This window comes from Aedes albopictus, chromosome 2 (assembly GCF_035046485.1).
Source record: "Aedes albopictus strain Foshan chromosome 2, AalbF5, whole genome shotgun sequence".
Taxonomy (NCBI): domain Eukaryota; kingdom Metazoa; phylum Arthropoda; class Insecta; order Diptera; family Culicidae; genus Aedes; species Aedes albopictus.
This window is the reverse complement of record NC_085137.1, coordinates 248169259-249322691: the sequence shown is the minus strand read 5'-3', so window position 1 is coordinate 249322691 and position 1153433 is coordinate 248169259. Positions and strand designations below refer to the sequence as shown.

General features: G+C 41.4%; 35 protein-coding genes, 6 long non-coding RNA genes and 2 other non-coding genes across 74 annotated transcripts in view; 21 read left to right on the top strand and 22 right to left on the bottom strand.

Moving 5' to 3' along the window:
* LOC109424163 (E3 ubiquitin-protein ligase TRIM9) overlaps positions 1-397597 on the bottom strand; it is a 540509-nt gene extending 142912 nt beyond the window's left edge. For both annotated transcript variants that reach the window (XM_029859592.2, XM_029859600.2), the window contains exon 1: positions 395837-397597. In XM_029859592.2, the coding sequence (XP_029715452.2) occupies positions 395837-396631 (795 nt within the window). In that variant the 5' untranslated portion in view covers positions 396632-397597. The remainder of the gene's footprint in view (positions 1-395836) is intronic.
* Positions 94061-95876, bottom strand: LOC134287080 (uncharacterized). The gene is made up of 3 exons (XR_009997003.1): positions 95470-95876; positions 95335-95411; positions 94061-95257 (listed from the first exon to the last, which is right to left on the bottom strand). It is a non-coding gene; the product is annotated as an uncharacterized LOC134287080 (long non-coding RNA).
* On the top strand, positions 275193-287201 carry LOC109424185 (cytochrome P450 9e2). 2 transcript variants are annotated; one of them, XM_062851495.1, is made up of 3 exons: positions 275193-275303; positions 285261-285505; positions 285567-287201. In XM_062851495.1, exons 2-3 carry the CDS (start codon positions 285294-285296, stop codon positions 286948-286950), a joined length of 1596 nt encoding a protein of 531 aa, XP_062707479.1. In that variant the 5' UTR covers positions 275193-275303; positions 285261-285293; the 3' UTR covers positions 286951-287201. The 2 variants fall into 2 exon arrangements, with proteins under 2 accessions (XP_062707479.1, XP_062707480.1); XM_062851496.1 differs by lacking the exon at positions 275193-275303 and adding an exon at positions 275475-275612.
* LOC115258886 (cytochrome P450 9e2) lies at positions 275571-302551 on the top strand. Its single transcript, XM_062851497.1, has 3 exons — positions 275571-275684; positions 295633-295877; positions 295939-302551. Exons 2-3 carry the CDS (start codon positions 295666-295668, stop codon positions 297296-297298), a joined length of 1572 nt encoding a protein of 523 aa, XP_062707481.1. The 5' UTR covers positions 275571-275684; positions 295633-295665; the 3' UTR covers positions 297299-302551.
* Positions 302695-304599, top strand: LOC109433244 (cytochrome P450 9e2-like). The gene is made up of 2 exons (XM_019709655.3): positions 302695-303015; positions 303075-304599. The coding sequence occupies exons 1-2, from the start codon at positions 302804-302806 to the stop codon at positions 304456-304458; spliced, it is 1596 nt and encodes a 531-aa protein (XP_019565200.3). The 5' UTR covers positions 302695-302803; the 3' UTR covers positions 304459-304599.
* Positions 330170-338024, top strand: LOC134288004 (uncharacterized). 7 transcript variants are annotated; one of them, XR_009997682.1, is made up of 3 exons: positions 330170-337604; positions 337664-337746; positions 337807-338024. XR_009997682.1 is itself a non-coding variant. In XM_062851493.1 (3 exons), the coding sequence occupies exon 3, from the start codon at positions 330891-330893 to the stop codon at positions 337386-337388; it is 6498 nt and encodes a 2165-aa protein (XP_062707477.1). In that variant the 5' UTR covers positions 330170-330428; positions 330488-330570; positions 330631-330890; the 3' UTR covers positions 337389-338024. The 7 variants fall into 7 exon arrangements, 2 of the variants coding, with proteins under 2 accessions (XP_062707477.1, XP_062707478.1); XR_009997683.1 differs by having other exon boundaries at positions 337804-338024; XM_062851493.1 differs by having other exon boundaries at positions 330170-330428; positions 330488-330570; positions 330631-338024.
* Positions 397598-411485: 13888 nt separating the features above from the next.
* LOC109424552 (zonadhesin-like) lies at positions 411486-419713 on the top strand. The gene is made up of 3 exons (XM_029859308.2): positions 411486-411563; positions 414377-418361; positions 418425-419713. Exons 1-3 carry the CDS (start codon positions 411552-411554, stop codon positions 418601-418603), a joined length of 4176 nt encoding a protein of 1391 aa, XP_029715168.2. The 5' UTR covers positions 411486-411551; the 3' UTR covers positions 418604-419713.
* A 13295-nt stretch (positions 419714-433008) lies between these two features.
* Positions 433009-433787, top strand: LOC115258816 (barrier-to-autointegration factor). Its single transcript, XM_029859250.2, has 2 exons — positions 433009-433336; positions 433421-433787. Exons 1-2 carry the CDS (start codon positions 433211-433213, stop codon positions 433565-433567), a joined length of 273 nt encoding a protein of 90 aa, XP_029715110.1. The 5' UTR covers positions 433009-433210; the 3' UTR covers positions 433568-433787.
* Positions 433788-441435: 7648 nt separating this feature from the next.
* On the top strand, positions 441436-547631 carry LOC109433252 (striatin-3). Of its 4 annotated transcripts, none has more exons than XM_062851482.1 (7): positions 441436-441628; positions 460272-460808; positions 528843-529044; positions 529105-529332; positions 529450-529662; positions 529753-529809; positions 545824-547631. In XM_062851482.1, exons 2-7 carry the CDS (start codon positions 460452-460454, stop codon positions 546975-546977), a joined length of 2211 nt encoding a protein of 736 aa, XP_062707466.1. In that variant the 5' UTR covers positions 441436-441628; positions 460272-460451; the 3' UTR covers positions 546978-547631. The 4 variants fall into 4 exon arrangements, with proteins under 4 accessions (XP_062707466.1, XP_029714970.2, XP_062707465.1 ...); XM_029859110.2 differs by having other exon boundaries at positions 441438-441628; positions 529753-529866; XM_062851481.1 differs by having other exon boundaries at positions 441439-441628; positions 460246-460808; positions 529753-529866.
* Positions 476390-478251, top strand: LOC134287079 (uncharacterized). Its single transcript, XR_009997002.1, has 2 exons — positions 476390-477057; positions 477122-478251. It is a non-coding gene; the product is annotated as an uncharacterized LOC134287079 (long non-coding RNA).
* On the top strand, positions 486755-488430 carry LOC134288001 (uncharacterized). The gene is made up of 2 exons (XM_062851476.1): positions 486755-487317; positions 487550-488430. The coding sequence occupies exons 1-2, from the start codon at positions 486987-486989 to the stop codon at positions 487879-487881; spliced, it is 663 nt and encodes a 220-aa protein (XP_062707460.1). The 5' UTR covers positions 486755-486986; the 3' UTR covers positions 487882-488430.
* Positions 547632-564662: 17031 nt separating the features above from the next.
* Positions 564663-566132, top strand: LOC115258835 (uncharacterized). The gene is made up of 2 exons (XR_003893866.2): positions 564663-565286; positions 565372-566132. It is a non-coding gene; the product is annotated as an uncharacterized LOC115258835 (long non-coding RNA).
* Positions 566133-572875: 6743 nt separating this feature from the next.
* LOC109433261 (uncharacterized) lies at positions 572876-602010 on the top strand. Of its 3 annotated transcripts, none has more exons than XM_062851484.1 (8): positions 572880-573273; positions 573341-573447; positions 573512-573575; positions 587218-587655; positions 587714-587872; positions 587938-588118; positions 589027-589558; positions 589641-589775. In XM_062851484.1, exons 1-8 carry the CDS (start codon positions 573134-573136, stop codon positions 589664-589666), a joined length of 1647 nt encoding a protein of 548 aa, XP_062707468.1. In that variant the 5' UTR covers positions 572880-573133; the 3' UTR covers positions 589667-589775. The 3 variants fall into 3 exon arrangements, with proteins under 3 accessions (XP_062707470.1, XP_062707468.1, XP_062707467.1); XM_062851483.1 differs by lacking the exon at positions 589641-589775 and adding an exon at positions 601642-602010 and having other exon boundaries at positions 572882-573273; positions 589027-589597; XM_062851486.1 differs by lacking the exons at positions 573341-573447; positions 573512-573575; positions 589641-589775 and adding an exon at positions 601642-602010 and having other exon boundaries at positions 572876-573273; positions 589027-589597.
* On the bottom strand, positions 601803-602983 carry LOC109424261 (BOS complex subunit TMEM147). Its single transcript, XM_019699348.3, has 3 exons — positions 602804-602983; positions 602557-602698; positions 601803-602496 (listed from the first exon to the last, which is right to left on the bottom strand). The coding sequence occupies exons 1-3, from the start codon at positions 602878-602880 to the stop codon at positions 602026-602028; spliced, it is 690 nt and encodes a 229-aa protein (XP_019554893.1). The 5' UTR covers positions 602881-602983; the 3' UTR covers positions 601803-602025.
* Positions 602984-604218: 1235 nt separating this feature from the next.
* Positions 604219-608409, bottom strand: LOC134286455 (uncharacterized protein K02A2.6-like). Its single transcript, XM_062848067.1, has one exon. It carries the CDS (start codon positions 608407-608409, stop codon positions 604219-604221), a length of 4191 nt encoding a protein of 1396 aa, XP_062704051.1.
* A 1775-nt stretch (positions 608410-610184) lies between these two features.
* On the top strand, positions 610185-611375 carry LOC115258796 (protein SCO1 homolog, mitochondrial). Its single transcript, XM_029859219.2, has 2 exons — positions 610185-610645; positions 610705-611375. The coding sequence occupies exons 1-2, from the start codon at positions 610390-610392 to the stop codon at positions 611259-611261; spliced, it is 813 nt and encodes a 270-aa protein (XP_029715079.1). The 5' UTR covers positions 610185-610389; the 3' UTR covers positions 611262-611375.
* A 10013-nt stretch (positions 611376-621388) lies between these two features.
* LOC109433264 (syntaxin-5) lies at positions 621389-634388 on the bottom strand. Its single transcript, XM_019709691.3, has 3 exons — positions 633495-634388; positions 633150-633430; positions 621389-622248 (listed from the first exon to the last, which is right to left on the bottom strand). Exons 1-3 carry the CDS (start codon positions 634006-634008, stop codon positions 621769-621771), a joined length of 1275 nt encoding a protein of 424 aa, XP_019565236.2. The 5' UTR covers positions 634009-634388; the 3' UTR covers positions 621389-621768.
* A 7873-nt stretch (positions 634389-642261) lies between these two features.
* Positions 642262-668679, bottom strand: LOC115258731 (cullin-1). 2 transcript variants are annotated; one of them, XM_029859096.2, is made up of 13 exons: positions 668494-668679; positions 651229-651328; positions 650999-651084; positions 647988-648082; positions 647434-647923; positions 647017-647374; positions 646293-646556; positions 645817-646164; positions 645617-645748; positions 645477-645558; positions 645278-645404; positions 643206-643425; positions 642262-643131 (listed from the first exon to the last, which is right to left on the bottom strand). In XM_029859096.2, exons 2-13 carry the CDS (start codon positions 651283-651285, stop codon positions 643051-643053), a joined length of 2340 nt encoding a protein of 779 aa, XP_029714956.1. In that variant the 5' UTR covers positions 651286-651328; positions 668494-668679; the 3' UTR covers positions 642262-643050. The 2 variants fall into 2 exon arrangements, with proteins under 2 accessions (XP_029714956.1, XP_062707459.1); XM_062851475.1 differs by lacking the exon at positions 668494-668679 and having other exon boundaries at positions 651229-651431.
* Positions 659630-666942, bottom strand: LOC134286454 (uncharacterized). The gene is made up of 3 exons (XM_062848066.1): positions 666350-666942; positions 659742-666293; positions 659630-659685 (listed from the first exon to the last, which is right to left on the bottom strand). The coding sequence occupies exon 2, from the start codon at positions 666197-666199 to the stop codon at positions 660386-660388; it is 5814 nt and encodes a 1937-aa protein (XP_062704050.1). The 5' UTR covers positions 666200-666293; positions 666350-666942; the 3' UTR covers positions 659630-659685; positions 659742-660385.
* Positions 668680-672298: 3619 nt separating the features above from the next.
* On the top strand, positions 672299-689654 carry LOC109433257 (lens epithelium-derived growth factor). Its single transcript, XM_029859141.2, has 9 exons — positions 672299-672565; positions 672641-672696; positions 672915-673062; positions 684605-684676; positions 684781-685237; positions 685974-686111; positions 686178-686359; positions 688701-688827; positions 688897-689654. The coding sequence occupies exons 1-9, from the start codon at positions 672485-672487 to the stop codon at positions 689034-689036; spliced, it is 1401 nt and encodes a 466-aa protein (XP_029715001.2). The 5' UTR covers positions 672299-672484; the 3' UTR covers positions 689037-689654.
* A 2360-nt stretch (positions 689655-692014) lies between these two features.
* On the top strand, positions 692015-1058817 carry LOC134288002 (craniofacial development protein 2-like). The gene is made up of 2 exons (XM_062851488.1): positions 692015-692870; positions 1058408-1058817. The coding sequence occupies exons 1-2, from the start codon at positions 692464-692466 to the stop codon at positions 1058631-1058633; spliced, it is 633 nt and encodes a 210-aa protein (XP_062707472.1). The 5' UTR covers positions 692015-692463; the 3' UTR covers positions 1058634-1058817.
* LOC109424312 (uncharacterized) lies at positions 700269-747770 on the bottom strand. 2 transcript variants are annotated; one of them, XM_062851487.1, is made up of 4 exons: positions 747523-747770; positions 714921-715052; positions 714518-714848; positions 700269-700836 (listed from the first exon to the last, which is right to left on the bottom strand). In XM_062851487.1, exons 1-4 carry the CDS (start codon positions 747590-747592, stop codon positions 700536-700538), a joined length of 834 nt encoding a protein of 277 aa, XP_062707471.1. In that variant the 5' UTR covers positions 747593-747770; the 3' UTR covers positions 700269-700535. The 2 variants fall into 2 exon arrangements, with proteins under 2 accessions (XP_062707471.1, XP_029714951.2); XM_029859091.2 differs by lacking the exon at positions 747523-747770 and adding an exon at positions 726461-726601.
* Positions 726501-730009, bottom strand: LOC115253500 (transcription elongation factor SPT5). The gene has a single exon (XM_062851477.1). The coding sequence runs from the start codon at positions 729862-729864 to the stop codon at positions 726598-726600; it is 3267 nt and encodes a 1088-aa protein (XP_062707461.1). The 5' UTR covers positions 729865-730009; the 3' UTR covers positions 726501-726597.
* On the top strand, positions 738123-739109 carry LOC109397235 (uncharacterized). The gene is made up of 3 exons (XR_002127003.3): positions 738123-738449; positions 738514-738613; positions 738680-739109. It is a non-coding gene; the product is annotated as an uncharacterized LOC109397235 (long non-coding RNA).
* On the bottom strand, positions 762272-771567 carry LOC109424329 (uncharacterized). The gene is made up of 5 exons (XR_003893811.2): positions 771401-771567; positions 770957-771328; positions 770536-770894; positions 763891-764176; positions 762272-762743 (listed from the first exon to the last, which is right to left on the bottom strand). It is a non-coding gene; the product is annotated as an uncharacterized LOC109424329 (transcript).
* LOC134287999 (uncharacterized protein K02A2.6-like) lies at positions 765252-769461 on the bottom strand. 2 transcript variants are annotated; one of them, XM_062851473.1, is made up of 3 exons: positions 768338-769461; positions 767192-768249; positions 765252-767095 (listed from the first exon to the last, which is right to left on the bottom strand). In XM_062851473.1, the coding sequence occupies exons 1-3, from the start codon at positions 768975-768977 to the stop codon at positions 766445-766447; spliced, it is 2349 nt and encodes a 782-aa protein (XP_062707457.1). In that variant the 5' UTR covers positions 768978-769461; the 3' UTR covers positions 765252-766444. The 2 variants fall into 2 exon arrangements, with proteins under 2 accessions (XP_062707457.1, XP_062707458.1); XM_062851474.1 differs by lacking the exon at positions 765252-767095 and having other exon boundaries at positions 767132-768249.
* On the bottom strand, positions 779904-819517 carry LOC109433249 (WD repeat-containing protein 7). The gene is made up of 16 exons (XM_062851490.1): positions 819156-819517; positions 818672-818872; positions 808955-809931; positions 808641-808886; positions 808201-808421; positions 807914-808133; positions 807743-807857; positions 807509-807669; positions 807202-807296; positions 807072-807138; positions 806769-806837; positions 789519-789617; positions 784783-784937; positions 783326-784720; positions 782209-782335; positions 779904-782146 (listed from the first exon to the last, which is right to left on the bottom strand). Exons 2-16 carry the CDS (start codon positions 818806-818808, stop codon positions 781803-781805), a joined length of 4428 nt encoding a protein of 1475 aa, XP_062707474.1. The 5' UTR covers positions 818809-818872; positions 819156-819517; the 3' UTR covers positions 779904-781802.
* On the top strand, positions 785967-789512 carry LOC115258774 (uncharacterized). The gene is made up of 8 exons (XM_062851491.1): positions 785967-786365; positions 786429-786473; positions 786536-786555; positions 787112-787142; positions 787209-787250; positions 787312-787368; positions 788762-789138; positions 789198-789512. Exons 1-8 carry the CDS (start codon positions 786245-786247, stop codon positions 789384-789386), a joined length of 882 nt encoding a protein of 293 aa, XP_062707475.1. The 5' UTR covers positions 785967-786244; the 3' UTR covers positions 789387-789512.
* LOC109433241 (ubiquitin-ribosomal protein eS31 fusion protein) lies at positions 837620-848974 on the bottom strand. Of its 2 annotated transcripts, none has more exons than XM_019709649.3 (3): positions 848840-848974; positions 838013-838342; positions 837620-837934 (listed from the first exon to the last, which is right to left on the bottom strand). In XM_019709649.3, exons 2-3 carry the CDS (start codon positions 838331-838333, stop codon positions 837785-837787), a joined length of 471 nt encoding a protein of 156 aa, XP_019565194.1. In that variant the 5' UTR covers positions 838334-838342; positions 848840-848974; the 3' UTR covers positions 837620-837784. The 2 variants fall into 2 exon arrangements, with proteins under 2 accessions (XP_019565194.1, XP_062707473.1); XM_062851489.1 differs by lacking the exon at positions 848840-848974 and adding an exon at positions 840679-840799.
* Positions 840736-848864, bottom strand: LOC109424394 (ribosome biogenesis protein NSA2 homolog). Of its 3 annotated transcripts, none has more exons than XM_029859057.2 (2): positions 848840-848864; positions 840736-841690 (listed from the first exon to the last, which is right to left on the bottom strand). In XM_029859057.2, exon 2 carries the CDS (start codon positions 841649-841651, stop codon positions 840872-840874), a length of 780 nt encoding a protein of 259 aa, XP_029714917.1. In that variant the 5' UTR covers positions 841652-841690; positions 848840-848864; the 3' UTR covers positions 840736-840871. The 3 variants fall into 3 exon arrangements, with proteins under 3 accessions (XP_029714917.1, XP_029714907.1, XP_029714913.1); XM_029859047.2 differs by having other exon boundaries at positions 848727-848857; XM_029859053.2 differs by lacking the exon at positions 848840-848864 and adding an exon at positions 848404-848658.
* Positions 841818-841961, bottom strand: LOC115259510 (small nucleolar RNA SNORA16B/SNORA16A family). Its single transcript, XR_003894112.1, has one exon. It is a non-coding gene; the product is annotated as a small nucleolar RNA SNORA16B/SNORA16A family (small nucleolar RNA).
* LOC109422255 (uncharacterized) lies at positions 858262-858974 on the top strand. The gene is made up of 2 exons (XR_003892414.2): positions 858262-858697; positions 858760-858974. It is a non-coding gene; the product is annotated as an uncharacterized LOC109422255 (long non-coding RNA).
* Positions 860599-862088, top strand: LOC109424428 (cyclin-K). Its single transcript, XM_019699537.3, has 2 exons — positions 860599-861567; positions 861696-862088. The coding sequence occupies exons 1-2, from the start codon at positions 860707-860709 to the stop codon at positions 861990-861992; spliced, it is 1158 nt and encodes a 385-aa protein (XP_019555082.2). The 5' UTR covers positions 860599-860706; the 3' UTR covers positions 861993-862088.
* Positions 895772-941540, top strand: LOC109424435 (cytoplasmic protein NCK1). The gene is made up of 6 exons (XM_029859040.2): positions 895772-896311; positions 928766-929358; positions 929694-930017; positions 930418-930754; positions 930815-931142; positions 941213-941540. Exons 2-6 carry the CDS (start codon positions 929337-929339, stop codon positions 941420-941422), a joined length of 1221 nt encoding a protein of 406 aa, XP_029714900.1. The 5' UTR covers positions 895772-896311; positions 928766-929336; the 3' UTR covers positions 941423-941540.
* LOC134287078 (uncharacterized) lies at positions 901923-905023 on the bottom strand. The gene is made up of 2 exons (XM_062848783.1): positions 904989-905023; positions 901923-902647 (listed from the first exon to the last, which is right to left on the bottom strand). Exon 2 carries the CDS (start codon positions 902609-902611, stop codon positions 901940-901942), a length of 672 nt encoding a protein of 223 aa, XP_062704767.1. The 5' UTR covers positions 902612-902647; positions 904989-905023; the 3' UTR covers positions 901923-901939.
* On the bottom strand, positions 956499-970553 carry LOC109424444 (arrestin homolog). The gene is made up of 4 exons (XM_019699563.3): positions 970212-970553; positions 957287-958097; positions 957077-957206; positions 956499-956963 (listed from the first exon to the last, which is right to left on the bottom strand). Exons 1-4 carry the CDS (start codon positions 970318-970320, stop codon positions 956862-956864), a joined length of 1152 nt encoding a protein of 383 aa, XP_019555108.1. The 5' UTR covers positions 970321-970553; the 3' UTR covers positions 956499-956861.
* On the bottom strand, positions 976116-992443 carry LOC109424450 (protein croquemort). Of its 5 annotated transcripts, none has more exons than XM_019699583.3 (6): positions 992215-992443; positions 982600-982963; positions 982226-982531; positions 977142-977941; positions 976994-977084; positions 976116-976934 (listed from the first exon to the last, which is right to left on the bottom strand). In XM_019699583.3, exons 2-6 carry the CDS (start codon positions 982723-982725, stop codon positions 976794-976796), a joined length of 1464 nt encoding a protein of 487 aa, XP_019555128.3. In that variant the 5' UTR covers positions 982726-982963; positions 992215-992443; the 3' UTR covers positions 976116-976793. The 5 variants fall into 5 exon arrangements, with proteins under 5 accessions (XP_019555128.3, XP_019555119.3, XP_019555137.3 ...); XM_019699574.3 differs by having other exon boundaries at positions 992269-992443; XM_019699592.3 differs by lacking the exon at positions 992215-992443 and adding an exon at positions 991622-992146.
* On the bottom strand, positions 1008933-1029645 carry LOC115258682 (protein croquemort). The gene is made up of 7 exons (XM_029859011.2): positions 1029622-1029645; positions 1029363-1029549; positions 1023978-1024254; positions 1023608-1023913; positions 1022702-1023549; positions 1022537-1022627; positions 1008933-1009186 (listed from the first exon to the last, which is right to left on the bottom strand). Exons 3-7 carry the CDS (start codon positions 1024107-1024109, stop codon positions 1009073-1009075), a joined length of 1491 nt encoding a protein of 496 aa, XP_029714871.1. The 5' UTR covers positions 1024110-1024254; positions 1029363-1029549; positions 1029622-1029645; the 3' UTR covers positions 1008933-1009072.
* LOC109424474 (protein croquemort) lies at positions 1035201-1046781 on the bottom strand. Of its 2 annotated transcripts, none has more exons than XM_062851469.1 (5): positions 1046658-1046781; positions 1043494-1044035; positions 1035657-1036486; positions 1035435-1035525; positions 1035201-1035350 (listed from the first exon to the last, which is right to left on the bottom strand). In XM_062851469.1, the coding sequence occupies exons 2-5, from the start codon at positions 1043926-1043928 to the stop codon at positions 1035240-1035242; spliced, it is 1467 nt and encodes a 488-aa protein (XP_062707453.1). In that variant the 5' UTR covers positions 1043929-1044035; positions 1046658-1046781; the 3' UTR covers positions 1035201-1035239. The 2 variants fall into 2 exon arrangements, with proteins under 2 accessions (XP_062707453.1, XP_062707454.1); XM_062851470.1 differs by lacking the exon at positions 1046658-1046781 and adding an exon at positions 1046434-1046632.
* On the bottom strand, positions 1055521-1114630 carry LOC109424484 (ralBP1-associated Eps domain-containing protein 1). Of its 8 annotated transcripts, none has more exons than XM_029858978.2 (7): positions 1114255-1114630; positions 1105544-1105911; positions 1068473-1069302; positions 1062319-1062976; positions 1062068-1062236; positions 1061350-1062008; positions 1055521-1057801 (listed from the first exon to the last, which is right to left on the bottom strand). In XM_029858978.2, the coding sequence occupies exons 2-7, from the start codon at positions 1105691-1105693 to the stop codon at positions 1057217-1057219; spliced, it is 3051 nt and encodes a 1016-aa protein (XP_029714838.1). In that variant the 5' UTR covers positions 1105694-1105911; positions 1114255-1114630; the 3' UTR covers positions 1055521-1057216. The 8 variants fall into 8 exon arrangements, with proteins under 8 accessions (XP_029714838.1, XP_029714849.1, XP_029714855.1 ...); XM_029858989.2 differs by having other exon boundaries at positions 1105544-1105898; XM_029858995.2 differs by having other exon boundaries at positions 1105544-1105895.
* Positions 1114631-1123941: 9311 nt separating this feature from the next.
* LOC109429004 (uncharacterized) lies at positions 1123942-1125147 on the top strand. The gene is made up of 2 exons (XR_002134631.3): positions 1123942-1124615; positions 1124678-1125147. It is a non-coding gene; the product is annotated as an uncharacterized LOC109429004 (long non-coding RNA).
* A 9022-nt stretch (positions 1125148-1134169) lies between these two features.
* LOC109433258 (serine/threonine-protein kinase RIO3) lies at positions 1134170-1136522 on the top strand. The gene is made up of 3 exons (XM_019709682.3): positions 1134170-1134659; positions 1134719-1135937; positions 1136037-1136522. The coding sequence occupies exons 1-3, from the start codon at positions 1134400-1134402 to the stop codon at positions 1136391-1136393; spliced, it is 1836 nt and encodes a 611-aa protein (XP_019565227.3). The 5' UTR covers positions 1134170-1134399; the 3' UTR covers positions 1136394-1136522.
* Positions 1136523-1139288: 2766 nt separating this feature from the next.
* Positions 1139289-1140843, bottom strand: LOC109424528 (nuclear pore complex protein Nup98-Nup96-like). Its single transcript, XM_019699705.3, has 2 exons — positions 1140701-1140843; positions 1139289-1140635 (listed from the first exon to the last, which is right to left on the bottom strand). Exons 1-2 carry the CDS (start codon positions 1140775-1140777, stop codon positions 1139381-1139383), a joined length of 1332 nt encoding a protein of 443 aa, XP_019555250.3. The 5' UTR covers positions 1140778-1140843; the 3' UTR covers positions 1139289-1139380.
* Positions 1140844-1153433: the final 12590 nt, after the last annotated feature.

Sequence of the window (1153433 nt, the reverse complement as noted above, 5' to 3'; positions counted from 1 at the left end):
TGGCTTAATGAATTCCGAAACGATCCCCTGAAACTAAGGCGTTACCATTGACACACTCAGTCCTTATCACTTGCCGTACCTAACCTATTCAGCACACTTCTATAGAAAAACGTAGCACATGGTTGAACTCTTGATTAGCTTCGATTTTTAGTTGGGCGCCATTTGTTAATTCTAATGCCCCTAACTTCTGGTCACGGCCTCGGAAGTCGTGTGGGGTGGGCTACATCCGCCTCTTTATCACAGGGTCGGCTATTCTCGAGAGGCTAATCAAGGGCTCAATGAAAGTCTACACGCGCTAATTACTCTTAACCAGGTTTTATTTTAGAATTACTCACTAAGTTGTGTGTGTGGGTGTGGTGTGCGCTGTACGGTGGGCCGGCCGGCGGTTACTGATGCTGCTGGGGAACTGCGGGTCGCTCCTCGATGGTGGTGTTACCAGCTGGAGCTGACAAGGCCTGGCTTGGCCTCGGTAAAGCGGGATTGGCGTCACTTTCGAAGGTCGGCGGGGGTTCTCAAGGGCAGATTTCACGTCGGGGATTGCCTTCGTCCGACGATTGGGTCGATACACCTCTGGCCTCGATTCAAGGCGTACTCGAGGTCGGAATACCTTGACCGTAGGGCCACGGTCGGCTATCGTTCAATCGGACTCAGCTTCCGGGCTTCTTGGCGGGACTTGGTCCGCTATGGCGAAACTTGGCTTGGATGTAAAACGTGCGAGCCAAGCGCTACTGGGTCCTGATTCGTTGTATAGATCGGGTACGCACTGTACTCAAAACTCTTTCCTTGATCCGGTATAATTGTGGGCACCGTAAAGGTTTGCTCAAACTTTGCTTGGCGACTTTCAGCTAATAATCACGTCCACTAACTTTGGCGTTTTCTATCGGAAAGAGCCCGAGTCTGATTCTCATTGTACCCAGTAGCCTACCCTTTTCATGCGATTTTCCCTTTTTAGCTCCTTTTCTGCCGTCCTTTTTCCAACTCGCGACAATCTTTCGAACAGGTTCCCCTGCAGCAGTTTTTATAGTGTTCTGTGTTGTGTTCGAAATGTGTTTTACAAATTTTGTTCCAGGTTTTATCTAACAATCGGTTTTTAATTAATTTATATATTTATTTAAGTGTGCATGCTTCATATATTTTTTTAAACTAGGTAACTTTCTAATTTTAGGGCAATATTGGTGTATAATATACATAACATGAATTTAAAAACAGACAACAAATATCTTTAACTGTCAATTTAAATATTCTTTCGAACATATATCTAGCCACGGCAGTTTAGATAAGTACATTTATGCCCAACGGTAACAAACTCCTTCAGAATTCATCCAGAAAATCCTCCAGATATTGTTCAAAGATTCCCTTAGGAATTTCTCTTGGGATTACTTCTGGGATTCCTCCTGGTGATTTTCCGGAATTTATCCGAGGATTCCTTCAGGAATTGCTACAAGGATTCCCCCCGGAAAGAGTTCACCCACGAACTCTGGATTTCTTCAAGATTTTTCGAGAATTCCTTTTGCGATTTCTTCAGGAACTCCTCTTGGGATTTCTTCATGAATTCCTCCGATTTTTTTCAGGAATTCTCCAGGAGCTCCTCCAGACCTGGTAACTCCTCTCGAGATACCTCCTGGAGCTTCTCCTTCGTAAGCAATGACGACCTGTGAAACTACGCCAAATGTTAGATGTCCTCCTGGTATTCCTCCAGGGATTTCTCCAGGTTTTCCTTCAGAAATTCCTCTAAGAATTCCTTTCCCAAGTAACAATTCCATCGCTGATTGGTTTTGTTTGATTTTTATTAATGTTTTATTACAGCAATAATTAAAACTCACAGTTTTATGACTGCTTTTATGAAAACCATTAATAAAATGTTTTATAGTATACTTGTAGATATCCATAAAGACAGATTTTTAAGAGTAAACAAAACTTTCCGATGTGTAAACCTTCTGGCAATCATTATTACCGCAATAAAACTGTTAAAACTCTCAACAGATGGCGATCCGTTCGATTAGTAACGACATCTGATGATGGAAAAGCAGAAACTACGATACTGCTAGGTTTATTGCGGTCATCATAAAAGTAAACTTGCTTTCGTTTTATTTTCGCTGATTATGGTCCTCGCCATATTGAAGAATTAGCTTACGTGAATGAAAAATAGTTAATTTTGCTTAAATTTGCAATGAATTGACAGTTTGCAACCATTTTCATAACATGCTCACATAAATAAACTCTCTCTGCTGAGTTTTCTTGTGATTCGGGATAGTTTTACTAAATTCACAAATTGATTTATTTCATTCCAAGATGATAATATTCACTATTTTCGAAGCGCAATAATTTTATGATTCTGCAACCCCAATATTCACGGTAAATTCGAATGCGCATAAGCCGACCAGCACAATAACTACTAAAATACCACTTTGAAATAATCGCTTTCTACTTACGAATGATGTTTCCTCCTGATTTACGTGCCATCGAAGAAGCTTCTCTGCATCTTGAGCTGTCATAGTTTTTGTTAAAAAAAAACAACAACAATCGAGAATGGGAAATATTTCAACTAGGTTTTAAAACGGGTGTATTGCTACTCTTAATGCGGTTTGCAAAACCTCTCCGAGAGTGGTCCACTTAGCCGGAAAATACTCTTAAAGAGGTTATCAAGAGGTTTTGATGTATGATTCAGTTTTATTGCAAGTTTTATAAAATTCGTCATGAAGATCTCTTGTAGAGCCGAACAAAACTCAAAATGTTACTTGGGTTAAGCATTCCACTTGAGACTCCTTTATTGGTTCCTCCTGGAATTCATCCAGGCATTCAAAGAGGTATTCGACCAGGAATTCTTCTAGGAGTTTCTCAAGAGATTTCTCCAGGGAGGTCTACAGGGATTCCCCCAGAAATTTCCAGGAATGTCTCGATTCCTCCAGGAATTCATCTGGGCATTCCAACTGGGTTGCATCCAGGAATTGATCCAGGGTTTCCTTCAGGAACTCCGCTAAAAATTCCTCCAGGAATTACTCTAGGAATACCTCCAGGAATTACTCTAGGAATTCCTCCAAGAATTCATCCAGAAAATCCTCCAGAAGTTTTTCCAGGAAATCCCCCAGGGATTCCTTCAGAAATTCCTCCAGAAATATTCTAGGAATTCCTGTGGGAATTCCGCAGGGGATTTCTTCAGAAATTTCTCCAGGGATTCTTCCCAAAATTCCTCACCAAATTATTCCACGAATTTATCCAGAGATTCTTCCAAAAATCATCCAGAAATTTCTCCAAGAGTTTCTTCTCGAATCCCATCATGGATTTCTTCACGAATTCCTCCTAGAATTTCTCTAGCCCAAGTAACATTTTAGGTTTTGTTCGGCTCTACAAGAGATCTTCATGACCAATTTTATAAAACTCGCAATAAAACTGATTTTTACATCAAAACCTCTTGATAACCTCTTTAAGAGCATCTTCCGGCTAAGTGGACCACTCTTGGAAAGGTTTTGCAAACCGCATTAAGAATAGCAATAAAACCGATTCAAAACCTAGTAAAAAAATCCTATTCTCGATTGTTGTTGTTTTTTTTTTCAACAAAAACTATGACAGCTTAAGATGCAGAGAAGCTTCTTCGATGGTTCGTAAAGATCGGGACGATACATCATTCGTAAGTAGAAGCGGTAATTTCAAAGTAATATTTTAGTTGTTATTGTGTTGGTAGGCTTATGCGCATTCAATTTTACCGTGAATATTGGGGTGGCAGAATCATAAAATTAATGCGCTTCAAAAATAGTGAACATTATCATCTTGGAATGAAATAAATCAATTTGTTTATTTAGTAAAACTATCTCGAATCAAAAGAAAACTCAGCAGAGAGAGTTTATTTATGTGAGCATGTTATGGAAATAGTGGCAAACTATCAATTCATTGCAAATTTGACCAAAATTAACTATTTTCCATTCACGTCAACTCCCAAGTAACAATTCCATCGCTGATTGGTTTTGTTTGATTTTTATTAATGTTTTATTACAGCAATAATTAAAACTCACAGTTTTATGACTGCTTTTATGAAAACCATTAATAAAATGTTTTATAGTATACTTGTAGATATCCATAAAGACGGATTTTTAAGAGTAAACAAAACTTTCCGATGTGTAAACCTTCTGGCAATCATTATTACCGCAATAAAACTGTTAAAACTCTCAACAGATGGCGATCCGTTCGATTAGTAACGACATCTGATGATGGAAAAGCAGAAACTACGATACTGCTAGGTTTATTGCGGTCATCATAAAAGTAAACTTGCTTTCGTTTTATTTTCGCTGATTATGGTCCTCGCCATATTGAAGAATTAGCTTACGTGAATGAAAAATAGTTAATTTTGCTTAAATTTGCAATGAATTGACAGTTTGCAACCATTTTCATAACATGCTCACATAAATAAACTCTCTCTGCTGAGTTTTCTTGTGATTCGGGATAGTTTTACTAAATTCACAAATTGATTTATTTCATTCCAAGATGATAATATTCACTATTTTCGAAGCGCAATAATTTTATGATTCTGCAACCCCAATATTCACGGTAAATTCGAATGCGCATAAGCCGACCAGCACAATAACTACTAAAATACCACTTTGAAATAATCGCTTTCTACTTACGAATGATGTTTCCTCCTGATTTACGTGCCATCGAAGAAGCTTCTCTGCATCTTGAGCTGTCATAGTTTTTGTTAAAAAAAAAAACAACAACAATCGAGAATGGGAAATATTTCAACTAGGTTTTAAAACGGGTGTATTGCTACTCTTAATGCGGTTTGCAAAACCTCTCCGAGAGTGGTCCACTTAGCCGGAAAATACTCTTAAAGAGGTTATCAAGAGGTTTTGATGTATGATTCAGTTTTATTGCAAGTTTTATAAAATTCGTCATGAAGATCTCTTGTAGAGCCGAACAAAACTCAAAATGTTACTTGGGCTAATTCTTCAACATGGCGACAACCATAATCAGCGAAAATAAAACGAAAGCAAGTTTACTTTTATGATGACCGCAATAAACCTAGAAATGTCGTAGTTCTGCTTTTCCACCAACAGATGTCGTTACTAATCGAACGGATCGCCATCTGTTGAGAGTTTTAACAGTTTTATTGTGGTAATCATGATTGCCAAAAGGTTTACAAATCGAAAAGTTTTGTTTACTCTTAAAATCTGTCTTTATGGATATCTTCAAGTATACTATAAAACATTTTATCAATGGTTTTCATAAAAGCAGTCATAAAACTGCGAGTTTTCATTATTGCTGTAATAAACCCCTAATAAAAATCTAGCAAAACCAATCAGCAATGAAATTGTTACTTGGGAGGGATTCCTGCAGGAATTCCTCTAGGAAATCCTTCAAGGATTCCTCATAGTTTCTTCCACGAGTACTACAGGAATTCATCCACAAATTCCTTCAGAAACCTAGGGTTTTCTATAGGAATACTTCAAGGCATTTCTCCAGGAAATTATCCAGGCATTCCTGCAGACATTCCCCCAAAATTTTTCCAGGGCTTCCTCTAGGCAGTCATCCAAGATTTCTTTCAGGAGTTCCTGCAGGGATTCCTCCAGAGATTTCTTCAGATATTTTCCCGGGGATTCCTCTTGGAATTCCAGCACGGATTTCTTCAGGGATTCATTCTAGAAATCGTCTAAGAATTCTTCAAAGAATTTTATTCAGGAATTTGTCCAAGGATCTTTCCAAGAATTCCTTCAGGAATTACCCAAGGAATTCCTCCAATAATTTCTCCAGGAATTCCTCCAGATTTTTTTTCCCAAGAGACCCTCCAGGGCTATTTTCAGCAATTCTCCTAGGCATTCCTGAAGGAATTCTTCCAGGCATTATTCTAGAAGCATCTCCCGACATTCATCCAGGAATTATTCCAAGAGTTCTTCTAGCAGTTCCTGTGGGAATTCTTCCAGAGATTTCTCCAGGAGTTTCTCAAGGGAAATATCCAGGAATTCCTCTAGATTTTTATTCAAGAATTTTCTCAGGAAGTCCTCCTGATTTTTTTTCAGGATTTTTCTCAGGAATTCCTCTAGGAATTCATACAGGTATATCTCCAGAAATTCCTTCAGAAATTCATCTAAAAGTTCTACCAGAAATTCCTCAAATAATTCCTCCAGGGTATCCTCCATGGACTCACCAAGGATTTTTTCATGTATTTCTCCAGGCATTCTTGCAAGTATTCCTCCAGAAAATCTTGCAGGTATTCCTCCTGAAATTCCTGCAAGTATTCCCCCAGGAATTCCCCAAGAGGCTTCTTCAGATTTTTATTCAGAAATTCCTCCAAGAAACCAGGGATTCTTTTATAAATACCTCCAGGTATTCCCTCAGGACTTCATCCAGGCATTCCTCCAGGTATTGCTCGAGACGTTTCTCCAGGAAATTCTCCAGGCATTCCTCTAAAAGTTCATCCAAGAGTTCCTCCAGGGATTTTTTCAGCTATTCCCCCAGGTATTCTTTCCAAAATATCTCTAGGGATTTCTGCAAGAGTACATCCTGGGATTTCTCTAGGAATTCTTCCAGAGATTCCTCCAGGGATTCCTCTTGGAATTCTTCCACGGATTTCTTCAGAAATTATTCCAGGAATTGATCCAGAAATTCCTCATGGAATCCAGAAATTCGTCAAGGAGTTCCTCCAGGAATGCTGACATGAGCTCATTCAAGAATTTTTGCAGGAATTCCCGTAGAAATTTCTCCTGGATTTCTTCCAGAGATTCCTCAAATAATTCTTCCAGAGACTCCTCCAAGAATTCCTTCAGGAATTTCGCCAGTCATTCATGCAAGTATTCCTCCAGGAATTCCTTAAGAGATTTCTACAGATTTTTTTTTTTCAAATATAGCCTCCAGAATTCCTCTAAAGATTTCTCCGGTAATTTGCCTAGAGATTCCTCCAGGAACTCTTTCATGAATTCCTCTAGAGAATCCTCTTGGAACTCTACCACGGATTCCTTCAAAAATTCCTCCAGGATTCCGCCAAGAATTTCAGGGATTCCTCTGGGCATTTCAGGCCAAATTCAGTTTTTCTAGGAAATCCTCCAGGGATTACTCCAGGAATTCCGCTTATGATTCCTTCCGAAATTATTCTCGGGATATCATCAAAAAATATCCAGGGTTTTCCTCAGATTCAGATATTGCAAAAATGCTTCCATCATCTTTTACAGGGATGCACCCATACATTTCTTCAGGGATGTCTCAAGGAATTCATGTATTTTTTTTTTTTGATTGCTTCAAGGATTGCTAGATTTGTATTGGAATTCTCTAAGATAACGCATACTGAAGGCTGGAAATTCTCTCAAAAAGTAATCCAGAAAATTTTCCAAAATATTTTAGAAGTTCATCCACGGATTTAGTCAGAAATCCATCCATGAATTCCTTCAAAAATACTCCTGCAGCTCTTACAAAGTAATTAATTCAAAAATTCGCCATGTGATTATATAATATCCTGAGGATCTCCATTTTCACCAAGAAATCCTTCTAGAAATGATTCATTGATTCCTTCAGGATGTACTCAAGAGTTTCCTCTAGGAGTTATTTTTAGGAATGCGTTGATGGTGTCCTTTGAAAAAATCCTTCAGGGATTCTTTAAAAAAAATGTCAAGGGATTTCTTCAGAAATTGCGCAAAAACTATGACGGTAGACTACAAAGTTGCTAAATATTGTTGTAACAATATTTGAACATTCCCGAAAAATCTTCTAAAAAGTTGAACAGTAAATTTGAAATTGTTACACAATTTGTTTTGAGGAATTTAGTTCCTCAAAAATCGATATTCAGTAGGAGAACGTCTGCACCCATCATAAACCCTGAGAGACCTTTCCAGAAATTTCCTTCTCCCATCCTCGCAAAAATGGCCATTTTCGTCCTCACTCGCCATCAAGTAACGAAATAATATGAATTAGTCAAACTTTTTATGGCTAAATGTCACGCAGTAAGGTTACAAAGTCATTCATAGTCAAACATGAAGGAACATCGTCACCCGGCCTGGTCTGACCTGCCCATTTGGGCGTAGGGAATAAACAGGAGCAGAAGCAACTTTCTCCCCAAACTCCTCGAGGGACAACTTTTGTTTGGGTGGGTTTCGGGGCCTTCCAGAACAGAAACAGGGAGCGAATGCCCCGGGGGCCTTCATTTAATAACTCAAACATTGCATTCATTCGTGGTGGCCATTGTGCAGAAGTTTGTCTCAAGTGGAGCCTCGATCCAAAGTTGAGGTTGCTCGGAGCAACGTGTTGTTCTGAGGAATGGAAAACATGTTTTCCTGAATTTTAACCAGGGTTGTGCGTGGGAGGAAATTCTGGCTGCTGCTGTTTTGCTGCTTGAATCTGTGCGAAACAATATGCGAAGAGAAAGGTTCATCAAATCAATCATCAGCCATTCGAATTGTGCTATGAATGAAAAGAAAAGTAATGCTGTAACATCATACACCAACTTACATTTACAAGCATACACTAATTACAGAGCGCAAAAACAGGGGTCCTCAAATATCTTTTACTGTCATGGGTAATTAGAAAAGGCCCTTACTGCAGAAGCAGTAAACGCACTGGTAACCAGCAAAATCATGCTGGAAATTCGATTACTGGAATTTTTCATAATAGATTCTCAACAGCATCCTATGAGGATTCTGAGGGGAACCAAGTTACGATTCTAAAGTCAATTCTGTAAGGATTCCGAAGAGAATCCTGTTTGGATTCTAAAGAGTGCCTGTAAGGATTCTGAAGGGAATTCAGAAAGGATTCCTGAAAATTCTGGTAGAAATACTGCAAAAATTCCAAAGGAAATCCTACAAGAATTCCGTAGGGAATCCTACAAGGATTCCGAAGAGAATCCTGCAAGGATTCCGAAGAGAATCCTGCAAGGATTCCGAAGAGAATCCTGCAAGGATTCCGAAGAGAATCCTGCAAGGATTCCGAAGAGAATCCTGCAAGGTGTAACTAGTGGGCGATCCCTGCCCAGCACTGGTGAGACCCCCCTCCTTCAACTGCCTCAGGGTCGGCGTACGCGCTTGACTATCGCGGCCAAGGAAACACTTAAACCACTTTACGTTCAACACAAACCCACTTTATTTTAACTTTTACACTACAGGTACCTTTATTGACTTTCTTCCCACTTTCTTACTGTCTATCTCCTACCTCTTTCTTGCTACTTCTTCACTCTATGCGGGGCCCCTTTCTTCTTGCTCCGCTACTACACCTTCTCCTTCGTCCTTCCTTCGGTGTCCTTCGCTGTCGCCTTCCGTTGGGTTGGACGGCCGTTCGATGCAGTCCGAGTCGCGACTTTTGGCGTGGCGCGTGAACTCTAGGACACTTTCAAAATGGCTGCGCCTGGATATACGGGGTGTAGGCAACGGCGGTCTATTCGGTCAACGGAGCGGCGCTTTGAACGTCTGGGCCAACTCCGGACCACGGTCGGTTCTCACAGGGTTAAGGCGTACTTCCGGCAATCCTCCGGCCAAACTTGGAAGAATACGCGGGTAAGTAGGCACAGCGCTATTCACAGGTAAGCACTGGCTTTTACACTTTAGCACAGGGGTCCTATTGAGCAGGTTTGTGGCGGTTAATGATGGGGTTGGTCGGAATTATGGTAGGTTCTGGATTACCTGGATGCTGTTTCTCAATCGCTCCTTCCACTTCGCACTTTCTTTCGACTTATGTGACAAAGTCACTTTCTCAAACTTGTCCAAGAACGATTTCAACTTTTATATTCTACTTAGCTAGCTGACGTCTTGCTCGATCGATAATTGTAACGAAATTGCTGATTGAGCGATGGCGGTTCATGCTCCAAGCCTTCGACCGTGTTGTAACCCGCCCATCGTACTTCGCCCCATCATGGCCCCCTTTACACCACCCATCATGGCCGCCCAACATGTCCTTCTGCGACGCCTGGTGGTGAGTAGCGGAACTATTGGCTGCGTTACCTCACAGTGGGTGTTGGGTAGTGTCCAGTTTAGACATTTAAGGACTTCCTTGGATTTACATAACAAAACAACGAAACACAAAATCACGAAAATCTCACAAATCTTGGACACTTCAACACACCACTGGTTACAAAGGATTCCGAAGAGAATCCTGCAACGATTCCGAAGAGAATCCTGCAACGATTCCGAAGAGAATCCTGCAACGATTCCGAAGAGAATCCTGCAACGATTCCGAAGAGAATCCTGCAACGATTCCGAAGAGAATCCTGCAAGAATTCCGAAGAGAATTCTGCAAGAATTCCGAAGAGAATCCTGCAAGGATTCCGAAGAGAATCCTGCAAGGATTCCGAAGAGAATCCTGCAAGGATTCCGAAGAGAATCCTGCAAGGATTCCGAAGAGAATCCTGCAAGGATTCCGAAGAGAATCCTGCAAGGATTCCGAAGAGAATCCTGCAAGGATTCCGAAGAGAATCCTGCAAGGATTCCGAAGAGAATCCTGCAAGGATTCCGAAGAGAATCCTGCAAGGATTCCGAAGAGAATCCTGCAAGGATTCCGAAGAGAATCCTGCAAGGATTCCGAAGAGAATCCTGCAAGGATTCCGAAGAGAATCCTGCAAGGATTCCGAAGAGAATCCTGCAAGGATTCCGAAGAGAATCCTGCAAGGCTTCCGAAGAGAATCCTGCAAGGATTCCGAAGAGAATCCTGCAAGGATTCCGAAGAGAATCCTGCAAGGATTCCGAAGAGAATCCTGCAAGGATTCCGAAGAGAATCCTGCAAGGCTTCCGAAGAGAATCCTGCAAGGATTCCGAAGAGAATCCTGCAAGGATTCCGAAGAGAATCCTGCAAGGATTCCGAAGAGAATCCTGCAAGGATTCCGAAGAGAATCCTGCAAGGATTCCGAAGAGAATCCTGCAAGGATTCCGAAGAGAATCCTGCAAGGATTCCGAAGAGAATCCTGCAAGGATTCCGAAGAGAATCCTGCAAGGATTCCGAAGAGAATCCTGCAAGGATTCCGAAGAGAATCCTGCAAGGATTCCGAAGAGAATCCTGCAAGGATTCCGAAGAGAATCCTGCAAGGATTCCGAAGAGAATCCTGCAAGGATTCCGAAGAGAATCCTGCAAGGATTCCGAAGAGAATCCTGCAAGGATTCCGAAGAGAATCCTGCAAGGATTCCGAAGAGAATCCTGCAAGGATTCCGAAGAGAATCCTGCAAGGATTCCGAAGAGAATCCTGCAAGGATTCCGAAGAGAATCCTGCAAGGATTCCGAAGAGAATCCTGCAAGGATTCCGAAGAGAATCCTGCAAGGATTCCGAAGAGAATCCTGCAAGGATTCCGAAGAGAATCCTGCAAGGATTCCGAAGGGAATCCTGGAAGGATTCCGAAGAGAATCCTGCAAGGATTCCGAAGAGAATCCTGCAAGGATTCCGAAGAGAATCCTGCAAGGATTCCGAAGAGAATCCTGCAAGGATTCCGAAGAGAATCCTGCAAGGATTCCGAAGAGAATCCTGCAAGGATTCCGAAGAGAATCCTGCAAGGATTCCGAAGAGAATCCTGCAAGGATTCCGAAGAGAATCCTGCAAGGATTCCGAAGAGAATCCTGCAAGGTGTAACTAGTGGGCGATCCCTGCCCAGCACTGGTGAGACCCCCCTCCTTCAACTGCCTCAGGGTCGGCGTACGCGCTTGACTATCGCGGCCAAGGAAACACTTAAACCACTTTACGTTCAACACAAACCCACTTTATTTTAACTTTTACACTACAGGTACCTTTATTGACTTTCTTCCCACTTTCTTACTGTCTATCTCCTACCTCTTTCTTGCTACTTCTTCACTCTATGCGGGGCCCCTTTCTTCTTGCTCCGCTACTACACCTTCTCCTTCGTCCTTCCTTCGGTGTCCTTCGCTGTCGCCTTCCGTTGGGTTGGACGGCCGTTCGATGCAGTCCGAGTCGCGACTTTTGGCGTGGCGCGTGAACTCTAGGACACTTTCAAAATGGCTGCGCCTGGATATACGGGGTGTAGGCAACGGCGGTCTATTCGGTCAACGGAGCGGCGCTTTGAACGTCTGGGCCAACTCCGGACCACGGTCGGTTCTCACAGGGTTAAGGCGTACTTCCGGCAATCCTCCGGCCAAACTTGGAAGAATACGCGGGTAAGTAGGCACAGCGCTATTCACAGGTAAGCACTGGCTTTTACACTTTAGCACAGGGGTCCTATTGAGCAGGTTTGTGGCGGTTAATGATGGGGTTGGTCGGAATTATGGTAGGTTCTGGATTACCTGGATGCTGTTTCTCAATCGCTCCTTCCACTTCGCACTTTCTTTCGACTTATGTGACAAAGTCACTTTCTCAAACTTGTCCAAGAACGATTTCAACTTTTATATTCTACTTAGCTAGCTGACGTCTTGCTCGATCGATAATTGTAACGAAATTGCTGATTGAGCGATGGCGGTTCATGCTCCAAGCCTTCGACCGTGTTGTAACCCGCCCATCGTACTTCGCCCCATCATGGCCCCCTTTACACCACCCATCATGGCCGCCCAACATGTCCTTCTGCGACGCCTGGTGGTGAGTAGCGGAACTATTGGCTGCGTTACCTCACAGTGGGTGTTGGGTAGTGTCCAGTTTAGACATTTAAGGACTTCCTTGGATTTACATAACAAAACAACGAAACACAAAATCACGAAAATCTCACAAATCTTGGACACTTCAACACACCACTGGTTACAAAGGATTCCGAAGAGAATCCTGCAACGATTCCGAAGAGAATCCTGCAACGATTCCGAAGAGAATCCTGCAACGATTCCGAAGAGAATCCTGCAACGATTCCGAAGAGAATCCTGCAACGATTCCGAAGAGAATCCTGCAACGATTCCGAAGAGAATCCTGCAAGAATTCCGAAGAGAATTCTGCAAGAATTCCGAAGAGAATCCTGCAAGGATTCCGAAGAGAATCCTGCAAGGATTCCGAAGAGAATCCTGCAAGGATTCCGAAGAGAATCCTGCAAGGATTCCGAAGAGAATCCTGCAAGGATTCCGAAGAGAATCCTGCAAGGATTCCGAAGAGAATCCTGCAAGGATTCCGAAGAGAATCCTGCAAGGATTCCGAAGAGAATCCTGCAAGGATTCCGAAGAGAATCCTGCAAGGATTCCGAAGAGAATCCTGCAAGGATTCCGAAGAGAATCCTGCAAGGATTCCGAAGAGAATCCTGCAAGGATTCCGAAGAGAATCCTGCAAGGATTCCGAAGAGAATCCTGCAAGGATTCCGAAGAGAATCCTGCAAGGATTCCGAAGAGAATCCTGCAAGGCTTCCGAAGAGAATCCTGCAAGGATTCCGAAGAGAATCCTGCAAGGATTCCGAAGAGAATCCTGCAAGGATTCCGAAGAGAATCCTGCAAGGATTCCGAAGAGAATCCTGCAAGGCTTCCGAAGAGAATCCTGCAAGGATTCCGAAGAGAATCCTGCAAGGATTCCGAAGAGAATCCTGCAAGGATTCCGAAGAGAATCCTGCAAGGATTCCGAAGAGAATCCTGCAAGGATTCCGAAGAGAATCCTGCAAGGATTCCGAAGAGAATCCTGCAAGGATTCCGAAGAGAATCCTGCAAGGATTCCGAAGAGAATCCTGCAAGGATTCCGAAGAGAATCCTGCAAGGATTCCGAAGAGAATCCTGCAAGGATTCCGAAGAGAATCCTGCAAGGATTCCGAAGAGAATCCTGCAAGGATTCCGAAGAGAATCCTGCAAGGATTCCGAAGAGAATCCTGCAAGGATTCCGAAGAGAATCCTGCAAGGATTCCGAAGAGAATCCTGCAAGGATTCCGAAGAGAATCCTGCAAGGATTCCGAAGAGAATCCTGCAAGGATTCCGAAGAGAATCCTGCAAGGATTCCGAAGAGAATCCTGCAAGGATTCCGAAGAGAATCCTGCAAGGATTCCGAAGAGAATCCTGCAAGGATTCCGAAGGGAATCCTGGAAGGATTCCGAAGAGAATCCTGCAAGGATTCCGAAGAGAATCCTGCAAGGATTCCGAAGAGAATCCTGCAAGGATTCCGAAGAGAATCCTGCAAGGATTCCGAAGAGAATCCTGCAAGGATTCCGAAGAGAATCCTGCAAGGATTCCGAAGAGAATCCTGCAAGGATTCCGAAGAGAATCCTGCAAGGATTCCGAAGAGAATCCTGCAAGGATTCCGAAGAGAATCCTGCAAGGATTCCGAAGAGAATCCTGCAAGGATTCCGAAGAGAATCCTGCAAGGATTCCGAAGAGAATCCTGCAAGGATTCCGAAGAGAATCCTGCAAGGATTCCGAAGAGAATCCTGCAAGGATTCCGAAGAGAATCCTGCAAGGATTCCGAAGAGAATCCTGCAAGGATTCCGAAGAGAATCCTGCAAGGATTCCGAAGAGAATCCTGCAAGGATTCCGAAGAGAATCCTGCAAGGATTCCGAAGAGAATCCTGCAAGGATTCCGAAGAGAATCCTGCAAGGATTCCGAAGAGAATCCTGCAAGGATTCCGAAGAGAATCCTGCAAGGATTCCGAAGAGAATCCTGCAAGGATTCCGAAGAGAATCCTGCAAGGATTCCGAAGAGAATCCTGCAAGGATTCCGAAGAGAATCCTGCAAGGATTCCGAAGAGAATCCTGCAAGGATTCCGAAGAGAATCCTGCAAGGATTCCGAAGAGAATCCTGCAAGGATTCCGAAGAGAATCCTGCAAGGATTCCGAAGAGAATCCTGCAAGGATTCCGAAGAGAATCCTGCAAGGATTCCGAAGAGAATCCTGCAAGGATTCCGAAGAGAATCCTGCAAGGATTCCGAAGAGAATCCTGCAAGGATTCCGAAGAGAATCCTGCAAGGATTCCGAAGAGAATCCTGCAAGGATTCCGAAGAGAATCCTGCAAGGATTCCGAAGAGAATCCTGCAAGGATTCCGAAGAGAATCCTGCAAGGATTCCGAAGAGAATCCTGCAAGGATTCCGAAGAGAATCCTGCAAGGATTCCGAAGAGAATCCTGCAAGGATTCCGAAGAGAATCCTGCAAGGATTCCGAAGAGAATCCTGCAAGGATTCCGAAGAGAATCCTGCAAGGATTCCGAAGAGAATCCTGCAAGGATTCCGAAGAGAATCCTGCAAGGATTCCGAAGAGAATCCTGCAAGGATTCCGAAGAGAATCCTGCAAGGATTCCGAAGAGAATCCTGCAAGGATTCCGAAGAGAATCCTGCAAGGATTCCGAAGAGAATCTTGCAAGGATTCCGAAGAGAATCCTGCAAGGATTCCGAAGAGAATCCTGCAAGGATTCCGAAGAGAATCTTGCAAGGATTCCGAAGAGAATCCTGCAAGGATTCCGAAGAGAATCCTGCAAGGATTCCGAAGAGAATCCTGCAAGGATTCCGAAGAGAATCCTGCAAGGATTCCGAAGAGAATCCTGCAAGGATTCCGAAGAGAATCCTGCAAGGATTCCGAAGAGAATCCTGCAAGGATTCCGAAGAGAATCCTGCAAGGATTCCGAAGAGAATCCTGCAAGGATTCCGAAGAGAATCCTGCAAGGATTCCGAAGAGAATCCTGCAAGGATTCCGAAGAGAATCCTGCAAGGATTCCGAAGAGAATCCTGCAAGGATTCCGAAGAGAATCCTGCAAGGATTCCGAAGAGAATCCTGCAAGGATTCCGAAGAGAATCCTGCAAGGATTCCAAAGAGAATCCTGCAAGGATTCCGAAGAGAATCCTGCAAGGATTCCGAAGAGAATCCTGCAAGGATTCCGAAGAGAATCCTGCAAGGATTCCGAAGAGAATCCTGCAAGGATTCCGAAGAGAATCCTGCAAGGATTCCGAAGAGAATCCTGCAAGGATTCCGAAGAGAATCCTGCAAGGATTCCGAAGAGAATCCTGAAAGGATTCCGAAGAGAATCCTGCAAGGATTCCGAAGAGAATCCTGCAAGGATTCCGAAGAGAATTCAGCAAACGTTTTGGAAACAATGTCAAGGAAATAATGGAGGGAATGCCTCAAACATTATGAAGAGTAGGATTCTGCATTTCTGAAACATTCGGTAGAGTATCTCTCAATGATTCAATAGAGGACTCTAAAAAAATATCGTAAGGATGTTGAAGCAAATCTCCCAAGCATTTCGGGAGAAAAAAAATCTATAAATACATTGATCGGTTTGTTAATAGAATCAACAAATATGCAAAAATATTTAGAACAATAACTATGAAACGAACTCACCAATACAAGTAGCCATCGATGCTATTATTTTAATATCCAACCGTGGGCTGTGACCCAATGTTTGGACACTCGAAGGCCCTAATGAAATTATTACTAGCACAATCGCAACGCAAACTTCCCCTGAAAGCCACAAAGCAAGGAAACGGAGAAGAAGAAGGATTGGGGGGGGGGGGGGAAACTCGCCAGTGGCCTACTTTTCGTCGGAAATTCATCAGAGTCTATTGTTTCACGGTGATTAGGCCCGGGGAGAGGAAATTGGATTCTTGGCGTAGCATCCACTACTGCCTGTACTCCCCCTTCCCAGCTCCGTCAAAGATTTATCGACCCTGCTGTGTTGAGGTACTGTCGAAGATATTTTCGGATAAGACACCATCTCCGCTTATACGTATCGTGCACTAGGTGGGATGTGAGTAGTAGTTTGGGGGGTAACACTATACCGATTTTATTGGTCGGTTCGTTTGAAATTCCATGCATTCTCTTAGGTTCACGTCGACGTCACGGTCCCCTCTGCAACTGTAAGCAGTGTTCATTCTAGTTTAACGAGTGCTGCTACTCTTTGCTGCAGGGAATTAGTTTTATTTTCAATCAATAGCCTCACTTTTCAAACGCCGAAATGAAGGGAGAACGCATGGCGTGTCTGTTTTATGAGTTTTTGATTGATACTTGAGTTTCTGTTAAATTTTTTAACGCTCTCTAAATTTAATTTACGGTTCAAGTGGTAAAATGAAGTATGTACAATCAACTTGGAGCTGGATCACACGTTGAGGTTTTCTAGTTGGAAGGAAAGTTAATTGAATATGAATCTAAGTCGACATTGAAACTGCAAACGAACAAAAAGACATATACCTTTCGTGACGAACCAGCACAATTGTGTTGTTGAGCATATTTTTTCACCTGTTTAGTCTTTGTTTTATGTGATGTAAACTGTTTCAATATTTTAGCTATTACTAATAATTGTATGTGTGCCAACAAACTTTTGTTTACGTTGCATGTGAGATTTACCACAATAAGTTAAACAAAAAGATTTCCTTGGCGTTATGAATAGTCAAGTTCTATTATGCTGTATTTGTAAAGAGTTTAATCTTGCCTAATTTGGGTAGTGGCTACGGTTAGGATAGCTCAGATCAATCTCCATCATAAAAAAACAGCAACGATCAATCTTTGCAGTCTTACACACTTAAAAAATATTCGCGGGCTCGGCTTTCCGTGCACAGCCGACTACTCAGCAAACTCAAAAGCTGATATCTCAGTCAAAACTGCATTTGTTAGCTGATTCTCAGCAAAGCAGTTGCCGAACCTCAGTAATGAACTGTCAAAGTTGCTAAGATCTCGGTTATGTTGTTGTTTGCCGAACGCTCGGCTGTGCGGATCTCGGCAAAAATTTGAGAAAATGCTGAGATCCCGGCATTTCAAATTAAGTGTGTATGCAAAATGGTACAGCCCAAGTGGCGTTAGTCCAAGAACCTTACTTTCGTAAGGGGAATTTCTATCTTGGAAACCTTATGAATCCGGTGTTTGCTACTTTCAGTAAAAATGAAATGGCAAACTCGCATGTCATGCCGCGAGCATGTGTGCTTGTCACCTACGGATGCTTTCAAACAAGTCATCGCATAGTGCACTTCAAAAGGCCTTCCGCTAATTGTTGGCAGTGATGCTAATGCTCACCATATCATCTGGGACAGCTCAGACATTAACTTGAGAGGCTCCAGTTTGATGGAATACTTAAGTAGTACAGATCTTGGGTTACTTAACATAGACAACCGCCCAACCTTCATGGTATCTGCTAGAGAGGAATACATAACGCTTTGCTTTAGTAGAATAAGTCACGACCAATTGGTATGTGTCAGATGGTGAACCATTATCCATCGATCATCGCTACATCTTTTTTGAACATTTAAATGTTACTTCACAAACTTTGCGTTTCAGGAATCCCCGGTCAACCAACTGGTATCTCTTCACTGATTTGCTGGCAGCCAAATTTCATGGATACTCACTATCCATTGACACTCCAAGGTATTTAGATGATGCCGTTGATACTACAACGGCCTTCATCATGAGAGCTTTCTAAAAAGCTTACCCTCTGCGGTTTGTGAGGACCACAAGCGGAACCCCTTCGTAGAACTCTGATCTCAGATCTGGCGTAGCTTAGGAAACAATGTACGAAGAGTTGAAACATACGACGTTCGGCTGGATCGGAGACTTTCAGGTAGGCTCGCAAGGCCTACAGGAAAGCTCTCCGGTCCGCTCAACGATTTGGTTGGAAAAACCTTTGTACAAATGTTTCCAGTCTGAGTGAAGTCAGTCGGTTAAACAAAATCCTTGTCGGGGTCCGTGGCGCAGTGGTCCACACGTTCGCTTCATAAGCGGATGGTCATGGGTTCGAACCCAGCCCCGGCACTTGCAATTTTTCGTCAGCTGCTCTTCCCCCCGAGAGCAGCTGGCACCTGACCCTCTTCGGAGCATATAGCTCTAACGGACCCGGAATTTGGATATCGGCGAACCGCAACTCATAATGGATCCCCAATCGGACTGAAAAAGGAACAGCAGCCACACATCAGCATCATCGTGCTCATCATTCTACCATGGACAGGGTAGAAGAATGAAAGAACCACAAAGGCAACCAGTTCAATACAGTAGAATAGAATAGAATACATTTAGGCGCTGTACAAAGTGGAAGTGCAGCGTCCAATTGGAATCGCTCACGTAGTACCCTAGTGGACAAAAGAGCTGTAATTTAGGTTAAGTGATTAGGAATAAAAAAAAAACAAAATCCTTACGAACTCTATAGATTTTCGAGTGAGCGAGCTTCGTTTGGCGATTTCACTCTGATAAGGAAGTTCTGGAATGTTTTTCAGTACACACTTCCCCGGATGTGTTGATATTACATCTTCGGATGAACCTTGTAACGATAAAATCGATTGAGTGGGCACTAGAAGCTTTGCTCCTTTCAAATCTCCTGGGGCAGATGAGATTTATCCTATTTTGCCTCAGAAAGGATTTGATTATTTCAAACACATTAAAAAAAAAAACTGCTTGTTTGCAGTTTTGCTACAGGGTATATTCCCAAATCTTGGCGGGATACTACTGTGAAGTTTATTCCGAAAGTGGGTCGTGCGTCGTATGAAGAAGCAAAGAGTTTCGTACCTATTAGTTTGACCTCTTTTCTTCTGAAATGCTTAGAACGCATTGTGGATCATCACATCCGTAATGTTCATCTGGCCAACGAACGTGCCTCTTCATGTGAACCAACATGCCTACCAATCAGCCCTCTGTGTCTCTTTTACACAAGGTTGTTTATCATATCGAGAAGGTATTCGCTCAAAAGCAATCTTGTTTGGGTGTTTCTTGGATATCGAGGGTGCCTTTGACAACGTGCCTTTCGATACCATATAGGAAGCCGCACGTAGTAATGGTAATTCTAATTCTATTCTATTCTAATTCTATTCTAATGGTCCAATGATTTCCAATTGGATTCAATAAATGCTCAAAAACCGGTATCTCTTCTCGACATTGCGTCTAGCAGCGATTAGGATATTGAGTGTTTGTGGATGCTTCCAAGGGGGAGCGTTAACACCTCTTTTGTGGAATCTCGTAGCAGATACTTTATTGAGGCAACTCAATACTAGCGGCTTCCCTACTTATGGTTTTGCCGACGACCACCTAACATTGTTAGTTAGTATGTGCATCAGCACCCTTTTCGACCTGATACAATGTGCTCTTCAAATTATTGAGTGTTGGTGTCGCCAATATGGCTTTTCGGTTAATCCGAGTAAATAATTTATTGTTCTTTTCTCGGAAAGGCGAAACCATAATGATTTTTGTGCGATGTGGATTACCCATAGGTGCGGCGACAGGAATCTAGTTGATTCTTCCATTCCTACGGCGATCTTATGGGAGGGACGTCATATTTACAAATTTCAAACATGACGTCACTACCATAAGAACGCCGTTGGAATGAAAGAGCGAACAAGAATCCTATCGCCGCACCTATGGGTAATCCACATTGACCTTTGCGTGGTAAAGTACGTTGGAGTTTTTTTTTATTCCAAGCTTTCATGGACACCTCACATTGAGCTCACAATAAAGAAAGCGTGTATGCCATACACTATATGGCCTTCGGGCAATGCTGGCAAACCTTTGGTACAACTTGGGGTTTAAAACCCAAGCACATATATCAAATGGGTTAACACAAATGTTGTTTGACCAATATTGGCCCATGGATGTCTTGTTTGGTGGCAGAAGGTCGAAGTGAGAATAATCCAATCAAAATTAAGCCATCTCCAAAGGATGCGCTTAATGGCGAGGTCTGGGACCGTTCTCTTTAACTCCGACGGAAGCGCTTGAAGTTCACGTTGACGTTGCCCCACTACACTCTTGGTCGATCGCTTGTCAACGCTGAGCCAGCTATTCCGGTATCGAAGTGTTGGGTAAAGCTTCAGATTGACATTGACACTCAACACAAACAATATTGGAATAGTTTGGAGTCATGTCGTCAAACAAAACAGTATTGTACTGGGTCATCTCTATATATCTAACTAATCTGTCTACGCAGAATTGCAACATGCTGATCAAAGCATTGACTGGCCACTGCCGACTCAAATATCACATAGCGAATATTCAGCAAGCTGATTCATTTGTATGTGATAGCTGTGAATCCGATTATGAAACTTCGTATCATTTGATATGTATCTGTCCAGTTTTTGCACAACTGCGTTTCCGAGTACACGTTAAACACTTAGTAAGTGAAACTGACTTCTGAAAGCTGAATCTCCAGATTGTTCTGTTGTGGTAAGGAGATGTCGGCTCTCTCTACGCTTTATGCGTTATTACAGTGCTCTTTTCAGGATGCTGTTATTTTTCTAATAGTCCTTCAGATATTCTTAAATATCTTCGAAGACATCATTTAAATACAATTTTCCGCCAGTTAAGAAACAGAGGTTTCATCGCTCTACCGTTTCGCAGCACACTCTACAGGCGGAACAATCCTTTCAGCCGCTGCTGCCAACACTTCAATGAAGTTTTCGACGTGTATGACTTTGGGATGTCTAGGAATATATTTAAAATAGCTTAGGGACCTGTGAAAGTTTTTAAGAATCAGTCTGTTTGCTTCAAGAGGATCTTCATTCTAGTGAAAATCCGTTTTTGTGATAAATGGATCGGAGCGACCGCCTACGACCGCCTGTTCCGGTGGTGAGAGTCCACTAAACAGGTGATCCCGGTGTGATGCGGCTATATGCTTTCTGTGCCTAGGATTGAATGGCTAGGGGGGGGGGGGGCGGGATTCCAATAAAAACCTAACCGCTAACCAAGCCGCTAATAGAGTTATAATTTGTTGAAGCAAAAATAAGTTTTTTTTTAATACGCCCTTAATTTGAATCACGCATTGACGTGAAAATCTGCACTTTTCGGTATGGTTTTTGAAGGTACATTAAATATTAGTACTATACATAACGTCAACTCAAAAATGATGAACAGTTAAATAGGACTGTTATGTGGGTGAAAGACGTCTACAGTCAGGTTTTTTTTACGCGGTTTTCATTCACGCGACCGCGTAAATGAAAACTTCATACAAAAAAAAAGTTCATCGTCTTATTTTTGCATGATTCGTCGAGAAATGCTGAGACTTTTTTTACGCGGTTTTTCGAAATTTGAACTGAGTTTTTTTTACGCGGTACGTATCCTCCGCGTAAAAAAAACCTGACTGTATGTATGCGAGAGAAATGTAAAGATTCTCATCGCTATACAAAAGTTCAGATTTAGCTGTTAATTGTATCATAATTTGCACAGTTATCGGATGTAAGTACCAAAAACCCCTAATTAATCCACCTAGCGGTGATGGTGCCTTTCTCGTGCTTCAAAATATCCTTTCAACAAAACTCGAGAGGCATGTTGATGACATTGACATAAATACAAAATGAAAACTGCTTGCTAAATCTACTCAATATGGATACATTTTATATTAGCATAACATCCAATTCTCAGAAAATATAAGACAACGATCCAAAACTCAAACCAAAGTGTCATGAAGCCGCAAAATTTTGAAACGTCATTTTAGAGTCATCATTTTATGACTCCGGATATCTACCCCAACTAAACTAACCGTCATCTTGAACATTGAAACACCATCTTGGATATTCTGGTATTCATTTTTGGACTCTGCACCTAAAATTACATAAAATAGTCGCCGTATTGAATTTTGGCATGTCGTTTATGATTTTCTGGTTACTAGTTTTGGACGAAGACCGGCATTATTCCCCATTCAAACTATAGTCATATTGCAGACCTTGTGAAACAGCGCACAGCTTGGGTTTTCTGATTACAAATTTTGAATTCTGGACATATTTTCATACAAAATATGCCCATAACGCAAGAATTAAAAATCCTATAAAAAAAGGCACTAACTTGAATACTGGGTCATTATCTTGGACTTTGGACCGCTATCTTGGATACTCTGGTGGACTCTGAACATATTTCCCATACCAAATACACTTATTTTACATAGTTTTAGAGCGCAAAATTCCTTAAAACAGCCACCATCTTCTGTTGACGCGATCAAATTCTTATTTTTCCATTCAACGTTGACCAATCCTGCTATAAATTTACACCTTAGGAATCTGAAATGGTACGATTTGATGAGATCGCTTTAGTTTTGTCTATATTTTGTTCTCATATATAAGAACTTAGACCTATTCGTCACTGTTGTTCATACCTAATGTTTATCAGGTCATTAAACAAAGCCACGATTTAATTTTTCACATGAACGTTTGTTCTGCTACACAACAGCTAGTCTCTAATGTGATCTAAGGCTATTTTCTTGCTAACCGTTCATTAGATTATCAAAAAATCTGCGATCTGATGTGTCGTATGTATGGGTTTGGCTCATTTTTATATTTGGTAATTTCCGGTGGGATAGCCGGATCTGATTCCATGAGTCATGGACCATGACACTACCGGTTGTCCCAATTATGGTCTGAGAATATTTCATTGCTATTTATTCACCTTTACCTAATCACCGCGATTTGATATATCGCATGAATGGGTTTGCTTCACTTTTACTTCTAACCACATTCGAAGCCACAGCTGAACCCGCAACACTACCGGGAATCTAATGTGGTCTGACCCTATTTTTCCATCAGGTTGTCGATAAGTCGTGATCAGTCTTGTTAGAGATCACAGTCATTTGAACCTTTTCGTCGATATTCGGCCTCCTTTGTCTCCGACATTCGCAACACAAGCAATCAAACTACTGTACGAAACAAAAATGTCAAACGAATGCACTTCACCACGATAGCGGCTTCGGGAGACGGTTCGGCTTTTGTTATTCCTGTCTTCTTCCATAATAAGAGCTATGTTGCCCATCTGTGTGTCGTATTCAATGCAACATGCACTAATAAACTTATATTAACATTCATAATCGGAATTGGCTGAAAATCTATGCGTAAAGCTTGAATTAGACACATGTCATCGTGTCAGATGACATTGATTTGACCCTTTCTTATGTTTATTGATCTTCGTTCTACTGCTCGTGTTGTGTGTAGGTAAGAGGTAACGATAGCGCACGAATGTAACAAAGCCGACTGAGACCTGACTGCGGCAACGAAATGAAGGTAGTAAAAAGTGTCGAATGTTTACAAGACTGGTCGTGATTTGATGTACCGCATCCATGGGTTTGGTTAAATTTTACATTTTTCTACCCGGATCTGATTCCGGGTAACTACCGGCTGAACCAAATATGGTCTAACATTATTGTCTTGTTAACTGCTCATCGGTTAACCAAAAACGCTGCAAATTGAAAGTGTCACATGCAGGGTTTGACAATTTCGACGGGACTCTCGGAACTAATTCCGGAACACTACCAGTTGTCTTTAGTGTGACGTAAGGCTATTTTCTAGCTAACTGTTCATCAGTTTATCGCAAAAGCCACGATTTGATGTCTCACATGCCTCGATTTGGTTTACTTTAACATTTGGCCTCTTCCGGCCACTCAAAACCGATTCCGAAACACTTGCTGGCCGTTCATTAGGTAATCTAAAAAGCCGCTATTTGATCTGACGCATGTACGGATTTGTTTCTCTTTCAGATTTAACCACTTCGGCGGGAACCCTGGAACGGGTTCCGGAACACTACTGGTTCAGATATGGTCTGAGATGGTTCTCCTGCTCATTGTCCATCAGTTCATCGAAAATGCCGTGGTTTGATGTGTCGCATGTATGGATTTGGTTCAATTGTATATTTGGTCACTTCCAGCGGGACGCCTAGAACCGGTTTCGGAACACTACCTGTTCAGATATGATCTGTCACTATTTTCCTGCTTACCGCTCATCAGGTTATCGAAAATGCCGTGGTTTGATGTGTCGCATGCATGGGTTTGGTTCACTTGTATATATGGCCACTTCCAGCGGGAGGACTAGAACCGGTTCCGGAACACTATCGGTTCAGATATGGTCTGAGATGATTTTCCTGCTCATTATCCATCAAATCATCGAAAATGCCGTTGTTTGATGTTTCGCATGCATGGGTTTGGTTCACTTGTATATTTGGCCACTTCCAGCGGGAGTACTAGAACCGGTTCCGGAACACTACCGGTTCAGATATGGTCTGAGATGATTTTCCTGCTCATTATCCATCAGGTCATCGAAAATGCCGTGGTTTGATGTGCCGCATGCATGATTCTGGTTCAATTGTATATTTGGCCACTTCCAGCGGGACGCCTAGAACCGGTTCCGGAACACTACCGGTTCAGATATGGTCTGAGACTATTTTCCTGTTTACCGCTCATCAGGTTATCGAAAATGCCGTGGTTTGATGTGTCTCATACATGGGTTTGGTTCACTTTGATATTTGCCACTTCCGGCGGGACACCCGGAACCGGTTCCGGAACACTACCGGTTCAGATATGGTCTTAGACTATTTTTCTGCTTACCGCTCATCAGGTTATCGAAAATTCCGTGGTTTGATGTGTCGCATGCATAGGTTTCATGCATTTTCATATCTGGTCCCTTCCTGGGGTACCGTTCCGGAACACCTAAATGGCCATATCTCCGGAACGGCTGAACCGATCCGAACCATTTTCAATAGGAAACAATGGGACCAGATTCCGCGTCGAATGAACCGTCGGTCATTGAAATCGGATGAGGTTTACTGCCAAAAAGTGATGTTAGTTTTTTTGTACACACACATACAGACACACACACACACGCACACACATACACACACACATACACACACACAGACATCACCACAATTCGTCGAGCTGAGTCGATTGGTATATGTGATTTGACCCTCCGGGCCTTCTATCAAAAAGTCATTTTTGGAGTGAACATATAGCCTTTCCAGTACACTTAGTGTACGAGAAAGGCAAAAAGAGAGAACAATGAACCGCAAACCAAAACAAAAGAAATTCTTAGAACTACTCAAGATTAAACAAAGTGCCCCACCGAGTATCTGACCTAAACACAGACCACGATTAATTGTTCTCGGAGCTTGGATGGCACTCTTTGCCACGGGGGAGACACGGTGCAATCTAGCGAAATGGTCATAACTCATTATAACTACCTTTGTTAACGCGGTCAAGCTCAACCTCTCTGGCGGCAACGAATGGTTAGCGGCCACGCGGCGGCGTCTCAACTGTCACATCTATCAAGGCCAAAACGACATCTGACCCGTTGCGTTGTTGCGTTGCGTTGCGGCGTCCTCCAAAGTCAAGAAGATTGTGTGTTGATCTTACCTGCGGAAACAACGGAACGAAAAGAGAAGCAAAATAAAGACAGCAGTTAGTATAAATAAGTCATAACGGCGCTCTACTGCATTAAATTCATTTATTCATTTCATCCAGTATGAATATTCAATGGCACATTTTGCGACCGTCCGTCGGCGGCTGGCCGCGGCCAGTCGAAATGCTTGTCGTTAGATCTCCGATATTGTAGCAGGCAGTTCATAGCGTGGTGGTGTGGCATAGATTCGGACATTTGTCGATTGCTGCGGAGTTCCTCCCTCCCTCAAGGGAGCTGCAGAGCTGGAGGCTTTCTTTATTGCCACTGATATAAATTTCCATGGTGCAAGAACTGGAACCATTTGTGTCCATTTTTGCAATAAGCTTTTGTGTGACTACACAGAGTGTCTTATTAAGAATTTCTCAGCACAGAATTAGTTGGTTCCAAAACTGTAAATCCCAGAATCGAAAATTAAGCTTACTACTTAAAATTGATTGTTTAAGATATTTTACCAACTAAGTTACATACATTTTTTATTAGCACACCTTCACAATAAGAATAACACATAATCAACAATAGTACGCCAAGGAGATGAACCAGCCGAGGGCTGAAAATCTCGATAATAAAGAAAAAAATAATAATTATAATAATAATAGTACGCCACAATATACTCGGCCGCCCATTATGCTCTCTGCGCTTCTCGCCTTCTTATACCATCCGAATCATTAGCGAACAGAAATTTTACTGATTTTTTGTCAGGCATTCATGCTAAATGCCCTGTCTTCCGGCTTTGGTCACTTTCTGGATGCTGGGTTCGTCGCAGCGTGCAGCATGCTCGTGATGCTCCTTCTCCGCCACATACCATTATTCTACACGCCGCCGAAGAACGTCCTAGGCACGCATCGCTCGAAAACTCGAGTACTGCAGGTTCTCGTCGATCCTTTAAAGACCTTAAGCTTTTTGTACATGGTGCATTTTGAGCGGAATTGAATCTTTTTAGACCGCAGCTTCTTCTAGAGCTCTTAGAAGGCCCGACTCAACAGATGATGCGCCTTCGTATATCACGGCTCACATTGTTGTCCGCCGTCAGTAAGGGATCGAGGTAGACGAATTTCTCTACCTTCGAGGTGGAATCGCCATGATATTATTACCTAGACGGATCCGCCTACCAGCATGTACTTTGCTTTTAACGCATTCATCAACATCACGCATCTTTGCTATTTCGCGTATTAGGCGGGTGAACAGCTCTGCCATGGTTCCAAAAATGGAGATAAGGTTCGTGTCGTCCGAAAAGCACACAAATTGACCGGATGTTGTGAAAATCGTACCCCGGGTCGTCTCATTACACCTTCCAGAGCGATGTTGATAGATAATAGGCATGAGAGTCCATCACCATGTCGAAGTACCGAGCGAGATCCAAATAAAGTGAATAGTTCACCCGAAACCCTCTCGCTGTTGAGCTTACCGACTAAGTCAAACTAATCGTTGCTTTGATTAGGTTGGTCAGTTTCGCAGACAAAGCGTTTTCGTCCATGTTTTTTCATAGCTTTGAGCGGCTTATATTGTCGTTTGCATCCTTGAAGTGGATGATCATGTGATATGTATTATATTCACGGCATTTTTGAAGGATTTGCCCTACGGTGAAGATCTGGTATGTTGCCTACTGGCCATTGATAAAGCCGGCTTGATAACTACTTACCCACGAACTCATTCGTTTCAGATGACAAACGACGTGGTGGAAGATGATCTGGGAAACAAGGGCAGGGTTTTAGGGGTTAAACCTCTCCCATTGCCAATGTTCCATACACCAGGCGTCCTTCTGCTCTTTGTCAAAGTTAGGAAAAACCCCTTCCTTGTCGCCTTTTTTGTGCACGTGCCGGGCCCTCACCATGCGACTTGGATCATCTCTATCCCTTTGCAGCACTACGTAGTCGTTTCCTCCGTTGCCATGATCTCCCGTGCCTGCATTCTCCACGCTGACGTTCATCGAAGTGCTGCATTCACTTCAGACTTCACAATCTTCTCAGGAGGCTTCCATCTCTATCCCAGCAAATATCGGCTCGCGGCACGGTGCCGTTACATTTCCTAGCACTCCGCTTCTTCTAGGCAGCATTTTTGCTCCCAGAAAAGAGGCGGGTCTACTGCTACTGCTTCTGTTTTATCGTTCCACGTTCTGCCGTGATCCGTGCTGTAGCATGGTTGTATGACATTTGCCAGAAAGCCACTTGCCAGAATGCCACTTGCCAGAATCCGTTTGCCAGAATGGACCGTTTCCCAGAAAACCATTTGCCAGAATGCACCATTCGCCAGAAAACCATTCCCCAGAAAGGACATTCCCCAGAAAAAGTTGTATTAATCAGAATTAATGTTAATTTTATGTTTGGCTAGATTCTAGGCCAGATTAATAGCCTTGGCATTGGATCAAAAAAATTCTGTTTGAACAATATATGATGCTCATTGATTCCAGGAATAGTTATAGCAATGACTAAAAATTAGAATCATATTCTAGATTACAATCAGTAGCGACCTCACTTTATTACGTATTGGCAAAAGTGTATTTTTTCCATTTATTTAATCTGTGTAAAAGTTACAAAAGTAAACAAAACACCTTAGTTAAGGTACATAGTTCAATGAAGATTTGTTTAAAATACTGTTGAGATTGAACTGTTTAAAAAATAATCAAGACATCTTATTTTAAGCGGGGGGTGTTTTTGCTAAGCGTAAGGACCAGTTACAGTGTCGGACAAAACAATAAGACCACCGGTCCCATTTCATACAAAATGGCCAAGTTTAACGATATGGTACTTGGTTTCCAGTAAACCGGTTTGGCTGAAATTTTGACTGCTGACATGAAATTACGGGAATTTCCATTTGTCTTAAATTGATTGAGTTCTGCTCACTACTTCCAAAGTTCCAAAGCCATAAAGTCTCAGGTCTTTTAGACGAAGCATTCCGTGGCATAACGTCCAAACATTCAAATGCGTCACGTAGTCCTAGCAAAAGGTACAAATTTCGGAACTATATTTCGTATTAAAATGTGTCATAAGGACCGGGGCAGTATGGTCCCGGGTATTATGAATAGCTCCTGTGGTGAACTTACAGCTAACTCCATAGTTTGTTCTACTTTTTATAATAGGCCAACTAATTTTTTATTCTTCTGAACTTTTTTCTTTTTCATAAAACTGGCAAATTTTTCTGAGCCTATTATCCGGTCGGTCTAACAGGGTCCATCTATTCAGCCTAATTATAATTAGGCCTAATTTTCTTCTTCTTAATGACCCAGCATAAATATAATTATATCGAAGTGGATATGATATAGGAACTTAGTTACAACATTTCCATCACAATTTTACTTTCTTTTGAAATTTAGGCGTTCTTCATATTTAATTCAATCAGAAACTTTTCCTTTTTCAAGTTAAAGATTTTATTTTTACAATGCCTACATATCAATTGGCATAATAATTCGTAACTATTTCATCAAATATTTTCATTTATATAAAATTAGTACCGTTCTTTTGAAAATGTTAAAAAATTAGGTATTTTCCTTCATTTCCTTCAAAATACCTGTAGGATCACATAATGAGAAAATAATTTTATTTATTTCATTTTACTTCCCTTTTATTTTTTGATATTATTCTTAAACATAAAACATTCAACGGAAATAATTCATATAGTTTCTGTCGTTGGTTTGGTAGAACAATAGCCGAGAAATAAAAGAAAATATTTAATTCTGGGGAATGGTCTATTCTGGCAAATGGGTTTCTGGCAAAAATCATTCTGGCAAATTGATTCTGGCAAATGGTTTTCTGGCAATTGTCATACAATCCTGTAGCATTACTGCTCTCGTTGCGTTCATGTTCTCCAAAATCGCTCTGCAATCTTCGTAGAACCATTCGCTCCGTCGACTCCGTTCCACGTACCCTTGTAGTACTGTTAAGGTTGTACCGTGGCGGGCGCCGCTTTTGTGCATAATTTATTACGATACTGGGCGCACTTTCACCACAACTATTCCTGACGTCGATAGTGTCGGAGAAGCGTCGTTCATCAATCAGAACGCGGTGAATTTCCGGTTCCTTCTGCTGTTGGAATAACGTGCAACGTATGACCATGTTTTTGAAGGCGGTGAAATAGATAAGTCGTAGACCATGTCCGTCCGTCATCTAGTGGGCACTGATCGTTCCAATCGTCGGACTGAATTCCTCCTCCTGATTTATAACACAGGTATACCTGTGCGATTAAGGCATTAAGGTCTCCTACAATGATCCTGACGTCTTGGCCTCTGTATATCGCCTATCACAATTAAAGTTGTTCCAAGTTTGCGTGTATTGCTCTAATAGATGGAATTACTTCCTCTCAAAATTCGTACCATGGATCCGGACCAATACACCTCCTGCTGCAGCGCAACGATGCCGAACTTGCGGTCCTTCAGTAGATGCGAGTACTCCGACTGAAGTTGAGTGTTCAGAAGTTCCACGTACCGTCTACCCCCGTTGGTTTGGACGACACCTTATGCAAACCAACGGGGTTCATTTTTAATTTGAACCCTGTGGGCAACAAACAAAAAATAATGGTAACCCTTTTTGCTGTTTTGTTTTGATTCTGCGTTTCGTTTCACCCCGTTGCATGAGCAGTATGACGTTTGAATCATTTTTAGTTTGAACGATGTGCAGATTAGCGGGGGCCAAATTAAAAATGTTCAGGTTAGATGCGGTCAAACCAACGGGGGTAGTCGGTATCGAGTTTCCAATAGCAAGTCCTGTTTCGAAACTGGGGTCGTTGTCGTTGGTCTCGGTTCGTATTATTATGTTGATGATTTTCCGTTGCAATTATTTTTTATGGCTCGCGGGGTCGGCCACCTATCCCTTACTCCGGAGGACCATGCCCAGCTAACACGAATTCTTCGATGTTTATTTGTTTATTTGTTGTGTATGCATCAACAGGCAGCAACATGCCCAAAGGATGTTGAATAGGATGCTAAAGTGTAGTTCATATGCGTACATGCTTTGTTTCAACCGCGTGTTAAGTATACGCATATCGCCTCCACTTCCCTATGCAACATCATGTATGCGATCGTATGTTGACTGTGTAGTGCACAGTCGAGCTTAGAGTTCTTCCCTGGTACTCGGACGTTGATCAGCTGCCCCTAACATGGTAAACGCAGTTTTTCTAGGAACTCTTCCCGGTAATCTTCCGGGATCCATTCCCAAATAGTATTAACTCGGTTCGAATCGCAGTGAAATGCATTTAATATTGCGAAAAATAGAAGGATTGTTAATGAAAGCGAAGAAGTTAAAGACAAATTTGCCAGTGAAAATATTCTGCATTTTCTCTTATCTTCTGAGGCGGCGTCAATATCAAAGTGGAGGAGCATTGGGATTCGGCAGGGACGATTCTTGAAGATGCATCGTCGTCGCTAACACATCGCAGCTGTTGAATTACCAGAAAGAAAACATACAACTGGGTGAGATAATACCAATTTGATACTTACATGTTATGTGAACTTGGGTTTTGCGTTCTACAAGCAATTAAGTGCATAAGAGGCAGCAAGGATAAAATTTCGGTGCGATGGTGTGCTGCCTTTAGTAAATCAGATAAATACTACTTGTGGGGAGACGAAGAGGGTTTATGTTTATGGGATATACGACGTCGCTGCTTGGGCGACGTATGGCAATGACGGTCGGGTTTTGCGGGTGGACCTATCCAAATGGAAAAGTGGAATCTCTCGATTCAGGAATTTTGACGCTGCCGAATCATCCAATTCTGATTGGCTTGCCCCTGCTACAGTGTTAAGGTTTTTGGACCGGGTGGGAGTGGGTTCGGTTTATCATTGGATAAGTCCTTTAAAGGTTTTTTACGGTCCCACTGAATATCATTTCGTTTTTGAATTTACGGGCCATCCAATAAGTACATCACGATTGATTGGTTTATTTGTCTTTCTCAGTATTTATGGGAGGAGAGTTATTGGTTTCCTTAATGCTAATATACATTTGAAATTATGGTTATATTAGTAGATTATAATCATATTTATGTGTCTTAACTACATGTACTGTTAAAATCATACTGAATTCCTGACCATTCCTGTACCAAAATCCTATTTGCTTTCTATTTTATCGAGAGCGTCGGTGAATCGCTGGCATCTCGATAAATAGTTATCCCTTCCCTACTATCCTTTCCCATCCACATAACGTGTTTCTTATCGTTTCAGAGACCGATCAATGGCGGTTAAGCCTAGGCTTGTTAGCCAGGATACAGTGTTAATGCTTGTGCCCCATCCCGGAATCATAAAGGCCCACGGAGTGACAACATTTCTTAGCTATGTCACTCCCAACGTTGGTGTTTAAATATATTTACTAAAACACTTTCACTCACTCAACACATCTACATGATTTACTCAAATACACTTACACAATCTGAATCTTGTCGCATCCCTCGCTTATAGTGATTCCCAAATCACCTCATTCCAAATATCCAACTCCTTGACACCTATGGGAGTGTCGGTGAGTCGTTGACCTCTTGTAAAGTAGGTGTCATATCATCACATCCTTTCCTATCCTCGTAACGGAGAAGATTGGCGTGGCCGGCAATGGAAGTTGTCATGTCTTTTTTACTTCACCCTATAGTTGGATAGCTGTTCCTTCCCAAATAGTATTCCATAATCAATTAGAATAGGAGTATTAAAGTTTTAACATGACAACTTTCAGTATGCAATCTACGAATTACTCCGTTACCACGCAACGCAACGCAACGCAACTCTTCCCGGTAATCTTCCGGGATTTTCTGGTGCACATATCTGACCAGTTGATCAAGCGATTTGATAGAAATCATGTATTTAATATCTGTGAACCAGTCATGGGAACACTCACTTGCAAAGAGTTACACTCTTTTGCTGTTTTCTCAGCTCAGAAACGTGCTATCAAAGTACGGTGTATGGACGACTTTTGCCTTATTTATGGTTGGCAGAATAAAGTAGGGGTCGCAGACGCATATGTACCGATGTCGTGAGGGAGCTGTGAAGGCGACTCTCATCGAAAATTACACTTATCTTGTGGAGAGTCACTTTCATAGCTTTGTCACGACTTTGGCATGCGTCATCACAAGGTACAAGTCGTCCATACACCGTTACTTGATAGCACGCTGCTGGACTGAGAAAACAGTAAATGAGTGTTCCCATCCCAGCCGTGAACGTCTACTAGAGTGGGTCATCGTTTATATGGAAAAATGAAAAATTCAATGGTATCCCATCAGATCAAAGCTTTTTTGATCCCATTTCAGGACCCAAATATGTGTCCAAAATTAAGGCACGATCGGTTATGTCTACGTTTTGCGCATAGCGTTCGAAGTTTGTATGGGGTTTTACATGGGAAAACACACTTTTTTGCATTTATCTTATAACAAGCTCAAAGTTTTCTAAAACAATGTAACCGATACAGAGAAAACGTAGCCTAGGGTGTCCTGAAAAACTTTGTCAAGGACCGCGTAGTGATCTGATGCTTATGAAAAAAGTTATAACGTTGGCATTGCTTGGCGAAACAACATGATTTTGTTGTTCTTGTTATTCCTTCACATGTTAAAACATAAACACATGCATGCGGTTCGTGGGTTATAACTATTTTCACAAGCATCGGATCGCTTTGCGGTCTTCAACAAAGTTTTTCGAAACATTCTAGGCTATCATTTAATAGTATCGGTTAAAAAGTTTCAGATAAACTTTTTCAACTTATGACAAAACTGCAAAAAAGTATGTTTTCCCATACAAAATCCCATACAAATTTCAATTGAAATGCGCAAAGTGCTCAAATTTTGCACAGATACTCAGGACCCGAAACGGAATCAAAAAAGCTTTGATCTGAGAAAACGGTTCGACGTCCACACGCCTGAGCTCGCTATGAGGATTGTGTTTAAAGCTTCAAAGTCTAGATTTTGACCACCTTTAAAAATAGCTGAATTGCGCTGTGAAGAAGGAGCGGGCGCTTTTCGTTACTGATATAAATTCCCATAGCTAGAACTGGAACCATTTGTGTCTATTACTATTACTACTACAAGACGTACAATACGAACAGCTTCTTGGTTTCCCATTCTTTTCAACCATGTATCACGGGCTAATGGGCATCTATTCTATACCCCTCAGAATGGCACAAAGCGAAAAGCGGCCCTCTCGAGCAGAAATATGAATCTGCATCCAATAAACTTAATTATTTATACGAAATGAATTATAATGTGAAAGCTCCAAGCGTCCAATTGCTGCGGCTTGGTTGACGATGAAGTCGAACTCGAGGACGGACTCGTCGGGCTTGATCGAACGACGACGGCGGCTCGGTACGACGGCGATGGTGGATGTCCATTAGCTTAATTAAATTTCATGTAAATACACTGTTCCGACATTTTTCGCTCCTTTTACGTTCGACTACTTCTAGTGTGTTGTAATATTTCAACCCCAGCAGCAGCGCACAAAGGAGCCATAATTCACCACCACTTGGGGCATGAAGCATATGGAGCCCCCCCCCCCCCCTCGTTCTGGCCCAAGAGAAGGGGGGTTTTGCTGTAACTTCAAGGCAGCAGCGAGTGAGCTTCAATAAAACGGGAATGCGACTTTGATTAATACATTAAAGAACACGTACATCAGCTGGAAGTATATTTCTAGGCAGTGAGCGAGCAGGCAAGAGAGTGGAAAAACAGCCAATTCATTACAACTCCATTAGCGACATTTATCAGCTGGTTTGGCGAACTGAGGTAACGAACTTACAAACGAGAAAGGACATTTCATCGACATTCAGCACTGAAATAGCTCTGATGAATGGCGACGTCGTCCGAGAATGGGAAATTCATAGCCAAAGGCGGGCAGCATAACCAACGGTAATTGGAGAATTGGAATTGATGTGCAAAGTACCACAACAAACGGCACACGGTGTAACTCGTCATACTGACTGAGCTGAAACAGAACCCGTAAATTGGGATTTTACTCACTCGTAAATCCTTCTGAATTAGGGCAAAGTGAGACCAACGCTCATTCGAATCGCTCATGCTTGTCTCATTACTATTTCAGTACCAAACCGCGATCACATGGTTACCGATTTGAATGATGCCATTTGGGAGGAATAGCCGCCCCATTGAGTTTCACGCTAATCCCGTCGGTGCGCGTTCTAAGCTGATTTAACTGTTGAAAACCGTTTTTAAAATATAGCTCCGCGCTGGAAGATACATCTGAGTGTACGTTTTACCGCTCGCAGTAACAAGTTTGCCGTATTTCGTAAGGATTGAACGAAATAGTGATAGTTTATTACTTTCAACTCGAACACAAGCCATTGTGATTTCGGTTTTTAATATGAATACGGAATGCAAGAAGTGCGCCACAGACATCGATGTAATGACCGGTCTTTACACCATTTGTGAAGGGAGATGTGCTAGCAGGTTTCACGCATCATGTGCTGGTGTTAGTGCGGCTGACCTGTGTGCGCTGTCCCAAAACATGATTTGGATTTGTGACGAATGCATGGTTGAGTTTTGCAAAGCCCGTGATGCTACTCCAAATCCACCTCAAATCCAATCAACGTCATCAATTGCAGTCGAGCTGGACATGTTGAAAACCGCCGTGGCGAGGATTAACGACGCGATTGCCAGAATCAGCGACATCATTGGTACATCGGCTCCTGTGCAGCGACATCCTACTCCAGTTTCCAGTACTATTGACATTCAACACATCGATAATCCGCCTGTATCTTCTACGCCGAAATCGTCAAACAATACAAATGTTCAAATGTGCAATCAAAGCTGCGACGAATCATTTTCGCTTGTATTGTCGAATATTGATTGCAACGTAACTGAAGATGATATCGTTCGTTTGGTGTCTAATAGTCTTAGTGCTCCTGGACCCGAGTGCATTGATGTAACAAAGCTTGTACCGGGATGGAAACGATGTGAAAAATTAGATTATATATCTTTCAAAGTTGTTTTGAATATGCGATGGAAACAGATGGCAATGAATAAGACGACTTGGCCGACTAATGTTAAAATTCGCGAATTTGTTAATAGATTCAATGATACCTGGAAACCGATTCACACAGAATTCTACTAATATTGTAACTAAAAGTAAATGTATGATCTAGTGTATGATTAATGTAATTATTTGTTTCTTTTTTTTTGTATATGTTTATGCTTTGTTAAACTATGAAAATTTGTTTCTATATGTATAGTTGTTGATTATGTATGTACCTGGAATTGATGATTGTAATGTTGTGAATTAGATTAAGTAATTCAATAAGACCAAAAATGGTCAGTTGGAGTATCAATAAAAATAAATAAATAAATAAATAAATATGAAATGGCACTGCCGGCCACCATTCGGGCACTGGTCAATAATTGATTGGCATCAATAGGTGTTGCGTTTTGTGTCATTTGCAAGCGACGACTGTTTAATTGATGAGGGGATTAGACGAATCGATTATCCAACCGGAATACCTGGTCATTAGAATTTTGAAAATATTAAAAATCGAATAAACGTTTGAAACGGTGGAAGAAAATAGTGTATCATGGCATGAAAACTGCATACAATGTGGGACTTGAATCACTGTTTTGCATCACGTTGGCAGCAGCTCGCTGACGTAATGTAAGGTTTGGGTAAAAAATGACCCGGATGCCAAAGGAGGGTTAAATTAATGATGATATCCCTCATACTTGAGCACTCTTATAAACAAACACAGAAATCAGGTTGATATACTTGTTTAAATTTATACTTTCCAAACTCAAAAATATATAACATGCTGTGCTTCAAAATCTTGCGCCATGTTGCATCAGTGATCCACTCTTTGCATTTGAAGCGCCCTGTACCGTCCAGGGGCTGCATTAAACACTACACGGAATGTGATATCTTTCATTTCATTACAGTCCGACAAAATCTTTTAATTAACTATATTGAAGTATCACAAAACATCACTTATCTTATATTACAACGATTCACTTTTTTCTTATATCACCTTAACATTTTCTGTATTTCTTCACCGAACTACTTAAGCTTAACAATCTAGACACTTCTAGCTTCTTCTTGACCACTACTAAGTCCTACCTACAGCCTTAGGACAGTATCTAGAGGTGTCCCACATGGAAGCTCAAGACTTATCCGATGTGCTGCCTGCGTTAACGTTGTCACCGAACTCCCCGACTACTGACTGTTCTCTACGAACTGTCTTCACTGACTGCCAAAGCCTCCGTATTTATAGCCTAAATTTCCTAGCAATACCCGAACCAGCTTGGGCGTGTCTAAAATTCCTACGATCATTCTCGTCTTGCCGAAGATGTCATGATAATTTCTAACAATGCCCGAACCAACTTGGGCGTATCCAAAACCCTACCAAATGAAAATACTAATAAGTCCAAAACCTAGACCTCAACCTATCCTACTTGTCCTCATCGTGATTAAAATCCTTCTCTTCTTGAAAACATCACGACTCTTCTATCTTGGGCGTATCCCAAGCCCTACCAAGAATATTAATGCCAACGAAAAACTTAAATCTCCTAACCACGCCTGACTTGGGCGTGTTCGCACAAAACCTACTGAGAATCTTTACACCAAGGCCTACATCTTCTAGCCCCGTCTCACTTGAGCGTATACAAGGCTTGGGTGTGTGAAAGAATTGAACCCCACCATCGACGTCATTATTAGGGTTACCAGACGTACTCTTTTTAGAGTACATGTACTCCTTTCCAGCAAAATATTGGGCGTACTATTCTTTTTGGTGAAATGGGCTTAATTGTACTCTTATTTGCAAAATTACATTTTTCTGATAAAATATACATATCAATAAAAATAACCTTCTAAGTAGTAGAAAAATCAGTACGCTACAAATTAGAATCACTTAGCGATAAGTCTTATCAGCTGAAGAAAGGCCATCTTTATTTTCCCTTCTTCCATTGAAATCACAATACACCCGATTCTTTTTCTGCACGGGTCTGGTTTTTGCTATAACTTAGTTAATTTTCAACCGATTCTCATGAAATTTTGTACCCATGTAGGCACGATTAGTACTATCAGTGTACAAAATTTCGTTATAATCGGCTAAAATTGACTGAGTTATAGCAAAAACCAGACCCGTGCAAAAAAAAAAGAATCGGGTGTAATTCATTCAGATTATGATTTGCTCCTTGCTGGAAAATGCTGTTTAAACCGTCGTTTAATAATTTGTTTTGCAAAAATGGCTTCACTATGAAGTGCAATAATCGGAAGCATAGGAATTTTGAGTTATTCTCCAAAGACTGAACGCCATACCTCCCAACATTATAATTATAATGAAAGTACTTCGTTTCTGTAATATGTTAGCTTTTGAAAGCATGTTCAATTTTTTAAACTGTCTTGAACGAAGCAGTGAGTTACATTTTCCATTGAGTTCTTAGAAGAAGTTTGTAATCTGTATTAACGAGATTTTAGTCCTTCCGAAAAAACCTCACATTTTGCGAGTTCGTCGGGATTGGGATTCGATCCTAGGACCTCGGCGTAAGCGTCACGTGTTTTAACCATCACACTAGGTTCGCTTCACAGAAAAAATAAAAAAAGTTTTACGAAACCTATTGCATGAAATCCATCTACTAGAGAACAAAAAAAAAACACAATTTTCGTCAATTCTCAACGAAAGAAATTTAAAAACCAATCACTAACACACAAGTATTTGAATTGGTCAATAGTTGGCATGAATACTGAAAAAATGTGAGATGAGAAACTGCTGTAATAACTATCCAGTGATGTATTAAGTAGACACAACTTAAGTTTTTCACTTCGTTAGAAAATTTACCTACATTTGATGTCAAGTATGGTTTACAGAATTTAAATATCAAAAACTTCAAGAGTATCAAACAGTACCGTGATTTCGGGTGAAATTGATCACTTTTCAAAGTTCTTGGCGTCTTATTATTGAGTAGTTATCCGTTAAACTCAATGCTTTAAAACAAGTACGACCACGGTTTTCATCACTCAACGAGGTTGAAACTTTGACTGCAAATCAATTTATTGCAATAAATATCATTTAAAATAAAAAATCAGAAAGTTTAGTTTCGGGGTGAAATTGATCAGTCAGCGAAATGTTGTTGTAAAAGCTGAAAATATTTGTTTCACCTGAATTATCCATCCTGAAACGCGAAAAGCTATGTAAACTTTTACAAGTTTACTAAATTTTTAATTATTTTATCTTAAAGTTTAATAAATCCTAAGAAAACGCCTAAAAGTATGCAATTTCCATACTTATTATGTATAACTTCCGAAAAAAAAATACAATTTAATGCATACATTTTAATATTTATAGAACTTTTGATGACAAAATCGGGTTTAGGGAATACTTGGCAGCTAGAAACATTCATTCGAATATTCATAACATGTGCGATACAGCTACGGTAACAATAGTTTGAATGTGTTTTTGAAGTTCACCTAACACACAGTTTCGGAAAATATTGAATTTTTTTACAGAAATATGTGACTAATTGGCTGTAAAATATGTAAACTCATTATTCAATAACACTTAAGCCAGATGATGGACATTTTTTACAAATAGTTTCAATTTTAAAGCGTTATTTTTGACAAATAAAACTGACCCTCACGTCGATCAATTTCACCCCACTGATCGATTTCACCCGAAATCACGGTATTTAATTAAAAAAAAACAATATTTATTCGACTACTGTACTCTTTTGTACTCTTTTATCAGAATTCTTAAATGTACTCTTTTCATGTGTGAACAATATGGTAACCCTAGTCATTATCATTCTCCCCATCATCATCATCGTCACCATCATCATCCTCATCGTCTTTGGAATTTGGCACCAAATTCTCCAAAACAAAGCACCCGCTTTGTTATTGAAGTGTACCTTACTTGGGCACAGTGAACCCTAGCCGGACCCCGGCCGCGGATGTTGGTTGAAATTATACCCCCACATTCTTTTCTTTCAGTTTACTCGAAGTCAAAACAAATCGAGTGCAAAACAAGTCCGGCGTTCTATGCCGCCAATCGAAACAAAAATAAACAATCTTTGTTCCAGCGCGATCGATAGGATGTCGCGGTTCCATATCATTCTTTCGGGTTCATTACCCATCGTTGTCTCAAGCGTAATTGAAATTGCATCACACCGACCGGACCTAACGCGGTGCAACACGATCGCACCCGGCCACCACCGGACGATGATGGGTTATAAAAACTAGGTCAGTAACGAATGGTGCGATTTTCGTTGCTTCCAATATGCCGCGCGTGAGGTAGGTAGACCCTACGATGAAAATTGAATCTAAAATCCCCCGGGCAGCTGTTGGGAATGTGGGGTGAAAATGCATTGTTGTTTCAGTTGAATTGACTTTGAATATCGGAAGGCGTGGGAATATTTAGGTCTTTGCACATTCATACCTTAGACCCTTATTCCTCTTAAAATCCATTAACCCTTTGGGATCGAAGGGGTCATCGACCCCAAATGAAAAAAGGCTGTATAAAATCACCTACTCTTCTATTAGGGGAACATTTGAGTAATTAAGTTTAATACTTCATCGATACCCTAGAACATCCTGAGCACCAAAAAGTTTGAAAAAAAAAGTATTTCCTGCGCTTAGTTTCATACGGGCGTAACTACAATGATCGATTTCTCTTCGTCGATTTTCTTTTTGATTAATAACTCGAGCGGTAAATCATTTTTAGTTATTTTTATGGTTACAGAATCGAGATGCTACTCCTAGTCGTCTTGCATCGAAAAACAATGAGAGATCATCAGAACACTGATCGTATTTACCGGAACAACCCAAGCAGCACACAAGTGTTAAAGGAGTGTCGACAGCACAGGTTTTTGGGTGTAAAGGGTATCCACGATGAAATTGGCACACAGAAAATATTGTATAACCTTTGATTGCGTTCGCCAAAATAGCTAATTTTTTGACCATGAATAGTATATTATGTGTAGCTAAAACCATATAATTTTCATTGAAATCTGTTGAGTATTGGCGGAGATATTGTTGAAATAAGGGAATTGCCACTTGAGAATCTTGTACAAACAAACATTATGGAAAATATCACTTTTTTGCCGTTTCAACTCTGGCGCCAAAAATACTGAACCGATTTCAATGAAAATTTGTATGTATGTAAAGTATGTATGTAGAAGTGATTTGTCATAATTTCATTCAATTTGATCATACCGTTAAAAAGTTATAGCCATATATGTCGCACTATGTCACAAAAAGCAGATGTGGTTTTTGGAATAGTGAAATTCAAACTGCTCTTGCTTTGAAAGTACTCAACAAAAATGGATGAAATTTTCACTGTAAACAGTTTAATACAACAATTTTACACTGTCAAATTTTTATAAAAGTCGTGACAGTGTTACCAGTTCTACAATCAAAATAGAACGCGGAACTAAAAATGGTCAAAAAGTACCTAAAATTTACCTTGAAGCGATTTGAGCTTTGGGTATTTACTAGAAAAAGTACTGAACCGATTTCGATCACGTTTTTACCACTTAATTGATACTATGTTAAGAATATCGAATGAAATTTTCAAACGTTTTGATATGGTAACAAAAAAGTAATGGCCTAAGCATTTTTTTTTTTTTGAAATGGGTGCCCAAATTTTCTAAAATCTCATTTTGTTATATCGACAATATCTGCGCCAATACTCATACGATTTTAATGAAAATTGTATGGTATTAGCTACACATAATATACTATTCATTCATTCATTCATTTGTTTATTATCAGGCAGTGTAAGGAAAACCCTTTTTAAATACTACAGTCGAGTCTCTTACTAAACGAATTCCTATTAAACGGACTCCTATTAAACGAACTCCTACTAGACAGGGGTGAGCGTTATAGGAGACTAAGAGCTTATGGGATTTTGGCATTTTGGGGGTGTGGTCTATTATCTCGGGTGTGTTAAGAGTTAACGCAATACTTTCTTCGGCAAAGTTTTAGGGCTTGATAAGATCTACCATTTAGAACTTTGGTTCATATGATTAGTTGGCAATTTGACCACTAGAGGGACCATCAACAATTTGATGCTAAATTGCACTACGGGAGCCATATCAGGTTGTCAAGCAACCGTTACGATATGCGACAGCTCAAGACCCTGATAATTTGGAAGGATAGTGTCTTCGGGAAAGTTGTTGGGTACGCCAATAACTTACTGACGATGAGTTGCGAAGTTCGAAATTCCTCCACTGGGCGGCGCTAGTGAGCAAGTAAAATTTCAAAACCTTATATCTCAGAATCCCGATAACTTAGGAAGATGGTGTCTTCGGCAAAGTTGACCAGTGTGACATGAACTTACATAAAAATAAACACTTGTTTCGCAATTCTGTCACTAGGCGGCGCTAGTGAACATGCAAATTCTAGAAATCTCATAGCTCAGAATCCTGATAACTTAGAAAGTTGGTGTCTTCGGCAAAGTTGATCAGTATAACATAAACTTACATAAAAATAAACACTTGTTTCGCAATTCTGCCACTAAGCGGCGTTTACCGGGTTTTTTCGTCTTCTTGCGATATTTTTGGCTGTTTTTCGGCTTGGCAAAACTAGTGTCGCTCCCCCCGATAACTTAGAAAGTTGATGTCTTCGGAAAAGTTGATCAGAATGACAAGAACTTACATAAAAATAAACACTTGGTTCAAAATTCTGCCACTAGGAGGCGCTAGTAAACTTTCATATTTTAGAAATCTCATAGCTCAGAATCCTGATAATTTAGGAAGTTGGTGTTTTCGGCAAAGTTGGTCAGTATGACATAAACTTACATAAAAATAAACATTTGTTTCGCAATTCTGCCACTAGGCGGAGTTTACCGGGTTTTTTCGTCTTTTTTCGATTTTTTGGCGGTTTTTCGGCTCAGCAAAACTAGTGTCGCTCCCCCCGATAACTTAGAAAGATGGTGTCTTTGGCAAAGTTGATCAGAATGACATAAACTTACATAAAAATAAACAATTGTTTCGCAATTCTGCCACTAGGCGGCGCTAGTGAACATACAAATTTTAGAAATCTCATAGCTCAGAATTCTGATAACTTAGAAAGTTGGTGTCTTCGGCAAAGTTGGTCAGAATGACGTAAACTTACATAAAAATAAACACTTGTTTCGCAATTCTGCCACTAGGTGTTTATTTTTATGTAAGTTTATGTCATTCTGATCAACTTTGCCGAAGACACCAACTTTCTAAGTTATCAGGATTCTGAGCTATGAGATTTCTAAAATTTGCATGTTCATTAGCGCCGCCTAGTGGCAGAATTGCGAAACAAGTGTTTATTTTTTTGTAAGTTCATGTCATACTGATCAACTTTGCCGAAGACACCATCTTCCTGAGTTATCGGGATTCTGAGATATGAGGTTTTGAAATTTTACTTGCTCACTAGCGCCGCCCAGTGGAGGAATTTCGAACTTCACAACTCATCGTCAGTAAGTTATTGGCGTACCCAACAACTTTCCCGAAGACACTATCCTTCCAAATTATCAGGGTCTTGAGCTGTCGCATATCGTAACGTTTGCTTGACAACCTGATATGGCTCCCGTAGTGCAATTTAGCATCAAATTGTTGATGGTCCCTCTAGTGGTCAAATTGCCAACTAATCATATGAACCAAAGTTCTAAATGGTAGATCTTATCAAGCCCTAAAACTTTGCCGAAGAAAGTATTGCGTTAACTCTTAACACACCCGAGATAATAGGCCACACCCCCAAAATACCGAAATCCCATAAGCTCTTAGTCTCCTATTAAGCGGATTCCTATTGCGCCCCCCGACCAGTGATCTTATAAGAGTCTCGACTGTACCTCCGAATCGTAAAAAGTGTTTTACATGATCATGTGACTTAATTCTATACTATTATTAACTATTACTAACATAACTTACATTTTATCTAGACTTCCAAAACTCGAGGCAGCCCCTCTTAAAATTTGCTTCCAATGTAGAACGTTTGACAACAGCTGGCAGAGTATTCCAATACACCACACCTCTGACGAACATTGAACTTGCGTAGCAGGTCGTGTTGTTTGGTGGAATTAAGAAGTTCTGCGAACGCTGGCGTTGAGACAATGTCAGTTTTTCAAAGAGTACTGGTGGAGCATGTGTTTTAACTAGTTTCCACAAAAAGACACAAGACCGATATGGGTATAAATACTGCAATGAACATCCAATCAGATTCATCTGTAGATGACTTACACTTGCGTAGCGGTTGAGCCCATACACGTATCGGACGCAACTGTTTACAGCAACACGTAGCCTGTCCATAGAGTTGGCGCTGGGATTGACATGCAAAAGATCTCCGAACAAGAAGTGAGGCAGTATCAGAGACTTGAACAGTTTCAGACGAACATCCATCGGTGCGGAAGAAGTAGTTCTGTAAAGCGTGCGAAGGCTAGCGTAGATTTTACCCCATTGTTGGTTAATTAGGCCATCCCATTGCAAGTCGGATTGAAACATAAAACCAAGGTTTACTGCTCGTTCTGTCCATTCGATAGGTTGTCCCTTGATCGTGATAGTTGGCAGCGAATCAGTGCGAAGACAGTTTCGACGGCGACCCTTGATGAACATTGCTTTACTTTTCGCGTGATTCACGTGAAGCTCATTATGATCCGACCAATCAGCTACTCTAACCAAATCATCGTTAATCATCCTCACAAGCTCTAAAGCACAGGGACCCAACCGTCTAATGTATAGTTGAACGTCGTCAGCATAAATTTGTATCGAGCACCACTTCAGTACCGTAGGTAGATCATTGATGTAACAGCAAAACAGCAAAGGACCTATCACTGATCCTTGTGGTACTCCAGAAGTTACCTCACCGATCTCTGAACAACGATCACCACAAAAAACGGTTTGAGTTCTTCGCTCTAAATACGACTCAACTAGGCTTACAGCACTTGGCGAAAAATTGAACTGCCTCTCAAGTTTATCACATAGCTTACGGTGAGGAATGGTATCAAATGCCTTAGAGAAATCCAGCAGTAGTAGTATGGCGGACCCCTTCCTGTCGATTGTGGCCGCCAGATCATCGTACACACGTAACGTTGCAGTTTTTATGCTATGACCTTCGCGAAATCCAGCTTGGCAGTTCGATAAAAGACGGTTCTCGGAGAGGAAGGATGATATTTGTCGTTTCATAAGTTTTTCAAAAACCTTTGATACTGCGCTCAAGATGCTAATTGGCCTGAGATTGGTAATTGCGTTCAAATGAGGTTTTTTCCGAAGTGGTAGCACTTTTGCTCGCTTCCAACACGCAGGATAGGCTGACGACTCGATGATTCTGTTAAAAATAAACGTGATTTGCTGCAGAATCAGTGGAAGAACGATTTTTATAAATTTGATTGGCAAACCATCCAGTCCCGTTGCGTTCGACTTGATGTCCCAGACTGCGTTCACTACCTCCCAATCATGTACTGGACGAAAAGAAAAACTGTGGGGGTTAGGCCGTGATGAAAAATTTGACCTACCAACGGGCGCACTGTTGCTGTAACTGGTCAAAAACATGCGATTGACGTCATCCGGGTCGAACTCACAATCTGCTGCAACGTTTTCCTTTCCAACACCAATGGATTTGACTCTCTTCCAAAGCGTTTTGGCTGGTACTCTGATGTCTAAAAAGTGACTTAGGTGGCGTGATTTTTTTAGTTTAATCAAAGAATTGGTTTGATTCCTAAGTCTTTTATAACGGTCCTTCGCTTGATTCTTCAAATCCAACGGTGCATTTAACCAGTCTCTGTAGGCTAAATCACGTTCGAGAATCGACTTACTGATATCATAATCAAACCATGAGTTGCTTTGCCTACGACCGCTGCTGGTTCGAAGTGGGATGAACTGATCATGAATTCGTTTCAGATGACTGTTGAAAAAACTCAGTAGGTCGTCAGAATCTTCAATGGAGTACAAATTGTCCCAGGGAACGGAGTGAATGGCATTTTCTAGAGCAGGTGCGCTGAAATTCACGTAATCACGATAGGTGTGAGTTCTCGGCACAAGCGTAGCGTCAAAATCTAATGAACCAAAAATGAGATCATGTTGTGAAAGCGCAGGAAAGCTAACTTGGTTAAAACGTAACACTTTCTGATTACAACTTGTAATAAACAAATCCAATTGCGAGCATCCATTATTGTGGAAAAATGTTGGCTCTTCACCAACTGACGTCAATGCAAAACTCTGAAGTAGTGCTTCAAAATTTACTCGTTTATTACTTCTGGCTATCAAGTCTGTGTTGAAATCTCCAACCAGCAAAACATTTTCATAGCGTGCCAAAAAATGATCTAGTTTGTCAGCAAGGAAACGTAAGCAGTCGTTTTCTGGAGGATTATATATGGCCACAAGCAGCAGTTTCTCTGACCCAAAACTGAATTCTAACGCCAGGCATTCCGTTTTGTCCTCGGATGTTGGCTGTAATTCTGTAGCATAGACTGCTTTACAGCGTAAATGTTCCTTGTAATAGATCACAATCCCACCTCCACGCATATAAAGTCGGTCGTTACGTGCGACTTTGAAGCCAGGAATAGAAACACTTCGGGTGGAAACCTTTGGGGACAACCAAGACTCGGTGAAACATGCTACGCTGACTTTCGAATTTAGAAGCAGATTTCTCACTTCATCCAGTTTGGTTGATTTCCTAGCACATATACTTTGAGCATTACCATGGCATACATTAAGTTTCCCAGGAAGAAGTACTGCATTCATCACGGCACCAGGGATGTTCGTCAGGGTGTGGTTACTTAACGAGGGCATTGAGAAAAACGTAGGAAGCAATTTTTAGGGGGCTGCAAGAAAACACAGATACAATTTTTGTTATTCAACATAGTACAATCTTCACAAATATAAAACATTAAACAAACTCTGATAGTGGTTAACTACATAGACAACATGATTATACAAATTGATTCAGTTGTTCTTCGGAGCGAATAGCGATGGGCTGAGCAGTTGCAGTGGGCCTCACGATGACAGTTCCATTCTTAGTGTATACAGAGGCAAGTCTGCCCGCTTTCTTCAAACGCACAGCTGCAATCTTCAACTTTCGCGCCTCCACCGTAAGATTTTCGTTCACATATACACGCTGCGCAGAATTGATCCCTAGATGACTCAACTGCAGATCTCGTTTCCGGAGGTATGCACTGTAGAAGTCATCGCGAAGGTTTCTTAACCAAGGAACGAAGGACTAAACTATTGTCACCATCATTCATGACACCGGATTTGAGACGTCTAATATCAACCGATGGCACCGAACGCTCATCCATTCCGAGCTGCATACATATAGCTTTGAAGTGCTCTATGAGGTCCTCACCTCTTAGATACGGGATCCCACTTAAGATAAGCTCGTTTCTGTTCCCCAAGTTGTCCATTGTTGAGGAAATATCGTCCACCCTAATGTTCAATACGTTGATCATGTCGCTGTTCGTCTGGAATTTAGTGGCACATTCTGTTTTGAGAGAGTTGATATCGTTCGAGACCGCGGTCAGTTTGCCCTCAAGTTCGGATTTAACGGCGTCAATTTTGTGATTTAATTCGGTACGCATTTCGTCGATTAATGATTTTGTCTCGGTGAACTGTGTCATCAGCATACACACAGCAGAATCCAGAGTCAATGGAACCCCTTCGCCATCACCATCTGTTATTCTTGGGCGCTTCATTACGTTGTTGGTATTTTGAGGTGGAGTGCGTTTAGTCGCCATCGCTTCTGAGTATGTGTGCGTCACGGAGAAAATAAGATGGGATCACTATTGTTGACCGTAGACGTAATCGGCGATTTCGATCGAAAATTTAATTCAATTATCCTGCACCAGCGAAGATACACTTATGCGGGAAAACACGTAAGGACGATCAGCAGTCACTCCGGAAAACAACGGTACTAAACTCGGAAAAAACGCGGGCGATTGAATACCACTTTCAGGGTTGTTTATTTCGCGCTCGATTAGCTACACATCATAGCTGGCCTGTCTATTGTGGTGGATCAAAAAATTAGCTATTTTGGCGAACGCAATCAAAAGTTATAGAATATTTTCTGTGTGTCAATTTCATCGTGGACACCCTTTATGTGCAGAAGCTATATTCATGTAATTCTTACTCAAAGGCAGAATACTTGAAAATCACTCGTGTACAACCAAAAACTTGCGCTGTCGACACATTTTTGTGACATGTGTGCAGCATGACACGTGAATTCATGTACAAGTTAGCGTTAAAAGCGTGGATATGGTTTACATGTACAGGGGATACTCAAAATAACTGGGGCAGGTAAAATTTTCACTCGCTGTAACTTTTCGAAAAGGGCATCAAATATTCTCAAATTTTTACTGTAAGTTCATCAACTAGTGTGTATTAGTGGTTCAAATTTGGAAAAGATCGGTCCATTCTACACGAAGTTAAAAAGATTCTAGAAAAAGGTATAATTATTTGATAGTCTACTTTGAGCTGTTATATCTCCGGTTTCAAGGAACCAAATGCAATGAAATTTTGATCATTTTGACTTATATAATGAACTTTAAAAAACAGTTGACTTAATTTAAAATTATTAATAAGAAATGCAGATGCATACCATTACTTTTTCAATTTAATGCCGGCTGTTTGGTTGCATTCCTTTGAAACATAAAACATATTCAATTCAATTAGAGGGAATTTAGATGAACTATATTATTATCTCGAATTTTGAAACGATGATGAAGTTTTGGATAAATTGGTGTTATATTAGAAAAATAATCTAATCGTTACAATTTTCTTTCGTGTAAAGAATTTTAAGTTAAGTCAAAAGTTTTTAGAAGTTGATTATATAAGTCATAAATGATCAAAATTTCATTGCATTCAGTTCATTGAATCCGGAGATATAACAGCTCAAAGTTGGCTAGCAAATAATTATACCTTTTTCTAGAACCTTCATAACTTCGTGTAGAATAGCCCGTTTTTTTCTAATTTTTGACCACTGATACACAACTAGTTGATGAACTTACAGTAAGAATTTGAGAATATTTGATGCCTTTTCCGAAAAGTTACAGCGAGTTGAACATGTTTTGAAAAGTGAAAATTTTACCTGTGTCAGTTATTTTGAGTATCCCCTGTATATGCATAGTATTCTTAATGAATGTGGAACAGTTTCTCACATCTTGAAATGTTCTAGGTGTTGTTCTGAAATTTAGACCTTTTTATTGGTCTTTTAATTTTCCACCATGACTAATTTAAATGCAGAAAAATTCCAAGATCAAAATTTGTTTTACTTTTTTTTTGTATTCCGTTTTTACTGCTAATACACTATTTGTTTCAGGAGGATCCAGGTAATTTTTATGCCTAACAAATTTATTTTCAAAAGTATATAACTGTTGAGAGCGTATCACCATTCAATGCTATTTTTTATTTCAGATGTACAAACAAGTAATACTGCGAAATATCATTCTTTTTTTGTTTTTAAATGGGCAAAAATATATAAATAAATAGGTCTAGGACTGTACCACCTACGAATTTGTGCGACTCGCTTAATGCTAATGCTAATGCTTTGATAATGCTAATTTGTACAAACAGTCATTCGGATTTTTTTTACAATTTCTTTATAAATTCCCACAGATTTTTTTTTAAATCCTTCGAATCCTCGATCTGTTTGGAAATTTCACAGGCAAGGATATTAGGCATTTCTTCCACTATTCTTTCAGCATAAACTTTCGGCATTTTAATTTAATTGTGAATTCCTTCCGAAATATCTTTGGAAATTTTGAGTAAACTCCTTTGGAAATTCAGTAGGGTATCGCGCCACTTGGGCGGTGGCTTCTATATTCGTCTGTTTTCTTGAACCAATTGACTTGAAATGTTGTGCACGGGTAGATACTATACCTATCTCACCACATTCCACAAGTTGTGTCAATTGGTTCAAATTTGACTGAGTTATAGTGGAAAACAGACGAATATAGAAGCCACCGCCCAAGTGGTGCGATTCCCTAATTACAAGTAAATTTCTGAAATATTCTCTACTGAATGACACGAGGAATTCAAAAAGGAATTGCGATTTCTGAACGAATAGCCAAATCAATTTAAAAAACAAGTTCTTATAAGTACTGCCACATAAAAAATACGAAGAAATTTTCGAAAATCGCCTGATTTTTTATTATAATTATCTTTAGCCCAGGACTGGTTCATCTCGGAACTGCCTGATACATTTTCAATGGAATTGTCGTGGGAATTTCCATAGAAGTGGCCAAAGAAATTCAAAGAAATTGCTGAATACCTATGAGATATGCCTTAGGAATTCCTGAAGGAATTTCCGAAATGATTCCTACGAAGTTGACAAAGAAATATCTATAGAATTTTCTTGAAGAATTTACGATGAAGTTTATGAAGGACCTCTCAAAGGAATTTTGAAAGAACTGCTAGAGCAGGTTAAAAGTAATTACCGAACGGTTATTCAAGGACAATGTCACAAAAATTCTAAAGGAATTGCTGAAGCAATTACTGAAGGTAGGCAGAGGAATTCCTAAAACTATTTTCAAAAGAATTGCCACAGTAATTCTGAAAGAATTGCCCAAGAATTTTTCTTGGAATTTTTCAAACATATTCCCGAAAAACCACCTCATAGATATTTGCCTGAAAAATTTTCAAATGAATTGTCGATGATATTCATAAAGAAAGTTTCGTAGCATGTTCCAAATGAATTCTCGAAAACATTCTCAAAAAAAAAAAGACTCCGACAAAATTTGCAAAAGTATTGCTAAAGCATTCACAATTGCACAAGAAGTTCACAAAATAGTTTTGTAAATTTCTTTTGCTTGGAATTTTTGAAAGGATTGCCGAAAAAATCACCAGGAAACTACCTACGGAATTCCTAATGGCATGGATGAATAAATTCTCTAAGCATTTGTAGAAAACATTGCCAAAGAACTTTCCAAAAAAAAACACAAGAAATGCCTGAGGAAGACATTTGCCCTACAATATGCCACTTTTTTCAAAAAAAAAATATTCTTGGAAATCCAATGGACTTGCCAAAGAAAGTCATTGGCAGTTGGCACTCAAATTTCCAAAGCTGAGCAGAGATTTCCCGGTTAAATTGCTTAACAAACTGCAAACAAATATCCGAAAAAATGCCCATGACATTTCCAAACAATATTCTACGAAAATTCCATTTCTGATTATGATGTTGCATGATTGCTTTCAGTGATTGATAGTTTTTACAATAAATACTGAGGTCGATTTGAAAAAGCAAATTCTCTGTTTTGGAAATTTCTAAGAGTTGGAAAAGGATTTAAAGTTGTGATATAAACGTTCAACATCATGCAGGTCATCTCTTTAATAATTGTGAATTTCAATTGTGAAATTTATTTCACGCAATAAAACTGGAAGAATATTATCATTGTTCTTAAGTAGGAATCGGATAATAAAATGTTTTGTGATACAACCAATTTAGTTAAAATTTGTTTTCTCTTAAAAATGCCGCTTCTTTAAAGTTACTCTTAAAACTCATCCGGTTGCAGGTACCGGATTGATTGCAGTTAAATGAAAATTTTCTTCTCTATTAAAGCCTGTATCCGCAATAATCGGGACACAGAAGTACGGCAGTAACTCTGTACTGAATCAATCAAAATTGACCAAAAGTTAACTGAGAACTCTTTGATGTATGTTTATTATTTGTGCAAAATTTCATAAAAATCGATGCATTACTTTTAACTGTGAATGAGAAACAAACATACGTGGTTTTTAAGATTTTGTACAATTATCACCAATTTTCATTCGCATACTAGATGGTTCTTTTCCGCTACAATTCAAAGTTCTGTGAGGATAATTATGAAACTTCGTGAGCAGTTATGATACTTATAGAGACGCTTTTTTGCAAAATTTCTTCAACTTTTATCAATTGGATTGAAAGTTACTGGTGTTGATAGAGGATAGTGTTAGTGAAAATGTTTCATGTTTTTTATGTGTGATGTTTGCCTATTCATAACTTTTGAATGTCTCGACCAATTTTCATGAAATTTTCACAGAAGCTAGTTGATTATGTGTATATTATGCCTGCAATATTTGCTGATTATTGGTGCAGTACTTTCAACAATACAATCGAAGCAATAAGGGGTGCTCACTAATTGTTGTCTGAAGGGCTAAAATCACGGTGAGCCCCAATATATGTTTCGAGCATAAAATTGTTGGTAGTGCATCGATTTTTTTGAAATTTTGCCTATGCAAGTACAGTAGGTTGAGAGGTTTGTGTTCAAAATTTCAGCCATTTCGTTTATCAAATTCAAAAGTTACAGCGCTGACAAGCTAAACCAGGGGCTGTACAAAATTTAATTGCTCGCGTTCTACTGTTTCATTGCTTCAACAAAAGGTACTTGACCGATTCACATGAAATTTTGCAGGTGAAATGAACACTACTTAAGATATTATCAGGCAGCATTTAAGCAATTTTAATGTATCTATTGCAGAGTTTCAGCCATGTTTCTGTGTCCCGATTATTGCGGATACAGGCTTTACCAGGTGGATTACCTTTTTTTTTAAAGCTAATAACCAAGGGCTCTGTTTCTACGCACAAAATATTCTAGTTTGGGACCTTGTATCGCAGCTTCCATTGGTCCAATTTAGCTAAAATTTGACCATGATCAAATATTGTGAATTTCAGGTTGCCGAATTTCATTGCGTTTTAGCTTGCAGCCCAAAATTTCCAGAGCGTTGTTCAGTGACAAAAGTAAGTAACCGAGAGAATTTTCAATGTTATTCCATACCAAATGATTGTGGCTGATCTAATTGTTCGACGACGTTTTTTTGAGAGGAAGAATTTCATCATTGACGAATATTTTATTGTTTTAAGCATTGATACTTCTGACAATTGACCAGGAAACTTATTCTCATGTAAAAATGCTCTCAAAAAAAAAATGCTTATGCTCACTTGATTGTTTCCAGGCAAAAAAAAAGGAGTTTCGTTGTAGTGATGGATGTTAAGATTGAACACCAAACATACAAATTGCCTGTATTATACGCAATTTTATGATGATTTCATAGTTTCCAAGAGTCGTAGCTCTCACTATTGCCCTGAAAAAGAATTCTCATGTAAATATAACAGTTTTCAAGCCATAAAACATAGGGGTGCCAATCACAGTAAAATATTGTGTTTGTTGAGGTTTTTGGGATCCCTAAAATACAACTTTCGTCCAATCCAATGATCCTATGAACCTCAAACTGAAAAATTCATAGGTTCCAAAATTGGAAACGACTGAGATAGGGTGACGCTGGGTATTATCGGCAGGCTTATTCTCTTCGTCATGGGGGGTTTTTGTGGGTCAAATTGCCTGAAATTTGGGCATATAACCCAGCTTGGTTGGGAAGGATCTGAGGCCGACTCTGAGACCAACAGGTTTCAAAAAAAAACCCATGACGAAGAGAACAAAACTGCCGAGAATACGTAAGTTCCCCTATAAGAGCTTGAATAATACCGTTCCCGCTGATTTGAGGAAGGGCAGTTGGAGTAAGTGACTTTTAGCATGGCAGTGTGTGTGCTAAGCTCTCCAAATGCCCTCTTTTAACCCAGCATGCCTCAGATATTCCTGCAATCCTCTGCGAAAAGGAAACTGCTTTTTAACGAGGGAATCCACCGGCAAAGCCACACGCAACCAACCAGGCAGACAAAGTCGCTGATGCAACCATGGGGAATAAATGCTGTTTCATTAGCATCATTTTGAAAGCTTTTCGGTGCTGCTGCTGCATTTCCCAGTGTTGCCAGACAGGAACCTGTTGTGGCACGTTATCATCTATAAACACACCGTACGTCAACTGTCACCACTGACTGCTTTCAGCACGTTCAAACTAGGTACCCCAAAATGCAATGGTGAAGTCAGAGCCTCCGGAATCCACCAGGGACACATAAACAGTTATGAATGAAAGCTGGCCCCATAAGAGGCGTCCGCCTGATGCCATTAAATCGCCAAAGATTATACTCGTCCAACCATTACCTACCGGCCGGTCATTACGACGACGGCAAAAATTGATCATTGAGGGACATGAGCGAGCACTAGCACAGGATCCCACTCTCTTTCTCGCCAGCGCAGTTAGGCCATGCGTAAACAGCAACGGCCGGGACCGGGGAAGCAAATTTCGTGCCATGTCCGTCGTTCATGCACTGACTGTTAGCTGTTTTGGGGATTGGTCGAAGATAAGAAGCCATCCCCCGTCCCCCGAAAGGGCCTGTCCATAAACTACGTAGACTCTTAGGGGGGGACGGGGGGGTCTGGCCAAAGTCTACGCTCCATACAAATTTCGAAAATTTTGTATGAACAAAAGTCTACGAGGGGGGAGGGGGGGGGGTTCTGAGATGGCCGAAAAAAGTCTACGTAGTTAATGGACAGCGCCAAAGCGGCTAGGCAGCCAGCCAGCGTGCTCGTGCACATAAACATTGCACGGGCCAGTGAAGTTCAGGTTCAAAATGAAGCCCAATTTGTGTGTGCACGAAAATTAAATAATAAATATTGGATCAAGGGATAATCGGATGAAATGCAGTAATGATGATGGTGTATTCTGCTTCTAATGGCTTTTGGCTTTTGAAATTATGCTGTTTTAGGGGACTACGATTGGGGAGTAGCGTTACGGGCGTGATATATGGGCTTTGGAGAATTCCAAATAAAACATAAAATCACTTGCAATCGTCTCACTCTGTGGTTCGTTTCAGAATATCTTACCTACGGCTTCACAATTTAATTGTTTGTAACAAGAAATGTTTGATGCATATTCACGTAACCTTACAATTATAACAACATCTTCAAAAAGACAAATCTGCGTCAACAATTTCAATCCATAAAACTCGGTGCGTAGCTGTTTACTCCCATGCTTGTTTTGGATACGTCCAACCCCAAGTAACAATTTCAATTCCTTTTGGATTTGATTATTTTTATGGAAGCTTTATCACAGCATGACCAATTCATGGAACATTTATAGTTGTTTTTATCAAGAGAAAACAATCTTCGTTCGTTTGCGGTTTTAAAGTTGTCTTCAAGTTAGTTTTGAAATTCGCGCATAAAACAACTGAATTTACAAGAGCATTAAATCTTATAATAAGTTTTAATGCGTATTTTAAGTTGTTTTCAACACATAACATCAACATATCTTATTAAAAGTTTATGCTTCGTTTATTCAAGTGCATTTCATCTGGCTAATCCTTCTTTAAAAACTTCTTGAAGCCTACTATTCTTGAGCTAGAGCCATTACTCTGGAACAAGAACTATGCGAAATAATGATAAGACAACGAACTATTTTTCAATCCAAATAATGAATGTAACAAATTGGTTGAAAAACCGCGTTCTCATGCAAATATAAACACATAAACATGTTTGCTCACTGATAATTTAGCCATTCTTGTGCTAAAAAGTAATCATGTCAACGAAATAATGATTTTACGGCCAATCAAAAATGCGAGTAGCTGGCTGCTGTCGTCCTGCCTTCAACCAGTTTCTCACACAGGCCATAGCTATGCGAATCGAAAATGAAATGGGTACTTACTGTGACTCTGCTCAAGCTCATGCCAAATAGTGTAATTGCAGTAAGTTGCACTTCATTATTAATAGCAAAAATACAGGGAAACAAAATTGAATTGGCACACCTTGACGCGAAACACCGCGAAATGTACAGAGACAACTTTCTAGCAACGAAAACGTAAACAAACAATTGTTAAAGGCTGTTACTCTTGTATAAAACGAATAAGTTTCATTTAAGACGAACAAATCTGCCTTAAGATCATAACTAGTAAAAACAATCTTCAATAAAGGCTGTAGCGTTCATGCAAGGTGACTTGGTTCCATCATTGTTTTGAGGGGGTTTGGATAAAGGTAATAACAATTGATGGCGGCTGCATGAGTTTTGTTCGCTTGGAACGGCAGCCATGCTTAGAAAGAATTGAAAAAGTGGCGTAGCCTTCTGTTTTTAAAGGAAATTTATGTCTTCGTATATTAATGATTGATATTATTTTTGAGGCGCTTTGTAATTTTCGTATGTTTTGGGTGGCATATCAACGAAAAAGTGGGTATGGCACGGAAAATTTCGATTCCCTGTCATCAATGATCTGTCAGGCAAATGTTTTAGCCATTTCAATTTGATGAAAATTAATTCGCAGTTCAATTAATATTTCATCCATGAAACAAAACTTGTTTGCATCTGCATAATGCTTAGGTAAAAGATTTCATTTATTATGCACTGTTGACACTTTTGAGAAAAACAGCTAAAAGATCAACACGCCTCAAGATATTCTTGATAAAGTTTCATGAAGTTCTTATAATCAATCATCAGCGCATGTACATAAATACAACTAGTTTCAAAGCAGTCTTCAAAAGCAGCTTTGAAGATCTCCTGAAGAGTGGGCCAGATTAATCTTATGGATGTTTTATACCTATTTTATCTCAGATTTGCAGAACAAAGAGCTTTATTGCTAAGTTTTATGATTCTATCTTAAAAATTACTTCAGGATTGCCACAAAAGTATAATTGTTACTTGGGACGCTCGCCCAATCACTCTCGACTTTATCCACCTAGTATGTATTCTAGTTAGAGTATCTTTCCAAATAAGGAAACCTTTTGGATGCTGGGTTCGCCATAGAACGTTGCACTACAGGCTCGTCGTTCTTTTACTCCCACGTGCCACCCGCACACTCCAGATGCTTGCAAGCGGTCTTCGAGCATGTAGCATAAATAGCATAACAGCATAAGTTAGCACCAGATTAGAATGAGTAGCTTATTCGTATCACATCAGGGTCTGCGACATGGTGATGGATATTCCTGCTCACTATTCAACTGGACTCAACAGCCGGGATACGATCTACACGAGATCATTTGAAACGGTGGCAGAGCTGTTTAGTTAGTAGTATGTACACCCACCTGACTGAAGACTGAACAGTCGAAGTACTCGGCCGGACGTCTTGAAGGCGATGCGAAGCGTCGCCAAGCTCGTGGATCTGGGAGCCGAGGTGCGCGATATCAGATGTACTCGTACGGGCGAGATGATCCTGGAGCGCGTTAAGGAGCGCAAGGGCGCTGCCTACACAAGTTTGCCGGAAGAGGTCCTTAGCAGAAGAGGTCCTTCTATTCAGCTAACAGTGGCGGACGTCAAAAAGTCGTTGAAGTAGGGAGGATAAAGGTAGGCTGGTCGTATGTCATCTGACCTTCCACGCCACCGGAGATTTTCTTCAGGTGTCTGTAACAAGGACACAAGTCATGGGACTGCAAAAGGCCCTGATCGAAACAAACTGTGTAGGTAACGCGGCGCCAAAGGTCGTAAGGCCCGAGGCAGTACGAGTCCACCCATTTGTCTGATCTGAACCGGGAAATCCGTGAACTACATCCAACGCAACGGGTCGTCCAAGGTGCCCGGCCTTCAAGAAAGCCGTAGTGAACAGATCACAGTGCAGGTAACGCTGCTGAACATGAATCACTGTGTCGCGGCTCAGCAACTGCTTTGTCAGGCGGTTCCGGAGCGGGGGACGGATATCTTTTTTTTATCTGTATTAACGAGATTTTTAGCCCTAGGCTAGTTCATCTCGGGACCCACGTTTTACTTCCCTTCCGAAGGAAAAACTCACATTTTGTGTGTTTGTCGGGAGTGGGATTCGATCCCAGGTCCTCGGCGTGATAGTCAAGTTCTAACCATCACACCAGGTCCGCTCTACTATCGGGACGGATATCATCATCATAGCGGATTCACACCGAGTACCCGCCGGCCATGACTATTGGGCCGCGAATGGGTCCAGAAAAATGGCAGCGCTATGGACGATGGGTAAATACCCTGTTCAGGAGTTGGTGTCTATAGACCCTGGATATAGCTAGTATACTAGCTAGGAGGGCTTCGTGGTCGCCAAAGTAAACGGGGTCTTCTTCTGTAGTTGTTTTACGCCTCCGCGGTGGTCGATCGAGCAGTTCACGCAGATGCTGGACCACATGACGACCGTGCTAACCTGGGCCGAGGAATGGGGAAGCCGTTTCACGAACCAGCGGGGTCAGAGACACTGGCCATACTAGATGTCGACTTGGCTAATGCCTGTACCAAGAGGCTTCTGTGGGCTTCGTGGCCGTGCGGTTAGCGGCGTCAGTCGTCTAGGCGTTTCGTGAGCCTCGGAGTGCGGGTTCGATTCCCGCTCCAGCGGGGAAAACTTTTCGTCAAACGGAAAATTCTCCATTGGGCCACTGGGTGTTATGTGTGCTGTCCGTTGTCTCGTGTATGTAATGTTCAGTCTGTGCAGCCTCTGGCTGAAGACGGTGAAGTGTCTTCAAGAGTAACTTTAGTCGGAACGGCGTGGAGTCGATTATTGACGTTACTTTTTGGAGTCCTGGCCTAACAATTAGTTCGAACTGGAAAGTAGACGATAGCTACACTCATAGTGATCACCTGGCGGTTCGCTACAGTATCGACTACAACAACAGCAGGCAGCGGGTAGAGGGAGAGACGGTTAGGCCAAGGTCAAATCCTCGATGGTGGAAGCAGTGTTGGTAAAATCACGCTCAAAGCACACTCATGAACCGCTCCTGCGTGAGCAAACTCGCACGCGATTCTGAATCATTTTCTTACGCGCGAGATTTTCATACAAAATATCGCTCTCACGAGTCAAGCGCCGAAACCTCGTTCGCTTGTAAAACGAATCTAAATCAATTTAAACGGCATTCAATGTTATTGTTAGTTAGATTTGCTTTTGTATCATATAAAAATCGATGTAAATAATAATAACACCAAGAAATAAAGCAATGAGTGAAATCACGAGTCAACTCATGCATTATTTTTTCGGCGGTGAGTTTTGCGAGTCAAGAATCGCGCGTGAAATAACTCGACCATGAAATTTGAGAATTTGAGTTTTTACTGGGTGGAAGACATCATACTTCGATGAAGGGGTATTTAGGAAGGCGCTTCGCCGTGAGCGAAACTTACTTGGTTTAGACGGCGACGAGCTGGTGGCGGTGCTCACGCGAGCGTGCGATGCGACCACGCCTAGGCGAGTCCACCCTAGAAATGTTCCGAACCTGGCCTTAAAAGTAGCTATTGCAGAGGATCCCGAGATGTTTAGGAACATCTCGGGGGCCTCTGCAATAGCTACATTTAAGGCCAGGTTCGGAGCTCCGTCCGGACCTGGGGCCTTACCTACGCTAATGGACTTTGCTATCCCCGCAAGTTCCACATCGGTGACCCTCTCCTCATCGCCAGCCCCAGTCCCCGGCTGTCCTACGAAAGGAGGCCAAGGACTAGGATCATGACGCGGAAAAGCCCCTCGATGATCCCCTCCAACATCTCTGGAAATTGCTCTGTAGGAGCCATTACACCTCTCGTCTTGGCCATAACGATCCTTTAGGCATCACCCCCACGGGTTCGCATTGGCACTGTGACAGAGACACTCAAAGCAGGCCTTTTTGCTTGCTCTTATCTCGGTCTTCAGCGCGGCTTTTGCAACGACGAACACCACACGCCGTTCGTTTAGCTTTTTCTCTGATCGTGCTCGTTGCATCCGCTGCCTAGCCTGTAGGCAGCCGCGGCGCAGGTCCGCAATCGGGTCGGTCCACCAGTAAGCCGGTGGCCTCCCATTTCTAGGGTGAGAGTACCTCTACCAGCTCGTCGCCGTCTAAACCAAGTAAGTTTCGCACACGGCGGAGCGCCTCGAGTATACGAGAAGGGGGATTCGCTACTATGCAGTAGTGACTCTGGGCGTAAGGAACGCGTTCAATAACGCCAGTTGGCCGGCTATTGCCGATGCGGATATCCGGGTACCTGTACAAGCAGTGCCGGATTTAGGGGGGGGGGGGGGGGGGCAGGGGGGCCAGGGCCCCGGGCCCCCACATTTTAGGGGCCCCCACAAAATGTCACTTTACGAAAAAAAAATGTCAGTAAGAAGAAAAAACTTTTCTTGGTTTGATTTTTGTATGAAAACTTCAAAATATGTTTTGTTATTAAATACATGCTAACCAGCATATCAAACGATAAAATTTGAATAGAAGATTCGTTTTACGCTTTCTAATTGGGAATCGGACCTTTTAACTTCGAAAAAATCAAGAAATACAGCGTAACGGGACACCATCACAAAGAAATGGCGAATTTTGACTAAACGCCAAGAAATTTCCTGCTTGTTAGAAGAAGTTTTCAAAGTTTCAGGTACTATTAGAAGAATATAAGTAATTATCTTCATTTTGGTACAAAAAGAATCATACTCGACTGGAAATATTGTTCAACAAAGTTCGAAAACCGTGATGAAGAAGTGCGTGAAATGTGTCATTACTATTTTTTGTGCAATTGTTCAAGAAAAATCACCGCATATCCTGAAGAATATCTTCGACTGAATTCTAGAGGAACTGCAAAACATTTAAATTTCAGAGTCAAAAAGTTCTTGCTAAATTTGTTTGTTTCTTTCTGTCTAAAGTTCTTGAAAACATTTTGAAGAATTTGTAGAGTTCTTGAATTAATCAAAGAAATTTAGAAGTATTTTTGGAACTTTTGAGTTTGATTTTATTTAGACAGCTCATGATTTACTCAAATCAGAGAACGCCAAAACTGTTCAAACATTTTTTAGAGGAAATCTAAAAAGTGGTTGAGTTGAAAGATTTGCTTACTGAAATAACGATGAATCCATGGCGAACTCCTGACACAATTAATTAAGAAAATGTCAGTAAAAATTTGTGCAGAACTTACTGGGCTTCGTTTAGATGTTTAAAATTTATTAGGATACTTTATTGGAAATTAAGTCAGAAATTCCATCAGGAACTTATAATTGATTTCTTCGAAAATTTCTTCACATTTTTTATTACAATTATGTACTTCTTTGATATCATAGTTTTGGAGACATATTTTTTGGTGAGTCACAAGAATCTCCCCTAGCACTCGCGTTAGAACAAGTTTTTTTTATTAGTGTTTATTATTCATGGTGATCGATCAGCAACTTCCTCAGAAATTGCAGCAGGGATCCACTAGAAATTATTTTTGGGTTTCACAAAAACACCAGATTGCGCTACAAATTTTGCTAGGAATTTCTTGAAAATTTCAACTATACATTCTTCGTGCATATTCTTAATAGTCTTAAACTCTGGCACGAATTTGCTAAATCTGGGATCTAATGCCGCAAATATACACATGAAAACCATTTTTTACTTTACATACAATTTATTTTATCATTGTTTTAGAATATCAAATCTGTTATGAGAAACTTTAGTGGATATCAACATTTTTCCTAGCTTTGCTTATTGTTCTCGCTTCAAATTCTTCTACAACGACATTAATATTTTCATGAACACATTTTTAAAAATGATTTATATTTTTTAGATGTTTTCCATGTAATATAGGCAAAATATATCCTCCCCCCTTATATAATGTTGGGCCCCCTTATATAATTTTCATATAAAATTTATTATATGTGGAGTGGACCTGGTGTGATGGTTCTTGACTATCACGCCGAGGACCTGGGATCGAATCCCACTCCCGACAAACTCGCCAAATGTGAGTTCTTCCTTCGGAAGGGAAGTAAAGCGTGGGTCCCGAGATGAACTAGCCCAGGGCTAAAAATCTCGTTAATACAGATAAAAAAATATATATAAAGGGCCCCCACAACACTGTGGCCCCGGGCCCCCACATTTGTAAATCCGGCCCTGTGTACAAGATTCTCCGAAGTTACTTCCAGAATCGAGTACTAGTTTACGACACAGAGGTGGGTCGGAAGTGCTTTCACATAACCTCAGGAGTCCCGCAAGGTTCCATTTTGGTTTCGATGTTATGGAATGCCTGTACGACGAGGTGTTGAGGTTAGAGTTCCCGGTGGGAGTGAAGATTGTCGGCTTTGCTGACGACATTACACTCGAAGTCTACTGAGGTGATGGTTGTGAACAACCGGAAGTAGGAGCAGCAAGTGGTGATTAGTGTAGGAGATTGCACTATCATGTCGAAGCGCTCTGTTAAACACTTGGGCGTGATGAACGACGATAAGCTCACCATCGGTAGCCACGTTTATTACGCCTGTAAAAGAGCCTCCACTCCACAGCTACTGCGGCACTATCCCGGATGATGTCCAATAGCTCTGCGGTGCACGCCAGTAAGCGCAAACTTCTGGCTTGTGTCGCTACGTCCATACTAAGGTATGGTGGCCCGAAAGCTACCATGGCAAGCTGGAAAGTACTTAAATGCTGATGTGCCTGATGGTTGCGAGCGCATATCGTACCGTGTCACACGACGCGCTCTGCGTCATCACTGGTATGGTGTCTATCGGCATCCTTATCAGGGAGGATATGGAGTGCTTCGAAATGCGCGGCACAAGAGGCACACACAGCCAGAATGGCCAGAATGGCCTCCATGGTCAAATGACAAAAACATCTTCAGAAGACCTTCAAATATTCGTTTAACGAGTTCTTTAAATTGTTTTCCAGCTCCCCAGTAAAAAATTCATCCGAAAATACACTTGGGAGAATTGAGTAATTCCTAAAGGATTCCTCCTGAGTGCCAGATGAAAATGTCTTTCCGAAATTCCTATGTGGACTTCTTATATACCAATAATTTCTCTAGAAACTCCTCCAAAATTTTCTCCAGAGATTTGCAGTCAATGGTAATATTCCTCAAGGAATTTCTCATCATTCCGGTTTTTATGATATGTGTAATGTCTAGCTAGTAAACTTCTTTATATCAAAGTTTGATGTTTTTTTGGTATTATTTTCAAAGTAGTTACCCCTTAATATTCAGAAATCCAATAAAGGCAAGACGCGGTAAATGAGACCTGTATATTTACAGCAAAAGTGTTGACCGCAAACTGTCAGCAAAAATGAGCGTCATCAAACCTTACCTGGAAATAGAAAAGAAAAAGATAAACGTTAGTACTATTAAAACAGCAGAAGTAAGTTAAGATAAAGTGTATTACAGTTGATATAAAAGCTGATTAGCTATTAACTAATCAAGGGAGGGGGGATGATCAATGATAAATGTATTTTGTAAAAAAAAACCTCAAAGAATTGGGCAAAATTGTTAAACTCACCATCATTAAATGGAACAGGTTATAAATTAGTTTCGAAGCTTAATTTTTTTCTGCAAATAACTTCAAGTAAAACACCGTGCTTCCAATTGGTTTTTAAAGATGTGCAGTCAGTCAGTCAGTCAGTCATCTACACTCATTGCACAATTATGGGTCACACACAATTATTAGTCACTTTCCGCTTTAATAGATAAATACTAATTAATTGCAAGCTTTTGTTAGCCATTATCATTTTTCGTCCATAAGTTGATTTATTTTGTGTCCTTATACGTATTGCACACAGGCTTATACGTCAAAACATACATATTTTCGATATTTTTTGTTCGGCGTGGAACCATCTGTCAAAGTAACGCTTTGATTGTGAACATCGGAAAGTACGTGCACTGCTTTCGTAAGCTCTGTAAAAACGAGTTTTGGTGATTTTCGAGTGCGAAATGGTATCCTCACCAGAACAAAGGTATAATTTACGATCTAAATGTAGAAATTCATATGACTGCATCTAATTAAAGCTTATTTCAGGCAAAATTTAAGTGACTCATTATTGTGCCAAAGAACTCCGAAAATCACACAATTATGGGTCACTTTTTGTGCAGCATAATATTGAGCGTTCTGCATACATGGACATTGCATATTTTTAGGCGTTAATCGGTAGTTGTGTTGGAGATTTTGTCCCAATTTTGAAAAATTGATTCCAAATCGTGAAAACACGCTTCGTTAAGAGGTTTGAGACCAGTTTTAGATTCTACTATAGCTGATCTATCGAAAATAAGTGATCATTCCTTGAAAAAATAGACAAAACGTTATTGTTCAGCCGATTCCTCTTGAGTGACCCATAATAGGCAACATATTGACCCATAAATGTTACACAGCCAATTTTGACCCATTATTGTGGTTTTCATTATTCACCAACATTTTGGTAATTTTCACCGTCTAAATTGAATTTTACAAGCAGATTATTATATAAAACAATAAAAATGAGTTTCATTGAAGAGAATATAAAATAAAAATAATGAAAGTGTTATTTTTGTATGAAATACGATTCATATTATGAAATGATTGTTCCTTGAGTGACCCGTAATTGTGCAATGAGTGTACATTCTGCTCAACGGAGCCTTAATGAAACAGATCTTGCTCCTCCTAGAAGGACTAGGATTCCATTTCCCTTAGTCACCACTACTACTTACATTCGTACATTCTCCAGCTATGACGTACTGCCACTCCAAAGGAGGGTCAATATGGAAGTAATAAAATAAAATGCAAATAGACATTAATTCCTGGCGCCATCATCCCTGCCGGTGAAGTAATCTCTTCGTAACCGACGACCGACCGTACCAACTACTCATTGCTCTCGTCCTCAAACGATGACGATAGTAGGCAAATGTGACACCATCCATCGAGTGGAATCGTTTTATGAACTCGTACGCACCAAGGAATCCTCATCGCACATTACGTTCAACCTATGTACATTAGGATCAGCTTTGATGATGTGATAATTTGCTAACTTATCGGCTGGATGCTCTTAAAAAGCACTTAAACTTGGGCGGACAAATAGACGGGATCAGACAATCGCTGCTATTCGTTGGTTAATGAGGCGCTTGTAACTGGGGAATCCTCCACACAGTTGAAGACACGAGTTCGCAGTCGACTAGGAAATTTGTAGGTCGTGCGGTTGACTGATGGGGGATGTTTGCCTCCTTTTGCGGAACGAGTTTATTGGTTTGCAGCCACTTCCGTTCGCGCTTGGTTGGCAAAAGTTTGTCTCTTGTTCGCTTATAGGTACCAGCTGACATGGTTGTGTTCCACTGGCAAAGAGCAAATTTCGGATAAAACAAATAAAACACACATCTTATGGAAAGTGCTAAGGAATAAGCTCCGGCCGCATAACTCATAAATGTAGTGGTTAGGAGTATAAAACCACTGCAACCTATCACTGGGTTTTCCGTCAAACACAACTACATACCAGGATATCGTCGGTTACATACGATGAGTAACAGTAGCGACTTTCATTGTCGTTATCTGTAACAATTTTCGGGTTTCGGATACAGTAGGTTGTTGGCTAAAGGTCGAAGCGATGGAAGAGCAGTACCGCACTAAGGACACTCGAAAGTTCTACAAAAAGCTGAACCGCTCGCGCAGAGGCTTTGTGCCACAAGCCGACATGTGCCGAGATAATCATGGGAATCTTCTCACGAGCGAGCGTGAGGTGGTCGAGAGGTGGCGGCAGCATTACGATGAGCACTACAATAGCGTCAATGCAAACACCGAAGGTGGCGTGGTAACAGATCTAGGAGTACGTGCGCAGGATGAAGAATTCTAGCCCCTACTTTTCTAAGCCCCTAATTTCTAGCTCAACCTCCACGAGATTGAAGAGGAGGTTGGCCGGTTGAAAAATAACCAATCCGCTGGAGCAGATCAACTACCAAGCGAGCTTCTAAAGCGAGCACTACACTGGTCATGACCAAGATTTGGGAGGAGGAGGTATTATCGTGTATCCCATCTACAAAGAGGGCAACACGTTGAATTGCGGCAATTATCGCGCGATCACACTACTGAGCCCTGCCTACAAGATACTCTCAAATTTTATGCCGCCGTCTATCACTGATTGCAAGAGAGTTCATGGGGTAAAATCATGCTGGATTCATGGTTGAACGCACTACAATGGATCAGATGTTCGCCATCCGCTAGATGTTTCAGAAATGCCGCAAGTACAATGTGTCCACACATCACTTGTTCTAAGTTTCAAATCGGCGTATGATACAATCGATCGAGAACAGCTATGGCAGATTATGCAAGAATACGGATTCCCGGATAAACTGATATGATTGATCAAGGCGACGATGAATCGAATAATGTGCGTAGTTCCAGTGAGTGTTGGCGTAGGCCCAATAAACCACCCGTAAAAATCCCCATTGCGAATAACACAGGAGAAAACACGACTCGATACAATCGGCAAAGACCCACGCGACGAAAAAAGGACTACGATTGGAAACTTGGAACATGGAATTGCAAGTCACTAGGTTTCGCAGGATATGACAGGATAATCTACGACGAACTACATTCCCGCAACTTCGACATCGTGGCGTTGCAGGAACTTTGTTGGACTGGACAGAAAGTGTAGAAAAGCGGGCATCGAGCGGCTACCTTCTACCAAAGCTGTGACACCACCAATGAACTGGGAACAGGATTTATAGTGTTGGGCAAGATGCGACAACGTGTGATTGGTTGGCAGCCGATCAACGCAAGGATGTGCATGTTGAGAGTGAAGGGCCGTTTCTTCAACTACAGCATCATTAACGTCCACTGCCCACACGAAGCGAGACCTGATGACGAGAAAGAAGCGTTCTACGCGCAGTTAGAGCAAACGTACGATGGTTGCTCGCCGCGTGACGTGAAAATCGTTGTCGGAGACATGAACGCGCAGGTAGGAAAGTAGGAAATGTACAGACTGGTAATCGGGCGAAACAGCCTGCACGCCGTATCGAATGATAACGGCCAGAGATGCGTAAACTTTGCAGCCTCCCGTGGTATGGTAAATCAAATCGACCACGTTTCAATCGACGGTAAATTTTTCTCGAATACCCGAGCAGGAGAAAATAGCTGCAGAATATCAAACTCAGGTATGGAAAAGCCAATACCTACAACCTAAATGAGGTATTAATGAGCCCTGCATAAGAGGTAAAATACCTAAAATAATAACTGATGTATATTCTACGAATACCACGTGAATAATGACATTAGGTATTGCAATACCTCAATAATAACCGACGATTTTCTAATACAAATGGTGATTTTTCCATAATTGCATAATACCTCACACAGTCCTTCCCGGGTAGAGGTGAAATACTGACGAACAAAACGTGATATTGGTTTGATTGATATAAGAGATAGAATATCTGAAAATAAAATCTGAAAAATGTTCCTGGAAAATCTGGAACAAGATCAAACTTTGATATTTCAAGATCAAACGAATGGCTCGTTGCTATTGGTTAGATCTTACAAAATCTAAATATGATATGATGATGATGTTCCAGCAGTAAATTTTTGATTTTATTTTTTAGATCTTTTATCTCTTATGTCAATTGAACCCATATCACTTTTTGATCTTAATATCGAAATATGCTATTATTGAGCTCTTTTCCTCTACTCGGGTTAATACCAAACCAATAACTCGTCGAGGTATTTTTTGACGACGACTTAATACCTACACAATACCAAAACAAGCTATTTTCAACACCGGGATACCCGAGCAAAGCTTGACAGCAAATTGAAAACTAATTTTGATGTAGTGATATTGCAAATTATGATAACTCATGTTGTTGTCATTTTGGTTGTTTTGACGGTTAAAACAATAAAAATGAGAGCAGAAAAATGTTCCCGTAACAGCAAGCTGAAAACAATTTCTGCCATCAGTGATATCAAATTGATAACTGTTTTTGCTATCAGTGCGAAAAAACGGAAAAATTGGTAATTGCAGAGTTTTTCGAATTATATGCAAACATAAATGCAACATGTTATTTGCACTGATGGTATATCATTAGTAGTATTATACAAGGTCGCCTAGAAGTATTGAAATTACTTAAAAGCTTTAATATTTATAATAATTTGAAGTGACAGCAACACGAAATCAAAATTTGAAATCAAATTGAATCAAGACAATCTGATTTCAAAATGTGATATCAATTTGCTGCTGATTACAAATTGTGTTTTCGATTTGTTATCATTTTGTTGTTAGACTTTGCTCGGGTAACCGACCAATACCTTGTCTTGGTATGATACCTGACTTTGGTATGCTGCAGTTATGTGCCAGTTATTCGTTCCTGCTCGATTATAACCCATGTCCGCACATGCCGCAGTGGGAATATAGATTCGGATCACTACTTAGTCGCTGTATGCATGCGCTCAAAACTTTTGACAGTTATCACCACGCGTCGAAGTCGAACGCCGCGGCTCAACATCGAGCAGCTGCGTAACGTAGAAGTGGCTCAAGACTACGCGCAGCAGTTAGCAGTGGCCCTACCAACGGAAGAGCAGCTTGGCGCAGCTACACTTGAAGATGGCTGGAGGGACATCCGATCCGCCATAGGTAGTACCTCGGCTATAGCACTAGGCTTCGCGACTCCGAATCACAGAAACAACTGGTACGCCGGCGAATATGAACAGTTGAAAAACGAGAAGAATGCAGCATGAGCGAGAATGCTGCAACACCGTACGAGAGCGAATGAGGCACGTTACAAACAGGTGTGGAACAGGCAGAACTCAGTCTTCCGGATGAAGAAGCGCCAGCAGGAAGAGCGAGATCGCGAAGCGATGGAAGAGCTGTACCGCGCTAAGGACACACGAAAGCTCTACGAGAAGCTGAACCGCTCGCGCAGAGGCTTTGTGTCACAAACCGACATGTGCCGAGATAATCACGGGAATATTCTCACGAGCGAGCGTGAGGTGGTCGAGAGGTGGCGGCAGCATTACGATGAGCACCTCAATGGCGACGTTGCAAGTACCGAAGGTGGCGGTTAACAGATCTAGGAGTATGTGCACAGGACGAAAGACTTCCGGCCCCTGACCTCCAAGAGATTGAGGAAGAGGTTGGCCGGTTGAAAAACAACAAAGCCGCTGGAGCAGATCAACTACCAAGCGAGCTTCTAAAATACGGTGGAGAAGCACTGGTGAGAGCACTACACTGACTCGGTCATTACCAAGATTTGGGAGGAGGAAGTATTACCGGAGGAATGGATGGAAGGTATCGTGTGTCCCATCTACAAAAAGGGCGACAAGTTGGATTGCGGGAACCGAGGCGGGAACTACCGCGCGATCACACTACTGAGCGCTACCTACAAGATACTCTCTCAAACTTTATGCCGCCGACTATCACCGATTGCAAGAGAGTTCGTGGGACAATATCAGGCTGGATTTATGGGTGATCGCACTACAACGGACCAGATGTTCGCCATCCGCCAGGTGTTGCAGAAATGCCGCGAATACAACGTGCCCACACATCATTTCTTCATCGATTTCAAATCGGCGTATGATACAGTGACCCCACACCGATGAATCACCTTAATTTTGTACACTATTTATGAATCACCATGTTGATCAAATGGAGTGATCCATAAACTGTGGTCATTTTTGCCGATTCATAAATTGTGGGGTCACTGTACAATCGATCGAGAACAGCTATGGCAGATTATGCACGAATACGGATTCCCGGATAAACTGATACGGTTGATCAAGGCGACGATGGATCGAGTGATGTGCGTAGTTCGAGTATCAGGGACACTCTCGAGTCCCTTCGAATCTCGCAGAGGGTTACGGCAAGGTGATGGTCTTTCGTGCTTACTGTTCAACATTGCTTTAGAGTGTGTAATAAGAAGAGCGGGGATAAACACGAGTGGGACGATTTTCACGAAGTCCGTTCAGCTGCTTGGTTTCGCCGATGATATTGATATTATTGCTCGTAAATTTGAGACGATGGCGGAAACGTACATCCGACTGAAGAGTGAAGCCAGGCGAATCGGATTAGTCATTAATGTGTCGAAAACAAAGTACATGATGGCAAAGGGCTCCAGGGAGGAATCACCGCGCCCGCCACCCCGAATTCATATCGACGGTGATGAAATCGAGGCGGTTGAAGAATTCGTGTACTTGGGCTCACTGGTGACCGACGACAACGACACCAGCAGAGAAATTCAGAGGCGCATTGTGGCAGGAAATCGTGCCTACTTTGGACTCCGCAGAACTCTACGATCGAATAAAGTTCGCCGTAACACGAAGTTAACCATCTACAAAACGTTGATTAGACCGGTCGTCCTCTATGGGCACGAAACATGGACCCTCCGTGCAGAGGACCAACGCGCCCTTGGAGTTTTCGAACGGAAGGTGTTGCGTACCATCTACGACGGAGTGCAGATGGAAGACGGGACTTGGAGAAGGCGAATGAACCACGAGCTGCATCAGCTGCTGGGAGAACCAACCATCGTCCATACCGCGAAAATCGGGAGGCTACGGTGGGCGGGTCACGTCATCAGGATGTCGGATAGCAACCCGACTAAAATGGTTCTCGAGAGTCATCCGACCGGTACAAGAAGACGTGGAGCGCAGCGAGCTAGGTGGGTCGACCAAGTGGAGGACGATCTGCGGACCCTACGCAGAGTGTGGTACTGGAGACAAACAGCCATGGACCGAGTGGAATGGAGGCGGCTACTATGTACAGCAGAGGCCACCCCGGCCTTAGCCTGACCGGTTAGGTAAGTAAGCGTTCTTGACAGCTGAGAAAATGCAGATAGTATGCAGCTACTCCATATATTTATACTCAAGTTGTTCGCATTTTCGTCTTCTAGAAACCTCTTTTTCAAATTTATGGGATATTTTTTTAACGGCACACATAACGACGATACTATTGGAGCTCCTCGTACAAAAAAAAAATATTCTAGTTTTACCCAAAATAACACAATTGTTGACCAAAATATAGAGAACAACACTAAAATGGGCTTGCAGCGGTTCTCAGGATCGTTCAAAAAAGGTTATCGATATTAGGACCACTTTTTTCTTCCCAAATAATCACAATTGTTCGCGAAAAAATCATTTAGTATAGATCTATTGTCGAATTATTTTTAAAACGTCTTTTATGATTACGATATGATTTAGTGCAAACATATCGCACGCACCCTGTACGATCGAACAGAGTTCACCGTCACACGAAGTTCGATATCTTTAAAACGCTGATTAGCCCGGTAGGTCTCTATAGGCACGAAGCATGGATTCTACGTTCAGAGGACCAACGCACCCTTGGAGTTTTCGAACGGAAGGTGTTGCGTACCATCACCATCTACGGCGGAGTGTAGATGGAAGACGGAACTTTGAGAAGGCAAATGAACCACAAGCTACATCAGCTGCTGAGAGAACCAACCATCGTCCATACCGCGAAAATCGGGAGGCAACGGTGGGCGAGTCACGTCATCAGGATTTCGGATAGCAACCCGACTAAAATGATTCTCGAGAGTCATCCGACCGATACAAGAAGACGTGTTGCGCAGCGAGCTAGGTGGGTCGATCAAGTGGAGAATGATCTCTTAGCATGCGGCCTTTGTCATCGACTGACCCGTAGAATGACTTGTGAGGACCAGAGCTATGTTGAACTCTCCTTCCAGATTGTCGACTCACCATTTTACGTTCTCCAGACTTCGTTTGTCAAACCGACACCCGATTTTATTTTCTTGTCGAGTGCTTTAAGCAAAGCACAGACGGATTTCGCCGATTGGAAAATGATGCTCGGACTTTTGTTCCGGATATCAAAAACGCCCTGTCTCCATTTCCAACAGATGCAAATGTATTCGATTTAATTTTCCGTGAAACCATCCTAGCCACATTGTGCACTGGTGGAAGAAAGAGCGATCCTCCGATCGCCGTGCTCATAGCCTGAGTTGTTAAATTTAACCTGCGCGTTGAAGTCGTCCTTAACTCCCCTCCTCTGAAATACCTCCACAAACACTCATGAAGTAATAAAACTTCAATTTCTGAACTTCCCTTCAAAGTAAAGCAGCCAATATAGCAACGATGGGTGGTTCGGGATAAGTAGTACGTAACTGCCGCCATTGCATAATAGCGAAAACGGTGAAAACAACGGGAAAATCTAAAAGCTTCTACTCCTTAGGGAGAGAGAACTCGGTTCAATCCCTCCACCCCACCCAGAACCACCTCCACCTCCACACCTGTCGCGGTGCGCGACATGGCAGACAAATAAAATAACAAACGGGAACGGTGATGAAAACGGTGACGTTGATTGTGATGCTAATGCCTGTTAAAGTTGGAACATTGTTTCCGGCCCTAGGTGGGTGGCATCTGCGTTCATGGCTGCGTGTATTATTGGGGAAAACCGGAAACCACCCCCGTCGCGAAAAAGGTCTCCAATCGATAGGGCACGTGAAATAGGGTGCGACAGCTAGCAATCTGAAAAGGGAATTTGACTTCCTTGGGCTCATGCAAAACGGTCATTGGCAGAGTATGGTCTCACTGCCCATATTCGCATAGTTGACGTAAGCGCCCATTGTAGTTTTCAACACACTTTTGAAGTTTAAACAATGAATAATGAAAAGTTTAAGATTTTTTACCCGTTGACATTTAGCTAGTGATAGGATTTTGTGCTCTATTGAATACAACTGATCACAATTATGCACATGCGATAGATATTAGCTTGGGAATGCTGACATTGCCAATGGTGGTTACGTCAACTATGCGATCATGGGCAGCTCAGTTAACAACTGTGAAGTGCTCATAGAGCACGCGAGCTTTGTCCCAGTGGGGACGCTACGCCAGGAAGATGAAGCTCGCAATCGAAAAAACCCACCCTAATGCGGAAGCTGCCCAACGCTACAATGGTGTAACGCCATTTTTAGGCTCTGCTCTGATCTTCTGTGGTGGCGTACCAAGAGCGTTCTTTTCTTCTTTTCAGGGGGAGATATTGGATGTTCAATTGGATAAATTTAGGCATCATTGACGTGAGCCAATAAAGAATTGCGCCAAAACTGTGCCCGGCAGACGTGACGTGACAGAAAGCAAATTTGCTTATGGTCTTATGGTTTGCTTGGTTGATGGCGTGAAGGTTTTGTTTACGATACGCTTTTGAAAAGTGGATCTGTAGAGCAGATTGATTGTCTTTATATGATGACATCATCGGTATCTATGTTATAGAGATTTTTGTTCCATTTACACGCAGAAAAATTACGCTTGTTTGAAACATTTATCAAACAATGGAACAGTTCAGCTTAAACTACAAATCAGTTTGTCGCTATATAAATTGAAAAATCGGTTGATTTGAACTAGAATTTAATTGTATTTACTATTAATTTATCTGCGTGTACACTATCGCCGATCAGAATCTATTTGTTATATCCTGAAGCCCAAACAACAGAAAATAAATGCATTTTGATCTGACAAATACTGTTCTTAGCACACTTTTTTAATCATATATGTTATAAAAACTCCACAGTAGATCAAACTTGTCATGCACGCAAAGAAATAAACAAGCGTAATTTTTCTGCGTGTGAAGAAAGATGTGCGAATAATCAAATGATGGAATAGTGAAATAACACTATTGAAATCACTGAGGTTTTAGAAAGTAGTGCAATAAATCCAATCAGGTTAAATTTTCCGTTCAAAATTAAGTATACCAAAAGGTGCGAGTACACTATTTGCCTTAAGGTGAAACATCAAGGAATCCCATTGCAATTTTGCATACAAACTTTAGAGGCACAAAACTTTGGGCACAAAGATTTATTCTGACGAACGAAGCATCGAATCAAGCCGCACTTGTTTATCCTGGTTTTGCTCACTTGCAAAAAGAGGCAGCTTTTCTAAATCGAGCGCATTTCAAGCCTAACTTTACCAAACACCGTATCTAACAAATCTACGATCGGGGAAAATCGAAGGGGAAGTTCTCTGTTCCCATAGCAACTCATACATTAAGCCAAGGTTGCGACCATTCATTTGCAAAGATTTACATTCATTTGCTATTATCTCAGTTCAGAAGCATGCTATCGAAAAACAATGTATGGATGAATTTAACCTTGTAGTTTTACCTGAAAGTTTGCCGAATATCATTGGGGTCGCAAACGTATACCAAAGTCGTGAGCGACCTGTGAAGGCAACTCTCCACGCGGTGAATATAAATTTCATTCACGCTGTGGAAAGTTGCCTTCACAGCTCGCTCACGACTTTGGAATGCGTGTGCGACCCCAATGTTATTCGGCAAACTTTCAGATAAAACTAAAAGGTTAAATTCATCCATACATTGTTTTTTGATAGCATGCTTCTGAACTGAGATAATAGCAAATGAATGTAAATTTTTGCAAATGAATGGTTGCAACCTTGCATTAGGCATTTCAGAAACTTGAAAAATGTGGGTATATTTTTACAAATTATCCCCAAAGGTGAATGATACAAGTAGTCTTTACATACGGTGTTTGGTAAAGTTAGGCTTGATTTGTTCATATTTTTTAAGATTGGTGCTCTTGAAAACGTGAGTAGGGATTCAAGTCGGCCATTGTGGCAGCCATTTTTGTATCCTCTGATGCTTCCCCATAACGACCATTATTTAACTATACTAGTTCTAATAGATACATTTTGGCTTTTTGTTCGGCTCTGTTCAGCTTAAGCAATGAGTGCATATTGTGCTCAACAAACACTCGAACGGGAACCCAGGCAGTGGGATTTGGACCGCCTCCAAGAGACAACGAAGAAGGTAGGACAACACCCTCGAAATACTAAACCATTTCCATTGCCGCCAAACCTCACATCTCTCCAGGACCACCAAGAAGCAAATGCTTCGAAAAGGGGCTAGCGCACATCCCGAGCAGAGGAAAATAACAAGTGAATAACATGTCAAGGTATTTATCTTAAATACTACCATACCTTGAATGAAGGGTATCATTAGGTGGTAATAAGAGTCAAAATAACAAAAACGAATACCAAAATTTTGTATAAATAACACCTACAAAATAACAAGTCTTGTTATTTCAATAATGAATGCATACCTAAAGTTTCAAGTGCTGTATTTGGTATCCCAAAGTTATTGAATAACAAGTTAATAACATTTCTTGTTATTAAATGTTTCATTTGTTCGATGACTTCATGATGTAATAGCACATCTTGTTCTTCGCTAATTTTCATTGCTAAACCAACAAATACTACATCAATACCAAACTCTGCTCAAATACCGTAATCCGGGGTCAAATTGATCACTTTAAAACAACTTTTGCGGATAACATCAGTGCCTGTTCAAATATTGCCAAAAGAATTTCTGTAAAACCAGTACCCAGTGGATCTCCATGGAACCATGTGGCAGAACTTTGTTCAATATATTTAAACTTCAAGTTAAATAACTTCAAATATCAAAATATTGGAAATGCCACTTTGGGGCGAAATTGATCAGTATACAGTTAAGCATCGGTTGCACAGTGGTACCGCCATAGGCCAAAAATCGAAAAATTGATTGTCTAATTTATGAGTTTGTATAATTTTTATAAATCAATAATGTTTCCAAGAATGCAGAAAATCCATTTTTTTGTAAGTTTCTGTTGCATATTTTGCATGAGAGCGTGGGTACTGTTATGGAATTTTACATTCTTTAAATTTGTCGAAAAATCACATGACTTTTGAGTTGTACTCCGCGTCTTCGTATAACAAAAGCAAGTAGATTTTCAATTGGTTTTCAACGCAGAGAATCAGAATAGATGTTTATCTTCCAATTCGAAGCGCTAAAAACCGGATCTGGATGTTTTTGGACCAATGGGGATGTGAGTTATAGGCACATAATTTTACCAATAGAATATATACATAATAAAAATTCATGTAACATTTCAAACATGTTCTTAACCACATTTAATCAATCGTCCGCCAGCAAATGATCAGATTTGAGTAGGAGAATCAATCTGTGAAGGTTGTAGCTGCAAATATCTGCATACAAGCTTGCAGGATGTATTGGAAGTTACCCGTTATTTTTATAAAAAATATGTATTAAAGTAATTACAAAATTATATATATACTAGATTTTCTGGAATTGTCTTAAATGCGTACCAAAATAACTGAAATTTTTACAGGAGATATTTCAAAGCTTTTTACAATAATTGAGGGTTATTTTATTTTAAAACAATTTTTGGAAGTGTTTTTTTTTTATTATGAACAAAAAATACACTTCTGGAGGTATTGAGGTATTCATACCTCAATAGTTGCATAACAACCATTCGTATTTGGCCTCGTCAAAACTTACCTCTGTAATTGTGGAATTTGATAAGAAGTTTTGCATTTGCTGCCAACATTTAAAAAAATTCCTCAAAATCCATTCAGTACCTAATATTGTAGTGCTGGAAGAAGAATTAGTAAATACACTCTTTTAGTAATATTTACTAAAAGAGCGTAATTACTCCTCATATTCCCTTCCCAAATCGGAATATTTGATAAATTCATTAACGTTAAATCTTAGTGTACAAATTGGTTTCTTTTAAAATAGCAGGCGCTGAATAAATTGCCATGACGAGGGGTATTTGTATATATTTCTTTTATTGGGTTAGAGCTATACATGATTAAAAATCCATGTACTATATTACTGGATAGCAGTTGCAATGCAATTGTAAGAAACAAACACGACTGGACAGATACTTGAATCTTTTTCATTGTGCAAAATGCAGGCCCATGAATTATATGGCATATAACTGTGTAAAGCAATATTTGTATGGTTGAAAAATTTCCTTTTACGTACGTTTTGTGAATTAATCCTGAATATTTGTTTAAAATAATTTCCAGAAGTAATTGACTCTGTAATTGCACTATTGTTACTATTGTTTCAGAATTATCGCTTTTGGGCATTAGGTACTGTAGTTATACATACTAATTCGATATGTGATGATTTTTTCTGTGTTCCGACAATGCAAACTACCTTATTTCTGAAAAAATATTCAGTTTTATATATTTATTTTATTGCAGTAGAAATAGAACTTACTAATAAAATCACAATTATAATGCTTATACTGATTCTATTCACAAGAATTTATTATGATACAGTCGTGCTATACATGTTTTAACGTGCAATACTTAGCAGAAATTCCTCAAAATTCGACCCAATCTTCACAATAATTAAAAATATTTGATTACTGATTTCTGTGCAAAATAAAGGTTTTTTAAATGATGTTTTCATTTATCATAAAAAAAGGCCAAAGTTCATTTTTTTTTTCAAGTGATGATCATGAAAATGAACTGGAATATCCTTTTTTAGTCATAACAAGCTATTTCTGGTCACTTATAATGATTCTGCCCTTCAAAAAACGAAGAAAATGATTTATGACCGCTTCCCTGAACAAATGGAACCACTGTGGGTTGGAAAGGAAAATTTCCTTCACCGCTTAATTTTGCTCTTCTAATACCGAATAACGCGTCTAAAATTTTACAACTAGTGAATTTAATACTTTGAATGCAAAATTAAATCTCGAAATTTCCCCTTGAACGCCTAAAAGTAGGCGTTATTTCAATTTCATTTGAAATAAGTAATTTATTTTACAATAAATGACTATTTCTTCATAAAATGAACTTTTTATAACAATTTCATGTTCTGATTAGCTGCATAATATCCCAACCAAGGCTCCACAAAAATGTTAAAACATAGAATTCACGGGAAGTCCTATTAGAAATTGATTGTTTAGCAGCAATGATTTCAGCTAAATGAGAAATACATTGCAAATTCCTTGAAAAAATAAGGCAAAACTAACTTTTTTCTAAAAAATTTAATGTCTACACTCATCTCTAGATATCTACGTATCAGATGACGTAAAAAGTTTAAGATCATTACGACGCATAAGAGTTCCTAGTATGGAATTACAATGTAGTACCCGAGTGATCAATTTCACCCCGCTGATCAATTTGACCCCGGTTTACGGTACCTCCAACTGTTATTGTGATGTTCTCATAACATTTCGTAGAATAACGTAGCAATAACAATTTAAGGTATTAGAGCACAGGTTGCTCTTCGCATGGTATTTGAAAGGTATGCCCTTCTGCTCGGGATCGCACCCTCGAGGTTACAGCTTTGCAGTAACGAACATTATGACAGGTTCTTTTAGGAGGACACCAGTGCACTGCCAGTTTCCCGGGTGGCCTTATCACGCAACACGCCTGTTTCAAACTGTACAGCAATGATCAACAACTGATATCGCTTCCCCGCGATTACTTTCCCGAAAGTAAGACCTTATCAGCAGGACTTGAAAAAGGGGGCCGCAAGCTACCCCGGACCTTGTCGAGGACCTCTGTGTACAGACGGCGACGCAATCAGATATTCTCTGTGCGGCCACTTGCTCAATTGAAGGATCGAGTTCGACCGCAGGCCACCGGTATGCTGACTCCGAACCCTTAGATCACCTCTTGATAAGCACCTGGACTAGCCACTCCTTGAGTCCACGCGCCATCTCCTTTGTGGGAAGCTCCGAAATGAATTGAGCGATAGCCGAAGAAACGGCATTCCAGCCAAGCTCGTCTTTACACATCCTCTGGACATAAGGACCTTTAGACTTTCAGCGTAATATCGTTAGCAAAGCCGACGATGACCACGCCTACTGGGAACATAAACATCAAAACGTCGTAGTACATGACATTTCATAACATCGAACACGAAATGGAATTTTGCGAAACTCCAGAAGTTAGCCTAGCATCGCCTAGGTCGTAGACAGGAATGGAACAGGTTCGCAATAGTTTGAGTCCCCCAGTACGCGCTGATCTTCCATTCCTAGATTGGACTTACCTAGGCATTATGGCATCGCTTGCAGGTGAACGCCTCTCGAAAAACCTCGTCGATGAAGTATGTTGTCTTCCGTCTACGAGGGCTTGGCCTTAGTCAACAAAAGACTACAAAATATAACATCGATACCGACTCCGCTTCGTTCATTAGTACCGTTTTAGTACCAGATCGACATCAAACATGGCCAGTGCTTCTAGCATCTGCTTTCACGCTGGTTCGTGATACGACTTCTCCATTCTACGGCCCAAGCTTTAAAGTCACCCACTATTACTGCCGGTCTATGCTCTGTCAACACCCAGCATCTGCGTGAACTGTTTGTTCGGCCATAGCAACTACAGAAAAAGACCCCATTGACTTTAGCGACCACGTAGCCCTGGTAGGATGTAGACGTTAAATCCTGGATGCCCATATCTACGACCCAGTTGCCATTACCGGTGTGTACTCGGTATGGATCCGATATGATGACGATACAGTAAGGACCAGATTTTGTCAGCCCCATTTCGCGACAAACTTTTTGCTCTCATTATCTTCCCAGTTAACATTTTGTGCTGTACAATTCAGGTTATATACATCACCATATAAGAGCCAATTCTCTCGTATAAGATGCACTAATCTGCTATATGCGTACCAAAGTGGAGGCCATATATGTACTTCTGTCAGCTCTTTAGAAGATTAGCGAGTATGCGAATGCTCTCGTTGAAGATGAGAGATCTGCAATTTCAAGTCACCGACCTTCCGAACGCCAATCCCTTTTCTTACGCTGGGTTCGTCACCTTTGGTTTCACTTCACTGATTCTTGTTGACTTTCCATCGCCATTATTGTTCTTTTTAAGGCTAGCTCTCCAGGGCCATAGTTTTTTTTTTTGTCTGTATTAACGTATCATCTCGGGACCCACGCTTTACTTCCCTTCCGAAGGAAGAACTCACATTTGGTGAGTGTGTCGGGAGTGGGATTCGATCCCAGGTCCTCAGCGTGATAGTCAAGTGTTCTAACCGTCACACCAGGTCCGCTCCAGGGCCATAGTGAAGACCAAACTAAGCACCTTATCCGAGGAGCAACACGCGATGCCCCTTGAATTTCTAAACCACTGTGCCTCCAGAAGCATTCGTCCGAATATTGCGCCGTTTGATGTTAACAAATCTCTCGGGGCGAAATTCCCTACATGTCTCCCACGTGCAGAATCGAGACAACACACGGAACGCGGGCGTATCGGGAGTCAGCCCTCCCAAAAATGAGATATGGAGCACATTTAAACCCTATCCGATGCGTTCGCTGCACAGTCAGTGATTATCCCTTCCATCACCCGGAACGACTCGGACCCGGACGAGATGGGAAGAGTTTATGTCATTTGACATGGAAGTAACAAAATAACAAGCTCATTTATCCGCGGGTCGGGGGATCTATGTTCGGAGCTGCTGCAAGGCCATTAGCTTAATGGAGTTCGAATGGACTCTTCACGTTCTCGTTGTGCTGGATACGGTGTGCACTTGTTTTGAGTTTGCCGCGTTAAGTGCCCATAAGCTTCAGTTAGTCCGAATGGCTTTTATGATGCGAATCGCATAATGATACATTATGTCATGATAGCAATAATCACTCCATTATAAAAGTTATGACGATTTGGAATCGATGATGAATCGCAAATTTTACTGTGGTTAGTACGTTGATGTCAGCTGAGAGGTAAGCCGAAATTCATGGGTTCGAGTCCCGGTCGATCAAAGAACTGTTCGTCGAGTAGAGCTAGAGATTACCTTCGTGCTTGCCATGCAACGTACAAATGCAAAAATAGTAGATTGACTAAGAAAGCTCTCCGTTAATAACTGTAGAAAGGTTCATAGAACAATCATGTAAAAAGCAGGCATTGTCCTTGTAGGTACAATAAGAAGGAGATAGTTTCCTCTTTTTTCTCACATTATTGGCCCCAAAGGACGTTCATTTGACCCCGCAGAGTCCAATTCGACATCAACAATGAACGATGCCAGAAGCGCATAAAATATCCTAATCATCCAATAATTACGCTGGCATTCAGTGATGACCTGTCCGTCAATGGCGCTGTTAATATTGTATGAATAATCACATTTTCCATGGCAACTAGCCATCGGCATTTGCAGAGATGTTCAATTTGATGCCCACGTGCGGTGCCGGCATTGGCGGCAGTGGTGGCAACGATGGAAACTCGTCCTGGTTTCGGTTAATTAGATTTCCATGGAACTGTTTATTATGTATTAAACGTAATTTGCATATAATTACCCAAAGTAGGTCCCGTTTTCGGAAGGGGTGGAGGAGCGATTAAACTAATGCAAATGGATTCGTCGGGCAGCAGAGCGTGTTTATGGTTGGCGGAATGCATTGTGAGATGGAACTGAATGCATCAATCAAGAATACCAAAAATATTCTTAATTAATCCAAAACCCTATTTAAAATCAATAACTTCACAAACAACACATTTATGACAGCCTAGGAAAGATTGTTGGGAAATATCATGTATTTTTTGGGTTACTAGAGGCACATGATTTAAATGTCAGCCTTGTTTCCTTCTCTATGGACAAGTGTAATAAAAATACAAAGTGAATCCATCAGCATAGCGTTAGAATTGGTATTTATCATTGAAATATGATCAAAAAGTTTCATAAACATTCAATTTACTTTGATTTTTTTTAAGAAAAACTCTGGTGGGACTGTAATGCCGATAAATCTAGCAATTTTCGGGATTTTCTTGGCACAAGCTGCCCCATGTCATGTGAGATGTTCAGCATAAGCTGTCCTATGTCGAGTTTTTGCAGCATAAGCTGTCCCATGTTGAATTTTACATAATCATATCAGGATTCCCTCCGAGCATCGGATAACTCGACACTGATTTTTCATTTGGGCCTAACTGACATTTTCGAGTTCTCTTCATCGATCCTCTCTTTGTATTGAGTTTTCCAAAGATTTTTTGGTTGAAATGCGAAGAAGACGACTACATGTTGCTATAGAAACAAAAAGAATAATGATTTTGTTTGTTTTGATCAAATTATTAGCGAAAGAGAGAGTCGACGAAGAGAAATCGATCAAGTCAGTTAGGCCCTTATGAAAAATCATTGTCGAACTTATCATGCGTATAAATTTATCATGGGATAGCTTTTGAGGAAATATAAATGAACATGGCACAGCTTATTGTAGCCACTGCTGGACGATCCAGCATAAAACACGTGGCTTATGCGCCACTCCTCGAAAGGAGACCACGAGCCCAATTTTAAATTGCCCGGATGAGACTCCCAAAGGGCGAGTCCATTTAATTTCCTGGAAAGGATTTATGGATCGATCCAGCTGGCTACGATCTAAAACGGCCAAACGGGAAATCCCTATTACCACAACATAACAGCACAATCACGACGACACTCAGAGACGACAGTGAGAGATCTCATCTGAACCCCTACGATCCCACTAAAGAGAAGTTCTCATCACTGGCAGAACTCTCTCTTCTCACCACCAGATCCCTCACTGAGCTGGAAGACACTCATAAGACAACCCAATCAAACTCGACATGTGGAGGACGGGAAACGAAGCTACAACAAACCGCGCAGTGATGTTGAACTAAAATTAAACAATCAAATTTCTAAGAAGGAAACTCACATATTTATTTGGGCTTTAACGAAACGAACCGATTTATATGGGCTTAATTACTAGGGTAACATACAAGTTTATTATAATCTTTACTCATAGTGTGCGTGTTTGTGTTCGTTCTCTATTTCCATCTTCTTAGCTTGTGTGCGATTTTAGCCACTCCCTATCTCCTAACCTGTGCTCAGTGCTCTACTCTCTACGTGACGTCACTTGTTGGAAGCTCAGCTTCGTATTTGTCTGCGCTCCTGTGACAAACTTTTCTGCTGTGGTGGCGAAGACGGCTCACGCACGCATATTCACGGAACCGGGGGCTCCAAGACGATGTCGGAAAGATTTCCGCATACCGAAACGACGTTGGTTGGCTCAACAGGCGCTTCATTTCTCAGTCTTCGACTGGCAAAAAAGGTCCTCCGCGGCGCCCTCAGCGGACGCTGCACTTCTCGAAAAAAAAGGAAAGGTTGACTCACCGATCTGTTCTGCTTACTTAACCTCAGCAGTCGATGACCTATATGCCGGGTCGTTGATCTCTCCGGCTTGGTTGATTGATGGCGGCGTTCGTTGATCGGTTCGTCAGCTCGGTGACCACAATGGCGGTTGCCGATTCGCAGTGGCGCTTTTTCGGCTGTTGACAGCGCCCTACTGGTCAATTGGCATACCAGCGCGTGGACTTCGTCCACCTGAAGGTCCACGGGCCTTTTCGGACCGATGTGGTTACGGATCCGTCCGCTTCCGGCTCTCTGGCGGTTGCCGGGTATTCTCCGTCCGTTGGGGAAGGAAGCTATTGCGCTTGGGTGCGCAGATCTGCGGGATTGAGATTGGAGCCAAACTGGTGGGACAAAAAGCATAAGCACTGGCACAACGAGCACATTAAGAGCACAATTTCTCACCTTGATCTTGAGATCTATACCACCTCACAATCGCACACAGTTCTTTACGCACACTTTGGCCTACTATGGAACGAAACACAAAATTAAACTATTTAACTATACCTAACATCACTTAGAACACCTACTTCAGGCACACGAAGAACTAACGAGCAAACGCGGACACTTCCAACTCTTTGAGCTATCACGGACGAACTGATCGAGTCTTTGTAGCCTCAGATAAGGGAAAGTGAATGATCTCGGACGTACCCGGAAGTACGTCATTTCCCGAAACCCTTCGTGTTCAATCGTGACTACACCGCTATGTGGATAACTTGACCGATAGTCGTGCTGCTTTCCCTTTCCCACCTTATCCAGAAAACAAATGGCCTCGATCTCGGGAAGCGTTTGTTAATGAATGCTTTTCGTTTGCCTAAGCTAAGGGATATTTACAAATTTGAATTATCTGAGACAGATTGTATTCTCTTACAATCTATCTTATTTTAAATATTTACAGACTTATTTACAAAATTTATATAAAATCTCCTGACCGCTACATTATGCTGCAAAATGGACATGGGACAACTTATGATGACAAAACTGAATATGGGACAAATGGACTTGATGTTGTTTTCATGGAGTTTCGAGTTTCTGAAGAAAGTATACTAACCGAGAGTAGATTCTGAAAGTATACGCAAAAATAGACCTTTTGATAATAAAAAGTTGAAATCGTCAATCCAAGTGAAATATCCGTTGCGGGCCATACGAATACTATTTCGCAACGCCCGAATTTCGTAAATCCATCACGGTTTGTTGCAGTTATGGTTCGTACGACGATTCCAACAGAGAGTATTCTTGTTCATTGGACCTTAGCATAAAAGACCATAACAATGTTGTGCACATGTTTTTCTTTCAGTACAAAATGGCAAAAGGTTGATGTGACCACAGCAAATTGCAAATGCTCCATAGAAAACCAAAAAGCATCCATACAGAGTGAACATGTGTTCCATAAAAATGTGCATTGTTACCCATAAATAATTGAAAACGTTTGAAACTTTATAGAAAATGTACCGTACCGGTAAAACATAAAATTTTCTCATTGAAAATAAAATTTTGTATCAATAAATAATACTGGAATGCTCCATGATAAAAAAAAAAAAGCAAATGATCCAGAATACCCAAGAATACCCAAGTAACTATTCCGCACTATTATTCGTCTTGCATGCTAATACAGGTATATCTTGATTTAGTGGACACTTCAATTTTCAAAATGTCTATAAAATCTTATTTTATATAAAATTGAAGCAAATTTTTTTTGCCATTGCGTTATGAAAACGTCAACTTTTCAATTAGCAAAACAACGATGGAACGGTCTATATGAGTACGAAGCCGTTTATGTTGTACAAAATAAAACGCAAATTAAAGAAAAATGTTCATTTGTCTGATTTTATAAGATTTGTTGTGTTAAAGAAGCATGGTTGCATATTATCTTGTTAATTCACACTATTCTCACTTCTTTCGTGCTTGTATTCCTATTGTGGTAAATTTTGTTCAAAATTCACGTTTTATGATTGTTCGCGCCCATCGGACGCTCCGGTGGAAAATGTGCCCCACTTTCCCCTACGAGATTGAACGGCGTCACTCGCGCTCCCACAAACGTAAACTCGGCGACAGCGCGGGACCACTCACCACCGACGATGATGATTGATGATGACAGCTGCGAGCGAGCGCGCGTCAACGTGGTGCGCATGCTGCGAGTGAGTGACCGTGAGTGACTTCCATCTGGCAGTGCAGCCAGATCGACGGAAGGTTCTGGAATGTTTTATTTGGGAATGTTGTGGAAAATTCTAGATGCACTCTTGGGTGCTATATAAGGAGAGCACCAATCCCGACAGTCGAAACAGTCGGCGAAGTAGAAGTGTATAAGCGTTTGCGTGGCTTCAACAACGCAAAGTTTAGTGCAATAAAGTAAAGTGATTAAGTTTAAACCCGTGTGTTCTTTCTTGCGAGAAAGAAATTCCCCGTTTGAGGCACTGCGGCGTCTCAACATTTGGTCCTTCGTGCCGGATCAACGGAGGATCCCTGTGTTCCGTGGCATCCCGAGGTCTTGTGAGACATTTTCCCGCCCGGAATACCGAAGGAATCCAACGCTACCCGCTTGAGGCATTGCGGCGCCTCAACATTTTGGTCCTTGGAGCCGGATTAACGGAGGATTTCTGGTACCCCAGGTCTTGCGAGACTCCATCCCGCCAGAAATCCAAGAGCTTCCCGTTTGAGGCACTGCGGCGCCTCAACATTTGGTCCGTCCGAACCGGATTCAGTGCCCGTGGAGTGGAACCGGCCTACAGTCCCCGGTTCTATATCGAAGCGAGGAACCCCTGCCGGTCAGCGAGCCGACCGGAGCCAACGACACCTTGCCGCCGGCAAGGATACCAACCCGTCGAGGCCTTCTGCTGATTTGAGGAGCAATCAGTGGAAGCAGGACCCTATCCCTGGAGACCGCCGGTCAACAAGGGATCGGCACAAGTGAGTAGTTCCTCTGGTCAACAAGGAGACCAGCCGAGGATCCCTGTCGGTCTGTGAACGATCGGCACAAACGGTGACTTCTTTGCCGCCGGCAAAGACACCATCCCATCGGAGAATTTCTACCGATCGACGAGTCGGTCGGTCCCAACGAAGATATCTGCTGGTCGAGGAAAGATCAGTGGAACCGAGATCCTTTCCCCTGGAGGATTTTACGCTGGTCAGCGAGGAGATCGGCACCAGCGAGTTGTTCCCCTGGTCAACGAGGCGACCAGTCGAGGAATCCCTGCCGGTCTGTGGACGATCGGCACCAACGGTGACTGCTTTGCCGCCGGCAAAGACACCATCGAAAGGTTCATACCGATCGACGAGTCGCTCGGTCTCAGCGAAGCTTTCTGCTGGTCGAGGAGCGATTAGTGGAAACGAGACCCTTTCCCCTGAAGGATTTCCGCCGGTAAGCGAGGAGATCGGCACTAGTAAGTTACTCCCCTGGTCATCGAGGCGACCAGTTGAGGAAACCCTGCCGATCTGTGGACGATTGGCACCAACGGTGACTTCTTTGCCGCCGGCAAAGACACCATCCCATTGGAAGAATTCTACCGATCGACGAGTCGGTCGGTCACACCGAAGATTTCTGCTGATCGAGGAAAGATCAGTGGAACCGAGATTCTTTCCCCTGGAGGATTTTCCGCCGGTCAGCCAGGAGATCGGCACCAGTGAGTTGTTCCCCTGGTCAACGAGGCGACTAGTCGAGGAATCCCTGCCGGTCTGTGGACGATCGGCATCAACGGTCGGTGACATCCTTACCGCCGGTGAGGACACCAGTGTATCGAAGAGTCTGTCGGCCGCAGCGAAGCATCCTGCTGGTCATCGAGGCGACCAGCCGAGGAATTCTGCTGGTCAGTATACGACGAGCATCAAGAGTGACATCTTTGCCGCCGGCAAAGACATCAACGAGAAGATTTCCTGCCGATCATCGAGGTCATCGGCCCCAGAAGAAGTGTTTCCCTGGTCAACGGGCGAGAGGATCTACCGCCGGTCAGTGAACGATCGGCACTGGTTGTGTCATTCTTGCCGCCGGCAAGACCACCAAGAAGACAAAGTTATACCGGTCAGCGAGCCTTGCGATCGGTGCCGTAAAAGCCTTCTGCTGATTGAGGAGGTATCAGTAGAAGCGGAACCGCCCCTACAAATCATCGAGACACCAAGGAGAAGATCTCCCGCCGATCAGTGAGGCGTTCGTCCCTAACAAATCGTTCTCCTGGTCAACAAGGTGACCAGTCGAGGATCTCCGCCGGTCAAAGTAGATCGGCACCGTCGGTGAATTCCTGCGTGGTCACCTAAGAGAGGACTTGTCAACCAACCACCAATCGTCGAAGTGAAGTGTACCCGAACCAAGTGAAGCATTCGAGATGAGACACCGCACACCGGAATTTGAGGACCCCGTCATGCATGAGACACAGCTGCTCATGCATCTCCGTGAACAGGTCACGCGGAAGATCCGATACGTCATCGGAAACCTGGTGGAGGCGAACCACGACCCGTCGAAGATAAGATCATCGCTCCTGCGGGTGTACGAGAAGAAGCTAGGCACGTGCTACCAGGAGTACGCTAAGCTTCACCAGGAGATCTTGGACCGGATCCCTGCATCGGAGTTCAAGGAACAGGAAGAGCTGCAAATGGACTTCGACCGGCTACACATCGAAGCGCTGCTAAGGATAGAGAAGCTATCCGCGAGCTTGGCTGGTGAGTACCAACTCAGCGAGAGTGAGTGTCGTGTTTTGGAAAGCTTCCAAAGCAGGCAGCGGTCAGAGCTCGCTCAGGAAAAGCTCTCTGACCAGTCCAACGTGGTACCGTCGGATCACGTTGCGACGAACGTCAACAACGTGGAATTCGCTCAGGGAGAGCGTTCGAATCGGTCCAGTGTGACGCCAACAAATCACACTGTGACACCTACCCAGCCACCAGCCAAGTCGCAATCGATAGAGTGCCGACTTTTTGGTAGCCTCTATAACCGGCATCAGGTGAAGTCCACCTCAGTAGAACTCTTCGGCTCATCCAGTCTAGAGCCGCCGGCAATCTCTGAGACGTCCAAAGACGAACCGAATAACGTTTACAGGGAACACGATAGGTCGTCCTGTACGAAGGAACCGCGTCACACAACGAGATGTGGCGTACCATGCAGTAAAGATCGACAAGGCGTGGATTGGAAGCGGACTTCCCTCCGGACAGAGTTGACACCGACGAAGCAATCCAGCCATTCATGTATGCCGTTATCGAGTGGCACTGCGATACCCATTCAGGAAATCCAACCAGTCAGCGAGGATTGGAGACCTTCTGGAAGAACGCCACAGATTCACGACCAATCGCAGTGTGGTCGCGAGGAGCTCTCCGACGCGTCCAGGGTAGTGCCATCGACTCAGAGAGTGCGATCAGACCACCAACCGAAGAATGCTCAGAAGGAGCACTGCAAACCGGTAAGTGCCCGGAACCATCGCCAGTCGGAGTCCGCTCGGGTGGAGCACTTCGGTTCACCAAGTCACACTGCTGAATCTGATGGGTCATCAGCCCGAGACCTACTGCATGACGTGGATCATCAGCATCACTTGGAGTGTGTTAAGGAGGAGCACTCCCGACAACCAAGTATGGGACCACATCCAAACATCCATTCTGCGACATCCGTCGAGCATCCGGAATCCGCTCGGAAGGAGCATTCCAAGCTGACCAGTTTCAAGCAGCTACGTCGAGTGGAGACTAGCACTGAGACTGTGACAGTGGCAGTCGTGAAGTACCCAGAGCTTGCTCAGGAGAAGCTCTCTGGTCCGTCCAGTGTGGAACAGCCCGTTCACACTGCGACATTCTACGTAGGATCCGACTTCCCCCAGAGAATGCAGACTAGATCGTCCGGAATGGAGCTGACGAACCACGCCTCATGTACCATAGAGTCCATGGCAAGCACGAGAGAGTCAGAGTCCGCTCAGGAGGAGCTCTCTGATTTGTTCTGCGTAGAATACCCTCTGCGCACTGCGACATCCGCCGTGGAACCAGAGTCCGCTTACACGGAGCATTGCAAGCTGTGTAGTGATGACCTGCCAGATTCCACTGCAGAAAAGTCGAGACACATGGAGACCGCTCAGGATGAGCGTTTCAAGCTGTCGCACGTAAAGCCATTGTGTGGTGCAACAGCTGCAATCCAATGGGAGATCGATCTTGACAAACCAAGGCTGCTGTTGGACGAAAAACCATCGTTCGCGACAGTCATCCACCAAGTGGAGTCTGCTCTAGGGGAGCCCTCCAAGCCATCAACATGTGTGATACCTCTAGTTATCCCAGCGATGTTTTCCAAGGGGTCCGAGATGAAGACCATGGAGTGTGGATCTGTTACAGCAGACAGCGTGAAGGTGGCTCCAAACACTGCTGTACGTGTCACGGTTTTTGGCAGTAACAGCGAGAAGGGAAAGTTCCGCGACCTTCAAAGACTGAAGGTCACGAAGAAGTGGCACACCAAGCAATCGAAACCACCACCAAGGACTTCTGCGAATGTTTCGAGGACAGCTCTGGTGGGCGAGCACATCAGTGCGGAAGCTTGCTCTGAGATGACCGTTGAGCAACTCAGCCCATCCAAGGAAGGACACGCTGGATTATCCAAACTGATGGAGATATCTTGTGTCAAAGTGCCCACCAAGTGTCACCCTCAACCACCACGACGAGGACGGAGCTTAGGAAAGATTCCGATGAGTAGACTACTGCTTCAAATGCATTGCAGAGAAGACAACCGTCACGCGATGCCGTTGCTTCGACAGGAATGCTTCCAGCCCGGGGGCAGTATGTTCGCGCCCATCGGACGCTCCGGTGGAAAATGTGCCCCACTTTCCCCTACGAGATTGAACGGCGTCACTCGCGCTCCCACAAACGTAAACTCGGCGACAGCGCGGGACCACTCACCACCGACGATGATGATTGATGATGACAGCTGCGAGCGAGCGCGCGTCAACGTGGTGCGCATGCTGCGAGTGAGTGACCGTGAGTGACTTCCATCTGGCAGTGCAGCCAGATCGACGGAAGGTTCTGGAATGTTTTATTTGGGAATGTTGTGGAAAATTCTAGATGCACTCTTGGGTGCTATATAAGGAGAGCACCAATCCCGACAGTCGAAACAGTATCATTTGACCCGGCAAACGGTCAAGAAGTAGTGAAGTGTACAAGCGTTCGCGTGGCTTCGACAACGCGAAGTAGAAGTGTATAAGCGTTTGCGTGGCTTCAACAACGCAAAGTTTAGTGCAATAAAGTAAAGTGATTAAGTTTAAACCCGTGTGTTCGTTCTTGCGAGAAAGAAATTCCCCGTTTGAGGCACTGCGGCGTCTCAACAATGATGTTTATCTTAACTATAACGGTTATTTTCAAACAAATCAACCCAAGTTCAGCTTACTTGCAAATTTCTTACCATATCATCATTAAAATTGTATTGTTTCAGTCTTAGTATATCCATTTGGTACACACTCAATTTGAAATGCCGGGATCTCAGCATTTTCTCAAACTTTCGCCGAGATCCGCACAGCCGAGCGCTCGGCAAACAATAACATAACCGAGATCTCAGCAACTTTGACAGTTCATAACTAAGGTTCGGCAACTGCTTTGCTGAGAATCAGCTAACAAATGCAGTTTTAACTAAGATATCAGTTTTTGAGTTTGCTGACTAGTCGGCTGTGCGCGGAAAGCCGAGCCCGCGAATATTTTTAAGTGTGTACAATACTTGGGATAAAAACTCAAAATTTAACGTTTTGAACTGTATTTAGCTACCATAGAATGCGAACCACTTCGAATTTTTTTCTTGCGTGCCGGATTTCAGAAAACAGAAGTGTTCTGCTAGGCTTTTGAAAACAAATAGAAAGAAACGTTATTCTAAACCATATGCTTTATTCAATCAGTATTATGTGACCCTTCAATTCATGCATTTATTTTGAAAATATGAATTACAGATGTGAAAAAAATGTGTTTTCTAAATTTGTATTTTGTATGAGTACTTATTGGACACTAGGGTGGCTCAAGATTGTATGGCAAAACCACATGTCAAAAAGTTAGATGGGCCCCATTTTCATTTCGTTTTATATGACGCCACGATGCTCTGGTCAAATTTTCAGCTAAATCCGTTAACATTTGGGCGGTGCTATACTCGTTTGAAGTTTGTATGGGCGTTTATATAGGAAAACATCGTGTTTTACAGTTTTCTTCTGAGGGGTTCAAATTTCCCTTAAAACACGTAATCGATCCTATAGAAATATAGCCTGGGATATGCCGAAAAACTTTGTCGAAGACCGCAACGTGATCAGACTCTTGCGAAAAAAGCTATAGCCTAGACAGTACGGGCCCATTTGATGAGATTTTATTGCTATTGTTATTCCTTTACATGTTAAATGTTAAGCACCACCAGATATCTTTTCTTACAAGCTTCGGATGACTTTGCGGTCTTCGACAAAGTTTTTCAGCACATGTGAAACTATAGTTCTATATAATCGGTTATGTGTTTTAAGTAAAAATAATGCCCCTCATGAGAAAAATGCTAAAAACGATGTTTTTCCATATAAACTCCCATACAAACTTCAAATGAGTTTAGCACCGCCCTAATGTTAACGGATTTAGCTGAAAATTTGACCAGAGCATCGTGGCGTCATATAGAATGAAATGAGAAGGGGGCCCATCGAACTTTTTGACATGTGGTATTTTGAGCCATGCTATTGTACACGGTGTACTTTTATTCAAAACAAAAGTGCCGGTAAGTACTACTTTTCGATAATTGTGTGCTGCTTTTCAGCACTTTTCAACACTATTGCCAACATACATTTTTAGTGCATTTTCGAGTGTATTAAGAATAGCAGGATGAATTACATGTTAAACATAGTTGATCAGGCAAGTCTCATTGGATAAATGTACGACTCGTGCTGAAAAAAAATCATCATTTTGCAACTTGTTGCATAAATGGCTATTTTAATGAAATTCTACACCAAAATGTACCAAAACATATAAAAACTGCATGCAAACTGAGTTTTTGAAAAAGGCTCAGAGTTCTTGGCATACATTTTTTATTTTCGCAAAATTAAACAAAAAAACAACAATCTCGCTAGCTGGTTACGAGCTATTTTTTTTTGTCTCCAAAAATATGTATGGTTGTTCGAATGAGTGTAATCAGTTTCGTACCTTTTAATTCCGCCCTATGTTGCTTATCCTTTGACAGATACGCGTATTTCGACTACCACTTGTAATCTTCCTCAGTGTCAGTTATCCACTGATAACTGGATAACTGACACTGAGGAAGATTACAAGTGGTAGTCGAAATACGCGTATCTGTCAAAGGATAAGCAACATAGGGCGGAATTAAAAGGTACGAAACTGATTACACTCATTCGAAGAGGGTATTCTGCTTAGAGGGTTCGAAAAGTCGGTACAAGATGTATGGTTGATTCAAAAGTCAATACTTTGAGCAATGGACATACACAATAACGTTATTTGCATTAATGTCCTAAAAAAATCAAAAGGTTCAAAAATTTTCTCATAAAATGTTTCCGAGAATTTACCCTGAAATACCTATATGAATTGATTCTCCTGGAATCCCTTCTGAAATGCTCAAGTGGAATTAAGAGATTCGTGACAAGCACTTGATAGAGCGTGGTTAATGGTTGTGCTGTATTTGCCGAATGATCTTTCTGTACAAATAGTGCAGGTTTGTGCCGCTATCTACAGTGGTTTTTCGATTTTACCACGGTCAAAAAAAAAACAATTCCCGTGAATTCTGCGAAACCGTGATTTTAGCGAAATGAAAAAAAAAGTGAATTTTATTCAAAAAATCGGAAAACTACAACACTTTTAAATCGTTATTCACACGCTTGAGCACAGTCCGTAAACTACGTAGACTCATTTTGGGTAATCTGAGACGCCCTCCCCCCTCGTAGACTTTCGTTCATACAAAATTTAAAACAATGTATGGACTGCAAGCTTTGGACAGATGTCCATTTTTTTCCTGAAATGGGAAATGCACAATGACTGAACATCACTATAATTGTATTTTATCATTTATGATTTTTTTACACATACAGTACATAAAAGCTAGTGAGGACTTGAGATATAAATACATTAGTTTAAATTCACTTTGAGGCATTAAAACTAACGAACGGATGAATCGATCAGCATAATTTTTGCACGGTACGATCTGTCTTTAGAGTGGCAATGTTTATAGGAAAAGTTATGAAAATCATCTGAAAAAGCCTTAAAAATGTAAAAATACTGATTTATATTAGCCAAAAAGAAATTCAACATGATCAAGAGTGAAGTGCTGCAATAAGCTCAACAGTTGTCCAACCACCACAGCTTGGCAAAACAGTTTGCCGGGACAGCTAGTATTCAAAAAAATATACAGTTGACCAAGAATAAAATTAATTTTGCTTCTTTTTTTGGTAGTTGTATTTTTAATTGTTTTTATTGTGGAACAGGGAAAAGCCCCTGGGAGTGAAATTCTTTCTATCGGAATCTCTTCTCCCAAAGGCATAAAACCTCCTCTTCTTTTCATATATCATTTACAATTCATGGCACACTTCCAGTGAGAAAGTTTCTCTTTGAAGGAAGTGTTTTAACTTATGCTTAACTTACAATAATTACAAAATTCAAAATATAAATAAAAACAAACTGTATAAATAAATATAAACAAACAATTCAATTGGAATTCGGGGTTCCTCCGGATGATGGACTCTAGATGATCAGTAGTTGTCTGCCGTAGTCCAGAAGAGCATCTCACATGTGGGGAAGCAGCATGAATACAGCGCGGAGCAGATGGTACGCATTCAATTCTGGAAACAGTCATCGACTTTATTAGGCGCGCAGTATCAAAAAGCTTCGACCTGACATATACTAATTCGATACCTAACAAAACAGCAGCCATACGAGCTGTATGGCTGATAAGCCAGAAAGTCGTTGAAACGGAAGCTCAGTCGTGTGGCTTTCCTTATCCAGTGGAATAGTAGCTTACTTTAGGCCGATGAACCGGACGATCAACTGAAGGACGCAGCCTATGGAATCGTAGTTTGCTTTCGGCCGATGAACCGGACGAACAACCGAAGAACGTAGAGCGGCAGACGTGCGTTGTAGATTTCCACTATTCGGCGTGCCACCGTACGCGGATAACAAGAGAGCGTGGAGTGGCGCAGCGTAGCAGGGTGAAGTTGCAGACGGCACAAGATATGCACAGTTCTGGAACCAGTCATTGACTTGATTAGGCGCGTAGTATCGAAGGCTTCGGCCGGATATATACCAGTTCGTTACCTGACAGAACAGTAGCTTTCATCCGACTGACCAGCCTGTGGAATCGTAGTTTGCATTCGGTCGATGAACCAGACGATGAACTGAAGAACATTGAGCGGCAGACGTGCGTTGTAGCTTTCCTCTATTCGGCGTTCTTCCGTAAGCGGATAACAAAGGAGCGTGGAGTGGCGCAGTGTAGCAGGGTGAAGTTGCAGACATCACAAGATAATGCAGTTCTGGAACCAGTCGTTGGCTTGATTAGGTGCGTAGTATCGAAGGCTTCGGCCAGACATATACCAGTTCGTTACATGACAGAACAGTAGCTTTCATTCGACTGACCAGCCTGTGGAATCGTAATTTGCATTCGGCCGATGAACCGGATGAATTTGCTATGAAATTAAGAATCCTCTTACACCCTCTCCATTCAAAGAAAGCTATTCTTGTTTCAATCTCATTGTCAATACTAATCCAGACTGTAGATAGCCTTAAAAAGCAGTTACGCAATATCATGTTTATGTTCTGTGCTTTATGTTAATTTCACAATGTTTTAGGAAAAGCGTGATAAAAACGAAACGAAAACCGTGATAAAATCGAGCGTGAATTTGGCGAGCAGTGATTAAAATGACTAGTGATAAAACCGAAACGCCACTGTACTCGATCGCTTTTTGTTGCAATTCTGCGGTGTTTAATAAAAGTAATCGAACCCACAATTTTCAACTTTATAACGACGGTCTCCGAAGAAAACTTCCCAAATCAAATCATCATGTTACAGATTATTTCAGAAAATCTGTTACCCGCTTGCTCACCGAGGCTAGGAAAAGGTGACAATTACAGGGTCGTTTACCTTAGATCTCAACACTACACGCTCGCAGAGGTACTCACCTGTAGTAGGAGCTACACATGCACGTGTGTTGCGCGACACGTGCCCACCAATGTGACAAGGTGGAATGAATTGCCAAACAGTGCCGTACCTAGGGGGGGGGGGGCTCAAAAGCTGGCGGAAGAAAAGATGTTTTGCCGAAACACAGTAGGCGAGGCCTGATGACTCCCTTTTGAGTCCGATATGGCGAAACAAAGGGAAAAAGTGGTGGAGAAATCTAATGGACAGTTGAATCTTGAACGGAATGTGCTACCTACAAATCAATTTAGTTTACATGCTATTTATTGGCCAATTATGGCATTTTGAGTGACGTCACAACGTATGAATGGGGTACTTGCCGGTTCTGGAATGGCGGTGAATGGCGGAGGTAGCGGTGGTGGTGGGTTTCTGGTGGTCGCTGGCGTGTCCACCGACAGCGGGGCGTAGATGGAAGCTCTTGGTGGCCGCCGTTGGTGCGGGATGAAAGTCGAGGCTGCAGATCACTTCTGGAAACCGCCGCTTGGGGGGGCGAGCTCCTGGTGGCCGCCGTCGGGCGGATGACGGTGACTGACAGTTGGCTGGTGTTTCTTTGTAGGCTGAATTCGCGAGTTCCAGCGTGAATCCAATGGTCCCAATCGGATCACAGGATATTCGTAGGAGAACTGCTTGGTAGGTGTGGTTTCTCGATCGACCGGACAATGGTCGATGATAATGGCGGGGCGTAGTTGGCGGGGAGCGAGGCAACTTGGCAGGATATGCGAATGGTCGACAAGATGGTGGTGATTCGGCTCTCCACAGTGGCCGAACAATGGAATACACGGCCGGCGAACCACGTGTCGGGCGCTTTTCCCAATTCTGTCCTAAAACTGGCGTGTCGGGTCACTTTTCGGTGCGCTCTTTCGGGAAAATGGCCGAGGGGATCCTGTCGAAGAAAACGGCGCTCTTGCTCCGCCAAGAAGTAATAGAAAAGAAAAAGGCCCACCAGAAGGACCTACCCCATCATTAGTCTCTAGTGACGTCACTTTCACGTTTTTACCAAAAGGCTCAATGTAACCGCTTAATTAACTTTTTCTTCACAATTTTCTTCGCACGAAATCTGCTTCTCACAAATTAACAAAAAGTTTAACAATACCTATTCAAATACAATAGAAACAATATCCCATTTTATAATTCTTCTTCACACCTCATTTCCATCTTCTTCTCACTAACCTTATACAATAATTTTGCACCACTAACTTCTTCTAACCTTGCATGCTGTATTTTTGTACTTAACTATGCATGCGATTCTGAAAAGATTGAACTAAAATTAGAAATCTTCACCACTAACAATTTTTCACAACTCACAAAAAAATTAACTATTACTTTTCCGACGCGCACTGCTATTCCGACTAGTGTTTCGGACAGAATAATCTCTTCGCGCCGATAGCTGAGGTTTTTAATAATCTAAATGGTCCGACCGAGCACGAAAAAAACCGAACATAGTAATGCTCTTCCAGTTTGGCAACACTTCCACCATGATTCATCCATGGGCACATGATGAACGTCTGGCGAGCTTTTATTTTTTTGCTCGCGCTCACACTACTGCAAATAAAGTGCGACTCTGTAGCGTATTGGTGTTGAGACCCAATCGGTACTCACTCTTTATGCCGACAAGAGGAAAACACCCGCTCGCATAGGTGAGTGGTAGACACGGTGGGCTTGCGGGAGGAGGAAAATACCTTGCGGTGGAGCTGCAAGTAGCAATTGGAACCGCCGGTTACAAATCTTCCCTCTGTTCCTCCAAAAGTGTCACAAAGAAACGTGCGCTACGTCAGCGGGGTGAGCGTCAGCTAATGCACGAAGAAGGTTACGAAATCTGGCATGAATTGCTTAACCAGTTCATCAATGATTTTTTATAAATCATTTCAGAGATTGTTTGAGATCGCCCAGGGATTACTTCAGAAACTCATCTGGATATTTATTCAAACATTTCTCTAGGCATTCGTTTGGAAAATGTTTTGGAGATTCCTTCAAAAAATCTACCAGAAAGTTCTTCAGACATCCTTCTTCTAAAAAAATCCAAAAACCAAAAATTCTATCAAAGCATCTGCATGATTTACTTCCTCATGATTAAATTTCTCCGTTTTTAGAAATTTCACCAGGGATTCTTTCAAAAAAACATTCAGAGTTTTCTTCAGAATTTTCTTTAATCGTTATTCAATTTTTTTGCAGAGATTCCGATAATAAAACTTTCAGCGATGCCTTCAGAAACTATTCCTGAACTTTTCAGAAAATGTTTCAAAAATTCCTCCAAAAAATTGTATTGGGGTTACTTTGGAAATTCTTCCAAGGATTCCACCAGTAATTCCCACAGCAAATACCAATTTCTTCAGAAATTCTACTAGGGATTCCTCCAGAAGTTTCACAACTTTCTGTCAGAAAAACTTATTGAGGTTTCTTTAAAAAAGATGTGAGATTTTTCGAGGGATTATTTCAGAAAATATCCCATGGCCTTTATAATAAATTCGACTAATAATTTATTCAGAAATATCTCCAGATTTCCTCTAGCGATTTCTTTACAAATTTCTCCAAGGGTTACTTTGAAAAAAAAAAACTTCCACTGATTTTTCGATAACTCTTTAATGGACCTTTACTGAAATCCATCCTAGGATTCATTTAAAAAATCTTTCAGGGACTCATCCAGGAAATACAAAATCCTTAAGAAATTCAGTAAGAAAATCTTTCCCAAAAACTTCTTGAGATTCCTCAAGACTTTAAAATGTCCTCCTCGTAAAGCTCGTAAAGAAAGTCTTGCACTGATATCTTCCAAAAATGCTGCATGGATTCCCTTAGAAAAAACTGCAAGAGTTCCATTCAAAAAAAAAAAAATTGCATAGGTTGTTCCAAAAATTAATCTACGAATTTCTTCAGATTTTTTTCCATGGAGTAATCACAAATAGGAAATATTCCATGAACTTTCTCAAAAATACTCCATGTTTTTTTTTAGAAAACGGTTCACGGATACATTAGGGATCAGAAATTCGAGACTCCTTTAAAACTTTCTTAGAAGGATTACTTTAGAAATTCTGCAAATGATTATTGAGAAAAATCCCAAGGCTTTTTCACATTTCTCTAGATATTTCTTTAAATCATTGCTCTTCCAGAAATTGCTCCAAGGATTTCATATAAAAGTCTTAGAAAATTCTCCAAGGATTCATCAGATTTTTTCCTATAGAGTCTTCCAGAGATTTTTTATAAGGATTCTCACGGAAAAGCTGGAAAACATTCTTGCAGAGATTCCAGCAGATATTCGCAAGAAGATATCATCAGAAATTCCATTGGATATTCTTCTAAAAAATTTCTCAGAAATATCCTCCAAGCGTACCTCTAGGAATTTCTCAATGGATTGCTCCAGGATTTCATTTAAAAAAAGTTGTTTAGGATATTTATTAGAGGATTTCTCCAGATTTTTTTTTTCAAAAATATGTCAATATTACATATTGTTGGCATATATTGGCATGTGGAAAGCATGTGGTTTGTAGGCTAAAGGAGCAGAGTTAGGTCTGATGGCGCACAGCTATTTGCTCAAGACCAACTCCACGTCATAGCGGGACTGTTTTGTACCGATGTTTCTTCTTGACAGCTATGAAGGCCAATAGACGAGTGCACCCATGAACGTTCAGTTCACTGAGGCTGAAAATAGTTGATAACACAGCGGATTGCTAAGTTATGCTAAGTATTCAGGGATTTTTCGAAAAATTCACGTGGGAATTCTTTCTAAAAATCTTACAATAATTTCCCTAGCAAATTTCTCTCAGGAAACATAAATGCTGGGAAAATTCTTCAGCTTTGTTGTAGTTTTGTGAAAACTTTGTGATCGAATCGAATCGATTTTAAGAATCTCTGAAAAAAAACCTGAGGGTTTTGGAGGAATTCCTAAAGGGTTTCTAGGAGAAATTCATATAGATCAGTTCATACACAACTCCTCATACACGCTGGAAAAACTCCTAGAAATTATTGGAAAAAAATCCTACGAGAATTTCTGAAAGAACTCTTGGTAAGATAGCTCAAGAAAGTCTTGCGGAAATTTCGGGAGGAACACAAGCCAAAATTCCTGGTGATATTGATGGAAAATTTTCAGAAGCTATTGAGAAACAATCTGGGAAACCCCTAAAAGAATTCATGAAAAAGTCCTGAAAATGCTAAAAAATGTCCACCAATTATGTAGCCAGGTTATTTCATTACGTATCTCTTTTTATTAAATTTTAAGAGTCGCTGTCGCCTGGAAACGCAACAAGCGTCCACCCAGCATCCCTCTTTACGAGGAAACGCTAAAAAGTAAAAAAAAATCCTGCACCGTCATGGATTCATTCTTGATAATAAATGAAATTTGCCCTCCGGGAAGCTGATGGAATGCAAATCCCAATTCCGTTTCTTCTTCCTCTTTTACTTCTGCATCGATTCCTTACTACTGCCACTGTCAGTCAGTCAACTCACAAGAGGAGCACCACTGCATGTTGTCTCAGTTCCGTCGTCGATTCCTTGAAAAGTTTTCCGGCACGTTCCCGGTCTTCACCGGTGCCGTCGTCTGCCACCATCGCCTCCACCAACGGAACGCATCGCAACTTTTACGGAATAATCTTTCTTCTGATTACATGAATCAATTTGTCTGATTTAATAAAACTCGTCTACTTGATTTACGTCACGGTCGCCGCGCCGGTTGGACGGTTCTCCCGATGGCAGATTTTTCAATCACGAAGACAAATATCGTTTATGCAAAGTGCAGTTTGTGCACTTCCAGTTCCTGGAATTAGTATTTTGACGGGGAGCAGATTTGGATTACTTTGTGTTACGTTAAAGTTTGGCCATTATGAAGTTTTGAAGGTGAAACACTCTTAATTTTTCTTGAATAAAAGTATCCATCGAGAATCGGAAACCGGAACTCTTCGACAGACTGTAATTGATCCGGGAAATAATGTACCGTATATTGAGACATCACTTCCACCATGTTGTCTCTAATTAGTTGTTATTATCCCTTGTCGCAACCGACTCGATGATGATACCTTTACCTTGAGCTGAGTAATGGGCCCAGGAGCAGCTCGTACGCACGTGCCTTAACCCGAGGTGTATGGCATTCCTGTCCACCTTTGCAGTCCTTGCATCATTTATCTTCCATCGACACGTTCCTGACGGTACTTCCACTTGGCTGCCATGCCAGGCAGGTCAGCATGGATGTAACACATTGCAGTTTCCCGATGCGTGTGTATGTGCAGATTCCATCTAGGGTCTTGTGCTTACAGAAAGCCGTCGTATCTTATCTAGATATACGTCCATTATTGGCCATGTTGGAAGTTTTTCACTTTGACTGGCAGTCAATACAGTTAACTTGGTAGATGGAGTCACGAGGGTGTTTATAAAGGCTTATGGATTATGCTAGTTTTCACCTGAGATGAACATGATGCCAGAGAAACGTATGAATGGTTTTTGATTTGCAAGTTGATCCAAGATCAAGGGATAGATACTTGTAATTAAGTTTCGAAACCGAAAACTTACATTACATATTGGTGAAATTCAACGATTTAACAAAACAAAAACTGTTTAGTAAGGTGGCCCACACTTATATGAAAAACAAAAATTTCGAAAAATGCCAAGTCTTACCTCCTAAATCAGTTTTTTTTTTGATTCCCAGAAGCTACGTTCAAAATTTGAGCAAAATCTATTAAGCCTAAGGGGGCGCTCAAAATGCTTGAAGTTTGTATGGGAAAACTTGGCCAAATGTTTGCAGAAATTTTGAGTATTCGAATTTTGCCGCTAGGTGGCGCTGTAAGCGTTCAATAACACAGCGTAACAAAAATTAACGTTTGGTCTGTCTCAAGAGCAAACTTAGGTGTCTCTGACAGATTTTGAGCCGCTGAATCCGAATCCGGGCTTAGATTTGCTCCAGCACGTCACAATTTTGAGCTATACCCCAATTTATAGGACAAAACATGCGATTTTGAGCTTCTTTGACTGCCAGCCATTAAGCATGGAAATATTTTTTCTAAGCAATCAAAAAGTAAATTAGTCAATTAACCTCAATTAACGACTCATGCAAAACATTTTGTTTTACCAAATCAAATTAGATAGATTTACGCATTTTATGTTAGTAAGTAAACTTGCATGCAACTTTTGGAGGGTGGCTTATATGGGAAATATCGTACCTATCGTACATATCGCATGTATGTACCTATGTAGGTACATACATATGTACCTATCGTACATAAATCGCTTAAAACTATCAAATTTGATTTGGTAAAATGAAAAATTTTGCATGAGTTGTTAATTTAGATGTTGATTGACCAATTTACCTTTTGATTGCTTAAAAAATATTTCCATGCTTAATGGCTGGCAGTCAAAAAAGCCCAAAATCGCATATTTTGCCCTATAAATTGAGGTACAGCTCAAAATTGTGACGTGCTGGAGCAAATCTGAGCCCGGATTCGGATTCAGCGGCCAAAAATCTGTCAGAGACACATAAGTTTGCTCTTGAGACAAAAAAATGTTGCGCTATGTAATCAAACCCTTCATTATTGTAGGTGACTATATTCCAAACAACTTTGTCGAAGGCCGTAAAGTGATCCAACGTCTGTGAAAAAGTTATACCCTAGGTAAAGTGAGGATAAACTTTATTGTTGTTTTTCCAATACCGTAGACCGGGGTGAAATTGATCATTCGGGCACTACATTGTTATTCCATACTAGGAACTCTTAAGCGTCGTAATGATCTCAAACTTTTTATGTCATCTGGTTCGTAGATGTCCACAGATCAGTATAGACTTTTTTTTTAGAAAAAAAAAGTTAGTTTTGCCTTATTTTTTTAGGAATTTGCAATGTACTTCTCATTTAGCTTAAATCATTGCTACTAAACAATCGATTGCCAATAGGACTTCCCGTGAATTCTCTGTTTTAACATTTTAGTGCAGCCTTGGTTGGGAAGTTATGTAGCTATTCAGAACATGAAATAGTAATAAAAATCATTTTATGATGAAATAGTCCTTTATTGTGATAGAAATCACTTATTTCAAATGAAATTGCCTACCTTTAGGCGTTTAAGGGAAAATTTCAAAATTTATTCTTGCATTTAAAGTATTAAATTCACTAGTTGTAAGATTTTAAACGCGTTATTCGGTTTTAGAAGAGCAAAATTAAGCGGAGAAGGAAATGTTCCTTCTCAACCGATGCTAAATTGTATACTGATCAATTTCGCCCCAAAATGGCATTTCCATTTTTTTGATGTTTGAAGTTATTCAACTTAAAATTTAAATTTGTTGAACAAAATTCTATAACACGATTCCATGGAGATCCACTGGGTATTGGTTTTACAGAAATTCTTTTGGCAATATTTGAATCGGCACTGATGTTATCCGCAAAAGTTGTTTTAAAGTGATAAATTTGACCCCGGATTACAGTACATGTAAAGGAATAACATCAATAATGAAATCTCAATACTTTGCCTCACTTTGCCTAGGGTATAACTTTTTTCACAGCCGTCGGATCACTTCGCGGTCTTGGACAAAGTTCTTTGGCATATAGTCACCTACAATAAGACAAAAGGGTTTATTCACTGAACGCTTACAGCGCCACCTAGCGGCAAAATTCGAAAACATAAAATTTCTGCATACCAAGTTTTTTCCATACAAACTCAAAGCGTTTTGAGCGCCCCCTTAGGCTCAACCGATTATGCTCAAATTTTGAATGTAGCTTCTGCTCCTATTGTCTCGCACACCATCAGCTTTACTTCATCTTCTGTGACGTCGTTCGCAATATTGGAAATAAACAATTGTAAATTCGGGTTGCTCGAAGCACCAGCGGATTGATCGTCGAGTTTCGTTGAAGTGAATGGGGATGAAACTATAGGTGGAGAATATGTAGTGTGTCCAATGATGTATCGGTTAGTCATGGATGCATTTGATATTTCGGTACATGTAGAATTCGGTGCCAATTTAAACAGAGCTTTGCTGATACGTTGAACCTCCGGCTTTAAATCATGAACTTCATCTTTTGTTGCCAAAGCGTTTACTTCCACCTCAGTTGAAGGCTTTCTGAAACGGCCGTTTTCAATTGATTTTTCACATGAATCCCACATCCAGAAGATGTTGCTATGCAGACATGCACAACCCTCATCATACGTCAATCCGACGAATCTTGAGTGAAGGCAGTGTCGATTTTTGCAGAAACCTGCGCGGTATGGAAAATCCTATCTGCTTCATTCGTTTCGTTATCGGGCGGCAGCAACACGCGAAGGTACGATGAATGACACGAAAACACAATAATTGCAGATGACGATCACTGAACAGGTAGGTAATTTGTTGATGAGATTTAAGCAAATGCAGAAATGGTTCAAAATAGAACTTCAGAGAAACTGTATAGTTTAACTGTATATATCATGTGAATCAACGTCACAGCACTTAACAGAAATTAAGCAACACGGTGCAAAATGAGCTTAACAAACATCGAATTTTATCGGAAAACAAGCAGCGTACTAAGAAACGCAGCGCAAAGTACGAGCACAACATTAACACTAACACAACTAACACTAACACTCTGAAGAATAACAAACTCAGGAATGAAATATCTACAACCTGAATGAGGTATTAACCCTAAAAGGGATATCTGGGGTCCATTGGACCCCAGGCGCCTTTCAGAGCTCGTCTTTGATGGAACACACTCAGCGAGGTGACGAAACTGAGGCCATGAAGGTATCCCTCTTAGGGTTAAGAAGCCCTGCATAAGAGGTAAAATACCTAAAATAATAACTGGTGTATATTCTGTGCATAACACATGAACAGGTACAACAAGTATGGCATCATTTTGGTACCTAAAATCGATTTCGAAGAGATTTTTAAAAATCACCTTTTGACAGCTGCCCAACTGCTTGACAGCTCCGCCCAGTACAAAATGCAACGAGGGGTGATTCGACATCGCTCCCATACAAACTTCAAACAGATTTCTAAATACACTTCCGTTCAAAAGTTTGGGGTCACCCCCTCAAAAACATGTCATTTTTTTAGGCCCATATCTCCGCCAATTTGCGTCCGATTTCAAAACCCTAGGTTTCATTCAAAAGATAATAAGTCAAAAAAACTTTGAACATGATTCAAAAGAAACTTTTTCAAAAAAAAATTGTATGTAAACTTAACCCAAAGTTGCCAAATTTTCTAAAAAATGAATAAAAACTTACGGCAGTGTCGCTGGAAGTTGGGTCGACCAAATTTTAAGATGAGAACGTTAATATGACCCATTTTCTATTAGCTTTCAACTGCTTTTTACACAACTTAGCTAAAAAATCTAGAAAAAAAAGTTATTAAGTAAATTAATCCTTGATGTCATCGACCAAAAGTTTGGGGTCACCCCTCAAAATGATGTATCGGCCAAAAGTTTGGGGTCACTATCGTAAAACATGGAAAAGTGATTTGTTGATATCTTTGTCATCTTTCATTCAATTTTAATTCTTCTTGGCTTATTTGAAACAAAATTAATCATACTTACTGCATAGACATTGAACCACACATATTTGTTGAAATTTACATACTAAAAATTAACGTAAAGTTGCCTCATTTTTTTAAGCGTGGTAAAATGTGCTAACTTTACATAACATTTTTATATACAAAAATCGTTAAATACGTTAAGTTAAAGACATCAAACATAAATTTAGTTAATTATCTTTGAAATGAGCCAAAAATAATTAAAATTGAACTAAAGATGACGAAGATATCACCAAATCACTCTCTATGTTTTACGAAAGTGACCCCAAACTTTTGGCCGATGACATCAAGGATTAATTTACTTAATAACTTTTTTTTTCTAGATTTTTTTGCTAAGTTCTGTAAAAAGCAGTTGAAAGCTAATAGAAAATGGGTCATATTACCGCTCTCATCTTAAAATTTGGTCGACCCAACTTCCAGCGACACTGCCGTAAGTTTATATTAATTTTTTAGAAAATTTGGCAACTTTGGGTTAAGTTTACATACAAAATCTTTTGAAAAAGTTTCTTTTAAATCATGTTCAAAGTTTCTTTGACTTATTATCTTTTGAATGAAACCTAGGATTTTGAAATCGGACGTAAATTGGCAGAGATATGGGCCTAAAAAAATGACATGTTTTTGAGGGGGTGGCCCCAAACTTTTGAACGGGAGTGTAGGTTCCCAGGCACCAAAATTCATGAAAATTTGGATTTCGGCTCAGTTTTGCATGCAGATTCTGAATATGGAATTATCTCAACACCGCTAAAGAAGCCAATTGAATAATACCTCAAGCAGTCCTCAACACCTCAACACAATACCTAGAAAATAGCAAAACTAAGTTATTTTCAATACCTGCCCGAGCAGCAACAAATAACTGACATATAACTGCAGCATAACAAAGTCAGATATCATACCAACACGAGGTATCACGCAAAAACGGCTACGCTCAAAAATGTGTTTGGCCTGCACATTTTTAGTAAACATCCATGCCATGGACTGTGTTGGAAACACACATTTTTTTTAAATTGCTCGTACGCTCACATGAGCATGTATTTTGCAATAATTTCGACATGGCAACCTCACTGGGTTTATAAACCACCTTCAAATACCGAAAAATATTGATATTTTGCAAAAATGTGAGCGTACGAGCAATTTTAAAAAATGTGTGTTTCCAACACAGTCCCTGTGCGGCATGGGTGTCACTCAAAAATGAGAATTTTTATTTTAGAGAGATTAGTCGATTACCCAGGTATTGAAAATAACTTATTTTCGTATTTTCTAGGTATTGATCAAATACCTCGACGAGTTATTGGTTTGGTGTTGAGGACTGCTTGGCGTACTATTCAGTTACGGAAAAATCGCTATTTGTATGGGAAAATCACCGATTATTATTTAGGTATTGGTTGTAGGTATTGGGTTTTGCATATCTGAGTTTGGTATTCTGCAGCTATTCTCTCCTGCTCGGGAATATCTCATTTAGGTAGTGGGTATTCCCGAGCAGGAGAAAATAGCTGAAGAATACCTAACTCAGGTATGGAAATCCGAATACCTACAACCTGATTGAGGTATTAAGTAGCCCTGCAAAAGAGGTAAAATACCTAAAATAATAACTGATGTGTATTCTGTGCATAACACGTGAATAATGACATCAGGTATGGCAATACCTAAATAACAATCGGCGATTTTTCTTAACAAAAAGGGATTTTTTCATAATTCAATAATACCTCAAGCAGTCCTCAACACCAAACCAATAACTCGTTGAAGAATTTTATCAATACCTACAAAATACCAAAATGAGTTATTTCCAATACCTGGGTAACCGACCAATACCTCGTCTTGGTATGATACCTGGCTTTGGTATGCTACAGTTATGTGTCAGTTATTCGTTCCTGCTCGTGCATGCTTCCACGGATGAAGCGATGATAAAGATCGCTAGCTAAGAGTTGTGTGTTTAGCTGGTAGTGCAGCCTGAACACTGTTGTCCTTCTGCCTTCAGCTAGATTGAAAAGGTAGGACCCGAGCGACTCACAGTGGTTCCATTTGTTCAGGGAAGCGGTCATAAATCACTTTCTTCGTTTTTTGAAGGGCAGAATCATTATAAGTGACCAGAAATAGCTTGTTATGACTAAAAAAGGATATTCCAGTTCATTTTCATGATCATCACTTGAAAAAAAAAATGAACTTTGGCCTTTTTTTATGATAAATGAAAACATCATTTAAAAAACCTTTATTTTGCACAGAAATCAGTAATCAAATATTTTTAATTATTGTGAAGATTGGGTCGAATTTTGAGGAATTTCTGCTAAGTATTGCACGTTAAAACATGTATAGCACGACTGTATCATAATAAATTCTTGTGAATAGAATCAGTATAAGCATTATAATTGTGATTTTATTAGTAAGTTCTATTTCTACTGCAATAAAATAAATATATAAAACTGAATATTTTTTCAGAAATAAGGTAGTTTGCATTGTCGGAACACAGAAAAAATCATCACATATCGAATTAGTATGTATAACTACAGTACCTAATGCCCAAAAGCGATAATTCTGAAACAATAGTAACAATAGTGCAATTACAGAGTCAATTACTTCTGGAAATTATTTTAAACAAATATTCAGGATTAATTCACAAAACGTACGTAAAAGGAAATTTTTCAACCATACAAATATTGCTTTACACAGTTATATGCCATATAATTCATGGGCCTGCATTTTGCACAATGAAAAAGATTCAAGTATCTGTCCAGTCGTGTTTGTTTCTTACAATTGCATTGCAACTGCTATCCAGTAATATAGTACATGGATTTTTAATCATGTATAGCTCTAACCCAATAAAAGAAATATATACAAATACCCCTCGTCATGGCAATTTATTCAGCGCCTGCTATTTTAAAAGAAACCAATTTGTACACTAAGATTTAACGTTAATGAATTTATCAAATATTCCGATTTGGGAAGGGAATATGAGGAGTAATTACGCTCTTTTAGTAAATATTACTAAAAGAGTGTATTTACTAATTCTTCTTCCAGCACTACAATATTAGGTACTGAATGGATTTTGAGGAATTTTTTTAAATGTTGGCAGCAAATGCAAAACTTCTTATCAAATTCCACAATTACAGAGGTAAGTTTTGACGAGGCCAAATACGAATGGTTGTTATGCAACTATTGAGGTATGAATACCTCAATACCTCCAGAAGTGTATTTTTTGTTCATAATAAAAAAAAAACACTTCCAAAAATTGTTTTAAAATAAAATAACCCTCAATTATTGTAAAAAGCTTTGAAATATCTCCTGTAAAAATTTCAGTTATTTTGGTACGCATTTAAGACAATTCCAGAAAATCTAGTATATATATAATTTTGTAATTACTTTAATACATATTTTTTATAAAAATAACGGGTAACTTCCAATACATCCTGCAAGCTTGTATGCAGATATTTGCAGCTACAACCTTCACAGATTGATTCTCCTACTCAAATCTGATCATTTGCTGGCGGACGATTGATTAAATGTGGTTAAGAACATGTTTGAAATGTTACATGAATTTTTATTATGTATATATTCTATTGGTAAAATTATGTGCCTATAACTCACATCCCCATTGGTCCAAAAACATCCAGATCCGGTTTTTAGCGCTTCGAATTGGAAGATAAACATCTATTCTGATTCTCTGCGTTGAAAACCAATTGAAAATCTACTTGCTTTTGTTATACGAAGACGCGGAGTACAACTCAAAAGTCATGTGATTTTTCGACAAATTTAAAGAATGTAAAATTCCATAACAGTACCCACGCTCTCATGCAAAATATGCAACAGAAACTTACAAAAAAATGGATTTTCTGCATTCTTGGAAACATTATTGATTTATAAAAATTATACAAACTCATAAATTAGACAATCAATTTTTCGATTTTTGGCCTATGGCGGTACCACTGTGCGACTGTACACCAAGGGGATTCGGTTCAAACAACGTTTGTCCTGGCATCCAGCGGCTGAGTAAGAAATGCTGCATCACGCCCAGCTAGATCCTAGGTGGTAGCCCCATTAGCGGTCGCTCCAGTGTTGGTTGGGACACTCAACAGAACTGGCACGATGGCCCTTCGGCGAGACAGTAATGTAGGTATAGGCCCAGTAAACCACTCGTAAAAATCCTCACAAGCCGACATGTGCCGAGACAATCACGGGAATATTCTCACGAGCGAGCGTGAGGTGGTTGAGAGGTGACGGCAGCATTACGATGAGTTCCTCAATGGCGACGTTGCAAGCATCGGTGGTAACAGATCTAGGACTACGTGCGCAGGACGAAAGATTTTCAGCCCCTAACATCCTAGCGATTGAGGAGGAGGTTGGCCGGTTGAAAAGCAAAAAAAAACCGCTGGTGCAGATCAACTACCAAGCGAGTTTCTAAAATACGGTGGAGAAGCACTGGTGAGAGCATTACACTTGATCATTACCAAGATTTGGGAGTAGGAAGTTTTATCGGAGGAATGGATGAAAGGTATCGTGTGTCCAGCAGAGATGTCCATATCCTCAGTGTAGGAAAGAGAAATAGAATATACACCACTCACGCTGTGTATCTCAACAGGAGTCCGTCTCTTATGTGTGGATCCACCACTGCGAATCGGATGCGCGCAAGCTTGGTGGGTAGAAATAAATCTCTTAGCTCCCTGAGCACTAGGCCACACAACAGTGCGGCGAGAGCGATTTTAAATTCTCTCCGGTGAAAGTGTAAAAAATCACACGGGCGCGCGCTCCAGTGAGGTTTTTGCGCCAGAGTGCGCGCTGCGGTGAAACACCGGAGAGTTCTCGCCCCGGTGACACCATGGTGATGATTCGGTGACTGCTGGGTGAAAACACGGGAGAGCGCCGGAGAGCGATGCGCGCGAAAGAGTGAGCCACACTTGATCCAAGGCAAACGAGCAAGAGTACGCACTAGCGCTTGGTCTACCCACCACCCAAAACAAGAGAAACTGGCTTCTTGGTGTGGTGAAAAATGTTCCTATCCCCAGTGTGGTCGATAAACTGACGCCGCAGTGAATCGCTACGGTGAAATGCCATCTCTGGTGTCCAGTCCTATCTACAAAAAGGGCGATAAGTTGGATTGCGGGAACTATTGCGTGATCACTCTACTAAGCGTTGCCTGCAAGATACTTTCTCCAATTTTATGCCACCCTCTATCACCACGTGCAAGACAGTTCATGGGACAATATCAGGCTGGATTCATAGGTGAACGTGCTACAATGGACCAGATGTTCGCCATCCGCCAGGTGTTGCAGAAATGCCGCGAATACAACGTTCCTACACATCACTTGTTAATCGATTTCAAATCGGCGTATGATACAATCTATCGAGAACAGCTATAGCAGATTATGCATGAATACGGATAAACTGATACAATTAATCAAAGCGACGATGGATCGAGTGGTGTGTGTAGTTCGTGTATCAAGGACACTCTCGAGTCCCTTCGTATCTCGCAGAGGGTTGCGGCAAGGTGATGGTGTTTCGTGCTTGCTGTTTAACATTGCTTTAGAGGGTGTAATACTGTAATAAGGAGAGCGGGGTGATGAACACGGGTCGAGCGATTTTACGATGTCCGTTCAGATGCTTGGTTTAGCTGATTATATTAATATTATAGCTGTGGAGCGGACCTGGTGTCATGGTTAGAACACTTGACTATAACGCCGAGGACCTGGGATCGAATCCCACTCCCGACAAACTCACATAATGTGGGTTCTTCCTTCGGATGGGAAGTAAAGTGTGGGTCCCGAGATGAACTAGCCTATAGGGCTAAAAGTCTCGTTAATACAGATATAGGGTGTCCCAGAAAGTATGGGCACAACTTTGCAGCTCTGCCATTTGGGAATGGATGCATAAACAAACTTTATTTTCACACATATCCTGCCTTAATATGTCAACATCAAATGCCAATCATTAAAATTTGCATTTCACACTTCGTTTGAATGCGGTAGAACATTTCCTGAAAGACCTTTTAAAGCTTCTGCACAAATTGCTATATTTTTCAATAACATCGCTTAACAAATTGTTTTCCACGCATGAAATTAAGCTCGATAAAAATTTCAAAAAATACATCCGTGTATTTCTACATGCGTATCTATTATACAACCCTAAGTTCGAATTGAAAACATATACTTTTGAACCTGAAAATGAATTGAAACACCAAAATTGATATCTTTGAAAACCTAGTATTTCTAATAGTTGAAAACAAGCTTCTGAATATATATCACAACATGCAGAAAATCACATTTTTATTTCACTATAACTTCAATAAATGCTCCAGCTTCATAAAGTGTAGATTGAATTGTTTTTATTCTCGTCAAAACATGTTTTAAAACTCGAATGTCTGTGGGCATGTCTAATCCAGAAATAGAAAAGTCGAATTTTTCAGTTTCCCAAAATTATGATTTGCCCGTACGCACAATCATAACATATTTTTATAAAAAATTTCAATCAACCATCTGAGGAAACATGTTTTCGAATGTATCAAATGAAAAAAATTTGAAAAAAATGTTTCGAATTTGGATATTTGGCAAAACCGTAAAAAAGTAGTTTGTGCAGAAGTTTTAAAAGATGTTTTTCCATTTTAATCATTCTGCATATAGAAACCATTTTTAATGTATAAACTCTTTACAGGTATCAATTAAAATACTCTGAATTAAAATACAAAAATATAAAAATTGTTGTTTGTTAAGAAAATGATTGTATTTTCGCTATACAAAGTTGTGCCCATACTTTCTGGGACACCCTATAAAACAAAATATTATAGCTCGAAAACTTGAGACGATTGCGGAATCGTACATCCGGCTGAAGAATGAAGCCAGGCGAATCGCATTAGTCATCGAAGACAAAGAACGTAATGGCAAAGGGCTCCAGGAAAGAATCACTGCGCCTGATTCTGGAAATAACTTCTTCTTCTTCTTCTTCTCCTTCTTCCCCTTCCTCTCCTTCTTCTTCTTCATCTTCTTCTTCTATTTCTACTTCTTCTTCTCCCTATTATTCTACTTCTGTATGGCTCTACGTTCTCACTAAAACTTGGCCTGTCTGTCTTCAATTTAGTGGTCTTTCCACAGTTATTAATTGAAGAGCTTTCTCTGCCCGCCATTACATGAATTTGTATATTTTGAGGCAAACACTACGCCCAGGGAGTCGAGATTTTTTTTTCCGACTGGAACGGGAATCGGACTCGCCGTCTTCGGATTGGCGATTCATAGCCTTAATCACTAGGCTAACTGGAGACCCATGACCCCATGACTGGAAGTATCTTCCTGAAGTCTTGTACAGGTAGCCGGATATCTCCAGACGCAGGAGTGCATCGGCAGTAGCAGCCCAACTGGCACTGTTGAACCTGTTCCTAAACGCAATTAATCTGGATTCCAAGATATTGAATATATTCGATCTACAATTGTTAAGTTGGGGGGGTTGTCCATGTACATGCTGATATCCAACGATTTGGTCTTGTTGACGTTGATTATTAGAACTCTTTGCATCTGAGAGCGCCCTACAAATGTTTTAGTGTAGGCGATCGATTGCTTTTTCGTAGTACAGAGGGGCTCTTGAAATTCTTTGATCTAATCTGGCATGATACGGAGTGTAAAAAGGGCCTGTCCATAAACTACGTAGACTCTAAGGGGGTAGCGGGGATCTGACCAAAGTCTACGGTCCATACAAAAATAGAAAATTTTGTTTGGATAAATGTCTACGAAGTGTTAGGAGGAGGTCTGAGATAGCCAAAAATGAGTCGACGTAGTTAATAAAGAGCGCTCAATACGGTCTACAAGTGTTACACAATTTTGGTGTGGTGTGGAGATTATGCACTTATATGGTGTTCTTACACACTTTAGTACTCAGTGGTTTTAGCGTGATGAAATTTCTCATAGATCACTGCGAGGCATGCTCTATCTCAGTGGGGTCGTTATGCCAAGCTTAAGAACGCTATCCTTCCTCGCCATTTTTTTTCCGAACCATTGAGCGACGTATCAATAACGGCCGACGGAGGCCTCTAACCGGTTTGTTTGACTTCACTCCAAAGCGCTGCACCTTTATTAAAGATTCCACCTGCGTCCATCCGAAATGTATAAACAATGCAGAGTAGGAGCAGAAGCAGCTATGACGCGAGTGAATTCCCAAATACAAGCGGCATGCCTGCTCCAAGCGAAACACCGGAAAATTTTAATAATTCCAAATGAAATGATAAATTACAGTAAACATCAGAGCGCTGTGCCGGCCGGCGTCCGCCATCATAGCCATCGTCGTTGTTGAACGGACGAGACGGACAGGAAAAACGGAACCGAAAGCGAACAGATTGCACGTGTTCAGCAGAACTGCAGCTTCTGTGTGTACATCATCATCGTCGTCGTCATCGCCGCCCCCGCCGCCGCCCCATCACATCCACGTCCGACGCCTACTTCCGACTTGTTCTACCGGCGAAGCCTTCAGCGGAGCAATTTTCACTCGGATTTTACAAGCATAGCGCACAAGCAGGTCTGTCGGATGCGGAAGTTGTTCGCAGGATGGGCAGAAGGCTACTCGCCAACTGGGCTGGCTTTACAGAATAAATCCAGATGACGTTGTGTTAATGCCCAAGAGCAACCCGAATGCTTAGTTACCTTAAAATCCACATATCTACCATCCTTCATTCGCCAGTACCTAGGACATACACGTTTGAGCACAGTAAAACTGGCGAGGGACAATCGTATGCTAGTGGGTATTTCTGGTTCTGTTTGTATGTACCTAGTTATGAATTCCATTTGCATGGAAGCAACAATTGAGACGTTTTTGCTCCAGTTATTCCATGCTTCACTAAATTTGCATTTTACCTAATCAGAAAATATGATGACAATTGTACACATTCTTTAAAATTAAGACACATAAGCATCATGCTGAGAGTATCACGATTTAATTTCTGGTACGTTCTGGGATCTTTCTATAGTAAATAGTTCGTTGTCAAATGAACTCAAATGTACACATTTTTAACATTTTGTCCCGATTTCTGTAGGTAATAGTCACTTAATGGTAGTTTGCAGTTCTTTAACCCACCATCAGTCGCTTGCGTGTACTGAGTACACGCGTCTCAGAAAAATGCAAAAAAATAATCGAAATTCGCACCAAATTGAACCGGGTGTTGGTCCTATTCCAAGATCCACTCTTCTTCTTGTTAGTAAGGCAGAAAAAAAAATTAAAAAATGCACGGAAAGTACTCGAAAAATACGTAATTCTAACCTCACATTTTAAATGTGTACTCAGTACACCGGCGCGACCGCTGGTGTAACTTTTTTGTGAACCTGACCGTTACACGAGCGGTCGCGTCGTGTACTCAGTACACGGCAAACGCTTTCAATTATGGTTTATAGGCTTTACTAGGTACAATGTTGGTGTCTTCGGCAAAAATGTCCAACTGGATAATGCGCGTCTGATTGTGGACATGTAGAACCGGTCAACACGATCTGGTCCTGTCCCGCGTGTCGGAATGGCCCTCGCGGGAACCTGTTTCGTGGACATTTGAATTATGGCACCAAAACTAGGCATGCGATGGCTCTATCTTCATGATTTTTCATGTACATCATCTTAGTAACCATGAAAACGACCAGTGACCTCCCTGGCTAACCCGTGGCCACCGGAATGTGCCCTGGAGGAACCTGTTAAGAGGACATTTTGAACATGACACCAAAACTAGGCATGTGACGGCTCTATCTTCATGATTTTTCATATCCATCATCTTAGTAACCATGAAAACGACCAGTGACCTCCCTGGCTAACCCGTGGCCACCGGAATGTGCCCTGGAGGAACCTGTTTCGAGGACATTTTGACCATGACACCAAAACTAGGCATGCGACGGCTCTATCTTCATGATTTTTCATATCCATCATCTTAATAACCATGAAAACGACCAGTGACCTCCCTGGCTAACCCGTGGCCACCGGAATGTGCCCTGGAGGAACCTGTTTCGAGGACATTTTAACCATGACACCAAAACATGGCATGCGACGGCTCTATCTTCATGATTTTTCATATCCATCATCTTAATAACAATGAAAATGACCAGTGACCTCCCTGGCTAACCCGTGGCCACCGGAATGTGCCCTGGAGGAACCTGTTTCGAGGACATTTTAATCATGACACCAAAACATGGCATGCGACGGCTCTATCTTCATGATTTTTCATATCCATCATCTTAGTAACCATGAAAATGACCAGTGACCTCCCTGGCTAACCCGTGGCCACCGGAATGTGCCCTGGAGGAACCTGTTTCGAGGACATTTTGACCATGACACCAAAACTAGGCATGCGACGGCTCTATCTTCATGATTTTTCATATCCATCATCTTAGTAACCATGAAAATGACCAGTGACCTCCCTGGCTAACCCGTGGCCACCGGAATGTGCCCTGGAGGAACCTGTTTCGAGGACATTTTAACCATGACACCAAAACATGGCATGCGACGGCTCTATCTTCATGATTTTTCATATCCATCATCTTAGTAATCATGAAAATGACCAGTGACCTCCCTGGCTAACCCGTGGCCACCGGAATGTGCCCCGGAGGAACCTGTTACGAGGACATTTTGACCATGACACCAAAACTAGACATGCGACGGCTCTATCTTCATGATTTTTCATATCCATCATCTTAGTAACCATGAAAATGACCAGTGACCTCCCTGGCTAACCCGTGGCCACCGGAATGTGCCCCGGAGGAACCTGTTTCGAGGACATTTTGACCATGACACGAAAACTAGACATGCGACGGCTCTATCTTCATGATTTTTCATATCCATCATCTTAGTAACCATGAAAATGACCAGTGACCTCCCTGGCTAACCCGTGGCCACCGGAATGTGCCCTGGAGGAACCTGTTTCGAGGACATTTTGACCATGACACCAAAACTAGGCATGCGACGGCTCTATCTTCATGATTTTTCATATCCATCATCTTAGTAACCATGAAAATGACCAGTGACCTCCCTGGCTAACCCGTGGTCACCGGAATGTGCCCTGGAGGAACCTGTTTCGAGGACATTTTGACCACGACACCAAAACGAGACATGCGACGGCTCTATCTTCATGATTTTTCATATCCATCATCTTAGTAACCATGAAAATGACCAGTGACCATCCTGGCCAACCCGTGGCCACCTGAATGTGCCCTGGAGGAACCTGTTTCGAGGACATTTTGTCCATGACATCCAGACGCGCCAACTTGGTCAAATTATTGGGGGGGCAAAGTCTGGTTTTTCTGATATTTTGTATGGGAAAATCTAAAAATCGTCAAATATTGGGGGGGGGGGGGGCAAAACCATGCTTGCCCCCCTAAGTTGGCGCCTATGATGACATCAAAACTAGGCTAGCAACGGCTCTATTTTCATGATTTTCCATATCCATCATCTTTGTAACCGAAAAAACTGCGTTACCAAAATAGGACCAGTTACCTTCAGGTCACACTCGTGGCCACGGGGGGTAGCGGTTACCAAGACAATGAATATACAAAGTATGAAGATAGAGCCGGCAAGGAATAATCGTACCCTCGCTTTTTGCACCATTTCATTGCAGAAACGGAGAATTGAACTTCTCACCATACAAAAGTTCAGCTCATTACTACAAATCTAGTACTTCACCGATCTGTCCTATTACTCCAAAAGTTCTCGATATGATTCCTCCAGAAATTTCCCCTGTAGCTTCTCTAGGATTCCCCATGGGATTCCAGAGATTTTTGTAAGGATTCATCCTGCCATTCCCTTTAAAATTTCTACTGGGATTCTCCCAGTCATACCTGCAATGCTCTAATACTTCAACTATTCCTGCTCAATAAGTATTTGCTGAGTAATTCCTGCTGCAACTTATTCTGCACATTTTGTACTTTCTTCTAATTTTTTTCCAGGAGTTTCACCGGTAATTTCGGCAAAAACCACCAGGAATTTCTTCAGAGATTCAATCAAAGATGGCTGGTTCCAGGAAACCCTGTTGAATTACTCCAGAGATGCCTCATTTTCTTTCAAAGCATTTCTTTTAATGATTCCTCCATGAATTTCCCCTTTTCCATAGATTCTCGCTGTGACTCCTCTAGAAGTTTGCTTTGAATCCCTCCAGAAATTCCCGCTGGTACTTCACGTGGCATTTCTACATAAATTCTTCATGTGATTATTCCATGAATTCCTTTAGGAACTATACCTTTGCATATTTCGGTGGAAATTCATCCGGGGGATATGTCACGAAATTTCGACAGAGATTTGTCAAGAAATTTCTCTAGGGATTTATCAAAGAATTTCTTAAGCAATTTTCTGCAGAGTTCTTCTAGAACTAGGTGGGCTTGCCCCGGCGTTATATCTCGCAGTATCGCATGAAACTGAATTTGCTTCCACTGCTGTCTACTGTCATATCTTTTGGAGTTTGAAGGCTATGTTTCAGTAGGAATAATATGTCAAGAATAAGTACAGTAGACGTTCGGTCGGTGCAAACGGTTTAACTGCAATGATTTTTACTATAGACACTATACCCAGACAACCAGTAATCGTATAAGATGTTGAATAAGATGATAAAGTAATGGCCATATGCAAGCATGCCTCTATTTAGGCGCATGCAAAATGTACGCATATCGCCTCCACTTTAACATCTTATGCAACATCTTATACGGTCACTGGTTGACTGGGTAGATTCCATAGACTCGCAGAGGCGAAGACAATTGTAGCCAAACGAACTGTCAGTTCGTGTAGCCAAACGAGCATGACGTCACAATTTCAATAGTGATAATGGATTACGTGACGTCATATTTGCTCGGTACACTCTAAATTCACGGTAAAACACACTGAAATCGTATTTCTCAACCATGTCTCCGCGAGTCTATGGAATCTATAGTGTCTATACTTTTTACCTGTAAGTCCGGTAAGTTCAACAAATTTGGAGTTATCGCACCGCCAAACGTCAAAATGAATGAATGTGGATGAATATAACGAAGAGAAAAAGCAGGATCTTCATATAATAAAATGCAGAAGTAACTGATGCTTCACCCTCATTCACGCTAGGTGAATAAGTTCCTCTGGCCTATGAACAATCGCATGAAGTTCACGTTCATTTTACGTCAATTGATGGCTTGATGACATCTGTCAGGCGTTGCAGTTACTCAATTTCATTCGTTAAGTGAAACGTAAACATGTTGCAGTGAGCAGCTAAACAAAATTTCTGACTTCGAAAACTATCATATAACTGCGAAAGTGTTTGTATAACGCTAAACTGGTTAGCAGACTTGGTTCCAGGAGGAGCGTGATATCATAAAGACTATTCCGTGAATCACGCTTATTATTCAAATAGCAAAACATTGAAACCATAAAAAAGTTACGTTATATCAAGGTAAAAGTTACGTTATATTGAGTTACGTAATATCGAGGCTACGTTATACCGAGGTATGACTGTTTACAAATCAGTTGGTAACCAAAACCACAAAACAAAAAAATATGGCTCCGTGAAGCAAAAAAAACTGTTTTTTATTTCTTTCTATTCGAAAATTGCAAAACTAGATTGAACATACTTTATACGATACAAAAAAAACGCTTTTGGGAGGCTAATATGTATCAAATTAACGGATTCACCATGCTATAAGCGAAAATTATATGCATGATCGCCTTCAGATAGAGTAGGAACCGTGAGCGCTGGTCTTTTTCACGGTTACTTAGGGTAAATTGCCAATTATTGCACACTTTGAAAACTCGCTAACTGTTGCACACTCCATGCTTTTCTGATGGCGAGTTTTTAAGGTGTGTAACAATTGGCGATTTACCCTAGATGATGGATATGTATATAACATCAAAAAGATGGAGCAGTTGCGTGCCTAGTTTTGGCGCCTTGGTCAAAATTGTTCTCAAAACAGGTTCCTTCAAGGCAAAGTCCAGTGGCCACGGGATGGCCAGAGAGGTCACTGGTCATTTTCATGGTTACTAAGATTATGGATATGAAAAATCATGAAGATAGAGCCGTCGCATGCCTAGTTTTGGTGTCATGGTCAAAATGTCCTCGAAACAGGTTCCTCCAGGGCACATTCCGGTGGCCACGGGTTAGCCAGGGAGGTCACTGGTCATTTTCATTGTTATTAAGATGATGGATATGAAAAATCATGAAGATAGAGCCGTCGCATGTCTAGTTTTGGTGTCATGGTCAAAATGTCCTCGTAACAGGTTCCTCCAGGGCACATTCCGGTGGCCACGGGTTAGTCAGGGAGGTCACTGGTCATTTTTATGGTTACTAAGATGATGGATATGAAAAATAATGGAGATAGAGCCGTCGCATGCCATGTTTTGGTGTCATGGTCAAAATGTCCTCGAAACAGGTTCCTCCAGGGTACATTCCGGTGGCGACGTGTTAGTCAGGGAGGTCACTGATCATTTTCATGGTTACTGAGATGATGGATATGAAAAATCATGAAGAAAGAGCCGTCGCATGTCTAGTTTTGGTGTCATGTTCAAAATGTCCTCGAAACAGGTTCCTCCAGGGCACATTCCGGTGGCCACGGGTTAGCCAGGGAGGTCACTGGTCATTTTCATGGTTACTAAGATGATGGATATGAAAAATCATGAAGATAGAGCCGTCGCATGCCATGTTTTGGTGTCATGGTCAAAATGTCCTCGAAACAGGTTCCTCCAGGGCACATTCCGGTGGCCACTGGTTAGCCAGGGAGGTCACTGGTCATTTTCATTGTTATTAAGATGATGGATATGAAAAATCATGAAGATAGAGCCGTCGCATGTCTAGTTTTGGTGTCATGGTCAAAATGTCCTCGTAACAGGTTCCTCCAGGGCACATTCCGGTGGCCACGGGTTAGTCAGGGAGGTCACTGGTCATTTTCATGGTTACTAAGATGATGGATATGAAAAATCATGGAGATAGAGCCGTCGCATGCCATGTTTTGGTGTCATGGTCAAAATGTCCTCGAAACAGGTTCCTCCAGGGTACATTCCGGTGGCGACGTGTTAGTCAGGGAGGTCACTGATCATTTTCATGGTTACTGAGATGATGGATATGAAAAATCATGAAGAAAGAGCCGTCGCATGTCTAGTTTTGGTGTCATGGTCAAAATGTCCTCGAAACAGGTTCCTCCAGGGCACATTCCGGTGGCCACGGGTTAGCCAGGGAGGTCACTGGTCATTTTCATGGTTACTAAGATGATGGATATGAAAAATCATGAAGATAGAGCCGTCGCATGCCATGTTTTGGTGTCATGGTCAAAATGTCCTCGAAACAGGTTCCTCCGGGGTACATTCCGGTGGCCACGGGTTAGCCAGGGAGGTCACTGGTCATTTTCATTGTTATTAAGATGATGGATATGAAAAATCATGAAGAAAGAGCCGTCGCATGTCTAGTTTTGGTGTCATGGTCAAAATGTCCTCGTAACAGGTTCCTCCAGGGCACATTCCGGTGGCCACGGGTTAGCCAGGGAGGTCACTGGTCATTTTCATGGTTACTAAGATGATGGATATGAAAAATCATGAAGATAGAGCCGTCGCATGCCATGTTTTGGTGTCATGGTCAAAATGTCCTCGAAACAGTTTCCTTCAGGACCCACTCCGGTGGCCACGTGTTAGTCAGGGAGGTCACTAGTCATTTTCATGGTTACTTAGATGATGGATATGAAAAATCATGAAGATAGAGCCGTCGCATGCCTAGTTTTGGTGTCATGTTCAAAATGTCCTCGAAACAGGTTCCTCCAGGGCACATTCCGGTGGCCACGGGTTAGCCAGGGAGGTCACTGGTCATTTTCATGGTTACTTAGATGATGTACATGAAAAATCATGAAGATAGAGCCATCGCATGCCTAGTTTTGGTGCCATAATTCAAATGTCCACGAAACAGGTTCCCGCGAGGGCCATTCCGACACGCGGGACAGGACCAGATCGTGTTGACCGGTTCCACATGTCCACTATCAGACGCGCATTATCCAGTTGGACATTTTTGCTGAAGACACCAACATTGTATCTAGCAAAGCATATAAACCATAATTGAAAGCGTTTGCCGTGTACTGAGTACACGACGCGACCGCTCGTGTAACTTTTTTTGATGCGACTGATGGAGGGTTAAGGAAGTTTTCGGCCTATCTTGAAGCATGGGAAATGCCTTACCTGAGTCGCTCAAGAAACCGTTTTTCTTCGATCGCAGTAAATTCAGGCAAGGAATCGCTCAAGAAATGAGCAAGAATTTGATTTCTTGTCCCCACTACGGAGCTGAGACGAAAAGTCAAATTAAAAGGGAGCTTGCTGTGTTAAATTTTTTAACCATTCCAATCAAGAAAAAATTGAAAAATTGTATAATTTGATAAAAAAAATACAAGTAAGTGATATTTCCGTGAACCATGCACATCGCTAAAACTAAAAATGGTTCAAACGTCATTCCAAAACAAAACAGAAAAAATGTTACCTTCAGTTTGTTTTCGACGTCTATAGGGTTACTAGAAGTTCAAATTTAAAATGAACCCCGTTGGTTTGCATGAGAAGTCGTTCAAACTAACGAAGATAGACGGTATATTTGATCACTTTTAGTGGGTAACCCGGAGCCGATTCCGGAACGGTTTTGATATGGTCTGAAACTATTTTCCTGCTAACTGTTCATCAGGTTATCCAGAAAGCCGCTATTTGGTGTGTTGTCGGCATAATTTTGGTTCACTTTCATATTTGATCACTTCCGGTGGGACACCCGGAACCGATTCCTGGGGCAGCAGGGACGGATGTCCTGGGGCCTGACGCACCCCCCCCCCCCCCCCCCCCCGCTTGCGAGTCAGCCGCGTAGTTGCCGGCTAAGAATAGGACTACTAACCCCAATTCAAGGTGTCAAGCGACCCGTGCCGAGGAATGAGTGATCGAGGGGGTGAAAAAGATGCTCGATCTTTAACGGAGCCTGTGGGGCACCTGGGCACCCCCCACAGTAAGCTGTCCCTTACCGCGTTAATGCAGAGCTCTGGCGTGGTGGACATTCTTTCTCGTGCGACTCGTGGGAATAAAATATGAGTAACAAACAAATTCAAAAAACAGGTGTAGCAGGTAGTAGTGGTGCGATCAACCCCTTCGAAAGAAGCGGGTTGATGAGGTCTCCAACAAGGAGAAGCGAGGAGTCAGGTGCTGGAAGCTGCTTACGCAGCTCAAGCGTGGGAGCTCCTGTCCACTCCACAGCAAGCCAGCCGACGGAGGTTATGGACGGAGCATGGTTGCTGAGGGCCATCAGCCAAGTAGCAGGAAAAGGATGGCCCGCATTAGAGGTAGCTGAGCAGCAGCTTGGCAAAATTATCGACTTTGCGACAACTAAGTCGAATATAAGCAAGGACCTGAAAACGGCCTTGCTTCGGCTTAGAGCGTCTGTCGATGAGGCCAAGCAGGAGCACGCGGTCGCGTTGCTGGCTGCAGCAGCGGCGGAACCCGCAAAGGAGAAAGCGTCTAAGTTTACACAAACGGAGGCCTTCTCCTTCGCGGGTAGTCCGAAGAGTGTGGAAGCGAATGCTCGTGACAAACGTGATAAGCATTCGCAGAAGCGGGCGAGGCAGCCGTCAGGTGAGGAGCTGTCTGGCGGCGCCCGCAAGGTCAGGCGTATAATAACCCCGAAAGCCGGTGGTAATGCCGGAAAGTCGGACCCCAGCCAGGGTTCCCGGAAAGCTGGGAAGGGTGGGCCTGAAAAGGCCGGCCCGTCCCGGAATGATGGGAACAAGGGGTTGCGACCAATGGTGGGCCCTCAGCAGCCACAGAGCAGGGCGATCCAAGGAGAGGACCCTCCTTGGACAAAGGTAGAGCGGAAGAGGAAGAAGAAGGTGAATCCGCAGGCAGAAGTGCAGGACGCCAAGCCAAGGCGTAGGAAGGCAGGTGCCAGGCGCGAGAAAGGCGACGCTATCGTCATCAAGACCGAACAGTCTAAGTACTCGGACGTCTTGAAGACGATGCGAAGCGACGCCAAGCTTGAGGGTCTTGGAGCCGACGTACGCAGTATTAGACGTACTCGTACGGGTGAGATGATCCTGGAGCTGAAGCGCCAGAAGGAACACAAGGGCGCCGCCTACAAGAGGCTGGCAGAAGAGGTCCTTGGTGAGGGTGTGCAGGTGAAGGCTCTGGCACATGAGGCGACTCTGAAGGTTAAAGACATTGACGAGATCACCGAAGTGGAAGAGCTCGTCACGGCACTGCGGCAACAGTGCGATGTGCAGGTGGCCGCCGCAGCCATTAAGCTACGGAGCTGGTGTGTATGTCACCTGACATTCCACGAGCCACCAGAGGTTTGCTTCAGGTGTCTGGAACCAGGACACAAGTCGTGGGACTGCAAAGGCCCCGACAGGCGCAAACTGTGTAGGCGATGCGGCGCTGAAGGTCATAAGGCCCAAAGCTGCACGAGTCCGCCTATCTGCATGATCTGAACCGGGAAACCCTCGAAAAACAGACATACGATGGGTGGTCCAGGGTGCCCGGCCTTTAAGAAAGCCGCAGTGAACAACAAATCACAGTGCAGGTAACGCAGCTGAACCTGAACCACTGTGATGCGGCTCAGCAACTGCTTTGTCAGGCGGTTTCTGAGTGAGAGACGGATATCGCCATCATTTCGGACCCATACCGAGTACCCGCCGGCAACGGCAACTGGGCCTCGGATGGGACCAGGAAAATGGCGGTGATATGGAAGACGGGTAAATACCCCGTGCAGGAGTTGGTGTCTACTACCTATGAGGGCTTCGTGGTCGCCAAAGTAAACGGGGTCTTCTTCTGTAGCTGTTATGCGCCTCCGCGGTGGCCGATCAAGCGGTTCACGCAAATGCTGGACCGCTTAACGACCGTGCTAACAGGGCGAAGGCCGGTGGTAATAGCGTGTGACTTTAATGCCTGGGCCGTGGAATGGGGAAGCCGTTTCACGAACCAGCGGGGTCAGATCCTGCTAGAAACACTGGCCATCTTAGATGTCCACTTGGTTAACGTCGGTACCAAGAGTACCTATAGTCGAAACGGAACGGAGTCAATTATTGACGTGACCTTTTGTAGTCCTGGCTTAACAAGTAGTTCGAACTGGAGAGTAGATGATGACTACACTCACAGCGACCACCTGGCGGTTCGCTACAGTATCGACTACAACAACAGCAGACAGCGAATAGAAGAAGAGGCGGCTAGGCCAAGGCCAAGCCCTCGTGGAAGACATCATACTTCGACGAAGAGGTATTTAGGGAAGCGCTCCGCCGTGAGCGAAACTTAATCGGTTTAGACGGCGACGAGCTGGTAGCGGTGCTCTCACGTGCGTGTGATGCGACCATGCCTAGGCGAGTCCACCCTAGAAATGGGAGGCCACCGGCTTACTGGTGGACCGACGCGATTGCGGACCTGCGCCGCGCCTGCCTACGGGCTAGGCGGCGAATGCAGCGAGCACGATCAGAGGAAGAGCGAAACGAACGGCGGGTGGTGTTCGCCGCTGCAAAAGCCGCGCTCAAGACCGAGATAAGAGCAAGCAAAAAGGCCTGCTTTGAGGGTCTCTGTCAGAGTGCCAATACGAACCCGTGGGGTGACGCCTACAGGATCGTTATGGCCAAGACGAGAGGTGTGATGGCTCCTACAGAGCAATCTCCAGAGATGTTGGAGGGGATCATTGGAGGACTTTTTCCGCGTCATGATCCTAGTCCTTGGCCTCCTTTCGTAGGACAGCCGGGGACTGGGGCTGGCGATGAGGAAAGGGTCACCGATGTGGAACTTGCGGGGATAGCTAAGTCCCTTAGCGTAGGTAAGGCCCCAGGTCCGGACGGAGTTCCGAACCTGGCCTTAAAAGTAGCTATTGCAGAAGCTCCCGAGATGTTCAGGTCTGCTATGCAGAAATGCCTGGACGAGGGAGTTTTCCCAGAAGCTTGGAAGAGGCAGAGCCTGGTACTATTGCCAAAGGCGGGGAAACCACCCGGAGACACGTCGGCATATAGACCAATATGCTTGATTGACACGGCGGGAAAGGTGCTCGAAAAGATCATCCTCAATAGAATGTTGAGGATGTAGACGCTATCTTGTCGGTTACAAAAACCGCCGAGAAAGCACTCGAGCCTAAGAGGAGGGGAATTCGCTTCTGCGGGGTAGTGACTCTGGATGTAAGGAATGCATTTAATAGCGCCAGTTGGGCTGCTATTGCCGATGCGCTCTTGCGTCTGGGAATACAGGAGTACTTGTACAAGATTCTCGGAAGCTACTTCCAGAATCGCGTACTAGTTTACGACACGGAGGTGGGTCGGAAGTGCTTTCACATAACCTCAGGAGTCCCGCAAGGTTCCATCCTGGGTCCGGTGTTATGGAATGTCATGTACGAGAGGTACCCAGTGGGAGTGGAAATTGTCGGATTTGCCGACGACATTACGCTCGAAATCTACGGTGAAACGATCGTGGAGGTGAAGTTGACTACCGACCACTCGATCAAGGTTGTGGAGGCGTGGATGCGGTCCAGGAAACTGGAGCTGGCTCACCACAAGACTGAGGTGACGGTTGTTAACAACCGGAAGTCAGAGCAGCAAGCGGAAATCAGTGTTGGTGAGTGCACTATCCTGTCAAAGCGCCCCGTCAAACACTTGGGCGTGATGATCGACGATAAGCTTACCTTCGGTAGCCACGTCGATTATGCCTGTAAAAGAACCTCCACAGCTATTGCGGCACTGTCCCGGATGATGTCCAATAGCTCAGCGGTGTACGCCAGTAAGCGCAAGCTTCTGGCTAGTGTTGCTACGTCCCTACTTAGGTATGGCGGCCCGGCGTGGGGTACCGCGCTAAGTACTGAATGCTACCGACGGAAGCTGGAAAGTATTTACAGGATTATGTGTCTGAGGATTGCAAGCGCGTACCGTACCGTGTCACACGACGCTCTCTGTGTCATTACTGGTATGGTGCCTATCAGCATTCTTTTCAATGAGGACATGGAGTGCTTCGAAATGCGCGGCACAAGAGGCATACGCAAGACTGTCAGGATGTCCTCTATGGTCAAATGGCAGCATGCGTGGGACAGTTCCACCAAAGGAAGGTGGACTCATAGGTTGATACCGAGGGTAGATAGTTGGATTATTAGGCGCCATGGGGAAGTTACATTCCACCTGACACAGGTCCTTACAGGTCATGGTTGCTTCCGACAGTATCTACACCGTTTCGGGCATGCGGATTCTCCCGAATGCCCAGTGTGCAATGGTTTAGAGGAAACGGCGGAACACGTTTTATTCGTGTGCCCGCATTTTCGCACAGTGCGTGACCGCATGCTTGCCACATGCGGGGAGGACACAACTCCGGACAACTTGGTCCAGAGAATGTGTAGGGATGAGATTAGCTGGAATGCCGTTTCAACGGCTATCACCCATATCGTCTGGGAGCTACAGAGGAGATGGCGCGTGGACTCGGAGAATGGCTAGTCCAGATGCAGTACAAGAGGTGGTCCAGGGGTTCGAAGTCGGCTTCGTAGGTCATACCGGTGCCCTGCGGTCGAGATCGACCCTTACAGCGATTAAGTGGCCGCGGAGAGGAAGTCCCGGTAGCGGTGCTGTCGTGGCGTCAGTCTACTGGGTTGGATACAAGCCCGCGGTTGGAAAGGGGTCCCCGGCAAGGGTCGGGGTAGGTGAGACCCTGCTGTCTGCAACCTACGGATGCATCTGATAGGGCCTGAAGGGTAGTGATACCCTTCCTCACGGGCAGGTCAGATCGGGTTGCATGTGGGCATCAGTTCTTGATGTCCGCTCAGCAGTAGGGCGCGGGCGGGGTTGACCCTGCCCGCCTTCCGAGGACAAAGGGAGTGGCGAGGACCACTCGGGAAACTGGCTAAGCGCCAGCATGCTATCGTGATGGACTCTCCAGAGCGAGTCATCGATGTTCGTTGCTGCTAGGCTTCGGCAGCTAACCTTGAGGGTTGCGATATGCACTAGCCCCTCTCTGAAGCAATACCTTCTTGGTGGTTCCGGAGAGACGTGGGGTTTGGCGACCATAGGAATGTGTTTTAGTGGGTCGAGGAGAGAGTAGTCCTGGCTTCTACTGGCGTTGTAGAAGACGGCCTTAACCCCACACTACCCTAACCTTCCTGTTAGGGTGTCTGATGAGCAGATTTATCCCCCTATGGTTTAGAAGGAAAAAAAACCGGAACCGATTCCTGGACACTACCGGTTCAGATATGGTCTGAGACTATTTTCCTGCTTACCGTTCATCAGGTTATCGGAAAAGCCGCTATTTGATGTACCGCATGCATGGGTTTCGTTCACTTTTACATTTGGTGCCTTTCAGCGGTACACCCGAAACCGGTTCCAGAACGGTATGGTCTCAGACTAATTTTCTGCTTGCCGTTCATCAGGTTATCAGAAAAGCCGCCATTTGATGTGTCGCATTCATAGGTTTGGTTCACTTTTACATTTGGCCACTACCGGTGGGACACCCGGATCTGGTTCCGGAATACTATCGGCTCAGATATGGTCTGCGACTATTTTCCTGCTTACCGTTCTTCAGGTTATTGGAAAAGCCGCTATTTGATGTACCGCATGCATGGGTTTCGTTCACTTTTACATTTGGCGCCTTTCAGCGGGATATCCGAAACCAGTTCCGAAACACCACCAGTTCAGATATGGTCTGAGAGTATTTTCCTGTTTGCCGTTTATCCGGTTATCGAAAACGCCACGGATTGATGTGTCGCATGTACACGATTTGTGGCATTTTCATATCTGGCCCCTTCCTGAGGTACCGGTCCGGAACACCTAAATGGAGATAACTCCAGAATGTCTGAACCGATCCGAAACATTTTCAGCAGGAAACAATGGGACCAGATAAACTGGCACTGAACAAAGCTATTAAGACAAGTGAGCAGGCGTGCATCAAAAATCTCTGCCAGGCAGTCAACACCACCCCTTGGGATGGTGCCAACATAGTAGTACTATGGGCCCCTCGACCCCTATGGCCAAACCGGCCACAGCGAGGTCGCCCCTGTAACAAACGACGAGCTCAGTCGTTTAAGTTGATCAAGGCTCCGGGTCCGGAAGGTATCGAGCCTAGCCCTGATATGTTCAGAATAGCTATGCAGATATGCCTAGACAGAGGCGAATTTCCGGAGAGGTGGAAAAGGCAAAGATTGGTTCTACTGCCCATACCCGGGAAGCCACCTGGCGACCCGCCGGCAAACAGACCTATCTACCTCCCTGGACACCATCGGGAAACTGGTGGAACGGATCATTCTGTCGAGGTTGATGGTCTACAAACACGATGACTCTGGCCTCTCGAATAACCAGTTCGGCTTCCGGATGGGTCGATCGACGGTGGATGCTATTAGGGCTGTAACCAAAACGGCCAAGATAGCGCTCCAAAAGAAGCGAACAGAAATCCACTATTGCGCGGTCGTCACGCTGGACGTAAAGAGTACGTTCAACAGCGTCAGCTGGGCCGCCATCGGAGTTCCGGTTCGGCTATGCCGGATACTTTAAAACTACTTCCAGAATAGGGTACTAATCTATGACACCGATGAAGGTAAAATAAGCTACAACATCACCGTGGGGGTACGTGCTGGGCCCTGTACTATGGAACGCGGGGTGTGATGACGTATTGAGGCTCAAACTTCCACCGGGCGTAGAGCTGGTCGGCTTTGCCAATGATATTACCCTCGTCGTATACGGCGAGTCGATAGAGGAAGTGGAACTGACAGCAACGCACGCAATTGGCATAGTGGAGGACTGGATGAGGTCGAGGCAGTGATGATGGTAAACAATCGCTTGTCTGAATAACAGATCAAAGGCGGGTGCACGATCAACTCCAAGCCCTTACTATGACTGCAAAGGGCAAGCATAGCGATGATGGCATTGTCAAAGATAATTTCAAATAGCTCGGCAATAAGTCTCGAGTAAGCGTAAGCTGTTCGCGACAGTAGCGGTCTCCATACTACGGTATGACGCAGCTGCATGGTCGAACGCGCTAGTGGTCATTCGAAATGTGAAGCGACTCGAGAGTACCCACAGGTCGACGTGCCTACTGCGCATACCGCACGGTCTGAAAGAACGCGGTATGTCGGTATGTATGCCCATAGCACTAGTGGTGGCAGAGGACGAAGATTGCTTTAAGTGACGCGGCATAAGATGTACAAGACGTATCGCCACAACATCGTCTATGTTGAAGTGGCAGAGGGAATGGGATTCCTCCAGCAAGGGTAGTTGGACACACAGACTCATACCGCGCGTGTCTAAATCGACGAGAAGGCCCCATGGCGAGATGAACTTTCACTTGACACAATTTCTGTCAGGTCATGGGTGCTTTAGATGGTATACCCGAGCAGAGGGGAATATCAAATTAATAACTACGAAATTACAAAACCTGTTTTTATATCTCGTTTTGTTATTATTGTATTATCAAGGCATTACGTTTCCATAACATGTTTTGTTGAACAATCTTATTTTGTTATGACCAAGCTATTGGTATACAGCCATTAAATAACATTTCAATATTACATATTTTTGTAGAACAAGTTTGATCATTATTGTATTATTGAGAGTGTACAAATATTTTATGCTATTCCAAGGAACAGAAGTAACTGAACAACAGTTTCTAAAGCTAAAGTTTGCTTAAGAATGGTTGATTCCATTCTTATACAGCAAAAATGTATTTAAAATGTATATATTAAAAATGTATATTTTTAATGGCACAAATGTCCCAAATGGAGGATAACGTGCCTCTGGAGCCGTCCTTGTGATACGTCATTCAACAACGTTATTTACAGTATTTCGCGAGTTATGCTTCAGAAATATTTTATTTATTTATTTATTTATTATTAACTATAGATTTGGGAAGAGGGAAAACCACTTTGAGTGATTTCGAAAACTATGCGTGAAATCGTTCTCAAAAAGGCACAAAACCTCTTTATCTTTTCGAAAAACATTATAAACAATATTTAAAACTAAATAAAGGCTCTTCCGGAAATAATCCATAGCTGAGCCGTAATCTTGAAAAGAATTCGTCAAACGATGATAATGATTCGAGGAACTCTGTATGGGAACTGAAATTCGAATGCTGAAAATATAAGAGAAATATTTTATATTTTCACATGTTTTCCTTGTCGTTCCAGAGGATGAAGTCGGATCTACCTAGGGTATCGCGCCACTTAGGCGGTGGCTTCTATATTCGTCTGTTTCCCACTATAACTCAGTCAATTTTGAACCAATTGACTTGAAATATTGTACACGTGTAGATACTATACCTATGTCACCGCATTCCAAAAATTGTGTCAATTGGTTCAAATTTGACTGAGTTATAGCGGAAAACAGACGAAAATAGAAGCCCAAGTGGCGCGATTCCCTATATGTGGTAAAAGATTACATGAATAGTTAAAAATACGACTATGAGGGAAGAGAGAAACTGAAGTTCGCAATGATTGTTCCGCCATTCTCACATGCTAGTCTAAATATGTGTAGCAATCTCAGCCAACACGAAGTCATATATGATGTAGAAAAGGATGCTAATGTGGAGGCCATATGCGTACATGATTTCATTTAACCACGGGTAAAGTGTACGCATATCGCCTCCACTTTAGCATCCTATCCAACAGCATGTGCGATTCTTTGATATCATAACTAATTTTGCTTTCGGGATGTTATCAATAACTCTTTAATATCAAAACTTGTTCTTGATATATTTTCCAAATTCACTGTTATTAAGGTGTTATTGACACTAACGAAACATGTTATTAAATTGATTTTCCAGGAACAAATTTTTGTTATGTGACTTGTTATTTTGCCGCTTATGACAGACAAGTTTATAACTCAATATGTTATGTTAATAACATAAAAATAACTAATTCCATTATGCAGTTATTTTGCCAAAATAACGCATTTTGTTATGCTGTTGTTATTCTCTTCTGCTCGGGTATGCACAGATTCGGACATGCAGGCTTTCCCGCTTGTCCGGAATGCGCAGACTGCGACGAGACCGCGGAACTTTTGCTGTTTGGAGCGATGGTCGAGTATGCAGGCAAGAGATATGCGGAAGAGATATCACTCCGGACAACATTGTTGAAAGGATGTGTAAGGGAGTGGAAAAGTGGGATTCCCTTAATTCCACGATTTCTCCAATTGTACTTGAACTATATATAAAATGGTAGATCGACCAACAGCAAGTTGAGTTGCCACATCCGGAAGCCTAAGTCAAACGGGTATGCTATAGCACTAATCAGAATCCAAGTTCCAGAGGAGAGAGGACAACTTAAGGTAGTAGCTGGTGGAACGCTAATCTATACAGAGTACGCCCCCCTTCTCGAAGTCATCCCTAACGAGCGTACCGCAAAACCCATAACACAAAGTATTTTATGACGTTGAATAGGATGCTAAAGTAGAAGCCATTTAATCGCGTGTAAAGTGTGCACTGCATATATCGCCTCCACTTTTGCATCCTATTCAACATCATATGCGATCGTGTGTTGACTGGGAAGTCTCATTAAAAAAAAAGATATGAAATTGTCGACTTGAAAGTTCCGGTATGTTTTAGACCCTACCACTCTCTAAAGCAAGTTAACTGGATAAACATAAGAAAATCAGTCTATTTTGTGGACTTTAAATGTTTCGTCAATAGTAATTAAATTGCAATACGTGTACAAGTATTTCTAACTTACTCGGAAAAATTTTACAACATCAATATAAACCTACGTTCTTCTTCTGAGATGAATATGGAAGACGATGAATTACCTGAAATGAAGAATAAAAAACATTATTAAAAGTTGTTTTTTTCATTTAAAATATATAATCAAATTTAGAAATGTTTTTTTTTTAATTTCATAGGAAAAAGTATCTCCCTCTGAGCCGCTATGTTTTTTTAGATTTTTAGAACTTAATTGTTATACCCAAAATCAATTTCAAAGAGATTTTAATATTTATGTTGTAAATTCCATACAAGATTTTGGTTAGGCTGATACAAATTTTATTTTCACTTTTTGTCTCCCCTCCTTCAAAAATTTTTGGCTGGATTTTGCATTTTGAGGGGGCAGATAAAAAAATATTTATCAAAATATCGGGTCTTGGCAAAAATTCTTTAACAAATCCGAGGAGTTTTTAATATTTTTCAAAATAAATACTTTATTATTTTTATCCCCCCCCCCTCGACCAACCAAAGAGTGGTAGGACAAAAAGTGAAATAAATATTTGTAACGGCCTTAATAGGCTTCAAAAAGCCTTTTCTTTGAAAAATCATAACTTAAGAACGAAGCATCGTAGAAACAAAGATTTTTTATAAAAAAAAATGAAGTGGAAAAAGTTTTCCTTTTAATTTTCTACCGTTGAGAAAATTTATAAAGAAAAGCCGGAAAAACTATGCCCGAACTCGTGGAAAATTTTCAAAAAAATATTTTTGGGAAAGTAATTTTATAAGCTTAGATCGCTGAAATTTTTAGAATGCATTTTTTTTTTTCGTTACTGAGTTATGGCCAATTTTGTGAAAATGATCATGTAAGCCTGTATTATATGGTCATTTTTCACAAAATTTGCCACAACTCAGGAACGAAAATTAAGTGCATTCCAAAAATTTCTGCGATCAAAGCTTATAAAATTACCTTCTCAAAAATATTTTTAGAAATTTTTCCACGAGTTCGGACATAGTTTTTCCGGCTTTCCATTATGAATTTTCTCAATGGTAGAAAATTTAAAGGAAAGCTTTTTCCACTTCATTTTTGCCTTTCTCGTACACCAAGGTGTACCGAAAGGCTATATGTTCACTCCAAAAATGAAATTTTGATAGAGCCCCCGGAGGGACAAGTTTCATATACCAATCGACTCAGCTCGACGAGTTGAGATGATGTCTGTGTGTGTGTATGTGTGTGTGTGTGTGTGTATGTATGTGTGTGTGTATGTGTACAAAAAAAGGTCACCTCACTTTTAGATAGTAAATATCAACCGATTTTAACGATCGACGGCTCATTCGACGCGGAATCTGATTCCATTGTTTCCTATTGAAAATGGTTCGGATCGGTCCAGCCGTTCCGGAGTTATGGCCATTTAGGTGTTCCGGAACCGGTACCCCTGGAAGGGGCTAGACATGGAATTGCACAAAACCCATGCATGCGAACCATCAAACCTCGGCATTTACGATTATCTGATGAACGGTTATCAGGGAAATAGTCTCAGACCCTATCTGAACCGGTAATGTTCCGGAACCGGTTCTGGGTGTCCCGCCGGAAGTGGCCAAATATCAAATTGAACAGAACTCATGTATGCGACACATCAAACAGTGGCATTTTCGATGAGCGGTAAGCAGGAAAACAGTATCAGACCACATCTGAACCGGTAGTGTTTCGGAACCGGTTCCGGATGTCCCACCGGAAGTGGCCAAATATAAAAGAGTACCCATGCATGTGACACATCAAACAGCGGCATTTTCGATAACCTGATGAACGGTTAGCAGGAAAACAATATCAGACCATATCTGAGCCAGTAGTGTTCCGGAACTGGTTCCGGGGGTCCCGACAGATGTGGCCAAATATAAAAGAGTACCAAACCCATACATTTTTTTTTTTTAGTTTTTTTGATTTTGTGAATTTTAACTTAATGCTAATTCTTCACACCAAACCAATACATGCGATACTACAAATAACGGCTTTTCTGATAACCTGATGACTGCTTATCAAAAAATAGGTTAGGACCACATTAGAGACAGCCGGTTGTATTCCGGAACCAGTTCCGGGTGTCCTGCCGGAAATGGCCGAATATAAAAGTGAACCAAACCCATGTATGCGACACATCAAACAGCGGAATTTTCGATAACCTGATGAACGGTAAGCAGGAAAACAGTATCAGACCATATCTGAACCGGTAGTGTTCCGGAACCGGTACCGGATGTTCCACCGGAATGGTTAGAAGGAAAAAAGTATTAGACCATACCTGAACCGGTAGTTGCCCGGGGGTCCCGACAGATGTGGCCAAATATAAAAGAGTACCAAACCCATGCATGCGATACAACAAATAACAGCTTTTCTGATAACCTGATGACTGGTTATCAAAGCAATAGGTTAGTACCACATTAGGGACAGCCGGTAGTGTCGTAACCAGTTCCGGGTGTCCCTCCGAAAGCGGCTAAACATAAAATTGAACTGAACCTATGTATGCGACACAAAAAAGCTAGGATTTTTTGATAACCTTATGAACGTTAGCAATCAAACAGGTTCAGACCGGTGAAAAAAAAATGTTTCACGCATATGGTCAAATCTCAACCGTTAAGTAGTAATTGAACTTTACATGTTTTTGACTTTGTTTGTCTCAAACTGGCTATAGCTTGAAAATGGTCAAGCTTGTCGCATTTGAAAGATTTAATATGCTACCAAAAAGATCTTGGAATCTTTTGATTTAGTTAGATAACTAAAGCAAAAAATCTCGAAGGTAGTGTACTAAACACACTTAGTGTACTAAAAAACTATATGTTCACTCAAAAAACGATTTTTCGAAAAAAAGCTCATTTTTAAGGACTTCCCATTGGCCGATTTTTCGAATGATTGCTTGAATCGAACCGGAATTGTTTGCTATCAAAAATGGTCCAGATTGGACAAGGCGTTCCGGAGTTATGGCCATTTCAGTGATCCGGACCAGCACCGGTAGAACTGGTCGTATATAAAACTGAACTAGCCCCATTATGCGATACATCAAACTGCGGCGATTTTTGTAACCTTTAGCATGGTTGACGAGTTTTGTGCGGAAATCAACACTGGAGACCAGAAGCTCCACGATGTCGGCCCAAAATTCAAGATGGCAGCCAAATGTTCAAGGTGGCGGCTCAAAATTCAAGATGGCGGCTGTTTAATAGAGATTTAGGCTCTTAAAGCATGCTATATGGGAATATTTGATATGGGGAAGAAGTCTTGCCTCCTAAAATGGTGACTATGATATCCAAGTTGGCGGTCTGAAATCCAAGATGGTGGCTTCAAATTCAAGATGCCGCCTGTTTAAAGATGTGTAAGGCTCTAAAACCATGCAATATGGGTATATTTGGTATGGCGAAGATGTCCGGAGTAAAAAAAATGGCGACCAGAATGTACAAGATGGCGATCTAAAATCCAAGATGGCGGCTTCAGTTTCAAGATGGCGACTGATTAATGGAGATTTAGACTCTAACGGCTGTTTAATGAAGTTTTAGGCTTTAACGCAACCATGCAATATTGGTATATTTGGTATGGGGAAGACTTCCAGAGTCCAAAATGGCGATCAGGATATCCAAGATGGTGATCTTATTTAAGATGGCGGCTCCGAATTCAATATCGCGGCTGTTTAATGGAGTTTTAGGGTCTGAAACAATGCATTATTGGTATATTTGGTTTGGGGATGATGTCTGGATTCCAAAAATGGCGACTAGAATATCCAAGGTGGTGGTCCAAAATCCAAGATGGCGGCTCCAAATTCAAGATGGCGACTGTTTAATGGAGTATATTTTTGTAGAGAAGATGCCTGGACGCCAAAAATGGTGACCAGAACATCCAAGATGGCAATCTTTAATCCTAAATGGCGGCTTCAAATTCAAGATAGCGTCTTTTTTTAGGAGTTTTAGGCTCAAACATTAAAAGCCAGATAAACGATATGATTTCTGGTATTATGAAATGGATTTCTGTTAATTGAGTTTTATTGAAATGGGGTTTCGAAGGCACGAGAAAGGCGCCATCACCGCTAGGTGGATTAATTGGGGTTTTTTATAAAAAAACTTTGTTTCTACGATGCTTCGTTCTTAAGTTATGATTTTTCAAAGAACAGGCTTTTATGACACATTTGGGCATTTTTTACTAAAATTGGCCATAACTCGAAAACGAAAAAAGTGCATTCTAAAAATTTCAGCGATTAAAGCTTTAACAAAATTTGTGAAAATGACCATGTAAGCCTATATTATGGTTATTTTTCACAACTTTTGCCACAACTCAAATACCAAAAAAAGTGCATTCCAAAAATTTCAGCGATTGATGCTTATAAAATGACCTTCTCAAAAAATGTTTTTCGAAAATTTTCCACAAGTTCGGGCATAGATTTTTTTCCGGCTTTTCTTTACGAATGTTCTCAACTGTGGAAAATTTTGTGGAAAACTTTGTCCTGTTCATATTTTTTTATTCCTGAGAAAATTTGCTTTCATTTTCTAAAAAAACATTGTTTCTACGATGCTTCGTTCTTGAGTTTTGATTTTTCAAAGATAGTAGTGTCAGGGGAAAATAAAAAAAATTCCACCTGAGTTTTTCGGGAAAATAGGCGACCCTGAATTTTTCTCATTTTTTTGGTCATCCATGAGCCCTGCCTGTGGAAAAAAACTTCATGAAAATCTGAGACCCTTCGGCCCAAACCCGTACGGAAATGATTTTCGAAAGTTACTATCAGAATCGAGTACTAGTTTACGACACGGAGGTGGGTCGGAAGTGCTTTCAGGATTCCCGCAAGGGTCCATCCTGGGTCCGGTGTTATGGAATGTCATGTACGAGAGGTACCCAGTGGGAGTGGAAATTGTCGGATTTGCCGACGACATTACGCTCGAAATCTACGGTGAAACGATCGTGGAGGTGAAGTTGACTACCGACCACTCGATCAAGGTTGTGGAGGCGTGGATGCGGTCCAGGAAACTGGAGCTGGCTCACCACAAGACTGAGGTGACGGTTGTTAACAACCGGAAGTCAGAGCAGCAAGCGGAGATCAGTGTTGGTGAGTGCACTATCCTGTCAAAGCGCCCCGTCAAACACTTGGGCGTGATGATCGATGATAAGTTTACCTTCGGTAGCTACGTTGATTATGCATTTAAAAGAGCCTCCACAGCTATTGCGGCACTGTCCCGGATTATGTCCAATAGCTCTGCGGTGTACGCCAGTAAGCGCAAGCTTCTGGCTAGTGTTACTGCGTCCATACTTAGGTATCGCGGCCCGACGTGGGGCACTGCGCTAAGTACTAAATGCTACCGACGGAAGCTGGAAAGTACTTACAGGCTTATGTGCCTGAGGGTTGCGAGCGCGTACCATACCGTGTCACACGACGCTCTCTGCGTCATTACTGGTATGGTGCCTATCGGTATCCTTATCAGAGAGGACATGGAGTGCTACGAAATGCGCGGCACAAGAGGCATACGCAGGACTGCCAGGATGGCCTCTATGGTCAAATGGCAGCGTGCGTGGGACAGTTCGACCAAAGGAAGGTGGACCCATAGATTGATACCGAGGGTAGATAGTGGGATTAATAGGCGCCATGGGGAAGTTACATTCCACCTGACACAGGTATTTTCAGGTCATCCCGCGTTTTCGCACAATGCCTGACCGCATGCTTGTCACATGCGGAGAGGACACAACTCCGGACAATTTGGTCCAGAGGATGTGTAGGGATGAGTTTGGCTGGAACACCGTTTCAACGGCTATCACCCATATCGTCTGGGAGCTATAGAGGAAGTGACGCGTGGACTCGGAGAGTGGCTAGTTCAGATGCAGTACAAGAGGTGGTCCAGGGGTTCGGAGTCGGCTTCGTAGGTCATACCGGTGCCCTGCGGTCGAGACCGACCCTTACAGCGATTAAGTGGCCGCGGAGAGAAAGTCTCGGTAGTGGTGCTGTCGTGGCGTCGGTCTACTGCGTTGGATCCGAGCCCGCGGTTGGAAAGGGGTCCCTGGCAAGGATCAGGGCAGGTGAAGACCCTGCTATCAGCAACCTTCTGGTGCAGCTGATAGGGCCTGGAGGGTAGTGATACCCTTGCCTTTAGCAGGTGAGATCGGGTTGCACGTGGGCATCAGGTCTTGATGTCTGCGAAGCAGTTGGGCGCGGGCGGGGTTGACCCTGCCCGCCTTCCGAGGACAAAGGGAGTGGTGAGGACCACTCGGGAAACTGGCTAAGTGCCGGCATGCTACCGTGATGGACTCTCTAAAGCGAGCCATCGATGTTCGTTGCTGCAGGCTAAGCAGCTAACCTTGAGGGTGCGATGTGCACTAGCCCCTCTCTGAAGCAATACATTGTGGTTCCGGAAAGACGAAGGGTTTGGCGACCATAGGAATGTGTTTTAGTGGGTCGAGAAGAAAGTTGTCCTGACTTTTACTACTGTTGTAGAAGACGGCCTTAACACCACACTACCCTAACCTTCCTGTTAGGGTGTTTGTTGAGCAGATTTTTCCCCCTATGGTTTAGAAGGAAAAGAAAAAACCCTGCCACACGATATACAAATGCAATATCACTAGAAGCTATCAGTGCACATAGATCACTAAGCTGAGAAGCAGGATTTTTTCCCAGTGACGACGTTTCGCCAAGAAAAAAGAGAATGAAACAGCTTCAACACTGTGTCTAATTTACATATTATAATGTCTGTTAAAGTAATGAATGTTATGATCTCACTTAACATTAGAGCTTGATGAAAGCTTCATTTATTCACTGTTGCATTTGGGCTTAAGATTGTCCATCAAACTCTTTGAAATAGATTTTCTGCAAATGCTTCTCTGGGAATTTGCTTCCATGCTTCTTCCAAACAAAATAGTAACTTCCTTTTTCCGAAAGACAGTAACTTTATTCACTTATCATCCTTTTTTCTTCTACTGTATAGATACTGCATTTTTGCCCCGGTCGGTCAAAAGAAGACGAGCAATAAATTACTCGACGCTTCCATACAATCGCTAATCGCCAGGGGAAAAGCTGGAAACTTACGCCATTTCTCATTGAATTTACATTAACTGTCAATGCGATTCGTGCCCCTCCTCCGCGTCTTCGCTAGCTCGAGGATTATCTCGAAAAAGCATGGTATCACGTAACGGGGAAGACATTCACAGTTGTGTAAAGAACAGAGTGGAGAAAAATGATTTTTCTTTCTACACTCTGAGTGGGCAAACGATTAGGGCTTATCTGTGCTTAAGCCGCATGTCAAGCACTCTCGCCGTCGTCGCGTAGGACCGTGCGTCTCCATTGTTGGGTCCAAACCATTCCATTCGGTGCCGTCGTGCGTCCGTGTCTCAAAGGTCCTCTGGTCCTAACTTATCGCCCGGCTACTTCAGCTTGTTGTTATTTTCGCTCCGTCTCACCGAGCTCTTTATTGATTTAATAAACCGGAAAAAGATGCCAACTTTCACAAACTCCCCCGGCCCCACGTGCCCTACATTTGTACGTAACGTATATGACAAACAGAGGAAAAAGCGACCGACTGCGGCCTGTGGCACGTTTTTATGTAGAGAAGGTCGACCTTTGTGTGCACTCTCCGTGTATGTGTGCGAGTGGTTGCGAATGTGTGCCTTCAACCACTTTCCAAGAAAGTTTTTTTTTTCGTGAACCATTTCCCTTGAAATTGGATACGTGTCGTTTGTGGGGAAAATTCCCTTAAGAAAATGGTCTTATCTTCTTGTCTTCCCGTTTTCCGCACACTCACGGTTGCTGTCAACGTTGTCAACAGTGTGCTTCGCTGTATCGGACGGATAAACCTAGTTGGCGCCCAGTGAGACTGTCGTTAGGCGCTAGTAGAAGTGTGTGACACATGAGACTTAGGCGAACGAAATCGGACACAAGAGCGGATTTCGAAAGAAGCATCTTTATGCAAACACGCCAGGCTCGTGCACAGCAAAGGTGACAAGGGAGGGGTTTGGAGTAATTTAGCAAAAGACAGAGGGGTGCCAATTATATTAATATAAAGATCATCGACTAGTGGAGACTTGCCGTGTAGCTGCCAGCTTAAAATCAAAATACAGAGAACCTATTCCGGTGGTAAAAGTTCACTAAACCGCGTAACCCTCATTCAAGGTGTCAAACACCCCTTGCCGAAGAATGAATGATCAAGGGGGTGAAAAAGATGCTCGATCGTTAACGGAGCTGTGGAGCATCTGGGCAGCCCACATAGTAATTCGTCAGGGGTCTGACATAAAACATGAGCTTTACAATCAAAAACAGTTAATAGCGGTGGTAGCGGTAGTGGTGAGGTTAACCCCTTCGCAAGAAGTGAGACAGATAGTTCTTAAAAAAAGAGCAGACACTAGAGGAGGCAACTGCGCACGTAGTGCCAAAGTAGGGAGCCCCATTTCTTCCCGGCTACCTTTCCCCCAACTCATGGTAACTGCAGGCGCAACAGATCCCGAGATGCTTTAGAAGTCGCAGTCAACCCAGACGGAGGTCTTCGCATTTGGGGTAGCCCTAAAAGTATGCCGGATGCGATTGCTTACAACACAGGGCGTGTAGGGCGTGTAAGGCAACAGTCTGGTGAAGAGCTAACAGGCGGTAAGGCTAGGAGGTTGTTTGTTAACCCGAAAGCAATGTCAGTAAGTCGGACCTAGCCAGGCGTGCCGGAAAGCTGGAAAGGGTGAGCCTGAACCGGCCCGCCCCGGACCTTAGGAAACGTGAGGTTGCGATCACTGATAGGTCCTCAGCCAATACAGCCCGGGTAGAGGCGAAATACTGACGATCAAAACGTGATATTGGTTTGATTGATATAAGAGATAAAAGATCTGAAAATAATATCTGAAAAATGTTCCTAGAATATCTGAACAACATCAAAATTTGATATTTCAAGATCAAACAAATAGTTTGCTGCTATTGGTTAGATCTTACAAGATCTAATTATGATCTGATGATGATGTTTCAGAAGTAAACCCAAGTAACAATCAGCATGCCTTGAAGGTTTATTCATGTTTTATCCTGCTTTTATACGAGCATGTCAAAAAGCTAGTTTTTCTAAATTAGTTTCATGTGGTAGTTTTTTACTTTGAACATTTGGCGTTCCATAAAACTATCATATAACTTCTGCTATAAACATCTTCATTTAAAGACTTGCAAGTAGACATGAATTGGTTTCATCACTTATTATATACCATTTCAATAAAACTTGCATTTGCGGTTGTCGTCGGAGATTTTTTTTTGTAAACAAATACACAAAACTGTGAGGCAATGCATAAAACCAACAAAAGATTTCGTGGCCGTAACATAAACCAAAAAAAATGCTGTGATAAAACCGGTAGTTCTATCATGAGCTCAGTTATGACTACCTCAGGAGGGTTAGCCCTATTGGAGGAATCATCAGGAACACAGAGTTTTATCAGGAAAATATGTCGCCTAGCCGGGATAATTCATGTAAATACAGAAAAATTATTACTCAATTTTATGATTTCACGTACAGCATAAGATCAAATTAAACCATACAACACGTTTCCGTCATTTTATTTTGTCACAAAAATTACATAATGTCTTTTAAACTCCGCTGTGTTGAAAAAACCTTTTTTGCACCCAATTTCACCGAGTAAATTAAATGCATTTAACTTCCAAATTATGCATAGTTTGTGTGGCGCACTTAGTTTTTGTCATTATCACAGTCACATTCACCACAAATTTTCCGTGGCATGTCTCCTGACACGTATTAAATAGGAAAACAAATCTGAATTCCATATCTGCATCTTTCCAATTGATGGCTGGATAAACAACCGAGCATTATTTATTCTGACGATCGAACATTGAGAGTGAAAAATAATCAAAACAATTATTTGACAAGTCAGAAGATGATTTTATTTAGAAGATTGATAAAACTATGATACAACCCGAAATCTTAAGCCGGTTTGCATATGATGTCCTGTAGACCCTAATAAGACTGGGCCAACTAGCCAGAACGTGGGCTTATTGAGGCATACAAGAAGTCGAGAGCATTTTCAAGTCGGCATCAATAGTTTTATGTTTAAGATTTTTGAATCGCTAAAAAACTTTGATAAAATTAAAATTGTTACTTGGGAATTCTAGATATTATTTTCAGATCTTTTATAGATAAACAGATCTCTTATATCTATCAAACCAATATCACATTTTGATCTCAATATCAAAATATGCTATTATTGAGGTTTTTTCCTCTACCCGGGAGGTTAGGGCAGGTCAAGAGGATGACGCCCAGTCGGTATGCCAACTGACCATGCACGAGCCACCGAAGGCTTGCTTCAGATGTCTGGAACCAGGACACAAGTTATATGAATGCAACGGCCCTGACAGGAGCAATTTGTGTAGGCGATGTGGAGGTGGCAGTCATTAGGCATAAGACTGCACGAACCCTCCCAAGTGTTTGATTTGAGAAGAGTAAACAAGTAATAGACAAGTAAGAGACAAGTAAAGGTGTAGGTATTGCAGCTGAACCTGGACTACATATTGTGACGCCGCCTAGCAATTGCTGTATCCGGCAGTCGCTGAGTAAGGGACGGATATCGCCATCAATGCGGAACCATACCGAGTACTTGCCAGTATCGGTAAATTGAGTCATGGGAAGGTTCGTATTAATGGCGCAATATGGGCGACGGACGGGTAAATACCCCGTCCAAGAGTTAGTGTCTACTCCTGAGTCCTGACGAAGGCTTCGTGATTCACGCATATGCTGGGCTGCATGACGACCGTGCTAACAAGGCGAAGGCCGGTGGTAACAGCGAGTGGCTGGGCCGTGGAATAGGGAAGCCGTCGATCGACCCTTCCGGAAGCCAAACTGCTTATCCGAGAGACCAGAGTCATCGGGTTTCTCGGTAAGACCATCAGCCTCGACAGAATGATCCGTTCCAACAGTTTCCGGGCAATGTCCAGAAAGCAGACAGGGCTGTATGCCGACGGGTCGCCAGGTGGCTTCTTGGACTAAGGTAGTAGAACCATGAGTAGAACTAATCTTTGCCTTTTCCACCTCTCCGAAAATTCGTCTTTGACTAAGCACATTTGCATAATCATTCGGAACATGTCAGGGCTAGCCTCAATGGCCGCCTTGATGGCTACTGTCAGGATACCATCCGGACCCGGAGCCTTGCTCAACTTAAGCGACTTCGCTATCCAGATATGTTCATTGTTCGTCATCGGAGCAACCTCGCTTTGGCCATAGGGAAAGGAAGCACATGGTCTTGGACCGGAAAATGACAGGTTGTACAGATCGCCGCTAGCTTGGCCTTATCCGCTACCCAGTTCCCGATATCGAGAGGAATGCGGTATGGGTCCGATAGTAGAGCGATGTCTGTACTTGACTCCGAGACTGACTGCTACAGCAACTGTTACGCGGCTTCACAGTGGTTCCGATTTAGCTGTGTAACCTGCATTATCGTCGTCGGTAAGTTCGACCTCCTCGCGTGTCTGGACATTTAGGCCCGCGCCCGTCGTACGACCCTTGTTCGCCATGCAAATCAGACATTTTGGTGCCGAGTTGCACTCCCTGGCGATGTGGCCTTCCACTCCGCACTTCCTGCAGAGTTTGCTCGCAGGCATACTGGTGGACCCATGCGATTGCCAACCTGTGCCACGCCTGCCTCGAGATGCAGCGAGCACGTACTGATGAGGAGCGAAATGAACGACGATGGCGTTAGCTGCTGCCAAGTTCGCGCTAAAAACCGAGATAAAGGCAAGCAGCAAGGCCTACCTTGAGGATCTCTGTCAGAGTGCCAATACAAATCCGTAGAGTGATGGCTACATGATCATGACGGCCAAGACAAGAGGTGTCATGGCTCCTACAGAGCAGTCTCCAGAGGGGATAGTCGAGGGGCTCTTTCCGCTCATAATCATAGTCCTTGGACTCCTGTCGCAGGACCGCTGGGAACTAGGGCTGGCGTTTAGGAGAAAGTCGCGGATAATAAAAAACTTGCGGGAGTTGCGAAATTCCTAAGCACAGGTAAGGTTCCAGACCCGGATGGAGTTCCAAACCTGATCTTAGAAGTAGCTATTGCAGAAGCTTCCGAGATGTTGAGGTCTGCTATGCAGACCTGCCTGGACGAGGGAGTCACAGACAAACAGACGTAACACTCTGATAATTCCCATCGTTCACCGATTTAACGATCTTCTTCAAAATTTGATAGTTGGCCAACTGCCCAACCGTGGCGCTCGCATAGTTTTTGTTCGAGTTTGACGTTTGCTCACTACCGCCACCTAGTTGGTGGTCGGCCAAACATAGTCCTTTTAGCATTGGGCGAATATGTTTCCGTGACTCTGATTTGAATCGAAAAATGTTCGAAGTGTTACGTCTGTTTGTCTGTGAGGGAGTTTTCCCGAAGGTTTGGAAGCTGCAGAGCCTGGTGGAACTACAAAAGAGGCGGTTGCGCGTGGATTCGAGGAGTGCCTCGGACAGTCGCAACTAAAAGGTGGTCCCAGGGTTGAGAAGTCGGCTACCAGTACTCTCGATTGAACTCCTTCTCGAACCGCACATTTGGTGGTGCGACAGACTCTCTGGTATGTTGCAGTCATGGCGGCAGCCTGATAGATTGGATCCAAGCTCGCGGCATTGAATGAGATCCCCGTGAAGCCTGTGCCATACCTTGATGTTCTCCTAAATGAGCCAGTTATGATGTGCGCAGCTGCATGAAAGGACAGCTTGCCTTGAGGGTGTGAACTGCACTAGACCTTCTCCGAAGCAATACTTTCTGGTTGTACGGGATGGCAGTGGACTGTACTGCGCTGGCTACGTTGTGGTGCTCGCGTTCCGCTCAGGAACCGAGCCGGGTGGGAGCAGGAACCCTCGCGTTCCTTCCCAGGATGATGGCCGGGCTTCGCCTCATGAAGCCACGGTGGTTGAGCTGGACTAGCTTCCGTTAGCAGCAACCTGATAACTCTTTGAGCCTTGATAAAGGCTGTTGGGTGTGGAGGAAAACAATTTCCGAACAACTCCGTTGCTCCGAATAACTCTAGGAAAATTATTTCTGAACAACTCTTTTGATGGAATCGGGGATGTTTCAGAAGCGCGATGACTAGATACAAACACAGGAGATTTTACCTAAACTGCTATATTCATCTTCTCTTCACTTAGCTTTGATGTACACTCTTCGGTGGTTTGCAGAAAACTGATGCTGCTGCCACGATGCGCACTATATTTATAGCCCGCACGAGGGTGGGGCCACGCGCCGATCACGCTATTGGCGCACCGTCGCGTCGGTCGGGTCTGCTCGTTGTCTCATGCGGTCTTCACGTGCTATAGCTTCCTTCGCTTCGGCTTCGCTGCTGTGTGGTAGTCTCGACGACGGATGAAATAATACTGACGCTGGTCGCTGTTCGGCCGTCAATTTTATTATCGCCTCTTTGCTGTTCAGCACTCGGCACTCGCTTCGTCGTCGTCGTTCGTTCGTCGTTGGTTGGATGGGCGGAGCTCTCGTGGTGCAAACTGTCGCCGCCACTGCTAGACGCTTCTTCAGTTTGGCTGCTGTCGAACTGAACACTGGTGATCCAGAAAAGACGACGGACTTTATAGCAATGGGAACGAGTTAGCGTTAAATCGGGGAAGTATCCCCTTATCCTTCGTTATTGTTAGAAGAGGTCCCTGTTCCCTACTACCTGGGCTTTCTCTCAGGAGGCAGCTTAGCAGATCCCCCTCCTTGCCCTCCCCCTTTGCATAAGAAAAAAAAAATATGATGTGCCGATATGCAGTGCGGAGCTACAGCGATGATGCCGCGTGAAATTGCGTTTTCAATCGAGGAGTGTCTAGTACAATCGCAACTGAAAAGTAGTCTAAGAATTCAGCGCCATTCAGCGCCGAAAAAACACAAAATCAGTAACTTTAGAAACGGGAAAGATGGCTCTATTATTGCTGAGTGTGCAACAGGCTACAATGTTAATGTTGTGAAAGATGGCATTCAAAGCGATTTGGGTAAAAACTACAATGCTGTTGTTCCCTCATCGGTGCCAAGACTTAAAGTGAAGGGCATGAGCGAGAAGTTTTCCTCCGATGACTTCATTATGATTTTAAAAGATCAAAATGAAGACATCGCCATTAATGAAGTAAAAGTAATAAGAATGTATGAAAATCCACAGCTTAAGTACAATAAGTACAATGCGGTAATTGAGGTCGATAAAGAGACCCATAGTTGTTTGTTGACCGCCGGAAAAGTATTTATAAAGTTTGATAGATGTCGTGTTGTTCCTGAAATTCATGTTTTGAGATGTTTCAAATGTGGAGAATTCGGGCATATGAGTATGAATTGCAAAAACTGTGAAGCATGCTCTAGATGCAGTGGAAGTCACAAGACATCCGAATGTACGGCAACCGTTTTGAAATGTATAAACTGTAAAAAGGTTAATGTAGAGCGTAACATGAACTTGGACGATAACCACGGTGCATTCAGTCATGAATGTGAAGTTTTTAAGAGGTTGTATAATAGGAAAAAGAGCAGCCTACATTTCAATGAATAGCAACCAAGTTCCAGAAGTAATGTGAATCAGTTTGATATTTTATATTTGAATATAGCCGGGTTAACTACAAACTACGTAGAATTACGTCAGATTGTAGAAGAAAAACGTCCATATCTAGTATTTTTGTCTGAAACGCATATTGTTGATGTAAATGCTTTTGATCAGTATAGTATTCCGGGATATAATGTGGCTGCCTGTGTATCACATTCGAGACATACTGGCGGAGTTGCTATTTATGTCAAAGAATCAGTTCAATACAAGCTTCAATTGAACGAGGTTTGTGAAGGAAATTGGTTCTTAGGCATAGCGGTTGTACGTGGCATGAGGATGGGTAATTATGGTGTTTTATATCACTCTCCCAGTGCAAATGACCAGCGTTTTATTGAAATTTTAGAGAACTGGCTTGAAGTGTTTTTAGATTTTAGTAAATTAAATATACTTGCTGGAGATTTTAATATCAATTGGTGTTACAATCCGAATTTGAATCATTTGAAGCGTTTAGCTGACTTCTTTAATTTGAAACAGACAGTAAATGTTTATACGCGTATTTCCCAACACAGTAAAACTTTGATTGACCATGTATATTCAAATTTTGATTCTGTTTGTGTTGTTGCAAATTCTGATTTAAAACTTACTGACCATGAAACTTTAGTTATTAATATTAACGAATCTAGTAGCGAGGATAATGATCTTGTGAAGTTCAAGTGTTGGAGGAAATATTCGAAACAAGCAGTTTCGAGTCTCGTCGAAAGACAAGTGGATTTTCATGCAAGTGGCGGTTCTTTAGATCAAAAATCAGCTGTTCTAACTGACGTCTTAAAAACCTGTACAAATCAATTAGTAGAACAAAAATTAGTTTCAATTAAAAACTCGAACAGCTGGTACAATTTGGATCTTTTGCGCCTTAAACGCATTAGAGACAAACTGTACAAAAAATGGCGTAGAAGAGAAAATTATAACAACTGGAAAAGGTACAAGGTCGCGCGTAATAAATACTCGCAGCTGGTTAAACAAACAAGATGCGAGTATATTCAGAGGAAAATTGATCAGCATCAAAACAACAGCAAAGAGTTATGGAAAATTTTGAAATCTTTGTTAAAGCCTAGTAATTGTAAACCGCGGTTCATAACCTTCAACGGCACATTAGAAGAGTCCGAACAAGTTATCGCGTGTAGATTTAATGAATATTTCGTCGATAGTGTTTCATCTATTAATCAATCAATTGAATTAGTAGATGAGCCTGACGAATTAAAACAGCCAATTAGTATTAGATAGATTTGAATCTTTTCACCCAATAACTTTGGAAGAATTGAAAAATATTTGCTTTTCTATGGGAAAAACGGCTGGCGTAGATGATGTAAATGCTAGAGTTATACAGGATTGCTTTGATGTCATTGGACACAACCTGCTGGACCTGATTAATGAATCATTACAAACTGGGCACGTGCCGCACGTTTGGAAGGAATCTTTAGTGATTCCTATTCAAAAAGTTGCTGGAACGATTAAAGCCGAAGAGTTTCGTCCCATCAACATGTTGCACACATTAGAGAAAATTTTGGAACTTGTTGTTAAAGGCCAGCTGTTAGCTTATCTAAATAGTTTTAATTTGCTAATACCGGAGCAATTGGGTTATCGGGAAGGTCATTCCTGTGAAACCGCATTGAATCTGGTGCTAGCGAAGTGGAAAGAGAAACTAGAGCGTAAAGATACGATTGTTGCTGTTTTTTTGGATCTCAAACGCGCTTTTGAAACAATTTCTCGGCCCTTGCTGTTGAAAACAATAAAGCGCTTTGGATTTGCGGGTTCTGCATATAGATGGTTCGAAAGCTATTTGTGTGACAGAACCCAACGGACTGCTTTCAATGATTCAATTTCGAGCCCCGTGGTGAACAGCCTTGGCGTACCACAGGGGAGTGTATTAGGGCCCGTTTTATTCATTATGTATATAAATGACATGCGGCGAGTCTTACGATTTTGCGATATTAATCTTTTTGCTGATGATACCGTTATATTCATTGCAGCCAAAGATCTGAGGGAAGCCGTTTCACAGATGAATGCAGATTTACGTTCTCTGAGTAAATGGTTGAAGTACAAACAGTTGAAATTGAATATAAGTAAAACTAAATTCATGGTCATTTCGCGGAATCGAGTAAACTATGATGTCTCTGTAGAAATTGATAGTGAGACAATTGATCGCGTGCGTGAAATTAAATATCTTGGCGTGATTATTGATGACAGACTAAAGTTTGACGCTCACATCGACAATGTCATCAAGAAAATAGCCAAAAAGTATGGTATTCTATGTCGATTAAAAAACGATTTGACTATTGCTAGTAAAATACAGTTGTACAAATCAATCATTTCTCCACACATTGAGTTTTGCCCATCCATTTTGTTTTTAGCTAATGAAACACAAATATCAAGGCTACAGCGTTTGCAAAATAAAATAATGCGGTTGATTTTAAGATGTAACAGATTCACTTCCTCAACATTTTTGTTGGACGCCCTTCAGTGGTTGTCAGTGAAGCAAAGAATTGTCTATTTAACGTTGGTGTTCATTTTTAAATTAAAGAATGGTATGCTGCCTAGATATTTGTGTGATCGAATTGAAAGAGGAAGTGACATTCATAGTTACAACACTAGAAACGCGGATCAAATAAGAACACCCTACTTTTTGCATGGTGCTTCACAAAATTCCTTGTATTATAAAGGTATAAATGTTTTCAATTCGATGCCTGACCACATCACGAATGCAGTTTCGCTATCACAGTTTAAGAGACTATGTATTTCACACGTAAAAGCTGCTTTTTGAACAGCTACTCTGTTGACTTTTTATTCTTGACTAGATTTTGTATCTTGACGAAGTTTACCAACGGATATTTTGCGTGGACAATTTATATTTTTGTAATAGGAGGCATGAACAAACTATAATGGTCGCCCCGATGATGATGATGGATTTTATATTTGTTGACGTAGTATTATTAACTGAACTTATTTTGTGTAGTCTACAAAAGTTTGAGTCTCGCGCGCGGTGACAGGTATAAATGACATTTTTGTATTTATTTATCATATGGAATATTTGTACTGCTGAAGGATTCTGTAGATTAGTAGTGAGTTGTCTAGTTGAATGTCGGGAATTTCTTGAGAATGAGAATATTGCCGACTGTTTTGACATCGCGCGAACGTTATCAATCCTCGCAATATTTTTGATTTTCTGATCTTTCATGATCACTAGTAACGCTTGCAAACATCTGTAGTTGAGAGCAGCAGTATTTTGAAATTTATGTTTTTGCTGTATACTATGACAAATTATAATGTTGTCTATATCTGTAAAAATAATCAGACCGTATTTAGTTTGCAAATCTGATTTCATTGATCATAATTAATAATTATCTTAAAGATATATCGTCTAGCTCGAACCTTTGTAGGGGTATGTGGCGGGACCATCATCATCATATTTGGCCCTTCTGTGACAGTTCACTATCTCCAAACATTCACACCCTATGATACCAGGGCATTTGCCATTAGAAAACAATTGTTAAATGAACAGGCTTCCTATCAATCCTCCTCCCTGCATATCATTCTCAGCTGGTGCCTTCAAGTAGATTATCCCTTTTACCCTCTATCAGACTGAACAATAATACCACAAAAACCACCCGTGTAATACTTTTACAAAGTCAATTGACTTCTACATTCCACTTTGTTTACCCAAAATCAAACAGGTTGTAAATAATCCCTGGAAGAAAGGGAAAATTAAATAAGCCGATACAATCGACCTGGAGTATTAGATAATCGCATTCAATAAACCTACCCAACCCAGCTGAGCTCAGGTGCACTGCACACCGCTTCGCTTCAGCAGAGAGTGAGTGCCTTGGAGGTATACCCCCATATCTACAATGTAAGCCTTTGGTGGTGGTCGCACTTTTTCCTAAACCTAACATGATCCATACGATACGACGACGACGTACACCTCACCCTTCTATTTTGGGTGCCTTACATGGTCAAAGCGACCGACTGCGCTGCGGCAAAAGCTCCGGCCAACAAGCAACCCTGGTGGTGGATGGCTCATGGGGCCTGCCTAGCTCAGGTCTGCTGTTTGCTCGCTGTTTGTCGCTTTGGCTCCAAGCTAAATAATCTGAGTGATATTATATTGACACCGAATAAACAGGTATTTATGCAAATATTAATAACGTTGTGAAGAGATTTTGTACCAAAGAGAGGGGGGTTTCGATTTCGTTCGAAGAATATAGCGAGTAATGATGATTGATGGGGTCGCGCGCAGATAGAGACGCCACTTGAAATTGAGGCGAAACCGACCGGGGTGTGCCTGGCCTGTTACCCCGATACATTGTACGCCTAATAGAGAGATGTTGGGAGACCCACATCAACGGGCGTTTGATAAGAGTTTGGCTTGCATGGTTGAAAATTCCATTCGGGTCAGCAAGTTGTGGGTGTAATGGCTATTGGTTGTCATTTGAATAGTTTCTGGCGACTGGCGATAATACGATGAAAGTTCAAAGATTATCATTTATTAGGAGAGGCCGGCCATCAAGATGTTTGATTCTCTTTCGGCAGTAAAAGATGTATGGGTTAAAAGCGCTTAGCGAAAAAAAATGTTTATTGATTTTAAAAACGATGTTTGTCCAGGGATGGCATTTCATTATCACTCCCCAGTCATACTCGATAAAGATGACGACGACGACGAGAGGCGATTCATTTTCGATTATCTTTCTGTTTGGTGCTGATAGTCGCCGTATTTTACTCGAAACGTCACCACACCGCACCACCATTGAAACTCCAAGGGAATTGTAAAAGTTTTTGGCCATCGCTGCGAAGACAAAGGGTGAAAAAGTTGAAAGAAATATATTTCTGGCACGTGATTCCATCCTCCGTGGATCACTGTCACATTTATACGTGTGTTTCCGAACTATGTTTGGGACATCTCACGTGTGGCTTGTTGGACTTTATTTCGTCAAAGGGGAGTAAAGAGTAAATACTATTTAGAGTTGACTCGCAACGGTCACGTTCCATTTATTTGACAGAGAAATTCAACTGATGGAAGTGGTCCTTCCTATTATTGTAAACAATCTAGTGGAAAGAGAGGTTTTTACAATTACAATATCCGTGGAAAAGCAATTGAAAACATCACTTCTCTCACCCCCATCCTCATTGACCTGCAATATGACGTAGCATGCGCCATTTTTGCCTAAAATAGAAGATCGCCAATTCTAACAGTAACATGTGAGTTACAGTTTGTCGATTTTCATCACTGCGTGTACTTTGAATAATTTGTATGTAGTCCTTTATTAAGACTCAGAGTAATGTTTTCGTCTTGATTGGGCAACACGCAACCCCACTCACTGTCGTAATGTAAAATTTGAATTTATTGTTTGTTCACTCCAGAAACGATTTTTTGCAATTCTCTACCATAATAGGCTGGTTTACATCATGAAGCAGTGTGTCATAACGGCATGCTTTTCATTATGCAACATAAAAGTGTTGCATAATGACGCACATTATTGTCCTCTTGGAATGCGCATAAATAACAAAATAATTTCAAACTTCTTATATTTTTAATTGTAAATTTTATTAAATGTTACTCTAGTCTAGTCTAGTCTAGTCTACACACTTAGAAATTCTGAAATTTGCACGAAACGGAATCACCAAAGAACGTGAATGTTTTCAAGACTGAATCACAAATTGGACTCAATTTTACACGCATCATGCAAGTGCTGGTTGATTGCGTTGACATTTCGTTTCAGCAGAAACGTAGAATCAGTATCACGATCATCATTCACCTTCTAACTCGGCGAAATAGCGGAGTGGTAAGAGATGTGGCTCACGATCAGCAGATCCTATGTTCGAATCCATGCATGGCATAATTTTACTTTTCTATGTTTTATCTGTCAAATCGGTTCTAGCGATTGCTAGACACTAAGAAAAAATAAGTTTTATTTTGGGGTGTCTTGAAAGACGTAAATTTACATGTTTGAACCTCTAAATTTGTGTTTTTGAAGATGCTCGTATATGTCAGATTCAGTACACTTAAAACAACATGATATTTTCTAGGTGTGTAGTTTAGTCTACACATACACAGCCATCACTTGGAAGAATCCTGGAAAATGATAGAATCGACTATTTCTATCATTTTTCATGTCATTATCAATACTTGCAGTGATGCATTACAAGTATTGAAGCGGCCAGGTCTACTGTGCAACGTCATTGAATATGAAATTCAAACCATTGAACGGGGACATATCGTACCAACCGCTCCGTGTAGTATGTGGTATAGAAGTCAAGCATAAACGTTGAGAGTGACTTTGCTAAGAAGGTTAATGTCACTCCGTCTAGGCTTCTCCTCCTGGGATGGGACATAGGAATTTCCCCTCATGCCCTGGCCCGAAAGCCTACACAGATAAAAATAATGACATTTACACGTCATGTAAACTTAATTTTGGTAATGTAAACTTAGTGTTATGATGGTTTACATGATATATCATGTAAATTTACGTTATATGTCATGTAAAAACTCAGAGTCATGCTGAATTACATGACATATAATGGAAGTTTACATGATATTTCATGAACTTTACATGATATGTCATGTAAACTTCTGTGATATCCCACGCTCCAATTATGTGCATCATATGTCACAGAATTTTACACTCTTTTTTCGATCTGTGTAGGCTTAAGCGCCATTGTTAGCTCTCTGAAGCGAAATAAAAAATATTGTGATCCCTTCCCCGGTTCTACTAAAACAATAAAATTTTAAGCAAATAAACTGTGAAATATTAATGGGCTCACACTTCCAACAGCAAGGAATCTTAAAGAAATAAGAAAGATCTCACCAAATAATCAAACTTCCAGTATCCTTTTTCCTTACAGCAGCGGGTCTTGATAGAGTTGAAAAAAAACATAATCCTAAGATAAAACATCACGCCATCGCCAGTTTCCGCTTTTTTTTGTTTTAGTAGCGCTCTGAAGAAAATCCCTATTACTAGGAGCACCATTTCACCCACTAGTTCACTACTTCACAAGCTTACAAATCTTCATCACTGTTTCAACAATTTCACAGAAAATTCAGCAGTTTAGTAGAACTTTCATCGGCCAAACCGACGAAATGAGTCACTTTGAAGCGAGAAAATACGTTTCATAATTTTTGATTGTAGCTTCCGAGCTAATCGCTGTTTTCTTCTAGTAATACCAATCATAAATTTCCAAAACACAAGAACTTGGAAGTAGGAGTCCATTTAAAAGCAGGATGGCGTAGCACCGGCAACTATTCGGACGTCTGAATACGCGGAATCGATCATAAAAAAAAAGATTTTTTGATTGTTACTCGTTGCAAAGCTCGATTTTTTCAGCACTCTTCGTAATCCAACTCGGCAAGCCTCATTGGATAAATGTAGGACTCTTGCTGAAAAAACAACTTTTTGCAACTCGCTACATAAATAACTAGTATGTAACTTAAATCAGCGATGTAGTTACCTAGTTGTTACCATTACCCGCCGTGCTGACGTAGTAATTACTTCCGCTGCCTTGATCCTCCGTGCCCATGTTCCCTGAGACAGGCAGGTGTTCATCAATGTGCAGCTTCCACATTTCGATCACCTCACGTTGGTCCGTCAGTCCCACGCTGCGCTCTTCTTCTCTAAAATATGTTAACAATCCTCGTCAAACTGTTCGGCTCTATCGGAGCCATGTTTGAGCTAGTCAGTACTTGCACAATGATAATTTTAATCGGAGATTCCTTCATAGGGTATTGGTTCCCTTATTAACCTTCACGTACCCGACCCCCGACAACTCATTTTCAAAACGGCATTTCGTAAATTTTTATCTAATTTTTTTAAGTTGCCCTTAATCGATCATAAATTGGTGCAAGTTTATTTTACTGAAGTGGCTATGTAATATCCGGAACCATTCCGGGGATATACCGGATTGTACTGGGGTCAGGAGGTGGGGGAGGGGTCTGTTTTGCCAAATGGCTAAAAGTAATTTTTTCGTGTGGAATTGTGTTTGAGAGTCTTCCGCGGAACTTGTTTCAGGTGTTCCGGAGCGGCCACAGCAGTTGAACCATACTTCAGTCATTTTTTTTTGCAATATTCTCTCGAAATCATGAAGAATGATACGTCGCACGGCATGTTTTACTTGCAAACCAGAAATGTCCCCGATAACACCCCCGTGGAACCTGTGCTAGACGTTCTGGAGTGGCCATATTAGTTGATTCAGACTTCAATCTAACGTTCTGACTTAGTCATTCGAAATCATGAAGATTGATATGTCGCACGGCATGTTTAGGTTGAAAACCAGAAGTGTCCCCAATGAGACCCCGTGGAACCTGTTACGGTGATCCGGATGGGTCAACTTATTCAAATCTGGTTTTTTTTTTTTACTTATTCGTTTATTTGGAAGGCTCGGGCGCCACATGGGCATAACTGAGCCGAAATCTTTTGTTTTTTTTACAATGGTTATACATTTTACAATTTATTACTGCCTTAAAACTATGTTAGTTTGGGAAGCCGAAGTACTCGCGGCTGTTTCGAGGTTAAGGATTGAAGAAAAAAAAATGGGAAGGACGGATTTATGGGTTTAAAACTAAATTATTTGCTAACTTATACTAAAACTTTGATGGGACAAATTGTCCATATCTGTAACGGAACCAAAAAGAAAGGACTTTATCGGTAGAAAACGACAAGAAGAGGACAAACGGAAGGGGGTGACGACAGACAGGGGCGAACAACAAAACCAAAAGGCGGACAACGAAAACAAGGAACGTACTACATCAAACTCTGACATCAACACGTTTCAAAAACTGGTAAATCAGGTTCATGTATTCCAAATCAAGTCCTGCCAACACTTCTCTAACGGGTTTCTGTTGTTTTCCTCGGACCCGGAGAATTTCATGCAGCTCAGATCTGACCTCACGATACTCATTGCATCCCCACACGACATGTTCGATATCCTGGTAAGCCACGCCACAGACACAGAGATTGCTTTCTGAGAGCCCAACACGGAAGGTATGTGCGTTCAACAAATAGTGGTTGGACATCAACCGACACATTACACGAATGAAATCGCGGCTCAAATCCAACCCTTTGAACCATGGCTTCTTCGACACCTGTGGAATGATGGAGTGCAACCATCTACCCATCTCTCCATCTCTCCATTTGTGTTGCCAGCTGATCAAGGTCTCCTGACGGGCCAATGCAAAAAATTCGTCGAAGGCGATTTGACGCTCATAAATATCGCCTTCGCTAGCGCCCACCTTAGCCAGAGAGTCCGCTTTCTCATTGCCCGGAATTGAGCAATGTGAAGGGACCCAAGCTATGGTGATGATGTATGAGCGTTTGGACAAAGCACTCAAGACTTGGCGTATTCCTTTCAGGAAGTACGCTGAGTGCTTCATCGGTTTCATTGACCGAACAGCCTCCAGAGAGCTTAGACTGTCGGTAAAAATGAAGTAGTGCTCAGGTGGGAGAGTGCGAATGTACTCTAAGGTGTAGTATATAGCCGCTAGCTCAGCAATATATACCGAACATGGCTTTTGAAGCATAAAGGTGGCGCTATGAAATTCGTTGTAGACACCGAATCCAGTCGAATCATCGGTTTTGGAACCATCTGTGAAGAACTGTCTGGCCCCGCTAACATGCCCGAACTTACTTGCAAAAATTTGTGGAATACCTATGGAACGAAAAGATTCCGGTATACCGGTGATCTCATCCTTCATAGAGAGATCAAAATCCACAGAGGAGCTGTCGAAGTCTGAGAAGTTGTCACGATTGGTGTTAACCGGAGATGGGCTTACCTCCAGCGTCATGTACCAGTAGTACACACTCATAAAACGAGTTTGGGGATTCTGTTCGAGCAGCTTTTCGAAGTTTTCTATGACCAACGGATTCACAACCTCGCATCGGATGAGGAACCGGAACGACAACTCCGCAAAGCGGTCTGTCAGAGGCTGTACACCAGCAAGTACCTCTAAACTCATTGTGTGAGTCGAGTTCATGCAACCTAACGCGATCCGAAGGCAACGGTACTGAACCCGTTGAAGCTTCAGCAAGTGTGTTTTCGCCGCGGATTGAAAACAGAAGCTACCGTATTCTAAAACCGATAGAATGGTTGTTTGGTACAGCCTGATCAGATCTTCCGGGTGTGCTCCCCACCATGTTCCGGTAATAGTTCGCATAAAATTGATTCGCTTTTGGCATTTTTGTATCAGATACACAATGTGCTTCCCCCAGGTGCATTTAGAGTCGAACCAGACGCCGAGGTATTGTGAAGACATGCTATGAGTGATTGTCTTACCCATCAGAACGAGCGGAAACTTTGCCGGTTTGTGTTTTTTAGAAAAGACAACCATCTCAGTTTTCTCCGGAGAGAACTCGATACCCAGCTTGAGAGCCCAAGTAGACAAATTGTCCAAAGTATCCTGTAGTGGTCCTTGCAGATCGACTGCTATTGATCCCGTTACAGAGACAACACAGTCATCCGCAAGCTGCCTTAACGTGCAGTTTTCCATGAGACAATCATCTATGTCTCTAACATAAAAGTTGTAAAGAAGGGGGCTTAGACATGAACCCTGGGGGAGGCCCATGTAGCTAATTCGTGAAACTGTCAAGTCACCATGAGCGAAACTCATCTGCTTCTCAAACAGCAAATTATACAAAAAGTTGTTAAGAATTGGGGAAAGGCCACAGTCGTGTAGTTTGTCGGAAAGAACATCGACACAAACTGAATCAAAAGCTCCCTTAATATCCAAAAACACTGAGCCCATTTGCTGCTTTTGAGCAAAGGCAAGCTGAATTTCTGAAGAAAGCAACGCAAGACAGTCGTTCGTTCCTTTGCCTCTGCGGAAACCAAACTGTGTGTCTGACAACATGCCATTCGATTCAACCCATTTGTCCAGTCGAAAGAGAATCATCTTCTCCAACAGCTTCCGTAGACAAGACAACATCGCGATTGGACGGTACGAATTATGATCCGACGCGGGTTTCCCGGGTTTTTGAACAGCTATCACTTGTCTCCAATCATCCGGAACGATGTTGTTATCCAGGAACTGATTGAACAAGTTCAACAAGCGCCTCTTAGCGACGTCGGGGAGGTTTTTAAGCAAGTTGAACTTGATTCGATCCATTCCTGGAGCGGAATTGTTACATGAAAGAAGAGCAAGTGAGAATTCAATAATTGAAAACGGCCTATCCATGTCGTCCCTATCGTCGGAAACATCACGAATTATTCGCTCCACGGGCACGGAATCTGGACAAACTTTTTTTGCGAACTTGAGGATCCATCGAGGAGAGCTTTCTCGATCCTCGTTGACCGACGACGCGTTACGCATTCTTCTACCGACGTTCCAAAGAGTTCTCATCGAAGTCTCGCGCGACAAACCCTCGACGAACCGACGCCAGTAACCGCTTTTCTTCGCCTTGATCAAGTTCTTGAACTTGCTTTCAAGGGAAGCGAACCGCTTGAAGTTTTCGACCGAACCGCGTTTCCGAAACTCTTTGAACGCCGCGGATTTCTCGCGATATATTTCTGTACACTCACTATCCCACCACGGATTGGGGGGTTTCCTGCGAACCGACGGACCTGGCACTGGTCGACGTTGTGCCTGACGCGCACTACTGATGATCAGTTCTGATAGAAACTGATACTCTTCCCGCGGTGGAAGGACTTCTACCGATTGTTCACCGTCGATAATTGCTTCTGCGTACTTCTCCCAGTCAATGTGCTTGGTGAGATCGTAGGCGATGTCGATAGATGGAGGTTGATGTGACCCATTGGAAATAGAAACAACAATCGGCAGATGATCACTACCATGAGGATCCTGGATAACCTTCCATGTACACTCCAGCGATAGTGAGCTCGAACAGATTGAGAGGTCTAATCGGCAGTTTCTAGGGCTGCCATCTTGAGCTGGAGGTGCCACTCGTGTAACTTCTCCGGTGTTCAAAATTGTCATGTTGAAGTCGTCGCAGAGGTCATATATCAACGTTGAACGGCTGTCATCGTACAGTTCCCCCCAGCCTGTACCATGGGAGTTGAAATCTCCCATGAGCAGCCGAGGCTCGGGCATAACCGAGCAGATGTGGGCGAGATCCCTGCGAAATATTGCAGTTCTCGGTGGAAGATATATGGAGGCAACACTGAGGGTTTTACCTCGGATAGTCACCTCACATGCGACGGCTTCAATGCCTGTCATCGGATGAAAATCGACTCTGTAAAATGAGTGCTGCTTCTTGATCCCTAGAAGCACCCCTCCGTAAGAGTCGGATCGATCAAGGCGAATGATATTATAATCGGGAAAAGGTAAGGTTACATCAGGTGTCAGCCATGTTTCGGATAGTGCAAAAACATCGCATTGTAAATTGTAAACTAAAAATTTAAAAACGTCTAATTTCGGTGTAATACTACGACAGTTCCAGTGTAGAACCGAAATCGTATCTTCGACCTCGGTGGTTAAATTAGCCATCGAAAGATACGATTGTCGCAAGGAGGGGCATTTTAGAAGCCAACTGCTTCAAAAGAGGGGTCACGCAAGGAAGAAGTCCTTTTACAATGTTCTTCACGGAGTCTGAAGCATTGAAGAAGCTGAGGATGATGTCTACAATGCCAGAGAGCGTAAACAATGGCGCACCCTGAGGTTGCTCCTGGTGCTCCGAATTTTGTCTTTCCGGTTGAGAATTCGAAAAACGTGGGACATCTGGGATTTTAGATGTTCCCGGGAGTGATGGAAAGTCTCGTTCGTCCTGGATTTTGAATCCCGGAGGGGAACGTTTTGTGGCTTTCTTAGCACTCTTCAAATTTGTCATGGTGGGTTGGGGGTCGCTGCTAGGCAGATTCCGAGGTTTTTTGGTGGGTCTCTGGAGCCTCATCCGTTTCCTCGTTTCACCCTTGAAAACAAAGGGAACCCCGTCCCCGACCTCAGAGTCAGAGCCCTGATCATCGAGAGATAAAGACGAGTAGATGTTACGGGATTCAACGGTCGGGGCAGCTTTTTTCAGCATTTCGGCGTAGCTTCGCCGTGATCGCTGCTGCAGCGATCGTTTTTGATGTTTTTTTCTGCTGTATGTACCTTGGGCAATCAATCAGATCATGTGGACGGTCGCTGCCACAATAAACACACTTGGGCGGCGTTTTACACGCACCGTCCACATGTCTCTCCCCGCATGTTGCACAGCGAGGTTTATTGCTGCAGTACTGAGCGGTGTGGCCCAGCTGCTTGCAATTGATGCAATTCATTACCTTCGGTACATACAGCCTCACAGGTAGCCGAAGTTTGCCAATCACCAGCAGATCTGGTAATGCAGATCCGGAGAAGGTCACAGAAAATTCTTCAGATGGTGTGTAAACCTTCTTCTCGCCCTCCTGGGACACCGAATGCAGTTGCCGGCAATCCAGTATCTGGACAGGAGGGAGAGAAGGGTTATGGAAACGACCACAGCCTTGCATGATCGTTTCGCAGGTCAAAGATGCGTCGGCGACCTTCCCCGAAATCTCTATCGACGCGCTTGGTAGGTAAACGAAGTACTCAAGTGTAAACAACTCGCAGGCCACAATCTCATTAGCGTGTTTTCGGTCGCCTACTGTCACCCGAAGCTTAGCTGTACCGACCATGTCAATGGAGACAACGGAAGAATACCGCTTAGTCAGATCCTTGCTGATTTGAACGGTGTTCAAACGTTTGCCTTTGGGTCGGAAGAAAACAACATATGGCCCGCCAAAGTCGGGAGGGTAGGCCTTGAGGCGGGGGGACGTCGAAACAGATTTACTGTTGGTGTCCATTGCAGAAGCACCAGGGTGAAGGGAGACAAAGGGATTAGCATTTACATCGCCTTGTTGGCTCGAGCAGTCCGATGCCAATAACGAAGCTTCGTTGATGCGGTACGATGTTCCCCCGCCATCATCATCATCGCCCATTGTGGTAGCTAACTACCACCACGGGTCACTCAAAAATCTTTAACTACCACTATCACAGGGACGAGAAATAATCAAAAAACAAGGGACAAAATTAACGCTACAGGAAAAGTGAGAAAAAACTGCTTATGTACCAAATTAAATCTAATCAAAGAGTCAGTGGAGAGGGGGGAACAACGAGAGGTAACTTTATGTACTTATCTTTGTGCACTCTGTTTAGTCACAGGCTCGACGACGACAGCTCCAAGCGATCGGATGGCCCGCACAGGGAGGAACTCTCTACTGCTGAGCGCCCGACGCTGCGCTGGTGTGCGGCGGTTGAACGCTCTCTGCTCTTCTCTCGGTGGGCTGCTGCTGTCGACGACGATGAGCTTGGGTACTCACTGGAAGAAGCCGATCACGGCCGCGCGAGCGGCGCGGTGTGCGGGGGGTGCTGCACTGATGTGCTCGATAATCGGTCAATGCGCCACGTGATAAAATGAAAACGTGAACTTTACTCAAACTAAACGAACTTTTGCGGCAAAAATTGTGGCCTAGCCAACCGCACGCGTCCCACTAGGGATTTTCACTTCAACACTTGATCACTCGGAAAACTAGCACTGGAAAAAGCCACCGAACTGGATAGTATCGGGAGACAAACCGGACGAACGAAAAGTTGCGACTGTCTCGCACGAACGCTCGCCAAAGAGTGATTCAAATCTGGTTATCACAGTTGTGTTTCACTGCTCGCAACAAAAATTTAGCTGAAATCGATAGTTCATACACAATAACACATGAAATAATCGCTTTTAGCCATTTTGGCAACCACCCTGACCCCAGCACAATCCGGAATATCCCCGGAATGGTTCCGGATATCGCATGGTCACTTGTGTATATAATAAACTAGAACCAATTTATGATCCATCGACTTCAAAAAAAATCGGATGAGAATTGATGAAATGCCAGCATTTTGAAAATGAGTTGTCGGGGATCGGGTACGTGAATGTTAAGCATGTGGCTCCCATTTTCATCCTACGAAAAACAAAGGATTGAAGAGTTGTTTGTTTTGTTTTATATTTTTGAATTTTTTGTTAGAAGTGAGCACGCATGAAAACAAAAAAAAAGGAATCAATCGGTGCCGTAATCGCTTGTTTTTGAATAGGATGAATATGGGAACGTGAGATTACTGATGGCACACATACCCTAATACCTAACTTGGAATCTTGCATAAGGCGTCTGTGTTAGAAAACTAAAATTTACAATCAACACCAAATCGACAAAAATAGCAGCCAATTATTGATTAGGGAAATGCTAATGAAACACTAAGTTGTGTAGCATGATCTGTCTCAGATAAGGCACAAATAAGCAGACGAAGGAGATGAAATGAATAATATTGCACCTCTCCAAGATACAAATCTACAAAAGCCACAGAAGCATTCCCACCAAACTTCAAATATCGTTGAATGATTTGCCAATACATTTTACAATGCAACCTCTCAGGGTGGCAAATTAATACAGCATGAGGTCCTCCTGCTCTAAGTAAATAATCCTTTTTCCGAATCACTTATTATGCACCGAGAAGCTCCGGCATCTGTTTCATGCACCATGATATCTTTCCGAGCAACCGACTGAGAATGTGCTTGAACATGGCACAAGAATGCTCCTTGCTCCCTTCACCCTACAACCGGCGTAGAGTGCCACAATAATGGTACCTTGCGTTCGTACTGCACTGTGCCGACTGCTGACTCTTATTGCAAATTTGCCGCTCGGCTGAAACTCACTTTCACACAGCATCTGGTGGCGTATTTGTGCTGCTTCGAGTGCAATTTATGATCCGTAAACTTTCACAGAGTCATTCGATATTGCTGTCGGTCGGAATTAATATACGGGATTATGGTAGGGTCGCCTCCTGGTTGGTGAAGCCAGCATCCAGCAGCAGCAGGCATTCAGATCTCAACCAACAACGATGGCGATGATGATGATTGCAGTCGAGCAGTCGGTTTTATGGCATCAAGAGCGGAGACTCGTGTAGGCCGATAAACGGACTTTGAGTGGACGGAAGAGCATGCACCATGAATCAAGATTAAAAAGGCGAGCCACAGAGAGAAATGGAACATCGGGACAGATGGGACATTATAGTGCAAATGACCTACATTTGGATATTTTGTCGACAGTTTATATTGTTGATTAGATTTATACATTAATTTAAGACAAATTGATTAATTCATTCCAAGCGATCAGTATCTACTTATGTGATAAATTTCTTGTGATGTATACAATATTTTTGGATGTGCATTTTGTTTTAAGAATACGCTTTTTGCCTCTTACCTGGCAAGGCAGCTGAGAGCAGAATACTTTCACGTAAGTGAATCTTTTTAAGCCGCAGCTTATACTGCATCAGTAAGGATCCGAAGTACATAGATAAATTCTTCCACCACTTCGAAGGTATCCTCGTTACATTACTACAAAGACGGATCTGGTCGTGTTCCGTACCACCCAAGAATGTACTTTGTTGTTGATGCATTCACCATCAGTCCAATCTTTGCTGCTTCACGTTTCAGACGGGTGTATGACTCAGCCATCATTAGAAAATGTTTTGGCTATTATGTCCATTCCGTCCGCAAAGCACACAAATGGACCGGATTTTGTAAAAATCGTGCTATCGTACACGTACTAGGTATGACAGTTCATGACCTTGTGGCAGGCCCCGATGAGATTTGAATGAATGAACGCCTTGAAATCGATGAACAGGTAATGCGTTGGGACCTGAAATTTACGTTACACGATTTGGTTACACAGCCAAACGTGGGCTTCGTGGCCGAGCAATTGGTGGTATCAGTCATCTAAATGTCTTGTAAGTCTCGGAGTGTGAGTTAGATTCCCGCTCCAGTCTGGGAAAACTTTTCGTCAATCGGAGATTTATTCACTGGGTCACTGAGTGTAATATGTGCTGTCCGTTGTCCAATGTTAGTAATGTTCAGTCTGTAGAGGCCGCATGATCGAAGACGGTGTAATTGTCTTTTAAACCTGAACCACTGAGAAGCTACACAATAGTTGCTGTGACAGTCAGTCTATGTGTCAAGTACAGACATCGTCCTTCTATCGGACCCATAACGCATCCCTCCCGATAACGGAAACTGGGTAGTGGATAAAGCCAAGCTAGCGGCAATCTGTACATCCGGTCCAGGAAATAATTTCCACGTCTCACGAGATCAACGTTAGTACACCCAATGCAGTTAGTACACCCAGATGGCCGATAGATCAGTTCTCGTCTATGCTGGATTCTCTATCATGCGCACTAGTAGGGTTGAGCCCCGAGTCCCGATTGAGTGGGGTAGCCGCTTTACTAACGTGAGAGGCTGAGCTCTACTCGAAGCTATGGCTAGACTGAACGTGGATGTCGCGAACGTAGGCGACAGAAAAACCTACAGTAGGAACGGTGCAGAGTCCATCATTGATGTGACCTTCTGGGGCCCGGGCCTAAACCCTAGCTCGGACTGGAGGGTCGACGATGGATACACGCACAGTGAACATCTGGCAATTCGAAGAAGACAACCATGGAGGAAGACGGGAATGGCTGACCTCGCGATTCGATAATACTTATGCAGGGTAGAGCCGATGATATATCCAGCGATGATCTAGTCGGAACCCTAAGCCGTGCATGTGATGCCGCTATGCCAAGGCAATCCCTACCCAGAAATGGACGCAAACCGGTATACTGGTGGTGTCCAGAAATCGCAGAACTCTGCACATCCAACCTAAGAGCCAGAAGAAGGATGCAAAGAGCTCACACCTATGAGGGTAGAATGGAACGAAGTCAGACCTACAGGGTGGCAGAACTGGCACTGAACAAAAAGACTAAGGCGAGTTAGCGGGCGTGCTTCGAAAATATTTGCTAGGCAACCAACACGACCTCTTGGGGTGATGCCTACAGATAATCATGGCCAAAACGAAGAGTCAGCACCCTCAGAACGCTCTCCTAAGATAATGCAGAAGATCGTGGAAACGCTGTTCCCGCGCCACGATACATGAGCATGGGCCCCTGTCCCCTATGGCAAAACCAGCCATAGCGAGGTCGCCACGGTTACGAATGACGAATTCATCGCAATAGCGAAGTCACTTAAGTTCAACAAGGCTCCGGGTCCGGACGGTATCCCGACAGTAGCCATCAAGACGGACGTCGAGGCTAGACCTGACATGTCCAGAATAGCTATGCAGATTTGCCTAGACAGAGGCGAATTTTCGGAGAGGTGGAAAAGGCAAAGATTAGTTCTACTGCCCAACCCCGGAAAGCCACCTGGTGACCCGTCGGCATACAATCCTATCTGCCTTCTGGACACCGCCGGGAACTGGTAGAATGGATCATTTTGTTGAGGCTGATGGTCTATACCGAGAAACCCAATGACTCTGGCCTCTCCGGTAACCAGTTCGGTTTCCGGAAGGGTCGATCGACGGTGGACGCTATTAGGGCTGTAACCAAAACGGCCGAGATATCGCTCCAAAAGTAGCGAACCGGAATCTGCTATTGCGCAGTAGTCACACCGGACGTAAAGAATGCGTTCAACAGTTGGGCCGCCTTCGAGTGTGCTATACAGCGCCTAAGAGTCTCGGTTAGCATATGCCGGATACTGGAGAGCTACTGCCATAATGGTGTGCTAATCTATGACACCGAGGAAGGTGAGAGGAGCTACCGGAATGCGCAGACTGTGAAGAGACCGCGGAGCATGTGCTCTTTGAATGCCCATGGTTCGTGGAGTATGCAGAAGATATGCGGTAGTGATATCACTTCGGACAACATTATTGAAAGGATGTGTACGGGGGCGGACAAGTGGGGTTATGTTACTTTGACGGTCTTCAAAATCGCACTTGAACTGCAGCGAAAATGGAGTCCAACGGGTAGTCTATAGTACTAGCCAGGACCCAAGCCTTCAGGGGAGAGAGGACAACTTAAGGTGATAGCTGCTGGAGCGCTATCCAATAGAGAGTACTCATGTTACGCCTCCCTCGCGTTCTTGAAGTCATCCGTGACGGACGTATCGTGAAGGAAGGGAGAGAATGAGTTGTTAGTAGGTCGAAACCCACATAACCCGAGAAGCCACCATGACCAACAGTATCGCATTTATAAACAGATCAATGTACGATTCCATTGGCTGAAATTTGAAAAGACGGTACTAACCTGCAACACGAAGCAGCAAAAGTTGGACTTCTGGATTTCCAAGAAGAATCCCTGACATAATATTCAAAAGAATTTATGAAAGGACTTCTGAAACGTATGAAAAATCCTTTTATAGTAAGCTTAAAGTGCATTAAATACGAGAATATCCACCATCTACCATAGAAAGGTATAAGTCCAATGTCTGCGTCGATTCAAAGCACAAGATGCAAATGACACAGCACAGTGACACGGCGGCGGCGTCATGACAACACTCGGTACGAGGTTACACAAATCTAATCAATAATCTCTGCAAATGAAACAATAAACAACCATCCATCAACGGCCCCGGCATGGTCCGGATCGGGCTGCAACTGAACATTCACTGGGCCCTGGTGTCCAATGTCTGCCACCACCTCTCACCACCAGGCTTATATTCACACTAACGCATCGATAAATCACCGCCGTCGACAGAGCCATGATTGACTATAAAATTCATATCAAAATCTCATCATTAGCATCGTTGCCTCGCGGTCTCTTCTGGCTGACTGTTTTAGGATACTAGCTGTTGTCGGCAACAACGGCAAAGTACGGATACATACTGTAACTTCAGACAGAGTGCCATATCTGCGAAGTATGAACCAGATTGACGGTGGCTTAGGAGCAATGTTTCATTTTGCTCTGGTCCGGTCTCTCAGTTGATATCGGTAGATATAACCATGAATATGTTGTATTAGAGCTTGAACGATGGCACCAGAGCTATTGTTGAAGCAAGCGTGCAGTGTCAAGTCACGTGAGGAATATATGGAATCGAACGGTACAGCAAGACCTGACCGTGGCCTCACTCACTATACGAGAGTACCTAATGCATCGAGAGGCAAATGTCATACAAAGAGGACGCTTATCGATAATTGGGGATGCTCAAACAAGGAAGTTCAGATATTTGTTTTCTATTTTCAACAATGAATACAATCATATCATTATCAAAACCCAAATATTTGTTTGAATACAAAAATCACCATTGACACCCCTCGTTGATCTATGACGCTGCACTGAGCTATTCTTCGCATGGTGACACACAACAAGCTTACTCGTGAATGGACAGCAGCAGCCTTCGATCATCCGCCTGATGGTCCAGCAGCTGTAAAGAAATATTTTCCCCCATTGCCCTGATGGACCTCCTTTGTGCACTGGGCAAATCACGGCCGGACGACCCAAAGCCAGTCAGTACCTAACCTACCTAGTGGCAGCAAGCGCACTGATGGGCACTCTTCCCCGGTCAGCAGGCTCGCGTGAAGTGAAGCGAGTTGAATTTATGAAACCGATGAATATTGATTGATCAGCGATGATTTATTACAGCATCCATTGTCACGAGAGGCCATTATTAGTTCATCAAGCCAGTTGTTGGGATCCACTCCACTCTACTGCGCCCGGTCCGACGTCGATGGACGGGAGCCTGATGGTCCAGCGCCAACAGCATCGCAACGATGACGACGACGGTCGACCCTGATGGGGGCTGCAGCTTACTTGAAACATGTGTTAACTTTAGGACTCCCCCATTATTGCAGCTTCGCCCGGACTGTGTACGGATTGATTGATTGCAGATTAGTTGGTACAAATTCCGAGTCGATTGTGATACAAGGCGGTAGATACGGCGAACAATGTCGACAGTTTTGCGATTTTAAGTGTCGATCGATCGCTCAAGTGGTCCGTAAATGGCGGTTGGTTTGAAGCTTTGTGATACCTAATAAATCAGCTTTAACGCCTTGATGAGGACGATTAATACAAGCGGTTGGATGCAATCATAAGAGTGAAAGAGACTAGGCTAGTAAAGCTCGGTAATTTGATAGACTTAGTGGTCAGATGTATTTTATTAATCTTTTCCAGTACAATATGTACATACTTCAAAACGTTATAAGCTTCTATGCTATTGTCTATTTCATTTATGTAGTTGTGCTGCACATTATTTTGTACCATCCGCATTTCATGCGAACACAATCTTTGCAGGGTTCCTATCCGGCATTTTTTTACAACATGTCTTACCCACTGCATCCTTTCGACCTTTCGACTTTGGAAACCTTCTGTATGCTGGGTTCGCCGTACAGTGCACTGAGCTGGTGGATCATTTTTCACCACCAAACAAAGTTCATCTGTACTCCTTCTGCACCTTCTTCAACGGTTAAATTCAACCCTTGGTCCCAAACGCACCAAAACGTTGGGAATAATAAAAACCCAGATCAATCCACCTACTGGTGATGGTGCCTTTCTCGTCGAATATGTACTCATGATCTTTCCGTCGACGTTAGCCAAAATGTCCCTAAATCCTGAGAACACTTTATATAGAAAAGCAACAATTTTATCAAAACCATCATCAATTTGAGAAACTTATTGGTGGTACATATTCTGATGTTATATTCAACAGCAAAACAGAGATGAAAAATATCAGACCTCTCAGTTGACTGCATTGCCACCTTAACCCATATGGGGTCATTATAACCCCATTCCATGCACAACGGCAGCGGGGTGAGCGTCAGCTAATGCATGAAGAAGGTTAACTTTATTCACAATCACAGATCACTTTGTAATCTTCGACAAAGTTTTTATTCCGCACACTTTAGGCTATATTTTACTATCATTGGTAACACGATTCATGACCTCCATACGAGAAAAATGCAGAGGAAATTTTCCATTCAAATTTCAATCGTGATGAGAAGAACGAGGGCTCAACCAGCAGCCAAATTGTGAGCAGTAATTCCAGAAGCAAAAGGAGATTGAAGATTGAAAAAAAAAGTTCGGTGTTGATGCCATTTAATTGTAACTTTTCTATAAAACGTTGATCCATCCTTTCTACTATATATTTACACTGCAGAAATCTTAAATGGTGTGATTTGATGAGATCGCTTTGGTCACGATTTTGTTCTCTTGCATTATGAAGACTTTGACCATTTCTTCACTTATAATCTTAAAGCCACGAATTGATTTATCGCTTTGACATTTATTTTGTTCAAATTTATAATTCCGCTATTTGATGTGCAGATTGCATGGGTTTTGTTCAATTTTATGTTTGACCACTTCCGGCGAGACACCTGGAACCGATACCGGTTGTCTCAACTATGGTCTGAGACTATGTTCTTGTCAACTGTTCCCGGAACCGTGAGTGTTGCAGAACACTACCGGGAGTCTCTTAAATAGTCTGAGCCTTTTTGCTTGCTAATGTATATTAGGTTATTAAAAAAGAAGCGCTTTGCTGTGTCGCATGCATGGTTTTGATTGAATTTTATATTTAGCCGCTTTTGGAGGGAAACCCGGAACTAGTTACGACATTACTGGCAGCCCCTAATGTGGTCTTAGCCTACTTCCTTGATAATCGGTCATCAAGTTGTCGAAAAAGCCTTAATTTGATGTGCCGCATGCATAAGTTTTGTTCACTTTTATATACGGCCACTTCCGGTGGGACACCCGGAACCGATTTTGAAACACTACCGATTCAGTATTTTATGTCAACCTTTCATTATCAAAAAAGCTGCGCTTTGATATGTCGCATGCATGGATTTGGTTCATTTTAATATTTGGACACTTTCGGCGGGGCACCCGCAGCCGGTTCCGAAACACTACCGGTTCATATATGGTCTGAGACTGTTTTATAGCTAACTGTTCATCAGGTTATCGAAAATGCTGCAGTTTGATGTGTCGCATGCATGGGTTTGGATCACTTTATATTTGACCACTTCCAGCGGGACACTACCGGTTCAGATATGGTCTAAGGCTATTTTCATGCTAACTGTTCATCAGGTTATCGACAATGCCGCAGTTTGATGTGCCGCATGCATGGGGTTCGATCATTTTTATATTTGTGGGACATCCGGAACCGGTTCCGGAACACTACCGGTTCAGATATGGTCTGAGACTATTTCTTTGCTAACTGTTCATCAGGTGATCGAAAATGCCGCAGTTTTATGTGTCGCATGTATATGTTTGTTACATTTGGATGTATAGCCCCTTCCAAGGGCACTGGTCCGGAACACCTAAATAGCCATAACTCCGGAACGGCGGGACCGATCTGAACCATTTTCAATAGGAAACAATGGGAGCAGATTCCGCGTCGAATGAACTGTCGGTCATTAAAATCGTTTGAGGTTTACTGCCAAAAAGTGTTGTGAGTTTATTTGTACACATACACACACACACAGACATCACCTCAATTCGTCGAGCTGAGTTGATTGGTATATGTGACTTGGCCTTCCGGGCCTTCTATCAAAAAGTAGTTTTTGTAGTACACTTAGTGTACGAGAAAGGCAAAAACTAGTGTTTTCTATTCCTCTTAATCTTCCGTAACTCGTGCGGTTGGCCACCATCGTCAGCACCACGCTAATGCTGAATACAAGAAGCGAGATATTTTCTATGTACAAAATACAACAGCGCGATCGGTCGAGGGTTAAGACTACGAGGCCAAACCATAACAGTACACAACAATTCCACTAGAATTCCTTCAGGAGTTGTCGGAAACTTCCCCAAGAACTCCTGGGGAATTTCTCCAGAAGTTTCACGGGAACACCTTTAGGAATTCTTCTGAAATTCCTCGGAAAGATCTTCAGGACTTCCTCGGGAATCTCTCCAGGAGTTCCTCAGCAATGTTCCCTGGAGATCCCTGGCAATTTTTCCAGAAGTTCCTAGGAAATTGTTTCATAATTTTTTCCGGGATTCCTCTTCAAGATTTCCCTTGCAAGTTTTCTGGAAGTTCTCAAAAATTCTCAAGGAGTTCCTCGAATACCTCCAGGAGTTCTTCGGGCGTTCCTTTTGGAGTTCCCCTGGATTTCCTCTAGAAAATTCTAGGGAAGTTCACCACGAGTTGCTTGGGAAATCCTGCAGAAGTTCTACATGAATTCATTCAGAAGCTGCTCAGGAATATCTCCAGGAGTACCTGAAAAATCTTCCAGGAGATCTCTTGGAAGAATTTCTAAGGAATCTCCGAGGAACTTCAGGAGGAATTTCCGAGAGGTTCCTAGAGAAACTCCCAAGGAACTCCTGGAGGAATTTCCGCCGAACTTCTCGAAGAATTCCCGAAGAACTCCAGCAGAAATTCCCAGCGACTGCCTGGAGGAATTCTTGGAGAACTCCTGGAGGAATTTCCTGGGAACTCCTGTAGAAATTGCCGGGAAACTCCAGGAGGTATTCTTAGAGAATTTTTGGAGGAAATTCCGGGAACTCCTGGAAAAAATCCCGGGGAACTTCTGTCTTGATTATGAAGAAATTCTAAGGATTATTATGGAGGAGAAAACTCTTGGGAAACTGCGAGAGACAATTTTAGAAGCAATTCTCAGAAGTATCACAGAAGGAATTCTGGGAGAACTCTAGAAGGAAACCCAGAACGTGCTTCTGGAAAAATCTCAAAAGGAACTGCTGTAGAAACCTCTAAAGAAAAGACTTAAGGAGCTCCTGAAGAAACTGCTGGAATAATTTCAGAAGCATAACAAAAATTGGGGCATTTTAAAGGAATTTTACAAGGATGAATCCCACAAGGAACTGTCAATTTTATTATTCTTCACATTCTGCTGTACGATGCTGTACGTTTCGTTAAAATGGTGTCAGTTAGACAAGTGTCAAAATTACTTACGAAAAAGGAGGAATTTTACTTGAGCGCTCTATTTGGGAACAGAAAACTTACCGTTGCTGTTTAGTCAAAAATGCCCATTTTTTTCACAAGCTATGTAAATTTTCAGACTGCTTCAAAAAAATAAACGAAAGCAATTTTTTTATCTTTTTTTTTCTTCGACTTCTGTCCTGTGGTTTAGAATAAAAGTTTGCCGAATAGAGTTGGGGTGGCACACGCATACCGAAGTCGTCAGGGAGCTGCAAAGACAACTCTTCACAATGTGAATGTAAATTACGATTGCTCGCTTCTACGGCTCCCTCACGACTTTGGTATGCGTGTACCACCCCAACTCTATTCGGCAAACTTTTAGACTAAACCACAAGGCAGAAGTCGTCCATACATCGTTTCTGGATTGTACGCTTCTGAGCTGAGAAAAGATCAAGTGAGTGTAACTCTTTGCAAGTGAGAGTTCCCATCCCTGCTGCCAATAAGTCACAGTGCAGAGGTAATACAAAATGTTCGCAACTATCTTGAACATCCCTAGCCACGATGAATTATGGCTCTCGACGATCAAGCGCTTCAGTGCTCTTGTCAAGCATCCAAGAGGGTGTGGGTCTTATGCAAAGTTATCTAGATTGATTGGTACAATGCCGATTCGCTCGTTAAGTTGAGAGCTCGTTAGATGGGTTGTCTCGATGGTTGAATGTTCACTGGTTGGGGCAAAATTCAACAAAAACACTGTCAATGTCAAAATCGATGTCAAAAAGAGTTTGACGTCTAACCCCCGTCGCATCGCAACCCCTATATACAGAACGTTTGTGTTAGTATGCGAGTATTTCGTGACGTATTTCTCGTCAGTTGCGTTTGTCTTAAGCATTTGGATCAGTTGTCAGTTGCCCCAACGAACGAACACGATTCGCTAATCGGGGCGCACCCGGACGCAGTCGTGACCCAACCAGCGAATCCGGACTGTACTACACTTTTATGTCTAAGGTTTTGATCTAGATTTGCTAAAACTGATCTAGATAAGTTTTATATTTCAATACGACACTCTAGTGTTCTCAATATGCATCTTTGAGGGCTGGAATCTTCTGCAAAGTGCTTCGGGTTGGTTGGTACTACATTCGTACGACGTCGGAATTGATCTAGATCTACTTTAACTGAGCTGAATCAGTTGGATTTTTCGATATGATTCTCTAGTGTTTCGAATATGCAACCTGGAGGGTTGAAGTGCTTTAGATTTAGAGGTGGGCACATTTCTGTTACAACCCGTTAACCGTTGATTAACGGCATTAAATATGTCTTACCAATAATTAAACGTTTCATTTTTTTTTTTTTTTTTTTTGAAAATTCCATTAACATAACGACGTTGAATCTGGCGCTCGTTAAATCAACCGTTTTTTTTTTAAGACAATTCACACCGTCTTCAGCCAGAGGCTGCACAGACTGAACACATTACTTACACTCAGGCCCGGATTAAGGATTGTGGTAGCCCGGGGCCAGAGTGGATGTGGTGGCCCCTCGGAGGTACAAATGCCATGAGCAAATAAGCTTTTCTTTGTTTTTGTTAATGTTTAGCAAGCAAAAAGGTTTTTGTGGGGGTTCCTTAAATGTGGGGGCCCGGGGCTCTGGCCCTGCTTACAACACTAGACAACGGGCAACACAGAACACCCGGACCACTGGAGTGATGGATTTTTCGTTTGACGAAAAGTTTCCACCGACTGGAGCGGGAATCGAACCCTAACTCCGAGGCTTACGCCGAGGCTTACGCTGCCGCCGCTAACCGTACGGCCACGTAGCCAACAAATCAATCGTTTTTTTTTTTGAAGAGATCTTATTATTTGTAACTGTTTTGTTTTGATTCTGCGCCAGGACAAAACATTAATAAAATGAGTGACTACTTGCGACTACCTAAGACTACACCCTTGAAAATGCGTGGCTAACGTCAATAAAAAATATTCGAATTTCATATATTATTGTTAAGAAAATTTTATAAATAAACTTCAATGTACACATTCAAAAGAACATCAGTATTTTCATATCAGCACATTCATAGTAACACATTTAATTTATAAATTGAGTTAGGCAACTTTCATCAAATGAAATCTAACGTCAACGGTTAACGAGCGTTAAATTTCTATGAAATATTAACGATTTAACGTTAACTGGTTGAATATTAAATCTTTAACGTTAACGGTTAACGACGTGAACTTTTTGGTTAATGGTGCCTACCTCTTTTTTTTTATTTCTTAACCATAAGGAAATAATCTGCAAACAGACACCCTAATATCAACGATAGGGTAGTGTGGGGCTGAGGCCGTCTTCTACAACAATAGTAAAAGACAGGACTACTCTCTCCTCGTACCCACTAAACACATTCCTATGGTTGCCAAACCCTACGTCTCTACGGAACCACCAAGAAAATATTACTTAAGAAAGGGACTAGTGCAAATCGCACCGTCAAGGTTAGCTGCGTAGCCTAGCAGCAACGAACATCGATGACTCGCTCTGAAGAGTCCATCACGGTAACATGCTGGCGCTTAACCAGTTTCCCGAGTGGTCTTCGCCACTCCCTTTGTCTTTGGAAGGCGGGCAGGATCGACCCCGCCCGCGCCAAACTGCTTGACAGACATCAAGAACTGATGCCCACGTGCAACCCGATCTGACCTGCCCGTAAGGGAGGGTATAACTGCCCTTTAGGCCCTATCAGATGCACCCGAAGGTTGCAGACAGCAGGGTCTCACCTACCCCGACCTCGGGCTTCGATCCAACCCAGTAGACCGACGCCACGACAGAACCGCTACCGGGACTTCCTCTCCACAGCCATTTAATCGCTGTGAGGGTCGATCTCTACCGCAGGGCACCGGTATGACCTACGAAGCCGACTCCGAACTCCTGGACCACCTCTTGTACTGCATCTGGACTAGCCATTCTTCGAGTCCACGCGCCACCAGCTCTGTAGCTTCCAGACGATATATGTGATAGCCGTTGAAACGGCGCTCCAGCCAAACTCATCCCTACACATCCTCTGGACCAAGTTGTCCGGAGATGTGTCCTCCCCGCATGTGGCAAGCATGCGATCACGTATTGTGTGAAAACGCGGGTACACGAACAAAGCGTGTTCCGCCGTTTCCCTGTAAACCATTGCACACTGGGCATTCGGGAGAATCCGCATGCCCGAAACGGTGTAGATACTGTCAGAAGCAACCATGACCTGTAAGGACCTGTATCAGGTGGAATGTAACTTCCCCATGGCGCCTATTAATCCAACTATCTACCCTCGGTATCAACCTATGGGTCCACCTACCTTTGGTGGAACTGTCCCACGCGCGCTGCCATTTGACCATGAAGGCCATCCTGGCAGTCCTGCGTATGCCTCTTGTGCCGTGCATTTCGAAGCACTCCATGTCCTCACTGATAAGAATGCTGATAGGCACCATACCAGTAATGACGCAGTGAGCGTCGTGTGACACGGTACGGTGCGCGCTCGCAACCCTCAGGCACATAAGCCTGTAAGTACTTTCCAGCTTCCGTCGGTAGCATTTAGTACTTAGCGCGGTGTCCCACGCCGTGCCGCCATACCTAAGTACGAGCCTAAGTATGAACGTAGCAACACTAGCCAGAAGCTTGCGCTTACTGGCATACACCGCAGAGCTATTGGACATTATCCGGGACAGTGCCGCAATAGCTGTGGAGGCTCTTTTACAGGCATAATCGACGTGGCTACCGAAGGTAAGCTTATCGTCGATCATCACGCCCAAGTGCTTGACGGAGCGCTTTGACAGAATAGTACACTCTCCTACACTGATCTCCGTCTGCTGCTGCGACTCCCGGTTGTTAACAACCGTCACCTCTGTCTTGTGGTAAGCCAGCTCCAGTTTCCTGGATCGCATCCACGCCTCCACAACCTTAATCGAGTGGTCGGTAGTCAACTTCACCTCCTCGATCGTTTCACCGTAGACTTCGAGCATAATGTCGTCGGCAAATCCGACAATCTCCACTTCCACTGGGTACTCTAACCTCAACACCTCGTCGTACATGACATTCCATAACACCGGACCCAGGATGGAACCTTGCGGGACTCCTGAGGTTATGTGAAGCACTTCCGACCCACCTCCGTGTCGTAAACTAGTAAGCGATTCTGAAAGTAGCTGGTGCCTACCTCTGCTTAGATTGATGGGTACCACATGTGTAAGCCTTCGATTTTGAATAGTAATTCTAAAAGTGAAAAATTATATTTGCATTTTAACACTGGTCTTGCGAGACGTTAGGCCTTCAAAGCAAATACTCTCCTGTCCTTTACCCGTTTTGTCGGTTGTTAACAACAAACAGTCATAAAGCAATTCCACCGCCCAAATAAGATTTCGGTAACGCTTACAATTATCCAGTTCAACAGCCACCACAACGAACTGTTGATTGTAATCTGATCTCGTATAATCACTGCAGCATGTTTTGGGCCTGCTTCAGGATGATTGTCTGGTCCGTGTAAGCTCGTTCCAGCAAAAAATGTAATCAATAATACCCAAATCAGATCCACACCAAGCAGCATATCATCCCATCATCTTGAGTGCAGCCCCCCCTGGACCGCATTGTTCGGTGCTATATGTTGCTCGTTACGGCGGCGGTATCCCCCACCCGCATTCTGCCTCGGATGTGATCTCTTGCCGGAGCTGGGATTGGGATGGAATGGAGCGATAAGACCAGCATCGGGATCGGGATGTTGATGAGATTGTTGCTGCCTTGAAAGCTAGAGAGAAGATTTGTTGATCAAAACCGCCGGCCCGTAGAATAATGCGGGGGCGCAGGTACTATTTGCTGTGGCTCTAGTTTCCCAAATAGATGTGTGTGTACACAGAGCGCACAGGTCGTACGGTGTGCGGTGTGATGAATCGTGAAAATCACCGAATGATTGGAGCTACTAAAGGTTGTTTATAAATACGTTCCGGCCGGGGCTCGGTCGACCGATCCATCCACCTCTTCTGATTGGCATGTGATTTGTGTGCTCTCACGTGTGGGGATGTTTGTATTGGTGGGTGGATAGATGGATTCCAGGTCAGTGATGTTCCGGGCTATTTGTCTCACTTTCTTCTTTTCTAGCTGGAAGGAAGTTTTTTCCTCGCTTCCGCTTTCGCGCTCAAGTTTGATACGATAAAAGGTACTGTATCATATTACGGAATGGGATTAAGAGCTATTGATGTAACAAATGAAAGTTCAGAGAAGCACTTACAGACTAGATTGCTAAACGTGCTTGATTCAGTGCTTTATCACTTTGATTATGAACTTATTTTGGGTAACAAAGGACTTCGTAGTTAAAATTGACAATCTAGAGAACTAACCGAACCATATTCATTCTTCTATTATCCAGATTCTAGTTTAAAACATTAAAGCCAATATGGCCATCCACCTTCCCTCAAACACACCTAATTTCATGCTGGATTACGAGGCAGCAAATCGAGCCCATTCCGTTACAAATGACGCGATAACGTGCTAATATGTAGCACATAAATCCCATTACGGAGAAATTCAAGCGCGAGATTGCACGCATTAGAGACGAAATTTTCCGCTGCCGGAAAAGAAGTGAACCAAAAAAGAAATCACTTTCACTAACTCAGGACAGGGGGCGAGCTACAGCGAATGGCTTGTTCGAGTTCCTGCTACATCCTCGTCTCGCTTCGATTGGATGAAAATCGTTCTAAGGCAAGGTGAGTCTGCTTGGTACCGACCGACAACGTTCCGTCAGGGAGAACGATGAAATATGCTCGTCATTAACGCTATCGGAATCATTATCAGGAATGTCCAGTGAGAGGCTACGCAGAACTCGGAAATTCTTCTGAGGTGATGCCAGCTAGCAACGTTGATAGGCTTGACTTGGTGCGGGTGGTTTTGAGGTAGCTCTAGGATCTATATGAAAGTTTTTGAATATTGACTATTCCAAACTGCACCTTTATTTCATTTAATCAGTTTTCTACGAAGGCAAGACAACATAAATTAAGAACAAAAATGCAGTATACCAGAAAGAAAATGAGTAAAATTTGGTTAAACATGAAAAATTTACATGATGAAGCTACAAATGTTATAAACTTAAGCACATCAGAATATGTGCTTATTTAAACAAACCAAAATTTACATTACAAAAGGAAATACAACTCCTTTTTCGGCAGACGAGTGGTTCTCCTCTCCAAGCTACGGGGTAACTTGGGGTGAATTCATCGCCAATAGACGAACAGAACCCTATTATCACTAGAGCTCCGGCCACCCACATTTTAGCACAACCACTACTCTAAAAGTTGAATTAGCCGGTAAACGATATATATCAGGTCATCTACAGGTTATGTGTCAGTTATTGGAAGGTTTATAAAATTTGACAAACAAGTAGAACAAAACTTAAAATTTTACTTGTAATCTTTGTATAGATCCGGAAATCACTCTGCAGCAGCTTACCTGTAAAAGACAAGAAAAAAGAACAAATGTAATTGAAAATCAGAGGTGTTGAAATTAGTTGACTTGTTATACACAAAAAAGTACTGGAAAGTACACAAAGTTCCAACTGGACTGTCTTAATGGGGCTTTATAGCCTACGCATTGCTTGCCAACAACTAATAGTTGCAACTTTGAAAGACAAAAGGCCAAAAAACACAAATTAGGGGTGAAAACTATTGTGTAAAGCACGATTGAGCACCCATGGGGTACTAAGGTTCAGGTTCAGACGTGGGTATTCAGCATATTCATGCTGAGAGTGACGGATTCGATTCCCGGTCGGTTCAGAAAATTTCGTAAAGGAAATTCTCTTGACTTCCTTTTGACATAGTGTATCTTCACACCTACCACTCGATATACACATGCAAAATGTGTCATGCCTCGATCATGTGTGCTTGTCAACAACGCAATTGTCGCTACACTCGTCTCTGAGTCAACTACCAGTGATGTGTGCTGTTATAATTGACGTATCTGTAGGAAACTTCAACATGAAGTACGTTTATTATTCGGTTCAATTACCGCATGATGAGCTTCCCCCAACGGATGCTTTCAAACAATCACGCAATCACTCTTCAAAAGGCATTCTGCTAATGCTCATCATATTATTTGGCGCAGCTCAGATATTAACTTGAGAGGCTCCAATTTTCTTATTCTAAACAATAGGTGGAAAAATCTGCTCAACAGACACCCGAACAGGAAGGTCCGGGTAGTGTGGGGTTAAGGCCGTCTTCTACAACAATAGTAAAAGCCGGGACTACTCTCTCCTCGATCCACTAAAAACATTCCTATGGTTGCCAAGCCCTTCGTCTCTCTGGGACCACCAAGAGGCATTGCTTCAGAGAGGGGCTAGTACACATCGCACTCTAATGGTTATCAGCGTAGCCTGCAGCAACGAACATCGATGACTCGCTTTGTAGAGTCCATCACGATACCATTTTGTCACTTAGCCAGTTTCCCAAGCGGTCCTCACCACTCCCTTTGTCCTTGGAAGGCGAACAGGGTCAACCTCACGTCCGCGCCAAACTGCTTTGCAGACATCAAGAACTGATGCCTACGTGCAACCAGATCTGACCTGCTGAAGGCAAGGGTATCACTACCCTTCAGGTCCTATCAGCTGCACAAGAAGGTTGCTGACAGTAGGGTCTCCACTTACCCCGGCCATACAGTAGGTCCGCTCCAAAGGCACGTTCTCCTCCATGTGGAAAATTTGTGTGTTTGGGAAATCCGCGGGCTCGGATCCAACCCAGTAGACTGATGCCACGACAGCAACGTTACCAGGACGTTCTCTCCGAGGCCACTTAATCGCTTTAAGGGTCGATTTCGACCGCAGGGCACCGGCATGACCTACGAAGCCGACGCCGAACCCCCGGACCACCTCTTGTACCGCATCTCCCAAGTAACAATTTCTATGCTTTCTGCTCTTAGACATTATTTATTAAGGTTTTGTCATGGATTTGGTAAATCCATTTAGGTATAATGAAGCAGTCTATATTGTAAAGCAGCTTTAACGATGCAAGCAACTTTAAAACCTTTTGTAGATCCCTAGAAGTCCATCGAACAAAACTTATCTATTTGACTTTTTGTCAAGCAAAATTGTTGCTGTAAGCGAGCTGTTAAGTACGTATTAAATCTTGATCTTAGAATTTCTTTCAAAGCCGTATACATGTCATATCTCATCGGTCTTAAAACCTGACGGATTGCATAAAGTCGTGATAAAGTTATAATTAACCTTTTTGGAATTACCACTGGATGCATTAAAAACAGCATAAAATCCAAGGCCATGCTGCACCCGCCAATGTTGCTGTGGATGATCGATGTCAGTCTCTTACGTTAGCAGGTGGCCGACGGCAGCGGATCATGTGGACGAGGGAGATGAATATGTACGTTATTCGCTGCGACGGACATGTCCAGCAGATCACCCGACTAGAAAATTATATCAAGTTTGTAACGGTTCGTAGTACCCCCTCAGCAGGTTGGTGAGATTTTGTCGCGGTCTAGTGTAGTTTTCGTCTGCTTGTATATTTAAAATTCAGGAAAGTGTTTGTGTTGTTTGTTTCCACTCTTTGTGTTTGCTAGTCACCCGAAAAGGACGCAGCCATAGATAGCAGCTACCATCATCCTTCAACATTAGCCACCAGATGCCTCTGGCTTGCCTGAATCATGGACGTAGACGTTGGTAGCGAAAGGAGGCCATTAGGATCTTGGAGATCTTCAATTGACCTAAGAAACGGCCATTTGCACAAGTGATCGACACTCGTGAAGTCCGTTGTACTTGTAGTGTCTAATGTGTTCCTATTGTGTGTGTAAATGATGGATTCCAAGGACACAGGTAATCTAGAATCTAGATAATTCCATGAACCATATAATACCTGGAATTCACACCCCCCCCCCCCCCCTCACACAGAACCCCGAGGTTTTACTATAAACCGTAGTTAACCGTGGTGAACCCTAACCCCAAAATGGGTCACCCTCCGCCGTGAAGACATCCGGCGAAGACTTGGGCAGATGAAGATCCGGCCATTCGCTACTCCAGGCCGAGGACCAACCTGAGGCCCGTTCTCCAGCGGTCGCAGACACTCTGGTTCAATTGGGCGGCAAAAGTCGCAACGGACATGAGAGAAGAGGAAGGACGATGAAGAAGAGGATCGGTGGATGATGGCGGCAGCAGGAAAAAGGGGCCCCGAAGAAAGGTCAGATTAGAATAAGAAAGTGGGTAGAGTAGGGTGAAGGTAGATAGCTAGAAGATAGACAGAAAGTGCACAAACGTTAGCCAATAAACAGGAGTGTGAAAAGGCAATCCAAGTGTTTTCCTGAATCCGTGAAATAGAAAGGATAAGCGTGCCGACCTTGAGATGTGAGGTCCTAATACAGAGTCTCGTTAGCCGCTGGGAAGGGTCACCTTCTGTGACCCTCTCCTCAGTCAACGGTAGCTGTGGCAACCGCCATTTGTTACAAGTTTATATCATATTATGTTATGATGTTATAATATTCTAATCTAATCTAATCTAATCTAATCTAATACAAACGCAGCCAGTACGAGAAAGCATCCTGGAAAGTAATTAGGTAAGATTAGGCCCAATTACTTTTCTTGTCAATATTGAGGCTTGCAGCATATCAAAGATATGACACAAGCGTCAAAGCGGCCAGGCCTACTGCGTTGTATTTGCCGCAAAGATGATTCTTCGAAGTGCCTCGAGTTTGGAACGTTTGTTCTTTTGTCGAAACAGTTCTCGAATCTACAGGGGAGGAAGGATGCGTGGACATACCGTACCAAACGCTCCAGATGTTAGTATGTTATAAGATATATACGAATGTACATTGTATGCCAAATAATGAATATAGGAAAGGTCTCACCCATTTGCTTTTCCAATCCGATTTGGAGTCTTCAACTTTGAATGTCTCTTTGCTCCCCGCAAGAAGCCGTGGATAGTTTTCCTCTTCCTTTGTTAATTTCCGTACCGCCACAGTTATTCCTGGGAAAATCTTTGATAACGTTCATGTTTTCTTCTTATAACGCCATCCACGTTCTTGAAAATGCACAAGACATTTCGGTGTGACTGGCCCCCACCAAATCATTGATTCAAGAAACGGAACACTGACAAAAACAAATTTTCCTCTGCTCGCCAATTCTTCAGAACCGGCACGTAATTAATCAATTCCACCAAAATCCATCAGTGTGGAATCCTTCACACAACTATTTGAGTTAGCAGCTAAATATTTTACTTGATTATTCTCAATTGAAATAAATTTACGCACACTGATAACGGAACGATAACCAAATTATGTCAGCCAAGCAACACTGGCTAGAAGACCGAAAAACTGCAAAACACATGTGGGGATGGAAATAATCCTTCACACTGCTACGTGGAAAGAACTTCATGTAACATACGGCACTAAGAAAATACACCACAACTTTGCGAGAAATCAAATAATCCGGATGGTGTAGCACCGACCGAAATACCAGCGGATCGAAGAAAGATTGCTACTGATTGATGTCATAATATTTTTATATAACTTATTATGTTATAAACTAGGTGCAGAATGATGTTATATAACTAAAATTGTAACAAAAAGAACACTGGTCCAATTAAGATTATAACATATTGTGTTATAATGATATCAAAATTACAACAAAATGAGATATAAATGTTAGCCTCAGGATTACTAGTTTCTATCAAAATTTGATACTACTTTGTAACATTATTTTTCAAACATTGAAGACTCAAAACTATATCATAATACAATGAGTTATCATACAACATTAATATCACAATGTGATATAATTGAGTTATGGTATTTTGAAAACACTAAGGTTGCTGAACATAATTATATCACAATGAGTTATAAATATCATGGTTTGTTAGGATTATGTTATATTTTTGTTATAATTTTCTAGTCGGGCAGGCATGCTGGAAATGTTCAACGAGAGATTCCCTCGCTTTGCGAACCACTTGAACAAGCTGTACACACGGCAGCGAGCAATTATGTCTCAGAATATGCTCACAGCTGCAGAAGTGGAGTGCATCAAGATAAAAGTGCAGAGGGAATTGGGAGATGAGAGGACATACGTTGAGCGATACGTCGAGAAGGAGTTCTGTTGGGCTAGATGCATCAAACGCAAGTGAGCGTCGTAATTCGACTGCACCCACTGACTGCTCCATGGCCAACAGCGGATATACGATGACAACAACTTCGAGATGAGCTAGTGCTCCACATGGCCACAACAGTCAAATAGTTCCGTGGGACAGACAGGCTTGACAGAAACTCCCTCGCGAGAAAATGAGGAAGCGATTTCGGCGATTTTCTGAGGAGTGAAAATAAAACTCAGAAATCACAACGCAAATCCTCAACAGCACCGAGCGCGAGCTTGCCGCGCAGCGAAGAGTTGGTCCAACACTCATAATTGCTTGTTGTGTTTCTTACGTCCACTCACACTCAAAAAGCTCTCGCGAGTTCCATTCCCATGCAAAGAAAGACTTTCGAGGCGAAAATCGCACTTTTGCCTCGCGACGAGGCAAAAGTAAAACGCCGCTTTAAAGCATGTTGCAAAACTCTTTTGATTTCAAGGAGGATTATCAAGCCTGGGGACAGACCATAATGTCGCGGATACCAAAGCTGTGGAATTCCAATCGGTTAACAAGTGGAGTAAGCATCCTAAACCAGGATATTTTGCCACTTTACTTGGAGGCCGTACAGAACCTCGAGGATCGCAAACCCGCGTGGATGCGACGTTTGGAGAACCGGATCGCTACATTGCGGACCAAGATTGGTCGATTAACACAGAGCAAGCAGAGGAATCGACCATCGAGGCTAGTTCGTTATGTTGCTGAAATTGCGAAGCCCGCAGGACGCCGAGATCTCACAAAAGTCGACATTACGGAGATCCTCGACAACCTTGTACGCTGTACAGGTATCAGGTATCATAAGGCCGGCTCCAGGGGCACGTTATCCTCCATTTGGGACATTTGTGCCATCGCCATACATATAAGCCTATTTCATCATTTACATGAGGGAGCATGGGACAAGGGACGGGAATTTGGAAAGGGAAAGGTGATGAATTAGGAAGGAGTACCCTAGACGAGGGAATGAACGCATAAGCGCAGCGAGAGCTTATAGCCCATACCACAACGGGTTTAATCAGTGCCCTGCAAAGGACACTGTAAAACGCATAAGCGTAAAGAGAGCCTATAGCTCATTGGAGGTAGCTTGTGACGTTATGCGATTTTCAATGTGACATTGAAAGGCACGGCATCGAAAGCATCCTCAATATTCAAGAAATCACCCAAGCAAAAACTACGTTTGAGCGAGTACTTTCTTGAAAACGTACACAACTTTGTGTAAAAGAGTCACTGTGGACATCCCAAATTGGGAGGCATGTGAGTCCACATGAATAGCCATGTCAGCCAGACGAACATCACAGATGTGATAATCGACAATGCGTTTCAAGCATTTCAGAAAGAACGAGGTAACCAAGAACCACGCACCATTTCGGGATAAAACTATGGAGTAATTTAACGCCATGAAAATACCCCATAGAAAACTACAAGAGTTCAAAACATGTTTGAAATACTCAAATCCCTCTGGAGTAAAATAGGACAAAACACCATTTGCTCCTGGAGATTTGAAGTAAGCAGAGCGTTTTAGTGCCCACTAATTCACTATCATTCTCTGGCGGAAGCTAGAGATTCGTAACTATACAAAAGACTGGTTTATCCGAAGATATTTTGAACTTGAACAGATCAGAGTTCCATTCAGGAATACCTCTTGCGGTCCGCACAGACCGCAGAGGACAAGCTTCTTTCAAAGCAATAGTTATGGTATACCACAATGGACGGCGTTGTAGGTACAAAACCACTATCCCAGACAACCAGTAATTACTGGTAATCGTACAAGATATTGCATAAGATGATAAAGTGGAGGCCATATGCGTGCATGCCTCCATTTAGGCGCATGTAAAATGTACGCATATCGTCTCCATTTTATCATCTTATTCAACATCTTATACGATCACTGGTTGACTGGGATGAAACTCTCTTGGAGTAGCAATGGAAGCGAGTTATCTATAAAGTGAGGTCGCAACGAATTATTACAGGTTCCCTGGTTTGTACAGCAGGGACGCCTGAATACGCAAAGTTTGCGAAGGAACATTCGAAAGTGCAAAGAAGGTCAAATGGAGACTCCTCATCTGACACATGCCAATCAGTCAACTTATGGCAAAATCTGCTCATGCAGCGTTGGGTTAGGTGCAATTCTATGTTAAGTTATCCATGAACTGCACTGCCTAAGTATTCCGTCAAACTGAAGCATCTCACATTAATGTTTGAGCTACTATCGTAGCAATACTGCCAACTATCAGCGAAAAGATGCTGAAAACCAGAACTTGCTTAAAGGCATCCATAAGGACAGGTTGAAAGATACTGTTAACGTTTTTCTAATCTAAAATATAGCATGCTCGAGGCATGACACTTCATCTATGTATAATGAAAAAAGCAAAGCTGGTTTCACAAGGTAACCTATACAGAAGTTACGCTACGAAAATGAACTTTTTAAAGTAGAGCCACTTGGGCTACACACGCTTTTTACGCTGAAAATTGATCTGAGGTTTCCTAGCCGTAGCCACTACCCAAACTAGACAGGATTACACTCTTCACAATCACAGGACAAAAAGGAAACATCAACGACGAACAAAATCGGGGTCAATTGAAAAACGCCAATGACGAAAACGCATTAAACGAACCCATAGCTACTAATGTAAGCTAATTAACAACATTTGAATAACCCCTCCCTTATTTAGCCTCAAATTTGAGCAAATTTGAGACTTGAGAAGGCCAACTGATTATCTCGGAGAAATGCAAGGTCCACTCCACCATTGCTCCGGTTAGCGCAGTAAGGACGTAATACTGTGGAGGACACCCTAATTTTCCACAGGCTCCGTTTGTGGTTAGGTTTTTTATTAGACCCCTCTAACCATTCATTCCTTAGCACGGTAAGCATAAAGCCGCATAACACCATGAATTAGGGGTCACCTGTTTAGTGGACTCTTACCACTGGATCAGGCGGTCCGTAGTGTTATTCTTAGCCAATTGAGACAACCGCTACCGACACTACACAGCTAACTAGGCTGATCGGGAAAAGAAGTTAACATTGATACAGCCGCAAAGGTATTTCGTAGAAAGCTAGAACCGTCATGAAATGCACCGCACTGTAGGTGAAGCTGACCGCGGTTACAGCGCCTTGCATCTGGCGCAGAAGGATTACCAGCTGAACTGCGACATTAAGACCGTTGACGAAATGATCGTAGCGTGGCAGCAGAAAGAGTTGCATGGGACGCACTCCCATCAACTAGAGCTCGAGCACATCGATAAGGCGACCTCTGGTGCGGGTCGACCTCTTATCGGAAACAGAAGAAATCATGAAAGCCATCCAGGACCGAATAATTGCGACGGAGAACGATCGTCACAACGAAGTTGCCAAGATTGTGCACCAACAGCTTGTTTTTAAACACAACTTGATCGACAGATTTGTACCCTACTACAAGACCAGCCGGACCCGGTTCTGGAAAATAGTTGCATAAAGCTGTACTGGGATCGCAAGATCATTACGGACGTCCTCATTCGTGCTAACCGGCCTGACATTGTGGTTTATGACAAAAGGCTGAAGCGGATAACCCTCATCGTCATCGCTGTACCGTTAGACTATAATGTCCAGTCAACGTGCTCCGGCAAGATAACTAAGTATCACGACCTAGCGGAGGAGTTGAAGCAGAAATGGCACTTGGAGGACGTCCGTAGAGTTCCGGTTGTCCTCTCGGCAACCGGAATTGCCCCTAAATCTTTCCTAAGGTCCCTAGTCAAGCTGAAATTGAAGAAGGACCTGAACAGCACCCTGAAAGCGGTGGTTCTTGGAACCTGTAGTATAGTTAGCCGGTGCCTGCATCACCACAACTGACAGTACATCCGAAGCAGACTCTTTAGAATATAAGCAAACCGTCCACAGAGCCGAATCATCTTTGGCATTCCGATAGCCCGGGGTAGGTGAAAGTTTCCAGCAATTTTTGTTGAGAAGTGTCAAAACTCTATAATAATAACAAAATCAAGCATTCTTTCGTTAATCGAGAATAAATATTAAATGTTACACAAAATTTGAAATAATTAAGTTACAGTTCATAATGTTATAACTCAAAGAATAAAATTCTGTTTACTGTTTTCAGTAACACTTCAGTCCTTTTGCTACAACCATTTGTTCTTCAAAATTACTCCTATACAGCATCACTTGAATTGAAAGCTATACTGATCCCACTTTACCAAAAGTGTAATCGTTCGAATCTAATGGTACCAATTTGCACAACTGTTTCAGACACGTGCAATTACTCCTGGTGCGTATGATAAATGCAGAATCTAAACCTCGTTTTCGGTATCACCCGTATCCTCCAAGTAGTCGTTCATGCGCACTTGCCTTACAGAGCTTTTGCGTTCGTTCTAAATTCCTACGCACTTGCCCTCGGCATAGCTCCTAATCGTCACATAGCACCATCATCGGTTGTTTTGGGTGGTGGTAATGCCTCCCATTGGTATAATTTGGCAGTAATTTGTCGTAGCAGCAGCAGCGCACCACAACCAAAAATGAGAACTCGCCAATCAAGTTGACACATTTTCATGCGACAAAAGTGACCCATTTGCGCGCAAAATGGTGCCACACCCCCGCAAAATGCTAATTGGCCAGACCCGAAGGAGGTTATGCGCTTGGCCCGACTGGTTGAGAATAAAATAATTATAAGAAGCTGAATGATTTTGTAGCAATATCTACGGAAGAGAGTTTATTTCTTTTTCAGATAGGACTTTTTGTAATGTTTTGCAAGAATTGATAGAAATTATGTTGTTGAACTCAAGGCTAATAAATATTCAGATTGTTACGTTGCATTCCTGGAATCTGTTATTTGAAGTTTCTGTTTCAATAACTGTGTTATAATCTTGTTATACGATTCTCTTCGGGTGGTGCTCATTTGCTTGTTGTTTCCGTGCTAATTACACATCTGTCGGCTACGGTTGGATTACGTTTCACTTTGACCAGAAACAAAAACATTTTTTTTTTGTTTTCATTCGCCTCTCCCATCGCCAAGGAAAATTGTGCCACACGGGAAGGACGAACAGATAAAAATCGCCAAATGTGGCTCGTGTCTCTCCGGGAGCAACCGAAGTGGATAATTGAAAGCAGACGCCTCCTTTTTTTCGCTCGGTCTGCTGCTCCTACTGTGCTGATGTGGTACTGGTGTGGCTGTTTCAATCCTGTGGTTGGTGTCGGATCGGAGTTGTGTTGTGCATGCACAGAGCCACTAATCGGTTGGATTTCTTTTTGGGTCTGCCCGAACAAACAAGAATGGGCCTTTTCAAATGAATGCATCTGACCGTAAACATCTGCACAAATTTATCGCCTTTTGTTTCGAAACATTCGCAGTGCCGAAGAGGGTATAAGCTCATCTCGAGATGAGTCCTTTTCAATGGGATCGACAATGACGTAAACAGGTAGGTAGCCTCTGGTACACTAGAGCTTCTACAACCAGGGCAAGATAAAGGTTGGGCAACGTGTTTCTGAAAAAAAAAATATCCGTTGAGTGGTCCTTAACCTCTACCCAGTAAACTTCAATCCCTTCCTCCTTGGAGCATCGTCTGGACTATGAGCAATCTTAGGGAAGACCGGTTAACTAACCTTGGTGTTGGTCGTGGGAAATTTGTTCATTTGCTGTAAATTAGACCGTTTGTTTTCCAGGCCATGAGCGGCTCGCAACGGCGTCTGTTCCCCAGATATGAACTATGGGGCGGATCGACGTATCTATCAGAGAAGGACTCCCTTCAAGTCTTGTCAACTGTGCTCGAAATCCTCCGGTATCCGGCCCTTTGAGTTACTCGCAAGAAACAGTTGCAGTATGAACTCATGGCAACCTGCCTCAACATCGTAAAAAGAATAATGATTGAAAGCCCCACAAATTCACCGATCTAATGAAGGATCGCGAGTTCGGCATGTTAGCACTGCAGGAGATGTGTTGGAAAGGATCATCGCTCCCATCGTTTGGAGGGAATCATACCATCTGCATGCCAATACATGTGCTCGGTTGGTGGCCGAAAGCGGAAAAATTGTGCAATATGAGGATCAAGGGCTGATTCTTCTACTTTGGCGAAGTTATCCCTAGATGGGTTTTCGGTCGAGGTAACTTAAAGGCTGAATAACCACGTTTAGATTAGGACATTGTAACGGTTCTTCGTCACTGGGTCAGAAAGTCATAACAGCTGATTCCACTTATGCGCCAAGTAAGTAGGCAAAGTCCACTTACATGTGGATCAGCAAGGTTTACCCCGGTGAGACTCCTCAAGGCGAGTCATTAGCAGATCTTAGACAAATCCCGAACCAATCGCAAAGCAAATGCCGTTCAAAAAAAAATCACCCAACAACGAGGATCAACTTAGAGGGCAAAACGGTTTGAACTCACGAATCAATGAACGATCAAACTTTCTCATTCCTCTCATTATATTTAGGCCTATCCTGTAGTTAAAATTCACTTATCTTCTAAGCTCTAGAGCATGATTTTCAAAAAAAAAAAACAAAATATAGCTATACTCTCGCTTTGATGTTCTAGGGTAAGGTGATTGCGAATGTGTATATCTTAATCTATTAGATCTGACCTGGTTTTAGCAGCATGCTGGCGGTTCCTCAGTGGTTACTTTACAGTGGCACGGTGGGGGCGCCCATGTCCAGGTTCACACGACGACGATAGTGGAGCTCAGTCACCCACCATCAGTGGATCTTCGTTGACGGTGAGCGGTGAGGGACAACGTCTCAAGGGTGGCACTCACTCTCAGCAAATACACGAGCAAGCACTTGGGTGGCTGCTCAACCACGTAGCCGATCGATACAGCGGCACAGCAAGGTGAGATCAGTAGAAACAGTGCTGATTGTTGCGTCACTGTTCGGCGGCTGTCCGTTCGAAGCCGATTATACGCCCCGCCCACATGGAGGGGTTTCCTGGTAATTCCCTTCGAGGCCGAGGAGCTTGATGCGGAGTATTGGCGACCGACCAACTCCAAAAAGGCGTGGATGACCTTGGGCCCTAGGACACGCGAGGGTCGAATGCTGGCTCGACGACGAGGGCAGGCCTACAAGCCGCCGGGCTTCGGATTCGTCCCTAGGAATAACGATTGCGTTCCGTTATCCCCTGTGCCCTGCACAGACACCTTCACTTGAAGGATGAGGGTGTCCTTCAAATGGAAAAATACACATTCGCATTACAATTCGGATTACACATTCGCACATGGTTAACAACACTAGTATTCACTCAAATTACTTGGTCCTCGAGGGAATTCTGCGCCTGCAGTACACTAGTACGCAGTTTTTTCAGTTTTTGATACACTATTTGGCTACAATTGGATCGATTATTAGTTATAAGGTTTTTTTTTTCAATTCAGTAAGAGTTACTCACGAGCTCTATACAAAAACTTTTCCTAGGGCCTATCAATATGGCTGTGGTAGACAGCGCAAGCTGATAGTATGTCCCGCATCCGCGTGTATGTATCGATAGTGTATTGGTGGCACTTTGCTGTTACCGATGGTTTGACTAACCGCAGCGCGGACACATTCATTCATTCTATTACTTAGACGCGTGTGCTTCGGATCACGGTACCACAAGTTGGCGACGAGGGTAAAAAAAAAATATATCAAGTGAAACATGGTTTGGATGTGGAAACAAGTGACAAAAATAATATTGGAGATAATATTTGCGGTCAGATAATTGAAAAAATAATCAAAGTGAAATTAGGAAATAAACATCAGAGAAGAAAGTGAATCCGGCCACGCTTATGGTACGCCATATTGAAGAAAAGAAGCAAAGTGTTGGGAAAATTGTCGGCAACCTAGTGATCAAAAGTGAAAAAAAAATTGAAAATGAAAGAAAAGCAAGAGTGTGAGCCCTGTGAAATAAAAGAAAATAAAATAATGGTGATTGAAGCAGCATACTCGGTGAGGTGGGGTTATTAAATTTGTGATTAGATGCAGGAAGAATTATGGAGTGGCTGCTTCGGGCAATCCTTGCCTGTTGCATTGCGGGATGTTTCTGGTAAGCTGGTTCAGGCATATCGATTTTAAATGCCATGTGCGGTTTTAAGGTATGTACAACCCCATTATTTGATTAAGAACGAGGCTAAAAAGATAGCATCATTCATGCTGCACGAAAGAAGGCGTTCTTTTCTTCAATCGTCAACCCAGCCGCTTGACAATGATTGGAAATAGTGTAAGTGAACAGCAGCCGTGTACCTACTGCACGCTATGTCTGAACCAGCAGATTATAAAAATCGAATGTACATCGGGTTTCTTTCCTTAAAACATCAGTATTCAAGCTATATTTTTATTTGCAGAAGGTTTCAAAATATTCTATCGGTGAAAATTTTTCCATACATTTTGTATGGGAGGGAAATTGGTCAAAAATGAGAATTTCATGCAAATTTGTATGAAAAACAGCTAAAAATATGAAAAAATCAAAATTTCCCCGATGAAATATTTTAAAAGCTTCTGCATATGATAATATAGCATGAATTCTGATAGTGTATGGAAAGAAACCCGATGTACATTCAACTTTCATAATCTGCTAGTTCAGACATAGCGTGTACTGTTGAAATGCGATAAGCTCACATATTCACGAGTAGGCGTCCACACTGCCACGTGGGAATAGCAATGTGCGTTCGCCCCGCGCATCACCTGTGGTGCGTATATGTATGCAGCGCTAATCGTGCATTAGCAACAGTGGCAGCTGATACTGCTGCTCAGTGGATGGTTGTAATAGAAAGTGAGAGATTTTTTTTCGTGTGAGAGTTTGAATTCTCTGGACTGGACGTGTTGTTCAACTAGTTGGTTGGACGTTCGGGAAGCAAATTGAATAGAACGAAAGATGCTAGATGGAACGTGATTCAATTCACTATGAGAGAAGAGATGCGACTGGGTATGTAGGGCAATGCGCGTTGGCCTTGAATACGCAGTGGTTGACGGTAGGCAGTGCGTGTGTCTCTGTACGCGGCTTCTTGTATGGCTGATGTTGTGCCATTCTTCGCTCTATGAAAACTGCGCTGCGTTGCTTAGCTGAAGCTTTCTGCACATGCTCGCAAATGTGTATGGTGAGGTGTATTTTAGGTACTTGAGAATTGGTTTTCTGCCTTTGTTCTATATTTTTTATTACAGTTTGAATTATTCGTGCTGATGCCATTTTTAACATGGGAGATTATAAACAACATATTTACTTTTGATAATTGCAACATATTTGCCTTGAATATCGATAGTTACACGTTAAAAAAAAACCTAATTATCTTACAATTCATTTAACAGGTAATTTCGGTGTGGTCGTTTTCTTTTAAGCTAGATGGTGATTCAATAACTCTACACAGGTATTGTCGCGCTTATCTTGGATTCTCAACAAGCTGCGTTCGAAACGCGCAGCATCAGATCGCGCCCGTATGATTTACACACGGTGTGCACCTTGGTTAAAACTGTTTTAGCAGCCGCCGGGGCGCATTCTTTCCGCGATAAACGACGGCTGTTTGAGATCTTCAGCATCTGAGTGATTAAGCTGAGATGCACAATACACCGTTGGAAAAAAAAAAATCGGAAAAAAATGTCAGCAGACCAACGTATGATATCATTCCAAAACAAGGTTCTGGTTAGTTTTCCTGGTTTTGAAAACAATTATTTTGGTGCTATTCAAACGCTGAGTCTTCGAGAAGAAAAATGTTATGGATGTTATTGGATGTTATTAAGAGGAATGTACCTTGTATTCCCTAATTCGGGTTAGGCAGTCGATTGTTCTTTACTGAATGGTGTTGTACAGCTATTTTCTTCTGCTCGTGAATGGTCTACATATATTGGATGTCGGAGGTGTAGTGATTTAATTCACATGGCGTATGCAAAGAAATGTGATTGAATTCACTGATGCGTATGAGAAAAGAAATAAAGTGATTGAATTCACTGATGATTTGTGAAAGGTGATTTGATTCACTCAAACAGAGATAACAAACGAGTAGAAATAAATACGTAAGTGAGGAAACCGAAATGTGATTAAATTCACTGATTGATAGATGTTCTTCCATGGCGGTATCACATTTGCATGATATATCAGTTCGGGAAGGTGAGGCACGTTCTCCTTCATTTGTGAGATTTGTGCCATGTGTTTTCGTTTCTTAGGACGCTGGATGGTCAACAGATGGTCAGGTTGTTCAGCTGTATTTTGACCCAACAATCTGTCGCAGTTCAGATTTTCTCATTATTCCCTCTGAAATAGGAGTACCTTAGATTGGTTGATTTCTATGGATCGTTAGTAATTGATGACTGAAGCGTTAATAATTGAAGGTCGGAAAGCTCAAAAGCAACGAAAAAAGGATCGAAATGTTTATGAATGTTTGTTCCACGTATGAAGACGCAATGTAAAAGCTGTGGCGGCGAAATTGAATTCAAAGTCGAGAGAGGTGACGATACAAAGCGGTACAAGTAGATACGGTGTTCGACGCGGTTATTGGCACATCGAGGGATCTGGAATTATCTCAACGTTTGTCATTTAAAGGTGGGCAACAATCACTACTTGGATGAAAAACAGCTCAAAAAACTGAACATTTTACATGTTGATTTGCCAAGGCCTTTTGGGAAGAATGTCAACCATGTGGAACACCATTTCTAAGCTTTGTCGCAAGCGATGTCTAGTCGGTTGTAACTTCACTTTCGGAAAACAATAGTAGTATGCTTGCTAGCGGTTGAGGGATCTAGGAAATGATCTTTGATGCAGAGAATGTAGTTAATAGTCAGTGATTTGAATGCTGTTGATGTTGCTTGTTAATCATCCTGTTCTCGATCGTTTTGCTGCTCCACCTGTGTTCGAATACTGTTCTTGGCCGAGAATTGTACTCGAAACATCGGACTGCTTATAAACCCGAGCTCCCGAGTATCACCCCAAGTACTTACTGTGAAAGACGAGGCAATAAGATTGTGGATAAATAAGAGTGCTGCGAGTAAACTAAGCAAGTCAGTGGTTGAATCTTTCTTTGGTCATTATTAGGTTTCGATAGTGCGAAGTGGTTTGTCTCGTTGGATGGGGAATAGATGTTTCTTCAGGTGGAAGAGGAGGGTTTCGAAATTGAGGTCAGGATACCACCGGTTTCGTGACAGATTTGGATCTGTATCGCTGCACTTGCCTGCTGTTCGGTGTAGGCTGCGGTCTTTTGAGAAAACAGTGGAGAGATGCGATAAAAGAATGAGAGACATGGAAGTATAAAAGTGCGCTGATCGTCTTGAGTGGAATATGATAAAATTTTATCTGGCAATCACAGAGGGATAAGGTGGAACTTCGCAGTTTTCTTGGACTTTCTGGTATATTTCTGGTTTTATAATATACTTTGGCAACCAGGTTCCTCCTGTGCGTGGCCGATCACAGATTTCGAACTTCGTGGCTTCGTGGTCGTGCGGCTAGTGTCACCAAGTACTTGGGCGCATCGTGCTGAGGAGCGCGGGTACGATTCCCGCCGCAGCTGTCAGGAAAAGTTTTCGGTTGTGTCACTGGACGTTGCATGCTAGTCCGTTGTCTAGTGTCGTGCTTCCTTCAAAGAGCGAATAGCTCACTAGAAGCATGAAACGTGCGCGTGTTAAAAAAAAAAACTGTTTTCAATGTCTAGCGCAACACATTTTTGAGGAGGCTTGTGTTTTAAATCACAGACTTGCTGTGTCTTCGCAGGTAGGGCTCACTGCAGTTCTGGTGCAGATTAATTCAAACAATTCAACAATCTCATGCCAGGTAATCGTTTGGAGAATTGAGGTTGTTGTGTTACTGTTGACACACCGTTTTTGTTGAGAACAAATTATCGTCCAATGCAGGCATGCATTCACCTTTAATTGCTTATTGAGGTTTGTTGTCACGGAGATCAGCTGAACGGCTCAAGCCACAGACATTCAAATTTATGCTCGTTAAGGACAAACGTCTTGAAATCCCGCTTCAACAGTGCATCAGAACTTCCAACGCACAAATCTCAAGAAGCAAGCTTCACACAACAGTGCATTTCATTATTCTGTTCTTGCTCACTCGTAACAAACTTGAAATAAGATCAGGTGCGTTGGTTTTGTTTACGAAGAGATTTGTGCCCTCGAAATCGTAAGTAGGTGCCAAAGTCGGCCATTGTGGCGGCCATTTTGGGATTCCAACAAGTCTGTCCTTAATCATCGAAGATTTTCTTCTTGGCAGGAGGTTTCAGATATAGGTGTTTCTCCAGCGTTGGCTGCATTGTCGGGAATGAAGGAAATGGATAATGGAAGCTGCTGTGAATGACATCTCTAAAGTTATGGAAGTTGACTACTTCCTATAAGAATGACCGCGAGTGCACACTGTGAGAGACACAATGGAAACTGAGAGCCGTGGGTCGGTAAGAGGAAACCGAATTCTGCCCTACGTGTTGATCTTTCGTATGCGTACATGCGATCTAGTCCTCCGAGGTTCGAAATTGTTTGGTTCATCCATAGGCTTTAAGAAATGGAATGCTGGTGCTTACTGAAGCTAACACATTGATTGATCGATAGAGATTAAGGGGGTTGTAGTTGTAGATATGAGGGACAGCTGAATTGCGACCTGGCATATACAAGTATGCGCTATCAATGATTCTGTCTGAGGATTAATTGTGTTGTTGCACCGTGCTTAGTGCCATGGAGGAGTAAGGGGATCTACAACGGAGCTCCGCACACAGCCATTTATAGAGCGATGAATGAACTGATGCAAAGTCGCAGACCTCGTTGAGACGAGTTGGAGTCTTTCTACAATGGTTCCTTCTACCAATTTCGCTGACTATTGCTTCACCAAAGGAGTGACGAAAAGAAACGGAATGAGCGTACAAATCGGGGAAAGCTAAGCTATGTCGTGGTGGTGATGTTGTGCTTATACATAGTGTTCATCGTACAAGTAAACTCTTGGTAGACTCTCTCGAAGAAAAGTAGATGGTAGGAAAAAAAAGAAATTCTTAAAAAAAAAGTTGTCTATATAGAAAGGATATTTGAATCAGTAATTAGAACTGAACTGACCGAGCAGTTCCGAGAAGCCGAAGATGATAAGGCTCCCCAGCGTTTGAAAGGACTGTGAGGGTTGCATAGTAGAAAATAGCCGATTTGTGCTTGTATAGATTGTTGTAATTAAAACAATTGTCTTTTGTTTATAAAAGGGGGGATGTGGTAGACAGCGCAAGCTGATAGTATGTCCCGCATCCGCGTGTATGTATCGATAGTGTATTGGTGGCACTTTGCTGTTACCGATGGTTTGACTAACCGCAGCGCGGACACATTCATTCATTCTATTACTTAGACGCGTGTGCTTCGGATCACGGTACCACAATGGCTAACAGTTTTATCCACAGTATCTATATTTCAACTGAAAATATTTGTTTTTAATTAACTGAGTTTCAATAAAGTAGTTTAAAATCTCACTTTTGCTTTTATTTGTCATACACTTGGTTTTAGTTTTACTCTCGGTTTCACTTTAACTGATTTTCCAATTTTTGTTGGCGAACGTCCAACTATTTGAACGATCGAACTGAGAATACTTGATCGAACAAATCGCTATACAATTGTCACCCGACGCGAAGCCCCTAACCTATTGTATTTTCTGATAAACAGCTCATTAGTTGGGCATCTAACTGATGAGCCTGATGATCATCATTCTTAGGTGATGAAATGAACATAACATCTTACCAAGCAAAAGATTTAAATTATTGGTTGCATCTCCCACCACTAGGGGCGCATATTAAAATTTAGAAATTATCGTTTAACCCTTGCTGGCCCCATGTGCAAACTAAGTTTTTTTTAAATAGCGTAAAAAATGAAATCGTGTTATAAAGTTCTGAACAGGTGTTTCTTGTAACCACGTTACAACATGTTCAGGGAAGTTCGAGGTTTCCTAAAACTTCTTTGAAGAAGGCCCAAACGTAGGATCGATACGTCAGATGATGAAAAAAGCGTTATTCAATTTATTTATTAGGTCATGTAGCCCTGCTAATATCTTGCCTATAACCCCACTTTCTCAGGATCTATTATCATAGGCTTATTCAGCATGATAGTGGCCACCAGTGGACCATGGCTTCCTGGGAGATATCCTGTACGCCGCCCAAACAACGTCTTCCGTTCGTCTAATGACTCTCCCGGACAGAAGAACGTCCCGTGAACGCACGCAGCCCTTGGCATCCCCCCTGAGACTCCTGGACATTATCCACCACGCCGAATGTTATACCGCGCACCTTGTCATCCCGTCCAAGTCCCGTTGGTCCACCGAACGCCTAGGATACCCGCAGGAAAGCTCCCAACTTAAGGTTCTTGACCAACGGAATGTGCCGACCCTCAGAGTCTCGCTCGTTAGGCGTGGTCCTTCCGGCCCACCACGTAACACTAGGGTGTACTAATTAGAGACGGTTTACCCGGCGTTGTTCGGCGTATGTGATGTAGTCACGTGTCTTGTTCAACAAAGTCCTGCGACGGCGAATACCAGTCTGGTTTCATTCGGGCCGATCATCGATGGAACAAATTTTTAACCTACAGATGATCCTAGATAAAATTCGGAAACATAACTTACAGACTCACCGTCTATTTACTGATTTTAAACAGCATATGATTCAGTGGTCATGCTTTGTAATTGATAACAGAGATATGCTTAGGTAACTATGCATAAGTGAGCTAGTAGCGACGGCATTCAAACCTCTTAGTAAGATCGAGTGCTATAGACTTGAAATAGCGGAAGGGCTAATGACAGCGTTGGCTCCCGTCCCATAAAACCGTGGCGTGGCTTTGAAGTACTTTCCCGACCTGTGGCCAGCTAAGGCCACTAACCGGGGGGAAGTAGTTTCAGATGAACAATCCTGATTTGCGCCGATCTGGCTCTGAGCTCAGTCCCCATAAGGGCCTGGGCCAACCCTCGGGTGGCCTACCTGCTTGCATAGATAACCACCAGGCGACTAGGGTAATTTTCCAATTGTTGCACGGCTAAAAATTCGCCAATTATTGCACATCTCATAAGAATAACATGGAGTGTGCAACAATAGGCGAGTTTTTAGCTGTGCAACAATTGGAAAATTACCCTACTTCATTTGCAGTGAGGGATAGCTGCTCTAAGGGAGACCCAACAAAAATGACGAGTAGAGAGGCAGAGGGACCGGAGTTGAACCCGTTCGCGCGAGAAGGACTAGCAAGACCGCCACTACCAGGAACTGGTGTACTCACCAGAGAGCAGCCGGCAGGAGGTTCAACAGCAGAAGCACGAGGCGGCGCAGCACCAGCCGAGGAAATGCAAATGACCGGCGCGGAGTTCACGCGGGCGTTGAACCGCAATAGGAGCAAGCTACCAAAGATGTTGGTAGAACCCGAACAGCTGGACTAGTTGATTGGCTACACGAGCAGGCCTGCTGAAGCTCCGCAAATCTATGGCTCTGGTCAAGAAAGAGTATGTTCTCCTGGTCGAAGAGCGGAGTGCGGCTGATGTGAGCAAGAAGGAGCGGTCCATCCAAACGGATAGCTTCCTCTTTGCTGGCAACACGACGATGCAGCACGAAACCATGCAGCTCGCCGGAGCCGTAGCGCAGAGGTTTAACCGCCCTACGGCTCGAGCTGCATGGTCGAAACAAACCTGCAGAGGAAACGCGGTCCAAGAAGCATATGGCAGAGACGGACGAAAAGCCAAGAGAAAGAAAGGGACGGCCCGCGCCAGTAACCAGGCTACCAAGTCGGTTGCGACCAAGCTCCAAGAGGTTAAACCTAAGAGGAACGGTGACCAATCGGACCAAGGGTTAGAAAACCCTTGGATTACGGTAGGAAAGAAGGAGGTTGTGAGAAAAGTGAAGTCAGCCCGCAAACGCGAACGGGCCGACGCGCTGGTCTTCAAAACCGAACACAGAAGAGCTCGCAGCCGCATTTAAACAGCAAGTGCATCGATCCGCCTGTGAAAGGACCCGGCAGTCACAAAGATCGCCGTGATAAAGCTCTCCGTAGAGGAAGTGAACAAGGCGACTGCAGTCGGCAAGATCAAAGTAGGCTAGTCAGTGTGCCCGCTAAGCATATACAAGCCGCCAGTGGCGTGCTTCAAGTGCTTCGAACAAGGACATAAGTCGTGGGCGTGTAAAGGCCCCAACAGGAGCAAGCTCTTGTTACCAGTTGAAACCGTAACAAGCCAATCCAAGTGAAGGGTAGTACAGTTAACCACAAAAGGAGGATACTTTTTTGCAAGTGGATTCCATTTGTACCTTCTAACATCCCAAAACGGCTGACATCTCTACGATCACCCCGTTGGTTGGAGCGATTAGGCAACCCAATATCCGCTCCATATGACGAACGCAAACAGAGAGAGCGAAATGATCGGAGGAGAATCGTCGGTACGGGGGAAACAACGAAACTGATGTTCGGCAGTTGATGCCAGAACACGCTTGAAGTTAGACGTATCGGTCGCCGCCGTAATCATTCTTCAGCCAAAGCTGAGTGTTTCTGAAGCATCACTGGAGAAAATCCTCGAGACATCGAAACCCAAAGAAGCCTTCCGGGATCGATTCCGCGAGTGCAAGTGATGCGAGAGACCGACAATACAAGCACATACAAGCCGCCAGTGGCGTGCTTCAAGTGCTTCGAGCAAGGACAAAAGTCGTGGGCGTGTAAAGGCCCCGACAGGAGCAAGCTCTGCAGAAAGTACGGAGTGCAATACCATAGCGCCAGGGGGTACAATTTGGCTCCCTCCAGGTGGTCGACAGACCAGTTGTCGTCTATGCTGGATTCGCTATCAAGCGCACTAGTGGGATTAAGTCCCATGGTCATCGGTGGAGGCTTCAACGTCTGTGGATTGAGTGGGGTAGCCGATCGACTAACGCGAAAGGCTGGGCTCTACTCGACGCTATGGCTAGACTGAACGTCGATGTCGCGAACGTACGCGACAAAAAAAAACCTACAGTAGGAACGGTGCAGAGTCCATCGTTGACGTGACCTTCTGGAGCCCGAGTCTAAACCCTAGCTTGGACTGCAGGATCAACGATGGATACACGCACAATGACCATCTGGCGATTCGATATAGGGTAGAACACGGAGGAAGACGGCCACAGCCGAAGGTAATCGACCGTCATCGGGGATGGCTGATGTTCAGCGATGATCTAGTCTGAATCGTACAAGCCGTCCATGTGGCAGCGATCTCTATCCAGAAATGGACGCATACCGGTGTACTGGTGGTATCCAGAAATCGCAGAACTTCACGCATCCTGCATAAGAGCTAGAAGGATAATGCAAAGAACTCGCACCGACAAGGGTAGACTGGAGCAAAGTTAGGCATACAGGACAGCTAGACTGGCACTATACAAAGAGGTTAAGGTGCGTAAGTGGTCGTGCTTCGAAAATAACTGCCAGGCAGCCAACACGACCCCTTTGGGGTGATGCCTACAGAGTAGTCATGGACAAAACGAAGGGCGTGTCAGCACCTCCAGAACACTCCCCCGAAATGCTACAGAAGATCGTGGAAACATTGTTTCCACGCCACGATACAAGGCTAAGGGCACCCGTCCCCTACGACAAACGACGAGCTCATCGTAATAGCGAAGTCCCTTGAACAAGGCTCCGGCCCCAGGGCGGTATCTCGACAGTAGCCATCAATACGGCCATCGATGCTCGCTCTGACATGTTCAGAATGGCTAAATGTGCCTAAACAGAGGCAAATTTCCGGAAAGGTGGAAAAGGCTAAAGATTGGTCCGACTGCCCAAGCCGGAGAACTAAGGAAGAGAGACAAAAAGTTCTAGTGGGTCGTTCTCCACACCTCTTAGGTATCTGATCAGCAGATTTTCTCATTCTATAAAAAGTCTCAATTATTTTGCTACGCCTCTGCTTCAGTCTCTCATTATGTCCGAACAGACAATACCACTGGATTTTCGCTTGTCATAAAACTCGGATTGGATTATGGTTTCATTAAAGTGTTTCAACAGATTTCCGTCTCCTGCTTCCCGCGTTCTGTTTACCCAATTCGAATGTTCTGAATCTGTTGTTTGTTGTTTTTGCTATTATTGCAACTGTATTGTGGTCACTCACCGGTGGGATGGGGTGGCGCGAAACAATAAAGCATCCGTTTCTCGACCACCACCGCACCGGCGCACACCCCCCGCCAATTGGTCTTCCGGACAGTTTTGGGAAAATATGACACAAAACTGATCGAATCGATACGGAAGAGGCACACCTTCTGGGGAACAAAGTTTTGTCGTCGAACCAAATGGCACTGCACATCCAGAAATATAGCGAGGGTCACAGCTGGAAGACAAAAGTTGCTGATGCTGGCGCCCGCCATTGGCAACGACGAAACGAGAGTGCAGCTTTTTTTTGTCTCAATTATTCAATTGAGTTGTTTTGAAGTCTGGCCAACGAGGAAAATCTATTAGGTGCTTTAGATAGCACTTTGGACAGTTGGATGTTTGATGGCACTCAAAGTTTTTCAAATGGAATGGTCGACTTCAGAAGGGCGCGGCTCAATGAGAGTCTAATGAAGGTGTGGAAGAGACAATTCGTGTGCGTGAGATCCGTGTTTGGTGCAAAACATGTCACTACTACAAGCAAAGCGAGCTCCCATAAGAACGCGTGTCAAATAGTGACGTCACTATTTGTGTTTACATTTTTCTTTGCTTACTAATACATAGCCATCTCTTCTTCTTCCCCACCTGTAATATACTCTCATTGGGCGCGGCTGGCGCAGATTGGGCAGCAGCTGAACTCTATTTAAATTGCTAAACTTTGATTAGGTATTATCGTACCTGGGATAAGGTAGGACAGCCAAAACTTCTATTATTTTCAAAGGAAGTTTGATTATTTTGTTAATACTGTGTTCTTCATCATAAAATTAAGATTGAACTTGAGGTTCATTAACAGCCCATATTCCAGTATTGTCAGATCAGTTGCATACACAAACGGAATCATAAGGCAATCCATGACGACTTTTCGCGATGGGGGTGACAGCCAAAAATGTAAACACAGTGTGAGTACTACTTAACAAAGTTTCGTCAAGTGTCGTCGGTGCTTAACAAATTCCTTTGTGTTCAACTGTCACCCCGATCATCGGATGTCAAAAATACATCGCATCTGTCTCATGGATTGCCTTATTGAGATAGCTGTTTAGGACCACATGCATTTGGGACCATTCATAAACCATGTAGACTTTCTGGGGGAGGCGGGGTCTGGCCAAAGTCTACGTTCTATACAAATTTCAAATTCTTGTATGGATGAAAGTCCATGAGGGGGGAGGTTGGTTTCTGAGATGGCCAAAATTTGGTCTACGTGGTTTATGAACAACCCCTTTTCGATGTGCGTAAACTTCGTGCCAAATAGAGCTATAGGGCACAAATGGTGCCTGAATAGTGCTTAATATGTATGTAGTTTGGCATTGCAGTCTAAGACCACCAGAACGACCGTTTAAGATTCGTCCTTAGCAGGGTTGTTAATAGTCATCGGAGCGAAGCATAATCACTGGCGACAACGGGTAATATTGCTTTTTTCACTGAAAATTTTCCTTGCTTCGCTGAACAACATGACGTTTTCTTCGAGCGAAGGCTTACGCGATACAGGAAACCGCCGAATTTCACACTAACACTGCAGAAAATCCGTCAACAATATCTCAATACACATGCATTTTCAGCGAAAAGATCTATTTGCATGACAACAATCCACTCCCATGACTACCGGGCGGCCGCCGTCAAATATCAGGATTGCCAACTGTCCGGCGACTGCTGTCAGTTTTCTTTGTCGCCGAATCTGGCGCTGGGTCTTCGGCGCGGAAACCCAAAGGTGGGAATAAAATTTTGGGGTTTGCGCGCAATACAAAGTTTGCGTCATTGAGCATCTCTTGAATATTTTTCTTCAAGAACCGTCAGCCAGTTTGCTGGTCGCAACGAAAAAGTTTTTCCGTATCTCTTCATTGGCATTTTCGTTGAGTTGCTTGCACCGAACAGGGCAGATGATCCAATAATTAGCCTCACGGGAATGGCTGATAAAAAAATGCAAAAAAAACACGCCTTTTTTGATTCGGAATTGAACCAAAAAACTTCAGATTGGCAGCATAGCAAGTACATATACCAACAGAGCTAATTCAACAGCTCCGAAGAACCGAGGCTAAATTGTCAATAAAAGCTTAACCGGAGCTGTTCAGGCTCGTTTGGAAGTTGACCATCAATGTTAACTTCTTTTCCCGATCAGCCTAGTTAGCTGTGTAGTGTCGGTAGCGATTGTCTCAATTAGCTAAGAATAACACTACGGATCGCCTGATCCAGTGGTAAGAGTCCAATAAACAGGTGACCCCTAATTCATGGTGTTATGCGGCTTTATGCTTACCGTGCCAAGGAATGAATGGTTGGGGGGGTATAATAAAAACCTAACCACAAACGGAGCATTGGGGATTTTCTTGGCGTGAAATTACTCCATAGTTTTATCCCGAAAGGGCGCGTGCGTTGTATGAAGAAGGAATGAGTTCCAGATTTATCTGGTTACTTCGTCCTTTCTGAAATGCTTGAAACGCATTGTCGACTATCACATCGGTGATGTTCGTCTGGCTAACACGCCTATTCATGTGTACTCACATGCCTCCCAATTTGGGATGTCCACAGTGACTCTTTTACACAAAGTTGAATACGTTTTCAAGAAAGCACTCGCTCAAACGTAGTTTTTGCTTGGGTGATTTCTTGAATATTGAGGATGCTTTCGATGACGTCGAATGTCGAATGTCGTCACAAGCTACCTCCAATGAGCTATAGGCTCTCTTTACACTTATGCGTTTTACAGTGTTCTTTTCAGGGCACTGATCAAATCCGTTGTGATATGGGCTATGAGCCCTTGTTGCGTTTATGCGTTCATTCCCTCTCCTAGGGCATCCCTTCCTATTTCATCACCTTTCCCTTTCCAAATTCCCATCCCTTGTCCCATTCTCCTTCAGGTAAATGATGAAATAGGCTTATATGTATGGCTATGGCACAAATGTCCCAAATGGAGGATAACGTGCCTCTGGAGCCGGCATGCTGATACCTGATACAGCAAGCATACCAACAGAGCTAATTCAACAGCTCCGAAGAACCGAGGTTAAATTGTCAAAAAAAAAGCTTAACTGGTTCGCTTTTCATCTGCAAGCGGATGCCATGTGACGATTACATGTTCGTATTTATCTTTGCGAAAGGAGACAAAAGAGAATGACGAAAACTATAGCTCCCTATTTTACTTTCGATTCATCCTCGTCGTCGTTTCTTTGCCGCTCGCTGACGATGATGCAAGTGGCTGACGAACTTTTTTAGTTTTTCGTCGTTGATCGGTGACGAAACAGATGGTTACCAGCCCTGGTCCTTAGTTTTCGGCAATCGCTGGTACCTACTTCAGGGGAACTGGGAGGACATTTTAAATGTGGTTTTGTACAATATTTTAGAACCTATACTTAGTCAGTCAGCGATCAGGCTAACGCCGGGGTGGCCTCTGCTGAACATAGTAGCCGTCTCCATTCCACTCGGTCCATGACTGTTTGTCTCTAGTTCCGCACTCTGCGTAGGGTCCGCAGATCGTCCTCCACTTGGTCGACCCACCTAGCTCGCTGCGCTCCACGTCTTCTTGTACCGGTCGGATGACTCTCGAGAACCATTTTAGTCGGGTTGCTATCCGGCATCCTGATGACGTCTCTCGATTTTCGCGATGTGGACGATGGTTGGTTCTCTCAGCAGCTGATGCAGCTCGTGGTTCATTCGCCTTCTCCAAGTCCCGTCTTCCATCTGCACTCCGCCGTAGATGGTATACAACACCTTCCGTTCGAAAACTCCAAAGGCGCGTTGGTCCTCTGCAGGTAGGGTGAATGTTTTGTAACTGAGCAAGCACCGTGTTACTCCCAGCAAGGATGAAACCCCCGTCTTCAAGCCTTAGGGTCGGCAAGACGCTCGTGACACTCCGCGAAAGAAAACACCTTTAGGTTCGATTAAGAAAACTCCCTCTATTCTTGGTCTGGGGTACACTTTATTTTCACTTCCTGACGTCCTACTTTCCTACCGTCTCACTGCCTTCCTGGCGTCCGTCCTCAACACCGGACGACGCCTCCCACTTTCTTACTTCTCTAGTCCTACCTTATTCGCACTTCGTTCTCACTTCTTTGAGGCCCCGCGCACTGCAACGCCTTCGCTCCGCTCCTTTCGCCTGTCCACTGGCTTCACTCCTCCTTCCTTTTCTCCTTCTTTCCACTTTTCCGTGCTTTCAACTTTTTCTATTAACTTCTCCAACTAAACTTTCTTCCAACTTTACTTTTCTTCAACAAACTTTCCTTCTACCAATTTTTCAAACGACTGTTGTCTCTGAAGATCACCAGGCTAATGATCCTCCGTTTTGAAGATCGTTGACCCCGAACCATTGGCCATTGACCCGTCGTAAGTGCCGAAGTTCCTCCTCATCATGGCCACCCAGTTCGCCTCCCAAGGCCACCCATTTCGCCACCCCCATGGCCGCCCATTCGTGCAGTCCTGTGCAGCCTGGTGGTGGCTAGCAGAACTACCGTCGTCCTTGTATAGAGCAGTGTAGTGATGGCTGCTTTCGTGGGATTTTTGGGACGTTACACTTAATTTAACCACAAACGTTTTCTTTTTTTTAAACAATATTTAACGAATACTAAACGCGACAAATTTCATCAATACTGGACGTTACACTGACACTTGTTACAGTTTCGTGCCCATAAAGAACTACCGGTCTAAACAGCGTTTTGTAGATAGTTAACAAAATTAACTAGTTAGTTCAGCGGAGTCCAAAGTAAGCACGATTTCCTGCCACAATATGCCTCTGAATTTCTCTGCTGGTGTCGTTGTTGGCGGTCACCAGTGAGCCCAAGTACACGAATTCTTCAACCGCCTCGATTTCATCACCGTCAATATAAATTCGGGGTGGCGGGCGCACTGCTTCTCCCTGGAGCCTTTTGTCATCATGTACTTTGTCTTCGACACATCAATGACTAATCCGATTCGCCTGGCTTCACTCTTTAGTCGGATGTACGTTACCGCCATCGTCTAAAATTTACGAGCAATAATATCAATATCATCAGCGAAACCAAGCAGCTGAACGGACTTCGTGAAAATCGTTCCACTCGTGTTTATCCCCGCTCTCTTAATTACATCCTCAAAAGCAATGTTGAACAGCAAGCACGAAAGACCATCACCTTGCCGTAACCCTCTGTGAGGTTCGAAGGGATTCGAGAGTGTCCCTGATACTCGAACTACGCACATCACTCGATCCATCGTCGCCTTGATCAATCGCATCAGTTTATCCAGGAATCCGTATTCGTGCATAATCTGTCATAGCTGTTTTCGATCGATTGTATCATACGCCGATTTGAAATCGATGAACAAGTGATGTGTGGACACGTTGTATTCGCGGCATTTCTGCAACACCTGGTGGATGGCGTAGAATTTTAAGGGTGAGGGGGAGTTCCTGAAAATGATACAAGCCTTGTATTGGGTATATGCAAATAGGCTACGAGGGGGAGGGGGTGTTGAAAGGGGGTGTTTATGGACGACTCCAAAGCAAAGTCATTCCAAGCATATCTCACCCAAGCATTGAAATTTGTTTGATTATTGATTTCTCAAAACCAATCAATTCAACAGCGTTCTCATAGCATAGTGGTGAGAAACCAAATTGCGGTGGTTCGTCTAATCACGGCCTGGCCACAACACTCGGTCACTTTTATAAAAAAAATCAACAGAAGAGAAAAAACATAGGTTACCCACTTATTTCATCTTCCAGTCCAGATGCAGATTGTCGATCGACCGACAGAGCTTCGACTCACAGAAATCGATTGGCATTAAAATTGCATTTCTTTGGGATTCCTTCGGTGGCACTCGCAGAGGAACGAGGATTGTATCCAGCTTCAAACGAATAATGCACACAGCAGCAGTAGTGTCCAGATGGCAGAGAGGCAGACACATGCAGATCAATAATTTGCTTTTCGTTTCTTGTGCGTTTTGCATGCTTTCCTTCAGCGAGCTGGGAATGCCATCGTCAGTTTCGGCTGAGCTTTGTCATACTAAATTTAAAGCGACGACGCAGTGTCTGCTGATCTTATGCTGAATAAGCTTCTGTTGCTCGATGTTTATGAGGGGCTCCTTTCGTGGAATAAGATATTAAATTCTTCTTGTTCGAGATCAGTGAGTAAGATGGTAGTTAAAGAGGCGGACGACGACGACGACGATGGTCTGAAGTGCAGCTACTGTGTGGTCATCAGTGTGAAAATAAATAAAAGCAGTAGCAGGCTTGCAGTCGTATAGTGAGTGGTGAGCCTTTTCAAATGTTCTCATTGTACTGAAGAGATTTATCTTTTGGGCTCTTCTTGTCTCGTCGTCGTCGTGACCGTTGTCGAACAGCCTCGTTTTACGAGATCACACCATTTTTGGGATATGACAATATATCGCTACCGAAAGTGGACCGCTTCTTGAAAGCTTTCTTTTCTACCTTCAAGGTTTGAAGAGTAAACAAGTCATGCAGAAAAAAAAATCTCATGAGTGCCATATACCTCCATGCTCGTACTCGTATGATGTTGATCAAAAAATGGGAAATACAGCATAGGTCATAATTCAAAACAATAATCAGTATTGTGTTATCCTCCAGCTCGATATGGCAGTGCCGTGAAAGAGGTACCTTATGCTTGTATGGTTCTCCCCATGCAAAATTCAAACGAGCATTAGCAATGTAGCAATATCTTTCAGCTACTACCCGAGCAGGAACGAATAACTGACACATAACTGCAGCATACCAAAGTCAGGTATCATACCAAGATGAGGTATTGGTCGGTTATCCAGGTATTGGAAATAACTTATTTTGGTATTTTGTAGGTATTGATACAATACTTCAAGGAGTTATTGGTATGGTGTTGAGGACTGCTTGAGGTATTATTCAATTATGGAAAAATCGCTATTTGTATGGAAAAATCGTCGATTATTATTTAGGTATTGCCATACCTGATGTCATTATTCACGCGTTATGCACAGGAAACACATCAGTTATTATTTAAGGTATTTTACCTCTTATGCAGGGCTACTTAATACCTCATTCAGGTTATAGGTATTCGGTTTTCCATACCTGAGTTAGTTATTCTTCAGCTATTTTCTCCTGCTCGGGTAGCAATAACGATTGTATAATAAATTATGGTATCATACCTAAACAATGTATTGATTGGTAAAATATCTCATGTTGATATTGTGCATATATTGAACTGCCGAGAAAATACCTTAACGAGTTGAGGCTGAGGACTACTTGAGGTATAATTTAAAAAACGAGCTTAGTGGGCTACCGTTTCTGGTTCAACATGCAGTTGCTCTTGGATTCAATCCCTGGGTCGTCCCTTTCCTCCCAGTTTGTACTTTTCTGTATGAAAGCCGTTTCCTTCCTTCCAACTTTCACAGTATAGTGTACATATCATCGGTTTCCTGCAATAGGGCCACAACTGAAAATTTGTCATTTTTGAGATTTTGTTGGCAAATGATGAAAAACTATACCAACTTTCATCTCACAAAGACCCAAAATTCGTTGAGGTTGAGAAACGCGAGATTTTAGCATTTTCGCCAATTTTCCGCAATAAAGGCACAACTCAAAATCAGTCAACTTTTTCAATAGTCGATGAAAAATAGTAATCCAAAATTCATGAAACAGATAGTCCTTCAGTCCCTTTCCATGATACAACAATCAAATATCGTCGGTTTCCTGCAATAGGTGCACAACTCAAAAAATGTGAATTTTCAGAATAAGCGTTTAAAAATTGGCAGTCTTGAAGCACCTCCTGCAAATTCACTTATTTCTCTCATCATTTGACAAAGGTAAACAAATTTTGATGGTTGTATCATGGAAAGGGGCTGAAAGACTATCAGTTTCATGAATTTTTGATTACTATTTTTCAACGACTATTGAAAAAGCTGACTGATTTTTAATTGTGCCTTTATTGCGGATAATAGGTGAAAATGCCCAAATCTCGAGTCTCTCAACGAATTTCGAAAAGGGTCTTTGTAAGATGAAATTTTACATAGTTTTCCATCATTTGCCATCAAAATTTTTTGAAATGACAAATTTTGAGTTGTGCCCCTATTGCAGGAAACCGACGATATATGCCGGAACATAGGCATAACTCTGGAATGCGTCAAGAAATATCAATAAAATTTGGCATACACATTCCTTAGGATGTGGACGTGGAGGTAGTAGAGGTATTGGAATTCAAGATGGCGGTTCTGGTTCCCAGATGACAGTTGAAACTCCAGAATGTATACTATTTAACGGCAATGCTGCTTCGAATACTATGCAATATGGGTATCTATCGATCGGGCTTCATAAGTAGAACTCAAAAATGAATATCCGACGCCATTTTGAAATTCAAGATGGCGGACCATATCCAAGATGGTGGCCATGGGGTGATAGTTTGAGCTATGATATCATGCATATGGGTATCTATCGATCGGGCATCATGAGTAGAAGTCAAAAATCGATATTTGACTCTATTTCGAAATCCAATATGGTGAATCATATTCAAGATGGCGGCCATGGAATGGTAGTTTGAGCTAGGATACCATGCAATATGGTTATCTATCTATCGGACTTGATGTGTAGAAGTCAAAAATCGATATTTGACGCCATTTTGAAATCCAAGATGGCGGACCATATCCAAGATGGCGGCCATGGAATGGTAGTTTGAGCTAAGATACCATACAATATGGGATTCTATCGATCGGGCTTCATGTAGAACTCAAAAATGAATATCCCACGACATTTTGAAATCCAAGGTGACGGACCATATTCAAGATGGCGGCCACGGAATGGTAGTTTGAGCTATGATACCATGCAATATGGGTATCTTTCGATCGGACTTGATAAATGGAAGTTAAGAGTTTTGACGCCATTTTGGAATCCAAGATGGCGGATCATATCCAAGATTGCGGCCATGATACCATGCAATATGGGAAAAAGGTTAGAGTAGAGAGTAGGATAGACGATACAATTACGGACCGTAGGGTACGGCAGTGGTTATTAGAGATGGGCAAAACGGCTCACTTCAGTGATCGGAACCGAGTCGGATCAATCACACTAGTGAACCGGATCTTCTAAACGGATCTGCGGCTCACTCATGAAAGACCGAACCGCACTGAGCAATCATAACTTTACGACACGTGCTTTTTCCTCACGCCAAGCAAACACAGCTAAACTGCCAGCGGTGGCTCCGAACCCTCACCACTACAGTCGTAATACCAACCGCGTTCTGTTCGACGCGACGCGGGTTTCCCATACGATTTGACAGCCCCTTATTATTGATTGTTATTCCTTTGCATGCAAATTTCCGCGCCGCGTTGCGCGTCCACACTGGCTGGTACCGAAGAATTCACGCATGCGGTCCGCTAACAACGCACACGATGCTCAATCGGGAGAGAGCAGATCCGACTGTCCTGGGTGGTCTGACTCGAACGACCCAAACACGCCCAAAAACGCGAGAGTGAGTGTCGTGTGCTGTGTCTGAGAGAATGAGCTGCAAGCAATCCAGAGAGCGATGTAAAGAGTAGCGAACGGTTCTTTTCTCGGGTCTTTCGTACAGAGGCACCCGGACGGGTGATTCCGGTGATCCGGCTCTCTCTGGAAAAGAACCACGGTTCGCTCACTCACTGCACGGATCCGGATCTTTTCAACGGGTCCGGATCTGATTGCCCATCTCTAGTGGTTATGGTAGAGGGTAGGGCAGATGGTAAGGTTGAAGGTTATGGTAAAGCGTAGAATAGAGGGTTGGAATAGAGGGCAAAGAAGACAGTAAGGTATAGGCTAGAGAGAAGGGTGAAGAATAGACATGATATTAGATGAGCTGAGGTTTTTTCGAGATACCTTCAGGGATTCTTTCCAGGATTTCTTCGGGCATTCCTTTCGAGAATCTTCCCAGGTTTATTCCCGGGATTCCTTCAGATATTGCTTCCGAGATTGCTCCTGAGTTCTCTTCAGGGATTTTTGCAGGGGTTGCTGTGTAAAATCCTGAAAGAATTCCGTTAGTTAATCTTTTCTGCATTCCTTCAGGGATTTGTGCTGGAACTCCTTCAAAGATTCCTTCCAGGATTTTTGCTGTGATTCTTTAGGAGATTCCTCCTGAAAAATGTATGAAAAAATATAGATTACTTCCGAGATTCTTTTTAGACAATCCTAGATCATAGAGACATCTGATCAGCTTCTGGCCGGCATTCCTGTCATGATCTCTCTAAGGATTCCATCAGGTATTCTTTACGGGATTCCTTCAGGAATAATTTCAGGGATTTCTGCCAGAATTGCTTTAGAAAATCCTAAAAGGATTCTTTCAGAAATTATAACCACCATTCTTTCATGGATTTCTGATGGAATTACTTCACAGATTTATTTTAGTATACTTTCAAAGTGTTCTGTTGAAACATGTTCAGAGAATCCTAATGGAATTCTTTCTACGAGCCGGGATCCTCGCTCGGGATATATACAGCAATTCTTTCCGAGATTTCTTCTGTAATTGTTACAGGGATTCCTACCAAGCTTTCAACTGTGATTACGTCAGAATTTTACCAGATTTGCCTCTCAGAATTTCTTCAGTGAATCCTCCCGGGATTCCATCAGGGGTTTCTACCAGGAATGTTTTTCCCCCCAGCGTTATGGTTTTCAGACTTTTGTGCGTAATTCTAAATTAATTGGATGTGTTAATCACCGGTAACTGATATTTAAATGTTTTATTGATGTTTCTCGGTGAGCCAATGAAAACTACTGATTTAACCTTTGTACCAACTTTTCGAACCCTTTAAGCAGAATACCCTCTTCGAATGAGTGTAATCAGTTTTGTACATTTTAATTCCGCTCTATTTTGCTTATTCTTTGACAGATACACGTATTTCGACTACCACTTGTAAACTTCCTCAGTGGGTAACTGACACTGAGGAATATTACAAATGGTAGTCGAAATACGCGTATCTGTCAAAGGATAAGCAAAATAGGGCTGATTTTAAAGGTACAAAACTGATTACATTCATTCGAACATTTTACACCAGTAGTTCTTGGAGGTGTTCATGGTGGAATACCTCCTACAACTCATCATGTAATATTTTTTAGTGAATTCGCAGAAAAAAATCTTGTAAAATTTAACGAGAACTCATAAACATGAGGGGAAAGTTAGATTTAGAGCACATTTACATGAGATATCATGTCAAAGTTCGTTATGGTTATGTAAATTTCCGCCAAACATCGCGTAATCCACCATAGACTCTAACCGGTTGCGCGACTGTTAGCGGAAATTTACGCGATCATAATGTAATTTTACAAGATATTTGATGTAAATGTGCATCCGCCTTAGGTGCATGACTTCTCGCTCAATTTTACACGGATATGTTTTTCTCTGTTCATGTAGAAACTCTTGCGTGGATTTCTTCGGAAATTCTTTTAGCATTCTTTTTCCATGAATGCCTCCAGATGGATTCCTCTCAAGAGACTTTTCTTGAAATCTTCTATTCTGATATTGCTACTGGATGTCCGGGAGGCACAAATGGAAGTCAACAATTTCGTCTATAGAGTATTGTAATCCGTATAATTTTGTGAGTTTGTTCATGTATATCGTTTCGGTTCCTAAACGTTGACCAAACGTATCCTTTGACTTAACTCTTTCAGTAACAACATCCAAGTTCCCGTGATGCCCAGGTCTAGTAGAGCGTAGCGGTTTCTACATACATTTCTTGGGTGTCCCATCTTATCTAACTTTCCCATCTCTCAGTTGTCGCAAGGATGTAGCTAAGGGAACTTGCAAGCACTTTGAGTGTTTGAGTAACAAGTTCTAAAAGGACGATCTTATAGCTAACCCGGAGCCCTGGCTTAAGCTGGACGAATCAAATCTTATCAATCATGTTGTAAGTCTATTGTCATCGCAATTTTTTAGATCTGATTTGCATGCTACTCAATCTACTGCTACTGCTTTTAGAGATACAACGAATAATGCAATGCAGTTAGCTCCAGAACATCAAACGCAACAAAATCTCATCCAACTGATTAAAACGGTTTCATGTACATTTTATCGCAGATATCCGTTCATTCCTGCCAACCAACCGCGACCATTGAAATGAAATGACTCTCTAATGGAGATGTTGGTCGGTGAGGTCAACCCACACGGACTATGAAACGTGCAGTGGATCGTGAAATTACAAGTTGAACTATGTCGTCTGTGTTGCTCCCCTGGTCGGCAGTGATGTGATGCGCATCCAGTCATCATCCCAGACGAAAGGACATACCGATCCCCAATGATGATGCCAGAAGCTTTGATAAACGGGTCGTTCAGGTCACCAACTGCAACCCTAGTGGGCCTGGAAACGAATCATTCTCCCCCGCCCCCCGCTACGGGAAGGTGAATGTGACATTCTAGCGTCATTAATTATGCTCAAGAGGGCGCGGGACTACGATGAACCGAGCCGCCGCATACATCATTGTCGTCCATCGTCATGCAGAGAATCTGTTTGTCGGTTCGGGATGCCCGGACCGACAACCAATCATGCATGTGCGAATGTTTGCTGGCATTCTGTCGGTCGTTCGTTCGTGCCACAGCATCTGATTCCGGAGACATTCACTTGTTAACATTTTAATCACGTCGAAAGAAGTAACGATCTCTCAAGTTGGAGTAACCGTACGAATGGTACGAATCTAGCTAGTCGGCAGGGTTGTCAGCTTTTCGAAGGATTAATCGAAATCCTATTCAAACATTGGAAACAAGTATAACTACTTTAGTGCAATGTATCCAATTTCCATTAAAATAATCGGCAATGAACCAAAAACACCCTGGCAACACTGCTCCTATACTGCGACCGACAATCACGACATATCCGATAGAGGACCACGGAACACACAACAGAAAGTTTCCCGTCGAAAGTCCTTCGTTTAATCGGAAAAACATGCCGCTCCAGTTTTGGGTGTGTTTGCTCATTGGTAGTAGGTTGACATGTACAAGGTGCTCGCTCGCTCGTTCGTTCCCTCCTAGAGAGCCTACATATTGTAGATCCATCGGTTTTCGGAAGGTGCCACAAAACCAATGTTTCCCAACGGGTCAGCTTCTGCGTGAACTATTCTCATGCTGGATGGAGGCTTTGGAGACAGATAAGACAGCAAATGCAATGAAGTGGGCGTTTGTCGGGGAGGATCGGATGGAAGCGCGAATGTCGTGCACCACTTCTGCTGGTTTGGTTTTGGTTGACAGTCTTTCTCCAATTATTCTCTTCTGGTGCATGTTGGATTTACTCATTTGGTATGTGCATCATTGATGAGCTGTCCCGTTTGGGGAAACATTTGGAGCCCTGTAACCTGTGCGCTTTATTGCATTTGCATGATGCGAGGTGGGAAATTTTGTATTCGAGGGCTTAAGTGGAAAGACAAACATAGCTTCTTTGACAGTTTTGTAAATGTGGGAATCGTTTTTGCACCTAACTTCAGCTACAGTACAAGCAATTCGAAGTGTTTCGGAATTAGCTATACATTTAATAGGAAAACGGTTTGCAATGATATGAGGTTGAGTGGTTAAGTTGAGTAAGACTTTTGTAAAACCCTGGATCTAGGGTCTGAGTGCCATAAGTAATCTAACGCTCCCAAATTCATCCTATTCGAAAACAAGTGATAACAGCCAGGGATGGGAACACTCACTTGCAAAGAGTTACACTCACTTGCTATTTTCTCAGCTCAGAAGCATGCAATCAAGAAATGATGTATGGACGACTTTTACCTTGTGGTTTTGTCTAAAACTTTGCCGAATGGAGTAGGGGTCGTACACGAATCCCAACGCCGTGACAGAGCTGTGAGAGCAACTCTCCACGAGGTGAGTGTAATTTACATTCACTTCGTGGAGAGTTGCCTTCGAAGCTCCCTCACGACTTCAGTATGCGTGTGCGACCCCTACTCTATTCGGCAAAGTTTTAGACAAAACCACAAGGCAAAAGTAGTTTCTTGATTGCACGCTTCTGAGCTGAGAAAACTTCAAGTGAGTGTAACTCTTTGCAAGTGAGTGTTTTGAGCTGTCAGCCAACTAAAATGTACCTGGATGTCATAATTCAATGTCAAACTGAAAATGACAACCAATCTGTAATTCCGAGGGGCGAGCTTATGAGCTTTTTTGTTTCTTAAACTTTACTGATAATCGAAAAGAATTTCTATTTCATATTTCTTTAAAAAAAATAATATGTACAATTACTTCGAAACAAATGCAAAACATCGGCAATCTTTATTTTATAGATCATTGAAAGCGTTTTGTGATTGCACTTTGGTCCGGGTGGTTTCATAAACATCTATATTTTCACTTCACCGACTAAAAATGGGTGAAAATAATTATTTCTCGAATTGGCCATATATGTATCTTGCAAAACATATCAGTTTTGCTCTAAATGTAAAACAAATTGAAAAAAAAAATACTTTTTACTTCCAACCTAAACATGATTTGAAAAAAACAATGCGCACGCCCCTTGTGCTGCTGTCACTTCACCCAACTAGCGAATCGAATTCGTTGATCGAATTCGTTGGTTGGGTGGAGGTTGTGGCTCAACGAGCGGGTTCCGACTGTACAAGAAGAAAATTCTTCAGGATCCCTCACTTAAATTTCTTGAAAATCCTTCAAGAACTCCAAAAATTATTACTAGAAAAATCCCTAGAGGAATCCCGGATACAGGTATACCTCGATTTAATGGACCCTCGATTTTTTGTACATTTTACCTCGATTTTATGTATAATTTTCAATGGTAAACTTTTTAATATCCAATCAGTTTAAAACTTGCAGTTTGTATTATGATGACTTATAATGTAGAGATTTCCAGCCTTTTGACACGTGCAGCCCTTCAAATCGATAAATTGTTTTGTGGAGCACCTATAATAGGGCACTGCACACGACGGTTGCTTTCATATATTTTTCGTGACCTTGTTGTTTACGATTCGTTATTTCATCACAAATTTGTTCCAGGACTCCTCCAGGAATCTATTGTATGATTCCCAGGGAGTTCTTGATGAAGTTCGGGGGATTATTTAGGATTCCTTCAGAAGTTCACTCTGGGGTTCTTCCAGGAATTTCTTCTAAGATTTCTAAAGAGCTTTTGCCAGGATTCGTCCAGAGATTCTTTACTGGTTTCCCTAAGGAAAACTTTCTGAGATTGTTGCGGTTGTATGAGGTGGTGGCGAAAGTATTTCAAGACTTAGTTGTTTTTTTTTTTTAATTCCTTCCGAAATTTGTCTAGCAATGAATTCCGAGATCCCTCTAGGATTACTCTCTCCTCCAACATTATCCAAGCAATTTTTCCTGAGATTTTTTCAGGAAATCCTTCCGTGGTTTCCCCACATTTTTTCTAGGATACCTCTGGGATTTCCTTCTGTGATTCCTATTCCTGTGAGCTATATCTGAGATTCTTCTTGGGGTTCCTTCTGAAGTTACCTCTGGGGTTCTTCCAGGAATTTCTTGTGAGATTTCTAAAGACGTTTCTTTTGGTATTCATTCAAGAGCTTTTGCCAGGATTCCTCCAGGAAGTACTCCCGGGATTCGTCCAGAGATGCTTTCGTGGTTGCCCTAAGGAATACTTTTTGAGATTGTTGCGGTTGTTTGAGGTGCTGGCAAAAGTATTCGAGAAGTTAGTAGATTTAAAAAAATCCTTCCAAAATTTGTCTAGAAATGAATTCCGAGATCCCTCTAGGATTACTCCTTCCTCCAAGACTACCCAAGTAGTTTTTCCTGAGATTCTTTCAGGATATCCTTCTGTAATTCCTCAGGGAGCTATATCTGAGATTCTTTTTGGGGTTCCTTCTGAAGTTACCTCTGGGGTCCTTCCAGGAGTGTCTTCTGCGATTCCTAACAAATTCCATCTCAGGAACTCCTTCCAGGATTTCTTCTGAAATTCCTTCTAAAAACTTCAAAGGATTTCTCATGGGGTTTCGGGAATCCTTCAGGAATTCCATCCGGGATTTTTTTAATAGCTTCTGATGAAAACCAGAAGGAAATGGAACTGCTGGAATATTTCCTCAAGGAAATCCTATAGGAACTTCATGAGGAAGTCCATAAACAAAAACTGCAGGAGAAACTTCTCAAAATACTCCCTAATAAACTTCTGGAGGATTTCCATTGGAAACATCTGAAAGAATACCAGAATGAACTTCGAGTTTAATATCAGAAGGATCTGTAGGAATTCCAAACGAAGCTTGAAGGAATCCTGGAAGAGTTTCTGAATCAGTTTCTGAGAGAATTCCAGAAGAATTTCCTAGAATGAGTTCCAAGAGGAATCCCAGAGAGAGTTTCAAATGGAATCCCAAAAAAGTTCCTGAAGAAATTCCAGATGCAATTCCTGACAAAAGCCTAAAAATCCCCGAAGGAATCCCTGATGGAGCTCCCGATACCATCCTGGAAGTAGTTCCTTGTGGAATTTCGGAAGAGGTTCTTGGAGAAACTCCTGATGAATTTCCCGGTGTAATAATCGTAGAAATCCCTGAAAGAGATCTTAAAGCAATCCCCGAAGTAGCTCCTGAAAGAATCCCGGAAGGAGGTCCTGGAAAAATCCCGAGAAAGTTTTTTGATGAAGCACTCAGTCTTAAAAAAAAATAGACATTTCATGACTGAATGGCAAATTTGACTAAATTTTACATCCTTTACATTACATTACATTGAGTTGGTTGCACAAGATGTCAACAAACCTATCTGCCCAGATAAGTAGAAACAGTTTTACATTTATCGATTACCTCACAACTCGGTGATACAGCCGAAGGGTATAGTACGTGCCTCTCAATCAGCGGACCAGAGTTCGAATCTAGTTCATTATTTTACTTTCATATGTTGTGAGTCGAATGACTATAGGTTAAAGACTCACGAAAATAAATAAATAACAACAACAACAACAACTTTCATATGTTTTATCTCTCGCTTCGGCTCTAGCGATTGCTAGCTCGACTTTATTGATAATTCTTTATTACACCAACAAACCTAACCTCAAAATGACTGACAATTCTCGCGTCATTTTGACAGATGCAACATGAGCATGAAAAGGACAATAACAAGATCGATTAAGTAGAATATATGATCCGTCTTTTTCGTGCATGTGTGTGGTCTGTCAAAATGACCTAAGAATTGTCAAACATTTTCATGGTTTGCTTTGTTGGTGTAATGAAGAATAGAAGACGTAAATTTTTGTCAAACGGCCCGCTCCTTTTATGTGTATCCATGTGAACTTAAATTTACATGATTTTTTCTAAGAGTGCTGTTCTATAGGGCACTGCACTGTTTTGATCTTGTATGAGATTTTGACGTTTCTTCGTCTTGTTGTTTACAAAACTTATGTTAGAGTGAAAGAGACGGAGAGAATTTCATGCAGTATAAGCAAAAAAGCATACATCATGACATAATTTGTTTTATATATTTACCTTAATCGCATACTTCTCTTTCTGACTTCATTTTTTTATAAATATCTCTCGCTTTGACAATGATCAGGATGAGTGGATTATATAGGGTGATTCTCTAGCGATATTTTTTGCAGATTCTTAAGCAATGACAACATGTTTGGCAGATGCATGCAAACTGCTCATCTAACAAACATTTTATTATTTATTTATTTATTTATTTATTTATTGTGTTTGTTTTCATCGGACAACAGGGTCTAAATGAAATAGATTAATACTAGGTCTTAGGTGCTAGTTAAAAATATGGGTTCTGCTCAAGCGTTGACGGAAGGAGTCAATTGAAAAATTAAAATCAAAAACATTATAGGCTAGACGGAAATCACTACAAATCGAGTTTATCGGATCATTCGCTGCATAATTAGTATTCCTCGATGCTACCTGTATAGGTTGTCTTGTCCTTAATACACGCTCCGGAGCATACAGTTGAACGCGCTCAAGCAAAGCAGGACAATCAATCTCGTTCCGAATTATCTTCGCACCATACACAGCTCTAGTAATTCTGCGCCGGACATACAGCGGTTCGAGTCCCATTAAGGTACAACGTTGAACATAGGGTGGCAAGTTCAACGGATCACGCCAAGGCCGATTCCTCAGGGCGTATCGGACAAACCTTCGTTGTACTGCTTCTAACCTTGCAACCCAGACCGCCTCGTACGGTGACCAAACTATCGACGCAAATTCCAGGACTGATCTGACGAGAGAGCAATAAAGAGAACGGAGACACATGGGATCGTCGAATTCTTTTGACATTCTTAGGATGAAACCCAGTTGACGGTTGGCTTTGTCGATAACAGAAGAGTAGTGTAGCTTGAACGTCAATCGGGAATCAAGCAAAACACCTAGGTCTACAACTTTCTCAACGCGTTTGAGTTCCTGTCCATTTATGTTGTAGTCGTACACTATTGGAGATTTGCGGCGACAATACGAGATGACGCAGCACTTGGACACACTTATCGCTAAGAAATTTATGCGACACCAACAAGCAAAATGATCCAGAAGCTCTTGAAGTTCCTTGCAGTCTCTCAAGCTTCGTACAACCAGGAAAATTTTCAGATCATCGGCATAGATTAGCAAACCACCGTTGGCGAGCAGAATAGTCACATCATTGAAATATAACGAAAATAACAGAGGCCCAAGGTTGCTGCCCTGTGGTACACCAGAAGTAGGGGTAAAAGCTAACGATGCGGCTGATCCAATCTTAACACACAACCTTCTGTTTTTAAGGTACGACTGTAGCCAATTACACATACGCGCAGACACACCAAGACGAAGCAGTTTAGCCAAGAGAATGTCATGGTTTACAGTATCGAAAGCAGCCTTAATGTCAGTATAAACTGCGTCTGTTTGCGCCCCATCATCCATCGTACTGATGCAGGTAGAAGTGAAGTCAACTAAATTACTTTCTACTGAACGCCTTGGGTAGAATCCATGTTGAGATTCACTAATGTAACTGCTACACGAACTGAACATCACTTTATTGACAATAGTTTCCAAGCACTTCGCACCTGCTGAAAGGGAGGTTATCCCACGGTAATTGAGAACGTCAGTCTTGTCACCCTTCTTGAAAACAGGACGCATATAGGACATTTTCCAAGCACTAGGAAATTGCTGAGACTGAAGCGATTTGTTAAAAATAGCTACCAGTGGAGCCACCAGAGAAGTACCACACTTTTTGAAAATACAAGACGGAATGCCATCAGGTCCAGGGCAATATGACACTTTAAGCTTCCTCAGCGCGAGCTCAACCATTGATTCGCTTACATGGAATACATCAAAGTCTAATACGTCACATGGCACGATGCGATTGGCTACATCGGTTTCGGCAGCTGTTGGAATGCGGATATCGAATGCACTTGAAAAGGCTTCCACGTGGCTAGCGGCAAATCTTTGCCACGGTGGTGAACATCCTTGGGTTGATGATGCAGCGCTAGAAGCAATGAAGGGAACAGCGGACGAAGTGCTCAAAAAAGCAGGGTACTTGCCTGTAGTCGAGGTTCGGAAGACCCCGTATCCTAGCTCACACGCAGGACCGGGACGACTGCTGGTCGCTGGCTGGATGGGCTCGACTGCGGTGAGAGGAATAGGGGCTTCCTTGAGGCTAGCGGCAAATCTGCGTCCCGGTGACAAGAATGTTGATGAAGACGAACGTATTAGGATCGATGGTGCAGAGCTGGAAGCAACGGTGGGTACAGCGAACGAAGTGCTCAAAATAGCGGAGTACTTGCCTGTAGTCGGAATTCGGAAGACCCCATCTTCCAGCACACACGCAGGACCTGTGACATCCTCACTTAGAATTGTAATATATTTCTGATATTTTTGGTAGATGCTTTAAGGTGAATATATAACGAAGCCAACCCTTGAATTTTCAAAGGCACATATCTGAAGAACCAAATGTCGTTTTGAGCTGAAAAGTTGATCGATTGGCCAACACCAACGGATAACCAATCGATCAACTTTTCAGCTCGAACCGACATTCGGTTCTTTAGATTTGTGCTATTGAAAATAACAGGTTTGGCTTCGTCATATATTCACCTTATACTATTTTGGCGTTTTCTCGGCTGATTGAATTCCAAACTTTGTAGCAAATTCCATAAAAAGGTCAATGTGATGCTGCGGCAGATTACTACCAAGATGTGTGATAAATTATTTTCAGTTCTGTCGTGGTAAAATCAGAGCTAGTTAGTCATGCTTCCTCGATTTCGGCACCCCTTCACTGGTACATTCCCATGGATCAGACACGAATGCCACATAAGTGGTAAAGTGTCTTTAATAAATATTAATAATAATAATAATAATTCCCATGGATGAATTCCTGGAGGAATCTCTGAAGGAATCGCTGGAGCAATTTCTAAAGGAACTGCTGGAACAAATTCTGAAATAGTCCATGAAATAACTATTGAAGAAATTCCTGCTGAAATTTCTGAAAGTAATTCTAATAATATTGAAGAAGTCTCTGAAGATACTTTCGAAAGTATGGCTGAAGAAATCTAAAGAAAATTCTAAGGGCCTGTCCATAAACTACGTAGACTCTAAGGGGGGACGGGGGGGTCTGGCCAAAGTCTACGCTCCACACAAATTTCGAAAATTTTATATGAACAAAAGTCTACGAGGGGGGAGGGGGGGTCTGAGATGGTCGAAAAAAAGTCTACGTAGTTTATGGACAGCGCCTAAATGAATTCCTGAAAAAAAAATCTAAAAAACAGGAATATTTTAAGAATCTATTGATGGATTTTGTGAATAAACTCCAAAAGGAATACCTGAACAAACACTTGGAAACCACTATTGACCTAACAAAACCTCTTGAAATATTTTTTCAAAAAAAAAAAAATCCTGAAGAAATCCCCTTATGAGAAAAAATCATAAAGAAATTCCTTTAGATACGCTTGGAGGAAATCCTGGAGAAACTTCTAAGAAAATACATAGAGGAATATCCGGTGGAATTTCTGATGAAATCTTTGTGTGAATTTCTGCATGAATCTCTGTAAAAATGTTTTCCTGTCTTCCTTTAAGAATCTGAAAGAATCTATAGCAAACTTTTTAAAGGAATCCTTGAGGATTTTCAAAAACTTTCTTAAAAAATCCTTGGAGCAATTTCTGGAAGAGAAATGTTTTGAGGAAATATCTAGAGGAATCTCAAGAAATCTTGGCAAATCCCTTAATAATCTCTTGCAAAATTTCTAAAGCAATCCTTGGAGACAATTTTTGAGAAAGCTTCTGTGAAAATTTTGAAGGAGTTTTGAATATCTGATTCTCTATGTATTCGTGAATAATTTTCTAAAAGAAAAATCCATGGAGTATTTTTGAGATAGCTCATAGAAGGATCTCAAGATGAATGCTTTGAAAAAAAAAATCTGGAGGAATCACTATTTAAAAAACTGCAGAAATTCGTAGATGAATTTCTGAAACAAGCAAGATTTTTTAACCCTCGAGCAGTCGCGTCTTCGACTACCTGCAGCGGCGCAACGTTCACGACGTGTATCACAAGCGTGCATTTTTTCATGGTGCGTGTACTCAGTACATGACGCGACCGCTCCCGGGTTAAAGGAATTCTTGAAGTATTTTCTAAAAAAAAACATGCAACATTTTTGAAAGCAGTCTTGCATTGAGACTTCCTCAAGGAGTTCTTGGAGAAATTTCTGGAGGGCATTCTAAAGTCTAAAGGAATCCGTTGAAGATTCTGTGAAAGAATTTCTGACTGAATTTCTTTAGGATTTCCTTATGATTTTTCGAAGGAGGAGTTTCCAAAGGAGACCCTGAAAGAATTTATTTAAGAATTCCTGGGAATTTTTCTCAGGAACACGAGAAAGATTTTTTAAATAAATCCTAGGATAAATTTAAGCAAGGTTCCATGAAGGAATTTTCGAATAAACTGTAGAAGTTTTTTTTTCAAAGTGATCCTTGGAGAAATTTGTAAAGAAATCTCTGCAGAAGAGCATGGACATATTTCTGAAGAAATTATTAGTCGAATTTAAAATAAAAGCCATGGGAGAGTTTCTGAAAGAATCCCTTTAAAAATTTATGAAGGAACCCCCAATGCAGTTTCTATAGGAATACCTGCAGAAAATTCCTGAATGGATTTCACATTTTTTAAAGAGTCCCTGGGGGATTTTCAAAAGAAATCTTATGAAAATTTTCAAACTAAAATTCAGTTTTTCAAAACAAAAAACACCCTAGAGCAATTTCTAAAGCAAACCCCAGAGAAAGTTTAGGAATGAATCGTTGAAAAATCGTTTAAGAGAATATTTAAGGGAATTTCCGAAGGATTTTTCGGAAAACAATCTAGAAAAGTCCCGTAAAAAATAGGGTAAATTACTGAAGGTTTTAGAATCGAAACGGATCAGACGAAAGAACAAACGATTCGTTGCAAGCCATGCACGTTTAGCAACAAACACGCTTCACAACAAACGCTCATTATGCGATGAAGGCAATAAAATAAAGTTCGCTTGTCGTGCAGGTGTCGATATTCCGATACATCCAAGAATCAATTAAATGTGCAATACAATGCATACTTTAATGAATTTTAGACTAGATAGTATAAAAATATATTGCGTTCTAATTGAAAAAAAATATATCTCAAAAACTAAAAGAAAAATAAAGCAAGTGTGGACAGTTTTTAACCAACATGTTAAAACGATGGACTGTTATATTTTTTTTATTTTCCAGAACCTGTGGGCATAACCATTTGAATGCATGTGTGGGAGAGAGGTGATGAGAAATTTTCAATTTGTTTCGCATATTTTAACACATTTCATTACACCAGATAAAAGCGAAATAAAAATGCTTCCGTGTCCGATGCCGATAAGCCTGGCCACAGCCGCACAAGCATCCATCCGTATCCGCCGAGTATGCACCTACCCAGATATCATTTGGTGCGAATGGGTTGACAATTTCTGTGCATACATTCACTGCACACCATTTCACCCCTTCTTCTTGACATCACAACCGAATGATTGGATTTTATTGCCGGGCGCGGACTATTGGAAAAACAACGGCGTAGACATAACAATCGCTATTGGTGCAAATTTTATTCATCGTTTGCATATCTGAATATTTATCGTCCGGGATAATACATTTCTTGCTATCTTGCGCGCTGCCACGTGGCAGGCATCTGTTTAGCGTGTGCATCATGAATGATGTGGAGTTAATTCACCGATGATTATTCTCTACTCACGCTTGATTAGCGAAAATGAGAAACGGATGTTATTCTAGGGAAGCATTGTTATTGAAATTGATTACATTGGGTTTACTGGAATAGAAGAAGGTAGGCGTATGGGGTCTAAAGGGGGATTTATCTATGAATACCCCTTCTTAGCCCCCTTCTTCCGTTTGAGTCCACTTAAAATTCCTTACCATTCCTAAAACTCCCTTCAACCCACTTTTGAAACTCCTTATTATTACCACCTTTACTACTTTCTCAGATAAGGCGAACTTGGTTGTAATGAATATCGTTTCAAATTTGTATTCAGAAGGTCATGTAGTCAATCCCTGGCCTATCCCTGTGATCGGCAAAAGCCCACGTGACGAAAAAGGGACTACGATTGGAAACTTGGAACATGGAATTGCAAGTAACTGGGTTTCGCAGGATGTGACAGGATAATCTACGGCGAACTACATCCCCGCAACTAGGACATCGTGGCGTTGCAGGAACTTTGTTGGACTGGACAGAAATGGTGAAAAAGCGGGCATCAAGCGACACCACCAATGAACTGGGAACAGGATTTATAGTGTTGGACAAGATGCGACAACGTGTGATCGGGTGGCAGCCGATCAACGCAAGGATGTGCATGTTGAGAGTAAGGGCCATTTCTTCAACTAAAGCATCATTAACGTGCACTACCCACACGAAGCGAGACCTGATGACGAGAAAGAAGCGTTCTACGCGCAGTTAGAGCAAACATACGATGGTTGCTCGCCGCATGACGTGAAAATCGTTGTAGGCGACTGTTGGGCGGTAGATTCGTCGTAATATTGTGAATTTATTGATGGGAAAAGAAATTACAAAATTCCTGGAGAAAAAGCTATCATTAGAATTCATTCTTAACTTTAGATGATTAATGAAATTCTTACTGTAGTGTCTTCTACCGCGCAACTAGATGAATCAACTGATAGCTGTATCGCTTCGTATAAATATTGAACAGGCTATCTGTGGATAATCAAGAACTCGGTTTCCTTAATGTACATTATAAGGTTAGTTATGTTTCTCACCTTTCAATGAGTGTGGAGCAATGTACACGATAATTTTAAGAGTTTCAATTTACTTATTCGCTAGGTGTGATTAAACTGGCCGAAAATATAAATTCCATTAATTGACTGCAAATGAATGCTAATCTCTTTTCACGACCTTACCGTTATTAACCGTTTTGGCTACGAGTTCAATGCTATTAACGTTATCTAAATGGACTAATTTCAATTGTTTAGCTGCAATTGATGAATATTAGGTTGTAAAATTGTAGTTCACAAATAACAAACCAACCTCACCATTCATAAGGCACTAAATTCAAAGGATGTGCGTACTTAAGAAAAAATCATTCATCTGAAGGAAATGAGCGTGCTGCTGTAAACATTAAGCATAACATAGATGACGAATATAACATGTTCATAACATCACTGCCAGTACCTGCTAACACCTGAACACTTTTCACGCATTCAATTAATTATCCTAGATTTAATTCAGTGGTGTTATAAAGGTAACAAAATAGTTTTTTCAACATTCGTACTGATCAGCAGACAAATGGCACTTCATCACCTATTGTGTTTTCTCTTCTGATGGCTTCTGCCCATGGTTGCTATCTGACACACTTTGTTCACGGTCTGCTGCCGGTCCCCCTCGTAGATAACGGGTGTGGCATGAGATGACCTTCAGCTCTGGATACATTGGGGCATGCGGAGTACAGCGAGTGCTGATGTGGCGCTACCAACAGCGACATTAACGCGCAGGAAGGAAATTAGGAAATGTACAGACCGGTAATCGAGCGAAACAACCTGCATGCCGTATCGCATGATAACGACCAGCGTAGCCTCCCGTGGTATGGTAGCCCGAAGCACTTTCTTCCCGCAAAGATAAAGCCACCTGGAGATCATCCGATCATCAAACAGAAAACCAAATCGACCACGTTCTAATCGACGGTAGGCTCTTCTCGGATGTAATCAATGTCCGCACGTACCGCAGTACGAATTCAGATTCGGACTAGGATTCGGATCACTACCTAGTCGCTGTATGCATGCGCTCAAAATTTTCGATGGTTATTACCACGTGTCGAAGCCGAACGACGCAGCTCAACATCCAGTAGTGGCTACGTAACGTAGAAGTGGCTCAAGACTACACGCAGCAGTTAGCAGTAGCCCTCAGAAAGAGCAGCTTGGCGCAGCTGCACTTGAAGATGGTTGGTGGGACATCCGCCATAGGTAGTACCTCAGCTACAACACTAGGCTTCGCGACTCCGAATCACAGAAACGACTGATACGACGGCAAATGTGAACAATTAAAAAACGAGAAGAATGCAGCATGGGCGAGAATGTTGCAAACCGTACGAGAGCGAATGAGGCAAGTCATAGACAGGCGCGGAACAGTCAGAACTCAGTATTTCGGAGGAAGAAGCGCCAGCAGGAAGAACGAGATCGCGAAGCGATGGAAGAGCTGTACCGCACACACGAAAAGTTCTATGAGAAGCTGAACCGCTCGCGCAGAGGCTTTGTGCCACAAGCTGAAATGTGCCGAGATAATCACGGGAATCTTCTCACGAGCGACCGTGAGGTGGTCGAGAGATGTCTGCAGCATTACGTTGAGCACCTCAATGGCGACGTTGCAAGTACCGAAGGTGGCGTGGTAACAGATCTAGGAGTATGTGCGCAGGATGAAAATTTTTAGCCCCTAACCTCCAAGAGATTGAGGAAGGGGTTAGCCGGTTGAAAACAACAAAGCCACTGGATCAGATCAACTGCCAAGCGAGTTACTAAAATACGGTGGAGAAGCACTGGTGAGAGCACTAGACTGGGTCATTACCAAGATTTTGGAGAAGGAAGTATTACCGGAGGATTGGATGGAAGGTATCGTGTGTACCATCTACAAAGAGGGCGACAAAAGTTGGATTGCGGGAACTATCAAGCGATCATGCTACTGAGCGCTGCCTACAAGATGCTCTCTCAAATTTTATGCCGCCGTCTATCACCGATTGCAAAAGAGTTCGTGGGCAATATCAGGCTGGATTTATGGGTGAACGCGCTACAACGGACCAGATGCTCGCTATCCGCCAGGTGTTGCAGAAATGCCGCGAATACAACGTGCCCACACATCACTTGTTCATCGATTTCAAATCGGCGTATGATACAATCGATCGAGAACAGCTATGGCAGATTATGCACGAATACGGATTCCCGGATAAACTGATTGATCAAGGCGACGATGGATCGAGTGATGTGCATAGTTCGAGTATCAGGGACATTCTCGAGTCCCTTCGAATCTCGCAGAGGGTTACGGCAAGTTGATGATCTTTCGTGCTTGCTGTTTAACATTGCTTTAGAGGGTGTATTTAGGAGAGCGGGAATAAACACGAGTGGAACGATTTTCACGAACTCCGTTCAGCTACTTGGTTTCGCTGATGATATTGATATTATTGCTTGTAAATTTGAGACGATGGCGGAAACGTACATCCGACTAAAGAGTGAAGCCATGAATCGGATTAGTCATTAATGTGTCGAAGACAAAGTACATGATGGCAAAGGGCTCCAGGGAGGAATCAGCTCGCTCACCACCCCGAATTTATATCGACGGTGATGAAATCGAGGCGGTTGAAGAATTCGTGTACTTGGGCTCACTGGTGACCGCCGACAACGACACCAGCAGAGAAATTCAGAGGCGCATTGTGGCAGGAAATAGTGCTTACTTTGGACTCCGCTGAACTCTACGATCGAATAAAGTTCGCCGTAACACGAAGTTAACCATCTACAAAACGCTGATTAGACCGGTCGTCCTCTATGGGCACGAAACTTGGACCCTACGTGCAGAGGACCAACGCGCCCTTGGAGTTTTCGAACCATCTACGGCGGAGTGCAGATGGAAGACGGGACTTGGAGAAGGCGAATGAACCACGAGCTGCATCAGCTGCTGAGAGAACCAACCATCGTCCATACCGCGAAAATCGGGAGGCTACGGTGGGCGGGCCACGTCATCAGGATGTCGAATAGCAACCCGACTAAAATGGTTCTCGAGAGTTATCCGACCGGTACAAGAAGACGTGGAGCGCAGCGAGCTAGGTGGGTCGACCAAGTGGAGGACGATCTGCAGACCCTACGCAGAGTGCGGAACTGGAGACAAACAGCTATGGACCGAGTGGAATGGAGGCGGCTACTATGTACAGCAGAGGCCACCCCGGCCTTAGCCTGATCGGTAAGGTAAGTAAGGTTTATCATATAAGTCTATATAGAAATTATAATACTTATCTGTGAAACAATTGCAAATTCCTTGGTGCATTGACGACCAGTTTCACTCACCTGAAAAAGAGAAAATGCATGATTAAAATATTTATTTATATTATAGGTACGTATCAATAATATTATCGCTTTATCTTAAAAAAGAAAAACGTGCTTAAAAAAACAAAATCATAATCCACGTAACTAGAAAATATGTTTTTCAGTTTTCCATATCATTCCGATCACTGTCGAATCCAATAAATCAAGATATTCCCACTAACAACCCCTCCACCAGGACAATTATCACAGTACGGTACCAATCATCAAACGAGATCCTATTTATTGACAAAACGCTTCGTCGGAAGCAAGAAACCGATGCCCAAGGACACGTGGCAAAACAGAAAACTCCGAAATTTAATCCTCTGTCTACTGCCCGAAAGAGTGTATCGAATCGCATTCGAATGATGATGACGATGCATCTATACCTAGGTGGGTACATCTGCAGAGAGACATCATCATTCAAACAGATCAACGACGGACGAGAGGCACACACGAGCAGTACACGCGGCGGCGAGGAGCAGCTGCTGATTTGTGTTCTGCAGATTTCAATCAACGAATCGTATTTACCACCTCCTAGCCTTCTGGGCTGACTTTTGAGGAGATTCTCCATCTGGTCTGATTAGGGTTTGGAAAGGAAGAAGTAGGAGACAACTGGTGATGATTTGTAGTTGAGGTTTAGTATACTGAAATGTATCGTACCTTCATTATAGGATATTCGTTGCTCAGCAACTTGATAAAGAAGCCAATATCAAAGATGGAATGGAACATTCCATTTTGTGCAGAGGTTCAGCAAAACTGTAAATTAAAGCTAACTACGATCCTTTCAATTTCAATCCTGGTGTGATTGTCCCCATCCTTTTTTATCCCTAAATGGCACGTCAAACATCATTTTTATCGATGCAATGCAATCTAGAAAATGTCTATCACTAAATTCCATCATGCCCTGAAGGCACTACTGTCGCCGCACTAAAGGCCTGTTACTTCGAGCGACGCATGATTCGAATGTATAACACTCCATCCCGCGTGAAGCGTCCTCCAGGCACGGCAGACCTGGAGAGGAAATTAAACCGAATCAATAAAGAAAATTGCTTTTCTACAATTTCCTTCTCTGGGTGCCTCCGCTTTCGGATCCGCAGCCGCCGCAATGAGAATGAACCGGGTGAGTGCGCAGCACACAGGCGAGAATTCGTCGGGGATACACGCTTCAATCGTAACTCTTCTCACGGGTTTTTCTCGCCCTGGTAAATGGAGAAACCCATGAACCGTGGCATCCGCATTCGGAGTGTCCTCCCGGCACACCCGTTTCGTATCCCTATCAGCCGCGGTACAGTTGCGACCAAGAAAAACTCGAAATTTTCAATTGCATAGATGTATTGGCAAAAAAAACATGAAATGCACGATAATGCAAAATGAACAACATTTGGTTTGTAGTTGTCGCTCTCCATCTACGCGCACTCCCGATGCTCCCAGATCACTTGTCTTCACAGTAAAATGTGTCAAAAGGGACAGAGGGATGTTGACAGAAGGTCGCATAAAAACGAGGTAGTTTGTGCAAAAGTGGCAGCAGGGAGACTCTATTGACGAGGTTTGTCGAAAAGGGCGTCGAATACACCAAGTACAAACAGGTCCCAATCGAGCAGGTTCAGAGTACCGGCTTCAAGCTGATCATAACTTGGTGATGTTCTGGGGTTATATCGTTTAAGTCGGACGATTATGCTATCAAAGGACGCCAATTTAGCAGACCCTAAACTTCCCAAGTAACAAAATTAATTTTATAATGCTTTTGAAGTATTCTTCAACACCTGTTCTTTAAAACCATGCATAAACCAAATTGCTCTACAACACGACATCAACTCAACCATAAACCCGCCATAAGATCATAGAGGCCCATCCATGCTCTTGGAGAATTGTTTTTAAATTTCTCTTAAAACTTGTTGTACTTCCCAGGTTGTCCTCAAGGCGAATTGCTCACTCCTTGTAGAAATCTTCAAGTGCACGATAAAACGATTATAAATTTGTCAGTGTCGTTGCTGATGCAGCTTTGTTGACAGAAAAGTTTGGTGAATTAAATTGAAATTAAAAACACAATGAAAATGACACATTATTGTAATCGGGATTAATTTATTACACAAATTGGAAATATTTCCGTGGTGTAACAAGGATGACAAATGCCAAGCAAAATTCATCGTATATATGTTGCAAGATACTTCCAAAAATTGCAACGCGCTTCCATAACGCACTAATAAAATATTTAAAAATATTATTCCTGGTCATGCGAATATTGCTCATGAGTTTTCTCAACATGGCTTCCATTGAAATCTAGGCCGGTGGTCGGTCCATCATCGATGGTTTTAATCAACATCACCATAAGATCGCCTTAAATTTCTTTCAACTCATGCCAGAGCTAAAAGCATAACTCAAGAATACTAGGATTTATAAAGTTCTCAATGCAGCCTGGTTGGCCTCCATCAAGAACGTCTTAAATTTATTACATCTTATGCAAGGGTAAGAAGTATTACAAGAGAGTACTCAGGTTTATAACGTTCTTGATGTAGGTTTATGCAAACTCCGCCGAGAACGTCATAAATCATGTACGCCAAATTGTAAACAAACAACAAATTATCGCACCGCGGTGGATTTTGTGAGCTTCGTGCGATAAATTTAATCATCAGCCCGGTACCGTTGCCAACCAGGCAGACCGTTTTCGGGAACCGGCCTTGATGTGGTGCAGCGCCTTATTCCTCCGGTCAGCATTTCCAACAGGTAAGTGATTTTGCAGGTCGTTTATTTGACTCCCGATTACAAGGGAATCGACGTCCTGGATGACCAAACCAACCTCATTTCGGAAGTTGCAACCGGAGGAACTTGGCACTGCATCGCGTCGCGGTTGGGTTTGCGGGTAGGTGTTCTTGATTGGCAGCAATAATGGAACGATGAGAATCTAAATCTGATGCTTGAGTTTTTTCTTGTATTTTTCATGAACCAAACTGTTCTTATGCGAGAACAGTTGCTCTTGATCAAGAACGGATGATTGAAGATAACTACAAGAACCTTATAAAACTGAACATAAGTTCAACAGTTCTTGTTGTGTTTATGGTTTTATGAACTGAATCTCAAGTATTCTTGGAGATGTTTTTAAAACCACATTTTGATGAAGAATAGTTGTGCTCAGCTGAACCTCCGATAAGATGAAGTAGAATATGCAATGTTCCGATAAAACTATCATAAAAACAAATAAAACCAAATAGAATTAGGATTGTTACTTGGGTTAGAGCATGCTAATCCAATGCAGTGCATTTCAGGAAGTATTAAGCTGACTTCACACCGGCTTCCATGCGACGCTTTCCAAGGAATAATATGCCAGTTCATCTCAAAAAGTATTTTGAACTACTGAATAATTTCTATTTATTTGTCTAATCAACAGGCTATGTTCAAGCCCCAATAAATAATGTTAGATTCGAAATCAAGCAAGTCGACAGAAATTTGACCTGACCACAGATCAAGGCGATGGCTGGCAATCGCCCAGGTGCTCAAGACTGAAAGTAAGTAAGTAACTTTGGACCGAATTTTTGTTTCCGAAAGGGCATCCGATTTGGTTGAGATTGTGCGGGAGTAAGTTCACTAGAACAAATCGCGTGGAAGGATATTGAAATTTCAAACACAAATCTTGTCGTTCAACAGAAACTCGATCCATGCGATAGTTACAGGTTCTGCCGAACCACAGTGGACGAGAACACTGTAACTATTGGTAAAAATCATGATTTTCAAAAGTTTTTTAAAAGAAATTATGATATTTTAAATCAACAAACAAACACTTCCAGATTCTATGAAGAAGGGGGAGCGTAAGAGAAGGGGAATTCGCTTCTGCGCGGTAGTGACTCTGGATATAAGGAATGCGTTTAATAGCGCCAGCTGGTCTGCTATTGCCGATGCGCTCTTGTGTCTGGGGATACCGGAGTACCTGTACAAGATTCTCGAAAGTTACTTTCAGAATCGTGTACTAGTCTACGACACGGAGGTGGGTCGGAAGTGCTTTCACATAACCTCAGGAGTCCCGCAAGGTTCTATCCTGGGTCCGGTGTTATGGAATGTCATGTACGACGAGGTGTTGAGGTTAGAGTATCCAGTGGGAGTGGTGATTGTCGGATTTGCCGACGACATTACGCTCGAAGTCTACGGTGAAACGATCGAGGAGGTAAAGTTGACTACCAACCACTCGATCAAGGTTGTGGAGGCGTGGATGCGGTCCAGGAAACTGGAGCTGGCTCACCACAAGACAGAGGTGACGGTTGTTAACAACCTGAAGTCGGAGCAGCAGACGGAGATCAGTGTAGGAGACTGTACTATCCTGTCAAAGCGCTCCGTCAAACACTTGGGCGTGATGATCGACGATAAGCTTACCTTCGGTAGCCACGTCGATTATGCCTGTAAAAGAGCCTCCACAGCTATTGCGGCACTGTCCCGGATGATGTCCAATAGCTCTGCGGTGTATGCCAGTAAGCGCAAGCTTCTGGCTAGTGTTGCTACATCCATACTTAGGTATGGCGGCCCGGCGTGGGGCACCGCGCTAAGTACTAAATGCTACCGACGGAAGCTGGAAAGTACTTACAGGCTTATGTGCCTGAGGGTTGCGAGCGCGTACCGTACCGTGTCACACGACGCTCTCTGCGTCATTACTGGTATGGTGCCTATCAGCATTCTTATCAGTGAGGACATGGAGTGCTTCGAAATGCGCGGCACAAGAGGCATACGCAGGACTGTCAGGATGGCCTCTATGGTCAAATGGCAGCGCGCGTGGGACAGTTCCACCAAAGGAAGGTGGACCTATAGGTTGATACCGAGGGTAGATAGTTGGATTAATAGGCGCCATGGGGAAGTCACATTCCACCTGACACAGGTCCTTACAGGTCATGGTTGCTTCCGACAGTATCTACACCGTTTCGGGCATGCGGATTCTCCCGAATGCCCAGTGTGCAATGGTTTAGAGGAAACGGCGGAACACGTTTTGTTCGTGTGCCCGCGTTTTCGTACAATGCGTGACCGCATGCTTGCCACATGCGGGGAGGACACAACTCCGGACAACTTGGTCCAGAGGATGTGTAGGGATGAGTTTGGCTGGAACGCCGTTTCAACGGCTATTACCCACATCGTCTGGGAGCTACAGAGGAGGTGGCGCGTGGACTCGGAGAATGGCTAGTCCAGATGCAGTACAAGAGGTGGTCCAGGGGTTCGGAGTCGGCTTCGTAGGTCATACCGGTGCCCTGCGGTCGAGATCGACCCTTACAACGATTAAGTGGCCGCGGAGAGGAAGTCCCGGTAGTGGTGCTGTCGTGGCGTCGGTCTACTGGGTTGGATCCGAGCCCGCGGTTGGAAAGGGGTCCCCGGCAAGGGTCGGGGTAGGTGAGATCCTGCTGTCTGCAACCTACGGGTGCATCTGATAGGGCCTGAAGGGTAGTGATACCCTTCCTTACGGGCAGGTCAGATCGGGTTGCACGTGGGCATCAGTTCTTGATGTCCGCTCAGCAGTAGGGCGCGGGCGGGGTTGACCCTGCCCGCCTTCCGAGGACAAAGGGAGTGGCGAGGACCACTCGGGAAACTGGCTAAGCGCCAGCATGCTACCGTGATGGACTCTCCAAAGCGAGTCATCGATGTTCGTTGCTGCAGGCTACGCAGCTAACCTTGTGGGTGCGATGTGCACTAGCCCCTCTCTGAAGCAATACCTTCTTGGTGGTTCCGGAGAGACGTAGGGTTTGGCGACCATAGGAATGGTTTAGTGGGTACGAGGAGAGAGTAGTCCTGGATTTTACTTTTGTTGTAGAAGACGGCCTGTCAGACCTACACTACCCTAACCTTCTGTTAGGGTGTCTGTTGAGCAGATTATCCCCCTATCCCAAGCAGAAGAACATAACAAGTGAATAACATATCAAGGTATTTATCTTAAATACTACCACACCTTGATATGCCCTTCATTAGGTGGTAATAAGAGGCAAAATAACAAAAACGAATACCAAAATTTAGTAAAAATAACACCTAGAAAATAACAAGCCTTATTATTTCAATAATGAATGCATACCTGAAATTTCAAGTGCTGTATTTGTTATCCCAAAATTATTGAATAACAAACTAATAACATTTCTTGTTATTAAATGATGCATACGTTCGATGACTTCATGATGAATAGCAAATCTTGTTATTCGGTTATTTTCACTGCTTAACCACCAAATACCACATCAATACCAAACTCTGGTGAAATACCTCCAACAGTTATTATGATGTTCTCATAATATTTCGTAGAATAACGCAGCAATAACAATTTTAGGTATTAGATCACATATTGCTCTTCGCATGGTATTTGTAAGGTATGCACTTCTGCTCGGGATGGTTTAGAAGGAAAAAAAACATACACACACACACGCACATACAGACATTTGCTCAATTCGTCGAGCTGAGTTGATTGGTATATGTGACTCGGCCCTGCGGGCCTCGGATCGAAAGTCGGTTTTCCAAGCGGTATTTATACCCTTCTTATGGGTGTAAGAAGGGTAAAAAGGCATGTATCTGTTGGAAACCTCAAAAAGAAATACGTCTGTTATTCGGTATACCGCAATGAACCATCCCCTACGGATGCTTTCAAACAAGTCATCACATGACTTAGATGATTTAGATGATGCCGTTGATACTACAACGGCCTTCATCATGGAAGCTTTTGAAGAAGCTTGCCCTCCCGAGCAGGAATGAATAACTGCCGCATAACTTGTAACTGCCGATGGGACGCTCCACGCGTCCTGTGGCATCGGCGTCCGTACGCCCAGGCCAGCTCTCCTCTAAAGCACCTCAGGGTCGGCATTGACCGGGGAAGACTCAGACACCTTACACTTACCTGCCAACATTCGATCGGACTGAACAATGCGGAAGGCAAGTTAAAACGTTTGGAAACCTCTCTCACTTTTAGAAATTGAAAGTTTTGAGCTGAATCTAACTATTAACGTATAATGTAAGGTTGTGTAGGTTAGTATTTTACAGTTTCAATCATTGTTGGGACCCGTTGCTGCGTGATGGTGGTGGAGGAAGGGAGGAGATTGAACGTACCTGAACCACGTGCTCAGCGTCGCGTCGACATAGGGCTTGGGGACGCTGCAAAACCGACGTCTTGTGGACCGGGGCATCCCATGGGTTTGGCCAAGATGGTCGAATCTCTTCCTGGGACACGGAACGGCTGAAGAACTGCCTACGGAGATGTGCACCGTGTCGGAAAGGGCGAGCCACTGCAGTTGGTGATAGGGTGACGGGTTTTTCCATAGGCCTTTGATGATCGGTCCTTAAAATCCGGTTGTCACCGGGATGTATTCACTCGATTCCATGGAATCTCATTTCTCGAACTGTTAACGGGTTCGGATTTCAGGAAAATTTTCACATAAACACGATACTAGTCTTCCGCTTAACATCCACCTTTTTCACGCCACTTCAACAAGAGATGGACTCTCTGCTAGCTCTTCCTCCCGACTCCCTTCGTTCTCTCCTCGCATTCAGTCCTCAGCTCCCAGTTTTCCTTCCTTGATCTCCTCTTCTCTTCTAAAATCGTCCTCCCCTCCCCCTGTTTCCTCCGATGCTCCTCCCTTCCAATGCATTCCTTCTTTGTTTAGTGTGGCTGCATGCAAATTTGGTCCCTCTTTTGAGCATTTACAAACAAGGGGCATAGTAGAGTTTTATAGCAAAATTTTAAATTTTGATTTTGTCATTGCAGTGGTTCTCAATTTGTTTTTTTTTGTATATAACTAAAACTATTTCAATTTAGATGAACGCAATGGATGATTTTTACGCTTCCTAACACGCTAACCATATAAATGTATATATTTTATTTCATTTCTAATAACAAAGGAATAACAGATTTACAGACAATATAGTAGAACAATTAAAGATTTACAAACAATTTTTCACATTTATTTTTAAATAATGAATACAATGAAGACCAAACTTTTCTCCTGGCTTCCATTGTCGCCGATATTGTCGGTAACAAACTGGAGCATACCAAAATCAGGTAGCATACCAACACAAGGTATTGGTCGGTTATCCAGGTATTGAAAATAACTTATTTTGGTATTTTGTAGTTTTTGATACAATACCTCAACGAGTTATTAGTTTGATGTTGAGGACTGCTTGAGGTATTATTGAACTATGGAAAAATCGCTATTTGTATGGAAAAATCGCCAATTATTATGAAGGTATTGCCATACCTGATGCCATTATTCACGCGTTATGCACAGAATACACACCAGTTATTATTTTAGGTATTTTACCTCTTATGCAGGGCTACTTAATACCTCATTCAGGTTGTAAGTATTCGGTTTTCCATACCTGAGTTAGTTATTCTTCAGCTATTTTCTCCTGCTCGGGCTCTGCGGTCTGTGAAGACCACAAGAGGAACCCCTTGGTGGAACTCCGATCTGGCGAAGCTCAGGAAACAATGTAGAAAGTGTTGGAACAGACGACGTTCGGCTGGATCGGAGGCTTTCAGGTCGGCTCGCAAGGCCTACCAGAAAGCTCTTCGGTCTGCTGAACGATCCGGCTGGAAAAACCTTTGTACAAATGTTTTCAGTCTGAGTGAAGCCAGTCGATTGAACAAAATCCTTGCAAAATCTAAGGATTTTCAAGTGAACGAACTTCGTTTGCCAAATGGTGATTTCACTTCCTCTGATGAGGAAGTTTTGGAATGTTTATTCAGTACACACTTCCCCGGATGTGTGGATATTACATCTTCGGATGAAGCTGATGTCTTTTCTTGTAGTTATGATTCTTTAACTTCGGCTCGGAGTATCATAACTTTAGAATCGATTGAATGGGCACTTATAGTTTTGCTCTTTTCAAATCTCCTGGGGCAGATGGGATTTATCCTATTTTGCTTCAGAAGGGATTTGATCATTTCAAACATGTTTTGAAACAACTACTTGTTTGCAGTTTTGCTACAGGGTATATTCCCAAATCCTGGCGGGATATTACTGTGAAGTTTATTCCGAAAGTGGGTCGCGCGTCGTATGAAGAAGCAAAGAGCTTCAGACCTATCAGTTTGACCTCTTCTCTTCTCAAATGCTTAGAACGCATAGTCGATCATCACATCCGTGATGTTCATTTGGCTAATGTGCCTCTTCATGTGAACCAACATGCTTACCAATCTGGAAAGTCCACTGTGACTCTTTTACACAAAGTTGTTTACGAGAAGGCATCCTGCTTGGGTGTTTTCTTAGATATCGAGGGTGCCTTTGACAACGTGCCTTTTGATGCCATATTGGAAGCCGCACGGCGTCATGGTATATCTCCATTGATTTCCAATTGGATTCACCAAATGCTCAAAAACCGACATCTTTTCTCGACATTGCGTCAAGTCGCGATTAGGAAATTAAGTGTTTGTGGATGCCCCCAAGGGGGAGTCTTATTACCACTTTGGTGGAATCTCGTAGCAGATACGCTATTGAGGCAACTCAATAATAGTGGTTTTCCTACTTATGGTTTTGCCGACGACTACCTAACATTGTTAGTCGGTATGTACATCAGCACCCTTTTCGACCTGATGCAAAACGCTCTTCAGGTAGTTGAGGGTTGGTGTTGCCAATATGGCCTTCGGTAAATCCGAGTAAAACATCTATTGTTCTTTTCCCGGAAAAGCGAAACCGTAATGGTGTTCGACCTTTACATCTCTTTGATTCTGAAATCAATGTGGCTGAACAGGTAAAGTACGTTGGAGTCATTCTTGATTCCAAGCTTTCCTGGACACCTCATGTTGAGTTCAGAATCAAGAAAGCTTGTATGGCCTTCGGGCAATGCCGGCGTACTTTTGGTACAACTTGGGGTGTAAAATCCAAGTATATCAAATGGATTTACACAACTGTGATTCGGCCAATATTGGCTTATGGATGTCTTGTGTGGTGGCAAAAGAGTGAAGTGAGAACGGTCCAATCAAAATTCGGCCATCTCCAAAGGATGTGCTTAATGGCGATGTCTGGAGCGTTCTCTTCAACTCCTACGGCAGCGCTAGAAGTTCTCTTTGACGTTGCCCCACTACACATTCATCTCAAACAAGATGCACTTTCTTGCACTTACCGTCTACGGGTACTCGGTCTACTAGAGGAAACTCCTGTGAACCGCAGTTCAACACACACCTCGTTGTTTCCACTTTTGGTGAATTGGAACAAAATTGTCCTTGCTCCAAATGATCTTACAATTGCTTGTAATTTTCCATATAGGACATTTTCCACGAAATTCCCTTCCCGGGAAGAGTGGACATCTGGATATCTGGAGAGAAGAATTTCAGACGGCATCGTATGTTACACTGATGGCTCCCTTCTCGAAGGTCGAGCAGGTGCTGGTGTTTATTCTCGTGAGCTAAGGCTGTATCAGTCTTTTTCACTTGGTAGACACTGCACCGTTTTTCAGGCCGAAATCTTTGCTCTTATGTGCGGAGTGCAATCAGCACTTCAGCAGCACGTAATGGGCAAAGTAATATACTTCTGTTCAAATAGCCAGGCTGCTATTAAAGCACTTGCTTCGGCCAACTCCAGGTCGAAGATAGTTATCGCTTTTCGAACTCAAATCGAGCAGCTGAATTCAGCAAACGCTGTTCACCTTGTGTGGGTACATGGCCATTCTTTCATCGTTGGAAATGAATTGGCTGATGAGTTAGCTCGCACTGGAACATCACATGACTTCATTGGCCCTGAGCCAGCTATCCGGGGGTGAAGCTTCAGATTGACACCTGGGCTACCACTCAGCACAAACAATACTGGAATAGTTTGGAGTCATGTCGTCAAACAAAATTGTATTGTACTGAGCCATCTCTAGGGGTGGCAAAGTATCTAACAAATCTGTCAAAGCAGAATTGCAGCATGCTGGTCAAAGCATTGACTGGCCACTGCCGACTCAGTTATCATATGGCAAATATTCAGCAAGCTGATTCATTTGCCTGTGATAGCTGTGAATCCGATTATGGAACTTCGTATCATTTAATATGTAACTATCCAGTTTTTGCGCAATTGCGTTTCCGAATAATCGGGAAACACTTATTAAGTGAAACTGACTTTAGAAACCTGAATCTTCAGGACGTTCTGTTGTTCTTGACCCGCTGTGGTAAAGAGCTATAGACTCTCTTTACGCTTTATGCGGTATCACAGTGCCCTTCTCAGGGCGCTGTTTGAACCCATTGTGGTACGCTTTTGCGAGTATGACGATCCTATTCCCTTACCTGTCCTTTCCCATGTCCTATCCTTTTTCCTTCCCCTCTCCATCAGGTAAATGATGAATAGGCTCGTGTTCATGGCGATGGCACAAATTTTCCGAATGGAGGAGAACGTGCCTCTAGAGCCGACCTACTGATACCTGATACGATAGGGCCGTATCTCAGGCTTCTATGCCCGGTAGCCTGTATAGCGTGAAAAAATACAAACAGATGCAGAAGCAGTAGACCCATTTAGAATAGCTGTGTCGTGTTGAAGAAACATTTGAATTCTAACAGAAGATCTACGCATTCCACCAAGGCTTCGTGAAGCATGCCAAAACAAGCAGAAATGAGGACGCGAGTCTCTTGAGAATGGTTGTCAAAAGATTGGACAGTTATGTTGTAGTTTGTTGTTCAGAAAATGATTCGAGGTCCTGTGTTCGGATTGTGTCGGAAACTAAGATTGTGTGCTTGATTGCAAGTAGAGACTAATGCAGGCTTATTATTGTTGGAAACTATTGCTGAAATTAAAGTTTGTCAAGTCAGCAAATGAAATAATTTGTTGAAAATCTGACCATAAGACCATTCATCAAATTACTTACAATCGCTACTGTTCGCAAACGAAAACGCGAAACGATTTAAACGCAAAGTTTAATCCTTTGCCTTCGGGTCACACGGACTGTGGCACACTGACTGAGCTGCTACTGACTGCTGTTCGCTACCTACTAGAACCATTCCACACTTGAGTCGGACAAGATTGGGGGAGCCGTCCCTCTTCATCGTATCTGCATTGCCGCCACCGCCACCGGTTCGTTTCCCTTTCGCGCATTTTGTCTGCCCTGTGCTCTCTTCGCCCTGTTCGATCCTGTAACTGGCAGGCAGCTAAAAATCCACTCCCGCTGCTATCTGTAGACCAGTACAAGGTACAAGGTAACAAGAAAAGCAGCGCAAACCCGACGGAAGTTGCTCGGCGCTGATGATTGCTATTATACACTCCGCCGGTTCTACGGGTGCTTCCGAATTGTATTACCATCCGTTTGTTGGACTAGGAGGAAAACGGACCCAACAACGCAACGTGAAGGTTTCGGATCTTGTTCTCCCTTTTCACTGCGGGCGTTTGTATCTGCACCGGACCGAAGTCTAAAAGCTAAAATTGAATTCTTTTGTTTTTGCAACGTAATTTGCGCTTACTTCCATGGGTTGGTTGGAGAAGGGCGAACATTTCGAAGAATTTGTATTATTTTCGTGCTTAAATGTCCAATTTTAGAGGAAGCCAATTTATACTGTGACAACAATTACTATCACAACTTTTTGATTGGGTCTTTATAAGTGAATTTCTTGGAATTAGGATTGGGAAATGGTGATGTAGAATAAAAAAAACCAAACCAAAGCCTTCTAAATGATAAGATATGTTGTGCCAAGAAATATTTTTGTTAAGCGGAATTTTGATGAAATGAGTTTCTAAACACACGTGAAGGGCACCCTTAGCAAATTTTGGATGAATGATTTTCTACACTGGCTTAAGAAATCAGTATTATTCAAATCTTTTTTCCTAGGATTGCTAATGCTCATTGTTAGAGAAGACTTAGGGGAACACCATCCAACAGACAAAACACAATGACACGGCAAAAGGAATCAAAACAAATTTTCTGCTGACCGAACAAAGAAATCAGATTTAACCAATTTGGCTGCGGCTTTGCTGAGGAAAATGACCATTGTGACTGTTAAGCAGATTCCGGAAGATGTTCGTCCGGAGCAATGTTCCTGGCTAGGCTTTCCGATTACCACACTTTCCCAGCCTCCGAGCACGTTAACTGATCAAGAAAACACGTCCCAACAAAGATCTCAATCTTAATGACCGAAGGCCCATCCATCCACCCCGGGGGGGGGGGGGGTTCTTTCTCTCGTCCTCGTCTAAGCCCATTTTAGCCACACAGAGGAGAAGAAATCAGCATGACTTGCCACTTTTGCCTTTCGTCCGTCAGTCGCCGGCCAAGACGCCATCATCATCGTCGTCATATCAGTGCAGTGGTGACGGCAGTCCAACAACATGTGACGAACAGCAACAGCAGCACAACACATAAAGCACCGCCGCAACATGGACGGAGAAAAGGATCATTGACCCCATTACAGCACACTGCACACAACACGTAACATCATCAGCAGCAGGCTCGTTCTGTGTCCGTTTGGGCTAAGTACGACACACAACAAACTGCAACTTTATCCGGGCAATAAAATTTCGCCCTGCCCCATACCTATAGGGTCAAGTGGGGTAAAATGCCATTTTTCAAACTTTCATCGTTTTCAATGATAATTAGCCTCATTTGTTAGGCTTTCGAAGTTGTAACAGCAACTAGACAATATTTGCTCGATAGTTCAGCAAAACTTTTCACTAAACTATTGCATTTTCATCGATTTTAAGCGGTTTTAAAAACTGGTTCGTAAAACGGAAGTGGTGCAAAACGACCATCTGCCGTGGGGTAAGATGCCACTTCATGAAAACATTCAAAAATTACGTCCATCAGTTTTCTGGCATTTTCGACTCCTTTTCCTCCTCTGTTCCGCTTTTTTCGTATACTCAATAAATGGAGTGTTACACCCCTCCTCGTAAAATGATGATCGTAATATTTGAATGACGCCTAACATGGAAAGCGTAGACATCAACAACCATGCGTCTCCATATGCGCCTCAATCTCGTTGGAAACACTTGGCTGGTAATAAAATCACCAGAAAACCTTAATTGCAAGCACGAAAAACCGGAAGTTGCCAATTTTCATTGGGAAATCAAAAGATTTTTCGTGGGTTTCGTGGCCTAGCTTCTAGAAGAATGTTCGATGCAAACATATCTTGACACCACTCACCTATGGTAATGATCAAGTCCCATTCAGGAATGATTTTATCAGTTGGGCCATTTTACCCCATCTTGGCATTTTGGGCTTTGTTCCCCTATCTACCTACCTACCGATATATTGCGAGGAGAATAGGTTTGCTGCGGATGGTACAGGACAGGGGAATGGCAAGTAGCTATTGGGACGGTGTGTGTAGCTGAACTGAAATGAAGGGAAAAGTTTTTAAGGAAACGAACAGATTTTTCCCTTGCACTCGTTCCTAGCGGAGACTCGTGCCCATTGTATTTGTGTTTGGTCGTAAATAGGTAACACGGTTAGGGTGACTTACTTCAACAGAGAGAAATGTAAATCTGGTAACAGATGCCTAGAGATGTAGCTCAGAATGCAGCGATGCCTAATCACTACACTTTGTCCAAAATTAGCAACCTCTTTATTTCAAGCCCCTTTCCACTTCGATCGTCCAGGATCATGCACTTTCTGTTACTCCTGCCTAAGGTAATACCAACTACAACCGTCGACAAAGCTCGTCACACGTATTCTCTTGCATTCCGCTTCTTCCAGGCAGAGCTTGGTCTCTCAAAAGTGGGAGGTATGCTATTTCCGCTTGTGTTTGTAACGTTCCACGTTCTGCCGGGCTGCATGCTGCACCCTTAAACGAAAGTACACAGCGAATGAGTAACTTGCGAAAAGACAAAGGATTTTTCACTCAGATTTGCTTACGACTGAATCAGCACAAAAAATGTGCTGATCCGGTATTACACAAATTTGCGTAAAATTTCACACAAGTTTGCATGAAATCTTTTGTCTTTTCGATCGCTACGTGAAAGTTACTCCTTGCTCTGTGTACATCGATCTTTCCGTGTGCAGCATTACCACTCGCGCTGCACTCTTTTTCTCCTAAATCACGCAGCACTCCTCGTCGAACCATTCGTTACGTCGGCTGCATCGTTGGTAGCTGCTTTTACTATTCTCCAGCAGTCCTCTAGATAGGCCAAACCCAGCTCGCCTTCGTCTGGCAACGCTGCCTCGAGATTCTGCGTGAGTACAAAGGCAACATCGTATTGCTTCAGTCGCTCTGCATCGTACCGGGGCAGCCGCCGGTACCGCACATTGTTGATGGCGGAAAATTTTTGGTGCAGTTCGGCCATCACCATGTAGATAGTGATCGGAGTCGATGTTAGAGCTTAACGATAGGCTCTGACGTGCATAGATCACAGCGTGACAGATTTGCGATCCTATCTGCTGTTGTGATCTCCAGGTGTAACGATAAGGGAGGCTGTGTTGGCATAAGGTTATTTCGTATGTGACGAAATCGGTTTTTGATCGTCAGTTGGTGGTCGCTGAAATTTTCAATTGTCAATCTGAATTCCTTCTGAATGAAAATCGAAAAAAAATAGGAACGACCAAACGCTCGAAGTTTGAATGCAACGACACGAGAGGAATCGAGAAGTAGGGTATTGGTTCCCTTGTTGAGCATGTGGCTCCTATTTTCATCTTACAAAAAATAAAAGATTGAAGAGTTGTATGTTTTCTTTCTTATTTTTTGTATTTTTTGTTAGAAGTGAGCACGCATGAAAATAAAAAGAATATTATCAATCGGTGTCGTAATCGCTTGTTTTCGACTAGGATGAACATAGGAGCGTGGGATTACTGATGGCTCTCATACCCTATGTAGTTTTAAATGTGAATGATATTACTTTCAAGAAAATAGTCATTTTTTTGTTGATTAGCATCTAACCGAAACAGAGATGAATTTGGTAAAAATGAATGTTCATAGTGTAGGCTAAGAGTCAATTTGGCTTCTTATACCGCAGGATCGTTACCTGTTCTGTGGCTTAGTTGTTTAAAGCGCCGGTCTAACGAATACGAAGTCGTGGGTGCGAATCCCACCTGAACGCGAAATTTTCACAAATTAGACTTTTTATTCTTTTTAATTACCGTCGATGGGGGTGACAATGGGTCTGGGGGGTGAGATTGGGTCAAAACAGAGAAACATAAAATTTGAAATAGCTCAATAACTATCGATAATTTATATTGAAATCTTTATATTATTTCAAAGGGGAGATGTTTTTACACGTCATGATGCAGAATAAGATGTTTTGCAATAATCGTTTTTTGTTAAATTTCTGGCTAAACTTATATGATGAAACTACTAGTAAATCACTCTGAAAAAATTTCTCCTTCGTAATGTTTAATACAAGTACCTAACCATAAATTTTCTTATAAGTGGTTAGCTCACTGTAGGTATTACCTGGTTGATGTAATAAAAAAAGCGGGCTGTCATTGCTCTTTTTATTGAAAAACTTAATATTTTCGACCCTATGTCTAAATATTAAGAATGGGGGTGAGATTGGGTCAAGCAAGTTATCGAGTGCACATAACCTTAACTAAAAATTCAACTTGTTATCCAGTCCCCATTTGACGTTAGAGTGGTGCCATCCCGAGTAGAAGTAAAAATCAGAACAATAATATTATTTGATATTCCTAAGTGAAGTACTCAAGATCATAATTAGCTATTGGTTTGTTTGACATAAGAGATAAAAGATCAAAAATAAGATCAAAAATTAGTATGGGGAAGAACATAATAATATCTCATTTTGATGTTATAAGATCAGACCAATATCTGGGGAGATCTGGACTGTAGCACTTCTAACCAATATCATAAAATGATCTGACAGATGGATTAGAGTAAAAAAAAAGAAAAATGGCCGCGATCAGAATCGAACTTATGACCTTGTGATTTATGAGCAGTGACATTACCACTGCACTACAACTCATATCTGAATATAGGAGGTAACAAGAGCATCAAGTTCTACGTTTTCCAAGGTGTTTGCGAGTCATGTTAGTTGTGTTGGTTTGGTCCCGCCATCTTGTAGATGAGTGTGTGAAAGAACTAATTATGATCTTGAATAGTAGTTTTCAGATCTTACAATTTTCGGATGTTATAGATGAATGTGTGAAAGAACTGATTTTGATCTTGAGCAGTAATTTTCAGATCTTTCGATTTCTGGATGTTGCAGATGGAAATGTGAAGAGCTAATTTTGATCTTGAGCAGTATTTTTCAGATTTCTAAGTGATAAATGTTTTATTGCAGAATATTAATACAGTTTACACCCAAAATTTGCAAACTGACGTGATGGAATGGAAAATAAAAATGAATTAAGGCTCAATTGGGAATTCCATATTTTCCTAAACTAAGAGAGCATTTTCTCTAGATGATTTTACATTTTATGCTCTTTCTCTGAATTATTAACAAAGCTAGTGATCCAAACTTTAAAAATGATATGCGTAGAAACATGTTTGGTTTATTTTGCGCCTAAAACAGGACGAATTTCCACCAATAGGACGCAATCAGTGAAGTACTAGATTGTAGTAATGAGCTGAATTGTTGTATGGTGAGAAGGTAAATTCTCAATCTCTGCAACGAAATGACGCAAAGAAGCCTGGCTATTATGATTTCTTGCCTACCCTTATGGTGTTTGAGTAAAACTTCAGGTAACTGTGTTATTGTTTTCTCCATTTCTTGCAACAAAGTTTTCCAAAGTTTTATTCTAACAGCACCAAATAAGGCAAGGAATACCCACGCCTCCTGCAATTTCGTTGTAGAAACGGATAATTTACCTTCTAGCCATAAAATATCAGCTAAAAATTTAGTATGTACTTCACTGAACGTGCTCTATTGTGAACTGTCACCCAGAAAAACTTTGGAAACATTTAGAAGATCGTAGTCGATGCATCTGTTCGTATACCCGAGGCAGAATCGCTACGCAATTCGTTGGTTGACTCTCAAAAAGCTTTTCGTCTCCAGCGGTATGTTTTGTTGAATCTTGAATCAAACGGTCCGTTTTTCGAAATGGACGTATTTTGCTTAGCGGGCCGATAAAGTTCCCAAATTGTCGGTGATTCATTTATTATTGGATTCGTACCACAAATGCAAGCTCGACATCGAGGTCCAGCTCATGATGTCATCGGGCTCAATTGGAAAGCCTCTGCTGGTTTACTCACAGTGAAATAAAATAATTATAAATTGGGATTAAGAATTCTATCAGATAAAATCAGTATATATTTTAATGCCTTTTTTAAAGAAAAGCAAATATCGATTATATGCATTTTTTGTGCCGACTACTCTGTTTTCTTTTTTCAACTGCCGTATCCATAAACCCGCTTATTGAAAATGAAGGCCACTTTTACTTCCTTTTTGTCCCAGTATTCGTTTGTAAAATTTGTGGTGTACATAAGGGAACATCTATTTATTATGTAACGCTAAATTCGCCATTTTTTAAACTCGGTGGTTAGTTCATTAGAATCTGGCGGAATCCATAATGTGCTTTTGTATGATAACTCCAACTTTTTTGTATGGGTCGTAACGCTAGGCTATATTCCCTATTCCCCTGGAGCGTTACGGAATTTATTGAACCCCTATCTCCTGAAGCGTTACGTTATTTGGGGACGGTCCATAATGAAAGATGAAAACTTAAAATAATTTTTATGCGCAATGTTGGGAAATTTCGACATTTATACCGCGAGTTGCACTAGGCCTTCCAAAGATCAAATTAAGTACTAATTTTGAAATCATATCACGATGAGATATTGAGCAGATATTTGGCAACTTTTTGAATATCTCATCAATATCATATTAAGATATGACATCAAAATTTGATCGTTTTAAGATATGATTATGATATTCACGTTTACCCGGGATGTTAACCGTATTTTCACTAAAGCACGCTTTCTTTCAAAAATATGTCGAGAAGCGTCAAACGAGTGTGTTAATACGTTTAGTGCCTAAAATCATTTATAACAATACACCCATGCGTGTGGACAGCTCCTCTAATCATCAGCTAATCTTTAGTGTACTGCAATATCGGAAGCTCACAAAATAGACTTAACATAATATTTGAACGACCCTCTATCTTGAGATGGAGTGATTTGCTTTAGCAATATAGAGGCCAATGATCATTGTACATAAGAGTTTATAACGGAGGGTTTGGTTAGACATTTCTTATGCAGTATACAAAAACTAGCATGTTTTTTTATAATCAATCTTTCATTCTTTCTTCGCCCCTCCCTCATTGTAATTTCTCCTCCTCTCATGGAGGTTGAAACTCTTAATGAGGATGATTATGATAGCTAAAAATGATGATACAGTATACAAACGTTATTTTACCAAATTTCGACCATTTTTTTCATTGTATTAGCCCTTTTAGGTGGATTAATCATCTTTTAAAATTACCTAAGCTTTTATTTGTCATGATAACATTGTGTTTTAAGTAGGTTTACTATATATGATCAATAAAATTAATTTATATTCTTAGATAGGTGATTTCGAATACTTTGACACATTCTCACCCCCTCTAAGGGGTGAGAATGGGTCAATTTTCAATCATTTGTAGTTTACTAAGCAATTCATATAATGTGATACTTTCTTGCTAAACTACCATTACCACATAGGAGAGTATACATACCAAATAAAAAGTTATTCCGACTTCAATTGCAATAGTTATTTAACAAACAATCTTTGAGTATCGTTTTTTGACCCATTCTCACCCCAACGACGGTATTAACATAATGTGTCTTCTAAGTACAGAATTTTCTATATACATATTTCAAAAGAGATTGCTCGAAATTGGCTGCACGATGAGCTGCTGAAGACAGGTGGAGAATGGAAAATGAAGAACCATGCAGTTTTGGGCGTTGTTCGAGAGAACGTGCAACGAACAGGTTGGCGTATTGATAGCGGTAGTACGATACATTTGACTGGGGACACCCAACAACAGAAGAATGTGGAATATGACGTTTTCTTAACAGCTTGAGCTTGAGCTTAATTGACCGCCCGTAGATGCTACTACAGTATCGCCAGACCAGCTACACTCACACCGGGGACTAGCAGATATCTTCAGTGTGAGCCGGGGCCCGTGGCGTAGTTGGTCACACGTTCGCTTCATATGCGGATGGTCATGGGTTTGATTCCCAGCCCCGGCACTTGCAATTTTTCGTCAGTTGCTTTTCCCCCGAGAGCAACTGACACTGACCCTCTTCTGAGCCCCATGGCTTAAACGGACCCGGAAACCTGGACATCGGCGAACTGCTACTCATAATGAACCCCCAATCGAACTGGAAAGGAACAACGACCATCCATCACCATCCTTGTGCTCATCATTCTACTAGGTAAAAAGTAGAAAAAGTGAAAGCAGCAGAAAGGTAACCAGTTCGATGAAGTGGAATAGAATCTAGGCGCTGTACAAAATGTAAGTGCAGCTGTCAATTGAAATTGCTCACGTAGTGCCCCAGTGTAAAAAGCTGTAAATTAGGTTAAGTGATTAAGAATAAAAAAAATCTTCAGTGTGTGAGCATAGGATCTTCTATTTTTAGGCGACAATAACGCCTGGCACGTCAGATTAAAGGTCAATGTAGGGAAGGGTAAGGAGATGATGATTGCAATCGTTTGTATCCACATCTGACCGAATATACGTCTGCGTCAGCACAAATTCATGAGGATGTCGAAGTGTTGTTGGGACTTGTTTGGCAGAAGGTTCACACATTGGTGCGTGGATACCATGGTAAGGTGATAGAATTGTGTGTTTTATTGCATAACTTGTAGGCCTTATCTAATATGATTGAGACACTGTGCTGTGAAAGTTTGGAAGGACAGGGAACGGCTTTTTTAACCCGTTTCTGTTCTAGCGATGGCTATGAACATGTGATTATACATGAGTTGTACATGTAGAGAGGAGGGAGAAAGTATATAAAATGATACAAAATAGGATGTAAGGGACGAGCCAGGACCTTCTGTATATGCGGTAGCCACTATAGACCACCAAGCCCGTCTTGTTGGAAGAGTGACGTTTTATTAACAGATGGATGAAATGTATAGAAAAGGACTACCAGCTCCTGCGAATTTTCCGAATGTGGAACAAACAGCGAGCAAGGTGGCGTGATGATGAGAAATGCTGCATATGTACACATTTGCGGAAAATATTATTTCCTTGCATCCCATAGTTCAAAAGGGGTCAACTGTTACTTCAGGTGTTGAAGACTGTAAAATTTACGTGGATGACATGATTGTTCTGATGGGTGAACAGCGAGGAGCAATGTTCAATCTAATGCCGTTTTTCTTTTTGATCCAGTTCCAGCCTGGGTTCACAGATCACAGTTTCAACCCCAAACCGACTTCGGTTTCGCTTGTACTAAAGTTTGTTTGACGTTGTTTGTTTACAAATTTTCCGCCAATCCAGTTCCAACCCAGGTTCAAAAAGAAAAACGGCATAAGAGAGCCAGAAAACTAGGAGGAACTTTCAGTCAGGAGTAGTAGTATCACGGCGTGTCTAAAACCGTTATTAACAAAATAAAATACCCATCTAAGCGGTACCCACCATTCGAAAGATATAGTATCCAGGTATCATCTCTGAAATTTTGAAAATGTTTCATGGAGGGAATTGATAGCTTGAACGATTTAAAATTTTAGGGCGATTTTCAATGAAATTCTCTTTGAACTATGTATTAATATTCAATCGCGGTTGTATTACGATCGTGGCCATCAACCTGTCCCTCATAATTTTGGAATCCAATATTCGAAACTTATGGTATTCGAGTATTCTTACTGAAAATTTGAGAACATTTTATCCATGAAATCAAAAGTTATCGTGGATTGAATTTATAATCTAAATCCATAGGTTTTTACAGTATTTATAGCAATTAAACAGTTACTATTTACTACAAATAGCCAAAACCAATTCAAATGCCCGCTATTCTAGTCAATCACAGCATTCAACAGCTGGCTGACATAGGATTTAGATGTCTGGAACGTACGATATCTCTCCCATGTTTCTGAAAAATTGCTGGGAACGCTCTCAGTAGCTTGCTCTCCGAACCCACCAAGAGATTTCTCAGTGTATTCTCAGAACTGCTTAATGTGGAACCGCTGAATATGAAACTTTTAGGAAATTGATACAAACTTTACAATCAACGTGGTATATGAATGGTCAAAGGACGTCTAGCGGATCTGTAAAAGTTCTTACCAGAAATTGAGAAGGGAAATCAGCATTTTTTGTAATATGTAGGGAATCGCGCTACTTGGGCGGTGGCTTCTATATTCGTCTGTTTTCCACTATAACTCAGTCAATCTTGAACCAATTGACACAATTCTTGGAATGCGGTGAGATAGGTATAGTATCTACCCGTGTACAAAATTTCAAGTCAATCGGTTCAAAATTGACCGAGTTACAGTGGAAAACAGACGAAAATAACAGACGAAGAAAACCACCGCCCAAGTAGCGCGATACCCTAGAAGCGAGTCAGCAATTAAAGCAAATTGTTGGTAGATTGTTATTTGCCTCACGGCCTCACGGCATGGTGAAGTAACGTTGTCATCATTCTTGCACGCGAAAACATCTAAGTTTGTAAGTGAAACTCTATGTTTGTTGTGTAAATGACACCCCTAGTTAACGGTATGGATCAGCAGTTGATATTGACTGCTACTCCCCAACCTGCTTTGCACAAAACTCTTGGAACGCATTGTACGAAGCCGTCACAAAAGCAAGTCCTGAAAAGGTACACGGTTACAGAAGTTACACAGATTTGTGTACTACTAGATCAGCCTCACCGCTGTGTCAAATGTACACAGATACTTTTCCGGCTCCAGCGCTGGCATGAAAACAAAATTAACAATTATTTTTGCACTGATCGATTCCTGATAATGCATGTCATCGTTCAGAGAAAATTAGTTATGAACTTTGCTCCCATACCAGCGCTAGAGCCAGAAAAGTGACTGTGTACATTTGACACAGGGGTGGAGGCTGATCTAGTAGTACACAAATCTGTGTACATTGTACACAAGCCTGTGTACATTGTACACAAGCCTGTGTTGTTTCATTTTAGGGTGTACAACTGTGGTCCATGATGGCTGTTGTGAGACATCAGCAACGAACGTAGGTATGGCTTCACAGGAAAAGCATGTCACAATTTAATGGGCACTTCGATGGGTCTTCAAGGAGGTCCTAAGCTACACGATCTTTTAAACTTACTGTGGTGGTTTAATAATAATTATATTTCAGGCATTAAAAGTCTACAAAGACATCTACTGAGCGTGTTTGATAGACAAATTGGATCCAGACTATACCACGTTGAAGGCTAGGTTTGGAACGATATGGGAGACCCTTAATTTGTCGAATTTCTCAAAGTTTCATATTTTGCAGTTCCAGCTGATGATACATACATACGGTGAAATCTCTTGGTGTGTTCGGAGAGCAAGCTACTGAGAGCGTTCCCAGCAATTTTTCAGAAACATGGGAGAGATATCGTACGTTCCAGACATCTAAATCCTATTTCACCCTGCTGTTGAATGCTGTGATTGACTACAATAGCGGGTATTTGAATTGGTTTTGGTTATTTATAGTAAATAGTAACTGTTTAATTGCTATAAATACTGTAAAAACCTATGGATTTGAATTATAAATTCAATTCACGATAACTTTTGATTTCGTGGATAAAATATTCTCAAATTTTCAGTAACAATACTCAAATACTATACGTTTCGAATATTGGAATCCAAATTTATGAGGGACAGGTTGATGGCCACGATCGTGATACAACCGCGATTGAATATTAATAGTTCAAAGAGAATTTCATTGAAAATCGCCCTAAAATTTCAAATCGCTCAAACTATCAATTCCCTCCATGAAACATTTTCAAAATTTCAGAGATGATACCTGGATACTATATCTTTCGAATGGTGGGTACCGCTTAGATGGGTATTTTATTTTGTTAATAACGGTTTTGGACACACCGTGTATAGTTTATTAAGAATCATGAGCAGTGAGGGAGCTCAGATAGCAAGATGTTGACCTCGGGTATAAGGAAGTTTCCAACCCCTCGCGGTTTGGAGGATTATCATGAAGAAGTGTCCAACCCCTCAGAGATCAGTCCTCGCGTTATCTGTCAATGTTAGCGTGATAGGATTTGTTATTGTGATCAGAAAGGAATGAAGATCGGATTTTACCGATATTTACGTGTAATGAGTTTACGTTAAGCCTGAATAAAGTTATCATTATAGCGGTAACTTCTTTCTGGCTTGCAGTCTTAGGGGCTGTCCATATACCACGTGGACAGAAAATTCATGGTTTCTGACCCCCTCCCCGTGGACAAGCGTGGACTTTTCAATGACCCCTACCCCCCTCCTCCAATGTCCACGTGGACATCCGAAAAAATGTTTTTTTTTTAATATTTCTAAAATAAACGAAAAGTTATTTTAAAAAGTTTTTTTTTAATGTTACATTTTTGTTCGTAAACATTGCCGTAAATATCATCAATAACTTTATGAATAACAAATATTCTATAATAAACAAATTATTATTTATTATTTTTTACTTTCTTTTAAAGTCTTTCTCAAAGACGTACAAAATAGGTACTTACCTAACTACAACATTGTTTTTAATTGAGCTTAATGTTTGTGGGAGTGTACGTTCAAGAATTACAGCAACTTTTCAAAAATTCATAAAGTTGAAACTAAATTATATTGCTGAGATTTAGACTTCAATATTCTATAGAAACATCTTAAATTATAAAGGAAGCTCCAAAAAAGTATTTCAGATAACCCTGCATATCTTCACATGTATTTTGAAACTTCGAAGTAGTTTATAAAATTTTATATGAAGCTTCGAGAAATCCACACAGAATTTCAATGAAAACTTTCTGACTGAAACAGCAACATTTGTATGGTATGTTAAATCTCAGGATTATTCCTCGACGAAAAAAGGTAAGCAATCGAAAGTTGTGATAATTTAAAGCAAATTTGTCGATTAGTAGTTAAAATTTTTTTTTTCTTGAAGAAGTCACGTCCAACTAAAAAATAATAAAATAAAATGTAAACAACTGTAATTGAAGAAAATCTCATGAATAATGCGACATAATTTGTTTCGTTTGTAAATATTTGTTTCTTAAATCTTATGTCAATGTTGTCCACGTGGACATTTGACGAACCCCCACCCCCCTCTCCGTGGACAAGGGTGGACTTTTCTCGAACCCCCTCCCCCCTCCAAGTTGTCCACGTGGTATATGGACGGTCACTTATATGTTGGCTTACGAAACAATTACTTTTGCTCCAACGTTTCGATCCCGGTTTGGATGTTCATCAGGGGATCTGAAAAAGTATTTAAAAATGGGGAGGGTACATTGAACATAAAACAGAAGAAAAAAAATACAAATACTTTCACTTACCAAAAAAATATTCGTTAGGGGCGTTCCAGAGGATCTAAGGCATGACTCAGGGGATCTCAGTAGCGATTCATGGAGTCTCAGAGGGGGGCAGGTGTCTCAGGGGAGTTTCAGGGGGTCCCAGGGGGTTCTATGAAGGATTGTAGGGGTCTCAGGGCCGCTGTAGAGGGCTCCAAGGGGTTTCAGAAAGTCTCAGGGAGCACCAGGAAGTCTCGGAAGCGTCTTAAAGAGCCTTAGAGACGTTTCAGAGGTCCCACGGTGGTACTCGGGAGTTTCATGGGGGTTTCAGGGAGTTTCAGTACACACCAGGAGGACTCGGGGGCATTTGAGGGGATGTCGATCACGTTTCAGGCGTTTCTGCGGGTTTCAAGGAGGTTTTCAGGGGCCTCAGAGCGTTCTAAGGAGGTTTCAGGGGGTCTCAGGGGTGCTTCAGAGGTTTTCAGTGGATTTCACGTACGGCCCTGGAATTCCCTGAAATCCTCTAAAACACTCCTTAAACCTGTCGATAATAGTTCAACTTATTGGACGCAGTGGCTTAATTTCCCCGACAAGGAAAAAAAACTCTCGAAACGCATCTGAAAGGACTTTGTTTTTTTTTTTATATCTGTATTAACGAGATTTCTAGCCCTAGGCTAGTTCATCTCGGGGCCCACGCTTTACCACACCAGGTCCGCTCCGCTAAAGGGCTTTGTTTCCTTTAAAATCAACTTCAAACCTCCCCTGACACCCCCTAAAATTAACATTGAAGCGAACTGAAAACCCAGTCAACCAGTGATCGTATAAGATGTTGAATAAGATGTTAAAGTAAAGGCGATATGCGTACCTTTTACATGCGCCTAAATGGAGGCATGCACGCATATGGCCTCCAATTTATCATCTTAGGCAACATCTTATACGATTACTGGTTGACTGGGAACTCCTAGAAGCCGATTGTGGAAACGACAGACAAATTGGCAGAGTAATCCCTTTGTGGTTGATTTTTCGGTCAGGTTAAATTATATACGGAATAATACTATTTCATTCGACGTTTCGACCCTTGTCGGGTTTGTCGGGTTTGATCCCTATGCCAAGCATCCGGCGATACAAACGTAGCGGTATCCCTATAACCTCCCTCAAGAAGACCGGAGGTCGAAACGTCGGATGAAACAGTATAATTTAACCTGACCGTAGAAAGATAACTCTCCTTGAAACCATCAAAAGCCTTCGTAAATCCCCCTGAAGTCCCACTAAATATCCCTGAAACACCTTGGAACCGCCTTTTAGGTACCTTTGAAACCCAGCAGGAAACCTCCTTGGCTTTATCTCAAACCCCCAAGAGATAATCCTCGTCTCTGGGATTTAAGACATTCTTGAAGGTGTTAACTTAATTTTTACACAAAACTTCCGCATTGTATGCCCTGTTTTTTGTTATGCCCATTTTCAGTTTATGCACCCTTAGCAAACGACATAAAAGATGCTCTAGTGGAAAAAATACAAATAATATAAAAAATAGTTAAAATATAGAGTATATTAACCAACAGTGAACCCCTCAGTAGCTGAAAATTGCTTTGATCGTGAAAGCAGTATGATATAATAACTGAATTGTCTTTATCAATGATTGCACAACAGTTTCTATGTTTTTCTCATAAACTGCTCACAAAAACAGTACAAAAACACCTTATTTGTCTCATAAAATAATCCTCCTCTTCCTCTTCTTGGCGTAACGTCCTCACTGGGACAAAGCCTGCTTCTCAGCTTAGTGTTCTATGAGCACTTCCACAGTTTTTAACTGAGAGCTTCCTCTGCCAATGACCATTTTGCATGTGTATATCGTGTGGCAGGCACGAAGATACTCTATGCCCAAGGAAGTCAAGGAAATTTCCTTTACGAAAAGATCCTGGACCGACCGGGAATCGAACCCGTCACCCTCAGCATGGTCATGCTGAATACCCGTGCGTTTACCGCCTCGGCTATATGGGCCCCTAAAATAAAATAATCATCTCATACAAATACAAATTTGGCTTAAATTACTATATCCCTTAAATGCGCAATGTTGTTTTAAAACAACATACCTAAAAACGCTCCAAAATAATTGACCTTCACTTGCATTATTAATAATTAATTTATTTTTTAAATCAGTTTTTTATTGTCGTGCGCCTTTAAGGGATATAGATTGAATTCTCTTACCATGTTGAATCGGACCCCTTAGATTTAACCAATAGTGGTCCCCAATACTTATTTATATGATTGAATTTGTTTTAAAAAAATGAATTATTGCATCACATGGAACTACTGTATAGGAACATGAGATATCGTCACCCGGTAAAAGTTCACTGGTAGAAATAGATTTGAACAGCAAATTTGGGAAATATGTAAGGGGTCTATTGGTAAGAGTCCACTATTGGCTAAAATAACCTAAAGCACAAAATTTTTGTAACGTCTTCCCGCATCACGGTTCAACACTTCTGTTCTTCCTCATAAGATTTGGTCACTCTATCAATAAGCGCCAGATTGCCCTCCCTCACTCGTCATCACCGCATCAACAACAACGGACTCAACCACCATGCAGGGCCGGCACGGAGTGAGATTTACAACACCCATCAGGTCTACAACACCACCGACGCCGACGACGACGTCCAGGCCAACCTGTGTGCTGGGTTTTTACTAGACCTGGTCGAGACCGAGGGAAAGTGCTTCCATCATCATTGGCATCCGTGTGAAGAGTCTGGCCGGCCCAACCAACATACATAGACCCGGGGCATGGGTGGGACAGGAAGCAGCCACAATAACTAACTGCAAGGACCGTGCCCTTTCCGTTCCTGCTGTGTTCGACCGTTTTTCCTGCTTTTCCCCCGCACCGCCATACATAGCATCGACGGAGCAGAGAGCCTTTTCCATCATGCAAAATTGTAATTTTCCCTTTTATGCCACGACCCACTGGCAATCTCGGTCCTCCGCTACAACCAGGAGGCGGAGAACAACCGAAATGAAAGGACAGGCGGAAGGGCGGAAGCTATTTCAGGTTGATGGCCTTTCGTGTGCGCGGAATGGGACGAACAGGACCGAACATCAGCAGCACCGGCGGAGGAGGGACAAGTTTGAAAACTAAGGATCAGGCTTATTAATGGGATTTCGGATGTTTAGGTGAATTGGCAGTGGCAGTTGTGATAAAGCTTGACTGGCAGCCATGTGTCCCGTGGCATTGCGGCATTAAGGGCAGGAAGGATACGAATGGTAATGAAATGGATGCTAGGTTAATTCCTACTTGGTAGTAGGACAAATTTGTTGAATATTTTAATTATATGTACTCTAGCTGAATTGTGTGGCTTGTATTTACAACGAGATTGATTCTAAACAGCGTAACTTTTAAGCTTTATTACATTCCCAGGAACATAAAACATAATCGGTCTGTTGATGATGGGCAAGGTTTTAACGAAAATTTAATTATAGTGTTAAAGTTCTTTTCTGACCCTATTGATGTATGGAACATACTTCAGCTACGTTAAAAATTAGGTTATGGACTTTAATTGTCGAAACTGCTACAGTACGCTCGACTAGATGGGAAAAACAAAACTATTACATGTTGTGTTATTTTGTTACAATGATTTTTGTAACAACGATTGTTATAAAACGTGTACCGTTAGTAGTTAAAATAACAAAAAATTACAAAACTTGTTCCAATAAAAACATACTTACATATAACAAGTTGTGATTTGATCATAACAAGATTATATCAAATTGTGTTAGATTAAATTTGTGAAATGATAACAAAATCATAACAAGTTCTGTTATATATTTCAGAACAAATTAGTTACAAATTTTGTTATAAACGTCTTGACTCGAGTGACCAAAATAACAAAAATTGTCTGTCTTTTTCACAACAATACAAAAAATCTAATAAATTCTAGAATAATTTGGGGCAGAAAATATAACAAAGATAAGAGTCGTACATTTATCCAACGAAGATTTTCAACAATGTTTAATTGGCAATGACTCAAAAAATAGAATACGATCGTTTCCATTAGTATCGTCATGCTTCGCGGTAGTTGAATGAGACCACGAAGATACGAAATTTGATCAAGCAAGCCAGTCTATAACTGTCACAGGGAATTTCAGGGGTGCTTTAGGGTATTCAGGGTATTCAGGTTAATGGTGGCTTCAGGAGCTTTACATGGGTTTTAGGAATGTACCAGAGTGTTCCAGTTTCAGGGGGTTTTCAGTGCATTCTAGGAGTTTGCATAGGGTTTCAGGGACCTTCCAGGGGTGTTTCAGAAAGATTTCTGGGCCGTTCAATAGGATTTAGGGACCGTTTCAGGCTGTTCCAGCGGATTTCAGGAGCGTTCCAGAGGATTTCATGGACTTGCAGGGGTGTTCCAAGGAGTTTCAGGGGTACTCCAGTGGGATCAATTTCAATCACCCGAAATCTTGAAGCGCCTTAAAACCCCTCTGAAAATCCGTAAAATTTTCTTGAAAGCCCTCTAAATTCTCCTTGAATCCCGCAGAAACCCCTCCCCGTAATCCTCCTGAATACCCATAAAAGTCATTAAAACTTCTCTGAAACTGATATATTTTTAACAGATTGTTTAAAATTTCGACTTCCGGAGTAAACCGTAAGGCCGTTCACGAGAATCGGTCAACATTGCGATAAGCCAGAACCCGTGGCGCAATTTGCTTCATAAGCAGATGGTCATGGGTTCGATCCCAGCCCCGGCACTTTCGTCAGTTGCTCTTACCCTGATACTTGGACATCGGCGAACGGCAACCCATAATGGACCCCCAATCGGACTGGAAACAGGAACAACACATCAACATCCTCGTGCTCATCATTCTACCATGATAGGGTAGATAGTGAAAGCAGCGCAACGGCAACCAATTGGATATAGTAGAATTAGAATAGAATACATTTAGGCGCTGTACAAAGTGTACACTGAGAAAAATTTCTACTCAATGACTGAGTTGGCCTTACTCCGAAATCGAAAAATCCTTTGTTTTCTTACTCAGTTTCGGCTAAAAGTGGGACAACCCATTGGCAATGGGTTCGATTTCTGAGTAAGACCAACTCAGCCACTGAGTAGAATTTTTTCCCTGTGTAGGTGCAGCTTCCAATTGGAATCGTTCACGCAGTGGCCTAGTGGATAAAAGAGCTGTAAATTAGCTTAAGTGATTGAAGAATAAAATCGTCGAATATGTGCTCATGAACTTTTCGTCGACGTTAGTCAAAATGTTCCTGAATCCTGAAAACACTGCATATAGAAAAGCAACAATTTTAACAAAGCCATCATCGATTTTCGAAACTTATTGATGATACATATTCCGATTTTATGTTCGAAATATCAGACCTCTCAGTTGACTGCTTGACCACCTCAACCCTAGTCGTGTATAGGGGTCATTATGACCCCATTCCATCCACAACGGCAGCGGGGTGAGCGCCAGCTTAGAAGAAGGTTAACTTTATCCACAATCACAGATCACTTTGTGATCTTCGCCAATGTTTATTTCAGCACACTTTAGGCTATATTTTATTATCATTGGTAACAAGATTCATGTAAAATTTGACCTTCCTACGAGAAAAATGCAGAAAATGTAAAGTTTCCATGGAATTGCATTCAAATTTCAATCGCAATAAGAAAAGTGAGGGCTCAACCAGCCGCACTCAAATTGTGAGCAGTAATTTTAGAAGCATAAGGAGATTGAAGATTGAAAAACTGTATAAGGTGTTGATGCGATTAAATTATATTTTTTCCATAAAACGTTGATCCATCCTACTATACATTTACACCGCAGGTATCTGAAATGGTGTGATTTGAAGAGATCGCTTTGGTCACGATTTTGTTTTCTTGCATATATGAAGACTTTGACCATTTCTTCACTTATAATCTTAGCCAACGTTTACATGCTATTAAAAAAGCCACAATTTGATTTATCGCTTTGACATTTATTTTGTTCACCTTTATAATTCCGCTATTTGATGTGCATGGGTTGCATGGGTTTTGCTTAAATTTTGCGTTTGATCACTTCCGGCGGGACACCTAGAACCGATTCCGGTTGTCTCAAGTATGGTCTGAGACTATGTTTTTGTCAACTGTTCATCGGGTTACCTGAAAAGCCAAAATTTAATGTGATCTGAGGCTATTTTCTTGCTAACCGTTCGGCAAAGTTTTGGAAAAGCCGCGAATATATGTATCGCATGCGTGATTTTGGTTCACTTCTATTAAATCACTTCCGATGGAACACCCGCAACCGATTCCAAAATATTATTATAAGTTCTAGATGTGGCCTGAGACTATTTTCTTGTCGAGATGAGATGAACCAGCCTAGGGCTGAAAATCTCTATAATAAAGTAATAATAATAATAATTTCTTGTCGACCGTTCATCAGATTATCAAAAACGCCGCTATAGTTTAGTTTCCTTCTATATTTTACCACTTCTTACCACTCGTCTTGTCACCAGTTCTGGAACATTACCGGCTGTCGCAAATATGGTCTGAGATTATTTGTTGATTAACAGTTTATCTTGTTACTGAATAAGTCATTGATATGTCGCATGTATTGGTTCTCTTTTACATTTGACCATTTCTGGTGGGACACCCGTAATCGGTTCCGTAACACACTGATATGACTTGCGTCTATTATCTTGCAACTGTTCATCATGTTACCTAAAAAGCCGTGATTTGTGCTATCGCATGCATGGGTTTGGTGTCACTTCCGGCTCGGAACCGGTTGCGGAACACTATCGATAGTCTCTTAAATAGTCTGAGCTTAAGTTTATTAGGTTATCAAAAAAGACATGGGTTTGGTTCAATTTTATATCTAGCCGCTTTTTTGGAGGAAAACCCGGTACTAGTTTCGGCACTACTGACAGTCCATAATGTGGTCTTAGCCTACTTCTTCAATAACCGGTCATCAAGTTGTCGAAAAAGCCGTGATTTGATGTGCCGCATGCAAAAGATTTGACAACTTTTATATACGGCCACTTCCGGCGGAACACCCGGAACCGGTTCCAAAACACTACCGGTTCAAATATGGTCTGAGACTGTTTTCTTGCTAACTGCTCATCAGGTTAACGAAAATGCCGCAGTTTGATGTGTCGCATGCATGGATTTGGTTCACTTGTATATTTGGCCACTTCCGGCGGGACACCCGGAACCGGTTCCTGAACACTACCCGTTCAGATATGGTCTGAGACTGTTTTCTTGCCAACTGTTCATCAGGTTATCCAAAATGCCGCAGTTTGATGTGTCGCATGTATTATACGAATCAAAATAAAATCTACTTTCGCGACTACTTTTACCCGCAGTCAGAGATACGCGCGAGACAGTCGCCTAAGAAAACATACCTGTTTTCAAATTTTCCATCACAGCGCTCTTTGATAATTCTTAAAAAAAAGGTCGCCACATGGCCGGGTGATACGATGACTACTGCGACTGCACGTGGCATTTGTACGGCGATTGAATTTTGTCCATCATTGAAGGCCTTGGAAAGTAGTCGCCATAATTGTGTTTTTCTTGCAACGCACAATAAGTGTTTGTTACATTTTCATGTATGGCCCCTTCCAAGGCACAATGTTTTATTTTGCCGATTTCGTGCGCTTTTTTAATAACGTTTCAACCGATGATTTTTGCGATATAGTTTCTTCGGAGAAGTTTCTACATTAGACAAGGCGCATCTTTTAACATCCTCTCCTCTTCTTGGCGTAACGTCCTCACTGGGACAAAGCCTGCTTCTCAGCTTAGTGTTCAATGAGCACTTCCACAGTTTTTAACTGAGAGCTTCCTCTGCCAATGACCATTTTGCATGTGTATATCGTGTGACAGGCACGAAGATACTCTATGCCCAAGGAAGTCAAGGAAATTTCCTTTACGAAAAGATCCTGGACCGACCGGGAATCGAACCCGTCACCCTCAGCATGGTCATGCTGAATACCCGTGCGTTTACCGCCTCGGCTATATGGGCCCTATCTTTTAACATAAAGAGTTGAATGATCAATCCACCTGTGAGATGAAAAAAATATTTTTTCAAAAAATGCAGATAGACGTTTGATGTCTTCGGCAAAGTTGTGCAAAATGCAATTTTGAACAACTTTGTCAAAGATTACATAATGCTGAATCTCATACTTTACGAGATATATTTTGTTGTGTGTGCATGACCCCTAGAAATCATATATTTCATCATAACTTTTTAACGGTTTTTTTAGATTTTTTGCGTCTTCTACAAAGTTGTTTGGAATGTAAAAATACATGTTTTTGCTGAACATTGAAAAACGATAGCTTTTAAAATTACAAAGTTATTTACAAATAACTGATATTTATAGAGTAGCTTTGAACTCGTCTAACTGCTTTCGGCGCAAAATGGCGCAGAGAACCGTTTCCAATAATAAAACAACTATATTTCTACTATATCAAAATGGCTTAAACTCTTGTATACAAGTGTATTCTTTATGTGTCATGATAAATATACAAACAATTATCAAATATTGAAATTATTGAATAACTTCTTCATTTAACGAGATAGAATGTCGCAATGTACGGCAAAATTGTGTATTTGTATATGCTCAGCAACTTTGCAGAACTTGCAAATAATGTAAAAGTTATGGATTAAAAGTTATAATAAAAATCAATTTCTGAGTGATTTTTAAATATGTTTTTTTTTTATAATTCGTTAAAAAAATCATAGCTTTTTGCCAAGATTTTCTACAATTTTTTAATGTTCTACACACCAAATTTTTAGTGCTGGAAATCAGCAAAAAAAACGCTGATTTTTTTTTTGTGCTGTTAGTTCAGCAATCCAACCAGCAATAAAAGACATTGTTGAACGTCCAGCAATAGCGGTCGCCAGGAAACTGACAGTTCTTTTGCTGGTCATTCAGCAAGGTACAAAGTGATTTGATGATCAACCAGCAATTGGCTGGTAAACAATTTTTGCTTTTTTCTTGGATAGAAAATATTGAAATTATAGCAAAATTAATTATAAAAAGTGGCTATTATTTACAGGAAGTTTTTTTTTATTGGCAAACTATAATTTTTATTTCTTCTGACGAATCAGCATATATCTCCGTCGCCCATCGTTCACCACCATAAAACAATCGTCATTTTATTTCAGGCAGGACTGAAGGTATCTTGCTGCATTTATCTTCTCATCATGCCTGTTAACCAGAGATTTTGTTAGGATGTTTATTATTTTTTAAATTCAATGAGTACTTACAGAATATACACTGATAATCATCGTTTAGTACGTGCTTCTGACTAAACGTTTGAAATTAGATGAAGTGAAAAGAGATTTTTCATCTTGGTGTTTGACAGATCGAACGATTACTGGCTTTCAGTAACAATTTAATTGCCGATACGCCTTCAGTAATCGGTTTTGCTGATTTTCGGCGATTCTCAAAATTGACAGCTGGTTTCAACCGTTCTGTCAAACAGAATACTGATAGCCAGCAAAAAAAAAGTGCTGATCAGCAATAAGCAAGCCAAAATGCTGAATTACAGTAAAAGTGGCATTGATTGCTGCACAGCAGCAAATGAGTGTCTTGCTGAACCTGCTTCAGCAATTCAAATTGCTGGAACATTGAGAGAAAATTTGGTGTGTAGAAAGTTGTTGAGCATACAAAAATACACAATTTTGCTGAACATCGTAACATTATATCTCTTTAAATTAGGAAGTTATTAAATAATTTCAATATTTGATAATTGTTTGTATATTTATCATGACACATAAAGAATACACTTGTATACAAAAGTTTAAGCCATTTTCATATAGTTGAAATATAGTTGTTTCATTATTGGAAACTGCTCTCTGCGCCATTTTGCGGCGAAAAAAGTTAGACGAATTTAAAATTACCCTATAAAAATCAGTAATTTGTAAATAACTTTGTTATTTCAAAAGCTAGAGTTTTTTGATCTTCAGCAAAAACATGGATTTTTACATTCCAAACAACTTTGTAGAAGACGTAAAAAATCTAAAAAAATCCATTAAAAAGTTATGATGAAATATATGATTTCTAGGGGTTATGCACACACAACGCAATACATCTCGTAAAGTATAAGATTCAGCATTATGGCGTCTTTGACAAAGTTGTTCAAAATTGCATTTTGCATAAGACATCAAACGTCTATCTGCATTTTTTGAAAAAATTGTTATTTTTCATCTCACTTATAGGTGGATTGATCATTCAACTCTTTATGTCAAAAGATGCGCCTTGTCTAATGTAAAAACTTCTCCGAAGAAACTATATCGCAAAAACCATCGGTTGACACGTTATTAAAAAAGCGCACGAAATAGGCAAAAAAAAACACTACGCGACGCCAGCGACATTCGTCCTCTATAGTTTATTAACTCTATTGTTTCAACGCCAACTAATCCATGAATATCAAAACTAGAGAGGATAGCCTATGATTGAAAGAAGGAAATACTTCTGATGATCATATTGGCAGTAAGAATATCAGCTTCCTCTGAATTATTTTGATCATGATTTTGCCACATGGCGTTCAGCCCAACAACATTCGGCCAAACGGCATTCAGCCAAATGGCCGGACACCTGGGAAAAGATTGTAATTTGATATTTAGATAAAGGACCGTTCATAAACCACGTAGAGTTTTGGGAGAAAGGGGTGTGTCTTACTCAACACAAACTCATTCGTACTTTCCAAGACTCTATTGCTATCCTTCAAGTTTAGAAACAGCACTAAGCTCATGAAGTAGGTGCAGATCTTCCAGTAACCCCAGTTAGGATTCATCCACCCCAAAGCTACAGGATGCGTTGGTTAGTGGCGAACCCCAACGGTAGCTATGTAGGTAGAGTTGAGTAATTTATTTGTTTATATTTTTTTCGTGCGTATGTACCGTCCCACTATCCTTCACTTTATTCTAGTAGACTTGTTCCACGCAACGATGGGGGTGCGTGTGTGATACGTTTACCCACCCACCTCGACCCGTCATCGACCGCAGGACAGACCACCCACCGACGGAGTTCATGCTTAGCGGCGCCTAGAAACATAAATGATACCAAACCAAACTGAACTGAACTGAGGACAAACGACCCACACGGGGCATTAAAGGGGATGAATTGGAATGTTCATAAAAGTGTCGTTAGGCGATGCCGCCGTAAATTGAAACCCGTTGATGGATAGTCAGTCAATCTGCTGCTGCTGCTGCTGCCGCTATGTAGAAGCTGCTAGTTGATTCAGGTAATGGACGGTAATGGTCATAAAACCGGTAATTACTGGTGGTTATTGCGAGCAAATCCGATATTTATAACAGATCATTTACGGTGTCTATCTGGGGCAGAATGTTGATATTTTATGACTCTATAGATTATCATCATCAAACATTCAATATACCTGTTATTACTTTTTACCTCTGTATTTTGCATTTGTTAGTAAAGTATGCACCTTTGTTCAACGTTACTATTGTTTGACAGAGAAGTAAGCGAGGGGAACACAAACATTAAATACACAAAAAAACAGCAAAGTTTGAGTGCAAATTTAGAATAACCATGATTTAAATATCTACATATCACTAATTTGATGTTATCAGGCTGATTCCATAAAATTCATCGAAAATAGGTTTTAGTTAATAGTGGACCCCTTGGTAACTGAAATTTGCTCCGAACGTTAAAACAGTTTATTTCAATTGAATTGTCTTTTCCAAGAATTGCGAAACAAGTTTTACATATTTTATACAAAACTGTACTGAAATACCTGTTACAATTAAGGTCCTTCACCCTACGAGACAGGCTCTACTGGCTGATAAAGGAAGATTGAGCGCGCAGCCTCAATACAGCGGCACAGAAAAATCCAGCATACTGCTGTTCATTATAAACATATCGACAGTCATAATAAATGGGTCCAATAAGATTACATCTCGTTATTATTAGCATTATGGAAACATGTTCTCCCATTTAGATTCATTCAGATATATGTATGTTAAGGATAATTATAGCGATTCCGTAAGAACGTTTAAGGGTATAGATCTTTAATGGGTTGCTAAACGGTGAGTCGATAAGGGGCCGTCCTTAATACTTATGACACACATTTGATACAAGAATTGCGCTTGAAATGAGTGCCATACTGAAAATTCTCTCAGTTCAAATCAGTCTAGTTGGAATTTTCTTGACACTGCGTACCGTTGTACATGAATGACGCTCGTATCACATGTCTGTCCGGGGTATAAATGACGTAGCATTTTTTTTGCCAATTTTCAACATCCCCTCCCCCTTCGTAGCCTATTTTCCCTCTCCTAATACATGGCTCGTAGCAATTTTAGGGACTCCCCCCTCCCCACTAAAATGCTACTTCATGTATCGACGACCCGTAAGGAGAGCGTCTAACATAGCCCTGGTCCTCACAAATTGCTACCCCATGCTTCCACGGATCAAGCGATGACAAAGACCGTCAGCTAAGAGTTGTACGCTTAGCTTTTTTTTTGTTTTTATTTTTGTGTATTTTAACTAGTTGCTAATTCTACACTATGTACGCTTAGCTGTAGGTGCAGCCTGGACACTGTTGTCCTTCTCACTTCAGCTAGATTGACGAGGTACGACCCTACCATCTGCTCTTCAAAGAGGTGCGGCTCAAACAGCATCTGTTCTGGCATCCAGCGGCTGAGCAAGAAATGTTCCATCACGCTCAGCTTGATCCAAGGTGGTATGGTTAGTCCGAAGCACTCTTCCCCCGTAAAGATATCCACAAAACCACCTGGAGATCACCCGACCAACAAATAGAAAACCAAATCGACCACGTTCTAATAGACGGTAAATTCTTCTCAGATATAACCAATGTTCGCACAAACCGCAGTGCGAATATTGAATACATCGCTGTATGCATGCCCTCAAAACTTCCGACGATTACTACCACGCGTCGAAGTCGAACGCCGCGGTTCAACATCGAGCAGTTGCGTAACGTTGAAGTGGCTCAAGACTACGCGCAGCAAGAAGCAGTCACCCTACTAACGGAAGAGCAGCTTGGCGCAGCTACTCTTGAAGATGGCTAAAGGGACATCCGATTAGCCATAGGTAATACCTCGGCTGCAGAACTAGGCTTCGCGACTCTGAATCACAGAAACGACTAGCACGGCGGCATGAACAGTTGAAAAAACGAGAAGAATGCAGCATGAGCGAGAATGTTGCAACACCGTACGAGGGCGAATGAGTAAGGGTATGCGGTATACCGAAAATTTTCGCCAAATACACCTCGAAACGAAATTCCGCGGAATTCCACGAAATTCAACCAGGCGAAATTTATGATTTTGAATTTCGTTTCGTTTCGTCAAATTCTAAAAATTTCGCCTTCAAAAAATATATTTTGACGAAATTAAACGGAATTCCGCGGAATGTCTAATAAATTTCGAAAACAAGTTCATTGTGTAAATGCCTTTTTTAAAAGAGTTTAATTTTTAGTGGAACTCTTGAAAGGGATTTGCCATTACATCTGTATGACCAGTAGGCGAATTCCGGCGCACTTTTTCTTCGAAGAGAAGAAAATTTTCTTGCTGGTAGGCAATGGAAGAAAATTTATTCTCTTCGAAGAAAAAGTGCGCCGGAATTCGGCCACAGGGCTGGATGTACGGGTGGTATGGGGGTGGCCGGGGTTATTCGGGCTCCGGGCCCCCACATTTTAGGCCCCCCTACAAAGACCTTTTTTGATTATTACACATCAACTTTATGTTTCATATTGCTCAAATACTGTTTGAAAACAATGAAATTTTTGTTTGCTCATCACCAAGGGACCTTCGCATCCGCTCGGGCCTCGGGCAATCCTTGATCCGGGCCGGTGTATGACGAAACGCTATTCACGGTTAAGCTCTTATTCCTTCCGTTAATAAGAAATCCCGTAGAATTTTCTGTCCAAATTATACATGTACGATTCATAAAGCTATAACCCTAGGCTAGTCCCGAATCAAATGACCTGAAGGTAGAACACACTTTTTAATTTTTTTTTTGGGATTGGTTTTTTGATCCCAGATCCTCGGTGAGAAGGGCATGCACATCAACCGCTTAACATGTAGAATCTTGAGTCCAGTTTTATCTGGTAGAATTGTTGACGTAATATCTAGAGATGATTGTATTTATATTTTTAGAATCTGCAGATTGCGGATCGAGTTTGCGGATGCTTCAATGATTACCGCATATATTTCGTAAGCATTCTCTGTGAGTTTTACAGGGTATTTTCTGATGAATTCAATCATCTATCATTTCTTTGAAGGTTGTAGATTTCAAGCTTTTTTTAGCTTGAGATGTTTCCACATCATATGCTTCATGTTTCTGATAAACAATCGATATTAGAACATCTTACAGTAGAGGTGTGCGCCGATTTGAAATCTGTCGGCGGCGGCGTTTGGCGCTTTTTAATTCGGCGGCGGCGTAATCGACGTGACGCCGAGAGCACTTTCGGCGGCGTTGGCGTGAATCGGCGTGGCCATAATTTTGACTTCTTTATCAATTTCGCAAATCAATACTAGTTTTTTTTATTTTTTATTAACTTACCTCAATCGTTGAAGATTCAACAAAATTTTTATAATTAATGTTTAAATTTATTTAGATTTTCCTCTGTATTTTTAAACTTATCTTAACCCAATCCTTCCCACGACTTTGAACGGCTATTCCTATGCCAAGAAAGCGTTTCCGAAAAAAGTGTTTGAACAAAAGTTATAGCAAATTGGCCAAATTTTTCAAAATCAACGAAAAATAGTTGTAAATCAATAGTACTTGATTGTTTATCGGCAGTTACACTTTTGAAACAAGTAGTTAGGATTTGGCTTTACCTAATGATATTACAATCATATTCTAAAAAGGATTGCATCATATTTATCTAATTCCGCTTGTCTGGAGTTCGTCAAGAATCGATGGTGCTCTAGAGCAATTGTGGGAAGTAGAGAAGTAATAATCATCAGCTTTTTGCACGAGAAATGAATCCAAAAGTTTATTTTTTTTTTATTATTTTTTTTTGTATTTAAGATATTGTTAGAGTTTAGATACCCAAGATATCTTTCCAAGTATTTATCTCCAAACTCCATTAGAACTTTAACTTCAAATTCCCACTATATTCTACTTAGATTCCACTAGCAAGTTGCTCCAAATCTTGAATACTCATTGAAAAAGAAACATCTGTACAAATGACTTGATTTTTCTACGCAGTGAGATGTGCAAACAAGTAAATTGCTACAATATTGGCTGACTTACAGCTCAATGTGGTCAGAATCGGTCCAGGGCCCAAATGGTCCTCCACCTTTGTTAGGCAAAGTTGAGTACTTATCTGAAATGTTTAGACATATTATACGAATTAAAATAAAATCTACTTTCGCGACTACTCTTACCCGCAGTCAGAGATACGCGCGAGACAGTCGCCTAAGAAAACAGACCTGTTTTTAAATTTTCCATCATAGCGCTCTTTAATAACTCTTGAAAAAAGGTCGCCACATGGCTGGATGACTGCTGCAACTGTACGTGGCATTTGCACTGCGATTGAATTTTGTTCATCATTGAAGGCCTTGGAAAGCAGTCACCATAATTGTGTTTTGCTTGCAACGCACAATATCAAATTATATTTGAACACCCCTAGTCATTCATTCTGCTAAAAATGCATGCGAATAGGAATTCAATTATAAGCTTTGTGAGGAGGTGTTCCCGAGCAGAAGGGCATACCTTACAAATACCATGCGAAGAGTAAAATGTGCTCTAATACCTAAAATTGTTATTGCTCCGTTATTCTACAAAATGTTATGAGAAAATCATAATAACATTTGGAGGTATTTGAGCAGAGTTTGGTATTGATGTAGTATTTGTTGGTTTAGCAGTGAAAATAACCGAACAACAGGATTTGCTATTGCATCATGAAGTCATCGATCAAATGAAACATTTAATAACAAGAAATGTTATTAGTTTGCTATTCAATAACTTTACGATAACAAATACAGCACTTGAAATTTTAGGTATGCATTCATTATTGAAATAACAAGTAGGGGTATGCGGTATACCGAATTTTTCGCCAAATACACCTCGAAACGAAATTACGCGGAATTCCACGGAATTCACCTAGGCGAAATTTGTGATTTTGAATTTCGTTTCGTTTCGCCAAATTCTAAAAATTTCGTCTCCAAAAAACAGATTTTGACGAAATCAAACGGAATTCCGCGGAATGTCTAATAAATTTCGAAAACAAATATATAGTGTAAATACACATTATCTTCAGTTTAGATTCCCAACAGGAATTTTTAGCAAAGAAATGGAGAATATTAGGATGGGATGATATAGGGTGTGCGATACACTAGCAAAAGCTCTAAGAAAACATAGAAGCTCTCCCAAAACATCTTCTTCTTCTTCTTCTTGGCGTAACGTCCTCACTGGGACAAAGCCTGCTTCTCAGCTTAGTGTTCTATGAGCACTTCCACAGTTATTAACTGAGAGCTTCCTCTACCAATGACCATTTTGCATGTGTATATCGTGTGGCAGGCATGAAGATACTCTATGCCCAAGGAAGTCAAGGAAATTTCCTTTACGAAAAGATCCTGGACCGACCGGGAATCGAACCCGTCACCCTCAGCATGGTCATGCTGAATACCCGTGCGTTTACCGCCTCGGCTATATGGGCCCTTCTCCCAAAACATGTCTCTAGAAAAAATAATAAAAATCCCAGGAGAAATCGTATTAAAGACAAATTCTCTGGAAGGTTTGCTGCCTATGATCGCATATCAGTCCCATCTTTGCTGGGTTTCCTATTCATATGGGACAATTATACGATCATAGGCAGTTTGATACATGGAAAAGAAATCCTTCTCCAGGAAATTTCCAGTGGAACTCTTGAAAAAGTTATACCATAAAATCTGTATGACGAAGCGTTATACACGGTTGATCTCTTATTTCTTTTTCTGATAAAAAAAAAACCGTAAAATTTCGTGTTAGTCCTTTTGTTTTTCTTAGAGCTCTACTTACATGGGAAAGTTTGCACACTGAAAAAAGTACTTTGGCGATATTTTGATGAATTCAAGAACATACTGTAAAATAATATTAGGGGAATCCTCAATCATGTTTTTCTTAACTGTGAAATTTCTAATATGTTCAGATGGAATTCTTGAAGTATTTGTGGGAAGTTATGATCGTAGGGATTCATACCGATATTTTTTGGCGAATTTCTTCAAATACCTTCGAGTGAATTGAAAATGTCAAAAGGATAGATGAGCACGAAAAACTCTTACATCGCTGTGTGCGCAGCCAACTTTTTTACTAAATTTCGGTAAGGTTTGTTAGCTGGATTTCATCAGATTATTCACCAACGTACTCTGGTGATATTAGGTGAAATTGTTTCTTCATAAGTTTTTATTTATTTTTTATTCAACTGTTGTAAGAGTATGTTTAGCCCTAGGTTAGTTGATTTCGAGACTCACTGTCTCGAATTGAAAGTCCCGAAGGCAGCTCTCGCATTTTGCAAGTCTTTTGGTAGTATTCGACCCCAGGTCGTCGGCGAAAAGGGCAACACACAACACTTTAACTATCACAACAGGTTCACTATAGCCCAGATCTATCTGGTAGAATTTTTGGCCTAATAACCTAGAGATGATTGTGTTATCTTCTTCCAATTTCTTCAATTTTTTAAGTATTCTTTTCAATTTCTATATTAGTTTTACTGTTTTTTTTCTGATAAATCAATCAGAAAATCTATCATCTATCAAATTTAGGTATAAATTTTAGGCTTTCTCCAAAAGGTACGCTTTTTAACAGCGCTTGATTGGTAATTATCTGGCTGATGTATCCATATCACTGCTTCAGGTTTCTGATAAACAATCGGCATTAGAGCATCTTATAGCATAGTTGCGATGATATAACGCATTATTGGTGCCCTTTTATTATGCAATTCGCGCCACCGCAAACACGCAGTATCAATTCGCACAAAATTCATGTAACTGCAAAATTCCACGGAACTTTTCCGAAAATTTCGTTTCGTTTCGAAAAATACCGATTGATTTCAAATTTCGTATCGATCTCACGAAGCATTTTTTAACTTCGTTTCGTTTCGTACCGCATCGTATCAGAAATTTTATATTTCGTTTCGTTTCGTTTCGCCTTGAAAAAAAATCCATACCGCATACCCTTAATTTTTATTGCTCCCGCTCCCACTTGCTTCAGAAGCGTGTTAGCCAATGAAGGCATATTGCTACCGCTATGGGTTGAAAAGCGCCGGTCAAAGAAGAGCAAATTTTGATTCGTCTGAGATAAAACGCTTCAATTTTCAAGAGTCACTTTACTATTTGCGGAAGCGGACTTGGTCGTACAAAGATAAATCCATAGACAAACAGCCGTAACACTTGCGAATTTTCCATCGACCACGCTTTTTACGATAATTTTTTCATCATCTTCATAGTTGTGGTTTTTCTTTGCGTTTGATGTTTTACACTAGCGCCTTGACGATATTCAACCCACTGACAGGCATTGTTGTCAACATCTCTTTTGTTAAAACGGCCCCAAAATGTGCTGATCAAACGAAATTGGGCCCCTAATGTCACTACTGTCACTCCATGCTATAGATATACACCGTGTCCAATAAGTTCTCATACAAAATACAAATTTAGAACATATAATTTTATTTCTCATCTGTTATTAATATTTTCAAAATGAATGCATGTATTGAAGGGCCACATTATACTGATTCAATAAAGCATACGGTTTAGAATAACGATATTTTTTGTTTGTTTTTAGAAGCCTTCATTCAACGGTAGCTAAATAGAGTCCATAAGGTTAAATTTTGAATTTTTATTCCCAGTATTGTACCAAATGGATATACTAAGGTTAAATTTAAGCAATTTCAGTGATGATATGGTAAAAAATTTCCAAGTAAACTCAACTTGGGCTGATTTCCTTGAAAATGACCGTTATATTAAAGATAAACATCATAAAACGTAAATTTTGAACAAAATTTACCACAACAGGAACACAAGCATGTTTTAGAAGTGAGAATAATGTGAATCAACAAGATAATATGCAGCCATGCTTCTTTAACACAACAAATTTCATTAAAACAGGTAGATGGACATTTTTGTTTAATTTACGTTTTATTTTATACAACATAAAACGGCTTCGTACTTCACCAATACAGAATGTTATATTTCTTCTCTTCTGGTCATAGTTGCTACTAGCAATGGCGAGGACAGCAACCTAATTTGTTTCAACCTAAAACCTTTACCCGTTAAAATGAGACAAAATACAAATGAAATGACGTGCATGCCAGCTGAAATGGACTTACGACACTTAAGCGATCAACAGAGAAGGATAAAGGACAATTAATTCCAAAACATATGCTGTATTTGATCAATGTTAGTTGGCCTTTCGATAAATACACTTACTTTGAAAATCCTAATTACAGATGAGAAATGTATTCAATTTGATTTTGTATGAGAACTTATTGGACCCGGTGTTGGCGTGTCAATGGCGTGACGATATTGCACAACGCAGTGTTTCGTGAAGCATTTCCACCAAGTGATGGTATTGTGAACTGAGTGACAGATTTTCACGAAAATTGTTCTAGGTATTACGTCTGTTGTCTGAAATAAATCCATGCAATTGAGAAACGATCATTTTGAACTGAAGTCAATTAAATGTGATTGTCGTGCCTGCTCCAACAGAAAAAACCCTAATTAATCCACCTAGCGGTGATGGTGCCTTTCTCGTGCTTTAAAATATCCTTTCAACAAAACTCGAGCGACATGTTGATGACATTGACATAAATACAAAATGAAAACTGCTTGCTAAATCTATTCAATATGGATACATTTTATATTAGCATAACATCCAATATTCAGAAAATATAAGACAACGATCCAAAACTCAAACCAAACAAGTGTCATGAAGCCGCAAAATTTTGAAATGTCATTTTAGATTTTCCGGTCATCATTCTATGACTCCGGATATCTACCCCAACTAAACTAACCGCCATCTTGAACATTGAGACATCATCTTGGATGTTCTGGTATTCATTTTTGGACTCTGCACCTAAAATTACATAAAATAGTCGCCGTATTGAATTTTGGCATGTCGTTTATGATTTTCTGGTTACCAGTTTTGGACGAAGACCGGTATTCTTCCCCATTCAAACTATAGTCAAATTGCAGACCTTGTGAAACAGCGCACAGCTTGGGTTTTCTGATTACAAATTTTGAATTCTGGACATTTTTTCATACAAAATATGCCCATGATGCAAGAATTAAAAATCCTATAAAATAGGCACTAACTTGAATACTGGGCCATTGTATTGAACTTTGGACCGCTATCTTGGATACTCTGGTGGACTCCGAACATATTTCCCATACCAAATACACTTATTTTACATAGTTTTAGAGCTCAAAATTCCATAAAACAGCCACCATCTTCTGTTGACGCGATCAAATTCTTATTTTTCCATTTAACGTTGACCCATCATGCTATAAATTTACACCTTAGGAATCTGAAATGGTACGATTTGATGAGATCGCTTTAGTTTTGTCTATATTTTGTTCTCATATATGAGAACTTAGACCTATTCGTCACTGTTGTTCATACCTAATGTTTATCAGGCCATTAAACAAAGCCACGATTTAATTTTTCACATGAACGTTGGTTCTGCTACACAACAGCTAGTCTCTAATGTAATCTAAGGCTGTTTTCTGGCTAACCGTTCATTAGATTATCAAAAAATCTGTGATCTGATGTGTCGTATGTATGGGTTTGGTTCATTTTTATATTTGGTAATTTCCGATGGGATAGCCGGATCTGATTCCATGAGTCATGAACCATGACACTACCGGTTGTCCCAATTATGGTCTGAGAATATTTTATTGCTATTTATTCACATTTACCTAATCACCGCGATTTGATATATCGCATGAATGGGTTTGCCTCACTTTTACTTCTAACACCTTTCGAAGCCACAGCTGAACCCGCAACACTACCGGGAATATAATGTGGTCTGACCCTATTTTCCATCAGGTTGTCGATAAGTCGTGATCAGTCTTGTTAGAGATCACAGTCATTTGGACCTTTTCGTCGACATTCGGCCTCCTTTGTCTCCGACATTCGCAACACAAGCAATTAAACTACTGTTCGAAACAAAAATGTCAAACGAATGCACTTCACCACGATAGCGGCTTCGGGAGACGGTTCGGCTTTTGTTATTCCTGTCTTCTTCCATATTAAGAGCTATGTTGCCCATCTGCACAGTTAGAAAAAATCACCGACTTCGGTAATGTTTTACCGAAATCTCAACCGTTAAGTTTGTTTTACAGGAAAAATTCGGTAAAGGGTGCAACTTCTACCAAAGTTCGTTAGAGTTTGACAGATAAACGATAACATTTTACCGAAATTTGTTATTTTTTTACAGAATTTCGTTAAAAATCCATTACCGAACGCTCAGCGGTTGACATTTCGGAAAAATTACCGAACGCGATTAGCTGTGTGTGTGTCGTATTCAATGCAACATGCAATAATAAACTAATATTAACATTCATAATCGGAATTGGCTGAAAATCTATGCGTAAAGCTAGAATTAGACACATGCCATCGTGTCAAATGACATTGATTTGACCCTTTCTTATGTTTATTGATCTTCGTTCTACTGCTCGTGTTGTGTGTAGGTAAGAGGTAACGATAGCGCACGAATGTAACAAAGCCGACTGACACCCGACTGCGGCAATGAAATGAAGCTAGTAAAAAGTGTCGAATGTTTACAAGACTGGTCGTGATTTGATGTACCGCATCCATGGGTTTGGTTAAATTTTACATTTTACTACCCGGATCTGATTCCGGGTAACTACCGGCTGAACCAAATATGGTCTAACATTATTGTCTTGTTATCTGCTCATCGGTTAAGCAAAAACGCTGCAAATTGAAGGTGTCACATGCAGAGTTTGACAATTTCGACGGGACTCTCGGAACCAATTCCGGAACACTACCAGTTGTCTTTAGTGTGACGTAAGGCTATTTTATAGCTAACTGTTCATCAGGCTATCGCAAAAGACACGATTTGATGTGTCACATGCCTGGATTTGGTTTACTTTTACATTCGGCCTCTTCCGGCCACTCAAAACCGATTCCGAAACACTTGCTGGCCGTTCATTAGGTAATCTAAAAAGCCGCTATTTGATGTGACGCATGTACGGGTTTGTTTCCTTCAGATTTAATCACTTCGACGGGAACTCCGGAAGGGGTTCCGGAACACTACTGGTTCAGATATGGTCTGAGATGGTTTTCCTGCTCTTTGTCCATCAGGTCATCGAAAATGCCGTGGTTTGATGTGTCGCATGTATGGGTTTGGTTCAATTGTATATTTGGCCACTTCCAGCGGGACGCCTAGAACCGGTTCCGGAACACTACCGGTTCAGATATGGTCTGAGATGATTTTCCTGCTCATTATCCATCGGTCATCGAAACTGCCGTGGTTTGATGTGCCCCATGCATGGGTTTGGTTCAATTGTATATTTGATGTGTCGCATGTATGGGTTTGGTTCAATTGTATATTTGGCCACTTCCAGCGGGACGCCTAGAACCGGTTCCGGAACACTACCGGTTCAGATATGGTCTGAGATGATTTTCCTGCTCATTATCCATCAGGTCATCGAAAATGCCGTGGTTTGATGTGTCGCATGCTTGGGTTTGGTTCAATTGTATATTTGGCCACTTCCAGCGGGACGACTAAAACCGGTTCCGGAACACTACCGGTTCAGATATGGTCTGAGATGATTTTCCTGCTCATTGTCCATCAGGTCATCTAAAATGCCGTGGTTTGATGTGTCGCTTGCATGGGTTTGGTACAATTGTATATTTGGCCACTTCCAGCGGGACGCCCAGAACCGGTTCGGGAACACTACCGGTTAGATATCTTCTTAGACTATTTTTCTGCTTACCGCTCATCAGGTTATCGAAAATGCTGTGGTTTGATGTGTCTCATGCATGGGTTTGGTTCCCTTTGATATTTGCCACTTCCGGCGGGACACCCGGAACCGGTTCCGGAACACTACCGGTTCAGATATGGTCTTAGACTATTTTTCTGCTTACCGCTCATCAGGTTATCGAAAATGCCGTGGTTTGATGGGTCGCATGCATGGGTTTGTTGCATTTTCATATCTGGCCCCTTCCTGAGGTACCGATCCGGAACACCTAAATGGCCATAACTCCGGAACGGTTGGACCGATCCCAACCATTTTCAATAGGAAACAATGGGACCAGATTCCGCGTCGAATGAACCATCGGTCGTTAAAATCGGTTGATGTTTACTATCTAAAAATGAGGTGACCTTTTTTGTATACATACACACACACACACACATACATACACACACACACACATACATACACACAGACATCATCTCAACTCGTCGAGCTGAGTCGATTGGTATATAACACTTGACCCCTCCGGGGGCTCTATCAAATTTTCGTTTTCGGAGTGAACATATAGCCTTTCGGTACACCTTGGTGTACGAGAAAGGCAAAAACATGGAGTTTCCAGCTTAATGCAACCGTTTATTCAAATCAGCACTAAGCACAGCTCCAAATTTTTGGCTTCACTTCAGTTGTACAGGGGATACTCAAAATAACTGTGACAGGTAAAATTTTCACTTTTCAAAAAATGTTCAACTCGCTGTAACTTTTTGAAAATGATCAAAATTTCATTGCATTCGGTTTATTGAACCCGGAGATATAACAGCTCAAAGTTGGCTATCGGATAATTATACCTTATTCTAGAACCTTTATAACTTTGTGTAGAATGTCCCAAACTTTTCCAAATTTTGACCACTGATCAGCGATGCCAGATGATTTCCTGTATCACTCGCTCAAAAATCTGTATCCCATACAAAATTTGGGTGGAAAATCTGTATCCTATACAAATGTAAAATCTGTATTTCATATAAACGCCATCTGTATAGATGTTCAAAAATCTGTATAACACAGATAAATCTGTATATATGGCATCTCTGCCACTGATACACAACTAGCTTATGAACTTATAGTAAAAATTTGAGAATATTTGATGCACTTTTCGAAAAGTTACAGCGTGTTGAACATTTTTTGAAAAGTGAAAATTTTACCTGTCACAGTTATTTTGAGTATCCCCTGTATGTGGATAACAGCTATTCCAGGGGGTTGGGCCTAAGTCCATAGCGTAAATGTGTATTGGACGGTGCCATTATTTCAATTTTTATAGCGTTTCTCATCAGCTCACTTCGGTGTTCGTGTACTATACATAGGTATTCATAGAAATTTGACTTTTTTGATTTTTTGTTGTCTGTTCGTTTCTAACGGACAGCACCAATTGTGCTAATAAATTGACACCCATGAATTTGCTTTCAGTCAGAATCTTGCCGTTTGAGCTTGAGGGCCTTACACATCTTTCCCATAGAAGGTAAAGCAATATTCTAGTTAAAATGATAAACTTAATTGAATAAGAAAAACTGACGACTTCTACAGTTTCCTAAACTATTGTCATCAGATCAGGGTACATAGTCATCGATTTGCCAAAGCTGTCATTTCCCCTATCAGTCAAGACAGAGATAATAAATTCCAAAATAAGTTTCCCATTATCAGTTGAAATTGACGAATATCAATATACGACTGATCTGCGAAAACCGCCAGTGCATACCGAGAAAGTGCAATCGTCGCCAGTTGTGATTAGTGCTTTCCGTGTTACACAGTATCGTGCATAGTGCCAAAAGTGAGTACATATATGTGCGGAGCCTATAAAGAAAATCATGGACGAATGTTTGGACATCGTTTCTAAATAAATGTAATCTCGCTAATAGTAGATAGTTTATCATTGCTTTCTTGGGGCGAGCAACTTTTTTAATTTGGTTCACACAAACGGTTCAGATTGGAGAGAACGGTTTCTTTCCAGCCTGATTTTTTGTGATAATCATCACAAAATCATAATAAAATCCCCACAAATTGTAGTGTATGTGACTGAGTGTACAAAATAGTAGATTGCTCTTATCTCCATCTTAATCAAAACAAAAGACTAAAGTATTGTTTGTCTCGTTTCTTATTTTTGTATCATGTTAGGAGTGAGCACGTATGATAACAATAAACGTAATCAATCGGTGTCGTGGTTTACGTGTTCTTGAGCATCAGTGAATGATAACGAAATAATATCTTTATTTATAACAGACAGTGCCCTTAAGCACGCTTAAATGATAGGAAACATTCACAACAGTGAAGATGCAGTGGTTAGGGAAAGATTGATGACGAAGGATACATTAATTATACTAGCTTACAACATACAGATATACCTCAATTTAGTAGACATTTCAATTTTCGAAATGTCTATAAAATCAAATTTTACATAAAATCGAAGCATTTTTCTTTTTTGTTTTATTTTTATTCAAATATAAAAGTTGCATGAAAACTGAATTTTCGATGAAAGGGTCGGAGTTTTCGCCATATATTAGCAATTCTCGCTAAATAACGAATAAACCACTATCTCGCTAGCTTGTTACGATCCAAACCGTTTGTTTCCAAAAAATAAGAAATGGTTGATTTAAAAGACAATATTTTGAACAATGGACATACACAATAACGTTATTTGCATAAATGTCCCGAAAAATTCAGAAATTCATTCAGGGATTCCTTTGAAAATGTCTCTGAGAATTTATTTACCCTAGAATTCCTTTACGAATCGCTTCAAAAAATTTTCTTTATGAGTTGCTTCAGAAAATTCTCCAGGGATCTCTTCTGAAATACCTCAAGGGGTATCTTTGGAAACTTAGATATTCTTGACAAAGCACTTGATAGAGCGTGGTTACTGGTTGTGCTGTATTTGCCGAACGCTTCTTCTGTACGAGTAGTGTAGGCTTGGCATGTCGATTTCTGCTCTGTCGCCGTTTGTTGCAAATCTGCGGTGTTAAATAAAAGTAAGTGATCCCAGAATGGTCAACTTTATTACGACGGTCTCCGAAGAAAACTTCTTAAATCAATTCATCATACTACAGATTATTTCAAAAATTCTTCTATGTGTTCCTCCAGAAGTGTCACAAAGAATTCTTTCACGAAATCTGGCATGAATTGCTTCACCAATTTCTCTATGATTTTGCACAACTCATTGCAGATATTGTTTGAGAAATTCAGAATGTCTTCTGGATATTTATTCAGATATGTCTCTAGGGATTCGTTTGGAGAATCTATTGGAGATTCTTCTGATTTTTTAAAATCTTTCTTTAAAAATTCTTTTGGAAATTCGTCCGAGTATTCGGCCAAATATTTCCTAACGGATTCTTTCAAATAATCTTCCATGGGTTCATTCGAAAATTTTCTTCAGGAATGTGTTGGGAAATTCATCCCAATCTACAAATTCCACAAAGAATTCTTTCAAATAATCTTGCATGATTAACTTCTTAAATTCTTCTTTTTTTTTAATCCATTGCACTTCCTCCACGGATTCGTTCAAAAATTCGTTCAGAGATTCCTTCCGAATTTTCTTAAGACATTTATTCGGAAATTCTCCAGAAATTCCTTTAAGCAAAACTATTAGCCTCCAGAAACTATTCCAGAGTTGTTCGGAAAATGTTTCAAAAATACCTTTAAAATTTTTTACTGGTGTTACTTTGGGAATTCTTCCTAGGATTTCACCAGAAATTCGTTCAGCAACTTCCAATTTTCCAGAAATCCCACTAGGGATTCCTCCAGAAGTTTCACAAAGAGTTGTGTGAGAAAGTTGTGCATGAATTTCTGCAGAAATCCCTCCAGGTATTTCTTTCCAAAATTCTTCAGAGATAAACCCTAATTTTTCGGGACCTTTCCTAATTTTTTTTAATCCATCAGAAATTCCTTTAAACATTCTCTCAAATGATCTTCCAAGGATTTATTCCAAAATTTCCTCCAGGTTTGCTTTACAAAACCTGTCAGAAATCTTCCTGAGATTTCTTTAGACATTCGTTCTGGGACTGTTAAAAAAAAAAAGAAATATCCATTCGTGAATTTTCAATTTTCTTTACAATTTTTTCCAAGGATTTTTTTGACAAGCTTCTACAGATTTTTGATATTTTTTCAATGACTCTTTTTGATATCCATGCTTGAATTCATATAAAAAAAATTACACCTATTCCTGAAAAAAATCTCCCAGGGATTCATAATGAAATTCTTTCAGGAACTTCTTCGGAAACTTCTCGTAGCACGGTGTGTCTGGTAGAACAAAATTATTTAAAAAAAATCGGTATCGCTAAAACACCCACCAAGCGAAAGCTGAAGGTCCCCTCTTTCATTTGAGGCTAAAACAAGAAAGTTCTATCGGCGGTCCTAGAACAATTTTTTTTTTCAAAATTATTTTATATAAAGACACATTTCACGCACTTCTACACCGCGGTTTTTGAACTTCATTGAACAATATTTCCGAACTCCTGCTGTCGATTTTGATTCTTTTTTGCGCCAAAATGAAGATAATTGCCTATGTTTACCTAGTACCTAGTACCTAGTATCTGAAACTTTGAAAACTGCTTCTAGAAAGTAGCAAATTTCTTGGCGTTCGGACAAAATTTGTCATTTTTTGCGATGGTGTCCCGTTACGCTGAATTTTTTGTTTTCTTTCGAAGTACAAAGATCCAATTCCCAATTAGAAAGCATCAACTGAATCTTCTATCCAAATCTGATAGTTTGATATGCTGATTGGTATGTATATGACAACATATCAATTTTTGGAAGCAAAAGTTTGATTCTCGCACAAAACGTAACGCTTGGAATGTGTCTAAGACTTGCATTTTCTTCCTTTCAACCTTGAGTGTAACCTAATGGGCTCGTATGAGGTCGCTCATTAGTAACGTATCATATGAATAAAGTAAATGGGTAAAAACATATTCAAAATTTTCCATACAAAATGTTTTCCAGACAAGTGTAAACAAATATTTATGGGAGTTGTAATAGAATTTTACCAGTATTCAGGTATGTGCGTTAACCATCTTCTCCTTATTGACATGTAGAAGAAGTTATTTCGACTGCCATTCTCCTCGTTTTCATCGACAGTGCCAAATGTTCGAAAAGTTTTACAGTCGTAGTAGGCCATGACTTAGATGTCAATAAAAATATAACGATAAACAAAGTAGCTCGGATAAAATGACCGCGTTCCATTATAGGCCGGTATACGTCATTTTGTGCCCCTTTCTGGTACTTGTAAAAGCAATTAACATTTTTCGCTTGAAGGATTGCTGTGTGGTATAGCATTAGGTATTGAATCATAAAAAATAAAATAAATTAAATTTCAACATAACTTTGCTCCAAACTTTTAGAGAAACAACTACGACATGAAATCATAAAGTCACGATGAAAACCGTACCAAGGTATTCGTGCTGTGTTCCAAGAAGCTTTACTGCAACCATCAATATCATCGAAGGTAGTTGATATTCACAGATTTAGATATTTGTTTTATATGGCTGATACAAATAAAATAGAAAAGTCCAAGGAAAAGTCCCAATTTGTTTTTATTTGTATTTGCAGGTTATTCATTAAATTGAACAACATTTTCTGAAATATACCAGATACAGAAGTTGGTATTACCCTACAATAATATATCGCAATTACTCATTTAAAGTTTATTCGTTCAATGATGAGATCATACCCTTTAGAATTACTCTCTTTAAGTATAAATATAATTTGAGTCTTCTATCGGAGTATCGATATTTGCTTTAATTGTGAAATATGTAGTGCTTCAAGAGCTACAGTTTCTCCTTAATTTAAGAATAAACGCGGCAGACCTAGCACTACTACCGATGATGCAAAAAAAGTGCTCTTTGCAGATCTGCTAAAGATGCAAAAGGGAGATTTCATGTTTGCATTGAAAATGTAATCACTGTACTCCATTCTCCTGTAGCAATATAGTATATACATTTCTAATACCAAAATATCAGTATTGGACGAGAAAACAGCTTTAGATTTTTCAATGATGACGATTATGTTAATGACGGCCTTGAGAACAAAAAATCTCGGATTACAATTAGAAATTATGAAAAAGTACCGACTTCACAAAAAAACTAAATAAATCAACGCAATTTTTATTTTAGTTTTGCTTTATTATTTTAGGACCGCCTTTCTCAAATTATGTGTCGTGACCCACCTGCCCCATAAGAAATACACACGTTTTAAAGATTTGATTCCAGAAAATATCGAGTTGCGGTCAGCTTGGAATTCTGGAAAGTGTATGTCGTCTTGTAATTAATTGTAGTATCTTAGCATCTAACATCGTGGCCTTAAGGATGTTGTTCACTTAAACAACTCTGTCAAATTAATTGGCAATGTTTTGGGCCTAGAGATTTGTAGAACTTGTTTATAAAGTAAAAGTATCAATAATATGTTCAGTTTGCATTTTTAGCCAATTCATGGTATTTGGAACACACAGCCATTCCCTTATATCACAGTCAAGAAGTCGTAGCTCTTAGAGAAAATTCACCTATTGGTAGAACCGCGTGAGACACTGTCGGCCATGATGGGTTGCGATTTGACGTTTGCCTAACACGTACACTTTTATACATGTCTCCTAGAAGCTTCGTTTGTATCATTCAGCAACGTGTACACTTGCAAACATAAAAGCGATCGAACATTAGCACCTCTGGTGAAAAAATCCCAGAATTCAAACGAAATTTGAATTCATCGTTAAATGCATGTGCCAAGCCCTATCGAAGAGTGTTACGTCTGTTTGTCTGCAGGAATGTTTTCGATCTATTTGTCCATAACTCAGTTCAGAATCCTAATATTAAAATGTGGCGTTCGGCAAAGTCATAGATTAGAGTTTTTCCTACAATTATCGCCAAGGACGTCATATTCTACCTCTTATATATACAGCGCTAGAGCGCTAGTACACCTACTCATACTAAACGATCGAAAAATACGAATGGAGGAGAACGTGCCTCTAGAGCCGACCTACTGATGAGTAGGTGGTACTAACACTTTTACGACGTAAATATTAGAGTTTAACTTGGCGTCCTTGGTGATAAAGGTAGGAAAAACACTAATCTACAACTTTACCAAACACACCATTTCAATTTAAGGTTTCTGAATTGAACTATGGCCAAATGAGTCAAATGATTGCCAGGTGATCGAAAACATCCTTGTTTGTCTGTGGTAATATCGTGCATTGCTCAATAGAGAAAATAATAAAATTCTTTAAATAATTGCACGGTGATTTAATAATAATTACGAGTAATAGAGCATGACGCGGTACACATGTAAATTTAAATTTGAACTCATCATCTCCACCTGCTTGAAACTATTACAATTTTATTAGCATTACTGCCCATAACCACGAAACTTACTACTGTTTACTGGTTTTTTTTATTAACATGGAACTATTATGCTTTTGTGGGAAGTATAATTAACATCATATAAAAAATCTTCCGTCGGAAAGGCATGTTGACAATGGACAAACTGATTTTCGTTATTACTTAGTACTTCGAGAAAATACAAAAAATATCACACTATTTAAAAAAAAAATTGTTCTAGACCCGCCGATAGAACTTTCTCATTTAAGTCTCAAATGAAAGGTGGGACCCTTAGCTTTCGTTTGGTGGGTATTTTAGCGATACCGATTTTTTTAAAATAATGTTGTCCACCAGACACACCGTGGTAGATTTACTGTAAAAAATCATCCAGGAAACCCTAAACAAATTTTGTTCAAATTTCTTTCACAAAATCTTGTAGGGATTTTTTTAGACTTCAGAATGTCCTCCGGAAACTACTCTAAGAACTTCTTAAGAAAGTCTTGCACGATTAGCTTCTAAAAATATTACATGGATTTCTTTAGAAAATACTTCAAGAATACCTTTAGAAGAATCTTGCATAGATTGTCCCAGAAATTCTTCAAATTTTTTTTCGCGAAAATTCCTCCAGAAATTATTTAAAGCATTCACCTACAAAACCTTCCATGAACTTTATCAAAAGAAACTGCTTAGTTTTGTATTTAGAAATGATTCGCAGATACATTATAAATCAGAAATTCAGAACTCTTTCAAATATTCTCAGAAGTTTTCTAAAGACTTTTGTCCAACAATTACTTTAGAAATTCTTTAAGAGAATATAAACCCTCATATTTCTACACATTCCTTTAGATATTCCTTCAAAAGATTTATCGTCAAGAAATTGCTCTAAGGATTTCTGAAGAAAGTCTTAGAAAATCCTTCACGGGTTCCTACAGATTTTTTTTACTGATTTTTTCAGAGATTCTTATAACTATTCTTATGGAAAGGCTGGAAGACATTCTTGCAGAGATTCTTACAGAAATTCACGCGGAGATTTCATCAGAAATTCCACACGGTATTCCTCTATATATTTTCTTAGAAATTCCTGCAGGATTTCCTCCAAGCGTACCTCTAGGAATTTCTTTATGAATTCCTCCGGGAATTAAAAAATTGTTAGGGATTTTTACAGGATTTTGACAGGTGCTTTTCGGGTATTCCTCCTGGAACTCCTTTAGAAAGTCCATCTAAGGATTTTTAACATATTTCCGAGATAGCCGAGAAACTCCTGAAGAGATTCCCGAGGAAGTCCTGAAGATTTTTCCAAGGAATTTCAGAAAAATTCCTAAAAAAATAAATTAAGAGAAATTCCCGAGGAGCTCTTGGGGAAATTTCCGAGCAACTCCTCAAGAAATTCTCTTGGAACTTCTTGGGATATTCTCGAGGAACTCGTGGAGAAATTTCTGAGGAACAACTTGAAGAATTCACACGGAACTCCTTGATGAATTCCCGGGAAACTCCTGCAGAATTACCAATGGAAATCCTCAATAAATTTCCTGTGAAGTCATAAAAAAAATACCGGGATCTCCTAGGAAAATTGTCAAGCAACTCCTGAAGGAATTCTGAAAGTTATGAAGGAATTTCGCGGAAGAATTTCCGGGGAACCTCTAGTGGAACTGCTGGAAGAACTGACACTTATGAAGAAATTCCCAAAATACTTCTGCAGAAATTCGTGGGAAACTCCTGAAGAAATTTCCTGAGAACTCGTGGAGAAATTTTCGAGGAAGTCCCGGAGGAAATCCCAAGAGAAAAAAAAATGCCAAGGAACTCCTGGGAAAAAAATCCTGAAGTCTTCCTGGAGAAATTCGTTGAAGAATACCAATGGAGCTCCTGGAAACACCTGGAAGAATTCTATTGAAGAAGTCCTGGATAAATTCCCAAGGAATTATTGCAGAAATTCACGGGCAACTCCTGTAATCATTTCCTGAAAACTTCTGGACGGTTTCCCAAGGAACTCCTGGAATAAATGCCGCGAACCTACCGAGGAACTTCTGGAAGAAAACCCGTGGAAATTCTGGTTGTACTCCCGATGAACTCTAGTAGGAATTTCCGAGAAGCTCCTTGAGAATTTACCGTGAAGCTCTTTGAGAAATCCTAGGTATTCCTGCAGGAATTCTCGTTCAACTCCCAGAAAATATCCCCAAGAAACTCCTGCACGATTTTCCTTGGAGCTCCTGGAGGAATTTCCAGGGAAATAATGAAGGGATTATCGAGGAACTTCTGGAGAAATTCCCGATGAACTACTGGAGATATTCCCGGGGAAAGAATGGTTGAATTCCTCCTGGTGGAACTTCCGAGCATCTCCTGGTGGAATTTTCCTAGAAGTCCTGAGGCGTAAAGAAACTTTTGAAGAAACATTTGAAAAATTCTACCAATGAAAACTTTCTTACATATTCTTAAGGTCTCGAATTTTCAAGACCACAAATCTGAATAACCGAATGTCGTTTTGCGCTGAAAAGTTGATCGATTGGTCGCCCGCTGGTGATGCCAAATCCGTTTAACGGTTCTTTAAAACGGTGGTCTAGAAAGTTTTAGCTATGTGCCTCAAATATTATGCTTTTGGTAAAAATCCGAAGTGACCGAGGGTGCGAAAATTGATTTTTAACCTACTTAGAAATGTCGCAACTCAATTTGGAGTAGGCTTTTAATTAGCTTAATGATGCGCAACAGAAAAAATTGATTCAAATTTACTCCGCAGCTGCAACTTTGCATGTACTTCAAGCGACGACTTCGATTTGGTGGTGCGACGATAATACCACAGACAAACAGACGTAACACCTTGAACGATTTTCATGGAAATCCATCGCCAAGTTCACACTACCATCACCTGGTGGAAAAGTTGCACGAATCACTGTGTTGTGCAATATCGTCAACAGAAGGCGCTAGTGTGAAACGTCAAACGCATAGTAAAACGATGCGCGCGCCTCTGGTTGTGAAAGCCACAACTGTGAAAATTTAAAATGATCGTTAAAAGCGTGGTCGATGGAAATTTCACAAGTGATAATACTTTGCCTTAAATTTCCACTGTAGCACGCAGAAAAAATATGGTAGAATCAAACATATTTGAGGTGAAATAAAACATATTGTGAATTTGTTCGGGCCACATAAAAATAAAACTGTTTGAAAAAAATCAAACGTGAGATTTGAAGCAGATGCAATCCATGTTTGAAACAAACATGCCTCTTTCATTAATTTCTGACAGGTTATGCTGGAAATGAATGCGAAAACTTTTGTTTTGTGTGGTAGGTCGGCCCTGCGAAAATATTTATTTTTACAAATTCTTCTCTTTCACCGGGGAAACCCACCACCCCCGTGGTACTTCCACAATGCCAACATCACGTAGGTCACATTCGCTCCCGCAAACAATAGAAATACGTGAAAACTTTTCGGGAAACTTAACATTTTTTACAGGAGGAAATCTTCTTCGATCTTGCAGCTGCAGCTTTGTTTATGTTCTCGACGGTGGAACGAAGGGCTCCTCAATGGGTATAGAAGATGTTGGGTTCGGATTTTGTTTTGCCACGCTCAAACACCTATTAACAGCAGTTTTTGGTGTAGCAGCTTCAATGCTGTAAAACATAATTTATTATCAAATCATTAATACCATTCCTATAAACTTACATCTTAGTGTTGTTCGCGGCCTGCAAACGATCCTACTTCCAATCAATATCTGATTCCTTTTAACAAATTATCTTTTTTGCTTTTCCACTCAGTTTTGCTAGTTTCACAGAACTAAATCTACCACAACAGAAGAAATCAAAATGTAATACAAATATGTAAAAATTGAAATTTTATTTTCAGATATTTTACAAGTTTACCGAATAAACATGAATATGATTATGTCAATCCCATGTCGGTTCTAATGCGAATCATATTTTTGTCACTCACGTGGTCATTCGAAACAAATTTGACATCTTTCCCGCCTCATTTTACAGCTCAATATGCCACGAAAAGGTATGCATGAAGCGAATATTTTTTTAATAATTGGAGTAGGTAGGCGCATTGAAAAACAACATGGGACTGACATGTGAAGATTGGCAGTGCAGTAGTGTACCGATCTTTTCTGATTTAACAATTTTGTGAAATCTTTACAGCTCACTTTAGGGGAAGGAGCTCAAGACAGCGCAATGGAGATACCCCTCGAAATTGCCATTGGTATTCTATCGATTGTAATACTGTTATATCGTTGGGTCATCCGCAACAATGACTATTTTCACGGGAAACCAATTCCTTCGATGGCAGTTCAACCTCTTCTCGGAAGCACGGGACCACTTATCTTGAAAAAGTTCTCAACACCTGAATATATGTACAACCTCTACTGGAAATATCCGAACACGAAGTAAATTGGGAGAAAGTTCAATTTCCTAGAATCAATGATATCTGATTACCGTATCTTTCAGAGTTTTTGGGCTGTTTGACGCACTGACGCCGATCTTCGTCGTCAGGGATCCCGAGTTGATCAAGAAGATCACCGTCAAAGACTTTGATCACTTCGTTGACCATCGACCAATGTTCGGGAACAGTGAGAATAATAATCCTTACTCTATTTTTGGGAAAACTTTGTTCGCAATGACCGGGAAAAAGTGGAAGAATATGAGAGCAACGCTGAGCCCTGCCTTCACCGGTAGCAAAATGCGGAAGATGTTTGAATTGGTCATCGAGTGTAGTGACAGTGTAGCGCAATATTTCTTAAATCAGACAAAGGAAATACATGAGGTAGAACTGACCGATTTGTGCACTCGCTTCGGTGCCGACGTTATTGCAACGTGTGCTTTTGGCATAAAAATGGATTCCTTGAGAGATCCTAATAATGATTTCTACGATAATGGCAAGAAGATGAGCCGCTTTGAGCGATTGAGTGTGTCATTACGGATGATCGGATTTAAGTTTTGTCCAACGCTGATGGGAAAGCTGGGAATCGATGTCATCGATCGGAGTCAGGTACGATTCTTCAGTGCTATAATCAGGGACGCCGTGCAACAACGTCAAGCCAAAAACATCATTCGTCCAGATATGATCCACCTTCTCATGCAGGCTCGACAAGGCACACTGAAGCACCAAGATGAAAAGGAAACTGATGAAGCATTTGCTACGGCCAAAGAATCAAGCATTGGTAAAGCGAATGTCACGTTCAACATGACGGACCAAGAAATGATCGCTCAGGCTTTTGTATTCTTCTTGGCTGGATTTGAAACGGTGTCCACTACCTTATCATTCGTAATCCATGATCTTGTCATGAATCAAGACGCGCAACAACGTTTGTATGAAGAAGTAGTGGCTACAAATAATATGCTGCAGGGCAAGCATTTGAATTACGTAACCCTACAAAGCATGAAATACCTCGATATGGTCGTTACGGAAAGTATGCGCATGCGACCAGCATCACCCTTCATGGATCGATTGTGTGTTGAGGATTACGAGTTGGACGCTGGGCAAGGCTTGAAGTTCACCATCAACAAGGGAACTGCCGTTTGGATCCCTACCCAAGGACTACATATGGATCCCAAGTACTACCCGGAACCGGAGAAATTCAACCCGGAACGGTTCAATGAGGAAAACAAGGTCAACATTGACCCAATGACCTATCTACCGTTCGGAATCGGACCGAGGAATTGCATCGGATCACGGTTCGCTCTGATGGAAATCAAGGCCATTGTGTATTACCTACTGCTTCACTTTTCCTTCGAAGCCAACAGCAAAACTCCAGATCCGGTAATACTGCGTAAAGGTTTTACTCTCGTAGGTCCCGAAAGTGAAATGTGGATTGATATGAGAACCAGATAGAGCCAGGTATTGGTTAGAAGACTTGATTTGCACTATGGGGCGGCTCCATACAAACAGATGGTCAAAAATATGTTTGCGTCATTTTGATAATGTCTTGCTCCTTTTCGTAAGGTTTAAGCCTTAAATATATGAGAAACACGTCATGAATACTTCTAAGGTCTCCAAACTCCTAGGAATTCAGTCCTACTATATCTATAAAAGTTTTATCGTAAAGTTTTGCACGTAAAGTAAAAATGATATATTGATGTTTTTTTTTTTTTGTTTTTTGTTAAGGCTCATGTTTTGAAGATTCCCCCAACAGTTTAACTATTTTGAATTTCACGGATGTTTTAGGTTGGCCCAAAACTTCATGAAATGTAGATACAGAATCTACAAGCGCAACTAGTGTTCTACAAATGATAGCTCTATACGCCACAGATCAATGACCCTTTTAACAACTAAATGGAGTATAGTTTTGAACTGTATAGATAGTACAGATCTTCCAAGAACTTCCAAGCAGGCTTGTCCGCACTGAGAGCATGGAAATTCTGCTCTTTGGATATACACCATCAAAATCGTAATAATAATGTTTCTGACCCAATTTACAAAATAGATTCCAATTCGTAAAAAAAACGCTTCGCTAAAAGATCCATGACCAAATTTAGAACCAGGAGGCTCAAGTTCTTTAGCTCCAAGTTCAAGATGTTGTCTTCATGGAGCCTTCATATTTATGTATGTTTGAATGTAGGCTGTCAGTTCATCAGCTGTGATCTCCAACTCCCCCAAGAAGTCTTTGAGGGCCAGATGAAGAATGGAAGTATGTTCATTGACGACAACTTCATGCGAATTGACAATGTGTGTGAGAGCTAGTGAAGTACCAGCCTAGCTAAGCAGCCTTCTCAGGAGGGGTTGTCAAACGATTCACAGAGGTGGTGTTGTCCAGTGGACGCAACGATGGAATGGGTCGAGATTTAGGTTTTGAAATTTTGTCAACTTCCAGAGCGGCTTAGCACAGTCTGGGAGAGAGCAGATCTTATTTGTAACATCTTTGTTTCAAAGGTCCACCATTCTGGACTTAATAGGTTTGTTCATGCGATTTGCATCGCTTTTTAAAGCAGGCAGACCAGTAGTGCATTGGTACTGCCTGCGAGTGGTGTTACGCAAACAAATGACATCTGTGTTTAGTGTATCAACTGGTAGGGCGTTACTCACCGGGCAGGACTTCGGGACATGCTGCGGGCTAATGAGATGGCCGCCTCGATGCCACTCGGCTGGCGGTCGATGTCTTCGACCGTCTCAGGGATGGCCTCGTAGTTGATGTTTTGGTCGACGCTTAACTGGAAGAGATACCAGTCTACCGAGTGGTACGAGCTGAGCTCCAGGTGAACGATCGGCTGAGTAACGTTCCTGTGCATGATTGTGAGGAACACAGAGCCGCGGATCTGCTCAACAGGGTGGGAGCATCCGGACTCAGGATGGTGTAGTGTTCTTCTTCCAGGTCTTGCTGCAGGATGGTGCCGTTGCGGTTTCTTCGAGGATTGCCCCAGACTTCGTGTTTGACGTTGAGGTCACCAGCGACTATGAATTGCCCATGCCGCCGAGTCAGTTTGACGATGTCGTTTCGTAGGGCCGTTGCCGTCCCATAGGTGAAGTTGGCCAGTTTGGGGCAGTAGGCCGCAATGATGGTGATAGTGCCAGCAGGTGTTTCCACCTCGACACCTAGGGTTTCAATGATGTTTTGCCGAAAACTCGGCAGCAGGAGACAGTTGATGTTGAGGCGCAAGGCGATGGCGACTCCCCCTCCACGGTCCGATCAAGCCTCACAATTCAATATCCGGGGATGAAGACGCTTTTCTCAGGTTTGAAGTGCGTCTCCGTGATTACGGCAATGTCGATGTCTTTCTCGTTGAGGAATTCGGCGAGTTCGCGAGTTTTGTTCTGTATCGCACAAGCGTTCAAATTTTCCACGATGATGGTGTCTTCAAGCTCATATTTGGTCAGAAAGATCACTATGTTAGCGGCGTCGATTTTTTGCTTCTTAGAGCGGCAAGTTCTCAGCCGCTTGTACAGGTCTCGCATGAACTCGACGACGATCTCCTGCGAGTACAAAGAATCGATGCTGGGTCATTAGGCCGAAGGCCATTAGGCCGAATGGTCATTAGGCCGAATGGTCATTAGGCTGAATGGTCATCAGGATTAATTGACAGTTAGCCGTTGTTTTTACCTTTTTTAACAATTTTTGCCAAAAACTAGTTAAACAATGAAACTAGAAAGAATGGCCTATGTTTTAAAGAAGGAAAAATTTATGAATTGAATACCAGCAGTTTCAGCGCCAAAAACTATTTTAGCAATGATACTAGAAAGAACAGCCTATATTTAAAAGAAGGAAAAAATCATGGGTAAAATATCAGCAGATTCAGCATCAATAAAGTATCTTCGTGCCTGTCACACGATACACACATGCAAAATGGTCACTTGCAGAGGAAGCTCTCAGTTAAGAACTGTGGAAGTGTTCATAGAACACTAAGCTGAGAGCAGGCTTTGTCTCAGAGGGGACGTAACGGCAAGAAGAAGACCCAATGACTATTCGGCCTGATGACCAATCGGCCTAATGTCCATTCGGCCTAATGACCATTCGGCCTAATGACCATTCGGCCTAATGACCATTCGGCCTAATGACCATTCGGCCTAATGACCATTCGCAGGGATGGCATTCACCATTTGCAAAGAGTTACATTCACTTGCTACTATCTCAGTTCATAAGCATGCTATCAAAAGACAATGTATGGATGACTTTTACCTTGTAGTTTTATCTGAAAGTTTGCCGAATATCATAAGGGTCACACACGCATGCTTAACTCGTGAGCGAGCTGTGAAAGCAACTCTCCACGCCGTGAATCTAAATTACTTTCACGGCGTGGAGAGTTGCTTTCACAGCTCGCTCACGAGTTAAGCATGCGTGCGCGACCCTTATGATATTCGGCAAACTTTCAGATAAAACTACAAGGTAAAAGTCATCCATACATTGTTTTTTGATAGCATGCTTATGAACTGAGATAGTAGCAAGTGAATGTAACTCTTTGCAAATGGTGAGTGCCATCCCTGACCATTCGGCCTAATGACCATTCGGCCTAGTGACCATTCGGCCTAATGACCATTCGGCCTAATGACCATTTGGCCTAATGACCATTTGGCCTAATGACCATTCGGTCTAATGACCATTCGGCCTAATGACCATTCGGCCTAATGACCATTTGGCCTAATGACCATTTGGCCTAATGACCATTCGGCCTAATGACCATTCGGCCTAATGACCATTCGGCCTAATGACCATTCGGCCTAATGACCATTCGGCCTAATGACCATTCGGCCTAATGACCATTCGGCCTAATGACCATTCGGCCTAATGACCATTCGGCCTAATGACCATTCGGCCTAATGACCATTCGGCCTAATGACCATTCGGCCTAATGACCATTCGGCCTAATGACCATTCGGCCTAATGACCATTCGGCCTAATGACCATTCGGCCTAATGACCATTCGGCCTAATGACCATTCGGCCTAATGACCATTCGGCCTAATGACCATTCGGCCTAATGACCATTCGGCCTAATGACCATTCGGCCTAATGACCATTCGGCCTAATGACCATTCGGCCTAATGACCATTCGGCCTAATGACCATTCGGCCTAATGACCATTCGGCCTAATGACCATTCGGCCTAATGACCATTCGGTCTAATGACCATTCGGCCTAATGACCATTCGGCCTAATGACCATTCGGCCTAATGACCATTCGGCCTAATGACCATTCGGCTTAATGACCATTCGGCTTAATGACCATTCGGCCTAATGACCATTCGGCCTAATGACCATTCGGCCTAATGACCATTCGGCCTAATGACCATTCGGCCTAATGACCATTCGGCCTAATGACCATTCGGCCTAATGACCATTCGGCCTAATGACCATTCGGCCTAATGACCATTCGGCCTAATGACCATTCGGTCTAATGACCATTCGGCCTAATGACCATTCGGCCTAATGACCATTCGGCCTAATGACCATTCGGCCTAATGACCATTCGGCCTAATGACCATTCGGCCTAATGACCATTCGGCCTAATGACCATTCGGCCTAATGACCATTCGGCCTAATGACCATTCGGCCTAATGACCATTCGGCCTAATGACCATTCGGCCTAATGACCATTCGGCCTAATGACCATTCGGCCTAATGACCATTCGGCCTAATGACCATTCGGCCTAATGACCATTCGGCCTAATGACCATTCGGCCTAATGACCATTCGGCCTAATGACCATTCGGCCTAATGACCATTCGGCCTAATGACCATTCGGCCTAATGACCATTCGGCCTAATGACCATTCGGCCTAATGACCATTCGGCCTAATGACCATTCGGCCTAATGACCATTCGGCCTAATGACCATTCGGCCTAATGACCATTCGGCCTAATGACCATTCGGCCTAATGACCATTCGGCCTAATGACCATTCGGCCTAATGACCATTCGGCCTAATGACCATTCGGCCTAATGACCATTCGGCCTAATGACCATTCGGCCTAATGACCATTCGGCCTAATGACCATTCGGCCTAATGACCATTCGGCCTAATGACCATTCGGCCTAATGACCATTCGGCCTAATGACCATTCGGCCTAATGACCATTCGGCCTAATGACCATTCGGCCTAATGACCATTCGGCCTAATGACCATTCGGCCTAATGACCATTCGGCCTAATGACCATTCGGCCTAATGACCATTCGGCCTAATGACCATTCGGCCTAATGACCATTCGGCCTAATGACCATTCGGCCTAATGACCATTCGGCCTAATGACCATTCGGCCTAATGACCATTCGGCCTAATGACCATTCGGCCTAATGACCATTCGGCCTAATGACCATTCGGCCTAATGACCATTCGGCCTAATGACCATTCGGCCTAATGACCATTCGGCCTAATGACCATTCGGTCTAATGACCATTCGGCCTAATGACCATTCGGCCTAATGACCATTCGGCATAATGGCCTTCGGCATAATAGCCTTCGGCCGAGTGGCCTGAGACCGAAAGAATCCTCTTCGGAGGATTGGGGTGTCGGAACTCGGTGTTCGTAGTTGCCCCAGCCAGGCGGAGGAGAATGCTGGGTTGATTATGTAGCAGTGGTCGCCGCATAGGTTCGTTGGCCGAGAGTCGGCAGGCTGGTGCCGCTTCATCGGTTTGGATCGAGTGGGAGGAGATTAGACACTTGATGTGCCAGCCTGGGGAAATGCTCTTCGGTTGATGGGGGAGGCGCAGGCCGGTTTCAGCCGCCTTGCTTCCTGGTTGACGCCCTTCTGCGGGTTTCCAGGAATTCCGCTCGCTTCGGTCAGTTGCGGTTCCTACCCTCGTGCTTGGCACCACAGTTGGCGTACTTTGGTTCGGTGCCCTCTTCCGTCTGTCGGCTGGACACAGTAGGATGCGCTCCAGTGCACTTGCCACAGCGGGATTACATGTGGCATTTTCGCGTTCCGTGGCCAAACGCGAGGCAGTTGCCGCACTGGGTAACGTCACGCATCTTGGGCCGGTACCGTTGCCATTTCACGATGATGCTGAACAGCGCCTTGATTTTATGGAGATCCACCACGGTGGTAGAGTTCTTTTCCAGATGAACCAGGTACAGCTGGTTCCTTCCTGGATGCGTCGGATTGGGAAAACTTGGAGTGGCTTGATTTTCACGGCCTTCAATTCCTTCATGATAACCGCTGGAGTCTTGTCCGGAAGCCTGTGAATGAGCACCTTCATCGGTTTGCCTCCTGGCAAATCATGGGTGTAATGCTCGTGGTTTTTGGCTTCCAGGAAGAAAGAATCCACGTTGTAGTCCACCTGGGTGGAGCAGACGATTTTTGTGCCATGGCTACAGAGCTTAAACAGCGGGTGAATTTGCTGCTTGGCCAGCTCTGCCTGGAGCACAGCAACTTCTTTCGTGGCCGTGAACAACGGCAGTAGCTTCACCCTTTGAGGGACTTGTTGAACCGGAGGCGCGGCAAACTTGTTGTTGGCCAGCAGGCTGGCTTGGAGGTTGGCCGAGGGGTTTTCGACACGGGCTCGCTTGGAGCCGAGCGGTTGCTTGGCGACGGATTTCTCACCACTACCCACGGCTGTGGATGGACCTGCCTCCGGGTTGGTGTTATTGCAAACGCAATTGATCATGGTGGGTTTGCTGCCAGCTTCTCCAGCAACGATTGAAAGCTTGCCACCTGCAGTAGATGAGCAAGGGCCACGGATAAGTCGCGAATGAAACGCGAAATCCTGAACTCTCAAACATCTGAAAAAAACTCGGAAAAATCGCAAAACCGCTTCAGACACATCCGTACTGAGCGAACTCTCAGACTGGGATGAGGTCGAGATACAGTGACCCCACACCGATGAATCACCTTAATTTTGTACACTATTTATGAATCACCATGTTGATCAAATGAGTGATCCATAAACTGTGGTCATTTTTGCCGATTCATAAATTGTGGGGTCACTGTATGTGGTGTGCGCCACTTATATAACTTCGCCTCACAGAACGATGCTTGATTGTGATTGGTTGACTAAGACAGAGCGGCGTCCGTAGTGTAGTGGTAAGCATGGTTGCATCTCACCCCGCAGTCGGTCTAGTTTCAATCCTAGTCGACACCGTCGGTATTTCTGGGACAAAAATATCTGATCACGCCTTTCCTCGGGTAGGAAGTAAAGCCTTAGGTCCCCGTCCATGTGTTGATGGGTTTGATATGTAGGCAGGGACATGACAAGCTTAATAACTTTGCCGAAAACACAAACTCTTTAATAAAACTATTAAGTGTTTTTTCTGTATATTGACAAGCACGGTGAAAAGCACTCTCTCCGTAGAGCTAGTGCTGCGGTTTGTCTCTCGCACAGTAACGAAAGCTCTCACTCATACGTATCTATCTCTCGGCAAAAACGGAAGACCAGCACCTGAGAATGTGTGAAGTACAGGTTTTTTTTTTTGCACCGCACTGTGCACGCCGACAATCTCTGTATGTAGGTTCCCAGGTGTGGTGGATGCCTCCTTGGACGTCGGAATTTAAGGCTTAGCTCCTAGACCCAGCCGACGTAAATCGCAACTGACGCCAAACGGCGCTATTAGGCCAGATAAAAAAGAAGAACAAGAAGGAGGCAAAAGCAGACCTCGAGTCTTTATTAATTCTAAATAGTTGTTTGATTGAAATCAATAGTTCTTTCTAGAAATATCCCAATCATATGATGTAAAAATAAAGAAACTTACTTCATGAATGACGTGAATGACTAAGTAATGTGCGTTCAAAATCTCCCCTTAAGGACAAACTTGTAAAATCCCAAAATGGCCGCCACAATGGTCGACTTTGGCATCTACTCCCGATTTCGAGCGCACAAATTTCTTCGTAAACAAAACCAGCGCACCTGATCTTTTCATTTTAAGCTTATAACAAGTGAGCAAGTGAAAATCTATATATATATATATATATATATATATATATATATATATATATATATATATATATATATATATATATATATATATATATATATATATATATATATATATATATATATATATATATATATATATATATATATATATATATATATATATATATATATATATATATATATATATATATATATATATATATATATATATATATATATATATCTATATATATAAAAATGAGTTTGAAATCCCTTTGAGGCAACAAAACTCACAAACGGCTGAACCGATTAGGATGCCTCTTGCACGGTTCGATTCGTTTTCATGGTGGCTGTGTTTATATGTACAAAAAGTTACGAAAATCAACTAGAAAAGTAACAAAATTTAAAAAGAACTGATTTTCTATGAGCTGGGAAGGAAATCAACACGACCGAAATGAAATCAATCCAGAGTGCGGTCGTGCGGTGATATTTTGAGCTCAACAGTTGTCAAACCACCACAAGACGGCAAGACAAAGTTTGCCGGGACAGCTAGTAAATAGAATTATAAAATGCATTGTTGTTTGAAGCTTGCTTCTTGAAATTTGTGCGTCTGAAGTTCTGCTACACTGTTGAAGTGGGATGTTTGTCCTTGAAATGACATTCGGTATAGATATAACATAGTCCTACGTCAAACAAATCACGCAGTTTAAAATTGTTACATTTAGTTCTAACAAAATGACATCCAACGCTTTCAACACAGTTTTCCATCGGATTGCAAAATCACATGTTGTCTGCAGTATAGAGCTTGCCTACAATTTTGCGTACAAGATTTTTGTGTGGCAAATATCATACAAATCGTTTGAGTGTAGGTGGAGATACCATGAAAACAGAAGACTTATCATTTAAATATTAATTACAGGCAAACATAAATAATCTTTCTACCATTACAACCAGAATATACCAAACCAAATTTCAATTACAAAAAAAAATGGCTATGTGTAAAGTTTTCATGTCGAAATAAGGATTCCTGATGAGTTCCTATCTTGGTTACAAAAATATTTCGTGCAAATATCTTCGAAAGAAATTTTAGAGTATTCCTGAACGGGAAAAACTCTCAATGTATAATTATGAATGTGCTCAAAGAACTCTAAGCTGATAATCAGTGTTCAAAAATTTGTTTCAGCTGACTGCCCTGTGGCGATGCTTTCTGATTAAACCATTTGTATTATCTTTCCAGCTCACTTCATGAAAAGGAGTTCAAAACAGCGCAATGGAGATACCCCTCGGAATTGCCATAGTAATTCTATCGGTTGTGATACTGTTATACCATTGGATCACCCGCAACAATGACTATTTTCATGGGAAACCAATACCTTCGATGGCAGTTAAACCTCTGCTCGGAAGCACGGGACCACTAATCTTGAAAAAGTTCTCAACAACTGAATACATGCACGACATCTACTGGAAGTATCCGAACGTGAAGTAAGCTGAGAGGAAGTTCAATTTCATAGAATCAATGACATCTGATTACCGTATCTTTCAGAGTTTTTGGGCTGTTTGACGCACTGACACCGATCTTCGTCGTCAGGGATCCCGAGTTGATCAAGAAGATTACCGTCAAGGACTTTGATCACTTCGTCGACCATCGGCCAATGTTCGGGAACAGTGAGAATAATAATCCTTATTCGATGTTTGGGAAAACGTTATTCGGTATGACTGGGAAAAAGTGGAAAAACATGAGAGCTACGCTGAGCCCTGCCTTCACCGGTAGCAAAATGCGGAAGATGTTCGAATTGGTCATCGAGTGTAGTGACAGTGTAGCGCAATATTTCTTAAATCAGTCGAAGGAAATACATGAGGTAGAACTGATCGATTTGTGCACTCGCTTCGGTTCCGACGTAATTGCAACGTGTGCTTTTGGTATAAAAATGGATTCCATGAGAGATCCTAACAATGATTTCTACGATAATGGCAAGAAGATGAGTCGTTTCGAGCGATTAAGTGTGTCATTACGGATGCTCGGATTTAAGTTTTGCCCAACGCTGATGGGAAAGCTGGGAATCGATATTGTCGATCGGAGTCAGGTACGATACTTCAGTGCTATAATCAGGGACGCCGTACAACAACGTCAAGCCAAAAACATCATTCGTCCAGATATGATCCACCTTCTCATGCAGGCTCGACAAGGTACACTGAAGCATCAAGATGAAAAAGAAACTGATGAAGCATTTGCTACGGCCAAAGAATCAAGCATTGGTAAAGCGAATGTCACGTTCAACATGACGGACCAAGAAATGATCGCCCAGGCTTTTGTATTCTTCTTGGCTGGATTTGAAACGGTGTCCACTACCTTAGCATTCGTGATCCATGATCTTGTCATGAACCAAGATGTGCAACAACGTTTGTACGAAGAAATAGTGGCAACGAATGATGCGCTGGAGGGCAAGCATTTGAATTACGTAACCCTTCAAGGCATGAAATATCTGGATATGGTCGTGACGGAAAGCATGCGCATGCGACCAGCATCACCCTTCATGGATCGACTGTGTGTTGAGGATTACGAGTTCACAATCAACAAGGGAACTGCCGTCTGGATCCCTGCCCAAGGACTACATATGGATCCCAAGTATTACCCTGAACCGGAGAAATTCAACCCTGAACGGTTCAATGATGAAAACAAGGTTAACATTGACCCAATGACCTATCTGCCGTTCGGAATCGGACCGAGGAATTGCATCGGATCACGGTTTGCCCTGATGGAAATCAAAGCCATTGTGTACTACCTGTTACTGCACTTTTCCTTCGAAGCCAACAGCAAAACTCCAGATCCGGTAATACTGCGCAAAGGGTTTACTATCGTAGGCCCCGAAGGTGAAATATGGATCGATATGAGAACCAGATAGAGCCAGGTGTTGATTGGAGTGCTAGGTTTGGTGACATTGTTTGCAGTATGTCTGAATTAAATATTAGGGTATTTTTTATTCGTGTAGCTTAATTTTCAATTTGTTCAAACAGTAAGATAAAACTGTAATTTCTTAAATGTATGCATATAGTTGATGTGAATCTGTAGTTGATGCTAAGTGTATCTTTTTCGTACTAGCTATTTTTTTATTTCAATAGTGGAATTAACATTCTTAACGTTAACAGAACTTATGAGAGTTTATACCTCTATTTTTATGTTTGAAAGACCCTATGCTACGTAGTTTCATCTATAGAAGCATTTCTGTTATGCAACAGAAAAACTGGAAGGAACCTTCATTTAGGTCCACACATGTTTTAGCTCATGCTCGCTTTCTCGGGTCAATCTGATACATAGCAACGAACGTCTACAATCTACATACTAAATATTAGATGAATTGCTCGCCAACTAGTCGTCGGAGTTACCAGCACTTCATCATTTTGTTATATGGCATTATCAAGTTTTGGCTAAAAAGTGATGATGTACGATTATATCTTGCATTTTTTTTTGTTTTGAATATCTTAATGCCTGCTTCGAAAGAAATGTTCCTGACATCAAAACACACAACTTTTGTGAACGAGTTGAAAACAAATTTTCAATTAAGCATACTGTTTTATTTCAGGAAGCTCAAAAAAGATATTTTCAGTAGTCATGAACTTCTATTAACGGCCAAAGTTGTTGATGCATTGTTATGTTCTGATAACAAGATCGTGCTTGAATAAATTTTAAATAGAACAGTTTTTTAGTTTTTCCTGAAAATCGAGCTCTATAGTATTTAAAAATATAGAATTTACTAAAATATAAATATCTTGCGATGCGGTCAACAAATTTTGAATGTTTTTGCATAAATTGAAAACCGAATATAATATGCTTCGATCATCTGAACACAGTTTTTACATCAAATGAGTAAGATTCGAGATATTGGTGATGATTATATTGGCCATTTTTTTAATTTGAGCAAAATTTCCAAATATAACGAAGTCTTGTATTTTTTTCAGTAAGGAAAAATCAAATAAAAAATTTTCCCTAACGCACATTCGAACTATAAGCTAGTTACAGTAAAAATTACACCTCAATCGGAGCATTTGTTACAGAAAAAAGAAGTATGAAGAGAGCAACTTTGTCTAAAAATAGAACAAAAATTAATTTCAAATCGACAGCCTTGAATTGTTAATACCTTCTGAGACTTCTTCATTGATTTTCCTCGGAACTTCTTCATTTGTTTCTCCCGGGATTCTTTCAGAGGTATTTTTCAGCAATACATCAAGGATTTCTTCGGGGATTCCGGGATTTCTTTAGAAATGTCTCCCGGAACTCCTTCTGGCTTCTTTTATAGATTATTCCCGAGATTCCCTCAGGGATTCATCCATAGTTCTACCTGGGATTTTCTCGGATTTCCTTTAAGAATTTCTTTCAGTCTTCCGTTTGGAATTTCTCCCAGAATGCTTTCAGTAATACCTCACAGAGTTTCGTCGTTTAGTTTTACCGGATTTCTTCCAAGATTTGTTCCAGGATTCTTTCGGGATTCCTTTAAAGAATTCTGCCGAGATTTCTTCCAATACTTTTTCATTGATTTTTGTCAGAATTCAGAGATTTCTCCTTAGACGCATTCCGACATTCTTTCCGGTATTTCTCCCGAGATTCCTATAGAAATTCCTCCTGGATAATTTTGTACATTACTTAATAGATTTCTTTCGGCAATCTTTCATGAATTGCTCATATGATTTCTTTGGAGTTTATCCCAGGATTTCCTTAGAAATTTCTCCTGAGTTTCCGACAACACTCCGGGGATTCATCCCTGATTTTCTTCAGGATTTTCTTTATTAGTTTCTCCCGAAAATCTATTTTGGATTTATTTCGGTATTTTTCCCGGGATTTTCTTTAGCGATTTCTTCTAAGATTCCTTCAGAAATTTCTTAATGATTCTGACAAGGATTCCTCACATTTGCTTCCGAAATGTCTTCATTGTTTCCTCTCAGAATTCGTTAACGGATTATTCCCGAAACTGTATCAGGGATGATTGTATAACATTTCGTCGAAAACCATTTCGCGGAATTCCTTTTCTCGGTGTAACATTTCGCGCAAAATGACATTTGGCAGAATAAACCACTTCGCGGAATGTACCGTTTCGCGGAAAATCGTTAAAAAAAGAGAAACATTTAACTGAGCGAGATACAACATCATGAAAAGATTCAAAATTTTAATTTTGAAAGAACAGCCTATTAATAAAAGAAGGGGAATTCTCTTATAATATTAATTTAGCAGTTGTTATACAAAAAAAGTAATACATAACATTGCATGCCTATTCTATCAGTTGGTGGAACGAGAACAGAAATGTTCACTTCTTTTTCCAATTTTTTTTACGGACAACATGCATAACACCCAATGTTTCGTTTGACGAAAAGTTTCCCCCGACTGAAGCGGGAATCGAACCCGCACTCCGAGGCTTACGTAACGCCTAGTCGACTGTCGCCGCTAACCGCATGGCCACGAAGCCCACAAATTTGGTAGTTGTATCACGTAAACCGTGACCAACTTATGTTTAGTCTTGAAATTCAAGAAATCACTAGCATGTGCAGGTTTTTCATTTTGTCTCATTCATTCTTCTTGCTAAACGTGAGAAAAAGTAAGTTTTTTAAGAGAGTGAGTAAGATAAAAGAATAAGCTACGCACGCTAGTGCAAAAACACAATAGTACATATTCTTCACAATAGTTTTGAACTGCTAAAAATCTTGCTAAATCTGCTTTTCTATACTCACATCTGCCATATTTACAAAAAAAAATCCACACTTTCTTTCTGATCATATACAGGGTATTAGGTTCATGAGCAGGGATGCCATATATACAGATTTATCTGTATTATACCGATTTTTGAGCATCCATACAGATGTCGTTTTATATGAAATACAGATTTTTAAGCTTGAGGGACCATTTTATGTTTGTATGGGATACAGATTTTTCACCAAAATTTTGTATGGGATACAGATTTTTAAAAAGAGCGATACAGATTTTTCCAAAAATCATCTGGCATCTCTGTTCATTAGTGCAAACTTTTTAAAGGGTGATAGAGGACCATAAATGGTGAAAAAAATTGTTCTACGCATATGGTCAAATCTCAACCGTTACGTAGTTATTGAACATTCCATGTTTTTCTTTATTATTGCCCTAACTGGCTATAACTTTAAAATGGTCAAACTTATCGCAGTTTTTTGACCCTTATTCGAAAGATTATTGAATTTTCTATCAAATGGTATCTTTGAATTGATTGCTTTAGTTAAATAACTAAGTTTTCTAGAGCAAAGTAGCTAAAAATAGTGTGTTTTAATTTGTTTTTGTCAATTATCTTTGAAACATGCATAATAAATTACAATTCTTTCTTTGACAAACTTATGGCCATTGTTTCACTCCACAATTCGTTCTTTGGCATCAAACTTCTAGCTCTTACCGTTTTCTTGCAATTTTGATTTTAATGTGCGGCACAAAGCGCAAAAAAGTGCTTACCATGAAAATTGCAAATTTATGATCTGAAATGTGAAACCAATTTACTTGAAATTTCGTACACGGCAATATGTATCTCACTACGTGTCAATTGATTATAAATTAACTGAATTATAGCAGAAAAGTGTCCAAAATAGAAGGTCTGCCGAGATGATTTCAATTCCTTATTGAAGATTTTTATGGAACTAAATCACAGAATTTCATTTTTTTTTCCGTAAAATCGTATTTATTTAATTGGAACTTGACTATTGACAACAAGTTCATATGAAGATTCTTATTGTAAAATACCGTGGGCGTTATTAAAGCTATGCACGCTAGTATGAGAAACACAATTGTATTCTAAAAACAGGTACCGTAAGCCGGGATGAAATTAATCATTCGGGTACTACATTGTAATTTCATACTAGGAACTCTCAAGCGACGTAATGATCTTAAACTTGTTGTGTCATTTAGTTGATAGACGTCTAGAGATGAGTGTAGACTTTTAATTTTTAGAAAAAAAAGTTTTGCCTTATTCTTTAGGAATTTGCAATGTATTTCTCACTTAGCTGAAATCCTCCTCTCCTCTTCTCTTCTTGGCGTAACGTCCTCACTGGAACAAAGCCTGCTTCTCAGCTTAGTGTTCTATGAGCACTTCCACAGTTTTAAACTGAGAGCTTCCTCTGCCAATGACCATTTTGCATGTGTATATCGTGTGGCAGGCACGAAGATACTCTATGCCCAAGGAAGTCAAGGAAATTTTCTTTACGAAAAGATCCTGGACTGACCGGGAATCGAACCTGTCACCCTCAGCACGGTCATGCTGAATACCCGTGCGTTTACCGCCTCGCCTATATGGGCTGAAATCATTGTTACTGAACAATCGATTGCCAATAGGACTTCCCTTAAATTCTCTGTTTTAACATTTTTGTGGAGCCTTGGTTGGGAAGTTACGTAGCTATTCCAAACATAAGTTAGTTACAAACAAGTTCATTTTCTGATTAAATAGTCATTAATTGTGATAGAAATCACTCATTTCGAATTTAATTGCCTACCTTCAGACGTTAAGAGAAAATTACAAAATTTAATTTTGCATTTTAAGTGTCAAATTCACTAGTTGTGAAAATATAAACACCTTATTCGGATTTAGAAGAGCAAAATTAAGCGGAGAAGGCAATTGTCCTTCCTAACCGATGCTTAATTGTATGTTGATCAATTTCGTCTCAAAATGCCATTTTCAATTTTTTGATTTTCGGAGTTATTTAACTTAAAGTTTTTTTTTTTTTAAATTCTGGTACATGGTTCAATGGAGATCCACTGGGTATTGATTTTACAAAAAATCTTTTGGCAATATTTGAATTGCCAATAATGTTATCAGCAAAAGTTGTTCTAAGGTGATCCATATAACCCCGGATTACGGTACAAATCTTGCTAAACCTACTTTTCTATACCTACATCTTCAATATCTACATAAAAAAACTAATTCTTTCTTTCTGATCATAAACGATCCGATTTTTACGTACACATACCGGTTAAATACTAGAAACAACAACATAGTTACGACACTTCGTTCAAGATGCAAAAAATGCTGCATCACATTTGTATTGTTATAGTGTCTGATAACAGCCAGAGCCAATCATAACTGCGAAGGGTACACCTACTTTTATAGTACCAGGTGCTCAAATTTGCTCTGGCTTTTAGCAATTAAACGCGGCATATACCTTCTCCTTTGGCACGAGCACCAAAGTAGGAACTACAATCTCCATAGTTTCAATTGCCAATTTCTGTATAACCGTGGACACGCTACATATACATATGAAAAGTTCTCCCATTCAAGACAATTTAGTCAATTGCCGAGGCGGCGCTCTTGAAATTGACAAACGGAATCACGGTCGGCTATCAGTCGAAGGTGAACCGTTGATAACGCAACTACCCCTTGATAGCGAGAAGCACCATCCAATCGACCTACGTAATGGAAATTAACCTTGGGGCGTGCATTGCTGCACTTCTAATTGTGATACTGATCTACAGATGGATAACTCGCAGAAATGGCTATTTCCACGAGAAACCAATACCATCGATGGCAGTTGCGCCTCTCTTCGGCAGCACAGGTGCACTAATTTTCAAAAAGTTCTCGCTGCACGGATTCATAAAGCACATCTACCAGAAGTACTCGAATGCAAAGTAAGTTTTATGAGCTGATTTTTTTTTGTGCATCGCTTGTAATTGATCAAAACTTTCAGAGTTTTCGGGCTGTTTGACGCAATGACGCCGATCTTCGTCGTCCGAGATCCAGAATTGATCAAGAAGATCACCGTCAAAGATTTTGACCACTTCATCGACCATAGGCCAACGTTCGGGGACAGTGAGAACGATAATCCATACTCAATTTTTGGCAAAACGTTATTCGCTATGGCCGGACAGAAGTGGCGGGATATGCGGGCAACGTTGAGTCCCGCCTTTACCGGTAGCAAAATGCGGAAGATGTTTCAGTTGGTCCTCGAGTGCAGCGATAGTGTGACGCAGTATTACGTAAACCAGTCGAAGAAAACACTCGAAGTGGAACTGACTGATTTGTTTACTCGTTTCGGTTCCGACGTGATAGCGACGTGTGCCTTTGGTATCAAAATGGATTCTCTAAGGGACCATGACAATGACTTCTACGATAATGGCAAGAAGATGATGCGCTTTGAGCGATTGAGTGTGTTGTTACGGATGTTCGCGTTCAAGTTCTTCCCATCACTAATGGGACATCTGGGAATCGACATCATTGATCGAGATCAGGTACGATACTTCAGTGCTTTGATCACGGACGCCGTGAGGCAGCGTCAGAACAAGGGTATCATTCGTCCAGATATGATCCAGCTACTCATCCAGGCACGAAAGGGCACATTGAAACACCAAGATGAGAAGGAATCAGATGAAGGATTTGCTACGGCTATAGAATCAAGCATCGGAAAAGCGAATGTCTCGTTCAACATGACGGACAACGAAATGATCGCTCAAGCTTTTGTGTTCTTCTTGGCTGGATTTGAAACGGTGTCTACCACCTTAACATTCCTGATTCACGATCTTGTTACAAACCAAGAAGTACAACAACGATTATACGAAGAGATTGTTGCTACAAACGAATCGCTACAGGGTACGCAGTTGAGCTACGATACCCTTCAGAAGATGAAGTACCTGGATATGGTCGTGACGGAAAGTTTGCGAATTCGTCCAGCAGCAGCCTTTTTGGATCGTCTGTGTATTCATGACTACGAGTTGGACGATGAGCAAGGCCTGAAGTTTACCATCAACAAAGGAACTGCCGTATGGATCCCTACCCAAGGACTTCATATGGATCCACAGTACTATCCAAATCCGGAGAAGTTCGACCCGGAACGGTTCAATGACGAAAACAAAGCCAACGTTAATCCAATGACCTATCTGCCGTTCGGAATTGGTCCGCGGAACTGTATCGGATCGCGGTTTGCCCTGATGGAGATCAAGGCCATTGTTTACTATCTGTTGCTACATTTTTCCTTCGAAGCCAACAGCAAAACACCGATCCCACTGGAGCTGCGCAAAGGTTTTACCATTGTGGCCGCCGAAGGTGACGTGTGGATTGATTTGAAGGCCAGGTAGAAGTTTATAATTTAAAAGAGGGAACTCTTTATTGAAAATAAAGTTACATTCTTTTTATTTTTATGGGTAGAAGATCGTTTTCTATTAATAAGGAACATCGTGTTAGATCATAAGATAATTAAATAATGCACTATGAACAAATTGCCGGGTTTTTCTTTCTTTGCCCCGGGCAACTCTTTGCAATAAGGAACAAAGATGACTTCTTCTTCTTCCTTATGGCTCTACGTCCTCACTGGGACTTGGCCTACCTCGCTTGAACTTGGTGTTCATTGTGCATTTCCACAGTTATTAATTTAAGGGCTTTTTTTGTATCATACATACATCATACATTATGCCCAGGGAGTCGAGAAAATGTTCGGACCGAAACGGGAATGGAACTCGCCATCTCCGGATTGGCGATCCATAGCCTTTACCACTAGACTAACTGGAAACCTCGAAGACGAGCAAAGACGATGTTACAAAAATATCTATTAAGAAGACCATAGATTAGAAAAGTGTTCTATTGGTAGTGAAGTTTTTTTTGAGCTGAAGATCCACTTCGTAAGTTTTCCATTGTTTTAATAGTTAGAGGCTTCAAGTATGTACAAGGGATAGACAAAATCATCAGAACAGGCAAAAATTTCAATTTTACTGCTTACAAAATTATATCATTATTCTTCTTATGCTTTGGACTGTAGCGGAAATGAACCATATGGCATGCAAATGAAAATTGATCATGATTGTACAAAGTGCTTGAATGCACGTGTTTTTGTTTTTGATTTACATTTAAAAGTAAGGTATTCCATCCGGGATTCCTCCAAGAAATCCTTCGCGGTTTTTCCACAAATTTGTTCCAGGACTCCTCCGGAAGATTTATGTGGGATTCCCAGGGAGTTCTTGAAAATTTGCTGGGTTTCTTATAGGAGTTTATTCCGGGATTCCTAAAGAAAATCCGTCTGTAATTGCTGCAAGAGTTCTAGGCAGGATTCCTCCAAAAAGTACTCTTAGATTCTTCTGAAATTTCTTAAAGACTACCTTCTAAGATTACTTCAAAAAATCTTAGATTCCTTCATCCTCCAGAATTTCCTAAGATTCTAATAAAAGTAACTTTTGGGATGTCTTCAGAAGTTTTTTATGCTTCCAGAAGGTATTCCTGGCAATTCCAGAAATGTAACCCTGGATTTATTTCGGGATTCCTCCAGGAGTTCTACCGAGGATTGCATCAGGAATTCGTAACTAGATTCTTTCAGAAACTTCCAAACTTCCAAAATTCTGTCAGGGATTTCTTCCAGGATTTTTTTGCGAAATTCATTCCGGAGTTCCTTCTGGGATTTCTTCAGAAATTATTTATGGGATCCTTCCAGGAATCCTACAAAATCCCTTCTTCGGGATTTTTCCTGAAGCTCCTTCCGGGGTTCTTTCAGGAACTACTTCTGGGATTGTTTCAAGAATTCCTTCCGGAAATCCTGGATCAATTTCTGAACTCGGAAGAAGTGTCTGACGCAATCCCGGAAATAACCCCGCAAGCAATCCCGGGGTAAATTTCTGGAGTGATCCCAGGAGGCAGTATATTGGCGAATACTCAGAAGAAAATCCTGGTGGAATTTCAGAAGGAAGTATGGGAGAAGTCCGTTAAGGAATTCGTGATGGCATCCCAAATTTAACTCCTGAAGGAATCCGAGAAAGAACTTTTCAAAATTTCATTGAAGGAACTCCAGGGCGAATCACAAAAAAGAATACCGGAAGGGATTCCTGGAAGAATCTCGAAACAAATAGCTGAGTGAATCCCGAAAGAAATATCTGAAGGAAACGCGGAAGGAACTCCTGGATGAATCCCGGAAGGAACTTCTTGAGGAAACTCAGCGCAAATTAATGGTGGAATCTCCAATGAAATTCCGGTTAAAATTCATAGAGCGTTGCCCGAAGAAATTCCTGGTGAAATCTCAGAAGAAAACTCTGATGGAACACCTGAAGGAACCCTTGAGGTAACTCCTACAAAACCCTTAGAGGAAAATTCTGGAGGAATTTTAGAAGGAACATCTAGAGCAATCTTAGAAGGAACTCCTTAAGAAACACATAACGGAACTTATGGAGGAATGTTACAAAAAAAACCTGGTGGGTTTTCAGAAGGAACTCTTGTGAGAATCCCAGTATGAGGAATTCGATAAGGAATTCTTGGATAATTCCCAGAAGGATGTCCTTAGGATGATGTTCTAAGATAGCAGATTTATTAGTAAGCATTCTGTTTCTTCATAACTGATATGTTCGAAAAACTTTCTTGGTGCATATTGCATTTTTCTGTATGTATTACTAGCTGTCCCGGAAAACTTTGTCTTGCCAAGATTTGGTGATTTGACAACTGTAGTTGAGGTTATTGATGCACCGCACTCTGGATTGGTTTCATTTCAATCATGTTGATTTTCTTCCCAGTTCATATGAAATCAGAAGTTTATCAATTGTCTTACTTTTTAAATAGATTTTTATAGCTTTTTCTATTTATACAGCCATTCCATAGATAAACGATATAGTGCATCTCCGATTGTCGTGAAACTTTGTGGGCTTGTAGTTCTTCGGAAATAATTAGACCCGTATTTTTTATTTCGTCATGAGGGTGACCAATTTTCATATAGGGTAGTCCAAAAAATCAAAGTTTTTCAAAACTAAAAATTTTCAAAAAATCGTAACTTTTGAACCATTTGACCGATTTTAAACTTCTTTTTTTTGTTTGAAAGCTATTGAATTGTAGTTTTCAGAAAAAATACGTTAAAGGGGCTTGAATGTAATGAGTACTATAAAATATGCAAATATATTAGTTTTTTCACGTTTTCATGGTCTCGGGACCAAAGAGGTACCCTCGTTTTATATTTTTATCAGAAAATTTGGCGTAACATATCAAAGAATCAGAAATGTATGTTGTTTTGTTTTTGAGATATGATTTTTTGAATATAGAGAGTCACATATTTTAGTACTAGCTACTCTAAAATTGCTTGAAATTGCAAATTCTCATAGAACTATGCATAGTATTGCTTTTTAAAGTGATTCCTGGTGGTTTTAGTATCCATAATATTATAAGGAATCAAAATATAACCAAATTTAAAAAAGTGTCTTGTATGGGAAAATTTGACCTTTTATTTTCAAAAAATCGTATCTCAAAAACTAAAAAACATACCTCTTTGGTCCCGAGACCATGAAAACATGAAAAAACTAATATATTTGCATATTTAATAGTACTCTTTACATTTTAGCCCCTTTAACGTATTTTTCCTGAAAACTACAATTCAATAGCTTTCAAACAAAAAAAAAGAAGTTTAAAATTGGTCAACTGGTTCAAAAGTTACGATTTTTTGAAGATTTTTAGTTTTGAAAAACCTTAATTTTTTGGACCACCCTAGCACAGCCACCATGTATACAAATCGAACGGTGCAAGAGTCATGCTGATCGGTACATACGTTTGTGAGTTTTGTTACCTCAAAAGGACTTTAAACTCATTTTTATTTATATCCCTTTCAGGACGGAGCGCAAAAAAGTCAATTCTCCATATAAATGGCTCAATTTTGGCTCTCCAGAACTCTCAGATTTCCCATCAAAACAACAATTGTTGTTCCTCATTTGGAAGAACTACTCTTTATCTTTTGATTTCTAACTTCGACTGTCTAGATAATTCAGAAATAAAGCATATGCGACAGATAAAACTTTTTCACGTTTTACGATTTATGTTCACTCTTTGTTTATATTGTTGTGGTAAATCTCACAGGCAACTTAAACAATAATTTGTTTACACACATACATGTATAAGTAATGGTTCAATTATTAAAATAATTTACATCACATAAAACAAAGAATAAACAGGTGAAAAATATGCAAACCGGTTAAAGCTCAACAGCACAATAGTGCTGGTTCGTAACGAAAGGGATATAGATGAACACTAACTTCCTGTTCTTCGGCATCAACCAGAACGATGGGTGATTTACTAGGTCATAAAGAGTCAATAGCCTTATCTTGGTAGGCTCCTAGGCACCGCGGATAATCATCACTGGTTGTACTCTGGTTGGTGAAGCAAAATCGCTAGCTGTCCCGGCAAACGTCGTACTGCCTGGCTGACATGTAGGTCGGTGAAAAAAAAAACAAAAAAATTAAGTTTTATATTTCCCCGTTTCCATTGCTTTCCCAGTCGATTTTCATATATTTTTTTCATATATTTTTTGCGTATGAACACGTCGGAGCTCTGCACAAATGGGGATTGTTTCATTATCCTACACATTGGGCCGAAACTTTCCCACAGGCAGAAAAACTATGCCAGAACTCGTGAAAAATTTTCATTTTTTTTTTTTTTTTTTGAGAAGGTTATTTTATAAGGTTATTTTCAACAAAATTGATCATAACTCAGTAAAGAGAAATAAGTGCATTCCAAAAATTTCAGCGATCAAAGCTTATGAAATCACCATCCCAAAAATTTTTTTTGGAAATTTTCCGCGAGTTCGGGCATGGTTTTTTCGGTTTTCTTTCTGAGTTTTGTCAACGATGGAAAATTTTGTGGAAAACCTTTTCCACTTTATATATTTTTTTTTATTTCTGAGAAAATTTGCTTTTATTTTCATTAAAAAAAAACTTTGTTTCTAGGATGCTTCGTTCTTGAGTTATGATTTTTCAAAAAAAAGGCTTATATGGCATATTTGGACATATTTCCACAAAATTGGCCATAACCCAAAAACAAAAAAAAAGTACATTCCAAAAATTAGAGAGATTAAAGCTTATAAAATAATCTTCTCAAAAAATGTTATAGTATAGTTTTTATAGTATAGTATAGTTTCTCCGGCTTTTCTTTACGAACTTTCTCAACTGTGCAAAATTTTGTGGAAAATTTTGTCCAGTCCATATTTTTTTTGGATTTCTAGAAAACTTGCTTTCATTTTCTAAAAAAAAATTTTGATTCTACGATGCTTCGTTCTAGAGTTGCTTTTCAAAGTACCGTCGTGCGGGGTGTCATTGGGCCAAAGTGGGGTAACATTGGGCCACTATTCCGCACGTTTACGATACGATGGGAATGCATGATGTGTGCTAGACTACTAGAATACATAATTCTAAGATACTTTGCATCCACAGTCGGACTCTCTGACTAATATTGAATCCGTGGGATCGATGGACCAATGTTACCCTCTAGGCCCAATGTCACCCCGAACGACGGTACATAAGTAGTGTCAGGGAAAAACAATAAAAAAATCCACCTGAGTTTTCCGGGAAAATAGGCGACCCTGATTTTTTTTCCCCCAGCGGTGTCGGACGCACATTTACAAAACATGTTGTAACCTACGGTATCGGGCAATAAAAATGCACCAAAGACGTATTTTCATACAAACCAGTCAACTTAAGATTGCAATATCTCAGTTATTTCCTAACCCTTTTTTTATTTTTTCTGTGATGAACTACAAAACACTTCAATTTTTAAAATCTATTGAAAAAAAAATCGGGAACAACTATTAATACAAAATTTACAGATAGGTTGAATTTTGAAAATAAAAATGCACCAAGCCAAAAATATATATAGCAAAAAATGCTGAAGTCAAATCATGTTGGTCTCTTGAGCAAAATTATTCGTCATCACACAGGAAACATATTTGCCGAAGACATCATAATGATATGACGTAAAAAATTGTTGCTATATAATTTTTTGTCTTGGTGCATTTTTATTGTCAAAATTCAACCTATCTGTAACTTATGTATCAATAGTTGTTCCGGGACATTTACAAAAGTTTTTAAAATTTGAAGTGTTTTGAAGTTTATCACAGAAAAATGAAAACAATCGGTTGAGAAATGACTGGGATATGCCAATCTAAAGTTGACTAGTTTGTATGGGAAAACGGCTTTGGTGCATTTTTATTGTCCGATACTGTAGGTTGTAACTTAACATTGAAAAGACATTTGGCTTAACTTTGTTCAGCAAAGTTTACCTCATGGATGGTGGAACTCTGAAGGCATTTTATATTATTCACGATTAGTTCGTTCCTATTTATTTTATTGCCCTTTTTTGTAAATTTGTGAATCCTGTACTAATTTATTGTGTCCATGCATTTTAAACTTGAAGGGGGTAAGTGGTACTTTTCTTTTCGTTTCATAGAGCGAGTATAGACACTTAAGCCTTAGGCATTAGGGCCAGGGCACTCGATGTAAATATCACTGTCCCATCCCAGGAAATTGCGCTGATATGGAGTGTGCATTGACTTTCTTAGCCACGCCACTCCCACCGATTGAACGTACAAACCTCATTCCCCTAAAATGAAACGGTTGGTACGGCTGTCCCCGTTTTTTCAATTATCGAATTCGAAAACATGCGTGAATCATGTTATTCATAAGTGGATAACCTGATTGCCGTAAATTTTTGAATTGTCTTCAATCCCATTAGTCTGCACAGTGGGCCTGGCCGTTTTAATATTTGTGTCATCTCGCTGATGTGCTACAAATATTAATGCTGACAATAAAATATCGGAAGAAATTCCGGTATTTCCAGGTTGCTTTTCAACACTGGCTGTGCAAGCACTAGAATAGAATAGAAAATTGGCGACCCTGAATTTTTTTTCAATTTTTTTTGTTCGTATGTATATCCATGAGCCCCGACTGTGGAAAAAGTTTCATGAAAATCTGAGACCCTTCGGCCAGAACCAGTACGGTTATAAAAAAACAATGCAATAGCGAAAGCATTTTTTGAATCTGTTGGCCCGTTCCCGAACCTATTCGTGACATACAAACACCATTCCATTTTTATTCATACAGATTTCTTCACTAACTTATTCTCCTGGTTTGTAAAAGGAATTTTTATGTTAGGAGGTCCGGAGAAATCCGTCCGTGTAGCAACACAAAGTGTATTTGCAGCTGTCAAGTGTTCGCTCTCGTAGTGCCATGGCTATGCAGTGAAACATAGAGCTATAAATTAGGATAATCAGAAAAAAATTTAAGAAATATTTTCAGTATTTCTCCAACTACAATTTCCATACAAGTGGATAAAGCGAAGCAAAAAATTCCTTTGCAACTAGTCAAAGGTCACAAAACATTTGTTTTAAAAAAATATATATGTTTTTTTATGAAGTGGAATGAACGTTATTTCAGATTTCCTGTCAATCCAATCACACCATCCACTCTACCATTCTGCCGCAAATTCTATAAAAACTGAATAAACTCCCAGCATATCGCACATGCACGCGAACGAATACAAGAGCGCAGATTCAGTTCTGAGCAACATTCATTCCTACAATGCATAACATACATGGATTCAAATAACTCCTCCCGTAGGACAGATATCAATTCCCCGAAGAAATCACCCCCGATGACAATTACTCCACCTCCGAATGCCGAATCCAGCTTCAGCTAGCCAGGGAATGAAATTATCAGCAAATTGAGACGAAAAACGGCGTTTTTCGAGCAACCGATATTTTCTGTTTGTACTTTTCCTGTGAGAAATGTTTATCGGTCGTTGCTGTTTGTCCCCGATCAAAGATAGCCGAAAACTGGAAATCGCTCTTTTCATTTTCGCTATCCAACTTTATCGCCTGCAAAGTTATCGCGATAATTATCAGAAGGCAAATAACAAAAATTTGCCGCTAACGGGATTCGAACCTAGACCCTCCACAAAAATGTGTATGAGCGCGCACCATAACCACTCGACCACACAAGCTGCTCGAGAGAGGACAGAAATTTTATACATAAAAGCTACAGCCGGTGACGACGGGACTACGGAAAGGCGAACAAAGAGCAGAAAGCAAACCAGTCAACTTTTCATTGCTGATGATAATCGATTTTCGGCGCTGCGGAACGAGCAAAAACACATTCTCGGGAGAAACCCGGGTCTGAATTTATCGCACGTCTTTTTTCGCCGATAATGCGTGTGGGAGAGTTTTCTACTATCGCGATCGTGATTGATAATTTCATTCCCTGCAGCTAGCAAAATTATTCCAACCATCTCTCCGTGTATCTTCGCGAGGCATCTTTTTTTCTGCAAGCGAGGTGGTCTCATTCCTCCTCAGGATCTGCACTCTAGAAAATTTGTACACATAAGATGGTCAAAACAGCTTTAAACTGCTTCATGATTTCTAACAAAACTTTTGACGTAGATTTATGTATGGAAAAAAGTTATGCAAGAATTCTTAAAAAAATGTCGTTGACCTAGTGATGAAATTGCCAGTACAGTATGGCAATCTTTTCATAGGACGTGGATTTTTTGGTAAAATCAGAAGACAAATCCCCTAAGAAACCTTAAATACTTCCTAATAGCATATAGAAATATTCGCCACCCAATATCCCATAGTGCTCTGCCACTCGGTAGATCCAATCGACGACGACAGCAAGATGTGCAAAAAGATGAAAAATCCATACCAAAACCACCTACTACAGACAGCAAATGTAGTCATTCCTGCGACGACGACGACGACGACGAGAGGACTACGTGAAATAAGCACCTCTCCCAATTCGGAGTGCCCGCGGACAGGATCGACAGATAGAATTACACCTCTAGCTCGTTCGTTTGGTTCGCTCGCTGCTCGTACCTATATCAAGACCAACAATTGAAAAGGCCGCAACAACATTTTGAAAACAAACATGTTTCTATCGACATGAGGCCTTTTGAACTCCACCCACACACCTCACCACCACTAACAGAAAGCGCAAACATCAACCTTTCTGTTAATGATAATGAGATGCGTGGGTGGATCCCAGAAGGCCTCAAGTCGACAGAAACGTGTTTGTTTACGCAATGTTGATGCGGCCTTTTCAATTGTTGGTCTTGATATGCGACCGAGCATCGTCGTCCGTCGGCACCAGCTTCGATATGGCTGATGTTCATATTTTTATTGCAAACGGCAGTTACCCCTCGGCTCCTCGCTCGGCAGCAGCAGCTCTTATCTGGCGCTTCGTTTAATGCAGCCAGCGTGAGTCCTACTCTGGAGTAGGTAGATTGGTAGGTATGGCGTAATCGGGTCGAGAAGACTCGGCCGAGCAGGGAGGGAAAAGATATGAATGAATATATTTACGAGGACTACTTCGGTATCTCAAATGGGACTCAGTTTATGAAAACGCGATGAGAAATGCCATTTATTTATGTTCTACAGCATCGTGCGGTACGCGGAACGAACAATGTGGTAATATAAATTTCTGCAGTTGTCATCGGAAACCGAACGGAATACCGGCTACGTAATTCGCATTATTTATCGTCCTGACCTGGTGATATCACACCCGAAGGTGTTCCACGAGCTTAAAATTTCCGTTTATAGCGATAGAACACATATTTTGCTCTGCTATAGAGGATCTTCAACTGCATCTCAATACTAATACCCAATTCTAATCCACAGAAGCATTCGAATTACGATTATTATGATTTACGTTCCCCACCAGCTTGGCTTTCTCTACTTCACTTTTCAAACTGCCATCGTTCTAAATGTTCAGACATTAGAAACCATGTTATGGGCGAAGCAGAGAAATTAACCGGACTTCATGAAAAGCGTTGCCTGGTTATTTACCCCGACTCGTCGTTTTACCCTGTCCAGGCCCTTCCAGGGCAACGTTGCGTAACATACAGTTTCAAAAGCTGAATAATTTCCGAGGAGAGCTGTTTTCACCCAGTTCCATCCATTCTTTGAAATTCCACACGATATGACCCCCTCGGGTGATACCTAAAGGGTAGTCATGTCCAAAACAATGGACGCGTCAGTACCCCCAGAACGCTCCCCGAGGTGTTGCAGAAGATTGTGGATGCGTTGTTACCGCGCCACGACATAGGACCATGGGCTAGCTCCCCCTAGCGAAGTCGCTGAAGTGAACAAGGCTCCGGGTCCGGTTGGTGATCCGTCAGTAGCCACTAAGGCGGCCGCCATTGCGGCCACCATAGGCGAAACTACTGGGGGTGCCGGGGGTGCCAGGCACCCCCTACAATTTTATTGCATTGCTGTGAGATATGGGGCGGTGAATGATGAATGTATGAACTAATGAATTATTGTTTGTGGTGCACCCCCTGGCAAAAATCCATAGTTTCGCCCATGGCGGCCACCCCTGACATGTTCAGAATAGATAGGTCATGCAGATGTGCCTAGATAGAGGTGAATGTTCGGAGAGGTGGAAAAGGAAAATACTAATTCTATTGCCCAAACACGGAAAGCTGCATACAGACCTATCTGCCTATTGGACACCGTCGCGAAACTGTTGAAGCGGATCATTTTTTCGTGGTTGATGGTCCATACCGAGAAACCAGATTATTCTGGGTTCTCGGATAACCTACCGAGCGCTAGTAGGGCTGTACCCAAAACGGACAAGATAGCACTCTAAAAGAAGCGGAGGGAAGTCGACAATTGTGCGGTCGTCACGCTAAACGTGATGAATGCGTGAAGCGTGTTTGGCCGCCATCGAGAGTGTAGGATAACCTATGCTGGAGAGCTACTTCCAGAATAGGATGTTAGTCTACGACACCAGAAGTTCGTTTTGGAGATCTACTTGAAATTCCCCCACGTGCTACTCAGGAAATTACTTCCGGAGTTTCTCAAGGCATTTTATTTCAGGAGTTTTTTGAAAAATTTCTTCCCCCGTTCCTCTCGGAGTTACTTCGGGAAATCGTTCTTCTTAAAGTTTTTTCTGTAGTTTCTCCAAGAATCCTGGAAATTCTTTTCGAAGTTCCTTTAATATTTCTTTCTGGAGATTCTTCAGACATTATTTTTGGATTTTTTTTCGGCAGATTCTTGTAATAGTTGCTTAAGTTCGTAAAAGATAAGTTCAGGATATTAATGTAGGACTTTCTCCAAGGACCAAATTATTTTTATTGTTATGTTGCAACAGCTATTTCTAAACTTGAAGAGAAGTTTGTGAATATATTGTTCAAAGGAAATTTCCGCTACAAATTTTGGATAAAATTCTGATAATTTTAGAAAACCCTTAAGGTTTACAAAAGAGCTAATGGAGAAATTTTGGGGAAGATTTTACACGGATAAAGTAGCTAGAATCAAAAGTTATCTATTGGAGGACGCATGTTCGAATCCTGTGGAAGCGAAGCTGTTATATGTGGCCAGTTTTTTCGCATTTGCATTTAGGCAAATATTGGGAAATCTTGCAGCTGAACATCTTGGAGCAATACCAAAACTTCTGGATGACAGCCAGGGGAAGAACTCCTCAGGGAATCGCAGGGAAGGAGCTGCAAGAAGTATGCCAAGGGCATAAACTCCTGGAATAATTCAAAAGGAATCACAGGAAAAACCTTTTAGAAGAATTCTAACGAGAAAACTCCTGCGGAATCCTCAGAAGAGCAACTCCTAGAAAAATTCAAGGTAGGAATCCCCGGAAAAACTGCATGAGCAACTCTGGAGGAAATCTTTTAGGAACTTTTGAGAATTTCAATGCATTAAGGACCAGGATCGCAATCTAGCGTGACAAAATTAATTACTTCGAAACGAATCATTTTCGACTTATGGTGTATTCGACAAAGATTTTTGTAATGGGGCAAGAAATTAGTAGTTTGCAACTTTTATCCGCATAGGTGGCGCCACCATCCAACTTTTTAGTTTTACGTTCTAGAGACTTCGCGTCTTCGGCAAAGTTGTTCATTTTGACAGAATTAACAGCTCTTTCCTAGAAGTTAAAATTCCACAACCACAGCCTACTGTTTTTTTAAAATAAATTTCAATAGTAAATAACAGTTTTTAGCATATTTTTGGTGGTTTCACGAGAAACCATGTAAATTTAAAATATTTTCTGATGCAGGTGAGCTGAATAATAACTTTCGAAAAGAAGTCGGTGGAATATTAACATTAAAAATTGAAGGAAAAATAAAATAAAAACTAAAAAATGTGTATATATGAAATTTTAATATCTCACAAAGCCAAAAATTGCAACCTGAAATTTTCAGCAATTACACATCAATACTAGTTTATCGGGTTTCGACTGTTTTGATATAGAACTTTGGAAGATGGCTTAGCAGTCTTGGAGGAAATTGAAAACTAGTTGTTTAAATCTTTCCCGACGTTTCGATCCGTTTGGGATCTTTTTCAAGGGTTCGATTTGCTACTGTTTTTTCGTCAAGATTGGTTTTGTATAACGTGAAAATGTCATATGAAAAAATGGTTGGACCAAGTCGAAAAACACTTTACTTTCCGATAAAATAAAGATTTACAATCGCACAAACTGAAATTTCAGTTGAAAACAACTGAAAAATCACGAAATAAAAAAGGTATAACATATGTTGCTATGCATTTTGTTGCTAACAAATCGATCCAATGGGATTATAGGGGACTTCACAAGCTTTCAATTGAGTAACACGGGGATTTCAAAGCGGTTTTGGAGACGTTTTAAAGCGTTTCAGGGCGTTTCAAGAGGATTAATAAAAATTTACGGGGGCTTCAGCTTCATGGGCTCACAGGTGGGTTTCATGGGACTTTCCGGGGATTGCATAGGCGTTTCAATGCGTTTCTAGGGTTTCAAAGAAATTTAAGGGAACTTTAGAGGCTCTCAGATGAGTAACACGGGGATTTAAAAGGCGTTTCAATGCATGACAGGCTCTCAGGTGAGTTTCACGAGGATTTCAGAGGCGTTTCAGTGTTTCTGGAGGTTTAAGTGGGGCTTCATAGGCTTTCAGACTAGTTTTACGAGAGTTTCAGAGGCGGTTCAGGTCGATTCAAGAGAGTTCAGAGGCGCCATAGGCTCAGGTGGAGTTTTATGGGAGTCACATTTTCTAGGTGTTTCAAGGTGTTTCTATGTATTTCAAAGCATTTCATGGGGTTTCACATGCGTTTGACTCACACATGCGGTTATTGACTCTCAAATGGATTTCCCAACAAAAGCGTTTAACAGGCGCATGATAAGATTTCAAAGGGGCTTTAGGGGATTACGCAGGCTCTCCGGTAAGCTTTATAGGGACTGGAGATTTTAGATGCATATCAAAACGTTTCAGGGTGTTTCGGTGATTTCAGAATGACTTCAAGGTGATCCAGATTGATAGCGCTTGTGGAACCGATGACCTGTACTCTAGAAAGTACTTGGAGATTCTCAAACAAACGTTAATCTCACCTCTTGATAAAGTTTCATGAGGCTGTGCAAGGCATGAATTACATTCAAACACACAAATAATAATAGTTGACTTCCCAAGAAACAGAAATAGCTGAATAACAGTTTCTTAAGCTGAAACCACTCTTAAACGGCAACTCTTATATAGCAAAAATGTCTATTGGTTTGAAGCTCAAGAAAGATGTTAGGGAACGTTAAACCGAACATGATTCAAAACTCCAAACAAACTATTCAAAGAAGAATGATATAAATTTTATATATGTATCTGAAAAAAAAAATCCAATAATTATACCAATTCAATATGTTCAGAGTGTGTATGTCATTTTATGTTCAAATTATAGAATAATTGGCTTCATATCTACTAACTTGACACCATCAATATCCTTTTTAGACAGCAATTATTTTCTTATAAAGCCTGTATCCGCAATAATCGGGACACAGAAATACAGCTGTAACTCTGCAATAGATACATTAAAGTTGCTCAAATTCGGCCTAAAACATCTTAAGTTTGTTATGTTCATTTCCTATAATACCTACAGAATTTCATGTGGATCGGTGCAGTACTTTTTTCTGTAGCAATAAAAGAGTAGAATCTGCACCATTGAATTTTGTACAGCCCCTAGTTTTGCATGTCAGCGCTGTAACTTTTGAATTTGGCAAAGGAAATGGCTGAAATTTTGAACACAAACCTCTCAACCTACATTTGTTGCATGGGCAAAATTTCAAAAAAAAAATCAACACACTATCAACAATTTTATAGTCGAAACATGTTTTGAGACTGAACGTGATTTTAGCCCCTCAGACAGCAATTAGTCATCACCCTCTATTGTTTCGATTGTACTGTTGAAAGTACTATACCAATAATCATCCAATTTTGCAGGCATAATTAACACATGATCAACTACCATCTGTGAAAATTCCATGAAAATTGGCAAAGAAATTCAAAAGTTACGAATAGGCAAACATCGCACATTAATAACACGAAAAATATTTTACCAACGCTCACCACTATCAACAGCAGTAGCTTTCAAACCAATTGATCAAAGTTGATGAAATTTTGCAAGAAAGTGTATCTATAAGTATCATAACTGCTAACAAAATTGCATAATTATCATCACAGAATTTTGAGCTGAAGCGTAAAAGAACCATCTATTATGCAAATGAAAATTGGTCATGATTGTACAAAATGCTTAAAACCACCTTTTTTTTGTTTTTCATCCACAGTAGTTAAAAGTAATGCATCGATTTTTATGAAATTTGGCACAAATAATAAACATACACCAAAGAGTTCTGAGTCAATTATTTGGCCAATTTTACCGATTCATTACAGAGCCACAGCCGTACTTCTGTGTCCCGATTATTGCGTATACAGGCGTTATACGATGATTTCTGGCTGGTTCACCGTAACAACACAGGATTTTATATCAATATAGTGACTTACGTACTTCTTAAATGGGTATCGACCGAAGATGGAATGCTTACCTGCAATGAAAGAGTAAATATGATCAGTTATGCGTATTATAATTTTGAGTTTTTCATCTATTTGAACAAAAAAATTATTTATTAAAATTGATCAAAATTAGAATAGAAACACTCATAATATCACATTATTAAGTTTCATAGGGCGAATTTGTGAATTTTCGGCAGTTTAGATTCCTTCGCCCATATAGCCGAGGCGGTAAACGCACGGGTATTCAGCATGACCATGCTGAGGATGACGGGTTCGATTCCCGGTCGGTCCAGGATCTTTTCGTAAAGGAAATTTCCTTGACTTCCTTGCCTTGGGCCAGAGTATCTTCGTTCCTGCCATACGATACGGATTTCTATCGAATGAACAAAAGGTCGAATGTAATTCCACCTGAGCTGCACAAGTGTATTTTATTCGTCAGAAGTCCATCATTTCAACCATCGTCATCGTCATCGCCATCGCATCTAGTGTTGATGCAAAACATTTCACATTCGCCCTATAATAATTCTCCGTATCTGGATTCACCGATATCGTCGCGTCGCATCGTCTACCCATGTAAACAGGGAGGGATGCATGTGCGGTGGATAAATATTCGGAGGGTGAAAAATTGCGCTCTGTAACGAAAGCCATATCCTTGTGGCGTTTGACTGGCTGGCAGTTTATACCTACGAAGAGCGTTGAGCTTTCTCCGTTTGTGGCACAATCTCGCTACTGGCTGTGAATAGTGCTGCAGTAAAGGTACCCTGTACACGTGTCGAACCAGGGTTACCTAACAGTAGTAGAGGGATGCAAACAGGAACGAAGAACGAAGGAGCAAACCCGGAGACCATTCGACTACGAGGGCACCAACGACGACTCCGGGAACGTGAAAGAATATGCTACTACTGACTGCCGTATTCCGCCGAAGCGTTTCTGGTTATAAGGGGTGTGCGCTGACTGGCGCTTTCCGTGTCTTACTTTCATTCACGTGCTGCTGCTCGCTCCCAACATCGACAAATGGGAATGTCGAACGAGGCAAGATGTATTTGTCAACATATGTTCGTTTTATTATTGGGGAATTTCGTGTTTGCATGCACAAGTGCTTCATGAATTAAGATTCGCTTGGTGGTGCAAATTTCCCATCCTTCATCCGGTGAGGAGCGTCGGCGGTCGACATGGCCGCGTGGAAACATAATAACCAGCGATGGACGGGTGGATGGCATCTTCATCTACCGAATACGATTCATCATACAGTGCATCCAAATAGTTTATGATGATTTAAGAAGTTCCCTAGGGATCGTGGTAGATTTGAACAAGTATTTCTCAGAAATAGTAGATAAGAAAACAGTACTTGTATGAAACATTTCACTCCGATATGTCTTGGAAGAAAGAACGCGAAGTGTGAGGAAATAAAATTTTTGTGCCGTTCCCAAGAATCACGTGGGTTCTACCAGAAGCACAGCTCATCACGTGCCGTAAGCCTATATGTGCCGGGATAAGGATGCGTGCATCTTGACGAAACAACAGGAGGTGGCCGAAAGGTGGCAACAGTACTTCGTCAAACACCTGATTGGTGCAAAATACGCAGGCATTGAGGATCTAGGCAACGGTAGAAATGAAAAAATCGCCCAAGGAATCTTTGGACGATTTCCTACAGCAATTATTGGAGAAATTTCTGAAGAAATTTGGCCATTGTTACGATGATGTAAGGGGATCGACTGTGATTGGTATTATGCTAGCGGGGATTTTCGGCTTCCAGTCTCTATCGTGCCGACTAAAAGATCGCGTGTCTGGTCACCGATCGACGATCAACAAACTGGATGAACTACGAGCAGACGAGACGGATCATAAGATGACAAGACTGAGAGAGAAAACAGCGCTACTAGATCACTGTATCATCAACAATAACAATTTTCTATTAGTACCTTTTGTTGCTTGAGTATTAGACTCAAGCAACAAAAAACAGAATTTAGCCATATTAGAGTCATGCCACATCTTGAACACACTAAACACTGTTAACAAACGAACTGACACCGGAAACCTGAGCGGCACGTACGCAGGGGTATTACACACAGTCAAAACGACACAGCAAACAACACATAGAAGAACAGAGGAATAGGTGCACAATAGCGATCATCACTATAACGAGAAACAGACAGAATCGAAATCTGGCGCGAAAGTGACGCCGCCGGTAAGAGGTAGATCGTAGGAGGTAAAACAGATCGTAACTGATAGATTTTAAAAAGTGCGCCAACCAACTCAACCACGTGGGTGTTTAGATACCTTTTTCGGAAACTGGTACCCGAATAATTCTGTTTTCTCGTTATAGTAAAGTGAAGACGTGCGACTATGGTTAATACATACATTACCTCACGAGTAAACGGAGGGACTGTATCTGTAATATTATGTAGAATTATGCTTAAAACCTATGTTAAAACCTGTTCAATTTGCAGATCCTTTGAAAAAGGCACAATATATGTGACCGAAACGTCAGGTGTTGAACCAATATCCATTTATGATTACATAGAAACTGGAAGCCAAAAATCCCCGCTAGCATAATTTTTGAAGAAATCCTTGCAGGCATAACTGAAGGAATCCTTGAACAAATTCAGAAGAATTGCAAAAGAGCTATTGAAGAACCTTAAAAAAAAAATCTTGAAGAAATTCCTAAAGTATTCCTCTGGAAAATTTCTGAAGGAAACATGTGGGGTAGCGCCAAAAGAATCGTTTATGGAAATTTTTAAGAAATTCTTTATGTAGTTCTTGAGAAAACATAATACTGAAGAAATTCCTTCAGAAACCCTTTAAGGAGTTCCCGAAGCAATCGAAGGAAAGCTTGGATAAATTTGTGAAGAAGTCCTTGAAGTAATTGCAAGATTAATCGTAAAAGATATCCAAAACAAAGATCTTGGAGTTCTTCATTTGGATTAAATGCTTTTTTTTGCTTGATGAAATCGTTAGTAGTTATAGAAGTTTCGCGAAGAAAATCCGAACGATACTGTTGTTATCGTTAAAGAAATCTTTTGAGGGACTAATGGAAATGCTGAAAGAATATCTGACAGAATCATTGAAGAAATTCCAGTAGAATTTCTTGGAGGAATTTCTGTGAGAATTCTTGAAAGAATTTCTACATGTTTTGTTAGAAATTCTGAAGTATTTCTTCGGAACTTTCTTCTGGATCTTTATCAGTAATTATTTTGGAAATCCGTTTAGTAATTCGCTAAGAAATGTCTTTAAAAATTAATTTGCAAATCCCTTCGGCAATTACTCTGAAAATTTTCTTCGGAAATTCCTATGGAAATTCCTAATTTTTCTGAATTCATTCTGCATTATTCTTAGAAAATTTCTTTGGCAATTCTATTGGAAACTGTGTCAGCTATTGCGTCGAAATTTGAGTTCGCAATTCCTATGGTAAACATTTTCCAGATTTTTAGGAACTCCGTTCGAAGTCCCATAGAAAATTTCTGCGGCAGTTCTTTAGATACATTATAAGGCAGTTCCTTAAGTAAATTCTTTGATCAATTCTCGGAAATGCTACAGCAATGGCTTTGCGAACTTCTTTAGATTTTCATTTCTAAAGAAATTTAATTGAAACTTCCGTCTGCAAGATTTTGCCGTTTGTTTGACAATTCGTTGTCCTCTAGTAATTACTTTGGAAATAACTTCAACACTTTTCTGGGAACGTCTTTGTCAATTCCTACGTGAATTGATTGGGTAATTCATTTGGCATTAACTTTGGAAATGCATACGACGAATTTCCTGTGAGTTACCTGTAAAAAACTTTCAAACTCCGCCCAGGTAGTTTTTTCGGCAAATTATTTGGAAATCCTTTTAGCATTTATAATTGGATTTGATCCAAAAATACCTATAAGATTATTTTTGGGGATTTATTTTTTTTTTTTTTTTGAAAACCATTTCGGCAATTCCTTCGAAATTTGGTTCGGTAACTGTTTTGGAATTTTCTCGGCAATAATATTCTAAATTGATTTAGGTTATTATTTTCAAAAATATCTTCGACATTACTTTTTTTGTTGCCAATTGCCTTGGATATTTATCAGGCAACTCCTCCGGGATATCAACTTTATTTTTCGATAGTTTACCGGCAGTCTTTTTGCTAATAAACCTGTCCATTACTTTTGTAATTTTTCAATAGTTTCTTTCGAAATTCATTCTACAGGTATTTAAGGGTGCTTAAAATAAATTAATAGTAAAAAAAACAAGACAAGTACTAAAAAAAGTAAAAAGTAAAATTAATTAGTTAATTCGTGTATAAATATAAATGGCAGTTTTTGAACACTTCTCCGGTAATTCCTCAGAAATTCCTTTGGAAATTTCGTTTGATAATTCCTTTCGGAATTCCGTCTGTTAAAACTTTTGAAGTTTTATGAGATACACTATAGTGAATTAAAAAAAAAATCCAAGAATTTACAACGGAACGGCCGAAGTCAATTCAAGGAATTCCTGAATCCTTGTAAGGCTTATTGGAGGAATTTCTAAAGCATTTCCAGTAAAACCACTCAATGCATCATCTGGAGGAACTCCTTTAGAATTTCTTGGAGGTACAGGGGATAGACAAAACGATCGGGACAGGCAAAGTTTTCCACTTTTCAAAAAATGGTCAAATAGCTGTAACTTTTTGAAAAGTACATTTTAAAAAATCTAAAATTAGTTGATAAACTAGTTATGTATCAATGGTCCAAATTTGGGAAAGATCAGGCTATTCTACATAAAGTAAGAAAAATTCTAGAAAAAGTCATATTTATCCGATAGCCAACTTTGAACTGCTATATCTGTGAATTCAATGTACGAAATGCAATGAAATTTTGAGCATTCATGACTTATATGGTAAGCTTTGAAAAACGTTTGACATAACTTCAAATTGTTAACTCGGAAGAAAATTATACCGATTAGATTATTTTGCCGATAGAACACCAAATTATCAAAAAAATCAACATCGCTTCAAAATTCGAGGTGGTAATTAAAGTTTATTTAAATTTCCTCTGATTGACTTCAATATGAACATGGTTTGAAAGGAAGTAACAAAATTACCGGCAATAAATTGAAAAAGTAATGGGAAGCAAATTAAATCAGACCAATTTATTAAAAAATCATAAAATTAATGAAATCGCCATATTTTCTTCCGTGTTAATAATTTTAGGTTATGTTGAAAGTTTTCCAAAGCCAATCATAAAAGTCATAAATGCTCAAAATTTCATTGCATTCGGTTCATTGAATCCGGAGATATGCAAAGTTGGCTATCTGATAATTATTACTTTTTCTAGAATTTTTCTAACTTCATGTAGAATAGCCCGATCTTTCCCAAATTTGGACCATTGATACACAACTAGCTTATCAACTTACAGTAAAAAAAAAAAGATTTTTTGATGCACTTTTCAAAAGTTGCAGCTATTTGACCATTTTTTAAATAGTGAAAATTTTGCCTGTCCCGATCATTTTGTCTATCCCCTGTATTTGTGTAAGAATCTTCGAAAAAATCTTGCAGGAGTAATTACATATATAAATACATGAAGAAATCCTTGCATGAAAGAATACCTAGCAAAATCCATTTAAGAATGAATGAATGGAATCAATTGAAAAAAAAACCAAGAGAATACTTGGATAAATTCTGAATGAATCTTTGGAGCAATCGTAAGAGAATTTATTGGATGAACTCCTAAAGATATCTCTGGAAAACATCCAGAAAGAAGTTTGGGAGGAATTTCTAAAGGCTTCTTTGAATAAATTCCTTTAGAATTTTGAATCAAACCTTTTAGACTTCCCTGGAAAAATCTAAAAAGTAATTGTCGGTAAAACCCTTGGAGAAGATGTTGAATAAATTAAACATGAAAGCTTTAACCTTTGCAGGAGTTTCTAACATGATCCCTGAAGAAATTCTGAACGAATCTTTTCATAATTTCCAAGAGATTTTTTAAAAGAAACATTTTAAGATTCCTTGGAAAAATTCTCGTAGGAATTCTTGAAGCGATTCCTGAAGAATTCCCGATGGATGTCCTCTTTGAAATCTTAGCCTTGCATTAATTACTAGGATGCTTCTAGGCAATCTTTAAGAATTCCTGAAGAAAGTGGCAAACCAGTCATAAAGGAGGAACCCTTGAAGAAACTTCTGGAGAAATTAATTGTTTTGATAAGATGATAAATACGCATTTTAATTCTACTCAGAACAAAGGAATAAAGCGCTTTTTGTTTTGTTTCTTATGTTTGTGTATTTGTAAGAAGTGATCCCGAATGATGACGAAAATTACGTAATCAATCGGTGTCGTAATCGCTTTGTTATCGAATAGGATGAATTTGGGATTGTAAGATTACTAAGGGCATCCAAAGGAACACTATTGCTAAACAACGGCTAAATAAACCGCTATTTAGCTTGATTTTAAAAATTCTGGCTGAATAAGCTGTTATTCAACTATCATTGTTACTTGGAATGTTAACCCTACCAGGAATTCTCAAACAATTCTTTAAACGATTTTTAAAGCATTTATTGAAGGAATGATACATAAATCCTGGAGAAATTCTTGACAGAAACATAGAATGATTCAAAAGGTTTATCGAAAGAATTTTGAAGGAGTCTTATCAAAAATCGGAATAGAATTTTTTAGGAGAGTTCCCAGATGAAAGTTTGGGAAAACTCGAAAGAATTCCTACACAAGTTCCTCTAAGAATTTTCTTCTGTTGGAATCCTTGGAAAATTTTTTTCAATAATTTTTGAATGGGTCCTTTAGAAAACTCCTGGAGGAATTCAAGGATGAATCTCTCAGTAAAATCTTAGAGAAACTGCTTAAAGAATCCTTGCAGAAAATTTTCGGAAAAAACTTTGCTTTAATTTTTGGAGGAATCTTTGGAAAAATTTGAAATGCAGAAATCTTAAGAAATGTTAAACGAAGTGTAGAATTAGCTATAAGTTAAAATACACATTAATAAAAATAAAAAAAAAAGAAATGTTAAAAAAATCCAAGATGAGTGATTAATGCTTGAGGAAATGCCAAGATAAATTCTTGGGGAAATATCTGAAAGAGTTATGTGAGGGAATAATTGATAAATCCTTGAAGAATCTATGGAAAAATATTTGAATTCCGTGGAGAATCATCGAAGGAATATTTGGAGGATCTCCTGAAAGCAACGGAGAAATGTGTGAAGAAATCTGATGGAATCCCGATGTAAATTCTTGAAATAATGTCTGGCTCCGACAGAATCATTGATGATTTTTTTGTAGGTAGTGTTTTTCTGGAATTTTTCAAGAATTCTTTGGAGGATCTTCTAGATGAATCCTCAGAGATATTATTGATAGATTCCTGAACAAATATTCCGAGAAATACTCGATGAAGCCGTTGCAAGATTTTTTTAAGTACTCTAAAACAGCCTCGGAGACTACACTGTAAAAATTCCTGAAGGAGTTCTCAGAGAAATACTGGATGACATTCTTGCATTTACAGCTTAAAAGATTCTTGAAGAGAAATTATTCTTCAAGATAGATTTCTCAAAAAAAACGGGTAATGCTGGCGGGGAGTTTCGGCTTTCATTCTCTGTGCTATCATAAACGTACATTGGTTCAACACCTGACGTTTCGGTCACATATATTGTGCCTTTTTAAAGGATTGTATAGTTTTAACATAGTTCTTGTAACATAATTCTACAAAATCTTACAGATAGACCTCCGTTTACTCGCGAGGTTCAAGGTGTGTTCAACGTAATTTAATGAGCTTTGAAGAGTTGCAACATTACAACAACTGAAAACCGAACAGTTAAGCGAAATGTTGAGTAAAAAAATGTGAAAATAAACGGTAAAAGCCCAACTTGAAGTGACAGCACAAGAGTGACGAAAAATATAAGTGTTTTGTGGTGCTTACAAACAACTCCGTAAAACCATCAGACAGAAATTTCACGTTCCCGGTCGTTCATCACCGTATGAAACCATCTTTCGATCATGAATCATAAAGAGGTTGATTGCGCAATCATGCATAAATGTCAAACAAAACAAATTGAATTTCGGTTCGTTTACCGGTTCGAATTGGCATGAATGATTGGATTGCACAGAAGAGACAGACCGGGTTGTTTACTGCAACCAAACCGAGACCCACATTAAAGCGAAACCAACCGGCTCCAAAAGGGAAGACTGTGACGGTGCAGTTGTGTGAATGGTCCCAACCCGTCTCCCGAAGACCTTCGTTTATTAGCTCACTATTTGTAACGTTTGTGGTTCGCAGCATTGAAAAGCAAGACAACGCGCGAGCAAAAAAAAGCTTAACGATCTACGAAAAAGCGCCAATCATATATTTTTGCTTCGACTTTCTTCGCCGCGGTTGGTTACGGGTTGAAATTGTTCGCTTGCGGCCAGGGACTGGAAAAAGAATGTAAGAGCTTTCTTTCAGTTTCTTTCCATGATGGGTGGTGGTGGCGTTGAAGAAAAATATGAGCGACACTGCATTCGCAAAAGTGGCGAGATGACGTACCGTCTGAAATGAAGTACCTTATGTGAGTGCCATTCTCGTATATATTTCTGTTGGTCGTAAAACTGTTTTTGTGTGGTAACAATATTTTGGAATCGTTGGCGCCATCAGCAAAAATGTTGTTTTTGATCGAATGAGCGAAACAGTCGAAAGAAGGAGTAAAGGACACCTTTTGTAGGTTGGTACAGATTTAGGTCAACGCCATTGCGTTACCCACTTGCAGCCATAGCAGAAATAATGTAAATTGTCATAAGCGTTGGACATGGTGGCGCTGCAAAACGGTGAGACCAAGGGTGAAACGACAAGAATTGTCAAGCGATGACAAAGTTCGCCAGCTAAGAGTTGTGTGCTTAGCTGGTAGTGCAGCCTGAGCACTGTTGTCCTTCTGACATCAGCTAGATTAAAAAGGTACGTGCCGAGCGTCTGTTCACCAAAAAGGTGCGGCTCAAACAGCGTCTGTTCAGGCATCCAGCGGCTGTGTATGGAATGCTCTTCCACCGGAAATTATACCTATGGTGGCAGCCCCACCACGGTGGATAGGGGACCTTAGGCCAATAACCTACTGTTCTCGAAACCCAAAACCGTTACAGAAACCGAAAATGGAAGATTACGAACTGGTTCAACGGTAACGACTTCTAGAGCGAAACAACGGAAAAGAATTGGAATTTGGAATGCATTAACCCTATCCCAGCAGGGTAAACAGGCACAACTAGCCAATGAGGCATGCCGTATGAAGCTTGAGATCCTAGGACTGAGCGAAGCCCGTTGGCCGAACTTTGGAGAACACAGATTGGCGTCAGGTCAAATTCTGCTATTTTCTGGCCTACAAGTTGAACATGTTTCTCCTCGCCGTGAGTTGGTTTTCTGCTCAGCGCTCATACCCACGCTGCGCTCATGAAGTGGGAACCTTCTAATGAGGGGATAATTGTAGCCAGATTCAGAACACGGGTTCGAAACCTTGCCTTGATCCAATATTACGTGCCAACCGATGCTGCCGAATGGCAAGGCAAAGAGAACTTTTCCAGTCAACTGAATGCTGTCGTGGAAAAGTTTCTTAAAGGCGATATCATAATCCTCACGGGCGACTTCAACGCGAAGGCTCGTTTCGACAACTCGGACTATGAGCACGTCACGGGACGCCATGGTCTCGGAGAAATGAGTAAGAACGGAGATCTGTTTGCAGAGTTTTGTGGCAACAATGACCTGGTGATTGGAGGGAGATTCGCTCTTTCCATATCTACCAGTGCACAAAGTGACAAGGGCTTCCCGTGATGGCGTCACGGAAACTCAAATCGACCACATCTGCATCAGCCGAAAATGGAGACGGAGCCTTCTTGATGTGCGGAACAAACGTAGCGCCGGCATTGCGTCCGATCATAATCTCTTAATCAGCGGCGGGACCCGGAAGCGCATTGCCAGGATCCATCGACAGGAGAAGAAAATCGGGCGCCGGTTCAACACACGCCGGCTGGAAGACGCTGCGGTAAAAAGGATTTTCGTCGTGAAACTAGAGAACCGAGCTGCGGATATTTCGGAAGGTGAAAGCGTAGAAGTACAATTGAGCACCATCAAGTACGCCTTCATCCCCACCGGCGAGAATAATCTGGGTGAGCTACGCACCCGGAGAAAGTAGTCAATCGTACATGATACCAGGAGGAAGATAGAAGAGCGAAGAAACGCCAAAGCTGCAATAGAGCGAGCGAAAACAGAAGGTGCCAAAGCCGTAGCCCGTTAGCGCTATTCGGCTCTCGAGATGAAAGTATTTTTTTATCTGTATTAACGAGATTTTTAGCCCTAGGCTACTTCCCTTCCGAAGGAAGAACTCACATTTTGCGAGTTTGTCGGGAGTGGGATTCGATCCCAGGTCCTCGGCGTGATAGTCAAGTGTTCTAACCATCACTCCAGATCCGCTCCACGAGAAGAATGTAAAACGACGCTGTTTCACGTTACCTTATTAATACTACGATGCTCGTGAAAGACGCGTCTAGTCAGTTATTGACCGACCCAGCTGTCCAGTTGAAACGCTGGTTCGAGCACTTTGGAAACCCTTTTCAAGTGTCGGCCACACCATCATCATTTCAGCATGATCTACCAAAGGTTCGACGCATTACCCGTGTCAACAGCGAAGCTCCATCAGTGCAGTAGATAGAAACAGTCATCCGTAGCATGAAATCGAATAGGGCCCCAGTTGTCGATCGCATATCAGCGGAGATGCTCAAAGCCCGTATCTGCACAACTGCTGCATCAATTATTCTGCAACATATGGGAAACAGCGACTTTTCCGGTCGACTGGATGCAAGGCGTCTTAGTAAAGGTGCCCAAAAAGGGTGACCTGACTGTATGCGATACTTGGTGGGGCATCATGTTACTGTGTATCGTTCTCAAAGTCCTCTGCAAAGTGATCCTTAACCGGATACAGGAGAAGATTGACGCAACTCTCCGACGGCAGCAAGCTGGATTCCGTACTGGACGATCATGTGTGCAAATCAATGAATTCCAAGAGTCTCTCTACCTGGTGTTCATTGATTACGAAAAAGCTTTCGACCGTCTCAATCACGAAAACATCTGGGAAGCCCTCAGGCACAAGAGTGCTCCTGAGAAAATCATAGACCTCATTGAAGCACAGTACAGGGCATTTTCGTGCAGATTTTTTTTCCTTCTAAACCATAGCAGATGATCGCTCAACAGACACCCTAACAGAAGGTTAGGGTAGTATAGGTCTGAGGCCGTCTTCTACAACAAAAGTAAAAGCCAGGACTACTCCCTCATCGTACCCACTAAACACATTCTGTTACGACCCCTCGGTCGACGCGGCTCACCAGAACAATATATTTTGAGCGTTACCTAACGATGATATCTGCAACGCGCCTCGAACGAGAACGGATGACAGAATGCGAACGTCAAACGTGCATGCAGATTTGGTGAGATGGCAAAAACCCGAAAAGTTGAACTAAATAGTGTACATGCTGTCATGCTAATGTTAAAAATTCTAAATTTTTGCTTATAATTACACTTGAACTAAATTTCTTCACATCGATATTAATCCTAGCGAGGTAATTATGTCTTGAAATATAAATAATGTGAATTCTAAGGTGTTACTGTTTCTAGACAGACAATTACTGTAAATTCGCCTAGCTAACCTATAGCAGATCTAGTTGATCTGAAGATCGGAATTCTTCATTGATCCGAAGCAACGTAAGTGGAACATTTCAATGAATTCAAATAATAAGTTCTTACGTTCTAATGTTATAGTAGGAAATAGGTTGGAGCTAAAAGGAAGTCAAAGGAAGAAAATACCGTGAGCAAGTAGAAGTAGGAAGATTAGTGAACGAACTAAACGTAAGTGGTTGAATGAGGAGTTGTTAATTTGAACTAATAATTTTAATTTTAGGAATTTTTTAATGTTCGCCAATAAACATTAAGGAATCGGAATCCTCTGCTTTCTTCCTCTTCATTCCCGTTGACGGAGCGTCAACAAATTAAAAAATTCGTTTATCTCCCATACCGATTGGGCGATGCTTGGGCGAACGCCAATCAAGACGAGGAGCACTGCAGCAGCCCGTGATGGTCGGTCTGCAGCTGGGTCTACACGAGAAGACATCGTGCGTAATGATGGCTCTCAACACTGCAAAGCCTGCACCGACGATGACAACACTCGAATGGTCCAGTGCGATAAATGCGACGACTGGTACCATTTTGCGTGTGTAGAAGTGAGCCGAGGTGTCGCTGACCGCGATTGGCATTGCCCTATATGCCAGTCGGCCGCCAAAGGAGCCAAGAAGAAACATTCGTCTAAGGTAACCTCTACAGAACCGGCCGTGAGTACGTCAGCTCCCATAAACCCCGCTATAAGAGTTACATCAGTTCCATTGAATGTTGTTCCCCAAATTCCGATAAATTTACCCGCCTTGCCCCACGTAACAAGTTGTGATGTTAACGAGTCTGTGTTAACTCACGTTCCATCGAATATGATATTTCCGCCTGTTTCTGCCAATAAAGCTAGCAATACCTTGAATCCGCTAATTGCCTATACTGTAACTAGTACCCCCGTCCCTTCAAATATGCTAGCACCACCAGGCATATTCACCCTCGCCGGAAGTTCGGATTCGCCTAACCCACCTTACACGTTGATGTCATCGAATGCCGTAATACAGTCAACAGCATGTACTGTCACTAGTTTTCCGAGGATGACTGAGATCAGCCAGTGTCCCCCGATATCTTCTGGAGCCCAGCCGATACCAGCAGTCACAAACATCCCCCTGGCATCCAGCACCATCATCCCTACCTCTGGACCTCTAGCTGGAAAATCTTCGAAAGAGCCGCTGAAATCAACGTCGAACATACCTCGAAGTAACGCGAAGCAAGTCTTCGGGGAGACATCAAGTCAGCACTCTGGAGCTTCGAAGAGGTCCACCAAGCAGAAACAGTTAGAGTTGGAGTTGAAAATGCTCGACGAGGAGCGGAAATTGCAAGAAGAGGAGAACTTGAAAAAGCGAGAGTATCTTCAAAAGCGGTACGCCATCCTTTTGGAGATTGCCAGCGAGTCGTCGTCGGTTGCTGAAATCGAAGAAGACAAAGTCGAGGATCGAGTGGATGAATGGGTCAACAATCGTTTGAACGCAGGCCCAGCAGTGCCAGATCCAGAAGTGCTTCCGGAATTACTTGATGTGAACATAGCTAGACAACCACCTTACAACAACGCGTATCCGATCTGTAGTCAGCCAGAGATATCTAGAAGAATTCCTGCTCGGCTTGAAACCGTATCATTCCGTCAACCTAGAATGTTTCCAACTTCTGCAACGGACCGATATGCCAGTATGCCAGTGCGTCAACCAGAAGCTACCGCCCCCCAGCATCAAACCGTAAACTCTAGGATACATCGACCAAATGCCAACCATCAGCCGGACAGACAATCGAGAAACGTGAATTTGCTTGGACTCGGTCGATCTTCGCTGGGACGTGACCTGTTTGAAGATGATGAGGACAACAATCTAACTCGTAGTCAAGTTGTAGCTCGCCAGGCCGTGTCACGTGAACTTCCGACCTTCAGTGGGACTCCTGAAGAATGGCCACTGTTTTTCTCCTCGTTCACAACTACGACAAGCATGTGCGGATATACAGCGGAGGAGAATCTTGTTCGTTTGCAGAAATGCCTCACGGGAAAAGCCTTCGAAGCAGTCAAATGCATGCTAATGCACCCGATGAACGTGACTCAAATTATTTCAACCCTGAAAATGAGATTTGGAAATCCAGAGATTATAGTGCACAACTTAATGGCCAAAATCAGCTCAACTCCGGCTCCTAAAGCTGAAAAATTAGATACCATTATCGAATTTGCGCTTGCTGTGCAAAATTTGTGCGCCACAATCGAGGCGTGTCAGCTGGAAGAATATTCCTACAACGTGGCTCTTCTCCGTGAACTCGTGGATAAATTACCGTCCGCAATCAAACTGGATTGGGCCAGATATCGTCGTAATTTTGCTGCTGTGAATTTGTCAATCTTCTCTGGTTGGTTGTATGAGCTCGCGGAGGATATCTGTCCGCTTGCTGGGCCACCCAGTGATCCCAAGATCAATCGAGTAGGAAAGAATAATCCAGCGTTTCTGAATGCTCATGCTGAGGAAGTCGACGATCAACCGAGGAAGCTGCTCAAGGAAGGAACTTTGACGGATCAGTTCAAGAAAACAGATGCGGCGTGTTTAGTGTGCAAAAGCAACTGTCCCACCATAGACAAATGTCAACGGTTCTATGAAATGGGGTATAATTCACGATGGGCTGTTGTCAAAGAATTTGGACTGTGCAGAAAATGTCTCAATACTCACAAGGGACCATGCAAGATACAGAAACTATGCGGCAAAAACGGCTGTGAATTCAAACATCACGAGCTTCTGCATAATAATTTGCGAGACCAGAAAGCTGCTGTGAAGACCGGGGTAAAATCCGATGCGCCACGCGAGAACCTTGCAGCAGATACCACAAGATCATCCGAGAGTGAATGCAACATCCATCATCAGATCACCAACAAGACCTTGTTCCGAGTTGTTCCTGTAATTCTCTACGGACCAGATAAGCCCATAAGGACGTTCGCGTTCCTCGATGATGGATCTTCCTATACTTTAATGGATGCTGATCTAGCTATGGAACTGAAAGTAGAAGGGAATCATGAACCTCTCTGCCTCAAGTGGACGGGAAACATGTGTCGCTCAGAAAATGACTCAATCAAGGTGAACGTCCAGATTTCTGGAACCGGTCCAAATGCAAAAAGGTATTGGCTTCAGGGAGTTCACACGGTTTCCGCTTTAGATCTGTTCCGTCAGTCCGTTGATGCGCGCGAGATGGCGGATCATTACAAACATTTGCGAGGGATTCCGGTAGAGTCTTATCAGAACGCGCAACCACGGATACTAATTGGTATGAAAAACGCAAATCTCGGTTATCCTCTGAAAGGGCGAGAAGGAAAGCCTAATGAACCTATAGCAACAAAAACCAGGCTAGGATGGGTTCTTCACGGAGGTTGTGACGGAACTGATTTGTTGTTAGCTTATCACGGTGTACAATGCGGTTGCTCCGAAACATCTGACGATTTCCTTGAGCAAACGATACGAGAATATTTCTCTCTAGAAGGCCTTGGAGTCACTAAGCAAGATAAGCCACTATTTTCCAAGGAGGATCAACGAGCGCTGGAGATCTTGCATAAAATTGTCCAAACTGACAACGGACAATACGAAACGCGCCTTCTTTGGAAATATGACGAATTTCGATTGCCGAATAGTAAGCCTGCAGCACTGCGACGATTGCATTGCCTTGAATCCCGGATGAAGAGAGAACCAGAGCTAGCTGTCGCCCTTCGTGCAAAAATAGAGGACTACAAAGAAAAGGGCTACATTAGGAAGCTTGTAGAAGCAGAACTTCAAGAGTTGCAGCGTATCTGGTATATACCCATATTCCCAGTGTTCAACGCAAACAAACCAGGAAAACTGCGTATCGTTTGGGATTGCGCAGCTAAAACCGGAAACGTTTCTCTGAATTCTATGTTGGTTAAAGGTCCGGATCAATTGACTCCCCTGACCGATGTACTATACAGGTTCCGGGAAAATAAGATTGGAATCAGCGGCGACATAAGAGAAATGTTTCTTCAAGTGCGAATCGCTAAAGAAGATCAGGGTTGTCAACTATTTCTATGGAAGGATGACCCCGAAGACGAAGTGCCTAGTACCTATGTGTCCCAAGTGATGACATTCGGGGCATGTTGCTCACCAAGTTGTGCTCAATTTGTTAAAAATTTGAACGCGACAAAGTATGCTGGCAAATTCCCGAGGGCAGCTGAAGCTATCACGAAGCAGCACTATGTGGATGACATGCTGGACAGCGTCGAAAGCGAAGAAGAAGCCATCCAGTTAGCGGAAGATGTCAGATTCATCCATGCTGAGGCCGGGTTTGAAATGCGGAATTGGATTTCTAACTCCAGCGATGTTCTTCAAGCTCTGCATCAAGAGAAAACAGACAACAAAAGTCTTCATGTTGGATCTGAGTTGGGTACAGAAAAGGTCCTAGGAATGTGGTGGTGCACGAATACGGACAGTTTCACCTACAAACTCTCGCCGAAGCACGATGCTGAGCTCTTGACGGGAAATCGAATCCCCACTAAAAGGGAGGTACTGCGCACACTCATGTCCATTTTTGACCCACTAGGATTGCTATCCCATGTACTCGTCTGTATCAAAATCTTGTTCCAGGAGATTTGGCGATCTGCTATTGACTGGGATGACGCAATACCGGATAAACTCCATGAAAAATGGGATCAATGGTTACGGATTCTTCCAAAATTAAAAGACGTCAACATTCCGCGCTGCTACCGCTTGTTGACCACAGTGGGCCCGGACACGCTGATTCAACTACACACATTTGTTGACGCGAGTGAGCTGAGTTATGCGGCGGTGGTATACTTGCGATTTCAACAAGGCAATACGGTAGAATGCGCGATTGTGGGAGCCAAATCGCGTGTAGCGCCACTAAAATTCATCTCAATTCCCCGTCTTGAGCTACAAAGTGCGGTTCTTGGAGCAAGACTTGCTAATACAATTACTGAAGCCTTGTCCTTTAAGATCAACGAACGATTCTTTTGGACGGACGCCCGCGATGTGTTATGCTGGTTGCGTTCAGATCATCGTCAATATTCGCCATTCGTGGGTTGGCGAGTTAGCGAAATATTAGAAGAGACGAATATCAATAACTGGAAGTGGATCAGCTCGCAGGACAACGTAGCTGATGAAGCAACTAAATGTAAACGAACACCGGATCTTAGCAGTCAAAGTAGATGGTTCAGAGGACCTGAGTTTCTATGGAAATCAGCAGATACATGGCCATGTGAACCTTTCAGCTCAAACACTACCAAAGAGGAGCTTCGTGCCAATTTGCTTTTCCACAAAGTTGTGCCACTGCCGCTATTTCAAGTAGCAAAATTTTCGGTATGGAATCGTTTGCTTCGAGTTGCAGCTGCCACAATCAGATTTATCGCCAATGTCAGGTGCAAAACAGCGGGCGTTGATCGCAGCACGGGACCATTCTCCAAGGATGAGCTTTTGAGTGCTTCAAACCTTCTTTACCGCCAAGCTCAAAGTGAAGCCTTTGCAGAAGAGATAGCTATGTTGTCGAATACCGAGAAACCTATACCTAAGTCGAGTTCTATCTTCACGATGAATCCATTTTTAGACAAAAACCGAGTGCTCCGAATGCATGGTCGTATCAGTGCGTGTGAGTATGCCAGTACGGATGCCCGAAACCCAATAATACTTCCGAAAGATCACCACATATCGAAGCTCATCGTTCAGGATTATCATCAACGGTATCATCATCGCAATCACGAGACAGTACTGAACGAGTTGCGGCAAGTTTTTCGAATTCCGAAATTGCGAGGAATGTTTCGAAAGGTTAAATCTGACTGTCAAACTTGTAAAAACCAACGAGCCACACCTCTTCTTCCTCCGATGGCAGACCTTCCAAGTGCTAGATTGGCTGCTTACACCAGGCCTTTTTCGTACATCGGCATAGATTATTTCGGCCCCATGACTGTGGCAGTAGGAAGAAAGAATGAGAAGCGATGGGGAGTTCTTATAACCTGTTTAACAATCAGGGCGGTACATATAGAAGTTGCACATTCACTAAGTGCAGATTCTTGCATAATGGCATTGCGGAGTTTCATGGCAAGGCGGGGAGTTCCTATCCAAATATATAGCGATAGAGGAACAAATTTTATTGCTGCTAGCAAGGAACTAAATGAGGCATTAAGGGACATGGACCAACAGAAAGTCATCCAAGAGATATCCAGTCAACACACTGAATGGACCTTTATTCCACCCGCTTCCCCGCATATGGGAGGGGCCTGGGAGCGGCTCATCCAAACAGTAAAAGTGAACCTTCAAAAGATGTTACCAATGCGCCATCCGACAGATGAAGTACTCCGCAGTACTCTAGCTGAAATTGAAAACCTAATCAATTCCAGACCATTGACGCACGTTCCTGTAGACGACCCTGAGGCACCGGTGCTTACACCAAACCATTTTATACTGGGTTCGTCAAGCGGGCTCAAACCTGCGTCTCGATTAGACGATAGAGCCTTGATTCTGCGCAGATCTTGGCGACAGTCGCAAAGGGAAGCGGACTTATTCTGGCAGCGTTGGCTCCGCGACTACCTGCCAGTATTAACCAAGCGTACAAAGTGGTTCGCTAATGTCAAACCCATTGAACATAACGATATCGTCATGATAGTTGATCCAGATCTCCCCAGAAATTGTTGGCTTAGAGGTCGGGTCATTGCAGTGAACCAAGCGAAGGACGGGCACGTGAGATCAGTCGCAGTACAAACTACAAAAGGAATCTACGAGCGACCGGCTTCGAAGATAGCTGTATTAGATGTTCGCCGCGAGGAGCCAGTAGACCAGAACCCTGGCGTACTGGGGGGGGAGTGTTACGACCCCTCGGTCGACGCGGCTCACCAGAACAATATATTTTGAGCGTTACCTAACGATGATATCTGCAACGCGCCTCGAACGAGAACGGATGACAGAATGCGAACGTCAAACGTGCATGCAGATTTGGTGAGATGGCAAAAACCCGAAAAGTTGAACTAAATAGTGTACATGCTGTCATGCTAATGTTAAAAATTCTAAATTTTTGCTTATAATTACACTTGAACTAAATTTCTTCACATCGATATTAATCCTAGCGAGGTAATTATGTCTTGAAATATAAATAATGTGAATTCTAAGGTGTTACTGTTTCTAGACAGACAATTACTGTAAATTCGCCTAGCTAACCTATAGCAGATCTAGTTGATCTGAAGATCGGAATTCTTCATTGATCCGAAGCAACGTAAGTGGAACATTTCAATGAATTCAAATAATAAGTTCTTACGTTCTAATGTTATAGTAGGAAATAGGTTGGAGCTAAAAGGAAGTCAAAGGAAGAAAATACCGTGAGCAAGTAGAAGTAGGAAGATTAGTGAACGAACTAAACGTAAGTGGTTGAATGAGGAGTTGTTAATTTGAACTAATAATTTTAATTTTAGGAATTTTTTAATGTTCGCCAATAAACATTAAGGAATCGGAATCCTCTGCTTTCTTCCTCTTCATTCCCGTTGACGGAGCGTCAACACATTCCTATGGTCGCCAAACCCTACGTCTCTCCGGAACCACCAAGAAGGTATTGCTTCAGAGAGGGGCTAGTGCACATCGCACCCTCAAGGTTAGCTGCGTAGCCTAGCAGCAACGAACATCGATGACTCGCTCTGGAGAGTCCATCACGGTAACATGCTGACGCTTAGCCAGTTTCCCGAGTGGTCCTCGCCACTCCCTTTGTCCTCGGAAGGCGGGCAAGGTCAACCCCGCCCGCGCCCAACTGCTTTGCAGACATCAAGAACTGATGCCCACGTGCAACCCGATCTGACCTGCTGAAGGCAAGGGTATCCCTACCCTTCATGCCCTATCAACTGCACCCGAAGGTTGCTGACAGCAGGGTCTCCACCTGCCCCGACCCTTGCCGGGGACCCCTTTCCAATCGCGGGCTCGGTTCCAACCCAGTAGACCGACACCACGACAGCACCGCTAACGGGACTTCTTCTCCGCGGCCACTTAATCGCTGTAAGGGTCGATCTCGACCGCAGGGCACCGGTAAGACCTACGAAGCCGACTCCGAACCCCTGGACCACCTCTTGTACTGCATCTGAACTAGCCATTCTCCGAGTCCACGCGCCACCTCCTCTGTAGCTCCCAGACGATATGGGTGATAGCCGTTGAAACGGCGTTCTAGCCAAACTCATCCCTACACATCCTCTTTTTTTTTTTCTTTTCCTTCCATAGGGGGATAATCTGCTCAACAGACACCCTAACAGAAGGTTAGGGTAGTGTAGGTCTGACAGGCCGTCTTCTACAACAAAAGTAAAATCCAGGACTACTCTCTCCTCGTACCCACTAAACCATTCCTATGGTCGCCAAACCCTACGTCTCTCCGGAACCACCAAGAAGGTATTGCTTCAGAGAGGGGCTAGTGTTACACATCCTCTGGACCAAGTTGTCCGGGTTTGTGTCCTCCCCGCATGTGGCAAGCATGCGGTCACGCATTGTGCGAAAACGCGGGCACACGAACAAAACGTGTTCCGCCGTTTCCTCTAAACCATTGCACACTGGGTATTTGGGAGAATCCGCATGCCCGAAACGATGTAGATACTGTCGGAAGCAACCATGACCTGTAAAGACCTGTGTCAGGTGGAATGTAACTTCCCCATGGCGCCTATTAATCCAACTATCTACCCTCGGTATCAACCTATGGGTCCATCTTCCTTTGGTGGAACTGTCCCACGCGCGCTGCCATTTGACCATAGAGGCCATCCTGACAGTCTTGCGTATGCCTCTTGTGCCGCGCATTTCGAAGCACTCCATGTCCTCACTGATAAGAATGCTGATAGGCACCATACCAGTAATGACGCAGAGAGCGTCGTGTGACACGGTACGGTATGCGCTCGCAACCCTCAGGCACATAAGCCTGTAAGTACTTTCCAGCTTCCGTCGGTAGCATTTAGTACTTAGCGCGGTGCCCCACGCCGGGCCGCCATACCTAAGTATGGACGTAGCAACACTAGCCAGAAGCTTGCGCTTACTGGCGTACACCGCAGAGCTATTGGACATTATACGGGACAGTGCCGCAATAGCTGTGGAGGCTCTTTTACAGGCATAATCGACGTGGCTACCGAAGGTAAGCTTATCGTCGATCATGACGGAGCGCTTTGACAGGATAGTGCACTCTCCTACACTGATCTCCGTCTGCTGCTCCGACTTCAGGTTATTAACAACCGTCACCTCTGTCTTGTGGTGAGCCAGCTCCAGTTTCCTGGACCGCATCCACGCCTCCACAACCTTGATCGAGTGGTTGGTAGTCAACTTTACCTCCTCGATCGTTTTCACCGTAGACTTCGAGCGTAATGTCGTCGGCAAATCCGACAATCACCACTCCCACTGGGTACTCTAACCTCAACACCTCGTCGTACATGACAATCCATAACACCGGACCCAGAATGGAACCTTGCGGGACTCCTGAGGTTATGTGAAAGCACTTCCGACCCACCTCCGTATCGTAGACTAGTACACGATTCTGAAAGTAACTTCCGAGAATCTTGTACAGGTACTCCGGTATCCCCAGACGCAAGAGCGCATCGGCAATAGCAGACCAGCTGGCGCTATTGAATGTATTCCTTAGATCCAGAGTCACTACCGCGCAAAAGCGAATTCCCCTCCTCTTAGGCTCGAGTGCTTTCTCGGCGGTTTTTGTAACCGACAAGATAGCGTCTACGGTGGACCTCCCCTTCCGGAAGCCGTACTGGTTGCTCGAAAGACCATTTTCGCCCTCGATGAACCTCAACATTCTATTGAGGATTATCTTTTCGAGCACCTTCCCCGCCGTGTCAATCAAGCATATTGGTCTATATGCCGACGGGTCTCCGGGTGGTTTCCCCGCCTTTGGCAATAGTACCAGGCTCTGCCTCTTCCAAGCTTCTGGGAAAACTCCCTCGTCCAGGCATTTCTGCATAGCAGACCTGAACATCTCGGGAGTCTCTGCAATAGCTACTTTTAAGGCCAGGTTCGGAACTCCGTCCGGACCTGGGGCCACGCTAAGGGACTTAGCTATCCCCGCAAGTTCCACATCGGTGACCCTCTCCTCATCGCCAGCCCCAGTCCCCGGCTGTCCTACGAAAGGAGGCCAAGGACTAGGATCATGACGCGGAAAAAGTCCTCCAATGATCCCCTCCAACATCACTGGAGATTGCTCTGTAGGAGCCATCACACCTCTCGTCTTGGCCATAACGATCCTGTAGGCGTCACCCAACGGGTTCGTATTGGCACTCTGACAGAGACCCTCAAAGCATGCCTTTTTGCTGGCTCTTATCTCAGTCTTAAGCGCGGCTTTTGCAGCGGCGAACACCACCCGCCGTTCGTTTCGCTCTTCCTCTGATCGTGCTCGCTGCATCCGCCGCCTAGCTCGTAGGCAGGCGCTGCGCAGGTCCGCAATCGCGTCGGTCCACCAGTAAGCCAGTGGCCTTCCATTTCTAGGGTGGACTCGCCTAGGCATGGTCGCATCACACGCACGTGAGAGCACCGCTACCAGCTCGTCGCCGTCTAAATCGAATAAGTTTCGCTCACGGCGGAGCGCCTCCCTAAATACCCCTTCGTCGAAGTATGATGTGTTCCACCTGCGAGGGCTTGGCCTTGGCCTAGCCGCCTCTTCTTCTATCCGCTGTCTGCTGTTGTTGTAGTCGATACTGTAGCGAACCGCCAGGTGGTCGCTGTGAGTGTAGCCATCATCTACTCTCCAGTTCGAACTACTTGTTAGACCAGGACTTCAAAAGGTCACGTCAATAATTGACTTCGCTCCGTTTCGACTAAAGGTACTCTTGGTACCGACATTATCCAAGTCGACATCTAAGATGGCCAGTGTTTCTAGCAGGATCTGACCCCGCTGGTTCGTGAAACGGCTTCCCATTCCACGGCCCAGGCATTAAAGTCACCCGCTATTACCACCGGCCTTCATCCTGTTAGCACGGTCGTTAAGCGGTCCATCATTTGCGTGTACTGCTCGGCCACCGCGGAGGCGCATAACAGCTACAGAAGAAGACCCCGTTTACTTTGGCGACCGCAAAGCCCTAATAGGTAGTAGACACAAACTCCTGAAAGGGGTATTTACCCGTCGTCCATATCGCCGCCATTTTTCTGGTCCCATCCGCGACCCAGTTGCCGGCGGGTACTCGGTATGGGTCCGATATGATGGCGATATCCGTCTCCCCACTCAGAAACTGTCTGACAAAGCAGTTGCTGAGCCGCATCACAGTGGTTCAGGTTCAGCTGCGTTACCTGCACTGTGATTTGTTGTTCACTGCGGCTTTCTTGAAGGCCGGGCACCTTGGACCACCCATCGGATGTCTGTTGTTTGAGGATTTCCCGGTACAGATCATGCAGATGGGCGGACTCGTGCAGCTTTGGGCCTTATGACCTTCAGCGCCGCATCCCTTGCACAGTTTGCGCCTGTCGGGGCCTTTGCAGTCCCACGACTTGTGTCCTGGTTCCAGACACCTGAAGCAAACCTCTGGTGGCTCGTGGAATGTCAGGTGACATACACACCAACCCACCTTTATGCTCCCTACTTTAACGGACTTTTTGACGTCCGCCACAGGTAGCTGAACTAAAGCTATCTGTGTCCCTGCTAGCCCTTTCCGTAGCTTAACGGCTGCGACGGCCACCTGTACATTGCACTGTTGCCGCAGTGCCGTGACAAGCTCTTCCACTTCGGTGATCTCATCAATGTCCTTGACCTTCAGAGTCGCCTCATATGTCAGAGCCCTCACCTGCACACCCTCACCAAGGACTTCTTCTGCCAGCCTTTTATAGGCGGCGCCCTTGTGCTCCTTCTGGCGCTTCAGCTCCAGGATCATCTCGCCCGTACGAGTACGTCTATTACTGCGTACGTCGGCTCCAAGACCCTCAAGCTTGGCGTCGCTTCGCATCATCTTCAAGACGTCCGAGTACTTGGACTGTTCCGTCTTTATGACGATCGCGTCGCCTTTCTCGCGCTTGGCACCTGCCCTCCTACGCCTTAGCTTGGCGTCCTGCGCTACTACTTGCGGATTCGCCTTCATCTTCCTCTTCCGCTCTACCTTCGTCCATGGGGGGGTCCTCCCCTTGGATCGCCCTGCTCTGTGGCTGTTGAGGGCCCACCAGCGATCGCAACCCCTTGTTCCCATCGTTCCGGGACGGGCCAGCCTTTTCAGGCCCACCCTTCCCAGCTTTCCGGGAACCCTGGCTGGGGTCCGACCTTCCGGCATTATTACCGACTTTCGGGGTAATGATTCGCCTGGCCTTGCGGGCACCGCCAGACAGCTCCTAGCCTGACGGTTGCCTCGCCCGCTTCTGCGATTGCTTGCCCCGTTTGCGTACGCAGCTCCCAGCGCCTATCTCCTCACTTCTCCTAGTCGGAGACCTCATCAACCCGCTTCTTGCGAAGGGGTTGATCCCACCACTACTTCCACCTGAATTTTGATTATTTTTGTTCGATTTCATGTTTAAATCCCACGAGTCGCACGGGTAAGAATGTCCAGCACGCCAGAGCCTTGCATTAACGCGGTAAGGGACAGCTTACTGTGGGGGGTGCCCAGGTACCCCACAGGCTCCGTTAAAGATCGAGCATCTTTTTCACCCCCTCGATCACTCATTCCTCAGCACGGGTCGCTTGACACCTTGAATTGGGGTTAGTAGTCCTATTCTTAGCCGGGGACTACGCGGCTGACTCGCAAGCGGGGGGGGGGGGGGTGCGTCAGGCCCCGGGACTTTCGTCCCTGCTGCCCCCTCGTGCAGATTCTTGTCCGATCCCATCCAGGTTATTGCTGGAGTGAGGCAAAGATATAGGATACATCTGGTACTGTTCCTCATCGTAATCGATGAGATCCTGAGGTAGGTGCGATTGATCGTGAACCATACCGTGGGTTTCTGCGGCAGCCCATTACCATGGACAACAAAAGGACAATCTAAAGGACTTCGAATTGGCTGCTGACGTTGCTCTCCTAGCTCAACGCCGTTCTGATATGCAGAGCAATCTCGATGATCTTGCCGATCGCTCCTCGGGACAGCCTTACCATCAACGTCAACAAGACCAAATCGTTGGATGTAAACACGATCAATCCTTCCAACTTCACGGCAGCTGGGAGGCAATGGAGAATGTTGAAAGCTTCCAATTCAACAACATAGGTGCACGGATCAAGAAGGCGAGAGCTGCCTTTGCAAATTTGAGGAATGTAATGGAAAAAGGGCCCATATAGCCGAGGCGGTAAACGCACGGGTATTCAGCATGACCATGCTGAGGGTGACGGGTTCGATTCCCGGTCGGTCCAGGATCTTTTCGTAAAGGAAATTTCCTTGACTTCCTTGGGCATAGAGTATCTTCGTGCCTGCCACACGATATACGCATGCAAAATGGTCATTGGCAGAGGAAGCTCTCAGTTAATAACTGTGGAAGTGCTCATAGAACACTAAGCTGAGAAGCAGGCTTTGTCCCAATGAGGACGTTACGCCAAAAAGAAGAAGAAGATGGAAAAACAACCAGATTAGTTGACGCACCAAAATCTTAATTATCAACTTGAACGTGAAATCTGTGCTGCTTTACGCCAGTAAAATTTGGTGTGTATCAGTGGAGAACACTCAACGGCTGCAGGTCTTCATCAATAGATGCCTGCGGTATATATTGTCTATCCGGTTGGAATCAAGACAGACATTCAATCAGAAATTGCCATTGTCTTGGTCCACAAGTGTCGCAACTTTTTCGCATCTAGTGCGCTGTGTTGCTGACAACAACGGGAAGGATGCGCACTACTTTTGACATGATTAAAAAACGTCGCGAGTTGGGTCGCGTCGCGACTTGATTGTGCGAGGTCCGGTTTGGTGGCGGCCCGACAATAATTCGTACATGGTGGCCTCTCAATTGGGTCTCCAACGTGGAGCTCCATCGTCGATGTCATCAAAAGCCGATAGCGACAGAAATTCGGGAATGAAAGTGGAGGTGGGTCGGCCACACTCTACGGAGAGGCGGGACCGAAATCTGCAAACAAGCATTAGGTTGAAACCCAGCAGGACACCGCGACAGAGGCAGGCATACACAGCAAAAAAATATGAAAGTTAAACTGCACGTAAGTTGAAGATCAATCGAAATTTGCGGTAGAAAAATGTAAATCACCAACATTTAACGTCAGCCGAGCAGCCCGCTGCTGGTCAAACGGCTTGTTTACAGATTTTAAAGCATATTCGCTTTAAATTTACATGCATTTGCTATAAATCATGCCAGCCACTCTCCGTCGTCAGCTAAACGAACGGCTGCTCGCAGCTGTGGCGGTTTCCTCGTTGTCTCTTTCAGTACTCTTTGCAGCAGCCGGAGCATGTCGGGAATGCGTGCATTATGGTAGAAGCAGTTTAACTTTGACTGTGTGCTTTTCAACAAGCTAAGATAGCCCAGAGAGCTCGGGAGTGCTTCTCACACCCCAAGGATTTAAGTTCGATTCTCGCTCGGAGCTCTCAAATTTTCTATATATTTTCTAACAGATATCTGCAATGTAATTTTAAGATCGCACAAAAATTTCCATCATATATGACGGGGACCTCTTGTTACATTCGTTCCGTCATAAATTTACAGGTTTTTTTCGAACTGTGTAGAGGCTTAGCACAGGATTTACATTTATTAGATTGCGAGTTATTGTAGTAACAATATCATAATATCCATGAATGTTTGGACCATGATGGATTTTGATAGTCTCAAAAAATGAACAAACCCTTATACATACATTATCACATCTCCATCTTCAGTGATGACATTCTTCCATATATCGCTCATGAAAGCCCTCTTCCGTCCCAGTACAATTATTTTTGATGAACTACGAAAAAGGAGCTCTCTAATTAGAGAGCGAACAAAAAAAAACAATGAAAACAAACGATTTCATCAGTAAACAGAAGAAAACACCACAAAACGATGGAATCTCCTCTCCTCGGTACGGTGGTGAAGAAGTTATCGCGCCCTGCTAAAGAAAGGTTCGGTTCATAGCAGCAGCTTCAAGCACTTCTACGTTACATACACTTGAGCGTTGAGCTGCAAACACAATGCGCTGCCCCGCTCGCTGCTTACACACGAGCGAGGTGATGAGAGCCGAGCACAAAAACCGGAATTCGGAATGATTGAGTTTTTGCTTCGCTTGTTTTTATACTTTATTCGATTCTTTTCGTATACGAATCGATAGGAGGAACCCTTTCCCTTCGGTACCTTGCATGGTCGAGTAGAGGCGATTCCCACGGTGGAAAATGTGTAGTGGACAAAATTAGTATTATCTTTTTCGTAAACTTGTTACCACCAAAATTATATACCGGAACAAACATTGGAACAAACTTACCAAATTATAATAAATCCAGTACACATGAGACGAAATTTCTGTCTCCCATTTTAGTCTCCCAGTATCAAATCACCAAAAATCCAAGTCATACTTTTACATCAGCCGTGAATTATGCGGCTCAATACTACGTGATCCGCTAAATCGGAAGGTAAACGAAGTATGTTGAACACCGAAGATCAATTTGCAAGCACTTTACGAGGTAAAATTAGCGGAAGGCATAGCATCACCAGGTGTTTCTCAATTCGGCTGGCAATATTCAAAGCAACGCGATACAAATCAATTTTGAAAACGCGGCCGTTCTCGCGCACAGCCTGCTACAATCTCTGATTGTTACGAAATAGTTTTTGAAGAAATGCTCATAAAACAGAAAAAAAAATCATGACGATACTCTAAAAAATCTCACAAAGAATTTCTTGAAATAATGGTCTTAATTTTTTGCTAGGAGAAATTTAATATATCAAGAAAATCTCATTGGCATTTTGACATAACCCACAACTTCAGACGCAAAATGAATAAATCATCTCTAAAAATTTTCTTCGCAAAAAAATTTGAAATAGCTGTTGAAATTAAAAAAAAAATGATTAAGTGAAAACCTTAGTTTTACCAGAATTGCACTGAATTAAGAAAAAAATGCCGAAAAGTTCTAGAGAAGAATGTATTATAATTTTTTTCTAATAAGCTTCCCATGAAACAATTAAAAAAACAACTTTTGGAATTCCGTCCAAATGCCAATAAAATTTTTGAAAAAAAAAATACAAAAACATTATCAGATAGTCATCTTGAATCACATTTGATCATTAAGATTCTTAAAAAAGTGTCGACCTCTAACAGAAAAAGTGCATTTCATAAGCTCTGATTGGAAATATTCCAATGGATTATCTTAGTTTTAAGTGAATAACTGAAAAAAAATGTTAAGGATAATCCTAGAAAGTTTATCAAAACATACACTCCCGTTCAAAAGTTTGGGGTCACCCCCTCAAAAACATGTCATTTTTTTAGGCCCATATCTCCGCCAATTTGCGTCCGATTTCAAAACCCTAGGTTTCATTCAAAAGATAATAAGTCAAAGAAACTTTGAACATGATTTAAAAGAAACTTTTACAAAAAAATTTGTATGTAAACTTAACCCAAAGTTGCCAAATTTTCTAAAAAATAAATATAAAGTTACGGCACTGTCGCTGGAAATTGGGTCGACCAAATTTTAAGAAGGGAGCGGTAATATCACCCATTTTCTATTAGCTTTCAACTGCTTTTTACAGAACTTAGCTAAAAAATCTAGAAAAAAAGTTATTAAGTAAATTATTCCTTGATGTCATCGACCAAAAGTTTGGGGTCACCCCTCAAAATGCTGCATCGGCCAAAAGTTTGGGGTCACTATCGTAAAACATGGAAAAGTGATTTGTTGATATCTTTGTCATCTTTCATTCAATTTTAATTCTTCTTGGCTTATTTGAAACAAAATGAATGATACTTACTGCATAGACATTGAACCACACATATTTGTTGAAATTTACATACTAAAACTTAACGTAAAGTTGCCTCATTTTTTGAAGCGTGGTAAAATGTGCTAACTTTACATAACATTTTTATTTACAAAAATCGTTAAATACGTTAAGTTGAAGACATCAAACGTAAATTTAGTTAATTATCTTTGAAATGAGCCAAAAATAATTAAAATTGAACTATAGATGACGAAGATATCACCAAATCACTTTTCCATGTTTTACGAAAGTGACCCCAAACTTTTGGCCGATACATCATATTGAGGGGTGACCCCAAACTTTTGGTCGATGATATCAAGGATTAATTTACTTAATAACTTTTTTTCTAGATTTTTTAGCTAAGTTCTGTAAAAAGCAGTTGAAAGCTAATAGAAAATGGGTCATATTACCGCTCTCATCTTAAAATTTGGTCGACCCAACTTCCAGCGACACTGCCGTAAGTTTATATTCATTTTTAAGAAAATTTGGCAACTTTGGGTTAAGTTTACACACAACATTTTTTGAAAAAGTTTCTTTTAAATCATGTTCAAAGTTTCTTTGACTTATTATCTTTTGAATGAAACCTAGGGTTTTGAAATCGGACGCAAATTGGCGGAGATATGGGCATAAAAAAATGACATGTTTTTGAGGGGGTGACCCCAAACTTTTGAACGGGAGTGTATCCTACAATTTTCAATTAACAGTCCATGACCTATGTTAGATTTTGACCAGTTCATTCCCCCACCTGAAACCACCGTACCATTATTGGCTGTTGATGTTGATGCGCATTCCGATATTGCCTGTTTTGCCGCCGCGGTGATGGTTGCGTCGTCGTCGTCGTTTCCTTCTAAGGGAGCTTCTCCCGGGTGCACCGCAAGCAGATATATGGTCATGGGAACGAGAATCGGTCAATTAAGAACAGAAATCCCGCGGCGACGACGGTACACAAACTTCCATAAAAGTTGCAAAACTCAACACCGAATCGAACGGATGGATGGATCGATGGATAGATGGATGATGGCGTGGTGGTGGGTGGAATCATGCGACCAGACCGTATTCTTGGGTGCGGTACGATTGAGGCGGCAGTGCGGTGGCGGTCAAAATCAATAAGCCTTCTCCTATACTATGCGCAGAGAGGGTTTGTCTGGTCTGAACGAGGTACGAAGCACGCAACGCATGCATAGCAGAAGGTAACCGTCGTTTTCCAGGGAGAACATCCAAAGGGAAAGATAGAATGGCACAATCGAATTCATATAGCAATTATTAATTTGTTTGTTCCTGGCAAATGGATTTTGTGTGTTTTGCACGTCTGCAAAAATCACCATTTCCAACTAGCCGCAACAAAGTACGTCAGAGGCTGACTAAGTTTATCTGTAGCGTAGGGTGGGGCAAGATTGGTAATTAGATAATTTAATCGCTGGTTTTCGTTTTTCATTGATTCGTATTCTCATATTCAATGGCAACTGTTGCGACAAACCCTGTTAATTTTAAATTTATGCTGATTCCTAACTTTAAAACTAGCACGGTTCATTGGTAGATAATACTTAAACTTTGTTAAATCCTTCACAAATAATAACTAGCCATTCATACACGCAAAAAAAATCCGTTCCGATATACGTGCACTCCCAGTCACGGCAACGGGAACAAACGGGAGCTATGCATAGCAACGATAACAACAATGAGAAATGTACACCGTGAACTAGATGTCACGGTTTCTAGAACGCCCATATTGACAGCTGGAACTTTCCAGTTCACGGTGTATATTTGCTTGTTCTCATATTTGCGTTTGTTTGTTCACGTTTATCAGAACGGTTTTCTGAGCGTGTAGGACTCGTCAAGGTTCCCGTCAAGATCCGGTCTTTCGTACACTCAGGCAAATAAACCTAAGATTATCATAAGGTCTAACTTATGAAATGGCCTTTAAACAATTCATAATGGCTAGAACGATTTTCATAAGGTCGGTCTATGACGCAGAATCGATTCACAGTTTGGCTTTTATACACATTTAGCAACACGTTATTCTCAAGCGTCGATAGCCGCGTGGGTTGGGCACGAGCTCAGTGATCTCGACGTTCATGGATCGATTCCAGTCTGCATCATTTTGTGATTTTTCTGCTCTTTTCATAAGTTTATCTTATGTAATAAGGTCATAATAAGCATGTTCAATTTTCATAAGGTATTCTTATGGCATCCATACTTTACAGTTATGGCTAAATTTCATAAGGTATTTTGATGAATTTCGGTAGTTTACTTCGCTGAGTGTATATGAATCCCTTTTCAAACTATCATAAGCGTGTGAACTCCCTCCTTGAAGCAATACCTGATACAACTCAACTTATTGGTGACATGAAGCACAGAACAGATGTGTATCTTCGAACAAATTTGAAGTTTCGAGTTGGAAGTAGTGAAATTGTCACTGGGAGAACTAGATTGGAATGAATTTTCTTGGGAAAATAAAAAATCATCAAAGCGTGCTACGTCGTCTCCCTATGCTCGCTGTAGGAAAAAGCTTGACTTCCACCACCAGGTTCGCTAGTGTTGAGCTACCAAACGAGCAGTGCTATTCGTGACGAAGATTCGCCCCCGTGCATGAAGGTTCATCATCCCATCTGAGGTCGATGTCAAAAGTACCTTCCTCAGTTTCACTTAATAATTGTTTACCGAGTACTCGGAGACGCAGTTGCGCAAAAACTGGACAGTAACATATCAAATGATACGAAATTCGATAATCGGATTCACAGCTATTGCATACAAATGAATCAGCTTGATGAATATTCGCCATGTGATAGCTGAGTCGACAGTTGCCAGTTAACGCTTAGACCAGCATACTGCAATTCTACTTGGACAGATTTGTAAGAAACTTCGCCACCCCTGGAGATGACTAAATACAATGCAATTTTGTTTGGCGACATGACTCCAAACTATTCCAGTATTGTTTGTGTTGAGTGGCAGCCCAGGTGTGAATCTGAAGCTTTACCCAACACTTGGATACCGGAATAGCTGGCTCAGGGCAAGGGGGTGGACAGCTTTGCACAGAGCAAGCATTTGTTGATCGAGCAACTGTGAGTTGCTCCCGTTGCTCCCATTTGCTCAAACAGTTTTCACTGATCCAAGTAGTCAGACGTATGCCAAACACTCGATCCGTCAATCTTGATTGGATTAGAAGTCTCGTTTCAGGATAGAAACAGAGATTTTTATCCTGAACCATAAAGTAATCAATGATGGTGGTATGACCTTTCATGGAAGTGGTTCAATTTGCTCAAATAAATCTTACTATTTAGAAGATCACGGCAGTTGATCTACTTCAAACCTTCAAGAGATGCATATTCCAAAGGCAGCTTTTGCGAGGCCCGGTTTGTCGCAGGCAAGAAAATCCTAGCCAGTTACAGGCTGGGTGAGCATGAGCAGTAGCATGAGGATTGGTGATCGTACACTTCGTGGTTGCTATTCCGTGATTGACCTGAGCTAGCGAAATTGCGGAATTTGCCACCATCCTCAATGTATACGTTTCGAGAGCTCCCTGACCAGTTACAGGCTGGGTTCCGCAAAAGTATCGCCATTAGCATAAGCACACTGCAGACATTTTTTATCTCACATCAATGGACGAATTCTTAAAAAAGGGAAAATTTTCTTGTTGATAGTATAGGAAGAAATTCGCGCACCAGAATTCGCTCACAGTTTCACTGAATTATCTTTTATGACATTTTAACTAAAAAAATGCATAAAAAGCACGGATAGGGTATCCTGAAGGCGGAACATGAATATTTTTTTTGCGTGAACAAATCAATCAAATGGTTGCTATGTACGGCTAACACTATGCTGAGCAAAGCGAGTTGCTCCGAGCTGCTCAAATTTTACTCAAGATCAACACAGAGAGCAAAAGCTGTCTTCCCCCTTGCAGATACCCATACAGGGTGAAAAGTGTTTGCTAATTCAACTCTCAATTTGAGTTCGACAAGCGATAACTAACTTCGACCTAGAGTTGGCCAAAGCAAGTGCCTGGCAATCTGGCTACCTGAACGGAAGTATATTACGGTCTGCTGAAGTGCTAATTTCACTCCACACATAAGAGCAAAGATTACGGCCTTAGAAACGGTGCAGTGTCTACCAGATGAGTAAGACTGATGTAGTTTAGCTCACCAGAGTAGACACCAGCACCAGCCCAACCTTCGTGAAGGGAGTCATCTGTGTAACATACGAAGCCGTTTGAAATACTTCACTCCAGATATCCAGATGTCCTCTCTTCCCGAGAAAGGAAAATGTCCTATATGGAAAATTATAAATAATTGTAAGATCACATGGAACAAAGACAGTTTTATCCCAACTATCCAAAAGTGGAAACAACGAGGTGTGTGTTGATCTGCGGTTCACAGGAGTTTCCTCTAGACCGAGTACCTATTAACGGTAACTGCAAGAAGTGCTTCTTGTTTGAGATGAAAGTGTAGTGGAGCAACGTCAAAGAGAACTTCGAACTAGAGGTGTGCGCCGCCGCGCCGCGCCGCGCCGATGAGAAATCGGCGTGAATCGGCGTGCGGCTCCCCAAGCCAACAAGAATCAAAAATACTATATTTTTTAAACGGGGATAGGTAAAGGGGGGTTATACCCATGCAGTGGTGGAAAAAGTTTATGGCTATGTTGTTTGAAGCCGATCCAGGAAGCATCGGCGTGTCGGCGTGGCAAACGGCGGCGGCGGCGGCGTGAAAACCGCACGCCGATCGGCGTATCCCTTCTCAGAAAGGCTACCATCATCAAAACCAAAAAAATTCTGCAGCAGCACATAGCTAGATGTCCATTTGTTGCAATCCAATCATTAGACAGTAGTTTACTTTGTTCATAATTGTTTGAGAAGCCCCACGCCGATGCACGCCGATTTTACGCCGAATATTCGGCGCACACGTCTACTTCGAACGTTGCCGTGGGAGTTGAAGAGAACGCTCCAGGTCCAGACATCGCCATTAAGCACATCCTTTGGAGATGGCTGTTACCTTCAAAAAGGTCCCATTATTTTTGTAAATATCTATTTGTATATATTATTTCTTCAATTTTATTTTCCTAGTTAATTTCACTATTATTATTATTATTATTATTATTATTATTATTATTATTATTATTATTATTATTATTATTATTATTATTATTATTATTAAAATAATTAAATTGGCTTATTACTTAATCTTTAACAGAATTGGAGTTGCATTCACAAAAAAAAGTTTGAAATTAAAATGAAAAGAAAATTAATGAAATTTAAGAATGATCGAATTTTCCAAAACACCCTGCCCATCCCTAAACCCTTTTGCATAACGCACCACCACCACTATGTTCGGCGCCGATGAGTTGCCGACAACACCGACGCCGACCGCGAGACGATCGCCGAACGAGGCAACAAAACGGCTTTGCACCATGAAGCCGCGGCTAATAAGTGACCGACAATTGCCACCATAGGTTGTTCGCAGCTTTAATCGAGTGTTTTTTTCTCTTCTCTGCTTTTCATTAAAAACCTAGTGAACAAAAGTGCAATACGGGACAAACGCGACAGCCATCTTTTTTATCTGGTTAGAAGCCACCACATGGACTGCGTGGACAAGTGAAGTTTTCCAAGTAACGATTTTCGGAATCTACCGTAAGAGAAGATAATCCCACGCCGGTGTGCCTTTTCCGCCCTTTTGGCCCGGCCGACGGGACAAGTGTCCACAGTGTGCAGTGGTGTTAAGAAGCAAGCCATCGATTGTTGGCCAGTGATCGTATTCAGCCACGTCGCCGGAGCGCCATTCCCCCAACTTTTGGCCCGGCCGAGTGATCTTCGTCATCTGCCCCGCCGGTGTGCCATTTCTGCTGTTCTGACCCGGCCGAGTGAACTTCGTCAGGAGCTCCACTGGTGTGCCATTCCCGCTTCGTTGGCCCAGTAGGCGAACAGGACAACCGTATCATCCGATGCTCTTGGGGTGTCGTCGAAGGAGCCTCTAGGCCGACCGAAATGAAGACCGAACGACAAAGCCTCTGCTCCGACAGGGGTTCACAACGCACATTCGGCGGATCCGATCCTCATCACCCCGAGTGGTAAAGCAGCATGTAATCGGTATGTCCTTATATTTCTATTCCTTTCCATCTCAAAAATGAAAGTTTATAATACAGAACTGATCGTTGGGTATAAAGAATGTTAAATTGAACTATTTTTGTTTCTGCCCTTCATTTTCTAGAGCCAAGCCTTGCATTTCACTACCTCTTATTTGAATCTTCTCCTTGGACGTTTTTTTTTATTGGGAAGTCGTTCCACTCACCCCCAATTCCCTCTCGGAGCCATTGTAACGACCCTGAGGCCCAGGACATAAGCCTGGGTGGCCACAAAAGGGTGGCCCCACAATAGTAAAATCTAACATGGCCTAACTTTGATTGGACCGTTCTTATTTTGCCCTTTTGCCACCACACAAGACATCCATAAGCCAACATTGGTCGAACAACGGTTCTGTAAATCTATTTGATATACTTGGGATTTAGACCCCAAGTTGTACCAAAGGTTCGCCGGCATTGCCCGGAGGTCATACAAGGCTTCTTGATTCAGAACTCAATGTGAGGTGTCCAGAATCAAAGAGACGCAAAGTTCGAGTGCTCTGACGATTTCGCCTTTTCATGAAAAGAACAATAGATGTTTTGCTCGGATTTGCCGAAAGGCCATATTAGCGACACCACAACTCAACTACCTGATGGGCGCTTTGCATCAGGTCGAAAAAAGTGCTGATACACATACCGACTAACAATGTTGAGAAGTCGTCGGTAAAACCATAAGTAGGAAACCCGCAATTAATATTGAACTGCCACAATAGCGTATCTGCTACGAGATTCCACAAAAGTGGTGACAAGACTCCCCCTTGGGGGCATCCACAAACACTCAATTTCCTAATCGCCGCTTGACGCAATGTCGGGAAAAGATGTCAGTTTTTGAGCATTTTGGTATATTCAATTGGAAATCATCCCCCGTGCGGTTCCCAATGTGGCGTCGAAAGGCACGTTGTCAAAAGTACCCTCGATATCTAAGAAATCACACAAACAAGATTGTTTTTGAGTGAATGCCTAAACAACTTTGTGTAAAAGAGTCACAGTGGACTTTCCAGATTGCTACGCATGTGGATTCCCTTCGAGAGGCATGTTGGCCTGATGAACATCACGGATGTGATGATCGACAATGCGTTCTAAGCATTTCAGAAGAAAAGAGGTCGAACTAATAGATCTGAAACTCTTTGCTTCTTCATACAACGCCCAACCTTCTTTCGGAAAAAACTTTACTGTAATATTCCGCTAGGAATTCTGAATATACCCTGTAGCAAAACTGCAAACAAGTAGTTTCTTCAAAACATGTTTGAAATAGGATATATCCCAGGAAATTTGAAAGGAGCAAAGCTATTTAGTGCCCACTCAATCGTTGCTATAGTTATGATACTCCGAGCAGAAGCTAGAGAATCTTCACTACAAGAAAATACATCAAGTTCATCCGGAGATGTAATATCCACACATCCGGGGAAGTATGTACTAAAAAACATTTCAAAACTTCCTCATCAAAGGAAGTGAAATCGCCATTTCGCAAACGAAGCTCGTTCACTCGGAAATCCTTAGATTTCGCAAGGATTTTGTTCAACCGACTGACTTCACTCAAACTGGAAACATTTGTACAAAGGTTTTTCCATCCGGATCGTTCAGCAGGCCGGAGAGCTTTTTGGTAGGCCTTGTGAGCCGACTTGAAAATCTCCGATCTAGCTAGACCGTAGAGGGCAAGCTTCTTCAAAAGCTTCCATGATGAAGGCCATTGTAGTATTAATGGCATCATTCAAATCACTTGGAGTGTCAATGGAGGGTAAGTATTCATTTGGCCCAAAACCAAATCAGTGAAGAGATCCCAGTTGGTTGACCGGGGATTCCTGAAACGCAAAGTTTTCTCAGTAACATTTAAATATTCAAAAAAGATGTAGCAATGATTAGATAAAGATTTTCTATCTGACACATGTCGACTCTGACTAATTCTGTTAGAGCAAAGCGTTATATCTAACACTTCCTCTCTAGCAGATACCATAAGGTTGGGCGGTTGCCTATGTTAAGTAATGCAAAATCTGTACTACTCAAGTTTTCCATAAAACTGGAGCCTCTCATCTTAATGTCTGAGCTGCCCCAAATGATATGGAGAGCATTATCATCACTGCAAACATTTATCGGGAGGCTGTTTTAAGTGCAGTATGCGATGACTTGTTTGAAAGCATCAGTAGGGGACGATTCATTATGCGGTAAATACACCAAAAATATTTCCATATTTCCTACTGAGATTTCCAACAGAAGCATGAATTGTGATAGCACATACATCTCTGGTGGTTAGTTCAGAGATGAGTGTAGGAACGATTGCGTTGTTGACAAGCACAAAGGCTCGAGGCATGACACGCGACCGTGCCATTTCATTTTTACTGAAAGTAGCAAACACCGGGTACACAAGATTTCCTAGATAGAAATTCCCCTTACGAAAGGAAGGTTCTTGGAAGAAGGCCACTTGGGCTGTACCATTTTGCATAAGTCTGCAAAGATTGATCGTTGCTGTTCTTTTATGCTGAAGGTTGATCTGAGCTATCCTAACCGTGGCCACTACCCAAACTAGGCTAGATTGAACTCTTCGCAATCACAGGCCACAGCACAACAATAAAACCAGATCGGTATCGATTGGAATACACTGTGTAAACCGCATAATGCGAAACCATATAGGTGAAAATTAGAACAAATTAACAACATCTTCATAACCCGGCCTTAATTAGCCTCAAGTGAGACTAAAGAAGGGCAGCTGATTGTCTCGGAGAAACACAAGGTCCACTGCACCATTGCTCCGGTTAGCGCAGTAAGGGCAACATACTGTGGAGGGCGCCTGGTACTCCGCAGGCTCTGTTAACGGTTAGGTTTTTATTAGACCCCCCCTAGCCATTCATTCTTAGACACGGTAAGCATATAGCCGCATCACACCATGAATTAGGGTTTACCTGTTGGTGGACTCTTACCACCGGAACAGGCGGTCCGTAGTGTTATTATTAGCCAATTGAGACAACCGCTACCGACACTACACATCTATCTAGGCTGATCGAGAAAAGAATTTAATATCGATGATTAACTTCAACGGGCTCGAATAGCCGCTATGAACGAATCATGTTAAGCAGGCATCTATTGAGGAAGGGGAGGTCCACCGTAGACGCTATCTTGTCGGTTACAAAAACCGCTGAGAAAGCACTCGAGCCTAAGAGGAGGGGAATTCGTTTCTGTGCGGTAGTGACTCTGGATGTTAGGAATGCGTTTATTTGCGCCAGCTGGTCTGCTATTGCCGATGCGCTCTTGCGTCTGGGGATACCGGGGTACCTATACAAGATTCTCGAAAGTTACTTTCAGAATCGAGTACTAGTTTATGACACGGAGGTGGGTCGGAAGTGCTTTCACATAACCTCAGGAGCCCCGCAAGGTTCCATCCTGGGTCCAGTGTTATGGAATGTCATGTACGACGAAGTGTTGAGGTCAGAGTACCCAGTGGGAGTGGAGATTTTGCCGATGACATTACGCTCCAAGTCTACGGTGAAACGATCGAGGAGGTAAAGTTGACTACCGACCACTCGATCAAGGTTGTGGAGGCGTAGATGCGGTCCAGGAAACTGGAGCTGTCTCACCACAAGACTGAGGTGACGGTTGTTAACAACCGGAAGTCAGAGCAGCAAGCGGAGATCAGTGTTAGTGAGTGCACTATCCTGCAAAGCGCTCCGTCAAATACTTGGGCGTGATGAGCGACGATAAGCTTACCTTCGGTAACCATGTCGATTATGCCTGTAAAAGAGCCTCCACAGCTATTGCGGCACTGTCCCGGATGATGTCCAATAGCTCTGCGGTGTACGCCAGTAAGCGCAAGCTTCTGGCTAGTGTTGCTACGTCCATACTTAGGCATGGCGGCCCGGCATGGGGCACTGCGCTATGTACTGAATGCTACCGACGGAAGCTAGAAAGTACTTATGTGCTTGTGCGCCTAAGGGTTGCGAGCGCGTACCGTACCGTGTCACACGACGCTCTCTGTGTCATTACTGGTATGGTGCCTATCAGCATCCTTATCAGTGAGGACATGGAGTGCTTCGAAATGCGCGTCACAAGAGACATACGCAGGACTACCAGGATGGCCTCTATGGTCAAATGGCAGCGCGCATGGGACAGTTCCACCAAAGAAAGGTGGACCCATAAGTTGATACCGAGGGTAGATAGTTACATTCCACCTGACACAGGTCCTTACAGGTCATGGTTGCTTCCGACAGTATCTACATCGTTTCGGGCATGCGGATTCTCCCGAATGCCCAGTGTGCAATGATTTAGAGGAAACGGCGGAACACGTTTTGTTCGTGTGGCCGCGTTTTCGCACAATCCGTGACCGCATGCTTGCCACATGCGGGGAGGACACAACTCCGGATAATTTGGTCCAGAAGATGTGTAGGGATGAGCTTGACTGGAACGTCGTTTCAACGGCTATCACCCATATCGTCAGGGAGCTGCAGAGGAGGTGGCGCGTGGACTCGGAGAATTTCTAGTCCAGATGCAGTACAAGAGGTGGTCCAGGGGTTCGGAGTCGGCTTCGTAGGTCATACCGGTGCCCTGCGGTCGATATCGACACTTACAGCGATTAAGTGGCCGCGGTGCTGTCGTGGCTTCGGTCTACTGGCTTGGATCCGAGCCCGCGGTTGGAAAGGGGTCCCCGGCAAGGGTTGGGGCAGGTGCAGACCCTGCTGTCAGCAACCTTCTAGTGCAGCTGATAGGTCCTGGAGGGTAGTGATACCCTTGTCTTCAGCAGGTCAAATCGGGTTGCACGTGGGCATCAGTTCTTGATGTCTGCAAAGCAGTTGGGCGCGGGCGGGGTTGACTTTGCCCGCCTTCCGAGGACAAAGGGAGTGGCGAGGACCACTCGGGAAACTGGCTAAGCGCCAGCATGTTACCGTGATGGACTCTCCAGAGCGGGTCATCGATGTTCGTTGCTACTAGGCTACACAGCTAATCTTGAGGATGCGATAAGCACTAGCCCCTCTCTGAAGCAATACCTTCTTGGTTGTTCCGGAGAGACGTAGGGTTTGGCGACCATAGGAATGGGTTTAGTGAGTACGAGGAGAGAGTCGTCCTGGCATTCACTATTGTTGTAGAAGCAGTGTACGCAGAATATGGCACCGCAAGCAAAAAATAGGCAACAGAGAAGGCACGGCAACAACGCTTTGTTTTTTCGTTAGCAGATAATGACAAAATCGCTCCCGAGTTTGTTCACAACAAAAACGGTAGGAATATTTGTCTCGTTCTATTCACATCGTGTTTTTCGCATTGTTTTACAACTGAAACTCGACTCTGAGGATGGCAAGAGTCTTAATTCGTCCAAATGCTCATGAATTCGATGATGTGGGTCGAAAATTTCAGCAGATAAGCCGAAATATCAGCACACGCACGGCAAGCGATATTTGTTTTATTGCTCTCAACGCTTGACATGCGTTTGTTGCGGAGTGCCTTTGTTACCGACATGCACCCCTTAGGACAAAGCGTTTGTTTTTCGGCGTGATCCGTTTTTCTTACCCTGTGTAGAAGACAACCTCAGCCCCACACTACCCTTTCCTTGATGTTAGGGTGTCTGTTTGCAGATTATCCTCCTATGGTTTAGAAGGAAAAAAGGCACCGTTGTGCAGTACTCTGCGCTAAAACTCCGTGTACTGTGCTTCAATGAGGCCGACGATTTTATCAGGGACACCCTTGCGCCTGAGGGCTTGCCACATATTTTCGGGATTGAGACAGTTGAAAACTTTTTAATAATCAATGCAATTCAATGGCCTGGTATTCAGAGACTCTTGGAATTAATTGATTTGCTCAAAGAATTGACCAGACAAACATCACGGATATAAAAAGAAAATCGCGTTAAGTACTGTTCCTTTGAATTCCACTAAGAATTTGCATCCTTTGACAGATACGTATTTCGACCTCAACTGTAAGGTCGTCTTCAGTGTCTTGTACTTGACTCGACTACAAGACACTGAAGACGACCTTACAGTTGAGGTCGAAATACGTATCTGTCAAAGGATGCAAATTCTTAGTGGAATTCAAAGGAACAGTACAGATTATTTACAGATATTCCCCTAACAAGCCCAGGTTAATCATCATCATCACGGATATGATGATCGACAATGCGTTCTAAGCATTTCAGAAAAAAGAGGTCAAACTTATGAAACTGTTTGCTTCATCGCACGACGCACGAAACCCGCAGAAATTCAATTCTTCTGAGCGTTCAACCACCTTTAAGAGTTTTGCATTATTTGCGATAAAATCGATATAGCTCTCGGGCACAATAACCGAACATTACATTCATTTTACATCTCTCATTGCAATGCATTGACGGCCCAGCACGTGACTCAAACCGTGAATCGAAAGTTCTGTGATTCGTATAATTTTTGTGAATAAATAAATAAATTATCCCGCCTTACGGCTCTGTTCCAATCTGCGACGATAACGATGATGGTGGTGGCGGCGGTGCGGTGGCAGAGAGTTTTGTTTGGGAGCCTTTTCGCTTGCTCTCCCCGGTCGATCAACAACGCGTCAAGTACCTCCGCACCGCATCTAGGTTGTTGGTTGGTAGGTATCAAGTCAACCGCCACCAGCAGTTAAATTTTAAAAGGGAGTCTCGAATGGAGTCTGGGTGGAGGAGTCAACCAAAGTCGTCGTCGTTATTGGACTGGTCGGTTCTCCGGGTGGGAGTGAGGAAAACCTGAGGATTGCGGACTGAAATTTGACAGCAGCCAGGCTGCTGCCAAACCTCCAAAATGATCAGAGTGTGCCTGGATACAAGTTTGGTTTGCTTAGTCACGCTCAAAACAAGTGAAACATTTAATGACACACAAACTTTGCCGTCAGATACGAAAACGTTTAAAACGTTCTATATGTGAGAAAATTATGTGTGAAACTTGCCTAAAACTTGTAAATTATTCTTCCAAGCCCATAATGACAAAGTCAGCTGAATATACGTTTTATTGTAGCTTTTGCTGTAATCGATATGTTTGAGCCTTGGTTTAAACGTTGTGTGAAGTAGTTTATACGTGCACTTCGAAATTGATCTCCATAGAGATAAGAAACTTTACAACGAGGAGCACTGGAAGAAAGAGTACGTGCTCAAATTGAATGACCAAAAAAGTTGAGTCCGCATCCCTCAGAGGAAAACCTTTCGGTAAGACGACGTCGGGACCAGAACGTGGAAGGAATATGTATACACAAATATTTTCGGAATCGACCATATTCATACGGCGTGTACCGTGCCGTACGTTGGTATCTTACCGAGTACAGACCATGAAATTTTGGCTTCATAGGGAGGACCCGCAGGCGCTACTGTTTTCTTCGGATTATCGATTTTTAAAAGCATTGGAGCCCTGCCTATTCCGTCCGTACACGGAGTGGCTGGGTTGATGGTAGGAACGCACGGATGACGGCCGCCACCGCCGATGATTTCATGCCACTTTACACACCACCAGCCAGAGTGTTCGAATGCTTCCGCCGTCCGTCTGGAGGTTTTGTTTGGACGTGTCTCGTGCTGTACATTTATATTTATGCACACATTTCTGTTCCTTTCATACCACCGTCATCGTCGCCGTCGTCGTTTTTTTTTTGGTTTCCCAGTTCAAAAAGCCACCGCTTCTAGTTGGAGTGTTGATTCTTTCATTTATTTTGAATTTTAGATTTATGACGGAGTCATATAAATGTGGTGCAACTTGGTTTATACATTCATGTTTGTTTCCTCTTCAAGGTGGTTGTCATAAATCATACCAAAGTAAGCAGCAGTAGGTAGCATTAAAACTCAACCCGAAGGAAACGTCGATTTTTCGCTCTTGGCTGGTGAAGATGTTTGCATTCATTTTCCGGCTCTTTGATGCATTTTAACGTTTTGCCACATCAAACGATCGTTGGAGAGTAGCGGAGCTATCTTAATGCAGCCTTATTTATATTTATTCAACGGCAATCAGTCGGTTGTACTGTCAATTTGAATAATTTATTTTGGGTGATTAACGCTTCTCTTCATCAAATGTAATCCCTGAATGTTCTACAGAAGAATCGATAACACTACTTCCTAGCCTAAACTAGGTGAACATACCTATTAATGGTTGTTATTTCGTGATTGAACAAAAACAATCACTGGTGATTTCGTTTTGGAACGAAAGATGAACCTCTTAACTCTCAAGAGTCACTCCATGATAATTTTGTGATAGTTTAGGTCATCCAATATTTCATGGAGTACACAATTTTATATATGCACTTGCAATGCTACATTGAACAATGATACAGAATAATTCACATTTACTCATATTCTTCAAAGTAGTAGTAGGCCTAGGCATTGTTCTGTACCTCGGACATATTTAAGGTTGTACATACTTTTATGGAACTCATTTTTTGGAATCTGCATTCGTTGTGGTCATTGTTTGTGCAATTAAAAGTTGCGTTACCTGGTTACCCACCCAGATCCGTGAATTTCTGAAAAAAAAACTCAGAACCATTCCAAAATACCTTTGAGATATTTCAGGATTATTCAACTCCCATGCAACTAAGAACTTTCAGTTAACATTTGTTGACTGGTTGAAGGTCACAAGGCATTCTTAGATTTTTTTTTGGGTTTCTGGGTCATCTTAAGTTTTCTGGAACTCAGTTCTTAAAAATCTACAATAGGGTCCTAAAATTAAAGACAAAATCTTGCTTATAATACGATCAAGCATGGTATTCTAATCGGAATTGTACTTCACTCAAACTTGAAAAACAAAGGAATAATGAGAAAATTCGAAATAAGTAAAAAGGTAAATAGTCCTACTTTGACACTTGTGGTCAACCTTGTGTGACGGAGCTCGACATTTTTCGCACTGGGAATTCAAAAAGGTTCCTGACATACACGGTGAAAAAAAATCACACAAAGTATGTGTTGTAAGCTAGGGACGAGACAAAAGACTAAAAAAATAAAAATTATATATTTTCAACTACGGTTAATAAAAACGTCAAAAAATGAGTAAATATGTACTCTTGTACCATTTATTGTTGTTTAAAACAAGAATCCAGATAGGACTTTAGGAGCCTATTAACAGAAATCCATTTAATGATACCAGAAATCATATCGTTTATCTGGCTTTCAATGTTTGCGCCTCGAACTCTTAAGAAAAGACGCTATTTTGAATTTGAAGCCGTCATTTAGGATTTAAATTATCATCTTGGATGTTCTGCTCGCCATTTTTGGAATTCAGACATCATCTCCATACCAAATATACCAATAATGCATTGTTTCAGGCCCTAAAACTTCAATTAACAGCCGAGATTTTGAATTCGGAACCGCCATCTTAAATTTTAGATCGCCATCTTGGATATTCTGATCGCATTTATGGACTCTGGACGTCTTCCCCATACCAAATATACCAATATTGTATGGTTTTAGAGCCTAAAACTCCATTAAAAAGCCGCCATATTAAATTTGGAGTTGCCATCTTAAGTTTTTGATCTCCATCATGGATATTCTGGTCGGCCTTTTCGGGCTCCAGACATCTTCCTCATACCAAATATACTCATATTGCATGATTTTAGAGCCTAAAACTTCATTACACAGCCGTTAGAGCATAAACCTCCATCAAACAGCCGCCATTTTGAAACTGAAGCCGCCATTTTGTATATCCTGGTCGCCATTTTTTGACTCCGGACACCTTCCCCATACCAAATACAGTTGAACCTCCATGAGTCGATGTTCCTTGACTCGATATCGACTCATGGAGGTAATTTTTTTCCATACTGAAAAAAAAATCTGGGTTACTATGATGGTCCTCTAAAAAAGCTTCCCAAAGGATTTTTGTTCCACTACTTGATATTTCCTTGAGTCGATGGTCCCTTCAATGTCGATTCATGCAGGTTTTACTGTATACCCATATTGCATGGTTTTACAGCCTTAAACTTCTTTGAACAGACGCCATCTTGAATTTGAAGCCACCATCTTGGATTTTAGACCGCCATCTTGGATACTCTAGTCGCCATTTTAGGAGTACAGACATCTTCCCCATATCAAATATTCCCATATAGCATGCTTTAAGAGCCTAAATCTCCATTAAACAGCCGCCATCTTGAAGTTTGAGCCGCCACCTAGAATATTTGGCTGCCATCGTGAATTTTGGGCCGACATCGTGGAGCTTCTGGTCCCCAGTGTTGATTTCCACACAAAACTCGTCAACCATGCTAAAGGTTACAAAAATCGCCGCAGTTTTGATGTTTGATGATGGGGCTAGTTCAGTTTTATATACGGCCAGTTCTACCGGTGCTGGTCCGGATCACTGAAATGGCCATAACTCCGGAACGCCTTGCCAAACAATTCCGGGTCGATTCAAGCTATAATCCGAAAAATCGGCCAATGGGAAGTGCCTTAAAAGTGAGTGAACTTATTTTGCGCACATACCTACTACATACATAGACACATACATACACAATGTCAATTCATCGAACTGAGTTGATTGGTATATGCGACTTGATCCTCCGAGCCTTTTTTTCCAAAAATCCTTTTTTTTTTTGAGTGAGGGAACGTCCATAAATTATGTCACGCTTTAAGGGAGGAGGGTGGGTTCAGTAAAGTGTGACAACCCATACAAATATTTCAGAGGTCTCATACAAAAAGTGTGACATAGGGGGAGAGGGGGTTGAAAATTGACAGTTTTTGCGTGACGTTATTTATGGACACTTCCTGAACACATAATTTTTTAGTACACTAAGCGTACGAGAAAGGCCAAACACTACTTTCGAGCTTTTTTGCTTCACTTATCTAACTAAACCAATAGATTTCAAGATCTTTTTTGGTAGCAAAATTTAATAATCTTTCAAATGCGATAGGTCAAACTTATCGCATTTGAAATATTTTCAAGTTAAAGCCAGTTTGAGGCAAGAAAAGTCAAAAACATGTAAAGTTCAATTACAGTGACCCTACACCGATGAATCACCTTAATTTTGTACACTATTTATAAATCACCATGTTGATCAAATGAGTGATCCATAAACTGTGGTCATTTTTGCCGATTCATAAATTGTGGGGTTGATTTGATTGATTTATCTTTATTATAGAGACTTTCAGAATTGTGGGGTCACTGTACTACGTAACGGTTGAGATTTGACCATATGCGTTAAACATTTTTTTTACCAGTCTGAACCTGTTTGCTTGGTAACGTTCATAAGGTTATCAAAACATCCGAGCTTTGCTGTGTCGCATACATAGGTTCAGTTCATTTTTTTATTTGGCCGCTTTCGGAGGGACACCCGGAACTGGTTACAGCACTACCGGCTGTCCCTAATGTGGTCCTAACCTATTTCCTTGATAACCAGTCATCAGGTTATCAGTAAAGCCTTATTTGTTGTATCGCATGCATGGGTTTGGTATTCTTTTATATTTGGCCACATCCGTCGGGACTCACGGAACCGGTTCCGGACAACTACCGGTTCAGATATGGTCTGATACTGTTTTTCTGCTAATCGTTCATCAGGTTATCGAAAATGCCGCTGTTTGATGTGTCGCATGCATGGGTTATGTTCAATTTGATATTTGGCCACTTCCGGGGGGACACCCAGAACCGGTTCCGGATCACTAACGGTTCAGATATGGTCTGAGACTATTTTCATCAGATAATCGTAAATGCCGTGGTTTGATGGGTCGCATGCATGGGTTTGGTGCATTTTCATGTCTGGCCCCTTCCAGGGATACCGATCCGGAACACCTAAATGGCCATAACTCCAGAATGGCTCAACCGATCCGAACCATTTTCAATAGGAAACAATGGGACCAGATGCCGCGTAGAAAGAACCGTCGGTCATTAAAATCGGTTGAGGTTTACTGCCAAAAACTGATGTGAGTTTATTTATACACACACATACACACACACAGACATCACCTCAATTCGTCGAGCTGAGTCGATTGGTATATGTGACTCGACTCTCCGGGCCTTCTATCAAAAAGTCATTTTTGGAGTGAACATATAGCCTTTCCAGTACACTTAGTGTACGAGAAAGGCAAAAAATAATTGCACCTGGAATCAAACAACGAACCTCTAGATTGCCAATCCAGCACTCTTACCAACTGAGCTAGTGAGGTTGCACACCAACGTAAGCGCTGAAACGCCAATAAAAGCTATTCCCCGTTGGCGTTCGCTTGGCCCGTCGGCGCTCGTTTCCAAGGAACGAAGAGAACGACGAAAAAGTTGTGAAGCCCGCAGTCCGTAACGAAAAGGCTAGTCGTGACCGTTGTTCTTTCGGACGAAGATTGTTTTATTATTGTCTTCACGCTGTGGTGACGAGAAAGACGATTGACAACCCTGGGCAAATGTAAACCCCAAAAGGTTGACCCCTTGAAGCCGCAAACCGAGTCCTAATGGAGTGACGAGAATTCCATAAGTCGGTTAAACTAGGTATTCTCAAGGAAGGCTAATCGGTATGTCAGCTGGGCAAATATGAGCCACCAGAGGATTGCCTTAGGTGTCTTGAACCAGGACACAAGTCATGGAAATTGAAGGCCCTGACAGGAAACAGCGGTGTACTGTGTAGAAGGTGGCTGCACTAATCCTCCCAAGTATTTGATTAGTTCCGGGAAATCAGCAAGCACCCGACGAAATGCCCAAAGTGCCAGACAGTCATCAAGTGGGGGATGGATATCGCCATCATGGAGCATCCATACCGAATATCCAGCAGTAATGGCAACTTGGTCCAAATGGCGGCAACATGAATGATGGATAAATACCCAGTCCAGGAGTTGGTGTCTACATCTAACGAGGGCTTCGTGGACACCAAAATTAACAGAATTTGCTACTGTAGCTGATATGCGCCTCCACGGTGGTCGATAGAGTAGTTCACGCAGATTGGAATGTGTGACGGCAGAGCAAACAGTGCGAAGGCCAGTGGTAATAGCGGATGACTTCAATACCTCGACCATAGAATAGGGATACTGTTTCACCAACCAACTGCAGCGGGGGCAGATCCTCCTAGAGGTACTGGCCTTGCACGATGTCGATATGGCTAATGTAGGCACTGAAAGTACCTTTAATCGGATAAAGCGAAGTCGACAATGGACGTTACATTTTGTAACAGCATACTAGTGAAATACGGAACAGGCATGATGACCAGAATCATGGGCCTCCTTTCGAAGAACCGCTGGGAACTGGGAATAGCGATAAGGAACTTGCGGGGATTGCAAAATCCTGGAATTCCAAACTAAACATTAAATGTTTGCTTGACAGTGACACGGCGGGGAAGGTTTCCGAGAGAATTATCAGGCGTATTTCCAATAAAAAAAGTTTTGAGTTTAGTGTGATACTATTCATGAAATGTTTTATCGGTTTATGGAATCATATTAATGAGCTAGAAATGAGGGTAGTTTTTTTTAATCAGCACTAGGCTTTCGTGACAAGGTTTCATCATTGTAGTATGCTGTAATGTATAAATTTGAAAAAAAATATAAATTTCCTCTTTGTGCACTTACCTCTAATACCCCGTTACTTTCCAAATAAAAGTTGACCAAGCAACAACTAACATCCATTTCCGTAATAAAGATGTCATAACTGGGTGGTCACGTGACAGGTAATGTAGCAGGATTAGGAAATAATGGCCGATGGCTGACTATTTAATTCCATGGCAGCCAGCCAGCATTTCGAAAGTGAGAATAACCATTGCGTGTTTCCAGTGAATCACTTCGTCTAGCAAGCTGGAACGAGGAAATGAATGACCAAATTCCTCCCATCCCATCCCACCACCGCCCGTAGCCCTCCCCGACTGACTCGGAGAAAAGTGTTTAAATATTCTATTTCGAAGCCACGCCTTACCAGCATTACGGATGCGAGCACCACTTCAAATGGTATCGCCGCGCGAGAGTGCACGCGTCCTGGCACTAGACAAGCAGCGCGGTTAAAACACAGAACTAGGAAGCACCCTCCAAGCAAAGGACACCTCTGAGCTCTGAGCACTGGAAAAGTCGAGGGTAAATGTGTTGTGTCGAATTAAAAATTTATGGCCACTGTAAGCGCACTCGGAAGGTGACATGTGTGTGCGGTTTTGGACGATTACTACAGTAATTGAAGTCATCCATATTGAATGGACTGGAAGTGGAGTTTTTAAAGTTCACTGATTTTGGTAACTAAATTTGAAACTAAAGAAATGATGTTGAATTTTGTTTAATGCCACGGAAAATTACGAAATGAAAATAATAAATTTCATGGCATGAAATAAAACCGTTTTCGGCCAATTTTTGTGGGCAAAGAAAGAGAATTGCTAACCTGAATTTTGCTTCTACGCCATTTACTTTACCAGCTTTTATTTTCCAAAGGCCAGCTACCTAGAAATCCTTTTCATTCATAATTTACATAATGTTATTCTAGCCATAATTTCCCCTTTTACCGGTAGAACCATCCGGGGTAGGAAAATGCCAAACGCCAAAAAAAAAAAAATTGAGGCTCAAAGCTGCTGAAAGGAAGAAGCTCACTCGAGGGACGGATATTTCCCTCATGGAAAGTGGAAAAGTAGCCGAAAAAACCAAGGGGTATTCTCCAAATCGGTAAAGTAATAGGAAGCGTTGCAGAAACACAGGCTTGGAAATATGGAAGATGGTACATATATCTTACCAGGGGGTTTAAACTAGATTAAAGTTACGAGCTCTAGAAGAATATTTTTTTCAAATTTTCTTAGTCTATTTTTAAGATTTTATGAATATGCTGTTCAACGAAATAATAGGGGGGCCATTGGCGTAGCTAGAGGGGGGGGCACTATGTGTTACGTGTAGAATATCATAAACAACTAGCAGACCACACGAAATTTTATAAAAATATGTCATATAATATGGGTTATTTATTAAAACTTAAACTCAAAATAATCCACACATCAAGGCTACGTGGAAATTCATGTAGCGCTAAAAAAGAGTTCATTTTCTAAAAGTTACCTGCCGCCGGTAATAGTCACCGGAACAAAGGTAAACACTAAATTGGGCTTCTGTTACCTTCATCTAGTTACCCAGTACATGCTACGTGAAATTCAAGTAGCTGCTTACGTTCATTCAAACAGGTTCATTCTTTGTTTATTCAGTGGTGAACTTGCGTGTGTACAATCGCCAAGGATGGCGTCAGTGAAAATCAAATTCTGGGAGTCGTTACAGTTATATAAATTCGACATCAGTAAGTACCTTTTTATCCTTCATGCGTCAACAGGAGTGCCCGCATCCTTCAAAGAGCATGCTGCAGGAATCTAACTAGCGCCAAAGAAAAAAAAAATACAAAAAGTGCACCAGAAATAGTTTTTCAAGTAAAATAGTGCTTCAACTTTTCAAATAAATTAAACAATTCTTGAAGGATGCGAGAAAATGTGTCTTTGTCTTTTTACCACATTTTACTCCAATAGTTATTTACCTACATTATTTCCCAACTGTATACAAATCGAGTGAAGTTTAAAATTCATCAGTCGGAAGATAGTGTAATTATTTAAAATACCGTGACATCACCTGATTTCAATCACTTTTTTTTGTTCCTAATTCCGTTCACCCAATTCGTTTTTGACGGTGTTAACGGAATTAGGAACCGAAAAAAAGTGATTGGAATTAGGTGATGTCACAATACTTAACCAAAACAAAAGCAAAAGCCCAAGCTCAATTTTATCTGTAGATACCGTAATTGTGATATAAATTCCAAATACAATTTACTGAAGTGTCCAGTGAAAAGTACAGGAACACTCTGTAAAGGATACGAAAAGGTCACGTAACTGCTACGTGGAATGCCGGTGGATAAATAGTTCATGAGTGGCTCTAGAGTTCATTCCTTGCTATCTATGTTCCACGTAAGGGCTACGTGGAAAGTGCGATGGAAAAATACTACGTATGTTTTCACGTAGCTATGACGTTTGGATTTTTTGTAGTGTAGATCTAAACATTAAGGCGAAACTGGAAGCATTTCCTTATTTTTTTGGTTTTTGATTTTTATTATAATAACGAAGCAATATTTTCAAAATCGGTTTTCGTACACATGTAGAGTATGGATCAAGGTATCTCCTGAATTTTTCCCTGGTGGAAAAAGTTTTTCGTTTTTGCAGAAACCATTTTTTTGTGCAATTTTGTTTAAAAATGGTTTCTGCAAAAACGAAAAACTTTTTCCACCAGGGAAAAATTCAGGAGATACCTTGATCCATACTCTACATATGTACGAAAACCGATTTTGAAAATATTGCTTTGTTATTTTATTAAAAATCAAAAACCAAAAAGTGAGGAAATGGATCCAGTTTCACCTTAATGGAACGAATTGACCTCGGCTTTTTTTTTCTGCACCGGTGTTTCAGCGTGGTCAATATGGAGTGAAAACTGTAGACACCCACAGTGGTACTTCAACTTTGACGATTTCTGTGGCCCAAACCGCTGGATGAAAACATTTCAAATTTTGACCACAACATTTCCTATATTTACTGATGCTGCAGTGAAATTTTTAGTAAGCTACTTAAATTTTTCACTGAAATACGGATTTTTGAAAAAGGTATGCAAAAAAAAGGATTTTTTCATATAAGTTGTTATAACTCAAAATATATAGGGTAGAAGCTTCAGTTTTGGCCAGCCCGGAGTTTTGGCCATAGTACGGTATTCAGCCTGTAACGATCTAAATTGGCATAAACTTATTTTTTTACTAGTAGATTCTAATATAATAATACGAATGCATCTGTTAAAACCATGCATTTTGATTGAAAACTGGAAGAAAATAAATATTTTCCTTCAAAAATCAGCTCCCATATATCTATTTTGGCCAGGGTGCTTCTAATTTGGCCACTCCCATAAGAAATACACGTGATTGGCCAAAATAGAAACCAAAGCTGAGAATATGGCCAAAACTGCGGCAAGGCTTCTATTTTGGCCAGTGCCACTTTTAATACAAAAATCAAGTATTAGCTTGATTTCTGCATTTTTCTGATAGAGTATAGATCGAAACCTTTCATTTAAGACATTGGTAGTTTTTATCGGATTATATTTATAAAAATGATCTCCCTTAGACTGGCCAAAACCGGTGCTCGCACCCTAATTTATAACAATATGAAATTTTGACCATACATTATCAATATATTGATGATGAAGTGGTAAAATTTTCAGCCAAAAATATTGATAATTGCCAATGTTGCAGTAGATTGCACATGACGCATTTTAGGAGAAAAAATCAGCTCGGCTTTTTTTGCTACTGAGTGTAGCTGAAGCGTAAACGCGAGTGTATTCATTTCAACCATGCTGAAGGTGGTTTCTAGTCAGTAACTAAAAATTTCATTGACTTTCTTGGGCATCGAGTACCCAAGCAACACACATGTTATAATAGAGTTACGACAGCGCAAGTTTTGGTTGTATAGAAGTTTATTTTACGTAATTCTAACATTGTGTTGAAATAACGTAAAATAAACTTCTATACAACCAAAACTTGCGCTGTCGTAACTTTTATATAACACTAGCTGTCCCGGCAAACTTTGTCTTGCCGTCTTGTGGTGGTTTGACAACTGTTAGGCTCAAAAAGCACCGCACTCTAGATTGGTTTCATTTTTGATCGTGTTGATTTCCTTCCCAGCTCATACATAATCAGTACTTTATCAATTTTCTTACTTTTCTAGTTGATTTTCGTAACTTTTTGTACATATAAACACAGCCACCACGAATACGAACCGAACCGAGCAAGATTCATTCTGATCGGTTCAGCCGTTCGTGACTTTTGTTGCCTCAAAGGGAAGTCAAACTCATTTTTATATATATAGATAGATGTGTGTTACTTGGGTATTTGCGTGTCTATCAAACAATGCACAAATTCAAATGTTCATTGAAGAAGTTATAATATTTATCAACGTTTTCATTAAACTCTAAGCGATTCAGGTGTTATCCTAGTTTAGACGTAACGCCAAAAATAAGAGGTAGAGCGCTATATGGTCAAGGGAGGGGTGGTTTGAGCAGCCTCATCAAATTGATACCAAATACCTTTTATAACTAAACGTAACACGATGAAATTGAAAATAATAACATTATATTCTTGAAAAGCATTACTGCATTCTTCAGCATTCACGCTGTTGTATTTTGTACATTACGGTAAAAAAAACCTCACCTATTCTATATAAATCAGTGTGGTGCTGGTAGCGGTGATCAATTTCTGGTTTTTCCAGATGAACCTCTACTTCAGACGAGTTTAGCACCGCCCAAATGTGAATGAATTAAGCTTAAAATCAGAACGAACTGAAAAGGGTGTCCATCGAACTTTTTGAGATGTGTTTTCCCCATATAAGCTTGAGGTGTCCTAGTAAGAATCTCTGCAAGGAATCCATGGAGAAATTCTTGAAGAATTTCTTGGAAGTATTTCCGGAGAAAAATCCTGGAAATCCCCTCGAGGAATTCCTGGACAGTTCCTGGGAGAATTCCGAAATAATCTTCTTGGAGAAATATCCAAAGCACTTCTAGCATGTACTTAAAGGGTGATACGGTCAAAATTTGGTCACACAATTTTTTTCATAACTTTAGACTGCGTACACCAAAACAGCTGATTTTTGGACCAGTAATGCTACATTATATGTAGCTTATACCATAAAATTTTCATCAAAATCGATTAAGTATTGGTTGATATAAAGATAAAACCATCGACCTACCTTTTTAAAATTTTGTACAAAGGCGCTCCATAGTAAATTTTCGGAAATTTAAAGTCAGTGAAGCACAATTTTGATTATAGAACTACCAATACTGCTCCGATTTTTATCAAAATTTTACAGTATAATACTATTATGAAAATCTGTTCTTAGTAAAATTTTGAGCCATTTTGTATGAATACTTTCAAAGTTGTAGCAGTTTGAATATGAAAAAAACTGGCCAAGTGCCAGTTAAGCAAATATAACTTTGTAACGGCTGGATCAAATTGAATGAAATTTTTACACAACATTTTGATATGCATACTTCACATACAGAAAAATTTTCATTGAAATCGGTAAAGTATCTCTGGCTCTATAAATAAAACAGTAAAAATATGTGAATCCTCTTGGCACAAAATTTTAAAATTGCAGATCTCAGGGTTCAACAATATCTCCGTAAATACTTGACCGATTTTGATGAAAATTTTATGGTACAAGCTACATATAATGTACCATTACTGATCCAAAAATTAGCTGTTTTGGTGTACGCAATCTAAAGTTATGAAAAAAATTGTGTGATCAAAATTTGGCTTGACTTGACAAAATTTGACAAAATTTGACCACCTAAACAAATATAACTTTGTAATGGCTAGATCAAATTGAATGAAATTTTTACACAACATTTTGATATGTATACTTTACATACAGAAAAATTTTCATTGAAATTGGTTCAGTATTTCTGGCTCTATACATAAAAGAGTAAAAATGTGTTCTTATTTTTTAATCCTCTTTGTACAAAATTTTAAAATTGCGATTTTCAGAATTCACAATATCTCCGCAAATACTAAACCGAATTTTATGAAAATTTTATGGTATAAGCTACACATAATGTACCATTACTGGTCCATAAATCAGCTGTTTTGGTGTACGCAGTCTCAAGTTATGAAACAAATTGTGTGACCAAATTTTGACCGTATCACCCTTTATATATTTAAAGTTAGTTACAGTGACTGTGTAAGAATCACAGGATATATTTCCGAAAGTATCGCAGGACGGCTTTATGAGGAAACTACTGTGCAGGAACTGCAGGGAGTATTCTTGAAGAAATTCATGGATGGCTTCCTGAATAAATCTGTGGATGAACTCCTTAAAGATTTCTCGGAGATAAATTTGAAAGAATACCTGGAGGACTTCCTGAAGAATTTCCTTGCTACTGTATCCTTCTTAAATTATAATAAAAAAAATCAAATACAAACCCCTGCAGCAATTCCTCTAAAAATCCTTCAAGTAATTCAAAAACTCTTCAGGAAATCTTGAAAAAAAATCTTGAGTGATTCCCTGGAAAAGATGATTGACGGGTTACTGAAATTGTTGAACGAACCCCCGAATAAATTTTTGAAAAGATCCCGAGAGGAAGTTCTGAATGAATCACTACAGGAATTCCCGGAGTAATCCCTGAAGGAATTCTTGGAAAAATCCCTAGAGGAATTCCTGTAGATATGTCTGGAGTACATACTGTAGGAATCCCTTGAGGAATTTTTGAAAGTATGCCTCGAGGAATCCCTGGATGAATTCCTGGAGGAATCCTTAGAAACCGCATCAGGAATCCCTGTAAGAATTACTAGAAAAAATCCTGGATGGATCCTATGAGGAATTTGTGGACGAATTCCTGGAGGAATCCCAAGAGTAATTCTTTGGGAAATCACAGAAGGAACTCCTGGAGAAATCCCTGAAGCAATTCCTAGATGAATCTATGGAGGAAATCCTGGAGAATCTTCTGGACAAATCCCTGGTGGAACCCCTGGAGAAACTCCTGGATGAATTTCTGAAGGAATAATTGAAGGATTTCTTGGAGGCACCTTGGAGAAATTCCTGGACGAATGCCTTGGACAATCCCTGGATAAATTCCTAGATACATTCCTGATGAAACCTTTAGAGGAGTTATGGGAGGGACCTCTAGAAAAATTCCCGGAGCAATCCCTAGATGAATTCCTATAGTAATCCCTGGAGGAATTCCCAGATGAATATATATAAAAATCCCTGGAAGAATTCCTGAATTAATCCATGGAGGAATTCCCAAAGGAATTCCTGGATGAATTCATGCAGGAATATCTCGAAGAATCCCTAGAAGAATTCCTTGAGGACTTCCTGGATAATTTCCTGTATGAATTCCTGGAGCAAACCCTGGAAGATATCCTAAAGGAATCCCTGAATGAATTCCTGGATGATCCCCTAGAGGAATTCTAGGAGGACTCTATGAAGAAATTTCAGAAGAACACTTTTGGGAAATTCCAAAAGGAATCCTTAGAGATATTTCTACAGGTATTCTTGAAAGAATCCCTTTGGGAATTTTTGGAAAAAATCCCTGAAGAAGTTTTTTGGAGGAACCTCAGAAGAAATGCCTGACGGAACTTCTGGAAAAATTCCTGTCGGAAACCCAGGAAGAATTCCTGGATACATCCCTGTAAGAATTCTTGGGGAAATTCCTGGAAGAATTGCTGTGGGAATTTCTGAAGATTTTCTGGAGACATTTTTAAATGAATTCCTGGGCTAATTCTGAAAAAAAAAAAACTCTTGAGGAATTCCTGAAGGAAACCTTAGGGAAATTTAAAGAGAAACTCTTGAAAAAATCCCTGGAGGAATCCCTGCAGCAATTTCTAGAGAATCCTCAGGTGGAATGCCTGTAGGAACTTCTGGACAAATTCCTGTCAGCAAACCTAGGAAAAATTCCTGGAGAAATCTCTAAAGGAATCATTGGAGAAACATCTGTGTAATAATTTCTGGAGGAATCCCTTTGGGAGAAATTCTTGGATTAATTCCTGGAGGAAACCATGGAAGAATTTCCGGAGGAATCTCTGGAAAAATCCTGGAGGAATTCCTGCAGAAATTCCTGAAACAATTTCTGAAGGAATCCTTGGAAGATTTTCTGCATAAATTCCTGGATGAATTGCTGTAGGGATTTCTGAAAAAAAATCGCAGAGGAATTCTTGAACCAATTCCTGGAGAAATACCTGGGGTAATTCCAGAAGGAATTCTTTGTGGAATTTCTGGAGAAGTTCCTTGATAACTACCTGGAGAAATATCTGAAATAATTTCAGGATAAATTCCAGGAGAAATTTCTGAGGTAATTCATGAAGGAATCCCTGGAGAATTTTCTGGAGGATTCCTGAAGAAATCCTTGAAGAAATTCCTAGAGAAATCTCAGGAGTAGTTCATGCAAGAATACCTGCAGGAATTCTTGGAGTAATTCCTGGAATCCGGGAGGAATTTCAGAAGGAAATTGCGGTAGTAATTTCTGTAGAAATTCCAGGAGGAACTCCAGGATCAATGTCTGAAGGTATTTTTAAAGGAATTCCTGGGGTAATGCTGAAGAAACCTCTTGATGAGTTCCTGGAGGAATCTTTAGAGAAATTTCTAGAGAAATGCTTGAAGAATCCCTGTGGGAATTCTTGAAAAAAAAAACCCTGGAGGAATCCCTTAAGCATTTTTTGCAGAAACCTCAGGAGTAATGCCTGGGGCAACTTCTGGACAGACGTCTATCAGAAACCCAGGAGGAATTCCTGGAGGAACTTCTGGACCAAATCATGGCGGAATCTTAGGAGGAATTGAAAAAAATCCTGGCGGAATCTCTAGAGGAAATATTCCCGGTAAAATTTCCTGTTGAATCTCTGGAAAAATTCCGGAAGAAATTTCTGAATTTACCTGGGGTATTTCCTGGTGGAATTCCTGAAGGAGTTCACGGAGAAATGTTTGGATGAAATCCTAAAGGAATGCCTGGAGGAATACCTGGAAATCCCTGAAGTAGGCTTGTCCGCACTAAGCGCATGAAAATTCTGCTCTTTGGATTTACACCATCAAGCACATCATAAATTATGAATCTTTTCATCTCATCAGATAGAAGGATGTTGAAATATTGTAAATGTCATTTCGAACTGTCAAAAACTGCACCGCAGAGCCACACGGAGCGCGCAAAGAGATTTTCACCCGGGTGAAAACACTCTAGTGAATTTCACTTTGAACAGCCCGTGCGGCGCTGCGGTGCGGTTTTTTGACAGTTCGAAATGACATTTACAATATTTCAACATCTCTCTATCTGATAAGATGAAAAGATGTCTAATTTAAGAAGCGCTCGTCTGATGGTGTAAATCCAAAAAGCAGAATTTCCATGCGCATTTCAGGAGAAATTCATGCAGGAATCCCTGGAGGAATTCTTAGAGTAATTCCTGGACTAACTCTGTGAGAAATTTCTGGGGGAGTTTTTTAAGGAATCCCTGGAGGATTTCCTGGAGGAACTGCGATAATTACTTCTGAAGGAATTCCTGTAGGGATTCCTGGGATAATTCTGGAGGAATCCCTATAGAAATCCTTAGAGGAACTCCTGGGGGCATGCCTGGAGACATGCCTGTAGGAATATCTGGAGGAATCTCTAGAGAAATTCCTTAAGAAATTTCTAGAGGGGTTCCTGGGGGACTCCCTGCATAAATTCCATTAGCAATCCCTGGAGGAATTCTTGGAAAATTTCCTTAAAGACTCACTGGAACAATTGCAGGAGGAATCCCTGGTGGAATTCCTGGTAGAAGATGTTTCTTCAGAGATTCCTCCTAAATTTCTTCAGTGATTTCTACAAAAGTTCTTTCAAAAATCTCTCCAGGAGTTACTTTAGAGAATTTATAAGAGAATCGAGAATACCTCCAGGAGAATTGCTCCAGGAATTCTTTAGGGGATACCTCTTGCAAATCCTTCCTCTTCGCAGAACGATTGGCTTTGGGAGACTCCTCTGAACACCCTTTCGAGAATTCCATCTGATTCCTTTTAGAATTCCTTCGGGGATTCCTCATGGAATTCGGATAGCTTCTGAAAGTTCTAAGAAAACAAAACAAAAACTGAAGCAAAATCGATATTGTATATACTATTGTGTATAGTAAGGATACGGGTAATGTCACAATAGATCTAATCCATCGTTTCCCAACCTTGGCTCTCGCGACCTCCCGGTCTGTTGTCAATCTGCTTTTCGTAGAACAGTCGAAGAAGTCTGCAAGTAGCTGAGGGGTCGCAAAACGAAGGTTGGGAAACTATGGTCTAATCACTAGCCGTATTTACGAAGACAAAAATGATTGTGCTCAAGTTTTAGATACATAGTGTCTTTGGATAATATGTAGAAACTATATTTTTCGACAGTTTTTTTCAATATGCTGATCCAAACATTTGCTTTTTAATAGTTTTATGTACGTTTACAAAATGTTCTACAAAGTTGTAAAAGAACTTATTTGGAGCAAGTTTGCCGAAGAAACCATTACTCTATCTCTTATGGTTCCTAACCTATATTTTTTTAAATATTCGTGTTAGGGTGATCCATGATATTCAGTTTTCTTGCTATAACTTTTAATCCATTTGTTTTTCTTAAAAACTTTGTTTCGAGCACTTTTAGACCTCGAATAAAAAAATATGTTTTGAAGAAAAAAAAAGCAAATACTTTTAAGTAAACTATGAGAGATAGAACATTGAGCTCTATGGTAAAATACGCATCGTTGATAGTTCTAGAAGTGCTCGGAAAAAATTTTCACGAGAAACGAATGGATCAAAAGATATTGTAAGAAAACAGAATTTAGATGGGTTTAGGGTGACCCATCCAAATTCTGTTTTCTATGATTCGTTAAAAAATATAAGTTAGGAACCATAAGAGATAGAATAATGGTTTCTTCGACAAACTCGTTCCAAATAAGTTCTTCTACAACTTTGTAGAACATTCTGTAAACGTACATAAAACTATTTGAAAGCAGATGTTTGGATTAGCTAAACTAGAGGGATCACCCTAATATCACAATGATGAGGAAAAAGTTCGAAAATATGAAGAAACTTTCCCAAAGACATCTAAAACTTACTGTAAACTGGTCGCAGTTACGGACCTAAACAGAAAAAAAAGTATACATTCAAACGTAATAGTTTATGTCATCAATGGTCATGATCACACAGATCTAACGACTCATCGATTTTGCCACCTCGATGAACATGGCCATTGGCAGCACCTTCTTACAGTACAATAATGGAATTGCCACAGTAAACAGAATCATGAAACGACCACGTGCTGATTGATGCAAGGCGCCACGCTTGGAAAAAAATACCGACTTCGTTAGAGTATGACAGATAAACAATAATATATTACCAAAATTTGCGAAGTTGTTACAGAATTTCAGTAAAAAACAATTATTGAACTCACAGCTCACAGTTGAGATTTCGGTAAAAATTATTGAACGAGCTGTACACTTCTTAAACATTATCTACGTCAGGACTTATCGTAGCTCCAACATCGACTATTATCACTACCTGGTTTAAACTGCGCCCAATTTAATTAAAGGTCTCCGTCCGGCACGGTACACTAGGTACGCGTCTGATGTAACCGAAAGCGCAAAGACTCTTGAAGCAGAATTGCCAAACGAGGTCGACCTCGATTTTTAGAGGACTACTGGAGAACAGTAAAAGCAGTCATCAACGACGCAGCCGAAAGCATCAACGAGTACGTGGAAGGGACGAAACGAAGTGGTTCAACGAGAACGGCAGATCGATTTTGGGGATGAAGAACAAAAACTGCGAGAAAATGCAACTGCTATACCATTCTCAAGAAACACGAAAGTTCTACCAAAAGCTCAACGCATTCCGCAACGGCTTCGTATTACGAGCTAAAATCTGCAAGGAGAGATACGGGAGCCTTTCGGCAGACATTGTAGCAGAACTCGTCAAGATGGGCCAAAAAAAAGTTGGCCATCTGCCTGCATCGGTTGATATTCAGGATCTGGAAAACCGAATAGCTACCAGAGGAGTGGAAGGAAAGGGTAATCTGCCACATTCACAATAAAGACAGCCATTTGGAATGTGAAAAATTCAGAGAGATGACCGTTTTGAATGTTGCATATAGAGAGCTATCCCAGATCATCATCCATCGAATTAGTTCGTGGGAAATTATCGATCCGCCTTCATTGACGGCCGGTCGACAACGAACCAAGTCTTTACCGTACGGCGAATCCTCCAGAAATGCCGTGAATACCCAGGTCCAATTTTCGGGTGAACTTTCTGGACCGTTTGATTTGAATCTCTCCGGGGACTGCGAAAACTCACATGACTACTTTCAACATAGCCCTGAAAGTTGGCATGCGATGAACTGCGCTTCAAATCCGGGATCAGATGTTCACGAAATCCGGTCAACTTGTCTACTTTGCGGATGACATGGACATTATTGTCTGAACATTAAGAATAGCTGAAGCACTACTTGGTCGGGGTTGATTTTCAGCCCTGGCTCTTTCAATTGTCTGTTCAGTTGCTTTTACACAAAACCCTCACTTTCATGTTCCATTATTTGCCACATTTATATTTCTCCGCGTGGGCACTGAATTCGATAATGCTCGTTCATAGTTATCACAAGATATCCAAATTTGTTAACTGCCCTGGGTCTACAGCATGTAACATTTGACATCAATTGCCCACATGATTCATGCACTAACTGTTTACCGGCTCTAAATAATAAGTCGCTTGTGTGGACAGGTATTGCAGCAGAATTGCACTTGCACTTCTACCACGACCATGTCCGCTTGCCTTCCTTCGATGCAATTGCATTGATATGAAACAGCTGTCAATGTACCTGACATGAGCGCGCGTTACGACTTTGGTAGGTACGGACGCCTTGATCGGTCGGGATTCGATCGTCTCGTCATCGTCATCGCCGCCACACCTAAGCTGCTCCCTCGCGCTTCCCCTTCCTAGGTTGAGGGGGGAAATTTGCGGATGCGCTAAATGCATTTTTGTTTTTCTCACCCATGATGATGCATCACCGTCGTCGTTGCGTCGCGTCGTGGCGGCGATGCACAACCGCGTTCAACGAGAGGTGTCCGTCTTCCTCGCCACTAAACGGTGGTAGGAACCGGTTTACGCGGCGGCGCGGCGGGCGATTTTTCATCCAAACAACCGGTTTCCAAGCTGATCTTCTCCGCGCGCGCGTTCTTGTTTCAAGCAACTTCTGTGTTGTTTATGTGCCTTTCTCCTTTTGTTGTTCTCAGCTCGGGTGTGTTTATGGACCATCGGACTTCCTTCGCTGTGCGCGCACATACCTAAATGGCATCTTATGAGGCAGTTTGTATATGAAGTTGTGGCCTGTCAGAATCTTGTTACATATCAAACACTCAATGGGGTCAGAAGGTGGCCCCGGTATGGCGGGTTATTGAGCTCCAGTGGGAAGTGATGGAACATGATCAGGATTGCTTTATTACCATATGAATCTTGGGTAAGGTTTCCATGTAAATTAGAAGTGGAGGTAATCTAGCCAGTTAGCGGCGTAAGGTGTCCCACTACTTTGTCACATTTGCATTGTACAGCTGAAATAAAAGACTTGTACATTCCATTTGATTGATACTTAAAACAGTAATAACATTTTTATATTTCTTTACCGCATTCCATAAACAAGTGTTTGGTTAGTTCAAAATCACCTCCAGTGAACCATCAAGATGCCCTCCTCAGGTTGTTGATGAAATGAAATTAAAGAAGGAGATAAAACAGTTTTAGATGCATCAAGAAACTTTTTTGTAGGGTTTCAACTTACATTTTAGGCTGGATCGCAGGTCCCTGTTGTTGATTAATAGATTACATATTACATATTGGAGTTTTTGAAGCATAAACTATTTTTTAAACTACTACAAATGACCCAACAACTCCATCCTTTGCCGGAGATCATTTCATTTGCAAATAAAAACTTAAGGGATGTCAATCTACAACAGAGCGGATGAACCGAAGTTTTCGGGGTAGTTACAGGCTTCTACGGGTCAAGCGATGACAAAGACCGCCAGCAAAGAGTTGTGTGCTTAGCTGGTAGTGCACTGGGCACTGTTGTCCTTCTGACTTCAGCTAGATTGAGGAGGTACGACCCGAGCGTCTGTTCTGTTGGCAGAAACAGGAACACAGCGGACGGGGAATGCACCGGGGATTCGGGAGAAGCCAGCGGAATAATCAGAAAACACGCGGAATAACTTTAACGCTAGGTTTATTGAATGGCAAATTACAAAGTTTGTATGTACGCGACAGGCGATAGAATTGAAAACTGAAAAATAACGGGTTTCTCTCCTCGAGCACGAAAGGGTGCATGGTTGCCAGATAGCGGGAACATATATTCGTGCAGTTGTGAAGGGGTACGCCGATGCACTCTCCACACTCCTCCTCAGCGACTACCTTCTTCATCGTGGATCTTCTAGTCCAAGTTTCACGACGAACTCTTCATGTTTCTGTGGTCCCAAAGGCTTCGTCATTACATCCGCTAACATGATCTCCGTGGGACAGTATTCGAGCACAACTTCCCTCTTCTCGCACAGTTCTTGAACAAATCTTTCTCTGGTATTGATATGCTTGGATCGTTTGCTCGACCTTTCTGTGTTGACGAAGGCGATACACCCCTGGTTATCCTCTTTCATCGTGGTTGGTTGTATCTGAGGTTCACCGAAGTCTTGCAGAAGCTGCCTCAACCAGATGGTCTCTTGGCAAGCTTCGGATAGCGAGACATACTCTGCTTCCATAGAAGAGAGCGTTACGCATGTTTGGCGGCGGCTTGCCCACGAAACGGCACCACCAGCGAACAAAAATACAAATCCCGATGTTGATCGCCGGCTGACGGGGTCTCCTGCCCAATCGGCATCGCAGTAGCCAATTAGCGGATCTTCTGTAGCACCACCCAAACGGAGATAATAGTTACTGGTCGCCTTCAGGTAGCGTAGTAAACGTTTTGCTGCGGTCCAGTCGGCTTGAGTAGGCTCCGAAAACTTTCTTCCAAATATCGCTGTACTGGCTGCAATGTCTGGCCTTGCAACAAGCGACAAGTACAGCATGCCCCCGACCAAGCTACGGTACTGGGTCACGTCCTCAAACGGTTCGCTGTTCATCTTATCCTTCAGAAATCCGATGTCCATAGGCGATCTCGTAGTTTTCGCGTTCTCCATTCCGTTCTTGAAAATCAACTTATCGATGAACTGTTTCAATCTGATCTTGAAGGTGTTGTCCTCGCGCAGAACCTCCACACCCAGGAAATGTCGAATCTCGCCCAGACACGTTAGTTCGAATTCCCGGCTCAAGTTCTCGAATTCCTTCTTCACGTTTGCTTCATCTGCTGACGCCAGTAGAATGTCATCTACGTGGACTATCAACAAATCTCGTCCTGCTGTTCCATCCTTCGTATACAGACACTGGTCTGCTGCAGAGGGTTTGAATCCGTGTTTGGTGAGCACTTCGTTCAATTTCTTATGCCAGCAACGTGCTGACTGACGGAGCCCGTAAATGCTCCTCCTGAGGCGGCAGACGTACTCCTCCTTGCCGACGACTACGAAACCGGGAGGCTGCCGCATATATACCTCCTCCTCGAGCACACCGTTGAGGTATGCGGTCCTAATATCCAGGTGTTGAACGATGAGATTCTGCTTGGCGGCGACGGTCAGAAACAGACGAAGTGTGGCTTGACGGGTAACTGGTGCAAAAACTTGGTCGAAGTCTATGCCACTTTTCTGGCTGTAGCCCTGCGCTACAACTCTCGCCTTCAATTTCACCACTTGATCTTCTTGGTTACGCTTGACCTTAAAAACCCATTTGGATCCAACGGGTTTCCGCCCCGGCGGTAGGGGTACTAGCTCCCAAGTACCGTTCCGCTGATGCGAATCCATCTCGTCCTTCATCGCTGCACGCCAATCCGAACTTTCAAGAGCTTCCACATAATCGTCCGGTTCTTCAACGGCACATGCCGCAATCCCAACAGCGTACTCCAACAGATAGTCTTCAAGATGCTTCGGTATAGCTCGGTTCTGCCGTGCCGATCTACGCACGGGACCCGAGGTGCCAGCTGGTTCAGCGCGTGGGGTGCTGAACTGTTCCTCCGCTTCCTCTTCTTCGCCAAAATCCTCGGAATCAGTCTCCTCCTTAAACGCTGCCGGATTTATCTCTTCCTTCGCTTGCTCTTTGGTAGGCGCCGTCTCTGAAGCTGGAAACTCAACGAACGACGTTCCGTTCTCGATTTCCATGAAGCGGGCGTCCCTGCTGATAGTGATGCAGTCGGTCTCCGGGTCCACAAATCTATAGCCCTTGTGCTCCATTGAGTATCCCAGGAAAGTTAGACGCTTCGCTTTCGGTTCCATCTTGCTGCGTTTCACGTCGGGGACATGGACGTATGCTTGACTGCCAAAGACCCGCATGTGGGCAAGGTCCGGCTTCCGCCCCCACCACATCTCAAATGGAGTCTTGGGAACTGATCTAGACGGGACACGGTTCTGAATGTAAGTAGCGGTCAAAACGGCTTCGCCCCAGAAGCGCTTATCAAGCCCGGAGTCCAGAAGCATACAGGTCGCCATTTCAGTTATGGACCTGTTTTTCCGCTCCGCTACACCGTTAGATTGGGGAGTATAGGGAGTCGTAAACTGTGGCTTAATCCCGTTGGCACGATAAAAGTCTCGCAAGGTCTTGTTATCAAACTCCCCCCACCGTCTGATCGAATAACAGAGGGCTTCCTACCAAAAAGATTCTCGGTCCAATTCACGAAGTTGATAATATTTTGGGCCGCCTCAGACTTATGTTTCAGCAGATACGTGACTGTGAAACGGCTATAGTCGTCAATTAGGCGCATGACGTATCTATTCCCACTCGGCGTGGCGGTTTTCATGGGCCCGCAAAGATCAGTATGGACGATATCGAGAATCCTTGACGACTTCCTTTCGGCAACGCACGGGAACGGTGCTCTTGCCGCTTTGCCTTCAAGGCAGCACTCACAAACAAGTCTAAGACCACAATCACTCACCTTCATTCCCCTTGCAAGCTCCTCTTTGTTGATGCGTTCCGCCGCCGCCCAATCGCGGTGGCCGAGGCGACGGTGCCACAAGTGCTGGCAGTTTTCCTTGTGCTGCCCACCTGTAGCTTGTAGCGAAGACTCCGCCTGACGCAGGTGATATAGGCCGCCGCAGCGAGCACCTGTCGCTACAACGCTCCCCTCCGAATCGATGATACGGCAACCATCACGATCAAAACACACATCAAGCTTCTTCTGAGCTAGTTTCTCAACGGAAATTAGGTTCGTAGACTGTCCGGGGACGTATTTCACACCACTTATGTCGATCCGGATCACTTTATCGTCACCGTCTATGCCGTGAAGCACTCCGGCGCCCTCACCAAGGATCTGCGTTTTCTTACCGTCAGCGAGAGTAATGTACCCTCCACAAGATTCATCAAACGTGGTAAAAAACGATTTATCGCACGTCATGTGCGCACTGGCGCCGCTGTCAATAATCCAAGATCGACAATTTTCACCGTTCACTACGAAAGCGATTCCCCTCGAGTCACTGTGTACTGCTTTCGCTTTTACACTATCACTTTTCTTCGGCTTCGGGCCACTCGACGAGCTGCTGCTGTTTTCTTCTTTCTTCGCTTCCAGAAGCTTCCGGCAGTTCCGTTGCAGGTGGCCGGGCTTCTTGCAATAGAAGCACACACGCGTCTCACTCGTCTTCATCACGGCGGATTTCATCGCTTTTTCTTTCTTCACCGGATTACCGTCCCGTTCCAGCCGGCGCTGGAATTCGTCCATCAATTTGGACTTCACTACCTGGAGCGTAATGTCATCTTGTGACCGCGAATCGAGAGCCGTAACAAGGCCATCGAAAGAGGGTGGAAGACTCCTCCACAGCAAACAAATCTTCGTGTCGGCGTCGAGCGTCGTGCCCGCGGCGTCGAGACGATCAAATAAATCGTCTACTTCGAAGTTCGAACAGATGTTGTTCCAAATCGCCGCGCTCCGAAAGATTGATCGCACATAACTTTTTGAGTAACGACACACGAACCGAACGGGTACTCTTTTCATGGTACGCCTTCAACGCGCCGAACACATCATGAGCGAACGCACACTTTTTCACTATGGCGAGCTGGCTGTCTTCCAACAGCAACACCAGCGTCGCCTTCGCCTTGCGATTCGCGATTTCCCAGTCATCGTCACGATCAAATTCGTCGGGAACGTCTTCGACCACAACATTCCACAAATCGTCCCGGGCTAATAAATTTTCCACCCGGAGCTTCCAGGTCGCCCAATTCGTTCCGTTTAGTTTCGGGATCGAGAATTTCGCATCGGCCATCTTTTCACTCGCGCACTTTTTCACTCGGCCGGACCGACTCACTAACACACCCAAACGATGGGGCCTTCTCGGTGTTTCTTTTCCACTTCTCGCTTTCAATGCGGAACACTAGCAATGGCGGCTCTGCTCGGCCGGCCAAAACTTTTCACTTTCACCGATCCCGCGGGGCCTCTGCGCTGGGCCCATAGCCTGTTGGCAGAAACAGGAACACAGCGGACGGGGAATGCACCGGGGATTCGGGAGAAGCCAGCGGAATAATCAGAAAAACACGCGGAATTACTTTAACGCTAGGTTTATTGAATGGCAAATTACAAAGTTTGTATGTACGCGACGAGCGATAGAATTGAAAACTGAAAAATAACGGGTTTCTCTCCTCGAGCCTTAAAGGGTGCATGGTTGCCAGATAGCGGGAACATATATTCGTGCAGTTGTGAAGGGGTACGCCGATGCACTCTCCACATGTTCACCAAGGAGGTGCGGCTCAAACAGCGTCTGTTCTGGCATCCAGCGGCTGAGTAAGAAACCCTGCACCACGCCCAGTTAGATCCAAGGTGGTAGCGGTGGTGTCCGTGTGTTGGTTGGGACGTTAAACAGAACTGGCACGATGGCCCTACGGCGAGACAGGAGTGTTGGCATAGGCCTAATAAGCCACCCGTGAAAATCCCCATTGTGAATAACATAGGAGAAAATGCGACTCGATACAATCGGCAAAGACCCACGCGAGGAAAAACGGACTACGATTCTAATCTTGGAACATGGAATTGTAAGTCACTTGGTTTAGCAGGATGTGACGAATTATATCCCCGCAACTTCGACATCGTGGCATTACAGGAACTTTGTTGGACAAGAACAAGACAGAAACTGTAAAAAAGCGTGCATTGAGCGACTGATTTATAGTGTTGGGCAAGATCCCAAGTAACATTTTAAGTTTTGTTCGGCTCTACAAGAGATCTTCATGTCCAATTTTATAAAATTTGCAATAAAACTGAATCATACATCAAAACCGCTAGATAACCTCTTTAAGAGCATCTTCCGGCTAAGTGGCCCACTTTCGGAGAGGTTTGGCAAACTGCATTAAGGGTAGCAAAAAAACCGTTTTAAAATCTAGTTGAAATATTTCCCATTCTCGATTGTTGTTGTTTTTTTTTTCAACAAAAACTATGACAGCTTAAGATGTAGAGAAGCTTCTTCGATGGCACGTAAAGTTCAGGAGGATACATCATTCGTAAGTAGAAAGCGATTATTTCAAAGCAGTATTTTAGTAGTTATTGTGCTGGTAGGCTTGTGCGCATTCGAATTTACCGTGAATATTGGGGTTGCAGAATCATAAAATTAATGCGCTTCGAAAATAGTGAATATTATCATCTTGGAATGAAATAAATCAATTTGTGAATTTAGTAAAACTATCCCGAATCACAAGAAAACTCAGCAGAAAGAGTTAATTTATGTGAGCATGTTATGAAAATGGTTGCAAACTACCAATTCATTGCTAATTTAAGCAAAATTAACTATTTTTCATTCACGTAAGCTAATTCTTCAATATGGCGACGACCATAATCAGCGAAAATAAAACGAAAGCAAGTTTACTTTTATGATGACCGCAATAAACCTAGCAGTGTCGTAGTTTCTGCTTTTCCACCAACAGATGTCGATACTAATCGAACGGATCGCCATCTGTTGAGAGTTTTAACAGTTTTATTGCGGTAATAATGATTGCCAGAAGGTTTACATATCGGAAAGTTTTATTTACTATTAAAATCTGTCTTTATGGATATCTTCAAGTATACTATAAAACATTGTATTGATGGTTTTCATAAAAGCAGTCATAAAACTGTGAGTTTTAATTATTGCTGTAATAAAACATTAATAAAAATCAAACAAAACCAATCAGCGATGGAATTGTTACTTGGGATGCGACAACGTGTGATCGGGTGGCATGTTGAGAGTTAAGGGTCGTTTCTTCAACTACAGCATCATCAACGTGCACTGAACACGAAGGGAGACCTGATGACGAGAAAGAAGCGTTCTACGCATGGTTAGAGCAAACTTACGATGGTTGCCCGCCGCGTGACGTGAAAATCGTTGTCGGCGATATGAATGCGCAGGTTGGAAGGGAGGATATGTACAGACCGGTAATCGCACGGAAAGATCGATGTACACAGAGCAAGGAGTAACTTTCACGCAGCGATCGAAAAGACAAAAGATTTCATGCAAACTTGTGTGAAATTTCACGCAAATTTGTGTAACACCGGATCAGCACATTTTTTGTGCTGATCCAGTCGTACGCAAATATGAGTGGAAAATCCTTTGTCTTTTCGCAAGTTACTCATTCGCTGTGTACTTCCGTTTTAGGGTGCGAGCGAAACAGCCTGCACGCCGTATCGAATGATAACGGCCAGCGATGCGTAAACTTTGCGGCTGGCCGCGGCTCAATATTGAGCAGCTGCGTAACGTAAAAGTGGCTCAAGACTACGCGCAGCAGCTAGCAGTGGCTCTACCAAGAACAGCTTGGCGCACCAACACTTGAAGATGGCTGGAGGGACATCGGATCCGCCATAGGTAGTACCTCGGCTACAGCCCTAGGCTTCGCGACTCCGAATCACAGAAACGACTGGTACGACGACGAATGTGAAAGTTGAAAAACGAAAATAATGCATCATGGACGATAATGCAGCAACACCGTACGTGAGCGAATGAAGCACGTTACAGACAGGCGCGGAACAGGCAGAGCTCAGTCTTTCGGAGGAAGAAGCGTCAGCAGGAAGAACGAGATCGCGAAGTGAAGGAAGAGCTGTACCGCGCTAAGGACAGCTGAACCGCTCGCGCAGAGGCTTTGTGCCACAAGCCGACATGTGCCGAGATAATCACGGCAATATTCTTACGAGCGAGCGTTAGGTGGTCGAGAGATGGCGGCAGCATTACGATGAGCACCTCAATGACGACGTTCAAAACATCAAAGGAGGCGTGGTAATAGATCTAGGAGTACGTGCGCAGGGCGGAAGATTTCCAGCCCCTAGCCTCCAAGAGATTGAAGAGGAGGTTAGCCGGTTGAAAACAATAAAGCCGCTGGAGCAGATCAACTACCAAGCGAGTTACTAAAATACGGTGGAGAAGCACTGGTGAGAGCACTACACTGGGTTATTACTAAGATTTTGAAGGAGGAAGTATTACCGAAGGAATGGATGGAAGGTATCGTGTGACCCAACTACAAAAAGGGCGATAAGTTGGATTGCGAGAACTATCGCGCAATCATACAACTGAGCGCTGCCTACAAGATATTTATGCCGACGTCTATCACCGATTGCAAGAGAGTTCGTGGGACAATATCAGGCTGGATTCATGGATGAACGTGCTACAACGGACCAGATGTTCGCCATCCGCCAGGTGTTGCAGAAATGCCGTGAATACAACGTTCCCACACATCACTCGTTCATCGATTTCAAATCGGCGTATGATACAATCGATCGTGAACAGCTATGGCAGATTATGCACGAATACGAATCAAGGCGACGATTGGATCAAGTGATGTGGGTAGTTCGAGTATCAGGGGCACTCTCAAGTCCCTTCGAATCTCGCAGAGGGCTACGGCAACGTGATGGTCTTTCGTGCTTGCTGTTCAACATTGCGTTAGAGAGTGTAATAAAAAGAGCGGGGATGAATACGAGTGGGGCGATTTTCACTAAGTCCGTTCAGCTACTTGGTTTCGCTGATGATTTTGATATTATAGCTCGTAAATTTGAGACGTTGGCGGAAACGTACACCCTACTACAGAGTGAAGCCAACCGAATCGGACTAGTCATTAATGTGTCGAAGACAAAGTACACTACCCGCCAAAAATATGGAATCGCATCGCCTAGTATTGCAACACCCCAGTTGAATATTGCAGCACCCCCAGAAAGTTTGGCATCACCTGAAGACTTCATCACTTTCTGAACTGAATCTCAAAAACCGTATCACCTGCATAGTTTAGACCTTCAGCAAAGTTGATCAGAGGACCTATGGCTATCAAATGGTGGTAAGTTTAGTGCGTAATTCCGCCGCTAGGTGGCGCCAGTGTGCGTTTAAAACGAAGTACTTTGACTTGGGGTATCTCATGATTCTGACCACCTAGAAAGTTCGTGTCTTCGGCAAAGTTGATCAGACGGTCTATGGCTATCAAATGGTGGTAAGTTTAGTGCGTAATTCCGCCGCTAGGTGGCGCCAGTGTGCGTTTAAAACGAAGTACTTTGACATGGGTTATCTCATAATTCTGACCACCTAGAAAGTTCGTGTCTTCGGCAAAGTTGACCAGACGGTCTATGGCTATCAAATGGCGGTAAGTTTAGTGCGTAATTCCGCCGCTAGGTGGCGCCAGTATGCGTTTAAAACGAAGTACTTTGACATGGGTTATCTCATGATTCTGACCACCTAGAAAGTCGTGTCTTCGGCAAAGTTGATCAGCCGGTCTATGGCTATCAAATGGTAGTACGTATACTGCATAATTCCGCCGCTATGAGGCGCCAGTATGCATTAACAACGAAGTATTTTGACAAGGTTTATCTCATGATTTTGACCACCTAGAATGTTCGTGTCTTCGGCAATGTTGATCAGACGGTCTATGGCTATCAAATGGTGGTAATTTTAGTGCGTAATTCCGTCGCTATGTGGCGCTAGTGTGCGTTTAAAACGAAGTACTTTGACATGGCTTGTCTCATGATTCTGATCACCTAGGCCATACGCCGCAGTTTGTTACGCCGCCGGTTTTTATTTTTCGCGCCGGTGATCAGTGCACAAACAAAATTAATGTTGCATTCCTTCAAGGATTCCTCTTGAAATTCTTTCGGGGATTTCTCCTGATACGCTGTCGTGGATTTCTTTTAAAATTCCTTCGGGGTATCCTCCTGGAATTTCTTTTAGAATTCCCACGGAGATTCCTCCTTGATTTCCACCAGGGATTCCTCATAGAATTCCTCCAGGAGTCCTCCTGAAATTTATTCGGGGATTTCTCCTAGTGTTTCTTCGGAGATTTATTCTGAAATTCCTATGGGGTTTCCTCTTCCCCCTGAGATTTCTCCTGTTATTTCTTCGGAGATTTCTCTTGAAATTTCTTCAGGATGTCCTCCTGGAATTCCGTCGAAGTATTCATTCTGGACTTCCTTCAGGGATTCCTTCGGAGATTTCTCGTTGAATTCTTTCGGAGGTTTCTTTTGGAATTCGTTCGGGGTCTCCTCCTAGAGTTATTTTGGGGATTTCTCCTGGAATTATTTCGGGGATTCCTCCTGACATTCCGTCGGGGATTCCCCCTGGAATTTCTACGGGAACTCCTCCAGCAATTACTTCGGAGGTTTTTCCTGGATTTCCTTTGGAGTTTCCTCTTGGGATTTCTGTTGTGATTCCTCTTCGAATTTCTTCGGAGATTGCTCCAGAAATGTTCCATTGAATTCCTCCGGGGATTCCACCTAGAATTCCTTCGGGGTTTCCTACTGGAATTCCATGGGGAATTTCTTATAGAATTCATTCGGAGATTCCTCTTGGAATTCCTTCGGTGATTCCTCTAGAATTCCCTCAAGGATTTCTCCTGGAACTCTTTCAGAGGATATTTTTCGTTGATCCGTTATTGAAATCCTTTGGAGATTCTCACCCGAATTCCCTTGGAAGTTCCCACTGGAGTCCTGCTGGAATTCCTTTGGGAATCATGCAGGATTATTTTCGGAATTTGCTCTTGAAATTCCTGCGGGGATTCCTCCTGAAATGCCTTTGGGGATTCCCCCTAAAATTTCTTCGAAGATTCCTTTTCAATTTTGTCCACGGGTTCCTCATGAAATTTCTTCGAGGATTCCTCTAATTTTTTTTTCGATGGTTCCTCCTAGAAGTCTTTTGAGGATTCCTTCACGAATTACTTTGAAAAATTCTTTCTGGAATTTCTTTGGAGATTCCTCCAGGACTTCCTTCATGGATTTCTCCTGAAATTCTTTCGGGGATTCCTTTTGATATTCCGTCGTGGATTCCACCGGGAATTCCTTCGGGGTATCCTCTTAGAGTTCCTTCGGGGATTTGCCTTGGAATTTCTTCGTGGATTCCTGCTGGACTTCCTTCAAAGTTTCTTCTTGATATTTCTTCGGGTATTCCTCCTGATATTCCGTCGGGGATTCCTCCTAAAATTAACATGGATGCTCCTTCTGGAATAACTTTGAAGTTTCCTCTTGGAATTCCTGTGGCGATTCCTTTTTTATTTTTTTCGGTGATTCTTCCTGGAATTCCTTAAATTCTTCATGGAATTTCTTCAGGGTTTCCTTCTTGAATTTATTCGGTGATTTCTCCAAGAATTCCTTCGGAAATTCTTTTCAGAATTCGGGGATTCTTCTTAGAGTTCCTTCAAGGATTTCTTCGGGGATTCCTTCTGACTTCCTATGGAAATTTCTCTTGGGGGTTTCCTCTTAAAAAACCTTTGAGGATTCCGCTCGCAATTCCTTCGAAGATTTCTTCCGAAGTTCTTTCGGTGGCTCCTCCTGAGATTTCTGCATAAACTTCTCCTGCAATTTCTTGGGAGATTCCTTCGAAGATTCTTTCTGGAATCCTGCGGGGATTCCTCTTAGAATTCCTGCGGGGATTCCTACTGGAATTCTCTCAGGGATTTATCCTGGAGTTCCTCCAGAAATACCTCTTAGGTAATTTTCGTTGATCCCTCTTAGAATTCCTTTGGGGATTCTTTTTCGAATATTCTTCTAAGCTCCCACTTGAATTCTTTTGAGGTTTTCTGCTGGAAAATCGTTCGGAGTTTCTCCTGGATATTTTTCGTTGATTCCTCCTAGAAATCCTTGCTTAAAGGATTCCTTCTCGAATTCCCTTTGAAATTCCCGCTGGAATTCCTTCGAGAATTTCTGCTGTAAATCCCTTAGGATTTCTTCTTGAATTCAGTTATGGAATCCTCCTGGATTTCTTTCTGAAATTCCTCGAAAATTTCAATCATGGATTCCTTTAGAAGTTTCTGCAGGGATCTCTCTAAGACAGACTCTTGAACCACCAGAGATTTCTGCAGTCGTTCCTTCAGGATTTCATACAGCGGTTCTTGCAGAGATAAGCCCAGAATTTTCTTCATGGATTTCTCCAGTTTCTTTCAAGGTTCCTCCTGGAATTCCTTCTCAGATTCCTCCCTGAAGAAACGAGATTCCTTCCCTCTAAATAAATTAAACAAAAAATGTAGCAAAATCTCTATTGTATTGCCTTCAATTGCAATGCAGTTTTGCAACATGAACTACACTAAGGATGCTGGTAATGCCACAATAGGTCTATTCACTGGTCGCAGCGATGGATCTGAACAGGACTTACAAAAGGTATTCATTCAATCAATAGTTTATGTCATCGATGGTCATGAAATAGCCCAGACTACAAATTCTAGAGAGTAATGATAACTTGTTTGCTTTGTCAATGTAACATTATTGTCAAATTAAGGTCACGCCGATTCACGCCACCAAAAGCTGCCACCAGCGTGACGCCGCCGCCGCCGGCCAAAAATGGTCCTCACGCTGCCGCCGAGCAAAATATAGTCGGCGCACATGTAGGTCTAGTTGGTCAGAATCATGAGATAACCCATGTCAAAGTACTTCGTTGTAAATGCACACTAGCGCCACATAGCGGCGGAATTACGCACTAAAATTACCACCATTTGATAGCCATAGACCTTGTGATCAACATTGCTGAGAACACGAACATTCTAGGTGGTCAGAATCATGAGATAAACCATATTAAAGTACTTCGTTGTAAATGCACACTAGCGCCACGTAGCGGTGGAATTACGCACTAAACTAACCACCATTTGATAGCCATAACCCTTCTGATCATCATTGCTGAAGACACGAACATTCTAGGTGGTCAGAATCTTGAGATAAACCATGTCAAAATACTTCATTGTAAATGCACACTAGCGCCACATAGCGGCGGAAATACGCACTGAACCAACCACCATTTGATTGCCTTAGACCTTCTGATCAACATTGCTGAAGACACGAGTTTTCTAGGTGGTCAGAATCTTGAGATAAACCATGTCAAAGTACTTTATTGTAAATGCACACTAGCGCCACATAGCGGCGGAATTACGCACTAAAATTACAACCATTTGATAGCCATAACTCTTCTGATCATCATTGCTGAAGACACGAACATTCTAGGTGGTCAGAATCTTGAGATAAACCATGTCAAAGTACTACATTGTAAATGCACACTAGCGCCACATAGCGGCGGAATTACGCACTAAACTTACCACTATTTGATAGCCATAACCCTTCTGATCAACATTGCTGAAGACACGAACATTCTAGGTGGTCAGAATCTTGAGATAAACCATGTCAAAGTACTTCATTATAAATGCACACTAGCGCCACATAGCGGCGGAATTACGCACTAAACTAACCACCATTTGATAGCCATAACTCTTCTGATCAACATTGCTGAAGACACGAACATTCTAAGTGGTCAGAATCTTGAGATAAACCATGTCAAAGTACTTCATCGTAAATGCATACTAGCGCCACATAGTGGCGGAATTACGTACCAAACATTTCACCATTTGAAGGTCATAAACCTGCTGAACAACTTTGCCGAAGGTCTAAACTTTGCAGAGGATACGGTTTTTGAGACATAGTTTAGTAAAAAAATAAGGTTTTCAGGTGATGCCAAACTTTTTGGGGTGCTGCAATATTCAATTGGGGTGTTGCAATACTAGAAGATGCGATTCCATATTTATGGCGGGTAGTGTACATAATGGCAAAGGGCTCCAGGGAGGAATCACAGCACTATCGACGGTGATGAAATCGAGGCGATTGAAGAATTTGTGTACTTGGGCTCACTGGTGACCGCCGACAACGACACCAGCAGAGAAATTCAGAGACAGGAAATCGAGCTTACTTTGGACTCCACAAAACTCTACGATCGAACAAAGTTCGCCGTCACACGAAGTTAACTATCTACAAAACGCTGATTAGACCGGTAGTCCTCTTTGGGTAAGAAGCATGGACCCTACGTGCAAAAGACCAACGCGAACTTGGAGTTTTCGAACGGAAGGTGTTGCGTACCATCTACGGCGGAGTGCAGATGGAAGACGGGATTTGGAGATGATAAATGAATCAGCTGCTGAGAGAACCAACCATCGTCCACACCGTGAAAATCGGGAGGCTACGGTGGGCGGGTCACGTCATCAGGATGTCGGATAGCAACCCAACAAAAATAGTTCTCGAGAGTCATCCGACCGGTACAAGAAGACTTGGTGCGCAGCGAGCTAGGTGGGTCGACCTAGTGGAGGACGAATTGCGGACCCTTCGCAGAGTGCGGAACTGGAGACACACAGTCATGGACCGCATAGAATGGAGTCGACTCCTATGTATAGCAGTGGACACTCAGGCCTTAGTCTGACCGGTGGGGTAAGTAAGCCCATTTCTATTCTGTGTGAGTTCAAATCCGGGACAAAAACTACTGTTACTGATTACCCCACTTTTGTCGGCATAATTAACACAACACTTTGTAATGCATTTCACATTTCTTGGATTGCGCTAAATTCAAAATTTCGAAAAACCAAAAAATGACCACGATTGGCAAACGAAACAAAAACAACTTGTACCACGATAAAGTCATGCACAAAGATTGATCATCTTCCTTTGCTGTTAAGTGCTAGGGGCAAGACAAATCTAATGAGAGAAAATCTGTGTGCTAAGTGTTGTATAGAATTCCTCAGAGTTCCTCAAAGTTTTTTTTCACATTCATACCAAAGTGTGATCTAGCACCAATGTCAAACTGCAAAGTGCTGCATGTGCTGAATGAAAATTGCAGTTTTGGGAATGTCTTTCGATAAATTTCGCCGATCATCGATAAAAAGAGTAACTCCGAATTTTCCAGAGTTGCTATCGTTTTCACAGTGTCTTTCCCTTAGGCTAAGTGTTGGCAGTCGTTGGGAATAACACAAACAACGTTGTCGAATCGATATATGGAACTTCTGCTTATCTTTATATTCAGGATTTTTATATTAACTACTTTTTTGCGATAACACAACCTATCATAACCTAATTTTGTATGGTAGTTTTGGACAAAAATACCCTGTTCCCGTTTGATGTGTACACATTTTAATTTATACATACAACGTTGACCCACCCTGCTGGCCAAGTCTACTCTGAAACATGTTCTTAAGATGCCAGTACACAGGATAAAATATTTGACCAAAAAGAAATCAATGCTCAAACATCTTGTTTGACTCGATCGAATTTTCGTTTTACTCTTTAGTTCATTCGTTGTCAAATATTTAATCCTGTGTACTTATAACCTTAGGGTTGTTTACTACTACTAAACGAAATACGTTCTCCACTAAATGTCAAAAACAATTGGCTTCTTTAGCGGTGTTGAGATAATTCCATATTCTGAATCTGCATGCGAAACTGAGCCGAAATCCAAATTTTCATGAATTTTGGTGCCCGGGAACCTATTTAAAAACAAATTTGAAGTTTGTATGGGAGCGATTTGTCGAAACACCCCTCGTCGCATTTTGTACTGGGTGGAGCTGTCAAGCAGTTGCCCAGCTGTCAAAAGGTGATTTCAAAAAATCTCTTTGAAATTGATTTTAGGTACCAAAATAAAGTTCAAAAAATCTGAAAAAAATCATAGTGGCTCAGAAAAAGGTGCTCTTTCGTATAAAATCAAAAAATTGATACATTTTTCATAATTTAAAAACCCAATTGCTAAAATTCATACAAATCCAAACTTACCTTTTGAGCTTTGCACATCGCCATGATGGATTGCAAGTCGTGGGACTGATGACGGTTGTCGGCCATACACTGGGTGCAGATGGGCAGCTTGCAGCCCATGCAGTACATTGCAAGCGGCTCGTTATGTTCACCGCAGATCGACTCTCGAAGCTGAGAGGCGCCACGTGGCTTGGTAAGTGTGTGCTTAGCCAGTGGTCCACGTGCCGGATGACAAAGTTCACGACATCCATCGCAATAGCGTATTTCACACTGCTCGCAAACAACGGATGCTACCTTCGGCGGTTCGGTTTCACACATCTGACATCTCAAGGCTTCACGTTCGCAGAAGCGATCCACAATGGATTCCATCGCCCGATACAGTGGCAAATTTCTGGCGCCAAGCTCGTCAAAGAATACGATCTTACGGCAAACGGGGCAAGCAAGAGAGAATACCGATCCCGAGCCGGACGGCGGGAACAAAAGCCCTTGAAGATTCGGAGTGCCGGCGTACGAGCCTGGACGAGAAGTGCAGCAAATAACCCCGGAGTCTGCCTCGCTCAAAATGCTAACTTTGTCGGCCTGATCCTGATCTGATGAAACGCTCTCGGTCGCACTTGAGCTGCCAGTGCTAACTGATGAAGCTGACGACTGCGACGAGTGCTGTTGATGCAAATGAGCTGCCGGAGCGTGGTGGACTTGATTTGCTGTTGTCTGGATGTCCAGGGCACACGCTAAGCAAAGCGCATGATAGCACGGCAGCAGCACCGGACTAGAGAACAGTTGCTTGCAAACAGGGCAGCGTAGTTCCTCCTCCATGCTAGAATCCTTTTGAACAATCTCTCGCGTAAATTTTAATAAATTCACACATTCAACTATTTTTCGGTCACTAAACCATTTAACAACTTTTTCCGTTTCACTTTATCCTCGGATCCAATTTATATGCAAATCATCTCACACTTTAAACAAGTTGGCCTTCTTCCGTCCTTCCTTCCTTGTCGCATACGCCAGGTTTTTCTCCCCGGAATTAATCTCTACACCATATAACAGGAAACACCCTCATACGGCTGGGAGTCAGGAAACATTTTCATCTCTCGCTTAATTTTCCCAGCGCTGAAAATTTTATCGATTTCCTCTTCACGTAGCTTCCACGGTTCACCTTCCAACCAATCCCGACGACAAGAACACTGTGCTCTTCACGCCGTCGCTGCTCTCCGCTTGGTTCAACACTCCTTTATTTATTATTTATCGCTTCAAGCCTCTTCCACTGTGGGTTTTCAATAACCGAACCACATTAATCACTATTCAAACTGATTTCTGCTTCTTAATCAATTTATTACCGCATCCCCATTCACTGCGCTTGCCATTCCCCATTCATCAATTATAATCGATTTGTAATGCATCCAATTAATCTGATCTTCATTCATTCATAACTGCACTGATTTCAGCCGCCCTGCCCTCACTTCTTCAAGATCCAAGATGTTGTGCCCGTTGAAGAGCTATCTCTTACTATCCACTGATAAAATTCTCCGCCCAGAAGGATTCATTCACCTCACACTCCGACGTGAACATGGACGTGAAGCACAAAAACATCCCAAACTATCCACTTTCTTCTGCACAGGAACAGCCTCAAAGGACCTTTTTCCTAATTCAGGAGTTTACCACCCTCCCGTCGCCACCATAAGGCAAAAAAACGCAACCGACAAGAGCCGTAGGACCAGAACCGACCTGAACCACTCGCGACCAACGCTCTCACGAAACTGATTCGAAAGTGGCTGTCTGCTGCAGCAGGTCTTGCCGATTGCGTGATAATTTTCCGTGTTAAGAATATTTAGTTAAGTCAAAGGTTTTTCATAGCACATTATATAAGTCATTATTGGTCAAAATTTCATTACATTCGGTTAATTGAATCCGGAGATATAACAGCTCAAAGTTGGCTATCGGATAATTTTACCATTTTCAAAAATCTTTATAACTTCGTGAAGAATTGTCCGATCTTTTCCAAATTTTGTCCACTGATACACAACTAGTTGAAAAACTTACAGTAAAAATTTGAGAATATTTGATGCACTTTTCGAATAGTTACAGCTAATTAAACATTTTTTGAAAAGTGAAAATTTTGCCTGTCCCGATCATTTTGTCTATCCCCTGTAATTCCAAGAAATGTTTGGACTAAACTATTTATGAATCATGATCTGTTTCTGGCGAGACCCCGAGCGAAGCCATTGGTGGATAATATGTATGTTTTTTGGTAAATATTCTTCCAAAATTTCTTGAGAGGTTCGAAGAAAAAACATTTTATATAGTTGTCTGTTCTTAGAACTCTTTAACTTTTGAAATATCTCGAAAATCCTTTTCAATATTTCAAAAATACTAGCCATTATCATTTGTCAACATTTGTCGGCTTGCCGTAAGGTGTTTTGCTCTTATTTTCTTAAATGTTTCGTAAATTTAACCCTCTAATACCCAAATTTTTGATTTTGATCTAAGTATCATTTTTCGTCATCTAAAATCGATTTAAACATGTTTTGGAAGATGATTCTTTTTAATTCTTGATTTCGTGAATTTCAGTTTTTGATTTTTCTAATTTTTATTTTTGAACATCCCCACACTTTTATATTTTTCCTGGAAGCCAATTTGGGGAACGGATTTTTTGAGATGAAAACATTTTGAGATTTTATGATTATTGTTGAAATATTATTATTTTAAATTTTTTTCACAGAGAATTTTATTTTCCGTGTTATTTTAAGGAAAATAATTTTAGAGTGTATTCGATTCCCTTAAACTATTAAACAAGGATAGAATGATTTGGGAAAAATTTAAAATATGTTAATTGTAGCGAATCAATACAAAATAAACAATGACTTCTAAAAGGTGACTAAAACATGAATTTTTCAATGATTTTCAAAAAATGTAAATACGTTTTATAATACACCAAAAACCATTTTGAGATATACAAAACAGTCCTAAATATCAACCAAAAATATAACAATTTTGATTTTCCATGAAACAAAAATTACAAAAATGATCAAACCACAGACAAACAGGCGTAACACTTAGAACAAATTCCTTAAAAAATCATCGCCCAGTTACACTAGCACCAGCTGGTGACGAAATTGCGCGAAGCACTGAGCTTCGCCATATCGTCAACAGCAGGCGCTAGTGTGAAACGTCAAACGCGAACAAAAACGATGCGCGCGCCTCTGGTTGTGAAAGTAACAACTGCGGAGATTTAAAATGATCGTTAAAACCGTGGGCGATGGAAATTTTGTCAGTGTTACGTCTGTTTGTCTGTGATCAAACTATACCCCGTCTAAAGGCGGGATTGGGTATTAGAGGGTTAATATTTTGGATACATTCATGGCATGTTGTCGCGGTACATTTGACAAGGCTTCTTGGTGCACTCCGGTACTCGATCTGAAAACCCCTTTTTTTGGACGAAATTTTAGAGCCCTGGCGTAGTTTCAGACGGAATCCATGAAAATCTACCCAAATGTATTCTGTAAGAAATTTATAGTGAGAATCTAGAGCAAATATCTGAAGCAAATCCTGAAGAAGTTTCTAGAAACCCCTTAAAGAATTTCTGGAGAAACCGCCGGCGGAGTTTCTAAAAGAAACCTTGGTGGATTTTATAACAGAATTTCTGAAGGAATTCATAGAGTAGTTTTCGATGGAAGATTTTACGACTTATTTCAGAGTTCTCATACAGAAAGGGAAAGAGGGGGGGTTGAAAATGGCAAACATTTGCGTAACGTAATTTATGGACGTTTTCCAACACAAACTTGATATGCATCAATCTTATAGCATCAATATGGTGTATATGGAAAACAAACTTTCAAACTGAGGTACCTAGCTATATGTGTATTTGTTAGAAATTACTATTGTTGGGCCACCCTTTTGTGGCCACCCAGGCTTTTTCTTGGGCCTCAGGGTCGTTACAATGGCTCCGAGAGGGAATTGGGGGTGAGCGGATCGACTTCCCTTTTAAAAACTTGCTCCAGGCGGACTTAGTAACGAGAGAGAGAGAGAAATGCAAACAGGGCTACGTGTTCAAATTAATGGAAAATATCTGCGAAATTTCATAATTCAAGCTTACATGTTTAATTCAGGTTCAATCGTTCAGTTATACATGGGACATTTTAGGAAAGAATTAGATTTGGGATAATGATTGTACGTTACCACTGTGCTGGATCTTCGTGGACGGGCGTGGTTCCGTTGGCTACACTGGGAACCGGTGTCGAACTACCGGGGAATGCCGCCATGTCGATTCAAAAGGGGGGGGGGGCGGTTCGACGCCTACCCTATGATGGTCGTTCACCCTGAATCACACAATCCGTAGGGCTACCGGTAGTGCGATGGTGGCATGGATGTTCTTCCGTTTCCTAGGTCGCAGAATGTTCCGGAAACTCGGAGGCGTTCCTTTGCGGTCCACCTGTGGCACACCGGTTGGTGCTTTCGTCGTCAGCGGGATACAAAAACCAAATCGGCCTGACCAGGCGTGGCACACCGGGGAATCGCAAAATTTGCCGGAATCCACTAACGCGCCGGCATTCTTGCACACCGGGGTTATCAAACACGGGGGGCAGCAGGGACGGATGTCCTGGGGCCTGACGCACCCCCCCCCGCTTGCGAGTCAGCCGCGTAGTTGCCGGCTAAGAATAGGACTACTAACCCCAATTCAAGGTGTCAAGCGACCCGTGCCGAGGAATGAGTGATCGAGGGGGTGAAAAAGATGCTCGATCTTTAACGGAGCCTGTGGGGCACCTGGGCACCCCCCACAGTAAGCTGTCCCTTACCGCGTTAATGCAGAGCTCTGGCGTGGTGGACATTCTGTCTCGTGCGACTCGTGGGAATAAAATATGAGTAACAAACCAATACAGAAATCAAGTGTAGCAGGTAGTAGTGGTGGGATCAACCCCTTCGCAAGAAGCGGGTTGATGAGATCTCCGACAAGGAGAAGTGAGGAGATAGGCGCTGGGAGTTGCGTACGCAGCTCAAGCGTGGGTGCTCCAGTCCACTTCCCGGCAAGCCAGCCGGTGGAGGTTATGGACGGAGCGTGGTTGTTGAGGGCCGTCAACCGAAGATCCAAAGGACGGTCCGCAATAGAGGTGGCTGAGCAGCAGCTTGGCAAAATCATCGACTTTGCGTCCACTAAGTCAAATATAAGCAAGGACCTGAAAACGGCCTTGCTTCGACTTAGGGCGTCGATCGACAATGCCAAGCAGGAGCACGCGGCACTCGCGTTGCTGACTGCTGCAGCAGCGGAGCCTGCAAATGAGAAAGTGCCGAAGTTTACCCAAACGGAGGCCTTCTCCTTCGCAGGAAGTCCGAATAAGGCGGAAGCGACTGCTCGCGACAAACGGGGCAAGCAATCGCAGAAGCGGGCGAGGCAACCGTCAGGCGAGGAGCTGTCTGGCGGTGCCCGCAAGGCCAGGCGAATCATTACCCCGAAAGTCGGTAATAATGCCGGAAGGTCGGACCCCAGCCAGGGTTCCCGGAAAGCTGGGAAGGGTGGGCCTGAAAAGGCTGGCCCGTCCCGGAACGATGGGAACAAGGGGTTGCGACCGCTAGTGGGCCCTCAACAGCCACAGAGTAGGGCGATCCAAGGGGTGGACCCCCCTTGGACGAAGGTAGAGCGGAAGAGGAAGAAGAAGGCGAATCCGCAGGTAGTAGCGCAGGACGCCAAGCCAAGGCGTAGGAGGGCAGGTGCCAAGCGCGAAAAAGGCGACGCTATCGTCATCAAGACGGAACAGTCCAAGTACTCGGACGTCTTGAAGATGATGCGAAGCGACGCCAAGCTTGAGGGTCTTGGAGCCGACGTACGCAGTATTAGACGTACTCGTACGGGCGAGATGATCCTGGAGCTGAAGCGCCAGAAGGAGCACAAGGGCGCCGCCTATAAGAGGCTGGCAGAAGAGGTCCTTGGTGAGGGTGTGCAGGTGAGGGCTCTGACACATGAGGCGACTCTGAAGGTCAAAGACATCGATGAGATCACCGAAGTGGAAGAGCTCGTCACGGCACTGCGGCAACAGTGCGATGTGCAGGTGGCCGCCGCAGCCGTTAAGCTACGGAAAGGGCCAGCAGGGACACAGATAGCTTTGGTTCAGCTACCTGTGGCGGACGTCAAAAAGTCCGTTAAAGTAGGGAGCATAAAGGTGGGTTGGTGTGTATGTCACCTGACATTCCACGAGCCACCAGAGGTTTGCTTCAGGTGTCTGGAACCAGGACACAAGTCGTGGGACTGCAAAGGCCCCGACAGGCGCAAACTGTGCAGGCGATGCGGCGCTGAAGGTCATAAGGCCCAAAGCTGCACGAGTCCGCCCATCTGCATGATCTGTACCGGGAAATCCTCGAACAACAGACATCCGATGGGTGGTCCAAGGTGCCCGGCCTTCAAGAAAGCCGCAGTGAACAACAAATCACAGTGCAGGTAACGCAGCTGAACCTAAACCACTGTGATGCGGCTCAGCAACTGCTTTGTCAGGCAGTTTCTGAGTGGGAGACGGATATTGCCATCATATCGGACCCATACCGAGTACCCGCCGGCAACGGCAATTGGGTCGCGGATGGGACCAGAAAAATGGCGGCGATATGGACGACGGGTAAATACCCCGTTCAGGAGTTGGTGTCTACTACCTATGAGGGCTTCGTGGTCGCCAAAGTAAACGGGGTCTTCTTCTGTAGCTGTTATGCGCCTCCGCGGTGGCCGATCGAGCAGTTCACGCAAATGCTGGACCGCTTAACGACCGTGCTAACAGGGCGAAGGCCGGTGGTAATAGCGGGCGACTTTAATGCCTGGGCCGTGGAATGGGGAAGCCGTTTCACGAACCAGCGGGGTCAGATCCTGCTAGAAACACTGGCCATCTTAGATGTCGACTTGGCTAATGTCGGTACCAAGAGTACCTTTAGTCGAAACGGAGCGGAGTCAATTATTGACGTGACCTTTTGTAGTCCTGGCCTAACAAGTAGTTCGAACTGGAGAGTAGATGATGGCTACACTCACAGCGACCACCTGGCGGTTCGCTACAGTATCGACTACAATAACAGCAGACAGCGGATAGAAGAAGAGGCGGCTAGGCCAAGGCCAAGCCCTCGCAGGTGGAAGACATCATACTTCGACGAAGGGGTATTTAGGGAGGCGCTCCGCCGTGAGCGAAACTTAATCGGTTTAGACGGCGACGAGCTGGTAGCGGTGCTCTCACGTGCGTGTGATGCGACCATGCCTAGGCGAGTCCACCCTAGAAATGGGAGGCCACCGGCTTACTGGTGGACCGACGCGATTGCGGACCTGCGCCGCGCCTGCCTACGGGCTAGGCGGCGGATGCAGCGAGCACGATCAGAGGAAGAGCGAAACGAACGGCGGGTGGTGTTCGCCGCTGCAAAAGCCGCGCTTAAGACCGAGATAAGAGCAAGCAAAAAGGCCTGCTTTGAGGGTCTCTGTCAGAGTGCCAATACGAACCCGTGGGGTGACGCCTACAGGATCGTTATGGCCAAGACGAGAGGTGTGATGGCTCCTACAGAGCAATCTCCAGAGATGTTGGAGGGGATCATTGGAGGACTTTTTCCGCGTCATGATCCTAGTCCTTGGCCTCCTTTCGTAGGACAGCCGGGGACTGGGGCTGGCGATGAGGAGAGGGTCACCGATGTGGAACTTGCGGGGATAGCTAAGTCCCTTAGCGTAGGTAAGGCCCCAGGTCCGGACGGAGTTCCGAACCTGGCCTTAAAAGTAGCTATTGCAGAGGCTCCCGAGATGTTCAGGTCTGCTATGCAGAAATGCCTGGACGAGGGAGTTTTCCCAGAAGCTTGGAAGAGGCAGAGCCTGGTACTATTGCCAAAGGCGGGGAAACCACCCGGAGACCCGTCGGCATATAGACCAATATGCTTGATTGGCACGGCGGGGAAGGTGCTCGAAAAGATCATCCTCAATAGAATGTTGCGGTTCACCGAGGGCGAAAATGGTCTTTCGAGTAACCAGTACGGCTTCCGGAAGGGGAGGTCCACCGTAGACGCTATCTTGTCGGTTACAAAAACCGCCGAGAAAGCACTCGAGCCTAAGAGGAGGGGAATTCGCTTTTGCGCGGTAGTGACTCTGGATGTAAGGAATGCGTTTAATAGCGCCAGCTGGTCTGCTATTGCCGATGCGCTCTTGCGTCTGGGGATACCGGAGTACCTGTACAAGATTCTCGGAAGTTACTTTCAGAATCGTGTACTAGTCTACGACACGGAGGTGGGTCGGAAGTGCTTTCACATAACCTCAGGAGTCCCGCAAGGTTCCATCCTGGGTCCGGTGTTATGGAATGTCATGTACGACGAGGTGTTGAGGTTAGAGTATCCAGTGGGAGTGGTGATTGTCGGATTTGCCGACGACATTACGCTCGAAGTCTACGGTGAAACGATCGAGGAGGTAAAGTTGACTACCAACCACTCGATCAAAGTTGTGGAGGCGTGGATGCGGTCCAGGAAACTGGAGCTGGCTCACCACAAGACAGAGGTGACGGTTGTTAACAACCTGAAGTCGGAGCAGCAGACGGAGATCAGTGTAGGAGACTGTACTATCCTGTCAAAGCGCTCCGTCAAACACTTGGGCGTGATGATCGACGATAAGCTTACCTTCGGTAGCCACGTCGATTATGCCTGTAAAAGAGCCTCCACAGCTATTGCGGCACTGTCCCGGATGATGTCCAATAGCTCTGCGGTGTACGCCAGTAAGCGCAAGCTTCTGGCTAGTGTTGCTACATCCATACTTAGGTATGGCGGCCCGGCGTGGGGCACCGCGCTAAGTACTAAATGCTACCGACGGAAGCTGGAAAGTACTTACAGGCTTATGTGCCTGAGGGTTGCGAGCGCGTACCGTACCGTGTCACACGACGCTCTCTGCGTCATTACTGGTATGGTGCCTATCAGCATTCTTATCAGTGAGGACATGGAGTGCTTCGAAATGCGCGGCACAAGAGGCATACGCAGGATGGCCTCTATGGTTGCTTCCGACAGTATCTACACCGTTTCGGGCATGTGGATTCTCCCGAATGCCCAGTGTGCAATGGTTTAGAGGAAACGGCGGAACACGTTTTGTTCGTGTGCCCGCGTTTTCGCACAATGCGTGACCGCATGCTTGCCACATGCGGGGAGGACACAACTCCGGACAACTTGGTCCAGAGGATGTGTAGGGATGAGTTTGGCTGGAACGCCGTTTCAACGGCTATTACCCACATCGTCTGGGAGCTACAGAGGAGGTGGCGCGTGGACTCGGAGAATGGCTAGTCCAGATGCAGTACAAGAGGTGGTCCAGGGGTTCGGAGTCGGCTTCGTAGGTCATACCGGTGCCCTGCGGTCGAGATCGACCCTTACAACGATTAAGTGGCCGCGGAGAGGAAGTCCCGGTAGCGGTGCTGTCGTGGCGTCGGTCTACTGGGTTGGATCCGAGCCCGCGGTTGGAAAGGGGTCCCCGGCAAGGGTCGGGGTAGGTGAGATCCTGCTGTCTGCAACCTACGGGTGCATCTGATAGGGCCTGAAGGGTAGTGATACCCTTCCTTACGGGCAGGTCAGATCGGGTTGCACGTGGGCATCAGTTCTTGATGTCCGCTCAGCAGTAGGGCGCGGGCGGGGTTGACCCTGCCCGCCTTCCGAGGACAAAGGGAGTGGCGAGGACCACTCGGGAAACTGGCTAAGCGCCAGCATGCTACCGTGATGGACTCTCCAAAGCGAGTCATCGATGTTCGTTGCTGCAGGCTACGCAGCTAACCTTGTGGGTGCGATGTGCACTAGCCCCTCTCTGAAGCAATACCTTCTTGGTGGTTCCGGAGAGACGTAGGGTTTGGCGACCATAGGAATGGTTTAGTGGGTACGAGGAGAGAGTAGTCCTGGATTTTACTTTTGTTGTAGAAGACGGCCTGTCAGACCTACACTACCCTAACCTTCTGTTAGGGTGTCTGTTGAGCAGATTATCCCCCTATGGTTTAGAAGGAAAAAAAAAAACACGGGCCGTCCGGGCCAGACTTGGCACGCCGGGGGAATCGCACAATTTGAGGCACACACGGGCCGTCCGGGCCAGGTTTGACACGCCGGATTTCACCACAATCCACTAACACGCCGATCCGGCCATTCGGGGCACGCCGGGGCTGTCACGTAGTTCGAGGCACACGCGGGCCGTCCGGGCCAGACTTGGCACGCCGGGGATCGCACAATTCGAAGCACACACGGGCCGTCCGGGCCAGACTTGGCACGCCGGATTTCACCACCCGTTCACACTGCGATTCACAAAATGGAGGAAATAAAAAAATACTTTTACTTTCACTGCGGTGACATGCAATCGTGATCAAAGTTCACCTGATAGAGAGCTCGAACGGGCGTTGACAGCTCCTTTTAAAGGGTCCGTCCGTCGACAAAGTGATGACTCATCGAAGATGACAGTTTTTATCAACTGTGGTTGGTGTTGGTAGCCCGTAACGGCTGATGTAGTGGATGTGGAAATAGGGATGTGCATGGCAGGAAAGAGATTTCTTTTTCGATATCTATTTTGTTTCTTTTTAGTTCTCGATTATTTCAGTTTAGATTCTGTTTGATTTCGCAAATGTAAATAGTAATAAAGTTCTTCAGTCTATGAATAATTATGCAAGGAATATTTAAAGTAAGATAATATTGACTAAACGAAAAAAATATGAGAACAAATATTTACAAGCAAAAAAATATTATTTACAAAATGTAACCTTTTTGAAAGGTAACATATTACGTATCTATTGTCTTGTCTTGTATGTGATTAGTGGCCGTTGGGGTTAAGCCAATGTTTTTCTGTATATATATTTTTTTATTGTGGGATTGAACTCCTTTTTTCTAACATATCTATTACTTCAAGTATGGGCCATTATTAGAGCTGCAAGAAGAATTTGTATATTTTTTTTTCAAATTCTAAGTGGTTTTCTCTAGAAGCTGCAATGGCAAAATTACTTCGACTCGTCCTAGGATACAAAGAAAAAATCAGAATGATCTCACCCAGTTCCATCTTGTCGAAAGACCGCACCTACACGCTATGGCTCCTTCAATTGCCTGCGATGGTAGGCAGCCATTTTCTTCATTCTTCGATGCATTCATGATGAAATACCATTAGCTTCTCTTTCCCGCGTCAAATGATGCAACTGCGAATAAAACAATCCCCCGAGCGCAACACACACACACACACACACACATCCGTGTCTCTTCCATGTGTCCACTCCGACTGACACACTTCCTTACAAAACAATCCGCCGAAAGGATCCCCACGCGTCTCTGTCACTCGCTCGCTTCGATTTGAACGGATGACAACAGTAGAAAGAAGGAATAAACTACAAACTGCGAAACGAGAATCATTCCAAGGCGTTCCCATGAGCTCAGGGATTCAACATGGATATAAGTTTCAGCCCAGACAACCAGTCATCGTATAAGATGTTGCATAATATGATAAAGTGGAGGCCATATGCGTGCATGCCTCCATTTAGGCGCATGTAAAATGTACGCATATCGCCTCCACTTAAACATCTTATACAACATCTTGTACAATGACTGTTTGACTGGGAGGGTTTTCAAGTAGAGTTTCAGAGTCTTTTCAGGAGGTTTTAAGGAAGGGACTGGTTTCTAGGGGCGTCTCTGAATGTCCCCAGGAGTTTTTGGTGGTTTCCAAGATTGGGTACACAGCATGGGGTGTCACGGGAGCTCAAGGGTTGCAGGAGCGTTCAAGAGGACTCTGGATACATCAGGGGATTTTAAAGGTTGTGCCCGTGGAGTTCCAGGCGAACTCAGGGAATTTCTGAGACGTTCCAGGAAATGTTAGGGGCGTTCCAAGACATGTCAGGAGATTTCTAGTGGCGTTCCAGGGATTTTCAAGGAGTTGCAGCGGCGTTTCAAGGGTGTTTTGGGGCGTTCCAGGGGTGTTTTGGGGAGTTTTCTGGAGTGTCATGGGCGTTCCAAGGACTTCATAGCACGCTCCAAGTGGCTTAAAGGCATTTTAAGAGGTCTAAGGGCTTTCATAAAGTTTCAGGAGTGTTTCTGGGGTCTCCAGTTAGCCTAGTTGTTAAGGCTATGGATCGCCAATCCGGAGACGGTAGGTTCGATTCCCGTTCCAGTCGGGAAAATTTTCTGGGCTCCCTGGGCATAGTGAATCATTGTGCTTGCCTCACAATATACAAATTCATGCAATGGCCCGCAAAGAAAGCTCTTCAATAGGAGGCAATCAGTGAAGTACTAGATTGAAAGTAGTGAGCTGGATTTTTGTATGGTGAGATGTTCAATTCTCCATTTTTGCAATGAATTGGTGCAAACAGCGTGGGTTATATGATTTCTTGGCTAATTTGATGCTGTTTGAGCAAAAGTTTGGATAACTTTGTTGTTGTATTATTTATTTCATGCAACTTCAACAACACAGTTACCCAAACTTTTGCTCAAACAGCATCAAATTAGCCAAGAAATCATATAACCCACGCTGTTTGCACCAATTCATTGCAAAAATGGAGAATTGAACATCTCACCATACAAAAATCCAGCTCACTACTTTCAATCTAGTACTTCACTGATTGCCTCCTATTAATAACTGTGGAAGCGCTCAAAGAACACTAAGTTCAAGCGAGGCAGCCCAAGTCCCAGTGGGACGTAGAGCCACGAAGAAGAAGAAAAAGGAGAGGAAGAAGAAGAAGAAGGGTGTTTCCGGGGATTACAGGAGGTTTCAGGTGTTTTCCAGGGAACCTCTGCGGATTTCGGCACTCCTGTGATCACTCGGTTTTTTACAGGTTGGTTCTTATTGAGCCCTGATGAAGATTCCAAGCACAGGATCGAAACATAAGAAATAATTTAAAATAGTCAACACTATTCATTTTGGCACTACGCGAGCGAGGAACATTCTGATTGCTGCGTTATATTTATATAGAGTCTAGGATCACTTATTTACGATGCTGCTTCTCTTCTATTTCGTTGACTGTAGAACAAAAAGCACGTGATGTTGTTGCTGTTGTTTCCTATCAGTCCATCCGGAGTTCATTGGTATCGCCATTGGTATGGTATGTGCTCAGAGGAGGGCCGGTTGTCATTCGAAGACTTGTGTCGGCCTGTCGAAAAGATTGTTGGTGACACGACTGGGAATTGAACTCAGGACCATCAGCATACAAAACGGAAATGCGATTTTCGCGACCACTAGACAGTGCCATAAAAGCTGTAACCGTCGGTTCCATATTTTACTTGTAGCTCCACCACAAGATTAGTTTTCCCTCGAATTTTCCTTAAGTTCCTTTTTCCCGATTATTGTCCCAAAATATTCATGCCATAATAACACGCCCTTTTCAAATATTTCGCCCACTAACACTATGAGGGAGCAGTGGCTGCACTCAGCGGCTCGATGAGTGTAGAGCGTTTCTCCTCTCTCATGTTCCACACTGGTTGGGTGACAACCTACTCGTATAACAGTTTGAGCTGTCAGGCCAAAACATAACTGGGTCAATCGTTATTCACTCACAGATGGAGCCAGCAAAAATAGGGTGTTCGTTCATGTTTCCGGCATTAAAGGTGCATACAATGTAATTTTATGTTACTTGTATGAAGAATGTTAAATGTATGTTTGACTCGTCTATAAAAAGCTCAGAGCTTCCTCTCTGACTTTCTTTTCCGATCGTGATATTTGAACAGAGTAGTAGTGCGCGCGTGTGTAGATTGTAGAGTTTGTATGTTAATTGTTATTTTTTATAAATGGTGAAAGTTTTATTATTCAGTGTTGTTTCTTTTGTATTAGGTCAAAGCAATTGTTAGTAACGATTAGTGCAAATGTAAAACGGTCTAAAACATGCAAATATTAGTACGATTAGTGAGTAGAGAATTGGTAGAATCAACTTAAAAATAATATGTTATTTCCTACAGTTAATATTACGTTAAAGCTAAAAACGAACAAACCAAGCACAACAAAAAGTTAAAGTGTGTGAAGAAACCATAGAAAAAGGTAAATTCTTAAGTTTATTGTTATAGCACGGCAATTTATAGGGCTTTGCATAGTGACGTCATAAGGTGCTAATAAGTGTGGTTAGGTCCATCAATTGGGCCTTTTTCTCTGTGCTTTTGTTCTACTACCGACAGAAGATCCCCGGGAACCACTCTCCCGGGCGAACGTTCCCGTAATCGATCGGAAAAACGGTGTTTCGTGCCTCGAAACTGCGTCCCGGCGCGAGGTGATGACCCATTCCACCAACGACTATTTTGGTTCACCGGCCTGCCTGTAGGAGCCGCCATTGCCATTCATAGTTCCTTCTGGTATCTGCCGCCATCGCTATCTGCCTGCGCCCGCCACTTTCCGTGAATAACATCGGCTATGGCCGCCGATGAAGTCGAACAACCACCAAACATCCACCAATGAATATCCGGATCATGCAAGTAGCCCTATTATGTGACGTCACCATAGAATAAATTATTGTACTATGTAAATTGCCTCAATGTTAGCTAATTCATTCAGAACGCAGCCCTGGTAATGTCTTTTTCACCATTTTGTGTTTTCCGCCTTGTTCCGGACTCATAACGGAGTCTTCAAGCCTCGCTGTTCCCATGATCCGTCGGAAACCATTTGTATAGTCGAGTTGCCCCCCCCCCCCCCCTTTATTGTCTGTGTTTATATGACCGTTCATTCCTGTTTGATACTGTGCTCTATTTGTGAGAAGATTATTCTTTAGTTCCTGTTAGTGAAGTGTCCCCAAACGAGTGAGGAAACTGAGGGTTCAAGCCATCCTATAAAGCGACCCTGAGAACCCTAATCCCCTATTCCCTGAGCTAGAGAGTTACAAAGCGTTTCAGAGGTTTTAGAGGCTTATGGATCATTTTAGGAAGTCTCAGAAGCGTTTCAGAGGTGTTCCAGGGCACGAGATTTCATGAGTGTCTCAGGAGGTCTCGGGGAGCATCAGAGACGTTCCGGGACGGTTTCGGGCAAGGATGATTTCAATCAGTATTCAGTATCACTCGCACTATGCGATTCCATACTTATGGCGGGTAGTGTATTTCTATCAGATGATGGTATATGGTGTTCAAAATAATATGAAATGTTTCTACATTTTTTACATTCTTTAGATATTCGAAGCCGTTCATGAGTCCAAATGAGTCTGATCCATATAGAGATCGCTAAGCTTGCTGAAACCAACACCCTGAAGGTGGCAAAGCTAAGATCGACAGGTTATTCAAAACATGTTGTAAGAATAACCCCGTCAATTTTACGTTTTAGTACAATGAAGTAATAGCCCAGCATGGTGGGGTTCATTCTAATCAGGAACTTTACGATTCAATTACGCGTAATCAGCAACAATGCAACTTTGTTGCGTGCTATCGCTATCAGTTTTTCAAACGCATTCAAGTTCGTTTCGCATGCGTAGTTCAACTAATCCCTCTATCGCTCTCAATTTGCTTAATTGACTTTTTTGGGTACATATAGTTTAGTACATTTTATTGAAATTTCAATTCTTACTCACAGATTGACCAAATTCATGCAAATTGGATGATCTTGATTTCTAACAGAACTTGAAACTTTCAGTTGGATTCCTAACATAAACCACTGTTTTAACGTCAGGATGCATCGCATGCATCATCACTTATCAAGAAAGCAAATCAACATCCTTGTAATGGAATATGATCTTTTTCGAAAATATTAATACGGCGACTCGTTTGAGATCTGGTTAGTTTCCAATTGAAATCCGTCACGATCGGTTCTAGTTCTAGGAAAAGTGAAAAGCTGAAGAGTCTCGGAAGATAGATGGAACGGAAGGTACGAAGTGAAAGTTGCCATTTCTAATTGTGCTCCGTTTTAGACTTATTTCCACGGGACTGAAAATTGTGAAGTGTGTTATGTATAATGTATTGTTTGGTAGTTGGTATCAGAAATTAATTTTAACTTTAACTTGAAGAATACACAGAGAGTGTCTGTTGTAAATTCCATGTACGGTGAAGGATCTTTTCGCAGTGGAAATTACCTTAACTTCCCTATGCGTGAACTATAGTTGTACTTGCCACATGACATACGAATGTAAAAATGGCAAATGAAAAAATGGAATCTCTTACTGAGAATCTGGTTGTGTCACAGTTGTGACGTTACGCCATGAAGATGAGGAGCGTCTTTTGCAGTAATCTCCCGCCGTTCATCTCCCTAAGCGCTGCTTTAAAGGTGTTATGCAAAAACCAGCGAAGATGTGATTTTCGGCAGATTCGGACAATTTGTTTATTTCGCGAGCGACATCCGCATATAAATAAATGCGAGGATCAAATGGTAGAAGAACTGTACAACCGTCATGATCGTAAAGCAGGAAAAGATGATCAGCCGATGAGAACGTCTCCTTGTTTCAAACGCATGTAACAGAATGTTCAAGGTTCGCCTCTAAGTGCAGTGCAGTGGTGTGATAGACGATGTAGGAATAGTATCGAGGTAATAAGTGATCTTTGCTGACGGCTGATACACAATGCTAGTTGTGTTCCTCAAGGATCTATCATCAGTGAAAGTTTGGTGGATTTCTATGGACATGTGAATTGGACTGTTCTAGAATAGCCTAAAATGTCCGGAGTATTCAAGCGTTAAATGTTTAGAATTTCAATTTGCCGTCGCGCTTCAGAAAAGTGTAAGGACGTGAAGAATAAATCATATGCTCACCGAACTCGCTATCTATAAAAGGTGGCACAAGTTGGAGGGATACTGTGTGCCGGCATGTTGTAAAATTAACCAATTTCCCTCCACCAATAACAGTAACCGTTCTATTGCAATGTATTTAATAGTCATCTGATCCCAGTCCTGATTCTATTTCAATCAGGAACATGAGGATTCCGCTACGCGTAATTAGCAACAATGCAACTTTGTTGCATGCTATCGCTATCAGTCCTTTCAACGCATTCAAGTTCGTTTCGCATGCGTAGTTTTACTAATCCCTCTATCATTTATTAGACTGGCCCACTCAATCGAAGATGTTATTCTGCTTAAAGTGTTCGAGAAGTCGATATAAGCTTTTCCTCAATTGACCGCCTGGCAAACGAGTTGCGGGAGTAGATTATACCGTGCTGTGTTTCCCCTTGAATGTTGCAGGAAAATAAAACCGTACGCGACGCGCAACTAGAACTGAATGAAAATTCCCAGGGTTCGTAATTTTCGTTTCAGCGATATGAAATATGGCTATTCTCACGGCGCACAGTGTTCGAAATCGATGATTTTGCGATCAAAATTAAATAACATTTTTAGGTTGGTTCTAGAGGTTTGGCGTGTTCTACAAAGTTTTTCTGCATGTTAAAAGGCGTATTTTGATAAAATATAATAAATGATAAATCCCCCTAGAAGTGAGATAAAAATTTTATTTTTTCGAAATATTTTTTTAGAGGTTTGACGCCTTCGGCAAAGTTGTAGCATATAATAAGAGAAAAAAAAATCGTAGAACATGTCAAAGCTTCACCTCTTACGGTTTTCGAAATATGAAGCGTTTTGTGCGAAGTACTCCTAAAACTAGTTTTTTCAGTGTAGCTTCAACAGATAGAATCCTACAGTTTTGTGACCTTCTACAAACTGTTGTTGTTGTTGTTCAGGACGTCAAAATACACATTTCTTCCGAAGATGTCAAGTCATTACATCTTAAAACAAAAAAGTTATAGGCAAATTTATCATATTTTAAAGTGTACTTTCACCTTAAGTAACTATTTCCGGCGCAAAATGGCGCAGATGAGTCAGTCGGTAGTTGAAAGATTAGACTTTTTATGATCACTTGGGGGTGGAAACCCTCGTGGGCAGTAGTGGGAAAGGTGGTTTAAATAAATGACAAAAACTACAGTGGCCTACAGTGGTAGTGACGGCGGTGCAAAATCAACTGACATGACTGATATTTCGCAGCTCTGGGCATGACACGCGAGTTAGCCATTTCTTTTTTACCGAAAGTAGTAAGCACCGGGTTCACAAGGTTTCCTAGATAGATATTCCCCTTACGAACGTAAGGTTCTGGACCAAGGCCACATGGGCTGTACCATTTTATCCTAACCGTAACCACTACCTAAACTAGCCTCGCAGTCGTCGAACGTGGCCAACCACAATGTTCACTGGTGACGTCCAAGATCATGGTAGCTCCATTGAAATCGTTGTCGATTCCTTGGTAACGGTAATCGGTAGCCATCTAGCAAAGTCTTTCGCAGAAAACGCTCTTCCGGTGAGTCACAGATTCCTTTGGAGTAATTCCAAAACAGCTATGCAGTGGATCAACTATAGGATGCTCGCTAGTGTCACCAATACGCATCAGTACAATTCGGTGAAATTTTAGAGGAAACTCAACTCGAAGAATGGCGTCGAGTTTCCTCCGACCTCAACATCGGGACGAGGCCACACAATGGGGAAAAGGCCGGCTGCGGAATAAATGTTGCAGGCCGCATCATACCCACCCATACTTGTCTAGTTGGGACATCCTTGTCCAGCATTGGTGCAACCCATCTCGGCTCGCTTCATTCAACTGCTCAAAATAATTCCAAATAACGCTATTCTGAAATATGTGTTTGTTTTAATTGATTTTACTCCTATTTCACACGTTAGAACAATTATTCTTTCTCAATCTATTTTTACAGATGGAATCTTCCCTCCCTGTCGCGCTCTTGTTCTTGCTCATCCTGCAGCTATGCGTCCCCGGCACGCTATCATCACGGACCAACAAACAACTGAAGGACCATCAGCTGAAGAAACCGTTGAACATCAGGGCTCGTCGATACTGCACCGGTGCCGAGTGCATCAAGACCTGCCCCTTGGACTATGAGCTGGACAAGGACAAGCAGTCATGCCGTTACCAGAGATCCGTATGCCCAGCCAACTACGTTCAACGTCACGGAAGCTGCGTACTGTCGGAGATTCAATGCCCACCGGGAAGCGTCCGTCAGGGCAATCGGTGCGTCGTTAAGACCATGGAATGCCCCAGCGGGTACACTATGGAAGGAAACAACTGCATCAACACACGATACTGCCCGGAGGATTACCACTGGGAAAATGGGTTTTGCTATCGACAGCAACGGCAGCAAATTTGTCCCAATGGGTACGAGAACCGCAACGGAGTATGCATTCAGATTTGCGTCAACTGCGATGCGGCATGCTCGGAATGCGACGAAGAGAGTGTTCCGCTGAAGTGCCCTGCAGGGTACGACATGTACAGGGGCAGATGCTTGAAAATTGTCCAGGGTAGAGCGGATATCGAGTTGCGGAATGTTACTTATAGGGTACCGGTGGAATGTGAAAATGATGGCATCTACAACAACGGTTTGTGTATGCTTAGAAAGTTTGAAAGCCCTAGATGCGACAGTGGAAGCTTTTACTCGGGGACATGCGTAGAGGTGGCTAGATGTGCGCAAGGTGTATTTACCAATGACTGTGAATGTCGTTCGGAGAGCAGTACTTCTGCAGTGTGTCGACAAGGGCAGCCTAGCCCCGACGGCTGTGTGATCTCGAAAAGCCAGTGTCGCAAACCGGCTCAACTGGTGGGCGCATTGTGCTCAGGGAGATTGGATTCTCATCGGGCATCCTGCGCTTCAGGTTCACCCCATGATCATATATATTGTACGTCAAATGTACCGCGGTGTCCATCAGGATTTACACTAGAAGGTTCGTTCTGCGTGAGAAGCATGTCGTATCAGGTGGACTGTGGAAGACATCAGTGGCACAATGGGTGGTGCAGTAGTTTCGCCTCCTGTGAAGCGGGATATAAACTTCAAGAAAATGGCGACTGTGTGCGAGAAATGCGAGTGCACCAGGAGGTGTGTCCATCCGGAACATCATTTGATGGAGAGCATTGTGTTAGCAATACTCCACTCTGCGAACCAGATCACGAGTATGATGAACGCTTCGGAATTTGTGTGAAATGTACGGAGCAAGCGGCTGTTTGTGACGGAGCCTCAGGATACCAACTGAGTAATGGAACCTGTGTTAAATACACTCCGTTGTGTCAGTCTGGCTATGTTTGGAAAGATAATCATTGCTCTAGTAAGTCTCAGAGCTACGTACAATGTGAATCTGGATATGTTATCGATAACTATTGTGTTCACAGTCATCTGAACTGCCCTGACAACCAGGAGCTTATAGATGGCGTATGTGTCCATCAGGAACTTCCGAGCTGCCCAGAAGGATCTGTTTATCAAAATGGACTATGCGTAGCTGCTAAGCAGTGTCCTGATGGCTACACAGTTGGGCAGCAAAGTTGTATACAGGAAATTAAAACTCCTTTTAACAATTCCATAAAACCTGATTGTCGATATGGTTTCCATCATGAAAACGGAAACTGCGTCAAAACAATTCTCATAAATGCGGTAATTGACTCTCGACCATTACAATGTGCTATCGGATATACTCTGAGAAATGGAAAATGTATCAAAGAGTATCGTGGATTACTTGTTTGTCCACCGAAAACAATTCATATGAATCATGAAAACAAATGTTTCTGTAAAGTCGACCTCGTTTGCCCGAGTGGATACGAAAGAATGGGAGACGAATGCGTTTTCAGATCCCAGAGCTATTACTCTCCGTATCTCAACTTCCTTAACCCTTGCTACGGTGTGCAGTGCAGTTTACAGTACTGCCTCTCGCAATGTTTTAGTCCGCCTTGTCCAGTACAACCCTGTTCATATGGAGTCCAGCACATGGGTTCTATTCACAGTGGTAATAGCTATCAAAACACAGATATTTGCGGTATTGGGGAAAGTTGTGTAAACCAAGAAACCCTGGAAACTGTCGTCGGCCTGACCTGCCCTCCAGGGTACCAAAAAGAGAACAACACCTGCATAGCGTATTACAACCGCATCTGCCAAACTGGTTATAAGCTGATCGACGACACCTGCTTGAAAATTGAAGAATCGAACGTTGTGTGCCCTTTAGGATTCACTCTGTCCAACGGAACTTGCACACGTATGCGCTGTGACGCCGGCTACTCACGAGAAGGAACTGTATGTAAAAAAGTAGAATACCACTCTCCGCTGCCCTGTCAGAAGAACTACATCTTCGTTGAGGGCATCTGCTTGCATAGAAGTGATTGCAATGGCGGTTCCGTCGAAGGCGGCCAATGTGTCAGACGAAGGTACGAAGCCTTCAGATGTCCCCCGAAGTTCACACAACTGAACGATTCTTGTGTGTTGTTGGCAACGTGTTCGGGCGAAAACATGTTCTTCGCAGAAAATGCCTGCCGAAGTTCAGAGCAAATACAACTTAGATGTCCACCGGAAACGAAAAGAGTCAAGAACATGTGCGTCTACGATAAGGGAGCCATGTTTGAAAAGATCACGTTACATCCTCCGCAGTGTAACGGAATAGTGATGGAGCAGCTTCAGCAATGCGCATACATCGAAACACCATCTTGTGGTAAAGGGTACGTGTTAAAGAACGGACGATGCGTGACTTGTTCCTCCAAAACACCTCAGTGTCCAACAGACATGATAATCATCAAGAGTAAATGTATTAAATATCACAAATCCTGCAGAGATGGTTGGTACCTTGACAAGGATGGTCAGTGCGTGATGGTGAATATACGTTCTGCATCTTGTTCGCAGGGAAAACTGGCTTTCAATAGATGCATTCATGGATTTCCTTCATGCAAAGCTGGTTACACTATTGAGGGTAACAGATGCGTATTTAAGGAGATGAGTTTAGCTAGATGTAACGAAGGAATCCTACTTGGAGGCACTTGTGTCAGTCTGCAGTCATGCAACAGCCAGGACTTTGTGATGTCCAACGGATGGTGCATTCGAGACGAGTACTTTGAACCAACCTGCAATAGCCGAACTGCACGGAAACGGGATAAATGCATTAGTGGCCATCTCAAGTGCCCTGAAAATCACTACCAGTTCAATGGAGAATGTTTCTCGCACCAAATACGCTCGGCGGAATGCTCAAACAACGTCCAATGCCTTGAAAACTTTTGTCCAATCACCTATCCTAGTTGCAGTAATTCATTCAACTTCGATGGATCCGTATGTACCAAGGTTATCTCTCAGACTCCAAAATGCCCTGCCGGCACAGTTCCGGTCCGCAATGATCGTGACTACTGTCAGTATTCAACAGAACAGGCGGACTTCTATTGCCCTGAGGAATATAATTACAAAAATGGGATTTGTCAAAAGCGGCAATACGTCGAAGCTAGCTGTCCCAGTGGATTCCGTAGAAAAATGGATTCATGCGTACGCAAAACATGCAATAATGCTGCCTTGACAATCTACTGTGGAACCCAAGGTATACCTTCTCCTTCACTAGGGGCTCCTCTCCATGTTCCACAGTTCCCAATGTCACGACCAGTCAACACAACAACTACAACAACTGTATCGGCAAATGAAGTCTGTTGTTACGTCCACTCGCCAAGAATTTGCCAATTTCATGAAGGAACTGACGAATGGAACTGCTTCCACACGGAAAATCGACGATGTGGCACCTTCTGTTCGCATTCAAACCAGCGGCTCTACCTCCGCACCTCAGAGTCCTACTATCTCAATAACGTGCTGATCCTACTACCACCGGAACATATCACAGATACGAGATTCGAGGACCTCGATGAGAACGATGACTACGTATATGATACAACACCTAGTATGGATTTTTCGTTGAATTATACCGTAAGCCATATCTCTAACTCCATACTTTACTCATCAGGTTGTGATGGATGTACGGATCGCAGTTATGACTGTGACAACTACTGTTACACCTACGACTGCCAGAAGGCTGGAAATCATTGCGAATTCAGAGATCAACGAGAGTTTTGCACAGCCTATCCTGGACCTGGTTGCACTGCCAAAGACGGTTGCTACAGTCATGATTTCTGTACTAAGTAGGACTCAATTAGGTATAGTAGACAATATATTAGATTGGTGTATAAGAAAACACGGTGTTATATATTATGTAAAATATATCTTACGTAGAAAAAATCCCTGGAGAGACAAATTTCAGACGCTCTAACCATCAAGTCCCATAGAATACTTACGAAATCACCAAATGTCACATAAACATTTAAATTTAGGTATATACATATTGTATTCTTCCATATTTGGCACGATTATTTCTATATTTACTTAGATTCGTGTGGACGATGGTTGGATCTCTCAGCAGCTGATGCAGTTCATGGTTCATTCGCCTTCTCCAATTCCCGTCTTCCATATGCATTTCGCCGTAGATGGTACGCAGCGCCTTCCATTCGAAAACTCCAAAGGCGCGTTGGTCCTCTGCACGTAGGGTTCATGCTTCGTGCCCAAAGAGGACTACCGGTCTAATCAGCTTTTCGTAGATACCTAGAACTTCGTGTGACGGCGAACTTTGTTCGATCGTAGAGTTCTGCGGAGTCCTGTCCAAAGTAAGCTCGATTTCCAGCCACAATGCGCCTCTGAATTTCTCTGCTGGTGTCGTTGTCGGCGGTCACCAGTGAGCCCAAGTACATGAATTCTTCAACCGCCTCGATTTCATCACCGTTGATAGAAATTCGGAGTGCAGGGCGCGGTGATTCTTCCCTGCGGCCATTTGCCATCATGTACTTTGTCTTTGACACATTAATGACTAATCCGATTCGCCTGGCTTCATTCTTTAGTCAGATGTACGTTTCCGCCATAGTCTCAAATTTACGAGCAATAATATCAATATCACCAGCAAGACCAAGCAGCTGAATGGACTTCGTGAAAATCGTTCCACTCGTGTTTATTCCCGCTCTCCTAATTACACCCTCTAAAGCAATGTTGAACAGCAAGCACGAAAGACCATCACCTTGCCGTAACCCTCTACGTATGAGATTCGAAGGGACTCGAGAGTGTCCCTGATACTCGAACTACGCACATCACTCGATCCATCGTCGCCTTGATCAATCGTATCAGTTTATCCGGGAATCCGTTTTCGTGCATAATCTGCCATAGCTGTTCTCGATCGATTGTATCATACGCCGATTTTAAATCGATGAACAAGTGATGTGTGCGGGCACGTTGTATTCGCGGCATTTCTGCAACACCTTGGCGGATGGCGAACATCTGGTCCGTTGTAGCGCGTTCACCCATAAATCCAGCCTGATATTGCCCCACGAACTCTCTTATAATCGGTGATAGACGGCGGCATAAAATTTGAGAGAGTTTCTTGTAGGCAGCGCTCAGTAGTGTGATCGCGCGGTAGTTCCCGCAATCCATCTTGTCGCCCTTTCTGTAGATGGGACACACGATACCTTCCATCCACTCCTCCGGTAATACTTCCTCCTCCCAAATCTTGGTAATGACCCAGTGTACTCTCACCAGTGCTTCTCCATCGTATTTTAGAAGCTCGCTTGGTAGTAGATCTGCTCCAGCGGCTTTGTTGTTTTTCTACCGGCCAACATCCTCCTCAATCTCTTGGAGGTCAGGGGCCGGAAGTCTTTCGTCCTGTGCACATACTCCTAGATCTGTTACCACGCCACCTTCGGTACTTGCAACGTCGCCATTGAGGTGCTCATCGTAATGCTGCCGTCACCTGTCGACCACCTCACGCTCGCTCGTGAGAATATTCCCGTGATTGTATCGGCACATGTCGGCTTGTGTCACAAAGCCCCTACGCGAGCGATTCAGCACCTTGTAGAACTTCCGTGTGTCCTTAGCACGGTACAGCTTTCATCGCTTCTTGATCTCGTTCTTGCTGCTGACGCTTCTTCCTCCGGAAGACTGAGCACTGTCTGTTCCGCGCCTGTCTATAACGTGCCTCATTCGCCCTCGCACGATGTTGCAACATTCTCGCCCATGCTGTTCATACATTCTCGTTTTTCAACTGTTCATATTCGTCATCGTAGCAGTCATGTACGTAGTCTTGAGCCACTTGTACGTTACGCAGCGGCACGATGTTGAGCCGTGTCGTTCGACTTCGACGCGTGGTAATAACTGTCGAAAGTACTGAGAGCATGTTTGTACATTTTCTCCCTTCTTACCTGCGCGTTCATGTTACCGACAACGATTTTCACATCACGCGGCGAGCCAAGGGCGTAGCCAGCTTTTGGGTCAGGGGGGGGGGGTGTAAGCACCCTTAGCAAATTTATACCTAATATAGCTTTTATAACTAAACGCAATACGATGAAATTGAATATAATACAGCGCTAGTTGCAACGCTTTTTAGTTGCAAGTCCACTAATTGCAAAATTTGACAAGTTTTTGCAATTAAACAACAATTAAGTGTCAATATCGTGCTGTCAGTTATGTTGTCAGTGCTATTTGATGCACTTCAGTGTCAAAGTTGTTGGCAACCGACGAAGAAAGTAATCACAATCGCGAAATTACTTGGAACACAAACGTTTATTGAACGGATAGTAAAAATACAGTAGACGTTCGGTCGGTGCAAACGGTTTACGTTTAACTGCAATGCTTTTTAACTGCAAGTCCGGTAAGTGCAACAAATTTGCAGTTATCGCACCGCCAAACGTCAAAATGGTGCGCCATGTTAGCCCTAATGAACAGTCGAATGAATTTTTCGTTCATTTTACGTCAATTGACGGCTTGTTGACACTGTCAGGCGTTGCAGTTATCGAATTTTCGTTCGCTAAGTGAAACGTAAACATGTTGCAGTTATCGAACGTCTACTGTATTACATTCTAGAAAACGACAGATTTCGTTATTATTTGTAAAAACTTGTAAACAAAGTCGGTTAGTATTCGAGGTGTACTCACTGCTACTGCATGTTAGTGTATGTCAAGCGAAAAACTGCATAGGGTAAACACTGCTCACTTCTACAAAAGTGACGTTGCAATTAGCGAATGGCATTCGCTAGTTGCAATGTAAACATATTGCAACGAGCGAACGGCAGCTGTAACATTATATTCTAAATGCGTTATTTAACCCTTCAGCAGTCACGCTGTTGTGTTTTGTACAATACGTTAAAAAAGCTAGGCTGATCTACATCACGCAGAAAAATTGATTGTTCGTTCAGCAAAATGTTGGGTCAAACTTGACAAACCTGATTGTCATCTGAGGGCTAACAAACATTTTTGTTGAATTCAACCCAAAATGTTTGTTGCATCTACAATTATGATTGTAGCTGTCATTTTTGGACATGATTGTTATCTTTACAAACAAATTGTTCGATCGACAAATCTGTTTGTTAATATAACCATCTTCTGACAAACATGTTTGTTATTTTGACATTTGCAGCTTAGGTTTTTCTTTGCTTTTTTTGTTTATAAAAACGAATAAATCTATATTTTTTGCATTTATTTACCGAGCTTTTCATCATATGCATAACAAAATCTCCTGAGACACGTTTAACATTGATTAAGAATACGCATAAAAATTCGCCAGTTTCTTCCCCGTTGAATTACCGTCAACAGCTGCGTTGAAGGTGAATATATAACGAAGCCACACCTTGAATTTTCGAGAGCACAAATCTAAAGAACCGAATGTCGGTTTGAGCTGAAAACTTGATCGATTGGTTACCCGCTGATGGTGACCAATCGATCAACTTTTGAGCGCAATCCGACGTTCGGTTCTTCAGATTTGTGCTCTTGAAAATTCAAGTTGTGGCTTCGTCATATCGCAGACAGACGTTCTAGCTCGAACAAATTTATTCAAATTTTCTATGTAAATTTTCACTAGCGACACCTAGGCAACCGATTGCCACAGTGCAGTCGCGTGCAGTTGACAGTTTGAGAAACCACGTGCTTCCAGCCGCTTACTTACCACCCAATTCACCACCCACCGAAAAATAAAATCAAAACAAACACTGTCAAAATCATTCCTACATTTGCGTAACATTCACAAAGCTTTCCCAATGCGAGTGAAGTTCATCCAAATGCAGTTTTATTCAAGCAAATCTATGTAAAATAAAAGTAATAATGTGTAAAATATTTTACAAGAGTCCTGCGCTAATTTGTACAAAAGATTTTATTTATTAAATAAAAGTCATTTACCCTGCACAAATTATGTGGAAACATTATAAGCGTGCAACACGTGCGGTCTTTTCCCGCCATCCGGCTGGAGGACGACCGTGGTGACAGTTGTTGGTCGCAACGCACATGTGAGGCAGCGATTGAATATGAACGTCGCTAACGCCATCTGTTCGCTGATTGCCACTTGGCAATTTGTGGCGGCCATGTTTTTTACACAAGCTTCTGAGTCAAACTTGAACGTCTGTCTGCGGTCATATATTCACCTGAAGGCGGCATCCACACTAGGTTATGTTGGGAAGACTGGATGGAATATGAATTCCTGACAGGATTCGAAACTGAAAGCGGGAAATAGATAATATAGATATTATATTGAAATAACGTATTAGTTACTTTATCGGACAGTGGTATAACCTGCCCATCAAAAACGATATCAGTTTGTGGCAAAACTGTACCCGTTTTACAAAAAATGATTGCCTTGGTCTTGATGGGATTGGGATGCAGATAATTCGATTTTGCCCATTGTGTTACAGAGTCGAGATCGTCATTGATGCTGCCCACAAGCCGATCGATTTCTGCAATGGGGCCAGAGATATATATCTGGAGATCGTCCGCATACAGTTGGTAGTTACATTGCAGAGTGGTTGGTACACACTAAGAAATTCTCAATTTTAAAGTAGACGCAAACGAATAACCTGACGTAATAAGTGGTGACATAAGATAAAATGCTACTTATTTTTCTGCCACAAATGACGTAAAAGCGAATTAATTGAAAAATTCTGGGATTTCAGGCAAATTGACCAGGTTTTCATAAGCAAAAATTGAAATTAAAACACTTGATTCATTATTCAGTTCCAAACGGCATAACTTTACATGAACGGAGACATAAATTCGTTCTGCGCTGTGACGAAATGTCAAAGTTGTTTACAACTGCAGCGTAGCGCGTTGAGATCAGGGTACGATGGAAAATTATTCATTTTGTGACAAAAATGTGATTCCTGTGCATCCAGTACTAAGTACAGCTGCGAATCCAGCTTTAGGACTTCAACACGTCATCCCAGCTGTCGTGAACCGAGGGCCGATTAACGGAATATTCACCGGAACAATCTACGGAGTAGAAGTGCAACCGCGTATCTCAACCCACATCTCCTAGCATGGTTTCACTGCTTCTACAGAGTGCACTACGTGGATAAATTGTGATCGATACACAATTTGTATAGTGGTTGAGTGCGTTGTGAATAAATGAAATAAAACTTTGAACCAATCTTCATTTTATTACCGAAAGAAAAAAATGTGAAGGGATGCAGGCAAAATTTTGGATGATGCAATAATTGAGGTTATGTATGTAAATATTTGGCAGGCTGTAATTTTACGCGATTTGGCACTAAAAAGTATCATGTAAAAATAAAATCGTACATAAATTTGTGTCATTTTGCTCGCTGTCATATGTCGGCGTAGAATGACATAAAATTACGAGATTTTTTCGAAGTGTGTAGTATTGCTGTTGGGTCAATGTATTGCAGACAGGGTAAAAAATGCAGGGTTAAGTATTGCAGACTAGGGTAAAAAATATAATTTGGACATGTATGTAATTTGGACAGGCACGGTGATGTATGTCTTGTTCCAGTGAGCTACTAAAGGTAGATACTTCTTAATATTAATTATTCGATCAAACAGACACTATTCTGATGACTACCGTTGAAAATACGCTTAACAATTAAGAATTTACTTCAAAATTATCGAAAATGCACATTGTTTCACTAAAACCCCTCAAATGCACAGGTATGCAAGACGACATACACATTATCGTCACATACAATATTCACCTCAAAATCGTTGAAATAATAATTGTTAGAACTTTAAAAGCCTTATTGCAATGAAAAATGTTCAATAGAGAAGCATTAGGCAGCCAATCTCTTAACATTCATCTAGAACGCTTAAATACACACTTCGAAAAAATCTCGTAATTTTATGTCATTCTACGCCGACATATGACAGCGAGCAAAATGACACAAATTTATGTACGATTTTATTTTTACATGATACTTTTTAGTGCCAAATCGCGTAAAATTACAGCCTGCCAAATATTTACATACATAACCTCAATTATTGCATCATCCAAAATTTTGCCTGCATCCCTTCACATTTTTTTCTTTCGGTAATAAAATGAAGATTGGTTCAAAGTTTTATTTCATTTATTCACAACGCACTCAACCACTATACAAATTGTGTATCGATCACAATTTATCCACGTAGTGCACTCTGTAGAAGCAGTGAAACCATGCTAGGAGATGTGGGTTGAGATACGCGGTTGCACTTCTACTCCGTAGATTGTTCCGGTGAATATTCCGTTAATCGGCCCTCGGTTCACGACAGCTGGGATGACGTGTTGAAGTCCTAAAGCTGGATTCGCAGCTGTACTTAGTACTGGATGCACAGGAATCACATTTTTGTCACAAAATGAATAATTTTCCATCGTACCCTGATCTCAACGCGCTACACGGAGAAACTGAAAAACTCAAAATTAGGTACTTTTAAACTCAATTTTGAGTTCTTTTTCATCTCCCTTTTCATGCGCTCTTTCTATTGTTGTCAGAGAGTGAAGAGAGAAACACCCCAACTTTTGCAGTTCCGTGCGTCAAGCCAACATTGAGTTTCTAGCACAGTACTCAAATTTGAGTGAATACAACCTAGTCAAAATTTCGGTTAGGTGGAAAAAACTTGAAATTAGGTATTTTTTTTCACGTGGAAGCAAGCGGGAACAACCCAACAAAAACATCGATTCCATCAACTCAAAATTGGCTTGCCCGAATAAAAAATACAGTAGAAAAACCGAACGTTGTATTGTAACAGTACTATTTAAAACCATATTTTTACAATAGACACCACTGTAAAAATAAAAATACAAAAACAATAAAATGTTATGTAGAACCCAATACAGTATATTGTAAATAAGATTTTTACAATATACTATACGGGTGGTTAAGTATCGTAACAATATAAAAAAATATTTTTCTCCATATATATTTTTTTGCAAAACCATACATTATATTGTAAATGAATTGTTATAAATACTGATACGTGGGTTTTAATAAACCGTACATTGTATGGTACACATATGGTTTCAAACAATAAAATGTACCGTAAATATATTGTTTTCAATTGTAGTTTCACTACTGGTTATACATTTAATTAAATGGTTTTGGATTGGTTCTCTTTGGTTATCTTGTATTGGTTTACATTACATAAACCAATGTTATATTATCTTGTCATTTTCCTCCTGTTAATGGCATCTTAGGCTTACTAGCATTATGAGGATGCGCTTTGGGAATTCTCCAGAGCGTTTTGGATAACCCTTCATATTGGATCGTCCACGTCTAAGTCTGAGTCGAGGTCTGAGTAGTCTCTGATTGCATTAACAGTTGAAGCTTAGGCTCCCATGCCCCACCAGCCAGATAACTGGGTTTCGCAAACTAAGCATTATTTGTGGCAACACTTTGAGCGGCATGATGGTGTCGAGTCGCTCCGGATTACGTGCAGTTTCGGATGCTGCAGAAATTCCACATACCTCACTCAAGTGACGAACCGCGCTTTATTAGTCACTCCGCTTTCCGATGTGGTTACACTTCTACTGTTATTGTTTATTTTGAGCTTCTCAATAATGACATTTCCATAGACAAATAGACGACTAAAGCTTGAACCAAAGCGTCACAGACAATAGACATACAAATGACAAATATAATACAAATCTAATTACCGCAGGGTACATCAATAGTGTTTATATACTCTACATTCCTCACCTGGTCCGAGGATTGAAATATGCATAAAAACAAAGAATTTTATTGATACCGACAAAATAAAATTGACCCAATCATCCGTTATAACGCGTTGGCATTTTTGCGATTCTTCTGGAGCACTTGGGTGGTGGCGTTTCCTTAGAAATCGGGCTTCGAGTCATCTTATTCTCGGTAGCTGTTTTTTTGCATCTGCCGTAGCTGCACCTGTCACAGCGGGATCTGTCGTAGCTGGATCTGTAGGATCTGGATCGGACTTGACCATCCCCCTCAAGTGCGCTACAGGCCAACGATATCCAACTCCACTGCCAACAAGAACAACAACGTCACTTCCGCCTCTCTGAATCACCGAACACTTCGGTCGAAAGCTGGGCTCCAATTCTCCCGTCTCATAACCCTTGATCATGCCGGCGTCTCCAATTGCTACTTCTGGCCCTTCGGCGTGCTGTCGCTTATCGGCGCACAGCCTGCCCTGCAGTGAAGTGCTAATAAAGGCAGCAGGTCCCTTACAGGTCCTCCAGTAAGCAGCTCCATCGGAGACCCCCCGGCAACAGAATGCGGGGCGGTGCTGCAAGAATACACACAATCCTCAAGCGCCCTCCTCCAGTCCTCCCAGAATGACCTCGCAACGCTCGGAGCATCCCCTGGTTCCGTCGTTCGACCAACTCACTCATTTGGGGCCAGTAGGGGATGGCACCAAGGATGGCACGGACTAGTCGGATGCTTCCCGCTGGTACAGCAGCTCGAAAACTCCTCGCTGGCAAATGGAGGTCCATCATCCGTTCGAACCGCTTCAGGACAAGTGTGTTCCGCGAACACTCGCCTCCAGTGCCTCGACACTCTTGTGCGCACATGCTGTCCTCATCTCAATCACAGTCAAAAATCGGCTGCAGAAATCAACTATAACCAAATGTGTCACACACTCCTTTGCAGGAAAAAAATCCAATGCCAAATCCCGCCACGCACGATCAGGCATTTCTTTACGTAGCATCGGCTCAGGATTTCCTTATTGGCACTGATGCACACTCTGCACACTCTTGCACGCGATTTTCCACGGTCCATATACGGCCATATTCTGATTGAAATAACTCCAGGATGGCCCCTATGTGCGATATCCAACGCACCCTGCTGAAGCCCCGATGGAAAAATGACTCCGCCATTTCTCACCATGAGACCATCTATGACCCCCAGTTCCTTCGGAAAAACCTGATATGAAAACATCTGTGATGGCCACACTAGAGATTCAATAGCCTTCGCAACCTCTGTGAGTACGTCATCATTACTGGCTTTCTTTCTGATCTCATTCAACGTGACGGCCGACAAACATAGTGCTCCAAATAAGTCTCATCGAATGGTGGATCTGTCCGCTGCCACAGCCTCGAGAAGATGTCAGAGATATTGTCGGCTCCAGGCACAGACACAACTGCGTCAACACAGCACCAAGACCCACTGCTGACGCATCCACATACAGTTCGGTTGGGTCATTAGGGTCAAAGAATCCCAGACGATAAACAGTGCTGGCTAGCTCGCTGCGCAGGTCGTCAAATGCTGTCCTCTGCTCAGTACCAAACAAATCCACCTCACCCCTAATGAAACGACGCAAAGCTTCGAACCTCTCCCCTTGTCTCCGGCACCCTAAAGCTTCTGATTGCTGCCACTTTGTCGTCGGCAGGACTTCTACCATGGCCACTGATCTTGAAACCAAGTATCTCCAGCTCCTCCACCTCAAACAAGCATCCATCCTTGTTCAGCAAAACGTGATTCCTCTCAAGGACAGCCAACACCTTCTATAACCATTCATTGTGCTCGGTCAGTCGCTCCCCACACAACAACATCATCGATACAAACTATCATCCCATCAATGCCCGCCAACATCTCGCTCATTATTCGTTGAAAAATCTCTTTCGCGCAATTTATGCCAAACATTAGGCGCCTGAAACGCATCAGACCCCCGCTCGTCAAGAAGGTTGTTACCTCTCGCGATTCAAGGTGTAGTTCCATGTGGTAGTAGGCAGAGGAAACATCAAGCTTTGGGAAAACAACCGCTTCTTTGAGCTTATTAAGCAAAGTATCAAAAATTGGAAGTGGATAGTGCTTAAGTTGTATCGCTTGATTGGGATATCGCACATCAATACATAGCCGCATATCATCAGTCCCCTTGGGGACCACTACCATTGGAGAAATTCAGTCAGATGGCCCAATAACTGGTTCAATCATATCGGCATCGAGCACTTCCTGAAGCCCCTGATTGACCCTAGCCTCCATTGCCACAGGGACTCTGAGGTAAGCCAACTTCCTTGGAGGCATGGTGTAATCAATCGACAGCTCCACCTGGACGTTCGTAAATTTTTGAAACGCAACCCTCTTTTCAACACCTTGAGATCCTCAGTCGTCTCTTTGCTAAGCAGACATCGTTGTGCCCCTTCAATCATAAAAAAAAAAATCTGCATAATTCTTGGGCTTTGTATCATGAATCGCTATCCAAGCTTTGAAAATGGCCAAAACCCGCAAGGGTTCCTGAGAAGCATACGCTGTAAACTGTCAATCGCATTTAAACCCTCTATTCTTGGCGCTACGGTCTTCAACCGGTCTCGCATCTTTTCAATTTCGTTACACTCTCAGTGTGCGCTACGGTCTTCAGCCGGACTCGCATCTTTTCATTTCTTCTTCAGTTGTGCGCTACGGTCGCCAACCGGACTCGCATCTTTTTTTCACTTCATCCTCGGTGTGCGCTTCGGTCATCAACCGGACTCGCATCTTTTCTTTCTTCTTTTCTTCACTGCGATTTCACTTTTAAGCTTCCAACTTCTAGAGAATCGATTTTCATTTTAGAACTTGCGACATCCCTCACGATGCCATGGAATTTTTGAAATCGTCCCCGCAATCCATAATCATCGTAGACAATCCTCTCAAGCATACACACAATGATCACTGACCGAACATGTAGCATCAAGAACTCAAAACATCAATTTATTATCGTTCACCTTTCAAGTCCCCTCTCAAAAACCGGAACCGCTGTTAAAAGGAAACTTACCGTAGCAAACAAATCGTACCGGCTGCGCCAAATTGTCGAGTCGCTCCGGATTACGTGCAGTTTCGGATGCTGCAGAAATTCCACATACCTCACTCAAGTGACGAACCGCGCTTTATTAGTCACTCCGCTTTCCGATGTGGTTACACTTCTACTGTTATTGTTTATTTTGAGCTTCTCAATAATGACATTTCCATAGACAAATAGACGACTAAAGCTTGAACCAAAGCGTCACAGACAATAGACATACAAATGACAAATATAATACAAATCTAATTACCGCAGGGTACATCAATAGTGTTTATATACTCTACAGATGGAACTATGCCGAGCGCGCTAAGTATTATTAGACCACTAACGACTGACGAGGTACATAAGTATCATTACAGCGTGCTTAACCGTTTTTGCAATATTGAGGCTCCAGTTTGACCAAAGTTTGAAATACACGGGGAAATACATAACAACCCATGAGAAAACTGTCAAGTTCGATTCAAGAATAAGTTAGGTTAAAAAGCGAACCCACAGACGAACCTATATTAGAATTTCTTTCAGTATTCAGTCCAGTCCATATGTTAAAGATGGCTCTACGATAAAGTACGTCAATCGTATTCCTCTCATCGCACTCTACATACCTAGTCCACCATATCTCTTGGATCTGCAGTTCTTAAGAGATCTGGTTTACTACTTATTTAAACATTTTATTGACTTTAAATTAATGATGATGATTAACCTGGGCTTGTTAGGGGAATATCCGTAAGTAAAAAAAAATCGCGTTAAGTACTGTTCCTTTGAATCTTAGTGGAATTCAAAGGAACAGTACTTAAAGCGATTTTCTTTTTACTTTTAAATTGATGTTTCAACTTATTCACTTTTTTTCTTTCCTTTCCTTTGCATCAAAAAAATCACAAACATCAACAAAACAAAGCAGGAAAAAATCTAAAACTGAATAAATGATTAATAATGCACGGAAAAATAATGTTTCGGAAAAGTGAATGGTTCAAACGTAAGAAAAACAGTATAATATATTGTTACATAAAAATCGAATGTAAATGTATAGTAGCTACAATGTGCGAAGCTTTTAGTGAACCATTTCATTTCAATATACATTATTGTAGCTAGTACACTGTATGGTGCATGAATGGTTTTCACCAAACACCCTATGGTTAGTTTTTATCCGGGTGACGCACGCAACCCCGAAGTTGGGTGGAAAGAACTCACTTTTGGGTAGTTTCGTCTCTCCGTGTACGCTGCAGTTGTAAACAACTTTGACATTTCGTCACAGCGCAGAACGAATTTATGTCTCCGTTCATGTAAAATTATGCCGTTTGGAACTGAATAATGAATCAAATGTTTTAATTTCAATTTTTGCTTATGAAAACCTGGTCAATTTGCCTGAAATCCCAGAATTTTTCAATTAATTCGCTTTTACGTCATTTGTGGCAGAAAAATAAGTAGCATTTTATCTTATGTCACCACTTATTACGTCAGGTTATTCGTTTGCGTCTACTTTAAAATTGAGAATTTCTTAGTGTGTAGGTGGTGTCCAAATTACATTACAAGTTTTCTACTGTAAATATATTTTGGCCATCTGACTAACTACATGGGGACGGTGCGACCATAGACTAATTTCAAGACCTCGATGTACCAAAGAAAACGATCAAATTTTCGGTGACCAGTCCGGTACCCAATAAATATTCATAACCGTGTATTTTTTTCCGTGTAAATTGCCTTTTGTGTAAATTTTTTTTAGCGTGTTACACTGATCTGACAGCTCTGACAGTAAGGGACTAAACATAAATTACGTAAAGTGAGTACCGAGGATTGTTCACAATCTGCGAACTTGACTGCGGAAAAAATTGCGACCATGACGCCGCTGGTGCGACGGTTGAATATGACGTCATGCGCTCCATTGATGTTGTCCAAACCGTGACGTCATGCTCGTTTGGATACAGATTTTGACAGTTCGTTTGGATACAACGGATTCATCAACACGGATCTATGTTTACTCTACTATCTATAACTATTACTATTACTATTACTTAATCACCCTATTTCCCTGAAAAACCAAATTTGAATGACTACGGTTTTCCGTGTAGTCCTCGCTGAAACCCGTACACTGAACCAAAACATCCTCTTGTTATTGTCTATCCGGTTGGAATCACGACCGACATTCAATCAAAAATTGCCATTTTCTTGGTCCACAAGTGTCGCAACTGTTTCGCATCTAGTGCGCTGTGTTGCTGACAACAACGGGAAGGATGCGCACTACCTTTGACATGATTTAAAAACGTCGCGAGTTGGGTCGCGTCGCGACTTGATTGTGCGAAGTCCGGTTTGGTGGCGGCCCGACAATATCGTCTGATTTGTCATTCGCTCTGTTGTCAAAACGAATCCTTTCGTTTCTGAATGACAAAAACGAGCGAAAGACATATCCTCTTAAGTTTGTATGACTATCATCTTGGTGCCATATGGTTTTCTGCTTGAGTGTGTATGAGCTGTCATTCGATTTTCGTATTGCTTGGCAGCAACGGAAGATCATCTCGATAGTAGATTGAGTTCGATACGGAGGTGCCCCACAACAGTAATCATCCGCTCATGGAATGTTTTTCATCTGCAGCGACGACGTTTCTGTGGAAGTCAGGTAGAGTGACGCCATAATTGAAAATTTCTCAACAAGTAAAGACAAGCACGGATCTAAAATCAGACAGGTAAGTGAAATGTATGTTTTAATTGAATGAATTATAATGCTTTCGTTCGTTTTACCCACAGTAAAACATGAACGGATTTGTGTATACGAAATCGTGGGAAGACGGTGAGGCAGATATTTAGGTTGGGAGCAACGGCGGCAGAGCGCCAGTTCTGGAGTAAATCCCAACAGAACCGCTCAGCGCTCAGAGGTCATCATTCATTGTTGGCGGCGATCGTGATTCCAGATTTCACCGGAGCGGATAAACGCTGGACCATTGTTCCGCACCGAGGCTATCTACAAATATTTTTAAGAGTTTGTAAAGGAGCGCGACGACCTAAAATTGTATCAGCTTAATATGAAGTTAATAGAATATTTTATTAATAAACGTTTATCCAGAATGATTTTAAACGATTTTCGCATTTTACTAATAAGGCACATCTCACAGGTCATCTGACTTGTCTTCTAATTTGCGGATGATTTTTGAACACCATTGAAACCAAAATAATTCGTTTTCCAACAGAAAATCAAATCGATTACGAAAGATCATGTTTCGGTTACTGTATTTCTCTTTTTTCCATCTTAATATGAACATCATCCTATATTCGGATTATATCATACGGTTGCTCGTCATCCGATGGTGAACTCAACGATATGCCGATCATCCGATATTGAACTGACTTTTGTTAAAGGGCGAGAGCGTATCGCATTGCAGACGATTCAAGGAGGAAGTTTTAGTTCAGTGTAGCTGGCTAGTCTGGCATCCCTGCAGGCCTACCCACGTGTAGAGTTGTGGAGACTCACCGTGAAAGCGCGCACACACAAAAACACATTCAAAACACAACTGTCATTCATTCAAATCAAAACTCCGGGAAAACATCAGCCGACCACCGTACAAGTGCGAGTCAGAGTTTTCGCGAAAAAACAGGAAAAGCTTGATCAGCAAAATTGTTTATCCATCGACTGTGTGATTTAAAAGTGAAATCTTCGGTGAAATAGTGCCCCGAGGATTGATATTCGTGAACTCTAGCGCTTCGATTCCAGCAAACAATCATCAAAATGTCTAGCACATCCCAGAAGCATAGAAATTTCGTAGCGGAACCGATGGGTGACAAACCGGTGACGGATCTCGCCGGTGTGGGTGATGTCCTCGGGAAACGATTAGATGCTGCCGGATTTGACAAGGTAATTTGGTTTTAGTTTGTTTATTGCAATCATGATACACCGATTGGAATCTGTCCCATACCTAACCTTGAACTTGTATTTTAGGCTTACACCGTGCTTGGCCAGTATCTGCTGCTGAAAAAGGACGCCGAGCTGTTCAAGGATTGGATGAAGGATACCTGTGGCGCCAACTCGAAGCAAGCCGCCGACTGTTACCAGTGTCTAAACGATTGGTGCGAGGAGTTCTTGTAAAAACCCCGGCTCCAAATCTTGCGGGTGTTGTCATTTAATGTGTCCTTTGTCGGTTTTTGTGTTCCATTCGTGTCCCGATTTTAATTCCAAAACTTTCCAGAATTCTCTCTTTATGTTCTAATTTGACCAGATAATGCTAAGCGTATGACCATATTATATTAATTTACTGATACGTGTCCAAATATTTTTGTTGTTACAATATAATGACTAATAACGTAAATTTGTATTATTATGTAGGAATTTGTTTTGAAGACTTCCTTGAAGATTTCCCTAGAAAATAATGGGAGCTCCAAGCAGCGTGAACATTACAATAATATTATTTAAATATTGTCATATGCAAGTTTTAGTTAAAAACAGTTTTTTATTTGATGTCGATTGAAGTGAAAGGCGTTACAAAAGCTAATGGACAGAATATTCATTTTCGCCCGGGTTCATGTCTTGCATAAGCTGTATGCATACGTTGTAACGTTGTAACGCAAGTCCAACACGATAAGAAAAAATCAATCAGAATTGAGTGAAATATTTATACAAAATAGGGTTCGTTCAAATATTACGTAACGCAAAGTTTGACCATTTAGGCTGTGAACCGTTTCGCTTGTTTCGCTCATTTAACTTTTAGCAAAGACGGTTAATAACAAGACAGACAGCTCCCACCCCGTAGCAGGCGACATGGTTGAAACGCCCTCAACGATTCACAGGAACATTAAAACATGATTGTGTGCGTGTGCATGCTAATACGTGGAAATTGTAGCATCGCACGCACACTGATTCATGATATTGTTCCTTGAAGTCGTTCGCGGCGCTAGTGTGCTTGTAGCTCCCAAAGTATATGGAGCAAGAAGGTACACTGGGAAAAAAATCTTCATTCCTTCTATGTGTCCGGGACTTGGATTTTTGCAATGGGGGTAAACAAATGTTTTCCATTAGTGCGACTCATACTTTTGATGAGGCACCATACAGCAGCGACTCATACAATTTAGAGCACATACTATTCATGCACCAATTTGCCTGCGTAATCGGGTATTGGTTGCATATACTTTGGATGTGGTTTGGCACATGGATATTTGCCATTAAGTATGAGGCAATTTTCCTGAATGTAGATGTCTGTCTTGTTATTAGTCGTCTTCGCTTTTAGTTATTGTGCCTAGCAAGATATACCGCATTTAGTTCACTACTGGACTGCGAACTGCGACATTATAAGTGCGAAAACGTAAATAAAAGTGCACGATTGCATCAAATCAGGTTGATGTCTTCGGCGCACTATTTCTTCAATCTATAGAGAACAAGTGCTCTGAAGACACCGAGTTGATTTGATGCAATCGCGCACTTTTATTAGCGTTTTCGCACTCGTGAAAAGTAGTGCGATAGTCCAGTGGTGAACTAAATGCGCTATAAATCCGCAAAACGCGTTAGTCTTCTTCTTTTCCATCAAGTTGCAAAAATATGACCGCACCACTATGAGCGACCTGATGATTAGAAATTGGGTTTTTAAATTAAGAATAGTATATTGATTTTTTGATTTTATATAAGCCAGTATGATTTTTTTCAGATTTTTAGAACTTTATTTTGATACCTAAATTCAAATCAAGATTCAAATACAAAGAGATTTTTTAAAATCACCTTTTGACAGCTGGGCAACTGCTTGACAGCTCCGCCCAGTACAAAATGCGACGAGGAGTGATTCGACAAATCGCTACCATACAAACTTTAAATCGATTTTTCAATAGGTTCCCGGGCACCATAATTCATGAAAATTTGGATTTCGGCTCAGTTTGGCATGTTGATTCGGAATATGGAATGGGGCACGTTCGGTGTAGTACTAGATTTGTAGTAATGAGCTGAATTTTAGCAAGGGGAATGACATATCCTTTTCTAACCGGAATACCCGCATTTATCCGTTTCTAACCGTCGCTAAGCGTTGCTAAGCGAGCTGCTAAGTGAGCAGAAGTTAGACGCGGTTAACGACGGTTAGAAACGGATAAATGCGGATATTCCGGTTAGAAAAGGATATGTCATTCCCCTTGAATTTTAGCATGGTGAGAAGGTCAGTTCTCCGTTGCTGCAATGAAATGGTGCAAAAAGCGTGGGTATTGTAATTGTAATTTGTAATTTGTTGTTTATTGGGTACGATTATGGGTATTATGATTCCTTGCCTAATTTGATGCTGTTTGAGCAAAACTTTGGATAACTATGTTGTTTATGTAGCAAGAAATGAAGAAAACAACAACACTGTTGCCCAAAGTTTTGCTCAAACAGCATCAAATAAGGCAAGGAATCATAATACCCACGCTTTTTGCACCATTAGAAAGAAACGGAGAATAGGAGGCAATCAGTGAAGTACTAGATTGAAAGTAGTGAGCTGGATTTTTGTATGGTGAGATGTTCAATTCTCCATTTCTGCAATGAATTGGTGCAAACAGCGTGGGTTATATGATTTCTTGGCTAATAGGAGGCAATCAGTGAAGTACTAGATTGAAAGTAGTGAGCTGGATTTTTGTATGGCGAGATGATCAATTCTCCATTTCTGCAATGAAATGGTGCAAACAGCGTGGGTTATATGATTTATTGACTAATTTGATGTTGTTTGAGCAAAAGTTTGGATAACTGTGTTGTTGAAGTTGCAGGAAAAAAATAATACAACAACACAGTTATTCAAACTTTTGCTCAAATAGCATCAAATTGGCCAATAAATCATATAACCTACGCTGTTTGCACCATTTCATTGCAGAAATGAAGAATTGATCATCTCACCATACAAAAATCCAGCTCACTACTTTCAATCTAGTACTTCACTGATTGCCTCCTATTTGATGCTGTTTGAGCCAAAAGTTTGGATAACTTTGTTATTGTATTATTTATTTCTTGCAACTTCAACAACAAAGTTACCCAAACTTTTGCTCAAACAGCATCGAATTAGTCAAGAAATCATAATACCCACGCTGTTTGCACCATTTCATTGCAGAAATGGAGAATTGAACATCTCATCATACAAAAATCCAGCTCACTACTTTCAATCTAGTACTTCACTGATTGCCTCCTATTGACCTTCTCACCATACCAAAATTCAGCTCATTACTACAAATCTAGTACTTCATCGATCTGTCCTATTATCTCAACACCACTAAAGAAGCCAATTCTACATGCGGCGCTTATATCAAATCCCAAGGGGAATGACATATCCTTTTCTAACCGGAATACCCGCATTTATCCGTTTCTAACCGTCGCTAACCGTTGCTAAGCGAGCTGCTAAGTGAGCAGAAGTTAGACGCGGTTAACGACGGTTAGAAACGGATAAATGCGGATATTCCGGTTAGAAAAGGATATGTCATTCCCCTTGTCAAATCCACATGAGGCTGCGGCGATATGGCCGCGAGGAGATGCGCGCGATAGAGACGCAATGTGGAAATGAAAAAGATGAATCCGTATCCTCCTGCAGCATCATAAATAACATCCCGATTATTAAACACAAAGCCGACGAGGTGATGCGTATGCATATAAGTGAATCAATGTCGCGGTAAATATTATTACGATTTCTGGCCACCTGAGTTGCCATTGTGTTAGCTTTTGTTTTGACATGAACGGCCGGAAGGCTGCTGCGATGCTGCTGGGTGGGTGACAGTATCTGTTCGATTTTGACATTGCGTCTGTATCGCGGGAATCTCCTCGCGGGCATATCGCCGCCGCACAATGTGGATTTATTATGAGCGCCGCAATAAAATATGACACTTCGATAGTTATTTTGCGTCCAGTTAAAAATAACCTTGAAATAACCCTACTCCCGAGCAGGGTTAGTCTTGACATTTCGATAAGTTATTTTTTGTTCGCAATGATTTGGCTGCGTATTGTATTTTGTTCCAAATAACTACTCGTCTGTCAAATTTCAAATGAGCCGTCCTCGTAGTTATTTTTTAACCATCCGATACAAAATAACTACCGAAATGTCAAATTTTAACTAAAAGTTAAACGAATAAGCGAAATGGTTCACACCCTTAAAGATATATCACTGAAGATATTTTCCGTATAGCTATTATGTGTGAAACTATATAATTTTTTGCAATTTGACATTACCTTTAAAAAATATGTTCGGAAACATAAATTTCATAAAATTTCTCACAAATAAAAGTTATGTCTGTTGTTACACAAAATTTATTAGTGTGATAAATAAAATGTATGTGTGAGGTTTATAACATTTATGGAAAATAGGTATATAACATTTATGTCTCTGTTTCACATAAAAATTAAAATTCAATCCATATGGTCGAACAAAAACAAACAACTATCAAAATATTATTGTTTATTGAAACAAAACTCTGCACCACTACAGCTAACATATAGCCAAATATTTGCCCTTCTCCGCGCTGCTGGCAACCTGGCAACAACGATCATGTTGGAACTTCACATTCTGGCCTAGATTCCGGATGCTGGTGGAAAGGTCACAGGAGGAGGTGCCTTCGTTCCAATGCGTTGGAATGCTGCGAAAAGAATCCGGCGACGGTATGTATCTTATGCTGCGCATCGAGCAAGGTCCAGATGTGAAGCATTCCGGCGCAGCCTTGGGCGTAATAACCATTGGTTTGAAATTTGATCCTGCGTATTGCTCTAGTTTTGGAGGACATAAAAGGATGCTTAAAATTAAATACAAATATCATTCGAGGGAATGCCAATCAATAATCACCTTCAGTTTTTAAGGTGACTCGGCGGTTGGTCATATTCACCGGGAATTTTCCGAACTTCTGGTCCGAAACAGCCGGAACTCGCTTTCCCTCTTACCCTTTGAAATGGTACAGCTAGAATGAATAAAAATTAAAAGTTTTAACACAAATTTCACGGAGAAAAGTAGTTAAATTTATTAATATATACCTTCAAACGACTTAGCCGAACAATTTTTCAACGTTGCTTTTGGCGCGAAACCTGTTGTTTTGTTTCCGAACAGGAGTCCTGGTCAAATCGGTCAAACTTCGAAATTAAGTGTGGAGAAACATAATTTTTGACTATAGCAGGGCATTCATACTTTTTATGTTTGCGCTGTTATGAATAACATAAGGGGTGTGCATAAGTGTTATAGCTAATTGCATACACAGTAATAAAACGGTTATGATTTTCATGTTGGTGCATTTAAAACTAATCATTGGGGAGTCTTATAAATAGTAAATTAGTTGCTTAAATAAAATTTACGTTTGCAATTTTGTCAGTGATATATATATATATATATTAGGCCTGTCCACCTTTTCAAAAATGTTCTCTGATTCTCAAGTCCACCCCCATATTTTGATTGGCATCCTTAAAGAAGTAACTGGACAAAATTTCAGCCAAATCCATTGAAATTAAAAGGTGCATCAAATAAATTTTGTGTTTTTCGACTATTTTTGAACTTCAAAAAATCATAAGTACACTAAAACTTGTCAAAACTTAATTCTTTTGGCAGAAATTGAAAGCTATACATGTTTGCTACAACTTCTCCGAACAACGTGTGCCAATAAAATTGAAGTAAACATGTGTAATTATCACATTTGTGATGTGATCAGAAAAACCTTAAAAAGTTGATTTTTTGTTAGATTTGGTTCTGGAACACCCTAATATACGTAATAAGTTTGATATTTCAAAACGGCATCATATATGAATATATTCTCTCATGTTTTTTTGGTTATTTGCTACTTTGACACCAATGCTGTAGGAGTTCAGCAAAAAAATATTACTTAAAATTCGGGAAAGCCAAATGTGGCCTAAAAACTAGCTTTTTGGGGGCAATCACGCTGTGGCGCGAAATAGAGCTTGCTGACGTTTATTCGCCTCTCTCTTTCAAGCATGCAGGCGGGATAGGATTTGTTTTCATCGGGCAACCTTTCCTGATGACAACAAACCCTATTCCACCTGCATGTTTGAAAGAGAAAGGTGAATAAACGTCAGCAAGCTCTATTGTACTGAACGTAGGGAAGATTCAAATATTACGTCCATCATTTTTTGGGATTTGTATGTAAATGTTGGACGTAATTTTTGAATGTTCCCGTAGTAGCTTTGCTTCTTTATAGTTTGCCTTGGCTACCCCCTACCACGGGTGATAACAAACAAGCGTGATGACAGGTGTTGGCTATCATTTTTATTTAGTTGAAAATCGGAGTTTTCCACTAGCGAACTTGGATTTTTCTCCAAATCCGTGCGTCGGACCTAACTTCGGAAGTGGTACTAAACCTGGTCCGCTATGGTCCACTGCACGAATTTATTCTGGCCTGCTTGCTCTCACGCGAAATTTGACGTTTGAGCGGTGTCGGCACCTCTCAAACGTCAAACTTTCTGTGAGAGTAAGCAGGCCAGCGTAAGTTCGTGCAATAGGGCACTGCATTGTTTTGATTTTATATGGGATTTTGACGTTTCATGGCCTTGTTGTTTACAAACTTTCTGTAAGAGTGAAAGAAAAGAAGAGAATAGGGTCCTAAAATGAAAAATATTTCCCCGGTTTTGCTGCATAACACGAAAGAGCATGCTTTTCTGATCTCAATGGTAATTTTTCCGAACTTAAACAATAACAGAATAGTTAATAAACTTGAAAATAAAATAATGATGAGCAGGTCTTGTTTGACATTCGAGGTCAACCTTGACGTAACGAAAGTGAAACGGCGGGTTGCAAAAGACACCACATTGGCTCACTTTTGACAATAAATGTTCCTGTTTGACATACACGGTAAACAAAATTTACCCAAAATTTAGTGCTAAACAAGGAGTGTTGCAAAAATTATTAAAATTTTTGAAAATATATTTTATGGGCTTTACCTTATAGGAATACTTAAAAAATGAGTAAACATGTCGTTTTACTCAATGCTTGATCGAATTATGCAGAAATTGAGATAGGCCTTTAGGAGCCTATTTCATGCGGTGCCCTATGGACCATGGTCCACTGCACGAATTTATTCTGGCATGCTTACTCTCACACGATATTTGACGTTTGAGAGGTGTTGGCACTGCTCAAACGTCAAATATCGTGTGAGAGTAAGCAGGCCAGAATAAATTCGTGCAGTAATCCGTACAGCGCACTACTTCCGAAGTTAGGTCCGACGCACGGATTTGGAGAAAAATCCAACTTCGCTAGTCGAAAATTCCGGGATTCAACTGCACGGATAATATTTATAGGCTTGCATTACGTTTCGTGAGACATTTTTTGGACAACTCAAGCATAATTTTTCAAATCGACGTATCTAACTTTTTCACTGATCTGAGTAAATCCATGGTCAATGTTGACGACCATTTCACTAAAATAGTTTTTTATGAAAAGACTTTCCATAAGTTTTTTCGTGCTTAACATCACCAGGGATATAGCACGCACTAGGTAAGAAACAAAACCTACTCATTCCATATCATTTTCACAATGAATTTTGACAAAAATACACATACACCGGGTTGGTTAGAGATACGTCATGCCAGATACGTCGCTTTTGTATGGTGCCAGTTTGGTGTATCTGTTACTTTTAATTTTGGCTAGATACGTCGTTTGGTTTTCTCATATATCAAAACGGTGTATCTATCAGTACAGTTGTAAACATCAAAATAATTAGATACGTCGTTTCGAATAATAAGCTTAGTTAAACAAATTAAGCAATAAATCATCAAACAGTGATGTGGGTTCTTCAATTTGCTTTATGAATCATGCATGCAGCAGTTAACCCGGATTTGTTTACATTCTCGAGTTACGTCGGATTGAAAAGTTATGCTTGAACTAAATTAGAACAGAGAGAAAACTGGCACCACTGAAGCTCACTTCTGACAAGCGTTACCCCCATCGGCCATCTTTGAATTTCGTCGCCCATTTCGCCCGCGGATTCAGCGCAGTCCTCGGGCACTCGCGACACCCCCAATCTTCCACACCAACAAAACGTCGGTCGTCGGGCGAGAAAAAAAAAGAGGTTTCAGCAGCAGCCAGCCAGCCAGCCAGCAGAAGAAAGACGAACGAGAATTTCACTGTGCTGTGCGCTGAGACCGAGACAAACGCGAGATTCTGTGCTGTGTCGTGCTGCGCGATTTCGAGTCGGGAAAAAGTGTGAAAATCTTGCTGCAGCGCTGCGTTTTCGGGTAACTAGCGAGGGTGAAATCGATTCACTGGAAGCTGGAGAACGTCGGTGGCTATTTGGAACGGTGCTGAACGGTTCGGAAGTGGTGGATTTTTTGGATTGAAGATTTTTTTTCCTGTGTGGCTGGCTACTTCAAGTGAAGAACATAGAGAGGAAGGTGTCCCATCCTCGATCCGACGAACGACGGCTGGCTGGTTGGTTAGCCAGCAAGCAACGAATCGTAACCGTACACGGGAGTAGTGCGTGTGTTGGTGAGAGCCCATGCACAGTGGGCGGATTAGTGAATTTAGTGGACAGAACAGTTGACAGGGGTTTTGAGTGTTTATGGGGAATTTTATTCTTGAATCATATCGGTCGGTGATATTTTTTGAATTTTTGTGTTAGAATTCTTCTAAATTTTGGAAAATACAAGTAGAGCGAGCGTTAAACAGAGTCGCCAGAAGGTTGGAACAAAATAGCAACGTTGCGTCCTACTGTGCAAGAGTTGGGTGCTCGGCGATTTTGCTTTGGTGTGAGTTCCTCCTTGTTCGCGTCGGGTTCTCAGTGTGCGTGCGCGAGTGTGTCGTCGTCGTCACTCGTCCCAAGTAAAAGCCAAAAGAGTCCGCTCACTCACCAGAAGACTTCCGCGAGAAAGTTTTTTTGGCCGTGCAATTTCTGACAAAAGTGGAAACGAAGAAAAAAGGCACCAGACAGAGGGGTTCGATAGTGGAAAAAAGTGTCAAAATCGGGGCTGCCTATTGGCTATGTTCTGCTAATTGGAAAATCATTGTGTAACCAGCTGGAGGAACGGCCAGGAATCGAAGACGACGGCGAAGGAATGGAATAATCGATGCTCGTCGGGTGCGGAGGGTGCCGGAGTGACAGAGGTTCGATTTTTGGGCGGCCGCACCGACCCGCACCCCGCATATCATCGTTTTTCGGGTGTCGTGCCATTTCCCCTGGGGGGTGCCACTTAAGTGAATCGATGTGGACAGTGCAATTTCCCAGTGAAGAGCAAAGGGAAACAATGACAGCTTTTTTCACTGCCTTACTATGGGCCCCACATACAACACTACTACCAGCGTTCCGATGTTGCATTGTTGCTAGGGTTGGTCCGTATACTAACTAAACTAATCCGTCCGTCCGTCCGTGGTCCGTAACCGTATCGATTGTGTCATTTTTTTTCCATTTTTACACATACCTACGCTCAGTTGGGAAGGGAAACGGAGGAAATTTCCTTTAAAATTCGAGACTCGATCTACTCAGTAGACAAGTGGAAGCAGCTTTTGCTCCAGGACTGTGGAATGTGGAATCTGGTTTTGTCAGCTCTACAAGGGCGAGTGAATTTTGGGGAAGTCAGAATTGCCTAAATCTCCTATTGAAATGCTAATTAGCAGCTATCTCTGGACTATTTCAAGCAGTTTTTTAACGATCGTGTTTGTGTGTGTCTTGTTGAAAGAAGGAATTTATTCATCAAAGATAAGACTTTATCTTAGCAAATTTGATTGAGTGCAATCAGATAGGAGGCAAAAATCACGTTTTATCGATTACATGATAGCTTTAATGGCAGTGCGTAATTCGATTGTTGAATGTCTCAGTAACTGTTGGATGGAATTTGTCAAGGATTTCAAAAAGGTTTTTGAGTCGGGCAGCAGAAGCGAAACCGGTAAGCGCAGCTTGAATTGTAACTTCTAGTTTCATGAAAATGAACCAACATCTGATAGACAAGTATGTTATAACTTATACTCATGTTCTACTCATATTTTCCAAAGCAAAATCTGAACATTCCAAAAGTAATCGCTGGAGAAATCATTGAAGGAATCTCTGAGCAATTACCCGATGAATACGGGACGAAACCTTACAGGAATTCCTGAAGGAACCTCTCTACGGGAGTTTGGGATAAATCTCTTGAGTAATTTCTGAAAGAATCTTCATTGTAATATTCGAAAAAAAAAATCCCTGGAGTAATTCTCAAATGAATTATTGTGGAACTCCTACTGAAATCTCTGAAGAAATTCTTGTTAGGATTTCAGATGAAATTCCTGGAGAAATCCACAGAGGGCTTCCCAAAAAAAAAAGTTCTGGGGGAATATCTGGAACAACTCCAGGAGGAATCCCAGCACAAAATGGTTTGAGAACTTCTAACATGAATTCCAGAAAAAAAATCAGCAAGAGTTTCTAAAGGACTTCACCTGGCAATACCAAGAGATATACCTATAGGAATACCATGAAGAAATCCTGGAGAAATCCAAAGGAAATCTATTGAGGAGTTCTAGAGAAATTCCCAGCTTAGTTCCTGCATGAGTAATTGCTAAAGCAATAATTATTCATTGACCAATCGAAATTCCTGTGTGGTAGTGGTTTGAGTTCAGATTTCCCGTGTTAATCTATCTGTAAGAACTTTGTAAACATCTTTTGTTCTCACGTATATGGATAGGCTTGCTTTAGGTTTCGTGAGACATGTTTTAGGCAACTCAATAAGAAATCACTACATATAGGGATCCCTTAAGGAATCCTAAGAGGACTTCCTGAAAGAATTATTGCAGAAATCTCTGGATACATCCCTAGAAGGGTTTCTGTACAAATTACTGGAAAAAGTCCTGCAGGAATACCAGCAAGAACTTTCGGAGAAATCCCAGCAGGAATTCCCAAAGCTGTTGCTGGAGATACCACAGAAGGAAAGCAAGAAAAATTCTTAAGAAAATTACTGAAGAGATTCGTATAAAAATCTCCGGAAGAATTCCTGTTGCAATTTCCGGCGGCATTCCTGGAGGAATACCAGCAGAAATTTCTAAAGGAATCGCACCACGAATTCCTTAAGAATTTTCAATGGTGAAATCCCTGGAATAATCTCGGCAATAATTCCTGTAGCAATACTAGCAGCAAAACTACAGCATACATCTTATTATAAAACATTATTACAAGGTGTCTACTACTTGAAAAAATGGGGATTTCTCAGGGAATTTCGTTTAACAGGAAAAACCTGGAGTACTCAAGAGCACCGGAATAAATCACTGCACATTGGGCAAAATCAAGCCCAAAGGTGGAAAAAATTAATAACTTTCTTAATACAAGACACTAAGTGACCATCAATGGCTTATTCGGATGCAAATTTTCTCAAGAATTGGTTGGTGCATGATTCATGTACGGGCAACTTCTCTGAAGCGAGTTATAGAGCCCGTTTTACCCCAGTTCCCCCTAAAATTTGTGAATTTCTGTTATTTTACGGCACTTGTTATGATTTTAATGATTATTTCACTGGGATACCATCGCCCCACTCCTATTGAGTAACGTTACATACAAAAAGTTATTAAAATGTTGGAATTTTAGGGTGTTGTGGGGTCAATTAGGCAATGGTATATTTTCAAAGTAGAAATTCATTTTTTATTTTTATTTCTGATTTTTCACGTGACAATAACTAAATAAATGATCGAATACGCATGGTTTATTCCTAAAGAAACCATTTTTGGCGAGTTTGATCTCAAATTATTGGTTATATTTAAGTTTTCCCGCATACAAATATGAGTAGTTCCCATCCTTATACCACCGATTCCAAACATTTCCAAACGATGAGCCATTGCTTATATACTCCAAAAATATCCTAAATCGACACCAACATTTAAAAAGGGCGTAACTGCATTTGGAAGTAATACCTTCTTTCAAAGCTGTAGGTCGTACTGCCTCCCTTACACTCAAACCACCGTGTTTGTCGGAAAGAGGAGAGTTTTTCCCATCTGGTACTTGTTGTGAAAAACATAGAAATCATAACACATGATCCACAGCTTTAAAAGAAGGTGATGATTCCAAAAGCAGTTACGCCCTTTTGAAATGTTGGTGTCGAAATGTTGTTTGCGCATAGCCCCATAGACGGGAGGTTACGGCAGCATATATTTTTAGAGCTTAGTTTACCCAAACTCCCCTATAAACTTATTTTTTATTGTTTTTAAATTAAAACAACTTTAACTTGAGACTTCTATGCATGGTATGAGTTAATATTGATGAAGAGCTAACCAGTAATATCACTGCATCTTATGAAATTTGGAAATTTAGGGTCCAATGGGATTAAATGAGAAAAAAAAACATTCAAAAAGCTTGAATGACCATATAAGTTGACAAATAACTTGTTTGAAAGATAATATCCATACGAGTTCATTAATTACTGATTGATGCACAGGTAGAACACGTATAGCCGAAGCGCTAAACGCGCGAGTATTCAGCAAAACCACGCAGAGAGTGTTTATTATTGAAATTCCCTTGACTTGATTTTTCGTATACGGATAGTACTGACCGTCAATTTTAATGTGGATTGATTAAAAATTGATTATGTCAAAAAAGAAAGAATTGAGTGTATGTAATGTAGGGTGCAAACCTTTTTGGACAGGGTGTCCGATTTTGCACAGTACGTATAGCAAAGTATCTAGCCAAATACAAAAAATCAAGTCAATACCAACATCTTGAGGAATTTATATCTAACCTGAAGAGTTTTGTTTTCTGTGCAATTGAACTTGATTAATTACTAAACTTTTCTTTTGCATTGACCATATCCACCACTGATCTTCGTTAGCGAAAAAGCAGGAGAAAGACTGCATATACGACATAAGTTTGTTCGAGAACATCTGGCAAGGAAATCATCCCAGAGCAAAATTCGTCAAATATAATGGCAGTATGGTTGTCCCTTTATAAAAACGATGAAATTGTACTACCGCCTAAACGGGAAGATTCTGCTTCAATGAACGCAACTCCAGATGAAGGTGACTAGATGTGCAAAGAGATGTGCTTAGGAAATCTAGTATCTATTTCTAAAAGATATACACTAACCGTCATAAGTAGAGACTCACAAAAAGTATTTCAATAATATTGAATCACCCTAACTCACCTCGATATCTCTAAAACCAGAACTCCTACAAAAATGCCGCTTTCAGAAAAGTTGTTGCTTTTGGGCTTCTGAATAACATTGATGAAGACAACATCTTTGTGAGGTATTGGAGATATCAAGTTGAGTAAATGCTGTACAATATTGTTGCAATACATTTTTTGAGCATATACTTATGACGGGTAGTGTACTTAGCTAAGTGGAATAAGACTGTCATATTATTAGTGTATAGTAAAACAAAATAAATAAGGTACCCCGGGGCAAGTGGGACCTAAAAAAATGCTAATTTGGTTTTGTCATGCCAGAAGTTTCAGAACACAAATTCTTTATTAATTCCAATAGACCCAAAAGACGTTGTTGGTATATTTGTACTTATTAACGTGCATTAAAACTGTTTCAAAATTTTTACATTTCATATATTATGCATATAAAGAAAAGTGTAGCATATCTTCATTTACCGCGTTTCACGGGGTAAGTGGGACCTATTCTGAGTTTTTGTTCAAAGGGCTTAATTTAAGTTGCAACAAATAAGGTAACATAAATCATAAATCTCTTATATGAATGACTATGTTTAGAGATTAAAATAAGAAGAGGTTTATGGTACCATGCATAAATTACGCAACACATAACAAATCGCTGGAGGGAATTGAATCAACTCCAGCAGCTCATGCAAAATAAATTGATTTTTTTTTATACAAAAAGCGCCGTAAAGTGAAGAGACAAAAGATTTCGAAACTTGGTCTCTATATTATATAGTTGATGATTCTCACCACTAGTAAATCTGGGGTTTCGAGATTTTCAGTAATATCTTCTCCCTTACATAATCTTACGATCATTAAATAATGTTTTTTTAATCATGAATTTTAAAAAGGCCATTTTCCTATTTTATTTTTTTATGGACGATTCCCGAATGCTCAGAAGAATGCATTATGTAGCGTTGAGTGAAAAAAAATGGAAGATATTTAGAGAAAAACATAAAAAATACATACATTTGAATTTTTTTTGTTTTACCCAAGGTTTTACCATTTTTAGCAAGAATTTCATCATCTAAATAAAGGTATTAAAGAAAAATTCAACAATAGATTACTTAACGCGTCAATTTTTATTGACTTTCGTGCAAATTTCATCTTAGGCTGGACAAGGCGAGATGAATCCAAAAAAATGTGTTTGTTTATTCTCATAGGTCCCACTTGCCCCAGATAGCGAAATGCACTGGGGCAAGTAAGAGCAGTAAACTAAAGGTAATAAATAAAAATAAAATACAGCTTTTTCGCTTGAAATCATTTGCATGAACTCCAAATACTATCCTGAAACCAAAAAAGTATTTGTAGAATAACAAATCTATTTTTAAACGGCGAATATAGTAGAGCACGTCAATCTTACCTAGTGAATTGGAAATTACATATGAACAACAATAACGTATATGGTCTCTTTATTGTTGAAACAATAACATTTTTTGTATTCAAAGTATCCGTAAGTGTGATACCTATGTTTTCTATGAAGAATGTTAGTCTTAAAAATAAATAATAAAAAAAATGCTAGCTATAGGTCTCACTTGCCCCCGATTCTCACTTGCCCCGGGGTACCTTACCTTTTTGATGTTTAAGTTGCTATTTCGTTAACAAAAATATAACGAATGCATTTTGGAGACTTTTTACTACAATGTGTTACTACAACCCCCATAAAGTCTATCGGCAAGCAGCAGTTTGGATATTCTCAAATTCACGCTACAGCTCTTCATCATGAAATGCTTAGAACGGTGAATAATGGAAGTTCGCGACATGGATTTTAAATATTATTTCACGTATTGATTATAAATTTCTTCATCTTCAATACCAAAATTCCGAGAAATAAGCAGCAGCATATTTTGCCCCAATATCCCCCAAACGTCATATTTATAACATCTTTCATGTATACTCATTGGAATCAGAATGCTATAATATGAATGATATATTATATTAACTGCAATGGAACAATTTCATTATACTTTTAGAAAAATGGGGGTGAAACAAGCTTTACACTCGCTGAAGCAATGTCGTAAATACAAGAATCATTCGTATAGGAATTATCTGCCAAACAAGCTATTTGTCAACTTATATGGTCATTCAAGCTTTTTGAATGTTTTTTTTTTTTTCTCATTTAACCCCATTGTACCCTTAATTTCCAAATTTCATAGGATGCAGAGATATTACTGGTTAGCTCTTCATCAATACTAACTCATATCATGCATAGAAGTTTCAAGTTAAAGTTGTTTTAATTTAAAAACAATAAAAAATAAGTTTATAGGGGAGTTTGGGTAAACTAAGCTCTAAAAATATATGCTGCCGTCACCTCCCGTCTATGGGGCTATGCGCAAACAACATTTAGGATATTTTTGGAGTATATAAGCAATGGCTCATCGTTTGGAAATGTTTGGAATCGGTGGTATAAGGATGGGAACTACTCATATTTGTATACGGGAAAACTTAAATATAACCAATAATTTGAGATCAAACTCGCCAAAAATGGTTTCTTTAGGAATAAAATATGTGTGTTCGATTATTTATTTAGTTATTGTCACGTAAAAAATCAGAAATAAAAATAAAAAATGAATTTCTACCTTGAAAATATACCATTGCCTAATTGACCCCACAACACCCTAAAATTCCAACATTTTAATAACTTTTTGTATGTAACGTTACTCAATAGGAGTGGGGCGATGGTATCCCAGTGAAATAATCATTAAAATCATAACAAGTGCCGTAAAATAACAGAAATTCACAAATTTTAGGGGGAACTGGGGTAAAACGGGCTCTATAACTCGCTTCAGAGAAGTTGCCCGTACATGAATCATGCACCAACCAATTCTTGAGAAAATTTGCTTCCGAATAAGCCATTGGTGGTCACACAGTGTCTTGTATTAAGAAAGTTATTAATTTCTTCCACCTTTGGGCTTGGTTTTGCCCAATGTGCACTGGGTCGTAGCCAATATTGTTACTGTGTATCGTCCTCAAAGTCCTCTGCAAAGTGATCCTTAACCGGATACAGGAGAAGAATGACGCAACTTTCCGACGGCAGCAAGCGAGATTCCGTGCCGGGCGATCCTGTGTGGACCATATTGTCACGCTCCGTATCATTCTGGAGCAAATCAATGAATTCCTTCGAGTCTCTCTACCTGGTGTTCATTGATTACGAATAAGCTTTCGACCGTCTCAATCACGAAAACATGTGGTGTTATTCAATTATGAATAGCGCACCTCATCCTGTATGATCACCTTGGCTGATCAAATTCTACAGACCGTTTGTCATACACATGTAGGTATCGATCTGTCGAAAACGCGTAGGTATGAATAGACATCGACCTTCAATAGAAAAAGTGACAACAACAGCGAATTACAGCACGCTATAGTGAATTCCCTTGCATCGAAAATCTAGTTTTTTTGCCATTCGATTAGTTTTATAAAAGCCGTAGTTTGTTTAATATTGCGCTAGTAGATAACTTAGATACAACACTATTCAAGGCTGGTAAGCAAAAACTAATTTATATATGCAGAAAAATCAACTGAACTAGAATCTTCATCATTTAGGTTAGCTACAATCGGCACATATAAGAGCATACAGTTTTGCATCAAATGCGTTATTGATTGGTGAGAAAAATTGCAAATATACTTCACATTGCTTCTAAATGCCTCAAAATCAAATAATGAAATGTAGGTTCCACGACATCGGGCCGAGGTAAAGTTTGAGCTAAGAAAACGCTACCATCTGAGCTACATATATGGTGAGATGAACCGATATTATTATACTCTCGTAGAAATGCGCTAACTGATACTATCATAGGCACTCGCATAGACCCGTAACAACCTCGAAAACATCCACCGTACGAGAGACTGATTGCTACCTAAGAGGAACTAAACGTGAGTTAAAAACCATAGCCGCATAACAAAAATATGTTGTTTAGGGGTTCGCCTAACGAATCCCACGGATCACTTCTGAAAAACTCTATAGCTTAAAATATCGTGCCTTCTATTTCATAAGTTTTGTTTATATCTGTTCTCTATCAATATGTTGCCCGCAGGAAAATTATATTCTCCCAGAAACGAGCTGATTGTGTTTTTAATTCAGTGCCTGTTGGAGAATAACTTTTCGGAGATTGATTCCCGTTGAAACGACTTTCAACATGTGGGAAGCCCTCCGGTGCAAGGGTCTACCTGAGAAAATCGTCGGCATCATTGAAGCACAGTACAGGGCATTTTTTACAAGATCCCTTCCGTAGTTTTTCACGTCGTTTGCCTAAGTGTTTCTTTTTGAATTCCTTCCGGAGATTCTTGCGGATTCCCATCAGCATTTTTCCAAGACTGGAACATTTCTTTTCGGGATTTCAGTATTGTTCCCAGAGTTCCCGTGGGTTTCTACCAGCATTTATCCCGAGATCTCCACAAGAATTTCTGTTAGCGTTTTTATCGGGATTCCCTTTGAAAAAGTTTGTCCTAGGATTTCAACTAAAGCTCCTCCAAGGATTTATGCAGCTTTTTACTGAATTTCTGTAGGAATTCCTTCCGGGATTTCTTCCAAAGTTTTTCCTGTGATGTCTTCAAAAAAATTCCGATGACTTCCTTCTCGAATTTCTCCTTGGATTTCTACAAAAGTCAGCTGGTATATTTCCGAAAGGTTCTCGCGGGATCTATTTTGAGATTTTTTTCAGAGTTTCTCCCAAGACTTCTCCCAGAAGATTCCTTCCGATGTTGATCCTAAGATGTCTCTCAGAGTTTTTCAGATTTTATCCTAGACTTTCTCCTTAGATTTTTTGGAATGTTCTGAGATTTCTACAGAAACTACTATGTACTGGTATTTCTCATGGAGTTCATTCCATGATTTTTTGTCGGATATTTTTCATGGCTTTTCCTTATAGTTGATTATCCAATTTCTTGCAGTTAATATTATTGTCTTGCAGATTATCTCGGGATTATTGTGAATCTCTACCAGAAATTATCCCGAAATTTTTGAGACTCCTTTTTAGGATTTCTTAAAAAAAATGCTCCCGGAGTTCGCGCATGATTTTTTAAGTTTTTTCTCAAATTGTCTTCTGGGATAACTTACGAGGTTTTTCGTAAGAAATTCCTGAGGAAATATCTTAAGGAATCCCGGTCAAATTTTGCAAAAACTCCGCAAAGACTTATTGGAGAAATTTCAAGAGGAACTTCGAAAGAAATCCTACGAGAAACTGGAACATCTCGGAAAAAGGTTCTGGGAAATTTAGGGAGGAATTCTGAAAACCTTTAAAAGAATCCCGGGAGAAACTACGAGCGAAATTCCCTAAGAACAATCACGAGAAATATCGAGAAACTTTCTCTGGGAGAAATCCCTGGAAGAACTTCTGCAAAAATCCCTAGAGAAACTCTTGACAAACTATCCCAAAACCACTTAGAGAAATTCCTGAAAGAATTTTGGAAAAAAAAATAAAAAGATCACTGGGAGGAATCCAGCGAGAAATTCTGGAAGAAAGTTCGGGGGTACCTACTCTAGCAGAGACCCCGTGAAAAACCTCGAAAACCCTGAAAAATCTCGGAAGGAGCTATTTATGGAACCAAATATGTAAAAACCTCTGGATATTCTTGGGAAAACTGGAGAAAGCCAGAAAACAAACATCTTTGATTATTTCAAGCAAACACTCTGCGAGAAACTGAAAATAAAGATTTCTGGAAGGTTTTGAAGGAAGAATCATGATTAGAATTTTGAAATTTCACCATACTACGCCACCAGCACAGAGTACCGAAACAACGTCATTGGAAATTCTAAAAAGGAGGCTTCAAGTGAAACAAAAAGTAGATGACATTCAATCAATTAAAACGTCGGCAATTTTGCTCTAGAAAAAATCTGCCATTCTTTCATGAATTTGTTCAGATGTTCTTCCAGAAGTTACACCAGCAGATTTTAGTGAAATCAATTCAAGCATTTCTCTAGTAGTTCCATGTGAGACTCCTCCTTAATTTACTTCTCGAATACCTCCTAGAATTTCTTAAGCGAATTCTCCAGGATTTTCCTTAAGGGCGCACGGGACGATCGAGAAGATATCCGCCATTGCTTTGTTGCTACTAAGATGGTAACTTCAGATTTTACTTCATATTATGGAACAAAAACTTATCTTCGTTTTTCAGCCTTTTCTGTGCGATAGAAATCGAAATTACCATCTTCAAAATCGCGAGGCCAACTGTAAGAAAGAGAGAGAGAGAGAGAGAGAGAGAGAGAGAGAGAGAGAGAGAGAGAGAGAGAGAGAGAGAGAGAGAGAAGATAGGAAAAATAACACGGCGTTCCTTATCACCTTACGGGATTCTTTTGAAAGCTCCGTCAAGGGTTCCTCCTGGAATTTCTTTAGCGATTCCTCCAGGAATTTCATCAGGGATTCCTTCAGCAGTTTCTTCATGGTTTCGATCAGGAGACATATTTCCCCTGGATATTTTTCGAGGAATTTCTCTTGAAATTCCTTTGAGGATTTCTTCTTGAATTCCTTCGGGACTCTTCCAAAGATTTCTTCAGGAACTCTTCAGTGATTTCTGCAGGAATTTCTTGAGGATTTTTTCCTAGAATTGTTTGTGGTATTTTTCCCGGAATTCCTTAAGGAATTTATCCATAAACTCCATCATGCATTGCTTTAGAAATTTCTTCAGAGATATTCCTAAATCTTTGTGGAATTTTTCTTGGAATTACTGCGGAGTATTCTGCAGGTTCTCCTTCAGGAATGTCTTCTCAAATTCCTTCGAGGAATCCTGCAGGAACTCCTTTATGGATTTCTCCAGGAACTCCTTCTTTTCTTCAAAGTGTCCTCCAAGAAATCTTTTTGGAAAATTTCCTAGTATTTCTTCAGCGAACTTTTTCTGGGATTCTTCCAGAAACTCCTCCAGGGTCCTTCAACGAACTCCTTCAGGGATTTCTCAAGGAATTTATTCAATTTCTACTGCAAATTCCTTTCATAGCTCCGTCAGAGGTTTCTCATGCAGTTCATTTAGAAATTTCTTCAGAAAAATCTTTAAGAATAACATCAGGGATTCATTCAGGGGTTCATTCAGAAATTCCTTCAAACATTTCTCCACAAGTTCTGTCAAAGATTTCTCCTGGAGTTTATTCAACGATTCCTGTAGAACATAGAGATTCTTGCATTTTTTTAATTCCTCCAGGATTTGCTTGGTATTCTTCCAAAGAATTCATCTTGGATTTTCAAAGATTTTTTTAGAGATTCCTCCAGGAATTTCGGCAGGGATTTTTCCGAAATTTTTTTTTTTTGAATTCCTTTGGGAATTTCTTCATAGACTGCCGTGTGCAGCATAGTCGTCCCATGTTTTATGGGAATCTGTATTAACATGGAACAACTCGTTGGTCTTGAGTTGAAAAGGCCACATCAACATTGCGTAAACAAACACGTTTCTGTCGACTTAGGGCCTTCTAGGATCCACCCACGCATCTCACCACCATTAACAGAAAGCTTGATGTTTGCGCTTTCATTTAGTGGTGGTGAGGTGTGTGGGTGGAGTTCAAAGGGCATCAAGTCGATAGAAACATGTTTGTTTACAAAATGTTGTTGTGGCCTTTTCAATTGTTGGTCTTGAACTATGCTGCATACGAATGTAGATTTCCAGGGGTTCGTTTAATCCTAAAAGGGATACCTTCATGGCCTCAGTTTCGTCACCTCGCTGAGTGTGTTCCATCAAAGACGAGCTCTGAAAGTCGCCTGAGGTCCAATGGACCCCAGGTATCCCTTTTAGGGTTAAGAATTCCATCAGTGATTCCTCTTAGAATTTCATCTGGGATTCAGAGATTTCTTTAGTAATTCTTCCAGGAGTTCCTTCAGGGGTTCCTTATGAAGTTTATCCGAATTGCTGGATGTGATTTCTCCAGGAGCTGGTCCTCCTTCTGTAATTCCTCCATGAGTTCTGAAATTCCTTCAGTGATTCCTCCAGGAGTTTTCCAGTGAGTTTTTTATTTATTTATTTATTTATTTATTCATTTATTTATCTAATCAACAGGCTCTATATAAGCCCCAATGATTTTACTTAAATCTAAAGTCTAACATGACAAAGTAAGATATCGCAGTAAAAATAAAACTTAAACATAAGCATAAGAAAAACTGTTAACACAATCCAATTAATACCGTAAAACGGGGTATCATTGATCAGCGGGGTAACATTGATCGGCTTGACCGAGCTCATGAAATGTTCAAACAATCGTTTTACATCGAATCAATTGCTACTACCGAATGGTATGTCGTAATCTGCTATCCCTTAGCTATTAAATGACATGCAATTCATGAAAATTGAATTTCATAAACATTGAAATAAATCAATTTTTCTATAACTGTGTTTCGTAACGCAATGAGATACATTGTCAAACATTCATGCTTGGCGTGAATACTAGATACAATATGAAGTTCGAAATCACTGTATTACTTCAATATGATATCCTACTGTTGGATTTAATTAACGAAACTTTTTTGAAAATGCTCTTTTTAGATAAAATTCACGATTTATTAAAAGTAAACTAACAATTCCTTAAGCCATTGCCTACCTTTAGGCGTTATTCGCGGTTTTGAGGATTTTAATCCTAAAATAACTCAAAAAGTACATAACTTGTAAGAATTTGGACGACATATTCGAAATCAGCGACCCCGAATTTAGTAAGTAAGGGTATTTTCAACACTAACGAACATTGATCACTGACATGATCAATGTTACCCCCAAATCACCAAAATCAAAAATTAGATTGAAAAGCCTATTTAAACATGTTTTTAAGTTTTACAATACTTTTTCGAGTAGCTTAACACATACTCAGAGGGCCAGTACTTGTTTTAAAAATATAAAACATGTAACGTTTGCTTTAATAAGAGAATTATTCAAGAAAGATTGAAAATTCTGACCAATGTTACCCCGGATTACGGTAGTCAAAATTAACAAACAAAAAAAAACATACAAAACTAAAAACTAATTACACATTGAAAAAAAAAAACAAACTAAACCTCCGACGAAGTATTTGACGAGACACATTAAAATCGAATAATGAACAAACTCTATTGAAGTTACGCTGCAGGAGTTCTTCAGGAATTCCCCACCGAGTTTCTCAAGAAGCATTTTTCAGGGATACTTGCAGGGGGTCTTTCAGGGATTCTTTCAATGAATCTTCCCCGAGTACACTCAGGAATTCTTGTAGGAATCCCTTTGGGAACTCCTCCAAAAGTCCCTTCTGGAATTCCTTCAACTTCTTCGGGGTTTACTATAACAGTTACTTCGAAATTTATTTATGTAAACCTAACTTTCCTGTATCATTCGCATACGGAAACGTCTTTCAAACTACATAACAGACTGTTCTGCACAATATCGTCGTACAGTAGCACAGCTTCGTCTTCCGTAAATTTCATTGGCTCCGAATTTTCCATAGCATGTGTCAGTATCTGTCCACGAATGGCATTTTGTCGTCACTGGAATCAAACAATTCGAACAGAACACTTGAAGAACTTCTTTGGACGTAGAATGTTCGTGCCTGCCACACGATATACACATATACTGAATGGTTATTTGCAGAGGACGCTCTCAGTAAATAACTGCGAAAGTGCTCATAGAAGTAGCTGAGAAGCAGGCTTTGTCCCAATTGAGACGTTACGTCAAGAAAAAGAGCAAGTCTAGAGGAATTCATATTCAACGATTCAATATATAATTCTTGGTACATAATTTGACTCCATGTTTACGATATGGAGTTGTACTACTACCAGTACTACCAACCACCGATGGGTAGTATTTTACCAACGATGCTGTGAACGCGTGGTGCGTAAACGGGTGGGTAGTGTCTTGGACCATTTGGGCAGGGGGACTTGCTGCTGTAACTCAGTCAATTTTTAACCAATTAACTTCAATTTTAGTACATAGCTAGATACTGTAGGTATCTCACCGTGTCTCAAAAATCAACTTATTTGGTTAAAATTTGACTGAGTTATAGCAGCAAGTGTCCAAACTAGGTCCCCCTGCATAAATGGTCCCAGACCCTATCAGAAATAAAACCGTTTACATATTATCTTTACTACTCACCGACTTACTACGCACTGGTGGGGACAGTCTTACTAACCCAAAATGAAAACTGTTTGATGGTAGATCTTCAACAGCATTGCAGTCATTACCGACTCAAAGGTTACCCCTCGAAAATCGCAATGCAAGGCATAAAAATCGATAAACTTGTGGTGTGCGATCTTTATCCTATTTTGTTCAAGTTGGAACAAATCTATGCCACATTGGGTTGAATAGCATAGCATAGCCGACCGTACACATCCTGGGGTGGCTGTCGATAGAGACGTTTAATGCGCCAAAAAAGTTGCCTGGGATTTGACAAACCTTTCATTTAACAAACTCTCGACACCTGGCCGGGTCCTTACGATCAGCGGGGATGGGGAGGAAATGTTGATTAGATATCTACTCAGAATATGTCCAAGAACTTGGCCCACTTCATAGATATCTGGAGTTGGAAATTGGATAGGGTTTAATGGGGTGCTTTCCTTGGCGAAAAAGCGTACGAGAAATTGTCATGTTGACACATTTAAAACCAAAAAATTTTACTTACAAGTGTGTAATATAAATCAAAGCAAATCAGAAAGATCTCACCGGTTTGTCTGATGATTGTCAAAAAGATGCTGCAACGGCTGCACGTCAATCCTGATCCCCAACAATCCATCGTCAACTTCATGACGAGCCAGAGTTTCCGGAATCCACTTGATCTTCCACAATAAATCTTCAATCAATCCTGTAGTCAACTCGCGCACTGTAACTGTAAGCTTCTTGCGTTGTATCCCCAGCTCAACAAAATAGGAGTTCTAAACTCGATTTTAATTTCCTGATATATTTTACTTTAGAGTATCAGCCGAATTGAAGTTTCCTCGTACAAAAATAAAAATTCACGAGAACGAAAAACACGGTGACAGAAAAAATTGAATCATTTCCAATTGGATTCACCAAATGCCCAAAAAACCGACATCTCTTCGCGACATTGCGTCAAGCGGCGATTAGGAAATTGAGTGGTTGTGGATGCCCCCAAGGGGGAGTCTTGTCACAACTTTTGTGAAATCTCGTAGCAGATACGCTATTGAGGCAACTCAGTAATAGCGGTTTTCCTACTTATGATTTTGCCGACGACTACCTAACATTGTTAGTCGGTATGTGCATCAGCACTCTTTTCGACCTGATGCAAAACGCTCTTGAGGTAGTTGAGGCTTGGTGTCGCCAATCTGGTCTTTTGGTAAATCCGAGTAAAACATCTATTGTTCTTTTCACGGTAAACCAAAACCGTAATGATGTTCGACCTTTGCGTCTCTTTGATTCTGAAATCAATGTGACTGATCAGGTAAAATACGTTGTAGTCATTCTTGATTCCAAGCTTGCCTGGACACCTCATATTGAGTTTAGAATCGAGAAAGCTTGTATGACCTTCGGGAAATGCCGGCGAACCTTTGATACAACTTGGGGTCTAAAACTCAAGTATATCAAATGGATTTTCACAAACGTTGTTCATCTTGTGTGGTGACAAAAGCATGAAGTGAGACAATCCAATCAAAATTAGGCCATCTCCAAAGGATGTGCTTAATGGCGATGTCTGAAGCGTTCTCTTCAACTCCCACGGCAGCGCTCGAAGTTTTCTTTGACGTTGCCCCACTGCACATTCCACATTCACCTCAAGAAGCATTTTCTTGCACTTACCGGTTATAGGTACTCTGTTTACTAGAGTGAACTCCTGTGAACCGCAGTTCAACACACCTCGCTGTTTCCACTTTTGGTGAATTGGGACAAAGTTGTCCTTGCTGCAAGTGATCTTACAATTGCTTGTTATTTTCCGTATAGGACATTTTCCACGAAATTCTCTTCCCGGGAAGAGTGGACATCTGGATATCTGGAAAGAAGTATTTCCGACGGCATCGTATGTTACACTGATGGCTCCCTTCTCGAAGGTCGAGCAGGTGCTGGTGTTTATTCTCGCGAGCTAAGGCTGTATCAATCTTATTCACTTGGTAGACACTGGACCGTTATTCAGGCCGAAATCTTTGCTCTTATGTGCGGAGTGCAATTGGCACTTCAGCAGCACGTAAGGGTAAAGTAATATACTTCTGTGCAGATAGCCAGGCTGGCATTAAAGCAGTTGCTTCGGCCAACTCTAGGTCGAAGATAGTTATACCTTGTCGAACTCAAATCGAAGAGCGGAATTCAGCAAACGCTTTTCACCTTGTATGGGTACCAGGCCATTCTTCCATCGCTGAAAATGAATTGGCTGATGAGTTAGCTCGCACTGGAGCATCACATGACTTCATTGGCCCTGAGCCAGCTATTCCGGTATCCAAGAGTTAGGTGAAGCTTCAGATTGACTCCTGGGCTGCCACTCAGCACAAACAATACTAGAATATCTTGTACCGACTTGTCGAACCCTCTAAGCAGAATACCCTCTTTGAATGAGTGTAATCAGTTTCGTACCTTTTCTATGCCACATTGGGTGGAAGGTCACAAAAAATGCAGGTTGCGACATTGACATTATTGCTGCACAATGGCTGAAATTTGATCACTGAATCAATATGGATGTTATGTTAACATCAAGTAGAAGGTATAATAGTTTTGCTGTGTAGAGCTAAAAGATATTATTTATACAAGCTACAGGAAGCCCTGGAAAAATCCCTAGAATTTCTTTACGAATCACTGGGTAATCCTCGAAGAATTCCTCAAGTAATTCCAGTAGAATTCTTGATGAAATATCTCTCCTGGGATCCTTCATGAAGAATTCCTGGTAGAATCCTAGCAGTAATTTCTGGAGGAGTTGGAGGAATTCTTGAAGAAATCACAAAGGAATCACTAAAAAAATCCCTAGAAAATTTCTTTCACAATCCTTGTAGAAATCACGGAACAGAAAACAAAGAAATCCTATCAGAAATAACTGGAAGAATTTCTGGATGAATCATAGAGCAAAAGTATCTGGAGGAATACATCTAGAGATATATTTCTAGAAGTCCCATCAGGAGCTCCTGAAGTGCTTTCGTTGTCTTCCATTGCATGAATTTATGTATATGGTGTGTGTCAAGCAAGATGCTTACACTATGTTCAGGATGTCGAGACAATTTTCCAACCGGAACGGGAATCGCACTTTGTTGTACATCACTACTTATCTACAAATAGCTTGGTTCAGTTTTGCACAAAGGGGTTCAAATGCAGACGGTGCTGATTAGTTTCATAACGTTCACAAGTGGCAAAAACGACAGTTATCAGCCATAAATTCCCCTAGAAATCTCAGTCTAAGATAAAAGCCGCGGGTTCGCTTTTCTTGTAAAGCAGTAAAACGGGATTCCTAATATTTGACCTGATAAAAAACAAATTCACCCGAAATTTAAGTGCGTAAGTGTGTCGAATGTTGATATTTAAGATATTTGCGATTTCAAGCAAAGCTAAGTTTTGTGGAATCCTATTTCGTATTGTTGTGATTGGATATTTGATCCAATCGCCAATTCATTAGGAATCAATTGATTGAAATCATGCATTGATTGTTAGCTTATAGGTTAAACAGTGTCAACGTTATCTTTTGAGCTGTAGCAAATACGTATTTGAGGACGAAATACCTTTTGATTTGATAAAAACTCAAAACAAATGAAGAAAATACATTTTGTCTTGGTAAAAGTGTATCACTGCGGATTGAGAAATATTTGTTGTGGTCAACCCTATTACAATGCATCATCGAACAAGTTTGAATATAGAATAGTCAGTGTAGTAAATAACTCTTCCAAGGTTAATTTCCTTGTTTTCTTGTTTAGTGCTTAAGTGAATCCATCATCGGTACAAACCTCTTTAGAAGAAGAAGAATTTGAATCGTTACAAAATAAAGCAAAACAAAGCTAGAAAAACAGGATAATCTCGCGAACGTTTCAACCCGTGTGACCGCGTCAAGTCACCCCTCCATTTTGTGCCGGTTTGTGGTCAATGGTGGACATGTCATGAGAATTAACAGAATCGACGAAAGAATGGATGAAAATTCGGCACTGAACCACCAGAATGGTGGCAGTGGTCAGCTGGGCGGAATCGGCGTCGGGGGAGCCGGATCGGGAATGCAGGCAGGGGGCAGCGCCGGAGGCCTCGGCGGAATGGCCAACAACAACAATTCCATGGGCGGAATGAACAACAACAAGCCGGGCGGTATGGGGGGAACCGGCGGCAACGGCCAGGACGATCAGAACAACAAGGCCTCGCCGACGCAGTACTCGATTCCGGGCATTCTGCACTTCATCCAGCACGAGTGGGCTCGGTTCGAGCTGGAGCGGTCCCAGTGGGACGTTGATCGCGCCGAACTACAGGTGAGTGGTTTTTCGTTGACCTTACTTTATATTCTTTTCAAATATGTTGGGATTGCAAAATGCTCGATGTCGAAAAATCGTGAAAATTGCCTTACATAACAAATGTATCGTTTCCAGTTATCTCATTAGATTGCGAGTAGCTGATCTTGAGAGATGGGGTAGCATCTAACGGGCGGTCAATCAAATTCAAGTTCATTCAACGTTAACCATTACTTCCACTATTGATACTATTAATTGGCATTTCTGTCAGAATTGGCAATCTGTTTCCGAAAAAAGTGCTTGAACTAAAGTTATTGCAAATTGGCTAAATTTGTCGTGAAAATGTTGACATTCAGTTATTTTTTTTTTTCGTTATTTTACAAGAATGCGCAAAGTTTGGACCTGCGCAAAGTTAGGTGCGCAGACGGTAGTCGATGAGAAATTTTACTTGTAAATAAATAGGTTTTTGATTGTTCATCAATAGTTCCACTATTGAAAGAAGTAGTTAGTAGTTGGGTTAACCTTATGAGGTTAAGGTATCAGAAGACCGGTTCCATAGACACGCTATCCTCCATTTTGGAGGATACCGCGTTACCGCGTAAAAAAACCGCGTGAAAAAAAAACGCGTAAAAAAAACTTCAGTGTACTAGAAATGAGCATAGCATTAAAACCGATCCCTCGAAACAGTAATTCTGCGAAGTTTACTTCAATTCTATATTGGAATGTTTAGCAGTTCAAATATTTCTTTTAGCTTAAAGCCCAGTTTCGTGTTCAAAAGAAATCGCTCAAGAAAGTTCTCGCGCGATTCCTGGCATAAACTTTCTACAGAGACTGCTATTTGAATTGCCATTTCTTCGCAACTGCGTCCTGCGATCGAAGAAAATCGGCTTCTTGAGCGATTCAGGCATGGGTTTTCTCATGCATCAAGAAATGCCGAAAAAATCCTTCTGAACTGCAAACAGCCCTTAACCATTACTTATCTTACCGATTAGGCTAAGGCCGGGGTGGCCTCTGCTGTACACAGTAGCCGTCTCCATTCCACTCGGTCCATGGCTGTTTGTCTCCAGTTCCGCACTCTGCGTAGGGTCCGCAAATCGTCCTCCACTTGATCGACTCACCTAGCTCGCTGCGCTCCACGTCTTCTTGTACTCGGATGACTCTCGAGAACCATTTTAGTCGGGTTCCTATCCGACATCCAGGACCGTCCACCGTAGCCTCTCGATGTTTGCGATGTGGACGATGGTTGGTTCTCTCAGCAGCTGATGCAGCTCGTGGTTCATTCGCCTTCTCCAAGTCCCGTCTTCCATCTGCACTCCGCTGTAGATGGTACGCAACACCTTCCGTTCCTCACCGAAAACTCCAAGGTCGCGTTGGTCCTCTGCACGTTTGTTCCTCTGGGTCCATGTTTCGTGCCCATAGAGGACGACCGGTCTAATCAGCGTTTTGTAGATGGTTAACTTCGTGTTAAGGCGAACTTTATTCGATCGTAGAGTTCTGCGGAGTCCAAAGTGAGCACGATTTTCTGCCACAATGCGCATCTGAATATCTCTGGTGGTGTCGTTGTCGGCGGTCACCAGTGAGCCCAAGTACACGAATTTTTCAACCGCCTCGATTTCATCACCGTCGATATAAATTCGGGGTGGCGGGCGCGCTGATTTCTCCCTGGAGCCCTTTGCCATCATGTACTTTGTCTTCGACACATTAATGACTAATCCGATTCGTCTGGCTTCACTCTTTAGTCGGATGTACGTTTCCGCCATCGTCTCAAATTTACGAGCAATAATATCAATATCATCGGCGAAACCAAGCAGCTGAACGGACTTTGTGAAAATCGTTCCACTCGTGTTTATCCCCGCTCTCCTTATTACACCCTCTAAAGCAATGTTGAACAGAAAGCACGAAAGACCATCACCTTGCCGTAACCCTCTACGAGATTCGAAGGGACTCGAGAGTGTCCCTGATACTCGAACTACGCACATCACTCGATCCATCGTCGCCTTGATCAACCGTGTCGTGCATAATCTGCCATAGCTGTTCTCGATCGATTGTATCATACGCCGATTTGAAATCGATGAACAAGTGATGTGTGGGCACGTTGTATTCGCGGCATTTTTGCAACACCTGGCGGATGGTGAACATCTGGTCCGTTGTAGCGCGTTCACCCATAAATCCAGCCTGATATTGCCCCATGAACTCTCTTGCAATCGGTGATAGTCGGCGGTATAAAATTTGAGAGAGTATCAGCGCTCAGTAGTGTGCACGCGCGGTAGTTCCCGCAATCCAACTTGTCGCCCTTTTGTAGATGGAATACACGATACCTTCCATCCATTCCTCCGGTAATACTTATTCCTCCCAAATCTTTGTAATGACCCAGTGTAGTGTTGTTCTCACCAGCGCTTTTCCACCGCATTTTAGAAGCTCGCTTGGTTGTTGATCTGCTCCAGCGGCTTTGTTGTTTTTCAACCGGCCAACATCCTCCTCAATCTCTTGGGGGTCAGGGGCCGGAAGTCTTTCGTCCTGTGCACATACTCCTAGATCTGTTACCACGCCACCTTCGGTACTTGCAACGTCGCCATTGAGGTGCTCATCGTAATGCTGCCGCCACCTCTCGACCGCCTCACGCTCGCTCGTGAGAATATTCCCGTGATTATCTCGGCACATGTCGGCTTGTGGTACAAAGCCTCTGCGCGAGCGGTTCAGCTTTTCGTAGAACTTTCGTGTGTCCTCAGCGCGGTACAGCTCTTCCATCGCTTCGCGATCTCGTTCTTCGTGCTGGCGCTTCTTCATCTGGAAGACTGAGTTCTGCCTGTTCCGCGCCTGTTTGTAACGTGCCTCATTCGCTCTCGTACGGTGCTGCAGCATTCTCGCCCATGCTGCATTCTTCTCGTTTTCAACTGCTCACATTCGCCGTCGTACCAGTCGTTTCTGTGATTTGGAGTCGTGAAGCCTAGTGCTGTAGCCGAGGTACTACCTATGGCGGATCGGATGTCCCTCCAGCCATCTTCAAGTGTAGCTGCGCCAAGCTGCTCTTCCGTTGGTAGGGCCACTGCTAACTGCTGCGCGCAGTCTTGAGCCACTTCTACGTTACGCAGCTGCTCGATGTTGAGTCGTGGCGTTCGACTTCGACGCGTGGTGATAACTGTCGAAAGTTTTGAGCGCATGCATACAGCTACTAAGTAGTGATCCGGATATAACCAATGATTCGCACTGCGGTATGTGCGGACATTGGTTATATCCGAGAATTGACCGTCGATTAGAACGTGGTCGATTTGGTTTTCTGTTTGATGCTCGGGTGATCTCCAGGTGGCTTTGTGGATATCTTTGCGGGAGAAGAAGGTGCTTCGGACTACCTGAGATAACCAAATTTTGGTCTACGTGGTTTATGAACAGCCCCTTATGGGGCCTACGCCAACACTCCTGTCTCGCCGGAGGGCCATCGTGCCAGTTCCGTTTAACGTCCCAACCAACACTGGGATGACCACGCTGATGGGGCTACCATCTTCGATCTTACTCGGCCGTTTCTTACTCAGTCGCTGGATGCCAGAACAGATGCTGTTTGAGTCGCACCTCCTTGGTGAACAGACGCTCGAGTCGTACCTCCTCAATCTAGCTGAAGTCAGAAGGACAACAGTGCCCAGGCTGCACTATTAGCTAAGCACGCAACTCTTAGCTGGCGGTCTTTGTAATCGCTTGACCCGTGGAAGCATGAAGTAGGAATATGTTGGACGCTCTCCTTATCGACTCACCGTTTTGCAGCCCATTCCCTTAACCAAAGGAGCATCAAAGGGGCCCGGGTAACTTGTTAAAATTGCTGAAGATTAATTACAACTTTAAGCTAAACTAGGATAATCATCACATTGTTGGTATTGTTCCAAAATAATTTAATTTTGTGAAAAGCTTCTAATAAAGTTTCTGATAAAATCTGCACTGAATTGCTCATTCATGCAATGAAGAACCTATGTGCGTGACCTTGCACCATTCTTATGTGTGCACACTCCAAAGCCATCCATTCGAATCAAAATGCCGAACTGCAGTTCACGTTTTAAAAGCAAACTCTCGGCAAAAACACCATCAACCGTGTAATGAGTATAGGTACTTGATCCACCTTCGGTTCGGCTCAAGTTACCGCCAGAAGTGGAGCAGTATGATGGGCTAATAATATTTTGTTCGCAGAAGCTTTTCTCTCCCGTATAGGCATGAATGAAAGCACTCATAAAAATCGTACAAAACTGGTTACGATTTGGTTCATGTGGCATCGATAACACTGCCACTGTCAGTACTACTCCAATGAAAGGAGGAGTGGGAGTGGAACATAACAGGAGGGGCGGCTATGAAGTGAGATTCCGTTGGATTTGAGGGAGCCAAAGAGAGACACAGCCGTGAAAAACAGAGAACGAGGGATTGTAAAATGTGTGTAGATAACTAAACGTATCGTAAAACAGTATCTTCACACTTAGGTTGGTTCCCAACTGGTGCGTCGTAGTGGAGGTTGGTGGGTGTGTGATGCTCTCCGCCTGACCGACCAGCTGCCATTAAAATACGCTGACGCACTGAACCGATGCCGACGATGTTGGGATGCGAGGTTGGTTGGCGAGCGAACGAACCAACGCGTTTGCATCGATATACCGAGCATGTGGAGTGCAGAATCACTTGACTCAACTCGGCGAGCGAGAGAGAAAACAAGCAAAAATAACGCGCAAAGGCAAAACTACAATAGCAGCAGCTTCAGCCCAGCAGATGAAGAGGTAAAAGGCAACATACAAAACGGTACACCGGCCAGGCTAGGTTTGACAAGTCATTGACTCGAAAATTATGTGGCGCTGCTCCGGTGGATGACTTCGATGCTTGTGCTGCTGCGGCTGCCCGCTTGTACTAGTTCCACAGTAACACGCGACCTTGAACCAGCGAATGGAGCAATAAGACATTGATTTTCGGCATAGATTTGAATGATAGTTCGATTAGGAGCTGTAATTGGACGAACGTGTGGGGCGTAGGTTGCATTATTTTTTTTTTTCATGTCTTCTGATGTCACCTGAAGAATAATCTGTTTTCGATGTAATGTGTTACGAACATTTTTCATTTTTACAGAAAAGGGATTCACTTCTTCTTTTTCTTTGTGGGTTACTTTCCTATTGGAATTTGGCCTGCATATCTTCAACTTCTTTAAGCATTTCGACAGTTATTGATTAAAGGGCTTTCTTTGCCTGCCATTGCAATAATTCCAGGACAAGTATATTCAGCCTTTTTAGCAAATTTGAAATTACATTATTTGACAATACATAATAACTAGGTGCAACACGTAGAGATTGATTTCCAAAACGTGCACCGCGAGTTAAAAGGTCTGAAAACCCCTGGTCTAGTCCATCGTCACTGTTTCCGTACAAATGTGGAGCAGCATTTGAAAAGGGTATACAAGCATTGGCGAACAATCACTGTTCACGTCGCTACTGAGCCCCCCTCAACTTATACACACAAACTACACCCGATTATGTTTTTTCACGGATCTTGTTTTTGCTATAATTGAACCAATTCGATAAAAAAATTTGTACACAGGTAGACACGGTTAGTATTATCCTATGAATTAAGTTGATAGGATTAAAATTGACTCAGTTTGCTGTTAGGCTTTAGGGAGCATTTTCGTAACAAGGCACAAAGCCACTTGGGCCCTTTTCATATGTTGCTCTAGAAATATGTTTCTAAGGGCAAACTTCCATTCTTCCAGACAAGTCTGGCAGAACATGTGAAATAAGTATTTTGGCCTACGGGCAACTACGGGTTGATTTAGGCATATTTAAGTTAATCTAATATTGGGTAAAATGGCAAAGGGGCCGATCATTAATTACGTAAGAATTTATGGGAGGAGGGAGGACTTGAAAAATCTTACGCGTCATACAAAAATAGTTAGGTTCTCATACAAAAATCTTACAAGGGGGAGGGTGTGTCGAAAAATCAAGAAAATTGCTATACCTAATACATGGACATGTAAATTTGAGTATAGAACATTTGCTAAGAATAATCTAAAATATCGTTTTTGTAATACTTTTCGGCACTGTTATTGGAATAGCCATTTTTACACTAGTTTTGCACAATTTTCTATCGTCAACAAAGTTAATCTGCCTGAAGTCTATCAATGTCATATCTAGGGACGTGCCGCAGATCACTTTCGATATTTTTTATTCCTAAATACAGGTACTCTTCGATATAACGTACCCTCGATATAACGAATTCGATATAACGTACATTTTGCTTCGATATAACGTATAGCATTGAAAAATTTCATTTTTTTTCCAGTAATAACTCCCAGATAAACTGAATCACTTAATTCAATGTTTTGTTGCAGCCTTAGCCTTTTTACCCAGAATTAGCGCAAATTGGGGAAAATTATTGTGTACGTTATATCGAAGCAAAATGTACGTTATATCGAAGCATAAAAACGAAATGACTTTTTCGTGAAAACTCATGTTTTTCATTATTAGTTTTTTTTTATTTCACCGAAATCATTATTTGGGGTTGATTTCACGTCGAATCCATCAAGACTAGCATAAAAAATATGAAATTTTTCTCTGCTTCGATATAACGTACACTTCGATATAACGTACAAAGAGAAATTTTTTTTGTACGTTATATCGAAGAGTACCTGTATCTCCTTTTTGATGCAATGGTACCTTACGGCGCTGCCATAGTGCCGCTTCAAAGTGAGAGTGAAAGTGTGCGTCCAAAGGATCTTCGTGGATTTGCTGTTGTTGATATTCTTTTTTGCGGCTTCGCTCACGCGCACTCTCACTGTCACGCGTAATTATAACGGCACCCTTACTGCACCTGAAAAGTAATGTGGAAAAGGATAGGACAAGAAACGGTCAAGAAATGATTTCGTTGTCAAAATTTCTTGAGCGGTCCGCAGCTGAAAAGAAATGAAAATTGTGTAACGCTCGTAACGCCTGCCGGGCAAATCAAATGAAGCTCTCACTTTTCCTTGCGGAAAGATGTTCCGATCAAAACGATCAATTCTGACTATACATGTCAATGGTTGCTCCTCCGTGATTGATCTGAACTGGTACCAGTTGCACTGAGATCCAACTGAATAAGGGGCTGGGACATTCCACTTATTCTCAAAGTGCAATTTTAGCAGCTCATGCATATTTGATCAATAACGGCGCCGGCCAAGTCCTTATAGTCAGCTGGGAAGGGAAAGGAATGTTAGAGTGTACTGGTTGTTGCTACTAGAGACCGAGAGCACTCTGCGTCCCCACAATCAGCACGGACTGGGGTATTTGTTAGATGGAAAGGATGGGAGATCTGGGAGTCACCGTTGGGTCGGTGATGCGATCCATGGATTGGGGGTTATTTATAGTGTTCATGATAGATTGTGTGGTGAATAAGGTCAAGCGGCACAGCACGCTTTTGGTTGCATAACTTATAGGCGTTATATATACACTGTGCTGTGAGTAGAAGTTGGAAGGGAGGGAAACGACTTTTTTCAATTCGTTTCTGGTTCTAGCGATGGCTATGAACATATGAATATACATGAGTTGTATATGTAGAGAAGAGAGAGCGAGAGAAAGTGGATAGAAAGATACAAAGTAGGATGAAAAGGACGGGCCAGGGATTGAACCCATGACCTTCTGCATACGAATCAGAAGCGGTAGCCACTAGACCACCAAGCCCATCTTTTCCTTGCGGAAAGATGTTCCGTTAAATTATTCCCCAAGGAAAACTGACATTTCCTCCCATATTAATCAGTTGTCAAAATTCCTTTGGTAATTAGAGGGATTTTTTCTTGAGTGCTTTTCTTACCAGGTGCGTACATACTAGGCTTTACGGAATAATAGCGCGGACTATTTTTCCGCAAGGAAAAGTAACAGCTCCATGCGATTCGCACGGGAGGCGTTACGAGTGTTACACTTTTTTCCTTACTTAAGTCTAGTACGCACCTGGTAAGAAAAGCACTCCAGAAAAAAATCCCTCTAATTACCAAATGAATTTTGACATCTGATTAGTATGGGAAGAAATGTCACTTTTCCTTGAGGAATAATTGAACGGAATATTTTTCCGCAAGGAAAAGTGACAGCTCCACTTGATTTGCCCGGCAGGCGTTACGAGCGTTACACAATTTTCATTTCTTTCCAGCTGCGGACCGCTCAAGAAATTTTAACAGTGAAATCATTTCTTGACCGTTCCTTGGCCTATCTTTTTCCACAGTACTTATCAGGTGCGTACTACCCTTTACCATCTGCGAACCGCTCAAGTAATTTTGAAGCGGAATCATTACTTGACCATTACTTGTCCTATCTTTTTGCACAGTACGTACGAAGTGGAAACTAGTCATTATGCACGTGGACGCCCGCTTACATGTTTGCTCGGAATGCACGTGTGTAGCTCGAAAAGATTGTACTCGATAGATGTTTCCCGTATGTACATACAAAAAAATGTTGTACACTGAAGTTTTTTTTTACGACGGTAATGGTACCGCGTAAAAAAAACCGCGTTATTTCAAAAAACGCCGTAAAAAACCGCGTTATTTCAAAAAAAAACGTCGTAAAAAGTCATAAAAATCAAGTTACGTTGGATGTAGTCCTGACTATATTGCGCGTGTTTTTGAAAAAACTTGGTTTTTTTACGACAGGTTTTGAAATAACGCGGTTTTTTTAACGTTTTTTTAAATAACGCGGGTTTTTTTACGCGGTACCGCGTAAAAAAAACTTCAGTGTATTCAACTCGTTGCACGCCTCGTAGCCATTATAATAACCCACACTGTTCTGAACAATATTGCCATTCATCATTTCCTTATCAGATTTATGAAAAAAATATTAAAAATTGAAAAGTAGAAGCTATTTTGAATTTTTCGATATCGTTAGTTGACGCAACTGTTGGCAGATTGAAATATCAAAACATAGGTAGTAGCATTACTTTTTCTTTATGACTGCAATAATTGATCATTGATTCAAGTGACAGGTAGGTACTAGCATACATTGCTTCAGCAAAAGTGGCATGTAATGTATCACAGTAGAATGTGAGGGATGGCTCAGATAGTAAGGCTTTGGACTGGCGAACCTAAGGTTGGGAGTTTGCTTATATAAGACAAATGTCATTTTTTTTATTTTTTTTTTTTCCAGGATGTTTTTTAATACTGGCTGTGCAAACTCTAGAATAGAATAAAATAAGACAAACGTCATGTTTTTTTTTTGTGATGAAATTAATAATCACTAGAAGCGCAAAAAATAAGCGAATTAGTTAATTATCTTATTTTGTTATCCATCCATTCAATCGTTCTAAACTTGTCAAACAGGATAGCTAGAGTAGGGAAGCTCATGCATGCACGCATTACTTCGACAAAATGAGAACTTTCATTGTTGAAAATCGGGACATGCAAAACTAATTTGCTTCTTGATCGCAACTTCCGGCCTTACGTCGCTCTGGGTAGCGGATTACACCAGCTCATTAGGATCACATCTTATCATCAAATCAAATCAGGTTCAACGTATAGATTTGCAGGAAACCCGGCTTTCGCGTGTCGAAAAAATACATTAAAATGTCATAAATTCAAACTCCGAACCTTTGGTTTGTCAGTCCAAAGCTTTACCATCTGAGCCAGCGTTTCTCAAACTATGGGTCGCGACCCACTGGTGGGTCGCGGGCTGATTTTTGGTGGGTCGCGAAGGCTTGGGAAATATTGTAATTAATGTCTTAATTAACATATATAAAATAATATTACTAGTCATTTTCTAATTTACAAATACCTCTTTGGCGAATCGCCAGAGTTATTTCTGGAAATGCAGTTTCTTTTTAATTTTACTCAAAATTTTGTATCACAAATTTTATTCTGGAGTGCATTAGATATTGAAACTACTGTCTGCGTTCTGAAATCGATGGTGAAACTATGAGTTTCCCATCATAAGATTTAAGAATAACGTAAAATATTTGATTTTATTTGTATTCTGGAAAAAATGAGTATAAGTTGTAGCCTAAAGTTGCATTTTTAGTTAAATTTACACGTTTATCAGCAGTTAAAATAAAAATCAATTGAAAACACTAAAAATCAGCAAAAAAATACCAAGTTTCGACAAGAAACCATAGCTTCAACGAACTTTAGTAAAGCTAAATTTCGGTAAAATTCTGTTAAACTTCGATAGCTTGAACTTTAACGGAAATCAAAGCTACAGAAAAGTAATTTCAATAAAAATAGAAATAAAGTAAATGTTTGTGAAGGATATAATTTTAAATTTCAAGAGGATTCATCTGAACTTTCAGCGGTGCTATAATTCGCTGTAAATGCTTATAGCACAAACAAACAGACGTAACACTTCGAACATTTTTCGATTCACATTATGGTAGTGTCAACATGTTCGCCCAATGCTGAAAGGACTGAGTTTGGCCGACCATCGACTAGGTGGCGGTAGTGTGCAAACGTCAAACTCGAACAAAAACGACGCGAGCACCACGGGCGGCCAGTTGGCCAACTATTAATGTTTTAAATAGACTGTTAAATCGATGTACGATGGGCGTTAGCAGAGTGTTACGTCTGTTTGTCTGTGCTTATAGCATTTCTAACCCGATCTTTCATCTTAATGGATTTTAAAAAGTTCTGCAGAAGCATTAATTTGCTACTATATCTTCAAAAATTTTGTATAAATGGTTTATTTCTAAAACTTGTGAGATAAGCTTCAACTTGTTTTATAGTGTTGCATGGAGCGAGTTTGGTTAAACATATTAGAAACTTGGAAACTTATCTTAAATTCTTCAGACTAATAGTTCACTGAAGAACACTTCAAAACCTTATCCTTTTTTAGATTTCTCAAAAAAAAAACGAAAAGATCATAAATTTTAAGAAAAACCCGTTTTTTGGTTTGAGTGCTACGTAGCGTCAGTTTATCAAAACGGAAGTGATAAAATGTACTTATTTAAAAAATTAGCGAAATTGACGTATTTTATGAAAGTGCGAGCTGGTGGGTCGCCAAAATTTATAAAAATCAAAAGTGGGTCGCAAGCTGAAAAAGTTTGAGAATCCCTGATCTGAGCCATCCCTACCATTTTTCTGTGATACATTTCAACCCACTTTTGTTGAAGCAATGTATGTTTGTTTGTACCTACCTGTAACTTCAATCAATAATGATCAATCATTGCAGTCATCTAGAAAAAGCAAAGCTACTATGTTTGATTTTTCAATCTTCCAAAAATTGCGTCAAAATTCAAAATTTAGAATACCATCTACTTTTCGATTTTTAATACTTTTTTCATAAATCGGATAAGAAAGTGATATATGGTAATATTGTTCAGAATAGTGCGGATTATTATATAATGGTTTGGTACTTTTTCCACAAGCATCCAATCGTTTTGCGGTCTCCGAAGGAAAGTTTCATAAATGAGTTTTTTTACAAGAAGCGTTGATCGATTTGAATTAAGGAGACAAATGACAACCTCTGGGATTTTTCGTTTGAAAGTGTAACTTTTCCAATAGTAAATCCAATGCAAAATTTGAACCGCTTGCACTAAATTATAGTTTCACCGATTGCACTGAAATTGTGTACAGTTATATGAGACCCCCATTTAGGTCTAAAAAGTCGACTGGAGCTAGGATTTATTTTTTTCCATACAAGGCGTGTCCAATACTAGTGTCCGTTCGACAACCGTTGCTACTAGAGAGTAGTATAGCTTCGTGTTTACTTCTGAACTGTACTGCCCTCGGACGCATAAATGTCACATGTTCCAATGAAAAAACACGAGAAAAACACATTTGAAGATTCAAAATAAACTTTGGCTATTGTCGAATTTGATTGACTTCAACGTAATTCAAAACTATCGAAACATAAAAATTCATACGTTGACAAAATATTTCAAAATTACGTATCAAAATATGATGTTTGACATAAAAACCTCGAAAATGTCGAAATGTAACATGTGACATTTATGCATCCGACGGCAGTGTACGAATCTCGAGTTCTTTTATCAGAGCTAATGTTAAAAAAAACATAACTGACCTTACTTTCTCCCAAAGCAATATCCGGTGATAGGTATTTTTGCCTTACCGAAAGAGATAAATGAGCCGATAGAATTGATACAGCATATCTCCTTATTCCTAAATATAGAATGGAAAAGCCTTCGTTCAAATCCATCCAATTAGTCCAACTACCGTTGAGGGTGGTTGACGCAATCGAGTGGTAAACTCGCGATGTAAAAAAAACTACAAATCTCCCTGGTTTTAATTAATCAAACCGAGGGGACACATTGTTTTATTTACGATTTTTTCAAGGAACTATTATGCATCGCGCTAATTAATTCATGTTCAACAACAGTTCCATGATGACGGAGCGCTGTCCGTATGGCGTGCGAACGTATTATTTTTTCCGGCCGAGACTGATGAGCAAGCTCCACGGTACAGAACGGTACGTTGCTGCTGACAGACGGGGCGGTTGAGCCGATGGAGCTCACGCGGCCAATATGTACACCAACCGACCGGAGGAGCACATTAATTTACATAATAAATTCCACCTAACAAGCGGACGAAAGGCACACGAACAGAGCGTCTGCATAAGTGAAAGCATCCATCGGAATCAGCTGTGTAATACGCGAGTGCATACGGCCACACAATAATGCATCATCTAATATACTACTATATTGGAGAAGCTCTCTTGACTGGGGGTCTGGGCTAGACTTGGTGCGCTATGGGTTCGGTTCGGACGCCGCTTGGTGGTGGTGTTGTTGGTGTGCAACTTCATTGCATGTTCATCGTTTGTCGACATGATCCAAAGCGTGCACTTTCATGGGTTTTAAATAGCATTACCTACTACTGCACCTCCAGATATATCGTCTCATCTACGTCCCCACATCATCTAAGAGGGACTTAGATAAATACTACGGTACCCGTGGAAGACATGTCTGGACGGTTGAAACTCTGATTCGAGCACTTTGAAACCCCAAACTTTCAAGTTCGAGTCGACTTCTTTTTCTTCTTTGTAGCTCTAGGTTCCCACTGAAACTTGGCCTGTCTCTCTCCAACTTAGTGTTCTTTGAGCACTTCCACAGTTATTAATTGAAGAGCTTCTTTTGCCTGCCATTTCTTTAATTTGTATCTTGTGAGGCAAGTACATACAATGATACACTATGCCCAAGAAAGCCGAGAAAAGATCTCGACCAGAACGGGAATCGAATCCGCCGTCTCCGGATTGGCAATCCCTAGCCTTATCCACTAGGCTAACTGAAGACCCCACGTCGACATCATTAGTAAAAAGCAGAAAAAAAAACATCCGTAGCATGAAATCTTACAGAACCTTACGGACAGACTTGTTAGAATCCCAAAAAGGCCGCCACAATGGCCGACTTCGGTACCTACTCACGATTTTGAGGGCACAAATCTCTTCGTAAACAAAACCAGCGCACCTGATCTTCTTCCTCTCCTCTTCTTGGCGTAACGTCCTCCTGGGACAAAGCCTGCTTCTCAGCTTAGTGTTCTATGAGCACTTCCACAGTTATTAACTGAGAGCTTCCTCTGCCAATGACCATTTTGCATGTGTATATCGTGTGGCAGGCACGAAGATACTCTATGCCCAAGGAAGTCAAGGAAATTTCCTTTACGAAAAGATCCTGGACCGACCGGGAATCGAACCCGTCACCCTCAGCATGGTCATGCTGAATACCCGTGCGTTTACCGCCTCGGCTATATGGGCCCCTATCTTCTTATCCTGATCTTCTTATTTTAAGCTTAATACGAGTGAGCAAGAACAGAATAATAAAATGCACAGTTGTGTTGTGCTTCTTGAGATTTGTGCGTTTGAAGTTCTGATGCAGTTGAAGCGGAATTTCAAGACGTTTGTCCTTAACCCTTTAAAAGGCCGAGAGAACCAGGCACGTAATCCACTCGTTCTTCATTGGATTATAAAGTACATGTGGTGTAATGATCAAAAACGTTTTTATTTTTAAAAAAATCGATGGTCGAGTTGTATGAAAAAAATGGTCTAAATTTTAACTTTTTGTCAACAAAGTTTAAAATGTTATTTTGTGATGCGTTTATCAATCATGCTGATTTTTTGACAGGTTATTGCCCTAATATTCAGGAGTTTCATGTGTGGATTTGAAGTCGATTGGTCAATTATTTTGGATGATATGGCAATTTTAGTACATGCCCATTTATTATAGTACATTTTTTAAAAGGCTGAGTTTCTAAAAGTAATGAAGCAATCGAGTTGAAATGTTGTCCACAAGTAAAAGGAACATAGGCCTTTCATTCCTCATCATTCGATTTTCAATTCGCTCACCACAGCAGAAGTTCGAGCTTATAAACCTTTATGCACTCAAAAATGGCAGTTTTTTTGGAGACATTTTGTTCTAAAAAAGCCCATTCATATTTGTTATGGCTCAAAAAAATCATGAGTGTTCACAAAGGCCTAATGTGTCCATCAGTTAAAACAGAAGTTGTAAAAAAATTCTAAACGATCAGAAAAAAATATGTAAGGTGGCAATATAGTTGCCACTGCCTTATAAAGGGTTAAGAGGATGACCGCATATCAGCAGAGATGCTCAAAGCTGAACCCGTAGTATCTACAGGAGATACTCAAAATAACCGGGACAGGTAAAATTTTCACTTTACAAACAATGTTCAACTAGCTGTAACTTTTCGAAAAGGGCATCAAATATTCTTATTTGATTGATTTGATAATTTTTATTGTAAGTTCATTAACTAGTTGTGTATCAGTGGTTAAAATTTGGAAAAGATCGGGCTATTCTACACGAAGTTATAAAAATTTTAGAAAAAGGAATAATTATCCGATAGCCAACTTTGAGCTGTTATATCTCCGGATTCAATGAACCAAATGCAATGAAATTTTGATCATTTATGACTTATATAATGAGCTATTAAAAACATTCGACTAAATTTAAAATTCTTTATACGAAAGAAAATTATAACGATTTGATAATTTTTCTAATACAACACCAACTTATCCGAAACTTCATCATCGTTTCAAAATTTGAGATAGTAATTATAGTTCATTTAATTTCCCTCTAAATGACTTGAATATATTTATGTTCCAAAGGAGATGAACCAAATAGCCGGCATTAAATTGAAAAAGTAATGGGATGCATTTGAAAAATAGATAAATTTACTAAACAAAAAACATAGAACAAATGAAATTGCTATAACTTTTTTTCTTACTAATAATTTCAAACTGTTTTCTAAAGTTCATTATATTAGTCATAAATGATCAAAATTTCATTGCATTCGGTTCATTGAATCCGGAGATATAACAGCTCAAAAATGGCTATTTGATAATTTTACTCTTTTCTATAATCTTTATAACTTCGTGTATAATAGCCCGATCTTTTCCAAATTTGAACCAATGATACACAACTAGTTTTTTTTCCTCCCCTGTTGGGGAAATTAAGCCACTGCGTCCAATAGGCTGAACTTTTGTGACACAACTAGTTGATGAACTTACAATAAAAATTTGAGAACATTTGATGCCCTTTTCGAAAAGTTACAGCGAGTTGAACATTTTCTGAAAAGTGAAAATTTTGCCTGTCCCTGTTATTTTGAGTATCACCTGTATGTTTCCCTAGTAAAGAACATGAATGAAAATAATAAAAAACAAAATTATCTTCTTGGATTGTAACGTTTTACGTTTTTTTAGATAAAATTGAATAAAAAATTAATTAATGGACTAAAAGTTATTTAAATTTTTGTTTTGTATTTACGTTAACGATATTGAAATATTTCATTTGTTTGTAAAATCGGTCCATGCCTGTTACTTATGCTCATGTATGTCATAGTATATGTTAAAGCTTTCGTGTTAAGCGCTTTTATAGCATGATACGCATGGCGCTTACATACTTTTTGGCGGATTACAGTCGCGCTGCAATTTTGTCGCCATGCATGAAAATCGCCATGCCGAATTAGTTGGCGCGATTTGGAATAATAGTTAGCAATTTCAATAGTGGGACTTTTGAAAAGCGGCACAGTTTCGAGGCGCAAGTGATATTCTGACTCGGTCATTTCGCTACGAGTACGGCTGGAAAGCAGAAGTGCGCGAGTTAAGTCCAAGTTATTCGAAAGTTATATTGAGTTTGAGTTCAGTCTAAGATTGAGTTGAAGTTAATTGAAGTTTATTACGGTGCAAGTTATTTTTGCAAATTAAAGGTAAAAGTAGTGAGTGAGTTTCTTAATGTAAAAGTGATGTTAAACGTTTTTGGTGTCTTTCTTTCACGTTTAGTGGACCGAGGTCCGAGATTTCGCAGTTTCTGCTGAATTTTTATTGAGTTACGGAACTATCTACGAAAAAAGGTAATTAAATTCTAATTAAAGTTAAAGTGCTTAAATCTAATAGTAGTTCCTGTTGGACGTGTAGCGCCCAGCGCTTTTTTCGTACGGCTGGTTTTTGTGAATTTCGTTCGGCAACCGTCATCGCCGAATCGGGGAACTTCTGGTGGAGTGTACCGCCATTTCCGTCTGGATCTTCGCGACCCGTGTGCCCAGCAAAGGCCCGCCTCCAGTAGGCAGTCAAACGGAGGCGCGAGTGAAGTCGCTCTTTCATCTAGTAGCGAGGTTCTCCCGTCGGTCGCCAAAAGCCGAAGGTAAGGTCCCGTCCGTCAATCCCCGAGGACCAGAGTACGAGAGGCGATTCGCTGAAGCGTGTCGTCAATAGCACGCCGCGAATCCGATCCAATTCCGGAAAGTAGGAAACGTACTATTCCCCGCTCGGTCATAGCTGGAATCTAAGTACGCGAAGCCGGGTCGCTGGGCTCTTTAGTGCCTTCCTATTGACCGGAGGAGGATCCTCCCGGGTACAAGCGGCTTCCGCCGTTTCCCTCTCGAGTAGACAATCGGAAGCTTCCAACCAGCCGCCACTCCCTCCGCACCGGTAATTCGGCCATACCGCACACGGGTCCTTCGTCGTCGCTGCGCGCCAAATCGCAGCACGGTCACGCCGGCAAACACTATTATTGACCGCCATCACCGAACGTCGAAGTCGTCGCCATCTTCGAGCAACGTCCTCCGTCACCGAACATCGGATCACCGAAAAACCTGCGCAGGTACGTGAGAGCTTTTATACATGGCCATGTTTTGCTCTTTTCCATTCCGTATGAGAACCTTCCGTCCAACACGAATGAATTCCTAGAATAAATAGTAGAAAGTTTGAAATTTCGTTTAGTTCCGTTACGTTTCACATCGCTTAATTGAATAAACATACTCACTACCTTCCGTTACGTTTTAGTTCCGTTACTTCGCTCGGATGAGTAAGAATTCCTTCTAGTTTTCCCTAAGTATCTTTTAGCCTGTGAAAGAGTTGGATTTAAACTTGCGTTCGAAGAAATTCTGCCGTTTACCAAGAACCGTTCAAAACCGTCCCTGAGTGAAATAGTCTCTTGCAAAGTCGGGCAAATTTCAACACGACCGGTGGTCTCTCTTTGAGAGTGGCGCTTAAGCCACCGTGCTTTAACCAAATCCTCAAGAATAGTTTACGAACGGTTACATTGGCGCCCAACTGAAAAAGAATTTAAACGCTGCGTTCTTTCAAAATCAATCTTAATTTAAAAGTAAGTTTTAATTGCATTTTACGTGAATTTTTATTTAGAATACTTTGAATTTGAATTTCTTTACATTTCATTTTTTCTTGAATTTCTAGCTGTAAGTTTGAATTGAATTTTTGATTTTAGTTTGTAAGCTCCTGAATTGAATTTTTCATATGATTTTGAACTGAATTTTGAATATATTTTTTACTTGTATCTTTAATTTGAATTTTTTGATTTAGTTTTAAGAATTTACATTATTTTTCTAGTTTTTTAATTGAATTCGAGCCTAATTTTTAGTTTGATTTGAATTTCTATACCTTTCTGAACTGAACTGAACCTTTGTAGTTTATAAGTGCCTTATTTTTGTTTTTCTAGTAGATTTTCTCATAAAATTAATTGATTTTCCTTGAATTTACATTGAACTGAACTGAATTTCTTTATTTTCCTGGGATTTTCATATTCGATTTGTATTTCCTACTGAATAAAGCATTCGTTCATCGGTATCTGAGTTCTTCTATCGTTTTTAGAGCAAAAATTGAATCAGTCTAGTTGTTTTTCTCCTAAAGTTTTGGATTTTTCTGGCGAGGCTTCGCAGTTTGAGAATGGCTGGACCGTATATTCGACCAACGGTCGATCATTTGTTAGAGGAGGAGGTAGAATTTGAGCTTCGTCTACGAAAACAGACAGTGGATAGAAGGGAAAATTTAGAAGACAAGAAAAGGTTGTTGAGAAGGCTGTTTTTAGAAGATAGGAAGTACAAGATTGATTACAGGAGCGAAACAAAGTACTCCGATGAAATAAAGGAAATCACTAGAGTTGTAGAGCAGTTAGTCGAACATTTACATAAAAAGTTTGATAGAGTCTTAGTCTCTAGATTGAGGCACTATCTTATTCGAATATCCATTGCATCAGTTGAGAATGAAGAGGAAGCGAATGCTCGGAAAGAAGCTTGTGAGCAAATTGAGAGAGTTTTGATAGAGTTAGGACAGCATGTTCGAGAAGAGTTGAATGCGAGAGATGAGTCAGGTTCAGGCAAGAAAGATCTTAGCGGCGACTCTTGGAGAAATCCAGATCCAAATTCAGCAGTTAAGGCTAAGAAAGGAGAAGAGGAGTTGAAGATTAAAGAGCAAACAGATGAAGGACGAGATAGTAACACAAAATATCGTTTGATTGATCCTGGGGCGCTTTTAAAAACGCCAAGGAAGTCGATTCGAAGCTCTTTCGAGTCACTTAATTTTGATAAATTAGAATTGAAATGTTTAGGACACGATTGTCAATGCGGTGAGTGTGAAGGAAAGGGTGCTAGGAAGAAAGATTATTTGGATATGGAAGAGGTTAAGGGTCAAAGAAATGAAGTAGAAGATGATGTTGGTAGAAATGAGAATAGGTTCAAATTAGAAAGACCACTTGGGGAAAAATTTTCTAGGAAAAGGAGTACGAACAGGGATGATGAGAGAGTAGGAGCAGCTTTGCTGCAACAATTTGACGATGGCAAGCGTATAATCGGATATTTTAGTAGAAAACTGTCTAGTACTCAAAGAAAGTATGCGGCCACAGAAAAGGAGTGCTTAGCAGTACTTCTGGCAATTGAGAATTTCCGCCACTATATTGAAGGGACAACTTTCACAGTTGTCACCGATTGCAAAAGTATTACGTGGCTATTTTCCATAACTGCTGCCAATGCCAACTCCAGACTTCTTCGATGGGCACTTAAATTACAGTCCTATGATTTTACCTTACAATATCGTAAGGGGAAAGACAATGTTCTTGCCGATTGTCTTTCGCGTATTGACTCTATCCAAGTTACAGACGATGACCACACTTCGTTGCTTGAAAATATTAAGAAAAATTCTCATAAATACAAGAATTTTAAGGTAACGGGTGAGAGAATCTTTAAACTTGACGACGATTGTTCCAAGTTTCAAGATAAGCGATTCCAGTGGAAATATTATCCACCAGAATCAGAAAGATTGCCAATAATTGAATCCACCCACAATACTGCTCATTTGGGTTACGAAAAAACTCTAAATGCACTCAGAGAGAAGTATTTCTGGCCCAAAATGGCTTCTGATGTCAAAAAGTTTTGTAAAGATTGCGTGGCTTGTAAAACTTCAAAAGGGATTAATATAAATCCCACCCCTCGAATGGGTTCGCAGAAGAAATATTGCGACTATCCTTGGCAATTTCTAACGCTCGACTATGTTGGTCCATTTCCTCCCTCGGGAAAGGGAAGAAACACATGTCTGTTGGTAGTCACAGATGTGTTTACCAAATTTGTAATGGTACAGCCTTTTAGGCAAGCCACTGCTGCATCACTTGTACAATTCCTCGAGCAAGCCATATTTTTACTTTTCGGAGTGCCAGAAATGGTATTGACCGATAATGGGTCACAGTTTACCTCAAAAGAGTTTGCCGCACTTTTGAAGCGTTATGGGGTAAAACACTGGCTAACACCTTCCTACCATCCTCAGGTAAACAATACTGAGAGAGTAAATAAAGTTGTAACCACGGCAATAAGGGCTACGTTGAAGGGGAACCATAAACAATGGACCGAAAACCTTCAAGAAATCGCCTGTGCGATAAGGAATTCGGTGCACGATACTACCAAATACTCTCCTTACTTCTTAACGTTCGGTCGTTCCATGATTTCTAACGGTTCGGAATACGAAAGAATTAGGAAAGGAAGCGAAACGTCTAATGCACCCCTAAACGAAGAAGAGCGCGAAGAACTTTACAAGCAAGTTAGAAAAAACTTAGCAGAAGCTTATTTGAAACAGTCCAAATACTATAATTTGCGTTCTAATGCAAAAGCCCCTTCATATGAAGTAGGAGAACGAGTTTTAAAGAAAAATACGACCCTATCGGACAAATCGAAAGACTATTGTGCAAAATTAGCACCCAAATATACGGAAGCCTATGTAAAAAGAGCCTTAGGAGATAGTTACGAACTGGTAGATAAAGATAACAACAATTTAGGAATATTTCACGCGAATTTTTTGAAGAAATTTTAAGGAAAAGGAGTTTAAGCTATGACATGAGACTAGTAAGATCGAAATGTACAAGGAAAACAGAAAACACATCAGGAAAATACAGAGAAAGATGGTAAACAAGGATATAAAATGCGCTAATGTTAGTAAAAAAAAAGTAGAAAAATCGCGACCTAGCCATTGAATATAACTTAAAATCTGCATTAGAAACTTAGAAGCTAAACATACAGTTCATTGTTTCTCACCATACTAGACGGCACGCTTCGATTCGGTACGAGATTAGTAGCCGTGGGATGCAAGATGTCCGTTTTCTTAATAGAGCTTTTTTATAGCAAACGAATCGAATGCTAGGCTTAAAGATGCGTCTCGTTAAAGTCCGGTATCCTAAAAGAAAGTATAATTAGTTGCGAAACTTAGTAATGATAGTATTTGTTTACCTTTTGATTACCGGATGTTGTTTAGTTGTTCGAATCTGATTTTGTTGTTCGTCATTTCAGTGTTTTTGTTTCCTTCATCTTCAGTTCAAGTTTTTTTCTTTATGCAACCATCCTCATCCCAAAGCCATTCCAACTGATGAATTAATTCCAATAAGAAATTGTGTAGCCAGTCTCCAGTATCTAGTCCATTTGTTCCTCCATTTTGCTATCGTCCCCGTTGTCCAAAGCGTCATCGCGTTATTTGTTTTACCATGTTTTGTCACCTGAGAAGTAAAAAATGGAAAAACAAAGCAAATTACTCTTGAATATACTCACTTACTAAGAGCTCTAAAACATTTATACTCCCCCCGTTTAGATTTCGTCGTAGCTGGGAATTTGCGGGACACCGTTTTCACTGCTGCGATGCGGTCCACTTCGTTTTGTTTTGTCCACTCCGGATGACGTTTTGACGTTTGACGGGTTGGCACAGTCGCGAGTGACAGTGACAGTTCGCTAAGCTGTCAAAGTAGTTCGTGCGATGTTATAGGTCTGTTCGATATTCCCGTTACGGATTGGTTAGAATTTGGTTCGAATTCTATGTTTTTGGTCAAATTCAAATTTGATGGGTAGAATTCGTATTGTGGTCCCGTTAGAAGTTCGTTTAGGCAATTTTAAATGCACAGTGGGTCGAAATGGTTTTCGATGTGGCATTTAATTTGCAGTTCGTTGAGTGATCAAGTGAATGACGGAAAAATTTCCGTTGTTTGATCATGGTTTTCGTTACGTTTAGTTTAGTTTGGAGGTAAGGGATTATTGAATAGAATATTTGACGTCGATGAACGAATGACCTTAGTTTTTCTGTTATTGTTTGTTAAGTTCAGTTCAGTTTTTTAAGTTTTTTTAGATGCAACGTTTGAGTTTTTTTTTAGTTTTTTGTAAGTTATGAAAATTTGATCAAGTTCTTGATCAAATTTTCATAAAAATGGTTGGGGTGATGTAACGTTTTACGTTTTTTTAGATAAAATTGAATAAAAAATTAATTAATGGACTAAAAGTTATTTAAATTTTTGTTTTGTATTTACGTTAACGATATTGAAATATTTCATTTGTTTGTAAAATCGGTCCATGCCTGTTACTTATGCTCATGTATGTCATAGTATATGTTAAAGCTTTCGTGTTAAGCGCTTTTATAGCATGATACGCATGGCGCTTACATACTTTTTGGCGGATTACAGTCGCGCTGCAATTTTGTCGCCATGCATGAAAATCGCCATGCCGAATTAGTTGGCGCGATTTGGAATAATAGTTAGCAATTTCAATAGTGGGACTTTTGAAAAGCGGCACAGTTTCGAGGCGCAAGTGATATTCTGACTCGGTCATTTCGCTACGAGTACGGCTGGAAAGCAGAAGTGCGCGAGTTAAGTCCAAGTTATTCGAAAGTTATATTGAGTTTGAGTTCAGTCTAAGATTGAGTTGAAGTTAATTGAAGTTTATTACGGTGCAAGTTATTTTTGCAAATTAAAGGTAAAAGTAGTGAGTGAGTTTCTTAATGTAAAAGTGATGTTAAACGTTTTTGGTGTCTTTCTTTCACGTTTAGTGGACCGAGGTCCGAGATTTCGCAGTTTCTGCTGAATTTTTATTGAGTTACGGAACTATCTACGAAAAAAGGTAATTAAATTCTAATTAAAGTTAAAGTGCTTAAATCTAATAGTAGTTCCTGTTGGACGTGTAGCGCCCAGCGCTTTTTTCGTACGGCTGGTTTTTGTGAATTTCGTTCGGCAACCGTCATCGCCGAATCGGGGAACTTCTGGTGGAGTGTACCGCCATTTCCGTCTGGATCTTCGCGACCCGTGTGCCCAGCAAAGGCCCGCCTCCAGTAGGCAGTCAAACGGAGGCGCGAGTGAAGTCGCTCTTTCATCTAGTAGCGAGGTTCTCCCGTCGGTCGCCAAAAGCCGAAGGTAAGGTCCCGTCCGTCAATCCCCGAGGACCAGAGTACGAGAGGCGATTCGCTGAAGCGTGTCGTCAATAGCACGCCGCGAATCCGATCCAATTCCGGAAAGTAGGAAACGTACTATTCCCCGCTCGGTCATAGCTGGAATCTAAGTACGCGAAGCCGGGTCGCTGGGCTCTTTAGTGCCTTCCTATTGACCGGAGGAGGATCCTCCCGGGTACAAGCGGCTTCCGCCGTTTCCCTCTCGAGTAGACAATCGGAAGCTTCCAACCAGCCGCCACTCCCTCCGCACCGGTAATTCGGCCATACCGCACACGGGTCCTTCGTCGTCGCTGCGCGCCAAATCGCAGCACGGTCACGCCGGCAAACACTATTATTGACCGCCATCACCGAACGTCGAAGTCGTCGCCATCTTCGAGCAACGTCCTCCGTCACCGAACATCGGATCACCGAAAAACCTGCGCAGGTACGTGAGAGCTTTTATACATGGCCATGTTTTGCTCTTTTCCATTCCGTATGAGAACCTTCCGTCCAACACGAATGAATTCCTAGAATAAATAGTAGAAAGTTTGAAATTTCGTTTAGTTCCGTTACGTTTCACATCGCTTAATTGAATAAACATACTCACTACCTTCCGTTACGTTTTAGTTCCGTTACTTCGCTCGGATGAGTAAGAATTCCTTCTAGTTTTCCCTAAGTATCTTTTAGCCTGTGAAAGAGTTGGATTTAAACTTGCGTTCGAAGAAATTCTGCCGTTTACCAAGAACCGTTCAAAACCGTCCCTGAGTGAAATAGTCTCTTGCAAAGTCGGGCAAATTTCAACACGACCGGTGGTCTCTCTTTGAGAGTGGCGCTTAAGCCACCGTGCTTTAACCAAATCCTCAAGAATAGTTTACGAACGGTTACAGGATCTAAGATTCGATTCAGATTCTCAAATTCGAGCTCTGATACTCCTAATACAATCAGGTATAGTGAAGTAACTCAAAGTAATGAAAATTGAACAACACATGTGAAAGCTGTTGATATCGTTAAATTTGCTTTATGCATTGTCGTATTGCAATTATTGTCCGTATACAATTACACCCAAGTGGCCAGAACGTCTATCCAACGAGCGATACGCCCACACATCGTTCATATATGTATAGTTCCATAGTCAGTCAGTGCGGATGCACGAACAAAATCGATTAAACAGTGCACCTGCGTGACATTACCGGTGATTGACGTACGGGTCTTCCTTTGGATAGGAAGCGTGTGTCCCCATATTAAAAATAACCAGTAACAAGTGTCATGTAATACCTTTCTTATGCGATTGTGTCGTTGGCTTACTCTTCCCTTCTTTTGTTCCGTTACATCGAAAAGGCTAGTTCCTCTACTGGGGTGGGATATACGACGATGACAAAGACATCGCAACGTCATGACCATGATATTGAAATTTGGTTTCAGCATGAAAGGTGGTACACCGCAAACACCCATTGAGAAGATCAGTGCTCCACTACGAGCTGTCGGTATTCGAGAGTGAGAACGGGTAAAGATACCTATACAAATTTAGATGAGTGGCAAAAGTTTCGCCTCTGCCTCGTAAGATATGCGCTCGTTTGCACTCTGCCTTTTTTATTTTCTGTTGCTCCCTGACTTGAACGACTGACGGTAGTTAAAAATAACAGTTTCATTTAGGAAACGGCGTCCGTCCGGTTTGGCCGCAGTGTAGATTACGTGGGTGTGGGAAATGAAAAACAGAGGGAAATGTTCTGCCTAACCTGAGGCCATGAGATGGCGTTTTGGTGAAATTTTAGTACTGTTTTTCTTCCTTGTATTATGCAACAAATTGTAAATTATTATATTTATAAAGTGAGATGCTTAAAATAGTTAATTGTACCCAGGCGCGCACCATACTTGTTTGTGCTAGCGATTATTCTCAATGAACGTCTCACGCTGTGCAACGACTCATAGATGAAGATTGTTTTTGTGTATTCGACATTGGCAACCAAATTGATATATCCGTCACCAAGAATGATGACCAATTCCAACTGCTAGCACTGTCTTCCGTTTTGTTACACCTAGGACGAATTTCGCCCCAAATCGTATTCGGAGTTGGCAGCACCCTCTCAGATTACAATGAAACTTTCTGGGTATTTACACCAAGACTAGATAAGCCACTTTGTATACTTAGTTTCTTCAAAATTTATCTGGACTGACTTTTGAAAAGGGCTAAACTTTTTTTATGGATTTTTTAAAAATGTTTTTAATCAAAAAATGACTACTCCTACAAAAAAGTGTTGTATGGGTGATTATCACAAAATAAGTCAAATTTTAAGAAAAAAATACTGAAAAAAATCCAAAAGGAGCCCTACACTGAAAAAAAAATCATTTCTAAAAATTCAAAGTTGATTTAAAAAAAAAACACCATTTTTGATTTTGATGAAATTTTGTCTCAAGACAGGTAATTATGTTCCCTACCAACCGTCCATACATCACAAGATGGGCACTTTTAAGGAAAAAAAGTTTTTCTAACAAAATCTTTTTCATGTCCAAATTATTATTTTTTCAGTGTCTTTTTTTAAAAACAAACTAAACCAGTGAAGGTTATCTAGTAATCTCAAAATGCAATGAAACTTATTGTGTCATATGCGACAATGCAATGCACCCATATTCACGCAGCAGCACTCTAGAAGTACGAAACAATATATTGCGAATCTTTTCTGAAATCCGCATACTGGCTAACAACTTGTGCGCCAACAGCCCATGCGCCGGGTTACGCGCCATACAAAATGTAAATAAACAAGTGTCAAAATGGTTCGCGCCAAGAGCTCTATCTCTCTTAGGGTTCGGATCCATTTTTTGTCTGAAACATTGAACTTCCTTATGTCTGAAAATAATGTACAACAAAGATATTATTGACGATAACAACGCTTTCATTTCAATTAACCACTGATTAATAGTGATTTGGCTAGTAAAAAACTTGGCGCATAGGCAATCGGCGCGCAAATTGTGTGCTGGTGTGTGGATTTGAGTTAATCGTCGCAAAGTGCCCAACACACATTTTACCCTGGCGCGTAACCTAGAGGTCGAAGAGAATCTTGTCGAAATGCTAAAAATTCTCGAGAAGCTCAATACAATTAGAACACGCATTTCATACGTGCTGCTGTAATTTCTACCCAAACGTTTCTACCCCATGTTCTTACCTAATATTAGGTAAGGCTATTTATTAGATTCGAACTACCTAATCGAAAAAAAAAAAACAAATCAAGAGTTGTACCTAAAGCAAATATGAACAAAACAAAAAAATGAATCGGTATCATTCAACGTGTTACTTTTCTTTGGTTATTAAAGGCAGTTCTGAAAAGTAATGGATCAATCGTATAAATCAAAATTCAACAAATTCAAGTGCAGTGCAAAAATAAACAATCCAAAGTGCAACCGTCATAATCTATGGGGCATGTCATTAAGATTGATAGATAAAATTCATTCCATGGGATATACACATGAAATCGACGAATCGATGAGTATTTGTGAGTCATGTCGTGGATTGATAAGTCACAACAGAAGCCCGAATACGAAAAAACGCCGATCGGATGGAAACGACGAAACTATGCAACCATCATTTAGTGGGCAGCAACATCATGATGTTCCAGAACCAGAACCGTCAACGAGTGGTCAACAAATCGAACATGAGCTGGGTAAGTAAGCCTTCAACGTGTTAGCTTCTTTTATTTAACTCATTTTGCAGCTCGTTGCAAAACTACATTTTTCAGTATTCTTCGTATTTATCCAACCCGGCAAGCCTCGTTGGATAAATGTACTACTTGTGCGAAAAAAAAAATCATTTTTGCAACTCGTTGCATAAATAACTATCATTAACTTTCCACTGCATTCATTATTATATTGTTAACCTTAACTTTTATCTTACAGATATGGTACCATCTATTCCATCATTGGAGTCAATTCCGTCAACAGATCAACTACAGGGTCCCCATAATATTGAGAAGTTTAATACCATTGCTGAAACATTGAGTTTATCGCCAATCTCATCTAGAAACATGAGAAGTATGGAATATCGCATAAACAAATCATTGCAGATTACGAAAGCAGTTCGAAAAAATATCTTCGGAATAGATTCAACGGATGTTGGCAAAGTGGAGGCGTATGACGAGATAATTATGCAGTTAAAGGATAAGTTCAATCACCCTACAACTGACAGAAGCGAACAGATTAAAATACTATCTGTACTTCCTAAGTCTTAGTCGGTAAATAAAATCACAAGAGAGTTTAACGCACCAATGTATATGGCGAGGCAGGTGAAGGATCTTGTTTATGAACAGGGTATTCTTTGTACCACCGAAAAAAGAAGGTGGCATGGTATTGATGACGATACAAAACAAATAGTAAGAGAATTTTTTGATGATAATGATATCAGCAGGCCAATGCCAGGAACAAATGATTTTGTTTCTGAGGTTCGAAATGGAAAAAAAACAACAAGTTCAAAAACGACTTTTGATGATGTCGCTCAAAGAGGCTTATATGATTTTTGTAGATATGTACAAAACTGTGAATATTGGTTTCACAGTATTTACACAGTTGCGACCAAAGCATTGTATTTTACTTGATTCTACTGGTATACATAATGTATGCATATGTAGTATTCATGAAAATGTAAATTTAATGTTCAACAGTATAAGAATTGTGTCACAAGATGAAATAATACAAAAAATGCTTTGCGATATTTCCACCAGAACAGATAATTGCTTTTTCCGTGCTTGTGAAAAGTGTGCTTGTAATGAACACATTGAAGAGGAACTTACATTGATCTTAAATTTATTTTATGTCTGATGGGGCAGCATCACAATACAAAAATAAGAAGAACTTTGCTAGTCTATGTAGATTCCAGTCAAAGCATGCATTAAGAGCAGAATGGCATTTTTTGCAACGTCCCACGGTAAAGGTCCATGTGATGCTATTGGTGGCACTCTCAAGCGAATGGCAAAGAGAGCAAGTCTTGCTCGAGATTATGGAAATACCATAACAACTCCACGAGAGTTATATAACTGGGCAGTTGTACAGACAGATAAAAATATAACTAAATTAAATTTCTGTTACGTATCCACTGAACAGTAAATTAAAATGTCAGAAGATCTCGAAGAAATATATAATAACGCCAAAACAATACCAGGCACTCAGAAATTCCATAGTTTTTTGCCTATTCCTGGCGACAAAGTAAAGGCAAACAGGTATTCTAATTCAGAAGATGAACCAAAAATATTTAGTATGATCGGAAAAAAATAGAAAAGAACATGTTTGAAATTGGCTCTAAGACACATATATATATATTTGAAAAATTCATAATTATAAATAATTGTATATTTAAAAGTGCACTTCAATACATATTGCGATCAAACATTACATTTCCTAAGAAAATACATTTGTAATATTTTGAAGTTTTTTATGTATAGGAAAACACTTCCAAATGATTGAAGAAATAACACAAAATCTCCTAGAAAATTGAGTTTCATTGGATTCTGGGATTGTTATGGCCTTCACTGGTTTTATTGTTGATAACAAAATACACTGAAAAAAAATCATTCGAACAAGAAAAAGTTTTTGTTAGAAAAACTTTTTTTCCTTAAAAGTGCCCATCTTGTGATGTATGGACGGTTGGTAGGGAACATAATTACCTGTCTTGAGACAAAATTTCATCAAAATCAAAAATGGTGTTTTTTTTTAAATCAACTTTGAATTTTTAGAAATGATTTTTTTCAGTGTAGGGCTCATTTTGGATTTTTTCAGTATTTTTTTCTTAAAATTTGACTTATTTTGTGATAATCACCCATACAACACTTTTTTGTAGGAGTAGTCATTTTTTGATTAAAAACATTTTAGAAAATTCATAAAAAAAGTTTAGCCCTTTTCAAAAGTCAGTCGAGAAAAAAAAATTAGAAAAATGAGTATGCAAAGTGGCTTATCTGGGCAAGGTCTACACACCAAGAAAGTTTCGTTGTAATCTGAGAGGGTGCTGCCAACATGTGTTCGAGTTGGCGCGAAATCCGTCCTAGAGTTACAGCAAATTAAATCACAAAGCGACAACGTTTTCATAAATTAATGGTACTTCTTCGACTTGATAATTGACTCGGACAACTATTTAATCATGACAACACTGCTCTCAAAATTTCGTCGTCAACAATAATGTACAGTACTGGCGCCCGGCTCGGAATACTCTTGGGCATAGGTTCCCAAACTTTCAGGTGCGCGACCCCCTTTTGCCACAAGACGACCCACCATAGAAATGTTCTCATTTGTTGTCTGTTACAGTAAAATATTCTTCTGTCCCTCGCGACCCCCTGGATGAAGGCCGGCGACCCCGCTGGGGGGTCGCGACCCGCAGTTTGGGAAACCATGCTCTTAGGCAACTGAAGGGACTGCATCCTTTTGATGATGCATCATTAAGTGAAAATGTGTTTGACAGAATTGAATGTGTTGCCAAATCGATCATCAATGATGCAAGTAATATCACTGACCGGATACCGTACAAACGCAGATGATTTTTTTTTTCAATAATCAGTAAAACTAGGTGTAAGGGCTTTTCAATCCGTTTCTGGCTTTAGTGATGGCTGCACATATGAATATAAACGAAGATGGCTAATAATAAGACAGACAGCTACCACCCTGTTTCTGGCGACATGGTCGAAACGCCCTCAACGATTCAAAGGAACATGATTGTGTGCGTGTGCATGCAAATACGTACACGGAAACGGTAACATCGCATGCACACTAATTCATGATGTTGTTCCCTGAAGTCGTTCGTGGCGCTAGTGTGCTTGTAGCTCCCAAAGTATATGGAACAAGAGGGTAGATGTCTGTCTTGTTATTAGCCGTCTTCGATATAAATGAGCTGTATATGTGGAGATAACGGCCCATATGGCCGATGTGATAAGCGCACGGGCAGAGCTAGTTCTTAGTTAATAACTGTGTAGAAGTGCCAGAGGAACACCAAGCTGAGAAACAGGTTTTGTCTCAGTGGGGAAGTTTTCGTTAAGAAGAAGATGTACCTTCAAAGATACAAATTTGGAGGACACAGACTGGCCAGTGATTGAACCCAGGACCTTCCAGTGGCGTCTCGTAACCTCACTTTTTACCTGTTCAGCGACCCTGAAACTTGAAATTTCAGAGAGTTCAGGTTCTGCATCAAATTGAAAATGGATGGAAACGGCTATTCTCGTCATTCTCTACAAGTTACATGCTAATTTGTTGAGAAAATACAAGAATTTACATTTGTTGAACAGGTAGATTTGAGGTTAGGGAATCGCCACTGCCTTCTGCATACGAATCAGAAACAGTAGCCATAAGACCAACAAACCCATCATTGACAAAACAAACTTAAGCTTATGAAAAAGTGGAAAAAGCACTACGACGAACACCATATTGTCATCAGTTAAACGTGGTTTCATCTAGAACATGTTGAGTGTTACGGGTTCGATTCCCTGTCGAACCAGAAACTTCTCGTAATGGTAATTTCTTTGAGCTTAAGAATTGTGTGTCAAATGTGTCCAAAAGTTGAAACAGAAAATGTGGAAGATTTTCTAAGTGAGTATTAGGAAATATTGTTGTGATGTGGCAATATAATTGACACTGATTACAAAAGGATTATGGAATAATGAACCTATTTTTCAATAATAATTTATTGTCCTGTTCAGCCCAAACATGCACATGCATGCACATGCCTTTGAAAGATATAGCTTTATTGCGGTTTGATGAAGCAGATCACTTTACAGCGAACACAGTAGCATCCCAAATTGAAAACAAATGAATACGTATACATTGGGTGGCCCACACTTATATGAAAAACAAAAATTTCAAAAAAATGCCAAGTTTTACCTCCAAAATTAGTTGTTTTGGACTGGGAGAAGCTACGTTCAAAATTTGAGCAAAATCTGTTGAGCCTAAGGGGGCGCTCAAAACGCTTGAAGTTTGTATGGGAAAACTGGGCCAAATGTATGCAGAAATTTTAAGTTTTCGAATTTTGCCGCTAGGTGGCGCTGTAAGCGTTCAATAATCAAATCCTTTGGTATTATTGTAGGTCATTATGTGCCAAACAACTTTGTCAAACACCGCGAAGTGATCCGACGGCTGTGAAAAAAGTTATACCCTTGGAAAAGTGAGGCAAAGTATTGAGATTTCATTATTGATATTATTCCTTTACATGTATTGGAAAAACAACAATAAATTTTATCCTCACTTTACCTAGGGTATAAATTTTTTCACAGACGATCCAACTTTGCGGTCTTCGACAAAATAGTATGGCATATAGTCACCTACAATAATACCAAAGGGTTTATTTATTGAACGCTTACAGCGCCACCTAGCAGCAAAATTCGAAAATTTAAAATTTCTGCATACATTTAGCCAAGTTTTCCCATACAAACTTCAAGCGTTTTGAGCGCCCCCTTAGGCTCAACCGATTTTACTCAAATTTTGAACGTAGCTTCTGGGAGTCCAAAACAACTGATTTTGGAGGTAAGACTTGGCATTTTTCGATTTTTTTGTTTTTTTTTTTTTCATATAAGTGTGGGCCACCTAGTATACATGTATGCATCGGATCACCTTGATTATGACATAATCCATTCGCATCCATCATGCGCCCTGCCGCGACGGTGCTTCCGGAAGTCATCATCACACACTAGCGCATTGCTAGTTCTGAACTTGAATCTTTTGCTGCATGAGATGCCGACCGGCCCGGGATCAAAATGTGATTTTCTTCGCTCTTACGCTAGAGATGAGAAGGAAACTACACGCCCATCAAGAGGTAGAACCTCTTGCTTCTTGTTGCGTCTCAAACTGAACCGTGTGTAAGACAGTTTTAACCGTGCACAACCGCTGATCCAAGTCATTATTCATTTCACTCCCAGATTAATATGCCTACACATGGTCGGGACGATGGGACACGCAGCGTGCCAACAACAATCGGCCATCGCCTAGTAAGAAAACCACCATCCATCTTAGCCGACATTTCTTTTGCCGGTTCTGCGTCCCGGTTCTATTCATTTTATGCTGTCTTTCGAGGAAACGTTTGTAGTTGATCTTGATGAGATGCTTTAGTAGCTACGTTAAAAGTGTATATCATCGTATGCAAATGCTTGTGAGTGCTCATTTTTGCGAAAAACTACAACATATGCTTTGCAAGTAAAAATACAATAAGTATCTTTGAATGAGTGTAATTAGTTTCGTACCTTTTAATTCCGCCCTATGTTGCTTATCCTTTGACAGATACGCGTATTTCGACTACCACTTGTAATCTTCCTCAGTGTCAGTCACAAATTGCTAATCCGTGATTGGTCAGAACAATCGAAGTTGCACAGAGAACCAATGAATGTGAGGCTTGTGACCTGCTAACCATTCTCAATGTGCACACTTCGAGAGTTCAACATTTGAAGTCAATAACGGCGCCGACCACGTCCTTACGGTCATCGGGAATGGGAAGGAATGTTAGTTCGACAACCGCTGCAACTAGAAACGGTGGAATCCACAGTATCCCCACAGTTGTCACGGGAAGGAATATTTGTTAGTAGAGTAGGATAAAGTGTGGATCTAGGAACCACCTATGGTAGGTGATATAATCCACTAGTAATATCCCTTTCGTGACGAACCAGCACAATTGTGCTGTTGAGCAATAACAGTTTTGCATATTTTTTCATCTGTGCAATCGTTGTTTTATGTGAACAAGATTACGAGGAAAACAGGATGGATTGGGCAGACAACTTATTCGAAGTAGTCTAACAATGGTGTGCCTGAACGTTAACCAAGCGTATCCTTTGGAGTTTACCTTTCCACTAACAACACCCAAATTCCCGTGACACCTAGGCCTGAGAGATCGTAGAGTTGTCTACATTTTTCATAGGTGTCCAAAACTAATCATCCTTTCCCATTCCTCAGCAGTCGCAAGGACGTGGCCAGGACAGTGCTCGACCATTGGAGGATTGCGTCAGTCTTGTCTAAGAGTCAGAGATTAGTCCCAAATCTTTGTGCTTTGGTTCGGACGGGAAGGAGGCAACCCTCATAACAGCGGTCTAGGACTGTACCACCTACGAATTTGTGCGACTCGCTTAATGCTAATGCTAATGTGCAATCATTGTTTTATGTGATGTAAATTGTGTTAATAATTGAGCCATTACTTATACTTGTATGTGTGCAAACAAACTTTTGTTCATGCTGCATGTGAGATTTGCCACAACAATGTTGTTTTGTTAAAAATTCTAAGAGTTCTGCAGAGCCAATATTTAGCATTTTCTATGAATATTTCACTTTTTTGTGCTCCGTCCCGAAGGTCCACTTCAGTGTCTCGTACTTGGCACAACTTAAGAAAATCTTCAAAAAAAAATCAACATCGGCCTCCTGGATTTCTTCGAAATGTAGCTTTAGCAATTCCTCCAGTTATTCGAGAGATTTGTTCCAAATTCTTTTGCGGAGAAAGCGTACTTTAGATATTTTCAGGTATTTACTCAGCATTTCTTTAGGTATTTGTTTAGTGTTTACTGCAGGTAATGTAGATTTTTTGTCAGAACAAAGTGTTCTTTTGAGTATCACTTGACGTGGAGCCTCGTAGCCGTGCGGTTAGGGTCACCAAGCTTCTAATCGCACCATGCTGTAGGGTTGTAGCACAGACAAACAGACGTAACACCTTGAACGATTTTCATGGAAATCCACCGCCCAGCTCACATTACCATCACCTGGTGGAAAAGTTGCACGAATCACTGTGTTGTGCAATATCGTCAACAGAAGGCGCTAGTGTGAAACGTCAAACGCATAGAAAAACGATGCGCGCCCCTCTGGTTGTGAAAGCCACAACTATGGAAATTTAAAATGATCGTTAAAAGCGTGGTCGATGGAAATTTCACAAGTGTTACGTCTGTTTGTCTGTGGTTGTAGGTTATGGCACAAATGTCCCAAATGGAGGATAACGTGCCTCTGGAGCCGGCCTTCTGATACCTGATGCTGTAGGGTGAGGGTTCGATTCCCGCTCCGGGCGATGAAACTTTTCGTGAGAATAGTCTCTTCTCCGTATCCACTGGTGCATGCTCCGTGTGTCCCTTGTCTAGTGTTAAGTTTAATTCAGTCTGTGCAGCCTTTGGCTGAAAACGGTGTCCGCGTCTTTTAAAATTGCCTAAAGTAATTTTCTTTTAGTCACCAACAGATTAGGCATGAAAAATGAAAAAAATGTCTTCACAGACTTGCAAAACGATTAGAAAGCTCACATCCGTTCGTTATGGTGCTGCTTTATGATATTATGACACAGCGTCATGGTTCCATGACTCAGTGTCATGATGTTTGATAAATAAAAACATAAATACAGGGGATGGCCAAAATGTTTGGGATAGGCAACTTTTTTTCTCCCATAAAAAATTCAACATGCTGTAACTGTTCATAGAGTGCATCAAAAAATCTCAAATTTTGACTGTTTGTCAACCTATTATATGTGCACCATTGGTCTAAATTTGGGTTCGATTGATCAATTTTTCGCGAAGTTAGAACCGTTCGGGTGAAACACTATTTTTTAGACAACTAATTTTTGAATTGTCATATCTCGTAAACCAGTGAACCGAATTGAATAAATTTTTTAACGTTTATCAACAATATATTGATACTCAATACAACGTTATAAAATGTAATATTTTCACACGACGAATTAAGTTATACCGGGTTGAATTTTTTACCCATATAGAGGAAAATAAGTCAAATTTACAAAACCACACATAAATTATTAAATGTGTTCTTCCTTCAATCTAAATAGGCTCTAATATATCTGATTAGAGATAATTTGAGAACAGAAGTGAAAAATCTTTGGATATCCACACTAAAATTTATTGACATTGATCTAAAAAAAATACATTTTTTCGAGAAAAATCCAAAAAGTGTTAATCCATGATAACTTTTTTTAACGTTTAAAAAGTACCTATGTTTTAATAGTTTGTGAAGCATTTACATCGTGTTAGTGTACGTTGAAAATTTCATTCAATTCGGTTCACTGGTTTCCGAGATATGACAGCTCAAACTTAATTGTCTAAAAAATAGTGTTTTACCCGAACGGTTTTAACTTTGCAAAACATTAATCAATCGAGCCCAAATTTGTACCAATGATGCACATATAATAGGTTGACAAACAGTTCCAATTTTAAGATTTTTTGATGCACTCTATGAAAAGTTACAGCATGTTGAACTTTTTTGTGAGAGAAAAAAAAAGTTGCCTATCCCAAACATTTTGGCCATCCCCTGTAGGTTTGCAACCATGACTTATGAAAAGGGTCAAACAGATTTATGATAATCATCCTAAGTGTCGTGGTATTATGAAGAGGCATATTTCATAGTATCATGAATCATGATATGTTCGTCATGAATTCAAAAACAGGGCTTTCGCCAATTAGTCTAAAAAGCACTAAAAATTTAGAAATTTTAAAACTACAACAGCGGCTTGCTCCTTGCATTAGTTTCAAGTTTGCGAATAACAATAGATGTCTTGCAGAAATTTGAAGATTTTAGTCGTTGGCAAAAGTATAAAAGAATCTCATATTTTAGCAGGATTTTCAAAACTGTAACCAAATCTGTTGAAACTGAGACATTTGAACCTTTCCTCAGTTAGTGACTAAATTGTACAGATTCCACTTCTAAAACTCTATTATTCTTGTATGTTAAGTTGCATTATGTGTAAGTACTACATGTTCAGTTGTCTACTGTGACTCATTCACCGCAACACAGTGCAGTATGCATTTAGTAGGCACATGTTTCACGAGGGAAGCGACACAACTGTAATTTAATCCCTCAACAAGACACCCCCAACTTCATTAGCGAACGAAGATCTGGGGAAAATAGTGCTAATGTGTGAAACAGTCAGTTCACATCGCTCCACCAGAGGAGATAACAAATGAATACATAAATAGTAGTACCTTACCTATGCCCGAGCTGCAGCTGATTTCTTCTGCCGATGAGCTTTCCAACAATGCAATGTATATGAGGTAGGATATATGCAGGGCGGTCGGCGGGGCTTACAAATTGATACAAATTATGGTGCATTCATTTTTCTCTCACCTTCGTTGTTTTATTGAAAACCCGTCCGAATCATCCGCCAATTATGGACGCTTTTGTGTGGCAGACCGAACGAACACGGAGCAAAGCTAAAACCTCTGCAAGTCCTACCGATCAGCCATCCGTCTTTCCGCGTCCGGCTTCGCAGCCTTGGTCGACCTTGCCGGGCCAAAGTGGAACACTACGAACGAGGGTTTAGTTTCTTCTCCTCACTCCTCGTCGTCGCTGGATTTTTTGGGTCGAGGCATTCCTGTACACCTTGGGGTTGTGTAGTAGGTATGTACACTGTACAAATCCAAAGTCTTGTTTCCATTGCTACGTATGGATCACCGTTTATCGATTAAAGTAGGAGCAAATGTAATTACCTTTTTGCATTTCTTTTCTCCCCGAATGGAGAAGCTGTTAGCACTGTACAACGCAACGCTTACGGCATACACGCGTGTGGGCAGTAGTATTGGTTGGGTATCGACACATGAGAGCGCACTTTTTGCGAATCACTCATACGTAAATACTGTAGGGCAAGTTTTATTGTTCTCACATCTAAAGAAAGGTTCAGTTATCATTGATTAATATGGATTTAAATGTGAACAACCCACTCTACCGCGTAACATTTCAAAAGAACCGCCAATAACGAGAAATAAAAGTTTAATGAGAAACGTCTTCGAAGGGAATGTGAGTTTCTTCAAATGCATTGAAAAATATAACCCGTGCATGAAATCAAGGCGAATTAGTAAAAGCTTTTTCCCTTCAAACCAACTGTACACAGTCCTTGCTGGCGACCAATGAACAGAAGAACCTCTTCTTTATTGTCTGCCTGTCTTGTCCATCGTCTCCACGGAGGGGCATTCTTACTCAATAGTGTCATAACCACGAGCACGAACCAATCGATTTAGCAGCCGGGAGAATGCAACGCGACAACACTCAACTCAGTGGGACGGTGCGGTGGCGTGGATCATTGAGCGTTGGGCTGGTACATGATTACTGTTGTTGAAGCGAAGCTATTGCGGTGGAACAACGGTATTCGGATTAGGTGTCTACGCCACGCAGTATTCTTGTGCTGACTTTGTGTGTTTTTTTGTCTTTCTTTCGTTGGTTGCACTTGAGTTTCAATATAACTCTGGATCTTTGACCAGTAATGCTCACGTAGGGTTATCCATTTGACTTTTAAGCCAATTTTGGAAAGCATCGATTGTTGTAATGCTGGTGGAACAGCTTTGGAAATAGTTGCATAATTTGCAATTACAAAATTAGGAAAACATTGACGGTGCAAGAGCATAACGGTTTTGTTACGTGACGCATTATCTTTCTTTGGTAGCTTTTGTAATGGATAAATAATGATTCAACCATCTCTATAATGTAACAATACTTAATCTGTTAGTACACAGGGTCAAATATTTCCCAAAAAAAAACAAATCAATGCTCATACATCTGGTTTGACTCTTCGATCTAATTTTCATTATACAGATGTTTACTCTTTAGTTCATTCCTTGTCAAATATTTGAACTCGTGTACTCAAGACCCTAGTATCATTACATTCCCAGGACTACCATAAATAGCCTTCCCATTTTTCATTTATTTAGTTCAACATCAAATTCATGATAACACTGAACCAACAATACTCGATTTGAGAGCTGCAGCTCTCCAACGTCGGTCGCGCCCAACGCTCGCCAGATCATGCTCCACCTGGTCCGCCCATCGTGCTCTCTGCGCTCCACGCCTTCTGGTACCAACCGGATGGTTAGCAAACACCAACATTGCAGGGTTTTTGTCCGGCATTCTTGCAACATGCCCTGTCCACCGTATCCGTCCAGGTCCGTAGTAGGCACGACTTCCACTGATAATGCGTCTACGTATTTCACGGCTCATGTTATTGTAAGCCGTTAGCAAGGAACCGAGGTAGACCAATTATTCTACCACCTCGAAAGTATCCCCGTCTATCGTAACATTGCTGCTAAGGCTTATCCTGTCTCGCTCAGTCCCACCTACCAGCATGTACTTTGTCTTAGCCGTATTCACCATCAGTCCGACCTTTGCTGCTTCACGTGTCAGGTGGGTATACATTTTTGCCATTGTTCGAAATGTTCTAGTAATAATATTCATGTCATCCGCAAAACAGACAAATTGGCCGGATTTCGTGAAGATCGTACCCCGGCTGTTGAGCCGGGCTCGTCGCATAACACCTTCCAGGGAGATTTTTTTTATCTGTATTAACGAGATTTTTAGCCCTAGGCTAGTTCATCTCGGGACCCACGCTTCACTTCCCTTCCGAAGGAAGAACCCACATTTTGTGAGTTTGTCAGGAGTGGGATTCGATCCCAGGTCCTCGGCGTGATAGTCAAGTGTTCTAACCATCACACCAGGTCCGCTCCACTTCCAGGGCGATGTTGATTAGTAGGCAGGAAAGTCCATCACCTTGTCGTAGTCCCCGTCGAGATTCGAATGGACTGGCTAGTTCACTCGAAATCCTTACGCTGTTCTGCACACCGTCCACTTGTCTTGTAAGCTTCCCGGGAAAGCTGTTCTCGTCCATGATTTTCCATAGCTCTGTGCGGTCGATACTGTCGTATGCCGCTTTGAAGTCGATGAACAGGTGATGCGTTGGGACCTGGTATTCACGGCATTTCTGGAGGATTTGCCGTACGTTGAAGATCTGGTCCGTTGTCAACCGGCCGTCGATGAAACCGGCTTGATACCTTCCCACGAACTTATTTACTTTAGGTGAAAGACGACGGAAGATGATCTGGAATAGTACTTTGTAGGCGGCATTCAAAATAGTGATCGCTCGAAAGTTCACACACATTAACTTGTCGCCTTGTTTGTGGATGGGACAGATTATACCTTTTCAGGGCCCATCTTGCTAAGTTCTGCTGCGATACCGTCCTTACCAGCCGCTTTGTTATTTTTGAGCTGGTGGATGGCATCCTTAACTTCCCTTAGCGTGGGAGTTGGTTCGTTCCCGTCCTCTGCTGCACTAACATAGACATTTCTTCCGCTGCCTTGATCCCCCGTGCCTACATTCTCTTCGCCATTCAGGTGCTCGTCGAAGTGCTGCTTCCACCTTTCGATCACCTCACGTTTGTCCGTCAGGAGGCTCCCGTCCTTATCCCTGCAGATTTCGGCTTGCGGCACGAAGCCATTTCGGGATGCTTTGAGCTTCTGGTAGATCCATTCCATATCCTCGCACTCCACTTCTTCCAGGCCCGGAAGAGACAGTTCTGCTGCTTCCGCTTCTGTCTGTATCACTCAAAGCCTAGCTCGACCGATAAAATTATAAAATGTTTAGTCATTTCTTGAACATGAAGAGCATGTTAAAGCTCAATTGATAAACGCGTATTAATCAAATTAAAAGAAGCCTTTTTCTCCATATTGATCACATTCATATGATAATGGAAACCAGTGGACGTTGTTGTTTTCCTCGAATTGTTGATAATTCTGGAAGCAATTTTTCCAGTTTTGAAAGTACACCATTCTCCAGGTATCTCTGAGAAGTTTTGAAGATTTTCTGTACAATCACTTTCAATGAGATTTTTTGCCTTAGACTAGTTCAGCATTTCTCAAACTATGGGTCGCGACCCACTGGTGGATCGTGGGCTGGATTTTTGTGGGTCGCGAAATCTTAAGCGATATTGCAATAAATGTTTCATTTATTTATCTCAAATGATATTGTTGGTCATTTTTGAATTTTGCAAACACTCTCTTGGAAAACTGGTATAATTATTTTCCAAATTTAGGTTGCACTTTAAACCTATTCATTTATTTAGTTCGGAGTACATATTTTGAATGTTGAATATACTGTCTGCGATCTAAAATCAGTTCACACAGTATAATAGGATTTGTGACAGGTTTTGGAACCTTTTACAGCCAACAGACTTCAACATGTTGTTTGGGCTTTCTTTCCCACGTTTCTCGGTTGATTTTGATAAGTAATTTATTAATGTCATAGTCGCTTTTTCAAATTTTACAATCATACTTAGTCATATTTTCTTTCAATGAAGCTAGTAAAATCAACCGAAGAATTAATAGTGGGAAGGAAAGTTGCAGCACTAAATAGTGCTGATGGATTCGAAGCAAACGTGCGAACAATACTTAAACGCATTGTTGACGTCAATGCGTTCGACGCGACGTTTTGGACAAATCTGACTGCTTTTTATAAGCTGAGCAACGTTACTTGTATGACTAGGTTGACATTTCCAGGCTACGCTGAAGAAAATTACATGATTTATCTAGATAGGGCCGATAGGATAACTGAACTAATTTGAATATTTTTCAAAATTTTTGTATGGATGAATACATAATAACTGACCCGTGAGTTGCTGCGACTGCGACGCCGTGTATTGCTAGGGTCTTGGAGCAAAACGTGTTTGGTGCAAAAGTTCATTAGCTTTGAAACTAGTGTTGAGGTCAATGAGTCTGAACAATTTGAACAAAAATTACTGCTTACAAGCATATTGACCAGCAATTACTAACGAAATGAACATAACTTTGTGACATAACACTTTTATAGAGTAGAAACTACATCTTTCGTTTGACAAAGCACATCTCAAATCAGTAACACTACGTAAGTTTGGAATCTACGCAAATAACTGATATATTGATGAGAACCTAACTGACTACATAGACCTTACTACAAAAACACGTGCACGTCTGGTAAACTACTTCAGAAGGATTATGTTCTTTCGTATCCAAGGCCTAGTTTAGAAGTTTCAGCGCTATTCAGTGATCGGCTAGTAACCTTTAAAAAAAAAGAAGAAGATTTTAAGATAGCCTTCTTGAAGAAATTTCGGTAGAAATTCAAACTTTCGATTAAAAAACTAATTCTTTCTTGCAAGTATTTCCAGATATGTTTTTAAACAATTTCTGTTTCAACTTTAAAAAAATCATCAATTTTTTTTAAGAAAACATAGATGTGATAGAATTTGTTGCACAGTTTACTATGGTTTTAACCCTCCTTTTGCATTAGGGTCATTTTTGACCCAAACCGTACACTACGTCAGCGAGTTGCTGCCAACGTGATGCAAAAGGAAGGTTAAAGGAATTTCTATGTTTAGTGTATGCGCAAATGCATTAGAAAAAGGAATATATTTTACGCGCATTTGTTGCTTTCAGGTATATTTTATAAAATATGAATTAATTGTTATTTATAAAATTTCAAATCACACTACTGGAAAGAAAGAAACTGTCAAACTCAGATATTAACTGAGTATTGTCTTGTGGGGGCCCTGTGTTACACCAAGATGGCCAAAAATACCTTTGATAAACAAAACTCATACCTGCCAATTTAATTAGGGTATGGTTCCCTTATTAATCATGTGGCTCCCATTTTCATCCTACGAAAAACAAAGGATTGAAGCACTGTTTGTTTTGTTTCTTATTTTTGTATTTTTTGTTAGAAGTGAGCACCCATGAAAACACAAAGAATGGAATCAGTCGGTGCCGTAATCGCTTGTTTTCGAATAGGATGAATATGGGAGCGTGATTACTGATGGCACACATATCGTATATTTATTATCAATTGCAAAAAAAGAAAATTACGTTTCGCAAACCGGTAGTTTACGTGTGGGATTAATTTGGTATTCAATACGGCAAATCGAAAATAACCAAAGATTTCCTGGAAATCGAGAATTTGTGCTTACGCCCCTCCTTGCCTCCGCCCATTGAACCGTCTATTTTTAGCGTACGATTTCGTTTTACGATCTGATTTCTCGTATACACGACCTCAAGGCTTAAGCAAACGCCAAGCAAAATATCAAAGCATCTCGATTTCGTTTTCGGCCTCGACCCGTGTCGACCTCCTTCGCATTTTTTTTTCTGTTGTCGCGTGTATCAATATACAGTCGTCTCATCTCCCACACGTGCCACCAGCTGCTGGTCCATCCCTCTGCTCGTCTACAAAGGAAAGCACACGCTGCACTGTATCATTAGATTCCACACTTCTATATGTAATACGGCGCGAGTAAGTGTGTTAACGCGAGCGGAAAAATAATATGACGTTAAAGACTCGGTAAACTCGCTCGCAGGACCATCCAACCCGCTCGGTGCCGCGGATAATTGCCGCTGCCTGCCTGTCGATGTTTTCTTCTATTTTGCAACGTTTGCTTCAGAGCAGACCGCACCCGCGCGGTCTAAACGAAAAGTTCATTACTACCTAATGGTTAATAGCGAAATGAATAATGCCCGACCCGGCTGAATTGGTATGGTTATTACGTGTACGCAACACGCAAGAGATGTGCGACGATCAGCTGTGCGAGACAGGCTACCTACAATCACATCTACCACAAACTCGAAAAACTATTCGATACGAAAACAAAAGTAAACAATCGAAAGGATCGCGACGCAGTTGCCGCCACCGCGATCGAAAGTGTATCTGCTAGACTGAATCGATTGATAGCGACGAGTGATGATCAACAATGTCTTTTGATGGATCCATATATATCTATAGACGATGTGTTTTTAAACAGCAATGAATACAATGAATAAAAGTAAAATCTTGGCACTTTTCACTTATTCTCGAAATTTAACATCTTTCGTAGTCAGTTGATAGGTAACTACGACGGATTAGGTACTCCTTACACTTTTTGAAATTCATATTAAAGAACAGCTTACCGTGCCATGCCCTAATACCGTGACCTTAAGGATGCTCTTCACTTCAAAGAGCCCTGTAAAAATCAATAATCTATGTTTCTTGATTTTTTAAACGCTATATTATTGCTTATTGTGTGTTTTATGTATAATAAATATGATTATTGGAATTCCAAATGTTTAATCCATTGTTAAAATCAAAATTGTAAAACATAGCATTGTTCCTAATACCGTGTATGTGACCCGCATACATTGGTGGTTCTTTGAATCATCACTATATCAATCATACTAAGTTCATATTTAAAAGAACCTATGCGTCAAACGTTGCCTAGAGGTTTGTGCAATTGATTCATAAAGTAAAAAGTATCAATAATATTTTCAGTTTGCAAGTTTTAGCCAAAACACGGTATTTGGAACACTAAAGGAACCATGACCTAATACCGTGTATTGTTACTTTGCACTAACATTGTGTAAATATTTTTAATTGCTTGTTTTTGTAAATATGTGCCAAATTTATCACGCCTAACTTGAGAAGTTTCGATATGCAAATGATGTAACTAGTTACTCAGTTAAAAAAATAATACACTTAGTAAAATATTTGAGTTTTTTGTCAAATACACGGTATTAGGAGGCACACGGTATTAGGGCATGGCACGGTACACTCAATCTGAATAGAAAATAAATGTCGCTGACACCGAGGAAAAATCTGCATCTCCCCGTTTTCCGAGGAAGTTATGTCGTCATTGCTGAGTTAATGCATAAAGAACACGCTTACAATGTTTGCAGTAAGAAAAAAATATCTAAACACTTCATGATATATGGGGAATTATGTTTTTCGGCAGTTTTGTTCTCTTCGTCATGGGGGATTTTTTGAAACCTGTTGAACTCAGAGTTGTCCTCAAATCCTTCCCAACCAAGTTGAATTATATAACCAAGTTTCAAGCAATTTGGCCGACAAATTCACCATAAGTGAAGAGAATAAGTCACCCTACATGAAAAACCGTTATTCGCAGTTAAACAATAGCATAGAACGAGCTCGCCAATTAATTATCCCATCGTTGCCAATTGAAAAATCTAAATCATAGACAAATGCGCAGAGATTACGAAGTGCAAGTGTACACATTCACTATTATAATAAGGAATGTATTATTATTATCATAAAGAATTACATTTTCCTTATGGACGATACCGTGATTGGAAAATTAAAAAAAAAAAGACAATTACACCGTCTTTGACCTTGCGGCCTCTACAGACTGAACAGTACAAATATTCGACAACGGACAACAATACGTTGTTGAGAGGTGTCGAGCATTCCTTTCCAATCAAACGAATCAAATCTCTGCTCTGAGATGAATGCCCTCTAGGGTAAAATCTAAAAAAAAATCTGCTATGTTTCAAAGTAAAACCAATGTATAAAGTTCGTTAATATTAACCAACTATTTCTCTCTCTCTCTATTTCAGGTAATAAATCATCCAATGTCACATGCTTTAAAACCCGGCGTAAAGTAAGTGTATTCCATCGTTGAAAGGGTGCCTGTACCTGTTATGGCAGTCTATTATTTGAAATAACGAGAAGGCCTACACTTACACAAGGAACCAATGAGATAGCTGCTTGGAATTCTGAAGATTTCCTTTTTTATGGCGAGAATAACGCTTGCTACGTGATTGTAATCGCTTGTTGCCAACAGATCGTGGAGTTCACTGCATCTGCACAAGTTCATGCGGATGTCGGAATGTTATTGAGATATTACTTTTGACAGAGGGCTCCCACGGTGGTGCGTGGATGCCAAGCGTAGAGTGATAGATCGTGTGTTGATTACTCTGAAGATGGTGCGGCACATTTCGTTTGGTTGCATAACTTGTAAGCGTTATATGATGGATAGATTTTAAGGGCGAACGGAACGGTCGAGGAAATATCCGCCATTGCTCTGTTGCTACTAAGATGGTAATCTCAGATTCTACTTCATATAATGGAACTAAAATCTATCATTGTGTATGCTCACTTGCAGTGCATATGCTGATTGTATTTCAACCTCATCTGAGCGATAGAAATCGAGATTACCATTTTCAAAATCGCGAGGCAAATTGTTAGAAAGAGAGGCAAGATAGGAAAAATAACACAGCGTCCCGTTTCACCTTAATTGATTTGCACTATGCTGTGGACGTTGGAAGGAAGGAAAACGTCCTATTGAACCCGTTTCTGGTTTAAGTGATGGCTATCAATATACATGAATTGTATATGTAGTGCAGAGGGATAAAGTAGAAAGATACAAAGTTAAACGGAATCCGGAAGGTTCGACATGACTGACCTTCTTGGAAAGAATCCGTGCTGGTCAGTAAATTTGTACTACTTGCAATTGATAAATAACACATTATTGACAACAATTTCGAAAACTTTCGAGCAGGTGGATAAAGTGGTTATTCCACGATAGTTATTGACATCATATTGATCTCCTTGCTCATGTACTGGAAACAGATATGAAAACTTCCAGCTCTGCAGAAATAGCCTGTTTTGAAACGATAAGCTAAAGATTCTAGACAAAGGCTTCAGTAACGCGAGAGTACATCGTTTCAGCAATGCCAGCGGAGAAAGCGAGTTTGAAAAAAAAAAACATTTTGGGATTTTTCCAGGGGTTTCTGCACTGATTTCTTCAGCTATTTCTCCTCGGATTCCTTCAGGGAGTACTCCCGCATTCCTTCATTGATTCATATCTGGTTTCCTTTAGGGATTCTTCCAAAAATCTTCCTGGAATTCCTTCAGAGATTTCTCCCACAACTCCGTCTTTGACTTTTGCCGGATTTCCTCTCGGTATTCCTTGCTGGTATTCTGTAAAAAAAATAATCCAGGATTTTGTTAAGCACGCCTCTTAAGATTATTTCAGGAATTACCCCAGGGATAGTTCATGGATTGCTCTCGAGATTCCTTCAGGGATTTCTGCCACGATTGATTCGTAATGTATCCCTCTAGGAGTTCCTGCTAAGGTTCCTTCCGGGATTTATTCCGGAATTCTTTGAGGGATTCCTCCCACGATTCATGCCAATATTTCTCCTAGGATTCCTTCCGATACTTTTCCTGAGGTTGGATTTCTCAAGATAATTTTGCTGGAATTTCTGCATAGCGTAACGACCCATGTTTTCAGTATGGCAAAATATGTTAGAAGGGACTGGAGAATGCCATAAGAATGTTTATAATGTCGTTTTCGTTTTTGTGGCGGTGCTACACCACTTCGTGCTACACTTTTCACAGAAAAAACGAACATTTTCGGTGCAGTTGCGTTGGTGTGCGTGAATAAAAACCAAAATATTTACAACTTTGCAAACGCTGATTGGTGGACACGGTGCGCACCTGCTCTCCTCTTCTCTTCTTCTTGGCGTAACGTCCTCACTGGGACAAAGCCTGCTTCTCAGCTTAGTGTTCAATGAGCACTTCCACAGTTTTTAACTGAGAGCTTCCTCTGCCAATGACCATTTTGCATGTGTATATCGTGTGGCAGGCACGAAGATACTCTATGCCTAAGGAAGTCAAGGAAATTTCCTTTACGAAAAGATCCTGGACCGACCGGGAATCGAACCCGACACCCTCAGCATGGTCATGCTGAATACCCGTGCGTTTACCGCCTCGGCTATATGGGCCCTGCTACACTCTCGAATTTTTGAGTGCTGCACTATCTTGAACGGTGCAGAAAAAGTGCTACACCGGTGTAGCACGAAAACCAAAAACGAACATTTTCGGTGCAAAAGTGCTGCACCGGTGTAGCACCACCGAAAACGAAAACGACATAAGAAAATGCAATGATTGGAACACGAAAATGTGATCTACCCACGGGACGTTACGGGCTCCGTTAAAGATCGAGCATCTATTAAACCCCCTAAACCAATCCAGTTCCACACTTTGTGAAGGGTCCGCAAATCGTCCTCCACTTGATTGACCATTTCAAATCCAAGTTTTTACACAATTTCATAATTATATTATACTTCTATCCTCTCCTCCAAAGCCTGACGAAGAAAATTACAAAATCCAAACATTTGATAATGACCATTGGTTTATATCTCACTTTACTTCCCTTCCGAAATTCTTCCAAACTCATAATGTCGGGAGAGGGATTTGCTCTCAGGTCCTCGGCTTGATAGTCACGTGTTTTAACCATCACACCAGGTTCGCTCCTCAGTGGGTGATTTTTTTGGTTGACAGAGATTATCCGGATGATAGCTTAATAATGTCCGGATGCTCTGAACAACGCTTAGCTCTTAAATTTAGGCACATATTATAAACCACAATTTTGAAAAAAAAATGATTCGTACTGGCTCGCAAAAAATAAATATTTTTTTGGTAGAAAAACTTTCAGAATGATTTTAGCAGAAATGCAAAGAAATACATCTTTAAAGTTTTTCCACAATTTTTCACCAGAAATGTCAATGGTGGGGGCTGGCTCATCGAATCTTCCGGTCCGCTTTAGTGCTTTATGCATCATTGTGGCCAGGTGTTGTTCTAGTTTTTCCAGCTGTATTGTAAAGCATGAGCGGTGATCCTTGGCATCCTTGTGAAATTAGAGGACTCGGAGTGTTGATCGACCACCGATTACTGCTGGCAGATGCAGTGGAAAGTTTGTCTTAATACGTATCAATCGTCTCTGACAAACGAGAAAAACTGACTTCACTGATTACCTGTCTCTGAGCCAAATTTGGTATAGAGTCTTCAGTCTCCGATTAGTCGCTTCATGTTTGATGGAGGCTTTCAATCAAATGGGGTTACACAGTCGCTATCCGAATGAAGAGAACAATATTCCGCGTAATATATCACAAATCAAAAGAGGTGCGGTACATTACGTGGAATGGAGATGCTGAATTGGGTACCAGACCAAGTCCCTGCTGGGTGGCGCGAAATAGATGAGCCATAGACAATAGAATCGTCAATGTCGTAGGGCATAGTATGTGACTATTGTCGAAACAACTCTATTTTTGGTCATTGTCCAACCAAATCATAAGCGGCGTCCACTTACACTAAGCGCATAACTATGTTAGGGTCAAGATTAGGATGAAATTATTGGTAAAATATAATAACACTTTTTAGTTTGTTTAGTTAGTTGAACTAGAGTTAACTTTTATTGAGACATTTTCTGTAGGTTTATTCTGGATTACAATACATTAGCTGCCCTTTAACTGAATTATTTTATAACAGTAAACAACATTATTCCTTCTTGATAAAAGATGTATTAACAAAAGCATTTCAATGTGGACATAGAATTGCCACACTATATATCTGATCAGATATTTTTCCGGTATTAAATTTGGGGTGGAGAGTTAAACACTTACAGAAAATAGTTTTTCAATGTCAAACAAGCATCACATGAACACAGCTACCAATGAACCAAACCTTCTCTACTGTCTTCTCAATTTGCCGCTTCCTATCCTTAATTGAACTTATCTGACACTAGTTAGGACTGCCTGTGGAAGATCCGGGTTTCTAATTCTGTGTAGGACTTGTTAAAACAGGATGCCTGATATGTACTGCGGACAAATGGGCTGGAAGTACTGAGCAATCACAATTACTGTCGTACTAATCATATTAAATGCATGCTTTTCTACTTACATCCCGAACGTCGCCAACCGGCAAAGAGGACATGACGAAAAAAACGCAAGACGGCCCTAACAAAACCTAGGAAGGCGATGAAAATGGTCACCGATGCAACGATATGGAAACAAAATAGATGAGAAATTATCGACCAAATCATAATCTATGAACATATCGCTAATGTTCTTTATCATTCTTTCTTCTTCTCGTTTCAGCAACAAAATCGAAACCTCTCTACTATCTCTTTATTTTCTACTTCTTCCCATCCTATTCCCACATCTTCCTATATCCTTCTACCCCATCTATTTAATGTATCTGACACTTGTTGGGACTGGTAACGCCAGCGCCTGCCTGTGGAAGATCCCGGTGTGCTAATTCGGTGTAGGACATGTTAACGGGGGAGGCTTAGTAGGTTCACATCTGCCTACAAGCAGATGGGCTGACAGTTGTCGGCCTGGGTGTGGACTGAGCAATTACAATTACAATTACAATTTTCACCAGAAATGTCAATGAGAGGTGGCATACCAATGTGATATAGAGAAGGTGTGGAGGAACTCATCCTTTGATTGTGTTAGTAGGGACTGGGAAATAAACAACTTTTGAGGGGAGGGTTGGTGACGTCATACAAGCTCAACAATAAGCATGTTTGCCTTACCATCAATCTGCACCTTACCACCACAGTGATTCGTGCGTTCGAAAGCATAAAACAACTGGAACAAAACTAGGGTTAGGGTAATGCTCCTCATATACTTACTCCCTTTACGTCTACCCTATATATTTAAAATCTGCAGCGCTATTATTTTGGGGAATTTCATTTTTCCAGGTCCTATTGAACGGTGGAGTCAAAAAACTTTGTGCCGGATAACGAGGCATCAAACCATTGCCATCAGCCAATCAACTACCATTTTTTAGAATTCATATGTTCTGCGTGTTGCAAGTAATCGTTGAGTTCGAAACTTGATGCATTTTAACCTAAAATAGAACAAAAATGTTATAAAATCTAGCAAACTCTCCATTTTTTCGACCGCTGCTAAACTTGCCCTTGTTTGTGTTTGAAAAAATAACACGCAAATCACCCTTGGTAACAACACAATGTAGGGGTAGTGGGCAGTGGGCGGGCTCTGAATTTCACAACAACTGACCGTATGACGTCAAGCGTTGTCAAGATTCTACGGGTTGCTATGAAAAATAAAAGACCGCGCACTAACACAAGCAAAGTACTGTGTATTACACAAAATGATCTCTTCACCTTACTTACATCACATTGGTGGCATACCCCTCAGGGGTAAAACAAATTTGATGAACTTTGAAGAAGATTTTCGGACTAAAACCATGAAATTAGATTGTTTCCATGATAGCTTCCGCTGGTACAGTTTGTGAAATTTTGCCAACCTGGGCCATTTTTTTTACGTGTATTTTAACTTAACGTTGAACTTTTCGTCATTGAAATCATCGTCATCATCAAACATTTGAAAGCAGTTTTTTCGTTCAAAACAAGAGTTTTTGCTATGAAAATATATTCATTGTACTCCACATAAGGAATATAATGCAGTGAATATATTTTCATGATCCTTGTTTTGATTTGCAGCGAGAAAACTGTTTTTTATTTTCCGAAAAATGATGACGGATGCTTGAGCCTTAAATGCTAATTCTACACTCAACCTGGGCCATGTTTCAATGATACAAAAAAGTTTTTTTTTTAATATTCTTGAAACTCGTTGATGATGGATTTCCTTGTATTATTGCTTTGTAGGAATTCTTAATGGTATTTTTAGCGAAATTTCTTATTGAGTTCATAGAAAAGCTCCCTGCAATCACAGAAACCATCACTGTAAGAATTTTCGATAGCGACATTTTCAATTCTTTCAAAAAAAACACTAAAGGTATTAGAAATTCCGTCATTTCTGATGATTTTCTGGTGAATTTTTGTCGTGAAACTTGGTGGGTTTGGTGGGTTCATTGAAAATAATTAGACCCGTATTTTTTATTTCGTCATTAGGATGACCAATTTTCCCATAAAAGACACTTTTTTGAAGATTATTATATTTTGAATTCTCCTAAAACTATAGATATCGAGTTTTATGAGGATTTACAATTTTAGAGAACCAAGTATTAAAATATATGACATTCTATATTCAAAAAATCATATCTCGGATTTAAAAAATTAAAAACATACATCTCTGCTTTTTGATATGTTACGCCGAATTTCCTGAATTTTCTGATTTTATCAGGGTACCTCCCTGGTTTCGAGACCATTAGACGTAAAAAAAATCAATATGTATTCAATTTTTTGCACCTGTTTTGGCCCTTTCAGCGTATTTTTCCTGAAAACTACAATATCTTTCAAAAAAAAAAAAAGCGGACAACAGGTTCAAAAGTTATGATTTTTGCTTTGTTTTACAAAATCTTAATATTCTAGACCACCCCATCTAAAAACTGGTCACCCAAATTAACTTGAAAATATTGTCTTTGTAACTACTGATATAAAAATGGAAGCAAAATTACAAGTTAAAACCTAGAAGACTGGATTCTCTGGATTTTTTATGGAATTTTGCAAAGTATCTACCGCAAAATTTGAAGAAAAACTACTGAAGGATTTCCCAATGTTATTGAAATCTGAAAAGCTGTCTTAAGGACAGAAGTGTAAACATTGTAGAGGTTTTTTATACCTATTTCCTAATGCGAATCTCAGGAATTGCCTTATGTCTTTCTTGGAACTATTGATAGAAACAATTTTGTAGGATTTTCTGGCGAGAATTGTTACTGAAATCTAGAAAGTTAAAAGACGTTGCAAATGTTGGAAGAATTTTAAGCCCATTTCTTGAATGGAAAGTTAATCAAATGCTCTGAATAAAACTTAAAAATGGCTGTACAAGATTCATTTAAACTCATAGAGCAACTCGATAAAAAACTGTATACATTTTTGGATTTTGCGTTATAACTTTTTTGAAAAGCTGTATCCACTACTCATCAGTTTCCACTAAAAATTATTCATGAGTTTCCAAGAGAGTTCTTCAAAGAAATTAAGTCAAAATTTTGTTTTTCAGGGATTGAGGATTTCTCGACAAAATCAACTACAAATTGTTTATGAATAAAAATCCTCAGTTTTTTTTAATTTTTTTTTTTTTTTGAGGAAAATTACTTCAAGAATTGTCATAGTTATCCCCAGATTTTTCAAATAAATCATCAATTTACACAAAATAAGAATGGCCCTGGCCAAGTTCGCAGGGGTTGACGGTATTGAAGTGAAGGAGTTTCATTTTGATTATTGTAATGTAGTGTTCTTTAGTGAAACATATCACCTTTTTAACACTTTAATGCGCCTCCAACGGTTCATCACGAACCGGCTGCTGCAGATGGAGTATGGCTGATCATATGCATCAGACATGCTCGATAAACAGGAGGAACCGCCGGGGCTCAGTAGAGTCTATTCCCAAGCAAAAGTTCCAAGTCGGTTGGATTTGAGATGGTTTTGATGATCGTTACAAATCCTGATAAAAGTATTATAGGATTTGTGACAGGTTTTGGAACCTTTTACAGCCAGCTGACTTCAAAATGTTGTTTGGGCTCTATTTCCCACGTTTCTCGGTTGATTTTGATTAATAATTTATTAATGTCATAGTCGCTTTTTCGAATTTTTACAATGTTGGTTGGTCATATTTTCTTTAAATAAAGCAATTAAAATCAACCGAAAAATTAAGAGTGGGAAGGAGATTTGCAGCATTTAATTGTGCTGATAGATTCGAAGCTAACGTGCGAACACTTAAATGCATTGTTGACGTCAATGCGTTCGACGTGACATTTTGGACAAAAACTGACTGCTTTATATTAACTGAACAACGTTACTTGTGTATGACTAGGTTGACATTTCTAGGCTACGCTTGAGAAAATGACATGGTTATCTAGGTAGGAACGATAGGACAATTGAACGAATTTGAGTATTTTTAATAGTATTTGTAGCGGGATGAAAGTTGACATGAAATCTTTATTATTTTAAAATTTTATTGCAATCAACTGACCAACTTGGCGTATTTTTGATTATCTCTTAGATGTTCAGAAATTCAGTTACATGTTTCTGTGGATTTTGGAACGATGACAATTTAAGGACACAAGAGATGAACACAAGTAGAAAACGATTAGCGAAATCAAGAAAACAATTTGACACAGGATCGACTATATTTTAACATACAGGGTTCGATTGATTCGATGAAAAAAAAACAACATACGACAACTGACTTAACGAGGAGAAAAACATATTTAACCATACCACAAAATCAAACAAGGAGACAAACACAAACCGTGTGACCATAACACTACATAGGCAAATCCTGACTGACTGACCAATTGAAAACTTTCCAATCTTCTACCGTATCTTTCTGAGTCAGTTGCAACAGTGTCTTAATGGATATCATTTTCCGCGTACGGCTGGCAAACTGCTTCTGAAAGATTACGTACTCTTTTCTATCTTCGGGTCTAGTGTAGAGGTTTCAACTCTATTCAGAGTGCAGCTAGAAACCCAGCAAAAAAAAAAATTACACAAAATAAGAATGGGAACTACCTATAGGAATTATACCAAAATTACATCAAGAATTCCATCATTCACATCTTCAGAATTCCCGTGATAGCGTAAACAAATCTCTATAAATAATTCACCAGAGAGTACTCCAGTTATTTGTCCAGATTTGTAATTGGAACTTCATCGTCTATTTCTTTGCCTTTCTAAGATGTTAGGCTGAGCGCATCACAGTGGTGTAGATCACGTTCAGCTAGCCTGTCTGGGTCATATTCACCCCAACATCCTACTAGGGTCAAGGAGTGCACAAAAAATCTTTTGGGAATTCCGATACAAATAAAATCAAATATGGGTTTCGTTACAAGACCTGAGGAATAAAAAGCAAACTTCAAGCTTATGTAACATGTAGAATTGTTTTGGTATGTTTTAACGTCTTAGAAAAATTACGTAACTATCCCAATATGATAAAGACACTAAAAATACCCCAGTAAATTTTACAGATCCACTTAAAGGTTTGGATTTTGGAATGTTTTGTATGCTCCAAAAGCATATGGATAGTCAGGGCCCGTGGCGCAGTGGTCCACACGTTCGCTTCATAAGCGGATGGTCATGGGTTCGATCCCAGCCCCGGCACTTGCAATTTTTCGTCAGTTGCTCTTTCCCCCGAGAGCAACTGACACCTGACCCTCTTCGGAGCATAGAGCTCTAACGGACCCGGAATTTGGATATCGGCGAACCGCAACTCATAATGGACGACCCCTAATTAGACTGGAAAAGGAACAGCAGCCACACATCAGCATCGTCGTGCTCATTATTCTACCGTGGACAGGGTAGAAAAGTTGAAGCAGACAAGGCACCAGTTCGATATAGTTGAATTAGAATAGAATACATGTAGGCGCTTTACAAAGTGTAAGTGCAGCGTCCAATTGGAATCGCTCACGTAATGCCCTAGTGGACAAAAGAGCTGTAAATTAGGTAAAGTGATTAAGAATAAAAAAAGCATATGGAGAAAAGCCGGGAAATTTAAAATCAAAATGCGGGAAAAATGCGGGAATTTCATTTTTGTTTTTGTGTGGCCACCCTGAACTTCGTGTGACGGCGAGCTTTGTTCGATCATAGAGTACTACTACTGTGACGTCCAAAGTATGTAAGCTCAATTTCCTGCCTCAATACGCAAATGTTGCTCAAGTCGTTAACTCAGGTGCTAATCAAGATGGTTAACCAATGTGTGCAAGTTTAATGACTGTTTTTCAAAAAATAATATATTTTGTTTATATTTCAAAAACCACATATTTTTGTCATATAAAAATTAACTCATAACTCAATTCACCCTTTAGCTGGAACAAATCTGAGCCGGGATTTGGATTTAGTGGCCCAGAACCTGTTAGAAACACATAAATTTGCTAATCAGACAGACCAACTATTCATTTTTGTTACTTTATGAAATTTGCATTTTGAAATTGATTAAGCTTTGTAGAAGTTGACTTTTTGGAAAATGATTGTTGAAACAAACTAGTCCTGATAGGACAAACCGTAATGGTACTGCAATATTGCAGTAAATGTCACTGCAAACGCAAATTGTTTTATACATTCGTCGATTGATGAAACACCCCCTTTCCATTAGTTGTGCATGCATGAAAGCCGACAAAGCAGTGGAGAAGTGGAATTATTATTATTCAAAACTTTTTTTCTTCTCTTTGCTTTACGTCTCACTCTCCAACGCGTTCACCATTTTTCGCCCGGCAACATTTTCTTAGAGCCGTATTGTCTTTAGTCGAGCTTTGTTAGTGCTTTGCTCTACAGTATTTGACATTTCGCGCGGATCTCCGGTTAAAGTCGGTTTGGCAAGTTTTTTGTGCATTTTGTTGAAAAAAAGTTCGGCATTTGAGAACGATGTTGTTTTGCCTCTCCTAACTGTCGTCATCATTTTCACCACCCAACCTTGGACCTGCTATGAAGCATTAGCTTGGCATCTGATGTGATTCCGACCTTTCATCGAACCCAAATCCTTTTTTCCGAGGATGATAGATTTAGCTCTCTTGTGAATTCGGAGGAAGCCTCTACGTTGGTTGTGACGCATGTGATTTAATTATAGTGATAAACAACATAGTTAAACCCAGGCCGCCTAGAGGTCGTGCTCATCGTTCACCGTAGAGGAGAAGGTCTAATCCTACCAGCAAGCAGCATTGGCTGTTGTGTGTTTTAGGTGAAGAAGCTAAGTGCAGACTGTAGACAGGCCGCCCTAGGATACAATATACCGGACGAGTAAACACTCACAGCAGGATAAAATGGGTGTGTATATCGTGTCGTCGTTGTCGTTGGCTACAGCACAGCATTATTGTTTGGAAAGTCTTCTCTCTAGGATGGTGTGAGACTGTTTTTCCATTTCATTCAACGTCTTCGATTCACCAGAGCTGCCCAATAGCCCAGTATCTATAGTAGAAGATTGGTGCGACTGAAATGTGTTTTTATGTGATTATGGTGCGATAATAGCCGAAAATGGGACGCAAGTAGTAATTAGAGTCGAGCTAGATATCATGACATCTTATTATGTGCAAAGTAAGAGATAAAGGCGGAGATTTGAAAATAACAAAACTACGAGTGAAGTTGAATAACTTCTTTACCAATGGCAATGGGAATGATTGAAATTGAACCTGTGCTTTTCTAGTGTAGAAAACCTTTTTGAAGTCCGTTTTTGCGTGACTCAAACTAAAATGATATTTTATTTAGCAATACATTAAATGGAAATGATGAAACTTACAGTTAGTTTTCTTCTTCGAGGGATAATCTGTTTATGCTCTAGGGAAGCGACGCCGAATGAGGTTATGTGCACTGTCTCTCAATTGTAGCTGGAATTATTTAAAACTGATTGAAATTTACCGACTAAGTGAAAATCGTACTATCTTACTAGTTTACAGAAGATTGGACATTGTCATTGTTCGGCATACAGTTTTGAAATACATTAATCATTATTGCCTAGGAAACATAAACAATCAATTCATGGTGTTTAAAAATCATTGAAAAATACCGTTAACTCACAAGTACCACTGCTAGAGTGAAACATCTCAAAGCTAATGCCTATAATCTAACACTGTGTACTCTGTTAATGATTTATGCTTAACGTATTTAACTATTTTTTAGGAAATTGGGGATCTACTACAAATCTGTCGCACGAGGTAAACCAATCTTTTCTCTTCCTTGTTTACCAAAACAAACTCGTCGCTTCTGATGCTGACGTACTGCAGTTGTACAAAGGGCCTATTTCTCGTTTAACGTAACAGCCCCGCCCGTAATGCCTCTCCTTTAATCGGCTTTACCACTTTCCATTATATCCAGAAGCGCCACCTTGACAGCAGGCCGCTGCATCACTCCTGAGTTGGTCTGAACATCGACCTTGCGCACCTGGCCGTCAGGGCCCGGATAGATCTTGATCACCTTTCCTCTCAGCCATCCATTCCTTACTTGTTCATCCACAATTACGACTAGGTCATCGACTTGTAACGGACGAACTTCATCGAACCACTTCGTTCTTCTAGCGATCGTAGGTAGATAAGCTTGGATCCAACGTTTCCAGAACTGATTTAAGAGATGCTGCATCAACTTCCAGTTTGTTCGGAGTGACAATTCTTCATTCACCGGAACTCTCGACGACGTGTTTGATCCATCCGAGCTCATTAATAGAAAACTATTTGGTGTGATGACTTGGTGTTCAGGGGATTCCAAGGGCACAAACGTTAGTGGATGGGAATTAACGATCATCTCAACTTCAGTGAGAAGTGTCACCAGATTTTCGTCGTCCAAACGGTCTTTGTGAGAAAGTACCTTGAAAGCTTCTTTAACCGACCTCACTTTTCTTTCCCACACCCCTCCCATATGTGGGGCGGAGGGTGGATTGAAAACCCATTCAGTGTCAGCGTTAGTGAACGTGCCAGCTACGTCTCGATTGATTGCCTCTATCTCCTTGGCAAGATCTCGCGCAGCTCCCTTGAAATTAGTGCCATTATCACTAAAGATTTGCTGAGGAGCACCACGCCGGGCCACAAATCGTCGTACAGCCATTTTGCACGACTCACTTGTTAGGTGATGAACTACCTCTAAGTGGACAGCGCGTACCGATAAACATGTAAAAAGCGCGACCCAGCGCTTTACTTCGGATCTTCCTCTTTTTATTATGAGTGGCCCGAAGTAATCCAGTCCAGTAAATGTGAATGGTCGCACGTATGGATTCACTCTATGCTGAGGAAGTGGAGCCATCTTTGGTTCACGTGGTTTTGCTCGGTATACACGGCACCACGTGCACCTGCGTACCACCTTCCCAACGGCTGTTCGCATCTTTGGTACGTAGTATCTTCGTCGCATCTCATTTATCACGGTCTCGGTGTTTGCATGGCCGTAACGTTGATGGAAATGCAGAATCAATAAGGTCGTCACATGGTTTTCTTTAGGAATAATTATTGGATTGCGGAAGTCGTATGCATAGTATGCTGCATGTGCATCAATCCTACTTTCCATCCGCAGAATGCCGTCCTCATCGATGTACGGAGACAGTTTCACAAGTGGGCTTGATTTCGTAATCCGATTCTTCGATTCTTTCGAACAGTTGGCGCCTTTCTGCAGGCATGCCACTTCGTCCGGGAACTGTTGCAGTTGTACCATACGCAAAATACTCTTCTCGGCCTGGTCGTAATCCTGTCGGGACAAAATCACGTTCGGGGTTCTGTTCGTGTTATCATCAGTTCGTGTTTTTGACCTGCATTGATGGATGAAATGGTACAGATGGGCGACTCTCTTAACAAGGTCATTCCAGGTCGAAAAATTCGTGAAGTTGACCGGTGGGTTGCTGTTAGTGTTGAGATGTACGTGTACCGCTCTGAGTTCTTCGTTCACTTCTGATGAAATTGGCTCTGCTACATCCCATTCGATATCCGGCTCATGGAGAAATGCAGGGCCGTTGAACCAAACACTTTTGGGGTCGAAGCATGGCCCATTTCCCCATTTCGTTGCCATATCGGCGACGTTTACGTCCGATTTCACCTTTCGCCATTCACTGATGTCGCTATCGTTCAGAATTTCAACAACTCTCAGTGCCACATATTGGCGATAACGTCGAGGATCCGCTCGCAACCATGCCAATACAGTCGTAGAGTCAGTCCATATGAATCGTTTTGAGATGGGCAGCGTGTGGTTCTCCAAGATAGTCTTCATTAGACGCACACCAAGAACTCCCGCATTTAACTCATTGCGTGGTATGGATTGCGGTTTCAGCGGTGTCACCTTCGATTTAGCAGCAATAAGTGCACACCGTGGAACCCCTTGATCAACTATTCGAAAAAAAGCTACACTGCAGTAGGCCTGCTCACTCGCATCCACGAAGATGTGCAGTTGTAGATTTGTGTAACACTCGTCATTCGATCAATCCGGGAAATAGCATCTTGGTATACGCACCTCGTTTAAGTTCGGACATCGTACAATCCACCGCTGCCAGTTCAGGAAGTCTGACTCTGTAATGGGGTCGTCCCACTGAACTGCCGACCGCCAGATATCCTGGATTAGAATTCTTCCATGAACCGTATAGAACGAGATTAGCCCGAGAGGGTCGAAGAAACTCATCACCACACGGAGTACTTGACGTTTCGATGGTTTTACCTCGCCAGACAGCAGTGGTTCCAGGTCGTCCTTGAACTGTACGCTGATCGTGAGCACATCTTCGGACGGGATCCATGCAATACCCAACACGCGTTCTGTTGCAGTAGTTTAGTCGGCCGTAAAATTCTTCGTTGCTTCGTCGCTTTTGTCTCCCATTCGTTCCAAGACCTCAACCGAATTGGATTGCCAGTTACGTATCTCAAATCCTGCGTTTTTGTGGATGGTACGTACTTGGTTCGCTAACTTTACGAGTTCGTCTATCGTATCTCTGCTGTCGAGATAATCGTCTACATACGTATTTTTCACGATGGCTTCGGATGCTTCGGGGAACTCGGTTGCATGTTCCAAGGCGTTCAAGTTTTTTACGTGCTGTGCAGAACAAGGAGAGCATCTTGCTCCGAACGTGACGACATCCAACATATAAATATCCGGCTCAGCTATCCCTTCGCAGCTGTATAGGAACAACTGCGACTGACGATCAATCTCTCTCATCTTTATTTGTAAGAACATCTGCCGAATATCTCCTGCAATAGCGTACATTCTTTGACGAAAACGGAAGACGACTCCAAGAAGCGCGACTAACATATCCGGACCTTTCAACAGTTCCGAATTCAGGCAAACATCTCCAACTCGGGCAGCAGCATCCCAAACGATACGTATTTTGTTGGGTTTCGGGAATTCCGAACTATCCCGAGAGGTAAGAACCACGTGCGGCGCTGGTCTAATTGTCGGAACTCTTCTTCAGTAACTTTATGCGCATATCCTCTGGAGAGAAATTCGGCAAGTTGCTCTTCGAATTCAATTTTTAGATCTGGTGATTTCGTCAATTGTCTCTGGAGGCACTTATGTCGCTGCAGAGCCATCGGGTAACTATTAGGAAGTCTGATCTCGTCATTATTCCATAGTAGTCCTGTCTCATACCTGCCATCCTCGGTGCGTTTGGTGGTGTCTTTCAAGATTTTCCGAGCGCGTTGGTCTTCAGGTGCTTCCGGTAGGACGACAACACTATTGATTCCGACGGTTTCCATATTGAAATAGTCTTTGACCAACTCGTGCAGATCTTGAGACGTTTTGCGATGGCAACCGTGAACGTGGATGTGATTTGGCCCCGATTGATTGGCATGTCCACCACAAATCGTCCAACCAAGTCTTGTTTTGGTTGCAACTGGTTCTCCGTTTCTACCTTCACGCCTGCTAAGGGGAACGGTCAATTTGATGTTGTCCAGTCCAATAAGCATTTGAGGATACACCTCTGCATAACTTTCGACAGGAAGTCCGTCCAGATATGGATATTGTCTTGACAGGTTCTTATAGTCCAAAGTTTGCTTAGGTAGTCCTAGGCTTTCAACGGTTCGGACGTCCGACAGGGGATATTTTGTCTGATTGTTGTGGTTCGAAATATTTAGTTCCACGCGGCGCGACGTTTCTTCGTTCCTTGTGACGTTACAAGTCCATTGGAGACAGAGAGTACCGCTTTCGCCGTCAAGTCCGAGCTCGCTGGCAATGCTCGATTCCAGAAGGGTCAGCTTCGATCCATCATCCAAGAAAGCGAAAATGGTGATGGATTTCCCCTTGGCCTCTAGAGTTACTGGGAGGATTCTGAAAAGAGTTCCGCATGTCTCTTGACGATGTGTGCTGACTGTACCCGATTGTGGTTCCACTGGGTTTGGTGCAACATTGGCGGACTTTCCGGGATGGAGAAGCTTGTGGTGCATTTCCTTACAATTGTCGAATTCGCACGGTTGTTTGGTCCGGCATGGCCATTTTCCGTGACCTGCCAAACACCGTTGACAGAGGCTGTGTTCTTCTACAAACTTCCAACGCTCCCCAATCGGACATCCTTTGAACTTGATGCAGTCTCGAATTTTATGTCCGTCTAGTTGGCAGTAAATGCACGGCCGCAGTTCGGTTCTTGATTGAGTACGCGTTTCATCCTTTTGTTCGTCATCGGTGGAATGTGCATTGACAAATCCTGTCTTCTCCCTCTTGATAACTCGCTTCGATTGTTCCAATGGTACAGTATCGGATGCCAAAGACACTTGACACGCAGCCGTTTTAATCACCGAGACGAAGTTGCTAAAGGCCTTCAGTGTTGCTTCCTGGTTGCGTTGAAGGTGCAGTCCCCAATCCAGCCGTAGACTTGGGGGAAGCTTTCCAACTAACTCTGAAAGAAGCATTGGGTTAGCCAGATGATCTTGCAGCTTCGCGGCTTCGATATACGTGACGAGGTTCTTGACTTCTCGTCCAAATGTCACCAAAGTGTCTAACTTGTTCACATTGGGAGCGGGAGCATTTCGGACCTTTGCAAGCAAGCAATGGACAAGTTGATCCGGCCGGCCGCATTCTTCGCGCAGAGTAGCAATGATTTCCGGAATAGCTTCTGGCAGCGTCAGAATGCTCAATACTTTCTCTCGCGCGCTTCCCACGAGGCTTTTCTGCAATCTCGCTAGATTCTCGTCTGGTTGGATTCCGCACATCTCTGTCGTTGATTCGAATGCTTTCAAAAACATAGGCCACTCCAGAGGATCACCGGAGAATTTAGGGAGCTCTCGAGAAACAACTTGTCTAGCGGCGATTTGCTGGGGAGTAATCAGAACAGTTCCTGCGGCTCCAGGCCACTGTGTCGCAAACGGTGTTTGTTGGTCAAGTCGGGATTGCGGTGGAGCCACCGGTGTGGAAGACTTGAACGGCTGCTGTGGCTCGGAGTTCGAATTCCTCAACGACGGGAATGGCACCCGGCTTAATCCTGCAGCAATAGGTTCTGGGAAGAAGTCACATGTTCGCACTTGGTTTACAGCCTCATTAGACTTCGCGGAGCTGGACGGTCCTGTCTGCATAGGAAGTTGCTGTACGTTTTCCGCAAGTGTGTTTCGCACGTAGTCATCTTGAATATGTGCTGCTGGGGAAAATGTTCGTTGGGAAACGATGTTTCGACCACAATTCCATACTTGATTCATTGGTTCACTGGTTGAAGCTGCTGGGGTATTTGACTGTGGCTGAAGCGTCGGCCTGGCAACGATTTTCAGATCTGGAGCATTTAGTGTCTGTATATTATTTTGCTGCGCGACCCATGCACGGGTATTCTCATGTCGGCTACGATGAGATCCTGCGCTTCGCCCGCTAGCACGACTACTCTCGACCCTTTCTTCCGCTTCCAGTTCGGCCTCCAATTGGTGTTTTACGATCAAATACTCTCTTTCCTTTTCTGCTTGCTCACGACGCAATCGATCTTCTAACGCTTTTGCTTCTTCCAGCTGCATCAGCCGGAGGCGTGCGCTTATCCCAGCCGATTGGCCCGACCTGGACGATGGAATCGATCCTCGAATAGAACCGTATGAAGAAGGTTTATTGCAGCTGCCGCAGCGCCAAGATCGATTGCATACTGATGCTCCTACTCCTGCGCAGCTGTAATGCCACCATTGACTACAGCTGTCACAAGCTACCATGTCCTCTGCCTCATCCGGTCGAGTGCATCCACGGCAACAGTGGTTTCCCTGAGCGCTCATCCTCGTAACTTTTGAGCTTGTAGAAAACCTTTTTGAAGTCCGTTTTTGCGTGACTCAAACTAAAATGATATTTTATTTAGCAATACATTAAATGGAAATGATGAAACTTACAGTTAGTTTTCTTCTTCGAGGGATAATCTGTTTATGCTCTAGGGAAGCGACGCCGAATGAGGTTATGTGCATTGTCTCTCAATTGTAGCTGGAATTATTTAAAACTGATTGAAATTTACCGATTAAGTGAAAATCGTACTATCTTACTAGTTTACAGAAGATTGGACATTGTCATTGTTCGGCATACAGTTTTGAAATACATTAATCATTATTGCCTAGGAAACATAAACAATCAATTCATGGTGTTTAAAAATCATTGAAAAATACCGTTAACTCACAAGTACCACTGCTAGAGTGCAACATCTCAAAGCTAATGCCTATAATCTAACACTGTGTACCCAACTAACATTTATTGTGAATGTAAACGTCAACAAAGCGTCCTTAATACGGCTTGATGCTGAGTTACTGTGTTGTACATATGGATGGAAGCTTCTATGCAAGCCCTATACCAATGAATCTGGCGAACTTAATCAGCTTGTACATGCTGTGCGATCAGCTTCTATGCCACCTAGTCAAAGCTCTTTTCACGGCTCCTATGTACATAACCACTAACTGAATAACATCTTGAGAAGGCGCTTTTTCAGCCTTCTTGCAGTTGTTAAATAATAGTTTTACGGCATCCCCAAATTAAACGATTAAATATAATTAGGTTATGGATACCGTGACGCAATACATGTAGAACTGGAATTATCACTTTTAAAATTGAATAATTAAAGTACTTTCCGCTACTTGGAATCGAACTCCCGATCTCCGTATCCACTGGTCCCGATGATGTCTTCGCTGCCACACTGCTATATATAAATAACATAGAAAATAGCCCGTTTTGTTTTACTCCAGACAAGGCTTCATAATTGTGCCACAAGAAACCTTACCCAACTTCATCTTGCTGTAAAAGCTTGTGAAACGTCAAACGCAATATAATGTTTACATTGAACAAGCTGTGTGGTTGCGCCAACAGATTCTTCTTCACAGCTTCTAGCTGAAAGAGTGTTCTTTAAACGGCTAAGAAGCGCTGCTGTTTTGTGTTTTGGCAACATTACAAAACGTACTGTATAAAAGCAGCTGTTGTAGTGGCTGGGACTCTTACTCGATTTGCACATCTTCCGGCAAATCTTCCGGCATTGAATTAAAGTGCAATAAAAGCAATCCAAATAATTTCACAGCACATACATGGATAGCTGTAAAGAATTTGTGTAGTAGCTATATATCCCGCTTAAAGTTTGTTTTGACAATAATGTTTATATCCGACAAGCCGTGTTGGTAAACCAACAGTTTCTTTATTACAGCTTCTAGCCGTAATGAAATCGTATAACGGCCTTTAAAGCGCTGCTGGTTTGGGGATTTGTCAGTATAATGAATTGTACTGTATAGTAGCAGCTGTTTTGTTAGTGGGGACTCCTATTCGATGTGTTCAAGTTTTCACATCTTCCGGGAAATCTCCCGGAGTTGGAATAGGGTGGAGTAAAGGCAGCCCAAGTGACAAGCAATGGATTTCTGAAAACCGAGTTTGGTAGCTGTATGGTGCTTGTTTTGCAGTCGTGTATTAGCTTATGATTTATGTTTGACTAGCTTTCCTTTTATTCAGCGTTGACTGCTTTTACTCGATGGTTACACAACAGAAAGCAAATGACTGAAGCTTATAGCGCTGAAAATGTTAGTTGGGTACTCTGTTAATGATTTATGCTTTACGTATTTAACTATTTTTTAGGAAATTGGGGATCTACTACAAATCTGTCGCACGAGGTAAACCAATCTTTTCTCTTCCTTGTTTACCAAAACAAACTCGTCGCTTCTGATGCTGACGTACTGCAGTTGTACAAAGGGCCTATTTCTCGTTTAACGTAACATCTAGTGAAAAATCTTCTTATTTTTTTCCAACATCAAAATTTTGAAACTGGCTCCATGCTACAGGTAGCTTCAGCGCTACATAAAATAGTTATTTATGCAACGAGGTGTAAAATGAAGATTTTTACAGCACGAGCCGTACATTTATCCAACGAGGCTTGCCGAGTTGGGTTATTATGACGAGTGCTGTAAAAATCAAGTTTTGCAACGAGTTGCATACAACATTTTTTGCAATACGGCCCATACAAAAATGTGCAAAATGTCGATTTTGGCGTTACATAATAAATGGATGCTGCCAAAGACACTTTAATGGGATTTCTACCAGGGTTTATCCCGATATCTTCACAAAAATATCTCTTATATCACAGATAATGTCACGGAAATTCATCTGGAGTTTCCTTCAGAATTCCTCTTGAAGAGTTTCCTTGATTCCTTCCGGTGATTTCTACAGAAGCTTCACTTGGAATATTTCTTAAAGGTTCTCGCGAGATTTATTGGAAGTTTCACCCGAAATTGCTCGGAGTTTCTCCCGGAAGTTCTCTCATTTTTTTACTTGTCTATTATTCTCAGAACTTCTCCCGGAATTCCTACCAGGAGTTTCCTCGAGATTCTAGATTCTCCTTTTGGGATTTCTTTGAAAGTTGTACCCAGAGTTATTTTACGGATTTTTCAAGGAGTTTGTCTGGGAATGTCTCCTGATAAAATCTCGGAAGGTACTATTTATAGGAGTACATACAGTGACCCCTCACTGATGAATCACCTTAATTTTGTACACTATTTATGAATCACCATGTTATTCAAATGAGTGATCCATAAACTGTGGTCATTTTTGCCGATTCATAAATTGTGGGGTCACTGTACATTAAAAACCTTTGGATGGAAACTTGGAGAACTGAATCAAGCAAAAAAAAACTGAGAAACTTGTAGAGGAAAAACCTTTGGTATATTCAAGGAAGAACTCGCGGGAAGAATTCTGTCAGAAACTGCGAAAGAATTTCAAGTAGGTATTACTGTGGAAATCCAAGAAGGAGTCCGGGAAAGAATTCAAGGAAGAAGCATAAAGAGAATTTCGAGAGATCTCTTCAAAGGGACTCCCGAACGAAGTCGGGAGAGATTTGTAACTGTTTGTATGTCATTCATCTAATTTATTTAGCATTACACCAAATTCAAGAGAAAACTGAATCAACAATATTTCTCCATAATACACGGTTCGTGGCTGCCGTTCTCCATCCTCGGTCGCGCCCAATTCTCGCCAGTTCACGCTCCACCTGGTCCGCCCATTGTGCTCTCTGCGCTCCACACCTTCTTGTGCCAACCGGATCAGTAGCGAACACCAGATTTGCAGGGTTGTCATCCGGCATTCTTGAAACATGCCCTGCCCTTCTGAATGCTGAATTTGTCGTAAAGTGCAGCGAGCTCGTGGTTCATGCTTCTCCGCTACACACCGTTCTCCTGCACACCGCCGGAGAATGTCCTTAGCACACCGTCGCTCGAAAACTCCGAGTGCTTGCAGGTCTTCCTCGAGCATGGTCAATGCTTGTGTCCGTCGAGGATCAACGGTCTTATTAGCGTTTTGTACATGGTGTATTTGGTGCGTGGTGAATCTTTTTAGACCGCAGCTTCTTCTGGAGCCCGTAATAGGCCGACTTACGCTGATGATGCCCCTTTAAATTTCCCGATTCACATTGTTGTCAGCCGTCATATGGATCCTAGATAAACGAATTACTAAACATTACTACCCAGACGGATACGGTCGTGTTCAGTTCCGCCTACCAGCATGTACTTTGTTTTTGAGGCATTCAGCATCAGTCCGACCTTTGCTGCTACGCATTTCAGGCGGGTGTACAGCTCTGCCACCATTCCAAATGTTCTGGCGATAATGTCCATGTCGTCCGCAAAGCACACAAATTGACCGGATTTTGTGAAAAACGTTCCCCGTCTGTTGGCTCGTCGCATCACACCTTCCAGAGCGATGTTGGAGAGTAGGCATGAGAGTCCTTCACCTTGTCGCAGTCCCCGACCTGAGTAGTTCACCCGAAACCCTTACGCAGTTTTGCACACCGTCCACCGTTGCTTTAATCAGTCTAGTCAGCTTCCCAGGAAAGCCGTTTTCGTCAATGATTCTCGACAGCTATGTCGTATGCCGCTGTGAACTCGATGAACAGGTGATGCGTTGGGACCTGGTATTAACGGAATTTCTGGAGGATTTGCCGTACGGTGAAGATCTGGTCTGTTGTCGACCGGCCGTAGATGAAGTCGGCTTGATAACTTCCCACGAACTCATTCGTTTTAGGTGAATGACGACGGAAGATGATCTGGGATAGCACTTTGTAGGTAGCATTCAAAATAGTGATCGCCCTGAACTGCCCCTATTCGCATAACAGTCCCATGTTTGCTGGGTTTCCTATTCATATGGGATTGTTGTGCCAATGGGGGCAGTGAAGTTCTCACATTCCAAATGGTCGCCTTTCTTGTAAACGGGACAGACCACCACTTCCTTCCACTCCTTCGGTTGCTGTTCGGTTTCCCAAATCCTGACTATCAGCCGATGCAGACAGGTGGCCAACTTTTCTGGGCCCATCTTGATGAGTTCAGCTGCGATACCATCCTTACCAGCTGCTTTGTTGGGCTTGAGCTGGTGAATGGCATCCTTAACTTCCCTCAGCGTGGGAGTTGGTTCATTTCCGTCCTCCGCTCCGCCTATGATCGCATAACTGTTCCATATGAATAGGAAACCCAGCAAATATGGGACTGATATGCGATCACAGGGAGCGTTGTCGTTAACTCCGTTGCCGTGGTCTCCCGTTCCTACGTTCTCCACGCCATTCAGGTGCTGATCGAACATCACGTCCGTCCGTCAAGAGGCCTTCTTCCTTATCCCTGCATATTTCGACTCGCGGCACGAAGCCGCTGCGGGATGCGTTGAGCTTCTGGTAGAACTTCCGTGTTTCTTGGGAACGGCACAGCATTTCCATTTCTTCGCACTCCGCTTCTTCCAGGCAGCGCTTTTTTCTCGAAAAAGGCGGGTTTGTTGTTTCCGCGCTGCGTTCTTCTCCAGAACCATTCCATCCGTCGATTCCGTTCAACGAATCCGATAGTGCTCTCGATTGCGTCGATGATGGTTGCTTTCACTGTACTCCAGCAGTCCTCTAGATGAGCCTCATGAGCTCGCCCTTGTCTGGCAACGCGGCCTCTGCGCGTATCCGGTTGTTTTAGTCGCTCTAGGTTGTACCTTGGCGGTCGCCGGTACCGTACATTGTTGATGCAGATATATAGTAGGGGCGCCGTTTGACCATCACGGTCGGAGTCGATGTTGACGTCACGATAAGTCCTGACGTCGATAATGCCGTCCGTTAATCATAACGTGATCGATTTGCGATTCTGTCTGCTGTGGTGATCTACAGGTGTATTGGAAAAAGGTGCTACGTATGGCCATATTTTTGGAGGCGGCGAAATCAATGAGTCGTATGTCGTTTTCGTTCATCTGCTGGTGGGCGCTGAACTTTCCAATTGTCAATCTGAATTCCTCCTTCTGAGCGTTTAGATCTCTTATGTTGATCTTGACGTCGTGGGTTGGGCAGCAGTCGTACTCGCGTTCGAGCTGCGCGTAAAATGCGTCCTTGTCATCATCAGTGCTTCAGAAGTGAGGACTGTGCACCTTTATTATGCTGAAGTTGAAGAATCGGCCTTTGGTCCTCATCCTGTACATTGTTTCGTCGATCGGCCACCGACCGATCACGCGCCTCTGCATATCACCCATCCATCACGATGAGAGCTGTTTCCAGCTCGCGTGGGACTCGGACGTTAATCAGCCGCCCTAACATGGGGATCAGACGCTGTTGTGAGCCGCTCCTCCTGGAGAACAGACGCTCAGGTTTGCAGATCACTTAGCTGTGACATACGGACTTCAATTTTTTTTTATTTGTATTAACGAGATTTTCAGCCCTAGACTATATCGGGACCCACGCTTTACTTCCCTTCCGAAGGAAGAACTCACAGTGTGAGTGGGATTCGATCCCAGATCCGCGGCGTGATAGTACGGGCTTTAACCATCACACCAGGTCCACTCCACAGGACGATCATTTATTAGCTAAAACGATCATTTTCTAACAACGAACTTTTAACATTTCCATTTTTCCTAAATAAGGCACAGCCTACTGTTCCGTGTTTTGTATTAAATGGTGTTGTTAGAAACGATCATGTTATTAAATATTGATTAAATATTGATTGTTATAATTGATTGGTTGATTTGTCTTTATTAAAGAGACTTTCAGCCCTAGGCTGGTTCGTCTCTATCCTGATTGCTATAAAAATAGTCAAGCGATGTATTACTAAACGATTTGTATTCATTCTGTTTCATTACAGGCTAAAATTGCAGTACTATTAGGTGAACGAAAAGGTCAGGAATCTCTGAAATCTGACCTAATTAGGCGTATTAAAATGTTGGAATATGCGTTAAAACAAGAAAGAGCGAAATTCCATCGGTTAAAGTACGGTGTAGATCCTCCTATGAACGATATTAAACCCCCTTCGGATGATCCCGGAATAGGCACAGAAGTGGCTCCAGGTGAGTTTGAGGAGTACATCAATACGCATACCAATACCACATCTATTCAACTCTTTGCAGATCCCGAAGTTCCCTACAGTTCCGTGTCCAACATAACATGGAGGCAAGGCAGGCAGCTGCTGCGCCAGTATTTACAAGAAATCGGTTACACAGAAACAATCATTGACATCCGCTCGAATCGGGTTCGCTCGTTACTGGGGCTGAACAACAACAGCGAACAGGAGGAAAATGTGAACCCAAACATCAACGGTGGTAGCGAAACCAATAAGCGTGCTAGCGAGTCACAAGGTAAGGACATATAACATAGCCCTCCGGTATCATTTGTGAGAGACATTACTGAACAGATCCTGAAAGCGAATGGAAAACTAACTTTGATGTTGTGTTGTGTATTTTCATTCTGGTCAGGTCGTCGGACGCCGGCGAAAAAGTCACAACCCTCATCAATGACCGAAGCAATGATCCTGGACTCGGAAGCGGCCGTTATAGCGAACTTCGAATTCCTGACGCAAGCTGAAACAGAGATGTCCGATGACGATGACATGTCCGACGAGATCGGCGAGAATGAGGAAACGGACATGAAGACGACAAAGCGAAAAGCCAAAGCTACTCTGAACGATGGTAAGTACCGATGGCGTTCGCTTTGGACAGTTCAGAGGTTTTTACTAACGTTTTCCCAAAATTTGTACTTTCACGCCCTTTCTCCCACAGACGATGTTGACGCCGAAGCGGATGAAGTTATCAATGAGTTGAATCTGCTAACAGAAGGTGAGGACAGCAATTTGTCAGAGAACAGAAAAGCCGACGGAGGGGATTTATTTGTTGGTGAGTAGCTGCTTTGTTTCTGTACGCGCGGGAATTCTATGATTTCTGCATTATTTGTATTACTGTTTTGTTGCATTCCCCTCCGTCCGACGACGACAACGACGTCATTGGCGTCAAATAGCGGGTGAATTCATTCGCTTCGCACTTGCAAGTGTTTCCCGCATGCAGTTTAGCGTATTGTTATGATTTATTTATCCAGCTAGGTACTTGAATTAAATCTCGCGTTCAGTATCTGTTCCGTCGTGGAATTGGGATTTTCGGGGTGAACGTATTCGGGGTCGGTTGCTCGATTAGAGGGTGGACTGTAATAACCCTTGATTTCACTGGTAAAGAAAACACGCGTTGTTTGTTTACTAAAACTTAACTACTAGAATTGTATTTCGTATTCGGTTCAATTAATCGTGGTCGGGGTCGAATCTGAACTTCACTTGGCGGCGGTTGAATCTTGACTGTAGACTGTTGTGCGGTGGCGGCGTCGAGCGATGGAGATGAGATGGAAGGAAAAGGATGCATGACGGCGACGGTCTTGGTGATGGAGGAAAATTCCTTGAACATAAGAAGCTGATTGGTTCGGGCTTTGATGATGATGGTTAATGCTGGCACATAGATCACGAGGACGGTTAATGGTTTCGGGCATGATCAATCATGTCGTCGTTCAGCGGGAAGAGATGGTTAAATGGGCAGATGAACGACGTGGCGTGTGATAGGGAAACTAGGGGCAAAATATTCGCGTTGGCGCGAACATACTCCCCGGCCAGAATAGGTGGGAGAATGCTGGCCAGACTCTGGGTCGGCTCGTTGAGTGGACGCGTTCGGGGCACACGCTCCACGAAGACTTCACTGGGTCGGATTTGCTTCGGAGGCCCATCTGGTGGTTTCCTCGGCCGCGAGTTGGAATGGAGCTGTTCGAAAACACCAGTCCCGTTGACCGGTGGCGGATCCAGTGGTCGTTGACCGAACTTCAGGACCACCACGATCCACTGCTTCCTCGGATGGGTTCTCATGACCGGACGGATTCCGGTGGGCATTAGGGCACGTCGTGTCGCCGGGCGGAACTCTTTTAGTTGGATTGTGCTGCTCTGGACTCGCTTGCGTGCCGGACGAGTTCCGGCTATCGGTGGGGTTCGTTTCTTCATTCGATTTGTCTTGTTCATCTGCATTGTTGAGGCCGGCGGGAACACTGCAACAGTGCTGGATAACGTCGGGTTTGACTGGGTCACCGGCTGGAGACCGGTGTCCTTTGGGGATGGCTTGGCTACCGGATATAGACCGGCTGAATCGTCGAAGGGTTTGGCTTCCAGATTGACTTCGGTGAGTATCACGGTCGGCTTCACCACTAGACTCGTTCCAGTGGACTTTTGGCTTGGCGGGTTAACTTCGTTGGGCGTCAAGGTCGGTTTGTCTGCCCGAAAGGGACCGACAGGCATCGGGGCGGAATCGACCATCGGATGAGTACCGGCTGACGTCAGGATCTTGGCGTAATTGACCTTCGAACGGGTTTCGGTGGACTTCAGGACGTAGTTGCCCACTGAATCGTTTCCAGTGGACATCGGGATCAGCTCGACCACCGGACTAGCACCGGTGGACCTCTGGGCGGAATTGCCCACTGGACTGCCTCCAGCGGACATCGGTGTTGGCTTGACCATCGGACTGGAACTGACGGCCGTCGGGGCGGAACTACCCACTGGACTGGCTCCAGCGGACGGCGAGATCATCTTGGCCACCGGAGGGGAACCGGCGGACACGTGGGCGTAATTGATCACCAAACTGGCATCGGTGAACCTCAGGTCGGAGCTGCCCACTGGACTGGTTCCAGTGGACATCGGGATCGGCATGACCACCGGACTAGTACCGGCGGACCTCTGAGCGGAACTGCACGCTGGACTGGTTCCAACGGACATCGGGGTCGGCTTAACCATCGGATGGGAACCGACGGCCATCGGGGCGGAGTTGTCCACTGGACTGATTCCTGCGGACGGCGAGATCGTTTTGCCCACCGGAGGGGAACCGGCGGACATCATGGTCGGCTTGGTCGCCGAACGGGCGTCGAAAGAAGTAGTGGTTGACTTCTTCACTGGGTTGGCACCGATAGACATCAGGGCCGGCGTGGTCATCGGTGAAGTTTCGACTGTCGACAGGAACGGCTTCAGCACCGGAGGAATTCCGGCTACATCGGGTCGCTTCGGATTTGATTTGTCAGCACACGGGTACTGCTCTTGCACCGGACGCAATCCGGTCATCGGGGTTGAAAGCTTTGACGTTGGAAAGTATTCGGTCACATGCGGGATCTGGGGCACCGGACAAGATCCGGTCACGCATCGGGACTGCTTCCATGTCGGAAGAGTGTCGGACTTGGACTGGAGCGAATGAAATACCGGCAGGGAACCGGTCGTTGATGAGGGCGGCTGGGATACCGGTTGAGAACCGGTCGTACTCTGGAGCGGCTGTGGTACCGGAGAGGCACCGGTCGGGCACTCGGACACCGGAGGCATTCCGGTTGGCATCGGGTTCCGCTTAGGCGTCGGAGGGAATCCAGGAGGTGGGCGAAACGGCATCAGTACCGGACCGAGTCCGGTTGGCATCGGGATCGTCATCGTCTTCGAGTCTTCGATCTTGCTGTTGAAAAACTCGGTCGGCTCGTTACCGACATGTGAATCCTTCTGGCTCGTCGGAGGAGTCGTGTTCTTGGCGGAATCTTCATCGTGTGGCGGCTTCTTGATCTGGATTGGGTCTGTGAAAATCGTACTCACCTCGATTTTGTTCGGAAATAACGTGCGTGGCGTCTCGTTCACAGCGAGAATCGGAACGGGCTGTTCTGTTGTTGAATTCGATGTTCGGCTTCGGATCGGAGGGATACGCCAGCGTGACGTAGTCGTCGCAGTAAAGTAGCTGGATGATGGCGTTCTGTCGCTTTGATGCATGCTACCGGTAGACGGGCAGGAAAAGAACAACTTTTCCACCAGTACACATGCATCCGTATAAATGTCCTCAAAATGCGAGGCATCCTTGTCGAGCTCATCGTGCCTCTCGGGTGGAAGTGTGGACAAAAGCTCGAAGCACACTCGTCGATACTCCTTGTAGTGGCACTGGAGTTCACTTTCGAATAGTTTTCCTCGTGAAAAACTCGGCTGAAGAACACCTTCTTGACAGATCTTCTTCTTTAACTTTCTCACTTCGGCCTCAACGTGGCCAAGTCGGACGAACAGTCGTTCAATATTGCTCATTTTCGGAAAGGGAACCATTTCACACGCGTAATTCATTCGGGTTCGATTTTGTATCGGACACTCATATCACTTCACATTTCGGAAAAACAAACTTCGCCAATGCACGTTACGGAAAAGTCGGTTTGTCTGTGATTTCGGGTCAAGCTACTGGGGCGGGAACGACAGCATTACCTCTCGTTAGGAACACTGTTTACGATCGGCGACGGCAATCCGACGGCATTGTCCCATCCGCTGATGGATGACAACACAGCTGCGGTTGCAGCTTCTCACGGCACAGGATCGATCCGGCTCGTTTGGACCATATGTTCCGTCGTGGAATTGGGATTTTCGGGGTGAACGTATTCGGGGTCGGTTGCTCGATTAGAGGGTGGACTGTAATAACCCTTGATTTCACTGGTAAAGAAAACACGCGTTGTTTGTTTACTAAAACTTAACTACTAGAATTGTATTTCGTATTCGGTTCAATTAATCGTGGTCGGGGTCGAATCTGAACTTCACTTGGCGGCGGTTGAATCTTGACTGTAGACTGTTGTGCGGTGGCGGCGTCGAGCGATGGAGATGAGATGGAAGGAAAAGGATGCATGACGGCGACGGTCTTGGTGATGGAGGAAAATTCCTTGAACATAAGAAGCTGATTGGTTCGGGCTTTGATGATGATGGTTAATGCTGGCACATAGATCACGAGGACGGTTAATGGTTTCGGGCATGATCAATCATGTCGTCGTTCAGCGGGAAGAGATGGTTAAATGGGCAGATGAACGACGTGGCGTGTGATAGGGAAACTAGGGGCAAAATATTCGCGTTGGCGCGAACAGTATCATACAAGCGTATCTCTAAATGATTATTTTCTCTTCATCGATTTTTTCTTCGGATCATTCTGGGAAATACGACCAATATTCTGATGATCTCTCGGTGTATTTCGGTAAATGACGACTAGGATTAGCTTCTAAAACAGCAAAAACAATCGAAAATGTTTTACCGGCAGAGTTAATAATCAAGGAGAAAATCGATAAAGAGAAATCGATCATTGTAGATACGCCTGTATGATACTGAACGCGAGAAATGCAATCTACAGTTAGCAACAAATCTTTGCTGCCGTGAATCAATTCAGTCTCATCTGCATGTTAGGAAGAATTGAGTTAATGCGAAGACTACTTTATCGAGAAGACTTGCAGCACTGCTGATAATCGTGAGTCACTGTTTGCAGCGCTGCTCACGGATCAATGTGGAACTATTTATGATGGTGTGAGTAAATTTTCATACTAGTACCAATACACTTTTATACAAATGTGCCATCTTAACTCAACAGGCGGCGGTGCCGTCGATGTCGCTTGTATGGGAACGTAGCAGAGTCCCATGTCTTCTTGATAAAGTAGTCTTCGGTTAATGGCAGTTTTTGATCTTCTGCAGATGGTTTTCAGTGGTGGTCATAGAAATATAACACTTGTTTAGTAAAATCGAAAAACAACACCAAGTCAAATTGTCCCAATCAAAAGTACCGTGAGGTCGACATTCACCGCTCATGCTCCATTCACCGCTTGTTTCATACAATGTTTATTCAAATCGTATAAAACGAGCGGTGAATGGAGCATGAGCGGTAAATGGCGACCTCACGGTAATCGCAAGTCAGTCCATCACGAGCTTCTGTACCCTTCAATTACTTACCTTACCGATCAGGTTAAGGCCGAGGTGGCCTCTGCTGTACATAGTAGCCGTCTCCATTCCACTCGGTCCATGGCAGCTTGTCTCCAGTTCCGCACTCTGCGTAGGGTCCGCAGGTCGTCCTCCACTTGGTCGACCCACCTAGCTCGCTGCGCTCCACGTCTTCTTGTACCGGTCGGATGACTCTCGAGAACCATTTTAGTCGGGTTGCTATCCGACATCCTGATGACGTGACCCGCCCACCGTAGCCTCCCGATTTTCGCGGTATGGACGATGGTTGGTTCTCTCAGCAGCTGATGCAGCTCGTGGTTCATTCGCCTTCTCCAAGTTCCGTCTTCCATCTGCACTCCGCCGTAGATGGTACGTGACCTTCCGTTCGAAAACTCCAAGGGCGCGTTTGTCCTCTGGACGTAGGGTCCATGTTTCGTGCCCAAAGAGGACGACCGGTCTAATCAGCGTTTTGTAGATAGTTAACTTCGTGTTACGGCGAACTTTATTCGATCGTAGAGTTCTGCGGAGTCCAAAGTAGGCACGATTTCCTGCCACAATACGCCTCTGAATTTCTCTGCTGGTGTCCTTGTCGGCGGTCACCAGTGAGCCCAAGTACACGAATTCTTCAACCGCCTCGATTTCATCACCGTCAATATAAATTCGGGGTGACGGGCGCGCTGATTCCTCCCTGGAGCCCTTTGCCATCATGTACTTTGTCTTCGACACATTAATGACTAATCCGATTCGCCTGGCTTCATTCTTTAGTCGGATGTACGTTTCCTTTATCGTCTCAAATTTACGAGCAATAATATCAATATCATCAGCGAAACCAAGCAGCTGAACGGACTTAGTAAAAATCGTACCACTCGTGTTTATCCCCGCTCTCCTTATTACACCTTCTAACGCAATGTTGAACACAGGGTGTCGACTACCTGGAAAAACCTGGAAAGTCAGGGAATGTCAGGGAATTTATTTTTGGACCTGGAAAATCAGGGAAAGTCAGGGAATTTTGTTGATGGTCAGGGAAAATTTTTCACAATAATCATAAAACGATGTATTCGAGTTATACAACATGTTACGGAATTTGAAAAACTTACTAAATTGTTTCTTCAAACTGTAACGTCTATGATTCTGATTTACGATCAAATCAATGTATTAACATCATCCTGATGTTTGTAGCATTCAGTTAACGTAATGCTATTCTGAATTTTATCATGAAGCCTTATTTCATGACAAAATTATAAGTCCGGTTAAAAAGCTAAACATTAAAAGTACATGACACTATACTCAATGTAATGTTGGACGAATTTTTGGTTCATTCTTTGGTGATATTGTTCTGAGATGCCTCACTCCTGCATCTTGATGGGTTTCTGCTGAATTTATTGGTGGGTAAAGTCTTGCGATGCCTAGAAGTTTGTTGTTCAGACCACTAACTAGGCTAAGTGTACCAGTTATCGCCATAGTAGTTCCCTATTTGTCCATAGTGGTTATTTGAGATAGTTCAAAATTCTGCATCATTTTAAGAGTTTTGATGACAAGATACATTCAAATCTTGCTACTAAAACTCACATAATAGGTCAAAGCTTGAAAACTTTCTAAACTTCAACTATGGCCAAACAGGGAACCACTATGGCGATAACTGGTACACTTACCCTAGTGATTTTCATTATTTTCTGGAGATATTTTTGTTGAAACTTGAGCAATAATCCCAGGAAAATTTTCCCGAGATGATTGCGTGGTATTTCGCCTGATGCATTCTAGATCTACGCTCCCAGTAGAGCTTGGTCTGCCTCTTCAACTTAGTGTTCTTTAAGCACATCTAAAAGCAATTAAAACCTTATTAACTCATGGTGATATGTGATATCTTAACCCTAAAAAAATTAAATTATTTTACCCAGATCCTTGAAGTAGTCTTCTTTTACAAAACTCAAATACAATTTCCAGTGAATTTTCTAAAACTATTTAGCAAACTTTCCTTGACAAATCCTTACCAAACTTTTCGCATGTCTTTCACAAGTTTTATTTTGTATCCAAACGCCATCTTTAATGGTCTCCTGGCATAGTCCTCACAGGATTCAAATGATTTTTTTTTTCAGATTACTCGTGACATTATTTGGTGACATCGTGAAACTGCATTCTTTAGAGTTTTTTTTTTTAAAGATTCATAATAGTTTTCTACCGTGTTCTCGAACAGACCACTATTTAAATTTACGTAAATTTAAAAATTGGGCGAACTTTTGAAGTGTTTCTTGGTACGGCAAAATATCTGTGTTGATAACTCACGAATACATCCGATATTATCTATGATGCGTACCAGATTTTATGCAGGTTTAATTGTTTAATAAAAATACCTATGTGGGTCAAATTCTGAAAAAAAACTGAGTCTTGCCTTCTGCAAGAAGTCCTTCATAAATCTAAGTCTACAGCAAAGAAACCATTGAGATTTTTTATGAGAATATGGAAAGAATCAAGTGACTAGTTTACCAAACATCCCAATTAAATTACAAATTTAAAAAAGACATTCTCTTTTATATGTTATATTCCTAAAAAGCATTTGGAAAGTTTCAGCTATTTCAAGATGATAACTGTGATAACTATGTAATGAATACAGAATTAGGCCTTATCGATAAACTACGTAGACCCTTAGGAGGGGTCGGGGGGTCTGGCCAAAGTCTGGGCTTCATACACATTTCAAAAATTGTGTGTAAACAAAAGTCTTCGAAGGGGAAGGTGGGTTGGGGTTCTGATATGGCCGAAAAAAAGTCTACATAGTTTATGGACAGCGCCTTATCAATTTCCTAAAAGTCTTTTAATTGGAATTCGTGTTGCAATTCCTACAACATAAATGGGGTGCATTTCCGAGAAAAAAACACTATAGGAGTTCTAAGTGAGTTTGTCGGCATTGTGGCAGACCTCTTAGAGAATTTAGTTGGAAAGTTACACGATTCATGAAGGTGTTTTTGACAAATTAGGAAAGATTTTAAAGTGCATTTAGATATTCCCAATACATTTACTGTACTTTACATTAGTATCAGAAATAATATTGCAGAACTTTTGGATGAATTTCTTGCTGAAGGATTTTTGTAGAGTGCTCGACGGATTTTATTGAGGTTTTTTTTCATTATGAACATGTGAAATTTGCGACAAAATTGCAGCCACAAAATCTGAACATCTGAAGTAGTTTTAACTAATAAAACAAAATTAAGATGCCACCCTAATAATGTTCTAGGAGTAATTTCGAATATCCTAGTTGTAATTTTGGCGTTATTTAAAAAAAATGTTAGTTGGTCTTTTTAAAAAACTTTTATCTAAATTGGTGGACTTGTCAAAAGTTATTTCCAGCACAGCGTATCAGGTAGAATTCTGAAGAAATACTGTAAACTAGCTGTACCCGGCAAACTTTGTCTTGCCTACTGCGTTTTTTGACGTTTCAAGTTTCTAGCCAAGGCCAAGTCCCCGGTCAAAATGTGTGAAAGTTCAAATTTCAAAAACTCTTAATTTCTCCATGTTTTTTTGCCTCATAAACCTTCCTTGGGTGAAAACTAACAGAACAAAACTAAGACGACCAAAATCGGACCTTCCGTTCGCAAGTTATGCGCGGTCCCACGTATGCCACTGCATTTTTATATACTGTAAATTTACCCTAAATCTATTGGAAAAAATCTGGTGCAGTTTATTTCCCTAATAAAAATGTATTATACATTGGCGATTGAGTGAATAATTGTACCTTTCCGTGTATGATCAAGATGATAGCCCGAAAGGGTTGTTAAGCACGTTGTATCATATTTTTCTATAAGGGTTGTATTTTTTTTCTATTTTTCCACTCTTAGAAAAAAAAAGCAGGAAAATTCAGAAAATTGAATTTCATCTCATGAGCAGACACCTTTAAGCTTAGATTTACATGACCTGGAATTTTCAGTGAAAGTGACTGGAAAGTCAGGGAAAGTCAGGGAATTTGATTTTCAAAATTGAGTCGACACCCTGTGAACAGCAAGCACGAAAGACCATCACCTTGCCGTAACCCTCTGCGAGATTCGAAGGGACTCGAGAGTGTCCCTGATACTCGAACTACGCACATCACTCGATCCATCGTCGCCTTAATCAATCGTATCAGTTTATCCGGGAATCCGTATTCGTGCATAATCTGCCATAGCTATTCTCGATCGATTGTATCATACGCCGATTTGAAATCGATGAACAAGTGATGTGTGGGCACGTTGTATTCGCGGCATTTCTGCAACACCTGGCGGATGGCGAACATCTGGTCCGTTGTAGCGCGTTCACCCATAAATCCAGCCTGATATTGCCCCACGAACTCTCTTGCAATCGGTGATAGTCGGCGGCATAAAATTTGAGAGAGTATCTTGTAGGCAGCGCTCAGTAGTGTGATCGCGCGGTAGTTCCCGCAATCCAACTTGTCGTCCTTTTTGTAGATGGGACACACGATACCTTCCATCCATTTCTCTGGTAATACATCCTCCTCCCAAATCTTGGTAATGACCCAGTGTAGTGCTCTCACCAGTGTTTCTCCACCGTATTTTAGAAGCTCGCTTGGTAGTTGATCTGCTCCAGCGGCTTTGTTGTTTTTTCAACCGACCAACCTCCTCCTCAATCTCTTGGAGGCCAGGGGCCGGAAGTCTTTCGTCCTGTGCACATACCCCTAAATCTGTTACCACGCCACCTTCGGTACTTGCAACGTCGCCATTGAGGTGTTCATCGTAATGCTGCCGCCACCTCTCGACCACCTCACGTTCGCTCGTGAGAATATTCCCGTAATTATCTCGGCACATGTCGGCTTGTGGCACGAAGCCTCTGCGCGAGCGGTTCAGCTTCTCGTAGAACTTTCGTGTGTCCTTAAGCGCGGTACAGCTCTTCCATTGCTTCGCGATCTCGTTCTTGCTTCTGGCGCTTCTTCTGCCTGTTCCGCGCCTGTCTGTAACGTGCCTCATTCGCTCTCGTACGGTGTTGCATCATTCTCGCCCATGCTGCATTCTTCTCGTTTTTCAACTGTTCACATTCGCCGTCGTACCAGTCGTTTCTGTGATTCGGAGTCGCGAAGCCTAGTGCTGTAGCCGAGGTACTACCTATGGCGGATCGGATGTCGCTCCAGCCATCTTCAAGTGTAGCTGCGCCAAGCTGCTCTTCCGTTGGTAGGGCCACTGCTAACTGCTGCGCGTAGTCTTGAGCTACTTCTACGTTACGCAGCTGCTCGATGTTGAGCCGCGGCGTTCGACTTCGACGCGTGGTTATAACTGTCGAAAGCTTTGAGCGCATGCATACAGCGACTAAGTAGTAATCCGGATATAACCAATGATTCGCATTGCGGTATGTGCGGAAATTGGTTATATCCGAGAAGAATTGACCGTCGATTAGAACGTGGTCGATTTGGTTTTCTGTTTGATGGTCGGGTGATCTCCAGGTGGCTTTGCGGGGGAAGAAGGTGCTTCGGACTACCATACCACGGGAGGCTGCAAAGTTTACGCATCGCTGGCCGTTATCATTCGATACGGCGTGCAGGCTGTTTTGCCCGATTACCGGTCTGTACATTTCCTCCCTTTTTACCTGCGCGTTCATGTCGCCGACAACAATTTTCACGTCACGCGGCGAGCAAGCATCGTATGTTTGAAATACTCAAATCCCTCTGGAGAAAAATTAGACAAAACCTCGTTTGCTCCTGGAGATTTAAAGTAAGCAGAGCTTTTTAGTGCCTCTAAATCGATGCTGTAGCTACAATCCTCGGGACAGAAACTAGAGATTCGTAGCTATAGAAAAGACTGGTTTATCCGAAGATATTTTGAACTTGAACAGATCCGAGTTCCATTCAGGAATACCTCTTGCGGTCCGCACTGACCGCAGAGGACAAGCTTCTTTCAAAGCAATAGTTATGGTATACTACAATGCAACTCGCTTGGATTAGCAATGGAAGCGAGTTATCCATAAAATGTGGTCGCAACCAATTAGTGCAGGTTCCCTAGTTTGTTGAGCAGGGACGCCTGAATACGCATGGATTGCGAAGGAATACTAATTCGGTTGTGGGCTTCGTGGCCGAGTGGTTAGCGGTGTCAGTCGTTTAGGTGTCTCGGAGTGTGAATTCTGACTGGGCCACTGGGTGTTAGGGTGCGGGCACCGGTTTTGGCCAGTCTAAGGGACATCATTTTTATAAAAATAATCAATAATCCTATGAAAACAACCAATGCGTCAAAAGAAAGGTTTCAATCTATATTTTAAAGGAAAAATGCAGAAATCATGCCAATACTTGATTTTTGTATTAAAAGTGGCACTGGCCAAAATAGAAGCTCTGCCGCAGTTTTGGCCATATTCTTAAGTTTGGTTTCTATTTTGGCCAATCACGTGTATTTCTTATGGGAGTGGCCAAATTAGAATCACCCTGGCCAAAATAGATATATGGGAGCAGATTTTTTAAGGAAATATATTTTTTTCTTCCAGTTTTTAATCAAAATGTGTGGTTTTTAAAGCTGTAATCATCATATTGTATTAGGATCTACTAGTAAAAAATAAATTTACGCCGATTTATATCGCAACAGGCTCAATACCGCACTATGGCCAAAACTGAAGCTTCTACCCTATGTGTATTGTCCGTTGTCTAGTGTCAGTAATGTTCAGTCTGTGCGGCCTCTGGCCGAAGACGGTGTAGTTGTCTTTTAAAAATTGCAAAGAAGATCAACTGGAGACTCCTCATCGGACACATGCCAATTAATCAACTCATGACAAATTCTGCTCTTGCAGAGATGGGTTAGGTGCAATTCTATGTTAAGTTATCCATGAACTATATACTACCTAAGTATTCCATAAGATGCTGAGAACAAGAGCTTGCTTGAAGGATTCCGAAATGGCGTTCCTTCAGTATATCGGCGGGTGCGGATGTGCGAGTGCTCCCGATAAAGCTAAGCGATCTGCAGTTCCACGTATCGTGTTTCCCAATCGCAAGCCTTTTTTCTTCGCTGTGTTTGTCGCCATTGGTATCTTTTCTCATGTGGTTAACCTTCCGTTAATTGCGCTGTTGTACTTTGTACAACACATGAGAATTATCGACTATTACTTTGAAACCATTTTTTCTATCGATGTCAAACCCGAATGTATTCTACAGGAAACTTATTTGCAATATTATAAGACCTTTTTTGAAAACAGTATAACTCCTTATAATGCGGAAAATTGAAAATCGCATTATGAAGAACGTACTATATATGATAAGATAGACAGTTGAATGTGAATTAGTGTATTTCAAAATCTAAATGATCTAGAAATATGGTGTCTTCGGTAAAGTTACTTGTGATATCAAGAGCCTACGCGAGGTGACCTGAGTAGTTCAGATTTCAACCGATAGGCGGCGCTAGTGAGCATGTAATTTTTATATCCCATATAACTCAGGATCCTGAGTACTTAGGAAGATGATGTCTTCGGCAAAGTTGTTTGGTTGGTTAAACACTAACTGATGCAGAGCCGTATGGTTTGAAACTCCACATCTACTGCCGTGAATCGCATATTTGTCCCATTTGCATAGGAAATCCAGCAAAGATGGGACTGATATGCGATTCACGGTAGTCTAGGTGGCGCTAGTGGGCATTGAAATTTTATAACTCATACATCTCAGGACCCTGATTACTTAGAAAGATGATGTCTTCTGCAAAGTTGTTTAGTAGATCAAACACTAACTGATGAAGACAAGTATGATGTGGAATTCCACATCCAGGTGGCGCTAGTGAGTACTCAAATATTGTAACTTATATATCTCGAGATCCTGATTACTTAGAAAGATAATGTCTTCAGCTAAGTTGTTTAGTAGATCGAACACTAACTGATGGAGAGCCGTATGATTTGAAACTCCACATCTAGGTGGCGCTAGTGGGTATTCAAATTTTATAACTCATGTGTCTCAAGACCCTGATTACTTAGAAAGATGGTGTCTTCTGAAAAGTTGTTTAGTAGATCAAACACTAACTGATGAAGACAAATATGACGTGCAATTTCACATCCAGGTGGCACTAGTGAGCATACCCATTTTATACCTCATATCAGCCCAAACATGTCTAAAGGTCCTATCTGCAGAAGAGAGTCTCTCTTTAGTTTCCCTCTCTTTCGTTAATATCTCAGCTGTTTATTTGTATTATGATTATCTCCTTGCATTGAACAATCGTCTTTTGATTTTTACTGAAAAAATAGTTGAAAAGTGTACCATTACATTGCAATAATTGAAAGAGAAAGTGAACAAAGAGAGCCTCTAAAATGCAGATAGGACCTATTGAAATGTTTGGCCTGATATATCTCAAGATCCTGATTACTTAGAAAGATGATGTCTTCGACATTGTTGTTTGATGGATAAAGGATGGATGTACTTATCCCGTGACATTGACAACCTTAAGATAGAGTATACTGACATACGATGGTCAGATATTGAATATTTTACTAAGCGCTTTAACTACACCATGCTATCCACTGGTGCATGTAATGTATGTCGTGTCCATGGTCTAGTGTTAAGTTCTGTTCAGTCTGTACAGCCTCTGGCTGAAGACGGTGTCCCGCGCCTTTTTAATCGGGATCCTGAGCTACAAGAGATTAAAAATTCACATGCTCACTAGCGCAACTATCACTCATCTATAAGCCCTTGATATACCAAACATCTTTGTCGAAGACACTATCTTTCTAAGTAATCAGGGTCCAGAGATACATAATATATAATGTTTACGTGCTCACTAGCGCTGCCAAGTGATGAAATTTCAAATTAAACTGAGAATCATCCGTAAGTACTTGACCTACCAAACAACTTTGTCGAAGACACCATCTTTCTAAGTTATCGGGTTCCCGAGATACATAGGATACAAAGTTTATTTGCTCACTAGCGCCACCTAGTGGTGGAATTTCCAATAAAACGGCCAATATAGGGTGTCCCAGAAAGTATGGGCACAACTTTGCAGCTCTGCCATTTGGGAATGGATGCATATACAAACTTTATTTTCACACATATCCTGCCTTAATATGTTAACATCAAATGCCAATCACTAAAATTTGCATTTAACACTTTGTTTGAAAGCGGTAGAACATTCCCTAAAAGACCTTTTAAAGCTTCTGCACAAATTGCTATATTTTTCAATAACATCACTTAACAAATTGTTGCCTACGCATGAAATTAAGCTCGATAAAAATTTCAAAAAATATTTCCGTGTATTTCCATATGCGTATCTATTATACAACCCTTAGTTTGAATTGACGACATATACTTTTGAACCTGAAAAATTAATTTAAACACCAAAATCAATATTTTTGAAAACCCGTTTTTCTAATAAATGAAAACAAGCATCTGAATATATATCACAACATGCAGAAAATAACATTTTTATTTTACTATAAGTAAAATAAATGCCCCAGCTTTATGAAGTGCAGATTGAATTATTTTTATTCTCGTTAAAACATGTTTAAAAACTCGAATGTCTGTGGACATGTCTTATCCAGAAATAGAAAAGGCGAATTTTCCCGTTTTCTCGAAATTCTGAAATACCCCTGCGTACGGGCAAAACATATTTTTATAAAAAAAATTCAATCAACCATCTGAGGAAACATGTTTTTGAATATATTATGTGAAAAAATTCGAAAAAAATGTTTCGAATTCGGATATTTGGCAAAACCGTAAAAAGGTAGTTTGTGCAGAAGTTTTGAAAGATGTTTTTTTCATTTTAAACATTCTGCATACAAAAACCCTTTTTAATGTATAATCTCTTCACAGGTATCAATTAAAATACCTTGAATAAAAATAAAAAAATATAAAAATTGTTGTTTGTTAAGAAAATGATTGTATTTTCGCTATACAAAGTTGTGCCCATACTTTCTGGGACACCCTATAATCTGTAAGCCGTTTACCTACCAAACAACTTTGCCGAAGACACCATCTTTCTAAGACATCAGGATCCTGAGATATAAGATATAACATGAAATTGCTCATTAGCGCCGCCTAGTGATGAAATTTCAAATTAAACTGTGAATCATCCGTAAGTCCTTGACCTACCAAACAACTTTGTCAAAGACACCATCTTTCTAAGTAATCAGGATCCCGAGATACATAGAATATAAAGTTTATTTGCTCACTGGCGCCGCCTAGTGGTGGAATTTCCAATTAAACGGCCAATAATCTGTAAGCCGTTCACATACCAAACAACTTTGTCGAAGAAACCATCTTTCGAAGATATCAGGATCCTGAGATATAAGATATAACATGATATTGCTCACTAGCGCCGCCTAGTGGACGTATTACGAATCAACTTTGTCAGCATCAAGTAGCCCATGAAATTTACAACAACTTTGCCAAAGACAGTCCTCCTCTAAGCAATCAGGATCCTTAGATATTTCAGAATGTATGGGTGTTGTACAAAGTACAACGCGCGACTGCTCGCGTTACAAAAGTTGGCGCGAGTACTGAAAGGTTAACTTTTCATTGCTTATCGTTTTACGGCTGGTTCGCAGGGTCTGACATCAACCCACTAACCCTTGGAACTTGGCTTGGGCTTACATTTCCGAAAACTACGGGATCTGTTTTCCCTCCAATTATAGTGCTCAACTGCTGAATAACAAGGCTCAAGCGACAGTTTTTGCCGGGGGTGGTGTTTTTTAAAAGGTGCCAAGTACAATTACATGTGGGGCCCGGATCAATGGAAATAGTGCGCACACAATTCGCAGAAAAAGACGTACAATCGCTTAAGTGCTCCAGATAATTTCGAAAGAGTGTGTTATTGCATCAAATGCAGCAGATTACCGAAAATAAGAACTCTAACCCTACTTCCTTATCATCCCATTGGTTTTGCAACTTGCATGAGTTTCTACAACAGCAATTATATCACTCACTACCGTACCATAGCTCTTACGTGACAGATGTTGAAGCGCTATAATCTCTCGGCTCCTTATCTTAACCATGCAGATTTTGGCGTTTATTGCCTTTAATTGTGATAACATATAATATTCAATGTATAATAGAGAGCATTTCGGTAGATTAGGTCATAATCCTCTTTATGCATACCTTACCTACTTTCCCCAAATAATAAATAATCAAACCATATCTGTTATTCATTCGCAGGCTACAACAAACCCGCCATACCACGTCACCCTACGATACCGGGAATCACCAGTGACGAGGAGGTTGACTCCTCCCTCGGACTGGGTGAGCTAGCGCAACTAACAGTCAACAATGAGGCCGAATCGACGTACGAGGTGTCCAACGCGAAGGAACCCTACCGCAAAACCTGGAACGCCAAATATACGCTACGGTCGCACTTTGACGGTGTCCGAGCGCTGGCGTTCCACCCGCAGGAGTCCGTTCTTATAACTGCCTCCGAGGACCACACGCTAAAGCTGTGGAACCTGCAGAAAACCGTGCCAGCTAAAAAGTCCGCTAGTCTAGATGTGGAGCCTCTCTACACGTTCCGTTCGCATAACGGACCGGTGCTGTGTTTAGCAATGTCCGCCAACGGTGAACAGTGCTACTCGGGTGGTCTGGACGGAGCGATCAACTGTTGGAATCTGCCAAACTACAACATTGATCCGTACGATAGCTATGACCCGGAGGTGATGAAATGTACGCTGGACGGACACACCAACGCCGTATGGGGTCTAGCGGTGAACCACACGAAAAACAGCCTGGTGTCGTGTTCCGCTGATGGAACGGTCAAGTTGTGGACACCTTCCGGTAAGATTCCACAGCTGAACAACACATTCACGTCGGAAGCGGAGGGTATCCCGACGTCGGTGGATTTCGTCCGCGATCAAACCGACAGAATAGTGGTCGCCTACAGTAGTACGCATTGTTTAATCTACGATACGGAAACCGGAAGGCAGGTAGTGAAACTGGAGGCCAGTCAGGAGATGACCGGCAACGTAGGAAAACACATTAACAAAGTGATCAGCCATCCGACGCTACCGATAACGATCACGGCCCACGAGGATCGGCACATCCGGTTCTGGGACAACACCACCGGGTCGTTGATTCACTCGATGGTGGCCCATCTGGACGCGGTCACCAGTTTGGCCATCGACGCGCACGGGTTGTATCTGCTGTCCGGGTCGCACGATTGCTCCATCCGGCTGTGGCACATGGACAACAAGACGTGCGTGCAGGAGATCACGGCCCATCGTAAAAAGTTCGACGAAAGTATATTGGACGTTGCATTTCATCCTTCGAAGCCGTATATTGCTAGTGCAGGTGCTGATGCAATAGCTAAAGTGTTCGTTTAATATGTAAGTCACCACGCTGAAACTTTTTTATGCAAAAAATGTACAGAGTCAGCAGGCGTTGCGTGGGAGGGAATACTAGTAGGCGATGATCTGGTCGATCAGATAGTGGTGTGAAACGTGGCGATGTTCAAGTTCCACTGATCGAGGATGATCAACGGCCATACAGTCTCAATAGCCCCCAAAGTCCAAAATTGGTCATTGAAAACTCGTCAAAGTGACCTCGGCCTGTGGAACTGACACGCGGAAACATGGTTCGCACACGCTTGCTAAGTACGCCCATGTCGAAAGTTGATCCGGATTCAAACAAAAAATATGGAATAAAGGCATGTTCTTTATAAAACAAAAGTAGTATACACAAATCCGAGAGCGCAGTGCGGGAAAGAGAGAATTAAGCAAGAGATACGCGATACGCGCTTAGATGCAACAGGCAAACCGTAGTTGTTTTTAATTATCACGAACATTCTAGTTACAAACAAAAAATATTAAAAGCTGACGATTGAAAGCAGAGAAGTAAAATAACAGACTTAGTAATATTGCATGATAATTTTTACAGAGAAAGCAAAAACTCACATAAAAACATAACACACTCAAACACATAGCATACATTCTTACAACAAACACACACGAGCGACTTCTACCGGAAGAACTCTAGAACATAGGCGTTCGATATTCAGGTCGGTGTGCTGAATCCGAGGCAAACCGCAGCGGCGGAAATGATCCAAACGCCTACGATTATGACAACAGAAAACAGAAAGCGGCTGGCGATAGTATAGCCAGCCAGACAGACGATACACACACGTGAACTCACAAAATCATGACCTAGTTGGTTCGGATTTGGTTGCAAATGATGATGAATGCTCGGAACCTTGATATCGATATGAGCCTTTGTAGGAAATTTCGTCATTTTACGGCATTACCCCAAGGGAAAATTCGTTTTTTGGAAATCTTTAAGCAAGTTTTTCCTTGTCTCAGCAAATCACAAACTTAAAATGATAAATCATCCAGGGGGATTTTTGTCATTCCACGATATTGCCTCCAAGGGAAATTCCGTGTTGAAATTTCTTCCAACATGTTTTAAAGCACTGATTATGAGACACCTATATGTTTATTTACAAAGTATCAAAACCCTAAATCAAAGAGCGAATTATGTTAATTATCAACTGTCGTTTTCAACCCGAGAATAACGTTAGCCCCACGAGAAAACATTCCTCCTATAATTTCTCTCGGATTCCTTTTAGCATTTCTTCAAAGATTTCTTGCCGGGACTTTTTCAAATATTATTCTCCTGGTATCTCTCCCTGGCTTGTCTTAGGATTCTTCGTAGGGTTCTCCAGGGATTTCTACGGAGAATCTCACAATTATTTCTCCACTTATTCTACCAAAGTTCGTTCCGGGAGTCTTCCAGATATACCTCTCCAAGAATTCAATTCAAGGTAATAGTTCCGGTGAAGCAATTTAACCTTCCGTAACTCGCGCGGTTGACTACCTGCGTCAGCACCACACTGGTGCTGAGTACAAAAAGCGAGATTTTTTGAACGTGTTGTACAAAATACAACAGCGCGATCGCTCGAGGGTTAAACAATACAATATTCATATTGTAGCAACTTTTTCCAAAGCAACTATTGCCCTATTGCGAGCATTTATCATCATCTCAACCAAATGTCCAACTCTAATCCGCTGAAAAGTAATTCCTGTAATCGAATTTTATAGATAATTGAAAAATAACGAAAAAATCAAAGCGCCAGCTACAGAAGCCGTAGAGGAAAAGCTTATCCCGTTTTTAATGCTTCCAAAAGTGGTTTCGTTCAACCGACATATGTTGCAAATCTCTTCTTCTTCTTCTACTTCTGCTTATGCCCTGTCCGGTTACGACAGAACAACTCTAACGAAAGAATCTTCACTCCCCAGCCAGCAAGGACTATTCCCCAGGTTTGGGCGAATCCCTTTTCCATTTCCTTTCAAACTGCATTCAACAATAGTCTGTGTCTGTTCGTTTTAAATAGATTTTTTTATGTTTCTCTTGATAACCAGAAAAAAACGGGAAAACTATAATAAGCAGAAATAGTGTTGAAACAAGAAGAAAAAAGTAACAAAAGTATAGAGGACTCATTCATGGATTTCAACGTGAGTTTTAGATCTTAGTGTAGAAAGTGATAAGAAAAAAAGATATAAAATGCAAATTAATTGAGAAAAAATATGTATAACAGTGTAGAGACTTCTACATTTAAAAAAAAATCATAAACATACAAAACACGGGAGACCGAGAATAGGAGAATATGTAAAATGACGGAAAGAAACGGAGAGCCAGGTACGATACATCTCTGCCCCCAAACAAGATGGAATTCTTGTCGCAAAAAAAGTGTAGGGAAAACAAAATTGACTTCGTAATCGGGTGGCCCGCATCCAATGAAAACGCGAAGGCCGTTCACAGTAGGCAGGCAGATCAGGAGAGTATGAAGAAAATCAAGTGAAAACAAAGTAAAAATGTATTTATTTTACTCATATAATCGTAATACGTTGTTAATTAATGATTTGATTTATTATAAATAAAGTGTAGATTAATTACGGTTTCGTTCTTTCAGTTTAATTTCACTTCCTTTGTTCCCAGGGGTAGTATTCAGTCGAAATGTTTCGTTTTCTGGTTCAGTTCGTACAGTACCGACGCGGGTCGTTGGAAATGTTTTTACAACAACAATTATTTCGTGTACTTTTTGTTCTTTCTTTTATATTCCGTTTATGGACCCTAAGATATTCAAACGGTGCAGCTGAATTCCAGTTCGGATAGAACAAACAAACACACACACAATTAACCCCCAAAATGTGGTAGAATTGATATAGGAAATCATTAGAGAGACGTCGACGACAAGAGTAACGTTGTTTCATCATATTACCTGATAGCAATACACAAGCGCAAATTTATAGAAAAACACCCGACAACGGAAAAGAAAAGTACAGGCAAAAACACGAGGCGAATGTTTCGGATTCATTTATATGTTTTGAAAAGGCATTGTTCAAGCCGTGAAACGTTTTTTGCAGGTCTAGATACATTTTACCAGTTTTTTTAAATCCTATTTCAACTTACAAATATATTATTCAAGCCAAATAATCTTTCTCTATTCGTCCTTTTAGTCATCTTCTGTAATAACAACCAATCCATTTGATAGACATAGTCTGTTTACATATCTAGAATCTAGATGCAAAAATTTTGCAAACCATTCATCGTTTCAATGAATTAGCTGTGTAATATCATTACAACAGTTCAGCGCGTGGTTTTCCGGCGAAACAATTGCCCTTCTTCCTTGTTGAATGGGGGTGGAACTGAATCGGTAAGAACTATGACAAGATGGTGAACCATCACACGTGCCTGGAAGCATAGAATTATGAGGAAAATTTCATTACAATTCGAAATAATTTTCAGGGAATTCTGTTGAATCAGGGAATTTTCTATTTTATGGAACTTTATTGCAAAATGTGATTGGGATCAATGTCAATGTGTTTAGGGTTCCCCAAATAACATTTTCAGCGCTATAAGCTTTCAGTATTTTGCTTTCTGCTGCATAACAGCTGAATTCAAGCAGTGAACGCTGGAAAAAAACGCTAGTCAAAAATAAACCATAAGCTGCAATGTTAATACCTACCATACAACTCCGAAATCACAAAACAACAGCGCTTTGAAACTCTTTATGTGATATCAGCAGCGCTTTGAAGTCTTCTATAGATCATTCTTTCAGCTAGAAGCTGTGGCAGTGCAATCACACAGCTTGTTGAATGTAAACCTCGATGTGAGCATTATTCCGTTTGAAGTTTCACATGCTTTTTCAACTAGATGAAGTTGAGTAAGCATTCTTGCAGCATAACTGCAGCATAAGCCTTGTCTAGTGTAAAAGAAAACGGGCTATTTTCTTTGCTTTTTATATAGGTACACACTGAAAGACGGCTTGCAGTTGAAATTACTATTGTGAGGGTTAATTTAAATACCGTCAGTGTACCAGTAACCGCTCATGACCCAATAACCGCTCACTGTTGCAAAACTCAAGTTTTCACGCATAAATACCCCCTTTTCGTCGCTGATATTCTTGGACAATATGAAATCAATGAGAGCAAAGCCATTTTATGCAATATTTACCAAATAACATAAATTTTAAAAACAAAACAGTAGAATTTTTTGAGCGGCTATTGGACTCAAAAAAGCCGTTGGAAATTTTATGTGTTCCAATAACCGCTCACGCAAAAAAATACGCGAAAATTGTAAAAACTGTCGATATTAGTACACAGTGTATTCAATCACTATTATACACTCCCGCTGAGCAGGAAAAAAATAATTGTAAAAACATAGGAGTTCCAAAAATAATTCACTTTTCCGCAAAAGTCTATTTAAAAGATGGCATACATTTGTCCGTGAGCGGAATTAGGACCACTTTGGTCTCACACAAATTGTAATAAAATCATACTTTTATGAAAAGTTCTACATAAGTCTTGTTTTGTATCTGATTGTACTTAGATTAAACTAACTTAAAATGCAAAAACATTACAAATTGGCTTACCAGTCATTTAACAGATGATGTTTTTCTGCAAAACTGGCCTTAGATGAGCGGAATCTGGTACCCTGATGGTACCAACACCACTAAATTCGTGCAGACTGAGCTTCGTTTCAATTCAACAGATTAATGTTTTCAATTTTACCATGGACCCGATTTACAATTAAAAAAAAAATGTTGGCAACCAGATTCGAACCAAGAACCTTGAGTTCGCCAGGCTCAGACGCTACCACTCGGCTATCGAACCGGTTGATAATAGAGGACACAAAACGCACACAAGAAGCATTTGTGGGTCGATGATCACGATTTTCCATGGTAAATTTGAAAACATTTTCATGCTGATCATTACCGCAAGCCGTCTTTTAGTGCAACAGTTTAACAGCGACGACATCATCGGAACCAGTGGATACAGAGATAGGGAGTTCGATTCCAAGTAACGGCAGGTACTTTAATTGTTCTAATTTCAAAAGCGGTACTTCCAGTTACCGTAAATTATTTCAACCATTCGCAATCCGATGATTTGGGGTTGCCCCATAACATAACTATTATATAACAGCTGTTAGAAGGCTGAAAAAGCGCCTTTTAAGATTTTTTATACAGTTAGTGGTTACATAAGAGCCGCGAAAAGAACTATGACTTGGTGGCATAGAAGCTGTTCGCACAGCATGTACATGTTAATTAAGTTCGCCAGATTCATTGGTATAGGGCTTGGATAGTAGCTTCCGTCTCTATATATACAACACAGTAACTCAGTATCAAGCCGTACTGAGAATGATTTGTTGACGTTAACATTCACAACACATGTTAGTTGGGTCTCTACTTCTTAGCAACATTTTTATTGAGCAACTCCAAGACAAACGCAACGATTGAGTACTACCTATAAGTGTCCCTTATGAATAGGAAACCCAGCGATTATAGCCAGTATGAATCTCTTCAATTATATTCTTGAGAAGTGTATAAAGATATTCTTTAGAACTCTTGGAGTTATAAAATCCCCGGTGTCGTTTTAGTAGATATTTGAGTTTTTGACAGGAGCACAAATTTCCCAAATGAGTTCTACTTCTTCCTTGCAGCTGTACGTTCCCACTGGATCTTGGACGGCCTCTGGTCAACTTTGTGTTCTTTGAGCACTTCCACACCAATGTTACGCGCCAACCGATGCTGCCGAATTGCAAAACAAAGAGAACTTTTACAGTCGACAGAATTCTCTGGTGGATAAGATTGCAAAAGGTCCAAAAGGATATCAAGATCCTCATGGGCAACTTCAACGCGAAGGTTGGTTTCGACAACTCGGACTATGAGCACGTCATGGGACGCCATGACATGGTATTTGGGGGATCGCTCTTTCCCCATCGACCAGTGCACAAAGTGGCATGGGTTTCCCGTGATGGCGTCACGGAAAATCAAATCGACCACATCTGCATCAGCAGGAAATGGAGACGGAGCCTTCTTGATGTGCGAAACAAACGAAGCGCCGACATTGCGTCCGACTATCATTTCCTATCGGCGAAATCCGGCTGCGCATTGCGAGGATCCACCGACAGGAGGAAAAAATCGAGCGCCGGTTCAACACAAGCCGACTGGAAGACGCTACGGTGAAAAGGTCCTTCGTCGAGGAACTGGAGAACCGTGTTGCGGATATTCCGGAAGGTTGAAGCGTGGAAAACCAATGGAGCGCCATCAAGAACGCCATCATCGTCACCGGCGAGAATAATTTGAGTGAGTTACGCACCCAGAGAAAGCAGTGGATCACAGATGACACCTGTAAGAACATAGAGGAGCGAAAGAACGCCAAAGTGATATAGCGAGCGAAAACACGAGGAGCCAAAGTCGTAGCCCGTCAGCGGCATTCGGCACTCGAAAAGGAATTGAAGCGCTTATGTAGGCGGGACAAAAAATCTTGGGCGGACTCACTGGCCGAAGAAGGCGAGAAAGCCGCAAACACCGGCGACATCCGTCCCCTCTACGATGTCTCACGTCGGCAGAGTGGGACTAAGATGAATGCTACGATGCCCGTAAAAGATACATCTGGACAGTTATTTACCAGCCGGACCAGCTGAAATGCTGGTTCGAGCACTTTGGAAACCTTTTTCAAGTATCGGCCACGCCACCAACACCTCAGCATGATCCGCCAAGGTTTCGACGCATTACCCGTGTCAACACCGAAGCTCCATCATTGTCGGAGATAGAAACAGCCGTTCGTAGCATGAAATCGTACAGGGCCCCGGGGGTCGATGGCATATCAGCCGAGATGTTCAAAGCTGACCCCGTAATATATGCACAGCTGCTGCATCAAGTATTCTGCAACATATGGGAAAACGCACATTTCCGGTCGACTGGATGCAAGGCGTCTTAGTAAAGCTGCCCAAATAGGGTGACCTGACTGTATGCGATAATTGGCGGGATATCATCTTGCTGCGCATCATTCTCAAAGTCCTCTGCAAAGTAATCCTTAACCAAAGACAGGACAAGATTGACGCAACTCTCCGGCGGCATCGAGCAGGATTCCGTGCCGGATGATCCTGTGTGGACCATATTGTCACGCTCCGTACCATCTTGGAGCAAATCAATGAATTCCAAGAATCTCTCTACCTGGTGTTCATTGATTACGAAAAAGCCGTCCCAATCACGAAAACAACCCTTTAGGCGCAAGGGTGTCCCTGAGACAATCATCGTCCTCACAGTACGTGGCAATTCGTGTAGAGTACTGCACAACGGTGTCTTGTCCGATCCTATTCGGGTCGCTGCTGCAGTGAGGCAATGATATATCCTATCACCGCTACTGTTCCTCTTCGTCATCGACGAGATCCTGGTAGGTGCGATTGATCATGAACCAAATCGTGGGTTGCTGTTGCAGCCCATTACCATGGAGCATCTAAATAACTTCGAACTGGCTGATGACGTTGTTCACTTAGCTCAACGGCGCTCGATGATCATGTCGATCGCTCCTCGGTGGCAGATCTCACCAACAACGTCAACAAGACCAAATCGTTAGATGTAAACACGTCCAACCCTTCCAGCTTCACGGTAGCTGGGCAAGCAGTGGAGAATGCTGAAAGCTTCCAATATCTTGGTAGCCACATGGCGGCCGATGGTGGCACCAAGATCGACATAGGTGCACGGATCAAGAAGGCGAGGGCTGCCTTTGCGAGTTTAAGAAATGTATGGAAAAACAATCAGATTAGTCGACGCACCAAAATCCGAATTTTTAACTCGAAAGTGAAATCTGTGCTGCTGTACGCCAGTGAAGCTTGGTGTGTACCAGTGAAGAACACTCAACGGCTGCAGGCCTGCGGTATGTATATTATTTGCGCATGATGGCCTCACAATTGGATCTCCAACGTGGAGTTCCATCGTCGATGTCATCGAAAGCCGAATGCGACAAAAATTCGGGCGCAGGGGCGAGTACGAAATCTGCAAGTAAGCGTTAGATTGGAACCCAGCAGGACATCGCAGCAGAGGCTCATGACGGCGCAGCCTCAACAAGGAAACAAAGGAAGTCGACAGAAATTTGACCTGGTCACAGATCAAGGCGATGGCTGGCATTCGTCCAGAATGGAGATCTTTCAATTCGGCCCTCTGCACCACCGTGGGTGCCCAGGACTGAAAGTAAGTAAGTAATCTCGGATCATATCTTCGGTTCATGCGACTTGACTGATTTCGGTGTTTACAGCATTTACGTTGCTGAAGTGGCGGCTATACGTTACATGTTACGGTAAATTAGCAAACTTCCGCCTAAGTTCTTCTTTACCGACAGTCTATGCTCTCCGTAGGTTATTCAGTCCTCCTAATATCATCCTCATGGCTTGGTCTCATTGAAATTGTTCGATTCCGGACTCTGAATGAACAGGGTTCTCTCTTGGTAAAGGTTCGCATTGAGTTATCAAGAGATCTTGATCCGCTGGTATCACAAATGGAGGGATGGAGATATGTTAACTCTTAACAGTTGTATGAAACACTCCAAGTCCGAGGAAAACAGAAATCCGACATTTTAGTGCAGCTAAGTGTAAATGTCGGTAGATGAACTAGAATGTAGAAGGAAGGTACCGATCTGGTAGAAATATCTGGCAGTGGCTTGCGAAATGATGCAAAGAGATAATCAGGCTGGGTGTCAATAGTCGTTCAGGTACCGAGAGGCGAGGATTCCCGGAAACTGTGCCGAGATCTAGAGAGATCGAGACGACCGTAGGATCAGGATGGCAGCAGGTACTCGGCGGCGGAAGAATCCTGGTGACAGTAGGAGCTTATTAACGGAAATTGCTCGGTTGCAAGGGGCTAGTTGATAGGGGCTCGGTAAACAATAGTAGCTTGGGAGACAGAAGAAAAACGCTTAGCTGGTACTTAGCGATATATGTCAATAGGCCTGCAGAATGGAGGATACAAGTATGGAGAATATTGTTAGTGTTGGTAGTTGTCGTAGTTTGAGGGTCTTTCCAAGCAACACACATGGTTTCACAGCCTCCCGTATCGTTACACCTGGAGATCACCACAACAAACGGAATCGCAAATCGACCACGTTCTGATTGATGGACGGCACTTCTCCGACATTATCGACGTCAGGACCTATCGTGGCGCTAATATCGACTCTGGTCTCTACCTACCTGGTGATGGTTAAACTGCGCCCAAAACTCTCCGTTATTAACAATGTACAGTACCGGCGGCCGTCCCGGTACGATCTAGAGCGACTGAAGCAACCGGATGTCGCCACCATATACGCGCAGAATCTCGAGGCAGCGTTGCCGGATGAGGGTGTGCTCGATGTGGCCCCTCTAGAGGACTGCTGGAGTACAGTTAAAGCAGCCATCAACAACGCCGCCGAGAGCACTATCGGGTACGTAGAACGGAGTCGACGAAACGATTGGTTCAACGAGGAGTGCAGAGCGGTTCTGGAGGAGAAGGATGCAGCGCGGGGGGTAATGCTGCAGCATGGAACCCGACAGAATGTGGAGCGATACAGACAGGAGCGGAAGCAGCAGACCCGTCTCTTCCGGGAGAAAAAGCGCCGCCTGGAGGAAGCAGAGTGCGAGGAAATGGAACTGCTGTGCCGTTCACAAGAAAAACGTAAGTTTTGCCAGAAGCTCAACGCATCCCGCAAAGGCTACGGCAGGCAAGCCGAAATCTGCAGGAATAAGGACGGAAGCCTCCTGACGGACACGCGTGAGGTGATCGAAAGGTGGAAGCAGCACTTCGACGAACACCTGAATGGCGAAGAGAATGTAGGCACGGAGGACCAAGGCAGCGGAGGAAATGACTATGTTGGTGCAGTAGAGGACGGAAACGAACCAACTCCCACGCTGAGGGAAGTTAAGGATGCCATCCACCAGCTCAAAAACAACAAAGCGGCTGGTAAGGACGGTATCGCAGCAGAACTCATCAAGATGGGCTCGGAAAAGTTGGCCACCTGTCTGCACCCGTTAGTAGTCAAGATCTGGGAAACCGAACAGCTACCGGAGGAGTGGAAGGAAGGGATCTGTCTCATCCACAAGAAAGGCGACAAGTTAATGTGTGAGAACTTTCGAGCGATCACCATTTTGAATGCCGCCTACAAAGTGCTATCCCAGATCATCTTCCGTCGTCTTTCACCTAAAGTAAATGAGCTCGTGGGAAGGGACCAAGCCGGTTTCATCGACGGCCGGTCGACAACGGATCAGATCTTCACCGTACGGCAAATCCTCCAGAAATGCCGTGAATACCAGGTCCCAACGCACCACCTGTTCATCGACTTCAAAGCGGCATACGACAGTATAGACCGCACAGAGCTATGGAAAATCATGGACGAGAACAGCTTTCCCGGGAACCACCAGACTGATAAGAGCAACGCCCAACTAACATTTATTGTGAATGTAAACGTCAACAAAGCGTCCTTAATACGGCTTGATGCTGAGTTACTGTGTTGTACATATTGCTTTTTTCACTGAAAATTTTCCTTGCTTCGCTGAACAACATGACGTTTTCTTCCAGCGAAGGCTTACGCGATACAGAAAATCGCTGAATTTCACACTAACACTGCAGAAAATCTGTCAACAATAACTCAATACACATGCATTTTTAGCGAAAAGATCTATTTGCGTGACAACAATCCACTCCCATGACTACCGGGCGGCCGCCGTCAAATATCAGGATTGCCAACTGTCCGGCGACTGCTGTTAGTTTTCTTTGTCGCCGAATCTGGCGCTGGGTCTTCGGCGCGGAAACCCAAAGGTGGGAATAAAATTTTGGGGTTTGCGCGCAATATGGACGGAAGCTTCTATGCGAGCCCTATACCAATGAATCTGGCGAACTTAATCAGCTTGTACATGCTGTGCGATCAGCTTCTATGCCACCTAGTCATAGCTCTTTTCTCGGCTCCTATGTAACCACTAACTGAATAACATCTTGAGAAGGCGCTTTTTCAGCCTTTTCGCAATTGTTAAATAATAGTTTTACGGTATCCCTAAATTAAACGATTAAATATAATTAGGTTATGGATACCGTGATGCAATACATGTGGAACTGGAATTATCACTTTTAAAATTGAATAATTAAAGTACTTGCCGCTACTTGGAATCGAACTCCCGATCTCCGTATCCACTGGTCCCGATGATGTCCTCGCTGCCACACTGCTATCATAAATAACATAGAAAATAGCCCGTTTTGTTTTACTCCAGACAAGGCTTCATAATTGTGCCACAAGAAACCTTACCCAACTTCATCTTGCTGTAAAAGCTTGTGAAACGTCAAACGCAATAATGTTTACATTGAACAAGCTGTGTGGTTGCGCCAACAGATTCTTCTTCACAGCTTCTAGCTGAAAGAGTGTGCTTTAAACGGCTACGAAGCGCTGCTGTTTTGTGTTTTGGCAACATTACAAAACGTACTCAGGCTTATTCTGCGCGGCGTGTGAGGTGAGATGAGTCGAATGAGGTGACAAAAGTCGACTCGCCTCATTTGATTTGCATTAGTCGTCTCACGTCATGTGAGATGAAACCGTCCGTCTCACCTCACACGCCGCGCAGAATAAGCCTGACTGTATAAAAGCAGCTGTTGTAGTGGCTGGGACTCTTACTCGATTTGCACATCTTCCGGCAAATCTTCCGGCATTGAATGTAAGTGCAATAAAAGCAACCCGAATAATTTCACAGCACATAGATGGATAGCTGTAAAGAACTTGTGTAGTAGCTATATATCCCGCATAAACTTCGTTTTGACAATAATGTTTATATCCGACAAGCCGTGTTGGTAAATCAACAGTTTCTTTATTACAGCTTCTAGCCGTAATGAAATCGCATAACGGCCTTTAAAGCGCTGCTGGTTTGGGGATTTGTCGGTATAACGAATTGTACTGTATAGTAGCAGCTGTTTTGTTAGTGGGGACTCCTATTCGATGTGTTCATGTTTTCACATCTTCCGGGAAATCTCCCGGAGTTGGAATACGGTGGAGTAAATGCAGCCCCAGTGACAAGCAATGAATTTCTGAAAATCGAGTTTGGTAGCTGTATGATGCTTGTTTTGCAGTCGTGTATTAGCTTATGATTTATATTTGACTAGCTTTCCTTTTATTCAGCGTTGACTGCTTTTACTCGATGGTTACACAACAGAAAGCAAATGACTGAAGCTTATAGCGCTGAAAATGTTAGTTGGGCGATGGACGGTGTGCAGAACAGTGTAAGAATTTCAGGTAAACTATCCAGTTCATTCGAATCTCGACGGGGACTACGACAAGGTGATGGACTTTCCTGCCTACTATTCAACATCGCCCTAGAAGGTGTTATGCGACGAGCCGGGCTCAACAGCCGGGGTACGATCTTCACGAAATCCGGCCAATTTGTCTGTTTTGCGAATGACATGGATATTATTGCTAGAACATTTGGAACGGTGGCAGAACTGTACACCCGCCTGAAACGCGAAGCAGCAAAGGTCGGACTAGTGGTGAATGCGGCAAGACAAAGTACATGCTGCTAGAGGTGGGACTGAGCGAGACAGGACAAGCCTTGGCAACAATGTAACGATAGACGGGGATACTTTCGAAGTGGTAGAAGAATTCGTCTACCTCGGTTCCTTGCTAACGGCTGACAATAACGTGAGCCGTGAAATACGAAGGCGCATCAGTGGAAGTCGTGCCTACTATGGGCTCTAGAAGAAACTGCGGTCAAAAAAAATTCACCCCCGCACCAAATGTACCATGTACAAGACGTTAATAAGACCGGTGGGTCGCATGGACCTAATAAAAATAAAGATTTAAATATAAAAAAAAGACCGGTGGTTCTCTACGGACACGAGACATGGACGATGCTCGAGGAGGACCTGCAAGCACTCGGAGTTTTCGAGCGACGGGTGCTAAGTACGATCTTCGGCGGCGTGCAGGAGAACGGTGTGTGGCGGAGAAGGATGAACCACGAGCTCGCTGCACTTTACGGCGAACCCAGCATCCAGAAAGTGGCCAAAGCCGGAAGGATACGATGGGCAGCGCATGTTGCAAGAATGCCGGACAACAACCCTGCAAAGTTGGTGTTTGCTAACCATCCGGTTGGTACAAGAAGGCGTGGAGCGCAGAGAGCACGATGGGCGGACCAGGTGGAGAGTGATCTGGCGAGTGTTGGGCGTGACCGACGTTGGAGAGCTGCAGCTGCAAATCGAGTATTATGGCGGCAAATTGTTGATTCAGTATTATCATGAATTTGATGTTAACTAAATAAATGAAATAACATGGTTTCAAAACAGTCACGGCAGCGTATGTTGCAGAGAAGTCACTGTGACTTATTGCACAACCATTACCTGCGCTGCCGCATACTGATTTGTGACCATGTGTGTTGCTTGGGTTGTGCATTTTTTTGTGAAATATTCAAAGGAGCATTTTTGGGACTCTCCTTATATTTATTATTTACAAATATTTGGAATACTTTTGTGCGAAAACTTAGATAAAGAGGATTGTATTTATTTGATTCAGTATATACCCTGTTATGGCAACTATCCGTCTAAAAATGTAGGAAAACGGAAACCATCAAACGCATTTTAAGAGACACGTATTGAAACAAATTGAATATATCTAGACTTGCAAAAAGCCTTTCAGTTCACAAAATCCTGCTCGGGTTGACGAATAAATCACACAAAAAGTAAGACTATTCACACCTGACTTATCATCCAACGACGAATGTAAGCTAGCAAGATTGCCGAGAGGTCGCCGATGCACATTACTTGCCTTCTCACAGTCCAAAAATCATACATTGAGCAACGTGTTAACTAGACAAAATAATGAAAATTCATGCAAACATAGTAAAATATTCACGATAGACTTAAGGGCAGCGTATTCTTGTAAAAAGGCAAAATGTTAGGATATGTATAATGCAATTGATAAACGACACAATATAAGCCAATCCTCAGTCCTAACACTAATCCTGTACTCAACAGTAAAAAAAATATTAAGCTTCTGGAAACACAGCGATCATGCCTCCATTCAGCAAAACCTCTCGCCAGTTCTTTCCAGCTGCATTCGACAAACACACCCTACTATGAGCCATCCCTTGGAAAAAGGGAAAGTTATGATAATAATAGGTAATAATTTTCATATGAATAAAATTCATCATAAAGAATACTGTATATTTTGTGAACATATGATGATGAGTCAAGAATTTACTAACAAACAAGCAAAACAAGAATGTCAGTTAAGCTAGTTTTTAAAACAAATGAGCCATTCCTCCCTGTAAAAAAAAAACATGAATAATCATGAGATAAGGGTAAATGTTGATTAGCGAGATAACAAATTATTACCAAAAATACGAGGAGGGCTAGGATTCACCATCTAACAATGCTCGATGTCGTTAGAGAAAGAAAACTCTTCAACCAGCATGGACCATTGCAATATTCACAAACTGAAAGTTAAGAAACAATAGGTATATCCATCGGTGTAAAGCAAGAATCAGAACACACACAAAAACGATCAAACAAGCACAAAAACAGAACACCTAGTAAAAGCATAACCATTCCAAGAAGAACACAAGTAAAAACTATAGAAAATACATCATTTAGCAAAAGAAACAATGCATCGTATAGACTATCCTAATAGTTAAGCAAATGAATACAAAAAAAAATATGCATAAACCACTTCGGTTGGCTTCGTCCAACGGTTGTTATTCGAAAATAAAGTATTCCACGAAAGAGAATGTAAAAAAACGAATTCATCGCACTCACACTACTGAGATCGCTCAGCGAAACGTTTGCAAGGAATTACACACCCACACACACACACAACAACAACAAATAAAAAACACAAACCGAGGCGACATCAGTTATTGTGGTTATCTGTAATATATTGTATTAAAAGCACTATTTGAGTAAACAAACCGTATATTATTTAAAAAAAAAAGAAAAACAAAATTAACAAAAAAAAAAACAAACCGAAATAAAAGTAACAACTAATTAAACAATAATGAACATTAGATCGCCTATAACCTATGAATATTGAGAAGAAAAAATATCGAGTAACTACCCGGCAGAAGTTGTAGTATTGACAAAAGAAAGAACTCTACACAACCAACACAAAGGAAAATAACAACAACAAGAAAAAGAACAACAAAGCGCGAAATCTGAGCAGAACAAGAAATAAATTTATTGAAGTTTAAATAAATGGACTAAAATCAGTGCACGGTGTTCGTTTCCGTTACTTGTGAAAGATTCATCTTACTGGTTGTCTCTAGTAATCCTACATTACAGAGATCTGCGGAGGTGGCCATTGTGAGCCAATCGTGCAGAGAGAACTGTCAAAGTGTGAGCCAAATGAACATGCTTGTCGTTCGTAGGAAGGCGTCGTTTGAACGGTATTGCAATCGGAACTAAATAAATTAAAATTATTTATTTTTAATATCGAGAAATTGGCGGCATATGTATGTTTAGTAAAAAGATAAAAAATTATTAATTCTGCTTTCAAAAGCTCATGCTTATGACGACACTTTTGTTGCCGCACTTGTCGAAAAAACTTCCATTGCTGCTTCTTGCTTCACTTCTGCCGATTTGATTAGCGTAACACTTTTGCAATAAATTTCAAATTTCTGGTGTGTCTGGTAGAAGAAATTTATTACAAAAAATAAGCATCGCTAATTTTTACGTTACGTGAAAGTTGACGCTTCTAGCTTTCATTCAAGCCCAACATCGAAATATTCCATCGGGGGAACTTTTTCATACAAAAATTGGGTATGTTTGTTAAGTAGAAATAGGGATTAATTTGGAACCGTTCATTTTGTATGGGGAAAAACAGTATTCTGAAAAAGTTGTTCGAGATCCCTCGGTGGATTTTTTTGAGGGACCGTGCAAATGAAAGCTGAAAGCCTCTATTTTTGAATAGCGAAAAATTTGACGATGTCTATTTTTTTGTTATAAACCTTTCCCATACACACGCCGTGTCCGCTATTTCAACAAAATTTCGAAAAAAAATTCTACCATAATTTGAAAATGTAAACAAAACAACTTGAACCACAACGAAGTCACGCACAAAGTTTGAACATCTAGCTTTGTAGCAAGTGTTGGCAGCTGTTGTAAACAAAACAAACAGCGTTGCCGAATCGACGTATGTAACTTCCGCTCATCTCTAGGTAGAGGATTTCTAGTTGTCTCGTATCAGTCTATAAAAGTGCAGATAACTTTTGATTGGAGATAGAGACATCTCTGATTTTTTCATATGTTGTGTAAAAAGTTTTCGAATGGTGTTAGGACTAAGAAAATCGGTGGTTACACATTGTAAAAAATAGATTTTGTTGGCCACTGCCAACGAATTGATGACCAATTAGTCCTTTTGAGGGTTTGAGAACCGTCATAAAACCAAAACCTTTTATTTTGGTTTTAAGATGGATCCAAGAACCTCTTCTAGTCTATTTGACTATAAAATGTTACTTGGGATGGACGCTACAACTTTTTTATAAAGCCCGTATCCGTGATAATTTATAACCTTGCAAAGCATACAAAGCATCTGCGAGCATCTAAATATGTTTTTTTAGATTTTCAATAGCACAAATCTGAAGAATCGAATGTCAGTTTGCGCTGAAAAGTTGATCGATTGGTCACCAACAGCGACCAACTTTTCAGCCCAAACCGACTTTCGGTTCTTCAAATTTGTACTCTTGAAAATTCGAGGTGTGGCTAATCAGCAATTTTCATATTTTTCCTACAAACTACAATGAATGCGCTTGCTGCTAACAACACTTTTTTCTAAGTGATGCCGTTTTTTGATCTGCAGCCGGTTAGAAGTGTACCGATTCTGAATGACGCAGGCTTTATAACCGAAACGTGTTGCTATATGTACTATATTATGCAATACTTTTCGATTGCATAATGCAATGAGGAAAAGTAGGCCGTTAGTATGACACACTACCACGTGGGGTGAACTAGCCAATAAATTATGATTTTGTAATGCAAAAATGTATTTTGTATCATACCTATTTTAGGCTTTCAACGGTATAAATATTTTGCTGCATATTGACGAAGGAAATGATGATTGATTGATTTAACCTTCTTGTGGAATGAACTAAGAACTTTTTGGCACTTTGTGGCCTAAATGTCTCTTGTACTAAAAACTCATTTTTGTTAAAATTTACCTTGAACTTGTGCTCTAGCAGCCAATAAAGAACCATGTACAACTTAGCGACGAATCTTCAATGGTATCGCTCTAAATCAGAATATCGTCCAGATATCTTTGAACTGCCTTGATAGCACCCAAAATCTCATCCATAATTCTCTTGAAAATCGTCACTACACTATTTAGTAATACCAAAGACAATCTCGTATACGCTCAGAACCCCTTGTGCGTGTTGATAACCAACAACTTTTGTGACTTTTCGATAACTCTTACCTGTATGCAACTTAGCAACTTATTACAGATTACCTTGTCCACTGTCACTATGCCGGCAATCCTCACACTTACCTTACCTTACCGATGTAGTGTGATGAATCGGCAAAGTTAAATAAACGTCCACGCGGATGTTTATATCATAACAATCAAACAGGCTATGGGGCTGTCCATTTATTACGTAAGGGCATTTTTACGATTTTTCGACACCCCCACCCCCCCTTGTAAGATTTTTTGTATGAGAACCCAAATATTTTTGTATGGCGCGTAAGATTTCTCAAACCCCCCCTCCCCACATAAACCCTTACGTAATTAATGGACAGCCCCTATGCACTTTGTGTGGCCTGCTTAATCGTGCAACTAAGCACAACAGAATAAACCATACGCCACCGAGCGTTGGTCGGTTGCCACGAAAAGCAAATTGAATAAATCATTCTGGTTCCGAGCCCAACAGCTAACGGGTGTACACTTTACTCTGAAGAAAACTCCAAATTAGTACATGGCTACCTAAGACAGGTTTTGCCTTCTCCGCAGCAAAAGTGTGAAAGTGATACAGTTCGGTAAAGTGTATTCCAATCACATTTGAAAATGGGTTGGTTTTCAAGTGACGAGATCGTCACTACGAATCAAATGGGACCCAGTGAAGAACACCATCAAACACAAGCGGTTGCGCTTTGCATTTTAACAGTTATCGCGGGTGCGTACGTGCTAATAAAACTACTACTGAAGTTGCACAAATCACACACGGAACGGCTGGCAGAAAGAGCCGCTCGACGAGCCGCTGCCCATCCAATCTAACAGTTATAAGGAAGTGTCGAACTTTACTGTACTGTGTGGAGTAGTTGAAATAAATAATAACATTTTTATTGGAAACATTAAGTGCAAGTGACTAAGTAACTATACAATGACGGAACACAAGATAAACAGTTTAGTGTTCACATTGTGTTACACACAAATGTACGAGGTGAAAACCAAGCTCGAAGCTAGAGCGTACCGATGATTTTCAAAGGAAGAGCAACAAGCAACGCCCTATTCCAAGTAGCAGCAGCAGCAGCGATCTCCAACGGAATGCAAACGAACACCAGGAGTTCGATTGTGGAACTTCGAGATGACATAGTGGACATACTCATGTGGAAAATCGAACACTACTAGTGGCAGTGCAGACGAAGAAACAACATAACAAACGGGTCATCCGGCAACATGGAGCCGACCCCAACAAGGGCGCAACATGGAGCGACCCCAACGTAGCTTCGTCGTTGCTGCTGAGACTTGCAGATGATATACTAGCGTGAGTGATGATTTAATTTAATAGTTAAAAATAAATAAGTACCGAAACAATTTAGTTAAAATGGTGTATTCAAGTGGTGTTTGACATTGTAATATTCAAAAATGTGTGACTTACTGAAAGATCTTGTTTGAAAGTAAATTACCAAATCTCATAAATCCTGTACGAGAATTAATTATCCGGAAGCCTAACAGTGACCTCATCCGATTTTAAAAAGAAGAGAGTTAAATGGAAAAAAATGTTGTCAAAAATATAGAACAACTTGCACTTACTTTGAGAAATCTGAGGAAGGCACCAAACAGGAAATTTTTGAGGAAAACACTAGTAGACAAGTTAGTAAAGGCTCGTAATCTTTATGAAGCAAATTTATACCTCTTAGACGAATTCGAATGTTCTAATCAAAAAATCCTCTTAAGAAAATCCAGAGATATTTTTAGTGAAATTAAAATTTTTATCGACGTGCGACTTGATAAGGCCAAACATCTCATACGTTTTAAAACAATTGTAAAACTTATCATTATTGTCGAAAAATTATACCGCAATAACAAGATGACAACTCCGAAGGTGGACCTTAAACTTGGAACCGCAGTGGTCCAAGTTTATGATGGAAGCCAAGAAGGCCTGAGTCCATTTATTGACTCAGTTGGCTTATTCGTAGACACGGTCAAAGCGGAATTTGTAACGGCAACAGCAGCTCAAAAAACAGCCGCAGATGTTACCGTTAAAAATTCGTGATGACCAGACTAATTGGAAAAGCGAGATCGGCCGTAGGCGAGAACCCGGCAGATCTCGATGAAATATTAAACCACTTAAAAAATAGATGCGGTCTGGCAACGTCTTCAGACGTATATGTTTCGAAATTAGGAGCATTGAAACAATCTGGTGATGTCAACAAATTCACCACGGAGGTCGAAAATTTGACCTTCCTTTTAGAAAAGGCTTACATCACGGAGCAAATTCCGGTTGATGTGGCGAACAAAATAGCAATAAAGCAAGGAGTGAAGGCTCTTTGTACCGGCGTTCGTAAACCCGATACGAGGCTCATTCTAAAAGCCGGACAATTTGCAACATTGTCCGCAGCAATAGAGAAAACACTGAGCAACGAGGCTACAACAGCAACACCTAATACTAACGCGATAATGTTCGCTTCACGCCGCGGACATAACAATCGCGACAGAAATAATTTCAATATGAATCACTACGGACAACGCCACAACGATTATCGTGGAGGCAGAGGAGGATTCCATAGTGGTTGTGGAAGACGACCCTATGGATCTCCATCTCAGCGTGGAAGAGCATCTCACAAAGGCTTCCACCGCGGAAATATGCAACCACGCATATTTTACGCAGATGTTGGACACATGGTTCCACCTCAACAACAAAACTTGACAAACTCAGGACGCATATGTCCTAACCAACAGCAAATGCAACCACAGTACCAACCACCAACCACAGGTACAGCAACCGCAACAGCCGCAGCAACATTTTTTAGGCCAACTACACAACTTTTAACCATCAACGCGTCAGCATCGAATTTCATAAAGGCACATGTCGAAATGACAAATTCGGTGTGTACCTTTATGATAGATTCAGGAGCTGACGTATCGGTGTTCAAAGCTAACAAAATTCTTGGAAGTCACCAAATCGATGTAAATAGAAAATGCAGTATCTCCGGAATTTCCGGTGAAAAAATTGAAACACTGGCAACAACAGTTACGGCATTGACATTTTCAAATACCCTCACATTGCATCACGAATTCCATTTAGTAGGAGACGAATTCCCAATATTCACCGATGGAATATTGGGAAGAGACTTTCTATCCTTGTATAAATGCACAATAAACTACGAATATTGGATTTTAAGTTTTAATTTTAACAATGCAGAAGTAAATGTAATGATTGAAGACAATTTCAATGAAGGTATAATAGTTCCGGAAAGATGCGAAGTAATTCGCAGAATTCCGAATGTACAGGTAGCCGAGGATTCTGTAGTGTGTTCACAGGAAATCCAAAATGGAGTTTTCTGTGGGAACACTTTAGTATCACCTAATGCTACATACGTTAAATTTATTAACACAACGAGTAAACCTGTGTTAATCCATAATTTTAAACCAGTAATTAAACCCCTCAATCAGTTTATAATAGCCAGCATCCAAAAAGGGGAAAACGACACAAATAAACGTATTGATAAGATTAAAAATAAAATTAAAATATCTGAAATTCCTTCATTTGTCAGGTCCAAATTTGAAAAGGTCCTGGAGGAATTTAATGACATATTTGCACTAGATACAGACAACCTCACAACTAACAATTTCTACGAACAAAGCATCAACCTAACCGATAACGTGCCTGTGTATACTCCTAACTACAGAAGCATACACGCACAGAACGATGAAATTGAATCACAAGTTAAAAAACTTTTGGAAAACAATATAATCGAAAACTCTGTGTCGGCGTATAACTCACCAATATTATTGGTGCCGAAAAAGTCAAACACATCAGATAAGAAGTGGAGACTTGTAGTGGATTTCAGACAGTTAAACAAAAAGATTCTAGCTGACAGATTTCCATTACCCAGAATAGACACGATTCTAGACCAATTAGGCAGGGCCAAATATTTTAGTACATTGGATTTGATGGCAGGTTTCCATCAAATTCCTTTGAGCCCAGAGTCCCGCAAGTATACAGCGTTCTCTACACCTTCAGGGCACTATGCCTTCACCCGTTTACCATTTGGACTTAATGTGAGTCCAAATAGTTTTCAACGGATGATGACAATTGCTATGGCAGGTTTAACACCTGAGTGCGCGTTCGTGTACATAGACGATATTGTCGTAATAGGATGTTCAGCAGAGCATCACATCAAAAATTTGATAAATGTCTTTAAAAGATTGAGGCATTACAATCTAAAATTAAACCCCGAAAAATGTCAATTCTTCAAAACAGAAGTAACATATTTAGGACACAAAATTACAGATCAGGGAATTCTTCCTGACGACACAAAATTCGAAGTAATCAAAAACTACCCAATACCAACAAACGCGGATGAAACTCGCCGCTTCGTCGCGTTTTGTAACTATTACCGTAAGTTCGTACCGGATTTTGCTAGATTAGCCAAACCGTTAAATGACTTACTTAAAAAAAATTCAACTTTTGAATGGACAGATAACTGTCAATCAGCTTTCGAACAACTCCGTAATCACCTACTCTCACCACCTATATTAAGTTACCCTGACTTTTCGAAGAAATTCTATCTAACCACAGACGCCTCAAACGTAGGCTGTGGTGCAATACTATCACAAGTAATTGATGGACAAGACCTACCAATAGCTTACGCAAGTAAAGCTTTTAACTCGGCAGATTCCAAAAAACCTACGATTATGCAGGAAATGATCGCTATCCATTGGGCTATCGATTATTTCAAGCCATATTTGTATGGACGGAAGTTTATAGTACGAACGGATCACAGACCACTGGTGTTCCTTTTTGGTATGAAAGAGCCAACCAAAAAACTAACACAAATGCGTCTGGATCTCGAAGACTATGACTTTGAAATAGAACATATTAAAGGAACAAATAACGTAGGCGCCGATGCATTATCTAGATTAATGTCATCTGACGACCTAAAAAATAGAACAATACTCATGGTTAACACCAGATCCATGACTAAAAAGAAATCAGCTAAAGCCAAGGATGACGTTTCCACATACACGAAGCCTGATCAACTTCTAGTTAGCGAAGCTGTCATTTTAAAGGAAGCTCGAAATTCTTTTAAATTAACAACAAATCTCAGTAACAATATAATGGAATTCCAAATAAAAAGCGAGAATTATAAAAAGACGCATGCAGCAATACAATTCAATTACAAAAATGAAAGTCAGACACTCGAGTCTGCTCTTTCAAAATTGAATGAAGTTATGACAAATTTAAAGATAAAACAAATCGCCTTATCATTGAGCGATCCATTATTCTCGCAAATCACAGTAGAACAATTTAAATCAATTGCTACAAAAATTATAAATAGTTTTGAAATTTTACTCTTCAAACCTCCAAGACAAATAGAGTCAAAAATGGAAGTCGAAAAAATATTGCATGATTTTCATAATAGCTCAACTGGAGGCCACATAGGACAGCATAGATTGTACCTAAAACTACGAGATCTATTCCAATGGAGAGGAATGAAAGGTTCTATCGCAAAATTCATAAAGGCCTGTGAATTTTGCAGAAAGAACAAAGTCAGTAAAAGAACAAAAGAAGCATCTATTATCACATCTACACCTCAGAAACCATTCGATGTGATCTCTATCGATACGGTCGCACCGTTACCCAAAACAAGCAGGAATAATCGTTACTGTATCACTTTACAATGTGACTTATCGAAATTCGTTATAATAATCCCTATACAGAATAAAGAATCTACAGTAAAACCTCCATGAGTCGATATTGAAGGGACCATCGACTCAAGGAAATATCGAGTAGTGGAACAAAATTCCTATGGGAAGCTTTTTGGAGGGACCATCATAGTAATCCAGAAATTATTTTTCAGTATGGAAAAATTTACCTCCATGAGTCGATATCGAGTCAAGGAACATCGACTCATGGAGGTTCGACTGTAATACTATTGCTCGTGCATTAGTAGAAGATTTTATCCTTAAATATGGTAACTTCTTGGAGCTAAGATCTGATAGAGGAACCGAATATTGCAACGAAGTTCTTCAGCAGATCAGCAAAATTTTAAATTTCAAACAAACCTTTTCAGCCGCCTATCATCCAGAGACGATCGGTGCATTGGAGAGAAATCACAGATGCCTAAACGAGTATCTGCGATCATTCTCAAATGAACACCATGACGACTGGGATGATTGGGTTGGTTTCTACACTTTTGTATACAATACAACCCCGCATACAGATTCTAATCTTACACCGTTCGAATTAGTCTATGGAAGGAAACCAAATTTACCGCAAGATCTGATGAACAACAGAACTATAGAACCAGTTTATAATATTGAGCAATACATGAATGAATTGAAATTTAAATTACAAAAAAGTCAAACTATAGCAAGGGAACATATGATCAAAGAGAAAATTCAAAGAACTGCTGACCTAAATATCAACCTAAACCCAATCGACGTCTCATTAGGAGATTTAGTCTACATAACCAAGGAAAACAGGAAAAAATTAGACTCGTTTTATACAGGACCATATAAAGTTATAGAAACTAAAAATAGCAACTGCGTCATAGAAGATCTTGCAAAAACAAAAAAAATAGAAGTTCATAAAAATAGATTAATAAAGATGTAAAAAAAAAAAATGGGAAGGCAGCCAACTTATATTATAATTGTTTAAATAATTCCAGTACATCAAATATAAAATAACAGAACATTGTCAAACTATAAATTAATCATATTTTGTCAATTCAATTATAGTCATACGACGAAATTCATTGTAACCAATAATCTAAGCAAGCAACCGAACAACGCTCAAGGTCATGAAAATTCCAAATCCATTTTTTTCCAAATTAATACGAGTGTCTGAATCCTCACGCCACTCTTTTCCAAAAGGGGGAAGGTGTAGTGTGATGAATCGGCAAAGTTAAATAAACGTCCACGCGGATGTTTATATCATAACAATCAAACAGGCTATGCACTTTGTGTGGCCTGCTTAATCGTGCAACTAAGCACAACAGAATAAACCATACGCCACCGAGCGTTGGTCGGTTGCCACGAAAAGCAAATTGAATAAATCATTCTGGTTCCGAGCCCAACAGCTAACGGGTGTACACTTTACTCTGAAGAAAACTCCAAATATAGTACACCGATCAGACTAAGGCCTGAGTGTCCTCTGCTGTACGTAGGAGTCGTCTCCATTCTACTCGGTCCATGGACGGCCAAACTGGCACTGAACAAAGAGATAAAGGCACAAATGCGGATGTGCTTCGAAAATTTCTGCCAGGCAGCCAACACAGCAGCCTGCAGAGTAGTTAAGGCCAAAACGAAGGGCGCGTCAGCAACCCCAGAACGCTCCTCCGAGATGCTGCAGAAGATCGTGAGAGCGCTTTTCCCGTGCCACGATACAAGACCATGGGCCCCCGTCCCCTATGGTAAAACCGACCATAGCGAGATCGCCCTGGTGATGAACGACGAACTCATTGCAATAGAGGAGTCGCTTAAGTCGAACAAGGCCCCGGGTCTGGACGGTAACCCAACAGTAGCCATCAATAGTCAAGACGGCCATCGAGGCTAGCCCTGACATGTTTAGAATGGCTATGCAGACATACATATCATGTTAAAACGATGTGTACGGGGACGGCCAAGTGGGATTCCGTTACTTCCACGGTATCTCGAACCGTACTTGAACTACAGATAAAATGGCGAGCCGAACAACAGCTAGTTGAGTTGGCTCCCATTCGCCATCCAGTAGCTTGTGTCCAACGGGTAGTCTAAGTACTAACCAGGACCCGAGCCTCCAGGAGAAGGTTAACAACCTAAGGCGATAGCTGGTGGAATGTTTGTTAATTAGTTTTGCGTTAAGAGCTAGGTTAAGTATTGTTAAATCATTCCCAAAAACTTGCCCAATTTGCACACCGTCGTTGCATCTAAAGAAAATATTTTTTGGGCAAATCTTAAGCACACAAATGGTACAATCTCATAATTTAGGCATAATACATCTATCAAAAATACCTTTTGATAACATTTCAGTCGAGAAAGTGCTCAATTGCCATTACCGCAACATTAGATACTACCACAACGAAGGGAACAATTACCCTAGGTACAATGCCCAAATCCGAGGCAAATCATGATGCCATTCAACGATGGTTCATTATATCGTTCACTTCAAGTTCAGGATCACAATACCTACCACATTCCCAATTATCTGTGCTTCTAGAATCGGAAAACTATAATTAGTGCAAATGTAATGCGGTTTAAAAGGATCATTTTACCTTCGTCAAACACCCATTTTATTAGGACTTCAAATAATTTAATCCAGTATTTAACCAGTTTACCTCGGTTTATACTTACAGTTTTCCAATAAAATACATAGTCACGTACATAGATCAAAACAGATGAATTTACAATACATGTGATTGATGAATTTACGGGACATTCTGTTAGTCTGCATAGGTCTGCATCAGCTTGCCATCAGAGAGAGAGCGTGTATATATACCTACCAGAGAGACAATACAGAGCCTTTATCACAGATATATTGACCCACGCCACACGATCATTCTATCTACCTAGGTATATCAATCTCTGAGATCAATCTAATCGATCGCACTCCAGCATGCTGTGAAATCTCGCTCGTTACGCACGCAGACACGCGCGTCCTCGCGCATCACCAGAGTACGCGAGAAGATATAATAGGTACAGTAGGCCGACCGACCGACCGACCGCGTGGTAGAAATTCAAAAACAAGTAAACGTTTGACAGTTTGTTCGATACAGTTTTGCGCTGTGTTTGGAAGTTGTTGGTGCGATTTTCAGTGAATTTTATCGTTAATCCGTCGGATTGTGTGCCAGAAAATGTATGTGGAGTTGGATCTGTTTTCGGTGCGGAAGAACGGCCGACTGGCGGCGATGTGGTTGGCCGCCACGAACAAAACCCTTTTCCGGCGATACTTCAAGCGTGGTCAGTGTGAGCAAATCGACATCGACGAAATGTGGTAAGTGAAGAATAATTATGATTTTTTTCTGGGACGTTTTATGAGGTGTTCGTTCTTTGTAACACAGTAAATCCATCATCGATTGCGTCAATTCCAACAAACCGTTGATTATGGTGGCAAAGCTGGCGTATGGCGCAGTGTACATCTACCAGCAGCAAATTCAGTTCCTCTATGGTAATATTTCATTTTGCTCATACAATCATGTAATAAACATAGTTACAATAACATGTTAAAACAGATAAAGTCAGTACAACGGCATGTCTTCAGAGCGCTGCTTTCCAGGACTTCAAGAGGCAGTCTAGGTAAGTGCTCCTTTCTCTTTAATGTGGTCAATACATGCACTTAGATCGCATTACAGGTTTGGTCGCATTACAGGTCCATATCCTGCGGATATGGACATATCGACATATGGAAAGAAAATCTAGAACAAAAACGAACGAGATCGCATCGAGATAGGGAGATATCGAGAAAAAAAGATATCGACATTTAGAGGGGTAAAATGTATAGGGGTGGTGGGGGTAAAGTGGACAGGTGGGGTAAAATGGACAGGGTACAGTTTCATGGCTTTTATTGTTTTTCAAAATGTTTCAACGATTGAAGCTTATGCCTAAGCATGAATCATTATACTTTTGCTGATCTTGAACATTAAAATCAAAAAAACCTCTTCAAGATGACAAAAACTTTAAAAATCACGTGAAAAATCGAAAATGATGTAAAATCTGCTTATAATTGCTAAGGCTTTCTCGTAAGTTATTTTCAAATTATTACAAGTTTTACGCCCTAAACCAATTAAGTCCACGTAGAAGAATATATTTGACCGAAAAAAAAATTTAAGTTTTGTAAAAAAAAAAGTTTTGGAAATAATTTTAACAAAATCAGACCGTGGGGGTAAAATGGACAATCGGTTCAAATTTCACCAAAATTTCATATATTTTTAGACAAACTTCAGAATCATCAGCCGTCATACCTATCGTGAGATAGTTGAAGTAAAAAGTTATAAAAAAATATTTTATATCAACAAAATATAATTTTCATCCAAAACAGTGCTTGTTTTTACACTATTTTTACAATAATTATTTAAGTGTGTTTCAAAGTTTGTACTAAAAGTTTGAAAACGACAAAATAAAGGTATCGTATGAAATTTGATAGTTTGTATATAAAAACATAGAAACAATATGATGATATATAACTTTTAACGACTTGTTCATTTTACCCCATCGATTGTCCATTTTACCCCCACCAATTTTTTTCACGCTATTTTGATGCACGATTTGGTGAAGAAAATAATCAAAGAAAACAATATTTTTTAAACGCAACCTCTTACATGATTTCTAGAGTATATCATTACCTTCCATGTTAGCAGATGGATTTTGCTGCATTTCCGCGGGAAACGATCAAACTGCTTAGGTTGTCCACTTTACCCCCACCACCCCTACAGATTGAAGTGACCGATGAAACCATCGACCTAGGGAAAGATATCGAGATGTAGAACATCGACATGTGGAGAGTCGACTTTATTCCTTTTTATCTAACACTCGCTAAGGGTCTGGTACGTTTGGCATAAGGCCGTTTGGCATAAGGCCGTTTGGCATAATGCCATTTGGCATAAGGACGTTTGGCATAAGGACGTTTGGCATAAAGGACACTTGGCATAAAGGACATTTGGCATAATGGACATTTGGCATAAAGTACGTTTGGCATAAAATGATTTCAGTAAAAAGTGAACTACATACTTAAAAGTGAACTACATTACTTAAAGAAGAATAATTATACAAAAGAAGGATAATCCATTATAATGCAATAATTACCATTACCGGAATCAAAATTGCTTGTATCGATGAAGAACAGCCTATATACAAAAGAAGGAACATTCCCCTTCCGAAAAAAAATCGAATTCATGGAAGCAAAAGGTTATTTCGAAAATAAGAGATCCAATATAATGCAAAAACAAAAAGTTTGCCTTCTTTCCCTTGAAGGCTGTTTTTTAATTTTTCCAGAAGGAAAATACATTTCACATATTCTTTATGCCAAACGTCCTTTATGCCAAACGTCCCTTATGCCAAATGTCCTTTATGCCAAACGTCCTTATGCCAAATGTCCTTATGCCAAACGGCCTTATGCCAAACGTACCAGACCCCTCGCTAACGCTAGTTTACAGCATTTTTGAACTCGGTAAGCTGATGATCATTTTTGGTGTAGAATCATACCCTGAGTTCGCAAACGCGAAGGAAAAAAAATACAGTAGAGCGAATTTTTTTTCGACTTTCCACATAAGGTTGATGATTTGAAATCGATTTTCGTTTTATTTTTAAGTAAAGTCGCTCACTTCACACTTCACACATCTAATTCTTTGTAATCAAATCTCCGATTGCGCTGATTTTTTTACTGTAACTCGCCTGCACTGCCGTGAATCGCAAGTCAGTCCCATATGTAAAAAGTAGGCATTGAGAAAATGGCCTCTAAAGTTTTCAAATTCGTTTTCCATGCGAAACTCTAAAAAATCGCCATGGGTTGAAAACTTTTGCGATCATCATGAAACTTTCACATATTGTTTCAAACGTGAAAACGTAACAGTTAAAAATATAAAACTGGCTTAAATAGTGTTAGGTTTTGTACCGGAGGGTGCACAAGGTCGTAATGGGACTGACTTGCGATTACATTTCATTATGGGACAATCTGACTTGGTGTTGTTTTTCAATTTTACTGAACAAACTATATATTTTTTTGCACGCAGCTAAAAGATCATCCGAAGAAAGCTCGAAAACGGCCATTAACTCATTTTTGTCCAAAATGCAGATGGGACTGACTTGCGATTCACGGCAGTGCATATGTCAAATAAACGTTAAGAAATATTATTTTCTTATTGGAAAAAATACATTACAGAAATGTTCTTTTCTTATTGGAAAAAATACATTTCTTTATATATTTTTGGAAATTTTGCTAAAATTTAAGGAAATCGTCCCTAAAACTCGCCAATATCTTGAATTTCATCAATCTGGCGCAAAATCTGCATTCAGATGATCGAATGGTATTACATATATTATCGTCGTACCACCAAATCGAAGTCGTCGCTAGAAGCACATGCGAAGTTGCGGCTGCGAAGTAAATTTGAATCTATTTTTTTCTGTTGCGCATCATTAAGCTAATTAAGAGCAACAATATGCACTAATCCAAATTGAGTTGCGACATTTCTAAGTAGGTTAAAAATCAATTTTCGCACGTTCGGTCACTTCGTATTTCGACCAAAAGCATAATATTCAGCTTTTAATTTATGAAAAATGGTTTAAAATTGGTTGAACAAAACGCAAGATAGGGTCTGGGACCATTTGGGCAGGAGCACCCATTTTGGGTACTTGCTGTTATAACTCCGACAATATTGAACCGATTGACTTGATTTTTGGAACATAAACAGAAAAGCGCAGTATCTAGCTATGTTCAAAATTTCAAGTCAATCGGTTTGAAATTGACTGGGTTATAGCAGCAAGTGCCTAAAATGGGTGCTCCTGCCCATATGATCCCAGACCCTATTTGAATTTTAGTAAATTCTTTTTTTCCAATTGTAAAACTCAATATTGAGCTAAAACTCTAAAACTGTTCTACTTAATTTTTTTTGCACGGTTTCGAAATCAGCGCTAAACTGTGCTTCAAAAATTTTGGTCTTTGACAAAAGTTCACGACTTTCGTTTTATTTTGTAAACTAGTGTAATTATAGTAGTATATCTATTGTTTAGCTACTAAATAATATGAAATTCATGGAAATTAAGTTTCATAATCATATAAATAAATCCATTTTTTCTTTACTGTGTTTCGTAACGCAATGCACAAAGAGCCGCATTTACGAAGACAAAAATATTTGTGCCTAAACCTTATGTTTTAGATACAAGATGTCTTTGGGAAAGTTTCTTCATATTGTTCGACCTTTTTTCTCATCATTGTGTAATTAGGGTGGTCCCTCTAGTTTAACTGATTCAAACATCTGCTTTTTAATAGTTGCATGTACGCTTACAAAGTGTTCTACAAAGTTGTAAAAGAACTTATTTCGAGCAAGTTTGCCGAAGAAACCATTATTCTATCTCTTATGGTTCATAACTTATATTTATTTTTTTTTTAAGAATCATGATAGGATGATCCATGAAATTCAGTTTTCTAACTTTTAATCCATTCGTTTCTCGTAAAAACTTTGTTCCGAGCACTTTTAGAACTAACGCATATTTTTTTTCCAAAGAGCTCACTGTTCTATCTGTCATAGTTAAAAAGATATTCGCTTTTTTTCGGAGATATCTTTCGAAGAGTACTTTGAAGTAATAAGGGTTAGCTTTTTGAGAGATTTTTTACATTTAGCATGTTGATGAATATCTCAGCCGTCTGTCAACCGATTTGAGTTCTCTTGACAGCAAATGAAAGCTACAACATCCTAGTAGAACGCGAAATTTTATTTCGATTGGACATTTGGTTACTGAGATATCTTTCAAAGATTACTTAGGAGATATAGGGTCTTGTACCATTTGGGCAGGTGTACCTATTTTGGGCACTTGTGGCTATAACTAAGTCAATTTCAATCCGATTGATTTGAATTCTTGTATAGAGTTAGATACTGTACGTGCCTAAGCCTATACAAAATTTCAAGTCAATTATTTTGAAATTGGCTTAGTTATAGCGACAAGTGCCTAAAATAGGTACACCTACCCAATTGGTACAAGACCCTACAACTAAACTGTTTGAGATTTTTAACAAAGTGTATCATACTAAATATCTCAGCCGTGTGGCAATCGATTTGGGTCCTCTTGGCACCAAATGAAAGCTACAACATCCTAGTAGAACCCTATACATTTTTATTAGGATTGGACATTTGGTTATCGAGATATCTTTCAAAGAGTAGGGTAAGAAATCAAACTTTGAACTAGTCAAATTGTAATCTTAATTTGAACCATTTCAAAATTCATTAAAACGACGTACTTTTCAGGCAAATATTGTCACGAAAAAGATGTTAAACAGCTTTCCGTAATGTAACCTGATAACATGGACTTTAAAAACATCGAAAAAGGCGTTTTTGTTATGGAAAACAGGCAATTGAAAAATCACTGTGATTTCACCCATTTCCCCCAAGAGAAAGCACATTTTCGGTGCACTCGTACAGCTCATGCATTGTATCACACGCAATATGTGAACACGTCGAATGAAAGCTTATTTATCGTAGAATCGACCAACCGAATAATATTTAGCATTATGTGTCATAAAATTATCAAATTCAATTGATTCTTACTTAGAGAATGTTATCTTAAGTTGAACCATTTGTAATCTAAATTTGAACTAGTAAACGGGGGTGAGCTTCTAGTGTTGGCCTGTAGATTGCGCTAGTGGTTGCTTTGTTTACTCTTGGGGGATGAAAAAATCCCAATTTAGTTTCCAAATTCCTAAAGAATTTCGAACATTCTGAGTTGAGATTCCAATGCCTAATGAAAATTAGGTATGAGAATTAGCAGATTTATGTGATTTTTCATTGTTTAGCATGGAATTGGCTGTTTTGTGAGTTACTCGAGCTGCTGCCGCCAGTAGTTCAAATTAAGATTAAAATTGGTTCAAATTATGATTACGATGGTTCAAATTAAGATTAAAATCATTGTTGATGAAAAATCAAATATTTCAATGAAATTCGGTGCAAACACAAACTTTTTACCATTTACCAGAAAGCTTATACCCGTGGCTTTCATGTGCATACGATTTCGCCGTAGGAAATTATTTCCATGTGGGAGAAAAAATCACTTAAAATTTGCACTGCTTCAGAAAGCCGCAATTTGGTTCAAATTTTGATTACCTACCCTACTTGGGAGTAATACAGGTTAACCTTTTGAGAGATTTTTGACCAAGTGTATCATAATAAATATCTCAGCCGTCTGTCAACCAATTTGGGTTCTCTTAGGACCAAATGAAAGCTACAGTATCTTTGTAAAAAGCCCTGAAATTTTATTTCGATTGGACATTTGGTTACTGAGATATCTTTCGAAGAGTATTTCAATAAATTCCTTTTTTACTAGCAGGTTATTGTTTTCAATAAAATTATAAATAACAAATTACAAATTAACAGGAATTCTATGAAAACTAACAATATGTTAAATGAAAGGTTTTAATTTATATATTGTGGGAAAAATGCAAGAACTGGACAGCCAAAATAACTAGCTAATTCCAAAACTGATTAGCATAGTAGATATATCATTTTTGTCCTTTTTACACCATAACCATGAATACCAAGTACTTCGGAGCTAATTTATTCGACGGATTAAAAGATATTAGACAAAGTGTATCTCGCTGATTTTCTTACCCATTTGTTAATCGATTCAAGATCTTTTGGCAGTTAACAAAAGACACAATATTCCAGAATATGTAAGCTATTTAAAAAAAAAATCATACAAGATTCTAGAATGTGTCTGGCATTTCTGGTAGTTTAGCCCATGGTCCATGATGCTATTTTGGAAACCAATCTACTAGATGCAAAATCCACAATATTTTCTAGAACTATTGATCCATTACACAAAATAAATATGTTAAATACAAATAATACAACAATAGTTTTAATAAGTGTAAGAAGGGTTCTGTTCACCATAGGTGGATTAAATCGGGATTTTCTTCAAAAAATCACTTTTTTTTCAAAAAGGAGCAAATGAATTTCTAATCGCCGAATTGCATTGAAAAGATCGTACTCTGTTCTATTGATGGTGAAAAAATTGTGAGTACCTTTTTTGTTTGAAGCCTTTTATTGAATTTTAAAAATACATACGTTTTTTTTTTACATAGAAAATCAGTTGTTACTCTTGAAATCGATGAGATACAAACTTGGCGTCTTCGACAATATTATGAGTTTTTGGATGCTCTGAAAGTGCTCAGAACAAAGTATAGCGAAAAAATCAACGTATAAAATTATATTGAATAAAAACGGATTTTCAAATGGAAAACGAAACAATTCGAGCAAATTTAACAAAGGAGGAAAAAATAAAAAAAATTGCACAACATAGGGTCTGGAACTATTTGGGCAGGGGCATATATTTTGGGCATGGGCATTTCCTTCTATAACTCAGTCAGTTTCAAACCGATTGACTTGAATTTTTGAACATGGCTAGATAGTGTGCGTATCTGATCGTATCTCAAAAATTAAGTCAATCGATTCAAAATTGACTGAGTGATAGCAGCAAGTGCCCAAAATAAGTGCTCCTGCCCAAATGGTCCCAGATCCTATTCGAAATCAGGGAGCCCGAATTTAGTAAGTATGTAACGGTATTTTCAACACAAATGAACATTGATTACTGAGATGATTACCCCAAATCAATAAAATAAAAAAAAATATTAAAATGCCTTTTTAGACATGTTTTAATTATTATTATTATTTATCTTTATTATCGAGATTTTAAGAACATGTTTTATAGCGTTGCAATACTTTTTCAAGTTGCTTAACATATGCTTAGAGAACCAGTACTTGTTACCCCGAATTACGGTACACCCGATTGTTTTTTTTTTGCACGGGTCTGGTTTTTGCTATAACTCAGTCAATTTTAACCGATTCTCACGAAATTTTGTACACTGATAGTACTAATATGTGTACAAAATTTCATGAGAATTGGTTAAAAATTGACTGAAACTGAGAATAGCAAAAACCAGACCCGTGCAAAAAAAAGAATCGGGTGTACACTCATTGCACAATTATGGGTCACACACAATTATTAGTCACTTTTCACTTTAATAGATAAATACTAATTAATTACAAGTTAGCCATTATCATTTTTCGTTCATAAGTTGATTTGTTTTGTGTCATTATACGTATCGCACACGGGCTTATACATCAAAACATACATATTTTCAATATTTTTTTGGTCGGCGCAAAACCGTATGTCAAAGTAACGCTTCGATTGTGAATATCGTAAAGTGCGTGCGCTGCTTTCGTAAGCTCTGTAAAAGCGAGCTTCAGTGATTTTCAAGTGCAAAATGGTATCGTCACCAGATCCAAGGTATAATTAACGTTCTAAATGTAGAAATTCATGTGATTGCAGCTAATTAAAGCTTATTTCTGGCAAAATTTAAATGACTCATATATTGTGCCAAGGAACACCGAAAATCACACAATTATGGGTCACTTTTTGTGCAGCATAATATTGACAGTTCTGCGTACATGGGCATTGCATACTTTTAGGCGTTTATCGGTGGTTGTGTTGAAGATTTTGTCCCAATTTTGAAAAATTGATTCCAAATCGTGAAAACACACTTCGTTAAAAGGTTTGAGACCAGTTTTAAATTCTACTATAGTTGACCTATCGAGAATAAGTGATCATTCATTGAAAAAATAGACAAAACATTATTGTTGAGCCGATTCCTCTTGAGTGACCCATAATAGGCAACAAATTGACCCATAATTGTTACACAGCCAATTTTGATTCATTATTGTGGTTTTCATTATTCACCAACATTTTAGTAATTTTCACCGTCTGAAGTGAATTCTACAAGCAAATTGTTATATAAAACAATAAAAAAGAGTTTCAATGAAGAGAATATAAAATAAAAATAATGAAAGTGTTATTTTTGTATGTAAAACGATTCATATTATAAAATGATTGTTCCTTGAGTGACCCATAATTGTGCAATGAGTGTACTGTATTTTTTTATGTTATAAACTCGTATTCACAAACATTACACATGCCGACACCGAAGATGACAAATCATTCAAATTGTTTTGTCATGACATAAATGAAAACAAAATGTTTAATAACAAAAGGTGATTTGGAAGCTTGTACCGACACTTGACTTACGAACCATTTAACATTTGTTGGTTGAACACGCAAATGGTGAAGTTTTATAAGTCATCAAATAGTTGTTTTAATATGGAATGAACTCACCGATTCCATCTATGGCTCCAGTGATGATCTGCTGTTAATCATATGCGGATATAAGCGAAACTTGACAAATTAACAAGGACCTAATAGACCACTAGACTTACTATAAAACCAATTTCACATTTCTACTGTAATCTTCCGGGTCAGTTTGCAACCGTGTCTTCTTGGATGCCACCCCATCCGTGCACGTCTGGTAAACTGCTTCAGAAAGATTATGTCCTAGTTTCAGGTGCCGGCCAGAGTGGACGCGCCACGCGGCGCGATGCGGAAATTTGCACGCAAATAGGCTGACCAGATTTGTCCCGTTTAAATACGGGACACATTTTGCAAACTCAACAAAAAGGAAACCAACGTCCAAAAACAGAACTACATGTTGTTAATAATGCTATTTCAGCTGGAAAGAACGAAAAATTGAGTCAAAAACTTTAACTTTGCTCCAGTGATGAGTGTTTGAAAATTTTGTTGTCCCGTTAAATACGGGACGGATGGTCAGCCTACACGCAAAGGAATAACAATCAATAATAAGGAGCTGTCAAATCGTATGGGACGCGTCCACTCTGGCCGTACCCTCAGGTTTCAGCATTTTTCAGCGACCGGCTAGTAACCTTTCAAAAAGAAATCGTCCGGGAGTTCTTTCTGGGAATTCACCAAAAGTTACTGGAGACATTTTTATTTGACAATTAAATTTTTCGCAGACAATTGAGTTGTCCAAAAAAAGTCCCACGAAACCTACTGCAAGCCTATCCATATACGTGAGAACAAAAGATGTTTACAAAGTTCTTACAGATAGATTAAGGTGAAACGGGACGCCGTGTTATTTTACCTATCTTGCCTCTCTTTCTTACAATTTGCCTCGCGATTTTGAAGATGGTAATCTCGAGTTCTATCGCACTGAAGATACTGAAAAACGATCAGCATATGCACTGCAAGTGAGCATACACCGTGATAGATTTTTGTTGCAAAATATGAAGTAGAATCTGAGATTACCATCTTAGTAGCAACAGAGCAATGGCGGATATTTCCCCGACCGTCCCGTCCGCCCTTAACACGGGAAATCTGAACACAAACCACTACCACACAGGAATTTGGATTGGTCAATAGCCGTTTGGCGTTCCTGAGTTCCACACAATTTGTGCATTGCTCAGAATTTAAACGGAAAGGCCCCTAATTATTCTGGGAATAAATTTTGTTATCCACCAAAGTTTAGTTACCTGTAATCTAATGATCTTTCGCAGCACTGAGTCTATTGGTATATGTAGTTAAACAGTACATCAACTAAAAGATTCTTGTGTAGGGTGGAGCGGACCTGGTGTGATGGTTAGAACACTTGACTATCACGCCGAGGACCTGGGATCGAATCCCACTCCCGACAAACTCGCCAAAATGTGAGTTCTTCCTTCGGAAGGGAAGTAAAACGTGGGTCCCGAGATAAACTAGCCTAGGACTTAAAGTGATAGTTTTGCATTGTAAACAAACATTTCTCGCGTTTAGTATCATACAGGCGTATCTACAATGATCGATTTCTCTTCATCGATTTTCTCTTTACACTGAAAAACAAGAAAACCCAAATTTGAGTATTTTTAAACTCACTTTTGAGTTCTTTTTTGCATCCTCTTTCATTCGCTCTCTTTGTTGTTGTCAAAGAGTGAATAGCAAAACAACCCAACTTTGAGAGTTCGATGCGGGAAGCCAAAATTGAGTAAGTGACATAGAACCGAAAGTTGAGTAAATTTAACTGTCGGTTGAGTAAAAAAAACTTCGACTCTAGGTACTTTGGCCGAATACGCCTAAATGCAAACTACCTACCTCAACATCAACTCCATCAACTCAAAATTGGCTTCCCGCACGCAACCTCGAAGTTGGGTGGATTGAACTCACTTTTGGGTATTTTTGTTTCTCCGTGTAGATTATTCCGGGAAAAACGGCCAATAGTTGGATGATCTATCGATGTATTTCGGTGAAGGAAGACTAGGACTAGCATCTAAAACAACATGATTTGCCGGCCAAGTTATTAACCAAGGAGCAAAACGATGAAGAGAAATCGATCATTGTAGATACGCCCGTATGATACTGAGAGCGAAATTTATGAAGCACCTACGCTGAAAATGAGCCTAATCATTTATTTGCGTCGGAATCTATAGATCTTTACAACGGGCAACAAAAGATTCTTTTTTTTTTTTTTTTTTTTAATTTATTTATTTATTCAATTCTTGTAACTTAAGGCTCTGCCTTTTTCATTGTTACATTGTGGGTATAATAGATAATTCTTGAAAAATTCTTAATAACTACCGTTCTCTTTTACTGATATCAACAAAAAAATACTATTGTAAATATGATCTAAGCTCATCTCGAAATTGTGTGGTTACCTCAATTGATTTTATATTATTTGGAAGGCTATTAAAGCTCACAACACCTCTTACAAAGAATGACTGGCTATAATACGAAGAACTATGGTTAGGAATCCGGAAATTTCGCGTACGTGTACCTCTAAATGGTGTCAGTTTAGAAAAGAGGAAATCCGGAGTTTTTGTTTTAATGATTTTGAAAAGAGTCATACAGGACCTGAACTTGTAAAACTTGATAAAAGGACAACCTAAGAGGGAAGCCTGTAGATGAGAAACGTGGGAAAATCGGGAGAGATTGTAAACATATCTGACGCAAGCATTCAGAGCTACCCGTAATCTGTCTAGAGAACCAATTGTTGCATTCGTGTAAATAAAGTCTCCATACGTAAAATGAGGCATCAATAAGGTCTTGAAAAGGCGCTTCTTGGTTTCTATATCCAAGTGCCTCGTTGTAATGTTCAACCGCTTGAGAGAATAGTAAATCTTCGAACATTGAGAGTTGATATGTCCATCCCATTCTAGATTACTTTTGAAGACGACTCCCAAATTCACCATACGATCTACAAATTGAACCTGAACTCCATCAAATAGCAAAGCAGGAATATTTGGAGGACTTCTAAGTCTACTTAAAAGCATTGCCTTCGTTTTTTGTGGATTTACTGGGAGTGAATTTTTCCGAGACCACTGCGTGATTTTTTTCAAATCGTGGTTTATTTTGTTGGCCATACTGCGAATATCAATTTCTCCGTTTGAACAAAGATAAACTTGTACGTCATCCGCGAATAGATGAACCGAGCAGAAATCAAGGACAGCGGGGAGATCATTAATGAAAAGCGAAAAAAGAAGCGGGCCAAGAACAGATCCTTGGGGAACGCCGGACCTGATAGGCTGGAACGAGGACATTATACCGTTGGCAAAAACCGCCTGAGATCTATTACACAGATAATTCTTAATAAGGTTTGCAGCTGAACTACTGAATCGAAAGATCGAGCTAAGTTTGTTAACAAGTTTCCTGTGGACAACACTATCGAAGGCTTTAGCAAAGTCAATCAAAAGTAAAAGCGCAACTCCATTTCCATCCACAGTACGAGCAACATCATCGTGAACTCTCATAAGTGCAGAATCAGTACTATGACGCTTTCTGAACCCTGATTGGAAAGGGCTAAGAAAATTCATCCTGTCAATGAATTCGGATATCTGATCTCTTATCAAACTTTCAAAAACTTTAGATGTAGAACTGAGCAAACTTATAGGCCTTAGATTCGTAATAGCATCACTACCAGGCTTCTTTGGCAACGGAACGATTTTAGCACATTTCCAATCAGCAGGAAATTTTTCTGTGCTGATAATTCTGTTGAAAAAGTGTTCATAAAATGGAATAGCATATGGTATGATAATTTTGAGAAATCTTAATGGAATATTGTCTACACACTTATTTCTGAATTGCCTGTTCGGTACTTTTTTGACGAGATTATAACAGCAGTACGATCTCGGTAGTTTCGGTAATCGATTTTACTGAGGCTCAGTAAAACAACTGTCAAAATCGTATGGAAAAGGTAAACAATGCATTTTTGCTGAACGAGTTCGGTGCTCAGCAGTTTTAATCTCGTCAAAAAATTACCGAACTCGGTAATCAAAATTAAGTGTGTAAGCCAATGGCATTTGATTTAATTGAAAAAATGGCATTGATTATTTCGTAACCATGTACTGCTCTGAATTCGAAACCAGGTGAAACCCCACGAACGCACAGTCCATCATCTTCATCAAGCGAAAAATTTGAACAGAAATAATTGTTAATAGCTTCCGGCGAATGCACACTAATCTCAGACGCTGCTTGTTTATCAGACACACCCAAACTTCTTACGTTGTTCCATAGCTGCTTCGACGGTAGATTAAGGTTGATTTTATTCCTATCATATTCACATTTAGCTTTCGATACTAGAAAATTGACACGATTCCTCAAGCGATGGTATTGAGCTTTGTGCTGACTACATTTAGTTCGCTTCCAATTTCGATAAGCTAGGTCTCTTTCTATCATGGCCTTTTCAATATGTCCACTAAACCATGGATTTTTCCTAGATTTCCTAAACTTTAACGGGAAGAACCGGTCGTGAAGATCAACTAATCGGGAATTAAGTACATGTAGTAAAACATCGGGATCATTAATTTGTAAAAAATCGTCCCAGTCGGGTGATAGAAAATGAGTTCGAAGCATGTCGCTGTCAAAGTTGTAGTAGTCTCTGAACCAGTAACCATCCTCATGATATTCTCGGTCAAAATCCAGTGAGGCAAAAATAAGGTCATGATTCGAAATTCCTGGCATGGATACTTGATTGAAACGCAATACTAGAGTAGGAGAGTTTGAAATCAGGAGGTCTAATAATGAACAACCATTGTTAAAAAAGAACGTTGGCTCCGAATTTACGACTGCAAATGACATATTGCACAAGACATCATTAAAGGCCATTGCTCTACGTGTCGGTTTCCGAGGATCAGTGTTGAAATCACCAATGAAAAAAGACGAAGTATAGTTCAGCGAGTAGTCTGTGATGTGTTTTGCCAGAATATCGGCACAATTAGTCTCTGGTGGATTAATATGTACGGGTATGCATCTCATTGCAAACTTGAAGAAAATCCTTGTCCTTTCATTTAATCACGTATAAAGTCTACGCATATCGCCTCCACTTTAGCATCTTTATAAGGTTTACAATTTTGTCCCTTAGCTTGACTAGCAAAAGTGCATACAACAAAAAGGGAACGCGCACTTCATCCCTGGACGATCGCTACGAAGAATGTCTGCCAGATCCCGCACTCGCCCCTGAAGAAATCATAGCGCAACTACTCACCGACGATCAGAGTGCCAAGGTTGTCCATATTGGTGATATCACCATGCGGGAATCGTTACCAGAAGGATTATCGGTCATTGAATCTACCTTACAAGACCAAGACAATGGATTTGGAGAGATGAAACTTCAAGAGCTCGGCGAATTTCTCGGATCGTCTCCGAATGAATCAGCTTCGAAAGATACCCATAATGACTCGGGTATCGAGCAGGACACCACTGGATCGGGATTGGAAGATCTCCCACGAGTAATTGATCGAACCATTCGTGAAGCGACGATCGACGAATCCCACATGGGCAGTACTTCAATGGCCATGATGTAGGGAAAATAATGTTGCCTAATAATTTCCTAGCAATACTCAATGAAACTTTTTCAGAGATATGCCCATTGCAAGCACCAGCGCTGCACAATTACAGGAGGTTGACATGACTACGCTGACCAATTCGTTTACACACCCAGATACGGAACATCATGAGAAAACTTCGGAAATTTCAAGAATTTCAAATGATGTTCCAGAGCCAATCACACCGAAGAAGTAGGAAGTGTTATCATTTGTAGAAACAAATTTACCTATTTGTGCCTTTTTTCTTGAATATATAGATCAAACTCTCAACCATTTGCGATTATCGCCCCAGAAGATTCCGGAATTGCAACAACCCTGTCCTCGACAAAGAACAAGAAATCTCAGCGCCGACGCACAATTGTTGATCAGAAAACCAAATTGGATTCCGAGGGAATGAAACGTTCTATAGAAAATTCTTCCTCGACCCAGCGATGCAAGGTAAGTGTTGGATTGGAGAAGCTTGCCTACCTTTAAATAGGTATGTGTTTTCATTCTCTAAGGTGTTTCAGGTAGTTTCGACAGACAATTACGCGTATTTCCACAATTTTCCAAAATATGTGCGCGTAACTGCCTGCCAAAATTGAATTCCCATACCATGTTAAACTTGTGTGTCAACTCATTTACTAGAACGAAGTTTACTTATTTTTTGTTTTTGAAGTAGGTCTACTGCCGTGAATCGCAAGTCAGTCCCATATGCATTTTGGGCAAAAATGAGTTAATGGCGTTTTCGAGCTTTCTTCGGATGATCTTTCAGCTACGTGCAAAAAAATATATAGTTTGTTCAGTAAAATTGAAAAACAACACCAAGTCAGATTGTCCCATAATGAAATATAATCGCAAGTCAGTCCCATTACGAACTTGTGCACCCTCCAGTACAAAACTTAACACTATTTTAGCCAGTTTTATATTTTTCGCTGTTACGTTTCCACGTTTGAAACAATATGTGAAAGCTTCATGATGATCGCAGAAGTTTTCAATTTATGGCGATTTTTTAGAGTTTCGCATAGAAATCGAATTTGAAAACTTCAGAGGCCATTTTCTCAATGCCTACTTTTTACATATGGGACTGACTTGCGATTCACGGCAGTCTAGTAAGAGAAAATATTCAGGAATCCAGCACAAGTTTTGTAAGATACCCAACAGCTTCGAACCTATCAACTCTCTTAGCTTCCCAAATTTCAAAATACATCGTCCAGTTTCAATCTTTCTAAGATCACAAATCAGCTAAACACTCCGAACACTTGATTTCGGTCCATTTGTTTCAGTATAAGCCCTTATTAGTTTCACTGGAAAACCATGTTTCATCATGTAGAATTCATGATTGAAAACAATTACATTTTTTCCAGAACCCTCGATTCGATATCGTTCCTCTGGATCAGGTACGACATCCCTTCGACAATGCGGTTACGATTCTTCAACATCCCGTTCGAAGCATGCGATCTTCGGTGTTGCCAGCTTTGTTCACGCGTAACGCCCGAAAGCGAACCGCGGATGTTGAAGATCTACTACTTCAAGAATGGTCTGGAGATCTTGAACTGCCAGCGAAAAGAAAGAGATCTTTAAAAGAATCGACCAGAACACCAGCGACTCCACCAGCAACAGCAGCGCAATCGTCGCCGGTAGATGTGTCCATGAACTGCACCAACCTGACAGACCAAGAGCAGACCATCGAGATCCTTCCTTTGCCGTTGCAACAGGATATTGCTATCTTTGAGCAGGCAGATGCTAGAAACATCAACGTACAACTGATGGAAAATAGTGCTACAATAGGGCCAGAGCGAGAAATTGATGAAACGAATCTGATCACTCTGCTTGCGGACCTGTGGAATAAAGGTCGAGGTCCGATTACCATGAAATTGCTGGAAGGCGGATTTTCTAGTAAGTTAGAAGCTGCCACATGCTTTTCGACGATTTTGGGTGAGTTTATTTATTTTTTCTTCATATTTTCATAATTCGTCAGCAAAATACCGTGAATACCGTGGATAGAATGAGACTAGATACGTTGGGCACAGTGAGCATATTTGGCATAAAATCTCAATTTTTGGACTAAGTTACCAAGCGTATAACTTCTTTCACAAGCGTTGGATAACTTTGCGGTCTTCAGCAAAGTTTTTCAGCATATCCTAGACTTTATTTTACCGTTATTGGTTACATGGTTTTTAAACCAAAAAAATCCACTTATGAGGAAAATGCGAAAAAGTACGTTTATGCAATTCAGTATCATAATTTATATTTTATATGACTCATTTTGTTATTATAATGGCAGTTTTTTCCAAACTGGTTCATTATACAACTGAAATGAGTTGTATAATGAAAAAAAGTTGTATAATGTTCATAATGCAACTCATTTGAGTTGCATTATGAACATTATGCAACTCAAATGGGTTGCATTGGGTAATTCTCGCTGAGACCGGCCCACTATTTACACCTTGTCTTCAAAAATGTTTAAAGTGCCGATTTTCTGAAAGCCCTCGCCTAAAAAGTAAGAAAAATGCATTTGGTTACTCAAATTGATGGACCCCCCGTTAGTTAGAGCCACAGCATTTTTTGCAGACCCCTCGATTTTTGTCAAATGGTGGCTCATTTAAACCGTTATTACTCAAAAGTTTCTCCAACAACCACCTCAAAACGAATTGTTGTTGAAAAGAGGAAAGATAGAGCTACTATTTACAATAATAAAAAATTGGGTCGGCCATATTGATTTTGGCCGCCATCTTGGATTTTTATACCAAAACATTTTTTTCGCCATGAGGGCAACCACCGATTTTCAAAATTTTTGCATCAATTTTGTTGGAGAAATGTAGTGTCAGCCCCCTGGTTTAAGATGTTTGTATGTGTTGTAAAACAGCTGACGAAGCATAACTGCTAATGTGTGTTTACTTGACGATGTATATTATGTTTGTAAAAAATAATCAGTCCGTACTAATCTGTTGCCCCGAATAGATGTAAGTTGAAGAAGCTATACGTGTTGATCTTTCTTCGTCATATCACGAATCTCGCGACGGTCCGGAACCGTGTCTACTGCGCTGAGTATTCCATCAGGTCATGGGCTCAGATTTCGCGAAGAAAGTGCGTTGAAAAGTGTCTGATCGAAGAGACACTTTATGTGTATGTAATGCGTTTGTAAAACGATCCGAATTAAATGCATTGAATTCCGTTCCCCGGCGGGCGCAACAGTTCATTGTTCGTTGTTGGAAGAAAGTGCCGGGACGAGTATCGACTGCGGGAAAGAAGTACGGACAATTGAGACTCAAATGTGTGGCATGCAGAGACAACAGTGACGGCTATAGCGTGCAGTTAATAGTAGAGTGGAAGACTTTTTTTGTTTTTTTTTGTTGGTGACGTGATTGTGTGGGACTGTATGGACTGATAGTGCACGTCGAAGCGATAGCCATTGAATTGAACTGAAAATAGCACAGTGGTTCAAAAAGGTGTTTTTGTGCAACGGATTGAAAGCGATTGGAAAAATGAGTGAAGCAAAAATTAATTTTGATCGGTTGAACGACTTCAACTGGGCAACGTGGCGATTTAGGATGGAGCTGATGTTGATGAAAGAAGACTTGTGGTCGATAGTGAAGGAGTCCAAACCGGTGTCGGCGGATATCACATCAGCATGGACAAGAAAAGATGAAAAGGCTCGGGCAATGATAGGATTGGCACTTGAGGATGGACAGTTGAGTCACATTATGGATGCTGAGAGCGCTAAAGAGATGTGGGACAGGCTCAAAGCGTACCATGAGCGTGGATCTTTATCGAATAAAATCCATGTTTTGCGGAAACTTTGTTCCTTGCGGCTCGACGAAAGTGGGAGTATGTCCGGACATCTGGTGAAAGCTTCAGAGTTAGTTCATCGTATGGCAAGAATGGGAGAGCCGTTGAAAGAGCATTTGGTTGTAGCGATTTTATTGTCGAGTTTGCCAGAATCCTACAATCCACTCGTTACCGCTCTGGAAGGCCGCCCGGAAGAGGACCTGAAGTTAGAGTACGTAAAGGGGAAGCTGTTAGATGACTGGCGGAGAAAATGTGAAACTCGGAGTTGGGAAAATGTTTCTGAGAAAGTGTTGAAGTCCACCGTGCAGTTCAGGAACCAGAGTAGTAATGTTTGGACGTGCCATCACTGCGGATTGGAAGGCCATTTGTGGAGGAACTGTCCTGCTTCGCTGGAAGAAAAACATGCCGATGTGAAGAAGCGGAAAGATGATATGAAAGCAAAAACTGTTCCATTTTTGGATACCAGAAGTAGCGGTAGTAGTAGAGGAGTATGCTTTACGACAACTACCGGAAGTGACGAGGTGAATAAAGGAAAATGGATCATCGACACCGGATGTACTCAACATATGACTGGTTCATTACGAAACTTTACCGATAGAACACCATGGAGAGAGAAGATTTCGTTGACGGACGGAAGAACAGTAACGGCCAAAAGTACTGGGCAAGGAAGAATTGTTGGACGTGGATCAGAAGGCGAAACGGTGGAAATTAATCTCAAAGGGTTGATGTATGTGCCAGGTTTGGTCGGAAGTGTCCTCTCTGTTAGCCGAATTACGGACCAAGGATACTCTGTCGTGTTTGGCCCGAGAGATTGTCAGATCCTAAAGAGTGGTGCTGTTGTTGCTGTTGGAACGAAATCGGATGGTTTGTACTATCTGTCACAGTAGGAAAAGTGCATCCGTCCAGGAGGAGTTTTTGATCCAGGAGGAGTTTTGTTCCAGGAGGAGTTCGGTAAGGTTATGTGGGCTGCACTAAGGAGGAGTGTTGGAGAAATGTAGTGTCAGCCCCCTGGTTTAAGATGTTTGTATGTGTTGTAAAACAGCTGACGAAGCATAACTGCTAATGTGTGTTTACTTGACGATGTATATTATGTTTGTAAAAAATAATCAGTCCGTACTAATCTGTTGCCCCGAATAGATGTAAGTTGAAGAAGCTATACGTGTTGATCTTTCTTCGTCATATCACGAATCTCGCGACGGTCCGGAACCGTGTCTACTGCGCTGAGTATTCCATCAAATTTAAAGCTGGGACATGTATACATAACATATCAAAAAATTAGAGATGTCTTTTTCTTCTTTCGAAAGTTATCTGCCGTTTTGTAAATCATGCCACTTTTTCGCATCGGGCCCGGTGCCAGCCGTTGACATAAATGCAGCGTTATTTCGCAGTGTTTACAAACACGAATTTAAATTCTGAACCCACTAATGGAAAGCTGGAAGTTTAAGCTTTTCAAAACACTAAAAAAGTTATAAAAAACAATGCCCGCATCATTGAGAAACAGTCAAAAACGGAAACGAACCTCCGCTTTGGCCAAATTTTAAGGCACGCGCCTTTGTGTATACATGTAGGCGTAAACTCGGATGCTGTTGCATGTCGTTGCTGGTGCGCATGGAAATGTATGGAGAAAACGTGGCTTGATTTATAAAACTGCAGATAACTTTCGAAAGAAGAAAAAGACATCTCTAATTTTTTGATATGTTATGTATAAATGTCCCAGTTTTTAATTGGTGCAAAAATTTTGAAAATCGGTGGTTGCCCTCATGGTGAAAAAAATGTTTTGGTATAAAAATCCAAGATGGCGGCCAAAATCAATATGGCCGACCCAATTTTTTATTATTGTAAATAGTAGCTCTATCTTTCCTCTTTTCAACAACAATTCGTTTTGAGGTGGTTGTTGTAGAAACTTTCGAGTTATAACGGTTTAAGTGAGCCACCATTTGACCAAAATCGAGGGGTCTGCCAAAATTGTTGTGGCTCTAACTAACGGGGGGTCCATCAATTTGAGTAACCAAATGCATTTTTCTTACTTTTTAGGCGAGGGCTTTCAGAAAATCGGCACTTTAAACATTTTTGAAGACAAGGTGTAAATAGTGGGCCGGTCTCAGCGAGAATTACCCATTATGAAAAAATCATTGCATAAAATTTTGTATGGAACTCGTTGCAAAACTCGATTTTTTCAGCACTCTTCGTATTTATCCAACTCGGCAAGCCTCGTTGGATAAATGTACGACTCGTGCTGAAAAAATCCACTTTTTGCAACTCGTTACATAAATAACTATTTACCATACTAAATTACATACAAATTTCAATTGCAATGCGGAATACGCGAGCACAACCGATCGTTTTCAAATTTTTCACAGTTATTTTGGGCGCTAATATAGATTGAAAAAACTTTGTTCCGGGTTGATACGATCAAATTTTAATTTTCCCCATACAACGTTGACCCACTATACTGCCCATAACCGCATAACAGTAACATTCGACAAAAGTAGGCATTGGAGAAAATGGAACCCAAAGTTGCAACTTTAGATAGTATAGGAATAAATCGAAATTTTAAAAATCTCCCATTAATTTGTCATCAGTCGTATATCAATAAAAATTTCTACAGCACTTCCTGTATGCTGGGGGAATTGTCAAAAAATAAATCGGACCTCAGTATGATTGATGTCACGAGTCAAAGCCAGTCTATTTTCCTAGTGTGACTATTATGCGGTCACATTGGTCAATGAGACAAAATGACTTGATGTTTTTTTCATAAATCCTAGAACAAACTTAATTTTTTTATTCAGGTGGTCGAAAGCACTTGTGATTTGATGATGATTCCCAATATTAACTCAATACCAGCAAAATATGCAAATGTTACAAATATGCAGTTATGGGCAGTATAATAGAGTAAGGTGGGGCAAAAGTTCGACCTTAGTTGAAAATTCAATTTTTTTTTCAAGTAATCGAAGCAGATAAAAATAAATGAATACCGTGTGGTGATTCTACCATCCATAAGCTAAACTGAAATACACTTTAAAGTTCGATCTGGATTTTACCCAAATCAGGGTTAATTTTACTACACCAAAAATTAGTAGTTTTCCGCCAAATTCAGATGAAACAACATTTTTTCAACTTTGATCGAATTTTCTCACTAATTCCATAATTTTTAGAGATGATATATACATTTTGCAGAATTTTAAGTTTTCACCTTAAGTTGCTACATGACTCGAACTCTTGCTCCACAATTCGAACTTTTTCCCCGCTATGTGTAAAATATGATTTCCAAATCTTTTTTGCAAAAAGTTATACATGCTAAAGCATCTTCAAAATTTACTAAGTTACGCCCCAAAATAAAATATCGAATTCGATTCCATTACAATTCCGTTCCATGGGTTGGAAGGACCATCGCATATTACAATTTTTTGATCAAAAACCAACATTTTGTCATAACTTTTCGAAAAATTGATCAATTTTCATAATTTTTGGAGTGAGAGAATCTTTTTCAAAAAGGCTTCGAACAACCTTGACACCCGAAAGAAATAATTTGAATTGAGCTCAAAAGTTTTAGCACATAGTGTCTTTAGCTCGACATAACTAACAATAGTACGCCACAATACTCGTTTTGTGGCTGCCGTTCTCCATCCTCGGTCGCGCTCAATGCTTCACCTGATCCGCCCATCGTGCTCTCTGCTCATCACGTTTTCTTGTGCCAGCCGGATCAGTAGCAAATACCAGCTTTGCAGGGTTGTTATGCTGCATTCTTGCAACATGGCCTGCCCACCGTATCCTTCCGGCTTCGGTCACCTCCTGGATGCTGGGTTCGCCGTAAAGTGCAACGAGCTCGTGGTCCATCCTTCTCCGCCACACACCGTTCTCCTGCACACCGCCAAAGATCGTCCTTAGCACGCGTCGCTCGAAAACTCCGAGTGCTTGCAGGTCCTCCTCGAGCGTGGTCCATGTCTCGTGCCCGTAGAGGACCACCGACCTTATTCGCGTTTTGTACATGGTGTATTTTGTGCGTGGGTGATCTTTTTAGACGGCAGCTTCTTCTGGAGCCCGTAGTAGGGCCGATTTCCGCTGATGATGCGCCTTTGAATTTCACGACACACGTTGTTGTCAGCTGTCAGTAAGGATCCGAGGTAGACGAATTTCTTGTCCACCTCGAATGTATCCTCGTCTATCGTAACCCAGGCGGATCCGGTCGTGTTCGATTCCGCCTACCAGTATGTACTTTGTTTTTGAGGAATTCACAACCAGATTTTAGCTGTTTCGCGTTTCAGGCAGGTGTACAGCTCTGCCACCGTTCCAAATGTTCTGGCGATAACGTCCATGTCGTCCGCAAAGCACACAAATTAACCGGATTTTGTGAAAATCGTTCCTCGGCTCGTCGCATTACACCCTCCAGAGTGATGTTGAAGAGTAAGAATGAGAGTCCGTCGCCTTTTCGCAATCCACGGCGAGATTCGAATGAACTGGATAGTTCACCCGAAACCCATACGCAGTTTCGCACACCGTCCATCGTTGCTTTAATCAGTCTAGGGGCCTGTCCATAAACTACGTAGACTCGGAGGGGGACGGAGGGTGGAGGGGTTGGCCAAAGTCTACTGTCCATACAAGTTTCAATAATTTTGTATGGACGAAAGTCGAGGGGGGGGGACTGAGATTACCAAAATTGAGTCTACGTAGTTTATGGACAGCTGAGGTGTGCGGACTGAAGGTTTGACAGCAGCCTGGCTGCTTTCAAACTGCAACCAGCTGAAAAATCATCATAGTATGCCCGGTTTCGTAGAAACCACAAAATGGAGGGGAAATTTATGAATGATGATGAGAGATGATGTGAAACACGACTAGAGAGAGTATGTTTGCTAAGAGTCCTATTTGTTCTTCCGTTTGTTTTTACCCAGGTTTAACTTTATAACTAAGCCTAGTTTAATGGTTATCGTCGGCCCATACATGCTTAGGTGCACTTTAAAGCCCATAGACAAAACGCACTGGTAGGACCAGGTAGAACCATGTATAACTAAATACTTGTTAACTGGCTTCCTCCTTCGTGAATTTTTGTCTATACAAAATTGGTCAGAGTCTTTGGCTAGAACCCTTCTTCCACCTGAGAATCTATGTAGTTTATTGACAGGCCCTTTTTTACATGATACTCTACGTGGCTTCTCAAATGTTTGCAACCTCACATTTGCTATAATTTCCATGTGATAAATTCAAACATCCACATCTGAGAAAACAGTTATATTTTCCGATAAGAGGGAGCTAACCGAGACATCTGTATATTTCTAAATAAAACACAATTTTGATTCTTCATTCTTATAAAGTGTTGTATTAAGATCTTATTAATTTAAACAAGAATACATTCTATGCCACCATACTACGGCTGTCATGTCTTGTTTTCCTGGTCTTCCAAATCCTTTCAGCCTCCAACCTCTGTTGAACTACCAACATTGTTGCACTTCTTTTCAGCGCTGGACAGTGATCAGTAAAATTTGGCGATAATTTTAGTAGGCTTGCACGGTAGGTCACAGGTTCCGTTGATTCCGACCTGATCTGCGTAAAATTCTCGTCCAACTGAATGAAGTACATGAACAGCTTCTGGGTGGGAAAAATAGGAGAATCTTCAGATTTCTTCATCATTAATGTTGTATAACGTGCGATGTCTGGGTTGAATGGCGTTGAAGTTTTACATTTTTGAAGGCAGTCATCACAGATTTCCTTGTTTTTGGCTAACTTCGTAACCAGTTTTGTACAGCGGTGGAAGAGTACATTTAATTTAGCTCTATCTGCCGACCTCATGATTTGACTGGCTGAACTTAAAGTTTGACGCGAACTGCTTGATTGCTTACCATTCACTATAAGAAAAGAAGGAAATGATGAAATATACATAATTCAGATAGTTATGTCACAGACAAAGTTATGTAGTTATAGAAGGTGTAAATTACCCTGAGCTTCTGACATCGAATCTACTCGAACACGCTTTGGTAAAGTTGGTCCATCTGCTTCGACCGGCCTCGGTCGCTTTCTGATCAGATCCTCCAACGATAAAAGATACTCCCTCTCATCAATGTCGTACGAGCTATTGTTCGGGACATGCATGAATTGTGAAAGAGTAATAGATCTTAAATGTTGTTTCATTTGCAGTGCTGTTGGACGTTTTTGTTTGTATCTAATGACCGAGAATAAGTTCTCCAGGCAGTCTTGTACAAATCGTGATGTATACAGTACAGTATACTCCAGGGATTCAAAATAGTTATTTATGTAACGAGTTGCAAAAAGTTGATTTTTTCAGTACGAGTCGTACATTTATCCAACGAGGCCTGCCGAGTTGGATAAATACGAAGAGTGCTGAAAAAATCGAGTTTTGCAACGAGTTCCATACTAGTAGTTTACGCAACAAGGTGCAGAATGAAGATTTTTACAGCACGAGTTGTACACTTATCCAACGAGGCTTGCCGAGTTGGATAAGTACGACGAGTGCTGTAAAAATCGAGTTCTGCACCGAGATGCGTACATCGTTTTTTGCAATTTCATAAATTACCACTTGAGGATAGTTTTTAACAAAACTTATACATCAAACTGCACATTGATGTTCATAGCCATAAGAAAGTCTGATCATAGCAGGTTATACTGTGCAGTTGTCACAATTTTCCAAACCTGCGTCCAGAAAACATCAAGAAGTTGATCAAAACTGAAAACAGTGCTGTAATGGTTCATTACGCAACGCAAATCAGTGCTGTAATGAACCATTACAGCACTGATAATTTGGTGTGGGAAAGTAGGCCTTTTCCTGTCAGATTTGCGTGAGGTAAAACAGCCTATTACGATGAGAAATTGCAAAAAAAATTTTATGCAATGATTTTTTCATAATGCAACCCATTTGAGTTGCATAATGTTCATAATGCAACTCAAATGAGTTGCATTATGAACATTACACAACTATTTTTCATTATGTAACTCATTTCAGTTGCATAATGAACCAGTTTGGAAAAATTGGCCATTATGATACCAAAATGAGTTATATAAAATATAAATTATGAAACTAAATTGCATAAAAGTAGTTTTGGAGCCTGAGAATTGCATTCGAACTCATTACGGCCGCCGTTTGCCATGGCTTCCAATGGCCTTTTTCTCCCACTTTTATATCACTCATTAGCTTCGCAAAAAATTTATGTGGTCTATTGACGCTTGATAATTATTTTCGGCTGGTTTCAACGCTTCTGAATCGTCACGAGCAGTGTTGAAAATTTCATTTTGTCATATCTAAATTCAATCGCCTACAGCTAATTTTAGAAGCTGAACCTGAGAATATGGTATATGAAAAACTTGTGCGGCTAGACCAGTTCTGCTAGAAAGTCACGGAAAAACCGATATTTTTCGAATATTTAAGGTAAATGTCACGGACCACATTTGAAAAATGCTAAATGATATTCACCGTGAATATCATTTGGCATTTTTCAAAGGAAGCCCGTGACATTTACGTTAAATATTCGAAAAATAGCGGTTTTTTCGTGACTTTCTAGCAGAACTGGTCCAGCTAGGTTCGGGTCCTCAGGAAAGCGGTAGAAACTCACAGTATTATCCTTTCGGCTATTTTTATTACACTTCTTCACAGTACAATACATTATAAGACGACGAATGATGATTATTGTTATAATTTAGAGAGCTGCACTGAGTTTTGTATTTAATTCTAAATTAGAAGCGAAAAAAAGGTTATGGATTTCAGATTGAACCGAACCTAACCGAACTAGTTACGTTCTGTTACGTTAGATGACTTCGACAGCTTGTATACAACATCAGTTTTGTTTACTACGATCGTTGGTTTCCAGAGAAACGATCAACGGAGGGGAAGGGTGGCACTCAAAGAAAATTGAAAATCCAACCATGTCGATTTTGAAGATACAAACTGATTGAGTCCGCACTCCTCAGATGGACAGTAGCGTGGTTCAAAAAATCGTGTTTGCTCCACACCACTTATTTGATTCGAAACCAGATTCCATGCCTTCTCCCAAAATTTGTGCTTATTTGGTTGAAAATTGAGACTGCACAAGCCCTTCAAAGTTTGTATGGGAATTACTATGGGGAAACGATGTTTTTTATTCAATCGACCGTAGCATTTTCCCAAATGCACTAGAGGGTTAGTTGACCCTTGGTACTTCTAGGCTACTCTATCAGCTACAACTTTGCCGAAGACTTCATTCAAATCGCATGCTTCATTAAACTATTAAACTATTCGTTGGGCATCACTGCATTTTGCAGTGAAACATTAGCCATAATTTCAGTCTGTTATCTTTGGCACCATATGAAGCAATGTTGCCTACTAAGAAGCTGGAGGATCACTGTTATATTTCCTCCAGTTTGATACAAATCGATAACTAATTATTGAAGCGTCCAATTTGAATGCGGTCTTTAACAAAGTTGTAGCTAATAGAGTAGCCTAGAAGTACTAAGGGTCAACTAACCCTCTAGTGCATTTGGGAAAATGCTACGGTCGATTGAATCAAAAACACCGTTTGCCCATAGTAATTCCCATACAAACTTTGAAGGGCTTGTGCAGTCTCAATTTTCAACCAATTGAGCTCAAATTTTGGGAGAAGGCATACACTGTCGTGAATCGCAAGTCAGTATCATCTGCATTTTGGGCAAAAATGAGTTAATGCCCGTTTTCGATCTTTCTTCGGTTGATCTTTCAGCTGCGTGAAAAAAAAATATATATAGTTTGTTCAGTAAAATTGAAAAACAACATCAAGTCAGATAGTCCCATAATGAAATGTAATCGCAAGTCAGTCCCATTACGAACTTGTGCACCCTCCACTACAAAACCTAAGACTGTTTTAGCTACTTTAATATTTTTCAGTGTTACGTTTTCACGTTTGAAACAATGTGTGAAAGTTTCATGTTGATCGCAGAAGTTTTCAATTTGTGGCGATTTTTCGAAGTTTCACATAGAAATCGAATGTGAAAACTTCAGAGTCCATTTTCTCAATGCCTACTTTTTGCAGATGGGACTGACTTGCGATTCACGGCAGTGTAATGCTCAATAGATAGTGACGAAGAAACTAGTTTTGTGTAGAAAAAATGGAACTTTTCGCGAGTGGCTCAGCTGCTTCGTATCGCAAAATTCTTTGTGGTGATGCAGAATAGGGATCATTTCCGATTGTTTGTTTATAGTATTATTCGTTATATCGGTGTTACATCAGCCAGACAAGTACTTTGCATCGTAAATTTTATTTAATTCCGGTTGTGCGGGAACTTACGCTGCTGAATTCTTTCTGACCCTAAACCAGAAGAGTGCACATCGACGTGATAGGATGGGTGTGAATGTCATAGGATAGTTTATCCAATATTTCAAAGATAGTTAATAAATGTTGTGAAATCAACGGAGACTACGTAACGAGTTGTAGAAACCTGAGAGGACCATCTTCACCAACTTCGTGACAAAATTTGGTGAGCATGTTCCATGGTTTATATTTCATTGCATTTGCATTATTGCAACTATGTTAATATCATCCTGTAATGATTCTAATGATATCGCGGAGGCTACTGCAATGAGCATGTTGGTTTATTTCTTTTACCACATACCTATTGTTAATTTCGAACATGGGCGGCTACTTTCGCAGAAGCTTGTTTTTCGGCTATTCGATCAAATTTGATGAATCGGTATTGCTTCACTATTAATGAGGAAAAAGTTTACGTAATAATGTAGTCGCATAACTTAATCAAATCATACTGAATTTCAGACCACTTCCTTACATCCCATCTCCTTTCTATTTACGAGGGCGTCGGTGAGTCGCTGGCATCTCGATACATAGATATCATCTCTTCCCTGTAGGAGATGTGATGTGAATAATAAAGAATTTGAAAATTCATTGAAATGTGTTGAGATTGTATAAGATCGACACCGATCGCGCTCAAATTTTGCACAGATACTCAGGAACCGAAATGAAACCAAAAAAGCTTTGCTCTGAGAAACGGGTTCTGATGACCCACGCAAACAACGTAGGAAGAAAGGGACGGGCCAGGGATTGAACCCAGGACCTTCTGCATACGAATCAGAAGCAGTAGTCACTAGGCCACCAAGCCCGTCTTATGCATGTATAGATAAGATTACACTTACTAAACTAAGTAATCCAAACCTTTTTATACTCACGGTATTTTGTAATAACTTTTAGAATACTCATGAAAGTAATCTTTGTTCTTCACAGCTCTCATCGCAAAGCGGAAACTTAGAGTCAGCAAACACGAATCGAACGAAATTGCCGACATCCTGCCTTATTCTTAAATTATTCATGTTCATTGGATATGGACTGTCATCCGCCAGAATTGCTAAATTATTTCGTAGTTTAAGATTTAACCAAACTCACGATTGAGATTATTTATTACTATTTATTAGGTTTTGGTCTAAACTGCTCACAATGCAGCGCAATTGTGTGAAACAAATAAATTATGAGAACAGAATAAAACTCTCTTGTCGTGATTCTATGATAGAATGTTGTAAATTTAAATTCATTCCATGCTTTGCTTTTTTTCGATTTACGACCTTTTGACCCTAATCCCTTTTAGAGTAAATGTATTTAGTACTGTTACCTTTACAATCCGATGGACTGAGCCAGCCCGGAGTAGATATGCAACGTAACGAATCCGATGCAACCGGTGACGAGCGCCTTCAGGCCCAGGCCGAACCACGGTCCGGTTGCCAGCGCCTGAAGGGTTCCTTCAAGCCACACGCCACGGAAGGAAATCGCAACCAGCAGTACGATCACCAGCGGGACAAACTTCTTCTCGAGATCGTGTCGGGAAAACAACCACAACAGAGTAGCCGTGGCCAGATGCTGCACCAACAGAATGTTTGATTCCAAACAACGCTGGATGTAGATCCACGAGAACTCGGCGCCACGGGCACCGACCCAAAGCATCAGACCACGTGACAGAATCACCTCGGCAGTGGCCCATCCGAGCCCGGCAGTGATAAGTTTACTGTGTCCCTTTCCAGGAATTTTCGACAGGACAAATGCCAGACCCAGGAGGTCCACCAAGTCCACACTGCACCGGAGGAACTCCTATGCAGAAAAAAGGCGAAATATAGATAGATTTTCATAATTTACTACAGCAACACTCACCGCTATCAAGTTGAATTGGCCTTCCCCGGTGAAACTGTCCGTATCGGGGAAGAATGTCGCGAGGACCAGCATCTTACAAAGCTGGGTGAAAATATAGATTCCACCGGCTTGAATGCACTTCCAGAACGCTCCATATTCTGATCTGTTTTTAATAAATTAGGGAACATCGTTTTAATTAATTCGATTAAGAAGTAGCTCCTACCAAAACTCTGTATGGATAGCCCCCCATAACAACAACCTCACTTACAGGCCGGAATACTTGTAGGTCATGTAGTACGGTACGTAAACTAGTGCAACACAATTTCCAAAATGGTAAAGCGTCATTTTGAAATAGTTTTCACTGCAAATAAGTTGATAATAATTTACAAAATATTGAACACTTTCTGAAATTGCACGACGACCGATTAGCGAAAAGTGTGCAACAAATGACAACACGGACGACGACGGGACCGGGACGACTGACTGACAGTCGACTGCCCCTCAAGAACGCAGCCAAAAAACCAGTTTAACCGAATGAAAACTCGCCGAAATAGATGTGTTCAATATGCAAGCTCTTCCTGCAACACGCTCGTTGAAATCTACCAGGGGAATGACGAAGCGACGAAGGTTCAGAATCATCAACCCAGCATTCGGTTCAACATGGCGTCCAATGTTTTTGTTTTTACTTAATTCATGGAAAAAATACGCTGGAAACATCGACACTGCTCCGCTGCTACATATAACAGAAAAAAAAACTGTTGTGTAATATTACATCTGAACTGCTGCAACCCGGTGAATCCGTCGATTGCATGAATATTACATCGGACGATGTACACATAAAAACAAAAGATTTTACATCAAAAGGATGTAATCGTACGTAGGAATCGTGATTACATTGATTATTTAGTATGTACATCGGAATGAGTTACATCGGGCGAGTTGCATTTATTTTTTGCTGTAAATATCATGCAAAAGTGATAAAGAAAAAGGAACAATCATCAAAATCAACGATTAAATCTTAAGATCATTATATATCTTATTATATAGCGCATTTAGTTCACCACTGGACTATCGCACTAGTTTTTACGAGTGCGAAAACGCTAATAAAAGTGCGCGATAGCATCAAATCAACTCGGTGTCTTCAGAGCACTTCCCAAGGAACAGACCTAGCTGAATAACAGATTCTTAAGCTAAAGTTTGCTTAAGAGTTGTTTGTTCCACTCTTGTACAGCAAAAATGTTTGTTGGGTTGTTCACCATAGATTGAAGAAATAGTGCGCCGAAGACATCAACCTGATTTTATTCAATCACGCACTTTTATTTACGTTTTCGCACTTATGAAGTCGCAGTTCGCAGGCCAGTGGTGAACTAAATGCGGTATAATAAGTCTTATTCCTTATAATTGGAGGAATGAGTGCACCAAAGTGTTGTGACTGGCCGAATAATTAACACAACAGCTAATTGATTTAGCACTTAACTATTTATTTATTACTCAACGTTAACAATTTAGTTTGTAGGGAAAACTGAGCACATGCTCTCGCGCGCGGGGAAGCAAGAATGAAACGTCAAAACAGCGCGGAGCAAGGTGTATGTGTTTATAGGTATGGACAAGGTTGTAGTATGGTAGTAATAATAGCAAAGGTATAACAACTCTCCCTCTTTTTGAAAAAATGCATCGATAGAATTACAAATTTAACTTTTGGGGAGGTTTAATCACTCGATTTGAACGCCTGAGGGGCTGTGCGGATACTACATTACCAGATCGCGGCGTCCTTGTTGCCGAAGGTCCCGGCTCTGGTTCAGGAACAGCCTCAGTTGACGTAGTAGGTTGAGCGTGCACCACCGGTCGTTCACCAGTAGTCGCCTCTTCAGCCGGTTCAGTAGCGGTTGCCACCGAAGCAGGAACTGCAATCGTAGATGGTGTTCGTTCAGTGTATACCTCCTCCCTAGGGGGATTCACCAAACCTTCACGCATGTTCGCGCCAACTCCAGCAATATGGTCGATGTGGCGCTCCCAGACTCTTCCGTCGTCCAGGCGCACAGAATAGCGTAGCTTGCCGACCTTCTCGACGATCCTTCCGAATTTCCATTTGTCACGCGAGAGAAAGTCTCGCACTCGCACTCGATCTCCGTCCAGGAACACTCGTACAGTCAAGTTTTCAGAAGGTTTCGGTTCGTTTTTCGGCAGCATCAAATCCAGTCTTGAGCGGATCTGACGACCGAACATCAGCATTGACGGCGATTGGCCCGTTGACGGATGCAGCATCTTCCTGTAGGTCAGCAGTATGTTTGATAACTCCAGGTTGAACTCAGACTTCGGACACTTCAGAGCTTTCAGCTTTTGTTTAAAGGTTTGCACGTAGCGCTCTGCTTGCCCGTTCGTCGATGGGTGATACGGTGCTCCCATTTTGTGTACCACACCATTCATTCGCAGGAACTGTTGGAAAGTTTCCGACGTAAATTGAACACCATGGTCACTGACTAGAACCGATGGTATTCCGTAGGTGGCAAATATCTCCCGGCACATGTTCACCGTACTCTCCGCCGTGATTGATTTGCACACCTTTATCTCCGGCCACTTGCTGTACGCGTCGACCAGAATAAAGAAGTACGTGTCTTGAAACGGGCCCGCAAAATCTACGTGGACCCGCTGGAACGGCATTGTCGGCGTCTCCCAGCAGTGCAGTCTAGTTTTCGCAGGTTCCGGCCTGACCGATTGACACTCGGCGCAGTTGGAAACCATGTCCTCAATGTCGTGGTCCATTCCTACCCACCAGCAGTATCCTCGAGCTAATGACTTCGTCCGGGTTGTTCCGAAATGGGTAGAGTGCAGCTCGTCCAGCACTTTCCTCCTCAGTGCCGGCGGTACGTAGACGCGTATTCCTCTTAGAAGGCAACCTTTCTGGAGTGAAAACTCGGTTTGTTCCACCCCGAAGCGATCTTTGGGATCCACTGGCTGGCCGTGCTTAATTCCTTGGATGAGATTCCGCACCGACCGGTCCTCGGCCGTGGCCTGAGCCAGCTCCGCAGCAGTCAACGGCAACTTCTCGATCTGGTTAAGCTCGATGACGTCGACCTCTTCAATCACATTCTCCGGATCTGCTTGAGAAAGAGGGATCCGGGACATTGCATCCGCGTTAGCGTGGTCGGCAGACTTCCTAAAACGGATCTCGTAGTCGAACGACTGTAAGTAGGTTGCGTAATGTTGCATTCGAAGAGCTGACATCACCGGCAGTCCCTTGTGCTCTCCGAATATCTTGGATATCGCTTGGTTATCGGTGATCAGCATGAACTTCCGGCCGTACAGGAACTGGAAAAATTTCTTGACGCCGAAAATGATCGCGTATGCTTCCTTATCTACTTGCATGTAGTTTTGCTGAACTCGGTTGAGCGTCTGGGAAGCAAACTGTATCGGACGTTCCGTTCCGTCCGGCATCAGGTGACTCAGCACCGCACCTACGCCATAGGGTGACGCGTCTGTTGCAAGGATCAACGGCAAATCGGGCGAGTAGTGAGCAAGGCATTTCTCGGACTGCATCTGGTTCTTCACGCTTCTGAACGATTCCTCGCACTGCTTAGTCCACTTGAACGGCACGTCGTTCTTGAGGAGGTTGTTCAAAGGGTAGAGTACCGTACTGAGGTTTTCGAAGAACCTTCCATAATAGTTTATCAGTCCAACGAACGACCGGACTTCATCCTTGTTCTTGGGCTGAGGCATTTCCTGGATCGCAGCAACCTTTTTCTGTATCTTGTGGATACCATCTTTATCGATGAGATAGCCACAGTACTCAATTTGATCCACAAAAAACTCGCATTTGTCCTTATTCACCCGAATGCCGTGCTGGTCTAGTCGCCGCAGAACTTCTTCCAAACGTCGGAGGTGTGTTGCATCATCAGGGCCTGTGACTTTGATATCGTCCAGAAATACGCTGACTCCTTCGATTCCCTGAAGAATCACTTCCATCTGGCGTTGCCAGATCGCTGGCGCCGAAGCGACGCCGTACATCAGTCGATTTGGACGATACAAGCCACGGTGAGTACTCAGGGTGAGTATCTCTCTATCCTCCGGGGCGACTTCCAGTTGCAGATAGGCCTGAACGAGGTCGATTTTGGAGAACTTCTTCCCTCCAGCCAACGACGCAAAAAGTTCATCCACGGTTGGTAGCGGATGTCTGTCCACAACCAGGTTTGGGTTGACCGTTTGTTTATAGTCCCCGCAAATCCGCACACGGCCTTGGGACTTTTTCACCGGGACGATTGGAGTGGCCCAGTTGCTTTGGTTCACCTTCGTCAGCACTCCTTCCGCTTCGAGCTTGTCCAATTCGTCCTCCACCGTCTTCTGCAAGTTGAAGGGAATCTTCCTCGCCTTCAGAAACACCGGCCTGGCATTGTTCTTCAACGGAAGGCTGGCCTGGACACTGCAAATTTTCCCGATGGAGTCGTCGAACACTTTCGGGAATCTTCCCAAAACCTCCTTCAGCGCAGCAGCACGGGTTGAAGTAGCATTTGTAATCTCGTTGACCGCATCCGGATTCTGGAGTACACTGTTCCAATCGACCGGAATCGCATTTAGCCACTCGCGCCCGAGAAGTGGATGTTTGTCGGAGTCCACGACGTATAGCGGTAACGTAACTTTTCCACTTCCGTATTCGACACTCGCATCGATTATTCCCAGTACGTCGATACTGGTACCGCAATAGCTCACAAGATTTGTGGTGCAACCACGCATCCGCGATTCGGAAAAGTATCTGTCCCGGCACTTCGCACTCACGATACTAACCGGCGATCCAGTGTCCACTTCGAACCGAATGTTCTTTCCGTTCACTCGCATGTCCAACCAGAATCGCGCACTACCGAGTTTAGTGTCCACGGTACACACTTCCCGCACTTGTGTACTTTCGCAATCGTTACCGTCACCGGATTGGTGCAAATAGTTCGCTTGCGCCGCATTCGTTTTGTTCCCGGCACGGCTCGCGTCCGACCTCCCGGAGGCGGATCTCTTCATACACACTTTCGCAAGATGTCCTTTCAGTTTGCAGAACGAACACACGGTATCTTTGTGCCTGCACGTATTTGCAAAGTGCGTCTTTTCCCCACAGCGAAAACAAGAAGAATCGCTTGCACTTTGTCCCACTTTAGTAAAAGACTTTCCCCCAGCGTTTATTTTGTTATGCTTCTCTTTTTTACCTTTGAATCCAGTCGATCGGTGCACGGCGTTTACCTCCTGCTTGCCGAGGTTCCCCTCGATTTCCGCACCTCCTTTCCGGGAAAGCTCCATACTCACGGCTATGTCCCGGGCATCTTGGAGTGTCAGCTGCCTCCTCTCTAGCAGCCGGCTTCGGATGTCATTCCGTTTGATACCGAAGACCAACTGGTTCCGAAGGGCCGTCTCGAGGTATGCGCCAAAGTTACAGGTGACGGCGATGCGCCGCAATGCCACCAAATACTCGTCGACCGTCTCATCGGGCGAAGCCGCATTCGAATCGCCTTGCCGGCGGCACTTGAAACGGAAATTTTCACTAATTTCCAACGGCTGGGGGTTGAAGAATCCTTCCAGGGCATCGACGATCTCGGCATACGTCTTCTGTCGGGGAGTGTCTGGCGCAATCTTGTCGCAGGCGATGTCGTACGTTTCCGATCCCATATGATGCAGAAGCAGGTTTTTCTGCATCGCCGGGTCGACAACTCCATAGATAGCAAATGCATTTTCCAGCCGCTCCATCCACCGCATCCACTTCAACTTCTTCTTGTCGAAGGGATCAATGGCAAAGTTTGGTGGCGGAGCTCCAGCAGCAGCGACAGCCGCCGGCCCGATTGCACCGGCAATTCCTCCTCCTGCAGCAGCACTTCGACCAGGATTTTCTGCGTTCGCCATCCTCGTCGCCAGAACTGTTGTGACTGGCCGAATAATTAACACAACAGCTAATTGATTTAGCACTTAACTATTTATTTATTACTCAACGTTAACAATTTAGTTTGTAGGGAAAACTGAGCACATGCTCTCGCGCGCGGGGAAGCAAGAATGAAACGTCAAAACAGCGCGGAGCAAGGTGTATGTGTTTATAGGTATGGACAAGGTTGTAGTATGGTAGTAATAATAGCAAAGGTATAACACAAAGACGTCGAGACGATCCGAGGCAAATGTGCACTTTTATCAGACTTTTTAGGCGTACAAAAAAAATGTGTGATAGTCCATTTGTCATGAAGTCTGCAATAATTTGAATATTTTTCCATTTGATCTTGCCGTCGTGCGCCGCAAAATTGTCAAGTGCCCCATTAAACATAATTCTGATCAAGTCGGTCGATAAATCGGCCAATTGTTGCACCGACGCTTATGGGAGCTTTACACAGGGATTGACCTACGAATCACCTGATTAAAATTAACAACCTATGCAATCGGCTGATTAGTATGTTGTTGTAGGCCAATTTAGTTTGTCTAAATCTTATCAACCGACTAATCCGTTAACTTAACCGGTTTTCATCGGAACATCCTATTTAATCTGGTGAATTATCGATTGTTCCCTGTGTTAAGCTTCCATTGGGTTCTAGATTGAGTTTAAATAAGGGCGAAAGTAACATGAGAGAGTTCTCTTCATCTTCTTCAAATTAAAGTGACAAGATGCAAGTACACACTAAGATCAGCTCGGTATTTTCCCCATCTTTTTACTGAGTTTTCAACAGCAGATTTGACTCGGTACGCTCGGTTATCCCTTTTGCTGAATACTCTGTAAATAAGTTAACGAGTTCTGTAAATGAACTGTCAAAAATTACAGATGAACGGTAAATATCGTTACTGATGAACGGTAAATATTGATTACCGAGTGTACCGAGTTAAATCTGCTGTTGAAAACTCAGTAAAAAGATGAAAAAAAATACAGAACTCAGCGAAAATTTTACTGAGCTGGAAAATCAGAATCTTAGTGTGTATGGTTGAACTTTTTGGTCATAAATCGCTATGTTGCGATGCAATCTAGCGTATAAGTGTAAAAAAGTTCGATTGAATATGCATCTTGTCACTTTAATTTGCAGAAGAGAGAGTCGATGAAGAGAACTCTCTCATGTTACTTTCGCCCTTATTTAAACTCAATCTAGAGTTGTCCAAAAAATGTCTCACGAAACCTAATGCAAGCCTATCCATATACGTGAGAACGAAAGATGTTTACAAAGTTCTTAGTAAGAACTTCTTACAGATAGATTAACACGGGAAATCTGAACACAAACCACTACCACACAGGAATTTGGATTGGTCAATAAGCGTCGGTGCAACAATCAACCGATTTATCAACAGACTTCATCGGGAAAATGTTTAATGGGGTGTATAGATAGTAGAGTAAATATAGATCCGCGGACACCGCTAACTAAAATGTTTCAAGCGTGTAAGTAGTAATTTTCAAGAGTGAGACGGTTGAATATGACGTCATGCGCTCCATTGATGTTGTCCAAATCGTGACGGCATGCTCGTTTGGATACAGATTTTGACAGTTCGTTTGGATACAACGGATTCATCAACACGGATCTATGTTTACTCTACTATCTATAATGGGGTGTTGTATGGGAGTTAGAGGTCTTTATTTTTTCTTTGACCCTGTGTACTGGGATCTTGATGAACGCAGCCAAGGGCAATGTTTTTCTTTTCGTTCACTTCCCCTCATTTCTCGACTGTCATTTTCGTGTGCAAATTTTCCCAGTGATTCTGCCGGCAGCTGAATAAAAAAATGTGAATTTTGCTCATAAAATCACTCATTATTCATCGCAAATTTCATCAGTTCTCTTCAATTGAATAGTCTATAGTTACCAAAGTATTGTTGTAAACCAGAAAGTGCATTATATAGTACAAATAACACCAGCAGAAAACATGTCAAAACTGTTGGCTCGTGTTGTTTCGCAACAGAACAAAGTTTTTCTTCACCCGAAGAACCCAACGCGAAGCTGGCTGAACACGCCCACATTCCGGCGGGGGACCGCCACCAGCGGATCCAGTGGACCAGGAAGAACCAGCGACCCGATGAAAGGTAAAGGTCCTATAACGTGGAAAAGTTTCGCCCTAATTGCCACTGCCGGCCTGGGCAGTTTGGGCTTCATGTGGTACGTGAAGGACGAGAAGGAACAGGGTGAGTTCGAAAAAAAATTAAGGTGTTTTTGCTATTTATTAAAATTTTTAATTTTACAGCCCTTCTGAAGGAACGGAAACGTCAACTAGGTAAAGCCGCTATCGGTGGTTCCTGGGAGTTGGTCGACTCCGAAGGGCACGAGCGGAAATCGTCCGACTTCATCGGCCAGTGGCTGCTGATATATTTTGGGTTTACGCACTGCCCGGACATCTGTCCGGATGAGCTGGAAAAGATGGCCGCCGTGGTCGATGGGCTGGCCAAGATGGAAGAGGCGGAACCGGTTCAGCCGCTGTTCATCACGGTTGACCCGCAGCGGGACTCGAAGGAAGTGGTCGGAAAGTACGTCAAGGAGTTCCATCCAAAGTTACTGGGTTTGACGGGAACCGTGGAGCAGGTGGCCAAGGTGTGCAAAGCTTTTCGGGTATACTTTAGCGCTGGACCGAAGGATCAGGATGAAGACTACATTGTAGATCATACGATCATTATGTACCTTGTGGATCCTAACGGGCAGTTTGTGGATTACTACGGTCAGAATCGCAATAAGGAACAGGTCAAGAACTCCATTATCATCAATCAGGCCAAGTTCAAGCAGATGAATAAAAAATCCTGGTTCTAAGTGTATGTGCTGTAAGTGGTAAGTTTTGAATATAGGTTGTTTTCTTATGTACATAGATAAGACTGTACTGGTCTCCGTCGATTTGAGAATGAACAGTACTGCTAGGAACCGTAATGTTGTCAGTATTTAATGCAAGCCGAAATATTCCTTCGACCGCGTTCTCTGTTTGTATCCTAAAACCCCTGGTTTAGACACTGCAAGTTACTTGATTCAAGTCAATGGAAAATGCCCAATTGAATGCGAATTGAACGTGTAAACACCACCATTCATCTCACATGAGCAACTCACTTGACTTGAACGAAAGTTGAACATGTTGAACTTTTTCATTCAAGTCAAACGAAATCGTCTCACTTGCCCCGTCTAAACCCGCGATTCATGTGAGCTGAATTCAAGTCATCTGTCAGTGAGATTAATTCAATTCAGTTTGCTTACGCTCCGCACGAGTTGAACAATGTAAACACTTGCTTCAACTGAGATGCATTCAAGAGCATTCAAGTGAACACTCAAGTCATTTGCGCAGTCTAAACACATCTTTGAGAAGTTAGCAAGTGAAATGTTCGTTTGAGTTGAACAATGTAAACCAAAGGATTATTGAAAAACGACCTCCTACACAAAGAGTAAAAAATTCGAGGATTTAAAATCAAAATTTACATACATTTCTTTTCTTCATTCGTGTTTCGCCACATCCATTGTCAACTGAATGCTTTTCTTTTTTCATTCAATTTCCTGTCATTAATAGTTTCTTGGACATCGTAAAATTATCAATTTCTGTTGACAAACGCAAAATTCGACTTAATAAACAAATGAAACAGATGATTAACTCTGCTCCTACAATGGGTGGGTTGCCCTAGTCTCGTGCGGGTCCAAATTTCACTAACTGATAATATATAGAGATCATAAGAACTAAATGTGCATTAAGTGCACAAGTCTTGTCCAAATTTCACTAGAATATCTAAAGTGAAATTTTAACAATTTCACAAATAGGTTCTAATTATGATATCTGAATTAAGTGTGATGGCAAGTTTCATTCTGTTATGTTCTTCAATCGCAGGACAATCCCAGTAGAAAGTAGAATTCACTCGTTCGAGTTGGAAACTTTGGCTCCAACGGTTCAGACATTATCTTTTTAGTATTCCGTTTGAGATTGTTACGGATTGTGAGGCCCTGAAGTAGAGAAACGGGACACCTTTGCAAAATTGCTAGATGGGCGGACTTCATCGCCGAGCTCGATAAGTAGATATATCTATAGTATATAGATATAGACACTATAGTGCACAGGTCGGGAGAGTGCATGCGGCACAGCACGTTGATGCGCTATCAAGGATGTAAAATTCAGTACCTACCTACAGCTGTGTTCATAAAAATAGCAGTGAAAGCCGTTTTCCATATAAAATGACCAACTTTGGCATGCTGTAACTTTGTTCTCCTATGAGCGATTGAGCTGAAAATTTGACAGCGAACTACAAAATTTATTTTGTATTTAATGTATTTAATATGGTAAATATTGTAATAGCAAAATCTGAGAATTTTCAAAGCACGTTGGAAACAGTTAAACACTGTGAAATTGATCAAAATAATAGCAGTGTTTGTTTTGATATTTTTTACCCAGCAAACATTTTTAAAATTTTAAAATTTTAACATCTTGTAACCCAGGCGGAAACTGTTTGAATAGCGTACGAAAATATTTCTTGCTTCTTCAAGGTAAAGCTACATTTCAATTTATTTACACTGCTATTATTTTGAATGATTTCACATAGTATTTAACTTTTTTCACGTGCTTTGAAAATTCTCAGATTTTGCTATTATTGCTGTGTGCATTCGAAATGCAAATATTAAATGCGGGAGCACCAAATGCGGTAAGATTTTCTAACAAGTAACCCGATGTTAGTGGGAGCTTTTGAATCCTAGGTTGGCGGTGGTTTTGACTATGGTTGCTAAGTTGCCTTTGTTAACACTGTGTTACCGCGTTTGGAGCGCATTTGGGCATCGTTTGCATCTTGAACGCACACAGCAATACAATATTCACCATATTTGTAGTTCGCTGTCAAATTTTCAGCTCAATCGCTCATAGAACAAAGTTACAGCATGCCAAAGTTGGTCATTTTGTATGGAAAACGGCTTTCACTGCTATTTTTATGAACACAGCTGTATATGTTGCGCAGGGCAAACGTCTTGAAATCCCTGAACAGTGCATCAGAAATTCAGACACACAAATCTCAAGAAGCAAGCTTCAAACAACAGTGCATTTCATTATTCTGTTCTTGCTCATTGGTAATAAGCTTAAAATAAGAAGATCCGCCGTCTGTCATTAAGACACCACTAATAAAAAAAAAATGAGAAGATCAGGTGCGCTGGTTTTGTTTAAGAAGAGATATGTGCGCTCGAAATCGTCAGTATGTGCCAAAATCAGGCTTGACAGAAACTCCCTCGCGAGAAAATGAGGAAGCGATTTTGGCGATTTTCTGAGGAGTGAAAATAAAACTCAGAAATCACAACGCAAATCCTCAACAGCACCGAGCGCGAGCTTGCTGCGCAGCGAGGAGTTCGTCCAACACTCATAATTTCTTGTTGTGTTTCTCACTTCCACTCACACTCAAAAAGCTCTCGCGAGTTCCACTCCCATACAAAGAAAGACTCTCGAGGCGAAAATCGCACTCAAAAACCCGAAATAATCATCGACTCTTTTTTCGTTCCCCTCTTCCTCGCTCAGTTTTTATTGCCTCTCTGTTTGGGGTTCGTTCGCTCCCTCGCGACGAGGCAAAAGCAAAACACCGCTCTAGAGCATGTGGCAAAACTCTTTTGATTTCGAGGAGGATTATCAAGCCTGGCCAAAGTCTGCCATTTTGGGATTCTAACAAGCCTGTCTTTAAAGATGAAAAGTTGTGTCGTCTCAAATCATCGATCGAGGAAGGCAAGGTAATTGGTTATGAGGTTCGTGATAATGTGTTGTACAAATCGGGAAACGCTCGTCTCCTATTGTATGTCCATCAGGAATTAGAAGAATCGGTTATACATATTCCACGATTCACTTGGATTCCGTAGTGTTCCGGTTGTCGGTGAAAATGAAAAGTTGAAGCCACGGTTCTGAAGCCTCTATTAAGTCAAAAAGGTGTTGGATAGAAGTTATGTCATTGCCAATATTGATGGGTATCAGGTGTCGGGAAAGCACTTTGAAAGAATATTCGGCCCACAAAATATGCGTCTGTATAAACAAGATCCTTCGGGTGACTAAGTGATGATGATCATTAGCAAGGTTTTCCCAGGGATTCCTCCTAGAATTCCTCTATAGAATTCAGTCAGGGATTCCCTAGGAGTCCCTGGAGAAATTTCAGGAGCAGTGAATCAAAATTCAACCATTGCGCAACAATAAAGACAATTTCGCAACCTGAATTTGTTGCGATATTCTACGCAATGCGACATAGGTTTGTCCCAACTTAAAAAAAAATGGGATAAAGATCATGCAGCACGAGTTTAGAGATTTTTAGGCCTTGCAGGCTACAGTTGGACATTGTTAATTTGCAAAAAAATGTACTCAATCCTGTTTTTTTCCAAAGTTTCTTCAAAAAATAGTTTTTGATGTTTTGAAAAAAAAATCCCCTTGAGTGTTTTAAGTGTTCTTTATTCGTGTATTTCTTTAGGAACTTTTATGGAGTCATCCAAAAAAAAACACATTTTGTAATTGAAAAATTTCAATAAGACTATAGCACAATAGTTAATTATTATATTTGCATCACCAATTTGTTCAAAAACCTTTTTTTCTATAGATTCTATAGAAGACTTTCTGAAGCACACTTTGATCGAATTTCTAAAATAATCTAAAATAGATTTTCTAAAAACAAAATCCTAAAAATATTTCTGAGGGAATTTTCAGCGGCATTTATGAAGGAATCCCAGGAGGTATTTCTAGAGGAATCTTTGCAGGATTTCTGTAGGAAATGGCGGAATTACTGAGGAAACCTATTGCAGGATTTCTAAGGAATCTTTCAGAGAATTTCTTACGAAAACTCTAGAAATTCCGAAGAAATATCTGGTGATATTCATTAGGAAATTCCTGGAAAATTGAGGAAATAAAAAATCATAAAAACTTCTGCTAGAGTTTAAGGTCAGATAAGCATTTATTGAAAAAAAAAAACAATTGTATGAACTGAAAGAGCATCATCAGAATATTTTCCATTTATAATGCTTTTTTCAACACTGTAAAATTATTTGAATGAATGCGATGAGTCCTCGGATTTTTTAGAATGAAACTTTCATCACAATTTCTGTTACGCCCAAATCAAAACTAACTCCTAACTTTCATACAGTCCACCATGCATTCATTTGTAATCACACTCACACACATACAATCAGACTCTCATTCGAACCCCATTATTATAAGAACACTCTTTTATTAGAATAAAGTAGACTTTCACCCCGAACGGACGCAAGCTTTTTGATTCCAGGTCGTCTACCACCGAAATTGTCCCCTCGTGTGCTATTCGGAGGAACATTGGTCCATTCGACCGGATTTACGGAAGGACAATCTCGATGGTTTCCGACCGTTGTTAACGGGACGCGAAAGTAGCCGGAAAAAGTTAAAAATTCGACGCGAGTGCTGTGCACAAGCGATGCGAAACACGCATCGGCGTGTTATCCGTGGACGCCATCTTGGCGAATCGATTGTTCGCGAAACAAAACCGGAGCTGCAGATTGCAGCAAGTGCAAAGATCCAATTCGCCGGAATTGGAAGACAAATGCCGGAGAGTGTGGAACACTAAAAGTAAACTGCCCAAGATCGTCGGATCAGTGGAAGAGTTTGCCTCCACACAAACATCAATGAAAGTGACATGAAGCGTACACCGGTTAAAACGAGAAGTGCTTCGAAAAACCACAGTGAAGACACGGATTTGGAAAGTGGACATAATCAGAGCATAGGAAGTGAAGAACGAGATGCAAATCCGTTGTCAGTGAGTAATCAGAAGAAAAAACAAACACTTAAAGAAGAAAAGAAGAAAATGGAAGAGAAAATCCAAATGCTGGCGAAGAAACGTGAAACCGTGCGACGGAAGGTGCAGCGGATTTATGTGGCTACATCGGATCCGGACAATCCAAACAATTTGAGCAAGCACTACCTTCAAACGCAAATTGAAATGCTGACACGATGCTACAAGGAATACAACGAGTTCCAGAATGAAATCTACGATTTGATCACCAGCGACGAACGTCAAGCTCAAGAAGAGATGGTGTACATCGAATTCGAGCGGGTTTATGACATCTTACTAGCTCGCTTGGCCCAGCAGGTTGAAGATACGTCGAAGGTGAAGCTCCAGCAGGCCTCATCTGCACCTCAGGCGCTAAACCAGGCAGTGCAGCCGAATCTGCCACCATTGAAGGTACCGCTGCCAACTTTCGATGGCTCTTACGAAAATTGGTATGCCTTCCGCAGCATGTTCGAAAACATCATGAACAGGTACAACGCGGAATCGCCAGCCATAAAGCTGTACCACCTACGGAACGCTTTAGTAGGTAAAGCTGCTGGGATAATAGACCAGGACATAATCAACAACAATGATTATGCCGCAGCCTGGAACACCCTTCGCGACAGGTTTGAAGACAAACGGCTAATCGTCAACAAGCACATCGAAGCTATCTTGAGCCTGCCAAAGATGACCAAGGAGAGTGCGATCGATCTTCGTAAACTGATCGATATTTGCAGCAAGAATGTCGATGCCCTCACCAACCTGAACTTACCTGTCGTCGGATTGGGTGAGATGGTGATTTTGAACGTTATCTCATCAAAAATGGATTTCGAAACACGAAAGGCTTGGGAACTGGTTCAGAAACCGGGTCAGCTTCCCCAGTATTCTAACACGATGGATTTCTTGAAGGACAGGTGCAAGGCCTTGGAGAAAATTCAAGTCAGTGTGAAGGCAGCTGGTGAGTCTGTGAAGCAGAATCGACCGGCTGTGAAATCAGAAGTGAAAGCACATTCGCTCGTCACCACAGAAGCACAGTGCTTTCACTGCAGCGGATCGCACCCGATTTGGAAGTGCGACACATTCCAGAAAGCTGGATACAATGCGCAAAAAACCAGCCTCATCAAATCCGGAGCTTGTTTTAATTGCCTTCAGCGAGGGCACACAGCAAGCGACTGCAAATCGACCCACACCAGTAAAAAATGCAGACAGCGTCATCATACGTTGATTCACCGAGAAGAACAGCCTGCTACACCACCCAAGGACATGACAAACCAGCAAAAGATCGTTCCGAATTCCGATCCTGCACCAACGACTGCAAGCACCGCGACCACCCTATGTACCATGGTGGAGACTGGGAAGAGCCAGAACCTTATTGCGACGGCCGTGGTACTCGTCCGTGGCAAAGGTAACTCGAAATTCGCCTGCAGAGCAGTACTCGATTCAGCTTCCCACTCGCACTTCGTTACTGAACAATTCGCCACTCTGCTGGGCCTAAAACGGAAACCCGCATTCTGTGTCATTTCCGGGATCAACGGACAACAAGTGCACATCAAGTGCAAGCTACATACGCAAGTGGAATCAAGGATGAATGATTACGCAACGAAGCCATTGGAACTTCTCGTAGTTCCGAGAATCACTGGAGACCTACCCCTTGCAAAGTTCGATGCGAAGGCTCTTCAAATTCCAGATGCAATCGTATTAGCCGACCCAGCTTTCAATCTTCCAGACACCGTGGACTTGCTGATTGGTTCAGAACTTTTCTTCAGACTCCTAAGACCCGGTCAACACGATCTTGGGGTTAGTGCTCCTTTTCTCCAAGAAACGCAATTCGGCTGGATCGTGAGTGGCCTTGTTCCGGCGGCTCATATCACGGTAGGAAATAGTTTGACAAGTGTGGTAGAAGAAGACGACTTTAGTAGGATCCTTGCTAAATTCTACGAGGTCGAGACATGCGCCGAATCACCCAAGGAAGAAGAGGATGAAGAGTCGTGCCTGGCCCACTTCAGAACGACACACCGAAGAAACCCGGATGGGCGCTACATCGTAAGAATCCCATTCAACGATCTTAAATCCGAGCTAGGCGAGTCCCGACAGATGGCAGAAAAACGTTTTTTGTCACTCGAGCGGCGGTTGGACCGAGAACCGTTGCTAAAGGAACAGTATAAGGCGTTTATTTGTGAGTATGAACATTTGCAGCATTTGCGTGAGATTTCTCCCCCCATGAATGAAGAGCCGGGCGGTGCGTTCTACGTGCCCCACCACTGCGTACTTAAACCGTCAAGTACTACGACAAAGCTGCGTGTAGTATTTGATGGGTCGGTGGAGAGTTCTACAGGGATCTCAATCAACCAGGCACAGTACGTAGGCCCAACTGTCCAGAACGGCCTGGTTTCCATCTTGCTCAACTTCCGGTCGTATCGATATGCCGTTAGCGCAGACATCCCCAAAATGTACCGTCAGGTGACGGTACATCCTGACGATCAACCGTACCAACGAATACTTTGGAGAGAGAACAACAGCGAACCGTTGAAGGTACTACAGTTGACAACAGTGACGTACGGCATGAAGTCCTCTCCATTCTTGGCCACCATGTCGCTGCTACAACTTGTGGAGGATGAGGGACACTCGTTTCTGAAGGAAGATGATATTCCTGAAACGAAGCAAACATCTTTAGTGGCAACCGTGAAGACTTCTACCCGACTGGCACTCTTTGATCGTATCAGCAGATATTCGATAATTGAACGAGCAATGGCATACGTAGACAGGTTTACTGATTACATTCGAAGACATCGGAAGGAATTGACGAAGGGCCCGATCACTGTGGACGAGCTTAAGCGAGCTAACTTGTTGATAATCCGCCTAGTACAAGCCGAGGGTTTTCAGCATGAATTAGAACTTCTCAACCAGGACCAATCCTCTCGACACCCGCTACGCTGTCTTAGTCCTTTTATCGACATGAACGACGGACTTCTCCGGGTAGGCGGCCGCAGTAAGCATGCCATCATCCCTTATGATAGCAAGCACCAAATGTTGCTGCCTGAGAAACATCCGTTCACTGCTACCCTCATTCGACATCTCCACAAGAACAACCATCATCTGGGACAGCGAGGATTGTTAGCAGTAGTACGGCAACGCTTTTGGCCACTGCGAGCGAAAAGTGTCATCAGGAAGATAATACATCACTGCATCCCCTGCTTCAAAATGCGACCGTCGAAGGCAACGCAGTTGATGGGTAACCTGCCAGACTACAGGGTTCAACCGGCGCCTATTTTTTCTACAGCAGGCGTCGACTTCGCCGGACCCTTTACTTTCAAATCTTCCACCCAATCCAGAAAGCCAATGTACACCAAAGGCTACGTCTGCGTGTTCGTGTGCATGAGTACACGTTCTTTGCATCTGGAGCCAGTGTCGAACTTGACGAGTGAAGCCTTTCTAGCAGCGCTACAACGATTTGTGAGCCGTCGTGGTTTGCCCAACAAGCTGGTATCGGACAATGCCACTAATTTCGAGGGAGCCTGCAATGAATTAGGGCGTCTTGCTGTGCTTTTCAAGGACGAACAATTCCAAAAACGACTCGATCAGTTTTGCACCCAACGAAGCATTGAGTGGTCGTTTATTCCGCCTCGTAGTCCCCACTTTGGTGGGATTTGGGAGGCCGGGGTAAAATCGGTCAAATCACACCTCAAATTGATTCTGGCTGAGCACAAGTTGACCTATGAAGAGTTTGCTACCGTGCTTTCCCAAATTGAAGCTGTTTTGAATTCTCGGCCGCTAGTGCCATCATCCGACGATCCGAACGACATCACGGCAATCACTCCTGCTCATTTTATCATCGGCCGTGAATTCCAGGCGATACCTGAGCCTTCGTATGACCACATTCCAGTTGGACGACTGTCGCGATTGCAGTTTTTGCAAGACCTGAAACAAAAATTTTGGAAAATTTGGATGACTGATTATTTGCAAGAACTTCAGCGACGACAAAAGGACTACAAGATCACCGAGTTCAAGCCTGGTGCACTCGTACTGATCGTGGACGATAACCTTGCTCCTTTGCAATGGTCGTTGGCGCGGATTATCGACACGCACCCTGGTACCGATGGACACACACGTGTTGTAACCCTGAAGACGAAGAATGGAACAACTAAGCGAGCGGTCAAAAAGATATGTTTGCTACCTTTGGATAGCGAAGAGTGATGTTTAGAAATGAAGTCATTTCAAGGCCCCGGGAGGATGTTACGCCCAAATCAAAACTAACTCCTAACTTTCATACAGTCCACCATGCATTCATTTGTAATCACACTCACACACATACAATCAGACTCTCATTCGAACCCCATTATTATAAGAACACTCTTTTATTAGAATAAAGTAGACTTTCACCCCGAACGGACGCAAGCTTTTTGATTCCAGGTCGTCTACCACCGAAATTGTCCCCTCGTGTGCTATTCGGAGGAACAATTTCTAACAAATTGATTTTGTTTTGCTCATTAAGAAAACTAATGATTCATCAAAATAAGCGCTTTATCTACGCGCTATTCTCAGATAACATGATGGCGAATAATCAAAATAAAGCAGAAAAATCTGATTTTTTGAAAATACAGAAGCACGTATAAAAAACAAATCAATCAAATCAAAACAGATCAATCTTGGATACTGTAAATAGTAAAATTTTGATAACATTTAAGAGACCAATATGTAGCATTTTCCGGTTTCCTGCTAGCTCTAGGTCTAGGCCTTTTCGGTGCCCCTCTGAGGTTGGCGCCCTTGGCGAGGGTTTCCCTCGTGCCTCGTCATTCAAGTGCGCATCGAAGAGCTGCTTCCATCTTTCAATAACCTCACATCCGTTCACCAAGAGGCTCCTTGGACAGCCTTACCCTTGAAGATTTCGGCTCGCGTAACGAAGCCGTTGCGAGAGACGTTGAGCTTCTGATAGAACTTTCGTGTTTCTTGAGAACGACAAAACATCAATATTACGTATGCCAAGGTGACATGTGTATCGGAGTGATTGAAGTATCAAAATCTGAAGGCAAGATCCTTAGTTTATTCATTGCTCAATGTACATGAGTAAAATATTTCCAATTTTACGGTACTTCAAGGTACAGGAAAGTCAGGGAAGGAAAGCCTTCGGATGTAGGCGCCTAACCGCCGGAAGACGTATAGCAAACCAAATATTATTGGATAAAATATAATTTATTCGACCGCATTTTTTATTACTCACCTACCGCAGTACATATCATTTTTCTCTCTACGCCCGTACACAATCCGATCACAAATACCTAATTTAGCAGTAACAATCTGTTTTGTTTTCCGTATTTATATCTTCATCGGTATTTACATTGAGGGCTGCTTCCTGTTTAAGAGCAAAATGAGAGCCTATTTGAAATTATAACATGTGTATATAAGAAAATTACAACAAGGTACTTTTTTATAATCGCTTGTTGCTAGGTTCAACCTTAAGGAAATTTCGATTCACTAGACATAAAAGGATTACAATAAGCATATAATGATAAATCCTATCCAGACCTTGTAATTATCTGCGTTCGTCACGCTTATGCAAGGAAGATAACAAAGAATATGAAAAACAATATCAGAATACCGAAAATCTTTATCATCAGCCAGCGATTTTTCGTCACCGATTGGAAGTATTTCAAAATTTCGCCGTGGGCCGCTTCGACATTCATTTCCACGTCCTGCAGATTGGTGTCGATTCGTTCGACCATTTCCTCCTGCTCTTTGACCATGTGGGCCAGCTGTTGGAAAATACCACCAAGCTCCACGATCGTACTTTCAATGTTCTGCATCGTCTCTGCTCGCTCCTGTACGTAGCTATCCGATTCATCGTACAGGACCATCTGTTGTTGTTGCTGCTGAAGAAGTGGCACTCGCTCCGACGATGGCCCTCCCCCGGAGGCATTCATGTCGATACTGATCTGGTCCTGTTGCTGCTGTTCCTGCAGCAGAAGACTTCCCTGGGTTGACCCTCGCATCGTTGATGGGGGTAAACTGTTAGAGATAGGTCCTTGGCTGAACTGCAATAGATAGAGATGGAATTGATGAATCAATAGTTATTTATGCAACAAGTTGCAAAATGATGATTTTTTCAGCACGAGTTGTACGTTTATCCAACGAGGCTTGCCGAGTTGGATAAATACGACGAGTGCTGAAAAAATCGAGTTTTGCAACGCGTTGCATACAAAGTTTTTTGTAATTGCAAAAATACCCGTACAGAATAGTCTCTCTAGTAAAGTGACCAGACGTCCCGGATTGTGCGGGACAGTCCCGGATTCAAGCTAGTCGTCCCGCACTGCAAAGTGTCCCGGAAATGTCCCGGATTTCAACAATCGGTTAAAATGTCATTAAAACATGTTGAATTGTTGCTGTTCTTCTGAAAATCAATCTTTAGACAAATGTAAATAGCTATAACCAGCGCTGAAAAATTCATTTCGTCATATCTAAATTCAATCACCTACAGCTCATTTTAGAAGCTGAACCTGAGAATATGGTATATGGAAAATTTGTGCGGCTAGACCATTTCTGCAAGAAAGTCACGCAAAAACCGCCATTTTTCGAATATTTAAGGTAAATGTCACGGACCACCTTTGAAAAATGCCAATGATATTCACGGTGAATATCATTTGGCATTTTTCACATGTAATCCATGACATTTACCTTAATGGCCCGTTTACATATTTGCTAATTCTACGCGACAGTTCATTTTCGAGCACTATTGGCGCCAATTTAGCGCAATGTAAACACATTTTAGCTGACAATAAAATTAGCATGACAAATTCAGAAGCTTCTGAATTCGGTGCTAAAACTAGTGGACAATAATGAGGATGTTAGATTGTCCGATACAATTAGCATCATGTAAACGGTCTGATAGACGAATTGTCAGCTAATTATGCCATCACGCCAATTTTATTGGCAGATACGGAAGTGTTAACATTACGATAGTTTGATACCAACACAGTCGGACAATTTATTGTCCCAGATTTAGCAGCTAAATTTTTAGCGGCAATGTAAACGATACTAGGGTGGAATAAATTGTCCGACAGAATATTGTCACGCATTATTATCACATATGTAAACGGGCCATAAATATTCGAAAAATAGCGGTTTTTCCGTGACTTTCTTGCAGAACCGGCCTAGCCACACAAGTTTTCCATATACCATATTCTCAGCTTCAGCGTCTAAAATGAGCTGTAGGTGATTGAATTTAGATATGACGAAATGAATTTTTCAGCACTGGCTATAACAAAGTTTAACCAGGCTTACAATTGTTTTAGCATTTTGAGGATTTTAATCTGACATTGTATAAAGTTGTTGGGAGAAGGATGAAGGTAAAATTTGGTTTTCATAAGCACTTCACACTGACTGAAGTGGACTAATTGACAGCTGACTGAACATTTTTGAATCTCTGCAAGTGAATTTGAAAGTGTCACACCAGAACTTTTGTTCTTTTTTTTTTTCAAAAATTTCAAATGAATTTCCAGTCTTATAGAAATATCTGTTAGAACCCGTCAGATAAACTCCTAAGAGAAACATGCCAACATGGCTACTTGATTCGTGGAAGGTTACATCCAGGATTCCCCTTGTCAGATTTTTCCGGGGGTTTCGGGAATGATCGAAGGATTTCTATAGAAGTATATGGTGGATCACTCTGCAAACTCCACCGGTGGTAGATTTTTTTAGCTACAAATGGAAAGAATTCCAGGAAACAAATATCTTTTTAAGAAACGTATATTCTTATAAAGTTTGATAAACTTGATACACTTAATATTTGTGATGAAAATATTGGAGAATTGTTTCAGAATACTTTCCAAGAAATGTTTTGGAAAATGTTCTCCAGTAATCCACCAGTACTTTACATTTGAATGCAACTAAAAAATTCCCATAGTTTTGTCAAAAACTCATTCCTGAATTTTTCCAGCTATCTCTTCAATGTTTTGGCAGAAATTTTCCATGAAAAAAATTCAGACATTTAGAAAAAAAAAACAACTTAAGCTAGTTTTCCAAATTCCATAATTTCCTTGTTGAGATCTAATACTTCGCTGAGTGTCGTGAAAAAGTTCCCTGATCATCAACCAAATTCCCCGTGAAATTCCCTGACTTTCTCTGATTTTCCAAGCCCAGAAATAAATTCGCTAACAGCCCCTGACTTTCCAGGTAATCGACATCCTGGTTTAGTAAAACTGTGTCCCGCATCAGAGCAAAATATATTTGGTCACTTTACTCTCTAGCCACACAAACGTGTATCAGCAGCAACCACGTGTGAGCATCCATGCACGACAGGACGTAGTGCATAGTATTTTCTTCGATCAGGTAGGCTATGGTAGGCCACCTGTCACAAGTTTTCAAGCTCCCGTCGTCGTCATGCAGCATCATAAGCAAAGGCAAAAGTAGGTTCAGTTTCTGCTTCTACGCCTGATTAGCAGTTCAAATCAGAATCTGAATCGTCCTGATTCGGATTCGAACTGCTCAGTGCATGTAGAAGTAGCAACCAAGGTAAGTAAAAGGAAGGTAATCCAATATGATATATTATACAATCCGCCATATTGGAATCCGGAATGACAGCTGGCAAGTTTGTTTTGATTTGGAACTGTATACATGGCATACAAGCATGATCCAAAAGTGTCAGAACCTCGCAGCGATCACTTTTGTGCACTTTTTCTCCACGTTCCATCCGAAAGACTTTGGGGATACGTTCCGACGTACGTCCCCAAAGAAATTCGTGGTTGTATCGAGCAGTGTTTGCTGGACAAAGTATCGGAAATTCGTTCACCCCTCAGACAAATCACGGCTTTCCCACTTATTTCCCGACTGCATCTGACGCTCTTTGGTTGATGTCAACCGCTTTCCGCCGACTTAAGGATCCTCCTGCTAGTACCTGTCATACCTGGGTACTAACGGCTTGATGGGCACGGCTAGTCCTTGCCACCCATCTTCCCCATCACTACCTATCGCCCAAAAAGTTACAACTCCGGGTGAAATTCCCATTTAAAAAAACTTAGAAACTGCTGTGGCTCTGCCACTACGACAAAAATTTTCACTTGTGTGGGGATAAACAACTCCTAGCAACCCTAGCAACCCCAAAGAAACCGATAGAGTACAGCGTAAACAAACTCGCCAGCAGTCGCCCCCACCACCCCCGTCATAAGCCTCTCCCCGCATCTACTGACTGCGTATATGCCAGTACCTTCCATTAAATTTACCTTGGTAGCAACTGTATCTACGGAAGTAGCGAGCGATACTTAACAAAAAGTGTGTGCTGGCAAAAGTGCCGAAAAGTACTACTTTTCAGCACTCTAAAAAGTGCCGAAAAGTAGTACTTTTCGGCACCTTTGCTTCAGTGAAGAAAAGTAGGCCGTTTTAACATTGTTTCCGCGAGCAAAAAGTAGGGGAATTCGCAACGCAATTACAAAAATGTTTTTTTTTTGGGGACTAATACAATCGCTCAACTGCAATTTATAGAAACTAGGAACAAAAGGATTTTTATGAGAAATAGTGTCACGAAAGACGAATGTTTATCGTCGGCTCGTAAAGTTTACAAGAAAGTCGGTCTGCTGAACGATTCGGCTGAGCACTGGCGTAGTGGCGTAGCCACTTTTAGGGTTAAAACCACCCCCAGATCCAATGTTTGTGGAACAAATTTTTAGTATAATGCGCTTTGAGACGATTTTTTTTTCGGGTGCGCCGCTATTTTCAAACTACGAATAAATTATTCATTACTGTTTACCAAATGTAAGTGTCAAATCAAAAAAGGTATCATTGACCGTTGAAAACCCCTCCCAGAGATAATTTCTGGCTGCGCCACTGCGGCTGAGTATCATTGCATTCCAATTTGCGGATCTAAGGATTTTCGAGAAAACGAAGTTTTCCAAATGGGGTGATTTTGTTGAACATAGCAATCGAAGACAACGTTTGTGGATCACAGCAACCACTGGACTAAAGTGTCAAGTTAGGTGTAACGAAAATTCCTTTCATTACTGTTTGAACCTCTAATTAATAAACATATAGTTGAGAACCATTGCCTTTCAATAGGTTATTGGCCCTGCACCGTTAAGAGAAGAAAGCAAGGGAGAACTCAAGTAACCATGCTGTTGAAGCTGTACGTATTGCAAATATAAAGCGCCTTTATTGGCATGCATTGCCCTACATTAACCATTAAAGCTGAATTAAAGAGACAAGTGGCGCCACTATAGAAGAATTCAAATGACCCCCAATGAGCCCCAATTGGTCGGCGTTAAGTCAGACCGGATCATCTGTTTTCCAATAATTTCGAGAAAATGTCCTGCAACCACTTGAAATTTCAAAACTCTGGTATTTTCTTCAGAAATACTATTATTCTTTTATGTAATGACACATCTGCATCAAAATAACGTCGAAAAGTTCAGATTTAATGAATTCGTCAGCTTATCTTTACCTGCTAAAAAAATCGCGTAGTTCACTCTGACTGAACGCCGATCAATTGTAGGTAAGATAAGGAAAAAAAAAATCGTTTGTTACATAAATTTTTTTTGTCTTCAAAATTTACTCATATTTTGCACTGGTTGTTGGTATTTTCCATTGACATAGGCTACTAATATCATCATTCTCGATGCCCATGTCGACAGACATCGGATTGGTCAGCTGACAAAAAATCCGGATGATTACCCACCGAAGGCATAGCAAGAGCTACTCAAATTAATCACATAAATTGCCGGTAAGTACCTACTGGATCTTAGCGCTTCTGAAAGAGAATTAAATTTTCTTTCCAAAAAGTGCTCGTTCTCTACGATGCGGAATTCGATAAGAAAAAGTGAAAAAAGTGCACTTTGCCTATGCCTGCGCCATGGTAAATTTTGGCGGAGTCACTCTTTTCATAGGGTTCTCATTCCTGCCGCCAGAGTGATCTTTAGCTTCCGTCAAATTCACCCATTGCTGACTTACGATTATACTGGTATAATTGTAAACCAACAATAGTAGCGCCACTTCGCATTTTAATTCAACTTTAATGGTTTAGGGTATTGGTTCCCTTATTAAGCATGTGGCTCCCATTTTCATCTCACGAAAATCAAAGGATTGAAGCGCTGTTTGTTTTGTTTCTTATTTTCGTATTTTTTGTTAGAAGTGAGCACCCATGAAAACAAAAACAACGGAGTCAATCGGTGTCGTAATCGCTTGTTTTCGAATAGGATGAAAATGGGAGCATGAGATTACTGATGGCACACAAACCCTATAGAGAGTAATGCATGTTCATTATTTATGCAATACGTACAGCTTCAACAGGCACGGTAAAGGCTGGGTATGCTGCGCAATTCAGATCCCATTGTGATCCACTAGCCTCTGCCCAGCAACTCCTATCCCTACCTCCACGCGGTACCGGCCGGAAACTATGAGCAACCTTAGGGAAGATCGGGTAACCAACCCCGGTGGGACCTTTGGTCGTAGGCTGACAGGGAAGGGGGGGTTTGCTTCGGCAAACCTGAGCGTCTGTTCTCCAGGAGGAGCGGCTCACAACAGCGTCTGATCCCCATGTTAGGGGCGGCTGATCTACGTCCGAGTGCCAGGGAAGGACTCTAAGCTCAACTGTGCACTATGGTCCTCCGGAAAGTAGGGGGTTGGTGTCAGGCCTTGTGTCAGGCCCTACGAGCCAGCCGTAAAAACCCATTGTAACGGAAAATCAGCAACAGAATAATACGAACCGAGACCAACGGCAACGACCCCAGCGAACAAAAAGGACTTGTGATTGGAAAATCGGTACGTGGAACTGCCGATCTCTCAACTTCATTGGGAGCACCCGCATATTCGCCGATCTACTGAAGGACCGCGGGTTCGGCATCGTAGCGCTGCAGGAGGTGTGTTGGACAGGATCCATGGTGCGAACGTTTAGAGGTAATCATACCATCTACCAGAGCTGCGGCAACACACGCGAGCTGGGAACAGCTTTCATCGTGATGGGTGATATGCAGAGGCGCGTGATCGGTTGGTGGCCGATCGACGAAAGAATGTGCAGGTTGAGGATCAAGGGCCGATTCTTCAACTTCAGCATAATAAACGTGCACAGCCCACACTCCGGAAGTACTGATGATGACAAGGACGCATTTTACGCGCAGCTCGAACGCGAGTACGACCGCTGCCCAAGCCACGACGTCAAGATCATCATAGGAGATTTGAACGCTCAGGTAGGCCAGGAGGAGGAATTCAGACCGACGATTGGTAAGTTCAGCGCCCACCAGCAGACGAACGAAAACGGCCTACGACTCATTGATTTCGCCGCCTCCAAAAATATGGCCATACGTAGCACCTTTTTCCAACACAGCCTCCCTTATCGTTACACCTGGAGATCACCACAGCAGACGGAATCTCAAATCGACCACGTTCTGATTGACGGACGGCACTTCTCCGACATTATCGACGTCAGGACCTATCGTGGCGCCAACATCGACTCCGACCACTATCTGGTGATGGTCAAACTGCGCCCAAAACTCTCCGTCATCAACAATGTACGGTACCGGCGACCGCCACGGTATAACCTAGAGCGACTGAAGCAACCGGATGTCGCCTCAGCATACGCGCAGAATCTCGAGGCCGCGTTGCCAGACGAGGGCGAGCTCGATGAGGCCCCTCTAGAGGACTGCTGGAGTACAGTGAAAGCAGGCATCAACGACGCCGCCGAGAGCACCATCGGGTACGTGGAACGGAATCGACGGAACGAATGGTTCGACGAAGAGTGCAGAACGGTTTTGGAGGAGAAGAATGCAGCGAGGGCGGTAATGCTGCAGCAAGGGACTCGACAGAACGTGGAACGTTATAAGCAGAAGCGGAAACAGCAGACCCGCCTCTTTCGGGAGAAAAAGCGCCGCCTGGAAGAAGCGGAGTGTGAAGAAATGGAACTGCTGTGCCGTTCCCAAGAAACGCGGAAGTTCTATCAGAAGCTCAACGCATCCCGCAACGGCTTCGTGCCGCGAGCCGAAATATGCAGGGATAAAGACGGAGGCCTCTTGACGGACGGACGTGAGGTGATCGAAAGGTGGAAGCAGCACTTCGATCAGCACCTGAACGGCGTGGAGAACGTAGGCACGGGAGCCCATGGCAACGGAAGGAACGACGACGCCAGTGCAGCGGAGGACGGAAATGAACCAACTCCCACGCTGAGGGAAGTTAAGGATGCCATTCACCAGCTTAAAACCAACAAAGCAGCTGGTAAGGATGGTATCGCAGCTGAACTCATCAAGATGGGCCCAGAAAAGTTGGCCACCTGTCTGCATCGGCTGATAGTCAGGATCTGGGAAACCGAACAGCTACCGGAGGAGTGGAAGGAAGGGGTAATCTGCCCCATTCACAAGAAAGGCGACCATTTGGAATGTGAGAACTTCAGGGCGATCACTATTTTGAATGCTGCCTACAAAGTGCTATCCCAGATCATCTTCCGTCGTCTGTCACCTAAAACAAATGAGTTCGTGGGAAGTTATCAAGCCGGCTTCATCGACGGCCGGTCGACAACGGACCAGATCTTTACCGTACGGCAAATCCTCCAGAAATGCCGTGAATACCAGGTCCCAACGCACCACCTTTTCATCGACTTCAAAGCGGCATACGATAGTATCGATCGCGCAGAGCTATGGAGAATCATGGACGAAAACGGCTTTCCTGGGAAGCTGACTAGACTGATTAAAGCAACGATGGACGGTGTGCAAAACTGCGTAAGGGTTTCGGGTGAACTATCCATTCATTCGTATCTCGCCGGGGACTGCGACAAGGTGACGGACTCTCATGTCTACTCTTCAACATCGCGCTGGAAGGTGTGATGCGACGAGCCGGGCTCAACAGCCGGGGAACGATTTTCACAAAATCCGGTCAATTTGTGTGCTTTACGGACGACATGGACATTATCGCTAGAACATTTGGAACGGTGGCAGAACTGTACACCCGCCTGAAACGCGAAGCAGCAAAGGTCGGACTGGTGGTGAATGCCTCAAAAACAAAGTACATGCTGGTAGGCGGAACCGAACACGACCGGATCCGTCTGGGTAGTAATGTTACGATAGACGGGGATACTTTCGAGGTGGTGGAGGAATTCGTCTACCTCGGATCCTTACTGACGGCTGACAACAACGTGAGCCGTGAAATTCGGAGGCGCATCATCAGCGGAAGTCGGGCCTACTACGGGCTCCAGAAGAAACTGCGGTCGAAAAAGATTCACCCACGCACCAAATGCACCATGTACAAAACGTTAATAAGACCGGTAATCCTCTACGGGCACGAGACATGGACCATGCTCGAGGAGGACCTGCAAGCACTCGGAGTTTTCGAGCGACGCGTGCGAAGGACGATCTTCGGTGGTGTGCAGGAGAACGGTGTGTGGCGGAGAAGAATGAACCACGAGCTCGCTGTACTTTACGGCGAACCCAGCATCCAGAAAGTGGCCAAAGCCGGAAGGATACGGTGGGCAGGGCATGTTGCAAGAATGCCGGACAACAACCCTGCAAAGCTGGTGTTTGCAACGGATCCGGTTGGCACAAGAAGGCGTGGAGCGCAGAGAGCACGATAGGCGGACCAGGTGGAGCGTGACTTGGCGAGCTTTGGGCGTGACCGAGGATGGAGAGCGGCAGCCACAAACCGAGTATTGTGGCGTACTATTGTTGATTATGTCTTGTCTTAATGATGTGGAACAAATAAATGTATGTATAGCTTCAACAGCGTGGTTACTGGGAATTATGGAAGACGAAATGCTTTAAATCCTTGACGGTCACAATTACGACCAATGGGCTTATCACGTCACGGTACTTGTGGAGAAAAAAGGCCCTATGGAATACATCGAGCGGAACATCGAGGTATGTAGAAGAGTACTTCGCTGAAGCTGATGGAGATACTCCTGAAGTGAAAGCGCAAACTCGAGCAACGCGGAGATGGAATAGAAATTTATATGTCAAATCTGTATACGTCGGGTGTAATTTTCAGAAATTTTTGATGTGTGGATTCGGGAGTGTCCGACCATATGGTGAAGGATAGGAACTGTTTTGAAGAGTTTCATCCCCTGCCCCGCAAGATATCGATTGCTGTTGCCAAGAGTGATCAATCGTTAGTCGCGGAATATGCTTGAAAAATACGAATGTACACCAAAGTTGACGGAAGAAAGCTATCATCGGTCGTCGAGGATGTGCTGTATGTACCAGGACTTCACTGGAATTTGTTTTCGATTAGTCGCATAGAGGAAAAAGGAAAGTCCATCACTTTCGTCGAAGGAAAAGTTACCGTGAGTCTAGATTGGTGAACGGTGGCCACTTCAAGAAAATACGGAAGATTGTATAAGCTGCACGCGTGAAGCCGAGGCGTATGTTGCGAAAAGTGCTGTGTTCGATCTGTGGCACAGATGTTACGGACATCTCGGAGGGGTGAACTTGAAGGAGCTGTGGCGGGATGAAATGGGTCACTTGAAACTAGCATCTGTGAAGTATGTACCTATGGACGGCAACCGTTTGGAGAACCAACTGGAAGCCGTCCATTGGAGCTGGTACACACGGATGTTGGAGGACCTGACACACTTGCGACGTGGGATCGGAAACGTTTCTTTGTCACGTTAGTCTATCTGATGGAATCAAAACCGTACACTGAGGATACTGTTCGTATGTTTTTCATAGTTTACATCTTATGAATTAGTTATTTTTATTTTTTTCACCCTTAAATAGTTTTCGTATGGTTTTTATAGATTAAAAAGCAAAATCCATAAGATTTGTCATATGAAAAATCTCATAAGTGGCATCGTATGAAAATCATAAGATATGTTATGAAACTCTCTCTCTCTCTCTTCTTGGCGTAACGTCCTCATTGGGACAAAGCCTGCTTCTCAGCTTAGTGTTCTATGAGCACTTCCACAGTTATTAACTGAGAGCTTCCTCTGCCAATGACCATGTTGCATGCGTATATCGTGTGGCAGGCACGAAGATACTCTATGCCCAAGGAAGTCAAGGAAATTTCCTTTACGAAAAAAACCTGGACCGACCGGGAATCGAACCCGTCACCCTCAGCATGGTCATGCTGAATACCCGTGCGTTTACCGCCTCGGCTATATGTTATGAAACACCATTGCTAAAAAACAACAAAACCTTTTAATGGCTTCTAACCACTTCAACTTCCAAAGCGTCGATGAGCCTATGACAAAAGCAAGCATTATTCGCCAACCTTCGTTCCTGGTTCGATTCCATGTTGCCATTTACCAAGTCTTGGAGGGTTCTGTACTTCAGGAAGCTGTGGATGATCTTCAAAAGCATCATAGGGAAGCTTCCGAGGTGCATTTTGTAATAATTGCGTCGTGCCATGCCGAGTTGCACGCCTTTTCAACATCAAGGAGGACGAGAACCCGGCGTGATCTGGTGACTAGCAGAATGACCGTTTAGCAAGTCGAACTGTTCGTTCCTAAGTGTCTCTCGATGTGGGTCAATATAACGCGTTCGTAAAGTTTACTTAGAGCTGAAAATGGAATGTATTACTTGCGCAGCGCAACCCTTGCGCATCCAAAGTATCAGACGACAAATGAGAGAGAACCGGAGGACTCGAAAGCGAAACAAAATATATTAGACATCAGTCTATTCAGAAGCCTAGCTCAACACAGTCGTTTTACAGATACGCAATCCTTATCGAAAGAAGCACTTTATCCTTGGCCCATATTGATCCGCGTCCGTCGTAGTTGGTCCGCTTAATTTTGATTGATTTATCTTTATTTGAGAGACTTTCAGCCCTTGGCTGGTTCGTCTCTCGTGGTCCGCTAAGTCTTCCACTTTGGATTTGCTTACCGTACTTCAAAGAAATAAGGCTAATTTGCGTGATTTTGTTCAATTATCATGAATGTGGTGTACAAAAATGTATGTCGTATCACCTACGTATCAGGGTCTTCCAAAAATTGCAGATTAAGCTTCCTTACCCAGAAGAAAACAAGAAAAAAACTTACCTGATCACGTCGATTCTTTTGCTGTTTGAGATTTTCCGTTCGCACCTCCAGGACCTGCTTGAAGTCGGAGCTCATGTTGGCCAGTTTGGCTTGCAGTGCCACTACCATATTAGAGGAATGTGAAAGCAGGTGCTTCCCGGTCGTTGATTTACGCTGGGATTTGGATACCTCCTGTAGCCGAGCGATTTGCTGATTCAACGAGTTCAGGTCACCCTTGATGATGTACGTTAGCTCTTGAATCTCCGCCGGTCGGTCATCGAAAAGAGTTTTCCGTTTTGCCACTAGAACATACAATAAAATAGAAATAACAATCTGGCACTGTGAAATCTAACGAAAGACACTTACACAGCGTTAGCTTTTCCAACTTGGCATACGTGCTAGCTATGTTCTTCCCTATGTGTTTCGCAATCATCGTAAACTCGGAGTAGCTCTGCAACTGTTTGGCTTTGCGGGGATCCCGCACGTTAACTGCCCTCTGAATGTTTCTGCCCTGCAACGATCGAATCGCGTTGGCAAATTCCGTACTGCGGTCGCGTGAGGCCATGATGAATTCCGGTTCGTTTTCCTTGTCGTCCTCGTCGTCGAAATGTGGTGGATTTCTCTCTACCGGTGGCCGGATTAGATGGTCCAGTTGCTTCGGCTGGTTTCCGCTGAACGCACCACCAAAGTTGTTCACACTAGAGAGAAACTTCTGCGGTATCGAAGGTAGCCAGCTGCTCCCACTTGGCGGTGGATATTTAGGCTTTTCCACGTAATCTTCCCTCCGACTGTGATTGCCGGTCTCTTCCCCGATGGCAACTACTGAAAATGGTTCACTTGCTTCCTCTGGACCGAACCGACGTCTAGCTCTAGATTGCATCTCATAATCCCATCACTTGCAATCAAAACATTCAAGGCTCCGCAGGCTTTCACAAAGGTGCTACACTGCTTCGCGAAAGCAGTTTCAATTGGGTGGACAAAATCCAGGCAGCTTCGCTAGCAACGCGATAATGTTCACTACGCGGACATCGATCACAGGAATCACGGACTTTTACTTTACGGGAAATTGATCCAAAACCAAGGCAAAATAACGAAAAATGCAATTTTCAATCTTTTTGCAGGGAAAATGACGTGGAATTGAGAAATACAACTTTTTTTTCGTCGATGGATGACAGATCGTCGGCTGGACACTGTTTTGGATATCATCGATTTCGCCGTCAGTTTAACTCGCCGAATGGCTGCGTCTTGAAAGCAGAAAAAATATTTTTCCTGCACGCTAAATCTCAGTTACCCTCACGGAACTACAAATCAACCCAAACTAAAGTTATTTTGACGCAATCCCGGTCTTCAATCCGTGATATGAGCCATTTTACGAGACGTTTCGGATCAGCTGATCGCTCATTTCATGAATGAAAATTTGACAGGAGGTTGCGCCCAAGCCCGTGAGTGTTAATATCAATGTCAACACTCTCAGGTCAACACTGTTGTCGTTTCGTAAAATAGACTATTTACTACTTAAATTTGCGTCAGCGGCGTCGGTGGTGTAGTGGTAAGCGTGGTTGCCTCTCACCCCAGTCGGTCTAGGTTCAATCCTAGTCGACGCCGTCGGTATTTCTGAGACAAAAATATCTGATCACGCCTTCCCTCGGATAGGAAGTAAAGCCGTAGGTCCCGGCCCATGTGTTGATGGGTTCGATATGTAGGGTGTCAGGTGTGTGTGGATGTCTCCCTGCACGGAACTACAAATGAACCCAAATTTAAGTTGTTTTGACGCAGTCCCGGTCTTCCGTGGAATTACTCAAATTTGCGTCAAACAGCGATAGGGGCGAGTGAGTAGTTCTCGTTTGAGAGCGGCAAAAAAATTAACCCAGTGGTAAGTTATTTTCACCCAACGGAGGCCTCAATTGACGCAAATTTGGGTTAACTCAAGAAAACCCAAATTTGGCTTCTTCCACGGAAGAGCAGCGGATGCGTCGGTGCTTCTCTCTTTGTTTTCGAAAACATTGCGGTGGGGCGAGGGAGAAAACAACCCAACTTTGAGTTAAAACTTTAAGCAGTTTAGTCAAATTTGAGTTTTTAAAACTTATTCTTTGGGTTATAATATTTTTCCGTGTGACCGTCCGTGTTTAGGCTTAGTACCAGAAATAGGCGGACGTAGCTTGTAAAGTGCGCTATTTGCTAAAGATATTGTCTATCCGGTTGGAATCAAGACCGACATTCAATCAAAAATTGCCATTTTCTTGGTCCACAAGTGTCGCAACTGTTTCGCATCTAGTGCGCTGTGTTGCTGACAACAACGGGAACGATGCGCACTACCTTTGACATGATTTAAAAACGTCGCGAGTTGGGTCGCGTCGCGACTTGATTGTGCGAAGTCCGGTTTGGTGGCGGCCCGACAATATTGAGCTATGTGGGTGGAACCCAGAAATCCCCAATTCAACAGAAACGTGTTTGCTTACAAAATGTTGATGTGGACCTTTTAATTGCTGGTCTTGATTTGTGAGATTACCTGAATCGAGTCCTAAATGTAATACGGAACGGTCGTTTGTGCCAAGACGTAACAAATAGATTGTGTCAAAATATACGATAATGTTCCATAATTATGTATCTTGTTTTAGCTTATTCCAATAGCTGCATTATCCTTCTACTAATGAACGATAGCGCAGTTTATTGCGAAATTTGATTGAGTTTATTTTGAATTATTGTAAATAAAGCGGGTCCAGCTTAAAAAGCAGTGCAATTTACCTTAATACTGAGTAAATCACACCAAAGTACCATCTACATCCTACTAAAACTATTCGTGCAATGGACTGGAAGTATCACGTAGCTGCTACGTGAAACTCCGGTGGAACAGGAACAGTTCATAAGTTCATGCGTTCATTCTTTGTCACCTTCGATTCACGTAGGTGCTACGTGGAAAGTGCGATGGAAAAAATCTACGTATGTTTTCACGTAGCCTTGACGTGAAGAATTTTTGCAGTGTGGCGTACTGCCACACTTTTACTGTGCGCGCTGTTTTCAAATTTTCTGTGGGAGTGAGCAGGACAGGGCAAATTAGTGCAGAGGCTCATTATGATTCCTTGCCTAATTTAATGCTGTTTGAGCAAAACTTTGGGCAACAGTGTTGTTGTTTCAGGTCGTTTTCTCCATTTCTTGCAACATAAACAACATAGTTATCCAAAGTTTTGATCAAACAGCATCAAATTAGACAAGGAATCATAATACCCACGCTTTTTGCACCATTTCATTGCAGAAACGAAGAATTGACCTTCTCACCATACTAAAATATTATTAGATTTTATAGGTATTAGATTTTATGTGCAACCTTGCGTGGAGAACGTTTATGTGCGCGCATATAGATTGTAATAATGGAGTGAGATGGATTTTTGCCAATAAATATGTGCGGGTTTTTTTAAGTGTACAAATCTAGTACTTCACTGATATGTCCTATTGTAACACAAAGTTATAAGTATATTAATGGGGCACGTTCGGTGTAGTACTAGATTTGTAGTAATGAGCTGAATTCTAGTATGGTGAGAAGGTCAGTTCTCTGTTTCTGCAATGAAATGGTACAAAAAGCGTGGGTATTATGATTCCTTACCTAATTTGAAACTGTTTGAGCAAAACTTTGTATAAATATGTTGTTTATGTTGCAAGAAATGGAGAAAACAACAACACTGTTGCCCAAAGTTTTGCTCAAACAGCATCAAATTAGGCAAGGAATCATAATACCCACACACTAAGATTCAGATGTTCCAGCTCAGTAATTTTTTCACTGAGTTCAGTATTTTTTCCATCTTTTAACTGAGTTTTCAACAGCAGATTTATCTCGGTACCAAGGATGGAAATCTAGTGATCATGATAGGATCCCATATGTGTCGCGGTTGGAAGGCATCGCGCGATCATAGCAACAACGATAGAATTTTGTCGTCAAGCATTCATAACAAACCATGCTCCGCGAATAATGAATCGCTCGGCATGTGCGGCCGCGATGCGATCGTTATCATGAAGCCGAAATGATAAATTTCGATTATCAATCACTTTTTGTGCATTCTTATTGCTAAACCTTCAAGATATGTAGGGGAAGACGGGGTAAGAAGGCCCGCCGGGGTAAGACGGACCACCTACAGTTCACCATGAAAATGCCGTTTTCTATAAACTTTCACCTAGTACTCTGTTCAAGTAAGAAATATTTGTCATTTTGAGCCATTTTGCGCAATGTTTATATTGAGATTTTCAAAACAAATAAACAAAACAAAGATTTTGCTCCATGATGATGTATTTGATCTAATTTTGTCGCATATAACCTTAAGGATTTTGATTCGGAATAAAGTTTTCAAACCAAAAAAGTAACCCGTTCATAACTTACCAGGAATGTTAACAAAACATAAGAGGAACGGGATTGAGATTGAAAACAAAAATCCTTATAAACTAGCCTCATGAGTAAAATCTGCCCAAGCGGGGTAAAAGCGACCACCTCGAACGGGGTAAGACGGCCACCCCCCAGATCATAGAATTATATGGCTGCACCCAATTTATCGAAAATTGTTTGTTGAAAATATGCCATTTCACATAAATAAACTCATATTTGCGTTGTTTGCGCTGGACGTAACCAGAAACATCATTTTTGTGATGTAAATGGGTGTTTGAGTATCCATATTTACGATACCCCAATAAAAATAATAAATGGTAACCCCCGGGCAATTATGTTAACCAATTTTCCATGTGAGGGACTTGAAGGAGTCATATCTTATTTCAACGTATGGAATTCAAACATTTCTAATCACTATTATTTAAAAAAATAGTGATGGTCCTTCTTACCCCGCTGGTGGGCCGTCTTACCCCGTCGTCAAAAAATAAAGTGCTTTTTAATCAAATTTTCAAATAGCTCAAAATTATAAAAGTTTCAACAGAACAAATCGAAAAATAATTTTCTTGCATGCCCAACACTTCGAAAAATGATATGCTGTGTTGAAACTAGTGTAATTCATTGTCAGTGTTAGGTTATGATTTTTATGCCTTAGGGTGGCCGTCTTACCCCGTCTTCCCCTACATGAGTGTAATATTCCTGGTCATGAATTCGGGTTCCGGGTGCATAAGTGGCATTAATCGTGATGAAAAAAGTTTATCGCGACTTGTAACGTGATCTGATAACGATAGATCCCGCGATAAAGCGTGCATCAGATGCTTTGATCGCTCTATGATGCGGGCACAGTGCGAGGGTGTCGCATCATGTTACCGCATGAGCAACGGCTATCTTTGATTGTTCGTATCGTGTATCATTTATCGGTAGGAGTGATTTTCTTCCATCCTTGCTCGGTACACTCGGTTATCGTATTTACCGTTCACCAGTAATGATATTTCAGGCCAAACATGTCTAAAGGTCCAATCTGCAGAAGAGAGGCTCTCTTTGGTTTCTCTCTCTTTCGTTAATATCTCAGCTGTTTATTTGTATTTTGATTGCCTCCTTGCATTGAACGATGGTCAAAACAATCGTCTTTTGATTTGTACTGCAAAAATAGTTGAAAAGTGTACCATTACATTGCAATAATTGAAAGAGAAAGTAAACAAAGAGAGCCTCTCAGTTGCAGATAGGACCTATTGAAATGTTTGGCTTGATTTACCGTGTACCTATCAGTAAGTTTTGACAGTTCATTATCTGAGCTCGGTAACTTATTTAGTACCGAGTTAAATCTGCTGTTGAGAACTCAGTAAAAAGATGGGAAAAATACCGAGCTGATCTTAGTGTGCACGCTTTTTCACCATTTCACTGCAGAAACGGAGAATTGACCTTCTCACCATACTAAAATTCAGCGCAATACTACAAATCTAGTACTTCACAGATTTGTCCTATAGGACACAATCGATGAAGTACTAGACTTTTAGTAATGAGCTGAATGTTTGTATGTTGAGAAGGTCTATTCTCCATTTCTGCAATGTAATAGTGGAAAAAGCGTTGGTATTATGATTCTTTGCCTAATTTAATGCTGTTTGAGCAAAACTTTGGGTAACTGTGTTGTTTGAATTGCAAGAAATGGAGAAAACAACAACACGGTTACCCAAAATTTTGCTCAAACAGCATCAAATTAGGTGATACCCACGCTTTTTGAACCATTTCCTTGCAGAAACGGAGAATTGACCATACTAAAATCCAGCTCATTACTACAAATCTAGTACTACACCGAACGTGCGTGCCCCATTCGTCAGGATGCACGCTTTTGTAAAAAGTACAACACTACAAAAAAACCTCGCTCGTCGTATAGGGTAATAGGAGGCAATCAGTGAAGTACTAGATTGAAAGTAGTGAGCTGGATTTTTGTATGGTGAGATGATCAATTCTCCATTTCTGCAATGAAATGGTGCAAACAGCGCAGGTTATATGATTTCTTGCCTAATTTGATGCTGTTTGAGCAAAAGTTTGGGTTACTGTGTTGTTGAAGTTGCAAGAAATAAATAATACAACAACACAGTTACCTAAACTTTTGCTCAACCAGCATCAAATTAGGCAAGAAATCATATAACCCACGCTGTTTGCACCATTTCATTGCAGAAATGGAGAATTGATCATCTCACCATACAAAAATCCAGCTCACTACTTTCAATCTAGTACTTCACTGATTGCTTCCTATTGTTGAACACTACCCAAATGTTGAACAGTTTCTGAAAATTTCATTATAAATCTTACTTAAGTAATTTTTGCTTAACGTAAACGTATGATGCAGATGTATATACATGTGTGTCACGATATTACTCCAATTAAGTTTCAAAATTATACATATTTTTTGTCAAAATTATTGATTGAAAATTTTGTACCGCTGATGACACGAAAACTGCACAATTCTAAAGATTAATTTTAAGAAATTGCTGTTACGAAATAAGCTTTGCGGGCAAATCGTCCACGAATATCAAAGGCACACCATAGTTACAAGAAGTGGAAGGATGTCCTTAACAGTTTAACATTGTTTAAAATCACATTTTCATTGTAATTTAATTTGAAAAAAATATTTTTATTATCACACTATCATTATTCATCCATGATCCAATTGTTGAACACTGGCATAACCTACGATGTTAGCATGACTGCAAGATTTTTTTTCACTTTACCTAAAGACACTATATGCAAAGACACGAAATGTTCCAATTGGAATTCCAAATTTGCTGTCAATGTCATTCCAATCGAGCAGGAGACCTGTCAAACGCACTTTAAAAGCATTGCTCGACAGCATCATCGTCATCACGCGACAATCATCATCAATAGCAACAATCATCAGATTTCGTGTCTTTAGCATACAGTGTCTTTAACTTTACCTAACCGTACATTTCATGGGGTTTCAAGGGCGTTCCAGGGATGTTCCAGGGGTGTTCCAGCGGGCTTCAGGAAGGTTCCAGTGTTTTTCAATGGGTTTCAAGGGCGTTCCAGAGGTGTTCAAGAGGGATTCAGAGTGTAAAGGGGGTCCCAGGAGTATTTCGAGGCGTTCCAGGAGCAACCCACGGGTTTTTAAGGCATTTCAGGGTTGTTGCATGAGTGTTCTTGGGGGTTTAGTGGGTCCCATGGGTTTCCAGGAGTGTTTCAGGGGCTTTTAAAGGCGTATGTACTTTTCTTCTGTCGATTTTGCTTCTAATCATATCTTTTTAGCCATTTTTACATCTAGTCGTGATTAAAACGATTTCAGTGCACTAGAGCTCTCTCCAAATGAGCGATTCCTTGTCATTTAAGGTTGAAGGATTCGTCATTGATATAACCGTCATCATTGAAAAGTTAAAAGCAGTTTTCTCGCTAAAAACTGAAAATCTCGCTTTGAAAATGTATTCACTGTACTGCATTCTCCACCCACAATACAGTGAATACATTTTACTGCGAAATTTTCAGTTTTGAACGAGCAAACTGCTTTGGAATTTTCAATGATGACGATCATGTCAATGACGAATCTTTGAACCTTAAATGAATTGTCACTAGCTGGGACTAACTGGGCATAAAACTCGAAAAACCCGGAAAAAACTCCGCCAGAGTGAAAAAATATCGGATGTCGGGTCAAAGTCGGGTCAAATTTTATCAAATGTTGGACCACTGTTGGACCCACATCGGATAACTGTTGGGTTTGGTGCCCAAATTAAAAACAGGTGAATGATAGGTTGATGTCGGGTTATACGTCATCAATTACGAACAAAGCTTCAACCGTTCAACAATTAGCGAGAACCGTCCAACTTTAGGATGAGCTGGCTTAAGCAAGCGTTCATCATTTGGGTTACAGACTTCCCATACAAAAGTTCAATTTTCTCTTAGAAAATGGAATTTAAGGGAATACAAATTCAATGGTCAGTATAAGGAATAAGTAGATCTAGACGTTCACTGGATATTTTTCAACTAAAGTGCAATTATGCACGGAAAAACAAACGAAAACCAAAATGCCAATACTAACCGTTCAACAATTGGCGAATTACCCTACAGCACGAGTGCGGTGCAGTTTCAGCTACTTGATGGCGCGCGTCCTGAAATGTTCCCTTCTTTCAAACGTTGACTGTTCTTTCAAGTAAGTAAGACAATTTTTTAACTAAACCCTCACAAAGTTCGTTTTCATCATAATGGGGCACGTTCGGTGTAGTACTAGATTTGTAGTAATGAACTGAATTTTAGTATAGTGAGAAGGTCAATTCTCCGTTTCTGCAATGAAATGGTGTAAAAAGCGTGGGTATTATGATTCGTTGCCTTATTTGATGCTGTTTGAGCAAAACTTTGGATAACTATGTTATTTATATTGCAAAAATGGAGAAGACAACAACACTGTTGCTCAAAGTTTTGCTCAAACAGCATAAAATTAGGCAAGAAATCATAATACCCACGCTTTTTGCACCATTTCATTGCAGAAACGGAGAATTGACCTTCTCACCATTCTTAAATTCAGCTCATTACTACAAATCTAGTACTTCACCGATCTGTCCTATTCTCCATTTCTGACCTTTTTAACAACACAGTTACCCAAAGTTTTGTTCAATTACCATTAAATTAGAAAAGGAACCATAATACCCACGCTTTTTGCACAATAGGACCCAATCAGTGAGATAATAGATTGAAAGTAGTGAGCTGCAGCTAATCATGTGTATGTGATATTCTAAAACTTTGAAACAACCCGCGCTTATTTACACATGTTGGAATTTTATTTCATAAACATCTCTATTTGCAGTTTCACATTTCTTCTTGGCTGGACTGAATGGTTGTTTAATTTAAACGTATTCCTTTTAATGATTTCAAGTCAGGTATTTTTGCTGAATTCTAGACATATTTTTTCCAGTCGTTCAGTTTGCGTCAGTAATATTCTGCATTTCATGGTCGAAATGAACAGCTAGGCAGCGAATCAAATTGAATTCATGCTGCACTATGTACAAATCAAGCATGAAAATCTACGTCTAACAGTTCTAAAATTGATGGTTACATACAAGTGTTTGCGCTTCGTCCTATGATAGATTCGTGACGTTTTTTTTTGAAACATTTGCAACACTTGTATTAATTCGGTTGTCAGTAAAATAAAAAAAAGGTATAACAAAATTTCGCTAGATTCTCTTTTGTGTAAGATTTGAAATTGTCCGGCTAAATGTGAATCTATACATTTTGATTCTTAGTAGGAACGAAAAATCCTTTTTTTATGAGAAAGAGAGAGATTAACCCGTGCACTAAATACGTATAAATAATACAAAAACAAATCTAAGCTGCAAAACGCAAACACTATTTCTGTCGTTGAATTGGCATAGTTGTTTCAAGAAATTCTATCAACATGAATTCCCTGATAATTTAGCTATGAATCCACAGAACAGCAATGAAAATTTCACATTTTTGTGAGTGTATTTCAACAGATTTTTTTTTCTACATTCGATACTATACTTAAGAAGTTGTTTAGATAGCTACGAAGAGTATTCCGGAAAATGATCAAGCTAAATAGCTATACGTGTCTTTCTGTCCTTCCTGACGTTCGAGATATTCCTTCTCTATCAGAATATCAATGCATTTCTGTATGTGGCGAAAAGTAACATAGTGTTAAAACAGATCAATCTATATTAGCCGGGCGCGGTTGCATTACTTACCTTGATCACCTGGACCTTGGGCTTGAAACGTGTCGACAGCTGATTTAGCACTTCTCCAACAAGGTGGGTGTGGTTCAGAGCCTTGCGCATTTTCATGATCCGCACAATCGCTGCCTGTATCAGAATCTTGCGATCCTCTTCGATGTGTTTATGGGTCGCCTCCTGCTCTACCTTCAGTTCTGTCTTAAGTGGGAAGTTGATGTTGATGCGGAGTTTTTTGCTGAAAAAAAGCGAGTTTGTAAAATTGATCGTTAAATGATTATACTGCCGAGAATCGCATATCTGTCCCATTTGCATAGGAAATCCAGCAAAGATGGGACTGATATGCGATTCTCGGCAGTATATTAGCATGTCTTAAATTAACAGTGTGTGTGCCTCTCATGACAGCCCGTGACAGCTGACTTGATTAGCCGAAATCATTTGAAATAATGATCATTTGGTATAAAGGAGTTCCTGTGGTTGCCGAAGGAACATGAAAACGAGGAATATAGCTTTATTACTTATTATATAACGATATTCTCTTCTTTGTTTACAACAAGTGTTCTTAACCCTAAAAGGGATACCTTCATGGCCTCAGTTTCGTCACCTCGCTGAGTGTGTTCCATCAAAGACGAGCTCTGAAAGGCGCCTGGGGTCCAATGGACTCCAGGTATCCCTTTTAGGGTTAAATTGAAAGGGGGAAAGGGGGAAATCATGAGCGATTATGTTTGCTGTTGTTAGTTAGCTTGATTGACCGCCCGTGGATGTCACTCCAGTATCGCCACACCAGCTACACTCACACAAGGAACTAATGAGATATATGCCGGAGAATAGCAGGAATCTTCAGTGCGAATGTTGGTGATCTTCAATTTTTAGGTTTGTCTCCACATCAGACCGAATGAACCTCTGCGTCTTCACAAATGCATGCGGATGTCGGAGTGTTAGTGGTTGGCAAAGGGTTCACACATTGGTGCGTGAATGCCAGGCGTAAGGTGAAAAAATAGTGTGTGTTTGTTACTCTGAAGATACTGCGGCACAGTTGGCTTGATTGCAGGCGTTAATTAATGGATTGACACTGTACTGTGAAAGTTGGAAGGAAGAGAAACGGATTTTTCAAACCGTTTCTGTTCTAGCGATGGTTATGAACATGTGAATATACATTCATAAGGTCAGGGGAAGTATTGCATTTGTAAAGAGATTCCGTCTTGCGCGAACCGTTTGAACTAAAACATCTTTGAAGGATCACCATCGATTGATCCAGTGATCGTCGGAAGCGGCACATTAGCAAAGGATGCAAAGTTCGGCATATGTTCTAACAGGATCGATGCTTTTTACATTTTTTCCGCCATCAGACGACTGTAGCACAGTGGTGGAAAGGATTATGCGCTTAACGTGATTTTTTGTTCGCATCAAACACAAACTTTGTTCTAGTGCTCGCAAACCAAAAAAGCGAGAGCGGTTCACAATTTGCTGTAGCGAAGAACCAACACAATACAAATGTCGAACGAGCCAGATCGCAGTTGGTTCGCCAGAAGGATCACAATCTGCTCACACTTGGTTCGTTGCCTTTCTTTGCCCCTAAAAGTAATTGGTTCAGTTTTTTATGATTATACCATTTCAATAAATCATATCGACGAAAAAGTTTACCAAAATTTGATTTCATTACAGAAATATTTGCCGCGAACCTCCAAAACACAAAAGCATCGCGCCATCCAAAAATGCGATGCACACGTTGGGGCACGTGTCGAATGATCGTGAGCCACAGACGTATGAACACATCGCACCATAATGGTTTGCGATGCGTGCGTTGACATTTGTTTGGTTCGCGTAGGTACGCACACGTTCGTGATCAATTTCCACCACTGCTGTAGCATCATCGCCCAATTGGGCTTCCAAAATCATCAGCATGGCTCCCCTGTAGATCTCTGTTCGAACTGATCACTGATCTATTAACGGATCGTAGATATTGAAGGCAGCGAGGCATTCTCGGAGATCAAAAGTTTCTGGACTTATGAAACCAATAAATTCCACTACCATCCCATTCCAGTCAGAACTCCCTTTCGACACCCACAACAGTAATGCGAAAAACTTACTTTTTGAATCCCTGATTCAGTTCCACAGCAGAGGCAGGTTGGAGGTTGGCTTCATCGTCGTAAGACTGTAGAAGTTTTGTCTTGAGAAGAATCTGCAGCACCTGGATCAGATTTTCGTGATTGATACCTAGAAGGGGGAAATAATTGATAAATTACAAACTCGAACGTACAAACAAAGCTTGTTCCCCATGCGACCTACCGGTATTCTCACTCAACTGCTGAATAGTCCACGATTCTTGTTCGTTGAATTGTAGCAAAACGGCCATCTGGAACGTACTGGCCTGAAAAGAGCATTTGATTAATTCTTCATTGCTGACAGTTACGAAAAAAAATCCCTACCTGTAGAGTGTACCGCATTCGGAAGTAGTTTGTGATGAGCTCACCGCGACACATGTTGTACAACCAGTTGAGCTTTCGTCCGGAATGTTGTTTGGCGTAGAAGTTGTTAAACCGATGTACAGATTGTTCCAGCTGTAAATTCCACCAAAATACAAATGTTTAAGAGTTATGAATGAGTAATTCTCCCTACACGAACTAACCTCAAATGGAAGCGAAAATGTGAAACTCTGATTGAACGGCCAGGAGCCGCTGGAAAGCACCAGTATACTAAAATCGATTTCATTGCCAGTCTGTTGCCTGGTGGCGTCGCGCAGTCCCTTGACGTGCTGCTTGTACTGTTCGTTGAGATCCTTCGAAACGCCAATGTCCTGGAACATCCGTTGGAGCTTGCTGGTGTACTCGAACCCGCAGGCCTGCTTCAGTTTGGAAATCATCGAAGCTTCGGCATCGTCGCTAGCGGACATGTGATGGCAGAGACGCTTGGCCAGCATCTTGCTGTAGAACTTCTGGAATACATCCTTGTCTTCGATATACTTGAAGACCACCATCTGGAAATGGTTATCAGTAAATTTATCAATAACAGTCAGTGTACTGCATTTTGCTAGATGATTTCAAATTTTTAACTTGTTCACCACCCTGCTGCTAAAACAAAAGGAAAAAAGTCTGCATAACCCACCACTTGATTCAGTGTGTCCTCCAGTTCGGCTTCCTCGGGGTTTTTGCTGGACTTCTTCAGCAACAAATCACAATACTTGGCCAACAGCTCCGGGCTCTTGCTGGCACTCTTACTGGCCTCCGTAACGGCATTTGTGTTGATGAATTTACCGCATGCCTTATCCAGAGCTGCCACAAAACCACTGTCATTGTTGAACGCGGTAAGTACCAGTGCGTTGTACTTCTTGTGAACTTCCAGAATGGTTTGGACGTAAATTTTGGGATCCTGTTTTGGTATGATACAATTATGTGATAATAGGACAGATCGGTGAAGTACTAGATTTGTAGTAATGAGCTGAATTTTAGTATGGTGAGAAGGTCAATTCTCCGTTTCTGCAATGAAATGGTCCGAAAAGAGTGGGTATTATGTTTCCTTGCATAATTTGATGCTGTTTGAACAAAACTTTGGGCAACATTGTTGTTGTTTTCTCCATTTCTTGCAACATAAACAACATAGTTATCCGAAGTTTTGCTCAAACAGCATCAAATTAGGCAAGGAATCATAATACCCACGCTTTTTGCACCATTTCTTTGCAGAAACGGAGAATTGACCTTCTCACCATACTGAAATTCAGCTCATTACTACAAATCTAGTACTACACCGAACGTGCCCCATTAACCAATTTTACGAGTTATTGATCAGATTCGAAGATCAGAACTGAATATCAATCAAACAATCAACTCACATTTAATGCAGCCTCGCCACACTTGGCGATCGCGGCCAGGCCTTGATTGTGGATGTGGGTCTCCAGAATCGCCTTCAATTCCACCAGACCCTCCGTAATACGGGCCACCAACGAATACATGCGGCGCAGATCGGAATTCTTGTCCGAATCGAGCAAATTTTGGAACTCCGTCCGGAACTGTTCCAAGTGTTTCTGAATGAGAACTCGTTCACACGTCTTGGCCAATCGGTCCTGGGTGCTTTCGTGCAAGTACACCTGTACACGTTTTTGCTCCTCGTTCAGTCGTAACTCCACACGTTTCATGTACTCGGTTACTGGATTTTCCCGTAGGAATTCCGCGCTTTCGCGAGTATAGAACCTACGAAAAGATGAAAAATTAACAAAACACCATCTACCAAAGTGTTCAATCTTTCCTACATTTCAGTATCCTCCAGGAAAATGTTCTCGAAACTTTCCTTGTACACAGAAAGGTTTTGTCCCTTCGCATTAGGATCCTCCTCGTTCAGTCCCAACTCTACGTAACAGTTAATCACACCGGAAACCAAACGAGAGTTGATGGTTTCGCCGTTGCGCTCCCGTTCGATCAGCTTCAGGACCGCGTTGGTGACCTGCTTGTTCAGCTGCTTGAACAGGTTTCCACGCCACGTGACCAGTGCCAGCTGATATATTTCGTAAACGTCCTTACGACCCTCTTCGCACTCACGCTTTACCCAGTGGCGGTTCAGATAGGCACACACACCGTTCAACACTTTGCTCGAAAACTGGTACTCTTCCCATCGCTTCGTGTAGAAGCTCAGAACTTCCTCGTCCATCAGATCGATGCCATTTTCCTGCAGCTTGATCAGATAGCATTCGAGAAACTCCTTCAATCTCTTGTACAACTCCTGACCGACGAGCTGAGCTCCGCCTAAAAGGTGAACAAATTAGATTCAGAAACGTCAATTTGCTTAGGTATACTGTTAAATCCTTACCGGAAGGAATCGCCGTTCCCTTCTTGGAAATCTTCGATGCAGTCTGCCGGCTAGTCGGCTGCTGATGAACGCTAGTACAGTAGTTATAGACATGTCTATTTTAAAATAGAAAACAAATAACGTAAAAATAAAATTAGACACCAAACGCATTATTCAATATGGTTTAGTTATATGGCCAACTGCCAATTACTTCATTTTTTTGACGCTAGTTACGTAATAGTTGAATGAACCCTTTGCCGCAACTGGGTATAGGTACCTAAACTGCTTGATGACAAAAATTCAGCTTTCAGTCCACGAAACAAAATATGGCCTCAAGTACACAGGGTCCAATATTTGACAACGAATGAACTAAAGATCCAACATCTGTTTGACACTAATGAAAATTCGATCAAGCCAAACATGAGCATAGGTTTCTTTTTGGCCAAATATTTGACCCTGTGTACTGAGATCTTATGAAAAACTTTTTAGGTACCTTTAACAATTTCGTGGTATCACACGATCACGATGATCACACGAATCTCAAACATTGATGAAGTAACTCGCAACTGCGGCGACCACACAATATTTACTACGAAGTTGTATTTTTCGGAAATATCGCATTCCATAAAAAAGGGTTTAATGTAAATTATCAATTTAAATGATTTTTTTTAATTAATAAAACTTTTATCATAGCTATGAAATTCCTTGACATTTTTGCCATAAATGTTATTTATGAATTCCACAAGGATACCCAATAAAAATTTATAGTAATACCTAATAGGACTGTTTTTATAAGATAAACTTATGAAAAGAACAAAATAGTTCGCAATAAGATGCAGGCTGGAATCGATATATGAAGGTCGAGATCACTGAGCTCGTATTTAACCGAGAAAATCGCGTTATTAAAATTTAGTACATAGATACATATAGGTATATGACATATAATATATAGGATGAAAGCTACGATGCCTGTGAAAGACACGTCTGGACAGCTACTGACCGACTCAACTGACCAGTTGAAACGCTGGTTTGAGGCCACCAATATCTCAGCATGATTCGCCAAGAGTTCGACTTGTGTCAAAATCAAAGCTCCATCATTGCAGCTGATAGAAACAGCCGTAGCATCAAGTCGAACAGATCTCCGGGGGTCGATTGCATATCAGTCGAGATGCTCAAAACTGACCCCATAATATCTGTACAACTGCTGCATCAATTATTCTGCAACATATAGGAAACCGCGATATTACCGGCCGACTAATAAAGGTACCCACAACGAGTGATCTGACTGCATGTATACAATAATTAGCGAGACATCATGTTACTGTAGGTATATCGTTGTCAAAGTCCTTTTCAAAGTGATCCAGGATACAGGATACAGGAGAAGATTAACCCAAGCAGGATTCCGAGCTAGACGACTCTGTGTAGACCATATTATCACGATCCGTATCATCTTGAAACAAATCAATGAATTCCAAGAGTCTCTCTACTTGGTTTTCATTGATTACAAAAAATCTTTCGGTCGTCTCAACTACGAAAATATTGCGCATTTAGTTCACCCCTGGACTCAGTCTTCATAAGTGCGAAAACGTTAATAAAAGTGCGCGATTGCATCAAATCCAGTTGATGTCTTTGGCGCACTATTTCTTTGATTTATGCTGAACAAGTGATCTGAACACACCGAGATGATTAGTTGCAATTGCGCAGTTTTATTTACGTTTTCGCACACTTGAAAACTCGTGCGATAGTCCAGTGGTGAATTAAATGCGCATGTCCGATTATTTTTTGGCACGGGTTGTTTTTTGGCTATAACTCAGTCAATTTCGAACCGATTTGCATGAACATTTGCACATAGGAATACAGTAAAACAGCTCAATACTAAAATGTGTAAGACCTTCGCATGAATGCATAATTTCTATACCACTCATAAAATGTGTAAGAGTTACACATTCACAAAATCTGCTCCTGCGTCCACAAAATCGTTAAAGTTGCATTTTTTTTTATGGCAATCTAGCTAGGTTTACTAGTAGCCTTGGCGAACCAAAAAATATAGCCATTTCGCATCTAGAATAGTGTACGAACAGATTTTGTGAATGTGTAACTCTTACACATTTTATGAGTGGTATGAAAATTATGCATTTATGAGTTAGGTCTTACACTGAGCAGTTTTAGCGTGAAGACATGGTCAGTACTATCTGTGTACAAAGTCAATAGCTTTAAGGAAAAACATTAGAGAATACAAATATGGCTGTCCAATGGCCGACTCGGACACCTACTCACACGTTTTCAAAAGCACCAAGGCACCAATCTTAAAAAATTGTTAACAAATGCGCTCGATTTGGAAAAAGCTTCTTCTTTTTGCAAATGAGCAAAGCCAGCATAAACAAGTGTGATTAGGTTGGATGCTTCGGTTGTCAGATTTGTGCCTCTAAAGTTTGTATGGAAAATTGTAATTGGATTTCTTGATGTTTCACCTTAAAATTGACAGTTATACCTAGCAGAAAAACGACCCTTGCAAAAAAAGAATGTGCTGTATGTGGGGGTGGGGGAGCCCTTAGGCGCAAGGGTGAGAAATCCCTGAGAAAACTGAATAAACAGGTTTGTAATTTCAACCAGTTAACGCACACTAAAATCAAACAAAAATTTGGTAAAAACAAACTGTAAACGGCAGTTGACAACAACAAACAAAATGTTTGTTTCCTTGATTGTCAAAATGGAACAACCGACGCTTTTTTCGGCTTTTTTGGGATAATGCGGCTTGGCAAAACTAGAGTCGCCCAGCCATGGAATAACTCAATATGCAGAAAAATATTAGGCGTAATTTTAAACAGGTAAAGAAAATAAAACAGATACCTACAGATACAGGCACGTAGAATACAATCAATGTAAATATTAGCAAGTGCCTGCTCTCTGTCTCTTCGCTTTGTGAATCATCTTGTCTCTTAGGTCATGTTTACGCATGCATCTTCCTGATAGCAGCGCAGTTCCTGAATTAGCATAAGATGGCAAAACAATAGATTTTTCGCTTTACTTACGTGTAGAGCTGCATATAACGGGCGGGGCTCAGGCTTTGCTCCTGTTTGTACACCTGTTTTATGCCACCCTCCAGGTCGGCCCATATCTGCAAAAAAGAAACATCAAACAGAGAAAAGACCCCATTAAAGAGCGCAATACCCCATGAACCAAAGACAGAATCACAATTACGAAACATTTTTCGCTCGATTGCGAAAGATTCACCACCCAGCAGCAGTTTGCATTGACCTACCTCTTCCAGGTTGATGTTCCGTAGCCCCGTCGCCCCATGAGAGTTTAATCTAGACATTGGAAATCCAGATGAGCTGCTTCCTGATGTGTTTTTCGAATTCCTGCACAGAAAAAAAGAGTTCACAAACCACAAGAAAAACTAGTTAGCAAACGGGAGTGGAATCGAGCAGTGAATGATTTTTTTTCTTTCTCTCTTTTTGCCAACTCTCAGCCTTTCGTCCGTTTTGGATGCGATCAACAACATGGATGCATCAGAAACTGCATAGAAATGTCAAACGCACAAGAGCGAAAATGCATCAATGCAATGGCAGTGTTGCCATTAATTGGGCACTCCACAAAGTTCTTTCCTTCACTGGGAAAAAAATCTTCATTCCTTCTATGTGTCCCGGACATGGATTTTTGCAATGGGGGTAAACAAATGTTTTCCATTAGTGCGACTCATAGGGCACTGCACTGTTTTGATTTTGTATGGGATTTTGAAGTTTCGTGGCCTTGTTGTTTACAAAATTTCTGTAGGAGTGAAAAAGGAGGAGAGAATTTCATGCAGTGCCCTATACTTTTCATGAGGCACCATACAGCAGCGACTCATACAATTTAGAGCACATATATTCATGTGCACATACTATTCATGTGCTAATTTGCCTGCGTTATCGGGTATTGGTTGCATATACTTTGGATGTGGTTTGGCACATGGATATTTGCCATTAAGTATGAGGCAATTTTCCTGAGTGTTCTCTTTCACTCATAAAGAAATTTTGTAAACAACATGGCCAAGAAACGTCAAATTCCCATACAAAATCAAAACAATGCAGGGCCCTATAGGCTCCTAAAGTCCTGTCTAGATTATTGTTTTAAACCACACAAATACATGGCCTACGCGTAATATAAAAAATATAATTTGGACATGTATATAATTGGGGACTACGAAGGTGATGATATTGTTTGCGGTTTTCTGTGAGAAAGTGAAGGAGGGAATTTTTTTTCCTTTTTTTCACTCATACTCCCATAAGAAACCCCGTAGGAAGAAAGAGTGTTTCCCGGCTCATCAACCTTCGTAGTCGCGAATTTGGACATGCACGGCGATGCCTTGTTTCGAAGAGCAAATAAAAGTAGATACTTCTCAATATCGATTATGGTCCACTGCACGAATTTATGCTGGCCTGCTTACTCTCACGCGAAATTTGACGTTTGAGCGGTGCCGACACCACTCAAACGTCAAATTTCGTGTGAGAGTAAGCAGGCCAGCACAAATTCGTGCAGTAATCCATAAGCCAATCCATGACGTCTTTTCGCGATGGGGGTGACAGCCAAAAATGTAAACACAGTGTGAGTACAACTTAACAAAGTTTCGTCAAGTGCTGTCGGTGCTTAACAAATTCCTTTGTGTTCAACTGTCACCCCGATCATCGAATGGGCTTGTTCACAAATGTCATAACGCTGGAGGGGGTGGGTGGGTGTCCTTCATGGTGTTACAGCCCGAACAAATAAAATTTTTCCCCATATAATTAGTGTTACGAAGGGGTGGGTGGGTGTCGGCAAAGGCCAATTTTGGCGTTATGAAATTTGTGAATGAACCCAATGTCAAAAATACATGGTAAACAAAAAAAATCAGCTGATCGCATCTGTCTCATGGATTGCCTTATTGGATCAAATAGACCCTATTCTGATGACTTACGTTGAAAATACGCGTAACAATTAAGAATTTACTTCAAAATTATCGAAAATGTAAATTTTGGCGCTAAAACCCCTCAAATGCACAGGTATGCAAGACGACATACCTAGATTGAGTTTAAATAAGGAAGAAAGTAACATGAGAGAGTTCTCTTCATCGACTCTCTCTTCTGCAAATTAAAGTGACAAGATGCAAATTCAATCGAACTTTTTTACACTTGGACGCTAGATTGCATCGCAACCTAGCGATTTATGACCATAAAGTGCAATCATACTTGCATCTTGTCACTTTAATTTGAAGAGAGAGTCGATGAAGAGAACTCTCTCATGTTACTTTCGCCCTTATTTAAACTCAATCTAGATCAGGGTTGACAATCGTCCTTCTCGTCACCACTGCGTGAAGATAACAATAAAACAATCTTCGTCCGAAAGAACAACGGTGACGATTAGCCTTTTCGTCGCCGACTGCAGGCGTCACGACGAAGCTCAATCAATAATAGTCACGCACCAACTTTTTCGTCGTCCTCTATTTTCCCTGGAAACGAGCGACGACGAGCCAAGCGAACGCCAACTGAGAATAGCTTTTATTGGCGTTTCGGCACTTACGGTGGTGTGAAACCTCACTAGCTCAGTTAGTAAGAGTGCAGGATTGGCAATCTAGAGGTTCGTTGTTTGATTCCAGGTGCAATAATTTTTTAATTAAAATCTTTTTTTTTTGTGTGTTGCTAGTGGCAACATTGACTCCGTCGGCTAGACGCACTTGGACGAAGAGCGAAACTATTTATTTATTTATTTATTTATTTATTTATTTGCCGTCAATCAAATGTAGACCGTTTAAAATACATCGTCAACTTAACATATACATTGATATTTTTAGTGAAAATCCTTTTATAATAATATGTTATTGTTCATCCATCTATTCCTTTTTTATAATCATTTCACAAATAATGGTAACATATAGAAAAATTGCCCTATATTGCTTAACTTCTACCATTTCGAATGTTATGGAAATATTTCTTTAACTGCGTTCGAGACATATTCACGTCAATTGTTTCACAATGTCGATTATAAGTGGACATCATTTGATTTATCGGTCCATATTTAGCATAATCTGCATGATGACGTTCCACTGAGAACAAGTTCCTATCTCGCAAATGCCGGCTGGGAGCATAAAAATTCAATTTGGATAATAATTCAGGTGAATCAGCTCTCTGTGAAACAATATCCATAACAAATGAAACCATAGCATAGTCTCGTCGTTCTTTCAACGTCTGAATGTTGATCAACATACAACGAGCTTCGTATGAAGGAAGAGGAAAAACTGTCCATCCTAACTTACGCAGCGCATATAAAAGAAATTGCTTCTGTACCGACTCTATACGTTCTTCATATTTTTTCATGTAAGGAGACCAAACAACACTACAATATTCTAATATTGACCTAACGTAAGCAATGTACAATGTTTTTATAGTGTATGGATCTTGGAAGTGATAGCCAAAACGTTTTATAAATGCGAGCATATTGCTTGCTCTGTGAATAATTGTATTATAATGTTCGACAAACGTTAATTTCGAGTCTAAGATAATTCCTAAGTCTCTTACTTTATCACATTTTTCAACATTTTGGTTACCTAACTTTATTGAAACATCTGATACACCTCGTTTTCTGCTGTATGTTATATGATTGCATTTTTTAACATTTAATTTCAGCAAACTTTTAGAGCACCATATGTGGAAGATTTGTATTTCATTCATAAATGTATGGACATCATCTTTATTTCTAATTTCTAAGAACAGTTTCATGTCGTCAGCATATATGAGAATTTTCAGTTTATGTAGTATAAAAGAAATATCGTTAACGTATAAAATGAAAAGCAGGGGTCCCAAGTGTGAACCTTGGGGAACACCAGATGTGACCTTGATTGGTTTTGATTTTTTATCATTGAATCGAACTATCTGTTGACGATCAGTCAAATACGACTCAATCCAGCCGAGGAGCCTAGTCGAAATTCCCATTTTTGCGAGCTTGAAAATCAACAAAGGAATATCCAGTCTATCGAATGCTTTGCTAAAATCAGTGTAAAGTGTTTCAACACGATTACCATTATCCATTGCATTTAAAGAGTAATTAACAAATTCCAGCAGATTTGTAGCCGTTGAGCGACCTTTAAAGAAACCATGTTGGGCAATAGTTATTCTATTTTTGATCTGAGAGAAAATATTTTTGTTAATGATGCATTCGAAAAGTTTTGGAATGCATGAAATGATTGCAATTCCACGATAATTTCGAACATCGGATTTTTTACCAGACTTATAGATTGGTATCAAAAAAGATTTTTTCCATTCCAGCGGGAATTTTCCAGCTTCCAGCGACATGTTGAATAACCAAAATAATGGAGTTGTAAGTTCTATTGCTAATGGTTTTAAGAATGATGGTGGAATTCCATCTGGACCTGATCCTTTTGTGGTGTCTAGATCATTTAATTTATCTAAAATATCTCTAACGTTAATGTGACTAACACCTACATCATTTGGAAAATCAGGGAAATATGAAAAATATTCAAAGTCACGATCATTGTCAGTATGATTTGTGTAGGTTTCTTGAAAGAATGATGCAAATAGAGTGCAAATATCCTCTGAATTATTTCCATCTTTCTCGTCTAATGTCATTTTGAAGGGAAAGCTTGTTGACTTAAGTTTAGACTTTACATAATTGAAAAAGTTTTTTGGACAGGATTTGATTTCACTTTCGGTTTTTTCGTTATAATCTGAAACAGCGGAAGAAATTGCTGTATTTAGTTGATTGCAGATATTCAAATACTTCGCCAAATTATCTTGATTTTCGCATTTTCTGTAGGTTTTATGAGCCTTTTGCTTTCGATTCTTTAAATTTAGAATTTGTTTGGTAAACCAAACAGGATTTTTGGAGTTGTAATTGCGTCGCTTTTTCATGAGTGGAACTTCTTCTTTAATAATATCTGATAAAATTTTATAAAAAACATCCACAGCGCAATCAATATTTGTCTGACTCCTTAAAACGGATTGCCAGTTAGCCCTATTTAACTTAGCCTTAATGTTGTCAAAGTTTGCTTTATTAAAATCCAATACATTTTCGAATTCACAGTCAAAGGGGTTACAATTATTATGTACAAATACAGAGTACTCAATTGCCGTATGAAATATTTCATTCTTCCATAAAGGATCAAGAGATTCAGTCACACAGAAATCTTCATGTATATTTGTAAGTAAAAAATCCAAGAAACAGTTTTGTCCATTTTTTACGTGATTTATTTGATTAAGTCCCAAGTTGGCAATTTTCTCAAAAATAAATTGTAATGTTTCATTATCACCAACGACTGGCAGAAGAATACTCTCATTTTCTGCATCAGCAATAAAGTCTGCACCGCGCTGATTGAAGTCTCCGTATACATGTACTTTATATTCAGGAGGAAGCTGAGATACAATTTTATCAGCTGCTTCAAAGAACTTCTCATATGTTGATTTACATGCTAGATCAGGTGGAAAATATACTGAAGCGAAAATGTGAGTTTCCCCATTAATATGAGCTTTAACCCACACATGTTCGAACTCCTTAAATTTAGGCGAAATTATTTGTTCTGAATTATATTTGGTAGAAATTGCGACTACTACTCCTCCGCCAGATTGTCTTTTGGTTAAAACTAAATCACGGTCACATCTGAACACGTTAAAGTTGCTACCAAAAGCTTCTTCATTTTTAATACCATCGTTCCAACTAGTTTCAGTGCCCAGTATGACTGAAAAATTTGAACTTAATATATTATTATATATTGCATTAATTTTTGGTGCACTACTCATGCGATTAAAATTCTGACAATAGATCAGGATTTCAGTGGCAGATGAATTTGTAGTAACCGATGGTAGTTTGTCAATTTCATGATTAGTATCAATTATTAATAACGATTTATTACCAGCTGTGTCCGGCTCGTCTTGGTCTGCCTCTGATGAGTGCGTCAGATTGTGGGAAAACACGAACGTTCACAGGAACACGAGGTACAGTGCTGGGAGAAAGAATTCCTCAAGGCGGGTCCAAATGTCCAATTTGAAGTGGGTGTCGGGCTCGTTTGTGGAAACTGGTCATCAACCGGATATGGATTCAGCGTTTCACCCTTTTGAAACCTAATTCCATGTTGTTTTTTAACTGGTGGCTTGGAGAATGTAACTTTCGCAGCTGCGAGTAAATCCTTATCCGGAGGTAGAAACGTAGTAGCTGGTTGGCGAACGCTGTCGTTGTTGTAATTGTAGTAACTGCAGCTGGGAGTGTTTTCCCTTTTGTCTTTGCTCATTTTAGAATTTTTGCTAGTGCTCAAGTGATTGTAATCCTTTTTATCGCTAAAATTTGGGCGTGCATTACCGTTTGAATATACCGAACTGCTGTGCCGCTGTCTTCTAGCCTTTCTTCGTCTTCTGGCCTTATCTGATGAAGATGTTGTTTTCGTCACGACGCAAGCCCTTCACGACGATTCGCTGGCTTGAATGAGTCATCCGATGTGGAACGAGCAACGATGACGATCTAGTTTTCGTTCTCGTCGTCTACTTTTTTGGTCGTACGGCGACGATTTTCAGCCCTGATCTAGATACACTTCACAGTCACATACAATATTCACCTCAAAATCGTTGAAATAATAATTGTAAGAAATTTAAAAGCCTTATTGCATTGAAACATGTTCAATAATGGAGATGAACCAGCCTCGGGCTGAAAATCTCCCTAATAAAGCTAATACCGTATTACCCCGCTAATACGACACCGACTGTTGTCGAATAACCGGGGTAAACTTTTAATTCGACAAACTGGTCACCCTACACCACGTTGCTCATTGAAATTTGGCAACTCTATTTTTGTTTTTGTTTTGATTTCCGGATTTGTTATGAAACATGATTTCAACAGATATTGCGGTGGTGCGAATGAAAAGCTCGTTCTTTTTACGATTGTTGCCATCCTCAGTCGATTCCGGTTGATCTTCAGGCGGTTTGGGCGTCAAATAGCACCAAAACTGAACTTCCGGAATTAGCGTCTGCAAGAGGAGCTGCTGCGGGTGCGAGTATAAGCGCAATATTAAACTGTTTTGCATTTACAGTGTACATCGCTGTGACATTCCAACACTTTTTAATTCGACATGTGTCGAATAAGCGGGGTACGAATTAAAAAGTGTCGAATTAAAACGTGTCGAACGAGCGGGGTAAGACATAATAATGTTCAATAAAGAAGCATTAGGCAGCCATCTAGAACGCTTAAAATAGGTGGTGTCCAAAATACATTTAAAGTTTTCTACTGTTAATTTTCAGAAGCGACACTGTGGCGCGAAATTGTACCGAACGTAGTAGCTATGCTTCCTTGTAGTTTGCCTTGGCTACTCCTATCGCGTATGTCAACAAACAAGCGTGTTGGCCATCAATATCAGTGCTGACGCGATTCAACTTTCTGCGCGCCAAAGCCAGGGATTGGCGGCATGCACCGTGCGGTGCGAAAAAAGGGTGTGCTTCACACAATCGCAAGTGCTCGTCTCCCGTTTTGCCGAGAGACAAGAGACGTATGAGTGAGAGCTTTCGTAATTGTGCGAGAGACAATCGCAGCACTAGCTCTACGGCGCAGGGAGTAATGCACGGTGCTTGGGACTGCGCTTTTCTCCAAACAGAAAAAATCAATTAATAAATTAATTGAAGAGTTTGTGTTTTCGGCAAAGTTGTTAAGCTTGTCAAGGGTTGACAAGTGATGGGTCGTTTGATTCGAAATTTTTGCAATCATGCGTAGTATCAAGCCAAGAGCAAAACGGAGACAAGCACCGAGAGAGTGCGGCGTGAGAGACAGGAGAGCTCCAGCGCACGGCAAAGCAAGCGAGCAACACACAACCGATTGCGCGTACTCGTCTCCTTCTAGTTTGTTGTGCTGTCTCGTAGCAGAGTGTGCAGCACGCAAAGAGTTTTGAGTCGCACCCTATCCCTGGCCAAAGCGTGAATGCCACAGAAAAGCTAGTTTTGAGGACACACTCGGCTTTCACGAATTTTAATAATTTTTGCTTAACTCCTACGGCATTCACGTCAAAGAAGCAAATAATCACAAAATATTAGAGAATATGATGCCGTTTTAAAATATCCATACGTATATTGGGGTGTTCCAGGACAAAATCTATCAAAAAATCAACTTTTCAAGGTTTTTCTGATTACAAATGCGATAATTGGGTTTTTAAATTTTGAAAAATGTAATGATTTTTTGATTTTATACGAAAGAGGACCTTTTTCTGAGTCACTATATTTTTTTTCAGATTTTTAGAACTTTATTTTGATACCTAAAATCATTTTCAAAGAGATTTTTTTAAATCACCTTTTGACAACTGGGCAACTGCTTGACAGCTCCGCCCAGTACAAAATGCGACAAGGGGTGATTCGACAAATCGCTCCTATACAAACTTCAAATTGATTTTTAAATAGATTCCCGGGCACCGAAATTGATGAAAATTTGGATTTCGGCTCAGTTTGACATGCAGATTCAGAATATGGAATTGTCTCAACACCACTAAAGAAGCCAATTACATAAGTTTCCTTTAATTTTATTGGCAAACGATGTTTGGAGCACTTGTAGCAAACAAGTATATCTTTTAATTTGTGCTGGAAGAATTAATTTTTAACAAGTTTTAGTGTAGTAATAATTTTTGAAGTTCGAAAATAGCCGAAAAACACAATTGATTTGATGCACCTTGTTCGGATTAGAACCAATTTTTGCAGCAACGTTTATTTTGTGGTAGATCAAACTGTAAATATAGTTTTATTAATTATTCATCCACTTTTTCGTTCATCATTTACTCACAATATTTGGTTGCTTCCCTCGCACACTACAACCACTTCCGTAGAGCTAATCCTTCCTTCACTTTCTCTCAAGCTTTTCTTCGAAAATGTTCTCCCTGTGTGTTAAATTTACTGTTAATAATTTTCCTATTTTTGCAAATATTTACTTACAACTACTCCTCAGTGTATTTAATTCCGATTTCTCTACCTCTAGGATACCGTCGAGATGAACCGGCCACTGGATTCGCCAATTTGGGAACCTTCAAAACAGATCGAAACAGCTTAAATAAAGAATAACTATTTACCTTGAACAAATTTCTTTACAATTATCCGAAAGCTTGTCTCCTTTTCCTCATCAAATTCACTAAATTCGCCTCAAATTTCACTACTTTTTCACCTTCTAACTAACAAACCAACTTTGCCGATATTTACAAATGGCTGTTTATCTAACTTCTCACTGTCTTCTATTTGTTTTTGTTATTGTAATGCTATTTATCTACCCTTCCTTATCTGCCCAAGCATTGAAGCGCAATGACATAAATCGGCAACAACATTAGAGGTATGCCACCGCTCCGTCATGGTATTGGTGAGCGACAGTGGGCCGCGCGCGGTGTTAACACGCCCCAGCCCGTAACATCCTGTGATTCCTCAGAAATCCAGGTTTTACTATCTGATCTCCAACACCGCTAAATTCGCAACCGCTCGCCGGTACGATCCTTGGCCTGTGCGTACGATCACTTGCCTTACTCGTCCGTCAGGTCCTGGTATCACGTCTTCCACAATTCCTCGAATCCAATTCTTTCGGTGCTTCCCATCCACTAGAAAAACTAGATCATTCAGTTGTATCGGCTCCTTGTCTTCGAACCACTTGGTACGCCTGTTGATCAACGGCAAGTACTCTTTCAACCATCTCTCCCACATCTGGTTCGCTAGTTGTTGGGAACGCTTGTATGAATCACGTAAAGACGATGCCGTGTTCACTGTCTCGTCTACTATCGTGTCAGCGCTGGTAACCGACCCACGAAGGAAGTGGTTCGGTGTGATCGCTTCTCCATAAGTCGGTTCTTGTGGCATATATGTCAACGGTCGTGCATTGATCATATCTTCCGCTTCAACAATGGTGGTTATCAGTACTTCATCTGACAATGTCCGCCCATCATCCAATGCCTTCATCGCCTCCTTTACGGACCTCACCATCCGCTCCCAGATGCCGCCCATGTGCGGCGAAGCAGGCGGGTTGAAATGCCATGCTGTCGCAGCGGTCACGACTCTATCAGAACACTCTCCGTGGATTCTTCGCATTTCATTGTTGGCTCCTTTAAAACACGTTGCGTTGTCCGAATAGATTTCACTTGGAACACCTCGCCGACAGCTGAATCTACGGATGGCCATAAGGCAGGATTGCGTTGACAAGCTTGCGACAATTTCCAGGTGTACAGCGCGTATGGCCAGACATGTAAAAACTGCAACCCACCTTTTCTCCTTTCTGCGTCCAACCGTTACTTCAATTGGGCCCAGGTAGTCAACGCCCACCGAGTGGAAAGGTCGGACGTAGGCCGTCATTCGTGCAGCTGGAAGTGGAGCCATCAACGGGGGCTGTGGACGACACCTATACACCTTGCACCAGACGCATTCATTTACAACTTGGCGTACCGCAGTGCGAATATTTGGAATCCAAAATCTCTGGCGAAGCTCGTTCGTTACTGTCTCCCGATTTGCGTGTGCGAACTTCTCATGGTAGAACTGGATCACTTTTGCTGTCGTCGCATGTTTCCGAGGTAGGATGATCGGAAACTTTTTGTCGAAAGGCATTTCCTCAGACATTTCCATTCTGCCTCCCATTCGAAGAACTCCGTCATCATCTAGCACCGGCGACAATTTATAAAGACAACTCGTCTTCTTCACCGAATCCAAAATGCCACCGGATTTTTTGTTCAGATTTTTTGATAGAAGACTTATCTCATCTGGAAACCTATCGTGTTGTGCTTGCTTCCACAGTAGGACCTCTGCTTTTTGAAGCTCCTCCTTCTCCAATGAACGTTGGGTTGACGGCAACTGCGCAAGGATCATACGCTGTTGATTTTTCGAAGCTCGCACGGTGACCAATTGTTGGGAAGCTACTTTGCGTTTGCAGTTTTCGATAAATCTAATTACGTATGCTGTCACTCTCTGCAGTGTTGTCCAACGAGAGCATCGGTCGACATCGACTACACAGTGAAAGGACACAAACCCCTTAGCTTCTTCGCTCGTCTTCTCTATCGGTACATCGAGGGTTGGCCATTGGTCCTCTGGCTCGTAAAGGAACGGTGCACCTCTGAACCATTCGCTCTCACTATTCAATGTTCCATGTTGCCACTTTGTCAGCACGTCCGCCAGGTTCTGCTTGGTGGGAACCCATCGCCAGTCCGATGCTCGTGTCAACTCCAATATTTCTCCAATTCGGAATGCAACAAACTGTTTGTATTGATGTTGGTCAGCTCGGATCCAGCTCCACACCGTCCGTGAATCTGTCCACAGCACACACCGGCTTATTTTTAGCGAATGTGTATCTGTCATTGTCCTACTCATACGAGCTCCAAGAACCGCTGCCATTAGTTCCAAACGTGGAATAGACTGCTTCTTCAACGGTGCTACTTTTGATCGAGACATGGCCAGAGAACACCTAATAACTCCTCCGATGTTTACTCTAAGGAATGCGACACACCCATACGCATGTTCGCTGGCATCCGTGAAAATATGTACTTCAACCGATTCAGCTTCCGAGTACGAGTGGCGTCCAAGATAACATCTGGGTATACGGATGTTTTCTACCTCCGGCAGAAGACCAATCCAACGCTTCCACATTTCCCAACATTCGTCGTCGATAGCTTCGTCCCATTCGCATCCACTACGCCATAACTGCTGAACGATGATCCTTCCATGAATCGTAAATGGCGCCAACAGACCCAGCGGGTCAAAAAAACCCATGACGCAGCTAAGCACCGCACGTTTTGTCGGTCGCTTTTCACCGCTGAAGTATGGTAGATGTTGTTCTCGGGATTTTGTGGAGAAAGAAAACTCATCGCTTTGAGGGTTCCAAATCATTCCGAGCACTCGCTCCTGTATAGAGCCTTTATCTTCAGCGAAGTGGACTGTTGAAACCTGTTGCTGTTCACCTAGACTTTGGAGCACTTCCGGTGAGTTGGAAACCCAGTTTCTGATTTCAAATCCACCTTTTTGGTGGACAAACTTCACTTCTTTCGCACGACTGATTGCTTCCTCGATAGTGTCGACACTGTCGAAATAGTCGTCCACGTAATGACGCTTAACGATTGCCGCCGCTGCTTCCGGGAACTGTTCAGCGTATTCTTCCGCATTGCAGTTCTTTACATACTGCGCCGAACAAGGAGAACTTGTCGACCCAAATGTAGCGACGTCCATGATGTACACTCGAGGGGTTTCCTGTGGGTCGTCTCGAAAAAGGAATCGCTGAAACTGTTTATCCTCGTCAATAATCTTGATTTGATGATACATCTCCCGCAGATCGCCACCTATAGCCACTCGATGTTCACGGAATCCCACTATCACAGATACCAACGGAACTAACATATCTGGCCCTTTTAATAGCTGACTATTCAAAGACATACCTTGGACGGTAGCGGCAGCATCCCATACCAGACGTATCTTGTCGGGCTTCTTTGGGTTTAGCACAACGTTCAGTGGTAGATACCATACCTTATTGGGGTCCGCAACTGCAAGTTCGTTCGGGGTTGCTAGATGAGCGTAGCCTTTTCTCTGGTATTCCACAATCTGCGTGCGGACATTCTGCTGCAAACTCGAATTCTTCTCCAGCTTTTTCTCCAACTGCTTTAGTCGACGAAGGGCCATCGGGTAGCTGTCCGGAAACGATGGATCATCGGTCTTCCACAATAGACCGGTTTCAAAACGATCTCCGACACGCTTGGTAGTTCGTTCCAAAATTTCACGAGCTCTTTTTTCGTCGGCAGATTCAAGCTGAACAGTCACCACCGACTCTTCTACAGCGTAGTGGTTTTTCAGGAGGTCATGGAGGTCTTCGTTGGTGACGCCTTGATGAACATTCATGTATCCGTTGACTGCCGCTGCAGTCGATGATAGCTTCGGCCCGTACACCGTCCATCCGAGCTGACACCTTACTGCGATCGGTTCAGCGACTGTGCCGATCTTTGCTTCGCGTGGGGCAAAAGAGTGCAGGTTGTTTAACCCGATCAGCATTTCCGGACGTCCACTATAAGAGGAAATCGGCAACCCTCGAAGGTGACGGTACTGTTGACTCAACTCTTTCGCGTCTAGTGTCTGCGCTGGTAACATCAACTTGCTGACAGTATGGACTGCAGTTAGCAACATCTTGTCCTCACCTCCTATAGCCGACACCCATACATTTGTCCTCGTAGAGTTACGCTCTACACGCTCGATGTCGGCCGTCCACTGGATGGTTAATTTTTCATGGACACCGACTACTCCTAAACGATCTGCAAGCCTCCTCTCAACGAGCGTCACCGACGCGCCTTCATCCAAAAAGGCTAGCACCGTGATCGATTTGTTTCCGCAGTGCAGACGGACCGGTATCATCCTGAACATCATCACGCTCTTTGTCCGGATATGAGCGCTGGTACCGACAACACTGTCTATGGGATGCAGGAGGGAATTGTGTGCTTGTCGGCACTCTCCGACGTTGCAGCGTAGTTTGAACTTACATTGTGCCGCGCCATGTTCGTTCAAGCAAACCTGACACAGCTTCCACTGTTCTACTACTTTCAATCGATCCGGATATGCCAAATTCCTGAAATCCTGGCAATACCGTAAACGGTGGTCAGTACGATTGCAGACTCTGCACGGCTTCAAATGTTTCCGTTCTACACCACCGGTTGGCGGCTCGTACGTCTGGCTTTCTACTTCGCTGTGGTTGAACATCGCTCCTTTCGATCTACTGCTTCCGGCACTGGGTCGCCCTTCACCGATGGGCTTGTTCACTGGTTTGTACTCAAAGCTAACATTCGCTTCGCATGCCTCCGACACAATTTCCGACAGAAAGTCTGTAAGGGTCCGGAGCGTAACCTTCTTCTTACCTCGTTTGAAGCGTACCCACTCACGCTTGTCATTGTCCGGCAACTTATCCACTAGATCCTGAACTAGTAAGGGGTTCACCAAGTGTTGCTTTAGATCGGCCGCCTCCAGGTGTTCACACAACTGCTCTACCGCCGTGCCGAATGGTATGAAGCTGGCTAGCTTCCCTGCCTTCGGCGGTTCTAGTCGACGAACCTTTTCCAGGTGGCTTTGCAGTAGTTGTTCTGGTCGACCGTACAGCTGGCGTAACTTGACGATTACTTTCGGAACTGACTTCGGAAGCAGTAGCTGACCTTGGACCATCTCAAGTGCCGGTCCTTTCAAGCACTCCTGCAGTCGCACCAAGTTCTCCACGTCGGTGTAACCGCAGGCTTCATTGGACGCTTGATATGTCCCATAGAAGAGCGGCCATTCTTCGGGTTTCCCGGAAAAGGTGGGTAACTTCTTGCTTATCGCGCTTCTCGCCGCCAGTTGCACCTTGGTAGGCCCAAGTCGAGGCTGCCCCAGCCCGTGTTGGCTCAGATTGTCGATGTTGCGCCTGGCTTTGCCGCTTAACTCGATCCGACTTGCTTTTCCAACCGACGAAACTTTGGATTCTTTACCAGAGGCACTGTCTTCTTCGTCGGAGTCATCGGTATCACTTCCTTCATCGTCGTCATCGGTATCAGTTTCTTCTTCGGATCCTTCGATTCGGGTGTTCTTCAATTTTTCCACATTTTGCTCCGTCAGCTTTCCAACCTCCGGGTTGCGTAACGGTGTTCTATTTGCTCCAGATACTCCTTCACCAACATCGGCATCTTGCTTCAACTTCTGCTTCTCCGAAGAGCATTTCAGCTTGGCCATTTCGTCGTCCAGGCTCTTCATACTTGCTTCGAACGAACGCTGCCTGGCTCGCATACGCTCTAGTTGCATTCTTCGTTCCCGCAGAATCTCTTCCTGCAACTGCTTCTCCCGTTCTTCTTCCTCTTCGCGCATCTGTTTCTCCAGCAACATCCGTCTTCGCTCCAACGACTGCCTAATTTCGTTTTCTTTCCGCTTCAATATCATTTCCGCATCCATTTCCTGCTCCTGACGCTTTTGACCCTCCTCCATCGCCTTTAGCTTTTGCTCCAGAGTGAGTGCCGCGTCGGATTTGACGCTGGAACGGTCCGACTCGTCACCGTTTTTCTTGGCGCGACTCGTCTTTTTCTTCTTCTTGGCTTGTTGACATTTATCGTCTGCGCAGAACCACTTTTTCTCCAACTCTGCTTCGGACGTTATACCGACGCATCGAATATGGAACCACTGCTGACAGCCATCACAACCAATCATCCGCTCGTTTTCAGTGGACACATCATCACATGCTGCGCACGGAGTTTCGGTGAAGTCAAGATCCTTTGCGTTTGGATCGGCCATGGCGCTTCAAGGGTTAATCCGTGCTCAAATATTTTTGAGTTTGTTCGGATTAGAACCAATTTTTGCAGCAACGTTTATTTTGTGGTAGATCAAACTGTAAATATAGTTTTATTAATTATTCATCCACTTTTTCGTTCATCATTTACTCACAATATTTGGTTGCTTCCCTCGCACACTACAACCACTTCCGTAGAGCTAATCCTTCCTTCACTTTCTCTCAAGCTTTTCTTCGAAAATGTTCTCCCTGTGTGTTAAATTTACTGTTAATAATTTTCCTATTTTTGCAAATATTTACTTACAACTACTCCTCAGTGTATTTAATTCCGATTTCTCTACCTCTAGGATACCGTCGAGATGAACCGGCCACTGGATTCGCCAATTTGGGAACCTTCAAAACAGATCGAAACAGCTTAAATAAAGAATAACTATTTACCTTGAACAAATTTCTTTACAATTATCCGAAAGCTTGTCTCCTTTTCCTCATCAAATTCACTAAATTCGCCTCAAATTTCACTACTTTTTCACCTTCTAACTAACAAACCAACTTTGCCGATATTTACAAATGGCTGTTTATCTAACTTCTCACTGTCTTCTATTTGTTTTTGTTATTGTAATGCTATTTATCTACCCTTCCTTATCTGCCCAAGCATTGAAGCGCAATGACATAAATCGGCAACAACATTAGAGGTATGCCACCGCTCCGTCATGGTATTGGTGAGCGACAGTGGGCCGCGCGCGGTGTTAACACACCTCTACATTTCAATGGATTTGGCTAAATATTACGTCCACCAATTTTTGGGATTTCTAGACCCCCCTCCCCCCTCTATCACGCTATTTTCCTATACCTAAGGCACCCTACACACTACTCAAACGGTTTGACTAAAGACACTATATGCAAAGACACGAAATGTTCCAATTGGAATTCCAAATTTGCTGTCAATGTCATTCCAATCGAGCAGGAGACCTGTCAAACGCGCTTTAAAAGCATTGCTCGACAGCATCATCGTCATGACGCGACAATCATCATCAATAGCAACAATCATCAGATTTCGTGTCTTTAGCATACAGTGTCTTTAGGTTTGACCAACATTGACTCCGCCCCCAGGTAGGTGGTTGAGTTGGTGCTGTGTTTGACCGTGTGTGATGCTGCTTGACGAACCGATTTGGCAGTTCGTCGAACCGATTTGACGGTTGACGGTTTGGTCGGCAAAAATCAAACCAGTTTGATTTTACTCAAACCAACGGTGGGCGGAGCCAATGTTTGACGAACCGATCGTACCGTGTGTAGTGTTGTTGCACAAACATAGTGCGATTTCAAATGGGAGATGATGTTGGTGCAACCAAAGTGACATGTTGGTGCAACACGATTTGGCAGTTCGTCATACGGTTGCAGAAACATTCGCTGGTTCGACCAACCTGGGGGCGGTGGCAATGTTAGTCAAACGGTTTGAGTAGTGTGTAGGGTGCCTAATACACGTACTGTCACACTTTTCTAGACCCCCCCCCCCTAGCGCACTGCGTCCGACGTTAGGTTTCACGTATGAATTTTGAGAAAAATCGATTGTCGGGTTTAGGGAATCTTCGGGTTTCAACCGCGACGATAACCATAAATAAGTGGGAAATGCGCAATAAATATTGAGATTTTTGTTTATTTGTAAAACAAATGCATTTCTGGCAGCACGGACACCATTTGAACGAAATGCATCTTGTTTTGATTTTTATTTGCTTCGACGGAGTAGGTGCACGGTAGGCACTGTTTGTGGATTTTAGCTTGTTAGTTGTGCTGTCTTCCTCACTCCTTCGTAAAATTTGAAAACGGGGACCTCATTCAACGTCAAACTTCCCGAGAAAGCAAGACATAGCATAAAAAGGATGCACGGCTATTTTTGTCAGGGGTTTTCCGTGAGAAAGTGAAGGAGGCAAGATTTTTTTTTGGTATTTTACGCCAATGTAGGTAGATGCGAAACTCCGTAGGAAGAAATAGAACGTCCTGATGGCTAGTCAACTCGCGTCAAAGCGAATGGTCCAATGCACGAATTTATTCTGGCCTGCTTACTCTCTCACGAAATTTGACGTTTGAGAGGTGCCGACACCGCTCAAACGTCAAATTTCGTGTGAGAGTAAGCAGGCCAGAATAAATTCGTGCAGTGGACCATGACGATGCGAGGCAGATGACGATTGACGAGTGGCCAGTTGTAAGAAAGAGAAAGAAAGTCTACCACTTCTTTTGTTTCAATGCCCAATATCTCTTCCTGGCTGGCAGCGAAACGAAGGTGAAAATGCACCGAACCTACCTTTGTGATGTTCTGCGCCCAACGGATTTACGTAATAACGCTGGAAAACTGTCTCAGTAACATGAAAAACACAACACACGATAGTAAACACACAGATTCACGGGTCTAAAAGTGAAAAAACTTTCCCTAAATTGCTCTCCTTGCACCGTGTTTAGTGAAGGATAGTAGACAGAGGTAACTTTTCCTGGAGGAAAATTCTCTTGAAAGAGAAAGCGGGAAGGCGATATTAGAATGCGATGGAAGAAAAAGTATTGCCATATGCGCTTTATGATGCATGGGCCAGGGCCATGGGCGAAACACTCACACGGAAAAAATAATGCTTGTGTTTTAAAATTTGGAAACAAAACTGTTCGAATTTATACATTTGCAACGCCTGCTGATGGCATCTCCAGGAGCGTTTGTAAAATGTATGGGAGTTTTAAAATGCAACTGGAACTGCATCTTGACCATCTTCAGCAGGTATTTCAAATGTATAAATTCGAACAGTTTTGTTTCAAAATTTATAACTGGCATACGACCCCGTTCTATTTTTGCACAAATTTGAAACAAGACTTTGACGCGTTCTATTTATGTTGTTGCCATGGTTGCCATGGCAAATCATATGTATGCTCTCTGGGAACATCATTCTACCGAGTCCAACGGGGTTTATGATTTATGAGGTCGTCGACAAATAAATGTACCGATTTCCGTAAGAAGTGTGCAGGATTTAGAACTGCTGCTGAAGACGCCCATGTTTGAGTTCTATTTTTGACAGTTACAAACTTTGTAACCGTTTTAAAAATATAACTAGAACTGAAACGCTCCTGGAGATGAGATGGTCAAGATGCAGTTCCAGATAAATTTTAAAACTCCCATACATTAGATTGAGTTTAAATAAGGGCGAAAGTAACATGAGAGAGTTCTCTTCATCGACTCTCTCTTCTTCAAATTAATGTGACAAGATGCAAGTATTGTTGAATTTTTTGGTCATAAATCGCTAGGTTGCGATGCAATCTAGCGTCTAAGTGTAAAAAAGTTCGATTGAATTTGCATCTTGTCACTTTAATTTGCAGAAGAGAGAGTTGATGAAGAGAACTCTCTCATGTTACTTTCGCCCTTATTTAAACTCAATCTAGAATTTTATAACGCTCCTGGAGATGCCCTTATTATAAATACCCCGGACAGGCATGTGATACGAGTGTGATACACGTACAACGGTACGCAGTGTCAAGAAAATTCTAACAAGACTGACTTGAACGGAGAGAATGATCAGTATGGCACTCATTTCAAGCGCAAGTGTACAGTGATTCCCGTATCACATGTGTGTCAAAAGTATTAAACGACCTTCACAATGATGCTCTGTAAAATAATATATGAAACACACTTTGGAAAGTTTAATGGTTTAATGCTGAACTTTTAAACCAGAAATTCCCGAAATGTTTACAACGAAAACTATTTATCTCCACAAACTTTCTCGAAAATGCATTGGAGGTCCCCTCACTCAAATTAATTTACTGATAGAATCTAAGTGCAGAAAGCACATAGATTACGAACGAGAGAGAAAAAAATCATTGTAAGTGCAACAAATGAAAATTAAAACTTAAAGTATTATATTTAACAAGGCTATTATATATATGAATTCTTTCTATAATATATTTTGAGTGTAGCAACATAAAAAGCAACCCTATCAACATAAATTTCAAACACAAGCATAACAAACATGAAACGAGCATGGCGCGCGTGGACGACACATTTTGTTGTGAACCTTATTTTTCAAACGTGGTGCTCCGTGGACCGAGTAGCTTGCTGTTTTTGAAGGTAAGAAGTTATCCAAACTTCACAAACTTTTTCAATCTCCTTTCATCCCTTTTGTATTTTCTATAGAATTGCAATACAATAACGACCGCTTCTCCACCGTCACCAAGGACGGACTCTCGGACGGATTCGTGAACGATGCGGGAGCTGCCGGATGCCGATACGAGTATGGAGCTTGCAGTGACGACGTTCTATGGACCTAATGTAAAGACAGGTGTTATTATCGTCGCACCACCAAATCGAAATCGTCGCTAGAAGCACATGCGAAGTTGCAGCTGCGAAGTAAATTTGATACTATTTTTTCTGTTGCGCATCATTAAGCTAATTAAGAGCAACAATATGCACTAATCCAAATTGAGTTGCGACATTTCTAAGTAGGGTAAAAATCAATTTTCGCACGTTCGGTCACTTCGTATTTCGACCAAAAGCATAATATTTAATAATGTTAATTAATAAATCAGCTCGGTCGTAGAATATGTGAAATTTGGATTTATTTACTTTTTGAAGCCAGTCCCACGTGTAAACCATATTATTATTCGTCATAATGAAAACTATGCACTGAACGATTGAAAAACAATAGCGTCGCACATAAATTCTATCATGATTGAATCGGCAAAGATTCAATAGCACTGCACATAGTTTCCAAGTGTAAAAGCAACTGGTCACAATCTAAGTGCAGAACTATTGAATTGAATATGTTTTTTATTCTGAGTGCTGACAGTTCGTTTGGCTAAAGTTGTCTTAGCCTCCGCGAGTTTATGGTATCTATAGTGTGAAAATCAATATAGCGCATTTAGTTCACCACTGGACTATCGCACTAGTTTTCACGAGTGCGAAAACGCTAATAAAAGTGCGCGATTGCATCGAATCAACTCGGTGTCTTCAGAGCACTTGTTCACCATAGATTAAAGAAATAGCGCGCCCAAGACATCAACCTGATTTGATGCAATCGCGCACTTTTATTTACGTTTTCGCACTTATGAAGTCGCAGTTCGCAGTCCAGTGGTGAACTAAATGCGGTATATCATCATCAACATTGTTGTCGTTTCGTAAAATGGCTCATAGACCCCTTCCCTCTTTGTCTCGCTACCCTTGACTGGGCAAGCAAAAATAAAAATTTATAAAAAATGGGTTGTTTGGTGTATAAAATATTGCTAAGCCTAATCGAAAGAGCTCATTTTTCTGAGTATAACGTGATTTTATTGGATTCCAATACCTTTGTTTTGATGTTTAAATTACCAGAACAGTTTTAATATTCGTGGATAGAATGACAGCTCAATCGATAAAATGACAGTTCGACACGAACAAAAAAAATTTCCCATATATGGTATACAAACTTTAAATGCATATTAAAAATAGTTCCCAAAAATTATGAAATTTTGGATTTCGACTAATATTTTGGGCAGAACGAGGGACGGAGGATCTGATTATGAAATCTGGAGCTCGATTTGAATAGGTCGTATGTGCTTTTGTCGATTAAAAATTCGAGTTGGATTCGCTTATCATAGCGAAAACCGTTGAAATTGAGCAAAGTTTATACATACAGCAGTATCCTCACAAAACAGGCTTTCTGTTCCATCATTAAAAGTTTGCAAAATTGCCATATTGCTACAATGCCTAAAATAAACTGATCGAATTTTATATCGACAAAAGCACATACGACCTATTCAAATCGAGCTCCAGAAATATTCTGGATACCCCTAAAGAACCCAATTAATTATGGGTATAAAGAGTGTACGAACACTTTCAGTTCCGTGATTTTTGCTTAGGCAGCATCCATTTCCTCCCTTCCCACTCCATAACGCTTTTTTGTATGAAAATCCCTAGAATTTTGTATGGACCCGAACGCTCGGCTGTACTCCCCCTACCCCCTTGAGCGTTACGTAGTTTATGGACGGCATCTTGTTATCCCATGCAGCAAAATGCAGATGTCAGCGATGTGTCATATTTTTTCATAACGCACGAGGTAACGCCTTTTGCGTGACGCGACGGTGTGCGTTCAATCAGTGTTAGTGCGTCGTTAGTTCGATTTCAGTAGTCACACAGAGAAAAAAGTAGGAAACCGACGACGAGGCACCGTCAAAGCAGCGCATCAAAGAAGCTCCGATCCCGCTTTTTACGGTAATAGTTGCAGATTTTTTCGCCCGGCTCCGCAGTCCATAGCATCCGGAGGATTTGACCGATTTTGGATTGAACCATGGTCGCGTCGAAGAAAACATTCACCGTTGGTGATTTGGTCTTTGCCAAAGTGAAAGGTTATCCGCCTTGGCCAGCAAAGGTAAGCCCGCGGGCGGGTGGCAACATGACGGCTTCGGGAGATTATTTTTCCACTAATTTTGAAAACTCATTCTAGATTCTGAAATTTGAGAAAAAGAAGTACAATGTCTACTTTTACGGAACGGGAGAAACGTAAGTAAAAAGAGTGGTTGTCAAAATTCAGGCAAATTTCGACTTCGCTTGCTTTGGTGCGAGTTCGGGAGGAATGTTTGTTGCCGGGGGAAGCGTGCAGAGAAGAAAAAATTAAAGAAAATCTAAGATGGATTCCTTTGGCATAATTTCTTCTGTTTCGACCGAACCAGAACCGGGCAACGAACGCCTTTTACTAATTTTGGATGTTTTTTTCGTAGGGCAAATGTCAAAATGGAAGATGTTTTCGGTTACAGCGACACCAAGAGCAAATATGCCACCGAAAAGATAATGAAACGGAAAGGATTCAAGGAAGCTATCATACAAATTGAGTCGGCTTTGAGTGGCGAAGATCCCAGCCCTATTTTGGTAAGTGCATAGAGGAAGGGCGCAAATTTTCGATTTCAACTAGTTTTTAATCCTCTCAATTAATAATTTCGTACATAATTTGTTCATTTACTTGACGTCAATCAAGAGTAGGCCGATACTATGTTACAATGAATGTTAAAAGGGTATACCTATTTTCTTTCTGTAAACATAATAGTATTTCTGTCTGTAGGGCCCATCTGTATTCACCTACGCATATCAACACCCTTAACAGATAGCTTGCAGATTGCTTTCTGCAGCTTGCACATTTCTGCTTTCTGATGAGAAATGTGCGTGGAGGGTTGCAAATAGGCTGTACATATACTTAAACGTGTGATTTACGCAAAGCAGATATGCTATTTTCAAATGTTAGTCGAGATTTAGAAGTAGGTACAATATAGAAACAGGACAATAACTAGGTATATTATTTATGAGATTTTTTTTCGTTTACGGATAGTATTGAAAGGCTCTGACGAGGTAGTAATTTATTGATAATATACCTAGATATCAAAGCTAAGGATAAAATTATCATAGTCGACTCTCCATGTCTCGATGTTCTAAAACTCGATATCTCTCGCTATATCGATGATTTTATCGGTCCCTTCAATTTTTCGTTTTGACGTGTCGATATTTCCTTATCTCGATGCGATCTTCTCGTTCGTTTTTGTTCTAGACATTATCTCCGTATGTCGATATCTGTTTTAACCAATAAAGGCTTGGGAACAATGTATATAACGTCGATTTCTAACAAGAGCTAGTACAAGAATCAATGAAATAATTTTCACTTTGAAGTTTGGTCTACCAACTATACTTGATTGCAAAATTCTACACCTTGGTAGCATCTCCCTTTTTTTTTCTTTATGGTACTACGTCCTCACTGGGACTTGGCCTGCCTCGCTTCAACTTAGTGTTCTTTGAGCACTTCCACAGTTATTAATTGGGTTTATAAATTAAGAAAAATGTATTGATTTTTTTATTTTATACAAAAGAGCACCTTTTTCTGAACCACCATGATTTTTTTCAGATTTTTAGAACATCATTTTGGTACCTAAAATCGCTTTCGAAGAGATTTTTCGAAATCACCTTTTGACAGCTGGCCAACTGCTTGACAGCTCCGCCCAGTACAAAATGCGACGAGGGGTGATTCGACAAATCGCTCCCATACAAACTTCAAACTGATTTTTAAATAGGTTCCCGGGCACCAAAATTCATGAAAATTTGGATTTCGGTTCAGTTTTGCATGCAGATTCTGATATGGAATTATCTCAACACCGCTAAAGAAGCCAATTGAAGGGCTTTCTTTGCCTGCCATTGCATGCATTTGTATATCCCTTTCGTAACGAACCAGCACAGTTGTGCTGTTGAGCGGTAACAGTTTTGCATATTTTTTTCATCTGTTTAGACTTTGTTTCATGTGATGTAAACTGTTTCTATAATTCAGCCATTACTTATACTTGTTTGTGTGTAAACAAACTTTTGTTTACGTTGCCTGTGAGATTCACCACAACAAGGTAAACAAAAAGTGGACAAAAGTCGTAAAACATGAACAAGTTTCATCTGTCGCATATTTTTTATTTCAGATTTATCTAGGTAGTCAAAGCTAGAATTCGAAAGATAAAGAGTAGTTCTTTCAAATGAGGTAAAATAATTGTTGTTTTGTTGGAAAATCTTGAAATTCTGGAGAGCCACAGTTGAGCCATTTGTATGGAGATTTCACTTTTTTGCGCTCCGTCGTGAAAGGGATATTGTGAGGCAAGTACAACGATAGGGTGGGGCGGGGCAAGATGGGTCGCATAAGGATCGTAAATACAAATCGGATTGGTTTGCATTCGTCCGCTACTCTTTAATGCACTAGTTAGCTATGCTAAAAATCGATAAAAAGTTCATTAAATACAAAATATGATGTTAAACAAGCAGTTTTAAAAAGTGATCGATTTTGTGCCGTGAAAAAAGTGCGGGGCAAGATGGGTCACCTTTTAAGGCTGTGAGCCGTTTCGCTTGTTCGTTTAACTTTTAGTTAAAATTTGACACTTCGATAGTTATTTTGAAAATAACCCTACTCGCGAGCAGGGTTAGTCTTGACAGTTCGATAGTTATTTTTTGTTCGCAATGATTTGGCTGCGTACTGTATTTTGTTCCAAATAACTACTCCTCTGCAAATTTCAAATGGGCCACCGTCGTGGTTATTTTTTAACTTTTCGATGGCAAATAACTATCCAAGTGTCAAATTTTAACTAAAAGTTAAACGAACAAGCGAAATGGTTCACACCCTAGTAATTAACATTTTCTCAACGAAAAACGTCAAAATATAAGATTTGTTCCGCATTCAAATATGCTACATATCCATACTGAGTAAACAAGAGCTACTAGTAAACATTTTATAAATTTATTTGGAATATAAAAAACTTTACGATTTGAGTGGTCCTGAGGCGACTTGAAAATCGATGTTTTTACTAAAAAAATATCATATTTTTATGTTATAATTTTGAGCGTCCATTCCGCTTGATTGGAAGTCATTTATGAGATAGTCTTGTAATAAAAAATAAATAACTTTTGAATGCTCCAAAAATACGTTCAAAATTGAAGGTGACCCATCTTGCCCCGCGGCCGTTTATATGGAGAATATATGGAATGTATCGCATAAGAAAAATGACTAAAAACCATTTTATTTTTTATTTCCAATGAGAGTGAATAATTTTTCAATCAATGCCCCAAACTTTTGTATATTCATGCTGGTCATCTAACAAAATTATTAACATAATCAAAACATGAGTAATGCGCCCGAAAATGGCACTGACCCATCTTGCCCCGCGACCCATCTTGCCGCGCCCCACCCTACATTATGCCCAGGGAGTTGAGAAAATTTTACCGACCGGAACGGGAATCGAACACGCCGTCTCCGGATTGGCGATCCATAGCCTTAACCACTAGGCTAACTGGAGGCCCTCCAGCATCTCCCCTTTTAGGTTAATAACGGATCTACTGCTCAAACCCCCTAAGCACCAGTAAACTGGCATGCTACCGTGATGAACTCTTCAAAGCGAGTCATCGATGTTTGTCGCTGCAGGCTACGCAGCTAACCTTGAGGGTGCGATATGCACTAGCCCATCTCTGAAGCAATACCTTCTTGGTGGTTCCGGAGAGGCGAAGATTTTGGCGACCATAGGAATGTAGGGTATGTGTTCCATCAGTAATCTCATGCTCCCATTGTCATCCTATTCAAAAACAAGCGATTACGGCACCGATTGATTTCGTTCTTTTTGTTTTCATGGGTACTCACTTCTAACAAAAAACACAAAAATAAGAAACAAATTTGCTTAGAACATAAACCACCCTTAAAATTGAAGGTCCAGGATAATAATTTCTATTGCATCTACATGGACATCATTATTTTTTTTAACATGATCAATATTTTTGTAATCTAAAGATACTATATCGCAGATACTAGATGCAGAGTTCAAAACTTAATCATAAGATTTATTTTAGATTTTTCTTAAATTTTGATTTTAAATCTTGAACTTTTTTAATGGAACTGTTGTAGAGAATTACAATTGTTTTTGAAAATGCTAAGGTATAAATGGAAAACTTTAAATAATGTGTCTTGGGTAGGACATAGTCAGTGTGTTGTATCATTACAAAAAAAAAATATTGCCATATTAAAAAAATACCTTATTTTACCGCAGTGTCCCTTTACAATTACAAATGTGTATGATTTTAGAAATTCTGTTAAATCGATCGTCTTCAAGAATTTCATAACATTTTTTCCAGTATTCCATGTTGGACATGTTCTTTAGATAGTATACAATCGATTATTCCAGGTTGCCTAACATTTCTCTTGATGATAAACCAAGGTTTTCTTCGCAGATTTCTTGAAACGTCTTACAAGTAACTTTTCCAAAACAATTCAACCATATCAAGCAGTTTCACCAATAATTTCCTTTTTTTCAATTGATAAAATTGTAAATAATTTCGTAAGACGTTCTTAAAGATTTTACATGCTTTTCGTCAAATACTTTTGGAGTAATTTATTTGGGAATTCCAACTATATTTTACCTACTTGAATCCTCCCATGGATTTCTTCAGGAGTCCCTCTTTCATTAGTATACTGTCAACAGTGAACATTATCAAGGAATCCTTAAATAATTATTCCAGAGATTCCACAAACAGTTTTTACATTCCAGATTACACAAGTTTACAAAATAAAACGAAAGTCGTGAACTTCTGTCAACGACCAAAATTTTTGAAGCACAATTTAGTGCTGATTCCGTAACCGACCTTCAAAAAATTTTAAGTAGAGCAGTTTTTGAGTTTTAGCTCAATATCGAGTTTTGAAACTTTTCACAATATGTAATTTACTAAAATTCAAATAAATATATTACGTTTTGTTCAACCAATTTTAAATCTTTTTCTATAAATTAAAAGCTGAATATAATACCATTCGATCACCTGAGTACAGGTTTTGCGTCAGATTGATGAAATTCAAGATATTGGCGAGTTTCAGGGACGATCTTCTTAAATTTTAGCAAAATTCCCAAAAATTTTTGAAGAAATGTATTTTTTTTTCAATAAGAAAAACCCAACTTAAAAATTCTTTCTCGACGTTTATTTGACATATCATATGTAGGCAAGTTACAGTAAAAAATTAAGCTCAATCGGAGCATTGATTACGGAGAATGAGATGTTTGAAGTGAGCGACTTTGCTAAAAAATAGAACAAAAATCGATTTCAAATCATCAACCTTGTATGGAAAGTCGAAAAAAAATCCGCTCTACTGTAATTTTTTTCCTTCGCGTTTTCGAACTCAGGGCATGATTTTACACCAAAAATTATCATCAGCTTACCGAGTTCAAAAATGCTGTAAACTAGTGTTACCTTTACAAGTTTCTTCAAGAGATTTTTCGAATAAACTCCCAGGGATTGCTCCAGTAGATTCTCGAGAAATCGATTTGAGTTTTTTTTTCAAAAATTTCATTTGGCATTTCTATTAGAAATCTCTACCCTAACTTTGAATAGAGCATATCTAATATGTTTAAAATTCCGGAAATACTTTGTTGAGAAATATATTAAGTTTTTAAGACTAGAGAGGCTTCTTACTAAATGTGGTCTCTATTGGATTTTGTTTATCCACCAAAGATGCTCTAATAGCAGGGCTCATTCGCTTCTAATTGTTAGGCATGATTTAGTTTTCGCTTTGTTCGAGATTTTACTAACGTTTTCAGAATTTTGAATGTTGATAACTTGCACATAAACAAAGAACTTCTGGTACAAAAAATCGCATTCAAGTATTTTTATGTCATTTTGAGCGTTAAACAGTTCAAGCTCAAAGCATAAAATTGAACAGTTATGGTATTATGTTGTTGGGGAATTCAAAAAATGTATAAATGTAAATTTATTAAAGCCGCCATAAATTGTCAACCTCCTAGAACGCGATCAATTGAGCCAAAAGTCTACTTCACTTGGTCTGTTTATGATGAATGATATTTTTTGACATTGTTAGACCTTTGACAATAGTGCGCTTCCAGTAAGGTTAAACTGTTTACAAAATCAGAAAAGTGAGAAAATAGAAAATAGCAATAGGCAAATCTGACGGAAGCTAACGATGCCTCCGCATCTGGTGGCAGGAATGAGAACCCTATAAAAAACGTGACTCCGCCAAAAATTGCCATGGCGCAGCATAGGCAAAGTGCACTTTTTTCATTTTTTCGTATAGAATTTCGCATCGTAGAGAAACAAACGAGCACTTTTTGGAAAGAAAATTTAATTCTCTTTCATATGCGCTTAGATCCGGTAGGTACTTACGAACAATTTATGTGATTAATTTGAGGAGCTCTTGCTATGCCTCCGGCGAGCGATCTTCCGGATTTTTTGTTAGCTGGCCAATCCGGTATCTGTCGGCGTGGGCATCAAGAATGATGATAATGGAAGCCATTACAAATGGAAAATAGCAACTTCTAGAGCAAAAAATGAGTAAAATTTAACGACAAAAAAATCACCTTTTTATGTAAACAAACGATTTTCTTCTTATCTCACCAAGCGCCTCTACAATTGGGGGTAATCTGGATTAGCCTATATCAGTGTTCCGATTTAACCATATAAATCAATTTCTAGAAAACCGGGAAAAAAATTTTAGGTAGCGGGAAATAACCGGGAATTCATTTTACTGAGTTGAGTGGCCACCCTGAAACAGCCCTTCAATCCTTTGTTTTTCGTAGGGTGAAAATGGGAACCACATGCTTACCCTATTTAGTGGGTACGAGGAGAGAGTAGTCCTGGCTTTTACTATTGTATTAGAAGACGGCCTCAGCCCCACACTACCCTATCTTTGATATTAGGGTGTCTGATTATCCCCCTATGGTTTAGAAGGAAAAATAAAACTACGGTGACCGCACGGTTCGCAATGGGCGTTGACCTGACTAACTGCTGCTGCCTTTGTGTTGAACATGAAGATGACCTTTGCTGAAAAGGCTGAACTGCTGTACAGTTTCGGTTGATTGTTGAACAGAGACGGCACATGCAGGATTTCCACCAATTAACATACGATAATGTTGTTCTGGAACATGCATGAGAATACTCAACGGCATTGGTTCCTTTGAAACCACACCTGCATCGTTGGAACGAATCTTTAACTAGTCAATATGAGATCGGAGTACCTTTCGTCGGACGATTTCATGATCCAAGAGGATATTGTAATTCACGTTTTCGATTCTTTCGAGGACAACACACCTGGCATCCACTTGCAGAGATCCTTGCTTGAATACACTTTGGCTTACACAAACGATCCAGCTTCGAAATCACAGTTGAACTTCGGTTTCAGACCGACAGACTGAGAAGTAGGTCGTAGGAGATCCAGAGTAGTCCTCATAGAATGTCCGAGCATTCTTTCATCGGGTGATTCCCCGTTTATAACGGCAGATGGTGTTGATCTTTAGATGTGCAGGAACGTTTGAAGAGTAGTTGAAATCGACGTTTCTCCTCCCCCAATAATGTTCTTCATGGAGCGCTTGAGAGTATCTACAAACCGTTCCGTCTGCCCGTTAGATTGCGGATGATATAGTGCGGTGTGCAAAAGAACGGCTCCTAGTTCTTCGCAAAATGCCCTGAATTCAGCAGTTACGAATTGGCTTCCATTATCTGTTACAATCATCGTTGGTATTCCGAATCGAGCAAAACATTCACGAAGGAAGGAAATTGTTGTTGAGCTTGTTGGTGATCGCGTCTGCAGAATTTCTGGCCATTTGCTATAAGAGTCCACTTCAAACAGGTAATGATATCCTTCCAAGGGACCAGCAAAATCCAGATGAAGCCGTTCCCATGGACCATTTGCTCTCGGCCAGGGTTGAGGTTCCGCTTGAGGTGGGGACTTGGCAGCACTAGCACAGCTTGAACATCGGCGTACGTAGTCAGCAATGTCAATATCGATTCTTGGCCAGAAAACAATCCCTCGGGCAATCGCTTTTGATCTTCGACTGCCAATCGGTTGTATCTGTACAATCCACGATGGGTGTTGATTGTCAGGAGCTTCTTAGAATCATCATCAACCTCCACTTGTAGGTACTAGAGTCCCTATAATTAGAGTCTGGCGGACTGTCACTTTCGACCGGAGCCAATCGAGCATGACGTCATAGTGTTACTTCGTAGAGGAGGGGGGGACTGTGCTTTCGCACTCTCGCTCATCTGTCAGCCATCACACTCGGCATATCTCTAGGGGGCCAACTCGACTAACTGTTGGTCGGCCCGCCATTTCCTTTGGAGGTGGAGCACGATTGTGGATACCGTGTTCGACACGACATTCCACTCGTCCACCCCCGAACACATCCTCTCAATAATGTTATCGGGAGTAGTATCCCTGCCGCATACCTCTAACATGCTCGACCTCTGCTCCGCAAAACGCGGGCACTCGAAGAGTACATGTTCCGCCGTTTCCGCCCTGTTTGCACACTCCGGGCATGTGGGTGAGTTTGCATGCCCGAACCTGTGCAGGTACCACCTAAAGCACCCATGGCCCGACAGGAATTGTGTCAGGTGAAAGTTCACTTCGCCATGGGGTCTACACGTCCACCGGGACACGCTCGGTATGAGCCTGTGTGTCCACCTACCCTTTGTTGAAGAGTCCCAGACTCTTTGCCATTTCACCATAGACGAAGTTCTGGCGTTTCGTCGCGCACCTCTCGTACCACTTTCATCGTAGCACTCAACATCCTCGGCCAACACCAGTGCTATCGGCATCCTGCCCGCTAGCACGCATACCGCGTCTTTCGAGACAGTCCGGTATGCACTGGCCACCCTGAGGCACATCAGCCTATGTACACTCTCTAGTCGGTCAACATTCCTCTGCAGCTTGAGCGCGTTCGACCATGCGGCGGCGCCATACCGTAGTATGGACACCGCGACTGACGCGAGCAGCTTCCGCTTACTCGAGACAACTGCCGAACTGTTTGACATCATCCTACACAATGCCATAACCGCTACACTCGCCCTCTTACAAGCATACTCGACATGACTACTGAAGCTCAACTTGTCGTCGACCATGACTCCAAGGAGCTTCAGTGAGCGACAGGACTCGATCGAGCACCCGCCCGTGGTGACCACTGCCTGCTGTGCAGACTGGCGGTTGTTCACCACCACCACCTCTGTCTTGTGGTGTGCGAGTGTCAGTTGCCTCGACCTCATCCAGCCCTCCACTATGTCAATCGCATGCGCTGCCGTCAATTCCACCTCTTCGAGCGACTCACCGTATACCACCAGGGTAATGTCGTCGGCGAAGCCAACCAACTTTACTCCCGGTGGTAGTGCTAGCCTCTGTACTCCATCATATGCCGCGTTCCACAGTACCGGACCCAAGATGGATCCTTGCGGTACACCTGCAGTGACGTTGTACTGTTTTTGGCCTTCCTCGGTGTCGTAAATCAGCACCCTGTTCTGGAAGTAACTACCCAGAATACGCCTTAGGCCAGCCGGGACACCTAAGCGAGATATGGCGCTCTCAATGGCGGCCCAGCTTACACTATTGAAGGCGTTTCTAACGTCTAGCGTTACGATCGCGCAGTACCGTATGCCTCTCCTCTTTTTCTGCAGCGCAATTTCGGCCAATCCAGTCACCGACCTAATGGCATCCACTGTCGATCTACCTTTGCGAAACCCGTACTGGCTGTCTGATAGCCCCGCGTTGTCCGACCTCTCGGTATAGACCAATAACCTTGACAGAATGATCCGCTCTAGGAGTTTCCCGGCCGTGTCTAGGAGGCAGATTGGTCTATAAGCCGACGGGTCGCCTGGTGGCTTCCCGTGCTTGGGCAGTAGAACCAACTTTTGCCTTTTCCACCTCTCCGGAAACTCGCCTCTATCCAAGCATCTCTGCATAGCCGATCTGATCATGTCAGGGCTAGCCTCGATGGCCGCTTTGATAGCCACCGTCGGAATGCCATCCGGGCCCGGGGCCTTGTTCAGCTTAAGTGATTTCGCAATTGCGGCTAACTCCTCATTCGTCACTGGGGGAACCTCACTCGGACCAGGATGGTCTTGTGGTGTGGGTGCCCATGGTCTCACCTCGTGGTGCGGGAACAACGTTTCCACGATCCTCTGCAGCATCGCGGGAGAGCGTTCCGGTGGTGCAGATGTGCCTTTCGTTTTGCACATGACTACGCGGTACGCATCACCCCAGGGGGTTGTGTTGGCCGTCTGACAGAGATCGTTGAAGCACGCCCGCTTACGCGCCTTGATCTCTTTGTTCAGTGCCAACTTTGCCGCCCTGTATGCCACCTCTCGCTCCGCTCTCGACTCATCGGTCCGGGCTCTCTGCATCCTTCTCCTTGCCCTGTGGCAAGATGCACGGAGCTCCGCGATTTCTTGACACCACCAGTACACCGGTCTTCGTCCATTCCTGGGTATGGATCGCCTCGGCATTGCCGCATCACACGCTCGTCTCAAGGTACCAACTAGACCGTCGCTAGACAAGTAGTCTGTATTCTGCTCCATGAGCATCCGCTCCACAAATGCCGGCTTATCGAAACTCGAGGTTAGCCATCCTCGGTGAGTGTCGGTTATCCTCGACTGCTGCCGTCTACCGCCCTGTTCGATACTGTATCGAATCGCCAGGTGATCACTATGCGTGTACCCGTTATCAACTCTCCAGTCTGAGCTAGGGTTAAGCCCTGGGCTCCAGAAGGTCACATCAATGATGGACTCCGCACCGTTTCTGCTAAAAGTGCTTACACTGCCGACATTCGCGATCTCAACGTTCAATCCCGCCATAGCTTCGAGTAGAGCCCAACCTCTCTCGTTCGTAGAGCGACTGCCCCACTCGACCGTCCACGCGTTAAAGTCCCCACCGATGACCAAGGGGCTCAGTCCAGCTAAGACGTCATAGTGTCCTCACCGATAAATGCTACACCGTGACGTCCGCCAGACTCTAACTAGACTGACTCTAGTAGGTACGCGTCGGAAAGATCAATGATACTGAAAACACGCTTGGCTGCGAGTTTGGTGAAAATGTCTGACGTAGTTGGTAGAGGGTAGTGGTTTGATTCTAGTACCTCATAGAGTCCGGTGGAATAATCGGCGCATAGGGTCTTGTACCATTTGGGTAGGTGTACCTATTTTGGGCACTTGCCGCTATAACTAAGTCAATTTCAAACGGATTGATTTGAAATTTTGTAGAGTTAGGCACGTACAGTATCTAACTCTATACAAAAACTCAAATCAATCGGTTTGACTTAGTTACAGCGGCAAGTGCCCAAAATAGCTACATCTACAAGACCCTATATGGACCTTTTCGCCAGGCTTCTTTAGGACAACGATCGGGGCTGCCCAATCCGAACAATCGATGGGTGTTATGATGTTCAAGCATTGGAGTCTGTCCAGTTCCTCTTCGACTTTTTGAGTGGCATGGAATGGTACTGGTCGCTTTGGCCGGAAAATTGGCTGCACATTTGGTCTCAGGGTTAGACTGATTTTCGTTTTCGTGCAGTGATCCAATCCGTCCTGGAAAACATCCGGAAACCGCGTAACGAAGTGCTGATTGTCGCGGGGAAACTTCGTCAAATTCACCATTTTGCAATGGGCAGCGAGCGGTTTTGACGACCACAGATCAAATGCATCCATCGTCCATCCAATCTAAACCGATCACGTTGAGACCTTCGACCGAAGTGATGTAGCAATGCTGCTTCAGAGAAACATTGCTGATGCTGACAGTCGTTGCGAATTCTTCAAGATGTTGCAGAGGTTCTCCAGACGCTGTAGTCGCTCCCATTCGAGTGGATTTGGTAGCAGACTTGCCAATCTTCTCCCAGGTTTCTTGTAAAATCAACGTGATATCCGAGCCACAGTCAAGCTGCAACTTTGCTTCGATGCCGTTGAATGAATTGGCCTACGGCTAATTTCATAAATAAAAAAAAAACATTTTTTTTTGTGTTCAGATTATGAAATTTATTAATGAAGAGATCCTATCGTTAGATCTGCATTTTCTTTACATTATTCAATTATTAAGCAACTAGCAACAAAAAAAAAACTGATGTTTTCAAATTCGTATATTTTTGTTTTGTTTTAGTTGACACAAGAACCTTCGACATCTGCCGAGACGGACACTTCCAAGGTTGAAGAATCGATGAATACGACAGAGGCAAGTAAAGTGAAATGTGCCGTATTGCCAATAATCAACCGAACAAATTATAGTGTTGCATGAACGCAAAATCTAAACGAACTTTGGTCTACTATATATTACAGGCAAGTTTCAACGCATCCCGTATATCCGCCAATTCGACGGTCGTTGACACTACCGTAAAAACCGAAAAAGAAGACAGCATCAACGGAGATGAATCGACCAGTAAATCCCTTAAAGAAGATGTGAAAAAGCAAGTCAAGAAGGAAAGCATAGCAAACAGCAGCAGTACCGGCCCTTCTACGCCGGCGGTCGAACCCAAGAAAGCCCCGGCGGTGTCGTCCAGCTCTAGTGTTGTGGTCAAGGAGGAAAAGCCGCCCTCTAGCCCGGTCAAGGAACAAACCGAAGTGGTCAGCCGAAGTGGCCGCAAGATCAAGCCGAAGCGGTTCCTCGATAGCGAGGAAGAAGAGCCAACGCTAGCGTCTCCACCGGCCAAGAAAAGGGCTGTAGCACCGAAAGAGAAAGTTCCAGCTTCTCCAGTAGCGCCAGCTGCGACAACACCCAAGAAGGCGAATCCTTTCGGTAAGTACATAATCGGTGTTGATTGCGGGTCTGGTACGTTTGGCATAAGGCCGTTTGGCATAAGGACATTTGGCATAAAGACGTTTGGCATAAAGGACATTTGGCATAAAGGACGTTTGGCATAAAGGACATTTGGCATAAGGGACGTTTGGCATAAAGGACGTTTGGCATAAAGAATATGTGAAATACATTTTCCCTCTGGAAAAAAAATTAAAGAACAGCCTTCAAGGGAAAGAAGGCAAACTTGTTGTTGGGGCATTATATTGGATCTCTTATTTTCGAAATAACCTTTTGCTTCCATGAATTTGATTTTTTTTTCGGAAGGGGAATGTTCCTTCTTTTGTATATAGGCTGTTCTTCATCGACACAAGCAATTTAGATTCCGGTAATGGTTCTTTCCAGCAAATCATCCTTGTCTGCATATTATATTCATAAAAGTTAATGCATTATAATGTATTATCCTTCTTTTGTATACTTATCCTTCACTTATGTAGTTCACTTTTGATTGAAATCATTTTATGCCAAACGTACTTTATGCCAAATGTCCATTATGCCAAACGTCCTTTATGCCAAATGTCCTTTATGCCAAGTGTCCTTTATGCCAAACGTCCTTATGCCAAATGGCATTATGCCAAACGGCCTTATGCCAAACGTACCAGACCCGTTGATTGCACAGCGCACAGTGGGACGAATTCGATAATTGCGGCAAAATTATATCGTAACATTCCTTCCACAGATAAAATCGAAAGCGAACGCGTCTACTTTTTAAGATTGGAACGTGAACTTTGTGAGTTGAATTGGGAGATCAAGTCTTGCGTGGGGCTGGCCTGTGCGAATCCGGAGAAATGCGTAGAATTGATGGAACAATATCAAAGTAATGGATATAATGTGTAAGCTTTTTCGAGTGTCGTTCTTCATACACTTCCCTTCGTTATTTCAGAACTAAAGGTAACGCCAACGATGCTGAAAAAGAATCCCAACTGTGTGGAAACGATGAAGCGGTTACGGAAATACGTTGGCAACACTAAGGCATGGGACATGTCGGATGAGGAGCGAATTAAGTTCGATTTCTACGCCCAGCAGATCCGGACCAAGGCGGAGCAGATTTACAATCAATTCAAGGTAGGTGTTGCGAAGAAAGCACAGGTTCACACATTTGGTCAATTACCTATTTGGATCTCGGGGCGAAAACTTTTTTTTTTGTACTAAATGCTTGGTGACATTAGCCGCACGACCATGAAGCCACATCATTCTTACCAGTTGCTTTGGTGGCTTTGAGCTGGTGAATGGCATCCTCAACTTCTCTCAGCATGGGAGTTGGATCATTTTCATTCTCTGCTGTGCTGAGCTAGTCGTTCCTTCCGTTGCTTCGGTCTCTCATGCCTACATACTCCATGCCATTCAGGTGCTCATTGAAGTGTTGCTTCCACCTTTCAATCACTTCAAGTCCGTCCGTCAGGAGGCTCCAAATCTTTATCCCTGCAGATTTCGGCCTCGCATTTCCTCGCACTACATATCTTCCAGGCTACGTTGTTCTTTTTGCAGAAAGAGGCGGGTCTGCAGTTGTTGCTTTTGTTTGTAACGTTCCACGTTCTGCCGTATCCCCTGCTGCAGCATTACCGCATTCTTATGCTCCAAAATATCTCGTAGAACCTTACGCTCCGTCGACTCCGTTTAGCGTACCCGATAGTGCTCTCGGTTGTGTCGTTGATGGCTCCAGCAGTCCTCTAGAGGAGTCACATCGGATCTGGTTTGTATTCTTGTTTTGTTTTTGGTGTTTGTTGGTCAAAGCTGGCTCTTTCTCTTTGTTTCGAACCCGTCGTCTCCGGATTGGCGATCCTAGGCCTTATCCACAAGGTTAACTGGAGACCCCACAGCTGGCTCGCATGGTCTGGCTTACTTACCATACCGGTCAGACTAAGGCCTGAGTGTCCTGCCGTAGGAGTCGTCTCCAGTCTACTCGGTCCATAGCTGTGTGTCTCCAGTTCCGCACTCTGCAGAGGGTCCGCAAATCGTCCTCCACTTGATCGACCCACCTAGCTCGCTGCGCACCACGTCTTCTTGTACCGGTCGGATGACTCTCGAGAACCATTTTAGTGGGGTTGCTATCCGACATCCTGATGACGTGACCCACCCCCCGAACCCTCCCTATTTTCGCGAGGTAGACGATGATTGGTTCTCCCAGCAGCTGATGCTGGTTCATTCGTCTTCTCCTCTCCAAGTCCTGTCCTCTAACTGCACTCCATCGTAGATGGTACGCAACTCCTTCCGTTCGATAACTCCAAGGGCGCGTTAAGCATCTGCACGTAGGGTCCATGCTTCTTTCCCATAGAGGAATACCGGTCTAGTTAGCGTGTTGTAGATAGTTAACTTTGTTGGACGGCGAACTTTGTTCTGCGAAGTCCAAAGTAAGCTCGATTTCCTTTCACAATGTGTCTCTGAATTTCTCTGCTGATGTCGTTGTCGGTGGTCACCAATGAGCCCAACTAAACGAATTCTTCAACCGCCTCGATTTCATCACCGTCGAAAGAAATTCGGGGTGGCGGGCGCGGTGATTCTTTGCTGGAGCCCTTTGCCATCTTGTACTTTGCCTTCGACACATTAATAACTATTCCGATTCGGCTTTATTCTTTAGTCGGATGTACGTTTCCGCCATCGTCTCAAATTTCCGAGCTATAATATCAATATCATCAGCGAAACCAAGCAGCCGAACGGACTTCGTGAAAATCGTTCCACTCGTGTTTATCCCCGCTCCCCCTATTACACTTTCTAAAGCGACGTTAAACAGCAGGCACGAAAGACCATCACCTTGCCGTAAACCTCTGCGAGATTCGAAGGAACTTGAGAGTGTCCCTGATACTCGAACTACGCACATCACTCGATCCATCATCGCCTTGATTAATCGTATCAGAGTTTATCCGGGAATCCGTATTCGTGCATAATCTGCCATAGCGGTTCTCGATCGATTGTATCATACGCCGATATTTGAAACCAATGAACAAGTGATGTGTGGGCACGTTGTATTTGCGGCATTTCTGCAACACATGGCGGATAGCGCGTTCACCCATGAATCCATCCTTTTTGTAGACGGGACACACGATACCTTCGGAGGATCAGGGTGCACCGTTGTGTTTAGAGTCCTTCAGTAGCTGGCACTCGATCGGTGATCAACTGCCCCAAAACTTGGGAACAGACACTGCTGTGAACCACTTCTCATGCAGAACAGATCTTAAGACTTGTATAAGCTAAATCCCCCTCCCCTTTTTGTCAGTCTACGACTAAAGTTTAATCCGGAGGTGCTTACACGGTTTCCCCACAGGCTACTCGAGGCTAAATATTGAAGCAATTTCAACCTTATGTCATTGTAGCCTCTAAATCTTTCCTGAATCTCGAATTCTTCTGTATTTTCAGCTCTCCGTAGGTAACCCTTCCATACAGTAATTGTTTAATCTTTGTTTTTCAGACCATGTTCCCGGTGTCTGAGGGAGCCACTCCATTTTGGGAGATCTTCTGCGAAGAATTAAGCAAATTCGAGCAATCCACAAAGCATCTGAGCCAGGAAGAGCTTTTCCTGCTCGTGGACGAAACAGGTAGATATCTTATAATAACATTCTTGCAGTTGTTGTGTACAGTTTGACTCTAACTATCTTTTTACACAGACATAAAAAACAACACCGACACGTCAGGCGAAAAGAACGGAACCGAGGCGAAAGACGAAGAAATCAAGAATGAGTCAGAAAAGCCGAGCAAAGAGGAGACCACATCCGAAACGGGTAGTAACGAAGCCGTCGCGACATAATCCAAGCAAAAAAAGAAACAGCACTGGTAAGATTTACGAGAAAGTCGCTCAAAAGGGAAGCGATACCCCCCAATTGTAGTTCGGATAATTTGAGAATCATTTAAATATGACACTATTTGATGCGAAAAAACGTGGGATGTGTATGCAGGAATGTGTTAAAAATTATCAACATTTGCTAAATTGTATTACACATGATATGTTTAGTTTTACATACCAATTTTATTTTTGAAAAAATAAATTCGACCATCTATTATTTAAATTTAAATGATCATTTTATCATTAAAATCCTCGCACATTGGTAAAGCAATGTGTACTGAAATGGTTTGACAGTAGTCGCCCACGTTAAAGGCAATAGAAATCGAGGAAATTTAAATAAGTTATTTCTTTGTGTATAAGCTTAAAATAAAGAAAACACTATAGTAAAAAATACAATACTGTATTGGGACTTAACCTACCTATACCGAGAAAGAAATTTTTAATTTTGAACAGTCGACAGAACATTGGTGAATGCGATTAAAAGTAAGGTATCACCATTTGAGGCATCGCAGTTATCGACTTCAATAGTTTTGTAAATGATAATTGAAATTAAATAAAGCTAGTTATCAGTTTACAGATTAATATTAACGTATTTTTTCAGAAAGAAATCCTGACTTCTGTAAAATTTGACGAGTAGAAACAAAGCAATTTGAAGTAAAAACTATCCCAACTGGCTCTGGGTGGCTCCATCTACCCTTCAACTTAGCTAAAAATCTAGAAAAAAATAGTAAATTAGCTCTTGATGTCATCGACCACTCCTCAAAATGTCCAAAATAGACATGTTTTTGAGGGGGTGACCCCAAATTTTTGATCGGGAGTAGGTCTGTACGTCGACGGGTCGCAAGGTGGCCTCCCGAGCGTGGGCAGTAGAGAAACAATCTTTGCCTTTTCCACATCTCCGAAAATTCGCCTATGTCTAGGCACATCTGCATTGCATAGCCAATCTGAACATGCCAGAGCTAGCCTCAATGGCCGCCTTAACGGCTACTGTCGGGATACCATCCGGACCCGGACTTGACAGACTTGTTAGAGTTCCGAAATGGCCGCCACAATGGCCGACTTTGGCACCTATACTCACGATTTCGAAAACACAAATGTCTTCGTATACAAAATCAGCGCACCTGAGCTTCTTATTTTAAGCTTATTAGGGTAAATCGGGGTAATTTGGCCACCTTAAGGACAGACTTGTTAGAATCCCAACATGGCCGCCACAATGGCCGACTTTGGCACCTACTCACGATTTCGAGGGCACAAATCTCTTCGTAAACAAAACCAGCGCACCTGATCTTCTTATTTTAGACTTATTACAAGTGAGCAAGGGCAAGAGCAAGGGCCCATATAGCCGAGGCGGTAAACGCACGGGTATTCAGCATGACCATGCTGAGGGTGACGGGTTCGATTCCCGGTCAGTCCAGGATCTTTTCGTAATGGAAATTTCCTTGACTTCCTTGGGCATAGAGTATCTTCGTGCCTGCCGTGCGTTTGAAGTTTTGATGCACTGTTAAAGCGGGATGTTAAGAAGTTTGTCCTTAAGCAAAAGTCGACTGAAGATGCAGAAAACAACGATGAATCTCTCGCATATCGTATGGTCAGAATGTTTCTGATAATACTATACTGCCCCCACTTGCATAACTGTCCCATATGAATAGGAATCCCAGCAAAGATGGGACTGTTATGCGAGTGAGGGCAGTATACTAGTTGCATAAAAATATCATAGACTAACCGCCCTATTTTCATTGAAGAATTTATATTGCCTAATGCAATACAAACTTAATATGCTTCGCTTGATATTGAATCATATAGTATCAACTTGAAGTAGGGGTAGGCGGGGCATTATGGACACCCGGGGCAGAATGGACACCCTCAATATTTTGAAATATGCGAACTTTTTTGAACTTTTAATGAATGGAGGATATAGTCCATTTGTCTAAAACGTAGTTTCAGGAAAGAAACATTCGAAATTAAAATTATACTTGATTTTACACGAAAAAGTTGCGTCCTCCGTTTTTTGTGCATGGAAATTATAATTTCCACACCATCTAAAATAAGATTTAGTGATTAATTTATTGCAGGTCGATTAAAACCTGATATTTCTAGAACACATGCAATTAGTTTTGCTGTATCTACATGCTTAACATGTTTATATTTTCTTCTTTATTATATCAAAAATCAAGTTTGGAAATATCTTCTGCTGCCGGGGCAAAATGGACACTCACCTTTTTGAAAGAAGCGGCAAGGGAAAAATATAACCTAAATTACAAACTAACCAAATTCTTCGATTTCAGCATATTTTCGGTTAAATGTTCACTATAGTAGACATAGGGTGAAACAAATTGGTCAAAAAACGACAGCAGTGGAAAATAGTAGTTCTGGGTACAGCTGTACATGCCGACAAAAACGAAACTTTATCCAGAACAGCCTGAATTTAAATTAACTGAATAAAAATGATCTACTTCGGCGTATTATTCATCCATAATAGTTGTTTTATAATGAAATGACTTTATAGGTGTACATAATGTACGAAATTCGTAAAAGTCTCATGGTGTCCATATTGCCCCATGGGGGTGTCCATTCTGCCCCGTATGTTTGAAGACGATCATGAAAAACTAACATTTTTCATAACATTTTTTGAAGTGGTTAATTCATTTTTCTTCGTGAGCATTCTTATGCAATAGATGCTAAATAGACTTTAGAAGGATACATGTATCAAAAAACAAAACTTTTTTGACATCTTGCCAGGTAAAGTTGGCAAAAACCTTAGGGTGTCCATATTGCCCCGCCTACCCCTATACAGAAAAGAAACTAATTTGAAAGTTATCTAAGGTATTTTAACAAGAGTAGTCTTATGAGGTGTTTTTGTTCAGCCCTCGTCGGGGTAATTTGGCCATAGATTTTAAATTTTATTTTTCTTATTTACTATGAGACCAAATTACTTAGTTCTAATGTTTCAATCGCTTCAATATCAGGCCAGTATTAGAGCACCTAGATGGATTTTCAAAAATTACTAGATTTTAGGTGATTTTCCAGTGGTGCTCAAATTGCCCCATTGGCCAAATTACCCCGACTACCCCTACTAGTGAGCAACACGGTAAATGCTAGGTATGCTGCGCAATTCAGATCCCATTGTGATCCACTAGCCTCTGCCCAGCAACTCCTATCCCTACCTCCACGCGGTACCGGCCGGAAACTATGAGCAACCTTAGGGAAGATCGAGTAACCAACCCCGGTGGCAACTTAGGCCGTAGGCTGACAGGGAAGGGGGGTTTGCTTCGGTAAACCTGAGCGTCTGTTCTCCAGGAGGTGCGGCTCACAACAGGGTCTGATCCCCGTGTTAGGGGCGGCTGATCTACGCCCGAGTGTCAGGGAAGGACTCTAAGCTCAACTGTGCACTATGGTCCTCCGGAAAGTAGGGGGTTGGTGTCAGGTCCTACGAGCCAGCCGTAAAAAAACCATTGTAACGGAAAATCAGCAACAGAATAATACGAACCGAGACCAATGGCAACGACCCCAGCGAACAAAAAGGACTTGCGATTGGAAACTCGGTACGTGGAACTGCCGATCTCTCAACTTCATTGGGAGCATCCGCATGCTCGCCGATCTACTGAAGGACCGCGGGTTCGGCATCGTAGCGCTGCAGGAGGTGTGTTGGACAGGATCCATGGTACGAACGTTTAGAGGTAATCATACCATCTACCGGAGCTGCGGCAACACACGCGAGCTGGGAACAGCTTTCATCGTGATGGGTGATATGCAGAGGTGCGTGATCGGTTGGTGGCCGATCGACGAAAGAATGTGCAGGTTGAGGATCAAAGCATAATAAGCGTGCACAGCCCACACTCCGGAAGTACTGATGATGACAAGGACGCATGTTACGCGCAGCTCGAACACGAGTACGATCGCTGCCCAAGCCACGACGTCAAGATCATCATATGTGATTTGAACGCTCAGGTAGGCCAGGAGGAGGAATTCAGACCGACGATTGGTAAGTTCAGCGCCCACCAGCAGACGAACGAAAACGGCCTACGACTCATTGATTTCGCCGCCTCCAAAAATATGGCCATACGTAGCACCTTTTTCCAACACAGCCTCCCTTATCGTTACACCTGGAGATCACCACAGCAGACGGAATCTCAAATCGACCACGTTCTGATTGACGGACGGGGCAATTCTCCGACATTATCGACGTCAGGACCTATCGTGGCGCCAACATCAACTCAGACCACTATCTGGTGATGGTCAAACTGCGCCCAAAACTCTCCGTCATCAACAATGTACGATACCGGCGACCGCCACGGTACAACCTAGAGCGACTGAAGCAACCGGATGTCGCCTCAGCATACGCGCAGAATCTCGAGGCCGCGTTGCCAGACGAGGGCGAGCTCGATGAGGCCCCTCTAGAGGACTGCTGGAGTACAGTGAAAGCAGCCATCAACGACGCAGCCGAGAGCACCTTCGGGTACGTGGAACGGAATCAACGGAACGAATGGTTCGACGAAGAGTGCAGAACGGTTTTGGAGGAGAAGAATGCAGCGCGGGCGGTAATGCTGCAGCAAGGGACTCGACAGAACGTGGAACGTTATAAACAGAAGCGGAAACAGCAGACCCGCCTCTTTCGGGAGAAAAAGCGCCGCCTGGAAGAAGCGGAGTGTGAAGAAATGGAACTGCTGTGCCGTTCCCAAGAAACACGAAACTGAATCAAAATATATCTCTATAAATTATAGGTGTCTACTATCTGGAAAAACCTGGAAAACCGGGAATCCTCAGGGAATTTTATTTAACAGGGAAAACCCTGGAATACTCAGGGAATATCTTGAGTACTCAAGGAAATTTTAATCCGATAAAAAAAACATTGGGTCGTATGAATAAATAAAAACCTGGTAGTAAAAATCCATATAGAAATTTCGCTACAAGATTTTTTTTTTCAGAAATTCCGCCAGGGTTCCTTTCTGGAACATCTTTAGAATTACCTCCTGGATTGTCTCTCAGGATTTCTTATGAAATTCCTTCCGCATTTTTGACGCTATTTTTCTTGGTATTCCATTTTGATTTTTTTCCGGAAAGGTATAGGGTGCCTGTACCAATTATGGCACTACCTAAGGAAAACTATTTGTACAAAAATAACGAGAAGACAAACAAATGTCAACAATTGTTAAAAGATAGCTTAGGTTCCATACTTAACAGGAAAAATATAGAAACGGATCCAAAACTTCTTTTAGTACTTATTACAGCGTGTGCCAATGATAGGAACCCTGTTCCAGTTATGGCTACATTTTTTAACTTCGGTTCCTTTTCGCACTATTTGCATGCATTCCTTATGGGATTAGCCATAACTGGTACACTATGGCGATATTAGGTGCAAGGAAGCCGAAATTTTAAGGAAAATGATTTATTTCTACCATAATTTGAGCAAAATGTGGAGTTTAAATGAGTGCAACCATCTTTTGTGAACGTCATCTGTTGTTCACAATTTTTTTCTTGTCGATTTACATCGTTAAAGTGTGAAAATCAACTATGGCGAATAATTGGTACTATAGCCATAATTGGTACACTTACCCTACTTCCGGATTCCTTCCAGGATTCCTGAGTTCCAACCGATTTCTCCTGGAGTTTTTCACGGGGATGCTATTTCTTTCCGGAGTTCCTCCAGTGTTTTACTCAAAGAAATCTTCGTAGGATTTTTACCAGAATTTATCCCGAATACTCTATAAGAATTTCTGTCTGGATAAATCGTGGAATTTCTTTCGGCATTCCTCATGAAAATTTTACACGATTTCTTCCGGTGTTCCTCTTGGGACTTCCCCAGAAGATCTTCCCAGAATTTCTTTCGGAGTTGCTAAAGAAGTTATTCCTGGGGTTTCTACTAAAGTTCCTTCAAGGGTTTCTGAAGGAGTTTTCACGAATTTACTGCAAGATTTCCTCAAGAGTTTTCTTTCATTTTTTCCTGTGATATCTTCAAACAATTGCTTTGGGCTTTCTTCGAGATGTTCTTCCTGGTCTCCTACAGGAATTTCTTAAAAGTTTTCGCGAGGTTGATTTTGATGTTTTACCTGAGACTTCTCTCGGAGTATCTCCTGAAACTTCTCTCAGAAGATTCCTTCCGATGTAAGTAATGAGATGCTTCTCAGAGTTTTTTCTGAATTTACCCTTGACTTTTTCCTAAAGGTCCTATTACACTTGACAAATATTCGGACAAAGATTTTTTTTCCAGAGTGCCTTCTGGGATTTCCACAGGAGTTATTGCTAATATTTCTCATTGAATTCTTCTCTTGCATTCTTTCAGAGCCAGGCTGTTCCTTATATGTAGTTGTACCAGATTTCTGGCAGATTTTTTTTACAGATATTCACCCCCATTCTTGTTTACGATCGATTTTATTTTCGAACGTAAATGGTTTGTATTCCCGTTTACGCCAGCAGAATCAAATGGAATACGGATGCAAACGAATCAAAAACGTTCGAAAGTGGAAACGTCCGTAAACAAGAATGAGGGCGATTCTCTGCATTATTCCCAAATTTCTTCCAGGAATCTTTACCAGAAATTATCCCGAGATTCTGAATACTCCTTTAGGGATTTCTCCGAAAATTTTTGCAGGGATTCTTCTACGGGTTTTCCTCAGAATGTCTCCTAAGATAACTTACGAAATACCTTATAGGAAGTTCCTGGAGAAATATTCGAGGGAATTCAAATAAAATCTTGCGAAAAACTCCGCAAAGTGTTATTGAAGAAATCTCGACAGGAACTTCAGGAGAAACCGGAGATAAAATTAGACATCTCGAAAAAAGTTTGGTAATAGTAATCCCGAGAAGAAATATTAAGGACAACCAAGGAGGAATTCTGAATACCTCATGGAATCATGAAAGTAGCTACGGACGAAGTTCCGCGAGGAAAACAAGAGAAATATCTGAAAACTATCGGTAAAAATCCCGATATAAACTATTGGATAGCTATCCCGGAAAACCACTAAAAAAGACACGGACACTGGCTTCAGCCGTCGCGGTCGGCTGTACCGATTGAACGATATTGTGGATTTACCGGCTACTTGTATTCTACCGACTACTTGAGTAGCCGTTACAAAGTAGCCGTTTTCATATAAAAATCAACTTGATTGTCAAAAAATGAATGTCGCTGAGTAGCTAATGGCAACGAGGAATAGCGCATACAATAAAAATGTTTAAAATCATTTTTAAGTTATTCTTTTTATAAAACGGCTACTTTGGAGGCCATACTGAAGCGACCGGTAGAATACAAGTAGCCGGTAAATCCACAATACTTAACACGGAGTGGCTGGATAAGAAGCTATTCTCGTGAAAAATTTCATCGCTCGGAGTGGGAATCGAACCCTCATCCATCCGGACTCTAACCGCATGGCTACGAGGCTCAACCAATGACAAACTTGAAGAAACTTTGAATAGTTTTGGATGGATCTTCAAGAGGAATCCAGCGAGAATCTCTGGAAATACATTGAAAAACTTTCCTGGCGTAATTGCGGCAGTTTCGAAAGTAATATCGGGACGTACTCAAACAGATATCTCGTGAAAGAATCTTGCGGAAAGCCAGGAAGTTACTTTGTAAGAAGTTCCAGGAATTACGCTCAGAAATCTTGAAAGATTTTTGAAGAGCAGGGGAACTTACGTATTTTTGGCAGTTTTGTTCTCTTTGTCATGGTTTTTTTTTGAAACCTAGGTTTCAGCTGTTGAACTCAGAGTTGGCATCAAACCCTTCCCAACCAAGAAAATTTGGGTTATTTTTTGAATTATAGACTTTCAAAATTTCATCTGAAAAAACCTGGAAAACTCAGGGAATTTCATTTTTAATTATGAGTAGACACCAATACACAGTTCATGGCTGCCGCTCTCCATCCTCGGTCACGCCCAATGCTCGCCAAGTCACGCTCCACCTGGTCCGCCCATCGTGCTCTCTGCGCTCCACGCCTTCTCGTACCAACCGGATCAGTCGCGAACACCAACTTTGCAGGGTTGCTGTCCGGCATTCTTGCAACATTTCCTGCCCACCGACTTTGGTCACCTTCTGGATGCTGGGTTCGCCGTATAGTGCAGCGAGCTCGTTGTTCATCATTCTCCGACAGACACCATTCTCCTGGTCCTTCTCGAGCATGGTCCATGTCTGGTGTACCAGCGTCTTGTACTTAGATGAATCTTTTTAGACCTCTTCCGCTTCTTCCAGGTGGTATTTTTTCCCCGGAAGAGGCGGGTATGCTGCTTCCGCTTCTGTTTGTAACATTCCACGTTCTCACTTCATATTGTGGTGGAGACGCGCGATAAGATTTTCTTTTTAGATTGTTTAAGTGAGGAAAAATGGTCGAGAGTGTCGTGTTGTTCTTTGCTGTGCATGCATCGCTCCTGTATGGAGTGAGTATCGCAGCATAAGCGTCCGCGTTCGCAATTAGGTATCTCGCGCGAAAACGAAAACATTCAGGGTGTCTACTCAATTATGAAAATTAAATTCCCTGATATTTCCAGGATTTTCCAGGTATTTGAAAATAATTCCAGGTTCAAGAAACTCGACTAAACTAAACATGATTTCAGATTTCTAAAAATTCGTGGAAACGCATCTTTTTGGGAAATTTTTGGTTCCAACTTTAATGACATTTAAGGATAACATTCCACCAGCGGAAGCACGAGATGATTTTCTGATGGAATTCTTAAAACGATCCTGGTGACACTTTTGGAAAATTTTCTGCATAATTTGATGAAAATTTTGTTTATGAATTGCTGAAGGAATTTAGCAAGGAAAACAACAAGAAATTACACTATATTTTTATAAAAGTTAAGCTTGGCCGTTCCAGCAGATAATCTACCAAGTAGTTCCTGAGCAAACTTTCTTAAATGTTGTCAGAAACTTAAAAAAATGCAGCTAACGCTTTTGAACAAAACGTCCAAGAAATCCTTCACGCTTCAGTTATTGCGCACGAAGACCTTCGTTGGTTTCGCAAAAGAATCGCTCAAGTATGTATTTTTCAAGAATTTCGCTAGATTCTTCTCTCCAGCGATTTCTCGTTTTATAGAAATTGCTAGCAAAAATGTTAAATATGTTTATAGGTTTTCAGTCAGAAAATGCTTTCAGAGTTTCAAAAAAAAAATGACTTCAAATAATACTGCCAGTTACACTTGAAAATTTAAAAAATGTCCACATAAATTTAACTTCAGGAATTCCTTCAGAATATTTTTATTCTTTCTCCACAACAAATTTCAACGATTATTTTATGTCAAAACAGCGTTTTTACCAAAAGTATATGAATAAATATTGTTACAGGTGGACTATTTTCAAAATAAATATAAAAAATAATGTAAATCAATAGTTTTGGTTGTCAATAGTTTCACTCTTGAAACAAGTAATTGACAATCACAATATACTAATAAGTTGGCAACCGTGTTCTGAAACTATTGCATTATGTCCATCGAAAAAAGTTTCCTTCGAGTTCGTCAAAATTTGTGGAGATCAGAAGCAACTATTGCAAAAAGAGAGTTGAAAATTCTTTCAAACATTGTATAGAATCATTTATGAGTTGATCTTGAAACGTTTCAAAAATGGTCAGAAAAATATTTTAGAATTCTTCCACAAGTCATCTAGTTAATTTCGCTAGAAATACTAACATCAAATCCGCCAAGAGTTCTAATTGATCAATCATATTCTGCGGCAGTTTCAGGGTTTATACAATTTAAGTTACTAAGCCAATATTTACGGCTGCAATAGATTGAAAGATTTGAAAATACCAAATCATAACAATAAAAACATGTCGATTCAGTTTTCCGAAATAGGGGAAATTACCTATTCTCGGCCGTTTTGTTCTCTTCGTCTTTAGGGGTTTTTTGAAACCTATTAAACTCAGAGTTGGTCTCAAATCCTTCCCAACTAAGCTGAAATATATGGCCAAGTTTCAGGCAATTTGGCTGACAAAACCCCTCATGACGAAGAGAACAAACCTGCCGATAATACCCATTGTCACCCTAGGTAAAACATAAAATAGGAGATTGCTGTGGAAAAATACAAGTTAATTACAATAATATTTAACGAAATGAAAGTCAACCGAAACCTTCTGCTGAAGCCTCCAGATACCCAATGCAACTCTTATCAATTTCCCCATGCAACCTCCTGAAAATCCCCCTGAAACCTTCTAAACCTCACTAAATTCCTTCTGGAAACACTCGAAACCCCCTGAAATCATCAAGATGGACAAATATGGAATCGAGAGGCTGGGCATTTAGTAGCGGCGCAGCCAAATTTTTTATTCGCTTTGAAGCATTTCTAACTGATAGTTTGTATTGAAATGATGAATCACAAATTCCCTGATTGTCACCAGAATTCCCTGAGAATTCCAGGATTTTTCCAGGTCGAGTAAAATTCCCTGATAATTCCAGGTTTTTTTTCAGGTAAAAGACACCCTGTCATTAGATGCGCGGGTGTTTAGTATTCTGTTGTAACATGTTGTGAATGTATATTGTTTGGTCTATTGGTGTGTCCTTTGTTGCGTTCAGTTGATTCCTGCGTGGAATGGGCTTAAAGTTTCTACTCCCTGATGGGGTGGAGACGCGCGACAAGAGTTCTTCTATTAGATATGTTTTCGTATAGAAAAGTGTGCGATTGCGCGCGAAAGTTAGTGGTTATTAATCCATTGTCAAATTACATCACCAACCATAGGGGACTCCAAGGTTGACAATGTACCCTACCCCACTAACATAAATCTCTTCCTGAGACAAACGTGGAGATGCAGCGATGCGCGGTCTTTATAACAACGTTTGTCTCACTAACATTCCCTCCCATCATCGATGACCGAAAGGACGTGGCCGGCGCCGTTATTGACCTAACTATAATTGAGAGCTCTCGAACTGTGCACACTGAGAATAGTAAGCTAGTACCAAGCCCTATTCATTGGTTCCTTGTGCAATTTCGATTGCTTTGGTCAATCACGGAGTAGCAACTACGAATTGTGTGGTCATCTATCTCATGCTCATGCTCATTGCTCATGTCTGTAACATTCCACGTTCTACCGGGTTCCTTGCTGCAGCATTAGCGTCCATGCTGCGTTCTTATCCAAAAACGCTCTACACTCCTCATCGAACCATTCGTTTCGTCGACTCTCTTGAAAGGAGTCCTTTCAGATAGATTTGCAGACAGAAACATCGTTCTTTTCTACCTAGGGGAATGTGATATATCTATAAGCAAAAGTACAAGCGATATGGATTTGAACTTTATAGTCTGTATAAAATAATCACTGTTGGATCAAATGAATATTCGTATCGTATTATAAGTTAGTCTTCGTATCACTAGCAGATGAACTACATACTACAAGCGGATAATGCTGTAGCATCTCCCTAAATAATAAAATAACCTATAGATCAGATGTGACCGGTTTCGAAAGGTATCCAAAATAGATAAGGATAGGGATCCAAAGTAAACCCAGTCTCGTCAAGAAAATTTTGCAAAAAGTCTCAATTGCAATCAATCTATGAGCTCTCGTTCGCTTCATTCTTCTCGCCAGTTTCCGTTGTACTGCTGCTGCTGCTGTCGCTTTCGCCGCCTTCCGGTTTAGTGTTGATTCCCAGACCGAGCCATTTGGAGATCATGGCGATACCTTCGTCGGTCGATTCACTCACCGCCGCCAAGATGTCCGCCGTCGATAGGTTGTCCAGGAGAGACAGTGGCGAAGTGATGTTCGCAGCTGCTGGTGGTGCAACCGCTGCTTGCTTCGCTGGTTCCTCGTCGTCTTCTTTTTTCTCATCGGCAGTAAGGGGGGTGCTCTCGGCGCTGAAAGAATCAAGGAGAAGTAACGTTACTCAGTAGTGCCATTTACACCTATCAATAAGTTGATTCAACCAAGAGATTCAATCTTTCCTTCAACTTCATCAAGAAACACAATTTGATGGAAATATTGCTAAATGTATTGCTTGCATTTTTATTGCGGAGAAGATGGATGATAATGTTGAATCTTGATATAAATACTGATCAACCTGCAAAAGCGAGGATTGAGGTTGATGTTCATATCCTCAATATTTCCCCTCCGAAAGATTGATCCAACCACCACTATTGCGAATCTTTTCTGAAATCCGCATACCGGCCAACAACTCGTGCGCCGACAGCCCATGCGCCGGGCTGTGCGCCATACAAAATGTAAATAAACAAGTGTCAAAATGGTTCGCGCCAAGAGCTCTATCTCTCTTAGGGTTCGGTTCCATTTTTGTCTAAAACATTGAACTTCCTTATGTTTGGAAATAATGTACAACAGAGATATTATTGACGGTAACAACGCTTGTACTTCATTAAACCACTGATTAACAGTGATTTGGCTAGTGAAAAACTTGGCGCATAGGCAATCGGCGCGCAAATTGAGCACTGGTGTGCGGATTTGAGTTAATCGTCGCAAAGTGCCCAACACACATTATACCCTGGCGCGCAACATAGAGGTGGAAGAGAAACTTGTCGAAATGCTAAAAATTCTCGAGAAACTCAATATCATCCAATCCATCAAGATCATCCAAGTCCGTCAAACTTTCCCCTCAAGTTGTTTCATTCGATCAATCCAGCAGGGTAAAATACAGTCACTATATACACAGTCTGGCGGACTGTCACTTTCGACCGGAGCCAATCGAGCATGACGTCACGGTGTAGCATTTATCGGTGTGGACACTATGACGTCATGCTCGATTGGCTCCGGTCGAAAGTGACAGTCCGCCAGACTGTGTATATAGTGACTGTAGGGTAAAAGAGTCAGCGGATTGAGCGAAGACCATTCCATCAGTGAGGAAGAGATAGCAATTCACCAACGTTCAGCGCGTGGCTCACGGCGTTCATGGTGGCCAGTTCAATTGAATTTTATGGAATGCTTTGAAAGCAAATTTCTAGAAATAAAGTGTCACGTTTTTGCATTGTAAATATTATAAAGACTTGATCATTGAGAAAGTGCCAATTTCGATGCTTCGCTTGCTTATTCAGTTCCATTAATTATTATGAAAAAAATAATATTTTGATAATTTTGGTCATTTACCAAGCCATATTCGATTTTTTTTGTAAGCATTCATAAACTCTTATTTAGTGGACCCAATATTTCGGATAAATATGATGAATTGGTAAATAGTGGATCTGTTTACCACAGACAAACAGACCTAACACTCTGATGTTTTGCAACGTACACCGATTTAACGGTCTATTTGAAAATTTGATAGTTGGCCAACTGACCACCCGTGGCGCTCGCATCGTTTTTGCTCGAGTTTGACGTTGCCCACTACCGCCACCTAGTTAATGGTCGGCCAAACTCAGTCCTTTTAGCATTGGGCGAACATGTTTCCGTGACTATGATTTGATTCGGAAAATGTTCGAAGTGTTACGTCTGTTTGTCTGTGTATTTACTAATTCATCATGCTATTTTTCCTAATGTCTTGAGAAGGTTTATGTGTCTTAATTTCTAACACAAGTTATGAACTTCTACCGTTGAACCAAAATATTTCATACAAAATGGAGCTTAAACAATAAGTATAACAGTTACGTTCGAACAAGATTTAATATTTGCTAATGTCATAGTGAATATGTAAAGGAGTATAGGTTTGGAAAACAAAGACTGCCATATTGATTTGTTTGTTTCGCTCATTATTGAAAATGTTTGCTTTATCCGTTATTATTGAAACAGGTTTCTCTATAGCTAGATTGATTACTAAACGATAATTAAATTATATGATTTGAGAGTGACTGCGGGTATTTTTGGCAGTTTTTCTATCTTTGCCATAAGTGTTTTTTGTCGTCCAAATTCCTTGAAACCTATTTGTATACAGTTTGATTGGCAAAGATGTGACGTCAACTTTAAGTTTATCAGGCTTTAGATAACACCCCATGACGAAGAGAAAAAGCGGTCGAAAATATACTGAGTTTCCCTATATCGTTCTAGCATTTTATGCTGAAGGCTCTAGAAAATCGCATATGCGCATAAATTAAAGATGTGATATAAAACATCATAAACCAATGTTAAATATTAAACATTATTTCTAAATAATCTAATGAAAATTTATGATACGCAACTTACTTGTGCTTGAAAATGTTTATTTTGCAACGCTTTCTTGTTTCCTTTATTCCACCATTCCATCAATTATTTCTTTCTCAAGGATTATTGATGGAATCACGAGGATCAAACCAAGTATCAATCCAATATCTTCGACATTACCCCTTTGCAGAGAGATGGATCTAGCCGAGGTTCGAGCAGAGAGAAAATCTCCCGGCAGTATGAGAGATGTTAATGCATAAAGAGAAAAAAAAAACAAGTGTCCGTGCATACGTACACAGCTCGCAAAGCAAAGCCTTTTATTGAATCAATGCGTCGTCGTCGGTGGGTGCGGGGTTGGTTTTCAGTCCTACCGATCCCAATGCCAATAATGCGGAAGATAATGTATACACCGCATTTCTGTCAAATTGTATTTTTTTTAAATAAATTTTCTATTCACATTAATTCTTCTTCTAAGCTTGAACATTATTACATATTCAAACACTCCCGATCAAAAGTTTAGGGTCACTCTCTCAAATACATGTCATTTTTTTAGGATCATATCTCCGCCTATTTGCGTCCGATTTCAAAATCCTAGATCTCATTCAAAAGATAATATTGTGCGTTTAGCACTAAATTGATTTCCGAAAAAACTTCATTGACTTCCGCTGCCTTTCCTATGCGTTAAACATATCGTCGGAAGTAGTGCGCTGTACAGTAAATCTGATTTTCTATACAGCGCACTACTTCCGACGTTATGTTTAACGCATAGGAAAGGCAGCGGAAGTCAATGAAGTTTTTTCGGAAATCAATTTAGTGCTAAACGCACAATATGTCAAAGAAACTTTGGATTTAAATGGAAAAAAAAAAACAAAAATGTTTGTATGTAAACTTAAGTTTTCTAAAAAAATGAATAAAAACTTATGGCAGCGTCGCTGGAAATTGGGTCGACATAATTTTATGATGAGAGCGGTAATATAACCTATTTTCTATCAGCTTTCAATCGCTTTTTACCGAACTTAACTAAAAAATCTTGAAAAAAAGTTTTAAGTAAATTAAATCTTGTTGACATTGACCAAAAGTTTGTGGTCACCCCTCAAAATGATGTATCGGCCAAAAGTTTGCGATCACTTTCGTAAAACATAAAAAAGTGATTTGTTGATATCTTTGCCATCTTTCATTCATTTTTAATTCTGCTTGGCTTATTTGAAACATAACAAATGGTACTTACTACATAGACATTGAACCACACATATTTTTTTTAAATTTAGATTCTAAAACATAACGTAAAATTGCCTTATTTTTTGCAATGTGGTGAAATGTGTTAACTTCACATAACATTTTTATATATAAAAATCGTTGAATACGTTAATTTAGTTAATTTTCTTTGAAATGATCCAAAACAAATTGAAATTGAACTAAAGATAACGAAGATATCACCAAATCACTTGTTTTACGACTCCAAACTTTTGGCTGATACATCATATTGAGGAGTGGTGACCCCAAACTTTTGGTCAATAGCATCAAGAGGTAATTTATTTAATAACTTTTTTTCTGGATTTTTTAGCCAAGTTTGGCAAAAAGCAGTTGAAAGCTAATAGAAAATAGGTTATATTATGTACCGCTCTCATCATAAAATTTTGTGGACCCATTTTCCAGCGACACTGCCGTAAGTTCATGTTTATTTATTAGAACATTTGGCAACTTTGGGTTAAGTTTACATTCAAACATTTTTGTGAATGTTTCACCTGAGTCATGTTCAAAGTTACTTTGACTTATTATCTTTTGAATGAGACCTATGGTTTTGAAATCGGGCACAAATTGGCGGAGATATGGGCCTAAAAATGACATGTTTTTGAGAGGGTGACCCTAAACTTTTGATCAGGAGTGTATTGTACATATGTTTTTTTTACGAAAAGTTTTTGGACAGCCCATGGGAAAATTACAAAATTACTACTGAAAGGTGTTTTTATTTGGTGAATTCAATGCAGCTTATATTTACATCTGAAAAACTTCGGTGAAGTCACCAGACAGACAAACAGGCTATCTGTGTTATTTCCAGCAACTGCTGCATTCGGTTGTCCTAGAGTGACACATTTTTTTCTACATTCTAAAAAATCAAAATTTTCAACGTCTGTTATCTGTGATTTTTTTCATAAAATGCTGTGTCTGGTTGTTTAAGGTTGTCACTGGTTTTTATTTCCAGTAACTGCTGCATTCGGTTGCCTAAGAGTGACAGATTTTTTTCTGCGATAAAAGAATCATTTTTTTCAACGTCTGTGATTTTTTTCATCAAATGCTGTGTCTGGTTATCTAAGGTTATCACTGGTTTTGTTTTCTGCATCTGATAGTAAAGAAGAATTGAAGTGTCAAATATTAAAAATAAATCAAAATTTTCAACGTTTGTTGTCTGTGATTTTTTGCATAAAATGCTGTGTCTAGTTGTCTAAGGTTGTCACTGATTTTGTTTTCTGCATCTGCAAAAAAAATTCAACGGCTGTTGTCTGTGATTTTTTTTTTTCATCAAATGCTGTGTCTGGTTATCTAAGAATGTCACTGATTTTATTTTCTGCATCTGATAGTAGAAACGAATTGAAGTGTCAAATATAAAAAAAATCTAAATTTTCAACGTCTGTTGTCTGTGATTTTTTTCATCAAATGCTGTGTCTGGTTGTCTAAGGTTATCGCTGATTTTGTTCTGTGCAAGGAATTGAAATGCCAATTTTTTTTTTGTGAGAATTCCCCCGCGTGCTGCGTCTGCTTGACTAGTCACCGGACAGACAAACAGGGCTATTATATATATGTGTGATGTGTGATGTGTGATGTGTGATTTAAAAAAAAATGGCAACACGGCAGAATGTTCTGCAATAATGATGCTCTCGTTCACGCGCTGCTGCATTGAAAGGTTGATCTGGAGGGGAAATATTGAACCAATCATTTGATCCATGGAATAATTTGACCCATGGTTTGAGCAAACTTCGAGAGGATTGATGTAACAATTTTGAAGGTGGGGAAATATTGTAGATAAAATTGAAGTAAAATGCGCTATGGAGGGGAAATATTGCTGCGTGGTTGATCAAACAGAAGATAGGGGAAAAGTTGAATGATTCATATCAATCTATTTTCGAACAATAGTGCCATTTACACTTATCAATAAGTTGATTCAACCAAGAGGTTCAATCTTTCCTTCAACTTCATCAAGAAACACAATTTGATGGAAATATTGCTAAATGTATTGCTTGCATTTTTATTGCGGAGAAGATGGATGATAATGTTGAATCTTGATATAAATACTGATCAACCTGCAAAAGCGAGGATTGAGGTTGATGTTCATATCCTCAATATTTCCCCTCCGAAAGATTGATCCAACCACCACTATCATCCAGTCCATCAAGATCATTCAAGTCCGTCAAACTTTCCCCTCAAGTTGTTTCATTCGATCAATCCAGCAGGGTAAAAGAGTCAGCAGATTGAGCGAAGACCATTCCATCAGTGAGGAAGAGATAGCAATTCACCAACGTTCTGCGCGTGGTTCACGGCGTTCATGGTGGCCAGTTCAATTGAATTTCATGGAATGCTTTGAAAGCAAATTTCTAGAAATAAAGTGTCACGTTTTTGCATTGTAAATATTATAAAGACTTGATCATTGAGAAAGTGCCAACTTCGATGCTTCGCTTGCTTATTCAGTTCCATTAATTATTATGAAAAAATAATATTTTGATAATTTTGGTAATTTACCAAGCCATATTCGATTTTTTTTGTAAGCATTCATAAACTCTTATTTATTGAACCCAATATTTCGGATAAATATGATGAATTGGTAAATAGTGGATCTATTTACTAATTCATCATGCTATTTTTCCTAATGTCTTGAGAAGTTTTATGTGTCTTAATTTCTAACACAAGTTATGAACTTCTACCGTTGAATCAAAATATTTCATACAAAATGGAGCTTAAACAATAAGTATAACAGTTACGTTCGAACAAGTTTTAATTTTTGCTAATGTCATAGTGAATATGTAAAGGAGTATAGGTTTGGAAAACAAAGACTGATAAGAGAGGTTATTGCCATATTGATTTGTTTGTTTCGCTCATTATTGAAAATGTTTACTTTATCCGTTATTATTAAAATAGGTTTCTCTATAGCTAGATTGATTACTAAACGATAATTAAATTATATGATTTGAGAGTGACTGCGGGTATTTTTGGCAGTTTTTCTCTCTTTGCCATAAGGGTTTTCTGTCGTCCAAATTCCTTGAAACCTATTTGTATACAGTTTGATTGGCAAAGATGTGACGCCAACTTTAAGTTTATCAGGCTTTAGATAACACCCCATGACGAAGAGAAAAAGCTGTCGAAAATATACTGAGTTTCCCTATATCGTTCTAGCATTTTATGCTGAAAGCACTAGAAAATCGCATATGCGCATAAATTAAAGATGTGATATAAAACATCATAAACCAATGTTAAATATTAAACATTATTTCTAAATAATCTAATGAAAATTTACGATACGCAACTTCCTTGTGCTTGAACATGTTTATTTGGCAGCGCTTTCTCGTTTCTGTTATTCCATCATTCCATCAATTATTTCTTTCTCAAGGATTATTGATGGAATCACGAGGATCAAACCAAGTATCAATCCAATATCTTCGACATTACCCCTTTGCCGAGGTTCGAGCAGAGAGAAAATCTCCCAGCAGTATGAGAGAAGTTAATGCATAAAGAGAGAGAAAAAAAACAAGTGTCTGTGCATGCTCAGCAAACGTACACAGCTCGCAAAAAGCCTTTTATTAAATCAATGCGTCGTCGTCGGTGAGTGCGGGGTTGGTTTTCAGTCTTACCGATCCCAATGCCAATAATGCGGAAGATAATGTATACAATGCATTTCTGTCAAAATTGTATTTTTTCAAATCTATTTATTATTCTATTCACATTAATTCTTCTTCTAAGCTTGAACATTATTACATATTCAAACATACACTCCCGATCAAAAGTTTAGGGTCACTCTCTCAAATACATGTCATTTTTTTAGGACCATATCTCCGCCTATTTGCGTCTGATTTCAAAATCCTCCTCATTCAAAAGATAATATGTCAAAGAAACTTTGGATTTAAATGGAAAAAATACAAAAATGTTTGTATGTAAACTTAAGTTTTCTAAAAAAATTAATAAAAACTTATGGCAGCGTCGCTGGAAATTGGGTCGACATAATTTTATGATGAGAGCGGTAATATAACCTATTTTCTATCAGCTTTCAATCGCTTTTAACCGAACTTAGCTAAAAAATCTTGAAAAAAAGTTTTAAGTAAATTAAATCTTGATGTCATTGACCAAAAGTTTGTGGTCACCCCTCAAAATGATGTATCGGCCAAAAGTTTGCGATCACTTTCGTAAAACATAAAAAAGTGATTCGTTCATATCTTTGCCATCTTTCATTCATTTTTAATTCTGCTTGGCTTATTTGAAACATAACAAGTGGTACTTACTACATAGACATTGAACCACACATATTTTTTTAAATTTAGATTCTAAAACATAATGTAAAATTGCCTTATTTTTTGCAATGTGGTGAAATGTGTTAACTTCACATAACATTTTTATATATAAAAATCAATGAATACGTTAATTTAGTTAATTTTCTTTGAAATGATCCAAAACAAATTGAAATTGAACTAAAGATAAACGAAGATATCACCAAATCACTTGTTTTACGACTCCAAACTTTTGGCTGATACATCATATTGAGGAGTGGTGACCCCAAACTTTTGGTCAATAGCATCAAGAGGTAATTTATTTAATAACTTTTTTTTCTAGATTTTTTAGCCAAATTTGGCAAAAAGCAGTTGAAAGCTAATAGAAAATAGGTTATATTATGTACCGCTTTCATCATAAAATTTTGTGGACCCATTTTCCAGCGACACTGCCGTAAGTTCATGTTTATTTATTAGAACATTTGGCAACTTTGGGTTAAGTTTACATGCAAACATTTTTATGAAAGTTTCACCTGAATCATGTTCAAAGTTACTTTCACGGTGCTTCATTTACCGTTATTATAAAAAAAAATAGACCATCAAAACCTGAAACGCCATTCTCTTTCTTCATCATTCCTACACCTCTGGGCAAATTTAAAAAAAAATCGTTAGACGAAATTTTGAGTTACGCCCTTTTAAAGGGCCTAACCCCTAAAAAATCAGAGTTTCTATAGAAAAACATCATATTTCGTAACAGAAGCATGTTTCTGCCATCAAAATTTGAAACGCCAATCTCTTTCTTTATCATTTCTACACCTCTGGACAAATTTTTAAAATAATCGTTAGGCGAACTTTTGAGTTACGCCCTTTTAAAGGGCCTAACCCCTAAAAAATGAGGGTTTCTATAGAAAAACATCATATTTCATAACAGAAGCATGTTTCTGCCAACAAAATATGAAACGCCAGTCTCTTTCTTTATTATTTCTACACCTCTGGACAAATTTTTAAAATAATCGTTAGACGAAATTTTGAGTTACGCCCTTTTAAAGGGCCTAACCCCTAAAAAATCTGAGTTTCTATAGAAAAACATCATATGTCATAACAGAAGCATGTTTGTGCCATCAAAATTTGAAACGCCAATCTCTTTCTTTATCATTCCTACACCTCTGGATAAATTTTTGAAATAATCGTTGGACGAAATTTTGAGTTACGCCCTTTTAAAGGGCCTTACTCCTAAAAAAAATTGGGGTTTCTATAGAATACCATCATATTTCATAACAGAAGTATGCTTCAAAGTCCAAAATAATGAACAGTATCATTAATAATGCTACAATTTGATACTATGCACTAATATTGAATGCATTGTGTATAAAAATTAGCCATAACGCCAGTATAAGTGAAGTATTCTTTAACCTGTAGGATACGGACGTTGTTGGCTTCATTTACTATCATACTTACTTACTTACCGGTCAGGCTAAGGCCGGGGTGGCCTCTGCTGTACATAGTAGCCGCCTCCATTCCACTCGGTCCATGGCTGTTTGTCTCCAGTTCCGCACTCTGCGTAGGGTCCGCAGATCGTCCTCCACTTGGTCGACCCACCTAGCTCGCTGCGCTCCACGTCTTCTTGTACCGGTCGGATGACTCTCGAGAACCATTTTAGTCGGGTTGCTATCCGACATCCTGATGACGTGACCCGCCCACCGTAGCCTCCCGATTTTCGCGGTATGGACGATGGTTGGTTCTCTTAGCAGCTGATGCAGCTCGTGGTTCATTCGCCTTCTCCAAGTCCCGTCTTCCATCTGCACTCCGCCGTAGATGGTACGCAACACCTTCCGTTCGAAAACTCCAAGGGCGCGTTGGTCCTCTGCACGTAGGGTCCATGTTTCGTGCCCATAGAGGACGACCGGTCTAATCAACGTTTTGTAGATGGTTAACTTCGTGTTACGGCGAACTTTATTCGATCGTAGAGTTCTGCGGAGTCCAAAGTAGGCACGATTTCCTGCCACAATGCGCCTCTGAATTTCTCTGCTGGTGTCGTTGTCGTCGGTCACCAGTGAGCCCAAGTACACGAATTCTTCAACCGCCTCGATTTCATCACCGTCGATATGAATTCGGGGTGGCGGGCGCGGTGATTCCTCCCTGGAGCCCTTTGCCATCATGTACTTTGTCTTCGACACATTAATGACTAATCCGATTCGCCTGGCTTCTCTCTTTAGTCGGATGTACGTTTCCGCCATCGTCTCAAATTTACGAGCAATAATATCAATATCATCGGCGAAACCAAGCAGCTGAACGGACTTCGTGAAAATCGTCCCACTCGTGTTTATCCCCGCTCTTCTTATTACACCCTCCAAAGCAATGTTGAACAGCAAGCACGAAAGACCATCTCCTTGCCGTAACCCTCTGCGAGATTCGAAGGGACTCGAGAGTGTCCCTGATACTCGAACTACGCACATTCATTTACTATCATAGCCACACTATATACAATGAAAAACATAAACGACAGTTCATTTACTTTTTCATTTATATAGTTAATGTACACCCATAAACTGAATTTCAAAAATAATGTTGGTCAAATTCTCCAGTTACGTCCATTTGAAGGTCATAAGTACTTATAGTGGGATTATTATAAAACTTAGTTTCATTTGATCACGTTTATTCTTCGGTAACGTAGTTTAGCAGTTAAATATAGAACTATCATTACAATTGATCATCTCAATCCTTAGTTTTGTATGTTTATTAGTTTAAAACAGCATTCACCAAAAAATCTAACGAATGGGATAGGCACATGCCATCACTTGTTTTGTCTTTAAAAAAGCAATACAAAAAACTTACGTCCCACGCTATGAATGGCAGTTGATACAAACATGATTGCTTCCTACATGTTTGAAAATACTTCCCTTATATTAGCGTAATGGCCAATTTGTATACAAACATCAATACAAATAGCCAATATTAGCGCATAGTATCAAATTGTAGCATTATTAATGATACGTTTTATTATTTGGGACTTCGAGGCATGCTTTTGTTATGAAATATGTTTTTCTATAGAAACCCTCATTTTTTAGGGGTTAGGCCCTTTAAAAGGGCGTAACTCAAAAGTTCGCCTAACGATTATTTTAAAAATTTGTCCAGAGGTGTAGAAATGATAAAGAAAGAGATTGGCGTTTCAAATTTTGATGGCAGAAACATGCTTCTGTTACGAAATATGATGTTTTTCTATAGAAACTCTGATTTTTTAGGGGTTAGGCCCTTTAAAAGGGCGTAACTCAAAATTTCGTCTAACGATTTTTTTAAAAATTTGCCCAGAGGTGTAGGAATGATGAAGAAAGAGAATGGCGTTTCAGGTTTTGATGGTCTATTTTTTTGATAATAACGGTAAATGAAGCACCGTGACTTTGACTTATTATCTTTTGAATGAGACCTATGGTTTTGAAATCGGGCGCAAATTGGCGGAGATATGGGCCTAAAAAATGACATGTTTTTGAGGGGGTGACCCCAAACTTTTGATCAGGAGTGTATTGTACATATGTTTTTTTTTTATTACGAAAAGTTTTTGGACAGCCCATGGGAAAATTACAAAATTACTACTGAAAGGTGTTTTTATTCGGTGAATTCAATGCAGCTTATATTTACATCTGAAAAACTTCGGTGAAGTCACCAGACTAACAAACAGGCTATCTGTGTTATTTCCAGCAACTGCTGCATTCGGTTGTCCTAGAGTGACACATTTTTTTTCTACATTCTAAAAAATCAAAATTTTCAACGTCTGTTGTCTGTGATTTTTTTCATAAAATGCTGTGTCTGGTTGTTTAAGGTTGTTACTGGTTTTTATTTCCAGTAACTGCTGCATTCGGTTGCCTAAGAGTGACAGATTTTTTTTTGCGATAAAAGAATCAATTTTTTCAACGTCTATGATTTTTTTCATCAAATGCTGTGTCTGGTTATCTAAGGTTATCACTGGTTTTGTTTTCTGCATCTGATAGTAAAAAAGAATTGAGGTGTCAAATATTTAAAAAGATCAAAATTTTCAACGTCTGTTGTCTGTGATTTTTTCATCAAATGCTGTGTCTGGTTGTCTAAGGTTGTCACTGGTTTTGTTTTCTGCATCTGATAGTAAAAAAGAATAGGGTCCTAAAATAAAAAATATTTCCCCGGTTTTGCTGCATAACACGAAAGAGCATGCTTTTCTGATCTCAATGGTAATTTTTCCGAACTTAAACAATAGCAGAATAGTTAATAAACTTGAAAATAAAATAATGATGAGCAGGTCTTGTTTGACATTCGAGGTCAACCTTGACGTAGCGAAAGTGAAACGGCGGGTTGCAAAAGATACCACATTGGCTCACTTTTGACAATAAATGTTCCTGTTTGACATACACGGTAAACAAAATTTACCCAAAATTTAGTGCTAAACAAGGAGTGTTGCAAAAATTATTAAAAATTTTGAAAATATATTTTATGCAATACAGGGTCATAATTTATATTTTATACTACTCATTTCAGTATCATTATGACCAACTTTTCCGTACCGGTTCATAATGCAACTGAAATGAGTTGCATAATGGAAAATAGTTGCATAATATTCATAATGCAACTCATTTGAGTTGCATTATGAACATTATGCAACTCAAATGAGTTGCATTATGAAAAAAATCATTGCATAAAATTTTGTATGAAACTCGTTGCAAAACTAGATTTTTTCAGCACTCTTCGTATTTATCCAACTCGGCAAGCCCCGTTGGATAAATGTAAGACTCGTGCTGAAAAAATCAACTTTTTGCAACTCATCACATAAATAACTATTATGGGCTTTACCTAATAGGAATACTTAAAAAATGAGTAAACATGTCGTTTTAATCAATGCTTGATCGAATCATGCCGAAATTGAGATAGGCCTTTAGGAGCCTATTGAAGTGTCAAATATTAAAAATAAATCAAAATTTTCAACGTCTGTTATCTGTGATTTTTTGCATAAAATGCTGTGTCTAGTTGTCTAAAGTTGTCACTGATTTTGTTTTCTGCATCTGCAAAAAAAAATTCAACGGCTGTTGTCTGTGATTTTTTTTTTCATCAAATGCTGTGTCTGGTTGTCTAAGGTTGTCGCTGATTTTGTTCTGTGCATCTGATAGTGGAAAGGAATTGAAATGCCATTTTTTTTGTGAGAATTTCCCCGCGTGCTGCGTCTGGTTGGCTAATCACCGAACAGACAAACAGGGCTATTATATATATGTATGATGATTTAAAAAAAATGGCAACACGGAAGAATGTTCACGCGCTGCTGCATTGAAAGGTTGATCTGGAGGGGAAATATTGAACCAATCATTTGATCCATGGAATAATTTGACCCATGGTTTGAGCAATCTTCGAGAGGATTGATGTAACAATTTTGAAGGTGGGGAAATATTGTAGAGAAAATTGAAGTAAAATGCGCTATGGAGGGGAAATATTGCTGCGTGGTTGATCAAACGGAAGATAGGGGAAAAGTTGAATGATTGATATCAATCTATTTTTGAACAATAATATACATTCAATGTTTCCATAAAACGGTCAACTATTGATCAATATATGCATCGTGTGACTGGCGCTAATAATATACATTCAATGTTTCCATAAAACGGTCAACTATTGATCAATATACAGTAGACGTTCGATAAGTGCAACATGTTTACGTTTCACTTACCGAATGAAATTCGATAACTGCAACAACTGACAGACGTCACATTACTGTCAGTTGCTGCAGAATGCAACCAATGTGCATACGAAAAACATCGCATTGCAACAAAAGTGCATGTGAAAAACATCGCATCGCTGTTGACATTTCATTTTGACGGATAGCGGTGCGATAACCGCAAAATTGTTGCACTTAGCGGACTTGCAGTTAAAAAGCATTGCAGTTAAAGCGTTTGCACCGAGCGAACGTCTACTGTATGCATCGTGTGACTGGCGCTAGTGATTTGAGCTTCAATTTTCACAACACTCTTACCTCTCTACTGGTTGCTGTTCTTTGATTTCGTCCTCGGATGATTTGATCAACTCCACGCCTTTGGGTCCCATCCGGAAGCAGCCCAGGGGCAGTTCGATTTGAACCTCTCCCAGTAGCATCGGTTCCAGCTGAAGACAGCCGCGCATACCGTCATCAGTTGGGAGCAGTTCCTTGAAGCGGGCGCACATTTGAGCCAGCCGGGCAAACATGCTCAGACAGGTGGGCGCCGGATCGGGACCTTTGACCCGTTGGCTGTGCAGGACACTATCACCGTAGGAAACATTGAGAGCAATGCCTTCCTCCGCCGAAAAATACTTTAGTCGAACGCAACCTATGAGGGGGGAAATGGGGATTATATGAAGTTGTTTGTTAGGGCGGGATTTGGAATGTTTGTACGACAAACCTGGACCACCAAGATCGATGTAAGTCATATTGAAATCTATGCAGCAAATACACGAAGGACCGTTGCAGAGACAATTGCTGGGGCCGATTTCTTCCTCCTTTGCTTCGGCATCGGTTGTAAGTGAGAGATAATCTGCGAATAAATGGAGAACCGACACGGTATTAATTTATATGGGGGTCAATTAAATTAAAGAGAAAGCATTTATAAATGGGGTACCGTGAGGTGCACATATTTCGCGCACTCAAGATTCCTCAAAGTTTGATAAACGCCAAAATATATCAAGGTAAACTATAAGGTATATCAAATTAAATTAATTGGTTATAGTACTGACACCATAGTTCCCAACAGACGCGCCAATTTGGTCAAATTATTGGGGGGACAAAACCTGGTTTTTTATTTTAACTTATTTAATGTTAGGATTTCTCCAGGAATTTACTACAATGAATTTTGTAGGTTATCTCAGGTAGGAGGTTTTCCGAGAAACACTACTAGAAAAGTACAATACTGAACATTTTTTTTAGTTCTTATTTTTGTGTAGGGTGCGGGCACCGGTTTTGGCCAGTCTAAGGGAAATCATTTTTATAAAAATAACCAATAATCCAATGAAAACTACCAATGTGTCAAATGAAAGGTTTCGATCTACACTTTATTAGAAAAATGCAGAAATCAGGCTAATACTTGATTTTTGTATTAAAAGTGGCACTGGCCAAAATAGAAACCTTGCCGCAGTTTTGGACATATTCTCAGCTTTGGTTTCTATTTTGGCCAATCACGTGTATTTCTTATGGGAGTGGCCAAATTAGAAGCACCCTGGCCAAAATAGATATAGGGTAGAAGCTTCAGTTTTGGCCAGCCCGGAGTTTCGGCCATAGTGCGGTATTCAGCCTGTAACGATTCTAAATTGGCATAAACTTATTTTTTACTAGTGGATTCTAAAAACGGTGGGCTGCAAAACGGTGAGTCGATAAGGAGAGCGTCCAACATAGCTCTGGTCCTCACAAGTTCCTACCTCATGCTTCCACGGGTCAAACGATGACAAAGACCGCCAGCTAAGAGTTGTGTGCTTAGCTGGTAGTGCAGCCTGGGCACTGTTGTCCTTCTGACTTCAGCTAGATTGAGGAGGTACGTCCCGAGCGTCTGTTCACCAAGGAGGTGCGGCTCAAACAGCGTCTGTTCTGGCATCCAGCGGCTGAGTATGAAATGCTGTATTGCGTCAGCTATACCTAAGAAGGCAGCCCCTTCAACGCAATGTAGGCAGCGCGGCCCCGGTAAGGTAGCCTGCTGAAAACCTTCAAACACCCAGAAAAGCAATAGTAGAGTAAACGGATTGATTCAACGGCAACAGACCCGGCAACGAATAAAGGACAACGATTGGAAAGTCGGATCTTGGAACGTGAGAACTTTGAATGAACCCGCACGTGTTGGGCTCCTGGCTCGTGAACTGCAGAATGTCGGCGTTAATGTGGCTGCTATCCAGGAGATACGCTGGCCCAAAACTGGAGAACGCGAATTCCGAGCGGTGGATCCCATCGCCAACACTTCATTCAAGTACCACATCTACTACAGCGGCGGCGATAAGGCAGAACGCGGAGTTGGCTTTATAGTGATCGGGAAGCAGATGAAGCGAGTTATTCGGTGGAAGCCGATAAGCGACCGAATCTGTGTGTTGAGGATGAAGGGCAAGTTCTTCAACTACAGCCTGATCAGCATCTATGCGCCAACGAACGACAAACCCGATGACATGAAGGATGAGTTCTATGAGAGCCTTGATAAGGCCTACGGAGAGTGCCCAAAACAAGATGTCAAAATAGTCATCGGAGATGCAAATGCGCAGATCGGCAGAGAAAGTTTCTTTCGGCCTGTCATTGGAACGGAAAGCCTTCATTCTGTTACCAACGATAATGGTCTGCGCCTTGTGACATTCGCTGCTGCTAGAGGGATGGCAATCAGCAGTACCTACTTCGCACGTAAGAATATCCGAAAACACACCTGGCGACACCCGAGTGGTGACACTTGCTCCCAGATAGACCACGTGCTGGTCGACGGGCGACATTTCTCGGACGTCATAGATGTGAGGTCCTACAGAGGCCCGAACATCGACTCGGATCATTATCTTGTGGCCGCTAAAATTCGGGCGCGATTATCCAGCGTCACGAGTTCAAGAAACAACAGGACGATGCGTTTCAATATCCAGCGCTTGTCAGCCGAAGGGGTACTGTGCAGCATACCATCAGAAGCTAGACGAGAGGATAGGAGAGACCAACGGATCTGGAGATATCAACAGCTTATGGAGAAGTATCCACGAAGCAGTGACAACAACAGCGCAAGAGGTGATTGGTACCGCTCAGCGACGCCAACGTAATGGTTGGTTTGACGAGGACTGCCAACGAGCGACGAACGAAAAGAATGCCGCCAGAAGTCGAATGCTAGTGGCCGGTACCCGGCAGAACAGAGAGCGGTACAGGGTTGCAAGAGCAGAAGAGAAACGAATCCACCGCAGGAAAAAACGGCAACACGAAGAGAGTGTTATTGCTGAAGCGCAGGAAAGTATGGACAGGAACGATATGCGGAGATTTTATGCAACTGTCAATGGCGCGCGGCACAAGACTGCGCCAGTGCCCGCCATGTGCAATGACCGGGAAGGAAATTTGCTGACAGACAAAACAATGGTGGCAGCCAGGTGGAAGGAGCACTTCGAAGATTTGTTGAATGGTAGCAGCGAAGGAGCACCCAGGAACAGGATTAACATAATGGATGACAGTCAAGCAGTGGAACCACCAACACTGGATGAGGTTAAAAAGGCCCTTAAGGAGCTGAAAAACAGCAAGGCTGCTGGGAAGGACGAGATCCCGGTCGAACTTCTTAAGCACGGAAGCGAGCAGCTACATCAATCAATCCATCAGATTATTATAAAGATTTGGGAGGATGAAGAATTGCCCACCAGTTGGTTGGATGGCCTCATATGCCCAATCTACAAGAAAGGGCACAGACTGGAGTGTGCCAATTACAGAGGGATTACCCTTTTAAATTCGGCGTATAAGATACTGTCGCGTGTCCTGTTCAACAGACTGCGACCTCTTGAGGAGTCCTTCGTCGGCGAATACCAGGCTGGTTTTCGTGAGGGCCGATCAACGACGGATCAAATGTTTACCCTGCGGACGATCCTAGATAAATTTCGGGAATATAACTTGCAGACTAGGCCCATATAGCCGAGGCGGTAAACGCACGGGTATTCAGCATGACCATGCTGAGGGTGACGGGTTCGATTCCCGGTCGGTCCAGGATCTTTTCGTAAAGGAAATTTCCTTGACTTCCTTGGGCATAGAGTATCTTCGTGCCTGCCACACGATATACGCATGCAAAATGGTCATTGGCAGAGGAAGCTCTCAGTTAATAACTGTGGAAGTGCTCAAAGAACACTAAGCTGAGAAGCAGGCTTTGTCCCAGTGAGGACGTTACGCCAAGAAGAAGGAGAAGAACTTGCAGACTCACCATCTGTTCATTGATTTTAAATCAGCGTACGATTCAGTGAAAAGAAATGAGCTTTGGCAGATAATGTCAGAACATGGTTTTCCGGCGAAACTAATTAGGCTGATACGCGCAACGCTGGATGGATCAAAATCAAGTATTCGGATCGCGGACGAAGTGTCTACGTCGTTTGTGACCTTGGATGGATTGAAGCAGGGGGATGCTCTTTCAAATTTATTGTTCAACATTGCACTCGAAGGAGCGATTAGGAGGTCAGGCGTGCAGAGGAATGGCTCTATCATCACACGGTCGCACATGCTCCTCGGTTTTGCGGACGATATTGATCTCATCGGCATCGATCGTAGGGCAGTGGAGGAAGCTTATGCTCCTCTGAAGAGAGAGACAGCGAGGATAGGCTTGACGATTAACTCTACCAAGACGAAGTACATGATAGCGGGTAGAGACAGAAGCAGGCCTAGTGGTGTTAGTGCTGAGGTAGTGATTGATGGGGAAGTGTTTGAAGTTGTTGAAGAATTTGTTTATCTTGGAACACTTGGAACACTTGTGACATGTGACAATGACGTTTCCCGTCAAGTGAAAAGGCGTATTGCAGCTGCAAATAGGGCCTTTTACGGATTGCGTAGCCAGCTTAGGTCCCGTAACTTGCAAACGCAAACAAAATTCGCTCTGTATAAGACGCTGATTCTTCCGGTTGCCCTCTACGGTCACGAAGCGTGGACGTTAAAGGAGGTAGACCGAAAAGCTTTTGGAGTTTTTGAGCGCAAAGTGCTGCGGACAATTCTCGGTGGGAAACAAGAAAATGGAGTGTGGCGCAGACGCATGAATCACGAGTTGTACCAAGTGTACGAAGATGCGAATATTGTGAAACGTATAAAATACGGCAGACTTCAGTGGGCTGGACACGTAGTGCGAATGTCGGAAGAAAGAATAGCGAAAACAATATTCAGCAGAGAGCCCGGTAGAGGTAGGCGACTTCGTGGGCGGCCGCGAACTCGCTGGCTGCACGCGGTTGAAGAAGATCTACGATCCCTACACGTTCGGGGAAACTGGAGGAACATCGCCCAAGACCGACGAAGATGGTGCTCTACTATACGCTCGGCATTGGAGTAAAGTTACTTTGTAGCCAACAAGGTAAGGTAGGTAGGATTCTAATATAATAATATGATTCCAGCTGTTGAATCCATACATTTTGATTGAAAACTGGAAGAAAAAAATAATTTTCCTTAAAAAAACAGCTCCCATATATCTATTTTGGCCAGGGTGCTTCTAATTTGGTCACTCCCATAAGAAATACACGTGATTGGCCAAAATAGAAACCAAAGTTGAGAATATGGCCATAACTGCGGCAAGGCTTCTATTTTGGCCAGTGCCACTTTTAATACAAAAATCAAGTATTAGCCTGATTTCTGCATTTTTCTAATAAAGTGTAGATCGAAACCTATCATTTGATACATTGGTAGTTTTCATTGGATTATTGGTTATTTTTATAAAAATGATTTCGCTTAGACTGGCCAAAACCGGTGCCCGCACCCTATGGGAGCTGATTTTTAAGGAAAATTATTTTTTTCTTCCAGTTTTCAATCAAAATATATGGTTTCAACAGCTGCAATCATATTATTATATTAGAATCTACTAGTAAAAATAAATTTATGCCAATTTAGATCGTTACAGGCTGAATACCGCACTATGGCCAAAACTCCGGGCTGGCCAAAACTGAAGCTTCTACCCTATTTTAACTATTGCTAATTCTCAACTAATTCTACATTTAGTATTGAACATAATAAAGTACGCATTGACCGATTTACATACAAAATGCTTAAGTTTGAGAACGCTCAGATTCTGAAGAGCTCTCGCGAGAACTTTTATAAAATATCCCGGATGAAGCTCCTGTAGAAATCCGGGGAGAAACCCTAGAAAAAAAGACAACATCTGAAGTGTAGTCTAGGAGAAAACAAATATTCCACGAAAATTTCTCTGGGCAAAACGCAGGAGGAAAAATTCAACAAAAAATTCTCTCTAATAAAGACACATAATCTAACCTTAGCTTTGGAAAACTTGTTTTATTCATACCAGTAAAGTTCGTAACTTTTTTTTTATTTGCACGGGATTTCTATGTATTTTTCGGTGATTACTACTGCATGTTCTGGAGACGCATGTCTCAATTTCGTCTAAAGAGTACTGAAACTCGTATAATTAGGTGAGCTTGTTTCTGTATATCGTTATGGTGCCGAAACTTTGGTACATTCTAACGGAAAATTAAAAGCCAATCAACCACATGCTGATGCTACTGCTTTAAATTTAGTTTTATTGACTATTTTGTATAATAATTATGATATTTTAAAACCTTTTTTTAGTAAAATATGTTTAGAGTGTCATGAAAACGTCACTATGATAAACATAATATATGTCCAGTATTCTTTACAAATAATTTCAAAGCAAAAAAAAAACCCAACTACTTTGTTTAAAAAATGTGGTATTCTCCTAGTATTTCGAGTGATATAGAATATGAGTGTAATCAAAACATCACTAGTATTGTTCAAATAAATCCGCTAAACTACTACGATAATTCCAAAGTTAAAAAACTACATGTCATTGCTTTAATATTTGGCTTATTGCCTTTGTTTTTGTAAAAATGCGGTATTTTCGTACATTTTTTTTATAAAACAAAATATTAGTGTAATGTAGACAGGGCCCATATAGCCGAGGCGGTAAACGCACGGGTATTCAGCATGACCATGCTGAGGGTGACGGGTTCGATTCCCGGTCGGTCCAGGATCTTTTCGTAAAGGAAATTTCCTTGGCTTCCTTGGGCATAGAGTATCTTCGTGCCTGCCACACGATATACACATGCAAAATGGTCATTGGCAGAGGAAGCTCTCAGTTAATAACTGTGGAAGTGCTCAAAGAACACTAAGCTGAGAAGCAGGCTTTGTCCCAGTGAGGACGTTACGCCAAGAAGAGGAGAGGATTAGTGTAATGTAAACTTCAGATTGTTATGAAAATCATGTCTAGGACATTCTGTTGGAAATTTACGGCCAAAAACTACATGTTTTGCCTTTAAATTTTGGTTTATTGACTATTTTGTATAAAAATTATGGTATTTTTGTAGTTTTTTGAGTAAAATTAATTAAAATTAATTAAGAGTGTTATAAAAACGTGAATATTGTTCATGAAATATGTCCAGTACTTTTTCACGGATAATTTCAAGGCAAAAAACTACAATGCATTTTAGCCATTTTTATTTGGTACCCACTTTGTGTGAGAAATTTGAGTGTAATCAAAACATCACTACAGGTATTCTTCGATATAACGTACCCTCGATATAGCGAATTCGATATAACGTACATTTTGCTTCGATATAACGTACAACATTGATTTTTTTTATTTTTTCCCAGGAATAACCCTCCGACAGACTACGAAATCACTCAAATCAATGTTTTGTTGCATCTTTGGCCTTTTTACCCAAAATTAGCGCAATTTGGGGAAAAAATTGGTGTACGTTATATCGAAGCAAAATGTACGTTATATCGAAGCACAAAAAACGAAATTAGTTTTTCATGAAAACTCATGTTTTTCATTATTGGTTTTGTGAATTTCACCGAATTCATTAATTGGGGTTAATTTCACGTCGAATACATCAATACTAGCATAAAAAATATTAAATTTTTCTCTGCTTCGATGTAACGTAAACTTCGATATAACGTACAAAGAGAATTATTTTTTGTACGTTATATCGAAGAGTACCTGTATTGTTCTTCAAGTACCGTGGATACACAGTTATGGATCACATACGGTTACGGATCAATTCGATGTTTACGATCGTATGTTGCAGCTTAGCATGGCATGGAGTGGCATAGTATAGTGTTTATGCTATGAAGACTATGCTATGTTATGCCCAAGTTATGCCATGCTGTGCAGTGAGGCGACATTTGACTGTAAACATCGAATTGATCCGTAACCGTGTATGATCCATAACTGTGTATCCACGATATGTCCCCCAAACCGCTAAGAACAATTCGAGGCTAAAAAACTACAAGTTTTCGTTTTAAATTTAGTTTTGTTGACTACTTTGTGTAAAAAATATGGAACTTTCATAGTTTTTCGGGTGAAACAAAATAAGAGTACAGTGCGAGAAATAAGTATAAAGACATAGCCGTTTTCCATACAAAATAATCATGTTTAGAGATCAAAATCTCTTTTTCTAGCGATTCGATTGTTATGGAATTTTGTCTGCAACCTTAAAATAACCAGAATTTTGGCTAGAAATATAAATCATCATCCATGAAAACGTTTATATCGACTTCTCAGATTCAAATAAATATAAAGACACTTATTTCCATATAAAAATGTGTCTTTATATTTATTTGAATCTGAAAAGTCGATATAAACGTTTTCATGGATGATGATTTATATTTCTAGCCAAAATTCTAGTTATTTCAAGGTTGCAGACAAAATTCCATAACAATCGAATCGCTAGAAAAAGAGATTTTAATCCCTAAACCATTATTTTGTATGGAAAACGGCTCTGTCTTTATACAGTGACCCCACAATTTATGAATCGGCAAAAATGACCACAGTTTATGGATCACTCCATTTGATCAACATGGTGATTCATAAATAGTGTACAAAAATTAAGGTGATTCATCGGTGTGGGGTCACTGTACTTATTTCTCGCACTGATAATGAGCATATTTTCATTGTTCATAAAAATGCCCAGTACAATCCTACGAACAGCTTAAGACCAAAAAAAAACTATATTATGTCATCGCTTTGAATTCTGATTGATTGCTTATTTTATGTGAAAAATAGGGTATTTTAGTAGTTTTTTTCAATAAATTAAAATATCAGTGTACTGAAAAATCATTTATTTTGCATAAACATGTTCACTCCGGCTGTACGCATGATTTAGGGTCGAAAAAACCATATGTCATCGCTTTAAATTTTATTTTATTGATCAAAGTGTTTAAAAAATGCGCTCTCTAAAAAGTAGGAAGTGCTTTTTGCTTAATAACTTTGGGTAGACGCATCTATTTTGAAATCTTTAAAATGGACAGTTTTTGAAACCTGTCCGGTTCCATCGCAAAAAAAAAGTTTTGAAATCGGTTGAAAAACGACCGAGAGCTGCCTTGTCAAAGTTGGACTTCCGACTTTTTTTGGACCCTTGGTAGTTCGCGGGAGTTTTCACCCCCTCTGTAGATTGAGTGTTAAACGGAAACAATTTATTTCGAAAGTGAATTCGATCGAAAACAAGAATGAGAGTTAATCATCAATTTATCTATCAAGAGCAGAAAGAAACCCGATTTACGTCCATTTCCATCCAAGAGGTTTTACTCTGGGCTTGGATTAAATCTTCCAGGACGCTTTGATTTTAGGCATGTGGCCGATGTGCTTTGCAGTAATGATTGGAATAGCTGAATGTACAAGCGATGGCAAACAGTTTCGTAAATATCATATCTTCAAGTCATCTGATCTAGTTATACTGATCTTGCAGCTGCATAGTATGTCGGACACTTGCCGAAGTCATTTATGTGCCGGGAAAATATAATTCCAAGTTGGTGAGAATATTACAAACTTAGAGAGGGTAATAGGCCCAGTCAGACCCCTGAATGGTCTTTGTTTCTAAAGAAATTCCTAGAGAAACTCCTAGAGGAATTCCCAGAGGAATTCTAGGAAGAATCCCTGAAGCAATTTCTGAACGAATCTCAGAAGGAATGTTAGGAGAACTTCTGGACAAATTCTGGACAAAATCCCAGGAGGAATTCTTAGAGGAATTCTTGGAGAAATTCCGTGGAACTATCTCTGGAGGAATCCCTGAATGAATTTCAGGAGGAATCTCTAGAGGAATTCTGGGAGAAAAACCTGGAAAAGTTTCTGAAGAAATTCCTAGAGAAACTCCCAGAGGAATTCTAGGAAGAATCCCTGGGGAAATTTCTGAAAAAAATCCTAGATAAATTCCCTAGAGGATTTCCCAGTGGAATTTCTGGAGGAATTCTTGGAGATACTTCTGGAGGAATCATCGGGGGAATTGCTGGAGATTTCACTGGAAGAATCTTAAGAGAAATCCCTGGAGAAATTTCTGAAGGAATCTCTTGTAGAAAAAAAAACTGAATAAACTCCTGGAAGAATTCCTGGAGGCATTCCTGAAAAAAATCCTGAAATAATTTCTGAAGGAATCTATGGAGGATTTCCTGGAGAAATTCTTGGGGTAAATCCTTGCAGAATTATTGATAGAATTCCTGAGAAGTTCCTGGAAAAATTCCTGGATGAAATCATGGAGGAATGCCTGGAGGAATATATGGAATAATTCCTGGATAAATTCTGGGAGAAATTGCTGAGGGAATTTCTGTAGCATTCCTGAAGAAATCCTTGAAGGAATTCTTAGAGGAACCTCGAGAGAAATTCATGCAGAATTATTGGATAAATTCCGGGAGAAATTTTCTGAAGGAACCCCTAGAAGATTTCCTGGAGAAACTGTTGTAGTTATTTCTGAAAGAATTCCTGGGGTAATTCCTGGTGGAATCCTAGAAGATATTCCTGGAGGAGTCCCTGAATGAAATCCTAGAGGAATCCCTATAGAAATCCTTGTAGAAACACTTGCAGGAATGCTTGGAGAAATTCCTGGAGTCATGCATGTAAGAATTCCTGAAGGAATCTCTAGAGAATTTCCTTGCAAAATCTCTAGAGGAATTCCTGGAGGAATCCCTGTAGAAATATTAAGAGGAATCCACGCAAATATCCACAGAGGGGAATCCTGGAAGAATTCCCGGAGGAATTTTTGGAAGAATCCCTGGAATAAATTTCTGATGCAATTCTAGGAGGAGTTTCTGAAGAAATCCCACGAGAAAGTACTGAAGAAATCGAAACTGTGAAGAAACCGTTGGAAGTCCTGAAGGAATCCAGAATCCAGAAGAAGAGTTCTTGGAAGCATTTTTTTTTAATAATCCTGGAAGTTGTTCCTGAAAGGATCACAGAAGGAATTCCCGGGTGAATCCCTGGAGGAATTCTTGGAGGAATTTCTGAAGAAACCCCATGATGAATCCCAGAAGCTATCCCAAGAGGAATACCATAGAGAATCTCAGTAGATATGTCTTAGCGAATTCCTGGAAGAAATTCTCTATGAAAAATCTGAAGAATTACATGTCTGCAGTAATTTCTGGACGAATTAATGAACGAATACCTGGATGGACTCCTAAAGGGTTTTTGTACATTTTTTTAAAGAAATTTCTGGATTTATTTTTGAAAAATCTCTGAAAGAATTTATGGAAGATATTCGTGAACATTCCATACAAGAATGTTTAGAAAGGTACCAGGCATTTCTGGTATAGGTTTAGCTCATGGCCAATGATGCTATTTTGGAAACCAATCCACTAGATGCCAAACTCCCAATACTTTCTAGAATAACCAAAAAGCATAATGACACAAAATAAATATGTTGAATACAATACAACAATATTTTTTATGCAATTCAGTATCATAATTTTAATTTTATTCTAAATAATTTTGGTATCATCATAACCAACTTTTACGCCCTGGTACATTATGCAACTGAAATGAGTTCTATAATGAAAAATGGTTGCCTCATGTTCATAATGAAACTCATTTGAGTTGCATTTTGAACATTATGCAACCCAAATGGGAAGTATAATGAAAAAAAATCATAGCATAACATTTTGTGTGGAACTCGTTGCAAAACTCGATTTTTTCAGCACTCTTCGTATTTATCCAACCCGGCAAGCCTCGTTGGATAAATATACGACTCGTGCTGAAAAAATCAACTTTTTGCAACTCGTTACATAAATAACTATAATAAGTGCAAGAAGGGTTCTGTTAACCACAGGTTGATTATTCTCAAAAAGCAGATAAAATCGGTTCTAAAGCTGACACAAAATCGGGTCAGACTGTTATATCTATTGCGCTTTTACCGTCTTACTTTATGCCATTCTAGGATAACATCTCGATACCACAAACATAAAAAGTTGAATAAAATATAATCGAATACAATAATATTCCTTTTGAATAATACAATATTAAATTATGACGTTTTCGCTTACCTTAAAACTAGATGCAAGTTCATTGATAACACGTACGAAATTCATTTGATCCAACAGCTTGCATAATGTCACACCGATATATCCAAATAAACTGATCAACAACGTTGACCGACGGCTGCTCCTGCTCGTCCCCCATCCTAATCCATCGTAACCTTGCAGAGATAACTCAGCGGCATGATTTTCTTTTTGCCGTTGAAGGACACCATCGCTTCCTTGCTGCTCGACATCGACAGGAAATCCCCGATCGAGTCGCGATCCTCGCCGAAAATGACCTTGAACCGATCGCCTGGCCCCGGGACGGCCGGTTCCAAATTTTGGCTGAGCACCGTAACGACACGATCCTCGGCCGGGAGGAACACGGAACAAGCGCCACTGTTGACGGTCTTGATGAATCCGCTTTGGCCCTCCAGATGTGAGTCGTCGTGGTTCCGGATCTTGACTTCGATGTCCGTGGTGCACCAGTCGCTGTACTGCGAGTCCAAGCTGGCGCCGGGAGTTTGCGGGTTGTACGGGGATTGCGGCGCTCCGGGGGTGGCCGGAGAATATCCGCTCGGCGATGGGGTACCCATGTAGCCCACCTGGTACGGGGAGGGACTTGGACTGGGGCTGGGTTGATAGGGACTGTAGTTTTCTGCGTTGAACATGTTTCCGGGGGTGTTCGGAGCGAAGGGGGTGTTGATCTGATAGCCGGGGGTGCTAGGGTTGTATCCGGGACTCGGTGAGGGTTCTTCCATGTTAAAGTCGAAGTCGTTGGAGCGGGCCGGGGTGTTGGTAACCGCTGGATCCCAGGCGCCATGGCGAGGAGTCATGCTGCCATCGTGAGACGGGGTCATCGAACCATAAGGAGTACGATTGCCAACATCGTAGGATGGGGTCTGTGAGCCATGCAGCGGGGTCTTGGATCCGGAGTAGACCGGAGTTTGAGAGCCGTAGCTGCTGCCGGGGGTGCGACTTGGAGTGCGGATGTAGCTCGACACGGAGCCCTCTTTCGGGGTGGCTCCGACGACCGTGATGTGATTCCGGTCCACGGAGATGGTCTGACAGGAGGAATGCAATTCGACACGAGCGGTGCTCTCGGTGGCGTCCTTGACAATTCCGACGGCCCCTTTGTACGGTCCACCTGTGATTTTGATGGTTTTACCGAGGATTTCTCGATCTCGGTTGACGCGGGCACCTCCCCGACCGCCCCGGCCTCCACCTCCACGTCCTCCACGGCCACCGGACGGATGCATCGGGGAGTGAATGCGAGGAGACATGAATCCAAACTGACCCATTGGCATCAGAACGTTACCCTGGGATTTGTTACCACCGGCCAGCTGGAGATGCCTGGTTTTGCAAACAAAGATTCCACCGTTTTCGGTGTACATCCGCGAGTACAGGAAGGCAAGATTCCTATAAAGATGTTTAATTTCACCATCCCGACCGGCATGGGGTCCTTCCATGACCTTGACAATGTCCTTCCTGCGGATTTGATTCTGATCCGCATCCAGGGCGATGGTGTTGCGGTTCTCTCTGCGCTTTTGCAAGGCGGTCGGCTTACTCTCCAGGACTTTTCCGTGCATGCCTAAAACGTGGAAGTTTTCACGCTCCAAGCGGACAATGACCCCCACCGTTTGGGGATCCAACTGGACCAAATCACCCCACTGGTACTGACCGAGCGAATCGACACCGGTGGCCATATCGGAACAAAGCTGCAAATCTCTCGGCAATACTTCCAGCTCGTGCATAGTCAGATCCGACACCAGGACAATCCGTTGCGGTTCCACGCGGACAATCAAACCTGTTTCTCCTTCGTATCGTCCTGCAAGCACTTTGGCGTGGTCTCCGGTTTTGAAGTATTTCCGCAATTCTGAGGCTTTGAAAATGAGCGGATCTTTGAGGTCCTCGTGTTTCGGCATGACCGTAATCAGGGCTCCATCTATGGCGATGATCTTCGCTTGCAAATTTTCCAGATCACCCACGCAGACCTCGACGTTGTCTCCCATGGAGAAAGTGTGAGCTCCAACCGGGTCTTCCTTGCCGGATACGGCCAGTTCGATGTTGATCTCCTCGGGTTGTTCTTCGAAACGCTCCAATTCGGCCAGGGTTGGTTTAACGCCTTCGGCCAGAATGGCCGACATGGTGAAATTCTTGTACAGGAACCCTTTTCGGGAGTATCTGTTGCCTTCAAAGATCAAGAAGTCACCATCGGAGGTTACTTCTCCGCCGATAGCTCGAATCGCTTCCGGATCAAACGGTTTCGCTGGAGGTCGACGCTTCTTCTTGCGTTTGTTTTCGTCATTTTCAGACTGCGTTGTACGGAGAGCTCCCCGCAGCCGAGTGTAATCAATACGTGGAAGCAACTTCAAGTGGACCTGATTCTGGGCCAAGTCCACGTAGTCTACCTGTGCGATATCGTCCTTGTAGATACCACGCTTCAAACGGACCCATTGCTTCGGTTTGAGTCCAGTTTGTTCCTTGACTACCTTCAGAATGTCCGTCATTTCCTTGATCGGAACCATGTCCTGTTTCCAAATACCCATTCTCAAATTTCCCACATTGGTGATGGCCGCCTTGACGTGGGTCTGTTTGTACGATTCAATGTAGACGTACCCCTTGACTCCCTCCGGGGCCACGACCGACTTAATCATTAGCGGCTCATCCGTGTTGGCATAAGTCAAAAACTTCCTCATAAGCAGCAAAACGGTCGCTTTCTCTTCCCCGATGCGACATTTGACCATCCACAGATTCGGATCCTTAATTCCAGGAAGCAACGTCTGCTGGGTAATTTCATCGGACATTTCCTCACCTCCATCGCCGAAATGCCTCCGGGCAATAGACTCATCTGCATACTTCTTCCGCAAATATTCCTCAATTTCATCCTCCTTCTGGTTATCCCACAGATTTGTTCCTCGCCGTCTGTTTTCAATTTCCCGTGCGGTCTGTCCAAACTCCTCCACTTCGTTGCCCACGATTCCAATCTCCTGCGCTCCCTCTTCCCATTCTTCATCCTCATCCACTTCATCGTCCACCTCGGCCTCATCAATAATAAATCCACCGAATCGCTCCTTCTTTTTCTTCTTTCTACCTCCCCGTCGATCGTCGTCGTCTTCATCATCCTCGTACTCCTCCGAGTCCAAATCCTCTCCCTCCGGTTCCTGCTCGTCCTCTACCTCTTCCTCATCCGAACCACCACTCATCTTGCGTTTCTTCTTCATCCGTATCTGCTCCCCCTCCCCATCCGAACCGGATCCGGACGCAGAACGCGACCGGGACCGAGAAACCGATCTGGAACGCGAGCGCGATCGCGACACTGACCTCGATGCCGAGCGGGACATAGATCGGCTTCGGTTGGAACCACCGCTTTTGCGGGATCGATTCGACACCACACTGTCATTGTCCGAACCGCTGCCACTGTCCGACATTTCGCGCGCACCAAAAATCCACCTTTTTCAATCGGAAAATTTGCACTTTTCTACGCGTTTTCTATCGAATCAGAAAATTTTTCACTCTACTCCAAGAAAAAAAAAAGCCACACCGCCACGAATGAAGAGAAAACTGAAACTGCGACGACGGTGACGGTGACGGTGACAGGCGAATGACGTTTTCAAGCAGCAAAATGGAGAAAGAAAAAGAGATAAAGAGACTGCGGCTCAGAGCAACATTAACGGCGGCTACTATTCGAGCAACCCGCGCAGCGCTACCATTTTGACTTAAGGCTCAAGCATTCGTCATCATTTTTTGAAAAATAAAAAGCAGTTTTCTCGCTGCAAATCAAAACAAGGACCATGAAAATATATTCACTGCATTGTATTCCTCATGTGGAGTACAGTGAATATATTTTCATAGCAAAAACTTTTGTTTTGAACGAAAAAACTGCTTTCAAATGTTTGATGATGACGATGATTTCAATGACGAAAAGTTCAACGTTAACCACTCTTTTCCACACCGGTAGCAATCAAATTAGTCACCCAGGTTCGTATCGGGAGGGCTGTCATATTTCCATAACATTTTTAGCAGCGCAACTGTCCCGCTACTATATTTGGTCACCCACCCATAGCGCTACTATTTTGCGAGCGCATCCAGCAGCGACCGGTAAAGTTTGCTGCAATGATGGAGGGCTGCCAAACGGGCTATAGAAGCGCACCGTTAAAGGTGCTCTCACGAGAGACTGGTGGAAACTTCTCTTTTTTTCGACCTTCGGGGAGATTTCCTGACACTAAACAAAAAATCTACCCTAAATTAGACTTAAATATTATTCACTCTCGGGGATCGAGAAAAAAAATCTAAAAACTCTAAAAACAGAGTTGTTTGTGAAAACCCATTGATGGGTAAAAAATCACCCATTTTCGCATAGCATGTATATACACTGCGAACTCAGCAGTACCCTTTAACATGTATAAATTCATCAAAATATAAAAAGGGTAAAAAAACTTATTTTAATCATCCTCCTTCAGCTTATAAATGGGTATTTTTTACATTCTGATGGATGAAAAAATAGTTATCAATAATTTAAGCAAGCCGAAGTGTTTTATTCAGAATTTTCAAGAAGTCTCTGGTGCGTGTCGAGAATTAAAACAATGAAATCCTTAATTATTCCAGGTGAGTACCTTAAAATCAAAACCATCGATGGGACCTAAATTCATTCATTCATTCATTGTTTATTGTCCAGTAGCGTAAGATATACATTTTTTTTAAATTACTACCTCCGATTTCAAAATAAGTCTCAACATTTCTGATATCTTTGTTTTCAGTAGAAAGGCCAGATGTGCTACACAAGAGGTCATTTACAAGCCTGTCATCAAGGTTTCCGGAACGGCATCAAAGTCCGCCGTATTTATTCTTCATGACCGTATCAGACGCACAAAACCAGACCCAGGACCTTAAAACCTTTCCGCAACCCTCAAATGGAACGAGTTCTGTGGCCGCATCGATAGTGAGGGAACGCCAGTACAAAGTACAGGGGATACTCAAAATAACTGGGACAGGTAAAATTTTCACTTTTCAAAAAATGTTTAACTCGCTGTAACTTTTCGAAAAGGGCATCAAATATTCTCAAATTTTTACTGTAAGTTCATCAACTAGTTGTGTATTAGTGGTTAAAATTTGGAAAAGATCGGTCCATTCTACACGAAGTTATAAAGATTCTAGGAAAAGGTATAATTATTCAATAGCCAACTTTGAGCTGTTATATCTCCGGATTCAATGCAACGAATGCAATGAAATTTTGATCATTTATGACTTATATAATGAACTTTAAAAAAAAAACAGTTGGCATAATTTCAAATTATTAATAAGAAAAAATGTTATGGCGATTTCATTTATTCCTTGTTTTTTCAGTAAATTTATCTATTTTTCATATGTATCCCATTACTTTTTCAATTTGAGGACAAACGTCTTGATATCCCGCTACAACAGTGCATCAAAACTTCAAACGCACAAATTTCAAGAAGCAAGCTTCACACAACAGTGCATTTTATTATTCTGTTCTTGCTCACTTGCAATTAGCGTAAAATAAAAAGATCAGCTGCGCTGGTTTTATTTACGAAGAGATTTGTACCCTCGAAATCGTGAGTAGGTGCCAAAGTCGGCCATTGTGGCGGCCATTTTGGGATTCTAACAAGTCTGTCCTTAATGCCGGTTATTTGGTTGCTTTCCTTTGAAACATAAATATTAGCGTGGTTCAAAAAATTGTTTTTGCTCCACACCGCTTATTCGATTCCTAACCAGATTAGATGCCTTCTCACAAAATTTGAGCTCATTTGGTTGAAAATTGAGACTGCACAAGCCCGTCAAAGTTTGTATGGGAATTACTATGGGAAAAAGATGTTTTTCATTCAATCGACCGTAGCATTTCCACAAGTACCCTATTGGGTTAGTCGACCCTTGGTAATCCTTGGCTACTCTATCAGCTACAACTTTGCCGAAGACCGCATTCCAATCGGACGCCTCATTAATTAGTTACCGATTTTTATCCAGAATCGAAATCTTTACTCATGATGGTTAAACTATTCGGTGGGCATCACTACATTCTGCAGTGGAACATAGTAGCCATGATTTCAGTGTGCTATCTTTGGCGCCATATGCAGCAATGTTGCCTGCTGGAAAGCTGGAGGATCATAGCTAAAGTTTGCCCAGTTGGATACAAATCGATAACTAATTATTGAGGCGTCCGATTTGAATGCGGTCTTCGGCAAAGTTGTAGCTGATAGAGTAGCCTAGTATTACCAAGGGTCGACTAACCCAATAGGGTACTTGTGGAAATGCTACGGTCGATTGAATGAAAAACATCTTTTTCCCATAGTAATTCCCATACAAACTTTGACGGGCTTGTGCAGTCTCAATTTTCAACCAAATGAGCTCAAATTTTGTGAGAAGGCATATAATCTGGTTAGGAATCGAATAAGCGGTGTGGAGCAAAAACGATTTTTTGAACCACGCTAATAAATATATTCAATTCAATTAGAGGGAATTTAAATGAACTATAATTACTATCTCGAATTTTGAAACGATGATGAAGTTTTGGATGAATTGATGTTATATTAGAAAAATAAACTAATCGAAATAATTTTCTTTCGTGTGAAGAATTTTAAGTTTAGTCAAATGTTTTCATAGTTCATTATATAAGTCATAAATGATCAAAATTTCATTGCATTCGGATCGTTGAATCTGGGGATATAACAGCTCAAAGTTGGCTATCGAATTATTATACCTTTTTCTAGAACCTTTATAACTGTGTAAAAAGGCCCGATCTTTTCCAAATCTTGACAACTGATAGTTGAAGAACTTACAGTCAGTGTTGGTAAACTCACACTCAAAGCTCACTCATGAACCGCTCCTGCGTGAGCAAACTCGTGCGCGATTCTGAATCATTTTCTCACGCGCGAGATTTTCATGCAAAATCTCGCTCTCGCGAGTCAAGCGCCGAAATCTCATTTGCTTGTAAAACGAATCCAAATCAATTTAAACAACAATCTTTGTTGTTGTATGCAAGGTTTGATCTTGTTCTGTCATACAATCCTAAAAACTTCGTTATAAATAATAAGACTACCAAGAAATTAAGGAATGAGTAAAATCACGAGTCAACTCATGCATGATTTTTTCGGCGGTGAGTTTGGCGGGTCAAGAATCGCGCGTGAATCAACTCAACCATGAGATTTGAGAATTTGAGTTTTTACCAACACTGCTTACAGTAAAAATTTGAGAATATTTGATGCCCTTTTCGAAAAGTTACAGTGAGTTGAACATTTTTTTTAAAGTGAAAATTTTACCTGTCCCAGTTATTTTGAGTATCCCCTGTATTATCTCCATTGACCTAAAAAAGCAAATATTACTTCAACAAACGTGTGTCAAATGATATGTACAGGGGATACTCAAAATAACTGGGACAGGTAAAATGTTCACTTTTTAAAAAATGTTCAACTCGCTGTAACTTTTTGAAAAGGGCATCAAATATTCTCAAATTTTTACTGTAAGTTCATCAACTAGTTGTGTATCAGTGGTTCAAATTTGGAAAAGATCGGGCTATTCTTCACGAAGATATAAATATTCTTGAAAAGGGTATAATTATTCGATAGCCAACTTTGAGCTTTTATATCTCCGGATTCAATGAACTGATTGCAATGAAATTTTGACCATTCATGACTTATATGATGAACTCTTAAAAACGTTTAACTTAACTTTAAATTTTTAACAAGAGAAAAAGTTATAACGATTTCATTCATTTCACGATTTTTTAATAAATTCATCAATTTCTAATATGCATCCCATTACTTTCTCAACTTATTAGTGGCTATGTTGTAACTTTCCTTCAAAACAAATTTATATATAAGTCATTTGGAGGGAAATTAATTGAACTATAATTTGCATCTTGAATTTTGAAACGATGTTGAAGTTTTGGATAATTTGATGTTTTATTAGAAAAATAATCTAATCGTTACCCAAGTAACCATGACGCTGCATATAGAGCATTTATTTCGCTTTATAGTATATTATATGACATGCGATGTAAAGTTGTTTTGTCATATAGGTACCATTAAAGTAGGTTTAAAGTCGAAAGTGGCGCTACTATTGTTGATTTGAAGCAAGCTTTACTGTGGTGATTGCTAAAGCATATAAAATGCTTGTACCATATAGCTAATGCAATGAAATAGTATGGAATGTATACTTAAGGCATCATGTCAACAAAAGAAAAAAAAAGTATTTTTTCATTTTTCTGTCTTTTTTTATCTTCTCATACCTGTTCCGATACTCTTACTCTGATGTTTTTTATTCTAATTCGGGAATTGAACCTAGACTGCTGAAACTGGACTACGATGAAACTCGGACGCGATAACGCTGTGCTACGACTACCATGCATTTTGCACCCGGAAAAATGTACAACATAAAGTAACGTATACTCAGCTCGTGCTTTATTGGTTTGTGTTTTCAGCAGCTCTAAAAAGTTGTGCAAGGGTCTGAATGCCATCAGTTATCTTACTCTCCCAATTTCTTTCGAAAACAAGCGATTGCAGAACCAATTGGGTTTTTAAATTATGAAAAATGTATTGATTTTTTGGTTTTATACAAAAGAACACCTTTTTCTGAGTGACTATGATTTTTTTCAGATTTTTAGAACTTTGTTTTGGTACCTAAAATCAATTTCAAAGAGATTTTTTGAAATCACCAATTGACAGCTGGGCAACTGTTTGACACCTCCGCCCAGTACAAAGTGCGACGAGGGGTGATTCGACAAATCGCTCCCATACAAACTTCAAATGGATTTTTAAATAGGTTCCCGGACTCCAAAAATCATGAAAATTTGGATTTTAGCTCAGTTTGGCATGCGGATTCAGAATATCAAATTATCTCAACATCGTTAAAGAAGCCAATTGATTCCACAAACGAAGATAATATAAAGATATAAATTAGTCTGTGTTGATTCTGCTCTTATTGTTTTCATACGTGCTCACTTCTACCATTTATTTTATGAAATCGGGGCACTATATGTTAAATAAGGAAACCAATACCTCAACCCCACATAATTTTTGTTCCCTCAACATCTGATTGTCTTTATGTCCCAACCAGAATAAAAAAAAACATACACAATATAGATTTTCAGCAACATCTGAGCATGATAATCTAAGTTCTACACAGCAATCCATGAAAATTTGGGTTTGTTTTTCTTTTCTTTTAAATGGTTGTGTTTTCGAACTGATGTTTTTTTCTGTTTACAACTATGAAAGCATTAGTAAAGGCATATATAAAGTAATAAATCCTTGCATTATTGATTGCCATAAAGCTTTTAACATGGTAATGCATTGAAGCATTAAACAACGTCCCTATAGAACTATACCGAACTGTCAAAATCCTGTAATGCTTCAATGCTTTCATAATGTAGATTAAACGCTTTATTACTTGACAGGTGTAGAATAAAAGTTATCTCGCATTAGCTAAACTATAATACGATTGAAATAATGTTATGATATAATGCTTTTGGTTACTTGGGTATAATTTTCTTCCGTGTTAAGAATTTTAAGTTAAGTCAAAGGTTTTTCATAGCTCATTATACAAGTCATGAATGATCAAAATTTCATTGCATTCGGTTCATTGAATCCGGAGATATAACAGCTCAAAGTTAGCTATCGGATAATTTTACCTTTTTCTAGAATCTTTTTAATTTGTGTAAAATGGCCCAATCTTCTCCAAAATTGGACTACTGATACACAACTAGTTGATGAACTTACAGTAAAAAATTGAGAATATTTGATGCACTTTTCGAGAAGTTACAGCGAGTTGAACATTTATTGAAAAGTGAAAATTTTACCTGTCCCAGTTATTTTGAGTAACCCCTGTATATTTCGTTATTTAAATAAAACTTATAAAAATGTGGTGTAATTTTGGTTATTATTTCTCATCTATCCATAATGAAAACCCTGGATAATTCGTTTCGGCAATAATTGCGAAAATGGGTGAATATTTAAAAAAAACTTCCTCTTTATTTATAACGTCTACCCCTGTTGGTTTGACCGCATCTAATCTGAACACTTTTTAATTTGACCCTGCTGCTCTGCACATCATTCAAACTAGAAACGGTTCAACCGTCATTCTGCTCAGGGAACGGGATGAAACGGAACGCATAATCAAAACAAAACAGCAAAAAGGATTTCCATAAGTGTGTTTTTCGATGTCCTCAGGGTTTCTACCCAAGTAACCACGAAGCCGTATATAAGTGCATCAATGTTGCCATATATTGATATTTATTTAAAATTGTGCATATAATGCTGCATTACTTTAAACACCTCATTGAAGCAATATTAAAGTCGGAAAGGGCCCCACTAAAATCAAATTAGTGCCACATATTGCAGCACGTTGACAGCCATTGCTAAAGTAACATAAATGCTAGTGCTGTACATTTGCATTTGCACATGCCTAATACGTGCAACATGAACACCCAAAACAAAAATCTATTTTTAGCACCGTTTCGTTATCGACGGTACTAATGCCCCTACACATGAATGTTTAAATCATTTTTTTGTTGCCGGGTCTGGAGTCGAACCAGAAGTGTTGAAGACCGCTAGATAAGTTCCATACAGACACAATAGGAGCATACGAGATGAAAGCGCGAAAAATCAAATAAGTAACGTTCGCTCGATATGAATCTATGAACAAGTGTCACCGATCGATAGAACCGAAAGCAAAGCCGAACAACATTTAACAGATCACAACCACGATCTTTTTGCCTGTCTAGGGCTAGTAGTCATCATCAAACTACTAGTACCTAGCCGTTCAACACGAGAACGTTAGGCAAAGGGATCGTCGTTGTGATTGTGTTGTTCAATTATGGCCCTCTGTTAATAAGCTATTTTACGAGACGTTCTACCGGTGGGCCGCTCATTGTTATTGTTTACATTTGATGTTTTTGTTTTCGCGAAAAGTAGCATAACATGTGGTGAGCGCCAATCAGATTTTTGCTGACAGAAATGTTTCGATTTCTAATGTGGCATGTATCAATCCCCCGAGCTGCATGATGTCACTAGCAGATGGAAAAAACATCCCCACGGTCTACGGATATTGATTATAGTGGGCGGATTGACGGATTTTTGCAGATGAATGAACCCCGTTTATTTGATGGGCCTGTGTCACATGTTATGCTAGCGAAAATGTAAATAAATGGGCCCAGCGGTTGGACTTCAAAACTGGTAAACATTCAAAAAACAGCTGATTTGAAACGTCTCATAAAATGCCTTATTTTCAACTTCTATTCAATTTCTCTCGTCGCACACTTGCGATTCTATCCACCGTTTCTTTCATTACTTTCGTTACTCCCTCCTTCTTTGAGTAGTATTAAGTTCACCGAGAAAAGCCAATAAAAATTCAATTATCATAAAGTCATGCGGTGATTAAACCTAGAAAGTAAAGTTCCATACATGCCTTTGTTAAAAAACCAATTCGCTTATCAAAGTGGAAAATCTACGATCTCGGCACTACATACGGTAGTTCAAAAGATCGAAAAAACACTCAATGCAAAAGAAATTGCTCTTGTAGCATTTCTTGATATTGAGGGCGCATTCGATAACGCTTCTTATTCGTCTATAGGGTCAGCAATGTTGAGGAGAAAATTCGACCCATGCATTGTTACCTGGGTACATGCTATGCTAGCTAATCGAAAAATCTCCTCTGAGCTTAGCGGTTCATACACTCAGAAATGGAAGAAAACTTTGATCGATTTAAATCGACACCTTTTTTGTTTTCTAGCAATTTACACTTTACGTAGTTTAATAAGTATACTTAATTCGCCTAAAAAGTTATACTGTGTCAAAATAATGCGAGATTATTCAATCCAGTGTATTTAATCACGCCAATAGAAACATGTTTGTTTTTGTTACGAGCCAAAACTAGTTAACTGGTTAATTATTTCCACTAGCAAAAAGCTGAAAATATTAATTATCTGCAGCGATTTCCCGACAGCATGCTGAATACCTTTTTGGCCGGGTTTTGGCTAGCTTTGAAAGCGAATTTTCAAGAAGTGGTATGTGTTGATCGCGATTGGCTTCAAAAGCAATTTGAGTAATCAAAAAGAATTTATGTTGCAGGTGTGACCTTCGATGTGCTGAAACAAGAAGAACCTAAGGAGTTAGTCGTGTGGTGCAAAGGTTTACTGTGCTGGATGCGAGGCTGGATGTCCATAAAAATGTGAGTTCCTGTTTTATAATATTATCGGCCGGTGCCCGTTTGCTAAGAAATCAAGGTTTTTTATAGGTACTACCGCGGACACTGTGTGATCCGAGGTGTGATCGGACAACGTCACCATAATTCTTGAAAGAGCTCAAGTTACCATGCCGCCATCGCCGGGAACAGATTCAGTCCGAAATGATGTTCGCCAGGAAGCGGAGAGGTCCTTATTAATTTGATATGTTTTACTCCAGATTTTACTGAATAAAACTTAACTGCTCGTTTCATTTCGTCGAAATTATTTTTAATATAAAAAAAAAAACAAAACAAAACAAATCCCAATCATTTTTAACTAAATTACGGTTAAACTAGCCCCGATATACCGTGGTTATACTAGAATACGTGTATATTCAAGTTATACTTGGCCAGTATACCCAGCATATAAACGGACTCTGGGGTCAACCAGGCAAAATGGATTTAGTGTGGGATTTATACTAAATAGTTTAGATTATTTTCTGAGTGTACATTACTGTTAAAGCAACAAGGGGGTGTCCGCAAGGCGGAGTGCTTTCTCCTTTGTTGTGGTCACTGGTGGTGGATGAGCTTCTAGACAGCTGCAGTGATTCCCAAAGTGGGCGAAATCGCCCCCCTGGGGGCGAAAATCAGGTCCAGGGGGGCGAAAATCTGAGAAATCAAAACTGGGGGGCGAAAATACTAAAAAGGGGGCGATTTTTTCAATGATTGGAAAACATCAATAGTATTGAATTACAAGTCGAGAATGTCAACTGAATCATAAAAACTCCCTGACATTCAAGATTACAGTTCAAGTTTTTTCTAGGATTATTGGGCTGACACAAATTTCGATTTTCTCTTATGTCATCACCACCCCCTCGGAAAATTTTGGTCGGAATCCAACATTTTGAGGGAGGAGGCACAAATAAATTATTCGAAAAATTCAAACTCTTTATAATGGCATTAGAGTCGTCGAAAAAATTTCTAAACAAATCCGATGAGTTTGATGATTTTGCCTAATTGTGTGGGTAATTTTGCATCAAATACGTTTATTATTTATCGTCCCCCCTTTGACGAGTCAACGAGTAAAGTGACAAAAGAAAATGAGATTTGTTCCAGCCTTATTAAAATGCTGTTTCTATTAAACTTAAACATCAACCTAATTTTACAGAACTATCGGTATTTATGTGCACTCTTTGACAAAATTTCTAGAAAAAAAAGACAACTTCACGTATTTTTGAAGGAATTGTGTGATTCTGGAAATCTAAACATTTTCAAGCAAAAACATGACGTTCAGACGAAATACAGAACACATTTCTGATGAAATTTGTAACACAGTGTTTACGAGCAACTTCACACACAGTGTTTGAAAATATTTTAAAGAAGCTTCTGGGAGGAATTTCAAACTTTACTGAAAGTTAATTTGAAAACATTCCAAAAATTCTGCGTTAAATTCCTTTCAATTTTAGTCATGAATGCTACATTTTACTTATTTGATAATTTATTTGAAACACAGGACGCATTCAAATTTATACGAAGCTGTTGAATTGGATCCGGAGGTAGATTTGGAGAAAAGTAACTACATTTGAAAATACACCGATGTTTTTCAGAGTTTCACTTTGTAACAAATGGCGGTTGCCACAGCTACCGTTGGCTGAGGAGAGGGTCACAGAAGGTGGCCCTTCCCAGCGGCTAACGAGACTCTGTATTAGGACCTCACATCTCAAGGTCGGCACGCTTATCCTTTCTATTTCGCGGATTCAGGAAAACACTTGGATTGCCTTTTCACACTCCTGTTTATTGGCTAACGTTTGTGCACTTTCTGTCTATCTTCTAGCTATCTACCTTCTTTCTTCGGGGCCCCTTTCTCCTGCTGCCGCCATCATCCACCGATCCTCTTCTTCATCGTCCTTCCTCTTCTCCCATGTCCGTTGCGACTTTTGCCGCCCAATCGAACCGGAGTGTCTGCGACCGCTGGAGAACGGGCCTCAGGTTGGTCCTCGGCCTGGAGTAGCGAATGGCCGGATCTTCATCTGCCCAAGTCTTCGCCGGATGTCTTCACGGCGGAGGGTGACCCATTTTGGGGTTAGGGTTCACCACGGTTAACTACGGTTTATAGTAAAACCTCGGGGTTCTGTGTGAGGAGGGGGGGGTGTGAATTCTAGGTATTATATATATGGTTCATGGAATCCATTCCTGTGTCCTTGGAATCCATCATTTACACACACAATAGGAACACATTAGACACTACAAGTACAACGGACTTCACGAGTGTCGATCACTTGGGCAAATGGCCGTTTCTTAGGTCAATTGAAGATCTCCAATATCCTAATGGCCTCCTTTCGCTACCAACGTCTACGTCCATGATTCAGGCAAGGCAGAGGCATCTGGTGGCTAATGTTGAAGGATGATGGTAGCTGCTATCTACGGCTGCGTCCTTTTCGGGTGACTAGCAAACACAAAGAGTGGAAACAAACAACACAAACACTTTCCTGAATTTTAAATAAACAAGCAGACGAAAACTACACTAGACCGCGACAAAATCTCACCAACCTGCTGAGGGGGTACTACGAACCGTTACAACTTTTTCCACAAAACTTATTTTTGTAATTGTTTTAAAATGCCCCACTAGTCTTATTTGACTGCTTATGACCAAACATTGACTCTCGGTTGTTGAAAAACTCCCTTTACGAACAATGATTGGTTGGGAATATCGAGTGTTCATAGGTGTTCTGTTCACAGTCTGTTTTATTTCGATTAATTAATGCTCAATCAACAATGGTTTGAGAAGTAGGTACAAACACTATTTCCATATATATGTAGCCACGATTAAAATGCAGTATATTTTTTTTAATTCGGAGAATCTACGCATTTTCAAAACAATTTAGGGAAAATGACACAGTTTTAGATACACTAAATGGCACTACATACTAGCTTTACCACAGTATTGATTTTAATGGGTTTAGCTAAGCACAGTTTCACCCTTCTACCACAGACAAACAGACATACTACTCAAATCGAAGTCATCGCACGATTTAACGGTCATTTTGAAAATATAGTGTGGTTCGGACTGTGCTCGCAAGTGTCATGGTGGCGCTGCTGTGCCATCGTCACCTCTCAATTTTGGAGAGAAATGAACGCGATGCCGATCAATGTTTACATAAAATGACTCAATCATGAACCTTCATTCATGTTTTATGAATGGATGACGCCTCGGGGGAGTCGTCACCTGCAAAATTGTTACATCGAGCCGAGGGAAACAACACCTGTAAATGAATGCTTCGGATTGAGCATTATAGAGGGTGCTAGTGAGATGCCATGCCGATGTTTTTGAAGCAATTTTCTTCTAAGTAATATGTCTGTTTGTCTGTGCTTCTACTGCAGAAATATAAAACCTCACCTAGGGGGGCGAAAATATTTTTTTGAAGCTCTAAGGGGGCGATACCTCCTAAAAGTTAGGGAAACATTGGCTTAGAGAGAAGAGGCTTCGAAGTGGTTGGATATGCTGATGACGTTGTCATTATTGTACGAGGCAAATTCGAAAGTGTTGTCGTGGAAAGAATGCAATCTGCCTAAAATCACACTTTTTCCTGGTGTCATAAGGAACAACTAGGCATAAATCCTACAAAAACTTCCATTATCCCTTTCACCAAACGGAGGAAGGTCCAACTGAAACCCCTTTTCTTGAATCATACACAACTAGTTTATTCAAGCGAAGTAAAATATCTAGGTGTCATACTCGACGCAAAACTGAATTGGAACTCTCATCTCCAATCAGTTGTGCAGAAAGGTCTCAATCTCAATACACTTTGGGTTTGTTCAAAAACCCTGGGTAAAAGATGGGGCCTAAAACCAAGTATGATCATGTGGATCTGGATATATAAAACCATTGTTCGTCCCAGGACTACTTACGCTTCCCTTGTCTGGTGGCCTAAAACTAATGAGGCTGCTGCAAGGGCGAAGCTCAACAAAATCCAATGCACCGCTTGCATAGCGATCACTGGTGCAGTTCGTAGTACACCCACTTTGGCCCTAGACGCAATGCTTCACCTGCCCCGGTTAGATCAATTCATAAAGCTGGAAGCGGAAAAAAGTGCTCTAAGGTTAAAGAGAACAAAAACACTGCTGTCGGGAGACCTTACGGGTCACCTCAGCATATTAAATGAATTTGCCATAAATCCCGCAATAGGAATTTGTAGTGACTGGATGGAAACGGTAGTCAATTATGACTTACCTTACGATGTGTTCATTCCTTCCCGCCAGGAGTGGGAAGGAGGTGGACCCAGCGTTCCAACAGGCTCTATAAATTTCTTCATAGATGGTTCGAAAATGAATAATCTGACAGGCTCCGGAATCTATGGCCCTAGAACAAAAATCTCTGTCCACTTAGGACAGTGGCCCACAGTATTTCAGGCGGAAATATATGCAATATTAGAATGCGTGTTATTATGCCTGAGGAGAAAGTATAGGTTTGCAAAACTATGTATTTTCTCTGACAGCCAAGCGGCACTTAAGTCGCTTAATAACTACACCTGTAACTCAAAGCTAGTGTGGGAATGCATTCTGGCTTTGAAAAACTTATCCATACGCAATCGAGTCTACCTATATTGGATCCTAGGACATACGGGTCTAGAGGGAAACGAGATTGCTGATGAGCTAGCCAGGAATGGATCTAATGAAAGGTTCATTGGCCCTGAGCCCTTCTGCGGGATCTCAGACTGCTCTGTAAAAATGGAACTGAACAAATATATGGTCAGTCAAATCACATCAAACTGGAATGCACTTCCCCATACGAGCCAATCCAAAAGGCTCGTAACGATAAACCCCAAGAAAACCCAACAACTATTAGGTCTCAACAAAAGGAATCTCAACATCTACACCGGTCTAATAACTGGACACTGCTCCTGCAGATACCATCTAGGGTCAAGTGGGGCAAAATGCCATTTTTCAAACTTTCATCGTTTTCAATGATAATTAGCCTCATTTGTTAGGCTTTCAAAGTGGTAACAGTAACTAGACAATATTTGCTCGAATGTTCAGCAAAAATATTTACTAAACTATTGCATTTTCATCGATTTTTAGCGATTTCGAAAACTGATTCGTAAAACGGAAGTGGTGCAAAAAGACCATCTGCCATGGGGTAGGATGCCACTTCATGAAAACATTCAAAAATTACGTCCATCAGTTTTCTGGCATTTCCGACTCCTTTTCCCCCCTCTGTCCGCTTTTTTCGTATACTTAATAAATGGAGTGTTACCCCCCTCCCCACAAAACGATGATCGTAATATTTGAATGACCCCTAACATGGAAAGCGTAGACATCAACAACCATGCGTCTCCATATGAGCCTCAATCTCGTTGGAAACACTTGGCTGGTAATAAAATCACCAGAAAACCTTAATTGCAAGCACGAAAAACCGGAAGTTGCCAATTTTCATTGGGAAATCAAAAGATTTCTCGTGGGTTTGGTGGCCTAGCTTCTAGAAGAATGTTCGATGCAAACATATCTTGACACCATTCACCTATAGTAATGATCAAGTCCCATTCAGGAATGATTTTATGAGTTGGGCCATTTTACCCCATCTTGGCATTTTGGGCTTTGTTCCCCTACAAAAGATCGGAGCAATCCAAACCTCAAATTGCCGCTTTTGTGACGAGGAGAGGGAAACATCAGAACACATCCTCTGCTATTGCAGTGCACTAACTCAACGTAGGTTCAAAGTTCACAGCAAGCCCTTTTTAGGGCCTGCTGACATATGGATCTTATCTCCCAAGGACGTGGTTGGCTTCATAAAGCTAGTCTCGCCAGAATGGGGGAGTCACATAGGGTAATTGTTCCCTTCGTTGTGGTAGTACCTAATGTTGCGGTAGTGGCGTTTGAGCACTTTTTCGACTGAAATGTTACCAAAAAAATGCCTAGATGTATTATGCTTAAATGATGAGATTGCACTTTTTTGTGTGCTTAAGATTTGCCCAAAAATCTATTTAAAAAAAATATTTTCCTTAATATTTCTGCTGCAGTGTTCCTATTGTTGCGGTAGTGTTCCTAATGTTGCGGCATCCCATATGATTTCAATGGGATACCGCAACATTAGGAACCGAAAATAAATTTTACCTCCATAATAGGAACAGTGTGCCTATTGTTGTGGTATGCGTCTTTTGATCGAAAACAGAGAGAAACGATAGTTTTCATATTTTTCCGGGAAAATTTGGATAGAAAACTACCTACTAACGTTTTGAAACCCTCCATTAGATAAAAAGATCATATTTTTTTAAATTAATTTACCTTATTACCACAACGATCGGCACACTTACCCTACTGTAACTCAGGATCTCTATTCATCAATAATAGATGGTCTTGAGTTCAGTCGATACCAAGGTATCTCAGTGACAAATATGTTACTGAGATAACTTGCGTACCTCACAGCAAAAGGGTATATCACAATAGTTCTAAAATCTGGACGCAGTGATCTTCACCCGACAAACGAGAGAGAGAAGAGAAAGTTCCATACGCGCTGGCACCTTGGACCATTTCTGCTGCAGTGATAACAACAGATATTTCATTAACTAAAAGGAAACTGTTATTCTGTCTAAATCATTGCAGTAGAGGGCAAAACGGTAATAGAATCCCTGCAATCACATTCTGATAAATTACTGATAAATACATGATGCATTTTAGAAGACATATTATCAATATGAGAAAATTTAAACACCCTTCGCACACTGCTCATATTCTAATTGTGGTTTCTAGATTTTCACTTCATCCGCTGCTCACTCAATCGTAACTGCAGTAATGTGGTAGAGCGTAGGGCTCTAACGTAGCGACTATTGGTTCAAATCCGGTTGGCGACATATTTTTTTTTGTTGAAACCTAATATTAATTGATTTGATAAATTAAATTTTATCTTGTATTCATGTATTTTCAAACAGTTATTTTCTGCAAAAACAAATAACATTTAACCTTCATTGAAACACAATCCTACTGAACTGAACTTCTATGAACTTGTAAGTTCCGACAAAATTCCGAGTAGCATCTTAAGCAGCGTTAAAGTTCCATGAAGTTCAGATAAAGTTCCGAGTGGAACTTTCTGGCTGCTTGAGAGGCTAACAATGAGCCTTGCCGGAACTTGTGTCCAAAGTTCCAGAAAGGCTCATCGTTAGCCTCTTAAGCAGCCAGGAAGTTCCATTCGGAACTTTAACTGAACTTCGCGGAACTTGAAAGTGAATTTTGCCATGGGAAGCGGAACTTTTGGTTACTTGGGGGCTGAATAGCTGCTGAAGTATAAGGCGTTGTTCAGTTGATTACCACGTGCTGTGTTAATTTACCACTGCTGAACATATATTCAGGATTGATCATTATTGAGTCATGAGAAGTTTATGTTTTGCTTTGGGTGCTGCAACTCACCATCTCTAGGATGACACAGATAAGAATGCATGCGCTGAAAGTCTCTATAAAGACAAATCAATCAATCAAGAAGGCAATCGACAGGTCTCGAGTTCAAATCTGGATTTAGGTAATTTTGTATATAATTCTTATTTCATATAGATGTTCTTAACATGAGAGCAAAAAATTACTCTCGTGAGTTCTCAACATTTTTGCATTCGACGGGTTATACCCATCGACTTTAGGATCTAAACTTAAGAACAGTTTAGACGCCCTAGGATATCCTGACTGATCTGCTACTGTCTATTAACCTTTCAGAAGACTGGACATGATAGATTACAAATCGTAGCTTTGTATAGTGAGAGAAGCTACCGTTACACCCGTAGACTTAAGGATCTAAACTCAAGAACAGCTTAAATGACCTAGGATATCCCGAATGATCTGATATTGTCTATCAACCCTCCGGTTAGTGACCACCGTTCTGCGGTTCTGCTGTTCCGCTACGAGAGGTTGCTCAAACAATATGTTATGAAAATGCCGTGTTCTGGTATGAAATGACAATGTGATATGCTTTGCATGGCTCCTCCAAGCATTTTTGTGCTCCACATATTTCAATCTATGCATAATATTTGGATTTTTTGGGCGAACTTCAGGGTACAATCAATATTTCCCCAAAGAGAAAATTGTCTTTTAAAAGCAATTGCTTACAGGAAAAAATTTGTGTTTCCCAAAAACCCAAACTTGTGCGATTTTTCAATTGAAATTGATAACTGAGACCCCAGTACTTGTTTTTAAAGTACAAAACTAAGAAAAATATTGTTATATTGTTCGTGCAGTTGAAAATCAGAATATTTGACACGCGAACATCGATTTTCCATCTAAACCGTGTGTCGGAGGAACGTCGGGCACATACGCTGGATAAAGGGCCGGGTCCGCTGTCCAGCGCACTATGTCCGACGTTAGGTTTCACGTATGGATTTTGAGAAAATTCGACTGTCGGGTATGGGGAAACTTCGGGTTTCAACCGCGACGACAATATGGAAAAAATAAAAAAAAAAATCGACTGAAAAGCTATCAAAATTGTACGGTACATATTACTAAATAATAATTATGTAAAATTATTTTTTTTTTGTAGTATTCATGAAATAGTCAAAGCTCGATCTCGATATATTATTTTATATCATATATCAAAATTTCAAACAAAAATAACTTTGGGATGTATAAGTCAAGGTATAAGTCATTTAGAAAACAAGTATTTAAGCTGCGTAGTAATTCAACTAAGCAACGCTGCATTCAAACGATTTTTTTTCTAAAGTGTAAAAGCATAACAATTTTCTTAGCGCAATTACTTCCATAAAAAGTGAAAGGGGGAGACATTAACTCCTCTATTCATATTCATAAGTAAACAATCAATGTGCGCGAAATGTGGGATTTCACGGTCCGTTGCCGAGAAAAGAAAGTAAGCATGCTTTGAATCACACTCTCTTCTCGTTGCCTCAACCTATGAACCGGAACCTCGTCGGACATGTACCTACCTAGAATACTGGCAGATAGGGCCATCGAACAGAAGTAGGTCACCAAAACAGCAAAAACTAGTTTCTTCATTTTGCGGGAACTAAATCGATCACAGTTTGGATTTTATTTTTCTTCAAATCACCACACTCTAATCCGAACTCTAACCCTATTTAAACCGTATGTTACTTTCGATCGCCAGGGGGAGATGGCTCTCTTATCGACTATTTTAAGGAAAGGTAAACCGATTCGCGCACCGTCTGGAACAGGACTGATTTCGGTCGTTCGAATGGGAATGACTCAACGGTGCCAGGTGAAATTTTAATCGCCGTGTTTTGTACGCGGCCCGAAAGAGAAAAGAGAGCCTTTCGAAGCGAACAAACTCCTTTATCTTGCGTCCCGAGTCTGCACCAAAGAGAAAGAGCTGCACAGCAGCGCGCCGAGCCGTCTTCATCATCAATAAACGTCGCCTACCTGATGTAGACGCGGTATAGTAGGCCGCGACGCGAGCGAGTGCGCGCGCGGTTCACCCGCTACCGCCTTCTATGATGAACAACTTCCACCGTCTGTACAGCAGGCGGATCCAATCTAGGCAGGCGCTGCACGATTGGATTGGCGGCATGCTGCAGGCAGCAGGCCAGGCGCGTGCTCCTCAGATAAGTTATGCTCTTATGAACTTGGCTCGTGTCTTTTGGACTTTGATTTTGTAGGTATGCGATTCCGGTCCGGTCCGGGGACACAATCGTTCAAGTTCAAGGCAGATCGACACGGTCCCGTGGAAGAAAACAACTCAGGGAAGATGTGATGAGGCGCGACGTCAGACCAGCCACGCTTCTGACCTACGTTTTCCACTCCAGTTCGCCGCAAGCGGGTCAATCCGCTCTGCACATTTGGTGCACCGGAATAGCGATGAAGGAATCTGAAATTTGGCTCATTTGAGATTGATCTTTGGTGTCGGTGTTTTCGCTATCTGATTTGCGATCAGACAAAAAAGTGGGAAAGCGTGAAGAAGTGAATGCATGAAGAGTGCGCTTTTTGTGTATAAGATACCTACATGAGCCTTCAATAAAGTAGTCAAACAGCATGATTAATCAAAATGGAAAATACATTCCCTGAAGGTGGTATGACCTATTTCGTATTTTCAAATCAAAATATATCATACCAGGGGACGACACAAGTTTTCACAGCCCAAAAAAGTCGGAACATCCCACAAAAAGTCGGCATACCCAATAAAGAGACGGCAAAGCTTTTTGGGATATGTCGGCTTAGAAAAACTTGTGTCGCTCCCCTCGATCAAAACTTAAAAATAATAATAAAGAATATTACCAGGAATTGGCTTCTTTAGCGGTGTTGAGATAATTCCATATTCTAAATCTGCATGCAAAACTGAGCCGAAATCCAAATTTTCATGAATTTTGGTGCCCGGGAACCTATTTAAAAATCAATTTGAAGTTTGTATGGGAGCAATTTGTCGAATCACCCCTCGCCGCATTTTGTACTGAGTGGAGCTGTCAAACAGTTACCCAGCTGTCAAAAGGTGATTTAAAAAAATCTCTTCGAAATTGATTTTAGGTACCAAAATAAAGTGCTAAAAATCTGAAAAAAAATCATAGTGGCTCAGAAAAAGGTGCTCTTTTGTATAAAATTAAAAACTCGATACATTTTTCTTAATTTAAAAACCCAATTGATAAATAATTTTAAAAAACTAATTATCTCATTAATTATAAATGTTAAATAAATAAGATGATTAAGAAAGTTGGAAATGAATTGGACGACAATTCTATATCCCGCAAGAAAGTAAATCCGATGTGCTGCACGGTGCAAATGAAAGATTTCTACGCAAGGACAAGTTACTAACCTCCACGTGCTGGTTGGCGCATGACGACTGTTAGAAAGCGAAACATAAGTAATTGCATTGATGCTTTGTTCAGGCCCCGAGTAAATGATATAACGACGATCAAGCCAAAGTAACAGCTTTATAGATGTAATGTATGTTTTATTAGCTCTTCATCGCTTTGTAAGATCTGGCGGCAAAAAAAAAACACAAAAATGGAAAGAAAATCCAAAAAGACAAACACGAATAAATGAGATAAAGGTGCAAAAGTTCCTTGACCTAGACAACCACGGTCAGATTCTGAGCATCATCTGGGTCAGTTGGTGATTCATTTCTTCTCTTTCGTTTTCTTTCCGCTCTCACACCCGACGACGAATCAACCATAAACCAACGAGTGACGTTGCTTGGAAACGACTCGTCGAGAACTATAAGCGCACAACAACGCCTGCTCTGATGAATTGGAAAATGAAAAGAAAGCTTTAGGTGGAGACCGTAGAAAAGGAGTTGAAAGAGAACTGGGATTTATGGAATCTACTGGTTGCAACTATGAAAAGAAAGCTTATGAATAAAATTGTCGTTTTGTTTTTTTTTTAATATGTAGGTACACACTAAGATTCAGATGTTCCAGCTCAGTAATTTTTTCACTGAGTTCAGTATTTTTTCCATCTTTTTACTGAGTTTTCAACAGCAGATTTATCTCGGTACACTCGGATATCGTATTTACCGTTCACCAGTAACGATATTTACCGTGTATCAGTAACTTTTGACAGTTTATTATCTGAGCTCGGTAACTAATTTACAGAATATCCGCAAAAGAAACAACCGAGCGTACCGAGTTAAATCTGCTGTTGAAAACTCAGTAAAAAGATGGGAAAAATACCGAGCTGATCTTAGTGTGATTAAAGACTAGACTCGAAAAAAAAAATGAGACACAAAGAATACTGTATAACTTCTGATTGCGTGCACGAAAATAGCTGATTTTTTGACCAGGAATAGTACATTATGTGTAGAATCGGTTAAGAGATATCGTCGAAACAAGAGACTTACCATTTGAGAACCTTGGACCAAACAAACACTTTAAAAAATACAACATTTTTTACCTAAAACTGTAGAGCCAAAAATACTGAACCGATTTCAATGATTTTTTTTTCTGTACAAAAAGTATGTATGTAGATGTATTGTGTCAAAATTTCATTCAATTTGATTTGACCTTTAAAAAGTTATAGCCATATATGTAGCACTATGTCATAATAGGTAAATCTGACGAAAGCTAACGATCACTCTTTTCTCAGGTGGCAGGAATGAGAACCCTATGAAAAACGTGACTTCAAAATTTGCCATGGCGCAGCATAGGCAAAGTGCACTGTTTTTCACTGTTTCATATCGAATTCCGCATCGTAGAGAAACAAACGAGCACTATTTGGAAAGAAAATTTACTTCTCTTTCAGATGCGCTTAGATCCGATACGTACTTACAAACAATTTATATGATGAATTTGAGGAGCTCTTGCTATGCCTCCGGCGGGCGATCTTCCGGATTTTTTGTTAGCTGGCCAATCCGGTGTCTGTCGGCGTGGGCATCAAGAATGATGATAATGGAAGCCATTTGCCATTACCAATGGAAAATAGCAACTACCAATATTGTATCAAATTTCTTATCAAAGTTGTCAAAGAACCATTTTTAGAGCTTTGAAAAACGCACATTTCCGTGCGCTGAAAATGTTGCTACGGCATTCCGTTCAAAAGATATTGATGATTTTCTAGAAAAAATAGGCACTTTTCAAGAATTTTTCACATGAGTTACAAAAATAAAACCCCTCTTATTTTTTGATATGTTTTATAACAACATTTTTTTTCTTTTGAATGCGGGCAAAAGATATTTTGCCCCAACCCGTCATAACACCTTTTCAAAAAACTGTGATTTTTCAAGAAAAATGCCTGTAACTTTTGAACCAAAAGAGATAACGACCATCTCAGCGTACGAACGCGTCTTCAAATGCTCTACAAGTGTTTCTTGGGCGACCTTGATGAAAAATCGAAACTGAAAAAGTTAACGCCAGAAAACCGGTTTTTCTTGAACCACCCTAAGCTTATTCAGAAAAATACCTCTAGATCGGTCAATTTCAAAGCTACATAAAAAGTATCTTTAGGAAACTTGCTCAAAATTGATAGATCTACAACTTTCCCAAAGAATGTATACAGTTATTCTTGCAAATAAAAAAGTTTGGTTACCAATTTCTTCGAAAATATGGACCACCCTAATTTTCATGCACATCTTAAAGAGGGCTTTATTATTAGGGACAACTTTGTAGAAGACCATATTTGCCTAAAAACTCATTTGAAGGCGTTGAATGCATCTTTCCTCGTAAATCTGGTTCGTGGACCACTGTGCATTGTTCTAAATTTAAAACCCCAATTGAAGGTCATTCGAATTTTTCTGGTTTTTGGTATAGTGACATTCAAACTGCTCTAACTTTTATTGTCGTCGCGGTTGAAACCCGAAGTTTCCCCACACCCGACAATCGAATTTTCTCAAAATCCATACGTGAAACCTAACGTCGGACGTAGTGCGCTGGACAGCGGACCTGGCCCTCTATCCAGCGCACTGTGCCCGACGTACGTCCGACATAAGGTTTAGGAGAAAAATCGATTTTCGCGTGTCAAAAATTCCGATTTTCAACTGCACGAACAATAAAATGTTCAATCAAAATGGCTGAAATTTCCACTGAGAACAGATTAACACAACGATTTTACACTTTCAAGGTTCAAAAATAAAAAATCGGGACAGTGTTGCCAATACTACAGTCAAAATAATGCACACTGATTTTAAAATGTTAAAAAGTGCCCAAAATGTGAAAACCCCGTTTTTTTGTTTGAATTGTTAAAAAAAAGAGCTGAACCGATTATAATGAAAGTTCCAATACTTATTATGACTTACTCGAAGAACTTATAGTCAAATTTTCAGACGTTTTGATGAGCTAACAACCAAGTTATAGCCTAAACAATTTTTAAAATGGAAGCCCAAAATTTCCACAATCACATTTTATTGTATCGACAATATTTGCGCCAATACTGAACCGATTTTGATGAAATTTTTAGGGCATTAACTACATATAACGCTACTCCTGGTTAAAAAATCAGCTATTTTCGTGAACGCAATCAAAAGTTATACATTATTTTGAGTGTCTCATTTTTTTTTCGAGTCCAGTCTTTACTAATACATATAAACCGCAGCTGTCAGACTGATGATTTTCACCTAGATATCATCAATCAGTCCAAGGATACCTTGGATCGAGCCTTGGATACGACGTCGATGATTATTATTTGTTACGGCTTTTCAGAATATTTTCCTTTACAAGCATGCTTTGATTTGGCCAAACTTTTCAGTGATACGATGATTTTCATGGCGGTCTATGGTAGCACTCGGCGGCTACCGCATAGTGGAAAATTTTCTAAAAATCCGCAATACCATCATATATATAATGAGCCATTTTACGAAGTGACAACAATGTTGATGATGATATTGGTTTTCACGGGTTATTGGACACTACCTCCTGTCAAAATTCATTCATAAAATCGGCTCGTAAAATGGACTATAGCCCTGTTTGTCTGTCCGGTGACTAGCCAACCAGACGCAGCACGCGGAGAAATTCTCACAAAAGATAAAATATTAGAAATTTCAATTTCTTTTTACCACAGAGAACAAACATCCAAGTCCAGTTCCGAAACTGTGTAAGGAATTTAACGACCATTTGAAATCGGCAACACAAGTGGCAATAGCGTGGCGCTGCAATCGGTTAATTTCCCATACTAATTTAATTCACCACTTGAAATGTTTCAATTCACCACTGACTGTGGCAATATGGTGTTTGGTGGCGTTGGTGTTGTCATCGTATATTGGTTTGCAACCATACTCAAGTAAAGATTCAAATCCTTACACAACTTTTCAAATGTAATTTGTTCTAGCCTGTATGTCTGTTCTCTGTGTTTTTACTATCAGATGCAGAAAACAAATCCAGTGACAACCATAGACAACCAGACACAGCATTTGATGAAAAAAATCACGGACAACAGACGTTGAAAATTTTGTTTTTTTTAAACATTTGACACTTCAACTCTTTTTTACCATCAGATGCAGAAAACAAATCCAGTGACAACCATAGACAACCAGACACAGCATTTGATGAAAAAAAAAACACAGACAACAGACGTTGATTTTTTTGTTTTTTTTTCATGTTTGACACTTCAATTCTTTTTTACTATCAGATGCAGAAAACAAATCCAGTGACAACTAAAGACAACCAGACACAGCATTTGATGAAAAAAATCACAGACAACAGACGTTGAAAATTTTGTTTTTTTTTTTAAACATTTGACACTTCAACTCTTTTTTACCATCAGATGCAGAAAACAAATCCAGTGACAACCATAGAGAACCAGACACAGCATTTGATGGAAAAATCACAGACAACAGACGTTGAAATTTTTGTTTTTTTTTTCATGTTTGACACTTCAATTCTTTTTTACTATCAGATGCAGAAAACAAATCCAGTGACAACTAAAGACAACCAGACACAGCATTTGATGAAAAAAATCACAGACAACAGACGTTGAAAATTTTGTTTTTTTTTTTAAACATTTGACACTTCAACTCTTTTTTACCATCAGATGCAGAAAACAAATCCAGTGACAACCATAGAGAACCAGACACAGCATTTGATGGAAAAATCACAGACAACAGACGTTGAAATTTTTGTTTTTTTTTTATATTCGACACTTCAATTCTTTTTTACTATCAGATGCAGAAAACGAATCCAGTGACAACTAAAGACAACCAGACACAGCATTTGATGAAAAAATCACAGACAACAGACGTTGAAAATTTTGTTTTTCTTTAAACATTTGACACTTCAACTCTTTTTTACCATCAGATGCAGAAAACAAATCCAGTGACAACCATAGACAACCAGACACAGCATTTGATGAAAAAAAAAACACAGACAACAGACGTTGATTTTTTTGTTTTTTTTTTTCATGTTTGACTCTTCAATTCTTTTTTACTATCAAATGCAGAAAACAAATCCAGTGACAACTAAAGACAACCAGACACAGCATTTGATGGAAAAAAAAAATCACAGACTACAGACGTTGAAAATTTTGTTTAATTTTCATATTTGACACTTCATCTCTTTTTTACTATCAGATGCAGAAAACAAATCCAGTGACAACCATAGACAACCAGACACAGCATTTGATAGAAAAATCACAGACAACAGACGTTGAAAATTGTGATTTTTAAAATATTTGACACTTCAACTCTTTTTTACTATCAGATGCAGAAAACCAAATCCAGTGACAACCATAGACAATCAGACACAGCATTTGATGGAAAAATCACGGACAACAGACGTTGAAATTTTTGTTTTTTTTTATATTTCACACTTCAATTCTTTTTTTACTATCAGATGCAGAAAACAAATCCAGTGACAACTAAAGACAACCAGACACAGCATTTGATGAAAAAAAAACACAGACAACAGACGTTGAATTTTTTGTTTTTTTTTTTTATATTTGACACTTCAATTCTTTTTTACTATCAGATGCAGAAAACAAATCCAGTAACAACTAAAGACAACCAGACACAGCATTTGATGAAAAAATCACAGACAACAGACGTTGAAAATTTTGTTTAATTTTCATATTTGACACTTCAACTCTTTTTTACTATCAGATGCAGAAAACAAATCCAGTGACAACCATAGACAACCAGACACAGCATTTGATGAAAAAAAAAACACAGACAACATACGTTGAATTTTTTGTTTTTTTTCATATTTGACACTTAAATTCTTTTTTACTATCAGATGCAGAAAACAAATCCAGTGACAACTAAAGACAACCAGACACAGCATTTGATGAAAAAAATCACAGACAACAGACGTTGAAAATTTTGTTTAATTTTCATATTTGACACTTCATCTCTTTTTTACTATTAGATGCAGAAAACAAATCCAGTGACAACCATAGACAACCAGACACAGCATTTGATGGAAAAATCACAGACAACAGACGTTGAAAATTGTGATTTTTAAAATATTTGACACTTCAACTCTTTTTTACTATCAGATGCAGAAAACCAAATCCAGTGACAACCATAGACAACCAGACACAGCATTTGATGGAAAAATCACAGACAACAGACGTTGAAATTTTTGTTTTTTTAATATTTGACACTTCAATTCTTTTTTTACTATCAGATGCAGAAAACAAATCAAGTGACAACTAAAGACAACCAGACACAGCATTTGATGAAAAAAATCACAGACAACAGACGTTGAAAATTTTGTTTTTTTTTTAAACATTTGACACTTCAACTTTTTTTTACCATCAGATGTAGAAAACAAATCCAGTGACAACCATAGACAACCAGACACAGCATTTGAATAAAAAAAACACAGCCAACAGACGTTGAAATTTTTGTTTTTTTTTCATATTTGACACTTCAATTCTGTTTTACTACCAGATGCAGAAAACAAATCCAGTGACAACTAAAGACAACCAGACACAGCATTTGTTGAAAAAAATCACAGACAACAGACGTTGAAAATTTTGTTTAATTTTCATATTTGACACTTCAACTCTTTTTACTATCAGATGCAGAAAACAAATCCAGTAACAACTAAAGACCACCAGACACAGCATTTGATGAAAAAAATCACAGACAACAGACGTTGAAAATTGTGATTTTTAAAATATTTGACACTTCAACTCTTTTTTACTATCAGATGCAGAAAACAAATCCAGTGACAACCATAGACAACCAGATACAGTAGAATGCAGAAAAGAATCTGACACTCTTAGACTATCGAATGCAACAGTTGCTAAAAATAACATAGATAGCCCTGTTTGTCTACATTGAATTCACCGTATAAAAGTTCTATTTAACACGTAGAAAAATGTAATGCTTTTCTTATTGAAAATCTACAAGCTTGAATAACACATGAACCGTTTATATTGAAAAAAAAAATCACTTGACACGGGCGCTACTGCGTCCACAAATAAACTAGTATAGTTATATTCTCCGTGCAGTTGAAACCCGGAATTTTCTACTAGCAAAGTCGGATTTCTCCAAATCCGTGCCTGCACCACTTTCGAAGTTTAGTCCGGCGCATGGATTTTGAGAAAAATCCAACTTCGCTTGTTCAAAAATTCCGATTTTCAACAAAATTGAGAATAGTAGACTGGGTCAGCATGGTTGATTTTTCGGAACAAAGCTCTTTCGTCCAAAACAACCTTGCAAAATTTAGGAGCAATTGGTTGTATCGCCGTATTTCGCATTGCAATTGATTTTTTTTACCTGTATTAACGAGATTTTTAGCCCTAGGCTAGTTCATCTCGGCAACTGAAATTTATATGGGATGGAAGAACGTACTTTTTAGCATTTTTTCCCATGAGGGGTACACAATAAATTTAGTCAAAAACTATCAAATCGGATTAAAAATATTTGCTAATGATGACTACCCAACAAACATTTTTGCTGTATAAGAGAGGAACAAACTATTTTTAAGCAAATTTCAGCTTCAGAAACTGCTATTCAGCTAGTTCTGTTACATGGGTAGGTACACTATTTAGTTAATTGTGAGTGCTCAAGAAGAACGTTTAGCTCGGTTGTGTTGAAATACCGAAACAGCTCAATTGAAGTAATCCGGTTGATATTCAAATATAAATCGGCCGTGCACACTTGATGTTGAACTAAAAAGCTCTTTTATTTCAAGCTTTGCCAACAGTTCGAAGCTAGAAGTCTCTTTTATCCAACCCTGCAAAGTTGGTGTTTGCTAATCATCCGGTTGGTACAAGAAGGCGTGGGGCGCAGAGAGCACGGGCGAACCAGGTGGAGCGTGATCTGGCGAGCGTTGGGCGTGACCGACGTTGGAGAGCTGCAGCTGCAAATCGAGTATTATGGCGGCAAATTGTTGATTCAGTGTTATCATGAATTTGATGTTGAACTAAATAAATGAAATGAATGGATCTGAAGAACTTCTGGACTGGAAACTTTGGAAACGCTCATGATCCGGGAAAGTATGTGGACCTACACCCCACAACCCCCACAATTCCCGAAGGAGTGAGGAAGATAGCATAAACTGGTGCCCAGGCTAATGCTGAGGCTACATTTAGTTGCAACAGTCACTCTAGGTTGTATCGTGACGGTCGCTAATGCCGTGCATTGTTGATGACGGTGAGTTATGGGTCCAGCTTGACCAAAGCCAGGTAGTCGTCGGAGTCGATGATAGCATCGACGATAGGTCCCGACGTCGATAAGTCGGAGAAGTACCATTCATAAATCAGAACGTGGTTGATTTGTGATTCCGTCTGCTGCGGTGATCTCCAGGTGTAACTATATGAGGGAGGCTGTGTAGAAATACGGTGTTAAGAATGATCATGTTCTTGGAGGCGGCGAATCGATGGGTCGTTTTGTTCGTCAGCACTGAACTTTCCAATCATCGGTCTGAGTTCCTTCTCCTAACCTGCCTGTGTGTTTAGGTCCCCTAAAGGCGATCTTGACGCCGTGGCATGGGTAGTAATCGTACTCGCCTTAGACTTTCAGTCATGGAACCCCCACGGTGGTGCAGAGGACCGAATCGAAAGATCTCCATCCTGAACGATTGCCCGTCATTGCCTTGACCTGTGGCCAGGTCAATTTTCTGTCGACTTGCTTGATTTTGTTGTTGAGGCTGCGCCGCCATGAACGTGTTCTCCACTGATACACACGAAGTTTTCAACATTCTCCACTGATTGCCCAGCTACCGTAAAGCTGGCAGGGTTGAGCGTGTTTTTATCCAACGATTTGGTCTTGTTGATGGTAAGACCTGCCGCCGAGGAGCGATTGGCATCATCGGTATCATCGGTATTGGCAAGATCAGATCGGAGGTATCATCTGTGATCCACTGCTTTCTCCGGGTACGTAGCTTACCCAAATTATTATCGCCGGTGGCGATGAAGGCGTTCTTGATGGCGCTCCATTGATCTTTTACGCTTCCACCTTCTGGAATATGCGCAGCACGGTTCTCTAGCTCCTCGATGAAAGACATTTTCACCGCAGCGTCTTCCAGTCAGTGTGTGTTGACGTTTGTTCCGCACATCAAGAAGGCTTCGTGGGGGGGGGGGATCTAGCGTAGTGGTTAGGCTTCTGACTATCAATCAGAAGGTCATGGGTTCCATTCCCACCCCCTCCAGGGGTGAGTGAGCAAGTCTACGGACTATAAAAGAATGAGACAGTCTTCGGACGATAAAACAGAACTGTAAAAAGTCTACGAACTAGTGCAACGCCTAAATATTCCCACGCCTTCCGATATTCTAAGTCAATTCAACTGTGAAAGAAAAAGATGCATTCCCCCCCCCCCCCCCACACACACACTCCCGTTAGAGTAGCTGCCTGGGTGTGTTTTTATTTCAATTTACACCAACAGCTACGCTCTAGGTAGGTTCTACCCACCTCACGCGCGGTATATTGGAAGCAACGGGAAACATACCATTCGTTACTGACTTTGTTTTTATGACCCATCATCGTCCGGTGGTGGCCGGGTGCGATCGTGTTCGAACACGTTGGGCCTGGATCGGGGTGGTGCAAATTGTTACTACGCTTGGTAGGCCGACGACAAAGATGGGCAATAAACCCGAAAGAATGTTCTATTAATCGCGGTTGAACAAAGGTGACATTGGCTTGGGTTGAACCTAGGTGAACCTAAAAGGAACGTTTCGAAATCGAGGCACCGAATTGGCCGTCTATGGTCTCAGGTAGCCTGGATTGTTTTGCACCTGATTCGTTTTGAACTCAGGTAAACTTTAGCTGGAATGTTGCGAAATCAAGGCGCCGTATTGGCCGCCTATGGTTTCAGATAGCCTAGATTGTTTTTTTTGTCACAAGATTGAGGCGCCGAATTGGCCGCATGTGGTTTCGGGTAACCGCAATTGTTTTTGTTTGTCTCGAAAATCGATGCGCCGAATTGGCCGCGTAGCCGTGGTTGGTTTTTTTGTTTTCACTGGGTTCGCTTTGAACTCAGGTAAACCCTTGCTGGAATGTTCTGAAATCGACACCGTATTGGCCGCATAGGGCGCCTGGCTTGTTTGCACTGGATTTGTTTTGTCTTCAAGTAAACCGAATGAAAAGAATGTTGGAGTACAATTTCAACCAACATCCGTGGCCGGGACCCGGCTAGGGGTCATTGTGCACAAGCAAGGGTACATTTGAATAACAAGGCGGTTGCTTTGTTTTGAAGAATTGGGTGCCAAGTCCGAAAGATGATGGGGCTAAGAATGATGATGATAATGATGATGATAATGACGATGATGTTGACGAAGATGGCAATGATGGGGGTCGACTTTGGATACGCCCAAGTCAGGCGTGGTTTCGGTGTTAAGATTTTCATAGCGGTTTGCTCAAACAAAAAAAAAACGCCCAAGTCAGGCGTGGCTAGGAGATTTGGACTTGGGGATAAGATTTTAATAGGTTTGGCTCAAACACGCCAAAGTCAGGCGTGGCTAGGAGATTTAGACTTGGGGATAAGATTTTCACAGGTTCTGTTCAAACACGCCCAAGTCAGGCGGAGATGGTAATCATGAAGAGAACGATTAGGATAGATAGAGTTTTTAACTTTTGGCTTTTACATTTTTGGCATCGAAGGTTTTTGGACACGCCCAAGATGGGTTGGGCAACGTTAGGAATTTTCGTGACTTCTTCGGGTATTGCTAGGAAATTTAGGCTATAAATACTGAGGCTTTGGCTTCAATCGGGGCAGTTGTTGAAGAACAGAGTAATCGAGGAGAGTTCGACGTTAGAGTTGTCGAAGAACGGAGTTGTTGAGTTCAAGCAGTCTGTGAGACAGTGGGTCAGTTTCAACGCTAGAGTGTTCAATCTTGGTTCAGAAAAGACAGTAGTTGTAAAAGTTCAGTTTTTCAACGTAAGAGTAAAAGTCCAGTTCGGTTCAGTTTTTTCAACTTCGGTGTAGAAATACAGAAAGGTGATATAAGAAAAAGTGAATCGTTGTAATATAAGTTAAGTGATGGTTTGTGATACTTCAATATAGTTTATTAAAAAGATATCGTCGGACTGTTATGAATTAAAAGATATCACATTCCGTGTAGTGTTTAGTTGAGCCCCTGGACGGTACAGGGCGCTTCACTAGCAAGACTTCACTGTACCAAAAAATGAAAACACAGTCGATAAAGAAGAAAAACTTTGTAAACTCCACGGAGTATAAATAGTGACAGGTTGGACATATGGCCTGCGATGCTGGTCCATTAGGAGGTGTGTGCACAAAAGAAAAGCACCACCGAATCAGAAATAAGAAGAAGAAGAAGGCTTCGTCGCCATTTTCGGCTGATGCAGATGTGGTCGATTTGATTTTCCGTTACGCCGTCAAGGGAAACCCATGTCACTTTGTGCACTGGTCGATGAGAAAAGAGCGATCCCCCAATTATCATTATCATTGTTACCACTAAGCTCTGCAAACAGCTCTCCGTTTTCGCTCATTTCGCAGAGGCCATATTGTCCGGAATCCATTCAGTTAACTGTAAAAGTTCTCTTTGTCTTGCAATTCGGCTGGACCGGTTGGCACGTAACATTGGATCATGGTAAGGTTTTGAACCTGTGTTATGAATTTGGCTACATTTACCCTCTTATTAATAGGTTCGCACTTCATGAGCGCAGCGTAGACGACGTGAGCGCTGATCATGAATCCAACTCCACGGTGGCGAGGAGCGTGTTCACCGCGTAGGCCAGAGTACAGCAGAATTTGGCCCGATGCCAATCTGTTTTCTCCAAAGTTCGGCCAACGGACTTCGCTCAGTCCTAGGATCTCAAGCTTCAACATGCCTCATTGGCTAGTTGTGCCAGTTTACCCTGCTAGGCTAAAGTTGATACATTCTAAGTTCCAATTCTTGTCCGTTGTTTCGCGCGTAAAGTCGTAGTCGTTGAATCAGATCGTAATCTTTCATTTTTTTTCTGTAATGGTTTTTGGGTTTCTGAAACAGTAGGTTGTTGGCCTAAGGTCCCCTATCCACTGTGGTGGGGCTGTCACCTTAGGTACAGCTCTATAGCTATAGAGCTGCACGTAAAAGGCGTCTTTGTTTTCATCACTCCCAGAGAAAATACCTATTTTCTCTGATCACTCCTTCCTGAGTGTTAGCAGTGTACGTTGGTTATGGTGAAGTTAAAAAATCTGCCTTGATCTTCAACTTGCATATTCTTTCCTCGATCGACTACCAATCGATCACGCACTTCTGCATATAGCCCTTCACAATGTAAGCTGTTCTCAGCTCGCGTGTTGCCGTGGCTATAGTAGACGTTCGAACCCTGCCGAATCCGCGATCCTTCAATAGATCGCCGAGTATGAAATTGAGAGTTCTGCAGTTCCACATACAAAGTTTCCATTCGCAAATCTGGCATTCGATTTGAACAGGTCGTATGTTTGCTGTGATTCCTATGCAGATTCAACCTTTTCAAATCGAACGCCAAGTGGGTATACGAGCTACGTGCCCGGCTCACCGTAGCTTACCGTTTTTTATTCGCTGCACTGTATCCATCTCTCTATATACTTGATACAATTTCATGCGACGCCGCCAGATGCCGTTCTCTGGTTAACCGCTATTCACGATTTAAAGATGTATAAAGCGACCAGCAAGCAGACTTATACAGCGCGAGTTTTGTCTTCATTTGCATTCTACGCTTCAGCTAGTTTCGCAGACCGAGAAAAGCCCTGTAACATATATTTACTCACTAATGTAGTCCATCTGCGATTCTCGGAAAACCAAAAACTTTATTGATACTGGATACTTTTCTTGCACCGAAAAAATGTAGAAGTTCAAAGGATGACACATGACTTGCTTTATGGCTACATTTCACTAATTAAACAGACATAAAAGAAAATAAAACATAACAGATTTGTACTCAATATAGGAAAATTGTTTATTAAAAGACGCTTTTTCACAAATAACATTTTAGGGAATACTTCTTCAGTTCACGTAATGCATGAGTAATGTTAACAATTCTATAAATATGCAGTAAATAACAAGCAACATCATCCCTTTAGGAAACGAAGATCCAGAATTTCGCCACCTTCCAGTTCCAGATCGATCGGCGTGGAATCCATTGTTATGGCGTCCCCATCAAAGGACAGCTTGATGTCACCCGGTTGGCATTTCAGTTCCTCGGCACATTTGATTATCAAAATCATCATTTTGTTGTCTTTTCGCATTGGCACTTCCAGAGGCTTCTTCCATCGGTCCGATTGCACTTTCAGGGTGATCTCGTTGTCATCTTTTGGTTTCCGTGGTTTGGCCGTGCGACTAGTGCCGTTGGACTTATTCTTGTTGGCAAAGACTTCAGCCAGCTCGCCTCGTACCACGCGGCCAGCTAAAATCACAAGTTAGTATATACAAATATGTAAGTCATAATAATTTAAGGAGAGTTATGCCTTATCCAGACTTGTGAATTATTGGAATGTGCAATTTATCATTCATATTCCCACATGTAACAGGAGTGTAACGCTAAGGTTCTAAAGGTGTATAGCTAAAAAATCAAACAAAAATACCTTATCTTTTGTAGAAATGCACACATCTAGAGATCCGTCAAACGTGGCGGGCTGAGAATGTAACTAAATGTTCTTTGCGAATGAGCAAACAACAAGTAGCATTTTCATTTTTATTGGTCTACTCAGATTTGTGTCCTCGAAAATTGACATGGCGGCCATGTTTGATTTCTAACAACTGTGTCTTTATCTACTACCAAAGAATAAAAATAGAGAGAATGCCATCTCTTGGCCTTTTCTGCACTCAGCGAAAAAAACTAGCGAAATTCATCGAAATACCTTATGAAAATTTGCTATAACTAATTCTTATGTTATCCATAAGAATACCTTATGAAAATTGATCGTGCTTGCTATGACAAAATGATGCAGACTGGATTCGATCCATGAACGTTGGGATCACCGAGCCCGTGTTTTATCCACACGGTTACCGACGCTTGAGAAAACCATATTGCTAAACATGAATAAAAGCCAAGCTGTGAGACGATTTTACTTCATAGAGTGACCTTATGAAATTTATCCGAATCATTATAATTTATTTAAAGGCCGTTTCATAAGGTGGGCCTTATGGAAATCTTAAGGTTATTTGGCTGAGTGTGTGTAAACGTCAAACGACAAGACAAGTGGCGCTCTCTAAGCGTATCAAGATGGAAGCTATTTATAGCAGTGTTCGTGATTTTTCACAAGAGAAGGTGGTGTGCGTGTGCAGGGATGGGAACACTCATTTTCTAAGAATTACACTCACTTGCTATTTTCTCAGCTCAGAAGCGTGCAATCAAGAAACGATGTATGGACGACTTTTGTCTTGTGGTTTTGTCTCAAACTTTGTCGAATAGAATAGGGGTCCCTCACGAATCCCAAAGTCGTGACAGAGCTGTGAAAGCGACTCTCCACAAAGTGAGTGCAAATTACATTCATCTCGTGGAGAGTTGCTTTCGCAGCTTCTTGATATTATTATTCTTTGCTACTACGTACCTATAAACTGCGATATTCGATACCCGATCGAATCTGGCGTATCGTTCGGTTCGATGATGCGTTCGTCCAAATCCAGGATCACGTGACTGGGATCGGCTCCAGCTCGTTCAGCCAGCACCGCAATCAAGTCACCAAACTTCTGGAACTTCCTATGGTTGAACCGTTCGATTTTGCCCTCCCACTTGATTTTCAACGATACCTCGTAGTTGGCCGAATCGAACGATACATTGGCACTTTTGTTGCCAGCGGCAGGCGTGATGTCTTCCTCGTCGGAGTCCAGGTTTATCTAGAAGTATATTTACAGATTGTTTGCTTTATTGTTAGCATTAATAATTGCATTTGATTGAAAGTGTAAACATTACATAACAACAGCTAAGATGATGAATACAGTCGAGTGTACTATAAGGGATCATCCATATATCACAAGACAACTCTAAGAGAGGTAGGGTAGGGAAGGATTTAGAATTGGTGGGGCAATATCAGGCTGGATTCATAAGTGAACGCGCTACAACGGACCAGATGTTCGCCATCCGCCAGGTGTTGCAGAAATGCCGCGAATACAACGTGCCAACACATCACTTGTTCATCGATTTCAAATCGGCGTAGTATACAATAGATCGAAACTAGTTATGGCAGATTAAGCACTGTGATACCTCGTAATCATATAGACTTCCGTACTCTTTGAATGTCTGCAGTAATCTGATTTATTATTCTGTCATATAATCATAGCCTACTAGCATAATACATAGCACATCTCCTTTTTCATATAATTTACAATGTAGTTTCATCAAGTTAAACGATCTTGAAACTATGGTTTATTATTTACATACAATCAATATTTAATTCTAAAGTGTTTATCATTTAACTTTTTCAAACTCCAGCAAATGTATCTTCATTTTCTTCAAAACCTCGGAATAACGGTTCATCTGCATCAGTGCTCCTCACTTCGGGGTCTTCTATTACGGGTCCTCTGAGCACCTCTTGACCGGTTTCCGTTCTCGTAGAACAACTAGACGCGACCGGAACATCGATTTTCTTCAAATGTGCAATATTTCGTTCATACGTTGCTCCAGTATCCTGGTTCTCTACAGTAGCCCGATGACCTTTGCGTTCCAATACCTTGTATTTTGCTTTACCAAATGTAGTCGCCAGTTTGTTTGATGGTAAAAGGTTCTGCATTAAAACAATATCGCCGCAACAGATGTCCGAATCTTGAGCATTTCTTCTTCTATCCTCCCTTTCTTTTCCTTTTTGCTTGTTCAATTTGTCTTGATCGCGATAATCCGATGACTCCGGAATAGTTTCGATATCGTCAATCGATGGTATCTTCGACCTAATCGTACGTCCATAGCCTAATTCTGTAGGTGTTTTACCAGTGGTTGAATGAGGAGTTGTGTAATACATCAGGAGATAATCGTTCAAATCCTTCTTCCAATCTCTTTTCAACGCATTACTAATCTGCAATCTTTTCAAAAGTGACCGATTCTGTCTTTCGACAAGCCCATTTTCTTGTGGCCAGTACGGCGCTGAATGATTAAGATGAATACCATGTATTTTGCAGTATTCTTCAAACTCTTTTCCTATAAATTGCTTTGCATTATCCAGGGTAATCGTTCTAGGGTATCCCAACCGGGTGAATATCTTGTTGAGTCTGTTGACGGTTTCGCGTGAGCCGATCTTTGCCATTACTTCAACCTCCTTATATCTGCTAAAATAGTCTACTATTACTAGCAAGTATTCTCCTGAAGGCAGTGGTCCCATAAAATCAATAGCGACATCGATCCATGGTTTTGTAGGAAGTTCTCTTCGATTCATTGGAAGTGGTTTGCTTGGTAGTCCTATCAGTTGACATCCTTCACACTTAGCTACAAAATCTTTAGCTTCGCGATCCATTGCTGGCCACCAAGCTCGGTCTCTCAATCGTTTCTTCATGATTGATTCTCCTGGATGACCTTCATGCGCAAGTTGTAGCATCCTGGGTCGCAGTCCTTGTGGCACAACTAATTTATTTCCGCGTACAATAGTATCTTCTATCATGCCAAGCTCGTTCCTGAACGGTTCGAATGATTTTGCTGCCGAATTATTCCAATTCCCTGATTCTAAACATTCCTTCACTGCTTTGAGCTCAGGGTCACATTTGGATACAGTTTCAATCTCACTTACATCAATCGCAGCCGATTCTTGAACAGCGAGCACTAAGAAATGATTGTCGGTTTCAAATTCAACTGATTTGTCTTCGGTTACAAGGCGCGATAATGAATCCGCAATGTTTCCTGAACCTTTCCTGTATTTTACAATGAACTTGAATGATTGAAGCCTCAGCACCCATCGTTCAATCCTGGCACAGGGCTTAGAGGTAGGTGAAAATATAATTTCCAATGGCTTGTGGTCTGTTTCTAGCTCAAATTCCCGACCAATTAGGTATATTGAAAACTTTTCTACGGCCCATACCAATGCTAAGGCCTCTTTCTCCGTTTGGCAGTACCTCTTCTCTGTCTCAGTTAAGCTTTTACTTGCAAAGCTGATAATGCGAGGATTACAATCCGTTTTTCCTTCAAATTGTACATACAAGCACTGCCCCTAAAGCCACCGGTGAAGCATCCGCTATCACTCGAGTCCTTAATAAATTATCAAAGAAGGACAACGTCTGCACATTGGCTATGAGGTTTTTGAGGTGCTCAAAACTTTTCTGATGCTCAACTTCCCAACAAAACTTGTTATCTTTACATATCAACTGCCGAAGTGGTTCTGTTATTGTGGCTAAGTCAGGAATGAATTTTCCTACATAGGTTACTAGACCGAGAAAACTTCTGACCTCTTCTGATGTTTTCGGTTCTCGAAATCTTTGTAATGCTTCAATCTTACTAACCATTGGACGAACTCCTTCCGATGACATCGAATGTCCAAGAAACTCAACCTGCCTGACTTTGAAAATGCATTTGTCCTTATTTAATAGAACATTCCGACTTTTTAATACTGCTAGGACTTTCCTCAATGCATCATCATGTTCCTTTTCAGTGGCGCCGAACACCATTATATCATCAATAAAATTCACAACATTTTCGCATTCTGCCAAAATATGCTCCATAACCTTTTGGAACATTTCCGGAGCGCATGATATGCCAAACATTAACCTTTTATATCGAAATAGGCCCTTGTGGCATATGAATGTTGTTATATATCTAGATGATTCTTCCAATTCAATCTAATGCAATAAGGCAAAAAAAATGGAATAACAATATTAAAAACTATATAAAAAAAATAATAATTCATACAATTTCTCATTAAATTTCTAGTTTACCTGGTGAAATGCATCCTTAATGTCTAGTCGAGTGAAAAACCGGGCCGATTTGAACCGGGGCAGAAAATCTTCGAATGTTGGCATAATGTGGCGTTCTCTCTGGATCGCTTGATTTGCACGGCGCATGTCTACACATAGACGCAAATCACCGTTATCCTTTACGATGATGACAAGTGGTGAAACCCATTCAGCAGGACCTGATACTGGCTCAATGATATCCATGGTTAAAAGTTGATCCAATTTATCTTCAATTTTACTGAGTAGGGCTATCGGAGGTCGACGAACTTGTTGAGCAATCGGCGTGAAATTTCGATTTACTGGAATCCTCACTTGTACATTTTTCATTTTCGGAAATGATCGTTTCTCCACGGATGACAGCGAGTTGATTTGATTTGGTAATCCGATTTTCAACACTCCGAGAGATTTGGCTGTTTCTTTCCCAAGAAGAGAATGCTGTCCGCCCTTGATGACGTAAAACATTGCATTTGTTCCAAGTTTTCTTTCCGTGGCATCCACTTCCACATATGCTTCAAATACATCAACGATTTCTAGCGGCTTAGCTTCAGGACCATATCCTCTCAGGACTGTATTAGGAACATTGAACGGTATACAACTCTTGACGCCATGCAGCTTCATATATTGCCAAGTTTTATCATCAATTATGTTCTTTGAACTTCCCGAATCTATGAGGACCTGTATCAGCACACCTCCGACTTTTGTCCACAGGTATTCGTCTCCATCGCCAATATTGAAAATAAAACTTTCAGGTTCAGCCTGCTCCAGGTTTTCTTCGGCTACAATCGCACGTACATTCCCAAATTTCCTTCGTTTATCTGGATGGCCAAAATTTGATCCTTCATAACGTCGTTTGAATGCTGCTCCTGATCGACATACTTTAGCATAATGTCCTATTTTGTGGCACTTCTCACATTTCCTTCCACGCGCTGGGCATTCGCGATCGTTTCCATAATGACTCTGCTGACCGCAACGGAAACACGTGCTACCATAACGATTGGCCGTAGTATTTAGCTTATTGATCCGCGTAGCCTGATCCGAAACTGCAGACAAATGACAATATTATAGAATAAACTCCCTCTCTTATTTAAGTTATATCTACATAATTAGAAAGCAAAATTTAGATCAAACCTGTGGACGCTGATGCATCACCTAATCCTGTGTTTTCAATCGCTTTTGATTGAGTCTTGATCGATTCAAACGAATTTACAATGCGTGTCAGCTGTGCCAAATTCAGTTTCTCTTTCTGCAACAACCTCTCTCTCAATTCGGCCGGAGCATGATAAATTACTTTGTCCACGATCCGCAATTCACGACTTTCAGCCTCCGTCTTTCCAAAATTACACCTCTTCGCTTGGTCCGCACAACGCATCAAAAATTTCCCCAGTGGTTCGCGCTTTCCTTCATTAGTAGTGGCCGGTGATAGTTGGCAAAACTCGTTCCGCTCAAAAGAATCGTGCTGCTTCGGAACGAAATGTCCATCCAACTTGGCTATGGCTATCTTGTACGGGTCAACTCCTTTTTCAATATCTTCCACCACATCAGCTCCATCAATTGAATAGAATAAGTCTTGAAGTTCTAGACCTCCTTTGGCAAGAAGAATGTTCTTGATTTTGGTAGAATTCTTCTCCTCGCTAGCGGCCACAATTACTTCGAAGTTTCGTTTCCAACGCAACCATTCTGTCCGAGTCTGTGTCTCCGGAAGATGGTTGAACAACGGGCATATGTTCCAAGCTTCCATTCTTACGCTGAAAATTCGAAAATTACACATAGAAATGGTTGCTATGGAAGCACTAAATTGTTATTTTTCAAACAATTCTGGTTTTGTGTGTCGGTGTCAGTTGCAATGCGTTCTGATTATCGCTATTCATGTTCCTGGCTTTTACGCCTTTCCCTGCACTTGGCAGCGGAGTGTCCTACCGAAGTAGTTTGTCCTGCCGAAGCAGTGTGTCCTGCAGAAGCAGTGTGTCCTGCCGGAGCAGTATTCTACTTAATATTTCACACCCGAAAGCAAATACCTGATCAAATAATATGTTTCTGTTTCAATTTGTTCAATCTATTTCAAATTCTCCAGAAAAAATTCCAAATTTGCGTTTCGTTCGGCTTTATTCGTGGTGACCTGATTCAAAAGAATTTATCCTCGTCCGCCAGATGTGATACCTCGTAATCATATAGACTTCCGTACTCTTTGAATGTCTGCAGTAATCTGATTTATTATTCTGTCATATAATCATAGCCTACTAGCATAATACATAGCACAAGCACGAATACGAATGCCAGATAAACTGATACGATTGATCAAGGCGACGATGGATCGAGTAATGTGCGTAGTTCGAGTATCACGGTCACTCTCGAGTCCCTTCGAATCTCGCAGAGGGTTACGGCAAGGTGATGGTTTTTTGTGCTTGCTATTCAACATTGCTTTAGAGGGTGTAATAAGTAGAACGGGGATAAACACGAGTGGATTTTCACGAAGTCCGTTCAGCTGCTTGGTTTCGCTGATGATATTGATAATCTAGCTCGCAAATTTGAGACGGCGGAAATATACATCCGATTGAAGAATCAAATGAAGACAAAGTGGCAACAGGCTTGAGGTAGGAATTACGGCGCCGCCACCCCGAATTTCTATCGACGGTGATGAAATCGAGACGGTTGAAGAATTCATGTACTTGGGCTCACTGGTAACCGCCGACAACAACACTAGCAGAGAAATTCAGAGACGCATTGTGGCAGGAAATCGAGCTTACTTTGGACTCCGATCGAATAAAGTTTGCCATCACACGAAGTTAACTATCTACAAAACGTTAATTAGACCGGTAGTCTACTGTGGACACGAAACATGGACCCTACGGCAGAGGACCAACGCGCCCTTGGAGTTTTCGAACGGAAGGTGCTGCGTAACATCTACGGTGGAGTGCAGATGGAACACGGGAATTGGAGAAGACTAATGCACCACGAACTGCATCAGCTGCTGAGAGAAACAATCAACGTTCACACCGCGAAAATCGGAAGGCTGCGGTGGGCGGGTCACGTCATCAGGATTTCGAATAGCAACCCGACTAAATAATGGTTCTCGAGAGTCATCCGACCGTTACAAGAAGACGTGGTGCGTAGCGAGCAAGGTGGGTCGATCAAGTGGAGGACGATCTGCGGACTCTTCGCAGAGTGCGGAACTGAAGACACACAGCCATGGACCGAGTAGAAGGGAGACGGCTACCATGTACAGCAGAGGCCACTCAGGCCTTAGTCTGGCCGGTAAGGTAAGTCTGTACATTAAAATACTTACGAAAAGGTCTACACAGGGAGACATTCATTAGAATCAGACTTACCGTTCCAGGTAGAATCAGTGCCGGACTGTCCACCAGGTTGATCACTTCTGGTTGCTGCTGCCGTCTGGCTCGACGCGACGATGATGGCCCTGCGCTTACACCCTGAACGGCCATGGAATGTGAAGCAGTCGACGACGGGGCCATTAGGTTACAATTTATACAAATATTATAGATAGTCTCCTTCAAAGAATCGAAATCTCTCATAAATGCTAGGGTGCTTCTTCCACGGGAGGTCTTTTGTCGCCTCATCATCGTTTGGAAGCGTCTTTTAAGACTGGCAAAGTAACGCTTATCCTGATCAATGCAAGCAGGATTGTTGAAAATCAAGTCATACTGCTTCTGAACTTCCCTTATTTGCACTGCAATGCAACAGAAATCAATAACGCTTTAGCGCTTAAGTAACTGAAAAACAAAAACTCACCATCCAAATCGTCACCAGACAAGTCGACCGACCGCGCCTCCGAGGACGGTTGGCTTTTTAACGACGTGTGTGAGCTGGATGTGCCAAGATGTGACGTTGAAGAACCACTGGACAGCCCTTCGTCTCTATCGTCGTCGTCATCATCATCATCATCGGTCAACAATTCGGCATCTGTTGCTGCTGTGACGGATAGACGCTTGCTTTTCCTACGAGAAACTGGGATCGGCTCCGGTTTATTTTTCACCTGTTTGCCTTTGGGACCTCGTTTCTGCTTGACAGGCGGCGGTATTTCGTCCGGATCGGGCACCTGGTCGTCTAGATTTCTTTCCTCTGCTGCCAGTTCTTCATCGGCGAAATCGACGTCGTCGTCCGCTGCAAGCAAAGTTGTGATCCACCGTTTTACTATGAATTTTTTTGCCGTCCACTTGATTAAGCATTACTCACCATTTAAATAACTGTTTAGATTATCGAAAATGTCATATTGGCCAGACATTTTCAACGTTTTCGTGATTTATGTCCACAATCTGAATCTGAATAGAATTCGATGACTCCCCAGCGGCAACGATAGCAAACAACACCAACCAAAGGCCGGGGCAAACAGCAAACAAATTTTTGACAGTTTTAAATAAACAAAACAAACGAAAAGGCGCTAGTTTACATGGTCGAAAAAGAGAATACACATTAAGAGTAGTTTACGCAACAAGGTGCAGAATGAAGATTTTTACAGTACGAGTCGTAAATAAATACATTTGGCGACAAACATCAAGGCAAAGTTTATAATAATTATAAATAATTTGATTGAACAATATGTCAATATTCGGACATCTCCGAGGTCACAGAACAACAATCAAAGAGAAAAAAGGCTGTCTATGTAAACGCCTTCAAAGTACTATTCCTGAGAAATATTACAAAGAAGAGTGAAGAAAATTTTTATGTCATAGCTAATTTTTAAAGATTTGATATTTCTGAAAATTATTTGGATACAGCTAACAGCTACCAGAGCTAGCGTTTTTAGCCAATATGGGCAGCTAGTTTTTCTGACAGCTTCCTCAAATGTGTGAAGAATTAGCCTAAGTTAGAATTCACGAATAAAAATAAATTAAAAAAGCTTCCCCAAACAATCTATCTAGGGTGACAATGGGTATTATCGGCAGGTTTGTTCTCTTCGTCATGGGCGGTTTTTGTCAGCCAAATTGCCTGAAACATGGCCATATGATTCAGCTTAGTTGGGAAGGATTAAAGACCAACTCTGAGTTCAATAGGTTTCAAAAAAAAAAACCCCAAAGACGAAGAGAACAAAACGGCCGAGAATAGGTAATTTCCCCTATATAAATAAAAATGGAATGGTGTTTGTATGTCACGAATAGGATCGGAAAAGGGCCAACTGATCTACGCCATTCTTTCAGTGTTACATTCGTGCAGGGCTCCGACGTGTTCGTACGAATAAAAAATTGGAAAAATCGACCAGGAATGCATTGAAAACGAGAAAGTTTGAAATTCCATTTTGCGAGACATTTTTCGTTAGAGCTGAATATCAAAAACACAGTAGGCAGGCAGTACGACGTTTGCCGGAACAGTTAGTTATCAAATAATATCCTAAGTTATTTTATAATACATTCTGAAAATAATTCAAGCTGATTACCAATAGTGCCAATAACCGATGTTGGTCATTGACAGCAACAGCATCATCCCTAAATAACTCTCATATTAAATAGTGTTAGATAACACTTTTTGAGCTTCCATTCGATGTTGTAAAGAAATCAGTCAAACCCCTTATGTCAAAATATAGTCCCAAGTCCTAAAGAAACATGTAATAAAATTCCTGCTTTTTTTTGGTCAGTGTTATAATACCGTCTAAGATATAAAAAACAAAAAGTTCAGTCAGCTGATTGACACAAAAAATAAAAATGATAAACATTATTTGTCAACTTTCATATATTCATCCCTACAAAACCTATAAAAATAAGAAATACAAATATAAACTCATTTCTAAAATGAACAGTTTCATCTTTACCTTATCAGTCCATGATTTTCTAATGGTAATGAATTTAATTGCTAACATAACCTAATCTGTAAGACTGTAAGTCAACTTAAAGGGTGTACCGAATCAAATTGCGCCACGGAAAAATAGTGTGCAACTTTTGATTGCATGCATCAAAATGGCTGGTTTTTTAATCACTAACAGTATATTGTGTGCAGATGATACCATAAAATTTTCAGAGGAATCGGTGATGTAGGGTAACGGTTGAATTTTGGACCCCTAGAGGACATTGGTTTGCATTTAATTCAAAATCAAACAGATTCATAGGGTATTTACACATAATGATGATGTTAGTATGTTCGTAAAAGCCTCCACTGTCCGTTAAAAATACCCACAAGGTCATTTCTGGCTAAAAATTTGATGAAAATAACTGATTTTTGAAGCATCAGTTTTCACTGTTTTGGACACTCCAATATATTTTGGACCCTCTTCAGTATATATTTTGGACACCCGGTGTTTAAACTCGTTTGAAACTATTTTGGAAGAATTTGCCGCTTGAATATGCTGAATCACATCCTAATTACTTGATTGACAAAGGCTGATTAGACGAACTTTGCGAATTTAATGCGCTAGAATGATAAACGTTTTTGTTTACATCTGCAAGTTTCCTCAGCACCGCAATCTCTTTTTGTAAACATGATGCGACACTCGCACGGATGATGAGCTTGGCAAAAAATAATTTCAAGGCAAATAAGGATATTTCCAGTGAGGAAATGATTGCTGCCCGTGCAGAGCGATCTTATTTAGCGAATGATTCTAAAAATTTTCGTCATCTTATCATTAAACCTGTGTAAGTTGTGGTAAAAGGACACAGGGGGTCCAAAATATATGGGGGTCCAAATTATATTGGTTACCCTATTGGCGGAGATATATCCGACGTTGGAAAATTAGGCTTTGGAATTCTTGCGCAAACAAAGAATTAAAATAAAATTTATATTGTATAGATCTATCTCTAGGAACAGAAATACTAAACCGCTTGCAATGATTTTTTTTCTGTAAGTGGATTATGTATGTAGGAATATTGTTTGAAAATTTCATTTGATTTGGTCTAGCCATTAAAAAGTTGTGGTCGTATACCTATGTGTACATAAATCGCAATACGCAAACCGATTGAACTGTATCGAGACATTCAAAGTTGTCTAACTTCCAAAGTTTTCAGCCAAAATGGCTCAAAATATGACTATAAACGTGTTATTATGATAGTTTAGGACTGTCAAATTTTATTTAGAATCGGAGCAATATTGACTGTTCCACAGTCAAAATAGTGCATACGGACCTTAAAATTTTTATGAAGGACCTAAAATTCACTCTAAAGCGGTTTGTGTTTTGAATTCTAGAAAATTCAGTACCTAACCGATCTTGATGAAATTTTCACCACTTCATTTTTATTATGTTGTTAATTTATAGTCAAATTTTCAGATGTTTTGAAAAAGTAACAATAAAGTTATAGCCTAAACCATTTTCACAATGAGTGTACAAGAATTCCAAAACCTCGCTGTCTCGTGTCGAAGATATCTCCGCCAATAATTTACCAATTCCGATGAAAATTTTACAGTATCATCTGCTCACTATTAGCTATTATTATTCGTGAAAAAATCAGCCAGTTTGATGCATGCAATCAACAATTATGCACTTTTTTCCGTGGCGCAATTTGATTCCGTACACCTTTTATCCTAGCGTCCCCTGTCCTGTGTACTTTCGAATTCAAGTGATGAATGATGAGTGTAACGCAGAGACCTCCCCTACCCACTCGTGCGTTACGTTAAATTTAACAATTATTGTTAAATTTCAGAAAATTCAAAGAATGCAAAAATTAGGTCTATGAAAACTGAATCATGACTTGTCTTTGATTTGTGATAAATGCACAACGGATGCTCCTTTGGTTCCCATTAGCACTTACGGCCGATTTTTTCACTTGCGCTTAACTCGTAAACCAGATATAGGGTATTGGTTCCCTTATTAAGCATGTGGCTCCCATTTTCATCCCACGAAAAACAAAGCATTGAAGCGCTGTTTGTTTTGTTTCTTATTTTTGTATTTTTTGTTAGAAGTGAGCACCCATGAAAACAAAAAGAACGAAATCAATCGGTGCCGTAATCGCTTGTTTTCGAATAGGATGAATATGGGAGCGTGAGACTACTGATGGAACACATACCCTATCTAGCTCAAAGTCCAAGCGGTGGTGAATAGACTGGCGCTAAAGTGCTAATGGGTTAAGCCCTCCCATCGCGTCAAGATTGAATATCCAGGGGGAGGGAAGAACGCTACATTACAATAATCAAAATAAAACACCTTCACTTTAATACCGTCAAATCCTGCGAACTTGGCCAGGGTTATACCAAAGAATAAGAATATCAAGAAAGCCCACACCGCTGATGCTCGGGGGACACTACCGCAGCGCTATCTGCGGATGAAAGTTCAACCTTCATGCGGTAGTGGGCGTTACTGATTGTATGCGGATACCAAAACATACGCACATCACCTTCTCTTATGACAAATCACAAACACTGTTACATAGAGCTTCCACCTTGAAACGCTTAGAGAGCGCCACTTGTCTTGTCGCTTGACGCTTATATAGAAAAAGACAAGAGAGGGCATTCTTTCTATTTTTATTCTTTGGTTATACCGTAATATTAATTAATTATCTTTATTAAAGAGATTTTCAGCACAGTTCTTGGCTGTGTAATATTCAAGATTTTCGGACTCGGACGACATAGATGCCACAACTATTTCAGTTAACAGTCAAACTAGAACAGAGGTTTATTTGTCTTATTGTGAGTACACAGATGATGGTTGGGTACCACTCACTATCGTTCAAAGGTAGTATGTACATTGTGCAGTGGTGTACACTACAACTCCTTTACCCTTAAGATTAAAAACGTCTATCTCTTTATTCAGAACGTAAAATATACTAAGCTCATTATTCGAAAAGCAAAATCATCTTTGACTTACAAATATTTACAAAAATATAAATGCATGAACATTGAAACTCTATATAAAAAATAACGACATTAACTATGCCTTTTTTGTAGATGTGTTTTTTTTAAATTGATTTCTTAACATGACCGATTGATTTCTATACGCACTTTTTAAGGTGGTACTAAACAAACAAAATTAACAAAAGTATATTGTATATTGTTTTGCACTGCACTTCCTCCGTAGCTGGTGAAACCACCCTAGCTGCAGTACAACGGGGACTGAAACAAGTAGAAGTATAATACAGGAGCGCTTACACCAAACGATGATCATTCTGCTGCTATATCGTTGAACATCTAAATCCTGCAAGGTCCTCAAGATTCATCTAGGCTGTTTCCAAATCTTTAATTGACTTTCCACAACATGCATTCTTCATGCAATCAATGCAACAATCACATATGTGATATGGTGATTATAGCCGTGTGAGTTCGTCGTTACCCATCCTTATCTCACTTATCACTTCTCAGCAAACAGCATTTAGTGCCAAATTGAAACGAAATACTCACTCATTCTAGCTGATCGGTACTGAAACTCGATGAAAGGCCGAAGTACGACACTCATTATTTATTGCACCATGTCGATTCCCATAAGCAAAATGGCACAAAATCTGAGCACACAATGGGCTTTTTGGCAAAAGAATCGTTACTCGCGATTCAAAATGACGTCAAATTCATAAAACTGATTAAAAACAGCGAACACTTACAACAAAATTAAAAAATACGCACACTGTTCGATTGGAAAAATGAATATGCTTCGCAAATTCAACCACCTAATCATCCAGGGCAAAAGTTGAAGTGTTGAAATAAAAAAAACGTCATCCCGCCAAAAACAATCACCAAAAATCTGTGCCTCAAAAGTCGCCGCCGAGTCAAAAAAAAATTTACGACACACAATTCACGAGGTGTACACATAATTCTACAAAATTTGCACGCTTTCACAAAAAAATCACTAGTCGGAAAATAACCAAAAACCATCCGACAAAACTAAAAACAAAAACCAGTTCATCCTCGAGCCACTGTAATATTCAAGATTTTCGGACTCGGACGACATAGATGCCACAACTATTTCAGTTAACAGTCAAACTAGAACAGAGGTTTATTTGTCTTATTGTGAGTACACAGATGATGGTTGGGTACCACTCACTATCGTTCAAAGGTAGTATGTACATTGTGCAGTGGTGTACACTACAGGCTGGTCAATCTCTGAAGAAAAAGGGAGAGAGCTTCTTAATGATAGGCCCCCCTGTCATACAGAGTTAAGTAATATAATACAGTTTACAGAGTATATGCTAAGATTTAAGAAAATAGTTTCGTAGTTTCAATATCGTATTCCAAATCGGTCCAGGTGAGTAGCGGCGTGGTCTGGCTTTGTTGACTGTAGTTGTCCCTGGTTTTCAGATAGCGTTGTATAGTCCGGCGTCCTTAAGGTGAAACATCAAGAAATCCCATTGCAATTTTGCATACAAACTTTAGAGGCACAAATCTGACGAACGAAGCATCGAACCAAGCCGCACTTGATTATCCTGGCTTTGCTCACTTGCAAAAAGAGGCAGCTTTTCCAAATCAGGCACATTTGTTTACGAATTTTTAAGATTTGTGCTCTTGGAAACGTGAGTAGGGGTCCAAGTCGGCCATTGTGGCAGCCATATTGGTATTCTTTGAAGTTTCTCCTTAAGGACATAGTTGCAGGGGTTCCAAAATGGCAGCGAGTATGGCAGTCACTCACCCCCTTACACCATTCCACCCCTCACCCCAGTCATTGAGTAGCACGGAAGTTGGCGAACAAATTATCCAATTTTTTCTTGCTTACCTTCTAGAAATGCACTCAGGTTGCTACTTGTTGTAGCCAAGTATAATTCCTGTCCGTCGGGAAGCACTACATTGCATTTTTCACATTGTTTCCACAATTTCGTGCCAAAATGTTAGCACTCACTGAACTTTTTATCGTACTTGTCAAAGTCGCCCATTTTTCAAATCACTTTTCATTAATCTTCCAAACAACGTAGCACTCTGAAAAGTTGATCGATTATTAGAAACTGTTCACACTTTCACCTAATCAACCGTTTGTCGCGAAAAAACTGCGCATTTTACACTTTTTTGGTCGAAAACCCGAATCAATTTCAATCGCGGTTCGCCAGAACGGAAAAGCGTACCGTGAAACTGAGTGGTGTTGTTCAACGTTGGGTAAAATTTATCAAACCACTTTATATTTTCATCGTGAAACAAGGCTGTATTTCTGCCAATCATTGTAACTATTTTGAATATCATACAGTCAATGTAATTGCAATGGGAAACGGGACCATCGATTGCTGTTTATGGATTAAAATTGCATCCATTAATATCACCCCATAACACGGTAGTTTTCTACGGTCAGAGAGAAAGAATGCGAGAGTAGAGAAGAGAGAATTGTCAAAAGGAACGTAAATAAAACGGCGCACAATGGGATTTATACTAACAATATTGGGTAAAGCATGAATTTAAATACATTTTAAAATGTTTTATAAGAAAAAATGTGTTGGTAAGCGGATTTAATAATTCAATGGGTGCAAAAAAATCAGTTATATAACTGCTATTTTAATGTGGCTCATTTTATTAGATTTATTTTTGCTTGTTTGACCAAGTTACACTTCACTGTGCGCCATCTGATTTGTTTGTTTTGAGTGGGTGGTTGAGAAGGTGATTAGAGCGAGATCCAAGCTTATTGTTATGATCTCAAGCATCCTTCACCTTAATGAAAGATAGTAGTGTTGTCTCGTTGGTTGTGTTATTTGCAAGGATATCCACTATGCTGTTTGGAAGTTCATGTTGAACTCGAAGTCCTTCATAGTAGGGACAGTTGACAAGAAGATGTTCTACCGTCATTGTCGCGTTGCACGTGGAGCATATTTTGTGAAAAGGTCCTCTGGATCCCATGTTATATACCGTAATATGATTAGTATCACTATACCAGAGGATTTAGATACCGTCGTGCGGGGCTTCTTTTTACACTTTTTCATGATTTTTCAACTTTATGACATTATAACTCCCAGAGTAGTGAATGGATTTCCACAATTTTTACACATAATAATTGTGAGTATGTATGTAGGATGTATGCAAAATTTGAACTAAATTCATCAATAAACAAAAAAGTTGTTCATACACCAATCGGACACATCTCATATAGAACCAGATGGGGGCTACTTTGGACATTTTTATCTTAAACAAAATTGCATTTCAAATTCCAGGTTTATTAAGAAAACTACTTCGTACCAATACTGTAGTATACTATATCAGACATGATTTCAATAAATTTATGCGTTTGAAGATGGTTCCGTACTACCTTTGGTATTATGAGCAGCGTGGTATTGCTATATAAATAGCCTGAAAAAAAGGACCATCAATCCTTTATTTGGGTGAAATGGTCATTTATAATGTATAACGATACAAATATTCGATTGTATATGCTACGTTGATATATTTTGAATGAATTGATCAACCCTTTGAAATTTATGAATTGTAGAAACAATGCTTACAGACCAAATGTTCTGATACGTTATGTATATTTTATTGATTTATTCGATGTATTTTCGCGTCCTGCCAAGCAATAAACGGTCTGTTTGAAAAATAATTTCAACCAAATGGAGGGAAAACTATTGCTTCGTAATAGTCCTAAAGACATCAAACAGATTTGAACCATATTTCGAATTCAAAAAAAACATATTCGAAAGTGTCCAAAGTAGCTCCAAGTAGCATTTCAAAAGTAACCCCGCACGACGGTACCTGATTTTAAAATTTTACTATTGAATCTACATTTAGTTCAATCAATCAACACTGCAAAGCACAATAGTCGTATGTCGAAAATCAATGCTTCCTGGAAGATGTAATAATGTAAAAGTTCAGGGCAGTCTGGTGATTTCGGATTGTGATATAAAATAATCAAACCAAAGGAATATTTAATTTTTATAAGTTTGAATTTATTTCCAACAGAGTATCGAGAAATTATTCTACTTCTAATAGGTTTGCACATTGGTATAACATTTAAATCTTATAACATTCATATGGAACAATATCTATATGTTGTGATCTTTTTCATCTAAATAACTAACCTACATTTCTCAAGTTAGGAAACAAATCCGGGAAAAGAAAGCAAAAAAAATCCAGGTCAGTACACCAGTCTGCCTCTACTAAATCAAAATCCAGGAAGCAAAACCACCTAGCCATTAGTTTGCTTGCAAGAATAATCACGGAAATAGGTCAAATCATAATTCGTTCCCTTTTAGTCCATAATTAACCCGAATGCGAATGTGTCTCTTCGTTTTTCTTTTGTGACGACCTTCTTAATATATGTATAGTGAAAGCAGTTTTTTTTTTGCTTTGATGAGATGAGATGTGAAAAACGAAAGGAAAGAAGGTTAGAAGACAGGTTGCGGTCACGAAAGAACACACAACATGCATCTAAAGAAATAAATATCTATGCCGAATTTGCATAATTATATAAGCCTCCAGCAGCGTTGGGCGTCCAAGAATCGCGCATGCTGCATCAATTGCCATTAGATTTTATCTTTCCGTTTTCGCTTTTCTTTTGGTTGGTCGTTTGGCTGGACCGGACTTTGGTTACTGTTAGAGGATGATTGAAAGATGATATTCAGCATGATCAGAGGCACGACCGCGACCAGCAACGTGGAAAGGATAAATTTATAGAATTAATTTCTAAAATTTTTTTTAGAAAAAAAAAAACAATTTTTAAATTTTTCTTTTTTTGATTCGTATTTCAAATATCTGACAATTTTATAAGAAACAGTTTTGTAGATATTTTCTATAAAGCTTGACTAACTCTCGAAAGATTTGACACATTCTACCGTGACGTTTCGAGGATTGTTTAACAACCCTTGAAAAGATTGTTTGCTAGAAAACATGTTTCCAATAAGTAGAATATGAAACGATTTTATGGACTTCTTGGAGAAATTACAAGCCAAATTCTTTTAGGAAATCAAGCCAAAATTTGAAAAAAAAAAATTATAGAACTACACTACACCATAAATTGTAGTGGAATCCTTGTATGAATTCCTTGCAGATTTTATTGAGAAATTACGTAAGTGTTCGGAAGCACTTGCTGTAGAATATTCAAGCGGGTACTTCCCTCCAACAAAAAATACAGTGGGAAGTTTGGAGCAACCCTAATACAACTCTTTGCGAAATTATTGTAAAAGGAATATCTTAAGGTCACGAATGACATGGAAAATGTGGTGTTTCACACGCATTTTTGCCAAAAAATTAATTCAAATTTTATATTCAGGACTTCGAAGTTGTAGAATATGCGGGCCGTGAAAAAGGGAGCAATGAAGACTGAAGACTGCGTGTTTAATGAGCGTACTCACAAAGTCTCATCATTATGAATGAATCATCTACGATTACAAAAAGGTAACTTGAATTCTTAATCCAAAAGACAACAGTTGACAGTTCGATTGTCAAAACCCAAATGACATTTTGAAGACCAATTAGTCTTGAAGAGGTTTTTGATAGGTTTTTGAAGCCTTACAAAAACCACAACTATTAATTTTGGTTTCATTTGACTTAAAAATGCTTCTTGGGATTTCCGTTCGCTTACGCCTACTTTCAAATGGCTAACGACATAACCCTGCTAAATCCAAAGAAAAACGTTTGCAAATAACAAGAATCTATGTAATGTAGTGAAGCCAGTCAAATGGTTATCGCTTTTTATATCTGAGGATAGTTTAAAATCCAACTGTAGCAACTGGTATGGGCAATATACACACGTGATTGTGATTTAGGGGGCGATTATTACTTTGGATTATCTATATGCACAATACTGTCCACAGCATTTACTCACTTAAACGTTGAACCTAGTTTCGGATCCGTCGGCCAACATCAGCGTCACGGTACGGTTGTTGATCCAGATCAATTTAGCCAACCGCATGGGATTCAACCGAGCCACATCGGGAATCGGTGCCGTCGAGTACCCCTTGATACACCGGGTTTGCGACTGACCCAGTCCGAACATTCCGGTACTGGTTTGCCAGAACGAGAGCCGATTCTCCGCACATGAATAGCTTACCAAGAACTTACCGTCCGGGCTGAAAGCGAGCGCTGTAACGGGCTTCGTGTGCGCCGGAATCATCTGGCACTTGTTTTGCCGAAGTTCGTAAATGGCCAGATGGCCGTTGCTGGCTCCAACTGTGAAAAGTGGAAGATTCATTGTTAGAATATGGCCTAGAGGATGTTTGATCCAATATTACCGGAAATTCTCCTCGAAGCACCACAATGAGATACTTGGTTGAACTTGCACATCGACGGTGAGACTTCGGCAAGGCCTTTATTTTTCAGATCGCCGGAGTCAACACAGTGTAGTGTTATGTCCATGACCTGTGGGTTGATAACGAGATTATGCAATTGCAAACATGGTGGAATACGAATCCGTAGCTTTTCACCAAAAGTCTAAGACATTTATTCCACTAAGGGCCGATTTCTTCACCCTGGCTTAAGAGTTAAACCAGGTTTAACTATATGGGTAAGCCTGGCTTACCGATTAAGCCGAGGTGAAGAAATCGGCTCTAAGGGCCTATTTCCAGTGGTGGAAAGCATCATGCGCTTGACGTGTTTTTTGGTTCGCATCAAACACAATCTTTGCTCACGCGCTCGCGAACCCAAAAAGAGAGAACGGTTCACGATTTCCCGGATCGACGAACCAACACAAAACAAATGTCGAACGAGCAGAATCGCAGTTGGTTCGCCAGAAGGATCACAATGTAGTACACTTGGTTTGTTGCCATTTTTTGTACACTTAAAGGTAATTAGTTGGGTGTTTTTTGATTATACTGGTCAGGTACCATTCCAATAAATGATATCGACGAAAAATATTACCAAAATTTGATTTCATTACAGAAATATCGGCCGCGAACCTCCAAAATAAAAAAGCATCGCGGTTGCAAAAGATGCGATGCACTCGTTGGCGTTCGTGTCGTACGATCGTGTGACACAGGCGTACGAACACCATCGCACAGCAAAGGTTTGAGATGCGATGGCATTTTTTTGTAGCGCGTAAGCACACGTTCGCGATCAATTTCCACCACTGCCTATTTCTTCACCTCGGCTTAACCGGTAAGCCAGGCTTACCCATACAGTTGAACCTGGCTTAACGCTTAAGCCAGGTTTAACTGTATGGGTAAGCCTGGCTTACCGGTTAAGCCGAGGTGAAGAAATCGGCCCTAAGCATTATTGTTATGCCTGTGAGTGGCTATTATAACTGGCACCCTGACGGTACTTTCAAACTAGTTAAAACCGTTCAAATTTGTAGGTAAAGAAACCAATTTAAAGGATCTCCAAAAAATTAAGGGTTTGTTTACATGTACTCACCTCCACCAGCAAATTAGCGATCTCGGTCTGCATCTTATCAATCAGCATTTCCACACACTGCAGAATTTCCCGCTTAGCTCTATGTAACACCGACTGCGTAATCGGAACACTGATGGCCTGGGCGTTCTGCTGCATAGTGTTGTACCGAGCCACCTCACGAGCCATTGTCGTGATGAAAGCGGCCGGTCTTGCAGTAGCTATCAACCGCAACGCGTGCCGTGCCGTCCGACAGGCATCCGCTTGTGGAGTCAACGGAAGTTTATAGTTCAGACTGGGGATTAGCCGATTAGAGTCGCAGCACATCTCCAGCAGTCCGAGCAGGACCTTACTGACGTCGATGTACGGTTCCCAGACGGTGAAGCCACGACCGATCAAATCGATGGCCGCCCGTCGTAATGGCGTATATGCTGGGAGCTTTTGCGAAGGCGGAGCCAGTAACAGATGCGTCAAAGCCATAGACGTTGACCGCGCAAGGTTATTGTTTCCGATGCCGAATCCTTCTACCACAGAACTCTTCCGACGGTTCTCGTTGTTTCGTTTGCCGTCCGAAGACGAGATATCTTGACCGAACTCAGCACCTATCACTCCAAGCAGTACGACCGCCGTTGTTTGCTTCCGTTTTAACTCAGCCAAGCTTGACGGTTTCCGTACAACTTCCTCCTCTTCTTCAGATTCTTCTTCTTGTGCTTCAAGTGGTGGACCTCCTGGTACGGTCGACACCGGGGAACCAGGATTCGACGGATTCGTGGTTTGCGATTGCTGGACAATGGGCTCAGTATGGGTGTACATCGGTAGATACTGAGCCCAACTTTCGACCAGTTGCTTCCTACCCTTCTTGCCCATTCGCCCGAGCTCACCGAGAAGAAGCTGTTGCGCTGCCTCACGAATCTCCAAGCAATGATGTTGCCAACGGCGCGCCATCATCTCCACCTGCGGCCGTTTGAAGGTGTTCGCATCGAGGGCGTCTATCTTCTCGGGCAGCAAGAAGCAGTGGTGAGTCGAGAGCAAACTCCAGCCCTGCTTGATTTGTGCCTGCTGTTGGGTGTAGAGCTCTTCCTGCTCTTCGTCGTTTGTCCAGGATGCCTTAGTCGATTGACGGTGCAGCTTGCGGTTACGTTCCTGCTCGGCAATAAACGTAGCCATGTTCATCGACATGAGCGTGTTGGACATGGAAATCAGTGCCAGCAGATGGTTCGAAGTAAGAGTAGTGCTCAATTCCCAGTGCAGTCGAGCTGTGAAGAGATTGGTCAGATGCTGTTGACGCATTTGCTCCGGAGTTGAAGAAATAGCTCTTATCTCTTCGGGGCTTATCTTAATATCAATGTTGTTCTGCCAGGTTGGCAGCAGAAGAGACATGTAGCCGCCCTTTGACAACACGCCGAACGATACGGGGATCTGTTTTAAAAGAGAATTGAAAATGTGGAAACCTCCGTGGCATATAAACGGTATTGACTTACCTTGGGCCTCAATAGGCCGAGCTGAGTCTCGCAGACTTTGTCCAGGTGGGGATCCAGCCCCCAGGAGTGCAATAGAGACAACAATAGCTGAGCTACCTCCATCACGTGGGTGGCTTCCATTCGAGGAGCAATCTTTTTTGTAATATCCGATGCGTCTACAAGAATGTATAATTGGTACGGTGAAGTTGCAATGTTTGTAGATGAGTTAGGTTCAATAATTCTAGGACGCTTGCAGGATGCATTAGCGAGGGCATTAGTTTATTATCAGTTCACCATAAATTCAAACCAACATACTAAGTTATAAAAAAAAACATGAGATAATTTGTAATCACATCTGCGGTTCAGGGACAAAGGGCCGATGAGAAAAGGACAGTTTTATCACAGAATGATCAAAAATGGATTGCATTGTGGGAGTTCATTAATTTCTGTTTTGAACTTTTTCTTTTGTACTTTTGTTTTTTTATCACCTTTTTCAAAACAGTTCCACAAATTAATGAGTGTTATATAGCAGTATTTCAGCGAGTAGTATTCTAGGGGTAGGCGGGGCATAATGAGCAGCCTAAGCATTTTGCCACCAAATCCAGTAAATTAAATGCAACCAATGTGTAATTTTAACGTTCAATCCTCATTTGAACCTTAACTGACAAAAGCTAATCGTTGAAATTCCGAATAAAGTTATAAATGTTGTTGAATTTTATGATTTTAAAAACGTATAAAATCGCGAGTTGCGTTTTGGGGGTGGGGCATAATGAGCACCCTAGGTGGGCAGGATGATCAATATCAGTTTTGTAATGTTTTGTCATCAACTCATTGGATTTTTGATAATAAGGCTACAATCAAGCAATTTGTTTTATTAATTTGAAAATTTACAGTGAAAATACAAGGTGCTCATTATGCCCCACCTGCTCATTATGCCCCGCCTACCCCTATGTATTTTAACTATGTAGAACAAAGAGAAAAAATTCCGTTCTCTTGTACATATAAGCACACTTTCTATTTACACTGTTTTACTTCCTTTACTTACTAAATGTTGATGGTTTGTAGATCCATTCCAAAAATGTACTGTCTTCAACAAAACTCAGAAGATGCTCAGAATACCAAAAGCAACAGAAGACAGCATATTCGTTGGTATTAGACATGTTCTGATATTCCAGGTTTATTGTTACACTTTTTGAAGCGTATACTTTATTGTAAGTTTATACTTATCACGACTAGTGCGCGTATTATCCAAGTATTGATCCCAATCACAATCATCATATTTGCTACATTTACATGACATCACTAATGAAGCAGTCAAGTGTAGTGAGTGACACGTGTTTAAATACCGTAGGCATAATTAATTGCTTGGCTAACTGAAACAGGTGTTAGTATATTTGGCATATTTACTTCTAATGATAAATTTCAACTGGTAGCCTATAAAACGTATTGTATCACTAGGTTTCCTTGTTATTCAGTTTCAAAAATGTGTAACTATTGTAAGGCCATTAGCTTCCTTATCATCAGTGTGTTATGTGTTTCACCAACAAAAAGCAACGTGGTACAAGTTCAACGACCTTTCGAACAAAAGCGATCCGAAAGCACATGTAAGTTTAGAAAACATCCGTTAATCAGGGACAGTAGATTTCGTTTTCTTCTAATCTAAACAGATATATTGATCGGAAATTACACGTATCAAAATAGGGACAATAAAGGTAAATTACAGTATTGTTTGTCATTCTTACGTCTTTCTATTCTAATGTAAGTATTCGCACAGGGAGTAATACGGCTAGGATTCAGAGATGTCCATATCCTCAGTGTAGAAAAGAGAAATAGAAAATACACCACTCACGCTGTGCATCTCAACAGGAGCCCTTCTCTTATATGTGGATCCACCACTGCGATGCGGAAGCGCGCAAGCTTGGTGGGTAGAAATAAATCTCTTAGCTCCCTGAGCACTAGGCCACACAACAGTGCGTTGAGAGCGCTTTAAAATTCTCTCCGGTGAAAGTGTAAAAAATCACCCGGGCGCGCGCTCCAGTGAGGTTTTTGCGCCAGAGTGCGCGCTGCGGTGAAACACCGGAGAGTTCTCGCCCCGGTGACACCATGGTGGTGATTCGGTGACTGCTGGGTGAAATCACGGGAGAGCGCCGGCGAGCGATGCGCGCGAAAGAGTGAGCCACACTCGATCCAAGGCGAACGAGCAAGAGCACTCACTAGCTTGGTCTACCCACCACCCAAAACAAGAGAGACTGGCTTCTTGGTGTGGTGAAAAAAGTTCCTATCCCCAGTGTGGTCGATAAACTGACGCCCCAGTGAATCGCTACGGTGAAATGCCATCTCTGCTAGGATTTACGTGCCACCTTCTACATACAGCGGAAGACGTGAGATATAAGCTAAAATCATGTTTTTTTTCTAGTATTTCTTAAGCCACGATATCATTTTGACAGGTATATCAACTTTACCTGGATCGGAGGGTGGTTCTCAAATGAGTTCTATTAAGTATCTGCGTCCATAAATAGAAAAAATATTTTAAACATGTGTATATTTTAGCACACACAATGATCAATTATAGTATTAACAAACCGTGGACACCACCTTTGGACACAGGTAAGCACGAACTGTATAGTTATTAAACTTCATCTACCCTTTGGCATAACGTCGCAACAGGGACAAAGCCTGCTTCTCAGCTCGGTGTTCTAAGAACACTCCTAACAATCTACTGCTAGGTATCCAAGGGATACCAATAATATGAATAACCTAGCTTAATATTGAAGGTCGAATTGAAAATTGAAAAGGTCGAAAATTTTGGCACAATTCGCGGAACTCGTTTCGCGAACGGCCTGAAGTTTATTTAAAAAATAAGACGACCAAACGTCCCAAAGTGCCTGGTTTCACTACACCCAAACAAAAAATCCTTCTAAGGCCAGTAGTACACAGGGTCAAATATTTGACAAGAACAGAACTCAAGAAACAATATCAGTTTGACACTAATGGAAATTCGATCGAGTCAAACAAGATGTTTGAGCATTGGTTTCTTTTTGGACAAATATTTGACCCTGTGTACTAACAGCTTATGAATCCCATTACACATGACAAATATTTGGTCAAACAAGCCCAACAAATGACCAACATAACGTGAATCATGGCAACCTTGGATAAAGGTCGGACTACAATGACAAATATGTTTGCCCGTCTAATGCACTCTTAACCCTTCAAGACGCGCGCCGTTGTAAAAAGTACAGCACTAGCAAAAAAAAAAGCTCGCGCGTCGCATGCAGCGCGAGCGCGGTGTAGTTTTGGGATCAAACATGCTCGCGTTCTAAAAGTTTAAGAATGGATCATTGAAGCAAACATTTCTGGCTTTCACTGCATTACAACAAAGGCGTTGCCGTATATGGCATTTAACACTGTGATAGCAGTCGATTCATTGAGAATTGACAATGACTACACGTATTGTGAATAACCGGCGATTTGCCACGGATTTGGGGGATTTGGACACTGAGAGAGACGGCCACAGCCGAGAGTCATAGGTAGCCATCGCGGATGGTTGACCTTGCGCTTCGACAAGCTGGCATTTGTGGAGCGATTTGGAAACACCAACGACCTGTGTAGGAGACGACCTAGGCGGAACCCTCAGTCTTTGTTTTATTTATTAACTTCATCTTCAGCTATAGCTGTACAGATTGTTTGGTTACTTAAATTAATTGCCTAATCCTAGTTTTAAAAGTCGTTCTAGTAAAATTAAAATCAATCCACGATACACTGTTTAATAAGCAAACACATCTCTCAAACGGGTGATTCTGACCATACGCTGTGGAATGCCGAGCAACCCAGAACAATTGTCGGTGACGTAAACGACGAGCCGGAGCATATTCTACCCTTATCGGTACAATGTCTGCATACTTTTTCTAGCTCTTAGACAGGATGCCTACATGTATATTGAAATGTTGAAGTTATTTATGTTAGATAACACATGTCTGTATTATAACTCCTTTTTCAGAGGCACAATGTTCCAAATACCTCGATGAGATTGCAACACTGAAGAAAACCCTTCAAGAGTTAACAGATGCTAACAAGAAGGAATCTAGAACAGATGCTAACAAGAAGGAATCTAGAACCACCGAGAAGCCTAAAAAGCAGACGATTAAAAGTAAAAAACTTCCTTCGAAAACGTCTAAGAAACCCACATCCTCGAAATCAAGTGAAAGAGACGTGTACTTCAGTTCACGGAGAACATACGACGAAATGATGAAGCTGTTCGACAGGACTACACTGGCTGGCGTCGATTCGAAAATCCGCGCAAATGCCGATTACTATTTACACCACTTGAAGATGAACCTTCTTGTGCTGACCAGCAATATCCAGGACTATTCCAAGGTCAAATTTAATCACATGCCTATATGGGACTAAATAATTATTTTTCAAGATCGTTACAGATAGAAACCTGCTTCAGTAACTTCCCAAGTAGGACCCAGCAACTCCGGGACTACATGTCCTACTACTATGACAACTGTAAAGGCCACTACGAGCAAACGTGTAACAGCAACGCGTTGGTGACCTACCAAGACGGTTTGAATGAACTAGAATACATGATAGCTGAATGCATCCGTCAGCGCATCAACTAAAGAAGATCTACGTACGATTATAGGTAGATGTGAAATCAAGACATTAAACTATGTAAGAAATAATAAAGGTAACCAAAACGGGTGGTGGTTTGTGCGCATAACGATGGTTTAAGGTGCTGTAGCGAAACTTACCCTTACCCGAATCACCGACATTCTTAACCACACTGTCTAACTTGGCCTGAACCTTGGTTTGTACGTTTTCTGCACCTTCCTTCATTTTGGCAAGTATACCTAGGGAAATGATCGATTAGTTGATTCACCTCGTGGAAGGAAACATCCATCTATTTGTGTCTCTATTGAAGCAAGCAAATACATCGAATGTGCTCTTGAGGGTTGCTACATTGACGAACCATGAATTCATGCTAATTTTAAATAATTTAAATAATGCACCTATGAGAAACAATAAGAATATTACGGAGTACATAATATATTGACGTAGCCTAATAATAAATATTAAACATCGAAAGCACTGCACATAAATTTGAAGTGAATGAAATTCAAGCATACTGGAGGTATACTACGTAATAATAACGCTAAGTTGTATAATAATAACAGGAACATTTGAAAAATAAATATATAAAAAGCATTACATTCGAAAACATAATGAGCAATATATGTTTTTTCATAACGGATTGCCATTGGGTTTGATTCTCATCCCCCAGGGCGTGGCTTTTTTTACCAATTCGTTTATTTTGAGGCTCATTTGCCGGGAACAGCTTTACAGAGCCGCATTTCTTATTTAATTATACACATTACAATTAACACTATGTTTTCTATTTTTTTACGAAAAAACTTTTTTATTCGACTGATTTTCGATAGCGCGTTTTACTGTATGATTTGTGTTTGGGAAACACTGATCATTGCAAACCTTTTTTGTTTCAACTGCCTCCTGTTTGTTTGATAGCCGTCGTTTGTGTGTACCACACTAATAGTCCGTCGAAGAATTTGAACCATTGTCATCGATGTCCGTCCAATCGTCGTCGTTTTGTTTTCCACCCTCAGTCATATGCAAGGGCGTAGCCGGGGGGGGGGGGGGGGGGGGGGTTCCATGCCCCCCCCCCCCTGACCGATCAACTATATTTTAACTTAACCGAAAAACTTAGATGATCAGAGCTGTTTTTGACTAGTAAAAATAAAATTCTCCTGCATCCTCGTATTTTTTTAATGTATGCAGGAATTCCTTCGGAAATTCTTGGAGGAATACCTTCGAAAATTCCTGAGGGTATTGCTTCGGAAATACCTGGAGGAATTCCTTTAGAAATTCCTGAAGGAATTCCATCCAAAATTCCTGGAGGAACCCCTTCCCAGATTCCTGGAAGAATGCCATCGGAAATTCCTGAAGGAATTCCTTCGGAAATTCCTGGAGCAATTCCTTCGGAAATTCCTTGGGCAGTTCCTTGGGAAAATCTTGGATGAATACCTTCGGAGATTCCTGGAGGAATTCTTTCAAAAATCTATAGAGAAATTCGTGAGGAAATCCTTAGGTGAATTCCTTACGAAATTCCTGGACAAAATAATTCCAAACTTCCTGGAGGAATGCTTTTGGAAATTCCTGGAGGAATCCCTTCCGAATGTCCTGGAGGAATTCCTTCGGAAAGTCGTGGAGGATTTTTTTCGGAAATACTTTTTGGATTTTTTTTTTAATTCTTGCAGGAATTCCATCGGAAATTCTTAGCGGAATTCCTGGAGGAATTCCTTCGGAAATTCCTGGAGGAATTCTTTCAGAAATTTCGGGAGGAATTCCTTCGGAAATTGCTGGACGAATTCCTTTGGAATTCCAAGGGGAATTCCTTTAGGAATTCCTGGAGGAATTCTTTCGGGAATTCCGGGAGGAATCCCTTCGGAAATTGCTGGGCGAATTTCATTGGAAATTCCAGGAGGAATTCCTTCCGAAATTCCTGCAATAATTTCTTCGGCAATTACTGGACGAATTCCTTCGGAAATTGCTGGACGAATTCTTTTGGAAATTCCTGGAGGGATTCCTTCGGAAATTCCTGGAGGAATTCCTTCAGAAATTCCTGGAGGATTTTTTTCGGAAATTCTTTTTAGATTTTTTTGGAAATTGGCTTCTTTAGCGGTGTTGAGATAATTCCATATTCTGAATCTGCATGCGAAACTGAGCCGAAATCCAAATTTTCATGAATTTTGGTGACCGGGAACCTATTTAAAAATCAATTTAAAGTTTGTATGGGAGCGATTTGTCGAATCACCCCTCATCGCATTTTGTACTGGGTGGAGCTGTCAAACAGTTACCTAGCTGTCAAAAGGTGATTTCAAAAAATCTCTTTGAAATTGATTTTAGGTATCAAAATAAAGTTCTAAAAATCTGAAAAAAATCATAGCGGCTCCGAAAAAGGTGCTCTTTTGTATAAATTTAAAAAATCGATACATTTTTCTTAATTTAAAAACCCAATTCCTGGAGAACTACCGTCGGAAATTCCTAGCAGAATTCCTTCCGAAAATCCTGAAGGAATTCTTTCGGAAATTCCGGGAGGAATTCCTTCGGAAATTGCTGGACGAATTCCTTTGGAGATTTCCGGAGGAATTCATTCGGAAATTCCAGGAGAAATTCCTTTAGGAATTCCTGGAGGAATTCTTTCGGAAATTCCTGAAGGAATTCCATCGGAAATTGCTGGAGGAATTCCATTGGAAATTCCTGGAGGAATTCCTTCCAAAATTCTTGGAGGAATCCCTTCGCAAAATCCTGGAAGAATTTCTTCTGAAATTTCTGGAGAAATTCCATCGGAGATTCGTGAAGGACTTCGTTCGGAAATTACTGGAGGAATTCCATCGTAAATTCCTTGGCGAGGTCCTTCGAAAAATTTTGGATGAATACTTTCGGAAATTTCTGGAGGAATTCTTTCAGGAACTCCGGGAGTAATTCCTTCGGAAATTGCTGGACGAATTCCTTTTGAGATTCCTGGAGGAATTCATTCGGAAATTCCAAAATGAATTTCTTATGGAATTCCTGGAGGAATTTTTTCGGAAATTCCGGGAGGAATTGCTTTGGAAACTCGTGAAGCAATTCCTTCAAAGCATCCTGGAGGAATTCCTTAAAAAATTTCAGAATACTTGGAGGAATCCCTTCGCAAATTCCTGGAAGAATTCCTTCGGAAGTTCCTGAAGGAATTCGTTCGGAAATTCCTGAAGGAATTCCTTCGAAAATTTCTGGAGGAATTCCTTCGGAAATTCTTTGGGGAATTCCCTCGAAAAATCTTGGATGAATACCTCCGGAAATTTCTGGAGGAATTCTTTCAGAAATCTATAGAGAAATTCCTGAGAAAATCCTTGGATGAATTCCTTAGGACATTCCTGGAATAAAAATCATTTTAAATTTCTTAGAGGAATGTTTTTTTATGATTCCTGGAGGAATTCCTTCGGAAACTACTGGACGAATTCCTTTGGAAATTCCAGGAGGAATTGCTTCGGAAATTGCTGGAATAATTTCTTCGGAAATTACTGGAAGAATTCCTTCAGAAATTCCTGGAGGTATTCCTTCGGAAATTCCTGGAGATTTTTTTCGGAAAGTCTTTTTAGATTTTATTTTTGGAAATTCCAAGAGGAATTCCCTCGAAAATTCATGTAGGAATTTCTTTACAAATTCCGTTAGGAATTCCTTCACAAATTCCTGGAGGAATTCTTTCGGAATTTCTTCGGAAATTCCTGGAGAAATCCCTCCGGAATCTCTGAAATTCGTGGAGCAATTATTTCGGAAATTCCTGGAGGAATTCCTTCGGAAATTCTTGGAGAAATTTCTTAAAAATTCCCGGAGGAATTCCATTGAAGATTTCTGGAGGAATTCCTTTGGAAATTCCTTCGGAAATTCCTGGAGACTCTTTTGGAAATTCCTGAAGGATTTTTTTTAAATTTCAGGAAGAATTCCTTCAGAAATTCCAGGAGAAATTCTGTCGGAAATTCCTGGAGAAATTCCTTTGGAAATTTCCAAAGGAATTTCTCCATGAATTTCTGTTATAGTATCATAGTAAGCCATGAATTTGAAATCAATAAAGCTCTCATTCTGTCTGTACCGTTAGTCACTACCAGACGTGTTTTCACTTGCGATCCGAGTACCTTTTAGGTTATTGGCCCAGCCGTTTAGTTACCATAGTAACGGCCAAACAAGTGAAAATTTTTTTTTCGGCCGTCGTCTTCAAGATTTCTTCACGCTCCTGATTTCTCAAGATGTCTCAAGCCAACGGAAACCAATCCGGTTTCGGGGATGGAAACGGCGAACCAGCCGGGCATGGACGCGGAGGACAAGCTGGAGTTGGAGCCGGAAGAGTATCTGGAAGCGCAGGAGTGTCGTTGCCCGTGATGGAACGTCTTCGTGGTCGCGAGAACTATTCGACATGGGCATTCGCGACCAAGATGCTGCTGATCCGTGAGGGAACGTGGGACGCCGTGATTGCGCCGGAGGTAGATGATCCGGTAAACGCGCAGTCTCTGAGGGCACTAGCCACGATATGCCTCAGCATCGAGCCGATCAACTACAGTTTGGTTCAATCGGCGGAGACGGCGAAACAAGCATGGGACAACCTTAAGAACGCTTTCCAGGACGACGGGATGACAAGGCGGATCGGATTACTACGTAAGTTGACCAGTATTCGCCTGGGTGACTACAGCACCGTCGAAGCGTACGTCAACGAGATGATGTGTACCAGTCACAAATTGAGCGAAGCGGGATTCAAGGTCGACGACGAGTGGTTGGCCAGTCTGCTGCTGATGGGGCTCCCCGAGGCGTATGAACCAATGATAATGGGCCTCGAGGCGTCCGGAAGAAGGATCACGGCGGATGCGGTGAAGGTCAAGATACTGCAAGACGTCAAGATTTCCGCCGGTAATGGCTCAAGTAAGCAAGATGGTGCGTTTTATTCCGAGCGGAGAGGATCGAAGTCGTCGCCCAACAAGGCCGGCGTGAAATGCTACAAATGCAAGCGATTGGGACACTACGCTGCGGAATGCCCGATAAAGGACGAGAAGAAAAGGAAGCCGAAATCCGACGCGCATGCTGCTTTCACCGTTCAAGAGTCTTCCAACAAGCGCGAGGTGAGTTGGATTTTTGATTCGGGCGCCACTTCGCACATGTGCAACGGCGAGGTTACCCTTGAAGATGCGAAGAAGGTCCAGCAGCAAATCAGCGTGGCGAACAATGCTGTGTCGACGGTAAAGGCCGTTGGCAGCGTGAAGCTCGATGCGGATATCCGGGATGGCACGTGCAAGGTTACTTTGTCCAACGTGCTGAGCATCCCTGACCTGGCGCTCAACTTGATTTCCGTGAGTAAAATTTGCAACAATGGCTACACAGTCACGTTCACGAAGGATGCATGCGAGGTGCGTTCCGCTTCCAACGAGGTGGTGGCCATTGGACGAGCACGTGATGGTCTCTACAGGTTGAGCTTGGCCGGGAAACAAGTTTCATGCGCGGCAAAGGAGGAAAACGGCATGCTGTTGTGGCACCGACGGATGGGGCATTTGAATGTGCACAGCCTGAAGACGCTTCGGTCCATAGCAACGGGGATCGATTTTGATGAAGCAGAAGTGAAGCCCTGTGTTGCGTGTTTGCAAGGTAAGCATTTTCGTCACCCCTTCAAGAAAAGTGGAAATCGCGCAGGAGAAGTGTTGGAACTGGTACATAGCGATTTGTGCGGCCCGATGGAGAATGCATCGATCGGAGGCAGTCGTTATTTCATAACGTTCATCGACGACAGCAGCCGCAAGATATTCGTCTATTTCCTGAAGTCGAAAAGGGAAGTACTGGAGTGTTTTCAAGACTTCAAATCGCTGGTGGAGAACCAAACCGGCAAACGGATCAAGCGCTTACGGACCGATAATGGCACAGAATACGTGAATGGCGAGATGGAGAAGTTTCTTCGTAGGTCCGGAATCCATCATGAGGTGACGGTGCCGTACAATCCGGAACAGAATGGTCTTGCTGAGCGGGCAAACCGTACCATAGTCGAACGGGCGCGATGTCTTTTGTTCGATGCCAATCTGGAGAAACGTTTTTGGGCAGAAGCTGTTTCAACTGCTGTGTTCCTGATCAACCGATCACCGACGAAAGGTCTGCGAGTGACCCCGGAGGAGCGATTCAGCGGTGTGCGGCCAGACTTGTCTGAGCTGCGCGTTTTCGGCGCCAAAGTGATGTGCCATGTGGCGAAAGCGAAGCGATTGAAGTGGGATCCGAAATCCGAAGCTGGCGTCTTTGTTGGTTATTCCGAACGTTCGAAAGGTCTTCGAGTGTTCAACCCAAGAACAGGCAAGGTTTCCGTGTCTCGGGACGTCGTCTTCCTGAGTGAAGCTAGCGGAAATGCCATGAAGCAGTCGGAACGTGTACCTGGAATGACGATGGAATTAGTGAGTGACGAAATCGTTGAAGGTAATGAAGTTGCTGGAACGCCAACGGTTTCCGGCGGTACCACCGATGAAGAGCCAGAGAACCCACTGGCGGATGACGAGTTGGAAGACGAAACGGACTACGACAGCGCAAATGACACCATCGAGACAGTTCGGATGAATTCGCCTGCGCTCCCCTCGCAACAAGAAGAGCAGCAACATGCTGTCAGGCGCAGCGTGCGGGAGCGCCGTACCCCAGGCAAGTACCTTAATTTTGATATGACCTATAGTGTACTTCCTGAAACGTTTGTTGCATACCAGGTAATCGACGAGCATGAACGAGCAACCGAGCCACAATCGGTCCGCGAGGCAATGGACGACGACGATCGTGAGCTGTGGCGTGAGGCCATGGAGGCTGAGATGCAAGCGTTGAAGACCAACAAGACGTGGAAGTTAACGGAGCTACCACCGGGAAGAAAGGCATTGAAGTGCAAGTGGATCTTCAAGCGCAAGTTCAATCCGGACGGATCTGTGGAAAGATATAAATCAAGGCTGGTCATCAAAGGTTTCTCGCAAGTTAAGGGCAGGGGCGTACAATTTCGTTTCAATGATACACTTTCATGCAACATTTGAATGAGTCACTTCAAGTGTTTCATACATTTTTCTAATGACTCGGTCGTTAAAAAAAACTTTTCCACTCATCGTAGCACTCGGTAGTCTCCCACCCGGTCGCATTGCTTGTGCTTCACCCGTCAGAGCATTAGTGTCTCACTAGTGCGCGCTAGTCTCTCAATGGCTACGGGCGCCGGTTAATTGGATTTTAGTGGTCGAATTTGTTATCCTCTTTCATAAAACATAATTATCATTCTATTGGCGTGCACCACTATTTAAAAATGTGGTTTAAATAGTGTTTTTAGCATGTTGAAGTATTTCAATGACTCATAAATGAAACGAAAATCCAAGTGTATCATCCCATGTTTCATACACACTTGTTTCTGTAGCAGCAACGAACGAGTGTGTTGCTGGGTGAGAGATGAAGCATCACAGCAGTCCGTTCGCATGGGAAACGATTTGCTACAGTCGTCGTACGTCATGTTTTTCTTTCGAAATTGCACGACCCTGGTTAAGGGTGTCGATTTCAACGAGACGTATTCGCCGGTGGTGAGATACGCAAGCATCCGTTTCTTGTTGGCGTTAGCGGCGCAGCAGGGCATGCACATACACCAAATGGATGCGGTAACGGCATTTCTTCAGGGAGATTTGTCTGGCGAAGAAATCTATATGGAGCAGCCAGAGGGATTCGTCGACAAGAAGGATCCGAAGAAGGTGTGTCGTTTGTCGAAAGCACTATATGGCTTGAAACAAGCGAGTCGTGTCTGGAATGCCAAGTTGGATACTGAACTGAAGCGCATGGGTTTCAAGCGATCCAGCTTTGACCCTTGCGTGTATTTCAAAATCGATGACTCCACAATACTGGTGATTGCCGTCTACGTGGATGACTTCCTGCTGTTTTCGACGGATGTGAAGTTGATTCAAAATGTGAAGAAGCAGCTGATGACGCTGTTCCACATGAAGGACCTGGGAGAGGCCAAGCAGGTGCTCGGTATGAGAATCACCAGGAGTAACGATGCTGTTATGCTGGATCAAGAGCGCTATGTGGACGAACTACTGGAGCGATTCAAGATGACCAACTGCAACACAGTGTCGACACCGGCGGATCCACATCAGCGATTAACGAAAACTGGATCGACAACGAAGGAGCAGCAGCAGCACATGGAGAAGGTTCCGTTTCGGCAGCTGGTCGGAGGATTGCAGTTTCTGGCGCACTGTACGCGGCCGGACATAGCATACGCTGTGAATGTGGTGAGTAGCTTCAGCAGCGATCCAAGCGAGGTGCATTGGGTAGCGGCGAAAAGGATTCTCCGGTATTTGAAGGGCACGAAATCCATGAAGCTTACTTTCCGGAAGCAATCTACGCCATCGTTCGACGGATTCAGCGACGCAGATTGGGGCAATGACCCCGAAACCCGACGTTCTATAACAGGATATACGTTCCAGTACGGTGGTGGTTCGGTAGCGTGGAGCTGTAGACGTCAACCAACGGTGGCGTTGTCCACAACCGAGGCGGAATACATGGCTCTGTCCGGAGCAACGCAAGAGGCAGTCTGGTGGCGTGGATTCCTTGGCGAGATGTTCCAGTTGGAGCTGACGATCCCCATCTTCAGCGACAATCAAAGTGCGATCTGTTTGGCGGAGAAAGAGATCGGTTATTCGCCTCGAAGTAAACACATCGATCTGAGGCACCATTTCGTACGAGAGCAGCTAGAAAAGAAAGCAATCTCGTTACACCATGTGAAATCGGATCTCCAGAAGGCGGATGTCCTCACCAAACCCATTCCGGGTGGTCGTTTCACGGAAGCCGTACATAATTTAGGAGTTAATCAAATTCACGGTTAAGGAGGGGATGTTATAGTATCATAGTAAGCCATGAATTTGAAATCAATAAAGCTCTCATTCTGTCTGTACCGTTAGTCACTACCAGACGTGTTTTCACTTGCGATCCGAGTACCTTTTAAATCAATAAAGCTCTCATTCTGTCTGTACCGTTAGTCACTACCAGACGTGTTTTCACTTGCGATCCGAGTACCTTTTAATTTCCGATGTAATTCCACCAGGAATTTTGCGTAGGATTTTCCGAATGAATTCCTTAATTAATGTATTTCCGAGAGAATTTCTCCAGGAATTTCCGTGGCAATTCCTCCAGGAATTTCGGAGGGAAATCCTCCAGGAACTTCCGGAGAAATTCCTCCAATTTCCGGAGAATTTCCGGAGGAATTCTTCCAGGAATTTCCAAAGGAATTCTTCCAGGAATTTTCAAGGAAATTCCTCTTGGAATTTTCAAAGGATTTTCTCCTGGAATTTCCGAAGGAATTCCTTCATGAATGTATAAAGAAATCCCTCCATGAATTTCCGAAGGAATTCCTCCAGAAATTTTCCGACGGGACTCCTCTACGAATTTCAGAAGAAATTCCTCGAGGAATTTCCGGAGGAATTCCTCCGAGAATTTCCGAAGAAATTCTTCTAGGAATTTTCAAAGGAATTCCTCTTGGAATTTTTAAAGGATGTCCTCCTGGAATTTCCGAAGGAATTCCTCCATGAATGTCCGAAGGAATTCCTCCAGGAATTTTGCGAAGGAATTTCTAAAGAATTTTCCGAAGGAATTCTTACATGAATTTCCAAAGGAATTCCTCCAGAAATTTTCCGACGGAATCCCTCCACGAATTTCCGAAGAAATTCCTCGAGGAATTTCCGGAGGAATTCCTCCAGGAAATACCGAAGGAATTTCTCCATGAATTTCCGAAGGAATTCCTCCAGGAATTTTGCGAAGGAAATCCTAACGCATTTTCCGAAGGAGTTCCTTCATGAATTTCCGAAGGAATTGCTCCAGAAATTTTCCGAAAGAATTCATTCACGAATTTCTGAAGAAATTCCTCCACGAATTTTCAAAGGAATTCCTCCAGGAATTTCCTGAGAAATTCCTCCATGAATTTCCGGATGAATTTCTTCAGAAATTTCTGGAGGAAATTCTCCAGGAATTTCCGAAGGAGATCCTCCAGGAATTTTCAAAGAAATTCCTTCTGCAATTTCCAAAGGAATTCCTTCTGAAATTTCCGAAGGAATTCCTTCATAAATTTCCGAAGGAATTCCTTCAGGAATTTCCGAAGGAAATCTTCCAGCAATTTCCGAAGGAATTCCTCCTGGAATTTCCGAGGGAATTCCTGCAGTAATTTCCGGTGGAATTCCTCCAGGGATTTTCAAAGGAATTTCACCTGGAATTTTCAAAGGAATTTCACCTGGAATTTTCAAAGGAGTTTCTGCCGGAATTTCCGAAGGAATTCTTTCATGAATGTCTGAAGGAATTCCACCAGGAATTTTCCAAAGAATTTCTCCAAGAATTCCTTCACGAATTTCCGAAGGAGTTCCTCCATAAATTTCAGAAGGAATTCCTCCAGGACTTATGCGAAGGAATCGCTCAAGGGTTTTCTGAAGGAATTCCTCCATTAATTTCCGAAGGAATTCCTCCAGAAATTTCTGGAAGGAATATCTCCAGGTATTTCCGAAGAAATAGCTCCAGGAGTTCCTGAAGGAAATCCTCCACGAATTCTCGAAGGAATTCCTCCATAAATTTCCGAGGGAATTCCTCCAGGATTTTTCCGAAGAATTCCTCCATGAGTTTCCGGAGGAGCTTGTCCAGGAATTTCCGTAGGAATTCCTCCAGGAATTTTCAAAGGAATTTCTCCTGGAATTTTCAAAGGATTTTCTCCTGAATTTCCGAAGGAATTCCTCTACGAATTTCCAAAGAAATTTCTTATGGATTTGCTTTGAAATACCTCCAAAAATTTCCGAATGAATTCCTCCAAAAATTTTTGACAGTTGTCCTCAAAAAGTTTCCTTAGGATTTTCTCACATAATCCCCAAACGTGTTTCTGAAGGAATGTTTGAAGAAGATTCTCAAGTTTTCGTAGGAGTTTCGCAATACATTTTTGAAAGAATTTCTTGAGGAATTTCCGAAGAAACTTCTCAAGGATCTTTCGCTGGAATTCCTTGAGGAATTTCGTAAAGATTTATAAAAAACCGAAAAAAATTCCTCAATGAACTTATCAAACAATTTCTCACAAAATTTCCGAAGGTATTCCATAAGACATTTCAGACACATGTCAAAAAAAATTCCAAACGAACTCCTTTAACAATTTCCGAATTTTCCTTATCAAGGCATTTTTAAAGTAACTCTTCAAAGAATTTTCGAATGAGTTCCTCTAGCAAATAAAAAATCACAAAAAGCATTTCTTCAAGAATTTCCGAAATATTTTTTCAAGGAAGTTTTGAAAGATTTTTAAAGAAATTCCTTATGGAATTTCAGAAGGGATATCTCAAAAGACTTTTAGTGATTTTTTTTTCAATATTTTCGAAAGAATTGCTTCAGGAATTTGGGAGGAATTCTCACAGAAATTTCCGTTTGAATTCCTCCAAGAATTTTTGAAGGCATTCCTCAAGGAATTTTCAGAAGAATTCCTCACGAAAACTCCGAAGGAGTTTCTCAAGGAATATTCTAAATCTATTTCAAAGAAATTCCTCAAGGAATTCCCGAAGAATTCTTCTAAAGAAAATCGTAGAAGAACTCTCGAAGGAATGTCTTATGGAATTTCTCAAGGAGCTTTAGAAATGAAGGAATTCCTCAAGAAATTTCTGAAGAATTTGTCAAGGAATTTCAGGTGGAATTCCTCATGGATTTTCGAAATAAATTCCTGAAATTATTTTTTAATTGATTCCTTTAAAAATTTCCGAATGAATTCCTCTAGCAACTTCCAAAGACATTCCTCCAGGAATTTCCGAAGGAATTCCTTTAGAAATTTTCAGCGAATGTTTTCCCGTAATTCCGAAGGAATTCATTAAAGGATTTTTCGAAGAAATTTCTCCAAAAATTTTTTAGGGTATTCCTCAAGGAAAGGAATCTTAGTTTGATTGGAATTTTTGAAAGAATTCCCGGAGAAATTCTTAAAGTATTTTCTGGAGCTTCTCAAACGGATTTCTGGTGAAATTAAGAATGATATTTGTAAAGAATTACTGGGGAAATTCTTAAAAGAATGCATGGTGAAATTTGTAATAAAACTTCTGGAGGAATTATTGAAGAAATTTCTGAAGGTATTCCCAACGGAATTACTGCAAGTTTTCCGAAGGTAATTTCTTCTGGAATATCTACATTAAAATAACCTGGAAAAGTATTAAAGAAATTTCTGGAGAAACTGTTGGATGAATTCAAATTCATGATGGCATTTGTTAAAAAATTCCTGAAGCAATATCTTGAGAAATTCCTCAGGATTATAATCATATATGATTCTTCCATTGAACCATTCCTGTTAATCACCCATATTTCATACTTCACTTTTATTTAAATGATGAAGTATTTGAGCTCCTTGTTACTGCAAAGTGGTTTTCAGTGTAAGGGTGCTCGCCCCCCCCTGGCCGAAAAGCTGGCTACGCCTTCGGTCATATGCGGTCGATTGTGCACTTGATACGAGATGCGGCGATTTTTGCAGATGGCTGTTAAGTGGTGGGAACTCGGTGTTGTTGAATAAACCATCAGCTGATGCTGTAGCTGGAGATACTTCTGGTGGGATTTTAGAAGAACTGGAATCCGAAGCCCGCTTGCTTGGAAGGAATGGTTGATCGCTTGATTTGGGCTGGTTGGAATACGAGACCATTGTTCTTTCGTTGTGCACAGTGATGATCGGAGGAATATCCCTGAACAAGTTCATTCGAAGAACTCTTACGCCGTTTATCATGCCGGGGAAATATTGTCTCCAGTATTCGCCCCTATGGAGATTACTTCTCCGTACTTCAGCATGAATTCACTGACAGCTGCATTGCTAATCGACGGGGGTAAGTTGTGTATATGGTGGTATAACATCAGCATATTGGAGATTTATTTCATTCTCCAAAAAGGATTGCACTTTCCCTATTTCAGGGCGAATCGGAGGAACACTAAAGTCAACCACTAAGGTGTTTGGCCGCACACCGTGCATTTTTCTTTAGTGATCGAAAGGAGAGTAATCAAGAAGCGCGTCCGACCTGTGCGATGTGTGGTTGTCAACTGTAGGGCGCGGCTTACACTGGCCCTCTTCCAAGTCCATGACTCTAACGGACCCGAATATTTGGACATCGGCGAAAAGCAACGTCTAATGGATCAGGTTCTGCCGCTACAGCCGTCGAGTGTAAACGTGCAACTTAGCACGGTAAAGGCTGGCAATGCGATTCAGACCTCTTGTAAGGTCCTTCAGCCTCTTGCCATGCAACTCCGATCCCTACCTTCAAGTGGCACCGGCAGGGATACGAGCAACCTTAGGGAAGATCGGGTAACCAACCCCGGTGAGAACTTTGGTCGTATGCTGACAGGGAAGGGAGTTTTGCTTCGGCATACTTACTGGGTTCCTCCGGACAGTAAACCAGGGAGTTAATGTTAGGCCCTGCGAGCCGACCGTAAAGGCCAAGCACCGAAAAATCAACAAGAGAATACGAATCGAAACCAACGGCAACAACCCCAGCGAACAAAAAGGACGTGCGATTGGAAACTCGGTACGTGGAAGTGCAGATCTTTCAATTTCATCGGGAGCATCCACATTAAGGTGGCCCACACTTATATGAAAAACAAAATTTCGAAAAATGTCAAGTCTAACTTCCTAAATCAGTTATTTTGGACTCCGTTCATTTGGGCTACGTTCAAAATTTGAGCAAAATCAATTAAGCCTAAGGGGGCGCTCAAAACGCTTGAAGTTTGTATGGGAAAAGTTGGCCAAATGTATGCAGAAATTTTAAGTTTTCGAATTTTGCCGCTAGGTGGCGCTGTAAGCGTTCAATAATCAAACCCTTTGATATTATTGTAGGTGACTATATGCCAAACAACTTTGTCGAAGACCGCGAAGTGATCCAACGTCTGTGAAAAAAGTTATACCCTAGGTAAAGTGAGGATAAACTTTATTGTTGTTTTTCTAATACGTGTAAAGGAATAATATCAATAATGAAATCTCAATACTTTGCCTCACTTTGCCTAGGGTATAACTTTTTTCACAGGCGTCGGATCACTTCGCGGTCTTGGACAAAGTCGTTTGGCATATAGTCACCTACAATAATATCAAAGGGTTTACTTATTGAACGCTTACAGCGCCACCTAGCGGCAAAATTCGAAAACTTAAAATTTCTGCATACATTTGGCCAAGTTTTCCCATACAAACTTCAAGCGTTTTGAGCGCCCCCTTAGGCACCCTACACACTACTCAAACGGTTTGACCAACATTGACCCCGCCCCCAGGTTGATGGTTGAGTTGGTGCTGTGTTTGACCGTGTGTGATGCTGTTTGACAAACCAATTTGGCAGTTCGTCAAACCGATTTGACGGTTGATGGTTTGGTCGGCAAAAATCAAACCAGTTTGATTTTTCTCAAACCAACGGTGGGCGGAGCCAATGTTTGACGAACCGATCGTACCGTGTGTAGTGTTGTTGCACAAACATAGTGCGATTTCAAATGGGAGATGATGTTGGTGCAACCAAAGTGACATGTTGGTGCAACACGATTTGGCAGTTCGTCATACGATTGCAGAAACATTCGCTGGTTCGACCAACCTGGGGGCGGTGGCAATGTTGGTCAAACAGTTTGAGTAGTGTGTAGGGTGCCTTAGGCTCAACCGATTTTGCTCAAATTTTAAACGTGGCTTCTGGGAGTTCAAAACAACTGATTCAGGAGGTAAGACTTGGCATTTTTCGAAATTTTTGTTTTTCATATAAGTGTGGGCCACCCTAATCCACATACTTGCCGATGTACTGAAGGACCGCGGACAGGGACAGGGTCAACGGTGCGAACGTTTAGAGGTAACCATACCATCTACCAGAGCTGCGGCAATACACGCGAGCTGGGAACAGCTATTATAGTGATGGGCGATATACATAATAAACGTGCACAGCCCACACTCCGGAAGCACTGATGATGACAAGGACGGATACTACGCGCAGTTCAAACGCGAATACGATAGCTGCCCAAAGGAGCCTCCAAGAACATGGCCATACGTAGAACCTATTTTTAGCACAACACCCCTTATCGTTACACCTGGAGATCACCACAGCAGACAGAATCCCAAATCGATCACGTCCTGATTAACGGACAGCACACCGACATTATCGACGTCATGACCTATCGTGGCGCTAACATTGACTCTGACAGCTCCCTGGTGATGGTAAAAATGCGCCAAAAATACTCAATGATCAACAACATACGGTACCGACGGCCGCCTCGGTATAATCTGGAGCGACTGAAGCAACCGGATGTCGCCTGAGCATACGCGCAGAATCTCTAGGCAGCCTTGCCGGACGAGCTCAATGAAGCCCCTCTCGAGGACTTCTGGAGTACGATAAAGGCAGCCATCAACAACGCAGCGGAGACCATTGGTATGCGGAACGGAGCCGAAGGACCGATTGGTTCGACGATGAGTGTAGAGAGATTTTGGAAGAGAAACGCAGCGAGGGCGATCATGCTGCAGCACGGGACCCGGCAGAACGTGGAGCGATATAAAGAATGTGGAAACAGCAGATCCGTCTCTTCCAGGAGAAAAAGCGCCACCTGACGCCGCCTGAAAGAAGCGGAATGTGAACACATGGGTCGTGCCACGACCCGAAATGTGTAGGGATAAGGACGGGAGCATTATGATTAACGGACGTGAGGTGATCGAAAGGTGGAAGCAGCGATGAACACCTGAATGGTGCGGATAACTCAGACATGGAGGATCAAGGCAGCGAGAGAAATGACTACGATTGTACATCAGGGAGCAACAACGAGCCAACGGGGTCGGATCACAATGTCCGAGGCCGTACTGTCCCGGTCGTACAGTCGCATTTTTTTACAAAATAATGCCCAAAAATTTGGATGCTTCATAATATCCTATACACCCTCTTTCCTTGGACTTTGTGACATATCTGCATGTTTGGATGTTATGCCTCGGAAAAATGCGCCATGAAGTCTTGGGACGTTATGATACTGCGCCCGAGCCAAAAGCCACTTTGAAGGAAGTTAAGGAAGCTATCCAGCAGCTCAAGAACAATAAGTCTGCTGGTAAGGATGGTATCGAAGCTGAATTCATCAAAATGGGCCCGAAAAAGATGGCCACCTTATCTGGGAGACCGTACAGTTACCGAAAGAATGAAAGGGAGGGGTCATTCACCCTATCTACAAGAAAGGTGACGAATTGCAGTGAGAGAACTTCCGAGTGATCGCAATTCTGAATGCCGCCTACAAAGTGATTTCCCAAATCATCTTCCGCCGTTTTTTATCTAAAGTAAATGAGTTTGTGGGAAGTTATGAAGCCAGTTTCGTCGACGACCGCTCGACCACGAACAAGATCTTCACCGTACGGCACCCACGTTACAAATTAGAACAATCGTAGCTTAGACTCTGCTTCTTCAGTGCGCAGGACACCACACCGCTCATATGCAAAGCACCTGCTCCTTAGTGAAATTAACACGTCATCATCCCCCTTTGCTGCTAACAATCGACGCCAAATTGCCTCTGGCATTTGTCGTTTCATCGATTGTCGTTTCCTATGATTTCCGCAAGGCCGATCATCGTAGTATCACTGAACTGTTATCCAGCCTTGATTGGGGTGATATCCTTGATTCCGAGGACATTGAGGTTGCTGAGCAGCAAGATTTGGTTTGTTTTTTTTTAAGGCTTACTTGGCTTTTATGTTTTTTTTTGTTTGACTGTTAGTGAAGTGTATTAAGTATCTTTCTATTGTTCCGGTTGGTACAAAAAGGATTGAAGCTTAGAGAGAACGATGGGCGAACCAGGTTGAGCGCTGCAGTAGCAAACCCATTATTATGACGACAGATTTTCAACTTCATGTGTTATCATGGATTTTATGTTGAACTAAATGAATGAATGGAGAGAACATCTTGAACAAGTAGATTTCGATATAATGCAATATCGAGATAAATCAGTACCGACCAGAGGAGAGATAAAATGTTTGAGAGTCTACTGTATAAGGTTTCTACTGTCTATGATCGCATAACTGTACCATATGAATAGGAAATCCAGCAAATATGGGATTGATATCTAAGTACGTATTGAAATCAATTGTGTGTGTTTAAATGCCCAGAGTAAAGGTTTTCTAAATGGGTATACTTTTTAGAATGTTAATAACGACAAATAATGGAAGTTATTATACGTACGTGTAAAAAATACTAATTGATGACTTATTTGAAAAGGATATACATAATTAATAGCTAGAAGCTACTTATTCTAGCTTTTTCTAAAATATAATGCGCAGCTTGGAATTCAAGCATTTAACGTAACTACCATGCGATTTCGAGCGATTTTGGCATGCATTTTCAACAATAAATACTACCGAACATAATAACGTAACAATAAAGCCACTCTAAGTATGCAGAGAGGCACACACAATGCTAAATCAAGCAACATAGAAAAAAATGCACTTTGTAACGAACCGTGTTTATCTTTCTCTTTCAGTATTTTTTCCATGTCACCAGCTTTATTCTTCACACGACCGAGAAAGTCTAAATTCGAATTTTTGCGATGATTTACCAAATAGTTTTTGTATTGTTTGTGACAGCATAGAAAAAAAGAAAAGAGAAAAGCGTCCAAAATGATGACGATTAGCACAAATTGAATGGTTTCAATTTGAATAATGATCGATTAGATTACCACATGTGTCCACGATTTGGTTAGTATGCGGTTATTTACCAACAGTGAATAATTAGTACCAAAAACAAAACGTAGAATGATCTTACCTGAAATTTTCTTGCCTGCTTCAGATGAATGAGTGTCGGTCCCCGCAGGAACAAGGAGTCCTTCAGCCTGTGAAATTTAAATGTAGATGTCGGAAATTCAATTTATATTTCGTTAATAAGACTAACTTACCTCTAATGTACTAGGGCTCATGGCAGCGTATTCTTCGGCATGCAGCTCAAAGATCAAACCCTCGATATCGAAGAACAAAATATGACTTTCAGCGTCTGTAAATGGAATAGATAGAGATCAATATAATCATGTCGCAAACAGTGGCAAGATGACCCTGGATAATTTCTTTAGTTTTGCCTAAGTATGAGAGAGTAATCAGAGAATATCAAACTTTCAAGTAAAATAATATTAGTCATGGGATAATTTTTTAATTGGTTTGTGGAGAATAAGAGCTAGAAGCACAAATATTCCAACGAGGATATCCTACCTTTCGGGTTGGTCCGTAATCCCTGAATTATCAACGGACTACTTCGGTTCTTCATCAGAAAGTCTCCATGCTGGTTGTTGTGCGCATGCAGTTGTTGCAACTGATGAATGCCACGCTGTGTGGCATGGCGAATGGCATTGAAGTTACGATGGCGGAGACCTCTGCAGTTATGGAAGCAGAAAATTAGACAAAAACAAGTTAAAAGTTGACCGTTAGTCGGGATACCGTTCATACCTAAAGAAATGGACAGCGGGATTCGATAGACCCATTTCCGAAGTCGATCCACTACTACTACCCGAATCACCCGTGTTCTCATCACAGGCATTCATGACTTCCTCGGCAATGATTCCTGGAAATCCAAATTGTTCAATTCCACATTCTTCCGCAGTTTGAGTTGAAACTCACCATGCAATACCCTGTCCAAGTGACCGGTTTCCATCTGCCACACGTACACGGTTCCATCCGAGCATCCTACAATCAGGAAATCATCCAACGGACGCCATTTGATAGACACAACTGGAAACAGATGTCGACTGGCCAAGGTTACACACTTTCTTTCCTGCAGGCTCAACAGCGTTACCGAATGGTCCGAAGCGACCGAACAGATACACTTCAAAATACGGGGCTATAAAGATATCCTAGCGTTAACAACAAATCAATAATAAAAAAAACCTTAGGTGGCGATAACTAACGCTGCATGTTGCCGGTGGTACCAGCAGCTGGGTGATTTCTCCGGCGTGAACGCAGAACCGATGGAGCAACTGGCCACTGTACAGATCCCACAGGCACACGGCGAAATCAACCCCGCCGGACACCAGGTGGGACTTGTCGTAGCGGGGGTGTGCCAACGATGGACACAGCAAACAGTTCACGCGACCACTGTGTCCGTTCAATATTTGGTGCCGGGGCCAATCTGGAAGATGGAAGTTTAATTTTTGAGGTTCTGGAAGTGTCGTGCCTCAAAGCCACCGCCAAATTATCAAGAGAACAAATCTAAAGAACCAAATACTGGTTTGCGCTGAAAACTTTTCGGAACATACCGACATTCTATTCTTTGAATGTGTGTTCTTGAATATTCGAGGTGTGGCTTTGTCATATCTTCCCCTTAAAGTTTTCTACGGATTGAACTCACCCGTCAATTCCTGATGCTGTCCATACAGCAGATGGAGCATAACGGTTTGCGTGGCCGGCACTATAATAATGCTTCCATCCTCGCGGCCAACGACCAGCCGGCTTTGCAACGGTAGATAGATGCTGGCCGTCAACTTTATCATCGGTTCGGTACTGTTTCGGTACAGCTGATCCAGGATACCCACCGGCAGGGGGTTCATTTTGTTCCAAGCCTCCTCCAAGCTGGTACAAATCGTCGATTCAAGAGCTGTAACAGTAGCATACAGTTTTAATATCCAATCTACATAGCAAGTTTCAAGTAGCTGACAAACTTACTCGAAGGTAGTCTCTTCTCATTCTGAATCACCTTGATTTGCTCCATCGATATGTCCGGCACGGCCCAGATATTGATGAAGCCCTCGGAATCACCACGCAACAGATACTTCTGTGTCTTTCCTCCCCGGTTCGACGTTACCAGTTTCATGGTTGGTGGACAGGACAAGGGTTTCTCGCCCGTTTGGGACAGAACGCAGTACAAAAACGGCGAGTCCTTTCCAATCGATGGCCCGTGGAAGTCCTTGTTGTCCGGAATGCTGTTTGCCGGTAACCGATACATGTAGCCTTTGCCCTCGTCGGACCACAAAATAACGCGGTCATTGGCCAAAAAGTCACCTCCCATCCAGCGTTCCCCGGAGGGAGAAATCACACTGCATAGCACGGTGAAATCACCAGCGTCATAAATTTGCCAATACTTGGCACAAACGATCAGAACCGTGCGCTGATTCTGCGAACAGCAATTCATCGTGATGGCGTTCAGGCACCGGATTTGCTTGGATTCGTTCTCATAGATCGGTTCCGAGTACTTGTTCTCATTGCCGATCAACGTCCAAACTTTTACGGTTCCGGTCGTGGTGATGGCCAGCACAACATCGTCCTTACGCTTAGAGGGTCTCAGCACGTGCAGAGCCGAAATCCAGTCCGGGTTGACCTTGGAACTCAAAGAGAACAGCACTTCCAAGCTGAACGGATCCATCACCATGATTTCCGCATAGTACCCATTGCAGAACAGCCGGATGTCATCACAATTGGCCATATGATAGGCTTGGATGTTCGTATGCACCTGGGCCATTTTGATGCTCTCGGTGCATTTGCCATCCACCAGATCCCAGGTGCACATTTCTCCATTTTCCGACGAACTCACCAGAAAGTTATTGTCCTGTATGATGGAGGCACGGGTCAAACAAAGAACCGGTGCCGTGTGGCCAACCAGCAAACAACGCGGAGTCATTTGCAGCGTATCAGGGTCCACTTGCCTAAAAGAAGTAATAAGTGAAAAAAATGAGTAATTATTAACAAAACAGAGTTATAAGAACAATGGGGCATTTGATGCCCGATCGAAACCAAATAGTCGATGGATACTGGGTACTTTGCGTAGGAATAAACTTCTTGAATAGTTCTGATCGCCTTAGTCTACTTAGCTTTCGCTAGAATCAGAAAAGAATTGAAAAAGTCGTTTCCCTTTCTTCCATCTTTCGCAGCACAGTGTATGTAACGCCTACAAATTATGCAACCAAAGCGAACTATGCCGTTTGACCTTCACAGTAATCACCACACAATCGATCACCTCACGAACACTATAAATACATATCCCCTATCCATGGATCGCATCACCGACACAACGGTACTGCTCATCCTATCCGTCTAACAAATTCCCCAGTCCCTGTGGATTAGGCCGTCCCTTACTTTGCAAAAATGTAAATGTTATAAGTTCGTTGTTGGAAAATGATCATTTTATTCATCGTATCAAAATTTGAAATTCGTATCTCAAGGCTCCCTCAAGGGGGCCTAAAAAAAAGTTGTCAAAAATTGTATGGGACTAAAAAAACATGAAATTTGTTTCGACTAAGACCAAGCCCACTCGTGGGCTTCATACTGTTAGATATTCCCGGTTGGGTTAATTGGCAGAGTCCACACAGAATTCATTTGTAACCAACACGAACAAACTATAATTGTATGTGCCATATATGGGTATAAAAGACAGCCTCAATAAACCCAATGATCAGTTCTTAACAGTAACTTGAAAGTGTCTTTATTTTCATATCGAAGAAACTACCTTAATTAAATATAGTTCTAAGGTTTGAACAGTGGCGGCGAGAAAAAAAAATAAGATTTTAAATCTGTGCAGTGTTAGTGATCGAGTCCGACCAGTGATCAAGCCACCGGCTGCTTTGCGGCATATTGCGTGCTTCAATTGTGCAAAAAAAACTATTGTTTCCAACGCCGAGTGTGATGTGTAAAAGCCCGATCAAGCGTAGGCAAACTGTATGCTGAAACGTAGTGGTACAAAAGTAGATTAACTTGTGCAAGCTTTACCTAAATTTGTGGCTCATTCGAAGCGGTAGTGGAATTAGCAATTTTGCAAAACCGTGTGCGAAAAACACTTAGGTGATAAAGTTAAGCAGTGAGCAGTGCCGAGCGCGTACAATTTGAGTACTCTGATTCGAGTGGACCGGCAAGGACTCAGTAACCCAGGACTACACTATTGAGTGGGTATACTCAGAGAAAAGCGTAAGTTCAATTTCCTCATATTTTGTCCCTTTCTTATTTCACTCAGAGAATGTCGGCTATGGGAACGTTGGACCACTATGTGGCGGGAACTCCTTTTACCAACTATGTTGAGAGATTGGAGAGTCTTAGCCGATTTAACAAATGGGATGAAGAGAATAAGAAATGTGTTTTAATAGCTCTTTCTGGTTCGGTCGTATACGATGAATTAAAATTAATGTTTCCTGGTGTAGAACTGCAGACTTTGAGATACGATGACATGATTAAAAAGTTGAAAGAACGTTTCGACAAAGTCGAACCAGACATGATGCAGCGATATCGGTTCTACAACCGTTATCAACGTCCCGATGAAACAGCTGAAAGCTACATTCTGGCTGTTAAGTTGCAAGCTGAGAATTGTGACTTCAAAGAATTTAAAGAAACCGCAATTCGAGATAGGCTTGTTATGGGACTTTATGACAAAGAGTTACAGAAAAAGTTATTGATGGATGAGGATTTGAGTTTAGCTGCGGTGAAGAAAAAGATTATTAGCAGTGAGGTAGCGGGAAACCAAGCAAACTCCATTTTCGGGCCGGAGAGACGAGAGTCATCTGAAATCAGCTCAATAAAGAATCGATTAGGAAAAAAAAGAGTGGAATAGGAACCCCAGAGATTATGAGAGAGAAGCCAGAGGTTACGAGAGATCACCCAGAGAGTATTACGGGCGGTCTAGAGATCGCAGTCGGAACGTGAGTGAGAAAAAGCAAGTGCACCCTAAAATGAAACAACACAGGCTTGTGTACAATGTACACAGGCTTGTGTACAATGTACACAGATTTGTGTACTACTAGATCAGCCTCCACCCCTGTGTCAAATGTGCACAGTCACTTTTCTGGTTCTAGCGCTGGTATGGGAGCAAAGTTCATAACTAATTTTCTCTGAACGATGACATGCATTATCAGGAATCGATCAGTGCAAAAATAATTGTTAATTTTGTTTTCATGCCAGCGCTGGAGCCGGAAAAGTATCTGTGTACATTTGACACAGCGGTGAGGCTGATCTAGTATTACACAAATCTGTGTAACTTCTGTAACCGTGTGAGCTTTCGTGAGAGATCGACTTCGAATAACAGAGATGCTAATCCGTATGCAAATGCAATTTGCAGCTTTTGCAAAAAGAAGGGCCATTTGAGACGACAATGCTATTCCTATCGTAACAACAACTCTGTTAGGTTTATTGGATCCGACTCGGGTTCAAAAACTGAAACATCTTATAGCTTTAAGCGCGACAAAGAGCACAGTGCATCAGAATCGGACGGTATGGAGTAGAAATCCTCTACATAGAGATGAGCGGAGGTTGCATACGTCGATTCGGCAACGCTGTTTGTTTTGTTTACAACAGCTGCCAACACTTGCTACAAAGCTAGATGTTCAAACTTTGTGCGTGACTTCGTTGTGGTTCAAGTTGTTTTGTTTACATTTTCTAACTATGGTAGATTTTTTTTCCAAAATTTTTTTGAAATATTGCTCCGCTATTTTAAATCTGAAATTCATTGCACAAGTGTTACGCTAATCATATCGGCAGAAGTGAAGCAAGAAGCAGCAATGGAAGTTTTTTCGACAAGTTCAGCAACAAAAGTGTCGTCATAAGCATGAGCTTTTGAAAGCAGAATTAATAAATTTTTATCTTTTTACTAAACATACATATGCCGCCAATTTCTCGATATTAAAAATAAATAATTTTCATTTATTTAGTTCCGATTGCAATACCATTCAAACGACGCCTTCCTACGAACGATAAGCATGTTCATTTGGCTCACACTTTGACAGTTCTCTCTGCACGATTGGCTCACAATGGCCGCCTCCGCAGATCTCTATAATGTAGGATTACTAGTATGGAGTGCTTGTTGATAACCGCTGTAAACAAAATCAATGAGCCGTGCATGGTTGATGTTACGATAGAAGGAAAACGAATGCAAATGGAAATAGATTCAGGAGCGGCGGTGTCGGTAATTAGCGATATAGATTATTTAGACTTTTTTGGAATGGTTCCGATCAACACCTGTGAAAGACAATTAGTGGTCATGAATGGCGATCGCTTGCATATTGTAGGAGAAATAAAAGTTAGAGTTGTCTTGAATGGAACAGCGAGCTACCAGAGAATTATTATTTTGGAGTGTGAAAAACATTTCACACCACTTATCGGTCGGACATGGCTTGATTTCTATTACCCGGAGTGGAGAACAGGCTTCATGCAGAAAACTCCAGTCAATAAATTGATGCAAAGTAGAGGTACAGATGAAATTGTGGAAAATTTATAGCAAAAATATGCAAAAATTTTTAATAAAGATTTTTCAGAACCGATTAAGGGTTACGAAGCAGAGTTGCAGTTAAAATATGACCAACCGATTTTTAAAAAAGCGTACACAGTTCCCTACAAACTGAAAGACAAATTGGATAATCACCTCGATATGCTTGAGCAGCAAAATATAATAACAGCCATCAAAGCCAGTGAGTGGGCCTCGCCGGTTATCGTGGTCGTGAAAAAGGATCAGGATATCCGCATGGTGATTGATTGCAAGCTATCTATTAATCGTGTTATAGTACCGAATACTTATCCACTACCGCTAGCTCAGGATATTTTTGCTTCTCTGGCTGGGTGTACGGTTTTTTGCTGTTTGGATTTGGCAGGTGCATATACACAGGTGCAACTCTCTGAGCGTTCTAGAAGGTTTATGGTGATAAATACACCCAAAGGCTTATATACTTATAATCGGCTTCCACAAGGTGCATCCAGCAGTGCAGCAATATTCCAACAAATTATGGAACAAATTCTGCATGGACTGGAGAACATAAGTGTTTATTTAGACGACGTCCTAATTGCAGGAAAAGATTTGGCTGACTGTTTGAAAAATTTAGAATCAGTTTTAGAACGCTTGACTAAGGCTAATGTTAAAATTAACTTTTCAAAATGTAAGTTCTTTGTGAACAAGTTACCATATTTAGGACACGTAGTGACGGACAAAGGTCTAATGCCCTCCCCAGAAAAATTGTCAACAATCGAACAGGCTAAACCACCCAAGAATATTAGCGAGTTAAGGGCTTATCTTGGCCTGATAAATTACTACCATAAGTTTGTTCCTCACCTGTCATCAAAGTTGAGCACATTGCATGCCTTCTTGAGTAATGACAAACAGTTTGAATGGACTGATAAATGCGATGAGGCATTCAATGTTAGTAAGAATTCATTGTTGGAAGCAAATATTTTGGAATACTATGACCACAGACAAACAGACGTAACACCTTGAACGATTTTCATGAAAATCCATCGCCCAGTTCACACTACCATCACCTGGTGGAAAAGTTGCACGAATCACTGAGTTGTGCCATATCGTCAACAGAAGGCGCTAGTGTGAAACGGAAAACGCATAGAAAAACGATGCGCGCGCCTCTGGTTGTGAAAGCCGCGACTATGAAAATTTAAAATGATCGTTAAAAGCGTGGTCGATGGAAATTTCGCAAGTGATACGTCTATTTGTCTGTGCTATGACCCTAATAAGCCACTTGTTGTAGTATCTGACGCTAGTTCGTATGGCTTGGGGGGAGTCTTAGCTCATGAAGTCGAAGGAAAGGAAAAACCCATTTGTTTCACTTCCTTTTCTCTTAACTCGGCACAAAAGAAGTACCCCATACTACACCTTGAAGCCTTGGCGCTTGTATGTACCATAAAGAAATTTCATAAATTTCTATTTGGGCAAAAGTTCAAGGTTTTCACCGACCACAAGCCGTTTGTTGCGGGAGATGAAGACGAACCGACTCTTACAGCAGACGTATTTATTCATGGTCAGCTTAAAAGCTAAAATATCACATTTATTAAAATATTCTATATATACATGTACAATTTACCTACAAATTCGGTAACCTAATAGAAGCGCTTTTGCTTCCGTCCTCGTAAACAAGTATCTCCACACTAGCGCTACAATACGCTTTGTGTCCCTATCCTCTTATAACAGTGCATAAGCTTCACAATAATGGGTCACACAGGCAATCACAGTGGTGTTCAAACAGATCTGAATATAGTTCAAATTTCCCGCACGCATTGTGCGTAACACCGTTACTGGGGATTTTTGGCAAGTGTGGTGCCAACTCAGTGTTTGTGACAAGACTTCAGAGGTACATTATGGAGTTATCTATATATGACTTCGAGATCGCATACAGACCTTCAGCACATATGGGCAACGCGGATTTTTGCTCGCGTTTTCCGTTGAGCCAAGTGGTTCCTAAAAGCTTGGACAGTGAGCATATTTTGAACCTCAATTTCTCTTATTCCCTACCACTAGACTACAAGAAAATTGCAGAAGCTACTTCAGCAGATTCGCATTTAGTGGAAATCCGACGTTTCGTAGAAGAAGGTTGGCCAACATCGCTGAATGAACGATTTAAAGCTATGTATTCATTGAGAATTGACCTTGAAGTTATCGAGAACTGTGTTTTGTACCAAGGAAGAGTTGTTATCCCTGTGAGTTTAAGATCTTAAGTGCTAAGAATACTGCATGCTAATCACATAGGCATTATAAAAATGAAACAACTAGCTCGTGAAACTGTTTTTTGGCCAAGGGTAAATATGGACATAGAGGATTTTCTCAATCGTTGTGAAGTCTGTATAAAGTCATCTCCAGCACCTTCGAAATCGACAGAAAATAAATGGATCCCTACAACTAGGCCATTTAGTCGAATACATGCCGACTTTTTCTATTTTGATAGGAAAATGTTCCTACTTATTGTTGACAGCCATTCGAAATGGGTGGAAGTCGAAATCATGCTAAACGGAACGGATGCTAAACGAGTAATAGACAAATTCATGGCCGTATTTGCAAGATTTGGGCTTCCAGACGTGGTGGTCACAGACGGTGGACCTCCGTTTAATTCAAAGGAATTCACTTCATTCCTAGTTAACCATGGGATAAAACCATTAAAAAGCCCTCCTTACAACCCAAGTAGCAACGGACAAGCGGAACGACTTGTTAGAGTCGTCAAAGATGCTTTGAAGAAGCATCTACTGGATCCGGAGTTAAGGCATTTGGACATGGTGAGTCAATTGAATTACTTTTTATTCAATTACAGAAACCAAATAGCAACTGCTGATGGTTTTGTGCCCTCTAGCAAAATGTTTAGTTATAAACCAAAAGTTTTGATGGATTTGATCAATCCAACTAAACAATAAATACAAAAAATATTTAGAGATTCCAAAACCAGCAAACAACAGCTACATCCAGTCTGAGCAAGTACTAGATCCATTCAGTAAGATGGTAGTGAGTGGGAGATAAGATATTCTACAAAAATTTCAGGAAAACAGATCCTCAGCGTTGGATTGAAGCTAAATTCATAAAACAACTCTCTAAGAATGTCTTCCAAATATCTCTCCATAGGAACGTTTTATCGGCGCACCGAAACCAACTGAAACTTTTGAAATCCACGAGAGGCTCTAAACTGCTAGTCCCGTCAAAACACTCACGGAAGCGCAGTAGTAGGGAGCTGAGTGAGGAAGATGACACCTGCATCGGTTTCGAGGAAGAACCTAAGGATCGGTCATTTAGCAAATTCATGGATAAGCTAGAAAGATCTGTCGGTTCAAACAATCCCAAAAGACCGAAGCTCAGTCGAAGTCCAATAATAACAAGGAGTCGCTCGCGAACATGTGAAGTGTAGAATTTATTATTGAAATACATTGCTAGAATTAAGTATGCATTTATTAGCTTTAAGTAGGTATCTAAACTGTATTCTAAAGAGGGAAGGATTGTTAGATATTCCCGGTTGGGTTAATTGGCAGAGTCCACACAGAATTCATTTGTAACCAACACGAACAAACTATAATTGTATGTGCCATATATGGGTATAAAAGACAGCCTGAATAAACCCAATGATCAGTTCTTAACAGTAACTTGAAAGTGTCTTTATTTTCATATCGAAGAAACTACCTTAATTAAATATAGTTCTAAGTTTTGAACACATACTACACACGCAACAGCACGTCGTTAACGATTTTTAATTTTGTTATCAACCCATTTTCGGGTGGATCTTCTGAAGAACTCCAATAAATATCTCCTAAAAGATTTCTATAAGGTGCACCAAGACGGATCCCAGGAAGGAACTTCTGGAGTATATTATTAGAAGGAACTGCTGAATTATTTGCAGGAAGGAATTCTTAGAGGATTTGCTAAAGCAACTCCGGGAGGACTGCTAGAAAAAAAAAATCTGGAGCGTATCTTCCAAGAAGAAACTCTAGAGGGATCGCATTTAGAAATTCCAAATGCGAATAAAGAGAATCCAGCAAAATGTCTTGGAAGCATTAAAACATCGAAGTTCCAGAAAGAACTCCTGCTGCACAAATACCAAAAAGAACTCCTGCATAAATCCTACAAAGAACTTCTAGAGACATTTCCAGGGATCCCCTGGAAAATACAACAGGAAACATAAAACAAAAATCCAAAAAAAAACACATATCATATGGCCGCCGCAATGGGCAGATGAATCTTTAAATTTGTGCTCGTCAAAACGCGAAGCAAAATGCATTGGATGCAAGGGATCTTCACCTTAAGCTATGGAAATCGCGTTCCGGAAGATTGATCATTCCAGTAAACGTGTTATTTTTGATTCTTGAAAGCGTCGTTCCGGGTAATGGAACTTTCGTATGTGTTACTCTTGCTTGAACTTCGGTTTCATTAAAGTTCCAGTTTCACTTCGTAGACAAACTTCTTGTGGGCGTTGTTGAAAAACATTAAAATGTGAACTGTGCCACCAAGATGTGCTCAAAGGTGTCAAAAAAAAAAACAGTAAAATTTTAAAGTAAACCACATAATTGTACTTCACAAATGTGTTTTCAAACAAACTTTCATTTCATATTGAAGTTTTGCAAAAAAGTTTGTCAACAAAAATTATGCCATTTTTATCAACGGAAACCATTAGTTATAGAAAGAGCCTCTAATACTATTTCTGTGAAATAAGTTTATGAACGTAAGATTTAGTACCCTCATTTGACCTCATTTTTTAGACTAAAGCCTGGAGCACATAGCGTTCGTTCCGTCGAGGTTTGCGTTTTTTTTTTTTGACAGTTTTCCCATGGGAAATGTGTCAAACTACTGTCACGCACACGCAAACGTATGCATTGTGTGGGGCACTTAACACCAAATTTATGAACATTAGTTTTAAAAATTTTAAGAACTGTAAATGTTTTAACTATTATTATTATAAATTTTATTATATTTTAACTGAATTTTGGCCTTTAATACTCTGATTTGTATGTTTCATTTATAATCAAAATGTGAAAATATTAAACTCGTTAACTCATCAACAAATTCAACTCCCAGTGGCCAATCAGAATTCCGAGTTTTTATCAAAAAATCAAACGGGCGCCTACTTTGAACCCTGCATTTTTTGCATACATGCAATATTACATACACCGACACCCCATTCTCCCCCATGCTTTTACATGACCCTCAAAAGTACTCACCACAAACAAATTTGCCCATCGTAGCAGCCAGTGGCAAGGATTTTCTGGTCTCGTGACAAAAACACACTCGAAACGCAATGGGTGGGGGTGTTGGGGCCCCACAGCACCACCGGAACCACCAGATTCGTGCTGAGCATGGTGTTCGCCGTTCGCTCTCCGTTCCTTGTCACTCAATCACCAAACTTTACGATGTATTTTTTTTGTACACTACCCGCCAATAATATGGAATCGTTGCAATACTCAGTATTGCAGCACCCAAAAAGTTTGGCATCACCCAAAATAAGGAGAAAAAATAGAGTAAGCCTAGAACCAATTAGGTTGTGGGTTCGAGTTGCATTTTGAAAGAGAATTAGGGGGGTCATAAATGATTTGTGCCTCAAAGACCTGAAATAATCACATTTTAGGGTGATGCCAAACTTTTTTGGGTGCTGCAATATTCAGTATGAGTGTTGCAATATGCGATTCCATATTTATGGCGGGTAGTGTATATTTTATGCAATTTACATGAAAATAACCCCCGTTCAAAACAAACTGATCATTGTTTTGGTATTTCACTTTCTTCCTCTGCTGCTGTTGATGATGGTGGGCTCCGCAAATGACGACTTTACTGCGCTGTTATCGATCGATTCTTTGCACTCGAAATTATCGGCCGAAATCGGACGACCGATTCGAACTTTTATCACCACTCGATTTTCCGTACTTTGGGTGACACCGTGCACTATATTTCACCGCGCAAAACACGTAAAAACACCCGGATTTTACGAATTATAAAACGGACCGATTTTTTTTTTCACTCAGAGCACTGATAAGATTTTTCCACTTTTGACAGCGAAGGGCTTCCAGGGTTGTACCCTCTTAAGTACGAATGCGAATCAAGAGTCGAAAAGAGAATTCGAAAACGGAATGTAAACAAAACTGTAACGGGCCCATGCAGCACACATGGATAAGGAAAAGAACGCAAATAATTTAGACGAGTTACACACAAATTCTACACTGTCGAAAAGCTTGCTTCATCTTAACCTTAACGTACCTAATTTAGAAGGTCGGCGTCGGATGCGTGGCAGTGATTCGAGTGATTCCGCCATTAAAATGTAAATTATAATATTAAATACTCATATTTACCGTGAGGACGCCATTCACCGCTCGTTTCATGATTTATTTTCAAATCGTATGAAACGAGCAGTGAATGGCGATATAATAACGGAACAGCCCATGAATTCCGGTCAGCTCCGCAACTGAACAGGGATTCTCAAAATACATTCTCACGTAACATAATAACGGCATAGATTATAGACAGATGATTTCAAATTTCAAAGCAGCGTTCCCGTGAGTATAAGTGAAAAATCTGCTTTGCAAGATAGTTATACAGGCATGGTACACAAATTACGTAACGCTAAAATCGGCAATTTCAGACCACCTCCCTCCCCCTTTTAACGCTTTTTGTATGGTAGCGTATTTTTTTTGTATGGATCGTAACGCTACGCTGGACTCTCCCCCTCCCCCTATATATTGTACGTGCAGTTGAAACCCGGAATTTTCGACTAGCGAAGTTGGATTTTTCCCCAAATCCGTGCGTCGGACCTAACTTCGGAAATGGTGCGCTGTATAGCGGACCAGGTTTGCTATACAGCGCACCACTTCCGAAGTTAGGTCCGACGAACGGATTTGGAAAAAAATCCTACTTCGCTAGTCTAAAGCCCCGATTTTCAACTAAATTGAGAATATAGAGCGATTCCAAGCAACAGCATCAAAATTAAGGAAATTTTTTAATTCATGATTTTCTATTGAACTGAAACTTTACACAGTTTTTCAGTTCCATCTAAATCGCCATTTTTCGATATCAAATTTTTATTTTGACTCACGACTAACTTTTCAAAAGGGTGTATGTGAAAATGGGTCAAAAATATTCAAAAATCTGCACAGCCAAAATGGTTCATTCGATTGCTATGATTTTTTTTTAGCAAAGTTAGATATCTAAATGGTGATTCCTAAGAAAATATTGTGGATTTACCGGCTACTTGTATTCTACCGGTCGCTTCAGTATGGCCTCCAAAGTAGCCGTTTTATAAAAAGAGTAACTTACAAATGTTTTTAAACATTTTTATTGAATGCGCTATTTCTCGTTGCCACTAGCTATTCAGCGACATTGATTTTTTGACAATCAAGTTGATTTTTATATGAAAACGGCTACTTTGTAACGGCTACTCAAGTAACCGGTAGAATACAAGTAGCCGGTAAATTCACAATATACACTGTGAAAAAAATCTTTTTTAATATGAAAAAATATAATTTTTGCCACAAAAACTCAAATAACTCAAAACCCTATCTTTTTATCAACGTATTTTTTTTTAGAGAAGATGGTCCATTGTATTAGCAATCTACCATAAAAATTTGGTGATGGTAAACTAATGTATGTATGTATGTATGTAGGTAGCCACCATCCTAGCTTGAGTCTTGCTCTGGATGCAGTTCCACTTAACAGTGAAGAATAAATTTCATTACCGCTCTGAATTCAACATACCGCTGTATGAAGGGCCAAAAGGGGGTGTGGCGGACCCGTAAGTAGAGACACTTACGCGAAATCCGCGGGTTTATAAGAATCTCCTTCCAACAGTATGATCCAACAGGGTGAATAATGAGATTCACATCACTTGTCAAGCTTTCTACGGGATGGTTTGTTACAAGAAGGGCGCGTCAAATCCATTGCAACTGTTGGGATAAAAGAACCCATCTACAAGGATGTTATAGTATCTTCTCACCTCACTTCGGCTGGCAATCCACTCCGTCGTACAGTTACAACTTCAATGATGCCCTGATGCTCCCTCCCGACCCCATATAGTCATATAGTTACATATTTATATAGTTATACAGTTATAAAATCATATAGTTATATAGTTATATAGTTATATAGTTATACAGTCATATAGTTATATATTTTTATAGTATAATTATGTAGTATAATTCAATATGATGAAATATAATGATGCAATGTTAAGCAAACAATAAATAATAATGAAATATAATGTATATAATGTATCATATGTATATGTATATGTATATAATGTATATAATGATGCACCCTCCCAACCCCATATAGTTATATATTCCATGTTTCAGTTCATTATAATTATGTATAATATTCTGATAAGATATGATCAATCAACTAAAATAAATGAAATAAAATGTAATGATGTAAAATATAGCAAAATGAGATATGGTATCAATTTGTGGATAAATTGAATGAATATTATTCGCTGTCGAGTCCTTTGGTGATCTGGATGATAGGATGGAACATAATTATACAGTAATAATCGGTTAACGCGATAACTTATATATTATTATGATCAACCCTCTAGTGATCTGTTGTATTTTGTACATCACCATGTGAACAAATCTCGCCTTTTGTTCTCAGCATTAGCGCGGTGCTGGCGGTGTTGACCAACCACTCGAATTACGGACGATAAATAATGTACTATAATGTATCGACAAACAATATGAGGCAGTAAAAGATAATTGTTTGAAAATAATGAATTTAGTTTTCTGGATTCCGCATACCACTGGATGAAGATCTAAAAGTGTGGCGGGCTTGTTAGTGATGCGCAACTTGCGAAATGAAGTGAATCTTACATATTTTTTTAGAATTAGTAGCTCGTCCAATCCTTTACCACTGTTGGAGTTGAAAAATCCATCTACAAGGATGTTCTACAGTCTTCTCTGTTTACTCTGGCTGGAAACCTCTCTACCGTCCGGCTGTAACTTCACCTGATGCTCCATCCCAACCCCATATAGACATAATTATATAAATTATCATGATGAAATAAGTTTTATATAAGTATAGTATATAATAACGATTTAAAATGTAATGAACTTTTTTATAGCGATAATAATTAAGGCATGAATTTGTAGATATTTGAGTATATTTTGTTGAAGTGTTTTTTTTTTATGACCTAGATTATGCGGAGAACGTCATTATAGTGTCAATGTGAATTTATCCTACTACTGAATGGAGGCCCAAAAGGGGATGTGGTGGAATCGTAAACACACACTTACGTTAAATAAGGAAACTCCGTTCAACATGATCCAACAATATGAATAATATAATTCACATCCCTTATAAAGCTTGCTACAGGATGATTTGTCTCGATGAGGGCGCAACCATTCCATTGCAACTGTTGGGATAGAAGTAACCGTCTACAATGATGTTATAGTATCTTTTCACCTCACTCCGGCACCCTCCCAATTCCATATATTATACACAACCAATAGTATAGTGCGTTGTAAAGAAATATCATATTTAAATATGGTCTAATCAATGTAGGAAATAAATGAATAATTAATTATAATGTAGTGTAATTTGGTGTAGTGATACAGGAAAATTTCCCATTTGAAGATAATGAGTAAATGAGTAATATCACTGATGAGCCGTTTTACGATCTAGATGATTGGATTATGGCAATGCAATTAGTAAACAAAATAATAATAATAAAATGAATTTCTTACCTTAGCTTTAACCGATTATTTTGTTTTCCGCTCCATATACTTTCTTACCATCCACCCTGCGTTGAAAATGGATTTTACCCCTCTAGTAATTAAGATAAGCCCTTACTGAAACCACTATGTACTAAATTGATTCATTTTTTTGTAAGTTTTCTTCAAACCCACCTCGTCAGAACCCACGCTCATTCACTGTCTCTTTCTTGATCCACCATTGAGTTCTCCAAATTTTATCTCACGAAACCTAATGCAAGCCTATCCATATACGTGAGAACAAAAGATGTTTACAAAGTTCTTACAGATAGATTAACACGGGAAATCTGAACACAAACCACTACCACACAGGAATTTGGATTGGTCAATTCACCTGTAGTCGTCAAAGGTCCCCTCTCTCCTCGCCTGTTTTTAATCACCTTTTCCCTCCTTTTCGCCAACCGACTTCTTTCAAACTTCCGCTATAGAAACTCTTTACTACTTTCTCCGTTTTTCTCCCACTGGAAAATCACCTCACCCCCCGTCCGCCGAATGAACACCACCAGTTGCGAGGAATAAATGCACCATTTGACTTGACTCACTTGTTCTCTTTCATTCATTTTCCCACCGTCACCACCACCAGTTTAGCCATTCGTATTCTTCTCTCCCATCCTATCGTACATCACTCATTCATATATGTCGTATCCCTTCGTGTTTGTGTGAATCGTCATACCAGTATCTTTCCATCACTTTATTTTTTTGTGTGTGACAATTTTCTTCCTTCTTCTGTTTCAACACACTCTTCCCCAATAACACCAGCCGCATTCGCACTTTCCTCTCGCCACTCGCAGTTTCATTCCCACTCTCCCCTATCTTTATTCGCTTTTCTCACACTACCCAGCTCCAAGCTCTATTTTTTTTTCTTTCACTGAGAAACTCTCCACTTCAATCGGCAACCGCTTCTGCTTCCCCTCCCCTGGCTTGGTTTTTCGCCGTCCGGCTAATGGATGCCACCGGATGATGTAAAGGCAAACGAAAACGCTTTTTACCCAGCCACCACCCGACTCTCCGATCGAAATTCACCACTCCCTACCACCAACGCTACCCCACCCCTCCTCTTCAACCCAACCACCGTCACCAATCACCAAAAAAATCGTCCCTTATGCCTGGTTTACATTGTTCAACTCTATTTGGTGATGGTAAACTAATAAACAAAAAAGTTATGACAGTTCACACATTTCACAATTTTCACATTTAGTAATAATTTTTTTTTTTCAGTGTAAATTATTTCGGCCGGAAATCGCAGTTTGATGCTGATTTTATTGTTAATGGCCTTGCGTGAGTAAAACAAGCTGTTTTTATTATGTATTATGTATAATATATGTACAGTAATGTTCCGATTTTATCACGCCCTCCGCGCATTAGTCGTTTATTCATTAATTTGCTGTTACATTTGAGGACAAGTGTTTTCCCTCTTCTTCAAGATGAATGTTGAAAGCGTGTTTTGCAACGTTAAAAATATTGAAATGGGTATAGATGTTGAAGAATATTTCAAAGCATTTTTGAAAAGGGGCGTGATTAAATTGTTAAACCAGATGTCGCTGATGGTACGGTGGCATGACTCTCTGCACTTAGCACTTCTGGCAATTTCTCAGTTGTTGTCGTTTTCGAACTTCCTGCGCCCTGCATTACCGATGATATACAGATTGCTCGTTTGCCAAAGTTTAGACGGCAGGACGTGCAAATGCGTAAATTTGTATTCAATGTGGACATTTGGGTATAACCAGTCTCTTTTAGTTTATCTATGGTGCTTTCGGTGAGATTTTGTAACTCTTTTGAACATTTTTTTTTCATCAAACGGTCTACAAGAGAGCGTTGAGTTGAAGACCTTTGAGAAAGCGACTGTTCATGTTGTTCGTTAGATTATAATAAACAAAATCACTTATTAGTTTTAACTGACTAGTTTGGTGTTGTTTGCTTGGCTGAAGAAAAAAATTACTAAAAAATCTTCGGTAGTATTTTTTTGCTTTTTCGTGAGCATTGTCATGGTATGTATAAAGACAAACAAACGTAACACTGACGAAATTTTCATTGGCCACGCCTTCGGGGCTGTTCATAAACCACGTAGGCTTTTAGGGGGGAGGGGGAGTGGGTTCTGACCAAAGTCTACGCTCCATACAAATTTAAAAATGTTTGTATGGACAAAAGTCTACGAGGGGGAATGGGGGGGGGGGTCTAAGATGGGCAAATTTTGATCTACGTGGTTTATGAACAGCCCCTTTAACGATCATTTTGAATCTTGGTTGTGGCTTTCATAGCCAGAAGAGCGCCCATCGTTTTTCTTTGCGTTTGACGTTTCACACTAGCGCCTTCTGATGGCGATATTGCACAACGCAGTGTTTTGTGAAACATTTCCACCAGGTGGTGGTAGTGTGAACTGGGCGATGGATTTTCACGAAAATTGTTCTAGGCGTTTCGTCTGTTTGTCTGTGGTATGTACCTCTCATGCATTTGTTGTTGTTGAAGTTACTCGCATTCTTCCGATCATAAAGTCTGTTCTCTAAGAGGTAATTTGTTTTTGCAGATAAACTAGACGTATACGCGTATATAAAACTTTTATTATACAGCTTTTGTCTTAAAAATAAGTTTAATTCCATTTTTCTTATAATCAACAGCTTTTCAACACTATCAAGGGATTTTTTCACCAGTCACGTACAATAAAAAGTATGACACTCTCAATATTTTTGATCACAATACTGGATCGCGTCTAAGTTTCAAATAGATACTATAGTAATTATGAATAATAAAACAAAAATATCATGAAAACAACTTGTTTAATTCAGGCGGTAGCCTTTACAATAAAATCAGCATCAAAATATAATTCCCGAAATAATTTACACAGAAAAAAAATTTTTTTTGTTACTAAATGTAAAAATTGTGAAATGTTTGAAATGTCATAACTTTTTTCTTTATCAGTTTACCATCACCAAAATTTTATGGTAGATAGCTGATATAATGGGCCATTTCCCCTAAAAAACTGACGTTGGTAAAAAGATAGGGTTTTGAGATATTTGAGTTTTTGTGACAAAGATCATATTTTTTTAAAGTAAAAAAAGAAATTTTTACAGTGTATATTTTCTAAGGAATTATCATTTAGTTATCTAACTTTGCTGAAAAATTCATGACAATCGAACAATCCGTTTTTGCTGTACAGCTTTTAGAATATTTTTGAACTATTTTCGCATACACCCTTTTGAAAAGTTAGTCGTGAGTGAATATGAAGGTTTAATATCGAAAAATGGCGACTTAGATGAAATTGAAAAACTGTGCAAAGTTTCAGATATTTTTGAAATGGTCGCTCAGGATCGGCTGACATGACTCCGTGGAATTCCTCTATCCACTTATCCGCGAGCGGCAATGGCGACGGCGGGCATGTCCAACCGGTTCGGATTTTGACGTTTCTTGGGGGAAAGTCAAAACAGTTTCATACTCCTCCTCACCCCTCCACCCTCTGTTTGATGGCGCTAACCGATTGCGATCCCCACGAAACGTCAAAATTCGAATCGGTTATTTTTGCCCGCCGCCGCCATTACCGCTCACGGATAAGTGGATAGCGTTACGTAATTTGTGTACGATGCCATACAAACGTTTTTGCAGTACCGTCTACCTCCGTTGGCTTGACCGCTTCTAATCTGAACATTCTTGCGCATTAGGTGCCGGCCAGAGTGGACGCGTCACGCGGCGCGGTGCGCAAATTTGCACGCAAACACTCAGTGAAAAAAACTAGCGAAATTCATCGAAATACCTTATGAAAATTTGCTATAACTAATTCTTATGGATGACATAAGAATACCTTATGAAAATTGATCGTGCTTGCTATGACAAATTTCATAAGATAGACTTATGAAAAGAACAAAAAAATCTTAAAATGATGCAGACTGGATTCGATCCATGTACGTCGGGATCACCGAGCCCGTGTTTTATCCACACGGCTACCGACGCTTGAGAATACCATGTTGCTAAACATCAATAAAAGCCAAGCTGTGAGACGATTTTACGTCATAGAGTGACCTTATGAAATTCATCCGAATCATTATGAATTATTTAAAGGCAGTTTCATAAGTTGGACCTTATGGAAATCTTAAGGTTATTTGGCTGAGTGAAGGAGTAACAATCAATAATAAGGAGCTGTCAAATCGTATGGGACGCGTGACCCAAACTACGTCAGCGAGCTGTTCCCAACGACCCAACGTGATGCATTAGGAAGAAGGCTAATTTGGCAGGGTGGCCAGTGAATAGGGTCCTAAAATGAAAAATATTTCCCCGGTTTTGCTGCATAACACGAAAGAGCATGCTTTTCTGATCTCAATGGTAATTTTTCCGAACTTAAACAATAACAGAATAGTTAATAAACTTGAAAATAAAATAATGATGAACAGGTCTTGTTTGACATTCGAGGTCAACCTTGACGTAACGAAAGTGAAACGGCGGGTTGCAAAAGACACCACATTGGCTCACTTTTGACAATAAATGTTCCTGTTTGACATACACGGTAAACAAAATTTACCCAAAATTTAGTGCTAAACAAGGAGTGTTGCAAAAAATATAAAAATTTTTGAAAATATATTTTATGGGCTTTATCTAATAGGAATACTTAAAAAATGAGTAAACATGTCGTTTAACTCAATGCTTGATCGAATTATGCAGAAATTGAGATAGGCATTTAGGAGCCTATTACAGATTTTGAATTCCCGGTTTTCTCCCGGAATTTTAATTTTTTTCCCGGTATTAAATTTTTACTTGAACTGAAAAATATATTCCCTTAATCGGTTCAGGACCTGATCGTAATGGAAATTTTAATGACTTAGGATATATCAGGCCAAACATGTCTAAAGGTCCAATCTGCAGAAGAGAGGCTCTCTTTGGTTCCCCTCTCTTTCGTTAATATCTCAGCTGTTTATTTGTATCATCATTGTCTCCTTGCATTGAACGATGGTCAAAACAATCGTCTTTTGATCTGTACTGCAAAAATAGTTGAAAAGTGTACCATTACTTTGCAATAATTGAAAGAGAAAGTGAACAAAGAGAGCCTCTCAAATGCAGATAGGACCTATTGAAATGTTCGGCCTGATATATCTACAATCTTCTCACATGATATAATCATGTAAAACTATAGTCAATGCCAAAGAAACAAAATTAAAATTTAGGAAGTGTTTTTACAGTTACACAAAATTACAGTGTTTACAGAACCTATTTTTTAGGAATTCTAAAAATACCTATTCTTGGGATTAAACTAGTGAAAATACACGAAGTTACGTTTTGACGTCTATATAATCATTAGAATTCCTTGAGGATTCCCATAATGAATTGCTGAAGAATCCCCAATTAGAATTCTTGAAACAAACAGCAGTAGGAAATCCTGAAGAAATTCCAAAGATCCTTCTGAATGGAATTCAGCAGAAGCTCTGAGAGAAATCCAAGAACAAAAGCATAGACCAGCATAAACTCTTGCGGAAGACAAAAAAACTCCTCCCAGAAGAAACTCTCGCCGGAATTCTAAACAAGAACTCCTGGAGAAATGTAAACGCAAATTTTTGAGGAAATATTAGAAAAAAAAATCTTCGAAGATTTCCTGTAGGAACTCCAGGAGAAATTTTAGAACCTATCAAAAAACTAATATATGTTTGAATTTTCAATGAAACTCCTGAAAGAATTTCAAGAGGATCTTTTGCTTAAAATTCTGAAATATTCTCTTAAGAATTCCAATTTCTAGTGGCAGTTTTTTTTTATAATTCCAATGAAACATATTATAGGCTTCTGTAAAAACTGTACGTGTACGTTTGCGCAACTGTGAAGCACTTCCACGTTTCTTCTCCTTTTTAGTTTTAACATCAAAACATAATTTCACTAGGATTGATACAGTATGCCTGATACTTGCGTTAAAATTTTTAAGATTTTTCTTATTGATTTCGGTTCAAATTCAGTCAATATTAACACACAGGCTTTCATGAAAAGTATTCAAACTTTTGATGGAGAGAAATGATATTACAGTTATAAGGATACTGTTGCGCTAACATGAAGCATATTGCTAAATTCCTTTGAGCAATCGAAAATTTCTGATGTTAGGTTAGGGATGGCTAAACCGCAGAGCTAAACATTTTATTATGTTTAAATTTTGCATAATTTTGCAATTTTTCACTCACAAATTTCAGTGTAAAGCTTAGGCTACATTATTTTGTGTTCGTCAATCATGTTTCATATAATAGTATCGTTTGTTTTGGCTTCAGTTTAGTTGTAAATGTTGTTAAACTTCGGCACACTAACGACAATGACCTATTCACTTCATTTAGTCTGTCTGTCATCAATTCCTTGTTGCTGTTAAAAGGGCAGTGCATAACGATTTTAATTTTTTTAACAACTCAATGTAACGCAAGCCATATTTTCAATGCAAATTGTGTTAAACCAACAACAAGCTGTACATTACAGATTATTCTTGTAGTGGTCACACTGCTGAAAGCCACTCACTGGAAGGTGGATTGAATGATGAGAACGAGAGAAGAAGTATACGTGAGAGTCTGACGAGTGAGCTGGAGGATTAATGTTAATAAAACAGTTTTAGATTGCATCCCAACTGATTCGGACGTGTTTTACTTTATTTGGAGTCACGTTACTTTATTGACTACTCGGTCCCGTTTATCATTAGTTGAACTTATCAGTGTCGACGAGAGTAAAATTAGCTATTTTTTTTATCAACTTTTAGCGTGCAATTCAAGTTATTTTTTTATTTTTTAAAATTGTGTCTTAATTCCCAGAGTAAGCCCGTTTTTTTTTTCTTTATACTCTTTTGTTTTCGGGAAAAGCAAAGACAAAGCCATCATTGATTTTTTTTTTATGATTGTTTAATCTTTTGTCCGGATCACCATTTTGAGTTTTATTGAAGACAGTAGTACAGTCGGAACCCGCTCGTTGAGCCACAACCTCCACCCAACCAACGAATTCGATTCGCTAGTTGGGTGAAGTGACAGCAGCACAAGGGGCGTGCGCATTGTTTTTGTTAAATCATGTTTAGGTTGGAAGCAAAAAGTAAAATTTTTCAATTTGTTTTACATTTAGAGTAAAACTGATACGTTTTGCAAGATACATATATGGCCAATGCGAGAAATAATTATTTTCCCCCGGTTTTAGTCGGTGAAGTGAAAATATAGATGTTTATGAAACCACCCGGACCAAAATGCAACCACAAAACGCTTTCACTGATCGACAAAATAAAGATTGCCGATGTTTTGCATTTGTTTCGAAGTAATTGTACATATTGTTTTTTTTTTAATAAATATGAAATAGAAATTCTTCTCGATTATCAGTAAAGTTTTACGAAACCAAAAGCTCATTAGCTCGCCCCTCGGAAATACAGATTGGTTGTCATTTTCAGTTTGACATTGAATTATGACATCCAGGTACTTTTTAGTTGGCTGACCGCTCAACTAACGGAGCCCCAACTAAAAAGCCACCCAACTATTAAGCCCCCAACCAGCGAGTCATGACTGTATAAAAGTGTTTTATTGTGTCGCTGTTTTGAATAGTGATTAAGTTTAGCGCCGTTTTTTTTATTGATTTTATAATTTGGCGCTGTCCTCAACTTTTCGGAGTAGCTTTATTTTAAACCATTTTGTGTGTTTCTTTTCTTTCTTTTATATCAGTAGAGGAGACGACGCTCAGCTTCGTTTGTGATAGTACCACCCAATTCATCATCCACGACAAGTTCAACTGCTGAATTCGCTCAAGTTCATCGCCTGTTGCCTGTGAGGTGAAAGTGTGTGTGAGTGTTAAACGAAGCGAGGAAGCTGCTTTTCACATAAGTGAGCCAAGTGAGATGCACGGAAGATTTACGACCTGTTGATGCGAATTGAAAAGTGCATGAGAAATTTCGACGAACGCTCGTTTCCATTTGCTGCTGTTTCGACCTTGGATTTAGCTGCTGCCGTTTTTTTGGATTTGTGGTTGGAGTCAGAGGATTATCATCGCTTTTGTTTTGTGCTGCCCGAGCCTAGAGTGCAGTTCATTGCCATTTGAAAACGAATTCATCATACGTTTATCGCTTAGAGGAGCTAGGGTAAGTGGATCTATTCTTACCGATTTTTTTGAGCGGAGTGCAACGACATTTTGTATTTTATTTTTTTGCTTTGATTAAAGTATGTCGGTGACAACAACAGTGGAACCATTTTTGCCAAACTCGATCCCATTTGCTCAGTATGTAGAGCAACTTGAGTACGTTTTTCTCAACAATAATGTACCTGAAGAAAAGTACAAAACTTCCTTTTTGGCCGTGTGCGGAGTTACAGTTTTTAGTGAGATCAAGAAGTTATTTCCTGGGCAGGACGTGAAAAATCTCTCGTATACTCAGATTACAGAAGCGTTGCAGAAAAGATTTGACAAAGTGGATTCAGAGGTCATTCACAGTTACAAATTTTGGCGTAGGAGGCAAGGCAAATACGAGAAGTCAGAAGATTTTGTCATAGCAGTGAAGGTGTTAGCGGAGCAATGCGGTTTCGGTACTTTTAAGGACAGGGCCATTCGCGATCTTCTTGTTATTGGGGTCCATAATTGCGATCTTCAAAAGCGGCTGTGTGATGAAGATGAACTGACCGCTGCTAGGGCAGAGAAAATTATTCTGAACCATGAGATCTCCAGTAACAGAACGAGTGTTTTGAAAAGTGATGACGAGCGAAACAATTCTATAATTGCTCGTTTAGGCCAAAAAGAAGTTCGGTCGCGATCGAGGCACAGATATCGAGGCAGAAGTAGAAGTGGTAACCGTAGTTTGAACCGCAGTGTTTCCTTCTCTCCCAGGAAGAAACACAAGGCCAATACAACCAGACGATGACGACGACGACATGCCTTGTATGATGATTTCATCAGTCAATCGTATCAATGAGGCCTGTTATGTGGATGTTTTAGTAGAGAAGACCAAATTGTCCATGGAAGTAGACTGCGGTTCCGCAGAGACAGTAATCTCGGAGAAATTATACTTGAGAAGCTTTAGGAACATCAAACTACTACCATGCACAAAGAAATTGGCAGTTATTAACGGAAATAAGTTGAAGGTTTTGGGTAAGATGGACGCATCGGCGCAGATAGGAGAAAAGAGGCAGCGACTCCAACTGGTGATTATTAGATGCGAAAATGACTTTGTACCATTATTGGGGAGAACCTGGCTGGATTATTTTTATGCGGATTGGAGAAGCGTTTTTGCGAAGCCGGTGACTGGAGACGAAAGTGTTCATATGCTGAAAGAAGAAAGTTTTGTTGACGAGTTGAAGAGTAAGTTTTCTAAAGTTTTCGACGGGGATTTTTCAATTCCAATAGCGGGGTATGAAGGAGATTTAGTTTTAAAGGAAGACAAGCCAATTTTTAAAAAAGCATACCAGGTTCCGTTGAGGTTGCGACCCAAAGTGATTGAACATTTAGAAACCTTGGAGAGAGATGGAGTTATTACTCCTGTTGAAACAAGTGAGTGGGCTTCACCAGTGGTTATTGTTTTTAAAAAGGATCAAAGTATTCGTTTAGTCATTGACTGTAAAGTTTCCATAAACAAGGTGATTATCCCAAATACATATCCTTTGCCAGTGGCACAGGATCTTTTTGCCTCTCTTTCAGGATCGAAGGTGTTTTGTTCACTCGACTTGGCTGGAGCGTATACGCAACTTTTATTATCTGAAAATTCGAAGAAATTTATGGTCATTAACACCATAAAAGGCTTGTATGTTTACAATCGTTTACCTCAGGGAGCTTCGTCCAGTGCGTCTATTTTTCAGAAAGTCATGGACCAAGTGCTTCATGGTCTGGAATTTGTCACATGCTATTTGGATGATGTATTGATAGCGGGAAAAAATTTTGAAGATTGTAAGGAGAAGCTTTGTGCAGTTTTAGAAAGATTAGAAAGGGCAAATATCAAGGTAAATTTAAATAAATGCAAATTTTTTGTAACAGAACTGCCATATCTTGGACATATTTTGACGGAGAAAGGGCTACTACCGTGTCCTAATAAAATTGAAACCATACGCGAGGCAAAAGCACCGAAAAATGTGTCCGAGCTCAAAGCGTTTTTAGGATTGTTAAATTATTACTCAAAATTTATCCCGAATCTTTCATCCCGTTTACGGTGCCTTTATGACTTGCTGAAGAAAAATGTTAAATTTATTTGGACCACTGAGTGTGAAAACGTTTTTAAAGATTGTAAAAGTTTCTTACTTCGACCTTGTTTATTGGAATACTTTGACCCTTTAAAGCCTTTGGTTGTTACTACTGACGCGTCTAGCTATGGCCTAGGAGGAGTATTGTCGCATGTCATTGATGGAGAAGAACGCCCTATTTGTTTCACTTCGTTTAGCCTCAACGATGCGCAAAAAAAGTACCCGATTTTACACCTGGAAGCTTTGGCAGTTGTTTGCGCGGTAAAAAAATTTCATAAATTTTTGTTCGGGATGAAGTTTGTTATTTATACTGACCACAAGCCTTTGATAGGAATTTTCGGGAAGGAAGGTAAAAACCAGTTGTCAGTGACAAGGCTACAACGCTATGTTTTTGAACTTTCTGTGTACGACTATGAAATAATCGTCCTTCTTCGAAACTAGCAAATGCTGATTTTTGTTCCCGATTTCCTCTGGCACACCCTGTTCCTAAGGCATTTGATCGAGAATACATTAAAAGCCTTAACTTCACCGAAGAATTTCCTATTGATTATAGAAGAATTGCCGAAGAAACAAAAAGGGATGAGTTTTTGGTTCACATTAGTAAATATTTGGAACATGGTTGGCCAGAGCGTTTGCACAAGAGTTTCCGTGACGTTTACTCCCATCACCAGGACCTTGAGGAGGTGGATGGATGTATTTTGTTTCAGGACAGAGTCATTATCCCACAATCTCTGCAACCAGATGTTTTAAATCTACTCCATAGAAATCATGCCGGCATAAACAAATCCAAACAATTAGCCCGGCGGACCGTATACTGGTTTGGCCTAAACGGAGACATAGAGGATTTTACCAAATCATGCAGAATATGTAGAGAGATGACCCCGACACCAAAATTGGCCAATTATTCTAGTTGGATACCTACTAATAAGCCGTTTAGTAGAATTCATGCTGACTTTTTTCATTTTGACCATAGAACGTTTCTCGTAATTGTAGATAGTTTTACTAAATGGATTGAACTGGAGTACATGCAGACAGGAACGGATTGCAGAAAAGTCATCAAAGTTTTTATTAGTGTTTTTGCCAGGTATGGCTTACCTGATGTGCTCGTGACAGATGGAGGACCACCATTTAATGCCTCAGATTTTGTGGAATTTTTCGAGAAACAAGGGGTGAAGGTATTGAAAAGCCCACCATACCACCCAGAGAGTAACGGACAAGCAGAGAGGACTGTGCGGATCGTCAAAGATGTTTTTAAAAAGTTTTTATTGGATCCCAAAATCAAAGCTCTGGATATCGATTTACAAATTTCTTATTTTCTTATAAACTACAGGAATGCTTGTTTAGAAAATGAAGGACAATTTCCATCGGAAAGACTGCTATCTTACTCTCCTAAAACGCTATTGGACTTGATTAATCCCAAATCAAATTTCATGTTTAATTTAAAGGATTTGCATGATGATTCATCTAACACTGGTTCCAGCGATATTGAAACCTTCAATGATAAATTTGTTAACCTGCAGTGTGGTGACCTGATTTACTACAAAAACCATAACAAGAGCGACATCCGAAGATGGTTGCCAGCTAAATACTTAAAACGAATTTCTGCGACTATATTTCAGATTTCCCTCAGTGGCAGACTGATATCGGCACACAAACAGCAACTCAAGGTGTGTGATGAGCCTCGGCGGAAAGCAATGCCCCCGTTTGCTATCCGTGGAGAGACTGAGCGGCACAGCACTAGAAAACGTCGTAGAGAAGATGATACCAATCTGTCAACATCGGATGATGAGCCCGATTTTTTTGGTTTTGCTGCTGACTCATTCATTTACGGTGATGGTATATCAGCTGACAATCATGTTCCTGATTCGGAAGCGGCTCAAGAACCCCAGTTAAGAAGAAAATCGAGCAGAAATGTGAAGAAGAAAAGAAAAAGAGATTATGTATATTATTGAAATATTTTGAAGAAGATATCGCTAGTTAGAAATATCATTGTTATTCAATATTCAACATTCAAAGGTTTTCCTGAATTCTGTATTTTAAATTGGTAGAAAAGTTTAACTTAAAGTAGGAAGGAGTTGTAGTGGTCACACTGCTGAAAGCCACTCACTGGAAGGTGGATTGAATGATGAGAACGAGAGAAGAAGTATACGTGAGAGTCTGACGAGTGAGCTGGAGGATTAATGTTAATAAAACAGTTTTAGATTGCATCCCAACTGATTCGGACGTGTTTTACTTTATTTGGAGTCACGTTACTTTATTGACTACTCGGTCCCGTTTATCATTAGTTGAACTTATCAATTCTCACGGAGAGTAACAAAAAGTTGTTAATAATTAGAAATAATAGATGAGTACGGAATTAATCCAAGAAATGCTGGATTTTCTCGGTGGCAATCTGGATTCCCGTATATTTCCCGTTTTTTTCCCGATGATTCTGAATTCCCGGCTTTTTCCCGGTTTTCCCGGTTCGCTGGCCACCCTGATTTGGGGAAGATTTATTTATTACGTCCATCGTTTTCAGAATTTCTTTCTAGACTCCCTTCCCTCCTCTGTCACGCTATTTTCCTATGTACCTAATACACGTACTGTCACACTTTTCTAGTCCACCCATCCCCTTCTCCATACGCTGCTAGAGATGGCTTTGAGGACCACTTACCACTTAGCCTTGATAAGGAATCCAAATTTTGACATGAGGGTAACTCTCGCTGAGAGCGTCCCACTATCTACACCATGTCTTCAAAAATGTTTTAGGTGGCGATTTTCTGAAAGTCCTCGCCAATAAAGAAAGAAAAATGCATTTGGTTACTCAAATTGATGGACCCCCCGTTAGTTAAAGCCACAACCATTTTTACGAACCCCTCGATTTTGGTCAATTGTTGGCTCATTTAAACCGTTATAACTCAAAAGTTTCTCTAAGAACCATCTCAAAACGAAATGTTGATTTCGGCCGCCATCTTGAGTTTATTTACAAAAACTTTTTTTCCACCATGTTGGCAACAACCGATTTTTTAAATTTTTATATCAATTGAAAGCTGGGGCATTTATGCACAACATATCAAAAATTTAGAGATGTATGTTTTTCCTTTCAAAAGTTATCTGCAGTTTTGTAAATCATATCACGTTTTCTCCATACATTTCCATGCGCACGATCAACGACACGCAACAGCATCAGAGCAGGCGTAAAGTATGCACACACAAACACACCTGCAGCAAAATTTAGGAAAATTGGAAGTTCGTTCCCGTTTTTAACTGTTTCTCAATGATGCTGGCATTGTTTTTAAAACTTTTATAGTGTTTTGAAAAGCTGAAACTTTCAGCTATTTATTAGTGGGTTCAGAGTTTCAATTAGTTTTCGTAAACACTGTGAAATAACGCTGCATTTATATTAACAGCCGGCGCCTGGTCAAAGTGACATGATTTACAAAACTGCAGATAACTTTTGAAAGGAAAAACATACATCTCTAAATTTTTGATATGTTGTGTATAAATGCCCCAGCTCTCAATTGATGTAAAAATTTTGAAAATCGGTGGTTGCCAACATGGTGAAAAAAAAGTTTTTGTAAATAAAGTCAAGATGGCGGCTGAGATCAATATGGCCGACCCAACATTTTATATCTGCAAAAAGTAGCTCTATCATTCCTCTTTTAAACAACATTTCGTTTTATGGTGATTCTTGGAGAAACTTTTGAGTTATAACGGTTTAAATGAGCCAACAATCGACCAAAATCGAGGGGTCCGTAAAAATGGTTGTGGCTAACGGGGGGGTCCATCAATTTGAGTAACCAAATGCATTTTTCTTTCTTTATTGGCAAGGACTTTCAGAAAATCGCCACCTAAAACATTTTTGAAGACAAGGTGTAAATAGTGGGACGGTCTCAGCGAGAGTTACCCTTGACCGTTTCTAGCTAAAAAAAATAACCAAATAACAACCGCCAGCTCAGTAGTGGGAAATGATTAGGGAAGTGGAACCATCTCGGCAGGGGTCCTATTTTGGGCACTTTTCTGCTATAACTCAGCCAATTCTAAACCAATTGACGCAATTTTTGGAACGCGATGAGATACGTATAGTATCTAGCCGTGTACAAAATTTCAAGTCAATTGGTTTAGAATTGGCTGAGTTATAGCAGAGACAGAGAGTGCCCAAAATACCGGCCGCTGCCCAAGTGGTTCGCTACCCTATCATTGCCCACTACTGAGCTGGCGGTTATTTGGCCAAAATATTCGACCCTGTGTTGTACTAACAACATTAAATTTTAGTAGAAGTCATCATAAGGAACTAGAACACTTTGTCGACCTAGGTGTCAATACGGAATGTGAAACCGTATCAAGTTTTTTATTGGCTAGAATTTAACCTTTCCTTTTTTTCGTGATTCTTAAACATTAAAGAAGAAGATCCCTTCGGGCATTTCTACTGAAGTAACGCAAAAAGCACCCGGAGAGAGCAGGCTTGCCATTTTTTTTACTTTTCCTCCTGCTTGGAATAGACCAGGGTCAGGTGGCACTTGCCGCAGTAGTGACGATCTTCGTGGGCAGCCATGAAGACTCCGGCACCACAGGTCTCGCTGGTGCACTCACGGCGCAGACGGTGGATCTTGCCGTTTTCGTCGACCTGCAATGGGGGAAAGACAGAGAATGCAAGGGTGTTAGAACGATCGATGTTCAGAATAACGTCCCTTTCCCGACGTACCTTGTAGTACTTGAGGACGGCGAGTTTGACCTTCTTCCTCTTGTGCTTGATCTTCTTGGGGGTGGAGTAATTCTTCTTCTTGCGCTTCTTGGCGCCACCACGGAGGCGCAGCACCAAGTGCAGGGTGGACTCCTTCTGGATGTTGTAGTCGGACAGGGTGCGGCCATCTTCCAACTGCTTGCCGGCGAAGATCAAACGCTGCTGATCTGGCGGGATGCCCTCCTTATCCTGGATTTTGGCTTTGACATTCTCGATCGTATCGGACGGTTCGACCTCAAGGGTGATGGTCTTGCCCGTCAGGGTCTTGACGAAGATCTGCATCCTGGATGCCTGGACGGGGGGTAAATAGTAAGCGGATGGAAAGGACATATTTAGCGAATGAACTTGGAAAACCATCGAGTGGCACCTTTTCGACAGGGCAGCTATAACTGGAGTTGGAGTTGGAAGCAAGTTGATAAGATGGTTTGAATAACGATAAACTGAGTAATGTGTAGGGTGTGAGACCATTTGGGCAGGGGAACTTATTTACACTTGCCAGATCATTGTTTTCCAAACGAAACTAATTAGACTGACATGTGCAACGTTACATGGATCAAAATAAAGTTTACGGATAGCAGACTAAGTGTCTACGTCGTTGGTGATCTTGGATGGATTGAAGCAGACTGATGCTTGTACCAGTCAACATTGTACTCGAAAGAGCAATAGGACTGATGTTCAAAGGAATAGCACTATCATCACACGGTCGCACATGCTCCTCGGCTTTGTGGACGATCTCATCGGCATCGATCGTACCTACGTACCGTAAAACGGGATATCATTGATCAGCGGGGTAACATTGATCGGCTTTTAACTGAATCAGTTTCTGCACACGAATGGTATATTGTAATCTACTATTATTAAGGTGAAACGGGACGCCGTGTTATTTTTCCTATCTTGCCTCTCTTTCTAACAATTTGCCTCGCGATTTTGAAGATGGTAATCTCGAGTTCTATCGCACTGAAGATGCTGAAAAACAATCAGCATATGCACTGCAAGTGAGCATACACAGTGATAGGTTTTTGTTGCAAAATATGAAGTAGAATCCGAGATTACCATCTTAGTAGCAACAGAGCAATGGCGGATATTTCCCCGACCGTCCCGTCCGCCCTTAAGCTACTAAATGACATGGAATTAATTAAAATTTAGTTTCATAAACATTAAAATAAAACGATTATTCCTTAACTGTGTTTCGTAACGCAATAAGATGCATTGTCAAACATTCATGCTAGGTTGGAAATGACTGTATAACTTCAATATGATATCCTAGAGTTGAATTTAATACACACAACTTTTATAAAAGTGCCATTTTTCAATAAAATATCCGATTTATTTAAAGAAGGCTATCAATTCGTTCAGCCTTTGCCTACCTTTTGGCATTATTGGCGGTTTTGAGGACTTCAAACCTAAAATAACTCAAAAAAGACTTATAAGACAAGATATTTGAAATCAGAGTCCCTAAATTTGGTAAGGGTGTTTCAAACACAAACGAACATTGATCACTGACATAATCATTGCTACCCCAAATCAACAAAATCAAAAATTAAATTCAAAATCCTACGATATCATGTTTTAATGTTTCACAATACTTTTTCAAGTAACTTATGACATACTCAAATATAAAACATGTAACGGTTGCTTTAACCCTCTACTTCCCATGGTTGCTAGAATAGTGATGTACCGAATATTCGGCCGGCCGAATATCAGCTTATTTTCGATTTTGCCGAATATTAAATGTATTATTCGGCCGAATATACCGAATAATGACTAAACATACCAACAACACACTAAATCAAGAATTTAATAAATTGTGAAGTGGATTTTCGAAGCATTTTATTTGCAAAAAGTTACTTTTTCTGTTATGTTAAAACTTTTCTGAAGATGCTGGCTTTCAAATTCTACTTTCTTGAAAACAAAGATGCCCTTTACAATAACTTTACGAGATTTTTAACAAATATATGACCGATTATTCGGCCGAATATTCGTTACGCCGAATTATAAAATTCGAATTATTCGGTATTCGGCCGAAGGCCGAATAGTACTATTCGGTACATCACTACTCTAGATCACCATAGATTTTCGGCGAATTGCAGACAAACCGAATTAGATGAATATGATGCAATAGTTTTTAGAATATGATTGTAATCTCATTAGATAAACCCAACTGCCCAATATCCCAACTTGTTACAATAGTGGAACTATTGATAAACAATCAAAAAACTATTGATTCACAACTAAAAACTTTTTCGTTGATTTCTAAAAATTTGGCCAATTTGTAATAATTTTTGTTCAAGCTCTTTTTTTTTCTGAAACGCTTTCTTGGCATAGAAAAAGTCGTTCAAAGTCGTGGGAAGGAAAGAGTTAACAATAGAAAGTGCAGTGGAAGAAGTTTATGCTCTGAAGAGGGTCAAGACGAAGTACATGATTGACGGTAGAGACAGAGGCAGGCCTAATGATGTTCAGGTATTTATCAATGGGAATGTCTTTGAAGAAGTTTGTTTATCTTGGGGCCCAAAAAATGGGCAATTTTTGCGTGACGTAATTTATGGACGTTCCCAAAGTTTCGTAATCCTGTTTTGAATCTTGTCTTTACACATTCATTTGAAATCTATAAGACAAGCAACACTTACCTATTTACGCCGAAATCCGGTTGTAATCCCTCGTATTTCCGCCCAATGAAAACACCATTTGTTACAAATTAATGCAGTCCTTGGCGATATATATTTTCACACATCCATTCATTCTTAACTAAACGACGCAACCTTACACACTAAACGTAAAAAGATACTTAAGATGAAAACGAGAACGAGAAATTCAGGTCACTTAGACTAACAGCACAGCGTTAATACATCCGTCGTTTTCCGGATTGTTCGTCACCTGGGCGTACTTGCCCCAGACGACCTTACCGGTCTGGGTGACCAGACCCAGCTCGGAGATGTTCACCTCGATCACAGTACCCTTGGTGATGACGCCCAGGCTGGTGTACATGGGCGACGAGGGGTTCTTCTTGACGCCGATGATCGGCAGGTGGAACGTGGCCTTCAGTTCCGGATGTGTGACGTGTGCCTTGTTGAAGCGCAGTGCCATCGGCCGGATAAACCGCTCGAACTTGGGCGGCTTGCGGGTGAAGTTTTCGCCGACGTAGGTGACCTTGGTGACCATGCGTTTCCACGCTTTCCGCTTGGTCTTACCGCTGCGGATCACCTTAAACACCTCGGAATCGGCCTGGGCGCGAACCTTCGGAATCGGCACGTCCCACTTGCCGGCCTTCTCCTTCCGCTTCTGTTTGATCATGTTGGACAGGACCTTGGCGCTGGACTGCACTCCACGATCCAGCAGGTACGCCGGAATCGCTCCGTCCTCGACCTTCTCGGTGGTCTTCTTGACCTTCTTCTCCTCGTGCGCTTGGATCTTCTTCTTCATCTGGATCTTCTCGTTGCGTCGTTCCTTCTGGAACAGCTTGGCCTTGATGCCGCGCAGCTTGCGGGCCATGGCGGCGCGCTTCTTGGGCTCGCGGGCCTCGCGTTTCCGCTTGCGTTCCTCATAATCGAGCCGCCGGCCGTGCAGCTTGATGTGACGCTCAATGTACTCGTTCTGCGGCATGGTGGTGGTGGTGGTGTGATGGTCCGGTCAGAGGTTGAGCTAAAAAGGAGGAAGGGTTGATTAGGGGCGCGGGGTTCATAGGTGTAGCAGAAGCAGGTTCCTCGATGTCCGGACACGAAGCAACAGCTGAATGGAGCGAAAGTCGAGTATTTGTTTTTTTTTGTGGATCTGTAACTCATCAAATATGTTATTGATACGCCATGGGTTGTGGAACGTTCAATGACCGTCGACAAGTCGATTTACTCTAGGCCACGTTTTTGACTAGGGTCAAGGAGGGTTTCGCAAGACCCCAGCTTCGATCAGGCCAGTTTGAATATATTGCACAAGCAAGTTTTGAGTACAGTAGGGTGTGTTAGCGAAAGTTACTGTGTAGGGTAGTAGAATTCTCTACAGGGGATTCAGATCGTACAGAGAGAGCTCATTTTGCTGAGTAGGGTAGGGCGGGGCAAGATGAGCACCCTAAGGATCACGTTGAGTTTATTGAAAGTGAACACAATTTTTCAAAGTACCTCTCAGTAGTTCTTTTCTATATCTTGTTTTCTATCACCCATAAACATGGGAGGGTTCAAAATTCACAATAAGGATGATTTATTTGACTAAACAAAAAAGATGTTTTATGGTCAGTTCGAACATGCTACGGGGCAAGACGAGCACCCCTACGGGGCAAAAAGAGCACTTCATTAAAATCCCAATATTTTAACAATAAATTGGTCATACACTGATTGATATAGTGAACCTTGTGTATAGCTATGGTATCACGTTCTAAAATTATCATTTTTTTTCGATTACCTATTGAAAAAAATGCGGTTTTATAATACTTTATACAAAATGACCCGAAAAACAATAAACGATTCTTAGGTTGCTTATTTTTAGAAATTTACTCAACCAAATAGTTGCAGAGGTTACGGAAACCAATGTTCGGCACTATTGAGTGGATTACAATAATTTCAAAATATTTTCTATATTACCATCAGGGGTGCTCATCTTGCCCCACTAAAGGTAAATAACTAAAATTGAATAAATTTTAATGTTTGTTTTTAGAAAATATTTTCTAATGTAAATGAAAATGCTTTGCAGTAAGCTAGTAATGTTGGCTTACAACTAGAATTATGGTAAAAATTTGATTCTGACATAAAAGCCTTATTTTATTCTGATGATTTCTTATAAGAAAATGCTAAAAATCCATGCTATCGGCTTATTTGACGATATCTTTAGTTTCGTTCATTATGAAGTGCCTTGTATCAGGTTTACAAACAGGATGAACATTATTCTAACGGATTATGAAGCTGTTTCGGCAAAATTCATCATAAAAGTAGTAAAACGGAGAGGTGCTCATCTTGCCCCGGGTGGCCATCTTGCCCCGTCCTACCCTATAACGTGATTTTATTGCGTTTTGAATCAATTGACTTGATTATCGGGACACGATCAGATACGTACATCATGTAGCCACTTGCAATCATTCAAATCAATCGGTTTAAAATTGAAAATTGAAATTAAAGGACCAATTTCTTCACCCTGGCTTAAGCTTTAAACCAGGTTTAACTATATGGGTAAGCCGGCTTACCGGTTAAGCCGAGGTGAAGAAATCGACCCTAAATCCTATAATTTATAACTTGAGGTTAATTATCAACGAACAACGATAACTTTCAATATTCTTTCAGAAATAAACTGGTCGGCGTTAAGTCAGACCGGACCATCTGTTTTCCAATGATTTCGAGAAAATGTCCTGCAAGCACTTGAAATTTAAAATCTCTGGCATTGTTTTCAAAAATACTATTATTCTTTTATGTAATGACACATCTGCATCAAAATAGCGTCGAAAAGTTCAGGTTTAACGAATTCCTCAGCTTATCTTTACTAGCCCGAACAATCGCGTAGTAGACACTGACTGACTGCGGACCAACTATTCTAGGAATTTTGTCGAGTATTTCTGGAAGATTTGATAAAAATTTCGTCGGAAATTGACCAATAATCTGATAGTAAATTTAACAATTTACAAATGTGTCAAGAATCCAGTGAGGCATTAACAATAATCTTGAAAAAAATTGGATTTTGCATCGAATCGTTGCGGTGTCCTCTGCGCTCTTATTCAGCATGCATTAACATAAGTGCGCTGAAGACACAGACACGATTTGATGCAAAATCGCAGTTTTTTTTTTCACGATCCCGCACTTACCCGACGTCTCCACTAGACAGAAATGTCTTGCCATTTTGCTGGACAGATGTGTCATGACAGAAATGTTCGCTCGCTGTTTGCTTGGAAAGCAGCGGTGTTGATCATTTCTGTTTCTCTTTCTGGCAGCAAAATGGCAAGACATTTCTGTCTAGTGGAGACGTAGGGTTATACTAACTGCGAAAGGGGTCCAATGGGGTATGCGCAATACTTCCCGATATTTCTTTCAGAGGTTTTCCGATATGCTTCCAGAGTTTCTCGATGGATTCCTCCAGAAGATCCATCCCAAATTTTTTGAAGCTCCTTCACAAAGGTCGCTTAGTGGATTTCCGGTATATCTTTCCAACACTTCATCATGGGATTCTTACCGATAGTTTTCCAATATTTCATTTGGATTTTCTCACGGAATTTCGCCTATAGCTGCTCCCAAGGCTCCATCCATGAGGTTTCCAAAGATTCTTCTTGGATGTCCATAAATTTCATCTCGGGATTACTCTTAGAACTTTTCTTTTCACGACAAATCAGCTTTTTTCTGAAGTTCATGTCGAGATTTCTACAATAAGAGTTTCTCGCAAAATTTCAATTGGATTTCTTCGAACATTTCTCCAAAAATTTCTTATAGAGAATTTCATAAGTTATCCCAGGAGACATTCTGAGGGAAACCTGCGGAAAAAAGTTACAACAAGAACTCTGGGAGTATCTGTTTGAGAAATCCCTGAATGAATATCCAGAATCTCCGAACAATTTCCGGATAAGATTCCGGGAATAGTTCTGGGAATAATCCTGGTTCTGATAGAAATCACGGGAAAAATTCAATAAGAAGTATCAGCAATAGCTCCTGTAGAAATCCCAGAAAGAACTCCGGGAAAAATCTTAGGAAAAAGTCCATGATTTCAGAAATAAAAAAAAAAAAAAAACTCTGAGGGATATCCAAGGACCAACACCGGAAGAAATCTTTTGAGAGAAGTTCCTGGAGAAACTCCGGAAGAAATTTCAGGTACAACTTTAAAATAAACCCCACGAGAACCTTTAAGACATATCCCAGCTGAAACTCCTGTAGACAACCAGGAAGGAACTCTAGAAGAAAGCTCACAGAAATTTCTTGAAGAAATTACAGGAAAAAAACTTCTGGACAAATGGCGGGAGGAACTCCTGCTGAAAACTCGTGAAAAAATTCTTCAAGAGATCCCTGAAGGAATTCTAGTAGAAATCCCTGGAGGAATTCTAGTAGAAATCCCTGAAAGAATTCTAGTAGAAAAGATATATTAAAAATGATCAATTTCCGCCCAGATAACGATACAATTTAAAATCTGCAACTCAAGCCCTTTTGAAAAATCACAATATTTTTGAACAAGAATGTATTTTTCGGGAAAACGGGTCATTCGGGGAACTGACTTTCGGGGAAAGGGATCGTTCGGGGAAACGGCATTCGGGGAACCGGCGTTCGGGGAAACGACATTCGGGGAAAAGTAGCACAATCCTTACAAAAATATCCAAAATAAATTTTAAAGAAATTCCTGAAAAAGTTGGAAGACTTGGTCATCTTAACAGAATTTTTGAAAGAAATCTGTAATAGTTTTCTATATTAACTGAATGATGAAGATTCGAAGCACTTTGGCTTTCCTTTTGGTGTAATATCGAAAGAAAACCCTTAGAAGAACTCCCGCAGAAATTCCTGGAAGAAGTGAAGTGCTGAAAGTTCATGGGAATTTCCTGGATAAATTTGTCCCAAGGACTGCCAATCACTACTGAAATATTGGAGTGAGATAATATTTGGAATTAATTCACAGTTTTTTGGAGCAATTGCAGGGTGGGTGCCTAGAGGAACCCTTGAGAAATTACTTGATTCTGATAACTAGTCCCGAGAGGGTTCTTGAGGAATTTACACAGCGAATGCTACTGTTAGGACTTTCAGAAAATACTATAAGAACTTTTAAGGATTTTTTAAGTGGATTTCTGAAAAAGTTGATGGACATTAAAGTAATTCGAATTCATCTGAAAGTTCATAACCTGAGATCTCTGCGCCAAACAGTAAATTAATTTCGATCAACACAGAGCCTTAATTTTCGGTGGAAAATTTGTACATCTAACGCTGAAATGGAGAGCAGAGTCTGAAAGGTTTTGGACATCCTTAAGGGGAAACATCGGAGAACACCAATTTGGCTGCCAGTAAGATAGTTCAAAAAATCGTTTTTGCTCCACACCGCTTAGGCCGATGCAAATATTTAATTTGTTTTATGTCACCACCCCCTTCAAAAATCCCAAAATATTGAAGGGGCGAAAAAAAAACATGGCGGCCAATGACTAATTTCAATAGAAAAAATATTTTCAAGCAAAATTTTTTTCAATAGTTGACAAATATTTGTTCAATAATGATTATAATTTTAAGTTTTTTAATAACGACTCACTTGAAGTGCAAATTTTCGGTAATACCAATCCGTGTGGTCAAATTATGAAATTCAAATAACTCAACGTACACATGTACAGATGGGTAAATTATTGGTTAAATTGGGAAAAAATCCACAGCTCAGGTGAGATTTGAACTCACGACCCTTATTCGCTAGACAAGTGCTTGCCTGTACGATAGGCAAACAGTTTCAAACAATAAACAAATCGCTTTCGCTCTTTGTACATATGTACAACAGAGATGGTTATATTTGCGGTTTAGGGGAAAATGATATAGATCGATGAGATTAGAATTGAACCTTATGACAACTAAGTTGCCGGGTCATTAATTGGCTCGGTAGCTTAGTTGGTAAAGCACTTGTCTAGCGAATAAGGGTCGTGAGTTCAAATCTCACCTGAGCTGTGGATTTTTTCCCAATTTAACCAATAATTTACCCATCTGTACATATGTAGGTTGAGTTATTTGAATTTCATAGTTTTTTAATAGTTTTTTTTTTCGTTTGTTCCTTCTTTATTTTTGTCCACCCCCTCGTACCTGATGAGAGGTCTCGGACATAAAAGAAAAATAATATTTGCATCGGCCTTATTCGATTCGTAACCAGATTCAGATGCTTCTCCCAAATTTTGAGCTGAATTGGTTGAAAATTGAGAGTGCACAAGCCCTTCAAAGTTTGTATGGAAATTACTATGGGAAAAGAACGTTTTTCAGTCAATTGACCGTAGCATTTTCCCAAGTGACCTGAAGTTGACCCTTAGTACTCCTAGGCTTCTTTATCTGCTACAACTTTGCCGAAGACCACATTCAAATCGGACGTCTCATTAATTAGTTATCGATTTTTATCCAACTGAAGAAACTTTTAACAGTGATCGTTCAGCTTCCCAGCAGGCAACATTGCTGGGCGATTTGCCTGAATTTAACCGGCTGTGCTTCATTAATTTAAGTGAAGAACAACTTTCATAGGAAACATTGCTAATACATCTGCCAGAACATTGACATCACGTGCACAATGCTTTTAAACGGTAAGAGCAGGTTGGAGCAACTTCGAACATGTTCAACCTGCTTCATTCAACAGGACTATTTTCTTGCTTTCCAGCTTATAGGTATGTAGTGTTCTTTGAGCATTTCATGGTCATGCTACTACTACTGCTGATTTTATTCTGGAATATAATATGAAGAGAAAACTTTGCTCTACTTGATGATCGTAAAGGTTTTTCTCATTTGCTGGATTAAGGGCTGTTTGCAGTTTCTTTTCTGAATCGCCCAAGAAACCGCTTTTCTTCGATCGCAGTACGCAGTTGCGAAGAAATGACAATTCAACTGGCAGTCACTGTAGAAAGTTTCTGCCGGGAATCGTCCAAGAACTTTCTTATGCAATTCCGTTTGAACACGAAACTGGACTTTGGAGAGAATGCTTTGTTTACAAAAGCCTTTTCGTCCTTTTTAACACTCAACGTAGTTATTATGGATCAGAACACTACAACAGTCATTCGTCTAAATCACTTCCACTATCTGTACATAAACTTGACGCGGGCAATCTGAGACCCATGAACTCTACTTACGGCCAAGACGACTTCCGCCTTCCTGACGCAAGTTCAAGCCACACAGGTAAACAGAAGGATCGTAATAGCTGCTTCCAAAACATCGTTTGAGGTTATGGACATCTATATCAAATGCTTTCGTTTCGCTCCACTTGTGTTGCTTTGTGTCGACGGCTGTAGGAACCTAAAATAGAATCAATGTTTCGTTAGTCAAATCAAGAAAACATTCCCCCCACAAATGGACTCGGATTGGACCGGAACGGATCTACAACTCTCTTGGGACAGTGAAGCAGTCGTCGAATCTTCAGAGGCTCGATCACCGCAAAAGAAACTAAAACCTGTACTCGTGTGCGTGTGGGCCAAGTTGCCTTCTTTGAATCGTCTCCATACAACAATATCGTTCGTCTTGCACTTCAGATTAGAACCTGCTTGCACTGGGGCACTTGCTTATTTCATATCGATTCGCTTCAAGAAAGTAACACCGACACTCTACTCCTACAAAGTTTTAGTTTCTTGGGGATCTGCTTCTGAATATTCGACGTGTTTCACTTATAATAAAAAAGATACCCAATCAGAAAGTCATGCTAAAGCTTAGGAATGTTTTCTTAAATTTGGAAACGATTGCAATACTCACCGCAACTTGGTGCCAAAAGGTAATGATAACACTGAGAACAAATTGACTGGGATTTTCGCGAAACACAATCAAAAATTAATCGTTCTTTTTTATAAAAGATCCCCAACACATCATCGTATTCTTCACAGAGCCCCAAAAAGCTTCACTTTTGTTCCGAATTTCACCACCGAACGAAAGAAACCCGCAACGTTTTTCGCGTTCCGAATTTTGACACTACTTCTGGAGGCACTCCGCTCGCTAGTTTACATGTGCCTGTTTACAGCCGCAAACTTTCAAAGTCCGAATATCCACCCAAACTGCACCGATTCCGCCGGATACTTTACCTTTCCGGTAGCGGGTCAGCGGTCGCTACCAAGTTATCAACTTATTTCCAACTAACAACTCCGAAAAACTACACTTTTTCCACCAAAATTGCCACCAGCAACACGAAACTCACCTTACTCTGACACCATTCACAAAGTAAAAGAAATAGGAAATGGACGAGCAGCGCCTCTAGACTGGCAAGTGACGTCAACTGACAGCCCGGACAGGAAGTGGCGGCAACTTCACGCTAGTCGAAGCCCATGCAGCAGCGCTTTGCCGGTTAACTTTTGGTTCGATTCGAGCAGTGGACACTGAAAATATTTTTTTTGTCATTTGTGAAAACGTTTCTTCACTGAGCAAAAGAGCGCTGCGGCCTACTTTTTACATTAAAACAAAATTTTAAACATTTAATGTGTCGAAAAGTTCTGCTTTTCGACACTTAAGCTGAAAAGTAGAACTTTTCAGCACTTTTGCCAACAAACATTTTTCATTAATTTTCACGATGAACTGCCCTGATAAAAAATATCATAAAAATACAATAAATTTTATTGTTACAACACCATTTTTTCGAAAAATATTCACCATTAAACATATTGTAATTTGCACAGCACACTCACCATCACCCCTGTTACTTACGCCTCTGGCGTAGCTGCGCACCTTTCCATCCGACAATAACAGCTTACCCACACTACCGTAGACAGGTATAGTTAGCCCCTTCTTTCCGAGGATGTTGGCCAAACGTCATAGAGCCGAATAATATTGTAAGTACAATAGAAACAGTATAGAAGACCTCTCACGTGAATTCAGATCGCGCTAACTAGCAAATAGTTTACACTAAATTATACATATTCGTTATTAATTTTCCCGTATTTGAAGTGTTGAAAGGTAATTAATAATTACTCAATTGAAATAGTGCTGCATTGATATTATTGAAATGTATCTTTTCTAGTAGTGTTGGCTTATACCTAAGTGAATTACCTCTAACCTAAAAGCTACACTATCCTAGTTATACATGCAAGGTAATTGTTTATAACTAATTAATTACGTTTACTATGTACAAAATATTTACATAATACTGTTTTAGCTCCGATATACGCTAGAATTATCGATCCGCGAAACGCATCTCGATCTAAGTGCCCATTAATCTGCCCATACACCTTGCACAGTGGGACTAAACGTGAGTACGAATGGTTAAAACTTAAAGAAGTGATAATTATTATAGAGCGGTATCGAGCCGCCATAGTATCTACCCCGAGGGGGACGACTCTTCCAGATAAGCTAGATTTTAAGCCAAAACTTACCAAAGGATTCACATTTTCTTCATAATTTCAACGAAACTGAAGAAATTAACAAAAATCGATCAAAATAATCCATATCCGAAATATCCGATAAAATCGATTTAATTTTCACATATCCATATCGAATCGAAAAACAAACCGGTGCACAACTCTAGCCGAAAACGTCATTTTTTTTCTATATTTTTTTTTTTCGTATGTTTTGTTTACAACCGGATTCGAGGCCGAGATTTTTTCAGTCGAAAGACGGCTGGTTCTGGTGTCTCCGGATTCTGGTATTCCGACTGGCGGATTTCGTTTTTCCACTGAATTAGTCGGAATCCTGGTCGGAATTTTGTTTGGAAGAATAATTTGGCGGTTGGGTCTACCGTCTTACCCCGCTCGTTCGACACGTTTTAATTCGACACTTTTTAATTCATACCCCGCTTATTCGACACATGTCGAATTAAAAAGTGTTGAAATGTCACAGCGATGTACACTGTAAATGCAAAACAGTTTAATATTGCGCTTATACTCGCACCCGCAGCAGCTCCTCTTGCAGACGCTAATTCCGGAAGTTCTGTTTTGGTGCTATTTGACGCCCAAACCGCCTGGAGACCAACCGAAATCGACTGAGGATGGCAACAATCGTAAAAAGAACGAGCTTTTCATTCGCACCACCGCAATATCTGTTGAAATAATGTTTCACAATAAATCCGGAAATCAAAACAAAAACAAAAATAGAGTTGCCAAATTTCAATGAGCAAGGTGGTGTAGGGTGACCAGTTTGTCGAATTAAAAGTTTACCCCGGTTATTCGACAACAGTCGGTGTCGTATTAGCGGGGTAATACGGTACCTTGGCAATAATGGTATCGTTGCCGTACGCTTTGGAATCCTAATAGGTATTTAGTTATTCTCCCTGGTAAGAAGTGGACGCTGCGATGCATTTGGTGTTCGGGAGTGTTGTCGTACTCATTCCTGGCGGCTTTGACCCATTTAACTCGCACATAACTGTCGAAATTCCAGGTTTCCTGTGATTTTGAGCAAGTTTGACTTATATTCGGCCGTGAAGGTTTCATGAGCCAAACGGATCACCTAAGGAATGGATCACTTGACTTTTTGAATTCTTGTTCTTTGTGGCTCTACATTCCCACTGGAACATGGTCAGCCTGTTTTCAGTTTAGTGTTTTGTGCCACAACTGGGCCTTTTGCATGGATTCGTACATATTGCCTCACAATCTCTAGGGAAGCTAGAAATGTTCCAGACCGGAACGGGAACCGAACCCGCCATATACAAGGCTAACTGGAGGCCTAATGATTTTTTCAATACAAATCTATATTCAATTTTTTTATCTACGACTCTCAACTAGGCTGACCAGATTTGTCCCGTTTAAATACGGGACACTTTTTAGAAACACATAAAAGAAATCAATATTCAAAAACAGAACTCCATATTGATAATAATGATAATTCAGCTGGAAAGACCGAACTATGCTCCAGTGAGTGAGAATGGTCAGCCTACACGAAAAAAAAAATCCATAATAAATTTATTAGAAAATGTTATACATTTTTGCCATTTCGTTTTCCTCATGAAGCATATCTGAGTGTGTAATATGAAGCATAACATGTGATGAATGAAAAGTATAAGTTTTATCTGATGAATGCCATTCGCTATTTATAATAATTATTATAAGAATTGTCTGATGGTATGTATACGTCAAAACTAATGAAATCCATTACCGATTATTTTGATTGTATTTTTTTTTTTCATATTTTACTATTTTTCCCAATTTTTCAAAAGCTATAAAGTTTTGATTACATAATTGATTTATTCATTGTTTAAAATCAGTACATATAACTACATCACATACAAACAGATGTTACAGATGATACATATTTAACTCAAAACCTCGGTCAATACATTATTGCCCGCCGGGATCGTCGTTCCGGCAACGGGTGATGCCGCCTTTTTCCAGCCAGAACGTCGGGAAGCAGAACCAGCCGGAATCTCCGCTCCGGCAGCGGGATAGCGGGTTATCATCAGTTATCCGGAGTTGTCCGGAGAAGTAGCGGAGTCAATGGGAATCGCAGTTCCGGCTTTGCGACGCCAGCTTGAATCTCCGTTCCTGCAGCAAACAACTGAGTGGATGTGTCCCAGTTATCCGAAGTGTGAAGCAGCGGCGGAGCCAGCCGATATCTTCGTTCCGGCCGTGAATAAGTGGGTGGCACTGCTCCCTGATTGCCAGAGTGTTGAGAAGCAGCGAAGGAATCTCATGTGGGATTGGTCACGAAGATGTCACCTGCTGTGTTGAAAAGGAATGCATAAACTTTATGAATTAAGAAGTGATAATAGGTACCTACCATGATTTGCAAGCGACGATCCCGGGATTTACAACTCTATTTTTTATTGCGCTCGCGCCAAAATACAATGTGCCGCGATGGCTCACGTTAAAAAAAAACTATGGCGCCGGTCTGTTTGAGATGGGAAAACATTCAAAACCAACCCTTAGCAAATTTATTAGTTTAAACTTATACTTCCCGCATAATCACAAATTGTAAATGCAATGTTTCTGATACTGTAGATGACCATTAGCAATTGTCATTTAACCATTTCTCAAACTATTGGAGATAACAGTAAGCTAACCATTCCAGGTACAGATTTGCCAGTTTGACAAATGGTTATCCGCCAATTTACAGTATGTGGAATAGGCGGTTAAGATTGGTTACCATAAAAAATCGCTCGTTTTCCCGAACAAATTTTTCGCAATACAGTAAAGAATACGGTCAATATATTATCCAGTTTTTCAGACAATGCACTGCATAGAAAATGGTTAGAAATCAGTTTTACAATAAATTTGGAAGAAAAACGAACACTGTATGTGTTATTATTGATTTATGGTTTTCCATGGTTTTTTAATCTTTTGATATATAGGTCTTGTGCATTTGAACCGTTTAAAAATAAAAAGGCGGTTGTGCGTTCACCGAATATTTGTTTTTATTCAAATAATATTTATCATTATATGGATGAAAAAGATGGTTTACCTTACTCGTAAGACCTCCTCGCATCATATCGAGCAGCGCAACCTGCATTGAAGGATCTCGGGCCATTCCGAGGACTGCTGAAATTCCTCGATTCGCGGGGTTACCCATCGTATGCCCGGTAGCGGCAATGAAAATTTCCTGCGGTGGGAGCGGATTTCTAATCGCAAGATCTTGTAACCTGCTGATACGTCTGCAGCACATTTTGAGTGATGTCCTCCAGCCGATGTGTGGCATTATCTTTCGAGGATGTAAGCTGCAACGGAGTACGAGAGTATTTCAGTTAGACGAACATCAACAGTTTCAAAACTAACTTACCTTGCAATCCAGTTTTTTGCTCCGACAAATCTTCATTGCGCTTTCACGAAGATTCCTTCACTCAGAATAAATAACACATTAAATTTAAAAGTTCTGCACTTAGATTGTGACCAATTGCTTTTGCACTTGAAAAATGTGTGCAGCGCTATCAAATTTTTGTCGATTCAATCATGATAGAATTTAAGTGCGTCACTTTTGGTTTTTAATCGTTCAGCGCATAGTTTCCATTGGAAAGAATAACACAGCTATTTACACGTGGGATTGATTTTAAAATAGAAATAAATGCCAAATTTGAATAATTAGTGATCGCGCTGGTTTTATTTGTTAAACGAATCAATGCTAAAGCTATTATTGGGGAAGAGCATAAAGTGCCTCGTCGTGCGCTCCGCCAGTTCCTTCAGCGGTTGGGATAATCGCCTCGTGATCCACTATGGGGCCGTCTCGGTGGCCGGATGGTTGTGTTGGCATGACGGAACTTGCGTTGGCGATCACCAGGAATGAACTTACAGACTGTAATCCGGTCATGCAATCCGTTCCAGTTTCAACTTCAGATGGATGTTCGAGAATCCTCAGTTCTTCTTTCCTTGTAGTTCTGAACTCGGTTCTGAAGCGATGGATTCCAATTCTGAAAAATAAATTACCCACTGTTTTAATCACTTAACAATTTAATGAACGCAATATGTTATAATTACCTCTGAAAACTTCCAATTTTCCGATTATTCAACTAACAACACGTTTTCGAGCAAAACATTCACGCGCCATTGTGTTTTCTTGTGGTCATTCTATCTTTTAAATTTTATGTGCGCAAGATTGTGTGTTATGCTGCTACACTTGAAATGTATTTCAGTGATAATAAAAATCATTTATCTTACTTATAGATTTTATTACTTGCACATAAACGGGCGATTCTCTCTCTCGCCGGCAATCTATGTGGTTAGCGCACATATAATCTATCAGTCAATTAATTTGAGTGTTCTATTATGCCTCTCAAGAAAAATCAGAATATGGCGATTATCTGCCTCTGGCTTCTGATATTAGCGCGACAGTCACTCATCATAACAGCGTCACCAGATTTAAAAGTATATAATTCCATTATATGGGGTTTGGCAGCAAGAACACTCATTCCACTGAGCCACTCTTGCCGTTCGTCACAAATACATTCAAAAACATCTGTCACTTCGCGAAATCCACGTGCTTTTGTTTTTGGCGGGAACACTTTTTCTTTTGTTTTGCCTTGCGACTGTCATGCGGCGGTATGCCTTGCGAGCGTACGACCGCCGCAGGACTCTAATAAAAGATAAGCGCGACAATAATTCGGAGCTGATTAGGCCGATTTAGGATTTTGAAGAAATTATTTTCATTTAATTGGTCGCCTGCTGCTGCTCGATAAGAAAGAAGTGCGGTTTGTTGTCAATTATGCCGCTCACTACTACTAAAGAGCGCTACAATTTGCCAAACTATTGAGCAAATGTTATGTACAGTGAAACACGCAGGTGTGAGTGCGTTGCTCAAATATGAAAGCTAACCATATGTTATGAGGTGAGTTTATGCTGCTACAATTTAGAGCGACTTTTATCCTCATATAATTTAACAGTGCATGTATACTATGCCATACTGTTACTGTTTGATATACTTGATTCAAATTAGTATTTATGGTACGAAATTTTTGGATTCATATGTTTAAACATGAACTCGCCTATTTGACATAGAGTTACATTACCAGTTAGAGGGAATTTACTGTTTGGAAGGCATAGCAAACTGTATTTTACTATGCGGGTTCTCTAGCCATAACACGAAACTTATACATGGTATAAGAAAATGTTATAGCTATTATAAGGGTTTTATTATAAAAGTAATTACGGCGTGTCTAATGATAAATATAAGTTCTTCTTCATAAATAATAATATAATGATATTATTGCGCGCAAATCCCAAAATTTTATTCCCACCTTTGGGTTTCCGCGCCGAAGACCCAGCGCCAGATTCGGCGACAAAGAAAACTGACAGCAGTCGCCGGACAGTTGGCAATCCTGATATTTGACGGCGGCCGCCCGGTAGTCATGGGAGTGGATTGTTGTCACGCAAATAGATCTTTTCGCTGAAAATGCATGTGTATTGAGTTATTGTTGACAGATTTTCTGCAGTGTTAGTGTGAAATTCAGCGATTTTCTGTATCGCGTAAGCCTTCGCTGGAAGAAAACGTCATGTTGTTCAGCGAAGCAAGGAAAATTTTCAGTGAAAAAAGCAATATCATTAAATTATTTTTCGTGTACTATTTATTAGTTATGATTCAAGACGATTGAAGGTGCATAAGGTTTGAGGCCTACTTTTGGACAAGCTTAGGCACGTCTCATCTTTCCACACCTCGATTTTAACGCGAGCTAACAGTAAAAAAATCAATAAATCTAACAAAACATGCGATTTTTATTTATCTTATCTGTACACTCAAATTAATTTACTGATAGAATCTAAGTGCAGAAAGCACATGGATTGCGAACATGAGAGAAAAAAATCATTCTAAGGGCAACTATTAAAAATTAAATGTTACTTTATTAAATTGTATTTTTGCTGTCATAAATTTAGAGTGCTGCAACATAAAAATTAACCCGGTCAACATAAAATCCAAGCATAAACATAACAAACGAGAAACGGACAAGGCGCACTGGAGACAAGCGGAGACGCACATGTTGTCGCAGAAAATTGTGGAATTTCCTTTTCGAACATGATGCTCAAAGCATTAAATTTGCAACTTGGTTGGCATTGGCTGTTTTTGAAGGTAAGTAGTACTTACGGGACGTCGACCGCTTCTCCACCGTCACCAAGGACGAACAATTTGGGTGGGAGCTGCTGGACGACGCGGAGGTACCGGAAGAGCGCGCTCGAGCGCTGAGATACGCGAATAGTATCGATCCTAGCGGAGCTCCTTGGACCACCAACTTTGCCGGTCGTGGCATCAGCGGATCATCTGGACCATCATTTACGTTAGCTAGTGGCATAAGCAGTGTGAATTGTCTAGCTAGACACAGCGCTAATCCCCCTCGAATCAACAAGCACATCGACCGGTGGACCCGAAAAAAGTCACGACTTGGACACACTCTGCCCGTTCTCGATCATGATTTGGCCCACGCGAGCTGGAACTTCCTGTGCACAATGACTAATAAATAAAACTTATTTTCAACAATCAGAATATTCAAAACTTTAATTTGTTTTCATTTTAAACCCAATTCATAATGAAAATAATGTTATCATTCTTATTAATAGGAACTATGCGCCTCACGATTAAAATGCCATCATTTGACTTTTATAAAACAAAAGGCTTGCACTTAAAATTCATCTTGAATGACTTGGCGAAGTTTCGATAAGCCTGCACTTATTTTTTAAGTGCAAAAGCAATTGGTCACAATCTAAGTGCAGAGCGCTTATATTCAATATGTAAATTTATCTGAGTGTAGATAGATAGACTCAACGAGGCAATACATATATTTGTATAGAAAAAAGATGTAAAAAAGTCAAAAAGTGCCAGGTAGTTCCAGCAGTACTGGCTGGTGGCAGTTTCCGAGAGCGATCCTCCGGTTAGCACACTCTGATCAAATCCATTCCTAATGCCGGCTAGCTGGCTGTGTAGCCGATGCCCCAAATAATTCTGCAGCATCCATTAAAGCATCCAGCTGAGGCCTCTTCTGGTTTGCCTGGTTATCCTTTATTGGCAGTTTTACCACCGACGAACCGACGTGACAGTGATGATTCAAAAGTGTCCCCCCCAAATTTAACGGTCGACCACCGAAGCGAGCGATCGCTTCTGTCAAATCAGCGCAGACGCAAACCGTTTCCTATATGAACACATGGGGGTTCGGTGTCGAGCTACCAAACCATCGCGGGCCGTTATAGAGGTGGCGATAGTGTTCGCTTATTTTTCATCATGGCGTCGCGGACAACAAATTTGAATTTATTTGTTCTAGCTGTCACGTCGGTTCGTCGGTGGTTTTACACCAAGTTCTGAAATTTCAACCTCGATTTCAACATGAAAGTAAAAAGTAATGCTACATACTTGATATGAACCGTGGTCGTTTGAACGTTCTTACCAACATATCTGTCGATGAATATTGCTAACTTAACCATCGCTGTTCCATCTTCAGCGCCGATCCGAACCGCTGCCACAAATTCCGGGTTTTGCGCCTCAAAAAGTCCTCCACTTGGTGTCGTTTGGCCTGTCCGAAATATGATAATGGACATAAATAAAACAATAATGCTTTCTTTCTGTATCTTATTTCAATGAGAACTCACCTTCATTCCCGAGATAGTCCATAGCAGTTGATCTTGAAACTCTGGATTCGACACACAACTTGTTTTGATTTAACAGCGGGTTTAACCGGGTTTACGTGTAACTAATAAATACAAATACAAATACAAATACAACAGCTGAAGGACTGACGCAGCCAAGGACGCAGCTGTCAAACTCATTGAACGGCGTCGCGACGTCGAAACGGTTTTTTGAGCGATTTCAACCGGTATTGGGCGATTTTCGGTCGGTTTTTTAATTTTATTCGATTTTTTCGGATTATTTCGGATTTTTGCCATTTTGATAGATTTTGATGAAAATTGAAAGCATAAAATCGGCAAAACCTGACTAAAACTTGTAAAAATGAGAAAATCCGATAAAACCGATTCGATGTCAAATGTAATGAAAATAATTGTGACAATCTGTGGATAATCAAATAAAATTACGTATTATCGCATGACAATGGAGCACATTCGGTGTAGTACTAGATTTGTAGTAATGAGCTGAATTTTTGTATGGTGAGAAGGTCAAATCTCCGTTTCTGCAAAGATATGGAGCAAAAAGCGTGGGTATTATGATTCCTTGCCTACCCGCATAGGAAATAATACAGTTTGCCTTAGACTCCAAACAGTGAAACTCCTCTAACTGGTAAGGTTACAATTTCTCAAATTGTAGCATATCAGTTCAACAACGTGAACCCAAGCTCTTTGTAATATCAAAAACAGCATAAACAGCCTAAAGCAAATTGTAACAATTTATTATAGTGTTCAAACAATGTTGAATAATATAAGAATGAAACATTTCAATGAACAGTTGAAATATGCCTTCACATTATGCCAAATGGTTTGTTTGGATATTTGGGTTTCACACTTACAAACGCACATTTTACTTTAGATTACTTTTATCTAACAGTTTGACAAACAGTAGAATGCATTAGTATTGGTTTCCCGATTCTCGACCGCATCGAAAAGCCAAGTGTCAACTTGGTCGCATTTCTGCTTTGCATTTTTGTTAAAGCCTGCAGGAGTTCCATCTGAAATAAAGTCCAGCAAGGATCCCATCGTAGGGGACTTTTTGCGACGTAAGTAATAGGAGTTTGTAGGTTGCTGTTTATATCAATAACTCGCTAATTTCTTCTACTAGATCATGACCGTGCCGGATGTGCCGCATCGAGTCGATCGTTTGTATGCAGACGGCAAAGGAGAGGACATCAGCGAATACACCGTCGTTGCGCTGGACTACGATGTGGCCTCGGATGTGGCTTTGGATCCGGTGTTACTGGCGATCCACGATAGGAGTGCGGAACAGTGCATGATTGGATAGTTGGATTTCGACTGGCTTAAGTACTGCATCAAGAAGTTAGTGAAAAATGAGAAGTAATTGGTCCCAGTGACAGCCGAGTCTCCAAAAAAATGCATTTTCGTGGATTGATCAGAACAATTATATTATTTTTATCACGCATATGTTAGTTTTTATTTTATTACCCGTTGCAAGAAAATAGAGAGCGAAAAAGGTGCAAAATCGCTAATAGATCTCCGCTGGTATGTTTAATCGTTATGGTGTCTTCTACAATAAGTGCGCGAATTGGCCAAGGAATACTGCGCCGAAAACACCGAAATGATTTTTCTTACAGGCGGAGATGTATGGGCGCTTGCGCGTACAAATTTTCGCGCAACGCATAATATGTTGTAGCGCAATAAATGCGCAATATTTGTTTTTTTTTTATTCCTCGGGGTGGGTCCAAGGGTCGGTCCACTAATAGTACAAATGTAACAGAACCGTGCAACGTACTGTTATTACAACTGTATGAGACCATTAATCAATAATTACACATACAGTGCTTATTTACATTCCAATTTTATAGTTCAACTGTTTTAGAATTGTCTGCTATACAGTGCATTGAGCAAAAAATGAACAGTACATTGACCTTATGACAAACTGTAATCGAAAAATTTTGTTCGAGAAAATTGGCGATTTTTTATTGTAACATAACTTAACCGCCTATTCCACATATTGTAATTCGGTCGATAACCGTCTATCAGACTGTTGAAACAGTTTATGGTACTGTCGGTTTATTGTTACTTCGGGTGATATGCCAGACTGTTGAGATACCGTTGTAGATAATTGTGAACAGTATGGTGAACAGTACTATTATTGTTCACGGTTATGCGGGTAATTTGATGCTATTTGAGCAAAACTTTGGATAACTTTGTTGTTTATGTTGCAAGAAATGGAGAAAACAACAACACTGTTGCCCAAAGTTTTGCTCAAATAGCATCAAATTAGGCAAGGAATCATAATACCCACGGTTTTTCCGCCATTTCGTTGCAGAAACGGAGAATTGACCTTCTCACCATACTAAAATTCAGCTCATTACTACAAATCTAGTACTTCACCGATCTGTCCTATTGAACCAAATCGATTAGTGTCGACCCCCTCGTTTGTGGCATAGATAGTTCGAAAGAGAAGTTTAATTGGAATAGTGTGTTCTATATCTCTTTTACAAATATCTTGCGTGAAGTGGAGAATTTTAGAGAAAAGGTAAGCGTCGATCAAGGCGTCGATTTTCTTACGTAGGTGTATTAGTGCAATACTGTGTAAAGTTGAATTTGGATGATGATTCTGAAGAAGCCATTTTGTGATGACACAAGAAAAGGCCTTAAACTTATACTTTTCTAGCCATAACATAAAACTTATAAAGTGTATAAGGAAATGTTATAGCTCTTACTACGTTCTGGTATGAATAAAATAAGTTAGAATTATAGAAGTAATTAGGGCATCCCTAATGTATTATTAATCGATACTCATAAATAAAATAATTAAATTATTTTTCGTGTAGCGCTTACGTCACTTTGTCAGATTACGGCAGAACTGCTCGATTTATCAATTTTCAATGCAGCATCCATCATCCGTTGCTTCATGGGCACCATCATCATCGCGCAGCGCATGCGGGCGAAAATTTTCCCCAAAAGAAAACGTCAAAAACCGCTTTAATGTTTTGATCCGTGTTTCGTGTTTTTATCTCGCGCGCACAGTTCCGCTCCGCGTTGGGTCTCCAATTTTTTTGGTTTTCTGCGGAAAAAAATTAGCATGCCAAACTGGTACTACGAGAAAAAGGACCTCCGGAATACGCCCTCCATCCGGGATGGAATCGATTTCGAGACGGAGCGCCGCTATCGGAAGGAGGGCGCCCGCTTCATCATGCAGACCGGGACGTCGATGGGCTTGGGCCACAACACGGTGGCGACCGGCGTCGTTTACTTTCACCGATTCTATATGTTCCACTCGTTTAAGACCTTCCCCCGGTACGTGACCTCTTGTTGTTGTCTGTTTCTGGCTGGGAAGGTGGAGGAAACGCCTAAAAAGTGCAAGGACATTATCAAAACGGCCCGGTCGATGCTGACGGATGAAAAGTTTGCATCGTTTGGTGATGATCCGAAGGAGGAAGTTATGACCCTGGAGCGGATTCTCCTACAGACAATCAAATTCGATCTGCAAGTGGAGCATCCCTATTCGTTCCTGGTCAAGTACGCCAAGTGTTTAAAAGGGGACAGCGCCAAGCTGCAAAAGATGGTTCAAATGGCATGGAACTTTGTGAACGATTCCCTGAGCACCACGGTGTCCCTCCAGTGGGAGCCGGAAATCATCGCAGTGGCACTGATCTACCTCGCCAGCAAGCTGAGCAAATTCACCGTGGCCGATTGGGCTGGGAAGCAGCCGGAGCACCTCAAGTGGTGGGACATGTTTGTGCAGGACGTAACGATGGAAATTCTGGAGGACATTTGCCACCAGGTGCTGGATCTGTACCAGCAGCCAGCTCCTCCCGAGTCGGCACCGGAGAGCCCACCCCAGCTGCCGCCCAGCAAATCGTCGCCGCCCATGAAGCGCGCCAACATTTCGCCGGTGACGGTGACGAAGAATTCACCCACCATGACCAATCCGCCGCCGAAGGTAAGTGCACGTAATGTTAGACATGTTGTCAGCTTCAGGTATTTTAAAGCGTCAGTGACATCATGGCACAATCGGTCGAATACTTGACAGAAATATGACGTTGTTAACAGTTACTATTTTCATTTTAGACCTCGGTTCCGCCGCCACCCGTCGAAATCGAAGCGAATCCCATCCCGAAACACATTACCACAGACAATTCGTCGTCCCTTGGTGGAAACTACGGAACCTATCCCATCTATCCAATCCACCAGGGGCCGCCTCCGTCGCAGCCACCACCTCCGTACAATTCCGGGGTACCTCCTCCGTCGGGCCCACCACCCCAACCATGGCAGCATTATCCTCATCCGCACTCGAACAGTGGTTACTACCAGCCACCTCCTGGGCCCACGGGAGGAGGGCGCAACAACTATTACCCGCCCCAGTGAAAACATTTTTTTTTTTCGGAAAGTATATATTCGCTGGAGCTTCGCCCAATCTATTCAGTAAGTATGGAACATTATTCAATAAATTATCTAAAAGTTCACGATACATAATTGGTCATTTCGAAAGAAAATTCATTGGACGCGTATTAGGTAGTTGGATGCTGGATTTATGGAGCCGAGAGCAATAGAGATCAGCACATATCTGAATTAGGAAGTTTTTTTTTTAATTTCTACGGTGTACAGCCAAAAGACGCGTCCATCCTCAGTGAAGTTTAATTTGGTGGCCAATGAATTAGGGTATTGGTTCCCTTTATGAAGCATGTGACTCCCATTTTCATCCTACGTTTGTTTTGTTTCTTATTTTTGTATTTCTTGTTAGAAGTGAGCACGCATGGAAACAAAAAAAAAAAAAAAAAGAACGGAATCAATCGGTGCCGTAATCGCTTGTTTTCGAATAGGATGAATATGGGAGCGTAAGATTACTGATGGCACTCATACCCTATATGCGGACACGAATGATTGGCTCATACCTAATTATTTCGTTACGCTGACCTCAGCGTATATGCCCAGAACTCTCTACCAACATTTTGTTCGTAGGTGGACTACCAGATGGCGACCGTAACAGAACTTAAACCTGCAATCAAAATGTTTTGAGCTACTGTTATTTATAAAGACCCCATGGAGGCTAGGCTCAGAACTCTCTATGCCCAGAACTCTCTACCAACATTTTGTTCGTAGGCGGACTACCAGATGGCGACCGTAACAGAACTTAAACCTGCAATCAAAATGTTTTGAGCTACTGTTATTTATAAAGACCCCATGGAGGTTAGGCTCTAACATCTGTAACAAGAAATTAAATCAAAAGCACATACATTAGATATTTTTTTGTGGGCTTCTTGGCCGTGCGGCTAGAGGCGTCAGTCATCTAGGCGTTTCGTAAGCCTCGGAGTGTGGGTTCGATTCCCGCTACAGTCGAACTTTTCGTCAAACGGAAAATTCTCCACTTGGCCACTGGGTGTTATGTGTGTTGTCCGTTGTCATATGTTAGTGCTTGTTCAGTCTGTACAACCTCTGGTTGAGGACGGTGTAGTGTCTTTTAAAAATATTACTCCTATTCGCATAGCAGTCCCATGTTTGCTGGGTTGCCTATTTATTTATATGGTACTGTTGTGCGAATGGGGACAGGATACCTCTACATAAACTCCATGCCCTTAAAATCAATAGATAGGTACTAACAAATAATTGAATAAGAAAAATTTTAGAATATTTACATTTTATTTACATAGAACAAATGTGACCTTTTTTTTAAAAGGTAACAGTCTCTGATTGCATTAACAGTTGAAGCTTAGGCTCCCATACCCCACCAGCCAGATAACTGGGTTCCGCAAACCAAGCATTATTTGTGGCAACACTTTGAGCGGCATGATGGAACTATGCCGAGCGCGCTAAGATAAGACCACTAATGTATTGCATGAAGTGGGTGACGAGGTACATAAATATCATTACAGCGCGCTTAACCGTTATTGCAATATTGAGGCTCCAGTTTGACTAAAGTTTGAAATACATAACAACTCACGAGAAAACTGTCAAGTTCGATTCAAATATATGTTAGGATAAAAGCGAACCCGCAGACGAACTTATATCAGAAGTCGTTTCAGTGTCCAGTCCAGTCCATATGTTAAAGATGGCTCTACGTCAAAGATAAATCGCATTTGGTTCGGTTGTGGTAAAAGGCAAGTTCACACGAGAGAAGGGATGAAAACTCCCCTAAATGCAAATACAGAAAGAATAGTGTTGAACTCAAGGTTGAACTCATCCACTGTTTTACGTAAATCTGACCTGCGTCTTTCCGGGTTGACCTACATTCGTATTCCTCTCATCGCATTCTACCTACATACCTAGCCCGCCATATCTCTTGGATCTGCAGTCCTTAGGACACCTGGTTTATTACTTTTTTAATCATTTTATTGAATTTAATTGAATCCTCGGTCAACAAACTGGGATCTTTATACTGATTTGGTTGCAGCCAAATTTCATGGATATTCACCATCCATTGACACTCCAAGTGATTTAGATGATGCCGTTGATACTACAACGACCTTCATCTTGGAAGCTTTTGAAGAAGCATGCCCTCTACGGTCTGTGAAGATCACAAGAGGAACCCCTTGGTGGAACTCTGATTTGGCGAAACTCAGGAAACAATGTAGAAAGAGTTGGAACAGACGACGTTCGGCTGGTTCGGAGGCTTTCAGGTCGGCTCGCAAGGCCTACAGGAAAGCTCTCCGGTCTGCTGAACGATCCGGCTGGAAAAACCTTTGTACAAATGTTTCCAGCTTGAGTGAAGTCAGTCGGTTAAACAAAATCCTTGCGAAATCTAAGGATTTCCGGGTGAACGAACTTCGTTTGCCAAATGGCTTGATCAGCACACACTTCCCTGGATGTGTGGATATTACATCTTCGGATGATCCTGATGTCTTTTCTTGTAGTTATGATTCTTTAGCTTCGGCTCGGAGTATTGTAACTATAGAATCGATTGAGTGGGCTCTTAATAGCTTCGCTCCTTTCAAATCTCCTGGAGCAGATGGGATTTATCCTATTTTGCTTCAGAAGGGATTTGATTATTTCAAACATGTTTTGAAAAAACTACTTGTTTGCAGTTTTGCTACAGGGTATATTCCCAAATCCTGGAGGGATATTACTGTAAAGTTTATTCCGAAAGTGGGTCGTGCGTCGTATGAAGAAGCAAAGAGTTTCAGACCTATCAGTTTGACCTCTTTTCTTCTGAAATGCTTAGAACGCATTGTGGATCATCACATACGTGATGTTCATCTGGCCAACGTGCCTCTTCATGTGAACCAACATGCCTACCAATCTGGTAAGTCCACTGTGACTCTTTTACACAAGGTTGTTTACGATATCGAGAAAGCATTCGCTCAAAAGCAATCTTGTTTGGGTGTTTTCTTAGATATCGAGGGTGCCTTTGACAACGTGCCTTTCGATGCCATATTGGAAGCCGCACGGAGTCATGGTATATCTCCAATGATTTCCAATTGGATTCACCAAATGCTCAAAAACCGATATCTCTTCTCGACATTGCGTCTAGCAGGGATTAGGAAATTGAGTGTTTGTGGATGCCCCCAAGGGGGAGTCTTATCACCGCTTTTGTGGAATCTCGTAGCAGATACGCTATTGAGGCAACTCAATAATAGCGGTTTTCCTACTTATGGTTTTGCCGACGACTACCTAACATTGTGAGTTGGTATGTGCATCAGCACCCTTTTCGACCTGATGCAAAACGCCCTTCAGGTAGTTGAGGGTTGGTGTCGCCAATATGGCCTTTCGGTTAATCCGAGTAAAACATCTATTGTTCTTTTCACGGAAAGGCGAAACCGTAATGGCGATCGACCTTTGCGTCTCTTTGATTCTGAAATCAATGTGACTGAACAGGTAAAGTACGTTGGAGTCATTCTTGATTCCAAGCTTTCCTGGACACCTCACATTGAGTTCAGAATCAAGAAAGCTTGTATGGCCTTCGGGCAATGCCGGCGTACTTTTGGTACAACTTGGGGTCTAAAACCCAAGTATATCAAATGGATTTACAAAACTGTGGTTCGGCCAATATTGGCTTATGGATGTCTTGTGTGGTGGCAAAAGGGTGAAGTGAGAACGGTCCAATCAAAATTAGGCCATCTCCAAAGGATGTGCTTAATGGCGATGTCTGGAGCGTTCTCTTCAACTCCTACGGCAGCGCTAGAAGTTCTCTTTGACGTTGCCCCACTACACATTCATCTCAAACAAGAAGCCCTTTCTTGCACTTACCGGTTACGGGTACTCGGTCTACTAGAGGAAACTCCTGTGAACCGCACATCAACACACACCTCGTTGTTTCCACTTGTGGTAGACAGCCCAAATCGTAAGTATGTTCTATGCTTTGAGTGTACCGCATGTGTATTGGTGATACATTCATGCTGCCGACGATGCGACTAACCGTGTGCATTCAGTTTGATACTTAGACGCGTGTGCTTCGGTTCTCGGTACCACAAGTTGGCGACGAGGGTGAAAGAAAAAATAGTTTGGGAGTGAAAAATTAAGTTCCAAGTGCAAATTAATTGATGGAAATACGAGAAGAATTTTGAGTGTCCGGGCAATAAATTAAAATTAAAGTGAAATTGAAAAAAAGCCTACGAGAAGAAAGTGATTCTGGTCGACCACGCTTGCGACCGGCCATATTTGGAAAAGTGAAAAATGATGAAAGGAAAAAAATATATACCTGTGAAAAAAAAAAGTGATAGAAAATCAAAGAAAATGCTCGCTTGTTTGCTCTGTGATGTGAATAAAACGGCGAATGAAGCGACTGAAAGTGGTTAATGGGGTTGGGTTGGATGCAGAGGAACGCATGCGGCTGTTCCGAGTCAGCGCAATTTTTGGTTGTGGTGAAGGTTCTGGTAAGCTGGTTCAAGCCTGTGGGACTGTGGGAGTGTTGAGCGATGTTTGCTGATTTTGAGGTATGTACCTTTTTTTTTAGTTTGTATTTGAAGGCGACACATAGCCAAAGTTTTCTTTCGTGGCGTCATTTCTGAGGAGAGGGGAATGGCGTTCTATTATTTAGCCACGGATCGAGACGATGGATAGTGTGTGAATGGGAGCAGATAAGGTATTGGTTATCATTAGCCTCTCTATCGGACCTCAAACGCACCTATTCAAGCGTATGCGTCTGCACCACCACATGACTGTAGAAAAAATGTGCGCGCGCCCAGTCCGCGCAGCCTGCCAAACGTGTTTGTATGCGGTGCTGCTAAGCGTGCATTGGTAGCCAGCCACCTACTGGTATTGCTGCTCGGTGGGCGAGAAGCCGACGGAGAAACGAGCAGAGACAGAGTTTAAGATTTTTTGTGAGAGTTTCAAATGGGTGCGTGTGATTCCGTCACCGTATTGCACTGGCGAGACCAAGCGCTAGACGCTGGGAAGCAAATCCAATTGGAACGAAAGATGCGTTTTTGAGGGTCATCGTGATTGAATTCACTGTGGTGAGAGAAGGGAGGAGATAGTGTTGCGCCGATGTGATGATGCGTGTTGGTCTTGAATGTGCAGTGAGTGTTCGCTAGTAAAGAAGCAGATCCTAAGTTTGTAGCGGGAAGGTAGTATTTCTGCTTTGCTTTTACCATGCTGTGCGGTCATACATATGTCGCTCTGCGGCCATCATAACAGTCCAAGAGCTATGTTGAGGTTTCTTCCATTCTATGCTTCGGTTAATGTTGGAGTGATACGCAAGAATAGGCTAGTTAGCGTTTTTCTTCAAAGATTATGATAAGGTTGACGATTCAGAAATGCAGCATATTTTCGTTTTAATTTATTGCATCGAAAAAAAAGAGAAGTGTTTAATGTTAATTTTCTTGATTCCCCGGTCGTTGAGGTTTAGTCGTTTCCACTTTTGCGGAAAAAAAGCGTTGACCGTCTGTGATTCCTGGACCTGTTGTGTAGTGATTCAATTCACTGAAGAATTTGAGGTGACGTGATTTGATTCACTGAGAGGTATAAGAAAGATAATATGATTTGATTCACTGAGGTGTGTGGCAAAGTGATTGGATTCACTAAACGAGCATGAATAAACGAGATACTTAAGCAAAGAAGTGGAAACGTGATTAAATTCACTAGTTCAATAGAAGATGTTCTATGGCGGTGTTTTGAGTTGAGGTACGAAATTGGGTTAGAATAATCTGGTGAGTTCGTTGTGATTCTTGTGGTTTTCATTGAAAGGATTCGTCAGCGAAAGAAGACGTACTTGACGTTCTACCGACACCCGGTTTTAGTTCGGCATTCAACAATCCACCGCAGGTCCATTCACTCTTCTTCCGCTTTCTGAGATATGAAATATATGAGTTATTTGAATTCAATGGTTCGAAAGTGCGATGAACGTAAGGAGTATCAGCTATCGAAAAAAAATCAAAGCTCAAGTGCTGCTACGGGAGGAGTGGAGTTAATACAAAGGTTGTTACGGCACTTGTGGAACTGACATGTATTGTATTTAACAGCGACAGCCATAATCCGAGTGGGCAGACAAGCAGAAGCTTTCTGAACATGTTTCTGAAACAGGGGTTTTGAGCGATTTCATTCATGGTCGATGTCTGCAGTAGATGATGAACCCATCGAAGGCTTTCTGTTAAGAGGGTAGCAGAGGGATGATTTTTTTTTGTCGAGCCGAACAACGATGCTGTAAAGTTGCAGTCAAGGACAAGGTTATTTCGTGAGGATCTGAAACGACCACGTCGCAACCTTGATGGAGCCATAAAGATTATCTACATTATTGCAGAGAAATCAGAGTTCTGGCTCAGAAGGCGGGATTTCATCAGTGGTAGATGATCCGCTTTGGATAAAACTAGTCATCGTTGTCACATATTGTGTAGGTCTGATGCAGAATGCGGAAGTACTTGCTATATGAACGAGAATCCGACATCAAGAGTACAGGAACGTGGAGATGTATTGAAGCTGATAAGGACGACGAGGCTACATTGGAAGAGGTTTTGGTCCACAGCATTGCTGTCGACAGGATCGGCTTCAAATAATTTCCCGTAGCAGGAGTGGATTTGTAAGTAGTTGAACCTACAACTTTATCGACCATGCAATCTTGGTACCACAGATAGACTTGTACTTCACTTAATCTTTTCTACCAACTCCTCATCGTTTATCTTTTTGGCAGTTAGTTCAAATACTCAGGGTTGCAGATCGCTCGCTCACAGCTCTTGCTCCCTTTTTGCTCCAGTATGACGTCTACTCACTACTGCGTTTGGGGCTTTGTGAAACATAAGCCACTAGTACACGCGGTAAAATTTGAGAAAAAAAAAACAACCCAATGCGCAAATATCTGGTTTGACTAGATCGAATTTTCATTAGTGTCAAACAGATGTTTGTTATTGAGTTCATTCCTTGTCAAATGTTTGACCCCGTGTACGCAAGGCCACAGAATTAATTACATTGGACGATTATGTTTTCGTGACGATGAATCTTGTGTGATTGTGTTGGAACTCTTGAAGATGGCTGATTGCAACCATGAGAAGAGGCATGGCGCAGTGTCTCTACTTTGTGATTGAACATGTAGAGAGGTGAAACATACACTGGCCGTTGTCGGCCCGTCTTTCTACGTCAGCGAATGCAAATTTGAGCACCAGAAGGTACAGTACCATGTACATTGATTGTCTAAAATGATATTTCTCGTTCAATCAGAGTGTCGATTACCAAGGATTAGGGAAGAACTCTACAGTATTCTCATGCTAATTATATATGGTTCTCGCGTCGTTTTAAACTTTTCAACGGCTGCCGCAGCGTGACAGCTGTTTCGGGAAGCTAAAGCTGCGAAACTCAGACTTGGAACGTCTATTGGATCTAAGATGCTGTTATCCACAATATCAAACAATATTGGTAGCTTGAAGCTTCAGGTGTGAATTTCAGGTCGGTTCTGCTACAGTGGCAGGATAGTCTGTCTCGTGTCATCAGCAATGGTTGTAGGATGGTTGTTTGCGCTGCAGGTTTTTGGATTCAGAATTGTTTGTATAAAGCATTGAGAAATGTTCATGAAATGTCGTATCTAAATCGTTTCTTAATGATGATCGTTAAATATACATTGGGGTGTGATTCAACGCTGGCTAAGTTCTCGGAAATGAAAGCTGAGGCTGTTATGACCAGCGCAGCCTTCCCAAACGAACACCGAACTTGCTGAGTATTGCTGCATTTGACTATACTCCGACTTGGTGTTTAAACCGCAACACACAAATCGTGTACCGCGCAAAACGAAGTGGGAAGCGATCGGCCAAAAAAAAAAAAAAAAAAGAAACTTTCTCGAACAACAATTGACGGTTCGGCACCACTCGGTTACCAATCGGAAAGCCGCTTCGGGTTTCATTCTAGGATTTCGCTCGTTTCGATATTCGTTTTGTACTTCTGTACGTACACAAGTTTTGTACTTGAGCCGATGTTTGGTGCTTGATGTTCAACACAAGTGCGAGAAAACGTACCAAAGTTGAACTTGTGTTGAGTTCGTGGGAAGACTGTGACCAGGACGTCGAATACGCTGTTCGCCCTTGCTGGGGTTGCTGGGGCCACTTAGAGTGAGCTCACTGTAGGTGGTACAAGGTGGTATTAGACGTCGGTTTAGGTGGAGTCGTTTTCTGCCCACTTCCATAATGGTCTCGTATGCAAACAACCTTGTCCTCTCAGGTTTAAAATGTTTTGTTCTGTCGGCTTTTTAATGCGTATGGTAGTAGCAGTAGAGTATAAAGAGACGTTTTCTAGACAGATATTGGTGGCCATGGCCAAGCATAGACCAGAACACGGCGTGGCGTGAGTGTATGAGAGGCATGAAGGATTCCATGGTGCAATAGTATAGGAAACCTGGCAGATCTTTTTATGTTGGAGTGCTGGTAGAGACGTTGAACTGTTAAACACGAGAAACGTGGTAACAGAGTAAAAGCTTGGCGAAGGCTACGCTGCAGAGTCAAAGATGTCGCTTGTTCGTGATTCAAGGGTTTTCCACATGTATGGTGGTGACACCTGAACGTGTCCAATTATAACTAAAATGCACACTACGGGTGGACAATGTCAGTCAGCAAAGAGAGAAAAGAAGATAACAGCTCGAGATTGGTATGGTGGTACGATGGATTATCCGTTGCATTGAACCCAGAAAAGGAGCATGGTTATTGTGGTTTTGTTCGTAGTTTGCAACTTCTTGACCCAGCGTGAATGTCGCTGCGATGCAAAGTGCGTGCAAGTCAGCGGGTTGTCTATTTAAGGATATTTATTTGCCTTAAACGTGGTGGTGCCATTTCTCAGATGAATATGCTTTGGATTTCTTGTTTTTTCTCACCCGATCACCGGTATAGCGACAAATAAACAGCTTGAGAGTTATAAACCCCGTTTGAAGTTTCCAGAGTTGAATTTTACAGGAGTCCCTTTTACGCATTTCGTTTGCTGAAAGAAAAGAGCGTGGGTGCTATGAAGTGGAAGCAATGAAGTGGAGCTGAGTGATATCCTGGTTCGTGATATTGTGCTTGGGAAGTTTCTTACGGACGACCGTAATGGCTCTAACATTAGATATAGATGATGGGAGACGAGAGGCTTGTACAAAATAAATAAACGTTTCCTGAACAAGATTTAGGAGTCAGCGATAAATATAGCAGAAACCGTGTTTTACCGTTAACCTTAGATGATGAAGCTTTTAGGCGTTTGGAGCGATTGCGAAAGTTGGTAAATCGAAGGTAAAAGATTTCATTAAATATATATGTGTTATAAAGTTGAGTTTACATTTAGTTTCAGATTCCAATAAGTATTAGAAGTTTAAATTGAAATAATAATCTTTTGTTTATAAAAAGGGGGATGTGGTAGACAGCCCAAATCGTAAGTATGTTCTATGCTTTGAGTGTACCGCATGTGTATTGGTGATACATTCATGCTGCCGACGATGCGACTAACCGTGTGCATTCAGTTTGATACTTAGACGCGTGTGCTTCGGTTCTCGGTACCACACCACTTTTAGTGAATTGGGACAAAATTGTCCTTGCTCCAAGTGATCTTACAATTGCTTGTAATTTTCCATATAGGACATTTTCCACGAAATTCCCTTCCCGGGAAGAGTGGACATCTGGTTATCTGGAAAAAAGTATTTCAGACGGCATCGTATGTTACACTGACGGCTCCCTTCTCGAAGGTCGAGCAGGTGCTGGTGTTTATTCTCGTGAGCTAAGGCTGTATCAGTCTTATTCACTTGGTAGATACTGCACCGTTTTTCAGGCCGAAATCTTTGCTCTTATGTGCGGAGTGCAATCAGCACTTCAGCAGCACGTAATGGGCAAAGTAATATACTTCTGTTCAGATAGCCAGGCTGCTATTAAAGCACTTGCTTCGGCCAACTCCAGGTCGAAGATAGTTATCGCTTGTCGAACTCAAATCGAGGAGCTGAATTCAGCAAACGCTGTTCACCTTCTATGGCTACCTGGTCATTCTTCCATCGCTGGAAATGAATTGGCTGATGAGCTAGCTCGCTCTGGAGCATCACATGACTTCATTGGCCCTGAGCCAGCTATTCCGATATCGAAGTGTTGGATTAAGCTTCAGATTCACACCTGGGCTGTCACTCAACACAGACAATATTGGAATAGTTTGGAGTCATGTCGTCAAACCAAATTGTATAGTGCTGAGCCATCTCTACGGGTGGCGAAGTATCTAACTAATCTGTCTAAGCAGAATTGCAGCATGCTGGTCAAAGCATTGACTGGCCACTGCCGACTCAGCTATCACATGGCGAATATTCAGCAAGCTGATTCATTTGCCTGTGATAGCTGTGAATCCGATTATGGAACTTCGTATCATTTGATATGTAACTGTCCAGTTTTCGCGCAACTGCGTTTCCGAGTATTCGGTAAACACTTATTAAGTGAAACTGGCTTCAGAAACCTGAATCTTCAGGATATTCTGTTGTTCTTAACCCGCTGTGGTAAAGAGCTATAGGCTCTCTTTCGCTTTATGCGTAATTACAGTGCCCTTTTCAGGGTGCTGTTTGAACCCATTGTGGTACGCTTGTGCGTTAGTACCCTCTTCCAGGGTATTTTTCCTATTTCCCTACCTGTCCCTATCCCCATCCAAATTCTTTTTCCTTCCTTTTCCCTCAGGTAGATGATGAAATAGGCTGTTATTTTGGCGATGGCACAAATGTCCCAAATGGAGGATAACGTGTCTCTGGAGCCGGCCTTCTGATACCCCTAAATGCAAATACAGAAAGAATAGTGTTGAACTCAAGGTTGAACTCATCCACTGTTTTACGTAAATCTGACCTGCGTCTTTCCGGGTTGACCTACATTCGTATTCCTCTCATCGCATTCTACATACCTAGCCCGCCCTATCTCTTGGATCTGCAGTCCTTAGGACACCTGGTTTATTACTTTTTTAATCATTTTATTGAATTTAAACAGATGTTTTAACTTATTCACTTTTTTCTCTTTCCTTCCTTTGCAACAAAAAAAGTCACGCACATCAACAAAACAATGAACGGAAAAATCTAAAACTAAATAATTAAAAATGTATGGAAAAATAATACTTCGGAATAGTGGATGGTTCAAACGTAAGAAAAACAGTATAATATATTGTTACATAAAGATTGTTTGTAAATGTATAGTAGCTACAATGTGCACAGCTTTTAGCGAACCATTCATTTACCATACACTTTATTGTAGCTGGTACACTGTATGGTACAGAAATGGTTTTTACCAAATACCCAATGGCTAGGTTTTCATTTTCAGAGGAAGAGGATGCAGGAGTCCGCCGCTTCTGCATCCGAGTGATTGTTTTCGTTAAGTCGGATCGTGTTTTCACGTGTGTTGGAGATCAGTCCCGCTGACATTTTCGGGGAAAAAGATTCATCCGAAATAATGCATCCGAATTGTCTTTCGATTCGTTTTTTCGGTGTATCCGTCGTTAGACGAACACAGACGCGGCGAGTGGTGTGAACGAGTGAACATGTAATATGGTTTGGAGCGCATTCTAAACCAATACTGACACCGAAGATAAACACAGAAAACCAGCTGAATAGGATTATCCGGTGAGTTCATTCCTTGTTATTCCCTTTTATATTTGACATGACATATACATGGGGATTTCGGGGCGGTAGCCTAAGGAAGCTAAATGAACTGGTTTCCGGACAAATGTTCGTGGGGTGGCCAGATTTTGTCACGAGAAAACAACCATCATGTTGAATTCCGAAGGTCTCCAGTGAATTTAGCTTACCCTGCTACAACAAACCATCAGGTAGATCATTCCGTTTCGGTATGACTCTGCAGCCATAGGTAATCCTTGCGCTGATGGTGGGTACACAATCATCATCATCATCATCAATACCCAATGGCTAGGTTTTATCCGGGCAGATGCAGGGCGCTGTAACCGTGGTCAGCTTCACATACAGTGCGATACATTTCATGACGGTTCTGGCTTTCTATGAAATATGCCCGCAACTGCTGGATGTGGGTGACATATACACGGTTAAAAATCTGCACTCTGACATGAACAGATTGGCACTTGAATTCGCACTACTGTCCAATCAGTTTGTTATCATCTAAATATCATTTGAAAATAGTTATTTATGTAACGAGTTGCAAAAAGTTGATTTTTTCAGAACGAGTCGTACATTTATCCAACGAGGCTTGCCGAGTTGGATAAATACGAAGAGTGCTGAAAAAATCGAGTTTTGCAACGAGTTCCATACAAAATTTTATGCAATGATTTTTTCATAATGCAACCCATTTGAGTTGCATAATGTTCATAATGCAACTCAAATGAGTTGCATTATGAACTTTATACAACTATTTTTCATAATGCAACTCATTTCAGTTGCATAATGAACCAGTTCGGAAAAATTGGCCATTATGATACCAAAATGAGTTATATAAAATGTAAATTAAGATACTGAATTGCATAAAGAACATTCAATGCCTCTTCAATTTTAATAGAAGTCCACTTCAATTCGTTGTTGACAATGTTTTGATTTCAAAATCAAAATTAAAAAAAGGGTATTCCCGCAGCACCCAGATTCGATACCAGGACCTTAAGAGCCACGGTCTTCTGCTTTACCACTACACTACTTCACATCTGGTAGTAAGGTGCGAATCGAAGCGAAACACTTTCTACCACCTGTCATCTATATTTACTTTCATGTCCAAAACAGTCATTACCAAATCAACAGCTTTTCACTTTGGATTGTATTGCTTTGTACATTAGTGCAAATCGAAATGATTTTCAATTGATTTCTCCAGTGGGTTTGTTTTGGTTCTCAAATCAACACTGACAGCATTGCGATATCAAAGGAAAAGTATTTCAGATCATGTTGATTGGGATGTTGAATAGTTAAGGGATTTTTCCCTTACATCGAGCGTGCAGAATTTTTACCGTGTAGTGCCTGGATATTGGTGACGCCTCTTCCTCCTACTGCGCGTGGCAGGGTGACTCTCTCGATGGACGACTTTGGATGGCGTATGCGGTGCTTGGTGAACGCCACTCGTACTGCTCGTTCTAACGCCTCGAGGTCAGTCTTGGTCCACTTTACCACCCCAAAGCTGTAGGTCAACAGGGGCACAGCAAACGTGTTGATCGCCTTCACCTTGTTGCCGGCTGACAGAAAGCTCTTCAGAACACAGTTGACACGATGCAAGAACTTGTCCTGCAGTTCCTTCTTGATCGCTGTGTGGCGAATACCTCTAAGTTGCAGGAAGCCGAGGTATTTGTACACTTCGCCTTCAACCATATTCCGAATCTCTTCCTGTTCGTTGACGTGGAAACAGCTGGCGTCCACTACTTGACCCCGGCGAAGATGGACTGACCGACATTTTTGTCAATTTCAAACTCCATCCGGATGTCGTTGCTGAACACCGTCACAAGCTGCAACAGTTGATGCAGCCTCTGTACTGATTCCGCAAACAGCTTCAGGTCGTCCATAAAGAAGGTGTGGGTTATTCTTGTACTCCTTCCCCCATTTTTCAGTTGGTAGCCATAGTTGCATTGGTTGAGTGCTCTGCTGAGGGGGTTCATTGCAAGGCAGAACCATAGCGGACTGAAGGTATCGCCTTGAAATATACCCCTCCTGATGCTGAGAGTTTTGGACCGCAACACAGCTGTTCCGTCGGTGATTTGTAGGAAAGTGCTCCACATCCCCATCGCGTGTTGGATCAGCCTGATGACGTTCCCGTCTACCTTGTACAACTGCAGTAGCTTAAGGTGCCGGCCAGAGTGGACGCGTCACGCGGCGCGGCGCGGTGCGATGCGGCATTTGACAGGTCGCGCGTCGACGCGCGGCAGAACTCCGTTCATTAGAATACAGGTAAAACAATCACAACATGCCAGAGTGCGCGCGGAACGATGCGAAGCGGAAAGCGTTTAGCCGCGCGACGCACGACAAAACAGTGCATGCACTGTTTTTGATGCGGAAGTCACGCGGTTCGCGCGGAGAATTTTGTGTTTTTGTGTGGATTTCGTCCGTTTTTACCAAATCATGGCGCTAATTTTACGAAAATGTTTTTCAAATGCATTCAAATGTGAATGTAAAAACTATTAACATGAATAATACCACATGTTTATTATCCGGTGACGTCTCGTAACCTCACTTTTCACCTATATTGCGAATCAAAATCAGTAATTCTTTCAAATTTATGACTTAAGACTTAACGGAAATAATCAAAATCTCTTTTACGTCATTCTACACCCATTACAAGCAGAGCTTTCACATTACCCTACCTATGTTTCATGCACAAAAAGGGTTGGCATCCTCTCGTTTATTTTACTATCTCGAAGTATTCTACTAGGACTGTAAGCTTAAAAAATAGTTTCAAAATAAAAATATATTAATTTTGAGAACAAACTTGTTGCATTGCCTTGCTGATTAAAAATAAACTAAGGAGTGCCATTTTTTTACGTATACAACCCTGTGGCAGCTCTGACTACAAGCTCACTTGTTCATAAAATTTCAAAATTTGTACCTGTAGGACGGGTAAATTTGAGGTTAGGGAACCACCATTGTCCCAAATGTATGCCTCTTCTGAATCATCCGAAATAAATAAATAGCAGTTAAAGGTGCATTTTGATAAATGGTTCATTTTAAAGCACAATAATCACATATCTCTTGGACATTTTTCATCAGATAACTCTTAAAAACTGTTGAAATGTTATGGCTTTTAAACCGATAGAGAGGAGACAGCTCGCATTGATTGTGTGCTACTTGTTGTCAAGACGAACCTATCACAAACTGTCTCTGCAACCCGAGTTGGGAATTATACATTGATGGTGTGAAGTGATCCAATACATATCCAAAAAATCTTATCAAAACTTCTCACCGTTTGTTGTAATTCGAAAGATAAAATAATTATGTTCAGTTTAATATAATAACTAATTAATAAAATAGTTATGGTCAGTATTCATGTGCAAAGGTGAGGGAAATTATGAAAACTTTTCAGTTTGCTTTACGAACAGACGCGTTGCACCGCGTTCACTGTGGCTATCAAGCCGCGTTGGAAGCCGCGCCAAAAACGCGCCGCACCGCGTCGCGTCGCGTGACGCGTCCACTCTGGCCGCAGCCTAAGAAGGTACGAGTGCGGCACTGAGTCGTACGCCTTCACGCAGAAAAATATCGATAGGTAGAACCTAAAAACGCATCAGTTAGAATCTATCATTTTTGCAGGCGTTGAATCAATCCATCTTTTTATTCGTTTCTATTCCCCTATGTTTTTAAAACAACAAATTTTTCGAATTGAATAAAATATATTGATAGATTTTATTGTCAACAAATATTCAGAATTGTTTCTATCCTATACGTTTGTAGAATCAACAATATTAATGATTTACTGCCATTTTGTGTTTGAGAAGTAAACAGCCCATTTTTTGTTTTTCTTCTAAATAAGCGTGAAAAATCTGCGCTAAGAAAGCTACCCTTTTAATGATACTGCGTTTAATGAAGGTAAGTGTACAACTTTGGTTTAGTATATTAAATGCAAATATTCTTTGTAATTTCATGCAATATGTTCCATAGAGGTGGACACTTGGGTGGACAACATTACGGCAAAACTTCGCACAAGGGAAGGTGAAGGTAATTGTGACACGATTGAAAAAAAAATGCAATAATTAATTATTAGTTACATTGCAGATTATTTACTTTTGATTGATTGATTCCATCAGGAAGCAGCACCACTTGCTGTGATTCATGAAAATGAATCGCGCTCCACCAACGCACAATGGAACTAATATTTATATGGCTGCATTGGTTTCAGCCGGTGTGAATTGATAAATCTAGTATGAAATAATATAATCTGCTTGTGTAATATAAACATAGGGGTGAATAATAGAATAATACTGAAACAACATTGATGTAAATAAAAATGAATGAATAAAATTTATAGCATTGTTGAGACAACAAATTCAAATTTTTGTTTCAATATAACTCCTTTTATTATTTCAACACATCATTTTTGTAGATCTAACAAATCTTATTTTTTGATTCAACAAAAGTTCTGTTTTGGTTGTGACAGCTAAAGAGTTTCGATAATTTTTTAGAAACAACAAATTTTATTGTTGATATCAATTTGAGAATTTGTTGACTCAACAAAATTTACTGGTAAGCCCTGAGTCTACAATAAAATTTGTTGAATCTATACAGAATTCTTTTGGCTTTACAATATATTTTTCTGCGTGTTCTTGTAGTCGATGTAGGCCATGCTCAGGTTCCTCTGCTTATCGGTGGCTTGACCCACAATGACTGCATCTATAATGACCTGATCTTTGCAGCCTTGCGTGTTTTTGCGACACCCTTTTTGTTCTTCGGTCATCACGTTGTTGGCATCGCAGCGGGTTTGTATCCTCCTCGCTATCACCGACGACAGCACTTTGTACAGACTCGAAAGACACGTTATTGGTCTGTACTTTGCTGGGTCAGCTGTGTTTTGGTCCTTCGGCAGAAGATAAGTGATACCCCTGGTAATGTACTCTGGTAGCTGCGTGGGGTCTTCTAGCACCATGTTGAAGCATTCCGCCATCCGCCCGTGGATCGTCGTGAGCTTTTTATACCAAAAATTGTGCACGAAATCGGGTCCTGGTGCCGCCCAATTTCTGGTATTCCGGGTAGCCTCGCGTACATCCTGAGCGGTTACTACGACCGCGGTCATGTCTCCAACTCCATTACACTGTCGCTCTTCTTCTGCCAACCACATCCCATCGTCGCTGTGCTGGACAGGGTTCTCCCATAGATTGGCCCAGAACTGTGTGACTTCGCCAATCTCCGGAAGGCCTTCCCCATAGTCAGGCTTGTCGTTTCGGATGCAGTTGTAGAACTCTCTTTCGTTAATGTTGAACATCCGGTTTTGTTCTTTCCGCTTCGAACATTCTCCATAACGCCGCAATCGTTTCGCAAGAGCACTCAACCGCTGTACATGGGTGTCGAGGATCTCCGTAAGGTTGACTTCTGTGAGATCTCGGAGTTCTGCGGGCTTCACAATTTCAGCAACATAACGAACTAGCCTCGTTGATCGATTCCCCTGCTTGTACTGTGTTAATCGACCAATCTTGGTCCGCAATGTGGCGATCCGGTTCTCCAAACGTCGCATCCACGCGGGTTTCTGTGTGCTGGGGCGTGTGCGACCTTCACCGTCGCCTTGCGGGCGCGTCCGCAGTCCTAGCGTCTTGACAACAGCCACCGCAGCTGAATACACCGTAAACTGCAGATCCTCAAGGTTCTGTACGGCCTCCAAGTACTGTGGCAAAATATCCTGGTTTAGGATGCTTACTGCACTTGTTAACCGATAGGAATTTCGTAGCTTTGGTATTCGGTGCCGGGACATGGGGTCTGTCCCACGGAACTGCGTGACTGCTGTGGCCATGTGGAGCGCTAGTTCGTCTCGTAGTTGCTGTCGTTGTATATCCGCTGTTGGTCCTGGAGCAGTGGGTGCTGTCGTATCACGACTCTCACTCGCGTTCGATGCATCCAGCCCATCAGAACTCCTTCTCGACGTATTGCTCGATCTTGTCCTCTCCTCTCCCAATTCCCTCTGCGCTTCCAGCTTGATGCACTCCACTTCTGCAGCTGTGAGCATATTATGAGACATAATTGCTCGCTGTCGTGTGTACAGCTTGTTCAAGTCAAGCTGGTTCGCAAAGCGAGGGAATCTCTCGTTGAACATTTCCAGCATCCCTGATCTGCCGGACATGTCCGTCTCCATCCTCGTGCAGACAAAATAGCAGCGAATCACGTACATATTCATCTCCCTCGTCCACATGATCCGCTGCCGTCGGCCGCCTGCTAACGTGAGTGACTGACCTCGATCAGCCACAGCAACATTGGCAGGTGCAGCATGGCCTTGGTGATTGCTATTGCTGCCGTTTCTGCTCTGCGTTCGTGGTACGGGCTCAATGAGAGTCTATTAAAGGTGTGGAAGAAGATACTTCGTGTGCGTGAGATCCGTGTCTGGTGCAAAACATGTCACTACTACACTGCCGTTCTACGCCCGATTGTCCCATGTTATATGGGAATCCCATATAACATGGGACAACTATGCGTAGAACGGCAGTACAAGCAAAGCACGTTCCCATAAGAACGCGTGTCAAATAGTGACGTCACTATTTGTGTTTACATTTTTCTTTGCTCACTAATACATAGCCATCTCTTCTTCTTCCTCACCTGTAATATACTCTCATTGGTACTATAGACACTATAGATTCCATAGACTCGCGAAGGCGAAGATAACTGTAGCCAAACGAACTGTCAGTTCGTGTAGCCAAACGAGCATGACGTCACGATTTCAATAGCGACAATGGATTGTGTGACGTCATATTCGCTCGGTACACTCTAAATTCACGGAAAAACACACTAAAATCGTATTGCTCAACCATGTCTCCGCGAGTCTATGGAATCTATAGTGTCTATAATTGGTACGGGCTGTGCCCGTTGACTGGAAGGCCGCTCTTGCACCACTTCCTCTTCCAGCCGCTTTCCGCTCGCACTGTCCCCCGTTCCAGGACCAGCTCCAGTAAAGGCTCCCTCCTCGGGCGATCGCATTCTTCTATTTCGTCTAGCTCGTGTCTCCATATGGGTGTGCTTTCATTCCCGGAAGCTACGGGTTCTGCATTGGCATTTATTCCAAGTACAGTGCTAAATAGCTTGGCTCAAGCTATTATTATTATTATTATTATTATTATTATTATTATTATTATAGAGTTTTGGCACTTCTCAGCAAAAATTGCTGGAAACTTTCACCTACCCCGGGCAATCGGAATGCCAAAGGGGATGATGCTCTGTGGATCTCATTAGCCGTTTTTTTAGCTTATCCTAATGAGTCTGCTTTTGGATGTACTTTCAGTTGTGATGATTCAGGAACCGCCTAACTATACTACAGGTTCCAAGAATCACCGCTTTCAGGATGCTGTTCAGGTCCTTCTTCAATTCCAGCTCGTCTAGGGACCTTAGGAGAGATTTAGGGACAACTCTGGTTGCCGAGAGGACAACCGGAACTATACGGACGTCCTCCAAGTGCCACATCTGCTTCAACTCCTCCGCTAGGTCGTGGTAGTTGGTTATCTTGCCGGAGAACGTTGATTGGACATTATGGTCTAACGGTACAGCGATGTCGATGAGGGTTACCCGCTTCATCCTTTTGTCGTAAACCACAATGTCGGGCCGGTTGGCACGAATGAGGACGTCCGTAATGATCTCGCGATCCCAGTACAGCTTTATGCAACTATTTTCCAGAACCGGGTCCGGCTGGTACTTGTAGTAGGCTACAAATCTGTCGACCAAGTTGTGCTTTAAAGCAAGCTGTTGGTGCACAATCTTGGCAACTTCGTTGTGACGATCGAGGTAGGCAGATCCAGCTAACACTGAACAGCCTGCAACGACATGCTCGATCGTTTCTCCTACTGAATTGCACTTCCTGCAGCGGTCCTCCACGTCTTCGTGCAATATGTACCGCCAATAGTTTTTCGTCGCAATTACCCGGTTCTGGATGGCTACCATAAAACCTTCTGTTTCCGAGAAGAGGTCACCCCGCACCAGCCACGCGTTCGACGCCGCCTTATCGATGTGCTCAAGGTCCAGTTGATGGGGGTGCGCCCCATGCAACTCCTTCTGCTTCCACGCTACGATCATCTCGGCAACGGTCTTGATGTCGCAGTTCAGCTGGTAATCCTCCTGCGCCAGATACAGGGCGCTGTAACCGTGGTCAGCTTCACATACATATTATTATTATTACTATTACTATTATTATTATTACTTGTAACCGTTCGGTTCCAGTTTTACTTGATGGCTCCACCCCAAGTCCTAAATAATTCCTACCCCCTCCTGAATACGACCCTGAAACATAAAAAATGAATTCAATGATGGAATAACGGCACTCATTCGTTCTTGACTGCGAGTGTGAGCTTGTTCCACTTCCACTTGTACCTACACAGAGCCGCCAAACTACCCAAAATTGAGTTCTTTTGACGCAATCCCATAGTTTGGCCCAATAAGCCAAATTTGAGTAAATCGATTAAACTCACACTACACGCTTAGATCAGTTTACCTTTTTTCCAAAAAGTGCACAACCGCAAATATGCGTAAATGATACTCAATTATAGGTTAACAAAACTCAAATATGGGTAATGTGGACACAAATATGAGTAATTGTAACCCAAATATGGGTTAATATTACCTATAAATGAGGTTGTGCACTTTTCCAAAATATGAGTTTTATTTACCCATATTTGCGTAAAGTTTACGCAAATTTGAATAAAATTTACCCATATTTTAGAAAAATAGGTAAACTGATCTTAGCGTGTAGGTAAATTGCCTTCACCTCCAGCAAAAACATTTACTTAAGAGTATGTAAATTCAACCCAAGCCCCCCCCTCATTCAACCCAAATTTGAGTAAACCTGCATTTACCCAAAATTGGCTTATTGGGCTCAAGGACCCCTGTTGGGTAGATGCATCTCTGTTTGTTTTTGATAACATCGGTGAGGGAAAGAGGGAAAACAACCTAATTTTGGGTAACTAATTTATTCGATATACTCAGCTTTGAGTAAAATCGACCCAAAAATTGATTTCTCCGTGTAGTTTTGACAGAAGTACGTTTAGAGTAGTTTGAGTAGGCAATAGAGTTAATAAACTATAGAGGACGAATGTCGCTGCTGTTCTCTTTGTTCTCGCTCGCAAACATGTCGGGTATCTATCTGTCAAACTGCATACTTTTTCGCTTTGACACTTATAGCCCGGCCTATCTCCGCCAGCAAGAGATGTTTCGGCAGCGACGCCAGCGACATTCTTCCTCTATAGTTTATTACCTCTATTGAGTAGGCAAATAAATCCCAGCCCTGTTACGCGATACTGGTCCACAGATGGAGCTAGGGAGAAATGAAGAATAGGGTGTGAAAATCAAAGCATAAATGTCTATCTAAAAAAAACAATGAAAAAAGGCATTCCTTATAAAAGCAGAGCCGTTCGATGGAACAGCCTCTTTGTAATAGTGATCCTCAAACGGTTCGTAGTGCGGTGCGCGCGGAACACTAAAGTAGTTTGAGGTTAGTTTGTGTTGCCTCTTTTGTGTGTGAAAATTGTTATAATTTAGTGTCGTTTTATTCTTTTAAATAGGTCCTAGTTCTTGTATGTCATAAAGAACTATTATGCTAGAAAAATGTTAGTAAATTATTAGTGGAACGAAAATGTTATGATTAAAACAATTGTTAGTGTGGTTAGTGCTATTGCTTATGTGTTAGAAGTTCCAAAAATCTTATATATGTTAAAATTGTAGCTATTTGTAAAGTAACAAAACAACCGATTTAACGAAACAAAGGAAGACCCACGAATACGACAGTTAAACACGAAGAAAAAGGTAAAAGTTAATAAGAAGCGGAAAAAGTGTATAGTGAGGTTAGGTTTGTGACGATCACCGGGTACTAATCCAATGCGAAAAGGTCCACGCATGGGACCTTTTTCTTTTGTACTTCTTTTCGAGTTTCTGGCCAGTGAATCCTCGGTGGCGTGCTTCGTGGAAGCTGAAGTGTAGCATAGGCTCCAAAGTATACATTCTCAATGGCCATCGTCGCCATCGCTTGTGGCCATGTGGAGAGTTGTTTCCGCCATTGCTAAAACATTTTTAAGTTACTCTTTTTATGAAACGACTACTTTGGAGGCCATACTGAAGCGACCGGTAGAATACAAGTAGCCGGTAAATCCACAATATTGTAAATAGAATAACCACAGAGATAGTTGATTTAGGAGGAAAAACTGCCCTGAATATAACCATTTTCACCCTTTTTGCATGCCCGTCTCCGGATTCAGAAAGGATCAATCACCACACCTCGCCTTTGAGTGATCACATCGTCTGCTTTATAGATTACAGTGTTTTGATTTCACTATTTTTCTGCACCCCTTCAACATCTTTGGATAGTTACTTCCGGTTCTATCATCTCCTGAACAGAAACTGTGATTCTAGTGTATGTATGTGGTTGAAAAGTCAATATACGTCCCTAAGATCCCCTTCCCCTGAGCTAGTGGGTTACATACTTTATTATAGAGATTCAGCCGTAGGCTGCTTCTTCCCTTCCTTTATACTTATGACACACATGTGATACAAGAGGAAGACACTATCCCCGTGTCGAAACGTCGGGTGAATAAAACAACTCGTTTTTTAAATCCCAAGACTGCGTAGCCGTTAATCGAGAGATTCAACCATACAGTCGTATTTCAATAGCAAGAATCACTGTACAATTGCGCTTGAAATGAGTGCCATACTGAAAATTCTCTCAGTTCAAGTCAGTCTTGTCACAATTTTCTTGACACTGCGTACCGTTGTACAGGAATCACACTCGTATCACATGTCTGTCCGGGGTATTGTATTACGCTTTCACAGCACAGTGTCAAATCAATCTATCACGTATGTGGCACGCAGAGAAATAAATTGTAAACACAATTAAATTCTAATTCAAATCCTCGTTCAAATCAACCGACTTTTCAGTTTACTATTAGCGACAAACTGATTTATAATTTGAACAGAACTGTTCCGTTGTTTGATAATACAAATATTTTCATCTGTCGATTTTTTTAACAGTTTGTTAGAACAGCTTCTCTGTGATCCAAGGTTGGCGATAACATGAAATCATACGAAATTTTGATACGTTTGATACGAAATTTTGATATGTTTTTCAGGTGTAGTTAGTTATGGATCGATGAAGTTGTTTGAATATAATATACATACATATATATTATATATTATATTGCGCATTTCCCACCCAACTGGACCCCTTTCGCAGTTAGTATAAGTGCAGAATCGTGAATAAAACTGCGATTTTGCATCGAATCGATTTGGTATCTTCCGCGCACTTATTCAGCACCTTGTAATACATAAGTGCGTTGAAGATACCGACACGATTAGATGCAAAATCGCAGTTTTATTCACGATCCCGCACTTATACTAACTGCGGAAGGGGTCCAGTGGGGTGGGAAATGCGCAATATCTAGATTGAGTTTAAATAAGGGCGAAAGTAACATGAGAGAGTTCTCTTCATCGACTCTCTCTTCTTCAAATTAAAGTGACAAGATGCAAGTATGGTTGAACTTTTTGGTTATAAATCGCTAGGTTGCGCCCCGCATAATCACAAACTGTAAATGCATTGTTTCTCATACTGTACACGGAGAAATCAAACTACCTAATTTTTGGGTCGATTTTACTCAAAGCTGAGTATATCGAATAAACTAGTTACCCAAAATTAGGTTGTTTTCCCTCTTTCCCTCACCGATGTTGTCAAAAACAAACAGAGATGCATCTACCCAACGGGGGTCCTTGAGCCCAATAAGCCAATTTTGAGTAAATGCAGGTTTACTCAAATTTGGGTTGAATGAGGGGGGGTCTTGGGTTGAATTTACCTACTCTTAAGTAAATGTTTTTGCTGGAGGTGAAGGCAATTTACCTAGTGTGAGTTTAATCGATTTACTCAAATTTGGCTTATTGGGCCGAACTATGGGATTGCGTCAAAAGAACTCAATTTTGGGTAGTTTGGCGGTTCCGTGTAGATAACCATTACCAATTATCATTTAACCATTTCTCAGACTATCGGAGATAACAGTAAGCTAACCGTTCCATGTGCAGATTTGCCAGTTTGATAAACGGTAATCCGCCAATTTACAGTATGTGGAATAGGCGGTTAAGGCTTTTTACGGCGTCATCAGCATCGGCAGCCATGTTGGATATGATGCTCGAATTTTCAAATTGATAATTCTCAGCCACGAAAGCGAATATTCGTATGAAAATATATCATCCGATATGCTCACTCGCAGTGATTGCGATGATACTTTTTCAGTGGCGTTGCTGCAGAATTGTCAATTTTTTATCACTTCAAAAACGCAAGGCAAATAAATCATTGAAAAGCAAAAAATCGATGATTCCTACGAAAGCTCAGTGATGCATTATGACACCTTAAGATAGTGTTCGCGCCAACGCGAAGGAATAGCACGAATGTTTTTGCCATCAATTTCCCTACTTTATTCCACGCGATTCGGCTGCCCTTCCAACCGACCGAGTGATCACATGATCAATCATGCACGCAACAATCGACAGAACAATCGCCCATTCATGTACAGCGTGATCCTTATGTGCCAACCGCCGATCATGCCGAAACCATCAATCGTCCTCATATTCCAGCAGTAACCATCATCATCGACGCCCGAACCAATCAGCATCTTGTATGCAAGGAATTTTCCTCCATCTCCAAAGCCGTCACCGTTATGCATCCATCTCCTTCCATCTGATTCAGTGTGTTGAGTACGCTCGACACCGCCACCGAACAAGAGTCAACTTTCAACCTCCGACGTGTACGCACCGAAATATTATTGATTTGCCCCCGACTTGTACAACCGAACCGATACGAATTACAATAGTTTTAGTTTAGTTAAGTTAAAACCCGTCTTTTTATTGTGTCAGTGAAAGCAAGGGTCTTACAGTCCACCCTTGAATCGAACTAGCGGTCTCGAATCCGTTCACCCCGAAAATCCCCGTTCCACGACGGAACAGATAGGTTACCATAAAAAATCGCTCATTTTCCCGAACAAATTTTTCGCAATACAGTAAAGGATATGGTCAATATATAATCCAGTTTTTCAGGCAATTCACTGCATAACAAATGGTAAGAGAATAGTTTAACAATATATCTAGAAGAAAAACGAGCACTGTATAGATTATTATTGATGTACGGTCTTTCATGGTATTTTAAGGTTATGATATTATGCCTCTCAAGAAAAATCAGAATATGGCGATTATCTGCCTCTGGCTTCTGATATCAGCGCGACAGTCACTAATCATAACAGCGTCACCAGATTTAAAAGTATATAATTCCACTATATGGGGTTTGACAGGAAGAACACTCATTCCACTGAGCTACTTTTGCCGTTCGTCACAAATACATTCAAAAACATCTGTCACTTCGCGAAACCCACGTGCTTTTGTTTTTGGCGGGAACACTTTTTCTTTTGTTTTGCCTTGCGACTGTCATGCGGCGGTATGCCTTGCGAGCGTACGACCGCCGCAGGACTCTAATAAAAGATAAGCGCGACAATATATGCACAGACAAACAGACGTAACACTCTGATAATTCCCATCGTACACCGATTTATCGGTCTTTTTCAAAATATGATAGTTGGCCAACTGCCCACCCGTAGCGCTCGCATCGTTTTTGTTCGAGTTTGACGTTTGCTCACTACCGCCACCTAGTTGATGGTCGGCCAAACTTAGTCCTTTTAGCATTGGGCGAATATGTTTCCGTGACTATGATTTGAATCGGAAAATGTTCGAAGTGTTACGTCTGTTTGTCTGTGATATATGGGTTATCTATATTTGAACCGTTTAAAAATAAAAAGTGTTTTTGCGTTCACTGAAGTTTTTTTATTAATCAAATATTGATCAACGATGCCAAAGAATATTTATCTTGAAGCATCATGCTGAGCAGCGCATCCTGCATTAATGGATGAGCATATCGGGTCATTCCGGTCGGATGGGCAGTGATGTCTGCTGAAATTTCCTGACTTGCGGCACATCCCATCGTGGACCCGGTGGAAGCGGATTTTTATTCGCAAGCGACACACAATTTCCACCCGCAGCAGGTCGAATTCGTCGCTCCTCCCGGAACACCTGGCAGTCGCACACAACCATGCGGGATCAAATTCCCGAGTTCTGAAAAATAATTTGTATATGATGAGATACAACACAGAAACCAAAATGGAAGAATCATTCAAAACTCACCATTGTGTTTAGTCGCTTCAGACACATCGAAACTTTTATCCAGGCAAGTTTTCAGATGATTTTTCACTGAAGTTCACACAGTTGTTCACGGGGGATCTACAGAAAAGATTTTGTTTTATTTTTTACAAAATTGCAAACTCCGATGTTTGTTTACGGATACTACGGTACTACGGATACCAATGTACGCTACTATTTGGAAAACTTAAATTTAAGTAGCATACAGTAAAATGCACATGTATAAGTGTGTTGCAAAATTATAATCAGTAACCATTTGAGAAAAGGTCATTCCATATTGCCACAATTTTTCATCGCTATATTATTTGACAATTTCTGCACAATATGACATACTGTTACAACTTGGTATGAGTTTCGTGGACCGTTCTTTATGATCGAATGTTGGAGTTCCATAGTTTTCAACACGAAAGCACCTGTTCCTAATACAGGAACAGTAAGAGATGAAGCAGACATACTGTTTGGAGTGCTATGCGGGCGATCCAATCTAGCGTCTAAGTGTAAAAAAGTTCGATTGAATTTGCATTTTGTCACTTTAATTTGCAGAAGAGAGAATCGATGAAGAGAACTCTCTCATGTTACTTTCGGCCCTTATTTAAACTCAATCTAGAAATAACGAATAATTCAGTAAAGAATGGACCTGAGAGAGAGGAGCAACCCGGGAGCTTCTTGACAGCTGCCGAACAACGTCAGCGTACCTAAAATTTTTGGTCCGGGTGGTACTGTCAGATTCAAAGCGGCAAGAACTACTTTTGAAAAGGACGAAAACCGACAATAACAAACCGCACAAAAAATATTAAAACATTCAACAGAAACCATAATTTATTGTTTTCGCTTTTTTGTGGTAGATAAATGCAAATTAAGTGCGGCATGATGAATTTGTTTACTAGAAGCGAACATTATATCTATAAAACGGGTAAAGGCAAAACTGTCGGCTTTCATAAAATTAATAAGAAACTCATGTTTTATTCTAGTGCGGTTATTAACCACCAGCAAGTAATAAATTAGGTTACTTATTCTAACATTGCACAGCTACACCCGGATAAAAACTAACCATAGGGTGTATGGTGAAAACCATTCCTGCACCATACATTGTACCAGCTACAATAAAGTGTATTGTAATGAAATGGTTCGATATACTATACATTTACATTGGATTTTTATGTACTAGTACTAACTAGTACTATTATATTATACTGTTTTTCTTACGTTTGAAACATTCACTTTTCCGAAACATAATTTTTCCGTGAATTTTTAATTATTTATTCAGTTTAAGATTTTTTCCGTGCTTTGTTTTGTTGATGTTTGTGACTTTTTTGATGCAAAGGAAAGGAAAGAGAAAAAAGTGAATAAGTTAAAACCACAGAGAACAGACGTCTATCTTCGCTTTCTGCCTTGTGTAAAACTTTGTAACGGTCATATCAGAGTATGTGGTTATGCTCCCGTTGCGCGGCGCTAGCGTCTCATCACTTATACCCCGGACAGACATGTGATACGAGTGTGATTCCTGTACAACGGTACGCAGTGTCAAGAAAATTCTGACAAGACTGACTTGAACTGAGAGAATTTTCAGTATGGCACTCATTTCAAGCGCAATTGTACAGTGATTCTTGTATCACATGTGTGTCATAAGTATTCTGAGCAACTCTGTGAAGAAAAATGTACTCTCCAGCACAGTGTCTTGCCCCAAGCCTTCGACCACAATCGAATCAAATGCGATTAACAAACTTTATCTTTGACTTAGAGCCATCTTTAATATATGGACTGGACTGAACACTGAAATGACTTCTAATATAGGTTCGTCTGTGGGTTCGCTTTTTAATCAAACTTATATTTGAATCAAACTTGACAGTTATCTCATGAGTTATGTATTTCAAACTTTAGTCAAACTGGTGCCTCAATATTGCAATAACGGTTAAGCACGCTGTAATGATACTTATGTATCTCGTCACCCACTTCATGCAACTACATTAGTGGTCTAATAACACTTAGCGCGCTCGGCATAGTTCCATCATGCCGCTCAAAGTGTTGCCACAAATAATGCTTAGTTTGCAAAACCCGGTTATCTGGCTGGTGGGGCATGGGAGACCAAGCTTCAACTGTTAATGCAATCAGAGACTACTCAGACTTAGACGTGGGCGATCCTATATATGAAGGGTTATCCAAAACGCTCTGGAGAATTCCCAAAGCGCATTCTAATAAATCTAATAAGCCTAATATTCCATTAACAGGAGGAAAATGTCAAGATAATATAACAATACATGGCTTATGTAATGTAAAACAATACAACATAACAAAAGAGGACCATTCCAAAACCATTTGATTAAATGTATAATCAGTAGTGAAATTACAATTAAAAACAATTTATTTACGGTACGTTTTATTGTTTGAAACCATTCATGTACCATACAATTTACGGTATATTTAAACCCACGTATCAGTATTTTGAACAATTCATTAACAATAAAATGTATGGTTTTGCAAAAAAATATATATGGAGAAAAATATTTTTTTATATTGTTACGATACTTAACAACCCGTATAGTATATTGTAAAAATCTTATTTACAATTCACGGTATGGGTGTCTACATTACATCTTATTGTTTTTGTATTTTTATTTTTACAGTGGTGTCTCTTGTAAAAATATGGTTCTAAATAGTACTGTTACAATACAACGTTCGGTTTTTCTACTGTATTTTTTATTCGGGCATATCTGGTGGCAAAGCCAAAATGGAAGTTAAAAATAATCATTTGCAGATGTTTTTTTTTTCGAGTTTGATCTTCGGTTTAGTCTAGCATGCGCAGTCACCAATTAATACGGAAGACCGTTTAAACATGTGCTTTTATTACATTTCTTACAACAAATAAAAAAAAATCAAATAATTTCAATTTATTGAACATAAGTTTTTGCGCTTCTGTTGAATACGTCCTTTTGATACGAAACGCTAGCCTCTTGTTGGCTTCCACTCACCACGAAACAAAAAGATGTTTTCGCATGGACGAAAATTGTTGCGTCAGTGAAGGATGGACCCGTTGTTTACGAACAGTAGCGACATCTGCGATTTGCAAGTAGGTACGCGAAACTGAGCTCATCTGTCAAGTTACGGAGGGGTTGGAGAGGAGAAAGCTCACTGACGGCGCCGATGTTTACATTTCTTCTTCTTACTTCTTTTTACAATTTTGTGCGGGTTTGAAAATTGATTATTGGTCAAAACTATTTTGCATATTGAGTTTGCTGCGACATTGTTCTTTTACATTGTTCTTTTACATTTACAGAGTTCTTCTTACATTGTGCGGGTTTGAAAATTGATTATTGGTCAAAACTATTTTGCATATTGAGTTTGCTGCGACAGAGCATGGTAAATAAATGGATTCGTTGCGCTGGTTGAGGAAAACTGTCCACCATCATTTTATCTTTTTTAATTTCAACAAACGAAGCAAAATTTTAATAAGATACTTTGGAGATTTGGCCACTCCACACCACCAATGTGCGATTTTCAGCTCGGTTCGCGGTGACAGTTTGTGACAGGTCCTCCTTGACATTAAGTAGCACGCATTCGAAGCCAGCTGTCTCCTCTCTGTGACTCAAGGTTGGCAATAACATGATATCATACGAAATTTTGATACTTTTGATACGAAATTTTGATATGTTTCTCAGGTGTAGTAGTTATCAATCGATGAAGTTGTTTGAATATATATAACAAATAATTCAGTAAAGAATCGTCTAAATTGATCGTTAACTTTTTTTTAGTATATTGTCGAGCTTATCTTTTATTAGAGTACTGCGGCGGTCGTACGCTCGCAAGGCATACCGCCGCATGACAGTCGCAAGGCAAAACAAAAGAAAAAGTGTTCCCGCCAAAAACAAAAGCACGTGGGTTTCGCGAAGTGACAGATGTTTTTGAATGTGTTGGCGCGTATCCGGGACCAACTCCGGTCGGGTCGGGTGGACTGTATCACTCGGTAAATTTTCGGAAAGAAGGAATAACACCACTTTTGAATCACTACTTAAACACTACTTTTATTACTCTGCACTTTCACTTTTACACTACTTAACTTCTACTGGGAATTCACTTTTTCACTACACACTCGATTAGAATCACGCGACGGTAAAAATAATACTGGCTCACTCGAAGTTCCTATCCGCTATTTATATTTGACGATTGGAATTCTAGAAACTTCGAGTAAGAGCATCGCCACGGGCGTCCCTATCTGGGTCCCTATCCCTATTTCCGGGCCCTGAATAGGGACCCATGTTCACACCGGTGGTATCTAAACGGGAATGAAAAATAAGGACGCGGCATGGGATTAGCGATGGGTTTCCACATTTGGGGACCCACTCAAATCTTGCACTGAGTTGCTATTCCGATGGTTTGTGTGACGTCACTTTCTTTATTTACATTTTGCGGTGAAGTGAGCTGAGCAGTGGTGTGGAAAATGAACAGAAGTGGATAAATAAGGCAAGAGGTGAATATTGACGTAAGGTAACGAACCACTTGGGCAGCGGCCGGTATTTTGGGCACTCTTCGCTATAACTAGTCAATTCCAAACCAATTGACTTGAAATTTTGTACACGGCTAGATAATATACGTATCTCATCGCGTTCCAAAAACTGTGAATTGAAACTGAGCCGAAATCCAAATTTTCACGAATTTTGGTGCCCGGGATCTTATTTAAAAATCAATTTGAAGTTTGTATGGGAGCGATTTGTCAAATCACCCATCGTCGCATTTTGTACTGGGTGGAGCTGTCAAACAGTTACTCAGCTGTCAAAAGGTGATTTCAAAAAATCTCTTTGAAATTGATTTTAGGTACCAAAATAAAGTTCTAAATAAAATCATAGTGGTTAAAAAAAAGGTGCTCTTTCGTATAATATCAAAAAATCGTTACATTTTTCTTAATTTAAAAACCCAATTGGCTGAGTTATAGCTGAAAAGTGCCCAAAATAGGACCCCTGCCGAGATGGTTCCACTTCCCTACTTTGTCTTACGTGACTAGATGTTTTCCAGAACCCTATCACAAACAAACAGACGCAGTAGGTACTAAAAATTCCCACGTATACCGATTCACGTTTTTTTTTTAAATTTCATAGTTGGCCAACTGCCCATCTGTGGCGTTCGCAGCGTTTTTGTTCAAGTTTTACATTCGCTCACTATTGTCACCTAGCTTATGATTGGCCACTCTATTGGCCAAACTCAGTCCTTTTAGATTGGGCTATGACTATGACTTTGAATAGCAAACGTATCACTTGAAAAAAAAACTGCTATTAAAATCATCGTCATGTAAACATAATCCCCAATGCCAAACACACTATTTCACAAAACGCTCAGTGGGTGCCGGTAGTGAGCAAACGTCAAGCAGGAGCAAAAATTATGTGAGCGCCGTCTGTGAACAATTTGCAAACTACAGAATATTTGGTTTAAATTTTCTTTAAAAAATAAAACGATAAGAGATGACTAGAGGGAGACCGGAGACGTCTGCTTGTCTGTGACAAAGTGTTAGAAGTGTTACGTGTGCTTGTTTCTATTTTGGGTTTAGGGACTTCAAAAACATATTGATTTTCCACCGTGCGTTGCTAAAAGTGGTCCTTAGAGCAACATTAACGGCGGCTACTATTCGAGCAACCCCCGCAGCGCTACCATTTTGACTTAACCACCCTTTTCCACAACGGTAGCAATCAAATTAGTCACCTTGATTCGTATCGGCAGGGCTGTCATATTTCCATAACATTTTTAGCAGCGCAACTGTCCCGCTACTATATTTGGTCACCCACCCATAGCGCTACTATTTTGCGAGCGCATCCAGCAGCGACCGGTAAAGTTTGCTGCAATGATGGAGGGCTGCCAAACGGGCTATAGAAGCGCACCGTTAAAGGTGCTCTTACTTTTTATCAGATGTAGTACAAACTTAAACATTAAATATATCCAAACTTTTGACGAATCCTGCATAAAATGGCATAAAGGGAACCCTTTATGCCATTTTATGCAGGATTCGTCAAAAGTTTGGATATATTTAATGTTTAAGTTTGTACTACATCTGATAAAAAGTAAGGACCACTTTTAGCAACGCACGGTGGAAAATCAATATGTTTTTGAAGTCCCTAAACCCAAAATAGAAACCACTGCAGTGCACTGGTGGGGAGGTGGGGTGCTATCCTAAAATAGCACCCGAAAAGAAGTGGTATAATAGGGATAGCGATGAGGACTCCCGTGGCGATGCTCTAAGCGCGCGACACCTGTTCCAGAACAGCGTGGAACACGCTGGTGGCACTCAATCTCGTCGTCGGTCGGCGCGGTCGGTGCGGCTGCTGTGGTGAGTTCGTGTGAGTTACCACACGATGACAACGGCGGCGGCGGGAGCTTCTCACGACACTCACCACAGACTCTCACGCTTGCTGGTGGATCTCGTTCTCGCAGTGACGTCGTCAGGATGGGTCGCGTTGCGGGTTGTTTATTGTGAGTGTGGGGTATGATGCTGCTGGTTGGTGTTATTGCTGCTGTTGGGTTGTGCTACGCAGGGAGCCGATGCACGTGCTATTCGTGGTTGTTGTTGTTGTCGCTTGGCTCGTTCCGTACGGAACAGAATGTATTTGTGACGAACGGCAAGAGTGGCTCAGTGGAATGAGTGATCTTGCTGTCAAACCCCATATAATGGAATTATGTACAGTAGACGTTCGATAACTGCAACATGTTTACGTTTCAGTTAGCGGACAAAATTCGATAACTGCAACGTCAGATAGCCGTCAACAACCCATCAATTGACGTTAAATGAACGAAAAATTCATTCGGTTGTTCATTTGGGCTAACTTGGCGCACCGTTTTGACGGATAGCGGTGCGATAACTGCAAATTTGTTGCACTTACCGGACTTGCAGTTAAAAAGCATTGCAGTTAAACCGTTTGCACCGACCGAACGTCTACTGTACTTTTAAATCTGGTGACGTTGTTATGATTAGTGACTATCGCGCTTATACAGTAGACGTTCGATAACTGCAACATGTTTACGTTTCAGTTAGCGGACAAAATTCGATAACTGCAACGTCAGATAGCCGTCAACAACCCATCAATTGACGTTAAATGAACGAAAAATTCATTCGGTTGTTCATTTGGGCTAACTTGGCGCACCGTTTTGACGGATAGCGGTGCGATAACTGCAAATTTGTTGCACTTACCGGACTTGCAGTTAAAAAGCATTGCAGTTAAACCGTTTGCACCGACCGAACGTCTACTGTACTTTTAAATCTGGTGACGTTGTTATGATTAGTGACTGTCGCGCTTATACAGTAGACGTTCGATAACTGCAACATGTTTACGTTTCAGTTAGCGGACAAAATTCGATAACTGCAACGTCAGATAGCCGTCAACAACCCATCAATTGACGTTAAATGAACGAAAAATTCATTCGGTTGTTCATTTGGGCTAACTTGGCGCACCGTTTTGACGGATAGCGGTGCGATAACTGCAAATTTGTTGCACTTACCGGACTTGCAGTTAAAAAGCATTGCAGTTAAACCGTTTGCACCGACCGAACGTCTACTGTATCTGAAACCAGAGGCAGATAAACGCCATCTAGATTGAGTTTAAATAAGGGCGAAAGTAACATGAGAGAGTTCTCTTCGTCGACTCTCTCTTCTTCAAATTAAAGTGACAAGATGCAAGTATGATTGCACTTTATGGTCATAAATCTCTAAGTTGCGATGCAATCTAGCGTCTAAGTGTAAAAAAGTTCGATTGAATTTGCATCTTGTCACTTTAATTTGCAGAAGAGAGAGTCGATGAAGAGAACTCTCTCATGTTACTTTCGCCCTTATTTAAACTCAATCTAGATATTCTGATTTTTCTTGAGAGGCATAATAGTAGACCCAAGTGTAGACCCCTCGCCCGAGCATAATTTGTCTCTGACCCACAGGCGAAAAGTTTTGTTTGACTGATGACGATCAATAATCATCATCATTTTTTATGGGTGACGGCGGCGAAAAAGGAACCCCACCAAAGTGAAGAGTTTTTCCTCGCTCGCGCCGTCAGTGTTTTTCGGGCTGCTGATAAATCGCAACTTTTCTGATTGATTTCGGTCGAGTCCGGTCGCGAAAAGTGTGTGAATCGCGAAAGTGCGCTCGCAATCGTCGTAATCGGTTGCCGGGTGGTGTTGGGGTGTGGATTTGAGCCGGAAAAAGTGAATTTAAAAGTATCCATCCGTGGTCGTCCCCGCAGTCAGTGAGAGAAAGGAGGAAGAAAAAAGGTCCACAGAAGAGTGTGTTCGCATTGATTATAGCAAGACGGGGCGGTGCACGGTTGTGTGCGTATGTGTGAGCGCAAATTTGCCACAGCTGGGAGTGTAGTGGTGTGAATGGTGTTGGTCGGTCGATCGCAGACATCGAAAGACACGGGAGCAGCGAGATTAACCCTTGCATGACATTGTGGTTGTGGTGGTGTTGTGCTGTGCAGCAGTAAATAAATCATCCACACATCTGCTAGTTTGGACTGGTGCTGAGCCGTCTGTTGTTGGTGTTTTTGCTGAAAGTGAATGGAAAAACGTAAGTTTTGATGTTTTTGTTTTTTGATAATAATTATGGGGGATTGTGCTAAGGGTGTGATAAAGGCATTTCTCTGATAAAAAGGCGTGAAATTTAAACCACGGTTGATATTGAGTTCGTTTCGAAAGTAGCTATGCTGCTTTTTGCAGTTACACTGACTGGGCGTCCTTGAATGAATCATTTTTTGATTTTGTGTTTCCTATTAAATCTTATGCCTGTGCCGAATAAAGTGTGCATATGCAAGAGATTATAGTGAGGAAGTGATAACTAAAGTCTTACTAGGTTGATGAGACTCTCCAGTGTTCAGGTGGCCAATGTAGATGTCCAGCTGCGGAAAGATTCGTCAGGGCGAACTATGTGTCTTATTTTGGCTATCTGTGCATCCTTTAACTCTATCCCGCCCATGACTTATTTTTCTGTTTAAAAATATTTGTTATTACTTTTGCTCAACATGGTAGAACAAAATCTTAATCTCTATGCATAAATTATTGTCCAAGGCCATTAGAACTCAAATCTGAGGTGGTGCTCAGGAGGTGCATAGGTGCACCATTCATATTGCATCAAATTGAGGGTTTATTTACATGTTTTCGTTCTTTTCAACGTTTAACTACGCTAATAAATAGTGAATTTGATTGGAAACTATTTTTTATTTCATTCCATGAGGATAACTATGTCATTAGTTAAGTCGTCAAAGTTTGCTATTATTTTTTTGTCGAAAAAAATAGGTTTTCGTGGCAACTTTCTTAAACGAAGACATCGAATTTGTATGCGCATACTTAGTGTAATGCCGTAGAATAAAGAAACACATGTAAAATTATGATTCACTATTAAAAACATTCAAAAAACTTCATAAATTTTACTGATATAAAGGTTTAAAGTTATGGTGCTCTACAGACACCATGGGCGGGAAAGGGTTAAAGTAGAGAATCTCAAAATGAATTGTTCGGTGTTCTGGTTTAGCATCAATCAGCCCTCGCCCGAAGACTAGCTTCGTTGAGATGTCTCAAACCATCGGGACACCAGTCTTGAAACTGCAAACGTCCAGATGGCAAGGTACATAGGTGCACTAATCCTTCCATAGTTTTTATTTGTTCCGGAAAATCGAGAACACCAAACAGTCGACATAAGAAGTACCCGGCCATCAAGAGAGCCTCAGGTGGTTAATAAGAGTACATGTTGGGGTACCTATTTCCAAAGCTCGTTTTTTTTGTATTTTTCGATATTTTTTTTGTTTACCATGGTCACTAGTGAACCTAGCTAGATTGCCGTACAATTTTTTTTGAGAATTTCACGATTTTGTGGACGTAGGAGCTGATTTTGTGAATGTGCAAGGGTTACACCAGCCTCTTGTCACCGCAATACTGCCCCACAGGAAAATAACGAGCCCAGCCTCTTGTCACCGCAATACTGCCCCACAGGAAAATAACGAGCCAACATCTCTGGTTCCCACTTCCAGCCGCCTCGTTGAACTCAATAGCGGCGGCTCGGCGGCTTGGTTCCCCATGACAGCGCAAAGTTTGTAAACAAACATAATTCCAGGAGCAAAAATCAAAAGCGGCGAAACCTTTTTTCACAACTAATTTTTTTTTTTCACCTTTTTAAATCGTTAGTTTAAGCAAAACATGCTTTTTAATTTCGCAATTATTTATTTAAAAATGAAGACGTAATAGTATCAGCTTGTCTTCGTCACGGGAATAAAGTTTCCATAAAATTTATAATTGTTATTGATATGATTCAGCCACAGTCAATAATCGTTCCTGGATTTTGATGTTGACCTCAAAAACATGGCCGCGTGACAGAAGGCTGAACGAGCCAACATCTCTGGTTCCCACTTCCAGCCGCCTCGTTGAACTCAATAGCGGCGGCTCGGCGGCTTGGTTCCCCATGACAGCGCAAAGTTTGTAAACAAACATAATTCCAGGAGCAAAAATCAAAAGCGGCGAAACCTTTTTTCACAACTAATTTTTTTTTTCACCTTTTTAAATCGTTAGTTTAAGCAAAACATGCTTTTTAATTTCGCAATTATTTATTTAAAAATGAAGACGTAATAGTATCAGCTTGTCTTCGTCACGGGAATAAAGTTTCCATAAAATTTATAATTGTTATTGATATGATTCAGCCACAGTCAATAATCGTTCCTGGATTTTGATGTTGACCTCAAAAACATGGCCGTGTGACAGAAGGCTGGGTTACACATTTTTGTTGTAGTCTGGAAATTATGCACTTTAGTGCTGAACGGCTTTAGCGTGCAGCAGTTCTATTCGAGTTCACTTTACGCTGTCGTCTGGTACGATCCATCTTCAGGACGTCGAACTCCAACAGCATTCTTCTTCTGCGATCTGTTTTGAACGTTTTGTAGTACTCCTCACAATTCCTGTTTGATGAGCCTCTTCTTGGAACGAATGCAGACGGTATACCGTGAGGTCGCCATTCACCGCTCATTTAACGGCATTTTCGCAAAGTATATGACATTAAAATCGACGTCTGCGAATATTGCACTTTAGTTTACGTTAACAACTCAACAATTATGTTGTTATTATAGAAAAAATATAAAACGATTGTAAAATATGTTTACCGCCGATAAAATAAAAATTCAAATGTGTAATCTCTTGGCTCCTATTACCGCTCATGCATCCATTCACCGCTCACTGGATTATTTTTTCATGGAATCACAGAAACTATTTATTTATAAAAACAAAATAACTTTTATTTATCAAAGTATTGATGATTCATGACGTTCAGTTCATCCTGTTTTGTCAAAATGAAATCTTTAACGGGTTTTACCTATTGGATATTTTTTACGCTGTTTGCCCAGAACAGTTCCCATGTTGTCCTGCAGCGTATAGACACTATAGATTCCATAGACTCGCGGAGGCGAAGACAACTGTAGCCAAACGAACTGTCAGTTCGTGTAGCCAAACGAGCATGACGTCACAATTTCAATAACGACAATGGATTGCGTGACGTCATATTCGCTCGGTACACTCTAAATTCATGGCAAAACACACTAAAATCGTATTGCTCAACCCTGTCTCCGCGAGTCTATGGAATCTATAGTGTCTATACTGCAGCGCAGTGTGAGAAATATTTTTTGAAAACGTGATTTCAGGTACACCCGTATAAAAACATGGTGAAATGAAAGTTTTTAAATGTGGCAGCATATTACATTCACTTTTGTTATGATACTTTACTAAGACTTGACCATTTTTGTATGATTGACCCAAAATGAGCGGTGAATGGCGACCTCACGGTACTCCAGATCGCATTTCCCGTGGACGCCTTTTTCAAACTTCGGGATTCTGCCGTAGAAATTTTGTCATGCTTGCTGTTTTTCCTCAGCTGTTTACTGTTGCCTTCAGCATTCGACGACGCTCCAAAATCAATTTTTAGTCCCCAGCTGAACATGGTCTGTCGACCCAGCAATGAGTGCCGGTCGCCGCCGAAAACGAAAATTTGGGAATCGTGTTTCTTGAAACGCATCCGAGCGTTGAACTTTCCTAACGCACGTTTGTGTTCAGCTTCGCATACGGGATTAGTTTCTGGACCATCTCGAAATCGGTCATTTTACCTTTGACGTCAATATGGGGCCGTTCATAAACCACGTAGACTTTTTGGGGGTAGGGGGGGGGGGGGGTAGGGTGGCCCACACTTATATGAAAAACAAAAATTTTGAAAAATATCAAGTCTTACCTCCTAAATCAGTTGTTTTGGACTCCCAGAAGCTACGTTCAAAATTTGAGCAAAATCGGTTGACCCTAAGGGGGCGCTCAAAACGCTTGAAGTTTGTATGGGAAAACTTGGCCAAATGTATGCAGAAATTTTAAGTTTTCGAATTTTGCCGCTAGGTGGCGCTGTAAGCGTTCAATAATCAAACCCTTTGGTATTATTGTAGGTGACTATATTCCAGAAAACTTTGTCGAAGACCGCGAAGTGATCCGACGGTTGTGAAAAAAGTTATACCCTAGGCAAAGTGGGGCAAAGTGTTGAGATTTCATTATTGATATTATTCCTTTACATGTATTGGAAAAATAACAATAAAGTTTATCCTCACTTTTCCTAGGGTATAACTTTTTTCACAGACGTTGGATCACTTTGCGGTCTTCGACAAAGTTGTTTGGCATATAGTCACCTGTCACCTTGTAGGACAGCCAGGGAACTGGGGCTGGCGATGAGGAGAGGGGCACCGATGTGGAACTTGCGGGGATAGCTAAGTCCCTTAGCGTAGGTAAGGCCCCAGGTCCGGACGGAGTTCCGAACCTGGCCTTAAAAGTAGCTATTGCAGAGGCTCCCGAGATGTTCAGGTCTGCTATGCAGAAATGCCTGGACGAGGGAGTTTTCCCAGAAGCTTGGAAGAGGCAGAGCCTGGTACTATTGCCAAAGGCGGGGAAACCACCCGGAGACCCGTCGGCATATAGACCAATATGCTTGATTGACACGGCGGGGAAGGTGCTCGAAAAGATCATCCTCAATATAATGTTGCGGTTCACCGAGGGCGAAAATGGTCTTTCGAGTAACCAGTATGGCTTCCGGAAGGGGAGGTCCACCGTAGACGCTATCTTGTCGGTTACAAAAACCGCCGAGAAAGCACTTGAGCCTAAGAGGAGGGGGATTCGCTTCTGCGGGGTAGTGACTCTGGATGTAAGGAATGCATTTAATAGCGCCAGTTGGGCTGCTATTGCCGATGCGCTCTTGCGTCTGGGGATACCGGAGTACTTGTACAAGATTCTCGGAAGTTACTTTCAGAATCGCGTACTAGTTTACGACACGGAAGTGGGTCGGAAGTGCTTTTACATAACCTCAGGAGTCCCGCAATGTTCCATCCTGGGTCCGGTGTTGTGGAATGTCATGTACGACGAGGTGTTGAGGTTAGAGTACCCAGTGGGAGTGGTGATTGTCGGATTTGCCGACGATATTACGCTCGAAGTCTACGATGCAACGATCGAGGAGGTAAAGTTGACTACCAACCACTCGATCAAGGTTGTGGAGGCGTGGATGCGGTCCAGGAAACTGGAGTTGGCTCACCACAAGACAGAGGTGACGGTTGTTAATAACATGCAATCGGCGCAGCAGACGGAGATCAGTGTAGGAGAGTGCACTATCATGTCTAAGCGCTCTGTCAAACACTTGGGCGTGATGATCGACGACAAGCTTACCTTCGGTAGCCACGTCGATTATGCCTGTAAAAGAGCCTCCACAGCTATTGCGGCACTGTCCCGGATGATGTCCAATAGCTCTGCGGTGTACGCCAGTAAGCGCAAGCTTCTGGCTAGTGTTGCTACGTCCATATTTAGGTATAGTGGCCCGGCGTGGGGCACCGCGTTAAGTACTGAATGCTACCGACGGAAGCTGGAAAGTACTTACAGGCTTATGTGCCTGCGGGTTGCGAGCGCGTACCGTACCGTGTCACACGACGCTCTCTGCGTCATTACACTGGTATGGAGCCTATCAGCATTCTTATCAATGAGGACATGGAGTGCTTCGAAATGCGCGGCACAAGAGGCATACGCAGGACTGCCAGGATGGCCTCTATGGTCAAATGGCAGCGCGCGTGGGACAGTTCCACCAAAGGAAGGTGGATCCATAGGTTGATACCGAGGGTACATATATACATTTATTTGTTCAACATCATTAAGATAAGACATAATCAACAATAGTACGCCACAATACTCGGTTCGTGGCTGCCGCTCTCCATCCTCGGTCGCGCCCAATGCTCGCCAAGTCACGCTCCACCTGGTCCGCCCATCGTGCTCTCTGCGCTCCACGCCTTCTTGTGCCAACCGGATCCGTTGCAAACACCAGCTTTGCAGGGTTGTTGTCCGGCATTCTTGCAACATGCCCTGCCCAACGTATCCTTCCGGCTTTGGCCACCTTCTGGATGCTGGGTTCGCCGTAAAGTGCAGCGAGCTCGTGGTTCATTCTTCTCCGCCACACACCGTTCTCCTGCACACCACCGAAGATCGTCCTTAGCACGCGTCGCTCGAAAACTCCGAGTGCTTGCAGGTCCTCCTCGAGCATGGTCCATGTCTCGTGCCCGTAGAGGATCACCGGTCTTATTAGCGTTTTGTACATGGTGCATTTGGTGCGTGGGTGAATCTTTTTCGACCGCAGTTTCTTCTGGAGCCCGTAGTAGGCCCGACTTCCGCTGATGATGCGCCTCCGAATTTCTCGGCTCACGTTGTTGTCAGCCGTCAGTAAGGATCCGAGGTAGACGAATTCCTCCACCACCTCGAAAGTATCCCCGTCTATCGTAACATTACTACCCAGACGGATCCGGTCGTTTTCGGTTCCGCCCACCAGCATGTACTTTGTTTTTGAGGCATTCACCACCAGTCCGACCTTTGCTAACACCGCTAGCCATGATGGTCTCCTATAGCGGAAGGTCCGAAAGAGCTTGAAACTATTGAGAAATCATCATGTCTACAGGTCGTAAGCCCTGATAAAGAGTGGAACGTTTTGATGGCTGTGATCCCTGACCATCATGTCAAAAACCCAGGGATACCCAAGTGACCATACTGTTAGGGTGCAGGGGTTGCATGTGTGAGGCGCATATATTGACAGGCATTGCTATGGACCGTTAGGGCTGAATAGGGTCGGGGAATGGATCTACTATTGCTGAATTATACTGAAAAAGTCGTGATTCAGCAGTGGTGGCACCGCTTTCCGCTTTTGTTCGGCCTTGGTGGTTTGTGTGGGGTGGTGCGTGTCGGTGTGTGTGTGCTTTGTGCGTGCGGTGCATACGGCTTCAGCAGGGTGGTTACTTGGGTAGTGTGGGATAATTGGGTTTGGGACTGGAGGGGGTCGTCGTTGATAAGGCCGACACCATTGAGTGCTCATTGTTGGCGGTTGTGTTGGTGACGATTTCTTCAGCTTTATAATCTCATTTATACCACGCACAAACTTTGGGAAGAGGGACTGCTTTGTAATGCAAGAGAGGGATTTAAACTCTGCGTTACGGGTTGGGTGAGGTCATGCAGATAGAAGCAACCCAGGTGACCGTGCGGCTCAAGTCGTGATGGATGCAAGAGTGCAGTGTGTGTGTGGGGTGCGCTATCCTGTGGGTGCAGTTGAGTCCAGGTTGGAGTGGAAAGAGGCCCTTCTCTACCCTAGATCGGTTTCGGTTGTACGGGCGGGGTAGTGTTTGTCTTATTTGTGACGTGTTGTGCGTGATTTGCGGCCCGAGCTGCGTGGTTACTTGGGAAGTATTGTGCTCTGCAATCTAGATTTTGGTTTTAAGGTGAAGCTTTGGCTGGGCGGTGCCTCGGATTTGTTGGGCGCTGGTCGTGAGAGCTGGAGGCAGTTTGTGCTGGAGGGTTTGCTCGATTGGTTATTCACTGGTGGTGGCCAATCGATCGACTGTTCGCGCAGCCTGTCATTTCTAGCGTAACATTTGAAAAGGGCCTAACTGCAAAACGTAAACATTGAGAAAATCGCATGAGAAGATTACCTTCCAGATTAGTTAAACCTATTTAAAAACGAAAGATTTTTTTAGGTGTTTTATTCCATCCATTGACACGTAAGGAAGTCTACTTTATGATTCTGTGCATTATTTGCATTATACTATAGCAAAAATCCAATAAATAATAGATTTTGAACATGGGCGGCAGATAGGCTCTTTTACAATCTCAAAATCAGTTAGGCCCTTGCAGTTAGGCCTTTTTATCGTTGGCAATTTCAGTTAGGCCCTTTTATTTTTTCCTTATTTTTGGCTAATTTTAGTAATTCTGGATTATTATTATTGATAATTCAAGGAAAGTTAAAGAACTACTCAAAATTATTGAAAAATATGAAAAATAACCCAAATTTACAAAAGGGCCTATCTGATTTGAGGGGTAATTTTCAGTTGGGCCCTTTTATTTTTTTCTTAATTTTAGCTAATTTGAATTATTTTGGATTTATTTGTATCGATAATTCAAGGAAAGTCAAAGAATTACTAAAAATATTTCAAAATATGAAAAATAATCAAAATTTACAAAAGGGCCTATCTGATTTGAAAGGTAATTTTCAGTTAGGCCCTTTTGAATGCAGTTAGGCCCTAAAAGATTATTCAATTTCAGATAGGCCCTTTTGACATTTATTTAAAAAACGGGTAAAATAGCTCTTTTCGCATTGATTAAGGTGTTATGGGGTAGCTTAGATAGATATTGATAGGAATAGTGAAAAATCGGGTTTGTTTACATTTTGCAGATAGGCCCTTTTCAAATGTTACGCTAGATTTGGTTCTTGGGGTTTGTGCTCTCGAGATTCGGGGCGTTGCTTCATTGAATCTTCGCTTTAATACTAATATTCCTTGTTTGATTAACTGACTATTATGTACAGGCGCTTAAGTCATTCTATTTCATAGATTGCCAGATTTAAGGGTAATGGTTCAATAGGGTGTTAGCAATCAGAGTGGATTAGAACGAGTTGGCGCCTACAATACACCAACACTAACACACATACACCAATACTTACACGCACACATGCACCTACAACTAGCTGTAAAAGACCAGTGGGCGGGACAATGGTGCCTACCCAACAGTTGTAGGTGGGGTGTTTGGCTTAGCTACATGACTTGGTCCGGCAAGCCCATAAACATCAATTGGTAGACGTATTGCCTAGTGAAAAGACAACGCAGATGGGCGAAAGCCAGGGGATGCGTTGATAATAGCAGAATAGCAGAATTCACCACCAGTCCGACCTTTGCTGCTTCGCGTTTCAGGCGGGTGTACAGTTCTGCCACCGTTGCAAATGTTCTAGCGATAATGTCCATGTCGTCCGCAAAGCACACAAATTGACTGGATTTTGTGAAAATCGTTCCCCGGCTGTTGAGCCCGACTCGTCGCATCACACCTTCCAGCGCGATGTTGAAGAGTAGACATGAGAGTCCGTCACCTTGTCGCAGTCCCCGGCGAGATACGAATGAACTGGATAGTTTACCCGAATTACGCAGTTTTGCACACCGTCCATCGTTGCTTTAATCAGTCTAGTCAGCTTCCCAGGAAAGCAGTGGTGGAAAGCATCATGCGCTTGACGTGTTTTTTGGTTCGCATCAAACAGAATCTTTGCTCACGCGCTCGCGAACCCAAAAACAGAGAACGGTTCACGATTTCCCGGATCGACGAACCAACACAAAACAAATGTCGAACGAGCAGAATCGCAGTTGGTTCGCCAGAAGGATCACAATGTAGAACACTTGGTTTGTTGCCATTTTTTGTGCACTTAAAGGTAATTAGTTGGGTGTTTTTTGATTATACTGGTCAGGTACCATTCCAATAAATGATATCGACGAAATATATTACCAAAATTTGATTTCATTACAGAAATATCGGCCGCGAACCTCTAAAATAAAAAAGCATCGCGCTTGCAAAAGATGCGATGCACTCGTTGGCGTTCGTGTCGTACGATCGTGTGCCACAGACGTACGAACACCATCGCACAGCAAAGGTTTGCGATGCGATGGCATTTTTTTGTAGCGCGTAAGCACACGTTCGCGATCAATTTCCACCACTGCAGGAAAGCCGTTTTCGTCCATGATTCTCCATAGCTCTGCGCGGTCGATACTATCGTATGCCGCTTTGAAGTCGATGAACAGGTGGTGCGTTGGGACCTGGTATTCACGGCATTTCTGGAGGATTTGCCGTACGGTAAAGATCTGGTCCGTTGTCGACCGGCCGTCGATGAAGCCGGCTTGATAACTTCCCACGAACTCATTTGTTTTAGGTGACAGACGACGGAAGATGATCTGGGATAGCACTTTGTAGGCAGCATTCAATATAGTGATCGCCCTGAAGTTCTCACATTCCAAATGGTCGCCTTTCTTGTGAATGGGGCAGATTACCCCTTCCTTCCACTCCTCCGGTAGCTGTTCGGTTTCCCAGATCCTGACTATCAGCCGATGCAGACAGGTGGCCAACTTTTCTGGGCCCATCTTGATGAGTTCAGCTGCGATACCATCCTTACCAGCTGCTTTGTTGGTTTTGAGCTGGTGAATGGCATCCTTAACTTCCCTCAGCGTGGGAGTTGGTTCATTTCCGTCCTCCGCTGCACTGGCGTCGTCGTTCCTTCCGTTGCCGTGGGCTCCCGTGCCTACGTTCTCCACGCCGTTCAGGTGCAGATCGAAGTGCTGCTTCCACCTTTCGATCACCTCACGTCCGTCCGTCAAGAGGCCTCCGTCTTTATCCCTGCATATTTCGGCTCGCGGCACGAAGCCGTTGCGGGATGCGTTGAGCTTCTGATAGAACTTCCGTGTTTCTTGGGAACGGCACAGCAGTTCCATTTCTTCACACTCCGCTTCTTCCAGGCGGCGCTTTTTCTCCCGAAAGAGGCGGGTCTGCTGTTTCCGCTTCTGTTTGTAACGTTTCACGTTCTGTCGAGTCCCTTGCTGCAGCATTACCGCCCTCGCTGCGTTCTTCTCCTCCAAAACCGTTCTGCACTCTTCGTCGAACCATTCGTTCCGTCGATTCCGTTCCACGTATCCGATGGTGCTCTCGGCTGCGTCGTTGATGGCTGCTTTCACTGTACTCCAGCAGTCCTCTAGAGGGGCCTCATCGAGCTCGCCCTCGTCTGGCAACGCGGCTTCGAGATTCTGCGCGTATGCTGAGGCGACATCCGGTTGCTTCAGTCGCTCTAGGTTGTACCGTGGCGGTCGCCGGTACCGTACATTGTTGATGACGGAGAGTTTTGGGCGCAATTTGACCATCACCAGATAGTGGTCGGAGTCTATGTTGGCGCCACGATAGGTCCTGACGTCGATAATGTCGGAGAAGTGCCGTCCGTCAATCAGAACGTGGTCGATTTGAGATTCTGTCTGCTGTGGTGATCTCCAGGTGTAACGATAAGGGAGGCTGTGTTGGAAAAAGGTGCTACGTATGGCCATATTTTTGGAGGCGGCGAAATCAATGAGTCGTAGGCCGTTTTCGTTCGTTTGCTGGTGGGCGCTGAACTTACCAATCGTCGGTCTGAATTCCTCCTCCTGGCCTACCTGAGCGTTCAAATCTCATACGATGATCTTGACGTCGTGGCTTGGGCAGCGATCGTACTCGCGTTCGAGCTGCGCGTAAAATGCGTCCTTGTCATCATCAGTACTTCCGGAGTGTGGGCTGTGCACGTTTATTATGCTGAAGTTGAAGAATCGGCCCTTGATCCTCAACCTGCACATTCTTTCGTCGATCGGCCACCAACCGATCACGCGCCTCTGCATATCACCCATCACGATGAAAGCTGTTCCCAGCTCGCGTGTGTTGCCGCAGCTCTGGTAGATGGTATGATTACCTCTAAACGTTCGCACCATAGATCCTGTCCAACACACCTCCTGCAGCGCTACGATGCCGAACCCGCGGTCCTTCAGTAGATCGGCGAGTATGCGGGTGCTCCCAATGAAGTTGAGAGATCGGCAGTTCCACGTACCGAGTTTCCAATCGCAAGTCCTTTTTGTTCGCTGGGGTCGTTGCCGTTGGTCTCGGTTCGTATTATTTTGTTGCTGATTTTCCGCTACAATGTTTTTTTACGGCTGGCTCGTATGGCCTGACACCAACCCCCTACTTTCCGGAGGACCATAGTGCACAGTTGAGCTTAGAGTCCTTCCCTGGCACTCGGACGTAGATCAGCCGCCCCTAACATGGGGATCAGACGCTGTTGTGAGCCGCTCTTCCTGGAGAACAGACGCTCAGGTTTACCGAAGCAAACCCCCCCTTCCCTGTCAGCCTATGACCAAAGTTCCCACCGGGGTTGGTTACCCGATCTTCCCTAAGGTTGCTCATAGTTTCCGGCCGGTACCGCGTGGAGGTAGGGATAGGTGTTGCTGGGCAGAGGCTAGTGGATCACAATGGGATCTGAATTGCGCAGCATACCCAGCCTTTACCGTGCCCGAGGGTAGATAGTTGGATTAATAGGCGCCATGGGGAAGTTACATTCCACCTGACACAGGTCCTTACAGGTCATGGTTGCTTCCGACAGTATCTACACCGTTTCGTGCATGCGGATTCTCCCGAATGACCAGTGTGCAATGGTTTAGAGGAAACGGCGGAACACGTTTTGTTCGTGTGCCCGCGTTTTCGCACAATGTGTGACCGCATGCTTGCCACATGCGGGGAGGACACAACTCCGGACAATTTGGTCCAGAGGATGTGTAGGGATGAGATTAGCTGGAATGCCGTTTCAACGGCTATCACCCATATCGTCTGGGAGCTACAGAGGAGGTGGCGCGTGGACTCGGAGAATGGCTAGTCCAGATGTAGTACAAGAGGTGGTCCAGGGGTTCGAAGTCGGCTTCGTAGGTCATACCGGTGCCCTGCGGTCGAGATCGACCCTTACAGCGATTAAGTGGCCGCGGAGAGAAAGTCCCGGTAGCGGTGCTGTCGTGGCGTCAGTCTACTGGGTTGGATCCGAGCCCGTGGTTGGAAAGGGGTCCCCGGCAAGGGTCGGGGTAGGTGAGACCCTGCTGTCTGCAACCTACGGATGCATCTGATAGGGCATGAAGGGTAGTGATACCCTTCCTTACGGGCAGGTCAGATTGGGTTGCATGTGGGCATCAGTTCTTGATGTCCGCTCAGCAGTAGGGCGCGGGCGGGGTTGACCCTGCCCGCCTTCCGAGGACAACGGGAGTGGCGAGGACCACTCGGGAACAGAGTTTCCCATTGCTCATGTGTACATAAATGTGACAGCGAGCCTCCCACCAAATTGTCTCACAGCTCTTCAAAATCGCAGTGTGCTGCGCTGCTAGGAGGCTCACGAAAATCTGGTGGGTGCGAGCTTAGCGCCTAGCTCCCGGGGAGCTCGTCTCATGCGCTGCGTGAGCTGTTGGTATCTAAGGTCCAAAACAACTTCTTGGTAACGAAGAACCTCAACAACTTTTTTCCGTACACAACTCAAGTGTCTGGTTGGTTTATACGATACGACTAGAGACTCTCAATGCAAAGGTTAAGGTATCAATTCTCGTTCGTTTAGGAAGTTTTTGTCGTAAAATTTTCTAATTTAATCAGCGCATGAGACGAAGCTCATGAGACACATCTTGAGAAAAATGAGGCACACAACTTTCAGTCTCAAAATGTACAGAGCTCCTGGGAGCTCGCTTGCCATGTGGCTCCCGCACATGGGACTACAGCACGTGCACATCAACTCTGCTCGGGAAACTGGCTAAGCGCCAGCATGTTACCATGATGGACTCTCCAAAGCGAGTCATCGATGTTCGTTGCTGCAGGCTACGCAGCTAACCTTGAGGGTGCAATATGCACTAGCCCCTCTCTGAAGCAATACCTTCTTGGTGGTTCCGGGGAGACGTAGGGTTTGGCGACCATAGGAATGTGTTTAAAGGGTCGAGGAGAGAATAGTCCTGGCTTCTACTATTGTAGTAGAAGACGGCCTCAGCCCCACACTATCCTAACCTTCCTGTTAGGGTGTCTGTTTGCAGATTATCCCCCTATGGTTTAGAAAAAAAAGCCAAGGCTCCCTTCCCTGTCAGCCTACGACCAAAGTTCCCTCCAAAATTGGTTACCCGATCTCGCCTAAGGTTACTCGCGGCGGTAGGGATAGGAGTTGCTGGGCAGAGGCTAATGGATCTCAATGAGATCTGAATTATGCAAAATACCCAGGCTTTACCGGTCCGTCATCCTTAGCATGGTCTTTCTTGGATATACGAACATAACAATGTTAGTATCATTGCAATCGGGTGGTCAGAAAGAAAGGAACAGATGTGCTGACGATTCCCATATGTTGTTTTAATGCTTTTTTTGTTTTATTCTACTATGAGATACAATGTAGTTGTCATTGAAGTAGCTTATTCACCAGTTCAAATTATCACACTCTGAAAGTGAATCGATTTCATATTCATAATCCCAACTGTCAATAGACAAGTGAGTCCATCACCCACCCATCGAATTTTCCGACGCGTGAAAAGGTGATCCGTCCTGTAAATACGAAAAACTTCTGCCTGTCACATTCTGTTCCGGAGTGTCCTATGGTCCGTGTCTGTGCCTACACTAGTATTAGTGTTTATGGTGCTGTTTTCGTGATTATGTTTCCTCCTCGCTATAGGGACCGGGGCGTATAACTTTCGTCCTTTCTGTGTGTACATTGTTTCCACCATCCATCCTTTCTCTGCGGCCAGCAGCAGCGAGGCGATTCACCTCCCCGGCATGTAGATATGTTGAATCCTGTCGTTAAATGTGGGGAAAACAGCCGAGTCTCTCGAAGCCGTGCGGTGTCGTCGAGGCGGTACGTGTTTTCATTTATTTTATATCGGAGGCTTTTGTTTTTCCGACAATCACCAGTCGAGACCTCTCGACTCGACGCAGCCAGAAGTGGAGAGCCCGTTGAGGATTTTCTCGTCCAAGAAATCACCCCGTTACCCGGCCACAGTATAGCTTGCGAATCAGAGGAAGATTATTGTTTTGTTGTGCGCGAGACAAAACCTGAAAATGGGTAATCCATACCAACCAGATTCCCGAACAGAATCATTGTTCCGAAAATCATCAAAACGTTATTATGTTTTTTAAAACATGGTTGATAACACAAATTTAAATATAATGTTTATTAATTTTGACATCAATACAAAAGTAGTGAAATTAAAATTCAGTAGGTGTACTTGCTGTATAAAATAAAGTGTATTTTGGTATCGTCGATTGATTTAAAATTTATAAAAAAATCGAATTGATACCAGTGATGTATAATTGAAATATAACCAGTACACATCTGCTATTCTCATCATATTTGGACTATAATAGTTGTATGAAGTTATGACTTGCTTTTTTAATCTTTTTATTTTTGTGAATTTTAACATTGCTAGTTCTTCACACAAAGAAAAAATGCCTTTTTTGGCACTATTTTTTGTCAAGACTGGTTGATACTCACTACTTTCATATTTTCATGCATAAAAAACTATGAGCTTATGAGATGTTTTATGTTTGATAAAATCGTTAGCAACTGGTCACATTTTTCGGCTCGGGTATACAACGGTCCACAAGATTAGAATAAGTGGCACATTTCATGTGCTAAAGCCATTAACCGAGTCGAAGCGGAAACTGAAATATATCTTCCTACGCAGCGTGGTGGGGGAGTAGTATTTTTTTTTTTGCTTCTTCAGAGTGAGAGACATCACCTTTGGTTTAATAATGATTCGAATCCAATTTGGTTGCGGTGCGACAATGAGTTCGTTTCGTACAGTCGCAGTCTTGCTTTATTTCGGATGGTCGTGGGCGCTTGGTCTTGAGTTAGTCGCCGTTGCTGCGCATTGAATTAGTTTCCCACGAGCGAGCTAGAGCTGACCTCGACCAATTTGATGGAGGAATTGCGTATACAACTCGATTGCATCTTTTCGTTCATAGAATTGTATTTCAATTATGTGTTAATTTGATTTGTTTTGTATTGTAACCTATTTTACACATATTTTATTTAATACGTCGTACATTACCTGAAAAAGAAAAGGGTAAGTATAATGATTTAGCCTTTTTTTCCGATTTTCTAAAGTAAACGAATGTCATAGACTTTCCAGGTATAATTACCTAAGTAACCACAAGCATTATGTCATAACATTAATTCAATCGTATTATAGTTTAGCTAATGCAAGATAACTTTTATTCTACATCTGTCAAGTAATGAAGCCTTTAATCTACATTTTGAAAGCATTGAAGCATTATAGGATTTTGACTGCTCAGTATAGTTTTATAGGGCCGTTGTTTAACGCTTCATTGCATTATCATGTTAAAAGCTTTATGGCAATCAATAATGCAAGCATTTATTATTTTACATATGCTTTTACTAAAGCTTCCATCGTTGTAAACAGAAAAAAAAACTCTCAGATAGATTACCAAGCTCAGATGTTGCTGTTTGAAAATTTATATTATGTATGGTTTCTGGTTGGGACATGAAAACAATGAGATGCTGAGGGAACAAAAAGTATATGGGGTATTGCTTTCCTTATTTAACATGGTACCCCGTTTTCATAAAAGAAAGTATTGGAGTGCTGTTTGTATTGTTTCTTATTTATTGTATTTTTGGTAGAAGTGAGGACGTATGAAAACAAAAAAAAAAAAAACAGAATCCACAAGACGAATTTACATCTTCATATTTTCTTCGTTTGTGGAATCAATCGGTTCTGTAATTACTTGCTTTCGAATGAATATGAGAAAATAAGATAACTGATGGCAGTCAGAATCCAGCACAACTTTTAAGAGCTGCTGATAACACTACTCAATAAGACACGAGCTGAGTATACGTTACTTTATGTTGCACATTTTCCAGGTGCAAAATCGTAGCACACAGCGTTAGCGCGTTCGAATCTTATCGTGGTCCAGTTGCAGCAGTCTAGGTTCAATTCCCGAAACAGAATAAAACACATCAGAGTGAGAGTGTCGGAACAACTATGAGAAGATGATAGGGAAAAATGAAAAAAAAAAAAACTTTTTTCTTTTGTTGGCATGATTTTAAGACATTATGCCAACAAAAGAAAAAAGTTTTTTTTTTTCGTTTTTCCATATATTTTCATCTTCTCATAGTTGTTCCGAGACTCTCACTCTTTCATTCATTTCATATGATTTCAATGCATTAGCTATATGGTACAAGCATTTTATATGCTTTAGCAATCACCACAGTAAAGCTTGCTTTAAAACAACAATAGTAGCGCCACTTTCGACTTTAAACCTACTTTAATGGTACCTATATGACAAAACTTTATACCGCATGTCATCCCAAGTAACCACAAGCATTATGTCATTGCACTAATTCAACCGTATATAAGTATAGCTAATGCAAGATTACCTTTATTCAACATCTTCCAAGCGATAAAGCATTCAGCCTACATTTTGAATGCATTGAAGCATTGGGGGGTTTTGACAGTTCAATGTAGTCCTAAAGAACCGTTGCTTAATGCTTCATTGCATTATCTAGATAAGGGCTGCACAGCACACAGTAATGCAAGCATTTATTGCTCTATATACACCATCACTAAAGTATGCGCCGTTTCTGTTGCATTGTAAACAAAAAGAAACCTGCAGTCCACAGAAAGAGTGTAGGACCATTTTGGATGAAGAAATATATTTTTGTATAGAAAACCATAAATATGAATTTTCAGGAATGGCGACAAGATTTTGTCACAGATCGTCTTGGTTTTAAGACTGAGAATTTACAGCTATGAATTATGACTATACTGAATAGATATGGCCGTTAAATCGCAAGCCGGTTGTCTAATCAACTACCTACTGTAATCTATTGCTTACATTCCCAACTATAAAAGAAACTGCAAGCAAAACAGGGATTCTGTAGAACAATAAGTTATCCATTTATCTTATGAAAATACATGAACTATATAACAATATGATTAGGGCGAACACACAGTCGAGAACTGGTTCAACAAAACAAAATCATCTACTCTTTTTATAACTATTAGAAACACAACTCTGTGAGGTATACGCTGAGTATACGTTGCTTTAAATTGCATACTTTCCTCCATAAACATCCATGGCGATCGTAGCACAGTGTTGGCGCGTCCGGCTTTAATCATGGTCAGCAACATGAATCTTGGTTCAATTCCCGAAACCGCAGAAAAAATCATCGCAGTGCGGCAGATACAACAGATATAAGGAGATAAAAATAGACAAATGAATAAAATCTTTTGTTTACATGATTCTATTAAATTTTATTGCATTAGCTATGTGCGATTACCAGCTTCTATACGGTACAAGCATTTTATATACTTTAGCAATGACTACAGTAAAGCCTGTTGATCTAGCCTTATATCCACAATTATAGCGCCACTTTCAACTTTAAAGCTACTTTAATGGTATCTACATGACAACACAACTTTATATCGTATGCCATAAAATACACTATAAAGTGAAATTAGTGCTCCATATACAGCAGCATGGTTACTTGGGTTATTTCTGTAAAAGTCTAAAGACTGAATCCGCTTTCCAATTGGGCAACTCATACGAAATTCCTTTGTCGGCAAAAGCGAAGCATCCATTAGAGATTAGAACACCGACATAGAATTCCGATTATCTTATTTCAGAGTTATTCCCTAGTTACAAAACTAGCTGAATAGCAGTTTCTCAAGATAAAGTTTGCATAAGAGTGGTTTGTTTCACTTTAATACAGCAAAAATGTTTGTTGGGTTTGGTTTCTCTTAATCACTTCGGTATGCATTCACATCCATATGAATACAAAATATCCCAAGGATCTTCCAACAGGATTTTCGGGATGTTTCAGAGGAATTTCAATGTGTATCAATGCTTAACAATGGGTTCCATGAGGTCTTCGAAAGGGTTTCCGACGGATTCAGAGGGATTTAATAGCCAGGTTTCAGGTCAGTGTCAGAGAGTTTTTGGGAGGTTTGAAGTGGTTTCTGGTGGTGGGGAGGTTTCAGGCGGCTTCTGAAGGGTTTGCGGGGGTTACAATAAGCTTCCAGGAGAGATTCAATGGATATTATAAGGGGTTTAAAGGTGTACCGAGGCATTTCAGTGGGTTTTAGAGGGCTTTCAATGGAGATTCAGATGGGATTCTAAAGGGGTTTTCAAAGTGTCTCAGGTGATATCAGGGGTTTTTTGAACGCCTGCAACACCTCGAATCTCTCTAAAATCCCTCAAATCCCCTGGACCGAAAACCATACAAGCCCTTAGAATACCTATGAAACACCTTAGAACGCTCTTGAAACACCTTGAAACTCTCTGGAACAACCTGAAAACCACTAGAATACCCCTGGAACGCCTTACAAATTCTCTGAAAAGACCCTGAAACACCCTAGAATCCCTAGAACATCCCTGCAACTCCTTGAAAACTGCTGGAACGTTCCTAAACCTCCTGAGCATCTCTGTTGGCCAGTTAAACCCCCAAAGATACCAACTCTCTAAATAATAAGGATACTGATACACGCATACACTTATTTGCTCAACCACATTTACTGGGTTGTTTCAAGAAGCTTGAAAAAAAAAAATCCGCGTCAAATCCGCGCGAGCAAAATTTGAATCCGCGTCAAATTCGCGCGACTTTGAAAATGAATTAGCGTTAAATCCGCGAGCTCCGTAAAGTTTCATTTGAACATTAAATTTGAATAGTCTACAATGTTGTATGAATAAAAGACACTTTCAACTGAAATGGGCTAGGAGGAACTTAACTTTTGATTTGCAAATTAACGCAGCTCATCTTAAATAGGGTAAGTGTTCCAGTTATGGCTATAGTACCAATTATTCGCCATAGTTTATTTTCACCTTAAAAAATAAATAAAATAAATCGTTTTCCTTAAAATTTCGGCTTCTTTTTTCGCCATAGTGTACCACTGGTACACTGTACCAGTTATTGCTAACCCCATAAGGAATGCATGCACATAGTGCGAAAAGGAACCGAAGTTAAAAAATGTAACCATAACTGGTACAGGGTTCCCATCATTGCCACACGCTGTAATAAATAATAAAAGTAGTTTTGGCTCCGTTTCTATATTTTCCCTGTAAAGTATGGAAACTAAGCTATCTTTTAACATTATTACAATTATTACAATAGAATATGGAATAACTATGCTGCACACGGCAAAGTACCCAATACAAACTTTTTCGAAGAATGAGCATGAATTTCAGTAGGATTTTTTTAGGGTAATTCTTAGAAATTAACTTTGAGAATTGTTACGTACGCGCCGGCGGGGTGGTCGAGTGCATCGTTGCACATTAATTAATTGCAAACGTACAAAACAAACATACTAAAACTTTATTACGAATGAACTAAACGAACATGCATTTGCGGGAAGCGCGCGGACTATTTACAATGGCTGAATGTTATTGTTTACAATTATGCTTCGCGCATCTACGGGTAACAGTCACGCTGCTACCAGTGAGCATAGCAGTGTTGGTGGTGGTAGTGATCGGTTGTATACTAGGTTGGTCTAGTGGTTCCCAACATCTTCCCTCTTAATACAGCTGGTACGGGTTGAACCTTATCGGCGGTCTTCGTTGGCGTGAAGAGCGGCGAGGTAACGGGCCAGCTGTTTCGGTCTCTGTTGCTGGCATAAACTCTGCGGAGCTTGTTGCCGAGGATGATGGGAATCTGGACGTTGACGGTGACACACAAGACGACTCACGAGTCTCCGTCGTGGCTGGAGACACCCAGATCAGGCTCGGTTGAGCTGGTGTAGCTTGCAGTGGAGTCAAGTGCTCGGATGGTGCTGCAAGCGTCGATGGCATCTGTGCCACCGGAACGGATGGTGCTGGAGTTGGTAGCGAAGGTGAACGTGACGGAGAATGGCGAACTGATTGAGCATGACTTGGCTGATGCAGATTGCAGGCTTGAAGCAAGATGTCGAAAGGCAACTGATGTTTGCCGGCCTTTGACGGAATCGTGCTGGGCTTTTGTGTGGTGTAAGCACCTGGTCGGCTACGCAACTGGTTGATATGTTTTTTGAATGACCGTGCACCTTGATGATGGTTTGTATTTTGCGCCTGATTGCAGAATTGGTCCATTGGCTAGATCTCTCAAGCAGATTGAGCTGTTGCTGGACTACGTAGAATTGACCAGTGCGCTTCTCTCCCGTGATGATGATTTCGCAGCAACACTGAAACTGTAACTTCAGGGGTTGGCCCGACGCTGTTGCTGCTTTGACAGTTGCTGGAGTTGATGCAGGCTACCCGATCTTCTGCCATGTCTGCTCGGAGATGATACTGATGTCCGACGCAGAATCGAGCTGCAGACTGACTTGCCAGCCGATGACTTCCGCTTTCACGAACCTTCGTCGCTTCCGGATGTTCTTCACCTGCACACTTCTTGTATTCGCTTGCTTCCTCGTATACCGCTTGCTGGGAGACTTGATTTTCTTAGCACTGGAGCAGTATCCGTCCTTGTTACTGATTTGACCACATTCCTTGCACCGGTTGTTCTTGAACGGACAGTCTTTGGAGTAGTGCATGGCACCACAGTTCTAACAAGGCGTCGTTGGACGGGCGCCCTTCTGAGGACTGGATTTTGATTCTGCTGATCCTCTCTCGGAACGGTAGTTCCTCTTTCCGTCCTGCTTCTTCAGTGATTGCACTGCTGCCGACGACGACGCTGCCTCGATCATCGCCGTATCGTGCTTGATGTTGAGAAGCCGCTTACACTCGTCCGAAATCTGCTCCAGGGTGACGTTGTCCCGCTCTTCAATGCGGCTGAGCAACCTCGTCCTGATCTCCGCATCGCTTTCCACCTTCAGCCCACAGACGGACATGAGGCACTTGAATTGGTCCTCCGAGAGCTTCCCAAGCTCGAACCCGATCCAGAGTTTGTTCACCCGACAGGTAAACGTCTTGTAATCTTCGGTGGCTTGCTTCTTGACTTGCAAGCACCGATACCGTCTGCTGATCACAGACTCTGGTGTTCCGAATAAGCTTTTCAACTTACTCACCGTGTCGTCGAACCAGATTGCGTTGGGACTCTTTGTGAGGATGTAGCTGGTGTACCTCTCGTGCTCCGATTGGCCGAGCTTCCGTAGCAGCAACCTGACCTTGGTTTCATCGTCGAGTCGAACGGCGTCCTTGGCGAACAAATCATCATAACGATCAATAATCAACAACTAAGCCGATTTAATTCAAAATTTTTTAGATCATTTTCGTATTTTATTATTAACTAGCTGACCCGGCAAACGTCATATTGCCCTGTACTGCCTGCCTACTGTGTTTTTTGACAAACAGCTCCAAAGGGACGTCCCCGGTGAAGTCATCTGTATGGGAGCCCCCCGTTCCAGAGACCGGAGAGGTCTCACACCAAGCTAAGAACCTTCCCCGGCCCCAACAGCATCCACATACAAAATTTCACGCCGATCGGTCCAGTAGTTTTCGAATCCATAGCGGTCAGACAGACAGACAGACAGACAGACAGACCGACAGACAGACAGACAGACAGACAGACAGACAGAAATTCATTTTTATATATATACTAGCTGTCCCGGCAAACGTCGTACTGCCTGCCTACTGTGTTTTTTGACGTACAGCTCAATAGGGACATGCCCCGCAAAGTCATCTGTATGGGAGCCCCCCGTTCCAGAGATCGGAGAGGTCTCACACCAAGCTAAGAACCTTCCCCGGCCCCAACAGTACCCACATACAAAATTTCACACCGATCGGTTCAGTAGTTTCCGAATGCATAGCGGTCAGACAGACAGACAGACAGACAGACAGACAGACGGAAATCCATTTTTATATATATAGATAGAAGATAGATGAAACATATTGCCAAAAGTTCAAAGGCTCTAGGATTCATATCAACGGGAATGGAAGTTATTTCAAGCACAAAAACTATTTAACACTTGGTATTATCACATGCAAGCTTCATAGGACATAGTACGCCGAAGGGATTCGTCAAGCTTTGGTTGGTAGTTAAAAAGGGGCCAAACCATAACGTCCGAGGCCATACTGTCGGTGTTAAAGCCGCATGTTTGGACGTTATACCCCGGAAAAAATCGTTCCGTTGACTCCTTTCCACGCACCCCCTCGGCTGCGTCGTTGATTACTGCTTTTACTGCATTCCAGCAATCCTCTAGAGGAGACACATCGAGCTCGCCCTAGTCTGGCAACGCTTCCTCGAGGTTTTGCGTGTATACCCAAGTAACCATGCTGCTGTATATGGAGCACTAATTTCACTTTATAGTGTATTTTATGGCATACGATATAAAGTTGTGTTGTCATGTAGATACCATTAAAGTAGCTTTAAAGTTGAAAGTGGCGCTATAATTGTGGATATAAGGCTAGATCAACAGGCTTTACTGTAGTCATTGCTAAAGTATATAAAATGCTTGTACCGTATAGAAGCTGGTAATCGCACATAGCTAATGCAATAAAATTTAATAGAATCATGTAAACAAAAGATTTTATTCATTTGTCTATTTTTATCTCCTTATATCTGTTGTATCTGCCGCACTGCGATGATTTTTTCTGCGGTTTCGGGAATTGAACCAAGATTCATGTTGCTGACCATGATTAAAGCCGGACGCGCCAACACTGTGCTACGATCGCCATGGATGTTTATGGAGGAAAGTATGCAATTTAAAGCAACGTATACTCAGCGTATACCTCACAGAGTTGTGTTTCTAAGGGCCGATTTTCACCCTGGCTTAACCGTTAAACCAGGTTTAACTATATGGGTAAGCCTGGCTTACCGGTTAAGCCGAGGTGAAGAAAACGGCCCTAATAGTTATAAAAAGAGTAGATGATTTTGTTTTGTTGAACCAGTTCTCGACTGTGTGTTCGCCCTAATCATATTGTTATATAGTTCATGTATTTTCATAAGATAAATGGATAACTTATTGTTCTACAGAATCCCTGTTTTGCTTGCAGTTTCTTTTATAGTTGGGAATGTAAGCAATAGATTACAGTAGGTAGTTGATTAGACAACCGGCTTGCGATTTAACGGCCATATCTATTCAGTATAGTCATAATTCATAGCTGTAAATTCTCAGTCTTAAAACCAAGACGATCTGTGACAAAATCTTGTCGCCATTCCTGAAAATTCATATTTATGGTTTTCTATACAAAAATATATTTCTTCATCCAAAATGGTCCTACACTCTTTCTGTGGACTGCAGGTTTCTTTTTGTTTACAATGCAACAGAAACGGCGCATACTTTAGTGATGGTGTATATAGAGCAATAAATGCTTGCATTACTGTGTGCTGTGCAGCCCTTATCTAGATAATGCAATGAAGCATTAAGCAACGGTTCTTTAGGACTACATTGAACTGTCAAAACCCCCCAATGCTTCAATGCATTCAAAATGTAGGCTGAATGCTTTATCGCTTGGAAGATGTTGAATAAAGGTAATCTTGCATTAGCTATACTTATATACGGTTGAATTAGTGCAATGACATAATGCTTGTGGTTACTTGGGTACTGAGTTGACATCCGGTTGCTTTAGTCGCTCTAGGTCTGTTTACGGCGGACGACGACCGTTGAGGGCACACGAAGCAGGCGAATCGGACGGAATGATTCTCGAAATAAAAACACGGCGTAATACAACTGAAATGGACTGTATTACCGTCAGTGTACCAGTAGCCGCTCATGACCCAATAGCCGCTCACTGTTGCAAGAATCAAGTTTACACGCATAAATACACTCTTTTCGGTGCTGATATTCTTGGACTATATAAATTAGACGAGAGCAAAGCCATTTTATGCAATATTTACCGGATAACATAAATTTTAAATGATGATTAACCTGGGCTTGTTAGGGGAATATCTGTAAATAAAAGAAAATCGGGTTAAGTACGGTTCCTTTGAATTCCACTAAGAAATTGCATCCTTTGACACCAAAGGATGCAAATTCTTAGTGGAATTCAAAGGAACCGTACTTAACCCGATTTTCTTTTATTTATAAATTTTAAAAACAAAACAATGAATTTTTTGAGCGGCTATTGGGCCCAAAAAAGCTGTAGCTAATTTCATGTGTTCTAATAACCGCTCACGCAAAAAAATACGTCAAAGTCGTAAAATCTGCCGATTTTAGTACACAGTGTGTTTAATCCCTATTATACACTCCTACGGAACAGGAAAAAATAATTGTAAAAACATAGAGTTGCAAAAATAATGCACTTGTCCGCAAAAGTCTATTTAAAAGATGGCATAAATTTGTTCGTGAGCGGAATTAGGACCACTTTGGTCTCAAACCAAATGTAATAAAATCATACTTTTATGAAAAGTTTTACATAAGTCTTGATTTATATCTGATTGCACTAAGATTGAACTAACAGAAAATGGAAAAACATTACAAATTGGCTTAACAGTCATTCAACAGATGATGTTTTTCTGCGAAACTGGCCTTAGATAAGCGGAATCTGGTATCCTGATGGTAATTATTTTTGAGACGAGTACAAAATTTGCATGTGCTTTTTTCTAGAAGTAGTCCAAGAATGAATTCCTCCTTTGTTCCTCTCGACGTTGTAGCAGAAGGGTGTCGTTGAGTTCATCGCCAACTACAGGGGTGTAGCAAGTGATTCACACGGCGACCATCAGCTGGTGGGGAAGTGAACACGAACATCATCCCCCCCTTGAGGCAACAGACTCAATCACATGGCAGCGGCACAAGCTTATGCACCGGACGTTGATACTCCGTCTGTCCTCGACGTACGGTCACGGGACGGACTATACCATATTGATCCGGATGAGTTTGGGTGATTCTACTAAGCTCCCACGACGTTGGCGGCAGGTTTTCACCCTTGATGACAACTAACTGTCCGGGAACCAGGTTTTGATGCAAAGCTTGCCACTTGTTCCGAGGCTGTAACGTAGAAAGATATTCGCTGCTCCAACGAGACCACACTTCGTTAACGTATCGAGAAAGTCGTTGCCATTTGTCTAGACGATTCTCTAGAAGGTGGCTGATATTTGGTTCAGGTAGAGCATTGAGCGGGTGCCCAATGATAAAATGTCCAGGCGTAAGAGCGTCGCACGATTCTGGTGATGTTGACATTGAGCAAAGCGGACGTGAGATTAAGCAAGCCTCAATTTGGGCGAGAACAGTTGAGAGATCCTCGAAAGTCAGCGCAGTATTTCCGAGTACCACACGAAGATGTTTCTTCATAGCTTTAACGGCTGCCTCCCAGATTCCGCCCATGTGGGGGGCTGAAGGCGTGATGAAGGTCCACTTGATTCGGATGTTGGTGAGGTATCGGCTGACAGCTTCATTGAATTCCTTCGATTGCAGATGTCTCCGAATTTCCCTATCTGCACCTACAAAGTTGGTTCCGTGATCGGACCACAGCTCCGCACATAGTCCGCGTCGACTGATGAAGCGTTTCAAAGCGGCTAGAAAAGCGTTGGTCGACAAATCCGTAACTGCTTCAAGATGGACCGCCTTCGTCGAAAGACACACGAAGACAGCAACATAGCCTTTAGTAGTTTTCGCGGAACGTAAATTTGAGGTGCGAATAATGAGGGGTCCTGCGTAATCTACACCACAATGCAGAAACGGTCGGGCTGGCATCGTTCGAACTGCAGGCAGGCTGCCCATTAACTGCGTTGCTGCTTTCCCTTTCATGCGACAGCAAATGTAGCACCTGTCCACGAAAGATCGCACCAATGCTTGACAGCTAACTATCCAATAACGTTGGTTCAGTGTGGCAATCATCAGCTTTGCCCCTGCGTGCAAGTTTTGCTCGTGTATTTCCAACAGAAGCAAATGAGTATAACGATGATCCTTCGGTAGTACCACCGGGTGGCGGACATCATACGGTTGATCGTGTAGTGTCTACCTAATGGTTGTGCGCATAGGATATCTACCTACATGAAATACTATTCATAACAATACCTAAATGTCTAGGTATCATTCATTATGTCTACCTAAAATAGTATAAATACGGGTGGTCATTGGACCACACAGCAGAGACTGCACAAGACTTGGACTTGTCAACATCTTTATTATTCTTCTTTTGAAGGATATAAAAGTGGCGACGAGGATCAAGGAACGTGTAATTTCTTTTGAGTTATTCCGAAATTGTTTCTTTTTGGGTTTCAGGTTGTTGTAATAACAAATTGTTATTTTTTGTGGGGAACGAAATTGTTCTTTTATGGTAGAATTGCCATTATGTTGTGAACAGATTGTTCTATTTTGGCCGATGTTGCATTGACGAAATTGTCTTTTTGTTTTGGTAATAACGATATGTTATTTTTGTGGTGAACGAAATTGTTCTTTTGTGGCGGAATTGTCATATGTTATGTTTTGGTGAATGGATTTGTGTTATTTGTACTTTTTTGGTAAAGTTGCCGATGTTGGGATAGCGAAATCGTGTTTTTGTAGTTTTGTTAGCGAACAGATATGTTCTTTGGAAGTGACGGACTCGTCAGTTTATTTGTGCTATCATTATTTTGGTGATGAATGTAAATTTTTGAAATTTTCTTAAGGGGAAAGGACTGTAGTGTCTACCTAATGGTTGTGCGCATAGGATATCTACCTACATGAAATACTATTCATAACAATACCTAAATGTCTAGGTATCATTCATTATGTCTACCTAAGGTAGTATAAATACGGGTGGTCATTGGACCACACAGCAGAGACTGCACAAGACTTGGACTTGTCAACATCTTTATTATTCTTCTTTTGAAGGATATAAAAGATCGGAGTTTTGGAGTCGACCGCCGACCCGCAAAGTTCCACTGGAGTCGACAAACGGGTATAGCGCCTTCAGTTTGCTGCTGTTTGGTAATGCTTGTTGCTTCTGCAGTGATTCCAGTTCTGCCTTAAAGCAATCGTGTTGAGCTGCTCTGGCCAGTTGCATACATCCATCGTTAACTTCATCCGGAGTTAGGGATCCACATTTTTTTGAATGTCCCCTTAAGCTGGCCAACATGTTGTACATGAAACGATTTACCCAGCAAATACTACGACGAGCACTAGGTAGACTTGAAGAGCGGCAGAGTAGCAACTTCTCAACAACGTAGTCGTAGGGTGCACTTGAACCTGTACTCAAACAAGTTATCGTATTTCGCGCTTCCAAAAGATCATCGTCATTTATGTCAAGTTGCTTTGATTGTGGCCAGCTTGTTTCAGCCTCATGGAGCCAGGCGGGGCCCCTCCACCAAAGCGGATGGACGACCAGAGCTGTCGGCGAGATGCCTCTCGATGCACAATCAGCAGGATTATCTCTCGTAGACACATGATTCCAATGTTGTATTGGTAGATGCTCCAAAATTTTAGAAGTACGGTTGGCAACAAAAGTTTTCCATTTTCGCGGGTGCGAGCCCAGCCATTGTAGCACTATGGTAGAGTCGCTCCATGCATACAGTTCCACATCCAAGTGCGAAAAAGATTCCATCAGCTTCATCATAAAATCGGTCAGCAATTCCGCCGCCATTAACTCAAGACGTGGCAGAGACACCTGCTGGATTGGCGCTACTTTCGTCTTTGCGGCCACGAGATTGGTTTGAATCCGTCCTTCATGATCTTCTGAGCGAGCATATACTACGTCGGCATAAGCTGCTTCAGAGGCATCCGCGAAGCCATGGAGCTGCAGACGCCCCGTGCCATGTGGAATCCATCGCTTGATCCTGATCCTTTCAATGTGATGTAAGGTCTCCTTCAACTCGATCCATTCTTCACATATTGTCGCAGGCAATGGATCATCCCAATTTAGATTGTAAAGCCAAAGGTACTGGAATAGTATTTTGGCCTTTATAACCACCGGAGCGATCCATCCAAATGGATCAAAAAGTTTAGAAGCGTCGGAAATTAGTTGTCGTTTAGTGTTTGGACTGTGAATATCGAAGGTGACCTTGAAATAGAACGCGTCGTCCGATGGGATCCATCGTATCCCAAGAGCCTTTACGGCATCACCTTCATTTGGTAGCTCAATGGAAATCGCTTCGTCATGACATGTGTCCGTTTCCGCATCGAGCAGCTTCGGTTCATTTGTTGACAATTTACGAAGAACGAATCCTCCAGAGTTGAGCACATCGACTAGTTCATCCCGTAGAAATTCAGCTTCCTCAACGGTATCCGCACCCGATAGCAGATCGTCAACGTAAAAGTTTTTAGGAATGCGGCTAGCAGCTAGTGGATGCAGCTCTCGATTGTCCTCTACGATTTGATGAAGGGTTGCTACGGCTTGATACGCTGCACTTGCCGTACCGTATGTGACGGTGAGCAAACGGTAATGTTCCAATGGGTGGTTTGGATCTTCACGGAATACGATGCGTTGATAATCTGCATCCTCTCGGGAGACAAGAACTTGCCTATACATTTTTTGGACGTCAGCGCAAAATGCAATCTTATATGTTCGCCACCTGGCGAACACATTAAAAAGCGGCTCGTTCACGTTAGGTCCTACGAGTAAACGATCGTTCAGCGAAACACCGGAATCACTTTTGTTTGAAGCGTCGAACACGACACGGAGTTTGGTGGTCGTACTGTCGGCTTTCCATACTGCATGATGCGGAAGGTAGAAGCACTTCTCTGGAGCGATCGCTACCTCCGTCGACGGAACCCTTTCCATATGCCCGAGTGCTTGATACTCGGCCATGAATTGTGTGTACAGTTGCTTGAATTCGGGATCGATGCTGAATTTTCGTTCAACCGCTTTGAACCGTCGAATTGCCGCATTTGCCGACTCTCCGAGCTCCGGCTTGGTGGTGTCAAAGGAAAGACGCACAACGTAACGTCCCGATTCGGTTCGAGACAAGGTAGAGCGAAAAATATCCACTGCACGCTGTTCATCCTCGGTCAGCTGTTTTGGCTTAGGGAGCTCTTCTAGTTCCCAAAATCTCCTCAGAGTTTGGTCCAAGTTTATGTCGGCTGTGCAACTTAGACCAACTGATGTTCGACAGTCGGAGGCACGTGAACTCGTATCAAAGCGACCACCAACCAGGTAACCGAAGATTGAGTTCTGCGCGACCGGAACACCTCGTGGATCCAGGAGTTTCCCAGGTTCTAAAATAGAAAAGAAAACCTCGATCCCCAACAGTAAATCAATTTTACCACTTCTGTTGAAATTGGGATCCGCAAGTGGCATTTCATCAAAGGCACTTGAATCGATGTCGAACGTTTCACATGGCTGATTTGGAACCAGGGTGTCCATAATCAGCGCTTCCACCACGATGATAACTTGGTCGTCAAATCGCGATGATATTTGGAGCATCACCGATCCCCGAGCTTTGCTGGGTTCGCTGTCACTGATACCGCTGACAAGGATGTTGGCATTCCGACGTTCCAGGCCAAGGCGGTTGAATGCTTGCTTGGTGATCAGTGTGTTCATGCAGGCGGAATCCACGATTGCCCGCGCATTGTGGAAGACATTGTTCTTCCCCTTGATTTTGACGGCAGCAGTTGGCAACATACTAATGAAGTTAGTTGTGCAGCTGGTCTTCACTTCTGTGACAAGAGATGTCACCTCTCCGGACACCGACTCCTCTGATGGTACTTCGGTTTGCTTCGAAGCTGCAACCTCTCTATGAAGCTGGCCAGGGTTTGAAGTTGAGCTGAAGCATCCAGTGCATAACAAAGAATGGTGTCTTTGCTTGCAATGTTTGCACGTCGTTGTGGAGGTACAATTTTTCGCTGGGTGTGTCGTTTTGAGGCAGTTGAAACAAAGTTTTGCGTTTCGAGCCAAGTCGCGTCGTTCTGCCACCGAAATTTCACGGAAGTCGGCGCACTGATAGATCGTATGAGCTTCGTAGCAATGTGGACAGGTTTGTTGAGTACTTGTACTGAAACCGTGCACAGCCCTGCTTGATGAAGTCGCCTTTGCGGTTGGGTCTAATTTCCGTTCTGTTTTTGCTGTTGTGTCCGTACGTCTGGAAAAAGATGCACACGACTCCAGAGCATCACATCGCCGCTCGAGGAACTTCAAGAATTCGCCAAACGTGGGGTTTACTTCTTCTACGGTTTTTTGGGCCCACATCGTGCGAGTTTCGCGGTCCAGTTTCTCCAACAGCAGGTGAATCAACCAGGGGTCTCGAGTCTCATGCTGCGGTCCAAGTGCTTTAAGCTGTCTCACAACTTCGTCGGATGTGGCCACAAGCTTTCGTAATCCAACTAGAGATGCTGTTGGCACTGACGGCTGGTCAACGAATTCCCTGACTAATGCCGAGACGGTGTACTTTGGTTTGTTGTAGAACTCGTTCAGTCTGTTCCAAACTTCAATGTAGTTTGCATCGGTAATAGTGAAGGCACTCACCATCTTCTTCGCGTCACCGTCCAAATGTGCCAGCAAATACTGAAGTTTCACTGAATTTCGGAGATTTTTCGTGTGGACGCAGCTCTCGAACAAGTCCTTGAACGAATTCCATTGCTTCCTATCACCGTTGAAGATTGGTAGTGAGATGGTAGGTAGACGGATATCGACACCAGTCCCGAAAACATCAGCAACAGGTCCGCCGACACTCATGGAATTCACACGCCCGGCCAATTGTGAAACGGTGTTTGAAGCTGCTGCCTGTGACGTCATCAGCAGTCTTTGTGATTCAAGAAGCAACTTGATCGAATCTTCGATGTTGACGTTAGCACCCGGGGTTTCGAGGAATGTTCCTTCGCTGCTTCCTCTTGGGTTGGCGTTATCGATGGTTTCCACGTAGAGTCCCTTCGTTTCGTAATAGAGCTTCTCAAATTCCAAGCGGTGATTGAAGATAGAGGAAACTTCCACAAGAGCATCGGTGGTTTCTTCAAGTTCACTCTGCACTTTATCGAAATTGTCATACAAGTCCGTAAGCTTATTCAGCCGCTCCTGTATCTCTCCAACCGGCGGCTTACGATTATTCACTGAACTTGCATTTTTGTGTTCCCACTTCATCCTCTCAAACAGCACATCGCGACGTTTTCGAAGCGCGTCCATAGCGGCTCGCGAACTATCCGGCTTCCGAAGGTCCAATGTTTACGGCGGACGACGACCGTTGAGGGCACACGAAGCAGGCGAATCGGACGGAATGATTCCCGAAATAAAAACACGGCGTAATACAACTGAAATGGACTGTATTAATTATTTTTGAGACGAGTACAAAATTAGCATGTGCTTTTTTCTAGAAGTAGTCCAAGAATGAATTCCTCCTTTGTTCCTCTCGACGTTGTAGCAGAAGGGTGTCGTTGAGTTCATCGCCAACTACAGGGGTGTAGCAAGTGATTCACACGGCGACCATCAGCTGGTGGGGAAGTGAACACGAACAAGGTCGTTTAGTGATCGGGGTCAATGTTAGCCCCACAATGGGTCCTGACGTCACCACGATAATTTCGGAGAAATGCCATCCGTCAATCAGAAAGTGCGACCATGTCCTGGGTCAATCTGCTGTGGTGATCTCCAGGTGTAACGAAAAGGGATGCTGTGTTGGAAGAAGGTACTACGTATGGCCCTGTTTTTAGGGGCGGCGAAGTCAATGAGTCATACAGGTTGTTTTCGTTCATGAGATGGTGGGCGCTGACGATTGGAAGCCTGCCGGAGCGTTTAGATCTCCTATGATGATCTCCTTAACGACGCGTCGTGGCTTGGGTAGCGGTCGTACTCCCGCTTTCGCTAAAATGCGTCCTTGCTTCTAGATTATGATGAAGTTAAAAAATTAATCCTTGTTACTCGTAGCCCGACCGCTGCCGGCAGTTGCCTGGCACAGGCTAATATGGATCTCAAGGGGATCTTAAAATTTCGGTTATTATTCTACCAGGTTAATCTCATCAAACATCCATTGCATTAGGAGTTTTGTTGTATAACGTTCCATCTACAATGCCATAGGATGATGTTGCAAATCAAATTTCGTTTGGTATTTTATTCAGTCTTGCCCAGTCCTCCGTTAATGAATCATAACATGATAATTTCACTGAATCCAACAATCAAATAAACTACTTTTTGCTGCACAACTGAGTTGCTTGAGTCATTTTGGTAAAAACCGAATCGCTGAAATTAGTTATTTAGGATAAGACTTTATAAAAAACGGAAAATTCATTAATTGATTATGCATTTTAAATTTTTATCTTGTTTCAAAAAAATACTTACAGTTTCAATCATTGTTTACCTTTCCCAAGATTTATGATACTCATCTTGTTATTTCTCTTTTCTTTTCCAGGCTTTCCACTAGAGTCGTCCTGTGAATCAAGGACCTATTAAGCTGAAACAATGGTATCACGAAGAAAGCCCCAACGTGGTTCCGAAAGCATCGCCCATCATCAACAGATATAAATCTCGAGGGACGAGAGTCGTCCTCCCTCGGATCTTCCTGTTCACTCTTGACTCTCTTGGTGCCGCTCTCTGGCATCCTTTCTGCCTATCAACTTTCAGTCTTGTGCGTCTTGTGAGTCGATACGGTGACGGGAGAAGGACAAAAAGGAAACAAATAAGTATCACGTGGCGGCACGGATCCTTTGATTTGGTACCGGTCGGCGTTGTTGCCATCAACAGCTGAGACGCCTGCGGCGAGAGGAAAAAGCCGCGATAAGGCTCGTTTTATCAGCTATAGATATACACAGCTGTGTGAGAGCTGTGCCGAAGAAGTGGCGTTGGTCCTGAAATAGAACCCCAATATAGTCATTAGTTTGTAAGTGATTTAGCCCAATATTGGTGTAGTGGCAGATCGGGCGGAGTGCTGGCTTGCGCGAAACCAAACACGTAGGTGGTGCTGCAACAATTTGTAATCTCCGATGGCAGGAAGCATCAAGCAAGGTAATTGGATGAATTTTCTCTTCTATGTACATGCAGTGCCTAGTGGGGAGTAATATATGTATGGAAGCAGGACATTTGTTAATCTATGGAAATGTGATACAATGTTCCTATCATATCATTTAAAACAGGTCTATCCGAGAAACGCAAACCTTAAGAAAATCGAAACTTCCAGATTTTTAAAACAAAAGGCTCTTTTCAAATTTTAAATTAGTTTTATCCTAATGTCATTTCCTCCTAAACCATGGATAACTTATGCCTACTTCCGAGTCATGTATGTCTGTTTAGTACTGCATATCAACTACAATTAGATTTATTCAATAAAAACCCCATTACAGAGGATGTGTGCTACGTCGTAGCAAAGTATGATTACGCCGCGCAGGGTGCTCAAGAGCTAGACCTTAGGAAAAACGAACGCTATCTGCTGCTGGACGACAGTAAGCACTGGTGGCGCGTCCAGAACTCCCACAATCAGTCCGGCTACGTGCCGAGCAATTATGTTAAGAAGGAAAAGAAATCGGTTTCGCTCTTCGACAGCTTCAAGAAGAAGGTGAAAAAGGGCTCCTCGGGCAGCAAAACACTACCGAACTGTTCACCCTCACGGCAAGTTGACAGTCCCACGATGAGTCGGAGGTTACCGCCGGATCCATCGGACGCCGTTGGTAAGTTGGGTTACTTGTTTTGCTCTATTTACTCTTGCGATAACATGGTACGAAAAAAATCAATCGAAATACACAAATACGGAATAACCAAACAATGTTTAACGGGTGTGTTACTTTTCCTCAATTGTCGTTTACCCGAATGCCAGTTTGTATTGAATAATGTGCCATTCATCTTCCTTTATTTTATAAACGGATCTTTTGGGGGATTAACCCCGTTTGGCATTCAGTTGTGGATAATCAATCTTCTTCCTGATGTATGACGTAAATTTTCGAATTTCATTTTTTTTCGTTCTACGGTTTTCTTCATGTGTACAATTTTCTAATATCGATTACTTTTACTACTCCATCGTTGTTCGTTTCGATGTCACGTTGATGTGGGCAACAAAACACAACCCAACAGCTTCCACCCCCATAGGAACTGCCATAGTTAAGTATAACTACCAAGCACAGCAACAGGACGAACTGTCGCTCATCAAGGGCACCCGGATATTGATCCTGGAAAAGTCCAACGATGGCTGGTGGCGTGGCCAAAGTGGCTCCGCGACCGGTTGGTTCCCCAGTAACTACACGACAGAGGAAACCGAAGACGACACCGTACATACGTATGCTATGGCGGAAAATGTCCTAGATATTGTAGTCGCGTTATACTCATTCAACTCCAACAACGACACGGAACTGTCCTTCGAGAAGGGAGACCGTCTGGAAATTCTAGACCGACCTGCAACGGATCCGGAATGGTAAACACACTAGAAATCCTTCCAAGACACCTGTAAAACATATTCCCTTTTCTCTTTTAGGTATAAAGCCCGCAACAACAACGGCCAGATTGGACTGGTGCCGCGGAATTACCTGCAGGAACTGTCCGAGTATCTGGCGCAGCCCTACCGGGGAAACAACGGAAGCGGACCGGACTCGCTGGATCGACGGCCAAACGATCAGCAGTCCAACAACAACAATTCCAACTCCGCCAATAGTAATAATAACAATTCGCAACAACTGCTGGACCGACCGCCGCTGACGGGCAAAAGCTGGTACTACGGTGCTATTACGCGAAGTCAATGTGATACGGTACTGAACACTCACGGCCACGATGGCGATTATCTGATTCGGGATAGTGAAACGAATGTAAGTATGTTGTATGCATTGTTTCTTGTTATTTTTTCCCATAGTGAATTATTTGTCAAAATTACTTAAGAAAGAATGCAAAATCATGAGCGCTCTTCTTGGTACATAATCTGGAAACTTAGTTTTATCTAAGTAAGACTTTATAGCATACGTATCACGAGGCATCAAAAAATCGGTGACAAGACTATTTCATGAGAGCATCCGCAAATACTCAATTTCCTAATCGCTGTTTGGCGAGAAGATGTACATAGGTTTTTTAACATTTAGTCATAGTGTAACCACTTGGTAATCGTTGAAAATATACCTACCAAATAGAGTTAATAAACTATAGATGACGAATGTAGTTGGTGATCCTTTTGTTCTCGTTTGCAACATACCGGGTAACTATCTGTCAAACAGCATACTTTCTCGCTCTAATAATTCATACCTTACCTTACCGGTCAGGCTAAGGCCGGGGTGGCCTCTGCTGTACATAGTAGCCGCCTCCATTCCACTCGGTCCATGGCTGTTTGCCTCCAGTTCCGCACTCTGCGTAGGGTCCGCAGATCGTCCTCTACTTGGTCGACCCACCTAGCTCGCTGCGCTCCACGTCTTTTTGTTCCGGTCGGATGACTCTCGAGAACCATTTTAGTCGGGTTGCTATCCGACATCCTGATGACGTGACCCGCCCACCGTAGCCTCCCGATTTTCGCGGTATGGACGATGGTTGGTTCTCCCAGCAGCTGATGCAGCTCGTGGTTCATTCGCCTTCTCCAAGTCCCGTCTTCCATCTGCACTCCGCCGTAGATGGTACGCAACACCTTCCGTTCGAAAACTCCAAGGGCGCGTTGGTCTTCTGCACGTAGGGTCCATGTTTCGTGCCCATAGAGGACGACCGGTCTAATCAACGTTTTGTAGATGGTTAACCCTTTCTTTCCCACAAGGTTTTTTGACATTTAAAAATAGATAAAATGGTTTCTGAACAAATCACCAGAACAAAAGATGTATAGTTTTACTCCAAAATATCGTTAGAAATGAAAAATTTGATTTTTGAAGTGGATCACCTGTGATCCATTGGGAAGATGGATGCACTGAAGCCACATATATACTAATTTTGTTTTTTTTTTATTTGTATATTGTTTTTCCTCAAAACTATATAGGTATTTCGTCCATCACACCTTTAATTCATCTTGAGATTCTAATCTAGCCCTTCTGCAAAACTTAATGAAACTTGTCGGACTTCTTACAGTTATCATAAGTAGTTATTCGGACATGGCTCGCTTAGAATCTATGGATTCTCTTCTCGTACCATATATACCCTCCTGGATTAATCTGCGACATATTGCCGGCGATAAATAGATAATATTATATGAAATAATGACATTTTTACATGAAACACTATTAACAATGGCAAATTTCTTGGATGTAAACAAACATGCTAACAAGGAACAGGTTAGATCAGAAAGTATAAAAATGTTCCCAATGGATCACTGATGATCCACATGTTTGTTCATAAAATTAGTGTTTTATTGACAACTTGTTTGTAAAACAATATTTTATTGTGCTAATATACATACTATAGGGCATGTTAGTATTTTTTTCCGTTGAGAAAAATGTTCAGGTTTCGGAATATTGAATTTTTGAATACTGTTTGAATTAAAATCGAAAAAATACCGACTTTCGCTAAATCATTAAGCTCTAGAACATAAACGAGCAGAGAAATTTTGACCAAACTTTGCATAATAGTTCATTAAACATATACAAACATCTGATGAAAAAATGGAAATTTTCTAAATTATCCTGTATTTGTATGAACAGTGCAAAGTAGTGGATCACCTGTGCTACCATGGGAAAGAAAGGGTTAACTTCGTGTTACGGCGAACTTTATTCGATCGTAGAGTTCTGCGGAGTCCAAAGTAGGCACGATTTCCTGCCACAATGTGCCTCTGAATTTCTCTGCTGGTGTCGTTGTCGTCGGTCACCAGTGAGCCCAAGTACACGAATTCTTCAACCGCCTCGATTTCATCACCGTCGATGTGAATTCGGGGTGGCGGGCGCGGTGATTCCTCCCCGTAGCCCTCTAATAATTCATATTGCCTATTACCGCCAGCAAAAGATGTCAGAGCAAGCGTCAGTTTAGCGGTGATAGTATACATCCTTGTCTCACTCAGCAACGACCCGATGGGATTAGAGTCGGTCTAGTTAGAGTCTGGCGAACTGTCACTTTCGATCGGAGACAATCAAGCATGACGTCACGGTGTAGCTTTTACCGGTGAGGACACTATGACGTCATGCTCGATTGGCTCCAGTCGAAAGTGACAGTCCGCCAGACTCTAATTATAGGGACTCTAGATGGGATCGGATAAAACGGGATTAACACAAAAGGCCGAATCACGAAGGGCCGAACCACGAAAGGCCGAAACCAGTGTAGCTACCACATAAGGCCGAAAGCACAAAAGGCCGAATCACGAAAGGCTGAAGGTAACGAAAGGCCGAATGTAACAAAAGGCCGAATGTAACGAAAGGCCGAATGTAACGAAAGGCCGAATATAACAAAAGGCCGAATTATGAAAGATGCATATGACCTCGGTTTCCGTTAAGTTAAATGCTCTATCTATTAAAAGAATTTATACAAGGGTTGTTTAAGTATATTATAACCTCAAATTTGATATTTTTAGTAGTCCTACTCCAACGTAAAATGCACACAAATGTAAATCGATGCGTTGCCGGAGGATTGAGGAACTGAGGCGGCAGAAGGCCGCCGAAGTATCCAATATCCGATGCACCGGATTTGCATCGATTCGAATTCAAGGAAAACAGTAATTCCAATAGTATGCTAGGTATAATGCGAACAGAAGTTGTTATCTTTTTTTAAGTCCGACGAGCGTTAGCGAGTGCGGACAGCAAGCGTTTCTCCGATGTATAGCAAACGTAGTTGTTCAGTCAGCTATTTGTCCTTCATATCATTATGTGCTGCCGTTATAACCATATTATGCCATGTTCTGTATAAATAAATATCACTATACATGTCACATTTGTGGACAACAGTGTAGACAACTTCCAAACAGATTTGAGGAAAATGATTTTATTTTGAACAATATTTATTTGTTTAAATATTTTTTTCTTGCTATGAAAAGGAAAGGAAAGGGTTAAGAAATAGAATGACTACTTCTGTAATTCGGCCTTTTGTTACATTCGGCCTTTCGTTACATTCGGTCTTTTGTTACATTCGACCTTTCGTTACCTTCGGCCTTTCGTGCTTTCGGCCTTTTGTGATTCGGCCTTTCGTGATTCGGCATTTCGTAGTAGTCCCAGTGTACATCAACGCAATTTTCTCTTCAATGAGTTTCGAATACATATTGCCAAATTTAATCGTCGAAAACTGGAATGAAGGTTGCCATGTTAGATAAATAATATCTTTTGAGTTCATCAAAATGGCAAATCGATACATTCAAAACTAAGTATGACTTCTGCAATACTTTAAATCTAACTTGTAAATTATTTTACAAGACCTTTGAGACTTGTAATCAAAAGTACAAGTCATAGCTAATATTCTATACTTGTAGTTTGTTTATGCAACATACACTTGTAAATTCAACTAATAATATTAGTCCAACCGACTTGTAGTATTGGACTTGTAACTTGTACTTGTAGTATTTTTATTTAACAAAAAATTACAAGTTACAAGCTACAAGACTAATATTATTAGTAAAATTTTCATTATGCTACAGGCCCCAGGTATCATCTGTGATCCACTGTTTTTTTTCGGGTGCGTAGGTCTCCCAAAGTATTTTTGCCGGTAGCGTTATTGATGGGGTCTCCAGTTAGCCTAGTGAGTAAGTCTATGGATCGCCAATCCGGAGTTGCAATGTCTGAAGAAACCACGAAGTTATGAAGATTCTTGGAAAAGGTAAAATTATCCGATAGCCAACTTTGAGCTGTTATATCTCCGGATTCAATGAATCGAATGCAATGAATTTTGTTGAAAATTTCAAGTTAAGTCAACGGTTTTTCGTAGCTCATTATATAAGTCATAAATGGTCAGAATTTCATTGCATTCGGTTCATTGAATCTGGAGATACCGTGACCGGTCCTAATTCTGCGCAGTCCCTAATTCGGCGCACTTTCTCGAATATACCACAAAATCAGGGACGCTAGTTCAATATTAGCTTCAAATATATTTTTTGAATATTGTTTCAATAGTAATGAAAAAGTTTGTGAAGAAAAATTTTTCAAATCAACGACCAATATTTTGTAAAAAAATAAAATGATGTTGCAAGTGCTGGAAATTGCCTGAAATCTGTGTCCGTTAGCGAAGCTGCTAAAAAGTTGCCTCATGAGCTGAAGCATTTTGCGACATAAATAATGAAGAGAATGTCTACTTTTCCATGCGCATCCTGTACAGCTGTCTTCGAGGAATCAGAATCGGCAAAAAACAATTGAGTTTTCTTCTTCTTTTCTTAATTTTCTTGTTCTTAGGTGCGCAGAATTAGGAACCGGTATTAAATAGTGGTCCTAATTCTGCGCAGACATTTCAACACTAAGTTTTTAACATATAATTAATAAACAAACACCATATAAATGCCAACATAGTTATAACTAGGATATTCTATGTTTCTAGCAATCCAGTGAATGTAATTACGTCTCAACAAGTTAGTTTATAAACTTCGAAGACTAATTTACGATTCTTCCATTTTTGATCTGATAGTTCGACCGGACTAACCACTTGTTTTAAACATTTGCTATCAACCTCGGGGGAAATTTTATGTATTCATGCAAGCATTCGTCAAATGCGATCTTTGATGTGAGTTTACATGGAATTTTCTTAAACAGTGGAAACGCTGGAGTTAGACAAGAAAGAAGTCTCAGTTTGCAAACAAAGATTGTGCCACCTTGTCATGACGGAAAAGTTTATATTACCTTTAGAAATTAAAGTAAATTGCACTAATATGTGCATATGCGGATAACTAAAAAGCGTTACGTAGTACTATTCTATAATGCTAATGCTACAAAATCCTTTTGTGTATTATGATTGAAATTCCCTTTGCTTAGTGCTCAAAGTAGGTAGTATCAATGTTGGGGACATGCAAAGTCCCAATATGGTCGTAATGTCGTATAAAAGTTGAAAATGAAGAATTCAATTGAATTTCATCTTTGAATCATGTTCTCATTACAATAAGTTATCTTTTCAGAGTTTTCCCATGTGCGCAGAATTAGGAACATTAGTGCGCAGAATAAGGAACATTCCAAAAAAGGGTGCGCAGAATTAGGAACAAAGACACACTGTAGAATTTTCATTATTTTACATATAAATTGATTGTTTTGTATGCGAATTATATTTTTCCCTTATTTACAAAGCTAATAACTATGTGCAGTCAAAAATTCAGCCAAATCGGTTTGATTTGGGTTTTGTTACAGCTGATTGAAATTGAAAAAGTCTTAGGTGCGCAGAATATGGGCCCTCCACGGTATAACAGCTCAAAGTTGGCTATCGGATAATTTTACCTTTTCCAAGAATCTTTATAACTTCGTGGAGAATAGCCCGATCTTCCCCAAATTTGAACCACTGATACACAACTAGTTGATGAACTTACAGTAAAAATTTGAGAATATTTAATTTTTCGAAGAGTTACAGCTAGTTGAACATTTTTTGAAAAGTGAAAATTTTGCCTGTCCTGATCATTTTGTCTATCCCCTGTATGTGTGAGAACTTAGTTAGTCGAAGTTCATGTTCAAACTTTATGACTGTTTACTAGTAGTTCATCTCCAATTTATTAGCGCTTTGCATATACTTAATCATGATTGCCTCTCTTCATCTCCTTGGCGTAACGTCTCCACTAGGACAAAATTTGCTTCTTAGCTTAGTGAGCACTTCCACAGTTATTGCTGAGAGTTTCCTCTGCCAATGAACATTTTATATGTGTTTATCTGGTAGCATGCACGAAAGGTTGATTGCAACCAAAAATTTAATATCCTTCCCTCCTTGTTCCTCCCAACCTCGACCAAACCGCGAGTTTTCAAAACTAACAATAAGCAAACACCATGAACTCGGTTCCGTTGTGCCATATGGCGCTTGAGTTTGACTGACCGCCCGTAGATGGTACTCCTGTATCGCCAGACCAGCTACACTCATACAAGGAACCAAGCCGGGGACCACCAGGCATCTTCAGTGTGTGAGCGTTGGTGATCTTTAAGTTTTAGGCGACAATGTCGCCTGCTACGTCAGGTTGCAGATCCATGTGAGGAAGGGGAAGGAAGTGATAATTGCAATCATTTGTATCCACATCAGTTGGAATATACTAGAGATGGTCGAGTTTTTCAAAATTTGCCAGGCCCGAACCCGACCCGTACCCGTCGGGTTCGGGTTCGGATCGGGTCCGGGTTTAAACAATTTCAAAATATTTGGGTACGGATCGGGTCGGGTCTGAATGACGTCGGGTTCAAGCAGTGTTGGTAAAAACTCAAATTCTCAAATCTCATGGTTGAGTTGATTCACGCGCGATTCTTGACTCGCCAAACTCACTGCCGAAAAAATCATGAATGAGTTGACTCGTTATTTTACTCATTCCTTAATTTCTAGGTGGTCTTATTATTTACAACGAAGTTTTTAGGATTGTATGACAGAACAAGACCAAATCTTGCATACATCAACAAAGAATGTTGTTTAAATTTATTTGGAATCGTTTTACAAGCAAACGAGATTTCGGCGCTTGACTCATGAGAGCGAGATTTTGCATGAAAATCTCGCGTGTGAGAAAATGATTCAGAATCGCGCGCGAGTTTGTTCACGCAGGAGCGGTTCATGAGTGTACTTTGAGTGTGAGTTTACCAACACTGGATTCAAGTCGGGTTTGGTACTAGTGCTGATAAATCAGTATTTAGAAAAATGCTTCATTTGTTATATCCGATTATTAATCAATTATTTTTTAACCCTCTAATACACTCATTGCGCAATTATGGGTCACACACAATTATTAGTCACTTTACACTTTAATAGATAAATACTAATTAATTGCAAGCTTTTGTTAGCTATTATTATTTTTCGCACATAAGTTGTTTTGTTTTGTGTCACTATACGTATCGTACACTGCTTATACATCAAAACATACATATTTTCAATATTTTTTTGTTCGGCGCAAAACTAGCTGTCAAAGTAACGCTTCGATTGTGAATATCGGACAGTGCGTGCGCTGCTTTCGTTAGCTCTGTAAAAGCGAGCTTCAGTGATTTTCATGTGCGAAATGGTATCGTCACCAGAACAAAGGTATAATTAACGTTCTAAATGTAGAAATTCATGTGACTGCAGCCAATTAAAGCTTGTTTCTGGCAAAATTTAAGTGACTCATTATTGTGCCAAGGAACACCGAAAATCACACAATTATGGGTCATTTTTTGTGCAGCATAATATTGACAGTTCTGCGTACATGGGCATTGCATACATTTAGGCGTTTATCGGTGGTTGTGTTGGAGATTTTGACCCAATTTTGAAAAATTGATTCCAAATCGTGAAAACACGCTTCGTTAAGAGGTTTGAGGCCAGTTTTAGTTTCTACTATAGTTGATCTATCGAAGTGATCATTCATTGAAAAAATAGACAAAACATTATTTTCGAGCCGATTTCTCTTAAGTGACCCATAATAGGCAACAAATTGACCCATAATTGTTACACAGCCAATTTTGACCCATTATAGTGGTTTTCATTATTCACCAACATTTTAGTAATTTACACCGCCTAAAGTGAATTTTACAAGCAGATTTTTATTTAAAACAATAAAGAGGGGTTTCAATGATGAGAATATAAAATAAAAATAATGAAAGTGTTATTTTTGTATTAAAAACGATTCATATTATGAAATGGTTGTTCCTTGAGTGACCCATAATTGTGCAATGAGTGTACCCAAATTTTTTATTTTGATCTAAATATCATTTTTCGTCATCTGAAATCGATTTAAACATGTTTTGGAAGATGAATCTTTTTAATTCTCGATTTCGTGAATTTCAGTTTTTGATTTTTCTAATTTTTATTTTTGAACATCCCCACACTTTTATATTTTTCCTGGAAGCCAATTTGGGGAACGAACTTTTTGAGATGAAAACATTTTGAGATTTTATGATTATTGTTAAAATATCATTATTTTAATTTTTTTTTCACAGAAAATTTTATTTTCCGTGTAATTTTAAAGAAAATAAATTTAGAGTGTATTCGATTCCCTTAAACAAAATAAACAATGACTTCTAAAAGGTGACTAAAACATCAATTTTTCAATGATTTTTAAAAAATGTAAATAGGGTAAGAAATCAAACTTTGAACTAGTCAAATTGTAATCTTAATTTGAACCATTTCGAAATTCATTAAAACGACGTACTTTTTAGGCAAATATTGTTCCGAAATAGATGTTGCATAGCTTTTCGTAATATAACCTGATAACATGGACTTTAAAAGCATTGAAAAAGCGTTTTTGTCATGGAAAACAGGCAATTTAAATATCACTGTGATTTCACCTATTTCCCCCCAGAGAAAGCAAATTTTCGGTGCACTCGTACAGCTCATGCATTGTATCACACGCAATATGTGAACACGTCAAATGAAAGCTTATTTATCGTAGAATCGACCCACCGAATAATATTCCGCATTATTTGTCATAATATTATCAAATATAAGTAATTCTTTCTTGGAGAATGTTATCTTAAGTTGAACCATTTGTAATCTTAATTTGAACTAGTAAACGGGGGCGAGCTTCCAGTATTGGCCTGCAGACTGCGCTAGTGGTTGTTTTGTTTACTCTTGAGGGAAGATAAATTCCAAATTTAGTTTCCAAGTTTTTGAAGAGTTTAGAACATTCTTAGTTGAAATACCACTGCCCAATGAAAAATAGTAATGGGAATTAGCAAATCCATGTGCTTTTTTTATTGTTCAGCACGAAATTGGCTGTTGTGGGAGATGCTCGAGCTGCTGCCACCAGTAGTTCAAAGTAAGATTAAAATTGGTTCAAATTATGATTACGATGGTTCAAATTAAGATTATAATCATAGTTGACGAATAATCGAATTTTTCAATGAAATTCGGTGCAAATACAAACTTTTTACCACTTAACAGAAAGCTTATACCCATGGCTTTCATGTACACAAGATTTTGCCGTAGTAAATTATTTCCATGTGGGAGAAAAAACCACTCAAAATTTGCGCTACTTCGGAAAGCCGCAATTTGGTTCAACTTTTGATTACCTACCCTACGCTTTAAAATACACCAAAAACCATTTTGAGATATACAGAACAGTCCTAAATACCAGTCAAAAATATAAAAAAAATGATTTTCCACGAAACAAAAATTACAAAAATGCTCAAACTATACTCCGTCTAAAGGCGGGATTGGGTATTAGAGGGTTAACTCGGGTTTTTTGACAAATAATTTCTCGGGTTCGGGTCGGGTTCGGGTTTGATCAACGAGAATTTTTCGGGTTCGGGTCTGGTCCGGGTTTGACGAAACAAAAAATTCTCGGGTTCGGGTGGGGTTCGGGTTTTGAAATTGAAAATTGTTCGAGTACGGGTCGGGTTCGGGTCTGTCAAATCTGAAACCCGACCATCTCTAGAATACACCATTGCGCCTGCACACAAATTCATGCGGATGTCGGAGTACCTATTTGTGGAATATGGTTGGCAGAGGTTTCATACATTGGTGCGTGGATGCCAGGCATAAGGATTGTGTGTTTTATTATTCTGAAGATGTGCGGCACAGCTCGCTTGATTGCTTAACTCGTAGGCGTTATCTGATAGACACTATATTATGAAAGTTTGTAAGGAAGGGAAACGACTTTTTCAACCCGTCTTTGTTCCAGCGATGGCTATGTACATATGAATATATTTACATGAGTTACATATATACGTAGAGAGGAAGGTGAAAATAAATGTAGAAAGATACAAAGTAGGAAGACAGGGATGGCCATGGATTGAACCCAGGACCTTATGCATAGGGATCAGAAGCGATAGCCACTAGATCACCAAGCCAGATAACGTTTGAGTCGATAAAATAAAAAAAAAAATGGGAAATTAATAATTTATTAACCTCGCATTTTTTGTTTCCACCTTTCCAGCTCGGAGATTACTCAGTGTCGCTGAAAGCGCCCGGACGCAACAAGCACTTCCGCGTGCACGTGGAAGGCAACATGTACTGCATCGGACAGCGGAAATTCCACACACTAGATCAGCTAGTGGACCACTACCAAAGAGCACCTATCTACACCAACAAGCAGGGCGAGAAGCTGTATCTGGTACGGCCACTTCCCAAGGCAAACGGGACCTAAGGCGGCTCTGGGTCGTCGTCGTCGCGTTTGTTGGTAGTCAGGTAAGCGTGCGCGTTTTTTAATAATTAGTTTATGTCGAAAGACAAAAGGCAACACCCCCCATACACGTATAGACAAGCTAAGTTGAAAATAGAGGGACGTAATATAAGATACAGCAAAGTAATTGAAACCTCTTTTGAAATGATATTTCATAAACATCTTATATTGATAATTATTATAATTATTTATTTATCAAAATCTCGAACGAGAATAGTACCCCTAAAATACAAAAAAAAAGCGTAAAAAAGATCACGAATAGAGACAAAAACTGACTACTAATAGTGTAAAGGGGAGGCAAAGGAAATTAATATACTCGAGGAGCATAATCAGAATCTAGTGACATGAAATCGAATGGATGTGAGTATTCTAGGTGAAGCGGTGCGAAAGCACCATTCTTGGTGGGTCTGCCCGGTTGATCGCATGGTGTTTGGTATCCAGTCGTTTGGTTGGCAATATAGGGAGAACCTGCGGAAATTCCTGATTGATATTCTACAATTGTAACCAGAGTTTCTACAACGAAGTTCTGTATTACTTTCATGGATTGCACTATCAGGTTTAAAAATTTCTTCACTATAGTTCTGGAAGAATACCTAGAAATCCTACTTCCATGCTATGTAGAACTTATTTTTGATCGTCGTCACATAAATCTCCTGAAATCAAGTTTTGATAGAATTACAAAAAATACAAAAAATAGGAACTGCCCGAGGTATTTCATCACAATTTCTATTAGTGATTCGTCCAAAGAATGATCCCATTTATTACGCTTGGAATTATTACGAACACATTGCTTAGCAAATTAATCGGAAAGTTCTCTATTTGCAAAACTTAAGAAACCCCAAATTATCAAAAAATTAGAATTTTTGAAATTCTCAGAAAAATCTGGCGGCAATCAAAGAATATTTTTTTCTAATGGGCTATTTCACTTAAGAATACATAATAGTCTTCGCATTGTGGATTCAAAACAAAAAAATAAACTGTTTATATTATAGGGTAAAAGCTCCCTTAGTGGAGGTAGTGCCAATAGTGGTGGTAGTGGCAATTTAGCCCTATTTCGATCAAAAAGCCTGCAAATGACATTTTTAATAAATGCATCATACCTAATTGATAACATTAATTCAGTTTTGTGTTCATGATTTGCCGAAAAACCTATTTTAAACAATTATTTTCCTTATTTTTTTTTGCTCCCTCGCACCTATAGTGGTGGTAGTGTTCCTATAGTGGTGGGTCCCATAAGAATTCAATGGGTTGCGCCACTATAGGAACCAATGTTAAATTTTACCTCCATAATAGGAACCGTGTACCTATAGTTGGTGCAAGTGATTTAATTGCAAAAACTGAAATAAATAATGGTTTTTACATTTTTCCTAGCAAATTCAAGTGGAATACTACCGATTAACGCTTTCAGACTTTTAATTTTGTGGTATTATTGATTTTATTCAATTATTTTACTACATGGAGCTACTAATAGCACCACTATTGGTACATTTACCCTACTTTATAATTTAAATTGACCCCAGAAACACAACTAAATAGTATTCGAGAAATTCATGAAAATCCTACTTACACAATCCTACTTCTTCCAACAATTCCGTGCATTTTGATTGGTAGAGTATTGCTTTCATGAATATGTTATAGTCTGGGCATAAAACTTCTTGACTAAAATTATCCTCATTTTCATTGAGGATTTTATGAAAACTCTACTAAATTAAATTATTTTTTTCCTGCAATTCCATAAAAAGTATGTGTCGGATTGTCGCTTTATAAAAAAAATCGACTGAAACAAAGCGAAACAATACATCATTAGGACTATACGCGACTATACATCATTAGGAGTTGTTCGAGAATGGTTTGTTATATGGTCTAAGTCTGGTTCGCAAGAAGCCGTTTGTCTGAAAGGCAGTTGGACATTGGGTATAAAAAGAAGGACGCATTTCAGTTATGCCAAATGACCATCCCATATGCCAAACAATTTAATCCATTGTACTATCAATTCGACTAGTGATTGGTTCAGAAATACTTCCATTAATAATGCTACGAATTCCAACAAAACGTTTTCAGAAGATTTCCCAGGGAGTCCTCCAAGTGTCCCTCTAAAAAATCTTCCTGTCCATAATTCTGCCAGATCACCATCGGAAGGTTGCTTTTTGAAAGGATTTTCTTCCAGGCATACATCGCAGTATTCTTCCAGAAGTCCAGAGAATACCTGTCTGTTAGAAATGCGCCTGGAAGTCTTAATGCCAAACACCATATTATGCCAAACAGGGTAGTCCCATTCTTAGTATATGCATTTAAGCATTATGCTACTAAAACCCCAGCTAATCCCGAATAATATCCTATCTGAAAAAAGTATGTGTTATACGCAGAATGGCAGAAATCCTTGTCTTAAATTCATTACCTAAGCAGATGCTAACAAAGAAAAGAAACTGAAATTATATCTAAAAAAAAACATTTCGACTACAAACATAAAGGTGCAGCTTCCAAATATTGATAACTACCTATAGCAGCGATATAAAATGGTACACGTGAAAGAATATAATAGATGCAAAACACACACACTACAACTATGCAGAGTAACCACCACCCGTATATAATGGAGATAAATCCAGCAAAAGTCATAATCCGGCCAGAGCATTTGCAAAGTTTACGCATCCCACTATTGTTTTAACTACCTAAATAATGCATTTTAGCATGTTGTTCCCGATGCTCTATTTGTCGCTTTCGCATTCAAATCCTTGCGGGAAATTTTATTAGTCAATCCTATTAGTAAATGAATTATGATTTTTTTTGTTCTATTCTTCGATTGTTTCATGGTTTCATCATTTCTACGACTGCTTAAGTTCGGCAAACAATTTCACCGAAACTCTGTTTTCGGTGTAGAGTTTTATCATGTTTCCAAAATTTTGTATTTTTAGAAAATTTTATTAGCCGAACCAAATTTTTTTTAAACATGTACCGAAATCGGTGAAACTTTCCTAGTTAGTTGCATTTTACTGCGGTCTGATCTTTGGATAAACTGAGCCGTTTTTACCACCGAATCAAAGCATCACATTGCGAATCGAAATTATATTCTGTTTTTGTTTGTTTTAGTGTTTTTTTTTTTCAAAAATTGTATGTAGATGTTTTTTTCTAAAATAAGAAAGACTTATAATTTGTTCATTTCTCAGCGTTTCTACATGTTTGGTCTACTTATTGTTACTTCAATCATTTCAAATGAAAACGTCTTAGGTGGCAGCATTGTAGATTCTACCATAACCTCGAAAAGATTCCAAGGTACAGTGCTATTTGAATGGAAAGCGTGGCTGTACACAACTTTTTTAATTGAACTTTTCATTTTTTCTTCTATGAAAGTCTGTTTCAATTGATGGTGATACAATTTGTCCTAAATGATTCACGGGTGGCATTTTGTATCCTAAACATTCTTGGTAAGGTTGATTCTAATGAATCATTTAAAAAAATATAGGCCAGTGTATTTGACGTTTACCTTTTTAAGTTTCACAGCCTAAAAGTTCAGGAAAGCTAATGCTCCCTAAGTTTATTTGCTAAATCTTTCTTGAAGGTTTTCTGTGCTTAAGTTTTCTTCCAGCGTTTCTTTCGAGATTTCTCAAGAGATCTTCCCGGAATAAAATACTCCCAAATTTTTTCGTGGGATTTCTTCCAGAGTCTGTTTCAGAATCTTTTTTCTCCGAGGTTCCCTCAGGATTTTTGCAGGAGTTTCTCCCGAGACATCTGCAGAAGTTCGTCATGGTACTGCCGTGTGCACCATAGTTGTCCCATGTTAATAGGGATTCCCATAGAACATAGGACAATTATGCTGCACATGGAAGGGTATTTCTCCTGAAGTTCATCTTTGAGTTCATCTCTAAGAGTTCCCACCAGGTTCTTCCAGGATTTTTGTCGGGATTTCATCCAGGGAATATCCATAACCATTCTCAGAATTTCTCGTGGGATTTCTATCGGTGCTCCTTCCGAGATATTTTAGGAGTTTTTTGCAGAGCTTCTCACAGAGATTTCCGGGATTGCTTTCTGATAGTTCCTCCCGTTTTTTTTGCTGGATCCTTCAAGAGTTCGTCTTCGGATTTCTACAACACATGTAGGAGATGCTCACGTAATTTCTTAGAAACTTATGTGTAAGTTTCACCCGGATTTTTTCTTGAGTTTCTCCAGGTATTTTGTCCAGAGAATTTTCTGAGATTTCTCTCGGAGTTCCTCGAGATTTTCTCCCGGGGTTGCCCCCGAAATTTCAAGAAGTTTTTTTTGGAATTGCTACCAGAATTCCTCTCGAAATTTTCGTATCGTTCTCTCCTGACAAAAAACTCAAAAGTTTTCCAGGTACGTCTTATAGCTATTTTCTGACGAATTCTTCTGAAATTCCACTCGATATTTCTTCCGTTAAACTCCTGGAGGGGGTTCCGTTAGATATCTCGGAAGAATTTTACCGAAATATTTCGAGGAACATCAGGAGAATTCCGAGTGGGGCTATTCGAGGAATGCAAAGAGAAAGTTCTCAAGGAGTTGCGAGACAAACTCCGGTAGAGATGCTCGGAGAAACTGTAGGAGAAATTTCGGAAAGTATTTTTCTTAGAGCTTTTCCCTAGAATTATCACAGAGTTCCTCGCGGGATTCCACCAGGATTGAATCCGAGATTTATCCTGATATTTCTATTCAGTTATCTACTGTAATTTCTCTAAACTTATCAAAGTCAACTGAGGAATCTTCTAATTCTTCTCTAGCATTTATTGAGATTGTCCTAGGAGGAAATTGCAGGAAACATTCATTGGAACTCCGGGAGAAGTTCCGTTAAACTCCTGGAGGGGGTTCCGTTAAATATCTCGGAAGAATTTTACCGAAATCTTACGAGGAATTTCAAGAGAAATCCTGAGCGGAGCTATTCGAAAAATGCAAGAAGAAACTTCTGAAGGAGTCGCGAGACAAACTCCGGGAGAGATGCTCGGAGAAACTGTAGGAGAAATTTCGCAAACTATTTTCCTTAGAGCTTTTCCCTCGAATTATCACAGAGTTCCTCGCGGGATTCCACCAGGATTGAATCCGAGATTTATCCTGGTATTTCTATTCAGTTTTCTTCGCAGTGTAATTTCTTTAAACTTAACGAAGTCAATGGAGGAATCTTCTAATTCTTCTCAAGAATTTACTGAAATTGCCCTAGGACGTATCCGGGGAAAAAATGCAGGAAACATCCGTTGGAACTCCGGGAGAAGTTCCGGTAAACTCCTGGAGGGGGTTCCGTAAACGATTTCGGAAGAATTTCACCGAAATCTTACGAGGAATTTCAAGAGAAATCCGAGAAGCTTCTGAAGGAGTCGCGAGAAAAACTCCGGTAGAGATGCACGGACAAACTGTAGGAGAAATTTCGGAAAGCATTTTTCTTAAAACTTTTCTCTAGAACTATCACAGAGTTCCTCGCCGGATTCCACCAGGATTGAATCCGAGATTTATCCTGGTATTTCTACTCAGTTTTCTACTGTAATTCCTCTAAACTTAACAAAATTAACGGAGGAATCTACTAATTATTCTCTAGCATTTACTGGATTGTCCTAGGAGGTATCCGGGGAGAAATTGCAGGAAATATCCGGTGAAACTCCGAAGAACTTTCGGTAAACTCCTGCAAGGGGTTCCGTAAGAGATTTCGGAAGAATTTACCAAAATCTTACGAGAACTTCAAGAGAAATCCCGAGCAAAGCTAATCTGGAAATCCAAAGAGGGACTCCTAGAAAAGTCGCGAGACAAACTCCGGTAGAGATGCTCAGAGAAGCTGTAGGAGAAATCCCGGAAACCCTCTAATGTAAAACCAAATCCCAAGAGGATCATTGTGAGAAATCTTTGAAAGAACTCCGATGGAAATCTCGGTAAACGTCTGCAAGGAATCCCTGGTGGAACTTCATAAGAAATATCAGTAGGAATTCCTGTAGAAATCCCAAAAGGAAATCCGAGAGAAACACGCTACGGAAGTGGAACCATTCATATTTTTTCTGCTGTTACACAGACAGATGTAAATCTTAAATTCTTCTATGAACTGTGGACTAGAAATTTTATTTATGTTCACGCACTTGTTGTGCACAATCGATTCATTTTTTAGCTATGTGAGTGCAGTAGAAATCAATATTTATGAAGAGTAGGGAGGTAGCAAAAACAACACGGTGTACTTCAGAAACTCTTCTAGAATCTCTAGAAATTATCCCAGAAGAAACTCTAGGAAAACAAATTTCTTCAAGAAATCATAAAAATCCGGGAGAAATCCCACAAGAGAATTCGGGAGCTACATCGGGAAATCCTCTGGAAGAAATTCCGGGAGATAGGTCGATCGGACTTCAGGGTGGAATCTTGGGTGATTTTCAAGAGGAATTTCGGAAAAATCCGAAAGAATCCCGCAAGGGATCTCTGCTAAAATCTATATTCCAAAGTTTTTCTAGGAATATCTTCCGATGTTCTACTCTAGTTTTGCAATAGTTACTCCTGGGGTCTCGCCTGGTATTCCTTCTGGGCTTTCTATTAAAACCTTTCCCTTTATTTAGCACAGAGCTCCTTCCAGAGTTTATACCGATTGAAATTTGTCCTAAATAGAGACATATTATTTCGCAGCATTTACCAATCGCTTCTTATATCTATGACTCCCCAAATGAAACAGACTCCCGAGGAACAAGCACAAACATGAACCGTGTATTTGTGTGTGTCTGTGCAGCAGTGCAGCGGTTATTAAATACTGAAAACAATAAGAATGAATTTATCGGCGCTAAAATCTTTCTACGAGTGGTACCCACAATACTATGATTGTGGAACGACATTAATCAACACAATGAAACAAGAGTTACATCTAGGATGCAACGTGTAAGTGGTAGAGTACGACTAATCGGATAGAGAATGTAACTCGCTCGCCGCCGTTTTTTTTCTAATAACGAATGTATGTGTGTATAGGTATTATTGGTAGTGTGAACTCACAGGATTACAGGAAACGCGAACAGGCGAGCAGGTTTGCGCGAACTTTTTGTGGACGCCTTTTTTTGTACACTACGATAACGACGAAGGAAACAGTGAATCTAATTCAATCGAAAAATAATCCATCAGCATTTTTACTCTAGTATAGCTGTGTTAGTAGACGAGAAATGTGAGAGGGCGAGTCACAATAAGGCTGATTCCAGAACAATTTGTCATCCTGAATAATAACGAAATATATGTATGTAGGTACATCACACATCATTCATTCATGCTTGTTGTTGCCCATATGCATTGGGGTGATTCAAGAAGTTGATTTGAATAAACATTGGTCACTTCTTCGGATCACTTCGGATCAAATCCCGATTAATGTTTTAGAGGACACTCATTATCCATTTCAGAAAGCAATGTGGTAACATTCGACTTCTTGAATCACCTTAACACACACACACATTGATACATTACTCGATTCCTATATCAAACTGTTGGGGTAAGGGTGCTAATCAGTAAGTTTTGCATACCATTTTTGATAAATATTGTGTATGTTTTCTAAGGTTCGGAAGTGAACGGTTTAGGAGATAAGTACTCTTACCCTACTCGAGTTCCTCAATTCATGTTGTCATCCAGCTTGTTACCTAGTCTATCGAAGTGTTCGTTGGTATGCAATTGTACGACATAGTTTTGTAACTACAAACATTTCTAAGGTGTTCTGAATTTGAGTGATGAAAAACACTCTAACATTTCTCTTAGTGTTTGGTGTTTTGACACTCTCTCATGCTTAAATGTCAACGGAAACGTCATGTGGAATCTAACCTTCAAATTTATTATGAGATTGTTCAATACTGTGAACGTCGATCCTGTTTCTTCAGATATTGCCCAATTAGAAAGTGAGTCCTCGCGTAGAGATATAAGAGCATCTAGGCGACCGGTGGTCTTAACAAGTTACCGGCATTACAGTGCCTCTTGAAGACAGAGCTTATCGAATATATCATCTGTTCAAAGTTACGTAGTACTTTACAGACTGGGTCCTATGACGTTGTTGTACTCTCAATGCTTTTAAGTGCAGTCGCCTGACACTGCTTTGTTTCCGGATTGACAGCTTGGGCATTATAGAGCAATTTTGCGACCGGAGCTGAAGCGGTAATGCATTCCGGAACATGTAACGCTTGAATACCAGCACTTTTTGGTGCAGTCACCCAATAGCTATTCAGACACGATTGTATGATTTAAACTCCAGAGTTTCTCTGCGCGTTCGTGCGACGTCAGATCTACAAGTTAGACTAACCGAGCGTTCTGGTAGGATTGTAGAAATCCCACGGCTATCTGACGCGATCGTACGACGCCATATCTGAAGTTCGGGCTCACTAACATAGTTATGTGACGTCTTTACTCTCAGCGCTGTTACGAATTTGAAGACCACTTATTCATAAGGGCGTTAAATTCCCAGTGCTTCCCGATACAATCATGCAGATCTATTGGTTGGGCTCCTGGGTATTCTTGCGTGGTCGTGCAACGGTAGAAATAGCAGAGCTTTTCAGCTCGTTCGGTCACGCGACGCCTTATATTCCGGTACCATTCTCCCATGATCTCCCGGAGCCGTCATACGGCGCTAGATCTAAAGGTCGGACTAACTAATAGTATGGTTGGGTGGTGATTTCACTTTCGACCCTGTATCGTGCCAGTCGCATGAACCTGATATCTAAAGGACTCCACCATGGTACTCTAGAATGGTAGTGCGAAGGTTGGATACCTAGGTATTCTGGCGTGGTCGTGCAACGGTAGAATTCGCAGGGAAGGTTGAGCTTCTTGCAGTGACCATTCTGGCGTGGCGACTTCATGTCAGCGCGGTCGTATGACCGCGTCGATCATGGTGACCGCGTCGGTCGGGGTGACCGAGTCAGTTGGGATGACCGGCGGCCCGCAGAAGCACGCATACAACTAGGGTTTCCGTCATAATACATTATCTGAGGGCTTCGGTGACCTGACGTGTGCCTGACTGTGCCAGCCGTCTGTACCGTACGATGTTAAAGAATTTGTGGCGCCATTTCACCATTTTCGAAACAAAGTATGTTGTGACAGTGTCGTTGAATACTGTAAAACAAAGTGAGTGACAATCAAGTATTTTGCTTTCGCCATGTTGATCCGTTAACGAACTCAAAAAAAACAATGTTCGATATACATTTCGGTTGGAATAGGGAACTCTTTGACGAAATTCTGATTGTCGTACAATTGCTACCAAGAAAATCCCTTGCTTCAGAAATACAGAAGCATTTTTGGAATTCTATGAATTGCGCCATTTTTCGCTGTAACAATTTTACATGTATAATTTGCATCATTGAAATATACGTTCATGTTCAAGCGAAAGAAACTGCACAAAACAAAACACATGCCATTTTTGGACATCCAAAATTCATAATTTTTACTCTTTTTTATCGCTTTCCTTCGAATAACATCGTTCAAATGTCAATAAACCCGTAAATCCATTTTTATCTTGTGAATATCATACTTAAAGTGAATTTTAATCGTATAAGCGTACGGCAAATCAATGGACCTAGCCGTATAAAACAAACAATATATTAAAATGAAAGAAAAATTAGGAAAATACATCCAACTATACCAAATCGTAATTAGCATGTAAAAGTCAAATAAAGAATGCAGCAATTGTAATTTAACAAAAAAGCTAACAAAACCCAACAAAACATGCATACACATAAACATAAACGATAAAATACATCAACATACAAAAAGAGAAGCAAATCACCGACAAACAAAAATCGTTCGTACATTCAGTTCGGACGGATAACTCAAATACAATATGCAGCTGTACTCAGATACAAAAGAAAGCATAATAACCACAAACATACACATCCTTTCAAAAAGTGATCATACGCATGGGGATAAGGTCCAACGGAGCGAAGCAGCAGTGTGCGCCATAGAAAAAAAGATGCGTTCGTCAACATTCGGTTGTATAGGAGAAAAAATAAGGATCATTTGTGTCTAGGGGCACCCCTGGGAACCAGGGTCGCAGAAGGTGATTGTGTTGTTGAAGAAAATCGGATCGATTCGAAAAAGAACAAAAATAAAAATGAGCGAACTTTTCCGTTTCGTTTTTTGTAGGCGGAATTAATAGTAGCAGACGCGAAAACGGCAAGGTTTTCATTTTTGTGGCATATTTGAACTGGAATTAGTAGCTGGTGGGAGGTAGGGAAGCATATTGAATGAATTAGGAATAGAATCACGACGCAGATGAAGAGAAGGGAAGACAATGCGAGCGAAAGAGAGCGATTGAGCTTCTAAAGACAAACAAAAAAGAACATAGACCTATGACGGATAAAGCGATTTGTGAATTAAAAAATATTAAAAGAATAGCTTTTATGCGTTTTTATTGGATTTTAAGTAGTATTGTTGCTAAGCTTCTAAAGCGTACCGAAAGCCATGTGCTAAGATACTGGAGAAGTGCTGGAAACCGGTGGTATTGCGTCCCGACTATATTATCAGATGATCATATTTGTCTCAGGTTTATCATCAGTAGATAATTTTAACCCTTTATAAGGCAGTGGCAACTATATTGCCACTTTATACACATATTTTTTTCTGTTCGTTTAGAAAATTTTTACAACTTCTGTTTTAACTGATGGACACATTAGGTCTTTGTGAACACTCATGATTTTTTTGAGCCATAACAAATATGAATAGGCTTTTTTAGAACAAAATGTCTCTCCAAAAACATCCATTTTTGAGTGCATGAAGGTTTATAAGCTCGAAATTTTTTTATGGTGAGCGAATTGAAAATCGAATGATGAGGAATAAAAGGCCTATGTTCCTTCTACTTGTGGACAAAATTTCAACTTGATTGCTTCATTATTATTAGAAACTCAGCCTTTTGGAAAAATGTACTATAATAAATGGACATGTACTAAAATTGCCATAACTTCCAAAATAATTGACCAATCGAGTTCAAATCCACACAAGCAACTCATGAATATTTGGGCAATAACCTGTCAAAAAATCAGCATGATTGATTAACGCATCACAAAATAACAACATTTTAAACTTTGTTGACAAAAAGTTGAAATTTAGACCAATTTTTTTCATACAAAATCGACCATCGATTTTTTTGAAAACAAAAACGTTTTCGTTCATTACACCACATGTACTTTATATTCCAATGCAGAACGAGTGGATTCCGTGCCTGGTTCTCTCGGCCTTATAAAGGGTTAACAGTCACTTACCAAACGGCCTTTCATGCATCAATGTGAAGATCTTGCGCATACGCAGCGGTAAATACGGTCTGCCATGGGCCAGTTTGAACAGCATTGAACAGCAATCTGTAGTTTGCCATTCTCGTCTGAAAATAGAATACCACTAATACTCACACTGGTAAAGATGCCTATTAGTGTTAGTTTCAGGCAGCTTTCTTAATGACTTCCTGTGCGTTGCTGATCCAGCAACTACGGGCGGTCATTCAAGCTTAAACTTTCTGCAAACTTTCTGGTACACACTCGCCTGATGACTCCCCTAAATGTGTAGTCTTTGTCGTCCAGTGTGCCCCACGTGTTCGTGTACCAGTGGTGGAAAATGTCACAGAATTTCATGGGAAAAATGTCATGAAATTTTCCGTACCATTATTTTCTGTACGAATTGTCTTCTGTGAGCATCACTAATCTACTCTTCAAAGTTTGACAAAATGCTAGTTTTCACGTGAATACGTCTAATTTAAATGAACTACGTCAATTTTATCATTGATTTTGAGAGCAAACACAAAACAACCCAACCCCCTCCCCTAAATAAAAAGTAGACGCGTATAAAAACAGCTGATTTGCTGCCATCCCCATAGTTCCAATCGAGCAAGAGACCTGTCAAACTGGCAAGGATTCGTCACTTTGTTACACTCGAGACACTTTACTTTTACAAACCTTGAGTTATCAAGCCCGCGTCAACCTTGCACACAAGCCTTACAACTAGCTTGTGCACTCCTTCGTAAAATTGTAAAAACGGGGAACACAGTAAACGTCAAATTTCCTGTGGGAGAGAGCAAAACAGCATCAAATGCTGCACAGACTAACTAGGGTCTTATACCATTTGGTCAGTGTACTTGTTTTGGGCACTTGTCGCTGTAACTAGACCTGTGTGCCGATTATATTTCGCTTGATTTTGATACCATTTTTGTTTTGTTTTCTTGGAAGCTCCAGATGCTATCAGATTTAAAAACAACGTCTCACAATTTAGACTTAGATATCCCGAGGGAGCTCCGGGAGGTTCTGAAGGATCTCCTGGATGCAGGACTGTTCACAGAAATGGCGAAAAAGGAAGGGGTTTACGCATTCTCTATAAAAGGCGAAGGGGCACCTAGTATGATAAATAGGATTTCCTGGAGGAGTCCCCGAAGGATTCCCAAGAGGAATTCCCGAAGGAATTCCAGGAAGAATCTTAGAAGAAATTACAGGCGAGATTCCCGAAGTATTTTCCGGAGGAATCTCCGAAGGAATCTCGAAGGAACTCCACGAGGAATCCTCGAAGGTTTTCCAGGAGGAATCTCCGAAGGATTTCTCGGAGAAATCTATGAAAGATTTCTAGGAGTAATCCTCGTAGGATTTCTAAGAGGAATCCGCAAAGGATTTCCAGGATGGATTCCCGAAAGATTTCCAGGAGCAGGGGATTCAACTGAATGATTTCCAGAAGGATTCTCTGAATTCTTTCCTAAATAAATTCCCTATAGATCTCCAGGAGGAATCTCCGAAGAATTTCCTGGTGGTATCCGCGAAGGAATTCCAGGAGAAACAACCAACAAATTTCCAGGAGAAATCTCCGAAGGATTTATAAGAGGAATTTCAGATGGATTTCCAACAGGAATCCTCGAAAGAAATCCAAAAGGAATTCCTGAAGGATTTCCAGGAGGAATCTCCGAAGAATTTCCTGGTTGTATCCCCGAAATAATTGCAGGAGGAACAACCAAAAGATTTCCAGGAAAAATCTCCGAAAGATTTCCAGGGGGTATTTCAGATGGATTTCTAGGAGGAATCCTTGAAGGAAATCCAAGAGGAATTTCTGAAGGATTTCCTGGAGGAGTCCTAGAAGGAATTGCGAAGAATTTCTAGAAGAAATCCCCGAAGGATTTCCAGGAGGTGTTTCCAAAGGACTTCTAGGAGTAATCTCCGTAAGATTTCTAAGTTGAATCCCCGAAGGATTACCAGAAGGCATTTTGAAGGATTTCTAGGAGGTATTCCAGAAAAATTTCCAGGAGGAATCCTAGAATCCTAGAAATCTGAAGAATTTCCAGGATAAATTCTCGAAGGAGGTATTCCAGAAAGATTTCTAGGAGGAATCCTAGAATCCTAGAAATCCGAAGAATTTCCAGAGTAAATTCCCGAAGGGATTCAACCGAATCGTTTTCAGAAGGGATCCCCAAATCATTTCCTGAATAAATCCACGAGGAATCTCTGAAGGATTTCCAGAAGGAATAATAGAAGGAATTTCGAAGAATTTCCAGGAGGGATTCCAGAAGGATTGCCAGGAGGAATCCTAGATGGAATTCCAAACAATTTCCAGCTGGAATCCCAGGATTTCCAGGATGAATTCCCGAAGGATTTCCAGGAGGAGTCCTCGAAGAATTCTAAGGAGTAATTTCAGGAGGAATCCTAGAAGGAATTCCAAAAGATATCTTAGAAGAAATTCCAAGCGAAACTCCTGAAGGATTTTCCGGAGGAATCTCCGAAGAGTTCCCTGAAGGGTTTCCAAGAGAAACCCTCGATGAAACTCCAGGAGGAATCCCTAAATTTGTCCAGTAGGAATCTCCGAAAGATTTCTAGGAGGAAAATCCCTGTAAGATTTCTAAGGGGAATCCCCGAAGCATTACCACGAGGATTTCCCGGAGGTTTTCCAGGAGGAATTTCTGAAGGATTTCCAGGAGGAATCCTTGAAGGAATTCCGAAGAATCTCCAAAAGATTTCTAAGAGAAATTTCAGAAGGATTTCTAGAAGGACTCATCGAAGAAATTCCAAGAGGAAGGATTTCCCGGAGGAATCCCCAAAAAATCCAAGTGGAATTCCAGAAAGATTTTTGGGACGAATCCTAGAAAGAATTCCGAAGAATTTCCAGGAGCAGGGGACTCAACCGAATGATTTCCAGGAGCAATCCCGGAAAAAATTCAGGCGTAAGCCTGAAAAGAAATCCTGTAGGATTCCTGGAGGAATACTTGTAGGAAGAGAGATCCATCAAGGAAATCCTAGGGGTATGCTTGATTATATGTATTTCTAAAGAAATCTTGAAAGCACTCATAGAAGAGACCCCGGAGGAAAATCCTGAAGAAACATTAGGAGAAATCCTTGATGTAATTTCTGGAGGCATTGCTGAAATCTTTGGAAAAATCTATGGAAGATTTCCAGGTGCAATTCCTGGAAAAAATCTCTAAAGAATCTTCTGGAGTAATCTGCGATTGAACTCTCCTGGTCTAATCCCTCGAAACTCCTTGAAGAATCTGTGAAGGACATCCTGGAGAGATCCCTGAAGAAACTTCTGGAATTCGTGGAAAAATCCTTGAAAGAATTCCAGAACGGATCCTTGCAGAAAATGTAGGAACCCTTGATAGAAATTCTGTAGGCTCCCCTGAATTCTTCTGGAAGAATATCTGAAGGAACTTCTGCAGAGACCCACGAAGAAATCCCTGATTGGAATTCTATAGAATGTATTGATTGGATTTCTTTGCAGGGGCTTTTGCACAAATACCTGACAAAAGCTCCTGGAAGAATCTCTGAAGGAACTCCTGGACTAATTCCTAAAGGACCACCTATACCTCTGTAGAAACTAGTGGCGTTATCTCTGATAGAACTCCTGACGAGACATTCAAAGAAACTTGTGGAGAAATCTCAATTGTTTGCACATGTTTCTGTTGTGCACATGGATGTCAAAGCATTTTCAACAGTGTCATTTCCACATGGCTTGGCCAGCCGAAGCAAAATCAAGAAATTGGCAATAGTTATAGCGTCAACATAGGTACACCTACCCAAATGGTACAAGACCCTACTCCATTCACTACACAATTTGCAAAAAATACTTTGAAAAGTCGATGCGAATCATGAAATGAAACTAATTATTTTCCGATGGCCATCGTTCCAATTTTTGTTTATTTTACAATGTTTGAATCTGTTTTGTTTACAACTTTGTTTGCTGAAATATATCACTTTTATTTGAAAATGCGGTTTTAGAGTTTTTGTAACCTTCGTCGTTTGAAATCGTCAAATCAAGCAAAAAATAAATAGTGAAGGTGGTGCGATTAATTGTTCAAGTATTAATTGGAAGCTTTTTTTAAGTACCCAGGTATCGTTCGTTCGAGTTGGCGTTCTGGTAGTAGATTACTGCGTTCCAGCAGTGGTTGTCATGTTGTCAAGAAGGGTGCGTGATCAGTACGGACTGGGTTTCCTTGCCATCTCAATCGGGCCAGTGAGAGTATTGCTTAGTCGAAGTCGATCGACTGCCCCTGGTCAATGGTGTCCTGTCGGAAGGTTTCCACATCAGCTTGGCTGTCGGCGTGGATAATTTTGGCTTTGCTGCCAGGCTGAAAAGATTAGAGAAATGCTTAGCTTAGTGGTTATATTTTTTCGACGTTTCGGCAATTGGTTGATGACTTCTTCATGATTCATAGATGGGCTTTACGTTATTATATCTTACCTTCGGGTGCATAAGAACAAACGGTAGTTCAGCAGCCAGTTCTCCGCCTAGGGCACCGAGGAAGAGTTTTACCTTCACTGCATAGGATACAATGATACCGAAGGCATCGCGTTGGTCTGGTTGGGCCAAACTATTAGAAAAGAAGCAAGACAACAAAATTTATTAGTTTCATCCATTCATTTGAACCCCCGTAATGCTCCTAATACTCACAGAGTTGTCGAAGCTAGGCACTGCTCGTGGCGCTTGATCTGTCCATCGAGGGCAATGCCACGTCGCTGCTTGTTGGAAGCCAGCAACGGCGTCAGGTACATAACCTTCTGAAGGCTGGAACCCGGCTGAATAGGGCAACCTTCGCTGGTCTCTATTGAAGCCACAGTGTTGCGATAGCTTCCGTTCTGGAACAGCACCACGTCAACACCCTGCTGAATCATTGCCTTGACCTTCTTCACTACCTTATTCGAGTTATTGCGGATGCAAATGTTGACGCCAATTCGTTCGCCGTGCAGGTAGAGTTGCTTGTCCAAGGTGACTTCCAACTCCAGTTCTCCGGGGCTCAACATGAAGTCTTTGCGCACAACGGTGCATGGCTGCTGTCCCGGTTTGGTCGGTGCGAACTGGATCTTGCGGATTCCCAAGGAAACCGTGCTTCGGCGGTGAGTTCGATCAGTTTCCGACTCGCCAGCAAAGATCTTGACATAGTACGAAACTCCGCACGGTTCTCCCTGATCTTTCTCGCCCGGCTGCAGGGTAATCGACGACGGTGCATTCGGGGAAATGTTGAAGGTAAATGGGAACGCATTTGGGCCCAGTTTCTTCAATAGGCGGTCCTGCAGCTTGGTTTGCTCCTTTCCGGATTTTTCCGGCTGCGGGTAGATTTGTTCGGAGGCCAAGAACAGCTCCTTCTGGAAGTTCAGTCCCATAACTTCATCTTCCTCGCGACCGTAACGGAAGCTACAGATGATCTGTCCAAAGATCTTGCGGTGGTCGCGGATGTATTCGTCATCCAGAACAACGATGCCGTCTGGAAAAAGACAAATGGGAGATGATTTTTAATAACGTTTTTGGGAATCAGCCGTGGATTATTCGTAAGCAGATCCTGACGATAATTTTGATATGGTCTCCAAGATATGACAGCTCAAAAATTAGTTGTTTAAAAAATAGTGTTTTACGAGAACAGTTCTAGCTTTGCGAGAAATTAACTAATCGAGCCCAAATTTGTAACCCCCCCCCCCCCCAATTTGAATCGAGCCCAAATATGCACATGTTATAGGTTGACAAACAGTCAAAATTTGAGAATTTGAGATGCACTCTATGAAAAGTTACAGCATGTTGAATTTTTTTTCTGAGAGAAAAAAAAAGTTGTCTGTCACAATCATTTTGGCCACCCCCTCTATTTAAGTTTTCGAGCGATGATGTCATATGATAACCTGAAAGGTTCGTCCTTCCAGAAAGTTCCGGACGAACGCCAACATGTTACCAGTAATTCCCCAGATTGCAAGCTTTTGAAGAACACCAGGTGTCCAAGTCCGATGTTAGGCCTTTGCCAGATCTAGAGATGCTAGTTCGACATGATCACCCTCTTTTAAAGCCTCGTCCAGGATCTGACCGAGGGACCGAGAAATCTCCAAGGCGAAGGTTAACGATTCGGACCAACACCTTCACGACGCAACTCGTGAGGGTCATGGGACGATAGCTACTGGCATCAGAGGCCGGTCCAGTATTTTTAGGGAAGGCTATCATGAAACTTTTAGATGTTCAAACTGGGGACTAAACTGCTAATGGGGTGGACAGATTCTTGGACTGATTCGAGAGATGATAGACTAGACCGGACTTCGTTATCGGATTAAACTTTCGGAACTAAACACTTGTTGGAGTTTCAGAATAGACTGATGTCTTTATCATTTATTCATTTCCCGAACCCTTCGACTCATTTGAGCACGCTAGAGGAACGTGCGAAAGCAGAACCGTCAAGTGACAATGATCAAGGTGCTTATATATTCAGGTATATAACAGAAACTATCCTTCCAAGCTTCTGGAAGTGTTCCGGATGTCCATTACTGGTTGAGCATATCGAGGAGAGGGACCTTGCCATTAAAGGGTAAGTTCTTCAGCATATCGGATACTCAATGTTATCAGGTCCGGCTGATTTCCCCATTTGCCCTTTTGAGGGCGTATTGGAGTTCGGTGAGGGTAAACGGAAGGTTAAAGTTTTGGCCATTTTTTAAAGGGACCATGAATCGTTGTATGGAGATGGATGGCTCACTCGGAAACTGAACGCCCACAGGAGAAGGTGGCAGAACCGTCATTAAAGCCTTCCGTACACGCATTGCCAAGTGTGCATTTTTTTCCGCACGCATAATCCAACAGGCTAACAGTGGTCTCAACATTGACAGAACAACGGAAATGTCAATCGTATGCTTTGCTGTTGGTTGATGCGTGCGGAAAAGTTTGCACACCTGGCAAAGCGTGTACGCGTGTACTGAAGGCTTATGAATCACCCACTCCAACGGATTACCAAACCTGGCGCCGGGAGAACCGCGAGTGTATTTGTGGGGGCTACCGGCTATCTCAAGCCTTGTGATGACCGTTTACATCCCCAATTGTAGGAATTTGTACGAACACTTTGTCCAAATTCTTCCCTAGATTAACAAGTTTTCAGTTGGACAGGTACCTAGAACGAAACTATCGACACAGGGAAAGGCCACGAAAGATGCAAGGTGACTATGGGAACCCGGGTAGAGGTAAAATACTGACGATCAAAACGTGATATTGATTTGATTGATATAAGAGATAAAAGATCTGAAAATAATATCTGAAAAATGTTCCTGGAACATCTGAACAATATCAAAATTTGATATTTCAAGATCAATCGAATAGCTTGCTGCTATTGGTTAGATCTTACAAGATCTAATTATGATCTGATGATGATGTTTCAGGAGTAAATTTTAGATATTATTTTCAGATCTTTTATCTCTTATATCAATCAAACCAATATCACATTTTGATCTCAATATCAAAATGTGCTATTATTGAGCTCTTTTCCTCTACCCGGGAAGGTCCGAGTCAATACAGAATCGGTCTGTTGGAATTTTAGCCTTGAGGCCGATACCAGAAGAATGGTATATGTCAGCTCCAGTTTTAGTGTACTGTCGCTACTGGCGGCGAAGGGTTGATGTAGTGTCTGCACGGTGAATCTTCTGCAGTGCAATTACCACAGGTTGACACTGGTTCACTAATATCTCCAAGTTTGGAAGGTTGTTTAGGTAGCCATTTATATTCCACTGGATAGCGAAGACAGCATGATTGGGGGTTAGGGTTGCCCGCAGAATTCGTTTCCGGAACCAGTTGATCTTCATTGTTCTAATATTGAGGTTTGGCCATAACGTACATAAACTTGCCGTTTGGCCATATTTCCTTAGATTGTTCGATTCTGGCCCTGACGCGGCCACAGGGTGTAATTCGTTCCGACTATTAGCCTGAAGATGTCCATGTCCGGGGTGTGCAGAGAAAAAAAAAACAGTCGATCTGGGAAGGGGCTTACAGCTCGGGTTGGAGTTCCCGAAATGCCCATAAGACCCTCTAGCTTCAATCACGGCGTGATGAGCTGGCCATATAGTTGTGCATTCCAGGCAGCTGGCCCTAGCGGAGCAAACGGCACGGTTTCTTTAGAGAGATAATGGGACGTCTCACAGAGAGAGCTCTCGAATCGAGAATGATGTTTACGGCTCGGGTCCAAGCGCCGTATGTACTCATCTGGCTGGTCGAATCTAACTCGGGAATCGCTACGGCATGTTCGTCGGGGGATTCGTCTTGAAAATTGTTCAGTCCTCAAGAGAATTTGGCGTTCCAAGCTTCTCACATGCTATTCTTAACGAGTTTGTTTGCCTGACTCCCTCGTAGTCCTCAGGGGAACAGGACTGACGTCCCTTGTGCGTCCCTCTTTCGAACCACGTCGAGCGCCAGAGGTTGTTCGCCGGTTCCGGTACGATCAAGACTTCCGCACTTTCGGGGCCCTGATTGCACAAGTGGTATCCTGGGAAACTCGGGGAATGGGCACGAAATTCTTTGTGCGTCCCGGAGGTAACAGTTCCGCCAGAATGCCAGAGGTTGTCCACCAATTCTGGTTGGGGTGTAACGGACACTGATGGAGTCCTGGCTGTCCATGGCCCCTGTTGCCTCTCTTCTTTATTCAACCTCTTTTCTTCTTAGGGCAACCTTTTCGAAGTGGGTCGGAGGGAAGATGTTGACGAAAAAAGTTCTCACGCAGTGCGTAGGCCGTTGGTTGGACTGAGTGTAGACCAATTTCTGATGTGATTCTACTGATGGTTACCGTCCTTGCCTTTGAATGGTTTGAAGTTCCACTTAGCGTTGGAGAGACCGGATGAGAAGTCTGTGACTGATCCTGTTTTGTTCAGCGGTACAGTTGCCGGTGATGTGGGGTTCGTTTGCTGCCGTGTGCGGAGTTTTCCGGCTTTCGCTGGAGTTGACACTTGCTCCATCCATTTCGGGATTGCTGATTTCACTGATTGTACCGGTGAGTTTGCACCAGTCTGCTATTTTTTTAGCTACCTCGGGATCGAGAGGAGGCTGATTAGTAGTTGTGAGTTTCTCCGAAGATGTTTCATCGTTGAGCGAGATCAGAGTATTGTGGATTTAGCACCAAATTGGCGTCCGAAGTAACTTTATTGACTTCCGCTGTCTTTCTTATATGTTAAACATAACGTTGGAAGTATTGCGCTGTATAGTAAATCTGATGCTCTATTCACCGCACTAATTCCGACGTTATGTTTAACACATAAGAAAGGCAGCGGAAGTCAATGAAGTTACTTTCGACAATGTTGCGTGTGATGCGTTGATTTTTTTGGCACTCAACGTTAACGTTAACGGAAGCCGTTGATTTAATCGGATCTACGGTATGCCTTATTGGCTAGTTGTTCCAGTTTACCCTGCTAGGCTAGGGTTAGTACATTCCAAGTTCCATACTTGTCCGTAATGTTTCATTCGTTGGTTTCTGTAACGTTTTTTGGGTTTCGGAAACATTTGGTTGCTGGCCCAAGGCCCTCGAAGAGGATGTTTGTCGTTTTTGCAATGAGGAAACTGAGACCTCTGAGCATTTGCTATGTGACTGTATTGTGCTTTATAGCACAAGGCTAAAGTATTTTGACAAGGGATTTTTACAGCCCTCTGATATATGGTCGTTATCCCCTTGTAAGGTAATTCATGTTATACGATATATTATTCCCTGCTGGGAAAATACCGATAATCATGTGCAGAGGGTCTCTACTCATAGTGACCTATCGCCTTGAGATACGGTTAAACATTAAAGTGGGTGGTGTATCACAATAGATCAGAGAAATGGTCGCAGTGATAAGTAACCCTACAAAAAAAAAGGCCCTCTATCCATCGTGATGGGGCTGCCACCTTAGGCACCCTACACACTACTCAAACCGTTTGACCAACATTGCCACCGCCCCCTGGTTGGTCGAACCAGCGAATGTTTCTGCAACCGTATGACGAACTGCCAAATCGTGTTGCACCAACATGTCACTTTGGTTGCACCAACATCATCCCCCATTTGAAATCCCACTATGTTTGTGCAACAACACTACACACGGTACGATCGGTTCGTCAAACATTGGCTCCGCCCACCGTTGGTTTGAGTAAAATCAAACTGGTTTAATTTTTGCCGACCAAACCGTCAACCGTCAAATCGGTTTGACGAACTGCCAAATCGGTTCGTCAAGCAGTATCACACACGGTCAAACACAGCACCAACTCAACCATCAACCTGGGGGCGGAGTCAATGTTGGTCAAACCGTTTGAGTAGTGTGTAGGGTGCCTTAGGTATAGGTTCTGGTGGAGGAGCATTTCATAGCCGCACCTCCTTGGTGAACAGACGTTCGGGACTTGCCAACTTTGATTAGAAATCCGTCAAAATTACGATTTTGTACAGCATCTCTTTCACCATATATATGTTTATGATGCTTCAGAACTCAACTTCGGATATTTGGTACTTAAAAAAGTATTTTTTTTATTTCGTATACCAGGGGTACACACTTAAAACATATTCTCGAGCTCGGCAACAAAAAATGCCGAGTACGAACGGCAACTCAAAGAATTGCTGATTTTCCAGCAATCGAAAATACTTTACAAAACAGAATAGATTGGATGATTTATTTGTGGAAATAACTACCAATAATCTGGGTGGATATCGACAAAATTGCTGATAGCTCGGCAATTCATTACATGCTCAAATTTGCTGATTATTCGGCAATTAATGTTTTGTTTTGATTATTTTTGCCGAGCTGACAGCAAAATTTTTGCCGAGATTTTCGGCAATTTTTGACATTATGTCAAATTTTGGATTGCCGAAACGCTCAGCAATATGAACTTTTGCCGAGATGATTGCTGAGCGCTCGGCTGTGCAAATCTCGGCAATTATTTTGCTGAGCTTCGGCAGAAAAATCTAAGTGTGTACAGAGTAGGATGGCTCACACTTATATGAAAAACAAAAAAATCATAAAATACCAAGTCTTACCTCCTAAATCAGTTGTTTTGGACTCCCAGAAGCTACGTTCAAAATTTGAGCAAAATCGTTTGAGCCTAAGAGGGCGCTCAAAACGCTTGAAGTTTGTATGGGAAAACATGGCCAAATGTATGCAGAAATTTTAAGTTTTCGAATTTTGCCGCTAGGTGGCGGTGTAGGCGTTCAATAATCAAACCTTTTGGTATTATTGTAGGTGACTATATGCCAGAGAACTTTGTCGAAGATCGCGAAGTGATCCGACGGCTGTGAAAAAAGTTATACCCTAGGCAAAGTGAGGCAAAGTATTGAGATTTCATCATTGATATAGCGCATTTAGTTCACTACTGGACTATCGCACTAGTTTTCACGAGTGCGAAAACGCTAATAAAAGTGCGCGATTGCATCAAATCCACTCGGTGTCTTCAGAGCACTTGTTCACCATAGATTGAAGAAATAGTGCGCCGAAGACATCAACCTGATTTGATGCAATCGCGCACTTTTATTTACGTTTTCGCACTTATGAAGTCGCAGTTCGCAGTCCAGTGGTGAACTAAATGCGGTATATTATTCCTTTACATGTATTGGAAAAATTACAATAAAGTTTATCCTCACTTTTCTTAGGGTATAACTTTTTTCACAGACGTTGGATCACTTTGCGGTCTTCGACAAAGTTGTTTGGCATATAGTCACCTATAATAGGTTTTGTTTATTGAACACTTACAGCGCCACCTAGCGGCAAAATTCGAAAACTTAAAATTTCTGCATACATTTGGCCAAGTTTTCCCATACAAACCTCAAGCGTTTTGAGCGCCCCCTTAGGCTCAACCGATTTGGCCCAAATTTTGAACGTAGCTTCTGGGAGTCCAAAACAACTGATTGAGGAGGTAAGACTTGGCATTTTTCGAAATTTTTGTTTTTCATATAAGTGTGGGCCACCTTAGTACAGAGTCATGGATCAGTTAGTGGTATTTTCGACCTTCTAAAATAAAATAAAAGAAAACAAACACTACAAGTTTGAAAGCACCGTTGGCTATGTTTTAAATCGAACTTTTGATTGCCGATCCATTTGAAGTGTAATGACAAGTCATTTTCGCGTAAAAAGGAGTATTTCCAGAGTCCCACATATTCCGACTCTAATTATAAGTTTGCGGCTAAACTACGCTGGGTATTGATAATTCTATTGATGAAGTACCCGATATTACAACAGAAATAAAAAGAAAACATAGAAAACATCGAATCCATGTACTTCGCAAAAGGTACGACACTAGGGTTCAGTGATGTTCTACATCTTAAGTGTTATTATTACCATTCTGCGTTTCAAGACACCTGGTGGTTTTCAAGTTTCTATGTTTTTATTATTCAAATGATGCTTTTGACACTTTAAGCTAAAACGTTGTATCAAGAGTGTTGAGCGGAGCAAAAATCTATATTTGTTCGATCTGTTTCTGGATCACTGTTGAAAGTCACATTGTTTCAGTATTTGTATCCCAGAGTCAAGCAAAACCAAATGTAAAAGCATCAAAACCGATGGATTTCGATACTTTTAGAGCTTACCACTGCAGGAGTAGCTTCTTATGGAATTCGGTTATTCTCTGGCAGTTGTGGAAAGACAACTCTATCGTTCGTTGCATTATAATACATTTGATTTTGTAAAAGCATCCAAAACCGATGGATTTCGATACTTTTAGAGCTTACCACTGCAGGAGTAACTTCTTATGGAATTCGGTTATTCTCTGGCAGTTGTGAAAAGACAACTCTATCGTTGGTTGCATTATAATACATTTGATTTTCACATTAAGCTCTTGTAAATTACTTTTTGCAATTTCTCATCGTAATAGGCTGTTTTACCTCACGCAAATCTGACAGGAAAATGCCTACTTTCCCGCACCAAATAAACTGTGCTGTAATGGTTTATTACAGCATTGATTTGCGTTGCGTAATGAACCATTACAGCACTGTTTTCAGGTTTCATCAACTTATTGATGCTTTCTGGACGCAGTTTTGAAAATTGTGACAACTACACAGTATTACCTGCCATGATCAGATTTTCTTAAACAAGGCTATGGAAATCAGTGTACAATTTGATGGGAATGTTTTGTTAAAACTAACCACAAGCGGTAATTTATGAAATTGCAAAAAAACGTTGTACGCAACTCGGTGTAGAACTCGATTTTTACAGCACTCGTCGTAATTATCCAACTCGGCAAGCCTCGTTGGATAAATGTACGACTCGTGCTGTAAAAATCTTCATTCTGCACCCTGTTGCGTAAACTACTATTTTAACCCAGAAAACAAATGGGATCATGCTATAAAAATGAATTTCGTGGCAAAATAGATGTTTTGAGCCATGTATTCGACTTCAAACATCAAAGTGTTCCATAACTGTGTATGGACGGTCCTTTAAAAATGATTGTTTCTTCAAGAATGACCAAAATTCACAATCACACAACATTAATATATTAAACTAGCTGTACCCGGCAAACTTTGTCTTGCCTACTGCGTTTTTTGACGTTTCAAGTTTCTAGGGTTTCGAGGCCGCAACAAGGTGTAGAATGACGGTTTTTACAGCACGAGTCGTACCTACATTTATCCAACGAGGCTTGCAGAGTTGGGTAATTACGACGAGTGCTGGAAAAATCGAGTTCTGCACCGAGTTGCGTACAACGTTTTTTGCAATTTCATAAATTATCCTTGAGGATAGTTTCTAACTAAACTTTTTCATCAAACTGCACACTGATGTTCACATCCAATGTTTAACCCTAAAAGGGATACCTTCATGGCCTCAGTTTCGTCACCTCGCTGAGTGTGTTCCATCAAAGACGAGCTTTGAAAGGCGCCTGGGGTCCAATGGACAGTAATGAACCATTACAGCACTGTTAATTTGGTGTGGGAAAGTAGGCCTTTTCCTGTCAGATTTGCGTGAGGTAAAACAGCCTATTACGATGAGAAATTGCAAAAAAAAATTTGCAATGAAAGAAAAGCTTTCATTAGAATATGATATTTTCCATCAATATCATCGTGCTTCGCAGTGGTTGAATGAGACCGGCAACGTGCTCTATAGTGTAAGACACAAACATTTGAATCAAGTATACCCAGAGTTGGTCATTTCTCGCACTCAAGCTTAAAAAGAGCTATTTCTAGTGCACAAAAGAGAAGTGTGCTTTGATTCTCTTTAGTGTAAATGAGACTTTGTGCACCACACGGAAGTTCTCCCATGTACCATATATCTAGTGCACTTTGATCGTTACCAGGGGAAGTGTTATTTACTTCACTCTCGATCCCACTCTCCATCAATTGAGCTTCAAATTTTCATGCAATAAGGTAGAAGTTTGTGAACCGTTGACCTCGCAGGACGTCCAAAATCAGTATGACGGAGAGCCAAAAACGGAAAGCTATCGACATTCAAGCATTTTTTTCCAAGAAAAAAGTTGTCAACGATGCTGGAGAGGAGAAAACGATAACCACTTGTCTGCTATGCGGCGAAGCAACGAAAACTTTCAAGTGCGAAACTAAGTTCAATCTCTCTCGGCATATTGTAACTTCCCACAAGGCAAAGGCAACAGAAATAGGTCTTCTTACGGAGGAAGAATCGATGAAGAGCCAAGCCGAAGCGAAACAAAAGGTGGTTATCTGGATTGACCCGAACGTCTACGTTACCTCCATGGTGCAATGGGTTACAGAAGGAAACCTTCCCTTTCGTTTTTTCGATACTCCCTACGCCCGGAACATCCTTGAACCAATGGAGAAAGGCCTGAAGCTACCTCACGTCGGGAGAAAAAGTATTGTCAAGTATCTGGAATCAGTGGAGCAGCATATTGTGCAGTGCATTACTGATAAACTTCGTGGGAATATGCTCAGCCTCAAGATGGACCTTGCCTCCCGAAAAGGAAGATCTGTTCTCGGAATAAATGCCCAAATAATCGATAACGGCAAGATTACCGTGTATACGCTTGGCATGGTTGAAAGATTCGAGCGAAACACTGCCGAAAGTCTGCGAGCTGAAATTTTGCTATTACTCAAGAAGTTTAGTGTTGGTATCACTCAGATATACACAGTCACAACTGACAACGGAAGCAACATGATTAAGGCAACCAAATTATTAAAAAACGAACAGTCATTGGTAATGGCTGAGCTGGAGGATCCTAAAACGACGAGCGATGAAGAAACCGACATTGATTATGCAAGCTTCTACTCCGGTGATGTTGACCACGAATGCGACACAGACGCAGAGTTTTTGGATCGGTAAGTACTGCATAAATTATGTTCAATTCCACGATTTCTACAGTTTGAGCATAACTTCATTCTTAACATTTTAGGGACGACGATGACACAGAATCTTTGAAGAGTTTCTCAGCCGACGAAGTTGAATACACCGAAGAAATTGATGACCTGGAAAACCTCAATAACGCACATCTAACGGGGGTGAGATGTGCTGCCCATGATGTACAGCTCTCGGTTTACGACGTTTTCAAAAAGAAGTCCGTGACAATCTTTCTGGCCAAAGCGAGGAAACTAGTCAAAACCCTCCGGGCACAGCCATACGGAAATTCGTTTCGTTTGGATAAATCCAAAAAACTGCCATTTTTCGATGGAGACACTCGTTGGGGTTCGAGTCACCTGATGGTTGATTGCCTACGACAACAAAAAGACTTCATCATGTCATTACTCACCCCGGATCTTAAGAAGCAGTTTGGTGCTCGATTTTGGTCGACCGTGGATCAGTTTGTTCAAGCAACTAAGCCTGTATATGTGTTGACCAAGAGAATACAGGAGGAAGCATTGACAAGTGGATCTTTTTATCTGTACTGGAAAGAATGTACGCTTGAGCTTGAAGATATTTGCTCATCCCTAGCTAAGCAACTCAACAGAGCTTTGAAAGATCGTCAACACATGTGGATGGACAATGAAGCCTTTTTAGCAGCCCTGTATATGGATCTCCGCCTTAATGATTTCAATCCCCCCGTCTTGAATCCTGATCAACAAGAAAGAGCAATTGTAAGTTAATATATTTGTCATAATTCCTACCTATTTTATAATATTTATATATTTCTCTTACTTAGAAGCACATTCTCAAGACTTGGGAAAACATGAAGATGATTCGTGGTAGTGAGGCACAATCAACCACAGACGGTGGCGACCCCGTACCTTCGACTTCTTCTGCAACCAGCCTGGGGAGACTGACGAGGGTCGAACAGTTGCTGTCGGTGAACCGTCAGGCAAGAACAAGCGATTTCAATGACATGGAAAAACGAATTCGCAGACTACGGCTTGAACCATCTCTGCCACTTGATACAGACATAATTTCATGGTGGCAAGTGTCTAAGCCTAAGGAGAAGGATCTAGTTATGCTGGCATTGGTGATATTGCAGATTCCGTGTACGCAAGTATCGGTAGAAAGAGCATTCAATGGACTTGGACAGGTTCTAACCAGGTTTCGAACAAGACTTGGTCCTGAAACACTTGGAAACGTTTTGTTCGTGAAGGCTAACAGTGATTTACTAAGAGAGCATACCTATAAACTTAAACCATAATTAGTATTACATTCGAAAACTTGAATTTTGCATTTAATAAACACTTAGTTAATAAAGTTTTGGCGTTTCTTTTTTGACCGATGTAGTTGTCCCCAAATGAGAGCCCAAAATTTAAAATACTTCGCCTGTAGTTCCAAATCATCGATGACCAAGACTGGTTGGCTAAAGATGGGTCTTTTCAAATCGCCCCTGCGATCCTCAATGCACATGGTACTGGTTTTGGACTTCTCTTCTTTTGATAAGTGTAAGAGAAGATAAATCTCTTTCTCTTTAGCTTGATCGCACAAATGTGTGCATCGTAGTAGGAGTGAAAACCACAAGAGTAATGTGAACAAAGTAAGCCACGTGTGCCGCGTGTAAAATATACACTTATCTAAGAGTTCTCCTCAGAGTTGACCAACCCTGAACCGTCACAGTTTTTCAAGCTCTATCCGTAGAAACTGAAGTCAGACTAATGTTGTCAATCAAACAATTGCATTATGATTCATAATGCAACCGAAATGAGTTGCATTATGAACCATAATGCAATTGTTTGCTATCAAGCGGAAAAATAGGTCGTTACCTCACCGAAATGGCAAGTATAAAATAGAATATTATAGTGCCGAGTTGTAAAAATCTGATTTTTTACATTTGGATAGTGCTACACGAAAAATAAGCACAATTTACCCCCTTTTTCACTTTGGCGTTACGTCTTCAGTAAAGCAGAGCTCGCTTGTCAACTATCATCATTTATGCATTCGTGATACAGTTCATTCCCAAGAATGACAATGCCATATTCAACAGGAAAAAATCCTGGACCGTATCGGGAATACAAAGATACTTATATTTCAATGGAAATAGACGTCGTCGACTACGCTACAACTGATTCCTTTTCACCGGCTTCCTCTCGAAAAGACGATGTTCCACTTCCAGCAGATTACTTCATACTTCCACTTCCCGGTACCTTTACAGGCTTCACTTTCGTAATCAGCAACCCCAACATCAAGCTACAATTCCGTTAATTTAATTGTGCAACGTCAACTCCCACTTCCCTATCCGCTTACAGTTACAATCAATATATGTTATGCACAATACACACCAATCGGTTCCACTCCTGACACGTGATCGACGAAGTCACGTTTTCCCATGTAGATTGTGACCTTGCCGTTCGGGGAGCACTTCTTGAAGACTTTAAAGTTGTAAACCATTTTGAGGTGGGTGGTTTTTATCGTAGTCGCAAAAATTGTATGTATTCACTTAAAAGTTATGATTCGTATTTCAATATCACTCGTCTCGGATTGGCACTTGTTTCAATGGTAAGGAAAGCAGTTCGTAGTTTTTTTTTGTTATTTGAAATATTGCTTATATCACTTCCTTCAGCTGAGTATCTGTAAGGACGACAACCGTTGTTGAACGCAAACTAAATCGAGCAGACGGACTACGCCTACCTTTATACCATTTCCAACTTCGAGAACTTCCTCGGTGTAAATCGTTTTCCTCGTGCCGAGGAATGTTTTGATCCAATTATTGCGACTTCTGTTTGGGTTTTGCGCGCATTGTCCTTTTTCCTCGTTTTCCAGTTCGTGAGGCCATGTGTTTTTGGTTGTGCTGTTATCGTTCTCCTGGAAAATGTTGTCTCTTTGGTATCGATAAGGGAGGATGGGTTGTCTTGGTATTGGTCGAGTTTTTCCAAAATATCACCCACTTTTGATATGTGTGCAACAAAAGCAGATGAGAAACAATATGATAGGCAGTCTTTTCTTTACAATTTAAAAACCATACATGAAAAATCCAATGAAATGTAATCGACACATTCTACCGTGACGTTACAACGTTTTGACGCCTTTTCTGTCAGATTTTCCACTATAACTCGTAAATTCGTTCGTGAACCCTCAAATATTTTTACATATTCGGAATCCTCGTAAAATTTCCAATAAGTATGATCTGTTGAACAGTTAGTTTTCATTGGAAAAGTATGTTAAAAATGGGAATGAGTAGCGTTACGTTACAACGTTGTAACGTCACGCTACTAATTCCCATTTTTAACATACTTTTCCAATGAGAACTAACTGTTAAACAGATCAATGTTATTGGAAATTTCACAAGGAATCCGAATATGCAAAAATATTTGTGAGTTTACGGTCGAATTTACGAATTATAGTGAAAAATCTGACAGAAAAGGCGTCAAAACGTTGTAACGTCACGGTAGAATGTGTCAATCAATTGTTGTTTTATGCAGACTACTGAAAATGTCATATTATCTTTATTTAAATGAGAAATAAAATAAAGATGAGAAATACAGTATGAAACGAGCTCACCAATTAATCCTTTGCAAATTAAAAGGCAGTGCTCCTATAACTGAAGCGATAAGCGTGCGGGTGCTACTGGCATTTAATTATGTCTCACACGACAAATAGTTTTGAAATCGTGGGATTCGTGGCCGAGTGTTTAGCGGCATCAGTCGTTTAGGTGTCTCCTAAGTCTCGGAGTGTGGGTTCGATCCTCGCTCCAGTCGGGGAAAACTTTTCGTCAAACGGAAAATTCTCCACTGTACCACTGGGTGTTATATGTGTTGTCCGTAGTCGAATGTTAGTAATGTTCAGTCTGTAGAGGCCGCAAGGTCAAAGACGGTGTAATTGTTTTATAAGAAAAATCGCTTCATTTTACTTTGCTCGATGTTTATTTTTGTTTAATTTGCCTCAGAACACTAAGAAGAGCAGCAGACATTGTTCCGCTTGAGTCGTTGAAAAAATAGAGGGACGATTCTTGAAACTGACGATACAAAACTACTCGAGTGCAAACGATTTGTTTATCCCCACTTTCCCGTACATGTCCGCGTGATAAACCTGTAGTCTTTTGGTTTTACTCGGAGCATGGATGTTCCACATTTTTAAATACCTGCCATTTCCGGAGCATCAAACACAGGAATAACATTTCGGATTATGACGCACGCGAAAATGGCAAATTTGTCCAACAGTAAACCGCTTTGTGTCTATCAATTAGACAATTGATGATTCAACATTCGTCATCGACAGGCGTCACCTGATCGAGTCGAAGGATATGTCCATGACTTTTAGGGTTTGCAAAGAAAGGGCGTTTCAACTAAAGACAGTCACAAAATAGCTAGAAAAATACAAGAAAACGAAGGCATATTGTAATAGGCAAGGAAACCATATCTTCGGATTTTAATGGTATTAACATTGCTGTTTGAAGGGAAGTCACGTGTTTCAGTCACACAAGGTATGTACACATACTACGACTGCAACACATGGCTACTGTTGTATGGTATGCGTCATTCTTCAAGGATTATAGTACAAGTCGATAATATGACATTCAAAAAAGTTCTTGTTTACCTTTCTGTTAAAAATCTATATTTACATTTACTTGGTACTGGATGGGCTACAATTCCTTCTATTGAATCATCGCACAATCCTACTGACTCTCATCATATTTAATATACTTACCTCTAGAAAATCTTCTGAGCTGTATCTGGTGTTGGGCAAATTGCGTCTAGTCCTATTCGTCGACATTCATTCCATTCAATGAACTCTGGAAGTGCTCTCTGAACCTGGTTGCTACCATAGTTTTATCTTCTAGCTTTTTAGTTCTCGGTCATTGCACATGACGTCGCTGCTTTCCTTCGCACTCCATCGATAGTTTCGTTGAAATTCCACATATCATTCTTTTCCAAACTGTGTTCCGCTTCAGTAATAGCATTCTGCTCATATGTAGGTACCGCTTTTTCTTCTTGCAATGAATTATTTTCTCGGTTCATCTAGCTCCCTAGTATCGTTCTCTATTTGACCAGGTGCCAGACACCAATATCCGGTTTCTGGCTACGTTCTACTCGTCCGCCAACGTCTGTCACTTCTAATCGAACATACCAAATCCCGCGGCGTCCTTAAGCAGTACTCAGTGACTTCACATATGGTCGAGGTTGTTGTCTACGTTCCTATTATCTGCTCAACAAGCTTTTTTCATCTAACAAGAGGGGCACAATCTGCTTCATAGACACCTGTACGGCCCAGGTTCAGAGAGTGTGGGTTTGGGGACCGCCTCATACAGGCAAAGTAGACAGGACTACACGTTCGGCCCACTCCACAGTCCATACATTCCCAGTTTCTGAGTGGGGGACTCTGAGGGACTATCCCTGGGCAAAGTGTATCATTGTGCTTGCCACACAATGTATAAATTCATGCAATGGCAGGAAAAGAAAGCCCTTCAATTATTAACTGTGGAAGTGCTCTCAGAACACTAAGTTGAAGAGAGGCAGGCCAAGTTCCAATGCGAACTTCGAGCTATAAAGAAGAAGAAGATGTGGTAGAAGGAAATACCCCGTCCAGGAGTTGGTGTCTACTACCTATGAGGGCTACGTGGTCGCCAATGCAAACGGGACCTTCTTCTGTAGCTGCTATGTGCCTCCGCGGTGGTCGATCGAGTAGATGACGCAGATGCTGGACTGAATGACGACCGTGCTGACTGGGCGAAGGCCGGTTGTAAAAGCAGGTGAATTCAATACCTGGGCCGTGGAATGGAAAAGCCGTTTACGAACCAGCGGGGTCAGATCCTGATACAGATACTGGTCATGCTAGATGTCGATCTGGCTAATATCGGTGCGGAGTCGATTATTGACGTTTCTTTTTGTAGTCCTGGCCTAACAAGTTAAGGCCAATAAGCCCTCGTAGGTGGAAGACATCATACTTCAACGACGAGGTATATGGGGAGGTGCTCCGTCGTGAGCGAAACCTACTTGATTTAGACGGCGACGGGCTGGTAGCGGTGATCTCGCGCGCGTGCGATGCGATCATGCCTAGGCTAGTCCATTCTGTAAATGGGAGACTATCGGCTTACAGGTGACTTAAGCGATTGTGGACTTGCGCCACGCCTGTCTACGGACTAGACGGCGGATGCAGCGAGAATGATCTGAGTAAGAGCGAACAAACGACGGGTGGTGTTCCCGCTGCCTAAAGCCGCGCTGAAGGCCGACATAAGGGCAAGGAAAAAGGCTTGCTTTGAGGGTATCTGGGTATCTGTCAGAATGCCAATGCGAATCCGTGGGGTGAAAACTACAGGATCGTAATGGTCAAGAAGAGAGGAGTAATGGCTCAAACCAGTCTTGTTAGAGATCACAGTCATTTGAACCTTTTCGTCGATATTCGGCCTCCTTTCTCTCCGACATTCGCCACACAAGCAATCAAACTACTGTACGAAACAAAAAGTCAAACGAATGCGCTTTATCACGATAGCGTCTTCGGGAGACGGTTCGGTTTTTGTTATTCCTGTCTTCTTCCATAATGAGAGCTGAGTTGGCCTAATGTGTGTCGTATTCAATGCAACATGCAAAAATAAAGTAATATTAACATTCATAATCGGAATTGGCTGAAAATATATGCAAAAGCTAGAATTAGACAAATGTCATCGTGTCAGACGACAATTATTCGACGCTTTCTTATGTTTATTGAACTTCGTTTTACCGCTCGTGTTGTGTGTAAGAGGTAACGGTAGCGCACGAATGTAACAAAGCAAGCTGAAACTCGACTGCGGCAACGAAATGAAGGTACCTAGTGAAAAATGTCGAATGTTTACAAGACTGGCTCAAACAGAGCAATCTCCAGAGAAGGGGATCATCGAGGATTTTTTTCCGCGCCATGATCCTAGTCCTTGACCTCCTTTCGTAGGGCGGCTATTGCCGATGCGCTCATGTGTCTAGGCCATTTTTATTAACGTCACTTTAAACTATAAGTCTAGGGATACCCGGGTATCTGTACAAGATTCTTGGAAGCTACTTCCAGAAACGAGTACTAGTTTACGACACAGAGATGGATCGGAAGTGCTTTCACATAACCTCAGGAGTCCCGCAAGGTTCCATTCTGGAACCCTGTTATGGAATGTCATGTACGACGAGGTGTAGAGGTTAGAGTTCCCGGTGGTGATGGAGATCGTCGGCTTCGCTGACGACATTTTGGTGGAGGTCTACGATGAATCGATCAAATAAATGGAATTCACTACTGGCCACTCGATCGCGGTTGCGGAGGCGTGGATGAGATCCAAGATACTGGAGTTCGCTCACCACTAAACTGTGCTGGTGGTTGTGAACAATCAAAAGTCTTTTATCATTGTTATTGATGTTTTTCGGTGAGCCAATTTTTCTGACAAGGGAAGGGAGTTTCAACAAGACTATTTTGTTCGATTCTACATGTGGAAATGTGATTAAATCCAAAGCTTTTCAGGTGATGGATCAGTGGTGTAGCCAGGAGGGTCCCACCAAGGGACAAATTCGACCATATGTAGCATTATTGTACAATCTCAAACTTAATTAAGGGGTTATATATATTGAGGTGCACGAAAATAGGGAAAAGTTTGAACGTTGGTTATGGTGACTTTTGCTGTGCGACAACAGTCTTCCTGAGGGGCCACATCAAGCTTGCTTTCGTCCTGCAATGTTAACTCGAGATTCTGCGCGTATGCTGAGGCGCTTCAGTCGCTCTAAGTCGTACCGTAGCGGTCGCCGGTACCGTACATTGCATTGTTGACGACGGAGAAGTTTGGGCGCAGCCTGACCATCATCAGGTAGTGTTCAGAGTCGATGTTATGTTTGGTCCTGATAACGTCGATTATGTCGGAGCGTGTTTCCAATCATAGCCCTTGTTTCGCTGTCGGGTCGTCCGGTAGCTGAATTCATCGTTCGCTTTCTTTACTTTCTTCATTTTTCTTAACAATTGAAAAGTTTAGCATGCTGTATTAAATACTGCTTGCAGTTGAAGAGGACAAAATGGTATTTAATGTCTTGGGGAGTGGATCCAATTAGCCCAGGACACAGTCAAGTGGAGAAGGATTCTCCAGCCGGTGTAGATTCAACGGAGCTAATTGTAACCCAACAAGAGGTATCCACGTAAAAACACAGCAATGGTGGATAATTATCGTAGTTTTTTTATTGAGAATGACGGTTTCCTGTGCTGGCTGTATTTGTTAGGCGTTCTTTCAACAGTGTAATACATATGAATATATTGATTTTATTTTATTAGTCCTAACTAATGTGTGTTTTGGTAACAGACCAGAAGTATTTCGTAGCTATTTTTTACAACTCTGAAGCTTCTAATGATAAACTATAATTGGCACTGTTACTATCTCAATCGTTCTCAGACTCAAAATCATTGTCAACTGGTATTATAATCTTCAATCTCTGTCAACTATGTAAATTCACCACTTGAGGAAAAAAATATCTATCCGCAAACCCTAAAAGTTGAAGTTATGAGCAAATGCGACTGCACCTACGACTTATGATTATCACGTTAAGGCACTTCACATCCCAGCAGGAGGTGTATTGGTGGTAGCTATTCAGTATAGATAGTAGAGTAAATATAGATCCGCGGACACCGCTAACTAAAATGTTTCAAGCGTGTAAGTAGTAATTTTCAAGAGTGAGACGGTTGAATATGACGTCATGCGCTCCATTGATGTTGTCCAAATCGTGACGGCATGCTCGTTTGGATACAGATTTTGACAGTTCGTTTGGATACAACGGATTCATCAACACGGATCTATGTTTACTCTACTATCTATACTATTCAGAATGCCCGCACATTTTTCCGTTAAATGTGAGATCATGGTCGACATCGATGCCGATGTTGTTGTCTTCGCTATCAATCGTCGTTGGCAAGGCTTCAGCAACAGCGGCTTCTCATCGCAGCAGTTCTTCGTACGGTACCTGGGAGCTCCATTTACGTATGCAAATATAGCTGAAGACTCCTACCAGGATGGTTCCCGTCGTGCCGAAGAAAATGGCGATGTAGATGCCTAACGCTGGGAGTACCAGAGCCATCTGAAAGGAAATGAAAGTGTTGTGAAGAAGCGGTTGTAACCCTAGGATATGTAACCTACCTTGGCTTGATCCGCCAACTCTGGGGTCAGTGTTGCGCGTTGAGTGAACCACATCATGGGTACCATCATATTTGGGAGCTTATCGTACATTCTGGAAAATGGAAAATTCGATAAATGTTCTCAGTCATGTCGACCCTCGTCGTCTTACTTATATCCCTTGATTGGCTGCATATGCATGTTAATTTGCAGCTGGGCGCGGACATCCAATGGAATGCCGGTATGCGGCTCCATAGCAATATAGAACTGGTGCTTAGATTTATTAGGGCTCAATCCGCTGACTGAGTCCAGATATGAAGGATCCGCCAGGTAAAAATGAGGATACGAAACAAATGTCGGCGATCCGTATTTACACGCTGAAGCATCGAAAACGCCAGATTTAACATCCGGACAATGGTCGGAATTACACCAGCAGGCTGCTTCCGGAAACATTGTTCCGTTATCGAACACCCGCTCATCGCCAACGTATTTGCTACCTTCCACATCATGTATAGTAATCTGTTCCCCGTACTGTAGCGTTAGCGACCGGCAGACGTCCGAAGCAAAGATGGTCACATTCGTCTTCAAATTGTGACTCACAGGCCACAGTTCGCCGGTAGTTCCTCTGACTTCGCCACACTCTCCACGGTACATGCCGGTATTACTCTCTCCGTTCCACAAGGTTAGCATTCCAGTGTTTTCCAACGAATCGGCACCCGTTTTCATTGTGAAAGATCCATCATACGTGTCGCTCAGATTTCTGTCCACAAACCAGCCGAATTTATCGAAGGGGATATTAATTTTAGAGGTATTCAGACTTTTCAGTAGTTCCAGCATAGGATCATCTAGTCCTTCGAACAGCAGCTTACGGACCGGTTTCTTTTCCCAAACAAGTGAGCCATAAAACTCTAAAATTTTGTTGACACCGAACTTAACCAATGCTGAGGAGTCCCGAGTAAAATACGCTGCGTTCTGTAATTAGAAGAAGAATGATTGAATAATCGGTTTAACGCGGATTAACCTCTGAAAATGTTTTTGTAGTAAACATATAGCGATCAGGACTAAGATCGCCCACCCTAGGATACAACCCTGAAAGCCTGTATCGGGCAATAGGAAGAGAGATCAACCAAACTGATAATATCATAGTTTACTCATCAGACTGACCTTGTAGCAGAGGAAATCCTTAGAATATCTGGCTTTAGTTGTAAGATAATTTCACACGGAGCAAGTGGTCGTCGAAGACCTTTGCATGACAATTTATAAAATGTAGTCTGTTGTAAATAGTTATTTTAATAAACGTTATATGTTAAGTTTTGTGTTGGTGTATCGTAAAACGTGGAGTTATTGGACTGTTCTAAAAGAAGACTTGTGCTAAGGAGCATATGTAGAACCAGGCCGGAGTGTATCCGTAGCAACCCCTCACCCCACTCCATTGGAATTTCATACCTGTGCTTCCGAGGTCAACCACACTCCCAGTCGATGTTGGGGCTTGGACGAAGGGAGCCGCCGACATACAGCCTTTCCAGTAGGTACACTTACGGTACGAGAAAAGCAAAACGTTCCGAAATGGATGGCGAACAGGTTTCCAAGCATAACTGGTCGGCGTTAATTCAGGCCGGACCATCTGTTTTTCAATGATTTTGGGAAAATGTCCTGCAAGCACTTGGAATATCAAATCGGAGTCGGTAGCCGACTCCGAACACATGGACCACCTCTTGTATTTCGTCTGAACTACCGTGTGCAGCATAGTTATCCCTTGTTCCAAAACAGCAAACTGAGAAAAACGCGTTTTAAGTTTCACCCTTGTTTCCTTCTCTATGGACAAGTGAGGGGCCCAAAATGAAAGGGGTGTAAGTGATCATTTTGACGATTTTGAGCTGAGCATATCATCAAATTCTTCAGTTTTCAAGCTTTTAGAAACTTTTTTAGGATTATTTTTACGATGATTAGAAAAACTATTAGAAAAACAATAAATCGGAGAAAATTGGGTTCATTTTGACACTACACACTTTTTGTATGGGATTGAACATTGGTGAAAAACTTTAAACCCTATTTTCTCGAAAGTGGGGTTTTGTCACTTAAACCTCTTTGCTTCTAACCCCCCTCAAATGTAATAAAAACACAAAGTGAATCCATCAGCATAACGTTAGAATTGGTATTTATCATTGAAGTAACTGATTTTTGAATAGGTTCCCGGGTATTAAAATTTATTAAAAAACATTTTGATTTCATGACTCCGTGCTGCTTCCAATATGGCATTGAAACGCACGTTGTCAAAGGCACCCTCGATAACTGAGAAAACACCCAAACAAGATTGCTTTTGAGCGAATGCTTTCTCGATATCGTAAGCAACCTTATGTAAAAGAGTCACAGTGGACTTGCCAGATTGGTAGTCATGTTGGTTCACATGAAGAGGCACGTTGGCCACGCATGTGATGATCCACAATGCGTTCTAAGCATTTCAGAAGAAAAGATGTCAAACTGATAGGTCTGAAACTCTTTGCTTCTTCATACGAAGTACGACCATACCCTGTAGCAAAACTGCAAACAAGTATTTTTTTTCAAAACATGTTTGATGTCATTAAATCCCTTCTGAAGCAAAATAGGATAAATCCCATCTGCCCCAGGAGATTTCAAAGGTTCAAAGCTATTAAGTGCCCATTTAATTGATTCTATAGTTACAATACTCCGAGCCGAAGCCAGGGAATCATAACTACAAGAAAAGACATCAAGTTCATTCGAAGATGCAATACTTATCCACACATCCAGGGAACTGCTTGCTGAATAAACAATCCAGAACTTAATCATCAGAGGAAGTGCAATCGCCATTCGGCAAACGAAGTTCGTTCACTCGAAAATCCTTAGATTTCGCAAGGCTGACTTTACTCAAACTGGAAACATTCGTACAAAGGTTTTTCCAGCCGAATCGTTCAACAGACCGGAGAGTTTTACTGTAGGTCTTGCGAGCCGAACTAAAAGCCTCCGAACCAGCCGAACGTCGTCTGTTCCAACTCTTTTTACATTGTTTCCAAAGTTTCGCCAGATCAGAGTTCCACCGAGGGGTTTCTGTTGTGATCTTCACAGACTGTAGAAGGCATGCTTCTTCAAAAGCTTCCATGATGAAGGTCGTTGTAGTATCAACGGCATCATCTATATCGCTTGGAGTGTCAATGGATGGTGAGTATCCATGAAATTTGGCCGCAACCAAATCAGTAAAGATATCCCAGTTTGTTGACCGGGGATTCCTGAAACGCAAAGTTTGTGAAGTAACATTTAAATGTTCAAAAAAGATAACGAATAAAGATTCTTCATCTAACACATGCCAATAGGTCAGCTCGTGTCTAAGGACTGTTCAATTTATAAAACGGACAACTTTACAAGGCTATAAAAAGAAGATGCGTAGTTCAAATTTAACCACCCTTGCTTCGTTGTTCAGTACATCATCTCTCATTATGGTAATAATTTTTGTATCGAATAAAAATAGTTTTATTTTATGGAAAATCGGTCAGGTGTTAAATAAGGTCAATTTTTCGATTGCTGAAAATTGAAAATATATATAACATTACTGTTCACATACAGTATATCGTTTTTAATATCAGAAAAGTATGTGCCATGCTGCAGCAGCATGAGTAATAAACATTCTGGCGAAATTTAAACTCAATTGGAAAATTAGTTAATGAGATATTAAAGTCTCAAGTGATTTTCAAATTTTTGAATAAAATTCAATGGCAAAGCAAAAAGAGTATGAAAATATTAAATAAACATTTTTTTCATGCATTCAGTCGAAAGTAGGAATAATGTGGTTTTAAATGCTGAAAACTGCTTCTTAATAGCATTGCTGGTTTGGTTACTGTGGGTCTTTACAGACACAGTAATCAAAACAGTTTCGTTTTTGGAAGGTTCTTCCAAATAACAATGCAACCTAATGCAAATATTGCATAACAATGATGTTGGAAATAAAAAAAATTGCATCCGAATATTATTAAATAAGGTGTACAATAACATAGGACCAACTTTGTTGGAAATAAATGAAAACAAGATTCGCTAGAGTCGAAAATCTGCATCAATGGAGCAAAATATATGAATTATTTTAATATGACCATCTTTATGAGTTAAATTTTTGATCAAAAATGCAATTTAAAGTAAATTTTTCTTCCGTATCATTCAGAGAGCAATATTCTACTACTCTGGACAAATTTTCAGCCGAATCGGTGATGCTATTGCAACACAGGACTTAAATGAACATTTTTTAATAATTTCTATGAAAACAAGGCAACTTACTATATCAAGCTGGAGAATTATTGGTGTATTATTACTGCCCAACTATTGAGCTTTACCTTTGGTAGAATAGTATAAGATTCCAATACATTGAAAACTTCTTGAAAATGTGCATGTTAAGTATGTGGAAAGTTATGTCGAATTTTGAGAAATAGGTTTTTATTTATGTTTTACGAAAACCGCTTCAGTTACACAATAAAGAACATTTTGCCTAATGTTATATTTTTCCTACATTCGAGAATAGCTATAGAAAGTTATGCAAAAAACTGATAATGAATATACTGAAAAATAAAAAAGATATCGCGCAAGCAAGTTGTCCGTTTTATAAATTGAACAGTCCTTAATTCTACTAGCGCAAAGCGTTATGTCTAACACTTCCTATCTAGCAGATACCATGAAGGTTGGGCGGTTGCGTATGTTAAGTAATGCAAGATCTTGCAAGATCCCAATCCATTCATAATGCAAGATCTGTACTACTTAAGTACACCATCAAACTGGAGCCTCTCAAGTTAATATCTGAACTGCCCCAGATGATATAATGAGCAATAGTGTCACTACCAATAATTAGCAGAAGGCCTTTTGAAGTTCAGTATGCGATGACTTGTTTGAAAGCATCCGTAGGGGATTGTTCATCATGCGGTAAATAAACCGAACGATAGACGCGGTCACTTGTTTAGTGGACTCTTACCACTGGAACAGGCGGTCCGTGGTGTTATTCTTAGCCAATTGAGACAACCGCTACCGACACTACACAGCTATCTAGGCTGATCGAGAAAACAAGTTAATTTTGATTATCAACTTCATACGGGCTCGAACAGCATTCTGCTGCAAATTATTGATCACTTGAATAGGAGTACCTACGTCGATTTCAGTATAAAAAGTATTTAAACAAGATGGAAATTACTGCGAAGGGCACATCAAATGCGATAATGATCGCCGTCCATCACAAGGAAATTAGTCATTTTGTAATTAACTTACCAATGAAATAACGTTCAGATTAGTCACAGTATCGTCGAGTGATCCCCGCGACAGTTCAGGTTCAAAGTTCCACGTCCGCCGTTGATTGAACGTAACCGTGTTGTTATCGTTCCACTGCAGATTGACCCGGTCGTGAACTTCGTGAAACACGTAAGGACCCATCTCTTCGAAATGGGGCTTCACCGCGGGGAACTTGTCCAGGTCCTCTGGATTGGTCCAGTTGAACAGATACACTTCCAGGTACATCGGAATTGGAGTCCGGATCCAGTTCTGGTAGTTGACGGATCCATTTTTGATTACTAGTTTCTGCGGGTAGAATTTGAAAACGTTTAGTTACAAAGACCTTTTTCCATTTACATATAATCAAATCTTACATCTCGCAATAGCTTAGAAGACATCGACGGCCATAACGTGCCCAAAATGATTGCAAACAGTATCAGGAATGCTGAACACCCGAAGGATACGAGCTTCTTTTGCATATCGGAACAACACGAACACATTTTGGAGCTTGCTCTACTTTGTTCCTTTCAACTGATATAGAGGTGATAACTACTGACTGCAACTCACTGCAATTGCGCTTGAGAGATGGTAAAGTTCCTACAGCGCGAATAAAGAAGACTGGTTTAATGTGCGCTCGTTTGTTCACTGCCAATGGCGTTGGTGCTATATCACACACAGCATGGTGAATGGCTGCCGTTCTAGAATCAGGTTACAGATGCACAGCTGTTGGGGTGGGTTCTGCAATGGAATGAAAAAAGGCAAAATTGTTGATTGCAGCTGATGCTTGAATAAATGAATCATGGTGAAATCGATGCGCCGATTCGGATGTACCTACATATATTGTTGATTGGTACAGAATGCAATAAGTAGATGTGACCATGTCTAATGTATAATTTGCTTCTCTCTAATCAAAATAAAACATTTTGTAAATTGTTTTTTAAACTGTCACAAATTAATTCAATTTGTTTATGATAATCTATACCGGCCATCAACATGCGAGCAGAAATAGCTATCGAACATTCAACGCTCTTTCCTGTTCATGCACAAAAGGCCAGTTGTGTGCGTTCAACAAATTATGTCAACTGATAGGGCTTGTGCTATGGAACTCGCGCGGTTTTGTCGTTCGATCGTTGTTTGAATAAATGTAGGGTGTTTAAATGCAGTACAGCATACCTACTTAGACAGTTTATCATTTGAAGTTGTGGGTCTTAGTCTTCGATTCTTGTAATGCATCTCCGATGTGTTGCAAGCATTGGTTAATGACAAGAAAAAGAAGTATGATCGATTTTATCATTTTCTGCATTCTATCAACACATATCGGTGCTTTTTAAAGTCAGTTAAGACAATTTCTTGGAATTGTTAGTTTTTAGCACATTGTCATTCATATGTCATCACCACACTCTTCTTCTTCATAATGTTACGTTCCTACTGGGACAAAGCCTTCTTCTCAGCTTCGAGGAATATTTTTTTTTAAAGATCTTGAACTGTCTGGAACCCGCCACTCTTAAAAGCATGGTCTGGCTAAATAGCCGCGGGTTTACCGCCTGGGCTATATTGACCCATTGCCACACTCATTGTGATAAATCAGCTTTGAGATCCATTCATTCGTAAATTATATGAACAATGTAATCGATTTCGTGTTGCAACCTCTCAATTACCGCAATGATTGCTGATGACTTGGATTTATCATTCCTTATGTAAGTAACTAGTAGAACATCACATCACATCGCCTGTCCTGTAGTTGACTCTTGAGATTGAAGCTTATTATTAGGGTTAGTGCGTCAGCAATGGCAGTAGTGTGGCTTAAAATACCACATGTAAACAAGTTGATGGACCCATTTTATTTATTATTCTGCAATATACACTGTGGTGCATAATTGATCGGACAAACACCGATTTTTATACAAAACTAGCTGTCCCGGCAAACGTCGTACTGCCTGCCTACTGTCTTTTTTTACGTACAGCTCCATAGGGACGTCCCCCGCAAAGTCATCTGTATGGGAACCCTCCGTTCCAGAGACCGGAGAGGTCCCGCACCAAGCTAAGAACCTTCCCCGGCCCCAAAAATACTCACATACAAAATTTCACACCGATCGGTCCAGTAGTTTTCGAATCCATAACGGTCAGACAGACAGACAGAAATTCATTTTTATATATAACTAGCTGAACCGGCAAACGTCATATTGCCCTGTACTGCCTGCCTACTGTTTTTTTTGACAAACAGCTCCAAAGGGACGTCCCCGGCGAAGTCATCTGTATGGGAGTCCCCCGTTCCAGAGACCGGAGAGGTCTCACACCAAGCTAAGAACCTTCCCCGGCCCCAACAGCATCCACATACAAAATTTCACGCCGATCGGTCCAGTAGTTTTCGAATCCATAGCGGTCAGACAGACAGACAGACAGACAGACAGACCGACAGACAGACAGACAGAAATTCATTTTTATATATATAGACTAGCTGTCCCGGCAAACGTCGTACTGCCTGCCTACTGTGTTTTTGACATGCAGCTCAATAGGGACGTCCCCCGCGAAGTCATCTGTATGGGAGCCCCCCGTTCCAGAGACCGGAAAGGTCTCACACCAGGCTAAGAACCTTCCCCGGTCCAAAACCCCCCTGCATACAAAATTTGAAGCCGATCGGTTCAGTAGTTTCCGAATGCATAGCGGTCAGACAGACAGACAGACAGACAGACAGACAGACAGACAGACAGACAGACAGACAGACAGACGGAAATCCATTTTTATATATATATAGACTAGCTGTCCCGGCAAACGTCGTTCTGCCTGCCTACTGTGTTTTTTGACATGCAGCTCTATAGGGACGTCCCGGCGAAGTCATCTGTATGGGAGCCCCCCGTTCCAGAGATCGGAGAGGTCCCGCACCAAGCTAAGAACCTTCCCCGGCCCCAAAAATACCCACATACAAAATTTCACATCGATCGGTCCAGTAGTTTTCGAATCCATAGCGGTCAGACAGACAGACAGACAGACAGACGGAAATCCATTTTTATATATATAGATAGACTAGCTGTACCCGGCAAACTTTGTCTTGCCTACTGCGTTTTTTGACGTTTCACGTCCCTAGCCAAGTTCAAGTCCCCATTCAAAATGAATAAAAACCCGATTTCCAAAATCTCTCATTTTTTTCATGTTTCTCACCTCATAAACCTTCCTTGGGTGAAAACTAACTGAACAAAACTAAGACGACCCGAATCTGACCGTCCGTTCGCAAGTTATGCGCGGTCCCACGTATGCCGCTGCATTTATATATATGCTAGCTGTCCCGGCAAACGTCGTACTGCCTGCCTACTGTGTTTTTGACGTACAGCTTCATAGGGACGTCCCCCGCAAAGTCATCTGTATGGGAGCCCTCCGTTCCAAAGACCGGAGAGGTCCCGCACCAAGCTAAGAACCTTCCGCGGTCCCAACAGCACCCACATACAAAATTTCACACCGATCGGTTCAGTAGTTTCCGAATCCATAGCGGTCAGACAGACAGACAGACAGACAGAAATTCATTTTTATATATATAGATAGATATATAGATGGCTAATTTTGAGAGTCTGTAACTATGGTTTGCTTTGATGGATTGAGCTCATTTTTTGACACGGAACTACAAATACCCCATTAAACAATATTTTGATTAAAGGTCCCATTAGACGTGACAAATATTTGGCCAAACAAGACCAACAAATGACCAACACAGCCTGAATCATGGCAACCTTGGATAAATGTCGGACTTTAACGGCAAATATTTGTCACAATGACAAACAGTCTAATGGCCCCTTAAGTCGGTCAATAAATCTGCCAATTGCTGCACCGACGCTTATGGGAGCGTTACAAAGGGATTGACCTACGAATCGCCCGATTAAAATTAACAACCTATGCAATCGGTTGATTAACCCTCTAATACCCAAATTTTTGATTTTGATCTAAATATCATTTTTCGTCATCTAAAATCGATTTAAACATGTTTTGGAAGATGATTCTTTTTAATTCTCGATTTCGTGAATTTCAGTTTTTGATTTTTCTAATTTTTATTTTTGAACATCCCCACACTTTTATATTTTTCCTGGAAGCCAATTTGGGGAACGGATTTTTTGAGATGAAAACATTTTGAGATTTTATGATTATTGTTGAAATATTATTATTTTGAATTTTTTTCACTGATAATTTTATTTTCCGTGTAATTTTAAGAAAAATAATTTTAGAGTATATTCGATTCCCTTAAATTATTAAACAAGGATAGAATGATTTGGGAAAAATTTAAAATATGTTAATTGTAGCGATTCAATACAAAGTAAACAATGACTTCTAAAAGGTGATTGAAACATCAATTTTTCAATGATTTAAAAAAAATATAAATACGCTTTAAAATACACCAAAAACCATTTTGAGATATACAGAACAGTCCTAAATATCAACCAAAAATATAAAAAAATTGATTTTCCACGAAACAAAAATTACAAAAATGCTCAAACTATACCCCGTCTAAAGGCGGGATTGGGTATTAGAGGGTTAATATGTTGCTGTAGGTCAATTTAGTTTGTCAAAATCTTATCAACCGACTAATCCGTCAACTTGACCGGTTTTTATCGGAACACCCTCTCTCTCTCTCTCTCTCTCTTCTTGGCGTAACGTCCTCATTGGGACAAAGCCTGCTTCTCAGCTTAGTGTTCTATGAGCACTTCCACAGTTATTAACTGAGAGCTTCCTCTGCCAATGACCATTTTGCATGCGTATATCGTGTGGCAGGCACGAAGATACTCTATGCCCAAGGAAGTCAAGGAAATTTCTTTTACGAAAAGATCCTGGACCGACCGGGAATCGAACCCGTCACCCGGAACACCCTAGTTAATCTGATGATTAATCGATTGATCCCTGTGTTAAGCTTCCATAAGCGTCGGTGCAACAATCAGCCGATTTATCAACAGCCTTCTTGGGGAAAATATTTAATGGGGTATGCTGAATTTTGCGTGTACAAAGTACAGAATGTTTTCGTTCACAGGTCTGGGCATGACAAGGCGTTTAAAATGTGCAAAAGTGATCATCGGACAACGGCACCCCTATGATTTACACGCGTGCCGCTGTATGATAACTTTTGCATATTTTAAACGTCTTGTCGCGGCCAGACCTGTGAACGAAAACTTTCTGTACTTTGGATGTGTATTTAGAAAATGTCCATTTTGAAACGTTTCTGGGTCAACCGGGAATCGAACACGCCCTCCTCAGCATGGTTTTGCTATTGTAGGATTAGATATTGGTACACTAGAAAATCCCACAGCGAAACGGAACAAATAATAAACGCTGCCTGTTGTTGTGATTACAATAAGTCTATCAATTTATTTCTTCTTTCCTGCATCTCTGGGATTCCTCCAGGTTTACTTGTTGGGATTACTCCAGAAAGTTATGATGAGATTTATGTTGTTGATTTCCTGCTTGGAATGCTTTACGAATTGCTGTGAGGATCTGCACGAGCAGATTTATCCATTGAAAACCTTTAAGGAGCACGTGGTGGGATTCCTCCAGAAATTCTTGCGACGATTCCTTCAAGAGTTTCTGCTTCGCTTCTAGTAGGTATTTTTGCTGGTGTTTTTCCAAGAATCCGGTCGGAAATTGTTTCAAGATTATATAGCGATCCATTCAGATGTTTCCCTATAAAATGTTTCCAGACATTCCTCCTGTGATTCCTCCAGAAGTTTTTTTTCTGAATTCTTTTAGAAACTTCTGCTGAGATTCCTTTTTTAATTTCTTTATATTTGTGAATTTTAACTTAAGCTAATTCTTCACACAGCTGAGATTCCTCTAGACATTCTTGCTATTTTTTATGCAGGACTTTATCCAGTAATTTCTACACGAACTCATCTAGTGATGTATTGAGAGATTTCTGTAGTTATTTTTGCAATAATTCCATTATGAATTACTCATCCATTGATTGATTTGTCTTTATTTGAGAGACTTTCAGCCCTTGGCTCATTCATCCATGAATAAATCCACGGATGGCACAAATTTCCCAAATGGAAGAGACCGTGCCTCTGGTGCCGACCTACTTATGAATAAATCTTGGGATTTTCCCATGGGTTTTTTTTTTCAGGAATTCCTTCAGGGATCCTTCAAGAAATTTCTAAAAATTTTCCTCTATGAATGCCCTCAGTTCCCAAGAAACAGAACTAGCTGAATAACAGTTTCTTAAACTAAAGCTTGTTAAAGAGTGTTACTCTTGTACAGCAAAAATGTTTGTTGGGTTATTACTCATAATGGAATTCATCTAGAGATTTCACTAGGATTCCTCTATTACATTTCCCGATTTGGCATCCTCTATGGATTTCCTGGGAGTTCCTCTTGGGATTTTTCCTAGGTTCCAGGGTAGGTATTCCTATTCCTATACGAGAATCTCTTGAAGCTGCTTCTGAAATTCTGGTTAGAAATTCACCTCGAATACTTGCTGGAATTTATCATCCTATCTCTGCTATGATTCATCCTGGAACTGCTCCTGATATTTCCCCAGTACTTTTCCAGGAACACCGGTTTCTTAAAAAAATGCAATGAGAATTTTCAGGAATTGCTCAAGTAATTCCGCTAGGGTTGCATCTAGGGATTTTTTCGGAGTTTGCAGTAAATATTGTTTCAGAAAATACTTAAGGTATTTATCTGGTGCTCCTGTAAAGATTTTTGCAGAAACTACTTACGGGATTCATTCAGGAATGCCTTGAGGATTACGTCATTCCTCTGGTAATTTTTCCAGAAATTTCTACAATGATTTTTTTAGAGATCAAGCTTCATTTTCATTCGTTGACAGCTAAAGCTAGAAGTTATGATTTACGCTTCCGCAGCCTTCAACTGTCTTCTGTAGACCACAATTGCTATCAGCTGAGAGGAGGCTGTATTCCAGTAGAAATATCATGACAAGAAGTATAAGATTCAGCAGCTCTGCTGTAAAATGCTAAAAAAATACACTATGCTGAAGCATTGAATATTTACTTGAGAATTGTCAAAGTAGGTACGTGCCAAACGAACATGTTTATCGTTTATAGGAATGCGTCGTTTGAATGGTATTGTAATAAAAACTAAACAAATTATAATCATTTGTGGTCTCCAGTTAGCCTAGTGAACGGGTTCGATTCCCGTTCCGGTCGGGATTTTTTTTTCGACTCCCTGGGCATAGAGTGTCATTGCGCTTGCCTCACAGTAAACATGACAGGCAAAGAAAGCCGTTCAAATAATAACTGTGGAAGTGCTCAAAGAACACCAAGTTGAAACGAGACAGGCTGAGTCCCAGTGGGGACGTAGAGCCATAAAGAAGAAAAATATTTGTTTTTGTTATCGAATATGGCATATGAAAATGTAGTAAAAAGATAATACTACATTAATTCTGCTTTCAAGAACTCATACTCATGAAGAAACTTTTGCAGCTGCTCTTCTCGAAACAACTTCCTTTGCCGCTGCTTGATTCACTTCTGCCGATATGATTAGCACAACACTTTGCAATGCATATCAGATTACTTTTCATCAGATCTTGGAAAAAAAAGTTCGGCTATAATAAGCAAACGTAAGCAAAACAACTTGTACCACAGCAAAGTTTGAACATTGATTGATTTAGCTATATTATAGAAACTTTCAGCCAACAAGTTTGAACATCTAGCTTTGTGACAAGTGTTAGAGGCTGTTGTAAACAAAACAAAACAAACAGCGTTGCTGAATCGACATTTCTAAATAACTTCTGCTCATCTCATCATAGAGGATTCTCATCACCAACTATCTCCGTGAGGGGTTACTTGCTGCTACTGTGTGTGACGAGCTTAGAACACTTATTCATGAATAAAAAAAATGATTAAAAAAATGCACCGATTTTGCCAGCCCAAAATGCTACCAGGGGCTGACAAAATCGGGTCCCTACACGGAGAAATCAAACTACCTAATTTTTGGGTCGATTTTACTCAAAGCTGAGTATATCGAATAAACTAGTTACCCAAAATTAGGTTGTTTTCCCTTTTTCCCCCACCGATGTTGTCAAAAACAAACAGAGATGCATCTACCCAATGGGGGTTCTTGAGCCCAATAAGCCAATTTTGAGTAAATGTAGGTATACTCAAATTTGGGTTGAATGAGGGGGGGTCTTGGGTTGAATTTACCTACTCTTAAGTATATTTTTTTTGCTGGAAGTAAAGGCAATTTACCTAGTGTGAGTTTAATCGATTTACTCAAATTTGGCTTATTGGGCGGAACTATGGGATTGCGTCAAAAGAACTCAATTTTGGGTAGTTTGGCGGTTCCGTGTACTGTATTTATGAGAAAATGTGCAAAATGATACACTTGCGATCGTTTTTTCTAAGCTGGTCGGTCTTTTTTTATTTGACAACAAAAAAAAATCCTTACTCTTCGTTTACCAATCGAACCAATGAAACACCCACCATCACTCGTACATTCACCCTATAGAAAAGAAGTGGAAAAGCGTAAGCAATAATGTGTAAACGATCGCTTGGCTGCAACCGGTGTACCTGTTCACCTACTAGCATACTACCATACTAGCAAACTTCTCACACGGAACTACAAATCAACCCAAATTTAAGTTGTTTTGACGCAATCCCGGTCTTCCGTGGAATAACTCAAATTTGCGTCAAACAGCGAAAGTGGTGAGTGAGTAGTTCTCGTTTGAGAGCGGCAAAAAAATTAACCCACTGGTAAGTTATTTTCACCCAACGGAGGCCTCAAATGACGCAAATTTGGGTTAACTCAAGAAAACCCAAATTTGGCTTCTTCCACGGAAGAGCAGCGGATGCGTCGGTGCTTCTCTCTTTGTTTTTGACAACATTGCGGTGGGGCGAGGGAGAAAACAACCCAACTTTGAGTTAAAACTAAAAGCAGTTTAGCCAAATTTGAGTTTTTAAAACTTATTCTTTGGGTTTTAATATTTTTCCGTGCAGGCTTGCCCAGGTAATATCTAGTGCCAAACGACCTTGGCTAGCTCGAACTGAATGAAGGAATGTCCGATATACATCTCCGATGGAATGAATGGTTTACTTTGCGTCAGAAACTGGAAAGTTCAGTGTGATAAGTTCTAAGGTTTCATTCTTTAAACATTCTTCTTCAGCATGCAGTGCTTTTTTTTTATTTTGGCATCGGATGATAGCCATTGATATCATTGTTTGGATTTTGGAAGAGCCATCTTAAAGATTGTCCTATTACTGGCGCTTTTTATATTTTTTTAATGAAATTTTTAGAAAGCAACCTTAGTAGACAAACAAGTATCTGACAAACGTTCTTATCATTTGTTATCACTCAAACACTAACAAAAATTGTATCTCTTTTGAACCCAAAAATTATTGATAAATACTGCTACTTGGGACTCCTATGTGAATTGTTGGCGTCTTTAAACAATGCGATATAAATACATACGTATCTGATGAACTCTTGAAAGACGCAATCAATAGCTTAAGTATTCCGTAATTACAAATCCACTCACTGCTTCCACTACTGATTGCATTACGATTACAAGATAGATGATGAGCTTTTGCACTAGCTCAGCATGACTTATTGATAGAATGTTGCACATTGACTGCGCAGTCCTCGAAGTTCAACTCTTTCATAAACCCAATCTTATCACTTTCGCTTCCATTGATGATAACGATGTTTTCAGATCGAAGGATCACTACTGTCCATGAATCATATTATTCTTCCATTATTCGCAGCTACGAACGATTTGCATTTGCCTTGCCTCATTCACACCGAACGCAAACAATTATAAGTTCAATATATTGGCCAGGGCTACGCAATGATTTGCATCGTTGGTGGCATTGCCTTCTTATTTCCTATCCATGCTTTGGACCTGATCCTTTAGTTGCAAAACCACAATATAGCACACAAACTCAGTTCGCATTTCATGGATTTTAATTGCATTACATTCAATTTTGACTACATTGAATACTCTATTTTCACTAGCACTAACGATACGCCAAAGTTATTGCCGATATACGACTTGATATTATTACCATTTAGTGATCACGCGCCAATACAACACGTTGACTATTCGCTTCACTACTCACAATTTCAACAAATCATCCCTTGGAGCTCACAAAAGATGCATTCAAATCTAACTTTTTGCAATCACGAATCGTTCACGGGTTTCACACAGCGGCGCGGCGGTCAAAGATATGTGTATGCACAACACACAGCCCGTCTGCTGGCCTGTGAATGAAGTAAAGCCCACAAACATCAGATTGTTGCCGCAATCTGCTGATGCGCGTCGTTTCGTGAGGGGTGCCTTCGGAAACTACGTAACGCGTTCAGGGGGAGGGGTTGACGTAGTTTGTGATGTGTTTCGCCACAAGGATATTCAAAAAATTTCAACGTTCATAGAATTGAATATTAAAATAATGTTGTTAAGCATTAAATATGTTTTATTCTTAAGCTTTGTGTTCTTCATAATTCGAGGTACGACTTCATTAAAAAATAATCACAGCAATCACAAGTTCATTAAATAAATGCTTCACTCCTCATTTTAGTGCTGAAGAAGTGCACTCATAAACAATATTTATCCAAGATCATCTTTTCTTTTTTTTTTAATTTCTCTATGTTATGTAAATTTCATTTATTTTTTTTCCATTTAATGTTTTTGATTTATTCTTCAAAGTTTTGATATTATTGTAGTAGTTTACACGACCCCTTTTAAACTTAGGTTCTTTTGAAATATTGTTTTAGCGAGTTGTAGAACTAGCTATTGTAATCTATCTATTAGTGTTTAATAAAGTTATAATTAATATTGTTGTTGTTTCAGAGATGAGCCAGCCTAGGACTACAAATATTTTTTATAAAGATGTTAATAATAATAAATAATATTGTTGATGAAATTAGCTATTATATGTTATAGATGTTTAAATATTCTTTAATTTACGCTTTCAGTTTTTTTCTCCTGTATCGAAAAAAAAAAATCTTTCCAAACATGCTACATAAAATAGAAGCGAATTTGCAAGGAAGGATGGGTGTAAAATAGGCAGATAACGTGTAATGTTTTATTTGAGCGAGCCCTCACCCGTGCTTCTTTGATGCAATCTAGAACTACAGTCAGTGATAGCATTCGCTGTCATAAGTTTCTTTCTCCGAACACGAGATGGCGCTAGTCGTTTTGATATCGTAATGGAATAAGTGTCTTAAGGTTGGTGAAACATAATAAAAAAAATAGTGTCTTTGCAGAAAAAGTCTGATTTTTCCATCAACAATGACTCAAATTAACAAGATTAAGACCAAGAATAATGTTATCTAATCAAATAAAATTTTAGATTAGAACGTTGTACCCTGTCCCTGTAACGCTGTAAAAAGCAAAATGATAAATAACACACTATGTGGAATTGTTCAATATAATATCAGTATTTTTATATTTTTTAAATACCATAAATACGCTAATTTTTTTACATTTAAACATTTACAAGCTGCGCGAATACTGTTCAAAAAGCGTGAGAAATTGTCTTTTTCTTCAAGCAACAACTAAATTTACTAATAATGTTCAACTTTTTACAGGCTTTCCGAAAATTTGCTTAGTTCAGGGTGGCCACCCAGTCGGGGACTTCGGGAAAACCGGGAAAAGCTCGGGAATTCGAAACCACCGGGAAAACCTCGGGAATTGTTGCTAGTCACCGGGAATTTCCAAAATTCTAAATTTTGTACAGTCTTCAGAATCATAAGTACGGGAACTTGTGGGTTAACAGTTGTTAACAGTTAACAACTGTTGAACATAATAACATAGTGGGTGAACTGGCGTAAAAACCATTCTTGGAAATTAATATCTTATCGTCGATTCATGACAAGTAAAGTTAATCATAGTGATGTTACCTAACAGCACAATTTGAACAATTTTAAAGATATTCTAAAGAACATTCTGGTGGATAGACTGGTTGAGACACATACAAAAATTTATAGATTCATATGACACTTATGCATTTGAGGATGTACATGTTCCAGAAAACATCAAGCGTCCTATAAAAGTTTTATAAAACAAAACAAAAATTATAACTTCTTTCTAAAGAAATATCCTTGTACAATCTCTAGGAGAATACTTGATATAGCCTTTGTCCTTTGAGCGAAAAGTCATTGAGAAAATTTGGATAGGATGCTGATAAAATTTTGAATGCATGAATGAATTGCTGCAAGAAGAAATTCAAATAAAAATTATGAAAACCTAGGTGAGTAATTCTGGTGAAAACATTCTTACAATTTAAAAATAGTTAGTCAAAAACATTTGAAAGAATATTTAAATGGATTTTTAATATCTGATGGAATTCCTCAAAGCACGCCTAGTGTAGTTCATAAAAGTATTTCTAATATTTTGTATGAAAGATTTCTGTTGTTTTTCGTGAAGTGCTTTGATGTACTCATCTGTTGAACTGGTGAAAAAAAAAATGTTCGCAGAAAGCCGGAGTAAGTTATCGGAAAAATCCCTTTTTGGCGAAGCTTTAGCAAAAGTGCCTGCTAAAACTCTTGGTTCAGCAAATTCTCGAGAATTTGGAGTTTTCGTAGTTTCTAGTTAAACTACCAATTGAAATTCTCGCGGGAGTTTCAGTGAGTATTCAAAAGCATCTGGAGCAATATAGTTGTATGATTTATGGAAATAAAAAAATCCCAAATAATGAATCTGCCTCTAAATTTTGGGGGAAATAATTTCTCAAAAACTAATCTTTCAGGAATTTCTGGAGAAATTCTTGACATATCTGAAAATGTGATCAAAAATTAAATCTCTGAGAACTTCATATTGCAATCGCTGAAGAAATAACTGAAAGCTAGACGTTTATCAGACAAAATCTAAGATTTCTTTGATCTCTCAAATTTCTCCTAGAATTTACGATTTCAGTCTAAGTAACCTGCCTGACTTTCTGTAGTAGCCATTTATAATACCATAAAGTTCGCCACTGGTTTTCTATCAAATTATCTTAAAAATGACCATCACAAATACTACACGGAAGATTTTTCTAAAAATCGTTTCCAAAATTCTTTCACGATTAATCTTTCCAGATATTCCGCCAGAAGTCCATTCAGAATATTTTTTTTCTGGGCATTCTGTTATTCCCTATTAGTTTCCCAAACGAACTTACCAAGATTTTTTTTTGGACTATTACTAAGAAATCCACTTACTATTAGATTCGTAAATCCTATAATCATAGTGTATTCTCTGAGAATTGCGACAGCCCACCCCCCCACGGAAAAATCGCAACTTTTTGAATATTTAAGGTAAATGTCACGGACTACCTTCGAAAAATCCCAATGATATTCACGGTGAATATCATTTGGCATTTTTCAAAGGTAGTCCGTGACATTTACCTTAAATATTCGAAAAATAGCGGTTTTTCCGTGACTTTCTTGCAGAACTGGTCTAGCCGCACAAGTTTTTCATATACCATATTCTCTGGTTCAGCTTCTAAAATAAGCTGTAGGTGATTGAATTTAGATATGACGAAATGAATTTTTCAGCACTGCCCCCCAGGATTATCCTTTTTATTTTTATTTGCTTAAGCAACTGCATAATTTGTACTAATTGATCATCCTAAAATTTAAATTAAGAATCTTTAATGAAGATGTCGTAACTTCAATGCCCATCATTGCATACGAGACAATCAACACATGACTTAGCTAAATATTAAGTAAATCAGTTATAAACTTATTTTCAAGTTCATATGAATACTATGTAAAACCCAAAGATTTGAAAATATTCAATATTAATTCTCTTAAATTTTTCTTAGTAAGTTACGTTTAATTTTCACTGTAAATCATTCTATTTTAGAATCGGGAAAAATTTCAAAAAGCTATCGGGAAAACCGGGAAAAACTCGGGAATTTTATTTGCCGCTCAGAGTGGCCACCCTGTTAGTTGCTATACTTCCCCCATTTGCATAACAGTCACATGTGAATAGGAAACCCAACAAATATTAGACTGTTATTCAAATAGGGGTAGTATAACATATACACTACCCGTCACAATTATAGACTCACAAAAAGTATTGCAATATTGTTCACCCTGACTCATCTCGATATCTTTAAAACAAGAACACCTACAAAAATGCCGCATTCAGAAAAGTTGATTTAAAAAGTAAATTTGAATATCATATTTTGGATCAACCATACACTAGGCGCTGTCCATAAAATACGTAGACTAATTTTTTGGCATCTCAGAACCCCCCCCCCCTTTTTAACACTTTTGCCCATACAAAGTTTTCGAAATTTGTACAGATCGTAGACTTTGGCCAGACCCTTCCCTCCCCATCTAAGAGTCTACGTAGTTCATGGTCAGGACCCTATTGTTGTTGGAGAAATGTAGTGTCATCCCCCTGGTTGAAGATGTTTGTATGCGTTGTAAAACAGCTGACGAAGCATAACTGCTAATGTTGATGAGTTGAAGAAGCTATACGTGATAATCTTTCTTCGTCATATAACGAATCTCGCAACGGTCCGGAACCGTGTCTGAGTATCCCATCAGTTGACTCACGTTAAAGACAACAAAGAAACATCAAATAACTGAGGTGCTGTCTAAGAGCTAATTTTTGGCCATCTCAGGTTTTTGTCCATACAAAAAAAACGAATTTTGTTTTGTATGGACTGTAGACTTTAGTCAAGCCAACGCCCACTCTTCCAAACTGTTCCTTCAAATCTACAGGAGTTAATTTGTTCGTTTTAGCAACAAATTATGACATAGCATAATCTGCTGTACTCCGTGAATCAAATAGAAATTTGGAAGCCGCCCGCTCATTGACATGATTAGAATTATACAGGTCAGCCAAACTAACTTGGATTTTAAAACCTCAGATCTACACTCGTAACAGTAGTCATACTAGATATACAGAGTAGCGTTGAATAATCAACTATAGTAAGTGAAACTGCTTGAAGACTAATGAAATTTAATATTACATACATTCAAAGTTGTTCAACATATCCTGGAGTGAAGCTTTTGACATCTACATCTGTTACAGTACTCAGTAAATATATTCACTGCAATCTCTAACATCATATATCCAACTATTGTCAATGAGCCCCTTGGAATTGTACGAATCATATCAAAATTCATCTGGGATATTTTAGACCAATCAAACTACTTCAAAGAGCAGAACTTCAGGTCTACACTTGTAACAGTAGTCATTACCATTTTGAAGAGTAACGATGCATAATTAACTATGGTTACCGTACCTATTGGAAGAATAATAGGACACATTCTACCGTGACGTTACAACGTTTTGACGTCTTTTTGGTCAGATTTTTCACTATAACTTGTAAATTCAACCGTAAACCCTCAAATATTTTTACATATTCAGATTCCTTGTGAAATTTCCAATAAGTATTATCTGTTGAACAGTTAGTTTTCATTGGAAAAGTATGTTAAAAATAGGAATTAGTAGCGTGATGTTACAATGTTGTAACATCATGAGAGATCTGAGTAAAGAGTATTTACTCAGCTTTATTCATATGGTCTATTGGCAATGTATGTACAAACTCATGCAATGGCAGGCAAAGAAAACTCTTCAATTAATAACTGTGGAAGTGCTCTAAGAACACTAAGTTGAAGAGAGGCAAGCCATGTTCCAATGCGAACGTTGAGCCACAAAGAAGAAGAAGATTCATGTCATCCGAAAAACAGACAAATAGGCTGGATTTCGTGAAAATCGTGCCTCGACTGTTAAGCCCGGCTCGTCACATAACACCTTCCAGGGCGATGTTAGACAGCAGGCATGAGGGTTCATCAGCTTTTCGCAGTCCCCCGGCTAGATTCATTGCTTTGATCCATCTAATGAGCGCTCCGGAGAATCCGGGAAGTCGATGAGCAGATGGTGTGTTGGGACTTGGTATTCGTGGTTTTTTGGAGGGTTTGCGCATGGTGAAGATTTGGTCATTCCTACGGCTCCGTTCCACATACCAACCTTGGTCTCTGCTGCGTTGCTGCTGCTTTTATCGTACTCTAGCAGTCCTCGAGGTTCAGCGCGTATGCGGTTGGTTCAGTCGTCCCAGATTATACCAAGGCGGACGGCGGGACCGGGTAGAGGAAAAGAGCTCGATAATAGCATATTATGATATTAAGATCACAATGTGATATTGGTTTGATTGATATAAGAGATAAAAGATCTAAAAATAATATCTAAAATTTACTCCTGGAACATCATCATCAGACCAAATTTAGATCTTGTAAAATCTAACCAATAGCAGAGGAATTCCACGGAGTCATGTCAGTCGATCCTGAGCGACCATTTTAAAAATATCTGAAACTTTGCACAGTTTTTCAATTTCATATAAATCGCCATTTTTTGATATTAAACCTTCATATTCACTCACGATTAACTTTTCAAAAGGGTGTATGCGAAAATAGTTCTAAAATATTCTAAAAGCTGTACAGCAAAAACGGATTGTTCGATTGTTATAAATTTTTCAGCAAAGTTAGATAACTAAATGATGATTCCTTAGAAAATATACACTGTAAAAAATTTCTTTTTCTACTTTGAAAAAATATGATATTTGTCACAAAAACTCAAATATCTCAAAACCCTATCTTTTTACCAACTTCAATTTTTTAGGGGAAATGGCCCATTATATCAGCTATCTACCATAAAATTTTGGTGATGGTAAACTGATAAACAAAAAAGTTATGACATTTCAAACATTTCACAATTTTTACATTTAGTAACAAAAAAAAATTTTTTTCTGTGTAAATTATTTCGAGAATTATATTTTGATGCTGATTTTATTGTAAAGGCTACCGCCTGAATTAAACAAGTTGTTTTCATGATACTTTAGTTTGATTATTCGTAATTACTATAGTATCTATTTGAAACTTAGACGCGATCCAGTGTTGTGATCAAAAATATTGAGATTGTCATACTTTTTATTGTACGTGACTGGTGAAAAAATCCCTTGATAGTGTTGAAAAGCTGTTGATTATAAGAAAAATGGAATTGAGTTTATTTTTAAGACAAAAGCTGTATAATAAAAGTTTTTTTATACGCGAATACGTCTAGTTTATCCGCAAAAAAAATCCCTCTTACACACTTATTTCTGAATTGCCTGTTCGGTACTTTTTTGACGAGATTATAACAGCAGTACGATCTCGGTAGTTTCGGTAATCGATTTTACTGAGGCTCAGTAAAACAACTGTCAAAATCGTATGGAAAAGGTAAACAATGCATTTTTGCTGAACGAGTTCGGTGCTCAGCAGTTTTAATCTCGTCAAAAAATTACCGAACTCGGTAATCAAAATTAAGTGTGTAGAGAACAGACTTTATGATCGGAAGAATGCGAGTAACTTCAACAACAACAAATGCATAAGAGGTACATACCACAGACAAACAGACGAAACGCCTAGAACAATTTTAGTGAAAATTCATCGCCCAGTTCACACTATCACCACCTGGTGGAAATGTTTCACGAAACACTGCGTTGTGCAATATCGTCATCAGAAGGCGCTAGTGTGAAACGTCAAACGCAAAGAAAAACGATGGGCGCTCTTCTTGTTATGAAAGCCACAACCAAGATTCAAAATGATCGTTGAAGGCGTGGTCAATGAAAATTTCGCCAGTGTTACGTTTGTTTGTCTGTATACATACCTGACAATGCTCACGAAAAAAACAAAAAAATACTACCGCTATGAATATTAAAAATTGTATAGTATTTTTTTTCTTCAGCCACCAACACCAAACAAGTAAGTTAAAATTAATAAGTGATTTTGTTTATTATAATCTAACGAACAAGATGAACAGTCGCTTTCTCAAAGGTCTTCAACTCAACGCTCTCTTGTAGACCGTTTGATGAAAAAAAAAATGTTCAAAAGAGTTACGAAATCTCACCGAAAGCACCATAGATAAACTGAAAGAGACTGGTTATGACCAAATGTCCACATTGTGTACAAAATTACGCATTTGCACGTCCTGCCGTCTAGAATTTGACAAACGAGCCATCTGTATATCATCGGTAAAGCAGGGCGCAGGAAGTTCGAAAACGACAACAACTGAGAAATTGCCATCAGCGACATCTGTTTAAACAATTTAATTACGCCCCTTTTCAAAAATGCCCTGTAATATTCTTCAACATCTATACCCATTTCAATATTTTTAACGTTGCAAAACACGCTTTCAACATTCATCTTGAAGAAGAGGGAAAACACTTGTCCTCAAATGTAACAGCAAATTAATGAATAAACGACTAACGCGCAGGGCGTGATAAAATCGGAACATTACGGTACATAGTATATTATATTATATGTATATATAATATATAATAAAAACAACTTGTTTTACTCACGCAAGGCCATTAACAATAAAATCAGCATCAAACTTCAATTTCCGGCCGAAATAATTTACACTAAAAAAAATTATTACTAAATGTGAAAATTGTGAAATGTTTGAATTGTCATAACTTTTTTGTTTATTTTCATGGTAGATTGCTAATACAATGGACCGTTTTCTCTAAAAAATTACGTTGGTAAAAAGATAGGGTTTTGAGATATTTGAGTTTTTGTGACAAAAATGATACTTTTTAATTTTAAAAAAGATTTTTTTCACAGTGTATATTTTCTTAGGAATCGCCATTTAGTTATCTAACTTTGCTGAACAATAAAATCAGCATCAAATCACGATTCCCGGCCGAAATAGTTTACACAGAAAAATTTTTTTTACTAAATGTAAAAATTGTGAAATTTTTGAAATGTTATAACTTTTTTGTTTATTAGTTTACCATCACCAAATTTTTATGGTAGATTGCTAATACAATGGACCGTTTTCCCTAAAAAATTCAACTTGGTAAAAAGATAGGGTTTTGAGATATTTGAGTTTTTGTGACAAAAATGATGTTTTTCAATGATAAAATAGATTTTTTTTCACAGTGTATATTTTCTTAGAAATCACCATTTAGCTATCTAACTTTGCTGAAAAATTCATAACAATCGAACAATCCGTTTTTGCTGTGCATATTTTTGAATATTTTTGAACCATTTTCACATACACCCTTTTGAAAAGTTAGTCGTGGCTCTAAATAAAAATTTGATATCGAAAAATGGCGATTTAGATGGAACTGAAAAACTGTGCAAAGTTTCAGTTCAATAGAAAATCATGAATTAAAAATTTTCCTTAATTTTGATGCTGTTGCTTGGAATCGCTCAGCAGCAAGCTATTCGTTTGATCTTGAAATATCACATTTTGATATTGTTTAGATGTTCCAGGAACATTTTTCAGATTTTCTTTTCAGATCTTCCATCTCTTATATCAATCAAGCCAATATCATTTTTTGATCGTCAGTACTTCACCTCTACCCGGGTTGTTGATCGCGGAGAGTATTTGACGCATTTTCACCATCCCCAGGTAGTGGTCAGAGTCGATGTTAGTGCCACGATAGGTCCCTGACGTCGATAATGTCGGAGAAGTGTCGTCCGTCAATTAGGACGTGGTCGATTTGGGACCCCGTCTGCTGTGGTGATAACGATAACGGAGATTTTTGCAGGGTGGCCACCGAACCGGGAAAAACGGGAAAACCGGGAAAAAGACGGGAATTCGGAACGACCGGGAAAAAAGCGGGAAAAAGCCGGGAATTTGGAATGATTACCGGGAAAATTGTTGTTAAGAGTAACTTGATGTGCATATTTGAATTTTACACCTCATCGAAAATCTGCAAAATCAAAACCAAACCAAAATACTCCTGGGATACTTCTACGAAATCCCAAGGAATTCGCCTGTACAATCACTTGGAATTTCCTTAAAACAGAACTTGGGATTCTTCAAGAAGTTTCTTCTAGAATTCCTTTAGGTTTTTGTACCGCTTGATTATCTCTTGGAATTCGATGAGATTTTTTCGAGGAAAGAGTTTCTTACATCTGAGATTTTTTCAAAAGTTTCTTTTTGGATTAATCGGTGTCCTTTCTTAAATTTATTCTAGTTTTTTTCAGGGAATCTTTCCGAAATTTCACCAAGAATCTTAATAGATAAGAAAATCATTACCACTAAACTGGGTTTTAATCAAGACAACCTATTGCAATTTATTCAAGAGTTCCTTTTAAGATTCATTAAGATTTTCCTTCCGCAATTGTAACAGGAGTTGCTCCAATCTTCAAAATTTCCTACGGGAATTCTTCCCAGATTATTTTTTTGAAATCCCTCCAGAAATTTTTTCCTTTTCTTCCTGGAGCTTCCTCTGGGGTTTCCCTAGAATTTTCTCCTGGAATTCCTCCGAAAGCTTTTTTTAGAAATCAATCGGTAGTTTTTTCTGGGATTCTTTACAGAGTTTCTTCTGGTATTTCTCCAGGATATCATTCTGTTACTCATCCATCTCCACGAATTATTTGGCCAATTTAAAAAAAAAAAGACAATTACACCGTCTTCGACCTTGCGGCCTCTACAGACTGAACATTATAAACATTCGACAACGGACAACACATATAACACCCAGTGGCCCAGTGGAGAATTTTCCGTTCGACGAAAAGTTTTCCCCGACTGGAGCGGGAATCGAACCCACACTCCGAGGCTTACGAGACACCTAAACGACTGCCGCCGCTAACCGCTCGGTCACGAAGCCCAATTTCTGCAGGAGTGCCTTCTGAAACTTCGATTTTGAAAACTTCCAAGAGATTTTGCTGAATTTTATCTTTATTATTATTTGCTTTTGGAATTTCTCCAGTGTTTCTTACCGCGTTTCCTTCAAGAGTTCTTCTTGGGCACCCTACAGGAGTTTGTTCAAAGAAACCTCCAGGAGTTGCTTATGAAAGTTGCTTTTGGAGTTGCACCAGGAGTTGCTTTTGGGCATCCTTCAGAAGCTCCCTCTGCAAATCACCCAGGAGTTCCTTCTGGATGATCTCCCAAAATTTCTTACAAAAACTTTACGATAACTATTTCTGGAAATACTCCAGAATCCTGAACATCAAACTACTGCGGGAGTTTTGTAATCGAGAACTCTTCCAAGAGTTCCTTGGGAAACCTTCTAGACATGTAGGAGATTCTTTTGGGAATCCTTCAGGAGTTCCAGGAGAAATCCCTAGATCGAATTCATGATCCCAGACCAAAAGTTCTATTCCCTAATTTCCAACAGACTGACTTAAATCCTAAATTCCCTAAAGGAACCTCTTCCAGAATAAATCAATTAACGCTCGAGGGATCGCGCTGTTGTGTTTTGTACAACACGTTGAAAAAATCTCGCTTTTTGAGTTCAGTATTAGCGTGGTGCTGGCGGTGGTGGCCAACCGCGCTAGTTATGGACGGTTAAGGAATCTAGAGGAATCCACAAAAGATATACAAGGTGGAATCGCTAACAGAAGTTACTGAAGAAATCCAAGATAATATTTTTGAAGTAATCGAAAGATGAAATCTCGGACAAAACTTTGTAAGAATCTTTGTAAGAATGCTCGGTATCACCGCCGGGGTCATATTGACCCCTTCGGCTCCAAATGGTTAAATACCATGCGATAATAAAACAATATTTCAGCTTGAGCTTTACCATACCGCAAAAGCGATTTTTGCTTCAAGAACTCCGAAGAACGTGAACAGTCATAGTTAGCTACCACTTCTACACTTGTTTTTTTAAAGTACAAGAAAATAAGTAAAATAATGAGTGAGGGAAAGCTTGAATTATGCACTATTTGGAGCTGAATGAAAATATGTTGTAAGTAATTGTGTAGCATACGCCTTTTATGTCATCATTGGTAGTTACTTCCATTTTTTCCATAGATGCATTACGTCAAGAATAATATTAAACTATAAACATCTAGTACATAGTATTCACAGGATTGCAAGTGCATTTTTACATGGTACTTATCCATATGATACGAAAATTGGGCGTTACCTACTAAAAAAAATGTGCATTTAAAAAACCGGGAAAATTTCAGAAATCGTACCGGGAAAACCGGGAAAAAGACGGGAATTTCAAAACTGATATTTAGTGGCCACCCTGTTTTTGGGATATTTAGCGTAGTTCAAACTGCATTGGAGTTTAGTCGTAGACATCTATGGTCGTTACATAGTGAAATTCAATATGAAATGTAATATTACATATCCAACTATTATTTATCTATGACCACCCTTGGAGTTGTACGACTCATTCCGATGTTCCCAACATTAGGAAGGTTAAGCAAGATCGGTTGTATGCTGCTAGGTTGGTGTCGGCAGTTGATGTTAGGCCTTGCGAGCCGGCCGAAAAAAAAAACAAGCAGAGAATTATCAACAAGAGAATACGAACCGATACATTTGGCGACGACACAGCGAATAAAAAGGTCTTGCGATTGGAAACTCGGTACGTGAACTGCCTATCTCTCAACTTCATTGGAGCACCTCCATATTCGTGGATCTACTGAAGAATCTCGCGTTCGGCAACGTTGCGCTGCAGGAGGTGTGTTGGACAGCATATGGTACGAACGTTTAGAGGTATTCATACCATCCACCAGAGCTGCGGCAACACACACGAGTTGGAAACAGCTTTTATTGTGATGGGCGATATGCAGAGGCGTGTGATTGGTGGCCGATCGACGAAAGAATGTGCAGGTGGAGGATCAAGGACCAATTCTTTAACTTCAGTGTAAACAACGTGCACAGCCCACACTCCGGAAGCTCATATGACAAGGATGCATTCTACGCGCAGCTCAAACGCGAGTACGAAGGACATGGCCCAGCACAGCTTCCCTAATGGTTACACACACCTGGTGATCATCAGAGTAAATACGATCTAGGTACATCCAGGTACGATTTAGAGCGATTGAAACAACCGGACGTACCCTCAACATACGTGCATCATTTCGAAGCAGCATTGCCGGACGAGGGTGTGCTCGATGTGAACCCTCTGGAGAACTGCTGGAGTACAGTCAAAGCAGCCTTCAACAATGCAGCCGAGAGCACTATCGGGTACGTGGAGCGGAGTATAAAATAATTCTTGATGTTTTTTTTTCAATTTTTGAAAAATCCGTGGAAGGTTTGCAGAATATATCCTTGGAGAAACTCTTGTAGCAATAATTCAATTTTGAAGCTTCTGGAAGCGATTTTGAATGTTCTGGATCGATTCCTAAGGGAGTTTTTGTAAGAATTCCAGGAAAAAAAATCCTTGGACAAATCCATGAAAGAATCCTTGAAATATCGCTGCATTGCATTTATGTAAACGACCGGCACCGGCCCAGTGCGTAAAAGTGGCATGATTTACAAAACTGCAGATAACTTTTGAAAGAAGAAAAAAACATCTCTAATTTTTTGATATGTTATGTTTAAATGTCTCAGCTTTCAATTGATGCAAAAATTTTGAAAATCGGTGGTTGCCATCATGGTGAAAAAAAGTTTTGGTATAAAAATCCAAGATGGCGGCCAAAATCAATATGGCCGACTCAACTTTTTATAGTTGTAAATAGTAGCTCTATCTTTCCTCTTTTCAACAACATTTCGTTTTGAGGTGGTTTTAGGCGAAATGAGCCACCATTTGACCAAAATCGAGGGGTCTGCAAAAATTATTGTGGCTCTAACTAACGGGGGGTCAATCAATTTGAGTAACCAAATGCATATTCCTTAATTTTTAAGCGAGAACTTTCATAAAATCACCACCTAAAACTTTTTTGAATATAAGGTGTAAATAGTAGGCCGGTCTCAGCGAGAATTTTTCATGTCTAATCGAAAATAGGGAAAAAACAACTTCGCCAGTTTGTACCATGGCACATGTTCATTTTTATATGAAATCAGGTCGTAAATCCCTGGCCAAGTTCGCAGGGGTTGACGGTATTAAAGTGAAGGAGTTTCATTTTGATTATTGTAATGTAGTGTTCTTTAGTGAAACATATCACCTTTTTAACACTTTAATGCGCCTCCAACGGTTCATCACGAACCGGCTGCTGCAGATGGAGTATGGCTGATCATATGCATCAGACATGCTCGATAAACACGGAGGAACCGCCAGGGCTCAGTAGAGTCTATTCCCAAGCAACAGTTCCAAGTCGGTTGAATTTGAGAAGGTTTTGATTATCGTTACAAATCCTAATAAAAGTATTATAGGATTTGTGACAGGTTTTGGAACCTTTAACAGCCAGCTGACTTTAAAATGTTGTTTGGGCTCTATTTCCCACGTTTCTCGGTTGATTTTGATTAGTAATTCATTAATGCCGTAGTCGCTTTTTCGATTTTTTACCATGTTAGTTGGTCATATTCTGCCTATGATCGCATATCAGTCCCATATTTGCTGGGTTTCCTATTCATATGGGACAGTTATGCGATCATAGGCAGTATTTTCTTTAAATAATGCAATTAAAATCAACCGACGAATTGATAGTGGGAAGAAGATTTGCAGCACTTAATTGTGCTGATAGATTCGAAGCTAACGTGCGAACATTTAAACGCATTGTTGACATCAATGCGTTCGACGTGACATTTTGGACAAAAGCTGACTGCTTTTTATTAACTGAACAACGTTACTTTTGTATGACTAGGTTGACATTTCTAGGCCACGCATGAGAAAATGACATGGTTTATCGAGGTAGGACCGATAGGATAGAACGAATTTGAATATTTTTCATAGTATTTGTAGGGGGATGAATACATAATAGTTGACAAGCAATTTTTGTTTTATTACAATCAACTGACCAACTTTGCGTATTTTTGTTCTTCTCTTAGATAGTGTTATGACACCAACAGAAAAATATCAGGAGTTCAGTTACATGTTTCTGTGGGTTTTTCACCGATGACAATTTAAGGACACAAGAGATGAACACAGAGAAGTAGAAATCAAGAAAACAATTTGACAAAGAATCGACTGTATTTTAACATACGGGTTCGACTGATTCGATGAATCTATCTAGAAGTATCTAGAAGACAATTAATGCTAAGATTGGAAAATAGCTTGCAGTTGGGACTAGACTAAAATAGTGGCCAATAGAAAACAATGCGCTAGACAGCATTATTATTCATTTTTTTAAATATTTACCCGTAGGCTTTTCGACGGTTGACTGTACGGTATTTAGCTGAGTACGAAGATACGGATTAGTTGGTGTACAGATGACAGGGTTCTCACGGGAAGTGCTTCAAGCGAGGCTTACATAACAACTGACAATAAAGAAACCTATTTTCCTTGACTTTCTACTGACCGAACACACGTGTTTTTGTTAATCTCCTAGGCATTATTAAGACATGACGTATGTGCATGACGCAACAACTACCAGGACACAGTTCCATACGTCTCTTTTTAATAACGACATTCAGCATATTTCCAATAAAACTATACTTCAATAAAGCAATGACTAAAACTGGTATGATAGAACAGATCAGAATGACCTTATTGACTATTACCTTGGGAATCTACTTCGAATAACTGACAAATTGACAAGAACCTAACTAAATACATGGACCATACTACAAAAAACCAATTGACAAAAAGAAAAAAAAGGGAAACTTTTATTATAACTATTTTTGTTCAACGCAGGCCAAAACAGTGTCGACTTGGGCCACGATATGCCTACGTACTTCTGTGTGTTGAAACAAAAATAGAGGCTCATAGAAGCAAACGTAGGGAAAGGGTGCGGTGTTAGAACATAAGCACAGTGTGCTACCGCCGTAATCACTATGAAAAAAAAAAAAAAAAAAAAAAATCAGGTCGTAAATCAGTGCAGCAAATGTGTCAAACAAAATGTTTTGTACAGCAGTTGGTTTGAAAATAAGAGAAAAAAATATAAAAATCTTATAAAGTTCAATCTTTAACCCTCTAATACCCAACCCCGCCTTTAGACAGGTTATAGTTTGAGCATTTTTGTATTTTTTTCTTGCCTGGGCAATCAAAACTTTCATATTTTTAACTGATATTTAGGACTGTCTTTACCCAACATACATTTTTGATGTACAAAAGTGGAACAAACCAGTCTTAGGCAAAATTTAGTTTAAGAAACTGTTATTCAGCTAGCTCTGTTACTTGGGTATGTATATCTCAAAATGTTTTTTGGTGTATTTTAAAGCGTAGGTATTCATATTTTTTAGAATCATTGAAAAAATGATGCTTAAATCTCTTTTCAGATGTCATTGTTTTATTTTATTTATTCGCAAAAATTAACGCATTTGTTTTTCCTCAATCATTCTATTATATTAAAAGAGTTTAAAGGAGTTGAATACAAACTTAAATGATTTTCCTAAAAGTTACACGGAAAATAAAACTTTCCATAAAAAAAATAAAAATATTTTAACAATTATCATAAAATTTCAATTTGTTTTCGTCTCAAAAAACAAGCTTCCAGGAAAAACATAAAAATGTTTAACATGTTTAAATCAAATTTAGACGACGAAAAATGATATTTAGATTGAAATAAAAAATTGGTATTAGAGGGTTAAATTTCGAAGTATCCGCTATCATTTTATACCTTATCTGTAGAGGTTAAAAATAATGTGAAAACGCCCTCGACATCGTAAACAAAATTCTAATGCAAAACAAACTTAAATAAAGAAAAAATACGTAGTTAGTTCGTACATTGGCACTTGTTTTACTTTATCTAAAATCAGGACTTAAATCAGTGGAGCAATGAAGACGATAAGAAAACGCAATCCGGTCTTATCTGCACAGAAAAATCGAACACTCAGTAAAAAGATGATACGGCTTAGGGGAACAATTTATAGCCCCAACAAAACAACTAAGACGATTCGGTTGCTTTACACTTGTTGACAACTGGATGTTTACTTATCAATAATTCGGCGAAAAAAATCTAACACTTTCGCTTGTTCAAACGATTTTAAGACTGGTCATCACATAGAAAAACAAGATAATTAAAAAAACAATCACTTTTTAATTTTTTTTGCTAATAATTGACCCTAGACTTAATCCTATAGAAGAGTGTATTTTGGTAACAATCGCTCACATGTCATGTGCTCTTATTTGCTGTTGACTTGTTCAACGTCCAGTTTGCCTAGTTTTTCCACACGAAGATAGAGAAGTAGAGTGCCACTCCGAAGGCGATTATTCCAACGCCGAGAAGCACGAACGCCGTGATGTGTCCAGCTGTCCGCAGCGTGTCAATGTACTGAGGGAGAGACGATTGAGAATGTTAGTTCTGCTGGGCGAAAACAGTATTTTGCCGAGTAAATTTTAGATTTTACAATATTTTCTTATTCTTTGATAAGCAATCCGTGATTGATTACTTTGCTGCTGCGCTGTCCAAATTTGATGTCAGTGACACCTGGTGGGCTGTCAGTTCGCTTGTTCCTAATTCACGATAAGCGAGCTAGTATTATGAGTCAACAGGTTGTAATGCAAGTGCATTTTTCGACGCGAAAACCTTTCCCGTGACAATTGAGTAGAAGTAGGAGATCCCTTGGTAAATAGCAATGGACTTTTTTCTTCCGATGGCCGTATTGACATTGTTGTCACCCTGAGAATGTCGAATAGCTCTAATTTTGGCCTTATATTGTAGGAGATTATAGAAGTAGGCTATGATTTGTAGAATAGGGTCATTCGATGTAATGTCAGATTATTCAACCTCGAGTCGCCAAATATAGTAGACGTACTTATTCGGAGAAGCTCGTTGCGTTTCAATTACTTCAATTCAGAAGTGGGATGCTGAACTTGCGTAACTTCTCGAGGCGAGGAGTTGAAACTTTTTCTAACGTTGAAGGCGAATTGGAAGGACATGAAATGAGCATTACAAAGCGAATGAAGGATTTAAGTATAGAAGAAGACAGAACGCGTGCCGAAACTAATTCAATGGTTGTTGGTGAACGTGGAGCTATTGCGGATGAAATCAGAGATGATGGCAGGAGTGGAGCTGAATGTAATTCAAGATTAATGGTCGACAGGAAGAGCAAATCCGGTGTTCAGATGATATTGCATCCTGAGTATGTCCGTGGATTGATTCCAGAATTTGTTCCGGAGAAGATCACTGCAGAAAAATGGCTACGGAAAATTGATGCTTTGAAAACCGTACATGGCTGGGAAGAACGGGCAGTACTACACTATGCGATTATGCGATTAGGAGCGGTGTCAAAAATTTGGTTCGAAGCTGTAGAAGAAAATATCAACGGTTGGGACGAGTTCAAGAATAGAATAGTGGGAGCATTTCCATCAAAAATCGATGAGGTGGATATCCATGCCGCTTTAGTGAAACGAGTGAAGCTAGCAAATGAAACCTACGAAAATTTTGTCTATGATGTCGTGGCTAAAGCTAAATTGGTGGATCTTTCCGATGCGGTTATCATGAAATACATTATCAATGGCATTCCGGACTATCGTTTAAGACTGGCGTTAAGCACTTCTGGACATTCATCTGTGGAATCACTGTTGGAGGCTATTCTACGACAAGAAAATCAAACCCGAATGCATACAGAAAATCGTGAAAATTTTTCAAACACTTTCAAGAATCGTTTATGGCCAAAAAGATGTTTTAATTGTGGAGAACGTGGGCACTTGGCAAGAATGTGCTTCCGAAGACGTGGACAACAATTTGAAGGTGGTGGTAATTATCGACAAACAAATGTTGAAGATTCAAGGGCAGTCAACTCAAGCATCAGTCAACACAGCAAAGGTTTTGGCGGATCTGGTGACAACGGCGGTCATGACGGTGGAATGTTTGGCGATCAACATCACGCAAAAGTTACAGATTATCGAAAAACGGACGGACATTACATGGAGAAGCGATCAAATCTTATCTCGGTTGTAGAAGCAGATCAAGTCCACAGAGGAACTGAAGAAAATAATTCGAAGCGATCTCGAGGTAGTATTGAGTTTAGAGGTAGGACTGTTTTAGAAAAATCATACTTCAAAATATTAGTTAGATTTTCACATTTTTATAGGGAATGTATAACACTTTTCGACACAGGTAGTCCAGTTTGCTTGATTAGAAGTAGTGTGGTGCCAAAATCAATTCAAATTTCCAAACACTTAGAACACAATTTTTCAGGGCTCAATAATTCAAAAATCGACATTTTAGGGACATTCGAAACAGAAATTGTTATTAACCATTTTATTTATAAATTGCATTTTAAAATTGTAAAAGATTCAACCATGGAACCGATGTGCATTTTGGGGGCGGACTTCATAAAAGGGAATGACTTGGTGGCTGAATATGACGGTAACGCGATAGTTTTTGGTAAAAATAATGAAAAAAATGAGGAACTTTTGAATGTGATTGCAGAAAAAGATAATATTTGTTCTGATATTTATGATGTGGAGGTAAGCCCGGAAATTTTCTTGACTGGTAATGTAGATCAACTAGATATTGGAGATTCTACGATTCCTTTCGAAAATGTTGCTAAATCAGATCTCTTTTTAACAATGTGTATGAAAATGGAATCCGACCAGTTAAACCCAAACATTTGTATACTATGAAAATAGAGTTGCAAAATAACAAAACATTTAATTTTCCTCCACGTCGTGTTTCGAATGCCCAGAAGCTAGAAATAGAAACACAAATCAATAAGCTTTTGCAAGAAGGTGTTATTCAAGAGAGCAATTCATCTTATGCTAGTAGAATTGTTTTAGTTAAAAAGAAAGATAATTCATGGAGGATGTGTGTAGATTATAGGGAATTGAACAAAATTACAGTAAAAGATAGATATCCAATTCCAAATATTGAGGACCATTTAGACAGTTTAAGGAATAAGAGATATTTCAGCACTTTAGATCTCAAAAGCGGATATCATCATCTTTTGATTGACGAAAATTCTCAAAAATATACAGCGTTTGTGTGTCATTTGGGTCAATACGAATATAAGAAGGTACCTTTCGGTTTATGCAATGCTCCTTCAGCATTCATGCGATTTATTAACACTGTTTTTAGAGATTTGATTAAAAAGGGAGTTTTAAGAATTTACATTGATGACATTATTATAGCTACTGAAACAATTGAGGAACATTTTGAAGTACTTAAACAAGTTTTTGAAATTTTAGTTGAGAATCATTTACAATTACAATTGACGAAATGTAAGTTTCTTAAATCTAGAGTTGAATATCTTGGGTACAACGTTAATTCTGAAGGAATCAGTCCTAGCGAGAAACATATAGAATGTATCAAAAAGTTTCCATATCCTAAAAGTATTCATGATGTTCACAAATTTGTTGGATTAGCAAGCTATTTTAGAAAATTTATTCCAAATTTTTCAATCATTTCGAAACCGCTTTATGATATGGTTAAAAAAGATAAGAAAGATTTTAAATTTGGAACAGAAGAAATGAATGCTTTTGAAATTCTTCGTGAAAAACTAGTTGAAGAGCCAGTTTTGAAAATTTACTCTCCTTTCGCTAGAACTGAGCTTCACACAGACGCAAGTGCTCTTGGATTCGGAGGTGTTTTGATGCAAGAACAATCAGATGGAGCTCTACATCCAGTAGGGGAGACTGGGGAGACTTGATCCCTTTTTCTTAATTCACCTGAAACTTTAAGAAAAAACACAAAACTAGATCCGATTTCCATACAAAATGACAGGTAAACATCTATCGCAAGTTAATACACAACAAAATGCCTTTAAATTATTGTTAAAGTTTTCAAAACTGTGTTTTTATGGAGGCATGTCTTATGATGTATTTTTCAAAAATGGGTGACACTTGATCCCCCTTTGAGCACATGGTTTATTTAAAGGGAAAATAATCCCAGAGTCTTCCTATTCATTTTCTTTTCGAGTTTTCTTGTATTTTCGATGAATATGAAGTGTTCGAAATTGTAAGATTTCCTTAAATGTTTAAGGATATGCCGTATTTTCAAAATGGGGAGACTTGATCCCCCTTTTCTTGGTTTGTACTAAAGTTTTAATTATCTGACACATTTTATCGTTGAATAGACTAGAATTCCAAGTAAATAGGGGCTTCCGAATAAAATTTTATTTTTCACATGTATAATGTGTGTGTAATCCTCGAGGGATCAAGTCTCCCCATGTCACTGTTGTGTATACTAAGCTGAATAATTTAAAATATGTTAACAACAGCCTTATTTGGACAAATAAGTTTGAAAGTATTTTATTTGAACTATGTACCGTGAAATTTTGACACGATTTGGTTCAATTTTCACAAAGCTTTTAAGATTTTTCGGAATCGCCTAAAAGATTTCTGAAGGACTGAAAACAAACTATCAGCCGTTAAAAAGTAATGCAATGTACAATCAAAATCACTTGTAGCCAAAACATAGTCGTTTGTCCAGGAGTAGTTTTGGAAAAAATATGCTAGAAGAAAAATGTTTTTGATTCCGAGCAAATATGGGGGGAACAAGTCTCCCCAGGGATCAAGTCTCCTCAGTCTCCCCTAATGTATTATAGTAAAAGGACAGATGTTCATGAATCAAAATTACATTCTTTCGAACTTGAAACATTAGCAGTAGTAAACAGTATAAAAAGATTTCATATTTACTTACAAGGCATTAAGTTCACTATAGTTACAGATTGTATTGCACTGAAAGAAACACTAAATAAAAAGGATATTAATGCGAAAATTGCCCGATGGGAAATTTTCTTATCGGAGTATGATTATGATATCATTCATCGTAGCTCTTCCAATATGAGGCATGTAGATGCTTTATCTCGTTTGCCGATGATTTGCGCTTTAGGAAACGAAAATAATAGTTTTGAAAGAGCTTTATTGGCTAGCCAAATGTTGGATTCGAAAATTGAAGAAATTAGAGTTCAGTTAGAAAATAGAGAGGACAAAAATTTTGAACTACTTGATGGAGTAGTATACAAAAAATGCAAAAACAATAAATTACTGTTTTACGTTCCTCAAAGTATGGTTGGTCAAATTTTAAAAATGTATCATGATGATTTCGGACATTTTGGTGTAGAAAAAGTTTATGATCTGATTATTAGATCCTACTGGTTTCCAAACACAAAAGAACAAATCAAAAAGTACATTAATAATTGCTTGAAGTTTATTGTATACTCGAAGAAAAATTTTAGAAAGGATGGTTACTTGAATTTAGTAGATAAAGGAAATACACCATTTCATACAATACACATCGACCATTACGGTCCACTAACTCTTAGGAATTGTAATTATAAATATGTATTTGTTATAGTAGATGCCTTTTCAAAATATTTGAAGCTTTATCCCTGTAAAACAACGAATACGATTGAGGTTATCAAGCATCTGAAGCATTATTATAATGCATATTCAATTCCTGATCAAATTATTTCAGATCGTGGAAGTTGTTTCACTTCCAATAGCTTTAAAGAATTCAATAACGAAAATGAAGTAAAACATATTTTAATAGCTACAGGATGCCCAAGAGCAAATGGTCAAGTAGAACGATTTAATAGAGTGCTAACTCCTGTAATAGCAAAATTAGTTGAAAGCAATCCTTCGAGAGGTTTTGGTCCAATTTTATCAGACACTGAGCATTTTATTAATAATACTTTTTGTCGTTCAATAGGAAACACACCTTCGCAAGTATTATTTGGCATTAATCAAAAGAAAAAGGCGGTTAGTATAATTGAAAAGAGTATAAGTGAAAACACAGTTCATGAAAGAGATCTGATAAGTATACGAGAAAAAGCAATTGCTATTAACAAGGCAATTCAAGTATACAATAAAAATTAATATGATTCTGAATGTAAGAAGAGCACACAGTATCAAGAAGGTGACTTGGTTTATATACCGCATCATGCAATTCCAGGTAGTTCGTGTAAGCTACAAGCACAGTTCAAAGGTCCTTACATTTTCAAAAAAACGCTTCCAAATAATCGTTACATTGTAGGCGATGTGGATGGTATTCAGCTAACTCGTGTACCCTTTACAGGAGTGTTTGATCCTGTCAATATGAAGTTATGGGATATTAGAAATGAATTGGATGCACATCGGGTCGATGTGGATGTCAGGATGGCCGAGCTGTAGGAGATTATAGAAGTAGGCTATGATTTGTAGAATAGGGTCATTCGATGTAATGTCAGATTATTCAACCTCGAGTCGCCAAATATAGTAGACGTACCTATTCGGAGAAGCTCGTTGCGTTTCAATTACTTCAATATGTGACTTTTCAAACGCCACGTAATGAACTTTTTTTTATCGTACCTACTCAATGAGATATAGCAATTTTTAGACATCGTTGTTCTCCAGTCAAAATTGTCCATAACACGTGAATGCCAAGACATAGCAGTATGTTTTATTTATTATTATTATCGTACAAATTGGTACAAAGGTTTAATGACATTTTTTTCACAGATAGTGTTCACATATCCCTTTCGTGACGAATCAGCACAATTGTGCTGTTGAGCGGTAGCAGTTTTGCATATTATTTTCATCTGTTTAGACTTTGTTTTATGTGATGTAAACTGTTTCAATAATGCAGCCATTACTTATACTTGTTTGTGTGTAAACAAACTTTTGTTTACGTTGCCTGTGAGATTTACCACAACAAGTCTGTAAAAAGTGGACAAAAACTGTTAAACATGAAAAAGATTTGTCTGTCGCATAATTTTTATTTCCGATTTGTCTAGGTAGTCAAAGCTAGAAATCGAAATATAAAGAGTAGTTCTTTCAAATGAGGTAAAATAACTGTTGCTTTGTTGGGAAATCTAAGAATTCTGGAGAGCCAAAATTTAGCCATTTGTATGGAAATTTCAATTTTTTGCGCTCCGTCACGAAAGGGATATATATCTATGAACAAAAGCTAAATTGAAAAAAAAATCAGAGTCGCCTAATTTTCCGAAAAACTCCAGTGGAAATCAAACATTTTCCACAGACACCACCTAAAATCATAATTCAAGAACAAAGCATCGTTAACACAATATTTTTTTGTGAAATAATAGGCAATTTTTTTCAGCAATTGAAAAAAAATCGAAATGAAAATTGTTTTCCACAAAATTTTCCACAGTTGTGGAAAATCGGTCGGGAATGTCAGAAAACTATTTAGGGAGTCCGGTAAAATTCCCAAAAAAAAAGAGTTTTTGGAAGGGAACTACATAAGCTATATTCTGTGAAATTTTCAAGATGTGGTTTTTCTCCGTTCCTGAGTTATGACCAATTTTGTGGAAATTTTCCAGATGTGCTATAAAGAAAGGTGGGGCAAAAGTTCGACCCTAGTAGAAAATTTATATTAAAAAAAAACCAGAGCAGATAAACATAAATGAATACCGTTTGGTGATTCCACCATCCTACCTCATGCTGAACAAAGTTACGCCAAATTTCTTTTCAATTTTAAGTTATAACATGTTTTTTAAGGGTGTGTCCAATTCGAACTTTTGCTCCACGGCTGGGGCAAAAGTTCTAATCTAGTGTTTGTCGAGTTACCACATTAACATTTGATGTGGAATACACTTTGAAGTTCGATCTGGATTTTACCCAAATTAGGGTGAAATTAATCACAGCAAAAATTTGTAGTTTTTCGCCAAATCCAGACAAAACGGCTAATTTTTATAACTTCGACCGTATTATCTCGCCAGTTTCTTCATTTTTAGAAATAATATGTACATTTTGAAGAATTTTAGGTTTTCACCTGAAGTTGCCACATGACTCGAACTCTTGCCCCGTAATTCGAACTTTTGCCCCAGTAGGTGTAAAATATGGTTTCCAAATATTTGTTTTGCAAAAAGTTATTCAGCTTCGTGGGGGCTTGTCAGTCTTGAAAAAAAATAAAACACTATTTTATTTTGTACGACGTTTCGGTCCGTTTGAGACCTTTTGCAAGGACTCAATAGCTACTGTAACTATTGATTCCCTGAAGAAGGTCCCAAACGGACCGAAACGTCGGACAAAATAAAATAAATAGTGTTTTATTTTTGTCAAGACTGGCAAGCCACCACGAAACAGTTTCGTAAAACAGTTGAACACACCAACGATATAAAAGTTATACATGCCAAAGCATCTTCAAAATATGCCTAGTTACGCCCCAAAGTAAAAGACTGAGTTTTAATTCATTACAATTCCAACCCACACGTTGTTAGTACAGTCATAGCACAACCATGGGTCACCGACAATTATGGGTCAACTTGAATTGGATGGTGAACTGACTGACTAATAATTGTGATAGAGTGACCCATAATTGTGCAATAACTGTACCATCACAAATTACAAACTTTTGGACAAAAAACCATCATTTAGTCATACCTTTTCGAAATTTCAATCAATTCTCATATTTTTGTAGTGAAAGACTCGCATTCTAAAAGGTTTTGAACAACCTTGACACCAGAAAGAAAAAAGTGTAGAATTAGCATAAGTTAAAATACACATAAATAAAAACAAAAAAAAAAACCAGAAAGAAATAATTTAAATTGAGTTCAAAAACTTCAAAAGAAACTTTTGTCCATCTCGAACTTTTGCCCTACTCTACTCTAGGTATCAGCCGTTTTCTTTGAAAAATCATAACTTAAGAACATCGTAGACACAATGTTTTTTTTTGTGAAATCATGAGCAAATTTTTCAGCAATCCAAAAAAATATATACAAGACACATTCTACCGTGACGTTACAACGTTTTGACGCCTTTTCTGACAGATTTTCAACTATAATTTGTAAATTCGACCGTAAACCCTCAAATATTTTTACATGTTCGGGTTCCTTGTAAAATTTCCAATAATTACACTAGTTTACAAAATAAAACGAAAGTCGTGAACTTCTGTCAACGACCAAAATTTTTGAAGCATAATTTAGCGCTGATTTCGGAACCGAGCTTCAAAAAATTTAAAGTAGAACAGTTTTTGAGTTTTAGTTCAATATCGAGTTTCACAACTTTTTAAAATATGGAATTTCATAAAATTCAAATATCTTGCGTTTTGTTCAACCAATTTTAAATCTTTTTCCATAAATTAAAAGCTGAATATATTACCATTCGATCATCTGAATGCAGGTTTTGCGTCAGATTGATGAAATTCAAGATATTGGCGAGTTTTGGGGACGATGTCCTTAAATTTTAGCAAAATTACCAAAAAGATATGAAGAGATGTATTTTTTTCAATAAGAAAAAAACCATTCAAAAATTCTTTCTCAACGTTGATTTGACATCATATGTAGGTGAGTTAAAGTGAAAAATTCAGCTCAATCGGAGCATTGATTGCGGCAAATGAGATGTGTGAAGTGAGCAACTTTGCTTGAAAATAGAACAAAAATCAATTTCAAATCATCAACCTTGTATGGAAAGTCGAAAAAATTTCCGCTCTACTGTAATTTTTTTCCTTCGCGTTTTCGAACTCAGGGCATGATTCCACACCAAAAACGATCATCAGCTTACCGAGTTTAAAAATGCTGTAAACTAGTGTTATGATTTGTTGAACAGTTAGTTTTCATTGGGAAAGTATGTTAAAAATGGGAATTAGTTGCTACGAATTCCCATCTATTTCTGTCTAATCTATACAATTTCCTGTTCCAAATGAGCAGGAGACATGCCCAAATCGGAACATGACGCAACTCTCTTTTCCAGTCACCCTATTGGGTAAATCATATCACAGGAAGAGGTTTCATTGATTGGGTTTTTGTCTTGACTTTTGAAAAGGACGTATGAAAAAAGCCTTATTTTCCTTTTCAAAAAATTGTAACTCGAAAACGATTTGTGGGATTGACATGATATCTTCGAAGATGTTTGAGGATATTTAGAGAACTTTAAGAAAGAATACGCTGAGAGTAATATTCATCGCCGATATGTGTTAGATGTCGTATATTTTTTTTTTCAAAAATCTTAATGTTGTTTTTTTTTTAATTATTTTTTATGTAAAAAGTTGACTTCCAGCCTCAAAATTTGTAAAATTTTGATATTTTTTAAATCAAAAACAGAATCTACGTACAAGTTACAATGAAAAAACTGTACATGATTTTTTCATACATTCAACCATATTTTGAATGGCACAAATTTCCCAAATGGAGGAGAACGTGCCTCTGGAGCCGACCCACTGATACCTAATACTTAAGCATAGCCTGTCTTGTGCCAAACACATAGTTTGGGAAAATATTTGTTTCAACACATTAATATGTTTTTTTTTCAAGACATGGACACGTTTAATGCTTCCAATGAGCAAGTCGCTCTTTGAAGGAAACACGATGCGTGTAAGTGTTGGTAATACTAGCCACACGACCACGAAGCCACACCGGTTAGTTTTAAAACTTTGTAACTCATATAACCCTTGAGTCAGACAAGGGTCATGTTGCACATCTTGATTTACGCTAATTTTAAGGACAAACGTGTTGAAATCCCGCTTCAACAGAGCATCAGAACTTCAGACGCACAAATCTCAAGAAGCAAGCTACATTTTATTATTCTGCTTTTGCTCACTTGTAATAAGTTCAAAATAAGAAGATCAGGTGCACTGGTTTTGTTTACGAAGAGATTTGTGCGCTTGAAATCGTGAGTAGGTGCCAAACTCGGCCAACAAGTATGTGTAGTCGACAAAAATGGTCCTACGGTGGAAAACACGGTACTCTTAACTTATGAAATAATCTAGAAAGCGGGTCACGCTGTTAATATTATTTTATTTATCACTGGATGGTGATAATACGGATGATTGACTGATTAGAGTCTCTTGTGCGAGTACAGTGGACTAGCACGCTTCTTTCTCGTAATGTTAGAATGGGGTCTCCACTCGCGTAAGGTGAGTCGTCGTTTAATCGAACGAAGGCTCGCCTCTTTCGAGTTGGTTGGGGTTTTCCGAATTAGATAGGCGGATTGAAGGGCTAGCGTACGCTCACGTGCTTTGTCTCGCTTAGCTATACAGTGTGTGACAGAACATTCAATATGAGATTTTCATTTGATATGGTGCTTCTGATACATGTTGAACATTTTTGTACCCAGAAAGCTGATGGTCAGTTTTAGTGTAGACTCATGCCCTGTCTTCTAAAACGCGAAGGAAAAAAATACAGTAGAGCGGAAATATTTTAACTTCCCACAATTTCAATTTTTAAGCAAATTTTTTTGTACATCTCATTATCTGTAATCAATGCGCCGAATATGTTGAAATTTTGTCTGCAACTCGCAACCATCCTATACAGGTACTTTTCGATATAACGTCTAGTATACCGTACAAATAAATGTTCTCTTTGTACATTATATCGAAGCAAAAAAATTAATATTTTTATGCAAGTGTTGATGAATTCAATGTGAAATTAATCACAAATAATGATTTCGGTGAAATTCATAAAACCAATAATCAAAAACTTGAGTTTTTACGAAATGGTCATTCCATTTTTTGTGCTTCGATATAACTACACTATTACACTATGTAGTACACTATTTTTTTCTCAATTTGCGCTAATGCTATTGAAATTTTTCCTACAGGTCCATAAAGCATTGTTCTGTGAAGAACTAGTTTCCAAAGCCGTTATAAGTCATCCAAGATCTTTCGCGAGTAAAGGCCTTATGAAAATCAAGCGGAATCGATAAATTATAGTTACATTACTGATACGGCGGAACATCTTTACAGACCCATGAAGCATTTTTTTTTTTTTGTAAAAAACTACTCTCCAAAGATGTTCTAGGTTCTCCAAAAGCTTCCGCGAGAAAAGGCCTCAAGACTTACAAGCGTAGTCAATGCTTTGTTGTTACATTATTGGTACGGTGCAATATCTTACAGGTCCATGGAGCATTATTTTGTAAATAACTGATTTCCAAAAATGTTCTAGGTCCTCCAAGAACTTCCACACGAGTGAAGGCGTTAAGTTCTACGAGCGCAATCAAAGGATTGTTGTTACATTGCTGATACGCTGTAACTCCCTACATGTCCATGGATCATTTTTCGGTATTTCCAAATATGTTCCGGGTTTCCAAAAACTTCCGTGCAAAAATGCCTCAAGTTCTATAAGCACACATGGGTTTTTGTTAGATTACTGATACGGGGTAACATCTTACAGGTCCATTGAGTATTGTGCTGAAATTACGGCCTTATACTCTACCTACAAGCGTAATCGATGATTGTTGTTACATTACTGATGCGGTGCAACATTCTACAGGTTCATGGAACATTTTTCTACAGAGAACTAGTATGCAATGATGTTCCGGGCTCTCCAAGAACTTCCGTGAGTTCTTAAGATCTACAAGGGCAACCAATGGATGTTTGTTACATAACTTATGCGATGCAATATGTTACAGGTCCATTGAGCGTTGTTCTGTAATGAACTAATTTCCAAAGATGTTTTAGGTTCCCCTAGAACTTCAGTGAATAAAGGCCTGAAGATCTACAAGAGTAATCAATGGATGTAACAACATTTCTGATACGGTGCAACATTCTTCAGGTTTTCCGTGCGTTATGCACTTCGCTCAACTTCGGACTCGCTATTGAGTTTTAATATTGGTAAAGTGAGATGAGTGGGCAATTTCTGTTAAGTAAATTTTGCTTACTTATTAGTTAGTTATACCGATAATAAACAATAAATAGCTCGTTATACTAAAACAAGTGAGATGCTGTGTACACAAAACTACAATATCATTCGCCCGAATGCCAAATACCCGAACGACAAACGTTCGAATCTCCTTCTGCTATATTCGCGAGAGTACTTGGAGGACCTACACCACCTTTGGAAATCACTACTTTACAAAATTATCTTGCATGGACCTGCAGGATGTTGCAACGTATCAGTAATGTAATACGCTTCGACCATATTTTACGTCCTCCCTTTCTTGGTCGAAAATAATTTCTACTGTAAAAACAATGACACAACTAAACACTTTTATATTTTTAGCACTTCGCTAGACTAAGGAAATTTGTCAAAAAAAAAATAAAATTGTGTAGTTTAGTCACTGCTTATGCGGTAGAAATTATTTTCGATCAGCCATGGAAACAAACCATTAATCACGCTTGTAAATCTTAAGGCTTATATTCGCGAGAATACTTGGACGTTCTGGAACATTTTTGGAAATAAGTAGGATGGTGCATCGCATCAGTAATGTAATAACAGTTCATTAATCACGCTTGTAGATCTTATGGCCTATATTCGCCAGAGTACTTGGAGGACTTAGAACATCTTTGTAAATCATTACACTATGTACAAGACTATCATCCATGGACCTGTAGGGTGTTGCATTGCATCTGGCTCGAAAGTTCGTTTATCTACTTTGGAGAACATATAACACATGTGCTAATTTATGCTTCATCATTTTGTTTACGAATGGTTTTAACCTAGCTATGAACATTAGAAATTTGGAAATACACGCCAAATTGATCTGTCGCATCTCTTAATTCTTAATTCTAAATTCTAAATTCTAAATAAATAAATTGGCATTTGGTATGCCAGTCCGATTACAAATGTGGACTTGAAAATCCGCCAAAAAGTAGGGCCAGCAGGTTCTGAACTGGGTGAATTTTTCAAAAACGTTCCACTTATGAAAAATGAACCTAATCACTCTAAGGTAATTGGCTGTTTTCTATCTTGGAATGATATCCATTTTTTAGAGAACGCATTTCATTGAGATTGTCATGCACTAACCTACAATTCATTGCTTAATCCTCATTAATCAATAATATCGTGAAAACTCTACTTACCATCAGATCATCAATCACTTGTTGAGTGAGAAGAACCCTCTGTTCCACCCAAAAAGCAGGAATCATAACGTCTGGGAATCCCTGGGTAATACTGAAAAAAAAAAGCAAATTATGTTTCTTTAGAATGCCACCATATCCTCTTTATATGCAAATGCTGCAACTCACTCTATTCCGTAGTCCTTGACATGTACATTGTACTGTAGCCTTCCGTTGACGGCCATAGGAACGCCTGAGAACGGATGCAGCGCGTAGCGGAATTCGTGCGTTTGCCGCATAGGAGCTAATCCAGTTACGGCGTTCAAATAGCTAGGATCCGCCAGGTAGAAATGCGGGAAACTGACCTTAAGAGGCGCACCAAACTTGCATCCAGACACATCCAAAAGACCCGGCTTCAGCGCAGGGCACTGATCTTCTGGGGCTGTACATTGGCACTCGGTTTCCGGGAAGTTATGACCGTTGTCGAACACTCGACTATCTCCTACCCACACCTTACCCTCGAGGTCATTGAGCACAAAATCACCCTCGTACCGCAGCGTAATTGCTTTGCACAAATCGGTAATGAATAGCACAAAGTCACCAGGGTTATTTGCCTGGGTACTGGTCATCGGAGCGTTCACCGAACCCGTTGAACCCCGCACTTGACCGCATAAGCCCCGGTAATGCGGTACCGAAGGTTCGCCGTTCCAAGTTCGCATCCATCCGGTGTTAGTCCACGAGTCGGTACCGGTATTCATGCGGAAAACTCCATCGTACTCTGCACTCATATTCCGATCGACGAAGTATCCGAAGCCGTCCCATGTTGGCAATTCGAGGTCTCCCACCAAATCGGGCACCTCCGCAGCCAAATCCTGCAGGGCCCTCAACAGTCTGTCCTCTGTTCCGTCGAAAAGAATATCTCTCACCAAAACATTTTCATACGTAATGCCATCCACGAGGTCATTATTGTTGAGTAAAGCATTAACAAGCATACCCACCAAAGGGTCATCGGATTCCTCGACCACCTTTCCAACAGTCTGCAACCCAAAAAAAATGTCAGTTTGTTTAATGTTGACTATAAAATTCGACACTTACCATCAGAATTGTGTGCGGTGTTGTTACACGGTCGGTGTAAAAATCTCCATTCGAATCCTCCGGGACGTACTCCCAGGTTCTCTTTTGCATGAAAGTGATGGTGTGATCATTGTTGAAGGTGCGGTTGACTCGCTCATGAACTTCCCTGAAGACGTACGGTCCTTTTTGAACAAAGTTGGGTCGTACATTAGGGTTGGTAATTTCTTCAGAATTCGTCCAATCCCAAAAGTAGATGTCCATGAACATGGGAACGGGAGAGTCCATCCAGTTCTCGTACACTTCCGTGCCGGGTTCCATCACAAATTCCTACATTGTTCATAAAGTCAAGTTTTCACTGTAGGGTACTGTAGTCGGAAACGGCCATACTAACCTGTCGCGCCACTGAATCGACGATCGCTGGAAACCCGAAACCAAAGAAGGCGGCCAGGCCAAAGATCAGCACCACTCCCATGAAGGACCAAACCTTCTTGGCAGTGTTGGAACAGTTACAACAGCAGCACATTTTTCCGACTGCTGTGGGCGTTGGCGCTTGCTAACTCAGACTCGTAACGTTGCTGCGAGCAGTGCCAAAGCGAATTTGGCGTCTAATCCTCAGTGCAGCCTGGTAGCTATTCGCCTTTACCCCCAGCGGTACCACCGCCTCAGTGCTGTAAAGATAACACACAGCAATCATGCCGTAAGCCGTTCTTAAATCTCGATATCTGTATCTACGTAACCAATCCAATCAGTGGGTACGCAGTCTTTGCTAGGTGCCAACTCATTTGAACCTAATTCAGATTGCCAAAAAAAACCTCACGGTCAACCTCCAGGCCATTTGATTTGTTGATTTGCGATAAATGGCGTCGGCTGAACATCTAAAATTGGCTTATCTGGAGAGGTCGCAGCTCTCGAAATCAAATCGGTTAACATGGGAAAATGCACACCGTAAATCATTGTATTACGGTAATCGCTATTGTCGCTCATATTATCGCTTTTATTTGATAATACAGTTGTTTTGGAGATGTTGTAATAATGAAATCTTTCACTGTTATCGTTATGAGAATTGTGACTTTTGAACCTGTTGTTCAGTTCAGTTGATCTACGGACAGTCCTAACCAAACATACCGAAACACTTTTAATCTCGAAAAACTAGCTTTCTCAGTCTGCAATTTGCCTTCCGCAAATGACCAAAAGGAATTTCCGTAAGAATTCCTAGATCAATTCCAGGAGAAATTCTTGGAGTAATTTCTGGAGGAGCTCCAGGGGAAATGCCCAGAAATGTAATTTCTGACAGAATTCCTATAGGATTTCCTGGATCAATTCCTGATGGAGTTTCTGCAGGAATTCCAGGAGTAGGAAACTCTGGATGAAATCCTACAGGAATACCTAGATGAATCCCTGGCAGAATTCCTAGAGAAATCTCCGGAGGAACTCCTGAAGGAATGCCAGTAGGTATTCCTAAAATGATTCCTGGCGGAATTCCTAGAGCAATCTCTAGAGGATTCCTTAGAAGAACTCTGGAAGGAAAGCTGAATGAACACCTTGAAAAATTCCAGGAGACATACCTGTAAAAATTCCTAGATGAATCTTTAGAGATCTGAGAAATATCCAGAGGAACTTCTGGAGTAATCACTGGAAGAATCCGTAGATAAATCTCTGGATGAATTTCTGGAGGATTTTCTTAAAGAATCACTGGAGAACTTTTACCTGGAGATCACCCGACCATCAAACAGAAACCCAAATCGACCACGTTCTGATCGACGGTAAATTCTTCTCGGATATAACCAATGTCTGCACATACCGCAGTGCGAATATAGATTCGGATCACTACCTAGTCCTAGACCTAGTCGCTGTATGCATGCGCTCACAACTTTCGACAGTTATTACCACGCGTCAAAGTCGAACGCCGCGGCTCAACATCGAGCACCTGCGTAACGTAGAAGTGGCTCAAGACTACGCGCAGCAGCTAAATAACAGTGGCCCTACCAACGGAAAAGCAGCTTGGCGCAGCTACACTTGAAGATGGCTGGAGGGACATCCGTTCCTCCATGGGTAGTACCTCGGCTACAGCACTAGCACAGACAAACAGACGTAACACTTGCGAAATTTACATCGACTACGCTTTTAACGATCATTTTAAATTTTCATAGTTGTGGCTTTCACAACCAGAGGCACGCGCATCGTTTTTCTATGCGTTTGACGTTTCACACTATCGCCTTCTGTTGACGATATTGCACAACACAGTGATTCGTGCAACTTTTCCACCAGGTGATGGTAGTATGAACTGGGCGATGGATTTCCATAAAAATCGTTCAAGGTGTTACGTCTGTTTGTCTGTGGCTCCGCATCACAGAAACGACTGGTACGACGGCGAATGCGAACACTTGAAAAACGAGAAGAATGCAGCAAGGGCGAGAATGCTGCAACACCGTACGAGAGCGAATGAGGCACGTTATTGTTAGGCGCGGAACAGGCATAATTCAGTCTTCCGAAGGAAGAAGCACCAGCAGGAAGAACGAGATCGCGAAGCAATGGAAGAGCTGTACCGCGCAAAGAACACACGGAAGTTCAACGAGAAGATGAACCGCTCGCGCAGAGGCTTTATGCCACAAGCCAAGGGGAATGACATATCCTTTTCTAACCGGAAAATCCACAAATTTTCCGTTCTAACCGTCGCTAACCGCTGCTAACCGAGCAGTAGTTAGACGCGGTTAACGACGGTTAGCAACGCATAAATGCGGATTTTTCCGGTTAGCAAAGGAACTATCATTCCCCCTGCCACAAACCGACATGTGCCGAGGCAATCACGGGAATCTTCTCACGAGTGAGCGTGAGATGGTCGAGAGGTGGCGGCATCATTACGATGAGCACCACAATGGCGACGTTGCAAGCTCCGAAGGTGGCGTGGTAATAGATCTAGGAGTTCGTGCGCAGGACGAAAGATTTCCAGTTCCTAACCACCAAGAGATTGAGGAGGAGATTGACCGGTTGAAAAACAACAAAGCCGCCGAAGCAGATCAATTACCAAGCGAACTCCTAAAATACGGTGAAGAAGCACTGGTGAGAGCACTACACTGGGTCATTACAAAGATTTGGGAGGCGGAATTATTACCGGAGGAGTGGATCACTTGTTCATCGATTTAAGGTCGGCGTATGATACAGTCGATCGAGACCAGCTATGGCAGATTATGCACGAATACGGATTCCTGGATAAACTGATACGATTAATCAAGGTGACGATGAATCGAGTAATGTGCGTAGTTCGAGTATCAGGGACACTCTCGAGTCCCTTCGAATCCCACAGAGGGTTACGGCAAGGTCTTTGGTGCTTGCTGTACAACATTGCTTTAGAGGGTATAATAAAGTGAGCGGAGATAAGCATGAGTGGAACGATTTTCACGAAGTCCTTACAGCTGCTTGATTTCGCTGATTATGTTGATATTATAGCTAGAAAATTTAAGACGAAGCCAGGCGAATCAGATTAGTCATTAATATCTTAATATGTCGCAGACAAAGTACATGATGGCAAAGCGCTCTAGGTAGGAATTACCGCGCCCGCCACTCCAAATTTCTATCGACGGTGGTGAAATCGAGGCAGTTGAAGAATTCGTGTATTTGGGCTCACTGATGACGCTGATTAGACCGGCAGTCATAGGCGAAACTACTGGGGGTGCCGGGGGTGCCAGGCACCCCCTAGAATTTTAATGCATTGCTGTGAGATATGGGGCCACGAATGATGAATGGATGAACTAATGAATATTTGTTTGTAGTGCACCCCCTGGCAAAAATCCGTAGTTTCGCCAATGCCGGCAGTCCTCTATCGGCACGAAACATAGACTCTACCTGCAGAGGACCAAAGCGCCCTGGGACTTTTCTAACGGAAGGTGTTGCATACCATCTACGGCGGGGTGCAGATGGAAGGCGGGACTTGGAGAAGGCGAATGAACCACGAGCTGCATCAGTTGCTGCTTGAAGTAACCATCGCCCACACCGCGAAAATCGATCGGGAGGCTACGGTGGGCGGGTCACGTCATCAGGATGTCGGATAATATCCCGACTACCCTGGTAGAGGTAAAATACTGACGATCAAAACGTGATATTGGTTTGATTGATATAAGAGATAAAAGATCTGAAAATAATATCTAAACTATGTTCCTGGAACATCTGAACAATATCATAATTTGATATTTTAATTTCATATTCAATTCTAAATATGATATTATGATGATGTTCCAGGAGTAAATTTTTAATATTATTTTTAGATCTTTTATCTTTATATCTTTCAAACCAATATCACTTTTTGATCTCCATATCAAAATATGCTATTCTTGAGCTCTTTTCCTCTACCCGGGTAAAACGGTTCTCGAGAGCCATCCGACAGGTACAGGAAGACGTGGTGCGCAGTGAGCGTCCCCCCCCCCCCCCCCTTCGCGTCCTGGTGATTCTTTTACTCTGAGTTGTTGAGTACATTTTTGGCGATAGTTTTGCATTGTAAACAAATAGTTATAAAGCATCTACACTGAAAATGAGCTCAATAAATTATTTGCGCCAGTATCTATAAATCTCTACAACGAGCAATAACCTTCCGCAACTTGCGCGGTTGACCACTACCGCAAGCGCCATGCTAATGATGAGTACAAGAAGCGAGATTTTCACAATATGTTGTACAAAATACAACAGCTCGATCACTCGAGGGTTGAATGGGTGTCACCGGTTGAAGTTCACCGATAGGAACACATTTGGGAAGGAAAATTAAGGGGTCCACTATTCGTTAAAATACCCTACATGGAGACAAATTTCGTTCACTTGAAACAAGAATGTTCATGTTTATTCGTTAAATAAATAAATAAACCGATGAAATGTTTAAAACTAGCCCAATCTCACATTGATTTCTATTATACTTATTGAGGATCACTCATTCTGCCGTCAAGAGAACACTCACAAATTGTAGCTGCATGATCAAAGATTTCCTCTTGCGAAAAATGGTACGTTTCCCGAAAATTTTTCTTCGAGTTTCGTTGTTTTTGGGAGCGAATATAATTACGGGGTAGCTGGGTTCTCTCAGTAAAAGGAAACAATTATTGAAAGAACTTGTGAACTCGATGGGAAAATGAATATTTTCGTAAGGACGACCTGCCATACAGAATAAAAAAAATCACATTAATTTAAAACATAACTTGTCAGATGTTTATTTGTTTCAAACATAGATTTTATTTGTTTCAAATCTGACGTTTGGTTATTTTTTCAAACACTTTTATATTTGTGGCCTGAACAAATTGACAAAATTTTTGTATTTACCTCAAATATGTTTGATTTTACTATGTTTTTTTTTCTGCGTATACCTGATTCTGAATTACAGTTAAGCCCAGGAAAGAGTTCTCACGGCTATAGTTATACCGAAACCGTAAGATTTTTCTAGGGAAAACTCTAAATCGACATTTAGGCATTCCACTGTGGCAAACTGGATATAAACACCTGTAAATATCGCGTCCCAGAAGAACGCTCACAACAGACCGAAACGTCGGACAAGATATTGTAGCAATACTTTTATTATTCTCAATACTGTGGAGTCCTTCATTATTAACAGTAATTTTCGAAACGTTCATGAAATTGTACCCAAAGTTTTTTTTTCTTTGTATAATTGTTAACTCTGCTCGTATTTAATCTTAGAACTTCGGAATCAGATTTCGACAAACGTTCAGCTTTGTTAGTAATCGGCTTGATTGGGTTAACCATTGATAATCTTAGTGCTACATAATATTCAAACAAAACTCACCTTTAAACACAGGCCGGAAAACTCTTAAACTTCAATAATTGATTAACGCGCGAAAGTGACACCCAGGTCACTTACCTGCGATTGTCTTCAAAACACTGAGCTTCCACGGCGATGGCATTCGTCCGATGTCCACTCTTCACCCGTCGTCTAATTACGCAAACCCGCCGGCTACGCAACCCGCAGCAAACTAGAACAATAAAGAATTTCGATCTTATCGCTGGAGATCAGCTTCAAAGGCAGAGCGATAAATAAATCGTACCTACTACGTACAAGCTTCCACAGCGATAGGTTATCTCTAAATAATTCTTTTCCATGAACGATATTGAACATCTATTTACCATTCTAACGCGTATGTGAAGGTAAATAAGGAATACAATTGTTATCGATGTCCACTTGCACTTGTTTTAGTGTAGAAAAGTCCTCGTAGTGTAATAATATATTTTATTACCGGTGTTGAGGCGTAAATCAATTCATATCAATCTAGTGCGGTTAGTTATACAAACAATCTGATCCTACTACATTGGTGGCAATAAAACTTCCTGTTGATTAACACGTCGGATAAATTGAGCTCACTGTTGAATCAGAGTCCTTCCTTAATTTGGCACTACGACTTATTTCACCATTTTTGCGTGCTTAATTAATAACCTTTTAACCCTTTGAAGCCGGAGGGGTCATATATGACCCCAACATAGGAACGGCGATATAAATTCACCCATTCAATAAAACAGAATACTGTTTTTGGCAAAATTGTTGAAAATTGAGTCCCCTATTAAAAAAAAATGGGAATACATATGTGTATTCGAGACTTTAATATTGAAAACCTAGAACATCCTGAACACCATGAAATTTAGGAAACCAAAATAATTGGTTGAAATTATTGAATTAATTAATTATTTAATTAATTGTTTATCATAGACCTTTGGGAAATTGAGGGTCATCCAAACTGTTTTATAATGAAGTCCTTCAAATCTACAAGATTAGCTTTATGTGTTTTTGTCATAAATAATAGCATTGTATAATACGCTGGGATCCATGCAGCTCTTGAAATCTCAAATGTCATATAGCGACACTATAGGGATATTCCAGGTCAGCCAAACAACCTTAGAGTTCAGAACTTCAGATCTACACTCGTAACAGCAGCCATATCTGTTGTACTGAGTAACGTTGCATAATCAACCGCGGTTACTGGAGCAATTTGAAGTCCACTTGCTTATTAATTTTAAATCTTTGGTACATTTAGGGTCGTCCAAACTGTTCTATAATAAAGTCCTTCAAATCTATAAGAATAACTTTTTTTGTTTTTGCCACAAATAATAGCATTGCCTAATCTGCTGGGATCCGTAAAGCTATTTAAATCTCAAAATGTTATTAACAGACATTCTAGGAATATTCCAAGTCAGCCAAACTATCTTGGAGTTCAGAACTTCAGGTCTACGCTCGTAACAGCAGCCATATCTGACATACTCAGTAACGTTGCATAATCATCCGTGGTTACTGGAGCAATCTGAAGTCTACCTGTTTGATATAAACCTTTGGGATTTGAGGGTAGTAGAAACTGTTCTATAATGAATTCAAATCTACAAGAATAACTTGATGTGTTTTCGCCAGAAATAATATCATTGTATAAACTGCTGCGATCCGTGAAGCTCTTAAAATCTCAAGACTCATTTAGAGATACTATAGGGATATTCCAGGTCAGCCAAACTACCTTGGGAGTTCAGAACTTCAGATCTACACTTGTAACAACAGCCATATCTGTTATACTGAGTAACGTTGCATAATCAACCGCGATGACTGGACCAACCTGAAGTCAACTAAATATTATTATGAACCTTTGGAACATTGAGGATCGTCCAAACTCCAAACTATCCTTAAGTTCAGTTTTTGACAGTACCAGTAGTTATTCGCTCAATCAACTTAAACATTGCACATCCAACTGTAATCTGTAATTCCCCTGGCATTTCATGAGTCATTCCAAGATACTTTTCAGATATTCCAGATCAACCAAACTACTTCGGAGATCATAGCTTTAGGTTTTCACTTGTGGTTATAGCTTTTGCCACCAATTTATTTACCAAAGTGGTTCGAGGAACAACAAGCGTTGTTATTTATTTTTGGAATATTTAGGGCCATCCCTACTGTTATATTGCTTAGTTGATAAAAACAACCACTGTAACATGAGGTGATTTTGTTTTAGATAATATGGATTCGATTGGAAATCAAATAACTTTTCTTGACAAAAATATTTTTGCTAATGTTGATTTGTGTACAATACACATCGGGCCCATATAGCCGAGGCGGTAAACGCACGGGTATTCAGCATGACCATGCTGAGGGTGACGGGTTCGATTCCCGGTCGGTCCAGGATCTTTTCGTAAAGGAAATTTCCTTGACTCCCTTGGGCATAAAGTATCTTCGTGCCTGCCACACGATATACGCATGCAAAATGGTCATTGACAGAGGAAGCTCTCAGTTAATAACTGTGGAAGTGCTCATAGAACACTAAGCTGAGATGCAGGCTTTGTCCCAATGAGGACGTTACGCCAAGAAGAGAGAGAGACACATCGGAAGGGACGCATATGATAGTGCATCATTCAACGGACACAGTGCACCCCACACGGTACTGAAAAAAAGGTGTCGCTAGTCGAAAAGTGTCGCTAGTCAAAACGTCGCTTTTCGGTTTGGTGCTGGCGCCATAATAGTAACTTTGCACAACCATAGGGTCTCTGAACCTCTTAACTCTCAAGGGTCACTCTATGGTGGTTTTGTGATTATTCAGCTCCTCCAATCTTTCATGGACACACAACTTTATATCTACACTTGCAATGGTAACCTGCTACACTGAATAATAATACATAATGAACCATATTTACTTATATTCTTCAAAGAATTCATCACAGGCATTTCAGTCCGTTTCAGTTTACCTGCGAATGATTCGGTTAGTTGGTTGGTAGGTATTGTGGAAATCATTTTTCAGTTCAGCTAACGATTCCTCAATAGCCTCAGACACCGGTCACAATCTCATGCTAGGTTATAGTGGCATTGTTTTTCAACGATTCCAGCTTGATAATGCAGTTGTCACAAAACCATAATGCATTTTTTGCTCATTATAAAAGTCCATGTTTGACCGCTTAAGACCAATGCACTGGAGATGCGTAGCTTGATTGCAATATTTGCACCGCATGTACTCTAACGATTTGGTCGGCTTAGAGCACTGATAGCAATCGGTATCCATTTCCGCAATGCAAATCGGTCGACGACGAACGATGAAATGTAGCTGCTTGTTAATAGATGGAGCTGATCACGAAAAACAAATCGACAACGTCGTCAGATGCGTTAGTCAAGCGGCTACCCGACTCGATCGCCCAGGCGTTGAAGTCTCCACCGATGACCACGGGACTCAATCCCACTAGGGCACTTGTTAGCGAATCCAGCATAGACGAGAACTGGACTATCGGCCACCTGGGAGGGGCATAACGATTGCAGTAGTACACCCCGTTGATTGCGAATCCCTCCCGCAACTCAGTTCCCGTTATCGGGAGAGATGCGGTATGGGTCCGATGGTAGAGCGATGTTTGTATGTACTTGACTCCGAGACTGACTGCCACAGCAACTGTGGTGCGGCTTCACTGTGGTTCAGGTTTAGCTGTGTAAGCTGCATTATCATCGGTTGGTTCGACCTCCTCACGTGCCTGGACATTTAGGCCCGCCCGTCGTATGACCCTTCCCAGACAACCAGTAATCGTATAAGATGTTGCATAAGATGATAAAGTGGAGGCCATATGCGTGCATGCCTCCATTTAGGCGCATGTAAAATTACGCATATCGCCTCCACTTTAACATCTTATGCAACATCTTATACGAAAACTGGTTGACTAGGTTGTTCGCCGTGCAAATCAGACATTTGAGTGACGAGTTGCATACCCAGGCGAAACACACCTCGAAACACGCCTCTGGCGGCGCATACATGCTAAGCGGACACACTGACCAGCCTACTTTGATCTTGCCGACTGCAGTCACCGCAGTCACCTTGTTCACCTCCCCGAATGCCGAATGCTTTTTACATCCACGCCTAGCGGTGAGAGACATGGCCCTCAATACCTCGGCGTATGTATCCGCCTCAGTTTTGAAGACCAGCGCGTCGCTCCGTTCGCGGTTGCGGGCTGGTCCCACTTTTCTCAACTTCTTCTTCCTTCTTCTTTTCAACCGTAATCCAAGGGTTCTCCTTCCCTTGGTCCGGTTGGCCACCGTTCTTCTTAGTGTTTGCTTCTTGGGGCATGGTGTGCGTTTCGTAACCGGCTTGGCAGCCTGGTTACTCACACTGGTCGTCTCTTTCTTCTTTTTTGGCTTTTCGCCCGCCTCTGCCGGACGATTCTTGGGCCGCGTCTCCTCGGCAGGTCTCGAACATGGAGCTCGAGGCGGTTTGACCTCTCCGCTACGGTCCCGGCGAGCTGCATGGTTTCGTGCTGCATCCGCGTTGCCAGCAAAGAGGAAGCTGTTCGTTTGGATACACCGCTCCTCCCAGCTCACATCAGCCGCACTCCGCTTTTCAACCAGGAGATCATACTCCTTCTTGACCAGAGCCAGCGATTTACGGAGCTTCTGCAGGCCCTGTTTCAGGTATTTGCTGATGTTAGTCCGCATGCTCGTGTAGCCGATCAGCTCGTCAAACTGTTCGGCAACTACCAACATCTTTGGCTCCTGTTGCGCCCGTGTGAGATCCGCACCACTCATCTGCGCTTCCTTAGCCGGTGCTGTGCCGCCTCGTGTTCCTCCCGTTGAACCTCCTGCCTGATTGCTGGTGGGTTTTATACACCAGCTCCTCTTAGTGGCGATCTCGCCAGTCCTCTGGCGGGTTCAACCCTATTCCTTCTGCGTCTTCACTCTCGATCACATTGTTGTTGTTCATGGATTTAGTAGTCATCATTTCTGTTGGGTTCCCTTAGAGTCGCTATCCATCACTGCAAATGATGTAGTCGCCAATGATCCTGGTGGTTATCCATTCAAGCCAGTGCAAGGAAGGCCACCCCAGGCCCTTATGGGGACTGAACTCACAGCCGGATCAGTGTTAATCAGGAGTGTTCATCTGAACCTACTTCCACCAGTTAGTTGTCTAAGCTGGGCACAGGTCAGGAACGTACTTTAAGGCTACGCCACGGTTTTATAAGACGGAAGACAGCGCCGATATTAGCCCATTCGCCGTTTCAAGTCAGTGTCACCCGACCTTACTAAGAGGATAGAATGCCGTCGCTACCTGTTCACTTGTGCGTAGTTACCTAAACGTGTACCGTCTCAGTTACCAATTACAAAGCAAGACCAGTATTCCGTAATCAGGAACTTACTGGCGTCGTTCCTGATATGCCCGAGGCACTCCTACAAGCCAGGCTGTGACACTTTGGAAGCGGTGTCGTATCGCTTGTAATATGACAGTGTGTAACTATGTATATAAGTACAGAACACCTACATAGTTCAAAGTTGATGAACGAAATAATTACGCATACGCATAAAAATTATTTGAAAAGGGGATATGAGTTTCAGACTCCAGTTGGGTCTTCAGTTAGCCTTGTGGATAAGGCTTTGGATCGCCAATCCGGAGACGGCGGGTTCGATTACCGTTCTTTTCGGTACTTTTCTTGATTTCCCTGGGCATAGCGTATTAATTTATTTGCCTCACAATATTCAAATTCATGCAATGGCAGGCAAAGGAAACCCTTCAATTAATAAATGTCGAAGTGAAGTGCTTAAAAACACTAAGTTGAAGTAAGGCAGGCCAAGTTTCAGTGGGAACGTAGAGCCACAAAGAAGAAGAAAAGTTTCGGACAAAAAAAACTAATCATCAAAAATGTTTGGTTCTTTATTTACGAACACGGGAAGCATCTATTTCCAGACCTTTAGAGAGTAATACGAATACATCGCCAAACAAGCAATGCCAAGTATCCCGATGCCTACAGCTACGTAGATTCCAATGTTTGGTAGAATTAGTAACAACTAGAAAAAAATAATAGAAAATTAATTTCCTATAGCTCGATTGGATCATCACATTTCGCTTTAAGCTTGTAGCGATATAAGTACCTTCAAATCGCTGGCGAGTTCTTCATTTAGTTGTGCTGTTTGTCGAAACCAAAGAACGGGAAGCATAACTTCCGGTATGTCTTTCAGCAAGCTGCGAATATAGAAGAGAATTTATGTTAGGTCCAAAACGCAACGATTACATAAGTAACAAGAGAAAATAATAGTGTTTTATTGAATAGCACAAACAATGTTTGTATAGTTGGTGTCATTGATCATACTTACGTTAGTCCGTATTCCTTCACATCAAGGTTAACCTGCAGCTGAGCCTTCACTTGAAGAGGAATTCCGGTATGTGGTTCCAGTACCATAATAAACTTGTGTTCTTCTTCTTCTGGTTCCAAACCCTCTACTTCGGCAAGATATGACTCATCGGCCAAGTAGAAATGTGGATATGAAACGGTCGCCGGAGCTCCCATTTTACAGCGTGATACGTCCATAGCGCCGGCTTTCAAAACCGGGCACTGCTCTTTTGGAGCTGTGCACTGGCACTCAGTCTCAGTGTAGTTATTACCATTATTAAAAACCCGTTCATTGCCCTTCCACTTGAGGCCAGCTATACCATGTACCCTAGAACCGCCGTCATACTCCAGCGTCATCGCACTGCAGATGTCCGACGAAAAAACCGTAACGTTTGAAAGCATGCGGTCTTGGAACGGTGGCCACAGCTCTCCGGTTGTTCCGTGCACCGCTCCGCATTCATCTCGGTAGAACTCAGTTTGGTTGACCGCGTTCCAAAGCTTTAGGATTCCCAAATCCTGAAAGTTAGACGTGCCTCTAGCAATGGTAAAGTTTCCGTCGTAGGTTTCGCTTTCGTTTCTACCGTAGAACCATCCAAACTTGTCAAACGGTGGCAATTCGAACAAGCCCGCTAAACCCTCATTCTCTTCTAAAAGCTTTATTAAATTAGCAAGAAGCACATCATCATAGCCGTCGAATAGAATATCTTTGACTCTAACGTTGTAGAATGGGTTGTCTACGAATTGCGGATTGAGGTTGAGTATGCTGTCTATGAAATCTTGGTATGGGCTATCCTGGATCATGAAACCTATGGTCTGAAAAGAATAATATAATTAATTACTTAGAATAGGAAAATTTAGCATAAATAAGGCAACATTCATTTTCATTTTTGCAAAGTGTTGGGAATGTTAATTGCCAAAAATTGAAAAGGTAATTAATTAGTAGCATATTAACACACTAGGACTCATTTTATGGTTCATTTGTAAAACTAAAGGCTGGGTATATCCAGTATTGCGGTAAAAGCTGGGTAACGCGTAACATAGAGTACATACTTAATTGCGGACATAGCCTACTCCCAGACTGCAGATTGTTTGTTCTCTTGTTTTGCTCTGAGGAGGATTTTATCTCTGGGCGCTGGATGCCAGAACAGAACACGCTATTTGAGCTGCACCTCCTTGGAGAACAGACGCACGGGACGTACCTCCTCAATCTAGCTGAAGTCAGAAGGACAACAGTGCCCTGGCTGCACTACCAGCTAAGCACATAACTCTTAGCTGGCGATCTTTGTCAATGATTGACCCGTGAAAGCATGAGGTAGGGACTTGCGAGGACCAGAGCTATGTTGAACCACGTTGGATGCTCTTCTTATCGACTCACCGTTTTGCAGCCCAAACTAAATTGGAATGTTGCTTACATATTCTGAAATATTGTCAAATGATCTTCATTTCAAACTAGAGCGATTTGCATTATTTACCCGTAGGCTACGGGACGTACTCAAAAATTTCAAACCTAGTCCGCCTTACATCCTTTCCCAACCGCACAGAGAATGACTCAAACTTGAAAATGTTTTTGGATCCTACAAAGTTCTACGCTAGTTATACACTTCTTAACCTCCTGGCCCGACGTAATATTCAATAATACAAGGAACTAACAACATTTCAGATGAAATAATTTCAATTTCAACTAATGGGGCCTTGCAGAAAGGAAGGATATGCCATTTTATCCCTCCTGAACCAGGCGTCCACTGGAGTAAAACTGTCTACTTGGTTCCAAATTTGTGGGTTCTCAGCACAATGAAACTACAACTAGTTTCTTTCTACAAGTACTTTATACATTCGTAAAGTAAATTCAAGAATTTTACATAAATTGCATTCTCCAATTCATAGAAAATTATTTTGTATGCTATATTGTGGTTTATACATCTGTCCCTGGCCCGCACAATTCGCGCAATACAGATACTATTGAGATCACTAGCCTCTGTCCAGCAACTCATATCCCTACCTCCGCGTGGGTGGCACCGGCCGGACTGTGAGCAACCTCAGGGAAGATCGGGTAACCAGCCCCGGTGGGAACTTTGGTCGTAGGCTGACTGAGAAGGGGAGGGGGGATTGCTTCGGCAAACCTGAGCGTCTGTTCTCCAGGAGGAGCGGCTCACAACAGCGTCTGATCCCCATGTTAGGGGCGGCTGATCAATGTCCGAGTGCCAGGGAAGGACTCTAAGCTCAACTGTGCACTATGGTTCTCCGGAAAGGAGGGCCCTACGAGCCATCCATAACAAAAAAAAAACATTATAACGGAAAATCAGCAACAGAATAATACGAACTGAGACCAACGTCAACGAACCCAGCGAACCAAAAGGACTTGCGGAAACTTGGTACGTTGAACTGCAGATCTCTCAACTTCATTGGGAGCACCCGCATATTCACCGATCTACTGAATGACCGCGGGTTCGGCATCGTAGCGCTGCAGGAGGTGTGGTGGACAGGCTCCATGGCGCGAATGTGTACAGGTAATCATATCATCTACCAGAGTTGCGGCAACACACGTGAGCTGGGAACAGCTTTTATCATGATGGGCGACATGCAGAGGCGCGAGATCGGTTGGTGGCCGATCGACGAAAGAATGTGCAGGTTGCAGATCAAGGGCCGATTCTTCAACTTTAGCATAATAAACTTGCACAGCCCTCACTCCGGAAACACTGATGATGACAAAGACGCATTTTACGCGCAGCTCGAACGCGAGTACGACGGCTGCCCAAGCCATGACGTCAAGATCATCATAGGAGACTTGAGCGCTCAGGTAGCCCAGGAGGAGGAATTCAGACCAACGATTGTAAAGTTCAGCGCCACCAGCAGACGAACGAAAAAGGCGTACGACTCATTGATTTCACCGCCTCCAAAACATGACCATGCGTAGCAACTTTTTCCAACACAGCCTCCCTTATCGTTACACCTGGAGATCACCACTGCAGACAGAATCGCAAATCGACCACGTTCTGATTAACAGACGGCACTTCTCCGACATTATCTACGACAGGACCTATCGTGGCGCTAGCATCGACTCCGATCAGTATTTGGTGATGGTCAAACTGCGCCAAAAACTACGTACTACGGTACGGTACCCGCGACCACCACGGTACAATCTTGAGCGACTGAAGCAACCGGATGTCACCTCAGCATACGCGCAGAATTTCGAGGCAGCGTTGCCAAACGAAGGTGAGCTCGATGTGGCTCCTCTAGAGGACTGCTGGAGAACAATAAGAGCAGCCATCAACGACGCAGCCGAGAGCACCATCGGGTACGTGGAAAAAAATCGACGAAACGAATGGTTCGGTGAGGAGTGCAGAGCGATTTTGGAGAAGAACGCAGCACGGGCGGCAATGCTGCAGCAAGGAACCCGGCAGAACGTGGAACGTTACAGACAGAAGCGAAAACAGCAGATCCGCCACTTTCCGGGGAAAAAGCGTCGCCTGGAAGAAGCGGAGTGCGAGGAAATGGAACTGCTGTGCCGTTCCCATGAAACACGCGGAAGTTCTACGCGAAGCTCAACGCATCCCGCAACGGCTTCGTGCCGCGAGCCGAAATATGCAGGGATAAGAACGGACGGACGTGAGATGATCGTAAGGTGGAAACAGTACTTCGACGAGCACCTGAAAGGCGTATAAGACGTAGGCACGAGAGACCACGACAACGGAGGGAACGACTATGTCAATGCAGCAGAGGACGGAAATGAGCCAACTACCACGCTGAGGGAAGTTCAGGATATCATTTACCAGCTCAAAACCAATACCTAGCCGATAATGTCCGTGCGAGAAGCCAAATTTGTTTTTTTTTGCCGTTTACCCAAAAGTGGGTTTATTTCAACCCACTAGGGTGCTTTGAAAGTCAACGCTGAGAAGAAAGAACTTTGCAATGGGTTGCAATTTTCTGCCGGGAATCAACGGAAACCATCCACTCAGAGCTTTAACGCGGTGTAGCCAAATTTGGGTTCTCGCATGGAAGAGCCGATATGAGTGAAAAGAACCTGTGTAGTATAAAAGTCTCCTCATTTGAAGTCTTAAATCAGCTGATTTTTCTGGGCTTTGACAGTTCTTCTATGGAGATGACAGGTCTGTGTTAGCAGCTGTTGCTCAACCTAGGCGATTTGACCGGAGGGGTTTTAAGTTTCTAATGGTTTGGTTTGTTATGAAGGGTAAATGGAGGTAGAGAACAAACCAAAATTTATTTTAAAAATATGGCATATGACACTTGAAACAACAAACAAAATCGTTTATATCCTCGAGATTCGAAATAATCAACAAAATAGTACAAATTTTGGTGTAGCATTGATTATACGTCGTTTTCAAAATTTGTTACTGATCTCTCTCTCTCTCTTCTCTTCTTGGCGTAACGTCCTCACTGGGACAAAGCCTGCTTCTCAGCTTAGTGTTCAATGAGCACTTCCACAGTTTTTAACTGAGAGCTTCCTCTGCCAATGACCATTTTGCATGTGTATATCGTGTGGCAGGCACGAAGATACTCTATGCCCAAGGAAGTCAAGGAAATTTCCTTTACGAAAAGATCCTGGACCGACCGGGAATCGAACCCGTCACCCTCAGCATGGTCATGCTGAATACCCGTGCGTTTACCGCCTCGGCTATATGGGCCCTGTTACTGATATGTAGAAGTTAACCCCTGATGTACGAGAACCCAACAGTTTGGTTAACCCTCTACTTCCCGGGTAGTAAAATTAAACTAATATGCGGGATGTACCGAATTTATACAAAAAATCCGGTTAATCTTAACCGATTTTTTTTTGTATTTACTAATTATTTTTCTCCGTGTACTCCTTACTAAAGTAGTGGGGTGGGGCAAGATGGGTCGCCTAAGGATGGATCATCATAACTTTAAAATACAAATCGTATAGGTTTGTATGCGTCCTCTAATCTTTGATATACTAGTTAGCTATATTAAAAGTCGATGAAAAGTTCTTTAAATTCAAAATATGACGTTAAACAAGCAGTTTTAAATAGGGTTACCATCCGTCCTGATTTGGCAGGACATGTCCGGATTTTCGACTAATTTCGGCCAAAATTTCTTAACGAATCCGATGAGTTTTACTCATTTTCAAGAAATTACATGAAATGTCCTGATTTTCTATGCTGTGTTGATGGGAGCCCTAGTTTTAAAATGTGACCGATTTTGCGTCGTGAAAAAAGTGCGGGGCAAGATGGGTCACCTTTTAAGTAATTCACATTTTCTCAACAAAAAACGGCAATATATAAGATTTGTTCCGTATTCAAATATGCTCCATATCCATACTGAGTACACAAGGGCTACTACCCAGATAAAAACTAACCATAGGGTGTTTGGTGAAAACCATTCCTGCACCATACAGTGTACCAGCTACAATAATGTATATTGTTATGAAATGGTTCACTAAAAGCTTCGCACATTGTAGCTACTATACATTTACATTCGATTTTTATGTAACAATATATTATACTGTTTTTCTTACGTTTGAACCATTTTTTTCCGAAACATTATTTTTCCGTGCATTTTTAATTATTTATTCAATTTTAGATTTTTTCCGTACTTTGTTTTGTTGATATTTGTGCCTTTTTTAATGCAAAGGAAAGGAAAGGAAAAAAAGTGAATAAGTTGAAACATCAACTTAAAGTCAATAAAATGTTTAAATAAGTAGTAAACCAGATGTCTTAAGAACTGCAGTGCAGATCCAAGAGATATGGCGTGCTAGGTATGTAGAGTGCGATGAGAGGAATACGATTGACGAACTTTATCTTTGACGTAGAGCCACCTTTAACATATGGACTGGACTGAATACTGAAAGAAATTCTAATATAGGTTCGTCTGTGGGTTCGCTTTTTAACCTAACGTATACTTGAATCGAACTTGACAGTTTTCTCATGAGTTGTTATGTATTTCCCCGTGTATTTCAAACTTTAGTCAAACTGGAGCTTCAATATTGCAATAACGGTTAAGCACGCTGTAATGATACATGAGTGGTCTAATAATGCTTAGCGCGCTTGGCACAGTTCCATCATGCCGCTCAAATGAGTTGCATAATGAAAAATAGTTGCATAATGTTCATTATGCAACTCATTTGAGTTGCATTATGAACATTATGCAACTCAAATGAGTTGTATAATGAAAAAAATCATTGCATAAAATTTTGTATCCAACTCGTTGCAAAACTCGATTTTTTGCAACTCGTTACATAAATAACTATTATTTTTTATTTCCAATGAGAGCGAATAATTTTTCAATCAATACCCTAAACTTTCGTATATTCATGCTGGTCACCTAACAAAATTATTAACATAATCAAAACATGAGTAATGCGCTCGAAAATGGCACTGAACCATCTTGCCCCGCCCCATCCTACACTGAAAGACGGCTTGCGGTAATGGCCAGCATAAAATTGTTTTCAAATTAACCATGACAAAACGTGATCATCGACCCACACACGGTTCTTGTGTGTGTTTTGTTTCCCCTGATATCAACCGGTTCGATAGCCTAGTGGTAGCGTGCGAGCCTGGTAATCCCATGGTTCTTGGTTCGAATATGGTTGCAAACAGAAACTTTTTTTAAATTTAATTGTAAAAATTGATAAAATTGAAAACATTAATCTGTTGAGTTGAAACCGAAACTCAGTCTGCACACACTTAGAATAAAGTACCGTATTCAGCTGTTCTATTTTCGGTAAAAGTTCAGATTACCGAATGTTCAGCAACATATTACCGAAGTTCGCCAAAAAAATACAGAACGTTCGGTAAACTCTACTGAATCATCGGTAATGTTTACCGAACGTTCGGTAAAAAATAACCGAACTTCGATAAACTGTGCTGAACTTTGGTAATCCGAACTTTTACCGAAAATAGAACAGCCGAACAAGTGACTCTGAAATAAGTGTGCACATTAGTATGGGACACGCTTGTATGGAAAAAATAAATTCTCTCTCCAGTCGACTTTTTAGATCCCATTTGGGTCCCATATGAACTGTACAAAATTTCAGCGCAATCGGTGAAACTATAATTTAGCGCAAGCGGTTCAAAGTTTGCATAGGATTTACTATGGGAAAAGTTACACTTTCAAACAAAAAATCCCAGAGGTCGCCCTTTGTCTCCTTAATTCAAATCGATCAACGCTTCTTATAGAAAAATCATTTATGAAACTTTCCTTCGAAGACCGCAACACGATTGGATGCTTGTGGAAAAAGTTATTGATTTATTACCGATTAGTGATCCAACAAACGGCTTTTTGTTTTGTTTTATTAGCAGCACTGTAGCTGCTGCCTTGGCTGCTACTGTTTCTGGGGGTGGTGATGCCTCCTGCCACCCCATGCACCAACGGCAGCAGCAGTGCTGCTGATAAAACAAAACAGAAAGCTGTTCGTTGGATCACTAATCGGTAATAAATCAATATCTTTTTCCACAAGCATCCAATCGTTTTGCGGTCTTCGAAGGAAAGTTTCATAAACGATTTTTCTACAGGAAGCGTTGATCGTTTTGAATTAAGGAGACAAGGAGCGACCTCTGGGATTTTTTATCTGAAAGTGTAACTTTTCCCATAGCAAATCATATGAAAACTTTGAACCGCTTGCGCTAAATTATAGTTTCACCGATTGAGCTGAAATTTTGCACAGTTCATATGAGACCTAAATGGAATAAAAAAAGTCGACTGGAGCGAGAATTTGATATTTGTCTCATACTAGTGCACATATTTAGTAGCGTTATGTATTTGAATTGACCCTCAGAATAGTGATTTCAACCGCTAGTCGCCTTTCAGTAAAGTATACACTGTATTTGTCTGTTTGAACTTACCAGTAAAATGGGATTGATAGTCACAACCATATCGTTCTCCAAGTCTCCCTTGGACATTTCCGGTTCGAAGTGCCATGTGCGCCTCTGGTAGAAGGTGAGTGTATCCTCATCGTCATCCCATTTCAGATCAACGCGTTCCTTCTTCTCCCGGAACGTGTACGGTCCCAACTGCTCCAAATGAGGTTTGTAGTTGTCGCTGCGATAGTCCTCCGTATTGGTCCAGTTCCATAGGTACAGCTCCAGAAGGGTATCGATCGGTGGATTCAGCCAGTTGTCGTACAGCTGTGTTCCAGGCGTAAAGACAAACTGTTTTTCAACCTCTTTCTCGATTATGAAGGGCCACGACACGCCGAGTGCAATCGCTATCACACAGATTCCAACCGAGATACCCAACGACCACCATCGTTTGGCTTTGTTCGAACATTTGCTGCACATTGTGGAATCGTAGTCTAGCACCTACCTACTTGATATATGGTTTTCGCCACCTGCTCAAAAGTCTGTGTTAAGTTGGTATGTGAAGTGCACGTTTCCAGTCTGTCCAGCTGCAATCGATCACAATAAAAGTATCCGTTCAGTAACACAAATTGCTCGATTCGAAGATAAGGATTACTTCAGACTCACTTGATTAGTGATGTCTGAAAAGTTGACATTGTGATATACGATGACCATTCTGGGTTGTTTAATGAGCTTGTTTAGTTTTTTGGACCGGTGCGTTATGCTCGGTTTCATCGTCACCCCTCGGGTCCCAAAGTGTTAAACCTCACCAAAGTACTGTAAAATTAAATCTCTCTAAACCAATGATTTCTAAAGTTGGCGAATACGCCACTTCTGCTTCTTTATTAGCGTGAGCTCCCCGCAAGGACAAAGCCTCCCGAGCAAAGGCTGATAGCAAATTGAAAACTAATTTTGATGTTGTGATATTTCAAATTTTGATAACTCAGGTTGTTGTTGTTTTGATCGTTTTAACGGTTAAAACATCAAAACTGAGAGCAGAAAAATGTTCCTGTGACAGCAAATTGAAAATAATTCCTGCTATCGATGATAGCAAAATGATAACTGTTTTTGTTATCAGCGCAAGAAAAATTAAAAATCGTTAAATATTGAGTTTTTCGGTTGCTATGAAATCATAAATGCAATAATATAATTGCACTCACAATATATCCCTAGAATTACTGTACAGTGTAAAGTTTACATAGTTAACTAAAAGATTTAAAACTAATTTAACACTTAATATTTACATTAATCTAAAATGACAGCAAACCGAAAACAAAATTTGAAATCAAATTTAATAAATATAAACTTATATCAGAATGTGATACCTATTTGTTGTTGAATACAAATCATGTTTTCGACTTGCTGTAATTTTGTTGTTGGACTTTGCTCTGGCTACTCTCAGTTTCCTCTGTCTATTACAATTTAGCATGCGTATATCGTGTGGCAGGCACTAAGATACTTTATGCCAAAGGAAGTTAACGGAATTTCCTTTACGAAAAAATCCTGGACAGACCGGAAATCGAACCCGCCACCCTCAGCATGGTCATGCTGAACACCCACGCCTTTACAGTTGTGGGAAATAAAAAGGTCGTAAAGATGCAAATTCAATTTTGTCGAATTTGTTTGAAATATTTTGAATTATCCGACACGAGAATCGACGAGTTTGTGGGTATGGATGTATTAAAAAAATAGTTTTTCTTTCATAATTGAAATTTCATGATTTTAGTTTTCACTCAATGGCAACGACGCGACACTTCATGGTTGCAAATTGAGCACGAATTAAAAGAAGCTCTCCTGCCTCCACGTTAAACCAACAAAGAGCATTGCTTCTTCTTTTTTATAGCTCCACGTCCGCACTGGGTCTTGGCCTGCCTCGCTTCATTTTAGTGTTCTTTTAGCACTTCCACAGTTAATAATTTAAGGGCTTTCTTTGCCTGCCATTGCATGAATTTGTATATTGTGATCCTCAAGTTGAGGATCAAGTAAAGCACAAATATGCTAGAATCTATCATGAGAATACGTGAGCTGTCAAACCATCAACCAAAAATATTGTTGATGGAAGCATCATACTGTTGAATGAATTATATTTCCTGCTCTAATCAAATCTGCAATTTCAAACTTTCATTATTTTTCGACTTATTGCAAAAAAAAAAGATTATATAAAAGTCAGTGCACAAATTTGCTTGTTTGAAACCGTATCACAGACAAATAGACGTTACACTCTTCAAAGTGTACACGTTGCTGAATGATGCAAACGAAAATTACAGGTGATTTTTTGTAATAGTGTACGTGTTAGCAAACGTCAAATCGAAATCCATCATGGCCGACAGTGTCTCGCGCAGTTATATCAACAGGTGGCAGTGTGCTCACGAAAAAGACACCGGGCAAAATTTGTTGATGAATTTTCTCTAAGAGTTACGTCTATTTGTCTGTGACCGTACTATGATTGACATGACTTTATATGTTACTAGCTGTCCCGGCAAACGTCGTACTGCCTGCCTACTGTGTTTTTTTGACATGCAGCTCCATAGGAACGTCCCCCGCGAAGTCATCTGTATGGAAGCCCCCCGTTTCAGAGACCGGAGAGGTCTCACACCATGCTAAGACCCTTCCTCGGTCCCAAACCCCCGTGTCCCCGATTAACTTTGCCCTGCCTACTACACTTCTGTCGTTTCAAGTCCCTAGCCAAGTCTCCGTTCGAAATGTATGAAAAATCAATTTTCAAAATTCTCAATTTTTCCATGTTGGTTTTTGTCTCACAAACCTTCCCTGGGTGAAAACTAACAGAAGAACACTAAGACGACCCAAATCAGACCTTCCGTTTGCAAGTTATGCGCGGTCCCACGTATGACACTGCGTACATATAGACGTACGTCCAGAAAAAAAATCTTTTTTATTAAAAACATATTTTAGCTAAAATTTAACGAGATCGTCCCACATACTCACCAATATCTCGTTTTCCATAATTCTGGCGTAAATATTGTTTTCGGATGGTCGAAACATACTTATGCAAAAGACTGAAGATTGGTTGACTCCAGAAACAAGGCAATCAATAAAATCATGAGTCAACTCATGTATGATTTATTTTTCGATGGTGGGTTTGTCGAATCAAGAATCGCGCTTGAAAAATCACAATGATCACTTCTAATGCTCTATTCTCTAGCACTTACAGCTAATGACTACACCATTCGGTTTCTACACCATCGACCGCTCATTGATTTCTCTGTACCTTGGGTCAGCTCTCGAAAGACTGTTCGAAGACTTCCATTTGATTGGTTTCCACGCCGAAAATTCTAAAAGTACATATCTCCATCGCTCTATGAAGCAATCCTGATTCGCGTTAATCACCTCTATTATCCGTGAGATAAGACATGCACTTATTGTCTAATACAATGCTTCTATGTACCCACTTCAAATTACAGATCATTCACTTTGCGGTCATCGATACTAGAGGATGTAAATGATAAGACAAATCTGAAAAAAAAAAAAACAGGAGTGCACTGGTGATGTCATTTTTCGAGTATTATCAGCCAAATTAGGTAGGGGGCGTCCATATTCTATACTCATGTTTGCGAAATCTTGGACATGATTATTTGCTGGTGTATGTATTCTTTCTAACCCCCACTGTCCGACAGTGGTATTATGGAAGTAAGCTGTCTGCAATGACGATTTGTTGCTACAGTCATGACCCGCTGGTTGGGGGCTTAATAGTTGGGTGGCTTTTTAGTTGGGGCCCCGTTAGTTGAGCTGTCAGCCAACTAAAAAGTACCTGGATGTCATAATTCAAAGTCAAACTGAAAATGACAACCAATCTGTAATTCCGAGGGGCGAGCTAATGAATTTTTGGTTTCTTAAACTTTACTGATAATCGAGAAGAATTTCTATTTCATATTTCATAAAAAAAATAGAATATGTACAATTACTTCGTAGCAAATGCAAAACATCGGCAATCTTTATTTTGTCGATCATTGAAAGCTTGCATTGTGCTTGCTTTTGGTCCGAGTGGTTTCATAAACATCTAAATTTTCCTTGATATTTTCACTTCACTGACTAAAAATGGGTGAAAATAATTATTTCTCGCATTGACCATATATGTATCTTGCAAAACGTATCAGTTTTGCTCTAAATGTAAAACAAATTGAAAAATTTCTGTTTTGCTTCCAATCTAAACATGATTAAAAAAAAACAATGCGCACGCCCCTTGTGCTGCTGTCACTTCACCCAACTAGCGAATCGAATTCGTTGGTTGGGTGGAGGTTGTGGCTCAACGAGCGGGTTCCGACTGTATTTGCAAACAGTCTGGGAGTTAGAGAATGATATATCAACCAAGACGATGGTAATTTCAAACTGATGTTTGTAGATTTTATCCAGCAGGACTAGGATATTAGTTAGTTTCAATTTCCGTTGGTAGTGAAATCAAACCAATATTCCGTTTGTGTTCTTTTCAACCTGAAATGCCGGTTAAATCAAACCGAAATTTGTTTGTGTTTACCATTGTTTTTCCTCCGTGAAACTACTAATTTACCAGTTTGTTTCGAACTGATTTTTTTGATTCTAAACAACTATTTTCATAGTTTATAATTCAACAAACATGTTTGTTGATTCAAACTACCCTGATTTTTCTCCGTAGGTGAGGTGGGCGTTGGATTCAGGTTGGCTTTCAACTTCACACACTTGTTACTTGTTCTGAGGAGGAGTTGGTTAACGCGTTAACGAATTTGGGGTAACGTGGATTCAACCCCCACCAGAATGGATTTTTTTTTTCGTATTTTTTCCACTCAATTTGACCATTTTCAACACATATTGTGCCTATGAACTTCAGGCATTACGGTTGTCTATAATACCATTTTGGTTGGTTATCCGAAAAAAACAACATTCGTATCAAATTCATATTAATAATAATAAATACTGAATCAACAATTTGCCGCCATAATACTCGATTTGCAGCCGCAGCTCTCCAACGCACAGTGGTCCACAAACCAGATTTACGAGGAAAGATGCATTCAGCGCCTTCAAATGAGTTTTTAGGCAAATATGGTCTTCTACAAAGTTGTCGCTAATATAATAAGGCCCTCTTTAAAATGTGCATGAAAATAAGGGTGGTCCATATTTTCAAAGAAATCGGCAACCAAACTATTTCATTTGCAAGAATAACTGTAAACATTCTTCGGGAAAGTTGTAGATCTATTAATTTTGAGCAAGTTAGCTGAAGACACTTTTTATGTAGCTTTAAAATTGACCGATCTAGAGGTATTTTTCTGAATAAGCTTAGGGTGGTTCAAGAAAACCCGGTTTTCTGGCGTTATCTTTTTCAGTTTTGATTTTTCATCAAAGTCGTCTAAAAAACACTTGTAGAGCATTTAAGGCTTTTTACGGCATCATCAGCATCGGCAGCCATGTTGGATATGTGGCTCGAAATTTCAAAGTAATAATTCTCTGCCACCAGAGCGAATATTCGTATGAAATAGTATCATCCCATATGCTCACTCGCAGTAATTGCGATGATACTTTTTCTGCCGTATTGCTGCAGATTTGACAGTTTTTTATCACTTCGCGTGATAACTTCACAATCATTGAAAATTAAAAAGTCAATGATTCCTTTGAAAACGTAGTGACGCATTATGACACTTTAAAGGCGCGTCGTTTCGTGCACTGAGATGGTCGCTATTTCTTTTGGTTGAAAAGTTACAGGCATTGTTGTTTAAAAATCATAGTTTTTTAAAACGGTGTTATGACGGGTTGGGGCAAACATAAAAATTATCTTTTACCCGCATTCAAAAGAAGAAATGTTGTTATAAAACATATCAAAAAATTAGAGGGGTGTTCTTTTTGTAACTCAAGTGAAAAATACTTTAAAAGAGCCTATTTTTTTCTAAAAAATCATCAATATCTTTTGAACGGAATGACGTAGCAACATTCTCAGCACACGAAAATGTGCGTTTCTTACCTACCTTGATACCTTGATACCTTGTTGGCTACAAAGTAACTTTACTCCAATGCCGAGCGTATAGTAGAGCACCATCTTCGTCGGTCTTGGGCGATGTTCCTCCAGTTTCCCCGAACGTGTAGGGATCGTAGATCTTCTTCAACCGCGTGCAGCCAGCGAGTTCGCGGCCGCCCACGAAGTCGCCTACCTCTAGAAATGGTTCTTAGACAATTTTGATGAGAAATTTGAAACAAAAAAGATAAAGCAATAAAACGATTCGTTCTAGCGTCACCCTATGAAAACTATGGGAAAATGCTCCAAATATGGTCAAAACAGTTTTAACGCTTTATCTTTTTTGTTTCAAATTTCTCATCAAAGGTGTCTAAGAACCATTTTTAGAGCTTTGAAAAACGCACTGAGCAATGTTGCTGAGAATGTTGCTACGTGTGGTAGTTTCGTGTACCACCTAGTAGGCCTTGCCATTGATGAAAATTATTATTACTTGATCTGTCAAGCTGGAGAGTACCACAGTGGCGACGAGGAAGAACCCTTTTAATAAGCAAAAGCAGATTGTGGCCGAGTGAAATCTACTACGACCCATTTTGCAACGTAATGGACGGATACGAGAAGGAAAAGGATCAGCGGAAATTAGATGGCATTCTTGTCAATTGGACATTTCGAGAACGAGGACAAACAAAGGAAGGACAAGGAAAGAAAGGAAGTTTTAACGCTGAATGAAACTGGGATAGCCGGAACTTGAGGTAATTATAGTCTGTTTTCCGACGGATAGCATCTGATCGGATCAGACATGAGGGAAGTCGGAAAATCTCGCCTCGAAAGAGGGAGATGCCGAAACGGCGGATGAAAATCCGGTCGTAGACGGCAATAATGTCTCGCCTCAGAGAAGGGGGACGCCAAAGCGGCAGATGAAAATCTGGCCGGTGCTGGCAATAATGTCTCGCCTCAGAGAAGGGGGACGCCAAAGCGGCAGATGACAATCTGGGCGGTGCTGGCAATAATGTCTCGCCTTAGAGAAGGGAGACGCCAAAGCGGCAGATGAAAATCTGGCCGGTGCTGGCAATAATGTCTCGCCTCAGAGAAGGGGGACGCCAGGTCCCCCTTGATAACAAACCAAGACAGACCTGAAGATATACTCAAAAAGAGGGATCCAGGTTGCAAATAAGATTCGATTCAAAAGAAGGGATACAATAACACAGAACGGTCCAATGTTCACATGTATGATTTAACAAAAGGCATGCTTCCAAATTTTTAAAAAATAAATGAACTGTTTGTTCCTACTGACAAAACTAAAAAAACAATGTACCACTAAAAATAATTTTGAAAGTATTTTTGTGAATATTTCTACTTGAGATAACACAAAATTCTATTTGAGACTTTATTGATTCCAATACAGTCAACTTTCGGTCGTTGGGCTACGTTTAGGTGGGCTACGTTTTAACTGGGCGCCTGTTAGGTGGGCTATAGCCCAGTTAAAACGAAGTCAAACGTCACTTTTTGACGTGAAGCATGATTTGTCAAGGTTGGTAGCCCTGAATCTCTATTGTTGGAGATTATTTGACAGCTCAAAACTCAGCCCACCTAGTGAAAGTCTTTCACTAACTGGGCTACGAGTTTAGTGCAACGAACGAGAGTTGACTGTACAAGTGCAAAATTAATGATTTAATATTTTACTTATTTGAAGTAGAAAAAAATGCAATTTTCTTTAAACAAAAGGAGATGTGGTAGTTTCGTGTACCACCTAGTAGGCCTTGCCATTGATGAAAATTATTATTACTTGATCTGTCAAGCTGGAGAGTACCACACTACGTCATTCCGTTCAAAAGATATTGATGATTCTCTAGAAAAAATAGGCACTTTTCAAGTATTTTTCACTTGAGTTACAAAAATAACACCCCTCTAATATTTTGATATGTTTTATAACACCATTTCTTCTTTTGAATGCGGGTAACAGAAACGACGAAACGACGCGCCTTTAAGGTGACTTGGTGCATCACAGAATTTTCATAGGAATCATTGACTTTTTAATTTTCAATGATTGTTTGCCTCGCGTTTTTGAAGTGATAAAAAACGGGCAATTCTGCAGTTACGCAGTAGAAAAAGTATCATCACACTCACCACGAGTGAGCATATGGGATGATACATTTTCATCCAAATTTGCGCTTTGGTAACTGAGTTTTATCACTTTGAAATTTCGAGCGAGATTTCAATGATGCTGATGACGCACTACGCGTCGTTAAATGCTCTACAAGTGTTTCTTAGGCGACTTTGATGAAAAATCGAAACTGAAAAAGTTAACGCCAGAAAACCGGTTTTTCTTGAACCACCCTAAGCTTATTCTGAAAAATACCTCTAGATCGGTCAATTTTAAAGCTACATAAAAAGTGTCTTCAGCTAACTTGCTCAAAATTGATAGATCTACAACTATTCCGAAGAATGTATACAGTTATTCTTGCAAATAAAAAAGTTTGATTTCCAATTTCTTTGAAAATATGGACCACCCTAATTTTCATGTATACTGAAAAGAGGGCCTTATTTTTAGGAACAACTTGGTAGAAGACCATATTAATCTAGAAAATCATTTGAAGGCGCTGAATGCCTTTCCTCGTAAATCTGTTTCGTGGACCATTGTGCAACGTCGGTCACGCCCAACGCTCGCCAGATCACTGTGAGATCACGCTCCACTTAGTCCGCCCATCGTGCTCTCTGCGCCCCACGCCTTCGTGTACCAACCGGATAGTTAGCAAACACCAACTATGCAGGGTTGCTGTCCGGCATTCTTGCAACATGCCCTCTCCACCGTATCCGTCCAGCTTTAGCCACTTTCAGGATGCTGGGTTCACCGTAGAGTGCAGCGAGCTCGTGATTCATCCTTAGCCGCCATACAGAGTTCTCCTGCACGCCACCGAAGATCGTCCTTAGCACGCGTCGCTCGACAACTCCGAGTTATTGCAGGTCTCCTCGAGCATCGTCCATGTCTCGTGTCCATAGAGGACCACCGGTCTTATAAGCGTCTCGTACATGTTACATTTGGTGCGGGGTGAATCTTTTTTGACTGCAGTTTCTTCTGGAGCCCGTAATAGGCACGACTTCCACTGATGATGCGCCTTCGTATTTCACGGCTCACGTTATTGTCACCCGTTAGCAAGAAACCGAGGTAGACGAATTATTCTACCTTCTCGAAAGTATCCCCGTCTATAGTAACATTGCTGCCAAGGATTGTCCTGTCTCGCTCAGTCCCACCTACCAGCATGTACTTTGTCTTAGCCGCATTCACCACCAGTCCGACCTTTGCTGCTTCACGTTTCAGGCGGGTGTACAGTTCTTTCACCGTTCCAAATGTTCTAGCAATAATATCCATGTCATCCGCAAAACAGACAAATTGGCCGGATTTCGTGAAGATCGTACCCCGGCTGTTGAGCCCGGCTCGTCGCATAACACCTTCCAGAGCGATGTTGAATAGTAGGCAGGAAAGTCCATCACCTTGTCGTAGTCACTGTCGACTGTCGAGATTCGAATGAACTGGATAGTTCACCCGAAATCCTTACGCTGCACACCGTCCACCGTTGCTCTTATCAGTCTGGGAACACTCACTTGCAAAGAGTTACACTCACTTGCTATTTTCTCAGCTCAGAAGTGTGCAATCAAGAAACGATGTATGGACAACTTTTGCATTGTGGTTTTGTCTAAAACTTTACCGAATAGAGTAGGAGTCGCACACGCATATCGAAGTCGTGAGGGAGCTGCGAAGGCAACTCTCCACGAGGTGAATGTAAATTACACTCACCTCGTGGAGAGTCGTTTTTACAACTCTGTCACGAATTTGGTGCTGTAGTGACACCGGAATCATTTCCTTAGGCCACCTTTTCCACAGTTCTTATCAGGTGAGTACCACCCTTATGCATGTTTCATCAGAGGAAAGTCACAAGCTGCAGATCATCGTCATTGGTGACGGAGCCGGAGTAGGTATATTATACTGATTATTACCAATCAGTGCGTATTACTTTTCACTTTTCGCTTGCAGTCATAAATTTGCTATGAATATTACTCATTTTTTTATCAGCCATATTTTACATTATCTGGATTGTAAATTAAAAGAGAACACTTGGAGCATAGGACTTTTTCACGGCTTGCGAAGAAATTCCCTTTTTGGTACGAAGTATTATTGCAATGAAGTCGGATATTGACGGAAAAACCTTCTGAGTGTAGTTTGCCACTAGCATTTTTGTATTTCCTCTTATCTTGTACAAATAGGTCAACCAATTATTTGACATCGGACAAAAATGCGTAGAATCGAGCGTACGTAGGATTTGTAAGATTCCTTCAAACAGATTATACATGCTTTTATATACTCATAAAATTTAATATATATCATCGTGTTTCTCTTAAATATAATCAGATATAAAACAAATATTTTTCACAGAATAAAACACATTGTCTATGAGTCCCCGTTTAGAGTTTACATGCACATATGTAGAAACACGTGTCCAGCTTTTTGTAGTTCTCTTCACCATATATCTTCGACCACCGTCCTATCCTAGGCGAATGACTTTGACCGACTTTGACTTTTAGCCCAGTTCTTTTATTTGTCTTTACTGGGTAACTCTCGCTGAGACCGTCCCACTATTTACACCATGTCTTCAAAAATGTTTAAGGTGGCGATTTTCTGAAAGTCCTCCCCAAAAAAGTAAGGAAAATGCATTTGGTTAATCAAATTGGTGGACCCTCCGTTAGTTAGAGCCACAAGCATTTTGGTGAACCCCTCGATTTTGGTCAATTGTTGGCTCATTTAAACCGTTATAACTCGGAAGTTTCGCCAGAAACCACTTAAAAACTATAGGTTGTTGGAAAGAGAAAAGATAGAGGTACTCTTTGCAGTTATAAAAAGTTTGGTCGGCCATATTGATTTCGGCCGCCATCTTGAATTTATCTACAAAAACATTTTTTTTCACCATGTTGGCAACCACCGATTTTCAAATTTCTTGCGTCAATCGAAAGCTGGGACATTTTTACACAACATATCGAAAATTTAGAGATGTATCTTTTTCCTATCAAAAGTTATTATGTTTCCAGTTCAAAACCGAATTAGCGACATTTTTTCTTTGACTTCCGCTGCCTTTGCCTTGCGTTGGACACAATGTCGGAAGTGGGGCGCTGTATAGAGCACCAGGTGTACAATACAGCGCCCCACTTCCGACATTGTGTTTAACGCAGGCCAAAGGCAGCGGAAGTCGAAGAAAAAATGTCGCTAATTCGGTTTTGAACTGGAAACATAATATCTGCACTTTTGTAAATCATGACACGTTTTCTCCATACATTTCCACCGGCACCGGCAATGACACGCAACAGCATCAAAGTTGGCGCCTGCTTGTGTACACAAACGCACCTGCAGCAAAATTAGGGCAAATCGGAGGTTCGTTCTCATTTTTAACTGTTTCTCAACGATGCGGGCATTGCTTTTTAAACTTTTTTGGTGTTTTGAAAAGCTGAAACTTTCAACTTTTCATTAGTGGATTCAGATTTAGAATAAATGTTCGTAAACACTGTGAAATAACGCTGCATTTATGTAAACAATCGGCACCTGGCCCAGTGCGCAAAAGTGGCATGATTCACAAAAGTGCAGATAACTTTTGATAGGAAAAAGATACATCTCTAAATTTTTGATATGTTGTGTAAAAATGTCCCCGCTTTCGATTGACCCAAAAATTTTGAAAATCGGTGGTTGCCAACATGGTGAAAAAACAGTTTTGGTATAAAAATCCAAGATGGCGGCCAAAATCAATATGGCCGACCCAACTTTTTACAACTGTAAATAGCAGCCCTACCTTCTCTCTTTTCAACAACCTATAGTTTTTAGGTGGTTTCTGGCGAAACTTTCGAGTTATAACGGTTTAAATGAGCCAACAATTGACCAAAATCGAGGGGTTCACTAAAATGCTTGTGGCTCTAACTAACGGGGGGTCCACCAATTTGATTAACCAAATGCATTTTCCTTACTTTTTTGGGGAGGACTTTCAGAAAATCGCCACCTTAAACATTTTTGAAGACATGGTGTAAATAGTGGGACGGTCTCAGCGAGAGTTACCCTACTAACAATGATTAAAATATTCCTGTTTTACTCTCCAGTTGTACGGATACGGCGCGCATTTGATTTTGATTTCTACGAAGCGAGGGATTTTTTTTTTGCTTTAGAAGGGAGCATCAAAACATTGTGTCTCGCAAGTAGGGAACAACGGTATGTGTACGGGAAGTTTTGTGATATTATCGGACGAGTTTTTCAGGTCCAAGGGTATCTGAATTCAACGAACGTTTGCGCTTAGATTGTTTGGGTTTATGAAGAAAAATAAAAATAAATCTCCCATTATATCTAAATTTCTTAGCAATTTATATGTTTATTCACATATATGTTCTGATTCGAACAACATCGAAACATAACATGTATCATTACTTTTCTAATGAAAGCAGAAAAATTCGCAACGTGTGTTGCGGTGCGTTTTATGGGAAGTTAATAAATCACTAAGACCAGGTTTTTGTCAGCTCAGACCATCGTGAGCTTGAGCTTCAATGACCGCTAGGTATTCCAATATCGCCAATTCAGGTACATACACATAATAAACCAATAAGAGGACTGTTCGGAACTAATGAGAATATTCAGTTTGTAAGTGTTAGTGATCTGATCTTCAATTCGTTAGGCGAGAATTGCGCCTAACATTTCTGATTGTAGGTCAATGTGGAAGGAAGGGCGAGAAAGTGACGATACAATTGTAACGGTCTTATAACAGACGATCGAATTCATTGAAAGAGCTGTTTTTGTCCAAAAGAAAGTAGAGTCACCTTAATATGCATTCGACCAAATATCCGATCATTTGTCCATTCGGCCACATGTCCTTTCACATTTATCCGGTAGACTATGTATATCGCTGCATCTGCGCAAGTTCATGCTGTTAAGCACAGAGTATTGTGTTTAGATTATTGCGATGATGACGCGCTTCGGCTAGCGGTTGCGATCCGTCACTCGCATGATTGATCATCCATTTTGCCAAGACTCTATGAGTCTTAAAACATTAACAACAATAAACTAATCGATGGGTAACCGTAAGTCTTCGGGTGCCGTTTAATGTAAAACGGCCCTATACGACTATACTACACTAAGGTCTTTTTTTACACGGGTAATTTTTCTGCTTTAACTCGGTCAATTTTGAACCTACCTATCTGATTTTCCGTACACAGGTAGTACTAACCGTGTCTACTTGTGTACAAATTTTCATGCGAATTGGCCCAAAATTGACCGAGTTAGGGCCGATTTCTTCACCTCGGCTTAACCGGTAAGCCAGGCTTACCCATATAGTTAAACCTGGTTTAACGCTTAAGCCAGGGTGAAGAAATCGCCCCTTAAAGCAGAAAAACTACCCGTGTAAAAAAAAACCTTAGTGTATTACATGGCGACCGTAACAGAGTAGACCAAAATGAAACAAGCAAGAAAGTTGATCAATTGATCTAACCATTATACTTTGGCCGCTTCTTATTTTATTTTTGAAATAATTGAATAAATTGAATTTATTGCCACACATTAGACAGAAAAAAGCATAATTAGGATTTTTGTTTTTGTTCCTACACATTCAGATATTATAGTCATACACAAATTTTCATTGAATTCGGATACCCTTCGTCCCATTTTGTCCTATAATAAAATCCCCCACAATCAATCAATATAATAACACCACATTGGTTTTCACTTTCTTCTTAGTACCTACCAACAACTACCGTTCAACGAAGATGCTGCTCTCATGCGAGATGATTAGAAGAAGAAGGCCCAGCACTTCCACTGCTCGTAACCTGCTGCTGCTGCTGCTGCTGCTGACTTCCGTTACCAACAGCGGACACCACACTGGCACCCAGACTCTGCTCCTGCAGTTCGATCTTTATCCGAATGTCTTCGCGCTTCTGTTGGATTTGCAGAAGCTCCTCGCTCAAGTCACCGCATATCCTCAAAAGCAGCAGATTTTGCTCCTTGAGATGCTTGAGCACATCGGGCCCGTTGGCAACTTCGGCGTTCTTGAACCGAACCTGTCGCAGGTTGTCGCTCAGGGCAGAGATGCGCTTCTCGTAGTCCAGCGAGGACGATTCGACACTTCGCGATGCGACCAACGGTGGCTGTGGGGCCTGCGATGGTGGCGATTGAGATCCTCGCGAATGAGACTGTTGCTGGGGTTTACGGTACACCTCGAACGCACTCGGCCCGCTAACGATGAACCAAGAGCTGGACAAGCTGCCCCGTGGAGTGTGCTGCTGTGTTGCGGCGGCGGGGCCCGTCGTCATATTGCCACTGGCGTCCAAATGGATAGTCGTAACGTTGTTTTCCGCGGCAACCTGTGGGCGGTAGAAAAGAACTTCATAAGTTTAAGGTAAGGCACGGTAAAGGCCGGGTATGTTTCGCAATTCAGATCCCATTGTGATCCACTAACCTCTGCTCAGCCACTCCTATCCCTACTTCCGCGTGGTACCGGCTGGAAACTACGAGCAACCTTAAGGAATATCAGGAAACCAACCCTGGTGGGAACTGTGGTCGTAGGCTGACAGGGAAGGGAGGGGTTTGCTTCTGCAAACCAGAGCGTCTGTTCTCCAGGAGGGGTGGCTCACAACAGCGTCTGATCCCCATGTAAGGGACGGCTGATCAACGTCCGAAAATCAACAACAGAATAATACGAACCGAGACCAACGGCAACGACCCCAGCGATCTTTCAACTTCATTGGGAGCACCCGCATACTCGCCGATCTACTGAAGGACCGCGGGTTCGGCATCGGTACGCTGCAGGAGGTGTGTTGGACAGGATCCATGGTGCGAACGTTAAGAGTTAATCATACCATCTACCAGAGTTGCGGCAACACACGTGAGCTGGGAACACCTTTTATCGTGATGGGCGAAATGCAGAGGCGCGTCATCGGTTGGTGGCCGATCGACGAAAGAATGTGCAGGTTGAGGATCAAGGGCCGATTCTTCAACTTTAGCATAATAAACGTGCACAGCCCACACTCCGGAAGCACTGATGATGACAAGGATGCATTTTACGCGCAGCTCGAACGCGAATACGACCGCTACCCAATCCACAACGTCAAGATCATCATAGGAGATTTAAGCGCTCAAGTAGGCCAGGAGGAGGAATTCAGACCGACGATTGGTAACTTCAGCGCCCACCAGTAGACGAACGAAAACGACCTACGACCTACGCGCAGAATCTAAAGGCCGCGTTGCCAGACGAGGGCGAGCTCGAAGAGGCCCCTGTAGAGGACTGCTGGAGTACAGTGAAAGCAGCCATCAACGACGCAGCCGAGAGCACCATCGGGTACGTGGAACGGAATCGACGGAACGAATGGTTCGACGAAGAGTGCAGAGTGCGATTTTGGAGGAGAAGAATGCAGCGCGGGCGGTAATGTTGCAGCAAGGGACCCGACAAAACTTTGAACGTTACAATTAGAAGCGGAAACAGCAAACCCGCCTCTTTCGGAAGAAAAAGCGCCACCTGGAACAATCGTAGGCGAAGAAATGAAACTGCTGTGCCGTTCCCATGAAACACGGAAGTTCTACGAGAAGCTCAACGCATCCCGCAACGGCTTCATGCCGCGAGCCGAGATATGCAGGGATAAGGATGGAGGCCTCTTGACGGACGCACGTGAGGTGATCGAAAGGTGTAAACAGCACTTCGATCAGCACCTATGTAAATGGCGTAGAGCACAAAGGCACGGGAGACCACGGCAACGGAGGAAACGACAACGCCAGTGCAGCGGAGGACGGAAATGAACCAACTCCCATGCGCTGAGGGAGGTTAAGGATGTCATTCATCAGCTCAAGCCAATAAAGCAACCGGTAAGGATGGTATCGCAGCTGAACTCATCAAGATGGGCCCAGAAAAGTTGGCCATCTGTCTGCACCGGTTGATAGTCAGGATCTGGGAAACCGAACAGCTACCGGAGGAGTGGAAGGAAGGGATAATCTGCCCCATTAACAAGAAAGACGACCATTTGGAATGTGAAAGCGATCACCATTTTGAATGCTGTCTACAAAGTGCTATCCAAGATCATCTTCCGTCGTCTGTCACCTAAAACGAATGTGTTCGTGGGAAGTTATCAAGCCGGTTTCATCGACGGCCGGTCGACAACGGACCAGATCTTCACTGTACGGCAAATGCTCCAGAAAGCCGTGAATACCAGGTCCCAACGCATCATCTGTTCATCGACTTCAAAGCGGCATACGACAGCAACGACCGCACAAGAGCTATGGAGGATCATAAACGAAAGCGGCGTTCCTGGGAAACTGACTAGACTAATTGGCCTCCTAAAGTGAGGTTAAGTTTTGTGAAATCCCGTTTCGTATTTTAGTGATTGAGTCGTTTCAGATAAAATTTAATGTGGGATCGGGGTAGAAAAAATCATTTTATCGATAAATTTACCAAAAAAATAATGTTTAAACTGATGGGGAACTGGTAATTCCCTTTCAATCTTCCAAATTTTCACGACATAACCTCAACTTTTAATCGCCAATTAAAGCAACGGTGGACGGTGTGCAAAACTGCGTAAGGATTTCAGGTGAATTATCCAGTTCATTCGGATCTCGCCGGGGACTGCGGCAAGGCAGGTTTGATAATCCTCCTCGAAATCAAAAGAGTTTTGCAACATGCTCTAGAGCGGTGTTTTGCTTTTGCCTCGTCCCGAGGGAGCGAACGAACCCCAAACAGAGAGGCAATAAAATCTGAGCGAGGAAGAGGGGAACGAAAAAAGAGCCGATGATTATTTCGGGTTCGCCTCGAGAGTCTTTCTTTGTATGGGAGTGGAACTCGCGAGAGCTTTTTGAGTGTGAGTGGACGTGAGAAACACAAAAAGCAATTATGAGTGTTGGACGAACTCCTCGCTGCGCGGCAAGCTCGCGCTCGGTGCTGTTGAGGATTTGCGTTGTGATTTCTGAGTTCTATTTTCACTCCTCAGAAAATCGCCGAAATCGCTTCCTCATTTTCTCGCGAGGGAGTTTCTGTCAAGCCTGCGGCAAGGTGACCGACTCTCAGGCCTACTCTTCAACATCACTCTGGAAGGTGCGATGTGACGAGCCGGGCTCAACAGCCGGGGAACGATTTTCACAAACTCCGGTCAATTTGTGTGTTTTGCGGACGACATGGACATTTTTTTTCCTCCCCTGTTGGGGAAATTAAGCCACTGCGTCCAATAGGCTGAACTTTTGTGGCATAGGAGTCGAACTGGTGATGTATGTCTTAAAAACAAAGTACCTACTTGCTGGTAGGCGGAACCGAACACGACCGGATCCGCCTGGGCAGTCATGTTACGATAGACGGGGATACCTTCGAGGTGGTGGAAAAATTCGTCTACCTCGGATCCTTACTGACGGCTATCAACAATGTGACTCGTGAAATTCGAAGGCGCATCATCAGTGGAATTCGGGCCTACTTACGGGCTCCAGAACAAGCTGAGGTCTAAAAAGATTCACCCACGCACGAAATGCACCATGTACAAAACGCTAATAAGACCGGTGGTCTTCTACGAACACGAGACATGGACCATGATCGAGGAGGACCTGCAAGCACTCGGAGTTTTCTAGCGACGTGTGCTAAGGACGATCTTCGGTGGTGTGCTGCCGTGAATCGCATATCAGTCCCATCTTTGCTGGATTTCCTATGCAAATGGGACTGATATGCGATTCACGATAGTGTGGAGGAGAACGGTGTGTGGCGGAGACGGATGAACCACGAGCTCGCTGCACTTTACGCCGAACCCAGCATCCAGAAGGTGGCCACAACTGGAAGGATACGGTGGGCAGGGCATGTTGCAAGAATCCTACATACCAACCCTGCAAAGTTGGTGTTCGCTACCGATCTGATACCTCAGGCATTAATTGTACACGGCTTACTTACCTTCTTTGCTCCGCCGCTAGCAGCTGACGCATTCGGAAAGTGCGCAAAATCTGCAAATCCAGGTGCCGTCGGATGCTCAGCGGTCGGCGTGACACGAGGTGGCACTTCCGGTGGCGGTGGCATGCGCATTTGGTCTTCTATCTGCTGCTTGGTGGCGTTGTTCAGCTTCAGCTTGTTCAGATCTAAACTACTGCTTCGGGTGTGCCGGTGCTGGGATGGCCGAGGCGGTGGCAACGGTGGAGGAGGTTGATCCTTTTTACTGGCACTGTTTGTTACGGTGCTAACGACTGCCGGAGCATGCCCGCCCGCTGTACTGTTGATGACACTGTTGAACGTTGCCGTATCAAGAGATGTAGCCATTGAATCTACACCAGCAGTGGCGACAACACCTCCCGTCGAAGACGTGATACTGGGTTCCCGCTGAGGCGGAGGAGGAATGGCTCCGACTCCCTTGGAAGGAGGCTTTTTCGGCTGAGGTCGCTGAATCGCTCGCAAATCGCCACTCGTCAGCGAATCTCGTTGATTTGAATGTGCCAGCGATGGTTGTTGCGCTTGTAGCTGCTTTGGGCTGGAGTCATCTCGTTGCACTATCAAAATACCGCCACTGCCGACGGTTACATCACTGTAGACTAGATTACTGTTGTCAGCTGCCTCTGCGCCTGTGGAGAAAAAACTAGATTAGCATCGACTTCGGAGGCAAACGGTATTCTTCACTTACCAACTGGCGTAACACGAAGTGGCACTGGATGCAGAATTTGAGGATCGGACACTATTGCCTGCGTTGTACGCTGCATGTCGAAGTTGACTGGTTTCGGCCCTGGACTAGAGACATTAGACGTAGGAGATTCGGTGAATTTGGTCCACTCTTTGCTAGCCGAATTCCAGTCCTGAAAAAGAAGGCGGATTTGCTATGTTTAGTGAGAGTATCGAATCAATATCAAACATGTTCGTTTATCACTAAACACTTACCTTATTATTACTTAAAGCATTAGGTGGCGTGACCGGATGGTCGTTCGAGTTCTTCTGCTTTGGCTGTTGATTGTGCGGAGGCGACGCCAAGTTCGTAGGCGTCTTTCGACCACTTGCCGTACTGTTGATTATCTTTGAGCTACCCGTTGTGGACGACACCGTTGGAGGACTGTCCGGACCGCCAACCGAGACCAAAGTCGTATTGTTACTTGAAGTCTGATGGGCCAGTTTCAGTGGTTCCGGATGGGAAATAATACGCTGATATTCCTTTGTGTCAATGTTGGCTCTACTTTGGCTGTCGGTGTTGTCATCGCTTTCCAGGTGTAACAGATCCGCTTCCTCTGGATCGGTTCGTTCCTTGTCCGTCCCTGTTGCACTTCCCGTGCTGACTCCTCCCGCAGATCCACCGCTGTGCTGATTTTGCAGTGTGCCAACACTGGCACCACTGCCACTGGAAAACAGCGAATGCTGCAGCAGTGTGGGCATCAAACAGGGAGGAAGCGTAGCCGGAACGGGTATATTGTTCCGCCTTAGGACCACCAGATGCATGGCAGCAGTAAATTCCGCTAGGTTTAAAGCCCCGTCGCGTGTAACGTCACACATCTGCCAGATATGACGAAGTTCTTCAATTGGAATGCGTGATTTTTCAAAGAATACCCTAGAATAGGAATGAATTAAAAATTTAGCATACGTTTCATACTAATTTCTTTCGCGTTATTACTCTGAATGCCATTGGTTTAGCTAAGATTATTTTGTTTTGTCAGAGTTTTCCATAGCACAATACAAATATGCATTTCTTAAGAAAATATTACTATGTTTCGTTGTACAAAAATTTTAGATGCGGTATCTATTAATAATACTATTTCACTCATATTTGGACAAGGTTGAAAGAAGGACGATGTACATAACTGGGGATGGCTATCCAGTTCATTTTAAACCCGCCGGGGAACTGCGATAACCACGAGTTCACTGCACTCTACAGACGACCCAGCATCTTCCAAAAGGTCGACAAAGCAAAAAGGGTTAAGCTAAAACTACCAATTCGTGTATCAAACCAAGGCATTTAGAATAATAAAAAATAGCGTAATCGCATTTAACCTTCCGTTAATCGCGCTGTTGTAATTTGTACAACACATGAGAATTATCGACTATTACTTTGAAACCATCTTTTCTATCGATGTCAACCCCAAATGTATTCTACAGGAATCTTATTTGGAATATTATAAGACCTTTTTTAAAAACGGTATAACTCCTTATAATGCGGAAAATTGAAAATCGCAATATGAAGAACGTACTATATTTAAGATAAGATAGACAGTTGAATGTGAATTAGTGTATTTCAAAATCTAACTGATCTAGAAATATGGTGTCTTCGGCAAAGTTACTTGGGATATCAAGGGCCTTCGCGAGGTGATCTGAGAAATTCAGAGTTCAACCAAAAGGCGGCGCTAGTGAGCACGTAATTTTTATATCCCATATAACTCAGGATCTTGAGTACTTAGAAAGATGGTGTCTTTGGCAAAGTTGTTTGGTTGGTTAAACACTAACTGATGGAGAGCCGTTTGGTTTGAAACTCCACATCTAGGTGGCGCTAGTGGGCATTGAAATTTTATAACTCATACATCTCAGGACCCTGATTACTTAGAAAGATGGTGTCTTCTGCAAAGTTGTTTAGTATATCAAACACTAACTGATGAAGACAAGTATGATGTGGAATTCCACATCCAGGTGGCGCAAGTGAGTACTCAAATATTATAACTCATATATCTCGAGATCCTGATTACTTAGAAAGATGATGTCTTCAGCAAAGTTGTTTAGTAGATCGAACACTAACTGATAGAGAGCCGTATGATTTGAAACTCCACATCTAGGTGGCGCTAGTGGGTATTCAAACTTTATATCTCATGTGTCTCAGAACCCTGATTACTTAGAAAGATGGTGTCTTCTGAAAAGTTGTTTAGTAGATCAAACACTAACTGATGAAGACAAATATGTCGTGCAATTTCACATCCAGGTGGCACTGGTGAGCATTCCCATTTTATTCCTCATATATCTCAAGATCCTGATTACTTAGAAAGATGATGTCTTTGACATTGTTGTTGGATGTACTTATCCCGTGACATTGACAACCTTTAGATAGAGTATATTGAAATACGACGGCCAGATATTGAATATTTTACTAATCGCTTTAACTTCATGTAAAATTAATCAATCAAGTGCAAATTTAAACAAATTATAATCAACTAGTTGTGTAATTGTCAAATTTTGAAAACTTTCGGAAGTATAAAAAATTACAGCTCGTTGATTTTTTTTTCTAGATGAATAATAATACGTTCATGCTTTTGCAAATTTACAGCTAGCGTCTTCTGGTGGCAGAAGAATGAATCAAATGGTCAATCAACTGGTAGCCTTTGATCTACCAACCAACCTTGCCAAAGATATCAACTTCCCAGGTAATCAGACTCGGAGATATATAAAATATAAAATTTGCATACTCATTAGCACCACTTACTGGCGAAATATTGATTTTAACGACCCATCAACCAAATGCACTTAACCTATTTGACAACTTTGCCGAAACCACCATCTCTCTTCTAGTAACCAGGAACCTGAGAACTATTCCCGGGTAGAGGTAAATAACAAAACAATAACTAAAGAATAACATATTTTGTCATCATATCTAAATTTGCAATTCTTTAGTTCTTTATGAATAGCTCAGAATAACACATAAATTACAAAGTATGCTATCATTGTAAAACTTGTAATTGACGAGTTATTGCTAAATAGTATAATAACATAATAATAACAAATGTTACTATCATACTTTCCTGCCACAATATCAAAACAATAACATAATTTACCATCATATTAAAATATGTTATTATTTCGACATTCGTTTTGCTATTATTTTGTTATTACAATGGCAAAATCAGTTATTCTTTAGTTGTTATGCCATAGAAATTAAGTTATTATTTTTGCTATTTTAACTCTTATTTCAAACAAACTAATATCAAATTTTGCCGTTCAAACATTCTATTTTAATGGTAAAATTTACCCTTCATTTGCCATTTCGCTCTACTTGGGTTGCATATACATTTTTTATGTTCACTAGCGTCATCTAGTGGTGAAATCCCTCCCCCTGGATATTCAATCTTGACGCGATGGGAGGGCTTAACCCATTAGCATTTTAGCGCCAGTTTAATCTCCACTGCTTGGACTTTGAGCGAGATATATCTGGTTTACGAGTTGAGCGCAAGTGAAGGAATCGGTCGTAAGTGCTAATTAGAAATCCTCTACATAGAGATGAGCGGAAGTTACATACGTCGATTCGGCAACGCTGTTTGTTTTGTTTACAACAGCTGCCAACACTTGCTACAAAGCTAGATGTTCAAACTTTGTGCGTGACTTCGTTGTGGTTCAAGTTGTTTTGTTTACATTTTCTAACTATGGTAGAATTTTTTTTCCAAAATTTTGTTGAAATAGCGGAGCAATCGAAGAAATTTGAAATTTATTGCAAAAGTGTTACGCTAATCATATCGGCAGAAGTGAAGCAAGAAGCAGCAATGGAAGTTTTTTCGACAAGTTCAGCAACAAAAGTGTCGTCATAAGCATGAGCTTTTGAAAGCAGAATTAATAAATTTTTATCTTTTTACTAAACATACATATGCCGCCAATTTCTCGATATAAAAAATAAATAATTTTTATTTATTTAGTTCCGATTGCAATACCATTCAAACGACGCCTTCCTACGAACGATAAGCATGTTCATTTGGCTCACACTTTGACAGTTCTCTCTGCACGATTGGCTCACAATGGCCGCCTCCGCAGATCTCTATAATGTAGGATTACTAGTGCTAATGGGAACCAAAGGAGTATCCGTAGTGCATTTATCACAAGTTATAATTCAGCTTGCATAGACCTAATCTTTGCATTCTTTAAATTTTCTCAAATTTAACAATAATTGTTGAATTTAACGTAACGCAAGAGTGGGTAGGGGAGGTCTCTGCGTTACACTCATGATTCATCACTTGAATTCGAAAGTACACAGGACAGGGGACGCTAGGATAAGTTGACTTACAGCCTTACAGGTAACGTTAACAATTAAATTTATTACCTTTAGAAAATTCTGGACCCTAATCAGTCAAAACTTCTGATTTTAGAAATGAGTTTATATTTGTATTTCTTCTTTTTATAGGTTTTGTAGGGATGAATATATAGAAGTTGACAAATAATCTTAATCATTTTAATTTTTGACACAAAAATCAGCTGACTGAACTTTTTTGTTTTATATTCTAGACGGTATTATAACACTGACCAAAAAAAGCAGGAATTTTGTTACATGTTTCTTTAGGACTTAGGACGGTTGACAATCTAAAAGGCTACGGTGGATGTAATAATACTTCGGACTTAGATGATCACAGATATGCAGAAGACGACTAGACGAAATTAAGAACACAATTTGACACATTATAGACTATATTTCGACGTATAGGGTTTGACTGATTTCATTACAACATCGAATGGAAGCTCAAAAAGTGTTACCTAACACTAATATGAGAGTTATTTGGGGATGATGCTGGTGCTGTCAATGACCAACATCGGTTATTGACACTATTGGTAATCAGCTTGAAATAATTTTCAGAATGTATTGTAAAAAAACTTAGGTTATTATTTGATTTATTGTTTAGAGATGCTATCAGAAAACTAGTTGCCCATATCGGCTAAAAACGCTAGCTCTGGCAGCTGTCTCTGAATAATTTTCAAAAATATCAAACCTGTAAACATTAGCTATGACAAATTTTTTGCTCTTTGTAATATTTCTCAGGAATAGTGCCTTGAAGGCGCTAACATGTACAGCTTTTTTTTCTCTCTGAATGTTGTCCAGTGATCTCGGAGATTTTCGATTATTGGAATATTGTTCAATTATCATATCATCTTTGGAGCTTCCATTCGGTCAAAACACTAGTGCGATGGGAATAGTTAAAACACAATAATTTCAAAAACTACTACGACCCAATACTAATTACTACACACCTTGCTCAAGTTGACGACATCGTCTAGTCCATCTTGAGTATTGGTACTAGTAGGGGGGAAGTTGGGAAAGGGTCCAGGCTTTGCTATCAGCTGTCATGCAGCTCCACCTGGTCACTCTACAAAAAAAAAAAAAAAAAAAAAAAAAAACTAGCGTCATCTAGTGGTGAAATTATGATTCAAACGGACAACTATCTGTAAGTTTTCGATCTTTTAGAAGGTCGGCACGAGAGGTAACTTTTCCTCCATTTGGTCTTTGATCTACCAAACAACTTTGCCAAAGACACCATGTTTCTGAGTAAAGTGGAGCTTCGTGGCCGTTCGGTAAACGTTACCAAGCGTGTAACCGCAACATGCTATCCACTGGTGCATGTAATGTATGTCGTGTCCATGGTCTAGTGTTTAGTTCTGTTCAGTCTGTACAGCCTTTGGCTGAAGACGGTGTCCTGTGCCTTTTTAATCGGGATCCTGAGCTACATGATATTAAAAATTTACATGCTCACTAGCGCAACTTTCACTTATCTATAAGCCCTTGATATACCAAACATCTTTGCCGAATACACTATCTTTCTAAATAATATGGGTCCAGAGATACATAATATATAATATTTACGTGCTCACTAGCGCCGCCAAGTGATGAAATTTCAAATTAAACTGCGAGTCATCCGTAAGTACTTGACCTATCAAACAACTTTGTCGAAGACACCATCTTTCTAAGTTATCAGGTTCCCGAGATACATAGGATATAAAGTTTATTTGCTCACTAGCGCCGCCTAGTGGGGGAATTTCCAATTAAACGGCCAATAATCTGTAAGCCGTTGACTTACCAAACAACTTTGCCGAAGACACCATCTTTCTAAGACATCAGGATCCTGAGATATAAGATATAAAATGATATTGCTCACTAGCGCCGCCTAGTGGACGTATTACGAATCAACTTTGTCAGCCTCAAGTAGCCCATGAAATTTACAACAACTTTGCCAAAGACAGTCCTCCTCTAAACAATCAGGATCCATAGATATTTCAGAATGTATGGGTGATGTACAAAGTACAACGCGCGACTGCTCGCGTTACAAAAATTGGCGCGAGTACTGAAAGGTTAAGATAAAAAAGAAAACCTCACCTGGCTACTTGTCCACTAACCAACCCGTGCACATCGGGCTGTATTGTACGAAACTGTTTTAAATAGTACTCTTTCTGCGTCTGGGAAATCTGATAAAAATACTCTAGATCAACTTCTTGATCGTCATCACTACTGTGTCGGTCGGAAGACTCCTCTTCCGTTCCTAATAGCTGTCGTTGCTCCTCGCAAACCAAACCCTGCCAGAGGTTCTGGTTCGCCCAAGGCCTTTCCGCCACACTGTTGGTGGGCGTCGGACTATCACTAGCAGTGCTCCATGCTTCGGGAGATCCGCCGACGCCACTGCTATTTCCGCCGACGGCTCCTCTTGCCGCTTTGCCTGCACCACCGTGGCCTTTGGCACCTCCTACTCCACCAGTTCCCACGTGGTGCCGTTCTGCTGATCGAAGCATGGAATCGTCATTCGGTTCCACCTCGGAATCTGTGCTCGGTTGATCCGAGTTGGTCATGTCGCCACTGTTCGAAACTGCGTCGACTCGTTCCCGACTGCTACTGCTGCTGGTGGCCGCCGTCAACTCTATGAGATCTCTACTGTTTTTCACTTCCTTGTATCCGTTTCGCTCGGTCATGGCACTGGAGGAGGAATTGAGGATGCCGACCGCAGCAGCCGGTCCTCCGGCGATCGAAGGTGGAAGACCAGTCGGCGAGTCTATCCAGCTAAACTGCGGCAACGGGAGGCTCATTGAGGCTGTCAGTATCTCTTCCCGTAGGGGAACCGATGCTTGGTAGGCCGCTATTAGCTTTAGGCATCCGTAGAATTGCTGCCGGGATAGATGGAGTGCGGTTTGTGGAATGCCAACTAGGGAGGTTATCTGCAAAAGAGAAAGAAAAAGTTGATCTATTAGGAAATATACAAATGATACTTTCTTGAGATTCTGAGAGAAATCTATGGAGAAATCCCGCATAAATCCTTGGAGAAGTCGCGGGCGGAGTCCTTGAATAAATTCCTGTCAACAAATCCTGCAAGAAGTTCCATGAGAACATTGCATGCCGTATATCAGGAGGCATCTCTGGTGAATATCAAGTGGAATTTCGTGAGCAATACCTGAAGGAAACTCGGAGGAAACTTCGGAAGCAATCGCTCTGGAGTAATCTGTGCAAAATTCCGAAAAAAAAAACAATTTCTTTACGAATTCTAGATAGGGGTTGTGTGCTAGTAGTGGACCCTGCGCCTATAGTGGACCCCCTTCAGAAAAACTTAAATATAAATGCCCAAATCAACTGTTTCCAGGCAACATCCACCGGGGGAACATCTATTACATTGCTACACAGCAGTTCCTGGCAAACAAATGACCCAGTGGCCGCAACAATCGGTTATTTTAACTATTTAATAAATGTAAACACTCAAAAGGGTCCACTATACGCACACTCGGGGAGGGTCCACTATAGGCACCGTCGGCGGCATGACAGCTAACATGGAAATCAAATGGGGGGTCCACTATAGGCGCCAAGATATTTGTAAATAATCCTATAATGGACCCCGGTGGTGTCCATTATAGGCAACATCGATGCGTATTTTCAAATGCGTATTTCACTGGAATAATTTATTATTGTTGTATGTTTGACGGTCTTAACATAAAGAGGGGACGTCAAACTTGTTAAAAAATTCAACTTTGGAACAATCCACTGCCTTAACCTTCCTTAGTCCCTAAAAAAAAGTTACAAATAAGACCCTGGGGTCATTTTTGACCTTAAACTTTGAACGGCTCTCAAAGATCAGTGGCTGGGCCGATTTTGATTTTCTTTGGCTCAAATGAAAGCCACACATGTCTAGTTTTCAAAACCCCCGGAGAGTTCCGGATTTGGTCACTGTGGCCACCGAAAACCTGCTTCAACTGAAAAATGCCGCTTTAGAGACCCCAACTTTGGCAAGCTATAACTTTGCAACCAAACAAGTAATCAGGACCGTTCAAGAATCGTTGGAAAGGTATTCACGTGGACTTTGATTAAAGACATTAATATTGACTAATTCTTAAGAACCGGTTCCGGAAATCCGGAACATCCGGAAAGTAATGTTTTTCACGATAATGTGCTAGAAAGCACATTCATATTATTTACAGGATAGAACTTTTTGCATCAAACTTCTTTAGGCCATAATACAATCTGTCGAGAACTATTTCTGTATGTTTCTGGTTATGTCCCGTCCTTCTGGAACCGGTTCCAGGGATCCCACAAGATGGCCAACGAGTTGACTGTAACGAAATTGAACGGTTTTCCGCGCTAAACACATCTGCGTTGGTTAACTCATAATGAAATCTAAATAATTTTACATGCTCCATATTGTTGTGATATGTAAAAATATTGTTGGACATTGTGGTCTTATGTGGCCACCGGAGTGACCACCGGAGAAACCCGTATTGAGGAACTTCCATGTTTCTGCAACAAAGATAGGCATTCGACGGCTCTAACTTCAAGATTTTTCATGGACATGTTGCTTCTGGTATTAAAAAGAACAATTGAATATTCTGGTTCGCTTTGGCCACCGGAGTGATCACCGGTGAAATCCGTATTGAGGGAGTTTCATGTTTTTGCAACAAATATAGGCATTCGACGGCTCTAACTTCATGATTTTTCATGGCCATGTGGCTTCTGGCATTAAAAAGAAGAATTGATCATTCTGGTCCGTTTTGGCACTGGCTCGGTCCACGGCGACGGCGACGACGACGACGACGAAGTGATGATGAAGAATAAATTAACGACAGTTTGGTTTTTGGGAGACCACGCAAAGTAGTTGGAACGAAACGAGGATAATGATCGAGCATATGATGATGAGGATCAACAACGGGGCGCAAGAAATTTTTTAGGGGTTACCAATCGTGATGTTGTCAGAGGCGTAGCTGGATGTTCATCATACGTTATTTATTTATCGGCGCAAATATTGTGTATACGACAGTTGTGGAAATTTTACTATACTGTTGTTGATAGCTTTATTGAATTAAGGCTCTGATTCATTTGACGGATTTTGTGGTTTGATGTTTAATGTTCCTGATTACTCCTGGGCACTGGGTTTTATCCCTGGCCCTGGCCAGTCTCTTTCAACCTATTTTATAACTTTGTATATACAGTCGAGACTCTTATAAGATCACTGGTCGGGGGGCGCAATAGGAATCCGCTTAATAGGAGATTAAGAGCTTATAGGTTTTCGGCCTTTTGGGTGTATGGCCTATTATCTCGGGTGTGTTAAGAGTTAGCGCAATACTTTCTTCGGCAAAGTTTTAGGGCATGATAAGATCTACCATTTAGAACTTTGGTTCATAGGATTATTTGGCAACTTGGCCGCTAGAGGGACCATCAACAGTTTGATGCTAAATTGCACAACAGAAACCATATCAGGTTGTCAAGCAAACGTTACGATATGCGACAGCTCAAGACCCTGATAATTTGGAAGGATAGTGTCTTCGGAAAAGTTGTTGGGTACGCCAATAACTTACTGACGATGAGTTGCGAAGTTCAAAGTTCCTCCACTGGGCGGCGCTAGTGAATATGCAAATTTTAGAAATTTCATAGCTCAGAATCCTGATAACTTACGAAGTTGGTGTCTTCGGCAAAGTTGTTCAGTATGACATAAACTTACATAAAAATTAACACTTGTTTCGCAATTCTGCCACTAGGCGGCGCTAGTGAACATGCAAATTTTAGAAAACTTATAGCTCAGAATCCTAATAACTTAGAAAGTTGATGTCTTCGGCAAAGTTGAGCAGTATGACATAAACTTACATAAAAAAAACACATGTTTCAAAATTCTGCCACTAGGTGGTGTTTACCGTTTTTTTCGTCTTTTTCCGACTTTTTTTTGTAATTTTTCGGCTTGGCAAAACTAGTGTCGCTCCCCCCGATAACTTATTAAGTTGGTGTCTTTGGAAAAGTTAATCAGAATGACATAAACTATCATAACAATAAACACTTGTTTCGCAATTCTGCCACTAGGCGGAGCTAGTGACCATGCAAATTTTAGAAATCTCATAGCTCAGAATCCTGATAACTTAGAAAGTTGGTGTCTTCGGCAAAGTTGATCAGTATGACATAAACTTACATAAAAATAAACACTTGTTTCGCAATTCTGCCGCTAGGCGGCGCTAGTGAACATGCAAATTTTAGAAAACTCATAGCTCAGAATCCTGATAACTTAGAAAGATGGTGTCTTCGGCAAAGTTGATCAGTATGACATAAACTTACATAAAAATAAACACTTGTTTCAAAATTCTGCCACTTGGCGGCGTTTACCGTTTTTTTTCGACTTTTTTTTGAAGTTTTTCGGCTCAGCAAAACTAGTGTCGCTCCCCCCGATAGCTAAGAAAGTTGGTGTCTTCAGCAAAATTGACCAGTATGACATAGACTTACATAAAACGGAAACCTTGTTTCGCAATTCTGCCATTAGGTGGCGCTAGTGAACTTTCAAATTTTAGAAATTGTACAGCTCAGAATCCTATTAACTTAAGAAGATGGTGTCTTCGGCAAAATTGATCAGTATGACATAGACTTGCATAAAATGGGACACTTGTGACAGAATTCTGCTTCTAAGTGGCACCAGTAAACACGCAAATTTTAAAAATCTCATAGCTCAGAATTCTGCAATCTTGGAGAGACTGTATTCTTCATTGATGAGATACTTGGTTTGAAATTCTGCCCCTGGGCAGCATGCACATTTTATTAATTGTATACCTTGATGTCAGTCGTACTCGAAAGGAATCCTCCGTAGAACTTTAAGAGTATGCCAGTTGAAACTACTAGACGAATTAATTTTATTAAAAAAATTAAAGAATTGCGAAGTGTTCATAAAACTCACTAAATAGATAATATTTGTGACTGAATTCCTCGATTGCAGAACTTGATAATTCCCTAATTCAAGTGAAACATTGTTTGTCTTCCTCAAGAAAGCCCTTCTCCTACCAACTAAGACAACTTTTCATTCTGAAAAAGCTGACTTCACGTAAGTATAAGAAAATAGAGCCAGCAAGAAAGAAGAAAGCATATCAAGTACTAACAAATAATATGGACATATCTAAAAAGATAATGAAAAGAAACGATGTGATTTTCAAGAACAGTGAACATAGACGACCAAAACGTTAAGTGGTGTTAACCAAAATATACGATGAAAGGTTTGTTTGTGAACCGAAGTAAAACTATCCTCAATTCTCGAACTAACCATATTACCATTGACAGTGCAGTATCAGACTACAAGAATCGCAGTATATTTTAACATGAATTGCCACTACTACAGAATAACCTTGTTGAACAATAAGAATAACAGCTGAGCATAAAGATAATATGTCGCGTGTCGAAGCATGAAAATTGAGCCGTCGAAAGACTGCTTCTGGTGATAAATCTAGATAATATGAGCGTTTAAAAATAAACATAGGAGTTCCCTAGTATGTGTTTCTCCAGGTGGTCACTCCGATGGCCAAAGCAGACCAGAATAGTCAAAATAGTACATAATCATGAAGTTATAGCCGTCGAATGCCCATCTTTGTTGCAAAAACATGGAAGTCCCTCAATGCGATTTTTTCCGGTGGTCACTCCGGTGGCCAAAACGGACCAGAATGGTCAATGGGCCACATGGCCAAAACGGACCAGAATGGTCAATGGGCCACATGGCCATGAAAAATCATGAAGTTAGAGCCGTCGAATGCCTATATTTGTTGCAAAAACATGAAACTCCCTCAATACAAGTTTCTCCGGTGGTCACTCCGGTGGCCAAAGCGAACCAGAATATTCAATTGTTCTTTTCAATACTAGAAGCAACATGTCCATGAAAAATCATGAAGTTAGAGCCTTCGAATGCCTATCTTTGTTGCAAAAATATGAAACTCCCTCAATACGAGTTTCTCCGGTGGTCACGCCGGTGGCCAAAACAGACCATTGTGGTCAATTCTTCTTTTCAATGCCAGAAGCCACATGGCCATGAAAAATCATGAAGTTAAAGCCGTCGAATGCCTATCTTTATTGCAAAAACATGAAACTCCCTCACGGATTTCTCCGGTGGTCACTCCGGTAGACAAAACAGACCAGAATGGTCAATTCTTCTATGTAATGCCAGAAGCCACATGGCCATGAAAAAACATGAAGTTAGAGTCGTCGAATGCCTATCTTTGTTGCAAAAACATGGAAGTCCCTCAATACGGATTTCTCCGGTGGTCACTCCGGTGGCCAAAACAGACTATTGTGGTCAATTCTTCTTTTCAATGCCAGAAGCCACATATCCATGAAAAATCATGAAGTTAGAGCCGTCGAATGCCTACCTTTGTTGCAAAAACATGAAACTCCCTCAATACGGGTTTCTCCGGTGGTCACTCCGGTGGCCAAAACAGACCAGAATGGTTAATTCTTCTTTTCAATGCCAGGACCCACATGGCCATGATAAAACATGAAGTTAGAACCGTCGAATGCCTAACTTTGTTGCAAAAACATGAAACTCCATCAATACGGATTTCTCCGGTGGTCACTCCGGTGGCTGAAACAGACCAGAATGGTCAATTCTTCTATTTAATGCCAGAAGCCACATGGCCATGAACAATCATGAAGTTAGAGTCGTCGAATGCCTATCTTTGTTGTAAAAACATGGAAGTCCCTCAATACGGGTTTCTCCGGTGGTCACTCCGGTGGCCACATAAGACCACAATGTCCAACAATATTTTTACATACCACAACAATATGGAGCATGTAAAATTATTGAGATTTCATCATGAGTTAACCAACGCAGATGTGTTTAGCGCGGAAAACCGTTCAATTTCGTTACAGTCAACTCGTTGGCCATCTTGTGGGATCCCTGGAACCGGTTCCAGAAGGACGGGACATAACCAGAAACATACAGAAATAGTTCTCGACAGATTGTATTATGGCCTAAAGAAGTTTGATGTAAAAACTTCTATCCTGTAAATAATATGAATGTGCTTTCTAGCACATTATCGTGAAAAACATTACTTTCCGGATGTTCCGGATTTCCGGAACCGGTTCTTAAGAATTAGTCAATATTAATGTCTTTAATCAAAGTCCACGTGAATACCTTTCCAACGATTCTTGACCGGTCCTGATTACTTGTTTGGTTGCAAAGTTATAGCTTGCCAAAGTTAGGGTCTCTAAAGTGGCATTTTTCAGTTGAAGCAGGTTCCCGATGGCCACAGTGACCAAATCCGGAACTTTCCGGGGGTTTTGAAAACTAGACATGTATGGCTTTCATTTGGGCCAAAGAAAATCAAAATCGGCCCAGCCACTGATTTTTGAGAGCCGTTCAAAGTTTGGGGTCAAAAATGACCCCAGGGTCTTATTTGTAACTTTTTTTATGGGAGCTTCCCTAGGGGTCGTCTAATGTTTTGGATGAATGGAAATGATAGTTTTCCACAAAAAAATAATTGTCTGAAAATTTCACATTTCTTGGCCTTTCGAAACAAAAGCTATAGTGAATTGAAATTCGGAAAAGGTCAAAAAAGACCCCAAGACCTTACTAAGGTTAACATAGCTAAAAAGCCGCAGAAGTAAATTTCGATGGCTTAGGGGGTCCACTACTAGTACCCAAACCCTAATATTCGGAGAACATACCGTCAAACGGGGTGACTTGCAGCGGCGGGGTGACTTGCAACACTTGATGTCTTCTGTCTATGTTTATCAACAAAACATAAAAATCGGACGTTTACATACCAAAACTCAGTTGAACTATGAAGTGCACATACTATCTGAGTAGTAGCGTCTCAGGGTTAAGTCAGTAGTCGTATGTTTGTTTTTTTTTATCGAATCATTCGAACCCCGTGCCGTATGTTAAAATATAGTCGGTCCTGTTTCAAATTGTTTTCTAATCGTTTTCTACCTCTGTGTTCATCTCTTGATACGATAAAAAAACGATCAAATCTGACTATACATGTCAATGATTGCTACTCCGTGATTGATCTGAGCTGGTACCAATTGCACTGAGATCCAAATGAATAATGGGACACTCCACCTATTCTCCAAGTGCAATTCTAGCAGCTCACATCAATAACGGCGCCGGCCACGTCCTTATAGTCAGTTGGGAAGGGAGATGAATGTTAGAGTGTGCTGGTTGTTGCTACTAAAGACCGAGATCACCTCTGCATCCCCACAACCAGCACGGACTGGGGTATTTGTTAGACGGAAAGGATGGGAGATCTGGGAGTCACCGTTGGGTCGATGATGCGATCCATGGATAGGGGGTTATTTATAGTGTTCGTAAGGTGATAGATTATGTGGTGAATGAGGTGAATAAGGTCAAGCGGCACAGCACGCTTTGGTTGCATAACTTGTAGGCGTTATTATACACTGTGCTGTAAGTGGAAATTGGAAGGGAGGGAAACGACTTTTTTACAATTCGTTTCTGGTTCTAGCGATGGCTATGAACATATGAATATACATGAGTTGTATATGTAGAGAAGAGAGAGAGAGAGAGAGAGAGGAAGTGGATAGAAAGATACAAAGTAGGATGAAAGGGACGGGCCAGGGATTGAACCCAAGACCTTCTGCATACGAATCAGAAGCGGTAGCCACTAGACCACCAAGCCCGTAGTCTACCTCTGTGCTCATCTCTTGTGTCCTTAAATTGTCATCGGTTCAAGACCCACAGAAATATGTAACTGAACTCCTGATATGTTTTTGTTAGTGTTAAATACCATCTAAGAAATAAACAAAAATACACCAAGCTGGTCAATTGATTTCAATAAAATTTAAAAATAATAAAGATTGCTCGTCGACTATTATGTTTTAATCCCCCTACAAAAACTATGAAAAATATTCCAAATTATTTCAATTGTCCTATCGGTCCCACCTAGATAAGCATCTTAAGCGTAGCCTAGAAATGTCAACCTATTCATACACAAGTAACGTTGTTCAGTTAATAAAAAGCAGTCAGTTTTTGTCCAAAATGTCACGTCGAACGCATTGACGTCAATAATGCGTTTAAGTGTTCGCACGTAAGTTTCAAATCTATCAGCATAATTAAGTTGTGCAAATCTCCTTCCCACTATTACTTCGTCGATTAATTTTAATTGCTTGATTTCAAGAAAATATGTGACGACGGTATGCCTCCCCGCGATGGAGATGGCCTAAACTGATGGTAGCCTAGTCTTTACAATGGGTCGGTTGTGAACAACTGTTGTATCGTTACCACATACTCCTATAGAGAATGTCAACAAACCAGAATTGTAGGCAAGATACACGTGAATTGGAGCAACTTTCTGAATATTAATTGTATTTTTGAATTTCCGTGCTATTCTGAGTATAAAATTGTATAATTCCTACCTAAACTAAATTACTACACACTCGAAGTAAGTAACAAATGAATTTGTATAATTTAACTTATATCTAACATGCACAATTTGTTATTCTAGTTATATAACCTATAATTGAAAAACCTAAAGGGAAGAATTTCGTTTGTGAAAGGCTACTGAAAATTTGTAAGTAGAATGAATTAGGCTTCGAATTGTGTACCATAATGATAAACCAATTACAGCTAAAGCGTATCCACTAAAACGACCGTGTTTGGATTGCTATAAGAGCTTCGGTGACAACAACCAACATAGTCAAAATTCTAAAAAGCGACTATGACAATAATAGACTACTAATCAAAATCAACCGAGAAACGTGGGAAAGAGAGCCCAAACAACATTATGAAGTCAGTTGGCTGTAAAAGGTTCCAAAACCTGTCACAAATCCTATAATACCTTTATTAAGATTTGCAAAGATCATCAAAACCTCGATCAAAACCTTCTCAAATCCAACCGACTTGGAACTATTGCTTGGGAATAGACTCTACTGAGCCCCGGCGGCGGTTCCTCCGTGTTTATCGAGCATGTCTGATGCATATGATCAGCCATACTCCATCTGCAGCAGTCGGTTCGTGATGAACCGTTGGAGGCGCATTAAAGTGTTAAAAAGGTGATATGTTTCACTAAAGAACACTACATTACAATAGTCAAAATGAAACTCCTTCACTTTAATACTGTCAACCCCTGCGAACTTGGCCAGGGTATAAATCATGGGAGGAATTTTTAGATAAATCTGGATTCTGGAGCAACCCCAAAAAAATCAGGAGGAGAGAGTAATCTCTGGAGGAATCCTAGGAGAAAGGCCTGAAAATCCCATTTGGAGGTGTTGCAGCAGAGTTTCGAGGAAGTTGCAGATGAAGTTCCAGAATGATTTCATTGCGTTTCAGATGATCTTAAAGGATTTCGCAACGCACATGTAATCTCCTGAAACGCCATCAATACACTTCGCGGTTACATTTAATCGTTTGGGTGTCTTCTGTTCGGTCAATCGTTAGCTAATTTCCGCACTTTGCAGAAGACACGAACGCGATATGATGTATTGGCGACGATCTATGAGTGATTTTGAATATTTTTGCGCGATAATCTATGGCGAAACGCGCAATATGTAAAAAAATGTAAACTTCAAGATATTCCGATTAGAATTAGAACCCGAACAGGAGAAAATAGCTGAAGAATACCTTTTAGGATTAGAACCCGAACAGGAGAAAATAGCTGAAGAATACCTAACTCAGGTGTGGAAAACCGAATACCTACAACCTGAATGAGGTATTAAGAAGCCCTGCATAAGAGGTAAAATACCTAAAATAATAACTAGTGTGTGTTCTGTGCATAACGCGTGAATATGGTGTGGTAGACAGCCCAAATCGTAAGTATGTTCTATGCTTTGAGTGTACCGCATGTGTATTGGTGATACATTAATGCTGCCGACGATGCGACTAACCGTGTGCATTCAGTTTGATACTTAGACGCGTGTGCTTCGGTTCTCGGTACCACAAGTTGGCGACGAGGGTGAAAGAAAAAATAGTTTGGGAGTGAAAAATTAAGTTCCAAGTGCAAATTAATTGATGGAAATACGAGAAGAATTTTGAGTGTCCGGGCAATAAATTAAAATTAAAGTGAAATTGAAAAAAAGCCTACGAGAAGAAAGTGATTCTGGTCGACCACGCTTGCGACCGGCCATATTTGGAAAAGTGAAAAATGATGAAAGGAAAAAAATATATACCTGTGAAAAAAAAAAGTGATAGAAAATCAAAGAAAATGCTCGCTTGTTTGCTCTGTGATGTGAATAAAACGGCGAATGAAGCGACTGAAAGTGGTTAATGGGGTTGGGTTGGATGCAGAGGAACGCATGCGGCTGTTCCGAGTCAGCGCAATTTTTGGTTGTGGTGAAGGTTCTGGTAAGCTGGTTCAAGCCTGTGGGACTGTGGGAGTGTTGAGCGATGTTTGCTGATTTTGAGGTATGTACCTTTTTTTTTAGTTTGTATTTGAAGGCGACACATAGCCAAAGTTTTCTTTCGTGGCGTCATTTCTGAGGAGAGGGGAATGGCGTTCTATTATTTAGCCACGGATCGAGACGATGGATAGTGTGTGAATGGGAGCAGATAAGGTATTGGTTATCATTAGCCTCTCTATCGGACCTCAAACGCACCTATTCAAGCGTATGCGTCTGCACCACCACATGACTGTAGAAAAAATGTGCGCGCGCCCAGTCCGCGCAGCCTGCCAAACGTGTTTGTATGCGGTGCTGCTAAGCGTGCATTGGTAGCCAGCCACCTACTGGTATTGCTGCTCGGTGGGCGAGAAGCCGACGGAGAAACGAGCAGAGACAGAGTTTAAGATTTTTTGTGAGAGTTTCAAATGGGTGCGTGTGATTCCGTCACCGTATTGCACTGGCGAGACCAAGCGCTAGACGCTGGGAAGCAAATCCAATTGGAACGAAAGATGCGTTTTTGAGGGTCATCGTGATTGAATTCACTGTGGTGAGAGAAGGGAGGAGATAGTGTTGCGCCGATGTGATGATGCGTGTTGGTCTTGAATGTGCAGTGAGTGTTCGCTAGTAAAGAAGCAGATCCTAAGTTTGTAGCGGGAAGGTAGTATTTCTGCTTTGCTTTTACCATGCTGTGCGGTCATACATATGTCGCTCTGCGGCCATCATAACAGTCCAAGAGCTATGTTGAGGTTTCTTCCATTCTATGCTTCGGTTAATGTTGGAGTGATACGCAAGAATAGGCTAGTTAGCGTTTTTCTTCAAAGATTATGATAAGGTTGACGATTCAGAAATGCAGCATATTTTCGTTTTAATTTATTGCATCGAAAAAAAAGAGAAGTGTTTAATGTTAATTTTCTTGATTCCCCGGTCGTTGAGGTTTAGTCGTTTCCACTTTTGCGGAAAAAAAGCGTTGACCGTCTGTGATTCCTGGACCTGTTGTGTAGTGATTCAATTCACTGAAGAATTTGAGGTGACGTGATTTGATTCACTGAGAGGTATAAGAAAGATAATATGATTTGATTCACTGAGGTGTGTGGCAAAGTGATTGGATTCACTAAACGAGCATGAATAAACGAGATACTTAAGCAAAGAAGTGGAAACGTGATTAAATTCACTAGTTCAATAGAAGATGTTCTATGGCGGTGTTTTGAGTTGAGGTACGAAATTGGGTTAGAATAATCTGGTGAGTTCGTTGTGATTCTTGTGGTTTTCATTGAAAGGATTCGTCAGCGAAAGAAGACGTACTTGACGTTCTACCGACACCCGGTTTTAGTTCGGCATTCAACAATCCACCGCAGGTCCATTCACTCTTCTTCCGCTTTCTGAGATATGAAATATATGAGTTATTTGAATTCAATGGTTCGAAAGTGCGATGAACGTAAGGAGTATCAGCTATCGAAAAAAAATCAAAGCTCAAGTGCTGCTACGGGAGGAGTGGAGTTAATACAAAGGTTGTTACGGCACTTGTGGAACTGACATGTATTGTATTTAACAGCGACAGCCATAATCCGAGTGGGCAGACAAGCAGAAGCTTTCTGAACATGTTTCTGAAACAGGGGTTTTGAGCGATTTCATTCATGGTCGATGTCTGCAGTAGATGATGAACCCATCGAAGGCTTTCTGTTAAGAGGGTAGCAGAGGGATGATTTTTTTTTGTCGAGCCGAACAACGATGCTGTAAAGTTGCAGTCAAGGACAAGGTTATTTCGTGAGGATCTGAAACGACCACGTCGCAACCTTGATGGAGCCATAAAGATTATCTACATTATTGCAGAGAAATCAGAGTTCTGGCTCAGAAGGCGGGATTTCATCAGTGGTAGATGATCCGCTTTGGATAAAACTAGTCATCGTTGTCACATATTGTGTAGGTCTGATGCAGAATGCGGAAGTACTTGCTATATGAACGAGAATCCGACATCAAGAGTACAGGAACGTGGAGATGTATTGAAGCTGATAAGGACGACGAGGCTACATTGGAAGAGGTTTTGGTCCACAGCATTGCTGTCGACAGGATCGGCTTCAAATAATTTCCCGTAGCAGGAGTGGATTTGTAAGTAGTTGAACCTACAACTTTATCGACCATGCAATCTTGGTACCACAGATAGACTTGTACTTCACTTAATCTTTTCTACCAACTCCTCATCGTTTATCTTTTTGGCAGTTAGTTCAAATACTCAGGGTTGCAGATCGCTCGCTCACAGCTCTTGCTCCCTTTTTGCTCCAGTATGACGTCTACTCACTACTGCGTTTGGGGCTTTGTGAAACATAAGCCACTAGTACACGCGGTAAAATTTGAGAAAAAAAAAACAACCCAATGCGCAAATATCTGGTTTGACTAGATCGAATTTTCATTAGTGTCAAACAGATGTTTGTTATTGAGTTCATTCCTTGTCAAATGTTTGACCCCGTGTACGCAAGGCCACAGAATTAATTACATTGGACGATTATGTTTTCGTGACGATGAATCTTGTGTGATTGTGTTGGAACTCTTGAAGATGGCTGATTGCAACCATGAGAAGAGGCATGGCGCAGTGTCTCTACTTTGTGATTGAACATGTAGAGAGGTGAAACATACACTGGCCGTTGTCGGCCCGTCTTTCTACGTCAGCGAATGCAAATTTGAGCACCAGAAGGTACAGTACCATGTACATTGATTGTCTAAAATGATATTTCTCGTTCAATCAGAGTGTCGATTACCAAGGATTAGGGAAGAACTCTACAGTATTCTCATGCTAATTATATATGGTTCTCGCGTCGTTTTAAACTTTTCAACGGCTGCCGCAGCGTGACAGCTGTTTCGGGAAGCTAAAGCTGCGAAACTCAGACTTGGAACGTCTATTGGATCTAAGATGCTGTTATCCACAATATCAAACAATATTGGTAGCTTGAAGCTTCAGGTGTGAATTTCAGGTCGGTTCTGCTACAGTGGCAGGATAGTCTGTCTCGTGTCATCAGCAATGGTTGTAGGATGGTTGTTTGCGCTGCAGGTTTTTGGATTCAGAATTGTTTGTATAAAGCATTGAGAAATGTTCATGAAATGTCGTATCTAAATCGTTTCTTAATGATGATCGTTAAATATACATTGGGGTGTGATTCAACGCTGGCTAAGTTCTCGGAAATGAAAGCTGAGGCTGTTATGACCAGCGCAGCCTTCCCAAACGAACACCGAACTTGCTGAGTATTGCTGCATTTGACTATACTCCGACTTGGTGTTTAAACCGCAACACACAAATCGTGTACCGCGCAAAACGAAGTGGGAAGCGATCGGCCAAAAAAAAAAAAAAAAGAAACTTTCTCGAACAACAATTGACGGTTCGGCACCACTCGGTTACCAATCGGAAAGCCGCTTCGGGTTTCATTCTAGGATTTCGCTCGTTTCGATATTCGTTTTGTACTTCTGTACGTACACAAGTTTTGTACTTGAGCCGATGTTTGGTGCTTGATGTTCAACACAAGTGCGAGAAAACGTACCAAAGTTGAACTTGTGTTGAGTTCGTGGGAAGACTGTGACCAGGACGTCGAATACGCTGTTCGCCCTTGCTGGGGTTGCTGGGGCCACTTAGAGTGAGCTCACTGTAGGTGGTACAAGGTGGTATTAGACGTCGGTTTAGGTGGAGTCGTTTTCTGCCCACTTCCATAATGGTCTCGTATGCAAACAACCTTGTCCTCTCAGGTTTAAAATGTTTTGTTCTGTCGGCTTTTTAATGCGTATGGTAGTAGCAGTAGAGTATAAAGAGACGTTTTCTAGACAGATATTGGTGGCCATGGCCAAGCATAGACCAGAACACGGCGTGGCGTGAGTGTATGAGAGGCATGAAGGATTCCATGGTGCAATAGTATAGGAAACCTGGCAGATCTTTTTATGTTGGAGTGCTGGTAGAGACGTTGAACTGTTAAACACGAGAAACGTGGTAACAGAGTAAAAGCTTGGCGAAGGCTACGCTGCAGAGTCAAAGATGTCGCTTGTTCGTGATTCAAGGGTTTTCCACATGTATGGTGGTGACACCTGAACGTGTCCAATTATAACTAAAATGCACACTACGGGTGGACAATGTCAGTCAGCAAAGAGAGAAAAGAAGATAACAGCTCGAGATTGGTATGGTGGTACGATGGATTATCCGTTGCATTGAACCCAGAAAAGGAGCATGGTTATTGTGGTTTTGTTCGTAGTTTGCAACTTCTTGACCCAGCGTGAATGTCGCTGCGATGCAAAGTGCGTGCAAGTCAGCGGGTTGTCTATTTAAGGATATTTATTTGCCTTAAACGTGGTGGTGCCATTTCTCAGATGAATATGCTTTGGATTTCTTGTTTTTTCTCACCCGATCACCGGTATAGCGACAAATAAACAGCTTGAGAGTTATAAACCCCGTTTGAAGTTTCCAGAGTTGAATTTTACAGGAGTCCCTTTTACGCATTTCGTTTGCTGAAAGAAAAGAGCGTGGGTGCTATGAAGTGGAAGCAATGAAGTGGAGCTGAGTGATATCCTGGTTCGTGATATTGTGCTTGGGAAGTTTCTTACGGACGACCGTAATGGCTCTAACATTAGATATAGATGATGGGAGACGAGAGGCTTGTACAAAATAAATAAACGTTTCCTGAACAAGATTTAGGAGTCAGCGATAAATATAGCAGAAACCGTGTTTTACCGTTAACCTTAGATGATGAAGCTTTTAGGCGTTTGGAGCGATTGCGAAAGTTGGTAAATCGAAGGTAAAAGATTTCATTAAATATATATGTGTTATAAAGTTGAGTTTACATTTAGTTTCAGATTCCAATAAGTATTAGAAGTTTAAATTGAAATAATAATCTTTTGTTTATAAAAAGGGGGATGTGGTAGACAGCCCAAATCGTAAGTATGTTCTATGCTTTGAGTGTACCGCATGTGTATTGGTGATACATTCATGCTGCCGACGATGCGACTAACCGTGTGCATTCAGTTTGATACTTAGACGCGTGTGCTTCGGTTCTCGGTACCACATATGGCATTACCTAAATAATAATCGGCAATTATTCCATAGAAATAGCGATTTTTCATAATTGAATAATACCTCAAGCAGTCCTCAACACCGAACCAATAACTCGTTGAGATATTTTATCAATGCCTACAAAATACCAACATAAGTTATTTTCAATACCTGGATATCGGATCAATACCTTGTCTTGGTATGATACCTGATATTCATTGGTATGCTGCAGTTATGTGTCAGTTATTCGTTCATGCTCGGGACGTATTATCCTCTTCAACAGCGTTATTATCTTTTATCAAGTGAGAAGTTTTTTTCACCTGCATTTGCTTGAATTTGTTCATCGTTCGTCTTCTTGTTCTTTATGGCTCGACGTCCCCACCGGGACTTGGCCTGCCTCGCTTCAACTTAGTGTTCTTTGAGCACTTCCACAGTAATTAATTGAAGGGCTTTCTTTGCCTGCCATTGCATGAATTTGTATATTGTGAGGCAAGTACAATGATACTCCATGCCCAGGGAGTCGAGAAAATTTTCTCGACCAGAACGGGAATCGCCGTCTCCGGATTGACGATCCATAGTCTCAATCACTAGGCTATCCCCATTGTGAATTCCTCTATTGCTCATACAATGCAGAGCCTTATGTATTCTTTGCAGCAAAATTTGGACCACTTGAACTTATTTTAAAGTTAACTGTCAACCAAGTAAGACGTATTGATTTATGATTAACTTCTCATAATACATGTTGCTTGAATATTATGTGAAAAGTTATGTTCGCTTGCATTTTTTGCTTGAATTTGTTTATCGTCTCTCTCTCTCTCTTCTTGGCGTAACGTCCTCACTGGGACAAAGCCTGCTTCTCAGCTTAGTGTTCTATGAGCACTTCCACAGTTATTAACTGAGAGCTTCCTCTGCCAATGACCATTTTGCATGTGTATATCGTGTGGCAGGCACGAAGATATTCTATGCCCAAGGAAGTCAAGGAAATTTCCTTTACGAAAAGATCCTGGACCGACCGGGAATCGAACCCGTCACCCTCAGCATGGTCATGCTGAATACCCGTGCGTTTACCGCCTCGGCTATATGGGCTTGTTTATCGTATTTATCCCTAAAGTATCAGACTGATTCGGTGTAATTATATTGTTAGACTGAGTAATATTATGTGGTCACGCACATTCAGCGTTTTATATTCCAATTCATTTCCAATCGTCACTTCCATGCGTTTACAAAGCTTCCGCATTCTCGTATAATGGGAACTGATCGCCAACGAATTGGATGTATATTGTAGATACATACTAACTGCTTCCTGCAATCTGCATACTACAGTCGACTCTCCACATGTCGATGTCTACATCTCGATATCTCTCCCTATCTCGATGGTTTGGTCGGTCCCTTCAATCTGCATACATTATACTTTTCTACATTTCGATATCTCCTTATCTCTCTATCTCGATGCGATCTCGTTCATTTTTGTTCTAGATTCTCTCTCCATATGTCGATGTACCCTTTTTTACAGGTTGCTAGATCTCGTTTCTTAGGTGCAAAACATTCTGGGGAGGTGAAGTGACATCTGTTTGTTGACGGGTTTTCCTAGTTACGGACGATTTTTCAATCTAGTATGCATTACAAATTGGTTCTTGAGTTCGATCTCTCCCTATCTCGATGGTCCCTTCAATATCGAGATGTAGAGAGTCAACTGTACATACCTACAAAGCCATATTAGTCTGCCATGAGGAGATGGTACGATAGCGGACAACCTATTTGGAGATATTTTACGCTATCTCTCTGACTCAATTTATTGGTTCACCTTTCCTACTTGATGCGTGACACTGACTGCTGCCGTTGTTTGCTCGATATCTCTTCTCTATCTACCATCCACCAGATATGGTCATTTATAACAGAACGGCGAATAGGGGAAAGTAATCATCTACCAGCATACAGATAATAATTAAGATTTTGAACATAAAACGATTTTTTTTAATTTGATAACATTTGAGGGGCCCAGAATCAAAGGGGTGTAAGTGACCATTTTGTCGATTTTAAGCTGAGCATATCATAAAATTCTCCAGATTTCAAGCTTTCAGGAACTTTTTTTAAGATTGTTTCTACGATGATTTGAAACATTACAATAAATCAGAGAAAATTGGGTTGGTTTTGAAGCTCCATACATTTTGTATGGGATGAAAAATTGGTCAAAAACTTTAAACCTCAACACCCCTTTGCTTCTAACCCCCTCATTTATCATTCATATTTTCTTGTACGACTTCACGAGCACTCAAAGCAGAATACCATCTTTGAATGAGAGTAATCAGTTTTGCACCTTTCAATTCCGCCCTCTAATGCGTATCCTTTGACAGACACGCGTATTTTGACTACCACTTGTAATTTTTCTTAGTGTCAGTTATCAACATCAGTTTGTATAAAATTCTTATTTTGTTATTACAGACGTATTTAAAATGCATATTAAGCATCACAACTTGAGTAATTTCCTTCCCTTCCTAACAACTTTGCAGTTCATGTGGAACTCCCCATAAAAGAGGAAAAACAAAACAAAACATATAACGATATTTCTACAAGTTTTCTAAAGACAATAACAAAATCAGTGTTCTAGAAAGCTTATTTGACATGGGACAAATATGCTTAGAGGGGCAGACCACAGACAAACAGACGTAACACTCTTCAAAACGGCTTGGCACATGCATTTAACGATCAATTCAAATTTCATTTGATTTGCGCGATCGTTCCACCAGATGCGCTAGTGTTCGATCGCTTTGACGTTGGCCAGTGCACACGTTGCTGAATGGTGCAAACGAAAATTACAGGCAATTTGTGTAGTAGTATGCGTGTTAGCAAAACGTCAAATCGAAATCCATCATGTCCGACAGTGTCGCGCGCGGTTCTACCAACAGGTGGCAGTGTGCTCATGAAAATGACACCGGGCAAAAGTTTTTGATAAATTTCCTCTAAGAGTTACGTCTGTTTGTCTGTGGGCAGACTATTCCTATGAATTCCATGTTCGGTCCCAAAACAGTTTTTATCACGAGTTTGAGCCCTAAAAACGATATGAATCGCCATGAAAGATATAATGCGACTAGTCGGGGTCATTGACCGGGAAACGATCTTCACGAAATCCGGTCAATTTGTCTGTAATAAGTGGGACAACTTAATTTGGTGTGCTTTCCATAGTGCCCCTTTTAATGCAAAGCTTAAGTATCAGTCTAGTTCCAGCATTTTTCATAAAAATTAGATTGAAGCTTTCATTTGAGATATGGTATTTTATAAACAATAATTTTCCTTACACTTAAAAAACCTTAAGAAGAAAGTATGGTCCATTACAGGTAGCTCTTCTCTAAACCACCAGAACAGCTTCCCTGCGTCACTGTAGCTGTAGCAGTAAAAATATCACCGCACATGAGAAAAACAGCAATAACATTAGATAAACATACCAAAAGGCACAAGATTATGTCTGTACTATCGTACTAAATACAAACAGATAGGTACACCTATAGACACCACAAACTTTTGCATCATCGCCGGACACGGTTAGCGAATAAAATAAAAACACACGACCGAAAAAAGGTCGTAACATTGACCCACCCTGCCCCTCTTTGGCTTCGATCCCGCTGCCCCACTATACTATCTCTCGTCCATTTCCGCCGTGTCATCTCCGTCTCGTCCGTCGTTGGTCACCGAACTGCTTCTGGTGTTTCCCTACAGCAGCCACTGCCCCATGAAATATCAATAATAGTAATAGCAATGCTGCGAGTAGACGAGATAGTGCGAATTGCGAATAACCATAGGTCGACGACGCTCAACGCTTGGTATGGCATAATCAGAGTTCCGAGACCGGCGCTGGCTGGGGCTGGGCTGTCTCTCGTCGCCACAGCTTCCTTTTTCATCACACAACATCACGACGACGGTGATGTGAGTAAGCAAAGCATGAGTCAAAACAAGAGGGGAGTGTTCGCACGCAGGAAATGATCCTCATCATGAAAAGCTGTTAGAGGTGGTATCACATCACCATACTGCTACTGCTGCTGCGTAGGTATATATACAGAACACGATATCAGAATCGATTTTTCTCGATGGCTACGCAACGCACATATAGAAATCCGATCGGGAAAAGTGTTATTTTCGAAAGCCGCAATACCATAATTGGCCAGATATATTATGTTTCATATTTTTAGATGTGCTAGTCAAGACAACAGTGGTCTGTTACTGTTGAAACTGTAATTGCTTCACTCGAACTGAATGAATAACGCCTAGAATTCAAATTCATATTTTTAGCACACTTTGTGAAATAAAGTAGTCAATGAGTAATCTTGGTAAGCTACTTAACTTAAGATGTTTGTACTGAATATCTCTTCACTAACAAGTCTTCGATCCCTCGTTCTGGTTAAAAACATGTTTCTGTCGCTATAGGGTCTATTTCGTCGATATACCCATGCCTGCCAAAGTCAATACCCAATAGAAACAAAAACGAGTTAGTTAGACCTTCTAGACATGTTAGTGCAGAATGTTCAATTGATCTGCCATCGCCACACTCAGGCGATTTTTCAACATAACCTCCGGATTTTTCCCGAAAAATAGAAGTAGGGTGCCTGTACCAGTTATCGCACTACCTAAGAAGAACTATTTTTACAAAAATAATTGATTGATTGATTGATTTGTCTTTATTAAAGAGACTTTCAGCCCTTGGCTGGTTCGTCTCTTACAAAAATAAGAAGAAGACCGTCAAATATCATCGACATGTCAAATGATTGATTAGTGTTCACACTTTATAGGAAAAACATAGAAACGGGTCCAAAACTACTTTTAGTATTTATTACGACGTGTGTCAATGATAGGAACCCTGTACCAGCTATGGACACATTTGTTAATTTGGATTCCACTTCGCACTATTTACATGCATTCCTTATGAGATGAGCCATAACTGGTACACTATGGCGGAATAGGGTGCAAGGAAGCCGAAAAATTAAGGAATATTATTTATTTCTATCGTAATTTCAGCAAATTGTGAAATTTAAATTATTGCAATCATCGCATACTGCAAACGTAATATGTTGTTCACAAACTATTTCTTGTTGATTTGCAACATTAAAGGTTAAAAATTGACTATGGCGAATTTTAGATTCTTCTTCTTCTTTGTGGCTCTACGTCCCCACTGGGACTTGGCCTGCCTCGCTTCAACTTAGTGTTCCTTGAGCACTTCCACAGTTATTAATTAAAGGGCTTCATTTGCCCGGCATTGCATGAATTCGTATATTGTGGGGCAAGTACAATGATATACTATGCCCAAGGAGTCGAGAAAATTTTCCCGACTGGAACGGGAATCGAACCCGCCGCCTCCGGATTGGCGATCCATAGCCTTAACCACTAGGCTAACTGAAGACCCGGCGAATTTGAGGTACTATAGCCTTAACTGGTACACTGAGCCTATTGTGGATTTACCGGCTACTTGTATTCCACCGGTTACTTAAGTAGCCGTTACAAAGTAGCCGTTTTCATATTAAAATCAACTTAATTGTCAAAAAATGAATGTCATTGAATAGCTAGTAGCAACGAGGAATAGCGCAATAAAAATGTTTAATCTCATTTTCTAGTTACTCTTTTTATAAAACGGCTACTTTGGAGGCCATACTGAAGCGACCGGTAGAATACAAGTAGCCGGTAAATCCACAATACTACTCTAAAGGTTATGGGTACGACCAAGGATTCGATGCACGGAATATCCCAGTTAATCCTTTGGGACGGAGGTGTCATATATGACCCCATGATAAAATACGTCCTACTCAGGCAAGATTCGGGCAACTCATGACAGATTTTATTTAAAAATTCCATGACCTAGTATGATACATATTTGAACTAACATACAATTCAACAATTACCTACTTGGTTTCTAATATTCCCCCTTAATCTTGAATTACAGAATTCCAAGGGTCTTTATCGCTTCATCTAATTTCACCACTGGAACCGCCTTGGTGAGAGCATCCGCTGTTTGCTCGTCCGTCCTGACGTGTTCAAGACCAATGATGTTCTGCGCCAACTTCTCTCGCACGAAGTGATGTCGGATGTCAATATGATTGCTGCGAGGTGAATATCCCACCTCTTTCTTCGCCAGATGCACAGCACTCAAATTGTCGCAACGGATTTGCACAGCATCAGATTTTTTTCCCTTATCTGTAGAGCCTTTGAAACCACTGCTTCCAGTATGTAGGAATATTGTGGCATGACCCATATTTGCTTTAGTGCTTATCAAATATCCTATCACAATTGAGATGTGATGGACATTGGTTGATGTAGCACTTCATCCCAATTAGGCTCAACTCGTTTTATGAAGTCGATTACCCTATTCGGATTAAACTGCCAAATTTCCAAGGGCTCTAATAACCCTTTCCCTAATATTGACGACCTTAAATTATATAATACTCCACATTTGCTTGCATAGAATGTGTTCAGCAATTTCGTTTTCCGTTTGACGAAAACGACATTCAGAAGATTGAATTTTACCAATCTTATTTAAGTGATATCTGCTTGGGCAGTGCCCAGTCATCAGACCGGGCATCTTTTTTGTTCAGATTTAACCCTCTACTTCCCATGGTTGCTTTAGAGCACCATCGATTTTCGACGAACTCCGGACAAACGGAATTAGATGAATATGATGCAATAATTTTTAGAATATGGTTATAACCTCATAAGGTTAACCCAACTACTACCTACTTGTTTCAATAGTTGAACTATTGATAAACAATCAAAAACCTATTGATTTACAACCAAAATTTTTTTCATTGATTTCGAAAAATTTAGCCAATTTGCAATAACTTTTGTTCTACCACTTTTTTCGGAAACGCTTTTTTGGCATAGATATAGCCGTTCAAAGTCGTGGGAAGGAAAGGGTTAATATGGCCTTGACTTTTGCTGCACTGGGTCTTATAAATCTTTTAGCTTGTCTACAGGTATCCGTGGGATTCCAATTAGATTCTACCATAGACATTTCCCAGGTTTTAAGTTTTATTCTAAGAGTACACTCCGGAAATCCACAAAATGGTTCAGGGCCAACAAAACACGATGCTGCACCCTGTATTGCTAAGTTGTCGGCTTTTTCATTTCCTTCAATTCCACAATGACCTGGAACCCAATATAATATAACTTCGTTCCTAATGGCCAATTGCTTCAGAGAAAGAATGCATTCCCACACCAGCTTAGATTGGCACGAGAATGCCTTTAACCCTCGAACGATTACGCTGTTGTATTTTGTACAACACGTTGAAAAAATCTCGCTTTTTGTACTCAGCATTAGCGTGGTGCTGACCCAGGTAGTCAACCGCGCGAGTTACGGAAGGTTAACACATTCAGCTTGACTATCTGAGAAGATACAGATTTTGGCATACCTGTAGTTTCTCTTGAGGCATGTACATATAAGCACATTCCAAAATTGCATGAATTTCTGCTTGAAACACAGTGGGACTGTATCAGATACTCCATGCAGCATCAGATACTCCATGCAGCTCTCCTCGTAGTCCACGCCACCACATGGCTTCTTGGGTCGCCGCCGACACAGCCATATACTCCGCTTCCATGGTGGATAGAGCGACTGTGGCCTGCTTCCGACAGCTCCAGGAAATCGCACCCCCTGCTTCTTTAAAAACGTATCCGGTGATCGATCGATGAGTATCGGGATCATTCCCCCAATCCGCGTCACTGTGGCCGACGAATTCCTCCTCCGACGTCTTCGAATAGGTCAGTTTCCTCGACTTGATACCTTTCAGATACCGCAGTATCCGTTTGGCCGCCGTCCAATGTGCCTTGCCTGGATTCTGATCCCCCATTCTGTCTGACCATGTTGACCGCGAAGCTAATGTCCGGTCTTGTCGATTGCGCTAGATACTGCAAAGCGACCCACAAGCTCACGGTACGGTACGTTCCCCATCAACTTCCGTTCTTCATCGGTTTTCGGACACATCTCCTTGGTCAGCTTCTGGTTTGGATCAGCAGGTGTCGCAACCATATTGCAATCAGTAACTTTGAACCGGTGCAGCAAATCATTGATGTAGGTAGCTCTCTTGATCGAGCATCACTCGGCTGTCGTCCGCATCCCGAGAATTTTCTTGGCCAAACCGAGGTCCTTCATTTGGAACTTAGTCATCAGTTCCTTCTTCAGCCTGTCCACCCAACGCTCATTGTTCGAAAACACCAACATGTCGTCCACGTAAACAGCCACAATCAGGACCATACCGCCTTCAATCTTGAAGTACACACTCGTGTCGTAGGCAGATCGCTTCAAGCCGATGTGTTGCAACTCACTGTCCAACTTTTGGTTCCACACCCTACTGGCTTGCTTCATCCATAGAGTGCTTTCCGTAACCGGCAAACTTTCCTGGGTGAAGTCGGATCAATGAATCCTTCCGGCTGAACCATATAGATGTCTTCTTCGCCAAGATTTCCTTGTAGGAACGCCGTCACTGCGTCCAGCTGATGGATCTGGAAGTTCATCTTAGCAGCCATCGACATCAAATATCTGATGGTAACGTACTGAACCACAGGCGAAAACGTTACGTTGTAGTCAACGCCTTTCACCTGGGAAACGCCCTTGATGACCAAACGGGCTTCATACTGCTCTACAGTTCCGTCCATTTTCGTATTCACCTTGTAGACCCATTTGCAGCGTAGAGGTTTGCTCCCATCCGGAAGCTCGATCAGGTCCCACGTATGGTTATCCACCAGAGCCTCGTATTCAGACACCATCGCTTCCTTCCATCTGTCGCTGCCATGCCGGGTGACCGGCTCATGGAATGTGTCTGGTTCGAGCGCCGCTTCATCGCAATTCTGTTCGGGTTTGAAAATTCTATCAGGAAAAGTACTACAGCTCATAATATAATCACGATACTTGCCTGGGATAGTGTGCTCCCTCGCACTGCGCCTTACCAACAATTGTGGGTCCTCTGATTGTGGAGGGAGCACGGAAGTTTGTGATTCTTCATTCATTATCGAATCCGCGTCGCTGTAGATCGATTCGTCTAGCTGGTTCTTGCTTCCTTCGTCCAGCTGAATCTCGCTTCCCGCAACGTTCTCGGAGCCCTCTTCAGTTTCAGTTTGAATCACCAGTTCGCTTCCTTCCGCATTCGATTCTTGCTCACTTGTCTTGCGCTTCACTTCGCCTTCATCGAGAAAAAATACATCTTGGCTAACGAAGATTATTTCTTGTCCGCTCGTTGTACACTCTGTACGCCTTGGAGCCTTCACTGTAGCCAACGAAGATACACGTTTCCGACTTCTTGTTCCATTTCTTCCGCTTCTCTTTCGACACATGTACAATCACCCTGGCGCCGAATATGCGAAGATGGGATACATCCGGCCGCTTGCCTGAAAACTTTTCTTCGGGGGTCACCGATAGTCCCTTTGTCGGCGAACGATTGACCACATGCGACGATACCGCTACCACTTCTGCCCAAAATCTGTTGTCCAGATCCGCATCCGACAGCATACTTCTCGCTCTTTAGACCAGTGTCCTGTTCATCTTTTCGGTCAATACATTTTGCTCCGGGTTGTAGGGAACAGATGTTTCGTGCTGGATTCCTTCCTTCCGCAAATAGTTCCGAAAAATCCGGTTTACGTACTCCTTGCCGTTGTCCGTTCGTATTCGCTTAATCCACTCTCCCGTTTGGTTTTCTGCAAAAGCCTTGTAATCCTGAAACGCTTCGAGCACCTCTGTCTTCGACTTCAGGAAGTACACCACGGTTTTCCGATTAGCATCGTCAATGAAGGTCAGGAAATATCGACTGCCTCCAATCGACTCGATTTCCATTGGGCCGCACAAGTCCGAGTGAATCAGTTCTAGTAAGCGATCCTCTCGGTGCACTTTTGCATGGAATGGTTGACGACAATGCTTACCTTATATGCAGGGTATGCATCTCAACGGATCCTGCACCTCGAATTCCAGTCCTGTTACCATCTGCTTCAAATGCTTCATTCCACCGGTAGAGAAGCGTCCCATACGCCGATGCCACAGCTCGTACCTATCGTCCTGAACCAAATTCGCAACGGGGTGCTTCGTTTCGGACAGCTTGTAGAGACCGTTTGCTTCACGACCCAGCGCAACTACCTCGTTGTCGGGGTTGACAACTTGGCACTCCTCCTTCGTGAATACCACCTTGAATCCTTTCTGGCATACCTTGCTTACGGAAAGTAAATTAATCGCCAGATCCGGGACGCAAAGCACGTCGCTCATCGTGAGGTCCCAAGTCGCTTCGCCGCAATCCGCCTCCAGCTCCACCGATCCTTTCACTACAACGGCCACCTCCGCATTGTTTGCTACCTTGATCCTCGTCGACATGTCCAGCGGCTTTTCCAGCATCTTCTTGTTCCGGCACAAGTGGGTGTTAGCGCCAGAATCGAAGAACCAGTCGCTATCGTTCCGCTCCGTTGACTGCACAGCGTGAGCAGCGAAGAAAGCTGCATGTCCTTTCTGGGTTCCGAGCTTTTTACAACGGGAACACTTTACGGCTGACTTGTCGACTTTCTTCTTTGATGCGTTTTGCTTGCAGAAAAACGCATCATCGTTTTCGGACGATTTCGAGCCGCTTGTGACCTTGACCTCCTGCATGATTTTAGCTTTCACTATATCCGTTGTCAGAGCCACGCCGGACGACTCCAAACCCAAAATCATTGCACAATGGAAAAAATAGGTATAAAACGCGAATAAATTCAATATCTCTGCTCCGAGTGGATAGATTTGAATGAAATTTTGACACAAACTGCAAAAAACTCTACAGTTTCAGATAAGAAGGGGGTCATTCGCCGCACGATGCTGGAAATCAGTGTATCGGACCCGTTTTACCCCGCTCTCTCTATTTTTCAACTTTTTGAAAAAATCATGGAGTGCAAAATAAATGATTTATTTGATTCGTGCTTGTGTTAAAACTTCTGTAGTATCGTATGGAGCTGGTTTGGCTCACCGCACGTCCTTAAAAATTGAAATATTTTCAAATAATCCCGATATCTCCTATTTCTTTAAAATTTCACATGCATCTCCGCCCGGAGTGGAATGCAATCGAGAAGAGAAGGAGCAATCTTATGTCAAATTTCCGATACTATGGAAGTTTCTACACAAATACAAGTTAAATAAGTCATTTATTTTGCACGCCAGTCGGGAATACATGAGGATTTTCTCAAAAAGGTGTGAAAAAGAGAGCGCGGGGTAAAACGAGCTCAAAACACTGATTTCCAGCTCCTTGCGGCGAATGGCACCCTCCTTTTCTGAAACTATAGAGATTTTTGCTGTTTGTGTCAAAAATTCATTCGAATCCATCCACTCCGAGCAGAGATATTGGGTCGTACCTCTTAGGAAGCCCCTTGAGTAGAAAACTGCACATGCACGTCAGCATGATTTCGTTGACATACTCCTGGGGAGACTGGCAAATGACGTCGTCGTCCCTCTCGGCGCCTACCAGTCGAATGCCCGTCAACTTATGCAGAAGTTCAATCCTACGGGTGAAACCGCTGTCCTCGAACGTGTTCCGCAGGGTGTCCCACGCTTCTTTTGCGGTCTTCGCATTTTGCATCAGCCCGTAAATGCTCCGGTCGATGTTCAGGCAGATGGTTGCCAGCGCTTGTTCCGACAATTCTTCGCTTGGTTCCGGATCTCCTGCATTACGTTCCTTCACGGCGCACCCGGTCCGTTCCTTGACGAGGACCATCTTGGTGAAAAACGCCCAGGAATTGTAATTTTCCGATCCACGAAGTATTTCCCTTGCTTGCAGCGAAACCATACCTAGTCTCGCGCCGCCAGCTTGCACATCTGCAACGTCTTGAGCACTTACGCCACCAGCAGCTTGATTGGACATCATTCTTTTAGAACTTCTTGAAAAATATATTTCCACGTGGAGGAAAAAAATTGTCTGCCTTTTAACAAACGCCGTTACTATGGAAACTATACTGGGCCCATAACCTGATAAAATACGTCCTACTCAGGCAAGGTTCGGGCAACTAATGACAGATTTTATTTAAAAATTCCATGACCTACTATGATACATGTTTGAACTAACATATAATTTAACGATTACTTAGTTTCTAATACCCCAAATGAAAAATGGCTGTAAAAACACCCCCTCGTCAAGAGTGAACACTGCACTGTCTTCGGCAAAGTTATTGAAAACCTGCTCCTTCATTCATTTATTTAGTTAACATCAAATTCATGATAATACTGAATCAACAATTTGCCGCCATAATACTCGATTTGCAGCTGCAGCTCTCCAACGTCGGACACGCCCAACACTCGCCAGATCACGCTCCACCTGGTCCGCCCATCGTGCTCTCTGCGCTCCACGCCTTCTTGTACCAACCGGATGGTTAGCAAACACCAACTTTGCAGGGTTGTTGTCCGGCATTCTTGCAACATGCCCTGCCCATCGTATCCTTCCACTTCTGGATGCTGGGTTCGCCGTAAAGTGCAGCGAGCTCGTGGTTCATCCTCTTCCGCCACACACCGTTCTCCTGCACGCCGCCGAAGATCGTCCTTAGCACCCGTCGCTCGAAAACTCCGAGTGCTTGCAGGTCCTCCTCGAGCATCGTCCATGTCTCGTGTCCGTAGAGAACCACCGGTCTTATTAACGTCTTATACATGGTACATTTGGTGCGGGGGTGAATCTTTTTTGACCGCAGCTTCTTCTGGAGCCCATAGTAGGCACGACTACCACTGATGATGCGCCTTCGTATTTCACGGCTCACGTTATTGTCAGCCGTTAGCAAGGAACCGAGGTAGACGAATTCTTCTACCACCTCGAAAGTATCCCCGTCTATCGTAACATTGCTGCCAAGGCTTGTCCTGTCTCGCTCAGTCCCACCTATCAGCATGTACTTTGTCTTAGCCGCATTCACCACCAGTCCGACCTTTGCTGCTTCACGTTTCAGGCGGGTGTACTGTTCTGCCACCGTTCCAAATGTTCTAGCAATAATATCCGTGTCATCCGCAAAACAGACAAATTGGCTGGATTTCGTGAAGATCGTACCCCGGCTGTTGAGCCCGGCTCGTCGCATAACACCTTCCAGGGCGATGTTGAATAGTAGGCAGGAAAGTCCATCACCTTGTCGTAGAGGTCAAACTGATATGCCTGAAGCTCTGTGCTTCTTCATACTTACGACCTACTTTCGGAATGAACTTAACTGTAATATCTCGCCAGGATTTAGGAATATACCCTGTAGAAGACTGCAAACAAGTAGATTTTTCAAAAATAATCAAACCCTATAGTTACCATACAGCGAGCCGAAGCCAGGGAATCATTCCTACAAGAAAAGGCAACACGTTCATCCGAAGATGAACATCCACACATCCGGGGAAGTGTGTGCTGAATAATCATTCCAGAACTTCCTCGTTAAAGTAAATAATATCGCCATTTGGCAAACAAAGTTTGTTTATTAGGAAATCCTTATATTTTGCAAGGATTTTGTTCAACCGACTGACTTCACCTAAACTGGAAACATTTGTACAAAGGTTTTTCCAACCGTATCGTTCAGTAGATCGAAGAGCTTTTTGGTAGATCTTGCGAGCCGTCCTGAACAGTGAAGACAATTGTCAGACAAAAGAGGCACAAAACAAGCAACAAAGAAGGTGCGATGATTACTCTTTATCCCTACTGGTAACAGATAATGACATGATCTCGAAATTTTTTGTTGCAGACAAAACGGAAGCTGAATTTGTTGCGTACTTTTCAACTCGTGAATAATCAATTATTGCTAACCCAGAGTCGAAACTGTTTGATGATAGAGCTTCACCAGAGTTGCAGTGTTTACCGACTCGAAGTTACCGTTCGAAAATCGCAATGCAAGGCTTAAAAATCTCTAAACTCGTGGTGTACGATGTTAATCCCATTATTTTCAAGTTGGGACAAACTTATATCGAGTGGGTTTGTTTGTCGCAACAAATACAGGTTGCGACATTGTCATTATTGTTGCGCGATGGTTGAATTTTGATTCACTGGTCCTGAATGCCTCCGAATCGCTCGAACGTCGTCTGTTCCTTCTCTTTCTACTTTGTTTCTTCTGGTTGTTTGACCTTAACAGACCGCTGAGGGCAAGTTTCTTCAAAAGCTTCCATGATGAAAGCCGTTGTAGTATCAACGGCATCATCTTAATCACTTGGAGTGTCAATGGATGGTGAGTTATCCATGAAATTTGGCCGTAATCAAATCAGTAAATAGATCCCAAAGGGTTGACCGGGGATGCCTGGAACGCAAAGTTTGCGAAATAACATTTAGTGTTTAAAAATGATGTAGCGATGATGAGATAAAGATTCTTCATCTGACAGATGCCAATTAGTCAGCTCGTGACTAATACTACTAGAGCAAAGCGTTATGTCTAAAGCCTTCTGTACACGCTTGGCCAAGTGTGCAAACTTTTCCGCACGCATCAACCAACATCAAAGCAAACGCTTGACATTCCCGATGTTTTGTCAATGTTGTGACTGCTGTTGGCCTGCTGGGTAATCCGTGCGGAAAAATTTGCACACTTGACAAAGCGTGTACTGAAGGCTTAATACTTCATCTCTAGCAGGTACCATGAAGGTTGGGCGGTTGCCTATGTTAAGTAATCCAAGATCTGTACTACTTGTATCTTGTATTCCATCAAACTGGAGCCTCTCAAGTTAATGTCTGAGCTGCCCCAGATGATATGGTGAGCATAAGCACCACTGCCAACAATTAGCGAAAGGCCCTTTGAAGTGCAGTATGCGATGACTTGAAACCATCCGTAAGGGACGGTTCATCATGCGGTAAATACATCGAACAATAGACGTATTTCCTGTTGAAATTTACAACAGAGACATTAATTGTGATAGCACATACATCTTTGGTGGTTAGTTCAGAAATTTTTATTTTTATTACACAGCGCAACATTGTTTTGTCTCAAGAGCAAACTTATGTGTCTCCGAAGGATTTTGGGCCGCTGAATCCGAATCCGGGCTCAGATTTGCTCCAGCACGTCACAATTTTGAGCTATACCTCAATTTATAGGACAAAATATGCGATTTTGGGCTTTTTTGACTGCAAACCATTAAGCTTGGAAATATGGTTTTTAAGCAATCAAAAGGTTAATTGGTCAATTAACGTCTAAATTAACGACTCATGCAAAATATTTCGTTTTACCTTATCAAATTTGATAGATTTAAACATTTTATGTTAATATGAAAACTTGCATGCAACTTTTGGAGGATGACTTGTATGGGAAATATCGTACCTAACATAAATCGCTTAAAACTATCAAATTCGATTTGGTAAAACGAAATATTTTGCATGAGTCGTTAATTTAGATGTTTATTTATTTATTTATTTATTTATTATTAACATCAACAGACATCTTATGCCCCAATGATGGCCTCTTATAACTAATACATAACTATAAAAACTAAAAACAAAACTGCATTTAAAATACAAGACAAAACAGGAACAAAAATGCGCAAAAGTCAAATACCGTAACAAAAAAAAAACATATAAAATCACAGTTCGTTATTGTTCGTAAAATATCTGCGGAATATTTGGCGCATCGTTTGGCGGGACAAGTGGAAGTCGAAAAGGTGGCCAACTCTATTGAACGCACGTTCCAATCCAATCAGCGACGTGTGTTGACCGTAATTGGTTCGTCGGAAAGGCAATCTAAGCATCGCGTTGCTCCGAAGGGCCCTAGGACGAACGTTCAAGTCAACCGCTTCCAGAATGGCAGGGCAATCGACTCTTCCTTGCAAAGTGTCGGCAATAAGCATAGCCTTTGCCATATCCCTGCGCGATTGGAGAGTTTCGAGTCGAATCAACTGACATCGATTGTTGTAGCTTGGTAACCGGAGCGGATCACGCCATGGAAGCAGACGGAGCGCATAGCGGATGAAACGATTCGATTCTGTTAGAACCATTCTGATAATACGGATACCAAACAGCAGAGCAGTATTCGAGGGTTGAACGGACCAAGGAGCAATACAGGGATTTTAAACAGTAAACGTCGGTGAAGTCCTTGGCGATGCGAAAAATGAATCCTAAGGTCCTGGACGCTTTGTCAACGATATATGCGACATGGAGGTTAAACGTAAGCTTAGTATCCAGGATTACTCCAAGATCTTTCACTTGATCGATGCGTTGGATTGTTGCGTCACGGAGCTTGTAGTTGAACTGAATTGGTTGGCTTATTCGGGAGAACGAGGTCACCGAACATTTACTTGGGTTCACAACCATCCGATTTAATGCGCACCATGTTGCGAAAGAATCGATATCTTCTTGAAGTTTCAAGGCGTCAGAGATGGAACGGATTAAAAGGTAAAGCTTCATATCGTCCGCGTATGACAGCCGAGGACATCGCAGCATGCGGTTCACGTCATTAAAGTAGAGTAGGAAAATCAGAGGCCCTAGGTGACTTCCTTGGGGAATTCCGGATGTTGCCAAGAACTCGGTGGATTGGCAATCGCCTACGGAGACGCTAAGTTTACGCATAGTAAGATACGATTCAAACCAACGCAGAAGGTTGCCGGTTAAGCCGAGTCTCTCTAATTTAGCAGTTGCGATGGCGTGGTTAATTTTGTCGAAGGCCGCGGACAAGTCGGTATAGATGACATCTGTCTGCGATTTTTCGGCAAAGCTGTCAGCAATATCAGATGTGAGGCACAGGAGATTAGTAGCGGTGGATCTGCCCGGGATGAATCCGTGTTGCGTTTCGTTCAGGTATTGTTTACAATGAGACAGCAGTGGGTCCATCAAAACTAATTCAAACAGTTTAGAGTTGACATTTTGCCGGTCGCCTTTCTTGTACACAGGGAACATCGTAGACGTCTTCCAAATTGATGAGAACACTCCATTGGACAACGACAGATTAAACACGTGCAGTATGGGAATCAGCAAACTTTCAATGTGCTTTTTCAGAAAATCAGAAGGAATTCCATCCGGCCCGGGTTTCGTGGATGTTTTTAACCGCGCAGCCGCATCGCAAATCATTGTCGCATCGACAACAAAGTTGGCCCAAGTGTCCTCGACCAAAGGAACATTATTTGCTGCCTCAGCAATAATCGCTGCCGGAAGAGTTTCATTGCAGAAAATGCTGGAGAACTTTTCTGCAAAAAGCTGGCAAATAGTGTCTGGTGTGGATGCCACCTTTTCGTCCAAAGTCATCGTCGTAGGAAGACCAGATTCTTTCCTCTTCTCATTCACGAACCTCCAAAACTCCTGCGGTTTGGACTTCAGATTTTGCTGAATTTTGCGCTGATATCGATTAAAACACAGACGACTAGCGACCTTGTACGCCGAGTTCAGTCTGGTATAGTGCTCACGGAGAGAGAAGGTCCGGTATTTCGAATAACGCTTAAGTGCTGCTCGTTTCGTTGTCTTCATCCTGCGCAGATCGCGAGATATCCATGGATGGTCATTGTTGGCGCGAATCTTTTTAGGCACATGCCTATCGACGATATGTCCCAGAATGTGCGAGAGAGTCCGCGCTGCAATGTCCACGTCACGTTCATCGAGAACATCGTTCCAGTCAATAGCTGCCAGGTATTCGATAATGCTCTGATGGTCGGCTTTACGAAAATCGTAAAAAACCGAACTGATCGATTGCGCCAAGCTAATCTGGTGATCATGGAGTGTGATAACTAACGCTTTGTGGTGATTGACATCTTTGACCAAAGGTAACGGAGCCTCGATAATAACCGGAGCTTCTTCTTGAGCGCTAACGAAACATAAATCCAAACAGCGGTTGTTTTCATTAGTCACTTGATTAATCTGTCTTAGCGTAGCGGTACTGTAACAATCGAGGAGTTTGGAAGCACCGTTGTGTATAGAGGAGTGTTCGACGTCGGGATAGAGAAACCCATTGCAGGACGACCGCCACGAAATTCCAGGTAGGTTGAAGTCCCCAATGACGATGATTTCATCCGTAGCTGAGGCAGTTTCGACAACTGACATAATAGACAGGTTATGCGTATCGATCAATGATTCATCACGTATACGATCTGGCGGGAAGTAGATTCCGCAAAGGAAGATAGAGCGGTTTGACAGCTGGATACGAACCCACACTTGCTCGACGCTTCCCCATAGGTCGTTTTGGATATTGGTGACCCTGCGTGTCTTCTTCACAGCTATGAGGACACCACCACCTGTTAGTTTGCGGCTGTTTCTGGGGCTCCGGTCGCAGCGAAATACTTCGTAATCGGGACCGAAAACCGAACTGGATGTGGTTCGGGGATCAAGCCAGGTTTCGGTCAGTACTACAACATCGTAGCAGCCGTCGGATGTTGCTAGGTAGTATTTGGTAACGTCGCAGTTCATTCCTCCAGCGTTCTGATAATAAATCAGCAAGGTATCATTAAACACCGGATTTGTAACCGTGGTATTCGATGGCGTGTTTGAAATTCTGGAATATGGAACAACGGGCACAGAGAGACAGTTGCTGGGATTACAAGTGTACTCGCCTGTAAACGGAGCTTGGAAGACCCCTTCTCCACACTCGTACACAGGACCGGGATGGCTGCGGGTCGCTGGCAGGAAGGGCTCGACTGTGACGAGGGGATTAGGGGCTCCCATGAGGCTTGCAGGCGTGCATCCCGGGGTTGAAACCACTGCAGAAGATGGCTGGCTTGAAGATGGAGGTATTATGCGGTCGTTTGAAATGATCTCGGGACACGTTGTTGTTCTAGGTCCAAAACCAGTGCAAGATGAACTGCCAAAAGGGGTGCGAGTTACCGGAAGGGAAGTATGTTCATCGGAAATGTACTTGCCTGCGAGGACGGGTTGGAAGACCCCTTCTCCACACTCGTACACAGGACCGGGATGGCTGCGGATCGCTGGCAGGAAGGGCTCGACTGTGACGAGGGGATTAGGGGCTCCCATAAGGCTTGCAGGCGTGCATCCCGGGGTTGAAACCACTGCAGAAGATGGCTGGCTTGAAGATGGAGGTATGATGCGGTCGTTTGAAATGATCTCGGGACACGTTGTTGTTCTAGGTCCAAAACCAGTGCAAGATGAACTGCCAAAAGGGGTGCGAGTTACCGGAAGGGAAGTATGTTCATCGGAAATGTACTTGCCTGCGAGGACGGGTTGGAAGACCCCCTCTCCACACTCGTACACAGGACCAGGATGGCTGCGGGACGCTGGCAGGAAGGGCTCGACTGTGACGAGGGGATTAGGGGCTCCCATGAGGCTTGCAGGCGTGCATCCTGGTGTTGAAACTGGCTGGTATCGGTGATTCAATGAGCCTAGCTCATCTTTTAAACAAGAGTGTTGTGGGAAATGGTCAACGGATTGTTGAGTGGTGTTTGAGTTTTGAATCAGTTTTTTGAGTAGTCAATGAACTCTCTTAAGCGTATTCCAACAGGCCAGGATGAAGGCTCCAGAGCTAATTCCTTTAGAGCAGGATCTAATCCGATTTTGTAGGATACAAATGTCAAAGTTGACACGTCTTTCCCTTTGGGAACAAGGCGCGCAACCTCAGCACCATCAGAAATATTCAGGCATCGTGAAACTATTTTTTGCACGTCGGTATTGGTAATTAGCGGATTCAATCCAGTCATATACAACCAAAACTGTTCCGGTAGCGGGGCTTTCGTGATAGACGGCACAGACAGTTGGATCTCGCTTAGATCGATCGTCTTCGTACCGCTTACAGCGGGAACCGACACGTCCGGTCTTCGATCTTCTCGACGACGTTTAACACCGAGTCTAGGCCATGCTGACGGCGAGGAAATACCAAGTGATTGGGATGGTTGGGTCGACTGACCAGTAAAGTTGTAAATTTTCTGGCTCAGTTTTTCGACCACTGTGAACAGCTCCTGTACTTGTTTTGGTACATCGGCAAGCGGTGGCATTGCTTCTTGTTGGCGGTTGCAGTTGTCAGCAATATAGGCTTCAATGGAACGACCGTTTAGCTTACTTCTGCAGAAGGAACAAATAAACATTGCCTTCCCTGATGCAAACGCGTCTTTCATGGTGCGACAATTTAATCCACAACACTGTTGATTGATGTGGAACGAGGCCTCGCAGAAACCACAACGAATTGGTTCGAGATCGTTAATCTCTTGTTTACACTCTCCGCAAAGTAGTTTCGCCATAATTACACCTTTTCGTCGAACTCGATATTGATATAGAACACCGGTGGAGATACTCTTATCGCGTTAGAAGCGATTCACGGTGAAACGCAGTATAGCGGAGATGGAGTACGCAACGAAACGCAGTATGGCACGAATAACGGATGGAATCCGTTATCCGTTATTTGTTAATTGTGTAAGTGACCCCTTAATTCTGGACCCCTTATTTAATAGTGTGTAGATCTACTGTAGAATTATTTTTAAACCGCGCTTATGACTCGATGAGTTATGAGTCCTGCATTAAGTAGTGCAAACAATCTGTAACTACTTAGAACAAACTGTGAATTAATAAGAACGCAGCTGTGAAGGTTTGGTTATTCAGCAAGACCATGCTGAGGGTAACGGGTTCTATTCGCGGTCGATCCAGGAACTTTTCGTAAAGGAAATTTCCTTGAAATCTTTGAACATAGAGTATCTTCGTGCCTGCCACACGATATACACATGCAAAATGAACAAGAAGCTCTCATAGAGTACTTAGCTGAGAAGCAGGCTTTGTACCAATGGGTACGTTAAGCCAAGAGGAATAATAAAAATAAATAAAGCGTATCTTGTTTGCTTGCACCAAACGTAGTAAGCTAACAGAACGTGCTAGTTCCGACACCTAAGCATATACCTGGCAGCACTGTCGCACATTCACAAGCATTAATCACAAAGCAATAAAAAATCCTATCTTTGAATCTACGTTTCGCAATTCTTCAAGCATATAGAAAAAAGCACTGGCACCTACCTTATTAATAACTTCGTTGGACAAATTGGCCGATCGGAACAGCGAGGTGGCCTTCAGAGCCGGAACCTTCCCGCTCCCGTCCGAAGATTCGCTGCAGATCTTGAACAGGTCGTTGTAGTAGCGCAGCTCGGTCTCCGACAGCTCATCCATCGCCGCTGTGGTCACACGGATCCAGCACCTGGACACACACACTACAGTTGCACTAAACTACGATATTTTTTCCGTAATATTTCAACTTTTTTCTTCGCTATCACTATCTTTCTTCAGCCCCGTCTCTTCAGCACTTTGGATCACTTTCTCCCTTTACCTTAATGTGGTTCGCGGTTACTGCTGGCTGGCTGACTTGCTGCTACTGCTGCTGCAGTGCGCTTAATAATTTACACTCGTTTTTCTTCTTTTCGAGACTGGTTCAGTGTTGCCACATTTTTTTCGGTTTTCATCTGTGATTTTGGTCAAAAAAATCTTTTTCATCTGTAGGAAATTTCAGAAAATCTTAGTAATAATCTGTGATAGGTTTATGTCTCCAAAATCGGATATTTTTGAACAATTTGTTTAAAAAAGAAACGGAAAAAAATGTTCTTAGAATAACGTCGACCAAAACACTCCCAGGTTGCATCTGAAGATCATCAGAAACCACAAGAACTTCAAAAACAATGCGCCTGAAGCTTGGCCTAGGCCATCCCACTAGAAGATTCAATTTCTATTTTTTAAATTTGAGTACATGAAAATTATAATAAAGCTTTTTTTCACGAAAGTCATTGTCATTGTTTAAAAATCTTAAAAATCTTTTTTATTGCAAATATCTTTGATCTGTGATCACAGATATCTGTAGGCGAAAATGGGAAAAAATCTGTGTAATTCTAGGTAAATCTGTGTATGTGGCATCACTGGACTGGTTATCTCTCAGCTCAGCTGTTTCGGCTGCCCCGGGCACGGATGCCAGATTTGACGGAACTGCGAAACGTTATTCTGATTGTTTGAGGTTTATCGATAGATTCGTTAGTTATACTGAACAGACGATATAAAGTTGATAGAGTGCATGTACTGGTTGTGTATGTACAAACTAGATTGCATTCCTCCCGAGATCTTCGACAGATTCCTTGCAATAGGGGTAAGTGGGGCAATATGGACACCCTAAGGTTTTTGACGATTTTACCTGTCAGGATGTCGTAAAAGTTAACCTTTTTCATGCATGTATCCTTTTGAAGTATATACATACAGCAGCTGTTGAACATGAGTACAAAAGGATAAATTTGGTTTGTCTACTTCAAAAAACGTTTCGAAAAATGTTAACTTCTCATGGCCGTCGTTAGGTATACCTAACGTATATAAAGGGTGATACGGTCAAAATTTGGTCACACTATTTGTTTCATAACTTGAGACTGCGTACACCAAAATAGCTGATTTTTGAACATTGCATGTAGCTTATACCATAAAATTTTCATCAAAATCGGTGTAGGATTTGCGGAGATGTTGTGAATCCTAAAAACTGCAATTTTAAAATTTTGTACTAAGAGGATTAAAAAATAAGAACACATTTTTACTCTTTTATTTATAGAGCCAGAAATACTGAACCAATTTCAATGAAAAAAAATCTGTATGTAAAGTATACATATCAAAATGTTGTGTAAAAATTTCCAGCTGTTACAAAGTTATGTTTGTTTAGGTGGTCAAATTTTGTCAAGTCGAGTCAAATTTTGGTCACACATTTTTTTTCATAACTTTAGACTGCGTACACCAAAACAGCTGATTTTTGGATCAGTAATGGTACATTATATGTAGCTTGTACCATACATTGTTTATCAAAATCGGTCTAGTATGTATTTGCGGAGATATTGTTGAACCCTGAGATCTGCAATTTTAAAATTTTGTGCAAAGAGGATTCACAAATAAGAACACATTTTTACTGTTTTATTTATAGAGCCAGAGATACTTAACCGATTTCAATGACATTTTTTCTATATGTGAAGTATGCATATCAAAATGTTGTGTAAAAATTTCATTCAATTTGATCCAGCCGTTACAAAGTTATATTTGCTTAGGTGGCACCCGATCAGTTTTATTGATATTCAAACTGCTACAACTTTGAAAGTATTCATACAAAATGGCTCAAAATTTTACTTAGAACATGTTTTCATAATAGTATTATGCTGTAAAATTTTGAAAAAATCGGAGCAGTATTGGTAGTTCTATAATTAAAATTGTGCTTTACTGACCTTAAATTTCCGAAAATTTACTATGGAGCGCCTTTGTACAAAATTTTAAAAAGGTAGGTCGATGATTTTATCTAAATATCAACCAATACTTAATCGATTTTGATGAAAATTTTATGGTATAAGCTACATATAATGTAGCATTACTGGTCCAAAAATCAGCTGTTTTGGTGTACGCAGTCTAAAGTTATGAAAAAAAAAATTGTGTGACCAAATTTTGACCGTATCACCCTTTAAGCTAGGTATATATGCGGGACAGTATGGACACCATACACCAGGGTGCGAGGCCGCCATTTTTAAGAATCCAACATCTTGTATGTAAACATTTGTGTATCCATAAAGGATTCTATTGTGGATACACGATAGATGTTGGCTCCTGCCAGATGCATTAAGTGGGATTAGGGTTGCCCCATAAGAGTACACATTTTTAAACAAGTTTTTCGATATAAAAAGAAGTAAATATAAACAGGTTAAGTATGTCAATACAGCTAAACTAATGAAATGTGTTATAGAGACTTATCAGTTTTTAATCCATTTGCAGTTAATTTGTCATAAGACCGTATTTTGAAAGGTGTGAAAATTATAATTTCCATGTACAAAAAACGAGGAGGGCGATATAATTATATAATACTAATTTTGAATGTTTCTCTGCTGAAACTACATTGTAAATAAATGGATTATATGCATAATAGTTCGAATGTATGATAATATTGAGGGTGTCCATTCTGCCCCGCCTAACCCTACAGCTGTGGTTTCCTGGCTATATTCCATCAAATTGGTTTAAAGAATCTATTTATATTAATATCTAAAACAAAGCTCACGCCAGCAATTAAAAAAGTGTATACCACTAGCATACCACTAGCTGTGAATATTGCCAGAAATCCGCAGAGGATCTAGGGAAAACTAAGCTATGAACCATACGAGTTTCGGATAAGTACCTCGCAAAGAATCGGTGCTAGAATTTCAACACTAAAATTCTGCCAACGATAATCATCATCAATGTTCTATGGCCAAAAGACATGGGAAAATACTTTGTGTCAATCCACGGGTTCAAATAATGAAAAGTATTGAAAAAGCCGCTAGGGTCGTTTCAGCAGAAGGCTCTGACGAACAACAACAAAGATATACACTACCCGTCATATAGACTGTTTCAGAAATTATAAATACACTAACGATTAACTGCCATTTAAATTTGAGCACAATATCCAAAAAAGTTTCTTCTAGCTCTTATAGTAAACATGCTAACGAAGCAAATAATACCAATTTTGTTGATGTTTCTGGTAAAAGTTAAAAAATAGGGCTCTGTAAACTAGATGATTGAAATTTGAAGTTGCACAAAGTGGTCAAAAAATGTAGCATGGTAGAATAGAAAAAAATCTCACAGATAAAATATTTAATTTCCAAACACTATAAAAATTGCTGCATCGATAATAAAAGATATTTCTCGATTGGTAAGAGTGATTTTTACTGGAATATTTGATCAAGAACCACCATTACGGGCCTTCTCAATACAAATTTTTTTGTTGCAAATTTCTCAACACCAGTAGCAACAAACGTTAAGCAAACGCATGTTTTAATTACTGCTTACTGCATTCGTTTTTATGGTATGACAAGTTTTTCCATCTGAAGGATCGAATGAGCTGAAAAAATAAGTTTGTTTGAATTGAATGCGTTCAGGAAAGCTAAGAAACTGTGTGGTAGTTCTTATGATCCGTTGAAAACCTTAAAAAATAAGAAACTTGATCTTCGAAAAAATGTTGTAGAAATGCCTTTATTGATTTTTCCCTAATTTTATCAAGGCATTCCTTAGACAACTTGTTGAGAAATCGAATGTGATAAAAATTTAGATAATTTATGGTATTTAGTGATAAATAATGTTGGATTCATTAAAAATCACCTTTGTGCAAATGCAAATTTGAAAAAATAATTTATTTCTTAGAGAACTCGACTGTTTTTAAAAATATCAAGACAATTGAAAGGAAATATAAAAATATGGAGTACAATATGCTATACGCTGAAAGAAATTGGTAAAAACCATTAGACAAGTTCATTTAATTCAATTAACAAAGTGTATTTATAATTTCTGAAACAGTCTATAAGTACGGACTCACAAAAAGTATTGCAACAATATTGCATCACCCTGACTCACCTCGATATCTCTAAAACCAGAACACCAACAAAAATGCCGCCTTCAGAAAAGTTGTTGCTTTTGGTCTTCTGAATAACTTTCCTGAAGACAGCATCTTTGAAAGTCCTCGGGTTTTGGAGATATCGAGGTGAGTCAGGGTGATGCAATATTGTTGCAATACTTTTTGTAAGTCCGTGCCTGCACAGTGGATGTGTAATCCTCACACACTTTCTGTCATCGCTTGTCAAAGCCTGCAGAATGTGTGAAAAAAATGTGTAAGGCAAGCTCATGCTATGAGCTGATGGAACTTTACACATTTTTGTGCAAGCCGTCTGCGGTTGGCAAATGCTTCAAGAAGACATTTTTATTGTTTACAAAGGACTTACTTGACGGCGGCCATTGTGGCTATTGTTGACGAGCGCTGGCGAGCCATTTTGTGCTAAATTATGTAAATCATTATTTGTAGATTGATTACCAATCAATAAGCTCAAAAGTATGTCGTTGTGTTCTGTACTGCCCGCATTATCACTTCCTTCTAATCTTGGATACGGGGTCTCCTGCCTACAGGATCAGGTGCGAACTTTTCAACTTTGACGTTCGGTTTTGATCCTGTTTGGTAGGCAGAAAGGCCCCAAGGAAGCGAAAATTTTCGGCATTCTCGAGCTCCACAGCGAGTTATAAAATTAATTTCAATATCGCATTTACATTATTTTTGAAGAAATAAAAGAAGCGTTTTCTGAATGTGTGACCTTCACACATTCTTCAATTCAGTCTGCAAACGCTTCAGTGTGTGACAGTTACACAGACTGTTTCGATATTCAGGCATCAACACAAAAATGTGTAAGGTCACTTTGCACAAATTTAGTTTGGTCTGAAAAATATGCAAAAATGAGTGATCATTACGCATTTCTGAGTGGACCGATTTGAGCGTGCGTAACCATTGTCTAACCAGGTTGATAAGCAAACTGGAAGTTAGATAGGGGACGTTCTTTTATGTAAGAACAATTGATAAAATCCTTCAAAACCTTTTCCATAGTCTTCAACGAAACTGAAGAAAGACTAATTGACCTATAAACTTTCGGAAGCATCTTGTCTCGCTTCTCTTTATTGGTATAAAAAAACTTTTACAAGGCTCCATTTTGATGGAATATAATTTGTGGTTGTTTGATACTCATCAGGAGTTCAATTCATGACCACTCCAACTGAAGCAAGCACGTAACCCACCACAAAATGGCAGACGAGGATCGGATCTTACTGGATTTCAATGAAGATGAAGAATAATTCGAAGATTCTTTAAACGAAAGCCCTTCGCCCGGCCCCAGAACCAATGAATCGGCCGGATTTCAGTACCGTGGGGAGATGACGAAGAAAATTGAAAATAAAACGAAGCGATCAAATCTAAAGTGGCAGATCACCTCAAGATGCACGAGAAACAAAATAAAGTCCTTTACGGACAACCGGCTGGTTGGTCCGGTGAAGGCACGATTACTAAAGTCCTTCACGGACAACCGGCTGGTTAAAGGAGCCATCTTTCTAAAGAAAAGGAGATGTGGTAATTTGATACTCATCAAGTAGGCTGATGGCAGGATTTCAATTCATAACCACTCCAACTGTCAAGAAGCAAGCACGTAACCCACCACATATGTAATCTGGACATTAATAATTGGAAGAAATTTGAAAGCCATTGGGTAAAAAATATAATTTGGACATGTATATAATTTGGACATGCACGGCAATGTATGCCTTGTTCCGGAGAGCTAATTAAAGTAGATACTTCTCAATATCGTTTAGTGGATCAAGCAGACCCTATTCTGATGACTTACGTTGAAAATACGCTTAACCATTACAAATTTACTTCAAAATTATCGAAAATGTAAATAGTTTCACTAAAACCCCTCAAATGCACAGGTATGCAAGACGACATACACTTCACAGTCACACACAATATTCACCTCAAAATCGTTGAATTAATAATTGTAAGAATTTTAAAAGCCTTATAGCAATGAAAAATGTTCAATAAAGAAGCATTTGGCAGCCAATCTCTTAACATTCATCTGGAACGCTTAAAATAGGTGGTGTCCAAAATACATTGCAAGATTTCTGCTGTAAATATATTTTGGTCATCTGGCGAACTACATGGGGATGCTGGCCAATTGCATACTTGGAGGCGTATTCTGTGGGTCTGGCGATATTTCCTCGATTTTAACAAAAACTATAATAGTTATCAAAATAGATGCCTGTTATGCGGAGAAATTTGATTATTTGCAAGAAAATATTTGTTAATTTATGCTACTTCCATGATTTAGCAGTATTCACGGCTAAACATTGAAATAAATGCCCTGTCCAAATTATATATACCTGGGGGTGTCCAAAACATATATTCGGTGTCCAAAATGCAATTCTAACAGGCGATTGGAAATTGTGATTTTCTAAGCTTAAAATGCTTTCGTTAAGGTTTTTGTCACCAGGAACGCAAAGTACAATCATATTTTAAGCGTATTATTGCGACATTTGCACCCATTTAGACTCGGCCGAAATTATCATCATCAAAGTCGAATTTCGCATACGACTTCGCAACGGCTGGCATACACAAGTTCGGTTGAGTTCATGACAGGGGCGTCGGCAGATAAACAAAATAAGGTTGATTGGTGTGAAATTTCGCTGGGAAATGATGATTCAGTGCATTCTCAAATTATCACAGTAGTCTAAACATTAATGGGAAACCCAATAGTAATTTTGCATAATAATCAATTGCTTTCTAAGGAAGCTAGAAGACGATTTTTCCAGCGTTGTCCTCAGCCTGTCCAAAATACATGAATTACCCTATTGCAATGAAAAATGTTCAATAAGGCAGCTATTAGGCAGCCAATCTCTTAACATTCATCTAGAACGTGTTGAATATGTGGTGTCCAAAATACATTACAAGTTTTCTACTGTAAATATATTTTGGTCATCTGACGAACTACATGGGGATGCTGTGCGATTGCATACTTGGAGGCGTTATTCTGTGGATCTGGCGATATGTTCTCGATTTTATTAAAACTGTAATAGTTATCAAAATAGATGCCTCTTAAGCGGAGATATTTGATCCTTGTGAAGAATTAGCATTAAGTTAAAATTCACAAATACAAAGAAATTAAAAAAAGAAGATATTTGATTATTTGTAAGAAAATACTCGTTAATTTATGCTACTTTCATGATTTAACAGTATTCATGGCTAAACATTGAGATAATTGCCCTGTCCAAATTATATATACCCGAGGGTGTCCAAAACATATATTCGGTTTCCAAAATGCTATTCTAACAGCAATCGGAAATTGTAATTTTCTAAGCTTAAAATGCTTTCGTTAAGGTTTTTGTCACCAGAAACGCAAAGTACAATCATATTATAAGCGTATTAGTAACTTTGCAAAATAATTAATTGTTTTCTAAGAAAGTTAGGGGACGATTTTCCCCACGTTGTCCTCAGCCTGTTCAAAATACATGAATTACCCTAATAGTGATTGTTAATATCCGTACTACCCCATACCGTGTGATGCGCATTTGCGTCAATGATAAACGGTTTGTTTTCTTTACAGAATTGTACAAATGATGCGATCTCAGGAAGAGATCTTTTAGCGAAGGACAAATTTCCAAATTGTATTGAAATCTAAATCAAAACTTCGTGTTTCAACTTGCCCCGGTGTACCTTACCACAGGAAACTAAGCTGAAGCCACAGCGATCTGTTTTACCAGTAGTGGTTGGTACCTCTATCACGACCGCAAAAATGTCCCTTCTGATAAACTCTGTAATAAGATAGCAATTTAACGTTTTACGTACTAAGACAGCAGTTCTGGAAAAATCTTGTTGCCCATCATAAAATAGTTTACTAATTGGTGTCAAAACCCAAAGAATCTTTCGTTTATTGGACCCTGGTTCTTGAATCCTTGCCCTAATGTAAAGTAGTAACTGAATGATTATCCTTTACAATTAGCATTAGCCTAGTTGCTTGGGACTAGCACCAGCACATCATTTGCATTGTACACAGTTGGAGAGTTCCCAACTATGTATAGCAAGGTCAATAATGGCGCCGGCTACGTCCTTACGGTCATCAAGGAGGGGAAGCAACGTTAGCAAAGCTGTTAGTACACAGAAAGAAACCAATGCTCAAACATCTTGTTTGACTTGATCGAATTTTCATTAGTGTAGAAAAAATTCCGCAAATCTGGCATCACTGCTAGTGGTGACTGCCGAGCTCTGATGCTTGCAACACCACAGCAACCCGCAAAGCATCCGAAGGAAACACCTATTGCGCCTCCCCCTTAACCACCCCACCCCGCAACCCAAGAGCACTAATTATTATTCGGGATTGTTTCTTCTCGGTAAATACCGCTAATGAGCTCAGGATGCACACCTATTTTTAGCACACGATAATCCTCCGCGTTTGATGCTGCACTGGTTGAAGAATCGCGTCACTTTTTTTTTCGAAAGACAACACAATTTTTCCGCACCCAAAACAATCGCTAGCTGGCAGCTTTCCGTCGATTGCACACTTTTAGCACACACTTTTCGACGCAATCTTCATGCACTAACTAGCCGCGAATACCTCGCGAACATTTTATACACTTTACAAAGCTGCTAATTTTGATAAATCGGTCTAAAACGAAGACGACGACGACGACGAAATTTAACACCATCAGAAGAACCGAGTGACTGCGATGAATGAAAATGCCTGACGAGGACGACTCGCTGCTGCAGCGCAAAGATGAAAAACGAAGGAAAACTCTCGCCTTTTGATTATGGCTGATGATGACAGCTGTTTTGGCAGCCGTCATTATGTTCGAAAAAGGGGACAGGATTGTGCAATTATTTTGCAGGGTTGAACAAATCTGGCGTTCGATTTGAATAGGTCGTATGTTTGCTGTGATGTGGTTTCGCAGCGCGGTGTCACGAACACTAATGCAAATCTACTGGTTGAAAATATGCCCATTTGATTTTGCTGGGAACAGCTGAGCTTTTTTTTACTATTTTCAACCAGTAACTCAAGTGGTGTTCGTGTAATGCAGCGTGTACGTACACGCAACACTCCTAAAAGCAGAAACCACTACACGCTCAAATCGGTCCACTCAGAAATCAGGCCAAACATGTCTAAAGGTCCTATCTGCAAAAGAGAAGCTCTCTTTGGTTTTCCTCTCTTTCGTAAATATCTCAGCTATTTATTTGTATTATGGTTGTCTCTTTGCATTGAACGATGGTAAAAAAATCGTCTTTTGATTTGTACTGCAAAAATAGTTGAAAAGTGTACCATTACATTGCAATTATTGAAAGATAAAGTGAACAAAGAGAGCCTCTCAAATGCAGATAGGACCTATTGATATGTTTGGCCTGAAATGTGTAATGATCACTCATTTGTGCATATTTTCCAGACCACACTAAATTTATGCAAAGTGACCTTACACATTTTTGTGTTGATGCCTGAATATCGAAACAGTCTGTGTAACTGTCACACATTGAAGCGTTTGCAGGCTGATTTGAAGAATGTGTGAAGGTTACACATTGAGAAAACGCTTCCCTTTTTGCTTCAAAAATATGTGAAAGCGATATTAAAATTGATTTCAGAGCTCGCTGGGGAGCTCGAGAATGCCGAAAATTATCGCTTCCTTGCGGCCTTCCTGCCTAGTATTCCAAACCGGATCAGGACCGAACGCCAAAGTTTGCTCTTGATCCTGTGTGTACTAGGCAGGAGACCCGGTATCCAAGACTGGAAGGAAGTGATAATCCAGCAGCACAGATCACATAACGACATACTTTCGGGCTTATTTATTGGTAATCAATCTATCAATAATGATTTACACAATTTAGCACAAAATAGTTGTGCTTTTATTGCTCAGCAGCCAAAACACAGCTCGCTAGCGCTAGTCAACAATAGTCACAATGGCAGTTAAGTCCTTTGTAAACAATAAAAATGTCTTCTTGAAGCGTTTGCTTGCCGCAGACGGCTTGCACTAACGCCACCAAACAGTGGTGAATTAAATTAGTATGGGAAATTAACCGATTACAGTGCCACGCTATTGCCACTTGTGTTGCCGATATCAAATGGCCGTTAAATTCCTTACACTGTTTTGGAACTGGACTTGGATGTCTGTTCTCTGTGTGCCTAGTACACACAGGATCAGGAGCGAACTTTGGCGTTCGGTCCTGATCCGGTTTGGAATACAGTGACGATTCGTTCGTTGAGAGCTCGTTAGATGGGCTGTCTCGATGGTTGAATGTTCACTGGTTGGGGCAAAACCCAACTAAAAAACACTGTCAATGTCAAAATAGATGTCAAAACGAGTTTGACATCTGACCGCCGTCGCATCACAGCTCCTGTATACAGAACGTTTGCGCAAGTATGTGAGTGTTTCGTGACGTATTTCTCGCCACTTGCGTGTGTTTAGAGCATTTTGATCAGTTGTCAGTTGCCCAAACGAACGAACACGATTCGCTAATCGGGGCGCAGTCGTGACCCAACCAGCGAATCCGGACTGTACTAGGCAGGAATGCCACAAGGAAGCGATAATTTTCGGCATTCTCGAGCTCCCCAGCGAGCTCTGAAATCAATTTTAATATCGCTTCCACATATTTTTGAAGCAAAAAGGGAAGCGTTTTCTCAATGTGTAACCTTCACACATTCTTCAATGTGGGGTGATACGGTGATACCACGGGTGTGTGTGTGTGTGTACAATTCAACTCCCACTGTCCGGCAGTGGTATTATGGAATGTCTTCAGTTGCCTGTATGGTTTTTACTTAATTTCACACTCACAACTGAAATCATCTTTAGCCCGGGAGTTGAAAGGTGATAGCTCTGTTGGGATCCAGTGACCCGTTTCAGAATGTCTGGTTACTCACGTCCATTCCGAGGTCACCTTCACTTACAACAAGCCCCGCATGTGTGCATTACCGTTATCAAATGGATAATGATAATGCAAACACACTTCCTGTTTCAAAGGTAAATTCGAAACTGGCGCGTATTTAGTTCAATTTGTTGTAGTAACGATAATTACAACATTCTCACCGGAATCCATCCAAGGTAGCGCTGCCATCACCATGGGAACATCGTAACAGCGCAGATAGGCATGCTCGGCATGCTCCTCGTCTCGTCACCATCACGCACGCATTCAGTCATCATTTGAACACACGTCACTTGACCTCTCACAGAATTATTGTCGGGCCGCCACCAAACCGGACTTCGCACAATCAAGTCGCGACGCGACCCAACTCGCGACGTTTTATAACCATGTCAAAAGTAGTGCGCATCCTTCCCGTTGTTGTCAGCAACACAGCGCACCAGATGCGAAACAGTTGCGACACTTGTGGACCAAGAAAATGACAATTTCTGATTGAATGTCGGTCTTGATTCCAACCGGATAGACAATATGAATATGAGGCCACACTCTTCGATTCTGGAACCACTCGCGAATCATTGATAGCTTGGTTAAATACCGACCGGTTCTCGAATCTAATGGCCGGTCAGACAAAAACGCCAAAAATTACGATAAAACTACTTCGGCCCCGCTTGCGTGAACCCCCTGCTGCCAGCGGCATGCAATCTCGCACAAGACTCTAAAACACTTCCAGATGGTGTAACGCTGCCAGCTGCTTCAGTAACATGGATGTTTGAACACAAATCTTCTCAAAATCTATATTTCACACTTTTTCACCCGCGGAAGAGCCATCCGGATGGCGTAGCACCGGCCAAACTGTCAGCGGAATCGCGAAGAAAAAAAAAAACTTTCAAACGCGAACGAAATACGACGAGCAGATCAAAACACGTCTGCACGCGGCAACGCCTACTGCGATTTTTTTTTCGTGATACGGTGATACCACGGGTGATACACAAATTATGTCACGCAAAAATCGACCTTTTTCAATCCCCCTCCCCCCTATGTCACACTTTTTGTATGGGACCTCAATATTTTTGTATGGGTCGTCACGTTCTGCAAAACCCCCCTCCCCCTTAAGACGTGACGTAATTTGTGCATGGCCCCTGTGTGACAGTTACACAGACTGTTTCGATATTCTGGCATCAACACAAAAATGTGTAAGGTCACTTTGCACAAAATTATTATCGTCGCACCACCAAATCGAAGTCGTCGCTAGAAGCACATGCGAAGTTGCAGCTGCGAAGTAAATTTGAATCTATTTTTTCTGTTGCGCATCATTAAGCTAATTAAGAGCAACAATATGCACTAATCCAAATTGAGTTGCGACATTTCTAAGTAGGTCAAAAATTAATTTTCGCACGTTCGGTCACTTCGTATTTCGACCAAAAGCATAATAGTGTGGTCTGGAAAATATGCACAAATGAGTGATTACCGTCTTACCTCTCTGGTTCGACACGTTTTAATACGACACTTTTTAATTCGTACCCCGCTTATACGACACATGTCGAATTAAAAAGTGTTCAAATGTCACAGCGATGTACACTGTAAATGCAAAACAGTTTGATATTGCGCTTATACTCGCACCCGCAGCAACTCCTCTTGCAGCCGCAAATTTCGGAAGTTCTGAGTTGGTGCTATTCAACACCCAAACCGCCTGGAGACCAACCGGAATGAACTGAGGATGGCAACAATCGTAGAAAGAACGAGCTTTTCATTCGCACCACCGCAATATTTGATAAAATTATGTTTCATAACAAATCTGGAAATCAAAACAAAAACAAAAATAGAGTTGCCAAATTTCAATGAGCATGCACTCAAATAAATTTACTGATAGAATTTAAGTGCAAAAAGCACATAGATCAGTAACGAGAGAGAAAAAAATCATTTTATGTGCAACTAATGAAAATAAATAGTTAGTTTGTTAAATTTCATTCTTCTTATAATACATTTAGAGTGCAGCAACATAAATTACAACCCTGTCAACATAAAATCCAATCACAAGCATAACAAGCGCGAAACGAGCATGGCGCGTGCGGGAGATCCACATTTTCGGGCGGAAAAATCGTCATCCTCAAGATTAAGCTCAAGATATCAAATTTGCCGATCGAGTTTCTGTTTGTTTTCCAAGGTAAGTAGTTAATTTATTATCCATCTTGTAAAATGTTTTCAAAGTACATACATCTCTTTTGTATTTTCGGTAGAATAACACTAAAACGCCGACCGCTGTACCACCGTCACCAAGGACGAAATCGGAATCGATTTCGGAGCTGCCGGATGGAGCTACGACTGAGACGTGCTGTTTGACCGGGAGCCTACGGGAGCTCATTGTTGCATCCTCCCTGGTTCATCATCTTCGTTGACCGTGACGTTGGCAGATCGGCGGATTGAGTTCATAATGGCTTGAAAATAAAACTTATTGTGTGACAATCGTCAACGGTTCTCTATTAACTGTTAGATAGCAAATCAAGCTCGGCATAATCTGTGATCGAGTTGGTTAAGTACTTTCCAAAACCAGTTTAAAATGATTTGGAAAGTTATTTATATCAGTTCGATCGCAGATCATTCGAGATTTTCAATTATGTTTACTTCAAAGTCTACTCCTAATACCAATATAAAGTTATTATTCTTAGTAATAGAAATTATGTGCCTCACAATTAAATCCCATCAATAATTGATTTTTACAATGCAACAGGTTCGCACATAAAATTCATCTTGATTGAATTGAGAAAGTTTCGATAGGGCTGCACTTATTTTTTAAATGCAAAAGCAATTGGTCACAATCTAAGTGCAGGGCACTTATATTCAATCTGTTAATTATTCTGAGTGTGGTGGTGTAGGGTGACCAGTTTGTTGAATTAAAAGTTTACCCCGGTTATACGACAACAGTCGGTGTCGTATTAACGGAGTAATACGGTATTACACATTTCTGAGTGGACCGATTTGAGCGTGCATTTGTGAACAAGCCCCAAATGTTGGTCACGAAGTTCATCACCCGCATGTACTCATCTCGATCTGTTGGATAAACAGTGTGCATTGCGGCCTGATTCAGCGTTCCGATCCGAAGTATACCTGGATCGGAATATTCATGTACACTCAAAAAAATTGACACGTCTGAGTAATGTGTTTTACATATAGATTTGCGCAAATTGTAAAACCCACGAATGTCACGTGTGAAACATATGGGTTCACCGACTATATTTGTGCACCTACCTATCAATGGTCCACACGAATCTCATGTGTATTTCACACGAAATTTGAATAGAATACATAGGGATTCTGAATGAAGTGCCATCAAATAAACCATTCCAATCTAGTGAAGTTCAACTTTCGAATACATCAACGTCATATTTTGCTGCACATAAATTTTGTGTTTTGATCCACATGGATTGGAAGTTATGCCGTACATATAGTGCTTCATGGAAAATACAATGTAAAGTGCCATTATTTCGCACAAACTCATAGTTTTACTTTCACGATTTCAGTTTTGAAATTTAACTTAATATGTGTTAAGGATCCCAAGCAACACACATGTTATATTAAAGTTATGACAGCGCAAGTTTTGGTTGTATACAAGTTTATTTAACGTAATTCTAATATTGTGTTGAAATAACGTAAAATAAACTTCTATACAACCAAAACCTGCGCTGTCGTAACTTTTATATAACATGTGTGTTACTTGGGATAAATTAGTTTTACTCTTAGCACACATATTTTGCTAATCAAATTTGATACCGTAAAAGAAAAATCAAGAGCTTGCGCAAAATAATAGCACTTCACTACTTATATATATTAATTCGATAATTTATTAAAAATCGAAATTTTTAATTGTAATAACAATTTATTGTAAGTGCATTTTAATGGTTCTACTTGATTTTATTAATAATATTTTTGATAGTATTACTATGGATTAAATGAGGGACGAAGCTCAGAATAAACATAATTTATTGACAAAACTAAAAAAAAATAAGGTTAATTTTGATTTTCTCAAAAAATGTTTCAACAAATTCTGAGTTTTATAATTGTTTGAATAGTTTCCCAAAAAAGACATGTATTATTTATTACCTACTTTGACAACTCAACGAGCACTGCGAACCTATTGCCTCACGATCCCGGATGAAATGGTCCTTCAAAGCTCAGCTACAATTCCGGAGCAGCTAACGGATCCGAGCAAACGTTAAAACTGGATGTGAATGAGCGCATTGCTTTTCCGATAGCAAACACAGAGACTGCACTAAAAATAATCCGCATCTAGTTTCTATATGCCGCGCACATTGATTTTTGCAATCAAGCTTTGCACATAAATTACACTGGCCTTGCACATAGAACCAGATTTTAGCCCATCTTAGTTTCTACATGCAATGCAAGATGCAATGCACATAAATAATAAAGGTCTGTACTTTTTTCATTTTAAAGGTCAACCTATTGCATTTAATATGCATCACAAATAAACACTATATGTGATTTTCTAGAAATAAAATAATTCAGATTCATTATCTTATGATGAAAAAATGTATTTGGAATCAGATTTGGAAACTATATTGATTACTTGGATCATTCCAAAAGCATTTTTCGGTGGGGAATCACTGATCCTTTGGGCTTCCTCAGGCCTGAGCTTTTTCTCCGGAAGACTTCGGTGGTGCGACGCGCGACTGGATCTACTACTAAAAGCGTAATCCGCTTCAGCGTGTTTGTTTTACGATCAGCACCTCCACTTGAACAAAGCTGATAATATCAAACCCCTGAAAGAAATCGTTTATTTAAATCCCGATTTAAATCAAATGTTATTTTATCAATCACAAAGAAATGAATACTTACGCGCTCCTGTATTCAAGCAAAAATCCGCTGATAGATTTCACTGTACTTTGCCGCGTCGTAACCTCGATCTTGATCTGTTGGCATATTTTGATTATTATTACGTAAAAAAATGACTAAAATACGGTACCTTGAACAAAACTGCAGTAATTCGACCGGGAGACTTGAAATAGCAATAGCCAGCAATAAAAGTCTTCCTTTTTGCTCCATCATTTTTCCGTTAATAAAATGTTTTGAACGTTTTGAATTATTAATCGATGCACTCAAAATTTATATTCAGTTAACATAGGTTGTAAATGTACCATTCTTCGAATTCATAGCACTGCATATGAAAAATATGTGCATCTCAATTATATTTAATGCAAACACTTTAAAATCTAACTGCCGCACATAAAATGAGGATTTGAGCCACCGATTCACTTTTATCTGCTTTGTGCACATAAAAATCAATGGAGTTTTCATTTCAGTGTGGGACTTCTCCACCAGCTGTGGGGGCAGCCATACACTTCCCCAATTTACACCAACAGATGTGACCACCGATAATTCTCTACTGCCAACCGGCCCTTGCCACCTATCCTCCGATGAATCCAGGAACACTTACTTCCCCGAAGCGATAAAAGCCACTATGCATGCAATCGGAGAAAGGTGAGTCGACTTCGCGACGACGAGCTAAGATTCTTGGTACCCTGGAAGAATTCATCAAGACAGGATAATTCACGATAATGAAAATTCAGCAAGCGACTGAAGTTAGGTCTGGAACGAAGTGAAAATAAGCGATGGCCAACTAAAAAGTTTTACTGCTCACCTTCTGGGGACCGAAAACTGGCCTGCCAATGTTCTCTCCTGGAAATGGATTAAAATAATTAACTTAATGATTGATTAAATCAAAATTAAAACAACATACTTCGCAGCAAACGGCAAACTCGAGTGATCTATTGTCGACCATGTTGAAAAACGTTTTGACGCATTTGACGTTTTTTTTTTGTTGGTCCTGTGCCTCCAGTTATTAAATCCATTTGAAATAACCAGTAACGCAAATACGTTTGAGAAATTACTTAAATAACATTAGAATCACATATGAGAATTTGATGTTTTGACTATCGCATTCAGATAAAGATAGGGCAATTTGAACGCCATGTGTAACCAATATTATATTGAAGTGAATTACATTTGAATCGGTGACGTGGCCTTTTCTGTGGAACCTATGTTGTGAATCTGATTAATCTAAAGTGTAGAAAATATTAAATCCACTGGAAAAATACATCAGAAAAACGTTGGCGCATATGGATCGGTCCGTAAGTTAAAACACATGAATCGATCGTGTCATTTTTTTCAGTGTAGCTTTGTGTCAACCAGTGGACACATGGTGGCCACGTCGCATTCGTCATGATGGTCTGCCAATTGGGCCGGATGTCCAGAAAGAGTTTTCGAAGAATCAAAGCCCATGTTCAACCTACGATCCGCCTCGTCCAATACCAGATAGGCGATGGTGTACTATCGATGACGTTGGCAGCCACGAGGTCGCTCAGCCGACCTAGCGTTTCAATGATGATCTCCACGCCACCCTTGCCCTCAGAAACCCCCCTCCCATCACCCCTCGTAGACTTTTTTCCATACAAAAATCAGAATATTTGTATGGAGCGTAGACTTCGACCAAAACCCTTTCCTCCCCTTAAAAAATCTACGTCGTTTATGGACGGCCACTTTATTTATACGATCTGCGCTCTCCGATCGCCACCACCAGACAATTTGTTTTGAAATTGGTACTTGAATATTTTCCAAGATACTTTCACAATTTGCTGGGCCCGTTCACAAGTTGGTGCCATCACTAGAAAGTTCGATCCACCCCAGGCTTCGCCTCGCGAAACCTGTTGGCCCTCGATGTGGATAAACGCCGGCAATCCAATAGGAAAGCCAAAGTTTGCCGGGTTCCAGTTTGATCGATTCCATTCAGATCTTCGACGTTGAGTAGCACTGGCCAAGTCTGGGCCAGAATCGGCGAAGGTTTTGCGAAGCCTTGCTTCTTGATTTCCTCTAACATTCACGGAAAGCCTGCTTGAACCTCTGCACTGGGTTTGGAATCGGCACCAACGGTTTGTCCGCAACTCACTCACTTCTTCCGGTGTCATCTTGGCCACTTCCGGCAGTTCGTTATAGAAGTTTTTGTTTATCTTCGGTTATTATTATCGGGGGGTGGCCTCATCGCACTATTTGTTTAATTAATCCACATCAGGACTCTTGGGACGACCTTTTTTACCCTCCAAAACTGCTTGGGTCAGTCAAAACGCATTGCAAAGAAAAAAAAACAAAACAAAAGAACGAAAAAGTCGCAAAAACAAAGGTAAATGGACTACCTGCATCGGTTTCCGACATATTCCACCGCGAGAGGCGCTTCAAGTATAATGTAACTCTATCGGAAACTAATAGAAACATTCTGATGTTCCACCAAACTCCAACAGATGGCGACTCAATAGCGCATACAAGCTTACAGTGATTGAACCGAATTAGGGAAAATAGTATTTTAAGAATTTTTACTCTTGATTGAACTCAAAATGACCAATTTAGTATACCTTCCAGCGCATTGTTTTTAATTTTAATTGCTTTTTTTTATTAAGCAAAGCAAATGTAATTATTTTGATTAAAAACAAGCATTTAAAATGATTAAATATTTATTGAATGCCGAAAAATGGTGCAGTACGGTAAAGCTGCTGATGGGAGAATTTTGACAGCTCATTTTGTGAGTAGGGGGGTAGAAGCGGTAGAAGCACAACAAAAGTCGTGATCGCAGCCAAACAAAGGAACATAAACAGTAAAATCGAGCACGGAATCGATTGAAAATTTAAAAACGTAGGACGATTTTTGTTTGAGTTCGCGGGTGATAAAAGGATATCGTTCTGTGGCTGAAGACGGTTATGTCTAACAAATTACCGAAAAAGCGTGCGGTGTGATAAGATTCACGAATAAAGCCAGCGAGAATCAGAAGTTTCCTCGGGAGGATAGAAGCATAAGAAGGTAAGACTTGTGTTACCATCACTGTTTATGTCCAAAGAAAAAGCTATTTCTATGATTTTCAGATCGATTACCTCCTGGAATACAAACTGAAGGGAATCAAAATTAAAGGATCGGCCAGCCAGAACGAAATAGTGAAAATGTTAAACCTCCCTACGATTCAGTGAAAACGCGCGGAAGTGGCCGTAAAAAGTTGGTGATGATGCAGGGGCTTTTGCCAACGTTGCGCCACGTTTTGGGCGTAATCCGTTTGAGTTCACCGGTGGAATCTGTGGCAGGCGGATACGGAAAATGTTCTACTTGATACGCTTTGTTGACAGGGTACATGTCAGTTCCGAGGACGTGATCCATGACCCAAGGCCCTGCTTCAAAATTCGGGCATGTACAATCCGGTTCATTCAACGATGACGACGACGACTGCTGGTAGTCCGACCGGTAGTGGAAATGAGTGAGAAGCGATGGGTGAAACTTTTACACTTGAGTCAGTAGGTGAACGAAAACGCTCAAATAAAATTCAATTTACCAACACCTCAAACTCTGCGTTACCTGCTCTGAATCCACATCACATTCCTCCAACTTTCATTGCAACTTTCTGCTTCTCGCTGGGGGGCCTCGTTCCGGGATGCAGTTTGCAGGCGGCAATCAGGTTTCGAACAACAAATACATTAGAATCTTTGGAATAACTCCAGAAGTTGTTCAGTTCTTAATACAACTAATTAAGAGCAGTCCATTTATTATCAAGGAAATTTTCAAGATTCATCAACACAACCTCATCAAATCTAGATTGAGTTTAAATAAGGGCGAAAGTAACATGGGAGAGTTCTCTTCATCGACTCTCTCTTCTTCAAATTAAAGTGACAAGATGCAAGTATTGTTGAACTTTTTGGTCATAAATCGCTAGGTTACGATGCAATCTAGCGTCTAAATGTAAAAAAGTTCGATTGAATTTGCATCTTGTCACTTTAATTTGCAGAAGAGAGAGTCGATGAAGAGAACTCTCTCATGTTACTTTCGCCCTTATTTAAACTCAATCTAGAAATGGTAGGCTGAGAAATGCGTCACCTCGCAACCTTGGAGAACTTGGTGAACCAGCTTTTGATATTTGAGATTAAACGCAAGAATCATGCATAAACAACTTCAAAGTTTTAGATGAAAGAGTATGCGTCACCTCGCAACCCTGGAGAACTTGGTGAACCAGCTTTTGATATTTGAGATTAAACGCAAGAATCATGCATAAACAACTTCAAAGTTTTAGATGAAAGAGTATGCGTCACCTCGCAACCCTGGAGAACTTGGTGAACCAGCTTTTTATATTTGAGATTAAACGCAAGAATCATGCATAAACAACTTCAAAGTTTTAGATGAAAGAGTATGCGTCACCTCGCAACTTTGGAGAACTTGGTGAACCAGCTTTTGATATTTGAGATTAAACGCAAGAATCATGCATAAACTACTTCAAAGTTTTAGATGAAAGAGTATGCGTCACCTCGCAACCCTGGAGAACTTGGTGAACCAGCTTTTGATATTTGAGATTAATCGTAAGAATCACGTTTCAAAGTTTTAGATTTAAGAATATGCGTCACCTCGCAACCCTGGAGAACTTGGTGAACCAGCTTTTTATATTTGAGATTAAACGCAAGAATCATGCATAAACTACTTCAAAGTTTTAGATGAAAGAGTATGCGTCACCTCGCAACTTTGGAGGACTCGGTGAACCAGCTTTTGATATTTGAGATTAATCGTAAGAATCACGTTTCAAAGTTTAAGATGAAAGAGTATGCGTCACTTCGCAACTTTGGAGGACTTGGTGAACCAGCTTTTGATATTTGAGATTAAACGCAAGAATCATGCATAAACTACTTCAAAGTTTTAGATGAAAGAGTATGCGTCACCTCGCAACCCTGGAGAACTTGGTGAACCAGCTTTTGATATTTGAGATTAAACGCAAGAATCATGCATAAACTACTTCAAAGTTTTAGATGAAAGAGTATGCGTCACCTCGCAACTTTGGAGGACTCGGTGAACCAGCTTTTGATATTTGAGATTAATCGTAAGAATCACGTTTCAAAGTTTTAGATGAAAGAGTATGCGTCACTTCGCAACTTTGAATGATTTTCGAATGATTCTTTTCCGAAATTCAACATACCACCGGTGAAAATTTCGTACAACAAGTCAGTACCACCATGCAGAAACATTTATCTCAGCATACCCCAGGCCGTCAAACCGTTGGTAGAAGAACGTCTCCAACAATTAGTCAGTTCCAACATCATTGAAAACGTAACGCAGGACATGGACACCTCGTTTTGTTCCTCCATGATCGTGGTTCCAAAGGGCAAGCACGATATACGCCTTGTGATAGATTTAAGAGGACCTAATCAGTACATTTATCGTACACCATTTAGTATGCCAACGCTGGAGAGCATTGTCGCAAACTTGAACGGGGCATCTACGTCCGCGGGTCCACCGCGTAATATCGCGACCATTCAAAAACAGGAGGAAGAGGTATCAGCGGAAAACGTAAGTGATGAAACTGAAAAATGAGTTTTTCATGAGAATCTCGTCGAATTACATACATTTGGATTGAAGTTCTTGAGTTACATAAGATTGTTTTTGAAATATTGATTGTCTGAAGAATAAAACTCTCTAAAAAAAAGAAAAAAGATTGACAGCAAAAATGTTAGAAGCGCCGCCTCCTTTTGGTCATTCAAAAATGATGTAGTGGGGGATTGGGGTCGTTGAAATTGAATGAAACTGGAGTCAAGCCTAGTGATTGATGCACCAAGCGGTAAGAAGAAGAGTTTTGACATCCAAGCGGTGTGCCGCCTACATCCTTCGACCAATCAGCGACGAGGATCTAATCGACGGCACACCGCTTGGATGTCAAAACTTCTTCTTCTTTTCGCTTGGTGCATCAATCAAGTACGCACCTGGTAAGAAAAGCACTCAAGAAAAAATCCCTCTAATTACCAAAGGAATTTTGACAACTGATTAGTATGGGAGGAAATGTCAGTTTTCCTTGGGGAATAATTGAACGAAACATTTTTCCGCAAGGAAAAGTGACAGCTCCATTTGATTTGCCCGGCAGGCGTTACGAGCGTTACACAATTTTCATTTCTTTTCAGCTGCGGACCGCTCAAGGAATTTTCGAGGGAATTTTGACAACGAAATCATTTCTTGACCGTTTCTTGTCCTATCCTTTTCCACAGTACTTTTCAGGTGCGTACTACCGTACTACACTTCACGGGCGAATTTCCAGTTTCGTATTGATTATTGGAGATATCTTGACAACCGTTTTGATTCTATTCGCATCCCTCAGTGCTCTAGCATTAATTTCCCACACGCTTAGATCAGTTTACCTATTTTTCTAAAATATTAGTAAATTTTATTCAAATTTGCGTAAACTTTACGCAAATATGGGTAAATAATGATGGCAGAATCAGGCAGCAGTGGAACGGAAGAAGCACCGGGAATTCGGAATCAGCGAAAGAAGACTTAACTCGCGGGATTACTCTACGAAACGGGTTTAATTCGGGATAAATGTAAAATACAATGCACGCGGTAGGCGAACGGTTTTACTAGTGAGCAATGAATAGAAAAATGCAAAGAACATACCAGATGTGTTGCTGTCATCAGCTCTCGGTCCACCAGTAGGGGTGGGCAATGTGGAGTAACATTTGAAAAGGTCTTACCATTGCACCTCCACACTCCTCCTCAATGTAACGTCCTTTTGCTGCTACTCGTTGACGCCAAGCATTTGCCGGAATCGTTCCAGCTTAAGTGGTCCCAGCGGTTTCGTCAAGGCATCGGCCGCCATCGAATCCGTTGGGCAATACTCCAGAGCTAGTTGCCCCGTGATACACAGCTCCTCGACGAATCTTTCACGGGTGTCGATGTGTTTCGACCGTCGACTCGACCGTTCAGTCGTAACGAAGGAAATACAACCTTGGTTGTCCTCCCGCAGTACGGTTGGTAGTCGTTGCTCTTCGTCGAAGTCCCGTAGAAGTTTCCGCAGCCACAGAGCTTCTTGGCAGGCTTCGCTGAGCGCCACATACTCAGCCTCCATAGAGGAGAGTGTAACGCACGATTGTCTTCGGCTGGCCCAGGAGATTGCACCGTCCCCGAGCAAGAAGACAAATCCGGAAGTCGATCGTCTAGTTTCGATATCATCTGCCCAGTCGGAATCCGTGTAGCCGAGCAACATTTGATCTTCGCCTGCGCCAAGATAGAGATAGTAGTTGCGGGTCTGCTTCAAATATCGAAGTACGCGCTTGGCTGCTGACCAGTCACGCTCACTCGGCTTGGCGAACTTCCTGCCAAGAATCGCTGCACTAACAGCCAGATCCGGTCGCACGCTAACAGCCAAGTATAGGATTCCGCCCACCAAGCTACGGTACTTCGTCGCATCAGCCAGTTCCTCACTCTTGTCCAATGTTTTCAGGAACCCCGGATCCATCGGGGAGGCTGCCGGCTTCGCTTGATCCATACCGAATTTGGCAATAAGTTCGTCGATGTACACAGGGAGACGCAGCTTGAATCCACCGCTATCACGAAGCACCTCCATTCCTAGGAAGTGGCGTATTTCTCCAAGGTTGGTCAGGTCAAACTCGTTCTTCAAGCTGCCGACGATCCGCTGAATTTCCTTATCATCCGTTGAAGCAACGAGCATGTCATCGACATACACGAGTATGAAGATCTTCAGCCTTCCCTCCTTCTTCACAAACAGACACTGGTCTGCGGCAGACGCGCGAAATCCAAGCTTTGACAAAACCTCCTGCAGCTTCTTATTCCAGCAGCGCGCGGCCTGTCGTAAGCCGTAGATGCTACGCTTCAGACGGCATACAGACTCCTCCTGTCCAGGTACCTCGTAACCCGGCGGTTGGCGCATGTACAGCTCTTCCTCTAACTCGCCGTTGAGGTAGGCTGTCTTAACGTCAACGTGCCGAACGAACATCTTCTGCTTCGCAGCCACTACGAGAAATGTACGCAGCGTCGCTTGGTGTGTCACGGGAGCAAACACTTGGTTAAAGTCCACACCAAACTTCTGCGCATATCCTTGCGCCACTATTCTAGCCTTGTACTTAATCACTCGCCCTTGTTCGTCTTTCTTCACTTTAAACACCCACTTGGAGCCTATCGCCTTCTTTCCAGGAGGCAATGGAACGAGCTCCCAAGTGTCATTTCGCCGATGTGAGTCTAGCTCATCGACCATAGCCTCTCTCCACTCACGCTTCTGCTTTGCTTCACTAACGTCCGTCGGTTCTTCGACCGCACACGCAGCAATACCCACAGAAAAGTCCAGCACATAATCGTTCAAATGTTTGGGGATTGCACCACGGTTCACACGGGAAGACTGACGAACAGGGGCTTGCACTCTCGCCTCAGAACTGTCACTCATAGATTCGTATTGGCTATTCGCATCACTTTGTTCTTCATCACTGTTTGCCTCTTCTCCTGGCAGCACTCTCAAGGGATCTTCTGCCTCATCACATTCTGGCTTCGCTTCGTTCTCTTCCTTGAACAGCACTTCGCTCTTTTCAACAGCTCGACGTTTTGCAGGATCCGGAACAGCAACAGGAAGCTCCGTACACGATGAACCATTGCCCAGCTCCACGAATCTGGCATCGCGGCTGACAACGATACGGTCCGTCTCACGATCGAGGAACCGATACCCTTTATGCTCCATGGAATATCCCACGAAGATAAGCTTCCGAGCTTTGCTCTCCAGTTTGCTTCGCTTGGTTTCCGGAATGTGGACAAACGCCTCAGCGCCGAACACTCGAAGGTGGCTGAGGTCCGGCTTACGCCCCCACCACAGTTCGAAGGGCGTCTTGTTGATTGACCTGGACGGAAGTCGGTTCTGAAGGTAGGTGGCAGTGAGTACCGCTTCACCCCAGTACCGTTTCTCCAGGTTCGCGTCGATCAACATGCATGTCGCCATTTCGGTTATCGACCGATTCTTCCGCTCAGCAACGCCGTTGGATTGCGGAGAATATGCGGTTGTGTATTGTGGCTTTATTCCCTCCTCCTTGTAAAATCGCCTCAGCTCGGCGTTATCAAATTCGCCACCGCCGTCAGACCTGACTACACGCGGCTTGCGCCCTGTCAAAGTCTCAACCCACCGGACATAGTCCTTGATGTTTCCTGCTGCTTCGGACTTTGCTTTCAGCAAGTATGTCACGGTAAACCGACTATAGTCATCAATAATATGCATGACATAGCGGCAACCACTTGGGGTCTCATTCTTCATCGGTCCACAGAGGTCTGTGTGGACGATGTCGAGAATCTGGGTTGATTTTCGCTCACACACCGCAGGAAAGGGGGCCCGGGCGGACTTCCCCTCCATGCAACACTCACACACAACTCGCAATCCACAGTTGCTCACCTTAAGTCCGGTCGCAAGCTCCTCCTTCAGCAAACGCTCGGCAGCTGCCCACTCGCGGTGGCCCAACCGCCGGTGCCACTGGTGCTGGCAGTTCTCCAGATGTTGGCCAGCTGTAGCACTCATCGACGAATGACCAAGCCGCAGGCGATAGAGGCCGCCGGCGCGAACTCCGGTCGCGACAACGGTTCCCTTCTGGTCACAGATGTTGCACGAATCTTCTTCAAATACCACTTTCAGATTCTTCTTCGCCAGACGCCCCACCGAAATCAAACACGTCGCGAGGCCCGGCACATACTTCACTTCGGCCATCGAGATCTTCACATTTTCACCGTTATCGTCAACACCACTGATCACACCACTTCCTTCGCCGCGAATCTGTGTTTTCTCACCATTCGCCATGGTGATCCAACCTCCAGCGAATTCCTGAAGTTCTCCGAAGAAGGATCTGTCTCCGGTCATGTGAGTACTTGCTCCGCTGTCGATGATCCAGGCAGACGAGCCAGCATCTTCAGCCAGCGTGAAAGCAACCTGCTTCTCACCAGCTTGGGCGGTCTTCGCTTTTGCGCCCTCTTTCTTCGAGCACTCCGCATTCTGCGACGCGAGAAACTTCCTGCAGTTCCGGCGCAGGTGGCCCGGCAGCTTGCAAAAGTGGCACGTTCTCGTTTCTTTCGTCTTCTTCCCTTCCGAGGAGCGCATCGCCTTCTCCGTTTTGCTGGAGGAACCTTCCCTCTCCATGCGCCTGAGGTACTCGTCCATCAGTTTGGACTTGACTACGTCCATGGAAATATCGTCATCTGGCCGACCATCGAGTGCCGAGACGATTCCGTCGAACGACGGCGGCAGGCTTCGCAAGAGCATACAGATCTTTGTGTCCTTGTCAAGTTCTGTGCCCGCGGCTCCAAGTCTGTCGAACAACTCGTCGATTTCGCACAAGTGTCGCTCCAGATCCCCGCGCTCTGGGAGATTCATCGCGCACAATTTCTTCAGCAGCGAAACGCGCACAGACCGACTTGTTTTCTGGTGGTACGATTTGAGCGAGTTATACACTTCACGCGCGGAAACACTATTCTTCACCAGCGGGAGCTGGCTGTCTTCTAACAAGAGCACAATGGTCGCTTTAGCTTTTCGATCGGCAACCTTCCACCGAGCGAACTCGATCTGTTCATCGTCTTCCGGAGGATCGTCTTCAATTACGTACCACAGATCCTCGCGACACAAAAGCATTTCTACGCGCACTTTCCAGCTCTGCCAGTTCTGTCCGTTTAACTTTGGAATAGAGAATCTGGCATCGACCATTTTCACCACCGTTCACAGTCACTTGGCAAATCGAAACACAAAATGTTTTGTTTATCGGCGCCGCACTCTAATCGTTCACCAATCTTCCAACCGATCGACGGTGGGGACCACAACACCGTTCACCGAGTCACTAACACACTCGCAGCCGGCGCCCGGCAGTGTCTTCACGAGTATTTTCCTCTTGTCTCTTTTCGCACGCACAACGGAACAATGGCGGCTCGGCCAGCCAAATCGTTTTCCGATCACTTTCTTCGAAATCCGCGGCGACCGCGTCCTTGGGCCAATAACCTGATGGCAGAATCAGGCAGCAGTGGAACGGAAGAAGCACCGGGAATTCGGAATCAGCGAAAGAAGACTTAACTCGCGGGATTACTCTACGAAACGGGTTTAATTCGGGATAAATGTAAAATACAATGCACGCGGTAGGCGAACGGTTTTACTAGTGAGCAATGAATAGAAAAATGCAAAGAACATACCAGATGTGTTGCTGTCATCAGCTCTCGGTCCACCAGTAGGGGTGGGCAATGTGGAGTAACATTTGAAAAGGTCTTACCATTGCACCTCCACAAATAAAACTCATATTTTGGAAAAGTGCACAACCGCATTTATAGATAATATTAACCCATATTTGGGTTACAATTACTCATATTTGTGTCCACATTACCCATATTTGAGTTTTGTTTACCTATATTTGAGTATCATTTACGCATATTTGCGGTTGTGCACTTTTTGGAAGCTGGAGCTGGAAGCTGGAGCTCGATTTGAATAGGTCGTATGTGCTTTTGTCGATATAAAATTCGATCAGTTTATTTTAGGCATTGTAGCAATATGGCAGATATTTTGCAAACTTTTAATAATGGAACAGAAAGCCTGTTTTGTGAGGATTCTGCTGTATGTATAAACTTTGCTCAATTTCTACGGTTTTCGCTATGATAAGCGAATCCAACTGATCGAATTTTTAATCGACAAAAGCACATACGACCTATTCAAATCCTAGGATAGGATGTGACACCTGCAACTTCTCTGTCTAATTTCACAGCTTGCTGTCTTGTTTTTCCGCGTTGCTAAGATTAGTGGTCCCCAAATTGGTCTCTTTTGGGCTGACTAGTTCTAGATTGAGTTTAAATAAGGGCGAAAGTAACATGAGAGTTCTCTTCATCGACTTTCTCTTCTTCAAATTAAAGTGACAAGATGCAAGTATGATTAAACTTTTTGGCCATAAATCGCTAGGTTGCGATGCAATCTAGCGTCTAAAGGTAAAAAAGTTCGATTGAATTTGCATCTTGTCACTGTAATTTGCAAAAGAGAGAGTCGATGAAGAGAACTCTCTCATGTTACTTTCGCCCTTATTTAAACTCAATCTAGAGTTATCGTATCCTATCCTAGTTCAAATCGAGCTCCAGAACTGATCTTACACGGAAAAATATTATAACCCAAAGAATAAGTTTTAAAAACTCAAATTTGGGTAAACTGCATAAAGTTTTAACTCAAAGTTGGGTTGTTTTCTCCCTCGCCCCACCGCAATGTTGTCGAAAACAAAGAGAGAAGCACCGACGCATCCGCTGCTCTTCCGTGGAAGAAGCCAAATTTGGGTTTTCTTGAGTTAACCCAAATTTGCGTCATTTGAGGCCTCCGTTGGGTGAAAATAACTTACCACTGGGTTAATTTTTTTGCCGCTCTCAAACGAGAACTACTCATTCACCACTTTCGCTGTTTAACGCAAATTTGAGCAATTCCACGGAAGACCGGGATTGCGTCAAAACAACTTAAATTTGGGTTGATTTGTAGTTCCGTGTAGCGTGCACCGCGTCTGGGGCAACCCTGATGCATTTCCGAAAATTTCGAACATAAACATGCAACGATAAACGTCAAAATTCTCCTTGGTGCAAGTGCAATCGTCGTGTCCGTGCGTGGATCCCTTTTCACACGACTTCGTCATTACTTCATTATTTTGCATTACGATTTAAGAATTTCACAACATTTCGATAGTCTAGCTTCGTGCTTAGGTTGCGGTGATTCGTGAGCAACATTTTGTACATAGATACCTCGTAGGAATAGCGTATTTAGGCGCCCAAGTCTAGCCCTTAGTTTTTGTCACAAAAGAAAAATATGTCTTCGTCGCCGTGGGGAACAGTGGCAGCGGTCGAGGCCGTCGATTTCCAGGAGATCATGTCCGAGGAATTTGCACGCGGTTTGCAGAAACAAGAGGGAGGAGGGGTGATTTCGGCGAGAGTCCAAGAAGCGAAGCACTCGAGAAAGGAAGCGGTGGCCGGGGCAATGCCGCCAGTGAAGGCTGTTGTGAAACCGGAAGAGTTTGAACCAATGCCCGGTTGCTCCAAGGCGATAGATCCGGGATTGCTGGAGGAAAGGTGAGTTGTTTTGATGGACGGAGTCGTGACGGATTGTGATGCATGGTTTTGTTTTTTAGTGGTGGAGCCGTGGGTGGATTCGCAGAGGCTGCCATACCGGAGGATGTTCTCCGGGCTATCGAGGAAGCGGACCAGAAGCAGCTGGATTCGGATGCGGCGATTGCCAAGTTGCTGCAGGCTCAGTTCGATAGTGAATACGATGACGAACTGAAGCGTGTGGAGGACCACCGTAACAAGAATTCTTGCGTGAAGATATCGCTGAAGAATTACCGGATGGTACCGGAAGAGTTGGTGTACGAAGAGGTGCAGGATATTCCTTTGGATCCGAAGGCGGATTGGGATAGATTCGAGACGAACGAAAAAGAGCAAAAGTCTATACCGAAGGTAGGCTACAAGGTAAACGAGGACGGAGAAATGGTTACCAAGCACAATCAGGATATTTCCGGGCGGAAGAACGCTTGCAAGGTGATGTCGTTTCCGCCGGAGTTTTCTACCGGAGATGGTGCCGGTTTCGATATGAAACTGTCCAACAAGGTGTTCAATCAGCTGAAAACGCATTCGAAGAAGGCCACCAAGAAGCAGCACAAAGCTCAGGACCGAAAGGAGAACATCGCGACGGCGGAAATGGGTCTGGATGAGCCGACTCGGATGATTCTGTACAAGTGGATCAATAACCAACTGCTAGAATCGATCGATGGAATCATCTCGACCGGGAAGGAAGCTGTCATTTTACATGCCGAAACGGATCCGATGAATCCAAACCTAGAAGAGGGTGACTCGCATCCGAAGGAAGTGGCCATTAAGATTTTCAGCACCACATTGAACGAGTTCAAGCAGCGTGATCGATACATTAAGGATGACTTCCGGTTTGCCGGAAGGTACTCGAAGCAGAACGCCAAGGTGGTCATCAACATGTGGGCCGAAAAGGAGTTGCACAATCTGAACCGAATGAAAAAGTACGGCATTCGGTGTCCGGAAATCGTTGCACTGAAGAAGAACGTCCTGGTGATGTCCTTCATTGGGGAAAACATGGTTCCGGCGCCGAAGTTGAAGGAGGCCATCCTGAGCGATGCGCAGTTGATTTGTGCCTACGAAGAGCTGGTGGAGATCATGTACAAGCTGTACAACGAGGCCCGGCTGGTGCATGCCGACATGTCCGAGTATAATGTGCTGTGGTTCGATGAGCAGTGCTGGATCATCGATGTGGCTCAGTCGGTGGAACCGGGCCATCCCGGTGCGTTGGAGTTCCTGATGCGAGATTGTGACAACATCAGCACGGTAAGTGACAAGTACTTTTTAGTTTTTTTTTAAATTTAGATCACTAAACTAGCTAAGAGAAACAAATGACAACCCATCCAACAACATCCGTTCTTACAGTTCTTCACCAAACGCGGAGTCAGCGGCGTCAAGAGTAAAGAGGATCTGTTCTTCCACATCACCGGCTTGGATCCCCTGACGCACAATGCCACGATTCTGGAGCGTATCCACATGAAGGGTCAACCGGCTCACAAGGTCAGCGGAATCGATGATGACACCCCGGATCACTTCAAGCCGGTTGAATATCCGTTCGATTTTGCGTGGAAAGTGGTTAACAACAAGAGCCACGGGAAAAGGAAAAGTCCCACTACGACGCTTGGGGAAGGCCCACTTTCGCACTGTCAGTCACAAGCCACAGCAGCAGGTTCAACAGTTGCGGGAGTCAGCGATATGGCGGAAGAAAGGATAGCGGCGTAATGAGCTGGAAGTTAAACCGAGGAGTAGTGGATGCAGGTAAGTTAACGGATTTAAGACTATTTATTTAACGAAATATGTGGACGCTTCGGAACATGGACACCTCATGCAAAATATGAATGATCGATCGAAGCTAGGCGGTGTGTTCAATGGAAAGAAACTCCTTTCGACGTCTTTTAAAACGTCATGATTTCTTTATTTTTCTGGAGAGTGAGCCTCCAGTAAGCTATTAACATGTATTATCATGTATCAGAAGGCCGGCTCCAGAGGAAAGTTATCCTCCATTTGGGACTGGAAATGTGTGTCATCGCCATAGTAAAAGCCTATTTCATCATCTACCTCAGGGAAAAGGAAGGAAATAAGGAATAATATGGGGACAAGGACGGGTAGGGAAATAGGATAAGATACCCTGGAAGAGGGCACTAACGCATAAACGTACCACAATAAGTTCAAACAGCGCCCTGAAAAGGGCACTGTAATAACGCATAAAGCGTAAAGCCATAGCTCTTACCACAGCGGGTCAAGAACAATAAAACATCCCGAAGATTCAGGTTTCTGAAGTCAGTTTCACTTAATACTACGAATACTCGAAAACGCAGTTGCGCAAAACTGGACAATTACATATCAAATAATGATACGAAGTTCCATAATCGGATCCACAACTATCACATACAAAGCAATCAGCTTGCTGAATATTCGCCATGTGATAGCTGAGTCGGCAGTGGCCAGTAAACGCTTTGACCAGAATGCTGCAATTCTGCTTTGACAGATTTGTAAGATACTTCGCCACCCTTGAAGATGGCTCAGTACAATACAATTTAGTTTGACGACATGACTCCAAACTATTCCAGTATTGTCTGTGCCAGCCCAGGTGTGAATCTGAAGCTTTACCCAACACTTCGATATCGAAATAGTTGGCTCAGGGCCAATAAAGTCATGTGATGCTCCAGTGCGAGCTAACTTATCTGCCAATTCATTTCCAGCGTTGGAAGAATGGCCAGGTACCCATACAAGGTGAACAGCGTTTGCTGAATCCAGCTCCTCGATTTGAGTTCGAAAAGCGATAACTATCTTCGACCCAAAGTTGGCCGAAACAAGTGCTTTAATAGCTGCCAGGCTATTTATCTGAACAGAAATATATTACTTTGCCCATTACGTGCTGCTGAAGTGCTGATTGCACTCCGCACATAAGAGTAAAGATTTTGGCCTTAAAAACGGTACAGTGTCTACCAAGTGAGTAAGGTTGATGTAGCCTTAGCTCATGGGAGTAGACATCGGCACCAGCTCGACCTTCGAGAAGGGATCGGTGTAACATACGATGCCGTCTGAAATACTTCTTTCCATATAACCAGATGTCCACTCTTCCCGGGAAGGGAAATTCGTGGAAAATGTCCTATATGGGAAATTACAAGCAATTGTAAGTTCACTTGGAGCAAGGACAATTTTGTCCCAAATCACCAAAAGTGGAAACAACGAGGTGTGTGTTGATGTGCGGTTTACAGGAGTTTCCTCTAGTAGACCGAGTACCCGTAGACGGTAAGTTCAAGAAAGTGCTTCTTGTTTGAGATGAATGTGTAGTGGGGCAACGTCAAAGAGAACTTCGAGCGCTGCCGTAGGAGTTGAAGAGAACGCTCCAAACATCGCCATTAAGCACATCCTTTGGAGATGGCCTAAGTTTGATTGGACCGTTCTCACTTCGTCATTTTGCCACCACACACTTCAGAATCAAAGAGACGTAAAGGTCGAACACCATTACGGTTTCGCTTTTCCGTGAAAAGAACAATAGATATTTTACTCGGATTTACCGAAAGGCCATATTGGCGACACCAACCCTCAACTACCTGAAGAGCGTTTTGCATCAGGTCGAAAAGGGTGCTGATGCACATACCGACTAACAATGTTAGGTAGTCGTCGGCAAAACCATAAGTAGGAAAACCGCTATTATTGAGTTGCCTCAATAGCGTATCTGCTACGAGATTCCATAAAAGTGGTGATAAGACTCCCCCTTGGGGGCATCCACAAACACTCAATTTCCTAATCGCCACTTGACGCAATGTCGAGAAGAGATGTCGGTTTTTGAGCATTTGGTGAATCCAATTGGAAATCATTGGTGATATACCATGACCCCGTGCGGGTTCCAATATGGCATCGAAAGGCACGTTGTCATAGGCACCCTCGATATCTAAGAAAACACCCAAACAGGATTGCTTGTGAGCGAATGCCTTCTCGATATCGTAAACAACCTTATGTAAAAGAGTCACATTGGACTTACCAGATTGATTGTTGGCATGTTGGTTCACATGAAGAGGCACGTTGGCCAGATGAACATCACGGATGTGATGATCCACAATGCGTTCTAAGCATTTCAGAAGAAACGGTTCGACCCCGCATAAGCGGTATAACATTAGTATCCTCTTGTAGCCGTTTAATTTGGAAGCTCTGAGTTAGTGCCACTCGACCCCCAAACCTATAATAATAGAACTGGATTTTGGAACCGTAGCATTCTTGTCCTCCAGGGAAGCGAGCAATTTCATAATAGGTATAGACCTCTCTTCTACAATTCCTCTTGTGTCATCTTCCTTAGGAGAATTTCCGTGCTAACTCTTCCTGGCCAACGTTACGTCGACGCGCACTGTCTGCGAAACGATAGACGTATGCAACTACTAAAGTCACGATTTTTTTTTTTATCTGTATCAACGAGATTTTTAGCCCTTGGCTAGTTCATCTCGGGACCCACGCTTTACTTCCCTTCCGAAGGAAGAACTCACATTTTTGTGAGTTTGTCGGGAGTGGGATTCGATCCCAGGTCCTCGGCGTGATAGTCAAGTGTTCTAACCATCCAACCAGATCCGCTCCACAAAGTTACGATTTATGAAAAACCCCAATATAAATCAAACCTTGCCTTGTGCATCATCTTTATTAATTTACCAAGTATTATTCGTAACACGGTCATAATCTAGCTTCTAAGTAGGTACACACCTCCCTTCGCTTCACATGCACATCTCCCGTGGAGGCGGCGCCGTGGGAATCTTTCCCAGCTCGAATCGATCCGCCGCGAACGCATCCAGTTGTTCCTTGGTCAGATCTTCGACGCGGCTGTAAACTGTGGCCGACTGACTCGGGGCAACCATCGCCGGTGCTTGCTGCGTCGCTGCTGCTCCGAAAGCTCCGGCCGTTGGTGCACTGCCGAACGGGGATTGCGTGGTGGTGGCAGGTTGCGGGGCTGGCAGGAATAGGCTTTGCTGCGACGAGGGTTGAACGGCTTGTCCGAAGGGTGGCGGGGCAGTCGTCGCTTGCTGTTGGAAGAGATTTTGCTGCGGTGCGGCTGATGCCGAGAAAGGTGAACCGAACGGATTGCTGGCCGCCGCCGGTGCCGGAGCTGCCGTGAACGGCGATCCTGCCGACTGAGCTTGAGGCTGTGCCTGTGCGAACAAATTCTGACTTTGGGACTGCTGTTGTCCACCGAAGGGCTGGGCGAACAGGTTTCCGGAAGTGGCTGCAGTTGCTCCGGTAGTACTCCCAAAGATGGACCCGCCAGCTGCTGCTGTTTGTGGTTGACCAACAGACGAAAACAAGGAAGAGCCACTTCCTCCGAATACAGCGGGACCCCCGAACACACTACTACTGGCCGGCTGCTGTTGGCCCAGTGTGGCTGAACCGCCAAAGATGCTGGATGTCCCAGTCGCCGTAGGAGCTGGTTTAGCAAATATGCTTCCGCCAATTGTGCTGCCTGTTCCAGCGGATCCGAATATATTCGCAGCGGACTGATTTGGAGCAGCTCCAAATATGTTGCCAGCTGTTCCCCCAGCAGCTCCACCGAATCCCGCTCCAGTCGTTCCAAATCCACCACCTCCAGCCGTTCCACCGCCGAAAATGCTAGCTGCGGAAGCAACATTACCTCCGCCCATCGGTGCCGTTGCAAATGGATTCGCTTGCGTTGGCATAGCCTTGGCTGAATCCTCTGGCTGGTTGTAAATCTCAATCAACGCGTTCATGATGTCCCTGTTGGTCGTCGAAAGCCACTGCATCTTTTGTTTGGCCTCGTTAATCATCTGCATCAGTTGCATCTGATGGCCGGCAATGTTGTTCTGCATTTTCGCCTCCAGGTACATCATCCGGATCTCCTCGAAGCTGACGTCCTCGATGAAATTTGGCACACAGTTGCGTTCCTTGAATGGCCCAAAACAGGACAGCGGCCACTGATTTCCCTTGAGGGTTACATCGACTTCGGATTTGATGACCGATCTGAATTAGGGAATAAAAGTAATTTTAATCGTTTAAAACTAATGCCGCCAATGCAAAGTACTTACGACAAATCGATGTGATCGTTGTTGCACTTCGAGCCAAACCGACAGTTATTGCTCAGGTAATAGGTACAAATAACCATTTTGAGACGTTTTTCACTATTTATTTAGTTAACACAAAATGAGAAAACTATACGATAAAAACTGCACAGAAGCACAAAACAATCGCAGATCAAAGACCAGCTGCCCACTGAAACTCACACGATTCTGGGAACTGTGACAGCTAAAATGAAAATAAACAGTAAACAATAAACATTTGTAAACAAATACACGCTTATAATTAAAATACTCGTTTATAGGTGAAACAAAAAATATCCGGAGAAATTCGCGAAAAGGTCGAACTGCACACTAAGATCAGCTCGGTATTTTTTCCATCTTTTTACTGAGTTCTCAACAGCAGATTTAACTCGGTACGCTCGGTTGTTTATTTTGCGGATATTCTGTAAATGAGTTACCGAGCTCAGCTGTCAAACTGTCAAAAGTTACTGATATCGTTACTGGTGAACGGTAAATACGATTACCAAGTGTACACAGCGAATTTAGATTACCGACTTCGGTAAAATTTTACTGGGTTTTTGAACTGCTGACTATAGTATAAGCTTAGTACTCAGATCGCAAGAAATGAGGTCAAGGAAAAAAGTGCATTTTTACCAAAGTAATTTTGACAGTCGATCTTGAGAGAGAAAAAAAGAAAAAAAATCGACGAAACTCTTTGTTTACCAATCTGACTGACTTGGAATAAAACCGGGACAATCGGCAAGAACAAGCGAACTCCCCTACCAGGAGCAGGCATGAATCTACTGATCTGGACCGCAGCAAACTGGAAGATTGACCAGCAATCCGAGGCGCTCCAGCTCTATTTGACCGGTGATATTCTGAGCGGGCCAACTGGCTGTTTGCTTCAACCAGACACGATTTGTTTTAGAAAATATCGCGCTGCTGGAAAAATGTGATTTCGAATTCGAAAAGGAATTGCTTCGGGTATACGGAAAATCCACCGGAGCCTCCTCCAGGGATTCCTCCAGGAATTCCGTAGAGGATTCTTCCCAGAAATTCCTTCGGTGATTCCTCCAGCAATTTGTGCAGATATAACTCCAGGAATTCCTCCGGGGATTCATCCTTAAAATCCTTCTAAACTTCCTCCAGGGGTTCTTCCGGGAATTCCTCCGAGGATTCTTTCAGAAATTTATCTGAAGACTCCTTCAGAAATTCCTCCAGGAATTCCCCGGGGATTCATCCATGAAATCCTTCTAAGATTCCTCCTGGGATTCTTCCGGGGATTCCTTCAGGAATTTCTCCAAGGATTCCTTCGGAGATTCATCTGTGAATTCCTTCGGAGATTCATCCGTGAACTCCTTCGGAGATTCCTTCAGGAATTCCATCGGAGATTCCTCCGGGGTTTCTTCCAGAGATTCATCCATGGAAGCCTTCTAGGATTCCTCCAGGACTTTTTCCGGGGATCCCTTCAGAAATTGCTCCGGGGATTCCTTCAGAAATTGCTCCGGGGAAGCCTTCAGAAATTCTTCCAGGGATCCCTTCAGAGATTCCTCCGAAAATTGCATCAAAGATTCTTCCGGGAATTCCATCGGAAATTCCTCCGGGGTTTCCTCCAGGAGTTCCTCTGGGGATTCCTCCAGGAATTTCTGCGGAGATTCCTCCAGGAAATCCTGCGATTTCCTCCAGGGATTTCTCCAGGAATTCCTCCAGGGATTCCTCCAGGAATTCCTCCGGGGATTCCTCCAGGAATTCCTCCGGGGATTCCTCCAGGAATTCCTCCGGGGATTTCTCTAGGAATTCCCCCGGGGATTTCTCTAGGAATTCCCCCGGGGATTTCTCTAGGAATTCCCCCGGGGATTCCTCCGGGGATTCCTCCAGGAATTCCTCCGGGGATTCCTCCAGGAATTCCTCCGGGGATTCCTCCAGGAATTCCTCCGGGGATTCCTCCAGGAATTCCTCCGGGGATTCCTCCAGGAATTCCTCCGGGGATTCCTCCAGGAATTCCTCCGGGGATTCCTCCAGGAATTCCTCCGGGGATTCCTCCAGGAATTCCTCCAGGAATTCCTCCGGGGATTCCTCCAGGAATTCCTCCGGGGATTTCTCTAGGAATTCCCCCGGGGATTCCTCCGGGGATTCCTCCAGGAATTCCTCCGGGGATTCCTCCAGGAATTCCTCCGGGGATTCCTCCAGGAATTCCTCCGGGGATTTCTCTAGGAATTCCCCCGGGGATTCCTCCGGGGATTCCTCCAGGAATTCCTCCGGGGGTTCCTCCAGGAATTCCTCCGGGGATTCCTCCAGGAATTCCTCCGAGGATTCCTCCAGGAATTCCTCCGGGGATTCCTCCAGGAATTCCTCCGGGGATTCCTCCGGGGATTCCTCCAGGAATTCCTCCGGGGATTCCTCCAGGAATTCCTCCGGGGATTCCTCCAGGAATTCCTCCGGGGATTCCTCCAGGAATTCCTCCGGGGATTCCTCCAGGAATTCCTCCGGGGATTCCTCCAGGAATTCCTCCGGGGATTCCTCCAGGAATTCCTCCGGGGATTCCTCCAGGAATTCCTCCGGGGATTCCTCTAGGAATTCCTCCGGGGATTCCTCCAGGAATTCCTCCGGGGATTCCTCCAGGAATTCCTCCGGGGATTCCTCCAGGAATTCCTCCGGGGATTCCTCCAGGAATTCCTCCGGGGATTCCTCCAGGAATTCCTCCGGGGATTCCTCCAGGAATTCCTCCGGGGATTCCTCAAGGAAGAATTCCTGGAGCAATTGCTGGAAGAATTCCTGGAGGAATTCCTGGAAAAATTCCTGGAAGAATTCCTGGAGGAATTCCTGGAAGAATTTCTGGAGGAATTGCTGGATGAATTCCTGGAGGAATTGCTGGAAGAACTCCTGGAGGAATTCCTGGAAGAATTCCTGGAGCAATTCCTGGAAGAATTCCTGAAGCAATTCCTGGAAGAATTCCTGGAGGAATTCCTGGAAGAATTAATGGAGGAATTCCTGGAAGAATTAATGGAGGAATTCCTGGAAGAATTCCTGGAGGAATTCGTGGAAGAATTCCTGGAAGAATTCCTGGAAGAATTCCTGGAGGAAGTTCTGGAAGAATTCCTGGAGGAATTCCTGGAAGAATTCCTGGAGGAATTCCTGGAAGAATTCCTGGAGGAATTCCTGGAAGAATTCCTGGAGGAATTCCTGGAAGAATTCCTGGAGGAATTCCTGGAAGAATTCCTGGAGGAATTCCTGGAAGAATTCCTGGAGGAATTCCTGGAAGAATTCCTTGAGGAATTCCTGGAAGAATTCCTGGAAGAATTCCTGGAAGAATTCCTGGAGGAATTCCTGGAAGAATTCCTGGAGGAAGTACTGGAAGAATTCCTGGAGGAAGTCCTGGAAGAATTTCTGGAGGAAGTCCTGGAGGAATTCCTGGAGGAAGTCCTGGAAGAATTCCTGGAGGAAGTCCTGGAAGAATTCCTGGAGGAAGTCCTGGAAAAATTCCTGCAAGAATTCCTGGACGAATTCCTGGAGGAATTCCTGGAGGAATTCCTGGAAGAATTCCTGGAGGAATTCTTGGAAGAATTCTTGGAGAAATTCTTGGAAGAATTCTTGGAGGAATTCTTGGAAGAATTCCTGGAGGAATTCCTGGCGGAATTCCTGGAAGAATTCCTGGAGGAATTCCTGGAAGAATTCCTGGAGGAATTCCTGGAAGAATTCCTGGAGGAATTCCTGGAAGAATTCCTGGAGGAATTCCTGGAAGAATTCCTGGAGGAATTCCTGGAAGAATTCCTGGAGGAATTCCTGGAAGAATTCCTGGAGGAATTCCTGGAAGAATTCCTGGAGGAATTCCTGGAAGAATTCCTGGAGGAATTCCTGGAAGAATTCCTGGAGGAATTCCTGGAAGAATTCCTGGAGGAATTCCTGGAAGAATTCCTGGAGGAATTCCTGGAAGAATTCCTGGAGGAATTCCTGGAAGAATTCCTGGAGGAATTCCTGGAAGAATTCCTGGAGGAATTCCTGGAAGAATTCCTGGAGGAATTCCTGGAAGAATTCCTGGAGAAATTCCTGGAAGAATTCCTGGAAGAATTCCTGGAGGAATTCCTGGAAGAATTCCTGGAGGAAGTCCTGGAAGAATTCCTGGAGGAATTCCTGGAAGAATTCCTGGAGGAATTCCTGGAAGAATTCCTGGAGGAATTCCTGGAAGAATTCCTGGAGGAATTCCTGGAAGAATTCCTGGAGGAATTCCTGGAAGAATTGCTGGAGGAATTCCTGGAAGAATTCCTGGAGGAATTCCTGGAAGAATTCCTGGAGGAATTCCTGGAAGAATTCCTGGAGGAATTCCTGGAAGAATTCCTGGAGGAATTTCTGGAAGAATTCCTGGAAGAATTTCTGGAGGAATTCCTGGAAGAATTCCTAGAGGAATTCCTGGAAGAATTCCTGGAGGAATTCCTGGAAGAATTCCTGGAGGAATTCCGGGAGGAATTCCTGGAGGAATTCCTGGAAGATTTCCTGGAGGAACTCCTGGAAGAATTCTTGGAGGAATTTCTGGAGGAATTCCTGGAAGAATTCCTGGAGGAATTCCTGGAGGAATCCTCGAAGGAGTTCCTGGAGGAATCCCCGAAGGAATTCCAGGAGGAATCCCCGAAGGAATCCCCGAAAGAATTCCTGAAGGAATCCTGGAATCTGGGAGGAATCCTGGAAGAATTGCTGGAAGAATTCCTGGAGTAATTCCTGATCGAATTCCCGGAGGAATCCCTGGAGGAATCCCCGAAGGAATTCCTGAAGGAACCCCCGAAGGAATTCCTGAAGGAACCCCCGAAGGAATTCCTGAAGGAACCACCGAAGGAATTCCTGGAGGAATCTCTGAGGGAATTCCTGGAGGAATCTCCGAAGGCATTCCTGGAGGAATCTCCGAGGGAATTCCTGGAGGAATCTCCGAGGGAATTCCTGGAGGAATCCCCGAAGGAATCTCCGAAAGAATTTCTGAAGGAATCCTGGAATCTGGGAGGAATCCTGGAAGAATTGCTGGACGAATTTCTGGAGGAATTCCTGAACGAATTCCCGGAGGAGTCCCTGGAGGAATCCCCGAAGGAATTCCTGAAGGAACCCCCGTAGGAATTCCTGAAGGAACCCCCGTAGGAATTCCCGAAGGAATTCCTGGAGGAATCCCCGAAGGAATTCCTGGAGGAATCCCCGAAGGAATTCCTGGAGGAATCCCCGAAGGAATTCCTGGAGGAATCCCCGAAGGAATTCCTGGAGGAATCCCCGAAGGAATTCCTGGAGGAATCCCCGAAGGAATTCCTGGAGGAATCCCCGAAGGAATTCCTGGAGGAATCCCCGAAGGAATTCCTGGAGGAATCCCCGAAGGAATTCCTGGAGGAATCCCCGAAGGAATTCCTGGAGGAATCCCCGAAGGAATTCCTGGAGGAATCCCCGAAGGAATTCCTGGAGGAATCCCCGAAGGAATTCCTGGAGGAATCCCCGAAGGAATTCCTGGAGGAATCCCCGAAGGAATTCCTGGAGGAATCCCCGAAGGAATTCCTGGAGGAATCCCCGGAGGAATTCCTGGAGGAATCCCCGGAGGAATTCCTGGAGGAATCCCCGGAGGAATTCCTGGAGGAATCTCCGAAGGAATTCCTGGAGGAATCCCTGAAGGAATTCCTGGAGGAATCCCTGAAAGAATTCCTGGAGGAATCGCTGAAGGAATTCCTTGAGGAATCGCTGAAGGAATTCCTAGAGGAATATCTGAAGGAATTCCTGGAGGAATCCCTGAAGGAATTCCTGGAGGAATGGGAATGGGAACTTCTACAGGAATCCCTGAAAGGAATTCCTGGAGATATCCCTGAAGGATTTTCAGTAGGAATCCCCGAGGGATTCCCCGGAGGAATTCTTGGAAGAATGCCCGGAGAATTCTCAGGAGAAATTATTGGAAGAATGCCCGGAGGAATTCTTGGAAGAATTTTCAGAGGAATTCCTGGAGGAATCTATGGATGAATTCCTGGAGGAATTCCCGGAGGAATCCCTGAAGGAATCCCTGGAGAAATTCTTGGAAGAATCCTTGGAGGAATTCCTGAAGCAATCTCTGGAGGAGTTCGTGGAGGAATTCCAAAAAAAATCTCCGGAGGCATTGCTGGAAGAATGCCCGGAGGAATTCCAGGATGAATTTTTGAAGGAATTGCTGGAGGAATCTCCGGAGGAATTCCTGGAGGAATCCCTGTAGGAATTCCTGGAAGAATCTCTGGAGGAATCCCTGGTGGAATCCTCTCAAGAATTCGTGGTGAAATCGAATTTCAAGAGGAATTCCCTGAGGTTTTTTTTTGGGGAATCACAGATAGAAATCTTGGAAAAATCACAAACTCAAATACTGGTTTTGAAATCCTAGAAGAAAAATTAGGACGAAATCTCAGAAACTTTTAGGCGAATTCCAAAACTGCTGGAAATATTTGAAGGAATTGCTAAGAATTTACAACAGCTTCCGGAAAAGAATCCCAGCAAGAAACTCCGGAGGAACTCTTGGAGGTTTGCCAGAAAGAGCTCCCGGAGGAATTCCCGTACAAATCACTAATCAACACCACTTCATTTTGAAAATAGTGTCTCCCCACACTCAATTTGTATGATTTGTAACAAGTTCCGGTGTCTCATCCAGTGGTCCATTCTAGCAACAGCTAACCGCAGTGTTCCGGTGATGGTTCCATAGAAATGTAGGCATTAGAATCCGGTAGGAACATCATCTAAATTCACACCAGCCCTAGCAGCCGCTCTATGTTGTTTACATCTCGCACCTCGCACAAAATCCGAACAGCGCGGGAAACGTCACTTTTCCTTGCGGAATAATTGGTCAGGGTATTTTTCCCAAAAGAAAAATTGACAGCTGGCTTGATCGACACAATCATCACCACCCTTGTCACCATGATCATTGATCATCAAGTTCGTCGATTTTTTCGTTTCAGCTGAGTACCGCTCAAGAAATTTCGACAGAAAATCGTTTCTTGACCGTTTCTTGGCCTATCTTTTTACACAGTACTTACGAGGTGAGTATCACCCCATACTCGGTAATGATACCATTACTTAAAAGTCAGTAAATTGGTAAATGGATCATCTGTCAAAAAACTACCGACTTAGTCAGTAATTTTTGTGAGAAGAAATTACTGATTTTCGGTAAATTGTTCAATAACCTCAGATTACTGAGTTTTTCAGTTGATTGTGGTTTCCCGCATGCCGCATCTCGTTTTTTTTATTTCGGACTGCCACAGAATGATTGACCTTTTGTGTCCCCGCCAACTTTTGGTTGAATAGTAAAGGAATTCGTAAAGACAGTGATTACATGGCACGAAATCTCATCGGCGTTGGTGTTGACTGGAGCTCGTTAGTAGCAAATTCGTAAGAGTCAGAAGAATCCGGCGGGAGAAGCTTTGTCATTACCATTGCCAATCTCGGTAGTGCCACATTCAGTAAAATCACTTTTTTTTTACAAATTTATCTATTACTTACCTGAAAGTTGGCGGGGTCACAGAAAACTCGAGTCTCCTGTCCGATTAGAAGGCATTTTGTTGTAATAATTATCTGGAATTTTCCGGCATCTCGCTGCTGCTGCAGCTACCGAAAAACGAAACGATAATTTTGTTTGACAGCTGCCACCGAGGGCAGCTGGTTGTTTTGATTTTATAATGACGAAAACTCAGTAAAATTACAATAATTAACGAAAGTCAGTACCTGCGTCTACCGACTTATTCCCATTTTCGGTGAAGCGTGAATTTTACTGAGAAAATAGTATGAAACATTACCGAACTCAGTAAAATGCAGAACATTTAACTGAAGTTCGCTTTCTTTTAGATGGAAATACTGATTTGTCGCCAATTTTGTTGTTTACAAATCGAATCCAGTAGATAAAATTACCGAACTCGTAAATACAAAATAAGTGTGTATCGAAATAAATCTGCTGTTGAAAACTCAGTAAAAAGATGGAAAAAATACTGAACTCTGTAAAAAAATTACTGAGCTGGAACATCTGAATCTTAGTGTGTGACAAGGCAATAGGGTAAAAAATATAATTTGGACATGTATGTAATTTGGACAGGCACGGCGTTGTATGTCTTGTTCCGGAGAGCTTATAAAAGTAGATACTTCTCAATATCGATTATTGGATCAAGTAGACCATATTCTGATGACTTACGGTGAAAATACGCTTAACAATTAAGAATTTACTTCAAAATTATCGAAAATGTAAATTATTTCACTAAAACCCCTCGAATGTACAGGCAGTGTTGAGAATACTCACTTGCAAGAGTGATACTCACTTGCTTCTATCTCAGTCCAGACGCATGCTATCAAAAAATGATGTTTGAATGGCTTTTAGGTTGTAGCGCAGACAGACCGACAGACGTTCTAGCTCGAACAAATTTATTCAAATTTTCTATGTAAATTTTCACTAGCGACACCTAGGCAACCGATTGCCACAGTGCAGTCGCGTGCAGTTGACAGTTTGAGAAACCACGTGCTTCCAGCCGCTTACTTACCACCCAATTCACCACCCACCGAAAAATAAAATCAAAACAAACACTGTCAAAATCATTCCTACATTTGCGTCACATTCACAAAGATTTCCCAATGCGAGTGAAGTTCATCCAAATGCAGTTTTATTCAAGCAAATCTATGTAAAATAAAAGTAATAATGTGTAAAATATTTTACAAGAGTCCTGCGCTAATTTGTGCAAAAGATTTTAGACATTAAATAAAAGTCATTTACTCTGCACAAATTATGTGGAAACATTATTAGCGTGCAACACGTGCGGTCTTTTCCCGCCATCCGGCTGGAAGACGACCGTGGTGACAGTTGTTGGTCGCAACGCACATGTGAGGCAGCGATTGAATATGAACGTCGCCATCTGTTCGCTGATTGCCACTTGGCATATTGTGGCGGCCATTTTTTTTACACAAGCCGCTGAGTCAAACTTGAACGTCTGTCTGCGGTTGTAGTTTAATCTAAAACTTTGCTGAATAAAGTAAAGGTCACAAACGCATACCAAAGTTGTGAGAGAGCTGTGAGTACGAGGTGAGTAAAATTCGTATAATTTATACTCATCTTGTGCTCACAGCACTCTCACGGTTTTGGTATGTGTGGTAGTCGGGTTCATTGGCAGATGATCACAGCAACCATGAAGTTGAGGAGACTGACAGCAGAGGAAAAACACAGTCATTGGAAGACAGAATATACTTACACCAGTGATACTATAATAGTAGAATAAATAATTATTACCTATCGTGGCTACAATATTTCAATAAATACCACATAATGGCGACGAGAATCAAACTCTCGTGTGCGGGACGCTGGAGTAAGTATTATTTTGACGGATTTGGCGTAAAAACATCTCGCCTCGAAAGAGGGGGATGCCTGACGGTTGATGAAAATTTGACCGGTTCAGGCAAGAATATCTCGCCTCGAAAGAGGGAGATGCCTTTGCGGCGGATGAAAATCCGACCGGTGCGGGCAAGAATATCTCGCCTCGAAAGAGGGAGATGCCTTTGCGGCGGATGAAAATCCGACCGGTGCGGGCAAGAATATCTCGCCTCGAAAGAGGGAGATGCCTTTGCGGCGGATGAAAATCCGACCGGTGCGGGCAAGAATATCTCGCCTCGAAAGAGGGAGATGCCTTTGCGGCGGATGAAAATCCGACCGGTGCGGGCAAGAATATCTCGCCTCGAAAGAGGGAGATGCCTTTGCGGTGGATGAAAATCCTACCGGTGCGGGCAAGAATACTTCGCCTTGAAAAAGGGAGGTGCCTTTGCGGCGGATGAAAATCCTACCGGTGCGGGCAAGAAAGCGGTCGGACGACATGAGCGGGGGCAATCTGAACACCCTCTCGGTGGATTTTTCCTCCAGACCATCCAAGATCGGAGGCATGGCGTTCACGCTGGACGACATCCAAGATGTGGTACCCAACGAACCCATCGCCGAGGAGGAAGCCAACAAGGAGAATGAAGAGTTCGATGGAGGCGACGACGACTTCGAGAGGATTCGACGTGAACGAGGACGAAGACCGAATTTGTTGCGGTGCCACTCGGAGGAAAATGAGGATTCCCACGAGAAGAAGCCCATCTCCAAACTGCATCGAAGAGACATTTCACATCATCTAACAAAACTAACACGTACATCACGATACTGCCGTCAAGAAGAGCAGTCGGATGCTGAGTTCACTGAAGCTGAAAGTGTCGCTTCCGCCACCGCCGAAGCTCAAGGAACATCCGGCCTTGGAAGCGGCCAGTCAAGGTGGTGATGAGCAGGCTGATGTGGTGGCAGTGACGACGGCGGCGGCAGTCAAATCAAAAGATGCCACGGACGCATTTACGGAGCTCAAGGAGGACCAGTTGGAGATCCCCATCGAACGCACATCCACCGGGCTGGGGTTAGACGCATAGTCCTTTGTTTTTTTTTGGAAAAAAGGAGATGTGGTAGTCGGGTTCATTGGCAGATGATCACAGCAACCATGAAGTTGAGGAGACTGACAGCAGAGGAAAAACACAGTCATTGGAAGACAGAATATACTTACACCAGTGATACTATAATAGTAGAATAAATAATTATTACCTATCGTGGCTACAATATTTCAATAAATACCACAGTATGCGTCTGCGACCTATACTTTATTCGGCAAACTTTTAGATTAAACTACATTCTAAAAGCCCTTCAAACATCATTTTTTGATAGCATCAAGGGGTTGGAAACTCTGACACCCTTGAATGTGCTAAAGTGTGCTTTTCGGGTGTTTTTGGGTGTTTCTCGGTGCATGAGCAGTTCAATGACGTTTTTGACAGCTCATGTGATAGATGTCATTTTTTTTTCAAATTACTGGCAACACTTTTCGAGATTCTCCTCATCAGTTGTTTGTTTTGATCGTAGTGGAAGGAATTAATCGTGGCCCGGGTGAAAAGCGGTAACCATCGGTACGATCCAGACTACGTCGGAACGGTAAATTCATATTCGGACTCGGAACGAGTTACGATGCAACATCAGCAGTGGGACAAAAAGTTCAAAACTCCAAGAAAGGTGTTCGCGCTCATCTGCTAGTGGTGGTGACGAATTGGAAAGTGTAACGGATGAGAAAAGTTTGTATTTTATTCGGAGATACTCGAAGTCGGCTATCATCATAATCGTGGACGGCTGGATCGAATAATACATCCTGAAAGGATTCGAATCCCAATCGGTATTGACTACGCTGATGAACTAGTTCTAATAGGCCAAATTACCACGGAGCTGCAACAGTGAGCATCCGGACGATGTCCGAGTCTGAGTAGTTTGACGAGACCAACCAAGGAAACAGCTCAAGATCTCTTTTGTGACTTCACACAGACGTTGGTCAAACAGTTCCGGTGCACTCAATCGCTTTGAACGATCCGCCACATGGCAATCATGGCTACTATGAAACTGATCACAGCGTTGGTGAACGTGACTGCATGCATCGGTCAACTTCGATCAAGCTGTCCAGCTGTACCACGGGCAACGACTGAAGTGCCGCGCTAACGATCAAGCACACCGAGCTGAAGGGAAACATGGATGAAGAACATACTGACGTATTTACATGTTGAAGGTGGAATTGCATAAAATAAATTGTAATTATAACAAGATTGAATTATTATTAAAATAAAAATATTGTTTTTTTGGAAGTCAGTTCTCGAAGAAGCGCTAGTTTCGTTCAGAGCAAGATAGAATCTAATCAATCAGACGTCTTGGGAAGGATCATTGGTGGTTTAGGAAGGAGTTTTTAGTGGGGAATTTACACCAGAAGCAAGAACTTTCAACTTTGCCGATTTCATCGTGAAATATGAAATGAAGCATAGCTTTCTTGAATCCACATAACATCATTAAATGATGTAAATTTTACATGATTTTTCAGCACAACTTGGATATCAAGGGCGGAATAGACTTCCGTACTTCACTTTCAATACACTGTTTACTTTCAATACAATGTATTGTTGGCATGTTAGTTCCATGTAAGTGTGAATAATGCTCGTATTAAATCACAAAATCTAACTCACAATTAACGTTAAACTAAAACTTGAACTGAAAGTAAAAACCCGTCCAAAAACAGAAAAGAATACTTTCTCAATAGGGCAGTGCATGAGATTATCTCGTTCTCTTTCACTCTTACAGAAATTTTGTAAACAACAAGGCCACGAAACGTCAAAATCCCATACAAAATCAAAACAGTGCATTGCCCTATACGACTACAATTTATTGTACGTGCAGTTGAAACCCGGAATTTTGGACTAGCGAAGTTAGATTTTTCTCCAAATCCGCGCGTCAGACCTAACTTTGGAAGTGGTGCGCTGTATAGCGGACCAGGATTGCTATACAGCGCACCACTTCCGAAGTTAGATCCGACGCACGGATTTGGAGAAAAATCCAACTTCGCTAGTCGAAAACTCCGATTTTCAACTAAATTGAGAATACATTCCTTGCTGTTGCTTTCGGTAGTAAACTGATGCGTATCCGGGCGCGATTGCCCACCGTTGTCAGCACCCCTTCCACCACCACTTCCGTACCGGGGTACCGGTTACTCACCGTTGGTTGATCGTGTTCCGTTCCGGCGTTCTCACTTGCTGCTCCTAGAGAATCTGAAGATCATGTCAGAAACAGCTCAAGATGAACTTTTGTGACTTCACACAGACGTTGGTCAAACAGTTCCGGTGCACTCAATCGCTTCGGACGATCCGTCTCACGGAAATCATGGCCACTATGAAACTGATCACGGAGCTGTATCGG

Bases quoted from the DNA above. Each gene is read 5' to 3' on its own strand.
- LOC109433261 (XM_062851483.1), top strand. From the start codon at position 573,134: ATGTATGTGGAGTTGGATCTGTTTTCGGTGCGGAAGAACGGCCGACTG. The intron at 573,448-573,511 runs GTAATATTTCAT...ATGTTAAAACAG, and splicing joins GCAAATTCAGTTCCTCTATG to ATAAAGTCAGTACAACGGCA. The intron at 587,656-587,713 runs GTAGGGAAAATA...AAACTTTTTCAG, and splicing joins AGTACTTCAATGGCCATGAT to AGATATGCCCATTGCAAGCA.
- LOC109424484 (XM_029858978.2), bottom strand. From the start codon at position 1,105,693: ATGGATGAGCTGTCGGAGACCGAGCTGCGCTACTACAACGACCTGTTC. The intron at 1,069,303-1,105,543 runs GTAGGTGCCAGT...TCTCTTTTGCAG, and splicing joins CCAACGAAGTTATTAATAAG to ATAACCTCCCTAGTTGGCAT. The intron at 1,062,237-1,062,318 runs GTAAGTGTTTAG...CTTCTTTTTCAG, and splicing joins ATGCTTTAAGTAATAATAAG to GACTGGAATTCGGCTAGCAA.
- LOC115258682 (XM_029859011.2), bottom strand. From the start codon at position 1,024,109: ATGTGCTGCTGTTGTAACTGTTCCAACACTGCCAAGAAGGTTTGGTCC. The intron at 1,023,914-1,023,977 runs GTTAGTATGGCC...TGAACAATGTAG, and splicing joins TCGATTCAGTGGCGCGACAG to GAATTTGTGATGGAACCCGG. The intron at 1,009,187-1,022,536 runs GTAAGTAGAGTT...TCTCTCCCTCAG, and splicing joins AAGTGATTGATGATCTGATG to TACATTGACACGCTGCGGAC.
- LOC109433264 (XM_019709691.3), bottom strand. From the start codon at position 634,008: ATGCAATCTAGAGCTAGACGTCGGTTCGGTCCAGAGGAAGCAAGTGAA. The intron at 633,431-633,494 runs GTAAGTGTCTTT...TGTATGTTCTAG, and splicing joins GTTGGAAAAGCTAACGCTGT to TGGCAAAACGGAAAACTCTT. The intron at 622,249-633,149 runs GTAAGTTTTTTT...TATCTATTGCAG, and splicing joins AAAAGAATCGACGTGATCAG to TTCAGCCAAGGACCTATCTC.
- LOC115253500 (XM_062851477.1), bottom strand. From the start codon at position 729,864: ATGTCGGACAGTGGCAGCGGTTCGGACAATGACAGTGTGGTGTCGAAT.
- LOC109433258 (XM_019709682.3), top strand. From the start codon at position 1,134,400: ATGTCTTCGTCGCCGTGGGGAACAGTGGCAGCGGTCGAGGCCGTCGAT. The intron at 1,134,660-1,134,718 runs GTGAGTTGTTTT...TTTGTTTTTTAG, and splicing joins CCGGGATTGCTGGAGGAAAG to TGGTGGAGCCGTGGGTGGAT. The intron at 1,135,938-1,136,036 runs GTAAGTGACAAG...CCGTTCTTACAG, and splicing joins ATTGTGACAACATCAGCACG to TTCTTCACCAAACGCGGAGT.
- LOC115258774 (XM_062851491.1), top strand. From the start codon at position 786,245: ATGTGTAACTATTGTAAGGCCATTAGCTTCCTTATCATCAGTGTGTTA. The intron at 787,143-787,208 runs GTGAGATATAAG...TCATTTTGACAG, and splicing joins TTCTACATACAGCGGAAGAC to GTATATCAACTTTACCTGGA. The intron at 787,369-788,761 runs GTAAGCACGAAC...CTCCTTTTTCAG, and splicing joins GACACCACCTTTGGACACAG to AGGCACAATGTTCCAAATAC.
- LOC109433257 (XM_029859141.2), top strand. From the start codon at position 672,485: ATGGTCGCGTCGAAGAAAACATTCACCGTTGGTGATTTGGTCTTTGCC. The intron at 672,697-672,914 runs GTAAGTAAAAAG...TTTTTTTCGTAG, and splicing joins TTTTACGGAACGGGAGAAAC to GGCAAATGTCAAAATGGAAG. The intron at 684,677-684,780 runs GCAAGTAAAGTG...TATATATTACAG, and splicing joins AATCGATGAATACGACAGAG to GCAAGTTTCAACGCATCCCG.
- LOC109433252 (XM_029859110.2), top strand. From the start codon at position 460,452: ATGAGAATTAACAGAATCGACGAAAGAATGGATGAAAATTCGGCACTG. The intron at 529,333-529,449 runs GTAAGGACATAT...CATTCTGGTCAG, and splicing joins GCGTGCTAGCGAGTCACAAG to GTCGTCGGACGCCGGCGAAA. The intron at 529,663-529,752 runs GTAAGTACCGAT...TTTCTCCCACAG, and splicing joins CAAAGCTACTCTGAACGATG to ACGATGTTGACGCCGAAGCG.
- LOC109424185 (XM_062851495.1), top strand. From the start codon at position 285,294: ATGGAGATACCCCTCGAAATTGCCATTGGTATTCTATCGATTGTAATA. The intron at 285,506-285,566 runs GTAAATTGGGAG...CGTATCTTTCAG, and splicing joins TGGAAATATCCGAACACGAA to AGTTTTTGGGCTGTTTGACG.
- LOC109433244 (XM_019709655.3), top strand. From the start codon at position 302,804: ATGGAAATTAACCTTGGGGCGTGCATTGCTGCACTTCTAATTGTGATA. The intron at 303,016-303,074 runs GTAAGTTTTATG...CAAAACTTTCAG, and splicing joins CAGAAGTACTCGAATGCAAA to AGTTTTCGGGCTGTTTGACG.
- LOC115258886 (XM_062851497.1), top strand. From the start codon at position 295,666: ATGGAGATACCCCTCGGAATTGCCATAGTAATTCTATCGGTTGTGATA. The intron at 295,878-295,938 runs GTAAGCTGAGAG...CGTATCTTTCAG, and splicing joins TGGAAGTATCCGAACGTGAA to AGTTTTTGGGCTGTTTGACG.
- LOC109424261 (XM_019699348.3), bottom strand. From the start codon at position 602,880: ATGACGCTTTACCATTTTGGAAATTGTGTTGCACTAGTTTACGTACCG. The intron at 602,699-602,803 runs GTAAGTGAGGTT...TATTAAAAACAG, and splicing joins ACCTACAAGTATTCCGGCCT to ATCAGAATATGGAGCGTTCT. The intron at 602,497-602,556 runs GTGAGTGTTGCT...TTTTCTGCATAG, and splicing joins GCCAATTCAACTTGATAGCG to GAGTTCCTCCGGTGCAGTGT.
- LOC134287078 (XM_062848783.1), bottom strand. From the start codon at position 902,611: ATGCTGGTGGGCGGAACCGAAAACGACCGGATCCGTCTGGGTAGTAAT.
- LOC109424444 (XM_019699563.3), bottom strand. From the start codon at position 970,320: ATGGTTTACAACTTTAAAGTCTTCAAGAAGTGCTCCCCGAACGGCAAG. The intron at 958,098-970,211 runs GTGTGTATTGTG...GTCTTTTTCCAG, and splicing joins GTCAGGAGTGGAACCGATTG to ACGGCATCGTTGTTCTGGAT. The intron at 956,964-957,076 runs GTAAGATATAAT...TAATCTTTTCAG, and splicing joins TTGTTCTTATGCACCCGAAG to CCTGGCAGCAAAGCCAAAAT.
- LOC134288002 (XM_062851488.1), top strand. From the start codon at position 692,464: ATGGTCCTCCGGAAAGTAGGGGGTTGGTGTCAGGTCCTACGAGCCAGC. The intron at 692,871-1,058,407 runs GTTGAGGATCAA...AAGAATGTGCAG, and splicing joins ATCGACGAAAGAATGTGCAG to GTTGAGGATCAAGGGCCGAT.
- LOC109424435 (XM_029859040.2), top strand. From the start codon at position 929,337: ATGGCAGGAAGCATCAAGCAAG. The intron at 929,359-929,693 runs GTAATTGGATGA...ACCCCATTACAG, and splicing joins GGCAGGAAGCATCAAGCAAG to AGGATGTGTGCTACGTCGTA. The intron at 931,143-941,212 runs GTAAGTATGTTG...CCACCTTTCCAG, and splicing joins TTCGGGATAGTGAAACGAAT to CTCGGAGATTACTCAGTGTC.
- LOC109424428 (XM_019699537.3), top strand. From the start codon at position 860,707: ATGCCAAACTGGTACTACGAGAAAAAGGACCTCCGGAATACGCCCTCC. The intron at 861,568-861,695 runs GTAAGTGCACGT...TTTTCATTTTAG, and splicing joins TGACCAATCCGCCGCCGAAG to ACCTCGGTTCCGCCGCCACC.
- LOC134286455 (XM_062848067.1), bottom strand. From the start codon at position 608,409: ATGGCGAACGCAGAAAATCCTGGTCGAAGTGCTGCTGCAGGAGGAGGA.
- LOC134286454 (XM_062848066.1), bottom strand. From the start codon at position 666,199: ATGGCCGATCCAAACGCAAAGGATCTTGACTTCACCGAAACTCCGTGC.
- LOC109424474 (XM_062851469.1), bottom strand. From the start codon at position 1,043,928: ATGTGCAGCAAATGTTCGAACAAAGCCAAACGATGGTGGTCGTTGGGT. The intron at 1,036,487-1,043,493 runs GTAAGTTCAAAC...TATTCTTTTCAG, and splicing joins CTATCAATCCCATTTTACTG to ACCATAGGTTTCATGATCCA. The intron at 1,035,351-1,035,434 runs GTACTTATATCG...ATTTTTTTCTAG, and splicing joins AACTCGCCAGCGATTTGAAG to TTGTTACTAATTCTACCAAA.
- LOC109424450 (XM_019699583.3), bottom strand. From the start codon at position 982,725: ATGTGTTCGTGTTGTTCCGATATGCAAAAGAAGCTCGTATCCTTCGGG. The intron at 977,942-982,225 runs GTAAGTTAATTA...TTCTAATTACAG, and splicing joins ATCTGAACGTTATTTCATTG to AACGCAGCGTATTTTACTCG. The intron at 977,085-977,141 runs GTAAGACGACGA...TCCATTTTCCAG, and splicing joins CAGCCAATCAAGGGATATAA to AATGTACGATAAGCTCCCAA.
- LOC109424394 (XM_029859057.2), bottom strand. From the start codon at position 841,651: ATGCCGCAGAACGAGTACATTGAGCGTCACATCAAGCTGCACGGCCGG.
- LOC115258731 (XM_029859096.2), bottom strand. From the start codon at position 651,285: ATGTCTAGATTAAACTCTCATGGGGCGACGGGGCTACGGAACATCAAC. The intron at 646,165-646,292 runs GTGGGTTATGCA...AACCATTTCCAG, and splicing joins AGGACACACTGAATCAAGTG to ATGGTGGTCTTCAAGTATAT. The intron at 645,559-645,616 runs GTAGGGATTTTT...TGCTCTTTTCAG, and splicing joins GAATGCGGTACACTCTACAG to GCCAGTACGTTCCAGATGGC.
- LOC109433249 (XM_062851490.1), bottom strand. From the start codon at position 818,808: ATGCTCAGCACGAATCTGGTGGTTCCGGTGGTGCTGTGGGGCCCCAAC. The intron at 808,422-808,640 runs GTGAGTTCAATC...TCCATCTTCCAG, and splicing joins ACAGCATCAGGAATTGACGG to ATTGGCCCCGGCACCAAATA. The intron at 784,721-784,782 runs GTAAGTCAATAC...CTTTTAAAACAG, and splicing joins TCGGCCTATTGAGGCCCAAG to ATCCCCGTATCGTTCGGCGT.
- LOC115258796 (XM_029859219.2), top strand. From the start codon at position 610,390: ATGTCAAAACTGTTGGCTCGTGTTGTTTCGCAACAGAACAAAGTTTTT. The intron at 610,646-610,704 runs GTGAGTTCGAAA...TTAATTTTACAG, and splicing joins GAAGGACGAGAAGGAACAGG to CCCTTCTGAAGGAACGGAAA.
- LOC134287999 (XM_062851473.1), bottom strand. From the start codon at position 768,977: ATGTGTAATTTTCGAATTTTCAGCGTAAGAATGGAAGCTTGGAACATA. The intron at 768,250-768,337 runs GTTTGATCTAAA...ATTTGTCTGCAG, and splicing joins TGATGCATCAGCGTCCACAG to TTTCGGATCAGGCTACGCGG. The intron at 767,096-767,191 runs GTAAACTAGAAA...TTATTGCATTAG, and splicing joins TTAAGGATGCATTTCACCAG to ATTGAATTGGAAGAATCATC.
- LOC109433241 (XM_019709649.3), bottom strand. From the start codon at position 838,333: ATGCAGATCTTCGTCAAGACCCTGACGGGCAAGACCATCACCCTTGAG. The intron at 837,935-838,012 runs GTACGTCGGGAA...CCCCCATTGCAG, and splicing joins CCGTCCTCAAGTACTACAAG to GTCGACGAAAACGGCAAGAT.
- LOC109424552 (XM_029859308.2), top strand. The intron at 418,362-418,424 runs GTATGGATTTTT...TTTACTCATCAG, and splicing joins CGTATATGATACAACACCTA to GTTGTGATGGATGTACGGAT.
- LOC134288001 (XM_062851476.1), top strand. From the start codon at position 486,987: ATGGATCAATCGTATAAATCAAAATTCAACAAATTCAAGTGCAGTGCA. The intron at 487,318-487,549 runs GTAAGTAAGCCT...TTTATCTTACAG, and splicing joins ACAAATCGAACATGAGCTGG to ATATGGTACCATCTATTCCA.
- LOC109424312 (XM_062851487.1), bottom strand. From the start codon at position 747,592: ATGAAGAAACTAGTTTTTGCTGTTTTGGTGACCTACTTCTGTTCGATG. The intron at 715,053-747,522 runs GTAGGTACATGT...ATTTATTCGCAG, and splicing joins CCTATCTGCCAGTATTCTAG to ATTATCTCTCACTTACAACC. The intron at 714,849-714,920 runs GTTTGTCGTACA...CCCCCCTCATAG, and splicing joins CATCGATCTTGGTGGTCCAG to GTTGCGTTCGACTAAAGTAT.
- LOC109424528 (XM_019699705.3), bottom strand. From the start codon at position 1,140,777: ATGGTTATTTGTACCTATTACCTGAGCAATAACTGTCGGTTTGGCTCG. The intron at 1,140,636-1,140,700 runs GTAAGTACTTTG...TCCCTAATTCAG, and splicing joins AACGATCACATCGATTTGTC to ATCGGTCATCAAATCCGAAG.
- LOC134288004 (XM_062851493.1), top strand. From the start codon at position 330,891: ATGCTTGGGCGAACGCCAATCAAGACGAGGAGCACTGCAGCAGCCCGT.
- LOC115258816 (XM_029859250.2), top strand. From the start codon at position 433,211: ATGTCTAGCACATCCCAGAAGCATAGAAATTTCGTAGCGGAACCGATG. The intron at 433,337-433,420 runs GTAATTTGGTTT...CTTGTATTTTAG, and splicing joins ATGCTGCCGGATTTGACAAG to GCTTACACCGTGCTTGGCCA.